The 1,047,219-nt window shown below is 41.0% G+C and overlaps 1 protein-coding gene and 1 non-coding gene across 7 annotated transcripts; both read right to left on the bottom strand.

Moving 5' to 3' along the window:
- Positions 1-51,899: 51,899 nt before the first annotated feature.
- On the bottom strand, positions 51,900-882,912 carry EXOC4 (exocyst complex component 4). 6 transcript variants are annotated; one of them, XM_064289702.1, is made up of 20 exons: positions 882,780-882,912; positions 861,387-861,576; positions 849,821-850,015; positions 826,666-826,850; positions 813,420-813,529; positions 780,185-780,428; positions 753,542-753,716; positions 716,638-716,766; positions 659,025-659,170; positions 654,250-654,338; positions 510,859-510,955; positions 408,330-408,389; positions 312,352-312,571; positions 242,227-242,363; positions 213,260-213,415; positions 196,086-196,264; positions 128,413-128,554; positions 119,148-119,326; positions 115,682-115,841; positions 51,900-53,395 (listed from the first exon to the last, which is right to left on the bottom strand). In XM_064289702.1, exons 1-20 carry the CDS (start codon positions 882,863-882,865, stop codon positions 53,158-53,160), a joined length of 3,117 nt encoding a protein of 1,038 aa, XP_064145772.1. In that variant the 5' UTR covers positions 882,866-882,912; the 3' UTR covers positions 51,900-53,157. The 6 variants fall into 6 exon arrangements, with proteins under 6 accessions (XP_064145772.1, XP_064145773.1, XP_010598749.2 ...); XM_064289703.1 differs by lacking the exon at positions 716,638-716,766; XM_010600447.3 differs by lacking the exon at positions 408,330-408,389.
- Positions 416,539-416,645, bottom strand: LOC111748078 (U6 spliceosomal RNA). The gene has a single exon (XR_002784049.2). It is a non-coding gene; the product is annotated as a U6 spliceosomal RNA (small nuclear RNA).
- Positions 882,913-1,047,219: the final 164,307 nt, after the last annotated feature.

Here is a 1,047,219-nt window from a genome sequence, read left to right on the forward strand (position 1 = left end):
CAGAGCCATGTTAGGAGTCGAGGGTGTGCGTACATGCAATGGAAGGCGGGGTTTACGGTTTAATTGCGAATAATAAAGAGAGACTACCAGACTACATTGGCCAAGTCTGTTGCAAAAGATCCCTATAATTAAAGTGTTAAAAAGCAAAGATGTCACTTTGAGTACTAAGGTGCGCCTGACTCAAGCCGTGGTATTTTCAACTGCCTTGCACATGGGAAAGCTGGACAATGAATAAGGATGACCAAAGAATTGATTCCTTTGAATTATGGTGTTGGTGGAGACTATTGAATATACCATCGACTGCCAGAAGAACGAACAAATTTGTTTTGGAAGAAGTACGGCCAGAATGCTCCTTGGAAGTAAGATGGCAAGACTTGGTCTCGCACACTTTGGACATGTTATCAAGAGGACCAGTCCCTGAAGAAGGACATCATTCTTGGTAAAGTAGAGGGTCAGTGAAAAAGAGGAAGACCCTTAACCAGATGGGTTGACACAGGGCTGCACAGTGGGCTCAAAGATAGCGACGATTGTGAGGATGGTGTAGGGCCAGGCAGTGTTTCCTTCTGTTTGTACATAGGGTCACTATGAGTCAAAACTGACTCCATGGCACCTAAAAACAACAAAAACCAGACTGCTAAGGAGCCCTGGTGGCGCAGTGGTTAAAGCACTTAGCTGCTAACCAAAAGGTCGGTGGTTTGAACCCACCAGCTGCTCCTGGGAGAAAGATGTGGCAGTCTGCTTCTGTAAGATTACAGCCTTGGAAGCCCTGTGGGGCAATCCTACTCTGTTCTTTAGCATCATTATGAGTTGGAATGGGTGTCAAGGCACAGGGTTTAGTTTGGTACCAGAGTACTGAGAGCTGATTTTCAATTAATTTACATTTTCCCCACTGTTCTGTTAAGCCATGTGGTGGGGGGCGGGGGGACTGGCAATGGTCTAACAGTCCAAAAAGAGAGGGAAAAAATAGCTGTCAAGTCAACACCAGCTCCGAAGCCCCTGAAAAGCTATTAGCCTCCCATAAATAATGGTATTAGTCCCGTGACCTGCATCGGTATTTATTTCTGTCTTGGTGCATAGGTTCTCTTTGCAGAGCTATGAAATACTATTGCAAGATTGCAAAGCATGATTTTGCGCTGGTGTGATTTTATGTGACCCAAATCTCATAGCCTTAAGCTCCACCAAGTAGACACTCTATAGAACAGCAGAATAAAATTATAGTAACTATTACTGCTGTAGTGACGGCAGTAGAGATCCTTGTAGGGAAGTCGCCCTCATCTGTCTGGCCTTACAGGGCCTTTTCTCCATGCTTCAGTGACGGCAGTTGCAAATACAAAATGATCCTGTCAGTGGCTGTCAGGGGAGAAGGGAGAAAATCCTTATGGACACCATCCATTGACTATTATCTTTCTCAGTGCTTGAGGGACTGTTAAAACTGACCTAAAGCTTTCAGAATTACCTTCCTTCATTATCTTGCTAGTCATAAATGCAAAGGCTACGATGAAAGAGTGTCTTTCCACTAGGCGTATCTTGCTTGGTTATTTCTTTTTCCAGATTATTCCCCAACCTCATCCCTATAGGGCCTGGCCCTAGCAAACTGAGGTAGGAAAGAAGGAGGCAAGAAGTACAAAAATGCAAACATAGTGTGTTTTTGTTTTTTTTCAGCAGTTTAATCAGCAATTTCAGCACAGCAAGCTTTGCCAGTGGCAATCTACTGAGGAACGTGTCTTAAGGCAGTTAGAACTTGTCAAAGAATAATTTCCAAAAAGTTACAAACATGACTAGCATACAAATGTAGAATGAAACATGTGTCAAACATCTTATTCAACTCATTGATTCATGAGAGAACAAGATGGTGAGGCAAGTTCAAGAGCCTTTTGAGGAACAGGCTATTTATACTCCACAAGGAAAGACATTCTGAAATAAGTTGTTGTTGTTGTTAGGTGCCGTCGAGGTGGTTCCAACTCATAGCGATCCTATGCACAACAGAACAAAACACTACCAGGTCCTGCGCCATCCTCACAATCGTTGTTAAACGCTTGAGTTCATTCTTGCAGCCACTGTGTCAATCTACCTCGTTCAGGGTCTTCCTCTTTTCTGCTGACCCTGTACTCTGCCAAGTATGATGTCCCTCTCCAGGGACTGATCCCTCCTGACAACATGTCCAAAGTATGTAAGACGCAGTCTCGCCATCCTTGCCTCTAAGGAGCATTCTGGCTGCACTTCATGCAAGACAGATTTGTTCGTTCTTCTGGCAGTCCATGGTATATTCAATATTCTTCGCCAACACCACAATTCGAAGCCGTCAGCTCTTCTTTGGTCTTCCTTATTCATTGTCCAGCTTTCACATGCATATGATGTTATTGAAAATACCATGGCTTGGGTCAGGCGCACCTTAGTCTTCAGGGTGCCGTCTTTGCTCTTCAACAGTTTCAAGAGGTCCTTTGCAGCAGATTTACCCAATAAAATCCGTCTTTTGATTTCTTGACTGATGCTTCCATGGGCTTTGATTGTGGATCCAAGTAAAATGAAATCTTTGACAACTCCAATCTTTTCTCCGTTTATCACAGTGTTGCTCATTGGTCCAGTTGTGAGGATTTTTGTTTTCTTTACGTTGAGGTGCAATGCATACTGAAGGCTGTGGTCTTTGATCTTCATTAGTAAGTGCTTCAAGTCCTCTTCACTTTCAGCAAGCAAGGTTGTGTCATCTGCATAACGCAGGTTGTTAATGAGTCTTCCTCCAATCCTGATGCCCCGTTCTTATTCATACAGTACAGCTTCTCATATTATTCGCTCAGCATAGAGATTAAATAGGTATGGTGAAAGAATACAACCCAGACGCACACCTTTCCTGACTTTAAACCAATCAGTATCCCCTTGTGCTGTCCGAACAACTGCCTCCTGGTCTATGTAAAGGTTCTTCATCAGCACAAATAAGTGTTCTGGAATTCCCACTCTTCGCAATGTTATCCATAGTTTGTTAAGATCCACACAGTCGAATGCCTTAGCACAGTCAATAAAACACAGGTAAACATCCTTCTGGTATTCTCTGCTTTCAGCCAGGATCAATCTGACATCAGCAATGATATCCCTGGTTCCACGTTCTCTTCTGAAACTGGCCTGAATTTCTGGCAGTTCCCTGTCGATACACTGCTGCAGCCGTTTTTTGAATGATCTTCAGCAAAATTTTGCTTGCGTGTGATTATTACTGATAATGTTCTATAATTTCCACATTTGGTTGGATCACCTTTCTTGGGAATAGGCATAAATCTGGATCTCTTCCAGTCAGTTGGCCAGGAAACTGTCTTCCATATTTCTTGGCATAGATGAGCAAGCACCTCCAGTATTGCCTCTGTTTGTTGAATCATCTCAATTGATATTCCATCGATTCCTGGAGCCTTGTTTTTCGCCAATGCCTTCAGAGCAGCTTGGCCTTCTTCCTTCAGTACCATGGGTTCCTGATCATATGCCACCTCTTGAAATGGTTGAACATTTGACTAATTCTTTTTGGTATAATGATTCTGTGTATTCCTTCCATCTTCTTTTGATGCTTCCTGCGTCGTTTAATATTTTCCCCATGGAATCCTTCACTATTGCAACTCAAGGCTTGAATTTTTTTCTTCAGTTCTTTCAGCTTGAGAAACGCCGAGCATGTTCTTCCCTTATGGTTTTCCATCTCCAGCTCTTTGCCCATGTCATTATAATACTTTACTTTGTCTTCTTGAGAGGCCCTTTGAAATCTTCTGTTCAGTTCTTTTACTTCATCAATTCTTCCTTTTGCTTTAGCTGCTCAATGCTCAAGAGCTAGTTTCAGAGTCTGCTCTGACATCCATCTTGGTCTTTCCTTTCTTTCCTGTCTTTTCAGTGACCTCTTGCTTTCTTCATGTATGGTGTCCTTGATGTCATTCCACAACTCATCTGGTCTTCGGTCACTAGTATTCAGTGCCTCAAATCTATTCTTGAGATGGTCTCTAAATTTAGGTGGGACATACTCAAGGTCATGTTTTGGCTCTCATGGACTTGCTCTGATTTTCTTCACTTTCGGCTTAAACTTGCATATGAGCAATTTATGGTCTATTCCACAGTCGGCCCCTGGCCTTGTTCTGACTGATGATATTGAGCTTTTCCATCATCTCTTTCCACAGATGTAGTCAATTTGATTTCTGTGTGCTCCACCTGGTGAGGTCCATGTGTAGAGTCACCACTTATGTTGGTGAAAGATGATATTTGCAATGAAGAAGTCGTTGGTCTTGCAAAATTCTATCATTCAATCTCCGGCATTGTTTCTATCACCAAGGCCATATTTTCCAACTACTGATCCTTCTTTGTTTCCAACTTTCGTATTCCAATCACCAGTAATTATCAATGTATCTTGATTGCATGTTCAATCAATTTCAGACTGGAGCAGCTGATAAAAATCTTCTATTTCTTCATCTTTGGCCCTAGTGGTTGGTGCGTAAATTTGAATAATAGTCGTATTAACTGGTCTTCCTAGTAGGGGTATGGATATTATCCTATCACTGACAGCTTTGTACTTCAGGATAGACCTTGAAATGTTCTTTTTGACGATGAATGCAACACCATTCCTCTTCAAGTTGTCATTCCCAGCATAGTAGACTATATGATTGTCTGATTCAAAATGGCCAATACCAGTCCATTTCAGCTCACTAATGCCTAGGATATCGATGTTTATGCATTCCATTTCATTTTTTACAATTTCCAATTTTCCTAGATTCATACTTCGTACACTCCAGGTTCTGATTATTAATGGATGTTTGCAGCTGTTTCTTCTCATTTTGAGTCATGCCACATCAGTAAATGAAGGTCCCGAAAGCTTTACTCCATCCACGTCATTAAGGTCTACTCTACTTTGAGGAGGCAGCTCTTCCCCAGTCATCTTTTGAGTGCCTTCCAACCTGGGGGGCTCATCTTCCAGCACTATATCAGACAATGTTCCGCTGCTATTCATAAGGCTTTCGCTGGCTAATGCTTTTCAGAAGTAGACTGCCGGGTCCTTCTTCCTAGTCTGTCTTAGTCTGGAAGCTCAGCTGAAACCTCTCCTCCATGGGTGACCCTGCTGGTATCTGAATACCGGTGGCATAGCTTCCAGCATCACAGCAACATGGAAGCCCCCACAGTACAACAAACTGACAGACAGGTTGGGGTGAAATAAGTTAGAGACAAAAAAACTACAATCTTTGCATTCTATTTTCTAAGTGTTCTCTCTTTTCATCTTTATGTCTATCCTCTGTCTCTCTTCATTTGACGGATGAGGTAACCAAGGTTCAAAGAGGATAAATAACTGGCCCAAAGTCCAGTTGTTGTTGTTGTTAGGTGCCATCGAGTCAATTCCAACTCACAGAGACCCTGTGTACCACAGAACGAAACACTGCCCAGTCCTGCGCCATGCTCACAATCATTGTCATGCTTGAGCCCATTGTTGCAGCCACTGTGTCAGTCCATCTTATTTGAGGGTCTTCCTCTTTTCTGCTGACCCTCTACTTTACCAAGCATGATGTCCTACTCCAGGGACTGATCTCACCTGATAACTTGTCCACAGAATGTAAGACACAGTCTCACCATCCTTGCTTCTAAGGACCATTCAGGCTGCACTTCATCCAAGACTGATTTGTTAGTTCCTTTGGCAGCCCATGGTATATGCGCAACCACCACAATTCAAAGGTGTCAATTCTTCTTCAGTCTTCCTTATTCATTGTCCAGCTTTCACATGCATATGATGCGACTGAAAATACCAAGCCTTGAGTCAGAGGCACCTTAATCCTCAAAGTGACATCCTGGCTTTTCAACACTTTAAAGAGGTCCTTTGCAGCAGATTGACCTAATGCAATGCGTCTTTTGATTTTTTGACTGCTGCTTCCATGGCTGTTGATTGTGGATCCAAGTAAAATGAAATCCTTGACAACTTCAATCTTCTCTCCGTTTATCATTGCTTATTGGTCCAGTTGTGAGGATTTTTGTTTTCCTTATGTTGCGGTGTAATCCATACTGAAGGCTGTGGTCTTGGATCTTCATCAGTAAGTGCTTCAAGTCCTCTTCACTTTCAGCAAGCAAGTTTGTGTCATTTGCATAATGCAGGTTGTTAATGAGTCTTCCTCCAATCCTATTGCCCCATTCTTCTTGTTATAGTCCAGCTTCTTGGATTATTTGTTCAGCATACATACTAAATAGGTATGGTGAAAGGGTACAACCCTGGTGCACACCTTTCCTGACTTTAAACCACGCAGTATCCCCTTGTTCTCTACGAACAACTGCCTCTTGATCTATGTAAAGGTTCCTCATGAGCACAATTAAGTGTTATGGAACTCCCATTCTATAGGAAGAAGGACCCAGCAGTCTACTTCTGAAAAGAATTAGCCAGTGAAAACCTTATGGATAGCGCCAAAACACTGTGATAGTTGTTAGCTGCCATTAAATTGACTCTGACTCATGGTGACGTTATGCATAACAGAAGAAAATGTTGCCCAGTCCTGCGCCATCCTCACAACTACCAGCATGTTTCAGTCCATCGTGTGGTTACTAGGCCAGTCTATCTCACCGAGAGCCTCCCATGCCCTTGCTGGCCATCTGCTTCACCAAACATGATGTCCTCCTCCAGTGACTGATCCCTCCTGATGACGTGGCCAAAGCAAGAGAGCTGGACAGTTTTCTGTTGTGACCCATAAAGTTTTCATTGGCTGATTTTCAGATATAGATCCTTAAGCCTTTCTTTTTAGTCTGCTGGTATTTGAAATATCATTGGCATAGCTTCCAGCATCGTAACAACACAGGAGCCGCCACAATGTGACAAATTAACAGATGGATGATGGCAAGGTCTGGTGGTGGTACTGAAGTCCAAACCCGGAATGACAATGCCAGAGTGCACCTTCAACTACTACTTCACAGGTGAAAAAAGGTGAGCCACCAAGATAAAGCTACACTGTATCAGCCAAGATTCTTAAGTATAGATACAAGAATTCATTCAGAGGAGTACCCTTTCATATAGAATCATTTCACATAGAAACCTACCAACACCATAAAAAACCTAAAAGTCCATCTTATCCCAACTCTTTTAAAGAAGAAGAAATTGATGGCTCTCGAGGGGCAAAAATTGCCCAATACATTAACAGCAGCAGGGTGGGAATCAGAGTCTAGACCTCCTGCTGCTCAGTCTCAGCTCTTGCTAGTTCACCAAAATGCTCCCTAGGCTGGAATTTGACAAACAGAATCCCTACTTTTGGTTGCTAGACATCAAAATAGAAGGCTTTGCCTCTAGAAGGTAAGTTATTTTTCCAGGTAGAGAAGATAGGATTAGGTAGAGGGAGAGGATCAGAGGGGAAGAATATTTTGTCTAAACTCTTCCCATTAGCACAAAACATCAATAATCACTTCCATGAATTCGTTGCTTATTGTAAACCAGCATCTCGTTTAATCATTCCACCTGCAATCTGAAATGGAAATTGGTACTCCCATTTTACAAAAGAGAAGAATGAGTCTCAAAAATGTTAAGTAAGTTGCCTAGTCAACACAATTTGCATCCAAAGCAAAACTCCAACTCAAGTTATCCTGGTTCCAAAGTCCTTGCGCTTAACCATGAATACTCTGCTTTCTCCAAAAGTATGAATTTGAGTCTCAGGAACCAATTGTGAGGCACAGAGAGCCTAGCCCTAAAAAAAAAAAAAAAAAAGCCCTAGTGAGACCAAAATACTGGAAATGGTAGTGTGTGTGTGTGTGTTTGTGTGTGTGTGTGTGTGTGTGTTCAGGGGCAGGCCAGAAACCCCAGGGAAGTGGAGGAGGGTGGACAGAGGCACTGAGAGATATGATGACCCAGGAGAAGAGGATCTTCTGTGATAGCCCTGGGTCCTTACCACCTTGCGTGAGAGGAAGAAGACAGGGAGAAGAGTCACCATGACACCATGATGCTCAAGAGAGCTTCTCTAGGTGGGAGCATCCAAGATAGGCAGCAGGGAGGGGAAAGCAAAGGGGGAAAGAGCTTACATTTGAATAAGAGGTAGTAATGACCAGCTTCAGCTACTTGGCAGCTTTGTCTCAGTGCTATTATTTACTCTTATTCTTGCCTTTTCTAAGTGGAGCAGGGGTTTCCTCCAATCTGAATTCAGTGCTCTGATGTAAGACCTACCTCACTGGGAATGGAACTATTCATTCTCGGTGAATGGAAAGAAACTATCCATTTCCCAAGACTGCTGTAACAAAATACTACAAAATGGGTGCCTTCAAACAACAGAAATTTATTCTCTCACAGTTCTGGAGGTTAGAGGCCAGAAATCAAGGTGTTCACAGGGCCATGCTCTCTCTGAAGGCTCTAAGTGAGAAACTTCCTTGCCTCTTCTAGCTTCTGGTGTTTATGGGCAATCCTTGGCATTCCTTGGCTTGTAGACACATTGCTCCACTTTCTGACTCCATCTTCACATGGCTTCCTAACCTGCGTGCATCTTTGTTTCTTATCCTCTTCTGGAAAGGACAGCACCCTACTCCAGTATGACCTCATCCTAACTTAACTAATTATATCTGCATAGAGCCTGTTTCTAAACAAGGTCACATTCACAGACACCAGAGGTTAGGACTTCAACATACCTTTTGGGGGGACACAAATCAACCCACACCAAGTACCTTCCTGGGAGTGTGGACCTTGCGGAAGGTAAAGAATGTGTATTCTCTTCTGGTACCTGCACCACTCCTCAAGTGTGTGGAAGGAAAAACAGGTTGAGCAGTATTTCTCAGGCATATTGAGATGGTAGCACCTTGAACTCAGGTGTTTTTTATGGAACACTATAATTTTTTGCAGAATATCATAAAATGAGGAGAGCAGATAGGCAGTTGGAAGCACCATTGATACGATAACAGGAATTATAACAGCAATCACTCATTGAGTAACTGAGTAATTACTATGTGCCAGGCACCTTTCTAAGCACATCTACTAACTTACTTAATTCCCACAGGGACCCTACAAGGTAGAGATTGATATTACCCCATAATATAGATGAGGAAAGGAGCATTGAGAGGTTATGAATCCACTCAAGTTCACAAAGCAGCAAAGCTAGGACTCCAACAAAAAGCATCTGGTTTCCCAGCCTGGATCCTGAATCACAATGTTGCCGGAATGAGGTTCTTGCGTTTCACTGGTCAAGAATGAGCAGGTAAGGCACGTAGTTTTCCACGTGAGCAAAGCTTTATTGAAGAGGCTTGCAAGCGGAGAGGAGGACGGCCTAGAGCAACGCTTACCCTCGTCTTACAGAACAAAAGATGGGCCTGAGTTTTTAAAAGTTCTTGGGCTGGAAAAGATTCATGTTAATTCGTAGACACGGGTGGGGATATGTTAACTAAGGTGCGCGCGCAGCAGGTTTCCAAGATGGGGTATCACACCTGTGCAGTCTCTCGCTCCCTGGGTTCGATTCCCTGGCTGGGGCCGTAGCTCCTCACTGCCTCTGGTGGAAGGTCACACAGCAGTCAGAGGTGAATATTCTGTGCATGTCCCTGGGGCTGGTTTTCTCCAGCTGCTTCCAAAAGGCAACTTTAAAGAAGTTTGGGGCTATTTTTGGATACCCTGCCCCATTGCTCTGGGGAATGGCTTTGTTTCTGTGCCCTGGCCCATTTCCTGTTAATTTGTTTGCAGATTTGGGGGCCCCTCTGTTCCCTGTCATACTAAGTCTCTAGATTCCATACTCAACCCCCTACCACCTCCCTGGTAGTGTAGTCTATTTCTCTTTTACTTGCTTCTCCTCTAACCACACCAGTCCCTTGGCTATTTCTCAAATAGTCACCCTCCGATCTCAGGGCCTTTGCTCTCTGTCTTAACAATACTATACTTACTCTCAACTGCTTTAGTAAAACTTTATGGGAGAGAAACTTAAATTTGAGATAATTCTATCCATTAACTTCTATCCTTTGAGGTTTCCTAATATTCATTGTATGCATCTGCCAGTTTGTCATACTATAGGGGCCTGCGTGTTGCTGTGATGCTGGAAGATATGCCACCGGTATTCCAAATACCAGCAGGGTCACCCACGGTGGACGGGTTTCAGTTGAGTTTCCAGACCAAGACAGACTAGGGAGAAGGGCCTGGCAATCTACTTCTGAAAAATATTAGCCAGTGAAAACCTTATGAATAGCAGCGGAACTTTGTCTGATATAGTGCAGAAGATGAGCCCCTCAGGTTGGAAGGCACTCAAAAGATGACCAGGGAAGAGCTGCCTCCTTAAAGTAGAGTCGACCTTAATGATGTGGATGGAGTAAAGCTTTCGGGACCTTCATCTGCTGATGTGGCATGATTTAAAATGAGAAGAAACAGCTGCAAACATCCATTAACAATCTGAATGTAGAATGTACAAAGTATGAATCTAGGAAAATTGGAAATAGTCAAAAATGAGATGAAACACTGGAAGATCTTATCTAAGGCATTAGTGAACTGAAATGAATTGGCATTGGTCATTTTGAATCAGACAATCATACGGTCTACTATGCTGGGAATGACAACTTGAAGAGGAACGGCGTTGCATTCACATCAAAAAGAACATTTCAAGATCTATCCTGAAGTACAATTCTGTCAGTGATAGGATAATATCTATACACCTACAAGGAAGACCAGTTAATATGACTATTATTCAAATTTACACACCAACAACTAAACCCAAAGATGAACAGATGGAATATTTTTACCAACTTCTGCAGTCTGAAATTGATCAAACATGCAATCAGGATGCACTGATAATTACTGGTAATTGGAATGTGAAAGTTGAAAACAAAGAAGAAGGATTGGTAGTTGGAAAATATGGCCTTGGTGATAGAAACGGTGCCAGGTATTGCATGATAGAATTTTGCAAGATCAATGACTTAATCACTGAAAATATCTTTTTCAACAACCTAAGAGGTGACTATATAGGGGGACCTTGCCAGATGGAATACACAGGAATCAAATCGACTGCATCTGTGGACAGAGATGATGGAAAAGCTCAATATTGTCAGTCAAAACAAAGCCGGAAGGTGACTGAGGAACAGACCATCAACTGCAAATACTCAAGTGCAGGTTGAAGCTGAAGAAAATTAGAACAAGTCCAAGCGAGTCAAAGTATAGCCTTGAGTATATCCCACCTGAATATAGAGACCATCTCAGGAATAGATTTCGTGCATTTAACACTAATGACCAAAGACCAGATGAGCTGTGGAATGACATCAAGGATATCATACATGAAGAAAGCAAGAGGTCGTTAAAAAGACGGGAAAGAAAGAAAAGACCAAAATGGATGTCAGAGGAGACTCTGAAACTTGCTCTTGAATGTTGAGTAGCTAAAGTGAATTGAAGAAATGTTGAAGTCAAAGAGCTGAACAGAAGATTTCAAAGGGCGGCTCAAGAAGGCAAAGTAAAGTATTATAATGAAATGTGCAAAGACTTGGGGTTAGGAAACCAAAAGGGAAAAACACACTCAACATTTCTCAAGCTGAAAGAGCAGAAGAGAAAATTCAAACCATGAGTTGCTATAGTGAAGGATTCTGTGGGCAAAATACTGACTGATGCAGGAAGCGTCAAAAGAAGATGGAAGGAATACACAGAGTCACTGTACCAAAAAGAACTGGTCTACATTCAACCATTTCAGGAGGTAACATATGATCAAGAACCAATAATACTGAAAAAAGAAGTCCAAGCTGCACTGAAGGCATTGGTGAAAAACAAGGCTCCAGGAATTGACGGAACACCAACTGAGATGTTTCAACAAACAGATACAGCACTGAAAGTGCTCACTTATCTATGCTGAGAAATTTGGAAGACTGCTACCTGGATAACTGACTGGAAGAGATCTATGTTTATGCCTATGCCAAAGAAAGGTGATCCAACTGAATGTGGAAATTATTAAGCAATATAAATATCATGCACAAGTAAAATTTTTCTGAAGCCCATTCAAAAATGCTTGCAGCAGTACATAGATAGGGAACTTCCAGAAATTCAAGCCAGGTTCAGAAGAGGACATGGAATGAGGCCTATCCTTGCTGATGTCAGATGGATCTTGGCTGAAATTGGAAAATACCAGAAAGATGTTTACCTGTGTTTTATTGACTATGCAAAGGCATTTGACTGTATGGATCATAACAAATTATGGATAACATTGCAAAGAATGGAAATTCCAGAACACTTATTTGTGCTCATGAGGAACCTGTAAATAGATCAAGAGGCAGTTGTTTGAACAGAACAAGGGAACACTGCATGGTAAGGAAAGGTGTGCATCAGGGTTGTATCCTTTCACCATACCTATTCAATCTGTATGCAGAGCGAGTAATCCGAGGAGCTGAACTATATGAAGAAGAACAGGGCATCAAGATTGGAGGAAAGCTTATTAGCAAGCCGCATTATGCAGATGACACAACCTTGCTTGCTGAAAATGAAGAGGACTTGAAGCACTTCCTGATGAAGACCAAAGACCATAGCCTTCAGTATGGATTACTCCCAAACATACAGAAAACAAAAATTGTCACAACTGGACCAATAAGCAACATCATAATAAATGGAGAAAAGATTGAAGTTGTCAAAGATTTCATTTTACTTGACTCCACACTCAACACCCATGGAAGTAGCAGTCAAGAAATCAAACAATGCATTGCACTGGGGAAATCTGCAGCAAAAGACATCTTTGGAGTGTTAAAAAGCAAAGATGTCACCTTGCAGACTAAGGTGTGCCTGACCTAAGCCTTGGTGTTTTCAATCGCCTCATATACATGTGAAAACTGGACAATAAATAAGGAAGACTGAAGAAGAATTGACGCCTTTGAATTGTGGTGTTGACGCAGAATATCGATGTCTTAGTCATCTAAAAAAAAAAAAGTGCTATAACAGAATTACTACAAGTGGATGGCTTTAACAAAGAGAAATTAATTCTCTCACAGTCTAGTAGGTTACAAATCCAAATTCAGGGTGTCAGCTCCAGGGGACGGATTTCTTTCTCTGTTGGCTCTGGAGGAAGGTCCTTGTCCTCAATCTTCCCCTGGCCGAGGAGCTTCTCAGGTGCAGTGACCCCATTTCCAAAGGACGCGCTCTGCTCCTAGTGCTGCTTTCTTGATGGTATTTAGGTCCCCAACTCTTTGCCTGCTTCCCTTTCCTTTTATGTCTTGAGAGATAAAAGGTGGTACAGGCCACACCCCAGGGAAAATCCTCTTACATTGGATCAGAAATGTAGCCTGAGCAAGCGTGTTACATTCCATCCTAATCCTCTTTAACCATAGGCAGAGACTATGATTTATAATACATAGGAAAATCACAAAATGAAGGACCACCACACATGGCCTAACCAAGTTGACACATATTTTGGGGGGACACAATTCAATCCATTGCTGTTGAATATATCATGGACTGCCAAAAGAATGAACAAATCTGCCTTGGAAGAAGTATGGCCAGAATGCTGCTTAGAAGCAAGGATGGCGAGACTACATCTCACATACTTTGGACATGCTATCAGGAGGGGTCTGTCCTTTGAGAAGGACATCATGCTTAGCAAAGTAGAGGGTCAGCAAAAAAGAGAAAGACCCTCAATGAGATGGATTGGCACAGTAGCTACAACAATGGGCTCAAGCATAACAATGGTCATAAGGATGGTTCAGGACCAGGTAGTGTTTTCATTCTGTTGTACATAGGGTTGCTATGAGTCAGAACTGACTTGACAGCACTTAACAACAACAATTTTTAATTGTAGAAGGGATGATTCTTCATGGCGAAGTGTGATGATTAATTTTATGTGTTAATGTGAGTAGGCTATGGTTCCCAGTGGTTAGACCAAATACTAGCCTCATTGGTGTCATGTAGTAGTTACATGTGAATAAATTATTTGGCCTTGAGTAGAGCAGATTACATCCCATAACATACAGGTAGTCCCTGGCTCAAGACGGAATTATGTTCTGACGACTCCATTGTGAGTGCTGGCACAAGTTGAATGCTTTTTGTGTTTTGTTTTGTTTTCATTATTATTGCCTTTTATTATCAATATCTTTATAAGTCCAATTTTTGCCTTTGGCTGTTGGCATGAGAATGACGACATCAGCAAATTAGACGCCATAACCTTGTATGTAGTACATATTACTAATGATAAAAAAAAATGATAAGAGGTACAAAAAAAAGGACAGTCATAAATGTGGTTTGTCATAACTTGAATACATCATAGGATAGGAACTACCTGTAAATTTAATGTAATGTCATCCCTTTCCATAATGGAATGTGATGTAATCAATCATTTGAGGTCATGCCAGTGTTGAGTCGATCCTAAACCTCATCATTCCGAGCTGTAAAAAGTGCAGAGTAGACACAGAGTCACACACAGGGGAAGACAGACTACATGTGTGGATTGTCTGCAAGCCAAGGAACATCTGGGGCTACCAACAAGGAAGGAATCTACAGAACCAAGGCGCTGGTTTGGAATTTAACCTCCAGAACTGTGAGGAAATAAATGTTTGTTCTTTAAAGCCACCACCTGTGGTATTTCTGTTACAGCAGCACCAGGAAACCAGGGCAGAAAGGAATATTATGTTTTCTGGCAAAAAGCAAGTATCAGTTTTATTAACTAATAACAGCCTACTGGATATATAGTGATTAAACAAACAATTATACAAATAGTGATTGGATTTCGATTGCCATAAGGGTTATGAAAGGAAAACATAGGAGCCATGAAAACATCGCCTGAGGCCTTGACCCAACATGGTGGGGAGGGGTCCTTCAATATGTCAGCCAAGCCCTGTGAGCCTCCTGGTGATTACCAGGGTTATAAGGAAGCAGGTGGCACACAGCCTTTGCAGAAATCAGCTGTATTCATGCTTTGATTGGAGTAATTAATTGGTCTAACAGAGCCTGATAAGGTCCTGGCAGGACTTGGTTGAACTGAATAATACCTGTCCCAGCAAATACCAAAGGCATTTTCTGTGGTGCCCCACTAATAGAGACCCCTGGCTTGCGTATTTTCTGTGAGAATGACTGCCTCTTGATCTATGTACAGGTTCCACATGAGATACTGGTGTTGAGATCAAAGATAAAAACTGCAGTCCAGGAAAAGATCACCTTATAAGCTCAGAGACAAAGGTGGAAAAGTCAAACCAGCAAGGAATTGTTTGCAAAGGAATTGTGAGCATCAAGTGGCGAATTAAATCTGAACAGAGAAGGAGGTAAGGATTGCTGAGAATTTCTAGCTCAGATTATCTTAGCTGACAGAAGGGTGGATTTCATTAGGGATGACACAAAGCCTTAAGATCAAAATGATTAAAATGATGACCAGAGGGGACTGGAGGAATCTTTTGGAGGAAGATAGGGGGGCTTGAGGATGTTATGCTACGACACTCAGAAGAAGATCAAAAACCATGAGGAATTCAGGAAGAAATGATCTCAGGAGGTACTAGAAAGAAAAGAGAGCTTAAAAAACACAAGGTTTAATAAGCAAAGCATAACAGTGGTACCGAATAATAAAAACAGAAGGGGAAATGAAATGTGTAAGATATCCCACCATAACTCATATGCTTCTAAAATGGCAATATACTTCACCTAGTTAAGGACGAGTTGGAACTCTGGTGCTCTGGGGAAAGTGAATCATGCCGACTCTGATGTAAAGCACAGGAAACACTGTCACCACTATCACCAATTGGTTATACAACCTGTGAAGCCCCTACTATGTGCAGGAAACTGTATCAGGTGCTGGGGATACAAAGAGTTCATATCTTGAAAGCAAGGACTCAAACAGATATGTTTACACCAATGTTTAGAGCAGCATCATTACCAATAACCAGAAGGTGGAAACAACCCAAGTATCCATTAAGAGATGAATGGTTAAACAAAATGTGGTAGATACGCACAATGCATTGTCATTCAGCCTTACCGGAAGTTCTGATATATGCCATGACGTGGATGAAGCTTGAAAACATTATGTTGAGTGAAATAAGCCAGACACAAGAAAGCAAATATTGTATGAGTCTACTAATATGAAATATCTAGAATAGGCAAATTCATAGCGACAGAAACTAGAACGGACATTACAGGCGGGGCTGAGGGGAGAAAGCAACGGGAAGATACTGCTTAATGGGGACGGAGTTTCTGTTTGGGGTGAGGAAAAAGTTTCGGAAGTAGACAGCGGTGATGGTTGTACAACATGGTGAATGTATTTCATGCTACTGAGTTGTACACTTAAAAATGGTTAAAATGAACATTTTATGTTTATATATATATATATATGACCACAACACAATTTTAGAAAAATTAATACCAACCAAAATAAAAAGTTGAAGTCTTGGTCTCTTCATCTTTTCATTCAAGGGATTTGCATTATGGTTTGGGTAGCAGAAAATAAACATTTAGGGGAACAAGGAAGCAAGAGAAGTCCCATCTGATTGATCTAAAGCTAGTGACACAGAACTGGAGCCAGCAACACCCCGCCACTCCCCATTTACCTGGGCAGACCTGGCTTGCTCATCACAGAATCTCTCTTTGAGCTCAGATGAGGCCCTGCCACAGGCCAGTGAGTGGACAGTATCAGCTGATACCACGTGCCCTAAGCCAGGGTGACCAGAAGCTTCATGGACGAGGTGAGAGTTGAACTAGACCTTGAGGGAGAAAGAGACACACAAGAGGAGGGGAGAGCATTCCAGGAAGGGACTTGGCATGAACAGAGGCAACGAGGCTGGCTTGAGTGGGTTTCAGGAAGAGTAACTAACACCGAAAAGAACCTGCTCACAGGAACCTAGAACACTTCACTGTGCTCATGCAGAATCTGTACATAGATCAAGAGGCAGTTATTCCCACAGAAAATACACAAGCCATGGTGTTTTCAATTGCCTCACTTGCACGCAAGCTGGACAATGGAAAAGGAAGACCAAGGAAGGAAGGACTGATACACTTGGATTGTGGTGTTGGTTCCTCTCTTGGAGGAAGTACAGCCAAATGCTCCTTAGAAGGGAGGATGGCAAGACTTTGTCTCATGTACCTTGGACATGTTGTCAGGAGGAACCAGCCCCTGGAGAAGGACACCGTGCTTGGTAAAGTAGAGGGTCAGCAAAAAAAAGGAAGACCCTTAAAGAGATGGATTGACACAGTGGCTGCAACAATGGGCTCAAACATACCCACTGTTGCCAGGATGGCACAGGACCCGGGAACATTTCATTCTGTTATACTCAGTGGCACCTAACGACAACATAGGAACTTGGGAAGAAGGGTGAGAGTGCTGCCTTCCTGAAAGAAAAGGGACAGAGTGGACATGAGTGGTGACAAGAACGAAATTGCCGTGTCTCCAAATGTCTCAGCTGAATCCAAGGGATGAGCAGTAAAAGAAGAAAGAAAGGATGGTCATGCTGAGAGATACAGGCCTGAGGAGAAGGGAGGGACCCTGTGTTTCTGGATTGTACACGAAGTCTACTGCGCATGCTGTTGTTAACCTCTGAAGAGTTGGCTCCGACTCCTGGTGACCTTGTGTATAACTGAAGGGACCGTTGCCTGGTCCTGGCCGTCCTCACAATCATTGGTGTTTCAAGTCCATTGTCGCAGCTATTGTGTCAGTCCATCTCGTTGAGGGTTTCCCTTGTTTTTGCTGACCCAAATGGTTTTTAGGGCACTAAAATGTGGGGTAGTTTATAAAGCAGCAAGAGCTAACTTATTTATACGGTGTCTATCTCTCAGGCGATATCACCCAATCGGTTAGTAACGGATTGAGGTGAGGATCTTTTTCTTCTGGCTTTCACTCAGGTGACTAGTTTCATGTTGGCCTTTGCTATTTATTGTCAACACTACCTTTCATCCTAAAGAAACCTTTGCTGCTATCAAGACCAAAAGAGAAGCTGCAAATCTTTACAGCAGTGTAGACAACACTAATGGGCAGTTTCTAAGAAAGGGACAGAACAAAAGTCCTTCGGAATCTGCAAAAGGGAAAGAACAAACCTCATACTTTTTACTATTGCTGCCTGGCCAGGTGGACCTCTGGGACGTTCTGCCTGATTTCATGCCCCTCTGTCTGGGGAGCAGGCCTGTCTTCCTCAAGGCCTGTGATGATGCAAACAGCTGACAGTATTAAGAAGTCTAGGATATACACAAAAGGAGCCCTGGTGACACAATGATTAAGCGCTCAGCTGCTAACCGAAAGGTTGGCAGTTCAAACCCACCTGTGGCCCCATGGTAGATTATAGCCTAGAAAACCCTGTGGGGCAGTTCTACACTGTTGTATGGGGTCGCTATGAGTTGGAATCGATTCGACACCACACAACAACAGGATATATCTACAAATAATATTAATGAAGAGAGGCACAAGTGCAGGAAAAAGTACAGGTAGACAAAAAGTAGTGTGGAAATTCTTTTCCCTTAAAATTAAATATTTGATGTCCCAAAATGGAAAGAGGATAGTGAAGAGAAAAATGACATGCTGAGTCATGCCACAGGGCCTGATGCTGAGTCTTAGGACGCTGGCGACATTCCTTTTGGAGAACAAAATCAATAGCCATCAGAATACGGGTGACGCTTGACCTCTGGTCCCTCCCTGCCCTTCGAGGTGAGTGAATTTGTGCTTGAATTATTTATCTGATTTGTAAACAGTCTTGCAGATACAAACAGCTCCCAGTATGCATAGTAATATTATTCTAAATAAATGGAAGGGGAGGGCCTTTTCAAAGTTCATGTATTATTGAAGCTCCCCCAAGCCACTCTCACCTTGTCAGGTTTTGATTTTTGTTCCTGACTGAAACAGGCTACTCAAGAGTCCACCTTCACTGTGTGCTAATTCAGAAAGTAATTTATGGCTTTAACAAAGCTCCTTTGAATAAAAAATCAGGTTTGAGAAATAGGATGTTAATTATTTTGAAACGGAGTTGTTCTTGATATTATTGCTGTTTTTCCAATGTTTGAAATTCTCGAGAGAAAATTGCATTTTGAGGCAGAAGGTGGAACACCGTGCTTGTTGTTGTTGTTAGGTGGGGTAGAGTTAGTTCCAACTCACAGTGACCCTACACACAACACTGCCCAGTCCTGTGCCATCCTCACGATCACCGTTATGCTTGAGCCCATTGTTGGAGCCACTGTGTCAGTCCATCTCCTTGAGGGTCTTCCTCTTTTTCGCTGACCTTCTCCTTTTTTTTTTTCTACTGTACCAAGCATGATGTCCTTCTCTGGGGACTGGTTTCTCCTGACAACCAGGGGTTCTTTCTGGTTTGAACCTCTGCTGAGAATTTGCATTTCCACCCATGTATACTGAATCAGGATCTACCTTTTAACAAGACCCTAGGTGATTCTTATGTATAATAAACTTTGAGAGCCACTGCTCTATTAGTGGTTCTCAGAATTGGTTCCTAACCAGAAGCATTCACATAGCCTGGGAACTTGTTAGAAATGCACATTCTCAGCAGGGGTTTGAACCAGAATGAACTGGTTCAAAGCCCTGCTGATAACATGTCCAAAGGTAAAATTTTTCTTCAGTCTTCCCAAGCCCATTCAAGAAGTTAAGCACTATTTAGATACCTTGCAGCCATAGAAATATGTTTGCAATTTGAGGATAAGAAGTAAACACAAATTTGAGTTACATTCAGCAATAATTTGCCTATTAGAAGTTCATGTGAGAGTTGGCACCAATCTGGGACTGCCTAAGGGTGCTTTTTCTTTCAAACTTTGCTCCTTTAATTCTTTCTCAAAGGAATTGTATCTTCCCCTGCCTCATTCCTCTTCTATGCAGTCGAACCAACCAATTGGGCAAGCTCGGCCTATACCCAAACCTACCTCAAGTATTGAACTGATTTGAGGGAGGGCGTCTTAATTATCTAGTACTGTTACAACAGAAATACCATAAGTAGATGGCTTTAACAAAGAGAAATTTATTCTCTGATGGTTTAGGAGAGTAGAAGTCTGAATTCAGAGTGCTAGGTCCAGGGGAAGTCTTTCTCTCTCTGTTGGCTCTGGGGAAAGGTCCTTGTCATCAATCTTCCCCTGGACTAGGAGCTTCTCAGCACAGGGACTCCAGGTCCAAAGGATGTGCTCCCCTCCTAGTTCTTCATTCTTGGTGGTAGGAGGTCTCCCTGTCTCTCTGCTAGCTTCTCTCTTTTATTTCTCAAAAGAGACTGACTCAAGATACAACTTAATCTTGTAGATTGATGCCTGCCTCATTAACATCGTAGAAGTAGGATTTATAACACCGGAAAATCACATCAGATGACAAAATGGTGGACAATCACACAATACTGGGAATCATGGCCTAGCCAAGTTGACACACATTTTGGGGGGACACAATTCAATCCATAACAGAGAGTATCAGCAATTTCAAGCCCTTGGCCATCTAGCTAGTGGCACAGTGGTTAAACATTTGGCTGCTAACCAAAAAGTTGGTGTTTCATACTCATCAGCTGGTCCATGGGAGAAAGTCGTGACAGTCAGCTTCCATAAAGATTAACCACCCCCCCAAAAAAACCCAAAATCATTGCCATCAAGTTGATTCCAACTTACAGCCTTGGAAACCCTATGGGGCAATTCTACTCTATCTTATACAGTTGCTATGAATTGGAATCATCTCAATGCAATGGGTTTGGTTTTGGTTTTGACCATCAAGCTAGGAGTCCCGAGTGATACAAATGGTTACACACTCAGCTACTAACCAAAAAGGTTGGTGGTTTGAATCCACCCAGAGGCGTCTCAGGAGAAAGGCCTAGTGATCAACTTCTGAGAAGAGATAGCCATTGACAACCCAATGTGCAGTTCTACTCTGCAACACCTGAGGTTGCCATGAGTCAAGACTGGTTTGACAGGACCTTGTTTGTTTGTTTGGTTTGCTATCTAGCTGGAATTGAATTAAATTATTCTGCAAACTATATCCAGCACTTTGTACTGTAGGAAATAATCCTGGGCACGCATGTGGTCAGGATTATAGCATTCCTCTACCTGCCAGCTACCCCCACTGTTGATTCAATCTACTGCTTCCATCCTAATGAACATCTCCCCCACCTTCTGACAGGGAGCACTGGTGGCACAGTGGTTAAGAGCTCGGCTGTTGGCAGTTGGAATCCACCAGCTGCTCCTTGGAAACCCTAGGGGACAGTTCTACTCTGTCCTATGGGGTCATTATGAGTTGGAATTGACTTGACAGCAATGGCTTTTTTTTTTTTTTTTCCCACCTCCTGACTGCAGTTATGAGAATTGCAGGCTTAGGTTTCAGATGAGAATAATCACTACTCATTAGATGTTTTGTAAGCCCAACCTATTGCAAGGACTACGATATCACAATTTACAACGTTACATGGCTAATTGCTAATCCTATGCCATCTCAAAAATTATATTTTATGTTAGTTTTTTAAACGGGCATGGATCACAGCTAAGATCTAGGCAAGGGGATTTTCTCCATGCCCGATCAGCTCATACTCATTCAAATAATAACTTAAGGCTTGGACAGAGAACTCTCAAGTTTGATTCATATCTTCCCCTTCCAGCCATTTCTCAAAGAAGCTGCCAAGTCTCCTTAGATAAATCCTAACCAATATTTTGTATTTTCATTGTGCTTGTTTTTTTTCTAGTAAAAGTAAAGAGATGGTGTATTTTTCATCCTGGCAATAAACCTGCACCAGCAGAGAATTAGATGTCAGGGTTGTTGGTAGCAGGCACATTATTTAGCTGATGAATTAATAGGAATTTGCGGGAGGAGAGGTAGGCTTTAAAGTTAAAGATGAATCACAATTAGCTTTTTAGTCTCATTAGAATTCCATTCTCGGCTGCTACTAATTTTCTTTTTGACCGCAAAAGACACTGGGTTTTCTGAGTAAAGAAGAAAAAGATCTATATTGTTTTACAGCAGGACCCACTGAAGAGGCTGCCACCCGAGTAAGCAGCTGTTCATTGCATCACCTAGAATGGAAAAGATGGGCCCCAAAGGGAGGATTGGCAAAGAAAAGCATGCACGGGAGTGCAGGGTGGAATTTTGAAAGCACAACCAAAATCAGTTTGGAAATGGGAAAATGAGGTGAGAAGACAGATGAGGAAGAGCAAGAAGAAATGGGTGAGCACCTGGAAACCACAAGCCCCTTCCTGGGCCCAGGGAGTAGAGTGGAGGGGAAGGCAGAGAGGAGCACGGACACCAAAGTGGTCATGAGCCAAACATCATGGACGAAATGATCAGACGCTTTAAAAGGAAGGTTAGGTCTGTCATGCAAGGACACCTATGAGTCCTCTTAACTCCAAATGACACGGTGTGGCTATTTTGAATCTGTGGCAAACTTTCCCATCACCCACCTGTCAGTTTGTCATACTGTGGTGGCCTGTGTGTTGCTATGGTGCTGAAAGCTATGTATGCCACCAGTATTTCAAATAACAGCAAGGTCACCCATGGTGGACAGGTTTCAGTGGAGTTTCCAGACTGCGACAGACTAGGAAGAAAGACCTGGTGATCTACGTCCGAAAATCAGTCAATGAAAACCCTGTGGATAACAACAAAATACTGTCTGGTCCCAAAGCCCAGTGCCGTCGAGTCGATTCCGACTCTGTGTCTGACACAGTGCTGGAATATGAGTTCCCCAGGTGGGAAGGCACTCAAAATGCACAACGGCTGCAACAACGGACCACAGTTTACTAACAATCATGGAGGCGATGCCAGAGTGAGCAGTGCTGTTGTTCTGTTGTACATGAGGTTGTCATGAATTGGAGCCACTCAATTCAACTGACAACAACCATCACTGAGTAATTGGCTGGTGTTTGGACCTTGCTTTGGGAGCAGAATTTGGGCTTGTGGCTTGATTCTGCCTTATTCCCTCCTCTCCTTTCTCTGCTCCAAACAAACCCTGGTCTGCTATTAGTGTCACCAGAACTATCCACCCACCTAAACTTTCTGATTTGAGACGATAACATTTCATTGTTAAGCAGCCCCATTAACATATTAATTGAGAGCAAAAGAGCATAGGTATTTTAATTATGCGACAAAATGTAGAATCTGAGCGGTAGGCTGTCAAAGCTACGATTCTGAGCTCAGCCATTCAAAACCCCAAGCAACTCAAGTAAGGAAACATCACAGCAGGCAAAATGTGCGGCTATCCAAAATAGGGACAAGGCCAGCACCACCAAAGCTCAAGGCTGTTATTAGAACATTAGACATTCTTCTTAAAACAAGTTTGGTCCATGTTTCCGGAGAAAAGCAGCAACTCAGGGAAAGCTGATTCCGTAAGTTTGGAGCCATTCTACTAGAATGGAGGAACAAGAACTCACAAAGACCAACCATTAAAGAAGAGGGCTGCCAAGAGAGGCTGCAACAAGAAATGGATGACTCAGCGAGAAGATGGCAGCCTCTTAAAAATGAAGTGTGGGCAGAGACTCAGCCTGTCCCCGCTTCCCCGATGGCTCCTCCCAGGGTGGCTCTGTGCACTTCTCAGCTGTCCTTAAAGATGGGAGGAAATGAACATTCCGTGACCTCATCCCAGCATTAAAAGGGGTCAACTTTTGGTTGGGAAATGGCAGTCTCTCTTTGAAATTTATGTACTAACCAGAAGTTTCTAGATTCCTGGAATTTCCCTTAGGCAGGCAAGATAAATAAGAAAAGTACCCATACTAGCTCACAGTGATACAACAACGTGATGCGGACTAAGAATGGAGGGATGGACCAAGTACTAAAGGAGAGAGCAGCGTGGCTAACTGTGCCCCTTTGTGGATCCAGCAGTTCTCACCATTCTAGGCTAGTGGACAAGGAAAAACACCAAGGCCCAGCGAGGAGAGAAAGGACATGACAATGTTTTCCTTTTAGTTTGAGTCCCCTGTTCTTTTTTTTTTTTTTGGTGAAGATATACACAGCAGAACATACACCCATTCTTCAGTTTCTATGTGTACAGTTCAATAACATTGGTTACATTCTTCATATTGTGTCATCATTCTTGCTATCCCTCCCCATATTGTTTCACCACCATTGACTTAGACTCACTACCCCCTAAACTTCTCATCTATGTTTTAGAGTTACTGTTGACAATTTGCTCTGATATAGATAATTCTTTAAATGAGAGCAATGCTCATGTTGAACATTCTTCACTACTTAGCTAGACAATTGTTTAAAGATGATTTCAGGGGATAATTTCAGTTCATGGTTTGAGGATTTTCTTAGAGTGATAGATTTGGGGGTTCCTTTAGTTTCAATAGGTCCAGTAAGTCTGGATTCTGTAAGAATTTGAAATTCTGTTCCACATTTCCCCCTTTTGATCAGGGTTCATCTATTGATTCTGTGATCAAAACATTCAGTAATGATAGCCAGACACCATCCAGTTCTTCTGGTGTAATGGCTAAGGAGTGGGTCTCCTAATTTGCTAGACTCTGGGTGCCTAACTTCTTTAATATTTATAAAAAATATCTCATACTACCAGTCTTCACAGTGGCCTCCATGGAATTGTAAATTATTTAACATGTTTCCACTGAAAACAAATCTAGGATCTCAACCCACTAGCAAATTCATAAGCAGCTGCCCCACCTAGTACTGCCACCATTTCTGACACAGATGGAATCAAGAGATTTCACAGTATGGATACCTGTTATTTGCCAGGCACTGTGCTCGGTTCTTTACATACTTTCTCTTTCTTAATATTCACAATGGTGGTGTTAGTATCTCCATTTTGCAGACAAGGAAATTGAGTTTAGGAAGGTAGGTGACTTGCCTAGGAGCACCTAAGCTAGTAGGTGATGCAAAAAGTGTGAACCCAGGTCTTCTGATCCCAAAGCCCTGCTCTTTCTACAACATTCTGTGCATTGCCCTGAACACTGTGAAATACAACAAGTATCACTGAGATGTCTTAGAGGAGAAAAGTGGAGATTTTATTGGCTCAACAAGTAGAATTAAAAAACTTGAGTCAGGAGATGCTTGGACTGGAATACACCCCAATATTTTGAGAGCTAATATGCATGCCTCAGTCCCCACCATACCCCTCCAACCTAACGGAATGTCATTGCTCTTCAGGTATTCCTCCTTTCAGCCACCAGCTCAGAGATTGGGAGAGAAAGGGATAGAAGGGGAGTCCCTGTGTGTTGCAAATGGTTAACCAGTTCGGCTGCTGTCGTGGATTGAATTGTGTCCCCCAAAATACATGTATCAATTTGCCTAGGCCATGATTCCCAGTATTGTGTGATTGTCCACCATTTTGTCATCTGATGTGATTTTCCCATGTGTTGTAAATCCTACCTCTATGATGTTAATGAGGTGGGATAATCGGCAGTTATGTTAATGAGGCAGGACTTAGTCTACAAGATTGGATTGTGTCTTAAGGCAATCTCTTTTGAGATATAAAAGAGAGAAGCTAGCAGAGAGAGAGGAGGACATCATACCAAGAAAGTAGCACCGGGAGTAGAGTGCATCCTTTGGACCTGGAGTCCCTAAGCCTGAGAGCTCCTCAACCAGGGAAGGATCAATGAGAAGGACCTTCCTCCAGAACCGACAGAGAGAAAGCCTCCCTGGAGCTGATGCCCTGAATTTGGACTTCTAGCCTACTAAACTCTGGAAAAATAAACTTCTATTTGTTGAAGCTATCCGCTTGTGGTATTTCTGTTATAGCAGCATGAAATAACTAAGACAGCTGCCAACCAAAAGGTTGGAGGTTCCTTGCAGTCCACCCAGAGGAGCCTCAGAAGAAAGGCCTGGCAATCTACTTCAAAAAATCAGCAGTTGAAAACCCTACAGAGCACAGGTCCACTCTGACACACATAGGGTCGCCATGAGTTGCAGTCAACTCAAGGGCAACTGGTGGTGGTAGTGGCTCTTGGAGGAGGCTGGCCCCACCAAACTGAGGTCCCTGGATTGGTTTAGCCAGTTGAGAGTGTCCTGCTTCCTGCCAGTGATCGATTCAGGATGAGCACAGGACCCTGATCTGGCTCTCTCTGCTGGAGGGTCTTCTGGGAAAGGTTTATTGTCTGTTTACATGAAGATTCAGACTTGTTTCATGGATGTTATGGATTGAATTGTGTCCCCCAAAACGTATGTCAGCTGGGCTGGGCCACGAGTCCCTGTATTGAGTGGTTATCCACCGTTTTGTGATCTGATGTGATTATTCTGCATTTGTAAATCCTAAGTAATTAAGAGCTATGGCTGCTAACTAAAAAGGCCAGCAGTTTGAATCCACCAGCTGCTCCTTGGAAACCCTATGGGGCAGTTCTACTCTGTCCTAAAGGGTTGCTATGCTTCAGAATTGACTTTACGTCAGTGGGTTTGGTTTTAATTTTTTTTATGTTAATGAGGCAGGACTCAGTCTACAAGATTAGGTTGCATCTTGAGTCAATTCCTTTTGAGATATGAACGAGAAAAGTGACTAGAGACGAGAGGGACCTCATACCACCAAGAATGAAGAACTGGGAGGTGAGTGCATCCATTGGACCCAGGGCCCCTGTGCTGAGAACTCCTAGACCAGGGGAAGACTGATGACAAGAAGCTTTCCCCAGAGCTGACAGAGAGAGAAAGCCTTCCCCTGGATCTGGCACCCTGAATTCACACTTCTAACTTCCTAAACTGTGAGAGAATAAACTTCTGTTTGTTAAAGCCATCCACTTGTGGTATTTCTGTTATAGCAGCACTAGATGACTAAGACAATGGGTATAGAGTTTCTGTTTGGGATGACAAAAAAGATTTGGAAATAGTAGTGGTGGCTGCACAATATTGTGTTTATACTTATTGCTACTGAATTGTCCTAAAAAAATGGTTAAAATGATACATTTTATGGAGAAAAAAGATGCAGAGGACAGACAGATGGTCTCACCTTCCGTGGGTTGGTGACACTTCTGCCTACGACCCTTAGAACCATGTCAGCCTCCTTGTGGTCTAAAGCCGGGCCAACACCTGAGGTTGGCATTGTGGACAGTCAGCAAGAGCCTGTGCCTTTGGAAATGTTGGGCAGCTCTATTTACAACCCAGGGCTGTCGATCTCTGGGCTTCTTAGGTGGGAGAAACACCTCACTGTGTATTTGCTGGAGAACCTAGGCCTTTCTCCACACCTCTGTTTTCTCTAAAACAGGACTGATACCTGCTCTCCAGCCCCCTGAGCTTCGTGAATCCAAGTGCTTCTAGTGTGTCCAGGAGAACCAGTAACCAATTCTGACTCATGGCTTCCCCATGTGTGTCAGTGGAGAACTGTGCTCTTTAAGGTTTTCAACAAGGAGCCCTGGTGGTGCAGTGGTTAAGCACTTGGCTGCTAGCCGAAAGGTCAGCAGGTTGAACCCACCAGTCACTCTGTGGGAGAAAGACATGGCAGTCTGCTTCCATAAAGATTTACAGCCTTGAAAACTCTGTGGGGCAGCTTCACCCTGTCCTATAAGATTTTCAATAGCTGGTCTTTTGGAAGTAGATCGTCAGGCCTGTCTCCCAAGGCACCTCTGGGTGGACTCCAGCTGCCAACCTTTCAGTTTGTATTCGAGGTGTTAACCGTTTGCACCACCAGGGACTCCTTCTCCGGGAGAACTCAGCACAAATTCCCAACTTCAGGAGCCCAGAACTCCTCCGTGTAGTGGGTTTTCAGAAGCAGATTAGGGTAGAATCGCTAATCAGAAGTCTGCATCAGGAGCTTCAGAAAATCACCTGCCTTCTCAGTCAGTGGGATGGGGCATGGGTCTGTGAGAGGGAGCCTGGGTCCCAAGAGTGGGCGCCTTCTGCCCGGGCCACACGCCAGCTTGGGTCTTTCGTTATTTCCCTTGACCACGGTAATGGCTCTTGATGTTTCTTCCAATGGTTAAACAGTTGTTGTTGTTGTTAGTTGCCGTTGGGTCCACCCCATGTGTACAGAATAGAACTGCTTCTTAGGATTCTCAAGGCTGTGACGTTTCGGAAGTAGATTGCCAGGCCTGTCTTCCAAGGCACCAAAGGGTTACTTGGGCTATTTTGTTTTTTTAAAGAATCTGGGGTAATTAATCACATTCATTTCTCTTTTGTAGTTTAGAGAGCTTTCTCTGTGAAATGTAGAGCAATTTCACAGGAAGCCATAGGAAAGTTCTCTCCCCATGTTCCTTTATAAGAACGGGTTCGTCTCTGTTAGCAAAGGCAGTCATCGGCTCTGCTCTTTCCTGTGATGATGACATGAGGCGTCTCTGATTTCTCCAGGGCTCTTCTCAGGCTTAGGACCTCACCTACTGGCTTCTCTTCTCCCAATCTGGTCCACTCTCAGCAGCCTCCTCCTATTTGTCTGCCCGCCTGCCCGCCCACGCTCCATCCATCCATCCATCCATGCATCCATCCATGCATCCATCCATGCATCCATCCATCCATCCATCCATCCATCCATCCATCCATCCATCCATCCATCCATCCATCCATCCCTATCATCCCTGGGAGGTGCAAATGGCAAAGGGTTAATGTGCTGGGCTGCTAACTGAAAGGTTGGAGGTTCCAGTCCACCCAGAGATGCCTTGGAAGAAAGGCCTGGCTATCTACTTCTGAAAAATCAGCCATTGAAAACCTTGTAGAGCACAGTTCTACTCTAACACATATGTGGTCACAGGGTCACCATGAGTGGGAATCGGCTGATGGCAACTGGTTTGTTTGTTTTTTAAACTATGTTCTTAGGACATGTTATGAAGAGGGACCAGTCCCTGGAGAAGGACATCATGCTTGATAAGGTAAAGGGTCAGCAAGAGAGGAAGACTTTTGAGGAGACACATGGACACAGCAGCTGCAACAATGGGCTTAAAGACAGCAACAATTGCAGCTCCCTGTTCCTCCTGTCGCTTCAGGTCAACCACAACCTTCCAGGTCTTCTGACCTGGACGTGAGGCAGCGTCGGCACCAAGGTGTTGAGTGAAGCCCCCTCCCCCAGCCGGTGGGGACCACAGTTACTAGGAGGGGCTGGGACTTGCCAGGGTGGAGGTCGCCAGGGGTAGGAGTGAGAGGGGAATGGTGTTATGGCTTAGTGGGTACAGAGTCTCTGTTTGGGGTGATGAAAAGTTTTGGAAGCAAAGAGTGGTGGTGGTTGTACAACGTTCTAAGTCTGGCTAATACCACTGATTGCACCCTTGAAAATGGTTAAAATGTCAAATTTTATGTTGTGTACTTTTTACCTTAAAAAAAAAAAAAGATGAGAGAGCACATGAGATGTTATTCGCTTTCATCTGGCTTAATAAACACTTCAGTGTGTAAACAGGTGAGTACAGCCAGGCATGACTTGAGTCTATTCTTCTAGGACCCTTCACTCTTGAACTTAACCAAGGCTTTTCTTCCTTGCTTTGAAGAAAGTACTCTCTCTCTCGCTCTGGTGCTAAAAGCATCCACGGTCATCATCTTCCCAAAAGCTGCTTTTGTCTCTTTCTCCAGATGTAGCAATTAAGAACTCTTTCATGACCCAAGCTTCCTCCCACCAGTTAGCTCAGTGTTGGCTGACTAATTAACTCTCCAAAGAGAGCCCAGGCTCTCCTCTCTGCTGGCTCCCTGGCTCCCTCCATGTCTTCATTTCCGCTTGAAAGGAGCCCTGATGCCTCAGTGGTTAAGCATTGAGGTGTGAACCCAAATGTCGGGCGGTTCAAGCCCACCAGCCTCTCGGTGGGAGAAAGACGTGGCAGTCTGCTTCCACAAAGATTACAGCTTTGGAAACCTTATGTGGGAGTTCTTCTCTGTCCTACAATGTCCTACAGGGTCGCTCTGAGTGAGAATCGACTTCACAGCAGTGGGTTTGGTTTAGATCACCCCCGGGGCTGCAGGACCTCAGACTTGGGCTCCTGTTTTCCTTCCAGTCGGGAGAGACCTTCCTCGACAAACACATTTACTCATTTCATTACTTCATCCTCCATAGAGAGGGACCGCTGTGCTCAATTCAAAGTTCAAGCAGGTTTTGCCACTGACGAGACCGTTTCTTTGTTGTTGTTAGTCGCCCTGGAGTTGACCCCGACCCACGGTGACCCCACACACAACGGAACGAAACGCTGCCCTGTCCTGTGCCATGCTCAGTTACAGATCGTACCGTTGTGACCCCGAGAGTTTCCAATGGCTGATTTTCGGAGGTAGATTGCCAGGCCTTTCTTCCTAGTCCTTCTTAGTCTGGAAGCTCTGCTGAAACCTGTTCAGCGTCATAGCAACACACAAGCCTCCGATGACAGACAGGTGGCAGCTGCCTATCAGGTGCATTATCTGGGAATCGAACCCAGGCCTCCTGCATGGGAGGTGAGAGCTCTACCACTGAGCCACCACTGCCCTCTTTTTTGTTAATATTGTTGTTGCCATAGAGTTGATTCCAATTCATGGTGACCTCGTGTGTGTCAGAGTAGAACTGCTCCCTAGGGTTTTCTAGGCTGCGGCCTTTCAGAAGCAGTAGCCAGGCCTGTCTTCCAAGGCACCTCCAGGTGGATTTGAACCACCAACCTTTCTGCTAGTAGTTGAGCACTTAACTGTTTTAGCCACCCAGAGACTCTTTTCTTTGTTAACAGTACTTAAAAAATTCCCATACACTTGAGTAGATTAAAACCACCTTCAAGTGTCTTGGGGTCCTGGTGGCACAGCAGTTGCGCGGTTGGCTGCTAACCAAAATGTCGGCAGTTGGAATCCACCAGCCACTCCTGGGAAGCTCTATGGGGCAGTTCTACTCTCTCCTGTAGGGTCACTATGAGTCAGAATCGACTCGATGGCAGTGGGTTTTAAACGGATTAGCAGGGTGGGTTTTTCCTCCATTTTATTCCTGTTATAATAGAACAATTTTATCAGCTGGTTTCAAAGTTTTAACTCCCTTGTCTAGGTGAATGACTGCAAATTTTCTTCCTAATTCTCTTTTGGACTTCTCAAGCTGTAGGCCCCACAGACACCCCAAAGTCAGTGTGTATAAAATTAACACGTTGCCTCCCCCTTAGGGTCCTCCCTTCCTCACTCAGCCTGCTAATGGTACCACTATCTTCCCTGTCACCAGAGTCTGTCAATGGTACCACAGCCCTACCTGTCATCAGAGTCTGTCAATGGTGCTGCTGTCCACCCTGTCACCAGAGTCTGTTAATGTTACATAGTCCTCCCTGTCACCGGAGCCTGTCAATGGTGCTGCTGCCCTCCCTGTCACCAGAGGCTGTCAATGGTCTCGCTGTCCTCCCTGTCACCAGAGGCTGTCAACGGTCCCACTGTCCTCCCTGTCACCAGAGCCTGTCAATGGTCCCACCATCCTCCCTGTCACCAGAGTTGGTTAATTTTTGCCACAGCCCTCCCTGTCACCAGAGCCTGTCAATAGTGCTGCCATCCTCCCTGTCACCAGAGTCTGTCAATGGTCCCGCCATCCTCTCTGTCATCAGAGTCTGTCAACAGTCCCGCTGTCTTCTCTGTCACCAGAGTATGTCAACGGTCCAGCCGTCCTCCTTTTCACCAGGGTATCTCAACAGTCCCGTCATCCTCCCTGTCACCAAAGCCTGTCAATGGTGTTGCTCCCCTCCCTGTAACCAGAGTCTGTTAATGTTACCACTGTTCTCCCTGTCACCAGAGTCTGTCAACGGTGCCACCATCCTCTGTGTCACCAGAGTCTGTCAATGGTCCTGCCATCCTCCCTGTCACCAGAGCCTGTTAATGGTCCCACCGTCCTCCCTGTCACCAGAGCCTGTTAATGGTCCCACCGTCCTCCCTGTCACCAGAGCCTGTCAATAGTGCTGCTATCCTCCCTGTCTCAAGAGCCTGTTAACGGTCCCGCTGCCCTCCCTGTCACCAGAGTCCGTGAACAGTCCCACTGTGCTCTCTATCTTCAGAGCCTGTTAACGGTCCCGCTGCCCTCCCTGTCACCAGAGTCTGTCAACGGTCCCACTGTCCTCCCTGTCACCAGAGCCTATCAATGGTGCCGCTGCCCTCCCTGTCACCAGAGTCTGTGAACAGTCCTGCCATCCTCCCTATCACCAGAGTCTGTTAACAGTACCGCTGTCCTCCCTGTCACCTAAATTAAAGCACTGACAGCGTCATGTTCAATTCCTCTCTCTTCGTCCCACTCTCAAACATTTGCCGGACCAACATATAATTTCACCTCTTGTGTTTGTTCCCTCTACTCTGTTCTACCACCATTTCCTAGTCCAGACTTTCTCTGTTTCTTTTTTCAGATTGTTGCATCAGCTTCTTAACCAGGCGGGCTCTTGTCCCTCCTTTCTCTAAGTAGGTGTGTCCAAGTTCATCTTCCTTGATCTTTGATCAAGTCACTTGTTATCATACTACCAGGTTCCTTAGGACCTAAAGATGAAAGTCAGCCACAGTCAGTCATTTTATAGCAAGGTACAATATAAACAGATATAAACACAACCAACCGAGAAACAAGCTCCCCAGATGAAAATTTACACGTCTTTCCTGGCATTCAAAGCCCTCCATTGTTGGCCCCAGTATACCTTCCCAAGGCTCCCCTATGCAACGCTTCCAACATACGAGTACACATTTGTAACCCAACAAGCTCATGCTGTTCCCTTCATCAGTCGTTCTCTCTGCCCGTGTCTAAACATATAGTCCTACTCATCCCAGTCTAAGACAGACTAGGAAGAAAGGCCTGGCTGTTTACTTCCAAAAATCAGCCAGTGAAAGCCTTACGGGTCACAAGTGTCCAATCTTCAACTCATCATGCAGATGGTGCAGGACTGGGCAGCGTTGTGCTACATTGTGCATGGTGTCATCATGAACTGGGGGCCAACTCAACAGCAGCTAGCAACCACTCATTCTAAAAGCCATGCCCAAGTGCCACTTCCATCGTGAAACATTCCTGGCCCTTTTTCCTTCTCCCCATCCAAGCTGGGAAAATCTCTGATCTCCTTCAATGCCTCTACTCATACTACCCATTGCCTTTGAGTCGACTCTGACACATAGGAACCCTATAGGACAGAGTAGAACTGCCCCATAGGGTTTCTAATGCCCTTACATAACCCCTTAAACTCTTTTGTGATGTTTGAAACAAAGCTTCAGCACAGCATCTGGTTCAGGTTATTGAGCTATTTTCTGAAGAAATTGTGGCCCCTGCTTGCGGAGTCTCTAACTCCAACCAACGTCTGTGTCTCATCTCCCTAAGAAGATGGAGAAGAAGTGGAAATGTTTCAAGGGCTCTCCTTGGCCCTGGGAGCCTGCGGTGTGTGATGATGGTGATTCCCAGTGGCAAATCCCTGCCATGACTGTTTTCTCCAGAACCAGTGCCGGAGCTCTGAAGGCAGCTCTGAGAACATCTTCCCTCCAAAGGCTGGAGGCGGCACCTCTCAATGCCTCCCGAGGAGAACTGAGGGGGCCAAAAGTAGCTTTCCCATCCAGAGCCATTAATCTGCTGTTTAAGATGCAGACCTTGATTTCTTTTCACAGCCTGCTCAGCTCCATTTGGCGGTTTTGATGAGATGGCACGCTGCGTGCAAGAACTGGGTCGGGTCGCACCATTTAAAAAGGTATCATGACTGATGCGGGCACTACACACAAAAGGGAGCAGGGGTCGCACAGCTTCACGCTTTGTGGCGTGAAATCGGGCCGTTTCCACTTGGGGAGGGGCCTTTTTGATGTCACAGGGTGAGGGATTAAGTCATAATTATGTAGATCTAAATTACCTTCCAGCAAACCCACTGGTGACGCTTTATTAACATCGCAGCAGGTTTTAATTCCAGCGGAAGACTAATCACCCTTCAGCCACCCCATCCAGCCCATGGAATATGTTTGGAATTAAGCAGGGACTTTGGTTGACAAGAACTTGAGATGCTGTTTCACCATTTTGGTCTCAGACTTCACGCTGATCAGAAGGCGCGTGTCCTCCTTTCACGGTAGTGGTTGGGATGCGTGTGGGCCTGGGTTCCAAAGACTAGGCTCCTCTGCCCAGTGATGTCTGTCACACCGGAACCCGAGAACCTGGTGGTTACTAGGCACCTTGGATGTCACTGATCACCTAAGTCTTCATCAAAGTCAGTACACCTCCAAGCTAGGTTTCTTCCAGAATCATTTATGACCGAGGTGGCCAGCTGATATCGCCATGAACATTTTCCAGCCCGAAGGGGCTCTTTCACACTTGGAGCTAGAGCTATAGCACCTCAGGGTCCCTCCTCAGTGCTGTTAGCTGCCAATTCTACCTCACGGCGACCACACGTGTGCAGAGCTGAACTGCTCCACAGGGTTTTCAAGGCTGTGACTTTTCAGAAGCGGATCACCAGGCCTGTCTTCTGAGGCAACTCTGGGTGGGTTTGAACCACCAACCTTTCTTTTAGTAGATAGCTCACCTGTTTGTGCCTCCTAGGGACTCCTGAAGGAGACTGACATAGCCAGGGGGAAGGGCTTAGGGATAAAGGGGGGCTCCTTGGAACTAGGGTGTTTCCATCTCTTATCTGGTGACCGTCAGGTAGATCCTGATCCTTGTAACTGATGAGTCTTGTTTTGGTTCCCCCAGGTGCTTGTCTTTTCCATCTTCCATTGGAGTGAACCAAGGAGACTGCTTTGTAGACAAGATCAAAGAGCCTTGCTTCAGGGGTGTTCAAACAGTCCCTGTAAACACTAAACTGTGCAATCTGCTTGTCTCTACCGTGGAGGGAGCTAGCCTTTCTCATACCCAGCTCTGGGATCTGCGGGCCATGGGCTTTTTAAATATCTGTAAAAGGGAAGATTCTTCAGCTTACCTTAAATTCAGTAATATTTGTTATTGTTACCTGCCATTCAGTCAGCTCCAACTCATGGCCACCCCACGTACAACACAACAAAATATTGCCCGGTCCTGTGCCATCTTCACAATCATTGCTATGCTCATTGTTGTGACTACTGTGTATTTTTACTGCCTTTGGAGTCTCGTCTTCCAGCACCGTATCAGACGATATTCTGTTGTGATTCGTAGAGTTTTCATTGGCTAATTTTCAGAAGTAGACTGGCCTTTTTTCCTAGTCTGTCTTCATCTGGAAGCCCCACTGAAACCTGTCCACCATGGCTGACCCTGCTGGTATTTGAAATACTGGTGGCATAGCTTCCAGCATCACAGCAACACACAAGCCACCACAGTACAACAAACTGATAGATGGGTGGTGGGATAATGTTTAGCACTCGGCAAAAGCATAGAGGAAATGCCAAAGAGCTGGGAGGAACCGTCTGGCCCAGTAGTTCCCCAACCAGAATTGGCACGGGAACTTACAGAGTAAAATGCATTGCCAGATCTTACTCCAGACCTATTACATCAACATCTCCAGTGGTTGGGTGTAGGATTTTCTTCTCTTTTTGGCTTCCATGAGGCTTAATTGTAGCAAGTCTCCTAATTCTTCAATGTGGTTTTGGGTCTCAGTTTGTTATTTTTATCTTAACTTCTTTATGTATATGTTTCATAATTCCAGACTACCTCAAATTCTTTCTGGGAACAGATGTATGTGTATAAAAAAAAAATAGGAGGGGTCAAATTATAAATAAATTTGAAAACAGAAGTCAGTTATAAAAGTCCTCAATTCATTAGAGCAGAAAAGATACAAAATCTCTGCTCTTATAGAGCTTATGTTTTACTTAAATGAATGAATTGTATCAGATGTCAGGCAGTGGTAAATACCATGGAGAAAAATGAAGCAGAGAAGGGGGAGAGGGCATGGCAGAGGGGGCATCTGGCTTACATAGTTGGTCAAGAAAGGACTCACTTAGCAGGTGAAATTTGAATAGAGAGGCCTGGAGAAGGTGAGGGCGAGCTGGGTTTCAATATCTCTGGAATTTGTCCGCACTGCCATGGCCCTAGTTCAAGCCCCCAGTGTCTTTCTCCAGGCTTACTGACTAGTCTCTCTGCCATCCTCCTTCCAGTGTGTTATCCATCTTTCTAAATATGCTGTTATGGATTGGATTGTGTTCCCCCCGAATATATGTTGGAGTCCTGTGGATGTGATCCCGCTTGGAAGTAGAGTTTTCTTTGCTATGTTAATGAGGTCGTGTCAGTGTAGGGTGTGTTTTAAACCTATTAACTTTTGGGATACAAAAAGGGCAGATTAGGCACAGAGGAAAGCAAGAGACAGAGGCCGAAGACAGACAGTATCTCAAGATGAGCCACAGATGAGTCACAAGGCTAGGAACCCCAAGGATTGCCAGCTACTAGAAAGTGGGACAGGTAAGAAAGGACCTCTCCTATAGCCAGTGCCCTGAATTCAGACTTAAAGCATTCAGAATTGTAAGAAAATAAGTTTCTGTTCTTTAAAACCACCCGTTTGTGGTATTTTTGTTATAGCTAAGACAAATAGTATTTCTAAAAGTGAGTTTTCTGAAGTCCAAACCTGCTCCTACTTTCTTGCTGAAAACCCCTTAGTGGCCTCTCCAAATTCCTCAAGGTAGAAACCCAGACTCATTAACATCTCCTACAAGGCCCCTGAGCGCTTCTCCAGGCTTCTCTCACTCAAGTCCCCACTTGTAGCTGTAAATACTGTTAGTCTTTCCAGTAGGCATGGCTCTGAGCTTTCAAAAAATTTCATGAGCCAGTTTCTTCTCACTCAGTAAAGAAAATAACTGGGTTTGGATTTGTTGTTGATTCTCTTTTATTGGGTTTTGAGATGCTTTCAAGAAAACCTGGCTTCCTGGAAAAAAGCCAGAAAGAGTGGATCTTTTGTGAGACAGGATGGAACTTTCTATTCAGTAGGTAAGAGCAATGGTGCAGACAAGGGACTCGTACAGCTTCGCTAAGTCTCGGGCTGCAGCTTTGCGTTATTAACTCAGCAATGGGCTGGCAGTGCAGCCCTGGCTATCACAGCATCTGCTCCATGGACTCCATCCAGGAAAGTGAGTTGGCCACCGGGGTGGGGTGTCGGGGGTAGGGGGTGGCTGCATGAGGCCTCCAGTACTAGCTCTGTGCACTCTGGGTCAGAGAAGTACCAGGCCATTGGGGACCAGTTAGTAGCCTTGTGCCGTGCGACAGGCTGGGACTACACACTGGGTCCTGGCTTGCAAATTTGAGTTACAGGGCCCAAGGTCAAGTGGCTCCCTCAGTGCAAGCCCATACTCACAACTAGGGAAATGACAACTAGTAGGTGTCCGACTGGGGGGATCAGAGGGCTGACTCTGCATCAGAAGTCGGGAGAACCCACGCAGGCAGCTCCCCAAGAGATGCTGTCTTCATAGCAGACTCTAGAACCTGCTCTCCAGAGGCGGCTGAGGCAAACTTTTCAGGTAGTGCTCTCTGTATCGGCACCAGTTGCTGTTGCTGTTAGTTGCTGTCAAGCCCGCTCTGACTCACGGTGACCTTATGGATAACAGAACTAAATGCTCCCAGGTGCTGGAGGGCTTGCTAACTAGCACCAGACGGGTGAAAAATGAGTGGTGAAGTATGTTCAGGATATGAGGTTGACTTACAAGATTTTTTAGGCTTTACACCTTTTCCAGAATGAATATGAAAATAAGTACGCCCAGTGCCTGGCGGATAGGGAGCAGCACATGGGGTTCTGAGCCCCCAGAGCCAGCTGGGGCAGGACCTGCACCTTAGCTGACTGCATCTGGGAAACATGAAAATTAAAATCCAGGAAAATGGTATCATCTGGTTAAGAAAACTGCAAAACTTAGGAATGTCTATGACCACTATGAAAATGCTTTACGTTTGCTGTTCTGGAGATGAATGAGTTTAAGTTCCAAAGGCCCAGTACCTCGTGCTTTATGAGACTCTTAAAACTGGCTGAGTTAGCAGCATTTCTGTGCTGTTTCCTCATTTTAAAATCGCCACTTCAGATCTCATTGAAAACCATTAACATTTACTTCCATTGGGGTGTCAGAGAAATACAAGAAACTCTGAGCTGTCAGAGAAGAGGGCAGAAATTGGAAAATAGACTTTTCTCCCAGTCCTTTTCATGTTTTCACAAGTGGGGCCGGGTTGTCAGAGGAAGAGACTCAGTTCTGAGAACTGGCATTGAATGGCACTGCGACGGAAAACTTCTGAAGGAAAATGGGCTCATCCATGAGATGGTTAGAATCTCAGTGAGAATTTGGGAGCAGGGATGTGTGGCCTCTTGGTTAGGGTTTTTAAGTTTTAATAACTTAATAGCTTGGTAAATTAGAGGGTCAGCAAAAAAGAGGAAGACCCTCAATGAGATAGACTGACAGTGGCTGTAACAATTGGCTTATGCATAACAATAATTGTGAACGTGGTGCAGGACCCGGCAGTGTTTTGTTCTGTTGTGCATAGGGTCATTATGAGTCGGAACTGACTCGATGGCACCTAACAACAACAATTATAAATATTAATTTCTTCTATTTACGTATTAGATTTATATAGCTTTCCTGTGAGTAGCAAAGATACTGAACTAAGACCTATAAACATGGGTTCAGTAATATCACAGGCAACGACTCATCTGTCAGTTTAGCTTGAGTGTTGCTAAGATGCTGGAAGCTATGCCACCAGTATTTCAGATACCAGCAGGGTCACCCATGGTGGACAGGTTTCAGGGGGGCTTCCAGACTAAGACAGACTAGGAGGAAAGGTCTGCTGACCTACTTCCAAAAATCATCCAGTGAGTGCCTTATGGATCACCACAGAATGTTGTCCGCTATAGTGCTGGGAGATGAGCACCCTAGGTGGGAAGGCACTGGAAATACACAGTGGCTGCAACATGGACTTGATCGTACCAATAATTGTGAAGATGGCACAGGACAGGGCAACATTTAGTTCTCTTATATGTGGGGTCACCATGAGTGGGAGCCAACTCAACAGTGACCAGCAAAAACACAAACATCACAGAAGTTAAAATGAAGGCAGCAGAGAAAGCAAAATATATCAATAAATGAGGGGGCCCAGGGGCACTACTTGACTGAGTCACATATACCTGTTTCTTCTGTTTTTAGGACACATGTGTGCTGACTGAGCACTCACTATTTACAAAGCACTACCCTCTGCTTCCTTGAGCCCCTAAATTTGGCTTCAATTCCCATCACTCCACTCAAGTAGTTTTCTTTGAAGTCAATACTTTCACTCTTTAAAAATCCCTTGCTCTTTCTACTCTCCTCACCAAGGTCATCTGTTCTGTAACAGTCAGGATAGGCAAGATTATGCTTCAGTAACAAAAAATAACCCCAAATTCCAAAGCAACACAGATGTATATTTTGCTTACACCACAAGTCTACTGGAGGTCTACTGCTTGTAAGCCTCAGCCCGAAGGTGCTCAGCTTTAGCTTCCTGGGTTAGCAAATCTATCTCCACCAAGTACCTGGAGGTACCCTACTCTGCCAGTAAGCTTCCCACCAAAAGGCGCTCAGCTTTCTGTCTCCATGGGTGGGATGCCCACCATGCTGTCTCCTGTGGTCTCCTGGTTCTACTGCCACCATTTCTCTGCCACTGCTTCTTGCCCTCTCTGGTGTTACAGCTGTCCCTCTCTGTCTTCAGCGTTACAGCTCCTACTCTCTCTCTGTGTCTATCCCTTTAAGCCTAGCCAGATGGCAAAACTGACCAAGCCCCTCTTTAGGGTTCCATGTACCTCATTTGCATAGTCCCACCCAATCATTTGGTGGGAGTTACAAAGACTATGGCCAGAAGGGCCATGTTAAGTAATTCACTGCACTGTAATGGCAGAGAGGGAAGTGAGCTCTGGAGGGTTTCACACAGGTAATTACATACTGTAGCCAGTGAGTGATACACTTTTACTTATTACTCAGTGACCACATGATCTCCCAAACACAAGGGACCAGGAAATGCAACCCTACTATATTCCTACAAGGTGGCGAGTGGGAGATACTGAGACTCTCCTTTCATATAACACGACAATTTGGGAACTCACTGGAGACCCACTGGCCGTTCCTCAGCACCTTCAGGAAGAGCAATGATAAACTCATGGCAGAAGGCCATGAAATCTGCCAAGTCCTGGTCCCTGAAGGGTACTGAAGCCTCGTGACTTTAATGAGATGCACGTAATCCACTGGAGGCAATGAGAGGAACGGGCTGTCAGGGTGGTGGGGTGCAGCTGGGTGCAATCTTGAAATAAAATACAAACGGTGTTCAGTGTGGGCTTCGGGCTTCCAGAGGCAGCCAGCAGCTGTCCCGGGCCCAGCCTGCCATGACCTCAGCCTTTTAAGCCACAGGCCCTGTGCGGGGGCTCTGCTATGGTACTGCATCCCCACAGCAGGCTTTTAGATATTGGGTCAAAAGTGCTTCAGAGAATGGGATAAAATAATAAGATTGTATTATTATTTATTATGTCCGTGTAATATTTACTACGTGGCAGGCATGAACACCTCTTTATACAACACTGTTGGATAGGAGCTATTACTGTTATTATCAACAACTCATTTCAGAGATGAGGGAACTGATGCTTAGGGAGTTTAATAACTAGTACATCAAACCACTTGTAAAAAGCCGAGGGGAGATTTTGAGCCAAGGCACAGAAGATTCTAGAACCTGAGCATTTTACGCTCTCACACTCCGGGCCTCTCCAGCCGTTGGCCCAGGTGTAGGTCATCAGCAGCCTCCAGCTGGCAGGCTGGGCTCAGCCTCTAGGCCAGAGCTTCTTCCTGAGGGTAATGTGGATGTACTGGCCACAGAAGGAGCCCTGGTGGCGCAGTGGTTAAGCGCTTGGCTACTAACCTAAGGGTCAGCGGTTTGAACCCAGCAGCTACCTCACGGGAGAAAGACATGACAGTCTGCTTCCCCTAAGTATTTATAGCCTTGGAAACCCTATGGGGCAGTTTTACTCTGTCACGTGGGGTTGCCGTGAGTCAGAATCAACTTGATGGCAATGGGTTTTTTGGTTACTGGCCACGGAGGAGCGCTCAGGCTGAGGGCTGAGGACAACCAGCGAGAGTGGGGAACGGCCACCTCAAATCTCAGTCCAGGAAGTGGCTCCCTGGGGGCCGCAGGAAGGACAGATGACAGTGGATCAACCTGGCAGGGAATGTCCTTGGAGCCCAAGTGGAGCACATGAGGCCCCTCCCTCTGCTTCCTGGAGGTGAAGGGGCTTGGCCCCCAAGAGAGACATGAGGGTCTCAGATATGGAATCTGGCACTGGGCAGAGCAAGGTGTCCTTGGGCCACTCAGGGCTGTGTGGTCTAGGTGAAGTCTTTAATCAGAGCCTTGTTCCCTCTGTAAAGGGGGTGATAACAGGTTCTATCTGCTAGGGTCGCAGTGAGGAGTAAATGGGATAACGTGTTAAAGCAGTTAGCACAGTATCTGGCATGTATTAAGTGCCCAACAACTAGTGTCTAAACAGGACAATAGCTGTAATAAAATACAAATGAACAAAATGGTTTTCCGATCTCTTGCAGAAAGTAAATCCTTAGGAAAATGCCGCCTGGTGATGAAGCAAGTTTGGATGGGGGAGACTATTGATTCGGTCTGGGGTCAGGTCCCTCCTGGAGTATCTACTGCAAAGTCATCAGACTGGTCTCAAAGCCAGGGATCACATTTCAAAATGGGACAGAGTACAACAGCAACATGCTCACTCACCTGGAAGCACTGACCGTCCTTATTTTTTCATTTATTTAATAATTTTTATTGTGCTTTAAGTGAAAGTTTACAAATCAAGTCAGTCTCTCACACAAAAACCCATATACACCTTGCTACACACTCCCAATTACTCTCCCCCCTAATGAGACAGCCTGCTCTCTCCCTCCACTCTCTCTTTTTGTGTCCATTTCGCCAGTTTCTAACCCTCTCCACACTCTCATCTCCCTTCCAGGCAGGAGATGCCAACATAGTCTCAAGTGTCCATCTGATCCAAGAAGCTCACTCCTCCCCAGCATCCCTCTCCAACCCATTGTCCAGTCCAATCCTGTCTGAAGAGCTGGCTTTGGGAATGGTTCCTGTCCTGGGCCAACAGAAGGTCTGGGGGCCATGACCACCAGGGTCCTTCTAGTCTCAGTCAGACCATTAAGTCTGGTCTTATGAGAATTTGGGGTCCGCATCCCACTGCTCTCCTGCTCCCTCAGGGTTTCTCTGTTGTCTTCCCTGTCAGGGCAGTCATCGGTTATAAGCGGGCACCGTCTAGTTCTTCTGGTCTCAGGATGATGTAGTTGCTGGCTCATGTGGCCCTTCCTGTCTCTTGGGCTAGTAATCGCCTTGTGTCTTCAGTGTTCTTCATTCTCCTTTGATCCAGGTGGGCTGAGACCAATTGATGCATCTTAGATGGCTGCTTGCTAGCATTTAAGACCCCAGACACCACTCTTCAAAGTGGGATGCAGAATGTTTTCTTAATGGATTTTATTATGCCAATTGACTTACATGTCCCCTGAAACCATGGTCCCCAGACCCCTGCCCCTACTACGCTGGCCTTTGAAGCATTCAGTTTATTTGGGAAACTTCTTTGCTTCTGGTTTAGTCCAGTTGTGCTGACCTCCCCTGTACTATGTGCCGTCTTTCCCTTCACCTAAAGTAGTTCTTATCTACCATCTAATTAGTGAATGCCCCTCTCCCACCCTCCCTCCCTCTCCCCTCTCATAACCACAAAAGAATGTTTTCTTCTTGGTTTAAACTATGTCTCAAGTTCTTATAATAGTGGTCTTATACAATATTTGTCCTTTTGCAACTCACTGATTTCACTCAGCATAATGCCTTCCAGGTTCCTCCATGTTATGAAATGTTTCACAGGTTTCTCACTGTTCTTTATCGATGCATAGTATGCCATTGTGTGCATATACCATAATTTATTTATCCATTCATCCGTTGATAGGCACCTTGGCTTCCCTCTTTTTGCTATTGTAAACAGTGCTGCAATAAACATGGGTGTGCATATATGTTTGTGTAAAGGCTTGTATTTCTCTAGGATATATTCTAAGGAGTGGGATTGCTGGATCATATGGTAGTTCTATTTCTAGCTTTTTAAGGAAGCGCCAAATAGATTCCCAAAGTGGTTGTACCATTTGACATTCCCACCAGCAGTGTATAAGTGTTCCAGTCTCTCCACAGCCTCTCCAACATTTATTCTTTTGTGTTTTTTGGATTAATGCCAGCCTTGTTGGAGTGAGATGAAATCTCATTGTCGTTTTGACCTGCATTTCTCTAATGGCTAATGATCGTGAACATTTCCTCATATGTCTGTTAGCTACCTGAACGTCTTCTTTAGTGAAGTGTCTATTCATATCTTTGCCCATTTCTTAATCGGGTTCTTTGTCTTTTTGCAGTTGAGTTTTTGCAGTATCGTGTAGATTTTAGAGATCAGGCGCTGATCAGAAATGTCATAGCTAAAAACTTTTTCCCAGTCTGTAGATAGTCTTTTTACTCTTTCGGTGAAGTCTTTGGATGAGCATAGGTGTTTGATTTTTAAGAGCTCCCAGTTATCTAGTTTTTCCTCTGCATTCTTTATAACATTTTGTATACTGTTTATGCCATGTATTAGTGCTCCTAGCGCTGCCCCTATTTTTTCTTCCATGATCTTTGTTGTTTCACATTTTATATTTAGGTCTTTGATCCATTTTGAGTTAGTTTTTGTGCATGGAGTGAGGTATGGGTCTTTTTCATTTTTTTGCAGATGGATATCCAGTTATGCCAGCACCATTTGTTAAAAAGACTGTCTTTTCCCCATTTAACTGTTTTGGGGCCTTTGTCAAATATCAACTGCTCATATGTGGATGGCTTTATGTCTGGATTCTCAATTCTGGTCCACTGGTCCATGTATCTGTTGTTGTACCAGTACCAGGCTGTTTTGACTACTGTGGCGGTATAATAGGTTCTAAAATCAGGTAAAGTAAGGCCTCCCACTTTGTTCTTCTTTTTCAGTAATGTCTTATTTATCCGGGGCCTCTTTATCTTCCATATGAAATTGGTGATTTGTTTCTCCATCTCATTAAAGATTGTCATTGGGATTTGGATAGGAATTGCATTAAATGTACAGATCGCTTTTGGTAGAATAGACATTTTTCTAATGTTAAGTCTTCCTATCCACGAGCAAGGTATGTTCTTCCACTTAGGTAGGTCTCTTTTGGTTTCTCGCAGAAGCGTACTGTAATTTTCTTTGTATAAGTCTTTTGCATCTCTGGTAAGATTTATTCCTAAGTATTTTTATTTTATTTTATCTTCTTGGGGGCTACTGTAAATGGCATTGATTTGGTGATTTCCTCTTCGATGTTCTCTTTGTTGGTGTAGAGGAATCCAACTGATTTTTGTATGTTTATCTTGTATCCCGATACTCTGCTGAACTCTTCTATTAGTTTCAGTAGTTTTCTAGATTCCTTAGGGTTTTCCGTGTATAAGACCATGTCATCTGCAAATAGAGATACTTTTTCTTCTTCCTTGCCAATCTGGATGCCCTTTATTTCTTTATCTAGCCTAATTGCTCTGGCTAGGACTTCCAGCACAATGTTGAATAAGAGTGGTGATAAAGGGCATCCTTGTCTGGTTCCCCATCTCAGTGGGAATGCTTTCAGGCTCTCTGCATTTAGGGTGATGTTGGCTGTTGGCTTTGTATAAATGCCCTTTATTATGTTGAGGAATTTTCCTTCAATTCCTACTTTGCTGAGAGTTTTTTTTATCATGAATGAGTGTTGAGCTTTGTCAAATGCCTTTTCTGCATCATTTGATAAAATCATGTGATTCTTGTCTTTTGTTTTATTTCTGTGGTGGATTACATTAATTGTTTTTCTAATGTTGAACCATCCCTGCATACCTGGTATGAATCCCACTTGGTCATGGTGAATTATTTCTTTGATATGTTGTTGAATTCTATTGGCTAGAATTTTGTTGAGGATTTTTGCATCTAAGTTCATGAGGGACATAGGTCTGTAATTTTCTTTTCTTGTGATGTCTTTACCTGGTTTTGGTATCAGGGATATGGTGGCTTCATAGAATGAGTTTGGTAGTATTCCTTCCTTTTCTATGCTCTGAAATACCTTTAGTAGTAGTGGTGTTAATTCTTCTCTGAAAGTTTGGTAGAGCTCTGCAGTGAAGCCATCCGGACCAGGGCTTTTTTTGTTGGGAGTTTTTTGACTACCTTTTCAATCTCTTCTTTTGTTATGGGTCTATTTAGTTGTTCTACCTCTGTTTGTGTTAATTTAGGTAGGTAGTGTGTTTCTAGGAATTCCTTCATTTCTTCTAGGTTTTCAAATTTTGTTTGAGAATAGTTTTTCATAGTAATCTGGTAGGATTCTTTTAATTTCAGTTGGGTCTGTTGTAATATTGCCCATCTCATTTCTTTTTTGGGTTATTTGCTTCCTCTCCTGTTTTTCTTTTGTCAGTTTGGGCAGTGGTTTATCAATTTTGTTGATTTTTTCCAAAAACCAGCTTTTGGTCTTGTAATTCTTTAAACTGTTTTTCTGTTTTCTATTTCATTTAGTTCAGCTCTAATTTTTAGTATTTGTTTTCTTCTGGTGCCTGTGGGTTTCTTTCATTGCTCTCTTTCTATTTGTTCAAGTTGTAGGGATAATTCTTTGATTTTGGCCCTTTTTTCTTTTTGGATGTGTGCATTTATTGATATAAATTGGCCACTGAGCACCACTTCTGCTGTGTATCAAAAGTTCTGATAGGAAGTGTTTTCATTCTCATTGGATTCTCTGAATTTCTTTAGTCCATCCTTAATGTCTTCTATAATCCAGTGTTTTATGAGCAGGGTATTGTTCAGTTTCCAAGTGTGTGATTTCTTTTCCCTGCTTTTCCTGTTATTTATTTCCACTTTTATGGCCTTATGGTCAGAGAAGATGCTTCGTAATATTTCAATGTTTTGGATTCTGCTAAGGCTTGCTTTATGACCTAATATGTGGTCTATTCTAGAGAACGTTCCATGTGCACTAGAAAAGAAAGTATAGTTGGTTGCTGTTTGGTGGAGTGTTCTGTATACGTCTACGAGGTCAAGTTGGTTGATTGAGGCATTTAGACCTTCTGTGTCTTTATTGAGCTTCTTTCTGGGTGTCCTGTCCTTCACTGAAAGTGGTGTGTTGAAGTCTCCCACTATTATTGTGGAGCTGCCTATCTCACTTTTCAGTGCTGATAGAGTTTGTTTTATGTATCTTACACCCTGTCATTGGGTGCATAAATATTTAATATGGTCACATCTTCTTGGTGTATTGTCCCTTTAATCATTATATAGTGTCCTTCCTTATCCCTTCTAATGGATTTAACTTTAAAGTCTATTTTGTCAGAAATTAATATTGCCACTCCTGCTCTTTTTTGATTGTTGTTTGCTTGATACATTTTTTTCCATCCTTTGAGTTTTAGTTTGTTTGTGTCTCTAAGTCTCAGGTGTGTCTCTTGTAGGCAGCATATGGATGGATCTTGTTTTTTAATCCATTCTGCCACTCTCCATCTCTTTATTGGTGTATTTAGTCCATTTACATTCAGGGTAATTATGGATAGGTATGAATATAGTGCTGTCATTGTGATGTCTTTTTTTGTGTGTTGACAGTTTCTTTTTCCCTCTTTATGTGCTGAGTAGATTTTCTTTATATATTGTCCTTTCCTCATATTTGTTGTTGTTGATTTTGTTTCTGCTGAGTCTGTACTTTTCCCTTGTATTTTATTTTGATGAGTAGGATAGTTTGTCTCCTTTGTGGTTACCTTATTATTTACCCCTATTTTTCTAAATTTAAAACTAACTTTCATTTCTTTGTATCGCCGTATCTTCCTCTCCATATGGAAGGTGTATTAGTACATTTCTTAGTCCCTCTTTATTATTTTAATGTTGTCTTCTTTTATAGAATAAGATCGCCGTTACCCTGTGTTGGTTTTTTTTTTTTTTTTTAATCTTGCTTTATTTTTTTGGATTTCCCTGTCTGGGTTGACTTCTGGTTGCTCTGCCCAGTGTCCTAGTCTTGGGCTGTTGCCTGATATTATTGATTTCCTAACCAAAGAACTCCCTTTAGTATTTCCTGTAGTTTTGGTTTGGTTTTTACGAATTCCCTCAACTTGTGTTTATCTGGAAATGTCTTAATTTCACTTTCATATTTAAGAGACAGTTTTGATGGATATATGATTCTTGGCAGGCAATTTTTTTTCCTTCAATTTTTAAAAAATATGTCATCCCATTGCCTTCTTGCCTGCATGCTTTCTGCGGAGTAGTCCGAGCTTATTCTTATGGGCTCTCCTCTGTAGGTGACTTTTCGTTTATCCCTCGCTGCTCTTATAATTCTCTCTTTATCTTTGGTCTTGGCAAGCTTGATTATAATATGTCCTGGTGCCTTTCTTTTAACATCTACCTTGTGTGGAGTTCGATGAGCATCTTGGATAGATATCTTCTCATCTTTTACAATATCAGGGAAGTTTTCTGCCAACAAATCCTCAACCATTTTCTCTGTATTTTCTGTTATCCCTCCCTGTTCTGGTACTCCAGTCACTCGTAGGTTATTTCTCTTGATAGAGTCCCACATGATTCTTAAGGTTTCTTCATTTTTTTAAATTTATCTGATTTTTCTTCAAATATATTAGTGCCAAGTGATTTATTCGAGTTCAGAAGTTCTAGCTTCTACTTGCTCCATTCTGCTCCTCTGACTTTCTATTGAGTTATCTAATTCTGTAATTTTATTGTTAATCTTCCGAATTTCTGATTGCTGTCTGTCTCTGGATTTTTCCAGCTTATTAAACTTTTCATTATGTTCCTGAATAATCTTTCTGAGTTCTTCAGTTGTTTTATCTGTGTGTTCCTTGGCTTGTTCTGTGTGTTGCCTCATTTCCTTCCTGATGTCTTGAAGGGTTCTGTATATTAAACTTTTGTATTCTGCATCTGGTCATTCCAGGAATGCACTTTAATCTAGAAGATCCCTGGATTCTTTGTTTTGAGAGCCTGTTGAGGTGATCATGGTCTGTTTCTTTATGTGACTTGATATTGACTGTTGTCTCCGAGCCACCTATAAGTTATTGTATTAGTTTATGCTTGCTTACTGTGTCGTAGCTGCTTGCTTTGTTTTGTTTTGGTATACGCCTATAGGTTGCTTGAGTGAGCTAGCTTGATTATTTTCACCTTTGCAGCTCTGGTGTCCTGTCCCCAGCTGGCTAGAGCTGTTATCAGGTATATCAGTCTAGGAGTCCATTCAGTTTTCTTGTATGAATTCAGCTCAGGTGTCCAGGTAGCTGATCATCAAGTGCGTGGTAAAGGCTCTGTCCTTCAGTCTTAGAGGGGCAGGGGTGATTGGCGTATATACCAGTATCTGATTGCACCAGGGGGTCACGCTCTGAACAAGGCAGGGGGCTGAGAACCGACCCCCAAGTGTCTCTGAGGAAAATGTGTCTCTGTTCCCTAAAGCGTGCTGGTGGGTGGGTTCTGCAGAGGGACGATGGGCACCCAAATTTTATGGTTGTAAGGACTGGGAGGCACCAGTTATCTTTGGACCTCTGTCACAGGTGGCTGGGTGACCTGAGTGGAGCTACCAGTCCTTAGGTCCCTGATGTGGGTAGGTGAGGACCTTGTTTAATAGGCAAAGCAAAGTCAAATGGCAAACACCCACCTCTCCACCGCACTGCTGAAATGGTCGGAGTTTGCCAACAAGGGCCTATTCTCCCAAAATAGGCCCACACAAGGTCCATGCAGAAGGGAAAGGTGCTCAAGATCCACGGATGGTTTATGCCTAGACAGAAGTCGCTTTTGTCTTGAGCTCCCCCCGTTAATGGAGCTAGCAAATTATCTTTTCCCCCCAGTTGCAAATTTTTTCCTTCCCCAAGGCCAGGAGGATGGCTCTAGGTGCTCACCAGGGTCTATCTCAGGCCCAGGGATTCAGCTGCTGAAGTCGGCTTGGGGTGGGGCGGGGGGGGCGCGGTAAAATATATGCAAGTACTTAGCTTTTGCCGAGGGCGCCATTCTTCTCAGGTTCCGGAGGTATGAGTGGGCTGTGTGGCTGCTGCTTCTCCCTGAGGAAACTGCGGCCAAACACTGGGACCAGCCCACGGCCGCCGCTCCGGGAATGGTGCCTGAGGGCTTTCCATAATTCAGGTCCGATAACTCCTCTCCACTTCTGAACAGCCTTTTCCTCCTCCTGCCCCTCAGTTTGTTGTCTAAGCTTGCCTTTGATGCTCAGGGCTCCCAGCTTGTCACAAATATACTCATTTCACTTGTTTTTTGGGGTCTTTGTTGTAAAGAGGGCTTGATGGAAGCATCTATTCTGCCATCTTGGCTCCCGAGTCCTTCATTTATTTTTTCAGGTATATGTACATACATAAGCTGCGGATAGATTTAAAAGAACACATACTCAGCTTTTACAGGTCATTGCATTCTCGGGGACAGGGCCTTGTGCTCCAGGTGTGAATGTCTGACAACAGGTCTAACCAGAGACCGGGTATGGTGAGGCACCTCAAATCACGAGCACTTCATCACGCACACCTCGCTTTGTTAGCAGGGTTCTTTTCTGGTGTTTGCGTCTTGGTTCACTTTGAAAGAAACTTCCAGCTCCATCCCAGTGGCTTTTGCATCTCATTACACTCTTGATAATTAGCTCTATCTCATTACACCCAGCCCAGCCGGAACAGGATTAGTTGTTTTCAGGTGTAAACCTGCAGTGTGCATCTTACACCTCTTCAAGATTCCAGACAGCCCTTCTGCCCCCGCCAAATTAGGACAACCACTTCCAGCTGTGTACACTTCATTACAGCTTCCATTTCTGGAAAGGACTCTACCACAATTCACATCTGGTCCCATGCTTATTAATTATGTACTTTGTTCAACAACTGTGCCTAATTAAGACAAAGTTGAGACCTTTGCTGAACCCAGCCACTCTTTGTTTTTCTGTGCTTAGTACCTCACTTCCTTCCCTCCAAATGATACCCAATTTGCTGCACAGCCCTGCCACGTTAAGACAACTACTCTCAGTTGTGTGTACTTTAGCTCACGCTTGGCTTTTCAAGCATGACGTGTTGATGGGGGCTTGCCTGAGTTTCATATCCTGCTAGAACAGGTACTTTGGTGGACTCCAACCACATCTGCCCTGAGTGGAGTGCGTCTCTTTGGGCCTACTCAGCCCTGGAGCTTGACCCTGTTCTCCCTCTGGTCTTCACTATAACTCTCTGTGCCCTGTTCCTGGGGAGGCAGCCGCAGCTGAGCCTCACAGCCAGGATCCTGAATGTAATGTCCACTGATGGTGCCTTGGGGGCGGGAGGGAGTCCACTTCTTCCAGCAACATGGGGTAAGGGATGCACTGTCAGCACTGGGCTAACCGGTGGGGCACGGTGAATAGTCAGACACAGTCTCAAGCCTCCAGAAGAGCAAAGCTCAGAGCAGAGCAGCAGAGGGCGGGGCTGGAGATTTCAGTCCTCAGTCTTATGAGCTGGCTTCCTGAAGGAAAGGGCAGTCTGGGCAGATGGAGGCGGAAATATGGACTTGGGAGGCCAACTTCAGAGTGAATGCTGTATGAAGCCCATGCACGTGTTGGCTCTGTGTCCCAAGAGGCTGCCTCTCATTTGCTCATCATTCCACGAACCCCCAAGTCACCTGACCCTGTAACAGGCAGATGACTATTTTGACTGAATGAATGAATGACTGCATTAGTGCCAAGAAGTTCATGGCTATGACCTGATAGTAGGACCACTGGATTTGGCTGCCAGCTCAACTTTGCTGAGGCGAAGCTTTACTCCCCAGGCTGTAGGAGACATAAATTAATGCCTGCCAAGCTTAGAAGACATTCAGGTAAGAATGTAGCCCTGGAGAAGGGCTGGGCTTTTGGGGGTGAGAGCCTCTGCAGAGGGCAGAAATTCCGGGTGTGTGTATGTGGGGAGGTGTCCCATTACAGGTCCTGTGTGACCGCCTGTCTCAAGGCTGTGGGAACTCAGGCCAGGTTCTGTCACTAAACTGGGATGGTTTGGGCCTGAAAAGAGCACCCTTTCAGGGCAATGGCAGCTGGAGGAACACATTCTTGCCTAATCATTAGGAGTGTAATCAGCTGTGAGGAGGGAAAATACTCTAATTGGGCCATAAAATTAAAAACCCCACTGTGAGGCAGGAATAAAAAGATGGCGATCTGGTTCAAAAAGGTCACAGCCCTGAAAACCCTGTGGAGCAGTTCTACTCTGCACACAGGGGGTCGCCATGAGTCAGAATCGGCTCAATGGCAAGCAACAACAAATGAAGATCAAAGTTGTTAAAAGAAACTGTGCTAATGGGTCAGGTATAAATGAGTAACTTGTGGGGTGAAGGGTATACCACCCCAAAGAATGGCTTGTTTATAAATTGAAAGGTATAATGACAGGTGATGATAAGATTCAAAAGTCACCAAAAGATGTAGAAGAAACCATTATGAGCAGTTCTGAGAACACAGCTTGCCAATGCGTATCAAGAATTAGGTCCTATCCTTTGAATGGATAGCTCCTTTTCAAGGAATTTGGAGTCCCTGGGTGGTGCAAACAGTTAACATGCTCCGTTCATAACTGAAAGGTTGGAAGTTTGAGTCTACCCAGAGGTACCTGGGAAGAAAGGCCTGGTGATCTACTTATGAAAAATCAGCCATTGAAAACCGTATGGAGCAGTTCTGCTTTGACACATGAGTCACCATGAGTCTGAATTGACTCGACCGCATCTGGTTAGCTGGTTAAAGCACTTCTGATCCCACCCCTGCCTCTTCTGGCATCTCTGACACTGCTCCAGAGTGGACAGGAGGGCAAAGAAGGCAGACAGAAGCCAAGCTGGGAGGCCACGGTCACTAAAAGAGCTTCCAAACAGAAGTGGTCGGCTCTCCTGTCCCCTCATCTTCCCGCCATTGCCTCCTCTTGGGCAACCTACTTCCAGGGTGTTGTTCAGGAGCAGTACGGTTTTCCACGGTTGACTCTTACACAGGCTCAACGTCTTCCCAATCAGCCCTCTGGAGGCACAAGAATTTACGACACTACTGCCTGCTGGAACCCTCAGGAAGGCCATCCTCCAGCTGCCTGCGAGTCACCTTCACAGCCGCGCCCCCTGCTGGAACCCTCAGGAAGGCCATCCTCCAGCTGCCTGCGAGTCACCTTCACAGCCGCGCCCCCTGCTGGAACCCTCAGGAAGGCCATCCTCCAGCTGCCTGCGGGTCACCTTCACAGCCGCGCCCCCGCTGACGTGATCTCTAACTCAGCCCCGAGTGTTCATCTGTTGGACGCTGGTCAGAGCCCAGTCTCTCTTAAAGGCAGACAAGGGTGTCCTCTCCTCTGTCTGTCCCCACAGCTACAGCGTTGGACACGTATTAGGCTTTCAGGAATGTTTGCTGAATAAAGAATACAAGAAAAACAATGTACAGCACTTCAGCTTCCCAAAACTTTTTTTAATTTTCTGTGTTTCCCACCAAGACCCAAGTTGTACAAACAGGTGTAAAATTCCAGACCATCAGGGCGTGAGGCGCCACCATGTGCAGTTAAAGTCCTCCCAGCTCACCCTCCCTTGTGTCTTCAAGGCGTGTCTCCATTAGTGCACAGCGCCTCTGTGACACGTCAACCAGGGGCAGCAAAAGCATGTGGAGATGGGACAGCAGCAAGGTATAGTGTGCCACTACAGCAGTGAGCACCAACACCACTGGAGAACATTCTAGAAATGCACTCAGCTGGAGCCACACAGAGGAGAAGTGTCACAGGCTCTCCTATCTTCCCTGTGCTCAGCTGAGCAACTCGGGGCTACTTTCTAGGGTGAGACAGACTGAGGGGCTCATAAGGAGGACAGGTGAGTGTCGATGTTCCCAGGGAGAAGTTCCTTAACAGTCATCCTCTCTGGCAAAGTAGCAGGAAAAAAATCAAGCAAAAGATTGAATCACTTTTCATTTTTCATGTTTATCACTAATTTGATGGCTCTTGGTTTTAATAGCAGAAATAAAATGAAAAGGCAATAAAGCAACTATAACCTGTGTACAAGCCAGAGCATATAAAACTCTCCCAGGCATTGGGATAAAAGGGCTTTTTTTCTGCCCCCACAGCCCTGTTTTCTTGGTTAAAAAAAAAAAAAATTTTTTTTTTCTTTTCTTGGTTAGGAAAGTTAAAAGCTGTGGCTAGCCCAGAAGCCATTCATTCAATTCTGGCAACAGGGACAAAAAGCAAAGCATGTACGTGTAATTCTTTGAACTGTCAACTGACAAGCCTTAGTCAAAATCTTACGTAATAAGAGCCTGTTGAATGGTTAAGAAGGGATGACAACTTAGGTGGCAGTCTGTTTTCCATGGCCTGGAATTGGAGTTCTCTCTATGTTGGGCAACCAGCAAGACATTAAGTGGTAATTTATCCATTCACTTTTCAGAATCCAACAGTTTGACACACTTTCCTCCCCATCCCACCCACATCCTCTTGGAATCGACTGCATTAAAACTAGACGTTAAATCCAAACATTCTATACTACAAACTTCCTGTAGGGTTTATATGAGAAGCCAAAGCTAAGAGAATATAATCCTTACCCCTTCCCTCCACTAAAGCATCAGTGTAGCACAAACGGAGTCAGCTCAGAATATACCAACCCAACACCAAAGACACATATGACTAAGGAAATGGAAATGGTCCCCCCTCTGCTGCACTGCCCCACTAAACGGTGGTTATTTTCTTGTCCTTGGTGGCTTGCTTGATGGCAGCCTGCTCGCAGATGATCTCCTTGAGTCGCTGCAGCCTCATGTTCTGGGTGGCCTGGTCCCCGACGCCCGTCTGGCTGCGGTGCAGCAGGGTCAGGGCGTGGATGTACTCCAGCTCCGTGTACTTCACACCCTGGTCCACCACCAGGTTCAGGAGCTCGTCGGCCGTGTTGTACAGCATCTCGTAGTACTGCCTGAGGAAGCAAGACACACACTGGTCACCGTGTCCCCGTCAACGCTTTCATTCCAGTAGCAATGACTATGCTGATGTTTATTTATTTTTACTTGATTCACTCAGTAAACATTTATTGACCCCTGGGCATTGTGCTGGGCCCTGGGACTCTGGTGGGGACCAATGCAGACATGGACTTTACCCTTGTGGCACACTTTCAATGAGAAGATGCCTCTGAAGATCCAGGGAGACCTCACGTTTTTCAGGGGCTCAGCCCACTCTAGACTTTCTCCTGGTTTTGCATTTACCTCAGGAGGTCTGAAGGAAAACAGAGAGGTGGGGCAGAGAACCAAGAGGGAGAGAAGTAACTATCTGGCAGGCACTGCCAGCAGCTTTTGTCTCATTCATTCATTCATTCATACATTGGCAGCTCTGTGAAATAGGTGGTTTTCTCCTCCATAAATGGGATAATAATAGTAAAAAAAAATATATAACTCTTAGGGTTATTGAATGATTAAACTGATTCATACATATAAAGCTCAGAATAGTTACTGGCACAATTCCAAGTGCTCAATAAACATGAACTATTATTATCAGAAACAATAATGATAATGATTAGCGGTAGTTACAGTAGTACATAATGATCAAGACACAGCCTCTTTCCTCAAAGAGCTGAGGCAAGTAGGGAAGGTACTGAAAAGTCAGAGAAATAGTGACTATGTGTCTGTTGACATTCCTTTAACCCTCACTGCACCCAGTGAGGTATTACTCCATTTTAGACAAGTTGGGGAATTTGCCCAGTGTCACCAAGAGAGTGACTGTGCCAGGACATGAGGTTTCTATTCCAAGTCCAGTATCTTTCTTCATCAACATGGACAACTATCAAGAGGAATGCTCCAAGTGCCATGAGTAAGGTGTAAATGCAATGGCTTTCAGAGGAAGGAGAAACTCTACCATGTTGAGGGGAGGGTGAGGCGTCAAGGAAGACTTCCTATGGGGTAGGATTCTGTCAGGCAGGGCTTCCCGGAAGGAAATTCTAGATTGAGGGAAGAGCATGTGCAAAGAAAGACAGGCAAGAGTAATCTGGTTACATTAGGGAGCATGGGGGGACAGCAGAAGAGTTGTGGGAAAAGGCAGCTAAAGACAGAAGGCAGAGAGCTCGAACTTCAGGCTAGGACTTCAGGCCTAATTAAGTCGATAAAGGACCCCTCACTCCCTCCCTCCAAGGCTCTGTTGAGAGCAGAGGCACCAATTCAAAGTGGTGCTTCTGCAAGACCAATGTTACAGTGGTGTGTGAGATGGTCTGGGAGGGGATCGACTGTAATTCTAGCAAAAACGGAGGGGACTCGAGAGCCTTTCGTGGCAAGGCCACTGTGGGGGCTGGGGGGAGAGGGTAGGGAGTGGTGCTGTAATAGAAGTGTGCACTAGAGTGACTCTTCGGGGCAGAGAGAAGAGAGAGATGGGTGTCAGAAAGTGGAGAAGGTGACTACTAGCCGTTCTTAAAACAACATTATGCCACCAGTATCCCTCGACGAGTCCATTGGACTCTGAAGACATGGCTTGCATGGCCACTCCAAATGATCCAGGAGGTCAAGTTCATTGTAGGCTCTAAGCCAGCATTGCTATCACAGCTCATGAGCAAAAGGACAGGAGAGTCTTCCCAGGTATGGTTTACCTCCTCCCCTCTTCCTGACAGAGAAGGTAGTTTTGCCAGGATCGAAGGGACAGAACAAGGCCACTGGCTCAAGGTAACTCTTGGGGTAAAGGGGTCTTACCGATAGACCAGGATCACTGTACTATTGGACTCAAGGCCTTGGATTGGTTTCTTTTTCATCAGAATCATCTTGAAAAAAAGAATATCCTCTGGGAAAACTAAGCCATTCTTCTTGGGGGTGAGGAATACATTCTGGGAGCTTCATAATTTCAAAAACATTTTTTTTTAAATTAATTTTTATTAAGCTTCAAGTGAACATTTACCATTCCAATCAGTCTGTCACATGTAGGTTTACATACATCTTACTCCCTTCTCCCACTTGCTCTCCCCCTATTGAGTCAGCCCTTACAGTCTCTCGTTTCGTGCCAATTTTGCCATCTTCCTTCTCTCTCTATCTTCCCATCCCCCCTCCAGTCAAGAGTTGCCAACACACTCTCCAGTGTCCACCTGATTTAATTAGCTCTCTCTTCATCGGCATCTCTTTCCCCCCCACTGACCAGTCCTTTTCATGCCTGGTGATTTGTCTTCGGGGATGGTTCCTGTCCTGTGTCATCAGACGTTCTGGGGAGCATTGTCTCTGGGATTCCTCTAGTCTCAATCATACCATTAGGTATGTTCTTTTCATGAGAATTTGGGGTCTGTATCCCATTGGTCTCCTGCTCCCTCAGGAGTTGTCTGTTGTGTTCCCTGACAGGGCAGACATCGATTGTGGCCGGGCACCAACTAGTTCTTCTGGTCTCAGGATAATGTAGATCTCTGGTTCATGTGGCCCTTTCTGTCTCTTGGGTTCTTAGTTGTCGTGTGACCTTGGTGTTCTTCCTTTGCCTTTGCTCCAGGTGGGTTGAGACCAATTGATGTATCTTAGATGGCCGCTTGTTGGCATTTAGGACCCCAGGCACCACAATTCAAAGTGGGATGCAGAATGTTTTCATAATAGAATTATTTTGCCCATTGACTTAGAAGTCCCCTCAAACCAAGTTCCCCAGACCCCAGCCCCTGCTCCGCTGACATTTGAAGCTTTCATTTTATCCCAGAAACCTCTTTGCTTTTAGTCCAGTCCAATTAGGCTCAAAAACATTTTCTAAATTGCTGCCACCATGAGAATGTGCTCAAGATGAGTTTTTTGTATGTGTCTTTTAGCATGGTAATTCCTTTTCCTGCTGTGTTAAACTTCCTTATCTAATTCAAATACTCCTTTTTTAAAATTTTTGTGGTAAAATATATATACAAAAAAAGCTTGCCATTTTAGCATGTAGAATTCAGGGACATGAATTACATTCACCATGTTGTGTCACTGTCACCACTATCCATGTTCAAAATTGTTTCATCACCCCAAAGAGAAACTCAGTACACCTTTGGCAGTAACTCCCCATCTCTCCACCCTGACCCCTGTAACCACTAAGAAACGCTTGTCTCTGTGCATTTGCGTGCTCTAGATATATTTCCTGAAAGCAGGATCTATTTGTCCTTTTGTGTGTGACTTATTTCACTTAGTAATACTGTTCTTAAGGCTCTCTTTATAAAAAAACAACAAAAAAAAATTTTTTTTTTTATGTAGAGTAATATTCCGTTGTATGGATATACCAAATTTCTTTATCCATTCATCTGTTGAGGGACATTTGTGTTATTTCCACCTTAACATACTCTGTTTCAAAATAGGAGAAATAACACTCTTTTGTAAATATTCCCTAAATAGTGGCGGGGATGGAAAATACTCATCTTAGATTGGCAAGTTAGTGAGTGTCTCCTGGGAGCAAATCTTTCAGCATCCCTGTGTAGAGGGTTCTCTTAGTGCTAATTTTCTGTAATGGTTTCAAATGACAGTTCATTTTAACCTCATGGAACCAAATATTTAGGAATCACCGGTTGAGGGTAATGCTGGATGTAGCCAGAGGTACTTCTGATACAAGATGAGAAAGGACTCTACCCTCTAGGGCTTGGGAGTCCAATAGCAGCTACACTCAGGTCATTTTTTGAAGCTTCATGTTTAGTATAAAACCAAGTGAATTTTGTATCCTACTGTTCAATGTATCTGTTGTAATTTAAAAATAATGTTTTAATGACCTTAGGTGGTGTAAAATGCTCGACTGCTAATCTAAAGGTTGTCAGTTCACACCCACTCAATGGTACTTTGGAAGAAAAGGCTTGGCAACGAGCCAAGAAGACCCTAGGGGGCATAGTTCTACTCTGCAACACGTGGGCCTGCCATGAGTTGGAATAGACTCGATGGCAACTAACAACAATAACAAGACAAAAAAATAAAAACAAACAAAAAATAATGTTTTAATAGCGCCCAGGGTCTTAAAACCTTGCAAGCAGCCACCCAAGGAACAACAGTTGGTCTCTATTTACCTGGAGCACAGAGGAAAAAGAGTGTCAGGAATACGAAGAGGATATCAAATGTGTGGCTAATTGTCTCCTTTGTCATGAGACCAGAAGAATTGGATGGTGCCCGGCTACCATTACTGAACATTTTGATCATAGATTTCACAGAAGAATCCTGATCAAAAGGGAGAAAATTCAGAACAGAATTTCAAATTCTCATGGACTCTAGACTTTCTGGAGCCATGGAGGGCGGATGAACCCCGAAACTATTTCCCTAAGATAATCTTTAAGCCTTAAACCAAAAACATCCCCTGAAATCATCTTAAAACTGAGCAATAGTTTTGCTTAACTAGTAAGAAAAGGTCTGCCTTGAGCATTATGCTCTTTTAAGAACTAGCTATATGGAATCAAATTGACGCAGCAACTCAAAAGATTAGATAGGAACCTTAGGGGACAGTGAGTCTATGTTAATGATGGAGGAATCACTCAGAAAATGCGGGCAAGAATGGTTGCACAACTTGAAGAGTGTAATCAATGTCACTAAACTACATGTAGAAACTGTTGAATCGGTGTATGTTTTACTGTGTATACTCTCAAAAAAAAAAAGTTTTAAGAAAAACTTGATGCTGTAAGAAAACACACCATTATTTACTCCGCAGCTTCACATGGCCCTTGGCACATCATAGCTTCCTCTCTGATGCCGGACTGCTTTGAGAAATGAGGCCCCTTCTCATCTAATTCTGCTTCTCTTAGATACACAGGTGAGGGAGACAGTTGTGCAGTTAGGGAACTACCAAAGGATAACTTTTTAAAATTGCTCATAAAGGACCCAAATATGAATCTAAATTTACCAAAAACAATGAGAAGGAGTTGGGGCTCAGGAGTCCTTCAAGATGCAAGGGACTTGATGGCTGCAATTTCTAGACTAGTGGTTCTCAAACTCTAAAATGACTGGAGGAGCTTATGAAAGTACAGGTTCCCGGGGCTCCAACCCCGGACACTCTGACTCCCACCGGCTGAGCAGCCAGGAGTCTGAGCAAGAGTCTGGTCTGGGAATAGTTATAGAACCTCTCCTGTCTCCTCCGCAGCCAGGAGTCTGAGCGAGAGTCTGGTCTGGGAATAGTTATAGAACCTCTCCTGTCTCCTCCGCAGCCAGGAGTCTGAGCGAGAGTTTGGTCTGGGAACAGTTATAGAACCTCTCCTGTCTCCTCCGCAGCCAGGAGTCTGAGCGAGAGTCTGGTCTGGGAATAGTTATAGAACCTCTCCTGTCTCCTCCGCAGCCAGGAGTCTGAGCGAGAGTCTGGTCTGGGAATAGTTATAGAACCTCTCCTGTCTCCTCCACAGCCAGGAGTCTGAGTGAGAGTCTGGTCTGGGAATAGTTATAGAACCACTCCTGTCTCCTCCGGCCAAGGACTCCAAAGCATCAGGGACGGCTACAGATGCAATAAGTGGTTTGTGCTGCCTTTCACAGAAATTAGATGAGAAGAATTGGGTTTCTTTGTATTATAAGGTTGATATTTTCATCATTTATCTTAAGAAGTAACAATGAGACCAGAAGAAATTGGATTTCTTTTGGAAAAATCTGATGAATTGTTTCCAGGGATACGGGCTGGTTTTCTGCAGAGGCTGCTGTTCCATGCTGGGAGGAAACAACAAAACAAAGATGCCGCGATTTCCAGCCTTGGATCGTCCAGTGTGCTAAGTGATAAAGGGCATGGCACTTGAGTCTTTAATGATCAGGATCTTCTGTGCTGTGAAGACCTTTATAAATCTCAGGATGACACTCTGAAGTGGATTGTCAGACTAAAAGAGCCCTCAAGAGCCTGGGACGAACGGTGCCCCAGAATCACATAGCTGAGTTATTAAACAAAATTGACAGGTAACTGATGGTGTATTTTCTATAGTTAGGGGAGAAAATTCCCCATAACCACGATGATATATTAGATCATAAAGGAACATGAATATTTAACGACAGAATGAAACTGATTTATCTTTCAGAACAGTACCCAGTCACAAAGGCGGCTAAATCGGCATAGCGACACTTACACTTGGAGGTGGAGAGAGGGTGCCACAAGGTGCCCCAGAGAAACAGGAAAACGCCCCCAAACCATGCAATAAGAATGAGCTTCCATGACAAACACTGACACACTGAAATGAAATCCTGGAACCCAATTAGGATAAATAATTTATCAGCACTTATTGAGGCCCCAGGAAAACTCGAGCTTGGCCTTCACCATCATACGTTAGGATAGCGGTCATGGCTGCCAGGGCGGCACATTTTACACTAGATGGCACTTTTCTTAGCTGCCTGGATGGGACTGTTGAGCCCACATTTGATTTAGACATTTTCTACATCCTGACTTATAAGCCAGTCTTCCCACAGTACTGAGGGGTCAACTGCAAGACTGCAGGAGCCAGGGGCCAAATTCCTGTTCTGAGGACCAATTAACTTCACATCACCGTGATGAGTGGCATATTCTGTGTGAGGTGGCTGCCTTTCCCTGGTTTCCTTTGCTCTTTGCTGTGCCCCTCTGGGCAGCAGTTCTCAAAGGGGCGGGATCATAGAGGTGAGGTGGCTGGTGTCCCATAGACTGGTCTCTTATATGTAGCCTACAACATGACAATATTTATACCTTTGTTTGCAAACACATCATTTCTCTGATCTCTCTCATGTTTGCTTTATCAGTAGACTGTTCTTCCCCTGTTTTTTCCTTCATATTTCATGGTGTTACATTGTAACTCTTTCTCCCTCATTGATTCTGGCTGAAGAAATTTATACCAGGAAGGATATGACGGACATTTTGGTAGTCTGGACAGATCTTTCTAAAGTTGTAAAATAAAGTTTATGTTGTCTTTCGCTGATGATAAAATTAATACACATGTCCTATGGAATACAAAGGAGCCCTACTGGTGCAATGGTTAAGAGCTCGACTGCTATCCCAAAGGTCAACCTTGGAATCCACTAGGCGCTCCTTGGAAACGCTATGGGGGCAGTTCCATTCTGTCCTATAGGGTCGCGTTGTGAGTGGGAACCAACTTGACAGCACATGGCAACAACAACAACATGGAATATACGGACCATATAGAGAAGATTAAGCAGAAAAACAAATTACTCATAAAGGTCTAGCACAAAGATATACCACATTTTGATATATTTTCTTCTAGGCCCCCCCTGCCTCCTGCCATGTAGCCAATTTCTTTTCTATAGTTGAAATATTTAGGTTGAAACAGAATTAGATACTTATGTCCAATTAAAAAAAATCTCTTCCCTGAGGATACATTTCCAAAAGGAGAATTAGTCAAAAGGTAAGTATATTTTTTTAAGGAATCTTGGCAATGCTTCAAATTGTTTTCTAGAAAAGTTATCAATTTAGTCTCCTACCCACAGCATATATGACAGTGTCCATCATATTTTTTCACATTATTTTAATTTACATGACATTAAATAGTTTTTCATCTATTTATTGGTTTTCAATGAATGTAGGAGCTACTGGTGGCGCAGTGGTTAAAGTGCTTGGCTGCTAACCGACAGGTAGAAGGTTCAAACCCATCAGCCGCACCAAGGAGAAAGATGTGGCAGTCTGCTTCCGTAAAGAGTTACAGCCTTGGAAATCGGAATCAACTTAACTGCAGTGGGTTTTAGGTGTGCATGGATGTATAAGTAAATTGTTCATATCTTTTTTCTTTTGCAAGTTAGTGCTTATCTTATTTCTCTTCAGAACTCTTCATAAGTTTTCATAGCCAAGAAGCAAGGAGAGCTCTATTCTCCCATCCCTGGTTCTACCTCTCATTTCTGAAAGGTCCTGACAACAATTTCTGTTCTCTTATTTGTAAGTTGAGGAAAGCAAGCTCCACTGAAACCAGCTATTCCCACCCCCCAGTGACTCTCATTCCTTTACCTGCAGGCCTTCCATAAAGCCTGGTGTGGGGTGAAGGGGCGGACAGGGAATTGCCCTCAGTCCCTGGGGAAGTTCTGCCATCAGCCTCCCCTGACTTGGTGGCATTAGATGCCTGACTGGAAGCTTTTTTTTTTTTTTTAATTGTTGTAAAAATATATGTGACACATTTGTCAGTTCAATGTTTTTCACATGTACAATTTAGTGATCTTGATTACATTATACATGTGCAAACACCTCCATAATAGTTGCTAAACTTTCCAGCACCATAAACGGAAACTCACTGCTTCCTAAACCACGACTACCCCTTTCTTTGGTCTCTCAATATTCGCCTATTCCAGCTACTTCACATAAGCAGGATTGCACAATATTTGTCCTTTTGGGACTGATTTATCTCACTCAGCAGCATGTTTTCAAGGTTGTGGCACGTATCAGGATTCCACTTCTCTTTATGGCTGAGTAATATTCCACTGTACGTGCGTACCACATTTTGTTTATCCAATTCATTTTGAAAGTTGTATTTTAAAATACACAGCTATGTCTCATGCTACATTTCAGAATCTGCCAGGATTCTAGTAACAACAATAATAAACGGGTAACTTCCAGCTGCATTAACACATTCAACCTTATAACAACTCTTTGAGATAGTACGACAATTATCCACATTGTACAGATGAGCAAACCGGGCTTGAGAGGGTATAAGTGATTTGACTGAGGTCTTGAAACTAAGGACTGTGAACCCTGTTCGAACTCCAAAGCCACCTTAGTATTTTATGCCAAAAATATTTGAAACCGTAAAAAGTAAAATTACTCATTGCAAAGGATGCTTGTATAGCTAATATATTTTAGTCATGATTTAGGAAATATGAATTAAATAAAAATCACATACTAACTCAACTCTCTGCCTTCCATTGTGATGGAACAAGCCAATGTTGTGACAATTCAAAATTCCTTTACACAAATGGCAGTTATATTTGAATAACCCTGGTTTTGATCTGGGAATTCAGAGCTCTAGACCAAATAATGAAGGCATGCCATAAATTCTGTACTGAATTCGGGAGTTTCAGGAAAGATTTCTGGCTTTTTCATTTTGTTACTTCTCTGTATTATCCCCCTTTGGCCCCTCCAAGCTGGTCACAGACAAGATGGCCTTTCTTCCCTAAAGTTGGCTGCCCTTCGGAGTCATTACTTCCTTGGGGAGGGGAGATAATTTGGCATTTTCATTGTAAAGATGTTCTCTCCTCGTCCTGCCTGACAGAGAGGCAGGACTAATATCAACAAGCACATTAAGCAGTGAGGTGGGTGGACTTCTTAAATAGAAATATGAAAGGAAGAAAAATTCACCTGAACATAATTTAGAATAGTTCTCCAAATTCTTTTTTAGCCAGCAGCTGAGGCATTCTGGGTACTTTAATAAAAGCCCCATGGCTGATGGGTCATTAAATTGTCAAGTGGAATATCCAACTCCTGTTTTCTCTGTCCACTCAAGGTACATATGATAATGAGCAGGGAAACGAGAGAGAAGAAAGGACCTGAATAATCCATAAACTAGATCATCATCTCATAAATAATTGAGAGGTGGTTATAGCGGTAAGTCTTAGAGAAGTAAATACTCAAGAGACCAACCAAACTCAGGTTCTGGTTAAGTCTTCCATCCCCCTCAACTAGCTGTGTGACCTTGGGCAAACAATGGCAGCTCCTGGGCCTGTTTCCCAGGTGAATAACAGACGGGTTAGAGCAGGTGCTAGTTAAGCACTGGCAATTTGGGATTTTAAAACCCTTAAAGTGACCCTGCTTGGCCCTTTAAAATCATGCGGCTTCCATCAGAATTAGCTGCTGCTGATTTCCCCCCAAGAAACAGTCGGCAAGATGCAGTAACGACTGCTTGGAAAACATCCGGTAATCTTAGCTCAGATGTTGTTCCCAGACCTATCAAAAAATGGGTGGTAATTCTTGTGTGTCAGAAGAATAAATTAGTTTATTAAAACATATAACATAATTGCTCACATTTGTCTTGCCCTTTGAAGGGTTTAGCATTTATTATAGACATGATTGAAAATTCTAATTTGGAATGAGTTGTGATTTCCATTTCAGGAATGAGAAAACTAGGGTAGAGAAGAGTGAAATACTTTTCAGGGGGTTCTTGGCAGAACTGCATGTATATTCTGAATCGGGGGAGTTCCTAACACTCCTCACGACAGCTTGCACAGGCTTTTGTTCTAGCCAGCATACTGGGAGACAGAAGTGCAGTCTGGGCTTCAGAAAACACACTGCCTAGGTTCCCTCAGCAGAAAATCATCCCTGGGAGCCTGCTGCTTTAAGGCTTGCAGGAGGTTCGTTGATCAGTAGTCCTCTACGCACATTTTCTTGACTTAACATGACACACGCACACACCGCCACCCTCATCCATGGCACTGTGCTGAGACAGGGCAGTTACCTGTTGCCTTGGTTCTGGTACTACCCTGCTTCGGCAGTACCGGGGGGTGTCTGTCCTGGGGAGACCTCAGAAGCTAAAGTCAGCCAGTGGTATCTGCTCATCTCAGGAACATATCCTGACATTTTTGATCGTCGTCAGAAGCAGCCAGAGCCTTGCTTTATTTCTCTTCAGAAAACGCAACCATTCAAAACAAAAGAATTCCTCCGAGACGCACCCATCCCTTTGAAGTGATGACACTCCACTCAGCCCAGTTACAGGTCCTGGTGTAGAGGAACACTGCTTTTCATCGCTTAGCTGAGCTTGGCTCCCCACCTTGGGAACACACTCTACAGTCGTGAATATCTGTGGCTGAGGTTTCCTCCCCAACAATTGGAGGATTCAGGTACATCAGATAAAATTTTAAATTAAGTTTTCTACAGCAGGGCTTGGGGAGGATCTGCATTTTAAATTCAGCACAATTAAAACTGTGTCTTTTTGGCCTGGCACTGCCTTTGGTCAAACCCCATTGGTATGAATAATTATTCAGTCCATTAAGAAGTCGGCTCCACTTCTCCCATTTTGAAGGTTTTAATAAATATTGGTCAGGCACATTTCTGTTTGCACTTGCCAAAGCAATTCTGATGGATTCATCTTCTGATGTTATCAAATAATGAAATATGAGAGAGTGAATAGGATTACCCTCTTGTTCTGTGATTTTTTATTTAGGGCCTTCATTTTACTTTCATAATCGTGTTTGTCTCAGATGCCTGTAAATGCTCTTTGATTATCCATAGGTGAGTCCAGGTTAAGGAGAGATGTGCTGTACTGAGTATGACTTTCGGGGGCCTTTTCGATTTGTAAAAATAATCTATCCAATATCACTTTACAGAGTCTTCTCAATTAAAAAAAAAAAAAAACTTTATCTAATATCACGGATTGATAAAAGGACTTGGTGTTGTGCACTTTGGTGGCCTGAAGGTGACAGACTGTCTACCAGTTGGCAAAAGAGTTTATAATGTATATTATCTACATTTCTCAGGCTGACAATCTGGGAAACAATTGCTGAGGTAGGAATAAAAACAATTCAGCGGCCCTATGGCTTTTTCCCTTTCAAGTAATGCAACGGAATTGTGAACTTTTCAGTAAATAATGTGAAAGATTTCTTCAAAGGAAAACCCACCAGCACTGTTACCAATGTTAAGGAAGCTCTAAGAACATTACAAATGCTAATGTAACATAAAAAGTGCAGCCTTTGTCTTCAAGAAGCTTCTTAGATTTAAAAGATTTTTTTTTTCTTTTTTAACCCAATCCAGTCCCAGATCAAAGGTAAGTACTAGGCAAATGTTTGAACTTAAAGTAAAACAAATTCTGGGCTTGCCAGTCTGTCTGCTGCCCTTCCGCTCCTTCTCTGTTGGTCCCTGAGAGGAGGCAAGAGTTAGAGACCGAGACTTCTGCTCCCAGCAACCAGTGGAGTTAGAGATGGAATGGAGACGTGAGGGCAGTGAGCTTTGGGTTTCTGAGTTTATTAATGGCGTCCTGAATTGACTTGATGGCAACGGGTTTTTTTTTTTTTTCCCGGCCTCTACCTTTGAGTGTCGGAAGAGGAACGTCGGCAGGGACAGGCATGGACTGCAGAGCCTTGATAAGAAAGTATGCTCATTAGGGCATTAAGCCAAGGAGGCCAAGGTGATGGTTGGTTCCTGTAGGTGCCAGTTAGTTTTGCAAAGAGAAGGCCTAGTCTTTGCCACTGACTCTGCCCCTAGCCAGCTACCTAACAGATGTGTTGAGAAGGAAGCTGGGGGAAGCAGAATGGAGAGTTCACTGTAACCATCGTCTCTGCTGAGGGTCTTAAGATGCAAAGGCTGTTATTCAGCCGTCAGTTGCTGAGTCATTCAAAGCCCTAGGACGTTTTGGTCCTGGTTAGTGACTCCACACATCTGTCAGTATGTCCTACTGTGGTGGCTCCTGTGCTGCTATGATGCCGGAAGCTGGGGTCGCCTGTGTTTCAAATACCAGCTGGGCTACCCACATAGACAGGTTTCAGCAGCACTTCCGGATTTAGAGAGACTAGGAAGAAAGATTTGGCAATCTATTTCTGAAAACTAGCTAATGAAAACCTTATGGATCACAGAATATTGTCTGACACTTTCAGTCACTTCCTCTGGATAGTCATCAGGAGGCACTGATCACTGCAGAAGGACTTCATGTTTGGTAAAGTGGAGGGCCAGTGAAGGCGAGGAAACCCTCAGTGAGATGGATTGACACAACGGCTCCAACAATGGATCAAACTTGCCAACCATCACGAAGATGGCATAGGATCGGGCAATGTTTCATTTCATTATACATAAGGTCACCACGAGTCAGAGCCAGCTTGACAGCAACTAACCACAAGAGTGACCCCAGTACACTTAGTATTGTTAGGGGATTTCTCTCCTTTGCTGAGACAAAAGACCATATCTTTTAGAGCTGAAGGGCCAGAAAGGAAAATGGCTGCAGCAGAGGAACCACAAAGAATCAGGGGATTATTTGAAAAGTGTGAGCCTGTGCAAATCAGTAGGTCCTAATTAAACACTGCAGGGTGTACTTACTAAACCCCCATAGGTTATTTCCAAAAGAGAGAAAACTTAAATAAACCCAAACTACAAAATGGGCCACCTGAGATGCAAGCATGTGCATGCAACTCAGAATGGATGTCAATTAGAAAAGTAATAGACTAAACAAGAAGGAGAGTGTGGAAATACGTACCATGCCCAGCAGGGTTTAATTAAAGACCCAAAGACTGACAAACATGATGGATAGCTTTGGAGAGCAATGTGAGTTTGGTGGAGGAAAGGACCGCTATGGTGGGTATCTATTTGGACGTCAGTGAACTATTTGATACAGTGCCTCTAAAAAAATATAACCAGAACGATAAATTTAATCCGAATGGCTGCCCCTGATAGGACACAGGCTGAAAAACAAACCAAGCGTAATGATAAAGGCAAATCTACACATCCTGGAGAGAAAGCGTCCAGTGAATGCTGAGGACGTTGGCTTTATCACTGATCTCACTTACTAGGGGCAAAGAACGATGGAAAGGGCAACTGTTACTAAATGGGCAAGGGCTCTGAGTGGCAACAAAGACAGAGAAATAATGTACAGGACCCCAGAGAAATTAGAATTATGAGCAGCAAACAACGAAATGAGGTTAATCTTGGAAAAATGCAGGCGAATTTGTCTGGAAGAAATTCTAACCTCACGTACTCCACAGCTGGGAAAAAGCTTAGAACAGCAACTGTGAAAATGAACTGGGGGCTGCTCGGGTGAAAGGCCAGGGAACCAGGACACTTTCTTGCCTCCTGTAAAAAAAACTACCAGTTTCAGGGCACAGAGGTGGTGATAATTCCTGACTTGGTTGTACCTCACAGTTCTGGGTTGCCTTATACTATAAGCCAATTGAAAGAAAATCAGAAGAGCACCAAATGGGATTAAAGGGACAGAGGGCTGGAGGAGAACAGAAGATTAAAAGAGGTTCAGTCCAATTTTTGTTCGAATGGCAGCTTATAGTGAGGTTTTCTGTGACCGCCTTATCTAAAGAATACCTGCACCATCCTCATCAAGCTCTGTCCTTTACTGAACATTTTTTTTTAACACTTAGCCCCACCTAAAAATATATATTTTGAAAATATTTAATATATATACTTGATATATTACATAATCCACTGCTATTGAGTTGATTCTGACTCATAGTGAACTAACAGGACAGAGGGGAACTGCCCCATAGAGTTTCCAAGGCTGTAATCTTTCAGAAGCAGACTGCCACATCCTTCTCCCTTGGAGTGGCTGGTGGGTTCAAACCGCTGACCTTTTGGTTAGCAGATGAACACTTAGCCACTTCACCACTGGGGCTCCTTATATATCACATACACAAAATTAGAGAGACAGCATAGAATGGTGGTTAAAATCATGGACTCTGGAACCAGTGGCCTGGGTTCAAATCCCATTTTTGCCTCTTGCTATTTGTATGACCTTGTGAAATGGATTTCTCTCTCTATGAGTTAGTTTCTTCATTGGAAAAAAGGAAACAGTGATATGGGATTGTTATAAGGATGAACTTATTAAGAACAGTGGCTGCAAGAGAGTAAATGTTGTGTATGTGTTCTATCGCACCTAGGTTTGGAGCCCTGGTGGCACAGCGGTTAAGAGCTCTGGCTGCTAACTAAAACGTCGGCAGTCTGAATCTTCCAGCTGCTCCTTGGAAACCCTACGGGGCAGTTCTACTCTGTTCTATAGAGTTGCTATGAGTTGGCATCAACTCTATGGCAATGAACATAACCCACATCTTTTACCTAATGTCAAGATCTTGGAAGTTTCTTGGCGTGTCTGACCTTCAGTTTCTTCATTTATACCACAGGGTAAATAACATTACATCACAGGTTGAGTGTGAGGGTTGAGTCAGATGATACGGTGGAACACCCGCTATGTACAAGCGGTAAAAAGAATAGCTTGCTTTTATTGAATACGTACCATGTACTCTATACCAGCCACCATTCTAAGTGTTCATGTATAGATTATCTCTTCACCACACCTGTGTGAAGTATACCTTCCACAGTGAAACGTTTTTTTATTAGTCCTTCCCTCTTGACGCAGGAAGAATGGCTTCTGTTTTTTTTTTCTCAGATGAACCTGGTACCCTGGATCCTAGCCCCTCCCACCTCCTTCAGAATTGGTTGAGTTTTTTTTTTAGAACTCTTGTATCTACTCTATTCATTGGTTCTTTCACATCTGTCTTCAAAAATCCATATGTTTCTCATATTTTGGAAAAACAAAACAACAATCCTCAACTCTTTCACATGATCCTGTGTCCACCCATCTACCATCTTGTTTCTCTTCTCACTTTCATTCATAAATTTCTTGAACACATGATTTATATTCACTGTCTGTTCTTCCAAAGTCTCCATTTTATCTGTGGAATCACACTCAAAAAGGTCACCAACGACATCCTGGTGAACAAACACAATGATCAGGCCTCTTCCCTTCGATAGCTTTCCATTCTAAATGCAACTCTCTTTGAGCCATGTTATCCAGGTTCCTCTCCTGGCTCCCTCTCAGTTCCTTCTCTGATTCCTTCTTTGGCTTCTATCTGTCTGCCCACTGCAGGCATCCTCACAGGTAGGCCTTGGCCCTCTGTTCTCTCTCTGCTTCCAAAAGCTTTTTATCTGTGCATATGATGCTCAGGTCTCTTTCTAAAGATCTAATCTCTCCCAATAGGTCAAAGCTCATTTTCATTGGTCTCCAGACATTTCTACTCAATGCCCTTATCAAGTGGACTCCCTGACTTCCAAGGTTTGCTTAACAGAGCTACAGTTTGCAAAGTCTTAAAACCTCAGTGTTGCCACCTTTGATTCTTTGCTCTCCTTCTCTCCTCTTCCCCAATCATCACCAGGTCTACTGATGTCATATCTTTTATATTTATTTCTTCCTTCCAGTCTCATTATCACAGACCCTAGTCACTTCCATTGGGTTTTTACAATTGTCTCCTAACTGGCATCTCTCACAAACCCTCGTCCTCCTAGACTCATCTTCTCAGTTCTAACTGGATCATACCATGGTTCTGTGTAACAAAATCTTGCTTCTGCACTGCTATTAACACGATCAAGTCCAAACTCTTAACACTGACAGCCAAGACCTTTTTAAGGATTTGGTTCCTATTCCACCTTTTTCTCCTACTTCTCTTCTGCATCAACTTTCCATTTTAGCCAAACTGAGCTACTCACTGTCGCCTGAACATACTTAGTACTTTTTGGTTCTGGGCTTGTGTATCCAAAACCTAATCTTTAAGGCTGTCCTACCCTCTACGAAGCTATCTTCAGCAATTTCTTCCTTCTCTGTCACTTACTGGATAGGCTACTCACTTAACACATATTATTTAGGAGAATTTTTTTTTTTTTAATTAAGATATTTTTGAACTAGTGATATAATAAAAAAGGTTACTAGGCACTTTCTATCTCTGTGAACTTGGGACAGTCACTTAATCTTTCTGGGCCTCAGTTTCCTCATCCATAGAATGGGGACCTTGATAGTACCTACCTCATAGGGTTGTTAGAGGATTAAATGAGTTAATATCTATAAAATGTTTAGAGCAGTGCCTAGCACATAACACATGCTATATAAAAAGAGTCTGTTAAATAAGCAAAATAAGAGCAAAGAGACAGAGCAAAGGCTCTCTCTCAGCCTTGTCTCCCAGCCACCCACCCTATTTCCTTTCTTGGAGACAATCATCGTTACTACCGTTTTTTTACACATACAACGCAGGCTTCTACACTTGTTTGCCAACCGTGCCCCCCACCCCGCCATGAGATATTTTCCTCAAAGCTGCTATGCTAACACTGGCATAGTGTTGCTTACAAAAATACTGCGGGGGCGGTGGGGGGGGGACACGGTTAGCAAACAAGCATAGAAGGCACACGTTATTTGTGTAAATATGGTAATTTACGGAATCTCCTTCCAGATAAATGTTATACATACATGAGCACATGCGTGTGAGTCTGTTTACTACACATTTAAGGAGAAACGGTAGTTGACACGCTCTTCTTCACCTTGCTTTACTCACTTAATGTATCTTGGAGACAGTTCCACTTCAGTACCTATCAGCCTAACTCATTCTTCTAATGGCTGCACAATATTCAACTGTATGGATGTACCATAATATATTTATCATCTTCACCCACACTGCAGGCTTCTTGATGACAAAGACTACGTCTTAGGACTCTCCGTGTCATCCTTAGTGCTAACAGAGTGTCTTTCAAAATTCTGGTTTTGTTTATTGGCTCAACAAATACTTAAGCATTGATTACGCAGCGGGTGGTATAGAGCAGGTACTGGGGGTGCAGAGATGAGTGAAACATACCCCTTGCTCTATGGCGATGCAGGGTCAGGTGTGAAAGTAGCCGTGTAGTTACCTCAACGTGACTGTGGCTGAAATGAAGGTACAGGTGAGCTTCTCTGAGATCACAAACAGGAAGGGTTGTAGCTTCTTGGGAGAGTCAGGGAAGGCTTTTTAGAGGAGACATTTACAATGAGATAAATAAGAGGGGCAGAAAGTACTTCACATGCTTAGGAAATGGAATGTGTGAATTGGGTGAAAAAGTGGGAAGAATATGGCATTTGTGGGGAACTACAAATGGGTTTGTTCCTCACTGGAGGGCAAGGAGAGTGTGAAGGGGGAAGGTAAGCTGGGGCCAGATTAGAAGGGACCCTGTGCATCATGCTAAAGACTTTGCACTTTCATGGGCAGGCGGTAGGAGATGGAGGCTGAGATGACTTGCAGTTGTTAACCTTTAATTCTGCCAAGGTTTTAAAAACAAAACAATTACCATCTACTATTACTTGGATTTAATAAAAGAAGTTATTTTAACACTTCTCAAAGAGGAAGAAAATAATCTCGGAACAAAAAAGTTAATGTTTTATTTTGGGAAAAACTCACTCCATTGTTGTTCCTTTCCTCATTTTCCTGTGGGTGAGAGGCAGTCCGGCCTCAGTTTGCACTCTGGCATCTGGGAGCCAGTGCTGTAGTTGGTGGGGAGGAGTCTGGTGACAGACAGATGTTAGGAAGGAGTCAGGCACAGTGACAACTGTGTTCTAGAAAGATCCCTCCAGCTGCAGTGTAGAGGATGGACCAGAAGGCAAGAGAGACTTCAGACTACTGAACTGCCTAGATTTTCCCAGGTTTGCTTAACTTCTCCTCGTCCCTCAGACTGTATCAATCTTCTAAAAGGTTTCCTCACAACTCCATGTCCCCAGCTTGTGGGTGAAAAAACCAAGCTCAGAGGGAGAAAGGGGTGTCAATATCTCAGTGGAGAACAGCAAATCCAGACCCTCATCTATGATCTCCTACTTGAGACCAACCAGATAGGACCAAACCTGTGGCTGTTGAGACTAGTCAATTCTGACTCATGGCAACCCCACGTGTTACAGAGCAGAAATGAGCTACATAGGGTTTTCTTGGCTGTAATCTTTACAGAAGCAGATTGCCAGGACTTTCTTCCATGGTGTTGTCAGGTGGGTTTGAACTGCCAACCTTCTGGTTAGTAGTGAGAAACTGTCTTAATTCTCCTGGAATCCAGGTTTCTGGCTCCGTGGGGCTCGGGTGACCCACTCAGGCCATTTGTCCTTGAGTGCCCTTTTGAACCTTGAGCCTTGGAGAAACTGGTTCTTGGCGATTGTCTTTGAGTCAAACAATGGTCTAGATAAAGTAGTAAGACCACTTGCCTTGGGCATTGTGCTCTTTTCAAGAATTCAGTCAGTTTTGGGAAACAGACTCCAAGGGTCAGACTGGGAGCTGTGTTTAAGATAAATCAATAATAATTTTAATTGTTCAAGACAACGCTGCACGAAAAGACTTCCTGACCACAATCTATCAGTTTTTTTAAAAAAATTTTTATTGTGCTTTAAGTGAAAGTTTACAAATCAAGTCAGTCTCTCATACAAACATTTATATACACCATGCTATATTCTCCTAGTTGCTCTCCCACTAGTGAGACAGCACACTCCTTCTCTCCACCCTGTATTACCCGTGTTCATTCAGCCAGCTTCTGTCCCCCTCTGCCTTCTCATCTCCCCTCCAGACAGAAGCTGCTTACATAGTCTCATGTGTCTACTTGATCCAAGAAGCTCACTTCTCATCAGTATCATTTTCTGTCTTATAGTCCAGTCCAATCCCTGTCTACAGAGTTGACTTTGGGAATGGTTCCTGTATTGGGCTAACAGAAGGTCTGGGGACCATGATCTCTAGGGTCCTTCTAGTCTCAGTCAGACCATTAAGTCTGGTCTTCTACGAAAATTTGAGGTCTGCATCCCACTGTTCTCCTGCTCCGTCAGGGGTTCTCCGTTGTGTTCCCTGGCAGGGTAGTCAAGGTTGTAGCCAGGCACCGTCTAGTTCTTCTGGTCTCAGGCTGATGTAGTCTCTGATTTGTGTGGCCCTTTCTGTTTCTTGCGCTCATAATTACCTTGTGTCTTTGGTGTTCTTTATTCTCCTTTGATCCAGGTGGGTTAAGACCAATTGATGCATCTTAGATGGCTGCTTCCTAGCGTGTAAGACCCCAGACGCCACTCTCCAAAGTTGGATGCAGAACGTTTTCTTAATAGATTTTATTATGCCAATTGACCTAGATGTCCCCTGAAACCATGGTCCCCAAACCCCCTGTCCCTGCTACACTGGCCTTCAAAGCATTCAGTTTATTCGGGAAACTTCTTTGCTTTTGGTTTAGTCCAGTTGTGCTGACCTCCCCCGTATTGTGTGGTGTTTTTCCATTCACCTAAAATAGTTCTTGCCTACTATCTCATTAGTGAATACCCCTCTCCCTCCCTCCCTCCTTCCCTATTCTTGGAACCATCAAAGAATATTTTTTTCGCTGCTTAAATTATTTCTTGAGTTCTTGTAATAGTGGTCTCATATAATATTTGTCCTTTTGCAACTAATTTCACTCAGCGTAATGCCCTCTAGATTCCTCCATGTTATGAAATGTTTCACAGATTCATCTCTGTTCTTTATTGTTGTATAGTATTCCATTGTATGAATATACCATAATTTATTTACTCATTCATCCATTGATGGGCAGCTTGGTTGCTTCCATCTTTTTGCTATTGTAAACAGTGCTGCAATGAACATAGGTGTACACATATCTGTTCATGTAAAGTCTCTTATTTCTCTAGGATATATTCCAAGGAGTGGGATTTCTAGCTTTTTAAGGAAGTGCCGAATCGATTTCCAAAGTGGTTGTACCATTTTACATTCCTACCAGCAGTGTATAAGCGTTCCAGTCTCTCCACAACCTCTTCGATACTTATTATTTCGTGTTTTTTGGATTAATGCCAGTCTTGTTAGAGTGAGATGGTATCTTTTGTAGTTTTGATTTGCATTTCTCTAATAGCTAATGATCGTGAACATTTCCTTATGTATCTGTTAGCTGCCTGAATGTCTTCTTTAGCGAAGTGCCTGTTCATATCCTTTGCCCATTTTTTAATTGGGCTATTTGTCTTTTTGTTGTTGAGTTTTTGCAGGAGCGTGTAGATTTTAGAGATCAGACGCTGATCAGAAATATCATAGCTAAAAACTTTTTTCCAGTCTGTAGATAATCTTTTTATTCTTTTGGTGAAGTCTTCAGATGAGCATAGGTGTTTGATTTTTAGGAGCCCCCAGTTATCTAGTTTCTCTTCTGGTGTTTGTGCATTGTTAGTAATGTTTTGTATACTGTTTATGCCATGTATTAGGGCTCCTAGCGTTGTCCCTATTTTTTCTCCCATGATCTTTATTGTTTTAGATTTTATATTTAGGTCTTTGATCCATTTTGAGTTAGTTTTTGTGCATGGTGTGAGGTATGGGTCTTGTTTCATTTTTTTGCAGATGGATACCCAGTTATGCCAGCATCATTTGTTAAACAGTCTGTCTTTTCCCCATTTAACTAACTTTGGGCCTTTGTCAAACATCAGCTGCTCATATGTGGATGGATTTATGGCTGGATTCTCAATTCTGTTCCATTGGTCTACGTATCTGTTGTACCAGTACCAGGCTGTTTTGACTACTGTTCTAAAATCAGGTAGTGTGAGGCCTCCTTTAGAAGAACTTAGTTCTTCTTTTTCAGTAATGCTTTACCTATCTGGGGCCTCCTTCCCTTACATATGAAGATGGTGATTTGTTTCTCCATCTCATTAAAAAATATTGTTGGAATTTGAATCAGAATTGCATTGTATCTATAGATGGCTTTTGGTAGAAGAGACATTTTTACTATGTTGAGTCTTCCTATCCAGGAGCAAGGTATGTTTTTCCACTTATGTAGGTCTCTTTTGGTTTCTTGCAGTAGTATCTTGTAACTTTCTTTGTATAAGTCTTTTACGTCTCTGGTAAGATTTATTCCTAAATATTTTATCTTCTTGGGGGCTACTGTAAATGGTATTGATTTGGTGATTTCCTCTTCTTTTTGTTGGCGTAGAGGAATCCTACTGATTTTCGTATGTTTATCTTGTATCCTGATACTCTGCTGAACTCTTCTATTAGTATCAGTTGTTTTCGTGAGGAGTCTTTAGGGTTTTCTGTGTATAAGATCATGTCATCTGCAAATAGAGATACTTTTACTTCTTCCGTGCCTATCTGGATGCCCTTTATTTCTTTATCTAGCCTAATTGCTCTGGCTAAGACCTCCAGCAGAATGTTGAACAAGAGTGGTGATAAAGGGCATTCTTGTCTGGTCCCATTCTCAAGGGGAATGCTTTCAGACTCTCTCTATTTAGGATGATGTTGGCTGTTGGCTTTGTATAAATGCCCTTTATTACGTTGAGGAATTTTCCTTCTATCCCTATTTTGTCGAGAGTTTTTATCATATCAGTTCTGTTTTGACCCATTCCATGGCAATGCTGATAAGATTTGGTATAAGAGCATTTCTAGGTTCTCTCAACTTCCCAGCATTTTTGACTCTTTAGTTGAAATGTTGCTCTGATTTGCAGATCATATATTAAATGAAATTCAATCTTTTTCTATTATTGGCTTAATATGGCTTTTGTTTTCACAGTAGTCAAGTGCAAACCATCTGTGCCAGCCAGGGACCTATGTCTAGATCAGCACTGGCATGGAACGAGTAACAAACGCACAACTGGGCTGGGATGAGGTGGTATGGCGAGGAAAGGGGAAGCTGGCAGTAAGAACATCAGGAAGCAAGACAGACAGACAGCTGTTACTCCAGGGACCTCCCGCCCCTACTCCTCACCTGGTTGGGGTGAAGTGAGAGGAAGGAAGGCCCTAAGACACACCAGGTATACATTTGGAGTACAATCACTATCTCTGACAACTGTAGGTGACAGGCGGGGTAACTTTGATTTGGCAGGTAAACAAAGGGTCAGAAAAGAAGGTCACAAAGACTTCACGTGTTCATGAAGGATCTGAACCCTGGTCTGTGTGATTCAGAAGCCCCAGTGCAGACTAGAGCTATGGGAAGCGTGTAGGCACCAGTGACCCGTTATTACAGAGCACGAAGTCACATCCAGGGTGTGAGGAGGGCGGCTGGAGGGAAATGAGGTATAATAAGATAAAATTACCCGTAGGAAAATGCATTATGAGAGTCCACAGAGAAGATCTGACACTGCGGGGAGAGAATAGCAGGTTTTTATTGTTTTTTAAAAATGGCCCTTTCTGTATAAAAAGACTAATGCTGAGGCTGCTCTATAGTGCCCTGCTCCCATGTCTATATATGAAGAGAAAGGCCTTTGAGGGGAGAAATATATGTGCCCTTTGCATTCTTTTTTAGAAGGAAGAAGTAACTGATTTGAAAAAATCTCCCAGAAAGGGTGAGGTTAGGAGAGGAAGGTCTTTAGGGTGCTAATGCCTCTATTTAAATGCTAATCCTAACCTACAACTCGGGACCACACAAAACCCCAAGTTTTTCAAACACCATAAAGTGAATTTAATATGAAACCTTAATTTCTTTACAAAAATGCTTTTTATCTCTGAAGAGAAAGCCAGCACCAAGACTTTCCTGCAGAAGCCATTGTAAGATGAGTAGAATAAACTGGGCATGAGGCAGGAAGTTCATGGCAGGGACTCCGAGCCCTGAGCGAGCAGGGTGTGGGCAAGGGGGCTCAGCTAGCCACAAGAGTTCCCCTCAGGGTACTTACCTTTGGAGATCAACATTTGCGACAGATTGTACTTGATGGAGGTTGATGCCATTTTTCCCTCCCCCAGCTGTTTCTGGTTGTCGTGTAATGAATTGCATCCTCCCCAATTTTTTTTTTTAAATATATGTCAACTTGGTTAGGCCATAATTTCCAGTATTGTGTGCTTGTCCTCCATTTTGCAATTGATAGAATTTTCCTATACATTGTAAATCCTAATCTCCGTCTGTGGTTAATGAGGTAAGACTGGATTATGTTGAAGAGGATTAGGGCAGATGTAACACCCTTGCTCAGGTCACATCCCTGGATCAAGTGTAAAAGGCGTTTCCCTAGGGTGTGGTCTGCACCACCTTTTATCTTAAAAGAGATAAAAGGAAACGGAAGTGAGCAGAGCATGTCCTTTAGACCTGAGGTTCCTGCTCAGAGAAGCTCCTAGACTATGGAAAGATTGATGACAAGGGCCTTCCTCCAGAGCCAACAGAGAAAGCCTTCCCCTGGAGCTGACACCTTGAATTTGGACTTTGAGCCTACTAGACTGTGGGAGAATAAAATTCTGTTTGTTAAAGCCATCCACTTGTGGTATTTCTGTTATAGCAGCACTAGATGACTAAGCTGCCAGTAATAACCTGTGCTGAGGGCGCTGGGGTTTGCAGGAAGGCTGAGGACAAAGAAAGGAGGAGACTCAAAGGCTTGGGAATCGCTGGGCCCAGAGTAGTGAGAGCGGCTCAGAGTGGCCATGAGGCCTCTTGAGGATTTCCGCGCTGCTGCATTTCCCATGGGAACTGGCGTTCCTGAAGGTAGGCAGCTGGGCCTGATGCTGGGGAAGGGCCTGCTTAAATCAGAATGAGGCGGCGGAGGCCTGGGGGACCACCGACCGTCTGCGGATGTACGGCAAGACAGCTTAGGAAAGTAAAAGCAGGAAATGTTTGTGGTGGGGGTAATGACAAGGAGTGGGTGCATGGGATGCTTCTGGGGTCTTTTAAAGTTCTGTTTTTATCTGAAAGGAGCCCTGGTGGTGCAATAGCTACTAACTGAAAGGTAGGCGGTTCGAGCCCACCCAGTGGCTCTGCAGGAGAAACACCTGGCAATCTGCTTCTGTAAAGACTACAGCCTAGAACATTCTGTGGGGCAGTTCTACTCTGCCACACAGGGTTGCTAAGAGTTGAAATCAACTCAACGACACCTAACAACAACAATTTTTATCTGACGATGGTTGCGTGAGTCTATTCACCGTGTAAAAAGCTATCACATTGCGTATTTCAGGTCTGTGAAGTTTCTGTATGTTATGCTTCCGTGAAAACATAGTGCTTCCTCTCCTCCCTCCTGAAACAAAAAAAAAACGGAGTGCAGGCAATAGGCCAAGTGTTGGGGTGGGTACCTGGATGTATATTTGTAACTCAGTCTCTTATCCTAACGTGAAGACAAATGCTAATTTTATGAACCCTGAAACCATTATGCTAAGTGAAAGAAGCCAGTTGCAAAAGACCACCTATTGTATGATTTAATTTACAGGAAAAGTCCAGAACAAGCAAAATCCATACAGGGAGACAGTAGATTCATGGCTGCCAGGGGTGGAGGAAGGAGGGTATGGGAGTGACCGCTAATGGGTACGGGATATCTTTTCGGGGATGATGAAAATGTTCTAAAGTTAGACAGCGACGATGGCTGCATAACTCTAAGCATATTAAAAACCACTGAATCGCATATTTTAAAAGGGTTAATTTTATGGTATGTAAATTACATCTCAAGAAAGCTGTTATACAAATGCTCATTCTATGAGCTAGAACCCTGGCTTCTTAAATACATGGAGGACATTTGCCCAGAGCCAGGCCTGCTGTGAAGACTGAGTGGTTCCTCAAGACATTTGCTGCAGCTCGATGTTAGCTCTGATATTTGCAGAAATGATTCTATACGCTGACCGATAAAGAAACATTTCAGCAGTTCACATTTTCACTAAGTGCCCCTGAAAGTGACCAAAGCCATTTCGGAGGGCTCCACACTTTTGTAGGCTCTGTCAGCCCCAGCATCTTTGCACTAAGTGACTTTGAAGTCCCTTGAGTCAAAGAAGCATCTGACATGTCACTACATGCTAGGAGCTTTACACGTGTACCTGATTTAGACCTCGCACCCCGTTTCGCAAAGGTGAAATACTTTCCTAAGGTCACCTGGATAGTTAACAACAGCACCAGGACTTGAACTCTGTCTACGCATAATTCACCACCCTACCATACCCACTCCAGGGAACAGCTTATACCCAGAATCAACCTAGGAGACAGACAAAGATGCTGCTAACTCACATCGAGAGATGGGCACTGATCACATTCGTGACAGCCTTATACAAACTGCAAAGTGCTAAGCCAATATGTGTACCTGGCGAGTACATATTAATATTATTTTAGCCTGGGTATCGGATGAGGAAAACATTAGGTAAACGAAGAAGGTGAGGTGCAGGTATGTGCTCAAAGTGTGAGTGTTGTGCTAACTTGTGCTGGGTGAGAGGTGAGCCGTCCTGCACGCTCCACTCTTACACAGCTGACCTTCAGATCTTTACTCCTGGTAGTGAATGGCTCTTCACAGCTGGGCTGAGGCTGGCTGTACCCGTGAGGAAGTCACGGGCAGGATGTGATGCCAGTGGGTACAGATTTTAAAGAAAAACATGCTGAGCCCTAATAGGAAAAGTAAAACATTACTCAAAAGGCAGCAAAAGCCTCCTGGAAACCTGAGCCCAGTTTTCTACAAAAACTATAGAAGTTGGTGGGAAAGGGCAGAGAGGGCTGATTCCATTTCCCTCATGCTTGCTACCTTCAGAATTAGTGTCTCCTCATTTCCAGTGGTTCCAGCAACCTAACGAATCCACAGGTGCAGCACATCTGCCTGTGCTGAGCGTTGTGGCTACTGATTATTCCCCTGAGGTCCAGAGGAAATGCTGTTCTCATTATCTGCCTGTCAGTGGAGGACATGGAAGGGAAGGGAGGTAGGTGGAGGGTAGATGACTTGAGGTAATCCACGAGTCAGAGTAGTTAGAATTAAAACTACTCTGCCTTGACTCCAAGTTGTTGGTGTTACCAACCTAGATGGCCCTCTAAATACCCTGCTTCAAGTTGGCACCACTGCACTGGAGCTGCAGAGGCTATGCTGGGGGATTTGGAGAAAAATGAGGAAGCCAGTAAGCCTTCGAGGCTGTCCTGTTCTACAGTGAGACTTCTCTAGCCATTTCCTGGCTTCTCTCTCCATACTTCCTTCTGGATAGTCAGATGGATAGACAGATGCATGGATTCATGGATGGATGGATGGATGGACGGACAGATAGATATAGAGGACAGACAGACAGATGGACAGAGAGTTGCTATCGAATTAACTCCCATTTATGGTGACCTCAAGTACAACAGAACGAAATGCTGCCTGGTCCTGCATCATCCTCATAATTGCTGGCATGTTCAAGTCCGTCGTTACTGCTATTATGACAATACATCTCACCAAGGGTCTACACTTGCCCTCGGTAACCTTCAACATCCCCAAATATATGTCCTCCTCAAGCGATTTATTCCTCCTGATGTGTCCATAGCAAGTGAGTTGGATGACATCCTGTTGTGGTTCGTAAGGTTTTCACGTGACAGTACAGACGTGCTGTGACATCTCAGATGCATCTACTCCAGTCCCTGATCCATCATCTGCTGACTCTGTGATCCTGATCATGCCACTTAATCCCACCGTGCCTCAGTTTCCTTATCTGGAGAGATGAATGGCTTAGAATAGATGACATCCACTAACTATGCATTGGGCAAAGCTGCTACAAAGGACCTCTTTAAAGTGTTGAAAAGCAAAAATGTCACCTTGAAGACTAAGGTGCACCTGACCCAAGTCATGGTATTTTCAATCACATCATATGCCTGTGAAAGCTGGAAAATGGATACGGAAGACTGAAGAAGAGTTGGCGCCTTTGAATTGTGGTGTTGGCGAAGAAGATTGACTATGCCATGGACTGTCAAAAGAACGCACAAATCTGTCTTAGAAGAGGTACAACCAGAATGCTCCTTAGAAGCAAGGATGGCGAGACTGCGTCTTACATACTTTGGACATGTTGTCAGGAGGGATCAGTCTCTGGAGAAGGACATCGCGCTTGGCAGAGTACAGGGTCAGCGGAAAAGAGGAAGACCCTCAACAAGGTGGATTGACAGGGTGGCTGCAACAATGAGCTCAAGCACAACAGCGATTGTAAGGATGGCTCAGGACTGGGCAGTGTTTTGTTCTGTTGTGCACAGGGTCGCTATGAGTCAGAACCGATGCAATGGCACCTAACAAGAACTATGCTACCCGATGAGGATGACTGGAGGTGTGGAGAGGTGGATCATTATTATATTATTTCCATTTTCTAGGAAAAGACATCTAGGGTCGGAGAGACTAGGCCTCAGTCACCCAACTAATCAACGATGGAGCTCTGAATTAAACCTGCATCTCCTAAACCCAAAGCCTGTAACCTATCACCTTTGTATTAGGCCACACAGGCTCCTGACAATGAACCTGGCTCCCTGGCTTCCTCGGTGCCACTGTACTAAACTACAGTGCACCAGCCATAGGTCGCCCACACACTTATTATTTGCGCTTTCACTTTCATTTTTTCTACCAGGCATTGTGTCACTCAATGTGCAGTTAGAAAAACGTGCTTCTGAAAGGGCACCGCGTGCATGGGGAACAGGGCAGACACAGCTCTAATTCAGTACATACTCAATTGAAAGTAATAGGGGCTTCATTGTAATAAAAAGCTTTATTGTGCTTTGTAATGAAGACACAAAGCACTTAGTTGAAATCATAGTCTTTTAAACTAGTCTGCTTTATACTTTATAGTGGAGGTGCAGATACAAGGGAATTCAGAAGTGATTTCTGCAAAATGACTTACTCAAAGTAGCCATACCTGTGAGTGGAAACCATGAGGTGCTCCTTTTGGGCCAGGGTTTCATGTTTTTTTCTCTTTTCCTACCATGTTTATGGTGGGCAGTCTCTGATTTCCTCAATGTTTATTCTACTTGTGAGCACTTACATACTTCCTAATAGACATCAATCCATATTATATGATCTTGATCAGGATATAGGAATCCTGTATTTACATCTACGCATATGCGAGTGTGCGCACGTACCCCAGGATACAAGATACCTCAGTGGGAGGAGAGGGAAATGAGGATTTTAAAGCCTTTAAATAAAGATCATAACTGTTTTGGACTGCACAAAGATACAGAGTAATTAAAAAGCTTTTCAAAGAATGGGCTAAGTCCATTAAATCCAGTTAAATAATTTCTCAGAACTACTGCAAGAAACACTTCTTGCTGTTTCGTTCTCTCACAATGAACCGAAGGGAGACTATCTCATTTTCCAAATGGAACTTTATGGAGTTTTCAATAAGCCCCCTCGGCACTTATCTAAATCTTTAATTAGTTCTATAATATACTGATGATATCAAGCCTAATTAAATTTATATAGATAAGGCGCCATGAAATTCTAACCAAGTGAGCTGGAAAGCATATATTACATAGTAAATTTAATGGTTCAAGCTGATAACTACAATTTTGTATCAAAAAATTAAATTCAATTTACATGTTGTATTCAAACTGATTTTCAGTGTGCAAATTATTGGAAAAAATCTCTTAAATATATCAGTGAAATTACTAATCCAGCCTGTTTAAATATCAGTTATTAATGTCTGCATTTGCAAATAAGCCACACACATTTGCATTTTTACTGCATATAGTAAAAAAAAAAAAATCTAAACCTTACGCTGTTTTATTAAGAATACTAAGTGATTTTTCTTTTGGATTTATGCATAAATTAGGAGGCAAGCAATGACTACTGTGTCTAAAGAAGAGAGAGTCAGCAATTTACCATATAGCAAAGCAAAGATGATATGTACTTTGCTGACTAAAGCAGTTTACTTTACCCTTTGGGAACAGCAATTTTGATGGTAAAATTCTCCCTTATTTAGAATCGACTGGAACGGAACCATATACAAACACCTGCTACCTTAATCAGTGAAAGGTGGTGTGTACAAACTTGGTGGTATTTACCACCAGCATTGGGAGGCGAAGGCTTTATCAGTGGGTCAAGTCCCCCTACCCACCCCCCAAGCAGGTCACATGTCACAGTATGGCCAATGAGTGTGCTTGGGAAGCTATATTAAATATATTAAAGCTATATTACATATTCACTGACCAGTCAAAGAGAAGACCCGCCTTCCTGATCAATAACAGTGCCGTTCTTAGTTTCTACAGGTGATTGGCTACCCCTTAAAAGCAGCAGCATTAATCATGCTTACATCTTTTTCTTTGCTACATACATGTATGTTAAAGACATTAATTACAAATATTAACTGAGCTTCAGTGACCTCAAAATTAGCTATATATTTGTAAAAACTTGTGCAGAGATTACCCTGGGCTAGCCGTAATTTCCTTTCCCTAAAATGTACTTTATTATTCTTGGATTCCACTCCACTGTTGGACAAAAACAACTGTCTTTTAAATAATCAAATATTTATTAAATATCTATCACAGACATATTCATTCAGGTGCTTGCATTACAGGAGCTGTACATAATATGCTAATGACTTCAGAGAACAGAAAAACGAGCGTCAACTGGGGTAATCAATCGTTCCAGAGGAGGGGTGGGAGTGTGATTGTTTTGAAGGGTGGGAAGTTTATGGGTAAGTCGGCAGAGCAGCAAGAGCACAGGCATGCAAGTTGGAGTCTAAGTCACATGTGAGGAGGACAGTGAGGATGTCCTTGGTAAGTGGACCTTCTGGAATAAATAGTGAGAGAAGGGGCTATCCAATGAAAGAAAGGCAATTATTCGGAGAATTTTTATTCAAGTCTGGAAAGATTAGGCTGGATAGAGTATTTACTACGAGGTCACTAGGGACTGTCCAAAAATTAAGTCAAGTAGTATTTGGGTATAATTATTCCAACTACAACACAAAATATGGCTAAGAGGAAAAATCTGAGGACATGAACATTAGCTGAGAGAGCACTGCTTTATGCCAGATGTGGTGTCATAGCAATGGCAGGAACAGTGAAAGACGAATTTAACCCAGAACCATTTAGGAGAAGTCAACAGGTCTCTGTGTTTAACTGTGTGGCATTCAGTTGAGTAATCAATTTGAACCCAGAGCAAATGCTCTACTAAGGGTGTCCAGAGAAGAAACTAGAAAGGTAATGCCCTTACCCAGGACCAAGAAGGCTGCTAAGGAGGAATGGGGATCATCTTCTAAACTGTGCCTAAAATGTCCATGGCAAAGTTTATAAAGCCCTGGATGCTAAAGCTACAGCAACACAGTCCCTGTCTCTTTGCCTTGGTATAGGATGGGAAGAATGGAATGGCCAACACCAGGCCCTCACCTCTGTTGATGTATTTGTAACTAATTGAGATGATCCATTTGAACTTCTTTGAGGCTCTCCACTAGGAAAAAAGGCTAGCGAAATTCAATTATTATTGAATTATAATCCTATAAGATATTTTACCCATCATCTCTTGCTTTTTGATTATCTGAGCCTGATTTCTTTTTATAATTCAAAGTGTTACTAGTGAAAGCAAAAAGTTACCCCACCCTCCCTCTGTGAGGAAACTGGTCCACTGAAATGCCCTTCAATGGTGCCCTGTAGGATCCAGCCCAGGGCAATGTGTGAGCAGCTTGCAGTCTTTGATTGAGAAAACTTGGTCAAAAGTGCTGAGCTCTTCTACTTTTGGTTTTTATCCTTGCTGCGTTTCATCTCTCCTCTGATTACTATGTTCGTGTTTCAAATGAGAATTAAATCCCTCTGCCTTGCCCCCTAATTTGACTCACTTTTCAGGAATGTCAACCTCTATCAAAAAAAAACCTATGGCAGCCCTAAGAAACTAGTACAGCATCCAGGTGACTACTTGGAGTTTGTATTTACAATTTTAAAAAGTAAAACAGAGGGCAAATGGTGGGTGTGGTATTTCTGTTGTAAGAGAAAATTTTAGTTCATACATAAACTATTTTATTAACATTGAATAATACATGTAAAACTGAATTTTATTCTTTTAAATTTTTAATTGCTTTAAATTATAGCCAAGAAAACTCTACGGAGCTCAGTTCTACTCTAACACATGAGGTTGCCATGAGTTGGGTGCCAATTCAAAGGCAGTCAACAACAACAATAACTAAAAAAGAAACCAAGAAAATGAAAAGTTCCAGTGGTGGCAGTATGTAATAACTGCCTAAATTGTACATTTTGCATGCATTTTGGTTTATTAAAATCAACAAATTAGTTTTCAGACAATGATTTACATAAAATATTAGTATATCAAACTGTAATAGGATAAGAAAGGTCAAAGTTCAAGCTGTTAGGTATATTAAAAAATAATTGAATCAATTGTGCTTTTTTTCCTTTTTTGTACTGCAATATTTATTTTAATTTTTAAAAGTTTTACTGGCATAATCATACACACGCAGTTCAATGAATTTTTTTCTTTGCCTGCTCTATGTGGGGTGGTGCAGAAGGTGCTAATGGATTAGCTTCACTTTAGGGTAAGCAGATGAGGTGCCAACTGCCAGCTTGGGAACCCTTCCTCCGATGCCAGAATGAGAAGGGTTTAATTCTGGGCTCCAACATCCACACCAAAAGCCTTGGCGTTTCCTAAATATTTTCTAAGTCGCTTCTTCCAGGAATTAATTCTGGAAGTCAGCCTCTTGGAGGGGTGAAAACAATAGTGCTATTTGATATATTTGCACACCTACAAAGCTTTCATTAACCTCTGCTTTCAGTTTCTTTCTGCACCTCCACAGTTTTCTGAATTGCTGATCAGGAGCCTGGAGCCTCTCCAAAGCTCACCCTGCACATCCAGACGGAGGTTCTCCCCAGTGGTTTATCCATTAACTGTGTCTCATCTTCTTCCTTTCTTCCGGAAATCTGCTGATATCTTTTGTTCATTGGTAAACCGCTTCCTATGCTTTCTCAGCTGCAGATTTATTCTTTTTTGTTCCTCTGTGAAAGTACAGTAGTGGTCTGCCATCTTGACCCCTGTATATTATTTACACCTCATGAGCTTTGTTAAAGTAAACATATTAGAGACGATGCAGATCTTATTAAAATAACTTTCAACATATGGCATTAATTTTCAGCCAGTGGTCTGGGAGGAGAAGGTCCCTGGATGGCACAAACGGTTTGCTCTCAGCTACTAACTGAAAGGCTGGCGGTTCACACCCATCCAGTGACACCATGGAAGAAAGGCCTGGCAATCTGTTTCCATTAAAGATTACAGCCAAGAAGAGCCTACGAACTGAGTTCTACTCTGTAACACATGGAGTTGCCATGAGTCAGAATTGCTCCATGGCAGCAGGTTTGCTCTGCTTTGGGTTTCATGGGGGAAGAAAACAGTATTGCTTATTTATTGTACCTAAGCAGGCACATAGTAAGGAGGACGCTGCCTGAGTTTTCTAACTGCTTTCACCTCCAGACAGAAATACAGAAAAGAGGTATTTGGAACCTAGAGGAGAGCTGGGCTCTATTGTGCTGACTCTCAAAAGAGCAGGATTCTTCAGGTCCCCGTGTCCAGGCTGGCCCTGAGGCCCAGCTGCCTCCCAGATGGCAAACTGACCGTCACACTCCCTTACCCAGCCAAGCCCCCCAGCTCAGGGTGGGGCTGGTTCCCAGCTGGCATCAGGGCTATGGGTGTGGTAACGAGCAGTGGCAGTAAAGGGTATCAGATGGCTGTGAGCTTGGAGTGGGGGCGCATCTCTAATACGATGGAACATGGAGAGGTGCCAATCAGCCCCGTTAGCAGCCGGGCGATGGTGACAAGCCCCAGCTTGCCTGCGATGGTGATGACAGCGACAGCAGGGAGAACAGGCCAACAGCTGCCACAGAAACAGAGTTGCAGCCACTGGACAGTGATGGCAGCTACAAATGCAGAGGGTGGTGACAGACTAGGGGCAATGCAGGCCTAACACTTCCACGTAATATGCTAAAAATCGCCTCCAGTAGACAGCATTTGACTTTCTAGGTAATATGGCCGTAAGACAAGACTTGGGTATGCCTCAAGATGCTGATGACCAGGAGCCGCCTTCTAATACTGAGGTCAGAGGACCTTGCAAAGGCCTTTATCACCATCTCTGTCTCACTGACTCCTAGTTTCAGCTTGCGATGGGTTAATTAATTTCTAGGTAGACTAGTATTTCTAGAAGGGCTGTACTCTTTGTTGTCATCAGGTGGCAATAAAGAGTCATAATTTATAATCCCAGATGGTTCAGTTTAGTTACTAGGGAGATCAGGCATTTAGTATTTTAAATCACATCTTTATACCTCAGCACACTGCCTACTGACTAAAACAATCAGAATGGATCTAGTAACAAATGTAAATTTACCCAAGAAAAATCTTCATACCAAAATACCAAACGAAAGAGTTCCTTTTTACTTCTTTAGCAAAACAACAAAAAACCATTGCCATCAAGTTGATCCTGACTCATAGCGGTCCTAGAGGACAGAGTAGAACAGCCCCACAGGATTTCTAAGGCTGTCATCTTTATGGGAGCAGGCTGTCACATCTTCCCCCCATAGAGTGGCTGGTGGGTTGGAACCACTGACCTTTCCATTGGCAGCCGAGCACTTTAACCACTGCACCACAAGCGCTCCTTTTCATTTCTTTAGCTGTTCTTAATTTAATGGGTCTGTAATGGGGTCTTAGATTCATTTGCACGCAAGTTTCCTTCTCTTCCTTTAGATTCATCCCTTCTGACTTTAGGATTGCCATGTCTCCAGTAGCTTATCGCAGCAACGTATCCTCTTGTCTAGCAGGAGAATGTCCTCTTCCGGCTGGGATGGTGTGTATGCCAGAGTCTGAGCTAATAGTACTCCTGACCCTCTTCTCCTGAGTATAACCTACTCTTCCTCTAGGTTGTTGTTCTTTAGTCCTAATTAGCTAGACAATCAACTCTTAATAGTACAAAAGAAAAATCACTGAGCTCCTGTTAAGGGCAATGGAAAAACCCGAGAACGGTTAATGGCAATGGCTGAACAACACGGTGAATGTGATTCATGCCACTGAACTGTACATGTGAAGATTACTGAAATGTTAACTGCTTAATTATCTATATATTTACTACAATAAAAAAAATCACCAGGAATACTAAAAACATTCCCTTAGTTCCAGAAGGAGCATTACAAACTTTGCATCTGTCTTTCCTCAACCATAGAAAGTTCTTCCCTGTTGGAGAGAAAAGAAGCGCCCCTGTCATTCCCTAGTGTTACTCTCTTTTGCTGTTTTCACAAAAGGATGTTATTATAACATCCTCTCGAATAATTCCTATCACACCGTACTGCTTACATTACTACCCCCTACTATACTGTGCACAAGCAGTAACCCTATCTTCATCTCTGTAGCTTCGGGGATGGTTAGCACTCACAGATGTTCATTAAGGATTTGACATATAAATGAATGAATGACCCTTTGCTATAGTATGTCTTAACCATCTCAAGCAACCGACTTCTTTAGGAAATGCTTCAGATACTGAAATAGTTGCATGCTTTCTGCTTGTACATGGTTATAGTTTTAAGGAAATCAGTGGTTAGAAACTCCCAATGGTAGTTGGCTCCAAAGATGAGTAAAAGCCTAAAAATGGGCTACTTTAAAAATACCACCAACCTAAGTGAGGAAGAGGCTTAGTGTATCAAGCAGCATATTTTGGACAATGAGGATATCTCATCCCTAAGAAAGAAAGCCAAGTGAATGAGCCTTTCTTGGTCTGGATAGGTTGGCTTCCTTGGTCACAAGACAAACCTAACTGGATGGGTGTCCTGTGTTTCAGGGTCTGCTTCCCTTTGCTCCCTCCTAATTGCCCAGAAAGATTAAAGGGTCTAAAGGTCTACTTGCTAGACATGCCTGTATAGCTGAGAATGTTCCTTCTGGGGCAGACAGCAGAGCATAGGTTTGACCAGATTCCTTCTAGAGAGAAAGCAAGAATTTGAAGGTTATGCATCAGTGACCCCAACACTACCTCAGTTCCCCTCCAAATGGGTCAGGGATCCCAGGTCCTCCTTCTTCACCTGGCATGTTCATGGTACCTCTCTACACTGTTGTCATGAGCTCTGGGGTACAAGAAAAGAACCTGTGTACTCTGTGGAGAAATCTTCACTGGAGACCAAAAGGTAGTACCACGGTTAGCACTTTGCAAAGTCTGTGGCGATGTTCATCTTCCAATCTTTGGGAGCTGCCCATGCCTACAGCAGCAACACAAGAGCCCGGCTGCCCTCACACCACAGTGCTGGAAACACTCGGTGATCTTTTGCTAAAGATCTGCCTGTCCAATCCTTGTTGTTAGGTGCCATCGGGTCAGTTGGCTCATAGCACAACAGAACAAAATGCTGCCTGGTCCTGGGCCACCCTCACAGGCGTTGTTCCATTTGTGCCCATTGTTGCAGCCACTATGTCAGTCCATCTCGTTGATCCATCTTCCTCTTTTTCACTGATCCATCACTTTACCAAGCATGGTGTCCTCTAGGGACGGATCCCTCCTGATAACATGTCCAAAGTACGTGTGACATAGTCTTGCCATCCTTGCTTCTAAGGAGCATTCTGGCTGTACTTCTTCCAAGACAGATTTGTTTGGTCTTTTGGCAGTCAATGATATTTTCAATATACTTTGCCAATACCATAATTCAAAGGTGTCTTCGGTTTTCCTTATTCATTGTCCAGCTTTCGCACGTATATGAAGTGGTTGAAAACACCATGGCTTGGGTCAGGCACACCTTAGTACCAAGGTGACATCTTTGCTTTTCAATACTTTAAAGAGATCTTTTGCAACAGATTTGCCCAAGGCAGTCGTCATTTGATTTCTGACTGCTGCTTCCACGAGTGCTGACAGGAGAAGTCTTCCTCTATAAAATTTCAAGCTCACATAATCATAGTTCTTATATTTTGTTCTGACTTACAATTCAGTGGAATTTAGATAGCAATTAATTGTGTTATAGTTTCTACTTTAATTTCTTTAGGAAAAAAAATCTAAAGTGATGCGGGCAGAGCAGAACTGATAGCTAACATGGAACATGGAACTATCACTACCAAAAGCTAATACAGCTAATAACTGCTCTGCATTTACTTAGTAGCAGAGACATGATTATTGCAGATGGTGAACAGAACGTCAGAATTTCTCACAGAGCTATGTCTGTCAATAAGCAAGCGCCCAGCAGCGATAGTATTCTACTCTCAGAGGAAAAGGCAAACATTAAAGAGAGTGGGGTTAACATGACATCCTTAGGGTTATATCAGAAACTGAGCCGGGGGAGAGCTCAAACAGTATCCCCTCCCCAGAGGGTTCTCATAACCCTGTTCTCCCCAGGATGCCTGTCCCTGCCCTATGGCATACTGTTTCCAAAGGGAATGTGAAGGAATTTGAGTTTGAGAGCATTGTCTGTAGGAGGCATGGAGATCTCCACGAGGGATCTGTGGCAGAAGTTAGACGTCCAGGTTCTAGTGCTGTCAGGGTCATTCCCTGGCCAGGTGCTCCCTCGCTCTCTCTGAGCCAGTTGCCTGCCCATTAACAGAAGGGGCTAAATGACATGACCTCAAAGGTCCTATGGAATGAAGACTTTCTAGGTTTGGGAAAATATGACCTAAGTAATCTGAACGCCAACCAAGGCCTGTTCTTACTGAATTCTGAACTTATCACTGCCCCAGCTGCTTTCTCCTCCCACCAATCCAGGAAAACAGTGAAGTCGGTGTAGCTCCTTGCATATTTGCTGCTTTTCTCCTCAGGTTCTTAATCCCTGTTCATTGTCTTTCAGGAGGCAGGGAGGAAAGGGGGAAAGACTGAGAAAAGGAGGGAGGGAGGGAGGGAAAGAGAGAGAAACGAGGGACAGACAGAAAGAGTAGAGAGCTACTGATCAGCTTGCTTTCCTTGACTCCCTAGCTCATAAGAGTGCCGCTAAGTGAACTCACATTCATAGATGCCTTCAGCTCACAGGAGAAATATCCATACAGGTTACTATTATTTTTGGTAATCTTGGCATTTATTGTTAATCATAGTGACAGAAGACAACAAAAGGATGTATATTCAAAAAGGCTTTTCTTCTCCTTTGATAGCAATCCCTTGGAAGTTTTATTTTTGTATGAGTCGCTTAAACACTTAAAACATCTACTTGTCACATCCAGGGTTAAAAAATGCTTCCTTGGAACCAACTAAATTTGAAACTATGTAGTAGAACCTACTACAGAACGCAGCTCCTTCTTCTCAAAGGCCCAGTTTACGGAGAGCCGCAGCAGGTACATTTTGTAACCTCCTCTGCTTTTATAGCATTTGATTCATGAGACAATATCTTTCCCCTACCTATAATGGTCTCCTTCCTTCCAAACTGCACCTATTTCAAAGCACAGCTCAAAACTGCTGCTTCTACAACATTTTTTCTAATTCCTTCCACCTACTCTGAATAATGTCCCAATAGCACCTCTACTTTTCACAAAACAATTGTTTTAAAATGTCTGTCTTTGACTCATAATGAGCTCAGTACTTTACTGTCTATACCACTCATTTTTTTTTTTTTTTACCACTCATTAGTTGCTTTATAATTCCTTCAGCACACTGCTATTGGGTGTAGTAGGTATTGCCATATTTTTGTTTACCCAGCCTCCATCCCTTTTCTTTTGGTAACATAATCCTTCCTTTTCTCTGGAATACATTCTTTGAGATCCAGGTAGGACTGATCAACCCTTCACAACAATCAGAATGCTCCATTACCCTTGGCCACAGCACAACTGTCTTGAAAATGGACAGGGCCCACCAGAGGCCCTTCATGAGATGTGCTGTGTGGATTTTGGGAGAAAGAGGGTCTCTCTTTCCCTAAGATCTCCAGCTATGAGTATGACATAAGTTGGGGTTACTGGCTTGCCACCATGGGGAGATACACTATGCAATAACAATGCCAAGAAAATGCAAACTGGACTAAGAGTCAGAGGGAGAAAAAGACTGAGAACTGTTGACATGGTCTGAATCCTTGGATAAAACCAAGTCTAAAACCAATGATCCTTGAGCGTCCCAGTTCCATGATTCAATACATTTCCTTTTTGACTTAAGCTAGTCTGAATTAGATTTCTGCTCCTTGCAACTGAAAGAGTCCTGATGAACACACTGGATGTCGTAAGTAGTATAGCACTGTACTGGCACTGAGCTAGGCGGTAGCTACATTACAAAAAGATGGCCCTTAATGAGCCACGCCTATTATCATTCATGTTTTGGGTAGCCCCCTCCCACACTGAATCTGGGCTGTCCCATGACTCACTGTACCTCATAGAATGTGCAGAAGTGATACTGTGCCACTTCTGGGATCAAGCCTTTAAAAAGGCCTGGAAGCTTCTACTGTCATGCTTTTGGGAGCTTTCTGGATATGTCATCAGTAAAGACCAATTGCTAAAGAAGGACATCATGACTGGTAAAGCAGAAGTCAGTGCATACGAGGAAAATCCTCAATGAGATGGACTGACGCAACAGTGCAGGATCAGGCAATGTTCCGCTCTGTTATCCAGTTATACATAAGGTTATCATAAGTTGGAGTTGGCTCGATGGCAACTGGCAACATTTATACTTTTGGAAGAGAGGTGTGCTCTTGGCCATAGCCACTCTCCCTGTGCTGTGTGGTCCAGCCTTCCTCCCTGGCCTGCGTGCCCTGTAACGTGGCTGCCATGATGGTTCTCTGAGGTCCCACTCCCCTTCCTGCCTCTGCTGGAAGGCACACTCTAGGTGCAGTGCTTAAAATCCTTTCTCATATTCTTTTCGGCTCTCCTTTGTGGAGCCCTGGTGGTGCAGTGGTTAACAGCTCGGCTGCTAACCAAAAGGTGGGCAGTTGGAATCCACCAGCCATTCCTTGGAAACCCTATGGGGCAGTTTTACTCTGTCCTGTAGGTCGATATGGGTTGGAATCGACACCACAGCAATGGGTTTTTTGGTTTGTTTATCCCTATAGTCATACAAAACAAATTCTCCTTTCATTTTCCCTCAGGGGAGGTAAAAAAACTGTTGCCCTTCCTCTGAGCCCTTTCAACTAGGAACACCATGTCATCACTGTTTAATAAAGTCAACAAAAACACGGAGGTTTTTTTGGTTTAATGCATTACACTGTCATAAGCACTATAGCGTGGCGGCTAAAATGCAGGTAATCATGCTCCTGTCATTTACTAGTTGTGAAGACCTTGGGTTATGTAATTGTTTTTTGGGGGGGATCGAGGGTTACCTAATCTTTCAAAGACTCAATTTCCCCAGTTGTAAAATGAAAATGACAATACCTAACCATACTAGCTTATCATATGGATTGCATAAAATAATGTGTGTTAATCACAGAAGTGGAGGGTCTTGCACAAAGTATGTCCTGGACACACAGCAGTTATTAATAATATTAGCAATAATAACATAATGATGCAAAGTAACTATTTTAAATAAGCTATTGTTGGTAGTTAGGCTTACCTATATACAGAAAAAAATGAAGTGTTATGACAGAATTGTAGAGCTATAAAAACTTTTATGTGGTTCAAAATGGAAAATGAGGGGTTATGGTTAATCAGATATTCTGGTTTATGCTGAGACATCAAATTGAGTCACCAATTTTCAAAGACAGAAGACGGTAAAGTACCTGTAAAGCTACTGCCATACTAAATGTAGTAATATTCTTAGATGATGGAGAGAATCTTCCAGAGCTCGGGGCAAATTTCATGAACCCCAACTATCATTACAGTGAACAAGCACAGAAGTTCCACTTGGTATGATTTTCCATGTGGAAGAATTATCGATAACCAGTTCTCACTATTCTTATATTTGGTTCTGAATGTAAACAACAGTTCAAAGAAAGAGGTTAACACTGAACAGGGAAAAGCAAACCTATGGTTCTGCAAGAGGGACAGCTTGATCTAGGAGATTAAGCAAACCTTCGAAGCCAGGATTTATAACAGTTTACCGATCAAGAATGGACAAGATGGATTAGACAGAATAGAAGAACTTAACTACTAATTATTTGAATTAAAATGATATGTGAGCACGTATAGTTTATATTTCTAGGGGTGAGCCAGTCTTAGTGCAAACAACAGGACACCTATGTGCGATAATATGCTGTGTTGGCCAATATATGCTCATTGTGCCTGCCTGGGTGTGGGTCCCCTCTAAAGTGATTCCCAAAAGGATATCTCTCTTTCCTACAGGTGAGCTAACATGTTGTTGTTGTTGTGTGCCATCAAGTCAATCCCGACTGATAGTGACCCCATGTGACAGAGTAGAGCTGCCTCATAAGGTTTTCTAGGCTGCTACCTTTAGAGGAGCAGATCTCCAGGTCTTTTCTCCCACAGAGCCGCTACTGGGTTCGAACCACCAACATGTGGTTTGCAGCTGAGTGCTTAACCGTTGTGCCACCTGACTCCTTTGAACTAACTTAGAGGAAAGTATTATCCAAGTAGATCTACAAAGGTCCGAATGGAAGGAAGGGAGCCCAGGAAAGGAGCTGCAGGTTTTACTGGAAAATTGTGGGAGTTTTTTTTTGGGGGGGGGGGTGGGTTGGTTTTGTTTTTTAATTTACAAAAAGGGGCAAAGAGCTATTACAGGTTCTTTAGCTTGATCGCCCATAATTTCAACATATGCCTTTGGTGAGAGGAGCCTCCAAATGCCTGAAAGGACAGCCTTCCCTCTGCAGGGGGAACGGTATATATTTAAGGCTCATTAGAGGAGCTGGCAAATAGCTGATAGTCAATAGCTACAAAACTTAACTCAGGCAATCAGCTCCCTGGCAGACACACACTTCCCTTGTTTAAATGTTAGTTATGTGTCATTATCATTTCAATACTTATGTCCCTGGAGAATTGGCAAACCCAGAAATGGCGGGGGGCGGGGGGGGAAGCAAAATTTCTGGAAATAGGAAAATACAAATTCTCCTCTGCTCTATAATTAAGGTTAACAAAAGAAACAGACAGACTGCCACAAAGATGGAGCAGAGAGAAGCCGACACTTCAAGTGACTGATTTACCCCAGCAAGTAATTACTTTATGTTTTTCACAAACATTTGAAACCTATGATTACTCTCCCAACAGCCACATCCACAGCACACTGTCACCTAAGGGAGAAACGAGACTAGGCTGTAATTAATTTCTGGTGGAATATATCATGGAGCCTTTAACGCTGTCGATAAAATGCTCTAGCCACTGAAATTCCCAACCTCTCCCTCCCTCTTTCCCCATACCCCAAAATGTTTAATCAGCGTCTTTGTGAAGCCATTGCCTAGAGGAGAAAGAGGCCTGGTGCTAAAGCCTGCTGAAATGTGGAGGCCATTGATCCAAGAGAGAGAGAAGTCAGTCAAGGCCTGGCCTCCACTACCCCCACTTATTTTTTTCTCATTTGACTCTGTCTCCAGCTGAGAAAAATAGAAAGGGCACGATTCTTTGGAGGAATTTAAACATGTAGATGGCAGGCAATGGAAATCATTATAGCAGCCAGCGAAGCCTGTATCTTTGAAGGTTAGAACAGAAAGATTAAGAGTGCCTCCAGGAAAAAGGGAAAAGGCTGATCTGAATAAAACCTTTCCATCAACTGGAAAGCTACAGTGAGGCAAGGCAGATGAAGAGCCACAGCAGACGTGACATTTATGTTTTTGAGCACCTACATGTTTGTTTTGTGAATTACTGTTCAGAGCCTTATAAGATCTTTATAGGTCACGCACAAGCAGTAGCCTGCATGTCTCTCTGTCTTACTCTCCAGTGTGCGGTGAGCAAACGCTACCACCCCTATTTTGACTATGCAAAGGAACAGGCCTACGTTACTTCCTTCCTTGTTCATTCACTCATGCGTTCATTCACACACACAGGCATTTGTCTGTCCAGGCAACAAGTGTTGAAGTGCCTGCTACGTGCAGTTTCTAGGTGGTCAAACGATTAAGCACTCAGCTCCTACCTGAAAGGCTGGCAGTTTGAATCCACCTAGAGGCACCTCAGAAGAAAGGCCTGGCCATCTACTGAAAGATCACAGCCACTGAAAATCCTGGAGTACAGTTTTACTCTGAGATACGTGGGGTTGCCATGAGTCAGAACAGACTGACTGAAAATGGTTTGGCTTTGGGTTTATGCATTGTTTATCTCAGAAATCTTTGCAGTTATTTTTGTGGATTTGGACTGGGGACAGTTTTTAAAAAACACATCCTGCAATCCTCTCTTTTGAGAGCTAGGGCTCAAGGCAGAGCTCCAGGCCTCAGAATCCATCTCTCGCTCAACGTGGAGCTCTGGGAGGTCGGATCTGCATGACACCGTAGGGTAGATCTTCTAGTCCAGCTCCCTCATTTTATAGATCAGGACACTGCAGCCAAGAGAGCTATCCAAGGTTATGCAACAGTTAAGGGTTAAGCTTGTTTACAGGTTGCCTTCTAGATGCCTGAATGCTACCTAGTCTACCCCAAACTTCAAAGACCATCTGACTCTGCCTCAGCTTCTACGTATGCAAACTGGAAATGGTAATAGAGACAGCCTGGAGGGGTAGTTTTAATGATGAATCAGTCTATTCCAGAAAAGGGCTTTTAGGTGATTTTTAATTTCACTGCTTGCACTTAAGAGAAAAAAGAATGAGGTGGACTGAAGGAGAACCTGGATATTGTGTTAAGTCTCAAAGAAAATGAGGTTAGGCCAGTACGTCTCCAAGAGTGTCCAAAAACTACCAGCATCAAGATCTCCAGGGTACTAGTCAAATTGCAGACACCCAGGCCACAGCCTCGACATTCTAAATCAGAATTTCTAGGGCTGGGGTCAAAGAGTTCCCATTAAAACAAGTTCTCAGGGAGATTTTTACACCCTCTGGCCTTTCTGTCCATCGTTTGTCTATCAGTTTGTCGTACTATAGTGGCTTGCATGTTGCTGTCATACTGAAAGCTATGCCACCAGTATTTCAAAAACCTATGGAGAACTAGTTGGTGCCCAGCCACAATCGATGACTGCCCTGACAGGGAGCACAGCAGAGGACCCCTGAGGGAGCAGGAGATCAGTGGGATACAGACCCCAAATTCTCATAAAAAGACCAAACTTAATAGTCTGACTGAGACTGGAGGAATCCCGGCGGCCATGCTCCCCAGACCTTCTGTTGGCACAGGACAGGAACCATCCCCGAAGACAACTCATCAGACATGAAACGGACTGGTCAGCGGGTGGGAGAGAGACGCTGATGAAGAATGAGCTAATTATATCAGGTGGACACTTGAGATTGTGTTGGCAACTCTTGTCTGGAGGGGGGATGGGAGGATAGAGAGAGAGGGAAGCCGGCAAAATTGTCAAGAAAGGAGAGACTGAAAGGGCTGACTCAAGAGGGGGAGAGCAAGTGGGAGTAGGGAGTGAGATGTATGTAAACTTATATGTGACAGACTGATTGGATTTGTAAACGTTCACTTGAAGCTTAATAAAAGTTATCAAAAAAAAACAAAACAAAAAACCTATGGTGGACAGGTTTCAGCAGAGCTTCCAGACTAAGGCAGACTAGGAAGAAGGACCTCGCTATCTACTTCTAAAATACTGGCCAGTGACAACCTTATAAATAGTAGCGGAACATTCTCTGATATAGTGCTGGAAAATGAGACCCTCAGGTTGGAAGTCATCAAAATATGACTGGGGAAGAGCTGCCTTCTCAAAGTAGAACCAAAATAAAAAAAAACCTGTTGTCATCGAGTCGACTCCAACTCATAGCGATCCTACAAGACAGAGTAGAATCGTCCCATTGGGTTTCCAAGGCTGTAAGTTTCAGGGAAGCCAAATGTCACAATTTCTCCTACAGAACAGCTGGTGGGTTTGAAGCGTCAACCTTTTGGGTAGCAGCCAAGTGCTTAACTACTGCGCCACCAGGATTCCTTCCTCAAAGTAGAGTTGACCTTAATGACGTAGAAAGAGTAAAGCTTTTGGAACCTTCATTTGCTTATGTGGCATGACTCAAAATGAGAAGAAATAGCTGCAAACGTCCAGCAATAATTGGAATGTGGAATGTACAAAGTATGAATCTGAGAAAATTGGAAGTGGTCAAAGATGAAATGGAGCACCTAAAGATCACTATCCTAGGCAGTGGTGAGCGGAAACAGACTGGTACTGGCCATTTTGAATTGTACAATCATATGGTCTACTATGCCAGGGATGACAAATTGAAGAGGAACAATGTCACATTCATAGTTAGAAAGAAGATTTCAAGATCTATCCTGACGTATCAGGCTGTCAGTGAAAGGATAATATGCTTAAGCCTACTAGGAAGACCAGTTAATAAGACTATTATTCAAATTTACACACCAACCACTAATGCCAAAGATGAGGAAACTGAAGATTTTTACCAACTTCTGCAGTCTGAAATTGATCAAACATGCAATCAAGATGCATTGATAATTACTGGTGACAGAATGCTAAAGCTGGAAACAAAGAAGGATCAGTAGTTAGAAAATATGCCCTTAGGGATAGAAACACCACCATATATTGCAAGACAGATTTTTGCAAGACCAACGACCTCTTCGTTGCAAATACCTTTTTCAACAACATAAACAGTGATTATACATGTGAACTGGATGGAATACACAGGAACCAAATCGACTACATCTGTGGAAAGACATGATGGAAAAGCTCAATATCATCAGCCAGAACATGGCCAGGGGGTGACTGTGGAACAGACCATCAATTGCTCGTATGCAGGCTCAAGCTAAAGCTGAAGAAAATTAAAACAAGTCCACAAAAGCCAAAGTATGAACTTGAGTATATCCCGCCTGAATTTAGGGGCCGCTTCAAGGATATATTTGATGTATTGAAAAATAATGACTGAAGACCAGAGCAGTTGTGGGATGACATCAAGGGCATCATACATGAAGAAAGTAAAAGGTCACTGAAAAGACAGGGAAGAAAGAAAAGACCAAAATGGATGTCAGAAGAAACTCTGAAACTTGCTTCTGAATGTTGAGTAGCTAAAGCGAAAGGAAGAAATGATAAAGTAAAAGAGCTAAACAGAAGATTTCAAAGGATGGCTCAAGAAGACGAAGTATAACACTGAAATGTGCAAAGAGCTGGAGATAGAAAATCAAAAGGGGAGAACATGGTCAGCATTTCTCAAGATGAAAGAAATGAAGAAGAAAAGCCTCAAGTAGCAATATTGAAGAATTCTATGGGCAAAATATTGAATGATGCATGATGCATCAAAAGCAGATGGAAGGAATACATACAGTCACTGTACCCAAAAGAACTGGTTGATGTTCAACTATTTCAGGAGGTAGCATATGATCAAGAACTGATGGGACTGGAGGAATAAGTCTGAGCTGCACTGAAGGCATTGGTGAAAAGTAAGATTCCAGGAACTGACAGAATACCAACTGAGATGTTTCAACAAACGGATGCAATGCTGGAAGCGCTGACTTGTCTATGCCAAGAAATCTGGAAGACAGCTATCTTGCCAACCGACTGGAAGAGATCCATATTTGTGCCCATTTCAGAGAAAGGTGATCCAACAGAATATGAAAATTATTGAACAATATCAACTTGATGGCAATGAGTTTATCATTAATAACACACGCAAGTAAACTTTTGTTGAAGATAATTCAAAAATGGTTGCAGCAGTACATTGACAGGGAACTTCCAGATGACATAGAATGAGGCATATCAATGCTGATGTCAGATGGATCTTGGCTGAAAGCACAGAATACCAGAAAGATGTTTACTCGTGTTTTATGGATTATGCAAAGGCATTCGACTGTGTGGATCATAACAAATTATGGATAATATTGTGAAGAATGGGAATTCCAGAATGCTTAATTGTGTTCATGGAGAACCTGTACATAGAGCGAGAGGCAATCATTTGAACAGAATAAGGGTATATACTGCATGGCTTAAAATCAGAAAAGGTGTGCATCAGGGCTGTATCTTTTCACCATACTTATTCAATCTGTATGCTTAGCAAATAATCTGAGAAGCTGAACTACATGAAGAAGAATGCAGCATCAAGGTTGGAGGAAGACTCGTTAACAACCTGTGTTATGCAGATGACAGAACCTTATTTGCTGAAAGTGAATAGGACTTGAAACACTTACTGATGAAGATCAAAGACCACGCAGCCTTCAGTATGGATTATGCCTCAACGCAAACAAAAATCCTCACAACTGGACCAGTGAGCAACATCGTGATAAATGAAGAAAAGACTGAAGTTGTCAAGGATTTCATTTTACTGGGATCCATAATCAACACCCATGGAAGCAGAAGTCAAGAAATCAAACGACGTATTGCATTGGGCAAATCTACTGCAAAAGACCTCTTTAAAGTGTTAAAAAACAAAGATGTGACTTTGAGGACTTAGGCGCACCTGACCTAAGCAATGGTATTTTCAATTGCCTCATATGCATGTAAAACCTGAACAATGAATAAGGAAGACTGAAGAAGAATTGATGCCTTTGAATTATGCTGTTGGCAAAGAATATTGAATATACCGTGGACTGCCAGAAGAACAAACAAATCTGTCTTGGAAGAAGTAGTACCAGAATGCTCCTCAGAAGTGAGGATGGTGAGACTTTGTTTCTCCTGGTTTGGACATGTTATCAGGAGGGACCAGTCCCTGAAGAAGGACATCATACTTAGCAAAGTAGAGGGGCAGTGAAAAAGAAGAAGACCCTTAAGGAGATGGACTGACACAGTGGCTGCAACGATCTCGAACATGACTGTGAGGATGACACAGGACCAGCTAGTGTTTTGTTTTGTTGTACACAGTCAGTATGAGTCTGAACTGACTCGATGGCATCTAACAAGAACAAACCTTGTTTTTGTTGTTGTATGCCATTGAGTCAAATCTGACTTATAGTGACCCTATAGGACAGAGTACAGCTGCCCCCATGGGTTTCCAAGGCCAAACGGGCAGTCCCTGAGTTATTGTCTGACTTAAGGACAACTAGTACTTGTCCTTTAATGTTATGTAAATTTGCCCTCACTTTGAAAGGGCTGAACCAACCCCTACTTGCAACAAATTCTTCATCACAATTCCCTTCACTTCCTGCACATGCAGCTTTTAAATCACTGAAAAGGTTTCACTAAAGTATTTTGGGCTAAAAATTTTTAAGAACCGTATGCACCTATTACGATTTAACCTACAAATTCAACTTAAAGACACAGGAACAGATCTCACTCGTAACCTGGAGACTGCTTGTAATCTTTACGGAAGTAGGCTGCCATCTTTCCCCTGCTCGTGGGTTCGACTGGCTAACTTTTTGTTTAACAGCCAAGTGCTTAACCCCTGTCTACCAGGGCTCCTTCTTCTAGCCTTCCAGTAAGACCCAGTGCCGTCGAGTCGGTTCCGACTCATAGCGACCCTACAGGACAGAGTAGAACGGCGCCACAGAGTTTCCTTAGAGGGCATAAAAAGGACAAGAAAGAAGTGCAACTGAAGGGGCCACAGGTAAACGCTCTGCTGCTAACCCAGGGTTGGTGGTTTGAACTCGCCCAGTGGCTCTGCGGAAGAAAGACCTGGTGATCTGCTGCTGTAAAGGTCACAGCACAGAAGACCCTATCGGGAAGTTCCACTCTGTCACACGGGGCTGCTACGAGTCAGCATCGACTTGACGGCACCAACACCAACGACAGCCTTTGAGGACCACGTGGTTAAGCTGCTTATTTTCTTCAAAGTGCAGATGTACTTATCTGGGATTAATGACAGAGTTCTTCAGTGATGGGAATCGTGTATTTGCTCTAATTTGTGCTGTGGTTCCAAGAGAACGGTCCTGGGTGTTAAGTGCTACTGCCCCAGGATGGTCACTGGGCTGGCCAGCAGACGACCGACGAGCAGCACGGGGCACCTCAGGGTAAGCAAAACCAGCCCAGAACACAGCCCTGGAGGAGAAGCCTACAGAGCTTCTACAGAGAAACTCTAATTAACGCTAATTAAAACTGCCAGAGGTCAGAGCTCAATGGAAATCAAGGGGAAAAGACACACAACCAGAAAAAATAAAGGAAAAGAAAATGTTCAAGAGCCAAGTGCTTGATTGAAAAATGAAACCATATTTTAATTAAACAAAACAAAACAAAGACCCAATATTTACCAAAACAACAGCCCTGAGTTAAGAGTACACCTGGACTTTGAAGCTGGACAGACCTAAGTCTGAGTCCTGACTCGTACTATTATGTAACTAGAAGCGATGTATTATGTATATTGTGTAGATGCATATATTATGTATTATGGAAATGGAGTTTTTTTCTGCATCTCTAGAATGTGGTAACATAGTTTCATATAGAGTTTCAGGAAGAATTTGGTTAGCCAATGTAGATAAAGCATTTACCACAATTTATGTTATATAGTAAGTTCAATTATATGATAGTAAAGATAATTACTCTTATTTTTAATGCTAGAATATCATCACCATCACTGAAAGGAAATAACCAGTTTAGGCATCTAAAAATTGACACTAACATGACTTGGCTTCTGGAAACTGTCCTTGTTCCAGAGTAACAGTTTGAAGTCAAAGGTCTGCAGGGCTGGGTACATGAACACCTTCTTGGCAACCTATCTGCATTTGGCTGAAGATGTTCTCTGAAACATACGTGGAAATTCATATACGCCAAACATACAATGAAACCCAAATCACAGTTGTAAAGACTATGGATGGTGGACCATGTGTCTATTACAGAGAAGTAAAGGAAAACAAACACAAAAACCAAACACCCAGAAACTAAAAACAACCACGACACAGCCAGAGTCGGGAGCCACAGGAACCTCCTAGCTGAGTGGAAAGAGAGAGTATGCTAATAGAAAGCAGAGCAGTAAAATACTAAAGTATGGGAAAACAAAGAATATGCCATGGAATCAGGCACGAATTTCAGAGTACAGAAAACCAGAAGAAAAAAGCATTATGAAGAAAGAAATCGATATGGACAGACCCATCAGTGAAGGTTTTAGAGAGCAAAAGAGACTCTGGTTGACCATAGAGTTCCCTGTGGCATTCGGGCTCCCTGCAGAATTTCGTCTTGTTCTGTCTAGACTGACAAAGGGTGTTAAGCAATATGGGTGGTGGGAATGTGGGAAAAGGGCTCTTTGTACAGGATGGAGTGAGAAAACGGGTGACAGAGCAGCTGGGCAGGAAGTCTGGTCTTGCTCTTGTCTTAGGGGTTGCAGCTCTGCCGTTAAAACTATGGCAACTGTGCCCGTCTCCTCCTTTTAAGCACAAACATTTAAATGCTACATCTTTATTTACAAAATAAGAAAGGTCAGCTTCCGGCTTCAAGTTTTTCAGTAAGAATTCTAATAGAGCCAGTAATTGATCATTCTCGGATTTAGTCAAAGAACAAGCTTAATGTCTTTTCAGTATGACGCAATCCTTCCCTGGCAGAAAAATGGCCTCAGTGGGTGAGTTAATTCAATTTCCTAACTCTGATGACTACAGAGGTGGTGCAGGGTATATAAACAGCTCAATGTGATGAGCGATTTTGGACAAGTCAGTTCTGATTTCTGTTCTTTGGGATCTTTACCAGAAACAATAATACCCGCCATCCATGGTAATCTTGGAATCATGCCAACTCTAGCATATTATGTGCTAAAAGGGAAGACTGCCACTGCCTACCAACAGTCTCGAGGACCCCTAAACTACATGTTGATATTATATATGTACAAAGTATGGTGATGTTAACTGCACATAATCAAAAGAAGTCTTAAACAAAATGCCACACATGAGATACACTTACGTGTTCATGAGAAATCAAGCATCAACTATTCACATATTTTTGAGAGCCTTGCTGTCCTGGGCTACTCTCTGGGGTATATGTGGACCAGCAAGGCAAGCTGACCTGCCTTCTGGGAGTCCACCCAGATAAGACAATTAGAGATCAATTAATTGTTTAAATGGAAAAAGGAGATCAGTAGAAAATGGTATGGTCAGAAGTGGTGGTGGTGTTGATTCTGACTCATAGCGACCCCATGTGACAGAGTACAGCTGCCCCACAGGGTTTTCTTGGCTGTAATCTTTACAGAAGGAGATGGCCAGGTTTTTCTCCCACAGAGCTGCTGGGTGGGTTTGAACCACTAACCTTTTGGTTAGCAGCTGACCACTTATCTGTTGCTTTACCAGGGCTCCTTAGAAATGAGATAGCAAAGGCAAATGAAGGCATAATTAACTAGAGAGATGTGATGTGATTTAAATATATGTATATACAGATCTTTAAGAAAATTCTCTCAGAGATCAGGCCATAAAATTTTTTGTGTTGCTAAGAAATTTTACTGACTGGTACATTTCCACCTATCAGAGAACAAACGCTAGGCAGCCCATCGTGTTTGCCCGTTTCCCCTGGCTCCTAGGAAGGTCTGGGCTAGTTCCGCATAGCCATTAAATGCAAGAGATGGTGTTCCCAACACAATTTTCAGGGGCAGCATCATTAAAAGAAGTTTTGACATCAGACGACTCCTGCCTACAAAATTAACCACAAATCCACATGGTAAATAATCTTACTTCAGATATCTCAAAACTGGCGTGTTATAGTTAAGAGGATGGGACAGAATGGTTTACCTGGAATTGGAATAGCAGATACAATCAATGGCAGAATAAAGCTGGGAAAACAAGAAACAGAAAAGGATGTGCAAAATATTTTGTTTCTTTCTCAGAAACAAAACTGTACGTCTAACAAGGTAATCAAAAGATATTTTATTTCATGGAGAGGTGGTAATATTTTCAGCTCAGTTACCCCTGAAGTCTACTTCAGGTGCAGTACCACTCTTGATGCAGAAAGAAGGGTCTCAGAGCCTACAGGTATTCATCTCTCTGGATGTTTCAGGGTGCTTCCAGTAGGTGGCAGCATGCCACTGCTAATCCCTCTCTATCACAATGCATCCTGGCCACTCCAAATAGGAAAACCCATAATAACCTTTCCTGTAGAAAACCAAAGTAATGTTCCCAGTGTGATAGGTTTGTGGGAAATAAGTCTACCGAAACAGCTCCCTTGGGAGGAATTCCACATTCTCAGCCATGCCAGGGGTCACTCCTGGCCTGAGAGAAGGTACAAGGTCAAGGATAAAGCAGGGGTCTGCACTGGTATGTTTAGTTTCTACACTGACTCTGTCACTCTGTCTTCTTGAGGAAGACAACTGTGCGGTTTACCTCAAAGATGAGTTGGAGAAGTTAAGATAAGAAAATGCTTTAGTTTTCTGGGAAGAAAGATGCAATATAAATTCATGGGACAGGACCGTTTCAGAGCTGTCAGCAATGTGGCCATGTACACTCTTTGGCTTTTGTGCACTGTCCTCTTCCAGTTCTCCCACCACTATGGAGCCACTCCTTCCCTATCTTCTTCAGGGGTTTCTCTTCCTCCTCATATCCTTTAATACTAGTATTCTCCAGAGGATTGTTGTCCATCTACAGTGCTTCTCATCTGCTCAAATGGCTTCAAATATCTGCGTGCTAGTGATTCCCCGAGTCTGTTTGTCCTATCCAGGCCTCTTCCCCAAGGCTCCAGCTTATGTATCCAGTTGCGTACTGGACATCTCGTCTTGGGAGTTCCACAGACTTACACTCACCACATCCACTGATGATCTTCTCTCCACAAACCTTCTCCTCCCTCCTGCTGTGGATTAAATTTTGTCCATCTTGAAACATGAATTCAAGTCCTGGCCCCTATACCTGTGGATGTGATCCTGTTTGGAAATAGGGGTTTTCTTCTGTTATGTTAATGAGGCCATACCAGAGTAGGGTGGGTCCCAAACCTAATCACTTCCGAGTTATAAAAAAAGCAGAATAGAGACACACAGGGGAAAGACAGACATCTATGTGAGGCCGTTTACAAGTACATGAATGCCAAGGAGTGGTGGCAGCTACTAGATGCTGAGAGAGACAAAGAAGGACCTTCTTCTAGAGCCGACAGCCTGAATTCAGACTTCTACTTTCCTTAACTATGAGAAAATAAATTTCTGTTTTTCAAAGCCACCCACTTGTGGCTTTTTTTTTTTTGTTAAAGTAGTACTAGGTAACTCAATACTCCTGCAGGCTTATCTTACGTGATGGCATCATAACTCAGGTAGACACCCATGCATGGTCCTAAGGGAAGGATTACCCAATAAACAAGGTATGCATGGGCTTACTTGTGCTTACTTACTAATCTGCAGTACACAATTTTACCTGTTTTTCAACACATCAAACATGTGGTACGACCCATGTGAAACTGTGCACTACAGATTAGTAAGTGAACACAATTAAGTCCGTGTGTACCTTGCTTACTGTTTAATTCACCTCTCTTCCTTGACTCTGTTGTCTTCTTCACCCTTCCTATTCAATCACTCTCCAAACCTGCCAATTTTAGCTCCTTAATACTTGTCAAATCTGTCCCCTCTTCTCCATCCCCATCGGCCGTGATCCAGTTCAGGCCCTCCACATCTCTCTTCTAGCAAACACCTTCCAATGGGTCTGCAAGGACTCCAGTTTTATCTCCCTCAAATCCAATTCCTACATAGCTGCTAAAATAACCTACTTAGAATACAAATTTGACCATTTTGCTCCTGTGCTTATAACCCTTCGGTTACCTACAGCATGAAGTTCTAGCATCTTAACTTTATTACTCCATGAACGTTTGTTGAGTGCCTACTACACGTCAGGTACTGTTCTAGACTACGGGGCTATGACAGTGATCAAAAAAAGTCCTTGCCTCATGGAGCTAACATTCTACTTGGGATAGACAGATAAGGAACAAATAAACAAGTAAAGATAAAATATATCAGGTGTTGTTATGTGCTACGATAAAATAAACCAGGGTAAGGAGAATTGGGTACTGGTAGGGGAGGGAGGCAGCTTTTGAAGTTTAGGAGGGCAGGCCTCTGATCAGGTGGCATTTGTGCCCAGCTTATTTACTATTAGCCAGCTCCAACTTCCCTTCAATCTCATTACCACTATGTTCCTTGCCAGTCACCCTGAAGAGCCCTTTCTGTTTGAAATGGCTCTCTCCCCACCCTGTATGAAGTCCAGCATTAGGCATCAGCTCTTTCTCCAAAAATTCTTCCTTGTTCTCCTACCTCCCAGGACAGATTAGGGAAACTCAACAAGACTTAGAGATTTCCTTTACAATGTTCCACCATCAACGTGGGTGTAAAAGTTGGGATATTTAGTTCCTATGAAATACAACTTAGGACTTTGGAAGCTTTAAAGTTCAATCTCTTTGTACTCTCTCTCTTTCTTTCAAACAACAACAACGAAAAAATGTGAGTGTACAATTCACATTCACCCATTTAAAGTGCGAAATTAATTTTTTTTTTTTGTATATTCACAGGACTATGCAACCATTACCTCTAATTCCAGAACATTTTTATCCCCCTTAAAAAAAAAATCCTATATGCATTAGCAGTCAGTTTCCATTCTTCCCCTTCTTGTCCTCCCCAACCCCATATCATAAGTAACCGCTATTCTACTTGTCTGAGTTCGCCTATTCAGAAAATTTCATATGAATGCAGTCAGACAGTGTGTGTTCTTTTGTGTCTGACTTCTTATTCTTACACTCAATATTTCCAAGGTTCATCCATGTACTAGTACTTCATTTCTCTTTGTGCCTGAGTAATACCCACTCTATGGGTTTCCTACATTTTATTCATCCATAAGCTGATAGACATCTGGGTAGGTGTATGCTTTCATTTTTCTTGGGTACATAAATAGGAGGGGAATTGCCAGGTTATATGGTAACTCTAAAGGAGCCCTGGTGGTGCAATGGTTAAGTGCTTGGCTGCTAACTGAAAGGTTGGTGGTTTGAACCTATTAGTCACTATGTGGAAGAAAAGAGCCAGTGATATGCTCCTGTAAAGATTATAGCCTAGGAAACCCTATGGGGCAGTTCTACTGTCTTACAGGATTGCTGTGAGTTGGAATTGACAGCACACAATAACCTGGTAATGCTATTTTTAACTTTTTGAGAAACTGCCAAGTAGTTGCACCATTTTATATTCCCACCAGCCATGTTTGGGGGCTCCAAATTCTCATCCGCACCAACATGTTATTGTCTTTTTTGATTATAGCCATTCTAGTGGCTATGAGGTGGGATCTCACGGTGGCTTTACTGTTTTTTTTTGATTATAACCATCCTAGTGGCTATGAGGTGTTATCTCACCGCGGTTTTGATCTGCATTTCCCTAATGATGTGATTTTGAGCATCTTTTCATGTGATTACTGACTATCTGTATACTTCTTTGGAGAACGGTCTACAGTTGCCCCTCAGTATCCACAGGTGATTGGTTCCAGGACTCTCCGCAGGTACCAAAACCCATGGGTGCTCAAGTATTTTATATAAAATGGTGTAGTATTTGCATATAACCTACCCACCTTCTCCTGTATACTTTAAATCATCTCTAGATTACTTATAGTAACTAATACAATATAAATGCTATGGAAATAGTTGTTTCATCACAACTGAAGATTCTTCTGGAAGGGAGCCTGTTTCTTCTCTGAGTTTCTTGAGCGCTTCTGGGAACACTGAGGCTGCCTGGGCATCAGCGATGCAGATCCACCCATGACCTTGAAGTTCTGGAGGCTGTAGTGCTTTACAGAGCTAGCCAGCCATCCCTTACTAGCCTAAAACTCCTTCCCCTTGCTCTCTTCAACCCCCTCACACTGAGCCTTTGAGGGATTGCTCCGACCATGTCATTCCTTTTTAGGAGTCATTATTTCACTACGTGGGTGCACACACGCAGTCAACGAACAAGACACAAGGTGAACGATGCTCTAACAACGAGTGCTGGGGTGAGACCGAGAGTCTGTTACATGGCGGGAGGCTACAGCAGGGGATGCCTACATGTCACTTCGTTTGTGTGGATTCTGCAGAGTGCTCGACACATGGTGAATTCAGCTTTTTGGAACTTTCTTTTTTTTCCAAATATTTTTGATCTGTGGTTGGTTGAATCCACGGATATGGAACCCATGGAAATAGAGGGTCAACTGTATTCAAATCCTTTGCCTATTTTTTTAAAAGTAACATCCTTTTAGAACAGTTTTAAATTTACAGAAAAATCGAGCAGATAGTACAGAGAGTTCCCATATACCCCGTATACCCCGTTTCTCTATTATTAACATCTTACATTAGGATGGTGCATTTGTGACAACTAATGAACTAAGAGTGACATATTATTATTAACTAAAGTCCACAGTTTATTTAGAATCCCTTAATTTTTACCCAATGACCTTTTTCAGGATCTCCTTGAGGATACCACCTTACATTAGTTTATCACATCTCCTTAGGCTCTTCTTGGTTGTGACAGTTTCTCACACTTCCCTTGCTTCTCATGTCCTTGACAGTTGTAGGTATTTTGTAGGCTGCTCCTCCACTGGAATTTGTCTGATGTTTTTCTCATGATTAGGTTGGAGTTACGGGTTTTTGGGAGGAAGATGACAGAGGTAAAGTACCATTTTCGTCACACCATATCAATGGTACAAACTCTCAACGTGATTTATGTCTGTTGGTGTTTACCTTGACTACCTGGTTGAGGTAGTTTTTGTCAGATTTCTCCACCGTAAAGCTGCTCTTGTTTTTCCCCTCTTCCATACTGTGCTCTTTGGAAGGAAGGCACTGCGTACAGCCCATGCTTAAGGATAATGCTCTCCCTCCTGGAGGATATAATATCTACATAATTTATTTGGAATTGTTCTGCACAGGAGATTTGTCTCTTCTCCATTTCTTAATGTATTCAATCATCTATATCAGTGTGGACTCATGAATATTTATTTTATACTTTGGGTTATAATCCAATACTACTTTATTTTGTTGCTCAAACTGTTTCCGATTTGGTCATTGGGAGCTCTCTCCGTTGGCTCCTGTGCCCCCATGAAACACCCCTATTTAGTGTATGCGTGTGTGTGTGTTTTAGTACTTCCTTATTTTTTTTTTGGTACGACAAGATGCTCCAGGCTCATCTTATATATTTCCTGCTCCTAGAATAAGCCATTGTTCCAAGGACCTCTAGTTCCTTACCTGGAAACCAAGATCTGGGCATTAGATGTGCTCATGTTACTGGGGTGCCTTTGCCTATTTTTAAGTTGGGTTATTTGTCCTCTTATTATTGAGTTGTAAGAGTTCGTTTATATATTCTGGATACGAGTCTCTTAACAGATACATGATTTGTAAACATTTTCTCCCATTCTGTGGATTATCTTTTCACTTTCTTGATGCAACTTCTTTTTGACTTAAATATATATGGTGTAAACTCCTGGCTTGGAAGGTAACATTTCTGGACTCTGTTGGTGAGGCAACCATATTTCACCATAGACCCATGTCCTGAGGAGGCACTCTAGGCAACAATTTTCCTACTTTTGCCCTCAGGTTTCAAGATGGTTCCTTCTCTAGTGGTGGGAACTTTCTGTTGGCTTCTATGGAGCAGAGGTTCCTACATATGGGTACAATAGAGACCACAAGGCTTCAATAGTTAAGTGACTATACATAAGAGGAACAGCTCCAAAGCTAACTGAGTGTTGCTGGAAGAGGAGCAGGGGTAGGGAGGGATGGGGCACCTAGGAGCAGAGGTTGCTTGTCTTTGAAAATAAAACCACCCCATTAGCATCCTTTTAGAGTGGTTACAACTGAGCTTTGTCACGGGAAACACATGATGAAGACCTATATTGGGAAGAGCTGGGCTTTCTTACTGACCGTTCAAAGAGAAAAGAGAGGCCGACAATGCAATCTTTTGCACAACACACTAGAAACACTCTAACTGCATTATTATTTGCCCTGCACACACCAGACCTTACCACGGAATTGGGGTGTGAGAAGTCTGTTCCTATATACATATATCTGAAGCTTGTTGCTACTTTAGGTAAGCTCTGTAGGAAAAATAAAGGCATGCAGATCAAAGCATGTCAGACATCTTGTCCAGCCCACAAGTGGCCAACTCTTTGTACTGAGCTAATTGAACTGATCAGCACCATTTGACACAGATGAAGGCACTTTCTCTGCACATGCTTTCTTCATGTGACCTCCAGGACATGACACTCTCCTGGTTGTCCTTCTACTTTATTGGCTGCTCCTTCCAGGTTCCTTTGCTGGTTCTTCCTCAGCACTCCAACATCGAAACAGTGGAGCAGCCCAAAGTTCAATCCTTGGACAGCTTCTCTTCTTCTCTACTTGTGCTACCATGCGGTCTCAACTCTCATTGCTCATGGTTTTAAATGTTATTTATATGCTGATGAATCCCAAACTTCTATCTCCAGCCTGGACCCCTTTTCTGAAACCTGGATTTGTAAATCCGGCTCTTTATGTTTTATGTCTACTTGAACGTCTAACAGGCACCTCAAACTTGACATTTCCAAACCCAAACTCGTCATATCCCTGACCCAACTGCTTCTCCATCCCCAACAACCTGCCTTTCCCAAGGTTTGGCTCATTTTCAGCAAAGGAAAACTGTATCCTTTGAATTGCTCAGATAAAAAGAAACCATGGAGTCATCGTCTTTGCTTGCTCTCTTTATTTCACAACTCACCTCAATTCTTCAGTAAATCCTGTCAGTTCTACCTTTAAAATATATCCTAATCTGACTAATTCTCATCCCCTCCACTGCTACCATCTTGGTTTGAGTCGCCACTATCTTTCACCTAGATTATCACAACAACTTTCTAACAGATCTCTCTGTGTCTGCCCTTGCCTGCCACTTCACCTCCCCAAATGTCTATTTTCAACATAGCAGCCAGAGTGACTCTTTTATGATGTAGGTCAGATTATGGCACGCTTCTGCTCAAAACCCTCCAACAGCTTCCTACTTTATGCAGAGTAAAAGCCAGTGTCATTACAGCGGTCCTCAAGATCTCAGCCCCTCATTTTAACCTCATCTCCTACTACTCTCCTCCTTGCTCACCCTACTTCAGCCAGGCTGGCCTTCTTGCTGGTCTTCAGATGCCAAGCATTGCCCTCCCCTTGGGTCTTTGTTCATAGATTTCTTTCTTGGTATGCTCTTCCCCTGGACACCCACATGGCTTGCTCCCACTCTTCCTTCAGGCCCTCCCTCGAATGTTATCATCTCATTAAGGAGTTTCATGAAACGCTATGAAACACTGCAGATTACCTCCACTGTAACCTGTACTCTCTGTTCTCCTTCCCATAGATAATTTTTTTCCATAGCATATATCATCATCTGACATACTTTGTATTTTACTTTATTACTTTGTCCTTCTTGCCCCACAATACTGCAAGTTTCATGAGGGCAGGACCTGGAGAGAACACACACTGAATAAATATTTGTTGAATGAGTGAATAAAAGGGCGAGGAAACTTTCCTATCTGTCAGAATTTCTCCCCTTAGCACTTCTGGAATCTTAGCTTTCATTTCCTTATCCTTGTCCATTTGAAGAAGGGGAGATAGCAGTCTAAAGAAAACCAAAATGAAAAACAAAACAAAACAAAAACAAAGCGAGGTCAGATGAAGCCCTGAAGGGGGGAAGCAGGAAGTTGAGGCAACAGAAGAGATAAAGGAGAAGGAGAGGCATCTGTAACAGGGAGAGGCAGATACACAGGGAAAACGGTGTGTGTGTGCATAGGGGACAGCTAGGAAGAAAACTCTGGGGTATTCTTCATGAATAATAGCTTCGCTTAAACTCTAAAGGTTTCCAGATAAGCCTGGGGGACTTCAATGCCCATCCCAACCTCCTCCATTATGCCCCGCCTGGCTCCTAGATGGCTTCCATGACTCGCTTTTAGAAAACCACGTGACAGCTCAGGTTAAGATGATCTTCTGATGCAGGGAATTAGCAAGCACACTCATAAAAGGCCTTCACTTTCGAGTTAATCTGTGGTGATTTTCCAGGACAAAGTATCTTTTGGAGTCTGAAAATCAACAGTGGGATCAGAAGGGTCAACCTCATGGCAGAGCTTAAGTGATCATTAGCATAGAGGACAGAGCCTCCCTGTAGTTCTGGGAACGTTACCGGTTGTCTTGATCCTTTGTTCACCCACGATTTATCTTCCTATTCGAGATCAGTTGCAGTATAGGTGTACGCACAAAGAGACAGACAACTTAAAAATACCGTGAATAGAAAAATCACCACAAATGGCATCCCTCCAGATTCCTCGATCCTTTATTTCGGAAAGGATGTTATGTTTTCCACTGGCCAGGAAGGCCACAGAAGTAAAAAGCTACCAGAGTCTTGCAACTTCTTGTTAAATCTGTTTTCTGACACATGGCAACTAGTGATTAATTACTGTGTTAGAAGATAGCATTCCTACAGAGATTTACTGGAAATACAGATGCCGTCCATGTTTGATTAGACAGCGCTTAAGAAATGCTGAGGCATACCGCTGCAGTGTATTATTTCTGGTTATTTTGGTATTGCTGTTATATTTATTTTTCATAGCTTCGAATTTGGTAGAATTGATGAAGCCCATTTTGCAAAACCTGTCCCTGCCAAAAAGAAGGAGTAAAAAAAAAAATAAGGCTATAAAGTGTCTATGTAGGTGTGTACGTGTGTGAGCAACAGAAAACGGGAAAGGGAGAGAAGATGAACAATAAGGATCCATTATTCCTCTTTGTAATGCTTCCTGCTCTCAGAATCAAGAGAAGACTGCATGAGAGATGCTGTGTGTCCTATAAGCTTGTAAGAAAATTGACCCACGTCAACTGCTTATAGCTTCAAGGCATGACAAATAAACTCAGCTTTGTCATTATCCAAGCCCTTCACTGACACCAAAATAGGCCTTGATTTGATGCCTATTCATTCACTCAATACACATAATGAGCACTTACTTTGGGCCAGGTGCTCAGCGAGACACGGAGGGAACAGACAGACAATTTCCAGATAGACGGTCTCGGCTTCTTGGTGCTTATAGTCTAGACAGGAGGTGTTGTCTGAACCAGGATCAGGAGGACAGGGTCATCTGGTGCTATGTTTATACCAGCCTATTTCCCTTCATAACCCATTTGATAGGAAGTGGCAAAAGAACACAGAGTCGTAGTGGTCGAGCCTCTCCCAAGCGGTCACATATCCACTGATGCCTACTTCCTTAGACATGAGTCACAAGGTCCTGGGTGGTGCAACAGTTTGTGGTCAATTATTAACTAAAAGCTGAGGGCCCAAATCCACCCAGCAGCATAGTGAAAGAATGGCTTGACGATCTGCAAGATTAAGATTAAGATTAAGATTACAGCCATGAAAACCTTATGGAGCAGTTCTGCAACACATGGGGTCACCATGGGGCGCAATCGACTTGATGGCAAGTTTGTTTTTTGGGAGCATGATTCACAAATCTAGTACTGAAAGGGATGACTCAGTTGCCATCCAATTATTTCCCGAAGAAATGCTTCATTGGCGCATGGTCCACCGATGCCAACCGCAATACTGCTTAGTCAGCGTTTCATTACTCAGATGCCAGTTTCTCTTACTGCGTGTTAGGCCCCAAACTGTCTGCCAAAAACTGTGTTAATTTATTTATTTCAGCTAAAAAAAAAAAAAAAAAATCATTAAAGAAAGGGATGATTGAATTTAGGAATTATGTTCCTCAGAGAATTAGTAATGGTTCTCTGTATTCCTCAGGCCTCCATGTTCTTAACTTCCCCTTGTCAGTGTTATTATGAATAGACTAATTTAATAATGAGATCATTTCCCACAAGAGCAGTCAAATAAATGCAGCATTCAGTCACACCTGGTTTCCCTAATCAGAGCAAGGAAGGCTTTCCAACAATTTAGCCTAAAACAGGGAATTTAATGAACACATACATACAATCACACATACAATCATGCCCCCACAATAGGAAGAAAAAGATAGGGAAGGAGAAGGACAGAAAAGCATGGAATGAAACAAACGGACCGGAGGAAAAAAGGTTAACAAAGAGGATACATGGCCATACGATTAAAAAAAAGATCCTAGCATATATGTCTTGAAATTGTCTGAGTAATAAAATATTTCATTATTCCCTTAAATGCCTCAAGAATTATTTCAAAATTTTCCGAACTTCTCAAGGAAACAGAAAGTCCAGTGGATAGACACAGAAGTACTAAATGTTAGGTAGGAGCATTCTGGAGTATTAAGAACAGGGAATTTTCTAGTCATAAAAGTTTCTGGAAAATGAAGGAGCTGATGGACTCATCCAGAGAGGCATTGAGGACAACACAGCAAGCAAAAATCATGATTATCACCCGTCTTCATCCAAAGTGTCTACGCTTTCATTAAAGCACTGAAGGTCTGATGATTTAAGTAAGGGTCAGAGAGTGCTGAGACTACAGGAAGAGAGAATAAAATTATCTCCAAAATTTGTAAAAGGGCCTTCATAAAGGAACACTAAGAACCAAGATGGGCAAACTGAGAAAAGAGAAAGTGTAAATGCTATTTAAAGACGACTCTTCAGTTATCTGAAGGGTGGGCATAAATAGTGATGAGCAAACATCTTCCTCAGTTTGAAAACAATGAGAGGACAGTTTTAACAGCAATAAAACAGGAGAGATGAGGAAATACAGTCATGTAAAAATACGCTCAACACAGTGTTATTTACAATGAGAGAAAAACTGGAAACAATCCAAATGCCCAAAAATCCACACGTGATTAAATAAATAAGGTAAGGTATGGTTTATGCCATGGAATATCATTCAGGCATTAAAAATAATGTTTCCAAGGAACACTAATGGACATGGGAGACATCATGTTTTCAGAGACTATTCGTGATACAAGAAAATGCAATAAATGAATATAAAACTATATTAATATAGTTCCAATTTTGTAAAAAGAGAAATCATATGCACATATACATACAACACACACATAAAGCCAGGAGAAAGGATACCAAATGTCACAGTGGCTCATTCTAGGTTAGTGGTTTATGGGTAACGTTTATATTCCTTTTTATATTTTACCTTACACTTTTATGCAATGAGCATATATTAGTTTTACAATCAGTAAAAAGTTACTAATATATTGTAGCAAGCAGAACGTAGGTGAAAACAGGAAAATCTACCTGCCTAAGGAATATTAAGCACCCGGTACAGAATTTTATAGAATTATCTTCTTTATGACCTAAGAACCCCAAAAAACAAAAACAAACCCAGTGCCGTCGAGTCGATTCCAACTCATAGCGACCCTATAGGACACAGTAGAACTACCCCATAGTGTTTCCAAGGAGTGCCTGGTGGATTTGAACTGCCGACCCTTTGGTTAGCAGCCGTAGCACTTAATCACTATGCCACCGGGGTTTCCGACCTAAGAACACCTATCTGTTAATTAACTTTTTTAGTCTAAATTTAAATGACATTTCCTTGGTGAAAAAGACATAAAGAAGGCTTTTTTTTTTTTTTTTTTAATAAACTTTTAAGTACCTAAGAAACTGTAAATGACTGTATAGACAGTGAAGCCTTAACTTTGGCACCAGGAACTGAGCCTAACCAACCTTCCCTCTTACCTTGCGAAGTCCAGGTCAGCCTCCCGTGACATGGTGATGTTGGTCAAATTCTGCTGAAGAACAAAGATGTTCCTGCACATTTTCTTGATGCCGGACTCACTGATGCGCCTGAAGTACTGGGCACTGTTAATGAGGATGCAGGAGATCAGGTGTCCCAGCCCTGATGGGTCACGTGAGGGCAGTGGGGAGAGAGGGGAAGATCGATGAGTGCCATCCTGCATACCCTTGCACACAGGGCTTTTCTCTTCTAATCCCCCACAGTTTAAATGATCAAGGACCACACATCTCTGATGGCTGCAATAATTCCAGAGTATTTCTACACTGCCAGAAGTTACAAACGGGAGGCTTCATGCTGGCAACAAAGCCTGGTATGTCCGCAGCTCCAGCACTGCCATACACACCTCAGGCCATCACAACAAGGCCCTACAGAACATGACAAGTTGTCATAAACTACAAAGTGCATAGGAATTCTTGCTTCTCTGCACAGACGTTTGAGGAGCAGAGAAGAACACCTGTAAACACACGTGATCTGTTTGGTCCTCATCTTCCTCCCACAAAACAGATGGGGGAGCATTTTTGACTGTAAACTTGATTGGGAACCTAAGTAAGTAAAGACAAACCAATCTAAAATTGGGCCATCGGCATAATGCTAACACACCTCAACATTAGCAGTGGGGTATATCTGTAAAGTAGTAATTGGACGGAATGCACTCAGAAACAAAGGGCGAAAGAAAGACAGATGGTGCATTGGCTGTTGAGTTCCCATGAGACATCGATGGACATTTCTGAGGTCTCAGAGTGGTTTGTTCTTAGACTGTCTTATGGCCTATGAAGGTCAGCAAAGGGCACTCAGTACATCAACAAACTATCAGGTCCCATTCAGGATGTGCTTTTTGGTTCAGGTGAGGAATGTTAGTTCAGGACAGTGAGGGGCCCATGGTGGAGGGTGGTGGACCATTTCTAAAAGTTAGATTTTCACTCTAAACACTTAGAATTAAGATAACATCTCCTCCTCCTTTTACCCTTATTCTTGCAAAGTTAGACTCTAGCAGGACATTTTCCTCAGAAATCTAAAGCTAGCCTGACTAGTCATAGCAGTCTGAGCCCTGGTGGCACAGTGGTTAAAGTACTCAGCTGCTAACCAAAAGGTCAGCGGTTCTTCTAAAGGCAGATCTCTCCATGGGCACATGTCCCAGGGCACATCTTCAAGTTCACTGGCTCCCTCTGCTTTCAGAATGACTTTTCCTTTGATGAGGATGAAGGTAGGAAAGGGAGGGGAGGGTGGTCGCCTCTTGCTGCAGTTACACTCACCCAAACTCACCTGTATGCACAAATACGTGAAAGTGAGGAAAAAGTGTCTACTCGAAGAAAAAGAAAAATATACATGGATTCTGCACTTAAAGCTAGATAATTTATCTATATGGCAAATCTCTTTAAGTCAAGTTTTGGCACAATTTACCTAAACTCATAACTTCAGGTAAAATGTGGTTCCGCTTTTGTTTTTGTCTAATGAGATCATCAAATTCAAAACCGATCGTGAAATCATGTTGTCACATACAAGCATGGAACAAATAGAGTCTGGCAGTTTTCTAAGCAATGAGGACAAATAAAAGAATGTAATGAATAGATTATAACTGAATGAAAATTTAAATAATAAAATTTACTATAAGTAACACAAGAAAGGTGGGACTCCTATAGATTAGCATGTAAAAATATTCACGCACATGTATCTCTTCTTCCAAGAAGCCCTGGTGCACCACGGGGATAGGGTGGGAGCAGTCTTCCCTGGTACAGGGCATTGTTTGTAGAGAATTAAAAACAATAATAAAGCCAATCAGAAGCCTGTCTACGTCTTTGTTATTACCATGCACCAGCAATTCTAAACAATTTATCAGTGATGAAATACTCCTCCCTGCCACTGGGGAAGACTGTGACTTCTCCCTCTCGGAATTCAGCTAAGAGACAGAGAAATATTTAGCTTTTCAAACAGGAAGTCTCTAAGTTCCAATTTTTTAGTTAGAATCCATTCCAGGTCATAGGACTTACACCTGTATTTCAACAAGGTGTTGCCACTCAGAAGGATCAGACCTACAGAAAGCTGTGGGGAAAATGAGAAGAAAACTCTGGGAACTCTGAACGTTGGTAAACAAGGCGTAGAAGAGCCATAAAAGGGACATCCTGTGCAGGAAGGGGAAAGCGAAATTCTGGGGGATCACGGACATTCCCACAGTTCTAATGTGCCAAAGGGCTGGCTAATAGCAAACCCTTTAATCACTTGGAATTGTCACCTAAAGTCTTTTAGGGATATTCTCCTCGGGGACGCATCTCCATCTTAATGGCAATTTAACAGTAAACAGGTTCCTTTTTTTCAGTCCTATTTTGCTGTAACATAACTGTGTCATAAAGCAAGCAACGGCCACACGATGGTATTTGATTTCCCACCCTCAGGTTGCTACAATCCTTGGACAAGGTACTTTCCTAATTGTGTACCTGTTGCTGTTAGTTGCTGTTGGGTTAGCTCAGACTCCAGGTGACCTTACGTATAACAGAACAAAACACTGCCCTGTCCTGAGCCGTCCTCGTGGCTGTTGCTATGTTTGAGTCCATCGTTGCAGCTATTGTGTTAATTCAATCTCATTGAGGGTTTCCCTCGTTTTTGTTGGCCTTCTACTTTATTAAATATGTTAAACACGACGTCTTTTTTCTAGTGATAGGCCTTTTTAAATTGCTTTTTCAGTTTATTTATGTTTTTATTGATTTAAATACCACTGGTTTAATTCTGTGAGAGAACACAAGTACTTCTGGCCCCCAGGTCTACATATAAACAACACCGAACAAGAAAAAAGGAACCATAATTTGAAGTCCTAACAGGGGCTCTGTGGGCAGAATTCAGCATGAAAAATTAGTTAGCTGGCACCACATTCTTCAAAATCTCGAATGTGATGCCTTTAGATGGCACAGTCTCTCACACCCTTCTTGCCTGCCAGGCCCCTGAAGGAACTTGTGGAGGGAGTCTTCCCAAAATTGCCGTTAACCGGAGGCTTCCGTTCTTTTTCAGAGAACGCATTCTGTGAGGGAAAACATCCTCTTACGGAGATAATTTTAGCCAGTGAGGGATCTTTCAGGCTTCTTTCCTCATAGACTTTTTTCCCCTTTATAAGCTCCCTGTGAGTTAATTCATGGCCCCCTCCGCAGTCACCCAAATCTCATGAGTGGCATGTCAGGGAGGCAGCTGGGCTGCCATCTGCCTTATCTTGGATTAAATCTCCTTATCAACCAGGAGCAGATGGGAGCCATATTGTTGTCTACCTAGTCATACACGGAGGGGCTAGGTGCTACAGCTTTAATCAAAAAAGAAAGAAAAAAATTTTTTTTCTAAAAGTTTTGAACTTCAGTAATGTAAAAGATCAGGAAAATCCCCAGTCTTCTTCTTCCCAAGCTCCCAGAGACAGATGGCGGGACTGACCTTCAAAGATGTATTGAAACTTGTGCTGCTGAAGGCTGGCGCTCATGGCCTCTTCAATGGCACTGATGTCTTTGTTGAGCTTGACCACCAGAGGGTCATAGTCCATACTTTCCACATTAGCCACAATGGCGTAGTTGCCCTCCTTTGCGAGAGGGATGAGGTAGTGGAAACAGTGAACTCTGAAAAGAGAGAGATGGGAGGGCAGTTAATAAATCTTTCTGTTGAAAATAATGATCTTATAATACAGCACTGTTATGTACTGAATTGTATGAGCCCCAAAATAAGTGTTAGAATCCTAACGTCTATACCTATGGATGTAATCTCATTTAGGAACAGGTTTTATTTGCTATGTTAATGAGGCCATATCACTGTAGGGTATGACTTTTGAGATATAAAAAGAGCAGATTAGACATAGAAAGAAGCAAGGAAGCACAAGAGGGGAAGATGAATGCCATGTGGAAATGGCCAAGGAACGGAAGAACAGAAGCTGAGATAAAGATCTTCCCCCAGAGCCGACGGGGAGCCTTCCTCTAGAGCCAGTGGCCTTGTAAGCTTTTAAGTACTCTTTCCCTTTCCCCTCAAAAGCTATCTTAGTTATTCTGTGAGACAACTGAGAGAAGCTGAATAAGTTGGCTTCTGTGGTCCTCGCTTGTTCAGTCTGTATGATTGGGGTGAGGAACAGAGGAGCTCTGAAGTTCCTTTCAATGCTAGGATTGAATGTACAGTGGAAAAAGCATCAGACATTTCAACAGATATCACTGCAGGGAAAATAAGAGGTGGACTTCACAGAACTTAAAAGTGTAGGCTTTGGAATAAGACTACTTGGCTTTGACTCCAGGTCCAACATTTACTAGCTGTGTGATGTTAGGTAAGTTCCTTTCTCTTTCTAGGCCTGTTCTCTTATCTGTGAAATGGGGATGGCAATACCTACCTCACAGGGTGCTATGAGGAGCCACTACGTGTAATGGTTAGCACAACGCCCAGGACAGAGGAAGTGCACAGTGTTGGCTGTTCTCACTGTCATCACGGTAACTGCATTTAATATTATTAATTTACTACTTAAAACATTGTTACTTTATTGAACATCTATGAATGTTAAAAATTGTGCTAGGCCCTGGGAATATGAGACATGATTTGTACCTTGACAGACTTCACTGTCTATGGCGTAGGCCAAGAAAAAAACAACCCAAAGAAATGCCTTGTTCAGAAGCACATGTACCAGTGGCCATCAGTGTCTGCTGCGGGGTTCCAGGAAGGGTCATGACAGGAGGTGACACTTGACTTGAGTCTCATAAGATGCACTGAGTGAGCCTGAGGAAGGAGTGGCCCAAGTCAGCTTGACCAGGCAAAGAAGTCTGTGGGGGGTGAGGGCTGGCTACTCCTCCATAACCTCATTATTATGTTGTAATGGAAGCAAGTTTCAGTCCAAATTCGGCCATACACACACACATATATGTAAAACCAAACCAAACACCATCCAGTGGCAGGTACGGTCCAGCCGGTTCTGTAAGGTAGGTGAAGTCCTAATGCTCGACCCTTCTGGGTGCTCTGATCCTTCATGGAAGGTTCACTGGAGGTAGACATGACAACATTCTAGAAGGAGGACTCTCTGTTACCCTCATAGTTGACATCGGGTAACCTTTGGGTATTTCCAGTTTGGGGCGATTATTAGTAAAGCTGCTATAAACATTCATGTATAGGTTTTTTTGTAAATATAAATTTTCATTTCTCTTGGGTGTGTACCTAGAAGTGAGATTGGTAGGACACAAAGGAAGCGTATGGGTAATCTGTTAAGAAACTACCAAACCGTTCGAAAGGAATGTACCATTTTGCTTTCTCACCAGCACTGTATGAGAGGTCCAGCTGCTCTGCATCCTTACCAGCACTTAATATTGTCAGGTTTAAAAGAAAATTTTTTATTAAGTTTTAGCTATTCTAATAGATACATAGTGGCATCTCATTGTGGTTTTAATTTTAATTTTCCTAATGACTAATAGAAACCCTGGTGGTGTAGTGGTTAAGAGCCACGGCTGCTAACCAAAAGGCTGGCAGTTCGAACCCCCCAGCCTTTCCCTGGAAACTCTATGGGGCAGCTCTACCCTGTCCTATAGGGTCGCTACGAGTTGGAATCAGCTCAATGGCAATGGGATAATGACTAACAATGTTGGTTTTTTTTTACATACATATTTTCTATCCTTATATCTTTGCCGAGGTATCTATATCTTTTATAACTTTTCTAAATTGTGTTGTTTCTTTTTCTTATTATTGAGTTTTGACAGGTTTTTTTTTTTCTTTTAATATAGTCTGGATACAAGTCCTTTATCAGATACGTGTCTTGCAAATATTGCCTTTCAATCTTTAGCTTGCCTTTCCATCTTCTTAACAATGTCTTTGATGAGGTCTGATTTATTTATTTTTTTATGAACGGTACTTTTGGTGTTCTATTTAATAAATCAGTTCCTAAACAAGGTAGTGAAATTTTTCCTCTAGAAGTTTTTTACTTTTTAGGTTTTACATTTAGGTCTAGGACCCATTTTGACCTATGGTTTGTATATGATACCTATATTCTCATACCTTGTTGATGGAAGGGGAGCCAAATATCTTGAGTAGCATTCATTTTCACTGAAGGGTACTCGTCCTAACAGTTGCTAACTAACTAACAGCTAATTTCACCAATAAAAACACATTCTGACATTCATCTGCAAACTGGTAAAGTTTTGATCAGAATACCAGTAATAGAAGTACTGGTCTCAGCCCCATCTGAAATGTGATTTTCTGATATAATGAAAGTTGACCAGCTCTGTAGCGGGATTCATGACTACAGCAAATGATTACTACTGCGGTTAAAAAACATTTTTTAAAATTATATTTTATTATGTTTTCTGCAAAAGTTCATATAGCAAATTGGTTCCCATTTGAAAATTTCTATACAAATGGTTCAGCGACATTAGTCACATTTCTCACAACGTGTCAACATTCTCTTTAACTGTATTCTGGTGGTTCCATTTCCAGTGCTCTGGTTTCCCTGCCCCCTTATCTTCTCATCGTTGCTGTAGAGTAACTGCTGGCCGACCTTCTGGTCCCATACAGGTGGTTTTTTAATGGAGCACCATACTCACGGGCAATATCCTTTACTTTGTGTGTCAATGTGCTATTTCACTAAAAGGTGACCTCACGGGACAGTTTTGGTTCAAGGTTTAAAGAGTATCTCAGGGAGTCCTCTAGTCTCAATTGATTCAGAAAGTCTGGACTTTTCAAGAATATGAGTTCTGCTCTGCATTTTTCTTCTCTTCTATTAGGGTCCATCTATTGTGGCCCCGATCAGAATGGTTAGTAGTGGTAACTGGGCACCATCTAGTTCTTCTGGTCTCAGGATAGATGAGGCCATGGCTCATGTAGGCCATTAGCCCTGTGGACTAGTTTCTTCTCTGAGACCTGTGGTTGAAATTTAAACTACGTAGCACCATCTCTAAAGTCAAACCATCTATGCTAAGGTGTCTTTAAAGGTGTCTTTAAATTAGATTGTAGAAATATCCCCAGACAATGGGAAGACCATGTATAAATGCGTGAAGATCTAAATGGTGGGATCTGAGGAATTACAAATGGTTCCTTTTCACTGCACACAGATTCCGTAACAAAGGCATGGGTTAGGCTAGGAAGACGGTCAGAGCCACATCATCATAGGCTTTGGAGGCCATCTAAGGAATCTGGACTTTATTTTAGTAGCCATAGGAAGCTTTAGGAGGATTTTAAGGGGAAAAATGATGTAACCAGATCTGGCTTTGGCAAGATCACTCTGGTACACCATAAAGGATGCACTGATGGTAGAGAACGGGAGCAAGTGGAAGCAGAGAGACTAGTTAGGAAATTATTATGAATTGGAAGTGAGAGCTTATGAGATCCAGAAGGAGGTCAGAGATATAAACACTGTTTTAGGGTGCTATCTTCTTCCCAAATGATTACAGATGAAAAAGAAATTAAAATAGTCACCGGAGGATGTCAAATTCAAATAAATTTTTTTTTTCTTTTGGACTCTGGCATGTTCTTGCTGACCTTAACATGACTTTGGCATTAAGGGTTTCTGCAAACACTGCTGATTACACAGCGGGATGGTTGATTTTCAGAAAGTGCACAGTTAGGATCCCAAAGGTGATGGGCAGTTGCTGTTGAACCCACTTTGAGCCCTCCTGATGATGAGCAAAATCAGCTGATAAAGATGACATTCTTGGCATTGTGGACTCAAATGGCAACTTAATTTTCTTCTTCTAAAATTCAAATAAAAAAAATCTCAACACGTTTTAATGCTGTCACCAAGTCTTTCACTGTGGACAGGGCTGCTTGGTGATTAATGTGACACAGGTGAAATGTCAAAGGCTCTCTGGATGGGCCCTTCGACACAGAACCTGCTAGATCTGAGAACACTTTTTGGTTTGAACTTTAACAGTGTTGAAGAAAAATATGGGCTATGGACATAAAAATATTTTGGGGAATGAGATACTTTTTTTGCATTTGGCTAGTATTTCTCATTTATTTTTTGCTGTTCTGTGTTCTTTTAAGGCAACTTGTTCTCTTGTGACTTTCTGACTAAGAGTTCCAGAGACAGTGGCTGACCAGCCACTTCATCATACCAGCCCTGGAGGCCTAGGTTCTAACTCTCTTTGTTTTTCATTGAGGCAAAACTCAGATAACATAAAACTAACCATTTGAAAGTGAACAATTCAGTGGCATTTAGTCCATTTACGATGTTGTACAACTACCACCTCTGTCTCGCTCCCACACATGTTCATCACACAAAAGGAAAGCCCAGGCCCATGAAGTGTTACTCCCTCTTCTCCTCCTTCCCGCAGCCCTTGGCAACTTTCTGCCTCTATGGATTTTTTCTGGATATTTCATATAAATGGAATCATACAATCTGTGATCTTTTGCCTTTTGTGTCTGGATTCTTTCACTCAACGTGATGTTTTTGAGGTTCATTCATTCCACATTGTTGCATGTATCAATACTTCATTCCTTTTTGTAGTTGAATAATATTTTCTGGTGAATATGTATATGAGCCCTGGTGGCACAGTGGCTAAGTGTTCAGGTGCTAAGTCAAAGGCTGGCAGTTCGAGCCCACCTGCTGCTTCACAGGAGAAAGATGTGCCTGTCTGCTTCCACAAAAATCACAGCCGTGGAAACACCATGGGGCAGTTCTACTCTGTCCTTTAGGGCTGCTATGAGTCAGAATCGACTCGATACAGGTGGGTTTGTTTTGGTTTTGGCGTTTATATATATATATATATATTTTTTTTTTTTTCTTTTTTCACATTTTTATCCATTTATCCATGCATAGATATTTGGGTTCTTTCCACCTTTTGGCTACTGTAAATAGTGTTGCTAGGAACATTCAAGTATACAAGTATTTGTTTGAATACTTGTTTTCCATTCTTTTGGGTATATACCTAGGAGCAGAATTGCTAGGTCATATGTTAATTTGATGTTTAATTTTTTGAGGCACCACCAAACTACTTCTCTCTTTTTAAAGGAGGATGGGAAGCAAACAAAGAGCTGATTGTGATGATAAGGGTAATGCTGGCCCACACTCTCTGTAACTCCTACATGTGTGTCTATTTTGTAAGTGGACAAAATAGCATTTACTTGATCTGGGTTCAAACCAGCTAACTCTCAAGAGCCAATCAGGTTTTCACTGAGCACCTAAAATGAAGGAGGGCTGATCCAGGCTCTGAAGCCATGACAATGAACAAGGCATCTTGTTCCCTGTCTTCCAGGAGCTAATAATGTCTTCCATCATCAGCCCCCTTTGGGTGCCCTGAGCACACAGCAGTCTCCTCTATTACAGCATTGCTATGCCACATTGTAATGATTTGTGTGATATTTGTCTTATTGATTTTCTATCATCAACCAGATGAACAACAAAAACAAAAAGCTTGTTAATTGTAGCAGGCTTTAAAAGGAACAAGGACAAAATGGAGTATATTCATAAGAAAGCAACCAGAATGTTGAAACCATGCTATATGAGGAGGCAAGGAAATTTAATCTAGAAAGAATAAATACATTTCTGCGTTCTCAGTAAAGTCAAGGAAAGATAATGCTGCATCCCAGCACTGTAAAATCCAGTCTTTTTTGTTATTCATTCCTGAAATTACCTTCTTCTGTTTCTAAACGCCACTTCATCCTTCCAAACTAATGTTGGAGGAGATAGAGCAACGGGTGCTTCAGCACTGTACAGTTCCTTGTAAAGTTAATGAACGAAGACTAAAACATGTTCAGCATTATCAAGAGTAATATTGCCAGGGTGTACCAAAATTAAAAGGGAAGATCCAAGGTTAAGGATTTAAAAGATCCTGCTTAAACATGTTGAAAATATCCCACTTGGAATTAACTGCGCTGCAAGCAGGCAATTATGAATGTAGGATGTATTGTACCCCAAAAGATGAATAGCGTCAATTCCGGCAGTTGTGGCAGGAATTAATTTGGTGTTCTCTTTGTTTTTCTGTGCAGTCCAGGTAAGAGCAGCATCAGAATGTTACTGGGTGTTTTTTTTTCCTTCAGTGTATTCCATTTACCTATTGGTAGAAAACACCTGATTTCATTCAGTTTGTTAATAGAAAACAAATCTAAAAATTATCGTAAAGCAGATCAGAAGAACGTATTGAAAGAGCCTTTATTTTTGGACAGCTTAATGTAAGAAACGAGAACGGAAACAGTGCTGAGGAAAAGAGATTCCAAATCTGCAGTACTCTGTCTGTTGCTCCACTCACACGTGCTCCCAAGCAATAAAGAAGTAACTCATGGGCAAGATAATGAAGAACGAAAGGAAGAGGCACTGACAATGCATTGTTCTCAGGCTTTGCCTGGGCACACCTGAAGGACACCCAAGTTCTACCTGGGATCCAAACATATTCCAAAGGCTTACTGATGAACTAGAGTCCCACTGGTTTTTTTTTTACATTTTAAAAATCTACATCTAGTAAAGACTTTAAACAAAAATATTTGATCAACTTTAATAATGACCAGAAAATGTGTTACTATACACCTTCTGATCCTGAGGTTTCTGACCCTGAAGTTTCACAAGTACATATCCAGCTGTCGATGTGACATGCAACCTGGACAGTTAACGTGCATCTCAAACTTAACGTCTTTAAAATGGAATTCTTAATTCCCATTCCTCCCCCAGCCTTTCTCCTTTCTGTGACCCTGAGTTAATGGTCCTAGCATCCCACAGTTGCTCTGGCCCCAGACCTGGTGCTTTTCCTTGAATCCTTCCTTTCTCTCATCACATCAGTTGTTGTTCAATACAACCTATCAACAATTTATCAGCTCCATGTTCACAAGATGGCCCCAATCCAATGCTTCTCACACTCCCACCTCTGTCATCTGGTGCTCAGAACTGGTCTCAACTGGTTGTCCTGGTTCCATACATATTTTTGCCAGCTATCCACTTTCCAGAGTGATATATATAAACACATATATGTTAAAAGATCACACTGGCTATTTCACAGATATACATATGTATCTATTGTATATCCCTCTATATATCTATCGTATATGTATATATTTAAATACCCAAAATGATCTCTTAAAAATGTAATTTATATCTCTCCCCTTCTTAAAACTCCTCTATGGCTTCTAAATACACTTACAATACAGTCTGACTATTCACGTGGGTGACGACTATACTGTGTGGAGGCTACGTGGCCGACATGATCAGGCTCCAGCCTGCCTCTCGTCTCCTATCCTTTCTTCTCCCACCCACTTTGTTCACCTGGCTACAATCGCATTGAGCTTCTTTCTGGTCCTTGGAACAGCCAAGCTCACTCAGTACCTTCATGAGTGTCGTTCCTCTGTTTGAAACTCTCCCTGCTAGGGTTTTGTAAAGGAGGTTTCTTCTCGTCACCTTGCAGTATTTCTTCTGAATATTCTATTAAAAAAAAAAAAAATTTCCTCTTCCTAGTCCTTATCACATCCTGGCTGTACGCTCCATCCCTGCGCTGCCAGTACAGGAGCTATGCGCCACAGTGACTATGGACTGCTGAAATGTGACTAGTCCAAATTGAGATGTGCTGTGTAAGCGTAAAATGCACGGTGGATTCCAAAGACTTAGTATGAAAAAAAAAAGTCACACAAAATACCTCATTCATCATTTTTATGATAATTACATGCTGAAACGACAACATTTTAGATATAATGGGTGAGATAAAATATATTACGATAATTCATTTTGCCTGTTTCCTTCTTTTTTTTTCTCTTAACATGGCTACCTTCTATACTTTCTGTAATTTAAAATCACATAATGGGGTTCCCATTTGTAGCTCACATTATATTTCTATTGGATGGCACTGCTCAATCCCATCGTGTTACTATTTCAGCTGTACTTATCTGAAATTACCTTTTTTGTTTACTCATAGGCTATCTTCCCCCCTTAGAATGTAAGTTCCATGACAGCAGGGGCTTTGAATGTTTTGCTCACTGCTGTTTTTTATCAATTTGGCTTAGCCTGACAACACTGCCTGGCACATATGACGCACTCAATAAATATCTGCTGAATGAGTTAATGATATGAATGAAGGAACAAATGAATGAATGGTTGAAGACTTGCTAGTCCTTCCTTGCCACCATTTTTGTATGTATAATAACATGCTACCAAAGCTAAGCAGAATATTCTATACTGCAGGCAGGGGAAGGAACAAGAGTTCAAGAATAGTGGCAACTTTGAACCCATTTTCTTGAATTATTTAATGTAATGTCTTCTCTTGGATTTTAAGTTCTTTGAAGGAAGAAACCATGGTTCTTACATCTGCATACCCACTTCTTGATTAGCAGAGGACCGTAATAAAAATACCAACGACAATTAAGTAGCCCTAATCCCAAAGCACTTACCATACAGCAGGCATTGTGCTAATGCCATACTATTTCCTTTATAAAATCTGAGTTAGGAATTATTGTTTCCATTTTTAAGATGAAGAAACTGAGGGCTAGTAAAACAAATTAACTGACTTAAGATCACAGAGCCAGCTGGTACAGCCATTCGAATCCAGGTCTTTCTGATTTCACGTAAACTCTTAATCACCAAGCTCCCAATATAGCATGTGCTCAAAAACCTTAAGAATGACCGAAGACTGCTAAAAATAACTTCTAGTGTAAAAACAGACTGTGGCAATAATAACAACCCCCAACTATGGTGATATTCCTCAGCAAACAAGAAAATGATGTGTGAATGACAGTGCCTCTGAATCGCCAAGCCCAGGGCTTGGCTGTGTCATACCTGACTTCCAGATGTAAGACCAGCAGGCAGCGGTCGGCCATGTCCTGGAAAGACTTGGCCAGCTCGCTCAGTGTCTGCATGATCTGCTCCGACACAGGCGGGAGATCCATGTTCACGTGGCTCTCTCGACCAGGAGACAGCACTGAGAGAGGGGAGAGGACAAGACCAGTCATCTCATTAGCTGCCTACAGACTTTTAAAGTGACATATTATTTTGTTGCATATCCTGTTGTTTTTATCAATTTGGCTAATGCTAGTGTTGGCAGCATTCGAAGCCCAATACATGACAAACTATTTCTATGCCTGATTAAACATAGAAGCCCAGCTGATTGTCTTAAAGCAATTCACAGAACAACAGAAACAGAACCTTAGGGTTGGAAGGGACCTTGACAGCCATCTGGGCCAGCCACTTCACCATGCTTGTGTACACATTTAGGTGGTTGTCCATTTCTGGTGGCATGTATATGCAAATGTTTGTGAAAGAAAACTGAGTATCTTTTGAGGCAGCTTGTTTCACCTCTGAAAGGTTTGACTATCTTACATCAAGCCAGTATCTGTCTTTCAATAACTCCTAATCAGTGGCCCTGATTCTCCCTAACTCTCCTACAAAGTAAAGTTAATCACTGGTGTATGTGTTAGCACTTCAAGTATTGAAGATGTCTATTCTGGCTTCCTGGAAGCCTTCCCTTCTCCAGGCTAAATACCCCTAATTCTTCAACCATTCTTCAAGTGACTTGACTGAATCATTTCACGATTCTTGTAACTTACTGACAAAAACATTCCAGTATTCCTGTATCTTTCCTGGAATGTGGGAGTCAGGACCAGATATCCTAAACACGACAGAGTGGTCTACCTGTGTGGGGAGGGTCATCACCTTCCTGTTCCAGACGTGTACTGCTTGCACTGAAGCCTAGCATCTTCTATGGGGTGGAAGTGGCCGTGCGTTGCATTCTACTCTCAAGACCCATCTCAGATATGACTTTCCCCTTGAATTATCTTTCCCCTATCACTAGACCCATTGGTTCTGTAGACATGGAATAGGTAATGGAGGCACGGGAGTGGGAGAGGCAGTATTACCCAAGCAGATTTTCTGTTATTCCCAGCGCCAGGGAGAGGCGATCCTGCGCTTTATTTTCTGTAGGAGAACTAAACGTTGTGGTAGGATTTTATCTCTCATGTACATGTTACCAATGCCTCCTGCCCTCCCCCATGTCTGTTACATGGCACTTACATTGGCCCTTTACTTAATAAGTGACAAGTATGAGCTATAAATATTCCTATTTTACAAAATATAGACACAAAAAGTTTCATAAAAATCTTGTCATAATATAAATTTCTTACAGAATATGCTGTTTAGAGGAATGCAGAGGTGAGCTATCTTTAGTGTGAAGAGTTTAGTTCTTATATTGAAAAGTTTAGTTTATCTGCTATATAACTTTAGATTTCTGTATATCCGCATTGTTTATCTTTAAGTCATACTTTATCCCACGTCAGGGGGTCATATCTGTAAAAAAATGGTAATATTGCTGCCCAGGTCTATTCTTAGAAAGCAGTAAACCCTCTTAGACTGTACTACCATAGTCTGACGAAATCTTAAGTTTCATCTCTTATAATTTAATATTGTTAAGTGCTGTTGAGTCGGTTCTGACTCACAGTGACCCTATGTACAACAGAATGAAACACTGCCTGGTCCTGCGCCATCCTCACAATCATTGCTATCTTTGAGTCCACTATTGCAGCCACTGTGTCTATCCATCTCATTAAGGGTCTTCCTCTTTTTCAAAACCCTCTACTTTACCAAGCATGATGTCCTTCTCCAGGGACTGGTCCCTCCTGATAACATGTCCAAAGTACGTGAGACGAAGTCTCGCCATCCTCACTTCCAAGGAGCATTCTGGCTGTATTTCTTCCAAGACAAATCTTCTTGTTCTTCTGGCGGTCCGTGGTATATTCAATATTCTTTTCCAACACCATGATTCAAAGGCATCAAACTCTTCTTCAGTCTTCCTTATTCATTGTCCAGCTTTTGCATGCATATGAGGCTACTGAAAATCTCGTGCCTTAGGTCTGGCATATCGTAGTCCTCAAAGTGACATTTTGTTTCCTTTTTTTTTTTTTTTAACACTTTAGAGAGGTTTTTTGCAACAGATTTGCCCAATGTAATACATCGTTTGATTATCTTGACTGCTGCTTCCATGGGCGTTGACCGTGGATTCAAGTAAAATGAAATCCTTAGCAACTTCAGTCTTTTCTCCATTTATCATGTTGCTTACTCGCCCAGTTGTGAGGATTTTTGCTTTCTTTAGGTTAAGGTGTAATCCATACTGAAGGCTGTAGTCTCTGGTCTTCACCAGTAAGTTCTTTAAGTCCTCTTTGCTTTCAGAAAGCTAGGTCGTGTCATCCTCCAATCCTGATGCCACGTTCTTCTTTATTTAGTCTGGCTTCTTTGATTATTTGCTCAGCATACAGGATGAATAAGAATGGTGAAAGGATACAACCCTGACACACACCTTTCCTGACTTCAAATCACACAGTATGCCCTTGTTCTGTTCAAATGACTGCCTCTTGATTTATGTATAGGTTTTTTTTTTGCATGAGCACACTTAAGTGTTCTGAAATTCACATTGTTCCCCATGTTACCCATAATTTGTTATGATCCACACAGTTGAAAAGTCTTTCCTTGTTAACAAAGTTTGAGTAATAAGAATCTTGAAAATGTTAGCAGAATGATACAACCATTTTGGAAGATGATATGGCACTTCCTTAGAAAGCTAGAAATAGAAATACCATATGATACAGCAATCCCTCTCCTATGAATATATCCTAGAGAAATAAAAGCTGTCACATGAATAACATAGCACACCCATGTTCACTGCAGCATTGTTCACAATAGCAAAAAGATGGAAACAACCTAGATGCCCATCAACAGATGAATAGATAAAGAAACTATGGTACATACATACAATGGAGTACTATGCAAAGGTAAAGAACAATGATGAATCTGCAAGCATCTCACAACATGGATGAATCTGGAGGGCAACATATTGAGTGAAGTAAGTCAATCACGAAAGGACAAATATTGTATGCGACCACTACTATAAAAACTCATGAAAAGGTTTACACACAAAAAGAAACAATCTTTGATAGTTATGAGGGAGGGTAGAGGAGGAGAGGGGAAAACACTAAATAGACAATAGATAAGTGGTAATTTGATGAAGGGTAAGGTAGTACACAATACTGGGAAGCTGTCCAAGGCAAGGTCATGGAAGCTCCATACACATATCCAAACTCCACGAGGGACTGAATTACTGGGCTGAGAGCTGTGGGGACCATAGTCTCAGGGAACATCTAGCTCAACTGGCATAACATAGCTTATAAAGAAAATGTTCTACATTTCACTTTGGTGAGAAGCGACTGGGGTCTTAAAAGCTTGTAAGCGGCCATCTAAGATATTCCACTGTTCTCACCCGGTCTGGAGCAAGGGAGAATGAAGAAAACCAAAGACACAAGGGAAAGATTAGTCCAAAGGAATAACGGACCACAACCACCACAGCCTCCACCAGACTGAGTCCAGCACAACTAGATGGTGCTTGGTTACCACCACTGACTGCTCTTACAGGGATCACAGTAGAGGGTCCTGGACAGAAGTGGAGAAAAATGTAGAACAAAATTCAAACTCACACACACACAAAAAAAAACAGACTTACTGGTCTGACAGAGACTGGAGAAACCCCAAGAGTATGGCCCCTGGACACCCTTTTAGCTTAGTACTGAAGTCACTCCTGGGGTTTAACCTTCAGCCAAAGATTAGACAGGCCCATAAAACAAAAATAAGACTAAAGGGGCACACCAGCCAAGGGGCAAGACTAGAAGGCGGGAGGGACAGGAAAGCTGATAATAGGGAACCCAAGGTTGAGAAGGGGAGAGTGTTGACATGTCACAGGGTTGGTAACCAATGTCAGAAAACAATGTTTACTAATTGTTTAACACGAAGCTAGTTTGTTCTATAAACCTTCATCTAAATTAAACAAACAAACAAAAAAAAGGAGTCTCGAAAATGTCAGAAGAGCCTTCTATGTTTAATTCTAACTTCCTAAACTCTCTACAACAGAAATGGAATTGTTGCTATAACTCTGGTCAATTTCGAAATAAACTGACCTCTACTAGAGAAGTTCATTGCTTCTGTCTTTCAACCTTCATCCAGTGCTTGGGCAGTCTATGCCTGCCTCTGCTTTGAAATGAAATGAAATTGACTTTTTCCCTTTAACAAAATTCCCATGAATCAGAATCCCTAGACAGGGATGTCTTCAGGTTTTAGGCTCTGAACCCTTCTGTATGCCTTCCCTGTTTCATGGTTGCAGCAACTGACCATTGCCAAATTACAAATTAAAAGAAAAAATACAAGTAGAGTAAGTTAAAAGCAAGATTAGCCGCCAACTTAAAATTTGCAAAGTAAAAGTAGCTTAGAATAGGAGCACACCATACATGTCATTTGACTGTAATCTATAGCAAAACCATAACATTTTATTAAAGAAACATGAGAAATTATACCCAGAGTGCTACTGAAAGGCTGGCTTGTGAATCCCTGAGGGCTCACTGAAATTTGCAAGGTTTTCTTAACTAGAAGGAACATATACAGCAAGGAAATGCTCAGTATGGCAAAGAAAGACAACCCTAAGTAGTTAACTATCTCTTAAATGTCAAATGGAAATCTACAAAAAAGCAATGCTGACAGAATCTGTTTGCGAGATTAAAGTCAAAATATGAGGGTCCTGGGCGTGTAGGTGCACACACACATACACACACACACACACACACGTGTACACAGTCTTTTAGAGGCTACATTGTATATCTCAGGGATTGCTTTCGTATCAGCAGAGCCAATGTGTACTGATAGTCTTTAAAAATACTAGGAAGTGGTCACTTAAGACAGGTACTCTAAGTTGTTTTTGTAATCCTGAGGATGTAATGAGAGTATTCATGGTATCTTGTTCTTCTTATGACCACTTCATAAAAGCAGACATCTTTGAGGCTCCTAGCCATCTGTGGCAATGTAACTGGTTTCCTGTATTAAATGGATTGGTCTATATGAGGACGCTGGGGCAGACATTACTTGCTGGGTGAACCAACAGATATTTTCAATTCCCTTCTCCCTTGCTGGCTCCACTATAGACTCTGGAAAGCTAAATGTTTGCATTACCAGCCTTGTTTGTAGCCAGAGGTGGTCATGCATCACAGTGCGGAAAATGACCTCCTAAGTAGTCTTCTGTGGCTTCTGGAAAGACTTTTGCCTTTTCCTGATAAAAGGAGAGAGCTAATGCTGGTACCAACCTTTTTCTCCTCCTTGTCCTGATTTGACTGTGGTATCCAAACTGTAACAGTCGTCTTGACACTGAGAGGGAAAGACTGAGAACCAGAGAGGTGCTCGTCTAGATACTCTTGAACCATTGACCAACACCAGCAACTGCTAGCCTTCAGATTTCTTGTTATATTAGGAAAATGAACACCTATTTGTTTATGCCACTGTCAATTTTTTTTTAAGAAATAACTTGGTGCCAAATTAAATCCTAATGTTTTCAGCCTCTGAAATTTTAAATTCTAATATGATACTCTCAGATCAAAACTTTTTCTTCCGTCAGCTCTTGCAAACCCTTGTTTCCGTTACGCCACCTATTCAACTTTAACTCTGTAATTCCTTCATTATCTTTAGAGCACTAGGCATGGATTGCACGGTTGATACTCTGAACTACTCTTACCAGAAACCTCAACCCCCTTGAATCCCGTTCTTTCACTACAACCCCATAACCCATTGCTGTCGAGTGGATTCCAACTCATAACAACCCTACAGGACAGGGTAGAACTGCCCCATAGGGTTTCCAACGCTGTAATCTTTACGGATGCAGACTGCCACATCTTTCTCCTCAAGGGTGGCTGGTGGGTTCAAACACTACCTTTTGGTTAGCAGTGGAGTGCTTAACCGCTGTGCCACCAGGGCTCCTTCACTATACCCACTGCCATTGAGTCGATTCTGACTCATAGCAACCTTATAGGCCAGAATAGAACTACCGCATACGGTTTCCAAGGCTGTAATCTTTACGAAAGCAGGCTGCCACATCTTTCTCCCAAGCGGCTGGTGGGTTTGAACTGCCAACCTTTCGCTTAGCAGCCGAGCACTTAACCACTGCACCATCAGGGCTCCTTCCTTTTACTATAACTGTCCTAAATAATTTAACCTAGTCCTGGGTCAATTCTATGCCTTATATTCTTTGACGAAAAAACAGTGTAGATTGTTGCCACTAAGTGTTCCTGGATTTTAACATAAAAAAAAAAGCCTTTAACGCCACTTGCCAATCAAATTCCACTACGGCTTGGTTAGCCGTTAAGCTCCTTTCCCTTTCTCAGCAACTTTTCCAAGATCATGTTGCTCTCCTCAGACTCTTTGGCCTATCTACTCCCCATTGTCAATGCTTGCTTTCTCCACAGTCTTGCCTTCCAGTAACTCTTCAATGGGCCATAGTCTGTTTTCCACTCTCACCTTTTTATTAATAGCCTAACTCCAAATCCACTGGATGCTTTTCAGTCTGCATCTCAGAAAGGCTCACTGCTGCATTTGACATCACTGACCATTTCCTTGAAATTCTGCCTTCTTTTGGCTTCTATGGAAACCCTGGTGGAGCAGTGGTTAAGAGCTACGGCTGCTAACCAAAAGGTCAGCAGTTTAAATCCACCAGGCACTCCTTGGAAACCTATGGGGCAGTTCTACTCTGTCCTATTGGGTCGCTATGAGTCAGAATCGACTCAACGGCAATGGGTTTGGTTTGGTTTTTGGTTTCGGCTTTTATGGCATCAGAGCCCTCTGGCTGTCCTTTTACCTCTCTGAACTTCCCTTCAGTTTCCTTCACTGGATCCTGTCCTTTAGTCCACCCATAAATGGTGGTGTTCCTGGCATTTTTTTCTCTAGTGGTCTTCTTTACATGCCATCCTAGATGTCTCTCTGAGTGAGTGCATCCATTTTACTGGTTTTCACTATTATCTATGAGTTCATGATTCCTACACCTGTCCACAAAGCTCCAGGTTCATTTGGGCAACATTCCAAGATGTCTCTACCTGTTGACCCCATAGGCATCTCAATGCAATGTGTCCAAAACTAAACTCAAGCTCTTCCTTCAACATCTGCTCTTTATCCTGAATTCCCTTTCTATCAGGGGCACATCAATCTAGGAATCTAAGCTGCAAATGTGAGAGTAATTTTTAAATCTTTCTTCTCTTTCACTAATACCTGCCGTCTTTATTTCCTAAACATTTTTGGAATATATTTTACCTTTTCTATAACTACTGCCAAGGAGTCTTGGTGGTGCAGTGGTTGAAGCACTCAGCTAACGTAAAGTTTGGCAGTTCAAACTTACCAGCAGCTCTGCAGAAGAAAGAGGTGGCGGTTTGCTTTCGTAAAGATTATAGCTTTGGAAACCCTATGGGGCAGTTGTACTCTGTCTTACAGGGTGGTTATGAGTCGGAATCCAATGGCAACGGGTTTCTACCTGGGGCTGCTTTCTTGGTTTAGCCCTCATCTCTTCCATGGACTGCTGAAACCATTTCCTAACTGCTGTCTGTGCCTCATGTCTGGCCTCTACTGTAAGTCAATCTTCCGTGTTTATCTAATTAACTATGAGATAGAAAAACAGTTATTTCTTTAAAACACCAAATTGACCACGTTAGTTTCTTGTTTAAATAAGCTTCAATGTTTCCCACTGCTTATATGATCAAGACCAAGCTCCTTAGCAAGGCTTTCCACTGTTTTTGGTATCGACCCTACCCTCCAGTTTCTGTACATCTCTAGTCACTTTCTCCTTCCCCCTCCAACCTGTCCTCTCCCAACCCTGGCCCTTTGGTCCACCACCCTTTTAATCAAATACCCTATATATAACATGCTATTTTATGATTCTATACCTTTGATGGCTCTTAATCTTTTTTCAAAACTATGCATGCTTTATCTGGCTCAGAAAGTCTTTTCTGATACCCAAGCCTTTTCTAGGTGTTTTAATTTTTATTTATTTTTTACACAGTTCTATTATAGTACTTATCACACTCCACTGATATTGTCTGTTTATCAATAAGTCTTCCTGCCAAATTATTAACTACTCTAGGGCAGGGATTATACGCAATATATCCTGCCATTTTCAAGGCCGGCAGAATAAGTATTATAGGAGCTCAATCAATACTTTTTGAATTAAACTGAACAAATCATTTAATTGACCAATATAACGTGATAAAAAATTCACATAATAACAGACTGATATAGAGCAGGAAAGAGAAGGAGCAATTTACCATTGATAACTATAAGTTTCTCCTTAGCTTCCTGGCTATATTCTAGGGACAGAGTGGCGATGGGGAAGTAGTTCATTATCTGGTTTCCTGGACTTCCCAGGAGCCTTGCAGATACACAGCTGAAAGCAATCTGGTCAATCCCTACAGCCCAAGCACTTTCCCTATAAATTGTTTTGCCTTTAGAAGTCACTTTAATTTCATGAGTAGGCAGGCCACTTTATTGCAGTTAAGATACTTGGGGTCTCTCTTTTCTATTGACAGGAAATCCCCGGGATATCAAATATCCAGCACCTTTCAAGGAAAGCCAGCATGCGAGCTGTCACGGAGAAGCAATCGGCCCAGGACATTAGGATGTCTCAAGTGGTCCCACATCCTAATATTAAGCAGACTCAAATCTGTTTAGGTCTTAAAATTCGTCAAAATTGGACTCATTCAGACCCAGAAGAGCATCTGTTTTCAAGGATGCAGCTGCCACACTTTCCGTGGCAACTTACTGTGACTTCTTTAATTGACTCATCTGAGGATGTCCTTGTACCTCTGCAATAGAATCTAAAATTGTTACAATATTAGCTTAGACTGGGATCAGCTGCCAGGAAAGTGATCAATTGAAAAGGGAAAGACGGTTATCATGGCAGGAAAAGCAAGGTTAGCCCTGAGAATTCAAACTTTTTAGGAGATAGAAAAAGACATTGAAGAATGATTCCGTGAGATTTTTTTCACTGGAAACATTTTAGAAAGATCAAATTTCGGTACAATAATTATTTCTGAATCCTATTCCTATTTGTACAGAGAAATGACAGACACCACATAATGGTCTCTGTTCGAATTTGGGATAAAATTATTTAATATTTCCACTCTTCAGTTTCCTATCTAGAAAATTGTGGTAATAGTATCTTCATAGACGCTATTGCAATGTGTTTTTAGGTCTTATAATTCTGAGATCTCTGATGTTGTTAAGGAGTCCTGGTGGTGCAGTAGTTAAGCACTTGGCTGCTAAGTGTAAGAAAGATGAGGCAGTTTGCTTCTCTGAAAATTATAACCTTGGACGCCCTATGGGGCAGTTCTACTCTGTCCTATAGGGTTGCTAGGAGTTGGAATTGACTTGACGGCAACAGGTTTTTTTTTTTTGCCACCTTTCTTAATAAAAACAGGAGTGTTGATTTGGTCTGTGACATGAACTCAGGGGGCTTACGGAGTCAGATGGGGGCTGTGACAGTAGCCCCTCCATCTAACCTTTTTCTTAGCCTCAAGTACCTGTAGGATACTCTACTATCAAGCCTAGCATTGGGACAGGATTTAAAAGTATCACACACTATAGTACCACAGTTCCAAATTGGAACCTTAGCACCAGTAACTCTATCCTCAGCCTTGTTAATTTCACCCATACAAAACTATACTCCTTCCTGCTGTTGCCCAGAGGAATATAGTTTATTCTTCTACTTTTCATTACTTCTAGGATCTTGAACTAATTTCTCAACAACCCAAAGCCTCACTTTCCTCATTTATACAATTCGGAGAGTGGTCATGAGGACAGAGGAGGCAACGTGACATTCAACACTGTGCCCAGCACAAAGCTATCTTCTCTGACTCCAGCAACACTCTGCAGTTCTCCTGTGGCTGCAGTGTGTTTCACCTTCCACCATATTTGCCTATATCATCCCTATGAGTTTGTGAGATCTGTGATAACAAAAACAAGCATTTAGCTCTTCCTTACACTCAGTGGATACCCAATAATGCTTACTGAATTTAGTTGCCAAGTTAAGGCAAAATTAAGAAATTTTATATTGGTATTCTTCCACCATGCCTTTAACCTAATGCCTTACAAATAGTTCATTAGCCTGTAACATTATTCTGTCTCAGGGTAAAAGACTGAAGCTCCAGGAAGGCTATGAGTGTCTGATGCTGAGGAATTATCCCAAGCACCGAACTACATAGAAAAAAAAAAAATAAACAGATTTCCATTCTGAAAAGCAAAACAAAAATAAAACCAACGCCACAATGGATACTTGTTCCTTTAGGCCACCAAGAGATATGAGGCCAATTCTGAGCCAGAAGTATATACTACACACACGGTAAGTTCCATAGAGTGGAAATCACATTCAGTTCCTCTGGAAACAGGGCTTGATGGTAACAAGCCTGAGCATCCCTCAGGTTCTTCGAGACACTAGGCTTTAGGCTGCTGCAGTGGAAACCAGCATGGCCCCGCGAATTTTACACCCCACGAGTGATGGTATAGACGTCAGTCTCTTTCAGTCCTGGGGAGAAACATTAAGATTGACTTTTTCTTTATTCCCAACAATCCTCCCTGAGGCTTGGTAAAAACCCAATCATCTCCTAGAAGGCACGTGGAGTGGCCAATTCAGCTCCGTTCCACACATGAAGGCGGAATGGGGGGAAACGCTAGTGAACATTCCTATCATCGTGCTGAAAAGCATGACTGTGGAGCTGTGTCAGATGTCCATGGACTTTGTGAGCCTTCTGTATTTCTGCAAAACCTCTCCTCAAAGAACATCTTAAAGTGTTAACAAATACTAAAACGGACATTTTAGGTGAATAAATGACACATTTATGTTTTAAGGGAATTTTAGAGATATTTATGTGTTCAAATAGAATCCTTGTAGCTTTAGCGTTTGTAAATCTTCCAAAGAGCCTTAGGGGGTGGCTTATTCACTGGGTGAACTGGAAGCATTAGGTCCATTCGCAAATAGAGAAACTGAACCAAGCAGAAATGAAGCCTGTTTTCTAACACGGCAGAGCAAGCAAGTGCCACACATAGGGACAGGACTAAAGGGGCTGAACTGAAAGTCCTGTATGGAGTCCCTCCTCAATTTCCTTTTTTCGAGTTGCCTTTTTTTCATGGGTTTTCCTTTTAGGGCAGCTGCATTATTCATAAATTTGGGCCTGAGTTGAAAAATACTCATTACCTTCTTGACAGGGAGCAGGTACAATCTCACTTTTATCTCTGTAACCCCAGTATATAATGCATTTCTGGAACCTGCAGGGAATAACCAAGTGTAGTGAAGATGTCCTTCGGAGGTAGACAGACCTGAGTTCCAATTCTGACTTTATTATATACTATTTGAGAGACCATGGTCAAGTGGCTGAAGTTATCTATAACAGACTTCCCATCTGTAACCTCCCGAGGTTATTCTAATAACGAAATGAGAAAATACACAAAGGCTTAGAATAGTGTTTGACACACAGGTACTTAACTCAGCATTAATAAGGTACAAATTGCTACTACTACCACGGCTGTTATTCAACAAAGATATGTGAAGGAATAAATAACCAAAACCCAGCATCCCTCTCCTTCATCTGCAGCCCAGTTGAGCAAGGGAATAACTAGACTGACTTTACATGTTTGGTGGCAAAACCTGATGAGCTAGAGCGACTGCAGAGCAGGGGAGGCAGAATCCTAGAAGCACTGATCTCTGAGAGCCTGTTGCTGTGCAGACAACACATAGACACTGATTCATATGGAAGACAGACGTGACTCTGTCACCACGCACACAGACTATCATGGTGAGTAGCCGCGCGGTTCGCGAGGGCTCCCTTTGAAGCACGTTGGAAGTAAGAAATACCCAGAGAATTAGCTTGCTAACACATGGTGCAGGGTTTGCAGGTATAAATCTTGCTGAGAGAACTTCGACTCAGTGAGGACAAGTGTGGCCACTCCAGTGCGTGGTAAAGACAATGGCTCTGTATCTCCCCGTTAATCTGTCTTGCGTCAGACATCCCCTAAATCGATGAGCTGGTGCTGTACACACACTGCCTTGTGAAGGTTAATAATATATACAGCCATATTTCTGTCTTTATACATTAGGAACCCATGAGTACTGTTCTCACATCCATTCCAGTCTTGCTATATAATCCCTAGAATAATAAACAGTTCAAACAGGTGTTTCCAAAATCAAGATTCTTAAAAATCAAGAGATTAGTAATCTGATTTTATGCCAGTTAAGGGTAATCTACATACAGAAACAATAATTTATCTGACAATGGATTATATAATTTCAGGATATTGCCTCAAAATCTAAATAACTCCCTAAGTAAAAGGATATTAATGCTCTCATACTATGAACCTGATTCTCTTAGCCATGCGACATTTTCGTTGGGTTAACTACCTATGTGTAGGCCCAGAAAGTCATAGCAAAATTCTGACTTGGCCACTCCTAACTGAAAGACCTTGGGGAAATCGTCCGGTCTGTGACCTGAGCAGTAGCAGTTTCTGCCTCAGAGAGCTGTTGCAAAGATTCAATGAGATAAAACACAGAAAGCATTTAGATCAACGCGTGGCACCTAGTAAGTGCTCAGTATATCTAGTATTATGGATTATTATTATTTTGCCTCCTAGAGGGAAACTTTCATGACTGAGACTCCTAGACTCAGCCCCTTGTTGTTGCTGTTAGGTGCCATTGAGCCAGTTCTGACTCACATGTACAACAGAAGGAAACACTGCTTGGCCCTACACCATCCCCACAATCGTCGCTATCTTTGAGCCCACTGTTGCAGCCACTGTGTCAATCCACCTTGTTGAGGGTCTTCCTCTTTTTCACTGACTCTCTACTTTACCAAGCATGATGTCCTTCTCCAGGGACTGGTTACTCCTGATAACATGCCCAAAGTATCTGACGTGAAATCTCACCATCTTCGCTTCTAAGGAGCATTCTGGCCGTACTTCTTCCAAGACAGATTTGTTTGTTCTTCTGGCACTCCATGGTACATTGAGTACTGTCAACACCATAACTCAAAGGCATCAATTCTTCAGTTTTCCTTACTCATTGCCCAGCTTTCGCATGTATCTGAGGTGACTGGAAATATAATGGCTTGGGTCAGGCTCACCTTAGCCCTCAAAGTGACATCTTTGTTTTTTAATGCTTTAAAGAGGTCTTTTGCAGTGGATATGCCCCATGCAATAAGTCCTTTGATTTCGTGACTGCTGCTTCCATGGGTGTTGAATGTGGATCCAAGTAAAATGAAATCCTTGACAACTTCAATCTTTTCTGTTTATCGGGATGTTGCTTATTGTTTCCAGTTGTGAGGATTTTCGTTTGCTTTACGTTGAGGTGTAATCTGTACTGAATGAAGGCTGTAGTCTTTGATCTTCATCAGTAAGTGCTTCAAGTTGTCTTCACTTTCAGCAAGCAAGGTTGTGTCATCTGCATATCTCAGGTTGTTAATGAGTCCCTTATTCATCCAAAGACTGCGAAATATCTGAAAGCTGTGGGCTTAGTTGTTCACACAGCTAATGGACAGAGGAAATGATATATTAAGACACCAGCAATGTATAAAATCACGACATTTTGAGCTATGGAATCACAAACGTATGAGAACACAACAGAATCTAAGTAATGTTTAAATCAGTGAAGACAGGCAGGAGAAAAAAAGGCTTAAGGGTACTGGGTTCAGAGAAGCTACTTTCTGCAGACAGAGTTTCCAATTCAGTAATCAACTGGCATTTCAGGCAGGCAGGGGGTCGGTGATAGCTTGATGGGAAAGCAAGGAATGACACTCAGAAGCAGTTGAGGAGGAGATAAAGCAGTAATTCTCACGTTATTTTGAGGGAAGAATGACAGGTATCTCTCTTTTCAAGGAAAGGATGTCTGTGAAGCTTGGTTCTTCAACAAAGTGAACTTAGGAGTCATCTTAGGAATGCAAGAGAATAGTCAACAAAGCTTTGAAAATGTTTCTGAGATCAGGTCTGCCTTACTCAAACAGGGCCTGAAAGGTCATACTTATATTATCTTTTCAGTCAGCATTTATCTCATGGACACAGCTTTTTCCCTGATGCCAAAGGCATCGGGAGGAGAGGGGAAGAGATGGAATACACACGCCTGTGTGTCCATGAGGCAGAGGAAAGGGAGTAAAGATGGTGAAATTATACAGCTATTGCTGTCACCCATGAAACTTTGACCTAAAATGATAGAAATTGTGTTATCTGTATCTGAAAAGACAGAAATTGCGTTATAAATTATTTCAATGTGCACATAAGGACACTGACAAGTCAGGTCTTCTACTAAGGTTGAAAACAGCTGAATCAGGCTTATTTTGGAAAGATGCTTTTTAAAATTTACTACCATAGGAGTCTCATTACTTGCTTTCTTGGGAATATGTTCCCTTTCATGTTACCCAGACAAAACGTACTGCAGAAGGTGAAGATGGGAAAACAGCCCACGCCCTTGTCTGCTGTCGACTGAGCACCATCCCAGCCCCTTTCCCGGAAGCATGGAAATTACGTTTTCCAACTTCTTGCCAGCAGGGTTCTCGGTTTAGATTCTGCCAGTGTGAGGCACACCTAAGAGATTTGGAAAGTAAAAAAGAAAGGGAAGGCCTTACTCTCCTCTTGCTGTGGTAGGAAGCCTCTCGGGCAGATGACAAATAAGAAAGTCCCTGCATACAGCTGCTTTCTCGCTGCAGGTTGGTAAGTCACTGGTCTAGCGCCTGTATTTCCTGAGTTCCTCAAAGCCAGCGGCCAGTTTCCTTGCTCTCTGCTTCCTTCCAACTGTCTTCCAAGCCTTTCCAACAATTTCTGAAGCATCTAATTCCCAGGATTAAATTCCTTCTTGGTTGAAATACCTAAGGTGGTTTCTGTTTTCCTGGCTGAACACATCTTCTACTCCTGAGGTATTTCTGAACTATGGCAACTCAAAGCTCAGAGACTTTGGGAGCAGGCAGGAGTGAGATGGAAGGTCACAAAAAATTCTTGAGCTACCCTTCAATGGGATGTTGTAGCCCCCAGGGCAAGGGTTTCTAAATGTGTGGACCTCTCAGTCTCCCATTCTCTCAGTCTAGCTCTTCTCACCTCAGTCAGAGAAGCTTCACTTCTGTTACCCATTAAGACTTGGCAGAAAATTTTGCTTGAAGAAATGGTTCAGCTGCTAAACCCACTGACCTTACAGAGGAAGTATTTGGTCACAAGCAAACAAGTTCCCACTGGGGTCCACTACCCAGTCGTTGCCAGTCAGTATAGGGCTAAACGTCAAACATTTAGACTATAGCAGAACACTTATAAACTGAGGACAAGTGTTAGGAAAATCTATATAAATAATACTTGGAAACAGGTGAGCTGCTTTCTCTTTATTATTTTAGTTACATTAACTCTTTTTTTTTTTTTAATTTACTGAGCACTAACCAAATTACAAATTTTTCTCATTCTCAATAACATACTGCAAGATTCCCCTGCAAAGTAGATTCAACCTTCCTTTTGGAAAATGTTTCACAGATCCATTTTGCTTTCCAATTTTTCAGAAACCTGTACCACGTGCTTCTATAATTTCTAAATAAATTCCAGGTTAAAAATATAGACCTAACCAAAATAGATTTCTTAGTGAGGTATTCAATTTGGAATTGCTTATCAATGGTTATATAAAAAGCTTCAGCTTAATACGACTATATCTTCCACAAAAACTTCATGTTCATGAGCACATTTAAATACGTAATAACTTCAGGACTCCATAGCTCAGACCACTAGCCCTTTGGCAACTAGATTAAAGGTGTAAAATTTAGAAAGAATTACCTATATACTCATAAAAGCTTAGATTTATTTGTTTGTAGGGTCATTACTCAGAGTGTTCACTTTTAAAGAGTGAATACTGTAATATCTTGCATCTTCCTCTGCTGGTTTGACTGAGTACAATGTGATTTTCAGAGAAACAATGAGCTGATATTGGTAAGTCTTTGTTTAGCAAGACACAAAAGCTTAATTGAAAAATACGTTCATATCCATTTGGAAATTAAACATATATATTTGACACTTGTGGCAAGACTTGGTCTCCAATCACTAATTAGAAGGATCTATGCATCCTGCTTTTGTTCCCTTGAAGGTAAGTCCTGTAGTCTCTTTAAGTGGCCCTTGGGCAGCTCCCATACTTTTCTTTGCCTACTGCGAATCCATTTGGCTTCAGGCACTTATTACAATTTTTTCTAGGTGTAAACAAGCATAATTGGTTTAGGGATCACCGTCAAATGTATTAGTCTGCAGCTTCTAGAATTTCTTCCTTCACTCTGTTTTGAGAATAGACATATCTGCCCTAATTTGGTGTTCTGTCACCTTTTATATGCTCCCTGGTTTCTCAAATGCGGCACATTTCCTTAACGCCCCCGGATTTAATCCTTTTGAGCCCTACTTCAAAGAAGCTAGATGCCGCCATGAGGGAAAAGCCCGACGCTTTCCTCACAATTTTCCTTACCATGATTCTTCTATCTTTTCATTTGAAGAACAGTCCCCTTTCTAAATAAGACAGAGAAGTAGAATGATTCTACTTTCTATTAACATTACATTCACTGTCTTCACCAAGCAGGGGGCCTATCTATTTCAAGTTCTTTCTGTGCCTGAACGTAGCCTTTTGTTGTTCTCAGTATCAGTGACCATCAAATTGGGCTTCAGACTCCCTGGCACTGTACCTACAGGCTTGTCTTGTATTTGGTGTGCCTGCCACCTACTTCGCTGTGATTACCGGTCTCTTATCTCACGTTTTAGACATATTCTTCTATGTAAGCTCACCAGAGAGTTCTTTAGCTGCTATAGAAGAGTGTGGTGGTTAAAATTATAGGCTGTGAACGCATACTAAGTCAGTTCAAATTGTGGTTCCAGCATTATTCAACAGCTATGTGTCCTTGGGTAAGTTATTTCACCTCTCTGTGCCTTGTCTTTCCAGTATGTAGAAATGGAGATAATTATGGTACCTTCTTCATGGGTTACTGTGAGGATTAAATGAATGTGTGTATTTGTGTGCATGTATTCTTTCTGCATGTATTGTTTCTCTCTTTCTCTCTCTATCTGGAGTCCACAAGTGGTGCAAAGGTTAAGCACTTGCCTACTAACTGAAGGTTGGTGGTTCAGATTCACCCAGAGGAGCCCTGAAAGAAAGACCTGGCAATCTACTTCCAAAAGATCACAGCCATTGAAACCCTATGGAGCCCAGTTTTACTCCGAAATACATGGGTTGCCATGAGTTGCAACTGACTCAAGGGCAACTGCTTTTATTTGATTTTTATCTATCGATCTATTGGACAATCAATTGATTGATCTTACATTAGAATAGGCTCTAACTAGAGTGTGTCTGCTGTTATTATTTCTTGTTGAGATTACTTAGTATTTTGTAACCCAAATTTTATATTTTATAAGTTCCCACCCTTCATCATGAACTATATTCTCTTTGATAGTTCTAGCTATGGGATCATAACTACATTTTCTCCAAATTTCTGAAAAATTTAACTTTATGAAAACTAAATATCTAGCTGCTGTTCAGTCAATTCCAACTCAAGGTGTTTCCAGGGGGCGCCTTGGAAGTAAGGCCTGGTGATCTGCTTCTGAAAGGACAGCCTTGAAAACCCTATGGAACACACTTCTACTCTGCACACATGGGGTTGTCATGAGTCAGAATCGACTCAGTGGCAACTACCAACAGCAACAAAAACATGCAGCCAAGCCTTTCTTTGCTGTGTGGACTCCAATATGATTTGGTAACATTCTCCAAAAACTATCATACTTTTTACTTTCCCAGTGAATTCTTCCATTCAGTCAGAATTAAGTACAGAATATTGGGTCTCCATGTTTTTCTCTTGAGAAAAAAAACTCATCAAAAAAATGAGGCAAGAACTTACTTCTCATTTTATTTCAGTAGAATTCTAAAAACCAAAATCAAATCCGTTGCTATTGAGTCGATTCCGACTCACAGTGACCCTATAGGACAGGGTAGAACTGTTCCATAGGATGTCTAAGGAGCAGCTGGTGGATCTGAACTGCCGACCTTTCGATTAGCAGCCAAGCTGTTAAGTTAAGCTAACTGAGACATCCTCCCCTTGTCCCCATCACCATGGCCATGTCACTGTCATTGTTACATCTGGGAAGCATCACCCACTTTCTTATCTCACTCAGAGGTCTGCAGGGTATCTTTTTTTTTAAACAATATCACTTGCTTCTTCCTTTCTTGTTTGTTTTAATCTTCATTCAAATGTTTCCAACCTCTCCTCCAAGAGGTGACTCTCCATAGAAATATTTCCTACATTTTAACAACTGGTTGCTAAACAGTTGTGGTTTCCTCCATATGAGATACAGAACTCAGGATAAAGGTAAAGGGATTCATAGAGTTTTAATTTACTTGGGAGCTGCAAACAGTCCATTTTGTACTTTAGCATCATTTTATTTGAAAGCACTATATGTATGTTTGGCAAAGATGTTGGTAAGTAATTGCAAAAGCAATAGTAGAGTCAATTCTCAAAGAAACTCATACAGGATCTCCTAATTTTATTTTAGTTAGAGCATCAACCTCTTCTTCATTAAACCACTCGCAAGGACGACTCTTTTTAAGGACGACTAACAAGCTAAGCTACTTTCGGAACATTCAGAAGCTTACTGCCCACTGTAGGAATTACTTTCTTTTGCTCTTGTGCTAAACCTTTTGTTACGGGTTGAACGGTGTCCCCAAAAATGTGTGTCAACTTAGCCATGATTCCCAGTATTGTGTGACTGCCCACCATTTTGTTATCTGATGTGATTTTCCTCTTTGTTGTAAATCCTACCTCTGTGATGTTAATGAGGCAATATTAGAAGCAGTTACATTAACGAGGCAGGACTCAACCTACAAGATTCGGTTGTGTCCTGAGTCAATCTGTTTTGAGGTATAGAAGAGAGAAGTGAGCAGAGATTGGGCAGGGGAAACTCATACCACGAAGAAAGCAGCACCGGGAGCAGAGTGCATCCTTTGGACCCGGGGTTCCTGTGCTGAAAACCTCCTAGAGCAGGGAAGATTACTGACGAGGATCTTCCTCCACACCCAACAGAGAGAGAAAGCCTTCCCCTGGACCCGGCACCCTGAATTCAGACTTACAGCCTCCCAGACTGTGAGAGAATCAATTTCTCTTTGTTAAAGCCATCCACTTGTGGTATTTCTGTTATAGCAGCACTAGGTAACTAAGACACCCTTCTAGACTTTTGGCTACTTATAATTTTCTGCATGCTAACCCATAAACAGAACTCCTATTTCATTCTACCTCCCAATGTGGGACAAACGCAGGGGAGGAAATAAATGACTTTCAGTACATTTTGCTACTTTTAGCAGATCTGTTAGGAGAATAACATCTAAGATTAGATTTATCTACTATAAATCAAATAATATGAACTACAAATCTGTATAATAAAAGAGATTTCTATGAATCAGTCAATTTAGTATATACCCTAAGAAGTATTTTATACAATAAAGTTCTAGTTCAACTAAATAATTTGGATGGTTTCTTTTAGTTGGTCGTATTTAGATTTGCCCACACAACAGTGGGCTCGAGCACAACGATTGTGAGGGTGGCACAGGACTCAGCAGTGTTTCCTTCTGTTGTACACAGGGCAGCTACGAGTCGGAACTGACTTGATGGCACCTGACAATGACAACAACATTTAGATTTTAGCTGTGATGTGCAGGTAAAGTTTCACTTTAGTGAGTGTCATGTTAACATAGGGCTCTATTTGGCAAAGCTACATCCATAACTGATCATAGTACTTGGCACAGTAATAGCCCCCCATGTTCAGACAAGAAATCTGAAAATATCCTTGATGCTTCTATCTCCCCACTCTAATTAGAGGTGAAGGCCTGCTGATCATTCTTCCTTCATACGTCTCGAATCTACCCCCACCCTTCCGTCACCACTGCCTCTGCCCTGATACAATCCTTCACAATCCACCACCAGCATCACTGCATCAGGTTTCTAACTAACCTCTTTGTCTCAAGAATTATTCCTCCCACTAATTACCCCATAGTCTTGCTGGAGAAATTGTTCTAAAACATCATCTGGTCATTGCCTCTGTGTCCAAAATCTTTCAATAGCTTAACAATGGCTTACAAATAAAAACTGGCCCTTGTCCACATCTCCAGTTTCATTGCTTGTTGCTCCCCTACCCTGAGCCCTATGTTCTATCCCACTCCTTCTTTATCTGGCTCATTACCATTTATCTTCAAGACCCAGATCGGCTGCCACCTTCTCTAGAAAGTCTTCCCTGATACTTACAATCCCGCTGCAGATATATACTTCCCATAGCATGTTGTGCTTACTCCATAGTTGATGTTATAGGTTAAATTGTGTGAAAGTCTTAACCCCTGTACTTGTAAATACGACCCTGTTTGGAAATAGAGCCTTTCTTTTGTTATGTTCACCAAGAGTAGGGTGGGTTCTAAACCTAATCACTTCTGAGTAACGGTTGATTAAAAAAGAGCAGAACAGACACAGGCACACACAGGGGGAAGACAGACACCAGAAACTATGACAGAGGCCCACAGAAGGAACCAATATGGCTGAGATCCTGAATTGTTATCTTAGCCTCCAGAACTGTGAGAAGATAAGGTCTTGTTCTTTAAAGTCACCCACTTGTGGTATTTTTTGTTACAGCAGCACTAAGTAACTAAGACTCCGGCCATATCACATTACGGCGTAATTACTTTCATTACTGTTTCTTCCACGACTAATAAATGCCTGCAGTTAGAGGCTGGGTCTTGTTTACACAGATCCCTAGGGCCTAGCACAGAGTTACTAGAAACAAAAAACCAAACCAACTGCCTTGAGCCGATTTAGGCTCATAGTGACCTAACAGGGTTTCCAAGGATACAAATCTCTGCAGAAGTAGCTGGCTACATCTTCCTCCTGTGGAGCCCCTGGTAGTTTCGAACTGCCAGCCTTCTGGTTAGCAGTAGATTGCTTTAACCATCAGGGTTCCATCTGGCAAAGCTACATCCATAACTGAGCATAGTGCTTGGCACAGTAACAGCCCCCCACGTTCAGACAAGAAACCTGAAAATACCCTCGATGCTTCTGTCTCCATCAGGGCTCACTAAAAAAAAAAAAAAAAAAAATCATTGCCATCGAGTTGATTCCATTTCATAGCAACCCTATTGGACAGAGCAGAGCTGCCACATAGGGTTTCCAAGCAGCAGCTGGTGGATTCAAACTGACAACCTTTTGGTTAGCAGCCGAGCCCTTAACCACTGTGCCACCAGGGCTCCAATCAGGACTCAGTACTATGTTATTTGTTAAACTGACTTGGTCTACAAGTATTTACTGAATGAACGAATGTCTTTTCATAAGACTTTTCTAAGACAGTGCTTCACTGATCTAATTTCTATTGGGTAAATCCAATAGAACCCATGGTTTATGAATCCTTGCCTATGGCTGTCACCATTTCAACTACCCAGATGATGGCCATCTCCCCATTTGTGACTTCTGTCTGAAGAATGCCTACTGGAGAAGATGGATGGGGAGGGAAAGAGCTGACAAAGCTGGGAACCCATTGGAGAGTCAGAGGTCATTCATAAGACAAAAAATAGAGGGAAGCCAAATTTACTTGTCCAGGTAATACCACTCTCACTATTTCCTCATTCTCTGCAACTCAAAGGATCCACACCACACAAAATTACAGACAAGTCCCCAGTGCAGACAGTGAGAATCCCTGAGCTTCCGCACGTGCAGTGTCTGTGTAAGAGTTGCTCTGCATACCCTACCACAGGGCGTTTCCAAAACACACTCCGAACTTAATGAAGCAATTCTAGTATTTCAAGTTTGCTGGACTACCTGCTTCTGTTAGGTAATGAAACAAATGACAGGAAAGAGAAGGACTTTCTAACCCAGAAAGAAGGAAGCATGACCAAGAATCACCAAAACAAGAGTTTTACAAGAAAATAAAGCTTTGCTTTATATTTCAGAATATTTCAGATGAAGGATTGATAAAAATCTTTTTGTCAGATAAGAAAATGCAGATCACAAATGCAGTGGACAGACTAACCACCTACAAGGAAGAGTGTGGAAAGAATGGGAAGTACAGACTATGAAAAGGAGAAAGTTAGAGGAACAGGGTGAAATTTCTTCTGTTTAATGAAAAGCAATGTGGCCCCCAGATTAATATCCCACCTCTGCCATTGGTAAGCTATATCACATAGCTTTCCTGCTTCAGCTTACCCAGCTGTAAAGTCGGAATAAAGATGTTAGCTCTCTAACTAGCTCAGAAGTGACTGTGGGACAGATCAGTAATATTTGTGCCTACAGTGTAAGGTACAAATGTACAACGTGAGAGAACCTTCTGTGGGGACACACCAGGAGGCGGAAAGGAAAGGGCGAATATGAGAAATGGACACAATAACTTCACAGCTTCCTCAATGCCCCTGGGCTGTTCGCCTCAAGCAAGAGAGAAGACGAAGGCTTCCATGGAAGCTCAGGGAGGCACGTGAACTCATGGAGATGAGCCAGGATGAGCAGGCCTGGCTGCGGCCCCATGGGCTCAGTAAACGCTAATGACGAAGAGAGTCAGCCTGCCACTGGTGATAGAGCGCTGGCTAAACACTCTATTAGCTTTTCATTTTGGGAATTAATGTCCTTCATGGCATGTGTACACTAACCAGTAATGAACTGTCTCCTTAGAACTGCCTGGGGTACTCCTTACTGCCTCTGCAAGATGGCATAAATTTCACATGGAAATTAGCACTTTAAAGGAGGCCGTAACTCCTTTAAAAGAGGTTTGTTTTCTATTAGTTTCTGCAAACATCCGGCCTTAAGAAAATGTGCCTCTAAAATAAGAAAAAAATCTATCCAAGGTACTTTGTAAAAACACATACATAGGTATATGAATGTATTAAATATGTATAATCACATTTATGTATGTACCCTGGTGGCACAGTGATTAAGAGCTCAGTTGCTAACCAGAAGGTCAGCAGTTCAAATCTACCAGCCAGTCCTTGGAAACCCTATGGGGCAGTTCTACTCTGTCCTATAGGGTCATTATGAGTCTGAACTGACTCGACGGCACCTAACAACAACATTATCTAGAATACATATACACACATATAGGAGCCCTGGTGGTAGTGTGGTTAAGAGCGCAGGTTGCTAACTCAATGATTGGCAGTTCAAATTCACCAGCTGCTCCTTGGAAACCCTTTGGGATAGTTCTACTTTGTCATACATGATCACTTTGAGTCAGAATCAACTCGATGGCACACAACACACATGCATATATATACATATGTGTACACCTGATTTACATAAGAGTCCAGATATGAGTTGGGGATATTTTTAAAAATCAACTCTGATATCTTATCAGTCCTCTAAAACAATAAAGAGAAATCATCTCACACTAATCATGTCTTGCACATTAACCCGGATGATTAGGTCTCCTCCATTTACCAAGGTCCTCTAAGCCTTGTCTACTGCTGCAGAAGCAGAAGGCCAGGCCTGGGCCTTTGACGCTCATAACTGTATTTCACTGCTCTTGCTCTGTGTCCCAAAAAGGGCCGCACAGTTAGGGCTGAGGTGGCGTTCTGTTTTCAGTGCTTAACCGGCTTCTCTGATAAAATTCCTCCTTTGTGTGTTCTTCACCTAGGAGATGTTTCTTTCTTCTTCTTTTTTTTTTTTTTTTTTATTGTGCTTTAGGTGAAGGTTTATAGCTCAATTTTTATTTCAAAAATTTATACACACATTGTTTTATGACATTGGTTGCAACCCCCACAATGTGACAGTATGCACCCCCTTTTCACCCTGGGTTCCCTGTGTCCATTCATCCAGTTCCTGTCCTTTCTTGCCTTCTCATCTTGCTTTTGTACGCGAGTTGCCCATTTGGTCTCGTATACTTGACTGAACTAAGAAGCACATTTCACATGTGTGTTATTTTTGTTTTATAGACCTATCTAATCTTTGTCTAAAAAGTGGGCTTTGGGAATGGTTTCAGTCCTGGATTAGCAGAATGTCCGGGGGCCATGGTTTCAGGAGTTCCTCCAGTCTCTGTCAGAACCAGAAAGTCTGGTCGTTTTTCATGAATTTGTATTCTGTTCTGCATTTTTCTCCCACTCTGCCTGGGACTCTCTGTTGTAACCCCTGTCAGAACGGTCATTGGTGGTAGCTGGGCACCATCTAGATGGTTCTTCTGGTCTCAGGCTGGTAGAGTCTCTGGCTCATGTGGTCCTTTAGTCCTTTGGGCTAGTATTTTCCTTGTGTCTTTGGTTTTCTTCATTCTCCTTTGCTCCGGATGGGATGGAACTAATAGATGTATCTTAGATGGCCACTTGCAAGCTTTTAAGACCCCAGATGGAACTTAACAAAGCAGGAAGAAGACATTTCTTAAGACCCATAAGTAACCTGGGAATTCCTGTTAGGTCTAAGGAGAAACTAGTAGATGAGTAAAGACAACTCTTCTGGTGGGGGTGGTTTAGTCTGTGACTAGTAATCTTGAACTAGTGAAGCTGTGCATTGATACAACTAAGTTTAAAAGCCTGAGAGAGAAATATGGTTGGTGCTCCAACTTAGCTGGCTTTTTTTCTTTTTTGCTAATATAGGAAGTTAACATTAGGGAGATTATGTTATATTCTGACAAAAAGAACTACATGAGGAGTCAGAAGGTCCGTGATCTTTTGCTGATTTTCCTAAGAAACTTTTGGCTTTATTTTATTCCCCAAAGATTTATATACTGCCTATTTTCCTAAGAACTTCAAGTTCTTATATATTACCTCATTTTAATCTTGCAGATTTTAATTAAAAAGATTTCACAGGGGCATATATACACAACCATGGCTTACACCAGGTGCATCTTAGTACTCAAAGTGACTTTGCTTTTTAACACTTCAAAGAGGTTTTTTGCAGCAGACTTGATTTCTTGACTGCTGCTTCCATGAGCACTGAATGAAATCCTTGACAATTTCTATCTTTTCTTCATTTATCGTGTTGTTTATTGGTCCAGGAGAGGATTTTTTTTTCTTTTTGTTGAGGTGTAATTCATACTGAAGGCTGTGGTCTTTGATCTTCATCAGTAAGCGCTTCAAGTCCTTTTCGTTTTCATAACTCAAGGTATGGTATTTTCAATTGCCTTATGTGCATGCCGAAGCTGGACAATGAATAAGAAAAGACCAAAGAAGAATTGATGCATTTGAATTGTGGTGCTGGCAAAGAATATTGAATATACCATGGACTGCCAGAAGAACAAACAAATCTGTCCTGTAAGAAGTACAGCAAGAGTGCTCCTTAGAAGGGAGGGTGGACAGACTTGGTCTCATGTACTGTGGACACGTTATCAGGAGGGACCAGTCCCTGGAGAAGGACATCATGCTTAGTAGAGGGTTACCGAAAAAGAGGATGACCTTCAAGGAGATGGACTGACACAGTGGCTGCAACAATGGGCTCAAACATCACAATGATTGTGAGGATGGCGCAGGATTGGACAGTGTTTCGTTCTGTTGTACAAAGGGTTACAATTAGTCAGAACTGACTCGATGGCACCTAACAACAACAATATATACATAATAAAAAAATCTCATAAAATATATAAGACAAATTTCTATTTCTAAACTTAATATTCTTAACATTTACCCTTTCAAGACAAACTACCCGTTTCTTCTTTTCTCCATAATCTTCAATATTTCCTAAGTAACTGCGTTAAAAATAAAACAAAGAGCTTTGTGTTAATTTAACCATGTATTTCCACTCATGTCTTAGGCAGATGGTGGCCCCTGCTGGGCTGTAAGCTCCATAATGGCTGCTGGGGCCTCGCATCTGTTGCTCACCGGTGAGTCCCCTGTACCTAACACAGTCCTGGCCACAGAGCAGAAAGTATGACTAAAGATCCCCAGGAACAAAGAAATGATATGCTTTCCTGCTCGGCACCTATCTCATCTTCCTCTTTATCTACATGGGAGCTCTCACCTTTTTCTTTTTTGACACCTTAATTATATAGATTACTCTCTAATAATCTAAGTACAAAATCGCTTTTTGCCCCAAATCCTTCATACAGCAGTTGTCTGACTGGGCTTTGGTGCCCACGACATCTATTATTTGTAACTTTCACTCTTTGCTTCACTTGTCAGAAAAGCCCCTGAGCATTTCTTTCGGCCCAGGACTGTCTCTAGGCTAGAGAGAAGTTCCTAGGAGTTGGAAAGTTCTGCATTCCACTTGGAATATATTTTATAGTTTGCTATTACATCACAACAGTGCAGTGTGAGTGCAGTTAAACCAATGGTTTTCTTGTTGGTCTACCTGTTGTTATTGGGTGCCGCTGAGTCAATTCTGACTTATAGTGAGCCTGTATGACACAGTAGGGTTGCCCCATAGAGTAGTCTGTAATCTTTATGGAAGAAGCCCTGGTCGCTCAATGGTTGAGTGCTCAGTTGCTAACCAAAAGGTCAGCAGTTGGAATCCACCAGCTGCTCCACGGGAGAAAAGACCTGGCGATCTGTTCCCATAAAGATGTACAGGCCTGAGAAACCCTATGGGGAAGTTCTGCTTTGTCCTATAGGGTCACAATGCGTCAGAATCGACTTGACGCACACAACAACAACAATCTTTACAAAAGCAGACTGCCGGGTGCTTTCTCCCGTAGAGCCGCTGGGTGGGTTCCAACTGCCTCTCTTTTGGTTAGCAGCCGAGCACTTAACTGTTATTCCACTAGGGCTCCTTTGTTGGTCCAGTAGCATTTATTAAACACTTAGTGTACGCTCCAATGTGTACCCTGAAACTAAAAACCATTCAGAGAGTTTAAAAGATTATTTCTAAGCATTTCAAAGTCGTAAGCACTTTAAACATGGGAGTTTCCCCTCCCCCCCAACAAAAATATGGGAGGCCCATGCCAGTATTTCTGTGATATCTCATCTAGGGGAGTCAGATGAGGCACAGCTGCAGCCCATGATTAGCCAGGGTCACCTGGTGAAGTGGCCGAAACATGGAGAGTAGCCACAGGCTGCTGCACTCCCTCCCGCTGGAACCATCTCCTTGTTTTCATAATGCCTGCCACCCTGATATCTCAAAGCCACCCCCACATGCACAGCATGTGAAAACATATTGAAACCCTCTCTGGATCACAATACATCTGTTCTAAGAGGCTGAATGAGAGATGCCAGGGGAACATTAACTCGGAATTTCCTAACTTGAGTGCAATTAAAATCTCAGTCACAGTGCAGAATTAATGTAGCCCTTTGCATCTTAAATACATATTTTAATCAGATGACACCCATCTGTAGAAGATGAGACTACATTTTTATTGAGGATTCCAAATGATATAATCTGTTCCTATGAAGCGTAAATGGTTTGGTTCGTGTTCCCAGAAGCCTAGAAAGAATTACACAGATCTGGCACGAGCACATGTGGTGACACTGTTTTGCTTAAATTCAAATCTGTTTAACTTACATGATGAGTGTTGTTTGTGTGAGAGGATTTAGATTGTGTGTAAAGAGCGACAGAAAACAAGAACACAGCTCTTTAAACGTCTTGGGCTGTGTCTCCAGAGTCTGTCAAAGGGGCCAGAGGCCACGGAAGACACACCTTGCGTTGGCTTGGGCTCTGTCAGCGCAGTGACAGCCTTTTAACTAATTTAATCTAATGAGTGACGGTCTCTTAACTAATTTAAGCTAATGAGAATCTTCACCTAAGGTAAAAGGTATGTTAATGAGCCCAACTAATACCTGGCAGCCACATAATTCATTCTGACAGAGAAGATTTTGGGCAAGGGGAAAGTTTCTCAGGAAACTGAACCACATCACAGGAAGTACACAGCAAATGCATCTTTTTCTATTTTGAGATGTTACTTTGTATGTCTGTTCTAGGTGGCACTTTCTCCGCTATTTCTGTATTATGTATCTTCTTCAAGAAGGTAAAGCTCTGACTGGAAGGAAGGTGGCCTGGGTTCCACACCTGGCTGTGGTACTAGCTTGGTGTGTGACCTTTGCTGTTGTTAGGTGCCATCGAGTTGGTTTCGACTCAGAGCAACACCACCTGACAGAGCAGAACTGCCTCATCGGGTTTTCCTGGCTATAATCTTTAGGGAAGCAGACGAACAGGCCTTTCTCCTGTGGAGCTGCTGGGTGAGTTCAAACCACCAACCTTTCGGTTAGCAGCTAAGAGCTTAACCACTGGGCCACCAATGCTCCACGTGACCTTGGGAAAGCCACAGTTTGGGCTCTCCGTTTTCTCCATAAATTGAGGGAAGAGACAGGAGTGCTGTTAAGATAAGAATGTGGGTGCTGGAGTAAGATGGCACATTTAAATTCTGCCTCCACCACCCACTTAGCCTCTCTCAGCCTGTTTCCTCCTCTGGGAAATGAGGATAACCTCATAGGCTATTGTAAAGACGAGACAAGGTAACACATTAAAGATCTATTCCAGAGCCTGCCTCCTGCTTAGTGTTCAATACTGCTGTGACTGCTGTACAAAGAGAATGGAACTCTCCTAGTCCTGGCTTTGTCACTTCCCCAAATCAAACCCACTACTGTTGAGTCAATTCTGACCCTATATGGTTTCCGAGGCTATAAATCTCTGTGGAAGCCGACTGCCACGTCTTTCTCTCACAGAGCCATTGGTGGTTTTGAACCGCCAGCCTTTTGGTTAGCAGTCAATTGCTTTAACCACTGTGCCACTGGGGCTACCTGCATAATTTTAGAGAAGTTACTCAGTCTTCTGAACCTTATTTTCGTCATCTGAAAAATAGAGGGCGTAAGACCTGCTGTATTAGTTTTCTATTGTTGCTGGGACAAATTACACAAATTTTATCATCTTACATTCTGTAGGCTAGAAGTATGATGCTGGGCTAAACTTAAGGGGTTGGCAGGGCTGTGTTCCTTTCTGAAGGCTCTAGGGGTGAATTCATTTCCTTGCCTTTTCCAACCTCACAATCACCAACATGTTCAAGTCCATCATTGCAGCTCTTGTGCCAATCCATCTCACTAAGAGTCTCCCATACTCTTGCTGGCACTCTACTTCACCAAACATGATATTCTCTTCTAGTGATTGCTCTCTCCTCATGATATATCCAAAGTAAATGAGTTGAATGATGTTCTGTTGTGATCTGTAAGGTTTTCATTGGCTTATTTTCAAAAGTAGATCACCAGACCTTTCTTTTTAAGTTTGTCTCAATCTGGAAATTCCACTGAAATCTGTCCACCATAGCTGACCTGCTGGTATTTGGTGAAATACCAGTGGCAGAGCTTCTAGCATCATAGCAACATGCAAGCCATTACAATATGACAAACTGATGAGTGGTAGATAATTATGGAAGGTATGTTATACCTGCAAACATTAAATATAATCACATTATTTTTGCCAATTTTTCTCATATGTCTATTTATGTATGTACACACAATATATAGCTTTAAAAATTTTCATTATATCTAAAGAAAATAAGTTTTCTCAGGGTTCTCCTGTATCTCATGGAAATATTGTTGATAGATGGAAACCAGTTTCATTCCTCTTTGTTGGTCAACCCACCCTGTTGGTTTTTGCTTCATAGTATTTATGAAACCAGAAAACACCTTGGCCAAGATGGTAGGGCTATGAACAAAGCAGAATTTAGAAGAAGCCACCTTAAGAAGTACTGTATAGTAGAGCTTTTATCACCTCACCCAAACACAAGGACAGTGAATTCTTCTGGTAAGATCTGAGTTTAGCCATGAGAACCAGCAATGAGGGCAGATTCACAATTACTCTTGCCATGAATTTCAGAGAAGAAACTGTGAAAGCCCAGATGCTAGCTAGTGTTTGGAAGGTCCATTTTCCTCTCGTTTCTGGATCTCAGGAAGACTGACTGAACTTTGCGGACGGCAGGCTCTTCCTTGATTGGGTTGATCTAACATATTCTCATATAGTCATATAAATTATTAATTAGAATTGATTAAAAACTTAAAAGTAAGCACCCATTGAGGATATTTTGCTACTGTCATAATTTTTCTAGCTTACTTTTTTATTTCCATCAAGGCTAGATCTGCACAGAGATTAACCGGTCAAACAGTTTTTACAAGTGTTTTACTAGGTATAGTGGCGTGTGCCCACCCCTCCCCTAACCACTTTCAACTCTTGGTTGATTTCTTTGGTTCTTATCCCTATACAGGGCTTGCCTATTTTGCTGTTGTGTGATTTTTCAGTTTTAGGTATTTATTTGTTACCTTCTAAGTGTCTCTGTGTCTGCCTTTGATGACACCAACAATAGGTAACTCTGTGTGTGTGTCTGCGCCTTCTCTGACACACGCCAATGAACTCCACAATTGATGAACAAATACTGACACGTTATTAACTAAAGTCCAGGGTTTACATTAGGGCTGACAATTCCATGGGTTTTGACAAGTGCATTATGTCATGTATCTAACATTACAGTATCATGCAGAATAGTTTCACTGCCCTAAAAAGGCTGTGTGCTTCATCTATTTATCCCTGTCATTTATCTACACAAAATAAATTTGTATAGATTTTTTTTTTTCACTTAGCAGTATGCATTTAAGGTTCACCCCTTTCTTTTGTAGCTTGATAATACATTTATCGTTGGAAGATACTCCATTGTATGGGTGTACCAGAGTTTATTCATTCACCATTGAAGGGCATCTTGGTTGCTTCCAAATATAGGCAATTATGAATAAAATTGCTATAAACATTTGTGTGCAGGTTTTTGTGTGGGCCTATATTTTCAACTCCCTTGGTAAATACCTAGGTGCAGGATTGCTGGATCAAATGGTAAGCCTGTGTTTAGCTCTGTAAGAACTGCCAGGCTGCCTTCCAAAGACGCTGTACCATTTTGCATTCCCACCAGCAATGGATGGGAGTTCCAGCTGTTCCACATCCTCCCGAGTATTTGGTGTTGTCAGTGTTCGGGATTTTAGCTATTCTATCAGGCATGTAGGGATATCTCATTGTTGTTTTAATTTCCAATTCCCTGATGATATATGGGAGCCCTCGTGGCTCAGTAGGTAAGAGCTCAGCTGCTAACCAAAAGGTTGGCAATTCAAATCCACCAGCCGCCCCTTGGAAACCCTATGGGGCAGTTCTGTCCTATAGGGTTGGTGTGAGTTGAAATTGACTTGATGGCAATGGGTTTGGTTTAATGATACATGATATTTACACTTTCATAGGCTTATCTGGAAACCCTGGTGGCGTAGTGGTTAAGTGCTACCGCTGTTAACCAAAAGGTTGGCAGTTCGAATCTGCCAGGCGCTCCTTGGAAACTCTACGGGGCAGTTCTACTCTGTCCTATAGGGTCACTATGAGTTGGAGTCGACTCGACGGTACTGGGTTTGGTTTTGGTTTTGGTTTTATTTGCTGTGTATCTTCCTTGGTGAGGTGTCTGTTCAGATTTTTTGCCCATTTTGTCACTGGGTTCTTTGTTTCTTATTGTAGAGTTTTTAGGAGTTCTTTGTATATCTCGGACACAAGTCCTTTAACAGATATATGTTTTGCTAATATTTTCTCTCAGTCTGTGGCTTACCTTTTCGTTCTCTTAGTGTGTTTTTAAAATTATGTTCTGGCAAACTTGGCTATAAGTCCAAGCTCCTTCACAGAGTAGCTATTGTTCATCTGCACAAAGGAGGAATAGCTTGTGCCATAGCTTTAAAGGTAAAGGAGTAGAGTTCATGTTGGTAGCAGTAGTGAATCTGCAACTTTTGTGCTCATAACAACAAAAAGAAGGGGGCACCTCCTAATCTCCCCTTGACTTTCTGCCAACATCACTGGAAACAAAAAGGAGAGTTGAGGAGGGCTTCACTATGACGTTAGTGTGGTCATGACGGTGATGTTGATGGGAGGGAGACTGGCTTCATTGCAGTCTGTGCCAGAAAGTTCTTTCTTCTGCTGTTAGACCTCTCTAGCGAATTACTCGTTTCAGTTAGTCTACTCTTCATCTCCAGAATTTCTATGTGGTTTCTTTCTGTAATTTCTAGCCCTTTATTGATGAGCTTATAATTTTAATTCAATGTATCCTTGGTTTCCTTTAGTCCTTTAGCCAAGCTTTCCCCTAACTCTCTCAAGCTTTCCCTTATCTCTTTGACCATATTTATAAGAGTTAGTCTCCAGACTGTCTGACCATATTCCAATATCTGGCCTCCGTCAGGGTCAGTTTGTGTGACTTATTTTTTTCTGGGAATGGGCCATCTATTCACAACTCTTTGCATGCCTTGTTAACTCTTCCTTGAAAACTAGGGTCAGTTTGTGTGACACCCTGAGTTTGGACTTTTAGTCTACTTTACTGTGAGGAAATAACTTTCTCTTTGTTAAAGCCATCCACTTTAGTATTTCTGTTACAGCAGCACTATGACTAAGACATGTAGCAATCCTGGAAATCAGATTCTCCTCTTTCCCTAGGGTTTGCTTTTGTTGGTTCTTGATGGCTTCAGTTGTTTGTTTAGTGGCTTTTCCAAAGTACTTTTGTAGAGGCTGCATTCTCTGTAGTGTGAGGCCATTAGAATTCTGTTAGCTCAGTGGTCAGTCAATGACCTGAAAGAGATTCCCTTTAACGTGAAATTCAGGTCCCGTTTTCTTCATTAAGCAGTCCCCTGGTTGTTGTAAATTTCAGATTAGATACCAGAATTCCAAAAGAGCTGCATCTGTCGATCTTCGCCAGGTGTGGTTGTTTCAGTGGAGAAGCCGATTCTTTTGGCGTCCTACGCCGCCATGTTCTGTGAAATCATTTCTCATTTTTTCTATTGTCTCCTAGCTTCAAGTATTATATTTGCAAAGTCATTGCTTTTCTGCTTCATGATCCTTTCTACAAAATCTTCTTTTCCTGGACAGTTGTAGGATATTCTTTTTATCCCAAGGATTCTACAATTTTACAATGACTGCCTTAGTGAAAATATAGGTCTATTTTCATCTACTGTACTGGGCACTGTAGGCCCATTCAATGTGAAAATTCATGTCATTTTTTTCCATAGATATAGCTCCTGTGTATTATAAGAGTTCAGAAAAGGGGTACTTAATTCAATTGGAAAGGGTCAGTTTCTTGAAGTGTTAATGCCTAAGATGAATTTTAAAGGATGAGTAGAAATTAACCAGGTGAAGGGGAGTGGAGAAAGGAAGGGCATTCTACTCAGAGGGGACAGTTTGAATAAAGGCAAAGAGGTGAGAAATGACATGGAATTACAGGGGGAACTAAGGGCAGTTCAATACCAATAATGCAGAGACCCAGATTGTGAAGAACTTTCTATGCCATTTTAAGAATGTTGAATGCTGCCCAGAAGATGATGGGAAGCCACCATAGGAAGCTATCTGGTCATACCTACATGTAGATAGATCACTTTGGTGTGGTGGTTGCATTGTAGGAGCGTTAGGAGAATGAAAGCAGACCAACAGTTGAGAGCTTATTGAAATAATTGAGGTGAGAAACTAGGTCTTACTTATCTAGTGCTGCTATAACAGAAATACCACAAGTGGATGGCTTTAAGAAAGAGAAATTTATTTCTTCACAGTAAAGTAGGCTAAAAGTTTGAATTCAGGATGTCACCTCCAGGGGAAGTCTTTCTCTCTCTGCCGGCCTTCTCATCAATCTTCCCCTGGATTAGGAGCTTCTCCGAGCAGGGATCCTGGGTCCAAAGGACTTGCTCTGCTCCTAGCACTGCTTTCTTAGTGGTATGAGGTCCCCAAGTCTCTCTGCTGACTTCTCTCTTTCCTACCTCAAAAGAGATCGGCTTAAGACACTAAACTTGTAGATCTCATCAATATAACTGCCACTAATCCATCTCATTAATATCATACTGATAGGATTTACAACACATAGGGAAATCATATCATATGATAAAATGGTACACAATCACACAATACTAGGAATCAGGACCTAGACAAGTTGACAGATATTTTGGGGGGACATGATTTAATCCATGACAAACAGTAAAGGTGTAAATTAAGGCAGTGTCAGTAGGGATGAAGAAGAAAGGATAAATGTAGAAATACTTAGGAAGTAAAAGGAATGGATCTTCATAGAAACTCTCAGAAATAGACATTATTATTAGATCCGATTTACAAGAGCAATAATTGAGGCTCATGGAGCTTAAGAATCATGTCCAAGGCCCCAGAGCCAGAAACAGCAATGCTTCTACGAAGTAAATGCATTAAGCTTTCTAGCAGCTAATTTAAAACAGAACTTCTGGAACAGAACATATTCATTAGTCAGTGAGAAACCCTTGTGCCAAAGCAGGAACTGAAGGAAAGCTTGTTTAAGGAAAGGAAAGACAAGTCAAAGTCGAAGGCCAGAAAGGATATTTTGAGTAAATAAAATCCACATTTGACAAGGGATAAAACAGGCACATGATTAAATATATTGCTTTAAATAAGGAAGGTAATGACCAAAATACTGTAGGAATTCAAAGGTAATTGCAATATTTAATCCTAGGAGAAATTATTTTTTTTAGTTTTTATTGTGCTTTAAGTGAAAGTTTACAAATCAAGTCAGTCTCTCATACAAAAACTTATATACACCTTGCTAAAATATACACCTTGCTACATGCTCCCAATTGCTCTCCCCCTAATGAGACCGCCCGCCCCCTCCCTCCACTCTCTCTTTTCGTGTCCATTTCGCCAGCTTCTAACCCCCTCTACCCTCTCATCTCTCCTCCAGGCAGGAGATGCCAACATAGTCTCAAGTGTCCACCTGATCCAAGAAGCTCACGCCTCTCCAGCATCCCTCTCCAACCCATTGTCCAGTCCAATCCCTGTCTGAAGAGTTGGCTTTGGGAAATTGTTCCTGTCCTGGGCCAACAGAAGGTCTGGGGGCCATGACCACCAGGGTCCTTCTAGTCTCAGTCAGACCATTAAGTCTGTTCTCCTGCTCTCCTGCTTCCTCAGGGGTTCTCTGTTGTGTTGCCTATCAGGGCAGTCATTGGTTGTAGCTGGGCACCATCTAGTTCTTCTGGTCTCAGGCTGATGTAGTCTCTGGTTTATGTGACCCTTTCTATCTCTTGGGCTCGTAATTACCTTGTGTCCTTGCTGTTCTTCATTCTCCTTTGATCCAGGTGGGTTGAGACCAATTGATGCATCTTAGATGGCTACATACTAGTGTTTAAGACACCAGATGCCACTCTCCAAAGTGGGATGCAGAATGTTTTCTTAATAGATTTTATTATGCCAAATGACTTAGATGTCCCCGGAAACCATGGTCCCCAAACACCCCTCCCTGCTACGCTGGCCTTTGAAGCATTCAGTTTATTCAGAAAACTTCTTTGCTTTTGGTTTAGTCCAGTTGTGCTGACCTCCCCTGTATTGTGTGTTGTCTTTCCCTTCACCTAAAGTAGTTCTTATCTACTATCTAATTAGTGGATACCCCCTCCCTCCCTCCCTCCCCCATCTTGTAACCATCAAAGAATATTTTCTTTTCTGTTTAAACTATTTCTTGAGTTCCTATAATAGTGGTCTTATACAATATTTGTCCTTTTGCAACTGACTAATTTCACTCAGCATAATGCCTTCCAGATTCCTCCATGTTATGAAATGTTTCACAGATTCATCACTGTTCTTTATTGATGTGTAGTATTCCATTGTGTGAATATACCATAATTTATTTATCCATTCATCCGTTGATGGGCACCTTGGTTGCTTCCATCTTTTTGCTATTGTAAACAGTGCTGCAATGAACATGGGTGTGCATATATCTGTTTGTGTAAAGGCTCCTATTTCTCTAGGATATATTGCAAGGAGTGGGATTGCTGGATGGTATGGTAGTTCTAGCTTTTTAAGAAGCACCAAATCAATTTCCAAAGTGGTTGTACCGTTTTACATTCCCATCAGCAGTAAGTGTTCCAGTCTCTCGAGGAGAAATTCTTAACAGAGATAAATGCATGACTTGGGAGGAATTTTCCTGGGTTCTAAGATAATTGTTACTATCAGTGCTTAAAGTCAATTCAGAATGGAAGCTGGGTAGCGATTTCAGGCTCTCACTGGAAGCATTTTGTTCATTTAATTCAATCTGATAAAACATTTACTGGGTGCCTGCTATGCTTAAGGAGCTATGCCTTGAAATGGGTTTATTACTGACACTAATAATCACAGTGGCCTTGTCAACATTTATATCAGCATGAAGTGTCTCTGGGCCTGGTGTCACATGCTAGGGCTGGCTGTGATTTCTATCCAGTGCCTTGGTTTACAATCTAAGCCAATACTGGAGCTGCCGCATTGATGAGGGAAGGACATCTCGGTGCCAGTTGATCTGGTAGCGGTGTCTGGGTTGTTGGCCCATTCCAGTGACTAATTCAGGGTGGAAAGAAGAGAATTATGTGAACTGCAACATGGGTAATTGACCCCTAAATGAATTTAAGCTAAATATCCGTTTTCACTACTTTTATTTCCCATCCCTTCCAAGTATACTACTGGGATGCATCTCTCAACTAGTTAGATGTTTCAAATGGTTCTGCTACAGATAATAGGAGCTCCACAATAACAAGCCTTTTTATTGTTTCAGGATGTATGTGGAACCTGAAGAACTGATCTTTACTAAAGGACTGGGATACAGAGAAAATCATGGGATAATCCAATATTTGAATAGTGAACAGAGAAGATACCATATTAATATTTAAGAATTCTGATTTCTTAATCTAAAGACCACAACAGCTTGGACCTTTATACGGAAAATTCTAGTTTAGACTAGGTTACACTGTGCCATCAGGAATTTACTGGACTAAAGACTATAAAAAAAAAATGCATACTTACTCAAAATTAAGTACTTTAAAGATATGGTACATATTTTAAGTTCATGCATATTTATTTTTAAAACTCTACTATATATCGCATTAATGAAGTTTCAGTATTCTGTACACCTTCCTAAGGCTATATGGGGTCACTCAGACACTTAACAATCTATAATTAGTCTGCCTTTAAAATGAAACTATTTATAAAAGGCCTAACTGAAAAAAAAAAAAAATCCCTATGAACAATCTATTCAATGAGACAGGTTACAAGTTAATCCCTAATGAAGAAATGAAGAAAAGCTTTGACTTTAGGGAAATATGCTTGCATTAAAAAACTTGGTTCAGTTAATTTTAAGCCATGAATATAAAGACCCTTTTTGAGTATACCATAGAGGGATACTAAAAAGAAGCCATCATTTTAATTGTGCATCTTAGACTCTCTCTATAGTCCTCATATTGCACACCACCCCCCAAAAAAGTAAGTATATTATCAGTTGGAAAACACAATTTTTTTTGTAAGGAAATGTACAGAAACCCAGGAAACATGTTCTTTGTACAGTTTAAACTGATGAGTGATAAATAAGTAATAGATGTTTTCTGACCTGATTTCCTCCTAATTTCCCATGTGTGGGAGGACAGACATGGCTACAATTCTCTGCAGCTCTTCCCATCAGAAGGGAGAGTCTTTTCTCCCTGCCCCCTTTGACTCTGGGCTGGCCTCATGGCTTCCACTGACTAATGGGCTATGGCTAAAGTTATGTTGTGTGAGTCTAGGGGTCTGGGTCTTAGGTATTATAGCTTCCACCTCTGCCTTCTTGGAAGTGCCCTGAAACCTCTGTGCAGTGAAGAAGCCCAGGATGAAAAACCACATGGAAAGAGAGGCCTTGCTTTCCCAGATGACAGAGCCCCCAGGTCACCCTGGGGAAACCAGAAGGCCTGCCCAGTCTACTCAGTGAATGGTGGAGGAATATTCGGGTGGTCTGTGGCACAGTCATTGATATCTGAAACACTAACTCTCCCTACGCTCCAGCACCACCTCTTCTTTGGCCACTGCATGCTTCATTTTGCAATGATTAATACAGACATAAGCAGCTTCCCCAGAAGAACAATAATTCCAAAATGCTGTAACTGCCAAAGTTAATACAACGCAGGTATTAGGTAAGATAAACTTCTTTGCTATTTTGTAGAAAAGGAGAAAGCTTGATAATTATGCTGCTTAAGGGTGGATGAGATGAAAGATGACTCTACTGCCATAGTCCGGGCTGTTTCTAGAGTTACTTTAGATCATGATCAGTCAGGCTCTTTTAAAAAGTAGTTGGAACATCTCCTGTGTATTTTCTACAGGAAACATATACAACTGAAGAAGGCTCTATCAATATTTTTCTGCAATTTATTTTTTCTTTAGACTCAAAGATGTCTCACTTCCTTTCTATCTTTGCCTTATGGGAACTGTCATTAGTCTGTCCTTTTTTGCCAGAAAATTCTGTCCTATTTGAGCCACTTCTATCTTTACCACTTAGTTTAAGTTACTTGGGAAGCATCTGGAGACTGCTAAAATCCTAACTATGCCATCATTTCATACACAATTCACTGTGCTCACCTAATAAAAAACAAACAAACAAAAAAAGCAATGGCAGAAGAGACAACTTACAGATTAGGAGAAAATTTTCAGATATGGGTCTAATACCCTGTATTAGGATATTTATATATATATATGTAAAAAACTTCTATAACTTGACAACAAAAAGACAACCTAACTAATCAAAAAATGGGCAAAAGACTTGAACAGACAGTTCACCAAAGAGGATATTCAAATGACTATCATGCACATGAAAAGATTCTCAACATTATTAGCCATCAAAAAAAAAAAAAAAAAAAAAATCCCACTGCCATCAAGTCAAGTCTGACTCATAGTGACCCTACAGGACAGAGCAGAACTGCCCCACAGGGCTTCCAAGGAGTGGCTGGTGGATTCAAACTGCCCACATTTTGGTTAGCAGCTGAGATCTTAACCACCACACCATCTGTTGTTAGGTGCTAATGAATCGGTTCTGACTCATAGTGACCCTACATACAACAGAATGATACACTGCCAGTCCTGCGCCATCCTCACAATCATTGTTATGTTTTAGCCCATTGTTGCAGCCGCTGTGTCAATCCATCTTGTTGACAGTCTTCCTTTTTCACACTGACCCTCTACTTTACCAAGCATGATGTCCTTCTCCAGAGACTGGTCCCTCCTGATAACATGTCCAAAGTATGTGAGATGAAGTCTCACTATCTCGCTTCCAAGGAACACTCTGGCTGTACTTCTTCTAAGACATATTTGTTTGTTTGTTTTTTTGGCAGTGCATGGTATATTCAATATTCTTTATCAACACCATAATTCAAAGGCATCAATTTTTCTTCAGTCTTCCTTATTCATTGTCCAGCTTTCACATGCATATGAAGTGACTGAAAATACCATGGCTTGGGTCAGGTGCACCTTAGTCCTCAAAGTGACATCTTTCTTTTTAACACTTTAAAGAGGTAGCAGATTTGCCCAATGCAATTGGTCTACTTAAGAGAGATGGAAATCAAAGCCACAATGAGATATCTCCTCATTCCCATTAAAACTGCAATGATAAAAACAAACTTTAAATTATACACACCTATCATGGATGGGGAAACCCTGGTGGCGTAGTGGTTAAGTGCTACAGCTGCTAACCAAATGGCCGGTAGTTTGAATCCACCAGGCGCTCCTTGGAAACTCTATGAGGCAGTTCTACTCTGTCCTAGAGGGTCGCTATGAGTCGGAATCGACTTGACGGCACCGGGTTTGGTTTTTTGGTTTTTACCATGGGTGGTACAAATAGTTAAATGCTGGCCTGATAACCAAAAGGCTGGCACTTCAAGTCCTGCCAAAGGCACCTCAGAAGAAAGGTCTGGGGATCTGCTACCGAAAAATCAGCCATTGAAAACTGTATGGAGCACATTTCTACTCTGACACACATGGGGTCTCTATGAGTAGGAATGAAGTCCATGACAGCCAATATGTGTGTGTTGGTGCATTATGATACTAACATATTATACACATTTGAAAACATATACAGAAAAGAAAGTAAAGAACAAGAAAAAAATGAAACAAATAATATTCTTAAATGTCTTCCCAATCACGATGGCTTCACAGTGGTGTTAGCTAATATTCTAAAGGCGTGTACGTACTTAGGGCAGCATTCATGTAACAATTGTTGTGTGCTGTCAGGCTGATTCTGACTCACAGAGAACCTATAGGCCAGGGTTGAAATGCCCTATAGACTTTAAGTATTTTCTCCTGTGGAGCCGTTGGTGGGTTTGAACCACTGGCCTATTGGTTAGCAGCCAAGAGCTTAAGCATTGCGCCACCAGGGATCCTGACACTAATAATAGTGGATACAAATCCATATTCCAAATGATATTCTTGGCAAGTTCCATTTCTTCTATTGATTTCCATTCATATCTGATTAGATTATTGTTACTGATTTGATAGCATCATAATGTGACTGATGAAGAGCAAGAAAAAATGTCAGCTATTCCATTTCCCACTGTTGGCTCTTGCTCAACCTTTATCCATGGTGTCTTAGGCTGGGTTCTCTAGAGAAGCAAAACCACTAAAGCATACAAATATCTATACAGAGAGATTTATACCAAGGAAATGGCTCACATGGTTTTTGAGGCTGAAACGTCCAAGCCTGTGGGTCAGGCTTGAGGCTTCTCCTGATTCACGTAGCCACAAGGGCTGGAAACCTAAGATCAGCGGGTCAGACAGCAGGGCTCTAGCTCACAGGCTGTAAAGACCTACAAATCCCAAGATCAGCAGGCAAGATGGCAGATAAGCTGCTAGCTCGAGTCCTAAGAACCAGAGGTCAGATGAATAGGAGCCAGCTGCAGGATCCAGAGCTAGCAAAAGCCTGCAAGCCTTGCCAGAAAGTCCACCTATACTGGATGCAGGCCACACCCCCAAGGAAACTCCCTTTCAAATGATTGGCTATTCACAGCAGATTCCCATGATGGAGGTAATCACAGCATATCAAATCTCATCATGGAAGTGATCATATCATTGTATGACTGCCAAACTACATCATAACTGCCAAACCACTGAGAATCATGGCCCAGCAAAGCTGACACACAACTTTATCAATTACACACAGTTTCCCCTTTAAACCATTTATCTAGTTTGTGAAGGCGAGTTTAGTAAAAACTAGAAAATGTAACCCATAAATCCAGCTCACCAGGCACATAAGAACTATATGTTACAAAATACTGAAAATGAATGAGAGGTGGAGATGCCAAAGCTGGGCCCTCTCTGGGGTAGAATCCTTGGGGTTCCCTCAGGATACTTCCCATATGGTATACCTGATATAAAGCCCAAATGAGGGCTCCATGTCCCCTCTTACATGAATTATTAGTAACACACTGTTTCTGATTATTTTAGTTAAAAAATATATATATATAAATAAATGGTCTCGTTTTCTTCCAGGCCCCAATGTACTGTCTTGCATAGTCCCTGTGTGTGCGTGTGCGTGGGGGTGGGGGGGGGGCATATACTCCACACTGAAAATAACAGATCTAGAGAACAGAACAGTAAGCCTGAATCTTAACAGTGAATTTTGAATTCCCTAGGAGTGAGAGGAGAACAATATCTAGGACTTTTTCTTTTTTAATCCTATTTCATGAGGTGGTAAGGAGTAATGGCTCACTGGAAGGTGACAGAATGTGATAGCTAAAAGCTTGGGCTCTGATGTCACTCAGATGCAGTTTGCATACTAACCCCGCAAAACAAAAACACAAAACCCATTGCCATCCAGTCGAATCCAACTCAGAACTGACCCTATCACCACCCCTAAACCGTACAATGACTTCAAAGGTCACAGGCCATGAAGATTAGATAAAATAATGCAAAGAGCTTTGCATGATTACTATCATTATTACCATATCTTAGAAAAAGGCTGAAGTCCTCATTAGAAAACATCATCCACACAAGCAATGAGGGGTTGGAAGGCAGGAAGTGGAAGCGTGAAGTACACCTGGTCTCAGACACTAACTTCCATGCCTAGCAAACACTACTGAAGTTCTAGCTGAACTGAGACTCTCATAATGCCCTTAAGAGTGTTATTATCCCAGAGGCAGCAGAAGGGGTAAGCAGTTAACCAGATCATTTGTTACCCCTGTGGACTAGACACAGCTGAAGCTTAAGTAGGTCTTCACTAGAGCTATTCCATAAGATGGTTCCGATCCAGACAAAATCCCTTGGTGCTAGCAGGCCTGAGAACTCCAGAGTGACTAGTGGCTCTTGAGTTACGTAGTCTGCCATTTTGTTATAGGTTTCACTAAAGCAGCTTCTTAATTTCCACAGCTTCTGACACACTGAAGTACAAGTATACGGAGAAAGCCACCTTGTGAGAGTTGGTGGTTTAATCTTCAGTTTCACTCATTGTGCCCACAATAAATACAACCTTACTCTGTGCCTGAGTCCAAGGCCATTTAGCTTCTGGAAGGCTGTTAAACTTAAAGGCTCAATGTCTAATTTCAAATGCAAGATACCTAAGATTTCTTGACAAAACCAAACCAAACCCATTGCCATCCAGGAGATTCCAACTCATAGCGACCCTATAAGACAGAGTAGAACTGCCCCATAGGGTTTCCAAGGAGTGGCTGGTGGATTCCAATGCAAATCTTTTGCTTAGCAGCTGAGTTCTTAACCACTGAGCCAAATTATCAAGCAGAATGGACTAGCTAATCACAGCAAGAAAATGAAGAAGGAAGAAAATTCTGGAGGCAGACCTGGGCATAATTTCCCTGGGTGGGGCAAGCGGTTTAAAATCAGCTGCTAACCTAAAGGTTGGTGGTTCGAAGCCACCCAGTGGTGCCATGGAAGAAAGCCCTGGCGATCTGCTTCCAGAAAGATTACAGCCAAGAAAACGCTATGGATCAGTTCTATTCTGTAGCATGTGGGGTTGCCATGAGTCGGAATCAACGTTACGGATCAGTTCTATTCTGTAGCATGTGGGGTTGCCGTGAGTCGGAATCAACGTTACGGATCAGTTCTATTCTGTAGCATGTGGGGTTGCCGTGAGTCGGAATCAACGCTACGGATCAGTTCTATTCTGTAGCATGTGGGGTTGCCATGAGTCAGAATCAACGCTATGCATCAGTTCTATTCTGTAGCATGTGGGGTTGCCATGAGTCGGAATCAATGCTATGGATCAGTTCTATTCTGTAGCATGTGGGGTTGCCATGAGTCGGAATCAACGCTATGGCAACGTGTTTGGCTTTCTGGTTTTTACTACTATGGGCAAATTCTGGAATAAAAGGAGAGAGACAGAAATGAAATATTCTCAGAATGGCTAAGAATGAGGAAAAGCTTTTAAAAAGCAGAAGGAATAAACCTACTATTTATCTAGAGATCAATGTTTGCCAAGCTCTGTACCAGGAGTTATATATACAGAAATTGACTTCATCCTGAAAACAATCCTGTGAAGAATTTATACTACAGACAACACAGTTGGCAATGTTAAGTACCTTGTTCAAGTTCACACCATTATGTGGCAGAGCTGGGATTTGAACTGAAGCCCACACTCTGTCACTGGGTTATGGTGGTGCTGAGAAACAGAAAGAAGGCAGGAGTGTAACATCAGATGTCGGTCCTGCCCCAGTGCTCCACGAGTACAGCTGGATGAAGCGAGAAAAAGTCTGGGCATGGTGTTGAAGACCACCTTTTCCCCCTTGTCTTTCGGAGGCGGGGTGGTGGTGGGAGCAGGTTTCTAGCCGTTAGTGGCACTTGCGGCAGCCATCTGTCTGTCAGTGACCCCTGCTCTGCTTCCTGGAGCGAGGCAGATACAGCAGCATATGCAAAGCTCTTTTGTGGGGGCGTTTCTCTAGCACATTTCCAAGATTTGTGTGAAAAGCTCAAAGGCTGTTGGCTTGAGCAAACGCGTTAATTGGGCTTGTGGTACCTTTCAACAAATACTTCGGTGGTGGATTTTTTAGACACTCTCTTTCAGAAGCAGAGATAACAGAAGTTCTGAACATTTCTCTCTGGGTAAAGTCAGAGCAAATTTTTTCTTAGCACTAGTGTATGAAGAAAGACTCGATGTTATCTTTATTTTGATGATTGCAACGATTATCCATAAGCCTTCACATTAATATTGCTAGGTCAGAATCTCTATTCGCACAATCTTTCTCAGTATCCTGACATCACTATTTAAAAATTGTCCCCATAAAGTCAAAATCTAGTCATCACGCTACTTGATTGAGAGTCTACATTTCCCTAAAAGTTGTGTGAGACTTGTACAGAATGGACGGGTCCTCAGTGGGGCCAAGGAGAGAGTTTCCACCAAAGGAGGAGGAAATGTGGCCATCTTATTCTGTTCCTTTGCTCAGGCTGCTTTGCCTAAATCTCCATTATATCAAAAAGAAGAGACCTGGGGTCTTAACCAGAAAACAAGCCTCCTTAGTGAGAGTGCCAAAGGTAACCTGGAGCAAAAAGTTGTGGTCAGCTGCCCTGGAGTCGCCCCTGACTCAGGGCAACCCCATGTGTTACAGAATAGAAACAGCCCCATAGGGTTTTCTTGGCTGTAATCACTAAGGAAGCAGTTCCCTAGGCCTTTTCTTCCACAGAGCCACTGGGTGGGTTTCAACTGCCAACCTTTGGGTTATCAATCAATTGCAAATCGCATGCAGCACGCAGGCTCCTTGGAAGAAAAGGTAAACGTATAAAATTATATGCTATAGATCAGGTCCAAAGCTTTGATAAAGTATGTTGTTGTTAGGTGCTGTTGAGTCAGTTCTGGGTCATAAATAATCCTCAGAACGAAACACTGTCCAGTCCTGTGCCATCCTGACAGTCTTGCCATCTTTGAGCCCACTGTTGCAGCCACTGTGTCACTCAATCTCACTGGGGGTCTTCCTCTTTTTCAGTGACCCTCTACTTTACTAAGCATGATGTCCTTCTCCAGGGACTGGTCCCTCCCGATAACATGTCCAAAGTATGTGAGATGAAGTCTCGTCATTCTCACTTCTAAGGAGCGTTTTGGTTGTACTTCTTCCAAGACAGATTTGTTTGTTCTTCTAGCAGTCCATGGTATATTCAATATTCTTTGCCGATACCATAATTCAAAGGCGTCTACTCTTCTGTGGTCATCCTTATTCGTTATTCAGCTTTCTCATGCATGTGAAGTGACTGAAAATACCATGGCTTGGGTCAGGTGCACCTTAGTCCTCAGAGCGACATCCTTGCTTTTTAACACTTCAATGGGATCTTTTTGCAGCAGATTTGTCCAATGCAATAAATCACTGGATTCTTGACTGCTGCTTCCATGGCTTTTGATTATGAATCCAAGTAAAATAAAGTCCTTGGCAACTTCAAGCTTCATTTATCATGATGCTGTTATTGGTCCAGTTGTGAAGACTTCTGTTTTCTTTATGTTGCAGTGCAATCCATACTGAAGGCTGTAGTCTTTGATCTTCATCAGTAAGTGCTTCAAGTCCTTTTTGCTTTCAGTAAGCAAAGTAATGTCACCTACATATTGCAAGCTATTAAGGAATCTTCCTCCAATCCTGATGCTGCATTCTTCTTCATACAGTCCAGCTTCTCAGACTATTTGCTCAGCATACAGAGTGAATAAGTATGGTGAAAGGATACAACCCGGACACACACCTTTCCTGACTTTAAACCATGCTGAATCCCTTTGTTCTGTTTGAATGACTGCCTCTTGGTCTACGTACAGGTTCCACATGAGCACAGTTAAGAGTTCTGGAACTCCCAATCTTCGTAAAGTTATCCGTAATTTGTTACAATCCACACAGTCGGATACCTTTGCATAGTCAATAAAACACAGGTAAACATCTTTCTGGTATTCTCTGCATTCAGCCAGGATCCTTCTGATATCAGCAACGATATCCCTTGTTCTACATCCTCTTTTGAATTCGACTTGAATTTCTGGCAGTTCCTGGTAGATGTACTGCCGCAAATGCTTTTGAATGATCTTCAGCACAATTTTACTTGTGTGTTATTAATGATATTGTTTGATAATTTCTGCATTCTGATGGATCACCTTTCTTCGTGAGTGGGCACAAACATGGATCTCATCTAGTCAGTTAGCCAGGTAGCTGTCTTCCAAATTTCTTGGCATAATCGAGCAAGTGCTTCCAGTGTTACAACTGTTTGTTGAAACTTCTCAATTCCTGGATCCTTGTTTTTCATCAAGGCCTTCGGTGCAGCTTGGGCTTCTTCCTTCCGTACCATCGGTTCTTGATCATATACCACTTCCTGAAATGGTTGAACGTTGACCAATAGTTTTTGGTACCGTGGCTCTGTGTATTCCTTTCATCTTCCTTTGATGCTTCCTGCGTTGTTCAACATCTTGCTCATGGAATCCTCCAAAACTGTAAATCCAGGATTGAATTTTTTTTTCAGTTCTTTTAGCTTGAGAAATGCCGAGCGTGTTCTTCCCTTTTGGCTGTCTAACTTGGGGTCTTTCCATGTTTTATTATAATACTTTAATAAAGTATATATACCTTTTAAAAATAATCTTTTCTGAACCTCAGGCAGATTTTTTTCAGACTTAAAAAAGTTTAAATTCTCAATAATGAGGTATATATAGAAAGAGACGCTGTTTGAGCAGGTATTTCTCCCCCAGGTGTCAGGTTAATGACTTTAGCATTTTCCTTTCAGGAAGTTTCTCATATAAAGACAGTCTGTATTTACCAAGAGGCCCACTTACATTGCTTATCACCGCCTTTATTGAGGTTCTATAATATAATCATTCCGATAATACCCTGCACCTTGTCTCTTAACCACATCAGACTTCATAATGCCTCCTCTTTGCCATACTCTGTGAGTTTTAGCAGAACAGGCTTCCAAAGAGATATAGAAGACACATATATTAGAAAATAAAAAGAATGAAAAAGAAGAGGGGAAAACCTCAACTGCAATTAAAATCTAATAGTCCTTCACTGCATGTGCCATCGCAAGTTAATACAGACATTTCCATTAACTCTAATCTTTAAGTGGTGATTGTTGAAAGAAGAAATCAAGTTTGCGTTTCTTAAAAGACAAGAGGGAAGAAAATGACTTGTCATATCTGGCTGGTTTGGAAATATAAAATCCAATTCTGAAGGGGCTGAGATAAGAGGAGAGCAGTCCAAATGCCATCAGCTTAGCAAACACTAAATAATGAACAACGCAGGGACTGTCCAGCATGATAAAATACTCTATTAGAGGGACTGTTTTTAAATGAGTGATAATTGTGGCACAGCCACAGTGAAAGGCTATTGAATTTTTATCTGTAGCAGGAAGCTTTTGACAGACTTGCTGAAAAGTCACCTACAAATAGTCCCTTCTTTAGATGCATTTGACCAAAGGGGTTTTCTAGCACGTAACATCTTTCTGACATTTATAGGACTTTTTCTTCCTTGAAGAATCTGATGAGATATTCTTGGTTTCCGTGAAGACACTTAGTTTTTCATCAGTCTTATGAAAAAGTCCTTATTATTCTTTCTTTCATAAAATTGGATTAAGTTGTGAGTTAAGAACCTCAGTCAAATCCACCCAGGATTCAATGACCAGAGTGGAAAGATGTTAGTACACAAAACTGTTATTACTAAGCAGTGCTATGCCTTGGAGACCTACACCTGAGAGTATATACTGACACATGCAGCACTCACGTCAAGAAGAAAATCTTTTTTCGTTCTTATTGTATGATTTACTGTTTTAAATTTAGGATAATAAAGAAAAAGAGACCCTTTTCCTGATGGCCAAATTTGGTTCCAAAATTGATTCTTCTGAGGAAGGTAGTATAACTTTTAAGGAGCCCTGGTGGTGTAATGGTTAAGTGCTTGGCTGCTAAACAAAAGGTTGGTAGTTTGAACCCACCAGCCACTCTGTGGGAGAAAAATGTGGCAGTCTGCTTCTGTAGAGATTAAAAAAAAAAAAATTACAGCCTTGGAAATCTGTATGGTTTCATTTCTACTCCGTCCTACAGGCTTGAACTATGAGTTGGAATCAACTCGATGGCAATGGGATATGGATATGGCTTTTAGGCTCCAGCTTCTTCAAGTGGGTGAAGTAATGTCAAGCTTACTTTCCCCCGCCCCCTCTTTACAGTGTGTCCAATGCCTTTCATAGTAGGGACACAGCACGCCAGTTACCTCACTGCTGTGATTCTGTGAGACAGCTGAAAAACAGCATGGCTCCTGTGCAGAAACTGAGGCATGCTGGTAACAAGTGATGATGTTGCGTCTCCAGCCACTGTGGTCTGCACTCTGAGAAAGTTACAGTCGAGCCCAGATTCTCTCACTGACTCACTTCTGACCTTGGGCAAACGGCCAAACCTCTGTGTTTCATATCTTTCTTTGTAAAAGGAAGAGAAGGGCTGGACTGCCAACTAGAGCTTGAGGCAGGGATAAAGGATTAAGAATTAATGATTTTAAAGGTCCTTGAAAGTATGAAATGCAATCTAAATGCAGAGTGCCATTATCATCATCATGATGTCCTCTGGGGCTGTTACGTGTATGCACAGTCACACATACCCGCCCCTTCATGACATTTCCCTGGGGCTGGCGGTCTGGAAAGGGTCTTTATGCACTATTGATTAATAAGTAAGCTGTCTGAAAAAGCATATCCAGTTGACAGAACATTTTTTCTAAATTCAATTCCATAAAGTGGTGGTGATTCTTCCATTAAGTCTGGGCCAGGCCTCTGTTCTCTTTCTGCCCTGCCAGGATTCTTCTCTCCTCCTTGACTGTGTTTGCAGCACACCTAAACTTTGTTTTAAACAAAGGTGAAGAAAGTAAAGGACACAGACTTTCTGTAGTGAGGAGTTCAAATAGGTTCTATGTTGGTTAGGGGGATTGTTACCGCCACTTTTAAAGCACCCAATTATCTGAGGGCTTTTCTAGATAAGAGCTGAGATTTAACAGTTCCATCAGTGCCATCAAGTACAGTCGACACTAAGTATCCGTGGGTTCCATATCCATGGACTCAACTAACTGCAGGTCAAAAATATTTGGGGGAAAAAAAAGTTCATAGTGATGAACACTATGCTGAATCCACGTGAATGAAGTGCTGTGTAGACATCCCCTGCTGTGGCCTCCTGCCATCTCACAGATCCTCAATCTCTCTCCAGCACTCCTTGTTTGAGTATTGTTCACCTCGTCTCTTGTTTCTTTGCTACTTACGTTGTGTGCACCCTTTGTTTCTGTAAAAAAGGCTCTTAAAAAACAATGACGTGGTCAGAGCAATCCCTCCAAGGCTAAGTGTGACCGGATGGAGGAAAGCAAGAGGAAGGAGTTTCAGGCTAGTAAAATGCTACACCCTCCAGAACTTCAAGGTCACAAGAGACTGGGCAGTGGCTGATGCCCAGGCAGCATCAATGTTCCCAGAAGAGCCCAAGAACCTTAGAGAAGAGGAAGGCTACCTTCCACATTAAGAAAACCCATTGCTGTCGAGTCGATTTTGACTCATAGCGACCCTATGGGACAGAGCAGAACTGCCCCATAGAGTTTCCAAGGAGCACTTGGTGGATTTGAACTGCTGACCTTTTGGTTAGTAGCTGTAGCACTTAACCACTACGCCACCAGGGTTTCCAACAGCAATCTTCAATCATGATGAAACAACTAATTCCATAGCACTTATGTTGTATTAGGTATTACAAGTAATCTAGAGGTGATTTAATGTATATGGGAGGATTCCCAAAGCCAACTCTTCAGACAGGGATTGGACTGGATTCTTGGATCAAGTAGACACATGAGCCTATGTTGGCATCTCCTGCCTGAAGGGGCGATGAGAGGGTAGAGGGGGTCAGAAGCTGGCTAAATGGACACAAAAAGAGAGAGCGGAGGGAAGGAATGTGCTGTCTCATTAGGGGGGGAGCAATTAGGAGTATATACCAAAAAACCAAACCCAGTGCTGTCGAGTCAATTCCAATGCATAGCGACCCTATAGGACAGAGTAGAACCGCCCCACAGAGATTCCAAGGAGCACCTGGCGGATTCGAACTACCGACCCTTTGGTTTGTAGCCGTAGCACTTAAACACCACCAGGGTTTCCTAGGAGTATATAGCAAAGTGTTTATAAATTTTTGTATGAGAGTCTGACTTGATTTGTAAACTTTCACTTAATATACAACAAAAATTAAAAGAAAAAAGTATATGGGAAGATTGTGTAGGTTATATGAAAACACTACTCCATTTTACATAAGAGACTTGAGCATCCTTGAATTTTGGTATCTGTGGGGGGTCCTGGAACCAATTTCCCTTGGAAAATCTTTCACTGCTTCCCACTGTGCCTTCTTCCATTTGGCAGCTGTGATAGTTTAGGTTATGTGTCGACTTGCCTAGGCCATGATTCATCCTCCATTTTGTGAAAAGCCAAGCAGTTGAAAGGGGAGCCTCCTTTGGGGTGTGACCTGCATCCAACATATATGGATGTTCTGGGAAAGCTCTCTCTCTTTGGATCCTGCTTCTGACTCATCGTCCTCTGACCTTCAGTTCTTGGGACTGGAGCCAACAGCCTGCCATCTGACCTGCACATTTTGGGATTTGTTAGCTCCCGAGCCAAGTGAGTCAGGAGATGCCTCCAGCCTGATGTCTGACCCACAGATTTGGGACTAGCCAGCCTCCACGACTGCATGAGCCATTTCTTTGAAATTAATCTCTCTCTCTCTCTGTGTAGATATTTATCTGCTTCACTGGTTTTGCTCCTCTAGAGAATCCAGCTTAAGACAGCAGCCAATCAGTCCCTTGCTGCCACACAAGCCACTCCTCCTCATCTCTGTTCAGGCATCAGCATTTCGCCAGCTCCTTAGTCTGCCTCTGCAGTATGCCATTTTAGAGCCTATCTTGCTTTCCAACTCCTTCTGCCTCCCCCATTCCCAAAGATTTCCACTTTTATTTCTTCCTGTTCTCAGTTTATAGTTTGCTTGCAGATACAATCATTCAGCTGGAAGCTCTCAGCCACCACACTTAAGTATCCATGATGTTACCGTATTTTAGTATTTCCCTTACAGATACAAATGGTGGCATTTTCAAAGAAACAGCCACATCATTCTTTAAGGGTAGATGCTGAGAACCCATGATCACACTGACATGCCCACAGCACTAGCCTTCTGTAGCTCCACAATTGATAACTGCCTCTTTGTCGGGGGACGGGGCACTGCTTTCTACTCCCATGGGTACTCGGCACAGGACAATGGACTCTGCTGATGTCCACCTGATTGATGAGAAGGAAAAAGCGTTTGGGTCTGGCTTGTTTTCATTAAAGCTGAGCCCTGTTTTCCTAGTTCTGAAGAACAAAAATGTGACTCTTTTCTGATTCAACCCTGGCTTCTCAGATGGGCACCTGTAGGCAGAGGCCATGCCCAGGTGCAGGTTTGTTCTTAGACACATTCCTAGGACCTCAGATACATGTGTGTGTACTGGTGGGGCAAAAGCCACGATTTATTAGGAATAATTCAGGAGCACAAATATTAATAGAGTTTCCAGAGCAACCACAAGACTTGAGGAGATAAAAAGAGAAGCCAGTCTAAAGGCGTCCTAGTACTAGTGAAGAAGTACAATGAGTGAGAGCCCCAGTGATAAGATTCATAGTAGAAGCCCTAGGAACCCCACAATGAGTACCCACTATGGGTCAGACAATTCTAAGAACTTCAAATTCATCATCTAGTTTAATGGTTACAGTAGCCCAAAGAATCCCAAACCCACTGCTGTCAAGTCGATTCTGACTCATAGCAACCCTATAGGACAGAATAGAACAGCCCCATAGAGTTCCCAAGGAGTACCTGGTGGATTCAAACTGCCCAAAGAATAGGCATTATGATTTCTATTCAACAGGTGAGAAGACCAACGCTCAGAAACGCTAAATTCTTTCCCTGTGGTGATACCCATAGCCTGATTTGTTCCTAACTGGGTCTGACTTGAAAATTAAATATGTGCTCTATGCCTTCTAGACTAAGGGAGAAGCAGGTGTAAGAGTCCATGAATTAAAAGAACATGGTATATGGGGAAACCGAAGATGACCATGATTAAGGAGCCATAAGCAGGCATTCAACGAGGGGAGAGGGAGGACAACAGAGTACAAATGTTTAGAAAGGGGAGTGGTCCTTTTGTATTGGCATTTACGATGTGCTAAAAGCCGGGATCGACTAGAAAGCACTGGAACTGGACTGGGAAAAGCAAAGGAACATGGGGAATTACACTGGAGTCAGTACATTAATGTAGAGAAGCACTAGAGAGGTCCAGATGTTTCTCCATATAAATTAGACAAAAACTGGCATCTCCTTTGTGAGTAATGCCATGGGTTCCAGAAGAGTCCTAAGAAAAATCAGGAGGACACTCTGAGCACACGGACTTTCCACACAATTCTTTCTTCATTGTGACAAATTTGATGAGTTTGTAAATATCAACAGAGTGCAATTAAGATTAAAAATGAACAAAACTGAATCATCATAAAATTATCATCATTTGGTGTTTCTACTCTGACAAAATATATGAGTAGTTGAGAAATTGGATATTACACTAAAATATATTTGAACTTTATAAAAAACATTTGATGAAGACTCATACAAAAGTACAAAAACCAAACCCACTGCGATCGAGTGGATTTTGACTCATAGCGACCCTATACGTCAGAGTAGAACTATTTCATAGGGTTTCCAGGGAATGGCTGGCAGATTTGAACAGCCGACCTTTTTGTTAGCAGCCCGAGGTCTTAACCATAAAAGTACAAGTGGTGTCAATTAGATAAGATGAAAACAAATTCAGAGCTGGACATTGGTCGGGAAACATATGAACAAAATATAATACCAATAGTAACCCATTTTCTCAGTAAACAGCATGACCATGAAATTAAGCAAGGGCAATGAACTTAGTAGAGGAAGAAAAACGATACCAGTGGAACCACAGAATGAAAATCAGCCTAAGAAAATGACAAGTAATAAGACCAAAAATGAAGGGCATGGAAAACCCAACCTACTAAACGTGATTAGAAAAAGTAAATACATAGATAGAGCGAGGCTAAGCAAGGCCTGAGGAGGAACTGTCTGATAACAATCTACAAATATTTGAAACTTGTAAATACCAAAGAGGGAGAGGAATTACCACACAAGGAGCTTTAATTAAAAATAATCAGATGACATTATGACAGCGAAAATTTTGACTTAATTGTTTGACAAAAGCAAAGCTGGAACAGGACAGCTTCCCATGAGACCTTGGCTAGGGAAATTCTTATTGTCATTTGTGTCAAGGCAGAAAAGTAAACACCAGAGAGTCTGCATTTTATTTTTCACTACCCATAAAGACATACAAAACCCATGATAGTGGTTTCCAGTGTTTGGAAATTCATATTAAATCTTCTAGAAAATGCTAAATCATCCTGGTATGATGCACAACCATGTACTTGTGGGTCGGGGTGGAGAGACACCTGGGCCTTTTCCATCTTTATCTTCAATGATGTAACTGGCTTGTAGACACTTCCACATTCATTCCATTGGTTTGGCCTTCACACCCCTTTGTGTTAAGAGACCAACTGGCACCTTCTGTCCTGGCTTGAGGAGGGTAAAAGGACCTTTTTCATTTCTAATTGGATCTGGGGGACTGTTAGGCTAACTAGCAATTGCTAAGAAGAAGTGGATTGTGTCCTGACTGTGGCAGAGACATGAAGTGCAGTATCTTTGTGCCTGGTATTCTTTTTTTTTTTTTTTTAATAATATTTATTGTGCTTTAAGTGAAAGTTTACAAATCAAGTCAGTCTCTCACACAAAAACCCATATACACCTTGCTACACACTCCCAATTACTCTCCCTTTTTAATGAGATAGCCTGCTCTCTCCCTCCACTCTCTCTTTTCGTGTCCATTTCACCAGCTTCTAACCCCCTCCACCCTCTCATCTCCCCTCTTGTGCCTGGTATTCTTGTCTATGCTTGTCCATAAAGTGGAAATCCAAGCTTCTGAGAAAAGAAGAACTAGTAAATAACTACAGAGCATTCCCAATATATAAAGAGCTGCAGAAATTAAAGAAGACATTTTCAGGGCTCTATGGTGGTTCCCACCACCTGTCTGTTCACATCCCCTGGGGAGAAGTTAAAAAGCACCCTTGTCAGACATCTCCCCACAAAGCTGCACCAGAAGCACAACAGGTGATTCCAATGTGAGCTGAGGTGGAGAACCAATTGACTTAGATGTCCCCTGAAACCATGGTCCCTAAACCCCTGCCACGCTGGCCTTTGAAGCATTCAGTTTATTCAGGAAACTTCTTTGCTTCTGGTTTAGTCCAGTTGTGCTGACCTCCCTTGTATTATGTGCTGTCTTTCCCGTCACCTAAAGTAGTTCTTATCTACTATCTAATAAGTGGATACCCCTCTGCCCCCCTCCCTCCCCCATCTCGTAACCATCAAAAAATATTTTCTTCTCTGTTTAAACTACTTCTCAAGTTCTTATAATAATGGTCTTATACAACATTTGTCCTTTTGCAATTGACTAATTTCACTCAGCATAATGCCTTCCAGATTTCTCTATGTTATGAAATGTTTCATGGATTCATCACTGTTCTTTAACGAGTTTTGAGTTTTTGAGTATTCCATTGTGTGAATATACCATAATATATTTATCCATTCATCTGCTGATGGGCAACTTGGTTGCTTCCATCTTTTTGCTATTGTAAACAGTGCTGTAATGAACATGGGTGTGCATATATCTGCTTGTGTAAAGGCTCTTATTTCTCTAGGATATATTCCACGGAATGGGACTGCTGGATTGTTCTATTTCCAGCTTTTTAAGGAAGCACCAAATCGATTTCCAAAGTGGTTGTACCATTTTACATTCCCACCAGCAGTGTATAAGTGTCCCAGTCTCTCCACAACCTCGCCAACATTTATTATTTTGTGTTTTCTGGATTAATACCAGCCTTGTTGGAGTGAGATGGTATCTCATTGTAGTTGTGATTTGCATTTCTCTAATGGCTAATGATCATGAGCATTTCCTCATGTACCTGTTAGCTACCCGAATGTCTTTTTTAGTGAAGTACCTGTTCATATTCTTTGCCCAATTTTTAATTGGGTTATTTGTCTTTTTGTAGTTGAGTTTTTGCAGGAGCATGTAGATTTTAGAGATCAGACGCTGATCAGAAATGTCATAGCTAAAAACTTTTTCCCAGTCTGTAGGTAATCTTTTTACTTTTTTGGTGAAGTCTTTGGATAAGCATAGGTGTTTGATTTTTAGGAGCTCCCAGTTATCTAGTTCTCTTCTGGTGTTTGTGCATTGTTAGTAATGTTTTGTATACTGTTTATGCCATATATTAGGGCTTCTAGCATTGTCTTTTTTTTCTTCCATGATCTTTATCGTGTTAGATTTTATATTTAGGTCTTTGATCCATTTTGAGTTCATTTTGTGCATGGCGTGAGGTATGGGTGTTGCTTCATCTTTTTGCAGATGGATATCCAGTTATGCCAGCACCATTTGTTAAACAGACTGCCTCTTCCGCATTTAAGTGACTTTGGGCCTTTGTCAAGTATCAGCTGCTCATATGTGGATGGATTTATGTCTGGATTCTCAATTCTGTTCCACTGGTCTATGTATCTGTTGTTGTACCAGTGCCAGGCTCTTTTGACTACTGTGGTGGTATAATAGGTTCTAAAATCAGGTAGAGGCCTTCCACTTCATTCTTCTTTTTCAGTAATGCTTTACTTATCCGGGGCCTCTTTCCCTTCCACATGAAGTTGGTGATTTGTTTATCCATCTCGTTGAGAAATGTCATTGGAATTTGGATCAGAATTGCATTGTATCTATAGATTGCTTTTGGTAGACTAGACGCTTTTACAATGTTGAGTCTCCTTATCCATGAGCAAGGTACGTTCTTCCACTTATGTAGGTCTCTCTTGGTTTCTTGCAGTAGTGTCTCGTTGTTTTCTTTGTATAGGTCTTTTATGTCTCTGGTAAGATTTATTCCTAAGTATTTTATCTTCTTGGAGGCTACTGTAAATGGTATTGATATGGTGATTTCCTCTTCAATGTTTTTTTTTTGTTGGTGTAGAGGAATCCAACTGATTTTTGTATGTTTATCTTGTATCCTGACACTCTGCTGAACTCTTCTGTTAGTTTCAGTAGTTTTCTTGAGGAGTCTTTAGGGTTTTCGGTGTATAAAATCATGTTATCTGCAAATAGAGATACTTTTACTTCTTCCTTACCAATCTGGATGCCCTTTCTTTCTTTATCTAGACTAACTGCTCTGTCTAGGACCTCCATGACAACGTTGAATAATAGTGGTGATAAAGCATGTCCTTGTCTGGTTCGCGATCTCAAGGGGAATGTTTTCAGACTCTCTCCATTTAGGATGATGCTGGCTGCTGGCTTTGTATAAATGCCCTTTATTATGCTGAGAAATTTTCTTTCTATTCCTATTTTGCTGAGAGTTTTTATCTTGAGTAGGTGTTGAATTTTGTCAAATGCCTTTTCTGCATCAATTGATAATATCATATGGTTCTTGTCTAGATTACATTAATTGTTTTTCTAATGTTGAACCATCCCTGCATACCTGGTATGAATCCCACTTGGTCATGGTGAATTATTTCTTTGATATGTTGTTGAATTCTATTGGCTAGAATTTTGTTGAGGATTTTTGCATCTAAGTTCATGAGGGACATGGGTCTGCAATTTTCTTTTTTGGTGGTGTCTTTACCTGGTTTTGGTATCAGGGATACGGTGGCTTCATAGAATGAGTTTGGTAGTATTCTGTCCTTTTCTATGCTCTGAAATACCTTTAGTAGTAGTGGTGTTAACTCTTCTCTGAAAGTTTCGTAGAACTCTGTAGTGAAGCCGTAAGGGCCAGGGGTTTTCTTTGTTGGGAGTTTTTTGATTACCTTTTCAATCTCTTCTTTTGTTATGGGTCTATTTAGTTGTTCTCCCTCTGTTTGTGTTAGTTTAGGTAGGTAGTGTGTTTCTAGAAATTCATCCATTTCTTCTAGGTTTTCAAATTTGTTAGAGTACAATTTTTCATAGCAATCTGGTAGGATTCTTTTAATTTCAGTTGGGTCTGTTGTAATATTGCCCATCTCATTTCTTTTTTGGGTTATTTGCTTCCTCTCCTGTTTAACTTTTGTCAGGTTGGCCAATGGTTTATCAATTTTGTTAATTTTTTCTATTTGTTCAAGTTGTAGGGATAATTCTTTGATTTTGGCCCTTTCTTCTTTTTGGATGTGTGCATTTATTGATATAAATTGACCTCTGAGCACTGCTTTTGCTGTGTCCCAAAGGTTCTGATAGGAAATGTTTTCATTCTCATTGAATTCTATGAATTTTTTCATTCCATGCTTAATGTTGTCTATGACCTAGTCGTTTTTGAACAGGGTATTGTTCAGTTTCCAAGTGTTTGATTTCTTTTCCCTGCTTTATTTGTTATTGATTTCTACTCTTATGGCCTTATGGTGAGAGAAGATGCTTTGTAATATTTCGATGTTTTGGATTCTGCTAAGGCTTGCTTTATGCCCGAATACATGGTATATTCTAATGTTCTGTGTGGGCTAGAGGAGAAAGTATACTTGGCTGCTGTTGGGTGGAGTTTTCTGTATATGTCTATGAGGTCAAGTTGGTTGACTGTGGAATTTAGATCTTCCGTGTCTTTATTGAGCTTCTTTCTTGATGTTCTGTCCTTCACTGCAAGTGGTGTGTTGAAGTCTCCTACTATAATTGTGGAGCTGTCTATCTCACTTTTCAGTGCTGTCAGAGCTTGTTTTATGTGTCTTGCAGTCCTGTCATTGGGTGCATAAATATTAAATATGGTTACATTCACCTGCTATATTGTCCCTTTAATCATTATATAGAGTCTTTCCTCATCCTTTGTGGTGGATTTAACTTTAAAGTCTATTTTGTCAGAAATTAGTATTACTACTCCTGCTCTTTTTTGATTTTCGTTTGGTTGATATATTTTTTTCCATCCTTTGAATGTTAGTTTGTTTGTGTCTCTAAGTCTAAGGTGTGTCTCTTGTAGGCAGCATATAGACGGATAGTGTTGTTTTAATCCCCTCTGCCACTCTCTGTCTCTTTATTGGTGTATTTAGTCCATTTAGATTCAGCATAATTATGGATAGATATGAGTTTATTTCTGTCATTTTGATCTTTTTTTGTGTGCTGTTGACAGTTTCTTTTCCCCACTTAATTTTTTGTGCTGAGTAGTTTATATAGTTTTTTCCTCTTATTCACTGTTGTTCATTTTGTTTCTGCTGAGTCTCTATTTTTTTCTTGTATTTTTATTTTGATGAGTATGTTTGTTAGTGTCCTTTGGGGTTACCTTAATATTTACCCCTATTTTTTTAAGCTTAAACCTAAACTTTACTTCTTTATATTGTCTTGTCTTCCTCTCCATATGAAAGATCTATGACTACATTTCTTAGTCCCTCTTTATTGTTTTAATAGTTTCTTCTTTTACACAGTGACATCGCTGTTTCCCTATTTGGAGTGTTTTTTAAATCTTGATTTATTTTTGTGATTTCCTTATCTGGGTTGATATCTGGTTGCTCTGTCCTGTGTTCTAGTCTCGGGGTAATATCTGATATTGTTGATTTTCTAACCAGAGAATTCTCTTTAGTATTTCTTGTAGTTTTGGTTTGGTTTCTACAAATTCCTTAAAATTCTGTTTACCTGGAAATTTCCTAATTTTGCCTTCATATTTGAAAGACAGTGTTGCTGGATATATGATTCTTGGTTGGCATTTTTTTTCCTTCAATGCTTTATGTAAGTCATTCCATTGCCTTCTTGCCTGCATTGTTTCTGCTGAGTAGTCCGACCTTACTGTTATTGTCTCTCCTTTGTAGGTAACTTTTTGTTTATCCCTAGCTGCTCTTAAAAGTCTTTCTTTATCTTTGGTTTTGGCAAGTTTGATTATAATATGTCTTGGTGACTTTCTTTTAACATCTACCCTATGTGGAATTCGACGAGCATCTTGGATATCTTTTCATCTTTCCCAATATCAGGGAAATTTTCTGCCAACAAATCTTCAACAATTCTCTCTGTATTTTCTGTTATCCTTCCCTGTTCTGGTAGTCCAATCACTCATAGGTTATTTCTCTTGATAGAGTCCCACATGATTCTTAAAAAAAAAGGCTTCTTAATTTTTTGAAATTCTTTTACCTGATTTTTCTTCAAATATATTAGTGCCAAGTGTTTTATCTTCAGTCTCACCAATTCTGCATTCCACTTCCACAATGCCGCTCCTCTGACTTTCTATTGAGTTGTCTAATTCTGTAATTTTATTGTTAATCTTCTGAATTTCTGATTGCTGTCTCTCTATGGATTCTTATAGTTTATTAAACTTTTCGTTATGATCTTGAATAACCTTTTTCATTTCTTCAACTGCTTTATCAGTGTGTTCCTTGGCTTGTTCTGTGTATTCCCTGATCTCATTCCAGATGTCTTGAAGAGTTCTGTACATTCATCTTTTGTATTGTGCATCTGGTAATTCTAGGAAGGCACCTTCATCCAGAAAATCCCTTGATTGTTTGTTTTGAGAGCTTGTTGAAGTAATCATGGTCTGCTTCTTTATGTGATTTGATATTGAGTGTTGTCTCCGAGCCATCTGTAAGTTATTGTATTAGTTTACTTTATGTTTGCTTACTCTATCCTAGCTTCTTGGTTTGTTTTGTTTTGATATGCCAAAATAGGCTGCTTGAGTGAGCTAACTTGATTATTTTTGCCTTTGAAGCTCTAACATTACAAGGATATTTCTGAGGAAGAAAGTTTAACTTGCAAATGGGTTTTCTGTCAACAATGCACATTAAGAACTAACAGAAAACAAATATTTTTTCTTAGTGAAAAATATTCAGGTAAATTCTTTTAAGCTCCACATGGCTTTGTCTGGAACTTATAAGGTTATATACACTTATTAAGGGTGGACTAGCACATGAGCCACTAAGAAGCAGCTGCAGGCCCTAATCATTGTTCATGGTAGAAAACACAGCCACCCCCATTCGGAGCCTTTCGGATCCACGATATTGTAATTGGTATCACTTGCATAATCGTCTAAGGTAGACAACCTTTTTTTTAGCAGCTATTCAACTCATGGGGACATTGGACTTATACCAGATGCATTCATCATATTAAAAAATAGCCATCAGAAAGGTAAAAAGACAAAAGCCATTTGTAGATGGAAAGTAGAGTCAATCCAGAATTCAGAGGGAAACGCCTAGAGAAGACTAAATCAATTGGAGGCATAAAAATCAATCCCAGGACATCACTGCTGATAAGACATGTTGATAGCACTTGCCCTTGATATGAAGTGATGAAAATCACACTTTACCACTGTGGTTTTCCTTTCTGTAACTTATAAGCTGGGTCTAGTCAAGAGAAAAACATCAGACTAACCCATATAGAAGGACATTCTACAAAATGCTTGACCAGTACTTTTCAAAACCGTCAAGGTCATCAAAAACAAAGAAAGTTTGAGAAACTGTCAGTCTAGATGAGTCTAAGGAGGCATAACAACTAAATGTAATGTGGTCTCCTGGACAGGGTCCTGGAACGGAGAAAGGACATCAAGTAAAAACTAATAAGGATATTCAAATAAAGTACGGACTTTACTAGTATCAACGTGTCAGTATCAGCTCATTAGTTGTAGCAAATGTACCATACTAAAGTAGGACATTAATAACAGGGGAAACTGGGTGTGAGTGTACGGAAACTCTCTGTAGTTCTAAATCTTCGTTATAAATCTAAAGTTATTCTAAAATAAAAAGTTTAATAAAACAAGATCAGTCCTGGGAGCACCACATGAATCTATCAGCATTCTTCGATGAACTGTGGTATGGTCTTATGATGTTAGTAGCTAGCATCTTTTAGAACTGTGAGAAAAACTCAAAGATTCATGGGAAAGAGTCAGTATAACAGCCACGTTTGAAACTAGTGAAAAGGAAAACTATGGTCATTTTATACTAGCTGACAGGAGCACTAATTAATTAAACAAAATCAATAATTAGATAACCAAATTGTGGCAGAAATCATCTGGCAGTGTGCAAATTTGGCAATAATATGAAATTATGTTCCTGCAATAGTAGAACATCTGTCCTGTCCTGTGCTGGGAAAACAAAAGGTTCTTAAGTTATTATAAATACAGCACAGGGCAGTGTTTCTCAGAAGTTGTGCTGTGGAAGGGAAGTTCTATGAGATGCTGTGGTAAAAGATTCCACAGATAAGTTGGGGAAACAATGCGTTGCTGTAGTTACCTTGTTAACATATTAAAGACTTCAGAAGTTTTCTTGTCTGGAATTCCATTTAATGTTCTTTAACCTAATATTTCCCAAGTCTTTCTGACTTCCAATTCCTTTAACATCCATTAACATTGATAGAAAAAAATTTGAGTAGTGCTGGCCTTAAATCATATACTTCTCTGAACAAGGATTTGGAGTCTGGCCAATTACCCACATTTTGCTATAACTAGGTAGACATTTCAAGCACGTCTCAAAAGTCTAATTGCATGTACTGGCGTTATTTTAAACCTTCATCAGTGGCCCCTAGAACTTTCTGTCCTGATGGAAATGCTCTGTAGGTGTGCTATCCAATACAGTAGCTACTGAGCATTTGAAATGTGGCTAAGAAACTGAATTTTAATTGATTTACACAGACATTTAAGGACCTACACAAGTCTAGTCGCTACTATGTAGGACAGTGCAGCATCTAGAAGGCATTATATAAAATGGTGTCAAGGTAGGGGGAGTTTTTATCTTAGAAAATGCTCACTGAATAAACAGAGCGATAAATTAGAGAAATGTTTTATTACAACTAAGATGGAATTCAAAAGAGATATGTGCAATAATTCCATATATTTAAGGCCTAGAAACTCTGGTTGGGCAAAAGAAAATGATCAGAGATGATCACAATGTAACAGTGGCATTAAAGTGTCTCCATTAAAATAAAAAAAGTATATATATATATACACACACGCACACATACATACATACATACACACACACACACACACACACATATATGACCACCCGCCTGGGATGGTTTAAGATGAATATGGCATGAAAGGGCCAGGCAGTGGCTCTACAGCCTTGGTACTAGTCAAGAAAATGATGTAGTAGAAAGAGAACTAATCTGGGAATTGGCAGGCCCATTGCAGTTCAGGCCTAGACATGCAGTGTGACCACTCCAAGGCCTTATTAATTTCTACATGTATGAAACAATTGGTTTGGACCAGATGATTTCTAAGATGCTAAGTGATAATTCTACTTTAAGAAAAACGTACATAAGTAATTGTATAACTAATATTGCAATGCCCGAACCAATTCTAGGAACCAAAATTATGAGATTTATCTGCCCTGGAAGTTGGAGGGATATTTAACTTTGTGGTTACTCATAGTGCAAAAGAGCAGGGCATGGCTTTTGATTCCTCTTTATTACCCATGCATGTGGGCTCTGTGGGAACTTCAGCAGCGGGAACTTAGTGAGCCAAGGGTGGAAGAGCTTGGGTCAAAGAACCTACTCTAGGGCCCACACTCACAAAGGCTAACAGTTAACCTGTCCAAGACAGCATGGGTGACCCAGAGCCTGATCTGGGCTCTTAATCCTACTCAATTTGGTTGCCTTTGACTCAGAGACTGGGACCTGCAAGCCAAAAGGCTTTACGAACCAGAGATGTGGACAGGGAATTCCATGTTTTCAGATCCACGAAAGTATTTTAGAGAGAAAGTACTTAACATTCAATTTCTGAAGAGATTACAACAGAGGAAAGTGGTTAAGACTGAAGCTTTGTTGTTGTTGTGTGCCCTCAAGTCAATTCCGACTCAGACAGCCTAGAACTGCTTCATAGGGTTTCCCAGGCTTTAAACTTTACTGGAATAAATTGCCAGGTCTTTTTTTCCACGATGTGGCTGGTGAGTTCGAACTACCCACCTTTCAGTTAGCAGCCAAGTGCTTAACCGCTGCACCACCAGGGCTCTTTTAGACTGAAGCAAGGGGGCTTTAATAAAAAAGAGGACCTCCAATTGACATAACAGAATGACTTAAGAAAAGGATCTGCATCCCACTTTGGTGAGCGGTACCTGGGGTCTTAAATGCTAGCAAGCGGCCATCTAAGATGTATCAATTGGTCTCAACCCATCTGGAGGAAAGGAGAATGAAGAACACCAAAGACACGAGGTAAATATGAGCCCAAGAGACAGAAGGGGCCACATAAACTGAGACTACATCAGCCTGAGACCCGAAGAACTAGATGGTGCCTGGCTACCACCAATGACTGCTCTGACAGGGAACACAACAGAGAATCCCTGATGGAGCGGGAGAACGTGGGATGCAGACCTCAAATTCTTGCAAAAAGACCAGACTTAATGGTCTGACTCAGACTAGAGAGACCCTAGAGGTAATGGTCCCCAGACCTTCTGTTAACCCAACACTGGAACCGTTCCTGAAGCCAACTCTTCACACAGGGATTGGACTGGCTATAAGTCAGAAAATGATACTGGTGAGGAGTGAGCTTCTTGGCCCAAGTAGATACATTAGACTAAGTGGGCAGCTCCTGTCTGGAGGCAAGATGAGAAGGCAGCCGGGGATAAGAGCTGGTTGAATGGACATGGGGAATACAGGGTAGAGAGGAAGAGTGTGCTGTCTCATTATGGGGAGAGCAGCTAGGAGTACATAGCAAGGTATATATAAATTGTTGTATGAGAGACTGATTTGGTTTATAAACTTTCACTTAAAGCACATTAAAAAAAAAAGAGAACCTCTTAGATGGTAAGGATGCTTAAATAGCAGAATATATAATCAAAGAAGTTGTAGAATCTCTAATCTGAGAGATTTTTACAGAATCTAAGACAGAGAAGGTCTTCTTGAGGAAGAAATGCAGAAGAAATAAGCCCATGAGCCGCCTTCCAATTCTGTGTAGCCTTTTTTTTTTTCAAAGTAACTCATCCTTAAAATACAAAAAATAATCATTAATGTTCATTTGGAAAGCACTCAAACAATTTTTATGTAGGCGATATTTTGCTATGAGAATTTTCTTAACCATAACAATTATTGAGTATTTAGGACTCTTACAAACAGCACATATATTATAAACAGCAGAAATTATTTTGTGCCTTTACCACAAGGCTGAAATTGTGATCAATGGGGAAGCGTGTGTAAACGGAGACCCTGAACGTCCAACACTAAATGCTTCTTTGACATGTCTGTTAAAACAGATGTGGAACAGTAAGGTATTCTGGAGGCGAAGGTGGGGAGAAAGATGGAGTCAGAAAACAAGACACAGACAGACAATGAGAAGCAGAGATCCAGCAGAGAAGGCCACACTGGGTCATTCCAAGACTTCGCTGGGACTGTTTCTGGAGCTCTTTTTGTCTGGGATCAAATAATCCTGGGACTAATTGTGGCCGAGGTTGTTGCCATATGGGAAGTGCTTACCTGAGATTGAAAGCAATGAAGAGGAAGCACCAAGAGAAAGAGAGAGAGAGAGAGAGAGAATGTGAGCATGTCTGTGATCTGATGGTATCTGTGAACCTCTGGACCCAGCCATACCTGAAGCCCTTTGATTTACCAGTTTTATGAGACAATGTATTCTTTTTTTTTTCTTCAAACAGTCCGTGACTTTCCACTGAAAGACTGTTAAGTAGAACAGGTGTAGAGAAGACTGAAGGGGCAGCACCAATGGAGATGGAGCAGGGTGCACAGATGACAGTGGGACCAAAGTAAGCTGATCATTTTAAGTAAGTGAGGCCAGGGGACCATTTTAAGTAAAAGAAGACAGAGTGACATTTGGGCAAACACTAAAGGACATGGAAAAAACTATCTTTGTAAAACTGGTTAACTCTTTATCTCCTGGATAATGTACTGCCCTGCTACTAAAGAATAACATTTTCTTTAGTACAGTGTGAAATGTTTCCCGTGGGTGAGAATCCTGCTATAGTATTTGAAGAGATATTCTACTATGAAAATAATTTTCTGCAAACTTACCTTAGTCTATTACATTAATAACTCCTTAATTTTAATAAAACAGGGCATTTTCCATACCAAACAGTTAACAGGATATAAATCAAGAAATAAACCTAACATCCTCTCTTCTTGGTAGCCCCCCATTCTGCTGAGTACCCATGAATGCTAGATAAAAGGGTGACATTTTCTTCAGGCTATCCTGTCTCCAGACTTGGAAACCCTTTTGTTACGATAATCATTTAGTTCACTTTTGAAAAGAACAATAAAAAGCTGTCCCTCATTCCCTTTCTGGAGTCACACTGACATAGAGCAATCAAAGTAACCCATTATCAGAGAATCCTAGCCTTGTTCAAATTATAAACATCAATGGGCATCTCTCCTGGAAATTCAAAGAACGAGCAAAAGTGGGTGAGCTAGGCTTGTTGTTAGAAGGATAAACCGATACACTTGATGCTTTGTTGTAGCAAAGACACCAGAAGTGGTGATTACTATTCACTTGGGTTTCACATTGATCTTCAAAATGCTGACAGTCACTTAAACCACTCACAGGGTGGAATAATCGCCCAAGAGGAACAACTGAGAGGGTACAACTTATATTATAAAATGGAATTGAGCACAGGAGATGGAAGTATTAACAGGCATGGTAGAAGAAGTCTTTGTCAGAATAACTGAAATGAGTAAAGACGTGAATTAGACATTGGCTGTACTGAGTATTCTTGGTGACATGAATACAACAGCAAAATTGTGCAGTTACAAAGTACGGCATCATTCAGAGGGGACCTTCCTCCCTTTGAAGACAGCTGGTGCCAGGTCAGCCTGGGTGAATCCCTCAGTGGAATGCTGTAGAGCTTATGTCTCATCTTGCTTTGTGTGACCCTTTAGAGTGGACAAAACAGAAATCTGGAATGCTATGCCATTTACAGTAATATACTGTATTATTAAACACTGGACATTAATGGCCTACTAAACAAGAGGATGCCTTTCAACCATGGCTAATGAGCCTACCCAGGCAGCCTTGCATGTCCAAGAGCCACAGGACACCAGGACAAGAGGCTCTGGTCCCCTTCCAGAGTTGTTTATTTTATAATTAGCAAAGGCAAAGTTAGCTCTTTCTGCTATTTTTGGGGGGGGGCGTGGGGACAGGGAGATAAAATTAATAATCTAGACTATGGCTTTCAATAGAATTGCCTGATGTTACAGAATGACAAAGTTGAAGGGACCTTCCAAGAGTCCTTACTTAGGCAGAGTCGGCTCAGATACATCACTGGGCCCAATCTTCAACAGACGGATGCATTTTCTGTTCCTATAGATTTCTGAGACTAAACATGTATACTTTTATTACCAGCAAAAAAAGTAATATTTTAACTAATAAAAAGCATGAACTAAAAAGTAGTATTTTAGAAAGACTTCTAAAGCAGATTATGAGATCTCCCTCAGAAGCCCCTATCCTTCAGTGCTCTTTCTCCCCACACCCACCCTTCTGGCCCTCAGGACCCACTTATCATCAGCATGAGGTTGTCTGTGGTCAGCATTCAAGGGCTCCCCAGACTCTCGGTCTGGGGGAATTTCAGGGAAACATTCACCCCTGTGAATTTCATCCACCACTCTTCCACCTCTAGGCTGAAAACCACGGTTAACCAAGTAATAATACTTCTCACGGAACAGTGATACTAAATAACTCGCTCCAAGTTCACAGCCCAAATAATTTAAATATTTTCCTTCTAATAATCTTCCATTAACCTTGAAATAAAATTCAGAGCTGATTTTGTGTCTTCGATCTTTCATCTGTTATTTTTTTCTGTCTCTCCATTCATGCATCTAAATTGGTCTTTTTCCTTTATTCCTTCCTCATATCATCTTTTTCCTCTATTTTAACTGCCTAATACATACTTCTGAATGAATGCCTTTTAAAAGTATTTGTTTTACAGTCATTGAATAGAGTTTATGCACCCTAAAATCTTCTGAACGAATGCCTTTCAAAAGTATTTGTTTTATACTCATTGAATAGAGTTTATGAACCCTAAAATTTTCAGAAGGAGCTCTGGTGGTGCAGTGGTTAAGCACTCGGCTGCTAACGGAAAGCCTGACGGCGCAAACCTACCAGCAGCTCCATGGGAGAAAGATGTGGCAGTCTGCTTCCAAAAAGATTAAGCCTTGGAAACCCTATGGGGGAAGTTCTACTCTGTCCTATAGGGTTGCCATGAGTTAGAATCAACTTGATGGCAATGGCTTTGGTTTGGCTGGGTTAAAGTTTTTAGATTATTTTTCTCGAGTCATTGGTCCTTGGTAGAAGAAGAGGTTTGCCATTTTTATCTCATACCCTATTTCTTAATTGTCTTGAAATCCATAATTATCTCTCAAAACCGAAACCAAATCAAACCTGTTGCTGTCAAGTCAATTCCAATTCATAGCAACCCCACAGGATAGAGTAGAACTACCCCATAGGGTTCCCAAGGAGCACCTGGTAGATTCGAACTGCTGACCTTTTGGTTAGCAGCTGTAGCTCTTAACCACTATGCCACCAGGGCTTCCAATTATCTCTCAGTCTTCTCTTTTCCACAATAACCGTTTTCCTCATTGTCTCTATATTCCAAACTTTAATCACATCCATAATTCTCTTTGTAGACACTTTTTCATTAGCTTTATGCCAGTAAAACAAGGATGTCAGCCATGTGTTCAGCCCTGAATGGGGACACAGTCTCTGTCTTTGAGAAGTTGATGTACCGAGGACCAGATACATTGGTTTCTGGTTTTGAGACACAGTCATGTGATCTTACATGATTCATGTTTCTAAGGTTTAGTGTCAAGCTACATTAACACGGATCTATTTTGGCTTCCCAGGCCCCACACAGCCAACCTGAGATTTGTTCTGTTTCCAGAATCACAAGCTAGAAGAGCAGCAGCACCAGCAGAATTTCAACACAGACCTTCGCACCATGTGGACACTGCCCGCCACGGTGACACGTATGTGCCTCACATTGCAAATGTAAGTGCTTGGTCTAGGTCCTCAGTTGTGTTCACAAGGGCCACCCTGCCAGATACTCACTCTGCGATGCAGAAAGGTTGGAGAAAGCGGACTTTGTTCGGCCTGCCAACCACTCCAGGCTTTCATGCATGTTGGCCAAGGCTTTGAGGTCACTGACGTCACGCAGGATGTCTTGTGGAGGGATCAGCTTATCGCCCAGGTTCCCAATAAGCACTTCGGACTCCTTGCCAAAGGCTGCCCTAAAAAACACATCAGAAACACATTCAACATGCAGCATGGAGAGGGCCAGGGTGGGAAACACTTTTGACGGTTGTTATAATCACAGTTTTATAGCATGCTCTTTTTCCCAGCCATCACCCGTCCATCAGTTGGTTGTACTGGGGTGGCTTGCATTTTGCTGTGATGCTGGAAGCTACGTCACTGGTATTTCAAATACCAGCAGGGTTACCCATGGCGAACATGTTTCAGCAGAGCTTCCATACTAACACAGACTAGGAAGAAAGACTTGGCAATTTACTTAGAAAAATCAGTCAAAAAAACTGACGGATCACTGGACTCAAGTATACCAATGATCATGAGGATAGCGCAGGACCTGGCAATGTCTCATTTTGTTGTACATAAAGTTGCCATGAGTGGGAGCCGACTCGTTGACAAATAACAACAACACTGTCCCCAGGTTTAAGTGTGTGAGAGAACTATTATATGCCTGTTTAAAATTATTCTGGTAGGAGAAAAGCATTATCTGGTAGGGGAAAGAAAGTTCTTAAAAAAAACAGAAGAGACACCAGTGGCTGTACCTTCGACAGGAGCCAGTGTGGGCCTGACCTAGGTAATAACGATCTCTGGGGATGCCTCCACGCCTGCCCTCCAGGGGCATTTTCCTTGCTTCTTTTCTTGCTATGGAGGCTGACAGAGAGCTATGGGTGGTAAATATGTACATAGTTTAAAGCCTACTGTCATAAGTAAAACAACCAAGTTAACCTGGCAGTTAGAAATTGTTTAAAATGTCCAAAAGCAAAGAGGGCCCAGCCTCTTTAAGAGAGTAGTTTGTAGTTGAGATTGATGGCAAGCTTCGCTCATTTATTCATTCATTCATTTGTTTCAAAAGGATCTCGGGCAATAAATTACAAAGCATTAGGGTATTTATCATTTGAAAAGAGAAACCAGTAAAAAAATCAATGCTGGGACCCTCTTCCTGACTAGAAAAATACATTTAGGAGGGTTTCACACAGACCCCAGTGTCCTCAGAATAGGTTTTCAGGTTGACATATTAAGCAACATGGGGTCATGGAGAGATGGAGTTGGAAGGGACTTTACCACCCCTGTGAAACAGCCACTGCGGACAGGCTCCGAGGGGCAGGCTGCTCTCTGCCTCCGCGACATCTGAGTGGCAGAGCCAGGGCTGAGGCAGCCTCATGCCCACAGGCCTCTTTCTTTTAAAAAAGGGACAGAGAGGGCTGATGTGATAAGCGATGGATGAAGGTGCTAGGGAGAAAAATCAAGTCCTCTCAGGAAAGTTCCACACAGGCAGTAAGCTGATGCCGGAGGTAAGTTTTCTAAGAGTCTCAAGTCTTCCAAAACTTAAAGTATTGCAAGTGGAAAGAGGTAAGGGCTTTATTTAGGTAGAACAAGCCAAGCTATGTTTCAACCAAGCAGTCACTAACAGCAGCTGACATACAGTTGGACACACTGGCTGACATACCGTTGAGACAAGTGGGAATTAAGTGCTTATAAAAAATGTTTATGCTACCAAGCAAATATTTAAGCACCCAACAGAGGGTTACATTTTGTAAAGAAAAGGCACAACTGGTTGGCTGCTTTGGGGAAGTCTCGGCTGGGGAGGCAGTAGAGTCGGGGGGACCATGCATATCAAACTGGAATGTGTGAGCACATCCTAGCCAGGAGCTTGGGCCAGGTTGGGAGTGGGGGCATGTTCTGCATGTGTAACAGTGGGATGCATGGGACCACATTTTCTCTGAGTAACAAGGGTTAGCGCACAGGGGTCAGAGTCAGACAGACCTGGGTTTGCATCCCAGATCTGCCACTCGCTGGCTGTGTGACCTTGAGCTGCGACTTAACTTCTCTGAGAATTAGCTGGGGGTAATAGTACTGACCTTATATGAAGTCATATACGGATGAGATCAGCTGATTAAAAAATTTTTACTGTGAAAATTTCAATAATCATGGAAGTGGAGAGAAGGGTATTACAAACTTCTATGTACGCACCTCCTGGAGTCCCTGGGTGTTGCAAATGGTTAAGCACTGCACTACTACCTGAAAGGTTGCTGGTTCAAAACCACCCAGAGGTGCCTGGAAAGTAAGGCCCAGTGATCTGTTTCTGAAACCCTTGTGGAGCAGTTCCACTCTGCACACACGGGGTGGCCACAGGTCGGAATCAACTTGCAGGCAACTCACAACAGCTTCAACCATTAGCGGCTCCTGGTGAGTGGGGCTCCAGCTGTCCACATCTGCCTCCTTGCCCTCTGGACTGGGCTGAAGTCACTCATTTGGGCGATGCTTTTAAGTGCACAATGCAGCAAGGAACTTAGTAAAAGCTAGGAAGTTGTAGCTATTTTGATTAAGGCCGTTGAGATGATCACTTTATTTACCACCAACCCCAAAGTATATGAGGATGATTAAGTTTAAATAGATAAGAAGGATCAGAAATATGAGTTGGAATTGACTGGATGGCAACAGGTTTTTTTGGTTTAGATCAGAGATAAGTAAGTTAAATCTTGAGGGCTAGCATTACAAATGGACACCACAACACCACAGCAAATGCCACCACGTCCCAGAGTCCAGGCTTTTACCAGAATCTGTCAGTGGTAAATTACTGAGAGAAAAACCACTAGTTGCTTACCCAATACCCACTATTTCCCGCCTTCTTAGTAAAAGGACCCTGACGTTGTTGGGGCCAGCCATGTGCCCGACATACAAACAAAACACCTCACTAAATTTCCCAGCCTCCCTTGCAGATGTCGTAGCTAGTGAGAGGGCAACAGAAAGCACCAGACAGGGCTTCCAAGAAAGCTCTTCAAAGCCCTTGTACTCAGCTGGCAGGGGCATCTGTTGCCTCCCCCCTCTCTGGAAGGCAGCCGTGGAGCCTGGGGCTGCAGTAGCTCTCTTCAACCTTGAGTACAGAACTCAGCACTGAGAATCAGTTGGGTAAAGTGACTTGACTTCATAGAGCTGCAGTACAGTCCCAGACCCTGGGCCTCTGGGCCTCACGTTATACGAGAGAAAACGCAGCCCTGCTATGCTTAAGCCACTGCTACCTCGTGTTTCTGTCACTAACAGCTCAATGCAATTTCCCCAGAACACTGTCTCTGAATTTAAATATTCCCAAAATCGAGTTACTAGGGAACAGAAAACAATGTCTTCTCCATGGTTGGAGCCCAGCCGACAGAATATCGTCCCCGTGGCCGCCACTCAGTCGGGGTTGTAAATATTTAGTTTTCTTAATCTGTCCTTATATATCAATGCTCCCAGCCCCTTAATCATCTTTGACAGATATAACATACAACATGCCTCTGAGCTGGATGCTGAAAAGGCAACAGGGGAGGCAAACAGCTTTGAAAGACAGGCTTGCAGCCATTTTTATGCATGTAGGTATAACCCTGGGTGGAACGTGACAATCCAGACAAATGTATTTATGTAAAAGTCTCATCTGCGTGTGCGGGGTGCTTCGGGCTGGGCATGTAGGTGGTGCGCTTCCAGGGCTGTGCGCTGAGCCCATTCCCCCTGGCTAGCTGAGATTTGCTTAACCTCCTCAGGCAGGAGAGCAACAGACTGAGAAAAATACAAACTGCCTCATGTTGAATACACAGCAGACACCTCATTTGACAGGAATCCATAACTGCCCCCTAACAACCCGGAGAGAGCAGGGAAACCCTGACACCGAGACCCACTGACTGACAGCTATAACTGTGTCACGGAAAATCGTTCCTTCGAGGGTTTGAGTGTGTCAAAGAGCATGGTGGAGGGCTTTTATGTGTGACAACATCCTTAAATGGATGGCTCCAGCTGCTTGACTACACATTGTTTTTTCTAAACTTTGATTTATTAAATAAATGAGGACATACACAACAAAAAACCATGCAGTCATTAGAAATTATACTTGATCGCAAAGCAAAATGTTTGTTACAGCTTACTTTTAGTCAGCACATGCAATGGAATAAAATAAGCTCTTATAAAGCTCTATGTACCATATGGTATTGAAAAGAAAAATAACTATATACATGATGGGTTCAAACCACCAACCTTTTGGTTGGCAATCAAACACTTTAACCACTACACTACCAGGACTCCTCATATATATGTATGTATCATAAAACCAAACCTGTTGCCATCGAGTTGCTTCCAATTCATAGCGACCCTGTTGGACAGAGTAGAACTGCACCATAGGGTTTTCAAGGAGCTGGTGGATTTGAACTGCTGACCTTTTCGTTAGCGGCCGAACTTAACCACTGGGGATAGAGAGATGTAGAGATATACATATAGAGAGAGATAGAGATATATATATACAAATATATATAAATAAAACTGATAAAAAATAGGCTCGCCATATACCCAAATGTTAGCTGTGTGACTGGATTAGGCTTTGTACTTTTCTGTACTTTCTGTCTTCAAAGAACAGATTTACTTTCCAATTAAAAAAAAAAAAGAATGAAGAACACCAAGGCCACACGACAACTAAGAGCCCAAGAGACAGAAAGGGCCACATGAACCAGAGACCTACATCATCCTGAGACCAGAAGAACTAGTTGGTGCCCGGCCACAATCGATGACTGCCCTGACAGGGAGCACAGCAGAGGTCCCCTGAGGGAGCAGGAGATCAGTGGGATACAGACCCCAAATTCTCATAAAAAGACCAAACTTAATGGTCTGACTGAGACTAGAGGAATCCCGGCGGCCATGCTCCCCAGACCTTCTGTTGGCACAGGACAGGAACTATCCCTGAAGACAACTCATCAGACATGAAACGGACTGGTCAGCGGGTGGGAGAGAGACGCTGATGAAGAGTGAGCTAATTATATCAGGTGGACACTTGAGAGTGTGTTGGCAACTCTTGTCTGGAGGGGGGATGGGAGGATAGAGAGAGAGGGAAGCCGGCAAAATTGTCAAGAAAGGAGAGACTGAAAGGGCTGACTCAAGAGGGGGAGAGCAAGTGGGAGTAGGGAGTGAGATGTATGTAAACTTATATGTGACAGACTGATTGGATTTGTAAACGTTCACTTGAAGCTTAATAAAAGTTATTTAAAAAAAAAGAACAACAAAAAAAAAAAGAAAACCCTCCACAAATGAGAAAGTCTTTTAAATGGGCATGTCAGGAATCACAACATGGAAAACTGGAGAATGTGGTATTATAGTTCCTTGAGTTAAATTGGGAGGCAGCAGATGGTTGGTCTGGATTGCAGCTCGTGGCTTGCTAAAGAAGTAGTCAGGCCCTCACTTCCAGAAGGACTATTGTTCAATATCTGGACCCCTATCATTCTTCATTCTAGATCTGAGTTCGACTTTGTTTTCATCTTCTGGTTATTATGAAAGCAAATTATTTAATGAAGACAAGAAATATTCTTCTGTAAAACAGGCAGAAGAATGACTATTTTCTTGGGAAGGTAGTAACAGAAATCAGAACTCATAATGCGTTTGTTTTAGGCACTAAGCCCTGTGGAGTGACTAGCAGTAATCAGGAGGCCAACACGCTCACATAGAAGCCTACGCAGCTGAAGGGAGTGTTAAACCTGTTAAGCCTAATTTTACCACACAATCTTTCAAGAGTCTTCTCTGACAAGAATTCATTTAAGCGAATTTTGCCAAGAGTATTAAGCCTGTTAAGTTTAATTTTACTATACAATTATAATCTTTAAAGAGGTCTTTCTGACAAGAAATCATTGAAGAAAACTTTGCCAAAGATGCCGCAAAGTATGTCCACTTAGTTTTTAAATAATTCTGTTATCCATTGGAATTTTAGGAAGCCCTCCTCCCCAAAGTCTGCATTTTCAGCAGATTTAATGCAATTATGAAAGAAGCATCACCAATGGTTTCAAAGGGGTAGATTTTCAGAGCTGTGCCTATCTGATCGTATTTGTCCTCAGACCCATTTCTCTCTCTCCCTGACCCATCCCCCAGGCTCCCACCACTGCTTTCCATGGCGGAGCCCAGCTATGAGATGGAGGCCAGGCACACAGCCTGGAGGCTGAGTTCTCCTAGGAGACCAGCGGCACAAGGAAGGGCAAGGAATGGCTCCAAGGGCACACCAGACTGACCCAGATGCCTTGTATTTTAGAAGGGTGGTGATGTGGTCATGAGTAACAGACTGGACATGGAATTGCCTTCCTTGCTGAAATGTTCCTGCCGGTACCTCCTTCGGAGGATTTACTCAACATTTTCACAGTCATGGTAACCCACACAATGTTTCTACCCAGGAAACTTACTTTACAGCAAAAGTAGCAAGGCAGGGACTTCACTTCTGGAGTTCCCCTCTCTTGCTGCACACCCAGTCACGCCGAAGGGGTTGGCCTCACAGGCAAATGACTTATGCAGGATTCAGCTATGGTACCAGTTGGGGGACAACACTTACCAGACTGGAGTGCCAGACAACTTGACACAGAGACTGATATATGGTGCTTTTTCCCCCCCAATAACAAGAAAGCGTGCCTGGGAACCACGGTTTGCAAGCGGGAATGGCCCTTCCTCTTATTATTAAAGCCTTTCACAGGGGTTTTGCTCTTGCCCCAACAACTTTGGGCTATGGTGGTCTAGAGGTACCAAGATCAAGTTTTACAATACAGGCGTAAGGGTGAGAAGAGACACAGTGTATGCGGGTTGGCTCTAAAGGTCTTGGGCCTATTTGTTCTAAAATCCATTGCTCACCTTTCCTTTGCTCTGATCTGTAGTGTATGTGTGTTAAGGGATGAGTGTTTTTGTGTGTGTATGTGTGGTCCCTGCAGGCTTTGTCTACCAGGCTCCCAGCTGGTACTGACAATGGTGACGCTGGTAGAAAACTGAATGGCAAAGGAAAAGGAGAAGCCAGGGTTACAATATCCCCTTCCCTCCCTCCTTGCCTTGGGTGGTGTCTCTACCAATGGCTGCATCTCCAGGGCCCCAACTTCCTTTGGACACCTCTGTGCTCCAGTAACACTGCCTCCACAAGGAGCCCTGTTGGCACAAGTGGTCAAGCTCTTGGCTGCTAACCAAAAGGCTGGTGGTTCAAACCTCTCTGTGGGAGAAAGACCTGGCAATATGCTTCTGTAAAGATTACAGCCAAGAAAACCCTCTGGGACAGTTCTACTCTGTCACGTGGGGTCTCTATGAGTTGAAATTGACTTGATGGCGGCACCCAACAGCAGCAACAGGGCGGCCTCCTCCCTGAGGCCTTCCAGCAGAAGGCAGGCAGTGGCTTCCTGCTGTTGCTAATCTATGGCTTGTTTTAATGCTCTGTTTGATGCTCAGATTCCATTAACCTGTGTAACCAATTCCCTGCCTGAGAAATGTGAGGTAAATACTTGAAGTGGTTTCTGCTTTCCCTGGCAGACCTTGGCTGACACAAGACCTAATAACTATGTTTGGCTATATTCAAAGCTACAGGGAATTGATTGGCTTCCTCAGCCTGGGGATTAATTAGCTCTGTCGTAGAGACAGAGAAACTGAGACATGCTAAGTGACCTGTTAAAGATCACTTAGCCACTATCTGGCAGAGCTCAAACTGATGAAGGGTTATAAAAAAGTCAGGTTACCTATCTAGATTCCTAATACTACTGACTGATTCTTACGAGATGTGACAATGACACTTCCATTTATCATGTCAGCTTTATACAACTGCTTAATTGTCAACCCTTTCAAAAGCTAATTTGTCTATGTCAAAAATAATGGGGGTAGGCCTATTCTGATGGGTTCTTTAATCAGGTCTTCGAAAAATGTTTTTCTAAACTTTAGCTAAGGCCTCATAAATGGGAAGGAACAACATAGTCCAGTTATCTTGATTACAATATTATGTTTTTCCTCTTAGAAACTGCTAAAGCTCATCACTCTGTCTACCCTCCACTGGCTTTTAATGCATGTGGATTTCATTACACACTAGCGTGTGAATAGCTATTTTTCATATTTCATAAGCCAGTGCTCCTCTCTAGACGTTTGCCTGGCTCCTCCTATAATCACAACGTAAGGGTTTTCATTTGCTTTCTTTGCTTACTCTTCTTCCACCATGTAAGCCCTTGCAAATACATTTGACCGGCTAAATGGGGCTGAATTGGGAAGAAGCGTGAGGGTCCTCACTCTGTTCTTGCAATTGAGGTGGGCAGACAACACTGGCAAATTCTCCCCCTGGTTCTCTTCAGGACTTAGAGCACTATTTATTCTTTTTTTCCTTTTCTTTTTCTGTTTGTAGGGAAATCGGGGTTTTGACACACATGGGGTTGCCATGAGTCAGAATTGACTTGACAGCAAATGGTTCGGTTTTACTAACACAGAGATCAAAGTCAGAGAACTAACTGGGACCACCATTCAGGTGGGGGATGCGCAACCACCAGCTCCTCTCCTCGTGGCTCTGCTTCCTGGGACACGCACCAAACACCTGACTCACAGATTTCTGCCATTCTGGCATTTAGAGGGATCTTGGTAGGTAGTCTAAACTAGTAGTTCTCATCCTGCCTATATATTAAAAGCTTAACCAGGGAAGCTTAAACAAGATACCTGATGCCAAACTTCACCTGCAGAAATTCTGATTTGATAGACCATGAATGGGGCTCAGGTATGAGTTTTTTTTTTTTAGCAACAGCTTTGCTGTTGTTGTTAGGTGCCGTTGAGTTGGTTCCAACTCTTAGTGCCCCATGTACAATAATTCACAAATCATAAAATTAACCCATTTAAATTATACAAGTAAATGGGTTTTAGTATATTCAGAGTTGTGCAGTCATTACCACCGTCAATTTTAGAACGTTTTCATCACCCTCAAAAGAAGTCCTATACTTATTAGACTCCCCATTTCCCCCCACCCCCAACAGCCCTAGGTATCCACCCTTCTACTTTCTGTGTCTATAGATTTGTCTATTCTGGAAATTCATATATGACTCCTATTCATATGAATAGAATCATACAGTATGTGGTCTTTTGTGACTGGCTTCTTTCACTTCGTATACTCTTTTCAAGATTCATCCATACTGTAGCATGTATCAGTACTTCCTCTCTTTTAATGTCAAATAATATTCCACTGTATGAATATACTACATTTTATTTATTCATACATCAGTTGATGGACATCTGGGTTGCTCCTGCTTTTTGGCTATTAAGAATAATGCCGTTTTGAATGTTCGTGTACAAATTTTGGTGTGGATGTATGTTTCATTTCTTTCAGGTATATGCCTATGAGTAGAATTGTTGGGTCATATTAAACCTTTTGAGGAAATGCCAGACTGTCTTCCACAGTGGCTGCATCATTCTACATTCCCACCAGCAGTGGATGGGGGTTTCAAGTTATCCACATCCTCAGCGGGCTGAATCTTGAGCGCTGAACTGGGCAGGTATAGGAGGTGGGGGTGGGAGCAGCTGAGGGCACTGCAGAAAGAAGAAACACGTATGGCAATGACAAAGAGGTAGGAAAGAGTGTGATGGACTGGGGAAGCGCAGAAGTTCAACAGGGTAGAAGGACTGAGGGAAGTGGGCATTCTTCATCTGGCAGGGAATGTTAAGCCTGCAGCAGAGAGCAGCATCAGGAGAGACAGAGCTGGAGAAAGACTAGAACAGGCATGGGCCCCTCCTGCAGAGACCTGGGACTGTATCACAGCTTGCCCTTGTCTTAAGACACCTCCTTCTGCTCACCTACTGCAGCTAGACAAGTATCCTTCCTATTATCATGATGCACAGATGATCACTACCAGCCCCACCTTCTGAAGGGCTGAGTGGGACCAAAATGTTGTTGTTGTTGGGTGCCGTCGAGTTGGTTCATAGTGACGCCAGGTACAACACAACAAAACGCTGCCTGGTCTTGCGCCATCCTCACAATTATTATGTCTGAGCCCATTGTTGCAGCCACTGTGTCAATCCATCTCCTTGAGGTGCTTCCTCTTTTTTTGATGACACCTCTACTTGACCAAGCATGATGTCGTTCTCCAGGGACTGATCCCACTTGATAACATGTCCAGAGTGTGTGAGGTGTAGTCTCGCCATCCTTGCTTCTAAGGAGCATTCTAGCTGTACTTCTTCCAAGACAGATTTGTTTGTTCTTTTGGCAGTCCACGGTATATTCAATATTCTTCGCCAACACCACAATTCAAATGCCTCAATTCTTTTTCAGTCTACCTTATTCATCATCTAGCTTTCTCATACATATGAGGTGATTAAAAACACCAAGGCCTCGGTCAGGCACACCTTAGTCCTCAAGGTGACATCTTTGCTTTTTGACACTTTAGAAAGGTCTTTTGCAGCACATTTGCTCAATGCAATGGGTCTTCTGATTTCTTGACTGCTGCTCCCACGGGCACTGACTGTGGATCCAAGTAAAATGAAATACTTGACAACTTTAGTCTTTTTTGTGTTTATCAGGATGTTGCTTATTGCCAGTTGTGAGGAGTTTTGTTTTCTTTATGTTGAAGTGTAATCCATACTGAAAGCTGTGGTCTTTGATTTTCATCAGTAAATGCTTCAAGTTCTCTTTACTTTCAGCAAGCAGGGTTGTGTCATCTGTATAACGCAGGTTGTTAAGGAGTCTTCTTCCAATCCTAATGCCGCATTCTTGACATAGAGTCCAGCTTCTCAGATTATTTGCTCAGCATACAGACTGAATAGGTATGGTAAAAGGATACAACCTTGATGCACACCTTTCCCAACTTTAAAACACACAGTATCCCCTTGTTCTGTTTGAACAACTGCCTCTTGATTTATGTACAGGTTCCTCCTTAGCACAATTATGTGTTCTGGAATTCCCATTCTTTGCAATGTTATCTATAACTTGTTATGATCCACACAGTCGAATGCCTTTGCATAGTCAATAAAACACAGGTAAACATCCTTATGGTATTCTCTGCTTTCAGCCAGGATCCATCTGACATCAGCAATGATATCCCTAGTTTCGTGTCTTCCTCTGAATCCAGCTTGAATTCCTGGCAGTTCCCTGTCGATATACTGCTGCAGCTGCTTTCGAATGCTTTTCAGCAAAATTTTACTTGCATGTGATATTAGTGACATTGTTCGATAATTTTTGCATTTGGTTGAGACCAAACTAGAGGGCTTAAAACATTTTTTTCTTTTATTAAGAATCTAAATGAGAGACAGTAAATTGAAGAATTTCACGATCTGAAATTAAACAAAAAATAAAATGTAGAAATGCCTTACTATTGACTTTCTGATGATAATAACTAAAACCAAACCCACTGCCCGTTGAGCTGATACCAACTCACAGTGGCCCTGTAAGGCAGAGCAGAGCTGCCCCACAGGGCCCCCAAAGCTGTAAATCTTCAGGGAAGCAGACTGCCAAACCTTCCTCCTATGGGGCAGCTGGTGTGTCTGAACCACCTACTTTTCAGTTAGCAGCTGAGTGCTTTAACCACTGTACCACCAGAACACCTGAATGATACTAACAGATAATTATAAATCTGAAACAATTCTCAAATAATTGTCCAACTAGACTAGCATTTATGTACTATGTAGAGGAGATTATAATTTTTTTTTTCCCATTTACTGCCAAACTTAGGCTAAGAGGAGTTGTATCATTTTGATAGAATAACAAAGTGCTTAATGCAATCATCACGAACATTACCGGATATGTTCGTAGCGGGGCCTCCAGTTAATGGCCTGTCTTTTTTGTTTAACTTTGAGATTTAAGTTTCTTCTCATCCAGCCTTGCCTGGCTGTGCCCTACACTCATCTATGACCTTTATCTCATTTAATTGAGGATTAAAAAAAAATTAGCATTGTCTACCCTTGTACTTATTTAATATATTAATGTTTGCAGATTCATTTTTCCTTTCCTAATTGTATTTTTTAAGTCATATTAAGCATCTATAGACAGTGAAATAAACGTCTTCACCGATGAACACTTCGTTTAAGCTAGCTCAAGTTTTCAGGTCTCCTGCATCAGATCTTTCACTTGCTCCTTCCAATTTACCTAAAGATTCTTCAATAGCTGTAGTTAGCTGTGACTTTTTAACAGCTGTTGTTATGTTATTTTGAGACCTTTGAAATGTTCAAGTGGAACTTTTCTTAAAATTATTTATGCTCTATTTTATTCACCTTACTTCTACATCTTGGGGTCCCTTGGTAGTGTAAGCAGTTAACACGCCTGGCTACTAACCAAAAGGTTGGTGGTTTGAGTCTACCTAGAGGTGCCTTGGAAGAAATGTCTGGTGATCTACTTCCAAAAAATCAGCCACTGAAAACCGTATGGAGCACAGTTCTACTCTGACACGTGTGGGGCTGCCATGAGTCAGTATCGACTCGATGGCAACTGGCTACTGGTTGTTTCTACATCCAAATATAGTTCTAACCCAACTGGATTTCTGCTTCTCTTAAAATCATCTAATCTGAACTGGATGAAGAACTTGAGGAGGTATAAAAAGACTTACCAAACACAAAACCAAAACAAAGTAATAAAGAGCTGGGTTTAGACCTCAGAAGCCTCTGAGCTTCATAAAGGAACATGTTACTATCATTTTTGTCTTGTAATTTTTAGGGAGTCCACTGAAGGCATTTTCTTCCAATTTAAGGCATTCTTTATGTTTGATTCTTTTCATTTTTAAATTGAGTTTCATTCATTCAACAAATATTTATTCAGGATCTATGATGGGCTATAACGGTTTCATAGAAGGAAGGAAAAAGTTAAAACCTGTTTTTCTTCTTTTATTCCAAAGATTCTTTTTCATTAAAATTTTATTACAGAAATCTTGCAAATAAAAACTTAGAAATCATCACGACCGACCCACTTGCTCTCTGAAACCAGTATCTGCTATCATTTAATCGCAGTGACCTCATAAGTTCATAAAATAAAGAGCAGCCTCCATAAACATACTCCTTTTGGTTTCCTGGACAAAATAAAAAGTTATCTTCCAAGTAATTTAATAACTAAAAATATTTTTTAAATGTTCTTTAGTCTCTATTCTGTGTTGAGTACAGGCAGTCCCTGACTTTTAACATTTTCAAGTTAACAACCAGCTGCACTTACGATGGTACTTTTTTTTGGTACACCTTATTATTAGTGATATGTACTACATATTATGTTGCAATGCATAATTTGCTGATGTTACCATTCTCAGATGTTCACTCTCAGACATTCAATTTTATGAATGATTGTTCAAAACACTGCGGTATAGCAGGCTATGGCCTGGTCTACAGTGAAGTCGGTGTCGGGAGTCATAACACAGAAAGTTGGGCAACGTTCAGCTCTAACGAAATACGACAATTGAACTGTGCACACATCCGAGCGCTACCAACAATAACAAACTACCAAAAATAACACAAAATCTAGAGTGAAAGTATCTGTATGATAAGCAACTTGACTATCGGTCAAGAATTATGATGATCAATGAACACGAAGGAATAATTCAAACCTCCAAAACCACAAAGACCCAATCCATTATCAGGCTGGTTGATTGCTGCATGGTGACTCCGGAAGCCAGACCACCAGGGTTCAAACTCCAGCTCTGTCACTTACTAGCTCCACAAATGAAGTTACTTCATTTCTTTGCATCTCAGTTTCTCATCTGCTGAATGGGAGTAATAATAGCCCCTAAAACGCATACTGCTGCTGTACAGTGTGTGACACCATCAGCTATTACTGTTGTGATTGTTGAAATACATTGTAGGATCTGTCAAGAGACTTAATTCTTCATCATTTACATTCTGCCTGCTACAGTTCAAGGCTGATTTGCAGGTATTACACATTCTTTGACCTTTATCACCTGAAATCTCTGGTCCTGGCCCTGCCAATTACATCTATCCATTTGAGGATTTTCAAACCTGGCTCTGGAGAAGAGACTCTTATTCTCTGAAATTCAAGGGCTTTGAGTGAAATGGGCGTAAGAGATATTCTTTGGGCAGGTTTTCCAAACACATATGTCCTCCTAACTCCTAAACAGCCCCTTCTCCACTCTCTTTCCCTCCCCCTACACCTTACACCTTCTGTTAACAACATCCTCAGAAAGCAGAACTCCCTTTTCTCACTGAATCCTCATTGATCTCAAAAAGATAAATAGAAATATAGACATGGCAGGTGTGAAGACAATGGGCCAGAAAACCTGCTTTCAGCTTCTTTGGGAACAAAAGGTATTTGCTGTTTTTTTGTTCTCTGTAAAACCCTGGCTTGACCTCTTTTTTTTCCCTCTTCAGAGTTAGCCTGGAAATAATACATTTTACTTTTTAGTTAAAAAACAAGAATAGGAGAGGGCCTCATTTGGTAATGAAGGGCACATAACCTTCATTCACCGCAAAGAGCACCAGGTCCTACACACATCTGGGGGCCGAGCAGCGCTCTGAGCTTTACAAAGCAGCTCCAGGAGAGAGCGGGACTTTCCTGTCGTCTGGGCTGCTGCCCTGCTCTAGGGCTCACCCACGGGCTGGATCAAGGCTGTCTGTCAGCTCAGCCACACGCAGTACTTCCCTTTGCTCTCAATGTCCAATCAGGAGAGACAATGTGGTGGGTTAAAAAGAAAGAATCAATCACATACAAAGTAAAACAGACCTATAAAATTATTTTTCCTCTGTTAAAACAAACATAATTTGTTTTCAAGCTATGTCTTCATGAAAAAACATGGATACATTTCTCAGACATGATGTTCATCAAAAGAAGCCAGATACTATGATTCTGCCCTCTGGGTGGGTTTGAACTCCAACCTCTCTTCTAGTAGTTGAGTGCTTAACCATTTGTGGAAATACAAGGACAGGCAAAGCTAAGCTGTGGTGATGAAAGTCAGAATCATGGTTACCTGGGGCCGGGCCTTTTGGGGCACTAGAAAAGCTCTATATTTGGGAGGTAATTATATATAACAATTCATTGACTTATATACCTAAGATTATACTCGTTTCATGTATAACTTACCTAAAAACAAAAACAAAAAAAACCGCATAATTTGTTTTCCCTTCATATTTAAGACAAAAGGTGATATAATTCAGCAAACACAACAAGGGTAAAGAAAGCCAGGACCTTCATTCCAGCTTTTGGAATTCTGACTCATGGCAATCCCATAGTGATACATATGACTGAATGGGTACACTTAAAGAGGAGAAGGAAGATGCTGACCCAGAATGCTCAAAAATTCGGCAGGAGAAAAATATGACACAATCCTGTGACAGCAGAGCCTTGTAGCCTGACCTCTCTCCTAGGGTCGGCTTGATGATTTCTAATTGGGCCTCCAATCAATCGATCACTCAATCATTCCTTCCCTGTCTTGATAGAAAAAAAAGCATCAGGCTACTCTCTATTGCTATAGCTCTGACAGAGCTATCTAAGTGAAGGGGAAGGGTGGAAGATAGGAATTGGAAATAAAATTTAAGAGTTTAAAGTTTATTTCAGAATCTGGGAAAATATATTCAGCAAAACAAAGGCTTTAAAGGAAAACAATTCTATGACTTCCATACAGGTAAAGATTTCCTGAACAGGATACCAAATGTCCTATCCATAAAAAATAAAAATAAATTGGACTTATTACAATTTTTAAAATTCTTTTTATTAACAGATACTATTGTTGCTGTTAGTTGCTGTCGAGTCAATGATTCAAATCATGGCGACCCCAATGTGCAGAGTAGGACTGCAATCCATAGGGTTTTCAAGGCTGTGACTTTTCAGAAGCAGATCGCCAGGCCTGTCTTCCAAAGAGCCTCTAGGTTAGTTTGAACCACCAACCATTCGGCTAGTAGTCAAGCGCTTAAAGATTTGTGGTTAAGAGACTGAAAAGACAATCTGCGAAGTGGGAGAAGATATTATATATGACAATAAACTTACATCCAGATACATAAAAAAAATTTCTATAAATATCTATGGGAAAGACAGACAACTTAATAAGAAATTGGCAATAGATGTGAATAAATGTTTCAAAAGAAGATATCTAAATGGCCATTAATACATAAAAATATGTAAGAGAGTGCTCAGCTTCATTAGTCATAAGCTGCCAAATTTCTCTGCGATAATGTAACACTAAGGAAGAAAAACAGAAATATGAAAGTTTTAGGTTAAATTACAGGGTACCTTTTGAATATTACGGTTTTAAGAAAGGTTAAAATACTATAGAACATTTTCATAATAGAATGTCATTTAAAAAACTTTTCATAATAAAATGTCATTGAAAAAAACACTATGGTATGTAAATATGGTTAACTTTGTGACTAGAAAGGCCTGTTTATCTATAACTGCAATTCACCTTCTGAAAATGAAATAAGCCCACAGTTCTCTGACGAATGAAAAGCTAAATGTTGGCCATAACTTGCTTCATTTCTATTTTTTGGTCTTTGTTTCTTTGAAGTGCTTTTATTTTTTACTATTTATCTATTCACTTGGATAGGCAAAAGACAGTAAGGATAAACCTAATTTCAATGTGACAAAAGATTGTCTCCATTTTTCCCCTACTTTACACTTCTCTAAAATGGTAGAGGTGAGAACGTTTCAGTGTGGCCAGCCAGCCATGGAGAAATAGGTAGCTTCGTCAAACCAGGCTATATTTTCATAGCTAAGTAAATATTTTAAATTGTACAAAGGGAAACATTGAGTGATGAAGTTGAAAGACTCTACTTTTGTCAAAACAAGTAGAAAACAATCAGTGATAATACAATACATATGAACAAACATGGGAAGCACATTTTCATTTCCAGAAAGTCCACCTAACAGTTCCATGAACTGAAGAATAGGCGAAGAGCAACTGTAACGTGCTCTGTAAGGGCAGGAACCGTAGCCCGTTAATTGTCATAGTTCCAGGATATGGCACATCATAGAGTCAATCAAAAAAGCTTTGCCGAATGAATGAATGGATGAGATTTTTTCCATAAGAAGGGAGAATGGCCTGCAAATCAAAGCTGAAAGATATTTGACCTGATTTAGCAATGTTCCCAATTTGATTCACATCGATTCCTTCCTTCAGATGTCCAAGGCATACTTAAAGGGGAAATACGGCAAGGTATGATGAAAACAGACTTCACTTGTTCACTTAGTTGTTGCTTGATATTTAGAAATGGTCAACATTTTCTACAAGACACAATAAATTAACAGTTCTTTGCCTCTATGTCTAAAACGACTTAGAAAATAGACCTTTTACCTTATGAAATCTTCTTCCTCTTCTCTCTTGGGTCTCAGCTGTTTGGGTTGAGCCATATTAATCCAGTTTAGAAGAGATTTCAAGAGTCTGCTGATATCATCATCTTTTGCCCAAGATGCACTGATGACAAGTTTTTCCTCTGACTGGACTATGCCCCTAAACACAACCAGTGGAGAAGAGTCCTTTCAGCACAATGTGGGGTATTCAGTTAGCATTTTTCACCAACTTTTGCTGTAGAAAAAAGATATCACATTCATCTCTCTTATTGACATAACCCCTTACCTGAATTGGGGTCAGTGACATGTATTACATACTCTACTTTACTGGGAAACATGATTTCTGGATTTCATTTTTAGTTTCTTGATTGCTGAGTAATTATAAAAGCTGATAATACTAATTAGTCCCTTTTATCATTTTTTTATAATAGTTTATCCATTAGGATAAATAAAAAATGTATGAAAGGTTTGGGAGGAATCTTTCAAGAGAGACGTTGAATAAATAAAAAGTGGTGTAACTATACAAAAGAATGTTATTAAATGACAACATAAATGGTACCTGAAGGGTGACAGAATATGTTAAAGAAAAAAAAAAAAAAGATAACTTTTTGACTTAAAGAACAAAAACAAAACTTACTGTGCTAAAATATGTATAACAAAAGATTCACCATTTTTATTATTTTTAAGTGTACAATTCAGTGGCATTAATTACACTCACTGTGTTGTGCGACTATTGCCATTATCTACTTACAAAAGTTTATCACCTCAACAGAAACTCAGTACTCCTTAAGTAATAGCTACCCATGCCCCCTTAACCCAGCCCCTGGTAACCATGAATAAATTTTTGTCTCTATGCCTATTCTAGATATCCATACAAGTGGGACTATACAATATTATTCTTTTTGTCTGACTTTCTGACTTACTTCGCTCAGCATAATGTTTTCCAGGTTTATATATGTCATAGCATGTACCAGAACTTCATTTCTCTTTATGGCTGAGTAATATTCCATTGTATATATCTTAGTCATCTAATGCTGCTATAACAGAAATACCACAAGTGGATGGCTTTAACAAAGAGAAATTTTACTTCTTCACAGTAAAGTACGCTAAAAGTCCAAATTCAAGGTGTCAGCTCCAGGGGAAGGCTTTCTCTCTCTGTTGGCCTTCTCATCAATCTTGCCCCAGACTAGGAACTTCTTTGTGCAGGAACCCCAAGGTCCAAAGGACACGCTCTGCTCCTGGCACTGCTTTCTTGGTGGTATGAGGTCCCCTGTCTCTCTGCTTGCTTCTATCTTTTATATCTCAAGAGACTGCCTCAAGACACAACCCAATCCTGTAGGTTGAGTTCTGCCCCACTAACCCAACTGCTGCCCATCCTCCCTCACTAACATCATAGGGGCAGAATTTACAACATATAGGAAAATCACACAATACCAGGAATAATGGCCCAGCCCAATTGATACACACATTTTTGGGGGGACATAATTCACTCCATAACAGTATACTTGTACCACATCTTGTTTATCCATTCATCTGTTGACAGACACTTGGGTTGTTTTCACCTTTTGGCTACTGTAAATAGTGCTATAATGAACACCGGTATACAAGTATCTGTTTGTGTTCCTGCTTTCAAGTCTTTTGGGTAAATATATAAGAGTGGACTTGCTGGGTCACATGGTAATTCTCTGTTAACTTTTTGAGGAAACGCCAAACTGTTTTCCATAGTGGCTGCACCATTTTACATCGCCACCGGCGAGGGACTAGGGTTCTAATTTCTCCACATCCTTGCCAACACTTGTCATACTTCTGATAACAGCCATTCTAGTGGGTGTGATGTAGTATCTCACTGTAGTTTTTTTTGATTTGCATTTCCGTAATGACTAATGACACTGAGCATCTTCTCATGTGTTTACTGGGCATTTGAATAACTTCTTTGGAGAATATTCTATTTAGGTCCTTTGACCATTTTTAAATTGGGATTCCCTGACTTCTTGGTTTAAAGTAATAGCCAGTTCTATTGGAAGGTATTTTTTGAACTACGTATATCCTTCTACTCAAAGCTAATCTATCACCTTAAAGAAGGTCAGCCCCAATGCCGGCAGAAAACACATTTGATTAGTGCAATCTCCAGTGGGCTTTGACTAGTGACTTAAAGTTGACAGGTGTTGAAGTTCTTTACGAGGCCCTATGGATTTTTTTTTTTATGGATTAGCTATTAATACTGCTCTTACCAGAACGTACCTGTATATTCATCTTAAATACTAAATTTCAACTTCATTAAAAAGCCGTTTCTGTTCAACAGTTCTGTCACTAATTTAATGGTCTAAAAACCCTTGTCAGCAATTCTAGGTGCCAGAAATGACACTTACTAACGAAGAGAGGGCTAATTAGCTGGCTACTCCACTGAAGTTGACCATGACTCGAGAGATTGTCCCCCTATCACAGGCAGAACACTATTTTGGTATAAGGGTTATTCTAGGGGGACATTATGCATAGTTTTTCTGTGTATGAATAACACAAGATACATGAATGTGTGAGTGTATGAATGTGTGTGACTGTGTGTATGATAAAATCTCTTTGACCCCACTGACAATTTAGTGTTTACAGACCAAAGAAACTGAACCCTCCAAAAGTTGGCTCATGACAGCCTGCCTCGAGGTAACATGGTTTTATGTTGTGGGGGCAATACTGCTCTGGTTCTCTAAAAAGAAGCTGGAATAAATAATAGAGCTATGGTAGATTTCTAGAATTCTTATAACTCACTAGAAGGAAAAGTTTTCTAACAGTTACTGTGGTCAGCTATTCAGAATGTAGACAGCAGAACTTTCCCTCCAATCTCTTGAGTTACTCTCCCACTGGTACCTTCTTCCGTTGCTTCTTTTCTCTTGTTATTTTCTTACATCTATTCTGCAATGCTTATGGATTAATCTCATATAATAGTTTATATAGTCTTATACATGATTGTGAGGATTTTGCAGGACTGGGCAGTGTTTCATTCTGTCCTACATAGGGGTCACTATGAGTCAGAACCGACTTGACTGCACCTAACAACAGCAGCATACATGGGGTGCTGGGTGCAATCTTACAGAATGATACTACCTTAGATTAATGATATTCCATCCTAGATGACCATCAATGTTCTTTGGCCTTGTTTTTACCTGTTTCTGTTCAGTTACCTCTCCCATTTCCCTCAATGGCTATTTTTTTTTAAAGCATTCACCCTTTTCTTTATCCACTCATTGATTTTTCTCCACATCCTTCCTATCTGACATAAGAAGGAAGGGACCTAATTATATATGTTCTGACATTCCATTCCCCAACGCCCACAGAAATGTGTTCAAAGCTGTACCCATACTCAGTCATTAACAGGAACACCCGCCTAGGTTCTTGTAACCCTTTCGCCCTTCTCATTATCTTCAACAACCCCCTACGTTATTTTTTCAAAAAATGAATGAATCTCTACCCCTCTAGTAAAGCTCCTCTCTTTCCTTAAAGATGCTGTCATCAAATGAGTGGCCTCGCTGACTCTGCTTTCTCACTTCATTCACTCATGAATCTCTCTGCAGGGTCTACCCTATGATTTAAACCAACCATTACTTTTTTGAAAATTATTCAATAATTATATCTTTTCCTTCTAGATTATTTATTTGGCTGTTTTACAAATTCACTGGCTTCTCCCCTCCTAAATGTCCTGTTCTTGTAATATGGATTATATTTCTTCCTTTATCTCTCTGAATATTTTAAAAACAGTGATAAAGTTCCTTTGTATCACTACAGTCTTTGGATGTCAAACATCCTGTTTGTCGCATCTGCCTTCTTCTCTCATGATAATGGCTTTCCTCATGTGGTCTCCTATTTTTCTCTGCAAGCTCTACTTGAATGGGACTCCCCCTCTGCAAGAATCTCACATTTGCATCTGGGGTCTTAAACACTAGCAAGCGGCCCTCTAAGATGCATCAATTGGTCTCAACTCACCTGGACCAAAGGAGAGTGAAGAACACCAAGGACACAAGGTAATTATGAGCCCAAGAGACAGAAAGGGCCACATAAATTAGAGATTACATCAGCCTGAGACCCAAAGAACTAGATGGTTCCCAGCTAAACCAATGACTGCCTTGACAGGGAACACAACAGAGAACCCCTGAGGGAGCAGGAGAACAGTGGGATGCAGACCTCAAATTCTTGTAAGAAGACCTGACTTAATGGTCTAATTCAGACTAGAGGGAGCCCGGAGGTCATGGTCCCCAGACCTTCTGTTAGCCCAAGACAGGAACCTTTCCCAAGTCCAACTCTTCAGACAGGGATTGGACTGGACCACGGGATAGAAAACGATACTGGTGAGGAGTGAGCTTCTTGGCTCAAGTAGACACATGAGACTGTGTGGCCAGCTCCTGTCTGGAGGGGAGATGAGAGGGCAGAGAGAGAGAGAGGCTGGCTGAATGGACACGGAAACACAGGGTGGAGAGAAGGAATGTTCTGTCTCATTAGGGGGAGAGCAACTAGGAGTATATTGCAGGGTGTACATAAATTTCTGTATGAGAGACTGACTTGATTTGTAAACTTTCACTTAAAGCACAATAAAAAAAAAAAAAAAAAGAATCCTACATTTGCCCTGGGTTTTGGAGATGGCACTCTTGCTTGGTTTGCATTTGTCTCTTGTGGGCACTATGAGTTTTGCTGGCCCCAAATTAAAAAAAAAAAAAAATTGTTTTGGCTTAAAGCTCCATGATAGGATCTGCTGTCTGTGAGTAGCCAATCATTTGAAAGGGAGTTTCTCTGGGGGTGTGGCCTGCATCGAATATAAGTGAACTCTCTGGTAAGGCTCTCGGGCTTTTGTTTGTTTTGGATCCCGCAGGAGCCGACTCCTGTTCATCTGACCTCTGGTTCCTGGGCCTTGAGCTAGCAGCTTACTTGTAGTATTGCCTGATGATCTTGAAATTTGTCGGCCTTCCCAGCCTGTGAACAAGAGTCCTGCTGTCTGACCTGATGATCTTGGGTTTGCCAGCCCCTGCAGCTGCATGAATCAGGAGAAGCCTACAGCTTGACCTTCAGATTTGGGACGTTCCAGCCTATACAACCCCATGAGCCAATTCCTTGATATAAATCTCTTTACATACTTACATGCTTTATTGGTTTTGCTTCTCTAGAGAACTCAGCCTAAGACATCTGCCCTGTTGCTGTTGTGTGTCATCAAGTTGATTATGACTCATGGCGAGCCTATAGGACAGAGTAGAACTGCCCCATAGGGTTTCCTAGGCTGTAATCTTTATGGGAACAGATCACCAGGTCTTTTCTCCTACAGAGCAGCAAGGGGGTTCCAACCGCTGATATTTTGGTTAGCAGCTGAGCACTTAACCACTGTGCCACCAGGGCTCTTCAATATCTGCCCTAAGGTTCAGGAAACAGTTTGGGTCTGGAGATATGAGATGGTAGTGTACGTTTTTGGGGATTAGAGTTTTTCATTTAAGCACTAGCAGCAAAAAAAGAAATCAGCTCAATAGGATATGATACTACATTAAAGGTACCCAGGTTATTTACTTATTTTTTTGAAGACTGAGTTAATTTAATAACTTCATATTATGTTACTGCCTTCAGTAATATTCATAGATTCTGCTTTGTCAAAGAACAGTAATCCAAATTAACTAAAATGCTACCCATACGCCGTCTACAGCAAGAAATACTTTAATTTGTCCTGGAATGAACATTAATCCCATGAGAAGTTTCAAATATTCTAATTTAAAATACTGTCACGGATTCTGACTTATAGCACAGATTAGCAATACAAAATTACTGTAAAGTGAATTTCCCATTCAAGTGGCAAAGTTTCTATACTGACCAACAGCATGTCTTAGTTTATGACTTTGTGATAAACCAGATCATGTGGGTGACAAAATTCCAGGGCACATCCAAATAGTCTCAAAAAAGGTGAGCTAAATCTCCAACAATTGTTCTGCAAGAGGAGTAGTGTTAATAATTACTACCAGAGCCATAATCTACTAATTAATTCACAGCTCACTGGGCCAGAGACAGAGCCATCTGTGTAACTATGCATACTGGTTCCCAGGAGAAGGACGACGAGGAGGAGGAGGATGAGGAGGAGGAGGAGGAGGAGGAGGAGGAGGAGGAGGAGGAGGAGGAGGAGGAGGAGGAGGAGGAGGAGGGAAATAGGTATAGCTCTTGGAACAGGTGATAAGGCTGCGGTGAGGAGGGTCCAGCCTCTAGACACAGCTCGGTGAACTGCACTCAGAAAACACCTGCTGGAGTCGACGGGCTCTGATGTGCATTGCTTTCTCTCCGGAACAGTTGGAAGCGCAAGTGCGCACGGTTCCTGGATGCAGCTGGGGTGTGCAGTCTTTCATTAGGTAAACAACCAGGGGCAGGTGGGCTAATTGGATTCAACTGATTGGAGACAGCCAGGGCATGGTGTTTACTTTCCCAGATTCAATCTTCCAGACCCTTCAAAAACGAGGAGCCAGGCTAGACAAATGAACCCTGGACAAGGTTGGTCCAAATTAAGCTGCTGCAGCTGAATTTCAGCTGTAAGTGACTGGACCCATAGCGGGCCGAAGTGCAGGGCAATGTCCAGCAATGTGAGTGACATCAACCGGGGATGCAAAAATAGAGGTTCATATTAGGCTTCTGCTTAAAACAAAACAATACAAACACAAAATAAAACAAACAAAATTCTCTTAAGATAAAGTGAAAAATTAATGGGAAGAGAGCAGATAAGAAACATCAGGCCATCTTTTACATCACACTCAGTGCAGGTCAGAGAGCTTTAGGGTGCTGTTATTTCTAAACTATACTTGCCCAGACTCAACTCTCAGTGGGCCTAGTGTGGAGAACGCAGTATGTGTTTTCTGAAATCTTCCCTAATAAATGTGAATCCACGGTTGAAAAACAATGTTCTAGCGGGAGAAAGACATGTAAATCAATAATTGATCAAATATAATCAAACATTAAAAAGACTGCAATACAATGGGGTGAATACAATGATAAAGTTATGCATAATAAAGTATAAAAAAAAGTATAGGAGTGTATAATAAAAGCGCTCATACGTTGAGTGCCTTCTATGAGCCCGATACTGAGCATATTTTATAAATGTCCTTTTGAATCCATTCCATATTTAATAAAAACAAATACGTACAGCTAAGTCAAGGTGGGATATACTCAAGGTCGTATTTTGGCTCTTGTGGACTTGCTCTGATTTTCTTCACTTTCAGCTTGAACTTGCATATGAGCAATTGATGGTCTGTTCCACAGTCGGCCCCTGGCCTTGTTCTGACTGATGATATCGAGCTTTTCTATCGCCTCTTTCCACAGATGTAGTCAATTTGATTTCTGTGTGTTCCATCTGGCAAGGTCCATGGGTATTGCTGCCGTTTATGTTGGTGAAAGAAGGTATTTGCAATGAAGAAGTTGTTGGTCTTGCAAAATTCTATCATTTGATCCCTGGCATTGTTTCTATCACCAAGGCCATATTTTCCAACTACTGATCCTTCTTCTTTGTTTCCAACTTTTGCATTCCAGTCGCCAGTAATCATCAATGCATCTTGATTGCATGTTTGATCAATTTCAGACTGCAGTAGCTGATAAAAATCTTCTATTTCTTCATCTTTGGCCCTAGTGGTTGGTGCATAAATTTGAATAATAGTCACATTAACTGGTCTTCCTTGTAGACGTATAGATATTATCCTGTCACTGACAGTGTTGTACTTCAGGATAGATCTTGAAACGTTCTTTTTGACGATGAATGCAACACCATTCCTCTTCAAGTTGTCATTCCCAGCATAGTAGACTATATGGTTGTCCAATTCAAAATGGGCAATACCAGTCCATTTCAGCTCACTAATGCCTAAGATATCGATGTTTATGCATTCCATTTCATTTTTGACGATTTCCAATTTTCCTAGATTCATACTTCGTACATTCCAGGTTCCGATTATTAATGGATGTTTGCAGCTGTTTCTTCTCATTTTAAGTCATGCCACATCAGCAGATGAAGGTCCCGAAAGCTCTACTCCACCCACGTCATTAAGGTCGACTCTACTTTGAGGAGGCAGCTCTTCCCCAGTCATCTTTTGAGTGCCTTCCAACCTGGGGGGCTCATCTTCCAGCACTATATCAGACAATGTTCTGCTGCTACTCATAAGGTTTTCACTGGCTAATGCTTTTCAGAAGTAGACTGCTGGTCCTTCTTCCTAGTCTGTCTTAGTCTGGAAGCTCAGCTGAAACCTGTCCTCCATGGGTGACCCTGCTGGTATCTGAATACTGGTGGCATAGCTTCCAGCATCACAGCAACACACTAGCTCCCACAGAGTTCACGCTGAAACTGATGAAAATCAGAGCAAGTCCACGAGAGCCAAAATACAACCTTGAGTATATCCCACCGGAATTTAGAGACCATCTCAAGAATAGATTTGACACATTGAACACTATTGACCAAAGACCAGATGAGTTGTGGCATGACATCAAGGACACCATCCATAAAGAAAGCATGAGGTCACTGAAAAGACAGGAAAGAGAAAAGACCAAGGTGGATGTCAGAGGATGCTCTGAAACTTGCTCTTGAGTGTCGAGCAGCTAAAGCAAAAGGAAGAATTCATTAAGTAAAAGAACTGAACAGAAGATTTCAAAGGGCCTCTTGAGAAGACAAAATAAAATATAATGACGTGCAAAGAGCTGGAGATGGAAAACCAAAAGGGAAGAACACGCTCAGCGTTTCTCAAGCTGAAAGAACTGAAGAAAAAATTGAAGCCTTGAGTTGCAATAGTGAAGGATTCCATGGGGGAAATATTAAATGATGGAGGAAGCATCAAAAGAAGATGGAAGGAATACACAGAGTCATTATACCAAAAAGAATCAGTTGATATTCAACCATTTCAAGAGGTGGCATATGATCAGGAACCGATGGTACTGAAGGAAGAAGTCCAAGCTGCTCTGAAGGCATTGGCGAAAAACAAGGCTCCAGGAATCAATGGAATATCAGTTGAGATGTTTCAGCAACCAGATGCAGCGCTGGAGGTGCTCACTCATCTATGCCAAGAAATATGGAAGACAGCTTCCTGGCCAACTGTCTGGAAGAGATCCATATTTATGCCTATTCCCAAGAAAGGTGATCCAACTGAATGTGGAAATTATAGAACAATATCATTAATATCACACACAAGCAAAATTCTGCTGAAGATCATTCAAAAATGGCTGTGGCAGTATATTGATAGGGAACTGCCAGAAATTCAGGCAGGTTTCAGAAGAGGATGTGGAACCAGGGATATCATTGGTGATGTCAGATGGATCCTGGCTGAAAGCACAGAATACCAGAAGGATGTTAACCTGTGTTTTATTGATTATGCAAAGGCATTTGACTGTGTGGATCATAACAAACTATGGATAACACTGCGAAGAATGGGAATTCCAGAACACTTCATTGTGCTCATAAGGAACCTTTATATAGATCAAGAGGCAGTTGTTCGGACAGAACAAGGGGATACAGAGTGGTTTAAAGTCAGGAAAGGTGTGCACCAGGGTTGTATTCTTTCACCATACCTATTTAATCTCTATGCTGAACAAATAATACGAGAAGCTGGACTATGTGAAGAAGAACACGGCATCAAGATTGGAGGAAGACTCATTAACAACCTGCGTTATGCAGATGACACAACCTTGCTTGCTGAAAGTGAAGAGGACTTGAAGCACTTACTAATGAAGATCAAAGACCACAGCCTTCAGTATGGATTACACCTCAACATAAAGAAAACAAAAATCCTCACAACTGGACCAATGAGCAACATCATGATAAATGGAGAAAAGATTGAAGTTGTCAAGGATTTCATTTTATTTGGATCCACAATCAACAGCCATGGAAGCAACAGTCAAGAAATCAAAAGACGCATTGCATTGGGCAAATCTGCTGCAAAAGACCTCTTCAAAGTGTTGAAGAGCAAAGATGTCACCCTGAAGACTTAAGGTGTGCCTGACCCAAGCCATGGTATTTTCAGTCACATCATATGCATGTGAAAGGTGGACAATGAATAAAGAAGACCGAAGAAGAGTTGACGCCTTTGAATTGTGGTGTTGGCGAAGAATATTGAATATGCCACGGACTGCCAAAAGAACGTACAAATCTGCCTTGGAGGAAGTACAACCAGAATGCTCCTTAGAAGCAAGGATGGCGAGACTGCGTCTTACATACTTTGGACATGTTGTCAGGAGGGATCAATACATGGAGAAGGATATCATGCTTGGCAGAGTACAGAGTCAGCGGAAAAGAGAAAGTACCTCAAGGAGGTGGATTGACACAGTGGCTGCAACAATGAGCTCAAGCATAACAATGATTGTAAGGATGGGGCAGGACCAGGCAGTGTTTCGTTCTGTTGTGCATAGGGTCGCTATGAGTTGGAACTAACTCAATGGCACCTAACGACAACAACAACATAGCTAAGTCTGTGCCAGGTGAGTGGGGGCAGGAGGGGTGCAGATGGAAAATGCACCTTCAAGAGACAGGCCAGAAGACTATCTTGCATGGGCCTTGCAGAAGGGTTTCCCTGGTGCACGCCCTTGGCTCTCCTGGGGTTCAAGGGCAGTTAGGCTGGCAAAGGCTGCAAGGGAAGCTCAGCTAGGCACTCATTCCTGTAGGATACTGGGCAATGTTTGAATCTGTTGTATATGGAGTTACCATGAGTCATAGCCGACTTGATGGCAACTAACAACACCACTAGGCCCAACACAATGTAGAGGCAAAAAAAAAAAAAAAAATGTAATGAACTAATTCTGTCTTAGTCATCTAGTGCTGCTATAACAGAAGTACCACAAGTGGATGGCTTATTTTCTCACAGTCTAGTAGGTTACAAGTCCAAATTCAGGGAGTCAGCTCCAGGGGAAGGCTTTCTCTCATAGTCGGCTCTGGAGGAAAGTCCTTCTCATCAATCTTCCCCGGACTAGGATCTCTGCGCAGGAACCCCAGGTCCAAAGGACACGCTCTGCTCCTCGTGCTGCTTTCTTGGTGGTATGATGTCCCCAACTCTCTGCTTGCTTCCCTTTCCTTTTTATCTCTTGAGAGATAAAAGGTGGTAAAGGCCACACCCCAGGGAAACTCCCTTTACAATGGATCAGGAAGGTGACCTGAGTAAGGGTGATGTTACAATTCCACCCTAATCCTCTCAACATAAAATTACAACCACAAAATGGTGGACAATTACACAATACTGGGAATCATGGCCTAACCAAGTTGATACACACATTTTTGGGGGGACATAATTCAATCCATGACAGATACTAAATTGGAATGGAGAAAACTTCAGAAAACTGATTTCCAGTATTTAAATGGCCATTTTAGGACACGTATTTACAATTTTTCTACTCCCAGGACAAAGAGGGTAAGCAAGAGGAGGCTGTATCCCAGGCTAAAGAGGACAAGCAAGGGGAGAGAAGCACTCAGCTTGGGAGAAGCCGACGAAGGGACCCTGCCTGCTTGCTACTGCAGCACCGGAGAGTAACAGCTGACTTTTCCTTTCAGCCCCAAGGGGTGTGACTAATTAAGGAAAAGTCTCCTAGTCCTCATTTCCCTTTAAGGAAATCTCTCTTCCTCCAAAGCATGTAAGATGACATCACTGTGCAGCATTCCTCTGCAGAGTAGAAAGGCTCACAGGCAGGTGAGATGTGCTTGACCTTCCCTCAGGTCTCCAGGCTCCCAGGGGATGCTCGGGTTCTCTCAGCAGAGGGCATTGCGAGCTTATGGATTTGAAAATTCCTGTAGAAGATAGCTGCTGAGAATCATGTGGGAGAATCAAATTGCGCCGTCTTCCTGCTCCCTTCCTCCTCCTCAAAGTTATATCATTTTCCATCATTTGAATTGTATATTGCTTTCTATTTAAGTCAGTCATCTGTTGGCAGTAAAACTAGAACATTTCCTGTTTTTCCTCTCACTGTAATCAGGATTTGGCTGTCCAAATTAGGACTGCCCTAATTACTCCTCAGCAGGTGCCAACCGGGGGGAGGGCAACGAATGGGAAGAGAGGAAGTAAGGACACTTTCCATCTTCAGATTCATATAATAAGAAAACACATTCTCTCTCGCCTGAAAAACTTGATTAAGAACGGGCCACACACACCATGGGGTTGTGTGTGTGTGTGTGTGCGCGCACGCACGCTCGAGTGTGTGCTGTGTAAAAACCATAGAAATGATTTTCTATTTGTTCCCCTTCAAAGCTTCACAGAATTACTCTTCCCAACCCTGAGATGAATTCAGCCCAGGCCTGTACTTCAGCACTCCCAGCTGTTACCCTGTAAATGCAATGATCTGATGGTGGGCTCCATCCTCAGGGCAGCTGGCCAGGAGGAATACCAAACTGGTACAGTCTCTTGGGGGAGGGAATCAAGATGTTATTGATGGCCACAATATGCTGAAACCCAAAAGCAATGGCTACTTCCAAGAAGAATCCCTCAGTGGTGCAAACGGTTAACGTGCTCAGTTAAGGAGCCTCTGAGGAAAGGTTTGGCCATCTATTTCCACAAAATCAGCCATGAAAAACCCTGTGGAGCACGGTTCTACTCTGACACACACGGAGTTGTGACGAGTTGTAATTGACTTGGCGGCAACTGGTTCCGTTCCAAGAAGGAATAGTAAAAGGGATATACAGGTTTGGTGCTTGGACAAAATGGCAAAGTATAAATTGCAGAGAAATTCGATTTCTAAAAGCAGGAGAGACCATGGTGACCCAAACTCTCCATTAAAAAAACCATTAAAACTAAACTTGTTGCCATCGAGTCAATTCTGACTCATAGTGACCATAAAGGACAGAGTAGAGCTGCCCGTAGGGTTTCCAAGGAGCAGTTGGTGGACTTGAACTGCCGACCTTCTGGTTAGCAGTCAAGCTCTTAACCGCTGTGCCACCAGGGCTCCACTAAACTCTCCATGCTTCTACCTAAAGCCAATCCCTCCTCTTATGCATTAGATCCCATCCCTACTCACCTAGCCAAAAACATAATTTCAGCAATTCTTCTATTTCTTTACTACGTAAACAATTTACCCTCTCTTCCAGACCATGTCCTTCAATTACAATCTTACACTTATTTCTCCTATTTAAAATAATCAATAAAACAAAAGCACTTCATGTGACCTCACTTCTCTAGCTATTGATCCATTTCTCTGATCCCCTCTGCAGCAAAACTCACCGAAGAAGTTTTGGCTGTATTTACAATTTCTCTATTCCCATTTTCTTTTGTAAGCCTACACCAATCCTTTTTTTTATCCTTTTTTTTTTTTTTTTACTCCATAGATTGGAAGCACTGGCGGTGTACTGGTTAAGTGCTATGGTTGCTAACCAAAGGGTAGGCAGTTCTAATCCGCCGGGTGCTCCTTGGAAACGCTATAGGGCAGTTCTATTCTGTCCTACAGGGTTGCTATGAGTTGGAATCGACTTGACAGCAGCAGTTTTTTTTTTTTTTTTTACTCCATAGAAACAGGTCTTATGAAGGCCATCAACAATCTTCACATTGCTAAATTTATCACTTGGTCCATTCTCAGCTCTAATGCCAACGTAGTAGCAGCATTTGACCAGTTACCCATCCCCTTGCATCCCTTTACTTGGTTTCCAAACACTACATTCCCTTGGTTTTCCTCCTACCTCACTGGTTGTTGTTTCTGTGTCCTCTTATGCTGGTTTCTCTTCATCTTGCAAACTTCTTAAAGTCCACAGTCTTCTCCTCTGCTCTATCTACACTCACTCCTGTGAAAATTTCATCTAGCCTCATGGTTTTAAATATTTACTATTGATATATCAGTGGCCGCCAAATATATATCTTCGGCCCAGACCTCTCTTCTGGACTTTTGATGTATGTATCTAAATGCCTATCCGTATCTCCATTTGAATGTCAAATAACAGATATTCCTAATTTAAATTGTCATTTACTTGCCCCTGCCATGTTCTCCATTTCAGCAGCTGGCAACTCCATCTTCCCATTGCTCAGATAAAAGCTATTTGTGACTCCTTTCCTTCTCTCACACCCTGTATCCAGTCTCTCAGGTAATTCTGCTGGCTGCTCCTTCAAAATATATCGAGAAATCATCCATTCTCACCATCTCTAAAGCTACCAGTCAGTGCGACCTACCTTCATTTTTCTCCTGGATTATCATAGTATCTTCCATCCTTGTCTCCCTATAGCCCATTTGCAAAATTTATATTTTAAAATGTAAGTCAGACCATGCCACTCCTAGGCACAATCCTTGCACTGGCTCCCAATTCACTCAGAGTAGAATTCAACATTCTTACAGTGGTCAACAAAGCCCTATGTGGTCTGGTTCTATATTGCCTCTTGGACATCCTTCCAATATGCGACTCCTTGCTTACTTTACTCCAGCCACACTGGACTCCCTGCTGTCCGTCAAAAATGTCACACAGAGTCCTGCCTTAGATTCTCTGCCTTCTGCCTGGGCACTCTTTCCCCAAATGTCTAGCTTCCTCAACTCCTTCAAGTCTCCTTTAAGCCTTAACTCAACAGGGCCTACTGCCTGGAACGCCCAATTTAACACGGCAATCTCCTTCTCCCACACTCCTGATCCTTACTATTGATAGGTGCTGTCGAGTTGGTTCCAACTCATAGTGACACTGTACAACAGAATGAAACACTGCCAGATCCTGTGCCATCCTCAAAATCTTTGTTATGCTTGAGCCCATTGTTGCAGCCACTATGTCAATCCATCTTGTTGAGGGTCTTCCTCCGCTTCACCAACCCTCTAGTTTACCAAGCAAGATGTCCTCCTCCAGAGACTGGTCCCTCCAGATAGTATGTCCAAAGTATGTGAGATGAAGTCCTGACATTCCTGCTTCTAAGGAGCATTCTGGCTGTACTTCTTCCAAGGCAGATTTGTTTGTTCTTCTGGCGGTCCACAGTATACTCAATATTCTTTGCCAACATCAGAATTCGAAGGCACCGATTCTTTTTAGGTCTTCCTTATTAGTCTGGCTTTAGCATGCACATGAGGTGATTGAAAACACCATGGCTTGGGTCAGGAGCACCTCTCATCTCCCCTCCTGGCAGGAGATGCCAACATAGTCTCAAATGTCCAGATGATCCAAGAAGCTCACTCCTCACCATCATCCCTTGCCAACCCATTGTCTAGTCCAATCCCTCTCTGAAGAGTTGGACTTGGGAATGGTTCCTGTCCTGGACAAATAGAAGGTCTGGGGGCCATGACCACCAGGGTCCTTCTAATCTCAGTCAGACCATTAAGTCTGGTCTTTTTATAAGAATTTGGGGTCTGCATCCCACTGCTCTCCTGCTCCCTCAGGGGTTCTCTGTTGTGTCCCCTGTCAAGGCAGTCATCGGTTGTAGCTGGGCACCATCTAGTTCTTTTGGTCTCAGGCTGATGTAGTCTCTGGTTTATGTGGCCCTTTCCACCTCTTGGGCTCGTAATTACCTTGTGTCCTTGGTGTTCTTCATTCTCTTTTGATCCAGGTGGGTTGAGGCCAATTAATACATCCTAGATGGCCACTTGCTAGCATTTAAGACCCCAGATGCCACTCTCCAAAGTGGGATGCAGAATGTTTTCTTAATAGATTTTATTATGCCAATTGATTTAGATGTCCCCTAAAACCATGGTCCCCAGACCTCTGCCATGCTGGCCTTTGAAGCATTCAGTTTATTCAGGTAACTTCTTTGCTTCTGGTTTAGTCCAGTTGTGCTGACCTCCCCTGTATTGTGTGCTGTCTTTCTCTTCACCTAAAGTAGCTCTTATCTACTATCTAATTAGTGAATACCCCTGTCCCACCCTTCCTCCCTCCCCCCTCTCGTAACCATCAAAGAATATTTTCTTCTCTGTTTAAAAGATTTCTCCAGTTCTTATAATAGTGGTCTTATACAATATTTGTCCTTTTGCAACTGACTAATTTCACTCAGCATAATGCCTTCCAGGTTCCTCCATGTTATGAAATGTTTCACAGATTCCTCACTGTTCTTTATCGATGCGTAGTATTCCGTTATGTGAATATACCATAATTTCTTTATCCATTCATCCGTTGGTTGCTTCCATCTTTTTGCTATTGTAAACAGTGCTGCAGTGAACATGGGTGTGCATGTATCTGTTCGTGTAAAGGCTCTTATTTCTCTAGGATATATTCCAAGGAGTGGGATTGTTGGATCATATGGTAGTTCTATTTCCAGCTTTTTAAGGAAGCACCAAATGGATTTCCAAAGTGGTTGTACCATTTTACAGTCCCACCAGGAGTGTATAAGTGTTCCAATCTCTCCACAGCCTCTCCAACATTTATTGATGTGTTTTTTGGATTAACGCCAGCCTTGTTGGAGTGAGATGGAATCTCATTGTAGTTTTGATTTGCATTTCTCTAATGGCTAATGACCCTAAGCATTTCCTCATGTATCTGTTAGCTACCTGAATGTCTTCTTTAGTGAAGTGTGTTCATATCTTTTGCCCATTTTTTAATTGGGTTATTTGTCTTTTTGAGGTTGAGTTTTTGCAGTATCATGTAGATTTTAGAGATCAGGCACTGATCGAAAATGTCATAGCTAAAAACTTTTTCCCAGACTGTAGGTAATCTTTTTACTCTTTTGGTGAAGTCTTTGGATGAGCATCGGTGTTTGATTTTTAGGAGCTCCCAGTTATCTAGTGTTAGTAATGTTTTGTATACTGTTTATGCCATGTATTAGGGCTCCTAACGTTGTCCCTATTTCTTCTTCCATGATCTTTATCATTTTAGATTTTATATTTTAGGTCTTTGATACATTTTGAGCTCGTTTTTGTGCATGGGGTGAGGTATGGGTCTTGTTTCATTTTTTTCGCAGATGGATATTCAGTTATGCCAGCACCATTTGTTAAAAAGACTGTCTTTTCCCCATTAACTGTTTTGGGGCCTTTGTCAAATATCATCTGCTCATATGTGGATGGATTTTGTCTGGATTCTCAATTCTGTTCCATTCATCTATGTATCTGTTGTTGTACCAGTACCAGGCTGTTTTGGCTACTGTGGCGGTATAAAAGGTTCTCAAATCAGGTAGGGTAAGGCCTCCCCCTTTGCTTTTCTTTTTCAGTAATGCTTTACTTATCCGGGGCCTCTTTCCCTTGCATATGAAGTTGGTGATTTGTTTCTCTATCTCATTAAAGAATGTCGTTGGAATTTGGATCGGAACTGCATTAAATGTATAGATTGCTTTTGGTAGAATAGACATTTTTATAATGTTAAGTCTTCCTATCTATGAGAAAGGTATGTTTTTCCACTTACGTAGGTGTCTTTTGGTTTCTTGCAAAAGTGTTTTGTAGTTTTCTTTGTATAAGCCTTTCACATCTCTGGTAAGATTTATTCCTAAGTATTTTATCTTCTTGGGGGCTACTGTAAATGGTATTGATGTGGTGATTTCCTCTTCGATGTTTTTTGTGTTGGTGTAGAGGAATCCAACTGATTTTTGTATGTTTATCTTGTATCCCGATACTTTGCTGAACTCTTCTATTCGTTTCAGTAGTTTCGAGAGGATTCCTTATGGTTTTCTGTGTATGAGATCATGTCATTTGCAAATAGAGATAATTTTACTTCTTCATTGCTAATCTGGATGCCCTTTATTTCTTTACCTAGCCTAATTGCTCTGGTTAGGACCTGGAGCACAACGTTGAATAAGAGCGGTGATAAAGGTCATCCTTGCCTGGTTCCTGATCTCAAGGAGAATGCTTTCAGGCTCTCTCCATTTAGGATGATGTTGGCTGTTGGCTTTGTATAAATGCCCTTTATTATGTTGAGGAATTTTCCTTCTATTCCTATTTTCCTGAGAGTTTTTATCATGAATGGGTGTTGAACTTTGTCAAATAGCTTTTCCGCATCAATTGATAAAATCATGTGATTCTTGTCTTTTGTTTTATTTATATGGTGGATTACATTAATTGTTTTCTAATGTTGAACCACTCCTACATACCTGGTATGAATCCCACTTGGTCATGGTGAATTATTTTTTTTGATATGCTGTTGAATTCTATTGGCTAGAATTTTGTTGAGGATTTTTGCATCTAAGTTCATGAGGGATATAGGTCTGCAATTTTCTTTTTTTGTGGTATCTTTACCTGGTTTTGGTATCAGGGATATGCTGGCTTCACAGAATGAGTTTGGGAGTATTCCATCCTTTTCTATGCTTTGAAATACCTTTAGTAGTAGTGGTGTTAACTCTTCTCTGGTAGAACTCTGCAGCGAAGCCTTCTGGGCCAGGGCTGTTTTTTTTTGTTGGGAGTTTTTTGATTACCTTTTCAATCTCTTCTTTTGTTATGGGTCTACTTAGTTGTTCTGTTTGTGTTAGTTTAGGTAGGTAATGTGTTTCTAGGAATTCATCCATTTCTTCTAGGTTTTCAAATTTGTTAGAGTACAATTTTTCATTGTAATCTGATATGATTCTTTTAATTTCAGTTGGGTCTGTTGAAATATTGCCCATCTCATTTCTTCTTTGGGTTATTTGCTGCTTCTTCTGTTTTTCTTTTGTCAGTTTGGCCAATGGTTTATCAATTTTGCTGATTTTTTTCAAAGAACCAGCTTTTGGTCTTGTTAATCGTTTCAATTGTTTTTCTGTTTTCTATTTCATTTAATTCAGCTCTAATTTTTATTATTTGTTTTCTTCTGGTGCCTGAGTGTTTCTTTTGTTGCTCTCTTTCTGTTTGTTCAGGTTGTAGGGATAATTCTTTGGTTTTGGCCCTTTCTTCTTTTTGGATGTGTGCATTTATTGATATAAATTGGCCTCTGAGTACTGCTTTCGCTGTGTCCCAAAGGTTCTGATAGGAAGTGTTTTCATTCTCATTGGATTCTACGAATGTCTTTATTCCATCCTTAATGTCTTCTATAATCCAGTCTTTTATGAGCAGGGTATTGTTCAGTTTCCAAGTGTTTGATTTCTTTTCCCTGCTTTTCCTGTTATTGATTTCCACTTTTATGGCCTTATGGTCAGAGAAGATTCTTTGTAATATTTCAATGTTTTGGATTCTGCTAAGGCTTGCTTTATGACCTAATGTGTGGTCTATCCTAGAGAATGTTCCATGTGCACTAGAAAAGAAAGTATACTTGGTTGGTGTTGTGTAGACTGTTCTGTATATGTCTATGAGGTCAAGTTGGTTTATTGTGGTATTTAGATCTTCCGTGCCTTTATTGAGCTTCTTTCTGGATGTCCTGTCCTTCAGCAAAAGTGGTGTGTTGAAGTCTCCTACTATTATTGTGAAGCTATCTCACTTTTCAATGCTGGTAAATTTTGTTTTATGTATCTTGCAGCCCTGTCATTGGGTACATAAATATTTATTATGGTTATATCTTCTTGGTATACTGTCCCTTTAATCATTATATAGTGTCCTTCCTTAACCTTTACGATGGATTTAACTTTAAAGTCTATTTTGTCAGAAAATATTGCCACTTCTGCTCTTTTTTGATTGTTGTTTCCTTAATATGTTTTTTTCCATCCTTTGAGTTCTAGTTTGTTTGTGTCTCTAAGTCTATGGTGTGTCTCTTGTAGGCAGCATATAGACTGATTGTGTTTTTTAATCCATTCTGCCACTCTCTGTGTCTTTATTAGTGCATTTAGTCCATTTACATTCAGCGTAATTATGGATAGGTATGAATTTAGTGCTATCGTTTGGATGTCTTTTTTTGCGTGTTGTTGACAGTTTCTTTTTCCTGCTTAATTTTATGTGCTGTGTAGATTATATTTATATATTTGTCCTTTCCTCGTATTCGTTGTTGTTGATTTTGTTTCTGCTGAGTCTCTATTTTTTTCTTGTATTTTATTTTGATGAGTAGGATAGTTTGTCTCCTTTGTGATTACCTTATTATTTACCCCTATTTTTCTAAATTTAAACCTAACTTTTATTTCTTTGTATGACCGCATCTTCCTCTCCATACGGAAGATCCATGACTACATTTCCTAGTCCCTCTTTATTGTTTTAACGTTGTCTTCTTTTACATAATAATATCACTGTTATTCTGTTTTGAGTGTTTTTTTAATCTTGATTTATTTTTTTTTATTTCCCTGTCTGCGTTGACTTCTGATTGGGTTCATTCCTGATATTGATTTTCTAACCAAAGAACTCCCTTTAGTATTTCTTGTAGTTTTGGTTCGGTTTTTACGAATTCCCTGAACTTCTGTTTATCTGGAAATGTCTAATTTTACCTTCACACTTGAGAGACAGTTTTGGTGGATATATGATTCTTGGCTAGCAATTTTTTTCCTTCAATTTTTTATATAAGTCATCCCATTGCTTTCTCACCTGCACAATTTCTGCCGAGTAGACCGAGTTTATTCTTATTGGGTCTCCTTTGTAGGTGACTTTTTGTTTATCCCTAGCTGCCCTTAAAATTCTCTCTTTATCTTCAGTTTCGGCAAGTTTGATTATGTCTTGGTGACTTTCTTTTAACATCTAACTTATGTGGAGTTCAATGACCATCTTGGATAGATATCTTCTCATCTTTCACGATATCAGGGAAGTTTTCCACCAACAAATCTTTAACAATTCTCTGTTGTTTTGTTAACTCTCCCTGTTCTGGTATTCCAATCACTTGTAGGTTATTTCTCTTGATACAGTTCCACATGATTCTTAAGGTTTCATCATTGTTTTTAATTATTTTGTCTGATTTTTCTTCATATATATTAGTGCTAAGTGCTTTATCTTCAAGTTCAGAAGTTTTGCCTTCTACTTGCTCAATTCTGCTCCTCTGGCTTTCTACTCAGTTGCCTGCTTCTGTAATTTTATTGTTAATCTTTTTGAATTTCTGATTGCTGTCTGTCTATGGATTTTTCCAGCTCATTAAATTTTTCATTGTGTTCCTGAATAACCTTTTGAATTTCTTCAATTGCTTTATCTGTGTGTTCCTTGGCTTGTCCTGTGTATTGCCTCATTTTCTTCCTGATGTCTTAAAGGATTCTGTATATTTATCTTTTGTATTCTGCCTCTGGTAATTCCAGGAATGCACTTTCATCTAGAAGGTCTCTCGATTCTTTGTTTCGAGAGCTTGTTGAGGCTATTACGGTCTGTTTCTTTATGTGACTTGATATTGATTGTTGTCTCTGAGCCATGTATAAGTTATTGTATTAGTTTATGTCCGCTTACTGTGTCGTAGCTTCTTGCTTTGTTTTGTTTTGATATATCCAAATGGATTGCTTGAGTTAGCTAGCTTGATGATTTTCACCTTTGGAATTCTGATGTTCTGTCCCCAGATGGCTAGAATTGTTATCCGGTATATCAGTCTAGGAGTCCATTCACTTTTCTTAGTCTTAGAGGGGCAGGGGTGGTTGGTGTAGGTACCAGTATCTGGTTGCAGGAGGGGGCACACTCTGAACAAGGTCGGGGGCTGAGAATCGTCCCCCATGTGTCTCTGAAGAAAGCGTGTCCCTGCTCCCTAGAGCATACAGGTGGGTGGGTTCTGCAGATGGACCATGGGCACCCAATGTTTTTGGTTGTAAGGACTGGGAGGTACCAGTTATCCTTGGACCCCTGTCGTGGGTGGCTGGGTAACCTGAGTGGAGCTAGCAGTCCTTAGGCCCCTGATGCGGGTAGGTAAAGACCCTGCTTAATAGGCAAAACAATGTCAAACATCAAACACCCACCTCTCCACCGCACAGCTGACATGGTTGGAGTCTGCAAACAAGGGCCTATTCTCCTGAAATAGGCCCACACAGGCCCTTGCAGAGGGGAAAGTTACTTAAAGTCCACGGACCGTTTATGCCTGGACAGGAGCCGCTTCTGTCCTGAGCTCCCCTGGTTAGTGGAGCTGGCAAATTATCTTTTCCCCCAATTGCAAATTTATTCCTTCTCCAAGGCTGGGAGGATGTCTCTAGATGGTCAACAGTGCCTATCTCAGGGCCAGGGAATTCAGCCGCTGAAGCTGGCTTGGGGGTAGGGGGGCGTGGTAAAATATACACAAGTACTTAGCTTTTGCTGAGAGCACCTTTCTTCTCTGGTTCTGGAGGTGTGAGGAGCCTGTGTGGCTGGCTGCTTCTCCCTGATGAAACTGCAGCCGAACGCTAGTACCAGCCCACTGCTGTGGCTCCGGGAATGGTGCCGGAGGGCTTCTCGCAATTCAGGTCCGGTAATTCCTCTCTGCTTCTAAACCATCTCTTCCTCTCCCTGCCCCTCAGTTCGTTTTCTAAGCTTGCCTTTGATGCTCAGGGCTCCTACCTTGTCATAAATATACTCATTTCACTTGTTTTTTTGGGTCTTTGCTGTAAAGACGGCTCGCTGGAAGCCTCTATTCTGCCATCTTGGCTCCGGCTCCCCGATTCCACACCTTAGTCTTTAAAGTGACATCTTTGCTTTTTAACACTTTAAAGAGGTCTTTTACAGCAGATTTGCCCAATGATTCCATGGATGTTATGGATCCAAGTAAAATGAAATCCTTGACAACTTCAATCTTTTCTCCGTTTATTATGATGTTGCTTACTGGCCCAGTTGTGAGCATTTTTGCTATCTTTATGTTGAGGTATAATCCATACTGAAGGCTGCAGTCTTTAATCTTCATCAGTAAGTGCTTCAAGTCCTTTTCACTTTCAACAAGCAAGATTGTGTCATCTGCATATTGGAGGTTGTTAATGACTCTTCCTCCAATCCTAACGCCATGTTCTTCTCCACATAGTCCAGATTCTCAGATTATTTTGCTCAGCATACAGATTGAATAAGTGTGGTGAAAGAATACAACCCTGATGCACACCTTTCCTGACTTTAAACCACACAGTATCCACTTGTTCTGTTGGAACAACTGCCCTTGGTCTATGTACAGGTTTTGCTCGAGCACAATTAAGTTCTCAAGAATTCCCATTCTTCACAATGTTATCTACAATTTGTTATGATCCACACAGTTGAATGCCTTTGCACAGTCAATAAAACACAGGTAAACATCTTTCTGGCATTCTCTGCTTTCAGCCAGGATCCATCTGGCATCAGCCATTATGTTCCTCATTCCCTGTCCTCTTCTGAATCTGGCTTAAATTTCTGGCAGTTCCCTATCAATGTACTGCTGCTACTTACCCTGCTTCATTCCTTTTCTCCAGAGAACTTTTTACCTCTTAAGGTTCTATACAGCATATTCTATATTATGTTTATTATATTATTCTATATTTATATTACTATATACATGTATTCTATATAACATTTGGAGCCCTGGTGGTGTAGTGGTTAAGAGCTATGGCAAGCTATAGCTGGTAACCATAAAGGTCGGCAGTTCAAATCCACCAGCCACTCCTTGGAAACTCTAGGGGGTAGTTCTACTCTGCCCTGTAGGTCACCGCTCGTCGGTAACAGGGTTTTTTTTGGTATATAACATTTATCGTATTATTTATTGTATATCTCCTCTCTCCCATCCACAACAGATTGTAAACCCTATGAGAGCAGGGTTTTTGTCTTTTTTGTTCACTTTTCCACAAATCCACAAGCCCTTTTACATATTAGTTGAATGAATGAATGAGATCTTAGCAACTAAGTAAAAAATTTTAAGGAAGGAGTGATCATCTATGCCCACCATTACTGTTAAAGAATGTTTTGACATAAATTTAGGCAAGAATCTTAGAGTACTAAAATTCAAAATGTAGGCTCACAGGACCACTTCTGAAAATGTTGGAGGCATCCTGGAAGACAGGGACAAATGCCTGAGAGCAAATGCCTAGATGTTCATAAAAGAAAGGGAAGTACAGTGGAGAAATTAGGTAAGTTTGGAATTACGGGAAAAATTTTAGAACAGGTTATCAAAAATGGCTGGTGAGCAATTAGAAAGTGGTACTTACAGGAGCCAGGAAGATCTCACATGACTTGGTTCCTTTTCTGATTGGGCTAACTAACCAAAAAATACCAAACTTGTTGCCTTTGAGTCAATTCCAACACACAGCAACCCTATAGGACAGAGTAGAATGGCCACGGTTTCACAGGAGTACCTGGTGGATTTAAACTGTTGACCTTTTGGTTAGCAGCCATAGCTCTTAACCACTATACCACCAGGGTTTCTAGTTGTTGGTTGTCTTCATTTTGTTTACAAGGCTAATTTCAAAGCTGGTGCAGACGAGCGCTCTTAAGGAAACATTGGGCAGATCAAGAAGCAATGGATCCTAAAGGTACAGGGGTGGAGGGATGCCTGAAAATACTTGGTGGTGTCCATAGCTGACTTGTACATGCACAGCTTGGGGAGGTAGGTGGGAGGGTTAGCTGCATTAAAAGGAACAGGACTGGGAGGACACCATAAAGAAATACGACAAAGTCTCTTACAGAGCGGGCGGTGAAACACAGGGGGTATTATCATAGGTGATGGTAAAGGTGATCGTAATAATTGCCATCATCATCAAAATACCAACTAATCATTTCTGGGGAACTTACTATGTACCCAAAACAGTTCTCAATGATCACATGAATTAACTCATTTAATTTTCAAAACAACCCTATGAGTGAAGGGCTGTTATTACCCTTTTCTGCAGATGACGAAAATAAAGCAAAGAGACGTTTAGTAATATTTCAAGGTCATATAACAAGTAGGTGGAAAAGCTGGCATCCAACTTCAGCTCCAGGATCTGCTCTTAAACTAAAGCCCAAGTTCATAGAAAGATACATGAACTTTTGAATTAATGAGTTAATATTTGGGTATTGATACGAAAGGAAGTCTCAAGAGGTATGGCCAAAATTTTTCATCTTAGTGCTGTCCTATTGAACATTTTCTTCAATGACACAAATCAAGATACTAAAAGATTACTTATAAAGTTGAGCATGACATGGAATTTGGAGGAACAGCTAAGATTTTTTGATGACAGAATTAGGATTTAAAAATATCTCAATGGACTGAAATGATAAGCTAAAAATGAAAACGCTAAATGTAATGGGTAAATGCAACATCTTGAATTTAAGTTTTAAAAAAATCACTACAGATACAGCATAGAAAAGATATGGTTTAATACGAACTAGTTCGTCTTCTTACATTTCCCGACACCTGACAGTCAACCAGCGGTCAAGTCTTATCTCCTTGAATGTGTCCATTCCCCTCCATTTTCTATGCCTCTCCCCGAAATCGGGCACTCATTCTCTCTCTCCCTTCTGCCTCTACACTCCTACTTTCTAACCCACCTTCCACAAAGCTCAGATAAATCTCCCTGTAGCACACCTCTGCACCTGGTTCTCCTGCTTATGCATCTTAGGCAGCTCCCTACTACCTAAGTGAAAAAGGTCAAGTTCCTTGATCCTGGCATTTAAGATCCTCCAGTTTGGCCCCAGGCATCCTTTCTTAAATGTGGACACGCACCACTCTCTCTTCCTTATCCTACCTTTCCTCACCTCCCTGACGTGGCTCCAGTGATTTCCTCACAAGGAAAAAAAAAAAAAAACACAAACCAAATCCACTGCCTTCGAGTCGGCCTCAAGTCTGTTGAAATCCTACTCATTCTTCAAGGCCTAGTTTATATCCTTCGGCAAGCCTTTCCTGTCCTCCTTACACAATTTCTTCCTCCTGGCTTGTCATCTTTACCTATATTACTGTATTTTCTGTCACAAATTAATACTGTAGACATCCATGTCCTATCTCTTTGTCACCTGTTTCCCTTTCTGTGCTCCACCAGGAATGTAAACTCATTGAAGGCAGGACCTGTGATGGTGGGTTGACTTCATCCCCACACACTCACACTGTGTCTTGGATCTGACAGACGCAGGGCAAGGCTTCTGCTGATTACTCAGAACACCCGGGGAACACCAGGCTCAGTTTGGGATACTCCTTTTTAAGGTGAACACTGCCAAGCTAATGGGCAACAGAGAAGCAAGTCTGGGATGGTCTACAGACCTAGGACATTCCAAAAACTAGGAAAGGTCAGTGTAGTGGGGGGAAATGAAGACTAAATGGGCCATCTTAGCTCTCTTCACATACTTGAAGGGTTTTCAGGTATAAAAAGGATTGAAATGATCTGAAATCACTCCGGAAAAAAAAAGGGCTATGCCTAATGGAGAAGGGAGTATCACTTCAATATAGGAAAAAGTTTTCTGATGAGAACTCTTCAACAAAGAGCAAGTCTGCTTTGTGGATGAGGTGACCTTCCAATCACTTGACACACTGATAGGAAAGCCTCCTGTCAGAAACGATGATGGCAAGATTTCCTACAATAGATAAAGTGTCAAGCTACGTGAACTTAAAAGATTTCTTTCCAAATAAGGACAACAATAATACATTAATATTCATGGGGGGCAGGGCTTAGATTTTAGGGTCTCCTTTACTTCATCTTGAACAGGTGACACAACATCTCCATTATAATTAATATTTGTTAGTATTAATATTTGTTAGACATTGTTGGGTGCCCATAAACAAACAATAAAGAAGGCAATGATCTGCTTTAAAAAAAAAAAAACTTAAAGTTCAGCAAATGGGAAACATAAACATAAAATAAATTTAAAATGTAATGTTATTGTTTAAAATGCAATTGATTAAAAAGATTTTTTTATATTTAAGTTTTAATATCTAAAGTATGTCATTCAATTCTCATTTAATAGATGTGACTTTGGAGTTTGGTTTTACAAAATTGAAAACGTAATGCTCTATAGCCCAGTAATTCCACTCATATTCAACTAACCATGAACTGTGGCTTTTAAAATTTTTATTTGGGTATCTTAAAAGAATTTTGAAAAATGGTATTTTCCTTCCAAGATTTTTTTTCCTTTTTTTTTTTTCATTGTGCTTTAAGTGAAAGTTTACAAATCAAGTCAGTCTCTCATACAAAAATTTATAACACCTTGCTATGTATTCCTAGTTGCTCTCCCCCTAATGAGACAGCACACTCCTCCTCTCCACCCTGTATTCCCCGTGTCCATTCAACCAGCTCCGGTCCCTGTCTGCCTTCTCATCTCACCTCCAGACAAGAACTGCCCACATAGTCTCATGTGTCTACTTGAGCCAAGAAGCTCACTCTTCATCAGTATCATTTTCTATCCTATAGTCCAGCCCAATTCCTGTCTGAAGAGTTGGCTTTGGGAATGGTTCCAGTCTTAGGCTAACAGAAGGTCTGGGGACCATGACCTCTGGGGTCCTTCTAGTTGTCTTCTGAGATTTTTAAGTGGAGAGATAATTTTTTTTTTAGCATAAGCTAAATAATTAAATAATTATTGAATAAAAAAGTAAATATTATTTGGAGTGCATTGCTTACTGAGATGATTTTTTTTTCTTTATTAATAGACTCATGTAAATGTTGGTAAATACTACCAATTGCTGAATGAGGGAGGTTAAGCATTAATCCATGTTGTGGTCCCCTGCCAGGTGAATCTTCCCTTAACATGGCTTCCTGCCTCACTTGTAATGATTCTTTACTATCTACTATATAAAATCTCCATTTCCAAGTCTTATATACTTTTTTATTTTGGCGAAAGTACATACACAGCCAAAGATACACCATTTCAACAATTTCTATATGTACAATTCAGTGACATTAGTTACATTCTTCAAGTTGTGCTATCATTGTCACGATCCTTTTCCAAATTATTCTATCACCATTATCTTAAACTCATTGCCCACTAAACTTCCAATCCAACCTTTTGAGTCCAGTCTTGTTTAAGACCCTTCGTTATTTGGTTTTACTCTTCTTGTTCAATAGTATCTCCTACTAGGAACTCTATTTCAGCAAAATTTTCTCTCCATTGTCTCCTCTATAAATATCGAACATAAACACTGAATAATATAAATACCTAAGAAGAACTGATGCCTTTGAATTGTGGTGTTGGTGAAGAATACTAAATATACCATGGACTGCCAAAAGAATGAACAAGTCTGTCTTGGAAGCAGTAGGACCAGAATGCTCCTTTGAAGCAAGGATGGAGAGACTACGTCTTACATACTTTGGACATGTTTGTCAGGAGGGATCAGTCCCTGTAGAAGGACATAATGCTTGGTAAAGTACCGGGTCAGTGGAAAGAGGAAGACCCTCAATGAGATGGACTGACACAGTGGCTGCAACGATGGCACAACAAAGATTGTAAGGGTGGCATACGACCGGGCAAGTGTTTCATTCTGTGCTACATAGGGTCGCTATAAGTCAGAACCGACTTGATGGCATATAACAACAACAACAACAACCTTCATGCTTCCTCTTCATGCTGCAATGTCACTGTTTATTCTCTCCACCTCCATAAACCCCATCTGTCATTAATAAGGTCCAGCACTCATCTTACCTTCTGTGGAATCTTTCCTGACTCCAACCATCCTTCCTCTCACTCCTATTGTGTTCCTGCCCTTACATCCTGTATTGTACAAGTAGCACTGATGATATATTACACTTTGCCTATCTCTAATTATACATTGCATATAATTTGGTATTTTATTATACATTATTTCCTTCCCTAATTGTTTCAAGTCTTGTCAACCAGGCCATAATTTGTTCCTATTATTAGCTTTCTGTGAGAAGTGCTATGATCTTTTCCACAAGCCCAGGGAGATTTCTGAACCCAGAGAAAAGAAATCAGAGGGATAACTAAAGGTTTTCAAGTTCATAACAATGGCTTTCATTTCCACTGATGTTGAAAACATGAGTAACTGTCCTTTTGTGACAGTAGGACGGCTATAGATCAAACATCAAGAGAAGCATGTTTTTAAGAGCTAAGAAGAAATGCTGTTATAAGACTTTTAAGAGTAACTAAAGGTTTGAAAATGCTTTATTCTAAAGATCTTTTAGAATCATAAGATGGATGAATCAAGACCTGGAATTTCCTCGAGGAAGACAAAGCCTACAATTCTAGGCTTTCATGAAAATCAAGGCTGACACATCAGAACTACCCAATGGCCATCATAAATGGCTCTGTCCCTTCGTTCCTTTTGTTCTTTCTGTCGGTATGACTGCATAGGACCTAGAAGACTATTTCTGTGGCCCACGTTCTCATTATGCCCATTGACAAACTTGATGATACTCCCTTTCTATAATGGTGGAAGTTAGGCGACGAAGGCAGTATCATCAACCAGAACAAACATTGGGTTCTCAAGTATGCAGCTCTTAACAGAAGATCTACCTGTAGGCCGCAGTGCAGGTATCCTTGTATTCCTGGAGCTTGACACACACCATGTTGAGGAATTGATCTGAATATGCACTCAAGTCGTGCATCAAGTTCATGAGGTCTTGGACTGTCTTCTCCACAATGATTGTGCTCTGGACAAAAACAAAAAGAGAGGACACTGATGAGATACTTTATGCAGTAATGTGTAGGACAAGGAAGGACAAGTGAAAGGGTGAAATGGTTTAAGATGCTTGAGTTTTTCCTGGGAGGTTCCGATATTTAAAAATATTAACTAAAGACAACAACAAAACAATGGTTATCTTTCAGAGTTCAGGTCTTTCAAAGACCTGAGAAAGCGCTTTTTGTGGAAGGACATAGGCTAGGGATTTTCAAACTGATTTCATGGGATTCTTGGCACCCACAAGACATCTCTGTGGCTTTTAAGAAAGAAAACTGGAGCCTGATTTATTACTTCAAGGGCTGTACTTTGAGATTTGGGACCTCTGACAGGTACCACAAAGCAGAAGCCTTCGATGATTTATTTTAAAAGTTTCAAAACCATCAATCTATTAGGAACGACAAAGACTAACATTTGTATTGTGCCTTACAACTTGTAGAATGTTTTCACATACACAACATATGCTATTTCACTTAAGCCTCACATATTAATCATGATTATAATAAATATTTATTGGTTTCTTTCAAGTGCCAGGTACAATGCTAAGCACTCTACAAGCTTTATCTCGTTTAATCTTCTCAGCAGCCCTACAATCAGGTGGATCCTATAATCACCCCTGGTTTAAAGATGAGGAAACAGGCTTAGAGAGATGAAGTGACCAAAGGAAGGACTCCCTGTCTTTGCTCTTTTAACTGCACCATTCTGCCTCTGAGTGAAACCTGAGTTCTCCTACCCACAGCCCGATTATTTCCTCATTAGGTCATACATTTCCTATTATTGTTACACTGTAGAAGCAAGATCCAAGTAGAATCAGACATATTTTAAAACTAAATTAACTGTATGCCAGTGTTCACTGCAGCACTTTTCACAATAGCCAAAATGTGGAAAGCACTGAAATGTCCATCAGCAGATGAATGGATAAATAAAATGTGGTTTATACACACAATGGAATACTAGTCAGCCTTAAAGAGAAATGAAGTCCTGACACACGCCATAACATGGATGAACCTTGAAAACATTATGCTGAGTGAAATAACTTGGTCAAAAAAGGACAAACACTGTATGACCTCATTTACATGAGATAAGTAAATATACAGAAACCAAAGACTATGGAAAAGGGAGAGTTTTTGCTTAGGGAGCACAGAGTTTCTGTTAATGGCGGTAGAATAATTTGGAAGAGGATAGCAAGAATGGTTGCACAACTTGAAGACGAATTAATGCCACGGATTTGCAAGTGGAAAAATTGTTGAATTGGTGAATGTTTTGCTGCGTGTATTTTCATCACATGTTAGAAAAACAAAAACCAGAATTAAATATCAAAGGGAAAAAATAATAAGCCCATCTTACAGCTAGAGATATAATACTGTGCAGTGAATCAGTGTCATATCTGAAAAGAGGTATATTCAGTAAAATCCCAACCTGCGACTGAGAAAAGACTGGGCTGTTTAAACCTTAGCTCGTGCCTCTTTCAAAAGGTGCAGAATTACACTGGGCTAAGTCTTAATCACATGTCTAGCACCTTGGAATCCTTTGGTCAATAACTGGTTTGCTCAGTACAAATTTATAGAAAATTACACAGGAAATGGTAGCCATAGAAGCAAACATTTAAAAAAGTGTTTTCCAGTCTGACAGTGACCCATACGGCATCAGTGGCATTTCTGTTATGCTTAAATATGGACTATGGGGTGTGGGGCTTAGGTTTTGTTTTTTTTTTTCCTTCTAAAAATAAAAAAGGACAGATAAACATATACAGCTTTTCTTACCACGGGAGGAGACTGGCTCTTGCTCTGAGTTGTCACACTTGCTTAGCATGACTACCTGGTTGCAGAGGTTTCTTGCTTTCTTTCCCTCTCTTTTCCTTTCCTCTCCTCTCCCAGAAAATAATCCGGAAAGGAAGGAACAGTTATGTTCTGTAAGGCAAACCTCATAGGAGCCCAAATTACATTCTCCACAGAATCCCCACAAGTTCAACTTCCTTTTCTGTATTGATTTTAAGATTAAAGCACTGCGGCTTTACCCTGATCCATAAGCCCGTGTTCGTGTGTGAGTGACAGGAATTGATTCTGCTCCGCTACATGTCCCCAAGCTCCTAAAAAGAGTCTAAAATCCTCACCCTGATTCAGAACACAGCTCTCCCACAACATGTGAATGGTAATTAATAAAGGAGAGCGCAGTTCGGCCATCCTAACAGCGTCTGCTCAAGTCTACACCACCACAGAGGAGGTGAGCGTGGGGAGACAGCTGATTGCTGGGGAAAAGGGCCTGGTTCTCTTCCCTATATGCTATTGATAACCATCTCTGGGGTAGGTTTGGGTAGCCCGTTCCTTTTTTATGACCCAATTTAGCCCTCTGATGACCAAGGATAATTTGATCGCCACCATACCCCACTAACGCCCATTGCTTGTAGATTCAATTTGTGCACTAGTGCTTTTATACAAGCGGATACTACGTCATTTCCACAGTCATCTCCGGTGTGTCTGATCTCCCTGGTTAGACAATCTGTTTCTCAAACGTGGGATCTGCATTCTTTTTTTCTTTGCCATTTTCCCATTCTTTCCCTACCCTACTTGTTTCTAATTGCTCCGGATTTTCAGAACGATACTGATATCGAAAGAAACAATACTAATAATGCAAAGACGCAAAAATAAAACTCTCTCTGCATGTCGTGTATGTAAGGGATGTTAACCGTAGACATCCCTGCAATTTGAAATTTCTCTGGGGGGATTCGGTTTGGTCTGTCTTTGGCACAGCACTTTAGGTCGAGGAGAACTGTGTGGATGGCGTGTGAAGGGGAGGTGGCTGCAAATCCCTTTGTATAGCCCCCAGAGGTAAAGGTTTTGGGGGTGAACAGAGCTTCCAGGCATGGAATGATCAGAAGGCCATGGCTTAATTCTAATGGCTACACTCAGCCCAGAGCCTGTGTGATGCTGTATGATTACATACAATCTTCCAGCTATTTGGTTGGTTTACCTTGTCATGGTGGCACTCTGGATAATCAATCACGACATTCTCTTCAAGGAAAATGACACTGGTTTGGCAAATGATGGGTATTTCTACAGGGGAAAAAAGTTTCCATTTTTCAAGAATTTATAACAATTTCCAAATCAGAGGCTCTGACACATAAATGTTGAAAATGTCAAATTTCTAACAAGGTCGATCCTGTTTGTGTTTATTTGATCTCTTGGGCACTGCAAATGATTTTCTTGAGTCATTGTTAATTTTAAGATTTGCAAATGCTGCCTATTTCAACTTCATAATAAGTAAAACCCAGAATTTTATTCATTATAATTTCTATTACACACATCACAAATGATATTTGTTTAGACACAACTCAATTCACATTTCTTGGAACTTAGTACCAGGTAATAAAGTCTGCCATGACATGAAAATGAGAAAAACACCCAAGGTGGAGAAAAATCCAGGACAGCTGATACAAGTTAAAAAAAAAAACACCCTGAAAACTAAAGTAAGAATTGGGTGTATAAAAACCAGTTCTTTGCTTCCAAACTTTAAAAAAGCTTAGTGAATTAATTAAGATGATCAGACCTTTGAGACTTTATCTACTATTTCCCCAAATGGGGCTCTGCATCCTAATATTAATATCAATATTACAGAAAATGTCCAAAGAATTGGGAAAATGCTGAGTTAACAAAAGCTGAAGGGGTTTCTTCGGAGACTTTTAATATGCCGGTGTCATTGTGAATATCAAAGAGATGTATATGGTTTTCAATCTTCCTATAATTTATTGAAGCAAAGAAAACATGTTTCACATCTTGTGACACCTACTGGAATGGTGTTACCCAGAACATGGTTTGGGAACATCTCCCCTGTTATCTGGTTACACCCATGAGCACCAAGGCCCAATACAGTTAGATGGCATGCCTGAGGGCACACAGGGAGGTACTAGTAGAAACAGAGTGAGAACTCAGGTCTCTTACCTCTCAGTCCACACCCTTCCCCACATGCCAAGCCTCTGGTTCCTGCCTACCTCTGTAGCCTTCTCTTCAGCTCCACTGAGCATGTCCATGCTGGCTGCAACCACGCTAAACGACTAGGTATTCCTTGACTATCCAGGTGAACGCCTGCCTTTCTGCTTTTGTGTATTCTGTTCTCTGTCCCTGGAATGCCCTTCCAGGCTGATGCTGCTCGCCCTTGAAGAGTTATCTGAAGTCGGCTCAAGGGTTATCTGCCCTTTTCTCTGCTATCAGAACACCCTGGCGTAATCTCAGCAGAGGTATATACAGGGTATGCTGACCACTGGCTCACTCCATTGTTGACTCTACTAGATTGTAATCTCTTTTGATCAGTGTTGTCTTCCTATCCCTGCCACCTAGCAGGGTATGTAGCATATCACAGGTGCTCAATAAATGTTTATTATATGGATTAATGCATGTGCACAGTGCATTCAGAACAGATGAAAAGACAGACTTAGAGTATAATTATAATGCAAAGTAGTGGGACATATGCCTGATGTAGTCAGGTGGAATCAGACTACAGCCTCATTACTACATTAAATAAACACACACAAAACAAAAACAACCAAATCGGCTGCCAAGGAGTCAACCTGAACTCATGGAGGCCCCATGTGTGTCAGTAGAACTGTGCTCCATGGGGTTTTCAGTGGCTGATTTGGGGGAAATAAACTGCCAGGACTTTCTTTCGAGATACCTCGGGGTAGACTCAAACTACCAACTTTTGTTAGCAGCCAAGCAGGTCAATTGTTTGCACCACCCAGGAACTCTTATTCCTGTATTTCTGTGTCTTAATCCCCATGGTGTTAAGGACTGAACATTTATTGTAACTGAGGGTCTTAGATTTTTTTATAAAAATACTACTAATATCACCTGATCGCATTTTTTTTCTGTAACGGCAATCCATTATATGAACAACTAAATGTGCTATTTTTAAAGTTTTAAGAAACAGAAATACATTCACAAATTGGAGGGCAAAAAAACCCCACAGTAAGCCCCTTTCAGTTTGGAAAAACACAGTCTCTGTATGTGTGTCTTAGCCCCTGGAGCAGGGATGGTTCAGACATGCTACAAAGGACTTGGGGTTCTAGAAACTCCTTTGGAAAGAATTTTCAAGAAAACACAGGGTAAGTCTGCCCATCACCTCAGGACTGCCCCTCTGCCCCTCCAGCACATAAGTCACTGCAGAGCCAGGGCTTCACTAATGTTTGATGATGACAGTACAGCCCTGTGTGTTGGGACATATTCAACTACAAGACAGTAGAGCTTGTCACACCAACTACTATCAGATGCAGTTGGCTGCAAACAATGACACTAACTACTACAATGACAGTAATGACAGAAGCCATAAACGAAACCCCCTTTTGGTTTCTTAATCCATGTATTGGTCTACGTGATATTTACAATGTTCTGAGTCTGCTGCTTTTGAACAAGCCAGCTGGTAAAAGACCACACGCTCAGGAGCTGGGGCCTGAAGGGCTGCCACTTTAGCCCTTCTCCAACCATCGCCCACCCTGCAAGCAGAGTTGGCTTTTAAAAAGTTTCATGTCCCTCAGAAATGAGTGCTTGTGTCCCCTGAAAGAATAGTCATAGCAGTTGTAACTGCCAGAGAATGAAAGCAAGGCTCATGTCCACCACCAGTTGAATGTGCAAGTAAACTGTGGCATATTCACACAATAGGATACTACACAGCAATGGGAAGTGATGAGCTACATGCAGCAACACGGGTGGATCTCACAGACATGCTGAGTGAAAGCAGGCAGGCACCAAAGAGTGTACACTGTGTGATTTCATTTATATGCAGTTCAAAAATAGGCCAAACTACTCTCTGGTTAATAGAGGTCCGAGGTCAGTATAGTGGTTCCCTTGGAGAGGCTGGGTCCTGATTGAGAAGGAGAGGAACTTCCAGGCACTAGAAATGTCTTGATTGGGTAGTGGTTACAAGAATACTATACACATAAGCAAAAATTCCTTGCACTTAAGATTTGCGCACTTTATAGTCCGTAGGTTTGACATGAAAAGAAAAACTGTGAAATGATGTCTGATTATGTCTCTCCCCACCTTACAGGTTTTTACTCAGTAGGCCCCATGTGCTCCAGGTGGCCTTTGTGACATCTCCTACCATTCCCCCCCTTGCTTCTGTGGAATCCAGCTCCATGGGCCTCCTTCTGTACTTCATTCCCATCACAAGGCCTCAGCACCTGCCTGCAATGCTCCGACCCCTGTCCTTGTCTCCTAGCACACTTTCCATCATTCAGGTCTCAGCTCAGAAGTTCTTTCTGCAGGAAGACTCCCCCCAACACTCATGCCAGATTAGGTCCACCTGTTACAAACACTGTTACAGATTGGATTGTGTCCCTCTAAGATTTGTGTTCAAGTCCTAGCCCCCACTGCATGGGAATGAAGCCTTGTTTGGAAATAGGATCTTTGAAGATGCCATCAGTTAGGTTAAGCGTGTGGAAGGCTGAGGGTTCCCTCCTGCTGCTGGAGAGAAACAGTGGAGAGACGAGGAGGGGGCATCTCGGAGTCCTAATTCTAGAGGTGAAAGCAACTTTTGCATCCACTGTCCAATTCTCTGGTTTTAAAAAAGAAAAGGAACCGCAGCAAACTACAAAGGGCCTGTCAAAGGTACAGAGCTAGTTTAAGAATCCAGGCCTTCTAACTCCCGCTGGTCCAAGCTGATGAACAGAGATCAAAAAGAATAAATCACTGTAATGACTGTTTATTAAATTTATAAAATTCCATGAATAAAGTCAGAAGAAACTCACCTGTCACCATCTGAGGTGGCTATCAAACTAAATTCTTCTGTGAACACTGGTAAGTCAGGAGAAAGAATTAGGCATTTGCTCTTGTCTTTCCAGGAGGAGCTGCATTCCAGGATTACCAAGGAGGGAGAGCTCTAATTTATGGCAAGAACACCACCCAAGGACTGTAGAAGAATGACAGAATTGGAAAACCATTTTCTAGCTCCTAATAAAATAACGATGCAGGTAAAGATTATCAACTGGTTCTAAAACAAACAGATGAAAGTGGACAGGCAAATGAACTTCTGTGCTGTGCCAAAGTTACACACCCAGATCACTTTCCGGTCCCACAGGGAAACCCTGACTATACGACAGAGGGACCAGATGGTTTCAATCCTTGTCCAGGGGTCAATCTTAGCACTGCTGATGTTAGGAAGCCAGCTCTCATGTCTCCTGATGCAATACAGTATGAAACAGAACATTATGTATGATGTGCAAACCACTTTGCAGCTTATAGGTTACACATGAAAAGAAAAATTTTGAATCGAAAAGGCATAAAAAGCAACCAGTATAGGTAAGCTTATAGAGAACAGACACAAAGATAACCAAATTCTAACTCCCAGCTGACTTGATTGACCAAGGTAAAATACCCCAGAGTACTCTCGTCTTTTCTCTTATTTTTGTACACCTGTATATAAATATAAACACCATTTACATTATGTGATGCATATGTGAAAGTTAGAAGCAGCTACCTATTATCCACCTGTCAATCTATCCAATATCTATTAAGCACCGACTACGCGCCAAGCTTCTGTCATTCCTAACACTATGCTCGGCTCTGAGAACATTATCATCTTCTGGTTTACTCATCTCTTCTAAACTGTAAACTCCCCCCAAAAACAAATCTATTGCCATCGAGTCTGACTCATGGTGACTCTAGAGACCCTGGAGGACAGAACAGAACTGCCTCCACAGGGTTTCCAAGGAGGACCTGTTGGATTTGAACTGCCGACCTTTTGGTTAGCAGCCGAACTCTTAACCACTATACCACCAGGATTTCCCTGTAATCTCTATGAGGCAGGAAATTACGGTTTATAGTTTAGAAGAGATGAAAAAACAAACGAGAACATTATAATAAGTATGCTATATGCAAGTCTAAGGACTTTACATGGATGACTTTATTTAACTCCCTATGAATCTTATTTCACCACATGTAAGGTAGGTACTGTTATTACCCCCATTTTACAGTTGAGGAAACTGAAGTATCAAGAGGTCAAAGAGCTGTTCAAGGTCACACGACCAGAAAGTTGTAGTGCCAGCCAGGATTTGAATCCATGCAGCCTCAATCCAGAGCCTATCTTGTAACCACTATTTTTTTTGTTTCTTCTAGTAAAAACAAACACATCAGCAGTGAGTTAATCTCTCTAGGCAGCACGGTCAAGGTCAAGTTGAATGAGGACTGATTGTGGAAGAAGTTTATGGTGACTTTCAGACTGAAGCTTCAATGGTAGGGCTGGTGAGACCAAAACCAGGTTTACTGGAAGCTGAGAAGGGGGTGTGTGGTAAGGAAGTGAGACATTCGTTTGGAACCATTGGCAGTGAAAAGGAGGGTGTTAGTAGGCTCAGCAAGTAGATGGGATGGAGTCAGGATAACAAATGAGGATCGTCTTCTCCTGCTGGCCTGTAGGCTGTTCTGTATGACCAGCCTTCTGGGGGCACAGGCCATGCCAATGCCAGCAGCCAAGAGACTCCTCATGCCCACTATGAAGCCAGCAAGAGCCCCTTTCTCTTCCCACTTTCCTGATACTGTGGCCTCTTCTTTCACCCAGAACTGACACCCAAGACAACAGGATAAACAACAAGGACATAAGACTGTCATGCAGGCTCAGATTCATAGTTCAACCTGTCTTAAATTTCTCTTTGTGAAATTATGCTTGAGCATAATTTTCCAGGCCCTGCTAACAACATCACCAGAACACTTTCTAACTCCCTCCTTCCTGAGAACTTAGAGTACTTGGCAAATATCTCAGTCAATACCCCAACAGCTTGTGAGAAAGCAGAGCAGTCATTATTGTCCCTATTTTATAGCAAGTCTAACACTTACAACAGTTTCAAGGAATGGGTCTAACACTTAAGAAGAGATGTTCAAAGAATCCCAGAACATCAAGTTGACACCAAAGGAGGTTTGAAATGCTTTCATTTCTTCGCATTTCTCAGATTCTCATTCCTGTCCGGCTGGTTTCTGTCATGTCACAAAACATCTGCAGTCGCAGAAACCCCTCTCTTAGAGTAATGGTGTTATTCATGCATTTTGCGGGATTATTTTGTCCTTTTAATGATTATGTGTCCTCGATCACTCCCCTCGGGGCCAAGGAACAAACAAACCCCAAGATGCAGAGAGCAAAATCTTTACCATCCTTTTTGCTAGCAGAGGCAGGGTCTGCTCAGCAGGAGGCTCGGGGGACCCAGGACAGGGCACGATTCATTAGGGCTGCATTATAAATACATAAATCAGCATGTCAAAGGAGGAAGTGCGGCGCACCCGTGGGAAACGTATGCTACGTGCACGTTTGTTCCACGTTTGTTCCACTCTGCGCAGGCTCACCTGCTCACCATATAATAATCAATTACGCTGACAAGTTTCTCTACAAATCCTGTCAGCCTCAGTTACTCCTGCACCTTCAAGGTGAGATCCGGGGCCCTCTGTGGAGGAGAATGAACAGGGAGCTTGGCTTCCAGAAAAACAGAACATATGGAACTGTTTGGGGGGGGGAAAGGATTTGAGCAAGCATGCAAGTGTGCACACGCAAGGGGAAATTTGTTCAAGGGTAGAGAACAGCTCAGGTATCCCTCATACTGGGACTGCCATAACATCTGAGCACTAATGGGTTTTCCAAAGTAGCTCTTACTTGAAATAAAACTGGCTATTGTAAACTGAGCATTTTTATTGTAAACTGAGCATTCTAGCTCACTCCAGGAGTAAATTTAACTGCTATATGACCTTTCCATACTGAGCAAAACAATATGTGCTACTGGGCAAAACTTAAATGACTAGAAAACAGTAGACCTGGGCCCCAAACATGGTTCTAGCACCGGCTAACTTTGGGGTACTGAACGAGTTACTCTCTTTCTTCACTTGCAAGGTGTGTGATATTCTTCATTAACAAGGGGTGACCTGAAGCAGGCCAGGAACTTAGAAAGTGAACTTGGGCTTTAGCTCATCTTCCAGGTTGAGATGAGTCATTCACACTCATCTTTTTTCGTGATTTTCGTTACAATAGCACATTATGAAGAGAGAGGTTTAAATGAGATTGGAAATCACCACAACACATGCTGGTGGGCTAAACTCAATGGCCTCCTGCCAAAGCCTGTGCGAAGGGAACAGTGACAGAACCACCCACACACTGCACAGGGAAGCATCTTTCTCCTGAGCCCAGGAACAGTTAGTGGTCGAAAATCAGAATCCTGAAGCTTCGACATATTTCTTTCTAGGACAATCTTTTCACACAGGAAACTTCTACACCACTGGGAAAGATAGAGCCCACACTTAGAACGAACAATAATTTCCAAAAATCTTCCTGATTTCACCTATCAGGGTGTAAAAAACCACACTGGACCAACATAGGTCCAACTTTTTATTTCGCCAGGTAAGGATGCTTAAAACAAAACAAAACAGAAATTGATCATCTACAATACCAGTGTTTTCATAAAAGTATGAATATTTTAATACAAAAAATAGAGGAAAGAATATTAGAAAATAAAGATAGTCCTTACCAAGAAAGTAAAGTTGAAAATCCTCCCTCCCTTCCTCCTTCTCATTGCCTCTCTCTCTCTCTCACACACACACACATTCTTTCTCTCAAACACATACACACACATTCACAGACACATATACATGCACACTCATTCTCTCTCAGACACATGCACACACTCCTACACACACACACACACACACACACACACACACACACATTACCCACTACATTGACCTTTTTTGTGAAGCACATTTTAGACTGGCTGGCCCAGGTTGGTGGACTGGCCTTTGGAAACCACGGCCATAGGAGGTATGTCTTTGGTACCATTAACAGGCTGCATGGTTTGTAGTCGCTATGCCAAAGGGCAATGCTCCACTGCTGTGACTGTCTCAAACTTTAGTAGGTTTTTGCTTTGATGTGGGAAGTGACCATTCTAACAAACTGGGGCTTCATATTTTCTAGAGTCTCTCACTAGATGACAGATGAGAACAAAGACAGGCTCAGGTTTTAAAAAAAAATAGGAGAAATTAACTATGCAGAGATTCAGTTGTCCTGATTATATCTTTGGGTTAAGTATAAAAATTACTTTAAACGCAAAACTCGGAATTACTAAATGAAATCGTGAAATTGTTCAACAGCCTCTTCCTTTGGGTGACCTGGAGGCACTAAGAACATGCAGATATAATTTGGAAAGGAAACTCTAATGATTCATAAAATTACCGCAGTTCCCATGCAACTGAAAACAATAGAGCTCACTGCAAAATACAGGATATTCAAATCATTTTAATGGTTTCTCATTTTTTTCTTTTAAACCCTCTGCTCCTTTTATCGCTAAGATTTTTTTTTTTTAATGAAAAGTAGAATGTCCCTGCCGCCCATTTTCTTCTTTGATTGTCTCCCTTTTGTTCTAAAAATGAGGGTGAAATTAAGTGCTTAGATCACTAGAGATTTCCAGATGGTCAGACAAATGAGTGGTTGGACTCCTGGGCTTGCATTTCCCACAGATACAGACACACATCTCTCGCTGTGTCTTCATGGCTCTCATTCAATACAAATTTGATGGAGTCAAAGTATCTTCAATACGTGACAAGCAAATTTCTGCTGAGAATGAGGTTCAAAATTGGTTTAATTGCTAAAATCAAAATGGGAATTTTCTATGCATTTATAAAAATACAACTTCAGTTTCGTGGTATATGGATTTGAAATAAAATATAAAATGTTTACATTATATATATATATATTAATTTTAGCAGCTTATTCTGAAATGTAACTGTTTTTTTCCTCTGATTTATTTGGCTCCCTTCCTCAGCTCTCTCCTTCCTTCAGTTCATTTAACTAACCCTTTTCCCAGTTCTCTAGAGTTACTGTTCCTGTGTTACAACCCTAGGTCATTGTTCTTCTTTTATTTTCATGTTTTCCATTACTGTTCTCCCTTCTGTCTTGAACTGTCTATCACGTAACGGGCCTGTAGACAAACAGCTGAATTACAACTGTAGATGCTTATTTTATTATATAAATATGCATATACTGATTGTTATAGTCCAAGCATTATTCTATGTGCTTTTTAAAGTGTGAACTCATTGAATCATCATAGTAACTCTGTGAGGTAGAAACTGTTATCATCTCCATTTTACAGATGATAAAACTGAGGCAAAAAAAGTTCAATAATTAGCCCAAGGTAAAAAAAAAAAAAATTTTTTTTTTTTTTTTTTTAATACTACTAATAAATGGTAGAGCCAGATTCAAAACCAGTCAGTCTGGCTCTAGACCCCTTGTTTTTAATTACTGGTAGAGGGAGAGGAAGGAGGTAGAGGAGGAAGAGAGGGAGGTGGAAAATAGAGGGAGAGAGAAGTTAATGACTGAATGGCTGGGGGTGAGGAGGACAGAGGGAGGGGCAGCCTAGGAGTGGCTATGAATTCATCAGAAAATCTGGGCTTGCAGTTCACTAGGCTGTGGGGCAAGGAGACGTAAGGTGGCACAGCCACCTTAGGAGAAGAGCTTTGCCATCTTGAGGATAAATGGTAACTGGTGTGACTCGAGGTCACTGGTGCCTGGAATGTTGGCCAGGGTAGAAGAGAAGAGTGTGACTTGTGGTGTGCTGGTAAACGTCTGACAACCAGCTCTCCAGAGAGATGGGGGAGTCCTGATTTGTAGTGTTTGCTGATTTCCGTAGTGTAAATACTCCCATCACAGCCAATTTCAAGCTCCCAAAATGATGCCACCAAATGTGGAGTTGGGAGGATATGCTCAGCAACACACGTAGTAATAAGCATTGGTACCAGCATCCACCACAGACACAAGTCACCTCAAGAGCACAGGTAATAGCCATAGTGAAATAACCAAGAGGTGATGAAGTTGAGTGCTTATTACCTTTGATTTTAATATAACAGAATTTAATGTTTAGCAATGGCTGTGCTTAATAACTGGCTCCCAACATTCCTGAAAATTCAACGATTGGCTCTGGTGAGCCTGGAGCTGTCAGCTTCTGCACACCTCCCCCAAGTACAACTACCCAAACACACCTATTCTCGAATAAGTGGATGAACGGTGATCTAGGGGCCTGATCTTCACACCATCCCAAATTCAGCATGGCCAGGAAATAAATGCGTAGAGGGGAAGACAAACAAAAATGCCAGAGCTTATGCAAAAGGGCATATGCACTCTAGCCTGATAGAGAAAAAGGTCAAGTGTGAAAGAAGAGAATTTGAGAAGGTAAGTTTGGAGAAAAGCTGAGGCTGTATTCTCTAACATTTTACAGGCCATGAGGGGCAAAGGAAAGATGCTGCTGAACCTTGCCACCCATCCTCACACTCCCCAAGCGAGGTCCTGAATCTTCTGTCTCTGGTCTATGTAGACACATTACTCACGAGAAACAAATGGGTTACGAAAGAGCAGAGGACGTTTCGTGAGATAACAGGCCTTAGGTGAGCAATAATGACAAATGGTAAAGAAATAATAAAATTCAGGAATTTAACAAATACCACTTATACACATAGCTGGAAATGTCACCAAGAAAAATCTGCATGGACAGGGAGAAGTCACTTGTCGCAGGGAGCTAGCAATCTTTGGAGAAAGCCTGTTTTACTTACCAAGGTTTCCCCAGAATCAATCATAGACTAGTAAAATCACATTCAGTATTTTTTTCATTAAATGAGTTTCCAATATATCTGTTCCATGAGGTAACTATTGGTGAGATTCCTGTCACTTGAGTATAAAGGGATATAGGAAGGGGGGAGGAAGCAATGGGGAAAAAAAACTATGTTTGTATGGAAAACTTTCTGCCTTTTTCTACACTGCTCAAGATTCTAGTCATATTTGGAAATTCATGCACTAACAAAGGAATGCATGTTTAAAATTCTTACCTTCAGCTTTTTATATAACCACTACTAGGTATAGCACAATATAGAATTTTATGTATAAAACACTTATCAAATGTTTGTCAAACTGAAATATTACTGCAAGATCCACCTTGTGACTTCAAACTGCCAAATAATGGTTGTTTTGCTAATTGATCCCTGAACATAAAATTATAACTGGCAACCCAACACAGTAGGGCATCTTAGGTCAAAAGCTAAGCGAGCTTCCATGTCCCAGGTGGCGGGCTGTAGGCTGAATTAGAAGTTACTTAATACAGCTCTCACTTTTGTAATTGTAATGAGGAAACAAAGCTGTTAGCCTGGGATACTCTGGAATGGTTTACAGACAAGTCAGAATCTGAGCTGGGGCTTTAGGGAGGGTGCGTAGAAAAATTGGGCCTTTACGGTATGCGTAGACAGTGAAGAGGGGTATGGGTATTCTATATTCCTCCAGGCAGAGTCAGGGCCATATGGGTAAGCACAGACGCAGGAATGTGAAAGATGTATTTAGGGGAGAACTTACTTCCAGGTTAGAAAAAAAAAAAAAAACAACCTATGACGGTAAGAAGAACAGGAGGGAGACAAACATAACACAATTTTGGAAGCTGGAAAGCAGATGACAGTAGCAACACCTTTAGAGATTCAAGAAAATGGACTCCTATGTCAGTAGTAGGGAAAACTGAGAAACAACCCAATCTAACTGCAAATTCCCGACAGCTCCAGCTACATGTGGATGTGGGGTCAAAAGGGGAGGGGTGGTTAATACAAGGACTAATTAAAAGTCTATCTAAGAAGTAGTCAGACTCCCAGTTCCCTTCCCCTACTGGCCAACAGTTTCTCCTGCACCCTGGCCAAAACGTGAAGGCTTAGTCTCTTGGAGTGGGGACATCATGGACTGGGAGGGCAATTAAGAGTGGAAGAAAACAGTGGAGTTAAGTAAATTTATGCATGCTGGATACCGAGAATCCCCAGCTCTCTTCCACCCTCTTCCATTTGTTTTCTTGGATGCTGCCATCAAGCCTTCGATCTCCAGACAGCAGATTAACTTTCTCTGTGAAGTCTGGCCCAAGGGGAATGACCTGAAGATACTGACATTGGAGGTTTCCCAAATTAATGGTCCAGTCCAAGGCAGGAAATGAAGACGGAAGCATAAGTCCAAGCTACACAGCTCTTGCCCTTTAATATTTGAAAGATACCAAGGATCTCTTTGAACCAAACTCCATACAGAACCATTACTAAAGATAGAGTATTTGAATTTACTTATACAAGAAAGGAAACCCTGGTGGCATAGTGGGTAAGCACTACAGCTGCTAACCAAAGGGTCAGCAGTTCGAATCCGCCAGGCACTCCTTGGAAACTCTGTGGAGCAGTTCTACTCTGTCCTATAGGGTCGCTATGAGTTGGAATCAACTGGACGGCAGTGGGTTTGAGTTTTTGGTTTTATACAAGAAAACTCTTGTTTTTCACCCTCTGTATTCCTGGAAATTACCTGATTATCAAATTAATGAAATAGCCTCCACTTCATGCTGCTTCAAATGAGAAAGCCATTAGCACACATGCTGTCAAGATCCCTGGACCCACAGAGTCAGATAACACACGGAGTGCAGGACACGCGTTATCATCTTCCTTTAATTAAGTTAATCAATACACATCTACTCAGGGGTCTACAGAAAAGACCTGGTCTATTTTAATATGTACACCCACCTCCGAGGCTTCTAAAAATTAGTCTTTGGCAGGTTTAAGTTAAGTGACTAGGGTTTTCCACTGTTAACCTACAGGTCAAACCATGTATCACATTTAGGTGAATGTGGCAGGATAATCTTCTGAAAGACTAATTTCTGTTCTTAAAGGAAACTTGGGAGGACCCACAAAGGTATTTTTCTCCTTTCCTGCCCCAACTGTGGAGGAATCGCCAAGTTTTTGGATTCCCAGGAAAGAATAAACAGCTTCCTTCTGCTTCAAGGAACTTACACCATGAACATCTACCGTCCTGGTCTCTGAGATAGGACACTGGACTGCTCCAGATGGGAAGGGGAAGGAGGTTCTGTATGTTTTGAGAGGAATGATGATGATGACGATGATAGCAGCACTGATCGTTTACTGCATGCTGACTTCTGTGTTAGAAAGTCTTCATATTAATATGTAAGTTAGAATTTACATATTTCCTTAATCCTCACAGGAACGCTATTTTACAAAACCTCTACTTCCCAGGCGCTTCTTGGAAACTCTACTGGGCAGTTCTACTCTGTTCTATAGGGTCACTATGAGTCGGAATCGACTCGATGGCAGTGGGTTTGGTTTGGTTTTTCTATTTTACAAAGGAGAAAACTGAGACACAGAGACAGTAAGAAACTTGCCCAGAGTCACACAACTAGTAAGTGGCAGGGCCAGGACTTGAACCCAGAGAGTCTGGCTCCAGAGCCCACTGGCTTAACCACTTTTTAGAAAGTGGATCCCTGGAGCCTGGGAATGCCAGGACCTGGCAGTAGCGGGATCCTTGAGGTGGTGGTGTGTGGATGTCTGGGAGCCCAACACTATGCTACATACAGTCTTGAGGGCCCAGGACAAGGGGCAGTGGTTGAGTTTGGTTGGAATGGGCAGTGGGTGTAGAGATCGTAGGGTTCAAGAGAGCTAAATATCTTCAAATTAACCAAATGAACTTGCAAGGTAAACCTCTAGGCAAAGACTGGGATGGAGAGAAAACTGGTAGAAAGGTAAAGAGACATTTTTTATAACCAAATTGAGCCCTGGTGGCGCAGCAGTTGAGAGCTTGGCCCAACAGGTTGGCAGTTCAAATCCACCAGCTGCTCCTTGGAAACCCTATGAGGCAGTTCTGCTCTGTCCCATAGGGTTGCTGTGAGTTGGAATCAACTCGATGGCAGTGGGTTGGGCCTTCGGTTTGCTATAGTACAGTGGGCACACATATTTCTCTCTTCATTAGAGAAAGCTGCATAACTCTTTCATAGCTCTTGCTTTAAAATGCAGAGCTTCAGGGCAAACGTACAAGCTCTCAGATCCAGAGACAATCAAAAGTTCTACTTTGGAACACGGCAAATGGATAGTAATTCAACTGGAGGTCGCTTGTCACATTTGAGATTTAGTGGAAAAAAAGAAGTGGCCATGTCCCAGACCACCTGATCTGCACAACCTGGCCGCTGGATGGCGGGCCTCCCATCAATGACGGTCCAGAAGTTGTACCAGCACAGCCCCTCTGGCCGCCTATCTCAGTGCTCAACAGGTTCCAGCTGTGCTGACTGGCATGCCCCCATCGCACTGTGCCTTCTGGGAGTTCTCTTCCCTCCGTCTAAACGCCTGTCTCTCCTTTCTCTGCGTGGTACCATCCCATCATCCTGCAAGGCTGAATGGGCAGCTCTCTCTTCAAAGTCCTTCCTATTTCCAAACTCCTCATTCATTCCTTTGTATACCCAATGGGCTTTGATCAGAGAAGTACTGTAGGGTTATCTGCTTATCTATGCCCCTGTACCCTAGCCTCTTGCCCCCGACCATCTCATCCCAAATAGGCTTTGAGACTCACGAGGGCTAGTGGATCCTGAATGGCTGGTCAGTGAGGTGGCAGCTGGTGGGCCAAATGTCTGAGGGAGGCCATATGACATTAAGGAGGGTAGAGGCTACAGACTCAGAAAGGCTGGTGGTATAGATTGTACTGTACCCCTCCAAAATGTGTGAATTTGGCTAGGCCATGGTCCCCAGGACTGTGTGGTTGTCCTCCATTTTGTGATCTGATGAAAATTTCCTGTGTGTTGTAAATTCTAATATCTGCCTGTGGTTAATGAAGCAAAATTAGGTTATGTTAAAGAGGATTAGGGTGGGATGCAACACCCTTACTCAGGTCATAGCCCTGTCAGGATGTAAGGGGAGTCTCCCTTGGGTGTGGCCTGCATCATCTTTTATTTTACAAGAGAGAAAAGGAGAGAGAGAAGGACCTCCTACCATCAACAAAGAAGACCCAGAACGAAGCACATCCTTTGGACCCAAGGTCCCTGCACTGAGAAACTCCTAGGCCAAAGGGAAGATTGATGACAAGCACCTTCCCCCAGAACCAAGAGAGAGAGAAAACCTTCCCCTGGAGCTGGCACTCTGAATTTGAGCTTCTAGCCTCCTAGACTGTAAGAGAATAAACTTTTGTTTGTTAAATCCATCCACTTGTGGTATTTGTTACAACAGTACTAGATAGCGAAAACAGCTGGGCTTCACCACAACCCTGTGACCTTGAGAAGTCACTTAATTTCTCTCAGCCTCATATTTCAAGTATTTACTTCACAGCACTGCGGTAAAGATTAAGCGACATCACATGTCTGGAACACACGCTGCTCACTAAGTAGCAGTATTGTTAATCCCTTCCCCATAAACGTTAGTTTAATTGATGTGATCTTCCCGGAAAAAAAAAAAAAAAAATGGTGAGAAATGAGTTTGTGCTATGGATTGAACTGGGTTTCCCCAAAAACAAGAGCTGCAAATTCTACCCCTATCTCTGTGGATGCAACCCCATCTGGATGTAGGATTTTCTCTGTTATTCTCATGATGCCCCCATCAGTGTAAGGTGTGCCTTAGGCCAACTGCTTTTAAGATATAAAGGGAACAGTTTAGGCACAGAGGTAAACAAGGACAAACTGGGGAAGAAGGATGGCAAGCTGAGACCACTTGGGAACTAAAGAACACAGCTGAAAAGAGACAAGGGCCCTCCCAGAGCCCACAGAGAGAGAAAGCCTTCCCCTGAAACCAGGGCTCTGACTTCCGCTTTAAGCCTCCTTAACTGTGAGAACAAAATTTCTGTTATAGCAGCGCTAAGAAACTAAGAGTCTGATCTTTATTAAGAAAATAAGTTCACATGCTTGGTCATTAGGAGAGATATCTGAACAGATCATCTGAGTATTTCTATTGAGGGATGAATAAAAATAAATGAGAAAACGTAAGAGATGGGAGATAATGAAGTCCAATTGTGTGTTAAGGGTAGCACCATAACTTAAAACAACTGTTGGCATATACTGAATTTATATATAAAAACCCCATATAATTTCTAAGTAAATTATAGGAGTGGACCCTAAAGATTTTCATCATATATGAACTATCCTTATGTTTTCAATTGCTTGCTTTAATGTATTTCCCAAGGAATTTCTTAACCTTCATTTCCACTGATAAAAGGTTTCCATTTTTTTTCATAAAGGGCATGAAAACAAGAAATCCATAAAAATTACAATCTTAGAAATCATCTTAAATCTGATTGGGCAAATGAAATTAGTCAAGGTAATAACTATGTTCCAACAAATTTATCTAGAAAAAAATTTTAAAAAGTATCATATAATGCTAAATGCCTTTGAAATTACACACACAGTAATCCTTCACTGTTCTCTCATTTTTCACACAAGGACTTCTCAAATCAAATGCCAATTTCTGTCAAGTGGTTCACCAATTTCAAGGCAATATTTAATAAAACAAAATTCCACTACAACCACTTTACAGGAGTTATGTAATTTCTTACGCTTCCATCTTTGATGATTTCTCTAATATATTCATACCTTCCTATTTTCTTAAACGGATTCTATAGATCTTAATGTAACTTCATAATGACTCATTATGACTTAATGATTTGTCATTATTAACAGCAGCTTTTCTGTTCAGTAGCAAAGCCGTGCTCTCAAAGGCTCTCACGGCAGACGGAGAAGTTTGCACGCCACTTAAATGGCTCCAGACCAGCATGCAATGTTATGATTTTATACAAAGTTACTTAAAGAGATTAAAACCAAATCAAATGCATTGCCGTTGGGTCAATGTTGCCTCACAGTTACCCTACAGGGAAGAGTAGAACTGTCCCACAGGGTTTCCAAGGCTGTAAATCTTTTTTTTTTTCAATTGTACTTTGGAAGAAGGTTTACAGAACAAACTAGCTTCTCATTAAACAGTACACATACCGTTTTATGACATTGGTGAACAACCCCACGACATGTCTACGCTCTCCCTTTTTCACCTTGGGTTCCCTATTTCCAGCTTTCCTGTCCCCTCCTGTTTTCTAGTCCTTGCCCCTAGGCTGGTGTGCCCCTTTAGTCCAGTTTTGTTTTATTAGCCTGTCTAATCTTTGGCTGAAGGGTGAACCTCAGAAGTGACTTCATTACTGAGCTAAAAGAGTGTCTGGGGGCCATAATCTTGGGGTTTCTCTAGTCTCTGTCAGACCAGCAAGTCTGGCCTTTTTTCGTGAGTTAGAATTTTGTTCTACATTTTTCTACAGCTCTGTCCGGGACCCTCTATTGTGATTCCTGTCAGAACAGTCAGTTATGGTAGCTGGGCACCATCTAGTTGTATTGGACTCAGTCTGGTGAAGGCTGTGGCAATTGTGGTCTGTTAGTCCTTTGGACTAAACTTTTCCTTGTGTCTTTAGTTTTCTTCATTCTCCCTTGAAGGGGTAGGAGCAGTGCAGTATCCTAGATGGTGGCTCACAGGCTTTTAAGACCCCAGATGCTACTTACCAAAGCAGAACGTAGAACATTTTCTTTAGAAACTACGTAATGCCAATTGAGCTAGATATTCCCCAAAGCCATGGTCCCCACAGCCCTCAGCCCAAGCAGTTCGGTCCCTTAGGGAGTCTGGATGTGTCTATGGAGCTTCCATGACCTTGCCTTGTACAAGCTGTGCTAGCTTCCCCAGTATTCTGTACTGTCTTACCCTTCACCAAAGTTACCACTTATCTGTTGTCTAGTACTTTTCCCTCCCCACCTCTTCCCTCCCTCATAACCATCAAAGATTATTTCTTTTTGTGTGTAAATCTTTTCATGAATTTTTACAGTAGTCTCATACAATATTTGTCCTTTTGTGATTGACTTATTTCACTCAGCATAATGCCCTCCAGATTCATCCATGTTGTGAGATGCTTCGCAAATTCTTCATTGTTCTTTATGGTTGCATAATACTCTATCGTGTGTACGTACCACAGTTTGTTTATCCATTCATCTGTTGATGGGCACCTAGATTGTTTCCATCTTTTTGCTATTGTGAACAGTGCTGCAATGAACATGGGTGTGCATACGTCTATTCATGTGATGGCTCTTATTTCTCTAGGATATTTTCCTAGGAAAGGGATTGCTGGATCATATGGTATTTCTATTTCTAGCTTTCTAACGAAGTGCCATATCATTTTCCAAAATGGTTGTACCACTTTGCATTCCTATCAGCAGTGCATAAGAGTTCGGATCTCCCTGCAGCCTCTCCAACATTTGTTATTTTGTTTTTTTAATTCATTCCAGTAGTGCTAGCGTGAGGATGTATCTCATTGTGGTTTTGATTTGCATTTCTCTAATAGCTAGTGATCTCAAGCATTTCCTCATGTCTGTTAGGTGTTTGAATGTCTTCTTTGGTGAAGTGTCTGTTCATTTCCTTTGCCCATTTTTAATTGGATTATTTGTCCTTTTGTCGTGGAGGTGTTGGATTTTCCTGTTGATTTTAGAGATTAGGCCTTTGTTGGATTTGTTATAGCCAAAATCGTTTCTAAGTCCATAGGTTCTCTTTTTACTCTTTCGGTGAAGTCTTTTGATGAGCATAGGTGTTAAATTTTTAGAAGAGCCCAGCTATCTAGTTTATCTTCTGGAGTTTGTGTTTTGTTAGTTATGGATTGTATCCTGTTAATGCCATATATTAGGGCCTCTAGAGTTGATCCTATTTTTTCTTCTATGATCTTTACACTTTTTGGTTTTATATTTAGGTCTTTGATCCTGTAAATCTTTATGGAAGCAGACTACCACATCTTTCTCCTGCAGAGTGGCTATTGTGTTCAAACCACTGACCTTTTGGTTAGCAGCTGACATGGATTGAACTGTGTCCCCCCAAAATATGTGTCAACTTGGTTAGGCCATGATTCCCAATATTGTGTGGTTGTCCTCTATTTTATGATTATAATTTTATGTTACAGAGGATTAGAGTGGGATTGTTACACCCTTACTAAGGTCATATTCCTGACCCAATATAAAGTAGTTTCCCTGGGATGTGGACTGCACCACCTTTCATATTACAAGAGATAAAAGGAAACGGAAGCAAGCAGAGATGGCGGGGGGACCTGATACCACCAAGAAAGAAGCATCGGGAACATAGTGCATCCTTTGGATCCAGGGTTCCTGCATGGAGAAGCTCCTACTGTAGGGTAAGACTGATGAGAAGGACCTTCCTCCAGAGCTGACACAGAGAGAAAGCCTTCCCCTGGAGCTGATGTCTGAATTTGGACTTCTAGCCTACTAGACTGTGAGAAAATAAATTTCTCTTTGTTAAAACCATCCACTTTTGATATTTCTGTTATAGCAGCACTAGATGACTAAGACAGCAGCTGAACGCTTAACTACTGTGCTACCAGGGCTCCGAGACTGACCTTATAGGCACAGTAGAAATGCCCATAGGGTTTCCAAGGCTATAATCTTTATGGAAGCAGACAGCCAAATCTTTCTCCCCTGGAATTGCTGGTAGGTTGGAACTGCCAACCTTTCAGTTAGCAGCTGAGTGCTTAACCACAGCACAACCAGGGCTCCAGCTATTAAATCTCAATGGTTAGAATACAGAACAGCAGTAGACCCTTAACTATTGTCAGTCTCTGCAGTGGTTAATTTGGTACTCCTAAAGATAATGTGCACAGTCCCTGGGTGGCACAAAAGGTTAAGTGCTCAGCTGGCTACTAACCGAAAGGCTGGTGGTTTGAAATCAACCGGAGGTACCCTGGGAGAAAGGCCTGGCGATCTAGTCTGGAAAGATCCTAGTCACTAAAAACCCTATGGAGCGAGCTCTACGCTGAAACACATGGGTTCGCCATGAGTTTCGCTGGAACAGAGACGACAAAAACTGGTTTGGTTTTTGTTTTCTTTTTAAGATAACGTGAACCGGAAAATCTAATAGTCAATTTTTTTTTTTTTTTTTTTTTTAGAATAAACAGGCTTTGGCCGAAGGCCTGTAGGTAAAGTACACTCGCTTCCATGCCTGGGTTCATGACCACTATTTATGTAACTCAGAAGTTTTCAATTTTGGTGATACTAATTTTTTTTAATTGACTTTTGACATTTAATTTCTTAATCAAGTACTTAGAGGAAATAAAATGGAAGAGCGTCACTTTCCACTCCAACAAGGATAAGCCAAGTGTGCAAACGGTGCAGTGACTGCTTTAACGATTAAGACAGGAATATATACAGAGACGTAGTTTTCATATCCCTGGGTTAAAATTGAAGTTTCTGAAAAGCAAAGTCTGGTCTTGCTTACCTAGCATTGTAGCCTGTACATATTAAGCCATCAATTAGTATTTATTTCTCAAAATAATCACAGGTGTAAGAGAAAAAGAGCCTTGAGTATTTCATCAAATGCAACAACTGCTCAAGAAAGGGTGCGAGCAGTGCACCTGGATCTCTCCCCCTGCCCCCATGAGAGCACAGCACGCGGGTGGATAGCCACACTGTGACTGGATTGAGAAACTACAGAAGGAACCGGGGCTGCCCATCCAACACAGGAGAAAGGTAGCTCACAGAGGCCTCCTGATGTCCCCAGGCAGTCCAGGGCTCTCATGGCTCATGGGGACATTCCTTGGGTTTCTGCTCTAAGGGGTCCTGCTCTGAGGAACCTGGTCAGCTAGCCCCACTTCTATATTCTCACTCCTTACCACAAGTGGCCTGTCTTTGGTGGGCATATATTGGTATACATTTATTTCTCTATTCCAAAATGGTAGCGACAGGAGACTTAACCCTTGTTCCATAATCATCTACAGTCACCATTCTCCCTCTGCTTTTCCTAATTTGAGAGTGAATGCCTTAGAAGACAGAGGAAAAAGATTCAACAATTTACCCCTTACTAAAATGAATGCCCTGGTGGCACAAACGATTAAGTTACTGGCTGCTAACTGAGAGGCTGGTGGTTCAAACCCACCCAGTGGCTATGTGGGAGAAAGACCTGGCAATCTGCTCCCAGGAAGGTTACTGCCCAGAAAATACTATAGGGCAGTTCAACTTTGTCATATGGGGTCACTATGAGTTGAATCTGACTCAACAGCACCTAACAACAACAACAACATGCCATGGATTACTACTGGGCAAGTTATTAAACTCTAATTATTTATAGAAAAAGTTTAGAAGCCATTGGAATTACCAAACAATTCTTGTTAACTTTTACAAGTTAACAAGAGCCCTAAAGCCTTCCTGATCCTGAAGAGGCAGTGTAGTGGAGAGAAGAATCTGGAATCAGGAGTGAGAAGGTCTGGATATTAGATCCAAGCGTACCGCTTGCCAGCTATGCTAACTAAGTCATATAGTTTTCTTCTCTACAAGGTGGAAGAAATAATATTGACCTCACAAGGCATAAGGTGAAATGCTATCCACATATTCACTGATATTATCAGTTTCCACATATAAATCAGTAGACCTAGCCAAATAGTTTCAAAACCTGTGAACAAGTAACGACAGAGACCACACATTGCTCTGCACTATTCCGTAATAGCTGTTTATGTGAAGTAACAGCAGAGGCATGGTCAGCAAGTATCAAAAGAAGAACTGATGATGGTGATGGGAATAACAGTCCAAGGCATAGAGAGTATGAACTCTAGAGTCTCGAAGTCCTCATCAATAGCAGAAGGTACACTTATTACTGCCAATACCAGCCTAAACAGACAACTGACCTGCTATCTATCTACTGCCTGTTATAAAATCTAGTCACCTCACTTAGCTCTGTTTGGTCAGCATATTCTAGTGCCTGGTGGATTAAAACTGCCGACTTTTTGGTTAGCAGCCACAGCTCTTAAGCACTATACCACCGGGGTTTCCAATAGATTCCAGTAGCACTGTCGAATGCCACAACTGTCAGTCACTGGTGCTTAGCTACAAAGCTGGGAGAATTTTCCCAAAACAAAGCTACCCAACACTTGGTGGTAGTCTGTATCACAGCCTTTATTTTTTATGGCAAGCTGTTTAAATGAAATAGAATATACAAACAGAAGAGTGCAGAAATCATTACGTATACAGCTCAATAAATGCTTACAAGGTAAACGCACTCATATAACCACCAAAATCAAAATACAGAACGTTACCAGCACTCTCGAAGCCCGCCCTGTGTACTCTCCCAGCCATTTTCCCTGGCCCGAGAGTAACCACTTTGACTCCTTTAATCTGTTTCTGAACTTACATTAGGGAATAACACAGTATATGTTCTCTTGTGTCTGGCTTTTTTTCCTAAATTTTAAGTCTGTGAGCTTCATCCACATTGTGGCAGTTGGCAGTAGCTTGTTCTTTTTCATGACTTTATAGTATTCCACTGTTTACATACACAGGCAGTTGCCAGGGTTACCAAGGAGCTCCGTTCCTGAGTGTGTCTTTAAGTCAGATCTGTAGCTAAGTGGGACAGGCGCATACGGTTCTTAGTTAGCCTGACTTTAGTGCAAGAAAAGGCTTGAGGCCTTTTCAGTGATTTAAAAGCCACATGTGCAGCAAGTGAAGGCGACTGTGACAAAGAATGTGTTGTGAGTAGGGGCTGGTTCAGTCCTTTCAGAGTGAAGGCACATTTACACAACATTACAAGGCAAGTAGGACTTGTCCGTAAGTTGGATGTTCGTAACCTGGGGACTTACTATACCACAGATTATTAATTTATTCTAATGATGATATATTTTTTTTTAATGATGATATAGGGTTATTTCCATTTTAGCTATGAACATTCTAGTTCATGTCTTTTGATGAACATATGTATATATATATTTTTGAGTATAAAATTAGGAGCAGAACTTCTGTGTAATAGGATACGTGTATGGTTGATACAAGGAGCCCTGGTGGTGAAGTGGTTAAATGCCCAGCTGCTAACCAAAAGGTTGGCAGTTCAAATCCACCAGCTGCTCCTTGGAAACCCTATGGGGCAGTTCTATCCTGTCTTATAGGGTGGCCATGAGTCAGAATCTAATTGATGACCACGGGTTTATGGTCAATACAAGGAGCCCTCGTGGCGCAGTGATTATGCACTTGGCTGCTAACTGAAAGGTCAGGGGTTTGAACACACCCAGTGGCTCCATGGGAGAAAGACCTGGCAATCTGCTCCCATAAATATTACCACTTAGGAAACTTTATGGACAATTCTACTCTGCCATATAGGGTCACTATGGGTCAGAATCGACCTGAAGGCACACAACAACGACAACATGAGGGACACCACCAAAGGGGTTCCAAAGTAGGTATGACAATTTGCACTTCTACTAGCAGTGTGTTAGAGTTCTAATTGTCCTATGTTCTTACCTCAATTGATATTGACAGTTTTTCTAAAGTCATTTTGTTAGATGTTTAGTGGCGTCGTGTTATGGTATGGTTAATGGGATCTCGTAATGGTGCTTTACTCTGTATTTCCCTGGAGACTAATGAAGCTGAGAATCTTTTCATATGTTTACGGCCATTAGGACACCTTATTTTCATAAATACCTATTCAATTCTTTAGCCTATCTTTAATTGGGTTGTCTGTCCTTTTCTCACTAGTTTATAGGAGTTCTATATGTATTCTGGACAGAAATACTTTGTTGGACACATGTAGCAGAAATATTTTCTCTCACTCTGTGGCTTGCCTTTTTGCTCCCTTAAAGGTGTCTTTTGATGAAGAGAAGTTTTTAAGAAACAAAAACTATCTTTTCTTTTATGGCTGGCGCTTTTTGTGTCTTATATAAGAAACCTTTGCCTAATCACAGGTCAGGAAAATATTCTCCTCTTTCATCTTCCAAAAGATTTATATTATTGTTCCATTTGGAGATCCAATTGAACCAGCAGCAGTTATGGAAAAGATGATCCTTTTCCCCCACAGCATTGCAATGGCTTTTGCCATAAATCAGGTGTTGGTCAGTTTTTGGTCTCTCTATTCTGCTCTACCGATTTCTTTTTAATGTATACAAAAAAAAGTGCTGACCTTCCTATGATTATATTTGTACTTTCAATATTCATTGATAAAGGAAACATTTAATGGTCCAAGAAACCATGCATTCAGTAATACATATTTTATAGTTATCATTATAGCATTTAACCATGTTTACAAAGAGTACATTATGTTTGAGATCAAATTATTCAGATTCATGAATCTTTGCAATAACCCAAAGACCCACAGCCTGGGGAACTGCTGCTTTCAAACTTGATTTTTAAAGACGAACGCTCTCACTCACAAATCTTTAGTATAATTCCTCACCATTACCATAAATCTATCACCATATGTAAACTGGAAAAAATACTTTTCCTACATAATGTAAACCAAACACAGAAATGTAAACCTACATAGAAAACCAAAAGGGAAGAACAAGCCTAGCATTTCTTAAGTTGAAAGAACTGAAGAAAAAATTCAAGCCTCGAGTTGCAATATTTAAGGATCCTATGAGGAAAATATTAAACGATGCTGGAAGAATCAAAAGAAGATGGTAGGAACACACAGAGTCACTGTACCAAAAAGAACTGGTCGATGTTCAACCATTTCAGGAGTTAGCATATGATCAAGGACCAATGGTACTGAAGGAAGACGTCCAAGCTGCAGTGAAAGCACTGGCGAAAAACAAGACTCCAGGAATTGACGGGGTACCAACTGAGACGTTTCAACAAATTGATGCAGCCCCGGAAGTACTTACTCACCTATGCTAAGAAATTGGAAAGACAGCTACCTGGCCAGCCAACTGGAAGAGATCCACATTTGCACCCATTCTAAATGAAAGGTGATCTCACAGAATGTGGAAATTATTGAACAATATCATTCATATCACACACAAGTAAAATTTTGCTGAAGATCGTGCAAAAGCAGTTGTTGCAGCACATCAACAGAGAACCGCCAGAAATTCAAGACGGACTCAGGAAAGGGCATCGAGAAGGGCTGATGGCAGGTAGATCCTGGCTGAAAGCAGAGAATACCAGAACGATGTTTACCTGTGTTTTAATGGCTATGCAAAGGCATTCAACTGTGTGGATCATAACAAATTATGGATAACATTGCGAAGAACGGGAATTCTAAAACACTTAATTGTGCTCATGAGAAACCTGTACACAGATCAGATGGCAGTCGTTCAAATAGAAGAAGGGGATACTGCCTGGCTTAAAGTCAAGAAAGGTGTGCATCAGGGTTGTATCCTTTCACCATTCTTATTCAATCTGTATGCTGAGCAAATAATCGAGAAGCTAGGCTATATGAAGAAGAACGTGGCATCAGGATAAGAGGGAGATTCATTAACAACCTGCGATATGTAGGTGACACAACCTTGCTTGCTGAAAGTGAAGAGGACTTGAAGCACTTACTGATGAAGATCAAAGACCACAGCCTTCAGTATGGATTACGCCTCAACATAAAGGAAACAAAAATCCTCACAACTGAACTAATAAGCAGCATCAAGGTAAACGAAGAAAAGATTGAAGTCATAAAGGATTTCATTTTACTTGGATTCACAATCAGTGCACATGGAAACAGTAGTCAAGAAATCAAATGATGCATTGCATTAGGCAAATCTGCTGCAAAAGACCTCTTTAAAGTATTAAAAAGCAAAGATGTCACTTTAAGGACTAAGTTGTGCCTGACCCAAGCCATGGTGTTTTCAATCGCCTCATATGCATGTGGAAGCTGGACGATGAGTGAGGAAGACTGAAGAATTGATGCCTTTGAATTATGGTGTTGGTGAAGAATACGGAATACACCATGGACTATCTATAGGGTCGCTATGATTCAGAATTGACTAGACAGCAATGGGTTTGGTTTTGGTTTTTTGAGCAGAAGAACAAACAAATCTGTCTTGGAAGAAGTACAGCCAGGATGCTCCTTAGAAGCCAGGATGGTGGGACTTCGTTTCACATAGTTTGGTTATGTTATCAGGAGGGACCAGTTCCTGGAGAAGGATGTCATATTTGGTAGAGGGTCATCAAAAAAGAGGAAGACCCTCAACAGATGGACTGACACAGTGGGTGCAACAATGGGCTCAAGCATAACAATGATTATGAGGATGGCACCGGACCGGGCAGTGTTTTGCTCTGTTGTACATAGGGTTGCTATGAGCTGGAACTGACTTGATGGCACCTAACAACAATAACAACACATAATGTCCACCTCAGTTTTTTTTTTTTTTTGAGAAGTTATCCCCCGCACCTTTGTTTAAGACAAAAGCTTGCAGAGGTCCTTGCACATCTTGGGAATAGCTATCAGTGTCACCGTTGAAAGCAGTGGTTTAGCTCACCTAACAAAAAACAAAAACAAAACAAACAAAAAAGAAAACCCAGTGCCATCGGGTCGATTCCGACTCATAGTGACCCTACAGGAAGAGTAGAACTGCCCCACACAGTTTCCAAGGAGCACCTGGCGGATTTGAACTGCTGACCCTTTGGTTAAAAGGTCATCCTTTCTGCTCTAACTAGTATTTTGTTTAGTCAACCAATCAATTAATCCAAGTGATACAATGCCTCAATTAACAAAGCTTCTGGGAGTAATGCTCTTTCTAATGAAGTAGGTCAAAGTGGAAAAAAAGATGAAGAGCAGAAACACGTGAGCCAGAGTTGGTGTATGCCTTGCAGCTTTACTGGGATGTTTCCACAGCTGCACACACAACTGCCGACTGAGTACTCTGTATTATGACTTTTATTTTTAACCTCCAGAGAAAATGGAACGGACCTTAGACAGAACTAATGTCGAAGCATTCCTTTGACATTACAACCTTGGCTTCTTTGCCTTTCTTCACCTTGACATGCCAGGTAACTGACTGCTAAACCAGCTTTTCTCCAATAGTGATCCAGGAAAGACCTTCATCAGAATCACTCCTGGGTGGGGCGGGAGGGGGAAGCTTGTTAAAATCGTGATTCCTGATCATTCCAGATTTAGAGGATGGAAATCTGTTGGGGGTGGGGTCCGGGAACTTTGATTTTGAAAGAAGGCCTAGAGGCAATTTTTGCATACCAAAATTTAAGAACCATTGTTTCTGGTCCTATCGTAGCTTTTTCTCATTTCCTGAGAACCTCTGGGTGCAGACGGGTCTCTTCAAGGACTTAGTGCCCACCCTGTCTGAGCACGGGTTGGCTTGAAAGGAATCTCCCTTCCCATGCCTCATCCCTCTTTTGACTTGAGAACAGACTGGAAGAGATTGCTTCCAGCTAAGGAGTATGACAACTTGCTTTATAAAGGAGGTGGCAGCTGAGCCAGTAATGTTTGGCTATTTGGGAATGGGTGGACAGGCACTGCCAACAGAGAGAAGGACAGGAGTAAGAACTGAAACGCTAGAATGCCCTCGGCGTGAGGGAAACAGGACGCAGTTGCGTTTGGCTGAGGTGTAGGGATTGCTTCTAGCTACAGAGAAAAATACACACGTAGAGATCATGTGCACTCTGCATATAATGCATTTAGGTAGCTTATAAGATCGTGCACACAAAGGTTCTTACACAGGATACAAATATTATTTCATGGGCCAAGAAAATTTAAATTCCACGTCTAAACCTGGAAGGAACAAGGAAAAATACCAATTATTAAGCACTTTACTATTAAGTCTGGGTGGTGCAAGCGGTTTGTGATTGGCTGTGATTCTAAAGGCTGGTGGTTCAAATCTATCCAGCAGCTCCGTAAAAGAAAGGCCCAGCGACCTGCTTCCGTAAAGATTACAGCCCCAGAAGAAATCCTATGGAGCAGTTCTACTTTGTAACACAAGCGGTTGCCATGAGTCGGGGACCAGCTGGATGGCAGCTAACAACAAGAAGCCTTCTGTGTGTTGGCTCTCTACTAGATACTTTATATATCTGATCTTCTTTACTTCACCAACATTTCCCTTTAATATTATTTTCCTTAGTATGAAACCCAAACCAGTAGACATTATAATACTTGCCCAAAGTTACACAGCAGCTATATGAGGGAAAGACTTCCTCTAAATTCTTTTTGTACGGTTTCCTCTCCCCTCTCACAGACTGCCAAAGAAATCCATCCCCAGAGCCATCAGAATGAGTTTTTCATTGTCCAAGTGGCACTTTTTAGAAACGAGGAATTGTTGGCGCTTTGACTTGCTCCCTTAGAACTTTTAGCTTGATGCTCTCTAGTGCTCTGTTAGCTCGACTGTGTAATATTTGCAACGCTGTGGAAATGAGGCTTAGAAAGGGAAAGTGAGTGGCCCGCCATTAGCCAGTCTGTGCAGCCAGATGTTCCTCCAGCCTAGCAATTCCGAGGCTGACTCTGACTCACAGTTAACATTGTGGGGTTGGTCTCCTGTCAGGGGCAAATGGGCACTGGCCTACAGGCTTTGGACCTTTTCAAAGGGGAAAAACAGACCTGCAGTGCTGTGTGGGTCTTCAGAATTCTACCTAGACAGCCAGCATTGTATAGGCTGAACCACATGAAAATTGGCAGTATTTGACCTTGTTTGACCTACAAAAGCAGAGATTTCTTCACCTAAGAGAAAAGCTCCAGGTATGCTCTCAGGATTTTCTAGTTCATGTTCTAGAAGACATACAACTCTTTGTTATAGAACTTTCATTATAAAGTGTCAACGTGCAAAACAATGACAACACTGACTGTTACACTTAAAAGTGCTCCAAGCAATTTCTCACCCAGTGTCTTATTCTATCTTCTTCATAATCCTGTAAAATGAAGACATATAAAAAATTGCATTCTGCTCTAACTCTTAAAAGGCACAGATGAACCTCTTATGTTAGGCCATTTGTTCTAGCTCTAGAAGGATTTTGTGAATTCACTTTCTAAAAAAAATCCAACCAACCAACCCCATCGTGATGGAGGATGGCATGAAAGCAGCTCTCTAGTTTTTGCCGTCGATATGATTTCCTCCCAGTGCTAATGACACTAAGCCACCACCCCATGAATAAATCCATTTAGGTCTCCTAATGCCAGCTGCAAGGAGGAAATTAAAGCGAATGAACGGGAAGTCGGGCGCTGCAGCAGTTCCAGCAGGGGTACTTGGATCCAAGAGCCACTCATTCATTAACCAAACAGCAGCACTTTCAAACCCAGCGGGAACCAGGGGCCCCCTGCTGAGAAACAGAAATTAACTTTGAGAGGAGATAATTCGTCTTTAGATGGTTGTCATATTCAGAAAAGCTCTCTAGGCGGTGGTGGAAAGAGGAAGTGAGGCTCTTGACAACACAGCCACACATAAAACAAAAGCTTATCAGGGAGCCAGGTGGCAGTAGAGATTGATACTCTGACTTGCTTCCCCTGGGACACAGGCTGGGGTGCTGTTCGCTTCTACCGGCTGCTTGGAAACACTAAGACTGCACAATGACTGCAAATTTAGGTTGAACTCAACTGAAAAGGATCAACGAGACAAGCAGAAGAAGGCCTTCACAAGGCTGTTGGGGAAGGTTTTGCAAGGTTTGGGGAGAAGAGTCAGTACCCAGAGGGTGACAATGATGGCAACAAAAACCGGCTGGAGTGGCTGATTGTCACAAAATAAGTGACTGGAAATTGAAATGCATCCTGGGATTGGAGAGCAAGCTCAACTAGATGCCACTTGCTGTTCAAAACAGATGAAGCTGAGAAATGCCTAAGCCTGTGATGCTATTTTGACTAACTTGAAAATAGTATTACAGGGTGTCCCACTGCCACGGGGTAAAGGTACAGGAAAACTCTCTGACGTCAGTGAACTGAGTAGAACACCATTCAATTTCAGAAACACCATTTATCTATTGCCTACACAATGCGAGGGTCCTACCTTCAGGGGGTTCCTGGACATGTGATTCCAAAAGGCACTCACGTTGGCTTCTTCAGAGCTACCGGGCAAATAATATTATGTCCGTTTAGTCCTGGGGTATTAGAAGACAATCAACCAGGTAAATCTAGTGGAGGTGTTATTTAAAAAGTGCTCTATGTTTCCACCGTATTTCTGGTTTTACCTAAGAACATATCAAGCAAGGAACTTGAATCACGAGATGTGAAGAAGCCTGATGATGCAGAAAGGGAGCAGCTCTGTGGATTTCAGACAGGACACACATGAATTGGCAACTGCCCTGCCGTTTATTTTTACAAATGCGAATGAACCTATGAGGTACTCGTTAACCCGTTGCCATTGAGTTGATTCCGACTCACAGCGATCCTACATGACAGAGTAGAATTGCCCTATAGGGCGACTGCCACATCTTTCTCCTGTGGAGCAGCTCGTGGGTTCGAACTGCCTACCTTTTGGTTAGCAACCAATTGCTTACCACTGCACCACCAGGGCTCCTTTATGAGATACTAGCCTGTAAAATGTCTGGCAGATGATACAAATCAGTCATTCATTCATTCAACAGACATTTTCTGAGCACCTGCTACCTGTGAGACACTCCCCTAGGAGTGCCCACGCAGTGATGAGAGGGGCTGTCTATACCAGAGGAATTCACAGACTTGTGAGTGACAGAAGTAAACAAGTGCCACAGAAGAGGTGATGAAACCTGTTCATAAACAGCAGGGCCAGGAAGCAGGTCCAGGCGGTGTGCCCCGTGTGCTGAACCGTCCCGATACTCTCACAATGCTCAGTTGCTAAAGCATCGCACACAGTTGCACCAATAACGTCAATCTGTGTGGAGCTTTAAATTCACAATGTACTTTCGCATTTATTACTTCTTTAATCCCCATACTGATCCTGTAAGAGTCAAGTTAGCATTATTTCCATTTTATAGATCAGTAAACTAAGGCTCAAGGAAGTTAAGCGTCCTGTGAAAGGTCACAGGAACATTCTCTAGGGTAAACGGTTAATGCACTTGGCTGCTAACCAGAAGGTTGGTTGTTTGAGTCTACCCAGAGATTCCTTCCTTCTAAAAAATCAGCCACTGAGAACTCTATGTAGTACAGTTCTACTCTGACACACACGGGCTTGCCATGAGTTAGAATCAACTTGATGGCAACTGGTTTCTTTGGGTTTTCATTGAAAGGTCATACAGCTAGTGAGTGGCAGGTCTGGAATCTGGTCCCATGTCTAATCTCAAAGCTCCCCCCCCCCCCCCCCACTTTTTAAAATGACACCAGGCCAGTGTCTTAGAATCAATATTCATGTAAGGTTTCACTTTATGAAGTGCTTTTACAAGACTGTGGAATCTTCTTGACCACACTGTGAAGCAAATATCTCAGATTACAGGTAAGGAAACTGAGGCTCAGAGATAGTTGGGGTATGATCAGTTTACATAGCTAGTAAGTGGTAACCTTAAGGCTGGATTACAACCAGGTTGCCAGCTTCTAAATCAATGCCTTTTCCTACCACAATCTATATATACAAAGCTGTTCACTAACATTCTTGAGTATTAAGGGGAATGCTGGGTAACAACTTTGATGGACAGAGGGAACATGGAGAGCTAAATTAATACCTACTTTCCTATCATTATAGAAAACCCTGGTGGCGTAGTGGTTAAGAGCTACGGCTGCTAACCAAAAGGCTGGCAGTTTGAATTCACCAGGCGCTCCTTGGAAATCCTATGGGGCAGTTCTACTCTGTCCTGTAGGGTCCTATGAGTCGGAATCGACTTGATGGCAATGGGTTTCCTCTCACTATGGAGTCCTGGTGGTGCAATGGTTAAGTGATTGGCTGCTAACCGAAATGTTGATGGTTTGAATCTACCAGCCACTCCACAGGAGAAAGATATGGTAGTCCGCTTCTGTAAACAGTACAGCCTTGGAAATCCCATGGGGCAGTTCTACTCTGCCCTGTAAGGTTGTTATGAGTTAGAATCGACTCAAGGGCAAAGGGTTTGGTTCCTATCACCAGTTGCTTCTACCCCTTCTCCAAAGAATACTTTTCAGAATAGTTTATCATTCAGTTTTATGTTAACCAAAGACTAGTTGCCATCGATTCAATTCCAACTCATAGTGACCCTATAGAACAGAGTAGAACAGTCCCATAGGGTTTCCAAGGAGCAGCTGGTGGATTTGGACTCCTGATCTTTTGGTTACCAGCCACAGCTCTTAACCACTACGCTACTGTGGTTTCTGTTTCATGTTAAGAATAGTGCTATTACAACACTACTTGAGCACTTAGCATATTGTTGTTAGGTGTCATCAAGCAGGTTCCAACTCATGACCCCCAGGTACGACAGAATGAAACACTGCCCAGTCCTGCGCCATCCTCACAATCGTTGCTATGCTTGTTTCCAGTGTCGTAGCCATTTTGTCAATCGATCTTGTTGAGGGTCTTCCTGATAACACGTCCGAAGTATGTGTGATGTAGTCTTGCCATCCTTGCTTCTAAGGCGTATTCTGGCTGTACTTCTCCAAGAAAGATTTGTTCGTTTTCTTGGCAGTCCATGGTATATTCAATATCCTTCGCCAACACCACAATTCAAAGACCTCAATTCTTATTTGGTTTTCCTTATTCACTGTCTAGCTTTCACATGCATAGGGGACGACTGAAAATACCATGACTTGGGTCAGGCACACCTTAGTCTTCAAGGGGACAACTTTGTTTTTCAACACTTCAAAGAGGTCTTCTGCAGAAGATTTGCCCAATGCAACGCTCCCTTCCATTTCCTAACTGCTGCTTCCATGGATGTTGATTGTGGATTCAAGTAAAATGAAATCCTTGAAAACTTCAGTCTTTTCTCCGTTTATCATGATGTTGCTTATTGGTTAAGTTGCGGGGATTTTTGTTTTATGTTGAGCTGTAATCCATACTGAAGGCTGTCTCTTTGACCTTCATCAGTAAGTGCTTCAAGTCCTCTTCACTTTCAGCAAGAAAGGTTGTGTCATCTGCATAACGCAGGTTGTTAATGAGTCTTCCTCCAATCCTGATGCCCTGTTCTTCATATAGTCCCGCTTCTCGGATTACTTGCTCAGCATACAGACTGAATAGGTATGGTGAAAAGATACAACCCTGATACACACCTTTCCTGACTTTAAGCCACATAGTATCCATCCCTCGTTCTACTAGAACCACTGCCTCTTGATCTATGTATAGGTTCCTCATGATCACAATTAAGTGTTCTGGAATTTTCATTCTTTGCAAGTGTTATCCATAATTTATTATGATCTATGCAGTCAAATACCTTTGCATAGTCAATAAAACACAAGTAAACATCTTTCTGGTATTCTCTGCTTTCAGCAAGGATCCATCTGACATCTGCCCCATAGGCTTTTCCAGGCTGTAATTTTTATGGGAGCAGGTCTCCAGATCTTTTCTCCCTCAGAGCAGCTGGTGGGTTCAACTGCCGACCTTTTGGTGAGCAGCCGAGTGCTTAATCAATGAACCACCAGGGTTCCTTATAGCAGAGGTACTTTCTATAAATGCCTGGCACATGTCCTATATGAGAAACAGGCATCCACTTCTCTTTGCTGGTAAAAATAACTGATTTGGCAGTATTTTAGGACTGGGAGGAGGGCCCATTTATAGTATCATCATCAACTAAGGGGCAGCACTGTGTTCTGCTTCCTGCAAATTCGAAAGACATGAAGGGAGTCATAACAAGAACTAAGATTATAACACACTGCACAAACTACCCAAGTCTTTAGCTCATGGTGTAGATCATAAGGCTTCTTCTTTCTTTAATTAATGTCAAAAGGCAAGTTCTCTCTTTCTTTCTTTTTTAATTGGTTTCTAGGAGTAAAGGAAGAGCACAGAGAGGAAGGATACACCCAAACAGAAGAAATGGCTAGGGGGGATTATTTGAAGTAGGGGTGGGATGGGAGGTGAGAGGGCTCCAAAGTTTAAAGTGCCTCAGGGTCCTACACAGTCTCTCCATTTTGCTGATGGCTGCGCTTGTGTGTTAAAAACAAAATATCTGCTGAGTGGATTAAAGGAATGAATTGAATTCCCCAGGTTCCGATTACCTTTCCCTTTGCCAGTTTTTATCCGCAGCGATCAGTAAGACTGTCAGATGAGATATTAACTTCTTCCCTCTTGCACTCTTTTTTTTAACTTCAGAGCATGTGAAGTACTGGATTAAAAAAAAACTTTTTCTTTTTCACCAGTGAAACCCAGAAGGAGAATGCTATAGAAAAATTCTAGGAGACCAATGAGAAAGGGTGTGCTTGGGTGAGGGGAGAGCAGCCTCCCTCAGCCCCCAGACCCCCTCATTCCCTGTGTCTGTCAGTCACAGATCTACCTGGCTGCACCCTGAGAAGCAGGAAGCTGGACAGCCAGAGTCTGGACAGGCAGCTGTAAAATGACACTGCAGGTCTGCCGTGAGGAGGCCTTTCTCTGCAGTCAGATGGGATGGACCGGTATACACATTCCTGCCTATAAGCACTGCTTCTCTTAGCCAGGTTGCTGGCTAAGGCCATGGGCTCCTGGTTAAGGCTGCTGCCTCCGTGTGTGCATCATCTTCTTGAAGGTTACACACTCTACCTCATAAGGCAAATGTAAACACATTACCAGGGGCTGTGGACTGCCAGAACCTATCATGAGTAGGTCCTGCTCACAGGAATGGCAGCAGAAGGCACCTGGAAGCTGTGGTCTCTCTCCTAGGAAGGGAGGGGAGGGACGGAGGAGAGAGGACTTGGGTCTTGGGTCAGGAACAGGGTTCAACACAGACGTGCTTCTTAGCTGACCTGAACCAATAGATTCTCGTGAGGCCTAACCTGGCCAGAAGTGGTAGGAGATGCTGCTAGAACAGGATCTCTGTGGTAAAGGCCCAGGAAACACTTGTTGAACTGTGCCCAATGCAGTCACGAGGCCTGGGAAGTGGCATCCATCACCTGTGAATGGTTTTCAGGTCCTCAAGAGTGCCTACGCTTGATGCTGAGCAATGTAGAAATTAGGGCAAAGAAAGATCTTCCTTCCCCATAAAACAGATGATGGTTATCCAAACAGTAAATGAGATCTTGACAGTGACAATATTGAGAGACGAGGACAGCAAAAGAACCCAGCTAGCTCTAAGATGAAGCAGGTGTTCCCACTGGTGAGTGAGTGTATGGTTATCCCCAATGTCATGCTAAAGGATGGAAGCGTTTCAGAGAAGTCTGACGCTACCTCAATCGCCTAAAACCTGGTCAGATTGCACTTTAAGGGGCACTTCTCTGCCTTAGGCCAGAATCATCCACTGGATTGTGAACACTAGGAGCAAAGAGGTAGGTAACTGACTAAACCTAGCTTCCCACAGCTTAACTGATCTCAAACCCCCAGGCCTGGAAGGAGTACTTCAGAGCAAAGGTCCCTGTTTGTTTGTTTATTTTATTTTTTTAACAACTGTTTGGTCCCTAGGTCATTGTGAGAATGCTCAATAAATATAAACTTTCTGTGTGAATTTATGCAGACCGCGGATTTCAAGCGCCAGCAGATGTTGCTACTCCTTTTCCCTTGGAAAGAATACGTTTATCTAAGAAGACGCCATTAGAATTTCACTTGCTCCCAAATCTCCATTCCAAAGATTGGAGTCAAGAAAATGCTGCACTTATTTTTAAAAAGAGAGAGTGCATTTTAGAAACTACTGATTAAATTTCCATCATCTCTTGGGTCATGAGCATTTAGAAAAGGAAATGTTACCTACGAGCCAGCAAGCATTCACTAAGAAGTTGTGTTAGCACACTGAGTGATCTAATGTCTTGAATTATACTGAGGGATATCTTTGCGGTAAAAATAATGGGGCGGATGACAGTTCATGTAGTCAAGTATTAGCAGTGGTTGAAAAGTTATACTGACAAGGAGTTGCTTGATGGATTCTTTTCAACCTAAAGAGATATCCGTAACAGAATAAAGTGATCTATATTGAGAGCTCTGGAAAAGACATGCAGGATTTATTCACTAAATCTAAGAATACGAAAAGGCTGAGATTGTTGCTACTACCACTGATAAACTAGTACTAATGACAAAGTCAGGGCTCAAAATAATACCAAAAACGTGAAATTTAAGAGTAATAGAATTTTTTCACTTAGATTCCAAATTACTGGCTTTGCGAAGCTCATAAGGAAAAAATGAAAGATCTGGCAATTTTAATTGGTCAAAAATCAATGTGAATTAAAAATCTGATCAGTTCTTCAAAGACCAAAGGTCTTGGGCTGGACGAACAGCAGTATATGGTGCTGCCAGGACTTTGAACTGGGTCATTACAGTTTGAACCCCTAAAGAGAATATGCATTTCTGCCCCAGATACCCTGAAGTAGCGCCTACAGTTTAACAAGGTCCTCAGGTGATTCTTATGTATATTCTAGAAGAATTGCTTGAGAATCTTGTTAAAATGTAGATGCTGATTCAGTATACCTGGGGAGGAAATGTAAATTCTCAGCAGGGCTTCATACCAGCAGGAACCATTTTAAAGCCTTGGGTGCTACTCATAGGCAGATCAAATCGATAGGCCTTACTTCTTAAAAGTTCACGGCACCCTCCTGCTTAAAATCCTCCAATGGCTACCCACTATGCTTAAAATCCATACTTACCACTATGACTATGAGGCCTTAAATGAGCTGACTGCAACCCTCCTTTCTGATGTATCTCATGGTACTCTCCCCTGCTCTCACTATATTCCCCACGCGGGCTCTCTTTCTGTTGGCAAGATTCATTCCTCCCGCAGAGACTGCACTTACTCCTTCCTCAGCCTGGGATGCACTGCCCACGGGTCTTCATTCCTGGCTCCTTCCTATCATTCAGGAACAGCTCACATGTCATCTCTCTGACCATTGCTCCAAAATAAGCCACCCTCACAATACTTTCTACCATATTATCTCATTTTATTGTTTTCATAGCATTTTTGACTGAGACCATCTCTCTTACTGATTTGTTTCCTGGTTTACTTGGTCTTTTCACTACTAGACCGTAAACTCCTTTAAATCTAGGACCTGGCCGGTCTTATTGTTGGTGTATTCCCATTGTCTAGAACAGAGACCAAAACAGAACAGGGGCTCTAGAAGCATTTGTTCAATAAAAAGTTAAACATGTGCTTCTCAGATCATCAAAGACTGTGTTCAATTCTAGGTTATCTCATTTTGAGAGGGACGCTGGAGGTTTTCCAGGGGAAAGTTGCCAGGATGGTGGGAATTGTAGAAACACCCCATGAAAAAGAGTTGAATAAAGTATTGTTGTTTGGTGCCGTCAAGTCAGTTATGACTCATAGCAACCCCATGTACAGCAGAACAAAACGCTGCCTGGTCCTGTGCCATCCTTACAATCGTTATGTTTGAGCCCATTGTTGTGGCCACTCTTATCAATTCATCTCATCAAGGGTCCTCCTCTTTTTCGCTGACCATCTACTTTACCAAGCATGATGTCCTTCTCCAGGGACTGGTCCCTCCTGAAAAAGCGTCCAAAGTATGAAGTCTTGCCATCCTCATTTTTAAAAATTTTTTTTATTGTACTTTAGATGAAGGTTTACAGAACTAGTTTCTTATTCGAAAATTAGTGTACACGTTGTTGTATGACATTGTTTAACAATCCCACAACATGTCAACACTCTCCCTTTTCAACCTTGGGTTCCCTATTACCAGCTTTCCGGTTCCCTCCTGCCTTCTAATCTTTGCCCCTGGGCTGGCGTGCCCGTTTAGTCTCGTTTTGTTTTATGGGTCTGTTCAATCTCTGGCTGAAGGGTGAACCTCAGGAGTGACTTCATTACTGAGCTGAAAAGGTGTCCGGGGGCCACACTCTCAGGGTTTCTCCAGTCTCTGTCAGGCCAGTAAGTCTGGTCTTTTTGAGTTAGAATTTTGTTCTACGTTTTTCTCCAGCTCTGTATGGGACCCTCTATTGTGATCCCTGTCAGAGCAGTCAGTGGTGGTAGCCAGGCACCATCTAGTTGTACTGGACTCAGCCTGGTGGAGGCCATGGTAGACGTGGTCCATTAATCCTTTGACTAATCTTTCCCTCGTATCTTTAGTTTTCTTCATTCTTCCTTGCTTGCGAAGGGGTGAGACCAGGGGAGTATTCTAGACAGCTGCTCACATTGCCATCCTTACTTCTAAGGGGCATTCTGGCTGTACGTCTTCCAAAACAGATTTGTTTGTTCTTCTGGCACTCCACGGTATATTCAATGTTCTTCGCCAACACCATAATTCAAAAGCATCAGTTCTTTTTTGGTCTTCCTTATTCATTTTCCACCTTTCACATGCATATGAGGCGACTGAAAATACCATGGCATGGGTCAGCAACACCTTAGTCCTCAAAGTGACATTTTTGCTTTTTAATAAAGAGATCGTTTGCAGTGATTTGCCCAGTGCAATATGTCATTTGATTTTTTGACCCCTGCTTTCATGGGTGTCGATTTTGGATCCAAGTAAAATCATATCCATGATTTTACTTGGATCCATGACAACTTCAATAATTTTTCTGTTTATTATGATATTGTTTATTGGTCCAGTTATGAGGGTTTATTTATTTATTTATTTATTGTTATGTTGAGGTGTAATCCATACTGAAGGCTACAGTCTTTGGTCTTCATCAGTAAGTGCTTCAAGTCCTCTTCATTTTCAGCAAGAAAGGTTGTGTCATCTGTATGTTGCAGGTTGTTAATGAGTCTTCCTCTAATCCTGATGCCACGTTCTTCTACATATGGTCCAGTTTCTCAGATTATTTGCTCAGCATACAGACTGAATAAGTATGGTGTAAGGATACAACCCTAATGCACATCTTTCCTGATTTTAAATCATGCAGTATCCATCCCCTTGTTCTGTTCAAACGACTGCCTCTTGGTTTATGTACAGGTTTTGCATGAGTACAATTAAGTGTTTTGCAATTCTCAGTTTTTGAAACATTATCCATAACTGTTATGATTCACACAGTAGGATGCCTTTGCATAATCAACAAAACAGTAAACATTTTCCTGGTATTCTATGCTTTCAGCCAAGATCCATTTGACATCAGCATCATTATCCCTCATTCCAAGTCGACTTCTGTATCTGGTTTTCCTTTTGGTTTTCTAACTCCAAGTCTTTGCACATGTCATTATAATACCTTGTCTTCTCAAGCCACCCTTTGAAATCTTCTGTTCAGCTCTTTCTCATCTTCATTTCCTCCACTTGCTTTAGCTGCTCTATGTCCAAGAGCAACTTCCAGAGTCTCTTCTTACATCCATTTTGGTCTCTTCTTTCTTTTCTCTCTTTCAATGATCTTTTGCTTTTTCATTTATGATGTCCTCCGACAATTCATCTGGTCTTTGGTCATTAGTGTTCAATGTGTCAAATCTATTCTTGAGATGGTTTCTAAATTCAGGTGGGATATACTCAAGGTTGTGCTTTGGCTCTTGTGAACTTTTTTTAATTTTCTTCAGCTTCAACTTGAACTTGCATGTGAGCAATTCATGGTTTGTGCTGTAGTCAGCCCCTGGCCTTCTTCTGACTGATAATATTGAGCTTTTCCATTGTCTCTTTCCACAGATGTAGTCGATGTGATTCCTGTGTATTCCATCAGGTGAGGTCCGTGTGTACAGTTGCCATTTATATTGTTGAAAAAAAGTATTTGCAATGAGTAAGTCATTGGTTTGCAAAATTCTATCAAGTGATCTCCAGGGTCATTTCTATCACCAAGAGCATATTTTCCAACTACCACTGCTTCTTCTTTGGTTCCAACTTTCACATTCCAATCACCGGTAGTTATCAATGCATTTTGATTGCATGTTTGACCAATTTCAGACTGCAGAAGTTGGTAAAAATCTTCAGTTTTGTCATCTTTGGCATTAGTAGTTGGTACATAAATTTGAGTAACAGTCATATTATCTGATCTTTCTTGTAATCCTATGGCTATTATCGTATCATTGACAGTGTTATACTTCAAGGTGTGTCTTGAAATGTTCTTTTTGACTATGAATGCAACACCATTCCTCTTCAATTTGTCATTTCAGGCATAACAGACCATATGATTGTCTGATTCAAAATGGCCAATACAAGTCCATTTCAGCTCACTAATGCCTAGGATATCAGTATTATCTTTAGAATATCCTAAAGTGCAAAGATTCTAGAATTTCTACATTCTTATCAGTGCCAAAGCTTTAGGTTGTAAACGTGCAAGTTATATGTCACTCGGAAAAATTTTGAATTTTCTTTAAGACAAGTAATGTATATATCACAGGAATTGGTCATATTTTGTTGGTTTAGAAGAATACAAGCAGATCAAAGAAACTGAAATGGTACTGAAAAATAGTTCCTGAACATATTTATATTAAGAGTTATTTCCTTAAACACTACATCCATGAATAACTCATATACCTTAGTTGTAAGATATTGAAAACGTTAATATTTCATATGCTGAAGTGTTTAGAGATGGAAATTCATAACACATTTTCAAAGATGAGCAAAAACAATAAAATCCGATTTTCAGAAAAATCAAGTTTTATCTGTTGTTTCAGGGTATATGAATTTGGGTAAGAAACAATAGAATGGAATGATTAATTCAGTCAACATCTTCTTCAGTACCTACTACATAAGAGGTATTAGTGCAATGGAGGGCAAAACAAGACACTGTGCCTGCTTTCAGTAAACAGGGAAGGAGGCAGACAGTTAAATAAGCCATTATAGCAGTATGATAAGAATAGTGATGTGCCAGACCTGGTTCCTATCAGCTGGAGAAAGTGGATTGTTTCAAATTAGAGCTCCGTGCATATGACCATACCCAGGAACAGCCTACCAGTTTGGGGACTCTCTGAGGGCCTGTAGTGGTTCAGACCCAGCCCCCAAAGTTCCAAGATACTCTAGCATAATTGTAGGGAATTAGAAGTGAATCCCGGTGGCGCAGCAATTAAGAATGCTACTAACCAAAAGATCAGTAGTTCGAATCCACCAGCTGCTTCTTGGAAACCCTATGAGGCAGTTCTACTCTGTCTCATAGGGTCGCTATGAGTCGGAATCGACTTGACAGCAAGGGGTTTATTTGTTTTGGGTCTAGTCCTGTAGTCCTCTAAAAAAGTGTCCTTGTGGCTATGTTTACATGGTATTTCATAGTAAATAACTCTTATTTATCTATGTTATCCCATTTACATTTCTAAGGGAGGCATGGCAAATTCTAGCACCATGATTTTTACAAATGAGGCCACACTGTGATGGTCTGGGTCTTAAAACTCACATGAAACCCTGGCTTAAAGTCCAGCAATCTTGACACTATTCTAGGGTTTGGCAAACTATGGCCTGCAGGCCAAATCCAGATTGCCATCTATTTTTGTAAGTGAAGTTGTATTGGAACATAGCCACACCCATTCATTTATGTACTGTCCACGGTACTTTCCTGCTACAAAGGTAAAGTAGAGCAGGTGCAACAGAGATTGCATGGCCCAATATATTAATTTCCTAGGACTGTCGTAACAAAGTACCACAAACTGGGTACAGCTTGTAAGAAAAGAAATTTATTATCTCACAGCTCTGGAAGTTGTCAAGGATTTCATTTTACTTGGATCCACAATCAACAGCCATGGAAGCAGCAGTCAAGAAATCAAAAGACGCATTGCATTGGGTAAATCTGCTGCAAAACACCTCTTCAAAGTGTTGAAGAGCAAAGATGTCACCCTGAAGACTAAGGTGCACCTGACCCAAGCCATGGTATTTTCAATCGCATCATATGCATGTGAAAGGTGGACAATGAATAAGGAAGACTGAAGAAGAGTTGATGCCTTTGAATTGTGGTGCTGGTGAAGAATATTGAATATACCACGGACTGCCAAAAGAACGAACAAATCTGTCTTAGAAGAAGTACAACCAGAATGCTCCTTAGAAGCAAGGATGGCGAGACTGCGTCTCACATACTTTGGACATGTGGTCAGGAGGGATCAGTCCCTGGAGAAGAACATCATGCTTGGCAGAGTACAGGTTCAGTGGAAACGAGGAAGACCCTCAGTGAGGTGGATTGACAAAGTGGCTGCAACAATGAGCTCAAGCATAACGATTGTAAGGATGGCACAGGACCGGGCAGTGTTTTGTTCTGTTGTGCATAGAGTCGCTGTGAGTTGGAACTGACTCGACAGCACCTAACAACAACAACACAGTCCTGGAGGCTGGGTGTCTGTGATCAGGGTATCTGCCATGTTGATTCCTTCTCAGGGCTCTGTTCTAGGCCTCTCTCCTGGCTTTTGGTGACAGTTGGTAATTCCTGGCATTCCATGGCTTGTAGACATCACTCCAATCTCTGCCTCCACCTTAATATGGCTGACTTCCCTCTGTCTCTCTCTCTGTGTCTCCTTTCCACTTTTTATAAGACACTATTTCCAAACAAGGTCATGTTCACAGGTACCAGGATTAAGGATTTCAACATATATTTTCGTGGGGTACATAAATCATAACATTACAAAGTCTAAAATAATTACTATCTGGTCCTTTACAGAAAAAGTACATTGACTCCGTGTATTTATGCTATATTGCCTCAGTCGAGAGGTCCCCTAAATTTCCATGCAATATGTGGTGGAGCAATCTATATCTCTGGGCACTGGAACAGGACTCTCTAGGCCCAGAGGCCCTCTCCGGGGATGCAGGTCAGTACACATTAGCCAGAGCTTGGCTGCGGGTGGTAAAACGGCTGTGGTTACGAGGTACCTGACTAACTTCAAACTGGCCTAGGTTTCTTTCGTTAACGTTTTTGAGGTTTACAAGAAACTAAAGAAGAAGAACTGAATAAGAAGATAGACTGAGACTTAAAAGATTAAATGAAACCCTCAGGTAAAGTGAGTAGCTGACAGGGCTAGAAATGGATTTTCTGAAATTCCAGTCTCAGCATGCTCCTTGCATTGTCTTTTCTCAAATTTCCTTTTGCTTTATCTCCTGTTTCTGTGCTTGATTGAAGGCCAACTTCAAAAATGGAAACTAAATGTGATGTTTTACTTCTTCTCGCTGCAAATTAAACCTTCCCTAGTGTGGGGGGTGTGTGGGGGGGGGAGGGTAGGAAGTGAGTGCTGTTATCATAGAACTCATCGCTATGTCTGTTGGTTCATCAGAGTGAACAAATGCCTGCCTTTTATGTTCTTTTCAATCCTGTAAGACTGACAAGTTCAGCCAGTCAACCAGAGACAGTTCATTTCCTCTGAAGGAGAAGAGTGCACGATCAGCATTCTGAGGCTACTGCAGTAATGAGTCCGATTACTGTGACTTGACTTCATGACATGATTCTAAACTAAACCTTCAACCTGCTCAAGTAAGCAGAGCTTCCTTCAACTTACTGCATGCAACGTAAGTTGTAAAGTTTTGTTTAAACCTAGCTCCAGACTGATATTGAGAAAGGTGATTCTCGGGGTGAATGGGAGAAGTCATGGCCAGGACATGTGGCAGGAGTTACACGCTGGAGAGATGACATAAGTGGAATGCTTCTACTGGGGAGAAAGCCCATCAGGCCACATGAAAGGGCTTCTGATTTTTTGAGGAAACACATACCAGACAGTGTGGGATGAGTCTAACCTAGAGATAGCTGCAGTCACTTCAAGGGGCAGTCTAGATTTCTAACCTGGATATCTCTGCTAGTTGGCTCACACTGGATACTCATAACATTCTGACTGATGCTATCTGTCATGAGACGGACCAGACAACAGGTGTGCATGGGCCATGTCACTGTGGCTCCTGCACTGGAAATCCGCATACAGTCTAAGCCTACCTCATCAGAGTAGGCCCCGTGGCATCTTTCTAAACAGATGACAGTTTACTCACTTTATTTCGTATGAAGATAAAACACAAAAGCAATGGAAACCAAGTTCCCATGATGTAGGGGCTGCTTTTACATTGAAACTTCAATTTCAAGATATAAATTTGGATTTTTTTTGGCTTGAGCTGATGAACGTTCTTTTAAAGTAAAATAAATAAATAAATCCATATTTGATAGATATTGGATTTGATACTGTAAACTGCATTACAATCAACGTGATTGTGATTTCAATGTAGACACAAATATTTTAGGTAGTATTTCAGATGGGGTTTAAAATGACCCCCTTTTTAGTCAAGAATAGGCTGCTAAAGGGGATTTCAAATTAGATAATAACTTTCAGTTAAATCTGAGGAAAAGGACACAGCAATGCTGTTCTACCTATAGAAGCACGGCAGGGAGGTACGGCCAAGAAGAAACGTGAGCTGTAAGGACTGCATATGTCAAACTGCTAAGAACGGAATGTGTGGTAGCCTTGAAGAATCAGAGAAATTAGTTGAGTAAAAATGTAGATGAGAATATACACAATTTAAGGTGATCCTTGGATTTAATAAGGCGGTAAAGATGAGCAATTGAGCAGTTTTCTTGACAGGATCATCGTGGAGGTGGTAGTGATTTATACCTATCTGAAGAAGTAGGTATGAGAAATAACCTTGGTGTAGAAAAAGAATGGATCTCAAAGGAGAGAAAATTTGCAGCAGAAAAGGCCTTGTCCGTTGTGGATATGTACATTCTCATCTCAGCAAAAGTCATCTTCCTAGTCAACAAATTAAAAAGACCTGGGCATCAGGGTACCTGTTGCCATCAAGTCGATGTCGACTCATAGGCAACCCTATAGGACGCAGTAGAACTTCCCCATAGGGCCTCCAAGGCTGTAATCTTCACAGAAGCAGCCTGCTACATCTTTCTCCCACGGAGCAGCTGGTGAGTTGGAACAACTGACCTTTCAGTTAGCAGCTGAGCATTTAACCACTGAGCTACCAGAGTTTCTTCAACATCATGGCAGACCCTGACCTTCTTCCTCCAAGGAAGTCAGTGGCCATGAGACGCTGCCTGCTAACACCTTTCATACCATTCTTTCCTCTCCCACTGCTTTACTTCAGGGTTTCATCTTCCTTTATAAAAATCTCCTTTATTGTGAAATATTGCATACACACACACACACACACACACACACACACACACACGAGTCCCTGGGTGGTACAAATGGTTAAGCACTCAACTACTAGCCCAAAGGTTGGTGGTTCAAACCCACCCAGGTGTGTTTCAGAGGACAGGTCTAGCAATCTGTTTCCAAAAGGTCACGATTTTGAAAACTCTATGGAGCAGTTCTACGCTGCACACATGGGGTTGCCGTGAATCAGAATCTACTCGATGGCAACAACAAGAGTACATACATAGAGAGAAGTTTATAATATGGATATACCTTTTAATAAACAATCATAAAGTCAATGCCAATGAAACCAAAAGCCTGGTAAAGAAACAAAACTTTCCAGTACACCAAGTGCCCAGCCCCTACCTAAGTTAACCTTTGTAATAGTCCTTTCTTTGCTACTCTTTATGATTTTACCATTTAGATATGTATTCCTAAACTATATACTTTAATTTTGCCTGTTATGAATGGAATCATGGTTTACATATTCTTTGGTGTCTTTCTTCTTTCTCTCAACATTACGTTTGTTAGAGTCATCCACGCTGCTGTGTATAACACGAGTTCATTCATTTCCATGGCTGTGTAGGGCTTCATTATAGGCATATATGATAATGCATCCCTTTCCTTCCATGTGCTATGTTATTTCATGCCTCAGTACCTTTCTTAATGCTTTTTGCATAATCCTGTACTTGGGACGTTCTCTCACTTTTCCAGATTCATCTTAATTATCATCTCCTTTATGAAATCTTTCTTTAAAGACCTTTGAGGTAGGCTTGACCACTTCCTCTCCTGAACTTCCAATGTGCCATATACAGATGTATATCATAGTAGGTATAACACTGATCTATTAATATGCCTGTCTCTTCTACTAAACAATAATTTTGAGTGCAGGGCTCAGATCTTCTTCATCTCTGTCTTACACGGTGCTGTGTATTGAGTGTGTATATATATATACATGATACATGTTGGCCTAAGTCTTCCGTGGCTGACACTCTAAAGCTCAAGAGCACTCTGAAATGATGACCAGCTTTGGTCTTCATTCTTTGTTGACTACCAACTCATCTGCCCATTTCCCTATTACCAGTAGACAAACATGCAAATGCTAAGCAACCCTGCAAAGGAAAATACAGTGAAAGTGAATTTATTAAGAGCATACATTTTTCACCGGAGCACAATCTTCAAAGCAATATGTTGCACTGTCATTATCTCATTAGAGTAATTTCAACACTTGCTCCTGTTAACTTATTAAAAAACATTTTAAATCATTTTCTTCACTGCAGGCACAACAAACTATTTCATTACCCAAATATGGATCAGCGCTAAGTGATACGGCAAGAGACGTGATCAAAGCACTGCACATACACAGGAAGGAGCCAGAGTTCAGAGGCAGGCATTGTATGATGACATACAGCTGTAAACCACTGCTTGCCAAAGAGGAAATGATTTCTTAAAATTCTGGTCCCACTATGCCACGACAAGGCTAACACAGCATACTTCTCATCTTATTCTAAGTACTCTAGAGAGAAAAGATGTCTTGTTATTTGACGTACATTTTTTCTTTCATAGGATACACCAGGTAGAGCGTCTATTAACCTCTACCCATTCTATAAATGTGCTGAATGCTATAAAACAATTCCATGTAAACACTGGATGAAAACCTTCAAGTTACCAAAAAAGCAAAAACCAAACCTTGTCATTTTAAACACATTGTCTAAAGCAGATGTTAGCAAACTATGGCCTGTGAGCTAAATCTAGAACACATATTTTTGTAAATAAAGTTTTATTGGAATACAATCATACTTATTTATCTACATACTGTCTACGGCTGCTTTTATGCTACAGTGGCAGAATTGTTACAACAGAGACCATATGGCCAGACTGCATAGCTGAACCTATTTACTACCCAGCCCCTTACAGAAAGCTTGCTGACTCCTGGTCTAAAGTCTTGCTACCCAAAGTATGGCCCATGGACCAGCAGCAACAGCATCAGGGGGAGTTAGCTCAAAATGCAGAATCTTGAGTCTCAATCAGACTGACCGAACCATGATCTACCTTTTGAAAAGATCCCCCAGGTGATTAACAAAAATATTAAAATTTTAAAGAACACAGTCCTAAAGATCAATAAAACTACAAACAACGAGGTGGGCTTATTACTAGACTCACAATAGACAGACAATAAAGAAGAAAGGGAGCTTCTTACAAAGATTTTTATAAAGATGATGAAAATGAAAAAAGAAGTTATCAAATTATAGAAAGTGTTAACATTGTGTATGAAGGGGAGAGATTTTCACATCACATCACGCCACTAGAGAGCAAGGGGAATATGTATACTACTGTAGCCCAGATGGCTTCCCAACCCCTAAAAGAACCCTTACTACTGAAAGCAGGTCTAGGCCCCATATTCCTCACCCTAGGACAAAAACAAGTAAATAGGAAACAAATTTGCTGACTTCAACCAAGTCCATTCGGTTGTCACGTTCATTTCCTGTCTAAATACTCCATTTTCCCTTGTGTAACAGGAAAATTGTGTTTTCAATAAGGCAAATGGGTTATGATTTGCTTCCTGAAAGTAAACATGTTACATAATCCATTTGAAATCTGTTTTTCTTTTTATGTGTTGTGTTCCATTTGAAACAGGTTATCTGCTGTCACTGTGGATTTAGTTTTTTCTGCCTTATAAGGACTGGACAAAGACTCTTTCCTTCTAAAGTTACAAAGCCTGGTCTATCGTTATTTATATTTAATATCTTCAAGTTTTCTAAAGATTTGGAGTTGGCTAGTTTCACATCCAAACTAGACACCTCTCAGCTGCTAACCAAAAGGTCTGCTCTGTGGGAGAAAGACCTGGCGATCTGTTCCTGTAAAGATTAAGAAACCCTATGGGGCCGTTCTACTATTTCACATGGGGTCACTATGAGTTGGAATTGGCTCAACGGCACCCAACAACAGATAAAAGATAACACAGGGCTATATTTTATGATCTTCACTTCCAACCAATAAAAAGTGAAATTTAGACTTGTGAAAACGTGAGAATCAGAATCCTCAATGGAAAAACAGTACCACGAGCCAGCAAAACTATGGCAATAATGTGGGGGAAGAGTTACGATTTGCTCCTTTGATGACAACTTTCAGTTGCTCAGAGATTTATATCTTCCGCCCCCAAACCTCCCTAGCTTTGGGAGTGCTGGACTTAGGGGGCAGCGGATGCATTCATGAAAAACGATCCTTTTTAAAAGAGCTTTCAGACTGGACCGTCTTTGATTTCAGAGATGACAGTCCTTCTTGTCACAGAAAGTTTCTACTGTTTTTTACCCTCCACTCTCCCAGCTGACTAGGGAGGAATGCTGCTGCTACTTTATGTCTCTTCCAGGGCATTACCGAATGTTACGGCTGGGAGGAAATTCTGAAGACACCACACTCCTGGTTAAAAAAAACACTGAAGCCATTGCTGTCGAGTCGATTCCGACTCAGTGACCCTGCAGGACAGAGTAGAACCGCTCAGCGGGTGGGCTGATGGTGGATTAGGCCCAGCGTGGGTAACTGCACTGTCCAGAGTCATGGCCAGGTTGGCAGCAGGTCACCAAGATGTATGCTCCTTGAGAACAGAGATTTTTTTTTTCTTTTCAATCTTCGCACTTCCTAGTGCTTAGTGTAGCGTCCAGGACAGAGTCAGCGTTCAGTAATTGTCTGCTCAGCTGAATACACATCTCTGGGTTCCAGTCCGAAGTTTGTGCCATTGTACCATGCTTTTTCACATATAACAATGGATTAATCTCTCTTTTATCTTGCAAAAGAATCAGAAGTCATATTTCAAATTATGTTTTTTTGCGCAGGTATAATTAAATCTTTAAAAGGCGGGATGGCAAAGAAATTAGAGGCTGGAGCATAACAGGCATTTTACAACCATAGATGCCAACAGCGGGCTGCTCCCACTCTGCTCCCCCACCCTAGTATAACTGCAATTATATCCCAGGGTGAATAGTATAATTATCTAAATGAAACCAGACCAAAAAAAAAAAAACATAAAAGGATTAGTGGCTCAAGGCCTTGTGGCTGGAGGATGGATCCAGGCTGACAATTTCATAAAGTAGCCATCAATTATTGAAAGCATTGTGACTTTTCAGACAACATTCTGGATAGCAAGGGGGGAAAAAAACTCTAAAATTTTGAAAACCATAAATTAGGAGAGAGATGCATGTTACTTGGTTTTGGAGTGAAACGTGCTGTGCCTAATTTAGACAAAGGAGCAGATGGAGAGGCAAATTCACCCTAACAGAGGAGGTGGCTCAAGACACCGCTTTGCTAGAAGTGCAGCAGAATAAAGTAAAAAGTGTTGGTGCTGCTAAAATCCAATATAAAGACATTCTCAACACAGGAATGGTAAACCTGTTGCTGTCGACTTGATTCCAACACCCAGCAACCCTACAGAACAGGGTAGAACTACCTCACAGGGTTTCCAAGGAGCAGCTGATGGATTCGAACTGTAGACCTTCTGGTTAGCAGCCAAGCTCCTAACCACTGCGCCACCAGGGCTCCTTTTAAAGCTTACACGAAGGGTATAGCAGGTTTTAAATAACGCCACAGGTAGAATGGAAAGAGAACTAGGCCAAAAAGGAGGCGGACCGGTGTTCTACCACTGAATTTGCCATTTGCCATGTAACGTGTTGTCTACAGTGAGGGACCTGGATTAATTTCTAAGGTACCTTCTAGCTCTAAAATTCTATTGAAGTCTAGTCTTTATATCAGAGTACCAATATTGTTGTTGTTCTTAGTTACCTTTGAGATGGACCCTGACTCGTGGCGACCCCATGCACACCAGACAAAATGCAGCTTGGTCCTGTGCCATCCCCATGAATCAGTTGCAGGTTGGAGCACAGGGATTTTTGGATGTAGATCGCCAGCCCTTTCTTCCTAGTCCATGTCAGACTGGAACCTCTGTTAAAACCTGTTTAGCATCATAGCAACATGCAAACCTCCACTGACAGATAGGTAGTGGCCGTGCATGAGGAGCACTGGTCCGAAACAGAAGCAGGTCTCCTGCATGGAAGGTGAGACTTCTCCCACTGAAGCACCAATGCCTTAGTACCAACGCTAGCTGAGAAAAATTCATACTGCAGGCTCACCATACACTATCAGGCTTTTATTAAATACAGTCATGATTTAGAAAGAATATTTGCCCCAGGCATATGAGTTTGATCACGACATTCCCTGTCTCCTATGTAGTATCTCTGACATATAACTAAACCAGCCTGTAGGCCCAGGACCTGAGAGCAATAAGGGAAAAGAATTAAAATAAGCCTAAAATGTTTGCCATCGTCTGGAGTAGTTGCATTCACTAAGCTAGCTCTGCAGCAGGTGATGTCTTCTGTCCAGGCAGAAGGTCTGCAAACGGGTCAACGCTCCTGAGGTAACACCTGGTCAACAGTTTCATGAGCCAGTCGGTTTGGTTTTCCCTTGATACATCTAGCCGAGAAAGAGTAAACATAATTTTCAATCCAGTTACTTCTGCTTATTTCTATAAGACTACTCCATAAAAAAGACATTATAAACATATAACTACTCACATAAATATTGAACTAATGCATTTTAGACAAATGTATGAACTATAGCAAGATTTTAAAAAATGTAGCTACCCGGGGGCTAATTAAAAACATTCATCAAGTAAATTGTAACTTATCTCTGCTTTTTGCAGGGTTTTCACTTAAAGAGAAATCTTTAATTTTCCTTTATTTATGTTCTATACATCAGAAAGCTTCTGACCACTGCATGCTTACACATTCCTCGCAATGGTGGCTGTTGAAGAACGTCATTTCTGCACTTACCCTTTGGCCTTCTACCTATATCCCTCACCCTACTCATTCCTCTCCAAATGAGACGGACTTGCTAATCTAATAAATAGGTTTGCTTTGATAGGCCCTGTCCCTACGAGCGTCAGCCAGAAGCCACTCTTTAGCATAACTCTTTGCAATTTCCATTTTATTCATTCAGCAAATGAGTGGTTACTATGTGCCAGAAATTTCTTCTATCTCTGAGGTAAAACTCTGAAAAACTGGACGAAAAGGGTACCTCTGGTTTGAGAGGCAGAAGATTAACCGACACTCCGGTCCTCTCTCAGCTTCACAGGCTACTCCCTCTGGCTAAGTCTGGGAAGCAAAGAGCAAGCGCGGCAAGCAAGGTCATCAGAACACTTCTGCAAGAGCCTGATAGGCGGGCTTGACCTTGGAATGACCAAGAGGACAACAAATTCTGAAACGCTTTGTGGAATAAAAAGGACAAAGCAATTAAGCTCCTGCAGTTGAAATGGTGCAAAGAGGAATAGCGTCTGTCCAGTGAGGAGAGGCCTGGAATGGCTCTCGTTTGAGCGCAGTTATCGGACTTTGACTTTGTAGCTATTTGCACGTGCATACTTGGGGCATTCTGTACTCCACAGATATGACCATCCATCATGGGAATAGCTGTGACTATGGAGGGAAAAAAGAAAACACAGATAAAAATGAGGAAGAAAAAGAAACTAGAAGCCTAGGTGGATTTTTTTCTCCCCCAAAGACTATTTCTAATACATACAATCCAAAAAGGACCGAGGACACAGATAACCTGTTAATGAGTTAGCTGCCTTTTCCCCAAGGCAGGACTTTAACTGACAGAGCCTCTGTGTGTTCAAAAAGGTAATGAGAAATGTACAGCTTCATCTTTATACAAATATGAACAGGCAGCAGCTTCTGGAGGACAGAGAGGTGATGGGCAGCCTCATCCAGTGATGGCCTGTGAGGGCTCAGGGAGAAAGACCCGGCGGAGGCCCAATCTTTATCCTGAAAAGTCAGCCTGTCTGGTTTGTTTGGTCAATTATAACAATCAATCAAAAGAATGACTTCAAATGCTGAACTGAGCAAAATGCTGGGGTTCACTGAACCTCAGGGAGCTATGAGGTCATTACCCAAAACTTCTGTCTGAAGAGAAACACTCATGGAGAACTTTCTGCCTTCCCTTCATAGCTAGACTACTGGAGCCCTGCCTTTGTGGGTTCTCTGACCCTGTCTGTGCACTGCCAAAGCCCCTGAACGTGCATCCGTATGAGCTCATCCCTTCTCTAAAGCCCTTCACAACTCTGTATTTCTTCCCTCTTCAGTACATGGAGACAAATGTTTACTAGTGGCTTTTTTTTTCCACCAAGGGCTGGGAAGAGGAAGAAATGAGGAGTTATTTATTACTTAAGGGGTACCGAGTTTCTGTTTAAGGCGATGAAAGACGTTTGAAAATGGATAGTGGTGATGGCTGAACAACATGGTGAATGGAATTAATGTCACTAAATTGTATACTTAAATATGATTAAAATGGCATTTTACCAAATGTATTTAACCGTCAAAAAAAAAAAAGTAAACTCTTCTGCTCAAAGTTCGACACCTCCCTAATAGAGTTTCAGGCCCTCCAGTAAACCTTATTTATCGTTCTCCATTCATTCCTTCACTCGTTTAGACGAATCTCACTGTCTCATCAACACAGCATCGTCAGCTTCCCGTTTGGCGTTTCTGTTTCGGTAGTGCCTGTTGCTGGGTTGCCTTCTCCATTTCCACACGTCCTATTATGCCCAGCTCAGGACCCAGCTCTTGCCTAAAGTCCTCTTGAATCCTCTAGGCCTCAGTGGCCTCTCTCAACTCTTACAGTGCAAGTCTTCTGAGCCATCACATTCAGTGCTCAGGTATAACCTGTCCTCTACAGTTCTCCGCGGTACAGGTATGAACACACCAGTGATCACGAAGATGGCGCAGGACTGGGACATGTTTCCTTCTGTTATACACAGGGTCACTGTGAGTCAAAGCCGACTTGAAGGCAACTAACAACAACAACTAAATTGGAAGCTCCTGAGGAGTGGGAGCCGTACTTTAAATTTCTTCCATATTCCCACATCACCTTGTCCAGTGATAGCACAAAGCAGGTGTTCAATAAATAAGTATTGGTCCTTTAGCCTTGTTAGAATTTCAACAGTGGAAATCACTTGACTGTGTCGTGTCATTCTTGCTATACTAGATTTATCAGATTTTGACCAACCCATCTTGGAGGACCTATACTGAGAGTAAGTACACTCGAGTTTTTGAATAGGACAAGATCCTTGAAAAGCATGACAAAAAAACAGCTGCTTTATTGGAAGAGCTAACCTTAAAGGGCCATTTAACTTTCAAGGTGAGATAGTCTTGCTTTTCTCCCTTTGTTTTCTCAGTAGAACATTCCCTGAGCCAGAGCTGCAACATTCAGACCGGACAAAATGTCTTAGGCTAAGAACCGCGGAAATTCCCCAAGAGCAGCAGTTCTCTGCCTCCCCTCGTTTGGCTCTTGCCAGTAGTCTTGCCAGATCAGCAATTCTGCTGCTCCAAGAATGATAACTATCATTTGCTTGGGCTGTCGAGCCAGCCTTTTTTCTTTTCCTAGTATCTTTTGATGGGACACTCTTCTTCTACAACCTTTAAGGAAAAAGAAATCTAAAGATGCCTTTGTTAGCAAGTGAAGTCAACAATATTTCAGGCAAAGGCAGCCCTCTAAGATCTGAGTGACAGGGCGTTCATGCAGTTCAGTCTCCGTCAGCAGATCTGTCATAAGGTATTACCTCTTCTCCTGCTTATTCACCAAGAAATGGGCTCAGGCAAGATCCACACAGACAGCAGCCAATCAATGCCTCCAAAGACTTAGCCCAAATGAGGGATGTTTCCTGGAACAGCCTAGGTGACAACAAAGATGGCCATTGCTGGGCTTACCTTTATTCAGGATAGAAAGTAAATTCAGAGTTGAGTTTAAAACCCAGGGCTTATCCCTACACCGATGTCTATAGGGATGGTCTAGTGTTCAGCCATGATTCTTAGCACCAAGCAAAGCTGGTAAACAAGTGTCACTAGCTGTAATTACTTTCTCATTCAGCAGTCCCTCGTGACCCCTATACCCATGTGGATAAAGCCTTCCAGCTTGTTCTTTTTAAACTGACCTCATAACCCAGATGCAATAGATGAATTCCAGAAAAGTTGCATCTAAATTGAAATCTATTTCACATACACTATGACGGATGATGGATTGCTGAAGAAAACATTTGGAATTATGACTGGCCTCACAAAACAAAAATTTTGAGGTCATTACTGACTCTCATAAAATGCATAGGGCTGGCTGCAGAGAATTTTTTGCCAACAAGGTTTCTTCCTTTCTAGCCTCTCTAGACTTTCTTCAAAAGCCTAGCTGGCTACACTATATACAAGTTATTCAAATATACATTTTTTTCTCTCCTGGCTTTGCAGAAATCACTTCTACAAGTCTAGCTAATCAGGAACTTCTTTAAGAAAATCAGTCAGCCAGACATGACCCTATTTCTTCCTCATCCAGAAATAAGACTTTAAGTTAAATACCTTTGTAAAAATTCAGGATGATCATATTACATGTCTGTTCTGCCTACACAGAAAGCTTGTCTCTCACTGGCTCACATCACAGTCTTCTTCCTCCACCGTCATGAGGACAAGTCCTCCTGAAGAGTCACAATCAATAAAGCCATGGCTTATGGATTGGAAACCCTGGTGGCATAGTGGTTAAGAGCCATGGCTGCTAACCAAAAGGTCAGCAGTTTGAATCTACCAGGCACTCCTTGGAAACTCTAAAGGGCAGTTCTACTCTGTCCTATGGGGTCGCTAAGAGTCGGAATTGACTCGACGGCAACCGTTCTATGGACTGATCGCAGCATGAGCTGGTTGATTTCCTGTTCCACGACACTATTTAAAGGAAATGTCTGGATGAGTACTTTTAGAAATTGAACAGTCTTTTAACAAAGCAACTATTCCCTTACTTACTGCATTGCTCTGCACGTTTGGATTTCCTAAATAATATATGAAAAACCTGGGAACAACACCATGGTCAAATACTTTGGGAATGATGGGGAATTTATTCCTGGGAAGGCTGAAGGGGAACTAAAATTACTAGGTTTGGTTATGCTATAAAACAAATAACAGCAAAATGTTAATTGAAGAATATGAGTGGCGAGAATGGAGGTGTTCATTGTATAATCTTCCCAGCCTTTTGGTATGTTTAGAATTTCTGCAGAATAAATTCCTGGGAAAAAATATTGCCAGGATCTTACACTGATTGTCTAATCATGTATCGAACTGTTGGCAAAGATTAGTGACCACTTCTTCTTGTCTAATAGAAAACATTTTTATTTCCGAGGGTGCTTTCTTAGCATCTTTCCCTTTAATGCTGATGGGATTTTTCTGAATGGAGTGATCATATGGGTGTGTGGACCAGTAACAATAACTGTTATGAAGCAACATGTCAATATGCACAGCACTTCATAAAGTCCCAGTTAATACATGATCCCACTGTACCTCTCACCTTAGTCTTAAAAGCCAGTGTGAGCAAGTATCCTTCTCATTTCGTGGACGTGGAAACTAAAATTCAGGGATGGTAAGTAGCCTGTTGAAGATCATAGAGCTGACAAGGAGACCAGACCCAGCTTCTCTGTGCTTTTCCCACCATGCCATGACGAAGCTCATGTTAATTACTTGCAAGAACGGTTATGAAGAATCACAGCAAAAATTCTACAAGAAACAGTGTTTAAACCAGTGATAGAATTAATAATCCAAACACAGCACAGCTTGGTAAGATGGCCTGAAGACACAGATAAGATCCTTAAAGTCCCCGTTACTAATGAAAGATTGAATTTGCTCAATTGTCTTGAAGTAAACAGGTGAGTGTTGAAAGCTACAGAGACAATCTAAACAATCAAAGACAACTGCAAAGGTATCTCCTACTCTATCTTCTTGAAGTAGCCACAAGCAGTCTGTCCCCACTTGTCAAGAGGTTGTTGATAGATCAGTGGTAGAATTCTCACCTTCCATGTGGTAGACCTGGGTTTGATTCCTGGCCAATGTAGCTCAAGCCCAGCTACCATCTTTTTGTCAGTAGGGGCTTGTGTGTTACTGTGATGCTGAGAAGGCTTGAACAGAGCTTCTAGACTAAGACTAGGAAGGCCTGGCAATCTACTTCCAAAAAGTGCACGGGTTATCATGAGTTAGGGGCTGACTTGAGGGCAACTAACAACAACAACTTCTCACAAAGAGGCTAAGCATACTGCTAGTGAATAAAATAAAATGTGAGCAAAAATCAGAGAAAATAAAAGCTACTATTGGCTGTAAGTTACTGTTTTTTGGGGTCTGGATAAACACAGAAGAATCAGAAGAGACTCCATGGCATCTTGATGCTAAGAGTGACTTTAGCACAGTGAGATCACTGCACCACCATTCCGAGCTTCCAGGGGGAAAATCAATTGATCAGCTCTCTGTTCAGCTTAACGGTTTTCATGATGCCTTCCAGCAGACCTTCAATTGGACTCATTTATTTACACTACTACAGGCTAAATCTATTCTGTACAGGGGTGGAACGGCAACAACTGGTAGTGATGTAAACACTGCTCAAACGCAACATCTTTCATATTAACATAATCTGACATGATGAAAACAACATGCTCTTACTGCTGGCCAACTTCTTTGGGAAGCCAGAGAGAAGTTACCAGCAGCACCTTGGCTTAGCTCAGGAGGTATTAGACATGGACATCAGAGTAATTATCTCTAGCAAGTCATTATACTGTAAGCAGCTGAGTCCACCAATTTTCAATAAGTCTTACCTAAAATACCAGGAATCACTGAGCCTACCAATAAAACACTCATTTTGAGCCTTGTTGACATCTAAAGGGGCTCTGGTGGTGCAGTGGTTAAGAGCTCAGCTGTTAACCAAAAAGGTCGGCAGTTTGAATCCACCAACCACTCCTTGGAAACCCTATGGGCGGTTCTACTCTGTCCTGTAGGGTCACCACGGGTCAGAATCGACTCGACAGCAAAAGGTTTTTTTTTCTTTCTTTCTCTGACACTCAGAATTTAGACCATCCTAGACCTACTACTGCCTTAACAGCAATCCTTCTACACTGTCTTGTGCCAGAGGGTCTGCAAGGAAAACATAGCAAATTAAAAAGACGGCGTTCTATACAACTTGCTTCCAGATATTAGCTGCAGTGGGTTGAACAGTGACCCCCGAAATTCATGTCCACTGAAAACCTCAGAATGCGGCCTTATTTGGAATAGGGTCTCTGCAGATGTAATAAAGGTAAGGATTGAAATGAGCTCATACTGGATTAGGGTGAGCCCTAAATCCAATGAGAGTGTCTTTATAAGAGACAGAAAAGGACATATGAGACACAGGGAAGAAGGCCTTGTGAAGACAAGGCAGAGATTGGAGCGATGCTGCTACAAGCCAAGGAATGCCTGAAGCCACCAGAAGCTGGAAGAGGCAAAGACGGATCTTCCCCTGGAGTCTTTGGAGAGAGTGTGGCCCTGCTAACACCTTGATTTCAGATGTCTGGCCTCCAGAACTGTGGGTGAATAAATTTCTGATATTATAAGCCATCCAGTGTGTAGTAATTCGTTAAGGCAACCCTAGGAAATGAAGACAAGACTTTAGTGGTGAGACACACTCCATGTTGCTCCTGTATCATCTCCTCCATTACACTTGGGTGGTGGGAGGCAGGAAATAGAAACTGCTGGGTGGGTGCTGGAAACCCTGGTGGTATAGTGGTTAAGTGCTATGGCTGCTAACCAAAAATTTGGCAGTTCATGTCTACCAGGCACTCCTTGGAAACCGTATGGGGCAGTTCTACTCTGGCCTATAGGGTCACTAGGAGTCAGAAGTGACTCAATGGCAATGGATTTTCTAGGTGGGTGCTAGGAGACCCAGTGGCGTAATGGTCAGAAGGTCAGGGTTCAAATTTACCAGCAGCTCTGTAGGAGAAAGATTACAGCCTAAGAAACCTTATGGGGCAGTTCTGTTCTGCCTGTGCACAACAAGAAGGTAAATGCTATAGTAGGAAGACCAGAAGTAGGGCAGACAGCAGGTCAGTGATGAGAAAGAGATTCAGGTTGAAAATCTAGACTAGGGTTTTGCGGAGAGAGATGGCAGCACAGTCAGCAGAGGTGAGAGTTAAGGAGCAGGCAGGGAATGGTGTCAGAGTAGCTGAGTTGAAAGTCAAGCACAGGAGATGTGGGGTCAGGAGGAGAGGAATTCATTCCAGTCATTGTTCCATTCAATCAATAGTGTTCTTATGACATTAAAAAACAAAAACAAAAACCTGTTGCTGTCGAGTCGATTCCGAATCATAGTGATCCTATAGGACAGAGCAGAACTGCCCCCACAGTGTTTCCAAGGAGCAGCTGATGGATTCAAACTGCCAACCTTTTGGTTAGCAGCAGCGCTCTTAACCACTACGCCACCAGGGTTCCTCCTATGACATAGGCCGTATTATTCCAGAAATTCTAAGTTGGATTCAGAAGAGGACCTGGAACCAGGGATATCATTGCTGATGTCAGACGGATCCTGGCTGAAAGCAGAGAATGCCAGAAAGATGTTTACCTTTGTTTTATTGACTATGCAAGAGCATTCGACTGTGTGGATCATAACAAACTACGGATAACATGGCGAAGAATGGGAATTCCAGAACACTTAATTGTGCTCATGAGGAACCTGTACATAGATCAAGAGGCAGTCAGTCCAAAAGAACAAGGAGAAAATGCGTGGTTTAAAGTCAGGAAAAGTATGTGTCAGGGTGTTTCTTTTCACCATTCCTATTCGATCTGTATGCTGAGCAAATAATCTGAGAAGCTGGAGTATATGAAGAACAGGGCATCAGGATTGGAGGAAGGCTCATTAACAACCCACGTTATGTAAATGATACAACCTTGCTTGCTGAAAGTGAAAAGGACTTGAAGCACTTACTGATGAAGATCAAAGACCATAGCCTTCAGTATGGATTATACTTCAACATAAAGAAAACAACAATCCTTACAACTGGACCAGTAAGCAATATCATGATAAAAAGAGCAAAGATTGAAGTTGTCAAGGATTTCATTTTTCTTGGATCCACTATCAACATTCATGGAAGCAGCAGTCAAGAAATCAAAAGACACATTGCATTGGGCAAATCTGCTGCAAAAGACCTCTTTAAAGACTTAAAAAGCAAAGATGTCACCCTGAAGACTAAGGCGCACCTGACCGAAACCATGGTGTATTCAATTGCCTCATATGCATGTGAAAGCTGGACAAGGAATAAGGAAGACTGAAGAAGAACTGATGCCTTTGAATTGTGGTGTTGGAGAATACTGAATATATTATGACAAAAGAATGAACAAATCTGTCTTGGAAAGAGTATGACCAGAATGCCCCTTAGAAGCAAGGATGGCAAGACCATGTCTCACATACTTTGGACATGTTATCAGGACGGATCAGTCCGTAGAGAAGGACATTATGCTTGGGAGAGGGTTAGCAAAAAAGTGGAAGACCTTCAGTGAGATGGACTGACACAGTGGCTGCAACAACGGGCTTAAGCATAACAACGACTGTGAGGATGGCACAGGACCAGGCAGTGTTTTGTTCTGTTGTACATAGGGTCGCTATGAGTTGGAATCGACTCGCTGGCACCTAACAACAACAACATTCCCAGTTCATAGAGGAGAAAATAGGTATAGAGAGGTTAAGCCATCTGGTCTCAGTCACAAAGTTTTGGATTTAAACTCATCTGTATCTGGTTTTTGATACCTGATTCCAAGGCTTATATACCAAACTGGGTTCCAAGTACCGAACAGAGACTGCTAGAAACATGACTGTCTGAATTAGATAATGCCTCAACTATTATTTTTTATGGACTTCTTCCTTTTCAGGACAATAACTGAGTCTATGGAGTAGAAAGATCCAGACTAGTGGTACTAACTATGCTTCACATTGGAATCATTTGGAGATCTTAAAAACCACTGATGCCTAGGCCTCACTCCTGACTGAATAAATCAACGCTCTGGGAGCGGGTTCTGGACACCAGTCTTTCCAGAAAGTTCCCACGTGGCTCTAAGGGGAAGCTGGGTTGACAACCCCTGCTCCGAGCCCACAGGTAAACGTGTGGCTGGCTGAGTGAGAGAGGAGAGTGTGATGACTGAAGGCAGAGTCTAACCTGTTCACTTCTCAGATGTTACTCTGACAGACGGGGGCAGTGCAGAAATGAAAATATGCTTTCAATGTTTCGAGACTGCCCAATGTTTTTACTTGCACAGCTTATGTTTTGAGTCGGAGCATCAGGACAACTGTCTGTGTCTCAGCTTGCCCTACAGGAGCCAGAAAAGCAGGCTCCTCCTGCAGTTGGAAAGAACCTTGCAGATCCAGCCCCGTGCTAGACAGGGAGCAGCTTCTGCTGCTACTGCAAATATTGTTTTCACAGTTTCTGGGCCTGTAAGCAACAATGCTCAATGATTTTTTTTGCAGTGACTACTGTTGTTCACACAATGGATAGATCCTACTTCCTGGCCTCCGGCTGGGCATGGTAGTGTGTATAAGGCACAGTGTGCGTCAGCCTGACCTGGAGGACTGGCTAGAACACAGATTCCTGGGCCCCCACCCTGCAATGGGATGGGGTTCTGGAATTTGCATTTCTCACAAGCTCCCAAACCATGGACCACACTTTACACAGCACTGGTGTAAATCGATGCTACTCAAACTCTAATGTGTATATAGATGTCACCTGGTGGTATCCTTCAACTGCAGATTCTGACCAGAGGTTGGATACTCTTGTCCACAGACCACTCTCTAAGTAGCAAGGGTACAGGATGCTACATGGCAGGGTAGGGAGAAAACAACTATCGCACCTTTGTTCATGGAGACAGGTGTCCATTCAGCTAACAGTCTGACAGACAAAGGATAAAAACCTTAAGCACTAGTGCCCACCCCCCTGACTTTTTTAGATGGGGACCCTCAACCTCAACAACCGGTCACCTCAAGTTGATTCTGACTCTTAGCGACCCTATAGAACAGAGTAGAACTGCACCACAGGGTTTCCAAGGAGACCTGGTAGATTTGAACTGCCAACCTTCATGGTTAACAGCCATAGCTCTTAACCACTACACCACCAGGGTTTCTGGGGACACTAAAGAACAAATGAGTTAAATGATATCCTCACAGCAGTAGTAAACTAGGGAACTGAAGTGAGTGTCTTCACATGTCTAAGGAACCAACAATCTGTAGTCTCCTGGAGACATATAAGACACGAGAGGGTATCCATGTCAATCCATTTGTCCCCGTAGCACCATGTCCAGAATGCTAGGAGATCTGATTCAGGGGAAAGGATGAACTTCTCTTAAGAGGCTTCCTTAATTTGTGTTATCAATTGAATTGTGTCCCCTCAAAATGTGTTGTAAATCCTGATCCCAATACTTGTGGTTATAATTTCACTTGGGAATGGGTTTTCTTTGTTATGTTAATGAGACGGTATTAGTGTAGGGGTGTCTTAAGTCAATCTCTTTTCAGATATAAGACAGATTAAATAAGCAAGCAAACAGACATGGGGGAAGAGAGATGCCAAGCCACATGAAGAGTAGAAGCTCAAAAGAGACTAGGACCTTCCCTCAGAGCTGACAGAGAGTCTTCACTTAGAACTGATGCCCTGAATTTGGACTTCTAGCCTCTGAAGCCATGAGAAAATAAATTTCTGTTTGTCAAAGCCATCCACTTGTGGTATTTCCGTCACAGCGGCACTAGATAACCGAGACAATTTGAATCAGCAGGCTTTGTCTTACAATGGACGGAAGCCATTTTGTAGAAAAAATGATGTCCAAAGAGGACTCTATGGTAGTAAGACCACGAAATATATTCAATCCTGCCTCATGTTGACAGCATTAGGCATAACAACTGTACGTTTCAACTGAAGCACCGTCAAGAATCTTAAACACAAGACCGTGCATCTTACAACATGTGTGTGTGGAGGGTGGGCATGCACACACGTGTCCTTATACTGGAGGAATCCATCATTAATTCATTCATCCACTCATTCTTATCCATCTTTAGATATTGTGTGCCTCCTCTATGACAGAAGGAGCTGGGGATTTAGGAGAGAACCAACTACAACAAAGCACTACTGGTAGTAACCAAGGAACCAGCTAGGAACCAAGCTGTTCCATGAACTGGAAAGTGTCTCAGGCTTTCATTTCTCTGTGAGGCAGAAGAGGGGAGTCAGGGGTTAGAGGCCTGCTTCTCAAACTATGGTGAGTGCTTAGTTTCTTTTCCTCAATCCGTTGCAGATTGATACTTTTACAAAATAGGTAGTCCCCAACTTAGACGGGGTTCCATTCCTACAGTTCCGTTATAAGTTGGTTCTGACGTAAGTTGAACACCTTTTTTTTTTTTTTTTGGTCTTCATTATTATTGCCTTTTAATAGCAGTATCTTTAAAAATTCAATATTTATTTGTTTTTTGGGGTTGGCATGACAATGATAACATCAGTAAATTACATGCTGCAACACTGTATGTGGTACATATTACTACCGATAATATGTAAAAAAAAAAAGGATGGTCATTAGTGCCATTCATTGTAACTTGACTATGTCATAAGTTGAGGACTACCTGTATAATAAAAAATAATTGGCTAGAAAAAGAAAAAATTAACTCACAAAGACATATAAAACAGAAGTCTCAATTTTGTAGTATTAGATTCAACAGGGAGTCCCTGGGTGGTACAAATTGTTAAGTGCTTAGTTATTAACTGAAAGGTTGGTGGTTTGAGTCCACCCAGAGATGCCTCAGAATAAAGGCCTGGTGGTGTCCTTCCAAAAAATCCGACACTGAAAACCCTACGGAACACTGTACTACTCTGACACACGTGGCGTTGCTGTGAATCAGAATCAACTCTGTGGCAACTGGTAGATTCAACAATGGCAAATTGCTTTAATAAAAAAGTACCTAAATGCTTACTCTCAGATTCTGTACGTCTCATGTTGTTGTTGTTAGACACCTTTAAGTCGATTTCAACTCGTGGCGACCCCCTGTGACAGAGTAGAACTGGCCCACTGGGTTTTCTTGGGTGTAATCTTTAACGGAGCAGATCACCAGGTCTTTCTACCGTTGGGGCTGCTGGGTGGGTTCAAACCACAAACCTTTCAGTTAAACACCTGAGCACTTAACAGCTGCACTACCAGGGCTCCTTGTGTGTCTCAAAGCCAACTGGTAAATGGGTTGCAGACGTGCACCACGCTCAGTCTACAGTTTGAGTAGAGGTGGCATAGACCATGGGCTCCAGGGTTAGACTGCCTGCCTTTGATCCCAGTTCTGCTATTTACTAGCTGTGTAGCTGTGGGCAAGTTACTTAATTCCTTTGTTTCTCAGTTTCCTCATCATAATAGGAATATCACCTTCACAGAGTTGTCATCAAGATAGGTAAAGCACTTACAAGTCAATACATGTGAAGCACTTAGAATAGTGTCTGGCCCACAGTGAATGCTCCTGAAGTGTTAGCTGCTATCATTACTACATTACTGCCAGCGACTGTTATCACGGCTATGTCACTGTCACCACTCCTGCTGTTCCTACTAGCACTACTCTGTCGTATCAATTGGGTTTAACCCTTGCAGTTTCTTCACCTATAAGATGGTGACCAAGGTCTTTCCCCTCCTATTGACCTTCCTTCCTTATGGGTCTGTGGCTGGAAGTGAAATCTCCAGTGTGGAAGCACATCAGTGCCCACGGACATGCCCCCGTAGCCCAAGTCTCTGCACTGGCAGCTGCCACAGCAGAGAGGCGAGGGGAAGGTGTCCGGGGTTCTCTTTAGAGAGCTCCCGGCACCGTGTCTGCTTATCATCGGACAAGTGAAAGCACCGCCGAGACAGCTGTCCTTCTCCCCTCCGGGGGAGGCCAGACTGGGCTGATGCTACGTGACACTGAGGGCCACCTCAGGGAAAAGCACAGGAGGCTCTCCTCCTCTGTGACCACACAACAGTCCGGCAGAGGGAGTAACTTCAAAGGAGATCATTATACTTGGGTAACTGAATCCTTAACCCACCTGCCTCGTCCACACACACACATATTTCTTCAAGTTTCCTTAACATTTATTGTTCTGAGCTACATTTTGAGATTTATTTCTAACTTTTTGTTCAGATTAGCCACCTAAAACGAGTGGGGAATAAAAATATTAAGGAGTCAAGGAAACATATTTAAGAATCGCTGAGATTTGCACATAAGAAATTATGCTAGGAAACAATCTACCATCATTACTAAGCAAGAGAATTTCTCAAGACAGGAAACGGAAATAGCCATCTCCTCATTTGCGTTTTAAGTATCATAACTCCCAAGAATATGAAACAAATATACTGATAAGGTCTTAACTAACTGCATCCTCTTAATAGAAAATTTTCATGAAGAAAGAGAGGACAACAAAATAACCAACTAACAAAGCAGATGTTCTGGCTCTGGAAACAAATTTGGAGGCTAATAGCTTAAATGGCCTCTGCTTCAAGAGGAAGCCTCACGCACAATTACCAAACCTGGACAAGGTCAAAGGGAGCAGAGGTAAGCTTGGAGCACTGACTTACGGGACAAGAAGCTTGCTGATGTACAAGATGGCTAGTGATGAGACTGGAGTGATTAGACAGGCACGTGGGTGAGCTGCCCCGAGGTGTCACTTAGCTCTCAGTGTGTGGCCCTGACATGGCCCAGACTGTAGTCGACAAGTTATGAACTTGTGTGTCTTTGCTACTCAAGCTGAAAATGACTGTGTTTAAAAAGACAGAATCTATGGTTCACAGATTCACTCCGCAGTGCGTTGTCTCCATTGTTTTCTTTTGAATTCAGTACCCTAAGCACGGTCAAGTTGCTCTGCACGGCATGTGGCATGGCACTGTAAGGAAGTGAATACTGAGAGGTTTCCTGATGGAGACCAGGCTAATGCCGCTGTCAGAGAAAAGACAAGAACAACAATTTCGGGCCACTCTCTACTTCTCTTCCACTCTAGCCCTGTAGTCATTTATGACACTCAAAGCTTACTCTCATTTGTTTTTTTTTAAATAATCATCGTCTGATATTAATAATTAATAATCATTATATTCCTAGGCACATAAAAAGTCTTTACTTAAAAAAGAAGAGAAAAACAACAAAAATAACCTAGCAGTGCCAAAAAAAAAAAAGCTCACTTTCTACGTCCATTCATCTATCCATCCATTCAGGCGTGCATTCATTCATTTAGTAAATATTTATTGAGCCTCTTCTAGCCAGCAAGCACTATACTATGCTTTTGGAAATGACCTTCTAGTGGGAAAAGACAGAAAATAAACAAGTTAGAAAATTAAGTAAAATTAATAATGATAGTTCTGGTAAGTGCTATGAAGGGAGGAAAAAGGTGCTAAAATAGTGATTAATTGGGGGATCCCTTCAGGATACCGGCAAAAAAGAGAATTCCACTCGGACGATTCAAATGAAGAGTAATGAAAGAAGCGGGGGACTTAGAGAACTGTGGGCAGGGTTGAGGGAGACAAAGAGATGTTAAGGCACCTGGAGACACGGCAATAGCAGAAGGCTGAATCCAGGGGCAAGGAGAAGAAACGGCACTGCCAGAGTCCAGTGGGAGCTGGAGGTGTCACCTGGCAGGACCTCTGCTATGGAGGGATGCACTCACAGCCAGAACATGACCTGAGGTAGAGGGTAGGGGAGAGGAAACAATGCAACTGCTCTCTCCTCTCACTCTCTAATTTCCTGCCAGAGCTTCTGACTGGCAGAACCTGAAGCCACCTGGCATGGGAGCATGGGTGGAACAGGCCAGAAGGTTCAGGCTCTTGGACAAGTGAACAGGGCAGATCAATGCAGAGAATGAATGCAGGGTGGGGAGTAGTGGAGAATAACCAGGAAGCGGATCTACTTAGGGTAGTCAGGGAAAGCCTCCCTGTGGAGGTGATATTTGAACTGAGTCTTGGAGAAAAGAAGGTCCCAGCCACACACAGAATCAGAGGAAAAGTAATATGGCAGAGGGAATAGTGAGTGCATGCTTCTGCTGTTCCTCCTACTCTGCATCCCATGCTCAGTATAGATCCCTCACCATGGGCACGTCTAACACAGACCCAGACAACCCAAACCAGCACGTTCCTAGGTGTGACGCCATATTCAAGTTCTACGGCACATCTAACACAGACCCAGACAACCCAAACCAGCACGTTCCTAGGTGTGACGCCATATTCAAGTTCTACGGCACGTCTAACACAGACCCAGACAACCCAAACCAGCACGTTCCTAGGTGTGACGCCATATTCAAGTTCTACGGCACGTCTAACACAGACTCAGACAACCCAAACCAACACCGTCCTAGATGTGATGCCATATTCAAGTTCTATGGCACGTCTAACGCAGACCCAGACAACCCAAACCAACACCGTCCTAGATGTGACGCCATATTTAAGTTCTACGGCACGTCTAACGTAGACCCAGACAACCCAAACCAACACCGTCCTAGATGTGACGCCATATTCAAGTTCTACGGCACGTCTAACGCAGACCCAGACAACCCAAACCAACATGTTCCTAGATGTGACGCCATATATAAGTTTTATGGCACGTCTAACACAGACCGTTTCAATCCAAATGAATGCTGTCCTAGATGTGATGCCATATTCAAGTTCCAGGAGACGCAGAGAGCTCTATTTTACTTTCTCAATGTCAGATAAGAGTTTGCTCATAAAAACTGAGTACTTGGAGCTTAGAGACTCCTCTGTAAAAGGTCTGGCAGTTCTGTTAATTCTAATATGCAAAGAAGAAAAAAACAGAACAAACAAAACAAAACAAAAACAAGGCAAGCATATACAAAAGCAGGTAAGGGCAGGCTACTGAAGCAAGAGTAACTGCCTTCCATTTATATAACTTCTCTTTGAAGAGCTCAAGCCTCCCATATTCCTAGACATCCTCATATTGTGTAACTTGTGTAAAAATGGGCTGCTGTATCCATCACTCTCAATCACTATAAAGATTCAATTACAATGTAACAATAGTTAACGTACACCTGTAATTTAAACTCTTACTAATTTTCTTTTTGTTTTATATTTACCTTCAAGTCACCAGGCGAACATGTATATAAAATAAGTACCTCAAGTCTATTAATCCAAGCATCTACTGAGATGTATGCTAACATGTCTATTTCCATTGCTCAGAAACCATCTCTTTATACAGTTAGAGTAAATTTTTCAATATTAACAAAATCATCATTTGAATTAAGCGATCTGACTTTTAAAACAAGCTGGTTGGCTGGTTCACTGAAATGTATTGTGAAGTAGCCAAGTTATTTACAGTAAATCTGCCCTCAAATGGTACAGGGGGTTTCCTGTTGGTACCTGAGGTTAGACGGAGTAACTTCCTCCCTGTTAGTCCTTCACACTCCAAGACACATTCACCAACAGAAAAATAATTCCTTTCAAGGACAAACTGCAGACAAACAATGAGGAGTTGCCTGCATATTAATGAGGCCCACCCTCGCCAACATCCAAAGCTAACCATTTTTTTCTCGAAGATCTTAAGGACTTTCATTATCCCTGCATTAGTCCTAAATTGCCCTGGTGCCTGTTTATTTTCTCTTGTTTTGTCCCCGATGAATCTGGAAACAGATGGTAATTCGTTGTCCTCTTTTTTTTTTTTTTAATTTATGACTCTTGCCAAGTTGATGAAAATGGCTGATAAAAGATGCAAGTTCGAAATGTATCACTACCTGGAGGAGGGGCCGCTGCACCCCCAGCACCTTCATGGTGTCTGCATTAGCGAGGATCTTCAAAGGGTCAGATGTTTTCGTGACTCCTTCAATCTCCTTGTTGATCTCAGCCAAGACTTGGTTGAGGAAGATGTTTTTGATGTACACAGTGAGAAACTCTCGAAGAGGACACTGCTTGGCTGGGCCAAGTCCCAGGGCATACTCAATCTCCTGGATAAATCTGGAAGAAAACAGAGTGAAAGGTTACTAAGTGTATCAGACAACGGTTATACAAATACGACGCAATACACATGGGCATCTGTAGACTTTGGTTATTTTCATGGAGAGATGTGGGGATGTTTCTAGGTCCTCGCTCTAAAATTCATCTACATATGAGTTTGTGTTTTTTTTTTTTTTAAAGTACAGGTTATTTCACTAATTGAATACAAACAGGATGAAAGAGAAAACATGACTTCTAAACCAGGGGGGAAAAAGGGGAGATGATATATTTTCATTAATCCATGAGACAGCTGGAAACAAGAATACAAAAAGCAAAGAACAAGCATGATAAACAGAAAACACAAATTATGATGTAAATTAAAAAGCGCACCCCAAAATACTACATATTTTTCATTGAAACCCTTCTATATGTAGATAGAAATGTTAAAGAGAAAAAAAAAAAAAAGGAGGGGGGATGAATGGATATCCTTTTTGAGGCACCGGGAGGTTAAGAAAGGGAATGGGGATGGGAGTTGGGTGGAGAAAGGAGGACCTCAACCTTATCTGTAATAAGCTATTCCCTTTACTGAAAAAACACCTAAGGCATGTACAACCAAATGTTAATAGCTGTCAAATTTGGGAGATTAGTAGGTAGACGTTTGTTTTATTATTCTTTGTACTCTCCTATGCAGGCAGCTCTCACTTTGTATGAATTTCCGTTGCCACAGTTAAATAACACCAGTCCTGCAACAACACAGTTCAAATTTCAGTTACCAGGGTATATTAACTGTGAGCAATTGCACAAAATACAAACTTTGCTGCCGGCTCTCCAGTCCAGAAATCACTATGTAAATAACTGATGTTCATCGTGATCAGTGGCCAATCACGTCACTTCTTTCAAAGTTTGTCAGTGACTGGTCACCATGTACTAGTCAGCTCACATACAGGCAGCAAAGCGTTTAGCTGTGTTGCCTCCTTGTCTCCCAGTGATAAACCCATGGGACACTTTATAAAAGTGGATAATCAAAAGAGAGAATTGGCCAACAAAGTACAGCAAAGAAACAAAAAGTGGTAAAATGATGCGAAACTCAAATTGAACATCAACAAAGCCAAAGAAGAGACAATCCTGCCATTTGAGAGACATATGCTGCCACAGTGAAAGCAAACTTCACATCAGTGAGGAAAAGGGATGAAGACTTCCCAGAGGGGTTAAGTCCAGTCAAAAACTTCCCAATAAAGGAACACTTGGAGATATTTCACGGCACTAATAAAGCAAAGGATAAAATGTTGGTACCTGATCCAAACTTACAAAGAAGTATGACAGTTTATCAAGGCAAAAAGATGCTCACTGTATATTTAAGTTAATATAAGAAGGCGATCACAGTTTAAACTACTCTTGATAAGATTTTAACAAATTAAAGCACTTTAATTCTCAATGTTTCTAAAGTTATAGCATACTAACTACGTATTAGCTTTCCTATTTATTTCCCTGTACATTTACATAACTGACAGTAAGAGAGTTTTTAACATTTCGACAAAAAAGTATAAAGCTCATGGAACAATCACGACTTTTCCCATCGATTATTGAGGTCACTTTGCATGGTTTCAGCTTGCACGCTCAGTTTTATCGTCCCATGCTATTACACTGAACAAGGGCTGTCTTTAAATTTTTTTTTATAAAAGGGGAGGAGGGAAGGAAAGTTACCTACACACCAAAAAAAAAAAAAAAAAAAAAAGAAATGAAAAATAAAGTCAAAAGACAAATGACTGGTTAGGTAATGTTTGCAACATATATCACAAACAAGGGCTAGAAATCAAGGGAAAACAAAGGACAAAAAAGGCAGTTTATAGTAAAAGAAATACAAACGGTTGTAAAACATAAGAAAAAATTCTCAGCTTCATAAATGTAAGAAAAACGCAAAATATACTATACTAAGATAGTCTTGGGATTCCTGGTAATGCCACAGTTAAAGTGCTCAGCTGCTAACCGCAAGGTCAGTGGTTCGAACCTACCAGCCATTCCATGGGAGAAAGACGTAGTCTGCTTCCGTAAAGACTTACAGTCTTGGAAACTCTATGGGGTAGTTCTACTCTGTCCTACAGGGTCATTATGAATCAGAATTGACTCAACAGCAATGTTTTTTTTTTTTTTTTTGGCTTAAGGTACTCTTTTGCACAGTCATGCAACTGGCCAGATTCTAAAAGTCTGAAAAAACATTCTTTCAGCATAGGTGTGGTCTAAGATGTACAATACTGGGAATGAAAACCGGTACAACTCTTAGGAAGGGCTAATTGGTATCATCATTCAGAATTATAAATGCATTTCCTTTTGACCCAGAAATCCCACTTCTGGGAAACTCTTCCTACAGCTATATGTGAACACAGATGAGATGATGTACGTACAAGGTACAAAGATCACTGCAGCATTGTTTTTATGACAAAAGACTGGAAACACACAAAAATCCCTCAGTCATGGAACAGTTAAGTAAACTGTGGTATATCTACACATTGGATTCCTACATAGTTCTTCTGATCCCCAAATGTGGAAGCATTTTATGCACTTAGGTGAAATACTCTATCTTCAGGATATGTTGTTAAGTAAACAAAGAAAGGTGCAGAACAGTAGGTATTTAGTAATATTTACTACACTAACCTTCGTTTAAGAAATGAATAACCTCACTTGTTTTTCTCAGTGTAAAGGCACCCTGGGAAGATTCCAAAAAAACTAATAAAATTTAGTACCTGTAAAAGGTGGAGGTGGGGGAAGCTGGAGGAGAAGCGGGAATGGCACTTCTCAATTATTTTTTTTAGCCACTTGATTTTTAAAAGCTGTGAATGTATTTCCTACTCAAATAAAATTAAATTAGAAAATATAAAAATTACCTACACATATCAGAAGCTATATTTCGTAAGCTGTTTTCTAATTAGACCACATTTAAAGTTTGGCATATAAATGTTCCTTAAGGTCAGGTGTTTAACCTAATAAAGAGCTTCCCTTAATTAATAAACAAATGCAGTACAGGCAGTCCTCAGGTTGTGAGTGTCCTACTTACACTTACTTACAATCCGAACTAACCCCGTAAAGCCTATTGTATTAAAAATTCAGGGAATATAAAATGGTTTGTAATAACAAACGGGTGTTACTTTGCAATGCTCATCAAGATATTATTATTATGACTGTATTATTATGGTAAAGATGTTTTAGTGTATCTGGGAGTGTTTCTTTAATTTTTTATGCATAGAAAGATACACTAAATATTATATACTAAGACAAACATTTGACTAACTGATGTTAGATAAGAACCGTATCTAATTGTTCCGACTACATACAAATTGGACTTAAAGACAGACTTAGGAACAGAGCTGGTTCATAATCTGGAGACTGCCTGTACAGTTCATCTTGCACACCGGGATTAAATACTCCATTAACCTCTTGGGTATGTGTGTCTGTGTGCGTGTCAGGGGAGGTGCATGGTAAGATTATCACAAAGAATGCAGGAGAGAAAGTGAGAACTGAGAAGCAAAGAGAAACAGCAATAAGGCTTCTTAACTCATGTTATCAACATGGAAAGGGACATAAAGTCATGACCCAAAACAAGATACAATAAATTTTTATGAAGAGGCTGAGTGGAAGATGGTAGGCAAAATGGAGAAATAAAAATAAACAGTTAACCATGGCCAATAATTTTAAAATCTTTGAATCCCACAGCCCACTACAGTGAACCCTTCCGATCTCATCTAACCCACAGAGAAATCCCCCTACCCCCAAGGACATTCTGATTGCCTTGATCAACCTTTGATACAAAACTACTGGTATTAATTTGCTAATGCGGAAATATACCAAAGGCCTTTCTGTTTTATTATTCTTTAACATTATGGAATCAATCCCTGAATCACTATTCTTTTCAAACCAAAAAAACCCACTGCCATCGAGTCGATTCCGAATAACAGAGACCCTATAGGACAGAGTAGAATTGCCCCATAGAGTTTCCAAGGAGCGCCTGGCGGATTCGAACTGCTGACCTCTTGGTTAGCAGCCATAGCACCTAACCACTACACCACCAGGGTTTCCATTCTTTTCCAAAGGTTTAGAAAAAGAGTATTCTCAGCAGAACTGTTTCTTACACCTTCAAAATCTTTAGCATTTATTAGAAGGAAATTTTTACTGGTCACCCTCTCTCAAATAGAGTGGCCAAACCAAAACCAAACCTGTTGCTATCAAGTCCATTCCAACTCATATTGACCCTACAGGACAGAGCAGAACTGCCTCACCGGGTTTCCAAGGAGCAGCTGGTGGATTTGAATGGCTGACCTTTTGGTTAGCAGTTGTGGCTCTTAACCACTGCACCACCAGGACTCCCCAAATAGAGTGGCAGAAGGCTCTAAATTATCTACATTTTCTTTCTTTCTAGTCCTTCATTTGCCTTTGGTGTCCCTAAAGTATGAAACTTCTCTGCATGGCACTGATAAGAGTGGTTCCTACCCTTCCAGCTGAGTAATTTCTTTCAGATACAAATAATTTATTCCCTAAGACACACACATCAGTCTAAAATGACACATCCAGGTTGATACTGCCTTCTCTACTTCGAGGGGACCCATTCAAGATGTCCCTTAACCTGCTTTCAAAGCTGTGAAGGACCTCACTGTGCAGAAAGCATGGCGGCACATGCTGGTAAGAATGAAGGAGAATAATTGGGCTGTCCGCACAGAAGCCCCTTCTTCACTGCAGTGAAAGATGGGAAGCAGTTACATCAGTGGAAAACTGGCCTTTCTTGGGTAGGAAGGGCACAGAACAGGAAGTTTTCTAGCTCTCTAAGAAGTAAAGATTTCATTTTACTTGGATCCACAATCAACACCCATGGACGCAGCAGCCAAGAAATCAAACAACATAGTGCATTGGGCAAATCTGCTGCAAAAGACCTCTTTAAAAAAAAGCAAAGATGTCACTTTGAGGACTAAGGTGCGCCTGACTCAAGTCATGGTATTTTCAATCACCTCATATGTATGTGAAAGCTGGACAATGAACAAGGAAGATGAAAGAATTGATACCTAGGAATTATGGCGTTGGCAAAGAATATTGAACATACCAAGGATTACCAAGAGAACAAACAAATATGTTTTGGAGTAATACAGCCAAAATACTCCTCAGAAGTGAGGATGGCGAGACACTGTGTCATGTACTCTGGACATGTTATCAGGAAGGCCCAGTCCCTGAAAAACGACACTGTGCTTGGTAGAGGGTTAGTGAAAAAGAGGAAGATCCTCAATGAAATGGACTGATACAGTGGCTGCAACAATGGGCTCAAACATAGCAATAATCGTAAGGATGGCACAAGACCAGGCAGTGTTTCGTTCCGTTGTACACTGGGACAGTATGAGTTGGGACCAACTCAATGGCATCTAACAACAACAGCAATAGGAAGTAAAGCACACTCACAGTCACTGTGCAGGGAAGAATGATTTAGGGCAGAAGAGTGGTCAAGAGCAGAGCATTCAGAGTAGGTATTCCAGAGACTGAAACTTGATTAGCCTCTTTTAACCTTACTTTTGTATTCTGTAAAATTGACATAATACTACCTACCTCACAGGCCTGCTGTGATAATTCAATGAGGCAATAAAAGCTAAGCACCATACATGGTAACTTCCAAATAACATTTGTTGTTATTGTTGTGTGCCATCAAGTTGACTTTTAACTCACAGTGAGCCCATGTGACAAAGTAGAACTGCCCCATAGGGTTTTTTAGGCTGTAATCTTTATAGGAGCAGACAGAAAGGTCTTTTCTTCTTTGGGGCCATTGAGCAGGTTCAAACTGCCAACCATTAGGTTAGCAGTCAAGCACTTAACTGTTGCACCACCAAACCCAAGCAAAATTAACCCATTGTCAAGTTGATTCCAACTCATAGAGACCCTATAGGACAGAGCAGAACAGCCCCATAGTTCATTTCCAAGGAATAGCTGGTGGACTCAAACTGCCGACCTTCTGAGTAACACAGCTCTTAACCACTGTGTCACCAGGGCTCTGTTGCACACCAGGACTCCTTAAATAACATTTAGGGTTACGTAAACCCTAATGAGGTTTAGAGCAAAGTATGAAATATATTCATTTTTTTCACCTTACTTTACCAAGCAACTGGCCATGATCAGCAATTCAGAGCAATAGTTTAATACTGTAAGTATTTCAGCAACAAACAGATGCAGGAATGACCAACTGCTAGTATGCAATGCTCCATGTGAGCAGGTGCTAAGTGTACACTGCTCATTGCTGTATCCTTAGGGCCTAGGACCACCGTGTGGCTGGCGCAGAGTAGGCTCTCGGTAGATACTTACTGAATTAAGTATTGAATACAATAATTAACAGGCTATTTGCATATTCGATTGCTAACCAAAAGGTCTCAGGCTCAGGTCCAACCCAAGGCGCCTTGGAAGAAAGCCCTGGTGATCTGCTTCCCAACACCCAGCCACGAGCAGCCCAGTACAGCAGAGGTCTGCTCTGGTGCACATGCCTCGCCCCGACTCAGAGCTGACTCCACGGCAAATGGTCTGGACTTCAGCTCAGTTCCTGAACAGAGGGCATGACCTGTCTGACAAAAAAGCCCTTCTCCCAAGCATTTAGACTAGGAGTCCACACAGAAGATTAAAAAAAGCAAGCAAGCAAGCAAAAGAAATCATCATACATCTCCTTCACCCCACTGTTAACAGATACCTCTCATTAAAAGAGTGTCCTTAGTCCTTGCCCACATTCCCACATGGCTTTTCACTTTGTGCAATTATGGCTGTGCACACTACTTAGCATCCTGTTCTTCCACAGAGTATCATAGACTCATTCCATCACGCGCCATGGAATTACTAAACCAAACACTTATTAAGAACATTAATGCTGCCTCCAGGTTTTGGTATAGATAACCCTATAGTTAAAATCTTCATTTTGCTTCTGTTGAATAATTACTACGTGTTAAAATATTGGAAGTAGATCTTCAGCACTCTTCATGGGTGATTCTGTATTTTATTTCCTCAAAATACATCCCACACAGTCTACTGCGTGGTTCCTTTCACCTGGTATTTAAAAAATGATCTGTTGGATGAGAGACAAGAAGGAGAGTCAAGGGTGGAGAGGAGAATCATCAAAAAGCCCCATTTTTCCAATAACGCTCCTAATCGGCTCTATGGAAGCAAGGAAACATTCAATTTCTAACGGTGAAAAAGAATCTAATTAGGAAAGAAAACACTTCAAAGTTCAGGTGGAACATGGAACCCAGTCAAAAGGGTGTTATTTAATCTCGTGAAGTGTTTTGACACTAGGGACTTCCTATTCCTGGAAATAACGAACAGGCGAACACAAAGACAGGCACATTTGTGGAAGTGGAAAAGAGACAACGAGAACTCTAGAAAAGGATCTACATAAAGCTGTATATAGGGCATCTAATGCCAGGATTTTGGGGAACCTCATTCAGATCAGGCTCCTCAACCTAAGGTTGTAAAGTAGGGGAAAGCAAAAAACAAATAATGAAAGTAGGCAACCGATGCTCATTGCATTTTAGTGTTTAAAGCATGGATCTCATTTCATAAATTCTACTATTGCTATTTGTAAATATTTAAACCAGAAATTTTCTTTTCAGATTATCACCAACCAACACATGTGCCTGCCGTGCCTGTATCTTTCAACTTACTCCTTCTTGTGACAAGTATGCGTCCTTTGGAATGTACACATGAGCACACATTTCACCTAGCAATTTCAGAAATTTTATCTTGATTTGATTTCTACCCAGAGAAATTGTAAACTAATTAAAATTGCACTCAAGCTTCCCAAGCTTCTGATTTGCAAAGCTCATTGCTTAGCTCAGGCTCCCTATCACAAATTTCATTGCACTGTGAGCTCCATTTCTTCTACTTCATCTCGGCCAAGAATTGTGGCTGCTACAGCTGGAGATATCCTTGAACACAGAGGGCCTACACTATATTTTAGAAGCTGCAATGAAAGCAGTGATTTTTAGTCATTTGAATAAAAACAGTTGCTCCTAGTAAATAAATATGCCTTACTTTCATACCCAAATGAATTTTTTAGATTCTGTGTCCAACATCACCAGTAACGGGCCAAACTGTCATAGTGTGCCTCCTGAGAGGTTGCAGAGAACACAACAACATCGCTTCTCTAGTATTCCTGCCAAAGATGCATAGCTTGGATCCAGTCATGAGGAAACACCGTCCTTCCAGAAAACGAAAACACAAAATCAAAGGTACAAATTTCAGAAAATTCAAGTTCAGAATTCTGGCTTTTCGAGCCCAAGTAATTCATTCCTAATTCTGTCATAAATAGTGTTTCACTATTTACTGCTAGCTAAGTTTTCAAGTATATATTTACTTATAATCTGACCTTTCCATACAACATACATCGTTTTAATTCTTTTTACTTTGGTATTTGCTATTTTGCTGTAAATTACCAAACATATGTTTTGGTACTTAGGCTGAATAATGTACACAGAGCATTTATTTGGAAAACTTGGGATTCTTCTTCTGAGCCCACGTATTAGAACCTGTAGACAGGTGTGATTCACCCTTATGGCGTCTGCATTCTGCAGGATCCGCCAGTATACCCTTCCCAGTAATGCATCTTCTAGTCTTAACCCTGCAGATATATACGATGCTTCCCTCTGCAAAGAAGCGCTGGACCTCTTCCACTGCGTAATTGCTCTGAAGGCATTTTTGTTCTCTGAATCATCTTCTTCCCTTCATTTTAGCCCAATGTTTCTCTGTGAAAGGCTGTATGGGTTGCATGAAATTTACAAGACCTGCGGAAGCTCTACTAAAGCAGTCAGGCCCATTCCAAGATAGGTCCACGTGGTGCCATCTATGCCCCACCCTGTCCTGCCAGTACTCTGCCCTCACGTTGAACATACGTACACTTCATGATGTTGTATGACTCAGATTATGTATAAACATATATATTAAAAGCAGAATTAGTAATAACAGTGACATGCTACTTACCAGAGAGTCATGAACAAATTAGTTGTGCTCTAAAAACCACAATTCTGAAGTTGAATTTTATAAAATGTGCACCTTTGATTTTGTGTTTTGGATTCTGTTTTATGGAAAGAATACAAACACCAGAAGCAACAACCACCACCCTAGAGCGTAAATGAACCACGAGGAGAAAACAACACGTTCACCCTCCCCCCAACTCCAGAAAGAATCTGTGGCCCTCGAATGAGAATGGAACACTGATGCTAAATGCACGACTTTTCTAGAGAAATACGGATCCGTGTGAAAAGATGCCAAGATGCAGTAATCAGAGAGTCCTGGACTCTGATGACACATCCTTTCCATCACTCTAAGGGAAACAGTGGGCTTTTATGAGAACACAGCATACCCAAGTCCCAACCACACTTGATTTGAATGAGGGAAAAAAAAAAAAATCAACTCACAGTCCATAATAAAATGCACTCTCAAACACGAGCCCAGTCTTGGATGTGCTAACTGTAGTTGGGGACATGGGCTTTTAATATCAAACGCCAGTGAGGCCATGCAGAGGGCCAGAAAGAACTCAGTCTGCAGAAAAAGGCCGTCCAGAAAGCCTGGCTCCTTGAAAACATATTTCTTACTTCCTCAACTGTGCTCAGATACGACATTTAAGGCACAGAGACAAGTGGAAAACAACTTTGGCAAAGAAGGAAAGGAGCCTCAGAGGAACTGACTGGAGATGTATGCAACTTACTTGGATTATCTGACTGGAAAAAGATCATTTAGAAATGATTTACAAGGGACTCGTTCAGAAACAGCAGCAACAGGCATATTTAAGAGCATAAATCAGCGAAACATGAAAAGGGAAGAAAAATCCATACAGGTTAATGCACTTTGGAGCACATTAGCCTCTTAATTCATGGGCGTAAGTCACAGGCACATCAGGAAGAGGCTTCCCCAACAGCCTGTAATTGCTCATGTTGAGTGGGACTACTCGGTGCCTTTTGTACATAAAGATTTTCTCGATGAAAGTGCAAAATAAGCTCATCATTGCAGAGCCGGATCCTGCTCACGGCCCACACCCCTAGTAGACCATCTACTGTCCAAGGGAAATAAAAAGGGACTTGGGTGTGCTTATTTATAGCGAATGGGATTCACGCCTAGGACTAGAGGAGAAAAGAAGACAGAATAATGAAAGAAAGGGAGGGCAGAATACTACCTACAGAATTTGGACTCTGCAGGCTTATAAACACATTTAACTTTTTAAAATCTTACTGTGAGTATATCGCTAGTGATTTGTGACTACACTTAGGTATCCCCTCTAGACTGAAAAGCACGTTAAGTAAGATAAAGTGACCCTCTTTAAAGTGACAGTTGTTTAATTTTTTAAGCATATAATTTGGAAATTGAAGTGACTCAAACTCTAACTCTAAATATCAAGCAGTCTTTTGCATGCATTAAAATATGCATAAAATATGCATGTAAGTGAATAAATAAATTTTTTTTTTAGTGATATAAAACTCAGAGACGAAATGATAATGACCCTGCTTTTCCAATAGGGTCGGAATTGTTTTCATCCTTTCGATTTATCTGGTTTATAAAACTGTCACGATTTTCCAAGAAAAACCAGCACTTATTGCAAAATGTCTGTATTATTACCTAGAAAGGTACATGTCCTATTTTTTACCTTAATTTAATTTTTTACTTTAGGCGGGCTGAATCAGGTCGGCCTTCAAATATTCTAGCGCTACGGGTCAGTAGGAGCGATACAAGAAATCACTGTGTTACAAACAGCTTCTGTGCCTTGAGCACTTTCCACGTCCTAATCCTTAGAAGAGCTTTACACAGATAATTTCATTTAAATCTGAAACAACTCTGGGGCCCGTACCATTACCATCTCTGCCTTATCTATGACAAAACTGAGCAACAGAAAAGATCAGAGTAACAGTAGTAGCTGACAGTTATCCTGTGCTTGCTACGTGTCAGCGCTGTTTTAAGCAATCAACGTGTTTTGCTTTACTTATTCCTTACAACTCTATGAAGTACTGTTATTATTACCATGTGAATAAAGAAATGAAGGCATAGAGAGGTTAAGTAACTTTCCCAAAGTCACACAGCCAGTAAATGATGAGGCCAAAATTTGAACTCTGATGGGTTGGCTCCACAGGCCATGCTGGACTTCACCACTACTCTCTACTATGGACTCCTCTAACATCGCTCCTAAATGATCTTCCCAGGGTAGGACTTCGGAGGCAGGCAAGTTAGGGGAGGCCAGTCAATACAGTTAAGTCCTATAAAGTGTGTGTTCATGTAGTGGAAGCTTGTGGGAATTGAGAAGACCATTATATTGCTAATTATAAATATTTTAATATATCAAAGACCTAATAATTATTTCTCTTGAAATAAAATAAATCTTATCTCCAGTCCTGAATCTTTCCCCAAGTCCTTGATCTGTATTTCCAACCACCTGTTAGATACTTTCAAGTACTGTCCTCCTGATAATTCCAAAGTTGAATTCTTCATTGCCTCCCTCCCCGTCATATCAATTCTCCTCTTCTGTGTTCTCTATTTTTGCCCATCCTCATTCCAATCAACCAGGTTCTAATGTAAAAATCATCTGTGACTTCCTCTTATTTGTAGTCTTGCTATGCACCCAAGAAGCTTTCAAGACCTAGAGATGCTCTCTTTATATTATCTCTTACATTCATTCACTTGTTCACACCTTCACTTCCTTAGGGAATATTTACGGAATGTCTACCTTACGCTGTGCACTGTTCTAGATGCTGGGCATTCACAGTGAAAGAATCATGCCCAGGGGCTATCACTCCCCGGCACATGATATGAATGGTGTCACCTCAATCAGTGCAATGCTGGAGCCCGAGCAGACGTTCCAGTGCCTCCATTTGTAATATGCAGCACTCTAATCTAGGCTTTTGTTAAATGAGATGATGCAGATGAAAGAACAGAACTCAATATATGGTAATTCTTTTCCCCAAAACACTCTTGTCACTGGTTTTCCCATCTTAAATCCTTCGTTCCCACATTTTACCAGTTATATAGCTATTTTGGAAACCCTGGTGGCGTAGTGGTTAAGTGCTACAGTTGCTAACCAAAAGGTCGGCAGTTCGAATCAGCCAGGCGCTCCTTGGAAACTCTATGGGCCAGTTCTACTCTGTCCTATAGGGTTGCTATGAGTCGGAATGGACTTGACGGCACTGGGTTTGGTTTGATTTGGATAGCTATTTTAATAATCTCACTAAAGCACAGAATATATAACTACTTGCAGTTTCTTAAACGTGCCCTGCTGTCTCTCACTTCCAGGTCTTTGCACCTGCTGGTCTACTTACCTAGAACATTCTCCCCATACCTCTGTTCCCAACTGTCACTTGCCCTTCAGTTGCTAGCTTAAATGTCACTTTTTCCAGGATTGAACGGCCTTACACTCTGCTCCCACAGCACCTTAGGTCGACAGCACTCCTCCTATTAAGGTAACTCGACTGCCTACTAGTCTGTAAGCATCTTGAGGGGGGAGACTGTATTTTGTTCACCGTACATAGTGCCTGGTTATCTAGTATGTACTCAGGAAATAAGTTTAACATTATCTTCACATCTACTCATCAGCAAACTACCCATTGCTTTCTGTATACTCCCTGTATTTTTTTTTTTAATCCCATGCTTTTTCTCCTGATGTCCATTTCATTTATTTCAAGTCTATCCTTGCATTTTCTAAATCCTGGTACATTTTTTTTTTTTTTTCTGCTAGAGTGGAGGTCTGAACAATCACCATTTTCACTGTACCCTTCCTTCTAGGACCACTTCAAAGCTAACTCACTCATAAAAGCTTCCCTAATCTCTTTTTTTTTTATTATTTTTTTTAATCTCTTAAAACAACTTTACTTATTTCAACTACCTTAAATACTTTATTACATAGCATTAGTTACTCTCTAACTATGTGTTTTCTCTTGTCTATTAGTTAAGCTCTTTGAGAGCAGAAACTGTGTTTGGAACATCACTGAACCCTATCTAGAGCACCTAACACTATGTCTAGCACAGCAGACATTCTTAATGAATGTTATAATAAATGATAATACTTTATGTTGTTATAACACTTATTTGGCTTGTTTTTTGAAGGGTTTACAATGCACAGATTCTTTTAAAGCTATGATTGAGGGGATATATATGGCTGCCTAAGCAAGATGAAAAAAGAATAGAGATAGTGAAAGAAAAACAAACAAAAATATAGAAGGTTGTGATGTCGAATTATGCATGTATTATGTTACAGGTATTAACAGGAGGCATTTTTAAGAGAAACTGTTAGCAAGTCAAAACCTGGTCCTTTATTCCTTCGTAAAATTTAGGGAAATCTGGCCTAATCTAAATATTACTGGGGCATCAATGACAGAAGCCAAAGACTGGAAGTTGCTATGCCAAGTAAGTACCAAACATTTGTATTTCACGTGTCATAAAACGAATCATGTGCCTGGTGAAATGAAATTACAGTATATGTTTGCCAGAAGAGAGAGGCCAGCCATTGGTTCTCTTCTCCACTATTCCCCAGTGGGACGCATTTTACTGTGTGTAATAAACGAATGCCGTCAGTCTCAACCACCTCGCAGAAGTATGACTATTTGGCAGCTCACCTTGTTTCTGAACTTAGCTTAGGATTATTTCTTATCCAACTCTTACGTTTATTATCACTTGATTAACTGCCAATCTGAATGCAAAGTGCTCTAAGTACTTAAAAACTATGGAATGATCTCCTAGTCAATAATTACGATGTGAGTGGTAGACATTTCTTGCCTCCTAAACTTTTCTATTCTTATCTTCCTTTATCCACAGACTTAATTACTTCAGTTAAGCTGTAACAACCTTCTCAGATCACCATTGATCCTCTCTTCTCCCACATCCATGCTTTGCCAGAGCTATTTCTATAAATAAATATCTTGCAACAAAGTTATTTTTCTAGAATGGTTCAAAGTTCTCCTCAAATTTATCTCCTACAGAGCTCTCCACTTAGAAGAGATCATCTGCTTTCTAGAGTCTTATTTTTGGCCGTCTATTTCCTATTATAGGAAACCCTGGTGGTGTAGTGGTTACGAGCTACATATGCTAACCGAAGGCCTGCAGTTTGAATCCACCAGGCGCTCCTTGGGAACTCAACAGGGCATTTCTACTCTTCTGTCTTATAGGGTCGCTATGAGTTGGAACTGACTTGATGATAATGGGTTTGGTTATTATCATCCCACATGATCTAGCAGTTAGGATTCCTGGTGGTTGCCCTGGCGGCCCAGGGTTCGACTCTCAGTGTAGGAACACCAGCATTATTGGAACCCTGGTGGTGCAGTGGTTAAGAGCTATGGCTGCTAACAAAAAGGCTGGCAATTCAAATTTACTAGCCGCTCCATAGAAACCCTATGGTACAGTTCTACTCTGTCGTATACGGTTGCTATGAGTCAGAATAGAGTCGACAGCAGCAGGTTTGCTTTGGTTTTATTTTCATGTCACCCTCTCAGTGTTGCATCATGGCAAAATGAGTTGGAGAAACGACTTACCATCAAAAGTGAGCTAAAGCCAAAACCAAACCAAACCCAGTGTCGTCGAGTCGATTCCGACTCATAGCAACCCTACAGGACAGAGTAGAATTGCCCCATAGAGTTTCCAAGGAGCGCCTGGCGGATTTGAACTGCCGACCCTTTGGTTAGCTGCCGTAGCGCTTAACCACCACGCCACCAGGGTTTCCAAAGTGAGCTAAGTTAAACATTTTTTTTAAAATAATTTTTATTGTGCTTTAAGTGAAAGTTTACAAATCAAGTCAGTCTGTCACATACAAGCTTATATACACCTTACTCCATACTCCCACTTACTCTCCCCAAGTCAGCCCGCTCCCTCCTTCCAGTCTCTCCTTTCGTGACGGTTTTGCCAGTTTCTAACCCTCTCTACCCTCCTATCTCCCCTCCAGACAGAAGATGCCATCACAGTCTCAAGTGCCCACCTGATACAAGTAGCTCACTCTTCATCGGCATCTCTCTCCAACCCATTGTCCAGTCCCTTCCATGTCTGATGAGTAGTCTTCGGGAATGGTTCCTGTCCTGGGCCAACAGAAGGTTTGGGGACCATGACCACCGGGATTCTTCTAGTCTCAGTCAGACCCTTAAGTCTGGTCTTTTTATGAGAATTTGGGGTCTGCATCCCACTGTTCTCCTGCTCCCTCAGGGGTTCTCTGTTGTGCTCTCTGTCAGGGCAGTCATCAGTTGTGGCCGGGCACCATCTAGTTCTTCTGGTCTCAGGATGATGTAAGTTTCTGGTTCATGTGGCCCTTTCTGTCTCTCGGGATCATAGTTATCGTGTGACCTTGGTATTCTTCATTCTCCTTTGATCCAGGTGGGTTGAGACCAATTGATGCATCTTAGATGGCCACTTGTTAGCATTTAAGACCCCAGACGCCACACTTCAAAATGGGATGCAGAACGTTTTCATAATAGAATTACTTTGCCAACTGACTTAGAAGTCCCCTTAAGCCATAGTCCCCAAACCCCCACCCTTGCTCCGCTGACCTTCGAGGCATTCAGTTTATCCTGGAAACTTCTTTGCTTTTGGTCCGGTACAGTTGAGCTGACCTTCCGTGTATTGAGTATTGTTCTTCCCTTCACCTAAAGTAGTTCTTATCTACTAACTAATCAGTAAATAACCCTCTCCCACCCTCCCTCCCTCCCCCCTCGTAACCACAAAAGTATGTGTTCTTCTCAGTTTATACTATTTCTCAAGATCTTATAATAGTGGTCTTATACAATATTTGTCCTTTTGCCTCTGACTAATTTCACTCAGCATAATGCCTTCCAGGTTCCTCCATGTTATGAAATGTTTCACAGATTCGCACTGTTCTTTATCGATGCGTAGTATTCCATTGTGTGAATATACCACAATTTATTTAACCATTCATCCGTTGATGGACACCTTGGTTGCTTCCAGCTTTTTGCTATTGTAAACAGAGCTGCAATAAACATGGGTGTGCATATATCTGTTCGTGTAAAAGCTCTTATTTCTCTAGGGTATATTCCGAGGAGTGGGATTTCTGGGTTGTATGGTAGTTCTATTTCTAACTTTTTAAGGAAACGCCAGATAGATTTCCAAAGTGGCTGTACCATTTTACATTCCCACCAGCAGTGTATAAGAGTTCCAATCTCTCCGCAGCCTCTCCAACATTTATTATTTTGTGTTTTTTGGATTAATGCCAGCCTTGTTGGAGTGAGATGGAATCTCATTGTAGTTTTAATTTGCATTTCTCTAATGGCTAATGATCGAGAGCATTTTCTCATGTATCTGTTAGCTGCCTGAATATCTTCTTTAGTGAAGTGCATGTTCATATCTTTTGCCCACTTTTTGATTGGGTTGTTTGTCTCTTTGTGGTTGAGTTTTAACAGAATCATATAGATTTTAGAGATCAGGCGCTGGTCGGAGATGTCATAGGTGAAAATTTTTTCCCAATCTGTAGGTGGTCTTTAGTTAAACATTTTTAAGGCATCTCAGTCAGCATTCCCCTATTATCATCTTATTTTCCTTCCAGAGGCATCCGAGAATCATTTCCTTCCATACAGTCGGTTTCATAAATAGCTCCACTAATTAGGTAGGGATTAAAGACTTTTTAATTCCTAGCATTCCATTTTATTCAAGTTTTCATAACCCCATAAGGCTAAGTCAGAGTTAAAACTTTTTCTTATCAATCTCAACTACAGGAACGTACAGATTATTACATTTGTCTATGGGGTAACACAGAAGAAAAAGTCCTCGTATGTAGCTGATTACTTACAGCTGAATATCTATCAATCGTATATGCATTAAATGACAGAATGAGCAGCATTTTCAAAGAAAAACTATTTTCTACAGAAGAATTTCGATGAGGGTATTATAAGTTCCTGCAGAACTGATATTTCTCTGGAGTATGCTGACGACAAATCTCTAAAACAGAGAGAAGATAAAACAGCTGTCCAAGAGCCTTGCTCCAGAGCGTTACTCTTGGGCTGATTGTTGCCAGTAATTGCAACTGAATATAGAAGAGACAGAAAAAGCCTATGAAAGTAGTTTGTATGTTAAAAAAAAAAAAAAAAAAAAAAAAGCAACGTAAGTACTGGTTTCATCTGAGAAATATTTCTTGTTTTCGAGGCAATGGAAAAAAAATTAAGGAATATATGCTTCTTCATATCACAGATACAAACTGCATCTTAATGCAAAAAAATTATTTCAGAAAACTACTTGTCATCATATGAAATATATGAAAAAACAGAAACAAAAACAAAAAAAACCCAGCTCATCATATGAGCAGCCAGTTCCCTGACAATTTATTTTTAGTACAGTTGTATACATAAAACTGCCCACTTTTATGAGGTTGACAATGAAAAATTACGGTCACAGGCACGACAGCCACAGGCAGGAGAGTCAGCTTTGTCTCCAGCCGTTATATACTCAGTGAGCGTTCTGTCACTTCGCCCTTACTGGTACCTGTAAGTGTTTTTATGCCATTTCCCATATGCACATCTTGTTTTGGCAGCTAGATAATGAGCCCCTCTTGGACAGGAGGTATTCATTGTCTCTTATTTCTTTTTAAAAGATATGCAAGCAGCAATCATTTTACAAATGTTTGCTTTTTTTGACAAATTCCTGGCAATCGTCATTCACATAAAATCCCAGCAAGTATCTGAAACATGATGGTAAACCTCCCAAACATCTAACTAGTTAATTAATTCAGCCCACATTCACTGACTGGTAAGAGCTATGTCCCGAAGCTGGGGCCCAGTCAACGCGGCCAGGATGGCCCCTCCCATCTGCAGGGCTCTTTAGCTTACAAAGGACTCTCACATACTTGAGCCTCATTCTGCTCTGGGGCTGCTAAGGAAGAGATCATTATTTCCATCGTACATATGAAGAAACTGCAATCTGGCAAGATAAATACTTTGCTGAAGGTCACAATGCTATCAAGTTTTCAGGTGCATCCTGAACCCATATCTGGTTCCTAATTAGTTTACCACCATTCCTTCTCCTGAAGCCCTGATGGTGAAGCGGTTAACTGTTTGGCTGCCAACCAAAAGGTCAGTGGTTCGAATCCACCAGTCACTTCCTGGAAACCCTATGGGGCAGTTCTACTCTGTCCTATAGGATTGCTATGAGTTGGAATCAACTCTACAGCAATGGGTTTTTTTTTTTTTACTCTTTCTTCTACACCACATTCTAAAAAGAAGGCAAAGCCGCTAGGCATGTAAACTCGAAAAAAAGTATGAGAGGGCCACAGACTCAATGATTCTGGAAAATTTCCCAATTAGCAGAGAGAAAGACATAATTTTCACAACTAATTTTTAGATATTTTGGTAGTTTGGGGACTTTCTGCTAAACTACTAGGTCCTATTGACGTACTCAGCTGCTAACTGAAAGATTGGCGGTTCAAGTCCACCCAGAGGTGCCACACCTCAGCCCCAGGAGCTATCGGAAATCTAAAATTTTCTAAGACTCAATCACAATGTTAGGCCAAGCACAAAATCTGCATCTTTTGCCTCTCAGTTCAATGCTCTATTCTCCAATGACAAAAGTGAAAGAGTAATTAGACTATATGGGTTTCTCCTTAACCGGGTTGGCCATTTCCCTGAACAGCACAATTACCCTGCTAATGAGATTAAATTTGGCTTAACTAGAGGATTATTTCACAGCAGAGCCCCCCGCTGGCTCCAGTTCCCACGGGGTCCATCATTCTGTTGATGTGCCTATCTAACATTCATTTGCTTTAATGAAAGCCAGACATAAGAATTGGGCCTGCACATCCGAGGAAAACACAAGGGCTTTTGTTTATATTGAAAAAGAGCCTCATTTAGTCAATCTGAATCTCCCTAATACCCAGTGAAATATTTATTAATGAGTATCAGCACAGCAAGCCAGATAGTCTTATTTGCATTAATTTAAACCATAAATAATTTAAGATAGATTTCATTCCTTAAGTCATGGTTTCTAGAAAAATCCTCAATAGTATGCTGAATAAAAAGAGACCATTAGCGAGACAAAGCTTATTAAAAGTTGAGGGTGGTGGACGTTATGTCCACCCTTGGAGTACATGGATCATTTCCCAATAATACATAATTCATTATCATGTTATATTCACCTCAGTTGAGGTGAGAGAATGAAACTGTCAAAAATTTTTTTTTTTTTTAATACCCGCAGGTCAGGATTATAGGGCCCATGTGTGTGCTATTCCTCAGGTTGGGGTAAAAATCAGTTATCAGAAGATTTGGGCATCCATTTATTCAGTCACTCACAAAACATCTAGTGTCAGGCACCGCTAGATGTCGAGAAATGGACAAGACGCAGAATCTGCTCTTAAGGTGCTCGGGCTAAAGCAATGCTGAATCCAAACTACATATTATGACCTATTAGTGGTCATGAGCAACCCTAGCACAGTGGTTAAGAGCTTGGCTACTAACCAAAACGTCAGCAGTTCTAATCCACTAGTCACTCCTTAGAAACTCTATGGGGCAGTACTACTCTGTCCTATAGTGTCACTATGAGTCAGAATTGACTCGATGGCAATGAGTTTGGGTTTTTGTTTGGGCTTAGTGACCATGAAATAAAACTAAAGTGTCAAAACCAGCAATGAGAGAGATGGAGAGTAGGGAAGGGAAGAATAACGGGAAAGAGATAGCTATAGGTAAATACACAGAGAACTGAACATAATAGAAAATATCAGAGGATATTACATGTATAAATGGTAAGCTCTGCTTTGTGGAAACAAAACTACGTCTGTGGAAGGAGATGGTGGAAAAGCTGAACACCAGAACAGGGCCAATAGCCAACTTCGGAACAGACCATCAATTGCTCATACGCAAGTTCAAGATGAAGTTGAAGAAAATTAAAACTAGTCCATGAGAGCCAAAGTACGACCTTGAGTATATCCCATCTGAATTTAGAGACCATTTCTCAAGAGTAGGTTTGATGCATTGAACACTAATGACCAAAGACCAGACAAGTTGTGGGAAGACATCAAGGACATTATACATGAAGAATGCAAAAGGTCATTAAAAAGACAGGAAAGAAAAGGCCAAAACGGCTGTCAGAAGAGACTCTAAAACTTGCTTTTGAACATAGAGCAGCTAAAGTGAATGGAAGAAATGATGAACCAAAAGAGTTGAACAGAAGATTTCAACGGGTGGCTTGAGAAGACAAAGTATTATAATGAAATGTGCAAAGACTTGGAATTATAAAACCAAAAGAGACAACACGCTCAGCATTTCTCAAGCTGAAAGAACTGAAGAAAAAAATTTAAGCTTTGAGCAGCACTATTAAAGGATTCTATGGGCAAAAACGTTAAACAACACAGGAAGCATCAACAGAAGATGGAAGGAACACACAGAGCCATTGTCACAAAAAGATCTGGTCCACATTCAACCATTTTAGTAGGTAGCATACGATCCAGAACTGATGGTACTGAAGGAAGAAGTCTAGGCTGTACTGAAGGCACTGGCAAAAAACAAGGATCCAGGAATTGATGGAATACCATTATTAGATGTTTCAACAAACCGGTGCAATGCAAGGGCTCACTCATCTGTGCCAAGAAATTTGTAAGACCGCCACCTGGCCAATTGACAGAAAAAGATCCATATTCATGCCCATTTCAACGAAAGGTGATCCAACAGAATGCAAAAATTATCAAACAACATCATTAATATCACACGCAGGTAAAATTTTGCTGAAGATAATTAAAAAACTGTTGCAGCTCCCAGAAATTCAAGCCAGATTCAGAAGAGGATGTGGAACAAGGGATGTCATTGCTGATGTCAGATGGATCTTGGCAGAAAGAGAATACCAGAAAGATGTTGACTATGTTTTATTGACTGTGAAAAGTCATTCAGCTGTGTGGATCACAACAAATTATGGATAACATTGCAGAGAATGGAAATCCCAGAACACTTAATTGTGCTCATGAAAAACCTGTACATAGACCAAGGGGGAATCATTTGAACAGAACAAGGGAATACTGAGTGGTTTCAAATCAGGACAGGTATGTGTCAGGGTTGTATCCTCTCACCACACTTAGTCAATCTGTATGCCAACCAAATAATCCAAGAAGTTGGACTATATGAAGAAGAATGCGGCAGCAGGGTCGGAGGAAGACTCATTAACAATTTGCAGTATGCAAATGATACGACCTTGCTTGTTAAGTGAAGAGGCCTTGAAGCACTTCCTGATGAACAACATAAATGTGGGGGATGCTAGTGAATAATGTCTAACTCATAGTCAATAATAAGAAAATAATTTCCCAGTGCGTCTTTCCATGCCCATCCTTACTCCATCCCTTGGAAATTTGCACAGGAAGAAACAGCATTGTAAAGAAAGCAATAACCAGCAAAAGCCGCTGTCACGTTCTCTAAGTGCCCTGGCTCCTGGCCTTCTGCCATGTAACACTTCTTTATTCATTTCAAAAAGATGGGCTTGATCAACTGTGACTGCAAGGCTGTGCCATTCTGTTCCTCAAGATAATATACGTAAGTCACATCACTGGAGGGGAACAAAAGCATGAGGTGATCTGTAAGACTTGTATGCCTTGCCCTCTGACTTGAGAAGTTATGCATATTTGACATTTGTAGTACCGCCATTAGAAAATAAAGGATGCCTGCCTCTTAGGTTCCCCGTGCCAAGAAAAAAAGTAATAATTAGATGACAGCACTGTCTGTTACTTGGGTCACTTGACCCTGGAAAGCAATGACAAGGGAATGTCCATAAAATGTTTCCACGGATGAACTTCTTTCTGACCACTGTGCCTAAGAGTGCTTGAATTTTTGAAAGAAAAGAAGGAAACACTTATTATCAGAGGACTAAAAAAAAAAAAATCAGTGCAAAAATATTAATAATATAACTATTAATACTGCCTTAGCAGGAAAATGAAAGAGATATTAACTTTTATTCTTGGGGTTCTGAATCTTTCATTCAGAGTGTCATAAAGAGAATCACACTGATTAGTCTGGGTTTTGGTAAAGAGAAGAAACTGTCTCTTCTTTGGTCAATTAATTTCCTAGGAGAAGACACTGTTAAAAAATGCAGAAGAAATCAGAATAGCTAACAAATGCACCACTGAAGGATATATGTATTTTCAAATGTACAAGCAACGCATAAATCTACCCATCTAATCTAAACACGATTTTAAGAGAATTCAAAAGGGACGATGATGATAACAATAACAATCTGTCAACTTTGTCTTCAGAATTCTCAAGTCACTTCCATATTTATTACCTAATTTAATGCCACCAACAATCTTATTTTATTAGTATTTAACCTGCTCCCGTGAACGCATGTTATTCCCTTTAAATTTGTAATGAGATCAACTTAGAAGAAGGGATAATGGAATCGTCCCCAAACAAGTCCCATCTCTACTACTGGCTACAGATTTGGTCCATACCCGCTTCCCCTAGATTATTATAACTGCCTCTGTCTGGGCTGGTCTTCCTCATTTCCCTTTCAATATTCACCACACATTTCACCACCAGATTAATCTGCATCACAGATTTCACACAGTGAGACTCCCCTTTCCAACTGCCTTCATTTGCTGCTTCTTCCATCGCATGAATCTAAAACCGTCTTGGCTATACAGCCCTCTGATGATGTGGCTCTATTACTTTCCAACATCTCTGCAGGATGCTGGCTTGCTTGGATTTCATGAGATTCCAGAATCCTTCCTGCCCTGTACCTGTCACTTCTGTCTTCCCACTCATCCAGAATACATCCCATTTCCGTGAAGTTGCAGAACACCCACATTTAACTCTACGAAATCAATGATACAAGGGCTGAGAGACAGCAAGCAATGCAAATACAGCCAAGTCTACTCAATGAGGGCATGTCCCATGGTAACCAGGACTGGGAGACACGAACCTCGGTTCTTCAATCTGACTCAGCTCCTGGCTGCCCTTCATGGCATCAGCATCTAACCACTCTGAGTGACTGTAATCCAGTATTTCAAAATATGTATGTTTCGCGCAATGTCTGTTACACACAAGGTGAAGACTTTTTGGGGGGTTTATCTCTAATGTGCTAAGTGGTTTTCATTTCACCTTAGGTTCAGTTAGAACCTAAGCACCCATGTAAGACTGGAATGCTATTATAGAGCCTACCTACATTCTACCTGTCTTTCAAAAGCTCAGCTTCAGGCTCACTGTCTCCAGTCCACATTAGCGTCTTCTCTCTAGCTCTGATAGCCTAAGGAACACAATTTTGTGTTTGTACCTCCTCTTTGACTGCCCTCTGTCATGTCTCTGTAATTATTTCTCCCCAATGCATTTTTATTTCTCTGAATACAAGGTCTGTGCCTTTTATTTTTTCCGTATTTCACATGGTTCTAAGTACACTGTACCCGTCACATTAAGAACTCAATGGTATGATCTATTGGACAACAGGATACAGAGAAGAGAACACAGCGTTTGAGATCAGACAGGCCTGGGCTAGAACCTCAGCTCTCTCCGATACTTAAGTGACCTCTGTGGTCCTCGGGCCCTAATCTACAAAATGGAGAAGCACTATCTGCCTTGGAGCACTGCTGTAAAGTTAGCCATGATGTACGTATTACACTAATGCCTTAAATTCACCTCATGTATATGCCTGAAATACTGTTTTTTTTCACATGGTAGGTAATAATTCTAACAATTAATTTGCTCATTTATTTGTAAATGTGCCAACCAAAAAATCATAGAATATTTGTATCATAAAATTATGTCTCCTTAAATAGGAATTCCCTTGAAATTTTTAATGACTCGAGTAGTTTACAAAAAATGGAGATCTCTAGAACTGACTTGGAGCTTACTAACATCTTATGTTTATATACTGTTTGCAGATTACACATTACCAGTCTTTCCTAACTTGACAACAGGAAGTATTGGGGACCACTATCTGGTCAAGGAAGTTGAAAGTACTTGGTATCTTGCTGCTAACATTGACTAAGACATTCATAATGTACTCTGGGCCAATAGGAGTGTGGGCCCCTGTGCCTGGGCTGGTCAGCCTCCAGGCAGTTCCACGATTCACTCTCACTTCAGCCAGGTCTCTGCACATATATCATGTTCTTAAGACGGTCAAGAAAGGCCTGACATCTAAAATAGCTCCCAATCACTGTCTGTCTCCTTTTGTTGCTTTAATTTTTAGAATTATTATAATCTGATACCATACATATTTACTGGCTTCTCTGTTTATTTCCCATCTGTCTCACTGGCATGCAAGCACTAAGTAGGCAAGGGCTGAGGTTGGTTCCTAGCTGTAAACCTAGAAAAGTGTCTAGCACGCTGCAGATACTCAATGATACTTGTTGAATAAATGTAAACTTGTGGGCTCCTGTTCAGTTCTCTCTATAGACGCCAAGGACTAGAAACTCCAGGAATTACAACCAGAGTTATGACTCACTAAACCAATCAGTGAACAAATACGGGTAATGTCTTTAAGATTTCCTTCCCACCAGACCCACTCCAACCACCCTTGCTCAGAGAATAACAAAGCTCCAGAGCCCAGTTCTGGTTAGCCCACCCGACGAGTTCCTTGACCTCCACTTGCGCCAGATACTAAAACTGGAATCTGTGAAAGAAAAAAAGTGCTTATGTAACACTGCTCTAGATCTTGTCACCTTTCTCTAATACCTCATAAAGATTGTTGTTTAATGATGGTATCTGAAAAGTAAGAAAAGAGTATGAATCTAATGACATTACTTGGGCAGAATAACTTCAGATTTTTTTTTTTTTTGCATTATCCCCAGAAGCACATTCTTGCAGGTTCGAATCCTGCAGCTCTCAATCTGGCCCCCTGCAAAAAGTAACATATGCTCACAATAAATCTTTAAAATGACTCTATTAATAGAGTGGCTGTGGTGACAGTTTTATAAATGGGACCCATCTTTATGCAAACTGTGTTTTATTAGATTGCATTATAATGATTTGTAATAAGAACAGAGATGAATTCTGAGAGAAGAACTCCAAACGTTCCTAAGCCGGTTAGGGGTTTCGGAGTCCATGAATTCTGGGTGGCAGACTGTGCATTCCGGGAACAACAGACATCATCAGATTAGTTTTGCTACAGTTAAATGCTTCTCCGCCTGCTTTTTCCAATCAGATAATAACAGTCTAATAACTGGCTTTGTGTCTGTCAATCCAATTACTTCCTATTTGGGATGTGCTGACACGCCATTAAATCAGCAGACAGATGGCAGGGTCTTTCATTACCCTCCAACTGAATAATTAGCTTCCCATGCAGAGAACTGGGGAGGGAGCTCATCTATGAAGTCAGGTGTCCTCCAAATAAAACCAAAGACATAAATGGCTAAAAATAATCTTGTTAATGCTATGTTAGTGTCAGGTCTGTAACAGGCAAAGCCATCTAGTTCATCCTTTAGTCAAATGAGGACGCTTTCTGGACAGCCTTGGTCATGAGGGGTGGCCCTCTGGCCATATTTCCACTAGAGCCCTTTCCCCCATATGTCTGATTGCTACCCACCCCAGGAAAAATATCACCTCAGTCTGGGATTCAAGTGATGTTACCTTGGGAGTTGAAGGTACTTCCATCTGACCTGATCTCATTAGAAAAATTAAAGGAGTACAACGCCGATTCAAAGAGGCTACCTACGGAGATAGAGCAACAGAATTTAATGGGAAACTTTTGAGGCCAGTGCACTGGATACCTATAGTAAATTAAAATGCAATTATAGGAATTTTGATGAAGTTACACTGTAACTGTATATCTTCCTTAGAAGCTTACAATTAGGAAAAAAGAACCTAGAAGGAAGCAACATCATATGTCTTCCATACGCCCCACTCCACCTAGCATAACAACCAGCATGTAACAGGTGGGCCATAAACTCTGTGAATTGACTCAGGATGTTTTTAAAAGGTTGTCAATAATAATGATTACAACTATTTTTAATAGGAAAAATTTGGGATATAGTTGGTGAAGTGAACACCCCAAAACAACTAGAGTTTACTTCTCAGAAACGACCTGGTTGACAGAGGCCTTTTTCCAGCCCTTCCATGTCCCTGGACTAGCTGACACAGCTGTCTCGCCATCATGATTAAATTCTAATTAGAGATTTGGCGCTTCGTGCTGTTAGTGATTTAGAACATGAGGAACGGAAAAGGCAGATGAATCTGGAGACTGCATGACAACATGGGTGGGCGATGGCCTGGGCGTGGAGAGACGGGGTTCCGACGGCTGAGCTAGCTATAACCGTGCAGCCCTGGCCTCAGCCCTCACATTCTGTGGTAGAGTAGGAGGTGCTGGCAGGATTTGGTCTTTTCCTCAGCTTTCCTCACAATTAAGAAGAATTCCCTCAGGGCCCTAAAAGGGACCTGGAACATCACTGCTATGCCCTTATCAATATTCACTCCCAAAGGCCACAGAGACTAATAAACTCCCAGCTGCAGGCGACAGAGAGGGTCAACATACTAAAACAGCACTAAAAGCAAGGGGACATTAGTATGCTGAACCGCTAAAGCAGACAACTTTATGGCCCTTTAATGAGGATCTTATTTTCTTGGTTGTGGTTAGAGGGAAGAGCAGACCCATTAGCCATTGTTCTCTCTTTTCTAAGTGTCTTCATTCCCCGCTTATCGAGGGTAATTGTTGTATCTAACAATAGCTATATATGAACTTGCTTGTGTAATACTGATTTTTTTAAAAAAAGGTATTTTGATACACTGTCTCTTCAATTGAACATTTAAGAAAGTGCTCTCAGTGAGAAGTTGCTTTGAAAAACTGAATAATTAGGCTGAGAGATGCTCAGCTCAATAGGGCCAAAGAGTGCTGCTCCTAGAGAAGAGAAAATGATCTGTGGCAGCTGCATTGACACATTCAGAAAATATCAGCAGCCTGGACAGCTTCCAAGGAAGGAACATTTGGGCTGAATGGAAACCTGAATGAGTTGAATTGAAGGTAGGGCCTCTCAGATGCTCAGAGAAGGTATGGAATAGCCAAGTAATTAAAGTCCAAAATCAGGAAAAAGAAGATTTAGTTTTGAAATTTTACAAACACTAAAAACAAAGAGTTCCAAAGCAGAAGAGGTAGGCTCTGTTTCTGGGCTAAGTCGGTCAGGCAGCTTCACTGTCACCAGTATGGGTGACAAGGGCCTAGGCTACTGGTGGCTTTCTGAAGTAACTCAGAGACTTGGTCTATGACTCACCTGGACAGCAGAGATGAAAATACAACCTGAATTACTGAAGTCACTGGAATGTATATGCCATTGTATCTCTGAAGAGATATTTTTCTAACTAGGAGCCCTGGTGACACGATAGTTAAGTGCTTGGCTACTAACCAAAGGTTAGTAGTTCTAATTTGCCAGTGGCTTCAGGGGAGAAAAGACCTGGCGATCTGCTCCCATAAAGATTACAGCCTAGGAAACCTTCTACAGCCATTATACTCTGTTACATGGGGTCATTACGAGTTGGAATCAACTTGACAGTACCTAACAACAACAACGACAGGGTTCAAAAGCACTGGAAGCCTCATGAAGGATTCTAAGTTGATTTCAGAAACTGCAAAGTGGAGGAAAATAGTCAGGAGCAAAATAATGGCCTAGTCTATGAGTAGAAAATGGTTTCCTCGTGCTAGGGTCTCCAGACTTAACTCTTCAGTTAGCCTCCCACTGGCACAGGAGAGCATGTAGAGGGAAAGACCTACAAAACACACAGTGGCATTTTTATCGCTGTCAGAACAGTAGTGTGAGGCTGAAAGTCCTCTTGGAGTTCTATATTCGAGAATCACAGCTCCACAGTTAGGTGAGGGACCTGATAATTTACTTATCTTCACAGCATTAACAGGCTACTACTGCCTTTGTCCAGGGTCTCTTCAAATCATTAGGACTAAACTCATAATGTAGATGATGAGACAAAGTGAAAAGATTCCCTGCATGAGCTGCTTCTTGAAGATTCTGAGGTCCCACGTTTATTAAAATGTCTTCGTTCACCAATTCAACACACTGTGCTTGCTTTCCCAGTAATCTGCTCGTGTCCAAAGGTACAGGAAAGAAAGGGCGGGAACAGGAAAGAGAATACCTCAGAAGAAGCCCCATCACCTTCCCTTCTGCCAACATCCTCCTGTGAGTTAATAAGATAGATTGACACAAAAGCGGAAACAATGACTGAAACACCAATGATCATGAATATACTGCAGGACTGGGCGGCATTTTGTTCTTTATACATGAGGTTTCCATCAGTCAGGGCCAACCTGATGACAACCAACAACTACCACCATGTGTGAGGCTCTAGTCGTGGCAGCTATGAGCCCCTACTCATATAAAGTAGACAGTAAGTGCAACAACTTGGGCCGACGTAACTGTAGCTCATATATAAGTAAACCTACTTGTAATTTTGCAGCAACATCACGAGTGCTTCCATACTTAAGAATATACTGAAAACCACCTGTGAACTTACCTAGCACCAGCTTCACAGACCACCAGACGCTGGGAACTCTGAATGAGATCGGCTGTAAGATTATTTTGAGTTCCACAATGTTAAGATTCCACCATTTTAAGGCTCCATAGTTCAATCCCAGATCCTGATTTCCAGCCTTAATAAAAATGACACTTCACTGATTAAAATATCCCACAATCCCCAGCCTACACAAATGTCTTCTTTCACTAAAACCTAATTATGTCTGTAACTAAGGCAGATATTTATACTGACAATTCAATTGATGTAATGTACATACCCCTCCATGCTTCAGAGAGTTGAGTTTAAATGCCTTTTTTGATTACTAATTATTTCTGAGTGAGTTTAATGCTGTGAAAGCCACTGGGACCACATGCCTGAGAAGGAATGTTCTGTGTATTTGACAAGCAAGTTCCACAGAGCCCCCAGCGCGTGTAGCATGAGCTCTCTACCTGCAAATGGCCACCTGGAAAGGCTTGCTTTGTGGAGCGAAGACTTTTTCAGCCATGGTAGCTTCCCTTCAGTTTCTGGCTAGCTGAAAACCTTAAATAGGAGGACAGCTCAATTCTAGTAACGGGGGATAAATTATATAAAAGATTTACCTAATCGTTTATTTCAAATGGAACTCATGTGGTCACCCAGAAAACAAAAATTACATGAAACTGGGCTAGCATGTGATCTTTGTGATCGAGGCAAATGGCTTCCATGTATTTCCTACTAATTATCTCAGTTCTATCATTTCGGTGCATTTTGAAGTGTTACAGTAATCACCCCCACGGTTCCAGGAAATCGACTCACGCTTTTGCATCGTCTGTTCCAGCCTGCTCAGTGCCTGGCAACATGTAAGTGCCCCCAGTGGGATGGGCAGAGACTCATGAGCAGCTTAAAGCTTCAGGACTATCAAGCAATCCCAGGCGAAGACATCTCCCAGACTTTTCCAGAGGAAATCAGTTCATCCAACTCCCCTCCCAGCTCCACCTACTGCACGCCCTACAGCTCCTAAAAACGCTTCTTCTCCAGCCGGGTAACCCCGGTCCACTCAGCCACCTCTGGTGCGCTGACCGTGGTGTGGGTCGCGAAGCGGGCTGACTCTCGTCTCTGCCGGGGAGGCCGAGTTGTGTTCGTTATCTGTTCGTTATTCAGCAGGCTGGAGGCAGGCTCTCACTGCCCCAGGACGGCCTGACACTAATAGCGTCAGGTTTGTCACATGAGCATGTATATTTCATCTAATTATGTGGTCAGCCACCTGAAGAGCTCACTATGCAGAAAAAGTGGCAAGTCCTTGGACACCTTAAGCCAGGTGATCAATATGTTGACTTCATTTAAGAGGGAGAGCAAAAATCTAAGTCGGTGTAACATGGTTGTAACTTAAACATAAAGTCTATAACTGCTTTGAACAACAATGTATTCCTAGAAATTGAACTGGAAGTGTTGTTGTTAGGTGCCATCAAGTCGGTTCTGACTCATAGGAACCCCCATAGGTCAGAGTAGCACTGCCCCACAGGGTTTCCAAAGAGCAGTTGGTGGATTCGAACTGCCGACTTTGGTTTGGCAGCCGAGCTCTTAACCACTGTGCCACCAGGGCTCTGAACTGGAAAGGAGAACCTCTTTTCCCATTATGCCCCCTACCAATACCAAAATAATACTTCCCCTTGAAGTGGACGGAACCACACTATGAGAAATCTTTATGATATTTTATACGCATACACACATTCACCTTAGAAACTAGGTGATGCAGTGTATCCAGCAAAGTGCTGGTGTGGGAACACATTGGCAGCACCAGAGGAAGGCAACACAGGATGGTGACTCAGTGTCTTCCTCATGACTTTTGAGGACTTTGTTAGAAGGAAGGCCAAGTCACGGCAGGAGCTACTCGCTGGCCAGCTCCCATGTCGTCCACATCTAAGAATCTCCCCCAAAGCCTAGAACAGCATCTGGTGGAACCAGAGTTACCAAATACTTATTAAATGGCCACACTACAGTTTCCTGGTTCCCTGTGAAAATGCCAGAACCAGGCTTTACACTGCGATCTCACAGCAGACTTTCTAAGGGACAAGAACTTTCAGGGCACTGCTGACTGTGGACATACTAGATTCCTGGAATTGTATTTACAGTAAATGATTTAGTGTTGGAAAATCGTATTTCATGGTGGTTAAGTAGAGGAGCATTTTTAGCTAGGTCAAGCCACTAAAAACAACACCCATTGCTGTCATGTCGATTCCAACTCATAGCGCCCCTATAGGACAGAGCGGAGCTGCCCCATAGGGCTTCCAAGGCTGTAAATCTTTATACAGCAGACGGCCACATCTTTCTTCTGTGCAGCAGCTGGTGGTTCCAACTGTCAATCTTCCGGTCAGCGGCCAAGCGCCGGACCACTGCTCCACCAGGGCTCCTTGATCAAGCTGCTACTACCTGTGAAACCTTGAACAAGTTATTTACCCTCCAGGAGCTGTCTCTTTATCCATAAAACAATCACCTATATGCTGAGGGATTAATGACATCACCCATAAAAAGTGCTCACTGTAGTATCTGACAGCAAATGCTCAATAAATGGTACTCATCATTATTGCTGTTATTCATGGATCCTTCCTCTTTTATGCCTAAAGCACTTTCCATCTTTCTATTCCGATCATTTGGAATTTATTTACAATCTTAAAGCACCATTGTAACGACTTCTGCGTTTACGGCTGATACTGCCTGCTAAAGTGTAAGCTACTTGAATTTAGAAACTGTTTCAGTTTCCATATATATACACATGCTCCATAAATCGTAGCACAACAGTTGGAGCATAGGAGATGCCCAAAACTATCTATTAGTGGACTAATTTTATTATTTTATACTTTTGACAGGGCAAGAAAGAGTATGGGTCTTTTGCCTTTCAGGTTTTCTTCTAACAGATTGCTTTGGAAAATTTTAATATGCAACAAACTATGTTCTTTGGAGACACATTAATCATAAATTCCTTCCAACAGCTAGGATGGCGGTCTTCACCGCTGAATCCTTCTGCGCCCTTTCTGGGCTGGGAGCGGCTTGTGGGTTTGAACCACTGGACTTTCACTTAGCAGCCAGGCGCTTAAGCACTGTGCTACCAGAGCTCCCGATGGCTAACTAGGGTTGGGAATATGATAACTGGTGATTCAATTCACGGACATTATTAGACCCCTACAGGAGGTGAAGTCATGACCTTGGACTCACCCAAATCGTGCTCCAGTTAACTACAATATATTCTTCTGGGGTCATGTAGCCACAGATACCTGTCTGGAGTGCTTGGAGTACCACAGCCACTAAGAGTCAAAACCAGCAACCAAGCAGTTAACTGCATTTGGGGGGAAAAATGCCTCCTTCTTTTTTTTTTTTTTTAGAAGTTAGCCTGACTGCCGCTGTGATTCTTGAACAGCTTGTTCTGAACCACATGGCCTTCCAGCCTCCCGATCTTCCCACTATGTTCCATGCTCAACTGGCTTTCAACAGCTTTCCCGAAGCAACCCTCCAGCATACTAAACTCGGGATTCTTTAACACCAAGTAAACTCTTCTCTCTTTAATGGGATAATTTAGCCTTCTGACTTTCACAGCAGATGCATTTAAGACTCAGTGATGTCATTTAATTACAGACTCAGTGAAGAAATCTGAGAGCGTCATTATAACTAGCCCGTGATGGCAGCTCCCTGATGGGGCCCATCAGTAACACCACGCACGAGAAAAACGGGCTCCAGGGAGTAGAAAGGCAAGAGAGAGACACAGGGCAGGGCCTGTGCTCTATCCTCTGCATGTTAATGCCGAGGGTTCTCTATGTATCCTCTAGTTAAATGGAGATAACACTCAGACAGGCAAAGATCGAGGGTCTAAATTAGACAGCAAATAAACGATTAGGTCAATCTACCTAGAGAATCATTATCAAAGTGGATTTTCTCAATTAGAGTGATCAAATTAAGACATCAAAGGTACATTTTTCTGTCCTCTTGATGGTCTCTTCAAGTCTTAACCACTAGAGTTCAATAACTTCCACAAGACCATTACGAACATTGCACTTGACCTTCCACCTAGTAAGAGATGATGAAGATAAGACAATATGGCCAAAGTCTATATGTTAATCAAATGAAAGAGTGCTTTAAGAAAAAAATTAAAGTGTCATAATTAAGATTTTTATTGATTTGAATTATTAATATAATATCATTGAAAATGGAAGAATTAAAGTGGATGTTTTAAAATGAATGGTTATTATCCCTAAAGAACATAAGGATGCAAATGTGAAGAATTTATCATGTTCATAAGTTGCCCAAAGAAAGCAAAGCAAACCAAACCAAAAGTAAACACGTGCTTCATTTACGGCAGAGAATTTTCTTTTGTTACCCATTGCCATCAACTAAGGGTCTGAGTAATTAAATTCTACAAAAGTGTTTACCAATATTTGAAAGTATACCACTTGCAGCCCCAAATCTGTACTACGTCCTGTTACTGAGAACATGTATCACTGATACATGGTAAGTAAAGGAAGAAAGTAGTAAGCTACCTTGTAAGCTTGTGCAACTCCAAACTTTCTTTCCTTCCAAATCATTTTCAGTTTTAAAAAGCTATCTACAGGCAATGACCTCATACACTAACTCCACAGTTCACCGAATGCATAGTTTATTACGCTACTTAGGCAGTGGAGCTCGGGAGTACAGACATGGATGCGTAATTTGGCATGGTGAATGCGATGAACGATCTGGCCTTCTGCCACTACGAATCATACAAAATCCATTGCTCAGAAAGACAGTTATGTCCTAGGGTAACCAGAACTAGGATGATGCCAGGGCCATGGCTTGATGCCATGAGGTCACACTCGGCAGTGCTTTATACAGCAGCATCAAAGTCCACATGGGTACCGTGTCAAGGATCCACTCTTGCAACCATCAACCAAGACGGACAACCCTTGTCTTGAGATATTTCCAAACAGAGCTGGTCTCGGCAAAGGGCTTGGCAGTCTATGTAGTAATGAAACTGAAGGATTTATGAAGACCTGGATACCCTAATCCCCTACTACTGCAGAAGGGCTAAGAAAGTAAAGTTTTCAAGGGATGCAAAGACCCAGGTCCAGGGTAGAAGTAGGAGTTACAGAAGGTTCTTTCAAAAAAAAAAAAATTTTTTTTGAACCCTACTGTGTGCCAGGCATTGTATGAATTACTTCATACATTTGATCACTAATCTTCACAAAGTTCTGCATAAAGTTATTCCCATTTTGGAAATGAGGTGCAGTGAAGTTAAGTAACTTGTTCAAAGTCAGGAAGCAAATAAATGGCATAGCTGAGATTTAAAACTCTTGTCTGTCTTGGTGCTTGGGTTTTCCACTCTGTCACCCTGCTTTTCAATGGCTTCGGGTGGTAACCAGGGCAGAATCAACCCGTGGGTGACCTTGAGGCCAGAGGCTGGTCTGTGGAGGCACGCTTGTGTTTCTGTATATTCCAAACAGAAGACCACTAGCCTCTGATATCATCCCCCTCTCCCACCTGTACAGTGTAAATGTAGCTATGCACCTGAGGCCTGAGAACATTCCAGCTAAGGTGACAGGCATTCCTGGCATTCATTTAACCAGATTTTATCTGCAAAAGAGTGTTTCTGGGGATTCATTAAAGCATCATTTGCCCTAGGCTCCACTTCTCCTATGGATGATGCTGTGAAAAAGGCTCCCATGTCAGGACCATTTTTCTGCCCGTATTGAAAACTCATCCTTTGACAGATTCCAGCCCGCTCAGTCTGATTCTCATCTGTTCAAGCAGCTTACTGCAAAAGAGACTCCTTGCCTGGTGAGATCATCATGCAGGGAGCATCAGATAATTTCTGATTGAATTTTGCATCACTTTGATTAATGTTAATGCCCTCAAGGCCCCAAGGATGGATGAATTTATGTGATTGGAAATAACCCAACAATTTCATAAAACCAAGAAGGGATATTTGCTTATTTGGAAGCCTAGAGGCCCAGGTAGCTAACTAATTTGGGTCTCGAAATGATTGCATGCCTTCAGAAGCTATGTTTATTTTCATAAACCTAGACATGTATAAAGATAACATTTCCTAATGTAAGTTTCTGACAAATAACCGGCAATGCCTGGATTGATGACTGTCTCTGAACTAAGAAAGCTAACATGCTCTCAACAAAAGCTTAAAAGATGCTACGAAGCTCGATTAACCACAACTGAACCAGAGGTGAGGCTTGGCAATCTCTTGATACTACCCAACTTGACGGAATTCATCACCAAAAATAAATTAGGTAGAAGAACTCAAACAGGCTAGCAGTACAAAGGACTGATTAAAAAAAAAAAAAAAAAAAATTAAAAGCCATAAAATAATGACTAATATTAGAAGAGGCTGATTCTGGCAAAACAAAAGCTTTTTGTGTTGTCATTAAGCAGCAGGTTTGTAAGGAACCATCATTTGTGCTTTGCAGCTGATGAACCTAAAGTTAGACAACTTGCCCACAGGTGTAAGAGTTGTGAGCGAGCCAAGAACACAACTGCAAGTTGAGACTCGGAGCCCCCTACCTCTCCACGGATAGGATGAGTTGAGCTAAGGACTATATGGGAGACTCACAAAGGTAAAGAAGCCCAAAGCAAGGCAAATATTCTGGAGACTTATCTAGTTCTCCCACAAGCTTCAGGTCTGGGGGTGGCTAGGCTTGGAGGACTGCAATTATCTGGAATAAGCCCAGACATTGACAGAATCAGTGGATTTTTGAATGAGACAGGGTCTTTGCATTCATTGCTATTTTAGTTCTTCCACTTTACAGATAAAAAAAAGAAACCCAGAAAGACCAAATGATGTGTTCAAGACCATAACAGAGCCAGATCCCAAACTCAGGTCTCTCAACTCCCCGCCAATGCCATCCCAATGTAGGCAAGCCATCTTTGGATCTTAGAACCTAGAGAGAGTTGTTTATTTCTATGGTGAATCCAGGAAATCCAAGAGGTCTGGTCTGACTTTGAGTTCAGTGGCCACCCTCGTGTACCAGCAAATCAACCAGAGAATCTAGAATAGCCTTCAAAAGTGTTCAGCTTCCAACAGTTCTCTTCACAGGGTTTTGAGTTCTATACTTAAAGGAATTTTTGCTTCTTACTACTTCATATTTCCCTTACATAGGACACAGTAGATAAGAGTTGGTATTTTCTTTTAAGACCAAAAGGTTCGAGTGAATGCAGGTAGGATGGAGTGAGTGTTCTTGCCCACTCCTGTCAATGTTGTTCACTCACTGGTCAGTGCTTCCAGGCTCATAAAATGTCATGTGCCCAGTTTTGTGACATTATACTTGCAGTGACCATGAGCAGGGCATGTTGTCATAGGTACAGTCTTTGGAGGATCAGCTAATCACTTAGCTGAGTGCTTTAGGAGGCAAAAACGAACAATTTGTATTTTTAAAAACACCAACATGGAGGAAGGGGCCCCATGTAAATCTCCCTTCAAGAGAACTGGCTGTGGAGGGCAGAGCTGACTGGCAGCCTACAGGGTCTCCCTTTGGAAGTCTCGAAGTCCATGCCAGGCCACAGCCCTGACAGCTCCCAACCAGTGACTGAGCGTGACAGCCATCCTTGAACGGAGCCACTGGGGAATTCCTTATGACACCACTCTGCCCCCAAGTGGAAAAAGACATTGCTCTGGGGCATTATTTGTACAAACAGTAATTCTGGTAGACTCCTGGTAATCTCGTAGAGTTGTTAAGTCCCAACAAGAGGTTGTCTCTATTAATATAAAAAAAGAAGTTTAAAAAACCAGTGTGCAGGAAGAAGCCTGTTTAATAACTGGCTCTTAAAACCAGTTTTGGAGCTCCCAAATTCAGCACATATCTGGGGTTGCTAATATCATTAATGCCTCCCTCTTCCAGATCAAAACAAACAAAACAAGCAATAAAACCACTTATTGATTTGGTAACGCGGTCACATAAACACAATAGTGTGGCTTTTTTAGATTCTTAAAATAAGCAATTACAGAAAGAAGAAATTATTTCAAATATAAAGAAAATGAAAGTTTTTTGGAAGGCATATTAACTATGAATGCTAAGGCATTTAGGATATTGTTTAATGACTAGAAATAAAAACATGGCTAGTGGAAAAAAAATTGCTAGTGACCATTGTTGTTGTTTTGTGTGCCATTGAGTCAATTCTGACTCATAGCAACCCTATAGGACAGAGTAGAACTGCCCCATAGGGTTTTCAAGGAGTGGCTGGTGGATTTGAACTGCCGAGCTTTTGATTAGCAGTGAAGCTCTTAACCACTGCGCCACCAGGGGTCCTAGTGACCATTAAAGACCCTTAGCTCTATGCTAGTATCACTTGTCAAGCAAAACCCATCCCTCTAGCACCCAGCACCTGCCCTTCCACCTACCTGAACATACTGCCCTGCTCTCTGGAAATCAGCAGGTAAGCCCTGTGATCTTTCTAGACATCAAGAAACCACTGATTGAAATTGTCTGAATGGACCAAAGACCCAGCTGAGTCCTGAAAAGTTTCAGGCAACAGTTCCTAAGAAATTTAAATTGTTCCTTCCCTTTTTTTCTTTTCCTTTTGCTGTTTATAGCACCATAAATCCACACTTCTCACCCAGCACTGGCACAAAAATAAGAGTTACTAGTATTGAGAAAGCCATTAAAACAAAACAAAACAAAACAGCTCATTTTTATAGATGAGGGCATTGAACGCATAGTATTTAAACCTCTCACTTATACAGCGAAGATGGCAAGTAGATATAAATTTTATGGTATCTAAAAGCAAAACCCTGTGGCCTACCAAAATAAAATTACCTTCCTAATGTAACTTTGCAATGGAAATTTAAACTCCGAAGGTTTCTGCATCCAGGATACTCACTGATGTATGAATTATACTCACATAGATGAATCAATAGGGTTTGTCTGATTGCTTCATCCTCCCTCTATTCTGTCAAATCTTCTAAGGCAGTAGGAAAGATCATAAGGATGTTTGAGGATTGCTTATTTGAAGATACAGAGGAGGCCAAATCCTATCATACCTATCAAGGAATAGAGCCTGACCATGAAATTGTAATTAACACTGTAACAATTTACTTAACAGTCTCTGATGCAGCCCGTGTGTGGCTCCACCAGAAAGGAACCGCTGTTAGCATTTTAGAATTAAATTAAAAGAAAAAACCAACATGACAGAGGCCACGTTATAGACTAATAAGGACTTAGACAAAACAATTATTGCTTGGGTATTATTTCTACCATGGGGTAGAATGAAGGGGAACACAGCTCTGAAACTGAGCTTAGACCACAAAAGATTTTAATTGAGTAATGGTGGGAAGACAGTAAGCGGCCCTTCTGACTCTACCCGTACCCTAGGAATAGTGGAGAGGTCTTAAATGAGATAATGTCTGCAGTCAAGTCTTGTTTAACGTTAATAAGGGAGTCAGGAGGGACTTGGTTTCCATTTTTTTTCCTCTCTCTAATAACCCCCTAAGATCAGAATCAAGAGATGGAATTGGATGGATGGCAACTTGGATTAAAATTCTTACTCTTAGTACATTTTGTTTGCCTTAATTATGGCACCAAAAGACCAAACCCGTTGCTGTGGAGTCGATTCCAACTCATAGCAACCCTACAGGACAGAGCAGAGCTGCCCCATCAGGTTTCCAAGGAGCAGCTGATGGATTTGAACTGCTGACCTTTTGGTTAGCAGCTGAGCTCTTATCCACTATGCCACCAGGGGTCCAATTATGGCACAGTCCTGGTTAAAATGCAAAGATCTTTGGAAGAATGCTTGAAAAGAACTATACTTTTATAAGTCCTTCAGTGACACTTTTCTATTTTGAAAATAGCCTGTGAAGTAGAGAGTGAATATTACTATACATGTAGACAGCAAAGGGCTGAGTGATGTAAGGAAACTGTAGTTTTAGGGAACAGAGTATCAGCCAAGTAAGCTATGGTACCAAGACAAGCTTCATAATGACATATGACAGTAAAAGGTGCTATGTATGTACTAGCAGAGGCAGTAGGGGTTCAGTGGCGGAATTCTCACCTTCCATGCAGGAGACCTGGGTTCCATTCCCAGCCAGTATGCCTCATACGTAGCCACCACCCATTTGTCAGTGAGGCTTGTGTGTTGCTCTGATGCTGAACAAGTTTCAATGGAGCTTCCAGATTAAGATGGACTAGGAAGAAAGGCCTCGCAATCTAGTTCCAGAAATAGACCAATAAAAACTCTATGGATCATAAGGGTCCAGTCCACAACTGATCAAGGGGATGGCACAGGACAAGGCAATGTTTCCTTCTGTTGTGCACGGGGTCACCACAAGTCGGGGGCAGACTTAACAGCAGCTAACAACCATAATATACATGCACTAGCTACATGCCAGAGACTGTTCTCAAAACTTTGTATGTATTAACAAGTTTAATTGTTACAACAACCTTATAAGGTAAGTACTACTATTATTATTCCTTTATAACAGATAAGCTGTTTGTTATATGGGGTTAATGAAGCAAATAAACATTCTAAACATATAAGCTGAAGTGCACAGAGATTTAGTGACTTGCTCCAGGTCACACAGTTAGTAACTGACTACATCAGGATTGAATCTAGACACTGTGGTTTAGAAGTCTGCATTTTCAACCACTCTGTCAGGATCTCTCATCTACACTATTCATCTGCTTCCGATTATAACTCCAAATCAGCCATCTTAAAACCAAAACTAAAACCCTTGTCATCCAGTCAATTCCCACTCATAGCAATCCCATAGGACAGAGCAGAACTACCCCACAGGGCTTCCAAAGCTGTCGTCTTTATGGAAACAGACTGCCACATCTTTCTCCCACAAAGTAGCTGGTGAGTTTGAACCACTGACCTTTGGCCAAACAGCCAAGTGCTTCACCAGGGTTCCCAGGTCATCCTACTCCCACCAATAGTCACAATACTTGCCTTGTTCTTTAAAATGAAATTCACTAAGAATCTGAAAGCATTTTTCAGCTCTACAGTAGCAATCTCTCTCGTGACCCTGTGTTGTTGTTGTTAAGTGCCATTGAGTCGGTTCTGACTCACAGTGACATTATGTACAACAGAACAAAACACTGCCTGGCCACGCTCACAATCATTGTGATGTTTGAGCCTGTTGTTGGAGCAACTGTGTCAATCCATCCCATTGATGGCCTTCCTCTTTTTCGCTGACCCTCTACTGTTACCAAGCATGATGTCCATCTCCAGGGACTGTCCCTCCGGACAACATGTCCAAAGCATGTGAAATTTAGTCTCACTGTCCTTGCTTCTATAGGAGCATTCTGGTTGTACTTCTTCCAAGTCAGATTTGTTCATTCTTTTGGCAGTCCATAGTATGTTCAATATTCTCTGCCTACACCACAATTCAAAGGCATCAATTCTTCGGTCTTCCTTGTTCATCGTCCAGCTTTTGCATGCATACGAGGTTATTGAAAACACCAAGGCTTGGGTCAGGCGCACTTTAGTTCTCAAACGTGACGTCTTTGCTTTTCAACACTTTAAAGAGGTCTCTTGCAGCAGATTTACCCAGTGACCTCTGCAGGAAGTATTTTTACTGTATATCGTGGTTCAAAAAGGGACTCTTGGATTGCCTGCATCAGAACCAGACTAGGAACTCAGTAATAAGGTCTCCAGATAATTTCTTCTGAAAATGTATCTAATGAAAGCAAATTTCATTGATTGACCAATAAGAAAAAAAAAATCTATTTTTGCCCCAACAAGGAGAAGCTTAGAAGATAGCATGAAGCATACACGGTTTTTAATTTTAGTAGAAATCTGATAGATATTATGCTCAAAGTATTTTCCCTGATAGAATACAAGAATTGTTAAAGATCCAATTATTAAACTCAGCCTCTTAGCAGACTAAATATGAAAAGTCAATAACAAAAGATAATTGTGAAATAATGTCTAAAAATATAAATTAAGTAATTTTCTTGGCCCTCAAGTGTTTCCATATTTAGAACAAAATTAAAGCTCTTGCTGTTCTTCGCTTTTAATTTCATTACTTTATAGAAGGTTAAAGGGACCTTCTTGCTATGAGGCAGTTTTGTTTCATATTTTTAAGTACAGTGGTGAAATACAGAAAATACTCGTAGACATAAGGCAATTAGGAAGCCTCAGAAAGACCAGGAGCAAATTTTTTGCCCATAACCTGCCATAAAGAAACACAGAAAAGCATGCTTTGTTAAGAGCACTCATTTGAAGACCCAAAGCAATAGGTTTCTGAACTTAATCCAAATTATTTAGCATATGAATAGGCTTACTCTGGGCCAAACAGTAGCTCTTAAACATTTGACAACTCTTAAAAAATAATACGTTGATGATTTAAGAGGACACAAATCAAACATGAACTGGATTTTCACCAATTATACATGATCTTAAAAACTGGAGAGAAGAGTGAGTGAATCACGTCCACATTCACAATGGAACCCAACTCCCATCATTACATGGCATGGCCCTTCGTTCACAAAGGGGTCAATTAGCTTTCTCTGGCAGCCCCATTTTCCACATAAATAAACTGGGCTTGGGGCAACAGTGCCAGATGTCTGGTACAAGAGACGAGATGTTCAATTGACTCCTGCGAGATGACTGAATGAATTAATGTTGACCTGGAACTAACGCACACATCATGATGTTGCAGTGAGCAGCATCAGAAAGGAGAAGGGAGAAGAGTAGCTCGCCTTCAAGGGGAAGCGGCACTGCTGTTTTTTGGGGCAACAACATAAAGACAACAGCATTGGTATTCCTAGCACCAAAGGGTGGAATCAGAAAATAGGCTGGACAATCAATAAAGAGACTGGAAAAAAGGAACCTCAAACTGAAATTTCCTCAAGTGGCTAACCTAACCTTTACAATCATACACTTGCAGCCTGAAGTGCCCTCTTCCTTTAGCTTTCTACCCCAGCTAGAATTAGATCACTACCTTATTTTGCCTTATCTCTCTAAGACTGCTTTTTATCTATAGAATTGCCCAGGAATGTCCAAAGAGCCTTAAGTCCACTAAAATTATAAGCAAAAAGTAGATGTACTTCCTTCAGGAAATCAGTGATGTGGTTTCCTTCTAGCACTGCCCCCAATCCTTTATCTCCTACAAATTCCTTTCTTAAGCTTCAAGAACCTAAAATTTTAATCTTTCCTCTATACATGGTGGAATATCCCAAATGGTCTATGGCAATGACTGGTTACCTGCACTGAGGGTCCTGTGTCAGCTCCTATGCATTTATGCACTTAGGGTGCCCAACAGAAGAGTGAATAAACAAGTGTGTGGGATTAGGGATTCATCACAGAGAAAAAGATCTCGTGTATCTTCATAGATATTTTGATGCCTTAACTGTGTCAGAGTCTCCCTCTTCTGTACTAAATCCAAGGAAAAACTATAGGAAGAATATATCCCAGGTAACATGAATGTATTCTGCCAGATGCACCTGCTACATGGTTGGCAGATAAAATTAACTTATCCTCTTGTCTAACTTTATCAAGGATGACAAGCTAAATGAGAAAAGTATAAGGACAAGGCTGCATCGTATACCCAGACTAAGAAAGCCATGGGTTTGCAGAGTACCCTGTGGGATTGTCAAGTTGACTGCTTTATTGGATGGCCCAATAGGCTTGGGGTCATTTCTCCATGATGCAGGCTAAGAATGATCAACGTACATTCCTCTCATTTTTACAAAATGACGCACTGTGGCTTTGCAACTCATCCGTGTTGATTTCTGCACCTTTCCCCAGTGGAGAGGCATGTTACAGATTGAAGAGACTTGCTTATGTTTTTATAGCTAGCAGTGAGGTCTGAGTAAAATTAATAGGACCTGTTGCTCACTGGTTTAGAGCTCTGGAATACGATTTATTTTCAGAATGTTCTTCCTGTGACTTTAGGAACATGGATTCACCATCTCAGATTAAGTTTTTTGAGATTTAATATTTTAGACTTTTATATAACTAATTTTAGGTGTCTATTTTCTTGTGCATAAATATTTTCCTTAATAAAATGTTAAGATATATTTTAAATAAAATGTTCCTGCAAATAATTGCTACAAAAAAATGGAACCAAAAAAAAAGAAGGAAAAAAATGTGACACGTGGCACAACATCACAACATGGCAAACAGTTTAGGGGGGAAATACAAACCCTTACCTCTGACAAGATACAGTTAAAAAAAAAAAAAAAGGTAAAATATTGTCTCCCTATGGGAAAACTGTCACAATTATGACTCTACAGAGAGTTAAGGCCACTGAGAACCTCTAGACCCCGATCCCAGAGTAAAAACTCTGTCCTCCTGCCACATACCTGGGTCACTACTAGAGGTGACAGGGTCAGGTTAGCCATGTTTTCATCATTATTGACTCAACTAAGAATGGGTGGGGAAGAAAGCTGAGTGGAGGATTAGTAGCTTTTGGGGAAAATAATCATAAACTTTGAACCGACACTGTGAATTATCCATAAGCCTCAGTGATTCGTGAAATTGGTCCAGGGATGAGCTTCATACAGCCTATTTAATTCAACAAAAAACATCCAATTCACTAAACCCAATGCAAATATAAACTCAGTACTAATGTCCATAAGTTAAGGCTCATATACTACAATATGCACAAAGAGAATAAGAAATTAGGCTTAAGCGAAGTAGATTTTTTAATTGCTGTTTTCTAAAAAAATCAAGTTACCGTGTTTTTACACACATAATGTGTGTGCTATATGTTTTTTGCCAACTTTTGCCAACTATGCCCCCCCTTTGAAGTATTTTCAGGGCACATTTGGCAGAATATATAAAATACACACGTTATTTGCATAAAAATACAGTAAATGTCATCACGTGTTCTGTGCTTAACATCCATGGTCAACATGCCACTGTTTTTAACAGAAATCACTTGAGTTAAACAGTGACAGCATAAAAATAAGAATAATGACCTCAACTGGAGCTAACATTTATTAAATGCTTACAATATGCTAGACTCTGTTTAAGCTAACTTTATACTTACTATCTCATTATCTTTGATTGCTCTCTTTTTTTAACGTCTTTATCAAATATTACTCTACTTCCTACTGGGGCATCTTTAAACCTTTATGAACATCAAGAGCCCACAGCTGGTAAGGTGGCTGTATTCATTTAAAAAGCAAGTAAACCATTATAGTAACACATATGAAATTGGCTATGCATACGCTTTCTGCTCACGCCTGAGAAAATTTGAAAACATAAGCTCAATCTTCAGGGATGGTAACAGTCTATGATTCCGTAGCCTTCCCGACTCTGCCCTAGCTGGTCAGCTCAACTGGGTAGAGAATTAGATGTGGTCAGGGCTGTTGCTTACTCTGCTGATGCCGGTTTATTCTGCACCGAGAATAATCACTCAGTACCATGTATCATATCCTTAACTCCAATTATGTGTCTTGAAAACACGGATTTCTTATCATGAAGGAACCAGATACAAGAGAGAGTGGCTTAATGCAAACCCAGCCCTAATACTGGACCGTGGGAATTGATAGATTGAAACTACCACCACCATAAAACAAATCTCAAATGTGTTTTGTACTGGTAGAGTGTCAGTAGGCTTACCTGTATATACACCGCTACTGGCCATATAGTGCATTTAGGTCACAGCAGTTGTGGAGGGAGTGGTGGTAGAGGGTAGCTTTGTGTACATAAGACTATACAGAGGCAAGGAAAGAGAATGCCAGTATCTCCAAGGATTTATTTTATCAGCTGACTGCTGACATTTCAGCCCCCAAAATGTAAAAGTTAATTAGAACCCATTATAAAAAAGTACCTAGAGATTACAGCAGAAGTAAAAGGTAGCATGTTTTAGGGCCGGATCTGCTCCGGCAAGCATCATATGCCAGGCAGTAGTTCTAAAACTCAGCTGCTCTCCACAATCATCTAGGGAGCTCAAAAAGCAAAGGTAAGTAAAACAAAAGCCAGGAAATATCCCGAGTATCAGGCTCTGCTCCAAACCTACTGTACCGGGTTATTTTTCTCAAGAGGAGTTGACAGGAGGGCAGAGAAGTGGGGAGGGGAACAGGAATTTGTGCTTTTGAAGAGTTCCCCAGGTAATTTTCAGCTGTCATCTTTGGAAACCACTGCCCCAGAGATATCAGTTATGACGACTTGAGTTGAAAAGTTTGAATTTCACATGACTTGAATGCTTACTCTGTGCCAGGCTCTGCCTAAGCTAACATATATATACTGTCTCTAAAATAGGAATCAGAAATTAGTGGATAACCTGTAAAAAGTGTGGTTTTTCAACTAGAAGTGAGAGCCTTCCTCTGTGCCTCAGAGGACATTATGAGACCTAGGAGAGAGAGAGGAGAGAGGACACAGTGACGGAAGCGATCAGAAGGTAGCACACGACCGCGAGGAGCCCCACAGAAGACTATGGAATAGCTTGCCCATTTACTGTCACAGCAACCCTATGAGGTAGGTATTACTACTCTGCCCTTTGACGGATGAGGAAACTCAAGCCCAGGAAAGTTCTGTGATTTGCTCAGAGTCACCCAGGTAAGACGGCAACAGACTAACAGCCTAGAAGTCAGGAGAAAGACGTCCGGCTCAGGCTTGCCGAGAAATTAACTGATCTTGGCAGACTACTTTAGCACTCTGGGCTTCCAATGCTATCGCTTGTAAAGCACAAGGTCTAGATAATTTCTAAGGTCCCTTATAACATTAACAATGATTCTTAAGTTGTCACTAGCAAAGTTTCTTGGTTAAGGTTTAGTTTCTCTTCTATTACATTTTATTGCCATGTTATAACGATGTACTACAAAGGAGGGCATTAGAAATCTAGGTAAGGTACTATGGCATGAGTTATTGAGAGTTCAGGTTTTTATAAACAGGAAAAGAAATAGTTTTATCTTGCTTTAATAATTTATTTTTTGTTGTTGTCGAGAATATACAAAGTGGAACATACACCAGTTCAACAGTTTCTACATGTACAACCCAGTGACGCTGATTACATTCTCTGAGCTGCGCAACCATTCTCACCCTCCTTTTCTGAGTGTTCCTCCCCCGGTAACATAAACTTGCTGCTTCCTAAGTTTCCTATCTTTTGAGTTACTGTTGTCAGTTTGATTGATCCCCTACAGGTAGATTATAAAAGAGCAGAGTGCTCGAGGCAGGCATTCTTTACTAGTTAAGCTAAACTATTGTTTGGTTTGAACAAGTTAGGGGATAATTTTGGTTTAAGGTTTAAAGATGATCTCAGAGCAATAGTTTTGAGGAAGAAATAATGTTAATTAATACGTTGCCAGTTCTGTTTGAATCTGATGATGGGAAAGAGTCTCTACGTTCTCAGACATATGTTGCAATGAGAAGTGGCATCTTCCACGAGACCAGGTGTTCGAGACTGCTGTGTGAGATGTTCCTAAATATTACCAGGGCTGCAGTAACGTCTCTGTCTGCAAAATACATGCCCGGCACAGCCTGGGATGCAGAGCACATACTAAGTAGGGAACTCAAACGTGCAGAGCGGCTGTGTAATTGTTGAACTTGTGTCTCATATATTCATAGTTAATTTTGGCAACCAACTGCAGTTACGGGAAGGGGGAAGACCGGGAGGGGGTGACTTCTTCTGTCCTTCAGCTTCCCAGAAATGTATTAGAAATGACAGCCTATGATTGCTGCAGACAGTATCTAATTAACTGTCATTATAAAACACATGTCAGAGCCTGGGGCCTATGAGGGATCGGATGTCTAATTTCTCTCCAGAATAATAAGCGTCTCCTGTGAAACAGGCTGGGGAATGGGTTTTGTTGTCTTATCAATCAACTGATTTCAATCTGACCCCCTATTTCCCACCCCTACCTCATCCTTTCCTGATGTACCCCCTCCTCTAACTACGTTGGAACTCATATTTTTGACAAGTGATAGATTTAAAACAACTTCTTGTCATCTTCTGCCCTGGCCATCTCAATAAAGAGCTACTGCAGAAATATGATATGGAAATGCAAGCTGTTTGTAAAAACTATTAACTCAATAATAAAACAATTATTCCTAAACAGCCAGGAAAATTACTTACAAGCTTTATTTTCTCTCATTTGCCACTCTACAGATTGAGATTCTATTTTCACTCCTATTAATGAGAACAAAGAATTTAATCTTTTTTTCCTTCTATTATGCAAAAACAAGCATGGTTATTAGGGAGCTAGCTAGCTTCCAGTTAATTTTATTTAGGAATGAGTTGCAGAGAGGAACTCATTACTGGCATCCCCTAACTAGGGGGTTAAGATGAAATGGGGCCTGAATCAACATGGAAAGTAAGTAATTTCCCTCAGTTCCTTTTTCCATTCATAAGCTTACTCATCAGCTTCCCCAAACAGATCCATGACATTCTGCAATGGAGCAAGGAGCAGGAGCAAATGAGGTTGAATGAAAGAAGAGAAGAGACAGTCAGTCAGTAGAAGTTGTGTAAGATTCTGTATATAACACATCCAGGGTCACCCCCAGCTATTTCACTCCAATATAGGTTCAGTGTGCATCCACAACCATGTATGAGTTTCCAGGAGTGGAGGCCAAATCCTATACCTGCTTAATCTATGTCACTGATAATAACCAAAGCACTGCTTTTCAAAGTGTGGGTCTCCAGTATGGATTACACCTCAACACAGAGAAAACAAAAATCCTCACAAGTGGACCAATAAGCAACATCACGATAAACAGAGAAAAGATCAAAGTTGTCAAGGATTTCATTTTACTTGAATCCACTATCAACATCCATGGAAGCAGCAGTCAAGAAATCAAAAGATGCACTGCATTGGGCAAATCAACTGCAAAAGACCTCTTTAAAGTGCTAAAAAGAAAAATGTCACGTTGAAGACTAAGGCACACCTGACCCATGCCATGGTGTTTTCAATCACCTCATATGCATGCGAAAGCTGGACAGTGAATAAGGAAGACCGAAGAATTGAAGCCTTTGAATTGTGGTGTTGGTGAAGAATACTGAATATACCATAGACTGTCAAAAGAAGAAACAAATCTGTCTTGGATGAAGTACAACCAGAATGCTCCTTAGAGGCAAGGATGGTAAGACTACGTCCCACATACTCTGGACATGTTATCAGGACGAATCAGTCCCTGGAGAAGGACATCATGCTTGGTAGGGTAGAGGACCATCGAAAAACAAGAAGACCCTCGATGAGCTGGACTGACACAATGGCTGCAACAATGAGCTCAAGCATAGCAAGGATTGTGAGGAGGGCGCAGGACCAGGCAGCATTTTGTTTTGTTGTACACAGGGTTGCTAGGAGTCGGAATAGACTAGATAGCACCTAACGACAACAACGTGATGTTGACTATTGAGTCAGAAAGCAGTCATGTGATTGAGACATATCCCATGGCCAACACAATTCAGTAGTCACTCACATCTGCCCGTGAGAGGGGAGTGCTAATACATAATCACTGCAGTAAAAATCAAAATATGGGTTTTTCTACATCTACTATGACACTTTGTTCAGGCCACAGAGGACTGAAACTGGCCCAGAGGTTGAAGCAGGCTATTAGACTTCATGAACTAATTGGGTTGCCACATACAGGGTAAGTTTCAGACCTCCATCCCTCTATCCAACCAGTATTGTGGACTGATAACCGTGTGTCTGGCACAGTGATAGGAGCTGGGGATATATAGATGAAGATATGTTTCTTGTTCTGAAGAAGTTTACTATCTAACCGGAGGATATCAATCTGTAAACAAATGAGTGCATTAACTACCGGAGGCTCTGTGACACAAATCCGCACAGGGTTCTGTGCAAACAAATGGAAGGAGCAATTATTCTCTGGACAGGCTAATCGGAGGAGAGCTGATACTTAAGGTGGACAAGGGGGAGGAGACGAGGGCATAAAACATGCAGGCATGGGGGAGGGACAGAGGTATAGCAGAGCAAGGCAAAAGATGACACTACTGAGGCCGGGCCAGACCTGGCAGATCTCATGTTAGAATTTAGACTGTTCCAGCAGGTGGGGAACCATGGACAGGTGGAAGCTACAGAACAAGGTAACTGGCTATGTGCTTTAGAAAGATTGCTCTGAAGTGACAGTCTAGAGTCAAGAAGTTCACTTAGAAGTCCTTGACTATGAACCCCCACCTCTCAACTCAGGGCTTATCTCCTCAAAATTATGCAGTCTACCTCCCTCAGCACTTCATTACAGAATGCCCTCATGTCGCTTCCTGTCTAGGCTTTATCACCAAAGCACGCTACCCAAGACAACACTTAAAAAAATTATGCCCCAAATTTTGCCTCACTTACTTTTATCCTAGGGAAACCACCTGGTTATAAAAAAAAAAAAAAAAATCTGTTTATTTCAAACATTTACTGTATTTCTATATAGTCAAAGCACCGATTAAGATATTAATAAATAAGGCACTCACTTTCAAGATGGAAGAAAATTTCAGTTTGGTACATGGGAGATACTTCTCATTCTTTTGACATCCAGCCTAAATGCCATCTCCCCCAAGCAGTCTATCCTAATCTCTTGGCGAGACGTATTTCTAGCCCACTCTAAACTGCCACAGCTTTTCATTTGAACTTAATGCATTTGTTACACTCCACCCTCCATTCTGTATCTTTCCCACCAGGCTATCAGCTCCTGAAGGCTTTTATGGCTATCTCAGTTCTGCCCTTGGTAGCTTGTGAGCTTGGGTCAATAACATCTTTGAGCCTCAAGTTCCTCATCTATAAAACCAAAACCAAACCCACTGCCATCGAGTTGATTCCGACTCATAGCAGCCCTACAGGATAGAGCAGAACTGCCCCATAGGGTTTCCGAGGAGCATCCGGTGGATTCAAACTGCCGACCATTTGGCTAGCAGCTATAGCTCTTAACCACTATGCCACCGAGGTTTCCTCCCCATCTACAGAAGAGATATAACTACCAACCACCTCACTGGGCAATTGGGGAGATTAGTTTGAATGTCCACTACACAGCTTGGCACATTGTTTGGGCTCAGAAAGTGTTGCTTCCTTCTCCCATTCCCTTGGCGGGGTGGGGGTGGGGGTGGGGCTGGAATCGTATCTTTCTCTCTTAGACTATCCAGGGAGAAGCAATACACATAAAAGATAGGTGACAAATATTTGCTGGCATAATGGCTGAATGAATGAATGATAAATAAAAACAATACATTAACCCAAAAACTCTCTAGTGGCAGAGTTTAATTGCAGTAATACAGTCATGGGAGAAAGGCTTTTGGACATGGATGTATCCCTGTAACCCCCCATAACAAATCAGAAGTTTCTGGAAGGATAACCCTATTGTTGGGGCTATGGTGTGTGAAGAGTCAATCATTTTCTGTGATCTGTGGATTTCTGGGGAGTGGTGAAACACTTTGCTGATTAGATGGGGAGTCACTGTGAAATATCACTGCAGAGCTGTTGACTGGAGGCAATTTATGAGTTCCAGTCATATGCCCCACCCCTGTAGTTCTGGAGGATGAGAACAGCAGACAGGATGTGGTTTTTTTCAGCCAGTCAGTCCCACAGGGGTCAGGTGTGCTACTTTTATATGCAAAAGATGCTACTCTTTAGGATTTTGAAAAGTAATCAATCAATTTAAGACATGTTGCTTACAAGATGCTAGGGAAGGTGCATTTGGGCTATCCTCTTTAGTAACACAGATATGTTACAAGAGAATTTTGCATTAGAATAAAACAAAGAACATTTTAAAAAGAATTGTCTCCCACGAGTACTTTATATATATTGACATACTATTCTATTAAAGGCAAAGTAAAAGTTCCTGATGTAAAGATGACCACCAGTATTGCTGTCAGAGACATGATACTGTTGGCCACTCGTTCTTCTTCAGTTTGGAAACTCATCCTTCAAAATTTTCTTATTCCCACCCCCAAACTTTCACCCTTGCCCAAAAATATCAAAGTTGCAACTGAGCTATTATACCACCAAGTGGTAGAAGTTGCCTGGGTCATGGTTGAATATAGTACTTATACAGATAATATAACTATACAAAGGCAACTTTTAAAAAGAAATAAAAATCCAAATTCTATTTTATACTTACTGACAGATTATTCTCGATTTTAATTGTAGTCATAGATAAAATCCACCTTGGTAACTCATTTTGAATTTATTTCCTCAAATCAAACCCATTTGAAAGCTTGTCACAGGCACCAAAACTTACTTCATCCCAGCTTAAAATCAAGATCCACTCAGCTTGCTTTGGAAAAACATTTTGTGGCTATTCTTCAATCTGTGCTGTTGAAGACAATGTCCAAGAGGTCTTAGCTGCGGGGACTCTCTCTCTCCTGTTTACATAGGAAAAGAGTAGAACTCTACAGACCATAGCTTTGCGATGAAGAGTTTGTACTGCCTCTAACATGTTTCCCCAATCAGGCATTGCCTTTCCACATTATTTTGAAAGAAGAGAGAGCCTTCTCTCTTCTCTCCTCACCATTATTTCAGAGCGGTCTACACTAGCAGTCGGTACTTCATCACCTGGCAGTCTCTCCCCATCCACCTGAGTCTGGCTCTCATAGTCCCTGCTTGCCTGAGGTTCTAGGTGATCTCTTGTTGGTGGTCCTCCACCTGATGTCTCCACAGGAGGAGACACCATCTCTTCAAATCCCTCGTCACTGTGCTGGGAAAGAGACAAGCTGCTGTTCCCCTACTAGTGGCTACACTGCTCTTTTACTTTTCCACTAACCGTTCCTCTTTAATCTTTCTAGGCTCCTCTCTACCATCTAAAATTAAATATTGGCCACCTACGTTTTTTTTAAACTCTGTAGGCCCTCCCTCAATAATATCATTTATTGTGGCAGCTTCAATCATCATATATACCCACACCTGTATACTAAATTTGTAACTAGTGCCTCAGGCTCAATGTCAACTGCCTAAGTCACAAGCATGATGTGCAGGGAACTCAGGCCAAAACGTATGCAGCCACTAGCTCCTCTCTCAGCCCAAGCCCTTGCTCTTCCTGCTGTGTTGGTTACTACATGTCTTGGTTACTGACATGACCACTTACCCAGATGTCCAGTCTAGAAAATTTGGAAGTCAGTTGTGAGGTCTTTTCTTCATCTCTTAAATGTATCTCCTCCTCTCAGCTGTTCTGGCCACTACCTTGGTTTAAGTCCTCATTCTTTCTCACCTTGTTGACTATGACAACCACCACTCTGAGCCAGAGGGGATTCTCTACTGCAGGGATCTGGAAAGGTGACTTCTCTGCTGAAGGCCGTCCAAGGCCTCCCCACAGATGAACACAGGGCAAACTCTGTGACACGCAAAGCCCTCCATGATCTGGTGCCCAGTTGCCTTTCCAGACCCCTCTCCTAGATTCCTTAATGATAACAAGTCTTTGACAGTGACAACACCTGTGCCTAGACTGGCTTCTACCTTTCCCATTTGGCAAATTCCACTTTCATGGCCCATTTTTTCTATGAATCCTTAATCAGGTGAAATGCCTCACCTCCTTTCTCTGGGCCTCCACACTTCCGCTGCCGTGTGCATCTCAGAGAATGGGCCCACAGTCCTTTGCGGCCAAGTACTTCAGAACTCAGAAGGCTTTGGGTTTTAGAAGGTGGCATAGTTCCACTCTAACACACACAGGGTTGCCATGAGTTGGAATCAACTCAGCAGCAACTTTCTTTTTTTTTTTTCACTACATACCACGGAATAACTCCAGCAGGATTTGGGGCACCTGTACCTGTAGCTGTCGAGTCGATTCCAACTCATAGAGACCCTATAGTTTGAGGTAGCACCTCAAAATCAAACATACATATGAAGAGTCACGCTAAGTGGTACAAGTAAAGACCATATTTCCTATCATTCTCAGTCTGGGTCTAATGTTAGTGCCAAATTTGTCTCACAAAAGAACTTCCATTTCTCCGAGCTTTTTGAAATTTGGAATTGTGAATAAGGGGTTACATATAATTAGTCTCTTACAAGTTTTCCCAACTAGATGTGACATCAGGCTCAAGAATAGCTGTTTTTTTAAAACCCCAATGGATGGTCCCTGATGCCTGATGTCTGATCCACCATTAGCAAAAACTCGCTTGCTAAGTAAATACCTTACTAAATCTGCATTGGCTACAACTTGCATTTAATGTTTACAAGAAAACTATCAATAACATAATAAGCACTATCATAAGAGATCAAATTACGGTTTACATTAAAGGTCGTCAAGGAGAAAGGCCACTTTAGAAGACCATAGAAGGATTAAAGAGATGCAGATAGCACAGTGTTTGAGAGAGGTGGCTCTGGAGTCAGACAGACCTGGGTGTGTGTGTATTCTAGCTCCGTTAGCTGTGGGTAACGAGCAAGTTGCTTGCCTTCTCGAAGCCTTAGTTAGCTTCTTTGCGGATAAAATGGAGACCAGTCTAGTATCTACCCGATACACCTATTACAAAGAACAGAGAAGAGTAACAGTACCAGTTGCCCTTCAGTTGGCTCCACCTCGTGGCAATCTCAAACGTGTATGCTCCATAGGGTTTTCATTGGCTTATTTTTCAGAAGTAGATTGCCAGGCCTTTCTTCTGAGGTCCCTCTGGGTAGACTCAAACCTCCAACCTAATAGCAGCTGAGGATGTTAACCATCTGCACCACCCAGGGCCTCCTAGACGAGGATGTTGTTGTTAGGTGCCGTCGAGTGGGTTCCAACCCCTAGGGACCCTATGTACAACAGAGTGAAACACTGCCCAGTCATATGCCATCCTCACAATCGTTGTTATGCTTGAGGCCATTGTTGTAGCCACTGTGTCAATCCATCTCCTTGAGGGTCCTCCTCTTTCTGTTGACCCTCTGCTTTACCAAGCACGATGACCTTCTTCAGGGACTGATCCCTCCTGACGACACGTCCAAATTATGTCTCACCAGCCTCACTTCCAAGAAACAGTTTAGGTGTACTTCTTCCAAGACAGATTTTTTCGTTCTTTTGACAGTAAATAGTTAAATAATTCTATGATCATGAAATGATTAAAAGAACATTTATCAGGTTTTTCCTGAAACAGCTACATGAGGGATCAAGGCACAGTCTGCATCCATACATAGATTTCACCCAGTTTTTTCAAGCCAGGATCTGCTCTTCCCAACAAAGGACCTGGTCACTCTCCTGATGTCTCATCTCAGCACAGGTGGGTGTGTGTAAAACTCAGCAGGTGAAGCGGGTGAAACAAAGGCACTTGCTATAACCACATTGAAAATGGTTCTACTCTAGAAAAAAGTGTGGCGGGTAGAACTGGAGTGAGGCTCCCTGGGGTGACTGCTAATGGTACTTCAAACCTGGAAGCTCATTCTGAACAAAAATCAGCTCCTTTGGATATTAAACATTCACGATAAAGGGAAAAGTTTAAAACTGTTTCAGATTTGCCTTGTTATCTAGGAAACAGATTTATGGATTGCCTTTAGAGTTTTTTTTCCCCTCTCATTAGAAAATAACGAAAAATTTCTCTCAAGTCTTTTTTCCCCCCTTAAGTAAATGTTAACTATTCCCCTTAGTTGTTATTAAAAAGAAGAAGAAATCATATGTCCTTCTATGTGCTACATGGCTCAAGGCACAAAGTGTGCAGACAAATCTCAAAATTGGAATAAAAACCAGACACAACCCCAGGACAGAAAGATTTGATGGATCAAAAACCTGTCTGTTCAAAGTCTCTGAGAAAATGATGCATTCATTGGGATTGAAGCTTTCTAATATCACAGCCTAACCACTGGACATGGTGGTCAGCAAATTTAGCTGCTATCAAATACCAAAACTTGGCTTTCTCTGGCAGTTAGAGACAAGCTTTCAATGTTCAAAAATACAAGCATATTTTTAAACAGTTCTGCACCAGGCTTCGGCGAGCCTCTCTGCAAGCTTCCTCGTGTTTAGTCCTCACAATGTTGTACAGTAAACACTAAACTCAGGTGTGGAGAGTGATGTTCAGAGAGGCTGAAAAACTGGCCTGTGGTCACACAGCCTTGCATGTGGCCAACCCAGGCTCTGGTGTGGTTGTTGTTGCTAGGTGCTGTTGAGCTGGTTCCAACCCTATGCACAACAGAACAAAACAGCCTGGTCCTGCACCATCCTCACAGTCGTTGTTATGCTTGAATCCATGGTAGCAGCCACTGTGTAAATCCATCTTGTTGAGGGTCTTCCTCTGTTTTTTTTATTTTAACAAGTGTGATGTCCTTCTCCAGGGACTGATTCCTCCTGATAACATGTCCAAAGTATGTGAGACTCAGTCTCACCATCCTTGCTTCTAAGGAGCCCTCTGGCTGTACTTCTTCCAAGACAGATTTGTTCCTTCTTCTGGCAGTCCATGGTATATCCAATATTCTTCTCCAACACCATAATTCAATGCCATCAATTCTTCTTCAGTCTTCCTTATTCATTGTCCAGCTTTCGCATGCATATGAGGTGACTGAAAACACCATGGCTTGGGTCAGACGCACCTTAGTCTTCAAGGTGACACCTTTGCTCAGGTGCAGCAGATGTCAAGGCTCATGTGCTTTCCATTCTCACTGAAACACACAAAATGTCCTTCCCCAGGTCTGCCTCCTAACTTATGCCGAAAGACTCACCTGAGTGTCATAGCCTCTGATATGACATCCTCTTTTCTATGTGCCCATAATCTGCCATTTACATTTCTTCCATAGAACCTACCACAGCACTTTAAAGTTATCCTTTTACCAGTCTGACTCAAACACTCTCTGAGAAGCTGGGCCAGGCCTTTTTTCCCTCTTGTATCCAGTACCTGGTATCTACCAGCCAATCAAAAAGTACTTGAATGGAATGTCTGCCCTAAGCTCAACATCACACTTTAGGGAATTCATTCTACTATAATCACGTAGCAAACAGCTATTCTTTTCTTGTGCGTCAGGTACAAAATTATGGTGATAACTGGGAATCCCTACTTTCTCAAAAACACTGCAGCATTTCCATTTTGCCAATTAAGCTTTATTATCTAACCTTGGTGATGGCTTGAATTTGAAAGAGAGTTCTGACTATTTTTAGTTTCCTAAAGGAGAGGTAAATTGGGTACAGTCAGCTACTGCTGCAGATCCAGTAGCTTCAGCCACAGAATTTTATATACACTGGGGACTCTGACCCACACAACTGCTGATAGCCTGTTTTCAAGTGACATTGGGAAAACAAACAAACAAATGGTCCGAGATGGCAGTAATATTCTTTTGAATAGCACATTTTCTTGATGAAAACATCAATAGTGGCCCATGCTGACCATGGAAACCACATTATCAAATCATCTGGCAAATGATTCCATGTCTTTCATTCCACCTTATTTCCAACATCTCAGTTCTGCCCTTCCCACTTAAGAGCATTGACGCAAAAAGCAATATGCTTGCTGTTTCCTACGTAGGGTTTCTAAATCCCCTTCCTTAAGTATTAGTAATTCCATAAGGATTTTCTCTTATAAGAAGATTGCTTTCCACCCATGACAATCACGTCTCATCTCTTCAAATCATCACCGGAAGAAACTTTTCTAGATCAGTCTATGGATAAACTTAACTCTATGCCCCCAGGCACTTCTCTATTCTATTGACGCCATGCATATGATTTTGCGACCATTGACAGCTTTCACTGAATCCAGAATTATGGAATCTTAGTTATGGAAGAGATTGTCTACTAGATTGTGAACTCTCTGAGGTGGAGGGCTATGTCTTAAAGCGCCTTCATCTTCAGAACCAGCATGGCAAGGAGTCTCACCATAGTGGGTACTCAGTAATGTTAGTGAATGACCCTGAATTCAAGACGATGGGTCAGCAGTTTTTTAAATTATGTGCCTCAGAACTATATGATTTTTCAGGATATGATTTGGAAAAACACAGAGGGACCTTGCACTTACAGAATGAGTTTTTTGTTCTGAAATAGGCAACGCAAATAGGAAGATTTGCAAAATTTTTAAATTGGAATTTGAAAGAAATGAGTTTTAAACTAAATGAAGGAAAATAACAGGCAAGAGCCAAGTCCTCTGAATAGGAACAAGTGTACAAGCAAATAAAAGGGGGCAAGTATGTAAATAACTTTCCAGTTATCACTAAGGTCAGGGGGGAAATTTCTAAAAAAAAGCTCTAGTGTTTGGCACAGGGTGTGTGAAAGGGGAAAGAGGAAGAATTTTGAACCAGAGAAGATGAAGAGAGTAAAATGGAAAAGATCCAGCTCTTTGGGGAATCTGATTTCAACTCTAATGAAAGTGTTTTTTTTTTTTTTTTCTTATCCCCCGACCTTGAGAAAGCCTATGAGTATATTAAGTATCTGGGTGAGTGATCATTACTGAATGACCTGGGCAATCTGACCTTCAATACTTCAGAGAATATTAGAAATATAATTAGAAATTAGAAATATAATTAGCAGATAAGAACTCTTACCTGTTCTTTCCCTTCAATACACATTAGAAAATGAACTGCACTTGTTGGGACTTTGAGAATCACTGTCAAGGACTAATTGTCTCTCCTACAGGGCAGGGTAGAAAATGTCATGGATTGAATTATGTCTCCCCAGAAATGTGTGTGATCAGTTTGGCTGGGCCATGATTCCCAGTATTGTGTGGCTGTTCTCCATTTTGTGATGGTAATTTTATGTTAAAGGGGATTAGGGTGGGATTGTAATACCCTTACTAAGGTCACATCCCTGATCCAGTGTAAAGGGATTTTCCCTGGGGTGTGGCCTGCACCACCTTCTATCTCCCAAGGGATAAAAAAAGGAAGGGGAAGCAAGCAGAGAGTTGGGGACCTCATACCAACAGGAAAAAAGCACCAGGAGCAGAGCGTATCCTTTGCACCCCGGGGTTCCTGTGCAGAGAAGCTCCTCGTCTAGGGGAACATTGACGAGAAGGACCTTCCTCCAAAGCTGACAGAGAGAGAAAGCCTTCCCTGGGAGCTGACACCCTGAATTTGGACTTATAGCCTGCTAGACTGTGAGAGAATACATTTCTCTTTGTTAAAGCCATCCACTTGTGGCATTTCTGTTATAGCTGCACTAGATGACTAAGACAAATGTCAGGGACTAATTCTCTCCTCCCTCCTACAGGGGGATAAGGAGGTTCAGAAGGGTGCGGAAGGGTGGTAGATGAGGCATGGGCAGCATCGGCTGGTAGTTTTGAAGTGTTAACCCTTCTACTCTAAAATTTTGATTCCCAATTACAATTTGATATTAAAACAACTCCATTAAATTTTAGCCAGTCCAAATTTCATCGAGGTAGATAAATATTTTTCACTACCATTCTAATGAAATGTCACTACAATTATTTTAGGAAGCATATTAAATTGGAACTTAATTTAAATAGAAAGTGAGTTGCTTTCCTTTAAAGGATTACACTGTTGCCTGTGTTAAGCAAATAATGATTAACACAAGTACATACAGTTATAATTAGCAGGGAATTTAATTAAACAAATATGCCAACATAACCAGATGCATGACAAAGTAATTGTAATATGCCCTGCCAATGGATTCTTTCTCACTTCACAGTTCTTACATAGTAATTATAAAGCTATCTTTTTTATAAGCAGGGAAGTTCTAAATAGGAGCCTCCTAAAAACCACATTCCAGGAAAAGAAAGCAAACAAAAGAAACCTTAGTGAAGTGGGAGCGCTGGAGAATGCGGTCAATTATTTTACTCAGAACTCCAAGTACAAGTTCAGTTGATTTTGATTCTTTAACATCATCTGAACTTTGCCAGATTTCACCCTCATTTCAGCTTTATGGGGCTGTATCCCTGAACTGAAAGGAGTCCTGGTGTCGCAGTGGTTCAGTGCCAAGCTGTGAACCGACATCGGTTCTTCCCCAAACCTACAAGGCTCTTCTAGGGAGAAGGCTGTGGCGTTCTATTTCCGTAAAGATTACAGCCCTGGAAACCCCATGAGGCAGTTTTACTTTGTTCTACGGGGTTGCTATGAGTCAGAATCAATCACAGCAATGGATTGATCCCTAAGCTGAGCAGTGCCAAAACCATACTAAAAAAAAAAAAATCCTACTTTTACCAAGTAGTACTCTGTCCTTCAGAGCCTTGGTGGTGCAGTGGTTAAGAGCTCAGTTGCTAACCAAAAAGGTTGGCAGTTTGAATTCACCAGGCGCTCCTTGGAAACTCTATGGGGTAGTTCTACCCTGTCCTATAGGGTCACCGTGAGTCAGAGGCAACTCAACAGCAATGAGTTTTCCAGGTCCTTCAAAAAGAAAGCAAGTCACCTAGAACTCATGTTCCACTCTGAGACCTATACCCTTGAAACTACTTTCTCATTACTTCAAATATCACCTAAAGGGAAAATTAAACGGCAATTATGCCTGCATATTGTGTGCCGTTCAGTCAATTCTGACTCACATCAACCCTGTATGACTGAGTGGGACTGCCCCATAGGGTTCCCTAGGCTGTAACTAGGTTTCCAAGGAGTGGCTGCTGGATTTGAACTGCTGACCTTTCGGTTAGCAGTCGAACGTTTAACCACAGGGCCACCAAGGCTCATGCTTGGTAAAGTACAGGGTCAGTGAAGAAGAGGAAGACCCTCAATGAGACAGATTGACACAGTGGCTGCAGCAATGGGCTCGAGCATAACAACGGCTGTGAGTATGGTATAGGACCAGGTACTCTTTCGTTCTATAGTACATAGAGTCACCGTGAGTCAGAACCAACTGGATGACAGATAACAACAATGCATGCATAAGACATAAAACTTCTTTTCCAATTCTCTCTCACAGGAAGTCTACTCTTTGTTGGGTTCATTGCCACTGGGTTGATTCTGACTCATATCAATCTATAGGACAGAGTAGAACTGTTTCATAGGGTTTCCAAGGAGTGGCTGGTGGATTTGAACTACTAGCCTTTTGGCTAGCTGCCAAACTCTTAACCACTGCGCCACCCGAGTTCCCTTCTGGGAATAGGACGTATTTTCTCTTGACCTGAAAGTCCAAAATCAAACAATTTCCAATGGCAAGACTGCCTCAGTAAAAGACCTTTCTCTGAGCCAAGTCCTCCCTCCCAGACCATGGCATTCTGGGGCTCTCCTAACAGGAGTCAGTGGATCATCTGCACCTTAGAGACCCCAGAATGAATTACTAATAGCTGCTTCTTTCAGGACAGCTTCACGTATGTTTTACTGGATGGATGAACTTCTTGGTGCACATCCTCTCTTCTCAGGGGGATTATTATTTTTAAATTGTGTACTTTTAGGGCAGTTTTTTTTGGAAGTTTGCCAATCCTAGTGCAAACACTCACTGCCTGGACGTCTGCCTGACATTTGAAAACTACCTAGAGATGTGGGAAGTGGAAAGATGGGCAGAAGTGGGGAAGGAAAATAAAGCAAATTAGCATTTATTAACAATCAGCTGTGTGCCTGGCAACTTGCTGATCAATTTACCTATAATTCCTCATTTAATTTTCACAACTAACCTTAAGGGAGGTAGTATTGTTGCCATTTAACTTAAGAGACAAGGGCAGAGGTCACAAGGTTAAGAAACTACCGAGCCACAGAGACTTTCTATGTTTCTCTGAGGTTTATTTCTATTTTTTATGGCTACAGAAATCAAAACAAGTACGTCTGAGAGATTTCCTAGTTGGCAAATTCTGGGACTGTGAGGGCCATTAAAAGCCAATATGCTCAGTAGAAATCTGTCGAAGTGCTTTCACACAACTCTATTTTTTCTATAGTTCTCTTCCCAAGCTTCCTTATTTGATGAAAGGATTACATTCTCCATCTCTTGAAAGTATCTGGTGTTAGAATTTTTTTTTTTTTTTTTTGGTTAGGTACTCAGATAACTTCTCTTTTGAAAAGCATTAAAATTCAGGCAATCCTGTATAAAAGTAACGACAGCTGCTAACATTTATTAAGCATTATTCTAACACTTGTGTATTAACTCATTTAATTCTGCCAACAACCCCATGAAGTTAGAAAAATTTTTATCTTCATTTTACAGATGAGAAAACTGGGACCCCCAGAGGTTAAGTAATCTGCTTAGGTCACACAGCTAGTAAATTAAGGAATCCAGGGTTCCAATTAATGGTATCAAAATTGTGCTCTTCCCCTCTTAATTCATCCAAGAAACCAATCAACATAACTGAACATTCATTCTGTGCCAGAAATGAAAGGCACAGTCCAGAGTCCTCGCAGCAGACCTAATCTGACGCTAAACAAATTGTGCTCCAAATTTCCATTTATTAGAGCCAGGTGACTTACAAAGAGATTTAAAAAACAAAAAAACAAATCCATTGCTGTTGAGTTGATTTCGACTCATAGCAACCCTACATGCCCACAGAGTTTCCAAGGAGCACCTGGTGGATTCAAACTGCCAACCTTTTGATTAGGAGCCGTAGCACTTAAGCACTATGCCACCAGGGTTTCCTACAAAGAGATAATAAACGTTTATATTTGGTACTCAGTCCTGTTTTAAGCAAATCTCACCACCATTCCAGTCTGCCCTGTGGTTCAGTGGCTTCGCTAGGCCACCCAGGCTGTGGCGGGGACAGCAGCAGTAGCTACATGTGGACCCCAGGAACTTGTTTTCTCACAGAGGACATCTCCCCAAAGGGGATTCTCCAAGTGTGGTGCCCAGACCAACAGCATCCACACCACCCGGGAACTTGCTAGAAATGCAGACGTCCATGTTTCTACATGGGCGTGCTGACCTTTGGCTGGGGAGGCAGTCTGGCTTTTTAAATGGGTGTCCAACAGACACTTATTTTAAATGTTCTCCCTTGTTATGAAAGAAATATACCATGAACATAATGACAAGAGTAAAGAATAACCAGAGTCAATGTTTTGGTATATCATTTTGTCTTTTTCTTTCTACATTTATAAACAGCTTTTTACACACTTAAGATCATACTGTATATGCTATTCATATACTACTTTATTCACTTCTTATATTTTAGACACTTCTTGGTGTCACTAAAAACATTTGGTAAATATCATTTTAATTACTGCACAACATCACATCATGTGGATATAGCATGATTGACTTACCATTCCCCTATTGCTAGAAATTTCGTTTATTTCCAATTTTCTGCTGTTATAAATAAACTGTGATGAACATATTTGTGCAGCAATATTTATTCACATATTAGTCAGTGTATTTCAAAAAAAAAAAAAAAAAACCCAGTGCCATTGAGTCGATTCCGACTTATAGCGACCCTATAGGACAGAGTAGAACCACCCCCATAGAGTTTCCAAGGAGCGCCTGGCGGATTCGAACGGCTGACTCTTTGGTTAGCAGCCGTAGCACTTAACCACTACGCCGTCAGTATACTACCTTGGTATAAATATCTAGAAGTGAAAAACACTGAGTTCAAATATCTCCATACTTACAGCTTGTATGAATCAATACTCCTGACAACAGAGTACAAGGCTACTTACTGTTGGTATACCATCTGGCAAAGGAAAGGAAAATTTTTTTTTTAATTTTAATTTGTAGTTTTTGGTTTCTAGTAATGTTGAATTTCTTATACATTAATCAGCCATTTATGACATTTTTGCATATATCTGATCTCATTTGTTGATTTTATTATTTAGGTTAAATAACATGAAATTGGCCTTTTCTAGGTGCAATACAGTTGAAAAACTGGCAATTTCTTATCATTCAAACTTAATAGTTTAACTTTCAGGATTCTAAACTGCTTCACTTATGCCCCATGCACCACTTATACCGTGGTAGGAACTTCAGTTTATTTAGGAAACAGGACATATATACACGAAAAGAAGAAAAAAATACCTGTCACTAGTCTCAGCACCATCCTGGGTTCTACTGGTGCTCTGCCTCCTCCTGTAACTCAGGACCCAATGGGATTTTAAAATGGGTAAGACACAGAAAGGGCTGTAGATGGAAATGCCCGGCATGAGAGAGCTGAGCTTCCAGAGACAGGGAAGAGCATCCATGGGTCTCTCCATCGGCCTTTTTCTCTCTCCTCCTTGGAAAGCTGCAGTGAAGTCTCATGTAAGGAGGCAAGTCAGTGTTTGCTTACTAATCTGTATTGCTAGTAAGTTGAACAGGGAGGTGGCTAGAACTGAATTCATTTTTCAGCTATTATGTCAATCAACAGAGTTGACTGCACATTGAAAAGTAAATCAAATACTTGCCAGGCAGTAAAGAGCAGTGGACTTAAAGTCTTTATCTTTCAGACACCCACGAGTCTACCTAACTCTGTCATCTAAACTAGCTGTGGGACCTTCAGTGAATCAAGATCCAATCTGTGCATCGGTTCACGCTTTTATATAATGACACAGATGAGAAGAGCTCTAATGTCTCTTTCCAGTTCTACATCCTATAAAGGCACTGGCAACTGGACAATGCTACAGGCAACCTCTTCCACTTGGAACTCTGGCAGTAGTGTATTTTATCCAAGGAGACTCATAGCAAATTTTTCAAAGTAGGCTCTTAAGAACTCTTAAACTCTCACCTACGCTAGAAAATATGAGTCTTTTTATGAGTTCCAGGAGTCTGTTTCAAATGCTTCAGAAGAAAGAGAGTGTTATCCAAGCCAATTAAATCATTTCTTCGGTCTGGCTCTGTGCAACTGTTGGGGTTTTTCCAAAAATGGTCCTTAGGGTAACTTCTGCTTACATTGTTTGGTTAAAAAATTCAGAGGTAAACATCAACAGGAAATGCTAATTTTCCTTTAACACTTCTTAATTAGGAAGGATTGAAGCCCCAGTAGATTTACTGTTAATATTAAATTCTTAATTTATTGGGTTTTTTTGCTTATCGCCAATAGGCCAAATACGTGGTAATTTTGGTGGTGAGCTTGCCGTCTTGTTTTTACCATCAAGTTGCAAAGCTGGGTATTGCAGGTCAGATAATGATAAAAGAAACTCCAGGAGATGATGCTGATCTGTTTATCCTGTTACAGTTTTATTGTATCAGATAGTGCTTCATAGAAGGAGACCATTTCCTAGGACTTGGAAATATTTCTGTTACACAAAACCTTCTGTTGTCTAGATAAAAGACCCCTTTTCAATTTGCCTGACAAGACGTTAAACATGCTGTGCTACATTTGATTTTTTTTTTTTTTTTTTTTTTTTGAGGAAAGAAGGTTCTGTAGTGCAGTGGAAGCAATTGGGGGATGAGAATCAGGAGGCCTGGGCTCTGGCTTTGTGACCAATGTCTTTGCTAGATGGGTCAAGTTCAGACCATATGAGTGAATGGGAAGTGGTCACCAGAGGAGGAGAGAGAGAGAGTACTCAAGGTGCCAGCCACTCAGGTGTGGGGTAGAATCAGGGCAGAGAAGGATGAGAAGGAGACCTGTGCTAGAAGACACATGATCCTGAGATTTGAAGGGGACAGGTGTCCAGTGGTTTTATGGCCCATCTCTCCTCCCCATTACTCTAGGACTGACATTCTATTAAGGAAAAACATTAAGATGGTGTATATCCCTCCATATCCCATCTTGTCACCAACAGTATTTTGAAAAAGTTCTTGTGTTTATTAAGAGTATTACACATTATATTCAAATGTAGCTACTATACAAAAACACTACACCAAAATGCTATGCTTTCATTAAAAAGACTAAATGAAAAATGGACAGGGCCTTCCAAATGCCTCTGTTATACAAATTTGCTTTGACTCAATATAGTTTGCTGTGTCCATATATATATTAGTAATGCAGTTTTACCATGAGCTCTTGGAAGGGGGTAGCCTCATTACACAGAACTGAGCATCACAATAGTACGTGGAGAAGCAGAATTTACTTCCTGGTGGTTGTACCTGAAGAGATTTTGACTTGTCCTGACATTTTCACCAGTGGTCAGACTGGCGCTGACTTGGTGGGCAATGATTGAGTCTAACCTGCACCCTGCTCCTGCTCATTGTCCTACATCCCCTTGTCTTCTTTTTTCATGCTAGAGGGTACTTCTAGATCAAACTGAAGAGCAGTGATGTCCACCTTCACTGCACACTCCCACTTTCCTTTTCTTCTACTTTACCCCTTCCTGAGGCTCTGAATACCCCAACAACCAAGGACTGATGGTCTTTCTCCTTATTCCTTTCCCTCAACTCCCATCAGAACTGCCAACTCATCAGGGCCCTTCTCTCAGCTTGCTGTTGTGGAGGACAGGGACCAACAGCGAAGTGACACTGAGCTGAAGTGTCTGCTGTCAACTTGACGTGCGCTACTATGCAGTGATGACAAAGATGGCGTGGGTGGCTCTAGAGTCATACTACCGAGGTCTGAATTCTGGTTCTGCCATTTACTTGTGTGGTCGTGAAAAAGTTATGTAATCCTATTAAGCCTAAATTTCTTCATCTGTAAAATAAGGAAGCTCATTTAATTCCTGGGAAGATTAAATGAGCTAATAAGAAGTCCTTAGAACAGCGTTTGTCCCGTGGAGAGTCCCAGAACTTGGGAGTCATTCAAAACAAACAGCTCTGGGGTCACTGGACAAACCAGTATTTCACGAGAATCCTGATCCATGAGCAACTTGTCTTTATTCAGATCTGCAGTATTCCGAGAACGTTAATATAATAGGCTTTTCCACAAGTAACAAAATACATCCTACGACAGGATTACTGCTCTTTTTTAATCACAATTTTATCAAAGTTGAGATTTCATGGCATAAAAGCCTCTCTTAGATGAATCTACCAGGCAGTTTCAGCTTCAAGATCCCTCAGGAAAAGAGCTGTCTGATAGTATTCTCTCCCTTCTCACCGTGGGCATTTCCAAAGCTGAAGCTTCCTCAAGACATCCCTCTAAATATCGGGATCATAAAGCAAACATAGTCTACGTCTTAAAAAAAATCAGACACTTCACTTTTTTTTTTTTTTTACCATCTTCTTTAATGCAGCAGAAAAATCCTGAGCCATTTAAACAGACCATAAAACTTCAACTTATGCTCAATGGCTTATAGTCAACTTTCCATCATTTCCTCTGTGTAATCGCATTTCAAAGCAGGATCCACTGTCTTCACATGTAAGAAGAGGGCCCTGGAAGGGTGGCTGCATGTGTACTAAGGCAACGTAGGCATTCGCTTATTCTCTTACATACAGAAAACCAAATCGTGGACAACAATTTCCCAGAGAGATGTTCTAACAATGTACAGTGAGGCTGGGGACATATTTAATCCTTCAATACATATTGTTAACAAGCAGCCAGATGATCATGATCTTACCCATTTTACACTCTCATTCTAGAATCCTGACTCGAACATTTCCATCTATTACTCTAAAAGTCACCATTTTTTTTTTTTTTTTACTATAATCGCAATGACCCTCTTAAACTAAATAGATCAGATCCAAATATTCTAAACTCATGTTGGTCAGTATTGTTATGCAACTTCACAATGTGTTTTATAAATGCTTTTCAGAATTTCTTCCCATCTTCTGCTTTTTTGGTTGCACAACATTAGGGAAAAATGAGCCACGTTTCAGAAATGAAATACTTTCTGAATTGTGTCATTTCAGAAATTTTTCTTTCCTGCGCTGACAGCAAAAGTTTCTTGGTCTCCAGATGGTGCTGCATAAAGTATTTTACGTATTTGTGCATTTGGGTGTTTTTATTTTTACATGGTGGGTCCAAAGCTCTAACACATTATTAACGGGGTGTATGACACAAAAAAGGTAAAGAACTATGAATTTTGGGGGGTTTCATAACATACCCTTAGTAGGGTAATAGAGTTACGGACTGGTTGGAGCTTAAACAGACTTATAGAGGTAATTTTAGACATAATCAAGCTCAGCAACCTCATTCTACAGGTGAGATAATGCAAGTTCAAAGAGACTAAGTGAATTTTTTAAAACTTTTTTGTTAAGCGACACTATCAAAATAAAAAGAAAGTAGCCCTCTAGGCTTCCTTAGCTGATTAAACATTCCCGCCTGCCATCTGACACCGCAACCCAGGAACTCAGGAGAAAACAAGCAAAAATTGTTACCAAGGTGGTAATTATGGGTGATTTATTTTCTGTAATGGGGTTGTACCGTTTTTACGATGAAATTTTACAATGAAATCAGTAATTATGAAAATTACATGGAAATATGAAAAAACATGATGTGTAAGACAAAAAGCAGAATATAAAACAGTATATGTAGTATTATAAGGATGCATACGCATGAGGAAAAGGACGGGAGTATGGTTGTTATGTTAGGATGGAAAGATGATTTTTTTTCCTTCATCCAAATATCCCATTGGCATCACACTGTTTTCCCAGTGATTTAACTGGGATGGGAGCTAGCATGCAGACTCTGGTAATACTAGCTAAATCTTCAAGGATGAAGAGGCGTCACAGAGAAGGGAGCTAATCCAGACTAACACTCCACATTGAGTCAAAAACACAAGCATCTGAAGAAATAGTAAAAGCAGCTCTGGGCATGTGAAGACACAGCTGAGGGGATGAGAGCCGTGCTTTATGCCTGTTCGTTCAGAGCCTAGCACATGCTAGGTGCCCAGCAAATTGGATTTAGTAATGCTGTTTTTATTCTATAGCTCCTTTTAAAAATTCTGAACGAATGGCCGAGTGATTGCTTCATATGGTTTTTCGATGTTATGTCAAGAACTTCATATAGCATTAAGTAGATCTTATGGAAATAAAACTAGTCAACGGAGGATTTGTTAGCACTTATTTTCTGGTGGCTTTTGTTTAGTCTGATTCTTAGCATCTGCATTAAAATTTAAATACTTTAAGTTGATAGAGGGAGAAAATGCAGGGTCTACCTTTATGCCAAGATTTTCTTTTCTAGTAGGAAAAAAATCATCACTGGAAAACATTTACTAATCCACAACTATAACACTGTGTTTATAAACCCAAAACAAAAAACCCACTGCTGTCGAGTTGATTCCGACTCATTGTGACCATAAAGGACAGAGAGGAACTGTCCCGCAGGGTTTCCAAAACTGTAAATCTTTATGGAAGTGAACTGCTGTATCTTCCTCCTGCAGAGCGGCTGGTGGCTTCAAGCCACCTATCGTTGGATTAGCAGCCAAGTGGTTCAACCATTGTGCCACCAGGGCGCCAGTATTTATAGATCTATGGAAAAATATGGACTACCTCTCCTTTTTAAGAGCAAAAAAATTGATGGGGAGAAAAAGCATCAATTCAGTTTCTTTGAACAGATTTAGATCTGAATCTTAGAAACAGTACTTAGTAGCCATTTTAAATTCTAAAGAAATAAAATTATCATTAGTTAAATATTTGATGCTTAACATACTGCTAGCATTAAATTTAAAGTAAAATCAAGCTGGATTTTAAAATGGTCCATCCATGTACTTTACAGTACGTCAGGGCACCTCATATAATCAAATAATACTATACACTTGCAGTGGCTGGTCATTTTATCACTGTAAGGAATTATAACAGTTTGTAGCAGTAGCATCTTCACTTTAATTCTCTTTCCTCTGATCACTCCTTAAATGCTGATGTTTCTTAAGGTATCACCCCGTTCTCTTCTGACTTGACTAAGTCCCCCTAAATGTACATAACTCATTTCTAGAGTTCTTGTTTGTTGATGAAATGTAATCTAAACTCAACTCTGAATGCGTATTAACACATTCCTTTACTTAAAAACATTTTTTGCTAGGGATGCAAAGGTGAGTAAGATCAGTCCCTGCCTCAGAGAGTCCACAGTAAGGTAGCTGATTCAGAAAAGTAAATAGTTACAATGAGAACTACAGAATGGGTCTTGAGAGAGAACGGTTATTTCAGCTTCCTGGCGCTCATATTCCAAACGGGTGAAAGTCTCCTATACTTATAAATTCAAGCTGAAAAGACATAAAACGCACAAAGAACATTCTAAAGAGAGTCAGTTCTTTGATCTTTGAGAGGCCAATATGGTGGAGAAAAACATCAAGAGTATTCTGCAGAAGAAGGATAACAGGAACAGTGACAGAGAAGCAAGATGACCACATCACAGAAAAAGGAAGGCAAACCAACTGGCTTTACCAAAGCACACCTGATAACGTGGGCCACATGCAGGCACTCATGTGAGAGAACGCCTGACAGAGACAGTGGAAAGCTGAAAGGTTGAGGAGAATTGGAAATCAAATCTCTGGTGAAAATCCTGCAAGATTAGCTAAGGCTGCAGTTTTTACTGAAACAGAAAACAACAAAGCGCTGGCAAACACCCCAACCAAGATGCTGGTTGTACGGAGTTACTTGCTCAGTTTTATCATTCACCTAACTGTGGCTTTCCTGCTTTAATTCAGTTCATGACAATCAATTATACTTGCATGAAAAGGAAACCAAGTAGTTTCTTAGAAGATGCAACAACTTCTTACGTGCTGACAAATCAAGTCTGGGTGGAGGCAAAGCAGCAATGCAATTTAAACTATTTTGGGCTATATGTTTTCTCAGATCTTTCCCTTGCTAACCCTCCGCACCCCAGATACTTGACTAATTGAAACTCTAGATTTCAAGAAGAAGTCCCACTTAGAAATGTGAAAACTAGCATCTCAAATGATTTAATTGTAATGTTTGGGAATGGTGACCACTAGTACCATTAAAAATAACTACCAGAGAAATGCAAATACATGTCACTTTGTTGGGAAAGGAGAAAGACAGGACCCAACTTCACATAAACAAAGCTGCGTTTGTGACCAGGAAATGGCCTTTGATGGTTTGGTCTGTGATGAAACAAGAAACTTGGAGGATTCAGTAAACCAGTTCTGGGGAAAAAAAGTACTTTCTGGGTGGTGATCCTCCTTCATGATAATACACAAGTGTGAGTATGAAATACAAACATTTCTTGTCCAAATGGTCTGACTCTTGCATTTCAGGAAGCTTTGTGTGCTCCAAATATGGGTCTTCTGAAGTTGACTCATGAAAAAGTTCAAAACAAGTCCACTATCCCCTCCGGCACTGCTCTTCACCTCTTAGTCCCACACTATGTGGAACCATAGCTTCAGAGCTGGATTCCCCACAGCATGACAGGATGGCAGGCATTACTGCTTTGCATACACATCCACTCCAGAAGAAACCCATGGGCTACCATTACTGCTCTCGGTCTCCATCCAGGGAAGACCATATAAAACCAAAATTGCCTAAGATCTCCTAAAACCTGAAATTCAATAGGTGCATAGGAAAAACTCTTTTAGGCCAGTTATTCTTAAATATACCATGTGAAAATATTCTTGAAATACGAAATACATTTTCATTTACAATTAATAAAAATAGCTCACTATTAAGGTCATAGATAACCTGGAATCTTCAGAGGAGGGGGACAATAACCAAATGCAGTAGAGAAACAGAGAGAAGCCCATGTGATTTGAATCCCCAGATAATTCTAATATGCAAGGCCCCTTGCCTGCCAATGACTAGAAAACACTAAAACACACAATACTGGGCCACACAGCTTTTCTTCATTTCAAGTGAATTTCCAACAATCTCATTTTGGTCTGAGCAGCTTATCTGCTTAGTATTCATGGCACGAAAAAATCACTGGTAAAGAAAAAGCCAACCAACCTTTAGGAGGGTCAAAGAAGGAGGGCAAAAATATGGCTAGGATTCTTTATCTTCTGCTGAATCTCAAGGCATGGTGAAGAAAAGCGATTAGGCTTGGTAAAAGAATTGACCATTGCCTTGATATTAAAATACTAGTTCACACTGGATCCTGCTCAGTGCTTGAACTAGGGACTTATAGACACAATACTGTGCCTTTGAAGTCTGGCCAGAATAGAATTACTTATGACATAGACAACGGATATTATAACAGCCACATTATACTATCCATACTCATACAAGAAAGACTGTTAATATGACTATTACTCAAATTTTCACGCCAAACGCTAATGCCAAAGATGAAGAAAATGAAGTTTTTTGCCACCTTCTGCAATCAGAAATTGATCAAATATGCAATCAAGGTACATTGATAATTACTGATAACTAGAATGTGAAAAGTTAGAAACAAAGAAGGAACAACAGTTGAAAAATAAAATATGGCCTTGGTGATAGAAGCGACACAGGAGATTGCATGATAGAATTCTGCAAGACCAATGACCTATTCACTGTAAATACCTTTTCTCAACAACATAAAAGGTAACCATACACGTGGACCTTACCATATGGAATACACAGGAATCAAATCGACTACATCTGTAGAAAGAGACGATGGAGAGGCTCAATATCATCAGTCACAACAAGGCCAGGAACTGACTGCAGAAGAGACTATCAATTGTTCCAATGCAAGTTCAAGTTGAAACTGAAGAAAATTAAAACAAGTCCCCGAGAGCCAAAGTACGACCTTGAGTATCTCCACCTGAATTTAGAGAACATCTCAAGAATAAATTTGATGCATTGAACACTAATGATGGAAGACCAGATCAGCTGTGTGATGACATCAAGGACAACACACATGAAGTAAGCAAAAGGTCAATAAAAAGACAAAAAAGAAATAAAAGACCAAAACTGATGTCAGAAGAGACTCTGAAACTTGCTCTTGAACGTACAGTAGCTAAAACAAAAGAAATGATGAAGTAAAAGAGCTGAACAGAAGATTTCAAAGGGTGCCCTAAGAAGACGAAGTGAAGTATTATAATAAAATGTTCAAAGACCTGGATATAGCAAACCAAAGAGGAAGAACATGCTTGGCATTTCTCAAGCTGAAAGAACTGAAGAAAAAAATTAAAGTCTGAAGTTACAACACTGAAGGATTTTATAGGAAAAATATTAAACAATGCAGGAAGCATCAGAAGAAGATGGAAGGAATACACAGTCACCATACCAGAAACAGTTGCAGATGTTCTACCATTTCAGGAGGTAATATATGAATCGAGAACTGACGGTACTGAAGGAAGAAGTCCAAGCTGCACTGAAGACACTGGTGAAAAACAAGGCTCCAGGAATTGACAGGATACCAATTGTTTCAACAAACAGATGTAGCACTGGAGGTGCTCACTAGTCTATGCCAACTAATTTGGAAAAGAGCTACCCGGCCAATGGACTGGAAGAGATCCATATTTGTACCCATTCCAAAGAAAGGTGATCCAACAGAATGCGAAAATTACTGAACAATATCATTAATATCACACACAAATAAAATTTTACTGAAGATCATTCAAAAACAGTTGCAGCAGTACAACCACAGGGAACCACTGGAAATTCGAGTCAGGTTCATAAGATGACGTGGAACCAAACCAGGGATATCACTGCTGATGTCAGATGGAACTTGGCTGAAAGCAGAGAATAATAGAAAGATGTTTACCTGTGTTTTATTGGCTATGAAAAAGCTTTTGACTGTGTGGGTCGTAACAAATTACGGATAACACTGTGAAGAAATGGGAATTCCAGAACTCATAATTGTGCTCATGAGGAACCTGTACCTAGACCAAGGGGCAGTTTGTCTGAACAGAACAAGGGTATACTGCATGATTTAAAATCAAGAAAGGTGTGCCTCAGGACTGTATCCTTCCACAGTACCTATTCAATCTACATGCTGAGCAACCAAGCCAAGGAGCTGCATTATATGAAGAAGAACACAGCATCAGGACTGGAGGGCAACTCATTAACAACCAGTAATATGCAGATGATACAAACATGTTTACTGAAAGTGAAGAGGACTTGAAGTAAGAGGATGAAAATCAAAGACTAAGCTTTCAATATGGATTACAACTCAACATAAAGAAAATAAAAATCTTCACAACTTGACTAACAAGCAGCATCATGATAAAAGAAAATGTTGAAGTTGTCAATGATTTCATCTTACTTGGATCTGTGAATCAACACCCGTGGAAGCAGTAGTCAGGAAATCAAATGACATATTGCAATGGGTAAATCTGCTGCAAAAGACCTCTTTAAAGTGAAGTAAAGATGTCACCTTGAGGACTAAGATGTGCCTGACCCAAGCCATGATATTTTCAATTGTCCCATATGCATGCAAAAGCTGGGCAATAAATAAGGAAGACTGAAGAAAAATTGAAGCCTCTGAATTACGGTGTTGGCGAAGAATATTGAATATACCATGGATTGCCAGAAGAATGAACAAATCTGTCTTGGAAGAAGTACAGCCAGGAGGCTCCTTAGAAGTGAGGGTGCTGAGACTTGGTCTCATGTACTTTGGACATGTTATAAGAAAGATACTTGGGATTAGATAATGAACCCAACAACAACAGCATGGTGTAGATTGGACAATACTCAAAATAATTACGTCACATTTCTAATTTATTATACTTGTTTAGAAGGAGTCCTGGTGGTATACTGTTTAAGAACTTGGCTGCTAACTGAAAAGTCAGTGGTTGAAATCCACCAGCCACACCGCAGGAAAAAAATGTGTCAGTCTGCTTCCGTAAAGATTACAGCCTTGGAAATTCCAAGGGGCAGTTCTGCTCTGCCCTTTGGGGTCGCTGTGAGTTGGAATTGACTTGACAATAGTGGGTTTGGTTTTGGCTTTTTATATTTATTTAAAGCTGTTGTTGTTGTTAGGTGCCACCGAGTCGGTTCTAACTCATAGCAACTGTGTACAACAGAATGAAACACTGCCTGGTCCTTTACCATCCTCATAATCATTGCCACCACTGGGTCACTCCAGGTAGTTGAGGGCTTTCCTTTTTTCGCTTACCCTCTACTTTACCAAGCATGATGTCCTTCTTCAGGGACTAGTCCTTCCTAATAACATGTCCAAAGTTAGCAGTTTGAAATTCTTCATTCTGATTATGCATAAATCATTTTAATATAGGCCACCATCCAGCAGGTCTCAGACACATGAGTAAAACTGTGAAGGAAGGCATCTGGAGAATATTCCCCCTGTGGATAACCTCTTTGTGCTCTACTGACAAATCTATCAGCTAAGACAGTGATTTGAACAGAAGAGCAGAGTACCAAAATCCCTGAATTTAATTTCCAAGTAATAGTTTTCCCAAATTACTACCACAGTGAGTGAGTCATCTTTACTGACGTATCTGAGAACAGAAGCTTGACCTAAAGCCACCTGTCCTGGCTCCTGAGCCTACCTATACTCTCATATCACCTTCAGCTGTCCAGCAAAATCACCGAGGCTAAGTGCCCTGTGCAGAACCACAGAGGCCTGAGGCTGCCGTCTTTAGAACAGCCTACTTCCATGGTTGGCCCTTGGCTAGTGTCTGGGACCTTAGTGTGTTCTGTAACTGATAAGGGTGGTTTACTGTGTACAATGCGGTGTACGCTGAACACCTGCTTTCCTTCTGGGGTCTGAGGTTTTGGTATGTGCTGTACTGAGGGTGCCTACAGGACCAGGTGACCAGTTCTCTCACACAGGTTGTTGCATTTTTGTTGCTGGAGGAGGACTGTCCTTTGTGTGACCCCTCACAGGAGAGAAAGAGCATAAGAAACCTGCCCTTTTTATGTGCTGGATTCTTCTATCTCCCTTGAACCTTTTCCCCTTATGATTCAGCTGTGTACCCTGACTACATCCCTGTAATAGATCTCAGCCATGAGTACCACTACATGCTGAGTCCCATGCATCCTTCTAGTAAACCTCCAAGCATGGGGGTGATCTTGGGGATCCAAATACAGCCCTGAAATGCCTTCCCAATATGGGCCTTCGTGTGGCTCCTCTCATCATGGGGCACATTCATTGGCAGACTTTACTTTCTCTCATAGAGCTTGTCCTAGCTCTTTGCGCCTTCCTAAATTACTGATAAAGTGCATTAATGAGTAAAGAAGACTCACCGCAGATTTCCAGGATTGGAGGTCTTTCTTCAAAACTATTTTTAACAAGTAGCCTTCTGGAGAAAATATCCACAGGTTCATTGCCTAATCCACAGTATCAACTCTGGTGGTGGAAATTTAAGACCAGGTAAAAAGATGCTAGTTCGGTAACTGATCCGTGAAAGAAGTATTTGAGGGCAATACAGATGTTGTGGTGCCTAAGGACACAGTCCACCAGCAGTGTCTAGATCTGCAAATAGGGCTGGCCTAGGCCAAGGGTAAGGGAAGATTTAAGGAATATGCCCATACAGAGAAAGAAAAAAAATCTACTGGTCTCTCCCAGTCTCTTTGACTCGATAAATTCCTCTTTTTCAGTGTGAGAACAAGGAGCAAAAAGTTAACAGGACATTCTAAATCTGAAGACGAAATTTTCCATCAGGATGTGGGTGCTGCAATTACGTGGTGGTAACTGCTAGATAAGAGAAAAATTAATATTCTCCCTGCTGGTGTTTCTTGCTGAATCATACAGATTTTAAACACTGCTTCAGAACAGCAACAGTTATGCTGGGGGGACAAGAGCAGAGGAAAGGTTAATAAGCCAGGCTGTATGTTGCATCTGATCCTATGAGGGGCAAAATGGGCAAACGGCCTTTCTTTTTTGATCAGGATAATTCAACACAGCAGAGTCAGGAGGATATGTCATCATCACTTCACCAACGTTCACTAAATAGTACGTGGATCTCAAAGCCCATTCACCAATTATTTCATTTGACCTGCACCGATTTCTATGACCACTTCTGGTGTGATTCTTAAATAAATGTTATTACTAATCCTCCTGGAGTTCTTGCTAACAGCTTGACATGCCAAACACATTTCTTGTAAGAAAAATAAACTAACAACAACTATGCCAACTCCCAGGAGCCCTGGTGGCACAGTGGTTAAGAGTTGGGCTGCTTACCAAAAGGTCAGCTGTTTGAATCCACCAGCTGCCCCCTGGAAGCCCTTTGGGGCAGTTCTAATTTGTCCTATAGGGTCGCTATGAGTTGGAATTGACTTGACCGCAATGGGTTTGTTTTTATTTGTTTATGCCAACAACCACCATATCCACTGCCACAGGAGCAACACAGCAGTTACACCATTTACTCATCCTACTGTGTACTCAAAAAGCCCAAACCCACTGCCGTCAAGTTGATTCTGACTCATGATGACCCCATGTATCACGGAGAATACAGTACACATCCTGGACTACATTAGTTCTGGTGGTATTTGCATCTTGGTGTGTTCACTGCCATGAATTCTAATATTATATAAGATTTAAAAAAAATAGGTCTTAATATATACCAATAATAGGGCTTCAGAAAACTGAATCATTAGCAACTTGGCATTGACTTGACTTTCAGACTCACAGCAGAGATGTCTCAGGGATTAAGGGCAACAAAATGCTACCGGAAGATACACTTAAAACAAAAACAAAAAAACCCTGTTCCTGTCGAGTAGATTCCAACTAATAGCAACCCTACAGGACAGAGTAGATCGCCCTGTAGGGTTTCCAAGGAGCACCTGGTGGATTTGAACTGCTGACCCTTTGGTTAAGAGCCAAACTCTTAACCATTACGCCACCAGGTTTTCCTGGAAGATTCACTGCACACAGCAAGTTTATGTCACTTCTACTACAGACTTAGAAACACAGATGCTTCTTAAAGTGCTGTGAGAAGCAGCATAGCTTCCATCTCCATATACCTGGATCCTAACATTCCCAGGTGGTATCATCCTGGGGTAATGCCCTTCCTCTGAACTTCTGACTCTTTCTCTTCAACCTATTTTCTTCTCTCTTTCTCCTTTGTTTTTGCTTTCTCCAAAGTGCTCCAGTGAGGCCCTCTCTAGAAAAGGAAATTCTGTCCTGACTCTTAAGGAGCGTGGTAGAACTTACTGCTGTCAGTCTAGCAGGTGAGTGAGGAACCATGGGAGAAATGAGCTGCATCTCTGCTGCTCTGAAATTTTTTAGCAACAGATGAAAAGGTTCTTGCGTTCTGTTTGAATTTGCCCTGTACGAACCTGTGTGTATGTATCGTTACAATCGTGTTTCACTGAAGTTTTCTCTTAAAAAATGAGCACTGAATTATAGAGCTACCAGCGACCCTTATAAACCTCAACACCAAGGCAAAGTTTTCCTGAAAAGCAACATCTCTGGCACAGAAGCAAGTTTCTCCCCTCACTGGCACACCTGCATGTTAACTCAGCCTCTGGCAGAGATGCACCGTGCGTGGCTCAGCGAGTCAAAACATCATAGTAGGTAGTGACTTGCCTCTGGGAAAATTAACTCTAAGTTAACCACTGAAGGACTCTGAGAGTTAATTCACCAGGCTACAATTTTTTGAATTAAAAACTGGGATAAGATTTCTTCTTCTACAATAAGGCTTTATGGTAAAATAACTGGCAATTACGCTGGCAAAAAAAAAAAAAAAGAAGAACTTTAGCAGGTTTAATACACAATGTTGGAAAATTAATCTACCTTGAACTTTTTGGATTGATTAAAAGCTAAAGGGGAAAAACATCAAAAAAATCAAAGTAAACAAAGTCCATGAGTTAGAAAGCCCGCTCCTAAAAAATATGACTAAACATGTAATGGGAAAACCCTTTTCCTACCGTTTGATACGTTACCATGAAATGTTGAACAATGGTATGCTGTTAGAGACTGAGGTAATGCTTTTAAAATCACTTTTTTTTTCCGTTTTAATAGGTAGGGATTTTCTATTAACATCATTTGGAAAACACAGAAAAGTAAGAAGTAAATGCATTCGCTCAACAAGCCTTTACTGAAGGGATGTGCTGCTGCCAGACAGCTACCCAACAGTGAAAAGGCCAACATGAGTCCTTTCACATAAAACAGCCTGTTGCCAAAACCAAGTAAAAAGACAAAGAAAACAATTTTTATTGTGTATTGTGAAAAAGTGCCTTGAAATAATAATAATAATAAAAGAGTTACACCGGAGGGAATGGTTCTAAAGCAAACCACGGCTTCTGTTTTGTTCTATTTTATTCCAGTCCTTTTATAAACGTTTAAGTGCTTGTTTCATACAGTCACTTTATGTCATATTTTTTCACTTAAAGTTCCCTCATGAACACTTTCCAAATCCCTATGCACGCCTTATAGGCAGAATTTTAATAACAGTTGGTATTACTGAGTAGGCTAACCTTAACTGAGCATAGTGTACAAGGTACTTTCTATATGTTAGCTCATTTAATCTTCACAACAACCTTTAAGACAGGTACTCTCACCATCCTCATTTTATGGATTAAAAATTAGATAGCAAGTTTAAGTAACTTACTGAAGATTGTATAATAAAAAGCATAGCTGAGACTCAAGACAGGCAGTCAGACTTGAGTCCCAGCACTCCTCACATGACTAAATTATACCTCCTTAATGGTTGTGCTAACAGCCCATTGCTGTGTTATTTAGTATTTGGTACGCGAACACTGTATGGAGGAAAATAGAAACAACAGAGAAAAAAATATGGGGTGACAATGAATGCAACAACATAGGAGGAAAAAAAAAAAGCAGAGCAGTAGAAAAAGCTCTCCTTGGAATGACCAAATGAGTCAATGGAAAAAAAAAAACAAAAATGAGTTTTGAAATTATCTCCCTGGAAAATGTCTCAAACCAGCTAACCCAGAATTGACCGTATATTTAAAAATAACCTTTTTTTTTTTTTTCCAAGTAAAGGGACAAATGCTTATTATGTACTGTTTTCACCATGAAAACATTAGCTGGAACCTTCCAAATATTTGGGATCATGCACAATAAGCAGGAAAGAACTCGGCATTGCAGGTTTGGCTGCAAGGGCGATTCCTCGGCCTCAGCTAACATAAAGGGTGCATGGAATCAGAGCTCTTCTGAGAGCCGTGACCAACCCAGATCACCAGCGAGGACTGCTTTGACCTGCTGGAAGTTCTCCATGTTGCAGGGGTTCACGTACGGAAGCCCGGCCAATGGTGGCCTAGCATGAGAACATTTGTAATATTAAGGGTCCCTAGCAATAATTCCCACCAAGGCTGTAGTTCGGTCTGTGCCTCATCTTACCTTTCAATAGCTATAACTGTCAGAAAGCTCCTCCTTTAATGGAGTCAAAGTCTCTGAGCTGGGTTCCTGTGAAGTGGCATCGTCACTGCCAAATTTACAAGACTATCTTATTGCCTTATTAAAGATACCGCAGACAGGAATCATGAAGCTAAAAGAGAGCTGAAATATCTCTCTTCCAAGGTTCCTTCCAACTCTTTAAAAGATTCTCTGAATCTGTTTCAGTTCCTAATAACTTGGCCCTAATACACCCCATTGGAAACCCTGGTGGCGTAGTGGTTACGTACTACGGCTGCTAACCAAGAGGTCAGCAGTCCAAATCCACCAGGCGCTTCTTGGAAACTCTACGGGGCAGTTCTACTCTGTCCTATATGGTCACTATGAGTTGGGATCGACTCGACAGCAGTGGGCTTGGTCTTGGTTTTTTTTTAATACACCCTATCAGTCTCTCTTTGCTTTATTTGCACTTAAACTCACTGACGCACTTAAAACTCACTAATCACCAAATATCTTCATATTTTTAAATATATTCATGCTGTTTTCCTCTACTTTAACCTCAGTTTTTGATTTCCCTTTATCATATTGATGTATCTGAATCCTAATCCTTCCTTCAAGAGCCAATTGAAACATCATCTTTCCACGGAGATTTCCTTGTTAACCTTGGCCATTTTTCCTTTTCTCTACTCTAAACTACTTTCCTATTTAGCTGACACATCATACTGTCCCTTGTATCACTGGCTGACCTTTGGGCACATATATTTTATTCAATGTCCCCCCCCCCGCACCACTCTTCCAAACCCACATCCCAGCATTTCTATTGTCAACCAAATGTTAGGTTCATTGAGTAAAGACCATGCATCATACATTTCACTTTTCTTAGTCTTTTTTTTTAAAAGCCTCATGTAAAAACTATAATGTAATGAAACAGTTAAGAGCCAGAGCTTTGAAATCAGCCTATACTGTGTCCAAACCTGTGCTGCATCACTCACTCCTGAGTGCCGAATGTACGTGGAAGGTAGGTGGCAGCTGGAGGGTGAGGGCTTACTGTATTATTTCCTATAACTGATGACACCGGAACTCTGGTGGTACAGTGGTTAAGAGTTATGGCTGCTAACCACAAGGTTGGAAGTTCAAATCCACCAGCCACTCCTTGGAAACCCTACGGGGCAGTTCTGCTCTGTCTTATAGGGTCACTATGAACCGGAACCGACTCGATGGCACCTAACAACAACAACATACCTAGGGAGTCTTCTGTAATGCTTTGCATATAGCAAGTACTCAATAAATATCTTCATGTTATATCCTCTCGCATCTAAATTTTCTCTGTACAGTTAACAAGATTGAATTTTCTTCTACACTTTTTGCCTCTAGGAAAGATGTACCTGGCAGATGTTTAACTACCACAAATCAGCTGTGAACAAAATGATGTTTGTATATATATAATTTGGCTGTAAAGTTTAGAAAGTGGTTGTACTGACAGAAAGAGTGCAAATGGAGACAGTAAATGGATATAAAACATGAAATATCTCCCCTGCTAACGTTACTTTCTCCTCAGATTTCTCTTTCCAAACTAGGGATTCCTGTTTTTTCCCTCCCCTTAGGAGCAGAAGAGGAGCCTTGATAGCACAGTGGTTACAGTGTTCACCTGCAAACCGAAAGGTCAGTGGTTTGAATCCACCCACCATTCTGCGGGGGAAAGACGTGGCAGTCTGCTCCCGTAAAGATTATAGGCTTAGAAACCCTGTGGGGGCAGTTCCACTCTGTCCTATAGGGTCACTCTAAGTCAAAATCAGCTCAATGACAATGGGTTTGCTTTTTTTTTTTTAAGAGGTATATACACCAACCTAACAGCAGGCAGCAGTCAGAAAGAAGCAGCTCGAGTTTATTTAGAAGACTTCACAGCATCAGGTTACAGAAATGTCAAAGTAGCTCAAAGCCAAAGATCAGGGTCATTCACCTAAGGTGGATAGGCTCGTTCCTTAAAAAAAAATAGGACCCAATAAATGGTCCTTGTCAATCATGGCCACACTACCATGCCCCAGGCATGATCCATAATGGCAGCCATGGGGGTTTTGACTGATTCCATGGTTATGCAAAGAATGGCACCCAATTTCCCAAAAGATCCTCATGTTTCTTGGAGAAATCCATCCGTGATCTTTCCCTGCAGCTTTGATACATGACACGTCACAGTGCTTTCGGGCGAGCTTCTGCCAGTGGTGCAAAAACTGATGACATGAAGCAGGTACTGACAATGGCGCAGCTGCTGATGGGGGCATTTAAATCAACGCCTATTCTTTCCACGCCACCATGCAAAGCCCCTTGTACGGCTCTAAAACAAATACAGCTTAATTTTATTTCCTGCCTGGCTTTGTGTCATTTTGACATGTCCTCAGTCAAACACGACCCGTCCTTCAATCAGGCCCCATTTTTCTGGAGAGGGGAAAACAAGAGGAAGCTAAAGTAATTACTGAAAACTCAAAGCAGCAGCTTTAGCCTAATTACCTTGACTTTCCTTTTTTTCTATCGATTGTCTCTGATTAATATACACGTATCGGCTGAGCTGGTACAGCCTGGTGTTACTATGATAAGAAAAGATGCCGCTGGGAAGCCAAATGCAATTAGGAGGCCGAGAGTCTCCCCTCCCTGCTGAGGCGCACACCCGTGCAGCACAGCCGTCGGTGTGAGGCTCTCAGGAACCACCAGCAGCACCTAGACAGCCAGGGTCTTTGTGAAGCGTCTTCTGCCGTCTGTCGCGCCTCTGCCACCAGGGGGCGGTTAGGGAAAGGAAAAACAACCCCTTCTTGTGTGTTCCTCTTTTGATGTTAATATGCTACGGTTCCCCTATTTTCAGCACATAATCTATTAGGACTCTAGGGTCAACAACTCCGGGGGGACAAACAACCCAGGAACCAAGGTGACATCCTTTTGAGCTGCATGTGTCCCTTTTAAATGCTGCTGTATTTAAAGACGCGACTTGGAAAAAAAAAAATGAGGCAGTATTGGGTAAGCTGCCCTGAATATTAATGTACAGTTGGCAATGCTTTTAACAGTTCCTGATGCCTCTGCCAGGGAGAAAGGTGCAGTTTCTTTGCTGTAGGATATGAAACTTGTTTGAAAAGTAACTATTTCTAAAGCACTTTAAACTTTTCAATCGCTCATAAACCCAAGCTTTCTGAACAATAACAATCTCTCATATATGGAAAGTCTTCAACTGCTATTGAGGTATACCTCATTGTAAGCAAACGCAATTTGGTAAATTATCTGAAAACTGGTTTTCTAAAACCAAGGAAACCCTGATAAATAAGATCCCATATTGCATCCAGTTTTATTTCATCTTCTCAAGCAACCCTGGTGGTGTAGTGGCTAAGAGCTACTGATGCTAACCAAAAGACTGGCAGTTCGAATCCACCAGGTGCTCCTTGGAAACCCTATGGGGCAGTTCTATACGGTCACTATGAGTTGGAATCAACTTGATGACAATGGTTTCATTGTTTTTTTTCTTCTTGAAAGCAACCTTGAAGAGGAAGTAAATAAAACAGGAACAGTTAGCAATGCTAAAAAAAAAAACCCTAAAAGAGGGAATTCTCAAAAGATAGATCTTGGTTACATATTCCAGAAGGAAATTAGCATTCTCAAGGGCTGCTATGGCCTTAAAAACCAAGCTACTGGTGCAAAATCCAAGAAGCTTGGAAAAAGTAGTGGAAGGAATCTAATGGCTACAAGGGTAAAAATTAATAAAAGGATTATCAACCTAAAGAGGAAAGAATGACATACAGCAGAGACAGTGTACAGACCAGGAGAAGCAGTAGGATCAGTAGTTAGTCCCCATAACGAGAATTATAATAACAACAAAGCCACATCTACTATAAAATGACAATTCTACAAACTTCGGAGGCATTTTACGAAACCCCTCCTCCAAAAAACCAAACCCACTGCCATCGATTCAGACTCATAGCAACCCTATAGGATGGAGTAGAACCGCCCCATAGGGTTTCCTCTACCACTAGGGCCCCATTTTATGAAGAGGCAAACTAATGTCGATTAAATTAGCACCATCAGTCCCTGAGGCAATTAATGCAATCAACTGGTGGGAGGCAGAAATATATCACCAGTGCAGGTCAGAAAATAGCAAGGAATTCATTGGAAGGCACTGAGCAACCAGGTCCTACTATAACCTACATAATAGTGTATAAAAGCATCAGATAATATCACAGATTATTCATTCATGTCATACTTTAATGGAATGTTGGCTCAGGTACGTTATATAATATTTAACAGTTAATTAGGACAAATTTTCAGAAATGAAGGCTGAAAATCATCTTGAGGATTGTGAAGTAACTAATTCCAAAAAGCAATACTGTGCTTACATACAGCTCCATTGGAGGACTCGGGCAACGCTTCAGTAGTTCAAAAAACACGTGAGTGCTTGCCATGTCCCAGACTGTGGAACACAGAGGCAGGTGTAACCTGGTTCTTTCTTTCTACAATGGCCATTGTCTAGTGGAGAAAGTCACTTAGATAATTATGACCAAAAAAAAAACCCAATCCCATTGCTGTTGAGTGGATTCCAACTCATAGGGACCCTACACAAAGTGATAAAAACAATGATGAGAGGAACAAGATGTTAAGAGAAAATAAAGAAAAGAAAGGGGGAGGACGTTTCATTTAAAAAATTATGTAAGTTGCACTTAAAAAAAAAAAAAAACAAGTAGCCATCAGATGGGCAGCGGGGCTGGAGCGGGGGTGGAGGAGCCAGTCCTGCCTCTTGAGGACTTCCTAGACTTGGAAAGGACTTTGGATTTGTTGCCAGGTGACTTGGATTTCAGGCCTGACTCCTCCATCCCTCCCACTTTCCCTTTATTTCCACAGAACAAGGGGATATCGATTGGTTTAAAGTCAGGAAAGGTGTGCGTCAGGGTTGTACCCTCTCACCATACCTATTCAATCTGTACGCTGAGCAAATAAGCCGAGAAGCTGGACTATATGAGGAAGAACCGGGCATCAGGGTTGAAGGAAGACTCATTAACAACCTGTGTTATGCAGATGGCACAACCTTGCTTGCTGAAAGTGAAAAGGACTTGAAGCACTTACTGATGAAGATCAGACCACAGTCTTCAGTATGGATTGCACCTCAACATAAAGAAAAAAATCCTCACAACTGAACCCATGAGCAACATCATGATAAATGGAGAAAAGACTGAAGTTGTCAAGGATTTCATTTTGCTTGGATCCACAATCAACAGCCATGGAAGCAGCAGTCAAGAAATCAAACAATGCATTAAACCAAAACCAAACCAAACCCAGTGCCGTCGAGTCGATCCCGACTCATAGCAACCCTATAGGACAGAGTAGAACTGCCCCATAGAGTTTCCAAGGAGTGCCTGGCGGATTCGAACTGCTGACCCTTTGGTTAGCAGCCGTAGCACTTAACCACTACACCACAACGCATTACATTGGGTAAATCTGCTGCAAATGACCTCTTTAAAGTTTTGAAAAGCAAAGATGTCACACTGAAGACTAAGGAGCACCTGATCCAAGCCATGGTATTTTCAATCGCATCATACGCATGTGAAAGCTGGACAATGAATAGGAAGACAGAAGAAGAACTGATGCCTTTGAATTGTGGTGTTGGCAAAGAATACTGAATATACCATGGACTGCCAAAAGAATGAACAAATCTGTATTGGAAGAAGTACAACCAGAATGCTCCTGACAAGCAAGGATGGCGAGGCTGCATCTCACGTGTTTTGGACATGTTGTCAGGAGGGATCAGTCCCTGGAGAACGGCATCATGCTTGGCAAAGTTCAGGGTCAGTGGAAAAGAGGAAGACCCTCAATGAGGTGGATTGACACAGTGGTTGCAACAATGAGTTCAAGCATAACAACGATTCTAAGGATGGCCCAGGACCCGGCAGTGTTTCTTTCTGTTGTGCATAGGGTTGCTATAAGTCAGAACTGACTTGACGGCACCTAACAACAACAACAACCAGTATTTACCATATATGTGACTGTTTCAAACACGTTGTTTCAGCTACGAGGAACAGTAAACTGACTAAAATAGTAAAACTGACTTAAAACATCGTTTTAAGGAATAGAAACCACTCCAGTTATTTTAAGCAGAAAGGGATTTAATATAGTTTGGGGCTTACAGTATCATAGGAAGACCTGGTGGAACTGGGTTCAGGCTAAGCTTCCAGGAATAACTTAAAAAAAAAAAAACTGCCTGACCGACCATTAGGAGGAGAGTGCAGAATTTTAAGGCTGCCAAGGCTACAATCACCTCAGGATAGTGAGACAGCGACAAAGCCAGGGAGTGCCTTGTAACACTGCTGCAAAAGATACCAGCATCTCCATACTTGCCCCCAAAGACAGCCAGGCAACGAAAGGCAGCTTTCACCTCCGTTCCCCTTCCCAAATCTCACGTGAGTGTACCTAAACCAAATAACCAAACCAGTAACCATCACATTGATTCTGACCATGGTGACCCTATGTGTGTCAGAAAATAGAACTGTGCTCCACAAGGTTTACAATGGCCAACTTTTTGGAACTAGCTTGGCAGGCCTTTCTTCTGTGGTGCCTCTGGGTGGATTAGAACTACTAACCTTTTGGTTAGTAGCAGAGTGTTTAATCATTTGTGTCTCCCAGGGACTCCAAGTGTATCTTAAGGAAGAACCTAATTCATTCCCTGAACTCGGCTTCAAGGGAGACTAGGAAATGTAGCTATGAAGGCGTACGAGCAGGAATTCAGAATGTTTTCTGAATGCCAAAATCCACCACAAGCAGATAAAGACAGTTATTGGCATTCATGACAAGAATTCCAAAGCCGGCAGTTTGAGAATTAGTTAATTCAGTGCCTCTAAAATATCACTGACCCCCTGCTGGTGCAGCAGTTAAGGGCTCGGCTGCTAACCAAAAGGTCAGCAGTTCGAATCCACCAACCACATCTTGGAAACCATATGGGGCAGTTCTACTCTGTCCTGTGGGGTCGCTATGAATCAGAATTGACTCAGCGACAACGGGTTACGGGTAACATATCATTAAGGACTCAGGGTCTTTCATTTTTCTGTTTTATCATCAGAGGCTTGTCCCTTCTTGGTTGAAAAATGGCTGCCACAGTTCAAGGTAACACATGTACACTTGACACTGTTGACAGAAACAAATGGGACTATTTCCACGTATAGCTTTTAATCAGAGAAAACCTTTCCCCATCAGCTTCAGGAGACTTTCTCTCACACTTTCTGACCAGAACTATATCATTTAGTCATGCCCCGAGCCATCGCTGGGAAGAGAGACAGCATTAGCGTGACTGGCCTAGACAAATCGCAATGCACCCTGTAGGGCAGGAAATAGGTCCCTTCCCTGAGCACATCGTCTTGCAGAAAGAGAAACCTAACACAATCCAGATCTGACATCCGGGAAGACGAGATGTGGTATGGATTCAGGTAGGCTGCCAATAGGTTCAGAAAGTCGCCCACCTGAAATCTCTACGCCTTACTTTCCTCAGCTACAACCCAAGGATGGTCATATCTGCCTTCTCATCTACCAGGGTCATCACTCCTGCAGGATCCAATGGAGTACCATGGAAAATCTCTACAGACAATGTGAGATATTCTTAGTATAAGGGTGAGTGAGAAAGGAGAGTTTTGTTTTCAGAAAGCACTACCCTCTCCAAACAGTGTTAATTAGAAGGGCAAGTAATTGTTAGGAAGCAAAGCAATTTGCTGAGATGTGTGTTTTCGAAGCGTTTTATATTGTCCTGAAAAAGAAGGCTAGATTGTATCTGATGAAAGACAACCAACAAACCATGAATCTCTTGGAGTGTTTCTAGAAAACTTTTTTTTTTTAAACAGACACTCTCTTGACAAGTTTTACTATGTTGATGAAAGTGGACTACATCTGTGAAGCATGCTAGCCACTGTCCCGGCAGGTACTAATGGATCAAGAGCCTGAAGTTCAAGGGCAGAGCTTACCGTTAATACGCATGCTAACACCCACGCAGAGTCTTGTGTATGAAATGTGTGGATAATCGGAAATTTCATGGCCCCAGAGTCTCCAAAGGGCCACAGGCTTACTCGTGGCTCACAGAGCACAAGCTAATGTGTATCAACTCCTCCTGTCAAGCTCTAATACTTTTTTGTACTTTCAGTGGAATTTTATTTCCTATAGTTGTATGGGCGCGGCAAGGAATGCTGCCTGTTAATATGCTCGTAGTATCTTCCTGCTTGCCAAAATTAATTCAGCGAACCAAACTACATTATAATATGAAATATCATCACAGAATTGATCCCATAAATCTATGACGAAATTTTTCAAAGGACTATCACGTAATGTTTTCATTTGTTTACTCTCTAATTTTGCTATAGTAGAATCCTGTACTTACAGATACAATGAACCATGCTACAGGACTCACAGTTCCACATTAACATTAATGATACTATTATATTCCAGGTAGTGCCTGTAATTTCGTCATTTAAATCTTATGCAAAGATTGGAAAACGCTTTGGCCAGTAGAACATCACCTTTTAGAAATGATAAAGAAATTATGCATAATAATTATGTTGTTATGGAGGCTTTGTAATGTGTCAGCATGGCCAGGTTGAACTACATTTCCCAGAATTCCCTTGCCTCTCTGCATTCAGGTAGGGTGGCCCACAAGAGACATTTTTGCTTGAGATTTAAAGGCCAGAAGTGAAGCAGTAGCCACTGTGTTTTTAACACTCAGCAAACTGCATCTTTAATGTGAACTGCTGGCTCCACTCCTAGACATGGAGCAACACCCTCTTTAAGCTCCTCCCACTCCTGAGCCAGGTGTGTGTTTAGCTCCAGAATAAGGGTTTCAGCTTCTCCTGTAGGACCTCCATATCATCAAGACTGGGGGCAGCAAGAACTAACACAGATTACAGCCCATCCTCGTGGGCTCCAGCTTGTCCTTGCTCCTCCTGACTTTACAGCCAGCCTTCCTTCCTGAGAGTCTGCCCTGAGTCAGGCGCCAGCATCAGATTGAAAGCAGCAGCCTCCACAGAGGTGGATTAGCCAGATCCTACGGTCACATAAGGTGAAGTTCCTATGACAAATCCCACATATGTGTGTGTGTTCACATCACACACACACACACACACCTCTCGAAGTGGTTCTGCTTCTCTGATTGAACCTATGTTCAATGATATTTAATGCCATAATTAATTTGTTGGAATATCATCCCATGGCACACTGTCCATCAAGCTCTTTGTATTAAAATGACCAAGGGTAAGCTTTTCTTTTCAGTTCCTGAGTCTCATGTGGTCAGAGCTCCTGCAGCAGCCTCATCAGCCAACATTACAGCTGCTGCTAAAGCCGAGTAATTGACAGATGTGTGGATCATCAAGAAATGGTTAGTTAGAGCATACAGAGGCAAGAAAGATTGTTCCATGTTCAAGGAAGATTTCCATTTGAAAAGGTTCAAAACTAAGTTTTAGCATGAAAAGCTAAATCTCAATTATCTGCTAAGATTTGCTTTCAAAACTCCTCATTCTCCAATCATTTTAGAAAACTTTGGCATTGCTGTATTTGAAATTTTGATTTTTCAAAACACATATATTAGAGAAAGGAGCTAAATGAGGATAGCACAAAGGGTATGTTAAGGAGCGTACATCTCTGAAGAGGGGGTGATGGCATCATCTCTTGTGCAAAAGGATTAACAATGTCAGTCTTCCAAAAAACAATAGCTATTATTATCACAGCTAACATTCACACACACCCACTCCTCACTTATCAACATCTTTAGGTTCTCAAGACCAGGCTGTTATGTGAAAATTGTATACGGCTGTGAAACAAAATTTATCTCAAAGTAGGTGCCGGTTTTATGAATTTTAGATGCAACATTTTAACTCAACAACTACTCCGTAGGGGAAACTCCCATGATTACCGCCTCTCCACAGGTGAGGAGCCTAAGACACAGGGAGGTAAAATAACTTTCCTAAGATCCCTCAATAGGAAAGGAGCAGGACATGGACATGAATCGCGGCACTCTGCCAACTCCTGAACACGACCACGCCGCCAAAAATGCCATACTTACATTTTAAATGTACACAAAAATTTAGAAACAGAAATACTGCTTAAAACACTCAACTTCCCACTCAACATACAATTCCTCTTTCTTGTCTAAACGCCTTAACTCACATTCCCTGACCAAACCATCTGGACGTAACCTCTTTTCTCAAAGTACTGATCAGAATGTATGCTTCTGGACACCAGGTCCGTAACTTCTTCAAGACATTTCCAGACACTTTAAAGCGACTTGCATATATTCATGTTTTTCATGAATAAATGGTCTGTGGTACTCAAAGACTAACTGTATAAACCTCTTTAAGGCAGAGACCATATCTTCTTCTAGCTTCCTTTAAAAATGTATATGCTGCAGGACGAACAGCAGCTACTCACATAAGCCCAAATAATTGAATAGCCAATCAGCTTTTTAATCCAGCAAGATAAAAGCTGAAAGAGGACACAAACATCTGCAAAAATGATATGCACTAAATGACCAAGGGCAAGTTTTCTTTTAAGTTCACCAAATTGCCTACCTCTAGAACAAGGGTGTCTTAGAAGAGGTACAACCACAATGCTCCTTGGAAGCAAGGATGGCGAGACTGCGTCTCATACACTTTGGACATGTTGTCAGGAGGGATCAGTCCCTGGAGAAGGTCATCATGCTTGGTAAAGTAGAGGGTCAGCGAAAAAGAGGAAGACCCTCAATGAGATGGATTGACATAATGGCTGCAACAATGAGCTCAAGCATAACAACAATTGTGAGGATGGTGTAGGACCAGGCAGTGTTTCGTTCTGTTTTGTATAGGGTCACTATCAGTCGGAACCAACTCAACAGCACCTAACAACAATAACAGAACAAAGGGGTCTAACTTGAAGCCTAAAGGTCATTTCAGACTGATAAAAAGTATTCAAATTTAAGGCATTTGACAGAACTAAGGCCTCTAAGGAAACCCTGGTGGTGTAGTGGTTAAGTGCTATGGATGTTAACCAGCGGGTTGGCAGTTCAAATCCACCATATGCTCCTTGGAAACTCTAACGGGCAGTTCTACCCTGTCCTATAGGGTCGCTATGAGTCCGAATCTACTCGAAGGCACTGGGTGTTTTTGTTAAGGCCTCTAAGGAAACCCTGGTGGCGTAGTGGTTAAGTGCTACAGCTGCTAACCAAAGGGTCAGCAGTTCGAATCTCCCAGGCCCTCCTTGGAAATTGTACAGGGCAGTTCTACTCTGTCCTATAGGTCGCTTTGAGTCGGAATCGACTCGACAGCACTAGGTTTGGTTTTTTTTTGGAAGGCCTCTAACTAAACTGTGCACCAAACCCACTCCATTTCAGATTTTTAAATACAGCTTCTTTCATACAACACAGCCTATCACTTCCACAAAATTTCCACTCCACCTTTGATCTAAAGGTACTTCTACAGAAAAATGTAGTTTTGCCCACTGTACTCTACTTGTCCAAAAGTTCTAAGCAGAGGAGCTTGTGGTTAGAACTGGCCGATGTTTAAGACGGTTATTCAGCTTGTTCAGATGTTCAACATAACGTTAAACGTGTGACTTTAGTGGCTAAGCCGATTCTTAGAAGATACTCCTAGACCCCCCTAGAAAATGTTTTTCTCACCCCCTTTACAGTACCCTGCATCTACATTTTAAAAAAATGTTCCAGGAAACTCCTGGTCAGCCAAATCCTGTCACCTGGAGCTACCCTTGCAAAAGTGGTCAACCCCTGCAAAGGTGGTCAGCCAAGACTCTGCCACCTGCAACTTTGTAAATGTTAACCAATCACAAATGCTCCAGCTGTACCCCCTACTTATGGTTTCTGCCTTTATTAACCTCTGCAACACTGCTGCTCCTTGGAGCACTTTGTCAAGATCCTCCTGGCTTGGTGTTTCCCGAGTTTGCAAAATGCTTTCCTTTTTTGCCATAATAAAACTCTTTGTTTTTAAAATTCAAACAGACTCAAGGTTCTTTCCACTACAACAATAGCAAATCTAACAATGGATACAAGATGTATAGAACTTGTTATCTCAGGAGATAACTAGACTCAAAACAGTAAATATTTCGAAAGAATTTTTGGTAAGTTAAAAGACAGGACATTCACAGTACAAAGGGCAAGGTCACTTGATGTCATAGAGGTCAATGGCGTCATTCTATAAACTGTCTTTTGTTGCTGTTAGGAAGTACACTCCCTACACTATGGCAGGGAGTCATAAAAGGCAGTGGAGGTAGGACTGGCAGTTCTTGGACCACACAAATAATTTGCATTTGTATTACCCTTTATGGTTTAGAAGGTACTTCTGGATCTTAGGCTCTGTTTTGGCCTCCATTTCAGGCAGTTAGTTTCACTGTCTCTGGCAGCTACAAACTGTCAAAACAAGCCATCTGTTTTATAAATGTATTCGATATATAAAAGAAGCCTTGGTGACACAATGGTTAAGTGCTCAGCTGCTAACCAAAGGTTGGCAGTTAGAACCCACCCCGCAGCTCTGTATAAGAGAAGACCTGGTGCTCTGCTCCTGCAAAGACTGCAGTCCAGGAAACCCTATGGGGCCATTCTAGTCTGTCCCATAGAGTAGCTATGAGTTGAAATTGACTCAATAGTGCAAAACAACATTCTATATATGAAAAGGAGTATATTCATTTCAGTCACTGGGAAACAATTCAGATGGAATGGAAGTAACGACACATGGTAAGCTCCCTTCCGCAGTATCTCAGGAGATGTTAGCACCATTATCTTCAAATTAGAAGCAGTTAATAATTTTGAACATATTTTTGGTGTTTTGAGAATACCATTTTCATAAGATATGATTTTAAATCTTTTTAATGTAATAATTATTGGGCATTGTCTTAAAATATGTGTTCAAAATTATCTATGCAAAACAGGTCACAATGACTGGAACAACTTGACTTCTATGCACATGCTCAGTCAGATAGTTAATCATTGCAGAGTGCCTGGTGGCCGGAAGTTCAAATGGCAACAAGTTACCAGTTTGTTGTTCCATTATCCACACCCTCAAGTATAAAGCTCCTTCTGCTACAAGAATTCTTCTTGCCTTTTAATACGTTGCACTAAGCACTACAGTGTTTCCCAGCAATGCTAACCACAAAGGTAATGATCCCGTACATTTAATTTTTCCAGCCCTCGAATGTCTGCCAGCATTATAAATGAGTCATTAGCAGCATCAGATAGACTGACATTGTTATTTGCTACTGCTGAGAAATCTCATTTCTTTCAAGATAGCATGAGGACAATTTGGATTTAATAATTGAGGGGAACAGAAGGCACACAAAGTTAAAAAGAATCTAAAAGAACACTGGCCCAACTTTCTGGTATATTTACTTTGTCATTGAACTAAAAGGTTGAATGACATATTTTATCAAAAGGTCCTTGCTGGCAAAACGTGGAAACAACCCAGTGTCTGTCAACAGATGAAGGGAGAACACAATGTGGTACATACATACTCAGCCTTAAAGAAAAATGAAGTCCTGCTACATGCTACCACATGGATGAACCTTGAATAACATTATGCTGAGTAAAATAAGTCAGTTACGAAAGGACAAATATTGTATGATCTCACTTACATGGAACAGGCAAATGTATAGACACCAAAGTTTATTAGTGGTTACCAGGTGGGAGGGAAGGGGAAAAGGGGAGTCCTTGCTTAGGGGACACTAAGTTTCTGTCAATGGTGATGGAATAATTTAGAAACAGATAGCGGTGATGGTTGAACAACACAACGAACGTAATCAGCGTCACTGAATTCTACATGTAAAAAATGATGAATTGGCAAATGTTTTGTTACATATATTTTTATCGCAATAAAACAATTTTTAAAAAGTGGTCCCAAAAGAAAGATTCTGGCCTATAATAAACATGGACATTGTCTCTAATACAAAATAAAAAACCTCCTCTTTACCTCATATGGCTTGAAGGGAAAAACAATTTGCTACACCAAGTCCCCAGATGCCACAGGCCTCACTGCTAGCCACCACCAGCTTCTAATGGACAAACACACCCTGGTCAAACAATATCTAAGCAACCAGAAACTTTAAACTACTACTTCCATGTTGGATTTAGAAATCAAAGAACATGAGAAAGACCTACACAGCCTGGAACATTTATTAGAAAAATCTTCCTGCCTAAGGACTTAAAAAAAAAAGAATAAGCTTTACAAGGCAGAAGAACACTTATACCAGAAAAGGAATGTCAGGGGAAAAAAAGTTTAGAGGCTGTTTGGGGAATAGCAAGCAGTTCAGTTTAGCTGAAACATGGAGCCTTGGGGAAGGGAAATGGGAGTGGATTGAACGTATTGGCAGGGACCTATTATCGAGTGCCCAGAGTTCCAGGCTAATCACGTGTGTTCAGTGATAGCCAATAAGGAGCCACAGAGGTGTTTAAGGATACTGGAAAGATTGAAGCTATGCCTGGAAATTACTATGACAGCACTGTACAAGACACAGTAAAGACCAGCTAGTAGGTGGCTGTACTTGTCCATATGCAGCCAGAACTAGATTAATGGCTACAGAAATATGAAAAGGATACCAAATTGAAGAGTAATTCTTAGGATGAAATCTATAGGATTCAGATACTAGTGGCAAAAGGAAGATAAATTTGAGGTTTATGGTATAGTTAGTTGAAAAAACAAAAGAGAAAAAAAAGTTATGGCGAGATGGTAAACCCTTTGTTAGACGTGCATGCCAAGGGTATATGCAGGTAAAGATGTCTAGAAAAAAGCTGATAATGAGGATTTTGGGTTTTAAGAGAGAAAGTAGGATGACATTACATAAATATAATGGTAAAGCAAAGAAATAAGATCACTGATCTAGATATATAGACTAGAAGGATTACCTGGGTTAATAATTTGTATAGAAACAGTATTTTAGGAGTAGGAAGAAGAAAGAAGAGTCAAAAGAGAACAAAGAAAATGAACAGTCAGAAAGGTGGGAGAACAAAGACAGTGTAGAGTTCCATCTGTAGATATTTATGAGCACAAGGAAGAGGTGGTCACCTGTTCTGAAAGAACTAATAGGCTGAGGAAGATAAATCCTGGGGAGACAACCTGTTGGATTTAGCAACTAGTGGGTTATTTATTATAGTGACCATTTAGACCAGTGGTTCTCAACTGCAGAAGCACATCTGAATCTTTTGGGAAGATCTGAAAAATTATTGATGGAGAGGCACATCACTGACCATTAAATCAATTTGTTGGAGTGGTGCCCAAGCTTTAGTAGTTTTTAAAAGCCACCCAGATGATTCTAATGACATTCAGTGTCAAGAACTACTGTTGTAAACAGACTGATGCTCAGCAAGATATTCAACAGGAAAGATAAGAGTCAGAAGAGAATAGGAGGCAGTAAGTACACTGTTCTACTATGTCCTATAGGGTCGCTATGAGTTGGAATTGACTTGATGCACACAACAAGTACACTGTTCTCTTTTAATGGAATTGATGTAGAAAGCAAAGCAGTGACTTGAAAGAGTGTCAGATCCAGGAAGGTTTATTTAGGATAAGGAGAGAATGGGCACACTTAGACGGAAATAAACCAATGGACGCAGAGAAAATAAACATTGTATGGGGTGGGATGAAGTGAGGGTTGGATTGTGGTGGGTGGGGCGTAATGAAGAATTTGGGAGAGAATACAATCTAAAGCACAAATGAGCTTAGGTTGATATGGAATAAGAAAATGTATTCCTCACAAAAGGAATAAAGGAAGAGAAGAAAGTGGAAGATGAAGCGAGATTTCTGAGATAGAGAAGGGGAATACTAGGAGAATGGCCTTAGGATGGTCTCAACTCGTAAATTCAAGAGGGAGGATTTGGGGTTTAAAGAAGTGGAGGAGGACTAAACCATATCAAAAGTTAAAGAACGTAAGATCCATTTAACTGAGGTGGGTGGGCAACCCTATACTCTAATTGATTAGATTTCTTTTTGATGAAAGACGAGGAAGATGACTGGAGAGCATGGAGGACACTGGGGATAAACTTGGGAGTCATCTAGTGGAGGTTTATAAACAATGTCTCAAGATTAGAAGTCAGATACCAACTGCTTTACAAAAAAGGAAATGGACTGCTTGAAGCAAAGCCTCAACTAACATCTACATTAAGTCTGAAGAGAGTTAAAGATCTGATGAAGAGTCCTGAGCTAGGATGGCTTTAAAACAGGTGACGGCCTCTGAACCATACTTTACCCCTTAAGAGATACTAATGATGAAGTGTGAATCGTGGTCCATTTAACCCTAAAATTTCAAAATGTTGCATGAAATCAAGAGGAACGCTAGAATATCACTGAATCCTTAGGTTTCTGGAAGGGAGAGAGAAACTGAAGGAAACTGGGGGAAGTATAATTTCTCCAATAAATGGTCTCTAACAGAAACAATCAGAGATCACCTAAAGTTTCAGCTTCAGATCTTTGAAAAAAAAAAAAGTGAAGAATTATCACGAGATAAGTGAACTTCAAAGTTTCCGTTTACATTCTGCCAGGTCCTGTTTAAATAAAATGGAAAATCAATTTATGACCCATCGCCATCTCCCTGCTTAATGTGATAATGACTGCACAGGCTTAAAAGGTTTAATTTTAAATTCTTCCTAGTACTTGGGCTGTTCCCATCAATAATTTGAGTTTTTAAGTGTCACCCACTCACCCGGAGCTGCTAACGGAAGCTGTCCCAGTGATACAATGAAGCTGTCCTGTGGATAACAAACAACCTACCTGTACAAATTTGATCTGCCAAAGGTGCTACTGTCTAGTGCTTGGTAAATGGTTTGTATAAAAATCCATATATTGAGCTGAGCAGAAATGAAATAAAATCTGAGCAGTGACAGAATGTGAATTACGGAGTTGGTAAAATAGCCCTTTTAAAAAGTTGTTAACTTCGGCATTTTTTTTTATTCTACGGTTTATATTTAGATATCATATTCCTCTGTCACCAACCACATTTTTAAAAAAGCAAAATGCTATTTGGTAGAAAGCAGAAAAAATTATTCCTTCATGCAACCATCGTCTTGGGTAAAAATAATGAAGTTGAAGTTTACATGTTAAACTATGTACATATACACATATGACATATCGGGAAGAGAGGGCAAACAAGCAGAAATACTCCCTGCTGACCACATAATAAAAGGTTATGTTTCTGTCATCTGCGTAGTATCCTGGAGAATTAGAAGTGAGAGATAAAGAGTCTCAACAGGTCACCAGAAGATTTCTACAGAGAGCTGGTGCATCACAAACACTGGGAAGGAAGTCACCGTAGACATAAAAAGTAAAGATTTCTCAAACTTAATGACAAAATCTGAATGTAGGTAGTTTAAACTTGGCAAGGAAAGGTAGTAAGAGGGCAACATTCAGGTACAAGGCGTAAAAAATTTAACATTTGAAACCTGAGTTCTGATTTTCAGAATACTTTGGCAAGGAGTTGACAATCCAACCCCTTGGATTCTTACTAAATCACTGTGGGGTAGGTAAGCCAGGTGTTTATTATACCCATTCTAGAGTTTAGGTAACAGAGGCTCAGAAAGGTTAAGTCCCTCACCCAGAAGCAACTATCTAGTAAGTGTTGGATCCAGGATTCAAGCTGAGGTCTTATCATGCCAAACCCTACACTATTGCACTTGACCAGTGAGTGTTTTACTTGGCTAGAAACATCACTCTTTTATCTATAGCTTTATCCCCTCTCTCTCTCTGCTGTTTTGCAAGGTAAGTAGTCCTGGAAGTCAGTCATGATTTTTTTCTTCATAACCTGTTGCTGTCCAGTCGATCGCAACTCATAGGGACCCTACAGGACAGAGTAGAACTGCCCCACGAGGTTTCCAGGCCTGTAAATCTTTATGGAAGCAGACTGCCACAACTTTCTCCCATGGAACAGCTTGGGGGTTCAAACCACAGACCTTTTGGTTAGCAGCCAAGCACTTAACCACTGTACCACCAGGGCTCCTTTTTCATCATACCTGAGTAATAAGCAAAGAGTCTTCAGTTAGCACCCATTACTTTACAAAGAGTCCAAAAATACAGGGCATTCTTTTATTTATATCTCACAAAAAAGAAATCAAAAGAAAGAAAAAAAATTAAAAAAACATCAAAACTCGAATTCAAATACTGTTTTACAAAAGATAAATTACTACAGGGTGAAATATTTTTTAAATATTAAAAGTGCTGCTCTTCTATTTAAATATGACCACACTTTAAGTAAATTCTAAAACAAAAAACCGTAACAACTAACTCCCATTTTCTATGTGAACAGCTAGATGTACTTTGCAGTGATTACCAAGTGAGTCCTGTGAAGTCAAATGAGATCTAAGAGAGGAAAGTGGAATATTGAATCTTACTAAAAGCTTAACCTTCATAGCATTCACTATGAAATGACTAAAGCTCTTCATACTAGTGAATATCTGTTAATGTGAGTTAATTCATACAAAGTTGAAAAGAAAAAAAAAAGCAAAGAGCATATAATTTCAAATTGTTTTATACTCAGTGTTGGCATTTTTGGACTTCTTTTAAAACGTTCATTGGATAACTCAGACATTTTGGATTGTAAGCTCCATGAGGGCAGGAGCTTGTCTTGTTCTCTACTGTCTGCCCAGAACTTGGAACACAAAAGAAGGAAGGAATTGAAGGGAATGGAGAAAAGGAGAGGGAAAGGAGAAAGACTAATGGTTTTATAAAGAATAAACACATCCAAACAGGCATTCCAAAGAGAACTGGGAATGTGCCATGTCTGAAACACTTGGTAACTCATCAAATTGACTTGATTCACAGCAAAAGCCATTTTTTTCCTGCCACTCTGCTCAGCAGATATGGCAGCGCCATTAGTACCATTTTTTATCATCTGTTTACAAGGAACAATGGAAACTTAAGCCATTTCAGCAAAGGATCATCACAGGCAATTCGTTCCAAGACTCTATACTTGAGGGTCCTGCCTGCTAACTTCTATGGTTCTCCCTATCAGGTCCCTGTTCAGGTGGAGAACATAATTTCAACCCAATTTAACAAGATTCCCACTATCGTCACTACCAATTACTGCACTGTTTCCAGTCACCTCATTTGCACTGTAGGTTAGAAAGAAGGTCACTAAGAAGCTGCTTTAGCTGTCTTTGGAACTGAGGGAGTTTTTTTTTCCCCTTTCTTCTTTGAATCTTCCTTGCTTTGTGGTTGTTATGTTAGAAATAGCAGCAAGAACAGAATAATAGAAAATCAAAGCCGTGTTATTTGGTCAAAAGCCTACATCTTTTATTCCCATCACCTAAATATAGGAAATGCACATAGTAGTCAGTGATTATTCATACGAAAGCTACAACAATTTCTAGAGGCCTGTTATCTTCCATCTTTCTGGGGAGGTTTCCGGATTAAGACTTAATAATCTTATTCTTCTTACCAAGAGTTGGGCTGTCTCCTACAGTCAGGAGAGACTCTATGACCTAAGTTCACAGGAGCACTTAGAAAAAGAGAATCGTATGTGTTGATTGTGAGTATTTCCATTTTTTTAAATTACCATTAAAACCATGAGAATGATGTTTAGCAAGAGAAGACACATTCAATAAAATGCTGAACAAAAATCTATAACTAAAAATAAAATAACAGAGCATTATGCTCATTTAAGACCTGTCTATATGATTGTCATTTCATATGTTGACATAAATTGTCAACGGCAGTTCGAAAGATTAGATAGGAACCTTTAGGGGGCAGTGAATTTACGTTAAAGACGGAGGAGCAACGAGAAAAGGAGGGCGAGAATGGCTGCACAACTCAAAGGCTGTAATCAGTGTCACCAAATTGTACATGTAGAACCTTGAACTGGTGTATGTTCTGCTATGTATATATACAGCCACAACCAAAAAATAAAATAAATTATTAAAAGAAGAAGAAAACTTTATGGAACACAGTTCTACTCTGACACACACGGAGTCAACTCGAAAGCAACTAGTTTGGTTTTGATGCGTAGTATTCCTGGTGACACTGAGTCTACTGATTACTGTCTTTAATTCTTTGAAAAGCATGAGAAAATAACCATTAAGCCTGCAAAATAATAATAACATCAGGAAAGCTTGAGAAGATCTTACTACCTCCATGGACACAAGAAGATTTCTTACAGGTAAGTGTTCTCTTCCAAAAATGCCAGAGGATATCATTCCAATCATAGGAAACACAAGGAGTTCTTAATATGCAGTGAAAAAACTCGACTGCTGCCTTTTTCCAGCTAAGGATTTATCTGGCAATTTTTTTATCTTTTATATATTTCTTCCTTCCTCCATGCCCTCAAATAACAGTTTGCAATATGTGTATATTGGCCCCAAACGAGTCCAAATTTACTATCACTCACAAACAAGCAAATAGTGGTGCTTTAATAATTACATAAACTTGTGTAGTTTGACCCTATAGGACAAATTACACAATACACTACCATAATTACTGTCTTCTCAAAATATAAGATTTTTAAAAATTAGCATAAATATATACAGCAAGTCCCTGGGTTACAAACATCTGACTTACAGACAACTCCTACTTGCCCTATGTAAACTTCCCCCACGCTGAAACAACTGAGCCAACCCCCTACTTGCAACAAAATCATCTTCAAATCTGACTTTCCCTTGTGGCATGTACAGTTTTTAAATCATTGAAATGGCTTCTAGGCTTTTCTTGTACTAAAAACAAAACCAAACCTGTTGTCAAGTCAATTCCGACTCATAGCGACTCTACAGGACAGAGTAGAACTGCTCCGTAGAGTTTCCAAGAAGCACCTGGCAGATTCGAACTGTCAACCTTTTGGTTAGCAGCTGTAGCTCTTAACCACTACACCACCAGGGTTTCCTTCTTGTACTAAAAAAAAACCCACTGCCGTGGAGTCGATTCCAACTCAAAGTAAGGCTAACTAAGACCCGTATGCACTTGTTACAACTTACCTACAATTCTGACTTAAAGGTGGACGAGGGACTACCTGTATTTCCCAGAGAGAGAAACCAAGTCAGCTGGCAGCCACTTGTCTTCTTCCAGCCTCCCTCAAGTTGTAGTTTACAATTGAAGTTTTTGCATTTGTGCTTTTTATCCTTTTTTGAAACTGTTTCTAAGGGGAAAATTTGTACATAACCAACATTATCTCAGAAGCTGAAGGACTTTTTGTGGAAGAGGGATCAGACTATTTCCACAAAAGATAAAACTGGAACCATCACAGGTAAGGCTGCAAAGAGAGTGTGTTGTACTCAAGGAATGCTTTCTAGTGGGCACTTTTATTGAAAGATGAATGGGGCTTCCTTAAAACATGTAGAGTTTTGCATTATAAAAGGCTTAAATATGGGGATGAACAAAAATCACAATAGATACTACAGACAAGGTCCTGTGATGGAGGGGGGACAGACTAAGAAGACCTTAAAGGTCCTTCTCAACTCTGAGTACGTAAATGTCATTTTTGTACTGCTATTGCTAATTTTTTTTTTTTTTTTATTGCTAACAGGGAGCCCTGGTGGCAGAGTAGTTAAGCGCTCAGCTACTAGCCAAAAGGCCGGTGGCTTGAACCCAGCAGCCACTCCATGGGAGAAAGATGTAGCAGTCTGCTTCCATAAAGATTACAGCCTTGGAAACCCTATGGGGCAGTTCTACTCTGTCCTATAGGGTTTCTCCAAAACTAAAAACGCACTGCTGTCGAGTAGATATGAGAATAAGATAGGGTCACTACAAGTCGGAACTGAGTTGACAGGAATGGGTTGGTTTTTTTGAGTTTTATTGCTTACAAGGCAGGGAGGAATAAAAAGCCCTTGAGAACAACTGGTGATTCATGGCTCTACAATGGATTCTGGGCATTTATCTATTTATTTCATATGTTGAGCCCAGGGCGAAGAAGAGAAGTGAGACATAGATTTTAGCCTGCTGGTGTAATGGAGGTAACTCAGTAGACCCTGAATTAAAGCCACTTGCTAGATACACACACACACACACACAAAATCTCATACACATATGTATACAACATATACAGAAGAAGAGGCAAGGTATAAAATGAAAATGTCTACTTGAAATCAAAGCCCACTTAAAACTCAATTCACTCTAAAAATAAAACTATGCTTGGTACTAACCTTATAATCTTTACTGCTAAATTTCAAAATGTCTCATCTCTGATCACATTGTACCTGACTCTGTTTAGGTGTAATGTGACATGTTTTAGGTATCATGTGACATGGCTTGGCTTTCACCCAGGTGGAGTTAATGCTGGGGAGGCAGCAAGACTTGGTGTCAAAGGCGTGGCCTCTAGCACCAGACAGACCACAGCTCAAATTCCAGATTTATCATAAAGGTGCCTGATCTGGACAGATTGTTTCACTGTTCTGAACCTTGGCTTCTCGTATATAAAAGTAATAAAATATATTCACAATATTGATAGTAGGATTAAATGGAATAATGTAGGTAAAGTGCTTAGCATAATGACCTGTGCAAAGAAGTCATTTCCACTCTTATTAGCTAGCTAATAAGTGAGTGAAGAGTCCAAAAGGAGTTTATAGACCAGAACAAGTGTGCGTCATGTTATAGGTGAATACAGTTTAAGTTACAGAGAGCTAGAAGGCAATGAAGTAAGGAAAGTTTACACTGAATACCAAGGCAAGTTGCCAGTGAATATAACCATTTTCCAAAGGAAGGACAGAAAAGTCCAACTCGAACCTGACAAGGGCCTTAGGTACTCTTTGGTTGATTCAAATGGCCAAAAAGGTTTAAGGCCGCCTATAACTCTCAATGTTATCTACAGTTCTGAAACAAAAATCTGAGTTCAGTGAACACTATGTGACAATATCAATGGGAAGTCCCAAGAAAAATTTCCCCAGTACATACTGTCTCAGAAATGATCCTTTCAAAACAACTCCCAAACAAAGAGTCACTTTCAGGAAAAAGCAGCTGTTTGTCCTGCTGCCAAAGGTTCACAAAGCCATTAAGTGGAGGTTTAGCTCCCTTGTAACTTCCCTTTTCCCCACCTGATGCACTACCATAAATTTTTAACGTAACGTTTTAAGGTCCAGTGAAACAGTTCTAAGTATCGACTTTAGCTGCAGCTTCTTCTCACTCAGTGACTGTCGATCAACAAGAAATGTGATTTGGGGAGCAAAGGAAGAATCGGATATTTATGTGCTGTTATCAAATTAACAAACTGTCAGGTGGCAATGTTTGAAAAGAGCTTTGCCAAGGAATATAAAAGGGAAAAAAAGTGACATTCAACTGTAATTACCCTAAGGCATAAAAGTGAATTTGTAGTTTTTCAATGTAAATAATTTAAAAAACAAGTACATGCAAAGGAAAGTGATACGCACTATAAGCAATAAAAGAACACGAATAAAAACCACAACAATCTCTAGTGTTAATGACTTTTCTTGCACAAACTTGTTTGTTAAATTATTTACATTGAAAAGATTACACTTTAACATGGAGCAATGGTCAAATGTTCGGCCACTAAGTGAAAGGTTGGGAGTTTGAACCCACCCAGCCACTCTGTGGGAGAAAGACCTGGTGATCTGTACCCACAAAGACTGCAGCCTAGAAAATCCTATGAGGCAGTTCTGCTCTGTCACATGGGGTCACTTGAGTTGAAATCGACTCAATAGCACCTAACAACGATAACCACATGACACAGCAAATACAATAAATGAATAAATAGCAACCCTATAGGACAGAACAGAACTGCCTCACAGGGTTTCCAAGAAGCAGCTGGTAGATTTGAACAGCCAACCTTCTGATTAGCAGCCGAACGCTTAACCACTTCGCCATGAGGGCCCTGAATAAAAAATGACTATGTCACAAAACCTTATTTGTCTTAATTTATAGGCAAAGAAATAGAGCCTCTAAGAGTTTCAGTTACTTGGCAAAGTCACAAACTAGTAAATGGCAGAGCTGGTATTTAAAAACAGGTCTGTTTGATCCCATCACCCGTGCTTACAGTCACTCCACTACAGCCATGTTCCTGTTCATGAGAACTCCAAAATGTCATGTGTGAATTAAAGTAGACAACAGGAACCAGACTTGAGTGGGATGCATGCCAGGGACATGGACTTAAGGATGGGCTAGAGAGAGACTGGGGGGTGGAGGGAATTGGAGAAGTAATCATGGAGGAAGAGGCATTCAAATTGGCCCTTCATAGACTGCCAAGATTTCAGTAGGTAAAGAATGAACAGAACAGCACTGCAAACATGAAGGAATTTGCACAGCATGAGAAAACTCAGAAATACAAAATTGCAGCAACTACTGGAGGCCAGTGAACAGGCTCACAGCCACATCAAAAAATAATTTCCTGGTTAGGGAGTTGGGCCTTGATTTGTAGGCAGTGGGGAGCCATTATAGACTGCTGAACAGGGAGTTTGTGCATAATGACTCAACAGAGGTCAGTGTAGAGAAGGGTGGCCTGATGCTCACTGACTCAACAAATCTAAGAGGGTCTGCTGCGTGCCAGGCAGCTTTTGAACGGAGTTCGTCAAACTCTCTTTGCTACGCTTCAATAGACTGCTATTGTTGTTGTATGCCATTAAGTCGATTTTCAACTCATAGCAACCCCATGTGACAGAGGAGAACTGCCCTACAGGATTTTTTTTTAATTTTTATTGTGCTTTAAGTGAAAGTTTACAAATCATGTCAGTCTCTCACACAAAAATTTATTGCTAAATACTCCCTATTACTCTCCCCCTCATGAGACAACCCGCTCTCTCCCTCCACTCTCTCTTTTCTTGTCCATTTTGCCAGCTTCTAACCCCCTCTACCCTCTCATCTCCCCTCCAGGCAGGAGATGCCAACATAGTCTCAAGTGTCCACCTGATCCAAGAAGCTCACTCCTCACCAGCAACCCTTCCCCAATCCATTGTCCAGTCCAATCCCTGTCTGAAGAGTTGGCTTTGGGAATGGTTCCTGTCCTGGGCCAACAGAAGGTCTGGGGGCCATGACCACCAGGGTCCTTCTAGTCTCAGTCAGACCATTAACTCTGGTCTTAAGAGAATTTGGGGTCTGCATCCCACTGCTCTCCTGCTCCCTCAGGGGTTCTCTGTTGTGTTCCCTGTCAGGGCAGTCATCGGTTGTAGCCAGGCACCATCTAGCTCTTCTGGTCTCAGGCTGATGTAGTCTCTGGTTTATGTGGCCCTTTCTATCTCTTGGGCTCGTAATTACCTTGTGTCCTTGGTGTTCTTCATTCTCCTTTGATCCAGGTGGGTTGACACAAATTGATGCATCTTAGATGGCCGCTTGCTAGCAATTAAGACCCCAGACGCCTCTCTCCAAGGTGGGATGCAGAACGTTTTCTTAATAGATTTTATTATGCCAATTGACTTAGATGTCCCCTGAAACCATGGTCCCCAAACCCCCACCCCTGCTATGCTGGCCTTCGAAGCATTCAGTTTATTCAGGGAACTTCTTTGCTTTTCATTTAGTCCAGTTGTGCTGACCTCGCCTGTATTGTGTGTTGTCTTTCCCGTCACCTAAAGTAGTTCTTATCTACTGTCTAATTAGTGAATACCTCTTCTCCCACCCCCTATAACCATCAAAGAATATTGTCTTCTCTGTTTAAACTATTTCTTGAGTTCTTCTCATAGTGGTCTTATACGATATTTGTCCTTTTGCAACTGGCTAATTTCACTCAGCATAATGCCTTCCAGATTCCTCCATGTTATGAAATGTTTCACAGATTCATCACTGTTCTTTATCAACGCGATTCATTGTGTGAATATACCATAATTTATTTATCCATTCATCTGTTGTTGGGCACCTTGGTTGCTTCCCGCTTTTTGCTATTGTAAACAGTGCTGCAATGAACATGGGTGTGCATGTATCTGTTCGTGTAAAGGCTCTTATTTCTCTAGGATATATTCCAAGAAGTGGGATTCCTGGATCGTATGGTAGTTCTATTTTCTAGCTTTTTAAGGAAGCGCCAAATCGATTTCCAAAGTGGTTGTACCATTTTACATTCTGACCAGCAGTGTAGAAGTGTTCCAATCTCTCCACAGCCTCTCTGACATTATTGTTTTGTGTTTTTTGGATTAATGCCAACCTTGTTTGAGTGAGATAAAATCTCATTGTAGTTTTGATTTGTATTTCTCTAATGGCTACCGATCGTGGGCATTTCCTCACGAATGCGTTAGCTACCTGAATAAAAACATGGAACACTTCACGAATACGTATGTCATCCTTGTGCAGGGGCCATGCTAATCTACTCTGTATCCTTCCAATTTTAGTATATGTGCTGCCAAAGCAAACACCCTATAGGATTTCCTAAGCTGTAATCTTTACAGGAGCAGGTCTCCAGGCCTCCCCCCTCCCCCAAGAGCCACCAGGTGAGTTTGAACAGCCAAGTTTTCAGTTAGCATCCAAGCACCTAAGCACTGCATCTGCAGGGCACTTGCTATTCCCTCTGTCCCAAATATCTGCATGAATCACTTCCTCACTTTCTTTGGCCATTGCTCAAATATCGCTTTGATAGAGACCTCTTTCTTAACAGCCTTGTTCCCCACTATATCTTTGCAGTACTTATCACCAATTGTCCTATTACATGATTTATTCATAGAATAATATAATCAAGATAACCCATTGCTGTCGAGTAGATTCCCACTCATAGTGAGCCAGCCTACAGGACAGGTGGAACTGTCTCATAGGGTTTCCAAGGTTGCAAATCTTTATACAAGTTGACTGTGGAGCAGCTGATGGGTTCAAACTGTTGACCTTTTGGTTAGCAGGCAAACACTTTAACCCAGAGTGTAAGCTCAAAAAAGATGGAATTGTGTTAGTTTTGTTCACTGATGTACCCTTCAGAGCCGAGAACAATGCCATGTACACAGTAGGTACTCAATAAATAGTTGTTGAATGAGTGAGTAAATAAATGAATGTACGGAGACGCACAGCGGCAGAGGCAAATGTCACTGGGCTCTACAAGAATTGAGATGTAAGAGGTTCTGCTTTGCAGTCTGCATCATTGACCTGTCTTTCAGTAATGAGTTAAAATGTTTGTCCTTTACTTCCACCAAAGTCTAGTTTGATGGAGATATCTTCCAGTTGAGTTTGGAGTAACTGAAAAAGTAAGTGAAGGATTCTCAACAGATCTAGTAGATCTCTATGCCTCAAACTATTCAACAAGAAAGGCTGTAAGACTTCTAAAATGTCGGCCTGGAAGAACCGGCTTGACCATGGTGCCTAAGACCCCAGACCAAAGCACCCAGCCCAGGGACAAACCTGCCACTGCCAAATCCCATCAACCTTGATAGTGGGATCTTCTGCTCTCACAGAATTTAGATCTGATGACCAGGAATTACATGTAAGGTGATCTGGGTTATATAAATCAGCACTTCACTGTTAATTTTGGATAGGTCATTATGGAAAAAAACCTATCCTTCTTCAGTAGCCCAAGGTATTACTCCCTGTCTTAGTTTTCTAGTGCTGCTGTAACAGAAGTACCACAAGTCGGTGCCTTTAAAGTTTAAACAGAAATTATTTTCTCACCGCTTAAGAGGCTAGAAGTCTGAATTCAGGGCACTGGCTCTCAGAGAAGGCTTGCTCTCTGTGGGCTCTGGAGAAGACTCGTCTCTTCTAGCATCCCTTGGTTCCTTGGAGATCTTCACGTGGCATCTATCTCCCCCCATTTGTTTTCTCGCCTCTGTCTGTGCTGCTTCTTGTACCACTCAGAAAGGATTACAACATACCCTACACTGATACGGCCTCATTAACACAACAAAGAGAACTTTACTCCCAAATGGGATTTCTTCCAGAGGTACAAGGATGAGGATTTACAGCATCTACTCTGGGGGGACACGATTCAACCCATAACATTCCCCATTAAGTCCAACAGCTACTCGGTGTTCTATCTCCGCCCTAACCAACCCCACCCAGGATATAATGAAGGAACCCACAGAGGACGTGGAAGGCTGAATGCAACTGCTCCAGGTTTAGCAGAAACCGCCACAGGCCAAGTGGCGGCAGCTGCTGCACAGCTGGCTTTGACATGGACCACCTGACCTCTCCCTGCCCCCTTTCTGCCCTTTATAGAGCTTTCATTTTTGCAAAGAACCCCAAACCAGCAACCTTAATGAGCCACAGATGAGTAGCACAAATAGATTCACTCATATGACAGATTTCACCTGGTAAATCAGTAACGGCATGAATTCCAAAACAGGTAAATAATTTAAGATTATTAATGCAAATGGAGGCATAATATTTGCTTTATAAGTAATACTCATAAAGAAAGAACTTTTTATTCTCTGAGGGATACGAATAAAATCAAAGCTGCGAGAGGATCACTGAGCTAGGAAAAGGTTAAGAGCAGTTTACATAATGAATACAGAAGTGGAATTCTGGCTGACAGAAATTTCTTTTTCCTGCTACTGCATCCACATGGCAATAATCCAATCTAAGAAGCTGAATTTATGCAGTAAGAGCATAACTCAAAGGCTGCTTGTTTAAAAATGCAACAATTTAGGGCGGTTTGGAAGAGTGATATTATATACCACTTTGTATTCTAAAAGGCAGGGAAATTTTACATTGATTTTCACAGAAGACACTTAAATGAACACTCCAGTAAAAATTAATGGATTATTTTCCCTTTCAGGATGACCTTTAAAAGACCTAGAATTCCAGTTGAAGTGCTTAACGGTTATCAAAGAACTAAAGTTTCAAAAATGTTACCAAATTGGCTACTGATAGAAACATGTAATTGCCCAAAGCAGAATTTAACAGTTTCTCACTTTGGAAATGATGTATTTCATCCTTAACATTCCTCAGTCTTCAGAGTCTTGAGTTGTTATTCTATTGCAGAAAGAATTTAACTATCTTTCTCCATTGAAAGAGCCTCTGATTTTCCACTGAGCCCTAGGTAAAATTAAAGGCAACAAGAACTTAATGAACCCTAGTCAAGTAGCTGAATATGTGTTGCCGAAGAAACTAGTTTCTCTGAAGTTTTGAGTCTTAAACTCTCCAAATCAAAATGCATTATTGATAGGTTTCCAACTTTTCCTTATTATGACAGAATGGTTTTAAACTTTCCAAGTCCTTATTGGGATAAGGAGTAAGGCCTGTTTAGCAAGAAATCAGAAAGTAACGCTGCATCTCTCAAGTTCTGACCTCCCCTTTTCGTGCCAGAACAGGCACGCAGCTGCTGTTACGGATCTTCATCTGATCTCCCTTACTTTAAAAGCTGTATATTCAAACTCAGCTCTGCCAGGAACTACGAAGCATCTAAGATTTTACCCTGCTTGCAAACTAACAAGTTAGACTTCCACAGTTTCATGGATGCCGGCAGATGAAAAGATATCCCAAGGTCAGAGACAAAGGACAGTATACAGTTCTCAGAAATAGCAGTAGGCAGAGTATCATCAATTTCTTGCACTGGTTCCTTAAGCCCCATTTCCAAAAAGCCAAACAATGAGGGTCAAGTGACACATGTACACACAGTAGGTTGCATTACAAGAGAGAAATACTGAGGTTAGGAAACCCCAGTCTTTCATAATGGGCTGCAAACAAACATACCCAACTTTGTTCTGGAGGGAGGAGTTATTTTTATGATACCGGACAGCAAAGAAACCTGTCCTCTACTCCAAAGAGAGACACAGTTTCTCTTACCAGGCTGTTCCTTGACTAGGTGGCCCACAACAAAAGGGTGTCAGTGCCTCTGTTCACAAGACATGCAGAGACACAAGAGACTCAAGGAGAACTGTCTCCCAACAAACCCCTTCTTACCATGTAAACCTGTCCCAGGGTTGCATGGAATAGAGAAACCTGGCTTACTAAGAGGTCATGAAAAGGACCTCTTAGTAAGTCTTTTGATGAAGTACAGAGGTTAAAAAACTTACTCCATCTTACACCAAGTATCATATTATACCTGCATCTGTCTTTCTCTAAACCTTACAACGACCTTAATCTAAGAGTGGTAAAATCTGACCTCTAACATAGTTAGAAGAGTTCCGGTGGCACAGTGGTTAAGAGCTTAGCTGCTAATCAAAAGGTCGACAATTCAAATCCACCAGCCAGCCGCTCCTTGGAAACCCTATGGGGCAGTTCTACTCTGTCCTATAGGGTTGATATGAGTCAGAATCAATTTGATGACAACAGATTTTATTATGTTTTGTTTTAACATAGTAACAATGTTAGGAATAGGAATGAGACCTCTTTACTTTCAAACACAGCGTTCTCTGCCATACCACACTGCCTCCCTATTAAAAGAGATTCTCTGTCTTATTAATGGTTCCAATTATCAGCTTTGATTCCTGGTTCTCTTCCCTAAGGGTAATGTATGAACCCCACACAGGTAATACTCAAAAAGTAAGCTTGATGATGTTTCAAAGTATTTTTCTTTATAACAAGCTCCTAAGAGTATGGAAAACAGTAAACTGCAAGGTGATGTCACTGCTGATAAACGTGCAAAATAAGGACGTTTTTCTTAATCATAATGAAAAAATGGAAATGAAGTTCCATGTTTTCCCATCTTCGCCCAAAGCCAAGGCCGGTCCATTAATTAAGTGACAGGAAGAATGAGTTCTCTGAAATTCAAGTTCTCCATTTCCCCTTAATTGGATACAAGCAGTAAATGCAAGAGCAAGTCCACCAGAAGCAAAAGGAATAGAGCAAAACTGCGATTTTAACATCAAATACCACCGTTAGATACATATTTACTTGAAGAAAACTGAAGTTTCCTACTTAATGCTAGGAGCCCTGGTGGCGCAGTGGTTAAGAGCTTGGCTGCTAACCATAAGGTCAGCAGTTTGAATCCACCAGCTGCTCCTTGGAAACCCTATGGGGCAGTTCTAATCTGCCCTATAGGGTCTCCATGAGTCGGAACTGACTTGAAGGTACATAACAACAACAACATTTAATGCCCAAGAGAATATCTTCTTAAAATTATCACATAAATTTTACCCTTGACTAAAAATCTGTTGTTTTTGTCAAAATTATGGGCCAAGCAGGGGGCATATTTAGGACGGCAGTCAAGCCACAGTCTCAAGTTATCTACCCCCTTGCTGGAATAGAAATACTATGGAATACCATGGAAATACTATTGTTCAGTCAACAGTACAGCTGGGCTGCCGTAAGTATATGTCAATAAGTTAAGCCAAGTACTATTTTCAGTTCTCTTAAAAGCTCTTTGTTTCTGATATTTTAATAGAAAGTAACTGTGGTAGGGGTGCACAGTCTACCACACAGTCAGAAATTTCTAGTTTTAGAACTTGGGAGACCTCAACAAATAACAATGTCTTTTCTTTACCATGAATAAGAATGTAACGTATTTCCAGAGCAAGACCTACCATTTTGGCCATCATGGTTACTTCGTGCAAAGTGCTTGTCTTCTGACTGGCGGCTCTGCCTTCCAATCTCATCGCTAATGACTCAGAGGCAACACCCATGGAAGAAGAGCACCCTTCGGTTGCATAATGTAAAATTATTCTAACTCTGTATTATCTTGTATTATATTTTAGCCTATTATTTACCAGCAAAACAGGTGCTCTACGCATTTGTACAGATTGGGAAACTAAGGCCCATCTCTCAAACTCCTATACTTACCAACCTATTTCAGAGGTAGATTCACTTGTGCTAAAAATCATGAGGGCTTATCCTGGGCACTGAGCAAAGAACTGGGAATACAGTGAGAACAGAGACACAGTCCTTGCCTCCAGAGGCCCACGGCCCAGTGGTGGTGATTTTGGGGGACAGACACACTAGACAATCACATGCAATCAACCGCGATCCAGTGGAATAAGGGCCAATAATAATTCTGAACTCCTGTGCAAGCCATCAATTCATTCATTCATTCATTTATTCATTCATCCTTACTTATTGAGGACTGGCTAACTTCTATCAAGCACAATACTAGAATGATAAATAAGACATTGCAAACTTGTCTAAAACTCTGGCTTACTAAAATAAAAATAATTATACTTCTTGAAAAGGTGAAGCATGTTCTAAGTTTCTTCCAATTCAATTTAGTGAGAAACCATCAAAATCTACTTCAAAGAAAAATAAGATTTTTGCAGTATTTTACAGTAGACCTGAGAAAGCTTGAACCTGTGTAAGGTGGAAACTTGTCAGAGAAGGAAAGTATTCTTTCCACTAAAACAAGCAGTAAAAGATAGTAAGACTGCACCCTGTCAAAGGTGGAAAACTTGCAAGACCTGGGAAAACAAGACAGTTCCCTCAAGTTCGGCGCTCACAGATTTCACCATATACTGTTTTATTTGTCACTATGCTTTATTAAAAAAAATAATTTTTATTACTTTTTTAGCTTTGTTTTTGCAGTGCAAAGCCTCAAACTGTGCACACAATGAATAGCAGCAGATGGAACAAGGCTTGAAAGCCTAATGCAATGAAGACTGTAACTAAAGGAATGAACGGCTAAATGGAAGTCAAAGTTCAAACAACTCATATCCACAGCTTTCTGGAAAATAAATTACTTCCGTCTAAATAGTCTGGATGCTTTCAGTTTCTTTACCCTTTAATCCACCTGAAATGCCCACGACCACGATACTTTTCCTAAAATACCACTCTACATCCTGGTTTGACAAGAAAATCTCCAATGGCTCCAAGCTGCCTGGAGGATACCTCTCTAGTCTCGCATTAAGGGCCCTCCATAAATCTGGTCTTTTTCTCCCAAAATGAGCCACTTCTCAGAAAAGACTAGCCCACCTAGTGTCCTCTAAACATGCCCGCTGCCAATAGCCTCACTCCTCTTTCTCTTGGAAGACCATTATCCTACCTTTTCCTGCCACATTTATACCACCTGATGAATGCCTATTTCATTTAATCCTCACTAAATTTTTTTTTTTTTTTATAGCCCTATGAAGAAGGAAGCACTATTATCCTGCTTTTACATTTCAGAATACTGAGACTAAGAGCAAATAAGGGCCTAAGGTCACACAAACAGCCAGGGAGTGAGGAAGCCAGGATTTGAACTGAGGTCTCTAATTCTACAGTCCAAACTCTACCACTGCAGTGCAATAAGCAGGGTTATCTGATGGTGACCCCCAGAGCTCACTCAGTGGTGCCCGGAAAGCTGGCTAGTGCAGGTGCAAATCTTTCTCGAAGAAGAACGGACTGCACCCCGACCCAGTTTTCCCCAGTACTGGTGACTTCACCCCTCAGAAGGGATGGGGAAACCACAGCTTCTGTAAGTAAGTCTCAGGGTGTCTAGATACCAGGGGGCCGACATTCTCAATCACCTTCTGTAAGCAGCTGGGCCCCAAACTGAATTTCTTGGTCCTAAGCAGCCTATGTATGCCTCACTGGCAAGGCTGCTTTCCCCTTCTTGCCCAAAGGCAAGGCAGAAAAAACAGGACACAAACCCACACTGCAGGCTCAGCAGAGCCCAAACTCCACTCTGCTTCTCCGTGCAATGAGCAAGAATAGGATTCCCTGTGTGGTATAAATAGTTAAGTGCTCAACTACTAGCCACAAGGTTGGTGACCTGAACCCACCCAGAGCATCTCGGAAGTAAGGCCTGGCAATCTGCTTCAGAAAGGAAACAGGCTTGAAAATCCTAAGGAAGAGTTCTACTTTGCACACATAGGGTCACCATGAGTTGGAATCTACTTGACAGCAACTAACAACAACAGCATGCCTTCATTTCCCTTGCTGACTTAGCCTTAGTAAGTTCTCCCCCTCCCCAGTAAAATCTACTCTTTGACCCATGCTGGGTGAGGCTATGCAATCAGTCTTGAACCCTGGTACACGACAGATGGAGACCTAGGTGGAACCTATCGGACATGATGCCTTTGGCCACGAATCTTTCCCATTCTTTAAAGGTTGGGCCGGTATTTCCTCTGTGAAGAAGTCCCTGATTCGCCTTATTGAAGGAGGGTCTTTTGGCCTCTGAACTATAGCAAATGTTTGTTATACATATCATCTAAGGCACTTTTTTTCCCCACAAATATGCATCTTTATCCCAATGAACTTGTAAGCTTCCCAAGGGTAGGGGAGGAGCTCTATATATTTAGTTCCTTCCACATGCCCTGTGTGTATGCCTTGTATTAAGAATTTCATGTGTATCTGCTGGTTGTATGTGTGTACATGCGTACAAGTATATTTTGTTCTTCACAAGGCCGCACTTCATCCACTCATTAGATACATTTGAGCACCTACTGCATGCCAAGCACTATGTTGGACTCCTTCAAGTTTCCAGTAACATGGATACGTGAATAACATACTGCAGTAAAAGCTATGTGGGACCATCGGGGGACACAGGCACAACAGTCATGTTTTAGTGGGACCAGTCTAACAGGGAACAAACTTCTACAATTGATGGACAGAAATACAACAATTACTTAGTTATTAAAGGAATATACTAATTTAAAAGGAGATTATTTCTTCATTTGTAAAATGATGAAGCTCACTTAATGATCAACAGTTCTTCCACCAGTTATTAACCTTAAGTTACACACAAAAGGGCAATTTTGCTGATTCTTCCTTTGGCATTAGCCTTCTGAAAGCATAAGACACAGCAATAAACCTTCCAGAAGTTCCAATAATTCATCTTCATCTGGAATTCCTTCTCTTTGGTTTTTCCTTTTATTTTTCCATTTTAAGAGCCAAATCTTCTGAATCTATGGGAAATACCAAGCGGAATTACATGCTAACAAGACATTTTCTTTAAACCCATAAATGAGTGATAAAATAATTTCTTGCATCTTTATTTATATCTGAGACTAAGAAACTCTGACACAGAGCTGGGTATGGATTGTGGCCAACTGAAGAAATAAGTAAATTTTATAAGATTTTATAAATGCAACGTAAAACAAATGAACTCTATAACTACAGAAAACGCTCTGGGAGAAAGTTGTTCTTTTTGAGGCATTTTCCTTTTTATATTTCATGACGGGAAACCAAATCTATATTAAAAATCATTCTACATCTTCAAGTCTAATGGTGAAGGCTGATGTAAGAACTGTATGCTTGTGAACAGGGAGAATTTCTCTCACAGGTACTTCTAAAGCAGTGTCCTTCTTTCTCAAATTTTTCTCAAGCAGCGTCTATAAATAGGTTGTATTCACCCGAGATTCTCTCCCGTACACAGGTACTTCAACTCTGTAATAAGCCCTTGCAAGTACTTGTTCAATTTCTGTCTTCTCCGCCATATTGAACAGTCCTTGAGGGCAGGGTCCCATGTCAGCTTTCAGAGTGCTGCGGTCTTTTCAGGGCTTGGCACCTCGTAGGTACTCAATAATTATTTGCGGAGTGAATCACTAAATGAATGGAATGAATTTTAAAAAAGAATATTTAACTAATATTCCAGAATAAGTATCTCTGAAGGTAGTGACGTGACCTATAGTCTTTGAAAACTTGAATTTCATATTTTTAAGAGATGGGAAAATATTTCATGATCGGGATACAGTACACTTTTTACATAACTCAGAGTAAAGCTAATTTCCTTAATGATTCTGCATCTCCTAGAAATGGTTCTCTCCCCATGTGAATAGGAATAATGCGACTATTGGACAGTAACTTTCCCATGGAGAAATGTGCTTCCTAGAGTAAGAGCTGCCATGAGAAGTAAGCTGCCTGGTCTCATATGTCTTTACTACAAATACCTTCTCTTAACTACCATCGCCCCACCACCCCCACTAAATTAAATAAATAAAGGCACTAGTACCCTGGCACTCTCTACGTTTCTCCCTTTCTCTCTCTCTGAAAGCCCCTAATAATGAAACAAAACAAACAAGCAAGCAAGCATGCAATATCTAGTAAAACAACATACCAAATATGGAAGAGGTAAGAACTGGTCCATCTTTGAATTCAGCACAGTTAATGAGGACAGGGGAAACCCTGGTGGCATAGTGGTTAAGTGTTATGGCTGCTAACCAAAAGGTCACCAGTTCAAATCCACTAGGCGCTTCTCGGAAACTCTGTGGGGTAGTTCTACTCTGTTCTATAGGGTTGCTCTGAGTCTGAATCGACTCGATGGCAAGGGGTAATTAGGACAGAAAGTAGCTGCTAGAAATGAACAGAGGCTTAAGAATTAGGAAAAAGTATAAGAAAATACCAGGGCTAAGTCAACCAATCAACCAATAAAAACAACACCTTTGATGATTTCACTCAAAATACAGGGCTCTATATTTTATATTGTAAGCTCTTAATAACTGTAACTTTTAACTTGAGATCTTTTTTTTAATTTTTATTGTGCTTTAAGTGAAAGTTTACAAATCAAGTCAGTCTCTCACACAAAAACTTACATAAACCTTGCTACATACTCCCAATTGCTCTCCCCCTAATGAGACAGCCCGCTCCCTCCCTCCACTCTCTCTTTTCATGTCCATTCACCAGCTTCTAACCCCCTCTACCCTCTCATCTCCCCTCCAGGCAGGAGATGTCAACATAGTGTCAAGTGTCCACCTGGCTCAAGAAGCTCGCTCCCCACCAGCATCCCTCTCCCACACATTGTCCAGTCCAAACCCTGTCTGAAGAGTTGTTGGCTTTGGGAATGGTTCCTATCCTGGGCCAACAGAAGGTCTGGGGGCCATGACCACTGGGGTCCTTCTAGTCTCAGTCAGACCATTAAGTCTGGTCTTTTTAAGAGAATCTGGGGTCTGCATCCCACTGCTCTCTTGCTCCCTCAGGGGTTCTCTGTTGTGGTCCCTGTAAGGGCAGTCATCTGTTGTAGCCAGGCACCATCTAGTTCTTCTGGTCTCAGGATGATGTAGTCTCTGGTTCATGTGGCCCCTTCTGTCTCTTGGGCTCGTAATTACCTTGTGTCCTTGGTGTTCTTCATTCTCCTTTGATCCAGGTGGGCTGAGACCAGAGATCCTTCTTTCCCATTTGTTGTATTCCCAGTATTTATACCTTACCCCCAACCCCCTCGCCCCCCACCCCAAATTATTAGAAAACAAGAGAGTTTATAGGCTATTTCAGGAGCAGCAAGGAAAGGGGTTAACTATTTATAACTGGTAATGTTTAGTGGTGGCAGCAAGAAAGGAGAGGATAACGTGACCCCTGAAGTCTGAGGATAGCTGGTTTGGAATTCCAAAGCCTAAGAACACCCATACAAAGCTACACACAGTTACCGTTCTCTGTCTTCTGTCTTTTCTCTATTCATCCAACCCAGGAAAGAACCACTGCTCTTCTGTGATGATCATGATTTTGAGGAAAAAGAAGACAAGGAAGAAGAAGGAGAGGAAAGATGAACACAATCAGAAGGTTTTAGAACTATGAGAAGATGTGGAGAGCCACAGATACAACTTAGCCCAACAGAGCAGAGAAAAATGGGGCACAGAGATGTGACGTGCTTCTCAAGATCATCAAGGGACAGAGCAGCGGCTGGAGTTCACATTTACTTACTCCTTTGTCGTCTAGTGTTATTTTCATTATAGGAATGGGGAAGAGAGGAACAAATCCAAAATGAGCATAAACAATTTAAAAAACAGAGAGGTAGGATACAACAGTGAGAACTATGGTGATTCAAAAACTGTGAGCAGTAGTCAGGGAATGTCAAAAACAAAAGGCACCCATATAGAATGAGCCCTCTCTCCCACCTAGGAAGTCTCCTGAATGATTCCCGCTAGGACAAGACTAGGGTCTCTGGGTGGTCCAAGAGTTAACACACTTGGCTGATAACTAAAAGGTTGGCAATTCGAGTCCACCCAGAGACGGCATGGAAGAAGGGACTGGTGATCTACGTCTGAAAAATCAGCCTTTCACTGAAAATCTAGGGAGCACAGCTCTACTCTGACACACGTGGAGTTGTCGTGAGTCAGAGCTGACTCGACAGCGACTGGCACTGGTGGGACGAGACTCAATTCCGAGCTACGGCCAGAGATCATGTGGCCCTCGTCCTGTTCTCCGCCAGCCGACTCCCTCAGCAGCACCCAAACGAGGCCAGCTTTAGGAGTGTTCAGGGTTATTTTAACCGCACTGCCTACAGGGAAGTACACGCCAGGCTGAGTCTGAGCTCCTCAAAACGTAGGGGGTCTTATCAGTATCCAGCTGAGTCTGTTTTCCCTATAAACACCCCGAATTGCTTAATACCATGTACTTTCACGAGACATTCAAAAATGATGTATCTTATCAGTGGGTTTCAGTTTATGCGTCCTTACACAAAAATCCATGAAGCTTCCTCTACTTTTGAGTTTTCACTAAATCCCTTTCTCTCTCATTTCAGCCTGAGCCTGGCAATCCAGCTCTACAGGTAGCAAATTGAAATGTTTAGTGGCCTATTGCAGACAGATTGAATCTGAAAAGAATACGGCAATAAGAAAGCAGGCATCGATATCCTACAGTAAACCTCTCGCCGATGACAGCCCTGATGTGGGGTGAACGACTGAGCATTTGTTAAACTTCTACCATTGTGAAGGTAACCTATTATTTTCCTGGCTGTGCACTGAAATGCCTCAATCACCGACAGAACCAGTCAGTAAAAAATGATATAGTTCATTTTCTATGGCTGCTGTTCCATGGGGACAGTGTGTGGCATACTGTACCCTCATCCTTTGAACACCGCTGTATAAACAGTGTGCTTAATTTACCCTTCCTTCATTCATTTTGTATGACATTTGATATACTGGTGGTGATGGCTTTTCCTTCAATTTTTTTTTTTTTTTTTGGTTGTTAAAATTATTCCTGATAAAATTTGGTTGTAAATTTAGGATTACTCTATCAAAAAGAAAAGAAAAAGAATGTGGCAACCATGTTAAAGCAACACACAGAAAAAAGAAATCAGCAGCAGCTGCCCTGGAAGAAATTTCTTTGTCTGACTCCTAAAAATAGTTTAGGCTATTGGATAGCTCTCATACAGTAGCATTTCATATCTGCAACTACCAGCTTATATCCTGTTATGGAGTGAATTGTGTCCCCCAAAATTATGTGTTGTAACTCCTAATCTCTACGCCTATGGTTAAAATCCCTTTTGGGAGTGGTTGTCTGTTACAGTAATGAGGCAGGATTAGTGTATGGTGTGTCTTGGGTCAATCTCTTACAAAATATAAAAGGAGGAGATTAAGCTGAAGCAGTCAAGTAGAGATGGGGGAAGACAGACGCCAAGCTACCTGGATCTCCAAAGAATCAGGAAACAGAAGCTGAAAAGACAAGGGCCTTCCCCTAGAGCCAGCAGAGACAGAAAGCCTTCCCCTAGAGCTGGCATCCTGACTTTGGACACAGGAAGTCCAAACCTGAAAGTCAGGTTATGTGGAAGTGAGTGGCCAGCAATGGAAGCTCCATCACCACCTGTGCTGTGTCTGCTGGACTTCTTCCTGAGTCGTCTGTTCTAACTGCCTGCCACTACTGCACGCAACGTTTCATTAAATTTATAATTCTTTTATGGCTGATATAAATGCATACGCAAAGTACTAAGGATCTAAAAGTCAATGCTGGTGCTCCTCTGTCATCTGATGATAAGAGGGTAATAGTGACTTATTTAAGTATGGCATGAAAACATTTTTTCATAGTAATAGTAACAATAATCATAATAATGGCAGTCCAGCTAGTGGATACAGCATTTACCTTGTGCCAGGCACTGCAGGATCTAAGCGCTTTACTCCCAAAAACCCTATCAAGTGGGTCTATTGCTATTCCCATTTTACAGATGAGGAAACTGAGACAATGTCAGATTGTGTAATTTGCCTAAGGCTTCCCAGCTCCTAAAGGATTTGCACCTATGCAGTCTGGCTTCAAGGGAGCCCTGGTTGTGCACTAGTTAAACTGCTCGACTGCTAACCAAACGGTCAGTGGTTTGAACCCACCAGCCACTCCATGGGAGGAAGATGTGGCAGTCTGCTTCAGAAAAGATTACAGCCTTGGAAACTATGAGCAATTCTACTCTGTCCTACAGGGTCGCTATGAGGTGGAATAGACTCAATGGCAAATAGGGTTTTTTTTTGTCTGGCTTCATTTTTTTTTTTAGAGCCACAGATACTTCATCACTACACAGAAACCTCACACCACTCTTAAAAGGAAATGGAAAACAGATTATTACCGTGATGACTCAGAGAAAATGGTAAAACAGCGGTAAACTCACTGTGGGCAATGAATATAATCCCCAGCTATCTAGTCTGAGGTCTGGCCAAACCCATACTAATTATGACTATGCCCCTTTCTGTTGGACCAGATTTAATAATCAAAACTTTCATCTGATAAGAAACAAGGTGTCTATACAGCTTGGCAGGTAGCAGCTCCACCTACTGGGCTGAGCCTGGTGACCGGCCTCTGCTGATAATCAGTTTGCACACATTTCACTCAGGGCTGTGGACAGACTAGTTCTCATTCAACCAACCCCCTGCTGAGAATTAGCATTTCTACTCCACGTATACTGAATCAGAATCCACATTTTAACAAGATCTTGTTAAAAATTTGAATCACCTGGGGATCTCGTTAAAACGTAGATTCTGATTTGGTATACATGGTCGGAAACGCAAATTCTCAGCAGGGGGTTGAACCTGAAATAACCAGTTCGAAGCCCTGGTTTCACTGTTGCTGATGGCTAATGCCTGGGACCGTCCTGCCTCCTTTTTATCTTTTTTTTCCTGATGTCATCACCTGCATTCTATTCCTTCACAAAATCTATACATTTCTGTAGTACCTCCACCAATGTCAACCTTGGCAGACATGGCCTGGGTACAATCGGCCGTCCTTTGCTGTGACACAGAGTACACTGTTAAAGAGGCACTAGCTTATCTGGATCACCCTCGTGAAGCTAGCTCCCACTAAGAACTTCCCGTTGACACCCAGGGGAAGCAGTCGTGTGTGCCAGCAGAGCAGACCAAACCTATCAGAAGCAATTTCTTTTGGAGCCATAACTGAGCCCAGAACTACAAAATGGCTGCTCTGAAAAACAAGCAACTGAACGATGAACCAACTTGTATTTTCTCACGCCACAGGAAGCCAACATTAGCAAGGTGAGCTTACAGTGAGCATGACCATGGGGGACAGCGTCAGAGTGGGGTAGTGGGGCTACGGGGTTCCCAGACCAGACAGCCTCGGTGTGATGGCCAGTCCTGCCCTGCACTAGCTGTGGGCTTTCGGTAACTCACTGAGACTCAGTTTCTTCCTCTTCAGATTGGAAATAATGATAATGTCATAGGTGGCTGTGAGACTTAAGTGACAGAATATGCATAAACCACTGAGAACACTGTTGGCAATGAACCAGAAACCTCTCCCCAACCATAACTGAAGTTCCATGATGGCAGGGATTCTTGTCTGTTTATTCTCCAGGACATAATACATGCTCTGTAAATATCTGTTGAATAAAGGAGCAAATAAAAACACTTACTGCCATCTTCCTTGCAACGGAGTTGATTAATGTCAATTCCTCTCTGTCAGTGATGTAGGGAGAAATTCTTTTATTAGGACTAGGTGAGTTTCAAATGAATATGTCCCCACCTGGCCAACTAGAATGTTGTGTTCTTTCACAAACTCAAGAAGAGCTTACGATGAATGACGATAAATGCCTTAAAATTTTTCACTTAATAAAGTTTATTAAAAGTTACTTATGAAGCTGTCCTTTTTCTGTAGTGACCACATATACCATGGCATTTTGTCGTCTTCTTGTAACACTGCTGCGTCAGGAGATCTCAGCTGTATCGCAGTACAAAGAACACTGGCCCTCCAGTCAGAGGTAGGTTTGAGTCTTGGCTCACCAGCTGCGCGGCTCCAACCCAGACTTCTCTGAGTCTTAGGGTTTTCATTAGGTTCATTCTTGCAGATTTCAAAAAAGGCACTTTAAAAGTAACAAACTACAAAGCACCATACGAACTTTAGGTATTGCTTTTGTTATTCCATTATCTAGTTGCCAACCGTCACTCAAGATAACCAGGATTTCGGAATTTCAAATTTACAGGCCTCCAACCCAACAGAAACAGAGATAATAGAAAACATTTTTCAGAAGTAAGAGTTTGGTAGTCGAGAAAAAAATAAGTGTTTATCTAAATGGTATTCTGTTGTCAATTTTTTTCTTTGTCTCTACTTAAAAATGGCTTTTCGGTCATTTTCTTCCCTAATCACAGGTATAAAAGGTGGATGGTATACTTTTACCAGTAAAAGCTTCAATGCAAATCCTTCAAAGCACTTGACAATTAGGTGCTAAATGAATCTTTTGGCTTCAATTTTATATTGGTTTAAAAAAGAGAAAAGAACAGGCAGGAAAAGGCTAATGTGCACAAACAGAATATAATAAAAGCTCTGGTTTATCAGGATGGAGACAGGAAAAGCTCAAAGAGTGAAAGCAGTCCCCCACCATACTGTCTTCACGCTCATGTTAACTGGTCTGAGAGTCTGCAGTTGCAACAACTTCCCATTTGCAATCTCTTTTTAGAAGCAAATCAACCACACAGCTCTGAACCTTCCCAGGAGCAGCTTTGGTCTGGGCCATCCACACCAGAACGTTAATGGAGAGCTAGCTGGCTGCTGCAGGCTTCCCACCTCTCGGGTCTCCTGCAACGCAGAGACGGGCAGGCTTTTCTTTCCCTTCCCGAGAAGGAATCAGCAAGAGCTGGAAATTTCCAGGGTTCCTAAACCTATTTTGAAGTTGAAACGTGTTTCTGTCCGCAAACTAAGAATCTGAGCTCTTTTGGGAGATATTCTTTGTGTCCATCCACATATACTTAGAAACCTGTCTTTTTTTTCTCCTTTGTGTTTCTTTTTTATGTTCTATAATAACGCAGAGGAGGTTACTGGTGTCTCAGTGTTGCTGTAATAGAAATATTTCAAGTGGGGGGCTTCAACAAACAGAAATTCATTTTCTCACAGGTTTAGGAGGCTAGAAGTCTGAATTCTGGGCACCTGCTTATGGCAAAGGCTCCTCTGTCTGCTCTGAGGGAAAATCCCTGTCTCAGCTTCTCTGGCGTTCTTCTCAGAGTTCCTTGGAGAATTCCATGCGCCATCTATCTTTCCCACATTTGTGCTCGCTTCTCTGTGCCTAGGGGCCCTGGCTGCACGGTGGTTATATACTACCAACAACAGTATAAAGAATGTAAAATGTCTTATTAATAATTGTTATACTGATTACAGGGTGAAATTATAATATTCTGGGATGTACTGGGTGAAATAAAATATATTATTAAAGTTTATTTCACCTATTTTTAATAGTGTCTTTGATGTGGCTCCTAAACGAAAAAACCAAATCAGTTGCCATGAAGTTCTGACTCATGGTGGCCCCACGCATGTCAAAGTAGAATTGTGCCCCCTAGGGTTTTCAGTGGCTGATTTTCCGGAAGTAGACTGCCAAGCCTTTCTTCCGCGGTACTCCTGGGTAGATTCAAACTGCCTACCTTTTGGTTAGCAGCTGAGCTCTTAACCATTGGAGCCACCCAAGGACAATGTGGCCCCTAAACCAAACCCTTTGCTGTTGAGCTGATTTAAGTCATATGTGGTTCCTAAAAATTTTAAAAATTGTATTTATGGCTTGCATTATATTTCTAATGGAGAGTTCTGATCTGTACACTTATTAGTCAAACAAAAGTCATGTCTAATGTTGTCTTAGGGGCTTGTATGTGTGTATATCTGAAAACATAAATAAAAATAGAAATACAAATATGTGTGTGCATATCTCCTTTGCAGTAGGATTTTGTAATTAATAAACCTCGTTTGTAAACAAACTAGATTTTTCATTAGTTAAAAGTAATTTATCATAATCTAATTATACTGGGGCTGACGGGACTAATAGAGGAATAAGATATATGTGTAACTTGTCATGCATACACGTACACCTGCATACATGCACACACGTGGCAGTCACAAAGGCAGCGTTAACTCCGACTCGTTGAGAGGGAAGTCCAGCCACAAGGCAGCAGAAAGGCCAGGTGTATCTAAGACTTTGAAAAATTAAGTTTTATCATTTTTAAAGTTATAAATGCATTGGAATTGCTAGCTAAACGCTATCTAGTAGAAACTATAATAAACAAATAAAAATAACGTAGTCACAGCAAAGACCCAAATGGAAGCAAAAGGGCTTTTTTAAAAGTATCTAAAAACGATTTGATTAAAAAGGGCAATCATTTCCCTTTTGTTCTGATTCAATCAGGTTAATTATCTCCTTCATTAAAATCTTTACGATTATACTTGGATTCATATTATCATATCACAAATTATGAGATTCTAACTCACTTTGCAGGAAATTCTAGTGGTGCAGTGGTTAAGCACTTGGCTGCTAACGGAAAGGTAGTGGTTCGGACCCATCAGCAGCTCCGAGGGAGAAACACCTGGAGATCAGTTTGCATAAAGATTAAGCCTAGGAAACTTTAGAGAGCAGTTATACTCCATCGCATGGAGTCAAAATCAACTCGAGGACATCTAACAACGATTACACTTTGCACAGATCTTTGGGGGCATGTAAGAGCTAATCAGATAATAGAAAAATTATAAAGTTTAGGACTACATTTTAGTTTTAATTACTCAACTTGGAAAATCCAGATTTCGAATGCTTTTAACCACTTGCAAATTCAAAGTAATGTTTGTCTTCATTGACATACATCCTCGAATTTTAATCCTCAGACCTACTGCTTACCTGGTCATCTTTATTTCACTATGTGAGAATATGCCATGAGGTAACAGCTACTTTCAATAAACATACAAGAACTGAAACATCCAAATAAGACTTAGCCTCTTCAAAATAATTGCCTAGGGATGCTGTACATTTACCCCAGGGCTACTGCTACCGTTAAAAATATTCTGGACTTCTACTTTAGGAACTGTGTCTTAAAAAATAATAATAATAAATTAAATGGTGACATATACTTGTCAGCTACAATTTTTTCTGGTCATTTAAAATGCAGTCTAATGAATGAAGAAGTAAACTGGCTGGGCACTACCATTTGATGTTAAAAAATAGACATACACACGTTTATATGTGTATATATGTACATATACGTATACAGTAAACATGCATAACATATAAAATACATAAAGCAATTGTACTCAATACTTAGATGCTTAAATTCGCTCTAAGGAACTTTATAGGAAATACAAAAAAATGTTTGGGATGATGGCAGCATTTTTATTTTTAAAAAACACTTCTAAAGTAAATATGTTTGTGGATAAAATTCATCAAGTCTGGATTGCTTACCAAAATATTACGTTAATGATCTAATGATCATGTCTAACACATCAACTCAAAATCAGCTATAAAGAGGCGTTCCCAGCTCAGAATCACATAATCATAGTGGTATCAGGGAAGACCTTCAACTTCCTCTCAAGAAAACAGAGAGAAATGGAGTTGTCCGAGGTCACAATGGTAGAAAATGGTAGTCTAGTATCCTGAGTCATAGCCCAGTCCTCCTTTCATGCTAATTCATATCTATATCCTTCCCTTCCCTTTCAAATCCAGAGAGGCCCAGTATTCTCTCATTCTCACATTTACAGTATTTGTTTGTGTGGATAGGTTTTTCCAGAATACATTTAACAAAATTAAGCCATGTCCCTTCCGCTGAGGAAGCTATAACCACTACATTGCCCCTTCTACCATTACCAATTCCATGTAGTGATTGATTTACTGCCCTGATTTTCCTGAACACTCTGAGTTCATTCTTCTTAAAACTAGTACTGTTGATTCTCTTCCAAAAATCTACTATGTCTACAGGTTCTCTGAGGTTTTCTTCTCAAATTACAAAATAGCTACTTCTAACGCCCTCTTGTGATTTATATTTAGCCTAAGATTTGAATCTGATCAAGTTAAATTTGGTCACAACAGATACTTGTTGATGTTATTGTAAGGCACCATCAAGTGGGTTCTGACTCACAGCAACCCTATGTACAACAGAATGAAACACTGCCTGGTCCTGGGCTATCCTCACAGTCTTTACTATGTTTAAGCCATTATTGCAGCCACTTTGTCACTCTATCTCATCAAGGGTCTTCCTCTTTTCCACTGACCCTCTACTTTACCAAGTATGATGTCCTTCTTCAAGGACTGATCACTCCTGATAACATGTCCAAAATATGTGGGATTAAGTCTCACCATCCTTGCTTCTAAGGAACATTCTGGTTGCACTTCCTCTAAGACAGATTTGTTCGTTCTTTTGGCAGTCCATGGTATATTCAATATTCAATATTCTTTGTCAACACCATAATTCAAAGGCATGAATTCTTTGGTCTTTCATATTCATTGTGCAGCTTTCCCATTCATACGAGGCGACTGAAAATGCCATGGTTTGGTCAGGTGCACCTTAGTCCTCAAAGTGACTTCTTTGCTTTTCAACATTTCAAGGGGTTCTTTTGCAGCAGATTTTCCCAATGCAATATGTCGTTTGATTTCTTGACTGCTCTTTCCGTGGACACTGATAGTGGATCCCAATAAAGTGAAATCCTTGACAACTTCAATTTTTTCTCCATTTATCATGATGTTGCTTATTAGTCCAGTTGTGAATGTTTTTGTTTTCCTTATGTCGAGGTATAATCCATACTGTTAATATTTAATATCAGAACAAAGCTCTTTTTTTCTCCGTTTAATAACTAAAAAGTGAATGTCACCGGACAATGGCCTTTGCAATGTAACTTGGACCACATTCGATATCTAAATCTCCACGTTAAAAAAAAAAAAAAAAAAAAAAAAACAAGACAACCTACTTCAGGTAATAAAAGCATGAATCCTGTAAAATAAATAAATGTGGGCTGTGTTTGACACATGGATCTCGGGCAGGAACTATTAGCGAAACAGTGACTTCAGTTTCAAAATCACAGACCAGAGGCTGAGTTTGACCGCGGGTCTCCTCAGATCTCCTTTACTAATGAATAAGTGGAAACCATTTCCTGCAATCTTGGAATTTGTCATAATTCACAGAGCAAATCAGAGAAAATTTCAGGGAATGAGCCCACAACCAGTATCTTTCCAATTGCCTTTGTTCACATACAAAGTCAAAATGACTCTGCTATAGAGAACTTGCATCAGCATAATACAGAATAGTTTAGTACAGCTTTTCCAAGTTGTATCTTTTGAAAAAATAGTCTTAAGAGAAGGTAAGAGTCGTTTTTAAGAGATGAGTAGTTTTAAAGAGGGGATTCTGTTAACATATAACTCTGGAAAATACTGCATGTTATATCAATCTATTTGGCACAATTCACTTTAGCACATTAAAAAACCAAAAAGCATGCTGCCGTCGAGTCAATTCTGATTCACAGTGGCCCTATAAGATAGAGTAGAAGTGCCCCATAGTGTTTCCAAGAAGCAGCTGATGGGTTCGAACTGCTGACCTTCTGGTTAGCAGTCAAGCTCTTAACCACTATGCCACCAGGGTTCCTTTAGCACACTATAGCTCAAAAAAGTCCTGGAGTAAAAATACCTGTTAAATTTTATGTAACCAAGGGCTTTTGCCAAATTCCATCTTCTCCCTTACCAGCTAGAACTTTAGCTACATTTCTTGGGGCACCAGCATTCTGTGGAACATAGTTTACCAAATGCTGGTTTATTCAAAAGTAATATATAAGATTGAAAGACAAATGAACACAGTGTCAGACTAAATATAAGGAACATTCTTTATGACAGTAGGAAGCTATCTATCGTAGACCTCAGTTTTCCTAAAAATAAGACTCATATTTCACAGGTTTATAATGCAAAATTAATTAGCCTAATATATTTTCCATAACAATGACAAATAGAAAACTTTATTCATTAAGCCAAAATCAAACATTTAATGGATGTGCAATGTTTCCAACTCTGCTGAAGGTCCTAGCGATGGTCCTTACATGATGGAGCTCACATTTGGCTGGGAAGACAAACACTGAAATAAAGACTTATATGGATATATTAGAGGAACAACTACTGACTCTGCTCAGAAAACTGTCAGAGAAAACTCTACTGAGGAGCTGAGCTGAGGGATGAATACCAATTTGCCAGAGGAGCTAAAGGAACAGTGTTAAAAACAGAGAGGAGCGCATAAGAATACGAGTCTTTCAACATTCAGATGTAAACATACTCTTCGTAAATACATTTAACACTAGCCTCTTAAATATATGTTTAATTTCACCCTTGCAAATATTTGTATCATCTATTGATGTGGTTCTAAAAAAGGTGAATGCTGATAGTAACTCTGAACAATAACAACTACTATTTTTAAAGTCACCTCAAGTTACTGCATAGTTTTAAAGGGGGTACAGTGGTTAAGAGCCACAGTTGCTAACCAAAAGGTCGGCAGTACAAATCTACCCCCTACTCCTTGGAAACTAATAGGGCAGTTCTACTTTGTCCTATAGGGTTGGTATGAGTTGGAATCAACTGGATGGCAACGGGTATATATAGCCTAAAACTGGTAAAGCCCACGCCCACTTTCACTGAGTAATATAGACATTTATATCATGATTCAGTTTTTAAGTTTCACATAACTGGTACACATAAATAAATTAACCATCAATTCTACACTGCAAAACCTCAAAATGTAGCCTCAGAAGCCACCAAGTGAGCAAAACAACGGCCAGCATATTTGACATAATAATAAAAAAAAACCTAGGCATTAGAGCCTAGCACATAGCTACATGCCCAATGGATTGGTTATTATGTTCATAAGTGTAAGAGACAGTTATATAGTATATAGTGCTAAAAATTAAAGTTATACAATATCTCTATGCATCTTCTTTAAGGTAACAGTCTCCACTTATACTCTCAAAGGTAAAGCCACCACTTAAACCAATCATAATGATTTCATCTACCTACATTTTTTTTTTTTTTTTTTACCTACCTACTACCTAGCTACCTACCACCCTACCTACCTACCTATTTATATAGGGTACAAGGCTTACTTTTTTTCATGGACAGGCACTGATCCAAAGGGCAGGGAAAAAAAAAAAAAAAAAAAGGGGGTCACACATATAAAATTAACTTAATATTCTTTTTCATAGCACATTCCAGCTTTTTAATAAAGCCTTCAATTCACGGTTTGTTTGTTTTTGTTTTTTTTTTTAAACAGGACACATGCAGTTATACCACATTTTAAAGAACTACTTCAGTTTTATAGAACAGCTGGTTATATGAGGAAACAGAATTTGGACTCTGAAGTTTCGAACATACTTTATCATTAACTCACTGGGTGGCCTTATGTGAGTTTTTATAACCTCCATTTTTTTATCTATAAAATGGGGGAATAATGACTTTTACTTCATAGGACTACTGTAAGAGTTAAATGAGATAATCTATGTTAAAATGCCTTCCCCCTTTCTTAAACTAGCAAATAAGTAACTTAGCCTCTCCATTTTCTTTCTTTCCAGTTTGTTTCTATGAATGGGGGCAAAGATAGAGAATAACAGAAACAAAGACAATGATAGGAGATAAAGAGAACATACCAGTTTAAGGTGTACCTCAACCCTGAAGGGATTACCTTGGGAGCTTTTAAAAAATATCTTCCAGTTCCCAGGTCTTCGCCCATCATATCAGAATCACCAGGTGTGGAGTCCAGGCATGGGAACTGTTTTAAAAGTTCCTAGCTTGGCTCAGAAGCCCTGGTGGCACAGTGGCTAAAGCACTCGGCTGCTAACCAAAAGGCTGGCAGTTTGAACCCACTAGCTATTCCATGGGAGAAAGATGTGGCAGTTTGCTTCCGTAAAGATTTACAGCATTAGAAACCTTATGGAGTAGTTCTACTCTGTCCTACAGGGTCGCTGTGAGTCGGAATCAACTCAACGGCAGTGAGTTTTACGTGGTGTGGTGGCTAAGTGTTTGGCTGCTAACCTGAGGGTTAGTGGTTCAAGCCCGCCAGCCACTTGCTGGGAGAAAAGATCTCTACGGAAATCCTAAAGGGCAACTCTACCCTGCCCTATAGCATCATTATGAGTTGGAATTGACTGGACAGTACCTAAAAGCAACAGGTAATTCTGGTGCAGACATTCCAGACCTGTTTCTAGAACAAATTTCCTAAAGCAGAAAACAGTTCTAACACAAAGTTGGTGCTCAAAAAATGTTTATATCACGTGAATATAAGGAAAACAAAAATCCTCACAACTGCACCAATAAACAGCATCATGATGAACAGAGAAAAGATTGAAATTGTCAAGAATTTCATTTCACTTGGACCCACAACGAACACCCATGGAAGCAGCTGTTGAGAAATCAAAACACGCATTGCATTGGGAAAATCTGCTGCAAAAGACCTTTTCAAAGTGTTGCAAAGCAAAGATGTCACCCTGAAGACTAAGGTGCCCCTGACCATGGTGCCATGGTGTTTTTAATCACCTCATATGCATGCAAAAGCTAGAAGAAGAAGAATTGATGCCTTTGAACTGTGGTTTTGGCAAAGAATACTGAATATACCATGGACTGCCAAAAGAACGAACAAATCTGTCTTAGAAGAAGTACAACCAGAACGCTCCTTAGAAGCAAAGATGGTAAGACTACGTCTCACATACTTTAGACATGTTATCAAGAGGGATCAGTCCCTAGAGAAGGACATCCTGCTTGGTAAAGTAGAGGGCCAGAGAAAAAGAGGAAGACCCTCAACAAAATGGATTGACACACTGGCTACAACAATGTGAGGGTGATACAGGACCAGGCAGCATTTCATTCTGTTGTACATAGGCTCGCTAGGAGCTGGAACCATTAACAACAACCACATACGATTGGCTGACTGGGCCATCGGTAACATGGTTAAAAAAAAAACTACACTAATAATATTCTAAGCATGGAGATACACTGACAAACAACACTTTTTGCTCTCAGTCTAATAAGGCAGACCTACATATAAGCAGACAAATTAAAACGAAATTGTGATAAATCCAACAACAAAAGCACAGCAAGAAGAAGAGTGGGATTAATGTGCTGCTCGGTAGCAGCTAATTTCAAGAAATCAATAGATTATGCCATTCTATTACCAACAACAATAAAATCTGCAGAAGATTATATAGAAAAAGAGACCACAATTTAAAGGGACATATCAATTTGCTTTACATTTATAATGTCATACTTTAAATGCTCCTTGATCAGTAGTATATTTTATTTTTTAACAACCTGAGGAACAGTAGAAATAACTTCTGAAACCTAGAAAATACTTGACCTGTATTTATACGTTGATCTTAATATAGTAAAACATTATTTCGAGTACTCCCTAATACAGCCACATTTCAATACAGCAAATGAATCTGAACAGTTCCCTGGCTTCTACTATAATAGGATTTGATCCATACAACATAAATGTTCAGATAAGCATAATTCAGATACCACTAGAATTCCATCTCAAACTTTTCAAATGCTGAGACAACTTAATGGACATCACTGATAACAAGGACTACAAAAGCTGCCGTCACTACCACTATAACAATGACCAACACAGGCTTATTTAAACTGTTGGTGGCTTGGTTTTGCCCCAACCGTTAAATAATGGTAAGAACAATGATAAGTCTCTCGCTATCAGTCAGGACAGGTTAGTAGTGAAAGCGCTCAACTACTGAGCAGAGAACTGAAGACTGAGAGTGAAATGTTGACTCTTGGTATCTGGAATGTCTAGTTTCTTGTCTAAAAACAAATCAAAAGAGAATATATCTTCAACTGATTCTTTATTACATCCAGGTAGACAATCTGGATGTAATAAAGATACAACTCTGCTCCCTCGGGTTTGAAAAGGAGTGGAGATAATATTCTAACTCTAGAAATAAGCCATATTCTCTCACCTTCTGAGCATTTACAGTGGTTCTGAAGCCTGGAACACATCAGGATCCCACACAAGGGCTTGGAAAAGTTCAGATTGCTGGGCCCCACCTCTAGCTCTTCTGATTCAGAAGGTCTGGGTGGGTGTGAGAATTTATGTGTCTAACAAGTTCCCAGGTGACGTTGATGGTGCTGGTCCAGGGATCAGTCCAGGAGACTCACTGGCATGCATGAGCTCTTCCACCTGGAACAACCCTACACAACCCGTGCACACCCACTGAAGCTTAGCTCAAGAACAATCTTTTCTCTAAAGCCTTTCCTGGAACCCTAGTGTATTCTCCTATCTGGTTTCCTCCTGTCTCTTATAGAAAAACTTCCCTCTTTATTGATCTTCTCTGTCAACGGCTACTTAGAAGGGTCTACATGGTCTTCTTCATTTGTATCCTGAATGCCTGAAACAGACTGCATTTTACACATTTTCACTAATTTAAATATATGTAACAATCAAGTGAGTAGGCTCTGGAATCAGACTACCTGAGTTTGACTCATGGTTCCACGACCTCCTAACTGTGTAAACCTCAGTATCCCCATCAAAAAATACAAACAAAAAACAAAATAATGAGGATATCAACAGGGCATACCTCCCAGGACTGTTGTGCAAATTAAATAAAACAACGCATGTAAAGTACTTAGCATGGTGCTTGACACATGGCAAATGCTTAATAAACATCATCATTATTTCACTGACAATATTACTAAGAAATGCTGATTCTAAGAAGGAGAGGGATGAAAAGGTGCTGCACATATTTTATGGAAGAACTACGTGTGTGAGTATACACTGATTTTCACGCACAGACTGATACTGCTTCGGAATACACACTGAGTTTGTTGCTGTTGCTGTGTGCCATACAGTCGGTTCCGACTCATAGCAACCCCACAGAGCACAGCAGAACATCCCCATAGGGTTTCCAAGGGACGGCTGGTGAATTCGAACTGCTGACCTTTTGGTTAAGCTGCTGTAGCCCTGAACCACTGCGCCACTAGGGCTCCATACCAGTTTAGGATGGACTAAGTCTCTGATGGTGCAAATGACTGAGCACTGAAATGATCAAGTGAGCCTTCCAAGCTGTTGAATGCAACAAACTAAATGACTGATGGAGGCTTTATTTGTCTGAGACAGACATACTACATTTTTACCTATACTGAAAGATAATTTATTTGCTTAAAAACAAACAAACAAAAACCATGCAGGCCAGAGCTTCCCGTAGCACTCATAACAGAGAATACTAATGACTACTATAATTGGGCACCATTTCTTCTCTTATCAGTCCCAAAGAAGCAATACTCTTCACTTTACTGTCATTTCTAACTTAAAATAAAATACTAATCCATTGAGGCTCAAAGTAAAAGGCTGTGTGTAGGAATACTCCAAAACTGAGCCACCTAGCTAGAATACGAAAGCTAACCCCAGTTTGAATCAAACCCCATACTGTTAACTAGACTCCATTTTAAAGCAGACTTCAGCTCAAGCAAACCCTCTGCTTCTGGATTCCTGAGAATGTAGCCCGTGACTTCTCTAAACTTTAACAGCTCTTAGCAAATAAGGGTGGGGGGGTAGGAATGTGGAGGTTCTGGGAAGGGTGAAGAGAGGTTATGGCGTTGTTGGTCTCTCAATATCTCTCCCCATTTTACTGATAGTCATGTGTTATCCTGCGCTTACCTTCCCCATTTCACCACATTAAAAAGCTCACCTCTCCCTCAGAATGGTACAGCACTTGGTAGATTCGTTTCTGCCCTATGTTTCCCTAATTCGAAAATTATATTACCCTCGATAAAACTCTTTTGTTTTTTTACTTTCAACAGACTTTGAAATTTTACTCTTTGACAGTTGCAAGTTATTGTTTTACTGCTGCCACTTTTTCAATATGTATTTCATTTTGTTGAAGATTTCATTCCATATAATTAAATATATACATTGATCAAAGGAAATGTGTGTGTACATATGTACATAATAAAGTGCCTGTAATATATAGCATGTATTCACAGAAAGTTCCATTTTCAACCTGTTTCACATAAAGGCCGGCCCTTTCAGAGTTAAGAATGCTACAAAACTCACTGCTTTCTCCTTCTAGGCTTTGGTGAAGCTCCTACAAAATTATACAATGACCTCAGGACATTTCTATTTGATTTATAGGGTGTCTCAATCATGATTCTAACTCTGAGTTCAATGGTAGATTAAGTAGTGTTAAGTAATTCTATTCTAGACCAACTATTTTAAGAGTGCTTCAAGGCAAATAAAGATGTTCTCTAAGCCTATTTTTAAAAATAAGTTCTTCATATGCCTATACACATACACACAGAGTTTGCTAGAGTCATACACTGGCACTTTAAGATTTAACGACAATACTTATGCTATACTCTTATCCAATGGGACTTATACTTTAAGTACATTTCATGGTAACTGATTAACAGCTATTTAAGCTAAAAGAATTCTCAGTTGTTTGAATTTTTAAGGCCAGACCAAAGAATTTAACTAATTTGAAGAAAAGTGAGTTCTTGCATTAACAGTCAGGTCCTGACGGCTGGGGAATAATGGTGTTAAGAGGCATCAGAGGGGGGTTGGGAATGCCAATATAGAAATTTAGAACCCAAAATTTATGGAATGATGAAGGAAACAAGAGGAAACCAGTAACTAAATGTAATGCCATTCCAAATGATATCTACTTTTAATCAAAAATGTAGTATCCCAGTTATCATGGATTGAATTGTGTCCCCTAAAAATATGTGCTGTAAATCTTAACCCCATTTAATTATAATCACATTTGGAAATGGGTTTTCTTCATTATATTAATGGGAGAGTACCAGTGTAGGGTGTGTCTGAGGTCAATCTCTTTTGAGATATAAAAGAGATTAAACAAGCAAGCTAGAGAAGCAGAGATAGGAGAAGAGAGATGACACACCATAGGAAGATCTTCAAGGAACAAGGACCTTCCCCCAGAGCTGACAGAGACAGAAAGCCTTCCCCTTGAGCCAGCACCTGAACTTGTACTTGCAGCCTCCTAACCTATGAGAAAATAAATTTGTGTGTTAAAGCCATCCACTTGTGGTATTTCTTTTATAGCAGCACTAGATAACTAAGACACCAGTCAATCTCAGCTTCTGCTAGTCAAAACAGATGGAAAGCATACTCCGCACAACTGGTTACCAAGTTATGGTTACCAAGCAGTAAGCAGTAAGCTTGGTAACTGCCACAATCGTCTAGTGCACCTAACTCCACACATGGTCCCTGGTGATGAGGTCCATCTAGCAGTGATCTTGTTCACCAGCATGATTCCATCCCACCAAGCTGTGACTGACTGGATCAAGGGCAGACACCTCACCCTAAGCGCCCAAACCAAAGGCTGGTTAGAAGCCAAGATCACAGAAGGCTAAGAATATAAGAAAGCCGAAATAGAGGAAAAAGCAACTGAAGGGTGATACAGGAGAAAAAGGCTGGAAATATGATGTATTAGTTGAATTTATTTAAAAAAAAAAATTGCCATTAAGTCGATTCCGATTCATAGTGAAACTATAGGGCAGAGTAGAACTGTCCCATAAGGTTTCCAAGGAGCAGCTGATGAATTCAAACTGCCGACCTTTTGGTTAGCAGCCAAATACTTAAACCACTGCACCACCAGGGCTCCTGAATTTATAAAAGGAACTCAAATTGTGAGAAAATAAAACCACAAAGGGAAAAGCAGGCATGGACATTAGTTGAATATTTTGCTGGACAATGTATACCCTGTAGGCTAGCTATCATTCAGCTTCCACTCTCCCCTTCTGCTCAGTGTACAATGTTTACTACCTCTTCTGTGTTTTTAATAACTTCCAAGTACATCACGCCTCCCATCACATACTTGCCGTAACAGTCAACAACCTAAATGAGTCTCTATTCTTCACAAAGGGAGGATCCAAAAGGCCGAGTAAAAGTTCTACCAATGGATTTTTTTTTCCCTTTTCAAAAATTAGCAGACTTTATTTTTTAAGATCAGTTTAAAGCTGACAGAAAATTGAGGAGAGAGTACAGAGAGTTCCCATACACCCCCTCTTTCCAGCACTTAGTATCCCCTATTATGAACATCTTGCATTACTGTGGTGTATTGCTAAAATTGATAAACCCATATTGATATATTATTATTAGCTAGAGAACTCCATTGTTTACTTTAGGTTCACTCTTTCTGCCCATAGACTTTAAACCTTCTAGTTGAGGAGCTGGGTGCCACAAGCAATCTGTGGCTAGCTGCTAACCTAAAGGTTGGCAGTTTGAAACCACCCAGCTGTTCTGTGGAAGGAAGGCCTGCCGAACTGTTTCCATAAAGATTACGCCAAGAAAAACCAATGGAGCAGTTTTATTCTGTAAAACATGGAGTTGACATGAGTCAGGCGCCAACTGAATGGCAGCTAACAACAAGCCGTCATTTCTGAAAAGCTCATTCTTCTCCACTAATCAAATTCTCATTGGAGAGAAGAATACAGATGGTATTAATGGCCTCACAACCACCATCCTTGGGAATTTTATAATCAGTAACTCCTTCTTCAATTTTCACTTGTCTCTCCCCAGTTTCTTTACTCTCTCTCTCTCACCCCACATACCTCCCGTCTCTTTTCGATTCATAAACACTTACAAGGACTTCATTACTGCTGACAAATCACAGTGATTTGCAGGTGTTTGAGAAAGGAAAAGCAGTTCTTTCTCACCAAAACGAAGCAGAGTGTTACTACAGACATCCAAAGATCCTATGATCTCAAGAATACAATTAAGATTTCCAGTGGTATCACTAATGATATATAAAACACCGAATTTCACCTTATGTATTATCACCATACATATCCCATTCATAACAAGTCCTAGACTTAAACCAGAAGGTTCCATATCTCCTGTCTCCATATCTCACTTCTGCCCTTTCCTGCACCATCTAACCCCAACTGCCAGTAGCTCAAAATCTCCCAATCAAGTAGGACTGCATGCCGCAACTGCCTGTGGGTAAAACTACCTATCTAAACCAAAACATGAATAGGGTTCACATAATCTGTACCCTCTGCATCCTTTCAAAGTATATATTTCCTCCTAGGAGATGTCGCACAGCTTCCTATTAATCCCATTCATGAAATCTTTATATTCTTGCTCAAATAGGTATAAAGAATAATGAGTACCCGCGTAGCTGCTACCCAGTGTTAGAAATAAAACGTTACAAACAGAGTTAATGCCTGGTGAGCAGTCCTTGTTTGCACAGACCCCCACCTCAAGGTGAGAGGAATGACAAAGCATTTGTTGTTATTTTAAAAGCTGCCAGAGTATCCTATATCTTTCATATTTTCTAAATCTTATGTCCTTGTTTACTGCATTTTTACTAATTCAAGTTTATCTAATGGTTCACTATTTCTCTCTTGAGCTGTGTCTAATGTGATGTTTAACCTATACACTAAATTTTTAAATACAAATATTATTATTTTTTTTTTTTCTCTAGAAGACTACTTGGTCCTTTTTCAAGTCTGCCAAGTCTGTTTTGATATCATCTCATTCTTTAAGCATGTTTTGACACACATTTTATTTTAAGTGTTTGAAATATACCCATTTTGTACTCTGTAACCAATCATTTCATCCGTAGAGTTACCGGGCGACCATTCAGCTGCTTGAATATTTCTGCTAATTATAACTCATTGTTACATATTCCTTGTGTATTTTTGTAATTTGGGATTGTGAACCCATATTTTAAGAGATTTTATCCATGGGAAGACTCAAGGCCTCAATTGAGGGTCTATTCCTCTAAAGAGAAATGTTTGCTTTTGCCAAAACAAATTTGTCATCTCTCTGCTGATTAGTGGATTTTTTCTATCCTACCCTTTTACTGAAGGTGTAACACTTCAAAAATTCAATACTTTATGTGCAGGTTACAATTCTAATTTCCTTATTGTTCAGGCCCAAGGCTCTGTCTCCTGTAGTATCGCAGCTGTTAAAACTCAAACCTCTAGGTTACTGAGACTGACAAGTGCCCCCAAGGCAGCTGCGATCTCAGTGTCAGTTTACTGCTCTGGTTTTTAGTGTTCTCTTTATTTTTATCCCCATGAGACCTCTTACTCTCTAACAAGGTCAGCAATACATTTAAAAGAAAGTTTATTATATTCTATCCAGCATTTCTAACTGCTTTGTACTGGGAACTCTTCCAGACTTTCTAGCTCTCAATCTTGCCAGAAATCAAACCCCTTCATTTTCTTTTTATGTGGTCATTTCTAATATTTTTTCTTCCCCATTCCCTTTGACCTAGTACCCACCAATTTGTCATGTATCATGGTAAAGCCACTTACTTCATCAAACCAAATTTTTAAAAAGTCAAGGTAATTTGGTATTTTTAAAATTGCCAATTCAAAAAACTGAAAACCCAATTTAAAAAATAGTAATTTTGTATTTAAATTCTCTTTGTCTTCAGAAGCATATCAAGTCTGCATATAAAAACCGTTTCCATCGAGTTGATTACGACTCATAGCGATCCTATAAAACAGGCAGAACTATTCCATAGGATTTCCAAGGCTGTAAACTTTAGACAAGCAGAAGCAGACATCTTTCTCCTGCAGAGTGGTTGGTGGGTTTGAATTGCCGACTTGTCAGCGGCTAAGCGCTTCACCACTGTGCTACCAGGGCTCCATCCTTGTACAGTTAAACCATCACTTGTATAGCTTTTACAAAGTTAACAAGGGTGAATTAAAGCACAAAGACTGAAGTTTTCTAGCATTTTAGATAATTTTTTAAGCATAAGGGATGAATACATAATCTTTTATTTCTAAAGCACTATGTCTGAGTTTACTTGTAGTCCTGTGAAAAGACAGAAAAATAATATGACCTGGGACATCTTTTCTGAGCCGTGACCAGTCCTCATAAAGTTCCTCTCATGTGTGCTAAGTAGCATGTGCTATTTAAAGTTTGCCAAAGTAGAAGTGTCTCAACTATTTGGATAAATAGAACAAGGCACAATGGCAGAACAATAAATTTTTAAAATATCAAACATGATTTTGTGGCTTTTAAAATCATCTAGAACAGACTGCAAACCATACATAAACTAACTTGGGTACAGTTCATTGTGATCATCTGTTCCATACATTATGTTTTAATAAAAAAGGGAAAATTTCTATTGTTCTGGGTATTTGACTTTATATCTTTTTTTTTTTTTTTTAACATTACTCTATATTTTAGATGTTTAGATGTACTGGGAAAGTATTCATCAGCGTTTCGTATTTTTCTGTTAATACATAGTACCTAATTTTTACTTAATTGATGCCTTTGAATTGTGGGGTTGGTGAAGAATACTGAATGGACTGCCAGAAGAACAAACAAATCTGTCTTGGAAGAAGTACAACCAGAATGCTCCTTAGAAGCAAGAATGGCGAAACTGCGTCTTACATACTTTGGACATGTTGTCAGGAGGGATCAGTCCCTGGAGAAGGACATCATGCTTGGTAAAGTACAGGGTGAGCAGAAAAGAGGAAGACCCTCAATGAGATGGATTGACACAGTGGCTGCAACAATGGGCTCAAGCATAACAATGATCGTGGATGTCACAGGATCAGGCAGTGTTTCATTCTTTGGTACACAGGGTTGCTAAGGGTCGGAACCGACTCAACGGCACCTAACAACAACAACAGTTTTTCTCCATGAGTGTGTCACAAAAGTGAGAACATTTTAACAGAGCTGGCAAAGTGGCTTTTCTTAATTCAGGAATACCTAAAATATCGTAAGACTGCCCAAAAATTGGAGAAAAGAGAATGTGCTGTGCAGGGACTATAAAGCCATGTTAGAGGTGGGCTTTCAAATGGATTTTATCAGATATTATTTTCACCAATTCTAACATTAAATAATATTTAATTAATGATCAGTGAAAGAATAATAATCACAAGGTATTTTTATTTGCTTCAAAAACACAGATGTTAGTCATAATGGCTCAGATGATAAGATTATAAGCTATTCATTCTTTTATTGCTGATCTCTCGATAGTTTAATACATAGGTTAGATGCTGAGCCCTAAGATATGAACCCGCACTGCCTGTGAAATCAGTACACTGTGAGGAAAGTGAACAAGTCAGATGTAGAACACTCAGCAAACTTGATACTGATCAATTATGCCCCTAGCAGAGCAATCAAGGAGTGCTAACTTTGAAAGTAAGCCCATTGACCTGGAAGAATGAGAAACAACACCCACAGTGATTTCCATCCTTCTCATCTGTCTGCAAACACCAACAAAGCATTTCAGCTGGAAGGAGCCATGTAACATAAATACACAGGGAAGGAGAAGCCAGGCCTGGCAAAGAAAGGGAAAAGCGAGAGAAGAGGTGGCGTGCCATTCAAAAGAGCCACAGTGCTCAGAAAACCAAGGTGCGGAGGGCTGTCTTTCAAAGGATCTTGGCACGTTTTCTCCCTTTCACAGAAGGACAAAGCCTCTGCAAGACCAGAACACCTACTGATTTAAAGAACAGTACTCCATGGTGCTCAGCACAAAGGGGAAATGTGCACATACTTTGCCACATCTGTACCCAGTCCTTTCCTTCAAAAGCACGTGCTGGCGCTTGAGAATATCAATCTGCTCTACTCTGGGAACCAGCAGGTGCAGCTCTTGAGTCATGGGCAGAGATCCTGAAACTCCACGTGGCAGTACAGCCTGTAACTGTAACCGTGGCTTCTCATCTGGAACAGGACTACCTGCAGTAAAATTATAAGCTTATAAGCTGTGTCAGAGAAGGGTGGCTTAGGAAATTGCTCGGACATGAACCTACACACTTCCATAATGCCACACACGGTTACCTGGGTGTTGCTTTAGTAGACATTATATACTAAACCAGGAATGGGAATTCTCAGAAAAGCCACGATGTTGATGTGTATGTTTGAAGAATTTGGGCAAATTGTTTTACCTCTCTGTGTCTCAATTTCTTTACCTGTAAAATTGAGAAAGTAATGGTACCTACCTCATACATTGCAAGGTTTAAATAAACATATGTGAAGTGCTTAAAACAGTATTAGATTTATACTATTACATAACTGTTAGCTGTTCTAATAAAGTTATTTATCATGTTTAAAAGACTTATTTGTTTTGGTTGGTGGCTTGAGTCCACCCAGAGGTATCTCAGAAGGAAGGCCTGGTGATCTACTTCTGAAGAATCTTCTAGCGAAAACCCTGCGGAGTGAACAACTGCCTCCTTTTCCATGACACCAGAAAAACTGGATGGTGCTGGGCTACCATTACTGAACATTTTCATCAAAGATTCTGTAGAAGAATCACAATCAAAAAGGGGTAAAATGTGGACCAGAATTTCAAATTTTCATATAATCTAGACTTTCTGGAACCATGGAGGCTAGATAAATCCCTGAAACTACTGCCCTGAGATAATCTTTAAACCTTAATCCAAAAATATCCCCTTGATATTTTCCTTTAATGAAACAATAGTTTAGCTTAATTAGTAAAGAACATCTGCCTTGAAAACAAAGTGTATTAAGAAAACGTTCTGCATCCCACTTTGGGGAGTGGCATCTGGGGTCTTAAAAGCTGGCAAGTGGCCGTCTAAGATGCATCAATTGGTCTCAACCCACTTGGAGCAAAAGAGAATGAAGAACACCAAAGACACAAGGAAAACATGAGCCCAAGAGACAGAAAGGGCCACATAAACTCCATTGGCTCCATGAGTCAGAATCGACTTGACAGCAACTTGTTATCAAACACCATTTATCGAACTTGTCAATTTTTATATTTTTTACAAGGTTGGAACTCAACAATTTTGATATCTCCTTCCTCTGCCACAGTAAATGGAGAAGTATGTGTTCCACGTGCGTATTTTAGAATTAACATCAGAATAAAGGAAAAGTATAAGAGCAGGTCTGCCAGAAGAACAAAACCCATGAACATTTTTAATGGAATAACTGCTCTAAAATGGAAACAAAAGAAAATTAAGCAGAAATCTCACATGGCAGCAAAATTTCATCAGATTCATCTGATTTATTATACTGATTATAGATTTTCTGTATTATAGACATTTGAATATACTAGATAGCATACCACTTCTTTTGAACAAAACAGCAGTACTGCTATACATCTGTTTGATATTTCACACATACTAGGTTTCCCTTTTAACGTCTTATTTTGTAATCACTGTAGACTTACAGAAGCATTGCAAAGACAGCACAGATAGTTCCCAGACACCTGCCACCCACTTCCCCTTATTTAACTATGGTACAATTATCAAAACCAAGAAATTAATATAGGTACAATACTATTAACTAAAGACCTCATTTTGATTCCCCAGTTTTCCCACTAATGTCTGCTTTCTGTTCCAGGATCCCACCCTGGATACAACCCTGCATTTAACTGTCATGTCTCCACACTCTCCAACCTGTGACAGTTCCTCAGTTTTTCCTTATCTTTTGTAACAAGGGTACTTTAGAAGAACAGATTTTGTTTGTCTGATGTTTTCTGGAGATTGGACTGAGGTTAGGGATTTGGGGGAAGAATACCATAAAGGTGATGTGCCCTTCTCTTCTTATCACATCAGGGGATACATGATATCAATGTGTCTTCTGAATGGTGATTCAAACTTTGTTCAGGGGGTTAAGGTGATATCGGTCATGTTTCTCTACTATAAGATTACTGTTTGTGCCTTTCCATACTATAGTTGTTAGCAGACAATCCAGTCCAGCCCACACTCTAGGACGGAAGAATTAAGTTTTGCCTCTTGGAGGGAGGAGTATCAAAGAATTTGTGGACATTTATGTTAAAACCAGGCTCTTTGGTGGTGCAATGGTTAAATGCTCGACTACAAGCTGAAAGGTAGGCAGTTCAAACTCACCCAGAGGCACTTCAGATGACAGCTCTGGTGATCTGCTTCCAAAATGTAACAGCATTGAAAACACCATGGAGCACAGTTCTCATCTGATACACACGGTAATGTCATGAGCTGAAATGAACTCAATGGCAACTAACAACAACAGCCGTGATAAAGCCACCACCATCATTAGTACGTACTTTGGAAGAGATACTCTGAGGCCATACAAATGTACTGTTTCTCCAACTTAGATGTTTTTTAAAAGAAATTTATCGTTTCACTTGACCTTCACAAAAATTCACTTTATAAACGAATAAACTGAGGCTGAAAAAGGCAGGCTTGGCATGATTATAAGTAAAGGGTAAAACGGACTCCCAGTTTCATGTAAACCTACATGGCAGTGCTAAAATAGTTGCTGAGCTTTAGCATTATCGACTTCATGGTCCAAAATAGGGCTGAGAACCAGTTCTGCCTGGTTCAACCATGGCCAACAAAGCGAAACTGACCTGAATTTTTAAAATTTGGGTAAAATGGAGCAATAACCAAAACAGGAAAAGTCACGAGTCACAGCTCTGCTAGGAATTTAATCTCCCTTTTGGAAAACAAGGGCAGCATATGCATTGCATAGCGACCAAATCCCTTGCCCACTGGATTTTGGCCAGAGTAGGAAACAGCAGTGCCCCACTCAAAAATGGTGACTGTCCACACTGCTTTGAATGTGTGTCACTCTCCACAGTCTTGCCAATAATCCAGTCTCTTATATCAGGCTCTTGAAAGGGCTCACATTGCCTCTTTCAAATCTCCCATTCCAGGACTTTGACTCATAGTTTTCCCATTCTGGATCACCCAAATTTTGAAAATTTGGGTCTGTTTTGCTTTCACTTCATCAGCCATGATGGAACTGGTTCAAACCAGTTCAAAGCCCTGGTCCAAAACAGTAAATGGGCATAAATGGGGATCCCCACTCGTTCTGAGGAACTCATTTTACTGCAAGCTAAATTTGAATAAAGAAAATAAGGGAGCGGACTGAGCTAGCAGACAACTGAGTGTCCCATACTTGGAGTTATGTACAAAATCACCATTCCCCTTCTAAGTCACACTTTGATGTATCAGATTACTTCTTTTGGACAAAAAGACTATATTGGGATTGTTGGCATTTTTTAAAATCACATATTTTTCAAATCAAGATAAAAGTCATGCTCATCTGATGAAACCATAAAAAATATATATGTGGTATAAAGAGAATACAAACCATGACTAACACACAAGTCCCAGAAAATAAACTAGATAACTGGGTTCTTCTAAGAAGTAAGCACTTACACTCCTCAAAAGAATTCACCAAATGAGGAAAAAAGAAAACCTATGGACCGAGAAAAAATTTTGGCTATAAAGTATCTGACAAAGGTCTAGTCTCTAAAATCTAAGAGATACTCCAACACCTCAACAAAAAAAGACGGGCAAAGGATATGAACAGGTACTTCACTAAAGAAGACATTCAGGCAATTAACAGACACACGAGGAAATGATCATTAGCCATTAGAAAAATTCAAATAAAAACTACAATAAGATACTATCTCATCCCAACATTACTGGCATGAATCAAAAAAACGGAAAATAACAAATGTTGGAGAGGTTGCAGGGAGACTGGAACTCTTATGCACTGCTGGTGGGAGTGTAAAATGGTAGAATCATTTTGAAAAATGATATGGCGCTTCCTTAAAAAGCTAGAAAGAGAAATACCATGCGCTCTAATAATCCCGCTTCTAGGAATATATCCTAGGGAAATAAGAGCTGTCACATGAATAGATACATGCACAGGCATGTTCACTGTAGCATTACCCACAACCACAAAAAGACAACCTATGTGCCCATCAATAAATGAATGGATAAATAAATTATGGTATATACACACAATGGAATAGTACATAACAATAAAGAACAATGATGAAACTTCAAGAAACAGCTCACAGAATCTGGAGGGCATTATGCTCAGTGAAGTCAGTCAACCACAAAAAGACAAACACTATATGAGAGCACTATTATAAAAACTCAGGAAAAGGTTTACACACAGTAAGAAACAGTCTTTGATGGTTAGGAGGGAAGAGGGTGGTGATAGAAAAACACTAAGAAGCTAGCAGGTAAGTGGTAACTTTGGTGAAGGGAAAGACAATACACAGTACAGAGGAAGTCAGCACAACTTGATCAAGGCAAAGTCATCGAAGCTTCATAGACACATCCAAACTCCCTGAGGGGTGGAGTTACTGGGCTGAGGGCTGGGGACAACAGTCTTGGAGGACATCTAGCTCAATCGGCATAACATAATTCACAAAGAAAGTGTTCTAAACCCGACCTTGGTGAGTAGCGCCTGGGTCTTAAAAGCCTGCGAGCAGCCATCTAAGATACAGCTACTGGCCCTATCTAGTCCGGAGCAAAGGAGAATGAAGAAAACAAGGGAAATATTAGCCTAAGGACTAATGGACCACAGCCTCCACTAGCCTGAGCCCAGAACAACAAGATGGTGCCTAGCTACCATCATCGACTGCTCTGACAGGAATCACAACAGAGTCCCAGACAGAGCAGGAGAAAAATGTAGAACAAAATTCAAACTCACCAAAAAAGATCAGACTTACTGGTCTGACAGAGATTGGAGAAAGACACCTCGAGAGTGTGGCCCCGGGACACCCTTTTGCCTCAGAACTGAAGTCACTCCTGAAGTTCACCCTTTAGTCAAAGATTAGACATGTCTATAAAACAAACGATAATACACGTAAGGAACGTGCTTCATAGTTCTAACGCGTATAGGAGACTAAGTGGGCACTCTTGCCCAAAAATAAAGACGAGAAGGCAGGAAGGGACAGGAAAACTGGATGAGAAACTAATTTGCTCTGCAGACTTTCAGCTAAAACACAATTTAAAAAAGAGCATTAAAAAAAATACAAAAAAGTAGAAAATAAAAACCACAGATAACTATTTTTATTATTTCTCATATTGTTGTCGTATGCTGCTAAGTAGATTCCTACTCCTAGTGACCCTATACCGCAGAATCCAACTGCCCCGTAGGGCTTCCTAGGGCAGGTCACCAGGTCTTTTCTCCCACCAAGCAGCTGGTAGGTTTCATCTTCACTTCAGTCCTATGATGTATGTACTACTATCCCATTTTACAAAGAAGGAAACTGGTTTGGTGGCTACATAATAGTACATGATCTAAGTAAACAGACAACATCATTTACTGGTTAATCACTTGGCAGCTAACCAAAAGGTCTACAGTTCAAACCTGCAGCCCACTCCAGGGAAGAAAGGTGTGGTAGACTGTTTCCATAAAGATTACAGACTTGGAAACCCTATGGGGCAGTTTTACTCTGTCCTATAGGGTTGCTATGAATGACTCAGAATCAACTTGATGGCAATTGGCTTGGTACTTAGCCTTTCTACTATTTCTTGGTATTTAGGCTACTGACAACTTACAAAACAGTAACGAAGGTGGCTAATGCTAAATTCTGACTAAGTGAACTGAGAAGTTAAACAGTCTTTATTAAACATTGCTGAATAAGCGGTATCAAAATGAAAGGTAATAAAAGCAAGGCTTTTATTTTCAAAATCTCAGACTCCCTATAACACAAAGTCTCATGGCCTGGAACCCACTGAATCACATTTTTCATGAAGAACAGTCATTGTAGGTGACGTCCCCTTCCCTCCATGATCACAGCTTTTGGTGGTATGATTTAGACAATGGAAATGCAAAATTACTCAAGTATGGTCAGTTGATAAACAGTCAGCTTGATCAGAAAAATCACTTTGGTCTGGCACCACTTTGCCTTTCAACTTTAAATCTAAACAAGGCTTTGTAAAGTCCTGTAGGTGCACCTCACTTAGCTACAGTGGGAAGAATAAAGTCCATACGCCAATAATACTAGATGTAAGCTAAGGCCCAGAGAATGAGGAAACCTGTTTTGCTACTGCTACTTTGGAAGTTTTATGTGAATAAGTAGAAGATTTCCTATTTTCTCACAAATACAGGCCTTTCCCACTACAGATTTAGAGAGAACATTTCTTTTTAGATTAAAAAAAAGAAAAAAGCCCTTCGAAGCAAGTCTCCGTCATTCAGAAAGATGTCTGGTCCTGACATGCCCTTTACAAATTTTATTTACATGAGAAACACGAACAGAAAGAGACTTTATGCTCTCCACCATCTAATTTCTCTAAGCTACAGCCATCGATTCTTTGTAAGTTTATTTATTCAAAACAACAGCACAAACAATTCTTTTTTCTTGGGTCAGCAGCCTACTGAATTAACATCAATCATCAAAGGAGACGGGGCTGGAAAGAAGATGGAAGCCCATTTTCTCAGAGATTGATTTTTTTTAAGCCAGAACACAGGCATAAGCAGAAGGCTGTTTACCATAGAAAATGGTCAACTTGAAAGTCACCAGCAAAAATGAGGCACTCGTAGGGCTGACCAGGTTTTTTGAAGCCTAAAATAAAGAAAACATTTGTGTTCTTTAAAAGTCATTTAAAATGTGTTCAAATGGTCTGTGAGAGTTTGATTTCTTCACTCTCTAAAGCCCATCCTGAATAGCTTAAAACGAGGAGAGGGCGGTTCCAAGAAGAAGTCGATCAATGTTGGTGTTTATTATAATGATTTTCTAATGGCTTTCTCTACTCTCTTTACTTACTTTGATGTATTTAAAGTGGGAAAAGTTCATCAAAGACTTCTGTGATTAGGGGCTTAAACATATTTAAATAACCACCTTTGGCATGTTTTAAATATGATTTGCTCCATAGGTCCTACCAAAACTCTTCTTTGAAAACCTTGATTCACTTCTTGTTAGGAGGAATTCAGCTCAATTACTTTTCCTTGCAAGATAAGGGTGGAGAGTTCTTGCCTGAAAATGAAGTCAGAAGGGTCAGTCTTCTTGAGACGGCTCTCCCAACTGCAGAAGTAATTGGTTTATATCCATTCTCCACTCTGCTGTGTCTGGGGAACATGTTTCCTTCCCAGAGCTTTTCTGGAGATTTATGGAAGGTGAGGAATGCGTGAGACCAAGCTTGTAGAAACTACTGGCCTCCAGTTGCATGAGAATGTGCTAGCTTCTGTGTTTTAGAGGTTTTTAAACAATTGCCATATTGTGAAATCAACTTTAGGAGAAACTTGTGAGATTTCTCGGTCAGCTGGGAGTGGATGAAGAAAAAAAAAAAAAGTGGTCCCCATATGCCTGAGTTGGTTGGCAGAGTGGACCTGCGTTATCACTATTTTCTCTTAAATTGAGACAAAATGTATGTCAGTTCAGAATTTGGTATCAAAGCCATCAATCACCCTCTTGTCTGAGAATGAAGCAGGAACACCATTTGTTTTCCAGATGTAAAACCAAGGCTATCAACCTCTAATGCCCAGGGACTATGCTGAGGACTAAAGGGTGTTCTTGGTACTGAGAACATATACAAATCCATTAAAATAAAAGTCAATGAAAAGCATGCAGGACTTTCACCTAATCAAAAGTTAATGAGTACCAAAACTCCATTAAACACTGAGCTATTACACTTTGTTAAGTTATCTAAACTTTCATTTCTACCTCTTCTCATACTAGATCACAGGCAAATGAACAACTTAATGTTGCATTGAATTATTATCATTTTGGTGTATCTTGGGGTAATCTTTTAGCTTCAACATTCTGTAGCATGTTGTACAGTGAGAAAATGTAAACTCTAGAAGAAAAAAAGGCCAACGACAACATACCATTCTATGGGGAAAAGGGCATGATTTGAGTGGGACTTCAGCATTTTTCAGCATATTCTCCAGGGCCAGCTCTGGAACCTGTGGCTTCAGTAGGAGATCCTGGCACAACGGAAGTACTCTGCTCTGAGGGGCTGACAACCACAAGGAGAAGAAATCTGAGAGGCCTTCAGAGCACTTGCAGCATAGGGGTGGGGTGAGGGAAGTTCATCACAATCAGTTATGAGAGGGACAACTTAAGGGTGACATTAATAAAAATGTTTCAGGGAAAAATAAGTCAACAAGTATGAGAGGGAACAAAGGCAGTGGGGGGGAGGCTTTGCAAAATTCTGCTCAAATGTTTTCAAACTGGCTCATTCACTTTCAGCATGGTAGTACATCCCAAAAGCACAGCTTCTGGGAGAGAAACTTCAGACTTACAGGGACAGTGGCTGAAAACACGTCCTGCTCTACCAAGGCTGGGAGTGCTGAGGATAACCCCTAAGGCCAGGACTTAAGTTATAATGCGAGAGGGGCCTAAGTATTTTAATGAAACATAAGTCACGCGGTTGGTTTGAACCTATGAAGAATCACTAGCAAAAATATTAAAAAATAAAGTAAAATACCTAAGTGAGAGAAATAACTGAGATCAACCAGGCAGAAGGAGAGGCGGTAGGAGCCATCCAGAGCTCATTTGGTGACATGTGGAAGTTTAAAAGGCAAGAAGGCAAAGGAGAATGAGACCAGGTAAGAGAGTCAGCTTATGACCTCCAAGAAAAGAAAATAATTTCCAAATAAACATAACCTTGAGAAATCAGTTACTTTAATAAAGGGGTCGGCATGAAGGAACCAGTTGGGAGTAAACTGTATTAAATTACTTCCCTGTGAGTGAACACACAGTGTAATAAGCTGTGAAGAGGGTAATTCTGTACTTACATTGTGTTCTGTAAGCAAAGTGGGAAATTGAGTTACTGAACCTTGCTTAAGTTCTTATCCAAATGAGTGTTTCAATTAGCTAACTAAGATTTCCCCGTGTTTTGGAACTGGAATTGGTACGTGGAATAAAGCAGTCAATCTACAGTGCTCTAAAGTAACACAGCAAATGTGTTATAAACCAAAAACCTATTGCCGTCGAGGCGATTTCAACTCATAGCGATACTGTAGGATAGAGCAGAACTGCCCCACAGGGTTTCCAAAGCTGTAATCTTTACAGAAGCAGACTGTCACATCTTTCTCCCATGGAGCAGCTGGTGGGTTCCAACTGCCAATCTTTTGGCTAAAAGCCGACTGCTTTAACCACTGTGCCACTGTGTTCTACATGGGATTACATCTAATCAAAGAAGGTTATTAGTACTTTTAATAACAGCAATATTGTTATTTTTAATAATTTTTATGGTGCTTTAAGTGAAAGTTTACAAATCAAGTCAGTCTGTCACATGTAAGCTTATATACACCTTACTACATACTCCCATTTACTCTCCCCCTAATGAGTCAGCCCGCTCCCTTCTTCCAGTCTCTCATTTCGTGACCCTTTTGCCAGTTTCTAACCCTCTCTACCCTCCCATCTCCCCTCCAGACAGGAGATGCCAATACACTCTCAAGTGTCCACCTGATACAATTACCTCACTCTTCATCAGCATCTCTCTCCAGCCCATTGTCCAGTCCCTTCCATGTCTGATGAGTAGTCTTCGGGAATGGTTCTTGTCCTGGGCCAACAGAAGGTTTGGGGACCATGACCACCGGGATTCTTCTAGTCTCAGTCAGGCCATTAAGTCTGGTCTTTTTATGAGAATTTGGGGTCTGCATCCCACTGTTCTCCTACTCCCTCAGGAGTTCTCTGTTGTGTTCCCTGTCAGGGCAGTCATCAGTTCTGGCCGGGCGCCATCTAGTTCTTCTGGTCTCAGGATGATGTAAGTCTCTGGTTCATGTGGCCCTTTCTGTCTCTTGGGCTCATAGTTATTGTGTGACCTTGGTGTTCTTCATTCTCCTTTGATCCAGGTGGGTTGAGACCAATTGATGCATCTTAGATGGCCGCTTGTTAGCATTTAAGACCCCAGACACCACACTTCTAAGTGGGATGCAGAATGTTATCATAATAGAGTTTATTATGCCAATTGACTTAGAAGTCCCCTTAAGCCATAGTCCCCAAACCCCCACCCTTGCTCCGCTGACCTCCTAAGCATTCAGTTTATCCTGGAAACTGCTTTTGGTCCAGTCCAGTTGAGCTGACCTTCCCTGTATTGAGTATTATCCTTCCCTTCACCTAAAGTAGTTCTTATCTACTAACTAATCAGTAAATAACCCCCTCCCACCCTCCCTCCCTCCCCGCCTTGTAACCACAAAAGTATGTGTTCTTCTCAGTTTATACTATTTCTCAAGATCTTATAATAGTGGTCTTATATAGTATTTGTCCTTTTGCATCTGACTAATTTCACTCAGCATAATGCCCTCCAGGTTCCTCCATGTTATGAAATGTTTCACAGATTCGTCACTTAATAACAGCAATATTATTTAGGTAAAGATCTTTTATGTTGTTCTTTATCACGATAGAATTTACATACTATGGAGTTTACCTTTTTTTTTTTTTAGGTTATTCTTAATTTAATAAATACAGGAGGGAATGAAGCCTTATTAACCATAGTCAATGAAAGTTTAAAAGTACAATTACAATGGTGCATTTACCCCACTATACTGTTGAAGTGGGGTCCTGAAGGAGCAGTGGTTGAGAGCTTGGGGGCTAACCAAAAAGGTCCCAGGAGCTGCTCCTTGGAAACCCTTTAGGGCTGTTCTATTCTGTCCTACAGGGTTGCTATGAGGCAGAATTGACTCAACAGCAGTGGGTTTGGTTGTGTTTAGTTTGTTTAGTTTGGTTTTGTTATGGGGCAGGCAATGAACATCCTAATTCACTAAGTGATTTAAGCTCTCTAAAATGTATCTATCTACCCAGTGAAAGAAACATAACATGTACAAAATCCTCCAGTGAAAGCTAACAAGAAAAAAACAAAGTATGCCCTTCTGATACTACTTAGCAGAGAGGAGAAGGACTTAAGAGTAATTGCTGGTTTGGGTAGCCTTGGGGAATGAGAAGGTGAGATGAACTTTGACTTACCTTTGTAATATCTTCAAGGTGCTCAGCACAGCTTTATGTGCACATAATGAACACTGAAGAAATACTTGCCAAATTAAACTACAGAATGAAGGAAGAAGCTGGAATATAGGAGGAAGGCAAAGCCAAAGTAAAAAAAAAAAAAAAAACAGCAAAAACAAAACACCAGAGCAATGGAAACTTTAAAATACAGGGATGTCATTCCAAATTGAAGCTTTGGAAATTTATTTTATAGTTGATAACTGGGATGACTTTTTTTTTTTTTTTTTCATTTGACAGATGAGAAATTCCACTAGGTATCCCTTGTGGGAAGATCAGTATGGCCTTGACAAAGATGGAAGTGTCCAAAGATGAAATCATGGAACAAATCAAGCCCCGTAAATCACCTGGATAGAACACTTTGTCCCACGGTTCGGTGGAGGCTTGTGGAATGGCAAAGACACAGGGATTTTTTCATTTGTCCTTAGAAACAGCAATATAGCAAGACCATAACAAAGATGTCAGAGAGAATCTTCTAATTCTTTTTTTTTTTTTTTTTTTCTCTAGAACTTAAAAATGAGAGACAAGGGGGACACTAAGAATTGCCAAACCACTTCATTTCATTTCATGCATAGGAACCAGGGAGGCCAAATAAAACAGAGTAGTTCTCTCTAAGGATATAAGAGATTATATCAGTATGAACATGAATGACTGTCACAATAAAGGAGGCAAGAAGTCTAAGCCTTGGAGACTCGTTACTTCGTTTACACACACATACATACAGACATTTTACTGTGTTTTTATTTTTGTACCCTGAAATGCTAATTTTATACGACTTTTTGAAAAGCTTTCTATAATATACATGGTAAGAACTTTCTACTGCAAATAAAAGGTCTTAATCACAGATAGTCTTTTTACCTATGAAAAGTACCAGGAAAACAGGAAAATAAATAGCTCAAGGGGAAAACATACTTGGACCACATAGATACATAATACTCTGTTTTGGGGAAAAAAGGAGAGGGTGTTGGTTAATAAAATGTCTTATGGGAAACTAATGAACCACAGAAAGCTCAGTCCCCTCCCCTTTACTCTGTGTGGATCAGATCCGATGTTGAATACTGTGTACAGTCCTGGTTCCCACACATGCATGAAAAAGGACAACAGTCTACTAGAGAGGAACCAAAGGAGGGCAACCACACTGGAAGAAGCTATCGAAGCACTAGGGCTATTTAGCCTGGACATCAGGCTAATATGAATCAAAGGTTTAACAACTGTCATAAAAGGGATTGTTGTTTTTATTGTTGTTAGTTGCTGTCAAGTCAATTCTGAGTCATGGCGACCCCATGCGTGCAAAGTAGAACTGCTCAATAGGGCTTTTAAGGCTGTGACTTTTCAGAAGCAGATCACCAGGCCTGTCCTCCAAGGCACCCCCGGGTGGATTCAAACCAGCAACCACTTGGCTAATACTTGAGCACTTAACTATTTGTTCCACCTGGGGACAAGACTTAACTCTATGCTGCTCTCCAAAATTGGCATACTCGTCTTTCACTGATTTAAAAAATAAATTTTTGAGCACATTCTAAATGCAATGTACTATGCTGGCTGAGGTAGAAGATACAAAGGTGGACAGATGAGAATCTCGTCCTCAGAGTATGCAGTCTAGAAAGGGAATTAAGACATTAGATTTATTAATTAACAGAGTATGAGTGCCATCTAGTACCTGGAACACTGCCTGGTACATGATAAGCACTTAATATTTTTTTTGAATGACTGCAACCAGGGCCAGATTCAATCATTTGAACAAGATATGTGAATTATGTATATACGTGTGTGTGTGTGTGTGTGTGTGTGTCTTAGCTATCCATGATGTAACTTCTTTTTAAGTGTGACGATAGCATTAGTGATTAAACCAAAAAGTGTCATATGCCATTTTAGTGGAATGAGATGAACTAGGTTATAAAACTTTTAGCAGATGTAGGGTACTAAGATTTTTATTATACACCACACTTTCTACGACAAGAATATTCCACATATTCTACAACAGAGAAAATGAGTCAATGAATTTAGCTGTTCAAAATTGTTAATTTCCCACAAAGAAAAACTGACTTTCACCAATTTTGCTTTAAACAGATCACACTTCAATCTTGATGCTTGTTTCATAATAAATGCTATAATTATAAATGAACAAATGAAAAGATGTCATAAAAGAAAATTTAATGATCAGAAAACAAATATTATAACAAATTACTGTATTTTATTTTTAGATAGATCTTTCATCTCTAATATGTTATAATTAAAAACATTTCTTTTTATTCTTTGCTCTTACATATTCTTCCAAGATTTTATCACAACCAAGCTGCCAAACAATGTCTACTTCCAAACATAATGAGGATAATGAATCGAGTCTTTTCTTGAATCACTGTTGTACAATGAGGGTTTTTTAGTCTCTTTAGGGATGAAAATGAACATTCTGTTGTGCAGTTTGTGATCATTACAGTTAGGAACATACATAAAGCAATTTCGACACCGGGAAAAATGCACAGTGTTTTATCTTCTATTACACGTGCCTCAAGTAAAATTTGTCTTTCCTGAATGTGTAAACTTAGTTCTCATGTAAGAATCAAATTGTCACACTTCTCCATAAAGGTTTGTATTTAAGTAATCGGGATACCAGAAGACCAAACCCACTGCTGTTGAGTAAATTTCAATTCATAGCAACCGTACTGGACAGGGTAGAACTGCCCCGTCCGGTTTCTAAGGCTGTAAATCTTTAGGAAGCAGACTGCCACATCTTTCTCCCATGGAGCGGCTGGTGGGTTCGAACCATTACCCTTTCAGTTAGCAACCAAGTGCTTTAGCCACTGCCAGCAGGGCTCCCTGTCACCAGGATAAGCCTGCACTAATTTCTTGGATGACTTCATACATTCTTCATCGGGTATATCCATATTGTTTAAAAAGGAAAATGTATTTGAAAGAATATCACATACTTTCACCCTTCTTTTCAAGCAAGATTCAGCGTGTCAATGATGGTGTAGTATGTGGCTACTCGAAATTGATCTCTGGCACTCCGTAATTCTGGAGCACTTTTTGCTTGTCATTTACTTGTTTCTTTCTAAAGCTTCTGTGACAGTGAACTGCTTGATAATCAGTATTTGGCAGGATTTTTTTTTTGGTGTTTTCAAAATCTTCTGTTAAATTATGTAAACACCCTGGTAGAGATCTGTGCATATCTTTAAATTGTGTCTTGCACTTTATTGGTGATGCTTTCAGCTTCTCTTTTGGTATCTCCTTTTTATGCCTGATCTCTGTGTCTACCCATGACTATCTAGTAATATGATCCATCCTTGCCCAGTAACCAACCGTGTTGGATCCAGTTGCACACTTGGAGAATGTAGCAAGAGGTAGACTTGACAGCCCACTCCCACCTCTTGTTTATTAGAAAGAAACAGCATACTCCCAAGACACCCACTGACATACAGAGTTTCAATTACATGAGAGGGGACTATAGGAGACAGATGGCAACAGAAGGTGTTTACGTGGTAGGGGCCTTATAGCTTAAACAACCTTCCACATGGGCGCCCTCATGACCCTTTGTGAACTTGACTTCCAGCCAGCAAATTCCCATGCACTGGAATTGGTATCATTAGTGCCCTGCCAGTTCCCTTCCACTGCAGTGCTCACTTTTCTTTGTGTCCTGTCTTCTTGGCCATCTATGGGTCTTTGCTTTGGAGAAGTGGTGCCCCTGTTTTGTTGATGCCTTAAGACCTTGCTTCCTGGGTAGTCTGTCCCTGACTGCATCTCTCACCCTGCTTGACAGAGTTACATCAGTTGATCTGGCTGACTGATCTTCCTCTCCAAAGCTGCAGGCTCATGGAGAATACAATCTTCCCCAATAGAGAAGAGCCATTCTTTGTTCATAGTATAAGCACAGAAAATACCAATTGTCAGAGAAAAGAACCAATAAGCACTATGGGGGTTTAGAGGCTAAAGAAATCAGAAGTAAAAATTACAAGAAGGCAGGTTTCATCTCAACTCAATAACTGAAGCTGCCCAACTAAGTAACAAATATTGAACTTCCAGTTGCCCAAAGCAAAATCAAACTTTTGAAGCCTGTTTTCAGAGGAATACTTTATACTGTTCCTCACTCCTCCCCTGTCACCTGGAGATGAAGTCAGGGGCTAAGTCATCTCCGCAGGGCCATCAGGAATGCAGTCTGTTCTTAATCGAATACTCTACAAAGTAGAATGATTTGTCCACACTAGAAGCAGACAAACTAGTAAGTCAGCCTTCCAGAATCTTCCAGAAAAGGTCAAACCTTTCCTGCTATAGAACCACAGCCTATATTGTTCCCATAATACACTGCCTGATTTCTATGAATAACTTGGAGTTTTCTAAGGTGATTTAACGATGTATCTTTAAATAGAACTGTTGTTTTTGTTAGGTGCTGTTGAGTTGGTTCCAACTCATAGTGACTCCACATACAACAGAACGAAACACTGCCCAGTCCTCCACCATCCTCACAATCGTTGCTATGCTTGAGCCCACTGTTGCAGCCGCTGTGTCAACCCATCTCACTGAGGATTCCTCTTTCTCACTGACCCTCTACTCTGCCAAGCACGGTGTCCTTCTCCAGGGACTGATTTTCTGATAACACGTCCAAAGTATGTAGGACGAAGTCTCGCCATCCTCACTTCTAAGGAGCACTCTGGTTGTATTTCTTCCAAGACAGACTTGTTCGTTACATAGAACTAGGAAGACAAAAAGTCTTCACAGATTGATATAATGTTAAATTCATACACATGGTGTTCTGATACTAACTAAATTTTATCTAAGGAAACAACATGAGATTGCAGAGAGAAATCAATGTGAATTTTGCTGAATATCACATGATAAAGAATAAAATTAAGTCCTTTCCAAATGTCTTTGAACAAAATGAGAAAATCCTTTGATACTTGTAAAAAAAGAGAAAAGTCCTCCATTTGGTGGTGGCTCTACTACTAGCAAAACACAATCGCCAAATCACTTGTCTATGACCTGCTACCATCAAGGTAAACCCAAGTACAGGTTTACTACTCCATTTGGTAGTAGTTGCCTCAAGTTAAACGCCAATCGGAGCTTTGATTGTATAGCATTTCATAAACTTATAATTCAAAGCAAAATTACCAAACTGGCAACCTACGAACCAAAATCGTATTTGATATGGGAAAACGATATTAAATTTTTTACAATTAGTTGACAATTCAATATATGAGCATTTTACCTGTAAATCCTACTTTTTTGTTTGCTTTTTATATTTAGAGATCTGGCACCACTAGGAAGATATTATTCTAGATGACAATGACCAGCCTGACCTGAGTAGCACTGGCCTTTTAAATGGGGCCCCAACATGCATACCATTCATGCCTAAGCCACTCATTTAGGTTATCAGCCAGGCCAGGTTCTAAGAGGTCTTTAAATTTGTGGACCTTTATCTCAAGGAACAAACATTTAATGCAGGGAAATAAAAGTAAAGATTATTTTTTAAAGCCTGAATAACTTTGGAATATAATCAGCATACTTTTATATGTACAGAATTTTGAACATTGACAAACTGACTTCTGGACTTCAACCATGCTATACAATGGCTCTGGAAACCCTGGTGGCGTAGTGGTTAAGTGCTACAGCTGCTACCCGAGAGTTCAGCAGTTCGAATATGCCAGGCACTCCTTGGAAACTCAATGGGGCAGTTCTACTCTGTCTGGTAGGGTCGCCATGAGTCGGAATCGACTCGAAGGCAGTGGGTTTGATTTTTAGTTTGGTTATACAATGGCTCTACAGAACAATGACCACACTGAGGCTCTGACTGGCAGATATTTCATTTATGGATAGCCAACAAAGACTTCTTTAAAGTGTCGAAAAGCAAAGAAGTCACTTTGAGGACGAAGGTGTGCCTGACCCAAGCCATGATATTTTCAATCGCTTCATATCTATGTGAAAGCTGGACAGTGAATAAGGAAGACAAAAGAAGAATTGATGCCTTTGATTTATGACACTGGCAAAGAATATTGAATATACCATGGACTGCCAGAAGAACAAACAAGTCTGTCTTGGGAGAAGTACAGCCAGAGTGCTCCTTGGAAGCGAGGGTGATGAGACTTCTTCTCACATACTTTGGACATATAATCGGGGCGGGGGGGGGGGACGGACATCATGCTTGGTAAAATAAAAAAAAATAGATCGAGACAGTGACTACAACAATGGACTCAAGCATAACAACAACTGTGAGGATGGCGCAGGACTGGGCAGTATCTCGTTGTGTTGTACAAAAGGGTCGCTACAGTCGAAACAGACTCTATGGCACCTAACGACAACAACAGTTAAGGGTATCTTGAAAACCTCCAAATGGAATTGATAATGAAGGAATTTTGAAACAATGTTTTCCAAAAACAACAACAACAAAAGACCAAGGGTTTTCCAAGGGTGAGGAAGGAGGAAGACACTAACCTAACATTTATTTAGCATAAGAAATTTAGTATTACATACTGGCAAGAACACTTTCTTACTTGAATTGCTAATTTGGAGCTGATACAATCTTCTAAGATGTTGCTAATATGATGGAGCCTCTTCCCTTTCCTGCTCTCATTACATTCAGATGCCAGGACTAAGCATAATGTTAAGCACTGTAATTCCGCCTTTATTAGATTCAGGTATATAAATGGCATCCCAGTGAGCGTGGTGAATTTTGATCATTATTTCTCCACTCAAGTTGTGTTCATCTTCCCGCTGAGAGGGTGATCACTGAGTTTTACCACAAGCCCAAGGGACTCATTATTTATTATATTACATTTTATGGTATGGAGTAAATAAATAGCATTAAAGTGCTAGATTCATTCACAGAGATGAACTGTATTCGTAAACTGGAGAATTTCTTTAAATCAAGCCTATGCTGCTAATAGGCTCTCCATAAAAATGCAGAAAGCACTCATTGTAATATGGCAGCAATAAAGGGAGGCAGCTGGGTTAACACAGAAACATGAGAAGTCTACGCAAGACACATAAATGGCATATAACCGAATCACCAGGTTAAATAAACAAGCCTCTTTTGGTAATTTGTCATTTTCATGTAACTGGGTTGTAAAAATTCACCTTAAAAATAATATAATTAGCATGACAGGGAATTCAAAATAAACTAAGCGTACGAATGCGTAAAGAATCCAGCAGCTTCCACCCCTCCTAAGATGTGCCTTAATTACTGTGCATCTTGTCTCAATCGGCTTGTCTTATATTAAAAGCCCACTGGGCAGGGAATATGTTTGCATTTGTCTTTTGTATTACATATAATCCACTCTCATTTCCATCTCTGGTTTCTAGGGTTTTATGCAGCTGCTTTTGGTATAGCTTTTGGCTATAAAAAATGTCCCAGCCACCAATCCCTTGGGATTTTCTTTCCCCATCTCTTATGTGACTTTTAATCATTTAAGGCAAGCTACATTATTTTTCCTTGGCAGATTTAAACTCAGGAGAGCTTGAGAGTCACACCAATTCCTTGCCTCCCTTCAACTTCTCTACAGAAAGTCACTCTGAGCTTTAAGGGTCGGGCCCCATCCTACCCCATATCTGCTCATCCTTACACAGTGTTGTACCAACACCATCCATACAGCTAGGAGGACATTCAACAATAGCAGTGATAAGGAATTTCCTGCATCAGTTATGATATTCATGTAGCATTATGAAACGGTACAATACAGACGTAAAGAACAAGGTAGATGAGTATTAACAATGAAGTGTCCTAGTGATTATTTAAAATCATACCTAAGACGGTTGCCATAGGAACTGAAATCAACATATTAAAGATGGCCAGGGGAAAAAGCACGCGGGCAGTCTCTTTTTTTTTTTTTGAGATCTACCTCCAGGCTAATGCGTTAGCTCAGAGACCATGTGAAGCAGTGTGGAAGTCAAGGCAGAGCCAGCTTCACAGAACGAGGTCTGGACGCACAGGTGAAATTCCGAATCAGGGTGCGTGCAGGAGCAACAAATGGAACTTTTCGAAATAGAGAAAAGAACAAAGAAAAATACACACAAGAGAGAGGTAGGAGAGACAAAGTTGACTGCCTTCACTCAACATCCAGAAAAATCAAAAAGGAAGCTAGAAAAAGCAATTAAGAAAAAAACCAGATCTAAGCATCGCAACAACCAGCTTCAGAAGCCAGGGACGCAGGGTAAAGTCTACTCCCCCTCAGTCATACTCAGTAGCTTCCTTACTGGACTCTAAAAGTTGGGGCAGGCCAATTGTACTCGTAGCACCCAGCTTCCCTACCTAGGAACTCCCGTTAAAACGATGCCTTCACGGAATCAACACCAAAAAAGCAGAGTAGGAGAGAGCAAGGCAGGCCAGAGGCGGGCAGATGTCAGGTTCTGTCCGCTTGGCTGCCGACACCACAGGGCTCCTCCCGCCCTGTAACGCCTGGGGAGCCGGTGGCAGTGAGTGCTGGGGGAGAACCACAGTGTGTTTTACTTCAAAGTTTGGTCTTCTCAAAACATAAATATTTAGAAGTCTCAGGGTAGGGACATGCCTTCTTGGGTATTAAACATAGTCAAGTATTTAACGAACATGGTTCTTCACTCACTGAGGTGTTTCAATATTATTTCATCGGTTTCTAAAATCCAATTTTCCATATTAAAACTTTTCCGTTTAATCTAGTGACTGAATCACAACTTCTGAATCATCGGAATAGCATGGAAACGTCCCCTGCCCCCCCTTCCTGACACGCACACAGGTGACCCCAGCTTAACCTCGCTGCCAGCGCAGGTCTGTCTCCCTCTCCACCCCGCGAGTCATCTCTCCCCTGCACTGTGCTGTGCGGACCCCGCCCTGCGTTCAGGCTGCCTCAGCACAACACACCCAGCTGAGTGCCACAGCTGCTCTCTTCCTTACCCACTGCCACATACCTTCTGTTCCTCCTCCTCTTTCAACGCTGCACACCTGGAGCCTCCAGGGCCAAGCCTGATTTTGTTCCTTGGCCTGTCCCTCCAGTCATAGCCTCCTTGAATAAAGGCAGCTCTGGGGCAGTGGGCTAGTGGCAGCAGTGGGGAAAGAAAGATAAATGCCCTCTGGTCAAAAGAAAGCGAGTTAACCCAACATCTCCTATAAATGCTTTAGAAACTAGGAAGGGAACATAGATGAAGCCGAATACAATGTGAGAGGCAAGAAAAAGAGACCAGTTCTGTTGTGCCTAACAAGAAGGGTCCCACACATTCCCACCCACCCTCAGGACCCCATCATCACCTCCCCTTCCCATGTATCAGCCCAGAACTGCCACCGAGGCCACATGCTGCTCCTCCCAACACTGATCCCTGGATCACACCCAGCTCTCTAGAAAACAACTCCTGCCCTAGGCCCGGTGAACCACAACCAGGACAGAGGGAAGAGCAGTGGTCTTACCTCTAAAACAAGGAGGCTGGACAAGACAGTCTCTAAAGTCCCTTCTATCTCCCATATTCTAAAATTGCATGAGCTTCTGACCCCATTTCCAGAATTCAGAAGGAAGAGGTGTGCCCCTAGAATCTCAAACTAAACTCCAAATACATTCTCAGGACACATGCTCACAATTTTGTTAAATGGGAGAAAGTCACAGCTAGACACTGGAGGTATACCGTGGGTAAAACTGTTTTGCGAAAGCTTGCACCAAATAAGATGAGATTATTCCTACGGGAAAATGCATTCTGAGTTGCAAACAACTGACTTACAAATGAACCAGACATACGGCATATACTCTGTTCACAAGAATGAAACTATATTGTTATGACAATACAGGGTGCTCTATTACAGTAAAGCCTCAGAAAACAAGCGTTTTGGCAAATGACCATGAACGAGGCCTAGAGATGTTCACAGAGCATTCTACAATTCATATATATATACTTTTATTGGGCCTACTTGCTTTTCTAGAACACATTTATGAGAAAAGCAAGGCCTTCTTATAACTTATTTCCATTAATACATTTAATGGTTTTTATTCCCCTGTCTATATTTATTGTACTTCCTTTGACACAAAAAACCATTCAGAATATAACCTAAACAGGGCTTCTGTAGTACATCAAATTTTAACTTTATATTTGTCTGTGGAGTCTGGAGGCAGGAAAGGTTGCCCGCCAGTGTCTAAAACACAACATGGCCATTAAGGTAAAACATCTAAGCCTGATGATGGCATAAGTAGCAGCTGAGAAACCTACAAAGCAAGAAAGCAACTGAACTGATTCAGGTACTTTGTGGGAAAACAGCAAAAGGCATTTGATTGTAAAGGCAACTGGGGGTTTGCACCAAATGCACCGGCTGCTGGAGTTGCAAGCACTTGAAGTTGAAAACTTCTGATCTGATACTGCCTGACACACAGTGTGGCGTAAGGGAAGGGTCAGGAGGCTTGGCTTCTTTTCAGTCTTTGCTTCTAACTACTTCTGTTACCATGAACAAGTCGCAAGGCCTCTGGCTACTGGCCTCAAGTTCCTCTCAAACTAAATATGGGGGCTAGGAGAGGCCTCTTTCTATGGCTCCTAGCGCAGTAACTGATACGTAACAGTGATGACTTTTTTTTTGTTTAAACCTGTGTGACTGAACCTGGAAAGGCCTGGAGGGATATGGCTAATGTTCTTAGGTCTTATATAGTCAAATAAAGAGTAAAATGTACTAAGAAAATGCAAATGTAAAAAGTGAAATGTACCACAAAATAACAAAAGCATTCATGAGAACAAAAGAGCAAATTAAGGCCAGTGGGTTCCACAGGTAACTTCCCTCAAGCAGGAAGGGGAAAGCTTTTCCGAGTAAGTCAGGCTCATACATAAAAGCACCTGAGGCAGCTGGAGCGTAAGTGTGCAGTGGGGAGGCAATTTGTTTCTCTTCCATAAGCTGGTGCTGAATTTGGGGGGAAAACAGCTTTAAAGGGAGAAGAGGTTACATTCTCAGCAGCTATTTGAGGACCATGCATCGTCCGCCCGTGGTCACCTCTGCTGCCTGACTGCTGGGTGGTGAAACGGTCATGTCATCAACCTTCAAAGTGTTCTGAGAGCACTAACCCCAAGATACACTCCTAGAATAATGTGTTCGTTGTTCTAATAAGCTGAGAAAACATTGCATATGCTATTTGCTTCTAGAAATCTCTAATGCACCTTGTAGGTTAAAGGCTCTGAAAAGTCCTGCAATAAAGAAGGCTGCTTTAAAAACAACAAAAAAGTACATTACACTTTTATGATGCTAAAAAGAGTCTGCTAGAATAGAGTTTCTTAGAACAAAAACCACTGCTTTAATTCTGCTTTCTAGTCAGGGCTCCTAGCACAGTATCCGATATGTAATGGTGTTCAGGTTTTTTTTTTTCTTTCTTTCTTTTTTAAACTGCATGACTGAACCTGGAAAGGCCTGAAACCTGGAGATAGGGCTGATGTTCTTATTAGGTCTTCTAGAGCAAAAGCAAAGAGTAAAATGTACTAAGGAAATGCAAAAAACAGTAAAAATGTACAACAAAATAACAACAGCTTTCCATGAGAAGAAGAGAGTAAGTTCCATGGGTAACTTTCCTCAAGCAGCAAGGGAGAAAGCTCTAGAAACCAAACACACTGAGCAGGGCTTCCGGAAGCATTACGCTCCACACGGGCTCAATAAACACTAGCTGGTGCTTCCCAGCACTGGCCATAACTCATTTATCTGTCTACTTACGTTCTCCACGCCTCAATTTCCCTGTCTATAAAATAAACACATATTTACTGTAAACTAAAACAGCCAATCTACAATCACTGAGGGGTTGGGAGGCTTCATTTAAGTTTCAGAAGCATGTGGAAACGGGCAGATGATGAGTGGCGGGGCCCGTCACCCCGCCCCCATGACTGCGAGTGCGCTAAACAGATTAGGAAGGCAGTGGGCCAGCTTTCCTGGCTCCCACACTTCCTGTCGCGGGAGAGCTGTCCTTTTTACAGAACCACCCCTTCTCACTTGCTTAGGGTAGAGAGACAAAGATGAGACTTGCTAAGACAATAAAACCGCATACAGTCAATTTAGTTCCAATGATTTACATTAACAAAAGAACCCCTTTATTAATCTATGACAAATATCTTTTGCCTACACAGTTCATAAAATTATTTCCTAGGAAGAGCCAATACTTAATAACCTAAAACCAAGCCCATTGCCGTCAGGTTGATTCCAACTCATTGAGACCCTATAGGACAGAATAAACTGTTCCATGGGTTTTCCAAGGCTGTAAATCTTTATAGAAGCAGTCTGCCACATCCTTCTCCCGCAGAGCAACTGGTGGGTTTGAACTGCTGACCTTTTGGTTAGCAACCAAGTGCTTTAACCAGTGGACCTCCAGTGCTCCTTTAAGATGTAATAGAATGGTTAAAAAAAAAAAAAGAAAAGAAAAAGAAATACAGTTCTGTGCTTTGAACATAGAGCTGAGGGAGCCAGAAATCTTTGATTAGCATCTTGACCATGTATCATGGGTTCCCAACCCATCAGTTTGCAGTGACTTGAGAGCAGGGACTATGACAATCACTCTTGCATCCCAAGTGATGGCACAGCATCTCCGGAACACATTAGGCACCAGGTAAAGGCTGACTGGATGGGTGGATGGATGCCTGTGTCTGTATGTCCTATGAAGTGATAATTAAAGCCTAACCAATGGCTGACAGTAATGGCTTCCAGTCATTGTTTGTAAAATGCTTTAGCAGAAAATTTAACTTGTTTCCATCGCCATTAACATAAGCCTTAAAGAAAGACAGCATCTGTATGCTCTACAAAATGTCCACCAGCGTAATATACGACATGGCTATCAATCTGTACACCAGTCACCCCAATCCATTCTGGAGAAAAATCATTGCTTCCAACATAATACACTAAAACAAATTTATAAATGTTAATAAAATTTTTAAAAGGTCAGGTCACTATTTCCTGTAACATATGTCAGAGGGAACCCAATACATCTCAGCATCAGGTCATTGGTGGGACAGCTATGACATTAAGGGATGGAGAAAATGGGATTTTTTCTCTTTTAAAATTAGTTAACCAACACATCTGTCTGTTTCCCCCCGGCTGCCTGGTCGGAAAAAAGCACTGCAACAGGGGAAATTTATTGAAACATATCATTAAATCAATATGGCAGAAAAAAAAAAGCACTCCACTTTGTATGGTGCTATAAAAGTCATGTATGTGGGAAAAAGGAAGAAAGCAAATTGGCACCGAAAATACCAACAAAAGTGTTTTATAAAGGTAAACGGGTTCCTAGAATTTATAAACTTAGTACATTAGGGAGAAAGACTGGAATCTTGAAATTTGCTTTGTAACCCCCTGTCCTTGGTTCTTAGGCTAAAATTAGACACAGCCCTCTTCCTCAAGAATCTAGCTTGAAAATGACAAACAAAAGCGACGCTTCTGGCTAGATTACTAAACATTACTTTGGCAGACAGGTAATAACACAGATTAAGAAAGTGGCACACCAGGGCTTTATTTACCTACAAACAATGATGCTATTTTTGGTTGATCATCCAGGGAGATTCAGAGGGCAGAGAAGAAATATGCTGTCAGGTAATTCTGCTTGAGAGTAAAATGTGTTCTGAATATCTGAGAAGTAAACACTGGAAACACACGTATAGGTCTTACAGACATTCTAAACAGATTTAAATAAAATCTTAAACCACTTCAGATTATTCAATATTTCAAGGTCAACTCTTAGAAACTCCAGGAGATATATATATATGTATGCGCACATACACACACGGTGGCACAGTGGTTAAAGTGCTCAGGTGCTAACCAAAAGGTCAGTGGTTCGAATCCACCAGCTGCTCAGTGGAAGAAAGATGTGGCAGTCTGCTTCCACAAAGATTTACAGCCTTGGGAACCCTATGGGGCCGTTCTGCTCTGCCCTATAGGATTGCTATGAGTCAGAATCGACACAACAGCAACACTTGATTTGGTTTTATACATGCACACATACACACAAATACATTCCAATTACCTAAATTTGTAGCGTACACTGATACTACTGCATAACTTGGAAAAGAAGAAAGATTGCTTTTGAAAATCTCAGGATAATTCAGTTCTACAAGTGAGTCTTAGAGACCAACTGGCCTGATCTTAGCTTGTTAGCATCATGAACTTAAATGTTTACAGTGGCTTGTAAAGCACATTTATACATCCGTGTTTGATCTTCACAACAACCATTCAATAGAGAGAAGTTAGCTGACTTACCCGAGACCACCCAGCTAACCATGAGAGCTGAATGGGGAGGAGCAAGGCATGTAAGCAAACTAGCTCCTCCCTTACATTCAATCCAGGGGAAATGCTCATAAAATGAAATGAATCAGTATGGCTAACAGTAATAAAGGTGTGTCTATAAGAAAAAATAACAAGCATTTAAAACATGCAATTTAATAATTGGTATTGCAACTAAATTTGCATGACAATGCATATGCCACAGAGAAGGAAACAAATAAATCGAATTCCCTCTAACACCCAGGCTGCTCCTGGGAATAAAGGGAGACCACTGCGTTTTTACTGAATACAGTGGAGATCCCACCATCACTGCACAATGCGGTATCCACCTTTTGCAGTCAAGGTGCCCGTGCTTTCAAAAATGGAAAAGGAAAAACAGAGAGTTACGAAAATCACCTTGAACTTGGCCTGCGGGTTGTTTCTGTTCATCTTTGGATTTCTTTAAAATCATTTTCAAAAAGAGGGAATAATCCCCACCTTGCATGGCAGCCCAGCCTATGGAGACCCATTTTGTCACAGGCCATTAGTGCTCATCACTACACAGCTTAATGCCATTGTCGGTTCCCGTTAGTGAACTCTGCATAGATTTATCTTCCCGCTAATGCAGCAGACGCGAAGGGAAGCTGCACAGGTCTCGGGGTGCTTGCCTGTATGGGACAGCATTCTGAAGTCATTCTGGGCCAAAGGCACTTAGAGAAATGGAGATGGCCATACATGTTTCTCCCATCATGCTGGCCTGTAACTGCCAATGCTGTTCACAGCGTGAAAGATCTGGGTACTCACAGGAACCTCTGCTCAGAGGTGGAACATTGTTATCTTGGGACTGCAGCTCAGAGAGCAGGAGGAAAGTTTTAAAACGCTTGCATATCCTGACTTCACAACTTTACTTCCATTCAAGAAACATTCATTCAGTGCCTACTATGTATCGGGCACCATTCTGAGTGGTAGGGAAAGAACAATGAACAAAAGAGACAAAAATCTCTGTCCTCATGGAACTGATATTCTAGTTGGGGGAGACAGACAATAAACTAGATAAATAAAAGATAAAGTATGCTAGATGGTGCTAAGGGCAGTGGGGGAAAGAGCAGGGCCTGCTGGAGTGTAATGCCACACTTTTAAGAGGACAGCCAGGGAAGGCTTCACAAGGTACAAGACCATAAAGCAAATGCTCTGAAGGTTCAAGGAACAGCTAGGAGACCAGGGTGGCTGGAGGAGAGGGAACTGCAGAGGTTGTAGAAAACGCCCTCTGTGCTAACTAGCAGGGGGCAGGTTAGGTATGGCTTTGTAAACCACTGCCAAGACTCTGGTTTCTAATCTGGATGGATTGTTACTAGAGAGTTTTGAGTCAAGAAGTCTGTAAGACAAGACTTAAATTTTAGCAGCATCACACTGGTAAAAGGGTAGAGGGCAAGAGATAAGGCAGGAGATCAGTTAGGAGCCTAAGTCCCTAATGCTGGCAAGAGACAATGGTGGCTTAGACCAGGGTAGTAGTTACGATGGTGGTAAACAATGGTTAGATTCTGGATATTTCTTGAAGAGTCAATAGTATATGCTGACATACAGCTTCTGGGGTGTGAGACAAAGGAGTAACTTCTAGGTTTGTTTTTTTTTTTTTTCTGTCTGAGCAACTGGAAGGATGGAGTTGCCATTTATTGAGAAGCGGCAATTGGTAAAGGGATGGGGGGGAATGTCAGGGTCTCAGTTTTGGACACTTCAAACATCAGGTTCCTATATGACAAAAAACTGAAAATGTCAAATCAACTGGAAGACATATAAGGCTGGAGTTCATTGGAGAGGTCCAGGTTGGAGATACAAATTTGGGAGTTAGTAGCTTGGGATGGTACTTGAAGCCCTAGGACTGGATGAGATCACCAGGGAAATGAGTATAGACCAAAAAAGAGAAGAGGTACAAGGAAGAAACCCTGGGAGCTACCAGGCTAAGGTGGAGTAGAGGAGGACAGAGCCAGCGAGGAGGGAGGAAGCCAGAAGAGCACATTCTGCAGGGAGCCCAGTGAAGAAGGTCTCTCCAGGAGGATGTCAAGATGGACAGTGTCAAATACTACAGACAGGTTTGGTAACATGTCAGAGTAGCTGGGTACAACAGTGGTGACACTGTCCTTACCCACATGGCAAGTGCAGACAGGAGAGAGTGCACAGAGAGGAAAAATTGGGGTTGTAGTTGTTCCAAGCCATCTCATGTTTCAATTTCTCCAACGCACACACACAAAAAGAAAATTAACAGCCTTATTCCTTACACATGTCACTTTTTACTTATGAAAACTGAACAAGTCTATGCATGTTTTGGGCATCTTAGAACAATACATAGGAAATCCCACCCTCAGTCAACTCTACTGATACACTGACCACACTCTCTCTGGCCATCCTCCACCGCTTCCTTCTGAGCAAGTCTTTTCCTAGGCAGGAAAAGGCAAAATCTGGTATCAGCCTGCTGTACTCAGGAAGGCAGACACCACGTCACACCTTTTTCTTTGTTTATATATGTATGTATCACTGAGAACCTAAGCGGCAGCCCCCCTTCAGGCCGTGTGTGGCCTCCTGCACAACCCACACCCCCTGCTCTTCATCAAATTCTGCGCTCGACGTTAGTGAGGCATTTACTGTATTTTGTTGTGAGGTGCTCACTGTGTATCAACAGTATGATTAGAACGAAAGAAGCACTGGGCTGCTCCATAAAGTAAGCAGAAGGGAAAAAATTGAGAATAGGAAAGAAAAAAAAACAAGAAAACCCCTAATTTGTACTAAAACATTTAATATTTTGATCTACTGGTTTTAAAATCCACAGAGTTGAACGAGGCCCATTCAGTGAGGGCTGCATTCTTTTCCCTGACTTAAAGTTCAGGCTGGACAGTCCCCACTGTAGTTTTCAGTCTAGAGGTCAGCACAAAGCAGGCACCGAAGCGCTGCAGGCCTATCACCGAGCCGTCCTTCACATAAAGCACCAGAAGGAGTATCTCCGAGGTGCAGGCGTCTATACACCGCCACCCTCCTCCCCTTCCAGCTTCTCCTTTTTAAAAACTACTGCAGCAAAGACAGGTAGGTAACTGTCAGCATTGCGCTTCACCTCAGCTCACAGACCAGAGTTTTCCCCTATTCACCACTGCTTGGAAAAATACTCGGCGAAGAAATGAGTGGAAGCAAATTAGACATTCTGCAGTCTATTGATTAAGCTACACTGAATCAGGGTCACACCGGGTGTGCTGTGGGGGAAGGGAAGCAATCAATTCAAGGCTGCAAAAAAATTAATGAAAACACGCGCGCAAGTGTCAGCCCTTTTTCACCGTCTTATTAACATTCAGGCTGTGCCTCTGGAACATACAGCCCAAGGGCAATAACAAACCCTAGTCCGGGGAAAAAAACAAAAAAACCAAACCTATTGCCATCAAGTCTATTCTGACTCATAGTGACCCTATAGGACAGAGCAGAACTGCCCCCACAGAGTATCCAAGGAACACTTGGTAGATTCAAACTGCTGACCTTTTGGTTAGCAGCCATAGCTTTTAACCACCACGCCACCAGAGTTTCCAGACTGGGGAAGGGAAGGTGTGTAGTTAACTTACACTGCAGGTTGGTGGCAGACAGTGTTGGCCCCTGCTTCTGGACTAGTGAAGTGGATGCCAGCAAGATAAGGCTTACCCAGAGAGGAGTGTAAGCCAGTCACATCTTACTCACGAGGGGAAAGTCCACAGAAATGAAGTGGCTAGAGAGGTAAAGTGCTCACTTTCTCCATCTACGATAAAGAGGTTTTTCAGAGTTGTGGGTCCTATAATATTTACAGTGGAAAGAACAGAAAAGTAGCTACCAGCCTTTCCTCACCATAGCACCCAACAAGAGGCCAGTGGGACAGTGACCCAAACTACCTTCAAACTTCAGTATGTGCAAGAATCACCTGGCAAGCCTATGCCATGCAAGGTAAAAACCAGGAACCCATATTTTTAGCAAGTTCCCCGATGATTCTGATGTAAGTGACTCTTGGAACATACTTTGACAAGCAGTGTAAAAGTATAAAATTGAACCAAATAATCAATAATCTGGTTTGGGGAAAAAGAAAAGAAAGAAATTCAAATTAGCATTACTAAACTAGTCATTTTGCGATAAGAACCAGTCTAGGTGAAAGGTCCTTAGAGCATCCTTTGTATATATTTGCTTAGTGAATAAATGAGAGAATTCATAAATAAATATCCTCAGATATGTAATAGTTACTGTGATGCTTAATGTCATGTGTCCAGTTGGCTAGGCTATGATTCTCAGCGGTTTGGCAGACACTAAGTAATCACCTTCCATTTTGTCATCTGATGTGAGCAGCCAATCAGCTGAAGGGGGAGTTTCCTTGGGGGTGTGGCCTACCCCAGTATATAAATGGATGTCCTGGCAAAGCTTGCTCTCTCTCTCTCTACCCTGCACCCTTCTCATTACCTGGCCTCCCGTTCTTGGGACATAAGCCTGCAGAAGTCTCTGGCCCACCACCTGACCTGCGGATATTGGATTCACCAGCCCCTGCAACCCTGTGAACCAGCAAAGGCCTCCAGCCTGCCACCTGACCTGCAGATTTGGGGTTTGTCAGCCACTGCAATGACATGAACCAGCAGAGGTCTTCAGCCTGTTGCCTGACCCACATATCTGGGGCTTGTCAGCCCCCACAACTGTGTAAGCCATTTCCTTAAAATAAATTTCTCTATATTATTTATATTCACTTCTCTGGTTTTTTCCTCTAGAGAACCCAGACTAAGACAGTTACCATCTACTGAGGACTCACATAATCCTCGACAACTCTGTGAAATAGGTACTACTACTACTATGGCTATTACTACCGCTGCTACTGCGACTACTACTACACTCGTTAGGAAGATGAAGAAACCGAGGCAGAGAGTGATGAAGCGACTTGGCCGGCATCACACTGCCAAAAAATTGTAGAGCTCAATCTACCCTGCACCACAGTCTAGCCCTACCCACTATGGAATGGTGTCTCTGAGTTGGTCAGTGGCTGAACATTCCTGGGCATTTTTCCTAAGAGAAGACCTACAGCTGTTTCCATCCTGGAGAAACCAGCTCTAAACATGGTCTTTTCTCCCACTGATCTTACCACAAAAAATCTTTGCTGAATTCTTACCAAATCGATCATTAGCTAGGTTGAGGAGTTTGTTTTTAATCTGTGACTAAACTTCCTAAAGGTCATTTCTTACCCATGCAGCGCTGGTCTGGGTAAATGAGTCTCTCCATGTACAAGCACCCTGGGATCAGTCAGCACCCATGTCTTTATCCTCCCACATCCTCACGGAATGGCATTCTTTTCCCAACCTGGAGTCATGGTCTAGTTCGTGTCCCGCCCCCTCCATGAAGCCTCTCTGGAGGATTAAGCATCCAGTCCTCATTTATTTCTGTCTTGTCTGAAGTATCTACTGTGCTTCTGGTGAGCTTCACTGTCATAATAAATCTGCAGGATCGAGTGAGTATAAACTGCAGAGTAAGTCCAAACAGACAGTCAATCCCAAGATTTTTGTTACAACAGGTTATGGACAGACAGTACCCCAAGGTCTATGGGTAGTTCAGGAGGCAGATAGTGGGGTGGGGCACTGTGCATGCCCTTGTGGGGCCAGGGTGACACTAACCAGCCTGGTTACACAGGCGACATTCAGAGGGACAGTCACATTAACAGGCGATATGGACCTCCTTACTCAGACACAGGGGAGATGCAAGTCATTTTTAACCTGCTGGAATTCTGAAAGGCCCTAGAATTATACTGAAAAAGGGGCTACAAGGCCTATATATTATCTGCACGCACTTTCAAGCCATCGTCAGGTAAGGTAAAGGGCAGCCAAGCAAGTTCATACCAGCCCAAGGCGGAATCACTGAATTTGACAGTGGAGGCCTTACCCTGTAGAGTCCTCACCGGACAAACGTGTTTGGTCGTGTGTTTGCTCTGCCTGTCTGGCTGGCTGGCTTCCTCTCTTCCTGGCTTAACTGCTTCTGTACACGCTGTGCTCTCTGATGGGAAAGTTCTCCCCCTACCCCTGGGTAAGTATTACTCAGCTTCCAGGTCTCACCTTAGACATTTCCTCTTTAGGAGGACTTCCTTCACCCTGGAAGGCTGAATTGGATTCCTCTCCAATATTCTCCCTCTGGCATTATCTGGCACATGGTGGCCTTTTTCAGGGTGGCTTATGTCCCCCACTAGCCTGTGAGCACTATGAGGGTCGAAGCGTTACTCACATCTGTTTTATTCATCTTGACTAGTACAGGGGTAGCCCATGGTAGGTGCTCAGTCAATGGCTGATGAATAAATCAATGAATAAGCCACTGAATGAATAAATAAATAAGCAAACTAAGCCTTGGAAAAGTCCAAGGTCATACAGCAAGTTCATTTGTTTCATGCGTAAAGTGTCTAAGAGCAGAGATTGGGACTCATTTCTTCAGAAAGCCCCATCCAGTGCAGACCACTGAAAGAAACATAAAGAGAACCTACATCTATCTCTTGGTTCCAAATTCTTCCACACAGCCTCAGTAATTGGCTCAGTTATCTCCAAGTACTAATTCCACATTCAACCAAGGAAGCATCCACCCTGGATTCGAAAATAACAATACAACTCTGGTTTGGTATGAAACTCAAAAAACACACCCAAATAATTCTATTCTCAGGAAACTGAAAATCATTCCTGCTTATAACTATAATTTATACTAGAAGTATTACTATCCTCTTTAGGGAAAATGTCTCTTCTTGGGGCCTAATGTTAATTATGAGTGGAAAGAAACTGATGTCCAACACTCTCTTTTGCCCATGATTTCATTCGTTATCATTAAGTTAAAATAAGAAGCCAGAAGTGATCAGCAACAATCACCAGGCACTTGGCATGACTTTCGTTTTTTTAATCAGGCCTCAGTTCCTAGAAGAAATGTCATTTTACCTTACTAGGCTGAGAAGAAAAAGGCAAGAAATAATACCTGCCACTTCTGATTATCTCCCTGGCTACCTTCACATCTTCACAGCGTGGGCTAAATTAGATGAATGAGCATTTTCCCCCAAGTGTCATTTGCTATTTGAAATGCTCTTCTGGATTCTTCTCATTTCAAGTTCCAAAATCCGATATTTTCCCCCAATGACTTAACTCCTACACCTGAGCATCAAAAGCAAAACCCAGCCAAGTGTAATGTAAAACTTTAAATCACTGCAAAACTGTACTGTATCATTTCACAGGATTCTAGCTGGAATTAGATTACTGGGACAAATCACTATTAGTTCAAATAACTGCAACTCTATTATTTTGGGAAATATTTTCTGCTTAAATGGGAACCTTTTAAAACAGGTGGCTGTCTGTCTTTTTATTCCTCAAGGTTCAGTACAGTCCTCACAGTTGACTTGTTTAATATAAATATGTCCGTAACAGGTAATTCGTCAGTATTCTGTGCCACTTCATTTGAATCATTATGGTAATTATGAGGGCCAATCATCATTTACAAGACATTTTCTGTATTTGAGGGGGCTACTGTTATTTTATTAGTATTTAAAAAATTCAAAAATAGTAATTCTCACTATTCTAGTTACATACTTTGGATACTGTACAAGATAAAAATCATTTTCTATTTCTTCGGAGCTCCATTTTTGCTAATGTCTTTCCACAGGCAGAAAAGAAAGTAGCCTATTCTATGTATTATTAGTAGTGGTAGCCAGGCACCATCTAATTCTTCCCGTCTTGGGGTCATGTAGGCTGTAGTGCGTGTCGTCCGTAAGTCCTTTGGACTAACTGCTCCCTTAAGTCTTTGGTTTTCTTCACTCCCTTTACTCCGGGTGGGTTGATACCACTAGTATCTTAAATAGCTGCTCCCCCAAGTCCTGTTAGACTACAAATGCTGAGGTGGAATAAAAGGGCCTATTACTTGAGTATAAATGAGCCCTTAGCCACAGGAGAGAAAGATACGAGCAACTGCTGTGCCCAGTACAGAGATACAATGAAAGCGGCAGATATTTTTTTCTCACCCTTCCATTTACTCTGCCTATAACCAACAGCCCCCAAATGCCAAGGCCCCACAGATCATCTAAAAATGTTAATCCATTTAACTGTCCATTTTCAGTTTCTATAACAACCACCTCTACAAAGATCATTTACTGAGACCTTATTGTGTTTCAAGTACAATTCTAAGTAATCTTAGACACATCAGCTCATCTTCTCCTCCTAGCAATACCATGAAGCTAATGGTATTATCCCTATTCTACAGATGAAGGAACTGAGACTTAGAGAACTTAAGTGACTAAAGTGGGAATGAAATTTAGACTCCAAAGCCTGAACCTCAATAGTATTTCTGCCTTCAGGGCTAAAAAGTCTTACTCACAGTTCTCAAAATACTAATGTATTTAAGGCACTCCTTTAAATTCCTACAAAGGCATCTCATTTTCATGCAGGGTTCATTTTTATAAATCCTTACCCACACATGCACAAGGCCAGTGCTGGACTGACAGAGATTTCCCAGTGAATTACTTGATTGATTTTTAAGGAAAAATTCCGTATCTTATAAACCCTATTTTATGAGTCTCAAAGGTGAAAAATACATGGTATCTACGAGGAAACATTTCTTCCCATGGCTACCTCCTTTCTTTCCCGTCTTTGTTGTTATTAACTGCTGTTGAGTCAATTCTGACTCATGGCAACGCCATGTGTTACAGAGTGGAACTGCTCCATAGGGTTTTCTTGGCTGTAATCTTAATGAAAACAGATCGCCAAGCCTATCTTCTGCAGCACTGCTGGGTGGGCTCAAACCTTTAGGTTAGCAGAGGAGCACAAACTGTTTGGGCCACACAAGGACCTTTCCTAATTAGGTTTCTTAGTTGTAATTAAACCTTCTCAGTTTCCTATTCACCTTGCCCTAACCAAACTGGAACTCCTCCACCTCTCCTCCTGGCCCATATTCCCAGGCTGTCCAGGGCTCTCCTCTGCCTTTTCCCTTGGCTCCCGCAATAAATGTATAAAGACACATAGCTCTCAACAGACACCACACCATTCTCACATATCATATTTCGCTCACTCCAAATCCCGCTGTGCAGCTCAGAAACAGGGAAGCCGTCTGGAGAGTGACAACACAGAAAAAAGATTCATAAAGTCTGGCTTACTCTTTCTACTCTGACAAAAAGGAAGAAAACAGGGCTATATGGGAGGGAAAATTCAGCTATACAGTGAAAGGTATTTGCTGAGCTTTGACGAGTTTACCAGGAACGAGGGAATGTTTGCAGAGTTGAAGACCCAGAGAAAAATAGATTAGAGTAGGTATTTACCTTGTTAACTGCTAGAGAGAATGAAAAGTTCTAAAAGACAGTGTATGGCTGCATTTGCGTGCAAATGTAAAACAGCGCAAAAATAGCACAGAGAGGTCCCACGTACTCTTGGAAAAGTTACTTCTGAGACACAATTTTATAAATATAGGGGTGTCTTGGCATTTTTTTTTTTTTTTTGCATATGGTGGATATTTTCAACCATGCTAAGCTAACAAGTTGAGACTTATTTTATCATGGTAATTTACAGGGGCTTGCTTTCACCCATAGGGAAAAAGGTTTCGGAAAACTAAGTTATCATTTTGGATTCCAAACCAATACAATGTAACAGAGAATCTGAGACTCTAAAAAAAAAAAAAAACCTAGTATCTACCTACAAATATGAAGTATCGCTGTTAATACTAGTGATAATCTCCTCTGAAATTTCACTGGAATACACCCTCAAGCCCACCTAAATCTACAGAAGAACTGCACACACAGCTCCTCCCGTTATACATTCCAGTGAGTAACTGCAGTTCTCAAAGTCCTTGAAGGTCACAAACTCACTCATTTGCTAACCACTTTGCCTACAATCTCCCCTAATTAAGAAATGTTAACACTGCTGAAATATGGGACTGATAGATTTAAATGCCTGAAATGTCTGTGTCCTGGAGATTTTTACTCCCTGTTTATCTTCTTTCAACTAGAAGAAGTCGAGGTTAATATTTAAGTCCAAAAAGGGTCTATGTTGATATACTTTTAGGAAGTCCCCAACTTAGAGCTATTTTCCTTTTTATAACACTTTTATTTAATTTTATATCTATATGTAAATATTAGTATTATGGAAGAGAGAATGGAGAATAGGGAAAGAACTGAAATTGCATAAACAGCAGATTGCTCTGTAGGTAACAGACTATGTGGGTCCTCCCCACCTCCCACCCCGACCGAGCCCTCTGGTCCTGGGCTGTGTCCCTCCCCAGCTGCCCCACTGTCTCCACTTCTCTCTCACTTGGTCTCCTCCTGGAACCATGGCTCACTCTTTCTCTCACTGTTTCTCCTTCCCTTGGACCCTTACCACTTTCTTTTCATCTTCTTTACAGGGTTCCCTTTGCCATTCTCCACACCTTCCCTTTGCTCCACTCCCCCGTCAATTGGCTTAAATGGAACTGAGTTATCTTTTTTTTTTTTGAACAATTGTTATGTTTAGTAAGTAAAACACTATAATCTCTGCATTGCATTAAAAGACTAATTCAATAGCTTATGTTTCTCTAAGGACAAAGGAAAGGAAAGAAAAGTACATTTTACCGGTATGCAGCCATCAATTTATTTTGGATAATCAAATGAAAAACAAAAATCTCTCTACCATCTCCCATTTGTCTTCATTTTTGTAGGTGCCGGCAAAACAGGATGTCCAACTGCAGAAAAATGAAACAGGACCCATACCTCACACCGTATACAAAAACTAATTTAAAATGGATCAAAGACCTAAATATAAAGCCCAAAACTATGAAGTTCATAGAAGAAAAAATAGGATCAATGCTAGGGGGCCTAATACATGGCATTAACAGAACACAAACCACAACCAACAACACACAGACTTTAGAAGATAAGGTAGCTAACTGGGATCTTTTAAAAATTAAACGCTTATGCTTACCAAAAGACTTCACCAAACGAGGCAAAAGAGAACCTACAGACTGCGAAAAAATTTTTCGTTATTACAAATCAGACAAAGGTCTAATCTCTGAAATCTACAAGAAAATCCAACACCTCTACAACAAAAAGACAAAAAAAAAAGATACTGTACTTCTATATCGCCTGTGAAAGTCATCCCAATTCATAATTTTCACATACAAATTTCAAAAAATACATCTTTATACCACCAGTATTTATGCCAGCACCTTTTACTCTACATTGAGAATATTCACTGTGGAGAAGAGCAGTTTTAAACCAGCAACATCGTAGCTAAATTACCCGGAAAAGGAAACCAGCCAGCTTTGCTGTTCGTCCCCGTGCTAATAATGAGAATCATCCTACCAAGTAGTACCTGCTACTAGAGCTTCTGCGTTACAGGGTATGGTCCTTGTGGGTGACTCTGATGTCAGATAGAAGTCCTCAGAGTAATTTTAAAAATCATCCTATCCAATGAACAGGCAATCTTGATGCCATGACACTAATCCAAACTATACGTGATCCAAAGCCAATTTCTATTAGAGTGAACAATCCTTTTCTTATGATAATGCAATAATTTTCCAGACTAATGAATCATGATGTTTTCCTGAAAATGTTCAATTCAAAACAAACAGGGAAATCTGCAGTGCTAATGTGCTACAGGTGTTGATACTTTTTTTTTATTTTGTTTTGATTTTTAATTATTTGAAGGTAGATCATCCTTTTCCTCTAGATTTATTCAAGTTTGAATGAAAAGTTCCTACTTCAGCTCAGAGTTTTGATCTTCTTGGCTATGATGTCTTCCTTGGCCTAGATCCTGACGAGGCTAGGTCTCCATATACGCCATCAATCGTCCACACCAAATGCTGGGCGTGGGGAGAAGGTGACTTTTCTACAGAACTCAGTTCCTCGTAGGGGAGGGAAGAGGGGAGGTATGGGGTGTGACTTTCCATGATACTCTTCCTTACACTGGGAGTACTTTGGTTCTTTGGAAAATAACCAAATGTTAGGAATATAAACACCTTTCTCTTATTCCTGAAATGCTTAGCTTTCATGGTCACGCTAATTCAATCAATAAAGAAACACCTTTTTTTTCTTCTTTTGGGGTACTCAAAAAATGCCCATTCCAGAAAGGAAGCTGATCAATCTGAATACTAAGAATACGTCTCCTGGCATTTCCCCCTCTTTGAATTTCTTCCATTGCAGTTATTGTCTAAATTAGAGTTAATCCCCAAAACAGGAGCTATCCAGCAGGGGTGGTTATTGATTATATCTGATGATCAGAATGGTACTCCCTATTTGAGCTTCCACACTGCATGGAAGTCAACCAGGATGATTAGTTTCAAATCTTAATATAAAATTCACTTCACTGTCCAAAGGCATAACTCCCCTTAGTTGGGGACTTTCATACAACTACTCCATTGATAATTCAGATCCTATATAATACATGGACATAAACACACACCATGTCAAGTTTTGGCTTTCTATGAGAAAACACCAATTTGAAGATTAAAAATAAGACTAAGTATTCTTAAAAGGGTACAATTTTCATTCTAGGAAGGAAATAAACAACTTCAAGTGGCTACCAGGGGGAAGAACAATTGCGTTTAAAGCTCCATTTCACAAATTAAATTCTGGCTGCATTTTATCATGAAGACTTTTTTTTATTCGCAGCACCAGAAATACATTCCACAGCCAATGTTCTCAAGTGAAAACATACAGTATTTAGACAAGCTGTAATTCCCTGGTAATGTTTCCACATAATCATTTCACACACGACTGCTAATCACACCATGTGGGGAAATCTCTCAACTACAGGACGTATATGTGGCTATAAACCTGAATTATCAAATTGATAATGAAAGGAAACAGGGTCAAATACAAGTACGTTCTCAGAAGATTCAAAGTATTTATAATCTGGTTTGGGTAGTTTTGGGTACTTGCAGAAGGGTAAAAACTTGGAAAATAACCAAATTTCAGGACTATAAATACCTTTATCTTATTCGTTGGAGCCCTCGTGGCACAGTAGTTAAAATGCTCAGCTGCTAACCAAAAGGTCGGCAATTTGCGCTTGCCAGCCACTCCGTGGAAGAAAGATGTGGCAGTCTGCTTCCATAAAGATTTACAGTCTTGAAATCCCTATAGGGCAGTTTTACTCTGTCTTACAGGGTCACGATGAGTTGGAATCGGCTCAACGGCAAAGTTTTTTTTTTCTTTAATCTTGTTTCTGAAATGCTTAGCTAAAGTTTTTTTTTCCCCCAGAGAGGTGACATTGAATAAGCTCCCATTCAAACACTTATCATTCCAAGGTCTAAGCACCAAAAAAAAAAAAGCACCAAGCTCTTTAAAAATTATTTATTGAGGTCCATATTCCAATAGCTTTTCCACCAAACTACACACTCTCTCTCTCTCCTAGCACCCTCTCAAACCACTAGGAGGCAGCCACAGAGGAAGAGGCTGGAATTGCACCCAGCTGCCGAGTGCCTTCTCCTACTGAGAAGCCATGTGTGGCATTCAAAGGAGCTCCACTTTTCTCCTCCTATTCCACAAGAACAACCCAGAAGGTGGTGACTGAAAGCATTAATGAGGTCTCTGTAGAAGAACGCCAAGAGAAACACTCGGCACAGGCACACCGCTCCTTCCCGTCTTCAGAAACACAAATGAGCAGGAAGAAGTCAAAGCTATAAATAATCCGCAGTGATAGAAAGCGGCCATGTTTCACACATGGCAGGCACTGGCAGAGAACGTCACGGAGCCAGTCATGAAATGCTGAGCCATTAAATTAATGCCAGTTGGCTGGGATATGAACCCTGTCACATATATTGGAAACTAGATGAAACATAACTAAATGTAATGATAAAAAGCAATGAAAAAGGCGCTGGAAAAGGTAATCACGCAGCTCCAGGCTTGTTGAATGGCTTTGTCAATATCTGGAGAAGAGGAATTCCATGGGACCAGAAGAAACCTCAAGGGCTACCCTGGAAGATTTTTCAATCATTAGGAAGAAATTATACGAGGTGTTTGTAATGCCAATACTTTTAAAAAAGGGGGGGGGGGCACTATTACTTTAAAATAAAAAGCTCAAGAAAATGCCAAATTAAATTTAAAATCCTAAAATGATTTTTTTTCCTTTATGAGTGGGAGAATGAAACTTAGGATGCCAGGAAAGTCTACTCAAGATTCACGGCAACCCACCATAGGCAGGGAAAACCCTCCTTTCACTTCTCTCTCTTCCTGATATTAAAGGTACCAGCTGGAAAAGCACAGGTATCAGAAAAATAAATAAGAAAAATTAAGTAAGCCAACTGCTTTCTTTTATAAATTTTTTCTGGCACCATCTCTTCCTAACTTCACTTTTTAATTTTACTCAAACGAAACATTCAATCAGCTGCCACACATCCTTTTCAAAAGGCATAAATCCAAAATGAACAAATACGCGAATTTCAAAAAGTAATAGGGGTTCTGAATCAAAACTGCTAATCCTTCAGTCAAACTCTTCCACGTAAATATACAGATGTATCTATTTTTCCTCACGCAAGATTGAGGCTTGGCAAGATAGACCAACCAATGGCCTGAGTTAGCCAGACTTCTTTCCACACCTTTTACGGCTCCTGCTATATAATCCTGCTTTAAAATAAGGAATAAAGAATAAATCATATATCAGGAGGTATATGTCTTTAAAACTAATTTAAAATTTCAAACCAAACCCAACCCACTGCCATCACTAATAGTGAGCATATAGGATAGAGTAGAACTGCCCCATAGGGTTTCCAAGGCTATAATCTTTATGGAAGCAGACTGCCATGTCTTTCTCCTGTGATAACAGAGTCATGATGACTAAAATATTTGAGAACAATGTTATACTTGTCATAGCTCATGAAAAAAAAGAAAAGTCCAAAAGGTAGAAGTTATCTGAGAAATGCCACATTTGAGTAATGCCATAAAATACAGGGACACGTTTGCTCTCCAGAAGGCAATGCTGATGTGACATGTTTGTAAAGACTTTCCTGCAGACAGCACAGGGGATTCTTGAAAGTTTCCATTTGACTTTATACCAGGGCCCCAAGCTAACATGGGAACCACAATGTTCAATTCTAAAAATACTCAATTGCTCCTACTTTTCCGCAATAGATATCCCTAATCTACATAGACAAGTTTTCTTTGAAATAAATTACATTGTAAATTGGCTTGAAAATTTAACCTGAGTAAATTCTTTTATATTAAAGTCTGTAAGTTATGCAAATAATTATACTGAAATTAACAGGTTAAATCTCTAATGTTTTCTTCTGAATTGGCTCAACTATTTTTAGACTCCTATCTTTTAACAAGCAAAACGAAGAGAGGGACACAGTGATTAGACTAGAACACCAAGAGAAAGTACTATGAAGTTCTGAGCTCCACCTGGCCTGCTAGGTCTCTGGGACCCAGAGCTGGTCATAATATATCTTTTCACCTTCACTTTCTGAACTGAATATTGAACATAACAACATTTACTCTAACCCAACAGGAGAATTATGTTTATGAACTACTTCCAAACTGTCCTACTGAAATTACATTCCAGAGTTAAAGAGACCAATTAAAACCATCATAGAAGAGTCCTAGAGCCTTGGCATCTCCTATCTGGAGGGGAGATGAGAGGGAAGAGGGGGTTAGAAACTGGTGGAATGGATACGAAAAGAGAGAGTGGAGGGAAGGAGTGGGCTGTCTCATTAGGGGGAGAGCTATTATGAGTATATACCAAGGTGTATATAAATTTTTATATGAGAGACTGACTTGATTTGTAAACTTTCACTTAAAGCACAATAAAAATTAAAAAAAAAAAAAAAGAGTCCTAGAGCCTAAGAAACCTCTCATTTTAAGGGTTTTAAATGGTGGCTCAGACCTGCAATATACAGAGTAAGAGAGAAGAACTGGGGTTCTGGTGTCCTGATCAGGCTTGACTCCCAGACTTCCATTTTAAGCAGCATGATATTGGTTAAGCCTACTTTGACTCTCTACGCCTCAGTCTCCTGAGCTCCAAAATGGGGAGAATAGTACCTACCTCACAGAGCTGCTGTGAAGACTGAATTAAACAGTACACGCAAAGCATTTATAACATAGCTGAGCACATCACTGGAAACGCTGGTGGCGTGGTGGTTAAGCGTTACAGCTGCTAACCAAAACGTCAGCAGTTTAAATCTACCAGGTGCTCTTTAGAAGCCATATGGGGCAGTTCTACTCTGTCCTGTAGGGTCACTATGAGTTGGAATCAACTTGAATGCAATGGGTTTGGTTTTTGGGCACATCACAAAGGTTCAATAATCATAGCTATTTTATTTTTATTTACTGAATTAAGTGAGACTTTTACAATATACAAGCAAATTGCAAAAGTGATACCCAGAATGTATACTTAACCATTAGCTCCATCCCACATTACTCAAACGTTCCTAGAATTTAGAATGTTTGCAAACTATTATTAACTTTCTCGTATGTAATTATACCTTAGTTATCTCGTGCTGCTGTAAAAGAAACACCACAAGTGAGTGGCTTTAATAAAAAGAAATTTATTTTCTCACAGTTTAGAAGGCTAGAAGTCCAAATTCAGGGTGCTGGCTCTAGGGGAAGGCTTTCTCTCTGTCGCCTCTGGAGGAAGGTTCTTGTCTCTTCTGAGCTTCTGCTCTTGGGCAATCTTCATGTGGCTTCGAATGTCTCTTCCCCATCCCTGCTTCACCGTTTGCTTGTTTAAGGTCTTTTATATCTCAAAGGAGACTGAATCAAGATATACCCTACACTAATTCTGCCTCGCTAACGTAAGAAAGACAACCCATTCCCAAATGGGATTATAACCACAGGCAAAGACATTAGAATTTACAATCCATATTTCTGAGGGACATAATTCAAACCATAATAATACCTTAATTCAAAATATAAGAATTCAAGACGTATGCTCATTACTATTTCTAGATACAAGCAGGAAACAATATTAATGTTCCAGAAATTCAATGTCTGCAAACTGGATGTGAGCAATGCAAGCAAAATCACTAGGACTGCATCAGTAATCTGACTCCTTATGGCTTCGGTGATAGTTTTCCTGGGGTTTGCTCCTATAATGAGTACAGACAGACTTGATCCATTAAGGACCATGCCTGCTGTCTTAATGTGTTCCCTCAAGTAATTCAATCATGTTTGTTTGGGAGAGAGTAACTCATGAGATATCTCAGGGACATTCAAAGGCCAGAGTTCCTTGGGATATGCTAACATATTTAAATTACAGAGGAGTTTCCTGATTGCATTAAAAACACATCCATCTTCCCCTTCTTGTCTTTGCAAAGGGTATAGCACTGGCTTTGTCACAACAAAATGCAAACTTCTCCAAGGCTGGGGTTGCTAATTACATTTTGAAGAACAACTCATTTCTCTCGGTAGTTATTTATCACAGATCAAATAATAGCTGAAATATACCTACACAGATAAACATGTTCTATCCAACTCACATATTTCATCTAACTCAAAGGTAAGTACCTATGTGGGTAATTCCTAAGCATGGGCTCAGGAGAAAAAGTCTAGAAGACTGAGAACAAATTAAAAACAAAAATAGAAATTTTAGAAATATCAAGGTCATGAGGAAGAGCTTACACTTTCCTTCTGAGCCAGAGAAAGCAGAAAAAAAAAAAAAGAGCATGAGATATCACTACTATTTGGAAGAAAAAAATCTCTAGTCCCTAGTAGTGCAGAAAACCACAAAGTTCACATAAACTGCCAGAAAGATTTCAGAAGTATCAGCAGACGCTTCCTTCCTCTCCCCAGTCAAAAACAATGAATAAAACTTCCTGCAGCAGCTCCAAAGCCTATGACAAAATCCCTCTAACGTTTACATCTGTAATGATTTTTCTTCTTTCCAGAGAGAAAATACAGGTGAAATGAAAAATGATGACAGCCTTTGTGATGCTCAGTAAGCTGGAAGTATGTTTGCAAACTTCAAACCTGATTGACTTGTTGTAGCACCTTTTCTGACAGGCAGTGTTACACGAATGCCTGACAGGAGGTTCCTCTGGTTTGTGAGCTTTGGGCTTGGGACAGGGAGGAGGAAAGGGGCTTCATTAGCTGTCAAGGGAAATTAATGGTCTACCTTAAGGAATCCTACAGACTATCATTTTAATCAAACACAGGCAGCCTGTCAGCTAACATAAAGCACTGAAGACAGCAAAGGAGGTGACTTTCTCTGCTTCATTCAGCCTCATCTTTACAATGACCTAAGAATTACAAACCAAAACCAAACCCACCGCCGTCAAGTCAATTCCAACTCATAGTGACCCTGTAGGACAGAGCAGAACTGGCCCACAGGGTTTCCAAGGCTGTCAATTTTTATGGAAGCAGACTGCCACATCTCTCTCCTGCGGAGTGGCTGGTGGAAGCTGCTAACCACTGACCTTTCGATTAGCAGCTGACTGCTGTAACCATCGTACCACCAGGACTCCTTAGCTAAGAATTAGTCGTCTTTACGTATCTTCACTACAAAACACATTTGGAAATGTATCTTTGTACTTTATCAACTTGGATATCAAAGCAACCTAGAAAAGGAAAACTGGATGCAAATCTGCTTTGGGAGGCAATGACTATAAAGCCACACATGAGCACAAAACCTGGGCCAGAGTCACCTAACAACCAGCTGCCCTTCCTCACCATCATAGTTCTACCAGTGGGAACTATAAGACCTCATTCTCTACTAAAAAATAACAGTATTAATGCACTCACCTAATATTTATTGAGAACCTACCACATGCCACACACCATCAAAATGCTACGTGTGCAAAGATGATCTAGAAATGGTAGCTGGCATGTTCTTTCAGAAGGAAAAGTAGATGAGAATACTTAGGTAACAATACGCTAGGCTCTGCAAGGGCACAGAGGAAAGAGAAAGGAGCTCCTGAGAGAAGGGGAGGAGAAAAAAAGGTATAAGAACGTATCCCAGAAAAGATGCTGCTGAAGGTTGAGTAGAGATTCCCCAGGTTAAAAGGAGGGAATGGGCATCAAGTAGAAAGAAAGCACACATGAAGGAACAGAGGCATGAGTGAGCACAGGGCCTGGCGGAGCTTTAAATACTGTAGCACAGCTAGACAGAAAAAAAAAATTTTTTTTTGACTACAGGAAAAATACTCCTCAGAGTTGACAATTCCATGGTGACTGGGTACAAGGTGAATGGGAGGTGAGAGGGGAAGAAGACCAGAGAATACCCCTGAACAGCAGAGTGGGAACAAAAGGAGAAACTTTAAGTGGTAGCTGGGGGTGGTGATACACAGAATCAGAAAAAGAGACGTCCTAAGATGGGAGAGACGTCAGCATAAATTCCAGGGAAGGAGTCAGTAAAGAGAAAAAGGTTGAAGACACAGGAGAGACTGAATCGAACAAACAGGACAAGATCTGGGAGGCAACGGAGGAAATGGGACTGAGACTAGTAGTGGCACTGCCTCTGAACAGAAAAGGGCACACGAAGGGATGTGCTTAGACGACAAGTACGTTTTTAGGAAAACTGGAAGAAAGTCAATGCTAGGGGATTGACGGACATTGTTGTCAAGAATTCTCTTTTATTCTCGAAATACCATAAGTCCCTAACTAGGAGTATAAGTGCCATAAAGACAAGGACAATATGTGGCACATGGTAAGCACTCAATGAATATTTGCTGAAAAAATGGATGAAATTAAAATAACAACAACAAAAAAAAAGACTAAATTGAAGGATTTCCCACCCAAAATTCCATTTAAGTGCACCTGGTTCCTGTTTCATGTGGGAGTTGCATCTTGGAAATCAACATGTCAATCAAAAACAAGTGAAAAAGGAAATGAATGAAGGCTTATAAAGCAGAAGGATCTCCTCCAACATTCAGTGAAGCTTGCTGGTTCCTTTTTATTCTTTAGTAAAATTCTCATTTCAATTTTCTTAAAAGCTTCAAACAAGAAAGAGCTGTAGATTCACTCAGATGCATTTCTAACACTGATGCGCCTCTATCAGACCTGCTCAGCATTTCTAATTTTACTTCCAAAGAATGGGTTTTAGTGCCTTTTTTCACTAAGTTTTCTTTGCTATTCTTATTTCCGCTCTTACATTTTAAAATTTCTCCACCATACTTCACACAGATTCACAAAGCAAGAATAAATATAATATGCAAACAAGAAGTTGAAGACTTCACTGATGTGGCACTCTGGGCACACCAGACGGGGGCGGACAGAGCTTCGTGAGGCTGGCATGGCATCAGGGCGACAGGAGGTGCCAGCGGCCACCAGCAGAGGCTGCAGATGCATCAAAACTCAGAAAACAAAGGAGGTATGACAAGTGTGACTGTACACAACCTATTTTATTCTAATAACTAACCAGCTAAAGTGAAGGCAATGGATAAATATAATTAACATAGGCTTTTTCAAGATAGTGCAAAAACCAAAAACCAAACCCGTTGCCTTCGAGTCAATTCCAACTCATAGGGAGTACGCTTATAGGATAGAGTAGAACTGCCTCATAGGGTTTCCAAGGCTGTAATCCTTCTTTTTTTTTTAATCTTTCTGGAAGCAGACTGCCACATCTTTCTCCCACGGAAGAGCTGGTGGGCTTGAACCGCCAACCTTTCAGTTAGCAGCCGAGTGCTTAGCCGCTGTGCTACCAGGGCTCCTTCAAGACAGTACAAAGAGGTTAAAAACATGTATCTTAGTATGCAAGAATTAATATACAAGATTCCAAAGACACACTGAAAAAAATAGTTACTATCCATCAACTTTACCTTGTGCTTTTAAATCTGGCTCACTCATCTACCTGTGATTCATTTCCTCATTTACTCAAAACATTTGTACTGACCGCCTGTTACGGACCACAACCACGTGACTTGCAGTCAATAACAGTCAATTCCCTCCTCACTACAACGATGTTAGAGTCTCAACTGGACTCGTACCTGTTCACTGATTCCTACTATATTCCTATATCCAAATGGCTCCTGGTTTATCCCTTATTTCAACCTTTTCCCTGCCCTTTTGGATGAGATTGTGTTCCCAAACGCTGTTGCTGTTGTTAGGTCCCACAGAGTTGGTTCCAACACATAGTGGTCCTACATACAACAGAACAAAACACTGCCTGGTCCTGTGCCATCCTCACGATGGTTGTTATGCTTGAGCCCACTGTTGCAGCCACTGTGTCAATCCATCTCGTTGATGGTCTTCCTCTTTTTCACTGACCCTCGACTTTACCAAACATGGTGTCCTCTAGGGACTGATTCCACCTGATAATGCATCCAAAGTATTTGAGATGTAGTCTTGCCATCTTTGCTTCTAAGGAGCATTCTGGCTGTACTTCTTCCAAGACAGATCTGTCAGTTCTTTTAGCAGTCCATGGTATATTCAACATTGTTTGCCAACACCATAATTCAAAGGCATCAATTCTTCTTCGGTCTGCCTTATTTGTTGTCCAGCTTTCGCACGGATATGAGACGGGTGAAAAACACTATGGCTTGGGTTAGGCGCAACTTAGTCTTCAAGGTGACATCTTTGCTTTTCGACACTTTAAAGCAGTCTTCTGCAGCACTGCTCAATGTGATACATCCTTTCATGTCCTGACTGCAGTTTACATAGGTGTTGACTATGCATCCAAGTAAAACAAAATCCTTGACAACTTCCATCTTTTCTCCGTTTATCATGATGTTGCCTGTTGGTCCAGTTGTGAGGGTTTTTGTTTTCTTTATGTTGAGGTGCAATCCATATTGAAATCTGTAGTCACTGATCTTCATCAGTAAGTGCTTTAAGTTCTTTCCTGTTCAGCAAGCAAGGCTGTGTCATCTGCATACCACAGGTTGTTAACGAATCTTCCAAAGATCTTGATGCCATGCTCTTCTTCATATAGTCTGGCTTTTCAGGTTATTTGCTCGGCATACAGATTGAATACGTATGGTGAAAGGATACAACTCTGATGCACACCTTTCCTGACCAGAAACTATTCGGTATCCCCTTGTGCTGGTGGAACAACTGCCTCTTGGTCTATGTACAGGTGAGTCATGAGGACAATTAAGTGCTCTGGAATTCCCATTCTTTGCAACATTATTCATAATTTGTTATGATCCACACAATCCAATGCCTTTGCATAGTCAATAAAACACAAGTCAACATCTTTCTGGTATTTTCTTCCAGTCAGGGTCCCTCTGACATCAGCAATGACAGCCTTCATTCCATGTCCCCTTCTGAGTCCAGCTTAAATTTCTGGCCGTTCCCCGTCCATGTACTGCTGCAACTGCCTGTGAATCACCTTCAGCAAAACTTCACTTGTGTGTGATATTAATGATATCGGTCAATAATTCTCATTCTACTGGATCACTTGTCTTTGGAATGGGCAGAAATGTGGATCTCTTCCAGTTGGTTGGCGAGGTAGCTGTCTTTCAAATTTCTTGGCATATGTAAAAATTCATACAAATGTATGAACATGCATGTAAATGTATATGTAAATATTCGTACACATCACTGTATGTATGTATGTCATACTGCAATTTAAAAAATTACGTATTTTTTAAAATTTACAGATTTTAACTTACAGGGCCCAATTAAGTAAGCTGCTCCCATATTCTTTCATTAATTAAAAAGTGATATCCTAGCAGCTTCTGGAACTAGAATTTTTTCTTCTTGCCATGTATCCAATACTTTCTGGCCTATTTACAATGTGGTAGATTACAGGGATAGGCTTTTAAAAATGTTCATTGAGTTTAAATATAGTAAGTATAAAATAATTACTATTCTCCTCAACTACCAAAAATTACTTGAGGACATCAAAAACTCCAATATCTATTTCAGTTGCAAAACAAAAGACAGGACAGCCACAGCATTTCTAAGTTCAAAACCACTACTTTCAGAAAAAAATGAAAGCAAGGTAATTAAACACTGAATCTTAGGATGCTTCTACCTCTGCTCTTCGTAACTGGCTGTTCTCACCTGTATCAAAGACGTTTCCTTTCTCACTTATTAAATAACAAGATCTCAAGATGATAATGTTACTTAGTATTGGAGGGTTTTTTTTTTTTTCCCTTTTCGGTTAGGTTTTAACTATAAAAGGAAAATTTTAAAAAAGACTTTTGACTGTGGAATGGAAATATTTGGCTTGTAGTGTGATAATAAAGCAATGTTAACAATTAAATGTTCAAATAACAACTACTGAAAGTAAAAAAGTTGAAAATGACAAAGGAAGAACCCTTGGTATTGTATGGAAGCCATCACAACGAACCATACAGAGCAGAAACAAGACAAACGAACAGGAGTGCTGTGTGTGTATATTTTACGACAGGCAAGGGAGATGGTAAAGTAATCTTCGGAATCACACAGAGAAACAATGCAAACACTCAAAGGAAAATAAGTTACTAAAGGGAGAAATCTTTTTTCCCCCCAGGTATGCCTATGCTATTTTTTGAAACCAAATTACATTATCAATTTAGACTTCAAAATCAGATGTAAATGGGCCTGTGGCTAGACATAAACCTATTTCGCTAAATACTGACTAAGCATATTTTGGCCATGGCCGTCCAAAAGAAGAATACATCTTCAGAATACATAAAACAGCATACAAATTATGCAGACATTTTGCACTACAAAGAATCTTTTCTACTGTGTTTTATATGTCAGCTTTCAATAATGTTAGTTGTTAATGATAAAATGTAATTAATACTGACAAGAAAACCTGCATCTAAAATATCAGTTTAAATCCAAGTCGAGATCACAGCAGCAAAATCATAATGATCTTAGGTTTGCTTGGAAATATGATCTTAGTCCCATATTAGCTTTTACAGCAGTAGAAAGCCAGTTTTTCTTTTTGCCTTAAGAGCCACTGAAGGAGTTAACTTGTACCAGCGACTGGTTGGTATGGGTTGAACTGTGTCCACCCTAAATATGAGGTGAATCATAACCCCCAAGAAAAAGAAGATTCTCAAGGAGATGGACTGACACAGTGGCTGCACCAACAGGTTCAAACATAGCAATGATTGTGAGGATGGTGCAGGACTGGGCCATGTTTAGTTCGATTATACCTGGGGTCACTATGAGTAGGAACAAATTCCAAGGCACCTAACAACAACAACAACATACCTACGGATGCAATCCTGTTTGGGAATAGGGTTTTATTTACTGTGTTAAGGAGGCCATATTAGTGTAGAGTGGTCCTAAACCTACTCACCTGTGAGATGTAAAAAGAGCAAATCAGACACAGAAGGGAGCACAAATAGGGGAAGGCAGATGTTATGTGAAGATCACCAAGGAACGCAGCAACAGAAGTTGAGAGAGACAAGGATCTTCCCCCAGAGCTGACAGAAAGAGAACCATCCCCTATAGCCAGTGCCTTGAATTTGGACTTCCAGCCTTCTAGTCTGTTTTTTAAAGCCACCCACTTGTGGTATTTCCATTACAGCAGCACTAGGAAGCTTAAACATTGACACAGAGAAAGAATAGAAAAATGCAACAACAGGAACAGAGACGGGGGAAAAGAAAGCAGAAGGAGTTACATGGTAAGGAGACATGGAGTTCCTCTGACAGCTGCTTTAGATACAGCCACGGCATGGTGTCCCTCCTACCCTTGTGTTGGGAAGAAGTCAGTCAATGCTGGGACGAGGCAGAAGTCAACTCTAATTCCCTGGCCCTGCCACTGATAACCATAAGCACTGAGCTGAAGTATGTAAAAGTAACTCAAATGAACAAGACTGGAAGAAACATATCTCTCCTGAGGTCGCACAGGATATCAGACAGACTTACAATCAGAGACTCACAGAATGGAGACCTGGCAGCTGAGCATCTGATTAAGCTTCTTGAATTTAGTGTGTGGTTATGTATCTCCAGGAGGGACACTTTTCTGGGAAAAGTTCTTCATTTCTGGATTGTTTTATTCATTGGAAAATTCTCATTATGTATAGTGGACATCTTTTTAACATCCAACCAACTAGTTCCAACCCATACTTAAGAAGCAACAAAGAACAAAATGGCTTTCTCTCTTTTAAAGTGCAGGCCTTTATATATTTGAAAATGGATACCACGTCTTCCGTTTTTCACTAACGTGTCCAGTCATTTCTTCTGCTTCTTATCAGGAATGGCCTATACACTTCTGTTAACTAGCCTGGCTTGTCTGACCTCACTGGACACTGTCACTGAAATGTGCACTGACATATGGTGTGGAGCTTTGGTGGGCTCCCCCTCTCACTCAACAATATAAAACCGCCGGTTAGGTACAGTCAAGGCATGGCCATAGATCACACAACGTACTTTGAAAAAACAAAAGCTTCAAACAAAAAACAATATTTGAATCTTCAAAATTTCGTTTGAAGATTAAAAGCATTTAACACTTATAAATTCAGAAGCAGTTACCAAAATGTGGTGTTTGAAATCTAAATAGACCATCACTCGGTATTTCATAGGCCTAGTAGGTCAGTCTTAAAACCTAGCAATATTTTTCATCATTCTGAAGACTAAAACAATAAAAAATGTGTTTCATAAAAATGCACAGGGTGGCCACATTTCCCCCCATGCATGAATAATGGATGATCCACCGTGTTATGTGCTAGACGATCTAATCAGCAGCATCTTTCAAAATGTCTACATAAGCTTTAGCTCATTAAGAGCAAACATGTACCTGTATAAAAATATCACATACCTGTGAGCACTCAGAATAATATTCTGTCAAATACCAATGCACACATCAAACTGACATGTGTGGGACAACTTTTCTGTATTTCTCAAGGATGAAAATACTAAGGAGAGAAATATTGAAGAACTATTTCAACTTGTAACATCCATGCTTAGTCTCCAAATATTGACATTTAAATCCCTCTTTCAAAACCACACATATACACACAGACAACTGGCTCTCACTGTATCTAACAGCAGAAACCCTGCTGGCGTAGTGGTTAAGTGCTATGGCTGCTAACCAAAAGGTCGGCAGTTTGAATCCACCAGGCGCTCCTTGGAAACTCTATGGGGCAGTTCTACTCTGTCCTTTAGGGTCACTGAGTCAGAATTGACTCAACGGGTTTGGTTTTTTTTAAAAATATCTAACAGCAAGAAACGATCAGGGACTAGTGTACACTTTCTAAATTAAACTGAAAAAAAAAAAAAAAAAACTAACAGAAATTGAATAAGAAGCCAAATAAGGAAAGTTTTTAAACTAGATTTCTTCTATGAGAAAAGGTTTTATAATCTGGGAAGTGCTTTCATAAAACATGAAAGAATGATAAGGCAAAAGTTAATTCAACTCTAAGCTATCAGGGTAGTAATTTGAGAAAGAAAAAGGTAAAAGATAAAAATTCTAAGTTTTAATTAATAAAACTAATTAATTAATTAAAACAAAACATGATTTTTTTTTTTTTTTAGTAATTTTTTTTTTTTTAAAGAATAGTAGTTTAGGATCAATGCTGTTTAAAAAAAAGCGTATTTCTAAAATCACCCTTCTATTTCTCCTATATCTTATCCTACAGCAAACACTTTCTAGTCACTTATGACAGAAGGAAAACCAGAATAAAACTAGCACACATCTGAAAGCAGGGACTGAAACATACTTGAACACGAATGTTCACTGCGGCACTATTCACAATAGCCAAGTGTCCACCTGCAGATGAACGGATAAACAAAAGACGTTTTATATATATATATAATGAATAAAGAGAAAGGAAGTTTGGATACATGATACAACATGAATGAACCTTGAAAACATGCTGAGTGAAATGAGTCAGACGCAAAAGGACAAATAGTGTACATTCTCACTTACTGAAATATCTAGAACACGCAAAGGCATAGAGACAAAAGTTTATCAGTGGTTACGAGGGGCTGGAGGCAGGTCCAACGAGGAGCTGTTATTACTTAAGGGACACTGAGCTTCTGTTTGTGGTGAAGAAGAGCTTTAGGAAATAGTGGTAACGGCTGCACAGCTGGCGACTGTAATTGACATCACTGATTTGCACACTAAGAAGTTGTCTTAGACAATAGTCTTTGCTGACAGCCATTACACCATGCTCCCTCTAAGCCTTCATAACCTTTGGAAGTTGTAGACCTAGTCCCAGAAGTCTCACTTAATTCAAAATACAATGCTCTCCTTTTTGTTTAAGCGAAAGGGCATTTTTATTTTTACCTTGAAGACCCTGTGTACAAGTTCCAAACTCAAAGGCCTCAACACACACCCCTGTTCGTTCACATTAGTGTTTTGCTGTTCCTGGAACACATTAACTGTTCTCTTCTTCACTTGCTATTTCCTCTGCCCTGGTCAACACCTCACCCCCACTGCAGATATTCATACGGCTTCCTTCCTCACTTCATTTTCAAATCTAAACAAATGCCACGTTCCCAGAAAAGGCTTCTGTCCACCGTCTCTGAAACAGTGCCCATCACTGCCAGTCACCATCAAACTCCTAACTCTTCTGTGTTCTTCATGAAACTATCACGACCTGATATTGTACCCATATGTACTTGGCTTACGTTTTTACTGTCTAACTTTCTACTACACTGTATTCCGTGAGGGCAGACTTGTTCATTGCTAGATGAAGAGAACCTGGAACAAAGTAAAAAGTGCTCAATAAATTGTGTTAAACGAATGAGTAAATGAATTTTTCTTTTGCTAAATTATAACACTGCATTTTATAATGCTTTTGACCTGACAGTACTGTCAACATATGATACTGCTGCCACTGTTAGTTGCCATCGAGTCAATTCTGACTCATGGTGACCCCTTGTCTGCAGAGTAGCACCGGTCCACAGAGTGTTCAAGGCTGTGACCTTTTCGTAGCTGACTGCCAGGCATGTCTTCTGAGGCGTCTCTGGGTGAGTTCGAACCGCCAAGCTTTTGGTTAGTAGTTAAGCGCTTAACCGTTTGTGCCAGCCAGGGACTCCTAACATATAAGATACAATATTATAAGTACTATCATTCATAAAAAAATATATATATATATATAAATATATATATATAAACTAAATCTGTTAATCACAATTGTCATTTACAGGTAACATGTTTAGAAACATAGGTTGCCACGTTTAATGGCGTAATCGCTGCTGAAGACTTTCATTGCTTCAGGTTTGGTGTCAGCCTTGAGGTTCCCAACAGTGCCACCTCAAGCACCAACTAGCAATCACAAGCATTCAAAGTTAACTGACTACCAGGCCATGAGTAACTCAGTGCAGCTAACTGGCAGTTTCTACATCTGGCAAGAACAAGTTTTTGAAGTTATTCTTCTCTATAACTAGATGATAGGATTACAGTTACTACTTGTTATGGTTGCAGTTTCCATTAAAGGAGGCACACAGACTCCGAGGAGATACTGCCCATCACCAAGAGCTCAAATGACCTTCATGCCGGCACGCTCCTTTCTGACCGATAGTTCTTGTTCTACCCGGAAGCCTTTAATTGCCCTCTGATCTTAATGAAGTGTGGCTGACAACAAATAGTGAAAACATGCTCACGGCCTGGATGCTCAACATTCAGGCTGTGTGCTGCAGAGTGAGCATTAGGGACACTTGTGCAACCTGAAATGCCATCGCTGTTCCCAACATCTTCAGCCTCCTGCCTCTTGCCATGTCACCCCAAGACAGCAAACATCTGTTCGTCGAAGTCTCAGAGGAATCACACTTCATGGAGGCAAAGTACTCACTACCCTGAAGACTCAAATGCCTTTGAAGAAGCTAGTTGAAGTAAATTCACAAAAAAGAAACAAGAAACTGTAAAATCCACTCGTTGCTTCAACTTTTAAAGTTTAAGTTGTCACACCTTAGTTTCCTTAAATATGATAAAAGCATTTCTCAGTCACAGAATGACAAAACTTGGGAAGGAAAGCAGCGTCCAGACCACCCAGCACCTTCACTTTACAGACAGAAAAGCTAAGGCTGATTTGGCCAAGGTCAAAACTGAGACCTTGCCCCAGCCCCCACGCCGCCTTCAGTGCCCTCTCCTGGCTATGCTGCGATACACCAAGCTCTTTTCCTTTGAAACAATGGTTCCAGTGCTGAATGATTAAATTGTTACTGTATGAATTTCCTGAGTTTCTTCTAATCACAAATTTTAACATAGATTCTCCGCAAGTGTGAGCTAAATTATTTTCCTTGGGCTTAGTGTCTGCTCATTCCTGATTCATTTCCTAACACTGAAGAATTGGGATTTTTGTTTCCAAAGCAACAACAAAAAGCAACTGCCGCTAAGTCAGTACCAACTCATGGAGACCCCAGGTGTGTCAGAGTAGAACCGTGCTCCATAGAGTTTTGGTGGCTGGTTTTTTCAATGTAGATGGCCAGGCCTTTCATTCTAGGTACCTCTGGGTAAACTCAAACCAGCAACCTTTCATTAGCAGCCAAGCGCATTAGCTATTTACACCACCCAAACCCCAGCACCGTTCTTTGATGAGCCCACCTCCATAACTGGCCGGGAGCCTGTGGCTGTGAGACGGTGGGTACGACAGAGTCAAATTCCTGGCTTTGTTTTCCTTAGCGCCACCTCTCACCTATGTGCACTATCAGCCCAGAGAGCAAAAGAGCATTGGAGTGTTTCCTGAATACTTCAGCTCGATGTTATAAGCGTTTACATTTTTAAAAGAATAATTTTTTTTTTTTTTTTGGTCTCATTCACATTTTGCTATATACATATACTACAAGGTATAAAGTCTTTAATGGCTACCTGCTGTCTTAGTCATCCAGTGCTGCTATAACAGAAATACCACAAGTGTATGGCTTTAACAAAGAGAAATTTATTCTCTCACAATCTAGTAGGTTGCAGGTCCAAATTCAGGGTGTCAGCTCCAGGGGAAGGCTTTCTCTCTGTCGGCTCTGGAGAAAGGTCCTTGTCCTCAATCTTCCCATGGTCGAGGAGCTAGCTTTTCAGGACGCGCTCTGCCCCGGTCCTCCTTTCTTGGTGGTGCTAGGTCCCCAACTCTCTGCTTGCTTCCCTTTCCTTTTTATCTCTTGAGAGATAAAAGGTGGTGCAGGCCACATCCCAGGGAAACTGGATCAGGGACCTGACCTGGGTAAGGGTGGTATTACAATCCCACCCTAATTCTTTTTAACATAAAATTACAATCACAAAATGGAGGACAAACACACAATGCTGGAAATCATGGCCTAGCCAAATTGACACAAACACTTTTGGGGGGACATAATTTAATCCATGACACCTGCCTATCAAGGAATTAACTTACCTTGCAGACCACATAATATTTCTATGACTTCCACTAAGTGACACAGAGAAATGTACTAAAAATTCTAAGGCACAATGTATTATATGTTTTTAGGCTTTCAGAGAATAAGGAATAATGAGAAATGAATGGGAAAACATGGAAAAATGAATTCTCACTCTCTCCCACAGAATCCTCACAAATAACTGCTACAAAGTAATTTTAAATTTCCTGAATGGACTATATATTAGAAAAAAAAGTGTCACTATGTGTCAGACTATAGTTGATACCTCAAAAAAATGTACTTCATCGGTACAATGTTTATATTTACACCAGGGTTAATAATCGGAGTGATGTAATTATTCACAAGCAATAATTTTTGAAATGAAGGAACCTAAATTCAAGAAAGGGTCTATGTCATTCAAATTTCAACACTAACATATCTTCCTTCTGTTCCCCAGATTCAAGGCCCATTAAATAAATCCCATTTATTAGGATGAACCCATCTATTTCTCTCCAAGGTTTCCAAAGAGAGCTGAAAACAGCAAACATGTCAAACGGGAAAACAGGCATGAGCCATATCACTTCCAGGGACTATATTTTGGGGAAAGTGGAAACCCTGGTGGCGTAGTGGTTAAGAGCCATGGCTGTCAACCAAAAGGTTGGTAGTTTGAATCTAGCAGGCACTCCTTGGAAACTCTATGGGGCAGTTCTACTCTGTGTTTTAGGGTTGCTATGAGTCAGAATTGACTCAACAGCAACAGGTTTTTTGTTTTTTGGGTTTTTTTTTTTTTTTTTTTTGGTATTTTAGAAGATCAAAGACAACAGCCTTCGGTATGAGTTACACCTCAACATAAAGAAAACAAAGATCCTCACAACTGGACTAATAAGCAACATCGTGATAAACAGAGAAAAGACAGAAGTTGTCAAGGATTTCATTTTACTTGGATCCACAATCAACACAAATAGGAGCAGCAGTCAAGAAATTAAATGATGTATTGCAGAGGGAGAATCTGCTGTAAAAGACCTTTTTAAAGTGTTAAAAAGTAAAGATGCTACTTTGAGGACTAAGGTGTGCCTGAACCAAGCCACGGTATTTTCAATCACCTCAAATGCATGCAAAAGCTGAATAACGAATAAGGAAAATCGAAGAAGAATTGATGCCTTTGACTCACAGTATTGGCGAAGAATATTGAATATACCATGGACTGCCAAAAGAACAAATTTGTCTTAGTGTTCCTTAGAAGCAAGGTGGCAATACTCCGTCTCACATACTTTGGATGTGTTATATGGAGGGACCAGTCCCTGGAGAAGGATATAGTGCTTGGTAAAGTAGAAGGTCGATGAAAAGGAGGAACACCTCAACAAGATGGATTGAACAGTGCCTGCAACGATGGGCTCAAACATAGCAACAACCGTGAGGGTGACGCAGGACTCGGCAGCATTTCATTCTTTTGTACATAGGGTCGCTATGAGTTGGAACCGACCTGAAGGCACCTCACAACAACAATTTCAGAATATGCTTAGACATGGCTAGAAACCTATTTGTTGGAATACGTTTTTGTGCATTTAGGCTCCCTGGCAGAAAAACTGATTAAACGACCTCTTATCACCAAAAGCTTCCATTAAGGGTTTAATTGCACACAGTGTATTGACAGGTTAAGAATAAAGCAAGAAAGATGATCCTGTATTCCATTTTCAAGAGATGCTCTGTCTAACAGACAAGCTCGGCCAGAAAAAGAAAACAGGAAAGCATTAAACACAAAACAAGTCAAGGGCCGGCAGAGGTAATGGGTAGTGAACTAACAAGAAGTCAGGCCATTGTCCCTTTGCCTGTGTCAACATCCTGTGTGACTTCATGGTGAGGAGAGTGCAGTAGTGACGAGAACCCTACAAAAGAAGCCTGCGAGGTTACCAGATTTGAGGACCTTCTACAACAATTTCATGGAAGGACAGTGTGGAGGACTACTGGGAAAACATAAATGGATAAAAGGAATCTGCTGTGTGGTGTTCTTAGAAGGGCGGTCCAGAGCTTTCATTATAGAAAACTCTCCAGGCTGCAAACAATGCACTGCCAACTCAGTGGAAATGATGACAAGATGGCTTTTAATAAATGAGGTGCAGAAAAGCCGCGTGCAAAGCTTCAGGAATACAGAGTACCAGGAATGCTGGGCATGCAGGAAAAGCCGCAAAGGAAAATTAAGGACCTACAGGCTTAAAGAAGTTCCTCCCTTCCAATGATAAACGTGCAAATTCACCAAGGGATAGTGTGAGAAAATAATGACATCACATTTAAGTAACTGTTGTTTTGCGGTAAATGCAGTTTCTTGATTCCTTCTGAACTTATTTCGTGAATATGACGCAACTTATTAACAAAGAATAATTATTACAATAAATTAGAAAAAGAGCTTGGCAAATTAGAATGGGAAAATAACATGAGCCATTTGATACAGGAGGGAGCACATTCCAGAAAGCATTAGAAGGAGAATTACTGGGTCGGAGGTTGTGTGAATGCTCAGTTGTATCCAGCTGGTTTCAAGAGTGGCTGTACCAATTTACAAACTCCCACGAGGCAGAAAGTCTGTAATGGTCACCTGTTTATCAAGGAAGTAACTTACCTTGCAAATCAGATAATATTCCTGTGACTTCCACCAAGAGTTACACAAAGAATGAATGAATGATAAACACATATTTATATCATGTAGCAAAATCTTCTGCAGTTCTAACCAATAATAAATTAAAATTTGGAATGAAACTATAGACCAGATAAGCGAGTAAAAAAAAGTGGGGGTACTATCAAACCCTAAAAACAACTCTCTCACAAAACAGCATAAATGTATTACTAGAAAATAACTATCAAGAACTGCAATCAGCGGCGGATTAACCAGCTTAGAGTAAGCAAGGTACACACGGGCTTGATTGTGCTTACTTACTCATCTGTGTACTACATACAGATCAGAAAGTAAGCACAATTAAGCCCCTGCATTCTTTACTTATTGGGAAATCCGTTCCTGAGTAACACCTTAAACTAAGCCAATTTTCTTAAAGAAGTGCACTTAAGTGACACAAGTAGAAACACATTTATGTTAGTGAAATCAGTACTGATATAGGGGACACAATTTTCATTCTCCTAACTTGGCCTTAAAAAGAAGAAAAAAAAAAAACCGCCTTCTATGTGAAAAATTCCCTCGAAGTGATTATTGACAACACTGCTAAAAAGCATCCAAAGGATTTCTTGTATACTTGGTAACAAATGTAAGTATAAGGATTCCATTTACCCAAACCATATAGTGTAACTCAGCAGTGAATTATGGTGCTAAATCGAGGTTAGAAGATACCTATAATGATTAAGGTATTTTCCCATTTTCCTAACAATTAGCGACACTAACTAATTAGAAATCAATTGTAATTAGAGAAGAGAGTGAGTACTAAACTAACTGCCAAAGCCTGTAAACGTGTGTGTATATACATACACATATAATCAAGAAATTCTATATGTTGTCCTTTACCTATTTTATGTATATATGTGTATACATATGTGTATATATAAACTAGAAACTGCCATAATTTACCTATTTTATGTGTGTATACACACACACATATATACACACATACACGTGTGTGTATCAGCTAAACCTATAAATAGTCTAAATCCTCTTAAATCTATGCTTCTTAAATGAATTCATATGCTGCAAATATTTGCTAAACAGGCTTTTTTTTTTTTTGAGGTTAAGAAAGTTTCTTTAAAAATCTCTATAATTTTTTATTGTGTAAAAGTCAGCTTTCTGTTTTTAAGTTTATATATTTGAGTTTTGCATTTAAAGCTAATTGGGGAAAATAAGCAGTACAATTCAAATAACCGGTTACTGAACCACACCTTTGAATTTAACTAGCTCTAATGATACCAATTTAATAAGTGTTGCTTAGTAAGAAGGTATGATAATTCCAGTAATAAACTGCTTATGTTTTGTAAAAGTACCTATAATACCATCTCTAGAAAATTCAGTAGCGTTTGTTTAACTGTTACTCCAAATGCCTCAGATATTAAAGGAGTTACCCAAGAAAGTGAATGTGATGTTTTGGTGCATATAACTTCTATGCCACCCAGGAGTATCCGGTCCATTATATGAAAATATATACTGGTTCATTTCAGAGAAAATAATATAGTTAATATTAAATGTGTCCAATAAGTTCCTTATTGGTATATAGGCACATAGGACTTAGAATTTTTTTTCAATGATAATATCATGGATTCTTAGTTCCCTACAATCATAGCATCATAATAAACTGAGCGCTCTAACAGGTTTTATTCTAGCCACCATGCTATCTTTTTATATATTATACCACGTATCTGACTGATAGAATGCCTTTCAGTTTTTGCACATCATATTTGTTCAGAGACCTGCCAATTCTCAAAGGGTATGTGAGTCATTAATATAAATAAAGTAGATCGGGGGTCCGCATTTTTTTCCTATTAAGGGCCAGAGAGTAAACATATTAGGCTTTGTGAGCCATATGGGGTCTACTGCAACTATTAGACTCTGCTGCGGAGCGTGTAAGCAGCCAGGAACAATATGTGAATGGGTGAACATACATGTGTTTCAATAAAACTTTATTTATAAAAAGAGTCACTAGCGGAATTTCTCCCATGGGCTATTGTTTGCCAATTCCGAGACAGAGAGGAAGGAAAGGGAAGAGGAAAGGAGGGGGTGATGGAAGGGAGGTAGGGGAGGAGGGGAAAGGAGAATGAGGAGAGAGAGAGAGAGGGAGAAGAGAGAGAGGAAAAGAGTGAAAAAGAGAGACAAAAAGAATGAAAGACAATAAGAAAGTCAAATAAAAGTATTTAGGGACTTTCACTTCTGAGACCAATTAGCCACTTCGTGGGATTGACATTATCTATTCTATTGATTATCTAACTTTGATAGTAAAGCCCTAGAAAATGGAGCACATTTCCTTGTAACTTGTTTCCATGCTGAATGAACTCCTGACAGGCAGCACATCGACATAAATAAGGAAAATACTGATCTGCAGTAAGTACATCATGGGGTCTGACTTACCTTAGTAATGGATGGAATATGACAGTAATGTTTCTGGCTCCAGGTTTGCAGACAAATTTCGTTCCTCCTCCCTCAATTAAGTTGTCATCAGGTCCCCCTTTAAGGAAAAAGAAAAAAGAGCGATTTAGCTCACTGGAACTTTTACAAAGAAACAAACCAAACCTAGCCAGATGAATGCTATACTGTCAATAAGCAGGACCATCTTTGAAGCCAACTGCCTTCCATATCTACAAAGTTATTCAGAATGATCTGAGCCAGTCTTCCTCACGTGCATAAACAATCGGTTAGCATCTTCGCCTGGGGGAGCATCCTGGCCCACAGGAAGAATGAATGGCATACTTAAAGCAACAGCATGAGGATATATCTCAGCTGAGGTCAAAGTCTGATCTCTAGTCATCAGTGTAACGTACAAGAACTTTCAGGGCAAAGAAGACATGCCATTCAAAGCTGTCCAAGGTTGTGAAGCTTGGAGTAGAGACTCATATAAATCTAACTGACCACATTTCATCAAACCTAAGACTTCACACTTTCTTATTACTTAGAATCTTTTTTTCGCCTTATTGAAAAGCTCCGTTGACTAAAAAAAAAAAGCTTCTTTACCATCAATTTCTCATATGCATTTAGTAAAGAAATGTAAGAAAAATAAACTGGTTAAGGTACTCTTAAAACTATATAATAGAGTCCAACTCTTCTGAATGACTCTTTGACTAAGAGTTGCCAACATCCTTGTTTCCTAGTGTCATCTGTTGTTACCATGAGGGTACATTTCTTAAAGAGTGTTCCATAGTACATCTAAGATTTTATTGCAACATGCTGATACGCATTCTGCAAGATTTAGTTTTGGTGCTTTCTTGATACTATCAGGACTCATATTCCTACTACTGTCAGTATTCTAATACTATCAATACTTCTGATACTATCAGGACTCATATTCCTACTACTGTCAGTATTCTGATACTATCAATACTTCTGATACTATCAGGACTCATATTTCTTCAAATAGTCTTCAAGTGGTCAATTAACCCAAACATTTAAGGGTGGTGGCACAGGAATAGCAACCACGTTCACACAAAGTAAAGCAATAACAACTCATCATGACTATCTTCCAGTTGACAGCCATTAAGAGCCCATTGGCTTAAGATACACCCGCATTTCAGAGAGTTCAGAACGTAAAAAAAAAATTTGTATCTTAGAATGTTGGGAGAACCGCATTCCCCCAACTCTTCATGTTTCTTTCCATTAGAATACACGGAAATAAATTCAGCCTCTCTCCCCCTTTTTACTCTGGGGAAAGTGAAGTAACTTCTTCAGCTGGTAAAGCTGGGAAGAATAAGCTGGACATGCTTCGCTCAGCAACTCCCTCCTTCCAATTTAGAAACCAGAAAGCCGACAGAGAGTAAGCATTTGCCGGTGTAAGAAAACAACACCAGTTGCGATCTAGTTGATTCTAACTCATGGCAACCCCATGTGTGTCGGAGTAAAACTGCATTCCACAGGGTTTTCAATGGCTGATGTTTTGGAATTAGATTGCCAGGTCTTTCTTCTGAGGCATCTCTGGGTAGATTCAAATTTCCAACCTTTCTGTTAGCAGCCAAGCATGTTAACCATTTGCACACGTTAACCGTTTGCATACGTTAGCTCTTGCACCTGCCAGTGGCTCCTCTATGGTATCAGATGAACACTAAAAGTCCTGCCCTTTTCAGAGAAGGCCTGAGAGGCTCAGCACTTTGTGCAAGTGGGTAAGTAAATTTGTCTAATTTTGACATAAGTTCATCTGCATCTCAAACTAGGCTATACTCATCAATCTACCTGATATCAGTATAAAAGTGATACCTCACCTTCCTTTGTCCTTATTTATCTTATCTCTCAATAGCTTCAGAACTTAGATTGGAAAGTAGGCTTCCTGAAAACTCAATCTACACATGTAATATTTCATCTTTCTTTTCTAAATTAAACATTTTCTTTCTGATAACTCTTTGCATAATATCGAACACAACTAAATCTCACTCCTGAATTTATTATCTTAATGGTCTCTGAGGGTCCGGGAAATTGACTGATAAAAACATGTGAAGCTTCAGAAATCCATACCTTAGATCATCAAGATCTCCCAGAGGCATGTGGGTCTAGACAAACACCATTCGGATCAGTTCACTTTACCCACTAATCAGAGCATGGCTTCTCCTTAGGAGTAAAAGCAAACATAATGGCACGGATAGCTCTTGATTCAAAATCATGAGCTTTTTCCCACCTCATTTGAAAAAAAAAAAATCTATCTTTTATTACGATATTTCCATCAGAGCTACTAGCTCTGCTAAGTCAGTGGTTTGGCTGACTTACAAGGGAAGCACAAACGGCAGCAAGGCTAACACAAACATCTTTCCTTTAACAAAACTGCTCCTCAACAGGTCGGATGGTATGGTTACAAACAGGGAAAAAAAACAATAAATAACATCTTCTTTATTAACACTTCTTCAAAGATCATGAAATGTAGTCAAAATTGAATCACCTAGGAAACGTGTTGTGTGTGTGTGTGGGTGGGTGTCTGTGTGTGTCTAGAAAAAACCAGGTTATGTTCTGCACTCCAAAAGCAACATAAATAACTCCCTATGAGAGAAGTAAATCTACGAAAAAATACACTAAGCTCAATATATTTTTTAAAGTTATATGTGAATTGGGACTAGATGATCTCCACTGGTCCTATTCTGAAGTGCTATGATTTTAGGTATTCAAGAATTACATACAGACCTGATTAACGTAGCTCCAGTCAAAGTGGTACCTTCATGCGCACAAACTGCACCGTACGCTTGCCCAGCTCTACGCCTTTGCCCACGCTGGGCTCCCACTGGGAGGGCCCTCTCCCCTCCTACCACGCCTGTGGGCCCCAGGTCTAGCCCTAAACTGTCCAAGGTACCTTTCTCAGTGTCCACAATGCCATTTACAGAGACTGTACATACAACGACCCATATGAACCTCAACATAGGTCACTTCTATCGTTGTCATTTGTTTTCTAAGCTTCTCCTACCTGGAAAGCAAGTTTTTGAAAAGTGGTTATAAAAACATGGATTTGCTGAATGAAGGATGGAACAAATGAAGATCTAACATAGTAGGATGTTATCAGAATTAGATGAGAAAGCATATGTGAAAGTCCTTTGTAAGCTGTCAAGAACCTAACAAAAGTAAGCAATTCTCTGTATCCCCAAAGCCTTGCAGGTAGTGGGTGCGCTGAATAAACATTTGTTGATAGCAGTAATACAGGGAACGAAGAGAACAAAAAATAAAACACAATACCCAAAATAAAGCACAGGAGCCACCGGAAAGGTAAGGGAGAGGAAGACGTGGCTGTGGAAAAAGGGCAGGTGACAGTGCATCCGGCTAGAAACTAAGCAATGGCGTCATTTATTCTAAGCCCCTGCTAGTCACAGAAAGATAATTACACAGTAGGGTTAAATAAAATAAAAACTCAAGTTTGGGTAGAAATATAAAAAAAGAGAGACTGCCTCCCCGCTCCCGCCCCCGCCCCCAGCTCCAACCAAAATTCCGCCTACAGGAGCCTTGTCATCTCTTCCAGCTCCATTTCCAGGTGCCATCTACACTGGATTTGACATGATGGCCTCTTCACAGGCTAGAAATCCAAGTCTGGCTTACTAAATTTCTAGTAAACAGCACCAACCTGGTGAAAATAAAGCTGTCAAAACCAAAAGCAAAGGACATGGCCAAAGACTACACAGTCTGTGAGGCTCTGCCCCTGATGTTAGACATTCTGTTGTTACCATGAGGGTACATGGTAACAACAGAATGTACCCCTCCAGCGCGTCAGTATTCTGGGAAAGAGACAACAGGCACCTGGCCTCACATGCCTTGCTGTGATCAAGTAACCTGGGAGCTGCTGTCACCAACGTTCTTAAGGAACATGTTGTTCAATCCCAAGAAGGGCTCAGGAAGGGCCCAGCTTCTCCCTCCCCTTCATTCATTATGCTTACAGCCTAATCTGGGCTGTCAAGGCCAGGTAAGAGGCACCAGAGACAATGATGAGCAATGATGGATGGCTGGAATGAAAACGTAGCTGACAATGGTATTACAAGGAGAATATAGATTGTGCAAAAAGGAGGGGAAGACATGGCCCAGTCATATTTCCTGCCTTTAGCAGAGAGGACAGTGGTTTGACAGGTTTGCTCAGACGACTGGCAGCAGCAGGCACAAAGCCTCCCGTCAACGGCGGGGATGAGGGCGTCTCAGTGCTCTCAGGCTCGTATCTTCCTCTGTAACTCATTTACTCTTAAGTAATTAGCATCTAAATTTATTTATTTATTCCTTGATTCTGGCCAACTATAATTTGAGGCAGTTTATTATAAACATAGTAATCTTAATAAAAAAGAAAGAAAAACAAAGCCCCAGAAAAAGAAAAACGTTCTCAAAGAGAATACCACAGTATGGTGGAAAAATGTCAAAAAGTTCTTAGGTCAGTGTAACTGTGGTAGGATTACTGAAATTCTCTGAGCCTCAGCATTCCCATTTATAAGATAAGGATTGCTATAAACTCTTCCAAAGACTTGGGTTACATTTAAATAGAATACTGTTCATGAGGACATTCAGTACAGTGTTCAGCTGCTAACCAGTTGCCATCAAGTCAGCTCTAACTCATGGTGACCCCATGTGTGTCAGAGTAGACTGTGTTCTATAGGATTTTCAATGGTTGATTTTTTGGAAGTAGACCACTAGGCCTTTCTTCCCAGACACCTCTGGGAGGACTCAAATCTCCATCCTTTTGGTTAGCAGCCTAGCATGTTAACCATTTGCACCACCCACAGGCTCCCTTTGACACCTAGTGCATCTTCACATTGAAGACTAAGATGCACCAGACCCAAGCTATGGTATTTTCAACTGCATCATATGCATGTGAAAGCTGGACAATGATTAAGGAAGACCCAACAAGAACTGACACCTTTGAATTGTGGTGTTGGCAAAGAATATTGAATATACCATGGACTGCCAAAAGAACAAATCTGTCTTGGAAGAAGTACAACCAGAATGCTCCTTCGAGGCAAGGATGGTGAGACTGTGTGTTACATACTTTGGACATGTTGTCAGGTGGGATCAGTCCCTGGAGGACATCGTGCTTAGTAAAGTAGAGGGTCAGCAAAAAAGAGGAAGACCCTCAATGAGATGGATTGACACAGTGGCTGCAAAAGTGGGCTTAAGCATAACAACGATTGTAAGGACGGCGCAGGGCCTGACAGTGTTTCGCTCTATGGTACATAGGGTTGCTATGAGTCAGAATCGACTCGACAGCACCTAACAATGACAACAACAACATCTTCAAGTAACTGGTTACTATCTTTCATCTGGAAACCCTGGTTGCATAGTATTTAAGTGCTATGGCTGCCAACCAAAAGGTCAGCAGTTTGAATCCACCAAGTGCTCCTTGGAAACTCTATGGGGCTGTTCTACTCTGTCCTATAGGGTCGCTTTGAGTCAAAATCGACTCAACAGCAGTGGGTTTTTTTTTTTTTTTTATCTTTCATTTGAGAATTACCAAGCATTTAAATTATCTAATTAACTTCACACACACACACACACACACAATCACTGAATCATGAACTAGAAAATGAAATGTCAAAATTCAGAAAATGGCAGTACTAGTCATTATCACTGAGGAGACCAACTTTGCAACAGATGAATAAAGTGTGCCTTATTTGGGGGTAATGTTACTCCAGTGAAAGGTTTAGAAAACTGCTTAGAACACTTACAGCATGACAGAATAAGTGAGCCTTTCTATTTTCAAATTAATAATAATCAATATTCAATGTGCAGATGTTAACAGTATGAACTCTCTGTGCCAAGTGCTCAAATTAAAATAGCACAGAGTTTGATGGTGACTGTGGAGTCACAGAGTGCAGTACGCCCTGTCTGGCAGCTTTAATGTGTCCTGGATTTATAATTGGCCTCACACAGAAAGGAGCCACAGTGAAGGTGAATTTTTTTTTTTACAGCAAATAGTTTGCTTCATAAATATTTCCTAAGGATTATTATGAAAATGCATACGATACAATATGGAACTTCTAATCCTATCAATAAACAGGTCTTTAATTGGCTCTAAGAGCCAGCTGAAAGGTCTAAGAGTTCCAGGAACCACAGCTGTCACCTTCCAAGGTGTCCTTTTAGACTGTGGTCTTAGCAAGTACCTTCTCCGCTAGCACAAACTATCATGACTTGAAGCTGTTGCTGCTGCTACCACACCGTCAAGTGTGTAACAGGGGTCAGTAAGCTTGGGGTTTGGCGCTCGAATGGCTTACCATAATAATAAAATCAAGCAAATAAGGATTTGTGATTGCACTGCACTGCTCAAGGGTGAGCTGCTCTTGGACCTGGGAAGAAAATCCAGGCAACAAGCCCCTTCAAAGAAAGAATCATCTGGACTGAACTCTGATCTAGTATATAAGTATTAATAACAATACTATTTTGTTCAGTGATGTATCCCTTGGGCCCAGAGTAGTTTCTGGCACATAATAACTATGCAGTAAATATTTGCTGCATGAATAAAATAATGAAAAGAACGATAATGTCCTTTGTCAGCTACCTGTACATCAAGCGAATTCTAGGCACAAACCAGTTAGGAACAAACAGGAAGTGTGTTTTTGCATAAAGTATGCTCAGTGATGAATCTATGTTTCAGTCAAGTGTTGAAGAACCATATTAAGATATTATTTTTAGAGGACAATCTTCCAAATTGAAATAAACAAGTTATCCTTACCGTGTTATTGTTGTGTGCCATCGAGTCGATTCTGACTCTAGCGACCCAACAGGACAGAACAGAACTGCCCCATAGGGTTTCCAAGGTTGTAATCTTTACGGGAGCAGGTTGCCACAACTTTCTCTCATGGAGCGGAAGGTGGGTTTAAATTGCCGACCTTACAGTTAGCAGCCAGGCACTTAACCACAGGGCCACTCCTATTCTCACCATTAAAGAAGTAAATGTCTTATTATATTTCATTTCTCAATTATCTCTTATTCCTGGGCCACTCTATCGTTGCAGTGTAGGTAATCAAGACAGGAGCCTAGTATTCTCCAAGGTATAGGAAGAAGGTAAAAGAGGGGGGAAAGAGCTTCATATTTATTGAACATCTACTAGGAAAGTGGTACTGCACTGGTCCCTTGGCATACGGTATCTCACTGAACTCTAACGACATTATACAGTATTATTATCTAATAGAGATGAAAAAACAGAGGCTCGCGGGCAGAGGGAGGGAAGTCATTGTGTCTTTTTTAGGGTCACCTATCACTTTTTTTTTTATCACTATATGGAAGATTCAGTATTCAAACTTCAGTCTGCCTCCTCCAAGAATGCACTTTTTTTTAACTACAATGTGCCCAATATAATTTTATCTTCCTAAGAAACTCACACGTTAAATAAAATCATGCAGATGATGGTGACACAGGGAAGTTCCTTAAAAGCACACACTAAGCCCTGATTTTGTGGTGGTTTGACACATAAAATGCATTTTTCCACAGAATCAATGTTAAACACAACAGTTAATTATCCAAACCAACACACAAAAGCATCTTTGATCAAGAATGTAACTGAAGCTTAAGACAAACAACAGTCTACAGTACCTAACTACCACATTGACAATATTTCTGGGGGAAATTCATTTAGTGGTTCAACTGAGGCCAGAAATAGAACTTTCCTCTCTACTACAGTCCTGGATTCAGAACTAGAACTCCACCTTGCCCACTTCTCCTGATTAGCCTTTAGTGGGTATGAAGACTCCCCAACCCCAAACTACTGATAAGGCCTCCTACAGGACAAACTAGAACTGCCCCATAGGGTCTCCAAGGAGCGGCTGGTTGTTTTGAACTACTGACCTTTTGGTTAGCAGCCACAGCTCTTAACCACTGTGCCACCAGGGCTCCCCTTGAAGTCTAGGAACACAAAAGTAGGAAGACAATGGAGACTCTGGAGACTTTGCCTGTCTTAATTCTAAGAACACTAACTGATGGAAAGCTATCTTTTTTCTGTTTCATCTTTTCAAAAATGTTCCAATAGCTCTCCTTCACAGCTTCTTTTATTGTTACCACTGATAACACCAGAGGCCCACACCATGTCTCAGTTTCCCCATGATGCAGAAAAAGCATGGCATCCCACAAAAATCATCTAACGATTCTTAATTTCCTTGTCTCTAACTCTGTTGTCCAGTAACACTTTAGAATCCTGGGAAAGAATCTTGGCCTAGCACTTATGATTACCACCCCCCACTCATAAGATGGAGGGTGTAAGTCCTATGAGAAGAGCAGGGATGTTGGTGGGTTACTCTGGCACGCAAAGGTTATGGTAAAGTAGAGATGTCAAATACTAGTGAGGATGCCTCTCCTTCTTCTCACAAGCGTTGGCAGTCATTGTCAACAGAATCAGAACCCTAAGCAACCACCTACAGTTGATGGAAGGTGACGTAAAAGCTGCAGCTTATCATCCTTGCAGGGAAAAACCTTGACTCTTGCTCTACATCCTTCATCCTTCCCTCATTGGAATTCGAAGCCAAAACAAGACAAATTAAAATAAGAATAACAATTTAAAAAGCTCTCCTGGGCATGGCACAAAATAGGTCTCTTGGGGGTGGCATGAGGGAGCAAACAATTAGGAGTTCACGAAAACTGAGTAAGTACACGCTTGACTCCTAGTAGGGTGGGGGCTTAAGGTGAGTGGTGATGAACTGAACTAACCTTTAAAAGGAAGGGGAGAAAAAAATGTGACGAATGATTCCTTGAGAAATGCTTTTCTACTGCTGAGGGCCCAGTTCAGATAAAATATCTGAAATTTACAGCAGTGCCGTACAATTACGGAATATTCTAGAGCAGGAATAAGAGTGGAGAAGAGAGACTCTGAGAGCTAGAGTTTGGGATTTATCAACTAGGTGTAGTAGAAGAACAAGGGCAAAGAGGAATTGAAGGTTCTGGGTCAAGACTTGGTAGGAAAGGAAATGAGGTTGGAAAGAGCATGACAGACTCAGAGACAGTGCAGGAAGCTGAGATTTGGGATCTCCATAAGGTCAAAGACTAATTATGCCTGGAGTTAGAGTGAGAGAGATTTAAAGGAATGAGAGGCTGCAGGTAGAGAGTGGGGTACCAGGAATTACGTCCTACCTCACTTTCACTGCGGTCACAGCCACAGGAGCCCCTGCCCTAAACTAGACATTGGCAGGGGAGCAGGTTGGAGGTTAAATCTAATGCTTGGTAGGAGTCCCTGAGAGATGCAAATGGTTAACATGCTCAACTGCAAACAAAAAGGCTGGATGTTCAAGTATACCCAGAGACACCTTGGAAGAAAGGCCTGGTCATCTACTTCGAAAAACTCAGCCACTGAAAACCCTACGGAGTACAGTTCTACTCTAACACACATGGGGTCACCATGAGACAGAGTTGGCTTGATGGCAACTGGTTAAAGAATTAGGCAGAAGAAAATAAGGAAGATTCCAAGGTTGTCAGCCAAGAGGAAAATGGAAGTTCCTCTGGATCCTCCCTAGAGATGCTCATAGGTATAAGACATACTGTAAGAGAATCTGGATTAGGGACTGCCTAACGGTGGGTTACTGTGACAGAGACAATATTACACACTTTGAAGTACAAAGAATAGTACACTAGGCACGTACAGTTTATCTGTTGGAAATTTCAATGTGAGCAGACTGCTAAGAAGCAAATGACTCATCTGAGTGTTGCTATAAGTAAGAACATCTGTCCTAGACTTTTGGTCAAAAAACCATGAAACGATTTTTATGAAATAAAAAAATTATATTCTTTTGTATTTCCATGAATTGAATATATTCTAGCTCCTAAATAACAAGGTAATTTTATAACAAGCTACTATTATTTTGGGGTGGTCTCTTGGTTTAAAAAAATAAAACCAGGAAGAAAAACAGGTCCTTAATTAGCTTCCTAACAATAAATTAAAAGAGGTTTGGGAGACTGGGACCACAAGGAGCGATCTTAGTTATCTGGTGCTGCTGTAACAGAAATACCACAAGTGAATGGCTTTAACAAACAGAAATTTATTCTCTCATAGTCTAGGAGGCTAAAAGTCCAAATTCCAGATGCCAGCTCCAGGGGAAGGCTTTCTCTCTCTGTAGGCTCTGGAGGAAGGTCCTTGTCATCAATCTTCCCCTGGTCTAGGAGCTTCCAAGCGCAGGGATCCCAGGGTCCAAAGGATGCGCTATTCTCCTAGTTCTTCATTCTTGGTGGCATGAGGTCCCCTTGTCTCTCTGCTGGCTTCTCCATTTTATATCTCAAAGGAGATGACTCAAGGCACAACCTAATCTTGTAGATTGAGTCCTGCCTCACTAACATAACTGCTTCTAATCCTGCCTCATTAACATCACAGAAGTAGGATTTATAACACACAGCAAAAATCATATCAGATGACAAAATGGTGTACAATCACACAATAGTGGGAATCATGGCCTAGCTAAGCTAACCCACATTTCTGGGGGGCAAAATTCAATCCATAACAGAAACAAAGAAAGATGAAGCAACAAATTTCAAGGTTAATAATAGCTCATCCCGAATCATCAGCCAAATGTGTTCACCTGGAGCTCTTCCGTGAGCAGACGTCAAAGGGCCCATTAGTAGCAGTCCTGAATGTACCTGTAACGGAGTCTGAAATGGCACGCTCTGTGAAGAGCAAAATGTAAGAGATGAGCCAATTACCGAAGGACCCACAGTCACTGCATGTATAGTTTTAAATGGTTGATCAATAAGGCAAAAGGGAACGTTAACTGAACATCTTTGAGGAGTATTCCTATCTTAGTGACATTATTCTCCAACTCACTTTAAGGCTACATAAGGAGAGTGCATTGATTCCTTTTTCTGATTCCACTCTTTAACGGATTCTCTAGTTTTAATTATCTCGAAACTATTAAACATGTTATAGTGACCAGTCAGGCTTATCTAGTGGCTAGATTCTCGTGTTGTGTAAGTTGGGGCCTCTACTTTACTTATCATGGTCCAGGTTGGTGCTAACTATTATATCCCAAACCAAAATGAGCAAGATCCATCCTACGCCAACTTCAAAGATGCAGCAATTCCTAAAAAAGTAAAGAAGGTAACTATCTGGCCCCTCACGTACCCGACCCAAAAGGACACTGAATATTCAGAGCTGCCTCTTTGGTAAAGCAAGATTCCAGGAGCCCTGCTCTGTGGAACCCTGCGAGCTGAAGATGATGAATGGCAACAATTCAAGGTTCTCAAGGACACACTGAAAGGTGAAGTAGAGAGAGGTCTCATAAACCAGTGAAAACAAAAACCCAAGGAAATCACAACCAATCTAGGGTGAAACAACAGCAGGAGAAATGCTTCCCCTTCGTTCCTCCTTCTTCCCTTCCACATCCTTCCTCCAGGATGAATATTGCCTTTTTTACTCTCATTTATCCCCATGAAAGGCTCTAATGCTCATTTTTTTAAAACAGCTTTATTCAGATATTAAGTCACATACTATAAAATTCACCCTTTGAAGTGTACAATTCAGTAGTTCCAGTATATTCATAGAGTTGTGCAGCCATCGGCACTATCTCACTCCAGAACATTTTATCCCCCCAAAAGATGAACCCCCACAGCCATTCGCAGCACTCCCCATTGCCTCTTTGCCCCAGCCCCTCAAAACCACTGATTTGTTTTCTGTCCCTCTAGATTTGTCTATTCTGGACATTCATATAAATGGAACTATACAATACAGACCTTTGTTTCTGGCTTCTGTCACTTAGCATAATGCTTCTAGATTCATTCATGTTGTAACATGTATTAGTTCTTCATTTCTTTTTATGGCTGAATAATATTTCAGTATATGGATATGCCACATTTAGTTTAGCCATTCATTAGTTGATGGACATGTGGGTCATTGCCACTTTTTGGCTATTATGAATAACGCTTCCATGGACATTCATGTACAAGTTTTTATGTGGACTATGTTTTCATTTCTCGTGGGTATATTCTAGATGTGGAATTGCTGGGTAATACGGTAACTCTCCCATAAAGACCACAGCCTAGGACATCCTATGGGCAGTTCTACTCTGCCCTACAGGGTCGTTATGAGTTGGAATAAACTTGACAGCACACAATAACAACAGTGGTAACTCTATATATGTAGGAAACAAACTGTATTCCATAGTGGCCACATCCTATTGCTCATTTTTATATAACCAGTTGTTTAAAAAAGAAATCTGGGTGGGTGGACAACACACAGGCAAAGTGTGAGTATTCTGTTTTCCAAAAAAGCCCCCTTGCCAACAGACCCAGTTCTCCTGCCTCCTATAGGGGTGGCCCTGCTGGTATGAAAGCATCATTCAGGAAACACTAGTAGGTATAACAGAAGCTGGCTAGAGGGTGAAGCACTGGGAATCCATACAGCTGGGAAACTCCGTGTGCTTTCTGTACTGTTTAAGTGTGTGTGCTGGCTTATCGCCTATGATTAAAGCAGACAAGAAGCTATCTCTCCTTACTCAAGTTACAGATTTTGGAAGATTTTACTGTTTGCTCAGTAGCCTGTGTAAAGATACAGCAAGAGCGACATGAAGGATGACAGAGTGCAGGGTTCTCTAATCAGAAGACCCCACCTCAGAAAGGACCTAACATGTATGTCTGGCTAGTCAGGAGTCTTCTGATGATGGCTTGCCAGCTGAGTGGTAGATTTATGATGTGGATAAGCATCAGCTGGAAGCAGATGGAGCCCATCTATCTTATTTTACCTGTGAAATGGTCTACGATGGAGCCCAGGCCACTGCATAAACACACTAGTTGATATAAAAGAGGTGGTGTAGTTAAACGCGGCCACTGTCTTCACACGCAGAGATCTGCTGAAATCTAAGCACAGAACTCCCAATGCTGGAGAGGAATGATTTTGAAGAGGGGATAAATGGGACAGATTCTAAGAAGAGTAACCCAAAATGACTAAGAGAATTGGGATAGATAGCTTTTTAAACATAAATTTAGAGTTAAAATATGGGTTGTAAACTTGATGGCATTGAGCTTACTGACAAAATCAGTGCTGGCATTCAGTCAGGAACAGCACTACTTCACGGCTCATTGGAAGCACCTGATTACCGAGGCACAGGTGCCTTTAAATAACCTTACTGTCAATCCCATAGTCACAGTTTACGTGTAATTACCAATAGTCAACTTTCCAGGCACCGTAGGCAGTAACTCTTGCAATAGTCTCACAGAAGAACAAAAAATCGTTTTTCCAGGCCAACTAAATATGAGCCATGACATCATCAACACTAAAAATTACAGCTGGTAGGGGCATGGTTTTTGTTGTTGTTGCCGCTGTTCTATACAGAGGGTAATATAGGATTACGCATACAAATGCAGAGTTGTTCATACAAATACAGAATTGTTCAACAAATTAGGATAAAAATCACCAGTGTTTTATAAATCTATCCACTGCAAACCTCAATGCCCAATACTTTTTAGCCCAATGGATCCTATACTGATAAAAAAAAGAAACACAGGCTTCTCATTCACCTACAAATAAAATAATGACAACAAGCAAAAAAAAAGAGCCTGCTATGTTTGAGGTCTTGACCGCCTTCCTTCATAAAATGCAATAAATTCAATGTCACCCACACGCCGAGGCAGGAAACTGTGAATTTCCCACTTCTATTTGCTGCAGATTTATCTGGCACATTTATGAACATACGTGATCATCTGGACCTTCAGTTTTCAACCTTTATCATATGAAAAGACATTAAGAAAAAAGGCTCAAGAATTTTAGTACATGCTTTTAACCTGGGGGTGGAGGGGGAAACACAGCTAAGGCCATGATTTTAATCCCAGAAATTCTGACTCAATAACCTGGTGGAACATAGGAATTTGAATTTTTAACAAAACTCCTAGGCAATTCTGATACAAGGCAGCCCAGGCTGTCCCTTGGGGAGACAGTGACCCAGAAAAGTGCCAACTAAAACACAGAGTTACATGAACTTTTCAGACCTATAACTATTTTCTAACCCTGCGTTGCAAGTTACTGGAAGAAAATGTTCTTTACTCTGAATATCTTCATTAGCAAGGAATGTTGCCCATAATACCAAAAAAAGAAGGAAAAAAAAAAAAAAAAAAACACCTCCATTTGATTCCTAGAAATTTTTATATAGGAAGGGTTTTGAAGCAAAAACAATCATTGGTAAGATCACTGATTAACAACCTATTTCTTCTTTCCAAGCACTTCGTGTTGTTGTTGTTAGGTGCCATCAAGTTGGTTGCAACTCACAGTGACCCTATGTACAACAGAAGGAAACACTGCCTGGTCCTGTGCCATCCTCACAATCGTTGCCATGTTTAAGCCCAGTGTTACTGCCACTGTCTCAATCCATTTCGTTGACAGTCTTCCTCTTTTTCACTGATCCCCTACAAGCATTCAGCAGTGGTTTGTTTATATACAGTTTTAACTGGACACAACATACATCAAACCTCCACAGGCTCGTTTTCTAGAGATTTCTAATGACTTTTTATATATCTTATGTTTTATTCTCAAAATTTTTATCTTCCAGTTGTACAGTCAGTCCTGAGTGTTGAAGAGTGCATACCCTAAGTGTTAGAACTTACATACCATTTGAACCAGTTCTAGGAATTTACTCCCACCATAAATAAGAAAAAAAAACCACTGCTGTCAAGTTGATTCCAACCCATAGCAACCCTATAGGACAGAGTAGAACCGTCCCATATGGCTTCCAAGGAGCACCTGATGGATTCGAACTGCCAACCTTCTGGTCAGCAGCCATAGCTCTTAACCACTATAACATCAGAGTTTCTAAATATATATATACATATCTTTCTCTTGGTGCTTCCTCTTCATTGCTTTCAATCTCAGGTAAGCACTTCCCATATGGCAACAACCTCAGCCACCATTAATCCCAGGATTATTTGATCCCAGACAAAAAGAGCTCCAGAAGGAGTCCCGGAGAAGTCTTGGAATGACCCAGTGTGGCCTTCTCTGCTGGATCTCTGCTTCTCTTTGTCTGTCTGTGTCTTGTTTTCTGACTCCATCTTTCTCCCCACCTTCGCCTCCAGAATACCTTAGTGTTCCACATCTGTTTTAACAGACATGTCAAAGAAGCATTTCATGTTGGACGTTCAGGGTCTCCGTTTACACACGCTTCCCCATTGATCACAATTTCAGCCTTGTGGTAAAGGCACAAAATAATTCCTGCTGTTTGAGTGGCGAAGTGGTTAAGTGCTACGACTGCTAATCAAAAAGTCGGTAGTTTGAATCCACCATAGGGTTTCTGCTCCTTGGAAACCATATGGGGCAGTTCTACTCTGTCCTATAGGGTTGCTATGAGTCGAAATTAACTGAACAGCAATGGGACTGATTTTTCTTTGGTATAAATAAACAGGGAATTGATTTTACATATATAAAATGTATGCATATATATGTATATGTATGTATGTGTGTATGTATATATATAAAATATGTATGTATATACATACACCACACACACACACAGAGACAAACATACACACACATACACACATGAAGCTAGTACAACCAGAATGTTCCTTAAGAGAAAGGATGGTAAGGCTTTGTCTAGCTTACTTTGGACACTTCATCAGGAAAGACCAATCACTAGAAAAGGACATCATGTTTGGTAGAGGGCTAATAACGAAAATGAGAAAAACCTTCAATGAGATAGACTGACACAATCTCTGCAAAGGCAGATTCAAACGTACCAACGATCGCGAAGATGGCACAGGACCAGGGAATGTTTCGTTCTGTTATACCTAAGGTCACCATGAGTCAGAGTAGACTCGATGGCAACTAACGACATGTAACTGGAACATAACGCAGCCATTAAAAATCTGTAGCGACTGCAGTAAGGCAAGAGAAAGGTATAAAAACCATAGAATAAAAAAAAGAAAGAAAACTGTATTTTCAGATGACTGCCTATGTTGCAAATCCCAAAGAAACTATCGAAATCTCCTAAAACTAGTAAATTCGTCAAGGTCATAGAATTCACCGTCAACACACAAAAATCAACTGCATTTCTATATACTAATAATTAGCAAGCACAGGCCAAAATTAAAATCACAACACCATTTTCAATCACTCCAAACAAAATTAAATATTTATTCACTCAATAAAACAGGATCTGTATGCTAATTATTACAAAATGCTAACAAAAGAACTCACTGCAGACCTAAATAAATGGAGAGACATACTGTGTTCACGGACTGGAAAACTCAGCAAAGATGTCAATTCTCCCTAAGTTGATCGATAGGTTTGATGCAGTTCCAATCAAAATCCCAGCAAGTTTTTTTTTTTTTGTAGACACTGACCAGCTCATTCTAACATTTATACAGAAAGGGCCTGGCCCTAAAATGATCTCGACAAAGGAGAATAAAGTGTGAGGAATACCAGCCTTTAAAGGCAGTGATTTTAATAATGTTTGCAGCAGGATATTTTCTATACATGTTTATTGAGCTAACAAAGTTCTCTTCTACTCCTAGTTTGCTGAGGTTTTTTTTTTTAATCATTAACGAATGATGAATTTTATTCGAACATATTTTTTCGCATCTATTCATGAGATCATATGATTTTTCTTCTTTAATCTGTTAGTGTGGTGAATTAATCGATTTCTAATGCTAAGCCAAGCTTGCACTCCTGGGATAAGCTCGTGTTGGTCGTGATGTACTATCTCTGTCAGTCACTGCTGGATTCAGTTCCCTGACTTGTTCAAAATATTTCCTCTCGTCATGAATCGCATTAGCCTAAAATCTTATTTTTTCAAAATGTCCCTACCCAGTTTTTGAATCAAAGTTATTCTCGCTTCATAAAATGAGTAAGACAACGTTCCCTCTTGTTCTATACCGTGAAATACTTTTATCAACCTGGAATTACTTGATTCAGAACTATTTTGTAGTGCTCGCCTATGAAATGCTGATCTCAGTGTGTTAGTGTGCATGCGAACATTTGTAAACTACTCATTGAATGTCTTTACAATTGTTCAGAGATTTTTTTTTCCTTCTTGAGACAGTTTTGGCAAGTAATGTTTTTCTAGAATCTATCCATTTTGTATAAGTTTTCTAATTTATTGATGTAAATTTCTTGATTAAAAAGCAAACAAACCAGTTGCTGTCCAGTCAAATCCAACTCATGGTGACCCCAGGCAAGTTAAGTGGAACTGTGCTCCACAGAGTTTTAAATGGTTGATTTTTCAAAAGTAGATCACCAGGCTTTTCTTCCAAGGTACCTCTGGGTGGACTCAAAACACCAACCTTTTGGTTAGCAGCCGAGCACTTAACTGCTCATACCACCCGGGATGTCTAAAGTTGTTAACCTTTCTGAGTCTCCTTTTCCTTATCAATAAAAAAAAGGGGAGTGAACCAGATAGTATTCTCTTGAGAAATCTCCCTCTCCGTGGATTTTTATTTCCTGGACTATAAAATTTGCTTTATAATATATTCTACCATAGGTTTTATTTACATTTCCCAATACTGCATAAAAATAATACAGTAGTACCTTTATCAAATAAAAAATTATTCTAGTTATTATAACCATTAAAAGATCATATGCGACAATTCTAATGGATTGTAAATGAGAGTGAACTTTACTTTTGCTTTGGGATATTATGCTTTAAAAAAAATAATTGGTATTTTGGGCTGACAATTTTACTTCGCCTATTTACAAATATCTTACGCTCTGTTTCTTTTATGGGAAGCATCTTAGATCCTGCCTTGATTATCACACAAATTCCCCATTGCAGAGAAATAAATGGACAAAAATATGTGATTTTAATCTAAAATGTTTCTCAGTTATTCACCTTAAATCAGCATCTGAACTTTCAAATCACTATAAGCAATGGTTCTCAAAAGCAATTCTGAAGGAAATGTATCTAACAGGAAAATACAATTTACTTAATGGCATTCAATAATCTATAATCAGTAACTCATCATCTTTGTGCCTAGGAGAGGGCTCCTGGTCATAAAAACATAAGCAATAAACATAAACCATGGCCTCAGGAAGTTCACGATATGCCTGGGGTATAAAAGAGAATATACCAAAGTTATTATAAAATACAGCAAAAGAATAAAAAAAAAAAAAAGCCTTCCAAAAAGACAAAACTATTGATCTTGAGTTTGGAAATCAATTTATGTAAGCATAAAAAAAATCCAGGGGAAAAGTGTAAAGTTACAATTGTTCGGCAGAAAAACGCGCTGTTCCTCTACAAAGTAGCCTGATATTAATAAGATAATATATTGTCAAAGATAACACATAATACAAAACTCCTAATACTGGTAGGCAATAAATACTCCTTTTGGCTGATCAAAACTGGTGACTCGAACATGTAACAAAGAAGCTACTTATCAAAATTTTCTAAATACATCAGATAAAATTATTGTTACAATACTCTTCCTAGAACTTTTCCTTTGTATTTTTTAAAGACTGGTGAATCTGCCTTTTAAATGCTGTTTTTCAAATGTCTAAAATATAGACAAGGCTTTTATTAAAATAAAACTCACAAAAGAATGCCTTGTCAATTTAGCTCAGGAGGGAAGAGAGACCTACAGAGGTTATCAACAAAAAGGCTTTGAAGACACAGATGAAGGGACTGAGGCCTAGGAACAGGGACACAGCTTCGGCGTAAACATTTTTTATCTCAACAATCAAGCAGCACCCCGGCAACAGAAAACTAAGGGGAGACTGGAACAAAAAAGACAGGAGGCAGATTAAATTCAAATATATCCAACAAGCATTTACTGAGCACCAAACATGTACCAGGTAGTATACACTGTCCAGTGATAGTAAGACCAACATCAACCTTTGGTTGCTCGGGCCCAAAACCCTGGAGTTATCCTCACCCTTCTCCTTCTCTCATGCAATCCATCTCTTCGCATCTAATCCTTCAGGAAATTCTGTTAATTCAACTTTTGAAACATAAAAGCTCCCAGCGCTTCTCACCACCCTCACTGCTACTACCCTCCAAGCCACCACCATCTCTCTCCTAGATTGCTGGCTTCTAACTGGTCTTTTAAATGTGCCATGAGGAACCTGCACGTAGATCAAGAGGCAGGCCTTCAAACAGAACAAGGGGATACTGCGTGATTTAAAGTCAAGAATGGTGTGCATCATGGTTGTACCCTTTCACTGTACTTATTCAATTTGTATGCTGAGCAAATAATCCGAGAAGCTGGACTATACGAAGAACACAGCAAATGTTGCTTCCTGAAAGTGAAGAGGACTTAAAGCACTCACTAATAAAGATCAAAGACCTCAGCCTTCAGTAAGGGTTACCCCTCAACATAAGGAAAACAAAACAACTCACAACTGGACCAACAGGCAACATGATGATAAATGGAGCAAACACTGAAGTTGTCAAGGATTTCATTTTACTTGGATCCACGATCAACACCCATGGAAGCAGCAGTCAAGAAATCAAAACAACACATTGTTATTGGGCAAATCTGCTGCAAAAAACCTCTTTAAAGTGTTAAAAAGTAAAGACGCCAGCTTGAAGAGTACGGTGTATGCCTTACCCAAGCCATGGCGTTTTCAATCGCCTCATATGTACGTGAAAGCTGGACAATGAATAAGGCAAACCAAAGAAGAACTGATGCCTTTGAACTATGGTGTTGGCGGAGAATACTGAGTATACCATGGACTGCCGAAAGAACCGACAAATCTGTCTTGGAAGATGTGCAGCCAGAATGCTCCTTAGAAGCAAGGATGGTGAGACTTCATCTCACATACTTTGGACACGTTATTAGGAGGGATCAGTCCCTGGAGAAGGACATCACGCTTGGTAAAGCAGATAGTCATCAAAAAAGTGGGAAATCGTCAAGGAGATATTGACACAGTTGCTGCGACAATGGGCTCAAGCATAGTGATTGTGAGGGTGGTGCAGGACCAGGCAGTTTTTTTTTTTTTTTCTGTTGTACACGGGGTCACTGTGAGTCGAAACTGACTCGACGGCATCTAACAACAACTGGTCTCTCTGCTCCCATCCTTGCACCTGACAGTGGATTCTCAATGGAGAGGTCAGAGTGATCCTGTTAAAATACAAGTCTAATCCAGTTAGTCCTCTCTCCAAAATGCTCCAGAGGCTTCCCATCTCATTTGGAGAAGGAACCAAACTCCTTACAATGACCGTAAGACTACACTACCTGGCTCCCTGGAATTTTCTGAGTTCTTCTCCTCCGGCTCCTTTCCTGTCTCACTCCGCTCCCTGTCCCACAGGCCTTCTTGCTCTCGTAAACATTCCGTGCACTGGTCTGCCCCAGGGCCTCTGTTCATCCTGTTCCCTCTGCCTGTCAACATTCTTTCTCAGATCTGCAGGGCTCACTCACTTACCTTTTCAGGTCTTTACCTAATTATCTCCTTTTCAGTAGGACCTCCCCTGGTATATAAAATAAGGGTAAAATAAAATATAAATTCACTTCAATTTAATTAGTAGAAGCATTTATTTCTATGTATCAGTAATTAAAACCAGGCACGATTATATAATTCTGAGAAAAGAGATTCCACAGTGAATGCTCACTAAAACGACACACTCACACAAGCACACAACCAAAGCACACACACAAACAATTTAAATATCATATCATCAAACTCAGAACTCGACAGGACTGCCTTGCTTTTCCGGTCTCAAAAGCTTTCCACCTTTGACCGGGTGCAGTCTTATCACTCTTCTACTGCTTGTTTTAGCGGAAAATATTTGAGTTTTTCTTCTCTTACACAGGTTCCGGCTTTTGCAGGTTTTACTGTAGATATAAAAGTCTGAGATGCCACCTTCTTCCTAACAATCTATCCTGATGATTTTCCCATGTCTTTAAATACTCTTAAGAACACGAATATTAGCAATTGCATAACACTGTATGGAAGCACCAAGCATTCACCATTCAACAATTGTTATCAGAAAGCCTGCTACCTGCCAGGCACTATGCTACCCACTGCTGTTGCCATGGAGTCGGGATTGTAGTGACCCTCTAGGACAGAGTAGAACTGCCCCATAGGGTGTCCAAGGAGCAGCTGATGGATTCAAACTGATTAGCAGCCGAGCTCTTAACCACTGTGCCACCAGGGCTCCGGCACTACGCTAGGTGCTGGGAAACAAGAATTATCTAAAATCCCATAGGTCCTGTCTTCATGCAGCTGATCATACTAGAAAGGAGACAGACATTTAAGCACGCCCACAAATAAATGTATGATTACAAACTGTCTTCTGCATTAGGAAGGATTAGAACAGAGGGGCAAGAAAGACTATGAACCAAGACCTTGAGCAACTGCAAGGCCAATTTCAGTATCGATAGATTCTACACATAAAATAGTATGGGGAAGCTCTGTATTTTCACATTGGATTTCATTAAAAAATATATTTTTTCTTTCCTACTATCTCCTTTAATCGGTCAACCCTTAACGAAGGCAAAATGTATAATTCGAGTTCCCAATATTTCCATAGGGCTCAAAACAATATTTTAAAAATTGTTGGGACTGTGGTTGTACAAGAACGTATCCTCATGTTTTAATGATACAAATTTAGGCATGTAGGGTTAAAAAGGCATAATGCCTAGAAATGTTTTAAATACTTCAGCAAAGAAGAAAAAAAGAGAATAAAATGGGAGATGAAGCAAATATGGCAAAATCTAACCACTGAAAATAGATGATATGTATACAGAAGTTCTCTAAACTATTCTTCCAATTTTTTGTTTGTTTAAAACTCTTCAAAAGAAAAAATAAAAAGCTTCCAGGAATACAGTAGTTACATTTAACACAAATAACAACCATTTATTAATTCTCCCTTCAACTACTAGAGTCTTCAGTAAGAAATCCTCTAAAACTGTTTCAGCATATCTGAATATTACATTCATAGTTATCATTATTTAACAATTGAAAGATAATAACCAAGTTTATCTACCCAAACCAAAAACCAAACCTACTGCCGTCTAGTCGATTCCGACTCACAGTGACCCTACAGGACAGAGAGGAACTGCCCCATAGAGTTTCCAGGGAGCGCCTGGTGGATTTGAACTGCTGACCTTTTGGTTAACAGCCATAGCACTTAACCACTATACCAACAGGGTAAGGGCAAAACTCTAACAGCAAGCGCACAGTAAAAAGTACTTACATAAAATGTCCTAGGGTTCTTTTGTGACCACTCCTTCCTGGGAGCCCCTGGCCATCTATCACAGTACTTATGGTAATAATTGCATTCATACTAAAGTAAGTTCCCTCAAGATAAATGCCTACCTTTAGCCATCTGGGATCCCTTTAGCCAAGTACAGGCCTGGTAAATAGCACACACTCTGTAAACAATGAGCAGGAGAGCAACGTAGCATGACACCCAGTGCGTATCTTCAGAAGCATTTAGGTTCAGGCGGGTGGCAGTCAATGGTCTCAAAAGTACCCAACTAAAGGAATCACCTGCTCAGGACACATAGCACTTGTCCAAATCACAGGGCAGACTGAAGGCAAAACACCACAGTTGGGTGCAAGTTGGTTACAAGTTCATTTTAACCGGAAAAAGCTTAAATTCTGGCTCCAGAACAAATTACTGTTTTGCCACATTAGGCTCATGCATCTTTCCATATTGGAATGTTTTCATTTCATCTTCATTTTTATTGCTTTTTTGCAACAGCTAAACATATTGATCTCTGTAACCACCTTGAAGGCAGGGTTTTTTTGTCTCCCATTTAGTATAATGTTGAAACTTCTAAGATGGTGTTCAGGATTTGCTGACCACAATACACACAAAGCCATCCTAAGGAGGCAGAAGGAAACTACCACAAACTCAAATAGGATAATCAAAGAAAAAAAAAAATCAAACAGACTGTTAAACCTAGCTACCTTAGAGGAACACAGAAAAGATATCCACTAGACTCACTCTCCTGTTTTTTTCAAGGAAAAATTATTTCCATTCTTCTTTCCCATTTGTCCATTAGAAAACAAATGGTCCTGAACTCAGATTAAAGTGTTCTACATTAACCTAAAAATGCAGAATCTGGTTTAAAACAAACTACCTGAAAAATTCTGCTATAAAACTTTGAACATCTTCAAGTTGAATCATATTCTGCTAACAAATCTTTTAATGCCCTACTTCAAAAGAAAATTTTCTTGTTCATAATAGAAAAAAGTCAATAAAGGACTACTTAAAACGACTTAATGGTATCAATTTTTTGCTTGCTTCCCTTCCCCCATCTTGTAATATATGAAATTCAAACTTCAGGGCTGTGCTTGTTTTCTAAACTCTATTTGTATACTTCAGTTGCATGTAGTTTGATGAAATGCTCCATTTTATATCACTCTATGAATAACAGAACTGCCCCAGTGGCACAGGGCTCCAGGCATAAAGGAGGTTCACAATCACTGGAGCAAATGCGCCCATTATAATAATCCTCATTGCTCCTGTTAGTGCTTCTTGTGAGAAGTGTATAAAATGATTACAGTCTTCTGATCTTCTCAAAGCAGAGAAGGAAATATTAGAACAATCACAGAATGCTTATGATACAATTCCACTCTGATCTCTTTTATGTATGACTCCATGGAGATCTTGAAGGCTCCGTCTGGCACACTATAATTATTTATTTGCTAAATTTCTGAGCTTGATGCTATGCAATGGGTTTAAATATTGTTATGTAGATGACGCTTAGGGACAATGTCTTTCTGATGCTGCTATGCCAAATCTATTTTTACTCCTCAGTACTATTTTATCTGAGATCCAACATCATATGCATTAAAATAAGTTGTTCTTCAATGTTTCAAAACTTGATTTATTAGTTGCTCACAGTCCATGTGCCTCAGAAAACTGCAATGTGCCTTTACTCTCGCTGCCGGTACAAAAGGCTGAGACTCAATTTCCCTTCGCTTTATCATTTGATCAGCATGTCAGACACACGTGCTAAGTTCTCCTTTCAACTATATAAACCACTTAAAATTCATGCATTTTTCAGGATCAGACCAGTGCACCAGGAGGGTGATTAATGCATTTGTCATCTTCCATATTTACTAATGTCTCAAAACACTGGTCTCAAACGACAAACCCTCCTATCGTACACTACTCTGCAGCCAGGCTGTAATTCTGATGCTTGCCAAAACTCAGAACACAAATTACTTTATTATTAGCAAATACATATTTTATGATCCACAGCTAAGAAAAAGGGGGAACAATTCTGGGGCCGATAAATAACTAAAACAAGGAGGAATACTAGATGGAATAAGCACAGAGTATAGGAATTTTTAGGGAGAAGAGAAATAAAATGGTCTGGAAAGGACAAGGAAGACCAAGTAAGATACCTGCCATACCCATGTTTATATGGGACAAAAAGGGTCACCATTTAAAATAGCAGCAAGGGTAGCAGGCCCTCAAGGGTGAGGAAGGTTTTAGTTCCAACGGCTCTAGCAAGAAGGTAAAAGGACCATTCAACAGAACACATTTAGGCCATATGGGATCTGGAAGGTAAAAAGGATAAATTTAGGCACTGGGCAGAGGAAGGAAGTGAAAAGGCAAAGACCAGGGTTGGGGATAAGGGACTTGAGGATGATGGATGACCGGGGAGCCCTCAGCTCTTTGTGATAACTGACAAGAACAAGGTACAGGGCACGAAGAGACAGAACAGATTGTGGAGGTGGAGGATTAAGGGGCACGGGGATTGCCAGAAATATGCAGAACTCTAGAGGCTTCACCTTTCTTCTTGCTGACTGTGGTATGGAAACTAACCTCTTGATATGGACTAACTAAACGAACAATTCTCAATCCTGTCTTTCTTACTGGATCAACGAAGGCAATCGACACAGTTAATCATTCCCTCCTGGACAAGCTTTCTTCTCTAAGCTTCTAAGGCCCCACGCACTCTTAATTTTTCTCCTAACTAGTGGACCAGTCCTTCTCTGTTTTCATTCTAATTCTTCTTCATTATCCTGACCTTTTATCATTCAAGTACCCTAGGGGCCAATCTTTGAACCCTTTCTCTGCTCTAACTATGCCCCTCAACATCTATATGTACTAATGACTCCTCAATTCATCTTTCTAGCCCAGACTACTCTCTAGAATGCCAGACTTGTACATCCAACTGATTACTCAACATCTGCTCTGGAACTCTAATAGGCATGCCTCTACCTAACATGTCCTAAACAAACTCTTGACTCACTTCCCACACTTTTTTTGCTCCTGCCATAATACTCTTTATCTCAATAAACTCTACCTTTCCATTTGCTCAAGTCAAAAACTTTAAAGTCACCATTGGCTTTTCTCTTTCTGCCATGCCCCCCATCTATCTGCACACAACTTCACATTACCTTCAAAAAAAAAATCCTGAATCTGTTTCTAATCATGAACCAATTAAATCAACTGTGAGATCGTCATACTGTGGTGACTTGCCTGTTGCTGTGATGCTGGAAGTTATGCCAAGGGTATTTCAAATACCAGCAGGGTCAGCCATGGCGGAGAGGTTTCAGTGGAGCTTCTTGACCAAAATATGCTAGAAGAAGGACCTGGAGATTTGCTTCTAAAAACACTAGCCAGTGACACCCTTATGAATAGCAGAGAAACACTGTCTGATATAGTGCCAGAAGATGAGCCCCTAAGGTTGGAAGGCTCTCGTATTACAACTGGGGAAAAGCTGCTTCCTCAAAGTACAGTTGACCTTAATGATGTGGATGGAGTAAAACTTTCAGGACTTTCATTTGCTGATGTGGCATGACTCAAAATGAGAAGAACAGCTACGAACACCCATTAATAATCGGCATGTGCAATGTACGTGATATAAATGTAGGAAAATTGGAAGTTGTCAAAAATGAAACGGAAAGCTTGAAGATTCTAGGCATTAGTGAGCCAAAATGGACTGGTATTGGTGATTTTGAAGGGGACAATTATAAGGTCTACTATCCGGGGATGACAAATTAAAGAGGAACGGCACCACATTCATTGTCAAAAAGAATATTTCAAGATCTATCTTGAAGTACAATGCTGTCAGTGATAGGATAATATCCATATGCCTATAAGGAAGACCAATTAATACGACCATTATTCAAATTTAAGCACCAACCACTAACACCAAAGATGAAGAAACTAGATTTTTACCAACTTCTGCAGTCTGATATTGATAACATACGCCATCAAGATGACTGAAATGCAAAAGTTAGAAACAAAGAAGAAGAATCAGTAGTTGAAAAATACAGCCACGCTGATAGAAATATTGCCAGAGATAGCATGATAGAATTTTGGGAGACCAACAACCTATTCAATGGAAGTACCTTTTTTCAACAATATAAACAGTGACTATACACATGGACATTGCCAAATGGAATACACAGGAATCAAACCAACTACATATGTGGAAAGATGATGGAGAAGCTCAATATCATCAATCAGAACAAGGCCAGGGGCCAACTGCAGAACAGATTATCAGTTGTTCATATGCAAGTTCAAGTTGAAACTGAAGAAAATTAGAACAAGCCCAGGAGAGCCAAAGTACAACCTTGAGTATACCCCACCTGAATTCACAGACCATCTCAAGAATGCGTTTGTCCCACTGAACGCTAATGACTGAAGACCAGGGGAGTTGTGGGATGACATCATACATGAAGAAAGTAAAAGGTCATTAAAAAGACAAGAACGAAAGAAAAGACCAAATGGATGTCAGAAGAGACTCTCAATCTTACTCTTGAATATACAGTAGCTGAAGCAAATAGAAGAAATGATGAAATTAAAGAGCTGAACAGAAATTTTCAAAGGGCAGCTCGAGAAGAAAATATGCAAAGACCTGGAGTTAGAAAACCAAAAGGGAAGAACACATTTGGCATTTCTCAAGCTGAAAGAACTGAAGGAAAAATTCAAGCCTCAAGTTGCGATACTGAAGACTTCTAAGGGCAAAATATTGAATGCTGCAGAAAGAATCAAAAGAAGATGGAAAGATACACAGAGTGACTTTACCAAAAAAAACTGGTTAACATTCAACCATTTCAGGAGGTAGCATATGATCAAGAACCAATGGTACTGAAGGAAGAAGTCTAAGCTGCACTGAAGGCACTGGCAAAAAACAAGGCTTCAGGAATTGACAGAATACCAATTGAGGTGTTTCGACAAATAGATGCAATGCTGGAGACACTCACTCATCTATCCCGAGAAATTGGGAAGACAGCTACCTGTCTGTAAGAGATTGTAAGAGATCCATATTTGTGCCCATTCCAAAGGAAGGTGATCCAACAGAATGCAGAAATTATCAAACAGTATCATTAATATTACACACAAGTAAAATTTTGCTGAAGATCGTTCAAAAGCGGCTGCAGCAGTACATTGACAAGGAACTGCCAGAAATTCAAGCTGGATTCAGAAGAGAACGTGGAACTAGGGATATGGCTGCTGATGTCCGATGGCTAAAATTGGAAAATACAAGAAAACACGTTCACCCGTGTTTTACTGACTATGCAAAGGCATTTGACTGTGTGAATCATAACAAATTATGGATTACATTGTGAAGAATGGGAATTTCAGAGCACTTAATTGTGTTCATGCAGAACGTGTACATAGACCAAGAGGCAGTTGTTTGAACTAAACAGGCAGATACTGCATGGTTTAAAGCCAAGACAGGTGTGCATCAGGGTTGTATCCTTTCACCACACTTATTCAATCTGTATCCTGAACAAATAATCAGAGAAGGTGGACTATATGAAGAAGAACTCCGCATCAGGATTAAAGGAAGACTCGTTAACAACCTGCGTTATGCAGATGACACAGCCTTGCTTGCTGAAAGTGAAGAGGGCTTGAAGCACTTACTGATGAAGATCAAAGACCACAGCCTTCAGTATGGATTGCAACTCAACACAAAGAAAACAAAAATCCTCACAACTGAACCAATAAGCAACATTATGATAAACAGAAAAAAGATCAAAGCTGTCAAGGATTTTAATTTACTTGGGTCCACAATCAATGCCCATGGAAGCAGCAGTTAAGAAATCAAATGACATATTGCATTAGGCAAATCTGCTGCAAAAGATCTCTTTAAAGTGTGGAAAAGCAAGGATGTCACCTTGAGAACTAGGGTGCATGTGACCCAAGCCATGGGATTTTCAATAGCCCCATGCATGTGAAAGCTGGACGATGAATAAGGAAGACTGAAGAAGAATTGATGAATTTGAATTGCGGTGGTAGCGAAGAATATTGAATATAGCATATACTGTTTTTTTTGTTGTTTGTTTTTGTCAGAAGAACCAATAAGTCTGTCTTGAAAGAAGTACAGCCAGGGTGCTCTGTGTAGGCAAGGATGGTGAGACTTCATTTCATGTTCTTTGGTCATGTTATCAAGAGAGTCCAGTCCCTGGAGAAGGACATCATGCTTGGTAAAGTAGAGGGTCAGCGAAAAAGAAGAAGAACCTCAAGGAGATGGATTGATACAGTGACTGCAATAATGGGCTCAAACATAGCAAGGATTGGCATAAGACTGGGCAGTGTTTGTCCATAGGGTCGCTACGAGTTAGAACTGACTGGACGGCACGTAATACCAACAGCAACATCCAATTAACGACTTGTTCAAAGCCACGACGAGTAGCTCTGTACTAAATTATTGGCATAGTCTTGTAGTTGATTTGTTTCCTTCTATTTTTGCCTCCTATAATCTCTTCTCAACACCGTAGTCAGAATGACTTTTTGAAATTATAAGACAGGTTACATAATTTATTTGCTTCAAATCTTGCAATAGCTTACCACCTGACCCAGCAAGAGCCAAAGTTTTTACAGTGGCCTTTAACACCCTCCATGAGCTGACTCCTTTTTTGTCTGACCTCACATTTTACCACTCTCTCCCTTGCTCCTGCTGGCCTCCCTCCTGTTCCTCAGAGCAGCTAAGTAAATTCCCATCACAGGTCCTTTCTACCTGCTATTTCGAAGAACATTCTTTCTCCAAATACCTACACAACTCCCTTTTTGGGGAAACAGTTTTCCATGAATATTTGTCCTCTCAGCAAAGGTATTTACAGTTAACATAAGAATGTTTACACAAGAAGATAATCCAGGTTCATAAATATTAGAGATGTCTCCCTCCCCAGAGACAGTCCAGGGTAATACACACCTTTCCTCCTGCCCAGAGAAGAGTTGCTTTCATTCCAGATTAAAGCTAAGGGCTCTCTCTCTCTCTAGGGGGAGCATGGGCAGGTCACCATCAGCCCTTTATGAGATCAGAGTCTCCCAATGTCGAGGTCCCTGTGCAGGCACCATCTGGCCCTCACCACATCGTCCTGTGTGGTTAATCCTGTGTGGATTCCTGGGTTTGGGGAAACCCAGGAAGGGTATAATTTTACCCCTTCACAGTTTCTGACTTAATCTTCCCATCCTCACTCCCACCAGTTGTTTGATTAAAGGTCACCTTATTACCAAATAGGCCCTCGCTAAGCACCCAACGGTGCAGTGGTTAAAGCACTCGGCTGCTAACTGAAAGGTCCAGAGTTGGAACTCACCAGCCACTCTGCAGGGGGTAAAGATTGTCTGCCTCCATAAAGATTACAGCCTTGGAAACCCTTTGGGGCAGTTCTACTCTGTCCTAGAGGGCCCCTATGAGTTGCAATCGACTTGACAGCAGTGGGTTTGAGGTTTGGTTTGGAGGCACCCAATCTAAGGTAGCAAAATTCCTCTGCTGACACTCGCTCCATATACTTTGTAATGTGTTTATTTTTATCCATCTCACTCATCACAATAGGACACATTATAGACGTGCTTGTTTGTTTATCGCCACTCTTTCTCTACTGAAATGGAAGCTCTAAGCCTGCAGGGACCTCAGACCACACACAAAAGCTAAAAAAAAAAAAAAAAAATGGATCTATCTCCTGAATGTAAGAGCTACAACTATAATGAGAAAACACAGGTGTAAATCTTTGTTACCTTGAATTAGGCAGCAGGTTCTCATATATGACACCAGAAGCACAAGCAACCAAAGGAAAAAACAGATGCACTGGGCTTGGCAAAACTGTAAACAGTAGTGCTTGCAAGGACACTATCGAGAAAATGATAAGACGACCCACTGAACGGAAGAAAACATTTGCAAATCATATCCCTGCTAAGGATCTACTGTTATAATTCAACATTAAGAAGGCAAATAACTCAATTAAACATGGGCAAAGAATTCAAATAGATAATACTTTAAAAAAGATACACAAATGACCAGCAATCACATGAAAACATGCTCAACATCACTAGTGATTAGGGAAATGCAGTTCGAAACCACAGTGATGAACCACTTCACAGCCACGAGGATGGCTATAATCAAAACAGACAGGCACCGGCACTGGCAAGGATGTGGAAAAATTGGATCTCTCCTGTATTGCTGGTGGGTTTATAAAACCACACCACCTCTTTGGAAAGCAGTTTAGTGGTTCCTCAAAAAGTTAAACATGTTTACCATATAACCCAGCAACTGAACAAATCATCAACTGCGATAGTAGTAGGTATTCAACAATTTAAAAATTCCTTTAGAAAACTGTAACCTTGGAATACATCTTAAACCTGGGAACCCGCCCCCCCCCCCAACACACAGGTGTTTGCTGGCACACAGAAGAAAGGCGAGCCATCCACAGGCAATAAGAGCATCCCTAAGGCCGGGGCTTTCCCAAGTGGGCTGACTGCCTGAGGCACTCACGCCAAGGCACAGAACACGCCTGTCAAGAAGAAAGGCCCTGCTGAAGCAGAAAGATCTGATTGCATGGACCTCACCCTGCCATATCGTATTCCTCAACCTGTTCACCCATAATCTCTTTTAGATGGGCTTCTCCCCCTTCTCATCATGGCAGCTTTGTTTAGTCCGAAATTCAATCACAGATGAATTAGGCTTTCGGAAACATTCTCATTCTAGCTCTGCAGTCACATCAGAAACCCTAGACCCTGTGTTAATTTTGTTACAGCTTTTCGTTCTCGCATTTCAATGCAAAATCACTTCCCCCTGGAGAATGCCACTGATATTGGCAAGAAAGCACAAGGGGCTGCCACACAGCTCAATCGCCAATAACAACTGAGGAAACTCAACCCTCTGCAGACGTTAGTAATCACAGGAAAACAGCCAGAACTTTAATCACAATTCTTTCAAAAACAGCCAGGCATTCTGAAATGTTGTTATTCTAGGATATGACCCTAATACAGTACTTAATCAAAGCCATTGCTAGTACAGAACAACCTGCAGACTTTAATAAAATCCAATTTCAGAAAAGTCAGTGTGTCAGCATCACATTGAACCTAATTTAGCAAACTCTGAAAGATTACACATGTACTTACTCTACAGACACACATTTGTTGTACGATACCACATACTGCCTCTATGTTTGGAACTGTGTATTTATACACACACACACTAGCATTTAGGCACGCAGTCTCCCAATTAAAGTTGCAGAGTCGACAGAAGTACTGGAAAATGCAGACCTGTGTAACTGGCGACCAGCTGGGTAGGCAGGTGCAGGGTCTGGACTGGATGGATAGTCCTCATGCCCCAGAGATGGGCTGGAGGCTTTCTTCAAAATCGAAATTTGGGATGCAGCATTTCAGCGCCAGGCCTCTGCTGGCAACGCAAACAAGCCCCAGATGTTCAGGAAGGAAGCCATGCAGCTTGACTTGACTCCGCCACCAGCTCTAGATTTGGGCTGTGTCCTACTGGGTATGGTCACACCTTAAGATACAGCAGCTGCCACAATGCCTATGGGAGCTGAGCCAGCACAGGGGAACTGTTCCCTGTCATCAGGGAGAAGGAGAGAGAAGAAAGCAGGGAATCAATAACCCATCTTGTCTGCCATACCCGCACCTCCAGGCCTTTCTCTCCTCTACGCTGGGAGAGAAGCGGGCTAAGTGGCCGGGGTAGAGCAGCATGAAGAAGGAGAGAGAGGTCATGTGGAACCATTTTCGTTCATTTATAAAGCTGAGGTCCATCAGGGAACGTGAATATAATGGTGGGTGGTATACAACAATTCAGAGTGATTTCTAGTCTGTTACAAATGTAGGGAATGAGTTAACCCTTAGGTTTTTTACAAAATATATATTCCCACATATTTATATGTACATGTCTCCAAACATTTCCACAGACCGCTTTATATCACCAGATATTTCTACCAGCTCTCCACACTCTTGAAAAGAGAAAGATTCCTCTGAATAGAAATAATGTGACCATCAGTAAATGTTCCAGGACAATGACACCAATAAACACCAAAACTCAGCATTTCAATGAAGTGAAAAGTCAATCTGAGATTTTTTTACCTCTGAAAAAAACCACCTAGATAGCAAAAGATATCTATGAAAAATAAAAACAAAAAGAATATGCCAAACAAAACTATTCTTCATTATAAATAAATAAGTGGACTATAAGATGGCACCTAACAGCAACAACCACAAACAAAGGAGATGCTGGTAAGGGCTTTCATATGTATTGCATTTCCACGTTCTGTCACCAGATCAATTAGGGGATTATTCCCAGGGCAGGCGGTTCACAGCGAACCTGCTTTCAAATGTATATTGACAATATTTAATTATGTACTTTCTTGGCATAATCTGTATGTAGTTATGTAGTTGATACTTCCATAGAAGCTCAGAAAAAGATTTTTCATCAATGTGTGTTGCTATTTGACCAGACAAAGGCTGGAGATGTTAAGAAAATAAGCCAGCTGTGCTTTCAGCTGTGAGCTAGAACTCTGCATTGCTCAGAGACATGGCCGCCTTTCTTTGCCATAATAGGCTGCAGAGAACAAAGGAATAAGAGGGCAAAGTCGTAACCCTTCTTAGTTTCTTCTGAATCAGAGTTTTTTTTACTTTTGTTTGCTGAATTACAAATTCTTAGAACATCAGAGAAACTCATATGTAAATGTAAATACTGAAATATTTTCTAAATGATTTTCTATTGATCGCCTTTTTGGAAAATCTACAGCACTGATTCTCTCCATTAGTGCAAATAATAGAGGGTATTTAGTACCTAGATGATGTGATAAGTGGAAAATTATACCTCCCTTGTTTCACTGAAGAAGAAAATAAAGTCTACAGAAATAAACAGTAATGCCTTACAATAACACAGCTACCAAAAGTCCAAATTGTTTTACAATCATAGTCTCTCCTGAGCCATACAATATTGTGAGGTAAAGCAAGTACTGAAACAACCTGATTAGAAAATCAAGATCCCTCGAAAGGTGATTCACCTTGCTTAAGATCACTACGAGTGGTTAGTTGTTAAAAAACAAACCCAAGAATAAACATGCGAGGCAATGCAAGGGACATTCAAAACGCATGGGGCCTTCCTAGTTTTTAATCCCTGCCCCATAATTAACTTGTACTGTGCTACCTGGGGGAAATAATGTTGATTTGGACATGAATTAGCAGAACAGAATTATGTAGAAAAAGAATCATACCCCTTGCTCCTATCTCATGATAAATACCCAAATAACAATTTTGTAAGTAAGATTTATGCTTTGGACACAAAGCACTATATACAATTTCAAGAAGTTCAGTCTCTGCTCATGCATCTCAGAAACAACCAATGTCCAGAGGAGTCCACAGTAGATGTGAAAGTTAAAGTCAGAGAGGCTTAGTTTGGTATCATCAGAGCCACAGTGATAAAATACACTATATTAAGTCCAGCACATGAAGATCATACAATATGGTCATTGCTATCAATTGAATTGTGTCCTCAGAAAGATTAAGCTAAGTAACCCCTGTATCTGTGAATGTGACCCTGTTTGGAATTCGGGTCTTTGAAGATGTTACCAGTTAACATGAGGTCATACTGGAATAAGATGGGTCCTAGTCCTGTATGACTGGTGCCCTTATAAAAGGGCAGAGATACAGAGAGGGAGATTCTTCCTCAAAGCCCCAGAAGGATCACCCAAGACACTGGCCTCAGACTCCCATCTCAATTCAGCGTTAAATATTTATCTGAAATACTTGATCTGTACCTAGATTTCAAAAATTGTAGAGTTGAAAGGGTAGATTCACATACTCAAGTTGTTCCAAACATAATTAAATGTTTCCTACAGCTGAGTCAATTACCAGTTTTTAAATTTAAATTAAAATTAACAATTCAGCTCCTCAGTTCTACTAGGCACATTCAAGCACTCAAGAGCCTCCTGTAGTGACTCGTGGCTACTGAACTGGACAGCATAGCTTCCTACAGTTCTCCAGTCTCCAGACCATCAGGCATCTTTCTGCTGATACTGGCACAGCTTTCCAAAGGACAAATGGAGGTTAACAAAGTCCAAGCACTAAGTAAGTGATCTGTTCACCAACATAATTTGTATTTCTTGATGCCCACAGTAGGTAATTAGATTGCGAGGGTGTAACAAAAGGCTATTAGCTGTGACCAATAATCATTCTCCCATGCTGAGTTGGGCATCGTGGACCTAAGACTGCATTTCTGGCCTCGCCTTGCAGCTAGGTGTGGCTCTGTGATTAAGTTTTGGCCAACGTGATAGAAGCAAAAGTGTTGCGTGCCTTCTTGAAACTTGCCTTAAAACACAGCCAGTACAAGTTCTTTGCCCCGTTTCTACTTTGTCCCTTTCTTCATACAGGGGCTGCCATGGCCACCATCTTGGACCACGGTTCTGCCATAAGGATGGGAGAACCATCAGTTGGAAGGAACCTGAATATCCAAGGACTTTGTGGGACAGGCCACCAAAACTGCCCTGAACTACATACTTCCTGACTTCTAAGTAAGAGGGGAAATGTCTACCTTGTGGAAGCATTGTTATTTTAGGTCCTTGCTACCAGCAGCACAACCTAATCCTTAACGATAAGGTGGGTATTCTAGTGACATCAATTATCATGGCACTATCCACCTAGCTATATCTGGATGATCTAGCAGGCTCAGAGGACAGTCCATGTATGTAACCGTAACTGAAAATTTGCTGCTTACCCAAATTCATATACCCACAATATCTTCATCTCAAAAGAACCCTGATTTTATTCTTCTGAGCAGCATGCTTCATGGTCAACTGACCCCATGCCCTTGTCAGAGATGGAATTAGGCATGAGTCTGTGGAACAATTCAGGCCAATGAGATGTGAAGATGCCCTGGACAAGGCTTGCTTGCTTTCAAAGGAGAGTCAAAGGAGAAGCGGGCCCTTGCTGCCTCTAGATGTCTTTCATGGATGTGACAGATGTGAACACTATGATGCCTGGGAAACTGGTGTGCACCTTGGAGCGAATTTGAAGATGAAGTCCACGCTTGGAAAAGAGAACCACCAGAATAGCAGAAAAAAAGCTGGAGCCCTCATGTACCATACCTGAAGCCCACCCTACCTGACAGACTTCCTGTATTTAAGCCAATCCAAAGCGGGAAGGGGTGATTCTATAACTAATAGTCAAAGGCATCCAAAATGATAGAAAAATTTCTCCATAGAAGCATGCTATTCTTTTAACAAAATTCAAAACAAAGCAAACAAGTATAAACGAACAAAAAATTCAGAGCTGAGCTATGGGAACAGAGTGATCTATTACAGAGAGAATGGCCTTTGAAAGCAGGAAAATCTGATCTTAACTAGTTTTGCTATTAATTTGATTTGCAAATATGAGCAATTCAAAGCACATTTTCCCTATCTTAAAAAAAAAAATTAACGTTGCCTACTTTTGCCTTTTATCCTAAATGAGGCAGCACATTAAGAAATACAAGAACCCAGCCACAGCTCTCACAAAATTTTTTGTAAATCCCTGAAACATTTACTTTGTCAGTATAAAATAAATAACACTTCCACTACTGTGGTTAACGACAAGAAAGAAACCCAGATTAGGTCAAGGACTGGGGTATTCGAAAAATGGAATATCCAGCTGTGGGATAAAAGAAAGAGATGATACAGGGATAGAGAGAACATAAAACTGTAGAGCGAGAGCAAACCTGGAGCAAGGGGAAGTGGCCAAGGCTAGTTGGGAGCCACTCCTGGCAGACACATGCAACAAAGTCATATTCCTCCACAAAAGTCATATTTATCATTCTATGACAGTTTTGTCCCAATAACACACCGAATGGCAAATTTCACTGTGGTTTGTAGATAATCTTAGTCACTAGGCCCCATTTCTACTTACTGGACAGAGTATCTATTTTTATCTAATGCACAGATAGACATCACAAGCATTTATTTTTTAATAAGTGCCTTTTTAAAAATCATTAAATTCTACTACATATCTTTAAATAACTACATAAAATGTGTATTCTGACCAAAAAAAAAAAAAAAAATTGGTCTTTCTGTGTGCCATCGAGTCAATTCCAACTTAAAGTGACCCTACAGGACAGAGCAGAACTAGTTTCCTAGGCTGTAAATTTTATGAGAGCAGATCACCAGGTATTTTCTCCCACAGAGCCACTGGTGGGTTCAAACTGTCCACCTTTTGGTCACCAGGGCTCCTTAATAGAAAATTAGAATGCAATTATTCTTGTTTTAATATTTAATCAGAATAAGAGAATAGGCTTATTTGCTTAATAAATTATTAAATAATGTTGCATATTTTACTGTATTTGCCCAATATATGCTTGCTTGCTCATCGATAATAGAAACACACTATTATAAGAATTTTGGTTAAGTGAGGTACAGGAATTCTGACAATTTATGTAATAAGGAAAGGATCAGCTTTTAAAGCCTTTCAATGTGTGGAAAAGAGAGAATGGAAGAAGGATCCGGAATCAGGGATTTCTGTAATTCAAGAGCTCCCGGCTATAAAGATCCCGTATGATTATTTACTGTATAGATCTGACAACTGAACTCCATCAGCTATTCTTCTCAATCCAGACTCCCAAAGACAAAATGATTCTGTTTTATAATTACATACACATTAGTGATTCAGGGAGCAAGATGGCCTATGGCTTAACGATTTCCAGCTGGATTATCTCTGGCTCTGAGGGTTATGCCTGCTGGGTGAGGATTACCAGAGTTAATTTCAGAGTGAGCTGGAGATACCAAGAACTAATGAAGAAATGTCAGTGTCCACAACAGAACAATAAAGCAGCACCTCCCCTCTTTCTCTGACAAACCTCTCCTTGCCTACATGCAATTCATCCTCCTGCTCACTTGTAAAAACCAAAGAGAACAGCCCTGTGGTGCTTACCTACAACAGGAAGTGGTGGCTGTTCAGAGCAGGTTATTCCTCCTGAGTTTCACAACAAATGAAGAGAAGAATTACTGAGAACAACATGAAAGAATTTCCTAATTTTTTGGAAGGTTTAAGCTCTTTAATCAATACCTATCAATTTAGTTGTTGAATGGACCTTCCCAGACTTCCAGGTGTGAACACTCCTGCATGCCCTGTAGAGAACAAAAGGAAATGCATTCCAAAGGCTTCCTAGACTACAAGGAACTCAAGCCTAATTTTACCATACTTTCCTCTGGCCAAATAATAAACTCGGTAAGTGAATTATGAAATTTCGAATGGGGAAAATATGAAAGCTGTTTAGTCCCAACAAACTCCAAACACATTCTCAGGATCACAACACACATCACTGCCTCAAGTCCAGGCCCAAGAGAGCTCACTTCTGCCAACAGCTAAATAGGTCCTTTAACAGAGTCACATCCGCAACTTGTTCGAGAATGTGTACTTTTTAAACAAATATATACAGGGTTAAAAATGAAGGAAAAGTAGCATGTTACTAGGAAATTACATATAAAGCCACCAACCAACCAACCAGTTGCTGTCAAGTGGATTTCAACTCATGGCGACTCCATGTGTTTCCGAGTAAAACTGCACTCCACAAGGTTTTTAAGGCTGTGAGCTTCCAAAAGTAGGTCACACCAGGACTTTCTTCCGAGGCGCCGTGGGTGGGTTCAAACCAACAACTTTTGGTTAGTAGCCAAGCACTTAAACCTTTGCACAACCCAGAGATTTCATGTATATATATGTATATACATATACACACATATGTATGTATATGTGTATGTATATAAAATGTATGCATGAAATGTATATATGTATATATATATATACATATATATATACATATATATATGTGTGTATATATATATATATAATGGCAAAAGGGCAATCTATGTTATTTTACTTAATACCAAATAAGTTATTTTCCCCAAGGCAGAAAACCATAAATAAGTAAACCGTGAGTACTGAAACAGAAGGTATTTTGTTTGCTTTTAGGACGCTATTTATATTTTAAAAGGGTGGAGTAGGAAGTGTGAGGTACGGAAAGAGAGAGAAAAGGCAATCATTCCTCTTTTGCCTTCATGGTATTTAATTTCTGTTCTATGAACTGAGGATCCGGGTCTCATGAATCTAAATGCAGCCACATGGCCCAGCTCCTAACAACTGGTCTATTACGCTACACCTGGATTTATCTGAACAATTAAATGGCTTGCCCAAAACAAAAGACATTTCTGCCTTCTACTAGATAAAATACACAATTTCCCATAGGGGATGAATATTGGGCAAGAATACAAAGAAGTACACCTACCCAAAAAAACACCTAGCAACAGTTAAAAAACAAAAAGTCAGGAAACAGAAAATGTCAAATCCCCAAAGGAAAAACAAATTCAAACTTTGGTTAGAGCTCAGGCACCACTCGTCTTGTGATGAAACTAGAGTCTACAGTCTCCCCTACGGGAAAAGAAGCTACTAGAACTAATCAAAGTGCACTGTTTGGTGGATTTTTTCCCCCAAAGTTCAAAACAAAAGCCAGAGTAGCAGCATAGCTTTCATGTCACTGTTGGCTGGGAATTTAACTTTTCTTCAGAAAAAACTGAACCAGACATGAGAGTTTCACATGCTGGCTTCCCCTTTCTGGTTCCAATTCCCTGCCTGGTATGCTAGAAGCTGCAGAAATCTGGAGGACAAACTGAACTGTTAATTGCATATTCAAGCCATCTGATTGTGCTGACGGGTTCGAATAATGACACTCAACTTGGGCATTTTACTTGAAGATTTTTGTTCTGAGGCGCAAACACCTTGTAAAAGAAAGATGATTTGAATAAAACGGGCTCCTGACTCCTCCTCTTTCCAAGGCCAGTCTAGTTCGGTCTTAGTCTGAGAACTGGAGTTTCAGTGAGTTCTGAGTTCAGGCAATTTGAGTTTTCATTATGAATCTCAAAGACACTGCCATCCCCATTCAAAACTTCCAAAGAGCAATCGTTAATGCCTGATGGAGATAAATGACTTTACTTTTGTCTTCACTTTGCAATCATGTCCTTGGACTAATAAAAATTAAATGAAACAAGTATTAAATAATTAAGTTTCAGAGATTTCTACCAACCTCCTCTTGGATATGAAGGCCTTGCGTTTTCCATAATTTACAGTATACTTTGATACGGTATCGATTCCTTGTCTTTACAATATATTTCAACTGCAAGAAAGGTGGGGTTAAACTTTCATTTTGCAGTTGAGGTACCCCCTGTAGGAACAGGCCCTCAAAGTTCTAAATACCAAAAGTTCCTTTTTATTTCCAGGGAAGTACATGAAGCCTAAATCTATTCTGGGGTGTATCCTTAACCCTTTCCCAAAGATGATCAACTCTCTATGTATTGATAATAGTAAATGTTTAACTTAATTAAGTGCATAGAATATGCAGATTATACCAGGTTCAAGTTTTCAAAAGAGATAGAAGGCAAAATACCTGACCTCAAGGACCTTACTGATTTGAGATAACAGATTTGGGGTCACACTGGTGAGCAACCACCTACAGATCTTCAAAACTAAAACAAAAAGAAAGAAGCCCCGGCCGCGCATCAATACTGTTTTAGAAAGCTACAAAAGGGATTCTAATATGTCACTGGGGTCCAGAAGCCCTGATAAAGTAGGTATCTGTGAAAGCATCAAAATCAGAGGCCTGTAAGAAATTCTAATTCAAGGGATCTGGGGTGAGGCCCTGGGTCCTTCATTTTTTAAACAAATGTCCCAGGTGATTCTAAATGATGTTGGGAGCTGCTGGGTTAGAAATTAAGAGAACACCTGTTTGAGACTTCTTAAATGTATCACTAACTTCTTGGGGCTCCAATTACCTGATCTGTTAAATGGGACTGTTGAATTATATGATTTCTAAGGTCCTACCCAGATTGAAAGTACTATGATACTGTGGATTACAAAACAGCATATGAACTAACTTAAGTATAAATTACACATAAATGACAATGTAGAATTGAATAAAGGAGTGTTTATCAGATGTCTTAGTAATCTAGTGCTACTGTAACAGAAATACCACAAGTGGGTGGCTTTAACAAACCAAAATTTATTTTCTCACAGTTTAGCAGGCTAGAAGTCTGAATCCAGGGTGCCTGCTCTAGGGGAAGAATTTCTCTCTGCACCGGCTCTGGAGGAAAGTCCTTGTCTCTCTGAACTTCTGCTCCTGGACAATCTTCTGCTCCTGGCTTGGTATCTCTCTTCCCCCAACTCTGCTGTTCTTGATTGCCTGCTTGTTTAATCTCTTGTATATCTTAAAGGAGATTGATTTAAGACACACCCTACATTAATCTTGCCTCATTAACATAACAAAGACAACCCATTCTCAAATGGGATTATAACCATAGGAATAGAAATTAGGATTTATAACATATATTTCTGGGGGACACAATTCTATCCATAACACTGGAATTAAGCTTTGAGCAAATTCTTTAAAATTTATGAGAGACACCTGGCAGAGGGAACAAAGCAAAGCAATTTAGAAATGGAGACAGAGAGAGGGAAATAAGTTTTTGTTGGATACTACTGACCTTTTGGTTAGTAGCACTTAACCACCACGCCATTTGTTGGGTAGGAACAAGCAAATTGGTTTTGTTGAACAAAAGTCATATTGGGATTATGGAAAGAAGAGATTGAAAAGGTCAGTTCCTACAGCCAGCACCTCTTCTGAAATAGAAATGATTTTTCTTTACATGAAAAAATACATATACATCTCTCACACACAATTTCTTTTTCCTGCATTAATTTTTCTCCTTAGCACCTATCATTATTAAAGCATCGTCTATTTCTTGTTTATTATCTACCTCCTCTTCTAGAACACAAGCTCCATGATGACAGAGATTTCCTTCCGTTTTGTCCACTGCTGTGTCCTGGTTTTCCAAAGTAGTACCTCAGTGAACATTTGTTGAATGGATAAATTAACAAACGAATGAGAAGACCCAGAGGGGCAGAGATCAGAAATAGTAACTATGGTCATACACACTTCAATTTTTTATTAATTAAACCCAGAGGAGACCTATTTTACATGGAAGGAAGCTTCAGTTCAGAGCAATGAGATAGGTTAGGAGAAAATGGCAACAGACTCGTCAAAAGCCTGAAAAACAGTGACACAAGTGAAATAAGAAAAACAGGAATGGGCAGATTTTTAAAATATTATAAAAGAACAAAAGCACTTAGGATCTGTCATGGGTTGAACTGTGTCCCCGGAAAATATCTGTCAACTTGGCTGGGACGTCATTACTGGTGTTGATTGCCCACCATTTTGTCAACTGATGTGATTTTCCTGTGTGTTGTAAATCCTGTCTCTTTGATGCTGATGAGATGGTATTAGTGGCAGTTATGTTGATAAGGCAGGATTCAATCTACAAGATTGGATTGTGTTTTGAGCCAATCTCTTTTGAGTTATAAAAGAGAGAGGCCAGCAGAGAGACACTGGGACCTTATACCACCAAGAAAGAAGCACTGGGAGCACAGCGGGTCCTTTGGACCCAGGGTCTCTTCATTGAGAGGCAACCAGTCCAAGGGAAGACCTTCCACCAGAACAGAGAGAGAAAACCTTCCCCTGGAGCTGACACCCTGAATTTGGACTTCTAGCCTACTAGACCATGAGAGAATAAACTTCTGTTTGTTAAAGCCATCCACATGTAGTATTTGTTATAGCAGCTGTCATGGACTGAATTATGTCCCCCAAAAAATGTGTGTATTAACTTGCTTAGGCCATGATTCCCAGTATTCTGTGCTTGTCCTCCATTTTATGATTATAATTTTATGTTAAAGAACATTAGGGTGGGACTATAACACCCCTACCAGGTCACATCTCGGATCCAATGTAAAGGGAGTTTCCCTTGGGTGTAGCCTGCACCACAGTTTTATCTTTCAAGAGATAAAAGGAAAGGAAAGCTGGCAGAGAGGGAGGACCTCATACCTCATACCACCAAGAAAGGAGCAATAGAAGCAGAGTACGTCCTTTGGACCTAAGGTTCCTGCACTGAGACGCTCTCAGACCAGGGGAAGATGGATGACAAGGACTTTCCTCCAGAGCCGACAGAGAGAGAAAGCCTTCCCCTGGAGCTGATGCCCTGAATTTGGACCTGTAGCCTACTAGACTGTGAGAGAATAAATTTCTCCATGTTAAAGTCATCCACTTGTGGTATTTCTGTTATAGCAGCACTAGATAACCAAAACAGGAACATATAAGGCAAAGATAATTATCAGAGAGGACTCACACACAGTTTTGGGTTCCAATCACATTGAGAATGCTGCTATCTTGGGCAAACATGGACATTTGGGAACAAAAAGGGTTTCAAGGAGATGATAAAGAGTGTGACATTAGGTAAGTATGGTCTCCTCTACCTCTTCACCTCCCTCACATGTTAACGTCCCCAAGGTTCTGTTCTAAATTCCTGACTTTTCTTACTCGCTCTCTTAATGGCCAAATACACAATCACGATATCACCCTGAATACTAAAAATGCTCCAATCCACGCGTGGTCCAGACCTCTCTCCAGAATCCAGATTTCACCTATGTCACACATTTCAAATTTAACAGGTCCAAATCTGAGCTCCTCTACACCCTGCCCTTCTTCCCCCAAAGCCAGGCCCTCTACCACCCTTTTCCCAGTAGTCATCTAATACTTCTCCCTATCTCTTCCCTCCCTGACCCAATCAGTCATTCTCTCCCCAGACACAGCCACAGTTAAGCTCTTCTTCATCTCTGATGTTACCACCTGCAATAATCTCATAATTCTCGTACCTTGGCTCACAGACATACCACAGTTTGCCTTACCACAAACACAACTGGTTCTCTCAAATCTCTGGGACTCTGTAAATGCTCTACCTTGTACACCTGGCTAACTCTTAGCCACTCTCTGATATTGGGCTGAATACTTCTTTCTTCTAAAGAATCTTTCCTGCACCACTCAAGTGTGCTCCTACCCTCCCACAGCATCCTGCATATTAGACACATACAGCCATTTCACTCCTGGGATTGTGATCATTGTTATAAAAAACATTTACTTATCTGTTTTCCCAACTAGACCAATGTTCTTCAGTGCCCAGGGCACAGCTGTTGATGTTGTTGTTGTTATATGTTGGCTCTGACTCGTGGTGACCTTATACATAACAAAATACTGCCTGGTCCTGTGCTATCTTCATGATCTTTAGTATGTTTGAGTCCACTGTTTCGGCTACTGTGTCAATCCATCTCATTAAGGGTTTCCCTCTTTTTTGTGGACCCCTTACTTTACCAAACATGTTGTCCTTTTCTAGTAATTGATCTTTCCTGATAACGTGCCCAAAGCCATCAAGCCGAAGTCTCGCCACCCTCACTTCTAAGGTGCATTCTGGTTATATTTCTTCTAAAATTGATTTGTGAAACCGAAAAACCAAATCAACTGATAGGGTCATTACGAGTGTGTAAACTGATCTACAGGCCCCTATTAACTCTTAAACGAATGAATAAAATACCATGCCTCATAAGGGATTATTTGAATGACAAAAACCTCATAGGTAGTTGTAAAATGTAGAACCAGAGTTCTAAAAGGGGGCAAAAATGTAGTTAAATTCATAGAGCTAACACTTTGAGCCAAAAAGGTAGACAAGATTTCAAAGAAATTAAATGTAAAGAAAGAAGAAGAGAAGGTCAAAGTAAGAGTATAAAGAGCCAGAGGGAAAATAAACCAGTATAAAAGAAAAACACCACTCTAAAATTAGATTGGACTGATCATTGTATGACCCTTTGAATATACTAAAAGCCACTGAATTGGACACTTTAAATAGGTGAATTATATGGTATGGGAATTATATCTCAAATAAAGCTGTTTAAAAAAACACTAAAGAACAAAGGATACTGATATTTCTTAGCTTGAACATACACTATTATTTTTGAAAGGATAAAACTCATCTGCAAAGAATGAAGCTTTCAATACCCCATAAACTCATTTGTACTCATTTAGCCTCTATTGCCTTTTTCTTTTAACATGAAATTATTGTTTGAAAAATCTTTTTATTACCTTGAGAAATAGGGCAATTTTGATCTTTGTGATTCATTTTTGTTGCCACTTAAAATGCATTTTCCTAAATTTTAATCATTAGCCCTAGGATCATTATTTCTATTTACACCAAACTGGCAAGGTATCTAGTCATTTTTGCATGTGTGAATGGTAATAATGAAAACCTCCATTTACACATCTTTCAAGCTTTAAAATAAAAACACAGAGGGATTGTGGCTGCATAAGGACAGCTGAGACATAATGAGGTCAATTCTATTTGATGAAAATATGTTTAAGAAAATCTATTTTAAACAAATTGCAAAGTAGTCTCTTTTACTTTGTCTTTTCATGCACTGGCTTCTGGAATATTTGTGAGTCCAGGTATAGGACCCTCTGACATTAAGCTATGAGAAATAAAGAGCACTATTTAAAGTGCTGCTCTTAACAAAAAACATTGTCAGTCTCCTCATCTGTGAAATAGTTTTCACTAGATCCTCTTTTAACGTTCATCCAGCTTCAAATCCTAAGCCAGTGTTAGTAATGCAGAGAACAGCTGGTGGGTCCAAACATCTTCTGATCCCATATCAAAAGCAGCACTTAATGTCCAAGCAGTCTTCCCAGGCACCCTGCCTTCAAGCAGATACAGCATGGGAACGCCTGTCCAAAGCACCTCCTGGATGAGTCAAGAGGGAAAGGCCTAGGCGATCTCCTGAAAGGCTCCTCCCAGACTGTACACGCCACTTGTGCCTCTTTTATCACATCTATGTTGGACACCTGTGACTTGCCAGGCACTATGACCTAGGTACTGCTGGTGCTACAACCACGAAAAGGCAAGGTTAGTGCAGTGGCAGGCACAACGCAGCACGCAATTATCACTTGTGGAATGGAAGTGCATCCATGACTACCCAAAGAGTCAGTACCCACAGAGGGAATAACGGGGCTCAAAAGAGAGGGTAGGTCCCTACAATACATGGAGAGGGGGGTGTTAAAAACGGTTTCCTGGAAGTTTTGGGAGAAATTTGGAAAACTCACCTGGGGCCTAATTCAGTGTTAATCAGTGTTTCCAAGGTAAAAAATAGAGTGAAGAAGGATTTTCAATTTTACTTTACACATCTCTGCACTGTCTGAATCTCTACAATAAGCATATGCAGCTTCCATAATTAAAGAATCTATACACTTAAAATAAAGTCAACTAAAGCAATAACTATGTAATAAAGATGAACAAAAGTGCTGCATAAAGAAGAAAGAGGACTTAAGCATCCACAGATATTCTCACTGTTGCATGCCTTTCTCCATACTCAAGAGAAGTAGTCTTTTCCTTACCAAAAGAAACTGCGAGAATAAACAAATTACTAACTCATGTCAGGTACTACATTTTCATTTCAGAGACAAAAAGGCCAATACATTATAAAAAAAAACGCTAAAGTATCCCTTCACTGTTAATCAAGTTTAAATGAAACTCTTCATGGATGCCTAGAGACCCAAAACTGAAGTATTAGTACACTATTAATATTTTAATTGAACTCATGAATATTCATAGTCATCTATTTTTTAAAGAACAAGATAACTAAATTATTCTAATATGCAAATTTCAGTCCTGACATGACATCTTTTCTTCCTTCATCTACATTACAAAAACCAATGTATTTTGGGCCCATTCATTATTTACATAATGCTGGACTTCTTCAGTTTAACAAGATCTACTGAACACAAGCAGCATTTTCTCAGACGGGGGCAGAGTGATTGTGGTGTTCCAAAGTCATCTCATCCTAATCTTTGGAGAGAGTTGTATTTTATTTTTTCATGATTCCAAACTAATTTCATCATCACCCCCTATACCTGTTCTTCACTACAAGCCCAAGAGAACACGGAGATCACAATGTTATTAAAGATTTCATTCTTTGCTTTTTCTTTCAATGCTTGAGGAAACTCCAGCTCGAACGTGGCAAAGACTGCTAAGAACTTTGACAGCTATGCCAACTGTTTTATAAAACGAATAATGTATTACTTTGATTTTCAATCATAAATAAATTTATGCAAATTCACTGACAGCCCCCAAAAGTGAATCGACTCCTTTTGATGCAGTGGTACATAGCCTATTTAATTCAAGGAGCTTTCAGAAGCATATAACCACAACAGGATTTATATATATTTCACATCATGTTATTATTTCAAGATAGCCAGGGTGATAAATATAATGGCTAAAAATTCTGTAAGAAATTCTGTCACTGATTTGAAGATATAAAAATATATCCTAATCAAAAACTATGCGATTGGAGAACAGGAAGTTGGACTGCATGTTGCCTAATAAATAATTAGCAGTATGGGAAATGCACCGCAGTCCTGTAATGTCAAGTGAAATAAAAAAATTCATTTCTGCATACCGAGGATGGCCAGGTAAGACATGAAACTCCCATCAAGCATATGATGAGAGATGAAACAAATTCAAAAAAGAGAATTATAGTTAAAAGGGGGATACAGAACCATGGACTTCCTTAACTTTGAATCCCACGTGACAATTCCATTATAAGAACTATAATTTTAACAAATTAAGGTAATAATATAAGAATAATAATTCCAAATGTAGAATAAGCTGGAAAAAATTTGCTTGGGTTTTGTACCTGCTCTACCTGTTGGAGGGTTATGAAAAGTGCTACAATCTCTGCAGATGCAGATGTGTCTCTGACTATGGCCACCTGCTTGCATAATGTGATTGTACTGGTACTTCATTACACGATACTTCAAGTAAGCCAGATGGATCCATCTTGGTTGCTTTTTTGTTTTATCGTTTGCTATTTTAAATGCCAGAAAAATTTCATATGCAAAACAAAACTACCAGTTCTGTTCATTCATTGAATAAATATGCATTGAGCATTTAAAAAAAAAAAAAACAGATAAGGCCTGTGGAAATAATAAATTTGAACTCTATAATGTTAATTCATGGATGAAGATGGTCAATAATTGCTAGATTACAGTGAAAAGTGCATATTCTAGACCTTTTCCAGGAAACTCATCCACGCTGAGAATGTATACAAGGCAACATGAGTAGAAGCAAGGGGACTGAACGAACAGCAACAGGTTTTCTTCCAGAATCTGGGACCTAATTTGTTGTGCAACCCTGGCAAAGTCACTTAACCTCTTTGGGCCTCAGTTCCCCCTTCTGTAAAGCAAACCAAATGTTATCCAACAGCTCCTCTAATTTTAAAATACTCTTTGGAATCGTTTGTTGTGTAGAAGGAAGAGAATGAAAATGCTGATAACAGTGATCCAGGAACTTACAAAGTGGCATTTTTTTATTCAGAACTTTTTATGAATAAAAATATTATTTAAGAAAAGATAAAACAAGTTTGTAACTGCATCATATATTTTCTATCTTCCTAAGGCCTGATAAATGCATTAGTAAAAGAATGAATACTTAAAGGAAAGTGGAGATGACCTATTTTGCTTTTCTTAGTCTACTTTATACCCACTTTAATAAAAGTCTGACCCAGGTCCATCATTTGCGTAATTTATACTTTTTGATTTTGTCTGTCACTAAGCAATATTGTGAGAGAGATTGCTAAGTTTCTCTGTGAGAAGCTTCTGTGCCTACAAGTATGTGAGCATCTTCTTCCATCAAGAAGTATATATCCAACCCTGAACATATTATCTGTCTCACTCATGTACGCACATACACACACTGTAAATAACATACCTCGAAAGCCAATTAAAAAAATTTAAGTTAATCTTAGCATCCTTTTAAAAAAAATTTTGGGATAAAATATATATAGCATAAAATTTGCCTTTTACCCATTTTTAAATGTACAATTCAGTGATATTAATGATATTCACAAGGTCGTACAACCATCACCACCATTTCTAAAAATTTTTCATCACCTGAAACAGAAACTCTGTACCCACTGAGTAATAACTCCCTCAGCATCTTTTCTGTCAGCAGAAATAAATGTCCATCTACCAGCAAGAATTGGGTATCGCAACAAGACTGTTTTACAATGTCAGTAGCTTACACAAATGCTGAATTCAAAATCAGCACAACTAAGGTTATTTTAAAGGGCATCCTCTAACTGGTCATCATCGTAGTTAAACGGATGAGTTAATTTGCCACAGGTCTCCAGAACTTCAAAAAAGATTTGCTGTGTTATGTAAGGGCCCTCTGGGTAAAAGGCCTCACGGTTACGTGTTCAATGGTATATTTCAGTTTAATATTCTCTGTCTCCATACTGGCAATGAGTCTTCATTGAGATGACTTGGAAGGTCCCATCTCTCACTTCTGATTGTTTGCTTTTCTATTGAGACTGAGTGAGATTGCCTCTAGCATTATCTGGGTGGTGATTGCTTCCCCCTTGAGAAACTGGATTTACAGATTTGAGATTACTAGGATCCCCTCCTTCGCTCATTTTGATTTAGCTGGCTGTTACTAAACTGGACAATGTAAGAGAATGCTGTAAATAATTCGAACTCAACTAACAGATGCCCCTTATAAATGGGCTAACTGAAAAAAAAAAAAAAGAAGGCACACTTAATATACTATATAATGGTAATTTGACTATGAAGGAAACAACGGATGAAAATTAAACAGACATGGCAACCAATCACTTTTCTTAAGGTGTGATCTGCCAGTTACCTCAACCAACACAGATCCTAATATTATCATTCTAGGCCATATGTGTAATTCTCAGGCAAAAAATAAATCTTCTAGCGAGTCTGTAAGAACCGTTGGCACCCAGTCATGCCAGCCTGCACTCACATCTTGAGAATTTTCTCTAGTCCAAAAAGATATATAACAAGGGGGGCGGGTAAGAGAGGTGGGAGAGAAGCTAGCCATAAACGTGATTTACTCAAAGATTCAAAAGATGTAAAGATCTAAGGGATTCTTTTTAAATTTGCTAATAGGTAATAGCAAAAGCGCTTGCAGCGCTCAGCACACGTGAGCTGGAGCAGTATGCGGAGGTCCAGAACACTTTCAGTATTCACTGTGCCCATCTGTCAGCAACACAGTCACCAAGCAGAATGAGAATTACCAAAGCCCCTTTCAGATATAATCTGTCAACCACATCTAGTTCTCTTGCCAAAGAAAATCAGAAGTGAGGAGCGCAAAAACAGACTGGCCTTATGTAACCATGGAGAGGTTTGTTTAAGGTAAACCTGGAGATGCAGAAAGGAAAAGGGTCAATCACGGGACTGCTGTAACCACTCCCTGGAATACTCTGAATTGTACATCACTGGGTGCCCAGAAGGAGCCCCGGTGGTGCAGTGGTTAAGTGCTAACCGATAGGTTGGCAGTTCAAACCCACCAGCCACCCTGCGGGAGAAAGACGTGGCAGTCTGCTTTTGTAAAGACTACTGCCTTGGAAACCCTAAAGGGCAGTTCTACTCTGTCCTGTAGGGTTGCTAGGAGTTGGAATTGACACAACAGCAGTGGGCAGTGGGTTTGAGGGGACCCAGAGAGCATGGAGGGAGAGAGGAACCATGAGCACATAAAGCCACCTTGCTCTGTCATGCTTCTTAAAACCTTACCTGCAAGAAATGGTTTATGAATTCACCAAAGTGGTCCCCTTTAGACAATGAACACACTGAGCTTACCCCTCTCTCATCACCCCATTCTCATACTCTACCACCAAAGCATGAGAATTTTTAAATCATGGGAACTGTTTCAATTCAGAAAATATTGATTAAATATGTGTTCAAAGATAAAGAAGTGAATAGGTGTAATGGATCCATAATGTTTTGAAAATGAAGGGGTGCTCTTTTAAAGTGAGGGCTCTAAAGATTACAAGCTAACGCCTCTTCCTTACATAGATACTATCGTCAGTACCATCACTGCATTAAATAACCACTCACTAACCGATACAGAATTGGATCCCAACGTGGAGAAATGAGCATAAGGCGTGTAGTAACTCAGCATGTATATAAAGAACACACACTGATTGACTTCGGGGAAAAAATTCACTTTAAATTTAAAACTTTCTTAGCCCCAGAAGACATGGCTCCCCGGACTCTCTGTTAGCCCAGATCTAAAACCATTCCCGAAGCCAACTCTTCAGACACACATTAGACTAGACTATAAGACATAAAATGATACTTGTGAAGAGTGACTTTCTTAGCTCAAGTAGACACATGAGACTATGTGGGCAGCTCCTGTCCGGAGGTGATATGAGAAGGCAGGGGGGGACGGGAGCTGGCTGAATGGACACGGGAAATACAGGGTAGAGAGGAGGAATGTGCTGTCACATTATAGGGAGGCCAACTAGGGTCACGTAACAACGTATATATAAATTTTTGTATGAGAAACTAACTTGAAATGTAAACTTTCACTTAAAGCACAACAAAAAAAAATTACACACACACACAAAAAAACTTTCTTGGCTAGAAATTGAACACTTCTCTTTTCTCTCCAAGAGAAAAAAGAACAGAGTGAATTGATCCCATCAGGCACTTCACCGATATGCTGGGTAACACAGGGCACAGTAAACAAATAACCAGGTCATCAGCTTCACAAATAATGTAATTACAATATACTTATTCCAATATTCCTTCCACAAACTTGTTTCTAATAGATTCTTCATCCCCACTGATGATAAAGGATAATATTTTTACTCTTAAGAGTTTTCAAAATCTTTGCCAAATAGCTCTCTGCAGGTAACATCTTTCCAGGTGCATCTGGACACAAAGGGCAGAGATAGAGATGTAAAGGGAAAAAGATGAAAGGAGAAAAAGCAGCCAGTGGGAGACCTAAGCGCAGCAGTATTAACAAGAGCGAGTCAATTCACACTTCAGAGAGGCAGTGGCTGTGCTGGCCAGGAGCTCCATCGCTCACACTTGTGACAGGAGACCTTGCAGGAAGGAGACCATTAGTAATCTGTGGTGCAGGCCAGCAACCCTTCCACAGACAGGCTGGCTGACACACACACACAAGGAGTACTAATCTGAACGATTCTTTAGGAGAAAACAACCACCTTATTTAGTACTAAAGGCAATCAACAAGTATTTTTTATTCAGTGTTTATTAAATGACCCCTGGTGGTGCAGTGGTAAGAGCTCAGCTGCTATCCAAAAGGTTGGAGTTCTAATCCATCAGCCACTCCTTGGAAATTCGATGGGGCAGTCCTACTCTGTCCTACAGGGTGGCTGTGAGTAAGAATCAACTTGATGGCAATCGGTTTGGATTTTGCTTTATTAAATGAGAGGGACAGAGGGCTATAAAAAATGCCTACTCTCAGGGAGTTTACACTCTAGTTAAGAAATTTATAATCTAGATTTTGTCTAACAGATTACAAATTAATTTGTATAGTTCAATGCCACTTCAGAGCATTTCACACCAAAAAAAAAAAAAAAAGGCTAGAAAGGTTTATGCCTTTCAAATAATGGATCATAGGACAGGTGACTCCTATTTTCCTTAATGACAATGTTTTACTTGAATAATTAAAACATTTTTTAAAAGAAGGTGTTTGAAATTGGTATTATTTCAAATTACTTATATATTGTCAATTGTTTATCATACGGCTCGTATTCTTAAATATTACCTTAGAACCTGGACGGTGAGGTGCTTCCTAGTAGGTGGAGGATATCTAGATCAAAAATTCAAAAATAATAGACTGTTTCCCTAAAACATTCCCCATTTTCATAGTGAGGAGTCAAGTTTGTTAAATTGGAAATGTCTAGAAGTTATGAGTAGGCGGCTGAGTCACACACTCTCTGCAATCACTAGCGATCACATTCAGATATCACTATTCTCCGGTTCCTAATTGGCGATCACAGTGAGGCTGCGTCAGTGCAATGACATGTTGAGACGTCCTCAAACCTACCCAGAATCCCAGCAGCTCTTCAAATCAGTGACACATCATCTCTAAACTTCATAATTTTATTTTACTAAAATGATTTTTGTTATGCCAGGAGGAATTCCTTTATTACTTTTTGTTTGTTTATAGTTTCCTTATTCTGCCATAGTCTTTCGAATGTTAGAAATCTTTCATGAACACACGCAGAAACCATCAATTCTTTTTATTTATGTTGTTCCAAGTAAAATGATTATCCAAGCAACTTGGTTGTTTATTATTCTTGATTTATTGCTCCTTTTATATTGAGTATGCTTTTACATGTTTTTCCCTAAGCTCACTGATTTCCCAGTTCCAGTCTTCTTGTCCAGGCAGGTTTGTGTTTTAGCCTATTCAGTTATTCATTGCTATGACTCAGATCAAGGAGCCCTGGAGGTGCAGTGGTTAAAGCACTCGGCTACAGACCAAAAGGTCAGGGTTCGAACCCACCAGCCACTCCAGAAGAGAAAAAAGTGGCAGTCTGCTTCAGTAAAGATTTATAGCCTTGGAAACTGTATGAGGCAGTTCTACTCTGTACTGCAGGGTCACTGTGAGTCAGAACTGACCCGACTGCAGTGGGTTTCATTTTGGTTTGGTTTATGATTCAGATTTGTTTGCATAGCTACAAACTTGGAGAAGTAATTTACAAAGCATTCTAGACAAGAATTTGAGTTATGTAAAGTAAATTGTAACGATACAGAAACAAAAGACTGGTACATTGGGTTAAAGTCCTTCAAAACACAAGGATGATCATTCAACTAACTGTCCAGTTTCTTTCAGGCCTGTGGAGGGCACTTAACTTCTGCATCCACAGACACGCTGCCTGTTCCATTAGATCCTCTTGTCACCCCCGGTTCATCTTCAGCCAACAACACAGCAACAGAGAAGCTCTCAACATCTCATTTTCCAGCGAACCCTAACTGTTCCCTGCCCTTCCATTTAAAGGTATTCACTTTACTAGCAATGTCCACACCCACTGGCTCCCGTCTCTCCAATGGCGTTTCGCCTGTCTATAAGCACCACCAAAGGGGCTTATCTGGCGACTGCTCTGACTCAAATTTGTCCTTCCTCCTTGGAACCGCTTCAGGACCTAAAGCCACACAAATGATCACTGAATAAACATTTTGAAATGGTATTCGCTCTAGGGTCACTACAAGTCAGAATCGATCCAACAAAAACAGGTTTGGTTCTTTGGTTTTATTCTTTAACTGTATCACGTATTTAACTTGTACCTTCCCCAAGACTGTAAATAATTTTAGGGCAGAGTTGTGAAACTCTTCTGAATTCTACTGTCCAGAAAGGAAAGGCCACCCAGGATGCCCAACAGGAGAGATGAGAGGAAGGCAAGAAGGTACCAATACTTATGTGAGCATTTCAAAGCACTTTCAAATGACATCGTTTTTAAACATTGCTTATCACACTCTAGCTTCTTCTAAATGCCTATGTAGAGGCAGCTCCTGCTGAGTAACTTGGCTTTGGTTCTCAGCAAACATCACCCTAAGCAGCTGCAACATGGTGATCTTAGATGTCCCTCAATCTTCTTCCAAACCTCTAGGTAGTCCTGTTACTTTGTACAACACGAAAACCAGACATACAGCAAAAAGGTGTTGAGGGGTAGTGAAGGGTCCTGGCTTCATCACTTCCTGGGCATGTGAGTTTGGGTATATGATGCCTATGTGCCTCAGTTTACATTTCTGTAACATGGGTATGATGATAATGCCTGCCTCATACGACTGTTGTGAAGACCAGCAGAGTTACAACATGTATAGCACTTAAAACAGTGTCTGGGGCATAGAGAGTGCTTAGTAAGTGGTAGCTATGCCAATAATGATAATGGTTATTATTAACATTAGCTATTAATACTAATCACAATTATTATCATTCTATAAAGCTGGGAGTACATGATAAGAAGTCAACTTTGCCCCAAAGCCACAGAATCCCAGGGAGTTGAGAGTGTATGGCACAAACTTCAGTGTTTCTCAAAGGGTGGCCCAAGTACCATCAGCACTTGAGTAGGTACTTATTGAAACATGTAGAGCCTTGGGCCCAAATCCCAGGCCTACTGAATCAGAATCTCTGAAGATGGAGACCAGAAGTGTGCATTTTTACCAAGAGTCACTTGGGCTACACTGAAAATTCAGAGCCACTATAGAGAAGGAACAATGTATACTGGGGAAAAAAAGCAATAAAGGAAGTCAGAAAATCTGATTGCTCCTTGCAGCTCTGCCACTAAACTGGCCTTGTAAACTCAGAATCAAACCTTAGCTTCTTTAGCATTTACTCTGCTAAACTATCAAACAGTGCAAATGAGCTGTATGATCATTAGCCTCTGAAGGTACCTCAGGTTCCCAATCCCCAGTTTAAAGACATCTCTATGCCCCAAAATACGCAGAGGCGCTCCTCAACACTAACATGGAGCCATATACACTACATATTGACACTACTAACTTGGCTGACTACTAACTCTTCAAAACAGTTTGTTCTACTACAGTAGGTTCTATGTTGCTGTGATGCTGGAAGCTATGCCACTGGTATTTCAAATACTAGCAGCATCACCCAAGGTGGACAAGTTGCAGTGGAGATTCCAGACTAAAACAGACTAGGAATAAGGACCTGGCGGTCTACTTCCAAAAAAACTGGCCAATGAAAACCTTATGAATAGCAGCGGAACACCATCTGATGTTGTGCCAGAAGATGAGCCCCTCAGGTTGGAAGGCACTCAGAAGACGACTGGGGGGGTGCTGCCTCCTCAAAGTAGAATCAGCCTTAATGATGTGGGTGGAATCAACCTTCCAGGATCTTCATTTGCTGTACTGCACAAATCAAAATGAGAAGAAAAGCTGCAAACATCCATTAATAATAGGACATGGAATGTACGAAGGATGAATCTAGGAAAACTGGAAGTCATAAAAAACGAAATAGAAGGCATAAAGATCAATATCCTAGGTATTAGTGAGCTGAAATAGACTGATATTGGCCATGTTGAATCAATCATATAGTCTTGTAGGTGAGGAACGACAAACTGAAGAGGGGTAGTGGCCCATTTATAGCAAAAAGATCATTTCAAGATCTATCCTGAGGTATAATATCCAACAAACAACAAGCAGATTACAGGTAGGTATGTTAACAAGGCAGGACTCAATGTACAAGATTAAGTTGTATCTTGAGTCAATCTCTTTTGAGATATAAGACAGTACTGAGCAGAAAGAAGGGGACCTCATTACCACCAAACAAGAAGAGCCAGGTGCGGAGCACATTTTTTGGGTCCAGAGTCCCTGCACTGAGAAGTTCGTAGGTCAGGGGAATATTGGTTACAAGGACCTTTCCCCAGAGCCAACAGAGAAAGAAAGGCTTCGCCTGGAGCTGAAGCCCTGAATTGGGCTTCAAGCCTCCTCGACTGTGAGAAAATAAATTTCTCCTTGTTAAAGCCATCCACTTGTGTATTTCTGTTATAGCAGCACTAGATAACTATGACAGATGTTTATCTGTGCTTTATTAACTATGCAAAGGCATGTGACAGTGTGGATCATAACAAATTATGAATAATATTGTGAAAAATGGGAATTCCAGAACACTTAACTGTGCTCATGTGGAACCTGTACATAGACTAAGAGGCAGGTGTCCAAACAGAAGAAGAGGATACTGTGTGGCTGAAAATCAGGAAAGGTGTGTGTCAGGGTTGTATCATTTCACCACATTTATTCAATCTGTATGCTGGGCAAATAATCTTGAGAAGCTGCACTGTATGAAGAGGAACATGGCATCAGGATTGGAGAAGACTCATTAACAACCTGTGTTATGCAGATGACACAACATCGCTTGCAGAAAGCAAAGTGGATGAGAAGCATTTACTGACAAAGATTAAAGACTACAGCCTTCAATGTGGGTTACACCTCAACATAAAGAAAACAAAAATCTCCACAACGGACACATAAGCAAAATCGTGATAAACAGAGAAAAGATTGAAGTTGTCAAGGATTTAATTTTACTTGAATCCACAATCAACACGCATGGAAACAGCAGTTAAGAAATCAAAAGATGCAATGCATTGGGCAGATCTGCTGTAAAAGACCTCTTTAAAGTGTTGAAAATCAAAGATGTGACCTTGAAGACTAAGGTGCACTTGACCCAAGTCATAGTGTTTTCAATCACCTCACACGCATGCGAAAGCTGGACAATGAATAAGGAAGACTGCAGAAAAAACTGACACCTTTGAATTGTGATGTTGGCGAAAAATATTATACCATGGGCTGCCAAAAGAATGAACAAATCTGTCTTGGAAGAAGTACAGCCACATACTTTGGACATATCAGGAGGGATCAGTTCCTGGAGAAGGACATCGGGCTTGGTAAAGTAGAAGATCAGGGAAAAAGAGGAAGACCCTCAATGAGACGTACTGACACAGTGACTGCAACAAAGGGCTCAACCATAACGATGATCGTGAGGATGATGCAGGACCCGGCAGTATTTCGTTCGGCTGTACATAGAGTCGCTATGAGTTGGAACCGACTCCAAGGCACCTAACAACAACAACAACAACCTATGCATAACCAATGCCAACCCACTGCCATTGACTCTATTCTAATTCATAGCGACCCTATAGGACTGAGTAGAACTGTCCCATAGAGTTCCAATTTGGATTCGAACTGCCGACCTTTTGGTTGTCAGCGGTAGCTTGCCATAGCTCTTAACCAATGCACTACCAGGGCTCCGTGTGTGTGTGTGTGTGCACGCGTGTGTGTATACATACGCACACACACACACACACACACACACACACACACACACACACCCTCTGCTTTGAAAACAATTTGGTATCTTTCCCAGTTCAAAATAACTATCAGCTGGTGCCTGATATCTGAGTTTCAGTCATTTTCCTGAAAGTTATGTCAACTTATACATTTCATCTTACTTTCAAAACTTAAGCTGCTCACTTATTAGTTACTGTCCTTTGGACACACCTAACACCTTTGACATCCCCTTTACTCAAATCCCATATGGTGACTGACCGAAACAGTCATCGACTGCACCCATTGTGACACTTGCCCCACATGCTTCCACACATGTACCATTTGATTTGGCACGTCATTAAGCTTCTTTTCTTTTATCAACTCAGAATTTATTCTGACACCTCTCTGGTTATCTGGGTGTGTTTTGTAAAAATACTTCAGCTTTTTAAAAAATATTCATTTCTCTTTGTTCTTTCTCAAAGGAACTTACAAAATCATAAAGTTGGCATTTACCCCTCTTTCCTTCACCTTGAAAATTAGCTCTCTCAAATTATTTTTAGTCCTCTATGTCTGTTTGTTCCCTAACCAAAAACAGTATCAGTAAGAATGCTAGGCTTATAAATATGAACTTTCTATTCACACCATACCACTCAACATTCTTATAATTCAGACTGTACCTGTTTTTTCCAAACCAATCTTTCACTTAAAAAAAAAAAAAAAGAATTAACGTTTTATAAAACTACAGTATTCTGAGACACTGAGCTCTTCAAAATGAGTATGATCTGAACATATCCTTTTCATGAGTCCGATCTTTTCCTATGTAAAGAGAGAATGCATCATTTTTTAATTTGCATTCCAAAACAACTCTACCATAGCACTTATCATGCTTTTTCATGTTTTATTTGGTTCTGGAAATACTATCAATCCTACTAGCTATAATACGCTCTATAAGGGGGCACCTAGCAAAGTTCCTTGCACATAAATGGTACTGAATAAAAATTTGTTGAATTAGTGAGGTTATACATAAAGCAAACCCAAACAGCAGAAATCAAATGATTTTCTCACATATTGTACCTAAGTGATTTTCAAATATATCAAAATTTTAAATGTAAAAATGAAACTGAATAAGTACTCCAAAAAGTCCTGAGAGGATTCTCTATATAATAACTTCAGGCAGAGGAAGTCTTTTATGTCGCAAAGGAAGAAGGCATTCAAGAAAGCTTGTTGAATTTAACAAAATGAAGATCACCACTTCTGCATGGCAAACCTATATAGTTAGCAAAGTCAAAAACTAAATGGGAAAAAATTTGAAGCTCATGTCTCAAAATGTTAAATTCCCCGATAAATTTCTACAAATAAGTAAGGAAAAAAATGAGAGTTAATTAAAAACTATCCAAAATAATATAAACAGACATGTCAAAAAACTAAATTGCTCTTCAATATATAAATACATTCAACCTCACGTTTAAGAGAATGCAAATGAAAACTAAAATGAAACAGTTTTTTATATATCAGAGTGGGAAGGAGTCAAGGGTTTGATAACACAACGTGTCCACAAGGATGTGAAGAAACAGGCTCATGAACTGCTTGGTGAAACCACAGACTGACACAATCATCATAGTGGGCAACGTCTACCAAAACTACACATGCACGTGCCATTCGATCTCCCAATTCCACTTCTAATAACTGATCTTACAGATATAGTCACACACACATGAAATGACATTTATATCGCAGTTGTTTGTGACAGCAAAGGACTGGAAACAACTTGAATGCCCACTGTAGGTGACTGGGTATATAAATTACGGTACATCATCAGTGCAACGGAATACACTCTTTCCATTAAGAAAACAAAGAAAAAAAAAAACTCCATGATATAATAAAAGAAAAAAACAACGCTCAAACAGCATTTACACTGTCCTACCATTTGTGTAAAACAGGAGAAAAAAGAATGTGCACATATTTCCTTATATACTCAAAAAATATCTCAGAAAAGATAAGAAACGACGGGTATCAGGTGCCCATGCGAAAGCTAATGGGGTGGCTAGCACATAGAGGTGGGGGAAAATGTTCGCCACATACCCTTTTACGCTTCTGAATTCTGAAACATGTGAATGTATTACCTATTTAAATTGACTTCAAGAAAATAATGAAATAGAAGTTCTCCGTTTTAAGGCGGCACAGTGTATCAAATGGCAGGAGGGAGGGAGGGAGGAAGAGAAAGAATAAGAGAGCGTGTGTGCACAAAAGCAAGTAACTTTATTCTCACATCACTACTCTGTTAAAAATGCACAAGCAGACCTAAAACCCTGTCCCTTTTTCTTGGCATTCCGTACAGTTGTGCACAGTGCCTAGGTTTGTCAGTTGAGATATTCTGGACCTTTGGTCTAATAGGTTCAGAATTGTTCAATACCTACACACAACTATAAAATCTTTTAAACACAGTTTACTAACAGTATTTACCAAAGGCAGCCTTTCTCCTTTCCGTGAATGTTAATTACGCACCAATTACGCGTAAGGTGCCCTTCCAGGCACCAAGGCAAGCCACGGAGCACGGTGGCAGCACGGTGACAGCACGGCGGCAGCCCCTACGGAGCCGGCTGGCAGTAGGCTAAGTAAACCGGCTGCTGTCAGGTCCGCCTCACGGTGACCCCACGCGGGTCAGAGGAGAGCTCTACTCCACGGAGTTTCCAGGGATCGACTTTTCGGAAGCAGATCACCAGGACTTTCTTCCAAGGTACTTCTGGGTGGACCTGTACCTCTAACTTTTCAGTTAGCAACCAAGAGCATTACCTATTTATGCCACCCAGGGACTCCAGCAGGCTAGGTAACTAAGTTTAAATACACATCTTCCTGGGCACCAATAATCAGTGATGTTTCTGGGTTGGGGGGGCACTTGATTTAGAGGATCTGTTGACAATGGCTTAAGAATTTATTCATTTAAATTGAGGATTTGGGTTCTGCTAATCCTACAGGGTCACTATGAGTTGGAACTGACTCAAGGGAAATGAGTGTAACCCGAATGGTACTTCAGTCAACATTTAAGTGCTTATGACATGCTGAGCCAGGCTTTACGTGCACTCTTCTATTTCACATCCACAACAGACCTTGAGGTTATAACTGCCATCATTCCCACCTTAAAAAACGAAAACCTACTGCCGTTGAGTCAAGTCCTATAAGACAGAGTAGAACTGTCCCACAGGGTTTCCAAGGCTGTAAATCTTTAAGGGAACAGACTGCCACGTCTTCTTCCTGTGGAAAAGCTGGTGGGTTCGAACTGCCAACCTTTAGTTAGCAGCCCCACACTTTAACCACTGCACCACCAGGGCTCCTCATTCCCACTTTACAGGTGAGAAAAGTGAGGCTTAGACAGGTTAACTAACTCTGACTCTAAAACCCATAAATTAACCATTCTTTATACTATCTCTTGTGTGCTTCTAATTTCTGATCTCGGACATACAGAGAGATTATAGATAAAACACAGATGTTTAAGGTTTGGCCCCAGGCCCTCTCATGTCAAACCCAAAGCATAAAAGAAAAACACACCAAACCCACTATCATCGTGTCAATTCTGACTCATAAAGACCCTACAGCACAGAACAGAACTGCCCCATAGGGTTTCCAAGGCTGTAAACTTTATGGAAGAAAACTGCCAAATCTTTCTCCTGCGGAGTGGCTGGTGGGTTTGAACCGCTGACCTTTTGGTTAGCAGCCAAGCTGAAATTCCTCAAGATTTGACTAAATTAAAAACATGCTTAAAAGATGGAATCTACAACTTTACTTCGTTTAGGCCAATGCATTTCATGTACCTTTAAAAATATCAAACTCATGTTCCCTATTTTTAAAAATTATACCACATATCTATAACCCCCACTGAGCTGCCACGATATTTTATTGTGTTGGATCTTGGGCACCCTTTAAGCCCTGGGAGCTTCACAGCTGTGCTTCTGTTTTTTGCAAGCAGCTGTTACCACAGTCCTCAGTTCCATTTAGCTGCAGGTTCTGAGTTCTCAAAGTGTAGTCCTGAACCAACACCGTCTGCACCACCTGGGAACCGGCTTCATGTGCAATTCTTACCCGGCTCCAGACTGGGGTGGCCAGATTTAGCAATAACAAAAAACAAGACACCCAGTTAAATCTGAATTTCAGGCAAACAAAGAATAATGTTTTGGTATAAGTATACTCAAATATTGCATGGGACATACTTAAAAAATTAGTTGCTGTTTATGTGAAATTCAAATTTAACTGGGCTCTTGTATTTATTTTATCTGGCAACCCTATCCCAGGCCTACTGAATCAAAAACTGGGTGGATTTCAGCAATCTGTGTTTTAATACGTCCTCGAGGTGGTTCTGATGCATGCTAAAGTTTGAGAACCACTGACTTAGACTCAGCTCCCTCCTGAGCCATTTCTAACCAAGCCCGGGTCTAAGTTACAAACCCACTTCTATACCAGCCAAAATATTAATTGAGCACTTGCTATGTCCTAGGCACTGTTTTAAGTATTCTGCTGGATTTTCTCTTTTAATGCCTGTGAACAACCTCATGAGGTAACTACTATTATTAACTACTCATTTCACAGATGAGAAACTAAGAATAGAAGAGTTTAAGCCCAGGGTCAGGCATGCTTCATAGAACTCATCAATCTTATGATCCTCCCTCTCAACCCACCATGCAACATAGGAGTTCACTTCTCCCTTGGTTGATATCAGGTTACTGTTCCCCTGAACACCATTCCATTTTGCTATGATTCTGAAAAAGGGAAACATCTTTCCCAGGGCCACTCATTGGGATTCTAATTCAAACTAACATGGTATAACTGGGCACCTCAACACTACTATTCCCCAGATTAGATCCCTGGGTTATCACACTAGGCTGGGTGAAGCTGGCATTCATGGAACCCTTGAAGGCTATGATTCAGGCCGCTAGAACTGGCCTTAGGAGCCTTAGTTCACAGGCGTCAAGCCGCAGCCCCAGAAGCACTGGCAGCTAAGCCACAAGTTAGGGTGTATTTCAACAGACTAATTTCTCGAAAGTAGAATCAATATTCTGCTTCCTCTTTGACTCTCACATTTCATGCCAGAGGGCCTTATCCATTAAAAACTTTGAAAATTTGTTAAATTATAGCAAATATCTTAGCCTGCCTCTTGCTGGTCAGTTGCTAAAATCTGCCATCTTGACTAGATCTTACCTTCAAAACTGACCACTAGAAGTTGGTTTAGCTTAAAAAAAAAAAAAAAAACACTACTGCTGTCGATGGATGCCAACTCATAGTGACCATATAGGACAGATTAGAACTGTCCCATAGGGTTTCCAAGGAGCAGCTAGTAGATTTGAACTGCTAACTTCTTGGTTGGCAGCCGAGTTTTTAACTACTGCACCCCCAGGCCTCCTTGGTTTAGTTAGGTATAGTTAAAAGTACGTCATAAAGTAGCCAAAAACATCTTTATTATATCTAATGTGATTTCCTATTTAAAATAAGCAGAAAAAGAACACAAAGAGGTGGGAACCTAACTTTGGCCTATGACTGATTAGGAAAAATAAATGCATTTCTACGAAGCAAATATCTTTCCAAAAAGGCCTACTTGAGTCATACCCACATGTCGACAAGAATAAAACCAAAAAATTCTCAAGCACCATCATTTTTCTCTAGAGTATAACTCCATTCTACAGAACCATGACCAAAAGAGGAAAGTTCAGGTGGGCAAATTGGGCTATGGCAAAAGGCAGTCATCTCAAAGTATAATTTCATTCCTAGTAATTTGCAGAAACAAATTTCTATCATCACCCACTTCTGCATTCCTGTAAAAAGTGTGAGCATTATATGTTTGCTTTTAAGGCCCTGTTTTACAAGGTCCTGTCTTCACCTATTTTAAGATTCTCCTCAATTTTTCCAACTAACTTATACCAACTAACTAACTTATACCAACTAACTAACTTATACCACTTAGTTTTATCAAATCCATTTCAATGACAACACAGAAAAGACCCACAATCAGACACCTCCCACTCAAACCACACATAACTAGGCTACAGCTGGTGCAGATTAAACACAACTGTTAACAGGTGCTTGGAAGCAAAGGCTTTACCAGATAAGTGCACTTATCTTTAGGTTCTTAAAAATAACTACAGCATCTTAATTTTTATACACAAGCAAACCCATCTGACCTGGAAACAGTAGGAAAGAAGAAATAAAGTGATGGGGGCGAAACGAGGAGTAAAACCAGAAACCTCAGTCAACTGCAGCTGCAGAGCAGGTCAACTCAGTGCTTTACAGATGTTCACTAGAGCTAAGCGGCCCAAGTTTAAGTCACTTTTAAAAACATACAACTCTTCAGACTTAAAAAAAAAAAAAGTCTATTTTCACTCTAATAATTAAAAACCGGTTTTCCTTCCTTCCAACACTTCAGTCTCTTTCAATTTCATATGCCATTAAAATCACTATTTCCTCAAGCTGGGATGTGACAACCCAACACTACGAATCAAACAAATGGAATAAGACATTCCAGAATACCACCCTCAGCCCCCAGAAAGCTGCCCGCAAACAGCCCTCCTTAGCCTGAAACATCATTTTAAATAAAAAAGTGGCACAGAAATGCCCTGACCAATTCCAGCTTCTTTTCCCGACTTCATGGTTCACCACAGTCTATCCCCACAGACCACAGCATTCCTGATGAGTCTTTCTATTAAAATTAATTAGGAAAGTATTCCGTTTGGCCACAGGGGGGCTAGCAATACAAAAATGTGATGACTCAGGGACTAAAAACTAAAAGATTTTATTAAGAGGCACAAGGATTACTAAGGACACGTTGAGATCCTTTTATTTCAGATTTCTTAAGGAACAAGGTCCCAGTCTGATACATGAACCCCATGACCCCATTAGTTACATCATTAGAAACTACAATGACTCAATGCCCACAATCTTTCTCTCAATTTGTTGCCTTAGTACAAAACACGAATATTTCAGCTGTGCTTATCTGAGACTAATTGCAATTTTCCAGCTCTTCGCACACTTGTGAAAACAGCTGCGGGTAAAATAAAGCTAATATTTTTCCTAGGTAAGAAAGAGCTCCATTTGTCAGGGGTAGACCCTAACTGCTGAAGCAATGAGACCTAATAAAAATGACAAGGCTGGAAGAGCCAGGTAAATGGGGCTGGGAGAACCACGTTAGCCAGAAGCTCAAGGCAGCAATATCAGGGAGGCAGGGGAACCCAGGAAGCAGAGCAGCAGAAAGAGAGTTAATCCAGACACCAGGCTAGGGCTCAGTGCAGAAGCTACCCCCTGAGCATGGGCAGCCCGCCCAGAACAGGAGGCCAGAGCTGACTAAGGAAGCAAAACTATCTCTCACAGCAATGCAACTATTTCCTCCCAGTAAAATGCAAGCAAACAGAAATGTTGTTGTTGGGTGCCATCTAGTCAATTCCAACTCATAGAGCTGCCCCCACAGGATTCTCTATGCTCTAATCTTTATGGGGGAGCCCTGGTGGTGCAGTGGTTAAGGTCTAGACTAATAACCAAAAGGTCAGAAGTTCGAATCCTCCAGCCACTCCTTGAAAACCCTGTGAGGCAGTTCTGCTCTGTCCTATAGGGTTGCTATGAGTTGAAATCGACTCAACAGCAACAAGTTTAATCTTTATGGGAAAACATTGCCAAGTCTTTCTCCTGCAGAGCCACTGGGTAGGTTCAAACCACCAACCTTTCAGTTGACAGCCGAGCTCCAAACCATTGTGCCACCAGGGTTCCTTACAAATATAGGTACCATTCCAACTCAATGAGGAATGCCTAAGGCAATCCAGTTTAAATAGTGCAGGAATGGTACACAAAACCCATGGAAACAAAGCATAAATGGGCTCTGTTCTGCACTGTACAGGGCATAAACAAGTAGGTAACAATGGTGTTTTAGAAACCCTTAAGGAAAAAGGCTGAAGAATTAAGGGACAGAGAAACACTGGTTAAAGAAGATAAGTTGTTGCAGTTGTCAAATGTCATCAAGTCGGCCCCCGACTCATGCACAACAAAACGAAATTCTGCCCAGTCCTGCACCGTCCCCATGATGGGCTGCAGAACGCATGGTTGCGATCCACAGGGTTTTTATTTACTGATTTTCAGAAGATATAGAAGAACTTATTTCTCTGTGGCACTAAACTGTGCTTACACAATTTAAGAATTTTTCAAGGGTAAATTCAACCGTACATGATTTTTGCCTTATTTGCAAAGGCAGATGGTATTGACTGCTTACCTGAGGGCCATTCCAATCCCACTTCTCACAATATGGACTAAAAAGCCAAATGTCTGCTTTTCTCAACTTTTCCTGCAAGGAGGAGGGCCCATGTGACCCAGACATGAGCTGAGGTGACCCAAGAAAGCTTTTGTTTTACTGACAAAAAGGGAACAAGCTGACACACCCCTTTCCTCACCCTCTGCCTTGAGCATGAACGTATGACCATCCTTACAGCAGCCACCTTGTGACCACAAAACCAAGACCAAAAGAATTGTACAAGAAGCAGGTCTGATTTCCAGTCATGGAAATAACTGCCTATATTAAGACTTCCTTTTATGTGAATAATAATAAATCCCTGCTGTAATTAGGTTTTCTGTTACAAGTGAATGTATTCCTAACTGATACAAGAACCAATTCACAGTATCCTAAAAATTTAACCTCTGTAGAAGATGGAACACCATCAGGTAAATATCTATTCCTGAGTGGTGGGATTATGAGAAACTTTTTCTTTCTTTCGTTATATACACATACGTGTGTGTGTGTCTATGTGCGTAGGTATGTACATATCCCTATATATGCTTTTTCTTCTTTTACTCATCTGTGCTTTCTAAATATTTATTCTCTGATGATTTACTTGATTAGGCAGAAATTAGGAATGAATATTCATTTGACACTAATATAGCCATGTAAGCATACTTTAACATAAAAGACTGAAAAAAAATGGAGAGCCATACTAGAATACTGGAAAGTAAGTTTCAAAATAAGGAGCCTATTCTCCATTTATAAATCTATACGTTCAGTATCCAAAACCAAACCAAACTCACCGCCGTCGAGTCAATTCCGACTCATAGCAACCCTACAGGACAGAGTAGAACTGCCCCATAGAGTTTCCAAGGAGCACCTGGCACTTTCGAACTGCTGACCTCTCTTCCCATCAAAAAGCAATGGGACATGTAATGGAACTTTGACATGGTGATTCTAAATTTAATCTACAAGAATAAATAAGGATAGCCAATAATATTTCCAAAAGAAAAAATGCAAGAGGATACTTGTCCCGCAGTTTTGTAAGCACAGCAGAAAACTGCAGTAATTAACACAGTGTTGTATTGGAACAGGCATGGGTAAAAAGGTCAATTACAATTTCTGAAGAGCCCAGAACCAGACCCATATGTCTAAGGAGCCCCTGGGTAGCACAAACGGGCATTCGACTGCTAGCTGAAAGGTTGGCAATTCAAACCCACCCAGAACAGGCACCTTGGAAGGAAAGTCCAGGTGATCTACTTCCAAAAGCTTACAACCTTGAAAACTCTATGGAGCAGCTCCTCTCTGCACACATGGGGTCACCATGAGTCAGAATCACCTTGACAGCAACTACCACCACCACCACCAAGGAGGCATTAGCCTAATCTTCCCCCCACCCTGCCCAGTCACTGCTCTTCCATCTATATGGGGTTCTCGTAGGGCCTGGCTACCTTCTTACCTGAGTTCATTTCCAAGTCACAGTAAAGGGTAGCTGACCCAGATCTGAGATTCTGGGACTGGGTAGATAAAAAGTTCAGGAAGCATCTAGAAAACTACAGTCTAGAGAGAAAGAAAAATGAAGCCAGCAGGCAGGTTCAAGAGGAAATGAGAAACAAAGAGAAAGAAAAAAGAATGAAAACCTAGTGCCATTGAAGTCCCTGATCATCACTGTTCCCAAGGCCCAGCCACATTCTTCTTCTGTAGTTCTGGGAAAAACCCACTTTCCTCAGTAATTACCCTTTGCTTAAGCTCAGTAGGAGCCCTAGTGGCAGAGTGGTTAAAGTGGTCGGCTGCTAACCAAAAGTTCGGTGGTTCGAACTCACCAGCTGCTCCTTGGAAGAAAGATGTGGCAGTCTGCTTCCGTAAAGACTTACAACCTTGGGAACCCTATGGGGCAGTTCTACTCTGTCCTACAGGATCACTGAGTCGGAATGGACTCGACCGCAACGGGCTGGGTTTGGTTTGGGTTTAAGCCCAGTTAAGCTGGGCCTTTCTCACCTGAAACCAAGAACCCCTAATTATGCATACACAATTAGTAATTATTTCCAATAATTTGAGAAAGTGCAGAACCGGTCAGTAAAAAACTGCAGGGACACTGATTTTTACAACAGAAAAACATTAACTTGAAGTCTGACCTCACATTTTACACAAAAATAAATTTTATATGGATTAAGGTCCTAATTATGATAAAGAAACACTGAACTATGGTGTTATAAGAGTCTAGGAAAAAGTGTGCTTGCTTGTTTGTTTTTAATACTGGGGTACGGAAGTCCTAGCTAAGCAAAAAAAAAAAAAAAAGTTGTAGTAGAGAAAAAAGGTAGATTTAATGACACAAAAACATTAAATTTCTGCATAGTGATACTATAAAAAGTTCAGGAAGCAAACTGGGAGAAAACAATTTAATCATACTTAACAGAAAGGAATATCTGTATAATACATACAAATCAATAAGAAGTACAGAAAATGGTGAAAGGATAACAAAGGCCACTTGGAAAGAAAACAAATAGAAACACACACCAAATGTAAACCAAAGTGGAAGTCCACAATTTGGGGTAATCAATTTAACTGATGAAAATCACTGATCCAATAAGCCTTTTGCGCAATTCCTGTAGATTAGCACATACAGGCAGTCCTTGAGAACGTCCAACTTACGGACGATTCGCACCTACTCTTTCACGTTAGGCAAATTTGCCCTCACTCTGAAAGGACTGGACCAAACCCTACGGCCAATGAATTCTTCATCACAATCACCTTCACTTGCTGCACATAAATCAGCTTTTAAATCACTGAAACCGCCTCAAGCCTTTTCTTGCACTAAAGTCAGGCTAACTAAGAACCGTACGCGCCTGTCCCACTTAGCTACTCAGGAACTGACCTCATTCGTAACATGGGGACTCCCTGTGTTTTTCCTCCCATGCCCTTTACCCTTATAATAGTAAGGGGACTCATGTAGTCAGTCATATGGTGGCCCTGGAGGAACCACAGCTGGGCACGGAATTTCCTTCTCCTCCACCCAGGCTTTTCTTGGAGTCAGTCATCGGGAGCATTTCCCGCCTGAGCAGTAACATTCCCCCCAAGCAGTAACATCCCCCCACCCCAAGCAGTAACATTCCCTTCCCAGCAGTAACATTCCCCCCCAGCAGTAACATTCCCCTATCCCAAGCAGTAACATTCCCTCCCCAGCAGTAACATTCCCCCCAGCAGTAACATCTCCCCACCCCAAGCAGTAACATTCCTCCCAGCAGTAACATTCCCCCCCAGCGGTAACATTCCCCCCCAGCATCAGCATCCCCCCCAAGCAAGGACATTCCCCCCCAGCGTCAGCATCCCCCCAGGCAGGAACATTCCCCCTCTGAGCAACTGAAAGTTTATTGCATGATCTGAAGAAGTATTAACAGTGTAAACTTCTCGGATACCTGAGACGATCATAAATTAAGCACAATTTACATCTCATATCTCTTCAATGATCCTAACCACAGCCTAGGGGGAGAATCTACCTGAGGAGGAAAAAACCATCTTAATTCCTTAAAAAAGGGGGTGGGGGGGAGGAATGTGAAAGCAAATTTAAAAATATGTATAACATTTGTTTGTAATTTTAAAAAATTATTGTCCTAACATCAAAAAGGGAAGGATTTTAAACACATTTTTGCTAATGCTTCCCTCCTAAATGCGTCAGGTATTTCGTGAACTTAAAAGAAAGTACTATTTGTACATTTAAATGAAGAAATTGATCACTATGAAGTTAGACCTAGAAAATAAATATAAAACAAAATATGCAGTAACTTTTAATTTCAAGTTATAGCTGCATGCTAAGAAGCTACAGTTCTAATACTGTTATTAGATTTCTCTTTTACCCATTTCCTGAGATTTACATTTATAACAGATTCCAGGGCAAAATGTTTTTACTAAAAAAAGAAAGAAGTATAATGCCAGCGAACATTTCCTGTCAGGAAGCATTTCACTGTGGGTGTTTAGCAAGCATATTTCTGCTTTGATCAAGGAATAAAAAGCAGATGAATTAACAAACATATGACACAGGTCAAGAACAACGTGTGGGGGCAAACACTTCTCATGCTAATTCCCCACGCTTGTTCTGCCTGAGGTACACTGGGAAAAGGACTGTGGGATCTCAGCGGTTAGTATCAGGAGAATTTTCTTCACAGCTCCCTAAGATCACAAACGTTTTATTCACTACGCACCTGTATCTCTCAGCATCCTGGCAGGCCCTAGGAGCATAAATCGAATAACTATATTTACTCAGAATAAAACCCTAATGCTTTTTAAAGATCATGAAAAATGGAAAGCCTTGATTTCAAAATCAAATCACTAACTCTGGGCCCACGAAAGCCCTAAGCCATTGATAGAATGCATATGGCACATGTCGTTCAACTGGGAGAGAATCAATACCCAACCTAAGGTTTCTGTGTTTTAGTGGGGCAGGAAGGAGGTCAGATGGTGTTTTAAAAAGCACAAATACTACAATATTCTAAGAAAGTCAGGATAAATAAAAGCTGTATTTTCTACGGTGAAGGAATGGGTGCTCGTCTCTTCGTTCACGCATTCCAGCTGCTTTGTAAAGAGCTCAGTGACCCGCAAGATGCTGAGGTGAGAGGCACTTAGAAACTCCAAAGGAGGCCCAGCCTCAATCAACATGTTCTCTCTTTCTCTGACAAATTCCATCCACTTACTCGCTTGCTCACTGCTGAAAGAGAGGGAAGGAGAAAGGGTCTAAAAGACCCTTGGCAGGAAACCTTACCCAGTTCTTGGGTATCAGAAAGGTTTCCTTGCTGTCTTGGCTTCCCCTCTTCTCACATTTTCATAACTGTGGATTCCCCTAAGACTGAGTCCTTAGTCCTATGCTTTGGATATACCTACTCCTTTAGCATTTTAGCTATTTCCACCAATGTCCACAGAAAAATCTCTATTAATGCCTTATCTCGTTCATGTCTAGGCCCATAATCTTCCCAAAGAGGTTTAATTCCTGTCATAATACTTCCTTTGTAGGTCTCTAGCATCTAAGCACAAATGCTTATGTTACACTGAAACTGTATCTCAACCTTACCATGGTACTTCTTTTTTCATTCTGTAAAAATCAGACATGGTCTACTCTATTAAATGTAAAGTTGGAACTTAACCTTTCTTTCTGGACAGTGTGGGAGCTATGAGTTTGGCAATGAAGTAGGGCTTACGGAGGTGAACAATAGGAACCAGACACTAAAATCAAGTTAATGTTAACAAAATGAGATGGAAAAAGCAGGGCAAGAAATCTCCTTTCAAAATAAGAAGAATTAACTCTAGATATGTATGGAAATTCCATTTAGGATAAGAATCAGCGACAGGAAACAGCCAGAAGGGACTATTTGTACTGAAATACAAGCCATTGACTTGAGCCAAGCTAACAGCAAATGACTGCAGTGGCAACTGCTGGCTGCAGATAATTAGTTTAGAATCTTTTTTAACATGAATATTTTATCATGCAGCACAAAACTCGTTATGGAGAAGAATTAAGAGAGCCAGGACGTCTGAAGGCTCTGGAGGGGTGATCTGTCAGGTCCCAATAAAGAGCCTTCTAGGAGAAATCAGGTTTAGTGATTCGGCAAGACTGGATTTCATTAAAGTTACAACAATCCATTAAGAACATATCTGGTGACAAGTTAAGGAGTCCAGGTACCAAGCCGCACTGCAACAACTTAACTATGCGCAATACCTGACAGGAGAAATGAACTTGGTGAAAAATCAACTCGAGTGACTATCATTTTCTCAGTGACACACACACTCATCTCTGCCAGAAAGGACCTAAGATGTCTGGTTAATTCTCTCATAAAAGCATAACTACCTATGTGCAGAGCCCAGTGACACAGTAGCTAAGCGCTCAACTGCCAACCAAAAAGTTGGTGGTTCGAACCACCAGCTGCTCCACAGGAGAAAGGTGCAGCAGTCTGCTTGCCAAAAGATTACAGCTTTGGAAGCCCTATGGGGCAGTTCTACTCCATCCTATAGGGTCGCTATGAGTTGGAACTGACACAACAGCCACAGGTACCTTATGTGCTTACATATGAAAGGAGAAAATTCAAAATTTTGACGATTAAAAATTGGATGATCCATGCCATGTAGAAGGGTGCCAACCTGGAATTATTTCAAGAATAATTGGCTATGGGTATATGCTACATAGCTAACAATCATGGTTAGGGTCCCACTTAAACCTCAGAATTTCCCCTATCAGGTAAGTATCACTATCAGCCCATTTTCTAGACGAAAAAAGAAGAGAGATGCTGAGTAACCATGTTGACAAGCACACAGCTGAAGGAGCAAAGCCAAAGTTCAAATGCAGACACGCTGACTCCAAAGTCAGTGAGTGCATTCTCCGTGTAGACTTCCAGTGACCAGAGGGATTCTAGTATAAGCTTATCTTCTTCAACAAAGTTTTTCAGTGTCTTTGAACTTTATTTAAAAACTAAAAACTGGCATGTAGGTATTATTCAAAAAAATTATTGTTATTAAAAAAAAAGGAAACAGTTTAACTTTGAGGATAGGGCATAAAGTACAATACCTGGAAAAATGGCTAGCATACAGCTAATGTACTAAAAAAAAAAAAATGTACTACCACCTTCTTAATCTCTACACACTCGGTCACCAGCCAAGAAAACAAGCATTTAATTATCGCAAGTGTCTCAATCTATTTAGATGCCTCATTCTGTACAAAGAATAGCCAAGTCTAGGGCAGCTCCTTAGGCTGATGGGGACCCAATAAATATTTGCTCATTGTTATTTACATAAATACTTGCCCTGGCCATTCTGTGTTACAGGAAGTAATCCATACCCCAGGTTATTACAGGCTAGATTCAGTTTTTCCAGTCACCTCTAACCCACCGTTTTCCCAAATGTTTTCTTTCCATAGTAGTCTTGGAGGCTGTTGTATGCGTCATGACATATATAGCTCCCCTACTATAGCTAAGGGGAGCTAGAAGACAAAGAGTCTTATGATAGTTAATCCGTCTCTTGATTCCACAATGTTAGGGGCAGGACACAGGGTTATAAAAACTTAGTGAGACACGATCACTGTCCATGAGGAGCTCACGGTCTAGCTGAGGAGACAAATGAATGAATACAAAAGTACAACGTGATGACTGCTGATATATAAGGAGCTACCAGCACAGGGAAGAGAAGACATTGCCCTCTGAGGGCACGCGGGGCTCCTTTCATAAAAACTGCCCTGCAGATCTGCGCAGCAGGGCAGGCCTAGGTAAGAGCCGGTTCCCGCGCAGTACTGAGGAGGAAACGACAATGGCAGCTCAGCAGCCAGGAAACAGGGAAGGCATCCAGAAGGGTTCAGAACCTAAAACCAAAAGAGAGTCCTGTGACTGGGATCCTGATTCATGGGGATTTCGTTAAAGGGAAAAAGTCAGTTTCGTTGTATTTCAAAGCACCGTCAGGTGTAGATACTGCCCAAGCACTGGATGAAAGCTGAAGGGCAGAAGCAGTGACCTGCTCTGCTCTAGCAGAGGTCAATTTATTTTGAAGTTGACCAGAATTATAATAACAATTCTACTCCTGTTGTAGAGAGCTTAGGAATTTAGAATTAAACATAGGCTCTTCGGCCGACATTTTTAAGATTCTTATTACTCATACCTTATTAACAAGGAAAGACTTTTAGAAGACAGTATTAGATTATAAGAGAGAAAACTTAAGATTTGATCAGTCTATAGCAGTACAGTCAATGAGGGCTTTACTGCTTTCAGCAATAGGCCTGAGCTGCAATATTACCACTTTCCTGCAGATATGATCCCCTGACACAGGATAAAGTATAACTTAAGGTAAGAAAGGCCAATATACAGAAATCTAAATTTATATAGCAGATACACTAAGCTTTTCAATATAAGAACTAAATTCTTCACTCTCAAGATGGCTCACCTCTGCATTCCTCAAAACAGTACATTCTCTAAGAAATTTACATCATGACAAGATGTGTATGGAACTTTTTATATCTATATCGTGTAAAATGGGAACATTTATGGCTCATACTTGCCACTTACAAAATCCACTTATTAAGTAAAGGGCCAATGTAAGTGCCATGTAACAGACACGGGGGGGGGGGGCAGGCGGCATTGGTGACATGTACATGAGCGATAAAAACCTACCACAATGTTTAATTCTCCTGCAGAAAATAAAACACAGGATTACCTGTCCCTGGTGCTGGGAACAACAGCAAATCTACTTGGGTGATACTGCCTCTCCCATTCCTGTGCTTCCATTACCTATTCCATGTCTATAAAAGGAATGGGTCTGGTGATAGAGAAAATAGTTCAAGGGAAAGCCATATTTGAGATGGGCCTTGAAAGACAGACCAGACATTACTGGGTAGAGACAAAACGAAGACGGAAGGGAGAAATGCTTCTGGGTTGAAGTAACAGCAGGTGCAGAGGCGCAAGGCAGCAAGTATAAAGAACTTCAGGAACTGCAAGTGGTTCAGAGAGCAGGAGCGGGGCAGGGGGCTAAGGATAACCTCTGCAAGCAGGGACAGGTGGCACAGTAAAGAAGTCTTGAGCGGAAAACAGGGATGTGCTGCTTGAGGGGCACTGAGTTTCCGGTGAGGGTGATGAAAACCTGTGGAAATGGACAGCGGTGGTGGCAGTACAACATGGCGACCATGTTTAATGTCACTGAACTGTACACATAAAAATGGCTGAAATGGTTGGTTACACATATTTAACCACGATAAAAATGGTTTAAAAAGATGTCAATGGCAGAGAAGAGAGAAAAACCGTAAATTCAACAAAATCAAATTTGATTCTTTGGGGGTAAAATCTTGAAAATGAAAGCCACGTATTGGGAACAATATTTATCAGGACTCAGCACATTACGGAACCATCAGGGGTAGGGGATTTCTTCAGTGTAAGGCAGGCAACGATCCAAGTGGGAGGTAGCTAAAGCACCTGAATGAGGTAGGGCAGTGGGAACGAAAAAAGATATAAATTACAGATTCACTGTGGATATAATATTAGTTTTTACATGTATATCACAGTTTATAAAATACTCTTTATATCCATTATCTCATTTGATTCTCATAATAATCCTATAAGGTAGGTAGGATATATAACACCGTCCCTACTTGATCAATGGAGTCAGCCTGAGAGGTTGTAACTTGCCCAGTGTGGCATACCCATTACTGAATGGCAAGGGTAGTCCTAGAGCTCAGAGCATTTAATCCAGTGATCCTTCAAGTAGACACAAAAGATCAGAAGTGAGGAGGGGGAGGTCCTGCTCCTTCACTTATTTATTAATTCATCAATTACATTTTGTCTGAAGGTATAACACAAAATTTTGACAAGAAAAAGAACAGACACAACAGTGAATATACACATTAATGGTAAGAAGTACCTTGATTTCTGAGATATTCCAGTGTGAAAAAACGTGAATTTTTACAACCTAGAAAATATGGTATTGACTAGGTACTTACCCTGCACCAGACACGGTACCAGGTGCTATGAACCCAGTGGCAGGTACAGCCCTACAGCTGCTTGTGCTGATTATACATGTAGGCTCAGCCCCATCACCATTCAGGGCAACTGTCGCTCCTCTCCACCTCATTCTAGGTCACCACGGAGTCTCAGCGAAAGGGGCCTGCAGTAACTGTCCAATTTGCCATATCTTCCTGGGGGTGGCTATGGCTGAAAGGAGGTAATGCCTAATGCATCGGGCTTTCGAAGTAATTTCCAATGCCAGTAATATGCCTCAATTTCCCTACCAGTAGGTATCAATAAAACACCTTCAGCTAAAAGTCTCAAACACTCGATAGGCTGTAAAGAAGCAGCTTTTTGTTTTTACATGACAGCAGTAACACAAAGACATCTTCAATGATTTGTGCCCTGTCTATTAAAACTGCCACTTTGAAGAGAGGCTAAAACATTGAAGGTGCGGTGTAAAGCAATGCCAGCTGACACACAAACCAGTAACTCTGTCTAGAGCTCAGGGAAGCATTTTTATGAGGTCTGAAAATCATGGTTCAATAGAGCCATGTTTTGTTTGGTTTTTTCCATTTCTGAAATCAAAGGTTCTTAATGATATAAAATAACTGCAATATCACGCAGTCAGAATGCAACCAGTTTTATTACTTTTTATATTCAATCAAAATGCCAAACGCCATTCACAATGCCATTATTCCTGAACCATGAAAACATATTTAAATTCATTATTATTATTACTTTTAAAGACGTCCAAAATGATCTAGCTCTGTCTTCTCATGAAGGCTCCATAAAATAAGAAAATGAATTTCCCTCTCCACCCCCGTGTCAGAAATGGACTTGCTGCTCCCGCTGCCAATGAGGCGAGAGAAACACGACTTCTCTACCACAAACTCACGCATTTAATAGATCATTTTTTTTTCTTGGTAATTACTGTAATAACAGTAACTCATCCCAAACTTCAGCATTTCAACAGTGGCATCTTATTTCTTATTTTCATTTCCATATTTAGTTTGCTTACCTCTTGGACAAATTTAAATGAACGAAAATCAGCTAGATTACAGGTGGGATAAACCCCAAAAGAAACACCATATGGAGATCCATATGCTTTGGCACTATATCAGCATGTGACAGGGTCCTGGAATATAACTTCAGAGCAACTGACACCCCTCTGCACCAGCCCTCTGTGTGGATGCTCTAGAACATTCGCAATGCTAACATATTCTGAATACAGTAAATCAAAAGGCACAGCAGCTGCTTTTCTCCTTCCAAAAAAGTAAACACAGAAATTTCAAAACAACTTAAATTGGCAAAAACATTATCTCCCTATACTCTCGACCAGGAAATCACACAATGAAACTTATAAAGAAAAACCTGGAAAAAAAGATAAAACAAATGGCAAATCAGTGAGTAATACAACAGGATAGTTATGGCAGCTGTACAACTGAAAACGTGTATAAAATGCAGGCACTACTCATACAGCAAGGGTCTTCATAAGATGTCACATAGGAAGAAGCTGATTAATTTGGACGCGTTCTTTATATCGCAGTATATATCATAAAATTACCAAGAACCACCTGTCTGATAGGGTACTATATCACTTGGGATTCAGCCAGAGAACCAGTAAGAGATACACATTAAGGGGATTCACTTCAAGGAATCGGTTTACACAATTGTGGGGACTGGCTAGGCAAGTCCCAAAGCCACAGGACAGGCTGTCAAGGAGGGCAGGTTCTAACTCTCAGGCAACAGCTGAAGGTGCTGGTCCCAAAGGCAGAATTTCTTCTTCAGGGAAGCCTCAGCTCTGCTTTTCCAGCCTTTCACTGATTGAATCAGACCCACCCAGATTCTCTAGGATAATCTCTCTTACTTAAAGTCAACTGACTGTGGACTTTAATCACATCTACGAAATACCTTCAGAGCAGCACCCAGATTAGTGTTTGAGCACTCAGAACAAGCTGACACATGAAAAGGACCATCACAGGTAATAATCTGGAGGTGGGCACCAGGCCTTTACTTCTGGGGTTAGAGAGGGCAGGCCATACTCTCGTATTTGCACCTCGCCAAGGTTTGAGTGTTTATGCTTTTCTTTTCCTTTTTTTTAATGCATGAAAACAGATGATAAAGTATAAAAAGCCCTATACTAATGATATTGCTGGTGGTAATAAAAAACATAAGGCCATTGAGCAAAAGCTAGATGTCACTGAATGCTAAATTTGCTCAGAGATACAGGTTTTACAGCCTCAAGTTTAGTGCTATACGAAAAAACAAAACAAAAAAAAACTTTATTGTTGAAATTCCAGCAGGGAAAAATAATCTTGTTATTGTGAACGATGGTGGTAAATGTATAATAAAATAAGCCCAAACAGGGCCTGGTAAGTTACACAACCATACGTTCTGCAGTAAGTTCCGTCATACAAAGAGTTCGGGCTAGAGTTAGAGGTTCTTATTTAGGAAGCACCTACTGTGTGTCTGACACTCTCCTTGACACTGGGGGCACAGTGGTACACAGAGAAATATGGCTTCTGCCCTCCGAGAGCTTATCTGGTAAGTATAAATGGTGGACTATAGAACACATCGCTCCAGCCAGTGCTGGGTTGTTTATTAGCTAATGAAAGTGAAAAAAGTTTCATAACAAAATCATGGCTTCAATGCAAATTAAAAAAATGCCTTACAACCTACATTAAAGAAGTTTAGGTTCATAAGAAATACTCAACTGAAAGCAAAATTCATTGATTTCTCATCATTTATGATTAATGAAAAGAACTAAACACGTAAATTTCAAAATTAAAAATGTCAGGGAACAGAATGAGCAAAAAAAAAAGTGATTTTTTTTTTTTTTTTTACAAACAATGCAACCTATGATCATTTCAAAGTCATGTTAGCAGGCAGAAAAGGTTACTAGATTGTTACGGAAATCTAGATGGAAAATGTGTTCCAGACTTCAGCAAGGCATTTGCCAAGATTTCTCGTGCTGGCCTCAGCTAAAATTACATATAAATATAAGTGAAATGACAATCTAGTTAGGTGTACTAACTGAAATATAACACCAAAAGAGAATGGTTAGCAAATAAGTATTAACTTAGAGAACATTCTGTCATGTCAAGAGAAGGGTACTACCCTTTGCTCTTGTCTTGGTCAGTCTTTGTTTTTCCAATAACATGGAGGAAGGATACTGCCCATTTATCAAATGTGTGCATGTCATGAGACCTCGAGGAGTCCCGTGGTGGTGTACATACTTAAGTGCTGGACTATAAACCAAAAGGTAGGCAGTTCAAGCCCGACCAGAAATGTCTCAAACCTTCGTGATCTGCTTCCAAAAGGTCATAGCCTTGAAAACACTATGGTGTACAGTTCTACTCTGCACACTTGGGGTCACTGTAAGTCAGAATCAACTCTGCGTCAACTAACAACAACAACAACATGACGTGGGAAGACAATAAAAACAGAATCAGGATTCAAAATGATCATGGCAGCTTAGAGCTATGCACCCAGGCTAAGAAGAAGACAATTTAAAAGAAAAAAGATTAAGTTCTATACTGCAGCTAAAAAATCAGCCATGTAAGAGTAGGATGGTATCTCGAAAAGGCAAAATTATAAGGACAGAAATCAGGTTGCCAGAGGCTGGGAATGGGGAAAGAGATTGACTAAACAGAGCACTACGGAAATTCTGGGAATGGGGAAATGTTCTATGTCTCAATTGTGGTGATGATTACATGATGGCATAAAACCAAAAACCAAACCCGTCTCCGTCGAGTCAATTCCAACTCATAGCAATCCTATAGGACACAGCAGAACTGCCCCATAGGGTTCCCAAGGAGAGCCTGGTGGATTTGAACTGCCCACTTTTGGTTGGCAGCTGTAGCACTTAACCACTACACCACCAGGGTTTCTACATGATGGTATATATATTTGTCAAAACTCATCTACTGTCCACTTAAAAAGGGTGAATTTTACCATATGCAAATTATTTCTCAATAAACCTGACTTAAAAAAAAAAAATGGAAAGATGTAGCTTAAAAACAGCACCAATGAAGAACCCTTAAAAGTTAATATGAATCAACACAGCAACTGGCTATAAAGCATATCTAGAGTAACACTGCACAACATTAACAGAAACACAGAGAAGTAATTGGTCACGGTCCAACTCTCCTCTGCTGTTGCAGGTGGCTGCAGTCAGGTTAGCCCCTGACATATGGCAACCCTGTTAGGTTAGTTAAATCCTATCTGATACAGAGCATCCACCTTTTTATTGTGGTGAAATAAATATTTAAAAAACATTTGCTGTTTCAACCATTTTTACATGTACCATTCAGTTACATACACACATCACGTTGTGCAACCATCACCATCATCTATTTCCAAGTGTTTTCATCACCCTCAAGAGAAATTCAGTGCCTCTTAAGAATCCACTTCTTTTAAGAGTGATTTAAACCAACTGGAACAGCCAAGAATATCAATCAGAATGTCAAGGGCACTGGAAACCCAAGAAATATAAACTGGGAACCAGGGATTTTAGTCTGGAAAAGAGGAAGCTTAGCACCAACATGTGAGCCACCCTTATGTACCAGAAGGACTGCACATAAAACTGAGATTAGACATTCCCTGTGGCTGTAACAGGGTCAAACTAGGGCCCATATGTCTAAGCAACAGATACAGAATAGAAAACTATCCCTTGAACTATTTTCAATATTGCAGGGTCTTTTAGCCATCTATGGCTACACTCCCGGTTTTTGAATTTTGTCTGCATTATTTTTCAAGTGAGAGATGAAAAGAATATGAACTGAGGAATCTGTAGTGAATATGGAAAGGGGGATACTAAAATATCCAAAAGTGAAATTTAAATGATTTTGTGACTATAAGAATATGAAGAAATAAGAGAAAAGGAATTTAAACCAAGTTACACTATTTAACGGGAAAGGGAAAGAACCTAACATTGAATAGCTACGAGGTACTAAAAGAGCTCTGGTGGAGCAACGGTTAAGCGCTAGGCTGATAACCAAAAGGTCGGCAGTTGGATCTCACCGGCTGCTCTGCAGGATAAAGACGGGGCAGTCTGCTTCTGTAAAGGTTGTAGCCTTGGAACCCCTATGGGGGAGTTCTACTCTGTTCTGTAGGGTCTCTATGAGTCAGAATCAACTCAACAGCAACAGGGTTAAAAAAAGGTACTAATTGCTGTCCTAAGCATTTTACACACATTTAGGCCTCTGAGTAAACCACTGACATAAGTATTACAACCACATCTTTAGAAAAGAGGAAACAGGCTCAAAGAGTTTCAACAAGTGGCTCAATTTCTAAAAACCAGAGGCGTCAGGTTTCTTGTTTAGATTTTATTCTAAAGCCCAGGCCGTTTCCACTATACACCAGTGATTCCCAGAGGTAGGATTTAGCTATCTGGAAAATCAACTTTTGAGAGATATTTCATTTCTTAATGGTACCAACAAATGAGGCACTACTATACTTATTTCACCATAAAGTAAGAGCCTTGAACCTAAAGTGGGGGAGGGGAGGAATCTCTCATTTATGAGTATTTGGCAGAGAAAAAACTACCACATAGGTGAAAGGATTGTTCAAGGAACATTTTCACCCTTTGCAGGTTTTCAAATACTGAGCATACATACAGATCCTTTGACTTTTAAAGGCCCAAAGTGAAATGGGATTAAAAATCAAAATAATCTGAACAAAAGGTGAAGCGTTATCCTCCTACTCATTCAAACCTTATCTCCATATTATTTCATGTACTAGACACAAAGCCGTGAAGCATGCTGACCAGGAAGAAGGAGGAAGGAAAGCTACAAACGGAAGATAACAAGGTTCTGTCCCCAGCCAATCAACCCAGCATATCAATACCCTGTTGCTGTAGAAACAGAACATAAAAGGCTACTGCTTTAATTCCCTTGATTTGATTAAATCTCACGTTTGACAAAATACCATCCAACAAACTTATTAGCATAGTTCCGGAGATCGAGAGTAGACGAAGGGAAACAAAGGACAGTGCTGGGGTTCTGACATTTCAGTTAAAATTGAAGGAAAAAAGGCCGGACACACTGCGAAGTGACCTAATTTAATTTTTTTATAAGACTTGATAAAAACGGGTTCCGAAGTCCTTGATCCTTGCTGTAAGAGAAAAGACAATTTCAAACCAAAGATATCAGGCTCACATGGAGAAAAAAGGTAAATCAGTTTCCTGCTGGGAAAACAAATGAATGGCGGAAGTTACTATAAAAGTCACTTTACCAGCAGGAATTGTACTAGATTTCAATTTAACTCGATCTTTAAATGATTATGGGACTAGAAGGGAGACAGATAAGACAATGAAGACATTAGTCCCAGACATGCTGTGATTATCAAGGTTTTAAAATTTATTTTAGATCTGGGGGAAAAAATGCACACACATACAAAGCTGGAATTGTTATTGTCATTCAGTGGAGCAAAAATATCTGCTAAAATTTACTTTGAAAACATATTTTTCAGTCTACCTGGGTATAATTTTAAGTTAGGTTACAAGCATAGATGATGAGGCATCTTTTGGTTTGTTCAAGAAATATGTGCTGGGTTCTAAACCCTTTGGTTTTCCCCAAAGCACCACTATTTGGTACTCAAAGCCAGGCAAAAAATGTGTGTATACAATCATCACCAAAATGTAGCCCCTATCCTTTGCTATTCAACTTCGTTCAGAAAGGTATAATTCAAAATTTTTTAAGTAATGCTATTTTGTGGAGAAATAAGATAAACCTAATTTCATTTGGAGGCTAACTAAAGACTGAGGGCCCATTTATCATTTCTAAAATGCTAGCCAGCAGATAAGATTAGTTTCTGTCACTCACAGTACTGTCAAGATGATTCAATATGATTGCAAAGCTGACTTTTATGGCCATATTTGAGCGAACAATAAATGTTCCCACAGAGGCTTCAATTTGAGGATCTCAAAGAATTTGACCGATATGGAGGAAAAACGACAAGCGCAATGCCAGCACTAGGTTCATTTTATAAACTCACGCCACCCTTTTCTAAAGACGATCTAGAAGAAGCCACCAAAATTATTAAAAGTCCGGACAAAAATGATACAGAAATAAAATTTTAAGGAACTGGGATGACTGTGGCTGAAGAAAAAGCAGCGTAAAGATAAGCTAGTAATAGTTATTAAATATATGAAAGTTTAGTGCATCAAGGATGGGTGAAGCTGTTGAAGCGAGCTACTAGAGCAAAAGCTGAGTTAAGCGATCAGGGAAAATGAAGAAAGAACTGGAGCACAATATAACCACTGGACACTGAAAGCACAAAGCACTCCTCTGAAAGTCGACACTAAGGAATAACAGCTGAGTAACACCTTGAGTGGAGTCAACAGGATTAATTAAATTATATCTGGGTATTCCAGGTCATCTATCTCAGATTTCAAAAAAATACTGAATTAAATAGAAGCGCAAAAAAATTCCTCAGGGAAAAATCTTAGGCAATAGAGCTTATGTTAGGATACTAAATTTACACACAAAGTGAATTTTGGAAGAGTTATCAAAAATCTGATTGCCTTCTTAAATCAATACCAAAGCGAACTAAATCCCTTACCACAACATTCAGAAAATACAAACTGCAAAGCCAGCCAAGAATTCAAGGAAAAATCTAGAAAACTCAAGTTTCCCAATATGCTCAAGCTGTTACGTTTGTACAATAACTGAAAGTAAGCCTAATTGCACTTAACATTATTAATATTTAAAAGCTCTGTGTTTTAATTTGAACACATCAACATTTCTTAAAAACCCTGCCTTGGCTATCTAGTGCTGCTATAACAGAAATACCACAAGTGGATCAAAGAGAAATTTATTCTCTCACAGTCTAATAGAAGTCCAAATTCAGGGTGCCAGGTTCCAGTGGAAGGCTCTCTGTCTTTGTTGGCACTGGGGAAAGGTCCTTATCATCAATCTTCCCTGGTCAAGGAGCTTCTCTGCTCAGGAACCCTGGGTCCAAAAAATGCACTATTCTCCTGGCTCTTGTTTCTTGGTGGTATGAGGTCCCCATGTCTCTCTGTTCCCTTCTCTCTTCTATATCTCAAAAGAGACTAACTTAAGATACAACCTAATCTTGTAGATTGAGTCTTACCTCATTAACTTAACTGCTTCTAATCCTGCCTCACTAACATCATGGAGGCAAGATTTTTAACACATAGGAAAATCGCATCAAGATGGCAAAATGGTGGACAATCACACAATACTGGAAGTTACGGCCTAGCCAAATTGATACACATACTGGGGGTACATAATTCAATCCATAACACAATAAGAATTTTTCTAAATACACAGAAGAAAAATAAAACTGGTACTGATACTCAAATACACTATTTAACATCATCCATTATATCAGTTTCAAACAATTTCAAAGCATTTTTGGACACCTGTAAATGAGCATTCTCCAAGTGACATTATTATTTCAAGTAGTTTTTAAAAATGCACTTATGCTGTGCACTAAAACAAGACACACTAATATGAGAGTTCAGAAACCTTGGAGTCTCCCAGGAATCAAAAATGCATGACCACCTCAAGGGAGAATAGATCCTCTGCCTTCCGCACTGGGCACCCTCACTCTCATGACCCAACTATGGTGCTTCATGAAAACCTCTTTCCCAAAAAATTACTCCCAACGCTGGTATGTTTACTCTATCATACTCCTTAAGTATCTCCCCAATAGACGCCAAAAATAGTGATTAAAAACTCTTCTTTAAACTACACATATACCTTAATGGATGATTTATACTTAGAAGAAAATTTACCGGGCAACTATTTATGGGACCTGCCACTCCTCTGTCAGTCTGTCATACTGTGATGGCTTCTGTGTTGCTATGATACCGGAGACTCTGAAACTTGTTCTTAAACATAGAGTAGCTAAGGCAAAAGGTGGAAATGATGAGGTCAAAGGGCTGAACAGAAGATTCCAAAGGGCAGCTCAACAAGACAAAGTATTATAATGAAATGTGAAAAGACCTGGAGTTAGAAAACCAAAAGCAAAGAATACATTTGACATTTCTCAAACTAAAAGAACTGAGGAAAAAATCGAAGCCTCAAGTTGCAATACTGAAGGATCTGATAAGCAAAAAATTAAACGACACAGGAGGCATGAAAAGAAGGTGGAAAGAATACACAGGGTAACTGTACCAAAAAGAACTGGTTGTCGTTCAACCAATTCAGAAGGCACCATATGATCAGGAACCGATGGTACTAAAGGAAGAAGTCCAAGCTGTACAGAAGGCATTGGTGAAAAGCAAGGTTCCAGGAATTGACAGAATACCAACTGACATGTTTCAACAAATAGATGCAATACTGAAAGTGCTCAGACATCTATGCCAAGAAATTGGGAAGACAACTACCTGGCCAACTGACTGGAAGAGATCCATATTTGTACGCATTTCAAAGAAAGGTGACCCAAACAAATGCAAAAATTATCGAATAATGTCATTAATATCACACGCAAGTAAAATTTTGCTGAAGATCTTTCAAAAGCGGCTGCAGCAGTATATTGACAGGGAACCTCCAGAAAGTCAAGGCAGATTTAGAAGGGGACGTGGAACCAGGGATATCATTGCTGATGTCAGATGGATCCTGGCTGAAAGCAAAGAATATCAGAAAGATGTTTACTTGTGTTTTATTGACTATGCAACGGCATTGGACTGTGTGGATCATAACAAATTATGAGTAACATCGTGAAGAATGGAAATTCAAGAACACGTAATTGTGCTCATGCAGAACCTCTACACAGACCAAGAAGCAGTTGTTCATACAGAACAAGGAGATATTGATTGGTTTAAAGTCAGGAAAGGTGTGGGTCAGGGTTATATCTTTTCACCATACTTATTCAATCTCTATGCTGAGCAAATATCCACAGAAACTGGACTATATGAAAAAGAACGGGGCATCAGGATTGGAGGAAGACTCATGAATAACCTGCATTATGCAGATGACACACCTTGCCTGCTGAAAATGAACAGGACTTGAAGCACTTACTGATGAGGATCAAAGACCACAGCCTTCATTATAGATTACATCTCAACATAAAGAAAACAAAAATCCTCACAACTGGACCAATAAGCAACATCATGATAAACAGAGAAAAGACTGAAGTTGTCAAGAATTTCATTTTACTTGGATTCACAATCAACGTCCATGAAAGCAGCAGTCCAGAAGTCAAAGGATGTATTCCATTAGGCAAATTTGCTGCAAAGGACCTCTTTAAAGTGTTAAAAAGCAAAAATGTCACCTTGAAAACAAAGGTGCAACTGATCCAAGTCATGGTATTTTTAATCATCTCATAGGTATTTTTTAGGTATGCAAACCCTGTACAGCGAATCAGGAAGACTGAAGAAGAATTGATGTCTTTGAACTATGGCGTTGGTGAAGAATATTAAATATACCATAGACTACTAGAAGAGTAAACAAATCCGTTTTAGAAGAACAGCCAGAATGCTCCTTATAAGGGAGCACGACAAGTATCTTAGTCATCTAGTGCTGCTATAACAGAAATACTGCAAGTGGATGGCTTTAACAAAGAGAAGTTTATTTTCTCACAGTAATGAAGGCTAAAAGTCCAAATTAAGGGTGTCAGCTCCAGGGGAAGGCTTTCTCTGTCAGCCTTCTTATTATTCCTCCCCCAGACTAGGAGTTTCTCTGTGCAGGGACCCTGGGTCCAAAGGTCAAGCTCTGCTCTCTGCACTGCTTTCTTGGTAGTATGAGGTTCCCCTCTCTGCTGGCTTCCCTCTCTTTTTTATCTCTTTAGAGATAAAAGTGGTGCAGGCCAAACCCCAGGGAAACTCCCTTTACTTTGGATCTGAGATGTGACCTCAGCAAGGGTATTACAATCCCACCCCAATCCTCTATAACATAAAATTACGATCACAAAATGGAGGAAAACCACACAATACTGGGAATCATAGCCTAGCCAAATTGATACATACATTGGGGGCAGGGGGACATAATTCAATCCATGACAAGACTCTGTCTCATGTACTTTGGACATATTATCAGGAGGGACTAGTTTCTGAAGAAGCACATGCTGATAGAGTAGAGGGTCAGCAAAAAAGTAGAAGACCCTCAACGAGACAGATTGACATGGTGGCTGCAACAATGGGATCAAACATAGCAACAATTGTGAGGATGGTACAGGACCAGGCAGTGCTTTGTTCTGTTGTACATAGGGTCACTATGAATCAGAATTGACTTGACGACCCCTAACAACACAACATTTATGAGACAGAGAGCACGCTTATTCCCAAATGTCTGTGGCCAACAATTTAATATAACCAACAGGGATAGAGAATGGAGTAACTCACATGACAGACATTCAGGCATGTAAAAGTAAGCTGAGTATCATTTGAGCAGAAGTTCCCAGAGACCGCATGCCTAACTTATACTTGTGTCATGCACAATTTTCATTTTTTAATGGGGAGAATAGTTTCCAATACAAAAAAAATGAAGTAAATAAAGCTATAACTAGCCTAATTAAATATGAAAACAGTAGATTGCAAATGTGAATGCCTCAAAAACGTATCTTCTCCCTCAACACTCATTTCACGGTAGACACATATATTCAGAAGAGAAGAACATGATTTTCTTATTGTTACTTCTTTTAATGTACAACCTTTCATATTCCTATATTTAAAAAAAAACTGCTGGTAATACTCAGAAAAAGGGAAATAGCTAGCAAGAAGCATTCTGATTCATTTTGTAAGAAAAAAAAAAACACACACATCAAGGGATTCCAAATTTCAAAACAAAAAATTTTTTTTTTAATTTATGACAAAGTAAACAGAGAATAAATAAACTTCTCTGTATAACAAAGTCTTTCTCTACTTTATAATGAAAGCTATTAGTTTTGTAAGTGAAACCGGCAGTCCATTAGGTCAATGTATTGTCCTATAACATGCAAATTGATAACTGCTGATACCGAGGGCAGGTATCTTCCAGAATAAAAGACCTAAAGCTTTAAAGCTTTTGAATAAGGAAGGAATGACAATTTCTGTATGAAAAACACACATATGCATTAATAAATGAAAGCACAGATTTGGAAATTATGTTTGTAAATCTGAAAGCGAATAAAGAGGCAATTTAGCATTCGTTATAAAAATGAAGCCATGCATGGAAAACTTATTAATGTTCTTTTAATAGTTTTCTGAGGTAATAAGAACTCTGATGGGGTAATCAGCTGAAGTTACTGGCTTTTAATGTGTTTTCTTTTCCTAGGCACCTAGTACCATAGCTACCTATGAAATTTCCATTACTGGTTCATTGACAAATGGGACAGAAACAGTATTTCGGGGCAGGAGTTTGAAGAAAAAGGAAATCCAGTGGCAACACTGAGATGTTATGTGGGTTACCACAGATTATATAATGACAAAAAGTGGCCATCAGAGTAAAATTGCAGCTCCCGTAAGCAACTGCATTAGTGAGGCAGGTGCTGCACAAATGATAACACGCAATGGCAACAGTAATAACAAAAAATGCCTTACGTTTATCTAATGCCTTCCCTCCAGAGTGCTCAAAACTACCAACAGAAAACAGCTAACCGCTCTTCCCAGGTCATGGAGGTCCTTGGTGGTGCTTTTTTCACACACCTGCATTATGGAATGGCTTATAAAAGAATCATACAGAAAGACGGGATGTTGGGAGATTACCTACAGTGAACCCATTACCTCCGAGGCAGATTTGCCCCTAAAGCATGCCTTCTTTGGATTTTCTGAGAGTCCACATATTTCCTTAGTAAGGCAATATTACGAATTCCTTGGTCCGGGGATCACAAACTTCATAGAGCAGTGAATTTCTTCCAGTAGGCCAACTAAAAATTCAGGTTACATTCATGATGAAATCTTGGATGTAACCAAGGGGTGTTTTCATGCTTATAAAACCATATTATAATTTTCTTTTCTACACTTGAAAAATGCTAAGTCATACAGAAAAGGAAAAAAAAAAACAACAAACCCCAAATTATTAAATCGTCACAACCTACACTGATATTTTGGTTAGCCTTTAGAGAGAAACTATGTCTGAGTCAAATGCCTTCTCCTGTTCTTGATTAACAGGCAGTAAGATGGAGTCCCTAGGCAGTACAAAGGGTTAATGCACTCGGCTGCTACACAAAAGGCTGGAGGTTCAAGTCCACCCAGAGGTGCCTCAGAAGAAAAGCCTGTTGATCTACTCCTGAAAAAGCAGCCATTGAAAACTCTGTGGAGCACAGTTCTACTCTGACACACATGGGGTCACTATGAGTTGGAGCTGACTCCGGGGCAACTGATTTCTAGGACAGCCTGTCCTCACTTAAAACAGCAATAAATAGAACGCAACTAGGACCCAGAACGCTGCTGAGTCAGTCTTGCCAAATGAAGCTGGTTCCTGAGTTCATCGCTTGAGTTCATTTTAAAGTTCAAACATTGGCAGTTATGCAAAATGAGATAAAAAGATACCGCCCAGGAGGTAAGGTTAAGGCCGGCTCCGAACTGGTTCGGGGCTGTTAACTGCCGACAGGAACAGGGCAGCGGACCGATACACATCAACCAAATCTGTTGCCCCCGGGCTTTCGCTCGAACTGACTCGATGGCCACGGGCCTGGTTTGCTGGGCTTCAGGACGTTTCCCACATGGGTCCCAAAAGTTTCCAGGGCCTGACAGGGGAGACCGATTACCGGCAGGGCTGTGCAGAGCGACACGTTCAGAACAGCGCCATCCGCCGCCATCTTTGAGCCGGGCACCGCTGTTTGTTTCCTACTCGGGTCAAAATCCAGGGGGCAACGGATCTGGTTGCTATGCAAAACGTATGCTGCCGTTGCTTATGTCAGCAATTACTGAACTATTCTGAACGGGTTGGAAGCTCTGGGTTAAGGGCAAGATGAGATCCAAGAGGTGGCCGTTTTAGATTGCTGCTGAGGACAATATTAAATTTAAAAACGTCTAACCTAATGAAAGCATCACAGTGCTTGCAGTTGGACAGAACGAAGAATGATGCTATCCCACTTGCATGGAGGGTCATGACACGCTGCCTCCACCTTCTGCTGCACTCTTTGTAAGCCTACAACAACGCAGCGTGTATGTGTGCGATTAAATACAAAACTGTTCTCTTAGAAGACATGGAGTAGACAGTCGTAAGCACACCACAGGTACATAGTGACCCTATAGGACAGAGTAGAACTGCCCCACAGAGTTTCCAGGGAGCACCTGGTGGATTCCAACTGCCGATCTTTTGGTTAGCAGCCACTACGAGTTGGAATCGAAAGGAGAACTCTACAGCAGCAGAACATGGAAGGACGATTCATCCATTCTGAAAACGCAGCAACAGGGAATTCTGAGAATTCACCATCTGTGGTAAGAGAAAGAATGCTCTCATCTGCCGCTTATTGTGCCACAGTGGAAAAAGCACTGAGTTTGAGTTCAGGAAGAGTGTTAGATCTGCTACCCATGACACTGTGTAAGTTACCCTCTAAACAGCTGCCTCATCTGTTAAAATGCAAATACCCCTATTGTTGTTGTTGTTAGGTGCAGTCATGTCGGTTCCAACTCACAGGGACCCTATATACAACAGAACGAAACACTGCCCTGTCCTGTACCATCGTCACAACCGTTATGCTTGAGCCCACTGCTGCAGCCACTGTGTCAATCCACCTCACTGAGGGTCTTCCTCTTTTTTTCCCTACAGCCTCACATATCTCTCAATCATAACAAAGTATGTGAAAAGGTAGGGAAAGCTTTTATAGTTATTCCCACTCAAAAAAGGCACCTTTTATTTATCAGAAGAAAAGAAAAGGAGTCAATAGCGCAAGCTACCCTGATCACTAGGTAAAACGTTTTACAATTATGTCCTCAATCCAATATAGTTAGTTCCTCTTTCATTACACTTCATACTGATATATCTTAAATATGGAATATATTTCTACAAAAAATAAACTGAAGAATGCTATACAGCCATTTCCAAAAAAAAAAAAAAGATATTAACGTCCAGTTGGACTAGTGTCAGGAGTGTGGAGAAAACAATCCGACACGGCATTCTGCTAGACTGCCTGCTAAGCCTGGAAGCACCAATCATGGCAGCTGATTCACAGGGGAACAAAGAATCTGACTACTAGAGGCACTTTTAGTCAGAAAATAACAAAATAGCTTATAGGTGGTATATTCTTTATTTCAGTAGATAATGTAGATTTAAAATGATAAAGTATAAGAAGTAAGTAGGCAGCTACATAAATGGCATAAAAGAAAAAATTTGATTTCCGGACACTCGAGCTAAGGAGATAGTACATCTCACTTAAACCAAGAGGGCAGACAGCGAGAACTGTCATCAAACATCCATTCTCTCCTTCTTCCAGGCACGTGGATGCCTGGAACAGTCTATATCCCTGAATCTTTACTGTCGCTAGGTACGGTATATAACTAATTTCTGGCTAATGAAAGGTGGATACTCAATATATAGTATTTGAGTTAAATTGAAACATAAAAAGATTGTTTTTAAAAAGTAAAACATAGTCATTTCATGTCCTAAAAATGGAAACTGAATAACGTATGGTCCCATCCCATCTCCAAATAATGACTCTTTTAAAGAGTCCTAGCAGCATAGTGGCTAAGAGCTTGATTGCTAACCAAAAGGTCAGCAGTTTGAATCTACCAGCCACTCTCTGAAAAGCCGGTGGGGCAGTTCTACTCTGTCTTATATGGTTGCTTTGCGTCGAATCGACTTGACAGCAATGGGTTTGGTTTGGATTTTGGGGGTGCCCTTTTGTACTCTGCCTCAACGGCACAAGAATTCCAACGTGTGGTGACACATCCAGAGCCACTGAGAAGTAAGCTGCTAACACCCTTTGGGACAATGTCAGCTCTGAACTGACACTGTCCAGGCACACCATACTTTTTCAGTCTGTGTCCCCAAAGACAGTAAACTGCCAATCAAGCAATTCTTTGCTGGATATGAAGGACTCAGTGAGACCAAAGGTGGATAAGCTGTTTATGTTTGCTGGCTTGAAATCACAACAGAAGCAATCTTCAAAGTCTATTTGTTTCCTCCTGACTGACTTTGAACATGGATATAATCCTAAATTCTGCCTGTGTATGTGAGTGTATATACATGTTAATGTAATTCAACACTACTAGGTTAAACTGCAGAGAAAACATTTCTCAGCCCTTGATTAAGGCCTGCATTAAACCATCAGACCCCATCACAAGCCTTGCTGATGAGTAGCTATTTGGACACACACAGAGCTGTGATTTCCATCCACTTTACTAATCAGCAAGTTCAGATTTGCTGCTAATGTGACGGTGATGAACAGGACTGCTGCTAATGTGACAGTGATGAACAGGAATGACAGCTCGGGGTTGATTAAAATTAGGCGAGGTTTTCAGCCTAGGACAAAGTGGAGAGGCTCTGAAAACAAGTGCAGTCAAACAAGCATCTCTGAGACTGAAAGGAAACACCAAAAACACATGTTTACTGATTATACATACATTTGAGCAAACACACACTGCAATGTTACATCGTTTAAAATGTATGAAGTCATTAATCAAATTCTACACTAAATCAAAAACGGCAAGAAAAGCGTGAACACGCAGAACCAAAGTGCTGAGCGAAACAAAATGTCGAAAGGTACAGGCTATGGTTTGATTGTGAAAATCCAGCGCACTCTGGGAACACAAAGCAAGTACTTATCACAGCGGAAATAAAGTTCTCTATTATCTGAGCGATGTAGAAAAAGGAGTTCTCAAATGTCATGTGGACTCCTCCCACTTTGCCATTCTCATAAACTTAGAGTTTGATATCTTATCCGTAGCCTTCAAGGCAATTCTCTCTCCTTCCTTACCCTTCCACTTATTCTGTGCCATCAAAGCCGGGCCAGTATATTAACAAATACGGGGGAACAGAAGGACCGCTCAAGTGGGTCTGTAGGGGTCCAAATGCTCCTGTCATGTTTGCATTTTCCAATACAGTCTTCTAACTCCATCTAACAATGTTGCCAGAAGCACAGTAGGGTTTCCAAAAACAAAATGAAACAAAACACAAACAAAAGAAAGTATACACAGAGATGGAACAGGCATTATGAAACCAGTCCCCATGGCACTACCATAGCTTTGTAAAGGTAACACAGAAAAACCATGGCAAGGAGCTGGTGAGCTAGAGTAGAAAAGAATACAGACACCCTTTAAAAAAAAAAAAAGGTACATTAATACATTCTGCCTCTGTTAAATTCCAAATAAAGTGACCAGATTCTCACTGTTGGCAGTATTCAATTTAATTCCTAAAGGTAGACATACTTATAACATTAACCTACACCAATGAGTAGTTCAAAAAAGCATGGCATCAAAGCTCCAATGTCTTGGCACAGGCCTTTATTGAAGCACTCAATACCAAGGAATATTTCAACACAAACATTCACATGGACATGGTTCCATAAAAAATAAATGAGAAAATATATGCTAAGAAGATTAGTCTCGGACATCCAGCAAATTTCAACACAGGTTTTCTATAATGTTAGTAATGACTGAAATGTCCTACTGGTCAACACTAAACAGGGATGTTTAAATAGACTTCTAAGAATCCAAAAATCTACAGACGAACCAGACACATTTTACAAGCATTTCTGCAAGAGGTAACAAAGGAGGTAAAAGAACAGGATACACTGAATGCTTGCAGAGCTTCTGTAACCAGACACTGAAAGTCCATCAACACAGGCAAATCTTCAATGACTGTATTCCCAGTGGCAGTCACTGACAGGGCTGATTTGGGTCATGCTCCATCCATGTAATTTTCTTCCTGAAATCTCAGACAGTCGCCTGCGTGCAAAAGGAATCTCTAGTTTCACACTCCAGCCTTTTATAGCAATGTCAGTCCCTTCTTAGTAAATCGTCTTTTCTCATGCATAATTGTTGAAATTAACCTTTATTAGGATTCCTTCTCAAAAGTAAATTTTCTGAAATTATCTGAATTACTTTATTGCTTCTAAATAAGTCAATTACTGATGCCGCCAAACAAAATTATTACATTGGAGTAAATAATTCATTTTTCCCCCCATCTGCGAAGGCTCAAAATCAAACACGGCTCCAAAGTTAAGCTCAGTTGTGGTCGATTTAAGGCCTCGCCACAATCAAATTCCCTTTCTTCTAGAAGAAAAGGATGGCAAAAGCAATTTTTCTCCTCAGTCAGTGTTTTTAGCTTTGCTTTGTATTCTGGCATTAATTACTATCATAGCACCATGTACAAAAACCATTCAGCACTCAGGAAAATACGTTACCCACTGAACTAAGCATAAGGAGCCCTGGTGGGGCAGTGGTTAAGCATGCTCAGGTTTTAACAGAGAGGCGGGTGGTTTGAACCCACCAACCAGTCCTCAGAAAAAAGAGGCGGCAGTCTAATTCCGTGAAGCTTGCACTCTGGAAACCCTATGGGGCAGTTCTACTCTGTGCTATAGGCCACTAGGAGTCAGAATTGACTGATGGCAATGGCTTTGGTTTGGTTTAGAAACTAAGCACCACCTTTTGTCAGTGCGGTGTCTCTGCTCCTCCTACTTACACTGGGAGAATAGAATTTATATCCACTTCCTAAGAACTAATTTAAGGTTGGCAGTTTGAGTTCACCCAGAGGTGCCTCAGAAGAAAGGCCTGGCAATCTAGTTCAAAAAATCAACCATTAAAAACCCTGCGGAGCACAGCTCTACTTTGACACTGATGGGATCGCCATGAGTTGGAATCGCCTCCACAGAAATTGAATTTTTTTTTTTTACTTTATCCTAAATCTTGCCATCTTAAGCTCATCCTTCATTTTTCTAAAATATTGAAATATGATGTTTTCATATGCTAATGAATGACAGTTAAAGAGCCAGGTTCAGGCAGATGGGGACAGAAAAAGTTCAGAATATTTTTGGAAGGAACTAGGTTCCACCAAATTGGAGATAATAAATGCTCTATACTTGTACGTCTACCAGGCCTCTCTGCCCCATAATTTTTAACAACTATTCAGTAGAAGAAGCTCTGGTGATGTAATGGTTAAAAACTCAGGCTGCTAACCAAAAAAGGTCAGCAGTTCAAACCCACCAGCCCCCCCTCCCCCCCGGAAGCCCTATAGGGCGGGTCTACTCTGTTACATAGTGTCGCTATGAGTTGCAGTTGATTCCATGGCACACAACAACAATTCAAGAGAAGTTTTCGGTTTGTTTGTTTCTAATAAAGTAGTTACCACATCATTAAACGTCAGATTCACTGAAAAGGAGCAGTAAAACTGAACCCTCAACCAGAACACCAAGAAGGATTTTTGTTCTGAAGGACTATCGTATCTTTACATAATTTTTTTTCTTCATATGTCTTTCCCTCACTGACTTGGGCTCCAAGGTTGGCAGTACTGCTTCCAAGCTTGCCATGACCATAGTCTTTTTGGTTTTATTATAATGTCCCTTTCTCTCCTCTCTAGTTCTCACCTACTTGTCAAAATTTTAAGAGTAGAGCCAAGTAGATTATACCATGAATCTAAAATGCCAGACATGAAATGGTTCATTATATCAGAACTAATTAAAGAAGCATGGATATTGTCCAACATGGATGGCTAGATTCCAGAAAATACGGATGGCAAAACCTGTTGTTCAGAAGTTAACCTACAATACATTTATAAGTACATTTATAGTCAATAAAATAAAGGTATCATCTCATGTTTAAGGAAACGAAAAATAACGGGCACCATAGTATTAATATGGAAACCCTGGTGGCGCAGTGGTTAAGAGCTACAGCTGATAACCAAAAGGTCAGCAGTTCGAATCCACCAGGCGCTCCTTAAAATTCCTGTGGGGGAGTTCTACTCTGTCCTATAGGGCCGCTATGAGTCAAAATCAACTAAACAATGGTTACGGGTTATACTACTAATTTTAATTAAAATTCTTTTCTCTCTAGAAATTTTTCGTTTTACTCTTCTCTACAGTTTTGCTTTGCTACAGAAAATATGTATACTCACAGACTTTATTTCGCATTGGCTGCTACTCCATCCAAATGTTGAACAATTTAGGTCTCTAGTAGACCCTGCTTCCTGAGTCCCGCCCCAACATCAGAAATGCCAAGAACCTTGCCGGTGCTTTAACTAGAACAAAGATGAGGGTGAGCCCCTCCACCGCACTCAAGACTGTGCAGCTGACTATGCTAAATCACCTGCCTTCCTTGTGGCCTTCCTCACAGATGCCTTGGAATGCAAAGTGGGTTGGGATTACTTTCCTTCACCTCCTTCATCCTTAACAAGGCCCTATACGAGTGAGTGAAAAGACACCCTGGTGGCGCAATGATTAAGCCCTTGGCTGCTAACCAAAACAATGGTGGTATGAACCCACCCAGTGGCTCTGCAGGTGAAAGACCTAGGGATCTGCGTCCAGAAAGACTCCCCGTTGAGCTGATTCTGACTCACAGTGACCCTACAGCCACCCTGCAGCACAGAGCAGAACTGCCCCACAGGGCTCCAAGGCTGTAATCTTCACAGAAGCAGCCTGTCACATTTTTCTCCCATGGAGCAGCTGGTGGGTTCAAGCCGCCAACCTTCTGGTTTGCAGCTGAGCACTTAACCACTGCACCACCAGGGCTCCTTCCCATAAAGATTACAGCCTAGAAAACCCTATGGGGCAGTTCTAGTCTGTCGTGTGGGCTCGCTATGAGTTGAAATCAACTTGACTTGATGGCACCTAACAATGAGTGAAAGCTGACCTTCCCCTGCCATTGTTTTACCTTTCGTTTTTTAGTCTCGATACCCCCTCACCCCAGGTCCTTCCTTCTATTTACCCCTGACTTTTTTTAGAGTGACTAAGCAATCCCATTTTTTGGATTAATAAAAAGCATACAAAGTAAATTTACATACGCTTTAGCTTCTCCTCAGGGGATTAGTGTTTGAGGAGAAATAAATGCACACCTGTTTTCTTAACATTTCTATTTTGCCAATGGAAAAAAAAAATGTCCAGGTCTTCAAATATCGTACTTGTTTCGAGGATACTCTATCACACCTCTCCCACCTCTGTGCTGCCATTTCTTGGCAGTGTAGCCCTGTTGTGAGCTTTGGGATCAGAAGGCAGCCCTAGCCCCGGCTGTGCACTTGCAGCTACGTGACCTTGGGCATGTTCTTTATGTGCTTGGGACCTCATTTCCCACGTCTATTCCTGCACTTCTGAGAGGATTCTATGAAACAACGCACTTATGTAGCTGGCACACTGTTAAGCTCCCGATATACGCTGGCGGAGAGGTGGCTCTTTTCCTGTCTGCAGTTATAAAGGAGACTACAAGTGGCTCCTCCTGATCAGCCCTGCCTGCTTCATTTGCAAAGGCTGAAAAAAAAAATCTCAAATGGAAAAATGATGGCCTAGATATGATTCGGAACCTCCAGATAAAAGTGATATTTTTAACATTATCCCTCTAGTTGTCTTTTTCTTTGTTCTGAATAGATAAGCCTGCAGACAACGATGACATCTGAAGATACATAACTCACCTAAAGGTCGTGTAAACAGTCAAGAGAGATTATGAACTCAGAAAGACAGGTTTGAACCCTGCTCCACAATTTACTGAGTTTTTTTAATCTTTCTGATGCCCACTGCCTCTAAAAGAGGAATAATAATACCTACACCTCACAAATGTATTGCTACATCAAATGAAGTAAAAAGAGTCAAGCTCCTGGCACAAAAGGACTCAGATGTAAGCTCCCTCCCCTGATAAACATGAAGAACTTTAACTGCAATCTCCTCTGCAGAAAACTTGCATTTTATCCCAAGAGAACAGGGCTGTCTAAACCGTAGGGATTTATTTGTGAAAATCTGCTCCTAATATTCTGGTTACATAAACAAGTGATGCGCAGTAATCACAATGATGTGTGTGTGTGTGTGTGTGTGTGTTTTTAATTAAAGGCACAGCATACCTCATGAACATAATAAAAGCAGAAGAGGAAGAGATGGATAAAAAGGAGGCAGCTGGTATAAAGTGTATGCATCAAAGAGGCAATAGGGCCAGTAGAGCTTTTCAATAAAAGCAAGAGAACAGTAGGTGGTAATGACATGGATACTTTAGATCTGAGGAAGCAAAACATATTCATCACTCTTCAGGATGCCAGGGGAGGCTTGGATAACATCTCCTGTCTTAATGAGCTATACTCCGTTCCCAGCTGTTCAGAACAATGACAGAGTTCACTGCGGCAGAGAACCCACAAACAAAAACTCCACAATCCCTAGAGCCAGAGGTGCAGGGCAAATGCTCAATCAGACATCTGTTGATGTTTGGATGTATAAATGAACAGGGATTAAAAAAGAAAATATCGTGCACATTCGGGATCTTTCTTCTCTAGTAACTGTCAAACTTATGTGTGTTTTTTAATCCCTTCTCCTTTGGTAAAGGTTGGCTTTGAGTACTTTCCATAAATTAATCCATCAACTTTATTATTTAGAGTTGTTTGAGGTTTATAGAAAATTGAGGAGGTAGTACCCAGAGTTCCCATACACCCCATCACTCGGAGCATTTTTAAGGGTTCTGGTTGGCTTGAGTTATAAAACGGTCATTAAGAATTTGAGTGAACCAATAGGTAAAATGACCAGAGAAGAGAATTTGAGGCTCCATTCCTTATTTAAGGAGCCCTGGTGGCACAGTAGTTAAAGCGCTTAGCTGCTAACCCAAAGGTCAGCAGTTCGAACCCACCATCCACTTAGTGGGAGAAAGATGTGACAACCTGCTTCAGTAAAGACTGAAGCCTTGGAAACTCTATGGGGCAGTTACACTTTGTCCTACAGGGTCACGATGAGTCGGAGTTAACTCAATAACGATGGGTTTTATTCCATGTTTAGGTTTGCATAAACCAATTGACAGTGGCAACAATCTGAACACAATATAATGATCAAGCACAAAAAATACATATATAAAAAATTTGACACAATTTTGACTCATGACCCTATAGGGCAGAGTAGAACTGCCCCATAGTTTCCAAGGAGCACCTGGTAGATTGGAACTGCTGGCCTTTTAGTTAGCAGCCATAGCACTTAACCACTACAAACCCCAGGGTTTCCTACACATATATAGTTATAGTTTTATAGCCTTATCCAGAGCCCTGGTGGCACAGTGGTTAAGAGCTATAGCTACCGATGTGGCACGACTCAAAATGAGAAGAAACAGCTGCAAACATCCACTAATAATTGGAACCTGGAATGTACAAAGCATGAATCTAAAAAATTGGAAATCATCAAAAATAAAATGGAACACATAAACATCAATAAGGCGTCAGTGAGCTGAAATGGACCGGTATTGCCCATTTTGAATTGGACAATCATATAGTCTACTATGCTGGGAATGACAACTCGAAGAGGAATGGTGTTGCATTCATCATCAAAAAGAACGTTTCAAGATCTATCCTGAAGTACCATGCTGTCAGTGATAGGATAATACCCATACGCCTACAAGGAAGACCAGTTAATACAACTATTATTCAAATTTATGCACCAACAACGAAGGCCAAAGATGAAGAAAAAGAAGATTTTTATCAGCTGCTGCAGTCTGAAATTGAGCGAACATGCAATCAGGATGCGTTGATAATTACTGGCAATTGGAACGCGAAAGTTGGAAACAAAGAAAAAGGACTGGTAGTTGGAAAATATGATAGAAACAATGCCGGAGATCAAATGATAGAATTTTGTAAGACCAATGACTTCTTCACTGCAAATACCTTCTTTCACCAACATAAACAGCAACTACACAGAGGGACCTCGTTAGATGGAACACACAGAAATCAAATTGACTACATCAGTGGAAAGAGACGATGGAAAAGCTCAGTATCATCAGTCAGAACAAGGCCAAGGGCCAACTGTGGAACAGACCATCAACTGCTCATGTGCAAGTTCAAGCTGAAACTGAAGAAAATCAGAACAAGTCCATGAGAGCCAAAATATGACCTTCAGTATATCCCAGCTGAATTTACAGACCACCTCAAGAAGAGATTTGACACACTGAACACCAGTGACCGAAGACCAGACGAGCTGTGGAATGACATCAAGGACATCGTACATGAAGAAAGCAAGAGGTCATTCAAAAGACAGGAAAGAAAGAAAAGACCAAGATGGGTACCAGAGGAGACTCTGAAACTTGCTCACAAATGACAAGCAGCTAAAGCAAAAGGAAGAAATGATGCTGTAAAAGTACTGAACCGAAAATTTTGAAGGGCGGATCAAGACAACGAAGTAAAGTATTATAATGACATGTGCAAAGAGCTGGAGATAGAAAACCAAGAGAAAAACACGCTCGGCATTTCTCAAGCCAAAAGAACTGAAGAAAAAAATTCAAGCCTCGAGTTGCAATAGTGAAGGATTCTATGGTGAAATTATTAAATGATGCAAGGAGCATCAAAAGAAGATGGAAGGAATACACAGAGTCATTATACCAAAAAGAATTAGTCAATGTTAAACCATTTCAAGAGGTAGCATATGATCAGGAACCCATGGTACTGAAGGAAGAAGTCCAAGCTGCTCTGAAGGCATTGACGAAAAACAAGCTCCAAGAATTGATGGAATATCAACTGAGATGTTTCAACAAATGGATGCAGCACTGGAGGTGCTCACTCGTCTATGCCAAGAAATATGGAGGACAGCTTCCTGGCCAACTGACTGGAAGAGATCCGTATTTATGCCTATTCCCAAGAAAGATGAGCCAACCGAACATGGAAATTATAGAACAATATCATTAATATCACACACAAGCAAAATTTGGCTGCGGATCGTTCAAAAACGACTGCAGCAGTATATCGACAGGCAACTGCCAGAAATTCAGGCTGGTTTCAGAAGAGGACGTGGAACCAGGGATATTCAGTGCTGAAGTCAGATGGATCCTGGCTGAAAGCAGAGAATACCAGTAGGATGTTTACCTGTGTTTTACCGACTATGCAAAGGCATTCAACTGTGTGGATCATAACAAATTATAGATAACGTTGCGAAGAATGGGAATTCCAGAACACTTAATTGTGCTCATAAGGAGCATTTACATAGATCAAGAGGCAGTTGTTTGGACAGAACAAGGGGATACTGATTGGTTTAAAGTCAGGAAAGGTGTGCGTCAGGGTTCTATTCTTTCACCATGCCTATTCAATCTGTATGCTAAGCAAATAATCTGCGAAGCTGGACTATATGAAAAAGAACAGGGCATCAGGATTGGAGGAAGACTCACTAACAACCTGCATATGCAGACAACACAACCTTGCTCGATGAAAGTGAAGAGGACTTACTAATGAAGATCAGAGACCACAGCCTTCAGTACGGTCTGCACCTCAATATAAAGAAAACATAAGTCCTCACAGCTGAACCAATAAGCAACATCACAATAAAAAAAAGACAAGACTGAAGGTGTCAAAGATTTCATTTTACTCGGACCCCACGATCAACACCCATGGAAGCAGCAGTCAAGAAATCAAACAAAGCACTGCACTGGGTAAGTCTGCTGCAAACGATGTCTTTAAAGTGTTGAAGAGCAAAGACGTCACCCTGGAGACTAAGCTGCGCCTGACCCAAGCCATGGTACTTTCAATTGCATCAAATCCATGTGAAAGCTGGACAATGAATAAGGAAGACTGAAGAATTGACGCCTTTGAATTGTGGTGTTGGTGAGGTATACTGAATATACCATGGACTGCCAAAAGAACGAACAAATCTGTCTTGGAAGAAGTACAACCAGAATGCTCCTTAGAAGCAAGGATGGTGAGACTGCGTCTTATATACTTTGGACATGTTGTCAGGAGGGATCAGTCCCTGGAGAAGGACATCATGCTTGGCAAAGTACAGGGTCAATGGAAAAAAGGAAGACCCTCAACAAGGTGGTTGACACAGTGGCTGCAACAATGAGCTCAAGCATAACAACGATTGTAAGGATGGCGCAGGACCAGGCAGTGTTTCGTCCTGTTGTGCATAGGGTCGCTATGAGTCGGAACCAACTCAAGGGCACCTAAAAGATGTAAGAAATATTCAATTAATGGGGTGCTAACTGATGGTCAGTGTTCCTCTAACTAGCCTCCCTTTTTTATCAGAGTTCTAAACTATTTCCGACTAAGTTTCTACAGTAAACTTAAAGTACAAGCAGTTCCCAGGTAACAATCGAGATCACATCCTGAGTGTGTCTTTAAGTCGAATTTGTAGGTAAGCTGGAACACGTAAATAGAGTTCTTATTTAGTCTTACTTTAGTAGAGTCCGGAAGCCCTGGTGGCATAGTGGTTAAGAGTTCGGCTGCTAACCAAAAGGTTGATGCTCCCTGGAAACCATATGGGGCAGTTTAACTTTCTCCTATAGGGTTGCTATGAGTCAGAATCAACTCGACAGCAACGGGTTTTATTTTTTTTTTAGTAGAGTCCAAGGAGCCCCGATAGTCCAGTTGTTAAGTGCTATGTTCGCTAACCAAAAGGTTGGCAGTTCGAATCCACCAGTCGCTTCCTGGAAACCCTATGGGGTAGTTCTACTCTGTCCTATACAGTTGCTATGAGTCAGAATCCACTCAACAGCAGTGGTTTCAGTGCAAGAAAAGGTTTGAAGCCTTTTCAATAATTTAAAAGCTGCAGTGCAGCAAGTGAAGTTGATTGTGATGAAGAAATTTGTTGTAAGTGGTGGCTGGTTCAATTGTATCAAAGTGAGGGCAAATGTACATAACATTCAAGTGCAAGGACCAGCTGTCCTTCACTCCAGTTCCTAACACAGGGGCTTATTGTAGTTACATTCTTACTACCTTCTCTCTAATGCCCCCACCCCGCCCTCCCCCCAGAAAACCAAACATGTTGCTTTAGAGCCAATTCGTAACCCTAGTAACCCTGCAGGACAGAGTAGAACTGCCACAGAGTTTCCAAGGAGTGCCTGGCGGGTATGAACTGCCCACCTTTTAGTTAGCAGCCATAGCTCTTAACCACTACACCACCAGTGTTTCCTCTAGCATGCCCAGGGAAGTGAAATGCCTTTGTGAAACTATGTGGTAAACTTGGTAGTCATGACATATTTTTTGGCTGCAGGAAGCTGTATCTTGGTAAGCTTTTCTCTTGAGAAGTGCAATGTAGGATCAATGGCGAAGATTTTATGGAATCTTAGATTGTGGATTTAAAAAAAAAAAAAAAACTCTGCAGATCAATTTGGTCTTTCTTCTTAGTCCAGTGAATAACTGGTTTATTTCAAATTACTGATCTTATATCATAAATTCCTAATCTGACATCAACTTGGATAAAGAAGGAGTGGCCAACATTTATAAATGAGATTAACTTATTTGAGCAAATTGGAAAGAAAAAGATTGGGGATTTCTGTCAAACTGATTTATGCATTGGTCTACAGCATCCCAAAGAAATGACAGTTTCTCAACAGCTTTGGTAACAATATTGCATGGGTCTCTCAAGTGAAGAAAGAGCCAATTATCAGGGGAAAGGAAAATAATGCACCAACCATAAGTCTCTTCCAGCAGAAGACGCTAAAGACACTGATGCCCTAGCGGAATTATAGGCTTCATCTGCTAATGTTTAGGGAAGTCAGCCCTTCGGGAACAAAAGGCAAATAATAGAGCCTCTGTCACTCTGGAACACGGGCTCAAGAAAAACACTGATAAGCAAGAATCCCTTTAGACCAGAGCTTCTTAAACTGCGGTCCATGGATGGAACTCAAGGGGTGCATGATCTTGGATGGAAAAAATACATCTTTATTTCACTAATCTCTAATTGAAATTTTGCATTACTTTCAATTATAGTTACAGGCATTAGCCACAGGAGTATTAACATTCCTGTAATTTTGTCACCAATAGAAAATACAAATACTTTCATATCATATTACAGTTGTTGCAGGTATCTCAAAATAACACTTACGTTCATAACTATTTGAAACGATAGTATTATTAGACTTCCTGCTATATTTTGTGATTTATTGTGTCAATAATCGTATTTCAACATGGTTGGATCCCTTTGCATTCCTATGAATTTTTTTAAATGAATTTAACATTATTCCGAGGAGTTCAAAGGGGTCAAAAGTTAAGAACACTGCTTTAGAAAGAAGGAAGTAGGGTGAGGAATAGGAAATATTCCCAAATACTCCTAGAAAGCCGGGCATAACCCCATCATGAGGAAGACTTTTCCAAGAAACACATACACATTGTTCACTTTCTGAAATCTACAACCATGTTGGGAGGCACCACTAGCTTATTATTCTTACTTGGAAACCACAATAAAACTGAGAAAGGTTAAGATCACTTATTTGGTCTCAAAAGGAATAATTTCAAGCAATCAGTTTGATCTTGGAAATATTAACCTAACAGCAGTGGCTGTTCTGAGAAAGGAGGGGGCAGCTGAGTGATAAGTCAGCAAACAAATGATGAGTAGCCACATGCTCCTCAGTATAAAATACTGCCTAATTTTTTATGGGACCAGTGTAGGCATGCCAAGAACCACAGCCCTTATAACTAGCAACGACCTGTCGTAGACAACTCAAGTAGGCTAAATGCACACTTCAAAGACGGAACAGGTCAACAGCTCTTTATCTGGAAAGGACTTGGAATGCCCTGACAACCAAATAACTTTGTGAAAGACTAGAGAGGAGATTAAAACAATCAGACAAGCTTTGACAGTCCATCTCTATACATAAGAAATATTCCTGAAACGGTGGCTTACAATGTGGATTTTTTTTAATGTGCTAAGAAGCTCATTATTGAAAGGAACGTTACAGTAAGATTTGAAAGATGTACATACTCTAATTTTCAGATCAGAGCATGTCTTTATTCCCAATGTCTAGGACCACACTTTTCCAAAGAATGGCAATAAACTATGACCTCAACAGATCTTGCCAAACTATTAGTTGTGATGGTGCAGTGGTTAAGAGCTTGGCTGCTAACCAAAACGGTTGGCAGTTCTAATCCACCAGCCACTCCTTGGAACCCCTATGGGGCAGTTCTACTATGTCCCATAGAGTCACTATGAGTCAGAATCAATTTAATGGCAATGGATTTCATATTTAAATCCTTACTGAGTTTAATATAGACAGTCTACTTTAACAGAGGTATGCAATGGCTAGAAGTCCCTGGGTGGCACAGTTAAACATTCAACCACTAGCCAGAAGGTCAGTTGAACCCGTCCAAAGGCACCTCAGAAGACAGCCCGGCAATCTGCTTCTCAAAGGTCACAGCCTTGGAAACCTATGGAGCAGTTCTACTCTGTACAACCTGATGGCAACTAATAACAACAAATGCAGTAGCAAATTGATCATTTGCATTTATTCTATCAGATTCTAAATCTTAAACTTCCTTTCTTTCCAGCCTGTTCTTTTTTTCCACAGTCTCCCAGAAATGGTTGACCTCAGCAATCAATACATATGAAGCTGTGGCATGTGACAGCTGTTAGCTAGACTCCTAACTGAGGGTAAGGAAGGATCATCACAGCATTGCAGCTATAGATAGACTATATTTCTTGCTGGCATCAGGTAAAAGCAAACACACGATGGTAAGTTCAACACCAATGGGCAACTTGAGCTGGTTCAGAAGTGCAGGTTCTGGACGCCTTTCAAATGGGCTCGTTTCTGAAAAGCTTTAAAAACAAACCAGATAACTAGGCTCTCAAGGGGCCATCCGAGAGGTCCCTGGGAGATAAGATCCCATTTCATTCCAATCACTTATAAAATAAGCTATTTAAAAATCATGTGTATGCATGGGTCTTACAAAGGGGTACTCCTGAGACAAATTCTGTGCACTTAAGATGCTGTGCAGCTGAAAAGAAATACCCTTTCCCTCTTTGAACAAAGAATTTTCTATTTTCTACGCTAGTCTGGGCTATATGCCATCCCAATTTTTTAAACTCTGCATACACAGTTATGATTCAGTTGAAAACAAAGACGGTGCCACTATAATTGTGTCCAATGAGCCCAAAATATTAAACTTTTATTTTCAAGTATGGCTTTCATCACTCCCTGCTCCAATGCAGTATATATGATAATATATTATTTGTTATTCAGAAGAGGAAAGGTTCCATACAAAATGAATGGCTTCAATTGCCTTATAAATAAAACATGGATAAATGTCTTAGTAAAATAAATTAAAGGAGCATTTGTATTTGATCACTCCATCATATTACTGTCTTTATCTACATGCAGAAGAAGCTGTTGTTGTGTATCTCCTGAAATTCATTATGTGTAAAGTCCATAATGGAGAAAAATCACTATGAAGTTATGGCTGAAACCCAAACAAATCACACATATTAAGCACCTCAGAGAGACTCAAAACCCATTAAAGGCACGATATTCAGAAAAGGTAATGACGGCCCACAGCTGTAGGTGGGGGGTTGGTTTGTTTCTATGTTTGTTTTGGAAGTGCTTCTGCTAGCCTGACTATTTTAAAAATTAAACTGTAAGATATTACTGTAGGTGTGAGTAGGGTGATGCTACTTAGCTATATGAACCCCCTCCTCATGGAGTCAGCTTTGTTTTTCCCTGAAGCATGCTGGGGATAAACTCAGGATGAACTCAAGATAAAGTACAAGGCCAGAAGTGGCATGACTGGGCCAACGGCCAAGGCCGAGGAACACCTTATCAGCTAGAAGAGAAACACCTGGGCCTGGACGTATAGCCCTTGGAAGCACTGGCCGCCCAAGGACGTGGGGAAGAAACAATAAACCTTGGCCCCAGCTGGAAATGTATATAAGCTTGTGCCCCTTGCTAGGCAGTAGCAGAGCGCTACTTGGGTCCAGCCACCCCCTGGATCATCCTGTGTGTAAGCTCCCCTAATAAACCGTATGTCCCGATCACTGGTTCCAGAGTCCTTCTTTGGCCTCTTGGCAATGTGGCCGACCATGGGTTTGGACACATTACTGAACAGTGTGGTATTAAACAAATTCCACTTTCACTTTCTTAAAGTTTACCAAAATGACATAAGTCGGAAAACACTGGTTTTGATGAAATAATACATTTGATAATGTTGATGTTATGAACTGGACTTATGAGACTTAAACTTAAGGAAAACTGTATCTACACCATTAATACAGGTAGTTCCTGGATTACAAACAAGTTCCATTCCTAAATGTATCTGTCTTTAAGTCGAATTTGTATGTAAATTGGAATAGTTAGGAACAGTTCGTATCTAACATCAGATAGTCAAATCTTTGTCTTAGTATATACTATACCGTGTACCTTCCTATGTTAAAAATAATAATAATAAACATTTTCACATACACCAAAACATCTTTAATGTAATAACACAGTACTAATAATGTTTTGATCCGTACCGCAAAGTAGTGCCTGTTTGTTAGTATGAACTATTGTATGTACCTTAAGTTTTTAATATAATAGGTTTTATGGGGGGTGGTTCATTACTACGGGCTGTACATAAATCAGACATTCATCAGGCATTCATAACCCAGGGACTGCCTGGATCACATTGCTAAAATTACAAATATATCGCTAGAGCAGAGGGCTTAATTACACCCGACATGAAAGAGCCAGTAAAATAAAAATCATCCAATTTCTAAGAATTCGAAATTTTCAATGCATGTTTCCCATAGCATAAAAGAACTCTAGAAGAAGAATGTTAAAAATATCACCAGTAAGCTCATTCAATGCAATAAAAGTTAAAGCCTGATTCAAACAAATGTCACTTTGAAAACTGATAAACACTGTCATTTCCACTAGCAAACATCAGACTGGCTCAGTTTACCATTCAGACCACATAATGTGCACTTACTAGCCCCAAAGGGTCAACATCCCACATAACGCCCTTTCCTTTCTGTTATACACCATCACCGACAGTAATCACCCTGCATTTGAAGCTTATTTCCCATCATACTGGTGCTATCTAAAATACATACTTGGTTGATTTTTATGGCTGAATGGGGAAAGGCATAAATGAGACTCAAAAACTTTACTCTCCTTCTGTGCTTGTTGAGGGAAGAGAGAGAGGGGAGGGAGGAGGAAGGGGACAGAGAGAGAAAGGACACACACAGAGAGAAAGAAGAAGGGGAGAGAGAGAGAATAAAGACCAAGGAGAGAAAGGAGAACTTCAGAGACTGTAAGAGAGAAGAATTAACGACAGCACAGAGATCTCTCATAATTAATTTATATATTAATATATTTATATTAATTTATATAAACTAATAATTTGGATTACTTACATTTCAGAATGATTCCAATACTCAATTTCTTAATGGAATATATATTTCATTTGTTGAAATATTTTGCAAAATAAACTATAATTGTAGAATAACTGGGTGCTTTTTTCCTAAATCTGCTTCATCAATTGACAAATGCATTTATCAGCATTTCACACCTCAATAAAATGAACCAGAAACCAACCAGTTACTGGAGAGTCAACTCCAACTCATGGCGCCCGCATGTGTTTCACAGCAGAACTGCACTCCACCGGGTTTCCAACAGCTGTGATCCTTCAGCAGTAGATCTCCAGGCCTTTCTTACAAGAAGCCCTGATAGCACAGTGGTTAAGAGCTCAGGTGCCAACCAAAAGGTCAGCCGTTGGAATCCACCAGCCACTCCTTGGAAACCCTATGAGGCAGTTCTACTCTGTCCTATGGGGTCACTATGAGTCAGAATCGACTTGGTGGCAACTAGTTAGGTTTCTTTCTTTTTTTTTTTTTTTTATTCCAAGGTGCCTCTAGGTAGATCCGAGCTGCCAACCTTTCTGTTAGTAGCTGAGCACTTAACCAGGATTCCTTCAGTAAAACAAGGGTCTCCAAATCCAATTCTTTGTATTTAGACTTTTACTGAGTACCTTCTACAGGCTCTATCTTGTACTTGTCCCTAAAAATAGCAAATGAATGAGATACTGACCCTGAGTGAGGCAGATACAACAATAATAATTAAACAGTGTCCTAAGTACAGTTAATAACAGACAGGCAAAGGGCTTATGGTACACCCAAAAGAGGCATGTATCTGCTAAGAACTTGATCCTTTCTGTCATGTTGTTGCCACATTATTCACTCTATGTCTTAGCTTTTAATTTTATATGCTTGGATTATAAAGTTTCATGTAGCAATATTAAGTTATCCTTTCCTTTGGAAATGGTTTCATTACTTCGAAGCAGGGAGTCTTGTGTATCTAAACATTTAATAAATATTTCTCTTTACCTTCTAATTTCATATGTTTTGATCTGTTACATTTTATTCTTCTCACCATATGAAGTGAACTTAACAGATATTTCCCAAATTTTTCTAGCATCATGTATTGACCATTTCCATTCCGCACTGCATTGTCACACACAGCATGTCCTAATAAAAACTGAGGTGTCTACTCACTCCCACTTATCTACTGGTCGGAACCCTGGTGGCATAGTGGTTAAGTGCTACGGCTGCTAACCATAAGGGTTGGCAGTTCAAATCCACCAGGTGCTCCTTGGAAACTCTATGGGGCAGTTCTACTCTGTCCTATAGGGTCGCTATGAGTCGGAAACAACTCGACGGCAACGGGTTTGGTTTTTTTTTTTTTTTCTTCTACTGGTCACCTTTAGACTAGGAATTTTACCTGCAAACTGCTTCCTAATGGCATTGGCTGGCTGACTTGACCTCCTGTAAATGCTCGACTTCGTAAAATGACTTAAGATTCTCATTTGGAGGCTAATGAACTTCTACCAAACTTTCATTTTCAATGGAGAAGCCTTATGTGGTTCCTTAGCTTTCTTGTTTCCTCTCAGATTTTTTTTAAATAGCTTTTTCCTGTGGTTTTAAAGGCAATATATACCTATTTTTTATATATTTTATTGATGTGTTTGATGTTGTGCTATATATATAATTTTGTAGTTTGGTTTTAATTTCTAAAAATATAAATGTTTCCTCTTACTAAATATTCTTCATAAACACATTAATACCTAATACTTAACTACTTACCTGAAATTTCTCAACTGTTAGGCATTTAGGTAGCTCCTAATTTTTCACTGCTGCAATGAACATATTTTTAATTTCAGCTTCTTCTATATTTCATATTATTTCCTTAGGATGGAACCCTAAAACTATCCTAGCAGAAAGGAAAAACAAGGAGAAAGGGCATGAATAATTTTAATTCTTTTGATACACTGTAGAAGATTGTTTTTAAAAAAGCCCAAAACACTCTGTACTATGACTTTGCAACACCTCCCATCAAGAAATGGAATCAATTTCTCCACCTTTCAAGCCTGGGTTAGGCTATGGGATCTTAGCAAATATGATGCAAGCCCAAAGTTGAAGAGTCCTTGAGCCTGGGGGGCTTACTGCCACGTGAGGAAGCCCAAGCTGGCCTCCTGAATGATGACAGATCGTGTGCTGAGGTCATTCCAGATTGGCCAGGACCAGCTGAGCCAGTCCAGACCCTAATGACTGCCCAGTCAAGCCACAGAGGAATGCAAATGATGTCACCAAGTTTGGGGTGGTTATTATGCAATTATAGACTGATATATGCATATTGGCAATTTATTGGGCTTTTAATTAGAGATGAATTACTATTTTCTATTTAAAATATTTCAGAGCCAAGATTCAAAATCCTTACATGGAGGAAAAAAAATTCAGAATACTGTAGTATCTTTGTTAACATTCTCAGAGTAATCCCAGATTTGCAGGTCTCCTTTTCCTGCCTACGCAGAAAACTGGTAACATAGGGACTGGTTTTTGTTCGAATTGTCTGAGTTCTACTTTGCGAACCGCCTTTAAACCCTCTCTCTGAGACACCCTGGAAGTGCCATAGCTGTTTCTTCTATTTTCTATTAATAGCATTCCCTCTCATGCATTCACTAACATGTCTTCCAGCCTTCTTGATAACATTTTTACAAATGAGGCATTTGTCACTTAAATGGGTAGAGCTCCTACTACACTGTGAAGTTCTCATTTAGTCTCTCGTTTTCCAAACTAAGAACAATATCGACGGTTATGATATATGGCATATCTCTCGGCTTATGGATGGGATGTCTCACTAGGCATATGCATACAAGAGCAGAAAGAGTGGATTTAGGTGGGTATATGTGTAAATGTTAGTCAGTGACTGGCCCACGTCATAAGTGGACAAATTTACATATTACAAACAACTCAAAGTAACCAGAAGCAAAAATATCTTAAATGAATGTTTTCTACTGCAAACAGTTCAAATCATGTAAAAAAAAAAAAAAAAAACAGCTAGGCAGTTTGCACAACAGTCTAGCAGTTCCTCACCATACGACAGAGTCACCATACGACAGAGTCACCATAGGACAGAGTCAGCACAGGACAGAGTCACCAAAGGACGGATTCACCATACGATGGAGTCACCACACAACGAAGCAGTACATACCTAGGTACGTACCCAAGGGACCCGAAAACGTGTCCACACAAAATCCTGCATAGGAATGCTCACAGCAACATGATTCACAGTAGCCAAAAAGTAGAAACAACTCAAATATTCATGAGCTGATAAATGGATAAATGAAATGTGTATATAATGGAATGTTAGTTAGCAATAAAAAACAATGAGGTATTGATACATGCTACGACATGGATGAACCTTGAAAATATTATGCTAAGTGAAAGAAGTCAGTCACAAAAGACCACATATTGTATGATTCCATTTATATGAGATATCCAAGAACGGCAAACCCATAGAGACACAAAGTGGATAGGTGACTGCCTAGGACTGGGGGCAATGGAGAGAGAACTCAGCGTCCTGCGCTAGTGAAGGTGTGACCTGCCTGGTGGGAAGATATGAAGGTTTTATAGCCCACCTAAGGAAAGTATGCCCTATAGCTGTTGTGACAGACCGCACTGTGCGACGACAGTATCAGCTAAGGGGGATGGGATCTCTTTTAGGGATGATGAAAATGTTCTAAAATCAATTGTGGTGATGGTTACACAGCCCTGTGAAAATACTTAAAAACCACTGAATTGCATACTTTAAATGAATGAATTTTATGGTATATGAATTAAGTCTCAATAAAGCTGTTTTTTTTTTAATTTAAAAACAAAGTAAAAATAGAGAAATGATGCAAAACAAACAAGAATGCCCCCAAACCTTGTAGTGTTCCTACAGTTGCTGAGACTGTCATATGGCCCGCAGAAGAGGCTGCAGTCTTAACAGTGACCGTCGAAATCCTTACACTATTTTAAAAGCACGCCATTAAGCGATGATTCAATTCAAAGATGTACCAATCACATGCAGGCTAATGTCGAAGAGCTGTAATTGACAGATTTTCTCTTCAGGCTGAGGCGGCCACAGTCACTGGCAATAAAGCCCTTCGATGGCACATGTTCACTGTTTTAATGACGGTTATAAATTGCGAGAAGAGACGCAGTTGGTGCATTCTTTAGAGCCTCACTCTACTGGAGCATCTACTGCTGCTGCTCCAAAAACAAACACCACTGGAAAGACAGAGTCCTACACTAAGGATGGAGTGACCTCCGTGGTGGGAAGATAGACCAGTTTTATAGCCCACCTAAAGAACGTCCCATAGTTGTTGAAATAGGCTACACTGTGCATCAACATTAACTGGCTGCAGAAAAATATTAGCCCAGTTCTTTGGCACTCTCGCAGTATAATAAAGCCAACAATAAAGTCGTATGGTAAATTAAAAAAAAAAAAGAGCAGCTAAAATCAAAGCTAACTATCTTGTAGAGATATGTACAAAAGAAACAATGTACTTTAAAGAATTTACTCTTCTGACACTAATTATTAAGAACTGGCATCCCTGTGTGGTGCAAATGGTTAACACACTTGGCTACCAACCGAAAGGTTTGAATCCACCCAGAGGTACCTCAGAAGAAAGGTCTGGCAATCTACTTCAGAAAAATCAGCCACAGAAAACTCTATGGAGCACAGTTCTCCTCTGACACACATGGGGTCACCATCTGTCAGAATCAATTCAACAGCAACTAACAACAACCATTCTTCTTTACACAAATCTTTATATTTTCGTTATTCTCCTCTTTAGAACTTCGGTGCTTCTTGCTGCCTTTGTGGACATTCTATAAATCTAAACTATGGTAGCCTTTCATCAGTAATTTAGAGACAGAAGGGGTTACTTGCTCATCTGACACTGCTCAGAAGTAACTCTTTGTTAAGTTTCCAGAACATTCATTCCAAAAGTAGGCTTGTCAGAAATTACAAAGGAAGGGGGGAAAAAAGCTACTTAACAACAACAACAATTTTAAATATAAACCAAAAGAAAAAAAAAAAAGCCACTTATTTTAAATATAAACCGACTCATGGCAACCTTGTAGGATAGAGTAGAACCTCCCCATAGAGTTTCCAAGGAGTGCCTGGTGGATTTAAACTGCCAACTTTCTGGTTAGCAGCTGTAGCTCTTAATCACTGCGCCACTAAGGTTTCCGTTTCTTGTAAGTATTAGAACAGAACCAAAAACCAAACCCAGTGCCATCGAGTTGATTCCGACTCATAGCGACCCTATATGACAGAGTAGAACTGCCCCATAGGGTTTCCAAGGAGCACCTGGCGGATTCGAACTGCTGACCCTTTGGTTCACAGCTGTAGCACTTAACCACTATGCCACCAGGGTTTCCAAGTATTAGAATTGCATTAGTTAAATTGAATTACAAATAGTAATCAAGTCATTAACACATATAAAGCACTTAGAACAATGTCTGAGTATAATAAAAACTCAAAAATGTTAGATATCATACCCCCATGCGTAAATTAGCAATCATAATACGGGGCCCTGAGCCAGCAACAAATGTGCTGGAAAAAAAAACGTCAGCCAAGGGAACAACCACGTTTTCCCTCTGCCCAACTACTGTCCTGCAATTTGGAGAGTAGTTACAGCTCACACATCCAGCAATTTCATAAATCCAGATAATAATCAAGAATTGAAAGTAAACAGAAAAGGCCTCTCAGGAGACAAGACAGATGTTACAAATTTCATAAGCCTTACTATTCACTTCAGGTCTATTTAACTTTGCCTTTACACAGAGCAATGTGTTCTTATATCCAATTTCTAAGTCTAAGGAAAGAAAGAGGGGTGGCAAAATTACTAGAAACAAGTAAGCTAACAGCAGAGAGAAAATGTCTGACAATGTTTCAAGAAAGGAAAGGAAAGGAAGAGGGGGGAGGGAAGTAGAGAGGGAAGAGGGAGGGAGGGGGAGGAAGAGAGAAAGAAAGTAATGGAAATTAAACTAAATAAAGGGTAGACCCAAGAGCTCCAAAAGGCAGGATGCTGGACAATATGAATCATCCCTTAGTATACTGTGTGAAGTTCATACTGATGCCACCAAGCTATTAATATGAAGCTACATTATGTTTAAAATATTCTGTTCAAGAAGACAGAAATACATTAAAAAATCCTAGAAAGATTTTCCTCAAAAATGGATAAAACATTTAAAGATAATGATAACAACAGGCACAGAGCTAAAAAAGTTTATATACTTTATCTTCAACCCTAATTATATCCCTGAAGATGGAAATCAACCACCTTGATGTTTAACGTACTGAGGCTAAGAAAGAGTAACTTGCTATAGGTCACATGACTAACAGGAGATGAGTCAGAATATGAACCCAGGTCTGGATGACTGCTGGGCTCTTTCTGCTACAACGTGATGCCTCATACATGTGTGCATTCATTCATTCATTCATTCACTCATTCATTCCAAACATTTACAGGTTCTGGCCTTAAAGGTAATCTCATAAGGAGTTGAAAAAGTGTTATCCTAAGTCTGCCCTCTCCATCGAGTTCCTGGCTAGCTGAGAGTGTGGCATACTCACGCTGACCCTCACACAGCCATACTCACGCTGACCCTCACACAGCCATACTCACGCTGACCCTCACACAGCCATACTCACGCTGACCCTCACACAGCCATACTCATGCTGACCCTAACACAGCCATACTCACGCTGACCCTCACACAGCCATGGGGTTTATGGATTCATCTCCTCTCCTCTCTCAAGGAGCCCATGTTTTTCTATATCAACATTTCTCACTCCCTGGTGGATCCTTCCCCTCAGCATGTTCTCTGGAGCTAAAACACATCTATTTTACTTTTTCTAAACAACTTTATTGAGGCCTAATTAGCAGAACAGAAAACTTGTCCAGTTTAAGTGTATAATTCAGTGATTTTCAGTAAATTTACTTAGTTGCACAGACGTCACGACCATCCTATTTCAGAACACATTTCTCACCCAAATAAGACCCCTTGTACCCATTTACAATAAATCCTTGTTCCCACCCCAATCCAGACGATCACTCATCTACTTTCTGTCTACAGATCTGCCATTTTTAGGCATTTCGTACAAATGGAATCATACAATGTGTGGTCTTTCGTGTCTGGCTTCTTTCAGTTAACAAAAGTGTTTGAGGTCCACACTGTGGCATATATCAATAGTTTATTACTTTTTATTATTGAACAGTATTCCATTGTATGGATAAAACCACTGCCATCGAGTCGATTCCGACTCATAGTGACCCTACAGGACAGAGTAGAACTGCCCCACAGAGTTTCCAAGGAGAGCCTGGAAGATTTGAACTGCTGACCTCTTCAGCAGCAGCCGTAGCACTTAACCACTACACCACCAGGGTTTCCGCTGTATGGATATAACACGTTTATTTTATCCATTCATTAGGCGATGGACATTTGGGTTGTTTTCACTTTTGGGCTATTTTTTTTTTTTAATGTTTTTATTGTGCTTTAGTTGAAAGTTAAAAATCAAGTCAGTCTCAAATACAAAACCTTATATACACCTTGCTATATACTTCTAATTGCCCTTCCCTTAATGAGACAGCACACTCCTCTCCACCCTGTATTTCCGTGTCCGTTCAGGCAGCTTCTGTCCCCCTCGGCCTTCACATCTCCCCTCCAGACAGGAGCTACACACATAGTCTCATGTGTCTACTTGATCCAAGAAGCCCACTCCTCACCAGTATCATTTTCTGTCTTATAGTCCAGTCCAATCTCTGAAGAGTTGGCTTCGGGAATGGTTCCTGTCTTAGGCTAACAGAAGGTCTGGGGACCACGACCTCTGGGGTCCCTCCAGTCTCAGTCAGACCATTAAGTCTGGTCTTTTTATGAGAATTTGAGGTCTGCATCCCACTGCTGTCCTGCTCCTCCAGGGATGCTCTGTTGTGTTCCCTGTCATGGCAGTCATCGGTTGTAGCAGGGCACCATCTAGTTCTCCTGGTCTCAGGCTGACATAGTCTCTGATTTACGTGGTCCATTCTGGCTCCTGGGCTCATTCTTACCTTGTGTCTTTGGTGTTCTTCATTCTCCTTTGCTCCATGTGGGTTGAGACCAATTGTTACATCTTAGATAGCCACTTGCTAGCGTTTAAGACTTTTTTGGGCTATTTTGAATAAGGCTGCTATGAACATTCAGGTGCATATCTTTGACACCCCTAGTTTTGAACCTTAGTTTCTTCACTTAATAGTCTGGTAACCTCAGAACTGTAATTTTTTTAAGAGGTGAAGGTGCAGTCTTCCTCATGGAGATTTGTGAGTAGGAAATAAAATACCGTAGGAGAGCATTTATTCAGAAATCGAAACTGTGTGGAGGCATGCAAGCAATAGGATTGCTTTAAAAGCACGCATTCCAACAAATCCCAGCACTGCAATGATTTTCAGTGATGCACTGTGGGTGGTGACAGAAGGACCCACAGGGCTGCAAATGACTCCGCAGTGTTGTCATGATGACATGTTCAGTTCATTATAGACAGGACAGAGGTCTCAGCAGAAGTTGGAGTGGCTGCATCGTAATGCACAAGTTGTGACTTTTCAGTTGTTTATAAGATTTGACACAGTGGCTGCAACAATGGGCTCAAGCTAACAATGATTGTGAGGATACAGCAGAGCCGGGCATTGTTCCTCTGTGTTGTACCTAGAGTCACTATGGGTCGGAAGCGACTCGACGGCACCTAACAATGACGACAACAACAACATAAGGTTTGGCAGGTAAGAACCATTTCACATTGCAGTGTGCAAATACGTATATTAATTATTCTGTTTCTGAATCCTAACAAGAGAAAGAAAAACTGGAAAAATATATTCAGGAGATGCTGAAGCTCCATCAAGTTGGTTTTGTTTACGGTGAAAAAGATACCCAAATTTTAAAAATAGTGTTAATCCAGTACATTTACATTCTAGACACCCTTGCTACATAATTTTCTACTATATAATGACTGTAGTACAGCAAGTGTAAACACAGTACTTATGTGTGATATGATTAAAAAACTAAACTAGTTGCTATCTAGTTGACCGACTCATGGTGACCCCATGTGTGTCAGAATAGAACTGTGCTCCACGGGGTTTTTTGTTTTTTTCCCCCCTTAATATTTTACTTTCGTTGTTATTGAGAATATACCCAGCAGAACATACACCAATTCAACAATTTCCACATGTATAATTCAGTGACACTGATTACATTCTTTGGGTTGTGCAACCCATATAGTTTTCAACGGCTAATTTTTTGGAAATATCAATGTGATTACCAGTGCCTTCTTTCAAGGCATCTCTGATTGGCCTTGAACTTCCGGCCTTTAGGTTGGCAGCTGAGTGCCTTAACTGTCTGCACCACCCAGGGACTCTGTAGCTAACTACTCCTGCGTGTATTTTATTGGTCACACCCAAATGCAAAGGACACTGGCAAACGCAGCTCTCCAAGCCGGGAACATTTCCACCCGGAACACAATCAGAGGAAAAAACAAAAGGCCAAAGAAGAGAAGGGTAAATGGACTCTAGCTAAGCAACCAGCAGTCTCTGCCGGATTCCCTTTTGCTCAAGACCAAAAATTATCAAAAGTAAGTCTGGAATAAAAATTCTATTAACGCTGATGTACAACTAAACACCCAACACAAAGATAATGCCTCTGTATGCTGTGTTACTCTTTTTAAGAGCATGGTACGCCTTATGACGCATTTAAACTGATTACTCACTTTCAACTGAAAACCAGAGACTGAAATCTCCCTTGAAATAACAGAATTTGACAGCCAGCCCTACATCCTTTTTCTAAATGTCCCCCCATGTCCAGGTGTGTAATTCATCCATAAAGCCCAAGCGAAGGAGACTTGTACAAACACCCAGTTAGAGAGCCTGGTAATTGGTAATTTGTCACTATAGCTACAGGTTTTATGTCATTGGGTGGAAATGCCTCTTTCCAAATTGCTCGAGGCCCAGGGGAAAAGGCTTAAGGTTGATGATCTCTTAATGCACATGCATAATTCCATTAGATTTGATCTTCTCCAGGGAAAATAAGATAATTCCTAAGTGCTGCGGTGTTAAAGAGGCCCTAGAAGTAGCTCATCAAAGGCAACAGGGCTACCCTGATTAGTACTACCTTTCTAAACTTTGGAGCCCTGGTGGTGCAGTGGTTAAGAGCTCTGTTGCTAATCGTAAGGTCGGCAGTTCAAATCCAGGAGCAGCTCTTTGGAAACCCTATGGGGCAGTTCTGCTCTGTCCTATTGGGTCGCTATGAGCTGGAATGGGCTCAATGTCAGTGGCTTTGGTTTTTGGTTTCTAAACTTCATTGTAAGGCTTAGAGCAAAGTGTGGTCTCTGGACCAGCAGCATCAGCATCACGTGAGAATCTGTCAGAAATACTCATTTTCAGATTGCCCCAGACCTACTCAATCAGAAACTCAAGGAATGAAGTCTAGCAACCTACGTTTTAACAAGCCTCCCAGGTTCCGATGCACTCTGAAGTTGGAGTACGCTGTCACTGGGTATACTCCATATTTCACTTCTTTTACTGAGTTGACGTAAGTTTTCAAGGACAAATAAAATGAGAAATGCCGTTATATATTTGATTAGCTACCTTTATGGCTATGAAAAAAAATGACTATTTATTGTTGGTTTAAGAGGAGAAAAATTATAATGCTCCAGCTTATACTCTGGTTTACATCTCACCACTAACCGCTGGTGAGGGGGAAAAAAGTCAACTAGGCATGCCAGAATTCTTCCAGCCACACTCAGCTGTGGTCGCGGGCCATGTGGTACTTCTCGACGGAGGCCTTGAGGAACAGCAGTGACTCCTGTGCCTTCTGCAAGAAACACCACATGCTGGGCCACATATTGGACCCTGTATCGCTAGGCAAGAGAGCTACGCCCTCTATGCCCCGTTTGCACTGCACGCGTGTTTCTGTTGAGTGCACAACGCAACAGAATGAGATTCTCATTGCTGGCTCTGTTATGGTACGACCTTCAGCAAGTGACCGAACATCTGTTCTTTCCTTCTGAAAGGACAGGCGATGCCCACTCACATTCCCTCCATAAGGGATGCTTTGATGATCACAGTCTATAAAACAACTAACCTCATTTTAAGAAGAAAAACTGAGTGAAGTTGCTACTTAGTAACTAAAGATTTGAACAATTAATTAAAAGACTTAACAAAATCTTGAAATTTTATGTTAGTAGGAGTATTTTTTAGACTGCTAAGTGAACTGGATAGGTGTTCACACTACTTCAGTATGCCAATTTTAACTTGTTTTATTTCATTTAATTGAGAAACCTGAAGTTTCTAAGGATTGGGAGACATGGCAACATGACCCCAGGAAAACTGCATTATCTGTTTACTTAAGAATCTTTTTAAAACATCTATCAGTCTATCCAAAAGGAATCATACCATCAAAAATATTGCTAGTTTAGTGGTTTTAAAATTATTTTTAGAAAAATAATATTTGCTGCCAAATTAAATCTTAGGTAAGCGCCAGGCTAGAGAAAAACACGTTTACATCTAGAATATATGAAGAGCATCAAAAAATTATTAAAGAGAAGGGAAAAAAGGCAAATAGCCCAATTAAAGAAAATCAGGAAGAGGTTAAAGGTTAAATCATAATAATAATTCAATGATGGAAACAACAGATTTCAATAAGTATACAAAAAGACACTAAACCTGGCTAGTAATCAGGAACTTACTCCAATCAAGTGGGTAACAATTTTTTAAACTGGTAATATCAAATGATGCCAAAGATGAAAGGAAATGGACACTCAGAGACAGTGTAAACTGGTAAACAATTTTTGGAAAGTAATTTGGCAGTCTATCAAATTTTCAAAAGACTTATCCTTTTACCCCGGAATTCCTCTTCTAGGTATCTTTTTTAAAAGAATATTCACAAATGTTCATAAAAGTGTTTGCAGCAACATTTTTGAAAGAGCAAAATGTGGAGTGTATGTGTGAAACCACGTAATGCTCACATAAATACACAGAAGCTAAAAAGACGCGCACTGAATTCCTCGCCATGGATATCCTGGGCAGAGGAACAGGAGTACGAGATGGGAAGATTTTACTTAACTTGTAAAAACTACACAAGTAAATCACAAACAACAATTTCATGTATAAAACTTAAAAAGCACAGAAGCAGAGAAAGACCTGGAAGGGGGAAAAAAAAAAAGCTTACAATGAATCCCAATATCAAAAAAAACCTGAGTCTCCCTGTTTGAAGCTTTCAGGGAACGCTGGGAATCTTGACTTGTCAGCTTATACCTTTTCAGGCCCCTTTAGGGGTCCAGGGAACATACAGTTTGAAAACCACTAAAACCTAAAAAACCGAACCTAGTGCCGTCGAGTCGATTCCAACTCATAGAAAACCACTGGGCTAGGTAAAATGCAGAAGATGCTTCCTAGTGCCACAGGAAAATGCAATGTTTCTTGAGTATTACAATGCCACTGAGGTCCATCCAGATCTCAGACACATACATCAGTACATTTAGGCCATTACAAAGTTTTGCCTTCAACTTAAATCAATCACACACCAACATGAAGAAATATATCTTCCTAATCCATTTAAATATTCTAAAACATAACCTGTCACTCACCTGCCAAATGTAGCACAACTAACGAATAAGCCAACCACTGTGGGAATGAGTATTTTTAACAATACTTCTTTCAGCATGTCTTCCGTTTTAAAGAAACCTTCACTGAAGAAGGTCACTTGAAAGTATTTATACAGTCACGGAGTACACAGACAAGGGAGTTTTTGTCCACCCTGTACTAAACGCCGGAGCGTTGTGGGCACAGAGCATAAGCAGGGGGCGTCAGCAGTAGCTAATGGCAATTAAGGTGAACACAACCACAAAATCATAGCAATTAAAACTCAGGAATGTGGGAAGGCATCCAAGCTACTAATCATTTATAACATTTTTTACATTATTTAAGGGACTCTAGCTATACAGAACATCAAGCTTTTGTTATTATGCTATAAAGTTTTTTTTTAATTCTACTATCAAGCAATTAGAGAGAAATTTAAAAACAATAATGCAATCTGCAATAGCACTCAATTTTAAGAAGAAATCAGAATTATCGTGGAATATCCTCAGTAACTTGGGAGGTCTTGCAATTAGCTGGCCTCGGAGAAAGTTCATCTAAGAGACGGAGAAATTCTTGGTGTTGCATTAGAAAAATTTTCACGGCTCTAGTTCATTTCATATCATAGGAACAAGACATGTCCATTAAAGAGATGATGTCATAGTTAGCCAAAGGTTCTTCTTCACTACCATTATCATGGTGTCCGCAAAAGTCATACAATTTTAACTCAGGAGCTTGCAGTGAAGAGCAGACTATGAAACCATGAAAATAAACCCATACTTTTGAGCGTACTGGGCTCAAAGACAAAGATACAGTTATCAAAACTGATAGAAGGGCACTTGAAGCAAAAGTAAAGATTTGGTCACAGTTACTGGGAGTCAAGACCTAATTAAGGGGAGTTCTTTTTTTTTTAAAGCTGATGGTGGAAGACTTTCACGTCATACCTTAGGTGTGCCCCGCCACCACCCAGCCCAACTTATTCAAGCCACTCCTCAAGCCTTAGCAACTCCTCTTAAACCAGCCTTTTGCTTAGGCTTAGTCTTGAGCTTTTCTTCCATTTATTCCGACTTTAAAAGTTCAAGGACTCCAGTGTTTCCATCAACCATATAGATGATTCCCGCATTTCAATACCTGACCTGAATCTCTCCCAACCTGCAGCTTTGAACCTTGAGGTTTCAATCTTTAATATCACTGGCTTACACCCACCTCCATGCTCATAAAAATCTAATTTCACAAATTAAATTGATCACACATCCTAAGAAAATAGGCTTCTCTGCTCCTGCACCATCTACTTGTGCTGCTGCGGGATATCCTTGTCAAATCAATTATTTCAATGGGAACTGGGATTACGGTGGAGACTAGAGAGTTCCAGACACGCAATAACAATGTAATTTTCCCAGTAGAAATTTCCATAATAATTCAATATCTGTATCTGTTCAGATAGATACACACAATCATATAAATATACATCCGCCTATCACTACTAAAGCTTGATTACAGGATACTTAAAAGTATCATTGCCAGGAAAGACTTTCAAAAAGCTTTCTTCCACTTTCATCATCCACTGTGATATAAACTGGGCATAAAGCAAATCAAACAAAGCTGATACGCTGCCAGAAGAACAGCTGATGCCCCCATCCCACCACTGGGAATTTCAGATCATAATATGGTCAGTACCAACAGTGAGCCTTTGAAAATAAATACAAGTTTCTTAATTAATTGAATGGTTATAAATAATTACAGCTGTATCAAGCCATAGTTTAAAAAACAGCCTCATATTAAAAGAAAACCTAGAATACCCTTGATTTTCCTCTCTACTAAACGATGACCCCTACTTTCCTTTGATAATTCATATTTAATCACTATGCCTTTCCAGATTAATTCCTCCCAATTCTTATAAATTCAATTGTTTCTGCCTATCTTTGATACTTGCATAAAATCTGAATACAGGTATACATGTATTTAGTTCACATTATTACTACAAAAAGATACTGTTTTATGCGCTTTTATTGAAGTTATTTTATTGTCTCCTTCTGTAGATAATAAGGCTCTCAAATTTGAGAGCTGGATTTGTATAAGTAAAAATGTGTGTTTACACACATACTCACATGTGTAATAACAGCATCTTACAAACCTAATGAAAACTAGGCACCTTCTTTCCCTTCCTCTCTCCCAAATCTGCATACCATTGCTGGGGTTCACAGACTCCCTGAAGGTCATCCATACATGTCCTCCTCCTCTCCCCCCAAACACATACGTACACACATCCGTTACCAAAAAACAAAAACTAAACCCAGTGCCGTCAAGTCGATTCCGACTCATAGCGACCCTATAGGACAGGGTAGAACTGCCCAACAGAGTTTCCAAGGAGCACCGGGCGGATTCAAACTGCCAACCCCATGGTTAGGAGTCATAGCACTTAACCACTACGCCACCAGGGTTTCCACACATAGGTTAAGAAGCCTTAATTCATCTACTTAGACATCCTACGTTATGGACTAGAAATGTAGAGCCATTTTCCAACAAAGAAAACATCTATGAACATGACACTATAAATTTCTTCAGCAAATATTTATTGAACACCAAAAGCATATAATCATCACCACCCTAAAAACATGAAGATTGGCTAAGGCTGACGGCTACGCATCTGACAGGATCGACTCTTCAGCCTCTGACTGGCAGTTCTTCCTCCGCCTTTCCCCAAGATTAAACTGCAGCCAATTTTCATCCAGTCAGTAATAGATACTCTTCTCCAACAAACGAAGGAGGATTAGCAAGACTGACACATAAAGCTGAGAATCCATAGTGGGGCTGCAAGAATGACAGACCAGATCAATGCATCATGTTCCTAAATCAGAGCTGCTTTAGGGAGGAGATGCAGCCACAGAAATCACTGATTATAGAGACGTCAGGTGGTCTCTTCCATTCATGGTGAGCATAGTCTGGAAACTGCTTAGGAAGCTGTTTTTTTGTTGTTGTTGTTTTCCAAATAATCCCCAAGGGTTTAACAAAATCCCCTACCCTTTTTGCAAGTGGAAAAACCAAGGCTGGAAGGTGAGGAAGGCTGATTCATAGAGGCCAACTAACCAATCTTTAGCCCCATCCAGGCCAGGGAAAGGTCCTCCACCTGTGTTTCAATTCAGAAGCACACGGTTCAGAAAAAAAAAATTTTTTTTTTAATTTAAGAAGTGTGATCCAGTAAATTCTGACTCAAGACGACCCCATTTGTGTCACAGGAGAAATGTTCTCTGTAACGCTCTCAGTGGCTGATTTTTCGGAAGTAGATCACCAAACCCTTCTCGCAAGGTGCCTCTAGGTGGAATGGAACCTCCAATATTTCATTAGCAGCCTAGCTTATTAACCATTCGCACCACCCAGGACTCCAGGCAGTTCATAAACAGTACACACTGACAATTTAAAGTACACAGGACACTTTCCTAAGTGCATGAGAACAGGTCGCGTGATACAAAAATACTGACGAGGACCCTTCACTAAAGAATCTCAGGGCCTAATGGATAAAAAAAGACAGACATGAGTTTTTACTCGGCAGAGTCAGCCAACACAACAGGCACATGGCTCTTCTATTTCTCAGCTGAAATTAGATGTCTAAATTAAGAGAAGAAAGGGTGAAAAATATTTTCCAGAATGAATTTTCACTGTGTTGTATCTCCTCCGGGAGCCCCGGTTACGCTGATGACACAGTTCACTTTGTTTTACAGCAGGTCTGGGGCTGCCTTACTTCTTCTCAGGCATCTAAGCTTGACAAAGGTCACTCATCAATAAGTGGTAACCTATGTCCTAAGACAAGCCACTACCGAAACTATGTCTCAAGTGATACAAAACAATTAAAAACACCAATGAAAACAATAGACTCCAAAAATAGCTAACCTCCATTTAGAAGAGTTTTCTAATGAAAGAAATCTTGGCCTCTCTCCAAAGTATATAAACATTTTAAATATTCCTTCACCCACTGAAGAGGCAAAAGAAATTTATTGGAGAAAGTGTGAATAATAAGTAATAACGCATTAACAAGAAACATGGCTGCGCTTCCAAAACACAGTCCAAGCAAATATACACAATGGGCACTCCGCAGACCAAATAAGCCACTGAGGAAATAGGCATTTGTGGCGCTTGCATTTCCAGATTGTTTGTTCTTCCCCTCCTCTGAGTTTTCCACCGCCTTCATACAATCTTAGAATCAAAATCAAAAGACAAATTTTTTTTTTTACATATAATTTCACGTCCGCCGTCCCTCCCCCACCCCCCGGCCCGCTTTGCTGTCAAGTGTCTGACCCTGGTTTGATAATGTCATTTCCTGAGAATCAAAAAGCTGGAAATTTAAGCTTCCTAGAGTGTTAATTGCAGCCCTGCTCCATTGCTAATCAAAAAATTGGATGTTTTGCATGAAAATGCTTCTCTAATTAATTCTCAGTCATAAATCGCCCTGGTTTTAATAACCCCTCCTTGATTGGATAGCCTTTGAAGAGACGATGCAGCTAATCCGCTAAACTAGAAAAAACGCACGCGGAGGAAATAATAAGTGGGTTCACAAGGTATGAACTAGATGATTGCATTAATACTGTCAACCAAAAAACTGAGTCTCCTTGCCGGGCCTTTCATGCCTCACCCTACACCCCAGGAAAATAAACCACGGAACTAGGAATCATGAACAAAAGCAACCACCAAAGAGGTCGTGCAAAAAGTCCAACCTCTGAGCCCTCCTTCCATAAAACAGCTATTCCTATTATTTTTTTAAAAAGAGGTTTCCCTTGACATTTTTTTTTTCTTGGAAACCAAAGATCCAACAATGTCCACTTCTCACACTGTATATTTTAATAAGACCAGGTTTTTGCTTCCCCTTCCTTCCCTCTGCTTCCGACTGACAACACATTACCATACATATCTCCACGAGGTGCTGAACTGAATTTTCATTACCCAAAATGTCAAGATGCGTTTTTGTCATCAGAGCACACAGCTGGTGTACACCAGCAGCTCCTTGATTAATTCAAATGGAACAAGGCACCTATACATAACTTCATTTTCCCTAGACTAGGCCTTGCATTTTAGCAAGTTTTAATTCACAGCTTGTCAATTTAAGATACCATTTGCTGCCATGGTGGCACTCAGAGAAAAATAGAAAGTCTTAATTAGCCACGTTAGTCCTATGATTACCAATAAAGCAACAATCGGGAAATTTTAGCTGCAGGGTAGGACTTACTTAGGGCTCAGTCCCTGCATTTTAATGATAATACACAAGATTTCAGAAGATGCTAGAAAACTACATAGATATAAGATAATAAGTACTTTTAGTGAACATTATTTTTAACATAAAAATGGATATATATACAGCTTTCCAGCTGACTTCCAGTAAAATAGTAATATCTACTTTCTTAATACTTAAAAACTTCATGGAGGTAGATAGAGAGAGAGAGATATGGAATTCCTAAAGCAATGACATGGAATAACAGGTCTGGTCTACTCACCAAAAAAGGGGGATTTGAGGTTGATTCCAACTTGGATATAGAATGCCTGAATCCACCTCAATAAGATATATTAAAAACATACCAGCCACTACAATGAGATACCACTATACACCAAATGTCTGAAATTAAAAAGACAGCACACACCAAGTGTTAGCATACACTGCTGGTAGGAACAGAAAATGATACACATGCTTTAGAAAACTTTCTGGCAGTTTCTTCAGAAGTTAAATATACACCTACCATATGATCCAGCAATCCTACTCCTAGGTTTTCCCAAGGGAAATGAGAATACTGCATATGTCCCACACAAAGACCTGTACGCAAATGTTCAAAGCAGCATGATTCACCACAGCCAAAAACTGGAAACAACCCAAACGGCCATCAAGAACTGGAGGATAAACAAAATGTGGTACATCCATACAAGGGACTCAACAATAAAAAGGGATAAACTACTGATACACGCAGCAGTATGGACGAATGTCAAAAATCATTATGTTTCAAACAAAAGAAGCCAGTCACAAAACTGTATATCGTATAATTCCATTTACATAAAATTCTAGACATTGTAAACTAATCTACTGTGACATAAAACACTTCGGCTGTTACCTGGGGCTGGGGGTGAAGGGAAAAACAGACCACAAAAGGGTACAAGGAGACTTTTGGGTGATCAAAATGTTTTGTATCTTGTGACATTGTTTTCACAGGGAGCTCAGGTGGTACAGTGGCTAAGCGCTTGGCTGCTAACCAAAAGGTTGGTGGTTTGAACTCACCAGCCACTTCACAGGAGAAAGATGTGGCAGTCTGCTTCCGTAAAGATTACAGCCTTGGAAACCCTATGGGGCAGTTCTACTCTGTCCTATATAGTCACTATGAGTCAGAATCGACTTGACAGCAATGGGGTTTTTGTTGTTGTCGTTTATACATCAAATACATCAAAGCTCACTTTAAATGGATTTGGTTTACTGTATGTAAATTATACCTCAATAATGTAGAACAATGTACAAGCCATTTCAAATGCAAGCTTTTTGCAAATTCTGTACGATAAAGCTGTATTATAGAATAACTTTATTATTTATGAATTCTGTGACTTTGATCAATTACTTAACCTATGAGCCCTGGTTTTCTTAACCGGAAAAAAATGAGACACTAAGGCCTATTTGATAGAATAATTATGAGAAACAAATGATAATTATGTAGGAACCTGCAAATAAGTGCCATCTCAATAAACCTCACTCTCTTCTCTCAAATGATATTAATTTCCCTTACTTTCCTTCTTGATATAACTTAATCTATATTTGTTTATCTCTCCTAAGCATTATTAACATATTGGGAAAAGGTCTAAGTTTAGAGAGAAAAGATCTGCACCTCTGTCTACTTCAGCCACTTGGTCCATGTGCAACATTGAACAATCTCCTAGCATCTCTTCCTTTGTAGAAGGCATGAATATTGGGTGCTTACTACATGGAAACCCTGATGGTGTAGTGTTTAAGTACTACGGCTGTGAACCAAAGGGTCGGCAGTTCGGATCCGCCAGGTGCTCTTTGGAAACTCTGTGGGGCAGTTCTACTCTGTCCTATAGAGTCACTATGAGTCGGAATCGACTCAATGGCACTTGGTTTGGTTTTTTTCTCTCTTTTTTTGTACTACATGCCAGGTACTGTGTGAGGTGCCAGATAAGTATGGTAAACCCGGCTGATATTGTTCCTGCCTACACAGGCTTAGAATGAGTGAATAACACACATTTGAAACAAACTACAAATAATTAATTGAAGAATTATAAGCAAGCCATGTGCTACAAAGAAGGAAGCTACCCTAGTCTGGGGGAATTAGAAACAGAAAGGAAAAAAAAAGCTTTCTCAAGGAAGTAATAGTTAAGAGGATAAAAGAAGGAAGTTTAGAGTGGTGATTGACACATGATATAAGTACTTAATAAGTATTGTATATAATTTTTATTATCAAGCAAAGGATTATCCTAAAGATAAAAACTTGACATCAGGGAGACAACAGGGGAAAGCCAACTGCAGGCACAGAAAGAAGCATGTAAGGAGGCCTGAGACCTGAACGAGCTTGGCAGGTTCTAAGAAGTCCAATACAGCTCTGGTGAGGAAATGGCCAAGCAGAGGGTGGAGGTAAGCAGTGGTCCAGTCATGCAGAACTTTATGAGGCATATTAAGGACATGGGGCTTAGCCCTACGTGACATACGAAATCACTAAATACTTTTCAATTACTCTGGTTCTGGTATAAAGAATGGTTTGGAGGGATTCAAAAATAGAAGTAGGAAAATCCAAGAGATGACAGTGGTCAACCAAGGGGGAGGCCAGGGACAATTCAAAAAGTGGATGGGTTTGTAGACACTGAGGAGGCAGCATCAGCAGGATCTGGGGATTGCTTTAATGTGTGATGTGAAGAAGAGTCAAGAATGACTTCTAGGTTTACCAGATAGCTAGTCAAGAATACTATTTAATGAAAGGAGGCGTATTGAAAGAAAAGCAGATGTGGGGTAGTTGGGAGTAGGACAGATCATGAGTTTGATCTAGACATGGTCAGTATCAGGTACCCATGAGAGCCCAAAAATATCTCCAAAGAGAGGTAACAGAATCTGTCCTGGTTTTCTCAGAAGGCTTTCATGATGATGATGTTTTGCACTGTAGATATGAATTATAAATATTAAAAAAATGTTATTTCATACCATAAAAGTTCACAGCAACATAGAAAACCTGATAGACTTCCATCTTCCTCAAAGTCCCCTTGGCTTCCAAACTAAAGTCACGGAGAAGAGGAAGGGCAGGGAGTAACTGTAAAACTAACAATTAGAGTAAATTTGGGGTAGGAGGAAAAAAGTTGCTTGTTTCCTTCCTTACAATAAGAGAACTGTTATAGTAGGTTCCATCCATTAAGAGGGAATATTTCGGAGTCTAAAAGGAAGAATCATGAAATATCAAGGTTGGGTGGTATGTTAGTTTTCCACTGATGTGTAACAAATTACCACAAACTTGGCAGCTTAAAACAAAAGAAATACATTATCTCAAGCAATCAATACATATGAAGCTGTGGCATCCTGTAGTGGTCTAATCTTCCCCAAAACTCTGTGCTTCACCTACAACAAAATACCTACGATTCCATGAAGTTCTTGCACATTGATACTTACAAAAGCCCTAAGAAATATGCAGAGCAAGTATTGCTAACTTCATAATACAGAAGAGCAGTTCAGGCTCACTATGAGTCGGAATCGACTGAAGAGCAAAGGTTTTTTGTTTTTGTTTTTTTAGTCCAGGCTCAGGAAGGTAAGGCGACTTGCTAGATAAAAGCAGGATGAGTACTAGGTGCTCCTTCCACTAAACCACGATACAGCAAGCTACTCCGCACAAAAGGCAGAGCACCAACATTCCATACGTGAACATCCCTAACCAACTAAACACGGATATGTAAATTAGTTAGCCAGGGCTGAAATCAGATATTAATGTGCAAACAAACAGGAACTTACTTGAGCTAAGTGGGCATGAATATGCAAATGAACTGGCTGCAGTTCAGCAGATGTCATCATAATTCCAGGAATGAACATCTTATATTATGACTATTACAATATTCATGTAATATTCATACATACCATCATATAGTACTGTAATATTGGCTTTTCAAGTTTAAAATTGTGGTGAAGCCAAAAGTAACTTGGTGCATATTTTCATCCGCATCACAATTACAAGCTGGAAACCAAATGTAAGCACAAAGAACTCCGCAGTCTCCGTATATAACCAAGCTGCCATCACAACTTGTGGTCCAAGATGAGCGTTCTATTTTTAACCAATGGAACCTGAGGAACAGGTTAGGTTGGTCCTTCATAATCTGGCCCCTGCCATCTCTCCAGCCTCATTCACCATGTACAGTGTGATATAATATACGATGCGTACGTCTAAGACAAAGTTGTTTCTTTTAGGAATTTTAGCAATTATGTATGTGACATAACTATATAACACTTGAACACCACTCAGAATACCCACTGTGTGCTTATGTTCAGCTTTTGTCCAAGTATAATAATGGCCTTTGTCTTCCTATCATTACCAGTATATCACTGGCTTCTTATCAATTCTTAATCCCTCAAGTGTTAGGATGAGCAATGGCCAAAATCATTCACGATAGCTTTGGTGTCCTTTTTATCACCTCTGGTTTCTAGAAGTAACAAATCATAATCAGTAGAAGTCTGTACATATAAGCTACATTCCTTAATTAATTGGAAAAGTTATATCAAGATCAGTAATAAAAACTCACATTATGAGGGAAAAGCCAAAACTCACACTTTTATATACTTCTTTATTTGGAAGCTTCTCTTCATCCTCTATAACCAAGTACTTAGGGAAGCTTTCCTGCCTGTTCCAGCACATGTGTGTATGTGTGTGTGTGTGTATGTGTACATGCATGTACATGCATATATGCACATGTCTTTACACATGGGATGGGGTGGGAAAGAATGACATCATGTTCCTTGCCTTTAACAGCATGACCTGAAGTTACACTCATTACTTCCACTCACATTCCACTGGCCAGAATTCAATTCCATGACCGTTAATGGTGGCAAGCAAGGCTTGGAAACGCTTATATTTTGGATTATGTTCCCAGCAAAAGATCAGGGAGTCTCTTAACATATTGGGGGACAAGTGCAAGTCACTGTGACATGTTTATAGTCTCTTTTCTTTTGCTCCCCCAAGGCAAAACTCGGCTCTGTTCCTCATTGTATCCTGAAGGCCTAGTGAAATGTCCAACACAAGTAAACCTATAATAAATCTTTACAAAATCAATAAATAAACAGAAAGTCATAGAAAATACAGGGAACAATGGGAGAAAAGCCGCTTGCTCCAATTTATGCAACTCTCTGGCATTCCAAATGGACGGCAAGGCAGAAGAGGGAGCAGGTGAGGTGGGAGGGAGCTGTCCTGACCTCACAGCTGTCTTCTCTTGAAGCGTTTAAGGTAAAGCACTAGTTCATTGGTAAGTCACAGCTTCGGCGTGAGTCCAGGGCTTCACCAGAACGGTGGAAGCCAAAGACCCAATCCAGCTGTCACATAAAACTCCAGATTTGGTCTAGACATCTAAATGGGAGCATTAGACTACATATGTGGTGTTGTCTCTGGAGCCTGAAGAGGGTTTTATAATTTTAAATAGTCTATATTTGTGCTTTTATAAAACATATAATATATAAAAAGAGTGTACATAACACTTGTACAGGTTTTAAAAGACTAATAAAACAAACACGAGCATTTCCATCAGTTAGCTTAAGAAACAGAACAGTCCGTCTATCTCTGAAGTTCATGTGTTCCTTTCTCTGGTCCTCCATCATGCCCAGCAGGGATCTCTTTCCTGAGTTTTAGATTTGTGTTCCTTTACCTTCTCCACATCTTTATCACATGAGGATGCAGGCCAAAATAATACACTATTAGGTTCTGCCTGCTCTGACCTTCGCATAAAGGGAATCGGGCTACATACATTCTTAGGTGACTGCAGCTGAGATTCAACCACGTTAACGCACAGTACAGTTCAATCACTTCCACCGCCGTGTAGTACCGTCCTGGATGGCTACACCACAATACATATGACAATTCGGCTGTCTGCGGGCACTTGAGCTGTTTCAGCTTTTTGCTGTTAAAACAGTGTTGACATGAACATTTTTGTCAATAGGTTTTTACCTTTCACATTTGAGTTCTTAACCCATCAGAAATTTTTTCCTAAATGACCTGAGATAAAAATCCAATTTCTTTTTTTTTTTTATGGATAACCAGTTGTTTCACCATGCTTCATTGAACAGTCAGTCTGTCCATTCCCTACAAAAAGGAGCCCCGGTGGCACAGTGAAGCACTCAGCTGCTAACTGAAAGGTCAGCAGTTCGAACCCACCAGCCGCTCTGTGGGAGATATGGCAGTCTGCTTCCGTAAAGATTATGGCCTTAGAAACCATATGGGGCAGTTCTGTTCTGTCCTATAGGGTCACTAAGAGTCAGAATCAACTCAATGTCAGTGGGTTTATCTTATTCTTTCTTTTTGGCGGGGGGGTGCTTCCCTACAAATCTGTAATGCCATCTCTCTCTGCTCCTGGGAGTCTATGGAGCTTTACAACGGTGCTTTGGGTGCTAAGCAGAGGAAGGGTAGAGGGGCAGATGGAGTGGGAGGGTCTAAGCAGGTGGGGCTCTGGGTCCCCACCCCCACTTAGTCAGACCACCTCCACTTTAACCTGTTTCCTATACTGAACTGTGAAATAAGCCTCAAACACAAAAAAGGATCAGTGACTAACGAAACAAGTTAGATTATATGAATTCTAAAGCATTTTCTAGCATTAAAATCTGTTTTATTTTCTACACATCATACTACATGCACATTTACATCAAATGCTTACAAGTTGTGATAACACATCACGTCAAATTAAAAAAACAACAACCTTGCCATCGAGTCAATCCCGACTCACAGCGACGCTGTAAGACAGAGCAGAACTGCCCTGTTGGCTTTCCAAGGCTATATAAGCTTTAGGGAAGCAGACAGCCATACCATTCTTCCACGGAGCGGCTGGTGGGTTCCAACCGCTGACCTTTTGGTTAGCAGCCGAGCTCTTAACCAATGTGCCACCAGGGCTCCAGATAAGGCAACCTCTAACTATTAGTATTCCTGAAAGAACCCAAACTTCATCTTGAAAGAATTAAATAGCCTTATTAATCACAGTGGTATAACGATACACGTGTTATTTACGGCCCTCACCAGGTGCCGATAATTACTTTCTTCACCGTTTGCCATAAACTTCTGTGGCCTTCTCTATTCTCTAAAAAAGCTCAAGCCAGACTTGGTTGTTTCATATAGACTATCAGAGTTGTCAAAAATATAAATTTTTTACAATCCTAAAGCAAGCCCAAAAAATGAGCACAGCTGTTACTTTTACCTTACTAAAAACACTGATGTGAATCAAATGATGACAAATATGGGATAAGGTGACTTAAAATTTCCTGTTGCATCATTTTATAAGTTGTTATTGTTATTTTTCATACTTTTGGCTCCATTTAAAAACTTTTAATTGAAGTATAATATACCTGCAGAAAAATGCACATATATTATGTATTAATAAAAAGTAAATCCATTGCCATTGAGTGGATTCCAACTCATAGTGACCCTGATAGTAGCACTGCCCCATAGGGTCTCCAAGGCTGTAATCTTCATGGAAGCAGGCTGTCACATCTTTTTCCCTTGGAGTGGCTAGCGGGTTGCAACTGCCAACCTCTTGATTAGTAGCCAAGCGCTTAACCATTGCACCACCAAGGCTCTTTATATTAAGTATGTTGTTGTTGTTGTTAAGTGTCATAGTGTCAGTCATGACTCATATGTACAACAGAAGGAAACAATGCCCGGCCCTGCGCCATGCTCGCAATCATTGGCATGCTTAAGCTCGCTATTGCAGCCGCTGTGTCAATCTATTTCATTGAGGGTCTTTCTCTTTTTCAATGACCCTCTGCTTTACCAAGCATGATGTCCTTCTCCAGGGACTGGTGCCTCCTGACAATACGTCCAGGGTACATGAGACGAAGTCTTGCCATCCTTGCTTCTAAGGAGTATTCTGGCTGCACTTCTACCAAGATACTTTTGTTCATTCTTCTGGGAGTCCATGGAATATTCTGTATTCTTCATGAACGCCATACTTCAAAGGTGCCAATTCTTCTTCAGTCTTCAGGATTCATTGTCCAGCTTTCGCATGCATATAAGGCTATAGAAAATACCATGGTTTCAGTTAGGCACATCTTAAAGTTCTCAAAGTGACATCTTTGCTTTTTAACACTTTAAAGCAGTCTTTTGCAGCCGATTTGCCCAATGTAATCTTCCATGGGTGTTGATTGTGAACCCAAGTAAAATGAAATCCTTGACAACTTCTATATCTTCTCCATTTATCATGATGTTGCTTATTGGTCCAGTTGTGAGGATTTTTGCTTTCCTTGTGTTGAGGTACAATCCATACTGAAGCTGGGGTCTTTGATCTTCATCAGTAAGTGGTTCAAGTCCTCTTCACTTTCTGCAAGCAAGGTTGTGTCATCTGCATAACACAGGTTGTCAATGAGTCTTCCTCCCATCCTGATGCCCTGTTCTTCTTCATGTAGTCCAGCTTCTTGGATTATTTGCTCAGCATACAGATTGAATAGGTATGGTGAAAAGATACAACCGTAACGCACACCTTTCCTGACTTTAAACCAATCAGTATCACCCTGTTCTATTCGAACAACTGCCTTTTTGTCTATGTACAGGTTCCACACAAGCACAATGAAGTGTTGTGGAATTCCCATCCTTTGCAGTGTTATCCAAAATTTGTTATAATCCTCAAAGTCGAATGCCTTTGTATAGTCAATAAAACACAGGTAAACATCTTTCTGGTACTCTCTGTTTTCGGCCAGGATCCATCCGAGATCAGCGTTGATATCCCTCATTCCACATCCTCTTCTGAATCCGGCTTGAACTTCTGGCAGTTCCCTGTTGATGTAATGTTGCAACCACTTTTGAAAGACCTTCAGCATAGTTTTATTTGCATGTGATATTAATGACCAAAAAAAAAAAACCAAACCCATTGCCACCGAGTCAATTCCGACTCATAGCAACCCTACAGGACAGAGTAGAACTGCCCCATAAGGTTTCCAAGGAGTACCTGGGGGATTCGAACTGCCGACCTTTTGGTTAGCAGCCATAGCTCTTAACCACTATGCTACCAGGGTTTCCGATATTAATGACACTGTTCCCTAATTTCTGCACTCTGTTGGATCACCTTTCTTTGGAATGGGTACAAATACGGATTTCTTCCAGTCAGCTGAACAGGAAGCTGACTTCCAAATTCCTTGACATAGGTGAGTAAGGACCTCCAGTACGCCATCCATCTGTTGAAACATCTCAATTAGTATTCCGTCAATTCCTGGAGACTTGTTTTTCACTATTCCCTTCAATGCAGCTTAGCTTTCTTCCTTCAGTACCATCGGTTCTCGATCATATGCTAGCTACCTCCTGAAACGGCTGCACGTCCACCAATTCTTTTTGGTACAGTGACCCTGCGTATTTCTTCCATCATCATCTCATGTATCTTGAATTGTTCAATATTTTCCCCATAGATTCCTTCATGACTTCTTCACTGCAAATATTAAGTGCAGGGCTTAAAATTTTTTTTTTACAAGTTGAAAAGACCCATGTAAAATATTTTTGGCTCACTTTTACAATTCAAATGCATTATTTTTTTTCCTGATTTGTTCTGATGAATGAAGAAATTAATAGAATGCAATTTTTTAAAAATAAGGTTATATACCACCAAAAAGTTCTGAGTAACAACCAAGGATCTTTCTCAAGAGTAAGATTCGTGGGCTTTAAAAAATGGGCCTCATGGTTGTTAGTTTATGCCCTCAAGCTCCATCTTCTGTGACCTCCAGGCTCTTTTCTAGTCCACTGGTTCACCTACCAGTGTTCTGTCTACTGTGTAGATAGGATTTATAGAAATTAGACTTATTTAGAAATTAAATCCATTTCATATAAATAGATCCCCACATGGAGAACATTTTTAAATAAATTAAATTTCCACATCACATAGATGAAGAGGTAGTACACTCATTAAACAATCTCGGTAAAAGAACATTTTTATTTCCTAAGTGATTTGAAATAAATGCATTAGTCTGTTTGTGACTATGAGGTAACTTTATTTCTTACTTACTACTTCTTAGGGACAGATTAAAAAATTAGCATTCATAAAACTATTATTTCTTTATAAAACAACTTTTACATATAAGTTCTTTTTTTTAAAGGAATATAAATACACAAAAGAAAAGACATCAATTTTTATACACTATTTACAGCCAAAAACATAAGTGGTAATTAGGAAAGGCTATGCAATTTTTAGAAAAATATGTACTTTTTTTTAATGTTCCCTGCATACTGTAACATAGTTATGGAAAAAGTTATTAAAACAACATTTACAAGGCTACAAAAAATGTTCTAATCAAATGTGCAGATATAAAGCTTTACAAGCACTTTTGCTATTTAAAGTTGGGGAACAATGTGTGGTATGAGTGCAAAATTGCTGTTCTATACAATGCGCCTTGCTTCAGCCAAAATGCCCCAGGCCCCACTTTAAATGCTGTTACAGGATAGCTTGCCATTTAGGAGATTCTTATTATAAACCCTTTTGTAAAAAGGATAATCAACTCATGGTTAATCTATTGCAAATATTGCCTTATCTTAAGGCAAGGCATCTCCATACAGATTAATTACACCTGCTATCACTAAGTATTCATAACCCCAGTCACAGAAAAACTCAGAAAATTCAGGTCAGGTCAGGAACAACAGACCGGTTTTCCCTGATGTCAGTACTTCCATATTTACTACATAAAGCAAATCCTCTTAGAGAAGTCAATTCTCAAGTGGTTGGTGCTTTACAGGAGATTTTAATGTCAAGGCTATAGAAATGCCATTCATTAAACTAATGGGGATAAAAATGGCACTCTAAAGGTAATATTATTGAGTACAAACAGAAGTACTAAGTAGCCCCAAGACAGAAAAGAAACTGTAATCAAAATTAAGTACACATTTCTACTTGGATCAATGAGAATTAATGTAATTAATTTACTCATTCTTGAGTTTTATTATCCTTAAAAATGAGAGCAAACAAATCACAAGGACTCCTACTCTGTTGATTAAAGCTTCCACAACGTCTCCCAAATAAGTAGGTTTCTTCCTACAAACAAAGAGATATTGAAGATAGAATCCTCCTTCATTATATATTTATATTTAAGTGCCTAATTCAAAGCCCACATTATCCTAGGCACTGGAATAGACCAACGAATAAAGCCAAGGCAAGCATAGGAAATAAACAAGACAACAAAAAAACTAGAGATGTGCATATTATGAAAAGGTGTATGAAGAAAATTTAAAAAACTGCTGTGATAAAGAATCCCAGGACTGGGGGTAGGCGGGAGGATGCTGGAAGAGGTCAGGAAACAATTATGAGAATTGGCAGTAGATGCAGAAATGGAAGTCACATGCACACGGGCACTAAGAAAAGCTTGGTCTTGCCTGAGATGACTGGGCAAGAGCCTATAGAGTGAGCACAGTAGAGATTCCAGGACCAGGCCCTGGGAAAATCCAACAAGTGCTTCGGAAGACTCAGAAGGAGCAGGAAGATGAGAAAAGATCGAGTGAGGCAAATGCAGAAAAGCGAATGCTATGTCTGGCAATATGGGAGTCGCTGGTGACCTTGGTAAGAGCCAATTCAGTGGAACAGTGAGAATGGAATGATCTGAGGAGAACATGACAGGTAAGAAAGGCGAGGCGGTACTCCTAATTCCACAAGGATCAACTTTTAAAAGCATCATTTTAATTTAAATCAATTTAAAACAACCCAAACCCATTAAAACCCTACAGAACAGAGCAGGACTGCCCCACAGGGTTTCCAAGGTGTAAATGTTTATAGAAGCTGACTGCGACATCTAACTTTATACTCACAATACCCCACTGTGGTACTCAGGACTGATAACAGCTCTATTTTTTATATGAGAAAACTGAGCCATAGTGGCAGTGTTTTTAATTTTTTTAACCCTTGTGAGATAATGGGTTCAGCGATTATCTTATTCTCCTAAGAACTGTACATTAAACCTGAGATGATGATATTCAAGGTTAGTGCTCATTAAAACTAGTATCTTTCTCAACCTACAACTCTGCTGTCTAATATACAATGAAGCAGCAGAGAGACTCTGAACAACAGGAAGGCTATGATTAACGTAGACACATACACAAGTTAGATCTCCACCTGTTATCTCGCATACTTTGAAATGGCACCCCCACCTCCTCAGCTCCACTGCCAACAGCAGACTATATAATGAACCATCTGTACCCTAACAGTAAGCGCCAATTGAGATGGGTTGATGATACCAAAGACGTCTCATTTTTAAATGTTTTTCTCCCTTGTGTTGTTAGGCTCGGCAATGTTTTTAATTGGGTGATAAATGGAAAATGTTGGCAGGAACTTAACTTGTGTAAAATTTGAGCTTTTTAATATTACTTTGGTGGTCTTTTGAATGGATTTCTTTGCTGTTCCCCTGCTATGGAAGGAAAAGTTGACCCTATGAACCAAACCACTGGGAAGCGAAGCCTGCAGCTACGTGGCATTAACAGAAGAGACAAAAATCTTCTGCCAGACTCTTATGCTTTGACTCAGCTATTCAATTAGACCTGTTCAAGCACAAAGCTGAAATGCAGATCTCACTGTGGTCCTTGGACCAGACAGATTAATAGAATAACTGAAAAAGAACAGCCTTTTAGAGTGATTTCCCCCTCTTTTTTCCTGCTGAAATGTTAAAAGCATTCTTCGGAAAAAAAACTTTTGCTCCTGAATGAAGCAGCATCAAACTTTTACAAAAACTGGCCAGCTGATCTACTCTCTCACAAAGTATGTGCTGTGTTGGCTCAGCGGCATTACTGTTTAATGACTATCATGAATGGGGTGTGTTCGCTATTTCTTTCCCTGCTAACTCACGATAATGCCCTAGTTTCATGAACACAGGTAAGTGCAATAGAATATTGCTTGAAAATTCCATATTTCAAATAACTTTCTGAAAGATGGGAAGTTCCTAGTTAGGTTACAGTGATTTCTCAATTAACCATCCTCAGAAAACACAATTCCTTTTAAACTTAGTTGGATTTTAAAATGTTTTCAATTATATACAGCGTTGTTGTCCTAGGCCACACAAATCAAGGGCAACATTTCCATTTAGTAAAGCTCATGTGTAACTACAAAGAATAAAAATATATCTACACATGCCTCTACTTCTCTCCAAACATGACATCTAACAGAAAGCCGTGGAGCTGATGACGGCTGCCAGGGGCCCCAGCATCTCCATTTGGGGTCCTGCCTACCTCAACCTTTTTTTTTTTTTAATTTTACCTTTGGTGAAAACACACACAGCAAAACCCGCTCCCGATCCACAGTTTCGTATCAGTGAAACTGGTTACATTCCTCACTTTGGATCAACATCCAAGTTACTTCTGTTCTAAATCTCCCTGCCCCCCAACCTTCTCATCTGGGCCTAAAACTAGCTGTTGATCCTTTGGTCTTAGTTTTTCTTTTTTTTAAGAAACACAATACTCAAGGGTGACAATCTTTACTCTTTGGGCTAAACTGTAACTTAGTTTAAAGGTGACTTCAGGGGGGTAGTTTCAATTCAAGGTTTGAAGAGCAGCTCAGGGGCTATATAGCCTCAAGGAATCCTTCAGCCTCAATGGTCCAGTGCCCTGCCAGCTCTTAATGGTGACCTATGGTGCTTTAGGGAAGCCCTGGTGGCGTAGTGGTTAAGAGCTATGGCTGCTAACCGAGAGGTCGGCTGTTGGAATCCACCAGACACTCCTTGGAAACCATACGGGGCAGTTCTACTCTGTCCTGTAGGGTCACTATGAGTAGTAATTGACTTGACAGCAATGGGTTTGGTTTTGGTTTTTATGATGCTTCAGACTTCACTCTTCATTGCTACACTATTTTGCTTCTCAAGGGCTTCTGGGCCACTGGGGGATCTGAAAATTGCCCCACATGGCAGAGCAGAGTGCTCCCTACTCTCACTGATGCTTGCTAGAAAGAATCTAGTATCAGTCATTTACCCCTGCTGACTAATTATTCTTGTATTTCAGTGAGTGCCAGGTGGTATTGCTGTCCCAGTAACTACATGGTCTACCTTTACATCAAGTGTCAAATGAAAGGCTTTCTCTCCATTAAAGGAATTTCATATACTGGAAGCCAGGCAGAGAGAAATTATGGAGGCTCATGTAAACTCCTCATTAAGCCAACCCTGCAGAGAAATTAGAATTAGGACACTATGAGATGGAAGATCTCTCTAAACCTCGATAACTTTCTACTCCCCTAAGCGGCTGTTCGAACGTGATCCGAAGTCCCAAAGAATGTGTGCTCTGTTCTCACCATGTCCTTCCCTGTTTTACAGCCCACCCTACTCTCCTGGGGACAGCTGTCTGCTAAAGCCTGGGTCCCCCTCCCCCTCACTCCTTGCCTAAGCACAGATGGAGTCACTCCTTCATTTGTTCCAAATTTAGCTACTCTCTGTACTTCAAGAGTCCAAGATGCACATTTCATGTTTTCTAAAACATACGAAAATATTTTCATATTGAATAAAATGATACCTGTCTTAGGCTGGGTTCTCTAGAGGAGCAAATACATAAATATGTAAAGAGTGAAGTATATACATAAATATACAGAGAAAATTTTATTTCAAAGAAATGGCTCATGCCGTTGTGGAGGCTGGCAAGCTCCAAATCCAGGGGTCAGACGTCAGGCTGGAGGCTTCTCCTGACTCACATGGTTGCAAGAGTTGACCAACTCGAAATCGACAGGTCAGGCAGAAAGCTGCTGGCTCGTGTCCCAAGAACCAGAGGTCCATGATTCTCAGTAGTTTGGTAGATATTAGGTAATCAACCTCAACTTTGTGATCTGATGTGAGCAGCCAATCAGTTGAAAGGGGAGTTTCCTTGGGGTGTGACCTGCATCCGGTATACATGGATATTCTGGCAAAGCTCATCCTCTCTTGATCCTGCACCCAACTTGTCATCCTCTGACCTCTGGTTCTTGGGAAGTGAGCTGACAATTTGCCATCTGACCTGCAGATTTTGGGATGTGCCAGCCTCCACAACCCTGTGAGCCAGGAGCTTTCTGCCTGACCTGCTGATTTTGAGTTTGTCAGCCCATGTAACAACATCAACCAGGAGAAGCGTCTAGCCTGATGCCTGACCCATGGATTTGGGACTTGACAGCCTCTACAACTGTGTGAGCCATTTCCTTGAAATAAATTTTTCTGTATATATTTATGCATATGCTTCACTAGTTCTGTTCCTCTAGAGAAACCAGCATAAGATATTTTGTACTGGGAGTGGGGTTGCTACTCTAACAGATATATAAAATGTAAAAGCAGTTTTGGGATTGGATAACAGGTAGAGGCTGGAAGATTTTTAAGATGCCTAATTGTAAAAGCCTAGATTGCCTTGAAGAAACTGTTGGTAGAATTATGGATGTCAAACACAATTCTGGTGAGGGCTCAGAAGGAAGTGAGAAAAGCCAAAGAGAAAGTCTCTATTGTCGTACAGAATACACATGGCACCAAAATGTGGATGTTAAATGTGCTTCTGGTGAGGCTTTAAAAAGAAATATGAACATGTGATTAGACAATGGAGAAAGGGCAATGCTTTTTATGCAGTGGTAAAGAACTTGTTTGAATTACGTTCAAATGTTTGGTGGAAGGCAGAACTTCTAAGTGATAAACTTGGATATTCGGTTAGGGAGATTTCTAAACAAGATCTTAAAGGGGCCGCATGGTTTCTCCTTGATGCTTATAGTAAAATGCGAGAGGAAAGAGATTGACTTAAAGATGAACTGTGCAAAATGTAAACGAAACTGAAAGATTTAGAAAATTCTGTTGTACAAACTAAGGACACATGCTCTAGAATTTTCACCAAGGAAATGGCTACACAATCTTTTGTTAAAGAGATTGTGCCTGTGACTGATGGATCTAACCAGCTTAGACTGAAAGGGACAGAGAAAGAGTGAAAGGAGAGAATGCTGTCTCTTGGAATTTTACAGGCAGGAAACAGGCCAAGGGAGCTACATCTGTTGTCCTCCAAGAAAATAAAAGAACAATCTCCAGAACAGCTCAGAGATCAGCAGAACTGCTAGAAAGACCAAGGGAAGCAGAGCTGCCTGGGTCTCAGTAAGGCCACGACCTCAGGGGTATCCAAGGATGAGGCCACTGCCTCTGAGGTCTCACAGAGTACAACCATGGCCTCCTAGGTTTCAAAGAGTCAGATCTTCACCAACTTGGTTCCAGGGTGTGGGGCTGCCATTAAATTTGGCAGTGCCCAAAGCTGAAGGGGCAGGTCTGCCACGTCCAAGGGGCAGAAGAACAGGGCCTCCCAGGGCCAAGGGGGTAGGTCACCACTCAGATGGACTAGGAGAATGGGGCCACCCAAAGTCGAGGGAGCAGAGTTGCTGTCCCAGGAGCTGAAACCCAGGACTGAGAGGCCTCCATCCAGAATCCAGAAAGCAGGACCAACACCCAGAGTCTGAAGGGCAAAAGCCTTGCCCAGATGGTCCCAAAAAACAGAGAATTATTACCAAGCCTTGAGAGCTAATGTAAATTGTTCTGCTGTGTTTGGGACTTTCTTGGTGTCTATCATCCCTTCTTCCCCTCCAATTTCTCCCATTTGTAATGGAAATACCTACCTTATGTCTACTTTGGAAACAGATAACTTGTAATGTAGATCTCACAGGTTCACAGATGAAGAAGAATTTTGCCCCATGATGGAATACACCTAAAGTTTCACCCATATTTGATTTAAATGATTCAGAAAATGAGATTTGCAACTTGCAGTTGACTTAAGACTTTTAGGATGGTATGATGGGGTGAATGTGTTTTGCATGTGGAAAGGACATAAATTCTGGGGGGTATAATGGCGGAATGTTACGCATTCAACTGTGTCCCCCCAAAATATGTGTTGTAATTCCTAATGTGGTTATAATCCTATTTGGTAATGGGTTATCTTTATCGTGTTATAAGGCAGGATTAGTGTAGGGTGTGTCTTTATTCAATCTCTTTAGAAATATAAATGATTAAGCAAGCAAGCCAGCTAGCATAGATGGGGGGAGAGAGATGCCAAACCACATGAAGCTCACCCAGGAGCAGGAACTCTAGGATCTTCCTAGAGAGCTGGCAGAGAGAAAATGTTGCCCTGGAGCCGGCGCCCTGAATTAGGGCTTCTAGCCTCTTAAGCTGTGAGAAAATAAATTTGTTTGTTAAAGCCACCCATTTACAGTATTTTTGTTACAGCAGCACTAGATAATTAAGACAATAACCCATTCTTCAGGAGCCCTGGTGGAGCAGTAGTTAAGCACTCAGTTGCTAACCAAAAGGTTGGTGGTTTGAATCTACCAGTCCCTCCATATGGGAAAGATGTGGCAGTCTGCCTCCTTAAAGATTTACACCCTTTGAAACCCTAGGGTTTCCTGGCGCAGTTCTACTCTGTCCTATAGGGTCTCAATTAGTCAGAATTGACTCAGTAGCAATGGATTTGGGTATTTTTTTTTTAACCCCAGTGTCCTTTTCCTAATATCATAGAAACATGCCCTGTCTTAGTCATCTAGCACTGCTATAACAGAAATACCACAAGTGGATGGCTTTAACAAAGAGAAATTTATTTCCCTCACAGTAAAGTAGGTTAAAAGTCCAAATTCAAAGTGTCAGCTCCAGGGGAAGGCATTCTCTCTCTGCCAGCTCTCGAAGAGGGTCCTTGTCCTCAACCTTCCCATGGTCATGGACCTTCTCAGGTACAAGGGACCCCAGGTCCAAAGGACACACTCTGCTCCTGGTGCTGCTTTCTTGGCGGTATGAGGTCATCCGGTCTCTCTGCTTGCTTCTTTTATATCTCAAGAGATTGCCTCAAGACACAATCTAATCTTTTAGGTTGAGTCCTGCCTCACTAACACAACTGCCACCCATTCTCCCTCCTTAACAACATAGAGGCAAAATTTACAACACATAGGAAAAGCACACAATACAGAGAATCGTGGCCCACCCAATTGATACACACATTTTTAAAGAAACCAGTGCCGTCGAGTCGATTCCGACTCACAGCGACCCTATAGGACAGAGTAGAACTGCCCCATAGACACACATTTTTAGGGGGACATAATTCAATCCATGACATGCCCCTATGCTTTTACTTCTGGAAACCACATATATGAGCTAAGGAGCTACTACCGTGATATGAGACAGCATAGCAGTCTCTAAAAAAATGTACAGGCATTCAGTTTAATAATGAAGATCAAAGGAAGAATAATGATGAGATGGTCTTTAAATCATAGCTGATGAGTATGATTACCTTATACTTGATGAGTCTTCAAAAATAAACATTTAGTTGTGTAGGTTAGTCACTACAAAATGTTCCATGTACCCTCAATACATCAAAGACAGTAAAAGCGTTTTTACTCATCCATCATGGCGAGAGCCAAGAGGTCTAGAAGAATTTAAATAATCACTCCTTTCTCTCAACTCTTCTAGCCATTTTATGCATACCATTTACTTAGTTGTTAGCATTTACTTTATTTTAAAATAAAATTCATATATATGTATATATGCTTTACTTTTGCAACTGGACCTTAAGGCTGTATCTTTTATTTCTTTGTACCCCACTTCCATTCCTCCACACTGCCTAGGATAATGTCTTATACTCAGCAGGGAGCAGGCCTTCAACAAATCTTTCTTAATTGATTACATTTACCATGATTAATAGCCTTCTATTAGAGAAGGGAATGTTATTGATTTAATTTATCTTTATATACCTACTATCTTTACCACATAATTTATTTTCTAAGTATTTTCTTCTGCATATTAAAACTCTTTCTGAACCACACCTGTATATCAAATATTCTGTGTACCAAATTTATGTTGATTAGACCACACTATTTAAAAAACCATTTTCCCTTTAAATAATACCTGAAGCTGCATTTGCCCTATTCCAAATCTCAGATACTCCTGCCATATTTTGAAAGACCTCAAAAATAAGAATGAACAGTAACAGTGGCAGCCAGAGAAGACTGGTGTCCTAGAGGGTAACTGGCCTTAAGCATCCTATCTTTAAGCATGAGGAGTCTGACCTATCTCTTTTGCTTTCAGCTCCCACTTGAATGGTGGCAGGACTATAAATCCTGTGGCCATAGTAATAGTTTTAGCTGCTTGGCAACAGATACTGGGAAATTATAGAAGAAACAGATTATCAAGTCTTTAAAATTTTTGTTATCTTGCAAGGATTTGTGAATGCAGACCACAAATTTATTTGCTATAAAAGCTTCGGATCACCCTCCAGAAAACAACTGTTTCCTGAGAAATTCCAATCACCCACCTTGAAGTTCTCCACTCCGACTGTAGAGCTCCCTTCTCTGTTCTCGCAGATAGGCGCTCATACTGATGGCATGGGAGGACGATTCAAACCTGTAACGAAACGCAGGATTAAAAAAAGATTATGTAGTATTATGGATTGAATTGTGCCCCCCCAAAAAAATGTATGTCAACTTGGCTAGGCCATGATTCCCAGTATTGTGTGGCTGTCCTCCATCTTGTGACCTGATGTATTTATCCTCTGTCTTGTAAAGCCTAACCTCTATGATGTTAATGAGGCAGAATTAGAAGCAGTTAACGAGGCAGGACACAATCTACAAGATTAGGTTATATCTTGAGTCAATCTTTTTTGAGATATAAAAGACAGACATGGGCAGAGAGGAGAGGACCTCACACCACCATGAAATAAGAGTCAAGAGTGAGTGCCTCCTTTGGACCTAGGGTCCCTGTGCAGAGAAGCTCCTAGACCAGGGGAAGATTGATAACAAGGACCTTCCCCCAGAGCCAACAGAGACAGAAAGCATTCCCAGGAGCTGGCACTCTGAATTTGGACTTCTAGCCTCCTAGACTGTGAAAGAATAAATTTCTCTTTGTTAAAGACATCCACTTATGGTTTATCTGTTACAGCAGCTGTAGATGACCAAATAGATGGTGCCCAGCTCTGTATTCCAAAAGTACTTGCCTTTAGTCTGTATGATGTTTCCTGTTGTTCCACGGCCAAGACATTCTGGCTAGATCGTGTCAGGGCAGGGACAACTGCCAAAGACCTTGATTTATGGATGATATTCCTAGCTAACACGCCTACCTCTACAACATCACTTGGATCTTCTGCTTATTCTCCGTTTCAACTGGTACAACTCTTATCTGCCCAGCTTTGTTTCACCTCCAGACCTCCATCATCCTCTCCTATACACACACTCCAGAGCATCCTATAAAGTCATCTGAATTAGGCTGTTATTCAGCTCAAAAGTCATCACCAACTGTCAGCTGCCACCGCAGAAATACTGGCTCCTTAGAGCAGACTCTTGTCTCCCTAGTTAGAGGACAAGGATCAGGGGCAAGCTGGAACTGCTGCTGAATAACTACACTAAAGCAGCAAGGCAGCTATAGCCTCTCTCTAAATGTCCTGAAAAACAACACAGTTTGGAAATGGCTGGCAGTTTTTGACCTGAAGCCTACCACATAAAATACTCCCCAAAATACCAAACTACAAAATGTGTGGTCATAGCTACCCAGAGACTGTTTTCAAGGTCAGAAACGCAAGTGATAGGCTCACGATAAAGAACGGGTCTCTAAAAGCTGAAACAATGAATACTAAAAAGAAAAACAAAGAAAAGTTAAGACAAACTTGCAGATAGGAGAGGGGGGAAAAAACAGGTAAAATTAAGACTATATCGAACAGAAAACCCGTTGGTGTGCTAAGAAATTCCATTTTGAACCTGAAGTTTTCAAAGGTAGGCTAACAGGCTTAGAAGAGGAAAAATCCCTCTAGAATTACTGTCACTTAGGCGTAAACAGCAACATTATGAAACAGCAACAGTGACAATGGGACAGACTTCTGCCACGAGGAAGGAGCGCTGTCAGTTCCTTAATTACACCTTCTTTATCCATTCCTTGGCAAGGAAGATGAATACCAAGATGAATGTCAGTCTGAGGGAAACACCTGGGTTACTTCATCCTGTCCTTGTACCCTGCCAAGAACTGAGAGGACACTAATAGCCAGAAGGAAGAAAAGTATGCAGTACTTCAAAAGTGCCACCTACCAGTCAAGTGCAGAAAAGAAGCCACTGACCTCCAAAAAGCATGCCGGCAGCCATTGATCAGAGATGGCAAGGGAAAAAATAAACTCTGGGGCAAAGAATAGAGAGACTCACGTTGTGCAGTAAGAAGGGACTTAAACACACTTAATTAACCTTAAAAAACCTTAGCTAGGGGCAATTAGAGAAGGGTAATAAAGATCTTCACAGATGTGATAAAAACGAATTACAGCTTGCCAAAATCTTAATCCTTTATGACCTGATGTATTTTTGCCACTCAGAAATCCTTTTTTTGTTTGCAGCAAGTCACAGATTGATACGATCTTATAGTAAAAGAGGCATCTGAGATTATTCAGTTTCACTTCCTTATTTTATGGCCAAAGGCACTGAGGCTCACCAAGACAAGAGACTTGCCCTGGCTCACAACACTCATTAGAGTAGAACCAAGACTAGAAGTAGGCACATCTGTAATGATGGTCTGACTGTGTGGCTGATGTGCTTTTATTACTTACTACCCAATCATGATAAACGTATAACAATTATTTGTTTGTTTTCAAAAATTTGTATCTTTCCAATGCCGCAACTTTAAAGGATTGACAAAATGTTAGAAAATGTATGTTGTGGTCTAAGGCTTAAAGTTACGGGTGAGGGTTGAAAGCTTGAAATCTGAAATCCCTTAAACCTGTTCTCCATAACATACCTAGATAAAGAATGGTAGGTTGAGCCAGAAAAAAAAGGCCCGGTTAGGTGGCATCTGTCACCTCTATCAGCCATCTCTTCCTTCCTTGCTGGCATAGCCCCTATTTTATTGGGATTTCTGCTTCCTTGTTTCCTCTTTACTCAGCCATGTGCTCAGGAAAAATGGCTCCTTCTCTAGCTCCAGCCCTAGCACCAGAGACGAACAATGACTTGTTTAAGACAGTCTCCGTGGTTCCCTTCTCCTTGCCAGTGAGTGTAAGATCCAATCCTAGAACTTGAGGGGGACTTGCAGAGGACCTTGCTCACTGACAGGAAGCTTTTTTTCATTGATAAAAGAAGATTCTTGGGAAGAACCATATCCTGTTTCCTTGGTGTCTTGGTCACCTAATGCTGCTATAACAGAAATACCACAAGTGGATGGCTTTAACAAAGGTAAGTTTATTTTCTCACAGTCTAGTAAGCTAGAAGTCCAAATTCAGGGTGCCAGCTCCGAGGGAAGGCTTTCTGTCTCTGCTGGCTCTGGAGGAAGGTTCTCGTCATCAATCTTCCCTTGGTCTAGGAGCTTCTCCGGGCAGGAACCCTGGGTCCAAAGGATGCACTCTGTTCCCAGCACTGCTTTCCTGGTGGTATGGGTCTCCCTATCTCTGCTCACTTCTCTGTTTTATGTCTCGCAAGAGATTGGCTTAAAACACTATCTAATCTTGTAGATCTCATGAATATAACTGTGGCTAATCCATCTCATTATCATCATAGTGATAGTATTTACAACACAGAGGGAAATCATGACAGATGACAAAATGGTAGACAATCATACAATACTGGGAATCATGACCTAGCCAAGTGACAGATATTTTGGGGGGACACAATTCAATCCATGACACTTGGCATCACCATCTTTACTGGACCAGCACTGATACAAACATCACTAACATGTTCAGGATGATAAGGCTGAGAGATGGAAAAGGGCTGGCTCCTTCACCATATTGTAGTGTTGAATTAAGGAACTCTCCCATGTGTGAGACAATAACTTTCCTATGGTTTAAGCTATGTGGTGTTACTTGCAGCCTAAAGCGTTTTAACAGATATTGCATCTAACTTCTGAATAAAACCTAAGCAAAAGAAACACATTCAATAAACAAAATGGGTTTCATTCAGGCAGAAGGGTACAAACTAAATCTTTCTGCAAGGCCACAAGATTAAATGAACTGCTGAAACCTTCCATAATGATTAAAAACTCTGTGAATCCATGATAAAAACAAACTTCAAAAGTGAATCGGTAAAAGGTACTGAAGCTTCAGCTATTCAAAACAAATGAATTCAAAATACTGGGATGATATTTTTGTAGTCACTTCACATGCTTGGATTTATATTTATATTTTACTTCTTAAATATCTATTAACCCCTCAAAAGAGCACACAGGTCTGGAATTAGGCTGCCAAATTTTAATTCTGCTTCTACTACTTGCTAGCTACATGATCTCACATAAGTTACTTAAACTCTTTTGTGTCTCAACTGTTTATGTGTAAAAGAGGATTAAGTTTAGAGCAAACACCGACAAGGTAGTAAGCAGTAAATGAGATAACCCACGAAAATGGCGCAGCACCTTAGCTAGCACTTAGTAAATACTCAGTGTTAGCTATGACTGCTCCTGCTAAAATTTGGTATAATCTGAATTAAATTACACTTCTATGTGATTTTTTTTGAGAAACTTATCTAGCACAGAGCCTGGCACATAGCACAAGCACTGAATCAATGGTAGCTTCTGTTGTTATTAATGCTGATATTAATATTACTGTCAGTTGTTACCCAGAGTCACACGCTTTGGGCACACAGCCTGGTGGGGTTAACTAAGATAGTAATTAGATACAAAGAACTTCAAGATTGTTCCTTTATTAAATATAACCACGTATAACCCCATGCTACTTACACAAGGAGATTTGCATAACGTTATTAACAAGAGTTGCCTCTTGGCACTTGGGGCTTTTTCAAAGGCTGAAATAGTTCATTTCCTTTTATTTCATATACAATTCCCCAGAAACAACTTGAGAGTTTTATTTTCCATCATTTCATATAAGACTCCTAGAGACAAATTCCAGAACTTTTTATTAAAAGTCCTGGATAGTCCAGTTACCATACTCCAAAAGAGCCACTTCCCCTTGCAGAAAATAACAGTACACAAGAGTCAATACTTCACTTCCTATAAACAACTTCAAATCAACTTTAACTGGAGAAAGTAATTGCTGTCAGTAAAGTAGAAAGTCATCCTACTGGGGATCTAAGACACTTTCGCACCAGCCATCCTAGAAGCAGGCCCAGTACTTACTTGAAAAGAGAATTCTTTGGCCTTTGAGGTTTCTTCTTGGCAAAAAAAGCTGCAAACTCACGTCCAGAGCTGGCATAACTTAGTTGAGCTGATGGTTCAGAGGCCGTACGAGTATTTTTCATGTCCAAGTACTCAGTCAATAGCATCTGTGAACCAAATCAACAGCTTAATACCCACAACTATAATGTGGTGCAATTAAGAAAAACTAATTTAAAACCATGAAAATCTAACTCTAAAACTTCATTCTTGACATCCAGAAATATATTAACTTGGCCATTCGTTTTTCTAGTTGAAGGTCAGGGGAAAGATTCACTGTTGTTGCTACCTATTCCTAAAACTAGGAACAGGGTGTGGTGGGCATTTGAAAATAGGGGTAAAAGGAATTATTTTATTGAGTGCCTACTATGTGCTAGGCACTGTGCTAAGTTGACAAATATCACTCAGTCGTAATTTAACCCATATTCCAGACTACGGCAGCATCCGCAGCAATGCCACAGTTACTGGGTGCTCTCTCTGTTCTGGGCAAGGGGGTAATCCATTCAGATGGATTATCTCATTTAAAGCACAAAATTTTATCAGGTAAAGTAACAGATTACAGATAAGAAAATGGGAGCACAGAGACATTCAGGAGTTGCAAAAGTGAACCCTGGTGGACAGACACAGAGTCCATGCTGTTACCCTTCACTCTAATATACCACAGAGATCACTACTCTAACAAACCTGTCAACAAGATGTATCGTAGGTTACAGGAAGCTCAATAGTCCTGACAAAGAACTTCTAAGGTCACTGCTCATCTGAAAGTTTCAAAGCAAGAAAACCAACAACTACTTTTTTGGTCTAGTAGGTCCTGCTCATAAAATCAATCCATTCTAGAGCCACTCTAGGGCCAGGGCTGGGATCATCTGTTCCACTATTTCTATGGCCAATATTCTAAAAAGTTAGCATTATTTGAAAGAAAATAGCAGATCCAAACGGAAATTACCACAGCTCCTAAGAATATCTAACCTGGGACTAAAGCACATCAACTCCTATAATCACTCACCACATTTAAAATTTCAAGATATCCAAGTAAATATAGGCAAGCATTTCTACCCATGACTGAAGTAAAAGCTTTTCAGAGACTCAGGGTCCCATATAAGCATTCGTTCCTGCCATGTATATGCAAGTATGCATTCAGCGAAGGTTTGAGGACCGTTTTTAGCAACATCAAAAACCGCTTTTATGAAGCACCTCATGAACATGGTGCAGCCCCAAGTAAAAGTTCAAAGCAATTTTGTCTCTACAATTTTTTTTTTTTTAATAAACACATACACATTACTGAGCACTTACCAAAAACCAGAAATCTATGGAGTCAAAGTTACTATCTACTTTTTAGAGATAAAGAAACACAATCAGTGGTATTAAGAAACTAGCCTAATTAGACAACAACAGGCCAGGATTCAATGCAACTTTAGTTGATTCCAAAACATGTGCCCTTAACCACGATATTCTACAACCACTAAGAGCATACAAACTGTCAATAAGGACAGGACTATGGATGGCACTAAACAGGTCTGATTTATTTCACCTTCTGTACAATAAAGACTGCACTGGGAAAGTCTAAAACACGTTAACAGATTAGTCAATGTTCTTTATTTATTTACGAGACCACTAGAGTATTATTCAGTGTGTTGATGAAGTAACATTGAAAAATAAGATCTCTATTAATACATCACCCAAACTGTCCACTAGTCAGGGAGAATATTGAGTTGGACCTCTACTTTAGTTAACAACTCAAACAAGGGGCTCAATTACACTGTAGATTTGGCACTGCTGCTAGTAACATGATTTTCAGCAATCTGTCGTCAGAAGAAGGCTAGTAAACCAGAATGGAATTTCAAATTGATGCAATGTAAAAAGATGTCTACAAATGCACTGGGTCTCTCAGGTGTTGGTTTAAATACCAACATGACAGAGATGAGCTTTTACCAAAGAATGAAGACACACTAAACCAAAAAATTCTTTTGAGGTATTTATTGTCCTAGAATTCAATGATCGGCCTTGTATAATAAAATAGGCTTTTTTCCAGCACCCACAATAATGAAAAGAACGTACTTCTAGAAGAAACCCTGGTGGTGTTGTGGTTAAGAGCTACGGCTGCTAATCAACAGGTCGGCAGTTCAAATTTACCAGGTGCTCCTTGGAAACCCTATAGGGTAGCTCTACTCTGTCCTATAGCGTTGCTGAGTCAGAATCAACTCGAGGGCAATGGGTGTTTGTTTGTTTGTTTGTTTGTTTTTGGTACTTTTGGGAGGGTTCCTAAGGATAACCTAATCAACAGAAGGGCTTAGGCTATGTTAATGACCTCCAAATTTCAATCATAGGAGCACTGTTAGAAGACAATGCAGCTCATGTGACAGCAATCTGTTTCAGGGCTGATTCAGTTCTATGGCAAAATACACGGGTCACATGCTAACACTCACAGTCATCATGGTTAACACACATGCTGATTACATGAACTCACAATTATAATAGCTTCATATATTAACACTCATTAAATTATGGTTTACTCTAATAATTTCCATTAAAAAGAATCCTACACAGTATTTACTGAGCCTCCCTTCTGAATAAATCAACTCATGTTTGGATTAAAGCGTTAACACATAAATCATACATTTAGTTTTTATTAGTCCCACAATCTACCACTTTGATTCCTATAAATACAACAGCAAGATTGAAACAATGCTGTTGCTGTTGTTAGGTGCCATCGAGTCGGTTCCAACTCATAGCGACCCTATGTACAAGAGAACGAAATACTGCCCGGTCCTGAGCCATCCTCACAATCGTTTGCTTGAGTACACTGTTGCAGCCACTGTGTCAATCCATCTCATAAAAACAATATAACAGTATTTTAAAAATTAAGACCTCGACTTAAAATTGCTAAACGCGATCAGGTTTCCCCATAAGGTTGCTGGCAAATGGAATGTTGACAAAGAGAAAACAGAAAAAGTTCAGTTATATTTTCAAGATAGCAGTCTAATTTCCCCCATTGTATAAGGACTACAACATTCCTCAATAAGAAAACCAAAAGCAAAACAAACACAGTAATTTTGAAAATGAAATGGCTGCCTGCTTAATTATACTCATTATCAATGGTAATTGTACAGTTAAAACCACCATTAGGATGGTCGTGAGAATAATTTCTTACTTTAGTATTTGGAGTCAAACAGACCAACCAAAACATTTCAAGACTATCCAACACCTGATGGGTAAAGCCAGGCTTAAAGAGCTCATGTTTAACTTTTTTTTTTCTTCCTCTCTTTGACCCAACAAGAGTTCTTAACAACAACAACTAAAGTTTTAGTGGCTTTCAAAAGGATATTTTTACTCATAGTAAATTAAACATATACTTAACACATAAAATATGCACAGTATTGTGTTCAGTATAAAAACAGGACACAAAAATAAATCCCATCCTAAATGTGCTCATCTAGTAACGGGCAGATGAGTGTACAAGGGAGAAAGTGGTAACCTAGTAAGTATCAGGACAAAGAAACCGCTGCGAGCATTTAGAGGAAGGTCAGATTGTTCCTAACTAGGACCAAAAAAGGTTTCTAGATGATGGTGCTATACTCCCAAAACCCACTGCCATCGAGTCAACTCAGACCCACAGCAACCCTCCAGGACAGAGCCGATCTGTCTCATCCCGTTTTTACCAGGCTGTAAACCTTTAGGGAAACAGGCTGCCGCATCTTTCTCCCGGGGAGTGGCTGGCGGGTTCGAGCCACACAACCTTTTGGTCAGCACTCGAGCTCTTAACCACTGCACCAGGAGGGCTCCAAAAAAGAAACAGTGCTGGGAAATCAGAAGGATATAAATAAGTACCAAGGTTTTTGTTTGTTTGTTTAATTTTTGAGTTTATTTTTTTCTGCTTCTAATTAGCTCTTCCATTCCCATGGGTGGGGGATGAGATCTAGAAAGTGAACCAAAGTAGAACTTAAATGATTTTCACGAGCAACATGTGCTCCATTCAGATGTTAGCAATCAGAGTCCACATGCATGGAGAAGGCGACCCCATACAGAAGGAAACCAAGGGGGGTTCTTCAGCTGTGAGGTTTTATCTTCTCCAGGAGGTATTATCTCTACCTTCTTCTTTCGAGAAGTTCTTTTTGCAGTGGTCTTGTTATGTCACTTACCCTTGGTCTTCTGATGACAACTAGCTGCCTCTACCTTCGCAATACATATAAACTTGTAACAGATGCCCGTGGTAGGCTACACCTTTCTTATATTCTTCTCTCTCTGGAGTTCAACAAGGCACCAGGAGCCTGACACTCATATTAACACTATCAAGTTTGTTGTTGTTAGGTGCCCTCGAGTCGGTTCCGACTCAGCAACCCTATGCACAACAGAACGAAACACTGCCCGGTCCTGCGTCATTCTTACAATCGTTGTTATGCTTGAGCTCATTGTTGCAGCCACTGTGTCAATCACCTCGTTGAGAATCTTCCTCTTTTCCGCTGACCCTGTACTCTGCCAAGCATGATGTCCTTCTCCAGGGGCTCTTCCCTCCTGAAAACACGTCCAAAATATGTAAGACGCAGTCTCACCACCCTTGCCTCTAAGGAGCATTCTGGCCGCACTTCTTCCAAGACAGATTTGTTCGTTCTTTTGGCAGTCCATGGTATATTCAATATTCTTCGCCAACATCACAATTCAAAGGCATCAACTCTTCTTCGGTCTTCCTTATTCATTGCCCACCTTTCACATGAATATGATGCAATTGAAAATACCATGGCTTGGCTCAGGGGCACCTTAGTCTTCAGAGTGACATCTTTGCTCTTCAACACTTTGAAGAGGTCTTTTGCAGCAGATTTGCCCAATGCAACGCGTCTTTTGATTTCTTAACTGCTGCTTCCATGGCTGTTGATTGTGGATCCAAGTAAAACGAAATCCATGACAACTTCAATCTTTTCTCCGTTTATCATGATGTTGCTCATTGGTCCAGTTGTGAGGATTTTTGTTTTCTTTATGTTGAGGTGTAATCCATACTGAAGGCTGTGGTCTCTGATCTTCATTAGTAAGTGCTTCAAGTCCTCTTCACTTTCAGCAAGCAAGGTTGTGTCATCTGCATAACACAGGTTGTTAATGAGTCCTCCTCCAATCCTGATGCCCCGTTCTTCATATAGTCCAGCTTCTCGTATTATTTGTTCGGCATACAGATTAAGTAGGTATGGTGAAAGAATACAACCCTGACACACACCTTTCCTGACTTTAAACCAATCAGTATCCCCCTTGTTCTGTCCGAACAACTGCCTCTTGATCTATGTAAAGATTCCTCACGAGCACAATTAAGTGCTCTGTAATTCCCATTCTTTGCGGTGTTATCCACAGTTTATGATCCACACAGTTGAATGCCTTTGCATAGTCAATAAAACACAGGTAAACATCCTTCTGGTATTCTCTGCCTTCAGCCAGGATCCATCTGACATCAGCAATGATATCCCTGGTTCCATGTTCTCTTCTGAAACCGGCCTGAATTTCTGGCAGTTCCCTGTCATTTTCGAATAATCTTCAGCAAAATTTTGCTTGCGTGTGATATTAATGATATTGTTCTATAATCTCCACATTCGGTTGGATTACCTTCTTGGGAATAGGCATAAATATGGATCTCTTCCAGTCAGTTGGCCAGGACGCTGCCTTCCATATTTCTTGGCATAAACGAGTGAGCACCTCCAGTGCTGCATCTGTTTGTTGAAACATCTCAGTTGATATTCCGTCAATTCCTGAAGACTTGTTTTTCGCCAATGCCTTCAGAGCAGCTTGGACTTCTTCCTTCAGTACTATTGGTTCCTGATCATATGCCACCTCTTGACATGGTTGAATATCAACTAATTCTTTTTGGTATAATGACTCCGTGTATTCCTTCCATCTTCTTTTGATGCTTCCTGCGTCGTTTAATATTTTCCCCATGGAATCCTTCACTATTGCAACCCGAGGCTTGAATTTTTTCTTCAGTTCTTTCAGCTTGAGAAACGCTGAGCGTTTTCCATCTCCAGGTCTTTGCACATGTCATTATAATACTTTACTTTTTCTTCTCGAGAGGCCCTTTGAAATCTTCTGTTCAGTTCTTTTACTTGATCAGTTCTTCCTTTTGCTTTAGCTGCTCAGTGCTCAAGAGCAAGTTTCAGAGTCTCCTGTGACATCCATCTTGGTCTTTTCTTTCTTTCCTGTCTTTTCAATGACCTCTTGCTTTTTTCATGGATGATGTCCTTGATGTCATTCCACAACTCGTTTGGTCTTCGGTCACTAGTGTTCAATGCGTCAAATCTGTTCTTGAGATGGTCTCTAAATTCAGGTGGGATATACTCAAGGTCATATTTTGGCTCTCGTGGACTTGCTCTGATTTTCTTCAGTTCCAGCTTGAACTTGCATATGAGCAATTGATGGTCTGTTCCACAGTCGGCCCCTGGCCTTGTTCTGACTGATGATATTGACCTTTGCCACTGTCTCTTTCCACAGATGTAGTCAATTTGATTTCTGTGTGTTCCATCTGGCGAGGTCCATGTGTATAGTCGCCGTTTATGTTGGTGAAAGAAGGTATTAGCAGTGAAGAAGTCGTTGGTCTTGCAAAATTCTACCATTCGATCTCCTGCATTGTTTCTATCACCAAGACCATATTTTCCCACTACTAATCCTTCTTCATTTCCAACTTTCACATTCCAATCGCCAGTACTTATCAATGCATCTTGATTGCGTGTTCGATCAATTTCAGACTGCAGCAGCTGATAAAAATCTTCTTTTTCTTCATCTTTGGCCCTAGTGGTTGGTGCGTAAATTTGAATAATAGTCATATTAACTGGTCCTCCTTGTAGGCGTATGGATATTATCCTATCACTGACAGCATTGTACTTCAGGATAGACCTTGAAAAGTTCTTTTTGACGATGAATGCAACACCATTCCTCTTCGAGTTGTCATTCCCAGCGTAGCAGACTATATGATTGTCTGATTCAAAATAGCCAATACCAGTCCATTTGAGCTCACTTATGCCTAGGATATAGATGTTTATGCGTTCCATTTCATTTTTGATGATTTCCAATTTTCCCAGATTCATACTTCGTACATTCCAGGTTCCAATTAGTAATGGATGTTTGCAGCTGTTTCTTCTCATTTTTGAGTCGTGCCACATCAGCAAATGAAGGTCCTGAAAGCTTTACTCCATCCATATCATTAAGGTCAACTCTACTTTGAGGAGGCAGCTCTTCCCCAGTCATCTTTTGAGTGCCTTCCAACCTCAGTGACTCATCTTCCAGGACTATATCAGACAATGTTCCACTGCTATTCATAAGGTTTTCACTGGCTGATGTTTTTCAGAAGTAGACTGCCAGGTCCTTCTTCCTAGTCTGTCTTAGTCTGGAAGCTCAGCTGAAACTTGTCCTCCATGGGTGACCCTGCTGGTATCTGAATACCAGTGGCATAGCTTCCAGCATCGCAGCAACACACAAGCCCCCACAGTACGACAAACTGACAGACACGCGGGGGAGGCTACCAGGTAACCAATGATTGTATCTCCAAAAGACGCTATATATTTTTTTTCTCGTTTTCACATCAAAACCAGTCATTTTACATCAATGCCAGATATTAATAATTTATATTTTCTCAGTGAAAAAATAGCACATATAAGAAAATTATCAAAAGTGCCTCTGATTGATCTAGTTCATATTTCAACAATCTATGTATATATACATAGCTATATGCATAAATTTGCTCACATTTTCACATGCATATACATATACAGAGGCCAGGAACATGAAACAGCATATTATGTGAATACCCCATGACTCCTGCCTTCTGGGAGGTTACTATCTATCTTAACTGTCAACTAAGACCTCTTATCCTCATTAAAACTCAAACAGCAGTTTGTATCTCTCAAGGATTTTATCTTACACTGCTTTGCTTTATAGCCTGACTCTTTGTCCAGGCCATGCCTTTTCTTTATGTTTCTGTGAGCATCTAACACAGTGTCGTGGAAAAAGTAGGACCTCCCTAGTGTTGTTATCAGGTGCCATCAAGTTGGCTCCGAATCACAGCAACCCTATGTACAAAAGAACGAAACACTGCCCAATCCTGTGCCATCTACACAATCATGGCTATGTTTGAGGCCACTGTTGAAGCCACCGTGTCAAACCATCTCGTTTGTGGCCTTTCTCTTTTTCAATGACTTTCTACTTTATCAAGCAAGGACTGGTCCCTCCTGATAACATGTCCAAAGTATGTGAGGTGAAGTCTCTCCATCCTAGCTTCTAAGGAGCATCCTGGTTGTACTTATCCCACAACAGATTTGTTAGTTCTTCTGGCAGCCCATGGTATATTCAATATTCTGCGTCAACACCGTAATTCAAAAGTATTTGAATTCCTTCAGTATTCTTTATTCATTGTCCAGCTTTTGCATGCATATGATGCGATTGGAAATACCATAGTTCGGGTCAGGTACACCTTAGTCTTCAAAGTGACATCTTTGCTTTTAAATACTTCAAAGAGGTCTTTTGCAGCAGGTTTTTCCAATGCAATACGTCATCTGATTTCTTGACTGCTGATTCCATGTGCATTGACTATGGAATCAAGTGAAATGAAATGCTTGACAGCTTCATTATTTTCTCCATTTATCATGATGTTGTTTATTGGTCCAGTTGTGACGATTTCTGTTTTCTTCATGTTGAGCTGTGTAATCCATACTGAAGGCTGTGGTTTTTGATCTTCAAGTGCTTCAAGTCCTCTTCCCTTTCAGCAAGCAAGGCTGTATCATCTGCACGTTGCAGGTTGTTAATGAGACTTCCTCCAGTTCTGATGCTGTGTTCTCTTCATATAGTCCAGCTTCTCAGATTATTTGCTCAGCATACAGACTGAATAAATATGTTGAAAGGATACAACTCTTACACACACCTTTTGTGATTTTAAACCATGCAGTAGCCCCTTGTTCCGTTTGAATAACTGCCTGTTGGTCTATGGACAGGTTCCTCATGAGCACAATAAAGTGTTCTGCAATTCCCATTCTGCACAATGTTATCCATAATTTATTATGATCCACACAGTCAAAATGCTTTCAGCCAAGATCCCTTGGACATCAGCGATGATATCCCTCATTCCACATCCTCTTCTGAATCTGGCTTGAATTTCTGACAGTTCCCTGTCGACATACTGCAGCAACTGCTTTTGAATGATCCTTAGCAAAATTTTACTTGTGTGTGATATTAATGATATTGTTGGATAATTTCTGCACTCTGTAGGATCACTTATCACTGGAATAGGCACAAATATGGATCTTTCCCAGTCAGCTGGACAGGTCTTCCAAATTTCTTGGCAGAGTGAGCACCTCCAGTGCTGCATCCATTTGTTAAAACATTTCAGTTGGCATTCCATCAATTCCTGGAGCCCTGTTTTTCACTAATGACTTCAGTGCAGCTTAGACTTCTTCCTTCAATGTCATCAGTTCTTATCATGCTACCTCCTGAAATGGTGGAACTCTGTATAGTCCTTCCACCTTCTTGTAATGCTTCCTGCGTCATTCAATATTTTGCCCATAGAATTCTTCAATATTACAACTCAAGACTTGAATTTTTGTTTCACCTCTTCCAGCTTGAGAAATGCCGAGCATGTTCTTACCTTTTGGTTTTCTAACTGCAGGTCTTTGCCCATTTCATTATGATACTTTGTCTCCTTGAGCCTCCCTGTGAAACTTCTCTTCTGTTCTTTTACTTCATCATTTCTCCCATTCACTTTAGCTACTTTACATTCAAGAGCAACTTTCATGGCCTTTTCTTTCTTTCCTGTCTTTTTAATGTCCTCTTGTTTTCTTCATGTATGATCTCCTTGATATCATCCCATGATTTGTCTGGTTTTCTGTCATTAGTGTTCAATGTGTCAAATCTATTCCTGAGATGGTCTTTAAATTCAGGTAGGATATACTCAGGGTGGTACTTTGGCTCTCATAGACTTGTTTTCATTTTCTTCAGCTTGAATTTGCATATGAGCAACTGATGGTCTGTTCTGCAGTTGGCCCCTGGCCTTTTTCTGACTGATGATATTGAACTCCATCATCTCTTTCCACAGATATAGTCGATTTGATTCCTGTGTATTCCATCCAGTGATGTCCATGTGTATAGTCACAATTTATGTTGTTGAAAAAAAGTACTTGCAGTGAGTAAGTCGTTGGTCTTGCAAAATTCTATAATGCAATCTCTGGAGTCATTTCTATCACCAAGGCCATATTTTCCAACTACCATGCCTTCTTCTTTGTTTCCAACTTTTGCATTCCAATCATCAGTAAGTATCAATGCATCTTGATTGCATGTTTCATCAATTTCAGACTGCAGAAGTTGGTAAAAAAAAAAAAAAAAAAACTTCAGTTTCTTCATCTTTGGAACTAGTTGTTCATCTGTGAATGAGAATAATAGTCGTATTAACTGGTCTTCCTTGAAGGCATGTGGATATTATCCTGTCACTGACAGCACTGTACTACAGGATAGATCTTGAAATGTTCTTTTTGACAATGAATGTTCCTCTTCATTTTTTCATTCCCAACATAGTAGCCCATGTGATTGTTCGATTCAAAATGGCCAATACCAGACCATTTCAGCTTGCTAATGCCTAGGGTATCAATCTTTATGTATTTCATTTTTGATGGCTTCCAATTTTCCTAGATTCATGCTTCATATATTTCACATTTCAATTATTCATGGATGTTTGTAGCTGTTTCTTCTTATTTTGAGTCGTGCCACATTGGTAAACGGAGGTCCCAAAAGCTTGACTGCATCCACGTCATCAAGGTCCGCTCTACTTTGAGAAGGCAGCTCTTCCCCAGTCGTCTTTCGAGTGCCTTCCAACCTGAGTTGCTCATCTTTCGGCACTATACCAGACAAAGTTCTGCTGCAATTCATAAGGTGTCTACTGGCCAGTTTCTTTACAAGTAGACTGCAGGTCCTTCTTCCTAGTCTGCCTTAGTCTGGAAGCTCTACTGAAACCTGTCCAAAATGGATGACCCTGCTGGTATTTGAAATACCAGAGGCATAGCTTCCAGCATCACAGCAATATGCAAGTCACCATAACACAACAAATTGACAGGAGCTCCCTAGTAAGTTACCTAAATTGAAAGATGCGGTAAAGGGCAGCTACTTATTGTTGTCTCACAGTCACACATGAGCTCCTCTGAGTATAACTACAACACCCATGGAGAAATTTCAGGTTTTCTGAGGTATATTAATTCACTCACATCACAGAAATACTATTTATTAAATTTCTGCTCCAACAAGATAAGTACTACTCTAATGACCTGAAAGAGTTAATGCATCTTGGAAAGGACCCAAAATACTCTCCAGACACAGCCTATTCAATTAAAGTGGCTGTGATCCAGAATCTACAATTAGCAGTTCAGTTACTAAAGACCCTTTATATTGGTTATCTGTATATGTGAACATTGACATACCTATAAAACACAATGCTTGCTTATAGTTTATTCAAAATGGAATCTTTAGGGGTAACAAACGCAGATTCAATTAACATTTTCTTTGTACCTACTTCATGCAAATACCTGTGGCAAATACCCTCCCATCAGGATTTAAGGGAAATGCTGTGAAGATCAGCCAATAGTGGGGTTTGGAGGGTCCTGTCTATCTAACGAGAAATGAGCAACTACTTTTTTGGCAAGCATTGAGGATACAAAGATAGAGTGGTTCCTTTTTTAAAGAAGTCCACAAAGAAGATCTCAACTGAATTCACTTAAGGCTTTTCATGATCAGATTCAGGCTGTCTAATCACGTCTTACGCTCCTCAGAATGAATTACGTACACTGAAAGTTCAGTATGGGTATTCACTGTTCTGAATATCTGTGTATTATTAATACCTGGCATGACCTTCCCACCTGCCTAAATCCTAACCATCCATCAAGGAACAGTTCAGCTCCTACCACATACATAAAAACGTCTCTGACCAATCTATCTAAAGCCATCCTTTAAATCCCTTCAGGACGCACGGATTATTACCTTACGAATTACTACTGCACATTATTTACCTTCCCTCTATTTACCTCTTAATCTGCCAACATGACCTGATGAGAACCCAACCAAACCAAACCTGTTGCCAGCGAGTCAATTCCAACTCATAGTGACTCTACAGGACAGAGTAGAACCGCCCCATAGGGTTTCCAAGGAGTGCCCGGTGGATTCAAACTGCCAACCTTTCAGTTAGCAGCCGTAGCTCTTAACCACTGTGCCACCAGGGTTTCCAACCTGATGAGAAGGTGCCACTATGTCTAATACTTCCTTGTATTACCACAAATATAACCCAATTTATGTCACCTAAAACACCTTCTAAAACCCCTTAATAACTAAAGAAGCAAGCTGGTATCACTCGTTTCTAGATTTTGTCAGCTTTTACATTACATAAAAGATTTTGCCTACAACTTAATGCAAAATTCTTCTATGTGAAGATGATGAAACATATATACCCTTTTGAGCAAGACACCAAACTGATAAAAAAAAAATACCTACTGACAGCTTGGTTAAACAACAGGTTTTACGTTGATCTTTATATGCTCATAAAAATTTCAAACAGTACAGAAATATATAAAGATTCAAGTATTCTTGAATAGTTCTATTATATGCAATATATCGTATTGATTTGCCTTTGTTAATACTTCATTCTTTTTCTCCTGGCATCCTTCTAAACAGTAATAAGCACAGTGTTCTCCATACATAAAGTACCTTAGAAAGCATTACATGCATTCCAACAGAGAGGCCAATTCCATCAGTGAACAAAAAGAGCTGCCTGACAGGAACTATGTGGTTCCTATTGGACCATATTGGACCCTTTTTGCATTCACTTCTCCATACATCACAAGCCCATCTCAATTTGTCAGTTATGCTACACATGCCTGGTCCAACACATTCAACTCTCCTCCCCACTCACCCCTGCCCTTAACCCCACGACCCAAGGGCAACAGTGGAACAGACGAAATGCCTAATAGCGTGGAAAACAGTTGTACACCTGAAACATTTCTCTCCAATGTTTTCTTCTTCATTTTCATTCTCAAAAAGACTGCCACACCCAGTTGAAAGATGCAGTAAAATGAAATGCAGTAGGATGTTTAACCTGGCTCCACATGATATGAGAGTGAATGTTTGTAAACATGACTTCAGAACAGCAGAGGGGGGAAAAAGAGCCTCACTCTTGGAGTTATGAACATTGCCACAGCTCCACCTAATTATCCTTGGCTCTATTCTACCACTCAGTAACAAGCTCACCCCATAAAACAAGCCATAGGAAAGAAAAAGACAGCATGCTATTTAAATACCAACCATGTTAACACAGAAGCAATACAGTACAATTCATGTAACTCGTGTTCACTGCTAATTGCTTAAGACATCCTGCTATGGAGAAGACAGCGACGGTAGCCAGGCCCTGGTCTTCTTTAAATGCCAGCTCTTAATAACAAACTCCAAAAAGGTCTTAATTGCATTTACCAGGAGCTCATGAACTTTAAAAGTTGTTAATCAGATTTCCACGTAAATGGAACGACAATTAAAGGTTAAGTACAGGTTTCAGAAATTTCAGAAGTTGAGAATATACTGCCCTTCACAGGGGGAAAAAAAACTATCAGCCTTGACAGGAACTAAACATCTTAATTAAACATGCAGAAGTACCATGCTTATTTTTGCGTGAAGTTCTATTTTCAAATGTCAAAGTTAATCACATACTTGACTACAAATGTGCAATATTCTCCCAGCCAGAGGAGAGACACCTTAGTATTCTTTTCTGAGACCACATCCGCAGGTCTCCAAAAAATATCTCTGGTGTCCGCTCAGGCCTGCTCCCTGCCAGAGCTACCTGAAAATCCAAGAAGCCCAGGGAAAGGCCTTCTGCAGAGAGATCTTAATTGTCCTCCATCTGAGGAGTAATCTGAAGCCACACATTCTCAATCAATCTCACTTCATGTTTATGTGGCTCGGGAGAAACATGAGGCACTTCCTCCATAAATTCGCTGCACCTGTGTCCCTGGAGTGACATGTTGACAAATGAATATGACATCTCTTCAAACTCCAAGAAGAATTTATGATTCCTTGAAAGAATATATTTGATCAATTATAGTGTCATCACAGTTGAAAGCCAAACCGTGTCTTTGGAGTACACTTCACAAAATATGCCTGAGCTGGTATTCGGCAATGGGATGAATGACAGATCCCAATCCCCAGAGTCAGGTCCTCATTCCAGCTCTACCACTCACTCTCTGACTCTCCGGCTTAAGAGGAGCTAGGTGTAACAACCACTCAGTGCGGAAATGCGTAAGATGAATAGCTACACGGTGCTCTAGACAAAACAGCTGCAGATCTCAGAAAATATTTGTAGGTACAATATCTAGCCAGTAAAAATAAGTAATGATTCTTTAAGCTAGGTACACCATGAAGAAAAAAAAAATTCCTTCTGCAACCCCACAGTTTTTCTGCTTTCATCACTCAGTATACTTCTAACTCTCCCTTCTGTTATTCCTTCTAAAAGTCTGAGAAAAAAAAATCAGTGTGCGCTCAATGAAAAGTATCTACAGCACACTTCAAAAGAAAAGAATGGATTCTTCAGGTTCCTAGAGCTACCGCTACGACTGCTGTTGGAGTTATTTCTAGTAATTGGACTATGTGAGTACATGTGGTCACAGAATAAACCAAAGCTCATCAGTTTTAAAGAAAATCAAAACCAAAAAGAAATCCAGAAGTGAAAAATTAATACAACATAATGGTTACCCAATTTAAAATGAAAAAAAAAAAAAAAAGAGGAAGGAAAGAATTTTTAAATGGTTCTTTTTAGAAGATTCATCTACTCAACTATGAGGTCCCTCAGCAGAGTCCAGGGTTGACTCTCAAGGACTGTGTGCCAACTTTAAACAAGAAGGGCTGTGTTTTGGTCACCCAGTACTGTTATAACAGAAATACCATAAGTAGATGGCTTTAACAAAGAGAAATTTATTTTCTCACAGTCTAGTAGGTTACAAGTCTAAATTCAGGGCACCAGCTCCAGGGGAAGGCTTTCTCTCTCTGTGGGCTCTGGAGGAAGGTCTTGGTTTTCAATCTTCTCCTGGTCGAGGAGCTTCTCAGGCACAGGGGCCCCGCGTCCAAAGGCCACACTCTGCTCCCAGTGCTGCTTTCTTGGTACTATAAGGTCCCCAACTCTCTGCTTGCTTCCCTTTCCTTTTATGTCTTGAGAGATAAAAGGCGGTACAGGCCACACCCCAGGGATCAGGGAGGTGTTACAATTCCATCCTAATCCTCTCAACATAAAATTACAATCACAAAATGGAGGACAACCACACATGGCCTAAACAAGTTGATACACACATTTTGGGGGAGACATAATTCAATCTATGACAGGCTATTTCTTCTGGAAACAGCATATTGGAGTCTCACACCTGATTCAATTCAACAAATATCAGCAAGTCTTCTGATAGACCATCTGACTGAGAAAATGGCCTCACTCTCAATATACTGAACTCCAAACTGTAGGAAGGAGGGCTGGGCTGAGGTACCACACCTGCTTTTCTTGCTAGTGCCCCTTTGTGATCAACAGCATACAGTAAGGCTGTTGATCAGGAGTTATGAGATTTGTCTGTGAGACAGAATTTCTCTGTAGAAAAATGTTTTATTCTGTTTTATATCTCCAAAGAATCCTGCACTGAGTCTTACTGTGTGGATGTTCAAACAATATCAACTGAATAAATGATTTTTATGCCTGGCCTCATTATTACCCTGCTCTCCCAAAGCAGGTTTACCCAACAAGTTAATCAGGGCAGCACTTCAATAAAGACAGCGCACAACGTTCCTAGGTACTGGTCCATACAAACAACCTCTTATGAGCCACTACCACCACTACGTCCAGCACAGGCCTCCAATGAGACTGACCCCTCCAATGTCTCACGAAACCACACCAGCTCATTCCAACATCTGTGGTCCTAATAATTCGGTAAGTCTTCTCATTTCCCCTCTGCTATACAAAATTCGATCATCTTTCAAGGACCAACACAAATACCAACTTTTCACTAATGTTTCTGCTCTTCAACAAGTACTTATTGAATCTAAGGTACTGTGTGAGATATTGCATATGCAAAAATGAAAACAAAAGTCTAGGCCCCGAAGGAGTGCCCCAGGTTCCTCAATAGTTTGTCTCTTTTCAACTAGAGTAGTTTCTCTATTGCCCTACACAAATATTATTGCAAATAAAATGTTCCTTGAGTATCACAGACATCACACCAAAAGTATTCATTCAAAAGTACCAGCAGAGCAGCAGATTCCAGCCACTGACTTGTTTCTTGTCTCTGTTGTGCAGCTTCTCTTGCCTGTTTCTATATTTCAATTATTAGTTTAAACAAGATAAAATGAGTGCCTTCTATGTGCTAGGCCTAACCTAAGCACCTTCATTTGTCACGTAGGTGCTATCTAGAGTGACTTTCTTCTCCAAACCACCTCTCATGTCCTTGGTCTGGGGCATTCCACACTCACAGAGATTACAGTCTGTTAGGGATTGAATTGTATCCCCCCAAAATGTATGTCAACTTGGCTAAGCCATGATTTCCAGTATTGTGTGACTGTCTACCATTTTGTCATGTGTTGTGATTTTCCCATGTGTTGTAAATCCTACCTCTATGATTTTAATGAGATCAGGTTAGTGGCAGTAATGTTAATGAGGCGGGACTCAATCCACAAGATTAGGTTGTGTTTTAAGCCAATCTCTTTTGAGACATAAAAGAGAAAAGTGAGCAGAGAGACAAGGGGACCTCAGGCCATCATGAAAGCAGAGCCAGGAGCAGAGTGTGTCCTTCGGACCCGGGGTTCCTGCACTGAGAAGCTCACAGATCAGGGGAAGATTGATGACAAGTACCTTCCCCCAGAGCTGACACAGAGACAGAAAGAGAGCCTTCCCCTGGAGCTGATACCCTGAATACGGACTTCTAGCCTCCTAGGCTGTGAGAGAATAAATTTCTCTTTGTTAAAGCCATCCACTTGTGGTATTTCTGTTATAGCAGAACTAGATAACTAAGACATAGTCCAATAGTAAGCTCTGAGAAAGTTGGAAGGCACATCCACCATCAAGTTCAAGGTGACTTTCTGTACCATTCAATGGAACAGACTGTGGAGTTCACTTCAAGATGTCTCCTAAACTTTCTTGAACATTAAACAGTGATTAGCTAATATAGAATCTGGTTTGCTTTTATTACCCCTTTTTATCTACCAGAGTAGCTCCATCTGAAGTTCTTCTCCCTCCTGGGACTGTTTGATTATATGATCACACGAATGTGAATGTATGATGGCGGACTCCAAAAGGCAAGAGAGTCATCATTCCTGACACTGATATACTTTCATGTAGCTGTGAAGATATAATAGTTAGTGACTATTTTGTTCACATTGGTGAAGCTATTTTTTCTTTGGGACTCATGAAACCAAAACCCAAACACTTGTTGAACCCCTCTAGAATCTGGTGACCCATATGAGTACAGTTATTCTAGGATTCAGTCACAAAAACTTGCAACCAGAAATGAGAGTTGTTAATAACAATGTACAGGCTGGATACACCTGCTTTTCTTTCTTTTGCATTTACTTTCAACTGATAAAAAATGTTTTTGTTGTTGTTAGGAGCCACAGAGTCAGTTCCAACTCACAGAGATCCTATGTACAACAGAATGAAATATTGCATGGTTCTGCACCATCCGCATAAACATTGTATGCTTGAGCCCATTGTTGCAGCCACTATGTCAATCCATCTCGGCAAGGTCTTCCTCTTTTTCAATGACCCTATGGTCTACCAAGCATGATGTCCTTCTCCAAGGACTGGACCCTCCTGGTAACATGTCCAAAGTATGTGAGACAAAGTCTTGCCATCCTTGGTTCTAAGGAGCACTTGAAAATGTACTTATCTTTAAATAATACTTATGGATAATGGTGAAATACTTCTGCATTGATTACAGAATGTGGCATAGCACCCAGACATTCTGGTTTAGCTGAAAGTGGAAGGAAGAGACTGTTCGCATAATTATTTCTAATAATCTGCATTCTCAGAGGATGAACCTATTATAATCAATAATTCTCAGATTAATAAATAATATAACTTTATGTTTGGGGACACGATGGAGAAGGGGAGAGCTGCACTGCTTATGTTTCACGCAATTGTTACTTTTGCTGCTTGAAATATCACTAGAGCCATAGAGAGATCATTCCATTTTTAGGTCGAAACGGCAGTCACTTAGAACTCATAAATCTATGGGCTGTCAATTATGCACATTATACATGCAGTTTTAAAACTGCAGTCAGAACTTATAAAGTTATTATTTTTTCTCATGTGTTAGCCATGGTACTTCAGCTGAAAGCCACTGATGGGAATCCAGACGATGGTATTCCAGACCTTTGTCAGAGACGAGTTCAAAGTTGATGATAATACCATTAAATAATAGTCACACATTCCCACCTTAGGAATATGTTCTGTTCTTGGCAGGGAAGGTGTCTGACGGTTCATAACCTTCAGCCTAACAATAAACCAAAACCAAAACCTTGTGAGAAATGAACGTGGCACTGGAGAAATAATTAAAAATATAATATAAAACAAAAACTAAAGGTTGTTTTAGTACGGAAGAAATTTCCTTTTAGAAATAAATGAAACATACTTTCTAGTCTATTGGAAACTGAATATTTAGAATGTTTTCAGTCCAGTGATATGCGAACAGGGGTAAAAATGTAATAGTAGCCTGTCCCCAGTTTTCTGTAAGACTGGCATTTAAAAGCAGCCTGAACCACATGATTTAGAATTGAATCATATATCGTCTTAAAATGCCAGTGCTGTTAAAAATGATATTAGTTTGCTCTCAACTTGTCTAGAAGTAATCTAAGAACAAGCACCACAGCTTCTATTTTTTCTTTAACTCCTATATTATCTATGGAGGTTGCTCAATTCCAATGACATGAATAAAAGGCTTTTTATAGAGAAAGAAAATCACCCTGCTTTCAAAATAACTTAAAACATACCATTCCTAACTGTGTAAGAGTTAAATTAACTATTATTATTATAAAGAAAACCCTCTTCAGCAAAGAATACCATTTACTAAACAGAACTGACAAAGCAAGAGATGATTGATACCTTTAATATAGAGAATATTCTCTTTAACACAAGCTTAAAAGGCTACTAACATATATTTATGATTAATTTTCCTTAGAAAACTTTATTAAAATAGATACAACAGGAAAAAAAACTATGAATCAAGGAAATCCTCTAGATATTATAAATAAGTGGGCCAAAGATTAATCACTAATCTCAAAGAAATGACTTTTTTAAAATTTTCTATTGTAGTAATATGTATATAACAAAACATTTGCTATTTCAACCCTTTTTAAGTTTATAATTCAGTGGCATTAATTACATTCACCATGTTGTACAAATATCACCACTGTTCCCAAACATTTTCATCACCCTCAAGAGAAACTCAGTACCACATAAGCAATAAGAAACAACTTTTTAATTAAAATACAATGTTTGAAACTTTCAATATACATTTTCCTTTTTTTAAGGGATTAAACATCTGTATTTTTTTTTATGTTGTTAAGAGCTATTACTGAAAATACGTAAAGACTTCTTTTGAAGGCGCCTTGATAGCAAAGTATGTAAACCCAGACAGTCTCCACCAGCAAGTGAGCATCAATGTTCTATGCTAGAAACTGTCACCCAGAATTTTTATTATGGAACTTTCCACTAGATTCCACATAGAATCTGGTCAGCCAAGGATATAAAAAAACTGAGCCTTGTTGTAGGAAATAAAAATATATTTCTGCTTTCATAGAAAATGATTTCTATAACCCCGCTGCATTCTTGATAATTCCCAGTGATTTTACATTCTCACAGTCTGCTACAGATTTTTCGTAGTGATTTATGTTGGGCTCTTTTAAAGCCTAGCTCATATTTATGGTTTATTCTCCTCCCAGAAAAAGGTAACAATCCATTCCATCTATACATATCACGATAAACTTACAGACTAACAGAGGGTGGACACACATGGACTTTACATAATGGAAGGGAGACTGATGAACAACTGGTAATGCCATTTTAAAGCACTTTTCACGTGAAAAAAAATATATATAAAATGGACTATCAAATTGAACAACCAACCTTGCAGGACAGAATTTTAAACAGACATATATTTCAAATGTCCATATATTGCCTTTGTGCTCAGGGCAAACACCAAGGTAAGTCATTCACATATGTAACAGTCTGTTGGCTGTTCTGTCAGTATTACTAAGAACATGTTTCCACAAGGTACATTTGTTAGACTGTCAGCTGCTGTCAACAATCTGCAATGGTGGGGGGTCAAAACAATCTAGTTAAAAATAATGTTTATAAAAACAAACAAACAAACAAAAACCCCTATTATCTAGAGTTGATGAGCATTTGCGATTCTGAACACATGAGCTGGCCAGAGAGCTGACAGTCAGCTGGGGTATGAAGACAGCAGGGGCTGTTGAGGGAACAAGACTGCTGACTTTTCTCTATGGCTGTGCTGGCATTGTTCTGCCTCTTCAGTCACCAGCTTTCCCTATGGTCACATCATTTCCTGCTTCCCATCAGCACATATGACACTTCCCTGTTTTCTTAGATTCTTAGTAACTGCCGTTTTCCCATCTCTAAAATCAACAGGTATCTTGAAGAGATGCATACATTTAAGGCAGTTTCTTTACTTTTCCTCATCTTACACTTGTTAGGGTCTCAGAATCAAGAAAATGAGCTATTTATTGCTACTGCTGCTGCAGGGAGCATCTCTGATCTTTATTTATTCCTCTTCCCTCCTCCCTGCTTTTCATGATTCTTGTCTGTTTTGTCTTCCGTTGCTTCTCCTACACTTCTTTCATGAGAAAGCTGGATGGTTCAACAAATCACAGTGCACCAGGCTAATTATCAGGGCCTCCCCTCTTCTCAGTGAGCAGGATAAAAAGGTTTAAAAGTTAAGAACCAGGCACCAGGTCTATCTGGAATCATCCTGGGTTTTTTTCCCCTCTTCTCAGTGAGCAGGATAAAAAGGTTTAGAAGGTAAGAACCAGGCACCAGGTATATCTGGAATCATCCTGGTTTACAGCTATGTGTTCTTAACACAGTTCTGACTTCTTTCTATCACATCAATTAGCCATGGACTGAGCAGATCTATCCTACACACTGAGAATTGGCATCATACATGGAGACCTTACTAAAGACACATCACTCCATCTCTCGGGCGGCAGCTCAGTCGATGGGCAGCCTCCATCTCAAATCCCTCAGTAAATCCCTGTGACTCTTTCTGACTCAAGATTTTTAAATAAAATATGTCTGAAGATGATTGAGTAGGAAATAACCAAATAGAAAAAATATATATATCACTGTGAGTCTATCAAAGGAATGAGTGGAAAAATTCATTTGGTCAAGGCTAGAAGAAAATATCATATATTAATAAGTCACATATTAATACATTTCCTAAATTAATAAGCACTTATATTAATCTATATTAATCTGTGTTAAACATATACATTTAAATTTAAAATCTCATTTACAGGTAAAGAAAATAATACTAAAAGAAGATCTTGCCCAGAATAACAAGTCAACAGGAAATCCAGGAGTAGAAATGAGAAATAAAACATCAGAGTTCCAAATCACAGTGTTAAAATGGTATTTTGTACCCCACACAGTGTCTTCCACATACCCACTGAACTACCTAGGAATGCAAAAGAAGGCCAGAAAGAACCCACAATGCCAAAACTGAGGTCTCACACACTGCCAAATTTTTAAGACTTTCCACTAAGACCTACACTTCATGATTTAACTGGGCTACACCACTGGAGGACAGTGAGTCTGCTCACTTGCAAGTACTCTCCAAACTCACCAACACAGGGCAGCCTTCATTACTGCATAGACACTAATTTGAGGGACAGCTAGCCTTGCGCCATACCACCTCATATGAATACTTCCTGTCCTACATCCATCGGAAACGGTTGATTTGGCCGGAGTCACTAAAAAAAATAAGAGCTTTCATAACCTGCCAAAGCAAACTGAAAACCATTTTTCCCCTTTAGTACTTGATTCAGGGTTAAAAACCAACATTAAACCTACCAAAACATTCCTGTGTCCTCGGAGGTCAGGAAAAAGGACATAACTGCACCTGTAGTCTAAGCAGGACAGGCAGAAAATAAGAAAGTGGCAGAAATATGTTTGGCAATTTGTATTGTAGATTAGGGGTGAGTTCTAGGCTATTCCCACAGCCAGAACTTGAAATTAACAGTTTGTTACTGCATATCCTCCATATTCCCAAATCAAGAATATGATCACCACATATCTTGAAAAAGCGAGGTTATTCATTAGTGTTCTCAGTTCCTGCTGGGCTCACAGATCTGGTTTACCCCAAACCCATTGCTGTGGAGGTGATTCCAACTCATAGTGACCCTATAGGACAGATGAGAACTGCCCCATAGGGTTTCTTTAAAAAGCAAGGGTATTCATTAGTCTTCTCAGTTCCTGCTGGGCTCACAGATCTTTTCTAGTGCCACCCCAAACCCATTGCTGTGGAGTTGATTCCAACTCATAGTGACCCTATAGGTCAGATGAGAACTGCCCCATAGGGTTTCCAAGGCTGTCATCTTTATGGAAGCAGATTGTCTGCCATAGCTTTCTCCCTCGGGGCCACTGGTAGGTTGTACCAGTGTACCACCAGGCTCCTATCTAGTCCACGAGGGCTTCTGAAATTACCTACGAGGAGGGATCAGTTCTGATACTTTTGTAAAATACAAAATAAGATAAAGACAAAATCCAAGCCCCAATTTTATTGTTGTTATTAAATTCAACAGACACAAAATTACTTTGTAAAATCATTGGACGTTTCTAAATTTCTCAATTTCCATACTTGTTTTATTGAGGATTAGTAACAGCCAGCAGACTGGCTCCAGTCTGTGGACCACAGTTTGAGCAGCACTGATTGAGTCAGTTAGAAGTTGGCACGCACTTTACTAGCTAATTACGAACAAAGAAGAAACCATTTTCATTTTACAGACAAATCTACACAAAAAGCTAGGAGCCACCATTCAAAAACACCATCAAATCACCAGAGAACATTTTACAGCACAAAGAGTGGGGCAAAAAATACAAAAGCAAATCTCTCAATCCTAAACACTGAACACAGTCCCCTCTTAAATAGGAAAACAGTTTTATTGACAGTCTCTGGGCTGAGGTAGGAAAAAGTACCAAAAGAGCTGGTCCAGCTGCATTGGTCTCATGCACAGGCAGAGAGAATGCTGATACCAGAGAAAGAAATGTGTGGATCATTCAGGTTTACAGCCAGAGCGGGAAAACAATCCCAAGTAAAAGTAAGGACTCTACGTGTGGCTCTTCAAGAAATAAGAAAGGTCTTCCACACCAGCGCTATTAGAAAATATCTGGGTTGGCTCAGCAACCTCTTAAAGTTGATGAAACATCTGAAATTGTCAGCACAGCTCCTGGCAAGCCACACAGGTGGCTGGCCACCACAGATACTCATGAGAATCACCTGGGGAGTTTAAAAACGACCAAGTCCAGGCCCAGCCCTAGGGATTAGGATTCAGTTAGTCTAGGGAAGGTCCCCTGGTGGATACAGTTTGTGCTCAGCTACTAGCCAAAAGGTTGATGGTTCAAACCCACCCAGCAGTACCATGAAGGAAAATGCCTGGCAATCTGCTTCCATAAAGATCACAGCCAAGAAGACTCTGCAGAGCAGTTCTGCTTTGCACACACAGGGTTGCCATGAATCAGGATCAACTCGAAGGCAATTAACAACAACAAGGGCAGGGCCTGGGTATAGTATTTTTTTTACACTCCCCTAGGTGATTCTAACATGCAGTCAAGACTGAGAACAACTGAGGAAGTAGAAGGAGCCCTGGCATAGGAATTAAATCCTTGGGTTCTAGAAATAGCCTTACCAATTTGGGGGTATGTTGTCCTATACAAGTCATGTCATATTTCAAACCTAACTTCACACAATTATAAAGGCCTCAAATGTATGTTAACTGTAAAGCACTTTACATATGTTCTAGCCAAGCTTTTCACACACAGTATTTACTAGGTGAGAGATTTCAGGGACTCTTAATAAATCTGAAGATCAGAGTCCTACAACTGCGTCTGCACACTTGAGTAGATTATGTAATGAGTTTAGAAAAATTTCAATTTGTCAGCTTATCAGTTGAAAGCTTTGGGAAATGCTGTCTTTCAGGCCATCAAATACATGGCAGGAGGGCCATCTCAATCAGTAGACATACGGCCCAGGAACCAGAAAAGAAAAAAATATGTGTAGACACACACACAAAATCACATTTGTGCCCCCAGAGTTTTGCTGAATTCCAGAAAAATCTGTTCTACTCAAAATGAGAGTTTTATATGCAGCTAATCTCTAGACAAATAGACGTGACAAAAAAGTGCACCAAAAAGTGTAAATTCAAGAGCTCATTCAATCCTGTGACTTTAAAGTATCATCTGTCTGCTAAGGACTCCAGCCTAGGCCTCTGCCCTGAGCACCCAGAAACACCTGCCCACCTGTCAGCTCAATATCATCTTCTCTCACAAGCACCACAGATTTAGTATTGCCAAAATTATACCCCTGATTTTCTTCTCCCTCCCTGTTACGAATTGAATTGTCTCCCAAAAATGTGTGTCAACTTGGCTAGCCCATGATTCCCAGTATTGTGTGGTTCTTCACCATTTTGTGATCTGATGTGATTATCCTATGTGTTGTACATTTTAACCTCTATGATGTTAATGAGGCATGATTAGAGGCAGTTATGTTAATGAAGCGGAACTCAATCTACAGAATTGGGTTGTATCTTGAGTCAGTCTCTTTTGAGAGAGAAAATAGAAGCCAGCAGAGAGAAGACGGACCATGCCACCAAGAAAAAAGTGCCAGGAGAGGAGCGCGTCCTTTGGACCCACGGTCCCTGCACTGAGAAGCTCCTCGACCAGGAAAGATTGATGACAGAGAAAGAAAGCCTTCCCCTGGAGCTGGCACCCTGAATTCAGACTTCCAGCCTCCTAAACTGTGAGAGAATAAATTGCTGTTTGTTAAAACCATCCACTTGTGGTATTTCTGTCACAGCAGCACTAGATAACTAAAACACTCCCCCAGTTTTAATGTGGCTGTCTCCCTCCCACCACTTGGGACTCACCTCAAATGTCATCTCTTCAAAGAGGCCTTTCTGACCTCCCTAGCTTAAAGAAGACACCTCTAGAACAAGTCACACCGACAATGTTGTTGCCTTAATTTTATCTTTTCCACAGGCCTCGTCGGTAAGAGCATCACCTCATGAGCATATGAGTTTATTGTCTCCATCTCCCCACTAAGATGTAAGCTCTGTCTATCTTGCTCATTGCTGTGGCCCCAACACATAAAATATCATCTGGTACAATGGCAGTCCTCGATAAATATTACTCTCCAACTAAATATGTGTCCAAGTGGAGGCATATGGAAGGAAGGAAGTTCTTAGAAGATCAAGAAAGGAATAAACAGACCCACAGATGGTTAGGCTCTTCTAAAGCTTTCCTCCTTTTTCACACCTGAGATTCCACATACACTAGATAAAGCTGCTCACTCAGATGCATAAAATTCCTCCATGCTCAACTTGTTGCTCTCTGCTTTGTTCCTTCCTTTTCTGGTCTCCTTGGTCCATTTTGCTGGCTCTCATGCAGAATCTCCCTTGCCCCCTTGGACTAAAAACTCCTTTGGTCAGCTACCCCGTCTTTATAATTTGGTTTCTCCTTAGTCAACACTCAGACTGACCCCTCAGCCATCCACAGGCAGTGAGCGAGCTACCCCCACTCTTATGCCAGACCTCAGCATACCTTTTGGGCCAGGATATCTGTACACCCAGATCTCCTGCTACAGGAAAACAGGAAGTGATCATAATTCCCCATACTGCCTAGTTCCAGGGGTCTGCATTTGTCCCTGGACCTGACACAATGGCCACAATAAAGGCTTCATTCTTCCCCAAGCTTTCTGAATCTGGGCATTGTCCTCTTGTTGCAGGTGCTTCTTGTATGGTTTGAGCTTTCTGTGGATAGAAGACCATACCTCACTTAACTGCCACATCTCCCTTTCAGATGATATTTTCCAGCTGCCCTTTCTGGAAATGTAACCGTGAAAGGTAAGGATGACATCCGAGCCCCTTAGGTACCATGCCTCGTTCTGGCACCTGATCACAGTTGAGAAGATGGGGGCTTTGCTAAGAGCCACCCATACCAACCACGGACACCCCCAGAGAGGGTAAGCCACCAGGCAGGCACGCAGCTGAATCTGGATAGCAACAAGGACAAGCAAGCACTTATTCGCCCAGAGTATCCACTGGATTCTGCATCCTGCTGTTTGACCAGGGGAAGAGTGATAGAGGAGTATTTGGTATTGAGTTTCTACCATCAGCATTCACTTCACAGACCAAGTGCTTACCAGCAAGCCTGACAATGACTCCCTCGAAGGCTACTCAGGTGCCTCCTGGTGAAAAAACCAATGATGAGCCTACACCCAGCACTGCACATGACAGAGCTCACCAAGAGGCTAGGTGGCCACTTCTCCCTGCTCTGGGCCTCTCCTGGAAGGAGAGTTCTGGGAAACCCATCCTCTACTGAAATGTGCATTTCTGCTTCTCGTCCTGCTTATAGCCTCCACACCAGGTCTGGTTTCTACAGCCACTGCCACGCCTAAGATCCAGGAAAAATGCACCAACCATGGAAGAAACCCTGAGGCTGACGGGGCTGTGGTACTAACCCTACCGGGAAAAGACACTGTCTGAAACTCACTCCACATCTCCTTTCACTGCTGCTCTGGCTTCTCACTTCACTGCTTTCCCAAACAGCTGGTTCCCTCAGACATGCACTTTGTATCGTAGATTACATCGCCACCACACTCCTCTTCTTTGATCAATGATGCTCATCTTTATCTTTCATTGGTCAAGCTTATCACCCTTCAATACAAACTTCCTATTGAGCTGCCATCATCTCAAACTCAAAAGTGTTCAAAGCAAATTCATCTTCTCTTTGTTACAAACAGTGCCACTATTCTTTTACAGTTACGCAAAACTGATTACTTGGTCATCTTTGATTCATTCCTTTCCTCGATATCCAACCAATCTTCAAGTCCCTCAAATGCCTTCTCCTGCTCCTCAGAGTCCATCCACCCCCTCTTCATCCATATTTCACTTTATTAATTATCCCTTCTCTGTCCTGGAGCATAAATCACCTCTCCTTCTCTACTAGGTCCATTCCTTTAGCTCATAAATGGGCCCAAATACCACCCCTCTCAAGCTCTCCTTGAGTTGCTTCCCCATCCCCACTAGACTGAGGAATTGCTTCCTCTGTTTCCACAGCACTTCACTGCTGTTCCATCATCAAGCTCATCATGTTATCACTATGTATATGTCTGACTACCTACTACTTGGGGCTTTTTGAAGCAGTGATCCTAGTTTTTTCAACTTTAAATCTCCAAAGGGTAACATATTTGAATAAGTGTTCACTAAATGACTAAGTTCTCCTTTACATGCTCTCTAATAACTACCCCTTCCTTTCTCTTCTCACTGTCCTTATTTTGTCCCCTACTCATCTCGTGCTAAACTTTCAAAGCAGCTTTTATAATTGGCCTGGAGTCTTCTCTCAGACAATTCATGATGAAAACTACTTCCAGTTATCCTTTATAAAACAATAATTTCATAATACCAATTTCAGCTTTGAAAAAACAAAACAAAAAAAAAAAACAAGCCAACGAAAAACCATTAATAGCTCTTCTCATTACTCAGGGCACACTTTGTCAGCATGTCGATCGTTAGTAATCAGTAGATCTGAAAGACCCATGTGATCAGAATTTCATTTCACAACTTCCCAAGATTATTAACAAGAGGAGAACTCAGCCAGCAGAGCTGCCCTCTCCTACACTCTGCTCAAGGGCTCCCATCTCAGGAACATCCATCAACACACACACGGACACACAGGACACATACAAAGGCTTAGCAGTTTTAGTCAGAATTAGCCCCACTGTACCATTCATAAGCCCTACCCCTTAGAGGAGGACTGGGGCCTTGGAGGAAGTAATACACACCTCTTCAAGATAATGTTAGAAACGCTTGCTCCATAAAATATAAAATTCAAAATCCTTAGCTGAGATTTTCAGGTGATCCATGACACACCCCAACCTGCCTGGCCAACATAGATACAACAGAAGGAAACACTGCCTGGTCCTGCACAATCCTCACAATCGTTATGCTTAAGCTCACTGTTGCAGCCACTGCATCACTGTTTATGTGTGTGTATACATACATCAATTCCAACTAATAGCGACCCTATAGGACAGAGTAGAACTGCCCCATAGTGTTTCCAAAGAGCAGCTGGTGGAATCAAACTGCCAACCTTTTGGTTAGCAGCCAGGCTGTAAACCACTGAGACGCCAGGGCTCCGTAGACACACACACACCTCCATGCTATTCTAATCAGTAGATTCCCTCCCCCCACACACTCCTTGAACTTTCCTGCCTCTGTTTTTCTGGCACTGCTTTTCCAGATCTTACTCTCTTACTCATCTGTGAATGAACACCACTGCCACCTTGAAGCATTTCCAACAACTCACGATCTCTCTTTTCCTTTAACTTCTCTGGTACTTACAGTCCATGTCATTTGTTTGGCATTTACCACCAGCTGTTCAAGTTACAACTTTTGAAATGGAAGATTTCACTCAAAATCTCCCAGTGGTACTAAAACACCTCCAGTCACATCATGAACATTGATGACCAAATGTAACATAAGAAGTTAATTCTAAGGCTAAACATGCGTGAAAGGAAGAGGGAATTGAGTTGGCAGCCAAGGGCGGAGATCAAGGTGGGGAGAATGGCAGAGTGAGTGCTTTCATACAAGAGCAGAGCTGATTCTCTCTCATACTTTCCTCCCTATCTCTTAGTGTGTGGCCCTCTCTCCCCAAACAGTTAGAGTCAGTGAAAACATGAAGAGAAAATAAGAAAGCCCTTGTGGTTCTCAGGAACTACAATAACTTTTTGAAAAGTTTTGAAAGGTCTCAGATGTTACCTATGCAAGGTTCTGGCTTGGGAACAGTTAAAATGTGTGTCTGTGTGACAGAGGGCAACAGTGATTACTCAATTTGATCATTAAAGTTGTTTTTTAAGATGCTTTTAAATAAACCCATTTAATTAAAAGAACAAAATAAAGAGGCTGTAACTCACGAGATGCATTGTGCTAACCCTGAGTGTGGTTTCTTTGAGCTGTCTCAGCTGAGTGATAGATGGAAGAGTTTCCCACTGAGTTACAGTCACCTTGATTACTTTACTGTTAGACATCATTACCCACCTCACAATTCACTGTGAGGCAGATCCAGGGAAAACCCGGGCAGGGTCAGCTGGGTTGAGACACTGATATTCTCCCACTGTATCTGTGCTTCCTTTGTGTTCCAGACTTTATGTCTCTTAATAAATCCTGCCTCCTTCACAAGTGCCAGACCAGTGATACATCTTTTTTGGCCTCAGGTACTCATGTGTCAGTAGTTAGAAGGTAGCTTCATGTGGTACCTTTACTCTCTTTCATGCATACGACACGCACACAAACACAAATATACATTCGCTGTGCATTTCACTGATAATAAGAGGTACATTATTTCACAGATTTTCAGCTCTGGAATGGAAGGGATCTTGTGCGTGATGATATGTGGTTGTTGTTAGCTGCATCGAGTCAACTCTAACTCATGGGGATACCCCTTGGGTACAAAGGATGAAATGCTGCCAATCCTGCAATATCCTCACAACTGCCGGCACGTTCGAGTCCACCATTGCTGCCACTGTGCCGATCCACCTCACTGAGGGTCTCCCTTGCCCTCAGTGCTCTCTACTTCACACAATGTCCTCCTCTAGAGACTGATCACTCCTGATGAGGAGTCCAAAGCAAACAAGTCAGACAATGTTCTGTTGTGATCCATAAGGTTTTCATTAACTAATTTTTAGGAGCAGATCGCCAGGCCTTTCTTCCTAGTCTGTCTTAGCCTAGAAACTCGGCAGAAGCCTGCCCACCAAAGGTGGCCCTGCTGGTATTTGAAATACCAGTGGCATGGCTTTCAGCACCCTAGCAACACTCAAGCCACCACAGTACGACAGACTGACAGATGCGTGATGGGATGACACACTGACCTGGTGAAACATGACACATTTCCTTGAAACTTGACTGGAAGACCTTGAAGACAGAGATCATGGCTAGGATACCCACACTGACCAAAAGGAACATCAGTGATCTAATCCACCCTCCCTGTGGTGCAATGAATCACTTTCACATGGCCTTTCTCACCACGGTTTTATGACTCCTACAAAATGACTGAGTGAACTATGCAAATAAGGTAATTGTGGCCCACTAAGGGGATTGGACAGCTTGCAAATAATGCAAATAAGCTGCATGGAACCCGTATGAGGCTGGGGCCATGCAAATAAGGTATATAGAACCCTAATGAGGGGATTGGTCAGTTTTTCCATCCCTCTAGGCTTTAAATGAGCCCATCCCAGAGGCAGAAAAGGGGACCTCACTACCGCCAAGAAGAGACAGGCGCAGAGCATGTCCTTTGGCCCGGGGTCCCTGCACTGAGAGCCTCCTAGACCCAGGAGACAGAGAGCTGTAATGCTGGAGACAGCATGAGATAGCAAGAAGTGAAAGCAGAGGAATGGCAGCAGCAGAACCAGGAGACCAGCACAAGATGACATAGTGAGCTTCCGGCCCACTGAGGAAGGCAGCAACGGTGGGCACGCTGACCCACGGAGCAAGAGAGCTGAGGGCCTTCAGGCCAAAGCTTCCTGGTGAGTGGGGTGCCTCCAGGCCTTTATTGGCGAAGCTAAAGAGCTTTGCAGCACTTGCCCGAGTAGGGCAGAGGATAGGCAGAGTGGCCAAGGGGCCAAGTCAAGAGAGAGGCCTGCCTGTGGGCATGGCAGAGAAGCTGTCCTGACTGAAGAACTGTATCCTGAGTTGTTCCTCACGCTAACTGTAACCTGTTACTTCTCTAACAAACCCCATAATTCTGAACACTGTCTGTGAGTTCTGTGTGGCCTTTGCAATGAATTAACAATCCCAGCAGAGAAGCAGAAACCCTGGTGGCATAGTGGTTAGCAGTTCGAATTCACCAGGCGCTCTTCGGAAACTCTATGGGGCAGTTCTACTCTGTCCTATAGAGTCACTATGAGTCAAAATCAACTCAACGGCAGTGGGTTTGGGTTTTTTGGCAGAGAAGTAGAAAGTGCCATGGGAGGGACAGGGAATTGGTAAAAAGGTTGGAGGGTGGAGGTATGTGTGACAAAACACCTAGTAAGAATCAGCCTTCAGCTGTTGAGCTTGATGCTCCTCCCCTCTTGTGCAGTGACAGGAGGTCAGACGTCCCCCGTTTTATACGTGAAACACACACACAGACAGAAATCAAATCTCCTGACTTCCATCATTCCGCTCATGTTCTGTATGCCCCCTCGGCAAAAACAAAAATACTGATGAACTGCCTCATGGTCACCTGTAAACAACAGGAAATCACAGGTGTTCTTCAGAGAGGAAAACGGGATGTAAACAAAAGCCAGAACATGTGTAAGGCAGAAACCTGTCAGAGGAGGAAAACTAAAATATATTCCACCAAAAACAAGCATGCTGTCAAAGGCAGAACACTCGTAAGACCCAGAAAATCAAGGCAGTCTCATCAAGTTCCGGATCTCACAGGTTTCATTCTATTAGAAGCATTACAAGGTCAGGGACAATGTCCACTTTCCTCACGGTGATATTCCGAGAGCCTAGCACAGTGCCTTGCGAAATCATAGGCACTTTATAGATGAAGTTATGAATGAAAGGTCTAAGATAAAAAACCTGGCTGCTGTATTTCCTGGCAAGGAAGCCAGACAGGAGGCGGTGGCAGGGTTGTCAGAAGACCGCCTCATCCAAATCTGGGAAACCTGTTAAAAGTGAAGAGACCTAGGTGCCTCACACACTGGCTGAGGAAGAATTTCTGGGGCTGGGGCCCAGGAATCTATATCTTTAACACGCATTCCAGGAGATTCTTGTGGCCCTGAGAGTTTGGGAGTCAGGGCATATGAGATAATAAGGGACTGCACTGAAGGTAATGGAAAGGAAGGAGAAAACGCCAGAGAAATAAACACTTAGATCTAAAGAGCATAGAGACAAACCCTGGGCAAGGAGGGGGAAAAAAGGGAAAGTTGGTTATAAACTAATGTAAGAACCATTTAAATACAAATGTACAAACATTAAAGAATTAGAACTTGGGGAAGGATTAATTCCATCAGCGTGCAAGAGGCCAGGGGTACCATATGAGACATCATTAGGATAATTAAATAATTAACACCCGTAGGATTAAAATTCCTCTTGGGGAAGATGATAATGAACAAGAGACACCTAATGTAGTTTGGCAAATGACTGTTCAAATACCTGCAGACAAAGACAGATCAGAACTAAATATGGAGGAAAGTGAAAAGTACTTCATGACGGTCGCCTAAAACTTACAGAAAAGAGTTCGAGATAGCAAATTAATTCACGCTCCTCAAATTAGTCAGACATGTGCAGATGAGCTTTTAAAAGTATTAGGGGGGAAAAGATGAGGGGAAGAAAAATGCTGCTAAAAATGTAGTGGGGTATGGAATTAATGAAGACTCAGCTAGCTCAGAAAGTGAGCTGATTCTTTTAAATTTGTCTTTGACAAGAAAAATGAAGAAGACATATTTGTATGATTAGAGAGAATGAAGACTGCAAAAATAGCGACTGACAAAGAGCCGCTGGGGAACGCCTGACAAACTGAACTCACAGGGCTCAGGAGGGCTGGAGGAGGGGAAGGAGGCTCTTCTGAGAGCACACTCACCTGCAGAGTCACTTACAACCATGATGGAAACATCACAGTAATGTGGAGAAACAGAGGGGAGGAACAATTAAAATGGTTACAAAGAGAGACAATGAAAAATGTTAATGGTGAAGCCAGTGAAGTGTTTTCCCATTCAGACTATGGATGAGGCCAGGGACATTCTACTTCACTATTAGCACTTAAAAAAAAACCAATGCCATCGAGTCAATTTCAATTCATAGTGACCCTATAGGACAGAGTAGAACTGCCCCATTGGATTTCCAAGGAGTGGCTGGTGAATTCAAACTGCTGACCTTTTGGTTAGCAGCCAAGCTCTTAACTGCACCATATTAACACCTGGAAAAAAACCCAACGCCATCCAGTCGCTTCCAACTCATAACGATCCTACATTAGCCCCTAGTTTAGGTCAAACAGAAACTGACCGCAGAAGAGTTGAACGTGTATAAAGACAGTAAGTTAGCAAGTGAACGCTACCAAACAGCGCCATTTCTTCTGAGCAGAACAACTTAATACAAAGGAGGTTATAACCCCCTTTTTTCCTTCTCTCTCATACATGAAATAATACAATAGCAAAAGGCAAAGTACTTCAACACCTGGTAGGTAATTCAGTCATAAACCACAATCAGACTAGAAAGCTAAAAACTCTAGTAACACAAATATGGTAGGTTTGAGAAACTATAAAGTAAAAAAGGACAATGTATGCTATAAATTTGGGCAAATATTCTCAGTACTTTCTTTAAAAAAGAAGTCCTTGGATACTTTTGGAGAACATGCTAAATTTTAAGAAAAACTAATCAGAAATCATAAAAGCACCTTTACTATAATCTTTATATACTTCAATGAATCCTGGAGTTCCTCACATTTGCGCACGCTCCAACACCACCTCATCCACTGGCAAACACTCCAATATATTTTCATTAATTCATCTTCAATGTAAAAACAGGCCAGACAGGCAAATCTATAAAGAGGCGCATGTTTCTAGGAGATTGACACCAAGCTAATGGGAAAAAATCTTAGGAGGATCCCAAATAATAAAAAATATGAACAAAAAAGACTAAATTCCACACTTCCTACAAGCCAGATTAAAAAGGCGAGTGGGAGAAGCCTTAATTTTTGGACAGTGCATTCCATGTCCTACACATTAAAAACTACAAACCAATTAAATGAAATTGAAAGCCACTGAATTCACATACGAGAAAGACGCACGACATTGTGGAGGCTGTTTATTTCATGAGTCAGTCCCATATCCTTGGTCAGCTTCCCAAAACTGAACTCAATGGCTTTAGTGGAGAAAGATGATGCCAACAGATGACCCCAGAAGAAACGCTGTCAGGCTTTTGTTTGTCGTGTTGCCTTCTCTCAGGAAAAGGGAGACAGAGAAAAGAAAAAGGGAAAGGCTATTGGACCTGACTACTGGGAGAATAAGCTTCATCATCTATAAGTGTTGACATCAAATGAAGAGGAGAGAAGAGAGGTAATCGTGTCACTCATGTGAGTGACACTAGCTCTGGCCTAAAGGAGACAGTAAGAACGAAACCCAAGACCCTCCCATCCAAGGGGCAGAGCTCCAGCGGAGATGAGCAAGCACAGACATATCCAGCTGGGCTAGGAAAAAGGGGGTACAAAGATGACCCTGCCACCCTGGGGCTGACCTAACTCAGAATCTGTCAGTTTTTCTAAATGCCAAGGAAAAATCTTTCAAAAACAGGCAAGATGATACAAGAAATGATACACACTACTCTTGAAACAACTGGCAAGAGTATATTCTACCTCCTTTTAAAAAAAAAAAATGCACTGTGTAAGATAATTCAAACACCCTTATTATTACTCTCAGGAATAAAAAACTCATAAGAACAAATTATGAAAAGGAAAATTTAATCAAAGATTTGACTCCAAAGAAACAATGAAGAAAACTCACTTGCTTCAGTGTTGAAGGAAACGAGTTTACTCATTCCCTTATTTATTTAACATAATCCAGGTAGGATAACAAGCAATGGCAGAAACTTTACAGCAACTCCAGATACTTCTGCAAATTAAGAAGTTACTAGATAACGGAGCATTCTTCCCAAAAATATATGTCCAAGGAACATCTAAAACTCAGGCAGCACAAGCACAGAAGGGCAGAACTAGGAGAGAGAATCCTACAACAAAGGTGTTCCAGGTGCCACTGGGAACGCTGGTGGCGCAGTAGTTAAGAGCTCAGCTGCTAACCAAAAGGTCAGCAGTTCAAATCTACCAGCCACTCCTTGGAAACCCTATGGGGCAGTTCTGCTCTGTCCTATAGGGTCCCTAGACTCCAAAGCAATGGGGTTTGGTGCCATTTGATAGCCATTGTTAGCACACCACCACCGAATTTACCTGCAGCTTCCCTGCTGAGAACACTAGGAACTAAAGAACAGAGAAGCAAGAAAAAAGGGGCCTCTCCAAGCCAAAATTTACTGATGTTACAAAATCCATTGTTAAACACTAAAGCATTCGATGCCTGGGTCTGCTTCTCTGGTTACTTATTCTACACAGAACTGTAACCACCATGGTTCTCAGCCTTCGCAGCCTACGCCACAGTAAAGAGCAAGTTCGAAAGCAAGAGGTTTGTGTGAGACAGACCTGATAAAGAGCCAGATATGATACAACCAAACATCAAGGAAAAAAAGACGTACGTCATGAAAAGCAGACAAGTGAAATAGAAAGAAATGGAAGTCCAGGGCTAGCTCAGAGCAGGGTAATGCAGCACTGCCTCCTTAAGTGGAGGGCGACCTCTGACATCCTAGAACAGTGCACTCAATACAAGGAGGTGCTGAAGAGTTCCAGTGACCCTCATTTAACCAAGTCCATAACGATGGCCCTTCACTCGTCAAGAACAACTCTAAACATGCTCAGTATAGTGTGACAAAAGGACCAAATCTGAGAAAACATTTTAGAAAAATTTCCATGAAAATGTTAAGATACAATCTCTCATGCTTGAAGGGGTAAGTTTTTATTTTCTGGAAAATTAAGTTATATTGAAAACCAGATTTCTTAGTGCGGAATAAATTGGGCATGACCAATCTTTTTCTTCCCCCCCCTCCCCGTTCCCCAAAGAAAATATGATGCAATAGTTAGGAGTTTATTTAACATAAAGCAATCAGTCTTCATCAGAACAAAGACAGACATTGAAGACAAAAAGCTGTAAGGAGAAAGCTTTAATAACAGAAAAACAAAGAGCAATGTGGCTTTAAGGACTATTACGATGGCGCTATCCTGACGTCTGAGAAAGGCACCTCATTTCTGTGCTGCACACAAGCCTTAAACCCCTTAAAGAATGGTTAAATAAGCTCCAAATATCTTTGAAGCAACATCAATGGTCATCGGGTTTACAATGTTGTCTGCACTGAATTAATAGTTAATAAATGCCGCGGGCAATTCTTCGGCATTCTTCAACCCCCTCCCCAAACTCTAGGAAATAAAAGCAGCCCCCACCAACATTTTACAGTCTAGAAGGGTTTGCAAGATGATGTGGTAGGGAAGCTTTGAGGTTTGTAATATCAGAAAGAGAAATGTACCCTGAATGCCAGAGGGGGGAGCTCAGAGCAAAGGGAAAGATCACGTTTATGCTGGGCGAGAAAGGGAAATCTGAAAACCTTCCGAGCTTTTACACAATCTCCTTTTTTCTCTTTTTTTCAGTATTCACTTACGAAGGAGGGGTTGCAATACCCTTTGAAATAAACAATCTTTTTTTTTTTTTTTTCTCCGTTTTTTTTCCTCGGTGAAGGGAAAATAAATAAAAGTGCTCCTGACGGTAACCTGTTTAAACCACAGGCAGGTGTCTGAAAGCTCTGCTGTAGGGAAGTCTCCAGCACACAGCCTCCCCTCCCTAATCAGTTTTGTTTGCAAATGAACCTACACAGTAGGATTGGGTCTAATGATGCTGGAGGCACAGGGAAGGAATTAGCCCAAGACAATCATTATTTTAAAGAGGTGTTTGGCCTCCTCCAGATTCCTTTATATGTTTACTTCGACAGACAAAATGAAATTTTAATAGGCTCTTTCTATAATTAAGGAGGCTATGTTTTTTATATTCACTGGCCTTTTCACCACTAAGGAAAGCAACTATCCAGCAAGTAAAGAGCCCTGGTGGTACAGTGGTTAAGAGCTCCGCTGCTAACTGAAAGGTCGGCAGTTCAAACTCAACAGCCATTTCACTGGAGAAAGATGTGGCAGTCTACTCCTGAAAATCACCGCCTTGGAAACCATGAGGCAGTTCTATTCTGCCCTACATACAGGGTCACTATGAGTTGGAGTTGACTCTATGGCAATGGGCTTTATCCAACAAGGGAGAAGCCACTGGCCATGATCTTCTAGAAAACTTCCCAATGTAGACAAATGTACAGAGCTAGCCAGGGTCAACTTGCAACCTTCTTCCAGATCTGAAGAGTTGCCCTTCCTCAAAGTGAGCTCTCAATCCTCAACAGTTGTGCAGTGACCAGAGATACAGAATTGGCATTAAAATTGTTACAAACAAACAGTATAGTTCTTGGCTCTACATGGAAAGCTAGAGCTCCCAGATCAGCGCCCCAAGAACATCTTTAATGAAATCAGCATCCGTTTGTATCTGTTGGCTAATGCCACAACCGCTGCGAGGAACAAACCACCACAGAAATCGGGGGTACATACAGCACAAAGCTCAACATGCACCCAGCACTAAGCATTTCTTTCCTGCTCACATACATGCTAGTTATCTGGGGTTTGGAAGTGGGTTGGGTTCAGCTGGGCTTGGCACCAAACTGCAGATAGGTCTAGTACCAGACAGAACTATGTGTCTTTTATCCTCCTTCAGTCAGCAGTTACTAGAAGCCTGTTCTTCTCACGGCAAAAGCTAGGAGCGGAAAAGACCAAGTCCAACTGCACAAGCACAGGCCAAGCCTGTGCTGGTGGCTTATCTGCTAATAGTCTGTTAGCCACGGCAAGTCACGTGTCCCGTCCCAACGCCAATGGGGCAGAAGGGAGGGAAGTTGGGGAATGCGTACTTGCTGAACAGTAATAGGACCTACCACATTCTGAGATCCAAGCTGCAGAGGTATCCTGCTACTACCAATGGAATACAAAAGTCTCTTCACTTCATCTAGGTGAAAGAGATCTAGTTCTATATCCCTGCCATTTATAGAGTCATTAGAAAATAACTAAGACTTAAATGGGGGGAGGGGGGAGACCTGAAGAACTGAAATCATATTGTATTTCTGAGTGTAAGTGAACAATATTAGGAGCTTTCTCAGCTTGACTAATAACAGTAACAAATTACAACTACCGAGTTATGCTCGGCGTACCCTAGTGTTTTGAGTCCACGTATTTTGAGTCCACGTACTTCCTAAACTGTCTACCTTACATCAACAATTTTTTATGCAGTACTGGCTTTATGTAGAAATAGTTTGCTAGGCAGCAGAATTACAAAGAGAAGAGAAGGCAGAAGAGATCATGCCAAGGTTTTTGGATAACGTACACAATCATGGTGAAATGGGCAGAAACTGGAAGAGGGTGGAAAGCACTTGACAGATTTATAGCAGCTATTAACAAATCTTTACAGTAAATAACAATTAAGGATAATTTTAAAAGGCTGACAATTTACCTACACTTAAGAGTTAACTTGTCAACCACATAGCCAGTTAAATCCTCCAGGAATTAAGAGGAAGGATGGCGATAGAGAGGAGATTATAAAACACACACAAAACAAAGCTTTACTCTTTATTAAGGGGAATAATGAACACCAAGTTCAAATTCCACCAACAACTACTGAATGCCTACTATGTGTCCCATGTGTTATCTCACCAAATATAAAAACGACACTGTCAGGTAGGAATTGTTATCCACAGTTTACAAATGAGTAAAGGGAACCTTGGTGAAGTTCTGTAATTTAAACATAACTAGTCAGTTGCAACCCTGGTAGCATAGTAGTTAAGTGCTACAGCTGCTAACCAAAGGGTCAGCAGTTCGAATCAGCCAGGCGCTCCTTGGAAACTCTGTGGGACAGTTCTACTCTGTCCTATAGGGTCGCTATGAGTTGGAATCAACTCGACAGCACTGGGTTTGGTTTTGGTTTATTACTTTAAATACAAGGCATCAATCAATTGGCCAAAGGTTACAAGAAGGGGAAAATCTCAATCCCTTCAGGTAATGTTTTCATATTCTGCTTCCTGGAATGAGTTTTAACTAAAGCAACTGAACCGATTGTTTCCCAAAAAGCCTTATAAAAGCTTTGTCAAAAGGAAGCAAAATACACTCTCTGCATTCAAAGGCTCTAGATATCTACCTACAGTCTACAGCTTTTGTACAGCAATTCTCTACTTCATTACAGGTCCAGTCTATAAACCTATCCTTCATGGCACACAACTCCACTTAACATGCAAATGTGCCTCCAATAACAGTGTCTCAGATACAAGGTAATCTATGCCTACTTACAGTATGCTACATTTAATTTATACATATATTACCCTGGAAGAGCACAGTAGGGAGGAGACTGATAAAACAGATTCCTCCACCCACAACAGTGATTAGCAAAGAAGAAAATACTAGTAGATCGCAAACCTGCAATGACTCCTCTCACTTTCAGATAATTAATTGTGAATTTTTTAAAGCAAGTGACTCACAAGGGAGGGTACAAATTTATTGTTTTCCACAATCTAATAATCTTGGCAGCTATGAAGGTTATCTATTTATTGATGGGCAACTGTAATTTATCTTCCCTAGGTAAAATGCAGTTATTTCAATGTTCCCCCCTCCTTTTATGAATGCTGGCCTCAGCAGTAAACATGTAAATGATTCCACAAGAACAAAAACACTCATTAAATGTCAATAAACGCCCAAAGCACAGCTATAAAACTGTCAGAAAATCCTGTGAAGGGTCTGCAATGGACCACCAGGCTCAGGAAGAAGAGTGAGTTGAGGTGCTTGTGATGCGAGACCAAGATCTAGTCCTGGCTATGCCATGAAGTCTTTATTTGACCTTTAAAGTCAACTGACTTCTCTGGGTATCATTTTGCTCATCCATAAAACACAGGAGCCGGATTCAATTAATTCAGAATCATGTACTGGGCACCTACTGCATACAGCCCTGATCTAGGTGCTATGGAAACAGCAGTGAACAAAATGGACAAGGTGTCTGACCTCATTAAAGTTCCATTCCAGTGGGGAGATGGATCCATTAGAAGCCCTCCACTTCTAAAACTCTATGACCATTCAAACCTTCAGGTGATAACTCATTCAAGGATATACGGTGTCCAAGGAGGTAAGAAACAAGGAGTGCACTTATTTTTCAACAGTATGTCGGTTACATTTTCAAATTTATGCCTATCATGTTTTTGTCCAACATCCAGACACCCTGTCAGGTGAAGTACGTCTAATGTCAAAACAATGTGTCCAATTGTTAATCTGAACAAAAGTATAATAAACACCCTATTTTCCCTATATGTCTCATTTTTGGACTCCCTGTATAATCTCTACAACTAAAAAGATTTCTATTTGTCATTATTAAATACTTTTTCTGCCTGTAAATTAGATCTATTTCATTTTATAGAAAAATTAATTCCTGAAAAATATGCCTATGAGTCGGGCAATTTTCAGTTCTGTCACTGTCTCTGTGATGCATCTACAAGTGGGAAGTCCACGTTAAAAGATTTTCAAAACAGTCATGATTTTAAGTTAGCTATCTTTTAAGTAACAGCATTGACCGTGCTTTGGGTTTTCTGAGTTCGTCTGAGAATCAGCACCTCTCTCTGAACCCCCGTTCTCTTTCCCTGTGTTCTTCAGACCAGCAGCATCCTCCACTGATGGAAGGGTCCTGGGAAGAAGAGGCAGAGGTTATCCAAACCTCTGGGACTTGAGGAGACGCTCACAAAATGCAGCTCTCTACAGGAACTTCTCAATAAATGACAGGGAAGTGCTTCTTTAAAAAAAAAAAAAAAATGCCTGTGAAATCCTGTTTCCACCCTACTTTCTTCCATTCTTCTACTAAAAATGTAAAATAAAAATATACGGGAAAAAAAAGGCAATAACAACTGTTGTGGAAGATGTAAAGAAACTGGAATTCTCATACATTACGGCTGGAAATATAAAATGTTGCAGCCAATCTGGAAAACACTTTGGCAGTTTCTCAAAAGTTAAACATAGAGTTACCATATGAACCAGCAGTTCCACTCCTGGGTATACTGAAATTGTAAACACATGTTCACACAAAATGTTGTACATAAATGTTCACAGCAGCGTTGTTCATAATAAGCCAAAAAGTGGAAACAACCCAAACGTCCATCATCTGACAAATGGATAAACTAAAGCGGTATATCCATACGATGGGATAATATTCAGCCACAAAAAGGAAGTACTGATTAAGGCTACAGCACGGGTGAACCTTGAAAACATTACGCTAACTGAGAGAAGCCAGTCACAAAAGATGACACATTATATTATTCCCTTTATATGAAATGTTCAGAATGGACAAATCCATAGATAAGGTGATTCATCGTGGCCAGGGTCTGGGGGAGGGGGAATTGGGGGTTACTGCTAACGGGGAGTGATGCTAAGGACCAAGGTCCTTTTTGGGGAATAAGTTAGTGGTGATGGCTGCACCGTCTTGTAAATATACTAAAAAACACTGAATTACACATTGTGGAATGGTGAATTTTAAGATATATGTGAGTTATATCTCAATTTAAATTTTTTAATTAAAAATTATGAAAAAATATTGGTTTCAATATGTAATAAAATTAATTTAGAAAAACTTAGAAAACGACATGTAGAAATGAAAAGCTGAAAATTTTCTAGTGAAATATTTAAAATAACGTTCAGGTGTTGGTTTCAAAGTAGTTTTTATACATGGCTCGATATTTCAGGTCTAAAGCAAACATCATTAAAGTTGATTAAAACAGAATGTGAAAAGCTATGTTTCTATCAAATCTTTCTCCAATATACCAACTTCATTGCTCCAGTTCCCTTGCATCTACCAATCAGTACACTCCTTATTTCTCCTTCATTGTTGTTCTTCCCACTCATACTGTTCATCACCTCAACCCCTATTCTCAGGTCATGTATCACTTGCCCTTTCAGCCTTTTCCTCTGTAACCAACTTCTGATTCATTACAAATTAGGATTTTCAGACATACACATATGCATAACATTCATAAGATAACTTCTGCTCTGTGAAAAAAAGGTGATAAAACACAAAAAATTAAGAAAAGTGGTATTTACCATACACACTACATCAAAAGTTAACTTTTAAGACCCGAAATTATCTAGTGAAGAGCCGTTGTGGCATAGTGGTTAAGAGCTCAGTTGCTAATCAAAAGGTTGGCAGTTCAAATCCACCAGCCACTCCTTGGAAACCCTATGGGGCAGCTCTACTCTGTTCTATAGGGTCGCTATGAGTCGGAATTGACTTGATGGCAATAGGCCTTTTTTTTAATTGTGCTTTAAGCGAAAGTTTACAGTTCAAGCTAGCTTCTTGTACAAAAATTTATACATTGTCACGTGACCCTAGTTGCTCTCCCTATAATATGACACCACATTCCTCCTTTCCACCCTAGATTTCCTTTGTCCATTCAACCACCTCCTGTCCCTTTTTGCCTTCTCATCTCACCTCCAGACAGGAGCTCCCCATTTAATTTCATGTATCTACTTAAGCTAAAAAAAAAAAAAAAAAAAAGCACTCTCTTCAGAGTATCATTTTATGTCTTATAGTCCAGTCTAATCTTTGTCTGAAGAGTTGGCTTCGGTATGGTTTCAGTTCTGGGCTAACAGAGAGTCCGGGGGGCCATGTCTTCCAGGGTCCCTCCAGTTGCAGTCAGACCATTAACTCTGGACTTTTTGTTAGAATTTGAGTGCTATACCCCACTTTTCTCCTGCTCCATCAGGGACTCTCTATTGTGTTCCCTTTCAGGGCTATCATTGGTAATAATCGGACACCATCTAGTTCCTCTGGTCTCAGGCTGATGGAGTCTCTGGTTTATGTAGCCCTTTCTGTCCCTTAGGCTAATATTTTCCTTGTGTCTTTGGTGTTCTTCATTCTCCTTTGCCCCAGGTGTGTTGAGACCAATTGATGTATCTTAGATGGCCACTTGCTACCTTTTAAGACCCCAGACGCCACTGTTTTTAATAACCTACTTAAGAACTAAATATATACGATAAGTACCAATAAATGCTTGTGGAATAAAGAGCAAGTGGTATGATAAGGGAACACACTAATGTAGAAAACAGCTGAAGGCATCTGAGAATTGTTAAACAAGTCTTCAAGCCACAACTAATGAATCTGTTCCTTGATTTATAAATTCTACAATAGCAAATTTCTGAACATTTACTTTGTGCCTAACTAGCCAAACCTGCTAAGCTCCAGAAGTTTTAGAAGAATTATGTGAAAGGCCCCATAATAAATATAGAAAAGTATCAATAGGGAATGATTACCATTTGTTCTGACAATTGCTACTTCCTGATCACTTTAAGGCATGTGCCCTGTTTGTGGCACAGGCTAGACCTGCTGGAATTGTTGCTGCTGTTGGTTGCCACTGAGTCGATTCCAACTCATGGCCACCCATGTGTGCAGAGTAGATCTGTGCTCCACAGGGTTTTCAAGGCTGTGACCTTTCAGGAGGAGATCAGCAAGTCTGTCTTCCCACGCATCTCTGGGTGGGTTCAGAACCACAAACTTTTCGGTCAGTAGTTGAGTACTTAACCATTTGTACCACCCAGGGATGCCTTACGCCTACTGGAGTAACAAATGGCCTTCAGATGCCAACGAAAAACCAAGTCGAGGGTGAAAGGAAAGTTGGTACTCTCTGGTCTAGAAGTCCAAGTGGAGAAGAACTACTTAAGGCTCAGTTTAGTTGGCCCTGACCAGAACCTAACTTGCAGTTGAGAAATTCTGCCCCAAAACAACAGAAGAGATAGCTGTTCCTCATATCAGACCAAGTAAATAAAACAGGAAATGTTTAAATCAGGACATTCTCAATGCTGAGGTTTAATAACCTGTAGACATACAAATCACTGTCAAGTGTGATCCAGCAATTCTGAGAGCTGATTTTAAGCTTCCATTAGGCTGGAGCACTTTTACCATGATCGGATCAATCATAAGTTGAGAAGTTAAATACCCTATTTCTCAAACTCTTGAAAGCATCACAGACTGAAAGCAAATAATTTGCAAACACAAGGTAGTCATATCTCTCATTCTTTCCTGTAATAAGGAAATTGATTCTCTTCCCTAAATCTACCAATTGGTTTTTCTTCTTCTTTTAATCAGGATTATTAAAATGTAGTATAATTTTTCTAGGTGCCCTGGTGGCAAAATGGTTAAGCACTCAGTTGCTAACTGAAAGGTTGGCAATTCGAACCTGCCAGCCACTCTGTGGGAGAAAGGTGTGGCAGCCTGCTCCCATAAAGATTTCAGCCTAGGAAACCATATGGGGCAGTTCTACTTTGTCCTGTAGGGCCACTGAGTGGGAATCGACTCAACAGCACACAACATAATTTCTCCAACTGGAATCCTCAATCTCAAATGAGGGACAGAGGATCTCCAAGGTGGGCGGGGGGGGGGCATGGGGGAGGTAATAGTAAGAAAATATTTGGCCACCAGCCTTTCAAATTGTAATTTCTATGGTGGCAATAAATGGGGTGCCCATGTGTCTGTCAGTCTGTCATACTGTGGGAGCCTGCATGTTGCTGAGATGCTGGAAGCTATGCCACCAGTATTCAAATACCAGCAGGGTCACCCATGGTGGACAGGTTTCAGCTGAGCTTCCAAACTAAGACAGACTAGGAAGAAGGACTCGGCAGTCTACTTCTGAAAAGCATTAGCCAGTGAAAACCTTAAGAACAGCAGCTGAACACTGTCTGATATAGTGCCGGAAGATGAGCCCCTCAAGTTGGAAGGCACTCAGAAGATGACTGGAGAACAGCTGCCTCCTCAGAATAGAGTCAGCCTTAAATAGGTGGATGGAGTCAAGAGAAGAAGTACAACTGGAATGTTCCCTAGGAGCAAGGAGGGCGAGACTACGTCTCACATACTTTGGCCATGTTATCAGGAGAGAGCAGTCCCTGGAGAAGGACATCATGCTTGGTAGAGGGTCAGCGAAAAAGAGGGAGGCCTTCAATGAGATGGACTGACACAGCGGCTACAACAATGGGCTTAAGCTAACAATGACTGCGAGGATGGCGCTGGGCTGGGCAGTGTTTTGTTCTATTGTACGTAGGGTCGCAGTGAGTCGGAACTGACTTGACTGCACCTAACAACAACAAATGGAGAGGACTGGGAAAGGAAGTCTCCAAAGGCAAGATGTTAATTCAAAATTCTGTGGTTTAACTTTTCTATGCCACCCACCTCCATGTTGTCCTGCATCCAATTGCAAATGTAACCACTAGATGGCAAAAGGGGGTTGGAAAGTAACTGAAAGAAATTAATCCAAGATACCATGCTATTTTCCTTTTTGACTAGATGTTAAAATTCTTGCTCTACCCAAAATTAGAGCAAAGTCCATTTCCATTCTACTTCCTGTTTTGTGAACAAGAGATGATTAATCACAGCGCTTGGTATTCCATAAGCTAACAGTTTCTAAATTATCCTGTTGAAATGTCAAGGTTGTCAATGAAAATGCATGGAGGTGAGCAAAATGTCTGAGACATGGCCTCTAGAGCATGCATGAATCAAATGCAACCTAGTGGAGGTGTCATCACACTATGGAGGAAGGCATTCAGTGGGTAAGCCCCCGCTGGGAAGCTATATACAAAAACAATTACTCCTCATCCCAACTAAAAAGTTCCCTACCTTATGAGGCATTTGAAACACAATCCAAGATCATGACCCACAAGAGCTGATTATCTTGAAAAAAAATAAAAGAACTCATCTAATCACCTGTGATATACCTCAGGGAACATACATCTAGAGGAACATCAAGAGGGTCAGGCAGGACGCTAAGGCATCTGCAGAGCGGGTGGACCACTAGGTAGACTGTAGAGCCATGGCTTCAAAACGGATCCAATTACTAATTAGTGGGAAAGCCAGAGGCCCATAGCATGGATCACACCGTCCATATAAACTGCTCAATCCCCTATTTTCCCTTAAGAGAGGAGACACCTGAAGTTCACCAAGAAACTGACATCAAAAGATCTTCATGAAAAAAATCAACAGAATCTCATGAACTAAAGCGTCTGCTAATTTTTAGGGATAAGACCCTCTGTATTATATAATCATGTTGATGATGGCTACCATCTGTTTAATTAAGGCAAAAACAACCCACATATAATTAGCATTCTTTCCTTACCATGGACACACCAATACTGTTTTTAAAACTGCCCTTGGCAAAGCAATGACAGCAAGACGAGGTAACTGTTCTCACAATTTCAGAAAAGAACTTCTGAAAGAAAGGCAAAAGTAACCAATATTTATAATTTTCCACAGGAAAATTAGCAGAAAATTGAGCCATGTAAATAAACTTGCCATAAACATCCAAACAGATACTATTATTATCCCACACTTTGTGAGCAACGGTTATTTGCATGTAATTAATTTGCTTACTTCTGGTGCCTCAGACAATGTAATATGCTTATCAGCTTGGTTTCTAAACAATAAGTGTTTAACTCGTCCTTTTATATTTATAAGAAAATATTTATCTTGCTCCTTCTTTGACAGATTCAGAGCCATCTGCAGGAGCAATGCACAGAGCTGCTTCTGCAGCAATTATAGACATAACCCCCAACTGGGGCATGATGTCACCCACTCTAATGGGAACATGGAAGTAGCCAAGGTGAAGCTCAGTAACACCTCTGTCACCTGGGCAGGCTTGTTCGTCAATCACGCACTGTGCCAAACACATGTGAAAACATCTCAGAGAAAGGGGGTGCCAATCCACCACCCCTACTCCCAACTTCTAAATCCTGTCCTCCCTTGAAAGGGCAACTCTCTACCAACTTCCCCCCACCCCTGCAGCTTTCATGGGTGCTCAGCTCACTGTCCAAGAAGTCGCCTGCCCCAGCTGCAATTCATGAAGCACAGCCGTCCCCCAGAAGGCACCATGACAGTGTCTGTCCCTTCTCCTGAACCCCATCCCTGAGAAAATGGCACCATTTCCTCCACAGAGTTGCTGTCACCAGTGACTTAGTATTGACGCTATGAGAACTCCCCTCCCTTGTTGCATGCCCTGGCCAATCTAGTTACTGGAAGCTTTGTCCCCAGAGAATTCTGGTAGTGATTTGACAGGCCATGGGTTAAAGATAATATAAGTCCCACCTATTGATCCCTCTCTCTCCTTCTTCTTTTTTTTTTAAGGTTAGCTAGCTTCTCTCTGAGTATAAGAAATAAGAGTCAAACTGATCACATTCTTTATGAATTATTTATTGACGATATTGAAAGTGCTAAGCCTCACATCAAATATACAATATTCTAAGAGCCTAAAAATGATGTTACCTATAAATATTTCTGGCTTCTAAAAAAAAAAAAAAATTTTTTTTTTTTTTTTTTTAAATATTTCTGGCTTCTCTTTATACAAGTGAAGCTTCTAGAGTGCAGGGTTATGTGAATAAACTATATTCATTCATTCTATAATTACTGAGTCCCTACTATGTCCAAGGACAGCATTAGATGTAACAGGGTACATGGTGATTAGGTAATCACGTGGTTCTCAAAGAGTTTAAAATCTAGCAGAGAAGAAACTAACAAAGGAGTTCACACACAAATGTATTCCTGCATACACACAATTACCAAATGAGCAAAGAGACATGAAGGTAAGACAGAATGCTATGAGAAAACTAGGCACGGCTGATCTAAGGTGACAAAAAGACAGGGTAGAATCTCTAAGCCAGTATTAGTTTTTCCTGTGGTTTTACGCCCCTATATTATGAAGTCTCTACAATAATACTAAAAAAAAGTCTCATAAAGAAAATTATTTAACTCTTCTTCACGTTACCCCATTAATTCTACCACTTTCCTTAATGACATTATCAAAATGAGAATAATCCTTTACTTTTCTACTTTAAAAAAACATAAACATTTCCCACAATTTCCTAAGATGAAGCCTTCATATAAAAGAAAAAAAATTTTCTTTTTACTTCTCTAAAATTCTACTACCAATTTTTTCTATTATTAAAAAGAATGAGACTCCTAGTTTTTTTGAACAGCTCCATAAATCCCCAAGGGATTTTCCACCAATACCCATTTCAATCAGCTCTCTTCAAGTTGAATGTCATTCTGAACTGGGTCATTTTGAATTGCTGCATGAGCCAGTAAAACATGTAACCTATATAACCTCCATGTTAAGAAAATGTGGTTCTTAAATCAGAAATATGCAGTCTGACTGTAATTTCACTGGCTTCCATCTAATTTAAGCACCCTCTTCATTATGTAATGCAGGCTATAGGGAACAGTGATCCCTTATATTAGTTAGGCTTTTTACTATGCAATGCAAGCTATATAAGTACCCTTTTATTATGTAACGTAAGCTATAGCAAGCAGAGAACTCTAGTTAAGTACCCTTTTCATTATGTAGTGCAGGCTACATAAGAACTCTTCTGATTATGTAATGAAAGTTATAAAAACCAAACCCACTGCTATGGAGTCGGTTTCGACTCATTGTAGCCCTATAGAAAAGAGTAGCATTGCCCCGTAGGGTTTCCAAGGAGCAGCTGGTGGACTCAAACTGCCGACCTTTTGGTTAGGAGCCAAACACTTAACCACTGCACCACCAGGGCCCCTAAGGAGCCATAACCCGTTGCTGTCAAGTTGATTCCGACTCATAGCGACCCTATGGAACAGTACAACTGCCCCGTAGAGTTTCCAAGGAGCGCCTGGTGGATTCGAACTGCCGACCTTTTGGTTAGCAGCCATACCTCTTAACCACTACGCCACCAGGGTTTCCATTAATGAGCCACAGGGAACACAAAACCTCTACGCTCAACCTTAAACACGGGAACATTCGAATCACCCACAGGGAAGGATAACTTAGTCATTTCAAGGGATCAAATAACTTGACTGAGCAACTAAAAAGAAGAAAATCTCAGATCTGAGCCGCTGTTTTGCTTTGTTTTTGGTTTTGCCCACAACGCTGGAATTCCCTGCACCTACTTTTTAACAAAGAAATGCAGACATGGCATCGTCTCCTGGCCTGCTTACAGTGCCCAGAGACAAATGCCAGAGCAATGGGCACAAAAGCACCAGTCAAGGCCTCAGCACCAGTTAGGGGCAAAAGGCATTGGTTCTTTGTAAAAAATGAAATGCTAAAGTGACCGTCAATAAGGCTGTCGTGCATAAGGTAATGATCACCTCATGAGCTACAAAAAAAAAAAAAAAATTTTTTTTTTATGAGCTACAGATAATACTTATTTCTGACTTCGGCCTACTATTACTGGTGGTCATTTACATGTCTATCTCCCTCAGTAAATTAAATATTGTATTTCGTCATCTCTACCTCTCTAGAGCAGCCTGAAAAAATACTCAATAACTATTCAATAAACGAAGGAATATAATTGGCTGATAAAAACAAATTATGCAGACATCAGGGGAAAAAAGGAATTTATTGGTAGGAGGAAAAAAAAATTTTTTTTAGTACCATACTTATTGGCCTTCATTCTAGCTCTTTAGTTGAAAATGACAGAAAACAACTCAAAACAGCTTCAAGAAAAAAAAAGAGGAATTTCCTATGAGGATTCAGAGGTATATCATAGAATCCAAAGGCAAAAAAACCTGCTGAGACTCCTGACCCACAGAAACTGTGGCTGTTTTAAGCAACTAAGTTCCCGGTAATGTGCGAAGGAAACCACAGAAAACTAATACGGTAGGTCTGGGTTGTGGCCTGAGATCCAAGTTGCACAATTTGAAGAGAACGACTACTTATATTTGGGAGCCCTGGTGGCACAGCGGTTAAGAGCTACAGTGAGCTACAGCTGCTAACCAAATGGGCAGCAGTTCGAATCCACCAGCCGCTCCTTGGAAACCCCATGGGGCAGTTCTACCCTGTCCTATAGGGTCACTGTGAGTCAGAATCGACTGGATGGCAACAAGTTAACTACTCATTTGACACCAATATTTGCTGCTTCCTGTTGTTGATCTTTCACATTTCCCTTTTCCCAAACAGAATGCAATTCCTTAAAACACAAACCACATACTCTGGGGCTTCCAGGACTGAAAAAAAAAAAAAAGCTACCCCCTAGGGTTTCTAAGGAATGGCTAGTGGATGTGAACTCCTGACGTTCTGGTTAACAGCCATGGCTCACAGTAGCTCTCAACCACCGTGCCACCAGGGTTCCTCCCAGGACAGAATTCAGTAAATGCTTGAGTGTTGGCTGCTTATGGGCATGCCACTGTCACCTTCCTGATCTCACTTCATCCAAATTTTGGTTAATCTTTACATTTGCATCACATCAAAACATCCTAGTCAGGTGGAAAATTCCTTCGCCTTGATTCTCAAACTTGTTCCTTTAGTACATCCATAATAAGCCCTCAATCAGTATCTTCCATGCCGTGACCCTCCTTTCATCTTCTTCCTGGAAATTTTCCCAGTCCTAATGACCATACAACAGCTCATATGCCCGACTGCACTCAGTTGTTAACCAAAAGGTTGGCAGTTCAAACCCACCCAGTGGCACTGCAGTAAAAAGTCCTGGCAATCTGCTTCAGTAAAGACTACAGTCACGACAACTCTATGGAGCTTGGTCCTACTCTGTAACGCACGAGGCTGCCATGAGCTGGAACTGACTCAGTGGCAATGGGTACTGTCATTCCGTAATTATCCAAAATTATCGTTAGACAATGCATCTGATAATCCTCAAATTGAAACCACCCATTGTTTTCTTGAAATCGTTTTTCCACATCTACCTTCCTTAATTCTACCTAGAAATGTTGCTACTTGAAATAACGTTGTTATTCAGAAACTGTCCCCCGTTTCTTCTGCTATGCAACACTCTTTGAATATAGTTATACCAGGAAGCTCATATTGATCCACCTTATGACTTCTAAACACAGTCAAGGATGACCTTTTCCTCCACACTGAGAACATCTACCATCCTTACAATATTTTCCCATAAATCTCCATTTGTTTTATTCTTAACTTAAATTGTAAAAGCTTACCGTGTATGAGGGTGGTATTTAATCCTATATCCCACATAACAGTTTGCTATAAAATAGCCAACGAACAAATTACAATGGTCTCCCTAGCCCCCGAGTGTACTCACCATCCTTATGGTTCCCAATTCATCTTATAGCTACACAATATTTAATTATTCCTGAGAGGAGTTACATGTGTGATTACATGCAGTTATTCAAAGCAGGCTAAAGGATTATGTAGAGTCCTGGGACAGACAGCTACAGCAGAACTTCAGGAGGTGGTTCTTTAGAAAAGGCTTAACTGGCGACTCTGATATGGCCCCTTGAAGAACATGGCCCCCACCACAGGAGAATCAATACAGTGACCCATTTTTTCTCTGCAGCACATGATCAGCCTATGAATACTTTTTAGACATTCTTCTTGGTAACTTCTGACACATTGTTTCCCATGAATTCTGTGACTTCAACTCAGTATTATCTTAGCAGTAAAACAGGAAGGTTATTCTGAGACTGATTACAGAATGTTACCCAGACCAACACACAAACTTAGCAAGCAAAAAGAACTAACTTGCCAACCTTGTGATCCAAGCTATTTTTCCATTCCTTTCACATTCTGACGAGGCAAGGGAAACTACAGTAATCAATACTAAATTTCTGGGCACTAATGTGCCAGATCGAAAAACATATGTACAGTTTAAGATCCCAGTTCTATGGCCTAAATATGTTAAGCACTGACTGAGTCAAGAAAGAAACTAATACATGAATTCTGTATTAATTAGTTGTCCCTTTTCCTGAACTTAAAGATATGTTTGATGGCATTCTCTTCATGAGATGAGGGTCTTTGTCTTTTTCACTGACCGTCTACTTTATCAAGAATGACGTCCTTCTACAGTGACTGGTCCCTCCTGGTAACACGTCCGAAGTATGTGAGACACAGTCTCACCATTCTTGCTTCTCAGACTTCTTCCAAGACAGATTTTTTCATTCTCCTGGCAGTCCATGGTATATTCAATATTTTTAGTCAATACCTAATTCAAAGGTATCAATAGCCTTCCCCTAGAGCTTCCTAAACTGAGAAAATATATTTGTTCTTTAAAACCACTCATTTGTGGTATTTCTATTACAGCAGTACTAAGAAGCTAAGACATATGGGGTCGACTCACTCACAGGAGTCAGCGGAACAACTCCAGTCTCCGTGATTTAGGCTTAAGGGGACCCTTTTGATGACTAGTAGGAGAAGCACTCAATGCCCCACAATTGTCGCACGCAGCTGGATGTGGGTCATTTTGTATTTCCACTAGCAATGTATGAGGGATCCAGTTTCTCCTCAGCTTCAGCAACATTTGTTGTTATCACTCTTTACAACAGAATCAAACACTGCCCGGTCCTGCGCCATCCTCACAATTGTTGCTATGCTTCAGCCCATTGCTGCAGCCACTGTGTCGATCCACTTCCTTGAGGGTTTTCTACTTTTTCGCTGACCCTCTACTTTCCCAAGCATGATGCCCTTCTCCAGGGACTGATTCCCCCGATAACATGTCCAAAGTATGTGAGATGTAGTCTCACCATCCTTGCATCTAAGGAGCATTCTGGCTGTACTTCTTCCAAGACAGATTTGTTCATTCTTTTGGCAAAAAAAAATTAAAAAAAAAATTTTTTTTCCCCCTGGTATATTCAGTACTCTTTCCCAATAACACAGTTCAAAGGCCTCAATTTTTCTCTAGTCTTCCTTATTCTTTGTCCAGTTTTCACATGCCATAGCTTGGGTCCGGCGTACCTTAGTCTTCAAAGTGACATCTCTGCTTTTAAAAACTTTAAAGAGGTCTTTTGCAGCAGATTTGCCCAATGCAATGCGTCTTTTGATTTCTTGACTGCTGCTTCCATGGCTGTTGATTGTGGATCCAAGTAAAATGAAAACCTTGACAACTTCAATCTTTTCTCCATTTATCATGATGTTATTTATTGGTCCAGTTGTGACGATTTTTGTTTTCTTTATGTTGAGGTATAATCCATACTGAAGGCTTTGGTCTTTATCATCACGAGTAAGTGCTTCAAGTCCTCTTCACTTTCAGCAAGCAAGGTTGTGTCATCTGCATAATGCAGGTTAACAAGTCTTCCTCCAAACTTGATGCCCCATTCTTCTTCATGTAGTCCAGCTACCTGGATTATTTGTTCAGCATACAGATTGAAAAGGTAGGGTAATAGGATTCTTATAGTCACTGCATTTATTCTGCTCTTAGCTACAAACCAGATTTTCTTACCCCATCACCCTTCTGATCACACAATCTTTTAACACTGCAAGTGTTACAATGGTTTTTAGTTATACAGACAGACCTTTGATCTTTACATCCCAGAGCCCCTTCTTGAATCTATGACAGGAAACTCCCTCCCTCTCAAAACAGTTGATTAATAAATTATTAGTAAGTTCTTTTATTGAGCAGGAATCTATCTTACTTTGGACTTTTTATCCTGAGTTCTGTCCTTTGATAAAATAGAATTAAAAGAATTACTTATGCATACGGGAACAGTTCAAAGATTTAAAGGAAATTATCATATCTCCACCAAATCTTCCCTTTGCAGCTCTGTGAATCACCTCCCTTATATTACACACCTGTACGCTTTTCTGCAATTCCAGCTTCCAAGGCATAAAAATCACATAATCTCATAGTCTTTATCTGCTAAAAATTCATTTTATCTAAATTTAGTTGAATTCTCAATGTTTCTAGACAATGCACTGAGTCATCTGTCTTTGATTTCTTCCCTCATACAAAGGAGATATGCCCAACACTCTTCACTCTCTTTCACACCTCACATGCTCCCTGCACCACTGCCAGGACCTCATCCCTCTGCACTCAAGAATTTGCTTATTCTCACTTCCCCCAAATGAAGAGTCATCCCTCCGTTAAGATTTCAGCCCTGTCATCCCTTTTCTGCATTCTTTTCTGAATCTTCTAGAATTGTTTTCCTCAATTATTTCCTCTAAATTATCTGGTAGGAGATGAGATACGAGGGAATACTAACATTTATGGATCATGAGTTAGGTTCTGTTGTTGGCACTTTGTACACATTATTTCATATAATCCTTCCATCTCCGCTTTCCATCATTTTCTTGGCTTTCGCACATACAAGGTCTCCTTTGCTGAATAAAGTTCCTTTTAAAATGAAAGTACATTACATATGTATCTATTATATTTATAGCCAGAGAGCTCAATGAAAGCGAGGATGGCGAGACTTCATCTCACATACTTTAGACACATTATCAGGAGATACCAGTCCCTGGAGAAGGACATCATGCTTGGTAGAGCAAAGGGTCAGCAAAAAAAAGGAAAACCCTCAACGAGATGGACTGATACAGTGGCTTCAACAATGGGCTCGAGCGTAACTACAATTGTGAGGATGGTACAGGAGCAGGCAGTGCTTTATTCTGTTGTACATAGGGTCACTGTGCATCAGAACAGACTCAACAGTGCCAAACAATTATATGCACAGTACTGTGGGTAGAAATGGTACAAAGATGAATAAACAACCCATTATTCTTTCACTCAGAAGATCTTAAGAGCTACAAAGAAAAACATCCATATACACAAATAATATAATGTTTTTACCAAAGGAGGGAGGAGAGAAGATAGGAATAAAAATGTGGTTAGCCACTCTCCAATTTTTAAATCAGAACACTGTTGCTGTGTTATCATTTTATACACCAACCTGTTCATGTGGACAACAGTCACATGCTTTACTAAGCTGGATGTATATGGCTAATAATGATACTGTTCAATAATATCCACTTTCTGTAGGATCACCTTTCTTTGGAATGGGCACAAACATGGATCTCTTCCAGGCGGTTGGCAAGGTAGCTGTCTTCCAAATTTCTTGGCATAGACGAATAAGCACCGCTAGCACTGCATCCATTTGTTGAAACATCTCAGTTGGTATTGCATCAATTCCTGGAGCCTTGTTTTTTGCCAATGCCCTCAGTACAGCTTGGACTTCCTCCGTCAGTAACATTGGTTCTTGATCAGATGCTACATTCTGAAATGGCTGAACATCTACCAATTCTTTTTGGTACAGTAACTCTGTGTATTCCTTCCATCTTCTTCTGATGCTCCCTGCATCGTTCAATATTTCGTCCATAAAATCCCTCAAAATTGCAACTCGAGGCTTGAATTTTTTCTTCAGTTCCTTCAGCTTGAGGAATGCTGAGTGTGTTCTTCCCTTTTGGTTTTCTAACTCTAGGTTTTTGCACATCTCACAGTCTCTTCTGACATCCATCTTGGTCTTTTCTTTCTTCCCTGTCTTTTTAATGACCTTCTGCTTTCTTCATGTATGATGTCCTTGATGTCATCCCACAATTCATCTGGTCTGCCATATAAGCCACCATACGATCTACCATATGATCCAGCAATTCCATTCCTGGGTATATACCCAAGAGAAATAAAAACATACCATATGTGCACACAGAAACTTGTACACAAATACAGCATTATTATTTGTAATAGTCACAATGTAGAAACAACCCAAATGTCCATCAGCTGATAAATAAATAAAATTGGTGTATCCATACAATTAAATATTATTTGCCCATTATAAGAAATGAAAATACCGACACATGCTACCACTTGGACAAACCTCAAAAATATTATGCTAAGTGAAGACACCAGTCAGAAAAGACCACATATTACATGATTCCGCTCATATGAAAGTCCAGAATAGGGAAATCTATAGAGACAGAAGATAGATTAGTGATTGTTTAGGGCTAGGAATGAGGCAGGCAGGGTTGAAGGATAGAGGGACGATGGCTAAAGAGTATAGAGTTTCTTTTTGAGGTGATGAAAATGTTCTAAAATGACTGTGGTGATGGTTGCACATATCTGTGAGTATATACTAAAAACCACTGAATTGTATGCTTTAAATGGGTGAATTGTATCCTATGTGAATTACATTTCAATAAAGCTATTTAAAATGTATATATGTAAAATATTGTGTATATTGTTCTACAGCTTACTTTATTCACTCAGTATTATGTTTCTGAGATTTATCCACATATATACATGTACCTCTTTAAAGTGCTAAAAAGCAAAGATGTCACTTTGAGGACTAAGGTGAGTCTGACCCAAGCCATGGTATTTTCGATCACCTCATATACATGCAAAAGCTGGACAATGAATAAAGAAGACTGAAGAAAAATTGATGCCTTTGAATTATGGTGTTGGTCAAGAATATTCAATATACCATGAATTTCCAGAAGAACAAACAAATCCTTAGAAGCAAGGATAGCGAGACTTCATTTCACTTACTTTGGAACATGCTGTCAGAAGGGACTAATCTTGGGAGAAGGGCGTCATGCTTGGTAGAGCAGAGGGTAAAAAAAAAGAAGACCCTCAGTGAGATGGATTGACACAGGGGCTACAACAATGGGCTCAAATATAGCAGCAATTGCGAGGATGGTGCAGGACTAGGCAATGTTTCATTCTATTTTCACAGGGCTGCTATGGGTCGGAACCAACTTGATGGCACCTAACAACAACCACCTACATGTACAACTAGTTTGCTTATTTTAACTCCTCCACTGTATGGGGGGAAAATATCACACTTCATTTATCAATTCCCCTATCTTTTTTTTTTTTAAATAGCTCAACAATGAACATCCTGTGTCTCCTTGTTTTATTTATGTGACAATTTCTAGGCTAACCTAAAAGGAGAATGGCTGAGTTAAAGGGTGTATACATCTACAACTTTACTAGGTACTTCCAGATTGCTCAAGAAAAAGACTGCATCAATTTATTCCCATCAGTGATATACAAGAGTTCCTATTTCCTTTCATTCTTGCCAACACTTGGAATTATCATGCTTATTAGTTCTTGCTAATCAATAGTTGTAAAATGGAATCTCACTGGGACTTTATTTTTCATTTCCCTGGTTATTAGTGAGACTGAACATCTTTCATAATTGGCCATTTAAGCTTCTTCCTGTGTAAATAGCCTAGTCATATCCTTTGCCCATTTTCTATTGAGTAGTTTGTCTTCTTATTGATTTGTACGACTTCATTTAAATTCTGGATACTTATCTTTGGTCACTTAAAAGTGCTACAAATATATACTCCTGGTGTATGGTCTGTCTTTTCATTTTGTTTTTAAGGTCGTTCATTATACTGAAGATTTGTATCTTAATGTATTCCAAAATGTTAATCTTTTCTTTTAGGACTTGTGATTTTTATATCTTGTTTAAGTAATTCCTCCCTATCACAATGCCATGAAAGTATACATCTTGAATTTACCTATGTAAGTTTTAAAAATTTTGCTTTTCACATTTTGATCTATAATCAATCTGTAATTTGTTTTTGTATATGGTGTTAGATGGAGATTTACTTTTAACTTTTTCCATATAGACAGCCAACAGCTCTGTCATCACTTATCAGTTATTACTTATCAAGTCTATCGCTTACCCCACTCATCAGTAACTGGTATGTTACCTTCAAGTCCATATTGCCTAGCCATTTTGCATCAGCACTATAAATGCTGGATCAGGTGAAGAACAAACTGGATATAACAACCATCTGGTGAAAGGTTTTTGAACGGGAGAACAAACACATGGTCTTTAAGTATTATTCCATAGATCGTTTATTAGTTATAAAGGAAATGTGCCTCTTTAAAAATGGAGAAAGTTAGGGAACATACCTCAATCAAGTGATCAAACTTAGCATCACCAATAATGGAACAAACTGGCATAGGCGATCTGATGTGACATAATGGGAAGTACGCAATAACTCCTGTGTAGTAGTCTTGCCAAAATGGTTGAACCTGAATCTAATCACGAGGGGAGAAAATAGATAAATTCAGATGTGGGGCATTCTACAAGACAATTGGCCTGAACTCTTCAAATATATCAATAAAACAAAAAAGGTGAAGGACTATTCTAGATTAGAGAAAACTAAGTGGGCAGGAGAAATAAAAGACAATACAAGATCCTTGTTTGGATCCTACCTTATTATTGAAAACTCAGTTATAAAAGATATTTTTGAATATTTGAGGAAATTTGAGTATAAATTATTTATTAGACAATATACTTGTATCACTATTAAACCTCTTGTATGTGATGATGGTACTGAAGCTATGTTAAAGAAGGTCCTCTCACAGTGCTCCTGGGATCAACACCCACGACTTCCTTCCAAAGAAGGAAAGGAAGAAGAATGGAGCAGAGGGAGAAGTCAACCCACAATGCAGGCCCAACAAGGCCACTGCCTGACACTATAGGCAGCTCTGGGGCTACGATGATCCTTCAGGGTCATCTGGGGTTTGGCAAAATGGCCTAACACCCATTGGTCAGTGAATGGATGTGGGCCAACCCACGTAGGGTAAGGATCTTGGCTCTCTGCAGCTCTGGAAGTCTCTGAAGTGGCTGATACCTAAAGTCCTGGACACCAACATCTCTGATATGGACTACAGTGCAAATATGAATAGTCCCCTCTTCAATACCTTTCAAAGACTCCACTGCCCTCCCAACAAAGTCCAAACTCACACGAGTCCCCACAGGGGAACTGAGGCCTATAAAAACCAAGTCACTTAGCACAATGCCCCAGGGCCAGCCAAAGTGGCAGAAGTGAAAGTCAAGCCTCAACCTACCTAACACCAAAGTCATCACAGTTTCTATGACATCACCAATAAAGTGCCAATTTGAGAGTATGGAGTGGAATCAGGATAGGAATGGCAAACAAGGACCATCCACAGCATCGTTTCTTACAAGCAGTCTTCCCATCTATGTAGGCCCCAACAAACATGACTTTTAAATAGAGTGAATTAAGAATGCTCCCTGGTCACTTTTTTGGATTTAAGCACTAAGAAAAGTGACAAGAACACAAACAGATATATGCACACCCATGTTTATTGCAGCTCTGTTTACAACAGCAAAAAGCTGGAAGCAACCAAGGTGTCCATCAACGGATGAATGGGTAAATAAATTGTGGTATATTCACACAATGGAATACTACTCATCGATAAAGAACAGTGACGAATCTGTGAAACATTTCATAACATGGAGGAACCTGGAAGGCATTATGCTGAGCGAAATTAGTCAGAGGCAAAAGGACAAATATTGTGTAAGACCACTATTCTAAGATCTTGAGAAATAGTATAAACTGAGAAGAACACATACTTTTGTGGTTATGAGGCGGGGAGGGAGGGAGGGTGGGAGAGGGTTTTTTTACTGATTAGTGAGTAGATAAGAACTGCTTTAGGTGAAGGGAAGGACAATACTCAATACATGGAAGGTCAGCTCAACTGGACTGGACCAAAAGCAAAGAAGTTTCCGGGATAAAATGAATGCTTCAAAGGTCAGCGGAGCAAGGGCGGGGGTTTGGGGACCATGGTTTAAGGGGACTTCTAAGTCAATTGGCAAAATAATTCTATTATGAAAACATTCTGCATCCCACTTTGAAATGTGGCATCTGGGGTCTTAAATGCTAACGAGCAGCCATCGAAGATGCATCAATTGGTCTCAACCCACCTGGATCAAAGGAGAATGAAGAATACCAACGCCACATGATAACTAAGAGCCCAAGAGACAGAAAGGGCCACATGAACCAGAGACCTACATCATCCTGAGACCAGAAGAACTAGTTGGGCCCGGCCACAATCGAGGACTGCCCTGACAGGGAGCACAACAGAGAACCCCTGAGGGAGCAGGAGATCAGTGGGATGCAGACCCCAAATTCTCACAAAAAGACCATACTTAATGGTCTGGCTGAGACTAGAGGAATCCTGGCAGTCATGGTCCCCAAACCTTCTGTTGGCACAGGACAGGAACCATTCCCGAAGACAACTCATCAGACATGAAAGGGACTGGACAGTGGGTAGGAGAGAGATGCTGATGAAGAGTGAACTATTTGTATCAGGTGGACACTTGAGACTGTGTTGGCATCTCCTGTCTGGAGGGGGAATGGGAGGATAGAGAGATTTGGAAGCTGGCAAAATTCTCACAAAAGGAGAGACTGGAAGGGCTGACTCATTAGGGGGAGAGCAAGTGGGAGTTCGGAGTAAGGCGTATATAAACTTATATGTGACAGTTTGACTTGATTTGTAAACGTTCACTTGAAGCTCAATAAAAGTTAATAAAAGAAAAGAAAAGTGACAAGAAATTTGGTTTTGAAATGCCCAAATTGCCAGTTTAAGCATAACCTTCACTGAAGCTTATAAATCAGAAGAAAATTCAACGAGCTGTACAAGAAGAAAATCACTGAACTCAACAGAAGGAATCCTTCTGAGATGAGCCTTCAGTAGATGGAGCTGTCCCCTCTGAATTGGTGCTGAACCACAGAGCAAGGAAGTCTGGAGTGCTGTAAATACAGTCATTCAGACAAGGGTTCTGAACATTTGCAATGATTAAAATGCCAATCACCCCTCTCCTAAGAGCACTGGCATTAACCCTGGTATACTGGCCACATTTCAACCTTGAATAATGTTATTATTAAACATGAACTGAGCACCAACAATGCCTTCAGCACCATTAGAGAGAGAGACTGAATCCTTACTAGTGGTTTCACATCAAGATGACTACCGTTTAGAGTAAGAGCTGCAATGACTGTAAACCACATTTGGATTCCATTTTCATGGGAAAAAAATTAAGTCCCAAACATTTATCTCTCCCCTTAAATTTTAACAAGATCCAGGAGTTTATTTATGGGAAAACATTCTTTATGATTGCTACTGTTTTCTGAAGCTTACTGTTGTCATATGAGTTAGGCTCATGACCAGGCCCTGTTTCAGTAAAATAACTCAGAGAATATTTGATTTTTACATGTTGGCTTAGGATTAACATTCCATCGTTAGGTTGCGGAATTGGGCTGCCCTTAAAACCAAACCAACATCGAGTCGATATTGGAAAAATAATTAGACGTTACCACAAATCAACAAGGGAATATTAAAATACCCAAATACATTCAGGTCAAAATTTATTCAATCCTCCAAAATGCTCCCCTACAACATGCCAGTTTTTACGAGCTAACTAATTCTAACCCATGAAATATTAGCCCCAAAAAAGGTGAAACCTGAAGGTACCCAGCAGGTACAAATCAGAAAGTCTGCACAACCTTCTTAGAAGTTCTTACAAGGCTTAATGTTAAGGTTAGACTGCCCACTGCAGAGCCAGGCAGTCAGATAATGGCACATCAAAAGCAACACACCCTATGAACAAGCCCACTGACAGACAGGTGACTACTCTTTAAGGATCCACATTAAAGTTTAGAGTCTTGCTTCTTCCTTTCAAAGGCCACACTTAGAAGTATAAATTGCATTATAAGAGAGAAACAAAAAAACCTGCAACTCAAAATAGAGAAAGAAACTGCTCTGTGATGATTTACTATTCCACATCTTTTAAAAGGCAGGAGACAGACAGCAAGTGAGCCCGTACATTCAAGCATTTCATTTCAGTAAACAACACTGCTTGAGTCCCACATAAACCAGGATGTTCCACTTAACATGGCGACACAGCTTTCCCCAAAGCCAGCACACTTTTGTGACCCTGAAGTTAATCTGATCACTGGGAGATGCCCCCATTGGGGTATTTGATGTTGGGGTTTTTGTCCAAACGACTTTCTTGAGAATGTCAATATGTGTTTAGACGGAATGTAAAGACCAAGAAATTGTTCTACTTTTGCTGATGCTTGAGTCCTGAAAACATTTAATCTACAAATACACAATCTGTGATTAGATCTGGTAGAATTCTACTAGTGTACAGATGTTCTAAATGAACTGGCAGAGATCAGAAAAGCACAGGAAATGGGAAATGTCTTTATAATGGCATAAATGACTAAGAATATTTTTATTTAATCATAAGAATTCTAGAGTTTATTTCTAATGACATTACAATTAAAGACCACACTATAGTAGGTAAAGTGATTTGATGAGAATCTGTGATCTGCAGATGGTAGAAAGATCTTTCTACTTCCTTATGTTTGGTTACCACTCTTAATAAACTATTTAAGGCTCTTTCCTTTGTACCCAAAAATTACTCTAGGAATTCAAAACGTGAAGTTTAACTGGCTTTTAGAAATGTGGATATGAGTTTATACTAACCTACATACATTCTTTTGGCAAGTTCTTTTAGATACAAAAGATGAGTATCTTTAAGATGGCTGGTCAAAATTTTGAGTATAGTCCACGGCAAAAAAATAGAGCAAAGTTATAACTTCAGCCTCTTAAGATCATAGTCCAATCCAATGTAGTAGCTATCCTAAACCTTACAGAGGCTGACCTAGCACCACTGAAATGGTATATATATTACTAACATCTATTGGTGACCTTGGATGTACATATCCAAACAGCCAAAATATGACAGAGAGAGTAAACAGATACCCATGTGTTCACAATGAGAATGCACTGGTAGTCACACCCAGAGAGACAATCACACACATTCAGACATACATTCCTTAATCTTAAAGTTCTTTTGATAACCCCACACAAAGCTCTAATGCTTTCTGCCGTAACAGAATTCTTTCCTTCCTCCCTCTTCTGACATTCTAATAAGATGACAACTCTGAGTTACCCTGAAACACATGCCCAACACGTCATCATGATTCCTGCAGGCTAACTGTGTGGTGCTCATAGACATAAAATCAACTCAGAAATACACTCACTGGATATTGGTTCAGCAGGATGGGCTGTCTGGAGGTATAGAAAAAACGAAAAGGCAGTAAGTAGCCAGGCCCAGGCAAAATAAAATTCCATTTTTTAACCCTGAAAAGAGACTCCCTGCAAGTCTATTGCTTAGTCTCTATTTCCTCATTTGTAGAACAAGGCTAATAAATCTCAATACTCTTAAGAAAAGCACATATGTATGCTAATTAACAATAATAACAAACCAAGAAAATGCGAAATTCGTTTAAAATGTTAACTGGCATTGGGTTTCCATGCAAGTAAGGTCCAGTAATTTTCAGTTCTTTAATTCAACCCCCTCAAACAGCTAACTAACCCAGAGAAGAGGAAAGTATTTCCAGCACATATCGAGCTGGCCAAAAGTAACATTCTTCAGAATACCAGATCCCAGGGGTAATGAAAATACATAGAAGAGAAAGAAAGAATTAATTAAATGACCACAGCCTGACAAATGTCTGAGTAAGGCCAGTGGTTAATGTGCTCCACAGTAAGAAAAATTGGGTGCAGTTAGGACGAGGATGGCAGAAAGTCACACCCACTGCTCTGAGATGGTGATCTCAAAAGCTAATAATGAAAATACTCAGGGAAACAAAAGCAAATCAAGTCTGCTGACCATTTCTAGAAACATTTTGAAGATAAACAAACAACTGCAGCCTGCAGCATATTTTGCCTCTCCTAAGTGGTGGTATTCCACATGACTACTTTGGGAAAATGGGAAAAAGATGACTGTGCTTTCCTGCAGCCTATAACACAGACATTTACACATGGACCTCTCTCTCTCACTGGGGCAGTCGGTCGGCAGGTGTCATACGGGGAAAACGGTGCCATGAATTAAGTGAGAGAATAAACGTAATGCAGCGAAAAGTCTAGTATTTCTAGTAAACCATCAAAATGGTAGCTTTCCAGCTGAAAACAAAGCCTGAATAAAGTGGCAATAAAGCTTGCTCATTCTGGTACTGTATTTTAGCTACACATTTCTAAATTTGTCATTTATTGTACAATTCCTTATGAGCAATGTGGAGGCTCAGCCTATGAGTGAGGACAACAATGATTTATCAATGCACTGACCTACTGGGGGCTTATCTGATTCTAATGACGCGTCTCTCTGCACTCACCCCAGAGAGCTTCAACAAGAGAAAACTTTTAATAGCAGATGGTCCGACCCCAGGCTACCCAAGGAGGCTCGGACAGGTCTTTTGGTGTTATAAATAAAGTGGTAGGTATTGAAATATATAAAGGAAAATAAAAAGAATCACTGACACAGGTTTGGTCATCTTCTACTGGTCCCACAGTCCATGACCACTGTCACTAGACTACAGAAATATCTAGACTATACATATGGTGCAGTGAAAAGAATGTGGGAAGCAATAGGGCATTTTTCAGACCATATGCTTGAAATTTGATACTTTATTCCCATGGAAGCAGTACAATGTGGTGTAAGAAAATAGCATGGGATTTGGAATCCCAATCGACCTCAAGTTCAAGTTTACTTTCTCCAGTAGATAACCATGTGACTTCATGTAAATTACTCCCGGCCTCCAATTCTTCGTCTATGATATAGGAATTAAAGGAGACAAGGAACATGAAAGAGCTATGCAAGCAGTAAATCACAACCTAAGTGTTAATTATCTCTAGAACAGCAAAGCAGACTCATACTTAAGATGTTTTTGCAAATTATGGACATATTTTATCTTCAAGATCATGTATATCTTGCTTATATGCCCAGTACCAACAGTGTCTTGCCCACCGTAGCCAAACAATCATCTATTAAGTGAGGTTAATGGACGGACGGATGGACGGGATGGAACTGGATAGGATGGAATAGATGCAATTCCTTTCTGTTTTGTGAGCTCTAAATTATAACCTAGTCATCACCTTTGGGTCGTACATTTGCTCCGAAAGGGCAAACAAAAATCATATTTAGAAAACACAATTTTAACATCAATATTTATTAGTAATACTCATAGTATTTAATAGATCTGAATAGACACCACAAAAAAAGGGTTTTTTTTTTTTGCCTTTTTTTTTTTTTTTAAACAATTCCCACAAGGTCTTTAACTCTACTCAAATATTTATTGTTGGCCTTTTGATTATTACTTCAGATCACTCCCCTTCTCCTTCATATTTAGTATGGATCATTGCCTACATACCAACAAAATTACAAATTGTTTTATTGACATTTGCCCTACGTACATCATTAGAACTTTACTACTAAATCAATGCTGTGTGGTTTTAATAAAAAGTTTCCACAGCCTCAAAAACGTTGTAAATCCTGCATTCGACAAAATATACACTACCTTTTAACTTTTTTTTTTCATTCAGTCTCTTAGTCAACAAAAATTTCTACGCATCAGGCACCAACATAGGCATTAAGACATAGCTGTGCAGGGGACCCAGTCATGGTCCTGAGAAAGTTCCCAGTCGAGCCAAGACCAGGCGATGGCAATATGGAATGGAAACTGTAGCAAAGTGCAGACAGCATTAGGGGAAGTCCACACCAGATGGACTAATCCTCTCTTATGGACTCCAGAATTGCTACCCAGAAAGCTTAACATCAGAGTTGAGACATAAAAGGTATATGAGAGTTTCCTAGGGAAGAAGGGGTGAGAAGATGTTTCCTAGGCAGAAGTCCAGTGCATACAAAAGCTTGGAGACAAGAAAGAAGAGGATGCGGCCAAGAACTACAGTAGATACCAAGCTCAGAAGTCAGACTCAAGAAAGGCCTTGTGAGCCACGTTTAGGTATCTGGAAGTTAAGGAGAGATCATCACTTAGAAAGATCATCCCGCCAGTAACACGGACAGTAAATTAGAGCAGGGCTAGAAAATCAGCTAACAGATGTCCTGAACTAAAGCTGCGTTCTTGGACAGAGACAGAGAAATGAGAGGATCTTAGAGATATGAAGGGGTGCAATTGTTTTGGACAAAGATATGATGGATGTGCTTGATTTGGAATGCCAACATTCAGAAATCACTAAAATGGAGAACAAAGCTGGCTGAGCTGTGCAAAAAAAGTATAACTCAATAAATGCTGGCACCGCTGTAATAGCCAAATTCATTTCTACTAACATTCACAAACAACCCACAGAGAAGTTCAGAACTTGAGTTCTTGGCCAAATGCTATGCCCAGCCAGCTGTCTTCCCAGAAAGGCAGTAGGACCACAGTAATTACGGGAAGGACGAGAGAAAGGACACTGAAGAGACAGAAGTAGTGAACAAAGCCCTTTAAGGGCCTCAAATAGCTCCTCAAACTCTCAAGATGAGAAATGCTAAAGAATGGTGTGGCGGTGGGTGCGGGGGTGGGGGTGGGGGTGGGGGTGGGTGCGGGGGTGGGGGTGGGGGTGGGGGTGTTTCCAATAACTAAAAAAGATTTTCACCCTCGTTCCAAGAAATATTAAGTAGGATCTTGCTACTCAAAGAGGGAAAAGGGAGTCAAAGCAGCATTGGCATCACCAGAGAGCTTGCTGTTGTTTTTGTTGTTGTTAGATGCCATCAGGTCAATGCCGACTCATAGCAACCCTATATACAAAAGAACGAAATACTGCCTGGTCTCGCACCATCCTCACGATCATTATTATGTTTGAGTCCACTGTTGTAGCCACTGTGTCAGTTCATCTCATTGAGGGTCTTCCTCTCTTTCGCTGACCTTCTACTAAGCATGATGTCCTTCTCCAAGGGCTGGTGCCTCCTGATAACATATCCAAATTACGTGAGAAGAAGTCTCACCATTCTCACTTCCAAGAGGCATTCTGGCTATATTTCTTCCAAGACAGACTAGTTTGTTCTTCTGGCAGCCCATGGTCTATTCAATATCCTTCGCCAACACCATAATTCAAAGGCGTCAATTCTTCTTTGGTGTTCCTTCTTCGTCATCCAGCTTTCAAATGCACATGAGGCAATTGAAAATATCATGGCCTGGGTCAGGTACGCCTTGGTTCTCAAAGTGATATTTACTCTCAACACTTAAAGAGGTCTATTGCAGAATATCTGCCCAATGCAATGCGTCATTTGATTTCTTTGCTGCTGCTTCATGGGTGCTGATTGTGGATTCACGTAAAATGAAATCTTGACAACGCCAAGCTTTTCTCCATTTATCATGATACTGCTTACTGGTCCAGTTGTGAGGGTTTTTCTGTTCTTTATGTTGAGGTTTAATCCATACTGAAGGCTGTGGTTTTGATCTTCATAAGTAAGTGCTTCAAGCCGTCTTCACTTTCAGCAAGCAAGGTTGGGTCATCTGCATATCGCAAGTTGTTAATTAGTCTTCCACCAATCCTGAAGCCACATTCTTCTTCATATAGTACAGTTTCTCAGATTATTTGCTCAGCATACAGACTGAATAAGTATGGTGAAAAGATGCAACCCTGATGCGCACCCTTCTTGATTTTAAACCACGCAGTATTCCTTTGCTCTATTCGAAGGACTGCCTCTTGGTCTACATATAGCTTTCACTTGAACACAATTAAGTGCTCTGGAATTCCCATTCTTCACAATGTTATCCATAATTTGTTATGATCCACATAGTCGAATGCCCTTGCATAGTCAATCTTTCTGGTACTGTTAGAACTACAAATTATCTGGTCCCACAAAGAACTACTGGATGTTATTGTTAGTTACAGTATTTAATGAAGAGAGAAAGAACCTAATATTTACTGAATGGCTCATTGTTGTTGTTAGTTTCCACCAAGTCACTTAGACTCATGGTGACCCCACGTGTGCAGACTGGAACTACTCCATAAATATCCACGGTTGTGACCTTTCTGAAGCAGATCGCCAGGTCTATCTTCTGAGGCACCTCTGAGTGGGTTCAAACCCCAGCCTTTTGGCTAGTAGTTGAGGGCCTAACCATTTGTACCATCCTTTAAAAGAAAATTCCCAGGTGATTCATGTACATGTTAAAGCTTGACATGCACTAATTAGGGGACTTGTTCACAACTTAATGCCATATAGATAAAATGAAAAGGACAGCACTTCTGACCCCAAATCAGTTTTAAGGAGTAATTCAATAAAAGACTTCAAATTTATGCAACTTACAAAGCAGAAGACATAGGCAGTTAATAGCAATTAACATAAATCAAAAAGAACTTTGGGATTTCCTTTATTCGGCAGGCCAGAATACTTAGGCAAAACAAACAAAAAATTATGATTTGTTTTTGTTTTAAATGCTTTCTAGAGGAAAAAAAATCATTTCCACTACATATTTATTTAGTATTGCAATAGACAACTTACATACTTAAACTCGTTTCAAGTTTTCTAGTTTCCCAAAGGGCTTTGCAGAGCCCTTAATTATATGCCAGCCTGAAACAACTACTTCATTAGCTAATTTTCTGCCCACCCCCTTCTGTCAGGTGAAATGCGTTACCCCAGCTTTTAGTGAAGACACAGTTAATGTGTTTTAGGTAGTGATTTGCCTTAAAAGGGGGTAATTAACATTCTAGTTCCAAAGTAAGCACTGCATCTATTAGTGCGATGCCTTCGGGGACGGACAAAAGAAGGGAAACGTACGTCAAGCCTGGACAAAAAAGCAAAGGAAGTCATCAAAAAATCATCGTGGATGGTATTTAATGTCCTTAGTTATTAAAGAAATCCTCAATAAAATATTTAGACTGATGATTTACCGTTTAATTATTAAAGAGCATAGAACACACTGTCGACGTTAAGAAAGACCAGAATTTAACGTAACTAACAACACTGAGAGGTTTTAGCAACTGACTGGATAAGAGAGTGAAGAAAACAGACACTTCCGTAAATTTGGATCAATATTAGTAAAACAGCCACTGCAAACAGGTTCAATTCCTTCAGACTGCCAAACAAATAAAAAAAAATTTTATGCGTGTGTGTGTGTATGGACTCTGCCAGCAAGGAAAAGTACTATATACAAATGGTGAGGGTAACTAGGATTCTTAGGCACATCCCAGAGTGGTATTAAGAATCATGGCAACTCTTCTAGTTAGCTAAAAGAAAATCTCAAAGATACTTGTATAACTTTAGTGCTTTCTGTACAACTTGGCTAAAAGTGTAGGAACCTGACTTCAACTAGAAACCCACGGCTACAAACAATTCCTGAAGCCATCACTCCGAGGTCTCCCTCTTTTGGTTCTGTTCTCCTCCTTGGTATATGTGTTACTTTCTGCTTCTGCTCTCCTTCCCTGTTTTCAGGTCTCTTCTTATTTCCCTATATCTCTCACAAAATTTATTTTCCAGCATACCTACTGATCTACCAGTGGACATACCCCACTCATCTCTATACTTGCCCTCTCATTATCTAGTTTGTTAGCCCAACGTGTAATACAAACAGGGAAACAAGACCTCTCAGAGTGGCAATGGAAAGGAAAGAGGGCCCTAGACAAACCTTGTTGTTATTGTATGTTGTCGAGTCAATTCCGACTCATAGCAAACCTACAGGACAGAGTAGAACTGCCCCATTGGGCTTCCTAGGTTGTAATCTTTGTGAGGCAGGTCACAAGATCTTTTCTCCTGCGGAGCTGCTAGCGGATTCGAACCACCAATCTTAACCACCAACCTTAACCACTGCATTTATCGAGTGCTCTTAACTGCTTAACCACAGCACCACCAGGGCTTCTTAGGCAAAGCTTAGGCAATTGTTATGACCAACAAGTGCTAAAACTTGGGAAAGGGGTGAAAAATGATTCCTCAAAGAGATCTGGCTTTTGTTCCTAAAATGATGGAGTGCGGAGCAAAAAACATGAGAAACTACTCAATCTGACAGCATGCTGACATAAAAAAGCAAAGTAAAAATTCCTATGAAATAACTGGAGAGGACATCCGAAAACCACAATCTTCAGTCACTAGGGTGACTTTACAACAAGCAGTCACATACAAATATTAGGAAGTCACTGATTAAACCAAAAAACCCCAACCCATTGCCGTCAAGTCAAATTCGAACTCATAGTGGCACTATCGGACAGAGCAGAACTGCTCCACAGGATTTCCAAGGCTGTAAATCTTTATGGAAGCAGACTGCTACATCCTTCTCCCGTGGAACAGCTTGGTGGGTTCAAACCGCTGAGCTTTCAGTTAGCAGCCAAGCTATCCACTGCGCCACCAGGGCTCCTACACTTATTAAATAGTTGCCCCAAAATTAATTAATGACAAGTGAGCAGAATGGTGGCATAGTGGTTAAGAGCTCAGATGCTAACCAAAAGGTCAACAGTTCTAATCCACCAGCTGCTCCTTGCAAATCTTTTGGGGCAGTTCTGCTCTGTCCTATAGGGTCGCTATGAGTCAGAATCGACTCAACAGCACCTAACAACAATAAGTGGGCAGAGGGGCAAAGTGAGCAACCCATCAAACCTAGTATAGAGATGTATACACAATAGGCAATTAGTAAGTACTGGCCAATTAAATATTATCGTGAACTTCCAACACATTAGATGGAACCCTAGTGTTGGACTGCTTAAGAGCTTGGCTGCTAACCAAAAGTTCGGCAGTTTGAATCCACCAGCCACTTCTTGGAAAGCCAGTGGGGTAGTTCTGTTATCGGAATATGGTTCTTGCCTCTCACTGGCCAAGAACGAGCAGGTAAGGCGTGCAGCTTTCCACACGAGCAAAGCTTTATTGAAGAGGCTTGCAAGCAGAGACAAGGAGGGCCTAAAGCAACGCTTACCCCCGTCTCACAGAACGAGAGACCCACCTGGGTTTTTAAAAGTTCTTGGGCAGGAAAAGATTCATGTTCATTCACAGGCATAGGAGGGGTTTTCTGGCGAGTAGCCCGTTTTGGGTGGAGATAGGCTAACTAAGGTGTGTGCGCAGCAGCTTTCTAAGATGGCTCCTGTCCCAGAGGCCTCTGGGATTCGTAGCAGGACTTATTATGGGCTGTCATGCCTGTGCAGTCTCTTGCTCCCCAAGTTCGATTCCCGGCTGCTGCTGCTGCCCCTCACTGCCCCTGGTTGAAGGTCACACAGCAGTCACAGGTGGATATTCTGCGCATGTCCCTGGAGCTGGTTTCATCCAGTTGCTTCTGTAAAACAACTACAAAGAAGTTTGCAGGCTACTTTCTGGTTCCCTGCCCCATTGTTCTGGGGAATGGCTTTGTTTCTGCACCCTGGCCCATTTCCTGTTACTTTGCAGATTTGGGGGGGGGGGTGCTTTTTTTTTTTCTGTTCCCTGTCTTAGTTCTACTCTGTCCTATTGGGTCACTATGAGTCAGAATCGACTCTATGACACTTAACAACATCAACAACACATTGACGATTATGTGTAGAATAACGAAAAAAAAGAAACCAAAGTCCCTATCCTCTAGGGCCAGGGTCTTCAAGTACATGGATTTACAAATTTTAGGAGCACATTAATCCAAGGTCTCATCATTTCATGTCTGATGGACCATAATAGTCTTCTAACTGCTTTTCCTGCCTCCATTTTTCTCCAGGCTGCTCACGTGTCTTCAGAGCTACCAACCCCTGCTCCTAGAACCCCAACTGCCTTGTACGTAAACTCAAAATGTATATAAAATCACTGACCATGGTTGGTACTCAACTACTTTTGGTTCCATATGAATCCTTAGCTGGCATCCGAAATCCTCAGAAACCTACTGACCTCTGAAGTTTGAATGGTGACTACACTCTTCCAAGAACCTTCTACTCCAAGCACAGTGGGATACGAGCTGTCAACAGAACCTGCCATGTGAAGACATCTCTACTTTCCCTGCTTGGAATACATGCCATCCCTAATCCCTCTCTTATTTCCTTCTCTTAGCACAATCCTACTCTTCGGTTCAGGCTCTCTATCCCCAGCGCGCTGCCCAGCTCTAATCCCGCCTCCATGCAAAGCCTTTCTGAAAGGGCCCAACTGCCCAGTGATCTCTTTCCTCCTGTGATGTGATGTTCAACAGTGTATTTTGTCTACATGACTCATAAGACATATCTCATGTGCATCTCCTTCTCAGAATATTAGGTGCTACTTGAAACTTGAAACTAGTGGGATAAAATTTCTGGAATGTATAGAGGTGAGTCTCATAGTTGAAGCATAATTCCAACCATGCTGCTCTCTACATCTCTAGCCTGTAAGAAGGTATCCTGCACGCAGATAGGTGCTTCATGGGCAGATGAGGAGACAGCTTCAGAGACGCCAGTAGTGTGTTATTTCTTGATCTGGGTGTTGATTACATGGGTGTGCTTAGTGTATGAAAACATATAAAGCTGGACATTAACTATGTGTACAGTTTACTGTACATATAAAAAATACACACGTACAGATTGGGTTTTTTACAGATAGACGAGTAGAAAAGGAGGAGGTAAAAGAGGAGGGTGGAAAGAAAAAACCAGGAAATATAATCTGCACAAATGAAATAAATTAATTCTCAACTACTGGCCTGGCGGCCATCTCAGTACTTTTAGGCACCTAGTTATCAGCAAGGTTACTTAAGAACGTTTAATATTTTTTAAGCTATTAATCACTTTCACCCTTTTTAAACAAGGTATAGTTTGGCTGAAATAAAATCAGTAACTATAAACTGAAAAATGGCAACATTTCAGAGGATAATACAGACATAATTTATAGGAATGCCAGGAGGACCAGTTCATTTACGTGGATAAAGTACTCTGTAAATGTAAATGGTATACAAACTCTAAATGATGATGATAATGATGGCTGAGTTATCTATACTTTAACCTTTACAAATGTAATTAAAAATAATAAGCACTTAACTGCTACTTTATATTCTCTAATGAGTTTAGAGATACTAATTAAGTCACAGGGCATCCCCTGAAATATGTATAAATATTTCCATTTAGGGAAAATGGAAGTCAAGTGACTTAGGGTCACAGTGAAAGGAAGAATGGTAATCCAGTTCTCTTTGGTCCTTAGCAAATTCAGTTGGGAATGTGGAAGGCACTGAAACAAACAAATGAGGAAAACAAAAACTCAATTCTGGTTTTGGTTTTAGCTCCTTCTGTAAATCTGACTGAAAGAAGGAAAGGATTCCTGGGGAGTGTCTAAAAGGATGCTCTTTAAAGATCTAGATCTGTCCCCACTATGTGCTCTATATAGGGCAGTTCTACAGGTTTTTCGAGCCCCCGTGGCACAGTGGGTAAATGCTTGGCTGCTAACCAAAAAGCTGATAGTTCAAATCCACCAACCACTCCCTGGAAACACTAGAGGGGCAGTTCTACTCTGTTCTATGGTGTTGCTATGAGTTGGGATTGACTCGATGGCAACAAGTTTATGTGCTCTAGTCTACTTGAAAAGATCCATATAATTGAATAAGGCAAATGCAGAGAGTGAACATAAAGAAAAAAGTTTATGTGCAAGTGTATAAAATCATTGAGATTCTCCACTGAACAGAACTGTATACACCAGAAGGAAGTAACGAAATAGGACGGTGACGGTGCAACCCTATTTCACTATAGGGTCACGGATGTATCCTTGGCCGCACCCCTATGCTGCAATCTATTGAAAATGACACCTGTGCTGGGGTAGGAACATCACACTAACTCTACAGTTGCTTAAGTGAGGAAACAGCTTGAGCCACGTGAAATAAACCTTAACCTGGGAGGCTGTCGCCCATCATGGCCCCTTATGACATTTAAGTCTTTCTAGTTTTTAGTTTAGTAGAAGTAAGTTCCCATGATTTTAGGTATGGGACTTCTAGCCTAGAAGGCCTGCCTACTAGTCACTACTCATTTCTTTTTCTAGATTACGACAAGCATGTTAAGCCTAATGCATGAGTAAGACACCTAGTAAAGAAAAGCAGACAAAGCCAGAAAGGTTTCTATAAATTTTGAAAACAGTGGAGACAATGTACCATATGGTTAAGAGTAAAGCTGGCTTGAATCATGGCCTCACCCAATAAGAGGTGGGGTAAGTCATTTAACCTCTTTAAATCTTTGGTCGCCTAAAAAGTAAGAAGAACAAAAGTATTACAAATGTGAAGATTAAATGAGATAGTATGTGTAAAATACTAAGCATAAGTGATCTATAACAAATGCTCAATAAATGTTCAGTATAATTTTTATTTATTATTAATAGAGAGGATACATTTAGAAAGAAGAGAATGGTGTGCCTGCACTAGGGGAACAGCAGGTACAGACGCTTAAGGCAGCAGTGGGAAGGTCGTGAGTACTGAAGGAAAAGTGGGTAAGAGTGAGAGGACAGGCTTGCAAATAATAGGAAAAGACAGCAAGGTAACAGAAGACCAAAACATAAGTCCTTTGTGAAATGACTGAGCACCTGCTGTGAAATGGCATAGTATTAGTTTACAGACAAAAAGCAAAGGGGTAGTCCTCAATGCCCAGAGAAGGCTGCAACCTTAAAAAAAATTTTTTTTAACTGCAACTTTACGTATCTGGACAGGGAATGTTATTTAAATAAAAATTCGGCACCACAGGGGGCGGGGGGGGGGGGGGAGAGGCTAGACGCTGGCCTAGATAGGATGGCTAGACTGGCTATGTCTGTTATAGGTCCAGGCTGTCATAAATCAAGGCCTGAGCTGGCTAAAAACTGGATTACTGCAATGCTGCAAATCAAAGAAGATTTGCAAATGGATCCCTAAATGAAACACTCTTCTGAAGGTAAAATCGTGCTTCATCGTCTTGGTCCATCTGTATTTTTTTGTTCACTGGAACAGGATGGTACCAAAATCTCAGCCTTACAATATCAATGCAACCAAACTACATCTCTTCCACTGAAAGGAATGATAACCCTGAAAAAGTCACTGTGCAGATTTTGCCATCTTTGAAGTGGAAAGCCTCCTCCCTGTAAGATGGGTGGGACACCTCACGGGGACACTGTAATAACTTGAGGAAACAGACGCCAGGAGGAAGGTTGCTTGGAGAGAGAGATACCAGGCTGACCGAATAAGACAGCAAAGGCAGAGCTGGGGCTGGAACTGAGTTCTAGTTTCATAATCTGGTTTGCTCTTGGCACCCAACTTGCCACTTAGCCTCTTAGGTGCCTTCCTAATTGGTGACATAAAAAACAAAAAACCAGTTGCCATCAAGACAATTCTGACTCATTATGACCCTGTGTGTTTCACAGTAGAACTGCGCTCCATAAAGTTTTCAAGGGCTTTCTTCCTGGAAGCCATACTTAGCTGTAAAAACATACGATAATCAGTTAAAATCATTCTTTTAAAAAGTCTTCCTTTTCTATAGTAGTTCAGAGAATGAACTTTGAAATCAGACCAGGATTCAAAGCCTGGCTCTACTGTTTACCAGTTCTATGAGTTTGGAGTCACTGTCATCATATGAACATGGAAATAATACCAACTCAGAAGTGCGGTGAGAATGAAGGAAATAATGTATTTAAAGCTTGGCTCAGGTCACATAAATTTGCATAAATAAGTATGACTGCTTTAATTTCTTGAATTAACATGAGTATTTCCTTCTTACAGTCTAGTGTCTAACTCATGGGCATCCTTGCATCACAGTAGCCTAGAGGGCTGGTTAAACAGCTTGGTGAGTCCACCCCCTACCTCGGAGTTTCTTGTTCCATAGGTCTGGCATAGGGCCCTAGAATTTGCATTTCTAACTAGCCATCAAGTGATGCCAATGCTGCTAGTCTGGGCACCACACTTTGAGAGCCAGGAAAAGTCATTCTTGATGTCACTATCCAGCCCAACAAATTTTCCTGAGAAGATAAAGGAATGAAGCTCTCCCAGAAAGAGGCAGAAAAGGCTAACATTAAAAAATGAAGCAATTGTTTGCCATGTATATATGCAATAAAGAAAAAAAAAATAGCATCTGCTGAATTAAGAGCTGAAAAATCCCTAAAGAGAACATTTGGGCTCTCCCGCACCCTCTCCCCTAAGACGTTAGCACGAGTTTATCCTGCACAAATCTCAAGTGATTCACTGTCAGATTAGATCCCCTCAGAAACACAGGCAGAACGAACAGATGGCCTTTTCCTTTCTCAACACTGGATGTGTACGCATGTGTGTGTGTGTAATTTTTTCCTTGAGAAATAAAACTCACTGCCTCCAGAGTCACACAGGGCCTAAACGAGAATACTCTCATCCACCCCTTAACAAGCTCAGTCCTGGGTTCCTCTTCACCTGCTCCCGTGAGGCCCAGCTGGCCGTGGTGGAAGGGAGACAGCATAAAATCAAGAGCATGAGAGACATAGATGGGGCTTTTTCCAACCTCTTCTGCTGCCTCCCAGATTTTATTTTAAACAAAAGGGCACTGCTCTTCACTGCATACATGTCCTCATCTTTCTAGTCGTCTGATTAATGATCCCAGGAGATGAACAATAGGTCATTACACACATTGGAATGGTGTTTATATGGGATGAGAGGAAAATTCTAAGGCTGCTTTATATTAAAAATGCAAGCTTTCCTTAATGGGAGCGCTTTAAATGTCACTATTTTAATTCGGGAAGTTTGCATTTACCCTTCTACAAGCAAATGGATCTTTCATCATCTTCAACAGCTACTGGGTAAGGAAAAAAGGCAAAGGTACTGCAGTCTGACCAGCAACGGTAATCTAAAACCTTGGTGGCCACGGCAAACTACACTAGCTACCATAGACTAGCCGGGCATCTTCCCACGGAGGCTTTCGGAAGTAATTTACTACCATAAACTGACACAGTCACAGCAATTCTAATTTCATATCCTTGTGGTTTCTTTTTCCCTTTTTTTTTTTTTTTTTTTGGTGCTTTTAACTTCGCTGTCTTTAAAAAGGACACTGTCAGGCACTTTTGGGGAGGTCTTTTTTATGCTAGGTTATTTGTAACATTCTCTTGAAGCTTGAAATTAAAAATTTCTTTCTCCTACCAATTTAGTCCCTTCCCATTTGGCAAACTGTTTTTTTCCCCCTGATTCTTGCATCTCTAATGGAGCTGAAAATTAATATGACTTTTTTGTTTAATTCTTTGATTGTGCCTAAGAGTCATCAAAGATGTTAGCGTGGTTCTGTACAGTACCCCGGGAGTTGTGATAAAACCCTAACATTTCTATAGCACCTCAGCTCCCAAAGGACCACAGAACCCTTCACAAACTACACACTTCACACTACTCACTCCAAGCTGCCCCTCAGGTGAAATGCACACTCAGTCAACACCATCGACTGAGAAGAATTACATAATAGAAGCTGTGATGATTTAAAAGCAAGAACGAAGACTTCAAGAAGGTAGTTACACACAAAAGATATCCCTGAAAAAAGTGGATTTAATTTACAGCAAGCAAGTTTTACTTATAACAAGTTATGAAGAAAAATGTTTTTTAATAAGAATAAAGAACTCGAAAAAATCAAAATGCAAAAGCACCTTTTTTACTAAAGAATTAAGGACACTTTTGCATAATTTTATGTTAACTTACTCACTGTGATATCTTTCACCTCTTCCAACTCTATAATTGTCAGGCCACTGAGGAAAAGGATGCCAATGGCCTCGCATCAGCTACATGGGAACAACACTGTGGACTCTCAGTTATTAACGGCTTCTCTTGCCAACATTATTTCATGCCCCTTATCTGGAAATTGGAGCTAATCTGCCTGGCCGAGAGACACCCTCCAAATGGCGATGATTTAACTACAGTCCAGTCTAAGAGAAAGCAGGATGAACTGCTCTCATGGGAACTTAGCAAACCTTCACAGTTTTACAATACCTCTGCTACAGATTTTTAAATCTACAAAAATTCATCAAATTTACAAGACATTTAAAATTTCATCTTAAATTAACCAATCAATAGCTATGCATTGAGTATCTACTACTCATTGATTCAAGCAATATTATTAGGTGCATACTGCATATAATGGGCTGTGTCAAGCCCTGTAGAGAGAAAACCACAATTAACAAACCATAGCCTTTTTTTCTCAAAAGGCTTAAAGATAAGTTGGAAAATGGATTAAAAATGAAAATGCAAAAGCACTGTGAGAAATTTAAATAAGTTTAAAAATGATCCTCAAAAGGACCTTTAGTCTGATTGAAAAGATGTAGATTCAGTAGAAGAAAAATGTAGCTCTGAGATATGTCAAATGGGTAGTAAAAACATGAAGTGCCATGAGTCCTTGCAAGGAAACGATGAATGAATGAATATTCACAGGTCAGATGAGACAGAGATAGGACTGAAGCATATGAGAGAAGGTATTCAGGGATCGGGGCAAAGACTGGAGGGGAGATGGACAGTGTAACAACAGTACCGACGTAAGAAAGGACAGTGTCACACTGGAGGACAGAGAGAAAGACTAACTTATTGGAACATAGCACTTACGTAGGAAAAGAGTGAAAGTAAGGTTGGAAAAGTAGGTTTTGTCCAAATTGTTGAAGCACTTGAATGCCAGGCCAAGGAAATACGATCTTATCGAACAGACTAGTTTATTAGTGGGAAACACAGACCATTAGCAATGCAGCAAAAATTTAGCTTGCGCTTCTTTGGTTATAAAGGGCTGTTACTACAGGTGGACTGGCAGACAGCACCACTGCACCATAGGAGTCAAACTCTTCAGTAGCCCCTTCCCCTCCTGCAACTGAAGATTCTCATATCTCTACATAACACACTAAGGGTCTATGGTCACCTAAACCAAAAACCGAACCTACTGCCATCGAGTCATAGCAACTCTACAGGACAGAGAACTGCCTCACAGGGTTTCCAAGGCTGTAAATCTTTACAGAAGCAGGCTGCTGGTGGGTTAGAACCACCAACATTTTGGTTAGCAGCTGAGTACTTTTACCACTGTGCAACCAGGGCTCCTTCACTCTCACAGCTGTTTTGTTCCCAAAGCACCCAGGGAGGCCAGCTGCACCTCTGCTGCGTTACTAGGTATCTTTGAAGGCACTGACGCCCTACACACCAGCACACTCTATCAGATCTATGCGCCTCCAGCAAGGGGTCCAGATGACGCACCCCTGACAAAGGGGAGTAATTCTCCACAATTGGAAGGGACGGCGCCAGGTCAAACTCAGGGCACTGAAGCTCCACTTTCAGTCTATGCCAATCAGCCAAGTACCTAGTTCGTCTGGGTATGGAAAAACATGAAATGATACCCCTTTCTGATCACAGCAGGTGACCAGATCACCAACAGGTGCCCAGAATCTGAGAAGAGAGAAAGGAAAAATGCCTACAGGAACAGTCAGTCTATTTCCCTACTGATACAGGCTCAATTCTGTCAGGATCAAATGTCCAATGAAACTCAACCCCATTTTCCTGGGGGAACATTCTATGGTCCGCTAGTTCTCACTGCAGAAACTGCCTGACACTCAGTTTACATTCTGCATTTCTCCCTTTCAGCTATGCTAACTTATACCATTGTGGAAAATATTCATTGATTCCTTTTCTTCATACTTGAATTTTTAAAAAATATTGTAAGGTCTTAGCCCCATTGTTTCCAGGTTAACATCTGCATTCAAAAAGCAACTGCCCTACGTTATCTATTAGAATCTCCTTTTCCTTTCCCATCTTAGAAGACACTGCCAGTTTTGGTCCCTTGATAAAAACAGGGTTGACAATACACAAGTGGTCCGTTGATTTTGCTTTGGAGCCCCTTTGTGGTGAGCCACTACCTGTGTAAATGCTTGAAGTGCACTTCATTAAGCCAGATACTGAGGAGCTGTAACTCTGTTCTGAGGGACTAACTTCACAATGACGGTCTTTCTTCATCATCATCCTCCTATATCGGAAAAGGTTAACATCTCTGCTTCCACACTCATTCCTGAACGTGTCATTTCCTCTAAAAAGCACCGAAACGTGCCTCATGAATGCCTTAATCACTGCAGATGCTCTGCCTGGGACTCCCACCCATGTGTCTAGCTTTCTGGTGCACACGTGCCCCACACTCCAGGCAGCACCCCAGACGCCGCTGGGTGGAAGGGGCTCATCAGCCCAGCTCTGTGATGAGATGCTGGTCTGTGCGGCACAGCCAAAAATAGTGCTGGCCTTTCCCGTTGCCTTATCACATCGCCTGCACACATCTAGTGTGCTGTCACTCATCACGCCCGCGAGCCTGGCTACTCTGGGCTGCGCTTTCGTCATTCGCGGCAGTTGACTTGGTGGCAGCGCTCATCATCCTCTGGTGTGTCATACCCAACGCAGAGATTTTGTGGTTGTTGTTCACTATATATTTTCAAAACTCTTTTATGTTGCCAATCAAAAAAGGCCCATGCTGCTTACTTGTGTGACACAACTCTTTGGCAACACAACAACTACTTCTGGGAAGCCCAGAACTATTTAAAAAAAAAAAAAATCACCTGTATCTTTGAGCACTATAAAATTTGTTATATAAACTTACTGAGGACAAAAAAAAATTAAAATGATTTTGAAGATAATACCCTGGGCAGAAGGACACATCAGCTTTTTTCAATACATCACTGCATTTTAGGTGTAGATTTGACAGCGAAAATGTATTTTGTCCATCCTTCTACAACTAGGCAAAAGTACACATAAAGACAGGTGGGTGGATATCATGCTGTTAAACAGTTTAAGAGAGAGCGATGTCTCTGAATAACATATGTTCTTAGGATTCTTAAGTTAAAAACCCAAAACCAAACCCACCACTGTCAAGTCAATTCCAACTCATAGCGACCCCACAGGACAGGGTAGAACTGCCCCATAGAGTTTCCAAGGAGCACCTGGTGCATTTGAAATGCTGACCCTTTGGTTAGCAGCCGTAGCACTTAACCGCTACGCCACCAGGGTTTCTAATAAGTCAGGAAGGACTTTATTATGACTACATACAATTTTTGTAAATTAAGCACAGCCCCTGTAGTTCTGATGGACCTGAAGTACCAGGAAACTCCTGTCTCCACCTCACCAATTAGTTCTCAGTCATGGTGAAGGTCAGCCTGGCTCATGCAGGGATGAAGAGGGGAATAAAGGACACAAAGCCAGAATATCAAGTTATCCTCATTCAAAAGCCTTGTCGTATGGCTATCCTGATATTCTTTTTGTCCTGTTTGCTCTGCTTCACTCTGACGCTCATAAATTATTCTAAGCGCTCCATTTGTACAGCTTGAGCTATTATCCCCGGGCAGGTCATACCTAAATTTCCATCACCTGCCCTAACCGCTCTTCGACTCTCCTGTGCTCCACCTCCAGCTGCCTGTAACACAATTCTCCAGGGATGTTCTGCCAACACCTGAAATTGAACATGTGCAAAGCACCATCCTCCTAAGCCTGATTCCCAATCGCTTCACCCTGACTTAGGCTTCTCTTTCATTTCTGAAAGTCAGTGTTGAAAGGCTTTGAGAATTCTTTGAAAATCTCTCCAATCTCTGCCTCCTGTCTTCACGGCCACGGCCCTAGTCCAGCTGCTCTCCCCTCCTGTAGTGATGGCCCTTGCTTCTAATTGGTATTTCTCCAGCCATTTCCCTTCTCCGCCAATTCATTTTGCACACTGCTGCCAGATGAAAAACATAAGCACACATCCACCACCACCTAGGAAGTAACTGTGCATGCGCACACAGGCGCACACACACACAAATGGATCTTAAATCCGCTCAGGTCTCTAGACCCAAGCAGGAAGTTACAGGACAAAAATAAATAGTAAATGACACCACAGGGAAGCAATCAACAAAATCCAGACTATGGGCAACTATATAACAAAGAGTCTGGTTTCTTAACTAAATTTCAAGGGGTTAAAAACAGGAGAGATGGAAGGAAATTCCATAGATTAAAAAGTCTTAAACTTATCAATCAAGCTGAAAGATTTGAATTTTACTTGGATCCTGATTCAAACTAACTAGAAAAAATATCAAAATATGACATTTGAAATAAATGGAATCCTTAAGACTAGTTGGATATTTGATAATATTAAGGGAATTATGTTTTGGGGTATGGTTTTTTTTTTTTTTTTAAATAAAGAGTTCTTATCTTTTGGAGATACATACAGAAATACTTACAGATGAAATAATATGAGCTTTAGGACTTTTCCAAAATACTGAGAGACAGGGAAGTGGGTAGAGGGTAAGATGAAAACTGATAACTATTGAAACTGATGAAATGATAGGTACCTGGGGGTTCATCGTACTATTCTATTTCTGAACAAGATTGACATTGCCCATAATGAAAAACAAAACAAAATGGAAAACTATAATGGCAGCCTGCTGCCTACACAGCCAAGTCCAAAGTGACCAATCTGTTATTCAAAGATGACCCAAAATTATTAAATCTTACTTTGTGTGTACATGTGTGATACTTTCCCAAAAAAAAAGAAAAAAAAATTCAAACAAACATAACATCCATTCTCTCAGTTCTCTGTAATACTATTCCTATTATATATTCAGCCCTGACCACGCTAAATGTGCCAGGCCCCACTGTGTCCAGGAACTCAGCTGCTTCAACTCATTCTGACCTCTTCCTTCTGTGCCTTCTCTAGCATGTGTGTGCACAGTGAACATGTTTCCATGGTGGCATAGCCTGCTCTGCACTGTTCTCTAACTGCTTTATGTTATTCTTTTTAAATGAGCAAAACGAACATGTGAAAAAGGGAGAAATATTTTTCCCAGCGGAAAAACAACAAATTCCACTATTAGGAAATTTAGAAAATTCATACAAATAAAAAATGAGGGGGGCATGGGGAGAAGCCTAGAAAAACTCCTTTCCTTAATAGCAGACAATAATTCTTAATGTTCTGATTTAATGGCTCCCAATCCAAAAAAAAAACCTCTTGGGTGAACAGCGTGCTTGTCAGCACTCTCAGTTATACAGGTCAGAAATAAGAATTGCCTGTGTATGCTGCCTTTGGATTGCTACTCCAAATACAGTGGATAAAATCTGAAAATGGAAATCAATTACAACACAGTTGTTCAGGTTTTCTTTTTGCTTTAAAATATCTATACATTAAAGCATTTTCCATCTGTATAGAATTTCCACATCCTATCATCATTTGCTATGTTTTACAGCACACAGGCACTCTTCTAAGTGTGCTACAGTAATGGAACTTTCATAATTAAGTTAAATTCACTTTTTGAAAACTTCTCCCACCCCTTAAGAGAGTCTTTAATGGCCATGGTTTCAATATAACCAAACCAACAGCATTTGCTTCTCCAGGAGTGTGCATCAGAATCGGTTAGGATCCTGCTGAAGTAGACTCCCCAGAGTGGGGTCCACAGGGAATTCTGACTGTGCACCCCTGACAAAGGATCACTGTTTCAAGATAGCAGCTGTGACAGTTAAGGTTATGTGTCAACTTGGCTAGGCTGTGATTCTCAGTGGTTTGGCAGATTTTATGTAACAATCCTCCATTTTGTGATCGGATGTGAGCAGCCAATCAATTGAAAGAGGAGTTTCCTTGGGAGTGTGGCCTACATTCAATATATATGGATGTTCTGGCAAAGTCTGACCTCTCTCGATCCTTCTGGTTCTTGGGATATGAGCCAACTGCCTGCTGTCTTACCTGCATACTTTGGGACCTACCAGCCTCTGCAAAAAAGAGAGTCAGAAGAACTCTCCAGCCTTATGTCTGATCCACAGATTTGGGAATTGCCAGTCTCCTCAACTGCAGGAGCCATTTCCTTGAAATAAATCTCTCTCTTTCTCTGTCTGTGGTTTTGCTCCTCTAGAGAACCCAGTCTAAGACAGTGGTGATGACAAAACTAAGGCTGACCTGATGAATCCAACAGAAAACAGAACACTTCACTGACCAGCTTATATACACGTCTAGAACAGACCAAACAATGGGGTTCAATGTCACAGTGAACTATTCCTGACGTCTGCACTGGTGCACCTTAGAGATGTGTCCTAACCATGGCAACTGGGTCCTGCACAGCTCAGCAGCGCTTCACAGAGTCTTCTTTCATTAGCAGAACTCATTCAACTAATGGAGATCTTACAGGCTAAGATTAGAAGAAATCCTACAACACACTAGGTTCTACATCACCTTTCCCCATAGAGGGTTTTGGTATGGACTAAAGTGTGTCCCCCAAAAATGCATGTCAATTTGGCTACGCCATGATTCCCAGTATCGTGTGATTATTCACCATTTTGTCATCTGATATTATTTTCCTACGGGTTGTAAATCCTACCTCTATGATGTTAATGAGGCAGGATTAGAAGCAGTTATGTTAATGAGGCAGGATTCAATCTACAAGATTAGGTTGTACCTTGAGTCAATCTCTTTTGAGATATAAAAGAAAGAAGCAAGCAGAGAGGCAAGCAGACCTCATACCACCAAGAATGAAGAATCAGGAGGGGAGCACGTCCTTTGGACCTGGGGTTCCTACACTGAGAAGCTCCTAGACTAGGGGAAGACTGATGACAAGGACCTTCTCCCAGAGGCAAGAAAAAGAGAAAGCCTCTCCCTGGAGCTGAATTTGGACTTCTACTCTACTGGACTATGAAAGAATAAATTTGTTTGTTAAAACCATCTACTTGTGGTATTTCTGTTATAGCAGCACTAGATGACTAAGACATTCTACAACAGCAGATTCTACATCACCTTTTCCCACAGAGGGTTTTGGGTTAAAGGCATGAAATATTAATATCTTGTTATTTAACTTAGACTCAATTTTTAAATTAAGCACTGATACTCATAGTATGACACACACATCAGCCATATTCTTCCTCTCTATACACAAACCTTTACTCCAGAATAAGAAAAGAGGCAGTGCAAACTAGTGTGAAAAGGACTGCTCCCTTCGCCACTTGAAGGCAGTCCTCACTGGAGGGGCAAACAGGCACAAGATGCACTCCCACCCTCACGGGCACAGTAAATGCCAAAGGCCCTGCCAAAAGCCATTTCATAAAAGCAAGACAAACAAGAAAAAACAAAACTATCCCTAAAAAAAGGAAGAAAAGGGGAAGGGAAAAAGGCAAGGAGGGAGGAGAGCTACGAAAATATTTGGAGTCCCTGGGTGGTGCAAACAGTCAAGCACAGTACTACTAGCAGAGAGCCTGGTGGTTCAAACTCATGCAGAGACACCTCAGAAGAAAGGCCTGGCAACCTACTTCCAAAAGACCACAGCCTTGAGAACACTATGCAGCAGTTCTGCTCTGCACACATGGGTCATCATGAGTCGAAGTTGACTCAACAGCAACTAACAACAACAACAACCAAAATATTCCAGATGTTCGGATAATCTAATCTGAGAAAAAAAAAATCTGAGGCCACTGCTAAAAACATAATGAAATAACCTTGATTCCCTTCACTCTTCAGGGCAATGCAAAGGCTTAAATCAATCTCGGTGAATTTATAAAACTCTTTGGTATTTTAGAAGAGAAAAAGCAAATCCCTACTCAGTGACCACTGTTCTTTTAAATGTGAAATTCTGAACCTTCACAATTCAAAAATAATATGGTAATATGTGTATAGATGTATATGTATAAATATACTTTATACACACACACATTTAGTAAACTGCCTGGTAAGGCATGTTCCTCAACACAAAATCCTCATTTAAAAAATATATAAACTAAAATCATTTCACCAAATAAATCAACAAAAAACAAATATCATAGAATTGCTTAAGATAAATGTCAAGATGCTAAAGCATAATCAAAACTGGTCTTGTAAGTCACTGACTTAAAAATTTAAACAGGAAGCTTGGGTAAACTAAGTACTACGCTTGACTCTTTTGGTGCTAAAAACATGATTTAAAACTGTTATCTCAGTTTCCCCAGCTCTAAAATGGGGGGAGAGGAAATGTTATGATAAAAGATAACAAAAAGATCAATGACATTAATAAAATGTAAGAAGTAATTTCAGTGCCTGAGACTAAAGTAATGGACAAAGTATAATTGCTCTAGGAATCTTCATAAACTCACTTGAACAAAGCCATTCTCTAAAGGACTTGTATTTTCCTAAATGTGTCTTCAATGGTTTTTGTTTTACTATGGCCAAGTTGGTAACTTCTTCTGAGCCTGGTAACCATTTAAATATTCTCTAATCAATCGAGAGCAATTAACAAGAGTAAAATGCTGGCCTTTATCTGGTAACAAAGACCAGATAAGCAAACCTACAAACCACAGAAAGCTGTGTTGGAGTAAACACAGCTCCGAATTCTTGCCAATCTTCCCACTGCATGGCCCTATTTTCCCTCCACTTGAATCTGGGTTGGCCTTTTTGACCAACAGAAGACAGCAGATGTGACACTATGTGATATCCAAGGCTGGGACTAAAAGATCTCTAGCCTCCACCACATAGAACACTCCCAACTGGAAGCCAGCGACCAAGAAAGAAGTCCAACTGCCTGGAGATCACCATGCTACGAGGTCATAGGGACAGAGGGGAGCCATGTGGAGAAGTACTAAGGTGCCACACATGTGAGAAAAGCCTTCTTGGACCTTCTGACCCAGCCTAGCCTGCAGCTGACGCAGCCAAGTGAATGACACCAGCCAGAACCACGCAAACCAGAAGAACTGCCTGGCTGAGCCCTGCCTGAATTCTTGACTCCCAAAGCAGTGAGCAAATAAAATAGTTGTTGTCTTAAAGCCATTAAGTTTCTGAATAATTTTGTATGTAGCAATAGGTAAGCAAAGCAAAAGAACTATAAATATAGTTCAAGAATTCAGTTATACTTATGCACTGCTTCCACAGTCAGGAAAGGCTTAAGAGAAAGAATACTAAAAAAAAAAAGAAGAAGAAGTATAATCAATTCAGGAAAATATTAAGCACTTTTGCTCTAAAATCTTCTCAGGTAGGCAAGAGCTACATCAGTGAAGGCCTGTCAGTTGCTCTAATTTCACTCAAAACACGTAAGTGATGCTCTCCACATCACATTATTTCACCTATTAGCATTAATCACCACCATTACCATGGCCTCTTGGTTCCTTGCTCTGATGCAGGTGAGCCCAACTCTGTAAGCACACAGCCCGCGTAAGCACATGTAAAACAGCACTAGCATCGCCAGTCCAATGGGCACTTGGCTTTTAATAGCTCATCCTCTAAAATCTCAGCCAAAACAAGAGAAAGAGAAAAGCTTAGAGATGGTGGGCTGGAGGGAAGACCTGTCATTTCTACCCATAATTTCTGTCTACTCAGGCCCAAGCAGACCCATTCTAGGTCACCAGGAATTGAAGGAGAGTAGAACTTTCCACCAGATCTGCCTAATCCGGGTTACCCTGCACCAAGCTACTATTATTTCCTAAAGTTTGGCTGAGTGTACAAAGATGCCCACTGACATGCACACCAGGCTTCTGTGGGCAATAAACACCCTCACACTCTGACTTGTCGTGTGCCGTGCCTGGCACTGGCAGCCGGCAGGAGCTCGGCAGCCCAACAGTTCCTGCTTTACGCATTAGTCATCAACTTGAAACAAGCCAGGAAGAATCCTGGTGCTACAGAAACAGACTCCAATTTAGAAGAAGGAATTTTAACTTTCAAATGTTAACTGAATTCTATTCATTGGGTAGTATTATCCATTATCCACTGATAAAACAGAACAACAAAAAAAAAAATCTAGGAACAAATATCTTTCTCTAGACTTAACAGCCCAGCTGACAACATGACTTTAATATGCCACCTAAAATAGAGGCTATAAAAAAGTTTTAAAGGCTGAGAAATGAAGAAAAAACTATTTCTGCAAGCATAATCTCACCAGTTATCTGGCTTGGAATACTGGGGAAAGCTCATTTTACTTTAAAGGTATGGAATCCTGAGCTAACCAAAATATGGAATGCAATAAAACCTAAGAATAACCTAGTTTCAGACCTGGACTCAAAACAGAAATTGCATCTGTCACCTTCAAAATCCCCTCCAGGTCATGGATCAGTACCAATAATATTTGTGGATTTTCTTACCTGACAGCCAACCTCATGTTTTCTCTCCATGAGGTTAATTTTATTACTATTTAAACATCTATGTAGCAATGAATAAAAGTAAAACGATTTTACATTCTGTGTCTGTTAATCTCCAGAAAAAGAAATGGAGGCAGGAAAAAGTAAAGTGAGGTGTTCAGGGTGTCACTGTCAGGGGTGAACGGCATTATGAGAGCCCACTGCCCCCACCTGCACAACACTTCTTAGCATGCAGAGGGGATACCCGTTAGGCCAACAATGGCGAAGTGGACACCTGTATTTTAAAATTACACACACAAAAATGGGAATTTTTCCCAGAAGCATAACATTCCGAAGATGGTTGGCTCAACATGACCCCCCTTAGTTCCTCTCTTATGCAGAATTCAACAAGAAACAGAAGGTTTTGTGTTTTAGCTTGGTCTTAAACACATGAAAATGCTCAGCCATCAGCTTGACAGGCGCGTCACCAAGTAGGTGACATTTTGGAAGGTGCTGCTGCTTCTCAGAAGGGCAAAAACATGTACTTCCATTATCACAGTTTCAAAAAGAGTGTAAACCTGAAAAAAGGAGCGCAACGGTGTGTGGTCGCACGGCTGACAGCAGGAGAAAGCTCTGACACCCCGCGATATGATAGCTACAGCCTTGTCTCTCAGCGTCTGTCTGCAGTCACAAACATGCCTAGACAAACGAGCCTCACCAAGTAAAGGAAGGATTCTGCCTGCCAAGGAAAGCCCACGTTCCAAAGAAGAAAAACTGCTCAAGTCTGCGCTGTTGAGTTGGTTGCCATCGAGTCGATCTGACTCGTGTGCAGAGCAGAACCACTTCATAGGGTTTTCAAGGCTGTGACCTTTTGGAAGCAAATCACCAGGCCTGTCTTTGGAGGTGCCTCTGAGTGGGTCTGTACTGCCAACCTTTTAGCTAGTAGTCAAGAGCTTAACCATTTGTGCCAGCCAAGGACTTCTCTCAGGTCTTTAAAAGCTCAAAAAATTCTTCTGCTAAGATTTAATTCAGAAAAGTATTATTATTTCCCGGTAAGAAACATTTCCCATTCCAGGAAACACTGAAATCCTAACTCGAGACACTTGTTACTCCATCCATCGTGTTATCCCATCAACCCCATTCATGCCATTGCATGCTCAACTGCAGACAACTGTTGTTCCTCTAGATTATTTCGTTCTTCAAGAATGATTTTAAACTAAAGAACATTCCACCAACAAGTACATGAAAACCAAGTTTTAGCCCGATGCATAAAACTCTACATGGAAACTAAAACCAAAAATCTAACTTCCTACACTCCCCGTGCTGGTACACATTGAGTATTTTCTGGGTAGGGCTCTCCTGAGTTACCACCCTGAACTACTACACTGAATTTAATGGGAAACATATACCCTTGCAGGCCGCCCTTCACTTCACCAGAGTGAGCTCTCTGACAGCAATGTCTATCTTGTGTTCATCTTTATTCCCCAGTACCTAGCACACAGTTGATTCCAAAAATTTAACACTAACCTATCATTACAAATATCTGTCATATTAGAAACTACGATGGCAGGTCAATTCTATCATTTTATACATTTTCTGAAAAGGTTCCCAAAAAGTTTATAAATGCCTTTCTTCCTTTTTGTTTTCCTTTACCATCCCCCATCAAAACCTGTGTTGCTTATTGCATTATTAGACAATAACTCAAGTAATATCATTGAGAATCTTCATTAGCCTACAGAACAGCTTCCCTAATTTAGCCTCTACCCTCTCCATTCACCTCTTTACACTGCTACCATGTATCCTCCTTCATCTCATCACACCCCTCATCAAAACTCCCGATGGCCCGTTATTACCTAAAGCAAAGGTCCTCAAACTTCAGTGTGCATCAGAATCACCCAGCGGGCTTATCAACACACAGGATGTAGGACCCCAGGCCCCAGAGTTTCTAATTCAGTAGGTAGGAAGTGGGAATGAAATTCTGCATTTTTGTTATGCTCCCAGGTAATGCCCTGGTGGCGCAACGGTTAAGTGCTTGTTGCTAACCAAAAGGTTGGTGGTGGTTCAAACCCACCAGCGCCTGAGAGAGAAACTCCTGGCAATCTCCTTCCATAAATATTACAGCCAAGAAAGCCCTAAGGGGAATTTCTACTCTGTCACAGGGGGTCGCTATGAGTCATCATCGACTCAACAGCACCCAACAACAAACAACAACGCTGATGCTGGTGGTCCAGGAAACATACTTTGAGAACCACTGGCCCAAAGCAAAGGTTCTCAAAGACAGATCCTAAGCAAATACATCAGAATCACCTTAAAAAGCTTAAAAACAAAGAATCAAGTCCTTATCCATAGAGATTCTCCTTCAGGAGGCCTGGGATGGGGCTAGGAATGGTGCCATATTCAGTAAATCTAATACGTAGGCAGCTTCGAAAGCCATTAGTCTAAAAAAAAAAAAAATGGCGAACCCCTTGCTGTTGTTAGGTGTAGAGCCTAATACTACTCAATTACATGTAACAAGAAAGAAACTCGAGGGAGTTGGAAAAGACAGAAACTTAAAAACAATCTTTAAATATTGAGATGAACCTCTTATTTAAAAATGCTTTCATCTCAAATCTGTGAATTAATAATAAATATTAGTAGACTAGGTAGTTATAAAACAACATAGATTAATTCAGGACATTATTACGTCATTCTTCCAAAACATATATGTGAAAAAAAAAGATGGGGACAAAAAAAACTGATAAGTAGGAGGGAGAGAAAGAACAGAGGAAGAGAGAGAGGTAAAAGGCAAAGAATGTTGCCGTATCTTAACCTCAAACCAATTAAACACAAACATGAAGTCAGCTGTTATTTCTATGGCAGACCTCTCACCTGTCTTACTGGATCGGTGTCATATTCTGTATTTATGACATAGCTATGACAGCATGCATTAACATGAAATAGCAAAAGTATTGTCGAGTGTATGATCTGGGGGCTACAAGTTACTAAAAGATACAACACATAATTTATACCTCATTCTTTAGTATCTTAGGCACATCTTGTTTACCTTCTCTTAACTGTAAAATTTCCAACATCGATATTGAAGAAAACTAAGGTAATGAAGACCACGGATCCACAATAAAAATAAGCCATTTCCAGGAAATACGTGAGTGGTCGCCTAGGGCTGTAGGGCAGTGGGAAGCAACAGGGATTGACTGTTAATGGGCACCAGTTTCCATGTGAAGTGACTAAAGTGTTCTATAATTATATTATGGTGTTAACAAAATGCTGAAAGATTTTATTTCTGTGTACTGGAATAACAGCTACTCTTTTCTTTTTGGTCATCTGTATTTTCGGTAATGATTATAAGTTGCTTGTGTAATAAAAAATAAAAAGAAATGATATTATGGTGATGGTTGCACAACTCCACGTAAGTATGCTAAAAGCTATTGAATTCTATGTTAAACATATGAACTTTACAGTATGTAACTATATCTCAATAAAGCTGTTTTAAAAAATAATGTCATTCCATACCATGAAGATAGGAGCCCCAAATCACTCATTAGAAACCACATGTATGAAAGGGATAGTCCATCTTCATTATCTGAGGATTCCATATTAGTGAATTCGCCTGTTCACTAAAATTTATTTCTAACTTCAAAATTGATACTTGCAGCCCTTTCGTGATCATCTGAGAACTCATGCATGGGTTGGCGCACATCCCCAGCTGAGGTGGGACAAGACTGGCTTAAAACAAACAAAAAAAAATCCATTACCACTGAGCTGTTTCTGCCTCAAAACAACCCTATAGAACAGAGTAGAGCTGCCCCCATACAGTTTCCAAGGAGCGCCTGGTGGATTTGAACTGCCGACCTTTGGGATGGCAGCCATAGCATTTAACGACTATGCCACCAAGTTTCCAAGGCTGGCTTGGTATTCACTAGTTCAGTGTTCACAGGGACTTTATAGAACATAACCACTGTGAAGAACATGAATCCACTGGATAACTCCTTCAAAAAGCCAGAAACACATGTTAAATTTTTTAGATTTTAGCTATTAAATATCTGATGGAACCTAAAGCGCCTTAGTTTATTATAATCATTTTTAATATGAGATCACAGGTTTTGCTTTCAAATGCCTGGGAATTATATACATTTGACAAATCCAAATAAATATTTACCAGGAAGACAGAATATCTTACTTTGTTCATAACCATAATAAATTCTTCACAATAGCATTAGAAATAGGGACCTACTACTATGTTAAAAACTTGTTTTGAGTTTAGAACATTAGTTCAAATTAGGAAACCCTGGTGGCGCAGAGGTTAAGAGCTACAGCTGCTAACCAAAAGGTCAGCAGTTCAAATTAGCCAAATATCAGTGACCATAAGAACATACTCAGAAATTATAACCTTGTCAGAGTCAGACTCTGCTCCTTCGGTTCATGATCCTTTCTTTGGCTGTATGAAATCTAACTGATGAATTTCTCATTTCACTTATTCATTTCTATTGACTTTTACCCTCCAAGTTATGAGTCACATTTTCCTGCTTTTGCACAAGTACAATAATTACCTGCTGGACACTGTGAATGCTATGTTTTTGAGACTCTGATTTATGCTGTCTTCTTTAGAGTGAATTTTTCATTGGCAAGCAGTAAATTTATGGGTGGATCAGGCTCATACTTCAGAGACTTTGTTCTGAGGAACCCTCACTCCAGGCCTAAAAAACCAAACCAGACTCACTGCCATTGAGGTGATTGTGACCCACAGTAACCCTGTAGGACAGAGTAGAACTGCCCCATAGGGTTTCCAAGACTGTAATCTTTATGGAAGCAGACTGACACATCTTTTTCCTATGGAGCGGCTGGTGGGTTCAAACAACCAACCTTCTGGTTTAGCAGCTAAGCACTCAGCCATGGCACCACCACGGCTCCTACTCTAGGTCTAGATCACCCCTATTCCTAAGGAATGACCTTTTTGAGATCAGAGCTGAAAGCATAGGACGTTCACCAAGTTCTCTTCCCAGTGGTCTGAACTCTAACATTTCCCAGCATTATGCAACTTCCAGAACCTCCACCAGCTCAGAATCCTCCAGCAGGTCTTGTGGCCTGGCCCATGCAGCTTAGTATTTGACCAAAAGCACAATGGGGCTCTGAAGATTTCTGGGGCACCCGCTCTGTGCAAAGGAGCCCTGGTGGCACAATAGTTAAGCACTCAGCTGCTAACCAAAAGTTCGGCGGTTCGAACCCCCCGGCCACTGCAAAAGAGAAAAGACCTGGCAATCTGTTGCCATAAAGATTACAGTCTAGGAAACTGTATGGGGAAGTTTTGCACTGTCATATACGGTCACTATGAGTCAGAATTGACTTGACAGTACACAACAACAAACAACATCTCTGTGCAACTGCCTTCTCTCCAGTTCCCTAATCCACAAATCCCAGCCCCTCCACGGCTCTGAACTTCCATCTCTGTCTCCACTGCCCAGGGAAGCCTCTGCAGCCTTTGTGTTGATATCACTTCCCTTCGCCATGGTTTGAAAGTGCCTCCAAGCAGGACACTGGGATGAACGTGGAGCTCACCTCAGGTATTTCCCATCTCTCAAGGATTATAGCCGTGTTGTCTGGAAACAGCTGCTTCATATACTCCATCTGGTTTAATATTCACTTACAGGAGGATCATCATTGCTTATCATCACTTCCAAAAGCTGAGGTCCCTGATACTAATTAATTTTTAAATAACTTTAAAATCCATTATATTATTTCATTCTTAATATAAACATATGATGTGAAAGGCACATATCACTTCCATTTGACAGATGAGTAAGCCAAGATACAAGGAAGTTGAACAACCAGCCTCCAAGCCACAAGGATAAGTTTATTCACTATGTAAACATTCATCAAGCGCCTAGTACAGGCACATGATTATTGGCATAGCAGTAAACAAAACTCGGGGAATATAGTTCGACCTGTGCTACAAGCCAGTTCAAACCAGCTGAGTCATGGCTGACAAAGTAAAATTAGAACAGCTCTTAAGCTTTAAAATTTGGGTGATCCAGAACAATAATCGTAATGGGAAAAATTATGGGTTGAAGTCCTGGAATGGGAGACTTGGAAGAGGTGTAGTGAGCCCTTTCAGGAGCCTGATGTGGGAGGCTGGATTACTGCCAGGACTGTGGAAAGCAACACACATACAAAGCAGCATGCTAGGCTGCCATCTTTGAGCAGGGCACCATTGTTCCCGACTCTGCTCAAAATGCAATGGGCAAGAAAACCGGTTGCTATGCAATGCATAAGCTACTGTTGTTTTCTAACAGGGAGGCAGTTTCCAGCAGGGCTTCGACCCATAATTTTTCCAGTTCTGGTTATTCTTCCACTTCACTCAAATTTTGAAAGTTTGGGTCTGTTCCAGTTTTGCTTCCTTGGCCATGGCTGAACTGCAAAAAACCAGGTCAAAGACCTGGTTCCAACCCACATTTCTCTATTGAGTCATCAACAAAGCACCCAGACTGTACCAAAAAATGTCTAATGACTGAATAACCAAGAATCAATCATTCAAGCCACCAGGGGCACGTTATACTCTCAGAAATAACTGCAATTTACATTCCTGATTTATTTTTTCCTGCAAAGACTCTCCCATTTGCCATGCAAGTAATTTCATTCCTACATAGTTACATTTTTCAATTCCCTACCTATACTTAATTTTTTTCATATTAGTCGGGACTAGCTAACCAAGTCACCTCTGTTCAGCTATGTCGAACTTGCTTCAGCTAATTCTTAATTGTATTCCTAACTTCTCACTGGCCAAATCAAATATATTCTCCTGGCACTTAGAGAGAAAATCTAATACAATTTCTAAATTCTATCTCAGCAACTTCATACCAAACAGTAACATCATTCCTCCATAGAGTGAATTACTCACAGTGATCCATTTATACCTTATAGATTTAGTCTTATGTTCTTGACCTGTTATTTAACCCAATATATGCAAAAGTAGACAGCTGGCAAATGGCCAATAAAATTAAGCTACATACACATTTAAAAAATGGTGTTTAAGAACACTGTAGTATTTACTACCTTAGTACATAACTAACTCCACTTACAAGAGACAAACCAAATACTGTAACATCACCGCTAGCTACACATTGAGAATCTATCCCTATTTATAAAGTTTGGCCAAAAAAAAAAAAAAAAGAGTTCATTAAAAAGTCTTTTTAAGATGTCTGGTAGAAGTTCACAATATCAACAGCATCTCCTTTAAATGAAAGCATTAGTTTCTTAACCTGTTTATGATTCTTAGGTATTGTTTTTTATTATGTGATGTTATTCTGAGTCAACATGACATCCTTTACCAAGGGCCTTACCTGCAGGACATCTTGGATCTTCACCCACACGTCTGCCATGTCATACAATTTGATCTCTTCCTGCTGAGTCAGGGAAGGCCCAACAGTCTGCTGCAGATATCCCAGGACCACAGAGTGTGCAGCAGCAACAGCATTGAACTTGTCAAACAGTAACTCCAGCAGTTCCAGAAGTAACCTTGTGGTAAAAAAACAATAGTAATAATAACAAATGAATAAAATTTATATTCACACACATATATACAGTTTATACTGGACTCCAAAAAAAAAAAAAGCTAAAGGTCAGTACCATACTGTGATGTCAAACATTAGCATAAATGGTAGATCTGATTTCAAACAGTTGTATGATCTAAGCAACTTTCCTTACCTTATCTTAGCCTGTTTCCTCCGCTATAAAATCCAAATAATACAAAAATTTAAAATTCTATTGTAAAGAACCTAGACCAGCAATAGCAGCTCAATAAACATTTGTTTCTTTTTTAACATATTTCAGTGATTACAATACTACTATAAGGTATTCATTCGGCAGTTTCTTCAAGGAATTCAGAACATTTTTCAGACAACCGTTCAGATGTGTTACAGAGAATATGCTATTCCCCGACTATAAATTGGGCAATATGGTAAGGACACTAAGGACTCTTAGTCATGAAAAGCTGTGCTTACTACCACTCGAAGCCTCCAGTAATTTAAGCCCAGTGCCATCGAGTCGATTCCGACTCATAGCGACCCTATAGGACAGAGTAGAACTGCCCCACAGTTTCCAAGGCCTAAGTTCCTGAAAAAACTGCACACGTGCCAAGCAGTCTGACTTTCACCACAGGCAGTATCGGCATTATCTCATCCATCATAGTCAGATATGCTGGACACATAGTATTACATCGATTTTATAGACTCAAGGACACAAAATGAGGTTGAAAGGGAGCTGGGCCTAGAACAAATGCTGACTTTCAGGTCAGTGCAGTTGCCCCCTACCTCTCACTACAGTTCGGGAATGTAGATGTGTATTTGGAGATAGCTCCGAGCTTTCTGCCATGGATGCAAATTAATCTCTCTGCCGCTGAGCCTTCCTGCATCACGGATCACCTGGCTGGAATCGTCCCTTTCCTCTGAACGCGCACAGGACTTGGCCCCACCTTTAAGGAGCTGCTCACTTTTATTAATATACATTCTAAATATTTTACCTTCCTTCTCCATTATTAGTCTTGAAGGGTCAGCACTGCGTAAGACACCTTTGTATACTTCAGAGCACTTAGGACAGTGATCACCAAATATTTGCTGAAGAGTTTAACGCATTTATTATGAACGACTATAGAAAATCTTGGAATGTGAATTTTATTGTATATTTTGTGGCTCTCGACTCATAGTTCCCCAAAAAATTTATAAGTCAATGCAGAAAGTAGAAAAGGAAAGCAAGATAGCTTGTCAGCTGTGCCAATTAACAAGATTTTACCCTCGTAAATAAGAGGTTATAACTACAATCTCATCCAAATATACAGCGTATTATCTATTCCTATGGCTTTCTTTTTTTATGGCTTCTTTACTGCCCAATTATTGTAATTAACATGCCAATGTGACAGCCCGTAACTACCTTACGATAAAACCCTAATATCTATTTGACGCTGTAAGTTAGACGAGACAGAATCAATAGATATTTAGGTAGTGCTCCCAGCCCTGAATGTGCATAATCTGAAAATTACACATTGGATCTGTACACAGGACCCATTCTGCCCCTTTGAATGACATTTTTAATTTTGTTATCTTTTAAAGGTCAGTTCATATTTACTCTCACATAGGCCTAAAATGCTTCTCCTTCCCCAACTGTGTTACCAGAGAACCTACCCAAGAATCAGCAGGGAGAAGAGCCAAGCACAGAAAGCTGCATCCAAACACAACAGCTGAAACAGTTAAATCAGTCGAAGCAACAATCTGTACGAAACTGGTATCTGGCATCACACAGGAAATCCTGGTGGCGTAGTGGTTAAGTGCTACAGCTGCTAACCAAAGGGTCGGCAGTTCAAATGTGCCAGGTGCTCCTTGGAAACTCTATGGGGCAGTTCTACTCTGTCCTATAGGGTCGCTATGAGTCAGAATCGACTCGATGGTATTGGGTTTGGTTTTTCGGTTTGGCATCACACAGAGTAAATAACTAAGTTAAAGTTCTACTTTTCAAATAAAGATTTATGCTGAGTTTGTAAGCCTATGGTTCCCAAATACCAATTCCAAACCATAATGTATTTTCCAGTGGCACAAAGCAAACTAAGAAAAAGAAGGACGATATACAGACTTTTCACAAAAGTAAATTTAGTTAAGTTTATACTCTTTGTACCCTTCTGGTAGGAAAATCACAGTTATTTTCTGTCATGATAGCAGTTATGTGGTCAAAAATCCTTACTCGACACAATTAAAACTTTATAACCTTATGCTATACCCCCACATTTGTTGGACTCAGATTGTTCCATGACATTCAGAAGCCTGGGGGCACACGGAGGGTAGTCCCCACTTCCAAATGGCATGACATTCCCGGTACAGTCCTACAAACCAGCAACAAGGCAGAAAACCCAGGGCCGCTGAGCTCCATGACTGCACACCCTGCCTCTCAGACGATGGTTACCTTGCCTAAGAGAGAGAGATTTAAAGTGAAGACAGAAATTTGGGGAAAGAAATATTGGGTTTAGATCTGGACATGAGAATTTTACGGTACTATGTCCTTGGGTACTGGGATATACAAATCTGGCGCTTAGGAGAGAGAATGGTTAAGTATTTGAGAGGATGAGATGACTCAGAGTAAGAAAAGCAATCAGGAAAGCAAGACAACATTGTAGGAAATAGCAGCACTGAAAAGCCGATCAGGAAGTGGCTAGGGGAAAAGCAGAAGCCATGAGGGAAAATTTTGGAAGACTAAGTAGAAGAAGGTATCAACAGAGTCAAAGGTTCCACGGAGGTCAGGTATGGTAAAGACAGAAATTTACAAGGAAGAGGTTCCAGTGACCTTGGCAAGACTGGTTTCAGCAAAGCACTGGAGACTGAGCTCTGCAGCGGGATGCGGACAGAATGGTTAACAGGAAAAAAGCAGCTGAAGTCAATCATGGGCTTTTCAAAGGCACACCATTCCTCACCAATACACACTTCTTAAAAAGGAGAAGGCTCTCTCTTGTGAATCAAAGAATAAGAGATTAAGGATCGCTCACATAAATAGGATATAAATCTGCACTAGTCTAGCCAATTTAAAGCTACAAGAAATAAACTGAAATATGTTGTTAATATTCATAGACACACTTCTACTGCATGCAACAGGCTAGACTGAGAAAACACTCATTTGCCTTTAGCGGCAGACACACACGAAGATGACCTAAACACACAAACCCCTCTACAATCCTTCTCTACCCCATCCCTACCAAAAAATATTAAGTAAATAAAAGAAGATAAAACATTAGAGTACAGTCAGCTCACTGGGCTAAATCCTGTTAGGCTCAAAGTTTTCACCACTGATCCAAAAGACAAAACAGCAGACAGGATCATTAAATTATTAGATGATTCTTTAAACTGAACTGAATTAGAAAAGGCTCTTATAGGAACTGGCTAAGAACTTAAGAAATGAGAATTTTAATTAATTGCAGTTTCTACCCCTCAGAAGAAATAATAATACACACTCACACGCACACACACCCCACTGGCTATTTCTAGAGTCACATAATAGGCAATAATATGCAATAAAGCAACACAATTAGTGAAAGAAAATATTAGCCTGGTATGCAAATGTGGCATGGTATAAAGCACTGGCATTAGAAACCTAGATTTCTCCTTCGGTGAGTACTGTCTAGGGTCTTAAAAGCCTGTGACTGGCCATCTAAGATACTCCATTGGTCTCATCCCTTAGGGAGCAACAGAGAATGAAGAAAACTAAAGACACAAGGGAAAGATTATTCCAAAGGACTAATGGACCACATCTACCACAGCCTCCACCAGGCAGTCCAGCACAACAAGATGGCGCCCAGCTACCACCACTGACTGCTCTGACAGGGATCACAATCGAGGGTCCCGGAACAAAATTCTAACTCACAAAACAAAAACCCAGACTTACTGGCCTGACAGAAACTGGAGAAACCCCGCAAGTATGGCTCCCGCACACCCTTTTAGCTCAATAATGAAGTCACTCCTGAGATGCACGCTTCACCCAAAGATTAAACAGGCTCGTGAAACAAAACAAGACTAAAGGGTCACACCAGCCCAGCAGCAAGGACTAGAAGGCAAGAGGAAACAGGAAAGTTGGTAATAGGAAACCCAAGGTCGAGAAGGGAGAGTGTTGATATGTCGTGGGGTCGTTAACCAACGTCATAAAACAATATGTGTACTGCTTAATGATAAACTAGTCTGTTCTATAAATCTTCATCTAAAGTAAAATAAAAATAAATAAATAAAGTGGCTTATTCTAAATTGAAAAAAAAAAAAGAAACCTCAATTTCAATACCAACTCCACAGAAATAGTCATGGGATTTTCTATATGTCACGGGACTTCACTGAATCTCAGGTTCCTCAGTTACAAATTTCTTCAATCACAATTTCTTAATCACAAATTCACTGTGAGGATTAAATGCAAAAATGTACTTGAACACATACTAAAAAAAAAAAAACAAAGAGTACATTGTTTTCTGTACCGTCAACGCTTCCTGTCTAGAGGGAAGAAAAGGGAGATGAGAGCACTGCAGACGGGCCTACTTCACTCCACTGCTGCTGCTACTCGGCTAAGCAGGCCACATCACCTCCCCAGATATAAACACCACCCCCACACTAGTCTCCCTTCTTCCAGTCCCTCTAGACTCTAAACTCGTTGAGGGTAAGAAATGTGTCTGCCTGATCACTGTATTCCAGTATTTGTTAATGCCCAGCATATAAAATAAAAAAGTACTTGCTGAATGAAAGAATGAGCTCCAGCAGAATGGGACAGATGGGGGCCTGATTATGAATAGTGGTGAGGAAATAAGGGTTAAAGATGATAATCTCCTGGTTTTAGAAACCCACAATAAAAAAAAATATTTCACATAAGCTACCCTTTCAAAAAGGTAACCTTATCAACCCAAACATGAGAACATAAAGAAGCTGTAAACTCTATGCAGAGCTAACTTTAATACTGCAACAAAATCTATTTTAAATAAGAAACAGGAATATGTTAAGATGAAAAACTATTTATTCTTTAAATGCACATCCAATTACCTGGCAGTTTCTACGAAAAGCTTTCTTATAGGTGTAAGCAAACTGTGAGTTATTCTCCTAGATCTTTGACTAACCTCCCATCTTTACTAGCTGTCCCTACTCTTCTTCAAGTGCCATCAAAGGGAAGAAAAAAAAAAAAGGGCAGAGGCATAAGAAGAAGAAAATGCCAAGGAATAGTCAAAGTTGCCCAAGGCAAGAAGAGCCTATGGTGTAAAGCTACATCATCAAGCTATGAAAATGTTCAATATTTAAGGTGAGATAAAACTATCTGAATCTAAATTTAACATCCAGGAAACCCTGAATTAGTCATTTGGCTGGAAAACCCATGTCTGCAGCCAAGAAGCTGCCTTACTTGGTCACAAAGCAAAGACACCCACAAAGCAGAAAATCAGTTCTATTCTACCTCTCATATGCTGAGACCTTAATATCAGGGTTCTGTATTTCCCCACTGACAAACGCAATGACCCCAGAATATTTTCCTACTCCTATGCCCTAAAAGGTAAGAAAATACTGAGTTCTGAGCTTAGGTTTTACATGAAATATCAAAAGAAACTGATCACCAATTATTTCATATCAAAATGGTCTTAGCATTACCTGCCTAGACTTCACATGTTTTCTTCATATGCTTAGCTGAGCTGCTATTTTTCATTTCAAACAGGTCAAAGGTCCCGTTTAATCTTCCACGTTATCTAATACCTCCTTCTGAGGGGACAGTGGTAAGTTTCACCACTTCTTAATAACGGTCTTCATGTAAAAAGAAGTTACTATTTGAAGAGCACTGACTAATTCTCTATCTGTACTATGAAAAGAACAGGAAAAAAATTATTAGCAATATCGAATGAAGCACAGCGAAAATAAAAAAAAACACTTGGCTAGATCCTGGCTCTAGTCACTTCCGTCCTTGTTAAGTTGGGCTCAGCTCCTGGATTCTAAAGAGAGGACCTCTAATGACCTTCCAGTTCTGAAATCTGTCAAGTTAGAGACTAAGAAAATAAACCCAGGACCTCTTTCCTGAATTAACATATTAGTGTTATTCTTTCTAAAATCTTTCTCCCGTTACAACAACAATAGGTGATCACAGCAGAACACTGGAAAAATTATCCATAAATCTACTTTCCTGAGATAACCAAAGTTGAGATTTCAGGTGGATATTCCTAGTACTTGACCAGTCGAGTTGCCATCAAGGTGACTCCAACTCATGGCAGTCCCATCCGTGTTACAGTAGGACTGTGGTCCAGAGGGTTTTCAGCAGCTAATTTTTCAGAAGTAAATCACCAGGCCTTTCTTCCGAGGAACCTCTGAGTGGACTCTCGAACCTCCAATCTTTCAGTTAGTAGTCAAGCATGTTAACCATCTGCACTACCCAGGGACTCCTCTTAGTACTTCTTATTGTTGCTGTTAGGTGCTGTTGAGTCAGCTCTGACTCATAGCAACCCTATGCACAACAGAACAAAACACTGCCTGGTCCTGTGCCATCTTTACATTCCTTATGCTTCAGCTCATTGCTGCAGCCACCCTGTCAATCCACCTTGTTGAGGGTCTTCCTCTTTTCCATTGGCACTACACTTTGCCGAGCATGATGTCCTTCTCCAGGGACTCATCCCTCCTGAAAACATGTCTGAAGTATGTAAGACGCAGTTTCACCATCCTTGCTTCTAAGAAACATTCTGGTTGTACTTCTTCTAGGACAGATTTGTTCATTCTTTTGGCAGTCCATGGTATATTCAATATTCTTCACCAACACCACAATTCAAAGGCGTCAACTCTTCTTTGGTCTTTCTTATTCGCTTTCACATTCATGTGATGCGATTGCAAATACCATGACTTGGGTCAGGCGCACCTTAGTCTTCAAGGTGACATCTTTGCTTTCCGACATTTTAAAGAGGTCCTTTGCAGCAGATTTACCCAGTGCAATGCATCTTTTGATTTCTTGACTGCTGCTTCCATGGCTGTTGACTGTGGATCCAAGTAAAATGAAATATTTGACAACTTCAATCTTTTCTCCATTTATCATGATGGTGCTCATTGGTCCAGTTGTGAGGATTTTTGTTTTCTTTATGTTGAGGTGTAATCCATACTGAAGGCTGTGGTCTTTGATCTTCATCAGTAAGTGCTTCGAGTCCTCTTCACTTTCAGCAAGCAAGCTTGTGTCATCTGCATAACGCAGGTTGTTAATAAATCTTCCTCCAATCCTGATGCCCCGTTCTTCTACATATAATCCAGCTTCTCCAATTATTTGCTCAGCATACAAATTGAATAGGTATGGTGGAAGGACACAACCCTGACACACACCTTTCCTGACTTTAAACCAATCAGTATCCCCTTGTTCTGTCTGAACAACTGCCTCTTGATCTATGTAAAGGTTCCTCATGAGTACAATTAACTGTTCTGGAATTCCCATTCTTCGCAATGTTATCCATAATTTGTTACGACACACACAGTTGAATGCCTTTGCGTAGTCAATAAAACATAGGTAAACATCCTTCTGGTATTCTCTGCTTTCAGCCAGGATCCATCTGACATCACCACTGATATCCCTGGTTCCATGTCCTCTTCTGAAACCAGCCTGAGTTTCTGGCAGTTCCCTGTCGACATACTGCTGCAGCCATTTTTGAATGATCTTCAGCAAAATTTTGCTTGCCTGTGATATTAACGATATTGTTCTATAATTTCCACATCCGGCTGGATCACCTTTCTTGGGAATAGGCATAAATGTGGATCTCTTCCAGTCAGTTGGCCAGGAAGCTGTCTTCCATATTTCTCGGCATAGACGAAGGAGCACCTCCAGCTCTGCATCGGTTTGTTGAAACATCTCAACTAATATTCCATCAATTCTCGGAGCTTCATTTTTCACCAATGCCTTCAGAGCAGCTTGGACTTCTTCCTTTAGTACCATTGGTTCCTGATCATATGCTACCTCTTGAAATGCTTGAACATCAACTAATTCCTTTTGGTATAATGAGTCTGTATATTCCTTCCATCTTCTTTTGATGCTTCCTGTGTCATTTAATATTTCCCCCATAGAATCCTTTACTATTGCAACTGGAGGCTTGAATTTTTTTCTCAGTTCTTTCAGCTTGAGAAACGCTGAGCATGTTCTTCCCTTTTGGTTTTCTATCTCCAGCTCTTTGCACATGTCATCACAATACTTTACTCTGCCTTCTCGAGCCACCCTTTGAAATCTTCTGTTCAGTTCTTTTACTTCATCATTTCTTCCTTTTGCTTTAGCTGCTCGACGTTCATGAGCAAGTTGCAGAGTCTCCTCTGACATCCATCTTGGTCTTTTCTTTCTTTTTTGTCTTTTCAGGGACCGCTTGCTTTCTTCCTGTATGATGTCCTTGATGTCATTCCACAACTCGTCTGGTCTTCGGTCACTAGTGTTCAATGCATCAAATCTATTCTTGAGACGGTCTCTAAATTCAGGTGGGATATACTCAAAGCTTTACTCCATCCACGTCATTAAGGTCGACTCTACTTTGAGGAGGCAGCTCTTCCCCAGTCATCTTTTGAGTGCCTTACAAACTGGGGGGCTCATCTTCCAGCACTATTTCAGACAATGTTCTGCTACTATTCATAAGGTTTTCACTGGCTAATGCTTTGCAGAAGTAGACTGCCAGGTCCTTCTTCCTAGTCTTAGTCTGGAAGCTCAGCTGAAACCCGTCCTCCATGGGTGACCCTGCTCGTATCTGGATACCACTGGCATAACTTCCAGCATCACAGCAACACTCAAGCCCCCAGAGTACGACAAATTGACACTTAGGTGTACATTATTCTAAGTACAAGAAGGTACAGGTCCCTAGATGAATGGTTTAGGTAACTAAGTCATCAGTTTGATTCTCAAGTGAGCTAATTAGGAGCCACTTCCTTTGTGACTGCTGACCACACTTCTTAACATGGCCAGCACTCTCTGAAAGGCTGGCCAATGATACAATGGGGTATGGATGGGAATGGATATGTCCGTGCAAATACATGTGAATGCCCTTCTCCTGAGGTAAAACAGGGCCGAGGGAATGAATTAGGAGTATTATCTTTATATAGGCCAGAAGGCAAGCTTACGTGGTAGAAAGGCACTCCTTGTCATTTTAATTCCAGCACCAACAAGCTTTGCAAACTGTCAAATCACTTCAGCGTTCATATTTCCCTGGGCAGATTTGGGATTCATGATAATGCCCCTACCTCAGATGAGGCCAGTGGTGGGGCTCACTCAGGTGAGATGCCAGATGGCAGGCTGGTTTGTGAAGCACAAGTGCTACAAAGCTGCAAAATTCTGTGATGTCTGTAATGTTACGAAGAGTGTTCTCAAACTCTAGCCTGCGTAAGACTCATCTAGAAAGCATGTTAGAGCAGAGTCCTGTGGGCCCTGCCCCGAGATTAATTACCCACCCCTCCACAGTCATCATGTGCATTTCTAACTCTCAAGTGGCATTTGTGCTGCTGATCCTTAGATCCCACTATGAGAGCTGAGATTAAATTTAAAAAAAAAAAAAAAATTCACTTCCTCTTATTAAATATTATCTTCTTTGCATCTCGTTCTTATCTGTCATTCAAAAACTTGGGCATTTAATCTGTGCCCACACTAAATCAGGCTGCAACTCCTACAGACTCAGAGCACAATCTGATTAGGGACTGTGACAAGGGGATGCATCAGGAGCTAGAGGAGCCAGAAGACAGGAAATACCATCTGAGATTAACACGAAGGTGCTGTAATCAGATCTGACACCATCCTCAAGCATCAGCAAGGTAGAATTTCACTTGACACAAATGTTTTTTGATTGTTTTTGCAATGAATAAGATTCCGTGTCAGTTGGAGCTTGGGGTACCTTTTGTACTATGATACCAATCAATATATGGTATACACGGATGGAGGCAGTTCCCACTGTCTGCCAAGTGAAGTGGCCTGGATACAGTACAAAGACTGCATAAGGTTACCAACAATCCACGAAATAGATTTTAGCTATTACCCTCTTAACTGTTCCACTCACTAGCTTGAACTTGCTGCAATATGTAAAACAAAAGAAATCAAAAGCAGATTATTTTTATTCTGCCAGATAGAAAACAAGCTCTAGGAAATGTAATATTGAGTAACATCTCTGGCCCATTCAGCGAAGGTTCCTTTCTCTGGAGACTATAACCAAAGAACAATATACAACCAGAAAAGCAACTGCCCAACTTCAAGTTTAGAGAAGAGCTACAAACATTACTGACATTATTCATTTACCTGATATGAAGCTAAAGGTGTCTTGGTTAGGCACTCGGCTGCTAACCGAAAGACTGGCAGTTCAAACCCACCAGCCACTCCACGGGAGAAAGGTGTGGCAATCTGCTTCCCTAAAGATTACAGCCTTGGAAGCCCTATGGGGCAGTTCTGCTGTATCCTATGAGTTGGCATCTACTCGACAGCAATGGGTTAGGTTTGGTATTTTTTATCAAGGTGCTATTATCAATTAATGTACTCAAGTCTTTCTAGAAAGTACATAGGTTTGGGACCAATACTACCTTCCACGGTAATGAAGCGTACATTTTAGTTAACAATTACAGTAATAAGTCCCATATGTAAAGAATTAATTCCTTTCATTTGTTCTAAAAATATTTCAGCAAAGCTGCAGGCGATAGATAAATCCTAGCTGAAGAATAGTAGAACTTCTTCTATAGGTCCTTGTTCATCCTATTCATACCCTTCAGTATTTAATAGTTGGGTGTATTTAAAGCATGTTCTCACTGATACATGTAATCAAAACTAGAGATTTAATCAAATGGAATCATAATCACGGAAGTTAAATTTACTTGCTTCCCGCTTGCTTTGATTCAAATTAACTACCATCTCAATTACATCGAGACCTTTCCTGATTCCAAGCATGTCCAGGGCCTGCACGCAGTGCTTGGGAATAGCTACAGGAAGCCACAAGGACAAACACTTGACCTTGCTTCAAAGCTGCTCTTAAATGACTTTTCTGTAAAATAAAATGGCCAATTCCACAAAGTTCAGCATTTCAGATACTTAGGAGAAGAGGAAATAATACACAAAGTGGAGATAAAAGGAAATGCCCCTTATGTGAAAAAGAAACACATGCCTGACTCTTGTCACAGGTCTGAGAGGAATCATGAGGGCTATTCCATTTACTTCTTTTTCCATAAGCACTGTGCTTGCCCTGGAGACCCGTACTAGACTTCCTCACAGATAAACCCACCTTCATAAAAACGCCCTATTGCATCATTACACCCTCATACTGAGTTTTGATCTCCAAAACAAAAGTTTTAAGTACGTTTTTTCCAACTTTTAGAACAATTCAATGTATTTCTACAAATCTATAGCCTTCATGGAAACCCTAGTGGCGTAGTGGTTAAGTGCTACTACGGCTGCCAACCAAGAGGCTGGCAGTTCAAATCTGCCAGGCGCTCCTTGGAAACTCTATATGGGGCAGTTCTACTCTGTCCCATAGGGTCACTATGAGCCAGAATCGACTCGACAGCAGTGGGTTTGGTTTGGTTTTGGTTTATAGCCTTCAGAGACTGAAAACCAGAAAACAAAATGTTTCAGGAAATGAAGCAAATACCAGCCTTGAAAATAACTATGACTATAAAGTAAATGATTCAGTGTTAGAATTACTCAGCAAGCATGCAGCTAACACTAGCAATCAATTATATGCCATATACACAGGAGGCAGAAATGAAAGGGACGTACAGTCTTTTACGATACACTGCAGTATGCCTTACATTCTACTACAAGTGGTATGTTTAAAAAGAGTAAAGGACCACTCCTTCAGATTCCAGACGTTATCAAGGGTCTAAATATTAAGAAAGAAACTATAAAAGTACTAGAGGGAGAGGCGGAGCCAAGATGGTGGACTAGGCAGACGCTACCTCGGATCCCTCTTACAACAAAGACACGGAAAAACAAGTGAATCGATCACATACATAACAATCTACAAACCCTGAACAACAAACACAGATTTAGAGACGGAGAACGAACTAATACGGGGAAGCAGCGATTGTTTTCAGAGCCTGCAGCCAGCGTACCAGTCAGGTACGGCACAAGCACAGAGAGCTGCTCCACCCCCCTGAACTAACCCCAGGAGGGGGACCAGCCGGCTCCGCAGGCGGCGTCGGACGCAGCCGGTAGGAGAAGTCCCCGGGAGGCAGCTACTGGTATTGGAGCGGGGAGAACAGCATCCCAGCCGGGACACTCGGTCACGGCACAAGCACAGGGAGCTGCTCCACCCACCTGAACTAAGCCCGGGAGTGGGCCCAACTGGTTCGCGAGGGAGGCACAGCAACGCGGCTGGAGGGACGAGAAGTCCCCGGGAGGCAGCGACTGATTTTGGAGTCGAGCGTGCACTGTCCCAGCAGGAGAGCCTTGACGCTGGGCGTGGGGCTGGAAGCGGAGGATCTGACCGTGACTCCAGCGAGCCAGACCCCCCGGGGGCAATCTCCACACAGCCAGCACACATAGGTGACGCGCCCTGCGGGAATCTGAGATATAATAGTCATTCGAAGCAAGACAAGCAACTCTGGCTATATTCTGAGGTGCTACTCTCCTATCTCTCTGTTTCCTCCCCCACCCTCCCCAGGCAGCTTCATTAACATCCGAATAGCCTGAGCCAGAGGGAGAACTCTGATAGGGATCTGACTGCATTTTTTTTTAGCGCATTTTCTGGAAAAACTAGTTTCCCAGTGATGGCTCGGAGACAACAATCCATATCAAACCACTTAAAGAAGCAGACCATGACAGCTTCTCCAACCTCCCAAACAAAACAATCAAAATCTTTCCCAAATGAAGATACAATCCTGGAATTATCAGATACAGAATATAAAAAACTAATTTACAGAATGCTTCAAGACATCAGAAATGAAATAAGGCAAACTGCAGAAAAAGCCAAGGAACACACTGATAAAACTGTTGAAGAACTCAAAAAGATTATTCAAGCACATAGTGGAAAAATTAATAAGTTGCAAGAATCCATAGAGAGACAGCATGTAGAAATCCAAAAGATTAACAATAAAATTACAGAATTAGACAATGCAATAGGAAGTCAGAGGAGCAGACTCGAGCAATTAGAATGCAGACTGGGACATCTGGAGGACCAGGGAATCAACACCAACATAGCTGAAAAAAAATCAGATAAAAGAATTTAAAAAAATGAAGAAACCCTAAGAATCATGTGGGACTCTATCAAGAAGGATAACCTGCAGGTGATTGGAGTCCCAGAACACGGAGTGAGGACAGAAAACACAGAGAAAATAGTTGAAGAACTCCTGACAGAAAACTTCCCTGACACCATGAAAGACGAAAGGATATCTATCCAAGATGCTCATCGAACCCCATTTAAGATTAATCCAAAAAGAAAAACTCCAAGACATATTATCATCAAACTCACCAAAACCAAAGATAAACAGAAAATTTTAAAAGCAGCCAGGGAGAAAAGAAAGGTTTCCTTCAAGGGAGAATCAATAAGAATAAGTTCAGACTACTCAGCAGAAACCATGCAGGCAAGAAGGGAATGGGACAACGTATACAGAACACTGAAGGAGAAAAACTGCCAGCCAAGGATCATATATCCAGCAAAACTCTCTCTGAAATATGAAGGTGAAATTAAGATATTTTCAGATAAACACAAGTTTAGAGAATTTGCAAAAACCAAACCAAAGCTACAAGAAATACTAAAGGATATTGTTTGGTCAGAGAACCAATAATCTCAGATATCAGCACAAAACAAGGTCACAAAACAGAACGTCCTGATATCAACTCAAATAGGGAAATCACAAAAACAAACAAATTAAGATTAATTAAAAAAAAATACACATAACAGGGAATCACGGACGTCAATAGGTAAAAGATCACAATAATCAAAAAGAGGGACTAAATACAGGAGGCATTGAACTGCCATATGGAGAGTGATACAAGGCGATATAGAACAATACAAGTTAGGTTTTTACTTAGAAAAATAGGGGTAAATAATAAGGTAACCACGAAAAGGTATAACAACTCTATAACTCAAGATAAAAGCCAAGAAAAACGTAACGACTCAACTAACATAAAGTCAAACACTATGAAAATGAGGATCTCACAATTTACTAAGAAAAACGTCTCAGCACAAAAAAGTATGTGGAAAAATGAAATTGTCAACAACACACATAAAAAGGCATCAAAATGACAACACTAAACACTTATTTATCTATAATTACACTGAACGTAAATGGACTAAATGCACCAATAAAGAGACAGAGAGTCACAGACTGGATAAAGAAACACGATCCGTCTATATGCTGCCTACAAGAGACACACCTTAGACTTAGAGACACAAACAAACTAAAACTCAAAGGATGGAAAAAAATATATCAAGCAAACAATAAGCAAAAAAGAAGAGGAGTAGCAATATTAATTTCTGACAAAATAGACTTTAGACTTAAATCCACCACAAAGGATAAAGAAGGACACTATATAATGATAAAAGGGACAATTGGTCAGGAAGACATAACCATATTAAATATTTACGCACCCAATGACAGGGCTGCAAGATACATAAATCAAATTTTAACAGAATTGAAAACTGAGATAGATACCTCCACAATTATAGTAGGAGACTTCAACACACCACTTTCGGAGAAGGACAGGACATCCAGTAAGAAGCTCAATAGAGACACGGAAGACCTACTTACAACAATCAACCAACTTGACCTCATTGACTTATACAGAACTCTCCACCCAACTGCTGCAAAATATACTTTTTTTTCTAGCGCACATGGAACATTCTCTAGAATAGACCACATATTAGGTCATAAAACAAACCTTTGCAGAGTCCAAAACATCCAAATATTACAAAGCATCTTCTCAGACCACAAGGCAATAAAACTAGAAATCAATAACAGAAAAACTAGGGAAAAGAAATCAAATACTTGGAAAATGAACAATACCCTCCTGAAAAAAGACTGGGTTATAGGAGACATCAAGGAGGGAATAAGGAAATTCTTAGAAAGCAACGAGAATGAAAATACTTCCTTTCAAAACCTCTGGGACATAGCAAAAGCAGTGCTCAGAGGCCAATTTATATCGATAAATGCACACATACAAAAAGAAGGAAGAGCCAAAATCAGAGAACTGTCCCTACAACTTGAACAAATAGAAACGGAGCAACAAAAGAATCCATCAGGCACCAGAAGAAAACAAATAATAAAAATTAGAGCTGAACTAAATGAACTAGAGAACAGAAAAACAATCGAAAGAATTAACAAAGCCAAAAGCTGGTTCTTTGAAAAAATTAACAAAATTGATACACCATTGGCTAGACTGACTAAAGAAATACAGGAAAGGAAACAAATAACCCGAATAAGAAATGAGAAGGACCACATCACAACAGAACCAAATGAAATTAAAAGAATCATTTCAGATTATTATGAAAAATTGTACTCTAACAAATTTGAAAACCTAGAAGAAATGGATGAATTCCTGGAAAAACACTACCTACCTAAACTAACACATTCAGAAGTACAACAACTAAATAGACCCATAACAAAAAAAGAGATTGAAACGGTAATCAAAAAACTCCCAACAAAAAAAAGCCCTGGCCCGGACGGCTTCACTGCAGAGTTCTACCAAACTTTCGGAGAAGAGTTAACACCACTACTTCTGAAGGTACTCCAAAGCATAGAAAACAACGGAATACTACCCAACTCATTCTATGAAGCCACCATCTCGCTGATACCAAAACCAGGTAAAGACATTACAAAAAAAGAAAATTATAGACCTATATCCCTCATGAACATAGATGCAAAAATCCTCAACAAAATTCTAGCCAATAGAATCCAACAACACATCAAAAAAATAATTCACCATGATCAAGTGGGATAGGCTGGTTTAATATCAGAAAAACCCTTCATGTAATCCATCACATAAATAAAACAAAAGACAAAAACCACATGATCTTATCAATTGATGCAGAAAAGGCATTTGACAAAGTCCAACACCCATTTATGATAAAAACTCTTACCAAAATAGGAATTGAAGGAAAATTCCTCAACATAATAAAGGGCATCTATGCAAAGCTAACAGCCAATATCACTCTAAATGGACAGAACCTGAAAGCATTTCCCTTGAGAACGGGAACCAGACAAGGATGCCCTTTATCACCGCTCTTATTCAACATCGTGCTGGAAGTCCTAGCCAGGGCAATTAGGCTAGACAAAGAAATAAAAGGTATCCGGATTGGCAAGGAGGAAGTAAAGTTATCACTATTTGCAGATGACATGATTATATACACAGAAAACCCTAAGGAATCCTCCAGAAAACTACTGAAACTAATAGAAGAGTTTGGCAGAGTCTCAGGTTATAAAATAAACATACAAAAATCACTTGGATTCCTCTACATCAACAAAAAGAACATCGAAGAGGAAATAACCAAATCAATGCCATTCACAGTAGCCCCCAAGAAGATAAGATACTTAGGAATAAATCTTACCAAAGATGTAAAAGACCTATACAAAGAAAACTACAAAGCTCTACTACAAGAAATTCAAAAGGACATACTTAAGTGGAAAAACATACCTTGCTCATGGATACGAAGACTTAACATAGTAAAAATGTCTATTCTACCCAAATCCATCTATACATTTAACGCACTTCCGATCCAAATTCCAATGTCATATTTTAAGGGGATAGAGAAACAAATCACCAATTTCATATGGAAGGGAAAGAAGCTCTGGATAAGCAAAGCACTACTGAAAAAGAAGAAGAAAGTGGGAGGCCTCACTCTACCTGATTTCAGAACCTATTATACAGCCACAGTAGTCAAAACAGCCTGGTACTGGTACAACAACAGGCACATAGACCAATGGAACAGAATTGAGAACCCAGACATAGATCCATCCACGTATGAGCAGCTGATATTTGACAAAGGACCAGTGTCAATTAATTGGGGAAAAGATAGTCTTTTTAACAAATGGTGATGGCATAACTGGATATTCATTTGCAAAAAAATGAAACAGGACCCATACCTCACACCATGCACAAAAACTAACTGCAAGTGGATCAAAGACCTAAACATAAAGACTAAAATGATAAAGATCATGGAAGAAAAAATTGGGACAACGTTAGGAGCCCTAATACAAGGCATAAACAGAATACAAAACATTACCAAAAATGATGAAGAGAAACCAGACAACTGGGAGCTCCTAAAAATCAAACACCTATGCTCATCTAAAGACTTCACCAAAAGAGTAAAAAGACCACCTACAGACTGGGAAAGAATTTTCAGCTATGATATCTCCGACCAGTGCCTGATCTCTAAAATCTACATGATTCTGTCAAAACTCAACCACAAAAAGACAAACAACCCAATCAAGAAGTGGGCAAAGGATATGAACACACATTTCACTAAAGAAGATATTCAGGCAGCCAACAGATACATGAAAAAATGCTCTCGATCATTAGCCGTTAGAGAAATGCAAATTAAAACTACGATGAGATTCCATCTCACACCAGCAAGGCTGGCATTAATCCAAAAAACACAAAATAATAAATGTTGGAGAGGCTGCAGATTGGAACTCTCATACACTGCTGGTGGGAATGTAAAATGGTACAACCACTTTGGAAATCTATCTGGCATTATCTTAAACAGTTAGAAATAGAACTACCATACAACCCAGAAATCCCACTCCTCAGAATATACCCTAGAGATACAAGAGCCTTCACACAAACAGATATATGCACACCCATGTTTATTGCAGCTCTGTTTACAATAGCAAAAAGCTGGAAGCAACCAAGGTGTCCATCAACGGATGAATGGGTAAATAAATTGTGGTATATTCACACAATGGAATACTACGCATCGATAAAGAACAGTGACGGATCTCTGAAACATTTCATAACATGGAGGAAACTGGAAGGCATTATGCTGAGCGAAATGAGTCAGAGGCAAAAGGACAAATATTGTATAAGACCACTATTATAAGATCTTGAGAAACAGTAAACCTGAGAAGAACACATACTTTTGTGGTTACGAGGAGGGGAGGGAGGGAGGGTGGGAGAGGGTTTTTTATTGATTAATCAGTAGATAAGAACTGCTTTAGGTGAACGGAAAGACAACACTCAATACATGGAAGGTCAGCTCAATTGGACTGGACCAAAAGCAAAGAAGTTTCCGGGATAAAATGAATGCTTCAAAGGTCAGCGGAGAAAGGGCAGGGGTCTGGGGAGCATGGTTTGCGGGGACTTCTAAGTCAATTGGCAAAATAATTCTAGTATGAAATCATTCTGCATCCCACTTTGAAATGTGGCATCTGGGGTCTTAAATGCTAACGAGCAGCCATCTAAGATGCAGCAATTGGTCTCAACCCACCTGGAGCAAAGGAAAATGAAGAACACCAAGGCCACATGATAACTAAGAGCCCAAGAGACAGAAAGGGCCACATGAACCAGAAACCTACATCATCCTGAGACCAGAAGAACTAGTTGGTGCCCGGCCACAATCGATGACTGCCCTGACAGGGAGCACAGCAGAGGACCCCTGAGGGAGCAGGAGATCAGTGGGATACAGACCCCAAATTCTCATAAAAAGACCAAACTTAATGGTCTGACTGAGACTAGAGGAATCCTGGAGGCCATGGTCCCCAGACCTTCTGTTGGCACAGGACAGGAACCATCCCTGAAGAAACTCATCAGACATGAAAGGGGCTGGTCAGCTGGTGGGAGAGAGATGCTGATGAAGAGTGAGCTAATTATATCAGGTGGACACTTGAGATTGTGTTGGCAACTCTTGTCTGGAGGGGGGATGGGAGGATAGAGAGAGAGGGAAGCCGGCAAAATTGTCACGAAAGGAGAGACTGAAAGGGCTGACTCAAGAGGGGGAGAGCAAGTAGGAGTAGGGAGTGAGATGTATGTAAACTTACATATGACAGACTGATTGGATTTGTAAACGTTCACTTGAAGCTTAATAAAAGTAAAAAAAAAAAAAAGGGACAAGAGAGAGGCAACAGAGCACAGTGCAGACAGGAATGGACCCTGGAGCCTAATGGCCTGAGATTGAGGTCTGCATCCTCTACCCTCTTGTTGTATGCCCTTGGGCAAGTCACGTTACCTTTCTTCCTCTTGGCTTCCTTGTCTGTACAATGGGCACAATAATAATGGTGGTGTATGGGAATGTGTTTAGTGAACTTTGGCAAAGCTCATATCAAGCGTTCTGTAAATGTTTGCTATTAGTATTGTTATCATTGTTATGATGTATTAAAAATGTTTTCTCCAAAAAAAAAAAAAAAGTACTAGAGGGAAGTTTGGAAAATTTTATTTATAATCTCAGAGTAAGGAAGTTCTAAACTTTACTAAAAACCTAGAAAGCATAAAAGAAAATATTAATAAATATGGCCTCATAAAAATAAAAACAAATGTCCACATGGCTATATCATAAGCAAAGTCAAAAGAAGTAAACTGGGGAGAAAATTGGTACATAACACCCAGACAAAAGAAGTGATTGCCTTAATATATAAAAAGCTCTGCAATTCAAGAAAGAGACAAATGAAATACCAGAAAAATAGATTGTTTAATAAAAAATAAATACACATTATTTGCACACTTATTAATGAAAATTTCAAACGTAAAAAAGTAAAAAGGATAGTATAATGAACCGCTCTTTATGTATCATCCAGCTTCAGAATCATTTTATGGCAATCTTGTTTCATCTACATCTCTAACCACTCTCACTCCAGGTTATTTGAAGCAAACCCCAGGCATCGTAACAAGTTATTTTCAAACCAACTACAAGAAGTTCAACCTCACTCATAATAAGAGAAATGGACATCAAAACCATCTTCGAAATACTACTTTTCAGCTATCCAATTGGTAAAAATCAAAAAAGTTGGTAATACAACCTATTGGCAAGGAAATAACTCTCAAACATTACCAATGACATTAAAAATTGGTATTATCCCTTAAAAAAAAAAAATTGGCAAAAATCATTGCAGGTCAATCCACAGCAGTCAGCAAAACTCTGCCGACAGTGCATCAAGAACCTGGCTGCACGTCCCAGACAGAGCAGGAGAAAAACTGCAGAACAAAAAATCATATTCATAAAAAGATCAGACTTACGGGTCTGACAGAGACTGGAGGAACCCCCAAGACTATGGCCCTAAGACACCCTTCCGAACTGGAGATGAAGCCAGAGACCACCTTTCAGCCAAACCATAGACAAGCCCATAAAATAAACGATTACAGCTGAGAGGAACGTGCTCCTTAGAGCAATCAATTATACAATATCAAAAGGGCAACATTTGCCCAAAAGCAAAAATTACAAGGCAGGAGATGGTAGAAAATGAAGACAACAGTAAATGAAGAGCCTAGGATGGAAATGGGGAGGGTGCTGACACGCTGTGCAGAATGAAACCAACGTCATGGAGCACTTTATGTACAAACTATCGAATGGGAAACTAATTTGCTCTGAAAACTTTCACCTAACGCACGATAAAAAAAAAAAATCTTTTCATCGCACATTTTACATGCCAACATCATGCTAACTGCACAACAAGAACAAATGGTAAGTGCTACAGCAATGGACTCAAACATACCAATGATCATGAAGATGACACAGGACTCAGCAACGTTTTGTTCGACTATATATAAGGTCGCCACGAGTCAGGGCCGACTCGAGGGCAACTAACATCATCATCATCAAAGGAACAGAGCTTGATGACTACAATCTGTACAAGATGACAATCAAAGCTGCCCTTGTTTTATTATTAAAAAAAAAGAGAAAAGACACCTGACACCCACCTACCCAGACTAGGTCAAGTCCCCCTGGTCACCTGCTCTCACGGCACGCTTTGCTTTTCCTCTGTAGCCCTAAACTACAGTTCATATTCACCTAAAGTTCTCCAATTAATGCCTTTCTTCCCCTCTAGACTTCAAACTTCATGGGGACGGGGACCATTTGAGCCTAGTGCCTGGTCCGTAGCAGATATTCAGTACGTGTGAAATTCATTCTTTCATCTTCCCAAGTATTTATTACGAATCAGGTGGGCACTGTACTACATTCTAGAGATACGGTGTTGAACAAAGCAAACGAGGTCTCTCTTCTCATATATCATAAAAAGAAACTTAATGAACACGGTCCAGCTAATTTGCAAAAAGCTATCACATTTTTCCAAATACTAAAATTAAGTTTCGTGGAAGTTCATTCTCCCAATAGGTATTTTTGCTTTTAATGGTATCTTTTGATTAAAATAACTTGAGTAATAATTAAAATTCTTAAATAATATATTTTTACTATAACTTAACATGACAGTTCTGCTGTACACAGGGTCACTATGAGTTGGAACCAACTCGATGACACCTAACAACAATATGACAGTTATAAAATAAAAATGAAAAAAAATTACAGCCTTACTACTCAAACACAACTACTTCAGGCATTAACGTATATTTCTTTCCAGTGTTTTCCATGAATCTTTCTTCAATATCACAATGCAGACATGTAATGTTTTCTTCTGCTTTTTATATTGGAAGGTTAATCTTTCTTCATTGATAATAGAGGTCAAAGAACATTCCCGAAATGGTCTCCTTCCAAAAGGAAAAAGGTCCTTCTGGCAGTCATTCAACCTTTTCACCCTCTTCATGACCAACAGTTTTACCAGAGTAGACCAGGCCTCCAGCATCTAACCCAGCAGTGGATTTTCTGTCTTCACACTTAAACAGGGTCATTTTCAAATAGATGGAGAGTCATGCATGCCAATCTTTTTCTTTTCTCACATTCTGCTCTCTTCCACACTCTTGACAAGGTATCACACCTTTGAGGAGACATTTCTCTTTCCTCCATCTATTCCTCCTGCTTTTCTTATTTGTTAAATATTGGAGAACTTCTTCCAGCTTCTTTGAAACAAAAATGACATGAAAATACTCGTAAGTTAGATTTTGGACGAGAATCAACAATTAGGCAGCAGGAGTTGGAAAAAAGTGGTTATGAGCTGCAGAGACAGCAGGCCACCTAGGCCATCTGAAGTTGACAACACTGCCCGCCTTTCTGGGGAAATTATGGGTAGCAGGTGGTTCGGGCAGATTAGCAAGGCACATGTTACCCTAATGTTCATCAAATTGGCAACAACAGTAGATGAAATTTCCTTTAATAGTAACTGGTGGCTTATAGATACTAGCTGGATTACAAATGAACAGAAAAGAAAAATTATTTCTCCTATAAATAGACAAGAGATAATCTGGGAGATCAAAAATAAAATAAATTAATAATTGGATCACCAAAATGATTTTTGAAAACTGGCTGCAAAAGCACCCTGGCTCTGTAGGAATTAAAAGCGAGACCGAATTCACTAGCCGGATTCCTTGTACATTTCTAGAAAAATAGCACACAACATTAATTCTCTTTACATAAAGATGAATGAAAACAGGCCAGCAATGCATCACAACCAGAATATATTTAATAAGATGATGTTGAACAATGAAACTTTTCGGGAAAGTCACAGCACTGGAATCTTGCCTCCAAGTAGCATTTAAATGCTAATGTTGTGGACTAGGCCATTTCACTGAGGGTGGGGGAGAGAATATGTATGTTTGGGAGAGAAGGTTCAGGGTTCTTCTGGCCTATGGCCCAACTTTCTTAAAGAAACACATTCTTCTACCCTTAGCTGTAAGATTCCTTGAATTTGGTAAACAAAACAATGCCTAAGGTTGTCATTTTACTTCTCTCTAAAATACCAGCCAGTAACACCCTCTCAAGTAAAGTTCAGTGCACACCAAGCACCATGCAAGCTTCAAGGGACAATCTGACACTATTGCTTCTAAAATCTCAAACCTCTAGAACCAACAATGTGAATCATTATTTAAAACAGTTAACAAGGATATTAACACTGGATGAATTTTAAAGCATTTGATAGCACCTGAAGTCTAGACTTCTTTTTTTATATGAAACACACAACCACCAGAGACTGGCTCAAAATTATCAGTCACTGAGAATCTCAGCCCATGAGTTTAATTTTTGATCTCCAAAAGAAAGTGGTTCACTCCAAATACTTCTTTTTCTCTGTAGTATTTTATCGGGTAATAAAAATTTTGCTGCACAATTTCAGAGTTGTATGGTTTATAAAATGGGATCAGTTACAAACATGAAACCAAGGCAAAGAGCTTGTTCACTTGTCAGTGTCCGATATACACTCTGCCTGCTGAAGCTTTTTAAAATACTGACAAAAAACGGAACTTAAAGGGAAAAAAACTCTCCCTCTGGCTCATTCCTCATAGAGAAACATTTCTTATTTCCTAGGGCAGTCTGCTGAATTTCCACTTCAAGACCCTAATTTCCACCTGTGCATTCTGGAAGGAGCCGAAGGAATGGAGAAGGAAGTGGTCAAAATACCGTGACAAACACAGCGCTTTTAAGGGTGCTGTAATGAGATCTGCAGAAAGTTATTGATCTGTGCTCTTTCGTTTTATTTCCAATATATACTTTAGTAATGTTATTTCCCTAAGAAAGTTCAGCGTATTCTTCTAGGGACTTGCAGCAACAGGGCAAATAGCAAACCAGAATTTTGGAGTATTCGTTAGCAAAGAGTCGAAACATCTTCAATGAAATCCAGGCACCCAGCAAAGGACGAAGAAAAGCAAGTTCAATTCAGAATCATTCCTCAGCTTCTCTGGCTCACAGCGTGAGAGATCAAACAACAGGGACTAACAATAAATAAATATGTGTTTTCATATATTGTTGTAGTTGTTAGGTGCCATCAAGCTGGTTCCGACTCATAGCGACCCCTATGCGCAACAGAACGAAACAATGCCCAATCCTGCACCATCTTCACAATCATTGCTGTGTTTCAGCCCGTTGTTGCAGCCACTGCATCAATCCATCTCATTGAGTGTCTTCCCTTCTTCGCTGGCCCTCAATTTACCAAACATGATGTCCTTCTCCACAGACTGGTCCCTCCTGATAACATGCTCAAAGTATATGCGACAAAGTTTCGCCATCCTCGCTTCTAAGGAGCATTCTGGCTGCACTTCTTCCAAGACATATTTGTTCGTTCTTCTGGCAGTCCATGGTATATTCAATGTTCTTTGTCAATGCCAGAATTCAAAGGCATCAATTTTTCTTCAGTCTTCCTTATTCACTGCCCAGCTTTCACACGTATATGAGGCGATTGAAAATCCCACAGCTTGGGTCAGGTGCACCTTAGTCCTCAAAGTGACGTCTTTGCTTTTTAACACTTTAAAGAGGTCTTGTGCAACAGATTTGCCCAATGCAATACGTCTTTTGATTTCCTGACTGCTGTTTCCATGGGCATTGATTGTGGATCCAATTAAAACGAAATCCTTGACTTCTCTGTTTTCATGATGTTGCTTACTGGTCCAGTTGTGAGGATTTTTTGTTTTCTTTATATATACATGTGCACATATACACGTGTGTATGTACATATGTGTATGTCCCTTACCCATCTGTCAGGTGTTAATGCTGTAGGGGCTTGCATGTTGCTATGATACTGGAAGCTATGCCTCCACTATTTCAAATCCTAGCAGGGTCACCCCCAGTGGGCAGGTTTCAGTGAAGCATCCAGACTGGGACAGAGAAGGAAGAACACCCGGCAATCTACTTCTGAAAACCAGCCAGTGAAAATCCTGTGGGTCACACAGAACATTGTTTGATCTAACAATCATGCAAATAGTGCAGGACTGGGTAACATTTCGTTCTGTTGTGCATAAGGTTGCCATGAGTCAGAGCCCACTCAAGGACAATTAATGACATTTACATATGCATGAAGGAGCCCTGGTGGTGCAATGGTTAAAGAGCTCAGATGCTGACCAAAAGGTCAGCGGTTTGAATCCATGAGCCATTCTGTGGGAGAAAGATGCGGCAATCTTCTTCCATAAAGATAGACTACAGGCTTGGAAACCCTATGGGGCAATTCTACTCTGTTCTATAAGGTCACTGTAAGTCGGAATCAACTCAACAGCACTGGGCTTGGTTTTGGGTTATGTATGCATGCATGCATGGAATAGTACTTACTGGTGCTATTCTACTAAACACTGTAAGTATACAACCTCAGTTAAAGCAAGTAGCCTTTTAAGATAGGTATTACCTTCCTTACAGCTGGGACACAAAGTGAACTCTGCTTCTCTCCAAAATCCATGCTCATCAAAACATTTGTTTTCAAACATTTCAAAAGAGTTGAAGTGCTTTAAAATATATTTAAATTTAAGGTTATTTAGATGTACAAAAGAAAAGAGACTACTTAAATAGATAACATTAATTTTTTTTTTTTTAATTTGAAAGGAAGTCTGGGGGTTTGCACTGAATAAACAAATATTATTTCTCCTTAAATTTGTTTATCTTCTTAAAAAAAAAAAAGGCCCTAAGTACAAACAGCAGAATTCATTAATGAACATGTCATCAAGATGTCACAGGAAATTACAACCCCTTCTACACACTGTCACCTCCCAGGAACTCATGCCACTTGAATAAAAGAGAAGACATACTGTGCTTTGCCCTGTCTTCTCATATGGAACTATAGTTTCCATGGATCTTTTTCTCCCATGGAGACCCCTTTATAGCAGATCTTGGATTTTCCAGCAAAGTCCAGTGTCACATACCTTGTTCTACTATTGGACGACACACTGGTCTATGATATCCTAAAATGTAGTTTGGCAAACGTGAGCTTCCAATGTAGGATAGCCACAGGTCTTAGTACAGTTTCAGCTTTCTCCTCATGAAACAAGAATTATGAAATCCAAATCCTATTAGTTGTTTTAAATAAAAACAAGAATTCCTGAGAATAATTTGACTGTTGGCTAGGATCACCACACATTAAAGAAGAAAGCATGGGACAGAAGAAAGACCGTGGACTTTAGAATCAATCAGACTTATAATCAACTCTAAGACCAGCCACTTGTTCTGTGACCTTGAGCTAAATACTTCAATCTCTGAGTTCCAGTAGTCTCCTTAACTGTAAAATATAAGTCCTAATATCTAGCTCATAAAGCTGTAGTAAGAATTAAATGAGATAATATACACAAATTGCCTTGAACACTGCTTAGTACTTAGTACATGTTCAATAATTGCTACATTTTTTCATTCAATTTTGTTATCTCAGTATGAACTATAGGCTTTAAACTACTCAACTGCATCAAAAACCAGACAGCTATAGAATGTCTAGTCTAAGTGTTTTCACCACTCTGAGTTTGTATGGGCTACAGTATCCTAGGGAGCTCAGCTGCTAACCAAAAGGTCAGCAGTTCGAATCCACTAGCCACTCTTCGGGAGAAAGATGTGGCAGTTTGCTCCCACAAAGATCACAACATCTACTCTCTACTATAGGGTTACTATGAACTGGAATTGACTCGACGGCAATAGGTTATAGTATCTTAAATTCAATAAAACAACATGAATAGAGATAACATTTACTTATTCCCCCACCCAAGATATTATATAATAAATAGTTATAATACATTGCACCCCTACCTACCTTGGCTGGTTCTCCCCAGTAAGGTTCTCTCCTCTCTGGTAGCCACCGTCGGCCACCTGGGTTGTGGACCTCTTCACAATCTGCTTCAGCTCCTGCTCCAAGCGCTCTTTGATCGCCTTCACTGTCTCTGGGATCTTCTTCAGTTTGGACAGCCCCTTGATAAGGATGCCCATGAAGAGGGTACTGTTTTCCTCTGGATCCAACTCTAAATCCTCCTTGATCTCCTGCAGGTTTATCTCCCTCACTGTAAAATAAAATAACAAACACAGATTCCACTACAAAATGCAAAAAGTGATGATCTCATAAATGGGATCCTTGCTTTGATTACGCTCTTAAAGGAATCAGAAAAGATTTTCCAATTAAAGTATAATTAAGTTATATTTACATAGTAACTATCCAAGAATCACAAATTAACAGTTACATCCTATAAATCATCCACATCAGTTAGCAATAAAAGGCAAAGCAATTAAAAATTGGTAAGCAAATCTCCACAGGAGACCCCCATTTGTGCAATGAGTCAGTTAACAACATTTATTAAACCGTCATGTTCAGGGAATGCCATACCGGGTGCTGCAAGAGAGCACTGAAGAGCCACATCCTAGTCTCAAGTTTCTATTAATCAGTTGGTGAGGACAAGCAGCTGGAGAAAAAGACATTATAAATACATACAGAAAAAAAGGCAAATAAGGTAAAATTAATACAAGAAATCATAAAAGAGATAAAAGATAAAGGAAAAACAACATGTATAAGTAGTAAGTAAGATGACTTTGAGGAAAAAAGTAATGAAAATATATTTCATAAATACAAAAAACTTGTTTCTTTATTAAAAAAAAAAAATAGATCTACTACAGCATCCTTATCTACAGGTGACAGGTCTTGCTAATCCATGGAAGTTTTCTGAGAAGTCACTTTACATGTCAGAAGCCTCCACAGAGGCTAAAGCTTTCATCCAAGCCATTTGGCATGAATGGAAGTAACAGCCTAAAAAAGTGGTTCTTAACCTCAAGGGATGTGAGTGATCTGAGACCTCTATTATCTACTGAAAACCACAGACCTTTGCCTCAAAACAATGCATCTACATGCAAAATTTTTCATATGTTTCAGGGGTTTCACAACTACCATAAGGACAACAGGTTAAAAGCTTCTTTCAATTTCCAAGTGGCTGGGTTAAGACAGGCAAAACAAAAGTGAACAAAAGCCGGCAGATGGACCCTAGTAATGGAGACTTTTGCTCTGCAGAGAGACCCTAGTGATTATAGTTTTCCCCCGTCCTTCCCTCTCCTCCGCTATTCAAACCTACAACTGATTTTTTTTTTTTTTTAACATTGGATATCTTGAAAGAATGAATGCATTCTTCTATAGTAGATCCAAGCTCACGTGTACAACAAGCCCACTCTTAGATTGTCTAGCACCACTGCAATGGTACTGAAATCTGTTTATTTAGGAAAGAATGCCAATATCCCAGTACATGGAAGAAATCCTTGCAGAACTGCTGTAACAAGTCTCCAAAACCTCTACGCCAGATGACACAGAATCCCCTGTAGGCTACTCTCCCAGTCTGTTTTTTCCCTGCTCCCAATTCATAAAATTCACTTAAATATGAACTAAAGCATTTAATGACACACATTACATAGTTGCTTACACAGATTTCTTCTCACGTGAATAAATCCTCTACATATCTATCGTGTTGGTACTGTCTCACTTAGACTCATCAGGCCTCAGGAGAAAAGTACATAAAGAATGACCAAAACCATATAGTTTTATTGGCAATGTAGAAGGCAGTTGATTATATGGTATTTAATATTTTTTTAATAATCACAGTAAAACTGAAAGTAGAACCAGGAAGCCTTAAGCCTCTAAAGATGACATGACAATTCTGAAGACAAACCAAACAAAATCATTGCTATTCCCAAACGTGATATTACAAAACAGAGATTTCAGTTACTGGTTCTATTCTACACATGAAGTTAGAAACCTCAGGCCATAGAAATACTCCATCCAGCCAAACCTACCCGACAGCAAGGGGAGGAAAGTACTTAGCAGCCAAGGAACCACCTAAATTCAGCATGTTAGAGGGAGAAAAAAATGAAGCAAAACTATATGCAGAGCTTCAGGCAGGAAAGAAAGTAATAGAAATTTCACTGGGACAAAATGCGCTTCACACAAGAGCACACAGGAGGCACAAACAGGACACGTGCAAAAGGCCTCCGGAACATCACGGCTCTCTGCCACAGGGGTGACTTAGTGATGAGGTGAATGTGGTTTAAATCTATCAATTCCTAGAGTACATGGGATATAGCTATTTATATGCACACCAATATGAGAGCAAGCCCGTTAAAAAAGCAACAAATAAGCAAGGTATGATAAAATGCCACAAACCCACATGGAACATTTGTTTTGAACCTTATCTTTCTGTCTGTCTCCTGAAATTTCCTAGAGCATAAACACTGAGCAGATCCAATATTAATTAATTTATATTATCTACTTCACTTACATCAGCTGAAAATTAAAAGGCAATTTAGAAGAATAATATAATCAACCATGAAGACTATTCTAATAATCACAAAAACCCTGTGAGGTCAGAAAGACTTACTGGAGCTTTACGAAAAAAGCCTCAAACAAAATTCATTTAGATGAAATTCAGGAAGGCCTTACATCACCATTAAAACAAAATGTACATACTTCCAAACTAATAAACCCTAAACCACTCCCTAGTATTTGTATTAAAACAATATGTACTCAATGTGCAAGTTTTACAGCATTTAGAAATTAGAAATATTACCTTTTCCAATTCTCTTAACTCTGATTTTTCTGCTCTGAAGGTGTTACCAAGTGAAACTTTCTGGAACCTGGTTTTGAGGACTGTTATTGATTGACAGAATATTACTAAGTATTAAAAGACTTTCATGTCCTCTAATCAATTATTTCTACTGAAAACCTACTCGCCCCAAGTATTTCTTATTACACACATAGTCTGTAGATGTAGATACATATATATCCTTAATGGATATAAATCATGTCTGTAGGTGGAGCTAAATATGGAATATTATGGAAGGAGAGCTTAAGACTAGGATTCATGAAACAGTTAGCTAGGTAATATCTAAGATCCTTTTAAGCGCTACGATTTTATAATTCTATCAACTAGTTTAAATCTATCTCTCTGTTATAGGGCCTGTATCTACTCAAATATATGCCTATATATTATAGACAGGCCATTTAAAAATGTATCATAAGCAACATGAATAATCTATCTTTGCAGCTAAATATTTTATTTTTAAAAACTACTTTTCTGGCTTCTATTGAGTACAGAAAGCAATCTAGACCAGTCCGTCACTGCCCTTCTTTCTCAGTATGTTTGTCAGGTCAAGATCAGTAACACACGCCATTGCTACATACATCCACCTAACTGCACAAGATAAAGCTTCCGGTAACACACTTCAACTTTCTATCAAATCAGGTACATTATTTTATTGTTTATAAATACACATATAAAGGGATAATTACCTTAGTAATTACAGTAAAAACAAACTAACAAAAAAAACCCATTGCCGTTGAGTTGATTCCAACTCATAGTGACCCTACAGGACAGAGTAAAACTGCCCCATAGGGTTTCCAAGCAACAGCTGGTGGATCTGAACTGCCGATCTTTTAGTTAGCAGTCAAATGCTTAACCACTGCGCCTCCAGGGTCTCAACTATAGTATAGTAAAATAACTATAGTAATTACAGTATAGTATTACTATAATGTTGTCGTTGTCAGATGCAGTCAAGTCGGTTCTGACTCATAGCAACCCAAGGGACCCTATGCACAACAGAACGAAACGCTGCCTGTCCTGTGCCATCCTTATAATCCTTGTTATGCTTGAGCTCATTGTTGCGGACACTGTGCAAATCTACCTCATTGAGGGTCTTCCTCTTTTCTGCTGACCCTGTACCCCGCCAAGCATGATGTCCTTCTCCAGGGACTGATCCCTCCTGAACATGTCCAAAGTATTTAAGACGCAGGATCACCACCCTTGCTTCTCAGGAGCATTCTGGCTGTACTTCTTCTAAGACAGATTTGTTTGCTCTTTTGGCAGTCCATGGTATATTCAATATTCTTCGCCAATATCACAATTCAAAGGCATCACTTCTTCTTCAGTCTTCCTTATTCACTGTCCAGCTTTCACATGAATATCATGCAATTGAAAATACCATGGCTTGGATTAGGCGCACCTTAGTCTTCAAGGTAACATCTTTGCTTTTCGACATTTTAAAGAGGTCCTCTGCAGCAGATTTACCCAGTGCAACGCATCTTTTGATTTCTTGACTGCTGCTTCCATGGCTGTTGACTGTGGATCCAAGTAAAATGAAATCTTTGACAACTTCAACCTTTTCTCCATTCATCATGATGTGTTGCTCATTGGTCCAGTTGTGAGGATTTTTGGTTTCTTTATGTTGTGCAATCCATACTGAAGGCTGTGGTCTTTGATCTTCATTAGTAAGTGCTTCAAGTCCTTTGCACTTTCAGCAAGCAAGCTTGTGTCATCTGCATAACACAGGTTGTTAATGAGTCTTCCTCCAATCCTGATGCCCTCTTCTTCTTCATATAGTCCAGCTTCTTGGATTATTTGCTTAGCATACAGATTGAATAAGTATGGTGAAAGAATACAACCCTGACGCACACCTTTCCTGACTTTAAACCAATCAGTATCCCCTTGTTCTGTCTGAACAACTGCCTCTTGATCTATGTAAAGGCTCCTCATGAGTACGATTAACTGTTCTGGAATTCCCATTCTTCGCAATGTTATCCATAATTTGTTATGACACACACAGTTGAATGCCTTTGCACAGTCAATAAAACACAGGTAAACATCCTTCTGGTATTCTCTGCTTTCAGCCAGGATCCATCTGACATCAGCAATGATATCCCTGGTTCCATGTCCTCTTCCGAAGCCAGCCTGAATTTCTGGCAGTTCCCTGTCTGTGTACTGCTGCAGCCATTTTTGAATGATCTTCACCAAAATTTTGCTTGTGTGTGATAACAATGATATTGTTCTATAATTTCCGCATTCAGTTGGATAACCTTTCTTGGGAATAGGCATAAATATGGATCTCTTCCAGTCAGTTAGCCAGGAAGCTGCCTTCCATATTTCTTGGCATAGACAAGCATCACTGCAACACACAAGCCCCCACAGTATGACAAACTGACAGACGTGGGGGTATATTACTATAATGTTTACTATGAAAACTCCAGGTTAATGTCATTCCTTGCACTACGCATGGTAAATAAACTGTGTAAAGTTTACTCATATATATGATTTCAACCTACACATAATTTAAGCTACATACTGTAGTCATAAGAACTGTCTGCCTCTAAGAGACAGAATATACGACAGAATACGAAAGGGAGCCTTTAAACATTTACCAAGCATACTTACCAAAGTATCAAAAGAATTACACATCTACCATGCTGCCCCCAAAGATGGGAACCTGGCCTCAGGGTAGTTACAATATTCTCAAGTAGCAAATAATCAGAAAGTTACCACTTAAAAAAAAACTCCTGTACTTCTGATAAAAGCAGCATTATAAATTCATACTCTTGAAGTATCCAATCTACTCAAAACACAATTACAGATAAAATATAAATTAAGAAATTAAAAAGAAACAGTCTGGCTCAAAAGTCAGACTGACATCTCTATGGACAAGAGATGCAGAGAGTAGAGTCAGAGTGTGGCTCCCATGGGCTGAGCGGGCAGAGGCAGGCAGGATGTGGCTTGTGACAGTGCTGCACACCAGTCAGATGAGCCCACAGAATCCTCCGTTGACGGCTGCCAGCACAGGCCCAAGTTGAGCTCTGGACCTGGGGTGTTAGGCTGCTGGCCTCATCAAATCCTAGCCTCCTTCCTCAACCAGATAGAGGCTTGGTCAATTACGTACTTTAAATACCATTCATTTCACCAATGAAGAATTACTTCTAGCATTTCGTATTCCAATCAGTACATCCACTGGTACAGACCAAGAGAGCAGTATCTGAGGCCTGGTTGCCTTTGGAGTAAAGAATCCCGATTAGATTCTTTCAAATGTTAAATAATTACCCCTGGTGTGTGGATTCCTGATTAAGGGACTTCAAAAATGTTAACCAAGCACCCCTAAGGTGCAGATTAAATTACTTTAAAGAAAACTTCAGACAATAAAACAACCCACTCCTGAAAGGAGGCTGCAAAACAGTGTTGACAAGGACTACTGGGGCTTTCATTGTAAGAAGCTAGGAGCTTACACACCTCCTGGTAAGGTTATCCCTTGGTCTGCAGCACAGGGGTGGTATCAATTCAGAGGCAGATGAAACCCACATTGCAGTGAGCTGTGGAAGAAGGATGAGGATGCACTATTCCTTCCACAGGTGGGTGATGGGAGAATCATGGTATGTTTACTTGGGGGGGGTGGGGGGGTAGATGGAGTTGGTGGCTCTACTAGAACAAGAGCAAACGAGGAAACAAACAAACAAAAAACATCCATTGAATCATTTTCCCATAGGGCAGCACTTGACATACATTATCTCATTTAGACCAAGGAAGACTTAACTTTGAAGGTCAAGGAGCAGGAAGTAGAAGAGAGGCTACTAAAAACATAAGAGGGAGAGGGGATCACAGAAGAGACAAGGATCAAACAAACTGATGGCTTATTTGCATCGGTAGTCACTAAAATGTATTGAGTTGCCATCCATTGCTAATGTATGTATTTCTAAGATGTATGTAATTGCCAGGGAGACACCATGATGCAGAGGAAGGAACAAGAGCTGACTGTCATACGATTTTCTATTTGATTATCACCACTACCGTTTTCCAGTTGTGTGATCTCCTTCAAATCATCTAAACTTGCTGAACCTCAATTTCTTCATCTGCAAAGTAGAGATAATATAATCTGTCATGAGTTGTGCATATTAAAGGAGATAATGTGACACCAGTACACACGAAAAAAAGGTGAAAAGTTACTTTTAAAACTTCCAGCTTTGGGAACTTCCAGGTTGCTTAAGACAACAGTGGCTGCCTAGGTTCCCATCTCCCAATATTTCCTCCAAAAACAATACACAATAACAAGATGAAAACAAAATAAAACTACATAAAACTCATGCCCTCAGCATAACTTGAAAACAGAAGTTGCATAAAATTCAAAACCAATGTACATAAATATAAGGAAAAAATCTAATCCCAGCAAGAGAAAACCCATGTGCCTGCCCCAACCCTGCTCAGCCACTAGGCTTTGTTGCAAACAAAGGTAGACTATAATGAAGAAAGAAGAAGGGGGTTAATGATGAGCCTAAGGTTGACCTAAAATCATCCGCAGAAAGACAAAGTCCACCCTAAATTTCCAAATAGTAAAAAATATCCAAGAAGATGACATCATGGAATACAGGGAAGAGACATAAAAGTAGACGCAATTTGAAGGCGGTTTTGAAACATGCAGCTTCTGGGGGGAAAACAAGACAAAAAGAAAGAGAGGAGCTCTTTGGCTATTGGGTGTTGAAGGAAAAAAGAAGCAAAAGGGAAATTCTGGAATCTACAAAAGAGCCAAAAATCAGAGAACACACCATCCCCCTCCTCCCAACAAAACAAACAAAAATATTCACCGAACTATCCGGATTTTGCTGTACTGACAGAAGAGGGAGCCAATGAACTAAGAATCCTGTAAAACACCCCAATACTATAAAAATTAACATAAAAATGTTGAACAGATTCAACCAGGGGTATTATAAAAATTCAGAAAATGAAACACAAATCAACAGAGGAAAACTCTCTAAAACAAAACAACCAGGAAGCACAAAAAAACTAGAAGACAACACTTCAAATAGAATTAAGTACACAAACAAAAATTTGGAGATGTAAAAAAACACCTTGAATCAGAAATTTAAAAACTAAGAACAGATATGGGCAAAAAACAGGAAAGTGTGAAAAGGGAACTGATTAAATACAGGAAGGATATAGAAAAAAAGAATTATCTCTCAGACATGAAGAATAAATTATAAAATGTCAAAGGGGGAATAGGCTCAAATGAAAATGTTCTATAGGGTAGTGAGGAAATTCAGGGAACTAAAAAACATAATAAAAAAGATAAAAAGATCAAAGAGAAATAGTAGAAATGGAAGACAAGTAAAGGAAAAAAATATCACTGGAGAGATAAAGAAAAAAAAAATAATGCAACAGAACTAACACTTAAAGTTATAAACCAAGAAAACTAACCAGATTTTTTTTTTTTTAAATCTTGAAACTATGACATGAAAGAGTCCATTGCGTAGCTGGAAAAATTAACCCAAAATGATCAACTCTAAGACATATCCTGGTAAACTATTAAACTTGTAAGATAAAAAAAATCCTCAAAGAGAGAGTAATGAGGGAGAGGCGCTATGGATTAAAAGAAACTTGAAAGAACCTTCATTGGATCCCGATTCAAACAAACTCTTAAAAAAATGTATTTTTGATATAAATGACGCAATTGGAAATATGAACACTGACTGGGTATTTAACAATATAAGAGAAATATTGTTAATTTTGTGGCGGTGTGACAATGGCACTGTGGCTGTGTTTACACAAACTCCTCATCCACTGAGATACTTCACGAAATAGCTGCAAATGAAAATGTTTACGGGGAAAAGATCGAATAACTTACAAGGGCAAAAAACTTAGGCTGGCATTAGAGATTTTTAAAAAATAAAGGAAAGCAACAATGGAACAGTATTAAAAAAAAAAAAGTCAATTAGTGACAAGGAATTTATACCCACCAAAGTTGTTCTTTGAGCACCATGGCTATAGAAAAAGTGGAGGAATCTATTAGATGCCAAGCTTCATCCAACCAAAAGATGACTTGTAAAATTTGAGCAAAAAGACTGAGGAGTATCTTACGTAGTTAAGATGGGGACAAGGGTGGAAGACAGTTATATAAAAGTAGTACGTTGTGGAAAAGTAAAAGCAACGCAAGTAAAAAATGGGAGAACAGGGAGAGAAGGAGAAAAGTAGAATAAGTTTATTGATTATTATATATAGGCATTAGATGGGAATTAAAGGATACCAATAGGAGACGAATAAATCAGAGTAAAAGGTGAAATAATAATTTTAAAAAAAGGCTAAAAGCATTTTTAAAAAATACTAAAAAAAAAAAACACTGTCGCTGAGTCGATTCCAACTCACAGTGACCCTACAGGACAAAGTAGAACTGCCTCACAGGATTTCCAAGGCTGTAAATCTTTACTGAAGCCGACTGCCACATCTTTCTCCCACAGAGCAGCTGATAGGTTCCAACCACTGACGTTCTGGTTAGTAGCCGAGTGCTTTAACCACTGTGCCACCAGGGCTCCTCTTTAAAAGATGTACAAAGGTATATTTCAAAGTTATACAAAGACAATCACTAGCACAAAAAATAAACCTTCCTGAATACCAAAACAAAGTATAAAGAGCAAAAAATAAATACGTTTGTACAGAAAGCAAACAAACGTAACATAATACACATATTAATAAAATATTATGACAGAGTTGTGTCAAAACACAACAGTCACATCAATATATTATCAATGAATTTAACTTATCCAATGAATCAAAGGCTTTTCAATTCGGCTCACAAGGCATGACCCAACGCTACGCTATCTATAAGAGATATATCTAAAACAAACTGATTTAGCGAGACTGAAATACAGGAATGGATAAAGGGATGTCAGCCAAAGGCATTAAACATGACAAAGTAGGGCATTTTTTAATACCAACAGCCCAGTCACGATGAAGCTATAACACTTATGATGACTAATATACCAAATAACACGCTAACCACCGTTCTGAAGCAAAAACTAAATGACGTGCAGAGAGACAGACAGAAAAACACCAATAACGGAAAACTTCAGCACAGCGCAAATAGTAAGCCAGGAGATGGAAGACCTAAACAACATAATTAAATGAGGCAGATCTTAGGGACATACACCAAACTCTGCACCTAATAAGGAAACCCTGGTAGCATGGCGGTTAAGAGCTATGGCTGCTAACCAAAAGACCAGCAGTTTGAAAGCACCAGGAGCTCCTCAAAAACCCTGCGGGGCAGTTCTACCCTGTCCTATAGGATCACCAGGAGTCGGAATCAGCTCGGCGGCCAACGGGTTGGTTGGTCGACACTTAATCATAGTGAACCCACCTTCGTCTCAATCACTTACAGAGCATTCACAATAACTGATCATATATTAAGTCACAAGGAAAACATCAGTAAGTTCCGTAAAGTAAAAACATTATAAATAACACTCTCTGGTTATAATGTATCAAAGTCAGAAAGTATCAAGGGAAAAACTAAAAAAAAAAAAAAAACCCACAAAAAGGCTCATTCACATTTAAATCTAAAATTCTTCTATCAAAAACACCTGGGTGAAAGAAAAAATACAAAATGAAATAAGACAATTTTTTAAAAAAGATAATGAAAACCTTGCATATTGGTATCTATGGGATATATACAGCAGTGAGGAAAAAAATTCCTATCATTAAACACTTTTATTAATAAAGATTTGTAAGTTAAACCACATGATTTAAATGTCTAGCTCAATATAATTTAAAGAAGAAAAACACAGAAAACCAAAAGAAAGCACGAGAAGGAAATAAAGTGCATCTTATCCTTTTTTTTTCCAACCACACCCTCCCCCCCTCCGCCCAAGGTATTTTCATAAGCATGCTATGTTAACTTTTTTTTTACATGTTGCATAATGTGCTTATGAAAATACCTCTCAGGGAAGACGGTGAGGTTGGCAAAAAACAGACAACATGCACGTTATTTGCATTAAAATATGGTAAATAAAGATAAAAACAGAAATTAGCGAGGTGGGGAACAAAAAACAGTGGGCCTAATAAATATACCAAAATTCTGGTTGTTTCTTGAAAATACTAACAATATAGACACACCACTAATCTGATTAAGAAAAAAAGGGAGATCACGCAAATCAAGAAATGACAAAAGGAATTTTTTTAAAAATTTTTAAAGACCATAAGAAACTACTTTGTAAACCTCTGTATATACATAATTTAAAAGCGACATGAAATGGATAATTTCCTAGAGAAACACAGATTGTCAAATTTCATCCCACCAGAGACAAAATCTTTAAAGAGGCCAATTTCCACTGAAGAAATTATGAAAATTACTATGGAACTACCCCATTTAAAAGAAGATCAGACACCTATGGCTTCACAGGGAAATTCATACCCGTTCAAGCATCGGATAATCCCAACATTCCATTAAAGGCTTCAAAGCATTGAAAAAGAAGGAAGCTTCCTAATTCCTTCTATGAAGCAAATACTACATTGAAACCAAAATATAACAAGGTTTAGACTTAAAGGCCATTATCACATATTAACATTAACGCAAAAATTCTAAATAATACATTTGTTGTTGTTGTGTGCCACTGAGTCAATCGCAACTCCCAGCAACCCTACAGAACAGAACAGAATTGCCCATAGAATTTCCTAGTCTGCAATCCTTTCAGGAGCAGATCACGAGTCTTTCTCCTGTAGAAGGACTGGTGGGCTCCAATTCCCAGCCTTTCTGTTAGCAGCAGAGTCCTCAGTCATTGCACTACCAGAGCTTCTCAAATAAAAAAATAGCAAACGGAATTCAACAGCACATTGAGAAAATAATGCACTACAATTGAGAGTGATTTATTCTAAGAATATAAAATCGGTTAAATATCGTTGTGAGGTGCTGCCGAGGCCGTTCCCACTCAAACCGACCCTACGTACAACACAAAACACTGCCCAGTCCTGTGCCGTACTCATGAAAGTTGTTACATTTGAGCCCGCTATTGTAACCACTGTGTCAATCCATCTTGCTGAGGTCTTCCTCTTCTTCAATGACCTTCCAGCATCACAGCAACATGCAAGCCCCCACAGTATGACAAACTCACAGACACATGGAATATTAGGAAATCCATTAATACAATATGCCACTTTAATCAATTTAAAGATAAAGTAAAAGAAAAAAAGGCATAATAGAACTGAAACATATGAAAAATGGCTCAAACTCACGCATAATTGATGTTGTTCTTAGGTACCATCAAGTCGGTTCCAACTCATAGCAACCCTACGTACAACAGAATGAAACACTGCCCAGCTCTGCGCCATCCTCATGGTCATTGTTATGTTTGTGCTCATTGTCGTAGCCCCTGTGTCAATCCATCTCATCCAGGGTCTTCCTCTTTTTTCGCTGACCCTCTACTTTACCAAGCATGATGTTCTTCTCCAGGGACTGATCTCTCCTGATAACATGTCCAAAGTATGTGAGACGTAATCTCGCCATCCTCACTTGTAAGGAGCACTCTGGCTGTACTTCTTCCAAGACAAATTTGTTCATTCTTTTGGCAGTCCATGGTATATTCAACATTCTTCACCAACATCATAACTCAAAGACATCAACTCTTCAGTCTTCCTTATTTACTGCCCAGCTTTCACATGCATATGAGGCGACTGAAAACACCAAGGCTTGGGTCAGGCGCACCTTAGTCTTTAAAGTGACATCTTTTCTTTTCAATACTTTAAAGAGGTCTTTTTAAGCAGATTTCCCCAATGCAATGGGACATTTGATTTCTTGACTGCTGTTTTCATGGGCATTCATTGTGGATCCCAACAAAATGAAATCTTTGACAACTTCAATCATTTCTCTACTTATCACGATGTTGCTTATTGGTCCAGTTGCAAGGATTTTTGTTTTCTTTATGTTGAGGTGTAATCCATACTGAGGGTTATAATCTTTGATCTTCATCAGTAAGTGCTTCAAGTCCTCTTCGCATTCTAACAAGCAAGGTTGTGTCATCTGCATATCACAGGTTGTTAACGAGTCTTCCTCCAATTCTCACACCCCATTCTTCTTCAATATGGTCCAGCATCTCTGATTGTTTGATTAGCATACAGATTGAATAGGTTTGGTGAAAGGATATAACCCTGACGCACACCTTTCCTGACTTTAAACTATGCAGTATTCCCTTGTTCTGTTCAAATGACTGCCTTCTGGTCAAAATATACGTTCCTCATGAGCACAAGTAAGTGTTGTGGAATTCCCATTCTTTTCAATGTTATCCATAATTTGTTATGATCCACACAGTTGAATAAAACATAGTCAATAAAACACAGGTAAACATTTTCCTGGTATTCCCAGCTTTCAGCCAGGATCCATCCGACATCAACAATGACACCCCTTGTTCCACATCCTCTTCTGAGTCAGGCTTGAATTTCTGGCAGTTCCCTGTCTATGTAGCGCTACGTCCGTTTTCGAATTATCGTCAGCAAAATTTTACTTGTGTGTGATATTAATGAAACTGTTCAACAAATTCCGCTTAATTTTCTTTGGAATGGGCACAAATATGGATCTCTTCTAGTTGGTTGGCTAGGTAGCTGGTTGTCTTCCAAATCTCTCGGCATAGGCAAATGAGCACCTCCAGCGTTGCATCCACTTGTTGAAACATCTCAACTGGTATTATATCAATTCCTGGATCCTTGTTTTTCTCCAATACCTTCAGAGCAGCTTGGTCTTATTCTTTCAATGTGACCATTTCTTGGTCATATGTTACCTTCTGAAATGGTTGAATGTCGACCAGTTCTTTTTGGTACAGTGACTCTGTGTATTCCTTCTATCTTCTTTTAATGTTCCCTGCATTGTTCAGTATTTTGCCCAAAGAATCCTTCTAAACTGCAACTCAAGACTTGAATTTTTTCTGCCAGTTCTTCAGTTCATTGTAATACTTTATTTTGTGTTCTCGACTTGCTCTTTGAAATTTTCTTTTCAGCTCTTTCATCATTTCTTCTATTCACTTTGGCTACTCTACATTCAAGAGCAAATTTCAGAGTTTCTTCTGACACCCATTTTGCTCTTTTCTTTCTTTCCTGTCTTTTCAATGGCCTTTTGCTTTCTTCATGTATGATGCCCTTGATGTCATCCCACAACTGGTCTGGTCGTCAGTCATTAGTATTCAATGTGTCAAAGCTATTCTTGAGATTATCTCTAAATTCAAGTGGAATATACTCAAGGTCATTCTTTGGCTCTTGTAGACTTGTTTTTAATTTTATTCAGCTTCAGCTTGAATCTGGATATGAGCCATTGATGGTCTATCCCACAGTTGGCCCCTGGCCTTATTCTGACTGATGATATTGAACTTTTCCATTGTCTCATTCCATAGATATAGTCGATTTGATTCCTGTGTTTCTATCTAGTGAGATCCACACATATAGTCGCTCCGTGTTGTTGAAAATGGTATTTGCAATGAAAAAGTCATTGGTCTTACAAAATTCTATCATGGAATCTCTGGCATCATTTCTATCACCAAGGCCATATTTTTCAACTACAGATCCTTCTTCTTTGTTTCTAACTTTTGCATTCCAATCACCAGTAATTATCAATGCATCTTGCTTGCATATTTGATCAATTTCAGACTGCAGAAGTTGGTACAAATCTTCAATTTCCTCATCATTGGCATTAGTGGTAGGTGCGTAAATTTGAATAATAGTCATATTAACTGGTCTTTCTTGTAGGTGTATGGATATTATCCTATCACTGACAGCATTGTACTTCAGGACAGAACTTGAAATGTTCTTTTTGACTATGACCGTGATGCCATTTCTCTTCAATTTGTGATTCCCAGCATAGTACATCATAGGATGTCTGACTCATAACGGCTAATTCAGTTCATTTCAGCTCAGTAATGCCTAGGGTATCAATCTTTATGCTGTTCAATTCATTTCTGACAATTTCCAATCTTCCCAGATTCATGGTTCATTCCGATTATTAATGGATGTTTGAAGCTGTTTTTTCTCATTTTGAGTCATACCACATCAGCAAATGAAGGTCCCAAAAGTTTGACTCCATCCACATCACTAAGACCGACTCTACTTTGAGGAGGCAGGTCTTCCTCAGTCGTATTTTGAGTGTCTTCCAGCCTAAAGGGTTCATCATCTGGCACTATACCAGACAATGTTCCATTGCCATTCATAAGGTTTTCATTAGTCAGTTTTTTTCAGAAATAGACCCCCAGGTTCTTCTTCCTAGTATGTCTTAGTGTGGGAGCTTCACTGAAGCCTGTCCACCATGGGTGACCCTGCTGGTATCTGAAATACCAGTGGCATAGATTCCAACATCAAAGCAACACACAAGCCACCACAGTACAATAAACTTACAGACATGTGGAGGATAATAAAAATGTCTGTATGCAAATATTATATTCAAGTTCATAAATTTGTTTTATTTTACCAGGTCATGGGTTAGCAAGTCTGAATTTCCTTTATGTGTAACACCAAACTGGTTGCCATCGAGTCGATTCCAACTCGTATCAACCCTATAGGACAGAGAAGAACTGCCCCATAGGGTTTCCAAGGAGTCCCTGGTGGATTCAAACTGCCAACCTTTTGGTTAGCAGCCATAGCTCTTAACCACTATGCCACCAGGGTTTCCATGTATATACAATATACAAGGATGGTACAATAAACATATCATTGATGATAAAAGCCAGGTTTCTCACTATAGGAGAAAAGAGCTAGAAATAAGGAAACAGGAACTCTAGAACCACTGTGGGTTGATTTGGAATTAGATGCATAAGCATAAGCTCTATTTGGAATATACATACAAATGGATAGGAAGAGACAGATATGAATTTGTGGGTACATACGTGTTTGTATATATACACGTATACACACACAAACACACACATTTCCTAGTCTGTCAGCTAACAACGTCTACTGCAATGACATAATAGCAGCAATGAGTACAAACAGAATCCAGATCTTGGTTTCTGAATATTATTCTCCAAAGAAGAATCAGAGCTCCTTAGAGAAATAGTAAATTCCAAGATTGGGGCAAGGGTAGTACAAGGTAAGCCTGGAATGATGGCTTGTGGTGCTAGGAAGTAAGTATTCAAACAATGATAGGGGCATGTTGGAAGGACAAAGGAGTCAACTCATAGAAACTCACAAGGTCCAAATCTAGGGGATACTGCACAACAAAATAATGATAGCAATTGATTATAACTCAGAGCAAACTAAATATCCATAAATTCTTACTGATAAAAATAATTGAATAAATAAGTAAATGCAGAAAGGACATCTCTCCTCACAGAATTCTAATTAATAAAAGTAGAAAGAACGACAAGAATACAAAATCACAACTTGGCAAACACCCAATAATTGCTGCAGGCAAGAATCATTGATTGGAACATGTATTGTGTTTGAAATAAGAAAGAAAAATAGATGGTTGGTAATTTAAAAATATAAAGTCTAGTTCATAAAAAGGTGCTAAAAATTAAGGTTAATTAAAAACTAAAAGAACAAAAATTTAATCAATAGCTTCTTACCCAGCAGTAGGTTAGGTAACTGGTCAAAAACTCAAGAGTAAATATCGTACTTAACGGTGATGTTTTAGAGATGTTACCTTTAAAGGGAAGACCCACTATGGTCTCTACCATTTGACATTATATTGCAGGCTCCAGCCACGTAAAAATAAACAAACAAACAAAAAGAGGTCAAAAAACTTTAAAATTTTTAAGAAATAGAGACAAAGCTGTCCATAACTGCAGCCACTGATGTTTAAATACACAATCCCGGAAAATACAAACTATTAGAATCTTTAAAATAATTCAGGAAAATTGCTAGATACAATATCAACATGAAAAAAATTAAACTTTTCATAAGTATAATCAAACAGAAAGTCCAATAGAAGAAAAAAAATCATTCACAGGGAGCTGGCTGTCTCATTAGGGGGAGAGCAATTGGGAGTATGTAGCAAGGTGTATATAAGTTTTTGTGTGAGAGACTGACTTGATTTGTAAACTCCCACTTAAAGCACAATGAAAATTTTTTTTAAAAAAATCATTCACAATAACAACAACAAAAGTAATAAAGTAGTAAGGAATACACCTATCAAAAGACTAGCCAGACGTTTATAAATCTAAACAATTAAAAGAAGAAGTAATTTTGAATTCATAGACGGGAAGACTCAGTAAATGATGCAAATTCTCTCTAATTACTCTACAACTTAAATAAAATTACAATCAAAATCCCAGTAAGATTATTAATGGAGCCTGACACTCTCATTTTAAGATGCATATGGAAGAGTGAAGGGCCAAGAATAGCATAGATAATTCTGAACGTGAGCAAGTTGGGAATATTTCTCTTACCATATATCAAAATAAATGATAAAGTTATAGATGTTAAGACACTATTATATTAGTGCAGAGATAGACAAATTGCCCAGTGGAGCAAAAGACTCTATAAAAACCCACAGACGTGAAAACGTATGATGAAAGTGGCATTAAAACTCAGTGGGTTGTATCCCCAAGTACTTTTCAATAAACATTCAGTTCCCAAACCAGGTATTATATACCATTTTTTAGCGTATTTTTTCAGAAAACTATGCTTTCTCTTCTATAATTTAATAAAAATCAAGCATTGTACATTTGCTGTTAAATGATACAGAGTGGAGATTTACCTGTAATGACTGGATATTATGAATTTTATTAATAGTTGCATTAAAACAAATTTAAGAATACAAAAAAAAAAAAAAAACCTCAGTGGGGACTCTGTACTGTCTCTTCAACTTTGCAAATAAAAAGTCTATTTTAAAAATTGTAAAAGTAAACGAAAATTAAGGAGCCCTGGTGGCGCAATTGTTAAGCACCCAACTGCTAACCAAAACGTTGGCAGTTCAAACCCATCTGGCTCCACAGAAGAAAAGACCAGGCAATTTGCTCCCTAAAGATTAGAGCCCAGGAAACTGTATGGGACAGTTCTCCTCTGTTACACAGGGTGCCTATGAGTCAGAATCCACTCAAGAGCACAAAACGACAAAAACAACAAATGAAAATTAACTAACAATGGATCAATGACCTAAATACAAGGAAGAAAACCATAAACTCTTAGAAGAAAACAAGGGTAAAGCTTCAAGACCTTTCTTTAAACAATGAATGCATAGATATGACACCAAAGCACATGCAACAAATGAAAAAAAAGATATAATCAAAACTAAAAATTTTTGTGCATCAAAGAACGTTATCCAAAAAATAAACATACATCCTACAAAACAGAAGAAAATATGTCATCACCATATATCTGGTAAGGGTTTAATACCCAGAATATATAAACAACACCTACAACTCCACAACAAAAAGACAAGGAACCCAATTAAAAAATAAGCAAAGGACTTGAAAAAACATTTCTACAAAGAAAATATACAGCCAATAAGCATATGAAAAGATGCTCCAAGTCATTAGTCATCAGGGAAATGCAAATCAAAACCACAATGAGGTACCACTTCAGACCCACCAGGATGGCTATTAACAGAAAGACAAAAAATAAACAGTGTTGAGGAGGATGTGGAGAAATTAGAACCCTCAGGCATTGCTGGTGGGAATGCAAAATGGTGCAGCTGTTGTGGAAAAAAGTTTAGACACAGCTTGGCGTTCCCTCAAAAAGCTAAACACAGAATTACTATGTGATCCAACAATTCTACACCTAGGTATATACCCCAAAGTCTTGAAAGCAGAGATTCAGGTACTTGTACATCAGTGTTCATTGCAGTACTATGCACAAGAGCCAAAAGATGGAAACCACTGAGGTGTCCATCAACAGTGAATGGATAAACAAGAAGTGGTAGAAACATACAATGAAATATTACTCAATCATAAAGAGAAATTAGGCTCTAATACATTCTAAAACATGCAGGAACCTTAAAAACATTATGTTAAGTGAAATAAGTCAGTCATAAAAAGGCAAATATTATATGATCCCACACACATGAAATATCTAGAATAGACAAATGCACAGAGACCAAAACTTATTAGTGGTTACTGGGACCTGGGTTGGGGTGGGGGGTGATGGGGAGTTACTGCTTAAGGGGTACTGGGTATTTCTTTGGGACGATGAAAAACTTTTGGAAATAGACAGTGTTGAAGGTTGTACATGGTGAATGTAATTGATGCCACTGAATTGTACACTTGAAAATGGTTAAAATGGCAAACGTTTTTGTTATATACATTGTATTACAATAAAGTATATATAGAGAGAGAGAGATAACGTCAATAAAATAAAAAGATTTTTTTAAAGTCAGTGGGGGAGGGGGCCAAGATGGCTGACTAGGTAGACGCTACCTCGGATCCCTCTTGCAACAAAGACTTGGAAAAACAAGTGAATCCATCACATACATGACAAGCTATGAACCCTGAACAACAAACACAGATTTAAAGAGTGGACCTGAGTGACAGAGACGGAGAACGAACAACTACGGGGAACCAGTGACTCTTTTCGGAGCCTGGAGCCAGCGTCCCAGTCAGGTAACCTTGGCGCCAGGCTTAGGACTGGGCGCAGGGGAGCTGAACACGACATCTGTGATGGCGCAAACACAGGGCGCAGCCCTACCCCCCTGAACTGACCCCGGGAGGGGGCCCAGCAGGTCCGCGTGGACGGCGTGGCGATGCAGCTGGAGGGAGAAGTCCCCGGGAGGCAGTGACTGGTTTTGGAGCTGGGAGTGCAGCATCCCAGCCGGGGAACCTTGGCGTCGGGCTTTGGACTGGGCGCAGGGGAGCTGAACGCGGCATCTGGTCACGGCACAAACACGGGGCGCAGCCCTACTCCCCCGAACTAACACTAGAAGGGGGCCCAGCCAGTCCACGGAGGTGGCGCGGCAACACGACTAGCGGGACGAGAAGTCCCCAGGAGGCAGCGACTGATTTTGGAGCCGGGAGTGCAGCGTCCCAGCAGGGGATCCTTGACGCTGGGCTTTGGACTGGCAGTGGAGGATCTGACCGCAGCTTCAGCAGGCCAGACCCTCGAGGACAATCTCCACACAGCCAGCACACACAGGCAACACGCCCCTCGGGAATCTCAGATAAAATAGTCATCCCAAGCAAGACAAGCAACTTTGGCTATATTCCGGGGTGCTACTCTCTGCTGTTTTTCCGAACCCTCCCCTCCCCTTCCCAGGCGGCTTCATTAACATTGGAATTTCCTGAGCCAGAGGGAGAACGGCTCAGGCTCCGTGCCTTTGCTTTTCCATTTTTTTTTTTTTTTTTTTTTTTGGTCTTTTCCTAACCCATTCTTCCGGCCTGAGAGAAGCAACCACAAAAAACCCAGGGACCAAAAATCCTTCCCTAATTGGACTAAAAATACAGAACCAGCTACAGCCAAGCATATATGATCCAAATCTCGGGCTTTCATCCTTACAGGGAACAAGGATGCTGTTACAATGCAAAGGCAGTTCTGACCGGGATCTGACTACATTTTTTTTAGCGGATTTACTGGAAAAACAAGTTTCCCAGGTCTGATATCTCTACTTACTCAACAGAGCCCTAACTGACCCACAACAGGGAACTGAGGGCTGAAGCTCCCCCCCAGACCACCTAGCCTCTTGCCTTAGGGGTCTAAGGAGCGTGACACCTACCAATCAGTAGAGGTACTTGCACTGGGGGCCTAAGGTACAGCTGCAGAGCCTTCCCACCAAGGTGCTATACGAATAGAGACAGACCTACCTCACTGCCACTCGGGGGAAGCCTGTCAGCATCCTGCCCCACCTGGAGTGTGAACCCCAGCTGCTGATAGAATCTGGTGCACACAACTATCACCACTACTTCTCGAGGTGGATAGGTGTTAGGGTGCAGCACACACTTGATGACCCAAAATCAGATTCTACTCAAGAATAGTGAATAGACTCAGGCATATATATCTGGCAACGGCCCAAACCAGCTGGTAATAGGTCATAAGTAAGTCAAGGGCTACAAGAAACAAGACAGCACAATCTAGTAGCCCATCCACGTATATTGAAAGAAAACAAAAAAAGATAAGACTCAGTTAGCAATTACAAAATAAACCACTACTTTTTTTTTTTTTTTTTATCTTAGTGATGGCTCAGAGACAGGAGTCGATATCAAACCACATAAAGAAGCAGACCATGACACCTTCTACAACCCCCCAAAAAAAGAATCAAAATCTTTCCCAAATGAAGATACTATCCTGGAATTATCAGATACAGAATATAAAAAACTAATTTACAGAATGCTTCAAGACATCAGGGATGACCTCAGAAACGAAATAAGGCAAACCGCAGAAAAAGCCAAGGAACACACTGATAAAACAGCTGAAGAACTCAAAAAGATTATTCAAGAACATAGTGGAAAAATTAATAAGTTGCAAGAATCCATAGAGAAACAGCATGTAGAAATCCAAAAGATTAACAATAAAATTACAGAACTAGACAATGCAATAGGAAGTCAGAGGAGCAGACTCGAGCAATTAGAATGCAGATTGGGAAATCTGGAGGATCAGGGAATTAACACCAACATAGCTGAAAAAAAATCAGATAAAAGAATTTAAAAAAATGAAGAAACCCTAAGAATCATGTGGGACTCAACCAAGAAAGATAACTTGCGTGTGATTGGAGTCCCAGAACAGGGAGGGAGGACAGAAAACACGGAGAAAATAGTTGAAGATCTGCTGACAGAAAACTTCCCTGACATCATGAAAGACGAAAGGATATCTATCTAAGATGCTCATCGAACCCCATTTAAGATTGATCCAAAAATAAAAACGCCAAGACAATTATCATCAAGCTTGCCAAAACCAAAGATAAAGAGAAAATTTTAAAAGCAGCCAGGGAGAAAAGAAAGGTCTCCTTCAAGGGAGAATAAATAAGTTCAGACTACTCAGCAGAAACCATGCAGGCAAGAAGGGTATGGGACAACATATACAGAGCACTGAAGAAGAAAAACTGCCAGCCAAGGATCAAATATCCAGCAAAACTCTCTCTGAAATATGAAGGCAAAATTAAGATATTTACAGATAAACACAAGCTTAGAGAACTCGCAAAAACCAAACCAAACCTACAAGAAATACTAAAGGAAATTGGTCAGAAAACCAATAATATCAGATACCAGCATAACACAAGGTCACAGAATGGAACATCCTGATATCAACTCAAATAGGGAAATCACAAAAACAAATTAAGATTAATTAAAAAAAAAAAAATGCTCCAAACAGGGAATCACTGAAGTCAATATGTAAAAGATCACAATAATCAAAAAGAGGGACTAAATACAGGTGGCATAGAACTGCCATACGGAGAGGGATACAAGGCGATATAGGACAATACAAGTTAGGTTTTTACTTAGAAAAATAGGGGTAAATATTAAGGTAACCACAAAGAGGTATAACAACTCCATAACTCAAGAGAAAAGCCAAGAAAAACGTAACAACTCAACTAACATAAAGTCAAACACTACGAAAATGAGGATCTCACAATTTACTAAGAAAAACATCTCAGCACAAAAAAGTATGTGGAAAAATGAAATTGTCAACAACACACATAAAAAGGCATCAAAATGACAACACTAAACACTTATTTATCTATAATTACACTGAACGTAAATGGACTAAATGCACCAATAAAGAGACAGAGAGTCACAGACTGGATAAAGAAACACGATCCGTCTATATGCTGCCTACAAGAGACACACCTTAGACTTAGAGACACAAACAAACTAAAACTCAAAGGATGGAAAAAAATATATCAAGCAAACAATAAGCAAAAAAGAAGAGGAGTAGCAATATTAATTTCTGACAAAATAGACTTTAGACTTAAATCCACCACAAAGGATAAAGAAGGACACTATATAATGATAAAAGGGACAATTGATCAGGAAGACATAACCATATTAAATATTTATGCACCCAATGACAGGGCTGCAAGATACACAAATCAAATTTTAACAAAACTTAAAAGTGAGATAGACACTTCCACAATTATAGTAGGAGACTTCAACACACCACTTTCGGAGAAGGACAGGACATCCAGTAAGAAGCTCAATAGAGACACGGAAGACCTACTTACAACAATCAACCAACTTGACCTCATTGACTTATACAGAACTCTCCACCCAACTGCTGCAAAATATACTTTTTTTTCTAGCGCACATGGAACATTCTCTAGAATAGACCACATATTAGGTCATAAAACAAACCTTTGCAGAGTCCAAAACATCCAAATATTACAAAGCATCTTCTCAGACCACAAGGCAATAAAACTAGAAATCAATAACAGAAAAACTAGGGAAAAGAAATCAAATACTTGGAAACTGAACAATACCCTCCTGAAAAAAGACTGGGTTATAGAAGACATCAAGGAGGGAACAAGGAAATTCATAGAATGCAACGAGAATGAAAATACTTCCTATCAAAACCTCTGGGACATAGCAAAAGCAGTGCTCAGAGGCCAATTTATATCGATAAATGCACACATACAAAAGGAAGAGCCAAAAGCAGAGAACCGTCCCTACAACTTGAACAAATAGAAAGTGAGCAACAAAAGAATCCATCAGGCACCAGAAGAAAACAAATAATAAAAGTTAGAGCTGAACTAAATGAATTAGAGAACAGAAAAACAATGGAAAGAATTAACAAACCCAAAAGCTGGTTCTTTGAAAAAATTAACAAAATTGATAAACCATTGGCTAGACTGGCTAAAGAAATACAGGAAAGGAAACAAATAAGAAACGAGAAGGGCCACATCACAACAGACCCAACTGAAATTAAAAGAATCATATCAGATTATTACGAAAAATTGTACTCTAACAAATTTGAAAACCTAGAACAAATGGATGAATTCCTGGAAAAACACTACCTACCTAAACTAACACATTCAGAAGTACAACAACTAAATAGACCCATAACAAAAAAAGAGATTGAAACGGTAATCAAAAAACTACCAAAAACAAAAAGCCCTGGCCCGGACGGCTTCACTGCAGAGTTCTACCAAACTTTCAGAGAAGAGTTAACACCACTACTACTAAAGGTATTTCAAAGCATAGAAGATGACGGAATACTACCCAACTCATTCTATGAAGCCACCATCTCCCTGATACCAAAACCAGGTAAAGACATCACAAAAAAAGAAAATGACAGACCTATATCCCTCATGAACATTGATGCAAAAATCCTCAACAAAATTCTAGCCAATAGAATTCAACAACATATCAAAAAAATAATTCACCATGATCAAGTGGGATTTATACCAGGTATGCAAGGCTGGTTTAATATCAGAAAAACCATTAATGTAATCCACCACATAAATAAAACAAAAGACAAAAACCACATGATCTTATCAATTGATGCAGAAAAGGCATTTGACAAAGTTCAACTCCCTTTTATGATAAAAACTCTCACCAAAGTAGGAATTGAAGGAAAATTCCTCAACATAATAAAGGGCATATATGCAAAGCCAACAGCCAACATCATTCTAAATGGAGAGAACCTGAAAGCATTTCCCTTGAGAACGGGAACCAGACAAGGATGCCCTTTATCACCGCTCTTATTCAACATCGTGCTAGAAGTCCTAGCCAGGGCAATTAGGCTAGACAAAGAAATAAAGTGCATCCAGATTGGCAAGGAGGAAGTAAAATTATCTCTATTTGCAGATGACATGATCTTATACACAGAAATCCCTAAGGAATCCTCCAGAAAACTACTGAAACTAATAGAAGAGTTTGGCAGAGTATCAAGTTATAAGATAAACATACAAAAATCACTTGGATTCCTCTACATCAACAAAAAGAACATCGAAGAGGAAATAACCAAATCAATACCATTCACAGGAGCCCCCAAGAAGATAAAATACTTAGGAATAAATCTTACCAAGGATGTAAAAGACCTATACAAAGAAAACTACAAAGCTCTACTACAAGAAATTCAAAAGGACCTACTTAAGTGGAAAAACATACCTTGCTCATGGATAGGAAGACTTAACATAGTAAAAATGTCTATTCTACCAAAAGCCATCTATACATACAACGCACTTCCGATCCAAATTCCAATGTCATTTTTTAAGGTGATAGAGAAACAAATCACCAACTTCATGTGGAAGGGAAAGAAGCCCTGGATAAGCAAAGCATTACTGAAAAAGAAGAAGAAAGTGGGAGGCCTCACTCTACCTGATTTCAGAACCTATTATACAGCCACAGTAGTCAAAACAGCCTGGTATTGGTACAACAACAGGCACATAGACCAGTGGAACAGAATTGAGAACCCAGATATAAATCCAACCACATATGAGCACCTGATATTTTACAAAGGCCCAGTGTCAGTTAATTGGGGAAAAGATAGTCTTTTTAACAAATGGTACTGGCATAATTGGATATCCATTTGCAAAAAAATGAAACATACCTCACACCAAGCACAAAAACTAACTCCAAGTGGATCAAAGACCTAAACATAAAGACTAAAACGATAAAGATCATGGAAGAAAAAATAGGATCAACCCTAGGAGCCCTAATACAAGGCATAAACAGAATACAAAACATTACCAAAAATGATGAAGAGAAACCAGATAACTGGGAGCTCCTAAAAATCAAACACCTATGCTCATCTAAAGACTTCACCAAAAGAGTAAAAAGACCACCTACAGACTGGGAAAGAATTTTCAGCTATGATATCTCCGACCAGCGCCTGATCTCTAAAATCTACATGATTCTGTCAAAACTCAACCACAAAAAGACAAACAACCCAATCAAGAAGTGGGCAAAGGAAATGAACACACACTTCACTAAAGAGGATATTCAGGCAGCTAACAGATACATGAGAAAATGCTCTCGGTCATTAGCCATTAGAGAAATGCAAATTAAAACTACGATGAGATTCCATCTCACTCCAACAAGGCTGGCATTAATCCAAAAAAAACAAAATAATAAATGTTGGAGAGGCTGCAGAGAGATTGGAACTCTCATACACTGCTGGTGGGAATGTAAAATGGTACAACCACTTTGGAAATCTATCTGGCGTTATCTTAAACAGTTAGAAATAGAATTACCATACAACCCAGAAATCCCACTCCTCGGAATATACCCTAGAGATACAAGAGCCTTCACACAAACAGATATATGCACACCCATGTTTATTGCAGCTCTGTTTACAATAGCAAAAAGCTGGAAGCAACCAAGGTGTCCATCAATGGATGAATGGGTAAATAAACAGTGGTATATTCACACAATGGAATACTACGCATCGATAAAGAACAGTGACGAATCTGTGAAACATTTCATAACATGGAGGAACCTGGAAGGCATGATGCTGAGCGAAATCAGTCAGAGGCAAAAGGACAAATATTGTATAAGACCACTATTATAAGATCTTGAGAAATAGTATAAACTGAGAAGAACACATACTTTTGTGGTTACGAGGGGGGAGGGAGAGGGTTTTTTACTGATTAGTTAGTAGATAAGAACTGCTTTAGGTGAAGGGAAGGACAACACTCAATACACGGAAGGTCAGCCGAATTGGATTAGACCAAAAGCAAAGAAGTTTCCGGGATAAAATGAATGCTTCAAAGGTCAGCGGAGCAAGGGCAGGGGTTTGGGAACCATGCTCTAAGGGGACTTCTAAGTCAATTGGCAAAATAATTCTATTATGAAAACATTCTGCATCCCACTTTGAAATGTGGCATCTGGGGTCTTAAATGCTAACGAGCAGCCATCTAAGATGCATCAATTGGTCTCAACCCACCTGGATCAAAGGAGAATGAAGAACACCAACGCCACATGATAACTAAGAGCCCAAGAGACAGAAAGGGCCACATGAACCAGAGACCTACATTATCCTGAGACCAGAAGAACTAGTTGGTGCCCGGCCACAATCGATGACTGCCCTCACAGGGAGCACAATAGAGAACCCCTGAGGGAGCAGGAGATCAGTGGGATGCAGACCCCACATTCTCATGAAAATACCATACTTAATGGTCTGACTGTGACTAGAGGAATCCCGGCGGGCATGGTCCCCAAACCTTTTGTTGGCACAAGACAGGAACCCTTCCCGAAGACAACTCATCAGACATGAAAGGGACTGGACAGTGGGTAGGAGAAAGATGCTGAAGAAGAGTGAGCTAATTATATCAGGTGGACACTTGAGACTGTGGTGGCATCTCCTGTCTGGAGAGGGGATGGGAGGATAGAGAGAGTAGGAAGCTGGCAAAATTGTCACGAAACGAGAGACTGGAAGGGCTGACTCATTAGGGGGAGAGCAAGTGGGAGTAAGGAGTAAGATGTATATAAACTTATATGTGACAGACTGACTTGATTTCTAAACGTTCACTTGAAGCTCAATAAAAGTTAATAAAAAAAAAAACTCAATCACTAATGATGAAAAGAAGTCAATGAAAACATAAATTCCAAATAGCTTGAGAGACCTAAGTTTTAAAAGTAAACCTACAAAATACTAAGAAAACACAAGCAAATATATTTTAGGAAATCATACTAGAAAACGGTTTCTTAAGACAGGAGTACAGATTATATAGAAAAATATTGATGAACTTAACTACATTAAAATAAAATGTAACACATCTGTACAATAATAAGAAAACATAAAGAAGATAAGCTGTAGGCAGCTATAGGCAAGCAACCAATTAACAGAAAAATGATTGGTATACACTTAAGTGCCCTACGTACTAAGGAAGAAATGGCATAATAAACTGAACAACAGGCAACTCACAGAAGAGATATAAATTGTCCATATACATGCCACTAGAAACCAGAGAAATGTAAGCTACAAACACAAAGTCTGTCAGAATTGCAAAAATTAATTTACAAAAATTGTTTAAGTCTAACAAAACCAATTTTAAAGTCAAGGAAGGAGAGAAATAAATTATATACTGCTGGGAGGAGTCTGTGGAAAATAAGTTTAAAATGCACAACATTTCTATATACACACATGCACCCTAAGAGCACAGCTTTCCAACTTTTTGTGCATTGTGTATGTACGGTTACTAAAAGGAGCCCTGGTGGCGCAGTGGTTAAGAGCTTGGTTCTTAACCAAAAGGTCGGCAGTTCGGATTCACCATCCGCTCCTTGGAAACCCTACAAGGCAGTTCTATTCTGTCCTCTAGGGTCACTATGGGAAACCCTGGTGACATAGTGGTTAAGTGCTTCAGCTGCTAACCAAAAGGTCGGCAGTTCGAATCCACCAGGCGCTCCTTGGAAACTCTTGTGGGGAAGTTCTACTCTGTCCTACAGGGTCACTATGAGTCGGAATCGACTCGACGGCAACAGGTTTAACGCGTAGGGTCACTATGAGTCAGAATCAACTCCAGGGCAACAGGTTTTCTTTTTTTTTTTTTTTGATCTGGGGTAGAGAGAGAAGAAAGGAATCGAAGGATTTGTGGCCATCAAGTCAATTTCAACTCATGGTGACCGTAAAGGACAGGACAGAGCTGCCCCATAGCATTTCCAAGGCTGTAATTTTTCTGGATGCAGACTGCCACATCTTTCTCCCATGGAGCAGCTGGAGGGTCCAAAGTGCTGACATTTCAGTTAGCAGCTCAGCATTTTAACCACTGAGCCATCAGGGCTCCTTCATTGTGCCTATAATGTTTTATTTCTTGAAAAAAGAGAATCTGAAGCAAATACTAAGGTTTATTAATCTCGTGGGAAGTACATAGGGCGATGGTTATAGTGCGCTCCAAAATATACAACATGAATAATATAATACTTTATATTTAAAAATAGGTACTTTATAAAAGATACGTATCATGAAATCATGGTAGTAATGGATTTCTTAAAACAAAAGGAATACAAATGATAATGGATAAATTTTAAAATAATTAAAAATTATCTTAAATAAAAGTTAATTTAAATAAACTCTGGCCTTGCTTTATTTTTACATTTAGAAATATCTGAACTACTAATTCCACCATTCTATTTTGTCTCGCTTGTATACAGTCCTCAGCTCCACTTATGAACAATCATGTTGTTAGGAGCCATTGGCTGGTTCTGATTTCATAACAACCCCACGTACAATAGAATGAAACACTGCCGGGTCCTGCGTCATCCTCACAATCATTGTTATGCTTGAGCCCATTGTTGCAGCCACTGCGTTAATCCATCTTGTTGAGGGTCTTCCTCTTTTTCAATGACCCTCTACTTTACCAAGCAGGATGTCCTTCTCCAGGGACTGATCCCTCTTGATAACATGTCCAAAGTACGTAAGACGTAGTCTTGCCATCCTTGCTTCTAAGGAGCTTTCTGCCTGTGCTTCTTCTAAGACAGATTTGTTTGTTCTTCTGGCAGTCCATGGTACAGTCAATGTTCTTCACCAGCACCAGAATTCAAAGGCATCAATTTTTCTTCAAACTTCCTTATTCATTGTCCAGTTTTTGCATGCATATGAGAAATTCACAAAGATATTCACTAAGAGCACTAAAAGCAAACATAAGGACACTTTAGAAAGAGGTGACAAGATGCCAAGGGAGGCTCTGATCTAAGGACAGCAGTAACTCAAAAGACATCGCATTATTTCTGAGAATCTAATTTTAACTTTCTAAACAAGGGAGTGCCAAGAAGAGAAACTTCATGTCCTCTTATTTCATGTGTATGCATCTCAGGATACATAGCTCCCATCCCAAACAGAGCGAATTTTTAAAATATCAGACCAAAAATCCTTAAGGTAAATATCAAGTCTCAGAACAAGACGTTGTGAAATAAAAAGCACGTTAAAAAAGAAACGCCAGCAAGAGGGAAAAAATGACTTGGCATGTGCTCTCTTTAGCTGTTATTGCTTAAACTAAGACAGTAAAAAAAGAAAAGAAGCAAGAAGTCCAGTCCCATCACAGTCATATTCACAGCAATCCCAGCAGCAGATTGAATAAAATGAAGGAAGAAGCCACAAACGAAATGCCTGTGTCCCCCGGGGGCAGTCGCCAGTCACAATGTCCCAACGTGAGCTTGCCAACGAAGGGGCATCCTGCGAGTCCAGAAGCTGAGGCCAACGTTCTCCTACAATCACTGGCTTTACTCCACACCTGTACCGTCCTTCTACCTAAGTTACAGTTGAATTGCTACATCTAAATTAGACACTAGCTTCCCTGAAAACACCGTGACTGATGAAGATAATAAGAAAGGCTTACAAAATGCATCCCCCTGACTATTTAGAGTGGGAACAGCATGAGGCTAGGCTCCAACAACGACCATCTTGGTTGAACTTGGACCAATCACTCAGTCTTTCTGGATTCAGTTTCCACCTTTGTAAAATTAGTTTAAAAATAATACCTGATTAACCAATAAGCATAAGCAGCTTTTCATACGTTTACTAGTATGGGTTCCCCCTTTACGCAAACTGCCTGCCCATATTTGTGTCTACTTTTCTATTAGCTTGTCTTATGGATTTATAGGAGTTCTTTATATATTCTGGATATGTAACCCATCAGATAAATGCCAATCTTTCCATGGACACAAACCACTTTGAGTCTCTTTGGTGAGCTGCCTACTGTTTGTCCAGGTTTTTATTATACCACTTCTTTTCCTCATTAATATGTAGGAACATTAAGTAGATGCTAATCATTTTCCTGTTAATAGGCTGCTTATGTCTGTCAATCCATGGCTTGACTTCGCACTTTTGGTTAGCAGCTGTAGCTCTTAGCCACTAAAAGTCAGAGAGATGCGACACGAGCAGGATGTGACCCACCATTGTTAGCTTTGAAGAGGAAGGAAAGGGCCGTGAGCCAAGGAATGTGGTGACTGCTAAAAGCTGGAAAAGTCAAATAAATGGATTCTCCTCTAGAGCCTCCAGGAAGGAATGCAGCCCTGCCAATCCCTTGATTTTTACGCAGTGAGACCCACACTTGGCTTCTGACCCACAGACCCGTGGGATAAAACATTCATGCTGCTTAAAATGCTAAACTTGTGGCAATTTGCTACGGCAGCAACAGAAAACTATACACAGCATCCCCAGCTTATTTCCAGCAAAACAAATGAGTCAGAAATGCGTACTCTGACGCCTGGCTCCAGAGCTGAAACCGTGGCTCCGCTGCTTGCCAGATGTATAAGCTTCACAGCTGTGTATGCTGAAGTTATTAACCTCCCTGTGCCTCAGTTTCCTTGTCTATAAAACAGGGCTAATGACAGTACCCATCTCATAAGATCACTGAATGATTAAATGACTTAAATCATGTAAAGCACCTAAAACATGGCTTCACACGTAGTATTAAACACGTGGTAACTACTAGTACTACTGACCTTCATCAATAATATTTTAACTACCTCTTTTTCAGTCACACACAGAAAAATCACAAGATCAACGGTCTTCAAAACAGCGAGAAAATCAACCTCCTAACAAAAAGGAAGGTCTGTACACATCTCTACAAGCAGTAGCCATCACGGTCCCAGCTCCATCAACTACCATGCTGCTCTTCAAGAGTCTTTCCTGAAAACAAAGGAACACATGGCCAAAGTCACAGCGTCGCCATGAACTCTGCCGAGTAAATGCCAACTACAGGGCCTGACAGAAAAAGCGCCCATCAAAAATAAGAGCCACTTTATTAAAAATAATAATAAATAATAATAGATGTAGCAAAATTAGTTTCTACTGAAATGTGCCATTAACTGGCATCTGTTCAGTTTATTGATATTTACACAGCCCTTTTAATTTGCAAAAAAGCCTGAGCTACAGTTTCTTCACAAACAATTAGAAACTGTATTTCACTTGGCCTCTGACTTGTCAACATTTCTGTAAAGTGATATAATCAAGCTAAGTAGTGATGATTCACATTATAGAAACACAAAGATGTAACAACTGATAATTTCAACAGAAGGCAGGGGTAAAATATAAAAAATAAGTACAAACATATTTTCTGCTTAGTAATTCCACAGCTCTACAACAGCTCAAAGTATGTGTCAAAACTCAAAAAATAACACTACCACATTAGAAAAGAGGAGAAAACAAAGAGGCTAGCGTACAAACCTCTGTAGAGTATCCTAAGAAGAATACGCACTTAGGGTCTTCTTAAAAATCACTAATTAGTAGACTGGTAAAAGGAAAAGCTATTATAAAATAATTCCAATACTTTCCTACAATAAAAGTAATAAACTTCAAGATTTTAAGCCTAAATAAAGCTAAAATAATTTAAATGACATCTGAAAATGTAATTAAATACACTCCAGCAACAATACATTGTTAACTCTCAAAAGAAACATTTTCAGAGGGGGGATGGGAAGATAGAGAGAGAGGGAAGCTGGCAAAATTGTCAGGAAACAAGAGCCTGAAAGGGCTGACTCAATAGGGGGAGAGCAAGTGGGAGAAGGGAGTAAGATGTATGTAAACTTACATGTGACAGACTGATTGGATTTGTAAATGTTCACTTGGAGCTTAATAAAAGTTAATTAAAAAAAAAAAAAGAAACATTTTCAATTTGTCACATAAAATGTATTGAGTCCAAATTATTTTTCTACCTTTTCATTATTTCAAGCTTAAGAACTATTCTTAAATTTTTATCTGAAAAGCCAACAACAATAGGTAATGCTATTTCTTTCAAAGGCACTGAGGACTTTGGCTGCTGCACATAAAGGCACCTGTGGGCATCCCTCAGGAGACACCCTGTCCTGTCTCACCACCAAGGCTGCCACAGCAGAGAACTCTTAGAACTCTTCACTGAGGCCCACACAGTCTCTGAGCCCAGCTGAGTAGAGCTCTCTGAAGGGGCAGGTCTGAGGAACTCCAGAACTCCCCAAACCTCTGCATTCTGACTCTACGTTCTCCCTCCCGAGCCTTAAATTTTGCTTAAATTGGCTCTCCTCTCAATAGGATATCAGGTGGCCCCTAAGACAAAATGGGACTAGTTTGTGGATATTTCATCAAAGCACACCTGTGTGTGTCGGGGGGAAGGGTGTTGGGGGTGGAGGAACTATGCCAAAATTTTTATTTTGTCTTTTCATTTTGACGCTACATTCTTTAAAAAAAACTGTGTAAGTATTTTCGGGATCACCCGGATGACCGTCTTATAACCAAAACACGGGGATGCGGGGGAAGGCACACCACGAGGAGGGGCTGCCAGAGGATACAAAGGAGCCAGGATATAGGACAGGACCAAGCACAGACAGTACAGGAAGCAGCTGGGTGCAAGCTAGCAGGAACGATAGAGGCTATGGCAAACAGGAAAGTACACTCTACCGAAAAGCACCCAATTTAACTGGCAAAAAACAAGCAAAACACATCTACAGCTGGATTCAGCAGGCAGGCCAGGTTCAGCTGCTGCAAATACTTCAACTCTGATAAGGCAACAGGACCACCATCACTGTATATCTTACTCTCTCCAAGGGTCCCACCTTTGGGTAACGAAGAGTCACCACAGGCTCCCAGGCCTGGCTCAGGACCACCCACCCAGCTCCCCTGGGGTTCCCCACCTAGAAACCTTGAAACTGCAGCACAGGAACAAGAAGTTTAGTGGCTGAAGAATTAAATACTTACCACTAGAGCTTCCAGAAGTAGAATACTGCGAGGTATCAAGGAATTTCCTGGAAGTTGGGAGGTTTGTGACATCAATCAGAGGCCCAGGAGAAGCATCTTTCACGAGGGAGCTGAAGGGGGAAAGCAGCAGCAGTTACCACATTCTCCAATATCAGTTCAAGGTACAGTACAGGCCCATCTGAGCGCTCTTGTCATGGGCGCGCTTTACACTGTGACTTCCAACAACTCCCCAGTCTACTGCCAATAGAGCCATGACTGTCACAGAGAGGCCTAAAGTATTCTAAGTGTCCCAACTATGTAAACTTTCATTTTGTCTTTTCATTTCCAAGTTACATTTCAGAAAACTATGGTAAGTATATTCTGAATCACATGGGTGACCACTGTAGAACCAAATTATGCCAAGCAATCTCAGTACCCTCTTTTACTCTGTATCAAAAACTAATTTATCAACAAAGTAAGCTCAAATGGCATCAAGTCGTAATAACCGAATAAAAGTCTAACAGTAGTTAAACCGTATTTAGCTTGTGTTTTTCAATCTGGAGTTCTTGACATATTCTGGGGGTTTGCTACATTTACTTCTCATTAACAGAGGTTCATAAATTTCATCAAATCGAGAATCACAGCAATAAAAGGTGATCTAAAAACTCTCAAGCAGGTTAATTCTGTATTTGATTACCCATTTCACCTTCTCCAAAAAGGCTTAGCCCCTCACCTTAATGATTAACTTCTGAATCTCCAGAATAAACATATTAATTTTAAATGACACAAAAACTATAGAAACAATGAGAATTTCAAGTGAATTCCCATTTATGAGCGCCTGCTAAGCACAAGCATGTAGATGATGCAAAGGGAAAAACTACCTGCACCTCCCCTCAAGGACACAGCTGTATTGCATACACATCTCAGTCAAGTCCCCAAGCGTAAAGAGGCCAAAGCCATGGCTACCACCTCTTTCCACGTCCTCAGTAGCTGCCTTGGGAAGGGATTCTCACAGTGGGCTGCAAAGGGAGGCCAGGCAAAGCGGAAGCACGAAGAGATGGCACCCTGAGAAAGCTTTATGAAAATGAGAGGGGAGGATTATGCAACTCTGAAAAACATCCAATCCCACTGAGTGATACTGAGACATCCATTTCTCCCTCCCACATTCCTATGGAACCAAGGGGCTGAAAAAAAAAAAAAAACAACCCCCCGTTGCCGTCAAGTCAATTCTGACTCATAGTGACCCTATAGGACAGAGTAGAACTGCCCCATAGGGTTTCCAAGGAGCACCTCGTGGATCCAAACTGCGGACCTTTTGGTAAGCAGCTATAGCACTTTACAATTACACCACCAGGGTTGTCAGGATGTGTTTATTTGCAAAGGAATAAAAAAATAAACATGCTCCTTCAGAAAACTTTGAAAAACAAACTTCATAGTGAAGGACAAAATTATCATTTAGGGTGTTACTTTTACTGAGTGCTGACAATGTGTGAGGCACTGTCCTAGCCCTTGAGGACAATGATGGAGGTCACTAACCTATCCTTTCACTTGTTACAGGGGAGAGGAAATCATTACTCAAGCAATCTTTGTGTCGCAGTGCTTAAGAGCTCAGCTGCTAAACAAAAGGTCAGCAGTTCAAATCCACCAGCTGCTCCTCGGAAGCCCTATGGGGCAGTTCTACTCTGTCCTATAGGGTCGCTATGAGTTGGAATTGACTCGACAGCAACAGGTTCTTTTTTGGTTTATTATATGCTTGGCGCTGTGCTCAGTGCTAAGGATGCAAGTAAGGCTGAGACATGAGCTAAACCAAACTTAGCACATTTCTGATCGTTAGAATCATTTGCAGATTAATGTGAAATGTTAAGTATAAGAGACAAAAGTAACCAAAACCAAAAAACCAAACCCATTACCATCAAGTCGATTCCAACTCATTGCAACCCTGAACGATAGAACAGAATGAGCCCATAGGGTTTCCAAAGCTGTAATCTTTACGGAAGCAGACTGTCACATCTTTCTCCCGTGGAACAGCTGCTGGGTTCAAGTTAGTGGCCAAGTGCTTAACCCTATGCCGCCAGGGCTCACAAAAGTAAAAGACACGGCATTTATGAGAAACTGAGTGGGCAGTCAGTTCCCATAGCTCTTTTCCTACATTGAAAGCTATAGGTTCCTGCTTGCCTAGACTATCTTAAGAAAAGCCAATGGAACCATTCTGAAAAAATGAAAATTAATCTCTCTTACTAGTTTGGTCACTTCCAGGATAATGTAGCTACAAATCTGAACCTTCGAGTCCGATAATTTGTCACAACAGTTGGTCTCTTTAGAAAGTCAGTTAGATAACAGATTTCTGTTCTTTCATCTTGTATATATTCACAACTTCTGTCCTCTCATTTTTCCTTTCTCCAACCTCGTCTTCATGGAATCCTGGTGGCACCGTGGTTAAGCACTCAGCTGCTAACCAAAAGTCAGCAGTTGGAACCCACCGGCAGCTCCATGGGAGAAAGCTGTGACAGTGTGATTCCATGAGGATTTGCAGCCTTGGAAATCCTACGGGGCACTTCTGTTCTGTGCTATACGGTCACTACGAATCAGAGTCGACTCGATGGCAACAGATTTGGTTGTTTTGATTACCTCAACTGCTTTTACCTTCATTTTACTCCAGTTGCAACACCTGCTCGACACACCTTGTTAGCCCCCTCGATGCACATGCCCAAAGAGTCAGAATAACCACTGATGCTCGTAGTGGTGCTACTGAGCAATTACAGTCCCTTAGTTACACTTGACTACTAATCTCAAGGTGGGAGGTTCGAACCTACTCAGCAGTGCCACAGAAGAAAGACCTGGTGATCTGCTCATGTAAAGATTACAGCCCAGGAAACCCTGTGGAGGAGTCCTACCTGGTAACAAGTGGGGCTGCCGCGAGTGGGAACCGACTCCACAGCAGCGGGTGTGGGATTTTCTCGGGTTTTTTGTTCGCTTGTTTGTTTACTGAGCAATTAAGAAAAAAAGTAGTTTCAACTTCAAATGATAGAAAAAACATATAATTCATTTATAATAATTTTTCTAATGAAGTGGACGAATGTTTAAAGCAGTGATAAACAAAGGTATCGATCAGCAGGAAAATTCAGGACTATAGCTGGACTACTGCCTGCCGACCCTATACGTGCAGCAGCGCCATGAGTACACACGTGTGTGCACACCAAAATGTGTATATATGTATTCAAAACAATACACACTTCTATAAACACAGATGTAACCGTGATTCACTTCAGGTTAAAACCTACAATTATTTTCTCAGTTTTCACCTGAAAATATATTTCAGTTAAATACAGTTACTTGCCATTTCAACTCAGAAAAACATAACCCACCAACTTTATTATCAGAGCCAGAGGGGCCCTCAAACTCTATCAATAAACTTTTAGAAAGTCAATTTACTGCAAAACTATTTTCATAGACTCATCTCCCTCTCTCTCTCTCTCTGAAATTTTCCCCTGGGCTTCAATTTTCTCCTTTGTGAACACTAACCCAAAGGCAAGTAACTCTGGAAATGACTTTTGAATTTTTTATTTTTTTCTTTTATGGATGAATTTAGTCTCAAGAGTTCAACAGAAAGGGGCTCGACCCACTCATTTAGTTACCAGGAACATGAAGCTCAATGGAAAAGCAGGTACTATCATAAAATACTGCATTTATATAGTATGTCCCTCACTTCCATTTCTGAAGAGAAAAAAGGGCCTGTTCTCACCATAGATCAGAGATAAAGTTGAAAATGTATTAATTACTCAACACCCTCAAAGCATTTGAATCTCCCAGAAAAAATATTTTTCAAAACTAAAAAAGAAATCAAAATTAAATTGTTCATTTTCAAGCTTCTAATTAATTGGAAAGCTCCGAACTACTTTATTTTGAAAGAAATATTGACAGGAGTACTTTATCTTTTTAAATACATGTGATTACAGATCCATTCACAGCTGAAAGTTGAAGAAGATGTCCGTAGTGGTGTTAACTACAACTCCTCCTGGTATAAGGCCAGGCCAAACCAAAGAAGCTGCTGCTGGGTCAGCCCTGACTCATGGCGACCCCACGTGTGTCAGAACAGATCTGTACTTCACAGGGTTTTCACTGGCTGGTTCTTCAGAAGTACATCACCAGGCCTTTCTTTCAAGCCACTTCTGAGTGGATTCAAACTTCCAACATTTTGGTTAGCAGATGTGTTGATCGTTGACCCCACCTTACAGTCCTTAGCATAAGATACCAGTTGCCATCAAGTCAACTCTAACCCAAACACCCTATAGGGCAGACTAGAACTGCCCCATGGGGTTTTCTAGGCTGCCATTTTTACGAAAGCAGATGGCCAGGTCTTTCTCCCATGGAATGGCTGGTAGGGTCAAACTGCTGGCCTTTCAGTTAGCTGCCAAGCGCTTTAATCACTGCATCACCACAGCTCCTTTTTAGTATAAGATGCGTTGCTGTTGTTAGGTGCTGTCAAGTCAGTTGCAATTCATACCGAGCCCATGCACAACAGAACGAAACACTGGCCGGTTCTGAGCCATCCTTAAAATCGTTGTTATGCCTGAGCTCATTGTTGCAGCCACTGTGTCAATCCACCTCGTTGAGGGTCTTCCTCTTTTCCGCTGACCCTGTACCCCGCCAAGCATGATGTCCTTCTCCAGGGACTGATCCCTCCTGACAACATGTCCAAAGTATGTAAGACACAGTCTCGCCATCCTTGCTTCTAAGGAGCATTCTGGTTGTACTTCTTCCAAGACAGATTTGTTCGTTCTTTTGGCAGTCCATGGTATATACTCAATATTCTTCGCCAACACTACAATTCAAAGGTGTCAATTGTTCTTCGGTCTTGCTTATTCACTGTCCAGCTTTCACATGCATATGATGCGATTGAAAATACCATGGCTTGGGTCAGGTGCACCTTAGTCTTCAAGGTGACATCTTTGCTCTTCAATTTAGTATAAGATAATAAGATAAGATAATAAGATAGTCCCCCAAAATTACTAATTGTACATTGTGAGTGAATGCCGTCTGCTATTTAAAAATCATATGGTAGAGGACAGAAAAACTACAAAGCAAATTATACCAAGAAGAAATAAGCAGCAACCACTACCACCAGAGCCCAAGACCTTTCTGGAAGTTAACCATCCATCCAACTAGTAAGGCTCTACTTTTAAACATGTGTGATTTCAATATTTCAAGCCAGGAAAATAATTACTTTTTTGTTTTGTTTTAAAAAATGCTAACAGCTTATTAGACATTAAATTTTTAATTAGAACTTTTCTCCATTCTTTCACTTTGTAATAAATGCATCTAGCTATGTCCAAAATTTGCAGCTGCAGCTCATTTGGGTGATTTTATCATCAAATTAAAAATGACAGAAATGAGCTGAACTCTAAGTTGTAAATCTAGTAACTAATACATTCAGCTCTACGACCCTAACAGCTGGCACAGTACCTGTCAAAGAGCAAGTACTCATAAAAGTTTGTTAAATCAAACTGAGCTCAGAAATATCTGTCAAAGATAATATGTTCTGAGTAAGAAAATCTACCTGAATAACGCAACAGGAACAGCTGCCCTAACAGGAATTCCCCATAGCTCTGCGATCTGGCTGAACATGCAGAGAGAATAATGGTGTGGAGAGGACAAAAGTAAACCAGAGTCCTGGTTCAAATGACAGACAAAGGGTGAAGACGATGGAATAAAAAATAAAGTGAAGCTAAAAATCCAAATGAAGAGAAAAACAGCAACAAGGAACTGAAGGACAACAAGAAGCAGACAGAGAGATGTAAAAAGAAAAGCGCGAAAAGACAAAATACTTAGGGAGCAAATATTACAATGGGGTCCAGAAGACTCATCACACACCCAGAGACAGACACCAAAGACCAGGGGGCTTGAACAATTTTCTCCTCCACTGAGCTAGAGGATGGCCCAGGAAGCAAGGTCAAATCAAGTATTAACCCAGGATGCATGGAACAAGTGGAAGGATTGACTGTTTTTCTAATAACTTTTCATTGAAAATGTGAAATAAAATATAATCCACTAACATTATTTTGGTATGCCTTCCAAAGCATTTTACAAAAAGGAGTTTCTGTCTGTCCATCTCTCTCTTTCTTCCTAACACACACACATGCACACACACACACGCTCACATATACTACAAAAATGCACACAGGCTCGTTTTTCACATTCCTTGGGTCACCGTGCATGGAGTGGGGGTTTTTATATAATAAGTATACATACAACAAAACGTTCGCCATTTCAACGATTCAGCGACGTTAATTAAGCTCATCAGGTTGGGCCACCATCACCACTGTCTGTTTCCAAGTGTCTCCATCACCCTTAACAGAAGCTCGGTGCCCCCTGAGCAATGTCTCCCTCTCTCCCCCTCCCTCCCGCCCCTAGTAACCACCAAGAAACTCTGGTCTCTATTTATTCGCCTATTCTAGATACTTCATATAAGTTGTTGTTGTTGTTAGGTGCCATCGAGTCAGTTCCAACTCAAAGCAACCCTGTGTACAACAGAACAAAATATTGCCAGGTCCTGTGCCATCCTTCATGTAAGTAGAATCATATAATATTTGCCCTTCTGTGCCTGACTTATTTCACTCAGCATAATGTTTTCAAGGTTCATCCATGTACTTAGCATGTATCAGAACTTCATTTCTCTTTATGGCTGAGTCATATTCCATTGTATGTATATACCACATTTTGTTCAACTATTCATCTGTTGATGGACAATTGGGTTGTTTCCATATTTTGGCTTTGGTGCATGGTTCCGCAATGAACACTGGTGTACAAGTATCTGTTTGCATTCCTCCTTTCAGTTCTCTTGGGTATATACCCAGGAGTGGAATTGCTGGATCATCTGGTAATTTTGTGTTTAACTTTTTGATGAACCTCTAAACTTTCCCATAGTGGCTGCATCATTTTACAATCCCACCAAGCAATGAATGAGGGTTACAATTTCCCTTGGTTTTTCCCTTCAACAATATAGCCTAAACATTTTCCCAAGTCATTAAAAAAATCTTCAAAAGTATCATCTTTAACAATATTTATTATTAAAGTAATAGATGCTCATGACGAGTAAGTTCACAGTGTAGAGGGTATAAAGTAAGTCCTTTCCTATTCTCCACCACCCTTTTCCATTTCCCATGGGTAACTGTTTTTATTGGTTTTTTTACACTGTCAATCCAGGAATTTTCTAAGCACTAACAAGCTTATTTTTTAACAAGCATTTATATCTATATTTTATATAGGACATATATTTAAATATTTATCATCTCAATTCTTACACAAATTGGCTCATACTATACATGTAGTTTTTCAACTTTCTTTTTTGACTCAATAGTACATTTAGAAATCTCCCTATCAGCACATAGAGATCTTCTCCATTTGCTCTAAGCTCAAGTGTTACAGTCCACGGGTATGCCATAATCCATTTAACCACACTCCTCTTGATAAACATTTAAGGCGTTGTGCTTTTTGTTGTTGTTGTTCTTATCAAAGATGTTGAAATGAATACTGTTACATATATTTGTACAAAGGGGTGCTATTTTCTGTAGGATGTGAGCCTAGAAATGGAATCCCATGGTCAAGCAATACGCAAAGTTGTTTTTTCCAAAAAGGCATATGTGTTGATCCACCAGAAGAGAAAGCTACTCATTTTCCCCATCCCTGCCAGCACAGCACACTATCTATATATTTAATCTTGATAATCTTCTGATCAAAAAATTGTATTTTATATTTCAAACCTGAATTTCTCTGAGTACTCATGCTATTCAGCAATTTTATGTTCATTAACCATTTTCATCTTTTAATCTACAAATTACCTGTTTATAGCCTCTGCCCATTTTTCTATTGGGTAGTATGTCTATTATCAATCTGAAAAATATTTTCATACTTTAGAGATATTAAAGCTTTATATAATATATATTCTTATATTTTGATTCTGTTTTACTGTGGAGAATTTCTTAGTTTTTGAATAGTCAAATCATTTCATATTTTCCTTGTTTTCTGATTTGTTTGGGAAAGCCTCCTCCACACATTCTTCTGTATTTCTTTCTAATACTAATAAAGCTTTATTTTTCTTGTGGCTTTTAAACCTAGCTAGAATTTTTTTGCATATAACAGGTAGGAATCTGAATTTATTTTCTTCAAATCAACAGCCAAATGTCTTAACTCCATTTACTAAACAGTCATCAGTCCCCCCAACCCGACCCATATATACTGGGGCCTGCTGCTTTATTCTATTTAGTCCCAGCAATCTAACTTTCTGTTTGCATGCCAGTGCTGGTTTGAGTAAAGTAGCTTCATAATATACTGTAGCATCAGACAAGAAAAGCCTCTCTCATAATCTCCTTTCTCAATTTTTGTCTAACAATTCACACACATTTTTTTCTTCCATGTGAACTTCAGACTGAATTGGACAGTTTCAAAACTCTGTTGGGATTTAATTGCAGCTGACACCTTTAGAAGCTTTAAGTATTTTTATGGAGAACCATGGAAGGGCTCCCATGTATTTAGGTGTTGTTTCACATCCTCCAAATATAATTTTTGTTATTTTTTCATGTAGGCATGTACCTTTTTTATTTATTAATTCTATACTGCTTGTTCATTTTTTACTTCAAAAAAATCATCTGCTCTTCTTTATGTGTACGTGCCTTCATGTGATTTCCTTTGTTCTCTACTGCAGGAGAAATCTGTTGCTGGGTTTTTATGTTTGCTTGTTTTTGTCTCTGTATGTGGGAAGAATTCCCATTGCTTGAGCGAAAGCAAAAAAGACAGCTCTCCTTCCTACTATGGAAGATGAAGGAGGCCAGAAATAACCCAAGTTCAGCCAACTAGATGCCTCCACCCAGGACTCTGAATCTTGAAAAGATAAAGATGCAGGGGCATTTAGAGATCATTTGCAGTAGAGTTCAAAATCCAGCAACTGTAGGTGTGGTGCCTGCAGGGGCAGTATCCCAAGCAGACCATTCCTGTAGCTTGTCTACGTTTGTGTCCTCAGCTGCTGTCTTAGTTATCCGGTGCTGCTATGACAGAAATACCACAAGTGGATGGCTTTAACAAACAAATTTTCACAGCTTAGGAGGCTAGAAGTCCCATTTCAGGGTGCCAGCTCCACGGGAAGGTCCTTGTCTCCTTTCAAGGTCTGTGGGCCCAGCATTCCTTGGAAATTTCCATGTGTCTTGGCATCAATTTTCCCCTGGGTCTAGGAGCTTTCTCAGCACAGGGACCCTAGGTTCAAAGGACAAACTCTGCTCCCAACTCTTCTGTCTTGGTGGTAATGGGGTCCCTCCTTTCTCTGCTCGCTTCCCTTTTTTACATCTCAAATGAGATTGACTACTCAAGATACAGCCTAATCCCATATACTGTGTCCTGCCTTATTAACATAACTGCCTGGAATCCTGCCTCTTTAACATCATAGAGGTTAGGATTTACAACACGTAGGATAATTACACCAGATCACAAAATGGAGGACAACCACATAATACTGAGAATCATGGCCTAGTCAAGCTCACACACATTTCTGGGGGACACAATTCAATCCATAACAGCTGCTTGATATCTCTTGGTTTCTGCTGGTTTCCACAGCCTGATTTTTCAGACTGCCTATAGATTCTGTGAACTATTTGATAACTTTCCAACACATTCCTTTTCTGTTCTGGTCACCAGGACTAATTTCTACTATTTGCAATCAAGAACTCTGGTATCACCCTTTGTAACAGAGAATATGTTTTACTTGTTTCTGTCTTCTAGTGATTTTTAAATATTTAAATATGCACATCTGAGTAACTACAAAGTTTAACATTCATTTCAGTAATTATAAAAGTCTAAAACGAAACAATGACTTCTGACATCTTAAGTTAGATGAAGATTTCGGCATTCCTTTCTATCTCCTTCCTACCCAAACTTCCCAGTCTGTACTAACTTAACATGGCAAAATAAATTCTATTTATTATTACAGAATATTCTTTGGCCATATAGACCATCTTTCTCAAGAACAGATTTCGGCTTATATTTTTTGATCTTGTAACAGGTATTTATATGCAAATTTACATATTTTATGGTTTGTAGTCCTCAAAGGGAACCCCTGGTAGTGTAGTGGTTAAGTGCTAAAGCTGCTAACCAAAAGGTTGGCAGTTCGAATCCACCAGGTGTTCCTTGGAAACCCTGTGGGGCGGTTCTACTCCGTCCTGTAGGGTCGCTGTGAGTCAGCATTGACTTGACGACAATTGGTTTGGTTTTTTGGTTTTAGTCTTCAAAGAGGAGCACTGGTGGCTCATTAGTTAAATTGCTTGGCTGCTAACTGAAAGGTTGATGGTTCGAACCCACCATCTGCTCCACAGGAGAAATATGTGACAGGCTGCTTCCATAGAGATTTACAGCTTTGGAAATCCTATGGGGCAGCTCTACTCTGTTCTGTAGGGTTGCTATAAGTCCAAATCAACTCAATGGCAATGGGTTTGTTTGTTTGTTTGTTTCCAGTTCTCAAAGTCTTCTACAACTACTTATAACTTTATTCTGAAAATGCTGATTTTGATATTTTAGAGTTCATCTTTGAGCATTTTTCTCAGAAAAAGAACACAAGTGATTTCTTTTTTGCTGTTAATTTATACCTGAGAATGTCTCTTTGATGTCTATGCACATCAGTGTCCACTTGGCTGGGTACAGAAGTCTTTGGTCCCAACTCTCTTCCCCATTCAACACTCTGTAGACTTTGCTCCACTGTCTTCTGACATCTAATGTTCAGAAAATCCTGGCAAGCCTAATTTTTGTTCCTTTCTGTGTATCAGAATTAGGTTTAACTGTCTAAAACCAAAGACACAAATAATAGCTGCCTGAATAAAACAAAGGTTTTCTTTCCTCTCATATAAAAGAGTGAGCCCGTCCAGGGCTAGTATGGAGGCTCCATGTCATCAAGGAGTTCAGCATGATGTTTCCATTCTCGGGTACCCTCAGGGTCCAAAATGGCTTCGATCCATGTTCCAGGCAGAAAGTAAAGGAAGGTGAGTAAAGGCAGTTCAGTCGACCCCTTCAAAGAGGTTTTTGTGAACCCCCACTCAAAAGCTTACGAGCAAAATTCTTACTAATCACCTGGAACTACCGAAGGGGCTGGAAAGTATTATCTTTAGCTGGGCATATGGCCACTAGGAACAAAATAAAGATTATCATTAAAAATAAAGATGAGAGAATAATAATTGGATGAGTAACTATCTCTGTCATAGCAGGTGACATAATTTTTCTTCCTGGGTGCTTAAGGGATTTTTCTTTTTTTTTAATTCTTGAAATTTATAAAAATCTTCAGATCATATCTAAGAATGAGTTTATTCACTAATTTTATATTGAATCCTTTTGTTCTGCAGTCTGAGGTTTCAGTCTGTTTGTGTTTCCTGTGTCTTTATTTATACTAGAATTACTGTTTCTGTTCCTATCATTTTAGTTTCAGAGAACAGCTGAAATCACTGGAATGATCAGCCTTCTCCATCTTCCATATCTCTCACTTCATCATCTTGCACTGTGCCTCTTCATGATGGCCAAGTGTTCCTTCCATGTTACTGATTCAGTTCTTCTGTCTAATGCTTTTAACAAAGATTTAAATTTCCCTACCTCATTTTGTTCTTCCTTATATTTTGTTCATATTTTAGTCAGTTTTGTTACCACCTCTCTATCTTCTATTCTTATAGCTCCCCATCAACATTTCATAGAAGTGATATGCCTGCTACATACAACCATAAATCTCAGTGACATTCGACAATAAGCACATATTTGGTGGTCAGCTGGTCCAGGCTGGGCAGCTGTGCTGATCTTGGCTCTGTTCCACTGTCTCCCATCCTCCTCCTGTGACCAGCACCATCACGGTGATGGCAGAGGCACAAGGGGCACACCCAACCAGCCAAGCACATTTCAGCCCCTCCCTGTGTCACATCTACTAAGGACTGGCAAAAGCAAGTAACGTGGCCAAGCCCAGAAATCAAAAAGCAGTAGATATATTTCTCCCACTGAAGTGGAGGAGGAAGGGGTAATGATTATTTTGGACAATAACCTAATCTACCATATTACGTTTCTTACAGCTTTTGAGAAATCCTGAGCTTAAGTCTCCTAAATTTTTATCTTTCTTTATAAGGTTTTTTCTCAAATACATGCTCTTTCTCTGACATCTCAAGGTAATACTCATGTCTCCTTATGCTATATTTACATAGGATCCAAAGTGATATTATTATTTATCCTGGCATTGAAAGAAATCTACTCGCACCTGCATTTTACAGCCAGGCGCTATGGACGCAGCCCTGCCCCGACCACCACTTTACTCTCCACTGAGGTACTGACAGTTACTGTATTCAGATGCAGTCTTGAAGTTAAGGCTCAGGTACACAATTTGGGTGCCTAGAAGAAGATTTCCTAGTGAAGACACGTAGGAGCTTCTTTTTTTCTGTCAGGGTCTCTGACTAAATTGAAGTATCATACACAAAGTTGCCATTTTTCCTTCGAGCCATACAGGGCATGAAAGAATTTATTCCCAGCATGCACTGCTCTTCTTGTCTACACCTGGATGAAAAAGTACGTGCACACGTATTTCAGCAGATAATGCTAAAATGCTCTCTGAAAAGATCTTATAGCTATTTTAAAGTTATGTTAGAAGGACACGCCTCACACACAGCTATCTGATGTATATTAATAACTCCAATGTTCCACTACCTTAAGACATAGTCTTATTCCCTACCAGGTCTACACTAACCTAATGAATTTCTTGAGCCCACCTAGGCCCTTAAACAGAGGGCTATGCTGTGACCAGCCCAGGGGTAAAAGGAAAGTATTCTCTCTGAACCTCTCAAACTATTCCAGAAAGCAGATTGCCTAAAGCTGAACACAACTCTAAGTAACAAATAATCTTATAATTTTAGGTCATATGTCTATAATCCTTAGGATAACTTCACTGTCCAAATTTAAGGATTTTCACTTCCTTCTGAGATATACCAGGGTATCTCTGATCCAGTCTGTAAGAAGCCCGGAGAAATGTTTCTTATGATTTCTTACACAGGAGGACCAAAATAAATGTCCAAGGAATGAATGAACAAACTTTGAATGTTGGCCCTTCAGAACATGGAGTATTTTCTACTATACAACCATCTTCAAGTGTCAGGGACAGTATATTAAAAGGAAAAATAAACTACAATGATATTCTGGAAAAGAAGGAACATTCCTTACAACACTACACTCCCACAAGGTACCACAGCAAAGAGCCTCTTGAGCCCACCTCATTCTCCCTTTGTCCTTGTTACGCTGCACAACTCGGCCAGTGGACTTGATGTACAGATGCCGGTGCAGCTCATCGATGAGAACCAGGTGCAGGTTCATCTTCTTGCTGTGAAGCTCCAGCCTGAGGTCACTGAGTCCTTCTACCTGGAGCAGGGGCCCCTCCAAAGACTCAACCGCCGATACCTGAAAAGAACAAACAATTAAATAGGATGACTGAATAACATAGCAGGATTGTAAATGAGGAAGAATACTTTTAAAACGTACTGTGAAAAAGGGGTTATGAGAAGCATACCAGCACACACCAGGCTTTGTAGAGCATCATGTGGATGGGCCTGGTTATGCCCTTGAAGGGCTTATCATTTTAGATAATGCTGAAGACAGCCATCTTGACAAAGGCATATGAAGCACCAAAACAAAACCAAAGCTATTTATTCCCACATATTTTTTTTTTTATATTGCCTACTAATGGACACTTGTAAAGTGACTTCCCTATTAAATGATGATGTCATTCCTAGTCTCACAGGCATTCCACCTACTAATGCTTTAAATCTACATTTAATCAAAGTTAGCCTTTTAGGGAGAAGACTAACTAGAAGCACATTACATAAATTTAATGATAATAATTTATTCTCTCAGTGCTCATTACTCAGAGCTGGCTGAGTCTCTATGTGCATCTACATACAGCCAGTCTCTCTCTCTCTTTCCCACATACACACACGTAGAGGAAAATGCATTTTTTACATGAATGCTACAAGCAGACAATGGAGTTACCACCTCTCCTCTGTCTGATCTAGTGCATAGAAGAAAAGGAGATCTCAATGATGAACAGAAGATAGACTACGGAGGGGGAGGTACTCCTGGAATAAAGTGCAATTTGGGAGATTTTAAACACAGGAAGGACTGGATGAACGAAATTGGTGTAAGAATGTCTACAATAAATGGGGAAGATGAGGGGACTCGGGGAGCCTGGTGGTGCTGGCTTTGAAACTCAAAGCGGTTACTGCAAAGAGGGACAAAAGCCAGCATGTATATGATCCTATTTACCCATGTCTATAAAATTACATTTATATGTATCTGTATGATATGACCCCACTTAGTCATGTCTATAAGATTATATTTAAGTGTCTCTATGTATAAGGAGCCCTAATGGCACAGTTCAGGTGCTAATCAAAAGGCTGGCCGTTTGAATCCCCTAGATGCTCCTAGGAAACCCTATGGGGCACTCCTACTCTGTTTTTATAGGGTCCCTATGAGTCAGAATCGACTCACGGCAATGGGTTTGGGTTTTTTTTTTTTTTAATGCATAAAGACCATGTATATTTTTCAAAGAAAAAAACTTAAGGTGAAGATTATACTCTGGTTATTATTCCTTAGGAGATTTTTTAAAAGGAGGGGTAAGAAAATACAAAGAAATGTTTAAAAAAAAAAAAAAGAGAGAGAAAAGATGACTATCAGTGAACTCAGTTTTAGAAAACAGCAGTATCAAGCTCTCTGTGGAGATGAACGTGCTATGACTATCCCCTGCATAGGTTATACTTCTAAATTTTCCTAATATGTGCAGATTAAGGCAATAATAATACTTAAAAAAAAAAAAATACTTACTCCAGGGTAAAACCATTAAATGCAACTATGGATATAAGTAAAACCATTAAATGCAACTATGGATATAAAAAGACGTTCCTAAAAAGTAAAACACATGTCCAAAGGCAACAGATAACAAAAGCCATGAAACATACTGGCGATCAAAAATGTCAATCACACATCAAGGGGAGTACAAGCAGCTCTGGGAGCTGGTGGACAGAGAATCAGAAAGCTCGGTAGCTGTACAAACCAGCCCGAAATGGTGAGGGAAATGCAGTCGCTTGCCCACAAACACATCACTTGTTTTTTGATGTGCTATAATCAAATGTCAGCAGCAAATAAGTTTCCTGAAGTTAACCAAGAAAGAATGGGGGAATGGAAGAGTGACGAGCCCTGGGCCAGCTCTGTCCTCTGAAGCCTGCCAGTTCATTTCCACACTGGCTGGCAACTGCCCCCGCAACGGGAGCCCCTGGGCCTTGTACGGGCTGCAGCAATTCCAAATGGAAAGGCAGCCACGCAAAATGACCGAAGTGTCCCCAAGGAGGAAAAAATAACAACAAATTCATTTACACTTACATCCTAAAATGGATTCTAACTCGGGTCTCTAGCAGAGAAAAGAGGATGCATTAACCTTCAGTGACATGGAGATCCAGAAAATGAAAAATAATTTGGTAAACCACTGGCCCATCATGCAGCCTTATCCCTTAAGGTAATTAAATCCAGCTGAGATATTTCAGCTTAAAAGCCACCCACTGCACCTCCACACTCGATTTGTTTGTAGGAATCTGCATGAAGATTTTTAACCCCAACAGCTCATGTTCCAAACACAAAATTATAGGACAAAGTCAACTTGCAGACCCCCTAATTAAATAAGAAAAAATGCAGGTAAAGCACTTAGCATGGTGCCTGGCACATACTGAGTACTCACTGAAATTATTCTGTGGAAAAAGAAATCCCAGAAGGTATTTCCAACGCAGTTTAATGCAACATTTTCAGTAAAGTGGTGTTTCTTTCATAGAAGCATTATAACCATTTAGATGACAAACTTTCTGAATATGCTTCCTTGACCCAAAATACAAGTGTATATATATATATATACATATATATATACATACACACACATATATATATATAAAATCAAGAGTAGTCTTAGAATGTCAATGATTTGAAAATCTCAACTCAAATAGAATAGTCTCCCATTTCTAAAAGAAAACAGGGCTTTGTTTTTTGGCCTTCACTTACCGAAGTCTATTTATAAAACTACAATATCAGAAGCTAGGCAAGACCATTGTCTTCCTCTACTGTAACTTTACTAAGTGGTACTCAAACCAACATGAAGAAAACTGTTGTCAATGCAACATTTGATCTCTAGAAGGATAAGTTTAGAAACCTGATGTTTATCTTACCCAAGTAGCTTGGTCCAGAGTTTACACACCTGAAGAAACTCGGCCAGGCAGCATACTGTCAACCTGACAAACCACCACTGGTGGCCAATTCTGCTATATTGGGGGGGGACGGGGGTGGTCCAGGTATTTACTAACATCTGGGCTTTAGAAAACAGAAAGAAAACAAAAAGTTGCTGTCCAATCTATTCTGACTCATGGCAACCTCATGTGTGTCAGAGTACAACTGTGCTCCACAGGATTATCAGCGACTGTGACCTCCTGGAAGAAGACCGCCAGGCCTTTCTTCCGAGATCCCTCTGGGTGGAGTCAAACCACCAACCTTTCAATTAGTAGCCAAGCGCTTAACCATTTGCAACACCCAAGGACTCTTATCTGAGCTGGCCTTGAAGAGAAACATTAAACATCCCTCCATATTTAGCAATGTGTATAACCAAAAATAAAAACACAAATAAGGGGAATTTTTAAACATGTACAGAAAGTGGTCCATTTATAAATCATTTTGCTGTTTTCCAAGTTTAATGACCACGGAGCACTTTCCAAATAACACGTTGGTGAAGAATCAACAGGGATGCAGTTGGATTAAGTAGACAGCAAGAAAATGGCCTCATAGATTAGTAAATTGCTGTAAGAAATTATCAAAATTTGGTTCGTAAGTGTGCCAAGCAATGCTGAATAATGTCACAAATACATATTACAAGTAGAGAACAAGACACAACAGATGAAAGACTACACAGACAACATACAATGGGTCAGTTCCGTGGTAAATGCTGTCTCTGCATCTATCCACAGGTTAAATACCAAGAGAGCTCCAACGTGACTGCCCAGCATTCGCAGGTATGCCACGTCATTTCTTACAGGTAGAGTACGACCTCATGAGAAGACCAATTAAATGTATTTGGAATTTTTCTTGTGTATATTTTAAAAAAAATAGGTTTTGGGGGAAGATAGTACCAACAAGGATTTTTTTTAACAGAGCACCTATTACCACCTAAGAGAGCACGAGTGTTCCATTCAATGCCCTTGGAAACTGCCAATCCAGATAAAAGAAATCTGTTTGAGAGATGAAAACAAAGATTTCCTTTAGGATTATGAAGATAAGCAAACATTTTCAAAACGTTTTAGCACATGACGTTGTGCAGGCCTGCATGTTTTGTTACTAGAAACCTATCCGCCTAAGAACACAAAAATTCGAAAAAATGTTTCTGTGGCTGAAAAAAGCAAGCAAAGGTACAGTGAAATGTACATAATCAAGAATTGTAAGGTTCTTCAAAGAATTTTGCATTTAGTTGGCAGTAAGTCTACAACAAAGGAAAATCTTTGTAATTTAGGAACTACGATTTCCTTAAATTTTCTTTCCCAAATATCTATTTCCCAATGTCATTTCAGTGTAAAAAACAGATAACTATTCACTGAGAAGGAGCCCTAGTGACACAATGGTTAAAGCACTCGGCTCCTAACTGAAAGGTCGGCAATTTGAACCCACCAGCCGCTCCATGGGAGAAAGATGGGGCAGTCTGCTTCTGAAAAGACTGCAGCCTTGGGACACTGCTACTCTGTCCTGTAGGACGCCTGTGTGTCGGAATCGACTTGAAGGCACCGGACAACGACATTCTTCAGTAGTTAAACGTTTGTCTTCCGCCCATCTGACTCAAGTTTATTAGGTAAAAAGATTCTGGAGGAACACCAAAGTTGTCCGTTCTCAGCTGCTTCACAGGAAAAATTCTGGGAAAGAAATGGCTTTTCTTCTTCTCCCACGGGGCAGACGGAACATGAAAACTTGCAGCAGATGACTTTAATAACTCTCTAAATAGAACTAAGGCTGAGGCCCAAGTCAAGGAGCTCTGGTGGGGCAATGGTTAACCACTTGGCAACTAACCAAAAGGCCAGCGATTCGAACCCACAAGTGGCCCTGCAGGAGAAAAGACCTGGCGGTCTGCTCCTGTACAAATTACAGCCTAGGAAACTGTATGGGGCAGTTCTATTCTCCCCTAGTGTCGCTACGAGTCAGACTCGACTTGACAGCACACAACCACAGCCAAGCCAAAACAAAACGTAAGAAACCCAGGAAAAACCGTTGTTGCTTTTAGCTGCCTTCGAGTCAGCCCAACTCATGTTCTACAGAGTAGTCCTGTTCCACAGGGTTTTCTTGGCTGTAATCTTTACAGAAGCGGATCGCCAGGCCTTTCTTCTGCAGAGCTGCTGTGTGGGTTTGAACCACCAACTTCTAGGTTAGTGCCCATAGCAAACCACCTGTGCCACATGAAAAGTTGTAAGTGTATAAAAACCAACCTAATAACTAAGCCATTTGCTAGCTAAGGAAAAAAATGTTTATTTTGGCAACAATGTTCCCTAAGACAGGCAAATGTGTTGTCATTGTTGAGTCCAAAACAAACATTTCCTTCAGGCTTTGAAGATAATTACACTGTTTATTAACTTCTCATAGGTCAGTATATCTCCCTTAGGGAAGCATTTCTCTAGTAAGACAATACAACCATTCTGAAAATGGTTCCTTGGTCCAACTTACAGATTCAGTCAAAAGATACAAACTAAGGCTGGTCCAGAGAACTTACACCTTCTCCTCTTCCACATGCTTATAGAAAGACAAAAGGTAAACTTTTTAAACAGCCTCAACTGAAGGAAGATACCAAAAATCTTCGGGTATGAACAACAAAAGAAACATACCTTGGAACACCAGATTTATTTAGTGTCCAGGTCCCTGGCCCACTGCCACCCTGACCCTGGACTGCTGAAATGTAACCTCCTCAGGACCCCTCCACGCCCCCCCCAGGCCTTCACCCCCAAGTCTCTACCTTTAGGCTCAGGGTACCCCAGACCAGCACAAGAAGCCTCCAGTCTCCTGTGAATGCAGAATGATTCAGACCCACCTGGACACAAGCAGGGTGACGTTTATCACATGTGCCCCAAGAATCCCAGATCATTCACTGCCAAATATTTCTTCCAGATATTTCCATTTTGTTACACACTATTTCTCAAAGCAGAAAATTTTCTCTTTATCACACATAAACTGGTCAGAGAGAAATCTACAATTTAGTTTAAAACACACACACGCATATATAGTATAAATAATGTTTCAGTTTGAAGGACATGAAACTATACCCTCTACTTACTTATTCACGTGGTTAGGTTCCAAAGCCCAGGTCATTACGCAAAATCCAAGTTATGTGAAAATGGAGGATGGCCACGTCAGATCACAAAATGGAGGATGACTACAACATTACGTAATCGCCAAATTACATCATTACCAAACCACTGAGAATCATGACCCAGCGAAGCTATCAGAGCCAGCTTTACTCTTGCCTTACATCTCAGCACTCATTACTGCCAGACATAAGTTGTTAATGCGCAACGTAGTCAGAGAGTACGTTTTACTCTTATTGTAAATGTGAAATGTCGGATAATGAGACAGTCATCAAGTGAGGAGAAAGTACACTGTTTTTATAGGTCAGAAATGATCAAATATTGGCTATTTCATATGGTTCAACCTACCAGTTTTGAGAGCTTTGGTGCATCTAGGACATTACACTGGTCTTTGTAGAACACTGTGACCTTTATAGAGTCCTATAAAACCAGGAATAATTGTATTCCTAGATAAGCTAGGGATAATTTTACTAGTAGAATACACCTCTGCATTATATAAAACCTCTGTGACACGAAAGCACAACCATCTGGAACCCATGTTCACAAAAATCCCATCTGTTAAACGTAACTTGTAAACAACACGTTTACAGCTAGACACTAGTCACTACAAGGGACACAAGTAGAGGCTGGCTTAGACTGGCCTTCACGCAAAAAGATGGGGAGACGGAGAGCAGAGACTTCAAGGGTGAATAAAGGGAATCCACTCAAGGCTCAGGGCTACCGTGAAGGCTTGGGAATGTCTTAGGGGATCTAGAGGAAAAACTGCATCTCTGGTCCCAGCTTCACCGGAGAAGACCAAGATGGGTTGGCTCCCCTTGGCTCAGCTTTGCTGCTGACTGAAGCCCTCAGGGCTATTGACAGTTTGGTTCTTAAGACAGACTTCCCAAGATAGCTGCACCATAAGGCAAGGCCGAGTGCCTGAAGCAAGAACACTTTTTTCCCCCAAGTAGCCTGAGCTAAAAAAAAAAAAATTCTTTTTTTTTAGCTCAACCTATATCCTAATCAAAAATGCCCGTTCTTAAATCAGTCTGAAAACATCCTATCGATCAGATCCACTCAGGTGTCCCTTTCTCCCTATACTGCAGACTCAGCGTCCTGTGGCCATTAAGGCCAGGATGCTGTCTACCTTCTACTCTTCCTTCATTACTGCCAGGGTTATTGCATGTTTTTATTTAATAAACCTTCATCAGCTCAAATGAAGGGTTGTTATTAGTTGAGCTAACAGCCAAATGATAATGCTCCAGAGAGATCTCCGTGCTTGTTGGTGCATTAACAAAGAGAGGTGAAGGGCCGAGGTCAAGCATGTGTCAATGTAAATGAAGCGATATCAGGTACTAAGGGCTTAATGCAATAGACTGCCTGGGAGATAATGGAATTTACAGGATAAAGCAAATGAGATGAAGTTATTGATAAGTGAAAAGAGGGAGGGAGGCCTAGATAAAAGTGCTGTCAAAGAAAAGACCTTTTGCTGGTGAATTTCTTCTTTAAAGAATCTTCAAATCTATCTTAGGAAACAAAATTCAAAAGAGATCAAATGTAACTTCTAGCCCCATGAAAGAACTCACCCCATTACTGCCACAAAGCACAGACTTGTACTACAAGCCTATCATTTTATTAAGCCATTATTAAGCTTTCTTTGGGTTTTTTGTTGTTCTTTTTCCCTTTTCTTTTTTTTTTTTTTGCTTTGTTTGTCGTAAAGGTCAGGGCATTCTACCACAAATAAATCCCAGACTGTATTAAAACTCGTCTGTTTTTGTTTTGTTTCGTTTTTTCTCCCCTCTTGAAAAGTCGGGGAAGCCAGGTCTTTTAAAATATTCCATCAGCCCAAGCCTCACAGAATCACAGTATCTGAGAAATGAAATGTAAGAATTTTCCATCATAAGGGACCTCAAAGGTTGTCAAGTCTGCGCCCCCATCCCAATTTTACAGATTAAAAAAAGCAAGGCCTAGAAACGTACTTTTCCTTAACCTTTCTTTTACCTTTGAGTTAATAAAATAATACATATTCAATCAAAAAATAAATAAAAAGGATGGTCCACATTCTCTCTCACCAAATATTATATATAATACATTTTGACTCGACTACTACCAATCATTTTTCAACACAAAGTTTTTACAAAAACTCTATTATTTTAAACATGCTTTTTTCATTTGGCAATACACTGGGAACACTGCCCATCACTAAATATCATAGGACATTTGGTGATTCCATAGGATTCGACAATATGATTACGCCACAAATGATTTAAACAATTTTGTACCCTTAACATGTTGCTAATTTTTTCCTTTCATAAATCCTACTGTAGTAAACACTCTTGTATACATATTTCTGAATAACCTCCCCCCCCCCCCAAAAAAAGTTGCTGTCCAGTTGATTCTTAATGCATGGCAACTCCAGGGGTTTCAGAGTAAAAATGTGCTCTACAGGGTTTTCATTGGCTATGATCGTGTAGATTTAGATTGCCAGGCCTTTCTAACAAGGTGTCTTTGGTGGATTCAAATCGACAGTACCCAAGTGCTTAACCATTTGCAACACCCAAGGACTTCCTATTTCTGAATAAACATAACATAAATTTCTTCTTTCCTCAGGAGAAAATCCTAAAAACAGAATTCTAATTCCAAAATTATGCATATACTTAGAGCTTCTGATGCATAATGCCAAATTAAGAGCCTTATATCATCTAGATGGCCTTATAACGTATGTGCACAATCACTTCCCTAATGAAATTAAACTATACCTAACACCTCAGAAAAAAACTAAGGTGAACTATTAAAGTCCCACAAAGGAAATGGCTTTTTGCACTTTGAAAGTTAGGCCAAAAAAACCCAAACCCACTGCCGTCGAGTTGATTCTGACTCATAGCGACCCTATAAGACTGAGCAGAGCTGCCCCATAGAGTTTTCAAGGAGTGCCTGGTGGATTAGAACTGCCAACCTTTTAGGTTAGCAGCCATAGCTCTTAACCACTACACCACCGGGGTTTCCGAGAGCTAGGCAACCACAAGTAACTAGTATGGGGACGAATCGCAGAGAAAATGGACTTCTTTAACAAGATCCTCCTACCTGTCAAGTCAAGCAAAAGCCACTGATCAACATTCTCAGACTGTCATCAAGGTGAGATGGGGGCTCCCATCAACAAGATGGATAGCCACAGTTGCAATTTATACATGTATGTGGCTCCCATACGGCCACAGTGACACTGACTGACCAACCAAACAACTGCTCAAGGAAGTCCACCTGTGAAATTCGAGGAGTCCAGAGATACCATGGAGGATGTCAGCAAAGGACTTAGATCATTCCCCCTAGAGACTCAAGTGTGTAAACACACACGCACACATCTTGGCGTAGTTTATCTGACTAAAACAACTTGATATCAGGTAGCGCAGAAATGCTGCTGAGTGTAAACAAGGTCCACACGATCTCTTTTCTTTTTACCTGGAATTGGGCGACTGTGATGATGAGGATGATGATACCTACGCCATCCTAAATGTTTGTGCACTGCTTTATACTTTACAAAACACTCTACTGATGATGATACTAAAAAACAGGGGAAGAGCATGATTTGTCTAGGAATCTAGGACCACAGAACAGCTCAGTTGTTGCGTCAGAACTAGAACTAAGACCTTCTGGCTTTTAGATCCATTTTGTTTCCCCTGTAACAACACACTGTACCCAGCCACCACTGGTCAATTAACAAATTGGTGCCCCATTTTCAATCCAGTAAACCCCTGCAATAAATCAGGTAAGAATCCTCACAAAGAGGCAGGAATCAGAGCGTCAAGGTGAAAACAACAGCTTTGAGGGCTAGAAGTCAGCCTGAACCTGGGGAAGCATCTAATTTAACCATTAAACTAAACTCACTCTGACCAAATCACCAGGATGTACAATCAGAATCAAGCCCAAATACTCATCAGCTCTATTCCAACACTGCAATAGAGGATGGCCACAAAGTAACATCAGCCAAACAACAGCATTTTTGCATAAATGGGAACATCTCCCTGGCCTCTAACTACTTAGAGCTAGTGTTAAATTAACTCAAAGACAATTTGATGGGCTCTATTTTTGGAGCCCTGGTGGCTCAATGGTTAAGACCTCAGAAATTAACCAAAAGGTCGGCAGTTGGAATCTACCAGACGCTCCTTGGAAACCCTATGGGGCAGTTCTACTCTGTCCTATAAGGTTGTTACGAGTTGGAATTAACTCGACGGCAATGGTTTTGTTTTGATTATTCTGTAGCATAGGCTATACCCTACACCACCATTCCAAATTTGTCCCTATCTGGGAATCAGCTGGGGAGTTTCACAAATTACTGAAACCCATGTCTTCCAGGGATTTTGATTTCATCAGTTTGGGGTGTGGCCTTGGCCTTAAAATTCTTGAAAGATCCTCTAATGTTCAGACAAAGCTTGGGAATCACCACCAGACAGCCAAGCCAGCCAGTGGAAAACTGCTGAACCTTGTATGGTTTAGTGCAACAAAATAAAATTTCTAATTGCTTTAAAATAAAAAGGCAACTAAATAGCAGATAAAAGAGCAAAACTAAAGAGAAAAAAAGCTAATACACTATCCAGGTGCCTATCAAAGAGTCTGGCTTTTAGAAACCCTAACCTGCAAAGACAAATATAAATAAAAAGGGCTTTGAGCAGCAAGAAAAATAATTGCTACAAAGTCCTGCACTTTTACTCCATTAGAGAAAAATAAAGCTGCCTCATCAAGCCTACTCACTTAATTTTGGACATACAAACCAAGGTTATTCATTTTATATTTTCAGCTTTTGCTAGATCTATTTGAAGAGCCTATATAGGTGTTCGAGGGAATGAAGGGGCCATAAATGCAGCTAGGAGCAGCTACATTTGACCATCTTATTTAAAATAGCAAACCACACCAACCCTGCTCTCGCCCCCAGGACTCCTGGCCCCCTTTCTGGTGCTACCTTTCTCCACAGTACACAATCACGATAAGAGACACCATTGATCTGTTCATCATCTCTCTCCGCTAGCATGTAAGCTCCTTCCAGGTGAGGGCCACTTTCACAGACACACATACCAACAACAAAACTGGCCAATAAACTCATGGCCACGTGTTAGAGAGCCAGTGATTTGTGCCAACACTGCAGTGTATGTGCCAGATTCTCTCCTGATAGATTATTAGTCTCGAATGCTGTCCAGTATCCTACACCAGGAACAGGTGGGTTTTAACAACAGTTATTCCATTATTGGCCGGTGATGTGTTATCTATCATTTTGTGAAGAAATCTACCTGGAACATCAAAACATTTTCATAGAGCCACAGAACCACTTGCAGGTAGAGTGCAATAAGCTCACTAGAATTTTCCAGCTCCTGATATTTATAGAGCTTTCACACCAATATCACTCCCAGAGTCATGAGGAGAAAAAAACACCCTGTGAATCTCAGAAACTTTCAAGCCAGAGAAAAGGCATGTGTGCTTTGGCCTTTACCTGCATCTTAGCCATTTGGTAGTTGGTGCACCATCACCCCTCCCCTGTCCACAGCCCGTTGCTTTTGAATCGATTCCAACTCACAGTGACCCTACAGGACAGAGTAGAACTGCCCCATAGGGTTTCCAAGCAGCACCCGATTGATTCGAACTGCCAACCTTTTGGTTAGCAGCCGTAGCTCTTAACCACTACGTCACCAGGGTTCCCCCCACCGCCCCCCGTCCATAAAGAAGAAAAAATAAGAATCAGTCTATTTGTTAACGACACAATTTTACAGGCACAAATAGGAGCGACATTATTGGTCAACTGGTGGTGTTATCTGATCACTGACAGAATCACTTGATATCAATTACTCTAACATTAAAATCAACACTGTCAATAACCACCCCCCAATTCTGAACAGGCTTAGATCTAATTATAGTGCCCAGCAGATCAACAAGCTCATCTTGGGTAGTTTGCCAGCAAGTTACAGAGCTTTTAGAGAGTCAATGGGTACCCTATGAACATACACCTAAAGCAGGCCTGCATGTTGCTATGGTGCTGAACGAATTTCAGTGGAGCTTCCAGACTATGACAGACTAAGAAGAAAGGCCTGACATTCTACCCCCCGAAAATCAGTCAAGTGAAATCCCTACGATAGGCATAGGGTTTCCACTAGTCAGGGCCACCTCAACACAGCTAACAACCACAACAGGTTGCCCTGGTGATTGATGACACAAAATCTGCAGTCTGTCCATGCCAAATCCCAACAATTATGGCAAGGAACTTTGGGGTCTTGTTCACACACTTGTGCATGTGTTAGAGCAGACTAGAACTGTTTTCTGAGAAAAATCCTATTTCTGCCTGCAGGAGTTCCTTTAACCGTAAAAAGGTGGGCTAGTCCTTCTTTCAGGTACATGTCCATGTTGGACAAGAACAACAGGAGTAAAATGAGCAACCTAGCCTTATCTTCAACACTTTTACTAGCTCAAAATAAGTATACTGCCCATGCTTTACATACATGTTTTTATATTTCATTTAATCCCATCAACGACCCTTGGGGGATAGATATCATTAACTCCAACTTTCAGCAAAGACGAGTGAAACCAAACCAAAAAGACCAAACCCACTGCTGTCGAGTCAATTCTGACTCTGAGGGATCCTATAGGACAGAGTAGAACTGTCCCATAGGGTTTTCAAGGCTGTAATCTTTACAGGACCAGACTGCCACATCTTTATCCAGCAGAGCGACTGGTGGGTTCAAACCGCTGACCTTTTGGGTTAGCAGCCGAGTGCTTAACCACTGCACCACCAGGGCTCCTGACAAGTGAACCAATTAGTCCCAAATCATCCAGATAGTAAGACTCCAAGCTGGGATTCAGGCACAGGCCCAACTGACCCAAACTAAGACCATGCTCACATTCGCAACCTTGAATGCTGCCCAACAACTGCAAAGATTCCTGCGAATGGGAAATATTACAGACATAATTATTTTTATTACAGGAGTTTAGAAAACTATACAATTACGTAGTTGCCTCACTCACTTTATCACAGATGTGGTCACATTTTCAGTGTAAGTGAAATAATTTCACCCTACCGTTCTCTCAGCAAAGCATGCTGGGGTCCTTTGGGAAGAAGACAGCTACGTAAATACAAGTTATTATTGTAATTATCATAATAATCCTTATGTGACTACGCAGCTATAGATTCTTTTTTTAAAAAAGGCATACAAGTAAAAAGAGACAAAATGATTAAGAGACATTCAAAATCTACAATCTAAGGAAGGCTTAGAAATGAAAAAGATTATTTTAGTCACAAGCCTTGTGACTGTCAGCTAAAGTGCTTCAAAACTATTCGCACTGGCTTGCTTTCCACTGATTGAATGCAATTATGAATTGACTTCTATGGGTTGATAAATCAGAACTTGCCTAAGTGGTTTTCAAAGCTCATCTGTGCAATTTTAGTTTGATGCAGACTTCTAGACAAATTGTCTTTTTTTTAAAAAAAAAAAAGTTCATAAAAATATTAACTACCCCCAAATACCTTCCTGGCTAGCTCATGGCACCGGGAAGAAGCTGCTATTCCTGTATTAATAATTCTTCCCAGAATTAATCAGTCACTGTACATTAGAACCAGCAGCTGGAGTGTTTTGAGTGATAATGAAACCTGTAACAAGGCATCTTCAGCCGTCTTTTCAAGACAATAAGGGAATTAAAATTTCAATTTAAATGCAGAGGTTTGAAACACGCTTCACTGGCAAAATTACTTCAATTAATGTGAGTGGAATACAAAGGACAGACTGCAGAAATGTGATGCGGCAACCAGGAATTATGTCATTAATGTGCTTGCATCAGCCCTGCACGATGACTGCAAAGGTCTAATTTAAACCGTACGAATCACAATGCTACAGGCTACAATATTAATCAAGCCTCCGATTTCAATGTGATGGATACAGGCTTCTCGTTGGATCACTTTGAGCTTTTCATAAGCCAACAGCAGCTGTTTACCTTGAAGAAGGAAACAAAAGGCCAGGCCTATTTGCAGACACCCCCTGTCGTGACAATTTAATTATTTCATGCAATACTCAGGTTATCATATCAAAAATAAATAAATAACTATCCTGTCTAGAAGCCAAGCCCCGAGCTATCAGGCCAGTCGGACGGTGAAGTAGGGGGCAGGAGGTGGCGAGAGCCATGGTCACTGCTGATTTATTTACTCCAGACTTATTAACCTGTTCTGAGTGCAGATTAAATTTACTGGGCAGCTGCACCTGTCTTCAAACGGACATTCAAAATCTTTTGATAAACAAATCCAAGGAAGTCAGAGGGTTTTGAAAGACTAGATTGTTTTTTCTTCACTTTCCTCTGGTATCTTTTCGCAAAGATTTCCTTTTGGACCCTTTGAGACGCCTTAAGTAGATTTTGCTTCTAATAGCATATAACCATGGGAAAGGAAATGTGATTATTTTTTCATATGAAGTCCACTGAAAGAGCAATTACAGACCTTACTGTTCACTCTTATGTACAAAGGACCAAATTGAAGACTACTTCCAACCTTTTAAAGGCACCGTAAATACTACCTTTATGAAATCTCCCTTGTATACCGGGATATGCTAACTACTCCCCAAATTGTGCAAAGCACTGCATCATCTGCAAAACGGGGATGAGATCAGAAACCTAACTCTCATAGCACTGCTGAGAAAATGAAACGAGTTAACAAATGTAACATATTTAAAATGGTACCAACACGTAGGGAATGCCCAATAAATATTAGCTATTATTATAGTTATTATTGATGTTGTTCATTTAAATATTACAAAAAGGAAAGATGAGGAACTAGAGAACCTTGCCATTAAAAACCAACCAGAGAAGAGAAGAGACCAGAGCTCCTAAAGAGTTGTATTAAAACCCTTTCATGACAAAATAATAAATGTTGGAGAGGTTATGGAGAGAACGGAAGTCTTAAACGCACTGCTGGTGGGAATGTCAAACGGTACAACCACTTTGGAAAACAACTTGGCACTTCCTTAAAAAGCTAGAAATAGAAATACCGTATGATCCAGCAATCCCACTCCTAGGAATATACTCAAGAGAAATAAGAGCCATCACACAAATAGACATATGCACACCCATGTTCACTGCAGCACTATTCACAGCTCTTCACTATTCACAACCGCAAAAAGCAACCTAAGTGCCCATCAACGGATGAATGGATAAACAAATTATGATACATACACACAAAAGAATACTATGCGAACAAAGAACAATTATGAATCCACGAAACGTCTCACAACACGGATGAATCTAGAGGGCATTATGCTGAGTGAAGTTAGTCACAAAAAGACAAATATTGTATGAGATCACTATTATAAGAACTCAAGAAAAGGTTTAAACACAGGAGAAAACATTCTTTGATTGTTACAAGGGTGGGGAAGGAGAGAGGGGGGAGTTCACTAACTAGATAGTAGGCAAAGATCAACTTTGGTGAGGGGAAAGAACCCACACAATACAGGGGAAGTCAGCACAACTGGACCCAAGTAAAAGCTAAGAAGTTTTCTGGACACATCCAAATACTTTGAGGGACAGAGTAGCTGGGGCTGGGGCCTGGGGACATAGTTTTGGGGGATATCTAGGTCAACTGGAATAACAAAGTTTATTAAAAAAAATGTTCTGCATCCCGCTTTGGTGAGTGGTGTCTGGGGTCTTAAAAGCTTGCAAGTGGCCATCTAAGATGCATCAATTGGTCCTATCCCACTTGGAGCAAAGGAGAATGAAAAAAACAAGATGCAAAGAAAATATTAGACCAAGAGACTAAAGGGCCACATGAACCAGAGACTCCACCAGCCTGAGACCAGAAGAACTAGATGGTGCCTGGCTACCACCAATGATGCCCTGACAGGGAATACAACAGAGAATCCGAGGCGGAGCGGAGCAAAGTGAAGAGCAAGACTCAATTCACGTAAAAAGACCAGATTCAATGGTCTGACACAGACTGGAGGAACCCCCAAAACTATGGCCCCTGGACACACTGTTAACCCAGAACTGAAACCATTCCCAAAGCCCACTCTTCAGACACAGACAGGATTATAAAACAAAAAATAATACATATGAGGAGTATGGGTGGCTCCTGTCCCAAAGCAGGAAGAGACAAGAACTGGTCAAACAGACACAGGGAACCTGGGGTGGAAAGGGGGAGTGTGTTGTCACATTGCAGGGACTGCAACTAACGTCATAGTATGTGTATAAAGTTTTGTATAAGAAATTAACTTTTAACTAAAACACAATAAATAAAAAATAAAAAGCCCTTTCATGACCTTTGGACTATATGGTTGCCCAGCCACATTTTCTGCCTCTTGGGTTTCTTGGGACCCTACTTTTCCAGTTAAAAGTATTTGCTACCCTCTAGTGGGGACTTGTGTAACACTGAAAAATGAAAGAAACATTTGTTGGAGCAAAATAGCTGGGGTATTAAGCTTAAACGTGAGGTAGTGCATCCAGGAAGCATGACTGGATAAAACTTTTGTCTCTTGTGGCTTTTGTATTGCTAGGTAAGCACTGCAAGCATGTTTACGGTTTCCTGTGTGATCGCTAGGGAGCCCTGGTAGGTTTGTTTTTGGGTTTTTCTATGTGTGTCATGTTTGGAAAACCGGAAGTGTAACCAAATGGAAGGCACTCAGCAATAAATTCTACCACCTATAACTGGTGGGCCAGACAGACTCCTACCAATCACGGCACCAGAATACTCCCTGAGTTTTGTGGTACCCATGTATTTCCACATAATATTCTCAAAATCCATATTCAAAACCAAAAAACCCCACTGCCGTCGAGTCAATTCTGACTCATAGTGACCCTGTAGGACAGAGTAGAACTGCCCAATAGAGCTTCCAAGGAGCGCCTGGTGGATTCGAACTGCCGACCTCTTGGTTAGCAGCCATAGCACTTAACCACTACGCTACCGGGGTCTCCAAAATCCGTATTACCAAACTAAAATTTAAACACACTCAAAGACTCAGCATCCTTCCATTAATGAAAACACATGATATGAACAAAAAATTCAAAGCAGAAAATAATTGGGTCTTGACAGGGTTTTAAAGCTCTTCATGCCATCCCTTATTTGGCAAATATTTTGTGAGCTCTGATTATATAGGCTCCACTATGCTTTTTTTTTTTATGCTAGGTACCAGTTGCCTTTGAGTCAACTCCAATGCTGGCAACCCCATGTGTGTCAAAATAGAACTGTGCTCCATGATTGATTTGTTGGAAATAGATCTCCAAGTTTTCCTTCAAGGTGTCTCTGGGTGGTTAACAGCCAAGCACATTCACCATTAGTACCACTCAGCAGAGTTTCCAGTCTAAGACAGACTAAGAAGAAAATCTGGCTACCGACTTCCAAAAATCAGCCAATGAAAACCCTATGGATCACAATTGTCCTCTGTTTGTGTGGGGTCGCCATAAGTCAGGGGCCAACTAGAGTCAAGGCCAACCCGATAGCAGCTAACAAAAACATGCTAGGCACAAAAACAAAAAAAAAAGCACAAGACAGACAAAAATAGATAAGACACAGCCCCTGCCCTCCATGACCTGCCACACAAACAAAAGCAATTAATTACATTATAATGAAATACATGCACTTTATAGAAACACAAAGACAAGCACTAACTGCCTAAAACATTCAGAGAATTGATGAAATTTGAGCCAAGTCTCAAAGAATAAATCATTATGTTCCAGGCAGAAAGGATTAAGAATAGGTTCAGGAAATATGTAGTCAATTAAAAAAGAAAAGTCAACCACATCCCTATACACCAGCAACAAATAATTAGAAATTGCAATTAAAAAAGAGCAAACGTCTTAAAAAGCAACAAAAGTTATAGGGTACACAGAAATAAATCTAACAAAATTCATATAAGACCTCGAAAGAATACACAACTAAACATTATTAAAGTATATAAATTAATACATCAGTAAATGACAAACCATGTTCACTCATTTAAAAAAACAAAAAAAAAGCCTGTTGCCATGGAATTGATCCTGACTCATAGAGACCATATATGACAGAGTAGAAATAACCCATAGGGTTTCCAAGAAGCAGCTAGTGGATTCAAACTGCTGACTTTTTGGTTAGTAGCTAAGCTCTTAGCCACTGTGTCATAGAAAGACTCAATACTGCAAAGAGGAAATGTTCTTAAATTCAGTGCAATTCTAATCAAAATCCCACCACACTTTTTGTGGAACATGACAAGCTGATTCTAAAATTCATATAGAAGAGTAAGGGGCCAAGAATACCATAGACAGTTTTGAACAGCAAGGTGAGGGAACATATTCACCAGTTATCAAAATATATTATAAAGCCACAGTAATTAAAACAGCATGGCTTTCCTGCAGGGACAGATGAGACCAAATGAACAAAATGAAGAGCATAAAAACATACCCATACGTATGTGAAAACTTGGTATGTGACCAAGACGGCATCATAAATCAGTAGGAAAAGGATTCAATAAATGGTCTGAACCAACTGGCTAATGATAGAGAAGAAAGATAAAATTAGATCCCTAGTTCATACCATCTATAAAAATAGATCCTAGATGGATTAAAAATGAAAATATAGGCAATTCTCTTTATGGCATCAAGATAAGAAAAGATTTCTTAAACAAAAATCACTACCGTAAAGGAAAAACAATGAAATATTTTATCGCATTAAAATTTAAAACTTTATGAGAGAAAAAAAAAAAAAAGTAAAAAGATAAACTACAAACTGGAAGAAGACATTTGCAGTCCATTTAATGGATAAAGGATTAACATCCAGAACACATAAAGAACTAGAAGTAGAAAAAAAGAAATGAAGCCAAACAGAAAACATGAACAAAGGATACGAACAGGCAATTCACAAAGGAATAAAACTAAATGGCCAATATAAAAAGATGCTCAATCTTACTAGTTATCAAACTAAATAAGATATTATTTTACAACAGTCAGAATGGCAAGAAATAGTAAGTCTAATAAAGACGTGTTAGAGGGGATGCTGACCAAACAGAAATTGTGGTGGGAACATAACTGATTTAAACACTTCGGAGAGCAAGCTGGCAATACCTAGTAGAAGTAAAAATATATATACCCTAAAAAAAATTTTTTTTAAATATATATATATATATATCTCCTACATCCGGTAATTCCATGTTTAGGTATCTATCCTGGGAATACTATCCCACAAGTCCTTAAAGAGACAAACGTGTACAAGGAAATTCACTGAGGCGTGATAGGAAGAGTAAAAAAGGTGGGAACACCTATCTGTACCTCAATAACTTATTCACACAATTGGCAACTACATCAGAACTTAAGTAAACTATATAAATCAAAAAAAATTTTTTTATATAAATCATTAAGAATACATCTCAAAAAAATAATACTGACTGAAACAAAAGCAACTTGAATGACGATACATACAGAATGACTCCATTATTTAAATTTTCAATACTCCAAACCTGATACATTATGTTTTAGATAAACATAGGCAAAGTATAAAAATGTACGTTTACCAACTTCAACAGAGAAACTACCTCTGGAGAGAACAGGAGAATGGACAGACGTAGGTGTAACTTTTTAAGAAATCTGAAGACGTGGAAAACAATAACGTTTTTATGGTGGGCTCATAGCTGTTATGCAATATCATTTTCTGTACTTTCCTGTATATTTGAAATGTTCATAAATTTTTAAAAATTTAAAAACCATGAACAAAGACAGATACATGAAGGAGGAACGTGGCATATTCGAAAACAGCAAAGTATCTGATCAAATTGGTATTTTTTAACAATGTACTTTTAAACCATCCTTTAGGTCTGCTAGAAGAGAATACAGGGAAGTATTAAAGCCAAACAAAAATCAACCCATATCAACATGCATTCACACAAGTAATTTAATTGACCTACATTGTGATGGCATTAAATAAACACAAAAATAAGTGAACTGTGCAATGCTTTACAATTTAAAATAAGCTTTCACATCCATAATCTCAACTGATCCTCATAACAACCATGTCTGAAGAAATTGAGACTCAGAAACTGTTGAATAACTTACCTAACCTTTATTAAGCTAGCATGGTGAAACTAGGAATTATATAAATATGAATTATAGCCCCACTTCGTATCACAGAGTATTATTTGTTCTGGTAGGAATATTTTATTGCACCTCTCTTGAAGGATTCACGAAAAACCACAATTCTTTGCTTTACATCTGTTGAATACTGAGAGTTGAAAACAGATGGGATAGAGGTTAAGTGATAAGCAAGGGCCTTTCCTCACTGATAGAATCAGGAAAATCCTGCTGTCACCCACCTGCCCTATCACGGCCAATAAACCCATTGGCATCGAATCGATTCCAACTCATGATGAGTCATTGCCAATGTTACCCATAAATGGTAACCACTCCCTCCCCCAGTCACACAGACCTAAACTATGTTTCATTCTGAGTCCTTTACTGCCTCCCAACAGCCACACTCTCTTCTCACCAGACATCAACGCATTCTGACCCAAAAAACTTAAAAGGAGGGAAAAAATGATTAAAACACTCTTACACCATACCAAGAACTCTGATGTCTAAAACTATGCTTAATGTTTCAAAATTCTCCATAAATGTGTTATCCCCACCTGTGTCTCTTTCACTCCTGACAACTGTCACACTGCCTCTGACTTCTGGTGCCTAATTTTCCCTTTACTCTGCACTCTACCAGAGACCAGGTAAAACAATTTACGGAGCAGAGCAGGCACCTGATGTTTCCTCAAGGCATCGCTATCTCCCACGTCTAGGAAATTCTCTCATACACTCACCCTTTTCTAGGGGCACCTGCTCTCCCCACCCTCCCCCCCGCCCCGTCCCATCCTCCACCACCACAACAGCACTGTGTCAGTTAGAACTGACTGGCCATCACAGTACCCAGACTGGCTCAATCTAGGTCCTGCTCCGGGGCTTCTGAATTAGGAAAAAAAAGAGGATTCTTTTCCTCTGCAAAGCTGAGGGCTGTGGCCTATACTCCTCAACTCCCCCAACACCCACCCCCACTCGCACGTGGGAGAAACCAGCCTACAGGAGAACAGTGGAGAAGTCACGCTGAGAAAACATACAGGTAGCATTCCACATACAGCCTGTTCCTTTAGCTTACTGGTTACATGAGCCAAGCAATTGTTTTCCCCCATCGCTAGCTAGAACTGAATTTCTGTAACTTGCAACCAAAAACTTAAAGAAGTGTTCAGTGAGGTCCTTAAGAAAAGTAAGTCAAAGAAATAAAAGACAGTATTCAGTACGGATTAGCCCTTAAGTAAATCAGTGAGCCCTTAACTAACAAAGACTGTAAAACAAAAGTCTGAAATCCTAAAATGAACATAATTAACACAAAAATGAACTCTCAAAACCTAATTTTAATATGTAGCACTTGTTTAAAAGCAGACCTACTCCGAAAAAAATCCTGACTCAGATGGGTATGTCTGTGCTACATAAATATATACAGACATCTATTTGCTCACTTCTGAAGTATAATTTAGCACATACATGCATTCCTAATGCATAAGCCAACAAGGCTGGAAGGTAAGTCGTTTTCTTCTGGTGGGACACCCTACAGCATGAGAAATGGTGACGTTGCTTTGAACAAGATATTGAACCTGACTACTCTTTTGCCACTTCCAAGAGCAGACCATTACCGACCACCTTCCCGGTGAGAACTGGCCGTTCATTCTGATCACATACCAGTTTGTCATACATAACAGAAAATGATGACACCTCTCACTCCATTAAAACTTTTCTGATGAAAGACTTCTTAACAAAATGCTTCTAGAAAGCATGAATGAATTAGAACAACTTAGATCATTTAACCTGTTTCCCCTACCAATTCCCCTCAGTGCTTTTTCCAGCGTTGCATCCAATCCAATTTGGAGAAACTAAGATACGGGGTTTTCACCTAAGAAGGAAAAGAAAACAATTCGAAGCACGGGCCATAGCTTCATCTGCTACTGAGAGCTTCTGTAGTCCTAGGCCATCTGTAAATGAGACGGAAGTGAGGCTTGGGGGCAGCCCTCTCCAAGAGCCACCAAAAACTCTGCTAGTGAGTCGACTCTGACTCATGGTGACCCCGTATGTGCAGAGTTTTCTTGGTTGTAATCCTTATAGAAGCAGATCGCCAGGTTAGTAGTCATTTGTACCACGTAGGGACCTTCCGGGATCCCTGGTTGCGTAGTGGTTAGGTATTACAGATGCTAACCAAAAGGTCGGCAGTTTGAATTCACCAGGCACTCCTTGGAAACTCTATGGGGCAGTTCTGCACTGTCCTATAGAGCCACATGATTCAGAATTGACTCGATGGCAATGGGTTTGGTTTCTTTTTTCGTTTTTGGTAGGGACCTTACAAGAGCCACAGACCCAGGGAAAGTTAGGATCATTAGGGAGTAAATCTGTATTCTTATTGTTTATTCATCTTCTTGAGGCTCAGCCACATGTACCACAAACTGCCACCTTCTCTGGATTTTCATTTCTAATTCAAAAACTACTGGAACACATTGAATTAAGAGAGAAGCTGAAGGCTAGGCTGTAGAATACTCTTGCTTGACTAAGTTACCTCTGGCATTATTCACAAAAAAAAAAGTCATTCTACGTCTTATCAAGTTAAAGAAAAAAACAAAATCCCAACATAAAAAATCCTTCAGAGAATTTGTGGCACTTCAACTTTATAAAGCTCCAAAAACTCTCTCATGCAGATTTCATTTTTTTTTAATGGGAGTCATTAAATATCTCCCGCTAAAGCTAACACCTCTCACTACCATTCTAACATGATTTCAGTGCTGCTTTCTCACCATTATACTTCCTGCCCCTGTTCCAAAGGCAGACAATGCATAAATACTAATCACAACTACCTCTCATTTCCAACACTGGGACCAGGAAGGGGACAACCCAGGCCTCACCTGAGCTGGCACAGGGATCCTAAGGGGCAGCGGGTAATAAGCTACCTACATTACAGGATTCAGAGAGAACAAAAGGGAAGCGCCTGCCCAGCTCTGCAGAAATGACCAGGAGCACAGGCGGGTCTCTTACCAGCATGTCCGTGGCACTGAGATAGTGCTTGCTGGCCATGCACTGCTCCAGCTTTTGAGGCACTTGTTTGATATTCTCAATTTCATCCAGCAGGTTCAGGACGTGCTTGTGTTCAATTCCCTCAATCCACAGTTTCCGAAGCTCATCCCGTTTGCAGTGTAACAGCATCTTGCATGAGAGCAGATTCTCCTTCACCTAAGATGAAATACAGTCAATCTCGGGTCATTCAAAGTCTTGCCGCCTAAACTCGTAAGTAATCTGGTTAGTATTCCTCACTGGTACTTGCATGTGTAATTCAAACTCCCAATTAATCCACCTGGTTGGTCATCTTGCAAAATTCTAATCCTGGTTCTGACTCTAACTCATATGGGTCCATCTCTACCTCTCTGGGTCTGTAGTTTCTCTCCCATTAAATGAGAAAACTATTCCTGGCCTACCTTTGAGTGAATATAGAAAAAATTACAAAGGATATAAAGTACCCTGAAAATACAAGTACCACATAAATGCTAATATATCTAAAAGAAAAAGGACTGATATGAGACTCTATGCTCTTTTTCCTTCTCCACTGGGCCTTGCAGATTTTCTGTCCACCTGACAGACCACTGGGTCCAATCCTGTAGCTCTAGAACTTCAGCTGAAATGCCCAGCCGAGGAAATGGGTGTTCATCTCAGCTGACTAAAATAAGAATAAGCCCAGTTTCTAGAAAGAAGTAGGCACAGCAAGAGATAATCCTAAAATTAAAGGAATTCAGACATACCTAGGCCTAAATTATTTTTTGTCATGTACTCTGAATTTTAAATATTAAATAAGACAATCTCCAGCATCCCCGCAGACTGGCAGAGCAGGGGGATGAGTGCAGGCCTATCATGACAAGAAAAAAGCGGGGGAGAGGAGCAGGAGGAATAGACACAGTGCACATGATTAGAGCAAGTTTTTATTTTCTACCCTAATTGAAGATTTTCATTTTCACGACATGGGAAAAAAAAAAAAGAACCATGACCTTTCACAACTCACAAGACTGCTTTCACACACTTTTGATAGTCCTAACATGTATTTTAAGGAGCTCTGGTGACACAGCGGTTAAGTGCTCGGCTGCTAACCAAAAGGTCAGCAGTTTGGACCTACCAGCTGCTCTGCAGAAGAAAGATGTGGAAGTCAGCTTCCATAAAGATTACAGCCTTGGAAACCCTATAGGGCAGGTCTACTCTGTCCTATACGGCCAGTAGGAGTTGTTATTGACTCTATGGCAATGGGTTTGGTTTTTTAACATGTATTTTTAGTTAAATTAGAATTCAATATTTGTTTATAGTTTGGTTTCTGGTTTTTGTTTTGAGGTAAAATTTACCCATGATTACATCTCAAGTGCACGATTTGATGGGTTTTAGCAGATGCAAACACCCGCATCATCCAAGCCCTTGTCGATACACAGGGCAGTTCCATCAGCCCAGAGAGCCTGTCATGCTTTTTTGACAATTAAAAATCTTCCTCTATACGATCTGGGGTGGCAGTGCACACATTCACTGGCACTGTACTTCCTGTGGTTACAGAACTAAAAGTTCATCATTTTTCCAAGAAGCATAAATATAAAGATAGAATGAAAAGATTAGAAGGTTTTTTGAAAAAGCATCTAATCCAGTCCCACTTTAGGACTACCCCTAAATCAAACTTCTGTGAAACTTTTCCATGTAAAAAAATCCCTGAGGAGGGGATTCTGAAATCTCTCCTGGTAAGTGGAGTGGAACGGTTATTAACTTTGAAGGGGATCACAGACCCCTTTGAAAATCTGATGGAGATGGTTCTAGTTATCCCTATTCCTTCCTGCAATCCCACCAAAGTGACAGTAAAGGAATTGATAACCTTTACACCTTAAACCAAAACTATCCCCTGAAGTCTTCTTAAAACCAAACAATAATAGGTTAATTGGTAAGGAACGTCTTCTTTGAGCATAGTGCTGTTTTAAAGAACTATCTAAATGGAATCGAACTGACAACAGCATCTCCAAAGGGTAGATAGGAAGCTTAGAGGGCAGATAGTTTATGTTAATGGAGGGAGAAGAATTCGGAAAACGGGGATGAGAATGGTTGCCCACCTTGAAGAATGTACTCAGTGTCACTGAACTGTGCATGTAGAAACAGTTGAATTGGTGTATGTTTTGCTGTGTGTGTTTTCAACAATAAAAAAATTGTTTTAAAAAAAAAAGGCAGAAAAGGAAAGAAGGCAACAGTGAGTTAAAAGCTGGTAACAAAATTCTGGAAGCTGGCAAGAGAATGGCTGATGACTAACTAAATTTAGATCCCGAGAAATGTGAAAACCTCAGCCTGGAGAGGGCTTTGCTATCACAGTAAAGAGACACCAAGGATCCTGAAGGCAGAGTTTCAGGGTTACAGCTTCTCTATAAGGACCACTGTGAGCCTATATCCCATCAGACCTCACACATAGGCAATTCCCTTCCCCCTACATTGGCCAAAACAGGATATCTGCAATCTGGAGAGAATGAGTCAGAAAGGATCTGGGCAGGAAATGCCAGGCACAGCTGAGGAGAGCGCGAGGCATGAGACAGGAAACAGCAGGATGAAGTCAAAGTCAGCCTGTTGAACAGTAAGGTGCTCAGCCCGCTCTGGACCTTCAGCTCCAATAACACTGGCAGTATGACTTCCAGTCCCAATACAAGTGATCTGTGGCTTTGCACTGGGGACAGTGACCTGGTCCAAGTGAAAAGAAAGAGCTATAGATAGTGATATTTGAGGTTTACAAAGGAAATTACTGGGTCCCTACCCAGTCATCACTAGGTAAGCCCATAGCATTCGCTCAGCTTTGTGATGCCTCCCTCTTACAGATAAATGGTTAGCCAAGGGTCACCAGACATTCAAGGGACACCTGGACTATAAAAAGACAGGCATAAAAACAAACAAGAAGAAAATAGTACTGGAGGCGGGCTGGGGGGACGGAAGCTATGTAGAGAATAGGAAAAAAAAACTTTAAAAAAAAAACCATAATTAATTTTGTTAGAGAAATAAGAGAAGATACTACATAAATGAAATAAACAGGATGTTATTAAAAATTAAGATAATAAAAAATAGCTCTTAGAAATTAAAAATATGATAGCTGAAATTTTTTTTAAATCTAATATAAAGTTTAGAAGAAACTCTTAAAGAAACCCCCCAAAATATAAAACTCAAAAAACAAGAGATGGGAAATAGGAGACAGAAGAAAATTAGGGGTTTAATCTGAGAGGTCCAGTATTAGCCAAACAGGAGTTATGGGAAAGCCGGGAGAGGGGATGAGAAAACAGAATGGAGAGAAATACCAATAAAATAATAAAAGAACACTTTCAGACTTGCAAACTCTCCAAAACTGAACCTGAGATGCATCATAACTCAGGGAGCTACTGAAGAATGTGCCCCACCAAAACAAGTGAAAAACAGAAGAGAACACGCAATCCAGGAAAGGGGGAATCCAACAGAGAAGAAAGCCAACAGGATCCTTCAATCATTAACTCCAGGAACGATGACAACAATAACAAAAATTACACAAGAGAAAATGCAATCATAGTATGCTGTGTGGCTTAGCTGTAAATATTTTAGGAGTTAATAAAAAGGTAGGCACTATTGACTTAACCAAAAACTAGGATCCAAACAGAGAGAGAGAGGATGAAGGAAGATGTGATATGGCAGGGGAAAAAGAGTGGGAGGGCCTCAGTCCTCATCTTCCACACCTGGAAGTCAATATACAATGCCTAAAATTTGAAAGAAAAAAAAAAAGTATTATGTAGAAACATAAAAATACCTGGAAAAAAACAACTAAAAGAATAAGAGTCAGTGCCTCTGAAGTGCTGGAGTTGGGAATGGGGTAGCATGAGGTAGAGGAATGCTGGTTTTTATCAGCATTTGTGGTTTTATTTGACTTTTACACACATCTCCAAAAGCCATTCCCAGGCTCCCTTGGAGTTCCTGGTCCCTGAGTTAAGAACTCCAGCTACTCAACTCCTTCTATTTTAAATCCTAGTTAAAATCTGTTAGAATTTGATTTTTGATGTTCTACACATATCAGCTTAGTCCTATAATTCTCAGCTTTTTCCTCTGCACGCAATAGTTACTATGGAAACAGTTAAAAATAAATCTTATGTCATACAACACCCAACTAGGCTCTTGATCAAGAGAGTGGGAGATAAACTTACAAAGTGTCAATAAAGCTTGGCAAACTTCTTTCTGATTGGAAAAAGACCATTATGGCACCTCACGCTAGGACATACACAATGGAGTCGGGTGGCTTCTCACTTTTGCTTACTACACGGAAGGAGGCACGAAAAGGAAGGTAAAATTTGTGAAGAAAAACTTCAGCATCGGGCTGTGTAGAAAATGAGCATCGCCAAAATTATCCCATAAACTGAGGTAACCAAAGCTGCAGACATAAGGAGCTACGAGAACTTTTAATACTAAACTGCCTTGAATAGTCAGCTTTTTGTTTGGCAAGTCAGAGTTATAAAGAAATGTTATTTTAGAGCCTGAGGAGGAGGGAGAAATTCTACTCAGCAATAAAAGGGAAGAGGTGTGAAGAATCTGCAAAACGTGAAGCTGAACGAAAGAAGTCAGACACAAAAGAGTACACACTGTAGGATTCCTTTCACATATGAAGTTCTAAAACAAAACCAAAACCAAACCCAGTGCCGTCGAGTCAATTTCAGCTCATAGCGACCCTACAGGACAGAGTAGAACTGCCCCATAGAGTTTCCAAGGAGTGCCTAGCGGATTCGAACTGCCAACCCTTTAGTTAGCACCCACAGCCCTTAACCACTACGCCACCTGGGTTTCCTATAAAGTTCTAGAACACGCAAAACTAAGGTATAGTGATCGAACTCAAGTCAACAGTTCCTTGGGGCAGGGTGTGGACAGAAGTGACAACAATGAGGCAGGAGGAAACTGGGTTGATGGTAACGCTTTCCAGGGTACGTGTATCTCCCCAAAGCTCTGTTGACCTGTACTCTCTAAATATGCGCATTTTGAGAGTATTCTAGTGTATGTAAATTTATACCTCGATAAAGATGATTTTTAAAAGCAGGGATGGGGGAAGCAGGACTACATCCAATCAATGAAAAATAACATGTAAATGTGAGAAAGGTACCAAATTACACCTAAACATTTACTTCTCAAATCCGTGATCCGTGTTTTACTTCTACTAATGTGCTATCTTAATTCCATTTTATTTAATTTTAAGGATAATCAAGGCTTAAAAATTATATTACTGTATTTTTATGCAATTAATGCCTGCCTTCCATGTTTGTTTACCAACAGCTCCCTCCCACCCAAGGTATTTTCATAAGCACTGCTATGTCCATTTTTTAATTTACGTTTGCTGTAATTAAAAAAAAAAAAATTAGCATAGAGAGGCGGGGCGCTGTTGGCAAACAACTGTAAAAGGTAGGTGTTATTTGCATAAAAATACAGCACTGTTTCTTACTTAAACAGAACTCTTAAAAGTCAGGCTATTCAAATTAGGACATCAAGACTAAAGTACACAGATCCCTCCTCAAATACTAGTGTCCTTCCCTTCCTCAGAATTCTAATAAACTCCTAACAAAAAAAAACCAAACCCACTGCCGTCCAGTTTCTGACTCACAGCTGCCCTACAGGACAGAATAGAACTGCCCATAGAGTTTCCGAGGAATGACTGATGGATTTGAACTGCCGACAGTTTGGTTAGCAGCCGTAGCACTTAACCACTACGCCACCAGGGTTTCCTAATAAATTCACAGTTGCTCCTAAATGGCCTGTTCAACAATAGCAAGAATTTCAGTGTCAATATATGAGAAGTGCAAACCCATCACCGTTGAGTGGATCCCAACTCATAGAGACCCTACAGGATGCAGCAGAACTGCCCCCCAGGTTTCCAAAGCTGTCATCTTTACAGAAGCAGTCTGCCACATATTTCTGCCACAGAGCAGCTGGTGGGCTCAAACTACCAACCTTTTGTTTAACAGCTGAGCACTTAGCCACTGAGCCACCAGGGCTCCTTTAAGAAGTTAAAGTCACTCTAATTAGAGACTACCAGAAAAAGAGCAAACAAGGAAAACACCGCCCAAGAGGCTATTGTGAGCTGAAATGTCGGGGGAGGACACCAACAGTAGAGAAAGAGAGATTTCTGCAATCCTACTTGGGACAGACAGAGAGATGAGGAAAGCCAGCTGGCGCCTTTCAATAGCACTGTGGTAGCATTTGAGAGAGTGAGCCTTGGTGGCGCAGTGGTTAAGCACTCGGCTGCTAACCTTAAAGGTTGGTGGACGCAACCCACCAGTGGCTCTGCGGGAGAAAGACCTGGAGCAACCTGCTCCCGTAAAGATTACAGCCGGGAAAAGCACATGAGGCAGCTCTACTCTGTCCCGTGGGGTCGCTGTGAGTCGGAATCGACTGGACGGCACGCACCAACAAGCACCTGAAAGCAAGGAGCAGAGACGATTTCAGAGGGGCCAATGGATCTGCAGGTCCCGGCGAGGTAGTAGAAGGCCGTAACTTTCAACTCAGAAAAGGAGAAAAGCACTGGATTTGAATAAAGATAAGGGGGGGTGGAGGAATGCCTCTGAGTGTGCTTATTGGCTGTACTAAAGTACAACTAACGTCCAAGCACCTCACTGAAACGGTGGACCAGAACTAGGCTGAAAAGCTTCCCGTGACCAAGGCAGGATAAATAAAAATTAACACAACCAAAAACCAAACCAAACCTGCTGCTGTCGAGTCAGTCCTGCCTCGCAGCAACACGACAGAATACAGTAGGAAACCGCTGCCCTTTTGGTTAGCAGCGAAGCTTTTAAACACTGTGCCACCAGGGCTCCCATTAATACAACAGTCAACATTATTCTTCACTTTTAAAGTATAGAATATCAGTGGTATTATTATTATTTCGGTAGTAAATCTACACATAAGCATTTTGATGGCTATTCTCCTGACCCAAGTGTCCAACCCAATTTTTTCCACAGTAGAGTACCTAGAAAGAAATAACTTCACGAACACCACTCACAGTTCTGCTTAAGAGCCCTTTAGAACTATAAATCATTCTTAAATTACCCTCCAACTTTTACTTCCCGTGCTTTTTTCCCTCTTGGGTTTTTTTAGCTGCCATTCTAAGGACTTAAATTCTCTGAGAAGCTCTATTCAACCCTTTCTGAGGGCAATAACTTCCTTTTGAGTTGCAGTGTGGATACAGTACACAAAAAATCCTCTGAATCCTGTTAACTTATTGGAAAGATGAGCTCATGGCTACTGTGACTGCATTAATGCACTCCAGACCACTGTCTGGATTTTAAATTGCAGTATCTCATCACTGCCCACTGCTTGGCACGTCCATTTCTACAAACCCAGAGGCCTCTTCCCTGGCTCATAAAAACATTAGTAATTGCGCTGTAGATAACTTCGTACCAAAGCCATGTTGTTCAACTGTGCCTATTTTTTATATTAACTATGGTTATTCTTCATTCTAATCCTACCTTTCACGGTACACTTTCACATAAAAGCCAAAAAAAAATTTCATTTAAATGTTAGGTAACAAATGTCGCATTACTGGCTGATTAAGCCTGAACAACTTCACTTGCATAATCATGTAAAGTTAGTTCCATTTACAGGCAAGGAAATTGAGTTAAGAGCACAACTGGGTGAAGCGTAAACCATCTGTGCGCACATCACAACTGAGACAAGTATCTGCAGCTCCCTCCAGCTGACCCTGCTCCCGTGATAAGCATTAAACCAAAACCAAACTCACTGCAGTGGGGTCAACTGTGACTCACAGCGACCCTGCAGGCCAGAGCAGAACTGCCCATAGGGTTTCCGAGGCTGAAATCTTCATGGAAACAGACTGCCACATCTTTTTCCCGTGGAGCAGCTGGTGGGTTCGAACCGCCGACCTTTTGATTAGCAGCCGAGCACTTAAGTGCTGCACTACCAGGGCTCTTGTGATAAGCATTAGACAGTGCTTAAAAAAACAAAGGTTGCCATCAAGCTGATTTCAATTCATGGCAACCCCACGTATTTCAGAGTAAAACTGCACTCCACAGGGTTTTCAATGGCTATGATCGTATAGTAGACTGCCAGGCCTTTCTTCTGCAGCACTGCTGAGTGGCTTCAAACCATCCACCTTTTGGTTAGTAGCTGACTGCAAACCATTTGCACTAACCAGGGAGCACCTGCTAACTACTGTGCCGGGTACAGCAGCACCTGAGGGTCTGCGCCCATTAGCATGTAAGCTCCCCAACGACAGAGACTTGTTTTTTTCCACTGTTACAGCTCCTGCACCTAATACAGAACCCACCATGCAGCTGGCGCTCAGCAAATACTTGTAAATGAATCCTCATAATATTCTAGAAAATTTCAACTCGAATCTACACATTCTCAATCTCTGGTAGACCAAGGACTGCTGAGTCATCTACATTTTTACTTTAAAAAATATATATAGCTATATTTTGTATATAATCAAAAACGCAATTAAAAACCAAAAGACAGTAAAAGATGAGTGAGGAAACATCAGTGTTTTCTTGGTGATAAGAAACGGACTTTCGTGATATAAAACTGTCAAATTATGCAATGAAAACAAACTCACTTTCATTTTTCCCAATATTTTTCTTCTGCCACTTATCAATCATTAAAGGCTTTCTTGAAAGGAGCTTTTAGCCCTTTATTCCTCTCCCCAATATTGAAGCTAATTCGTAACACTGAATTATGTGGCATTTGTTTTCTTGGCAACTGTCTAAAATAACACAAAGTTTTCTTTCTTTGTTTTGTGAAAATGAGGACAGCGAAAAGACTGGCGACGTTTACAAATGTGAACTCATCAGGATGGGACTCATTTTCTCAATACCAGGCGGACACTCTTTGTTAGCAGCAACGATGCTATCGACACAGAGTGACAGACAGTCAAGGCAGAAATCACTGCTGGTGCTTCCCCTGAGATTAGGACAAAGTTCCCTCAGTCAACCCAACTAATCAGAAAACACAAATACCAAAAGGTCCCTCACCCTTGCTGTGATTACTCGAGGCAGAGCCAGAAGGTCAGCAGCTCTATACATTCATTTGCTGACCCCTCTTGACTTCAGTATATTGGGTCAAAATGGACTACAGTTTACTTAAATCTAGAGCAACTGATTTATAGCTTTACCTCGTTTCACAGATAAATCCATAGGATGAGCTCGCCACTTGAAAAGGTTAAGAATTACAGTATTCCTTTCAAAAGCGCCTGGTTAATTTTAAAATGTAAAGAGGTCAGCATATTGCTTCAAAAAAGGTTAAAGGCTTACTGATTCTGGAACTGTACTCTTGGAGCCTGAAAGTCATATATCAACAGTGTTCTTATAAGAAGAATGCATGCATCTGCTTAGAGAATCGTAATACCAGGTCTAGAGGACAGGAAATAAAGCATGTGAGGATGCTGTAGGTGCAACTATTTCTGGGCAGGTACCCTCCAAAAAAAAAAAAAAAAGCCAGTGCCGTCGAGTCGATTCCAACTCATAGCGACCCTATAGGACAGAACAGAACTGCCCCATAGAGTTTCCAAGGAGCACCTGGTGGATTTGAACTGCCGACCCTTTGGTTAGCAGCCATAGCACTTAACCACTACGCCACCAGGATTTCCAGGTACCCTTCAAGAGCCCCTTAATCCATCTAGCAGCCCAGGGCAGTGGGTTTCAGACTACTGTCTGTGGAGCCCTCTACCCCCAAGGTACTGTAGGGGCAGTCACCGAGGGGCATGGAGGGGACCAAGCATGAGGCTCTGGACCTATTACCCCAACACCAAACAAGAGGAGAGTGCCACCTCTCTGTTTGGTAGGTGGGGGTTCTGCTAAATATCTCATATAAAAATAAGTAAGTAGCAAATTTCTGCTGTTTAAAAAAAAAAAGTCTGAAAACCAGCAGCAAGGGCTTTAGATTCAGGTACAGCAAATTTTGAATTCTAAATTTGTTGAATGGGAACTAGGCATAATCACCCCTGGCAAATAACCAGGGGTAAACAGGTGGTGGCAAACATTTTTATTTATCAGAGAGCAGTGCTAAAAGGAATTAAAGGAGTGGCCCTCAAAACACACAGCCAAGAATTACACAGACTATGATGTGGCAATACATTTGATAAATTTGATAGTTCACCTCTTGGTCAAATATAAAAATACCCCTTAAACCCATTTTGTCCAATAAGCACTAAGGTAACTAGGTCACAAGAGCTTTTCAAGGACCTAGAAAAGGGGAAGGGGAGAGGAGGAGAAAGGCAGAGAGAGAAAGGAAGAGGAGGAGGGAGGAAGGGGGGAGGGAGGGAGGAAGAGAGGGAAGAAAAAGCTCTAAAATATTAAAAGAAAATTTTAATATAAAAATGAATACACGTTTGTCATTACTAAAGCACGGTATCAAGAATTTTGGTATTGTATTTTTAAATAATTTGTTATTTTCTTCACAAAAATTACCAAGAATGTACAATAATTGCAGAGAAATCACAACCAACTTCAAATTAGGTGCGATACTCAAAGCCAAATTTTCAAAAGCAAAAAAATAAAATAGTTCCAAATCACAGCTATGTGGTTTTATATATGTGTCTTAGTTGTCTAGTGCCGCTACAACAGAAATACCACAGGTGGATGGCTTTAACAAAGAGAAGTTTATTTTCTCCCAGTAAAGAAAGCTAAAAGTCCAAATTCCGCACATGAGCTCCAGGGGAAAGCTTTCTCTTTCTGTCAGCTCTGGAGGAAGGTCCTTGACCTCAATCTTGCCCCGGTCAAGGAGCTTCTTAGGTGCAGGGACCCTGTGTCCAAAGGACGTGCTCCACTCCTGGTGCTGCTTTCTTGGCGGTATGAAGTCCTCAACTCTGCTTGCTTCCCTTTCCTTTTATCTCTTGAGAGATAAAAGGTGTTACAGGCCACACCCCAGGAAAACTCCCTTTACCTTGGATCAGGGAGGTGACCTGAGCCTTACAATCCCACCCTAATCCTCTCAATATAAAATTACAATCACAAAATGGAGGACAGCCACACAATACTGGGAATCATGGCCTAATCAAGTTGATACACACATTTTTGGGGGGACATAATTCAATCCATGGCAGTATGTATACATACTTCTGTGTATATATGTAGGTATATGTGTTTCAGTGTATATATGTATATATAAATATACCCAAATATGCCCATGTACACACACAAAATGTGTGATGTGTACATTAAGTATACTTGATGTCATGATATGGAAGTATACTTGATGTCATGATATGGGAGCCTCCTCTCATAGCAGACGCCTAGGGTCTTAAAACAGCTCTGCTCTTTGGTTTGGATTCCTTCCAGTCTTCCTCAAGTTGCGGCCCTCTTCGCTGCGTCATCCCACTCTACAGTGAGAAGCAATGGCAGAAGCCAGAGGATAAGATGTAGGGAAGGGAAGAAGCAACCCAAAATGTCATCGTGATCCTCTTCAGCTAGACATTCCAGTCAGCGAAAAAGCCCTGACAAAAGCGGTTATGAATCGCTCAGTAAGGACAATTGGCCACTACTCCAAACCACCCCTGTGCTACAGAAGGTGCCGCCATGGCGGTACGAGAAAGGCTGCTTACCTGCTTTATCTTATTTCGGGAATTGGTGATGCGCTCTGTGATGCTCTGGTAGGTGCGGATGGCAGTTGTCAGCTCTGTGTAGTGCTGCACAATCAGCTCATCCAGGTCACGGTCACACTTCTCATAGGCTTCTTCCAGGCGACCTTTCTCGTTTTCTCTGTCTTCAACATCATCACTGGCCGACAGAGTCCTGGTAAAGACAGAGAACATATCAAGCTGAATAAAACTTAAGAGAAAAAAGCAAAAGAAAGATGAGTTAGCCAATACGCGAGACTATTCATTTTGCTAACCAGAAAATGAAATGGACCACTAACAAACAACACAAACCTATCTTCTCAGAGAATTTCCAACAGCCCGACTGAAGGGATTTGCTGGTTGCCCATCCAAGGAGCTTTTCCCCTCACTTTATCTCTTGCCACTAGAAACTACTTTCATCAGACAGCAGGCGGTCTTGATTTGTCTAAGTGAATCCTGGCAATTCCTAGTCATCCCATTCCTCTTACAGTGACTTTCCCTGCCCAGCCAATGAGACCTGAGGAACTTCCATGACTACTTTTCTCACAGGAAGAGTAGCTACAGGACACAGTTCCCTTTTCCTGATGCTGGATATTGGTATAGAAAGCTGAGATATCCAAACACATCAACCATCTTACAACCACGGAAGGGAAAGCCAGGAGAGATGACACCTACAGCTTTATGTCACTGTGCCACCAAAGCAGCCAGCCCTGCAATGCCACGCCTCAGGATTTCTTGTTAGGGAGATAATAAACAGCCATTGTTTAGGTCACTTTCGTGGGTCTTCTCATCCATGTAGCTGAAAGAATACTAACTGATGGAATGACTCATACACTGAGAAGCCACCTTCTGATAGCTCATCTGAATGACGTGAATTTGGTACAAAGCCCCCAGCGGCCTGGAAATGAGGTCATATTAACCCTAAAATCTTTTATGACAGCAATCATCTAAGCTACCCTACAAGACAGTCCCTGCATTTACTATTCTTCCAACAGCACTAACAAGATTGATGTGAATCAACAATAACCACAGAATGAGACAGATACTTATTAAAAATCTTTCAATAACTTAGTTTGATTTGTGGGCCACAGATCTTTGTTTCCTCTATTATCTTTCCTGGATAATTTTTTTTAATTTAGTGGTATAATCGGTAACAAAGAACCCTTTTCTTCTTATCTGCTGGCTGCAGTAATTTAGAGTTTCATTAAATTCCCTCAGATTTGTCAGCTTATACATTCAGCCTGGTTTATTTCATTTATCTTTTTTAACTTAGGGAGGGGGTATTTTAGGCTCTCAATGATGGATGTAATCAATTACAAGTCCATCATTAGAACTGCTTTCAGAGACGGTCTGTCAGCAAATCAATCACACACCGACTTCTAGATATTTGCAAGCAAAATACTGTACAATAGCCACCCCCAAACTGTCATTTAAAGCAAAGGATCTTAATTCATGAGCCACATAATATGTAAAACTTCTTTTTCAATTTAGAGGTAAATTCAGCAGGCCAGTCTTTGACGTCAACCTAACTTCCAAAAAAGAATTTTGCAAATGTGTTAGGGATACTAAGGGACCGGGGGTTGCATGAAATCCAGGGAAGGGAAGGAGAGGATAGAAGTATAATGAAGGAAAAGGCAAAGTTTGAAAGGACAGCCTGGTATACAAAGACAGCAACGACAGGGAATCACAGCACTTGAATTAAGGCCTTTCCCATGCCAGACCCTGCTTCCCCATCTGTAAACTGGGAACCCTAAACTAGACTACCTCCAAGATAATCTAGGTTCAGATTGAGAATCCCCACTGAAATGTCTGACCATTAAAAGTGAGTCAGAGTGGAGAACTTGAGGGCCATTAAGCTTCAAAGATAGAGTTACCAAGATTATTTGCAACGTTAGGGCACAGAATAGCTTAGCATACCTTCCTGTGGCTTCTATGATACATAACTTTGCTCTTTAAATCTGAAACCTTCCAGGCTGTTAATATAAAATAAAGCAAAATCATAAAATGCCTTCAATTTATCAACCGGCCCAAAAGGAACAGACCCTAGATACTTAACTCTTACCATTTCCCTTTATAAAGCAGATAGCCACAGAGTTTCCAAAGCTACACTTCATCAGTCTGTAGTCTTTACAGTGCTCTGCATGACTTCTTCCCACCACCATTTGCAGAAACAACACACCAAACATCTCACTTGTTTATGTTAACTAGCAGGATTACCATTACGGGAAATGGCAGGCCCATGGCAGGTCCAGAGAAGACACCTTCTGCAGCAGCAGCTGTCATTCTAGCATGTTGCAGGAGCAGTATGAGTTACTCAGGAAACACAAAGGTTTACTAAAATGGAGGTTAGAGGGGCAACTGGGTCTCCGGGGATTTTAAAAAATATATTTACATACGGAAATATCCTGTGTCAGGTTTGCCCCACATTTGAAATTCATCCTCTTGATGTAAACTAAGGAGCTCTGGGGGCACAGTGGTTAAGTGCTCAGCTGCTAACTGAAATGTTGGCGGTTCGAACCCACCAGGGGCTCCAAGGGAAAAAGATGTGGCAGGCTGCATCTGTAAGGGTTACAGGCTTGGACACCCTATAGGGAAGTTCTACTCTGTCCTACAGGGTGGCCATCAGTCAGAATCGACTCGCCAGCAGCAGGGTTTTGGTTTGGATGTAAACTGAGCTGAATGACATTTTGTCTTGAGTCAAAAATACTTACATTCAAAAACTCCAAGAGCATAAAACCATTATTTTTTTTTTAATTTAAGAAAAGGAAGGCAACATGGATAATGATAATAAAAAAAAAATGATAATAGCAGCTAATATTTATGGAGGCTTTTTTTTTTGTAGGTGCCAGGACCCAGATGTTTTGTACACCTCACAGAATGTATGTTTTATCTTCATAACAACCCTTGAAATGGGTTCTATTATTATTTCCCCTCCCTCCATTTTGCAGATAAAACCGCTGAGATTTCAGGAGGTTACATTAACGTGTGCCACCTCACGCAATGAAGGTAAGTGAGAGTAACAGGATTCAAAACCCAGGTCGGCCTGTTTTCAGATTATGCTCTTCATGGCACTGTGGGCATTGAAGTCAGACTCTCGGCTCCACCATCACTTACTCATACGACCTTGGTAACTGCGCCTCATTTTGCTCATATACAAAATGGAGATAACAGGCATGCCTACCTCATAGGGTTGTTGGTGAGAATTAAATGAGATAAAACAAGGCCTGGCATATAATTAAAAAAAAAAAAAACACCAAACCCATTGCTGTTGAGTCAATTACAACTCATAGCGACCCTAGAGGACAGGGCAGAACTGCCCCAAAGGGTTTCCAAGGAGCGCCTGGTGGATTTGAACTGCTGACCTTTTGGTTTGCAGCCACAGCTCTTAACCACTACACCACCAGGGTTTCTAGCATATAATTAGCACTCAACAAATGTTGTTCTTAGCTATTGTTATAGCCCGTTGCCGTGGAGTCAATTCCAATTCATAGTGACCCTGCAGGACAGAGAAGAAGTGCCCCATAGGGTTTCCAAGGAACAGCTGGTGGATTCAAACTGCAGACCTTTTTGGTCAGCAGCTGAACACTTAGCCACTGCGCCACCAGGGCTCCATTATCGGTATAGGAGTAGTAAGAGCAGTAGTACTACTAGTTGCAACAGCAGCCACAGTCGTAGTAAAGGTTGTAGTATTTTTCCACAATGTAATGGAAAGGACATTCTCTAGAGATAAAGGTTCAAATTCCATCACCTCTACCTACTAGATCACTTGGAATTGGACGTGAGACTTAACCTCTCCAACTGTCATTTCACTCCTCCTTGATGTCAGACTGTGAAGGCTCTGAGATTTAACCCGACCTGCAAGCTAACTAGTTAGTCTGTCACAGTATCATCATCATCATCATCATCGATGATGACAGAAGACACAAAACTCCCAGGTCAGAGACAAAGGACTTCATTACTCACAGCACAGCAAGCAGCATGAGCATCGCGTATGTGCATCGGTTTCCCTTGCTCCCAGGTTCCACGGGTGGCTACCAAAAGGGGCCCAAATGGATGCCTACACATGGAGCGAACTACTAGAGAGGAACCCTGAGCGTAGAAGACCAAATCTTTGATACAGGGCAGTAGATACGCCTGCCCTTGCTCTGAAGAAAGAGAATATCCTCCAAGGCTGCCTGCTGTGCAGACATCCTTGTAAAGGCAGTCTAGAATAAAGCGCACTCAGCGCTTCACTCACACCAACTTCAGAAATGCAAGAGACCCGTGGAGAATTGTCTCCCAACAATAAGGAAACCTAATTCCCTGGCTTCCTTTAAGGACTGAATGACAGCATTGTGCCAAGCAACAGTAGGCAGTAAATAGATTCATTTCTAACCTATTTTCTGCAAAATGAAACCAGAAATAAAGGGCCTCACACAATAAATATTTGCAAAGTGAATGAGGAACAGACCATAAAAGCCTGAAACAGTGAACAAATTCTAGCTAAAAGATCCACTCATGCTATCAAAAAACCAGAAAAGTCAGCAAATTTCAGTGGGATTACCTTCCTTTAAGCCAGCCAGTTGACCTGGGCTGCTAGCAAAGATGTAGAAGAGAATACCTGTCATCTAGTTCACCCCACCACACACGTCAGGAAGCTGTCCTCAGCCTTCTCTGCCCCTGTGCAATGGAAAACCCACCAGCATACCAAGTACTCATTGTGATTTTGAACAGCTCTACCTGTTACAAGGCCTTTCATTAAAATATAGTAAAATCGGCCTCTTTATAACTTCTACCCAATGACCTGAGTTCTACCTTTTTCAGTAACACAAAATAAAAGTCTATTCCCTCTGCTGTAAAATTACCCCTTAAATTTTAAAAGACCCTCCGTACTTCTTTATTTCTTAGGTTAAAACCAGTTGCTGCGGAGCCAACTCCAACTCATGGCACTTCCAAGTGTGTCAGAGAAGAGCTGTGCTCCATGAGGATTTTCAGCGGCTGATTTTTCAGAAGTGGATCCTCAGGCCTTTCTCCTGAGGCACTTCTGGGTGCACTCAAACTGCCAACCTTTAAGTTAGCAGCGGAGAGCTTAACCAGATTCCCAGTTTCTTCAACTGTTTCTTCCACGACACGGCTTCCAAGCAGCACACCGTAAGTATCAGAAGTGAAATTAAAGCACAATACAACTCCATATTGTTGTTGCTGTTGTTGTTAGGTGCCATCGAGTCGGTTCCGACCCACAGCCACCTTATGTACAACAGAACGCAACACTGCCCAGTTCTGCACCATCCTCACAGTCGTTGCTATGTTTGAGCCTATTGTTCCAGCCACTGTGTCAATCCATCTCTTCAAGGGTCTCTCTCTTTTTCGATGACCCTCTGCCTTACCAAGGATGATGTCCTTCTCCAGGGCCTGGTCCCTCCTGATAATATGTTCAAAGTACACGAGATGATGTCTCGCCATCCTCGCTTCCAAGAAGCACTCTGGCTGTACTTCTTCGAGACAGACTTGTTCTTTCTTCTGGCGGGCCGTGGCATACTCAACATTCTTTGCCAGCACCATAATTCAGAAGCATCAATTCTTCTTCTGTCTTCCTTACTCACTATCCAGCTTTTGCATGTATATGAGGGGACTGAGAATACCATGGCTTGGGTCAGGCACACCTCAGTCCTCAAAGTGACATCTTTGCTTTTCAACACTTTAAAGAGGTCTTTTGCAGCAGATTTGACCAATGCAATGCATCTTCTGATTTCCTGACTGCTGCTTCCATGGGCATTGATCCACAGATCCAAGTAAGATAAAATCCTGGAAAACTTCAGTCTCTTCTCCGTTTATCATGATGCTGCTCGTTGGTCCAGTTGTGAGGACTTTTGTGTCCTTAATGTTGAGGTGCAATCCATACTGAAACCTGTAGTCTTTGATCTTCATCAATAAGTACTTCAAGCCTTCTTTGCTTTCAGCAAGCAAGGTTGTCAATGAATCTTCCTCCAATCTTAATGCTACATTCTTCTTCATATAGTCCTGCTTCCCTGATTATTGGCTCAGCATACAGATTGAATAAGTATGATGAAAGGAAACAACCTTGACCCACACCTTTCCTGAGTTTGAACCAGGTAGTATCCCCTTGTTCTATTCTAACAATTGCCTCTTGGTCTATGAACATGTTCTGCATGAGCACAATGAAGTGTTCTGAAATTCCCATTCTTCGCAGTGTTATCCACAGTTTGTTATGACCCACACAGTCAAATGCCTCTGCATAGTCAATAAAACACAGGTAAACATCCTTCTGGTACTCTCTGCTTTTAGCCAGGATCATCTGACGTCAGCAATGACACCCCTGGTTCCACGTCCTCTTCTGAGCCCAGCCTGAATTTCTGGCAGTTCCCTGTCGATACACTGCCGCAGTCATACTTGACTCCAAAGCCCATACTTCCCTCTGAAGTCCTCTCAAAAACAGCTCTCACATGAACTTACTATATGCCTGGCATTTACCTAAGTGACTCCAACATCATGGCTCACTCCTGACAGCCATTCTATGAGGCAGGTGCACTATCATCTCTCTTTTTACAGATGAAGAAGCTGAGCTGTAGTCCAAGGCACAGAGTTTTTCAGTAGTAAAGTCGGGCCTCAGAGCCACGCTGTCTGGCTCCAGAATCTGGTTCTTAGCCACTTAGCTATCCTGCCTCTCAAGACATGGTGCTCAAAACAGATTGAGTAAGTATGATGAAAGGAAACGACCCTGACCCACACCTTTCCTGAGCATATTCCTAATACAGTATGACCAGTCAAAAAGAGGGAGGCTTTTATAACCCATAATACGGGCACTCTGATAACCTATGCTAACATTATACTGGAATTTTTAAAATAGCAAGTCCAAAAATGATCCAAGATCCCTTTGACAGTAAGGCTGATAAGCCAGCTCTCACTCATTTCTCACTTGAGAAATTTAAAACTAAATGCACAGATTCACATACATCCTTACGTCCTACACTTTGGGCGGAGAGACAGAAGCAAGACAAATCAAAAAAAAAAACCAAACCCAGTGCCATTGAGTCGATTCCAACTCATAGCAACCCTATAGGACAGAGTAGAGCTGCCCCCTAGAGTTTCCAAGGAGCGCCTGGTGGATTCGAACGGCCAGCCCTTTGGTCAGCAGCCATAGCACTTAACCACTACGCCACCAGGGTTTCCAGAAGCAAGACACAGAATGTAAATTATTGAGTGTTTATAATATGCAGACAATGCCGTGGTTATTCTGTACGCACATCTAGGACAGTCCTCACAACAGCCTAGAGAGATAAATAACATCACCTCTCCTGTTACAGACAAAGAACGAGGCTCGCAGAGGTGAAGTAACTTGCATACATGCATACAGCTAACAAGCATCAGAATTGGAAGTAAAGTCAACTATACTTGACTCCAGAGCCCATATCCTTTTACACCAGGTTGTTGTTTGCTGCTGTCGAGTCGGCCCCCAACTCATGGTAACCCCAGGCACAACAAAACGAAAAGCCGTCCAGTCCTACATCATCCCCGTGATCAGCTGGGGTTGCAAATGGAACCATCTTCCAACTAAAAAACCAAAAAAAACAAAAACAAATCCGTTGCTGTCGAGTCAATTCTCACTCCTAGCAACCCTGTAGGACAGTGTAGAACATGCCCATAGGGTTTCCAAGGCTATAATCTTTACAGAAGCAGATTGCCACATCTGTCTTCCACAGAGCGGCTGGCAGATTCAAACTTCAGACCTTTCGGTTAGTAGCCGAGCACTTAACCGCTGTGCCACTAGGGTCCTTCTTTCTACTATAAAACCAGTAAACCAAACCCCTAGCAGTTGAGCCAATTCTAACTCATAGAGACAGGTTATGAAATTCTACCCTTCCTGCCTTCCTCACCTGAGCTGCAGGACGGCACCCTAATGAAGCTATAGCTCATACGTACACAGAACAGTGGACAGCTAGAGATGTAAACAGGGCACTAAGCAGCTTTTTTAGTAGTGAACAGTCCTGAATCGAATAAGGAAGCTTAAAAGAACATGAGCTAAAAGGCACCAACCAGAGGACCAACAATGTAACTTCCCACCCCAAGACGTGTTCAAGTTATTGAATCATTCTTTCGATTTTTTTTCCATTCCTGTCTCAAAGCCGTTATGATTTACCAGCTATAGTCAAGTTCACGTAAGAACAAAAAAGAGTAAACTAGATTCCAGCTAAAGCTGGACACAGACATTTCTGGATCACTAAAAATTTCTCGGTAAGACAGCTCTGGTATTTTACATAATGAATTACATCTTTAACCAGGAGTCATTACTCCCCGGGAAGGAATTTATTCACTGAATGTGTTCCAAGGACTGTGGTACACATGTTAGGCTACTGTTAACAGCACTTGTATAAACAAGTGTATTAAATGGTTCCAGTAAGTTCATGGCCAGGAGCTCCAAATGAGCCCTAAAAGCAAGCATAAAAACCTAGGGCAAATAACTGGGGATCTCAAACAGAATTTGTCCGTTTCCTGGTTTGATACCAGCTGCTGTATCTCAGCGCACCCGGTCAAGTGTTTTGAAAGGAAAATAACTAGTCACTACCACTGGCTCCTTCCATGGAGCAATTTCCCTTTTGCTTTAATGGAGTAATGAAGCCCAGACAGCTGAGAAGACATAAAAGTCGATATTATTCTTTAAAAAGACAAAAGGAAGATCAAATCAAAGAAAAAGCATACCTATGAAAATAAAGTTAGTCACCAAAAGGTGACCTGACACTCAAGAGAAATAACAACCTTCAATCAAAGGCAAAATAAGAAGACTAAAAAAACCAAATCTAGAGCACCACCGTTAAGCATGCACCAGGGGACGGGATGATTAGTGAAAGGAGAGCGAGAATGGCTGCACAACTTGAAGGCGGCCATGAGCGTCACTGAACTGTACATACAGAAATCGTTGAGACGATGTATGTTTTGTTATGTGTATTTTCACAATAAAAAAAGAAAAAGAATACACCAGGGGATTGGTGATGGTCGCACAATATAATGAACTTAACGTCGCTAAATTGTAAAGGTAAGAAAATGTGGAAAGGGCAAGTGTTTTCCGACTCAATGGCACTAGGGGTGGGGTGCTTATATATATTTTCACAATTAAAAAAACTGTCAAAAGTCCCACTGAAAGATGATATGACTAATAATCCAAAAAAAAAAAAAAAACAAAACACCAGGAAAGTTTCCGACTGCCCTAATCAAGTATGTGGGACCTCCCAAGGCCTCCATGAAAAACAGGAAAAGAGCACAGCTCTGGAATGAGAAACCCAGACTCAGATGATGGCTCTGCAGCTGTCGAGCTACTTGACCCGGGACAAGTCACTTAACCTCTCAGAGTCTATTTCTTAACTTGTAAAACTGGCAAGATAATAAGACGATCTGCTTCACCACGTTACTGTGAGACTTGGAGAAGAGTGGGAACAGGGTTTGCAAAATATAAAGTGCAACAGAAGTGCTCCCTGATGCATTAATAAGAACACGATAAATAATCTGTGAATCACAGCATTGTTGGCCTGCATCCCCTGCTGCACCCCTCCTCCGCTTCCCCCCACCCCAAGTTGCTGAGAATGTTTATTTATGAACTGGGATCAGCCCTTTTCTCTGTATTCTTCCAGTGCCTGGTGCATTAAGTGCTCGGTAAAGGATAGCTAATGAGCAGCAGCCAGATCCTGTATCTGGAGAGGTCATGAAGGACGGCCCCAGCCTTATGAGAGAATAGGAGCTAAATTATCTCATCCAGCAATGCCTGTTCTAAACCTCTAGGAAAGAAGAAAACGTAGCTACAGTGACCCTATTCAATTTATTTAGTCATTCAACAAATACTTAGTAAGCACCTGTTACTTAACAGACACAGCTCTACGTGGCTGGAGATATAACTGTGAACAAAATCAATCCCTCCCTCAGGAAGCTTGCAATCTAGGGGGAGAGCCGGGCAACAAAACAAATACACAAGCACATAACGTGGCGGGGAGGGAGGACAGCTATGGAGAAAACTGAGGTGGAGTAAAAGGAATGGGGAGCACCAGGGTGATGCAAACAATTAATACACTGGGCTGCTAAAGAAGTTCAAGTCCACCCAGAGCTGCCTCAGAAGAAAGGCCTGGCAATCTACTCCCAAAAAATCAGACATTGGAAACCCCGTGAAGCACAGCTCTACTGTGACGCACGTGGGGTCACCACGAGTCAGGATCCGGCTTCCCTTACGGGGGCTGGAGGTTATTTCACATGGGGAGGCCAGAGAAGGACTCCGTGGCGAAGATGGCGTTTGAATACACCTTTACAGCAGATGAAGGAGAGAGACATGTCATTATGGGGGGGGGGAATTATTTCAGAGAGAATAGAAGATGCAAAGGCCCTGAAGTAGGAGCATGTCTGGCATGTTCACGGCACAAGCAATGGCAAGGAGTCCACGTGGCTTTACAGAAGCAATCACAGGTGACAGTACTAGGAGGTGAGGTCAAAGGAGGCCAGGAGCCAGATCTGAGACAGATCTGTGGGCTTCTATGCTGAGTGTTTTTTAAACCCACTGGAGGGCTGGCCTCAAGCCCAAGAATGACAGCTGACTGCTGTTTGAAAAGGATCTCTGTGGCTACTGACAAGCCCCAGTGCTTCCCAGAAAGGTCTTCTGTGATATCTAACCTACTACAATTTTAAGTCTATTTCTCCTCAATCCAGCATTTGATTGGGGGCCAGGGGAAGACAAAATTCTCTGAATAACAACATTCACATTCAAGTCTCATTTTAGTTATCCCCCACCTCTTTCCAAAAAGATATGAGATGGTTTGTACAAGTATGTACATAAAAAAGATAAAATGCATGTTAAAAAAGTGGGAATAGTTAGGCAGGACAAAACAATACCATATAAATGTAAAATACAAATATGCAAGACATATGGGCAAGTATAGTTTATATAAAATGAACCTCAAAATTAACTGAGCTTCCTGCCAGCCAAAGCAACAAGGGAAATATAGTCAGTTACATAATTTTCATGATCAAAAATAGACTCCAGCTCCTATGAAGAAGCAAACTCTAAATGAGCCCTGAACTCTAAATCCTTCACATAAAACAATATGAGAGATGTTCTGCAATATTGAGAACAATGTCCTCAACAACTTTCTGATAAAATGGATAAAGTAATGAATTTTATACGGCCATTTCTTACAGGATTCTTCAAAAGCATAACATTAAAACTTAAACTCAGGCCTGGAGATTTTGGAAGGCTCAAATATGAAGCTTTCCAATTACCCAGTTTAAGCCAAGGATGGCATTTAGGGAACTGATAGGACTAAATGGAGCAAATGATGTTTCATGAATGCCCTCCTCTCAGCAAGGAGTTCAAGCTGACCAGCCAGCAATTCTCTGAAGAAAGTCTGTAGCGCAAGTATTTCGTGTGAGAGGACAATAGTGGGCTGTTAAGTATCATAAACCAGAAAAGCATGTAGGAAGGCTGACAACCAATCATGAAAAATTAAAAGCCTGACCAGGGAGGGCTCTCCCCTGAGCTTCAGGATGGCCCGCAGGTGATGCCAGAACTACCATTCCGGGGCAGTTTAGGGTATTTTTAAGCAAAGTAACAAGAGTCTCCCAGAGTCCTACCCACAGATAATTAACTTGCTGCAGAAATACTTCATGCAATACACCTGAATTGTGGCGACACCTGCAGTATAATTAGCATTAAGTCATGCTTTCTGACAACAGTTAATAGGCTTAATTGTCTACCAACGGCCTCCCTGGTTGGGATCCAGTGACCTCTCCTCCAGGAATAATAAAGATTAACAAAATAATTAATGGAAATCCCTTCAAGCAACTCAGAAAAACCAATTGTCGTAAGGCTTCACATACCCAAAACCACTTCCCAGGAAGCTACAGCTCTGTGGAGCATAATCGCCAGGAAGAAATCAAATCTCCTCAGCGACCCCATTCTGAGAAGTACTCAAAACGGGCCACAGAGCAGACAGGCTGGAGATCATGGAGCCTCAGCACTGTTTACCATCAGGGACCTGAACCCCTCAGTCGGTAGACACTACCTTCTCTCCTGTCAGGACAATTCCAACAAATTTTTAAAATGGCTTAATGGAAAGGGCACTAGGCAGGAGCTCATCTTCATATACTGACAAAATATTCCAGCACAAATTACCATAAAACAAAGACTGAGCATTTTTAAATTCTCAACGTATGCTCAAGGGTTAACTGCTTTCAGAACCTTACTCTACACAGGAAGAAAATTAATGATTACCTTATTGATCTTCTAAGAGCATAATATTCCTTTTGCTATTGATCCTAATGCAAAAAGAGTCTAGACCTGATAATGATTCTTCAAAACGTGAGTCCTATTTTCTTGCCCGAAATGCTTTTAACCAGAAGACATTCGCTCACACTATTAGATCTATTTAGCCCTTATTTCAAAGTGTGAGAGTCAGATTTTCTTTTCCTTTAAAATTTTTTTTTTTTTTTAATACACCAGCAGCCGATTTAAGAAATGCTTGACAGCAACGTATACCTATTTACGTTTGCAGGGGAACTAAACACTGTTCTGAGTTGAGAGAAAGTACAAACCGAAGAGGAAGGAAAGAGATCACTAAGAATACAAACACTAACGAAATCAAGGCTTCCAATCAGTTCGTTCCAGTTCAAACCCCTGCTGAGATTTGCATTTCCACCCTGGATATGCTGAATCAGAATCCACAGTTTAACAAGATCCCCAAGTGATTCTTATGTATAATAAATTTTGAGAACCACCGGTCTACTAGTAAGGAGCCCTGGTGGCAGAGTGGTTAAAGTGTTTGACTACTAACCAAAAGGTCGGTGGTTTGAACCCACCAGCCACTCCGAGGGAGAAAGATGTGACAGTCTGCTTCTCAAGATTTACAGCCTGGGGAACCCTACAGGGCAGTTCGACTCTGTTGTATAGGGTGGGTACGAGTCATAATGGACTGGGTGGCAGTGGGGTTTGGCTCTACTAGTGTTCTCACACTCGGTCCCTAACCAACAGCACTAGCATCACCTGGGAACTTGTTAGAAATGCAAATTCTCAGCAGGGGTTTGAAGCCCTGAACAAAGTGAAGAGTGTCTTTGAAGCCTGTTATGCCAGAGCGCTTTGTATACGATGAACAGTCTACAAATGTTTCCTGTGAGTTATAAAAATATGAGACCTCTATCATAATTCTGAGCTTGTGTACAAAATCACACATTAAAGAAACATTCAAAACGTGTATTACTATGTAATCACACAAGACATGCCTTCACTCAAAGCACAGCAAAATCTACATTACACTTTTAAATCAGATTTTATTACACTCAATTATACATTGTGATTGCCTGTTTCCTAATTATGTCTTATTAGATCCCATAAAACACATGATAATCCCTCCCAACTGATGACAATTCACGATGACAAGTCCCTCTGAAAAAGTTTTCTGATGTATAAAAACATCCCTTAATTCAGTACAAAGAGATCCATTTAATATCAAGTGACAGTAAACGGTTTCTGCTTTAATGTCAATGGAAAAATCACTGGTGTCTTGCTTTAGACAGCACTTACCGCCAATTACTACACCCAACACATGCAGTTGTTCAATATTGTAATTAATCCCATTCTACCAAACAATTCAGGGACCACAAGCTATACCATGTTTTAGCCGATAAAGATGGCCATCATCCAAAATTAACGAAAATCACCCCCAAGAAGTATAAAACTGAGTCCGGGGTTGACAAAGTCAACTTAAAACCTGCCCCTACTGGGAACCCAACTCTACCTTTTCCCCACCTTCAGTTTAAGCCCCATGTCCTCCTTGAAGCACCATCTACAACGAACTGAGTTTTCAACTCCAGTCGAATTTTGTTTGTTTCTACATTACAGCATCTGGTAATTTTAAAGGTGTATGCTATTTTTTAATTCAGAGTTTCTGGTGAGTTCCTCAGAAATACTGTTCTACAAGATACTAAAAGGTGTTAGGTGGTCAAATAGGTTTTGGAAACTCCAGTTACACAAACTGAAGCAGGTTCCTAAACTACAGGACTTGCGAGAGATTTTCATGTTTGTGTGCAAGATGCCTCTGCAGGGCGGGCGTCAGGGTGGGCACGTGGACCTGCCATGAACCATGTATTACACAGCATTTCTGGAATGTGTCAATCTACAGAGCCTTGGGCTTCCCACCAACCTGTCTCCTCCCAGCATTGTTGCTCTCAGCTGCTGTCCAGTTGGCCCCCAATTCATGGCAGCCCCATGCAAAATGGGATTGGACCATTGTGACCCACTGGGTTTTCACTGGCTGATTTTCAGAAGTGGGCCACCAGGCCTTTCTTCCCAGTCCATCTCAGTCTGGAAGCTCCACTGAAACTTGTTCAGCATCACAGCAACACACAGGCCTCCCCGGCAGACCAGTGGGCTGCACTGGTCAGAAATTGAACATACATATAAACACATGTACACACATACATTTTTATGGAAATTTCCAAACATGCACAAAAACAAGTGAATCACAGCACAAACCTCGCTGCAACAATTATCAGCACGTTCTAATCTTGGTCCATCTATGCCCCACCAACTCTAACTTTCCCCCCTGATTATTCTGAAGTAAATCCAAGACACTGTCATTTTTACTGATAAATATACACAGGATGTATCTCTTAAAAATAATGCTTTTAAAAAAAATAGCCACAAGACCATTAATTCAGCTAAGAAAATTTAACAATTTACTGGTGGTGCAACGGCTAAGCACTCAGCTGTCAACCAAAAGGTTGGCAGTTTAACCAGCCCTGCCGATCTCCTTCCGTAAAAATTAAATCAAAAAACCAAACTCTCTGCCGCCGAGCTGATTCTGACTCGTAGAACCCCAATGGGGCAGTTCTACTCTATCACGTTGAGTTGCTATGAGTCAGAATTGACTCAATGGCACCCAACCACAAAGATTGATTTCTTGTATCTTATCTCCTCAAGTAAATTATGTTCTGAGGTACTCAAACTTTAAAGTGCATTTGAACCACCTGGTAATCTTGTTAAGCCAAAGATTCGGGTCCGGTGGTACCAGAGAGTCTGCATTTCTAACAAGCTTGTAATTGATATTTTGAGTAAGGTAAGGTCTGTTCTAATACTCATCAAAACCACAGGCACCAAGTTTTAAATGAAAAAAACCTTGAATTAAATTCCACTTTCTTTTTTTTTTATTTATTAAATTTTTGTGCTTTAAGTGAAAGTTTACAAATCGAGTCAGTCTCTCATACAAAAGTTTATATACACCTTGCTATATACTCCTAATTGCTCTCCCCCTAATGAGACAGCATGCTTCTTCCCTCCACTCTCTGTTCTTGTGTCCATTTGGCCAGCTCCATTTTTTTTAACAAAGAAAAAATAAATAAAAGTCAGAAAGGTCCTCATAAGAATCTTGAAATATTTACTTTTCCCACCAACAGTTCAAACGTAACAGGAATTTTTCCCTTATTGCTCCCGTTAAATGGTGATTTCCTATTTAATCCCCAACACATAAAGGACGGTCTACTACAAAGACCCATGTCCTAACTCATGTATGGCTTGAAAGCAATTAGTAAAAACAGAAGAAGCAACAGAGTATAAGACAAGGAGTAGAGCTCACCACTGCAAATTGAAAAATGCCAGCACAGGTTGCAGACATCCAAATGCAAAAACAAAATAAGACAAAGAGTCTAAACGCTGTGCTGCCTAAAGAAAACTCAGTTGCCAGCCTGAGTCCTCAGGCCAACAATTAACAACACTACAATAGGAGTCCAGTTAAGCACAGAACTACTAGCCAAAAGTTCAGCAGTTTGAACCCACCCAGAGGCACCTCAGAAGACAGGCCTGGTGATCTGCTTCCGAAAAGTCAGAGCCTTGAAAATCCTGTGGAGCAGTTCTACTCTGTACACATGGGCTCACCATGAGAACTGACTTGATGACAAGTAATAATAACAATACTACATTACCAAGGGAAGGAACGAACATTCGAACACCCTCTCAGTACCAAATTGTGCTAGGCACTTTTATATACTCTGTCTCATTTAATTTTCCCCAAAACCCCATTTTACAAATGAGAAATTAAGGTATACGGTTTTAAGTAACTCACCCAAGGTCACGTAGCTAACACAGTAAGTTTCTACTAACCACATACCTATATACTGCTCCTTCCACCATAGGATGTGACCACCTATCCATAAGCAACAGCAACATTTCAGTGCTAAAAATTACATGAGGTTAGAAACCAAGATGTAGGTTCCCAAGGTATTAGTCCTGAACATGCAGCCCAAAAATGGGAATTGTTTTGCCTCTTTAAGTGAGCATATACCGTCGGACTTCCTGAAAGTTTATAAACTGTTTAGTCTCCAGGTAGTCTAGCCATAACTTTCAAACAGCACTGCATCACCAATGCCAACACTGCCCAGGGCACAAAGAGAGCTAGAAAACCTAAAACCATTATGAGACAGGCTCAAATGAAGACAGGAGGTGGTGATGGGTACATTAACACCTAACACACCTTCCAGGGCTGTGCTGACACAGAGTGACCACATTCCTCTCCTGCCACACGCTGTGCCGGGGACCTCAAAGCTGTTTGTTCAAAGACCTGATCAAAGCCTGAACCCCTTCCACAAAGTTTACTTTGAACTAAATACCGGCAGACCAAAATACTCTCTGGGGAGAAAGGGAATTTAACAGGTGTCTACAATAAAGGATTTTCCAAGTTTTTGAAATCCCAACTTCTGTGAAGATATAAACGTGAGCCTTCTGCTATCTTCAAACCTCCTTGACATCTGCAACCAGAGGATGTCTACAAAGGCTCTGCTCCAAGGTTTCAATAAGGTCTCCTCAAGTCACAGCCAAAGTTTGTCTTCCCAATTAAGCCAACTATTAACGGCCAACTTAGAAGAAAAGACGGACAACATTTAATTGGAAAGCAAATCACCTAACAGTAAGTGGTAGACACACTTCCCAATTAAAAACCTGGTAAGAACTCACAAAAAATAAAACAGCATCTCCAAATGCCATCTTCCTTATTCCCATTTAGAAATGCTGCCTCCACCAACCTCGCACCAAACAAAAGGCTGGGAGGGGAGGGGGGATCAATAAAAAAGTAGGAAAATGGGTGTGTGTGTGTGAAGCTGTCCAAATTGGACATCAACAGGTAATCAGGACTCTGTCCACCCAATTAGTTTCATTTTAAAGGGCCAATGGCAAGACTTCAAACCAAAAGCTCTACTCAGTGACTGCAGAGTTGGCGGCAGCCTGCATCAGCCCAGGGCCTCTCTGCATCAGACTAAACCCAAGCACTGTCTGTTGGGTCCCTCCACAGCTCTTCATCAAAGTCCCCCTCCAGTCCTGAGAACCTCTTCTGCAAACTCCTGGGAGTCCACCCTTTGAAACATCTGACTGTCACAAAATATTTTTATTCAGTTGTTTTTAGGTGATTAAAAATAATATTAATGAGTCTCAAGGTAATTTAGAAATATCCAGCTACCCAAGGCTAAAACTTTCATTACAATTACACTGTGCTTCATCTTTCAATGATTTTGGATTTTAAACACTTTAAAATGATGGAGTATCATGCTAGCAAAATACAGGAGAGTCATTATTTAACTATTTAATACTATGGCTGGAAATAGCAATGAGATTTGGATATTCCCTATTTTTATATCTACTCTGTCCTTAAATCAAACTTTCATCCGCCTGTGGTGACTGTTTTTCCAGCATTAAAAGATGACTGTAATAATGAATGCTGTTCCAACTACCAGGAATAGCATCATAAAAAAATACGAAAAGTGTTGTGCTAATACATAATGTAGTATAGAAATAGCGCATTTTTTACATATCTGAGCAAGAGATTTGAAGAATGTATAACACTCACTATTCAAAAAAGAAAAACCCAACTGTTCAGTGATATAAGAAAAACCAAACTGATCAAACTTTCAAAGAACAGTGGACTCTATCACTAACAGGTCATCTATTTTGTGACAAAATAAGTCACACACAGAAACATTAAAGAGAAGTGGCATGTACGGGGCTCAACTTTGGGAATACTGACGATTTTATAAATATGAGCCTAAAATGGGTTTTCGTTTTTGAGGCATGTTGCCAAAGCAACCAGGAAAGCTACAGTCTTTGAGAGAATTTGACAAAGGTTAAGGATAGGAGGAGGCAGCAAAGCTTCATATGAGGAATTAAGAATAAGAAATACAATGTTGCAAGAAGCATACCACAAAGAATACAAAGGGAACAGACACACAAAGCGGCAACTTGTGAGTGACAGTGCAACTTACTAACAAGAAATCCACACTCCCCATTCCATTCTTCCCTGCAGGACCCTCCACTCCCAAACACGACAGTAATTCTGCCAGACTCCTCTCACTGCAGCTGCCTGTGTTACTGGCAACCATCAGAAGCACTTCAGGAGGGAAATGACAAGGAAGAGAGTTAGCAACACTCTCACTACAACGCCAAAATTTTCCTTTGATTCAAAGAAATGTTGACATACAAACATCAACACTCCAGCACCAACAATCTCCAGTCTTAAACAGGACACTAAGCCTGGGGACTCCCTTCTGTCATACTTCTGTTACAGGTACGATAATAGTAACAGTGTCATTCAAGTGGTCCCAGGTGGTCAAGAATAAGGAAAAAAGAGGGAAAACAATAATAATACACAACGGAGGGTCAAAGTAAAAAAATGTCTAGGCCTAAATTATGGTGATAAAGTCAAGGTCATATAGATGGGCATGAGAGATGGACAACCACAAAAATCACATTCCACACCACCCAGCAGGAGATTGCCCCTGGAGAACACGAACTGGTGGTCAACCACGAACAAAGGCAAGGTATGTCTGAATCAGTATCAGTAAAAAAGCTTTAGTTTGCTTTTTATGCTTTTGTAAAATATGGGACCAAAAAACCCAAACCAAACCCACTGCCATCAAGTCAATTCCAACTCATAGTGACCCTATAGGACAGAGTAGAACTACCCCACAGGGTTTCCAAGGAGCACCTAGTAGGTTCCAGGTGCCGACCTTTTGGTTAGCAGCCATAGCTCTTAACCACTGCACCATCAGGCTTTCCAAATGTAAGACATCTAGGGCAAACTGGTATATAAGAAATGGGGAAAGCCTACAGGATGAAAAGTACACAGATGAGATGGTGCATCTGAATACGGCTGCTACCGTCTCTGATGCCCACTCTATTTCTACTGGAAGTAACCACTCCTTCCCTTTGATTCCCATCATGTTTAATCTCTACCTCTCTTCTAAAGTTAGTATAATAGTTTATTTACATATTTTGTCCCCCAAAGAGACTACACTCTCCTCAAAGGTAGCATCTATGCCTGAATCATCTTTGCAAAACTCAGGATAGTCACTCTTTCACTCAAGTTATTTATTGAATACATAATACGGGCCAGGCACCATGCTACAAGCTGGCACTAAATACATACTGTTTAAATGAATGTTGACTAAAAGGCAAAAAAAGTAAACAAGTTCAAAAAAGAATTCAAATAAACTCATGTATTGTAGCTCCGCAGGGGATTAAGAAATGAAGCTACAAATACCCTAGCTGGAGTTTTGGTATCAAGAGCCACATCCATATTCCTATGCACTGTCACAGGAAACCTGCAGGCCTGAGGCTGTCAGATTCAGATGAGCCTTTCTTCTGTATGGCCTACCAAGTATACTAGGCATTTCCATACAGAGAATTATTCTCTAATTCCTACAGAGGCAATTGATAATAATGAATTAGCATGCTATTTTTTTAATACTAAGCTGTTGTTAGCTGCCATCTCGTCAGCCCCCAACTCATGGAGACCCCACGCACAACAGAATGAAATGCTAGTTGGTCCCTTTGCCATCCCCATAATCGGTTACAGGCTGCTCCACTGTGATCCATAGGGTTTTCATTGGCTAATTTTGAGAAGCAGATCACCAGGCCTTTCTTCCTAGTCCATCTTAGTCTAGAAGCTCTGCCGAAACCTGTTCAGCATCATAGCAACATGCAAGCCTCCACTGACAGACACAGGGTGGCTGTACACGAGGTACACCGGCTGGGAAGAAAACCGGGTCTCCCTCACGGAAGGTGAGAATTCTACCACTGGACCACCAATGCCCCAATCTTAAACTACAGTCCCCCAAATAAAGCCAAAAAACCAAACCCTCTGCCATCGAGTCGATTCGAACTCATGGCAACCCTATGAGACACAGCAGAACTGCTCCATAGGGTTTCCAAGGAGCGCCTGGTGGATTCAAACTGCTGACCTTTATGGTAGCAGCCATAGCTCTTAACCACTACAGCACCAGGGTTTCCAAGTCCCCTAAATAAGACCCCTGAAATGGGCTTTTATCTGTCCATGAACTGATAGACTGTCTTAAAGGTATGATTTATTCACTCATTCAACATATTTATCAAATGCTTATTACCTAGTAGGTATTATTGGGCCCTGGGTTTTTAAAAAGATCATCAGGACACTCCAGCGGCCCAAGAACTCAGGGAAAAGTTCAACAGAGGTGGGGAAAAAAGGGGAGAATATCTTATTTAACGAAAAATACTCAAATTGAAATTCAAATGCCAACAACGTCAAAACGGGTCGTAATACATTTTATTCCGGTTGTTTTTTACAGTCATTCCCTGTGTCATGTCATACTTAGTGGTACTTGAAGAGCTCCCCCCCGACCCCCGCCAATTTATTGAGGTATTTCCCTTAAAAAATAAATAAAAGAACCCCTAAAAGATCTGCCACTTTCACTATACATATTGTGGGAAAATAAAATGCACAGAGGGTAATTGGAAATTCAGTTTTGTTTGTTTTTTTAAGAAATAGACCAGGATAGGAAGGCAGGAAAAGGCAGAACAAAAACTGACAATGGATGCAGGTCTTCAAGCCCAGAGCCCTGCCACCAGCTGAAGTTCTTATACTGGAGGCTGTAACCACTCACAGGTGGTTGAAGGTGTCCATGGCGTGGGTGAGAACAACCCTGAGAGGGATCTCTAGGGTGCGGGGCCTTACACCCAGAAGCCCAGGAAGCATGGCGCCTGCCCCGTGAGCGCTGCTACAGGCGATCCATCAGTAAACGTTGCACGGATGAGTGAACACACCTTCACCTGGCCTTCTCTACCAAGCGCACACAGCCTGCTTTTAGGGCCAGGGAACCCTAACCACGGGCTCTGCCCCTAACCAAGGGCTTTGTCTCTAAAGAAAAGACTGGGGGAGGTGAATCCTCTCTCCAGCCCAACCCCAGAGACAAGAGGACGCCGTGGGAGGGGCCCGGGGGGGACAGGGCGGGAAGGGGGAGGGTCGGCAGGGTGCACTCAGACAGCCCCTCTCCCTTCCAAAAACGAGGTCGGGTCCCTGACCCCTGTCCCCTAACCCTGCCTCCTGCCTCCCTCACCTGATCACAGAGATGAGCAGCCCCGAAGGGTCTTTGCTTTTGCTGACAGTGCTTCTGTATTTCCCACCAGCTGCTTCTGCCGCCATCTTGTACGGGGCGGGAGGAGGGCCGGTGGGCTGGAAGCGACCACAGCGCTTGAAAACTCTGTTTGACCCCGCAGAAGTCTCCGCCAATGGGATAAGAGAAATGCCGAGGACCGGAACTAGGGCATCCAATCGCTGGAGTGAGGAGGCGGGACTGAGGCTGCAAGTTTCGACGCCACGATGGGCGAGGTCTCTCTAAGCACTCTGGGAATTGTAGTTTTCATTCTACTGTTCCTCGGAGCGAGAAACCAGTAGTAATCTGCCTGAAGTCGCTCGAGGAGTGTCTTCACTTATATTTATTCCTACCTTAAGTTTGTTTTCAGTTTGCTTGTTTTTAGAATATAATGAGGTTTTTAATCAGCTTTATCTGGCGACCCCAAGTTGTGGGGAGGAGGGGCTATGCTTCATACCTATGCTCAAAGTTTGTTTCATTGGCAATTGCTTTAAACACGAGTGGTAAAAATAATAGTAATTGTTTAATCCAATAAATTGCGAAAATGAATTAGACACAGAGAAGCTTGCCTTTGGTATTCCCTAAAACTAAATGTTCCTGTTTAGATTTGATTTAATGTTAGTTTGATTTTTCCCAATGCCCCTAAATTTCCAAACAAACCATTGCTGTCCAGTCAATGCGAGCTCTTACCGACCCTATAGGACAGAGTAGAACTGCCCCATAGGGTTTTCAAGGAGCAGCTGGTGGATTCGAACTGCTACCTTTTGGTTAGCAGCTGAGCTCTTAACCCCTGTGCCACCAAAACCAAAAAAAAAAAAAAAAAACCATTGCCATCCCCTCGATTCCGACTCATAGTGACACTATAGCACAGAGTAGAAACTGCCCCATAGGGTTTCCAAGGATGGGCTGGTGGATTCCAACTGCAGACCTTTTGATTAGCTGCCATAGCGCTTAACGACTGCACCAACAAAATCATATTCAGGAGCACTCAAAGGAATAACTGATAAACAAAAGTCAACATAACAAAAATAAAACTGATCAGATTGCAGATTCCTTTTCTTCTCAAGCTTAATAAGATTCAGATAGTAAAATGAGTATCTGTCCTTCATTACTATTTTTACTAGTAAATTATATTTTAGGCTTAGTCACTAACTCAGAAGACAAAATAAACAAAAACCAAGAGGAGAGTACCTACAGAGAATCATTGGGGAAACGCAAATCAAACCCACAATGAGATCCCACTTCATACCCACTCAAATGACTACAATACAAATAGAAAAAATAAATAACAAGCGCTGGTGATGATGATGGTGAGAAATTGGGAACTCCTACACTGCTGGTAGTAATGTAAAATGAGGCATTGGCTGTGGAAACAGTTTAGCTAGGCCTGTCTTAGGAGGCCTCTATATAGGATCGCTATGAGTCGGAACCCACTCGATGGCACTGAGTTCACTGGGAAGGGTGGGTTTAGTTAGTAGTGAGCACTTAACTGTTCGTGCCACCAAGAGACTCCTAGAATTACCACCCCCCAGCAATTCCACTCCTAGGTATACAGTCAGAACTGAAAACCGGTATTCAAATAAAAAGTTGCACGTGAATACTAAAAGAAGCACTATTCATGATAGCCAAAAGGTGGAAACAGCCCAAACACCTGTCAATGGATTTAAAAAATGTGGTATATCCATACAATGGAATATTATTTAATCATAAAGGAATAAAGTACTGATATATGCTACAACATGGATGAACTTGAAAACATTACGCTGCATGACAGAAGCCGGACATAAAAGGCCACATATTATCTGATTCCATCTACATGAAGTATTCAGAACAGACAAACCCATAGAGTTAGAAAACAATTTAGTGGTTGCTGAGGGGCCAAGGGGAGCTGGGGATGAAATGCGGAGTGGCTGCTTATTGAGCATGAGGCTTCCTTTGGAAGTGACAAGAATGTTCTGGAACCAGATAGTGGTGATGGCTGCACAACTTTGTGAATGTCCTATGTGACACTGAATGGTGCACTTTAAAATAGCTAAAATGGTAGCTTTCATGTTAAGTGTATTTTACCACAATAAAAAAAATAATGCAGGCTGTAAAGTAGGACTACCTACATTCAGCCTCAGCTCTCCACACACTTATTAGGCTACTTTAGTCAAGTTACTTACCCTTTCTGTGCCTGTTTCCTTATCTGTAAAGAAGGTGATAATAGTATTTCACTTAGAGAGTTATTGTGAGAATAAGTGAGTTATACAGATCGGCACCATTTTACTAGAGTATGGTAATAATTCTGTTTAAAATATGTCCCAGTGGGTATTACAAAGTTATTTTTGAGCAGCAATACTAATTTTTCATTTTTTCTTTATGCTTTTCTGTGTTTTCCAAATTTCCTATGATAGGTATTGCTTTTATAGACAAATAAATAAAAATACATTTTTAAAAAAGTAAGTATTAAACAAGGATCAAAAGTGATGTCCTGTTGTCACAAGCTGCAAATGCAATTGTGTGATAATTAAGTTAACAGACCCGCGTTAAATCTTCATTCAATAAACTCTTTGTTTCTCAGTTCCACTTCGTATCCCAGGAAAAACCTGTCCATTGTAACTTTCATCTTTACATGACAGTCATACCTTGTAATGTTGCTGCTAATCCAGGTGACCTGCTAAACGAACTCCAATCCTTCACCGGACTGCAAACAGCGGGGAAGGGGGAAATCAGGGAAAGGTTTTGTGGGTCTACCCACTTACAACCTTCAGCCTTCAACACAGATCCCCCATACTCACCAAATTACTTGGGACCAACTAAAGTTTATGACTAGCTAAGAGATTAATTATAGGCTTCTCTGTGTGGAGGGGCTGTCATACTCATCAGAGAATCAAAAGAAAAGAAAAGCAGAAACGCCCATAAGCCACAGCAGCTACCCAATACCCAAAGAACAATGAGCATAACTGCTGAAGATGTTCCAATGGGAACTTATCAGCAATGGCTAGGATGACTGCGGAAGTCTTTATGGATGGCATTGTGGTTGCTAGTTGCCGTGGAGTTGACTCAAGGCAACCTTATGTATAACAGAATGAAAGTCTGCCCAGTCCTGAGCCATTTTCATGATGGTTGGTATGTTTGAGTCCATTGTGCAGCCATTGCTTCCTGGAATAGGTGGGGTTTAATTAAGCTGGACCAGACAAAAGAAGAGCAGAGACTCAAACACCTGAAGAGGAAGAGAAGGGCCTTCTAGACAGGATAAAGCACAGAATGAAAGGATGCATTCTGTGTTCAAGGGAATCCTTTGGCTAAAACAAAGGGTTCATGGAGAAGTGCTGTCAGAAGGTGAAGAGATGCGTAGAACTCAGCTCAGACAGGACCTTGAACCCCGTGACCAGGCATTCGATGAATTTGTGCAGGGAGGGAGGTAGTAGTGTGAGCACAGGTCTTGTTTTATGTTGTATTTTTTTTTATTGTATTGTAAACCAGGGCAGGCTGTTCCTTATTATTACATTTGTAAATATACCCAGAGGCTTTTAAAGCCACGGAACATCCAATTAAATTAAAATGCTTTGACCTCTTTGGATGAGAGGCTCTATATAAATCCAAGGTATTGATATTCTTATTATTGTGGATAAATGAAACGTGTGAGTGAGGCTAACTCAGCAGCAGAATGGCTTCCCTGAGGTTTGTTTTAAAAAAAAAAAAGCCTACACCAGGGTGTCTGTGCAACACACAGCACAGACAAGGGGGATTTTAAAAAGAGTGCCTCATAGGTGCGGGCAGAAGTCTGGGAAACGGGATGGTCCATGCCCCCATCAACACTGCCTACTTATAAGAGTTAGCTCAACTAAGTTATAAAAATGCTTTCCAGGCATGACTGAGTAAGTCAGACAGAGGGTATATACCATAAACTGGAGGAAAAAGTCAATGACACTTTCATCATGGGAAAAAAAAACTGTTACCTGTTATTATTTTATTCAGGACTTAAATTTTCTATCAACTTTTTATTTACTTTGATTGACATAAATCTTATATTAATATAAGATTGATTTAAGATATGTCACCGTTAGCTGCCGTTAACTCCAGTACTGACTCAAAGCAACCCCATGCACAACGGGATCAGACCATTGTGATCCACAGGGTTTTCTTTTTGTCGTTTTGTGTGTGTGTGTGTGTGTGTGTGTGCTTTAGGTGAAAGTTTACAGCTCTATTTAGTTTCTCATACAAAAATTTATGCACACGTTGTTATGTGACCCTAGCTGCTATCCCTATAACGTGACAGCACACTCCCCTTTTCTACCCCGCAATTCCTGTGTCCATTCAACCAAATCCTATCCCTTTCTACCTTCTCATCTTGCCTCATCTTGCCTCAATCTGCCCATTTAGTCTTGTGCATCTACTTGAATTAAGAAGCACAATCTTCACGAGTATCATTTTATGTCTTATAAGCCAGTCTAATCTTTGTCTGAAGAGTTGGCTTCGGGAATGTTTTCAGTTCTGGATTAACAGAATGTCTGGGGGCCAGGTCTTCTGGGGTTCCTCCAGTCTCAGTCAGACCATTAAGTCTGAACTTTTTACTAGAATTTGACATCTGCACCCCATTTTCTCCTGCTTTGTCAGGAACTCTGTTTTGTTCCGTCAGAGTGGTCATTGGCGGCAGACGGGCACCATCTAGTTCTTCCGGTCCCAGGCTGATGGAGTCTCTGGCTTATGTGGCCCCTTTTATCTCTTGGGTTAATATTTTTCTTGTGTCTTTGGTATTCGTCATTCTCCTTTGCTCCAGGTGCGTTGGGACCAATTGATGCATCTGAGATGGTCGCTTGCTAACTTTTAAGAGCCCAGATGCCACTCACCAAAGTGGGATGTAGAACATATTCTTAATAAACTTTCTTATGCCCATTGACCTAGATGTTCCCTGACACCATGGTCCCCAGACCGCTGGCTCTGCTACACTGTCCCTTGAAGTGTTTGGTTGTGTTCACGAAACCTCTTAGCTTTTTGTTCAGTCAGTGGTGCTGACTTCCCGCATATTTTGTGTGGTCCTTCCCTTCACCTAAGATAATTCTTGTCTACTACCTGGTTAGTGAATTCCCCTTTTCCGCCCTCTCCACCCTCATAACCATCAAAGAACGTTTTCTTCTGTGTTTAAACCTGTTCTTGAGTTCTTATAATAGTGATCTTATATAATATTTGTCCTTTTGTGACCAATTTCACTCAGCATAATGCCTTCCAGATTCTTCCAAATCATGAGATGTGTCACAGATTCATCGTTGTTCTTTATAACTGTATAGTATCCCATTGTGTGACTATACCATAATTTGTTTATCCATTCATCCGTTGATGGGCAACTAGGTTTTCCATCCTTTTACTATTGTGAACCCTGCTGCAATGAACATGGGTGTGCATATAGCTCTTCATGTGACAGCTCTTATTTCTCTAGGATGTATTCCAAGGAATGGGATTGCTGGATTGTAAAAGCTAGTTCTATTTCTAGCTTTTAAGGAAGTGCCAGATAGATTTCCAAAGTGGCTGTACTATTTCACATTCTCAACAGCAGTATTTAAGTGTTCGGAAACCCTGGGGGCATAGTGGTTAACAGCTACAGCTACTAACCATAAAGGTCGGCCGTTCAAATCCACGAAGTGCTCATTGGAAACTCTATGGGGCAATTCTACTCTGTCCTATAGGGTCGCTATCAGTTGGAATCAACTTGATGGCAATGGGTTTTTTGGTTTTTTAGTCTCTCCACAACCTCTGCAACATTTATTGTTTTGTATTTTTTGGATTAATGTTAGCCTTGCTGGACTGAGATGGTATCTCATTGTAGTTTTGATTTGCATTTATCTAATGGCTAATGACTGCGAGCGTTATGTCTTCCTTGGTGAAGTATCTGTTCATATCCTTTGCCCATTTTTTATTGGGTTATTTGTCTTGTTGTTGCTGAGGTTTTGCAGTATCTTATATAGAGGTTAGGCCCTGATTGGATATGTCATAGCAAAAAATTTTTTCCCAGTCTGTAGGTTGTCTTTTTACTCTGGTGAAGTCTTTGAATGAGCACAGGTGTTCAATTTTTAGGAGCTCACAATTATCTAGTTTCCCTTCTTTTTTTTTTTTTTTTTTTTTTGTAGTTTGTGCATTGTGAGTCATGGTTTGTATTCTGTTAGAGCCCTGTATTAGGGCTTCTAGCATTATTTCTATTTTTTCTTCCATGATCTTTATCATTTTAGATTTTATTTTTAGGTCTTTGATACATTTTGAGCTACTTTTTGTACATGGTGTGAGGTATGGGTCTTGTTTCATTTTTTTGCAGATGAATATCAAGTAATGCCAGCACTATTTATTGAAGAGACTGTCTTTTCCCAATTAAAAGGGCTTTAGGGCTTTAAACTTATCTATGGATTCTCAATTCTGTTCCACTGGTCTATGTATCTGTTGTTGTACCAGTACCAGGCTGTTTTGACTACTGTGGTGGTATAATAGGTTCTAAAATCAGATAGTGTGAGGCCTCCCACTTTGTTCTTCTTCTTCAGTAATACTTTACTTATCCGGGGCCTCTTTCCTTTCCACATGAAGTTGGTGATTTTTTTCTCCGTCTCATTTAAAAATGTCATTGGAATTTGGTGATCCGTAGGGTTTTCATTGTCTGATTTTTAAAACATAGATCACCACGAATTTCTTCCTAGCTTGTCATAGTCTAGAACCTCTGCTGAAACCTGTTCAGCATCAATAGTCACACGCAAGCCTCCACTGAGAGACGGTGGTGGCTATGCTTGAGGAGCATTGGCCAGGGATCAAACCGTCTTCTCCCAAGCTCAGTGGTTCTGCCACTAAACCACCACTGCCCCTCCTGTTTAAGAAGGACGTAAGCACCTTCCATTCTATTTGAGGGGAATGTTCTATAAATAGATCACAGTATACCTGTCAGCAGTTGATTCTGTTTCCCATACTCTCACTACCTGGTTCAGACTATTTTGTCTGATCAGGGAAGTGTGGTTACATCTTAGTGCTCCACTTGAGTTTTAGGATGAGTTTGGCAAAAAGTAGTCTTTTCAGAGGTGGAGCCAAGATGGCGGAATAGACAGACGCTTCCTTCGAGCCCTCTTTACAACAAAGACCCAAAAAAACAAGTGAAACGAGTATATTTGTGACAAGCTGGGAGCCCTGAGCATCAAAGGCAAGCTTAGACAACGAACTGAGGGGCAGGGGTAGGAAGAGGCCATTTAGAAGCGGAGAACAGTTACCTGACCTGAATCGCGGGGAGCCCTCAGGCACCATTCCCCGGGCAGCAGTGGTGGTGGTGGCAGCGGCCTGTACTAGCGTTCAGCCGCAGTTTCCTCAGGGAGAAGCAGCCAGCCACACAGCCCATTCACACCTCCGGAACCTGAGGAGAACTGCACTCTCGGCAAAAGCTACATACTTGTGTATTTTGCCACACCCCACCTGCCTCCCCCAGCCGGCTTCAGTGGCTGAATCCCTGGGCCTGAAATAGACCCTGGTGAGCACCTAGAGCCGTCCTCCTTGCCTTGGGGAAGAAAAAAATTTGCAGTGGGGGGGAAAGGATAATTTGCTAGCTCCATTAACTGGGGGAGCACAGGACAAAAGAGGCTCCTGTCCAGGCATAAACTGTCTGTGGACCTTGAGCACCTTTCCCTTCTGTATGCACCTGTGTGGGCCTACTTCCGGAGAATAGGCCCTTGTTGGCAAACTCCGACCATTTCAGCTGTGCAGTGTAGAGGTGGGTGTTTGACGTTTGACTTTGCTTTGCCTATAAAACAAGGTCCTCACCTACCCACCTGGAAACCCTGGTGGCGTAGTGGTTAAGTGCTACAGCTGCCAACCAAAGGGTCGGCAGTTTGAATCCACCAGGTGCTCCTTGGAACCTCTATTTTTGGTCACCTACCCACATCAGGGACCTAAGGACTAGTAGCTCCACTCAGGTAACCCAGCCACCTGTGACAGGGGTCCAAAGATAACTGTTACTTCCCAGTACTTACAACCAAAAACTTTGGGTGCCCGTGGTCCCTCTGCAGAACCCATCTACCAGGATGAGCTAGGGAACAGAGATGCGTTTTCCTCAGAGACACTTGGGGGTCGGTTCTCAGCCCCCTGCCTTATTCAGAGCATGACCCCCTGTTGCAATCAGATACTGGTATATACACCAATCACCCTTGCCCCTCTAAGACTGTAGGACAGAGCCTGTACCACACACTTGATATCAGCTACCTGGAAACCTGAGCTGAATTCATACAAGAAAACTGAGTGGACTCCTAGACTGATATACCTGATAACAGCTCTAGCCAGCTGGGGACAGGACACCAGAGCTCCAAAGGTGAAAACAATCAAGCTAGCTCACTCAAGCAACCCATAGAGGTATACCAAAACAAAACAAAGCAAGCAGATATGACACAATAAACAAGCATAAACTAATAAAATAACTTAGAGATGGCTTGGAGACAACAGTCAATATCAAGTCACATAAAGAAACAGGCCATGATCACCTCAACAGGCTCTCAAAACAAAGAATCCAGGGGTCTTTTAGATGAAAGTGCATTCCTGGAATTACCAGACGAAGAATACAAAAGTTTAATATACAGAACCCTTCAAGACATCAGGAAGGAAATGAGGCAATACGCAGAACAAGCCAAGGAACACACAGATAAAGCAACTGAAGAAATTAGAAAGATTATTCAGGAACATAATGAAAAGTTTAATAAGCAGGAAAAATCCATACACAGACAGCAATCAGAAATTCAGAAGATTAACAATAAAATTACAGAATTAGATAACTCGATAGAAAGTCAGAGGAATAGAATTGAGCAAGTAGAAGCTAGAATTTCTGAACTCGAAGATAAATCACTTGGCACTAATATATTTGAAGAAAAATCAGATAAACGAATTTTAAAAAATGAAGAAACCTAAAGAATCATGTGGGACTCTATTAAGAGAAATAACCTACGAGTGATTGGAGTACCAGAACAGGGAGGGATAACAGAAAATACAGAGAAAATTCTTGAGGATTTGTTGGCAGAACACTTCCCTGATATTGTGAAAGATGAGAAGATATCTATCCAAGATGCTCATCGAACTACACATAAGGTAGAACTTAAAAGAAAGTCACCAGGACTTATTATAATCAAGCTTGCCAAAACCAAAGATAAAGAGAGAATTATAAAAACAGCGAGGGATAAACAAAAAGTCACCTACAAAGGAGTGCCAATAAGAATAAGCTTGGACAGAAACCATGCAGGCAAGAAGGCAATGGGATGACATATTTAAAAAATTGAAGGAAAAAAATTACCTGCCAAGAATCATATATCCATCAAAACTGTCTCTTAAATATGAAGGTGAAATTAAGACATTTCCAGATAAACACAAGTTGAGGGAATTCGTAAAAACCAAACCAAAACTACAAGAAATACTAAAGGGAGTTCTTTGGTTAGAAAATCAATAATATCAGGTATCAACCCAAGACTAGAACACTGGGCAGAGCAACCAAAAGTCAACCCAGACAGGGAAATCCAAAAAAACCAAAGCAAGATTAAAAAAAAAAAAAGCCCAACACAGGGTAACGGCGATGTTATTACATAAAAGAAGACAACGCTAAAATAATAAAGAGGGACTAAGAAATGTAATCATATACCTTCCATATGGAGAGAAAGATAGGGCGATACAAAGAAATAAAAGTTAGTTTTAAATTTAGAAAAATGGGCAAATAATAAGGTAACCACAAAAGAGACAAACTATCCTACTCACCAAAATACAAGGGAAAAAATATAGACTCAGCAAAAACAAAATCAATAACAACAAGTATGAGGAAAGAACAATACATAAAGAAAATCTACTCAGCAGATAAAATCAAGTGGGAAAAATAAACTGTCAACACACAAAAAAAGACATCAAAATGATAGCACTAAATTCATACCTATCCATAATTATCCTGAATGTAAATGGACTAAATGCACCAATAAAGAGATGGAGAGTGGCAGAATGGATTAAAAAACAAGATCCATTTATATGCTGCCTAGAAGAGACATACCTTAGACTTAGAGACACAAACAAACTAAAACTCAAAGGATGAAAAAAAAATATATCAAGCAAATAACAATCAAAAAAGAGCAGAAGTGGCAATATTAATTTCTGACAAAATAGACTTTAAAGTTAAATCCATCAGAAAGGATAAGGAAGGACACTATATAATGATTAAAGGGACAATACACCAAGAAGATATAACCATATGAAATGTTTATGCACCCAATGACAGGGCTTCAAGATACATAAAACAAACTCTATCAGCACTGAAAAGAGAGATAGACAGCTCCAAAATAATAGTAGGAGACTTCAACACACCACTTTCGGTGAAGGACAAGACATCCAGAAAGATGCTCAATAAAGACATGGAAGATCTAAATGCCACAATCAACCACCTTGACCTCGTAGACATATACAGAACACTCCACCAAACAGCAACCAACTATACTTTCTTTTCTAGTTCACATGGAACATTCTCTAGAATAGACCACATATCAGGTCATAAAGCAAGCCTTAGCAGAATCCAAAACACTGAAATATTACAAAGCATCTTCTCTGACCATAAGGCCATAAAAATGCAAATCAATAACAGAAAAAGCAGGGAAAAGAAATAAAACACTTGGAAGCTGGACAATGCCCTGCTCAAAAAAGACTGGATTATAGAAGACGAAGACATTAAGGATGGAATAAAGAAATTCATAGAATCTAATGAGAATGAAAACACTTCCTATCAGAACCTTTGGGGCACAGCAAAAGTGGTGCTCAGAGGCCAATTTATATCAATAAATGCACACATCCAGAAATAAGAAAGGGTCTAAATCAAAGAATTATCCCTACAACTTGAACAAATAGAAAGAGAGCAACAAAAGAAACCCACAGGCACCAGAAGAAAACAAATAATAAAAATTAGAGCTGAACTAAATGAAATGGAAAACAGAAAAACAATTGAAAGACTGGCCAAACTGTCAAAAGAAAAACAGGAGAGGAAGCAAATAACCTGAATAAGAAATGAGATGGGCAATATTACAACAGACCCAACTGAAATTAAAAGAATCATATCAGATTACTATGAAAAACTATACTCAAACAAATTTGAAAACCTAGAAGAAATGGATGAATTCCTAGAAACACACTACCTACCTAAACTAACACAAACAGTGGTAAATAGTACTGTAACAAAAGAAGAGATTGAAAAGGTAATCAAAAAACTCCCAACAAAAAAAAAGCCCTGGTCCAGACAGCTTCACTGCAGAGTTCTACCAAACTTTCAGAGGAGAGTTAACACCACCACTACTAAAGGTATTTCAGAGCATAGAAAAGGACGGAATACTACCAAATGCATTCTATGAAGCCAGCATATCCTTGATACCAAAACCAGGTAAAGACACCACAGAAAAAGGAAATTACAGACCGATATCCCTCATGAACTTAGATGCAAAAATCCTCAACAAAATTCTAGCCAATAGAATTCAACAACATATCAAAAAAATAATTCACCATGACCAAGTGGGATTCAAACCAGGTATGCAGGGATGGTTCAACATTAGAAAAACAATTAATGTAATCCACCACATATATAAAACAAAAGACAAGAATCACACGATTTTATCAATTGATGCAGAAAAGGCATTTGACAAAGTTCAACACTCATTCATGATAAAAACTCTCAGCAAAATAGGAATACAAGGAAAATTCCTCAACATAATAAAGGGCATTTATACAAAGCCAATAGCCAACATCATCCTAAATGGAGAGAGCCTGAAAGCATTCCGCTTGAGATCAGGACCCAGACAAGGACGCCCTGTATCACCACTCTTATTCAACATTGTGCTGGAGGTCCTAGCCAGAGCAATTAGGCTAGAAAAGAAATAAAGGGCATCCAGACTGGCAAGGAAGAAGTCAAAGGATCTCTATTTGCAGATGACATGATCTTATACACAGAAAACCCTAAGGAATCCTCAAGAAAACTGCTGAAACTAATACAAGAGTTCAGCAGAGTATTGGGATACAAGATAAACATGCAAAAATCAGTTGGATTCCTCTACACCAACAAAAAGAACATCGAAGAGGAAATCACCAAATCAATACCATTTATAGTAGCCCCCAAGAAGATAAAATACTTAGGAATAAATCCTTCCAGAGATGTAAAAGACTTATACAAAGAAGACTACAAAACACTTCTGCAAGAAACCAAAAGAGACCTACGTAAGTGGAAAAACGTACCTTGCTCATGGATAGAAAGATTTAACATTATAAAAATGTCTATTCTACCAAAAGCGATCTGTACATTTAGTGCAATTCTGATCCAAATCCCAAGGACGTTCTTTAACGAGATGGAGAAACAAATCACCAATTTCATATGGAAGGGAAAGAGACCCCGGATAAATAGGGCATTACTGAAAAAGAAGAATAAAGTGGGAGGCCTTACGCTACCTGATTTTAGAACGTATTATACTGCCACAGTAGTCAAAACAGCCTGGTACTGGTACAACAGATACATGGACCAGTGGAACAGAATTGAGAATCCAGACATAAATCCATCCACATATGAGCAGTTGATATTTGACAAAGGCACCAAAACAGTTCAATGGGGGAAAAGACTGTCTTTTTAACAAATGGTGCCGCCATAACTGGATATCCAGCTGCAAAAAAAAATGAAACAAGACCCATACCTCACTCCATGCACAAAAACTAACTCAAAATGGATCAAAGACCTAAATATAAAATCTGAAGCGATAAAGATCACGGAAGAAAAAATAGAGACATTAGGAGCCCTAATACTTGGCATAAACAGTATACAAAACATTATAAAGAATGTAGAAGAAAAACTAGATAACTGGGAGCTCCTAAAAATCAAACACCTCTGCTCATCCAAAGCCTTCACCAAAAGAGTAAAAAGACTTCCTTCAGACTGGGAAAAAGTTTTTAGCTATGATGTTTCTGATCAGTGCCTGATCTCTAAAATCTACACGATACTGCAAAAACTCAACTGCAAAAAGACAAATAACCCAATTAAAAAATGGGCAAAAGATATGAATAGACACTTCACTGAAGAAGACATTCAGGTAGCTAACAGATATATGAGGAAATATTCACGATCATTAGCCATTAGAGAAATGCAGATCAAAACTACAATGAGATTTCATCTCAGTTCAACAAGGCTGGCAGTAATCCAAAAAACACAAAATAATAAATGTTGGAGAGGCTGTGGAGAGATTGGAACACTTTTACTTTGCTGGTGGGAATGTAAATTAGTACAGGCACTTTGGAAATCGATTTGGTGCTTCCTTCCAAAGCTAGAAATAGAACTGCCATACGATCCAGCAATCCCTGTCCTTGAAATATATCCTAGAGAAATAAGAGCCTTTACACGAATAGATATATGCACACCCATGTTCACTGCAGCACTGTTTACAATAGCAAAACAATGGAACCAACCAAGATGCCCATCGACGGATGAATGGATAAATAAATTATGGTATATTCACCCAATGGAATAATGTGCATCGATAAAGAACAGTGATGAATCTGTGAAACATTTCTTAACACGGAGAAACCTGGAAGGCATTATGCTGAGTGAAATGAGTCAGTTGCAAAAGGACAAATATTGTATAAGACCACTATTATAAGAACTTGAGAAATAGTTTAAACTGAGAAGAAAACATTCTTTTGTGGTTACGAGAAGGGGGAGGGAGGCAGGGTGGGAGAAGAGCATTCGCTAGTTAGATAGTAGATAAGAACTACTTTAGGTTACAGGAAAGGCAGCAAACAATACAGGGGAAAAAGAGGTCAGCACAATTGGACTAAGCCAAAAGCAAAGAAGTTTCCTGCATAAACTGAATGCTCCGAAGGCCAGCGTAGCAGGGGCAGGGGTCTGGGGACCATGGTTTCAGGGGACATCTAAGTCAATTGGCATAATAAAATCCATTAAGAAAACATTCTGCATCCCACTTTGAAGAGCGGCGTCTGGGGTCTTAAACGCTAGCAAGCAGCCATCTAAGATGCATCAATTTGTCTCAACCCACCTGGATCCAAGGAGAATGAAGAACACCAAGGATGCAAGGTAATTACGAGGCCAAGAGACAGAAAGGGCCACACGAACTAGAGACTTACATCATCCTGAGGCCAGAAGAACTAGATGGTGCCTGGCTACAACCAATGACTGCCCTGACAGGGAACACAACAGAGAACCCCTGAGGGAGCAGGAAAGCAGTGGGATGCAGACCTCAAATTCTCATAAGACCAGACTTAATGGTCTGACTGAGACTAGAAAGACACCAGTGGTCATGGCCTCCTGACCTTCTGTTGGCCCAGGACAGGAACCATTCCCAAAGCCAACTCTTCAGACATGGATTGGACTGGACGATGGGTTGGAGAGGGATGTTGGGGAGGAGTGAGCTTCTTGGAGCAGGTGGACACTTGAGACTATGTTGGCATCTCCTGCCTGGAGGGGAGATGAGAGGGTGGAGGGGGCTAGAAGCTGGTGAAATGGACATGAAAAGAGAGAGTGGAGGGAGAGAGCAGGCTGTCTCACTAGGGGGAGAGTAATTAGGAGTGTGTAGCAAGGTGTATATGGGTGTTTGTGTGAAAGACTGACTTGATTTGTAAACTTTCACTTAAAGCACACTAAAAATTATTTTTTAAAAAAGTAGTCTTTTGAAAAATAAGGACGGCTTTGTTGAAAAAGAAGTGCTTTCTGTCATCTGGTTTTGCAAGCCTAACTGCTGGTTAGCTAAGGCAGAGATATGGACAACTGTCCCTAGCTTCCTCACCAAATTCTATCATCCAACAAACTTTGAATGCATACAATGTTCCAGGCACCTTTTACAGCCAAATACCACCTGGGAGCCCCCACCTAGATTTCCAGCCAACAACCCAAACTAAACCTCATTTTCCCACACCTTCATCTCCACTGGCTTATTTCTCTGTGTTACGAGTTTCGGTAAATAGCTCAAATATCTATCGGTTGCCTAGGTTAGGCTCTCTTGGGGTCATCATTCAACTCGTCTTCAAGTTCTATCAATTTCATTGACTCAATGTTTCAAAAATCTATCCCTCTATTGGCATTCCCATCTGCATGGCCTTGACGAGGCCCTCATTTCTCTTCTCAACTGGTGGAATGGCTTCCCAGTTGTTACCCCTTTCTCTTAATACCATCCGCACTCCAATCTACCCTTCCTCATGAATTGTTCTAAAGCATGAATGTGATCCTTCCACCCCTGGTTTGAAAACCTCCAAGGACACCATTGCCCATAGCAGTGTTTTTCAAGCTGTTTACTAGAGACCCAGCTCCTGGTTATCTTTCCAGACTCCTCATTGGTTACCCTCTGAAAGGATCATTCTATGTATCAACTTGGCCAGGCTATGGTGCCCAGTTGTTTAGTCAAACACAATCTAGATGTTGTTAAGAAGGTATCAGAATCAATTCAACTGTGTCTTAGGTTGGGTTCTCTAGAGAAGCAAAACCAGTAAAGTATGTAAATATATGGCTGTTAACCAAAAAGTTTGGCAGTTCAAATCCACCAGGTGCTCCTTGGAAGCTCTATGGGGCAGTTCTACCTTGTCCTATAGGGTCACTATGAGTCAGAATCGACTCGGCGGCAGTGGGTTTTTTTTATATCATGTTGTTGTAGAGGCTGGAAAGTTCCAAGCCCATGAGACTCTTCCTAATTCATGTAGCCACAGGAGCAGGCAAAATGAAGATCAGCAGGTCAGACAGCAGCTCCTTTAACACTGGGGCTCAGTAAGTTCTGGTTCCCCTAGTGTAGATGACAGACACTGAATAAAGCAGGCGAGGAGAAAGAGAAAATACATTAAATAAAAATCAAGTGAGATACCTGGAAGAAGGAATCAGAGAGTCAGAGAGAAAAGAGACTAAAGGTAGTTACGGCAAGAAGAGGTAGAGCACTTCTAACTTCTCAAGTTGTCAATCACTGCCCAAGTCAACAGGCTACAGAACATCTGCCTCCACAAACCCACCAGTGGGTCCTTGGGAGAAAAGGACTGGCAATCTGCTCCCCAAAGACTATAGCCCAGGAAACCATATGTAGCAGCTCTACTCTGCCCTATAGGGTCGCTATGAGTCAGAATTGACTCAATAGCATAAAACGACAATGTTTATTATGTTGCTGTTGCTGTTGTCATGTGCCGTCGAGTCTGTTCCGACTCACAACAACCTTATGCACAACAAAACAAAACACTGCCCAGTCCTGAGCCATCCTTACAATCGTTGTTATGCTTGAGCTCATTGATGCAGCCACTATGTTGATCCACCTCGTTGAGGGGCTTCCTCTTTTCCGCTGACCCTGTACTCTGCCAAGCATGATGTCCTTCCTCAGGGACTAATCCCTCCTGACAACATGTCCAAAGTATGTAAGACACAGTCTCTCCATCCTTGCTTCTAAGGAGCATTCTGGTTGTACTTCCTCTAAGACAGATTTGTTCATTCATTTGGCAGTCCATGGTATATTCAATATTCTTCGCCAACACCACAATTCAAAGGCATCAATTCTTCTTCCGTCTTCCTTAATCATTGTCCAGCTTTCACATGCATATGATGCGACTTAAAATACCGTGGCTTGGGTCAGGCGCACCTTAGTCTTCAAGGTGACATCTTTGTTCTTCAACACTTTGAAGAGGTCTTTTGCAGCAGATTTACCCAAAGCAATGCATCTTTTGATCTCTTGACTGGTTGTTAATGAGTCTTCTTCCCATCCGGATGCCCCGCTCTTCTTCATATAGTCCAGCTTCTTGGACTATTTGTTCAGCATACAGATTGAATAAGTATGATGAAAGAATACAACCCTGACACACACCTTTCCTGACTTTAAACCAATCAGTATCCCCTTGTACTGCCCAAACAAGTGCCTCTTGATCTATGTAAAAGGTTCCTCATGAACACAATTAAGTGTTCTGGAATTCCCATTCTTCACAATGTTATCCATAACTTGTTATGATCCACACAGGCGAATGCCTTTGCATAGTCAATAAAACACAGGTAAACATCCTTCTGGTATTCTCTGCTTTCAGCCAGGATCCATCTGACATGAGCAATGATGTCCCTGGTTCCACTTCCTCTTCTGAAACCGGCCTGAATTTCTGGCAGTTCCCTGTCGATATACTGCTGCAGCCGTTTTTGAATGATCTTCAGCAAAATTTTGCTTGCGTGTGATATTAATGATATTGTTCTATAATTTCCACATTCAGTTGGATCACCTTTTTGGGAATAGGCAGAAATACGGGTCTATTCCAGTCAGTTGGCCAGGAAGCTGTCTTCAATATTTCGTGGCATAGATGAGTGAGCACCTCCAGTGCATCTGTTTGTTGAAACATCTCAAATGATATTCCATCAATTCCTGGACCCTTGTATTTTGCCAATGCCTTCAGAGCAGCTAGGACTTCTTCCTTCAATACCATCAATTCCTGATCATATGCCACCTCTTGAAATGGTTTAACACTGACTAATTCTTTTTCGTATAATGGCTCTGTGTGTTCCTTCCCTCTTCTTTTGGTGCTTCCTGCGTCGTTTGATATTTTCCCTATATAATTCTTCACTACTGCAACTCGAGCCTTGAGTTTGTTCTTCAGTTCTTTCAGCTTGAGAAATGCCGAACGTGTTCTTCCCTTTTGGTTTTCCATGTCCAGCTCTTTGTGCATGTCATTATAATACTTCACTTTGTCTTCTTGAGACCTCCTTCAATTCTTCCTTTTGCTTTAGCTGCTTGATGTTCGAGAGCAAGTTTCAGAGTCTCCTCTGACACCCATCTTGGTCTTTTCTTTCTTTCCGGTCTTTTCAATGACCTCTTGCTTTCTTCATGGGTGATGTCCTTGATGTCATTCTACAACTCATCTGGTCTTGGTCACTAGTATTGAATGTATCAAATCTATTCTTGAGATGGTCTCTAAATTTAGGTGGAATGTACTCAAGGTCATATTTTGGCTCTCTTGGACTTGCTCTTAATTTCTTCAGTTTCAGCTTCAACTTGCATATGAGCAATTGATGGTCTGTTCCACAGTCGGCCCCTGGCCTTGTTCTGACTGATGATGTTGAGCTTTTCCATCATCTCTTTCCACAGATGTAGTCAATTTGATTTCTGTGTGTTCCATCTGGCAAGGTCATCGTTTATGTTGGTGAAAGAAGGTATTTGCAATGAAGAAGTCATTGGTCTTGCAAAATTCTACCATTCAATTTCCAGCATTGTTTATATCACCAAGACCATATTTTCCAACTACTGATCCTTCTTCTTTGTTTCCAATTTTCACATTCCAGTAGTCAGTAAGTAGCAATGCATCTTGATTGTATGTTCAATCAATTTCATACTGCAGCAGCTGATAAAAATCTTCTATTTCTTCATTTTTGGCCCTAGTGGTTGGTGTGTAAATTTGAATAATCGTCATATTAACTCATCTTCCTTGTAGGTGTATGGATATTATCCTATCAAGGACAGCGTTGTACTTCTGGATAGATCCTGAGACATTGTTTTGATGATGAATGCAACCCCATTCCTCTTCTGTCAGTTTGTCATACTGTGGGGGCTTGCATGTTGCTGTGATGCTGGAAGCTATGCCACCAGTGTTCAGATACCAGCAGGGTCACCCATAGAGGACAGGTTTCACCTGAGCTTCCAGACTAAGACAGACTAGGAAGAAGACCCAGAAGTCTACTTCTGAAAAGCATTAGCCAGTGAAAACCTTATGAATAAATAGCAGTGGAATGTTGTCTGACATAGTGTGGAAAGATGAGCTCCCCAGGTTGGAAGGCACTCAAAAGATGACTGGGGAAGAGCTGCCTCCTCAAAGTAGAGTTGACCTTAATGATATGGATGGAGTAAAGCTTTCAGGACCTTCATTTGCTGATGTGGCACGACTCAAAAATGAGAAGAAACAGCTGCAAACATCCATGAATAATCTGAACCTGGAATGTACGAAGTATGAATCTAGGAAAATTGGAAATCATAAAAAATGAAATGGAATGTATAAATATCGATATCCTAGGCATTAGTGAGCTGAAATGGACTGGTATTGGCCATTTTGAATTGGACAATCATATGTTTATTATAGAAAAATTTAAATATAGAGCAAGAAAATGAATTAAATAATTACCCATATTCCTGCCACCCACTACCCAGAGATAACCACTGTTAATATTTTGTTTTATATTCTTTCTAAGATTTCATTTATGTATGTGTACTACATAGTATCACCTTACTTGCTTTATTTGAAACAGTAAACATCTTTCTGCATGATTACATAATCTATTACTACTGATTTTTTTAATGGCTAAATAGAATAGCATTGAACAGATACACGATTATTTAACCAACCTCCTGCTATTAGACATATGAGTATTTTGCCTTTCTTTATTATATAACAGTACTACAGGAGCCCTGGTTGTGCAGTGGTTAAAGTGCTCAACTGCAATCCAAAAAGTCAGTGTTTCAAACCCACCAACTGCTGCACGAAAGATGTGACAGTATGCTTCCATAACGATTACAGCGTTGGAAACCCTGTGGGGCAGCTATACCCTGTCGTAGTGGGTCACTGTGAGTCAGAATCAGTCAACAGCAGTGGATTTGGAAGCACGACTATAATGAAATCCATTGATAAAAAACAGCTAGCTACATAGTATAAATCGATTAGCTCCTAAGGACCAATATGTCTCTGTTTCAAAAAAAAAAACCCTTGAGAGAAAAGCCATTGTATGTGTGGAGGGAGTGATTACACATTAAGACCTATTTATATTTTGTATTTTTTTTTTCATGTTGGTACATTTGCACCAAGAGACTTGTACAAAAATATTCATAGAAGCACTATTCATGATATCCCCCGAACTGGGCATTACAACTGAAGCACCAAATAACAGTCATACAACAGAATACTCCAGAACAATGAAAAAGAAACCAAGGTCAGCTACACAACAACATGAATAAATTTTTAAGATACATGGTAGAATAAACAAAGACAGACACAAAAGAATATATACTGTATAATTCCATCTATATAAAGTTCAAAAGCAGGCAAAGCAATGTATACTGTCATAAATCAAGATGGTGACCACCTTCTAGGTAAGAGGGAGGGATAGCGATTGGGGGAGGCATAAGGGGCTTTCTAGAGTGTTGGATATATTCTCTGTCTTTACTTGGGTGATAGTTACTTAGATATTAATTTCATTTTATGTTTTGTTCCCTTTTCTGAATGTGACAATACATTGTTCATTTTCTGAATGTGACTATTTATTCTGAATATATGTATGTGTATTCTGAATATATATGCTTATATATGCATTAAATATTCTCGTAAGTATACAAGAAGCTGATAACATGATAACATTGGTTGTCTCAGAGGAGAAAACAGGATGGTTAAGGGGTAGGGTTGTATTTTTAAATTTTGAACAATATGAATTTATCATCTGTTCAAAAAATAACAATTAAATTATTCCAACAAGCTTTACCAGCATAACATCCGTAGTTCTGGCAGACTGTAACAGGTAAGATATTTTTGCTTTTTATGTAAGTGTGTTTTAGTTTTGTCACAAATACCTTACACAGCACAGTCCTCATATTTGTGTTCTACTAAGGTAATGATAGAAATCCTGGTGGCGTAGTGGTTAAGTGCTACGGCTGCTAACCAAAAAGGTCGGCAGTTCAAGTCCACCAGGTGCTCCTTGGAAACTCTATGGGGCAGTTCTACTCTGTCCTATAGGGTCATTAGGAGTCCGAATCGACTCGACGGCAGTGGGTTTTAAGGTAATGATGCTCTGGTGATTATTAGCACCTGTTGGAGAAAGTCTATGGCATTTCACTCTCTTATTTCCAATCACTTGCCTCTTGCTTCAGTGTTCTGTGTTCTTGTTTCACTTCATCTGCAAAAATACTTGCTTTCCCTTCTAATATTTCATCGGTATTTTGGATACAGTTGCTACACACAGTTCAGCCCCATTTTAACATTAAGTTATTGCTCAAATCCCATACAGTTCTTTTTAAATAATAGCTCAGGAGCACCACTTTTATAAACACATGTAGGCACCAAAATAAACACAAAAGAGATGACTTGTATTTAACTTTACAGGCTTGTGAAATTTCTACACTTCAATTTCAGAAATATTAAGTAACTAAAGCTTCAGATATACACACAGATCTTAATTAACGGTCGTCGCCACCTGTTACCTATTCAGTGCGAACCTTTATAAACTAATAAATATGGTTTTCACCTGAGCACTGAATGCTGGGTTCTTCGGCTGGACGGATCATATGGAAAAGGTTCTGCTGAACCTTGGGGAAAAATGAATAATATTTCCATACATGAGAGATTAGAATGAGTACAATGAAAAGCAAAATGTAGAGAAATATGGGTGTGCACAACAGGAAGACCGAATACCTTAAATAGTAAAAATACCTATTGGGTGACTTGATAAAATAGCAGAAGTCCCAAAATCTTTTTTTTTTTTTCCAACAGTAATCACAGTTAACAGATAGGAAAACTGAGATACAGAGTAACTTGGAATGTCTATTCAAGGTTTTCATTCTGAATCCAGTGGTGATGTTTAGAAGTTAAGAATGATATGACACAGGTAGTGATCTACTGGAACGGATGTCTTGGCCTTGGACCTGGACATCACCTGTGGTGCTAGGATTTAAGGCTTTAGGGGCTTCTGTGTGGCTGTGGGAGGTGTGAGGAAGGGAGGACACTGTGGGGAAGGGCTTCAGGTAGTGGCTATGCACAACAGTAAATAGCATCTCAATATTAACAAACATTGAAACTCTACTGGTACGTAGCAACATAGTATCAGTCCTGTTCTAATCCTAGTTCTTCCCAATAACAAGTGCTTGATATATAGTAGGCCCTGTTCTAGATGTCCTAAACTTGCTATCTTTTGTGGCGAGCCATTAAGTCGATTCTGACTCATAGCAACCCTATAGGACAGAGGAGAACTGCCTCACAGGGTTTCCTAGGCTCTGAACTTTATGGGCTCAAACACTGCAACAATTGTAAGGATGATGCAGGACCAAGCAATGTTTTGTTCTGATATGCATAAGGTCACTATGAGTCAGAACTGGTTTCATGGCACCTGACAACAACAACAACAATCTTTTTTTTTTTTAAATAATTTTTATTGTGCTTTAAGTGAAAGTTTACAAATCAAGTCAGTCTGTCACATATAACCTTATATACACCTTACTCCATACTCCCATTTACTCTCCCCCTAATGAGTCAGCCCTCTCCCTCCTTCCAGTCTCTCCTTTCATGACAATTTTGCCAGTTTCTAACCCCTTCTACCCTCCCATCTCCCCTCCAGACAGGAGATGCCAACACAGTCCCAAGTGTCCACCTGATACAAGTAGCTCACTCTTCGTCAGCATCTCTCTCCAACCCATTGTCCAGTCCCTTCCATGTCTGATGAGTTGTCTTCAGGAATGGTTCCTGTCCTGGGCCAACAGAAGGTTTGGGGACCATGACCGCCGGGATTCCTCTAGTCTCAGCCGGACCATTAAGTATGGTCTTTTTGTGAGGATTTGGGGTCTGCATCCCACTGTTCTCCTGCTCCCTCAGGGGTTCTCTGTTGTGCTCCCTGTCAGGGCAGTCATTGGTTGTAGCCGGGCACCATCTAGTTCTTCTGGTCTCAGGATGATGTAAGCCTCTAGTTCATGTGGCCCTTTCTGTCTCTTGGGCTCATAGTTATCATGTGACCTTGGTGTTCTTTATTCTCCTTTGATCCAGGTGGGTTGAGACCAATTGGTGCATCTTAGATGGCCACTTGTTAGCATTTAAGACCCCAGACACCACACTTCAAAGTGGGATGCAGAATGAACAACAACAATCTTTATGGGAGCAGATCACCAGGGCTTTTCTCCCATGGAGCCACTGGTGGGTTCAGACAGTTGACCTTTCAGTTAGCAGTGGAGTGCTTAACCATTGCACCACCAGGGCCCCTTATATTATCTCTAGTCTCCCTATAATGTTTTTAGGTAGAAATAATTATTCCAGATTGTACCAAGGAGAAATGTGGGGCAGAAACGGTAAATGAATCACTTTGAATTCCCACATTCATTTAAAGTGACTTTTTGAACATAAGAACAAAACGCAAACTATGAGCTTTAATAGGATTCTAGCTTTAAAAAAAAAACAACAACTAGGAGACAATTTTTTTTTTTTTTTCAATTTTGGAATTTTAAATACAGGCTGTGTATCATTCTTTTCCTAGGTCTTATAGTAATATAGGAAAGTAGCCTTATTTTTAGGACATGTGTGCTGAAATATTTACAGATGAAATAGCATGATATCTGCAGGTTATTTTCAAATGGTTTAGGAAAAAATAATGTACTATGCCACCAGGGTTTCCTATGTATAAATAGATAAAACAAATTTGGCCTAATGGTACCAATTGGTAAATCTAGGTGAAGGTATATAGGTTTCCATTGTTTGATTCTTCCAACATTTCTGTAGGTCTGAATGTTTTAAAAATAAGATGTTGGGGGCGGAGCCAAGATGGCGGACTAGGCAGATGCTACCTCGGATCCCTCTTACAACAAAGACACGGAAAAACAAGTGAATCGATCACATACATAACAATCTACGAACCCTGAACAACAAACACAGATTTAGAGACGGAGAACGAACTAATACGGGGAAGCAGCGATTGTATCCAGAGCCTGGAGCCAGCGTACCAGTCAGGTACGGCACAAGCACACAGACCTGCTCCACCCTCCTGAACTAACCCCGGGAGAGGGACCAGCCGGTTCCACGGGTGGCGTGGGACGCAGCCAGTAGGAGAAGTCCCCGGGAGGCAGTGACTGGTCTTGGAGCAGAAAGAGCAGCATCCGAGCCAGGGAACCGTCCCGCAGGGATTTGGACTGGACGCAGGTACGCCATAAACATGGAGAGTTGCTCCACCCCCCTGAACTAACCCCGGGAAGGGGACCAGCCGGGTTGCGCGGGCGGCATGGGACGCAGCCGGTAGGAGAAGTCCCCGGGAGGCAGCGACTGGTATTGGAGCGGGGAGAACAGCGTCCCAGCCGGGACACTCGGTCACGGCACAAGCACAGGGACCTGCTCCACCCATCTGAACTAACCCCGGGAGGAGGCTCAACTGGTTCTCGGGGCGGCACGGCCACGCGGCTGGAGGGACGAGAAGTCCCCGGGAGGCAGCGACTGATTTTGGAGTCGAGAGTGCACCGTCCCAGTAGGGGAGCCTTGACGCTGGGCGTGGGGCTGGAAGCGGAGGATCTGACTGTGACTCCAGCGGGCCAGACCCCCCGGGGGCAATCTCCACACAGCCAGCACACATAGGCGACGCGCCCGCGGGAATCTCAGATATAATAGTCATTCCAAGCAAGACAAGCAACTCTGGCTATATTCTGAGGTGCTACTCTCCTATCTCTCTGTTCCCTCCCCCACCCTCCCCAGGCGGCTTCATTAACATCTGAATAGCCTGAGCCAGAGGGAGAACTCTGATAGGGATCTGACTGCATTTTTTTTTTAGTGGATTTTCTGGAAAAACTAGTTTCCCAGTGATGGCTCGGAGACAACAATCCATATCAAACCACTTAAAGAAGCAGACCGTGACAGCTTCTCCAACCCCCGAAACAAAAGAATCAAAACCTTTCCCAAATGAAGATACAATCTTGGAATTATCAGATACAGAATATAAAAAACTAATTTACAGAATGCTTAATGATATCACAAATGAAATTAGGATAACTGCAGAAAAAGCCAAGGAACACACTGATAAAACTGTTGAAGAACTCAAAAAGATTATTCAAGAACATACTGGAAAAATTAATAAGTTGCAAGAATCCATAGAGAGACAACATGTAGAAATCCAAAAGATTAACAATAAAATAACAGAATTAGACAACACACTAGGAAGTCAGAGGAGCAGACTCGAGCAATTAGAATGCAGACTGGGACATCTGGAGGACCAGGGAATCAACACCAACATAGCTGAAAAAAAATCGGATAAAAGAATTAAAAAAAATGAAGAAACCCTAAGAATCATGTGGGACTCTATCAAGAAGGATAACCTGCGGGTGATTGGAGTCCCAGAACAGGGAGGGGGGACAGAAAACACAGAGAAAATAGTTGAAGAACTCCTGACAGAAAACTTCCCTGACATCATGAAAGACGAAAGGATAGCTATCCAAGATGCTCATCGAACCCCATTTAAGATTGATACAAAAAGAAAAACACCAAGACATATTATCATCAAACTCACCAAAACCAAAGATAAACAGAAAATTTTAAAAGCAGCCAGGGAGAAAAGAAAGGTTTCCTTCAAGGGAGAATCAATAAGAATATGTTCTGACTACTCAGCAGAAACCATGCAGGCAAGAAGGGAATGGGACGACGTATACAGAACACTGAAGGAGAAAAACTGCCAGCCAAGGATCATATATCCAGCAAAACTCTCTCTGAAATACGAAGGTGAAATTAAGATATTTACAGACAAACACAAGTTTAGAGAATTTGCAAAAACCAAACCAAAGCTACAAGAAATACTAAAGGATATTGTTTGGTCAGAGAACCAATAATATCAGATATCAGCACAACACAAGTTCACAAAACAGAACGTCCTGATATCAACTCAAATAGGGAAATCACAAAAACAAACAAATTAAGATTAATTAAAAAAAATAAATAAAAATACACATAACGGAATCATGGAAGTCAATAGGTAAAAGATTACAATAATCAAAAAGAGGGACTAAATATAGGAGGCATTGAACTGCCATATGGAGAGTGATACAAGGCGATATAGAACAATACAAGTTAGGTTTTTACTTAGAAAAATAGGGGTAAATAATAAGGTAACCACAAAAAGGTATAACAACTCTATAACTCAAGATAAAAACCAAGAAAAACGTAACGATTCAACTAACATAAAGTCAAGCACTATGAAAATGAGGATCTCACAATTTACTAAGAAAAACGCCTCAGCACAAAAAAGTATGTGGAAAAATGAAATTGTCAACAACACACATAAGAAGGCATCAAAATGACAGCACTAAAAACTTATTTATCTATAATTACCCTGAATGTAAATGGACTAAATGCACCAATAAAGAGACAGAGAGTCACAGACTGGATAAAGAAACACGATCCGTCTATATGCTGCCTACAAGAGACACACCTTAGACTTAGAGACACAAACAAACTAAAACTCAAAGGATGGAAAAAAGTATTTCAAGCAAACAATCAGCAAAAAAGAAGAGGAGTAGCAATATTAATTTCTGACAAAATAGACTTTAGACTTAAATCCACCACAAAAGATAAAGAAGGACACTATATAATGATAAAAGGGACAATTGATCAGGAAGACATAACCATATTAAATATTTACGCACCCAATGACAGGGCTGCAAGATACATAAATCAAATTTTAACAGAATTGAAAAGCGAGATGGATACCTCCACAATTATAGTAGGAGACTTCAACACACCACTTTCAGAGGAGGACAGGATATCCAGTAAGAAGCTCAACAGAGACACGGAAGATCTAATTACAACAATCAACCAACTTGACCTCATTGACTTATACAGAACTCTCCACCCAACTGCTGCAAAATATACTTTTTTTTCCAGCGCACATGGAACATTCTCTAGAATAGACCATGTATTAGGTCATAAAACAAACCTTTGCAGAGTCCAAAACATCGAAATATTACAAAGCATCTTCTCAGACCACAAGGCAATAAAACTAGAGATCAATAACAGAAAAACTAGGGAAAAGAAATCAAATACTTGGAAAATGAACAATACCCTCCTGAAAAAAGACTGGGTTATAGAAGACATCAAGGAGGGAATAAGAAAATTCATAGAAAGCAACGAGAATGAAAATACTTCCTATCAAAACCTCTGGGACACAGCAAAAGCAGTGCTCAGAGGCCAATTTATATCAATAAATGCACACATACAAAAAGAAGAAAGAGCCAAAATCAGAGAACTGTCCCTACAACTTGAACAAATAGAAAGTGAGCAACAAAAGAATCCATCAGGCACCAGAAGAAAACAAATAATAAAAATTAGAGCTGAACTAAATGAATTAGAGAACAGAAAAACAATCGAAAGAATTAACAAAGCCAAAAGCTGGTTCTTTGAAAAAATTAACAAAATTGATAAACCATTGGCTAGACTGACTAAAGAAATACAGGAAAGGAAACAAATAACCCGAATAAGAAACGAGAAGGACCACATCACAACAGAACCAAATGAAATTAAAAGAATCATTTCAGATTATTATGAAAAATTGTACTCTAACAAATTTGAAAACCTAGAAGAAATGGATGAATTCCTGGAAAAACACTACCTACCTAAACTAACACATTCAGAAGTAGAACAACTAAATAGACCCATAACAAAAAAGGAGATTGAAACGGTAATCAAAAAACTCCCAACAAAAAAAAGCCCTGGCCCGGACGGCTTCACTGCAGAGTTCTACCAAACTTTCGGAGAAGAGTTAACACCACTACTACTAAAGGTATTCCAAAGCATAGAAAATGACGGAATACTACCCAACTCATTCTATGAAGCCACCATCTCCCTGATACCAAAACCAGGTAAAGACATTACAAAAAAAGAAAATGACAGACCTATATCCCTCATGAACATTAATGCAAAAATCCTCAACAAAATTCTAGCCAATAGAATCCAACAACACATCAAAAAAATAATTCACCCTGATCAAGTGGGATTTATACCAGGTATGCAAGGGTGGTTTAATATCAGAAAAACCATTAATGTAATCCATCACATAAAAAAAAACAAAAGACAAAAACCACATGATCTTATCAATTGATGCAGAAAAGGCATTTGACAAAGTCCAACACCCATTCATGATAAAAACTCTTACCAAAATAGGAATTGAAGGAAAATTCCTCAACATAATAAAGGGCATCTATGCAAAGCCAACAGCCAATATCACTCTAAATGGAGAGAACCTGAAAGCATTTCCCTTGAGAACGGGAACCAGACAAGGATGCCCTTTATCACTGCTCTTATTCAACATCGTGTTGGAAGTCTTAGCCAGGGCAATTAGGCTAGACAAAGAAATAAAAGGTATCCGGATTGGCAAGGAAGAAGTAAAGTTATCACTATTTGCAGATGACATGATTATATACACAGAAAACCCTAAGGAATCCTCCAGAAAACTTCTGAAACTAATAGAAGAGTTTGGCAGAGTCTCCGGTTATAAAATAAACATACAAAAATCACTTGGATTCCTCTACATCAACAAAAAGAACACCGAAGAGGAAATAACCAAATCAATGCCATTCACAGTAGCCCCCAAGAAGATAAGATACTTAGGAATAAATCTTACCAAAGATGTAAAAGACCTATACAAAGAAAACTACAAAGCTCTACTACAAGAAATTCAAAAGAACTTACTTAAGTGGAAAAACATACCTTGCTCATGGATAGGAAGACTTAACATGGTAAAAATGTCTATTCTACCAAAAGCCATCTATACATTTAACGCGCTTCCGATCCAAATTCCAATGTCATATTTTAAGGGGATAGAGAAACAAATCACCAATTTCATATGGAAGGGAAAGAAGCCCCGGATAAGCAAAGCACTACTGAAAAAGAAGAAGAAAGTGGGAGGCCTCACCTTACCTGACTTCAGAACCTATTATACAGCCACAGTAGTCAAAACAGCCTGGTATTGGTACAACAACAGACACATAGACCAATGGAACAGAATTGAGAACCCAGACATAGATCCATCCACGTATGAGCAGCTGATATTTGACAAAGGACCAGTGTCAATTAACTGGGGAAAAGATAGCCTTTTTAACAAATGGTGCTGGCGTAACTGGATATCCATTTGCAAAAAAATGAAACAGGACCCATATCTCACACCATGCACAAAAACTAACTCCAAGTGGATCAAAGACCTAAACATAAAGACTAAAACGATAAAGATCATGGAAGAAAAAATTGGGACAACCCTAGGAGCGCTAATACAAGGTATAAACAGAATACAAAACATTACCAAAAATGATGAAGAGAAACCCGATAACTGGGAGCTCCTAAAAATCAAACACCTATGCTCATCTAAAGACTTTCCCAAAAGAGTAAAAAGACCACCTACAGATTGGGAAAGAATTTTCAGCTATGACATCTCCGACCAGTGCCTGATCTCTAAAATCTACATGATTCTGTCAAAACTCAACCACAAAAAGACAAACAACCCAATCAAGAAGTGGGCAAAGGATATGAACACACATTTCACTAAAGAAGATATTCAGGCAGCCAACAGATACATGAGAAAATGCTCTCGATCATTAGCCATTAGAGAAATGCAAATTAAAACTACGATGAGATTCCATCTCACACCAGCAAGGCTGGCATTAATCCAAAAAACACAAAATAATAAATGTTGGAGAGGCTGCGGAGAGATTGGAACTCTCATACACTGCTGGTGGGAATGTAAAATGGTACAACCACTTTGGAAATCTATCTGGCGTTATCTTAAACAGTTAGAAATAGAACTACCATACAACCCAGAAATCCCACTCCTAGGAATATACCCTAGAGATACAAGAGCCTTCATACAAACAGATATATGCACACCCATGTTTATTGCAGCTCTGTTTACAATAGCAAAAAGTTGGAAGCAACCAAGGTGTCCATCAACGGATGAATGGGTAAATAAATTGTGGTATATTCACACAATGGAATACTACGCATCGATAAAGAACAGTGACGAATCTCTGAAACATTTCATAACATGGAGCAAACTGGAAGGCATTATGCTGAGCGAAATGAGTCAGAGGCAAAAGGACAAATATTGTATAAGACCACTATTATAAGATCTTGAGAAATAGCAAACCTGAGAAGAACACATACTTTTGTGGTTACGAGGGGGGGAGGGAGGGAGGGTGGGAGAGGGTTTTTTATTGATTAATCAGTAGATAAGAACTGCTTTAGGTGAAGGGAAGGACAACACTCAATACATGGAAGGTCAGCTCAATTGGACTGGACCAAAAACAAAGAAGTTTCCGGGATAAAATGAATGCTTCAAAGGTCAGCGGAGCAAGCGCAGGGGTCTGGGGAACATGGTTTGCGGGGACTTCTAAGTCAATTGGCAAAATAATTCTATTATGAAATCATTCTGCATCCCACTTTGAAATGTGGCATCTGGGGTCTTAAATGCTAACAAGCGGCCATCTAAGATGCAGCAATTGGTCTCAACCCACCTGGAGCAAAGGAAAATGAAGAACACCAAGGCCACACGACAACTAAGAGCCCAAGAGACAGAAAGGGCCACATGAACCAGAGACCTACATCATCCTGAGACCAGAAGAACTAGGTGGTGCCCGGCCACAATTGATGACTGCCCTGACAGGGAGCACAGCAGAGGACCCCTGAGGGAGCAGGAGATCAGTGGGATGCAGACCCCAAATTCTCATAAAAAGACCAAACTTAATGGTCTGACTGAGACTAGAGGTATCCCGGCGGCCACGCTCCCCAGACCTTCTGTTGACACAGGACAGGAACCATCCCTGAAGACAACTCATCAGACATGAAAGGGACTGGTCAGCGGGTGGGAGAGAGATGCTGATGAAGAGTGAGCTAATTATATCAGGTGGACACTTGAGATTGTGTTGGCAACTCTTGTCTGGAGGGGGGATGGGAGGATAGAGAGAGAGGAAAGCAGGCAAAATTGTCAAGAAAGGAGAGACTGAAAGGGCTGACTCAAGAGGGGGAGAGTAAGTGGGAGTAGGGAGTGAGATGTATGTAAACTTATATGTGACAGACTGATTGGATTTGTAAACGTTCACTTGAAGTTTAATAAAAGTTATTAAAAAAAATAAAAATAAATAAAAATAAGATGTTGAGAGAGAAAAGATAAAAGGTGTTGATGAAAAAAAAGTGTACATATTGGGAATTTAATACAGCAATGAGCCAGACAGGGGAAAAAGGAGATGAGAAAGTATGGGTGCCCTGTAGAAACACGTAGGCAGATTGGTTTAACACAAGCAAATAATACAATATGGTACGTGGTTACAACCTGAGGTTACGTGGTTTTAGAAATGAAGTGTTTACATAATAACACCTTGAGCCAGCGGCACAGAGTGAAGGAGGATGTTTAATGGTCTTACTCAGAAAATGCCAGGGGTTTGCTCACAGCAGAATCTTTAGCACAGCTGGCAAGCAGGAAGTCCTACTTTCCACCACAGGGGATTAACAGCTTTGGGTTGGTATGGGTTGTGCCAAAGCAAGAAGAGTAGTCAAAGAGGCCACAGACACAGTGAGGAGAACGGGCGAGGAGCTGGAGCACCAGGCAGCCATTTTCAGTAACAAGCAGAGCAGGCAACTAGCAAGTAATTTGTAGACTACATGGTAGACAGGCAAATCTTCTGGAAAATATGTAATAAAGATTCAATACTTCACCGTGAAGCTTTGACAGGCAAATGTATCTGCATTTGCAGCAAGAGCAACACGGAGCAATGAAAAAGGGTGCGAACTAGACCAGAACCTTTCTCTTCAACGTATTGGTTAAGGATTTTTACCAGGGCCTTAGAAGGTACATTTTAGAGTATGTTTAGTACAAATGCCTAGAGTAAAACAAGTGTTTTCCATACAGGAAGTACATTCAATCTCTCTTAACAAATATTTGTTGTCATTTTCATAGAGCTCTGGGGTAAGGGATTTTTCTGAGCATTATTACATTTGGATGCCTGGACCCCACATCACTGTTCAGTCCGTATTCTGTTGTCCTGAGTAGGTAAACAAAACGGTGAAGAGCCCCCTTTGCAGAATCTGCTCTCAGCCTTATTTCTGTCTGGCTTGTATGTTATAGGAACATGAGGAATACCAATGAAATAGCTACAAAAGTCCAGAAGCTTTAAGAGATGGGAAGCTGAGAATGGAACCAGGGAGAAAAAAGCGTTAGTGGGAAACCCAATAAGATGATTTGGGGTTACACAGAGACGAAGGGTTTCCTGACTCTAAGGATTATGAGTCACACGTGAATGAGTGACTGTGGGAAGTTACACACAAATATACACATTCTTACACATGCATTCATTCTCTCACACACTCACACACATACTTACACACTCATACACTCTCACATATACACAAACTAAAGCTCTCACAATCACACTCATGCACACCCACACACACACACAGTCTCACATACTCACACACTAATGTTCTTACACTCACACAGCCATACACTCTTACACACACTAACAATGTCATGCAATCACACATATGCACGTGCACACACACAGAGTTTTCACAAAAATCTTTATTTAGCCTCCAGCATGCTACCCTCCCCACAAAATCTGAACTGTTCTTCCCACAATGCAACGTGCTCTCTGGCGGCCCCTCCTTCGCCGTCACTGCCTAGCCTTCTCCATGCTTCACACCACGGAAGGCGGAGAGTTGAAGCATCACCTTGCAGCAAATTCCAAAAGGCCTTTGGCATATCCCATTGGTTTTACATCAGGTTTATTGCTGAATTTCAAGGGCTTCTCCTGATCTGCTTTATTACTGGTTTTAATCTTGCTTGTTTTAGGCTTCTGAGCCCCACTGCAAACACCTAATACACTCTTTGTACCTAGAGATGTATAAATACTATGTATCATATCCCCATTCTATAACCACAGTATATCTTCCATGTTAGGCAGCACCCATATGTGGCCTACATTTTTGATTATTCCCCCCCAAAACTCTAAATTAATACAATTAATTTAGAAACTCCACCTCCTGCCCTCAGAGCGAGTAATTGAATACTCCAGTATGAAAACAAACCATTTTTCCACATAAGTGCTGATTCCCGGAGGGTTCCCACTGAGCGGTACATCTATAGGCAACAGTTCTGAGAGGGCGGTGTGCGCTATGCGCACACATTCTAACACTTCGTTATTTTGCCTGAGATCTTAAGCCACTTTTGCTCTAACACACCCTTCAGAATTCTATGGCAAAAGGTATGGAGGAAGCTCTGTTTTCTGAGTGGAAATCAGATGACCCCAAAGATTCAAGGGTAGCAAAGGAGATAAAGCTTGTGGCCACACAGGGCTGGAGAAGAGCAGGTCTGTTCTTGAAGTCCTCCTCTCCAGCTCCATCCTCTTCCCCACTAAGAGCCCCTGGATTCAGGTGAGGTGTAAGAACCTCTATGTCAGGCATTGTCTTGTGTATCCTGAATCCTTTCCTGGGCTTTGCCTGTGGTGAGCACTCAAGGAGGCTAGAAACATTGCAGCCTCCCGGAGTGGTACACAGATGAGGAGCAGCAGAAGACAGCCCCACCTCTGAGCAATTACCCAGGGCCCAGACCAGAAAGGACAGGAAAAAAAGCCTCATCTCAGCTTTGCAATAGCAGCCTACAAATGTGAAGGCATGCGCAAAAATATGGGCATAAAATGCAGCTTGGATGTGGATAAAATATCTTAAAATTGAGAGACAGTATACAGTACACTAAGTTAGGAGGAGTCCTAGTAGCACAGGAGTTAAGCTCTCAGTTGCTAACTGAAAGGTCAACAGTTCAAACCCACCAGTCACTCTGTGGGCTAAAGATGTGGCAGTCTGCTTCCGTAAAGATTACAGCCTTGGAAACCCCCTGGGGCAGTTCTACTCTGTCCAATATGGTCATTATGAGTTGGAATCAACTCAATAAAACAATGGGTTTTTCTTTTTAGGCTAAGTTAAGAATCCACCACCTGTCTGTCACTTTGTCTTACTATGGTGGCTTACATGTTATGATGCTGAAAGCTAGGCAGCCAGCATTTCACATACCACCAGGGTCACTCACGGTGGATAGGTTTCAAAGAAGCTTCCAGTCCAAGGCTGACTAGGAAGAAAGGCCTGGTGATAAGTTTCTGAAAATCAGCCAGTGAAAACCTTATGGATCATAACAGAATAAAGTGCTGGCAGATCCTGACAATGTTTCGTTCTCTTACATGTGAGACCGCGATGGGTCTGAGTTGGCTCGACAGCAACTAACAACAACAAAGTTAAGAATATGGGCTCTAGGGTCAGGTTACTTGGATGTGAATCCTGTTTCTGCCACTTCCTGGCTGATAGTGACATTAGGTGAGCTACTTGACCTCTCTGTGCCTCATTTTCTTCATTGGTAAAATGGGGCAATAACAGTGCTGACTTCTGGAGTTGCTGTGAAGATTTAAAGAATTCAGTACCACTTAAAACAGTGTCAGACACATTATCAATAGTGTTACCTATTATTATTATTGAAGACGCCTCAGGTTGGATGGAAACCCTGGTTGCATAGTGGTTAAGAGCTACAGCTGCTAACCAAAAGCCTGGCAGTTCAAATCCACCAGGTGCTCCTTAGAAACTCTATGGGACAGTTCTACTCTGTCCTATAGGGTTGCTGTGAGTCGGAATCAGCTCAACAGCAATGGGTTAATGGGTTAGGCTGGGTGGGCAGCACACAGAGGGGGGCGAGAAATTGGCTGTCAGAGAGGGCCTGGAGCTCATCCAATTACACAGCCTCACGTTGTGAAACAGGGATGCTGTTCATTTCATCCTAAACCAAAACCAAAACCAAAACCAAAACCAAAACCAAACCCAGTACCATGGAGTCAATTCTGACTCATAGCGACCCTGTAGGACAGAGTAGAACTGCCCCACAGAGTTTTCAAGGAGCACCTGGCGGATTTGAACTGCTGACCCTTTGGTTAGCAGCCATAACACTTAACCTCTACTCCACCAGGGTTTCCCATTTCATCCCAAGACGCCTTAAAAGGTGAAATAGATAAGAGCCGAGGTAGAGCCAAGATGGCGGAATAGACAGACGCATCCGGCGAGCCCTCTTTACAACAAAGACCCCCCAAAACAAGTGAAGCAAGCATATTTGTGACAAGCTGGGAGCTCTGAGCATCAAAGGCAAGCTTAGACAACGAACTGAGGGGCAGGGGGAGGAAGAGGACGTTCAGAAGTGGAGAGGAGTTACCGGCCCTGAATCGCAGGGAGCCCTCAGGCCCCATCCCCTGAGCGGTGGTGGTGGCGGGCTGGTGCTAATGTTTCAGCCAGTTTCCTCAGGGAGAAGCAGCCAGACATACAGCCCACTCACACCTCAGGAACCTGAGGAGAATGGAGCTCTCGGCAAAAGCTAAGTACTTGCGTATATTTTACTGCTCCCCCCCACCCCAACCCAGCTTCAGTGGCTGAATTCCCTGGGCCTGAGATAGGCCCTGTTGAGCGCCTACAGCTATCCTCCCAGCCTTGGAGAAGGAAAAATTTTTCAACTGGGGAAAAGATAATTTGCTAGCTCCATTAACTGGGGGAGCTCAGGAGAGAAGCGGCTCCTGTCCAGGCATAAATGGTCCATGGGCTTTCAGTACCTTTCCCCTCTGCACGGACCTGTGTGGGCCTATTTCAGGAGAATAGGCCCTTGTTGGCAGACTCTAACCGTTTCAGCTATGCAGCGGAGAGTTGGGTGTTTGATGTTTGACATTGCTTTGCCTATTAAACAGGGTCCTCACCTACCCATATCAGGGGCCTAGGGACTTGTAGCTCCACTCAGGTCACCCAGCCACCCACGACATGGGTCCAAGGATAACTGGTACCTCCCAGTCCTTACAACCAAAAACATTGGGTGTCCACGGTCCGTCTGCAGAACACACCCACCTGTATGCTCTAGGGATCAGGGACACACTTTCCTCAGAGACACGTGGGGGACGATTCTCAGCCCCCTGCCTTGTTCAGAGTGTGACCCCCTTGCTGAAACCAGATACCGGTACTTACACCAATCACCCCTGCAGCCCTAAGACTGTAGGACAGAGTCTGTAGCACACACTTGATGATCAGCTACCTGGACACCCGAGCTGAATTCATACAAGAAAAATGAATGGACTCCTAGACTGATATACCTGATAACAGCTCTAGCCAGCTGGGGACAGGATGTCAGAGCTCCAAAGGCAAAAATAACCAAAAGGTGAAATAGTAGTCTGAAAGATTTGGGGTTTTCTTGATTCCTGTATCTTTTCTGATTCTCCTATATTGTAGCCATCTTTCCTGCTTTATAGCCAAACAGATTTCCAGTTAACCTCTTCTCTCTCTTTTCCTAGAAGGTTCTATACTGGGATCATTCTCATGGTCTTTGTTTGCCAAGGAAATTTTCTCCTCCTCCGTGTCTTCTTATCCTCCCTCTGAGTTAGAATTTAGTTCAAGAAGTTTTCTCAAAACAAGTGGGAAGAAAATGAGCACTGTCATCTTACCTCAACCTCCTTCACGTTGTCTCTTTTTCTTAGCCCGTAAAGCATCTAAGAGATTTCTGGCTGTTTGTCTTTTTATATCCCCTTCATTCCATCCAGTTTTGCAAGCCTAAGTTATGGCGATTCCTTCCCTCCTTACAAAAGGGAATGTGCCTCTCAGACATCCTTGTCAGGGACCCTACATGGCTATTTAATACAATTTTACCTGTTGCCTTCCAGTCAATTCTGACTCATAGCAACTCTACAGGACAGAATAGAACTGCCTCATAGGGTTTCCTGGGCTGGAATCTCTATAAGAGCAGATAGGCAGGTCTTTTCTCCCGCAGAGCAGCTGGTGGGTTCAGACCACCATTCTTTCCATTAGCAGCCAAGAGTTTAACCACTGTGACACCAAGCCTCCTTTGTAAGCTTTAGACGCCAGAAAAGGATCGGACCATCGGCCTCCAAATCAGGAAGCTGGGAGACACGTGTCCCATGGGTTGGGTAAGATGTTCTATTAGTGTGTAAGGCAAAATAAGAAAACATTTATCTGTATCTGTTTTAAAAAAAGAAAGGACTTAAACCTTAATATTTAATACATAAAGTAAATATAATGTCACCTCACTGTCTCACAGTCATCTGTCACCAGTGTGTTCCCAGTGTCCCTGGGAAGAATGGGAATTCCACAATGAGTTGGGGCTGGCTACGATCCCTATTCTTACTCATCCTATCTCATAGCATTGTGAAATATTGCAATTTGTGTGCATTCAGTTAACATGGTTTTTCAGATCATGTTATTTAGTTTTAATCCACAAAATGAAGAAGAAGCTTTAAAACACTCTTGCAGCAAGACCATGAATTGAAGCTAATTTAATAAATGAAAGCACAAGGGGATAACAAGAAACTGGCAGAACTGACACTTTTCTTCTGGTGTGAGCTCTATTTCAGCTGCACTACAGGTAAAAACTGTGATGATCTATAGATCTGACACAGTTCTCTTGATTAAAAAAAAAAAGTTTATTTCCATTGAGAATAAAAAGTTTTGTATCACCGAAACGCTTTGCCATCAAGTTGATTCCGACTCATAGTGACCCTATAGGATGGAGTAGAACTGCCTCACAGAGTTTCCAAGGAGTGGCTGGTGGATTCAAACTGCTGACCTTTTGGCTAGCAGTTGAGCTCTTAACCACTGTGCCAGGGCTCCTTTGTATGACAAATAAACAAAATAAAAATTATTTCAAAGTGTTATTTATAATATTCAGTGAAGGTTACAGTCATCTCAAGGCTTGACTAGGGTGGACGGATTCACTTCCAAGAATATTTCCTCACATGGATGTTGGCTGCAGGCCTCAGTTTCTTGCTACGTGGACTTCTCCATCAGTCTGCTCACAGCATGGCAGCTAGTTTCCCCCAGTGAGAGTGATCTGAGAAAGAGGGAAAGAGAGCAAGACAGAAGCTGCAGTGTCTTCTGTAGCCTAGTCTTGCAAGTGATATACCATCACTTCTGCCGTATTCTATTGGTCACACAGACCAGCCCTGGTACCAGGTGGGAAGGGAATGAACACTGAGTATGAATACCAGGGCGACCATCTCAGAGGCTGGCCACCCCAGGTAGGAATACTATGTAATGATGTGCTACTTTGCATCTCTTCCCAACTCCACATTCAGTGATGTCACCTTGATTGCTTGAAATTGACCATGGTGGAAGCGTTTATATTGTTAGTTACCACCTAGTTGGATGCAACTCTTGGTGACCCCATGTAAAACAGAATGAAACATTGTCTGATCTCACGCCATCCTATGATGGCCAGCATGCTTAAGCAAATTGTTTCTTTCCAATCAAGAGGGCTCATCTTCTAGCACTGCATCAGACGATGTTCTGTTATGATCCATTGGGTTTTTATTAGCTAATTTCTAGAAGTAGATTTATAGCACAGAAACCAACATATGCTATAAATCAGGTGAAATCTTTTTGTTTGGGTTTTTTTTTTTTTTTTCCTGGAGAGCCACCTGTTCAACATTTTCCAGCCCATCACTGATTGCAGTATACCACCACACTCTGCTGTCCATGCTACATTCAGCAAGGTGATGGTGGGAGGGAGTATGCAAGAGTGGGAAAGGACGTGGTAGAGAGAATTAGCTGGAAGTAGCTGGGATGGGATAGGGGTTAAAAAACCAAGGCAGAAGCAGCTAACCAGGATGGAGGTGGTAGAGGTGAGACTAAGTGAGGGACCTGTCCCTCAGAGGTCCTAAAGGAGGGCAATGGCAGCCTTCAGATTGCTCCATGCTCATCATGAATGTCTAGGATGAGGCCAGACTGGATAGACCCCGTCCAAGTATAACTTGGTGGGGACTCAAGGCTCACAACTCCATCGGAGGCTGATGGACCTTATCTGAGTTTTGAGCTTGCATTCATATTAGTGCCCTACTCTAAGACTAACAGGGGGGATTTGAGAGTGGGAAAGCATTGGTTTGAAGCAATGATTATAGAAACAAGGAGAGAAGATTGGAAGAGGAGCAAGAGGCAACGGAAATGTTCTGGATTAAAATGCTCTTGCACAGAAGAGTGACCAGAATTATAATAATAATAACCAGAACTGAGCACCTCTAATGAGCTGAGCTCCCATTTCAATCTCTATTCACTATTAGATAATGAATACCTGTGTAGGCTTGTTTTATCATCACTATAAATGTTCAAAACTCAATTTAACAAGTGCTTACTTAAGGTCTGCTGTCTTGGAAGAAGTACAGCCAGAGTGCTCCTTAGAAGCAAGGATGGCAAGACTTCATCTCATGTACTTTGGACATGTTATCGGGGGCACCAGTCTTTGGAGAAGGACATCATGCTTGGTAAGGTAGAGGGTCAGCAAAAAAGGGAAGACCTTCAATGAAATGGATTGCCACAGTGGCTGGAACAATGGGCTCAAGTATAACAAGGATTGTGAGGATGGTGCAGGACCAGGCAGTGTTTCCTTCTGTTGTACATGGGGTCACTGTGAGTTGGAACTGACTCAATGGCATCTAACAACAGCAACATGGTGGCACAGTGGTTAAGAGTTTGACTGCTAACCAAAAGACCACGGGTTCGAATCTACCAGCTGTTCCTGGGAAGTCCTATGGAGCAGTTCTACTCTGTCCTGTAGGGTTGCCATGAGTTGGAGTTACCTTGACAGCAGGTGGCATCAATTTCTTGGTTCAGCATACATTTGGACTAATGGGTCTGTGTTGCTGGGTGGATTGTCAAACTGCCGACCTTCTGGTTAGCGGCTGAGCTCTTAACAACTGTGCCGCCAGGGCTGCAAGCCAAGATAGGTGGGCTGAAATACAATAACCATAACCGGAACTTTCAGAATTAAGTCATCAAACTACTTATGGAATCCAGTGGTTCTACTCTGATGTGAATATCTACCACCAGGTAACATTAGATTTTTTTTTCTTTTCTTTTACAGAAACGTTCTAGAGAGTCCAGTGGTCCACCTACCGCTGTCCTCTGCCAGCCAGTCTAACTCTGACAGCTGGATCTCCTCTAGGCTCAGTCTTAGGAATGGTAATGTGGGAAGTCTGGAGGATGAAATAATACACCTCATTTCAGTTCTTGACTTTTGTGTTTAATTTTGAGTTTTACCAGAAGCAGTCCCTGAGACAAATATTCAAGGGCAAGTAGTTTATTCTGGAGGGGCGGAAAGCACCAAGGAGGGCAAGGGGGAGGGAAGGCGGCCAAGAGAGGACGCATTATCATGGTAGCTACCCTGTGGGTGAGGGAGCTTCATGCTGTTTAACTTTCTGAGGAACCATCAGACTGGTTTCCACAGTGGCTGCACCATTTTACAATCCTACCAGCAATGGATGAGGGTTCCTATTGCAATTCTATTCCTAGGTATATACCCTGAAGAAATGAAAGCAGGGATTTAAACAGATACTTGTACACCAATGTTCACTGCAGCGCTATTCACAATAGCCAAACGATGGAAACAACCTAAATGCCCATCGACAGATGAACGGATGTACAAAATGTGATATATACACACAACGGAATGCTACTCAGCCATAGAGAGAATTGAAGTCCTGATGCATGCTACAACATGGATGAACCTTGCAAACATTGTTTTGAGTGGAATAAGTCATTCACTAAAGGACGAATATTATATGAGTTCACTTATATCAAATGTGTAGAACAAGCAAATGTATACAGGTCTAAGGTTATTATTAGTGGTTACCGGGCGAGAGGCTGGACGGGAAGTGGGTAAGGGAACTCACTGCTTAGGAGACACTGTTAAAGGTGATGGAAAAAGTTAGAAATGGATGACAGTGATGGCTGTACAACATAATGAATACAACTAATGTCACTAAATTGCTCATGTGAAGAATGTTGAAATGGTAAATGTTTTCTTACACATATACTTACCACAACAACAACAATTTTTTTTTTTTTAGTAGGAAGCTGTGGCATATGGTATAGAACACACTCCTGAGTTATCTGAATCGAAGCTGAGGAAGCTGGGATATTTATAAACAACATCCAACAGTTATTGTTTGAGGAGTATTCCCAGGAGATGATAAAAAAAATAAACAGAAAATGTAAGACTGCTTTTGAATTCATATAAGAGGAAGTTGGAGAGGCAGAAGCAGAGAATTCAGGGACCTGGGGACATGATGGGAACCCTGGTGGCATAGCGGTTAAGCGCTACAGCTGCTAACCAAAAGGTCAGCAGTTCAAATCCACCAGCTGCTCCTTGGAAACTCTACGGTGCAGTTCAACTCTGTCCTATACGGTAGCTATGAGTCGGAATTGACTCGACAGTAACGGGTTTGGTTTTTTGGTTTGGGCACGTGATGAGTTAGAATCTTATTCTTGAAACACTAGAAAGCCACTAAAGGATTCTCAGTATGGGAATGTTATCTGCCTTATGTTTTTAGCTTTTAAAGATTGCTCTGGATGCTGTGTGGGAAATCGATTGTGGGGGTTGAAACAGAAACCAATTGGAAGCCATTTCAATTAGTAGTTGAGGCAAGAGACAGTGAGGACTTAGGCTGGGAGGGTGGCAGCGGAGAAGGAGTCACTAAAAACATATCTGGAAGGTAGAACCAACAGAATTGCAAGTAAGGAGTGAGACAAAGAAAACTCCTTGGTGACTCGGAGGCTTTGACTTGAACTATGTAACTGGTAGTGCTATTGCTAAATTCTGCAAAGGCTGTGGAGGTATACATTTGAGTGTAAAAAATCAAGAATTTTGTTTTGAATGTGTTATGTTTGAGATGTCAGCTAGACATCCAAGTGAAGCTATTAAGTAGGCAGTTGGATCTGAAAATCTAGATTTCAAAGACATTTGGCCTTGAGATATAAATTTAGGCCTTAATAATATCAATTTAGGTGTCAAATGCTGGGATAACATGTATAGCCAAGAGCTCAAATGTCTAGCTTTAAAATAGTTGTAGAAGACATTTCTACCTGGTGCCAGCTATCTTCTGTCTGATACCCTAGATCCACTACCCGCCCTCCCTTTCTACTCAGCTTTCTGCCTCAAGGGGATTGATATGTATGGACTACTACACAAACGGCTCCTTGCCCCCTGGCTCCTGGTTGGGTTCCACCAGCAGGAAAAGCCCCACAGCAGAAGAGAAGTAGGAAGGATGGGGAGGGAGGTCGTGTATATTCCCTTGGTTCCCTCCCTCTGGTTGAGAGGTCACCTCAATCAAAGGTCATTGCTACTCTCCCAAGATGGCTTCTTCTACTTGACTCTCTTCTGGATCCCAGTTACCTCTCTTTTCCTTTCCTCCACGCTGGGGGTGGGGGTGGGGTAGGATGGGGGGGTGGGGGGAGTTGGACTGGGGGGTGGGGTTAGGTAGCAGCTCTGCTGTTTTTAGTTTTGGCACTGTAGTATTCCTTGTGGATCCCCTCCGTCCAGTTCATACCTTTTTAAACAGTCCATTTATTAAATGCTTCTCAAATCATCTAAGTTTAGTACCCCATGTGTTTCTTCTCAGGACTCTGAAAAATACATTTCCTTTTTCCTCTTGAAAATCATCCCCAAACAATAATAAAAGCAATGAACAGAGCACAAATTCCACCTTGTCATGTATAACCCCAAGTCACACTATACAAAGGCGGAAAAGTGAGTGAGGAATAACAAACGTCCGTCAAAGCTCAAGGAAGTCAAGAATATATGTATGTATGCGTGTGTATGTATGTACAAAAACAAGCGCGCTTTTCCATAAATGGAAACACTTTCTATAAATGGAAACTTCCATAGATTGTACAATTTGCTTTCTATAAATCATACAATTTGTACTTTTTGTGTGTCTGGCTTTAGTCCCTGTGTGGTGCAAATGGCTAATGTGCCCGGCAGCTAATTGAAAGGTTAGGGTTTGTGTCCACCCAGAGTAATCTCAGAAGGAAGAATTGGCGATCTGCTTTCGAAAGAAACCAGGCACTGAAAACTCGGGAAGCACAATTCTATCGTGACACATGTGGGGTCACCACGAGTCTAAGTAGACTCTACTGCAATCCTTTTTTTTTTTCTTTTGACTCAATATAATGCTTGTGAGAAACCTCAAATTAATCTTCAAATGAAGGTTTTCTTATAAAGCTACTTTTTACTTATTTTATATGCAATCTTCACTTTTTAAAAATTATACAAGTAATGTATATGTTTATTCTTAAGAAATTCAAACAATACTGACATATTCAGAATAAAATGAAAACTCCTCTCCAGCCGTGAATTTTCAGTCTCACACTCCTCCCGACAGTGAGAATTATTGACAATTTGGCGTATATCTTCCCATTCATTTTCAATGTGTTATATTCCTAAATATGCACATACGTATCCTAATACACTATACAAATTGAATCTGTTTTAAATAAATGGGATTATGGAATTGTGATATTAAACTTGCTTTAGTCAGCTGGTGGAAACTCTGCTAATCAAAAGGTCGGCAGTTCAAATCCAGATTGGCAGATTACCAATCTTCCGAATTTTTACGAATTTGATGGCAAAAGAGTGTTGTCTCATTTTTTTTTTTAACTTTGAAAATCGAGGGATAGTATCCATGTGGAAAACTGCGCATAAGTTTACCGTTACAACAAATTTTCAAAAAAACCTAACGTGAACACACAACATAGCACCCAGCTCAAGAGACAGGCTGTTACCAGCACTCCTCATCACCCCCTCTTCATCACCCCCATACTAAGGTTCTGACCTCTAAGAGCATGGATTCATTTGTCCTGTTTTTGTATTTTTTATAAATGGAATCAAGCAATTTGCACTCTTCAGTCTGGCTTCTCTGACTCAGTATAATGCTTGTAAGAAACCTCTACCTTGTGCATGTAACCGTGGCTCATTCGTTCTTATTGTTCTATCTCAGTCTTAATTTGTATTTTGTTGATTTTAGTTAGAATGTTGTCTTAGTCATCTTGTGCTGCTATAACAGAAATACCACAAGTGGATGGCTTTAACAAAGAGAAATTTATTCTCTCACAGTCTAGGAGGCTGGAAGTCCGGACTCAGGGTGCCAGCTCCAGCGGAAGGCTTTCTCTCTCTGTCAGCTCTGGGAAAGGGTCCTTGTCATCAATCTTCCCCAGTGGAGGAGTTTCTCAGCGCAGAGATCCTGGGTCCAAGGGACACGCTATTCTCCTGGCTCTTGTTTCTTGGTGGTACAGCTCCCCCTGTCTCTCTGCTGGCTTCCCTTTTTTATATATTAAAAGAGATTGACTTAAAAACAACCTAATGTCTTAGATTGAGTTCTGCTTCATTAATCTAACTGCCTCTAATCCTGCCTCATTAACATTATTGAGGTAGGATTTACAACACGTAGGAAAGTCACATTACATGACAAAATGGTGGACAATCACACAATACTGAGAATCGTGGCCTAGCCAAGCTGACACATATTTCGGGGCGGGGGGGAGCACAATTCAGTCCATGACAAATGGTATTTTGTTTATGGACAGAAAATAGGCATCTTTGTAAAAATCAATCTCACCATCTAAAAATATGGCGAGTCTCTCAATTTATTTTATTCTTTTACAATGTCACTTAACAATATTTTATTTTTCTTCTTATAGGTGTAAGCACATTTCTTACTAGACTTGTTTCTAGGTACTTTATAATTTTCATTGCTAATATAGTAAAGTCCTTTTATTTCTATTACATATTATTATTGATTTTTTGAGGTCAAATAGGAAATACCATGATTTTTATATGTTGATTTCAAATCTAGTCAAATTTCTGAACTTTCTTATCAATCTTAATAATTTTAGCTAATAGAATTTCTAGTCATATCCTTTACAAATAATGACAGTTTTGTTGCTTTCTCTCAATATCGGTGATTTATTTCTTTTTCTTCTGTAGTACATTGACTCAAAGCTTCAGTACAATGCTTAATAGTTGAGCTGTTGTGGACTCCCTAATTCAGGGGGAAATTTTCCCCATGAAGTTCAATTGCTTGCTCTGAATTTATGGCTGAATCTATGGCAGATACCTTGTACCAAGTTGAGGGTGTTTTCTTCCTTTCCAATTTGATATGGGCTTTTTTTTTTTTTTTAATGTTAATCAGAAATAACAGTTGAATTTTATGAGATTTTTAAAGTGTACATCAATGGGTTCACTTTCCCCACCTATTTGTTAATGTAGAAAATTACATGAAAGGATTTCCTAGCATTGCAACATCTTTATATTCATGGGATCAAATCATATCCAGCTATGGTGTGGATTTGTGATATATATTTTTTTATATATATATACATATACATATAATTATATGGAATCCTGGTGGTGCAGTGGTTAAGAGCTCAGCTGCCAACCAAAAGGTCGGTGGTTTGAGTCCACCAGCCTCTTTTGGAAACCCTGTGAGAAAGACCTGTTTATTGAAAGTTCGGGAAGAACTTGCCTATAAAATTATCTGAGACTAAGACTTTTTAAGGGTAGATTTTTGATTACCTATTCAATTTCTTTTATGGTTACAGAATCATTTCAGTTTTCTGAGAAGACCTTAAGTCAATGTGGAAATTTATATTTCCCAAGAAAATCATCTATTTCGTATATATTTTCCAGCATAATGGCCTAAAAAACATAAAAAAACCAAAAAAACAGTTGCCGTAAAGCTGACTTTGACTCAGAAAAAAACCTATAAAACAGAGTAGAACTGCCTCCTACGGTTTCCAAGGAGAGGCTGGTGAATTCGAACTGTTGACGTTTTGGTTAGCAACTGAGCTCTTAACCAATTTGCCACCTCTTATGATTTTAAAAATCACTACTGACTCTTTGGTTTGTTCTTTTTCTTTTATCTAATGTTTATTATTTTTATATTTTCTTTTATCTTTATAAGAGTTGCCAACAGTTTTTAACTTATGTTCCTTTGAAGAATTGGTTTATGTTCACCTTGATCAAGTCTACTATTTTCATCAATTTCTGCTTTTCTTGTAATTCCTTCTCTTTACTTTTTTGGACTTCTTTAATTGTTCTTCTAAAAGTTTCTTATGGTAAATGGTCAGCTCATTCATCTTAAATACATCTTATTTTCTAATAAATGTATTTAAGGCTATAAATTTTCCTTGGCTGCACCCCAACAGATTTTGATATGTCTGCCTATTGTGGCCATTTATTTCCAGTCTCACTATTGATTTCCTTTGTGATCCAAAAATGATTTAAGCATAATGTTTTGAATACATAAGTTAATATATTTTCAGAGACTTGAATTTCTTTTTTAACATGAAAAATATCTAAATGAATTTTTAAAAAAAATTTCAATTAAACAAGTTTAAAGAAGAGCTATAACATTTCAGATAATTCTAAAGAATATTTATTAGCAATAGTTCAGCCCCTGAAGCTCACGTGAGACATAGCACTAATATTAACCATTTTTTGTGATCAAGATATATATGGCCCAGTATATAAGCCTTATAGAAATTCTTGCTATAACATACTCAAAGCGTCTTGTCTGCCTTTTGTGCAATCATAGAGCAGATAACACCACAAATTTTTCAATGAGAAATGGATGCAGATGGACGTTAAGCCCCTAGACAGGTCTCAGTGGTGGGGGAGGGGGTAGATACTGCTAGATCAGGGCTGTTTCCACTCACTCACTGTGCTTTCTCCAGAATCCATTCTCACACAGCCAGGACCAGAACACTAAACCCTGGCACCCAGTCCCAATCGGGCCCACAGAGTCAGAGCTAGAGAAATATTATGCTAGAACACTATCAAAATTTTTATCTGCCACTATTTAGAAGGGCAGCTCAAGAGCAAGACAAGCAGGAAAGAAAGGCCACACAGCTCACCAGCTCTTCCTCCTCTCAAGGGCTTAAGGGAATCTCATTCCGGGAAATGTGTACAGAGCCTTTGCCATTGTGTCCCAGAAGTGCTCCACTTGCTTATCCTTTGAACTTTAGATTGCATTATAAGAGCTAACATTTGCTTGCTTGAAAGGAGGCTGAACTCTTCTCGACCCTTCTCCCTGGCCATTTGGAAAAGGTCTGAGAGCGAGAATGATTTCTCTAATAAACGGAGACAGAGTCTCCTTTACCAAAAATATTTTCATCAATCTTTTAATTTTACCCTGTTTTTAAAGCGGAATTCAAAGTGATTTTTGGATTTGAAATAATTCCTCTGGCCTATAATTCTCTAAGTGCATAAATTAGTGAGTCTGGCCCATAAGGAGGGAAACTGAGGCAGAGAGCAGGGAAGTGATGCTGTCAAAGTCAAGATTGGAAGAAGCGAAATTCGAGACCCTGTGAGGGCATACTGAGTGGATGATAAACGTAGCCAGGGGGTTTCCAATTTTCTTCCCTTTCTCTCCTCAATAGTTCCTCGCATCTTGAGATAACTGTCTCCTGGGCTGCATCTATAGCTCTCTTTCTCCAGGGCAGAACACGATAATGAAAAGGGTCTTCACATGTTGAGACCTAAAGCAACACTTTCTGCTCTGCTCCTCCGCAACTCAGATCATCCAAATAATTACTGGGGTCCCTGAGTCATGAAAAAACTGAAAAAAAAAAATTGCTGTTGAGTCGATTCCAATTCACAGAGACCCCACGTGTTGCAGAGCAGAACTGCACCCCATCCATAGCACCTTCATGGCTATGACCTTTCAGAAGCAGATTGCCAGGTCTTTCTTCTGAGGTGCCTCTGAGTGGGCTCGAACCGCCAACCTTTCTCTTAGTAGTTGAGTTCTTAACAATTTGCACCACCCAGGGGCTCCCTTTAAACGTCCTTTAAGCAGTTTAAATTTGGGTGCTAAAATGCTATTCCAAGTGTGAATTCTGCAAACAAAAACATTATTTGCACATAATTATTTTCATTAGAACTCTTTTACAGCTTATATTCCTTACAAACCACTTTCTTGGCTAATCTGCCTTAGAAGGAAGTTTACTTAAGAAGGCAGCTTATAAAAGTTGTAAGTTGTTAAGAAGTTACTAAGGAAAATCATTTATGTGCAAAATAAAATATTGATTAAATGGTTATAACCTGGAGTGCACTCTCACATAAAAGAAAAATAAGAGGCAAAGAAGTAAAAGCATTCAAGTGAAGAGAGATCTAGAAATAGAATTAATTACTACAAGGTTTCTTCCGAGGGGTTAAAATGCCTTACCTGGTCATAATCCCTCCCTTTTCTTGCCTCGTGGAAAGAATCGAAGAAACTTACAAGGAACTACTTCAGCAGAAGCTGCAAAAAGGGAAGTCGCTAAAGTGATTCTTTAAGTTAAAGCGATAGCCAATAGCTGACATAAGGTGTGAAAACAACTCTTTGCTCTAAGCCAGTGGAGCCATAGAAGTGAACCATCTTATATGTTATCTGACTTTAAAAGAAAGATGAAAGAGAAATTACAAATACCTTTTCAAATCAAGTCTTGGGATAATCAACTATGCTATAAATGATAGTATTTAGAACTCGTAAGAAATGAACTGACTTCTACCATCTCCCCGAGTTTCTCCAACTATTGCCCATAGACTAGTGCATCTGAAGCAAAGCAGGCTAGAGACAGGGGATGCTAGTCCTTACCAATACGCAAGCCTTTTCTGTTCTACCTGAACTTGCCAGGAGACCACATTTCCCAGCCCACTTTACACTTAAGGGTGGCCTCTTGGTTGAGTTCAGCCCCAGGCATATTATGAACCACCACCATGATTGTGTCTCAGATCTCTCACATACGAATACATCAAGCTCTCAATAGTCCTTCATTTCTTGGAGGGAGAAAGGATTTTCCGTGGAAGGCTCTAAGGTACTAGAAGATGGCAGAGACACGAAATGAAATGGAAGGAGTCTGGGTCCCTGCTTCTCTGCATGGAAAGCTGTCCATCCATTTCGAATGGGATGTGAGAGAGAAATGAACCCTTTTCTGTGTTAAGCCCCTGAAATTGGAGGATATTTTCTATGGCAGTTAGCCTACCTTGGATTGTGTTTTGAGTATTGTATGTAAGAAGTCTTTGTCTAAGATTACAGAGATTTTCTTCTAGAAGTTTCAAAGTTGTTGGTTTTACATTTAGATCAAAAATTCATTGAGTTACTTTTTTATGTGGTGTGAGATATAAAGTTTTTATGTAGACATGTATGTATTCATCTAATCATTCCAGTATTATTTGCTGAAAAGACTACTTAATTCCACTGAATTGCTTTTATACCTTTGTTGAAAATGAATTTTGGAACGATGAAAGTGTATGGGAGACGAGAAAGTAAACACAAATAGAGCTGACAATCTTTCAAAAAGTTTGGGAAGGGAAGGAGAAAGATAGATTATAGTGGGGTGAGATAGACATCTTACTTTTTTTTATTGTGCTTCAAGTGAAAGTTTACAGTTCAAGTTAGCTTCTCATACAAAAACTTATACACACATTGTTATGTGACTCTAGTTGCTCTCCCTATAATGTGACAGCACACGCCTCCTTTCCACCCTGTATTTTCCATGTCCATTCAACCAGCTCCTGTCCCTTTCTGCCTTCTCATCTCGCCTCCAGACAGGAGCTGCCCATGTAGTCTCACATAGCTACTTGAGCTAAGAAACACACTCTTCACAAGTATCATTTAATGTCTATAGTCCAGTCTAATCTTTGTGAGATAGACATCTTTTTCTTTTGAAAATTTTCAGATGCACGAAATGTTGAAATTACAATGTAATGAACACCCATATACACCTCACCAAGATTCACCAATTCCCAACGAGTTATCACACCCAATTCATCTCACACTCTGGAAAGATTCTTAGTTTTTCCCAAAGCCTCTGTTGTATACAACACGGCACTTTACTCCTAAACATTTCAGCATATATCTCCCAACCAATCAGTTGCCATCGAGTTGATTCTGACTCATGGTGACCCCGTGTATGTCAGAGTAGAACTGTGCTCCATAGGGTTTTCAATGGTTGGTTTTTCAGAAGTAGATTGCCAGGCCTCTCTTCCTAGATGTCTTTGGGTAGATTAGAACCTTCTCTCTTTCAGTTAGCAGCTGAGCACATTCACCATTTGCATCACCCAAGGATTCATAGATCTCCCAAGAACAGGGATGTTCTGTACCTGATCTAAGACAATCAATATTAATTTAATAGCTGCATCCAACGTACAGTCCATACTCATATTTCCCCAATTAATCTGAAAATGTCCTCTAGCATTCTTTTTTTTTCTCCCCCCTTCTAATCTGGGATCCAATCATGGCTCACATATTGCATTTGGCAAATTATGTCTCTTTAGTTTCTAGCAACGTACAACAGTCTCATTGCTCCTTTCTATTTGTGTGTGTGTGTGTGTGTGTAAAAATATACATAACGAAACACACCTCTTCAACAGTTTTTACATGTGCAGTTCAATGACAAAGGTTTGATACTTCACATTGTCACCATTCTCACCTTCTCTAGCCATATTGTTTCACCACTGTTCACTTAAACTCTCTGCCCCTTAAAGTTCTTATCTGTGCTTTGGGATTACTTGTTGTCCATTTGATCTCAGATAGATACTTCTTTAAAAGAGTGAAATGCTCAAGGTAAACATTATTTACTGAGCTAAATTGTCGTTTAGTTTAAAAATGACTTCATGGCATAGTATCGGTTCGAGGTTTAAAAATTGCTACCAGGTGATAGATCAGGGGTTCATCTGGTCTCAATGGAACCAGTAAGCCTTGTTTTCATGAAAAATTGCTTCCTTCTATTTTTCATGTCATTGAATCCTTTGAAGGATACAGGTTAGTTGTCCAGCAGAACATCTCATATTCTGGATTCATCTGTGTTCTTGTCCTAAGTATTCGTTCAGACATTTCTTGCAAAAACACCATACAGGTGATGCTATATGCCCAATTATATCACTTCAGGAGGAACATAATATCAAGCATCCAACTTTGGGGTATGCCAAGCTTGACCATTTGGTTAAGGTGATGCCTACCAGGTATGAAGCAGAGAGTTTTCAAGATTGGAGAAACAAGTTAAAATTGATAACACCAAAAGAGTGAAGATAATCAATGGAATGAAGTTCAGAAGGAGGGAGGAGGTGATGGAATCAGGAACAAAGGAGGAGGGATTAGCCTTAAACAGAGAGAAATAGATCTTCCACTGGGTCGGGAGGAAAGGACACAAATCCTCTGCAGATGGTGTTAGTGTGGAGGCGTGATACAAGCAACCGACAAATTCACTGTCTGCTGATTCTTATTATTTTCTCTGTGAAGTAGGAGGCAAGGTCATTCGCTAAATGCGAGGGGACTTGGTAGGGCTGAAGGGTTGGAGACCTGAGAATGTGGAGGGGGTTTGATATATTGGCTTTGTAGAACAGGGAAGCAGAACAGATGGCCTGCCAGGCAATTTTGGAAGGTTTAGCAGAAGTTGGAGGCCATCTGCAGCCCAGGAACAGAGGCCGAGAATGTGGGCAGTTGGATTGAACAAAGAATGCTGCCTGGCCAGGTGGTTGAATTGGATAGGCAGTGAGACAAGGGATTGAGGAAAGGGAAAACAATGAAGACAGGAGAAGGAGCTGCTGGGTACGAAGAAAACAGAAGGATCAGGAAAGATGAGATGTGGAACTGGTCAGTGAAGAAATAATGAACGAATGAAAGTTTTCAGCTGGGGAAGAGAACTTTGAACAAATGCTTTTGGAAATGGAAAAGTTCTAGATGAGGACCAGGTCTAGGAATGAGGCCTTGGAAGCGGATGGCCGAAAAGAAGTGGAGATCATGTTTATTGGCATTGAAGCCACCAAGGAACTGATTGTCCAAGGCAACAAGCCATTTATGAAATGTTGAAGGGACCCATGATAACGTCTGGTCTTGGGGTGAGAGGAAGATTCTAGAGAATCCAGGCATTTGTTACTAGCTCATATCAGCATAGGGAGCCCTGGTGCCACAGCGGTTAAGTGCTAGGCTGCTAACAAAAGGGTCTGGTTCAGGAGCTTCGCTGGAGAAATATGTGGCAGTCTGCTTCCATAAACATTTACAGCCCTGGAAACCCTATCCTACTTGCAGGTTTAGCTATTGTAAGCGATGTAGTACCTCTTGAAAATTATACTCTTAAACGTATAACATGACCATGGAAATTTCATACCTGAAATTATTTTGATCAAAGAAACTGTGTAGTTAACACTCAGGTCTTTTTTTTGTCCTTCTATTTTTTTTTTTTTTTTAATGGAGTTTTTAGCCATGCAGACTATAGGACTTAAACTTCCCTGCAATTCATCTTTCCCGATCCCTCACCTGGCAGCCTTGCTTGAGCACAGTCGCTGGGGTTCGTTATGACTGCATGGTCTCCATAAAATGAGGGCATTGCGTGATATCAGGGAGATGTTCTTGACCTTTTCTTGATTGTTGACCTCTTTGAAAATTTGATGAAAATATGACTCCTCTCTTCAGAAAAAAGACACTTGCACACACCCATGCATTTCTGCATGTAATTTAAGGAGGTTCACAGACTCCCTGGGTGGTGCAAATAGTTAACACACTCAGCTGTTAACCAAAATGTTGAAATTTTGAATTTACCCAGAGATGGCTCAGAAAAAAAGGCCTGGCCTGGTACCTACTTCAGGAAAATTAGCCATCAAAAACCCTGTGGAGTGCAGTTCCACCCCGACACACATAGGGTGGCCATGAGTTGGAAGTGACTAGAAGGAAACTGGTTTTTTCTTACATTTGATTACCATGGGTATTTTTTCAGTTCTGTAGCATTATGGGAAACTCTGGTGGCATAGTGGTGAAGTGCTATGGCTGCTAACCAAAGGGTCGACAGTTCGAATCCCCCAGGCGCTCCTTGCAAACTCTATGGGGCAGTTCTACTCTGTCCTATAGGGTCGCTATGAGTCGGAATCGACTCGACAGCACTGGGTTTGGTTTTTTGGGTATAGTATTATGACTATCCACTTGTTGCCGTCAGGTCCATTCCGACTCATAGCAACCCTATAGAACAGACTAAAACTGCCCGATTAGGTTTCCAAGGAGCAGCTGGTGGATTCAAACTGCTGAGCTTTTGGTTAGCAGTAAACCTCTTAATCACTGTGCCACCAGGGCTCCATTATGACTACAGTTATACTGCAAAGTCCGTTGGTCTTTTAGCCAAAAGAAAGAAAAATTTTATTGCAGTCTGTTTTTCCTACACTTGTCCCTGAGATCCCTTTCCATAGCTACTGAGGTCTGGAGCTACAATGTAAGCTCCCCCTCCGTGACCTGACTTTTCTCTCCTAGCCTGATGCCTGCCCATTAGAACACCTGGTAGTCTTATGCCAGCTACCCCAACAGATTTTATTTAAAAAGGATCAATCTCTGCAGCTGAAACAGCTGAGCCTGACATCCTGTTTGTTGACTGGCGACAGCCCAAAGCGCAGCTGTCGATGGAAGTGGTGGAAGGGACATCAGAGACCCTGATCACACAGCCAATTCCCTGTGACCTGCGAATCAGCAGTCAGAGTGGGGTTCTGGCACAGAAGGCAGTGTGGGGACCTGGTGGGCTGAGGACAAGGTCTCTGCTGGACCCATCTGTGCTCGTGGTCTCAAGGGTGCTTAGAAATGACAAGACCTTGGAGCAAACTGAGGAAAACATTCTCTCCAAGTTAGCAACCAAGCTATAAGCACACACCATTTAAAAAAAAGAAAGAAAGAAATCATGTCTGGCTACTGCCTTAAAATTTTTTTTTTTTAAATTTTTTATTATACTTTTAGATGAAGGTTTCTGGAACAAACTAGTTTCTCATTAAACAGTTAGTACACATGTTGCTTTGCGACATTGGTTAACAACCCTAAGACATGTCAATGCTCTCCCCTTCTCCACCTCGGGCTCCCTATTACCAACTTTCACGTCCCCTCCTGCCCTGTACTCCCTGACCCTGGGCTGATGTGCCTCTTTAGTCTTGTTTTATTTTATGGGCCTGTCCAATCTTTGGCTGAAGGTTGAGCCTCAGGAGTGACTTCATTACTGAGCTGAATGGGGGTGTCTGGGGGCCATACCCTCAGGGTTTTCCTGTCTCTGTCCGGCCAACAAGTCTGGTCTTTCTTTCTGAGTTAGAATTTTGTTCTACATTTTTCTCCAGCTCTGTCCAGGACCCTGTATTGTGATCCCTGTCAGAGCAGTCAGTGGTGGTAGCTGGGCACCATCTAGTTGTCCTGGACTCAGTCTGGTGGAGGCCATGGTAGATGTGGTCCATTAGTTCTTGGACTAATCTTTCCCTCGTGTCTTTAGTTTTCTTCATTCTTCTTTGCTCCTGAAGGGGTGAGACCAGTGGAGTATCCCAGATTATTGCCTTAATTTTTTATTCTCCTTAAATTAAAATTAGTCACCAAGATGGTACTCTGTCTTTCCATGAAAAGGCTACGAACAAAATAGAGGTGACAATAGAAGGCAAATGCTCAAAGAGGGGTGTATGTAGAGAGAAAAGAGTAAAGGACTGAAGCTTGGCGAGTACATCCCCTTCCAGGACTGGAGGTGGAAGAGGAGCCAGTAATGAATACGGAAAAGGATCCATTGGGAGGATGTTACGGATTGAATTGTATTCCCCCAAAAGATGTGGAAGTAGTAACCCCCGTACCTGTGAACGTAACCCTGTTTGGGAACATGGTTTTCTTTTGTAATGCTAATGAGGCCATACTAGAGTACGGTGGGTCCTAAACCTAATCCTTTTTTTTTTTTTTTTTAATATATCTACTTTTTTATTTTCATCTTCTCCCACAAGAATATAAGATCCATTAAAGAAGGGACATGGTCTGTATTATGCAATGTTATACCCCAGCACTTTTTTATTTTAATTGTGCTTTAGGTGAAAGTTTACAGCTCAAGTCAGTTTCTCATATAAAAATTTATACACACATTGTTGTGTGACCCTAGTTGCTATCTCTGTAATGTGACTGTACACTCCTTTCCACCCCGGATTTCCCGTGTCCATTCAACTAGCTCCTAAATGTTTTTGCCTTCTCATCTCGCCTCCAGACAGAAACTACGCATTTAGTCTCTTGTACCTACTTTAGCTAAGAAGCACACTCTTCACAAGTATCATTTTATATCTTCTTTTCTTTGAAGAGTTGACTTCAGGAATGGTTTTAGTTCTGGGCTAACAAAGAATCCAGGGAACATGTCTTCTAGGGTTCCTCCAGTCTCAGTCAGACTTTTAAGTCTGGTCTTTTCACTAGAATTTGAGTTCTGCACCCCACTTTTCTCCTGCACCATCAGGGACTCTGTTTTTTTCCCTGTCAGGGTGGTCATTGGTGGTAGCCAGGCACCATCTCATTCTTCTGGTCTCGGGCTGATGGAGTCTCTGATTAAACCCAATCTTTTTGAGTGGTGTCTTACAATGGGGAGAACAGACACAGAGAGACACTCATACAAGGGAGATCCATGTGACAAAGGCAGCAGATGCTTCTACAAGCAGCAACGGAACTCCAAGGATTGTGGCAGCCACCAGAAAGTAGGAGAGAAGCCCATGGAAGGAATCAACACTGCCAAGATCCTTATTTGGACTTTTAGCCTCCAGAACTATGAGAAAATGAATTTATGTTAAAAAAAAAAAAAAAAAGTTGGGGCAGGGGGAACTAACAGTTTCTCCAACGCTGCAGGAGGAGGTCTACTTAGTATCCTAACTGGGGTTTCACCGTGGGTGCTGATCCTAACTGTTCTGGAAAGTAAGCGGGCTCCGTAGGTCAGATTATTTCTTCCCACTCTTTCTCCTAAGAAGCAGTTACTTTTATTCCTTTTCTCTCTACAGTGTTTCTTCTTTACTACGGCAGTTCATTCTCTATCTACTTTGTTAAATTCTCTATCTACTTTGTTAAATTCCTAGAATGGTGATATGAGAATTATGCATGGTCTACTTATTATTTTGATTTTATCTATGGTTCAAAAGGATTTGAAATTATTTACAATAAGGACTAAAATATTAGCAAACCACAAAAAGACAGCAAAAGGATAAGAGGAAAGGAATAGGAGGCTATAGCTCTCTCATAAAAACTTAGGCTATGGAAAACTACTACAATTGATCCCAAAACATAGCTCTGAGCTCCCTGGAAGCCAAGGTAAAAAGAGAAATAGAATTACTTAGGTGGTCTTATTTATCTGTTAAATATACCAACTTTAAGAATGTCTTCCCATTTTTTTTTTTTTTTATAATAACTTTTATTAAGCTTCAAGTGAACGTTTACAAATCCAATCAGTCTGTCACATATAAGTTTACATACATCTCACTCCCTACTCCCACTTACTCTCCCCGTCTTGAGTCAGCCCTTTCAGTCTCTCCTTTCTTGACAATTTTGCCGGCTTCCCTCTCTCTCTATCCTCCCATCCCCCCTCCAGACAAGAGATGCCAACACAATCTCAAGTGTCCACCTGATATAATTAGCTCACTCTTCATCAGCATCTCTCTCCCACCCGCTGACCAGTCCCTTTCATTTCTGATGAGTTGTCTTCGGGGATGGTTCCTGTCCTGTGTCAACTGAAGGTCTGGGGAGCATGGCCGCCGGGATTCCTCCAGTCTCAGTCAGACCATTAAGTTTGGTCGTCTTATGAGAATTTGGGGTCTGCATCCCACTGATCTCCTGCTCCCTCAGGGGTCCTCTGCTGAGCTCCCTGTCAGGGCAGTCATCAATTGTGGCCGGGCACCAACTAGTTCTTCTGGTCTCAGGATGATGTAGGTCTCTGGTTCATGCGGCCCTTTCTGTCTCTTGGGCTCTTAGTTGTCATGTGGGCTTGGTGTTCTTCATTTTTCTTTGCTCCAGGTGGGTTGAGACCAATTGCTGCATCTTAGATGGCTGCTTGTTAGCATTTAAGACCCCAGACGCCACATTTCAAAGTGGGATGCAGAATGATTTCATAATAGAATTATTTTGCCAATTGACTTAGAAGTCCCCGCAAACCATGCTCCCCAGACCCCCGCGCTTGCTCCGCTGACCTTTGAAGCATTCATTTTATCCCGGAAACTTCTTTGCTTTTGGTCCAGTCCAATTGAGCTGACCTTCCATGTATTGAGTGTTGTCTTTCCCTTCACCTAAAGCAGTTCTTATCTACTGATTAATAAATAAAAAAACCCTCTCCCACCCTCCCTCCCTCCCCCCCTCGTAACCACAAAAGTATGTGTTCTTCTCAGGTTTACTGTTTCTCAAGATCTTATAATAGTGGTCTTATACAATATTTGTCCTTTTGCCTCTGACTCATTTCGCTCAGCATAATGCCTTCCAGGTTCCTCCATGTTATGAAATGTTTCAGAGATTCGTCACTGTTCTTTATCGATGCGTAGTATTCCATTGTGTGAATATACCACAATTTATTTACCCATTCATCCGTTGATGGACACCTTGGTTGCTTCCAACTTTTTGCTATTGTAAACAGAGCTGCAATAAACATGGGTGTGCATATATCTGTTTGTATGAAGGCTCTTGTATCTCTAGGGTATATTCCTAGGAGTGGGATTTCTGGGTTGTATGGTAGTTCTATTTCTAACTGTTTAAGATAACGCCAGATAGATTTCCAAAGTGGTTGTACCATTTTACATTCCCACCAGCAGTGTATGAGAGTTCCAATCTCTCCGCAGCCTCTCCAACATTTATTATTTTGTGTTTTTTGGATTAATGCCAACCTTGCTGGTGTGAGATGGAATCTCATGGTAGTTTTAATTTGCATTTCTCTAATGGCTAATGATCGAGAGCATTTTCTCATGTATCTGTTGGCTGCCTGAATATCTTCTTTAGTGAAATGTGTGTTCATATCCTTTGCCCACTTCTTGATTGGGTTGTTTGTCTTTTTGTGGTTGAGTTTTGACAGAATCATGTAGATTTTAGAGATCAGGCACTGGTCGGAGATGTCATAGCTGAAAATTCTTTCCCAATCTGTAGGTGGTCTTTTTACTCTTTTGGGAAAGTCTTTAGATGAGCATAGGTGTTTGATTTTTAGGAGCTCCCAGTTATCGGGTTTCTCTTCATCATTTTTGGTAATGTTTTGTATTCTGTTTATACCTTGTATTAGGGCTCCTAGGGTTGTCCCAATTTTTTCTTCCATGATCTTTATCGTTTTAGTCTTTATGTTTAGGTCTTTGATCCACTTGGAGTTAGTTTTTGTGCATGGTGTGAGGTATGGGTCCTGTTTCATTTTTTTGCAAATGGATATCCAGTTATGCCAGCACCATTTGTTAAAAAGGCTGTCTTTTCCCCAGTTAATTGACACTGGTCCTTTGTCAAATATCAGCTGCTCATACGAGGATGGATCTATGTCTGGGTTCTCAATTCTGTTCCATTGGTCTATGTGTCTGTTGTTGTACCAATACCAGGCTGTTTTGACTACTGTGGCTGTATAATAGGTTCTGAAGTCAGGTAAGGTGAGGCCTCCCACTTTCTTCTTCTTTTTCAGTAGTGCTTTGCTTATCCGGGGCTTCTTTCCCTTCCATATGAAATTGGTGATTTGTTTCTCTATCCCCTTAAAATATGACATTGGAATTTGGATCGGAAGTGCGTTAAATGTATAGATGGCTTTTGGTAGAATAGACATTTTTACTATGTTAAGTCTTCCTATCCATGAGCAAGGTATGTTTTTCCACTTAAGTATGTCCTTTTGAATTTCTTGTAGTAGAGCTTTGTAGTTTTCTTTGTATAGGTCTTTTACATCCTTGGTAAGATTTATTCCTAAGTATCTTATCTTCTTGGGGGCTACTGTGAATGGCATTGATTTGGTTATTTCCTCTTCGGTGTTCTTTTTGTTGATGTAGAGGAATCCAAGTGATTTTTGTATGTTTATTTTATAACCTGAGACTCTGCCAAACTCTTCTATTAGTTTCAGTAGTTTTCTGGAGGATTCCTTAGGGTTTTCTGTGTATATAATCATGTCATCTGCAAATAGTGATAACTTTACTTCTTCCTTGCCAATCCGGATACCTTTTATTTCTTTGTCTAGCCTGATTGCCCTGGCTAAGACTTCCAACACGATGTTGAATAAGAGTGGTGATAAAGGGCATCCTTGTCTGGTTCCCGTTCTCAAGGGAAATGCTTTCAGGTTCTCTCCATTTAGAGTGATATTGGCTGTTGGCTTTGCATAGATGCCCTTTATTATGTTGAGGAATTTTCCTTCAATTCCTATTTTGGTAAGAGTTTTTATCATGAATGGGTGTTGGACTTTGTCAAATGCCTTTTCTGCATCAATTGATAAGATCATGTGGTTTTTGTCTTTTGTTTTATTTATGTGATGGATTACATTAATGGTTTTTCTGATATTAAACCAGCCTTGCATACCTGGTATAAATCCCACTTGATCAGGGTGAATTATTTTTTTGATGTGTCGTTGGATTCTATTGGCTAGAATTTTGTTGAGGATTTTTGCATCAATGTTCATGAGGGATATAGGTCTATAATTTTCTTTTTTTGTAATGTCTTTACCTGGTTTTGGTATCAGGGAGATGGTGGCTTCATAGAATGAGTTGGGTAGTATTCCGTCATTTTCTATGCTTTGGAATACCTTTAGTAGTAGTGGTGTTAACTCTTCTCTGAAAATTTGGTAGAACTCTGCAGTGAAGCCGTCCGGGCCAGGACTTTTTTTTGTTGGAAGTTTTTTGATTACCGTTTCAATCTCTTTTTTTGTTATGGGTCTATTTAGTTGTTCTACTTCTGAATGTGTTAGTTTAGGTAGGTAGTGTTTTTCCAGGAATTCATCCATTTCTTCTAGGTTTTCAAATTTGTTAGAGTACAATTTTTCATAATAATCTGAAATGATTCTTTTAATTTCATTTGGTTCTGTTGTGATGTGGTCCTTCTCATTTCTTATTCGGGTTATTTGTTTCCTTTCCTGTATTTCTTTAGTCAGTCTAGCCAATGGTTTATCAATTTTGTTAATTTTTTCAAAGAACCAGCTTTTGGCTTTGTTAATTCTTTCGATTGTTTTTCTGTTCTCTAATTCATTTAGTTCAGCTCTAACTTTTATTATTTGTTTTCTTCTGGTGCCTGATGGATTCTTTTGTTGCTCACTTTCTATTTGTTCAAGTTGTAGGGACAGTTCTCTGATTTTGGCTCTTTCTTCTTTTTGTATGTGTGCATTTATTGATATAAATTGGCCTCTGAGCACTGCTTTTGCTGTGTCCCAGAGGTTTTGATAGGAAGTATTTTCATTCTCGTTGCTTTCTATGAATTTCCTTATTCCCTCCTTGATGTCTTCTATAACCCAGTCTTTTTTCAGGAGGGTATTGTTCATTTTCCAAGTATTTGATTTCTTTTCCCTCGTTTTTCTGTTATTGATCTCTAGTTTTATTGCCTTGTGGTCTGAGAAGATGCTTTGTAATATTTCGATGTTTTGGACTCTGCAAAGGTTTGTTTTATGACCTAATATGTGGTCTATTCTAGAGAATGTTCCATGTGTGCTGGAAAAAAAAGTATATTTTGCAGCAGTTGGGTGGAGAGTTCTGTATAAGTCAATGAGGTCAAGTTGGTTGATTGTTGTAATTAGATCTTCCGTGTCTCTGTTTAGCTTCTTACTGGATGTCCTGTCCTTCTCCGAAAGTGGTGTGTTGAAGTCTCCTACTATAATTGTGGAGGTATCTATCTCACTTTTCAGTTCTGTTAAAATTTGATTTATGTATCTTGCAGCCCTGTCATTGGGTGCGTAAATATTTAATATGGTTATGTCTTCCTGATCAATTGTCCCTTTTATCATTATATAGTGTCCTTCTTTATCCTTTGTGGTGGATTTAAGTCTAAAGTCTATTTTGTCAGAAATTAATATTGCTACTCCTCTTCTTTTTTGCTTATTGTTTGCTTGATATACTTTTTTCCATCCTTTGAGTTTTAGTTTGTTTGTGTCTCTAAGTCTAAGATGTGTCTCTTGTAGACAGCATATAGATGGATCGTGTTTCTTTATCCAGTCTGTGACTCTCTGTCTCTTTATTGGTGCATTTAGTCCATTTACATTCAGGGTAATTATAGATAAATAAGTTTTTAGTGCTGTCATTTTGATGCCTTTTTATGTGTGTTGTTGACAATTTCATTTTTCCACACACTTTTTTGTGCTGAGGCGTTTTTCTTAGTAAATTGTGAGATCCTCATTTTCATAGTGTTTGACTTTATGTTAGTTGAGTCGTTACGTTTTTCTTGGTTTTTGTCTTGAGTTATAGAGTTGTTATGCCTTTTTGTGGTTACCTCATTATATACCCCTATTTTTCTAAGTAAAAACCTAACTTGTATTGTTCTATATCGCCTTGTATCACTCTCCATATGGCAGTTCAATGCCTCCTGTATTTAGTCCCTCTTTTTGATTATTGTGATCTTTTACCTATTGACTTCCATAATTCCCTGTTATGTGTATTTTTTTTTTTTAATTAATCTTAATTTGTTTGTTTTTGTGATTTCCCTATTTGAGTTGATATCAGGACGTTCTGTTTTGTGACCTTGTGTTGTGCTGATATCTGATATTATTGGTTCTCTGACCAAACAATATCCTTTAGTATTTCTTGTAGCTTTGGTTTGGTTTTTGCAAATTCTCTAAACTTGTGTTTGTCTGTAAATATCTTAATTTCGCCTTCATATTTCAGAGAGAGTTTTGCTGGATATATGATCCTTGGTTGGCAGTTTTTCTCCTTCAGTGTTCTGTATATGTCGTCCCATTCCCTTCTTGCCTGCATGGTTTCTGCTGAGTAGTCAGAACATATTCTTATTGATTCTCCCTTGAAGGAAACCTTTCTTTTCTCCCTGGCTGCTTTTAAAATTTTCTGTTTATCTTTGGTTTTGGTGAGTTTGATGATAATATGTCTTGGTGTTTTTCTTTTTGTATCAATCTTAAATGGGGTTCGATGAGCATCTTGGATAGATATCCTTTCGTCTTTCATGATGTCAGGGAAGTTTTCTGTCAGAAGTTCTTCAACTATTTTCTCTGTGTTTTCTGTCCCCCCTCCCTGTTCTGGGACTCCAATCACCCGCAGGTTATCCTTCTTGATAGAGTCCCACATAATTCTTAGGGTTTCTTCATTTTTTTTAATTCTTTTATCTGATTTTTTTTCAGCTATGTTGGTGTTGATTCCCTGGTCCTCCAGATGTCCCAGTCTGCATTCTAATTGCTCGAGTCTGCTCCTCTGACTTCCTAGTGTGTTGTCTAATTCTGTTATTTTATTGTTAATCTTTTGGATTTCTACATGTTGTCTCTCTATGGATTCTTGCAACTTATTAATTTTTCCAGTATGTTCTTGAATAATCTTTTTGAGTTCTTCAACAGTTTTATCAGTGTGTTCCTTGGCTTTTTCTGCAGATATCCTAATTTCATTTGTGATATCATTAAGCATTCTGTAAATTAGTTTTTTTATATTCTGTATCTGATAATTCCAAAATTGTATCTTCATTTGGGAAAGATTTTGATTCTTTTGTTTGGGGGGTTGGAGAAGCTGTCACGGTCTGCTTCTTTAAGTGGTTTGATATGGATTGTTGTCTCCGAGCCATCACTGGGAAACTAGTTTTTCCAGAAAATCCGCTAAAAAAAAACTGCAGTCAGATCCCTATCAGAGTTCTCCCTCTGGCTCAGGCTATTCAGATGTTAATGAAGCCGCCTGGGGAGGGTGGGGGAGGGAACAGAGAGATAGGAGAGTAGCACCTCAGAATATAGCCAGAGTTGCTTGTCTTGCTTGGAATGACTGTTATATCTGAGATTCCCGCGGGCGCGTCGCCTATGTGTGCTGGCTGTGTGGAGATTGCCCCCAGGGGGTCTGGCCCGCTGGAGTCACGGTCAGATCCTCCGCTTCCAGCCCCACGCCCAGCGTCAAGGCTCCCCTATTGGGACGGTGCACTCTCGACTCCAAAATCAGTCGCTGCCTCCCGGGGACTTCTCGTCCCTCCAGCCGCGTGGCCGTGCCGCCTCCGTGAACCAGGTGGGCCCCCTCCCGGGGTTAGTTCAGATGGGTGGAGTAGCTCCCCGTGCTTGTGCCGTGACCAAGTGTCCCGGCTGGAATGCTGTTCTCCCCACTCCAATACCAGACGCTGCCTCCCGGGGACTTCTCCTACCGGCTGCGTCCCACGCCGCCCGCGCGACCCGGCTGGTCCCCTTCCCGGGGTTAGTTCAGGGGGTGGAGCAACTCTCCGTGTTTATGGCGTACCTGCGAGCAGTCCAAATCCCTGCGGGACGGTTCCCCGGCTCGGATGCTGCTCTTTCTGCTCTAAGATCAGTCACTGCCTCCCGGGGACTTCTCCTACCGGCTGCGTCCCACACCGCCCGTGAAACCGGCTGGTCCCCCTCCCGGGGTTAGTTCAGGGGAGTGGAGCAGGTCTCTGTGCTTGTGCCGTACCTGACTGGTACGCTGGCTCCAGGCTCTGGAAACTATCGCTGCTTCCCCGTATTAGTTCGTTCTCCGTCTCTAAATCCGTGTTTGTTGTTCAGGGTTCGTAGATTGTTATGTATGTGATCGATTCACTTGTTTTTCCGTGTCTTTGTTGTAAGAGGGATCCGAGGTAACGTCTGCCTAGTCCGCCATCTTGGCTCCGCCCCCTGTCTTTCCATTTTTAAGTTCTAAAATGAATTTTTCTGTCATGGAGATATTTTTATATAAGAGATATAAACTAATATGGTGAGTTCAAATATGTTCAATTTTATTTGAGATATAAGAACATTCGTATATGGAAATTTCTCAAATATATCCTTGATACACACCAAGGGCAGAATGTTGTTAAGATTTTCTCATAGGTAGCTTAAAGAAGTCTCTCACAGATGTGTTATCTGTTAGTGTTTTGATTGAACGTGAGGATAGAACTTAGAGAGTTTAGTCTAGAGGAATAAATCTTTATCAGTGTTTCTTAGAAAATTCTTTTCAATTATCACTTGTCTCAGGTGGGTAATTAACAGGCAATGAATGGCAGATAATTTGAGAAACTTTGTTGGTAGAAGATTAGTGTGCTTTAGGTGTCAGTGTGCTGATGGCAAAGCTGAGTTTATCCTGGTAATGAAGAAAGAAGCTGGATTTACATTCTTGCCTGGATGGGGGTCTTTCTGTTTGTTCCCTGGGTAGGTTTCAGGCACACATGCAAACACTGTCAAAATTTTTCTCAGGAAGCAGCCTTGGATAACTAAAACATCTCCTGAAAATTAAATGAGATAAACTACTGAACAAGAGCTAGTTAGCCTGGAAGCCAGAACACACCTGCTCATGATGATGATACTGAATTTGGCACAAGTGGTTTTAGGCTTTTCTTGCTGATAATAGTTGGTCAATGGGATTGTTTGCTTTTTAGGATGACTGGGAAAGAGAGTAAGATAGTGCCATCATCATAGAAAAGGATGTGTATTTCCTGTTTGCTATGGGAACTTTTTTATGGAACAGATTTTTTTTTTTTTCTTATGGGAACAGAGATTGCATCCAGCTCATTGAAAAGTTGTACCAAATTATATTGAATGGGATAAAGACCTTAGCTTCTTTTTCAGTTTTGAAAATTGAGGATCTATGACATTCCTCATAAGTGGGAGAGTCAGGATTTGAATCCACATCTCTTAGTGTGAAAGGGGGCAGTTCCAGTGCAGTTTGCTGCCTTTCCGTGTGCCCTATGAATGAGTCTTGTGCTTAGGATCACATGAGTTGGTTTGGTTTCTTAGAATGGGATAAAAATGTGGGCTGACTCCCTTTTACCGGAGCATCTTGACCCAAAACACGTCCCACAGCAGATGGCGGCCTATCAGCACATCCCCACCCTCTTGCCCTGAGCACATGTCAACGTTCTCAGGAACCACTTAGTTAAGCATGTAAGCGCCTGGCCAACCCCACTTCTATATCTGTTCCCAGCAGGGAGGGAACAGAATCATTCTCCTGAAGCACAAGGGGGCTGCATGCAGACCATCTCACTGCATCGGTTGCAGAGCGAGACTCTCTGGCCATGGGGGACCCGCACCCGCTACTGAAGCTGACCTTGCTCTGTCTCTCCTCTATGTGAGTAAAGCATTGTTCCAGCCAGTGCCTGGGTGAATTGTGTCTTTCTTGGGACCCCGACAGCTACAACTATGGAGCGGGCTGCTATCTTCCATGTAATGGGACGCCTCCCCTGGAGGTGGTAACAAGTGGTACTCGTTCATCACTTAGACTCCAAAGCCCTTGGCTTTCTGCTATATCATGGGACACAGGACACTGAAAGATGGGCTAGAAGACAATTTGGCCACTTACTAAATGTATGGCCTTAGCCCAGTGCTGTGTAATAGAAAGATAATGCTGGCTGTATGTGCAATTTTAAGTGTTTTAGTAGTCATGTTTTTGAATGTTAAAAGAGATGAGATTAAATAATTATATTTTACTTATTTTTTATTCCAATACATCCAATATAATTTTAACATGCAATCAATATTTTAAAAATTATCGATGAGATATTTTACATTCTTCATTTTGTATTGTCATTGTAAATTTTACACTATAATACATTCCAATTTGAACTAGACACATTTCAAGTGCTCAATAGGCACATATGACTAGTGGCTACCGTATTGGTTGGGGTAGCCTTAGCCTATATAATTTCCTATTTTGTAAAATAGAAGCGATAATAACATGCCTCTCAGGATTAAGCATAACACGAAGTAATTTAGCTAAAAGTGTTCTTTAAAAAACATAGTGGGTGTGGTAAGCTGAATAATACCCCCCTCCAAAAAAGCCCATGTCCTAATCTTTGGAACCTATGCATGTTACCTTATATAGCAAAAGGGGTTTTGCAAGTGTGATTCAATTCGGGATCCTGAGATGGCAAGTTTATCCTGGGTTATCTGGGTGCACCTGATGTAATCACAGAAGGAGGCAGGAGATCGCAGTGAGTGTTAGGAGACATGACAACTGAAGCTAGAGGTTGGAGTGATCCAAGGAACAGGTCACAAGCCAAGGAATGCAGGTAGCCTCTGGAACCTGAGGGAGGCAAGGAAACGATTATCTCCACAGAGCCTCCAGAAGGAACCAGCCCTTCTGAAGAAAGACCTGGCTATCTGCTTCCAAAAAGTCAGCCAACGAAAATCTTTATGGATCACAATGAGCCAATCCCATTGTGCATGGGGTTGCCATGAGTCAGGGGCCAACTTACAGCAGCTAACAACAACATGTGCAGGAAACATACATGTAATTATACTCAAAATTTGAAATCTTGGGGAAGCTATACTTACTGTATGTTGAGTAGGTCTTACTTAAAGAGCAGAGTTCCATCTTAGGTTTTTTTTTTTTTTTTTTTTTTAAAAAGGAAGGAACCAGCTCTGCCAACCCTTAGACTTTAGCCCAGTGAGACTGATTTTGGAATTCTGATCTCCAGAACTATAAGATAACAAACTGCTCTTATCTGAAGCCACTAAGTTTATAATAATTTGTTACAGCAGCAATACAAAACCAATACAATGAGCAAGGTAAATGAAATGTATCATTGGTATCATCTGTTAGTATAAAACGATGGCAATTTTAGGCTTGGCAAGATTGCTCTGACCATGGCCAGTTTCAGGCTACCAGTGTGGCGTCACTGAACATGGAGTTGGGAATAGGGTGCAACCTGGCCCCAGCACGCCCCTGCTCCCCAGGCACAGTGGTTCAGTCTGTGAGCAAAAATAAAAATCCAAGTAGTACACACAGGGGCCTTTTGAGAATTTGGTACTAAACCAACAAGGGCATCTGGGATGTGGCCAGGAGCAAAGAAGGCGTCTCCAACCTGCCTTCAAGTTAGAAACAATGGCTCCAGTTCCCTCTGTGGGGAGCAGAAGAGGAGGACTGTCACCACCATCCCCAATGTCTCCTCCCAGGGATTAAGCCTTTAGAATCCATTGATAGGGAGTCCCTGAGTACTGCACTGTTAACACACTTGGCTGCTAACCAAAAGGTTGGAGGTTTGAGTCCACCCAGAGACACCTCAGAAGAAAGGCCTGGAGATCTACTTCCAAAATATCAGCCATTGAAAACCCTATGGAGCACAGTTCTATTCTGACACACATGGGGTTGCCATGAGTCAGAAGTGACCTCATGGCAATTGGTTTTTTGTCTGTTTTTTGTTCATCTATAATTCCAGGTATCAGAGTGGGCCTCAAGAGGAAGATCCTGGGCTTTCTGCCAATAAGGCACATGGGAAAGTGTTGCTGTAGGGCAAATAATAATGGAAAAAGCACGAGCGCTGTGAACATACCTGCACACTGAGTTTGTGGAGCAAAGAGTTCGTACAGTTTCCGTCAACAGTGCTCTACATCTGGAAGCATCTCACTCCTGGTCAGACATCGCATGGCCTTGTCTAAAACTTCACATCCATTGGGGAGTCTGTGGAGAAGAGGCTGGGAAGTCCTCATTAACCCCTCCCCTGCTATCCTTTGCAAACAGGACAGCAGGCAGGCATCCTTGGGCTTGTCTGACATTGGCCGAATTCCCACACAAACAACCATCACCTGAATCTCCAGTGGCTGGGAAATCAATAAGATTGAACAGGTTCAGCCTGATAAGGGTGGTACAATCCAGCCAACTTTGTTGTGAAAGGAGATTAGATACCCTTAGTAGGAGCTGTGAGAGTTTAAGTATGTGCTAAATGCAGCGTCGAAAGCCTGTTAGACACAGCTCTGAGCTTCTCGAAGGTGTGAGGGGAGACATTTTCTCAGTGCAGAACCGTAGAGCATGTTAACACCCTCTGTCTCTGTGGATGAAACACTGTCAGCCCGTTCAGCTGCAAGTCTCTCTATTTTTTCCATTAGCATTCCGTTTTATTCTGAGAGAATGATACACAGTAGTTTTGAGAGCTGTCACTGGAACAGGTCAGGCAGGTGGGAAAAATTAGCTGCTCAAAGCCCGCTGGAAGCCCTTTTGAAGGAGACGAAGTGTACGCAGGTGAAGACGAAGACTCATCAAGATGGAGGGGACCGTTCAGAGCAGGCTGGTGATGAAATGCTGAGCATTTTTTCTGATTGCAAAATGGCCATTCTGGGGCTTTCTTGGTGCTGAGCTGCAGGTGAGGCGTGGGTATAAATCTTTCTTCCCAGCAGCAGTGAGTTCAGTCCGAGACTCCCTGTGCAATTAAGGAAGCTCTGGACACACTCTTTTGCATGAAATGAAGATTAAGAGGTAGAAGGAACTGGAGAAGCGGGAGAGGGAAGAATAACGGAATTGGTGAGAAAGAGGGGCCGCAGGACAGTGGTTTTGCATCTACTTCCTCTAAAACATTTTCCACCTGATACTCAGATGTCTGACCAGAACCAGTGAGACATATATATACAGAGAGAGAGACAGTTTTACTTCAAAGGATTGGCTCACAGGATTATGGTGGCTGAAATGACCAAAATGTGTAAGTCAGGTGGCAGGCTGGAGACCTCTGCTGACTCACAGGATGGTGGGATCTGGCAAGTCCAAAATCTGTAGGTCAGGTGACAAGCAGGCTGGAGACTTCTGCAGGCTTGCATCCCAAGATGTGTAAGTCAGGTGACTAGAAGAGTGCAGAGGGGAGAGAGAAGGTTCTGCCAAAGTATCTATTTTACGGTCTGAAGGCAGACCACACCTCAAAGAACTTCACTTTTAACTGATTGATTGCATTATATTAGCTTACACTATGGAAGATGATTACATCATATCGCATCACATCACTTTTCAAAACAGCAACTAGACCAGTGTTTGGCCAAACCACTGGGAAGCATAGCTTATCCAAGTTGACGCATAAAATTAACCATTACATCAGGGTTAACAATTCAAGCAGCCCTGCATCTCAACAGTCAAGCTGGGCTGGGGCTGAAGCTCTGCTCCCTGTTCCCAGTTACCTGGCTAGATGGAGAGGGACTTGGCTCATTTCTGCAAGCCTTCTGGCACTCTGCAGTCCTCTGGTGCCCCAAGATGTACGGGCTTCCCCTGTGGCCGGGTGGTAGAGACAGGCTAGAGCATTGGAGCACAGCAAATCAGGGCCACTCATCACTCAGGGGTCAGGGCCCAAGTTTACGGAATGAAACCCATAACAAGGAGGATATGGAAATATTTCTCTGAGTGTGACATAATGCAATCAAACCAGAGCCTTTGGCTTTTAGCTTGCTTAAAACTCTCAGTCCTGGCCCTCAGTAAGAGCTGGATGCTATATTAGGGTAGTTGATGGGCTGAGACCCATCAATTTCAATATCCTAGGATTATGGCAAAATCATTTAGAGGTTCCTCTGGCTGATGGACTATTCTTTTTCTCTTCCATCATTACAGCATGTCAATGATGCGTTTGCCATAATTAACTACCTTAATCTTAACAGCAAACTTCGATGATGTACATCCACCCTCAAACTCACTACGATGGAGGGAAAAAGACAGACTTTTTTTTTTTTCTTGCTGAACACAATCCCCCGGGGAAATCAGAAGCTAAGGAAATTTCCAGCAATGAAATTAAAAACCGGTCCCTCAGTGGATTAAATCAAATAGGGAACAGTAGGAACATTCTGGCTGTAACTTAACTGTAAGGGACATTTCAGTGTCATTTCAGGGTTGACAATGCTGGCTAACAATGGGTCTTCAATACAAGTTGCAAGAATAAAAAGAAGGAAGGGAGGGAAGAGGAAAAGTGACATGGAGGGGAAGGACCAGCTGGCTCAAGGTTAACTTTGATTTTTGAGAGAACCAGTGAAAGGAGAGACTAAAAATAATATAAATGTGTATGTTGGGAAATATATTTATTTAGTTGTTTCCAAAAACTTTTGATATGTCACTAGCTACACTGAGTAGAAGATCTAAAGAACAGGGGATCTTGTACCTATATGTTCATACAGTGGGAGAGTTCCCCCAACATTGCCTTTAGTTATGCTACCGAGCACCGCTTGCAAGTGGAATAAGCAAAGTTTATCTGAGTTACGTCCACCCCTGTCTGCCGGTGTGTTGTACTGTGCTGGCTTCTGTGTTGTTATGATGCTGGAAGCTATGCCACTGGTATTTCAAGTACCAGCAGGGTCACCCACGGTGGACAGGTTTCAGTAGAGCTTCCAGACTAAGATTAAGAAGGAAGGGTTGCTGACCTAGTTCTGCAAATTAGCCAGTGAAAACCTTAGGGATCACAACAGAATATCGTCTGATAGAGTGCTGGAAGATAAGCTCCCTAGGCTGGAAGGCACCACACAATAGCCACAGCAGTTGTTGTTGGTTGCTATCAAGTCAGTTCTGATTCATAGTGACCTCATGTGTGCACAGTAGAAATGCTCCATAAGGTTTTCAAGGCTGTGACCTCCTGGAAGCAGATTGCAAGGCCTGTCTTCCAAAGCACTGCTGGGTAGGTTTCAAATGACAGCCTTTCAGCTAGTACTGAAGTGCTCAACCATTTGTGCCACTAGGGACCAGCTGCAACAATAGACTCACACATAACAGTGATCATGAAGATGATGCAGAACTGGGTGACATTTTGTTCTGTTATACGTAAGGTCTCTGTGAGTCAAAGCGACTCAATGGTAATGAACAACAACAACGTCTGAGTCAAAGACAAAACTTACTAGAAAAAGTAATCTCCTGAAACTCTTGGATTAAAATGAGAAAAAAATGGTATTGTGTATTCTCAATCTGTTGTAAAAAAAAAAAAAAAAAAGTAGATTGAGAGAGAGACAGATTTTAACGAAAAGATTCAGTTGTGGAAATCAGTGTTCACTTAAGTTAAGAACCGGCCTGGCCATTAAATTAATGCTGTGTATAACACAAAAAAAAAAAGTTTTTTTTTTTATAACACTTGAAAAATTTGCCTTTACAATTTGGGAGATATTAGCATAACGTTGGCAGGTGATTTGTCCCAGTCCATAGTGTTGAAGTTTGGGGATGGGGCTAGAAATACATATACCTTCATTATTCTGCCAGAGTAAGTGAAGGATGTGACCTTAATCCATAGATATTAATCAAAACCCAATTAAATACCGGATGATGAATGGTGACTATCTGAAGTTTCTCTTCTGGTCTCACTTGAGGGAGAGACTGAAAAAATGTAAAAATGGAATATAAAGAAATAGGACAAAGATGCCTTCAGAGGCAATCAAAAGTGAGAGAAATCTCAAGAAGTCATTGACTAAATGGGTCAGCGCACCCCATCTTGATGGCTGTTGGTAAGACACCACCAGAAACCTATCATCACCATCACTGAGAGACACAAGGCTCTTGCGTCTGAAGCCTGAGGCCCAGAGCCATTTGCTTTCACTCCCTCCAGTACTCCTTCTCAGCCTATCCTCCGCATAGTACAGACTCCGCCCTCCAGATGCAGAGACCTTGGTGTACAAGATGGGCAGGTGGCAACTCCAGTGCTCCTTCAGCCTGACTTGCATGAGCACAAGGATAAGGTACCAACAGGAGCTCCCAGTTTCCTTTCCCAACCCCGTCTCTCTCTTGCTCATTTATGGGTATATGTGTTTACATGCTGTTACGGATTGAATTGTGTCCCCCCAAAATGTGTGTCAACTTGGCTAGTCCATGATTTCCGGTATTATATGATTGCCCACCATTTCTGATGTGGTTTTCCTATGTGTTGTAAATCCTACCTCTATAATGTTAATGAGGTGGGATTAGTGGTAGTTATGTCAATGAGGCAGGACTCAATCCACAAGATTAGGTTGTATCTTAAGTCAAAAGAACAGAGAGACAGGGGGCCTCATACCACCAAGAAACAAGAGCCAGGAGTCCCTGGGGTCTCTGTGCTGAGAAGCTCCTTGACTAGGTAAGATTGATGACAAGCACCTTCCCCCGAAGCTGACGGAGAGAGAAAGACTTCCCCTGGAGTTGGCAACTTGAATTCTGGCTTCTAGCCTCCCAGACTGTGAGAGAATAAACTTCTCTTTATTAAAGCCATCCACTTGTGATATTTCTGTCATAGCAGCACTAGATGACTAAGACACACATACACTCTCTCCTTTTACTCTGTACTAGCCAATTCTTTCTCCCCTCCCCCTTTTAGCTTATTTTTAAGATTATACTTTGAGTATGATAAATAAATCTAGACTGTTTTCATTGCAGGGAGCCCTGGTGGTACAGTGACTAAGAACTATGGCTGCTAACCAAGCGGTCAGCAGTTTGGATCCGCTACCTCTTCCTTGGAAACCCTATTGGGGAGTTCTACTCTATCCTATAGGGCCGCTATGAGTTGAAATTGACTAGATGGCAATAAGTTGTTTTTTTTTTTTTGGTTTATTTTCATTGCAAGCAACAAAATTCTACCTCAAACTGACCTTAGCACAAAAGGGAACTTACTGGTTCTCATGATGGAAAAGCCGAGAGCTTTAGGCATGGTTTGTTCCAGGAGCTTGAACCATGTCAAATCATTACAACTCAGTTTTCTTCTTTCTCTTCTGTGTTAGAGATTTTCTAATTTCTTCCAAGAGTACATTTTCAAGAAGATGTTCTCCATATGGGAGCTCCCAGCAGCTTCAAGCATCTATCATCCTTCTATTAATAGCTACAAATATCTGCTGGAGCTTATCTTTCCAGGTAAATCCAGTGAAAGTCACTGGATTGAATTGCCTGCTTGGATTGTATACCCATCATTGAACCAATGAGTGTAGCCAGCAGAATAGAATATGCTGATTTGCCATGCTTGCCCCACATGCCAATTTCTAGAGCTAAGGGTGGGTGGGGTCACTTCTACCAGAACCACGGGGCCTGGGAGTTGTATCAGGAGAAGAAGAAGGAATGAGTTCTGGGTAATCATCCACTACACATTTTTTTTCCTCTTTTCCCCTTTCTTTACATCCCTGGAAACTTAAGAACATGCCTTCTTTTGATTTTCAGGAACAACTTCTCCTACCCCGGTTCCAGTTGGAAAAGAAATTTCTCAGTGGTGGGCTGCTCTTCCTCTGACCTACTTTGTCTTCTCTCAGAGCTCTCTGGCCAAGTGATTCAGCATTTCTCCCTGTTTCCAAGACTTCCTAGCTGACTTGCTCTGTTCAGTTAATTTTCTCATTTCTGATTACTCCAGCTTCCCACCAAATTCCATCATATCACTCTACACCATTCTGCTGCCTGCGCCCATGCCTCTAAATGTTTCCCTTTGCACCATTCCCTCGGCATCCTGGAGCTGCCGGGACTAACCTGCCAAACGATGCTGACCTTAACATATGAAAACACAAGTCACTTGTTATTGTCCAAAAAGAAATAGGTTTTTTAAAAAAAATCCACAGGAAACTGGGTGGATGGGTAGGAAATTTACTATAATCAGCGATGGTAGAATTACAAAATTATTACACATGAGTAAATGTTTGGAATTATTTTGCTTTGCATTCCAGGGCTTAGCAATTTGTTGGTATGGGAAGTGTTCTCAGAGGTTATGGCAAAAATCCTAAATTTATAAGCTGGGTTTTCTTGTTGGTTGTTGTTAACTTCTGTTGAGTTGGTTCCAACTCATAGTGGTCCTATGTACAACAGAACGAAACACTGCCTGGCCCTGTGCATCCTCAGGTTATGTTTGAGCCCATTGTTGCAGCGACTGTGTCAATCCATTTCATTGAGGGTCTTCCTCTTTTTCGATGGCCCTCTATTTTACCAAGCATGATATCCTTTTCCGGGGACTGGTCTCTCCTAATAACAAAGTATGTGAAACAAAGTCTTACCATCCAAACTTCTAAGGAGCATTCTGGCTATACTTCTTCCAAGACAGATTTGTTCATTCTTCTGGCAGTCTGTGGTATATTCGATATTCTTTGCCAACACCACAATTCAAATGTATCAATTATTCTTTAGTCTTATTCATTGTCCAGTTTCTTACCCTGATAAAATATGTAATGCTTAGGTAGTAAATCCAAATATCTACAGCAGGTGATGGGAACTGTGTTAATTGGAGTGTGTATGACTCTTCTGAAGGGGGTGTGCAGTGGCTGAGAGTGCAGATTCTGACATCAGACTGGGTGCAAATCTTGGCTCCACGATTTCTTACCTGTGTGATTTTGTCTAGATATCTGGCCTCTCTGTGCCTCAGTTTCTTATCTGTAAAATGGGAGTATCATTAGCACCTACCTTGTAGAATCACTGTGAGTACTAAATGATTTAATATATGTAAAGCACTTAGAATAGTTTCTGGCACATAATAAGAACTATATAAATGTTGGCAATTATTATTATTTTTAAATACAGTCAATTATTCCCATCTAAGAATGTGTGTTATCTTGTGAGATCTTTTAACATTTCAGGATAAGCTGGAAATCCAGTTTGTTTTCACATGTAGTTTCCTGACTATGTGTGTTTGAACTAACTGAAAAAAATAGTTTTTACACCATGAAGACTATATTGGTTAGGAATGCATTCAGCTGCAAGTTACTGAAAATCCAGCTGAAACCAGTTGCTGTTGAGTTCATTCAGACAATTCTTCTCTGTGTCCTTAGCTTATTGGCTTTCATCATCAAGCCTGTCACCACATGTGACAATGACCACAGCTCTCAGCGTCATGTTCATCTTCTTGGCATGAGGAAGGGACAAGGCAGCAGCATCTCCCCTCTAATCAGGATAGCAAACTCTTTTCCAAAACAGTCCCCCTACACACTAGTCCAGGAGTCTGAGTTATTTATGTAGCCACTTCTTGCAAGAGAACCCCCATAGTGGGGGGCACCAAGGAAGATGATGTTTGGAACAGGGATTTGTGAAATCTATCAACAGAGTCTCCCAAGGACAAGCAAAGGAATATACACTTGCAAGTCAGATATAATGGCTGTTACTTCTTCCTGGATCCATATATAAGTGTCTTTCCCAGTGTGTGTTCGTGGGTAGAAAATTTCAGATTAAATTTAAGAGATAATTTTGAGATCAACATGGCTGACAGCTGAAGTGTCTGACCTTCTAAGTCAGGTTCACCTAAAATGTCACATCACAGAGGTGATTGGGCATGAAGGTGTTCCCAAGAGATGGGATCCTTAATATCACAGATGGTGAGACTTTCTTTTAATTAAATAAACTATGAAATGTAGCACTGCTCTTCTACAAATATTTGCACTAGCCAGACTTCTGACTACAAAGGCTACTTTTGTGCAGAAGTAAGTTGTTGTTGTTGTTAGTTGCCATTAAATTGATTCCGACTCACGGAGACCCCATGTGTTGCAGAACAGAACTGCTCCATAAGGTTTTCAAGACTGTCACCTTTTGGAAGCAGGTCTCTAGGCCTTTCTTCCGAAGTGCCTCTGGGTGTGTTTGAACCACCAACATTTTAGATAGTGGAGCGCTTAGCCATTTGCGCTACCCAGGGATTCCAAGTAAAGACAAGACTATTCTTGTTTTGAATGCTATCTGAACACCCCTTCCAAAAATCCAGAGCCAAATGTTTCACAATGCAACCCAGTAAACCAGCGACGTGAGGAGTAATGTGCAGAGATGCTGTGGCAAAAGATTTGAAATTCAGCAGCTTGCTAGGAATAACACAAAGGGTCAAGTCTTGGAAGTGGATTTGGGGAAGGTAATTTAGGTTGTTGAGCTATAAAACCAAATGGAAATAATCTTCTCCATCAAGCCCAGACTGTCCATCAGGAAGGAAGATTTTTTTTTTTTATTGCTGAAACCAATCCATAGCAAATGGATTTTTTCTTTTGTTCAATTTCTCTTTCCTCAGATGCTTTCTCTTGAAAGCTTTGGCCATACTGCCTAGGTGCTTAAGAATTTTATCCACAGTGTCTCTCCGACTGGATTGCAAGGTTATGGAGGGTGGGGTCTTTTTTCTTACTTTTTTTTTTGGTTTTGCTCTTTGAGTGTCCAGTACAGTCTCATACACCCAGTAGCTGCTCAATAAATACTTGGTTCTTGACTGATTCTCTGGCTGACTGGTGGTTAGGTAGATGAATGAGCCCATTCATTCATTCATTTTTCATCCTATTGAAATCTTGGCATTTGGAGGATGAGGGTGGTATAAAGAGAAGCTTGCAGAGTCTGCACAATCCAACATTCATTTTCTGATGGTGCTCAGTGATGCTGTGGCCCAGGCCTGGGCTCTGAGCTCTGTCTGAGGCCAGATGGGAATAAGATCCTATCTGATCCTATCCCAGCTTTGATACTCTGGACTCATATGACTTTAGATAAGTTATTTAACTTATCAAAACCTGAAACCTTCATATACTATTTCAGGTTGATGGGTGCCAATAACAAAACTAAGTCTGGCTAGCCCAAGTGGCAAAAAAAAATTTATTGCTGTGATACTGAGTACCTCAGTTGAACAACCAAGATAAGGAACGTGGCAGCCCTGGTGAGCTCACAGTGGAAGGATCTCTGCTGATAATGGACACGGCTCCACACGTGCATGCCTGCCACTTCAGGTTTCCCATTCTTTCTGGGAGAGGGAATGAAGCTGGCCCAGCTTCGGTTGGGCCAGATGTTTGTCCCTGAATCAGTTGTGAGCTGAGTGTACGTCCAGCTTTCTTACTCTGACAAAATATGCAAGCCGAAGTTCTAAATTCAAATGTCTACAGCAATCCAGCAGGTGATGTGAATAAGAACAAAACCGGGTATCAGAACAGGGAGTGATGGGAACTGTGGGAAACTGTGTGTGCGTGACTCTTCCGGAGGTGGTATACAGTAGCTGAGCATGCATTCGACCCAGGAGGTCTGTACAGCACTCAGCTTCCTCATTTCTGAAATGCGGATCATAGTACCTAACACAGGGTACTTAGGAGTCTCTGGGTGGTACACATGGTTAATATGCTTGGCTGCTAACCAAAAGATGAGAGGTTCAAGTCCACCCAGTGGTACCTCAGAAGAAAGGCCTGGTGATCTGTTCCCCCAAAATCAGGCATTGAAAACCCTATGAAGCATGGTTCTACTCAATTCTCATAGGGTCACCGTGAGTTGGAGTCAATTCAACCGCAACTGGTGAAGACAGGCTATGTGTGAAGATTGAATAAGATGACACACATAAAATTCTTACTTAGTGAGTGCCTGGAACTCAGTAAGCAAGGGGTAGTAGTAATAGCAGTATTGGTAGCAGCAGCAATAGTGGTAGTCCTGACTTGCATAAAGGATGCTTTGTGGGCAAGCATAGCTATTCTTTGTCAAACGTCAGTTACACCTGGCTTTCCTGTTACAGGGGAAAACTCTGTTGTAGATTTACAAGTCTAGAATTTACCAAAAGCAATTTTTGAGCCTATTTCTATTTTCAGCCTATATTGCCTTCAGGGCCAACATGTTTCGTTCCTTTACAACCTGCTTTGTCAATTCGTAATTTGTTGTATATGTCCTAAAATCACCCTTTTCAAGCTCCTACAAAAGCCTCTTGGGTCGATCACAGTAGCCCCTGAGACCTTCAGCACCAGGACCTGTTCGAGTTTCTGAATGTGAGTGGATAGCAATATTTGCACAGGCTCTGGCTTTCTTCTGAGCTGCATTACAAGCCATGTATTTTCTTTGTGTATCTCCTCAGACAAGTTTGCAGCCTTTTTCACTTTATTGAAGGGTCAGAGTAAAATCACTTCTTTACAGGGTCTGGGTGAGGTGCTGCAGATGGGAAGGACGAAGCTGAATCTCTCTGTCTCTGCTTGGTGACTGGCTGGGTGCCATCACCAGCTCTAGGGCTCATTTCCGTGGCTTGTCACCAGCACAGGTGATCCAAACTCACACCTCAATGCAATGACAAATTATCTTACACAGCTTTGGGGTCACTCTGAGCACAACCCAAAATTCATAAATGCAAGAGTCTACTGATTGAGGATTTAGTGATGGCACACTTTGTTTTACCCTCTTTATTCTTTTTATGATTGGGGTGCAATTAGGAGCCTCTGAAAAAGAGGTGCTCCTCCATATAAAACTGCAGAGACCCCACTAAGGCTCTTCCTTAGGTTCCACCAGGTGAATTAGACACATTAACCTGAACTCCCAGAAATCCTCTCGTGATGTGACTCATACGTGACAACTGCGTATCTTCCCCGTGTATCATCACCTGGCAATTATTTGTCCAAAGGCAGGGGTGCGGCGGTGCAGATAATTCAAAACAGCAAACAATCTAAATGCCATTTCTGCTTGGGTTGAGAATACATTATGCAAATTTGGGAAGCAAATTTACCTTCTTTATTACATTTTGCTTGGATTCATAATAAAAAAATGGTTTGCATTCTCTATGGGGGGTGTGTGTATGTAGGGGAAAGTGGGTGAGGAATGGCATCCCTGGAGTTCAAGAGAAGCATACAACCGTGGCACCTGAAGAGGCCCCAGAAACCATAACACAAGTCTTCCTCATCTTTTTAAAGGAAGCAACCAAGGCTCAGAGAGGCTAAGAGCCTTATATGAGATCCCAGAGGTGACTGGTAGCAGAGCCAGGCCCAGACCTTCAGACTCTGTTTCCCTGATCCCTAATCAGCAGCCTGAATGTCCCAGCCTGATCAGGCAACCAAGGTGCCAGTACCCATGTAATTTTCACAATAACCAGGTAAAGTGGGCAAGGTCATTTTATTACCTCCAGGGCTTCAGAGAGGTAAACTGACTTACGCCTGATATGCAGTGGAGCAGAAACTTGAACCCAGGTCTGCTGATTCTTTTCCAGGTTCTATGGCTTGCCCTCCAAACACTTGAAAGGGAAGATTAAATGGTTTACTATGTGACAGAGTGAGAGTTACAAACTCTTCCAGCGTGACAGTGTACCCAAAAGGAAGCCATCTCCATTTTAACTTCTGGAGGCACCAAGCTTTCCAACAAGGCTGTGTCAGGAGGCTCCACCTCCAAGTGGACTAGAGAACACCTGCTCCCCCAAGGCAGCCTAGTAGGCCTGGTGCGCTCTGCATCTTCTTACCACGTGCTGCCAGGATTGGAATTGCTCGGCATCTGCCAGGAGCTCTCAAGGAGGTTCACCTGTGTTCTGTGTGAGCCAGGAGTGGGGGATCGCTGGGAGGCCACAAACGTTTGAATGCGTGAATCTGTACCTGGTGGAGCAAGGGGACAGGCAGGGAGAGCACTAGCTTCCAATCAGGCCACTGGCAGCATCTGCCAACCTGATGGGCACCTGGGGCCTGGCTGCCAGTGAGTGAAGTTGACCTTGAAATCACAGCTAAAGAGCAAACATATGGGAGATAGGCAGGCCTCCACCTCGGGCTCACCTCCCCAAGAAGTACAGCAGGGAGGTGAACTAAGGGACACTCACAGGGGCAGCCAAGGCAGGAAGTAGCAGCTCGGGGGCCCCTGGGGAGCAGGGCAGCTAGAGGGAACAGTAATGAGCGTGGCCAGGCTACCATGCTGATTTGGCAGCTGTGGTCAAGGGTCATTAGTGGCCAATAGCATTCTGTAGCTTGGCAGCAGTTTCCTGTACTTTCCTGTGTTAGCAGGTGTTTTCAGTGCCGTGGGCCCACCTGGAGCAATTCTGCAGAAGGTGCTGGAACCCCTGGAGTTACTCAGAGGCTGGCATGGCACTGGAGGTGGACTTAAAGTGGGAGCAGATCCCAAAGATTGAGGGGTTGCAGGGTCAGGGAGGGTTCGCTTTGAGCTCCCAGGTTTGACACCTTGGACCCATCAGCACCACTCTCCTGTCCTGTATGCTCTTATATTCTGTCAAGAATGAAGATAAATATTTACCCTGGGATGCAGAATAAGGCCAGAATCTGGCTAATGGGTGAAAGGCCTTCCTTTTAATCAGTGTCTGACTTTATTAATGTTTTATTAATTCTTTCTGGGCAAAGCTTTTTTCTCGGAGCTGTCAATGATAGCAATGTTACCACAGTGCCATGGGCTACCAGCCACAGTACATAACAATACAACTCTAGTTTATGGAATGCTAACACTGATGGAATCCTCTGCTTAGAATTTCTCTTTTAATTCTCACAATAACCAGGTAGAGTGGGCAAGATCATTTTATTATCTCTGGGGCTTCAGAGAGATAAACTGACTTGCCCCAGGATGCACAGGGGAGAAGAAACTAAACCCAGGTCTGCTTTTCCGGATTCTATGGCTTGCCCTCCAAACACCTGGGAGGGAAGATTAAGTGGCTTATGAGGTGACAAGAGTGAGAACTAGAGCTGAACGCAGAGGCCAGCTCAGTGCTGAGTGTATAGTGGGTACTCAGCCATGCTGCACTGAGCTGATAACTCTAGGTTGCCCCCGTCATTTGGTTCAAGGATCCTGTTACCAGCTCACAGGCTTTACAGAACAGGTAGCTGCGGACATGGTGTAATTTGAGAATCGTTAGAAAAAATTAGAAATGCAAATGCTTGGGACCCATAATGGATTGAACTGTGACGCCCAAAAATATATATTGTAAATCCTAACCGCTAGTGGTTATAATCCCATTTGGGAATGGGTTTTCTTTGTTATGTTAACGAGGCAGTATGAGTATAGGATGTGTCTTGAGTCCATCTCTTTTGAGTTGTAAAAGAGTAGATTAAGCAAGGAAGCAAGCAAGCAGAGATTGGGGACTATAGATACTATGCCACATGAGGTCTCCAGGGAACCACAAAATAGAAGCTGCAAAGAGACAAAGATCTCCACCCAGGGTCAGCAGAGACAGTCTTGCTCTGAATTTGGACTTCTAGCCTCCTAAACTGTGAGAAAATAACTTTCTGTTTGTTAAAGCCACCACTTGTTACAGTAGCACTAGATAACTAAGACAGGCCCCAACCAGACCCACCCAGCGGCTCCTCGGGAGAAAGACCTGGCAACCTCCTCCATACAGCCAAGAAAACCCTAAGGGACAGGTCTGCTCTGTCACATGGGGTGGGCATGAGTCAAAATTGACTGGAGGGCACACAACAACAACATCCAGACCTACTGAATTGGAAAGCCTGGGTGTATGCTTCACTCCGTGGTTTAACAAGTCTTCCAGGTAATTCTGATACTCACTGAAGACTGAGAACTGCTGGTTTGGACCAGGGGCTGGCAAACTTTTTCCGTAAAAGACGTGATAAAATATTTTAGTCTTTGCAGGCCTCACACACTCTGTCAAGGCTATTCAACTCTACGGTTGTTGTGTGAAAGCAGCCGTAGACAGTATGTAAATGAATGGGAGTAGCAGTGTTCCAATAAAACTTATTTACAGAACAGGTAGGTTGGATTGGGCCCACAAAGCATTGTATTCTGATCCCTGGCTTAGACTAATCAGGGCTTACTTGGTTAAAAAATGATACTAATGAGTACCAGTGTGAGTATACACATAGAATAAATTTCTGTAAGTAAAAGTGGTTTTCAAAGTGTAATGTACTATTTTATCAAATTTTTATTTTATGACAACTCATTTCCAGTCTAAAATACCTAGTTTTTCAGTATTTCAAAGAAGGCTAAATGAGGTTTCCTTTTTTACAAAATTATATTTTATTTTCTTTTTATATTGTATCTGTTAGCTTTTGTTGCTTACCATCTACCCCAAAGCTAACAACAACCATTGCTCAGCTGCTTACTGAAAGGTTGGAGGTTCAAGTCCACCCAGAGGTGCCTCAGAAGAAAAGCCTGGTGATCTACTTCTGAAAAATCAGCCATTATAAACCCCGTGGAGCACCGTTCTACTCTGACACACATGGGGTTGCCATGAGTTGGAATCAACTCCTTGGCAATTGGTTTGGTTTTAGCATTTTATTATTGTATTATGTTAGAAGAAGATGTAGGTCTCTTACATATCTCTTTTCCCCTCCCTGTAGTCTCCTAATGTAGCTATATCACAATTTTTAGTTAAATCGATATTTGTGTTAATATTACATTACTGTTTAAACTTTGTTCACTCTTGTACCAAGTAGTGTACTTTGATTGTTTCCTTTGGTGAACATTTTTTCCTGGTATTAATGATTGCCTCATATTTTTTCATTTCCTGTTTTCTTTATAAATGTCTAATTTTTCCTCCAATAACTTCTTAATACAATTTTCCATACTATCACACTCACGTGATTGGTCAGTTCCTTCTTTTCCCGGGAATCTTCCATTCTCTTGATCCAGTCTTGACTGTTGCTCTCAGGGCTTGCAACACAGCTAAGCTTTCATGCTGGAGCCCCTTTACCATCTTTCTAAGAATTTTTTTTTTTTTAATAATTTTTATTGTGCTTTAAGTGAAAGTTTACAAATCAAGTCAGTCTCTCACATAAAAACCCATATACACCTTGCTACACACTCCCAATTACTCTCCCCCTAATGAGACAGCCCGCTCTCTCCCTCCACTCTCTCTTTTTGTGTCCATTTCTCCAGCTTCTAACCCCCTCCACCCTCTCATCTCCCCTCCAGGCAGGAGATGCCAACATAGTCTCAAGTGTCCATCTGATCCAAGAAGCTCACTCCTCACTAGCGTCCCTCTCCAACCCATTGTCCAGTCCAATCCATGTCTGAAGAGTTGGCTTTGGGAATGGTTCCTGTCCTGGGCCAACAGAAGGTCTGGGGGCCATGACCACCGGGGTCCTTCTAGTCTCAGTCAGACCATTAAGCCTGGTCTTATGAGAATTTGAGGTCTGCATCCCACTGCTTTCCTGCTCCCTCAGGGGTTCTCTGTTGTGTTCCCTGTCAGGGCAGTCATCGGTTGTAGCCAGGCACCATCTAGTTCTTCTGGTCTCAGGATGGTGTAGTCACTGGTTCATGTGGCCCTTTCTGTCTCTTGGGCTTGTAATCGCCTTGTATCCTTGGTGTTCTTCTTTCTCCTTTGATCCAGGTGGTTTCTAAGAATTTTTATCTCCCTCTGGTGTTGGATCTTCTACTGCCTGCTTCCCATCCTTTCATATTCTTGGTTTATTCTTTTTTGTGGAGCACATTCTCTAGTATTATTCTCTAGTAGCTTCCTGAGAATGATTCATGAGAGACAAAACCTTTTCAGGTCCTTTTGTGCCTGAAGATGTCTTTATTTTACCTTTACAGTCAATAGTCTGGCTAGATATACAACCCCTCCTCACTTACTGATGTGGCTGATTCCAAAGACCAGGCCATTAATGCTAAAATCAATGTTACGTGAAAATAGAGGATGACTACATCATTACATAACTGCCAAATTATATCATTACATAACTGCCAAACCATTAAGAATCATAGCTCAACCAAATTGACACATAACCATCACAGCCAGAGTTATTCTTGCCTCGCACTTTGGTGTTTGTTACTGCCAGATGTACACTGTTAACATGCAAAATAGTTGAATATTAGATTTTTTACTATTGTTGTAAATGTGAAATGTCAGATAACAAGAGAGTTGATAAGTGAGGAGTAGGTGTAGGTTGAACATAATTTTCCTTCAGAATTTTGAAGACCTCTCCCCATATCTTCTAATTTCCAACAATGCTGCTAAGAAGTCCAATGACATTTTGATTCCTAATATTTTGTATTTAACTTAAAAAAAATCCCTGAAAGGTTTGGCATCTTTTTCCTGATGTCTTTCCCAGCCCACAGCTATGGTACCTTTTCATTTCTAATTCAAAGCCTACAGAATTAGCTTATATCAAATTTCCAATAGTATCTTTTGGTGGGGCTATTTTTCATTCTTTGTATTGACATTTGGAGACTCATGTTCTCTGGGTTTCTTGTATTATTTCTTGATAATTTTCTCCCTATGGCTTCCTTTGTTCTCTCTGAAACATTCATTAATTAGCTGCTTATCTTTTTGTTATACTCTCTGGGAGATTTCATGAACTCTTCTGATCCTTCTGCTGAAAAAATATTTAAATTTTTCTCTTTAATATTTTTAATTTTTAAGGCCTCCTTTTTCTGATCATTTGAATGGTTCCTAGTCTTTTTCCATGGACGGAATATTTTCACTTTTTCAAAGAATATCAATTACATATATATTTTTAAATTTGCTATCTACGTTCCCTCTGTCTCTCCTTTTTTCCTCTTTTCTTTTCTCTCTCTGTCTCTCTCTTTCCTTCTCTGTCTCTCTCTGTGTACACCTGTGTATGTGTATGTTCTAATGTCGTTCGTATTGGAGAATTTCCTCAAATGTCAAGAGAGCCTTGGTCGTCAGTTCATATTTTAAAAAACTCCAAAAAAATCAAACCCATTGCTGTCTAGCCAATTCCGACTCATAGCGACCCTATAGGATAAAGTAGAATTGCCCCATAGAGTTTCTAAGGAATGCCTGGTGGATTTGAACTGCTGGCCTTTTGGTTAGCAGCCATAGCACTTAGCCACTACACCACCAGGGTTTAAAATGAGCTAGTAAAGAGCTAATGGGAAATTCCATTTGTAAGATGGAACTCGTTGTCTTCATTGCAGGTTAGTGGGATGGCAAGCCCCACTTGGTTTTCATTGTGGAAATTCACAACAATCTGTACCTCTGGTATTTCCTCTGAGCCATTCAGTAATTTATTTTATTTGGGTACTAGAGTGGTGGACAAAGGAGGAGGCTGTGGTAATAACACTAGTTCCCAGTGTTCTGGCAGCTGAGCATGGGGTGAGGGCTTGGGGTCTCACTGTTCATTTTATACACAATCTTCCCTTTTTCAGCCCAATGCCTATTCCCTGCCTTCCACTGGACTGGTGTCCCTGAATCTGGAGCTACTGTCATTTAGTTTCTCCTTGTTGCAGGGTATGCAAGTGGTAGGGTATGCAAGTGGTAGGCACCTAGTCACTTGGCCTCTCAGGATGGGGTGAGGCTCTGAGGGGTTATCTCTGTTCCTTATATAGAACTTTTTTTCTTTCAATGTATTATTTAATAAATAATAAAAGTAGATGATAAACTATATGATTATTCTTTTTTGAAAATAATATTTTACTGTGTTTTCAGTGAAGGTTTATACAGCAATTTAGGTTTCCATTCACCAATTTCTATACAAGTTGTCCAGTGACATTGGTTACATTCTTCACAGTGTGTGAACATCTACTTATTTTCATTCTGGTTATTCCATTTCCATTAATCTAGTTTCCCTGCCCCCTTACATTCTTACCTTTCTTTTAAAGTAATTGTTGACCATTTGGTCTCCCTTATATAGACTTTTGGAAACCCTGGTGTCATAGTGGTTAAGAGCTATGGCTGCTAACCAAAATGTCTGCAGTTCAAATCCACCAGGTACTCCTTGGAAACTCTATGGGGCAGTTCTACTCTGTCCTATAGGGCTGCTATGAGTCGGAATCGACTCAATGGCAACAGGTTTTGTTTTCTGTTTTTAGTATATAGGCTTTTCATCAATCTCCCCATTTTTAGCCCCTTACCTCACCCCTGCTCTCTGTGAAATTTAGTCTCTTAAATTCCTGATCATTAAGTTAACATCTCTACAGGCTTCCTTCATTCTGTTACACCATTTCAACTCCTTCATTGATTTTAATATATCATAGTTTGAGGTTACAGACATTCTTGAATTTCATGAATTATAAAATTTATGTTTTGTTTCTAATTTATCCTCATTGGTTTTTTGTGATTTCTGAGAAGAAAGGGGACAGAAAAATCTTTACCATCTTAAAATTGGAAACCTCTGGTAGCCCATTTTTTTAAGGCAAAACAAAACAAAAAAACAACCAAACCCTTTGCCGTTGAGTCAATTCTGACTCATAGTGACCCTATAGGTCAGAGTAGAACTGCCCCATAGGGTTTCCAAGGAGAACCTGATGGATTTGAACTGCTGACCTTTTGGCCTTTTGGTTAGCAATCATACCTCTTAACCACTACACCACCAGGTTTGTTAAGGTAGACATTATCAAATTGCCCTCCACAGAGTTTGTACCAATTGATATACAAAAATATAAAAAAGCATTCATTTCTCCAAATCTTCACCAGCTTTTTAATCTCAGCCAATCTTAGTGAAAAATGGAGATGGCATAGTTTCAATTACCACACTCTTTAACAAATAACACACACACTCTGCCAGGACTGTTTTAGTTTTGTCACTTCCACGCGTTATATGTTTGGGTGTGTTATTTATGTGGGCACATTATTTGAGAAAAAAATGCAGCGTATCCTGGGTAAAGGGCACTAAGGCCTCATTCATCCTAAACTTTGTCAGTAAATACATATTCTTACACACAAACATTTGTTGATAAATGAACATACACCTTTCTTTGGAAAGTATCTCAAAGGGCTCGCATTTCTGACAGAGTCAGTAGAGTTATATTTATATCTGAGAAATTGCATGAGGAAGCCTCTTCATATACAATAAAGGGCATGAGGAAGTGGAAGTTTAAGGACTCTGGACCCTGTGCCATTATTCCCTAGTTTGCCTTCGGAAAGTTTCCTCCAGGGAGGCGAGTAGAGGCAAAAAAAAAAAAAAAAAAAGGTTTGGGAGACTTACCCTACATTATGCTTTCTTCTCAAGTTCCCGACTTCTTAGCTCTTAGATTTACACAGTATGTGTCCTCTAAGCTGTTCAAGGTGCTGTATAATCTCTTTGACGGTGAACATTTCACAAACATCACAACAGTTCAGCTGACAGGCACCATGTTGCAGTGAAAAATTTGGCACAGAAGTTAACCCAAGTCCCTGGGCTACAGTCACTGAGGGTTGTGGAAAGAGCTGTTTAAATGAGAAAGATTTGATTATGAAGTTATCTATCCTCAGGTTTAGGAAAATTTGATGGGGATTGGATTTTCTAGTTCATGACCAATCCTCCTGTATTGAGGGTCCTTGTCTATCTAGAAATACAGAGATACAGCACTAAGGACATTGACATAGGTATTTAGGGAAGATGTGCCACATTCGAGCAAATTGAGTACACCAAGTTATGAAAGAGAGACCTGATTCCCCCCCCCCTTTGTTGACTTTCCCTCCATTTTAACCATTTAGTGCACAATTCATGACCCTAATTACATTCAACATGTTGTGCAACCATCACCACTATTTCAAAGTGTTTTTTGTCACCTCAAACCGAAACTCAGTACCGCTTCAGCAGTAACTCCCTATTACCCTCTCCCCACTAGCCCACTAATAAACTTTCATCTCTAAGCATCTGCCTATTCTAGATATTTCAGGTAATGTGAAATCATATCATATTTTTCCTTTTCTGTCTTTCTGACTCATTTCATTCAGCATATTTTCAAGGTGCGTCCATGTCATATCGTGTATCAGAACTTCATTTCCCTTCACAGCTGAATAATATTCTATTGTATATATATATACCATCTTTTAGCTGTTCATCTGTTTATTGACATTTTATGAGAACTTTTATACCTAATTCCCAGTATCAGCTCATATTTGTGAGCTAGGTTAGTATTTTGGATTAAATTGTGTCACCTCCAAAATTTGTGTTGAATTCCTGGCCCTTGCTCCTGTGGATGTGATCTTATTTGGAAATAGAGTTTTCTTTTGTTACATTAATGAGGTGATACCAGTGTAGGGTGGATCCTAAACCTAATCACTTCTCAGTTATAGAAAAGACCAGAAAAGACACAGAGACATATACACGCACAGGAAAAGACAAGTGGCACATGAACATCATCTACAAACCAAGGAAAGGAACTCCCAGGGCTACCAACATCTTTGGATTTGGACTTTTAGCTTCCTGATCTGTACAAAAACAAATTTCTGTTCTTTAAAGCCACCCACTTGTGGTATTTCTGTTATAGCAGCACTAGGTAACTATCTTAGTCATCCAGTGCTGCTATAACAGAAATACCACAAGTGGATTGCTTCAACAAACAGAAGTTTATTCTCTCACAGACTGGTAGGCTAGAAGTTTGAATTCAGGGCATCAGCTCCAGGGGAAGCTTTTCTCAGTCAACTCTGAGGAAAGGTCCTTGTCATCAATCTTTCCCGGTCGAGGAGTCTCTTAGCGCAGGGACCCTGGGACCAAAGGATGCACTATTCTCCTGGCTCTTGTTTCTTGGTGACATGAGATCCCCTTGTCTCTCTGTTCTCTTCTCTCCCCTATATCTCAAAAGAGATTGGCTTGAAACACAACCTAATCTTGTACATTGAGTTCTGCCTCATCAACATAACTGCCGCAATCCAATCTCATTAGCATCATAGAAATAGGATTTATAACACATAGGAAAATCACATCAGGTGAAAAAAATGGTGGGCAATCACACAATTCTGGGAATCATAGCCTAGCAAACTTGACACACAAATTTTGGGGGGGACACAATTCAATCCATGAGAGTAACTAAGACATTTGGGGAAGTAACCTCAGCAGAGGAAAGAGGATTAAAGAGAAGATAAAGATTCCTCTTAGTGTGGCAGTTCAGCCACACAGGCTTCACGGCACCCTCTCTTACATTTTTTGAGCTTTAACATCTATAACTCACCTTCTAAGGGTTACACTCCTGGAGGATTGAAAGGGCTTTTACCGTTCTGAAAAAAGTAAAAAACAAAAGAATCTACTACGTTGGTTTCATTTAAAATAGATTTATGGTTCTGAATCTACTTCACTTCATTCCATCACCCTCACAAAAAGGTAAAATGGAAATAAAGAAATCTCTTTCCTCCTTGATATCGGAAGAGAAAACCCAACCACACAATCCACCAGACTGTTGTAGATGGTGCCATAGATACGGATGTCTGCCTTGCATTTCCGTCAATCTCCTAAGTGTGAGCCTTTGTTTCCCTAGTGCACGGCTAACACCTGTGAGTCTCCAATGCCACACCATCCTTCTACCTTATTGAAGAGATACCTGACAATTTCATCAATAAGGTTTTTTGTTGTCACTTGACAAGGGAACAATATGCTGACAGACTAAGCCCACAATAGCTTCTATCAATCAAGCACTTTGGGAAATCAGAAATGACAATGAGACCTACTGCATTAAATAACCCATGGTGCTGGGAATTAATCAGAAATTTGGTGTTGTTGAAAATAAATGGGTTTTTAATAAATTAGATTTGAGAATTACTTACAAGCTGTGGATTATGGGCCTGTGCAGAGGCAGCTTCTGATTCATTGGGAAATCTGCAGGGGGCAACTGCTGCTAAAGGAGGTAAGAAAAAATGCTGGTTCCTCTGGAGAGAAGGAGAGGAGTTCGCTAAGCACAAAAAAAAAAAAAAACAAGCACAAGCCAACTTTTTCCCCGCTTGTCCATTCCTACATTGACTGGTCGTCTCTGTGTTTGTGGCCCTTACCTTCTCAGTGTTGCCTTTGATATCCAACAGGGGAAAATTTATTCTACTAATTTTTTTACACTCTCCATCTGCTTTTCATCTTAGACTTAAATTACCTGAAGTTTTAGAGTAAATTATTTAAAATATGATGGCACTCAATTTCGTAATTAAATTAATCTGTTTAGTTTGTTTGGGAGACATTCAATTAATGATCTACAATGGGCAGCAAGACCTGGCTTGCCAGACCCTAGCACTCAATTAGATTCAATTCAAGGCAATACACCGATTACTTCAAGTGCCTACTATGCGTGAGATGTTATGCTAGGTATTGGGAATACAAAATTGCCAAATCTCCCTCAAGGGTCTTAGAATCTTGTGGAGAAGCTGCATCTGAATAAGAAGCAAGGTATCTTAAGGCCTCAGATAAAATTAAAACTTACCCTGGTTGCTCAGTGGTTATGCACTTGGCTGCCAACCAAAAGGTTGGTGGTTCAAAGGCACGCAAATCTCTGTGGAGAAAGACCTGACGATCTGCTCCTGTAAAGATTACAACTTAAGAAACTCTTTGGGGGCCATTCTATTCTGTCACTTGGGGTCACTATGAGTCTAAAATCAACAACATAGAATGGCAGAGGAGAGGCAGGAAACTCTAGCTCGAAGGGTTTGGGAAGACTTCATAGAGAACGAGGCATTTGGAGTAGATGCTGGAAGCCTAATCAAATTTTGATAGGTGAGGGAAGGCATTCAAGGCTGATGGAACAGGATGAGCAAAAGCTTAGATGGAGTCTTGAAAGTGCAGGACATGTTTGAAAATTGTTAGCAGTTCATGCATTCATCCAACAAACATTGAGTGCCTACTCTAGCTCAACTACTGCACAATAAGGTGACACTTTTTTTTTATAAGGTTGAGGCAGGAATATCATAGGACATGAGTGAAAGGAAAAGCAAGGGACTAGATTTTGAAGGACTACACCATGTACAAGTTCATATAAAATGTATAATTTTATTTTGTTTAATGTGGTTTTCATAAATGCGGTTATAGTGAGCATATTTTCTGTAGCTTGACTTTTTTCACTTAATATATCTTGAAGATACTGTGTCCATACTGTAGGACCATCTCACTCTTTTTTTTTTTTTTTTTATTGCTCTGTCGTATAGAGATAGACAATAGTTTATTTAACCATTTTCGTATTGATGGTTATTTAGATTTGGGACAATGATCTTAAGCATTTTATTTCATGAAAAGAGATCAGCCCAAAAGCCATTACTGTGTTGTAGACTTTCTTAAAGGAAGATACGTTAGAGCCAAAACTAGGTAATATTAATCAATCAGTCAATCCTCGATCAATCAATATGTGTGGAGGACTCTATCAGGGTCTTGTTAGAAAAGAGATACTGCGTCCAAGCTAAGTAAATGAGAAGAGTTTAATAAAGGCACTATTTACAGAAACTGTGGGCAAGGTTTAGGGAAACTAGAAAGGGATGGGATTGCGGAGTACCCCTACAGGCTAACAAAAGTAGGGAGCTTTCACCACCTCTAGGCCAGACTGGCAACCCATCTCAAGTAGATAGCTGTACATAGAGAGGCAGCCAACTCACCATGAGCAGGCAGAGGGATCCATGGCAAACTAACACCTTGACTTCACTCTTCCTGCCTTTTTATTTCTTCCTGGGCCTGCCATTGGCCAAGAGCCTGATTGACAAAGGCAACAGAGGTCAGCCTCTTGGGGGCACAGGAAAGGCTGGAGAAGGATGGAGGAAACTCTGGAGGTGCACTTAGAAAACCTCTAGTACAAGGTTCAGTTAGGAGTTATCAAAATTTTTATGTTCAAAAATGATACTGAAAGATGTGGAGTTTTCACTGAGAATTTCAGGCTGGGTATCTATCAGAAAACAATGAAATATTTTGAGGGTCAAAAACAGGACTTCTAGGAAAGTCTACAAAATACTTGATTAGTACTCCCCCAAGACAAGATTTCTCCATCTATATCTTTATTCTTGATCTTTCTTCTTAGTATCAGACTAAGATTTAAATTGATTGCTGGGCATCGTTTCTACATTGAACTTAAAGTAGAAACTCATGCCTTTCTAAAACTGTACCCTGCCCCAGCACCCTAAATACTTTCTCCTTCCTTTGCCCCTGAACCACTTTATTCCCTCACCTTATTATATCAGCCATCATTTTAAGTTTCTTCCTGAAGTAGTTAGATCCTTGGAATCAAGGGTGTGGCCCTTTTGTGGTCTCGACAATATCCTGCGCAGAGCCTGTGTACTGCCATCTTGGGAGAAATAGGAACTTTCTCAGAGCAGATCTATTCCACGGGAATCAGCCTGTTCTGTACCACCTTAGTTAGCTCTTCCTAAACCATCAAAATACTTTCGCTATTTCCTTGCTCTATGGGAAGTTATTTGAGGGCAGGGACCGTGTTTATTTCTCTTGCTACATCTCCTGGAGTCCCATTTTCTGAAGAAAGAACTTAACACTCAGTAGGTGTCCAGTGGCTACTGTTTATGTTTTTGCTCTCATCGTTTTAATTGTGTCTGGAGTAAAGCACATCTCAGCTTGGGCACCATGGAAGCTTACTAGATGAACCTCAGTGTGGGAACTAAGTTTGGAACTGTTATGTTAAAGATGGATTCCTGTTGCGCCAGGACTCCCAACTGGGAAAATTGCTTTCAGTTCAGCCAGCGTTTAACTGCTTTTTCAGCTGACATGAATGTGCAAAGGAAGAAAGGCCACCGAGAGATTCCGTTGTGGCTTGGTGATTACGCATTAACAGACAATCAAACTTTGGACAGGATGAATCTTCTAGTGCCGCAGGTATCAAGAAAAGGTACTAAATTGTTCTGATCTCATTGAAATAGCTGTTAGACAAGACTGAAAAATGCATGAGTATAACTGTCCCTTTGTGGGTCTTTTCCACATTCATTTGAAAGAGGCATGGCAGCTCATAAAGAACAGCAACTTCCCTGCAAGCCAGAGGGCTTAATGAAGAATTAAGGAAATTGCGACCTTGTATCTGAAATAATAGAAGAAAAATTGAATTATTCTTCCATATTAAATGCATATATTCCTGAGTATTTCTGCCAAAATGGCTTTCCTAACCCATGGAGTGAAATACACTTTGTTTTCACACGGGGGCTTTAAACAAAGCTGTGGGCTCTGCCACAACTGCTTTGAAGGGAACGAAACACATCAGGATGAAAAAGCAATCTCGATGTATGGTTATATCAGCCCTAAATTGTATCACAGCTGCTTCTGGCACCATTAGATGGAACACTGGGTAATTTATAGAACTCATTTTTAACAGTTTGATTGTTGGTATATATCTGCTGAATTGATTGGTTGAGGAGACAGATCTTTATTTTTATAATAGCAATAACATCGTTTGAAGATTACTGCTCAATTTATTCCTGATGCTAACATTACCAATCAGCATTTATCAATTTATATTGGAAAAATATGTCCTTATTTCTTAATTATCTGTTTAATTGTAGAGAGACTAGAGTCCCCTGATGACCTGGATTTGCCAGCACTGGGGAGCCTGCCAAAGTCACTGAGAGTCTTAATGTTTGATGTTTGGCTCCTAGAGGGCTCTGTGCAACCTGGTGATAGGAACACATTTACTCCGTGGGGCAGAGGTGGTTCAGTGGTAGAATTCTCACTCTCCATGCCAGAGCCCTGGGTTCAATTCCCAGCCAATGTACCTCCTGTGCAGCTGTCTGTCAGTGGAGGCTTGCATGTTGCTACGGTTGCTAAGGAATCTCAGCAGAATTTCCACACTAAAGTAGAGTAGGAAGAAAGGCGTGGTGATGTTGTTAGGTGCCATCAAGTCAGTTCCAACTCATAGCGCCCCTGTGCACAACAGAACGAAGCACTGCCCAGAACCGCACCACCCTTACAATCGTTGTTACGCTTGAGCTCATTGTTGCAGCCACTGTGCCAATCCACCTCGTTGAGAGTCTTCCTCTTTTCCACTGACCCTGTACTTTGCCAAGGATGATGTCCGTCTCCAGGGACTGATCCCACCTGGCATGGTGAAATACTTCCAAAAATCGGCCAATGAAAACACAACGCTTCAAACCACAACTGATCGTACAGATTGCACAGGACCGGACAGCATTTCATTTCATTTGCATGGGGTTGCCAACTTGACAGGAGCTAACAAAACAATAACCACCCCTGTGTTTAAGAAGGCACCCATGGCAAGCAACACAGCCGTTCTCCTGGGCCTGGACAAACAAGTCTGCAAGCCTGTCTGCAAGTCTGAAATGGCTTCTCCACTGACCTACTTGCCTGCTGATCTAAGCTTGCCAGCTCTAGTCATCAAGAATCCTGGTGGTAACACCCTCCATCAAGCCTTCCTTGGGCAGCACCATGGGGCTTTCTGAAGAGTGTGTGGATGGGAGTAGGACTGCCTGATTTTGGTGGTCACTCGCTGGAATAAATTGGAGACCTCATTTCTGACCAAAGGGTTCAGATTGGCAAAAATGGAAGTTGTCGTACACATAGCCAGTTTCCTCTTCACCCCAGCCCCCAAAACTGAATATAAACATAGAAGATAGTTGCTATAATCGAGTCCTATCACACATCTGTGTTCACTGTTGGGTGTTCTGCTCATCTCCTTCACTGTGTGGCCCCAACCCAACTTTCTTCTCCCTGTGTCTTGCGATTCCTGTCAACATCTTTCAGTGTCACTGCCTGGATTCCACCTCTTCTCATTACCTGTGCCCCCTACATCCCCTTCTTCAGCTCACTGTCTCAGGTTATCTCTGAAGGTTTTGTTTCACCATTTGCCTGCAAGACTCCTAGGGAAGGAAATACTCCCATCACTTCTCGCTGATGTCCATAATCCCAGTCGCTGCCCACTGCCAAACCTTTCAGATTGGAAAGTAGCAGCTCTTGATTTCTACCCAGCTGCCCACTTGAATGGATAAGACTCATCATCAAAGGCTGAGTGCGAGCCCAGTAATCAAAGACCAAGCCTAGAATTGTGTGAATGCCCTGGGCATGCAGCTACTTTGAAATTCCTGGGCACTGTAGCAGGAGAAAGCAGTCTTTGTCGCAAGTGGGATCCAATCACAAGTTAAGAAAGCCTCCCTTCCAGAAGGGAGAACAGTTTGCTTGGGGCCAACAGCCTCTTCAGGGATTGTCATCACACCTTTTCTAAATCACTTTGTTTTTTTATTATTCTTTTCATCTCCAAACCCATTGCCATCCAGTCAGTTCTAACTCACAGCGACTCTGTAGGACTGAATAGAACTACCCCATAGGGTTTCCAAGGAGTGATTGGTGGATTTGAATTGTCTGCCTCTTGGTTAGCAGCCAAGCTCTTAACCACTGCGCCACCAGGGCTCTTCTTTTCATCATAGGCATCATCAACATTATAAATTGCTGCCATTTGTTGAATGCTTACCGTACGTAAGGCGCACTTATAAGGAATTTACTTGAAGTTTTCTCCTTTTATATTTTTAACAACCTTACTATTAAGAGGAGACAGAATAGTTTTTGGAGACGGAGTGCCCAGGTTCAAATCCCAGCCTCACCACTTACTAACAGCTTGAACTTGACAAAGTTACTTAACTTCTCTGTTATAGACTGAATTGTGGATTGAAATTATGAATTGAAGTATGCCCCCCAAAACGTATGCTGAAGTCCTAGTCCCTGGTAGCTGTGAATGTGAACTTGTTTGGAAGTAGGGTCTTTGAAGATGTTATTGGTTTAAGTTAACATGGGATCATATTGGAGAATGATGGACCCTAATACAATCTGAGTGCTGTCCTTATAAAAGAGGAACGACACCCCAGAAACATACAGTGGGGAGATGGCCACATGAAGATGCACCTACAAGCCAAGGAATACCTGGGGCTACCAGAAGCTGAGAGAGGCAAGAAATGATCTTCTCCTAGGGCCTTTAGAGAGAACACAGCCCTACTGATACCCCGAATTCAGACTTCTAGCCTCCAGACCTGTGAGACAATAAATTTCTGTTTTTATAAGCCACTCAGTTTGTGGTATTTTGTTATAGCAAACCCAGGACACTAAGCCATGCTCTCTCTCCCTCAGTTTCCTCATGCAAGAGGGGATCATAATAGCCATTGAAGTTGGCTGCCCAAGACCCAATTCTAACTCATGGCGACCCCGTGTGATACAGTAGCACTGCCCCATAGGACTTTTTTTTCTTTTAGTTGTGCTTTAGGTGAAACTTTAAAGAGCAAATTAGTTTCTCATTTGACAGTTTATACACAAATTGTTTTGTGACATTGGTTGCAATCCCCAGGATGTGTCAACACTCTCCCCTTCTCCACCCTGGGTTACCTGTTTCCATTTGTCCCGTTTTCCTGTCCCTTCCTGCCTTCTAGTCTTTGCTTTTGAGCAGGTGTTGCCTATTTGGTCTCATTGACATGATTGAGCTGAGAAGGACGTTCCTCCTGTGTGTTACTTTTTTTTTTTTTTTTTTTAAATATAAACCCTTGTAATATTTGGCTGAATGGTGAACTTTGGGAGTGACTTCAGTTCCGAGTTTTGGCTGTAATCTTTATGGCGGCAGATCACCAGTCCTTTCCTGCCAGAGCTACAGGTGCATTTGAACTGCCAACCTTTCAGTTAGCAGCCAAGCACTTAACCATTTCGGCCACAAGGTCTTCCTACCATAATACAAAGTACCACAAAGAGTTGTGAGGACTGAATGAAACAATCCGTGGGAAGCGATTAAAGTAATACCTGGCATATAGTCAGTCCTTAACAAAAGTTAGCTGTTATTATTATTTCCAAATTTTGCAGATCAGAAAACTAAGGCAGAGCAGATCAATAAAAGTGCCTGGGGCCACATGTTCTGGGTCTGTTGACTCTAAGGTGTATGTTTATAATATCTCCCAGGAGTTTGTAGCTGCTTATTCTGCTGCCCACGGGGGAGGAACAGGACAGGCTGTATTTCAGCCTTTTATGTAAATTACAAATATGTACCCAGCCCCAGATACATTTTGTGTTCACTAGCCTACCTCTACTTCAAGTTGCAAAGAATAGACAACACAGAGTAAAATAAAATGTCTGCCTCTAATTTTTACTGACCAAAGGCAAGTGGATACGTGAAAGGCTGATACATTGATAGTATTCTCCATGTACAAATACACATAAAAAGTGGAGATGCCTTATCTCACCATCTGCCAAATATCTATACTCCACATTCCCAGCCACTGGAAAGCAGGCTATCAATCCTGGCTCCTATCTCACCACCCTCATCACTCTCCACAAATTGGTACATGAGAGATAGTGGACGTGGACGGCAGTTCACAGTGCCGGGACCGATCTCTACAGGCATTTCTTACGCAGAAAGCTGCCCATTCCCCAAGAGAAAACACCAGATGAATCCTGCTCAAGGGCATTTCAAAGTCATTACAGCAAAATTCTTAAGACCTGGACCATTTCAAAATTACTTTTAATAGACTTATCTTTTAATTTTCTTTGGCTTTGTTCGAATTAGGAGCACTTTCACACTCCACCTTTGAAGTGCCAAAACTGTGCTGTGGTTGATATTGACTAGTTATTTACAACTGGACATGGCCCATTTGACCACATGTAGGTAATAGGGCAAGTTCATGAATTTAGGTACTTTTACATTGAAATGTAATTCTGCCTAAATTGTGGATGGGCCTCTGGACATAGATTTGAGCTACTTTTTGAAAGCTAATAACATGTAATGTGGAAATTATGAATGCAGGCGAACTTCTCTCCTTTGGAGGTGGTTAGGAAGGGCTGGTGGAGCATGTATCTAGACTCCAAGGGAACTACTTTGGCGGGAAACAAGACGTTAGGTGAGAAAGTGAAGCGTCAAGCCTATTTCAAAGGCTGAGTTCTCTGATTCTGTAGGGGTGGGTGAGTGTGTGTGTTGGAGAATAGACTGTGTCTAGGTCAGGGGTCAATAAACATTGGTTTTGTAAAGAGCCATGTAGTAAATATTACAGGTTTTACAGGTCATATGGTCTCTGCCATTGCAGCATGAAAGTAGCCATAGGTAGTACATAAATGACTGGCATGAGTTCCAGTAAAACTTTATTTATAAAAACAGGTGTGGGCCAGGTCTGGTTCAGGCAAGATCTAGCTTATACTTTTATTGGTGGAGCTAGTTTGAGTGGGTTTCTGTTACTGTCAACCAAGGTAGTCTTGACTAGGGCAGAAAGGTAAGAATGTAGAAGGTAAGAAGGAAAACTGATGGGAATATGAAAGCTAATGGATTAACTGATATTGCCTTGGCATTGGGCCTGCTACTTAACCATTAAGTCATTGTGTAGGCCTTCTAACCAGAGGACCCCCGAAAAAGAGGAAGACTTTTGACAAGGTGAATTGACACAGTGGCTGCAACAATGGCTCAAACATAGCAACAATTGTGGAGATGGCGTGGAACCAGGCAGGGTTTCATTCTATTGTTCATAGGGTCACTGAATCAGAATTGACTTGACAGTACCTAACAACAACGACAATCTAACCATTGGGGGATTTCAATTTTACTCAAGAAAAAAATTTTTCCTTAGACATATAGCTGTGACCACTCTTTCCAGTTGTTTTCCTCCCTCCCTGACTGAGCCAAGAGAACCTCAGCACCTACTTACGCTCAGAGCATAGAATTTTAAAAAGGCTATAATAGGGAGCACCTGTAATCTAAGGGGCAGTAACCAGCTCCTGATGGCCAGTTGCCACTGAGTTGACTCCAACTACTAGTGACCCCATGTACGTCAGAGTAAAACTGCGGTAATCAGGGCTTTCTTTCTTTTTTCCTTTTTTAAGAATAATTATGTACATTTATTGACAGGGAATGATTTTCAATATACTTTTTTTAAATAATTTATTCTATTTTTGTTGTTTTTTGAGAATATATGCAGCAGAACATACAGCAAGTCAACAATTTCTACATGTACAACTCAGTGACATTGATTACATTCTTTAAGCTGTGCAAACATTCTCACTCTTCTTTACCAAATTACTCCTCCTGCATTAACATAAACTCACTGCTCCCTAAGTTTCCTATCTAATCTTTTGAGTAACTAAAAAAAAATTTTTTTTTTTTGTAGCCATTGTCAATTTGATCTCATATAGATAGTTCTTAAAAGAGCATAACGTTCAAGGCAGACACTCTATCTATTAAGAGCACTATTGTTTGATTTTAAGATATTCGGGATATTTTTGGTTTAAGGTTTAAAGATTATCTCAGGGCAATAATTTCAGGGGTTCATCCAGCCTCCGTGGCTCCAGAAAGTCTGGAGTTCATGAGAATTTGAAAATCTATTCTGCATTTTCCCTCTTTTGGCCAGATGAAAACATTCAGTAATGGTAGAAGCACTATCCAGTTCTTCTGGTCTCATGGCAAAGGAGGCCTTTGTTCATGGAGGCAATTAGCCGCACACTCCATTTCCTCCTCCTGTACTGACTCTCCCTCTTCCGCTGTTGCTCCAGGCAAATAGAGACCAATTATTGTGTACATAGGGCTTTCAAAGGTGGATTTTTCAGAAGTACATTGCCAAGCCTTTCTTTTAGGGTGCCTCTGATAGACTCAAACCTCTAACTTTTTGGTTAGCAACCGAGTACATTAACCATTTATACACCCAGCGTCTCCATGAGTTCTTGAAGCTGTCCTGAAATCACAACCAATCCCCCTGTCTTAAGGGAAATCTTTCAGGATTCTCAGCCTGCTGTGAGGCTGACAGCTTGAGTCATGCATCTCAGTCTTTCAGGGTCCATTCCCAAATTGCCTTACTGCTCCTTGAACTGGGTTTAGAGAGGTTAAAATTACTCATGGCTATCAGGTCTCAGTCCCTTTGCCGGTAACTGGAATAGAAGACTGTAGAATTCTGGTATCAAAATTTTATTTATAGTAAATTTGGCTTCAAAGTCTTTTGTCATTCATTCATCATCACAGCTTTTACAAAAAGTCTCATGTTTATACATCTTTTAGTTAAAAGAGTAACAAAAACCATATCACAAGTTTAAACTCCAAGTAAGTCCTTTAGCCTTATTCTGATTGGAGGTGGCATTGATTAATCCAGTCATAAGCATTGTAAGTTGCTCTCTCTTGATATCCATCAGCACCAACACTTGAAGAGGACCTCCTTACAGGCCATGACCTGTTCCACAGTGGACTGGAAGCATCATCCTCTTCTCAAAATCTTAGATTACTTTCATTTGTCAGATCGCCCCTCATAGGGACCTGTGGTAGTGGAGCTTTCCAGTAAAGAACGGATAATTCAGTGTGGTGAATAGGCTCCAGCTCTCAGATGGAGTGTGATACAGATGGTCTCCCTCGATGCAGTTTATGCTCTCAGTCAGCAGTTCCTGCACATTAGATCACATTCTCTGAATAACAAGCATCTAGTGTACACGCCAAGGTGTGCAACTTACCCAGTGTAGATTTAAACGCTACGATGCATTACAAAGTGGTACATGTCACCCCAGGTTGTGTTTGCCTCCATCATGGCTTAGGCTGATAGGATGCAACGTAACAGGATGTGGCAAGCTGGGGAAGTATAATGCAATGCTACGTGTCCTGCCTGCCAAGCAGTGTGCGCTCAGTGGGAGCAACACATTACAACAGAGAGCCCTGCTCTCATGATTCTGAATCTGTCAGTGGTCTGGGGGAGCCCGCTCGCTTAGCTAATGGGCTCTCTGAACACCTTAGCAACCCCTGCACAGTTCTAAGTTGCATTTTACCCAATTCTGTTAGCTATTACTTTCAAAAGAAGAAGCCCAGCAGCCCCAACCTAAAACAACCTCAGGGAAGAGACGAGCCTGGAACCGCATGTCTTGTGGTTGGAAATGAGGCATGCTTGAGATTCTGGCATTTGCCTCCAATTTGTGAAGCCTCTTGTGAGGGCAACATCCCATGTAGTCCCTGCGTATGTTTGCCAGGTTCGCATGTCACTGTGAGTATGATCGAGTTGCTGATACCAAAGAGTCTGCATGAGATTATCATCAGCCAACAAGCCACATTTCTGTAAAATGGAAGAAAGCACTGCTTTTTCTACTAGGTGTCAAAGTTGGAGGAACAAGGCCTTTGGAACTCGGAGGGTATTGCTCTCCTCTCTGTCACCCATGGTGAACTTTCCTGCCTTTCCAACCCACTGAGGAAGGGGAGGCTCCATTTGAATGCAGGGATCCTGTATGAGGCCTTGAGAGGGAACCACGTGCAAACCCCTCACAGAAACGCTCCACATACCAGGGATGTCCTGTGGAGCACAGGGAACATTTAGAGTCATTCCAGAAGGTGTTATGGATTAAATTGTATCCCCCCAAAATATGTGTTGGAATCCTAACCCCTAGACCTGTCGAGGAGCCCTGATGGGTCAGAGGTTAAGAGCTTGGCTGATAACCAAAAGCTCAGCTGTTCGAATCTACCAGCTCCTCTTTGGAAACCCTATGGCGGAGTTCTATTCTGTCCTATAAGGTCACTATGAGTCGGAATCAACTTGATGGCAATGGGTTTTATGTTTGTGGATGTGATCCTGTTTGGAAATAGGGCTTTCTTTGTTATGTTAGTTAGATCATACCTGAGTGGGGTGGGGGGGTGGGTTCTAAATCTAATCACTTCTGAGTTAAAAAACAGCAGATTAGACATGAGACATGCACACATGGGGGAAGACAGGTTCCATGTGAGGATCAACTAAAAGTCAAGGGAAGCCAAAGAACCAAAGAAGGCCTAGGGCTACTGACAAAGAAGAAATCAACATGGCCAAGTACCTATTTAGAACTTTTAGCCTCCAAAACTATGACAAAATGAGTTTCTGTTCTTTCAAGCCACCCACTTGTGGTATCTGTGTTACAGCAGCACTAGGTAACTCAGATAGAAGGTCTTCCCTGTTTTTTAACTAGGTGATAAGCCTGGCTGTCTAAGCAGATGCAGATTGAACTTATTAGCCAGATACGGACTCTATTTAGTATTGCTGAGACCCTAGCATTCTCTCCCAGGAGACTGTTCTCAGGCAGAGTGTTTCAACCTGAGGGTTGGTTGCCTTAGACCAAACCTGATGTCATTGAGTGAATTCCAACTCATGGCAACCCTATAGGACAGAGTAGAACTACCCCATAGAGTTTCCAAGGAGCACCTGGTAGATTCTAACTGCCGACCTTTCGGTTAGCAGCTGTAGGTCTTAACCACTATGCCACCAGCATTTCCTGTCTTAGACCAGGGGTTCTCAAAACCACTTGGAGAGGTAATTAGAGCTGTAAATTTCCTGAGATTCTGAATCAATCTGCATTTTAAACAATGGTCCTGAGTAATTAATTCTGCAGCACACGGCCCTTGGTGATAACACTTAGTGAGCATTAACTATGTGCTCGGCAGAGTTGCAGGCACTGAAGACAGAAGGTAAAAAATCATTAATGCCTACAATCCTAACATAGGGAGCAACTTCCCGAGAAGGAGCAGTCCAAATTGTTGTTGGTAGGTACCGTCGAGTTGGCTCTGATTCATGGTGACTCTACGTGCAGCAGAGGGAAAGACCGCCCAATCCCGTGCCATCCTCACAACCTTGCTATGTTGGAGCCAACTGTTGCAGCCACTGTGTCAATTCATCTTGTTGGCGGTCTTCCTCTTTTTCGCTGACCCTGTACTTTACCAAGCGTGATGTCCTTCTCCAGAGAGTGGTCCTTCTTGATAACACATCCAAAGTATGTAAGACATAGTCTCGCCATCGTTGCTTCTAAGGAGCATTCTGGCTGTATTTCTTCCAAGACAGCTTTGTTCGTTCTTCTGGCAGTCCGTGGTATATTCAATATTATTCACCAACACCATAATTCAAAGGCATCAATTCTTATTTAGTCTTTCTTTTTCATTGTTCAGCTTTCGCGTGCATATGAGGCAATTGGAAATACCCACGGCTTGAGTCAGGCACACCTTAATCCTCAAAGTGGCATACCTAAGCCTTAAGTGGACTCAGCACTTGAGGTTGGGTCCTTTGTTAATGATTTTTTTTTTTTTTTTTTTTGGCTTACGTTATTTTCAAGGCAGTGCTTTTGCCTATCAAAGGCTGCTTTGTTTCCTACGAAGAAGATGCCCGGAATAACAAGAAGAAAAATTAAAATTTGTGCAGAGCCTGGAGGGGGGCTGCATTGGAACTTAGGGCCACTCTGCAGTTCTAAAATCTTCGAGGGAATTAGATCAAGTATCTATGTTTTAGACTCACCTGTTCTGGAATCTAAAACATCAAGATTTGTGTTTAGTTAAAATGCCTCATTCTGCAGTTGTGGTTTATTTCTTTTTTGTCTGTGCTCAAGAAAGGTGGGAAACGGCTCATTTCTATTCCTTAAAAAAAAAAAAAAAAAGCCTTCTCATAAGCTTGAAAGTCTTTATTTACGTTATTACGCAGACTTTTAGCTCAGACTAAGTATCTCTTTTCTTTCACCTTACACTTAGCTGCTATTTTCCAACTCAAATCATTCTTGCTTATTTCCAGAACGTCTCCAATTTACCCATTGCCATTCTGGAGTAAATATACTGGCTAAAATTAAGTTCTAATCGGTGCTATAGAGTTGGAGTCGACCAAAACTGCACTAAGGCCATTCAATTTCAAATGGCCTGTTGGTTTTCTCTAACCTGGGGCCTAACACCTGTTTTTTTCTATTATTTTCAGCCCTGACCAGACCTCTCTATTAAGATTCTCTCCATATTCAAGAGTTGCATATATATCATAGGTAGGAATTGTTATTGCAAATATTTGTTTCCATTAATTAGCAATGCCCCTCGGATGAAGCCTGACTGTGTTTTTCTATTGTAACCATGTGGTCGCTGTAGCCCCAGGGTGATGCACAGCCCAGCAACATTCCTTAACGATCCTCTTAATTACACAGTTGGGGTAACCATTCTGTCTAAAAAATCTGCTTTGTAATTACAAAATCACCAGCCCAGCCAGCCGTGTTGACCCATCAATCGCTGGCATCCACAGCGTCCTTAAACTGTGTGCTGTCTTCTCTCCAAATGACAGGGAGGCTTTAGGAATTGGGGAGAGTGGAGCCCACATGCCTCTGTAATAAATGGTGCTGCCTCTTTCTGCCCAGAGCTGCTTCATCGCTGGGCCTCTTCCTTTACCCCTCGCCATCTTCCCCTTCACGATAATGTCAAACCACAAGGGAATTCAACCTCTCTTTCAAATCCATCTACAAAAAGCTAGTTGCAGTGATTTCAGCAGAAGCCTGAAAAAGTAATTACGGTCCCTCAGGTTGACTGGCCAGCTTCCTCAGATGCAGAGGCTGTTGAAATTGCCGCTTAACTCATTCCCTTTCACTACCCACACTTGTGTCATCAGTTCCAAGATCAATATGTGTCCTTTTGCTACAGTGGGTATTGCACTGTATTGTGATGATTTGCGGATTCTGTTGGTCTCTTCTGTTGTTCTGTTAACCCCAGGACTCCAGCACCCAGCACAGTGCCTGACCCATAGAAAAGCTCAATGGATCTTTGAAGTTAGTAGGCAAATGAAAAAGCCGGCAAGTACTCCATTTTCTGAGGCTTCACAGCTTTACAAGAAGAAAGGCTTGGTGATCTCCTTCTGAAAATTAGCCAGTGAAAACATTATGGATCACAACAGAACCTTGCTCAACTCACTTGCCTTGGACATATCATCAGGTGGGATCAATCCCTGGAGGAGAACTTCATGTTTGGTGAAGTAGAGGGCCAAGAAGGGCAAGGGAGACCCTTGGCAAGACGGATTGGCACAATAGCCACAGCAATGGACTTGAACACACTGATGGTCACGAGAATGATGCAGAACCAGGCAATATTTTGTTCTGTTGGACGTAAGGTTGCCATGAGCTGGAGCCAACTAGACTGCATCTCTCTCTATCTGCCTACCTACATACTTTCCTACCTATCACATCTTTACAGTTAAAAGGCTCCTCTTGGTTTAATTTGTCCTACCTGCAGTGTACATGAAGAAATCTTGGGACCCAGCAAACATACATGCATCTTGATTGTCTAGGTAGGGAACCTCCTTTTTGAGATCACAAAGCTATTGCTTAACTATGTGGTGAGAGTTACAAGTACCCTGGTGTCCTCTATATGTCTTTCCTGATCCCATTCAGAAATCATCACCTTCCTCTCATTGCGAAAATATTGTAGCTCCAGGTGTCCTTTGGGAGCCGATGGCCTCTAGAGCCATAGGCATGGTGGGTCCTGAAGACTTGTGCCCCAGTCAATACCTCTTCTTACAGAAACCCCACCTTCTGGAGCAGTTGGTATTGGCTGGGAGATTTCATTATGGTGTGAGATACATGATTTGAGTCAAAAGGAAGTCTCAGAATAATAGGGACCCTCACATATTGCTGGATGGAATGAAAAATGGTACAGCCACGTCGGAAGACAGTCTGGCAGTTTCTTACAAAGCTAAACATAGTCGTACCATATGATCCAACAATTGTGCTCCTAAGTATTTACCCAATTGATCTGAAAACTTATGCCTGCACAAATGTTTATAACAACTTCATTTATAATCACCAAAAAAAATGGAAGCAAAGAAGATGTCCTTCAGTAGGTGAATAGATAAACAAACTGTGGGACATTCGTAAAAGGGAATATTACTCAGCAATAAAAAGAAAAATCAAGCCACAAAAAGACAAAGGAGAAAGTTATATGCATATCGATAAGTAAAAGAAGCAAGTCTAAAAAGGCTATATCATGCATGATTCCCATTATACGACATTCTGGAAAAGGCAAAGCTATACAACCAGTAAAATGATCAGTGGTTTCTAAGGGTTTGGGGCGGGGGGAGTGATGCACAGGTAAAGTACAGGAGATTTTTAAGGTGGTAAAATTATCCTAAGGAGCCCTGGCAGTGCAATGGTTAAGTGCTAGGTTGCTAACCAAAAGGTTGGCAGTTCAAATCCACCCAGTGGCTCTGCAGGAGAAAGACCTGGTGATCTGTTCCCATAAAGACTGCAATCTAGGAAACCTATGGGGGACTTCTACCCTGTCACATGGATTGTTATGAGTCAAAATCAACTCAATGCACCTAACGACAGCAAGGTTATTCTCTATGATCCTGTAATGTATACATGGCATTACGAATTTGCCAAAACCCATAAAGTTTCACAGCATGAAGAGTGAAATGTATGCAAATTTTTAAAAAATCATTTAGGAAGCCCGGGAATCCCAGAAGGAAGTCCAGATGTTGACAAGAGAATCATACAAGTATAGGAAACAGCCTCACTAAAAGGAGTAGGGGGGAAGTGTAGTCACCCCAGTACCTTGGGAAATGAGTGGAGTCTGTAAGACTAAAGCAAAAGGAACTGCACGTGAGCACTGTACGCTGGTTGATAAAGTCGATTTCCACAGGTGTACGGGTTAACTGTCTGATACTGGTACACCTGTACACTAAAATGGAATGATTAGGCAAATGGTTGGTGGATGATAGGGGTCAGGCTTCTCACTGTGGGACAGCAATTCACAGGTGATCAAAGTGAGGAGGCTAAAATGATCCATGTGGTAATGGGTTAGAGTTGGAGACATTAGTATGAACTCATGTTTAGCTTAGTATAGATACAGGTATGACATATAGAAATATTTATAGATACGAGTATATGTATGTACTCTGTCAGCATATGTGCTTAGCCCACCCCCTGACACCCTTCATTCCCACCAGCCTGTAAGCTACAACACTTCTATGAGAAAAACAAAGGAAACTTGCCTCCCACTTGCACCCTTGAAGCCCACCCTAACTGCCCCTCCAGGAAGAAGCAAGAGGGTGAGAGATTTAGTTAATCTTTCAACAGAAACTCAAAGCGAATAGCACTCTCACTACTTAGCAGGGTCTTCATTTGAAAAAACAGACCTACCCATTTCTCTCTGAAAGAGTTGCCAGTGCTAACAAAAATGATATCATTAGTAAACCTAAAGAAACATGTAATAGCATCGTTTTTATAATCTCTTCTCTATAACGAGTATAATATATAGCTGCCACAGAGTTCATATTTTACAATAAGCACAGATTCACATATGTAATTTAAAACTAATGCCCGCTTATTAAGGAAAATTTGAAAAATAAGAAAAAATTAAAAGAAGGGAATAAAAATGTCCCACAATCTTGGAACAGCAAGACGGCAGCTTGGCATAGCTGAAAGAACATAAGAATCCTGAGTTTAAACACCAGCTCCACCGCTTTTTAAAAATAATTGTGGTAAAATTTATATAATAAAAAATCATCACTTTAACCATTTTAAGTGTACAATTCAGTGTCTTTAATTATATTCATCATTTTGTACAACCATCACCACCAGCTATTTCCAAACCTTTTGCCTCACCCCAAACAGAAACTCAGTAATAACTCCTCATTCTTCCCTCCTACCAGGCCCTGTAAACACTAATAAACTTCTGTCTCTGCATGTGCACTCTACTATTAAGCTAAAGTTTGGCAGTTCAAATCCACTCAGGGGCAGTATGAAAAAAAGGCCCGGCAATCTGCTTTCCAAAGGTCACAGCCTTAAAAACCCCATTCACTCTGTAATACATGGGGTCGCCATGAGTCAGAATCCACTCAGCGGTAATGGCTATGGTTTGTCTGGACCCCCTAGAGCTCATGGGTGTTACAAATGGTTAACTCCCTCGGCTGTAAATGAAAAGTTAGAAGATTAAGTCCACCAGAGATGTCTCAAAAAAAGGCCTAGTGATCGACTTCCAGAAAAATCGGCCACTGAAAATGCTGTGGAGCACAGTTCTATTCTGACACACATGGGGTCACCATGAGTCAAAGTCAACTCAGTGGCAACTGGCCTTTTAACCCCCTCGTGTTTATTTTCCCGTGGAAGGAGACAATGAGCAATTAATTATAAATAATTATTATAAATTATTCTAAGGAACAATCCTTATTCATTTTGGTATGAATAAGATCATCAGATCCTTTCTCTAAAAGTAGATTTTGATAGATGAAAGCCTGGTACAAACCTGAGGCCCTGGTTTTGGGGAACTGAGTTACATGGGCACAATGTCGCTTAGAGGAAGTCTCTGATGGCAGGATGAGAGGCCTTGATTGTGGTCACATAACACCTTTGCCTGGGACCAGTCGGGGATCCCTGCTTGAAAACTGCAGGGCTTTGGTATCTCTGGGTAAACAGTTTCTTCCTTATCACCGCATTCCTCCCAGAGCTGGTGGGCGTGGTCTGTGCAGGACAGTCCAAAGCTCGATCCAAGAATCCGGGTACCCCTAAGCCCGAAGGCCGGGCTGTGTCACACTCTCTTTATCTCTCTGTCTCCTGTGGGGACTGTTGCGGCAGGCCAGAGGGGAACCAGGGATGATAAATTTTCTTAGAAAAATCATATTAAAGCTCAATTTGTTAAATCAGCCTCATGATCTTATCGATGGTGGGCACTTGCTCTAGCAATGAAACCATGAGGTGATAAATCCCTTAGGCTGAGTTCACAGATGATTATCTTAACAGTGTGGACGAAATCAATGGGGAAGTCATCTGAAGAACGATCTTGGGGCTTCTATAATACCAGGCTGGTAATATTGCTTGATCAGATTGTAATCGTTATTTAATCCCTAGTGTGTATGTCATTTCAATAACAAAGCCTTCAGCTTGGTTGGAATTTTCCTCTTCTCCTAGAGAGAGCAGTGCAAACACCTGTTACCTATGTGCCTGTTTTCAAGACCCAAATTCAGAAGCTTAATGTGGCAGAGGGTTTCCTGGGAATTTTTGGAAACCAGCTGAGAGAGGAGGTTTCATATTGCTGGGAATTAACATTAATTTATGCAATGCAGCTGCTTCTCACAGGCCTTCTAAAAGTTTCAGGGGAATCTAGTCAGGAGCATCTATCTTTTGGGGGACTTCCTGATGAGGGGAATATCAGGTTAAGCAAGTGAATATGTTTAGGAAGCAGTCTTGGGGCTTGCGACGGGGCCATTCCGTGTGCTAGGTCTTGTGCTCACCACAGATGAAAGGCTGTGAACAAGGCCTTCCCTCCCTCGAGGAGCTTCAGGTATAGGGCTGTTGTGAGCTTATCATGTGCCAATGCTGAGCTAAGTGCATTACTTGAGTCATTTAACCTTTCTAGCGGTCTAGGACTGTTATTCCCATTTCACAGAGGAGGCAAGTGAGGCACAGTAATGCTGTGTGCTTTATCCAAGATCACAGAGCTAGAAAGTGGCAGAGTTGGAGTTTCAGTCCTGTCCACCATTTAAGCCCACATCCTCAACTCCACACTGCACCACCTCATGGGAGGTTAGAGCTGGGATGGGCTGGGATTAGACACAGTGGAGCTGAATGGACCTCTTTGACTCAACTTGTCCCTGTTGTTGTTGAGTGCTGTCGAGTTGATTCCAACTTATAGCGACCCTATAGGACAGAGAAGAACTGCCCTATAGGGTGCCCTAGGCTGTAATCTTTACAGAAGCAGATGGCCAGGTCTCTTCTCCCAGGGAGTGACTGGTGAGTTCAAATCACCGACCTTTCAGTAAGCATTCAAGCAGTTAACCACTGTGCTACCAGGGCTCCTTTAAGGTCTAGGGCAGGGTTGGCAAATCTGTGCCTAAAATATTTACTGTCTGGCCTTTTATAAGAAGCCCTGGTGGGTGGCTCTATGGTTAAGTGCTCAGCTGCTAACTGAAAGGTCAGGAGTTCAAATCCACCAGGCGATACCTAGGAAAAAAGATGTGGCAGTCTGTTTCCATAAAGATTTACAGGCTTGGAAACCCTAAGAGGCAGTTCTACTCTGTCCTATAGGGTTGTGATGAGTTGAAATCAACTCGACGACAACAGGTTTGATTTTTGTTTTGGGGCCCTTTACAAGAGTCCCTGAGTGTTGCAGTTGGTTAAGTGCTCAGCTACTAGCTAAAGGTTGGCAGTTTGAATCTCCGTTGAGGCACTGTCTTAGTCACCTTGTGCTGCTAAAACAGAAATACCACAAGCAGATGGCTTAAACAAAAAGAAATTTATTTCTTCACAGCAGAGTAGGCCAAAAGTCCAAATTCAGGGCATCAGCTCTAAGGGAAGGCTTTTTCTCCGTCAGCCTTATCACTCTTCCCCAGACTAGGAGCTTCTCTGTGCAGGGAGCCTGGGCCCAAAGGATGTGCTCTGGACCCAGCACTGTTTTATTGGTGGAATGAGGTTCCCAAATTTCTGCTTGCTTCCCTTTCCTTTTATCTCTTGTAAGATAAAAGGTGGTGTAGGCCACAACCCAGGGAAACTCCCTTTACATTAGATCAGGGATGTGACCTGGGTAAGGGCATTACAATCCCACCCCAAGCCTCTTTAACATAAAATTACAATCACAAATTGGAGGACCATCACACAATGTAGGTGATCATGGCCTAACCAAGTTGACGCATATTTTGGGGGGACACAATTCAATCCATGACAGACGCCTTGGAAAAAAGCCCTGGTAATCTACTTCTGAAAGGCCACAGCCATTGAAAACCCTACGGAGCACATTTCTACTCTGACACGCATGGGATCACCCTGAGGCTGAATCAACACTAAACGGTCTGATTTTTTAGATTGGCCCTCCACAGAAAATGTTTGCAGACATGTTTCCAGGAGATAAGGACAAGTAAGAGAAAGCAACCACACACCGTAACATGCGGTAGAGAGTGGGAAGTGCATCCCATAACTCCCTGCGTTAGGAAGCCAGGGCAGCACAGAGTGTGCGTCAGTCACTAGTGAGTTGCTGTTGTAGAGAAGGCTGATGGAGCAATGAGGGAGTGTGGGACAGAAAGAGAAGGCAGGGCTGGCTGGCAGTGGTTAACCATGCAATAAATGAGAAGACATAAACCCAGGGGGAGAGGCAGGGATGGGGGTTAGGAAAGGAGAATGACTTAAATTTGGGCTTCTTGGAAAGCAGAGTCTGAGATGAGGACTTGAGTACAGGTGGTTTACTTGAGAGGTGTCTTAGGCTGGGTTCTGTAGAGGAGCAAAGCCAGCAAAGCTTATATTTAAATGCATATATATAGCAACAACAGCAACAAAACCTGTTGCTGTTTATTCCAACTCATAGTGACTGTGTAAGACAGAGTGGAATTGCCCCCTAGGGTTTCCAAGGAGTGGCAGGTGGATTCAAACTGCCAACCTTTTCTTTAGCAGCTAAGCTCTTAACCACTGCACCACCAGGGCTCATAAATATATACAGAGAGAGGTTTGTTTTGAGGAAATGGCTTACACAGTTGCAGAGGCTGGCAAGTCCCAAATCCATGGATCAGGTCTCAGGCTGGAGGCTTCTCTTGACTCTTGTGGTTGCAGAGGCTCAAAAACTCAAAATTGGCAGGTCAGTCAGCAGGCTGCTGGCTCACGGGGCTGTGGGAGCTGGCAAATCCCCAAATCTGCAGGCCAGGTGGCAGCTTACTGGCTCACATCCCAAGAACCAGAGGTCAAATGATGACAAGTTGGGTGTAGGATCGAGAGAGAGATAGAGAGCTTTGCCAGAACATCCATATATATTAGATGTAGGCTCACATCAGATCTCACAAAATGGAGAATGATTATGTAATATCTGCCAAACCACTGAGAACAACAACCTAGTCAAGTTGACACATAACCTTAACCATCACAGGAGGTGATCTCAGGAAGGAAAAGTACAAGGGTGGAGAGAATGATATAGGGAAGGGAGGAAAGCTAGTAAAGGGTGTGATAATGACTGGTTGGAAGAAAGGCCTGGTGATTTACTTCTGAAAATCAGCCAATGAGAACCCCCATGGATCATAACGGCCCCATGCACAACCAATCATAGGGTTGGTGCAGAACTGGGCATTGTTTCATTCTGCTGTGCACAGGGTTGCCGTGAGTCGGGACCAACTCAATGGCAGCTAATGACAACAACGACTGGTTACTTCTGTGAGCAACTGGGGCTCAGTTTTTCTGAGAATCCTTTGAGGAACAGTATAGAACAAGCCTCAGAATCACCCTGCTTTAAGACAAGGAAGATGAGTATTTACTGTCTGTATTAGTCAGGATTCTCCAAAGAAACACAACCAATGAGAGATAGATACAGAGATATAGATTATATACAGAGAGAGACAAAGAGATTAATCGATTGATTGATTTTAAGGAATTGGCTCACATGACTTTGGTGGTCGGCAAGTCCAAAATCTGTATGACAGGCCAGCAGGCTGGAAACTCAACCAGGATTTCTTACTACAGTCTCGAAGCAGAATTCCTTCTCTTCTCAGAAACCTCAGTTTTTGCTATTAAGACCTTCAACTGATTGGATGAGGCCCCCACATTACTGAGGATAATCTTTACTTAAAGTCAATTGACTGTAAATGTTAATTTCATGTACAAAATATTTTCCCAGCAACATCTAGACTAGTCTTTAACCAAACAACTGGATACCACAGCCCAGCCAGGTTACACATAAACTTAACCATCACACCCTGACCCCTTCCCCATTGGTTAATCTCCATGACCTCCTCTGCACTTCCAGGCTGCATCTGCAGATGGCTGCCAGGTGCCTTCTGAAACTTCAAGCCCTGAGCCAGAGAGTATTGACGTGTCATGGGGCCAGCAACAATGTCACAAAGCAATGTGTGTATTAATTGTTTAATGAGAAAGGAATTTGCTCTATAAACCTTTATCTAAAGTACAATGAAGAAAAAAAAAATTTAGTTTGAAATATTAAGAAATAAAGGAAAAAAGAAAAAAAGAAAGAAAGCCCCCTGCCAGGCAGGCAAAGGAGATAACTGTGCTTGAAGTGGCGTGCTGGCAGGGTGCATGGAGCTGTCCAGCATTTTTTTTTTTTTTTTGTCCAGCATAGCAGTGCTGAAATCTAGAAAGTCAAGGGAACGCGGCACTGGGAACCACAAACGTCTGCTGTAGAGCTGTCTATGCAGCAAAGCAGGCTCAGGATTAAGCTTTGGCCCCAGGGTGTGAGGCATTCTGTCAGACCAACCCTCCCTGCTGTGGCTACTCAGATTCCTGGCTTGCCACTTCCCTCCTCATGTGTTGGGAAGGGCAGGTTCTTGGAGTCAAGAGGACCTTGCTTCTATTTGGGCTTACCCTATCTAGGTCCCTGACTGATCCTCATAAACCATTTATTTTTCCAATTAGAAAAAGTATCCCTTTCTAACTCATACATTTGTGATGAGGATTAAATATGTTTCAAGCTTTACAAAAGAACATTGTTGTGGTTAGTTGCCATTCAGTTGGCTTCAATTCACAGAAATCTTACATATAATATAACGAAATGTTGCCTGGTACAGTGCCATCTTCGTGATGTTGGTATGTTTAAGTCCATTGTTACTGCTATTATGTCAATCTGTTTCATTAAAAATTTCCCTCATTTTTGTTGGCCCTCTACTTTACCAAATATGTGTCCTTTTCTACAACTGGTCTTTCCTGATGATGTGTGCAAAGTAAGTGAGCCAAAGTCTCTCCATTCTCATTCCTAAGGAGCATTCTGGTTGTATTTCTTCTAAGACAGATGTTATGGATTGAACTGTATCCCCCTAAAATATGTGTTTTAAATCCTAACCTCTATGCCTGTGGTTATAATCTCATTTGGGAATGGATTGTGTTTGTTACGTTAATGAGGTAGGAGTAATGTAGGGTTTATCTGGAGTCAATCTCTTCTGAGATATAAAAGAGATTGAACAAGAGAGTTAGAAGCAGAGATGGGGAAAGAGAGATGCCAAGCCACATGAAGCTCACCCAGGAGCAGAAACTCAGAGAACCAGGACCTTCCTCCAGAGCCAACAGAGAGAGAAAACCTTCTCCTAGAGCCAGCACCCTGAATTCAGACTTCTAGCCTTCTAAACTATGAGAAAATAAATTTCTGTTTGTTAAAGCCACTCACTTGTACTATTTCTGTTATATCAGCACTAGATAACTAAGACAACAGATTTGTTCATTCTTTTGGCAGTTCATGGCATATTCAATATTCTTTGCCAATACCACAGTTCCAATGCATCAACTCTTCTTCTGCCTTCCTTTTTCACATGCATATGAGGGATTGAAAGGACCATGGCTTGGGTAAAAAAGAACGTAGTGCCGTATGAACATGACATTATTATTATTATCATTGTTATTATTAATTCTGTCTTTAATCCTTTCTCTCTAATTCTTTCTCCCTCATCTTTGTCTTTAATGCAGAAGATTTTTTTAAGAGCTCCAAACCTTGTAGTTGTAGCACATCCGCACAGCGGAATTTTGCCTCTGAGGTGGAGATGGGTTTGCTTGACCCCAGGGTGTGTCCGCTACCCATTGGATACATTGGCAGATTTCCCACCTCCCTGTTGATCAGACCAGCCTCCAGGCCCCGAAGAACTGCAACTATCCATGAAAAACCACAGGCAGATTGCGGTCTCTGACAGAAGCTGATTAACCTTTGGCCAGGACTTTTCTTTGAAATTAAAAAAAAAAAAGAAATGAGGAAACAGTGGAACCTTCCTGAGTCCCAGCACAGTTCTATTTCCTGAAAAAAGAAATCTGTTTGGGCAGCAGATGGTAAACTTCTTCACGTTATAAGCACCTCACTTTCCTGGGACCATTGAAAAGGCTCTTTTTCTGTTTCCAAGCAGCTGATCTTTGATTGTGCTTGCTACTTATACTGTATGTGGGGAGAAAAGAATATCTTGCTGCTTTAAAATATATGCAAAATATCTCACCCCAACAGAAGACAGTTTTCATCAGAAGAGGAAATAAGCAGAAAAGGGAGAAAAGAAGGGAGGGGAGAAACAGAGCAGTGAGCCAGCTCGGATGCCATCCACAGCCCCGGCCATCAAGGAAGAGGCAGCGTCGAGAGAGAGATGAGAGCAACAGGGGATTGTCAACATCTGGAATGCACCGCTCACCACGGCTTGGTTCAGTCTAGGTGAAAATGCTATGAAAATATCTATTTTGCTTGAATCCATTCATTTTCTCAACAGCTGAAGGAGGCAGCAGGTATAACCAATTCCATCTCGGAGGTATGCGAAATCAGTGCCTAGTGTTCTAAGACACTGAAGTTGGGGGAGAATTCAGAAACACCTGTTCTCTGGGTCAGCCTGGGATAAAATAGTCTGCTACCCTGGAGCCCCTTTCTGCCCTTGCCTTGCCAGTTCATCCCTCTGCCTCCAACAGCATTTCCTTCTTCAGGTTATTATGAGTACTAGTGTCAAGGTTCTGCCATTTGGAGATTTTTTTTTTTTAATTGACACCCTCAAAGTCTGGAATCAATCCCTCAAAGTTCTTTCTTGTTTTAAACACTGAAAGTCAGAGATGACCACTATTTTTAACGGGAAGCATAGATCAAAGGCAAGAGGTAAACCCACAGCTACAGATCTGTCATTTAGACCATTTCCCCACCATCGCTGCATTTGGGGTTAGCAGTAAACAACACGTCTCACGTCAATTACTTCAGTTTCCTACCAGACTCTGCATTCCTGAGAATTTGACACTTTAACAAGTATGTTTCCCCATGTCACAGAAGTAAGCTGGATACTCGTTTCCCTTTAGTAGATAAAAGCACTAAGACAGAGAAATGGCAAATGGCTTTGCTTGTCGTCTTACCAAAGCCAACAGACTAGTCAGCATTTGGATATACAGTGCTGGAGTCTTCCCTTCGATTTAGGCTTGCTTATTAATATACAAACGAGCCCTGGTGATTAAAGAGCTCGGTTGCTAACCAAAAGGTCGGTGGTTCGAAACTACCAGAAGCTCTGTGGGAGAAAGATGTGGCAGTCTGCTTCCAGAAAGATTTACAGCCTTGGAAACCCTATGGGGCAGTCCTACTCTGTCCTACTGAGTCACTATGGGTCGGAATCGACTTAACAGCAGCTGGTTCCAAATGGCACAACAGTTAAGCACTTGGCTGCTAATCAAAGGTTGGTAGTTCAAACCCACCAAACGGCTCTATGGGAGAAAGACCTGGCTACCTACCCTCATAAAGATTACAGCCTAGAAAACCCTGTGGGGTGGTTCTGCTATGTAACATGGGGTAACTATGAGTCAAAATTGACTCCACAGCAGTGAACAACAACAACAACAACAACTAATATATACAGTCCAGTCCTGGGCTCAGGGTCATGAGGCAAAGAGGAATAGTGAGCTAGGAAAACACATTCATTGTGAAAGAAATATATGTGTGGTATATATATATATATATATATATATATATATATACGTATGTATATATATCATCTGTCAGTTTGTCATACTGGTGGCTTACATGTTGCTATGAGGCTGGAAGCTATGCCACTGGTATATCAAATACTAGCAGGGTCACTCATGGTGGACAGGCTTCAGTGGAGATCCCAGACTAAGACAGACTAGGAAGAAAAGCCTGGAGATCTACTTCCAAAAATATTTGTTGTTGTTGGGTGTTGTCGAGTCGGTTCCAACATACAACAACCCCATGTACAATGGAACAAAACACTTTCCAGTCCTGCACCATCCTCGCAATCATTGTTATGCTTGACCTGTTGTTGAAGTCACTGTGTCAATCCATCTCATTGAGGGTTTTCCTCTTTTTCACTGACCCTTTACTTTAGGAAGCATGAATATACTTTTGCAGGGACTAGTCCCTCCTGATAACAAGTCCAAAATACTTGAGACAAAGTCTTACCATTCTCACTTCCAAGGAGCATTCTGACTGTATTTCTTCCAAGACAGATTTGTCCATTCTCTGGCAGTCCATGGTATATTCAATATTCTTTGCCGACACCATGATTCAAAGGCATCAATTCTTCTTTGGTCTTCCTTATTCATTGTCCAGCTTTCCCATGCATATGAGGCTTGGGTCAGGCTTACCTTAGTCTTAAAGGTGACATCTTTGCTTTTTAACACTTTAGAGAGGTCTTTTGCAGCAGATTTGCCCAACACAATGCATCTCTTGATTTCTTGACTGCTGCTTCTATGGGTGTTGGTTATGAATCCAAGTAAAATGAAATCCTTGACAACTTCAATATTTTCACCTTTGTCATGATGTTGTTTATTGGTCCAGTTGTGAGGATTTTTGTTTTCTTTATGTTGAGGTGTAATCCTTATGGAAGGCTGTAGTCTTTGATCTTCATCAGTACGTGCTTCAAGTCCTCTTCACTTCCAGCAAGCAAGGTTGTATCATACGCATATCACAGGTTGTTAATGAGTTTTCCTCCAATCCTGATGCTGAGTTTTTCTTCATATAGTCTAACTTCAAGGATTATTTGCTCAGCATACAGATTGGATAAGCATGGTGAAAGGATACAACCCTGACGCACACCTTTCCTCATTTTAAACCACACAGTATCCCCTTGTTCTATTTGAACAATTGCCTCTTGATCTAGGTATAGGTTCCTCATGAGCACAATTAAGTGTTCTGGAATTCCTATTCTTTGAAATGTTATCTATAATTTGTTATGATCCTCCCAGTCAAATGCCTTTGCATAGTTAATAAAACACAGGTAAACATCTTTCTGGTATTCTTTGCCTTCAGCCAGGTCCATTTGATATCAGCAATGATATCCCTCATTCCACTCCTCTTTTGAATCTGCTTGAATTTCTGGCAGTTCCCTGTCGATGTACTGCTGCAACCGCTTATATATGTACACACTTCACTGGTTTTGCTCCTCTAGAGAACCCAGCCTAAGACAACAACTAGGTTTTTTTTTTTCTTTTCTTTAAATCATGATGGTTATTATTTCTACGTCTTCTCCCTACTGGGATTCTTAAACCAGACCCAGTCTTTGTTTTGCAATGATGGTGCTGAAACATGACTTAGAAAAGCCTGGGGAAAGAGCACAGGAAACTGTGCAAGTGATACAAAAGATGAACCTAAGGGAGAGGCGTTAAAGCTCAAGGTCATGTCCTGTTATTGGGGCAATGTGCCTTTTTTTTTTTTTTTTTTCCTGAATATTCCTTTCTATGGAGGGTCTTCTTCTTTTTCTCCTTTTTGTTATGGGCATTTTCAAACATACACAAAAACAGAGAAGATTCTCTAATCAACTGCCAGTGTATTTATCATTCGGCCCAACAATTATTAACATTTTGCCAATCATATGAAACTTGCTTTTGCTGCCTTAGTTTCTCCCATATATACTCAGAAAGGAATTGTTGTTATTGTTAGCTGATCTTGAGTTGGCACCCGACTCATGGTGACCACATGCAAAATGGTATAAAACATTGCCCGGTCCAGCACCATCCCCATGACCTGTTGTACATTGGACCTTTGTGATCCATAGGGGTTTTATTGGTTGATTCTTGGAAACAGATTGCTAGAATTTTCTTCCTAATCTACCTTACTCTGGAAGCTCCACTTAAACCTGTTTGGCCTCACAGCAACACGCAAGCCTCAACTACAAACAGGTGGTAGCTCAGTGTGAGATGCATCGGCCGGGCATTGAACTGACGTCTTCAGCACGGAAGATGAGAATTCTGCCATGAATCACTGCCCCCAGAAAAGAATTAGCAAGGTTTATTCTCGTCTTCTCTAACAGGTATGGCTGGGACAATAGTGAAGACCTTGAGTCCCGTTATCCCCTGCCACACATCATTTTAAGTACAAGAGATTCCTGAAAGATTCAAGTTTTCCAATCTGGCATCCTCATCCCAAACTTTCCCATGAGTTGGAAAAGTAGCCATATCACACTTCTTTTTTCCCCTAACTCCTGTTACATTATGCAGTATTAAACAATTAGAGATTAAAGTGACAAATTAACTGTTAACTGCTAAATACTTAATGTCAAGAAAAAATCATTTAAAACCCATAAAAATTCAGGCAATAAATCTAAATTGTGTAGTGGAAAAATGTTACATTAACTTAGATTTTGCGGTACAGGAATATTGTCTTATATCAGACCTTTGCTGATTGGAGAACACGCAACACATTTACTGCATAAATTTATGAACATGTTCCAGGAACCCCATTCATTTTCTCTGTATTGTTTTCTCCTGGCATTTATAGCAACTTCAGTTTGTCACTGAACAAGGGTAAGTGATTTTTTAATTTTATCCTCCAGCTTTGGCCCTTGTCGAGTGGAGTGCATTCCTGGTCAGCTCATTTTCCTTTCATCCCCCTCAAAAAATCAGGCTGGTTTTTAAAAACTTGAGTGCTAGAATCCAAGGCAGGGCTGGAAGGGAGCTGGAGCCCAGGGACAGGAGGCACCCACCTCCCACCTCTGGCAGCAATTCACTCAGAGACTTCAGCCTGGTACCTGTCAGGGATTCTACTGGGGTTGCCGGGGGAAACTGGGGGTAATAATACTTGCCACAAACCAATTAATGAAGTAACGTGGAGATGAATGAGCCTGTGAGTTATAGAATGCTCCTTGGATTAAAGTGGTAATAAAGAGATGTGGATCAGATGGGATCCTCTGAGTCTTTGTTCATGTTGTCTTTACTTCTTGGGATGTTGCATCCCTTGCTCTTTGCCTAACCACAAGGCTGTCACAGATAGCTGCGTAAGTTGTGTACTGCACAGCTCCAGGACCTCCATTCACACAGAGCACAATGTGATCAGCCATCCAGATCCTCACCATCCACCTCTGGGGTGTCCTCTCTTACCCCCTCAATCCTCAAGTCTCTCTCCCAATCTGATGAGAGGACCATGCCACCAAATAGCAGGATTCTCACTAGGGAAACCTGCATACCCTGGATAAGCTGCCAAGAGGGGGACTTAACCCCACAAGTAAAACCCATTCTCCTCAATGATGTTGAGCTGCCCACAGAAAATCCCAGCAAGGGTTTCTGGGCCAAGGAGGACACAGCCACTGCCACAGAGAAACCAGAATTGCTGCTCAGACACAGCCACAGTTTTCATATGAAAGGATAAGAAACAGGAGGCCTGGGTTTATTGTCAGATTAGTTGATGGATCAACCTGAAATTCTCAGGATATTGTTACAAGAATTCCCTACCTAGGAGCTGGGGCCAAGCCAGCCATGTCCAGTGATTTCAACCTTGGGCATCCTTGGGAGCCATCGGGAACTGGGTTTAGGTGTCCCTAAGCCTCACCTTCCTTCAAATAAGAGACTGGAGCCTTTCTATTATTATCATCCAGGTTCCCAGCTCAAGCTCTGCTGTTGACTATGACCTGGCTACTTGGCCATGTCCTCTAAGCCTAGCTAGCATACCATCCCCTCATTGCTTCTGGCCCACCAGCCAGACCCACTAGACAGCCAGGACAAAGTAGCTGTACTAACAGTTTCACACTTGTCATATGTTACCTGTGATACATTTGGTACACCATACTGTACCACCTGAGTCTATAGGACACAGACCAGGTTTCATTAATTTTTCTACCCCCAGAGCCCATGCCAAAGATGACCACACATTGGCATTCAAAAAGCATTTGTTAATAGTGCCATTCACGAAATGAGCAATTTTAAATTTCCTATGGTAATAAAAGACACATTGCTCTAATATCTATTTTTTTATTATCTTATGTTTACATGCCTGTGGTTAGTAATCCAAACCTGTTTCCATGGTGAATGCAGCAAGCCTGTGTGATTAAGGGTCTACAAGTTTCTCTTCTCTTTGAAAAAGCTGTGTGATTACCAGGTCTATAACTTCATCTTCTTTTGTAAATTATTTCTAAATAATTTACCTCTCACTGTTCATCATCCCTTAAAATTGAGTTTTCCTGCTATGCCATTGACTTTCTTGTGCAAAATCCTTAAAAATGTTTAAAGAGAACTAGGACAGGAAATTCCTAAAGGTCAGAAAGAGGAAAAGGTAATACCCTATGCCAGGAGGCCCTGGTGGCGCAGTGGTTAAGAACTATGGCTGCTGACCAAAAGGTTGACTGTTCATATCCACCAGCTGCTCCTTAGAAATCCTATGGGACAGTTCTACTCAGTCCTATAGGGTGGCTATGAGTCAGAATTGATTTTTTTTTTTTTTGGTTATCCTATGACAGGGTATGTATAATCTCATTGTATTCATTCTGCACGGCTGTCCTAAGAAAACACCACAGACTGGGTGGCTCATGAGAGCAGAAATGTACTGTCTCATGGTTCTGGAGGCTAGAAGTCCAAATTCAGAGTGTCAACATGGATATGCTCTCTCTGAAGGCTCTAGGGGAAAATCCTTTCTTGTTTTTCCTAACTTCTGGTAGCCTCAGGTGTTCCTTGGCTTGCAGCTGCAACATAACCCCATCTCTACCTCTGGCCTCATATGGTCACCTTCCCTCTGTGTCTTCTCTGTGTGTCCTTTCTCCTCTTTTATAAGGACATCACTCATACAGGACTAGTACCTACCTTACTCCAGTACAACCTCATGTTAATCAATAACATCTTCAAAGACCCTATTTCCAAACGAGATCATGTTCACAGATACAGGGGTTAGGACTTCAACACATATTTTTTTTGAGGGGGGGGCACAGTTCAACCCATAACTTTAATCCTCACTAGTCTATTTTACAGATGAGAAAATTAAGTCTCAGAGAGGTAAGTAGCTACACAAGATAGAACAGGACTTTAAAAGAACTGGGTTCAAATCCTGATAGATCTGACTCTGAGGTTCATGCCCCTCTCACTACATGTGCGTCAGAAGTTGGGCCAGTAAGATAAATCATCAATGAGACCATTAAAGGTCAAGGAAGAAGGGAAGAAGAATAATCTCTTCCACAGATGAATTGTTTAGTGATGGAGGAAGACAAATGGAGAGGATATTCTTATACTAGCTGGCCTTGATTTTATCCAAGAGAAGGGCAGGGATTATATCTGTCCCTTTTACTATTGTCTACTCTGTGCTTATCACAATGCCTAGCTCATCATGTGTTGAATAGATTTCTAGTTTCTAACATGAGACTTTTTTTTTTGCAATTAGATCTCAGCAAGAATAATCAAATACATCTTTTTAAATTTTAGCTACCATGCTTACAAATTGTTTCAAGAACATGTAACCAGTGGTGCCATGTGACAAAGGATGCAGACACAGCTGCAAGCCAAGGAACTCCAAAGATTGCTAGGGGCCACCAGAAGCTAAGAGAGAGGCATGGACCAGTTTCTCTCTCAGAGCCTTAGAAAGAACCAACATGGCCAATACTCTGATTTGGACTTCTAGACTTTATAACTGTGAGACAATTTCTGTTCTTTAAAGACATTAACTTTGTGATATTTTGTTAAGAAGGGCCTGCAAAACTAATACACATGCCAACCCATATGAATCAGGTGCAAATTTGATCTTCCTCTATTAGTTAGAAGTAGGAAACCACCCCCTCATAAAGCCATTGGTGTGTATTGATACAACAAAGGGGGTCTGGGCCAACTGATCATATAAGTTCCTGTGCATACTGCATCTGACACGATCCCAATGGTGTGTATTTTGCAATGTATAGTGGATTGCTATTGTGCCCAACTAAATTTATGACCTGGTAGTTCTGAAACAGTGGGCTCAGAAAGGTCATTTGGGGTCTCATCATCACTGGGTGTCCTAGGTGTAGGTCTCTACTAGGGCCCGGGGGCAGACCAGGAACTATTTCTCAAGAGAATAGTCATTCTCTGCTTCAGAGGGTGTGGCCTTGCTCTAGAAACCTACTATAATCCCCCATATTGGGGTTTGCCAGAAACTTCCACAGCATTCTTACCCACCAGACATTTCCCTATCAATCTTGCAGGGTCTGCTGGGTCATGTCATCCAAACGACAGGGTAGTTTGCCCCATAGGCTGGACCTGCTGCTGAGTTCTTTTTTGTTATGGACCCTACTGGTCAACTGATAAACTGGTCAGAATAGCATTTGCTAGTGCTGTGTATGTTGTTGTTGTTGTTAGGTGCCATCAAGTCGGTTCCGACTCATAGCGACCCTATGCACAACAGAACGAAGCACTGCCCAGTCCTGCGCCATCCTTGCAATCGTTGTGATGCTTGAGCCCATTGTTGCAGCCACTGTGTCAATCCACCTCCTTGAGGGTCTTCCTCTTTTCCGCTGACCCTGTACTCTACCAAGCATGATATCCTTCTCCAGGGACTGATCCCTCCTGACAACATGTCCAAAGTATGTAAGACGCAGTCTCGCCATCCTTGCCTCTAAGGAGCATTCTGGTTGTACTTCTTCCAAGACAGATTTGTTCATTCTTTTGGCAGTCCATGGTATATTTAATATTCTTCGCCAACACCACAATTCAAGGGCATCAACTCTTCTTCAGTCTTCCTTATTCATTGTCCAGCTTTCACATGCGTATGATGTGATTGAAAATACCATGGCTTGGGTCAGGCGCACCTTAGTCTTCAGGGTGACACCTTTGCTCTTCCACACTTTGAAGAGGTCCTTTGCAGCAGATTTACCCAATGCAATGCGTCTTTTGATTTCTTGACTGCTGCTTCCACGGCTGTTGATTGTGGATCCAAGTAAAATGAAATCCTTGACAACTTCAATCTTTTCTCCATTTATCATGATGTTGCTCATTGGGCCAGTTGTGAGGATTTTTGTTTTCTTTATGTTGAGGTGTAATCTATACTGAAGGTTGTGGTCTTTGATCTTCATTTAGTAAGTGCTTCAAGTCCTCTTCACTTTCAGCAAGCAAGGTTGTATCATCTGCATAACACAGGTTGATAATGAGTCTTCCTCCAATCCTGATGCCCCATTCTTCTTCATATAGTCCAGCTTCTCGTATTATTTGTTCAGCATACAGATTAAATAGGTATGGTGAAAGAATACAACCCTGACGCACACCTTTTCTGACTTTAAACCAATCAATATCCCCTTGTTCTGTCAGAACAACTGCCTCTTGATCCATGTAAAGATTTCTCATGAGCACAGTTAAGTGTTCTGGAATTCACATTCTTCGCAGTGTTATCCATAGTTTGTTATGTTCCCCCACGTGTCTGTCAGTTTGTCGTACTGTGGGGGCTTGTGTGTTGCTGTGATGCTGGAAGCTCTGCCATGGGTATTCAGATACCAGTAGGGTCACCCATGGAGGACAGGTTTCAGCTGAGCTTCCAGACTAAGACAGACTAGGAAGAAGGACCTGGCAGTCTACTTCTGAAAAGCATTAGCTAGGGAAAACTTTATGAATAGTGCTGTGTATGCTGCTTCCAAAATCCAAAAAGGCTCAACACTGTGCGTCCTTCTTAATGTTAGGAGGTGCTGTGTCTAAAGACTTAGTCCCTACCTTAGAGTGGATATCCCAGGACATCTGAGACTCTATGGACTCCTAAAAATGTCATCACCAACTACCTAGTTACAGGAAACTTAATGGAACAAGTCAAAAAACACCACAGGGGTGCAATTAGCAAAATCCAACCTGTAGGGAAAATGACCCAGTTTCTTTAATAAATAAATTGCAAGGAAATAAAGAAAGAGATGGAAGGGGAACTTATGAAATAGATTTTGGAAATGTATCAACCAATTGCAGTGTGTAGGTTTAATTTGTGTCTTTATTCAAACAAGAAACAAAAAAAAATTATGACATTTAGGAAACAACTGGAAATTTCAACAGTGACTGAATATTTGATGACATTAAGGAAGTACTGTTAATTACTTTTAGATGTGCTAGTGATATTATGAAGCCATGGTGGAGCAATGGTTACAAGCTTGGCCGCCAATCAGAAGGTCGACAGTTTGAACACACCAGCCACTCTTTGGAAACCCTATGGGGCATTTCTGCTCTGTCCCATAGTGTCACTATGAGTCAGAATCGACTTGAAGCCAAAGGGTTTGGGTTTTGTTAATAATACTATAACTATGTTAAAAAGAAGGCTTTTTTTATATTTAAAGGTACATACGGAATATTTATGAATGAAGGCTATGGTATCTGGGATTTACTTCAAAATAATATGGGGGGGGAAGCGGGTGAAGTTATAAAGAAAACAAAGTTGTCTATGAGTTGAGAATTGTTGAAGCTAGGTGAGGGGTCATGGTGATTTATGATATGATTCTGCCTAATTTTGTACATTTAAAAAACTTTATAGTAAAATTAAACAATTTTTTTAAATTTAAAAATGTTGAATTCACTAATGTGCTTGCCACTGGAGTCTGTAGCGTTTATCCCCACACAGTGACCGCTTACAAGGGCATCTAGGACACACTTGCTGTCCTTTTTCACTGGATCCCATTAATGTGAGGTCATTAACATTCTGATGGGATGTTATCTAGTGCTGCTGTAATAGAAATACCACAAGTGAGTGGCTTTAACAAAGAGAAATTAATGTTCTCACAGTAAAGTAGGCTAGAAGTCCAAATTTAGGGCATCATCTCCAGGGGAAGGGCTTCTCTCTCTGTCAGCTCTGGAGGAAGATCCTTCTCCTCAATCTTCCCCTGGACTAGGAGCTTCTCCGTGCAGGAACCCCGGGTCTAAAGGATGTGCTCTGCTCCCAGTGCTGCCTTCTTGGTGGTATGAGGTTCCCCTGTCTCTCTGCTCACTTCCCTCTTTTATATCCCAAAAGAAATGGGCTCAAGGCACAATCCAATTCTGTAGATTGAGTCCTGACCCATCAACATCATAAAACACCAGAAGACCAAACTCGTTGCTGTTGAGCTGACACAGAGGCAGGATTTACAGCACAGAGGAAATCACATATGATAACAAAATGGTGGACAGTCACACAATCCTGTGAATTATGGCCCAGCCAAATTGATACACATATTTTTGGGGGACATTCAATCCATGACAGATGTCAAGACAATCAAGTCCCTACAGCCTCTACTGGGGCAGAGAACTGGCAGATTAACACAGCCCTGGGGCGAGGCTGTACGTGCAAGTCAGCCCCTCTCATGTGAAATCAGGCAGATTCTGATCCTCCCGGTATGGACCGGGATGGGGCAGAAGGCATCTGCCAGATCAATAGCCACGTACCAGTAACTGCAGTCTGTGCTGCGTTGGTCGGCTTTAGTGAAGATACCACAGCTGGCACAGCTGTTGGAACCACCACTCGATCAGGTTTGTGGTCGTCATCCATCACAATCTAGCTTATTTGTTGGTTTACTCAGATCAAGATGGGTGAACTGAACGGGATATTATGGGGTCTAGTACCCCCTGCATCCTGCAAGATTTTGAGGGTAGTGCTAATCTCTGAAGTTCTTTCTGGGGTGCAAAGTTGCTTTACTGTCTTGGCCAGGAAGAAGGGACGAATTACCCAATAAGCAAGGTACATTATCTTGCTTACTGGTTATGCCCCTGCCAGAAAAGCAGGAGAGGAGGGCAGTGACGAGAGCTTCCCCAGTCCTTCCTATCACAGTGACTCTTGCTGTACAGTCAGGGAACTAAGGTGAGGATTCTTCCAACTGCTCAGGACATCCCTCTTGATTACATTCTTGGGCTTTCTCATAGCACTTTATTCTGCGGCATCAACAGAGGAGCTCCAGGGTGGAAGTAAGAGGCACGAGGCTGGACATCACCAGCTTGCACAGTGTGAAGCTAGCTGGGGTCTGTGCAGGACTGGGCACTATACCACTGGCTAGATTAACAGATACGAGAGACCTGGAAGATTCAAGGAGTCCGGGGTAGTGAAAACAGTTAAGGCACTTGGCTGCTGACCAAAAGTTTGGAGGTTCGAGTCCATCCAGACATACCTCGGGGGAAATGCCTGGCAATCCACTTCTGAAAAATCAGCCATTGAAAACCCTATGGAGCCCGTTTCTACTCTAACACACAGGGAGTCACTATGAGTTGAGGTCAACTCTACAACAACTGATTTTTCTGGAAGAGAATTTGAGTGGTATATAGAGATGTCCAATACAGTACTCATGTCAAAGGGTTGTCGAGAGGATTAAATGAGGGAACCAAGTAAAACTGCATCGTAAATTACATAAAACTCAAAAAAAGTTAGTATTCTCATAGGTTTATTACTATCATAGTTAGCTTTACTGTTATCATTGTTATTATTTCCCCAAGGAATAGACTTTTCATTTAGGGAAAAAGCAAGGTGCAGAAAGCTGAGATTTATTCTTCCATCACCTTCCATCATCTCTGGGGTCTTCTTCAGGAATTCATTTGCTTCCTTAGCCCCATAAGGCATGCAAATATGATTAAAACGACAAGCAGCAATTGCCATTTTAACTCTTCCTACCAGATTCTTCACTGATAATAACAAGTTCTCCATTTCAGCTACCTTCCTTCCCACTGTTCATTAATTTTTTACTCAGCGACAGTGCTGGATACTTCTCATTTCCTAAGTTCTCCTTTCTGAGACCTGTGGTGATTTCATTATGTCACCTGGATTCTGAGCTAGTCCTAATTCCGAATCTCGCTGACTGTATTACCAGGATCTCAAAACTTGCTTTCTTGAAGCATAAAATCCTAGTAACTTCCAAACTAGCCCAGAGGAAAAAAATTGGGGGGAAAAACAGTAGTCAATTTAAAAGAAGGCAAAAAGGGAAATAAGAAAGAAACAGAGAGGCCCAATAGAAAGATGGTATGGTAAATATGAACCTAAACAATCAGTAATTGCTTAATAAAAATGGACTATTTGGACAGCACAAAAGTTTTCCAGACTACCCGGTGAAACAAACAAACAAAAAAAGTTTTCCAGACTAGGTTTTAAAAATCCAAATACACGCTATTTCCAAAAAGGCATCTAAACGTGAGGCTATAGAAAGATTTGAGCTGAAAGAATGAAATGTCTGGTTCTTGCCAAGATGGAGTAACAGGGGCCAGATTTACCCTCCTGCCTGAAACAAACACGAAACCAGGCAAAATATTGAAATAGTAGTTTTTCAAGATACTGGCCTAATTAGGCAAAAGAGAACCATGCTCCCTAAAAATGGGAAATAATGAGGGAAGCCCTGTGATTGCTCTAGTTTATTGTCTTGAGAGTTTGCAGATCTCTGAGAAGGGAGGGAGATCTGAGGAGAACCCACTTTTTTTTTTTAATTTATTTATTGTGCTCTAAGTGAAAGTTTACAAATCAAGTCAGTCTCTCATACAAAAACGTACACACACCTTGCTATGTACTCCTAGCTATTCTCCCCATAATGGTAGACAGCACATTCCTCCTCTCCACCCTATATTCCCCGTATCCATTCAGGCAGCTCCTGTCCCCCTCTTCCTTCTCATCTGGCATCCAGACAGGGGTTGTCCACATAGTCTCATGTGTCTATTTGAGCCAAGAAGCTCACTCCTCACCAGTATTATATTCTGTCTTATAGTCCAGTCCAATCCCTGTCTGAAGAATTGGCTTTGGGAATGGTTCCAGTCTTGGGCTAACAAAGGGTCTGGGGACCATGACCTCCAGGGTCCCTCCAGTCTCAGTAAGACCATTAAGTCCGGTCTTTTTATGAGAATTTGAGATCTGCATCCCATTGTTCTCCTGCTCCCTCAGGGATTCTCTGTTGTGTCCCCTGTCAGGGCAATGATCAGTGGTAGCTGGGCACCATCTAGGAGAACCCACTTCTCTGGGTTCCAGTTCTACTCTGTCCTATTGGGTCACTATGAGTTGGAATCAACTAGATGGCTACGGGTTTGGTTTGGGGTTTTTGTTCTACTAGTGGTTCTCAGAATTGGTCCCCAACAAGCAGCATTAGCGTTACCTGGGAACAAGTTGGAGTCCTAGTGGCACAGTGGTTAAGAGCTCAGCTGCTAACCGAAAGGTCGGCAGTTGAAGTCCACCAGCTGCATCTTGAAAACCCTATAGGGTACTTCTACTCTGTCCTGTAGGGTTGCTATGAGTTGGAATCAACTCTATGGCAATGGGTTTGGTTTCGGCTTAGGAACTTATTAGAAATGCAAATTCTCAGGGGGGATTCGATCTGGAACAAATCAGTTAGAAACCCTAAAATGTAGAAGACCAGAACAATTAACAATCCAAAAAATTAACAAACTTTGCCTAATGGCACCCAACAGTACGGCACCTAACACCATTAGCATGATTTTTTCTCATGAACCCATGGAAAATTTCTAAAAATTGACCACATGCTGAGCCAGAAAAGAAATCTCCATGTATCTCAGAGTATTAAAATCGTAGAGAAGAGTGTTGCAAGTTGGATTCTCCAGAAGAATGCTTTGAGATGGAATTTGGGGAGCAGGTTGTTTATTAGGAATTGACCCCTGTGTAAGGAAGGGACGGGAAGCAGGAAGAAGGAGTTAAATGTGACGCTGGTCCAGCAAGGCTTGGGCCTACCTGGTGGGGAGCTCTGCAAGTATTGCCCATCTGAGTGGCCTCATCTGGCTGAAACAGCTGGGCCTTATGCCCCCAGCATTGCTCAGTCACACAGTGCAGGTTGCCTTGTGACCTCAGGTGAGGTAGCTCTTCGCAGCTGAAGCAGACCTAAGTGAGCTGAGAACTAGAAACCCTCTGCTGATCAACTGCCCACAGCTAAGTAGCAAGTCTTTTCCTTGAGGGACTTTCTGGGAAACACATCTCCATGTGTAGCACAAACAACCTCTAAGACCACAAGGCAATGAAGTTAAAAAGTAATTGGGCCGTTTCACACCCACAAGGATTGCTATTATCAGAAAAGTGGGAAACAATAAGCGTTGGCAAGCATGTGGAGAAATTAGAATCCTCATCCATTGCTGGCGGGAATGTCAAATAGTGCAGTCACTGTTAAAAACAGTTCAACAGTTCCTCAAAAAGTTAAGCGTAGGGTTACCACATGACCTAGCAATTCTACTCTTAGCTATACATCCAAGACAACTGAAAACATATGTTCACATTAAAGAGGTGTTCACAATGCTCACAGCAGCACTATTTGTAGTAGCCAAAAAGTGAAAACAACCCAAATGTCCATTAACTGGTGAATAGATAAACAAAATGTAGTATATATGTACAATGGAATATTATTCAGCCATATAAAGGCGTGAGGTTCTGACACATTCTACAGCATTGGATAAACCTTGAAAACATTATGCTAAGCAAGACACAAAAGGCCACATATGGTATAATTCCAGTCCAGAATAAGCAAATCCATAGAGACAGAAAATAGATTAGTGGTCACCAAGGGCTAGGGGAAGGGGGAGATGAGAAGTGACTGCTTAACGGGCATGGGGTTTCTTTTTAGGGTGATGTAAACGTTCTAGAATTAGATTATGATGAAGGTTGTACAACCTCAGGAATATACTAAAAATCACTGAATTGTACACTTCAAAAGAGAGAATTTTGTGCCACATAAATTATATCTCAATATTTTAAAAGATGGGAAAAAAGATAGCAGTAACAAAAGATCATTGTTAAAACAGTACTTAAAAAAAAAAAAAAGCTAACTACAAAAGAGCTAAAAAACCAGAACAGTCTTAGGATCATTAAAGAAATTGAGTCAACGATCAAAATTTTTCCCTCAATGAAAATTGCAGGCCCAGATGGCCACTCTAGCAAGGATTCCAGGTACATGAAATGCCTATTACATACTTCCAGGGAACAGAAAAAGAGAGGATGAGCACCATTTAATCAATGAGATTAGAGGAACCTTAAAAGAACCTTAGAAGAAAATTATGGGTCAATTTCACTCATGTATATAGACTCAAAAAATGTAAACAAAACATTGGCCAATCTAATCCAGCAAATATATGCAAAGGACATTCCACCCTAACCAAATTGGGTTCACCCCAGAAGGTATTGTTGTTAGCTGCCGTTGAGTCAGGCCCCAATTCATGACAACTCCATGCTCAGTGGAACTAAACACTGCCTAGTCCTGCACTGGCGCCGTCCCCACGATAGGTTAAGATGAGACCATTGTGGTCCATAGGGTTTTCACTTGCTGATTTGGAAATAGGCTTTTCTTCCTCATTCATCTTAGTCCAGAAGCTCTGATGAAACCCATTCAGCATCATAGCAACATGCAAGCCCCCAATGACAGATCGATGGTTGGGGCACAAGAGGTGCATTGGCTGGGGACTGAACCTGGGTCTCGCACACGGAAGGTGAGAACTCTACCACTGAGCCACGAATGCTCTTCCCGAAAAGCAGAGGCCATTGCCAGTGCTGGCCTGTCTTTTTGCTTTGCCACCAGTCGGCTTCACCTTTGGATATTGTTATGGATTGAATTTTGTTCCCTGAAAATTTGTGTCAACTTGGCTAGTCCATGATTCCCAGTATTGTGTGATTGTCCACCAGTTTGTCATCTGATGTGATTTTCCTATGTGTTGTAAATCCTACCTCTACAATGTTAATGAGATGGGATTATAGGCAGTTATGCTAATGAGGCAGAACTCACTGTACAAGATTAGGCTGTGTCTTAAGTCATTCTCTTTTGAGATATAAGAAAGAAACAAGCAGAGAGACCACCAAGAAACAAGAGCTAGAAGAATAGCGCCTCCTTGGGACCAAGGGCTCCTGCAGTGAGAAGCTCTTCAACTGGGGAAGATTGATGACAAATACCTTCCACCAGAGCTGATAGAGAGAGAAAGCCTTCCCCTGGAGCTGGGACCCTGAATTCAGACTTCTAGTCATCTAGGCTGTGAAGGAATAAATTTCTCTTTGTTAAAGCCTTCCACTTATGGTATTTCTGTTATAGCAGCACTAGATAACTAAGACAGATGTCTTCGTCAGGCACCAGTCCCTGCATTCCCCAAATTCCAGGACATACGTGTAAGTCTTTCTCCATGTATCTTGATTTGAGCTCCTCCAGAAGCAGACCCTGAACAAAGGTTTGAGTGCAAACGGTTTATTTGGTTGGGGATCCCAGCTGCATTGGCAGGGGAGTGGGGGAATGAGACAGTAAAGGGAGGCTAGCCTATAAAGAGATGTTGTCAAGGAAGTACTATTAAGGATTCTGGACCTCAATGCCACTGTGAAACTCTGAGAGCTAGTATGAAGTCAACACTTCAGATTTACCCCACCAAAGGTCAAGGGAGCTGGGATATTTAGGTACCAACTCCCATCAGTCACTGGTTGAAGGCTGTCACCAGGTTGCAGAGGAGCAATAATTTCCAGCACTTTCTGCCTATTGCACAAGTAGCAAAGTGGCTCCAAGAGCCAGAGAAAGCCTTCAGGCAAAGATATGCAGGGCTGGAAGTTGGAGGTTGGGTCACTGAGCACTGAAGTAAGGGCTAGGGGTTATGGGCAAAACACCAACCATGTCTGCCACACCGTGGAAGAGGGGTGGGGCTGGAGAGAGTGACAATGAACAGCACAGTGACAGCACTTCCAGAAAATATCCAACTCTTGGCCTCTAGCCTGCCCTTGCCCCCCAGTATATTGTTATCATTGTCATTACTACTTGCTGTGAAGTTGGTTCTGGCTCATGGCAACTCCTTGTGCTAAAGAGTAAAACTGCTCCGGAGGGTTTCCTTGGTTGTCAGCTTAATGAGCGGATTGCCAGGCCTTATCTTCCATGGTACCACTGGGTGAATTCGAACCGCCAGCCTTTAGGTTAGCAGTTGAGTGCAAATCATCTGCACCACCTAGGGACCTCCCTGGAAACCCTGGTGGCGTAGTAGTTAAGTGCTATAGCTGCTAACCGAAGGGTCAGCAGTTCAAATCTGCCAGGTGCTCCTTGGAAACTCTATGGGGCAGTTCTTCTCTGTCCTATAGGCTCACTATGAGTCGGAATTTGCTCGAGGGCACTGGGTTTGGTTTTGGTTTGGTTTAGGGACCTACCCAATAAATTAGCTTCTCTTGTATCCTTTCACCGTATTTATTTGATCTGTATCCTAGGCAAATAATCCAAGAGGCTGGATTATATGAAGAAGAATGTGGCATCAGGATTGGAGGAACATTCATCAACAACCTGCGATACTCAGATGACACAACCTTGCTTGCTGAAAGTGAAGAGAATGTGAAACACTGATGAAGATCAAAGACTACAGCCTTCCATATGGATTACACCTCAGCATAAAAAAAATTAAAAATTCTCACAACTGTACCAGTAAGCAACATCATGATAAACAGAGAAAAGATTTCATTTTACTTGGATCCACGATCAATGCCAGCAGTCAAGAAATCAAACAATGAATTGCATTGGGCAAATCAGCTGCAAAAGACCTCTTTAAAGTATTAAAAAGCAAAGATGTCACTTTAAAGACTAAGGTGCGCCTGACCCAAGCCATGGTGTTTTCAATCACCTCTAATGCATGGGAAAGCTGGATAATGAATAAGGAATACTGAAGGAGAATTGATGCCTTTGAATTACGGTGTTGGCGAAGAATACTGAATATACCATGGACTGCCAGAAGAACAAACAAATCTGTCTTGGAAAGTACAGCCAGAATGCTCCTTAGAACCAAGGATGGCGAGGCTTGTCTCACATATTTCGGACATGTTATCAGGGGGGACCAGTCCCTGTAAAGCGACAACATGCTTGGTAAAGTACAGGGTCAGCAAAAAAGAGAAAGATCCTCGAGGAAATGGATTGACACAGTGGCTGCAACAATGGGCTCAAGCTTAACAATTGTGAGGATGGCGCCAGACCAGGCAGTGTGTCTTTCTGTTATACTGAGGGTCGTTACGAGTCAGAACTGAATTCAATGGCACCTAACAACGACAACAATATGTTGCCTGGACGTGAGTGATGGGCCAGTGCCATCTGACTTACACGTGCTGCATCGATGGTCTAGCACCGTACTTTGGAGTGTAAGGGTATTTTGTGCCTATAATCATCAGCTGAGGAACCAGAGCCAAAACTGTGAGACAGGAAGAATCCCATTTTAACATCTGTTGTGGGTTGAACTGAGTTCCCCAAAATGGTATGTCCAAGTCCTAACCTCTGGTACCTGTGAACGTGACCTTATTTGGAAACAGGATCTTTCCAGATGTAATTAAGTTCATACTGGAGTAGGGTGGACCCTAAGTTCACTTATAAGGAAAGTCCTAGTTTCCTTTATAAGAAGGACAGGTGAAGAGGCAGTGATGTACAGGCACACAAGGGGAATGCCATGTGATGCCGAAGGCAGAAATTGGAGTGATGCATCTGTAAGCCAAGGACTGCTGGCAATACCAGAACCCAGAAGAGGGGCATGCAATGGACTCTCCCTCACAGGTCCCAGAAGGAACCAACCCTACCCTTGATTTCGGACTTCTGGCCTCCAGAACTGTGAGAGATTGTATTTTTGCTGTTTTAAGCCACCAAGTTTGTGGTCATTTGTTACAGCAATCCTAGGAGATTAATACAACATCCTATTACAAATCCTTACAATTCTTTACCCATTCCTGTTTTCACTTGAGGTAACTCTGACAAATTGTTTTTTGAAACCCTGAATCCAATTAAAACCTACATATGTTGATGAAGAAAGTGCTAATTATAAGTCTGAGAGGGAATAATAGTTTAAATATCTTCAGAAAGTACTAGAGCATTAGTAATATTTCAGGCATATGGCACAAGCTCTTTTGTTATTTCTCAAAGGGTAGAGCACATTTTAGTGAGGAAGGAAATCTCCCCAGCGCTGGAGTTGATGGTAATCTGCATCCTGTAATCCATCTGTGCAGCCGCTCCCTTGCCCCCAGAAGCTCAAGTCCTACGCGTAGTCCTCCCACTTACCCAAGTAATAGTTCAGATCAACTTTCCACCTCAAGTCCAAAACTAAAAAGCTGGAGAAATCATTGTCACCATCTGTTCAAGCGTCAACAGGCCAGAACAACCCAATCGGCCAGAAACATTGGGCAAAAACAAGGCTGCCACTGCCAACTGAGAGCTCACACAATGCCTATCCCAAGGCCTCCCAATTGTAGCTCTTGGAGTTGGGGAGTTGATTCTACCTTTACAACATCTCGCATATACACCCCTCCATTCCCAACTCCTACCTGCTTAGATAAGGGTTCCATAAGAACTATAGCCTTCTGGAAGATTTTTTTTTTTTTTTTTTTTGCCTCTCAAATCTTCCACCACTATCCACCCTGTACTCTGCAGCCAGGTTACCACTGTTGCATAGACTCCAGTTCATGGCAACCCCGCTTATGACACAGTAGAACTGTGCTCTATGGGGTTTTCAATGGCTGTTTTGTTTTGTTTTGTTTTGTCTTCTGGAAATAGATCGTCAGGGCTTTGTTCCAAGGAGCCTCTTGGGTAGATTGGAACCTCCAACTTTTCGGTTAGCAGCCAAGTGCGGTAACCATTTGCATCCATTAAGCCACTTAAAATACCATTTCCGTCATTTCATTCTCTTGCTCAGTATCTGCTTTGGCTCTATTTTTTAATCCAAGGCCACATGCTGGTTTCCAAAAGTCTTAAACAATCTGGCCCTTTGTTATCAGCCTAGAATTCTCTGTCCCTGACTCCCAATGTGTGTCCTGTGCCTTTTTTATCTGGTTTGCTTTCCCACTCTTTCCCAAACTCACGATACTTTTCATTGCTCTCACATTGTCTGTGTTCTAAGTGTTCCCTTCCCACCCCACCCCATCATATGCAAATATTACTAAATAAAATGACATGTGTCAAAGAATCTAGCACACTACCTGGCATATTAACTAATCCCCACATAGTTAGCCCATTCCTACAAAGCTCACTGATTATAATTTGGGGTCCACCAGTCATGCTAAGCCCTCAACCTCAGAGGAATGAGGCAGAAAGGGAAACCGATTTCAAATTTCAATCAACAGCATCTTCCAAACCAATCAATCAAAACCACGCCCTCTTTACTGCCTATCTTATCACTCTGTTTAATTTTTTTTATAACATTTGTTGTAACTTGAAATCATCATATTCATGTATTCTTGATTGTCTAGACCTCCCCAGTAGGATGCGAACCCCGTTAGAAGCATACCCCTGTCTTGTTTACCACTGTATCTCCAAGTGCCTAGAACCAGGCCTGGCATATAGCCGGCGTTCAAAAAATGGCAGTGGAACAAATGAATGAACCTATTTCATGAAGCTAGAATGCTTTCTCGCTTTCCTCCACGCTAAGAGCATTGACCTGGTACCACAGATTTGAGCTTTGGTTACATCCAGTGGAGCATCTTACTGAAATTAATTGTCCAAAGTTATTTCATACATGTCTCTCTTATTTCTCCACCTAGATACACTTCCTGTTGGCAAGAAGTAGAGCTTGTGCGTAACTATGAGTTGGAATCAACTATACAGCAACAGGTTTGTTTTTTTTTGGTTTTGCGAGATGTACATCTGATGGAATATTACTCAGCCATAAAGAGAAATGAAGTTCTAACACATGCCGTGATATGGATGAACCTTGAAAACATAATGCTGAGTAAAATAAGCCAGCCACAAAAGGACAAATATGGTACAATCACTGATTTGGGAATAAGAGATAACATTTTTTTTACAACTATCTCCAGTATTTATTTCCAGAACTTTTTATCACCCCAAACAGAAACTCTGTACCAATTAAACAATAACTTGCCATTACCCCTTCCCCCACCCGTAGTAACGACTGATCTACTTTCTGTCTCTATGCACTCTTCCTATTCAGGTATTTCATATTAACAGGCTCATACAGTATATGTCCATTTGTGACTGACTTATTTCACTTAGCAAAATGATTTCAAGGTGTATATCCTTAGAATATGTATACATTATGATATATACAAAGTATATATCTGTATAAATAATAAAAAATAATAAAACAAACATCACGTGCCCACCACTCAGAATTTACTGTTAACATTTCAGCATCGTTTTTTCCAGATTCTTTTAAATAAAGGAAATAAAACATTATTGATAAGCATACGTAAGTCCCTTTCACTAGATGTTTTTATGATTTCCACCCAGAAATGCTCCTTGAGGGTAAAAGTCATGTCATATACTTTCTCCATCCCTGCCTTCTTCCACTGCAGTCCTTCTAGAACAAATGGAGGTGTGGGTGCTCTAGGGATACTTGTTGAATTAAATTGAAATGGTAGTTTATTCACTCTGTAGAAATCTGATTTAAAGAGGATAAGAGGCTTCTTGATTGTCAAAGCCAAGAAAAATCTACAGTGTTTCTAGATCACGTATAAAAGATTATATTAAATTTATCAACTTTGTGACAAAGCTGGAGATAAATTCTCTCCCTCCAAGATCCCTGAGAAACAATTCAATTTAAAAAGGAACCAAAACAGGGGGATGGGACTTCCATCCCGCTTCATCCAGAAAGTCTTTGAAAACAGCATCCAGCCAGCTAATCGGACTAGTAAGGCTTCCAGCAGTGAAGAGATGATGAAGGAGACGCAGGTCCTTTCAAGGCAATCTTCTTCTGTGAACCGAAACCAGGGGTAGCAGGATTCTGATATTCAGGCGCAGCTGGAAATTCTGGACACTACGGTGACCTGCCAGGGTGACAGCCCTGAGCAACAAAACCAGCACAAAAGCAGGAGCTGGAAGACCCAGGGCCCAAGCCTAGCTGTCGGTTAGTCATATAACAAGTTGCTTGGCCCCCTTTGGGCTCAGGCTCCTCACCTGAACTGGAACCTCTCTGATCCCTGTAATCTCTAAATATTTTGTTATTCTGAATCCAGTTGGTTTCCAAACAGAGTCAGACTCCTTCATAATTTAAAGCTGTGTTAGTTCTTCGTTTCCGTGCAACCGGTTGCCCCCAAACTTACAGCCTCACGGTTCCTGTGGGTCAGGAATTGGGCCCAGCTTCTCTGGGTCCTCTGGCTCCTGCAGTCTCTCACAGGCTGTGAGCAATGGGTTGGCAGGGGCTGCAGGCATCTTGAGGCTGGACAGAGGGAGGGGTCCACTTCCAAGTTCACTCCTGTGCTCATTGCCAGGCCTCAGGTCCTTGCTGGCTGTCAGCCAGAGACATCAGTTCCTTGAAATGTGGGCTTGGTTCTCCATAGGGCAGCTCATGACAGGGCAGTTGGTTTTTCTCAGAATGAAAGATGAGAGAGAGGAGTAGGGGAGGGGTACAGGACAGGTAAGGGGAAGGAGGGAGGAAGAGAAGGAGAAGGAGAAGAAACGAAGAGAGGAGAGAGACACCATGATGGAAGCCAGCGTTTTTGTAAAATAATCTCGGAAGCGACAGCTTTTGGGTTCTGCCATATACTCATTAGCGTTGAATCGATAAATCCAGTGCACCCTCTAGTGGAGGAGATTACACAAGGGCGTGAATACCAGGAGGTGGGGGTCATTGGGGCCTCTTTGAGGGCGCCTACCACAGAATGGAAATGGACCCAAGGTTAGATAGAGACATAGGACAAGGTGACATCTGCCTGGTGTGTCCCGGGACGGGCACACATGTAGGATGACCAACACATCCCCGTTTGTGACTTTCTGCGTCTCAGCACGGAAAGTCCTGTTAGTACAGGACACCACTCAGTCCCTGCCCACAGGGCAGCTGGTCACACTGTGGCTGTTGTGATGATTGCTACTTCTCCTTCCCAGGTGTGCTGTCAGTACAGGGGGAGGGGAGCCTTTCTGGAGAAGGAACTGCTCTCTATCACAGTCGCTCTGCACAGACAAAGCCAGTATCACCCCTGGGACAGGGTCTGCACTAAAATGGGCCATGCGTGACTTGCCGTAATGAGCAATGTGTTGGAATTGGCAGCTGGTGTCTTCCCTAGGAAGCCCTTCTTGCTGAATCGGTATACAGTTGATTGTGTCATGCAGGGCATTGTTGCAAATGCCACTTCGGCTGGCACTGGGTTGGTGGATATTAGCATGTCTTCCTGCAGAAAGGGCACCACGCCATCCTGACAGATGGATCCACGTGCTGGCACATTGTGGAATCAACAGGTGCCCCAAGTACGAAAGGGACAGGCTAGAAAAGGGATTTCAGAAAGTCAAAACTCATGCCCAAGTCCTAGGGGAGATAGAGGGAGTGTTAAGGGAGTGTTAAAAGCCTACACAACTTTGAGATGAGTTTTCTGAAAACAGAATGAAGTAGATTGATATCCTTCTAAAAGGCTTTGCAAAAGAATTTGGCATAAAAGGAAATTTCTACCCACCCTGGTTTTTTTCACTCTTAGTGGCAGCACATGGCCAAATGGAAGAGCACCTCCTTCTCCCCATCGCCACAATGAATCAGAGCAAAACCGAGAGAAATCGATTCCCCAGATTTAATTCGCCTTTCAATTCTCTCCCGTAACAACCTCGCTCCCCCCCGCTTTTACCTTTTTACAGGTGTGGCTAAATCGACTGTCGTGTTCCTTTAAAAAATCCTTTGGTGAAATCTACTTTGAGAACCATTTTTGCTGAAAAACTTCTGCCTTGGACATCATGCTCTTTCAAGAACCATATATACGGATCAAATTGTTAACAGCAACTTGAAAGATAGGAACCTTGGCAGGTGGGCACAGAGGGGGTGGTAAGTTTATGTTAATGGGGGAGGAACAGCTCAGAAAAGGAGGGTGAGAATGGCCACACGTCTCAAAGAAGGCAATCTGTGTCACTGAACTGGATGTATAGAAACTGTTGAATGGGACATATAGAAACTGTTGAATACTGTAATAAAAACAAAAATAATAATATATTATTATTATATTGAAAATAATATAAGGATGTCTCATATGTGATGACAATTTTTTTACTTACGAGTCATCCTCCTTCTAAAATAGAATATAATTCAGCTCACCGCTGTGACTACTATCTCCTGTGTTTTCCTCAGAAGCTCTGGGAAATGCACTGTCAGGGAAGAGGAACTATACCAGATACAGAGAGGAGCTGAGGAGTAGTTTCAATGCAGTGCTTCCTTAGAAGCTAGAGCAATATAGGGTAAGGACTGGTAAGGCGAGCACTGCACTAAGCTGATGTGATTGTGCTAATAGCTCCAGCAACTCAGCTGTCTAGAGGTTGTATCCGGCTTTCCTGAGGCCAAGACAGGGAAAGGAGAAAGAAAGCATGGTTACAGACAGAAGCTATGAGATGCTGCGGAAGGGAACCCGTTGCTGAATCTCTGGCCAGGGCTATGCGGTTTCAGGGGGTTCCTGGGTAGTGCAACGTCTAACATGTTTGCCTGCTAACCTAAAGGTCGGAGGTCCGAGTCCACCCAGAGGCACTTCAGAAAACAGGCCTTGTGATTTACTCCTGAAAAATCAGCCACTGAAAACTCTGTGGAGCACGGTTCTACTCTGACACACCATGCATTGGAATTAACTCGAAGGTAGCTGGTTTTTAAGAATTATTCTCTCTGATACTTTCTCATCTATAATCTCACCTTGCAGAGGTGGTAGGGAAGGGGTTGTTAACCCTGCTTTTGTCTACAAGGAAACCAAGGGGTGAAGAGAATTTTGTCATGTATTTGGACTCCCAGGCCAGTACCTTATCCTTGGACCAGAAGACCTCACCAGAACATTGCCCTAACCAGAGCTGAACCACCTGCCATTTGGTACCTATGTAGCACATCTCTCAGCGCTTAGCACCCACTCGACAACCTTCTTGACTTAACACAATAAAGGAAAATATGTTTGTCATTTTCATCCCCCCTCCCTTCCAAGGAAGACAGAGGCCCAGAAAGATTTTTCCAAACCAAAACCAAACCTATTGCTGTCAAGTCAATTCCGACTCATAGCAACCCTATGGGACAGAGTAGAACTGCCCCATACGGTTTTCAAGGATCAGCTGATGGATTTGAACTGCAAATCTTTTTTGATTAGCAGCTGAGCTCTTAACCTTTGTGCCGCCAGGCTCCAGGAAGATCTTTGTGAGGAAGTAAAACAAAGACGCTAAGAGAAACTCTAATTGTTGGAAGTTAGAACTACATGGGAACTACGTAAGTAGACAATCAGCTCTCTACCAGTCCTCTACCACAGCTAAAGTAGACCCAGAGGGACAATGCCCAGAAAAGAGAGCATGTGCTCAGCATTGGGGTGGACCCCATAGTTCTGCCCCTTCCCCCATGGCCCGGTGCTAGCTCTGAGTATCAGAAAAAACACAAGCTCCCCCAATGCAGACCGCAGCAGAGCCCTGTCTTCATTCCCTTTGCTTCTTGACTCATTGCAGGAATCTCATTATGAACTCATTTCATCTCTCCAGGGAGCAAGCTGATAGAAGACGCTGTTAAAATTGTATTTCAGTGTCTCGAACCTATTTAAAGCAGACTGCTGGGAGGTTATTATCCTTTTTGTCATTAGAGGTGGAAACAATGCTAACAATAATAATATTTTTATTGAGCACTGAAACCACAAATATTTACTGAATAAGTATTACATATACTTAGCACTGTACCAGGCACTGTTGGAGCTTCCAAGGAGCTTAGTACCTTGCCCCTGCCTCAAGGAATTTACAACATAGGTGGAAGACAAGATACATTTTTAAATATTTTTCAGTTGAAGTGGGAGGATTCCAGTCTTCAGACACAGAAGACTCAGATTCTAGTTTTCAGGTCACCATTTATTCACTGTGTGATACGGAGCTCCTCAGAGCTCCATGACCCTCAATGTCCTTATTGATAGAGTGATAGGTTTATTTTTATTTATTCAACACGTATTTAGTGAATATATGTCATGGAGCCCTGGTGGTGCTGTGGTTAAGAGCTCATTTGCTAACCAAAAGGTTGGCAGTTCAAATCCACCAGCTGCTCCTTGGAAACTCTATGAGGCAGTTGTACTATGTCCTATAGGGTTGCTATGAGTTGTAATCGACTTGATGGCAACTGGGTTTATTAGGAATCTTAGTAGGTATTGGGGTTATAGAAATAAAATAACCCACATTTTAGTGGGTGCACAGATAAACCAACAGATATTCACAAAATTCTGTGCAAAACAGCATCATGTTTGGTAGAGTAGAGGTTCAACAAAAAAGAGAGAAACCCTCAGTGAGATGGATCGACAAACAACAATGGGCTCAAACGTACCAATGATCATGAAGACAGCGCAGAAGCAGGCAACGTTTTGTTCTGTTATACATAATAAGGTTGCGATGAGTTGGGTCCCACTCAACAGCAACTAACAACAACAACAGCATGCAAGATACTGTGACAGAGAGGCATTCTTTCAATCTTTCACGCCTACACTTAACACCTACTGTGTGCCATGCACTCTTTATGTACTTGGAATACATCAGTGAGTAAAATGGACAGAAATCCCCTACCTTCATGGAGCTTATATTCTAGCAGGAAGGAGAGAGACAGCAAATAATAATAATAGGTAATAATGAACAGGTAAATTGTACAATATGTTAGAACATGATAAGTACAATGAAGATGAAAGCAGAGTAAATTGTGTCAGGAGTAACGAGAGGTTGGGTTGAGCAAGAGATGAGAGGGTATTTTGAGTAGAAAGACAAGGAAGTGAGTGAGTTAATCATGCAAATAGTTGGGGAAAGAGTATCCTAGGCAGAAGGTGGATCCCTGTGGTGAAATGGTTAAGTGCTCGGGTGCTAATGAAAGGTTGGTGGTTCAAACCTGCCCAGTGGCTACCGAACCACCCAGTGCTGTCGAGTCGATTCCGACTCATAGCGACCCATGGCTACGTGGGAGAAAGACCTGAAAACCTGCTTCCGTAAATATTACAGCCTAGAAAACCCTATAGGGAAGTTCTACTCTGTCACATGGGGTCACTATGAGTGCAATTGACTTGACAGCATCTAACAACAATAGGCAGAAGGTACAGCCAACAAAAGGCCCTACGAGGGTGGGCCTGCAGTATTGGAAGAGTGATGAAGCGGTCAACAGAATTTATGGAGGGACGGCTCTTTAAGAAACTCCATAAAGGAAGAAGGAAAGCAGGACAGGGAAGAGGACGTGGCCTGGTAAAGTCAAGCCTGGGCCGATCCGTGGGGGAGCTCCAGGTCATAAACTACCCTGTAGAATTTTCCCACTTGAGGCAGCTTTTGTACCCTGTATTAGTTCGTCGATGGTTGACCCCTGGGAGGGTGCAACTTCCCAGACGTCTCAGGGTGAGGAGCTTTGCCAACCAAGGGCAATTCTCTGTGAAGGTCACAGTTATAAGACACTAGCTACAACAGTTACAGAGCCCTGGTGGTGCAGTGGTTAAGAGCTTGACTGCTAACCAAAAGGTTGGCAGTTTGAATCCACTACCTGCTCCTTGGAAACCCTATGGGGCAGTTCTCCTCTGTCCTGTAGGGTCGGTATGAGTTGGAGTTGACTTGATAGCAACCGATTTGGTTTGGTTGATTTTACAGCACTTGAGGCAGTTGGGTGATGGGTGTGTTGGCTAGAAAGGGGATGTGGGTGGGGTATGGGTCTGGGTTGAATCGTGTCCCCCCAAAATATGTGTTGGAATCCTAACTCCTGTACCTGTGGATGTTATCCTATTTTGAAATAGGGTGTTCTTTGTTGTGTTAACGGGACTACATCAGTATAGGGTGTGTCCTAAACTTAGTCGCTTCTGAGTCATAAAAAAAGCAGCTTAGACGCACACGTAAGCACAAATGGGAGGAAGATAGATGCCATGTGATGATCACCAAGGAACCTAGGAATGCTGGGGCTACAGAAGCTGAAAAAGATAAGGATCTTCTCCTAGAGCTGACTGAGAGATGGTCTTTCCCCAGAGCCAATGCCTCGAATTCAGAATTCTAGCCTCTTGAACAGTACAGAAATAAATTTCTGTTCTTTAAAGCCACTCACTTGTGATATTTCTGCTATAACAGCACTAGGAAACTAAGACAGGCATCAACAATGTTTACTACATCATGCCATAAATCTCAAGGGTAAATGCCCAATCTATATCAGTCAGGGCGCTTTCGGTTGCAAGTGACAGAAAGCCATCCCCATCTAACCTAAGGAAAAAAGGCAGGGAAACGGTTTTATTGACTCACATATCTAAAAATTAGACTTGGCTACATCCAGGGCTCAAATAATATTACCAGAGCTCCATCTATTTCTCCCTCTCTCAGACGAACTCTTGTATGTGATGATAACGATGACATCCCACAGCCCAAGAATCCCATTCTGCTGATTTAGCAATCCCAGGGGAAAGAGAACGTCCTTTGTAGCTCTGGCAGGAAAGTACCAGGAGGCTACTGACTGGCCCACTTGGGTCTCATACCTGTCCCAGGACCAACCACTGCAGGCAGGCGAAGGACAGAGTGCCCAGGTTGCAGTGACGGTTGGGTCAGCTCTACCTGAACCACATGTAAAGGGTTTCCCATGGAAGAGAGGGATTCAGTTATCAGAAGAAGAAAGGGTTGTTGGTTGGGAAGAAAAACGACAGCTCTCTACTACCTCCATTTCCCTAACTTCTATCATTCTCCTTGGGGCCAGACTCTTAGTTAGCAGAGGGGAGGAGATGTCACCCTCCAGTTCAGGAATAATATAAACTTTCCTAACCTTGGCTGCCATTTTTAAGTAGCCCCAGGAATTGATGTGAAGTAATATTTGTGTCTCCTCGTAGTTCATCTCAATTCTGTTTTATGGTGAGAAAGTCTGGGGAGAGAAGAGGGCCTGTGGAAGGCCAAAATAGAAGTAAAAATTTTTGACCCAATGGATAGGCAATAAATTCCTTAGTGGTGAGGTTCTGAACCAGGATGTTATGACCTTTCCAGCATTAATGTCTTGTGCTCAGTCAACCCCGTTGTTCACATGAGTTGAGTGAAGCCTGGGGCTGAGGGATGAAATGTCCTATCCTCATGCTTTCAGCAATTATGGTTTAGAGCTCTTTATTAAATTCTGCTTTAATGACATGGAAGATAATGTTTCAGAAAAGAATATATAATTCACTTCTACAATGGATTTTATTTTTCCCATTCACATGAATATTCCTTGTCTTAGGCTTGGTTCTCTAGAGAAGCAAAACCAGTAATGCATATAAATATATATAGATATATTTAAGGAAACAGCTCATGCGGCTGTAGGAGTTGGAACGTCCCAAGTCCTTGGATCAAGATAGAGTACTTTCCCAATTCACGGAGCCACAGAAACTGGTGAACCCAAGATGGGCAGGTTGGAGAGCAGGGATCCCACTCACAGGTTGTGACAGTCAAGGAATCCCCAAGATTGGCAGGCAAGACAGCAAGATTTCTCCTGAGTCAGCTGCGGGGGTTGGTGAACCCAAGATAGGCAGATTGGGGAACAGGACTCTTGCTCGCAGGCTGTGAAGATCGGCAAATCCCGAGATGGACAGATAAGCTGCTAGCTCAAGACCCAAGAACCAGAGGTCAGACAAGAGACAGCTGCTGGATCTAGAACAAGCCAACAACCTTTGTAAGGTGAGCAGAAAAGAAGTAAGAGGTAGAAGGCAGAGAGATGAAGGCTGAGGGAGCAGTGAGCCACCACAGGCCCCACCCCTGCCGGTACCACTCAGCAGATTCCATCATGGGGGTGATTGCATATCAGATTTCAATAGGAAAGTGACCACGACATTATACAACTGCCAAAACACTGAGAAAGAATCATGACCCAACCAACTTGACACACAATCTTAACCATCACATTCCCTTTTCTTTTTTCAAACTTTTTTATTGAGGTAAATATATATATATGTGTGTGTGTCTAAGTAAGTATGTATGTATGCACATACACACATATACATACATACATATATATTTTTGAATTGTAAGTACACACACACACACACACACATATATACTCCTGAGTGGCGCAAATTGTTTGTGCTCAGATGATAACCAAAAGCTTGGTGGTTTGAACCCACCCAGAACCACTGCAGAAGAAAAGGCCTGGCAATCTGCTCCCATAAAGATTACACCCAAGAAAACCCTGTGAAGCAGGTCTACTCTGTAACACACGGGTCTTCATGAGTTGGAATTAACCCGGTGGCACACAACAAAAGCAACACGTACATATGTAAAACAAAACTTTTGCCATGTCAACATTTTTTACATGTACAGTTCGGTGACATTGAATATGTTCATCGTGTTGTACAACCATCCTCTCTATCCATTTCCTAATTTTTCCATCACCCTTATGACATGGATATTTCTTAGCTCAGAATCCTCCAACTGCTTTTAGCAAACGAACGTTATACCTTGCATCAAAATTAGATTCTGATTTAGATATAAACGTTGCTGGTCTAAAACTTTGCTCCTCTAAATCTACCTCTGTCTCAAGTCTGGACCTTGTAGGGTATATAGAAAAAAAAAAAATTGACTCTTAATAAAAACGTTATGTGCACCAGGCGAAACAGTCTCTTCCAAAAAACAAAATGACATGGAAATGTCAAATGGTACACAGTGACAATTTCTAGTGTAGGAAGGAAGATCACCAACAAGATTTTATTCATTAGTGAGCAGTGTTGTCCATAGACTACCTACATCTGAATCACCTGGGATGCTTGTTAAAAAGGCAGATGTCTGGGGTCCTATGCCAGATTTAATGCATCACAATTCTGTGAATGAGATAAGGTGTTTACATGTTTAAGAAGTATTCCAGTACCAAGAAAGTGAAGAGACAACGTACAGAGTGTAGAAAATATTTGCAAATCAGATACCTGATAAAAGTCCAGTATCCGTAATATGTAAAGAACTCCTACAACTCAACAACTAAAAGACAAACAATGTAATTTAAAAATGGGCAAAGGAATTGAATAGACATTTCACCAAAGAACATACACAAATGGCCAATAAGCATATGAAAAGATGCTCAACGTCATTAGTTATGAGGAAAATGCAAATCAAAACCACAATGAGATTCTAGTTCACTTCCACTGGGATGGATATTATGAAAAAAAATCAGAAAAACTAAGTGTTGGTGAGGATGTGGAGAAACTAGAGCACTTATCCATGCTGGTGAGAACATAAAGTGAAGTAGCCACTGTGGAAAACAGTTTGGTGGTTCCTCAAAAATTTAAATGTAGAGTTACCATATGAGCCAGTAATTCTGCTCCTGGGCATGTACCCAAAAGACTTGAAAGCAGGAACTCAAACAGACACATGTACACCAATGTTCACTGCAGCACTATTCACAATAGCCAACAGGTGGGAACAACCCAAGTGTCCACCAACAGATGGTTGGATAAACAAAATATAACAGAATATCACTCACCATAAAGAAAATGAAGTTCTGGCACTTGATGCTACTTGTAAAAATGGCTTGGGGGCAGTGTCCGACCTCCTCTAACTTCATGAAGGGGAAGGAGAATCAAGAACAGCCAAAGGCTGATTCCTATGAAGTACAGGTCAGATATGCCTCCTCTCTCCACCATTTTTACCAGTTCTGATACCAGCACTCCTCCAACACTCTCTACTTCTCTGCTGAGTTCAATAATTCGTTGCAATGGCCACACAGAATGCACAGACCATTCTCACAATTATGGGGTTTATTAGGGAGTAACAGGTTATAATTTAGGCTCAGGAACAATCAAGGATATGGTTCTTCCATCAGGATAGCCTCTTCCCAGCCGTGCTCCCAGGCATACCTCTCCCTGACCCTAGGCCCCTCTCCAAAGGCGCTCAGCTATCTCTCTCCCTGGGCAGGGAAGCCTATTGCACTGTCTCCTGCTGCTGGGTCTCTCCTGCTGGGTCTCTGTGGTTGCTTCTTGCTCTTTTAGTGTTACAGTTCTCTCTCTCTCTGTCTCCTGGTTCCAGGGCTTCTCGGCACAGGGATTCCAGGTCCAAAGAACGCACTGGCTGTTTTTCCTTGTTGGTGGTAGAATCTTCTCCAAACCCACCTCTGGGATGGCTCATTTCAAGCCCAGCGGGATGGTAAAACTGACCAATCCCTTTGGTCAGTTACCCCATCAACAGTCCCACCCCACCACCTGGGTGAGAGTTACAAGACTAGGGCTAGAAAGGCCACACGCAAAGATGATCTATCACGCTGCACTACGACATGGAGGAACCTTGAAAGCATTATGCTAAGTGAAATAAACCAGACACAAAAGGGCAAATGTTGTATGACTCCACTTACATGACATTTCTAGAGTAGCCAACACTATGGAGACAGAAAGCAGAGTAATGGCTACTAGAGGCAGAGAGGAGTGGGAAATAGGGAGTGATTGCTTAACGGATACGTAGCTGGTGTTCTCTGGGATGAAAACGTTTTGGAACTAAAGAGAGGTAGTGTTTGCACAACATCATGAATGCTCTAAACGCCATGAAAACGTGCACGTTAAAATGGTTAACTGTATGATATATGAAGTTCACTTAAAAATATATATATATATATATATATATATATATATAGTCTCCCGGGTGATTCTGGTACCCATTAACACTTAGAACTGCCACTCCAAACAGAAAGCCACTAGAGGTAGAACTATGTTTTTGGTGTCTAATCATGCCTGGCACCTTGTAGGCACTTGAATTTTGAGGCTGTTTTAAAAAGCTACACCTCTGTAAGGACAGATGAAGAAATTAGAGATACGAGTGCAGTGCCGTTCTTCATCACATGATCACTCTGTAGAAAGAAGGCAGAAAGAAACACACACTGAGATTAGTATTTCTAAAGACAGTGTACTATTCGTTCGGGAAACACCTACCTGGAGTTTCAAAGGATAAAAGAAATGAAAGGATGAGGGGACTGAAAAATGTGTTTCTTTGAAAACTATATTTAAAATATCACTTGAGTACTATTCAAACTTTCTGTTAGCTGACATTACATTTATTTTGTATATTACCGTGTTAAAGCCGTTATGGAATGGCTCTGTCTCAGAGCAGCGGCAAATCAAAGAAACATACACAGTCCCAGTGCTACCTGTTTCCCCCATGACCCCTCTGAGGCCCTGCAGAGGTCAGCTGCCAGGTGTCTGGACCAGAGGCCAGTGCAGAGGGAGGTAAACACCAGTAAGCAGTTCTCTCTCTTAACTCCACCAGGAGCTGCCCGCTGACCTACAGAGAAGTACATTCGGTTTGCATTTTGTGGCGATTTATACGTTCTAACTCAGTCTTGGTAAGTACTCTTTTGCAGTCCAAACTCTCTTTGCATAAACCCAGCTAGCAGGAAAAGAGAGCAGTGAGCTGACTTTTTATTTCTTTTTCCTTCTGATTCTGCCACTTCTGCCCTACCCCAGGAACTTGGTGTCTGCACAAGAAAAAACCAAACCCAACCCGCTGCCGTGGGAGTCGATTCCGACTCATAGCGACCCTATAGGACAGAGTAGAACCGCATGAGCAACCGAGAAATCAAGCATTTTGCCTTGTTTAACAGCTAAGATGCATTGTGTTCTGGACATTATGTTCTGTCCCGAGGTTAGCAGTGCCCACGTTAACATTACTGACTTCTGACAAGACTGGATTTGAACCACAGGTTCAACATCCATCCTCCCTCAATGTCACCAGCTACCCATAACCGTAGTCAAAAAAAAAAAAAAATCCATTGCTGTCGAGTTGATTCTGACTCATAGCGACCTTGTAGGACAGGGTATAACTGCCCCATTGGGTTTCCAAGGAGTGGCAGGTGGATTTAAACTGCCAACCTTTTGATTAGCAGCCGTACCTCTTAACCACTACACCACCAGGACTCCAGAACCCTAGCCAGCTGTCCCCAAATCCCTAGCCAGCTCTCCCCAAATCCCTAGCCAGCTGCCCCCAAATCTCTAGCCAGCCGTCCCCAAATGAAGCCTGTGGCTATCAGGGAAAACTGGTGAGTACTTGTCATTAATTCTATTTGGCATTATCTCCATTTTCAGATAAACAACTAAGAGTCCATATCTTCTGATGATATTGCTTAAAAGCTCTATCCTTAAACAAAACTCCATCCTCATAGTCATATGAAAGTGGTATCATTTGGGTATCATATTTTCTTAGAAATCTCAGCAAGCTGCCCAACGCTGCTTAGATTTTGTGTTGTCAATAATCCTAGGATCTTATGGGCCACAAATATCCTGGTACAGGTGTGGTAACCACCTGATCTGCAAGGGAAGGAAGGGTAAGGGAAACTTCTCCATCACCGTCCTTCTCTCCAACATCCAGAAAGGGGCCAAGGACCTGAAATCAGCCCAGGGAAAAGGCTGGACATACCACCATTATCTCTTCACCTTGAAGCCAAAGAGCAAGGCTTTTACTTATTTATTGGTTTGTTTGCTTGTTTTAGATTTCTGAAATTATAAAATAATGCATGCTCAAGTTAGTTTAAAATAATGTGAACATGTATAGAGCAAAAAACTAAAGTCCGCAATTCATCACATCGATCTTGTTTGCCTCAAAAATAAGCAACTTAATGATTTTGTTCTTTTTTTTTCACAACTTATTCCAAGGCTGTATTGCCTTTTTATACCCAGCCTCAGAAGTCATCTAACATCTCCTACCATATTCTACTCATCGAAGCAATCACAAAGTCGCAACTAGGTTAAAAATCCATTGCCGCTGAGTCAATGCCAACTCATAGTGATCCTATAAGGCAGAGTAGAACTGCCCCCATAGTGTTTCCAAGACTGTAATCTTTATGGAAGCAGACTGCCACATCTTTCTCCTGGGTGGGTTTGAACCACCAAAATTTTGGCTCCTTAACCAGGTTCAAGGGGGAGGGAAATAGACTCCACCTCTTTCTAGGGAGTGGTGAAGTCCTGGAAAAGTGCATGTGTCTAGAAATATTGGAAATATTGCTGTGGCCATCTTTGGAAAATGCAATAGCCCACAACCGTAATATAAAGTCAGGGCTGTGACAATCCATATACTTTCTCTTCCAGTCAAATGGGAGGTGAGAAATGGAGTTTTAATTATCCTGGAACTCAGATTTCTGGGGTCCATGAAGTCAAGGTGACCCACCCAGGCCATTGTCCTAAGAGGTTCTTTTGAATCTTGAGTCTTGAAACAACTGGTTTCCTAAAGCCACCTTTATGTCAAACAATGGTCTAGATAAATTAGCAAAGACTGTTTTGCCTTAGGCTCTTCTGTGCTCTTTTGAAGAATTATCTATGCGCAGTTTCCAAGGGCCCCTGGTGGTGCAGTGGTTAAGCACTCAGCTGCTAACCCACCAGCCTCTTCAAGGGAGGAAGATGTGGCAGTCTGCTTCCGTAAAGATTATAGCCTTGGAAAGCCTACGGGGCAGTGGGAACCAGCTCCACGGGTGTCAGTTTCAAGAAACAGGGACTCTGAAGGTCAGACTAGAGATATATTTTAGGGTAAATCAACAGTTTTTTAATTGTTCTTCGAGACAATGCAGGATGAAACTTTCCTGACTACAAATTGTTTATTATCAGTTCTGTTCTGGCCCTTTTTCCATGACAATATCAATAAGATGGGGTATAAGAATCTTTGGAAATTCTTTCCTCTTGGGAACATTTTTTAGCTCTGGTGGAACAGTGGTTAAGAGCTTGGCTGCTAACCAAAAAGTCAGCAGTTCAAATCTACCAGCCACTGCGTGGAAATCCCATAAGACAGTTCTACTCTGTTCTGTAGGGTCACTATGAGTCAGAAGCGACACAATGACAATGGGTTTGGTTTGATTTTTTTTAGTTGAAATGTTACCCTGATTTTCAAATCGTATATTAAATAAACTTCAGTCAATTTGTGTTATTACCTTAATGTGATTTTTGTTTGAACAGAGGAGACGGTGACCAGAGGTGGAATAGGGTGGGGCGTGAGTAACATCACCCCACCCTAGCTCTAAAAGGCTGAGGAAGGCAAAGCAGAAGTGAAGTGAGAGAGCTACATAGCTACATTAAGCATTTAACATTCTGATGGGAGAAGGCTGGCATTTGCTGCGGTTTTGTTCATACTTGAATTCCTCTGTCCAAACCCATAGATAGCCCAGTCATGAAGATAGTGCCGATACCTAGATTGATAAGGTCCATCACAGTTCGTGATTAACTACAAATTCCTAATGTGTTCAGCAAGACACATCTCCACCTCCCAGCAGACAAAGAGGCAGACACAATGATCCATGAAAGGAAGCAGAGGAGATGCTGCCCAAGTGAAATGAGCCTGTCTGTGTCACCATCCTCACCTTGTGTTTTGTAGCTGTACCTTCAGACTTCCAGATCATTGCCTGAGGTTTACTGATGGTTTCTTTCAGGGATCATTAAAAGTGATTTGTTGCTGGCAAGCTTGTGTTTTGCATGCTTAGGATTCAGCTTACAGCTTGTAGCTTGGGAAGGGGTATCTGGAGGACAGCTTCCCCATCCAGGAAGCCTTCTAGCCCGGGAAGTCAAAGGGGGCTTCAGTAGTCCATTGGTGATGGTTGATGCGGGGCTTGAGTCGGGGGGAACGTTCCCTGGGAACAGGAGTGAGAACACAGGAGGTTGCTGCCTACTCCCTCTTGTCAGGCTGCCTCAGTGAAGAGAGCCTGGGGAGCATGCAGCTTTGAGTGGTCTACGTTCTAGACCCTAAAGGAGGCTACTGATGGTGCATAGAGGAGAGTTCAAATCCACCAGCCACTCCTTGGAAACCCTATGCGGCAGTTCTACTCCGTCCTATAGGGTTGCTATGAGTAGGGATTGAATAGAAGGCAATGGGTTTGGATTTTCCTTGTTATGTTAAGGAAGCAGTGTTAGCATAAGGTTTGTCTTGTCAATTTCGTTTGAGATATGAAAAGAGCAGATTGAACAAGCAAGCAAGCAAGCAGAAGTGGGGAAAGGTAGATGCCATGCCACACGAGATCTCTAAGGAACCAAGAATAGAAGCTGAAAAGGAACAAAGAACTTCCTCCAGAGGCAATAAAAAGAGAAAGCCTTCTCCTAGAACTGGTGCTGAGAATTTGGACTGTGAGAAAATAAATTTGCTTGTTAAAGCCACCAACTTGAGGTGTTTCTATTATAACAGCAGTAAGTAACTAAGACAGATAGAAATTGCCTTACATGCATGCAGAAGCTGGACAATGAAAACAGAAGGCAGATGGAAAATTGATGCATTTGAATTGTGTGGTTGGTGAAGAATATGGACTGCCAGAAGAGTGAAAAAATCAGTCTTAGAACAAATCAGTCTGCTTCTTAGAAGCAAGGATGGTGAAACTTTGTCTTGCTTACTGTGGATGCGTCATCGGGAAAGACCAATAGCTAGAAACAGACATCATAGTTGCTAAAGTAGAGGGTTAGTGAAAACGAGGGGAGCCCTCAGTAAGATGGATTGACACAATAGTCACAACAATGGGGCTCAAACACACCAAAGCTCAAGAAGATGGTGCAGAACCAGGCAATGCTTCATTCTGGTACACATAAGGTTGTTATGGGTCAGAACTGATTCAACGGCAACTAATAACAACAACATGGGTGAAAATAGGCACGCCCAGCATCCGGGTGCCCTCTCTCTAGTCGCCGCCCTTCTCTTTGGAATAGCCCTCTGTCCTGGAATGTACACATTCAGCTTGTCCAACCTCAGAGACATGGCCCTTTCCCCCAGAATCCTCCAAGGAACAACCCCAAATGCCAATCAGCCCAGTTGTTTTCTCTTCCTTCCTTCACCTGACAACTATAAAAGCAACAACAACAACAAGCCTGTTGCCGTCGAGTCAATTGCAACTCATAGTGACCTTAGACTATAAAAAAAAAAAATTTTTTTTTTTTTTTTTTTTACAGTTAGCAAAAATTCTTGGTGCAGAACCTCCTTAGTCCACGCAGTGGCATTGGGGTTTATGTTTTTATGTGTGCCGCTTTTTACTTGTTAACAGAAATCAATCCCACTGCTGTGTGCTTAGGTCTCAGGCCAGGGTCTCACGCAAAGAAACAGTCCAGCAACAACAATGCAAAGCAGATCCAGTCTGTACTGGTGTGATGGTCAGTTTTATATGTCAACTAGGCCAGGCTGTAGTACCCAGTTATTTAATCAGAAACTAATACAGGTATTGCTGTGGAGATATTTTGGAGATGTGGTTAACTTACACAATCAGTTGACTTTCAGTAACAGAAATTACTTTCCATATTGTGGGTGGGCCTCATCCAATCAGTTGAAAGGTCTTAAGAGTAAAACTGATGTTTTCCTGAAGAAATCCTGCCTCAAGACTACAATGTCAGCCCCTGTCTGAGAAATTCCAGCCCGCCGACCTGCCCTACAGGTTTTGGATTTGTAAGCCCCCAGTTTTATAAACTACTCTATGAGCCAAAGAATGCCAAGGAATGCCTGGAACCAGGAAGGACCCTCCCCTAGAGCTGGTGGCCTGATTTAGACTTCTAGCCTTCCAAACTGTGAGATAATAAATTCTTTTTCTTTAAAACCACCCACTTGTAATATTTGTGTTATGGTAGTACTAGGTAACTAAGACAATGGGGACACCAAGAATCAGAAAAATTAAAAGATAAATCCAAGTTCTGCTTTAGACTCACTGCCGTCAAGTTGATTCCAACTAATAACGACCCTATAGGACAGAGTAGAATTGCCCCATAGGATTTCCAAGGCTACAATCTTTACGGAAGCAGATTGCCACGTATTTGTCCTGTGGAGTGGCTAGTGGGTTCGAACCATCAACCTTTCAGTTAGCAGCCAAGCATTAAACCATTACACCAGCAGGGCTCCTTAAGTTCTGCTTTAGGTCCCACTTTTTCTAATAACCAAGTTAGGGCTAGAAGCAAAGTTTTCAGACTCCACCACAGGGTGCTGACTTTTTATAAAAGAATATATTTGGTTCACATTGATTAATTAATTTAACACATTTACATTGAGGACTAGGGTGTCCAGTACGGGCTGAATAAAAGGTTGAGTAAGAAAATCCCTACCTTCATGGAGCTCAGGGTACAAGGAAGGGACATGGGTGCTGTTATAGAGCTGCGACCTCCCCTGGTTTCTCACCACGGTCAGGAGAAAGGCAATTTGTGGAAGGCGCTTTCCTGAGTGTTATCTGCTGCCTGCCTTCCCCTCCTTCTTCCTTGGATGGTGTTGGCATAGCTTCTCCCAAATTACTGGCTATACACATCAGAGACGACATATACTAACTCATGCACTAATTCTCAGTGAAAGGTCTCGATGCAGAGAGGCCAGAGGTAATACTTTTTCCTACATATGCATACGGAGGCAGTCACGGTGATGGGGAAGAGGGCTGCTCTGTGGGTCTTCCAAAGATGGAGAACCAGCCTTGGACGGAAAGGAAGTTTAGTAGAACAATAAGCTCAGGGGCTGCTGGGGAAAGCAGGCATTCAACGCACTTAAACATCACAGACTTTCCCTGCCCTCACTATTGCAGTTCCCAGGTTTCTTCCTATCGCTTAAAATTTTTTAAAAATTAATTTTGTCGTTGAGAATGTACACAGCAAAATATACACCAATTCAGCAGTTTCGACACGTGCAGTTCAGTGACGTTGATTCTTCTCATTACTTTTAAAATCATTAAGAAGATAATTAAAGCAGAGAGAATTATTTCCAAGAGAAAGAGGAAGGGAGTAAAAAGAAGAATTACGTAAGGCAATAAAAATGGTTAGAACAAGAATTTAGAAAGACTCAAATTAGACAATACTAATTATAAAAAAGTTGAGAACAAATTTGAAAGATTAACAATTAAAAATAGATACTGAATTGTATTAAGTAAAAAATTATAATTAACAGTTTAAAACAAAATTACAACTAATGTTACAATCAAATAATTTTTAAAGATTAAGAGTTTAAAAGTAGAGTCCAATAGTATAAAGTAACTACTTGCAATTAATTAAAGCAATAGTTTAGAGAAGAAAAAAAAGATGAGTACATAATAGAAAAATGGGCAAAGAACATGAATTCACCTCTGAAGAAATCCAAGTAGTAATATATACGGAAAAAGATTCATTCTCACTAGTAATAAAAGAAATGCAAATTAAAACTCTGAGCCATTGCTTTTACCTATCAAGTTAGCAACTGTTTAAAAATGATGATATTCAGTGTAGTCAAGGATACAGGAAGCACCTTATGTCCCACTGGTAGAACTGTAAGATGTTTCAGCATACAGAGGTTGGCAAGGCATGTGAGGGCCTTGATAATATACATACTTTTTTGCCCAGCAGTTTCACTGTCGGGCTTTATCCTAAAGAGATAATCACAAGTATGCACAGCAATTTACCTACAAGAATCTTCATCAAAATTCATTGCAGCATTATTCACAATAGCAAAAAGATGGAAACAACCTAAGTGCCCATCGACACATAAATGGATAAACAAACTATGGTATATACACACAATGGAATATTATCCAACAATAAAGAACAATAATCAATCTGTGAAACATCTCACAACATGGATAAATCTGGATGGTATTATGTTGAGTGAAGTAAATCAATCACAAAAGAACAAATACTGTATGAGACTACTATTATAAAAACTCATGAAAAGGTTTACACACAGAAAGAAACAATCTTTGATGTTTATGAGGGAGGGGAGGGTTGAGGAGGGAAAAATATTAACTGGACAATAGATAGGTGGTAACATTGGTGAAGAGTAAGACTATAGACAGTACTGGGGAAGCCAGCACAACTTGACCAAGGCAAGGTCGTAGAAACTCCATAGACACATCCAAACACCCTGAGGGACTGAATTACTGGGCTGAGGGCTGGGGACCATGGTCTTAGAGGACATCTAGCTCAATTGGAATAACATAGTTTATAAAGAAAACGTTCTAGATCTTACTTTGGTGAGTAGTGTCTGGGGTCTTAAAAGCTTGTGAGAGACCATCTAAGATACTTCACTGGTCCCACCCTGGCTGGAGAAAAGAAGAATGAAGAAAGCCAAGGACACAAGGGAAAGATTAGTCCAAAGGACTAACAGACCACAACTACCAACCTCCACCAGACTAAGTCCAGCCCAACCAGATGGTGCCTGGCTATCACTACCAAGCACTCTGGCAGGGATCACAATAGATGGGCCCAGACAGAGCTGGAGAAAAATGTAGGACAAAATCTAAACTCACAGTAAAAGACCGGACTTAATGGTCTGACTGAGACTGGAGAAACCCCAAGAGTATGGTCCCCAGATACCCTTTTAACTCAGTACTGAAATCACTCCTGAGGTTCACCCTTCAGCCACAGATTAGACAGGCCCAGAAAACAAACAATAATGTACCTAGCTCAACCACGTATATGAGACTAAATGGGCACACCAGCCCCTGGAGCAAGGACGAGAAGGCACGAGGGGACAGGAAAACTGGATGAATGCAAATGGGGAACCCAAGATCAAGAGCGGTAGAGTGTCGACACGTCTTGGGGCTGGCACCAATCTCACAGAACAAAATGAGTATTAATTGTTCAATGAGAAGCTAGTTTGTTTGCTCTGTAAACCTTCATCTGAAGCACAATAAAAAACAAAAGCGTGGTATGGCAAAATAAATAAACAAATAAAAGAATCTCCATCAAAGCATTTTTAATAGTCATTTAAAATTAGGAAAAATTCCTCAACCCATAATACTAGGAAATTTGATAAATAAACTAAGGTTTATTATCAAAGGAATACCATGGAAACATTAAAATTACTGATGTAAAAGAATACTCATTGGCATACAAAAGAGATTCAGAACATATTAAATAAAAAAAGTGGGTTTAAGAACAGCGTAAATTATATGATACCACTTATTTTGGAGAAAAAATACATATGTGATACATATGTGTGTGTATTCTTAATATAATAGTTATAGTTACATTTGAGCAGTATCGTGGGTGATTTTTAATTTTTAATCTTTTGTTTACCCACATTTTCTGTAACGAACAAAGACACAAAAGTTAGATGAAGGAAAATAGGATAACAGTTTAAAAATAAGAATTTTAAATTAAGAACTTAAAAATAGAATTGAATTAAGTACTCTAAATGTTTACAAGATATACAAACAAGGTACAAAATAAAGGAATAGGAAATATAATTAATGAGATACGTTAAAGCATGCAGAATAAAATCAACAGCACCAGGATAACATAAAATCACCACTTCTTGAGCTCCTTCTGAATGCCAGCTGCTGGGCTGGTTACTTTATTTTTTAAATAATATTTTATTGCGTTTTCAATGAAAATTCACTCAGCAAATCAGGCTCCCATTTGACAATTTCTATGAAAGCTGTTCTGTGACACTGGCTAGATTTTTCACAAGGTGTCAACATTCTCATAAATTGTGCTCTGGTTGTTCTGTTTCTAGCACTCTAGTTGCCCTGTGCTGGTCACTTCAAACACTTTAAATGCATTACCTACATAACCACTGTGCCTCCAGAGCTCCTTACCTAAAATCACATAATAGGGCGTTCTTTTGTTTAGAGGAACCAATGGATTGAAAAAAAAAGATCTGAGAAAAGCAAGTTTCAGTTCTTATAGGATCCTCCAGATTGGACATCCTGTCCCTCCTTGAGGAAGCCCTTCCTCACAGCCAAATCTCAGGGTAAATGACTTTCCTTCTGTCATTCACGTGCTGTCAAGAGGGAAGACATTTGCATGGTTCCTCTGGCTCCAACCCACCCAGCTATAAATTCTGTCCCCGGCCCAGAAGAGCTCTGGGCTCTGAAAGCCCCCACCCCTATTTTCCTCCAGGCTCTTTCTTTACCCCCACCTCCTACCTCAGTAATTAAATGGACCAAGTAACCGGGGCCCTGTGCCATGACCATTTGGGGCTAATCTAATGGCGGGAACTAAAGGTGACTTGATACACAAAGGGTTGAAGCCATTTATCTGTTAGCAGGCTTCATGTGGCAAGTCACAGAAAGCAAGACTCAGGTTTATCGGCAAATATAACTTAAAAGGAGCCCTGGTGGTGCAGCGGTCAAGAGCTCGGCTCCTAACCAAAAGTTCGGCAGTTCGAATCCACCAGCCGCTCCTTGGAGACCCTATGGGGCAGCTCTACTCTGTCCTATAGGGTCATTATGAGTAGGAATTGACTTAAATGCATTTGGGATTTTTTTTTTTTTTCCTAACTTAGAAGTCCAAGCACACCTCTGATTTCAGGTAAGGCTTGATTCAGACCCAAGAGGTAGGACTGGGATTCAGTTGCTCTCTCCCTCCAGTTCTCTCTGAGTTAGCTTCATCTTCAGGCAGGTTTCTCTTGGGATTAGAAAGGGACACCACAGGCCTCTGCTCTTTACCATGCAGTGTGAGCCTATTCCAGCGATTTCCTTTCTAATCATTGCCTTCAAACAATTAAAGAAGCAAGTTTTTCTCTCCTCGAAGCACCAGTAAAAGTCTTCTCGGTCGCACTGAAAAAGCAGTTGCCTTGGAGCGGATTCCAATCACGTGTTTCAGAGTAGGGCTGTGCTCCTTAAGAGTTTTCAGTGGTGAATTTTTCCGAAGTAGATAACCATGTCTTTCTTCCAAGGTGTCTTTAGGTGGACTTGGACCTCCAACCTTTTGGTTAGCAGCTGAGCATGTTCACCCTTTGCACCACCCATGGATTCCCTAGGTTGCACTAGTAGTATGACATGAGGATAAGCTTAAGCTACTTAGGAGCCTCACCCTCACATCTGCCTGGTGGCTGAGAATAGGAAAAGGATTCATTCATTAACCAGAAGTTAGAATATTGATCGTGGAAGAGGAGAGAAGTAGAGTTCAGGGAAGAACCAACAATCATTTATCCCAGCAATGCCTTCTGCCTTAGAAACCTGGGGAAGACTACACTGTCAAGGTGACATCTGAGTTGAGGCATTAAGGAAGTTTATGAGCTGCGAAACAGAAGGAAGTCTTTCTAGATGGAGGTAAAACCAAAAACCAAACCAGTTGCCAGCAAGTTAATTCCAACTCACAGTGACCTCATGTGTTTCCGAGTAGAACCGTGCTCCATAAGGTTTATAGTAGCTGTGATCTTCAGGAAGTAGGTTGCCAGGTCTTTCTTCCAAGGTGCCTCTGAATGGATCTGAACCACCAACCCTTCATTTAGCAGCCCAGCCCTTAAGTCTTTGTGCCACCCAGGGACTTCTAGAGGGGGGTAACAGCACATTAAATAGTTCAGAGTTGTGAAATATTTTGGACGACTCTGAAATGGTGCAAAGTTCACTGAGATGGTAGTCATATGGGAGGGAGAGATTGGCTGGGATCAGATCCTGCCTGATTAGTAGCCACGCAACAGATGCGTTTCACTTACATGTACTTACTCTCCAATACCTGGCCCTGGAATGCTGGCTGTAGCGCACCAAGCCACGGTGAAAACACTTGAAACCTGTGGTGTGCTGACAAATGTTTAACAAGCAGTTTGGGGGGGAGGGGAGGGTGGGAAAGCCTTGATTAGTAGTGGTAGCCTTCCACTGTGGTGTAACTAGCTATTCCCACCACAGTCAATTTCAAGCCAGCAATGTGATGCCATTGAATGTAGAGCTGGAGTGTCGCGGAATGTGGCCTGGTTCTGGCTCCAGCACCCCACTACTTTAAAAAGCCCCTGTGACATCTTCCTCAATTTGAGATTGTCTTCAATATATCTGTCCCACTGCTTCCATCTTTTGATTTTCTTTTCATCTTTTGATTTTCTCGGCTTCACAGATGAATGGCTATTCAGACAAATCTGAATAGATGTGGAATATTCTCTGGCTAATTATGAAGCATTCTGGATCCCAGCTTTCCAGTATTCACTTGTTCCCTAAGACTTATTCTATCAAGCGAATGAATCTGTTTCTCTCTCGCAATTAATTTTTTTGTTGAGATATTACTTACATTCTACATACAGTCAGTGCATACAGCTTGGTAAATTTTTACAAATATGTACGCCCATGTGATCTCCACACAGGTCAAGGCATGGAACATTTCCAGTATACCAGGTGGCTCCATTACACCCCATCCCAGTCAGTCTCATTCGCCTTTGAGAAAACTATAGCCACTCTTCTTTTTTTAAGATAATTTTATTTTGTTATTGTTGTTGAGAATATACACAGCAAAACATACACCAATTCAACCATTTTTACATGTACAGTTCAGTGACATTGATTATATTCTTCAAGTTGTGCAACCATCCTCACCCTCCTTTTCTGAGTTGTTCCTCCCCCCATTAACACACCCTCACTGCCCCCTAAGATTCGTATCTAATCTTTTGAGATGCTGTTGTCACTTTGATCCCATATAGATAATTCTTAAGAGATCATAGGAGCCTTGGTGGTGCAGTGGTTAAGAGTTTGGCTGTGAACCAGAAGGTCAGCAGTTTGAATCCACCAGCTGTTCCTGAGAAACCCCATGGGTGCAGTTCCACTCTGTCCTACAGGGTCACTATGAGTCAGAATCGACTAGATGGCAATGGATTTTTTGGGGGGGTGGTTTAAGAGAGCGTAACGTTCAAGGCAGACATGCCTTACTAGTTAAGCAAAATTATCGTTTGGTTTTAAGAAGACTTCAGGGGATATTTTTAGTAACCGCTATTCCGATATCTGTCACTGTAGATTAATTTTATCTGTTCTTGAACATCATGTAAAGGGGCTCACGAAGTCTGTGTTCTTTTGTGTCTGCCTTCTTTTGCTCAACATGATGCCTATTATATTCAGCCATGTTGTTGAGTGTAACAATAGCTTATTCTTTTTCATTGTACTATAGCATTCTATTGCGTGAACATACCACAATTTATTTATCCTTTCAACAGTTGATGGACACTTGGGTTATTTCCTGTTTTGGGCACTTGTGAACAAAGCTGCAATGAACATTTCTGTACACATCTTTTGGTGGACATAAGAACTCATTTCTGTTGCATATATCCCCAGGAGTGGAATTGCTGAGTCATTAGCTAATGCATGATTAGCTAATGAATTGAATGGCACCTCCAATATTCCCACAGGGAAGGTATATTGACTTCTGCCAGGCCTGGGCTACCTCTGTGCTGGAGGCCAGCATCCCACCTCAGAGCTGTGCCTTGATCTTTCTGATCTCTTTTAGTAATGGTACCAGCTGAGGCTGCAGTGTCTTGTACCTGGCATCTGAGCCCTGGCGGTATGGCTTGTGAAGGCAGTTTCCCATGAGAGAGGAGCATGAGGTGGTAGCAAAAGTACTGAACTGAATTGCGGGAGATCTGGATTCTTGCTGGACTCTGCTGTGACCAGGCTTTGTAGCCTTGGGTAAGTCACTCAAACTCTTTGGGGCTCATCTCCTTCATCTGTGAAATAAAGAGGAAGATTGATGGTTGTCAAGGTCGCTTGATTCCTAGTGAAAGAATTGCATTGCATTGTCCAGACTCCTTGTTCCAGGCTGAAGGTTGGAACGTGTTTTGTTTTGGAACACGTAAGTAAAACAGAGTCTCACTGAGGTTGAGGCAGTCACCAAGTCCACACCTTGAGTGCCTCTCTGAATTAGGACAAAAGTGGGATCAAACAGGGCAGCGCACTCAGGTGAGGACCAGGTCTGTAGATGTGTACTTGTGGACATTTTTACACTATTAGCATCGATAAACAGGCGTTGCTCTCCTGTCCAACATCTTAGCAGAAGTGTTTATATAACCTTGATGCATTTTAAGCATTTGTTATTTGGAAGTAAAGAGGCCAACAGCCTGCTTTTCAGAAACCTCTCAAGCTCCATGACAGGTAGATATTGTTAAAGGGCTAGGAGAACGTCCCTGGGCTCTCAGACAAAAATGGCTTGAAAATTCATCAAGGCCAGAGGAGCCATTCAGGGGAGATGACAGATGGAAAGTTTGCTCCTGTTTAAGGAATGGAGATGAGAAATGAGTCTTTTCTGACTTGGGCTCTGTTCATTTGGGATGATCACTACAAAGCCAACACAAAGAAACACAAAGGGCCTTGGGACACTTACAGGGCAGGAGTTTGGAAGAGAAAGGAGCCAGACTGGATTTGCCTCTCACTCTCTGTTCTCACCTTCCCTTCTCACTGCCATCCCTCCACCCACACCCTTATACCAACACCCAGTCTATCAGCCACTATATTTTGATGAACTTGGGATGAGAAGAAAAGAAACGAGGTGTCAAGGAAAAATGAAAAAAGCCAAAAGAAGAATGTCCTGGAAATGTCAGAGAGTAGCTTTTTAGAAATCTGCTATAAATTTGGTGAGGCTTTACTCTAGAATAATCTTTACATCAGAGGTACCAGGAAATCTCCATGGTGTGTTGCCAAGTTATGATCCAGGGGTAACATTTATTCTAGCTATATAGTGCTATTCCCCTATGTGTCTGTCAGTTTGTTGTACTGTGGGGTCTTGTGTGTTGCTGTGATGCTGGAAGCTATGCCACTGGTATTCAAATACCAGCAGGGTCACCAGTGGTGGACAGGCTTCAGCTGAACTTCCAGACTAAGACAGACTAGGAAGAAGGACCCGGCAGTCCACTTCTGAAAAGAATTAGCCAGTGAAAACCTTATGTGTTTTCAATTGCCTTGTATGCATGCGAAAGCTGGATAGTGAATAAGGAAGACCAAGAAGAATTGATGCTTTTGAATTGTGGTGTTGGTGAAGAGTATTGAATATACCATGGACTGCCAAAAGAAAGAAGAAATCTGTCTTGGAAGAAGTACAACCAGAATGTCCCTTAGAAGCAAGGACGGGCGAGACTATGTCTCACATACTTTGGACATGTTGTCAGCAGGGATCAGTCTCTGGAGAAGGACATCATGCTTGGTAAAGTACAGGATCAGCAAAAAAGAGGAAGACCCTGGATGAGATGGATTGACATAGTTGCTGTAACAATGGGTTCAAGCATAGCAACAAATGCGAGGATGGCACATGACTGAGCAGTGTTTCATTCTGTTGTGCATAGGGTCAATATGAGTCGGAACTGACTTGGCCCCTAACAACAACAACAACATATAGTGCTAAGTGATCTTTGTCAAGCAGAACTGTCGTCGCAGCCCACCCTATGACATGGCACAACATATACAACGTGAGCACTCTTGGAAAAGGTAAGCAGGAGCCAAAGATAGATGGCGTTAGGAATTGAATTGTGTCCCCCCATCCCCCGCAAAAAAAAAAAAAAAAAAAGAATATGTTGAAGTCTTAACCCTTGTATGAGTGAAACTGACCTTGCTTGGAAATAAGGTCTTTGAAGATGTTACCAGTTGGCATGTGCTCATAAATACTTTGGGTCCTGATTCAGTCTGAGTGATGGCCATATAAAAAAAGAGACACATCACTTGGCTGTCCCTGATACACTGGGGGAGAGTGTAGGACGAGTAGATGAGAAGAAGGAGTACAAACAGAAAGAACGTGACATGGGATGATAAGCCAGCACTGGGGAGAGAGACCAGGAAAGGCAACCATGTGCCAGCGGAGGCAGAGATTGTAGAAGGCAGAGCTATAAGCCAAAGAATGCTAGGGACAACTGGCTGTCACAGAAACTAGGACAGAGGCATGTAATGGATTCTCCCACAGAAGGAATCAACATGGCGGATATCCTGGTTTCAGACATCTAGCCTCCAGACTGGCAAGACTATATATTCCATTCTTATAAGCCACCCACTTTGTGGTACTTTGTTACGGCAGCCCTAGGGCAGTGGTGCAGAAGGAGAGGTTCCTAAGACGTGGGAAAACTTGACCTCATGCTGTTCTTAGATGCACACGCAGCATAGTGATCAGCTCTACTCCAACAGTGATGGAGTGTGGGAGACCATGTGATTTGTGCCCTCAAGGTGGAGGGTTATTGTTATAGTGTAGCTGTGATTGTCTTGTTTGCTGACTGGTTCATGCTATTTTGAATCTTTGCGTCTCCTCAAGTGTGCTGCCCAAAATTCTTCTTCTCAGAAAATGTCACACAAGCACATACCTGTGCACACACACACAGAAATTGAGAACCACTGCTTTGGGGCTGCACTGCTTTTCTCTGATTCTCTGTACAATAATTGGTGTAAAAAGTTTGAAGGCTGATTTTCAGTTATGGGTTGTGGAATAAGCCTGCATCCATATTCTCAGAATATCTTTGTATCGATTGTCCACACTACACATGAAGTACTTTTCGGTGATTTTAATTGGTTTGCTATAACTTTTTTTTTTTTTAATAACTATGGCAACTATATGTCCTAGATTTTCAAGGATGACCCTGATTTCAAGGACTGGTTCAATTGTCTCTCTAAGTACACAAATAATAGTGAGAACATATGCTCCAATCTTTAGTTCAGAAAACATGATCATTACAACTATATTCTATTTCAGCAAAGGCCAGAGTATGAGTGCTCTATCATCCAGCTGAAATGCTACTCACAAGAGCTGGGAAGAGGGCTATGATGAACACACTGATTAGCTTTACTAGCTGGAGACCAGGACCGCTCTCTTCTCTGACACCTCATCATCCCATGTGTCTTATTTATCTAGAGATGCTATAACAGAAATACCACAAGTGGATGGCTTTAACAAACAGAAATTTATTCTCTCACGGTTTTTTGTTGTTGCTGTTAGGTGCCATTGAATTGGCCCTGACTGATAGCAGCCGTATGTACTACAGAATGAAAGACTGCCGAGTCCCGCAACATGTTCACAATCATTGTTTTGCTTGAGCCCATTGTTGCAGCCACTGTGTCAGTCCATCTCATTGAGGGTCTTCCTCTTTTTGCTGACCCTCTACTTTACCAAGCATGATGCCCTTCTCCAGGGACTGATTCCTCCTGATAACATGCCCAAAGTACGTGAGACGTAGTCTCGCTATCCTTGCTTCTAAGCAGCATTCTGATTGTACTTCTTCCAAGATAGATTTGTTTGCTCTTTTGGCAGTCCATGATATATCCAATATTCTTCGCCAACACCACAATTCAAAAGAATCAATGCTTCTTTGGTCTTCCTTACTCATCGTCCAGCTTTCTCATGCGTATGAGGCGATGGAAAACACTTAAGGTTTTCACTGGCTAATTCTTTTCAGACTGCTGGATCCTTCTTCCTAGTCTTTTCTTAGTCTGGAAGCTCAGCCGAAGCCTGTCTGCCACTGGTAACCCTGCTGGTATTTGAATGCCAGTGGCATAGCTTCCAGCATCACAGCAACACACTACCCACAGTACAAGAAACTGACAGACAGGTGGAGAAATATTATCATAGTAGGCATTTTTCCAGGAGTAAGGTGTATCTTTTTTAAAATTTTTATTCAGAAGGCTTCTTTGTGATGATGTTAGTTGAAATGGAGTAGGAATTCTAAATATTTTTAGGTTTCCCGACAGGATAACTGACTTGCTTCTGTTCTCTAAACAGTGAAAGCATCACACCACCATCTTCTGAGGCTTAACCTTCATTATCTTTAGTATATTTGGTTGAAAGAGCTCATTTAAATTCTAAGAAGATAAATATCTCCAAGGTAACTAGCAGTTCCTTCATCCCTCTCTACTCTCTCCAAGAAATGCTTTCTTTGTAAGTAGTTACTGCATCCCGTCGGTGCTATGCATTGGGGTAATAAGTGAGGGTTTGTTTGTGGAGAGGGAGATTCCAAAGGAATGAAAGACATAATTCCCGGGGCTTTTGGTTCCCTGTAGAAGTAAAGTTTAAAGGTACTATACAATTTGAGAGTAAGTACAAAGTAACATGTAGTCTCAAACTGCAATGTAACATCGTACGATTTGGATACATATATGAAGAGACAAACAAAATGATGAGGTGTAATCAATTCAACACTCTGCTACTGACCAGAGATACCCATGGCTGTCGAGTCCATTCAACTCATAGCAACCCTATAGCGCAGAGAAGAACTCCCCTATAGGGTTTCCAACGCTGTAATATTTACAGAAGCAGACTGCCACATGCTTCTCCTGTGAAGCCGCTGGTGTGTTAGGACCACCTGCCTTTCACTCAGCAGCCTAGTGCTTAACCACTGGACCACCAGGGCTCCGGCCTGGGGTACAGAGATAAAAAAGAGGTACTTTCTGCTGTAAAGATTCTTATAGTAATAGATAAGCACACAATTGAAGCTCAAAAACGTTACCGCATTGCTGTGGGTGCCTT

This window comes from Loxodonta africana, chromosome 8 (genome assembly GCF_030014295.1).
Source record: "Loxodonta africana isolate mLoxAfr1 chromosome 8, mLoxAfr1.hap2, whole genome shotgun sequence".
NCBI classification, from domain to species: Eukaryota; Metazoa; Chordata; class Mammalia; order Proboscidea; family Elephantidae; genus Loxodonta; species Loxodonta africana.

Bases quoted from the DNA above. Each gene is read 5' to 3' on its own strand.
- EXOC4 (XM_064289702.1), bottom strand. From the start codon at position 882,865: ATGGCGGCAGAAGCAGCTGGTGGGAAATACAGAAGCACTGTCAGCAAA. The intron at 753,717-780,184 runs GTAGGTAGGGGT...TTTTACCACAAG, and splicing joins ACTGGGGAGAACCAGCCAAG to GTTACTTCTGGAACTGCTGG. The intron at 115,842-119,147 runs GTCAGTCCCGCC...GTGACCCATCAG, and splicing joins GTTTCAATACATCTTTGAAG to GGCTGGGACACCTGATCTCC.